The following is an 882298-nucleotide window of genomic DNA, read 5'->3' as shown; positions in this document are numbered from 1 at the left end:
TTAGGAGACCTGATACTATTTCCAGTGCCTGTGCCTTTTGAATAGCTTTGTGGGACAGGGTGTCTGGTTGTAGAGCCCTGCCCAGAGACGCAGGGGTGTCCTGTTGAGTCATTCTGGTAATCACAGCAGGTGGGGGTCATCATCTCCCACTCAGGATGATTAAAAGTGGAGCATCTCTATGTGAAAAGAGCACTTGGGAAGAATAGGTCTCTGGTCATTGACGCTCAGTGTAAGGTTGGTTTGTTTTTTGTTTACCATGATACAAAGGTGGGTGAGTCTTGGACAATAATACAATGTGTGCACACTTCGTGGAGATCAGACTGGGGGCTCTGCAGGACACACTCTGGCAGCTAGCTCTCCGTGCCTCAGTTTCCTCATCTGTAAAATGACAGCTAATGACACTGATCATCTGTTGCAAAATGCGTTGAGCTGTGTGGATAAAAAGCCCTAGGTGAGTGCCAAATATCAGGTAGAGAACTGAAAATGTCCTTCTCCATAGGAAATGAATGCTGGGACTACTGGGGAAATGACCCATTGCCTCTGGAAATTAGGTCATTCTAGTTACATGGAACTTTAGGGGGAGAAACTTCCAACAAGATACAAAACCTGCTTTCAAAACATTATTGGATAGTCTCCATCTTTGGCAGGGAGGAAATCCTCTATCCAAACAAAGCAGTATTATCCGTTGCCCAGGTGCAGTGCACAGGAGGTTAATGAAGACAGGATAGGAGGGGATTAGTAGTGCATTGCAAACAAGTTTGTGCTAAGTGGCTTAGGCTCCATCCTGTTCTGCTTTTAAATACAAATTTCTGCTACCGTCCCCTTCCAAAACACACAAACTGCAGATTTTGATTAGTAAATGAATTCCTACAGATAATCTTTAACCATCTGCTTACAGCGAGACGTGCTCATCAGACCTGTCCTTTGACATTCAAAACAGAACTCGTCACTTTTCTGCCTGTGCAGGTTGGTGCAGCATAGGGGGGTGGGATGGCAAAGCATTTCTGTGTGTGTATATCTAACCTGTAGCTACATCTCAGTGGTTTTGGCTTATGACCTGCACACAATCACGTTCCTGTTGGCCTAACCAAGATACAGTGTACATGAATGTGCCAAGCTGTTTTGGGCCCAGATTTATATACCTCTGGAATGGGTGCGTGCTTCTAATGTCACCTAATGAATATGGTCTAAGAATTAATGTAATTCCAATAACCTGTTTTATGGGGGCCAGGGGAAGAAATGCCCCGAAGGGTTTTGAGTCAGAAATTGAAGGAGCAGATTGCAGGTGGAGTGCAGATGTACCTTTTTTATATGCTTGTGCTGGAAATAGGTTGGATGTGAACATATCAATTAGGTTGGGTTCACAGGTCAGAGTGAGTCATCTTAGGGTTAGAGGAGCGCTTCCGAGTTGGTTAGCACTGGTGGGGTGACCAGATGTCCCGATTTTATAGGGACAGTCCCGATATTTGGGGCTTTTTCTTATATAGGTGACTATTATCCCCCCACTCCTGTCCTGATTTTTCACACTTGCTGTCTGGTCACCCTAAGCACTGGGAAGTGGAGGTGAATAGGATTTGAGAGTGCTTGTGGGGCAGGGGCAATAGACTCAACAGCTGGATTCTTTAAGGCGCGGGGTTTCAAAAGGCATGAGGTGCCCCGTTCCCATAGGCTACCAACTCCCAGTGAAAGTCACATCCCCTCGGAGTCCATCTGAAATCGCAGCCTAAAGTCCTAGAGCCCCAGGCTGCAAAGCCTTACTTATGCTCAGAGTCTCACTGAAGTCAAGGCTTAATTCTGGGTTTGAATATTAAAGTCAATGGCGCTACTCCCACAAGTAACCATTTGCAGGATTGGGCTGTTGGGGCCCAGAGCCTCACAGTGTTTAGGCTCCTAACTTCCCTTGAAATCAGTGGACGGTAGGTGCCTAAATACCGGCAGTGATCTGGGCCTTAGAGCCTAACTTTGGGACATAGTCACCCCAGCAGACATAAAAGCCCACATTAACTGCTGCACCAACGCAGAGCCCAGCACAAGGGCTGAGAGGAGAAGCAATGCACCTTGCCTGTCCTGGAGCTGCCTGAGGTTGGCTCAGGCACCAGGGTAGGTTAATATGGCTCTGAAGACTATTCTGCCTTATGCCTCTGCTACAGTGATGTCTTTATAAATGAATGCTAAACTGTACTGTGCTGTTGAGCCACTAGATGGCGCAGTGTGTAACACACCTTTTTAACCTAACCTCAGCCATACCTAGCAAATCATTAAAGGATCTTAGAGTGAACACATCTAGTGTGTGTCTGTGGTCAGTATATATCTGATCCAGAAACCTGACTTGCTAGGAGTCCTGCCGGCGGCGGGGGGGAAGAATCTAAACAAATGGAGTCCCACTGACAGGGTGGTGGTGGAAAGTGGAGTCCCAGCAGGACAGCAAAACAAAAAAGCACAGAGTCCCGGAGTCCCGCCGGCAGAGGGGAGAGGGGAAAAAAAAAAAAGCGGAGTCCCGCCGGCAGAACAAAACAAAACAAAACAAACAAAAAAATACAGGAGTGCGAAATATCGGGAGAAATTGCGTCCCGACCAAACATCGATCGAGATGCAGGACAAACACCTAAAAATCAGGACAGTCCTGATTTTATTGGGACGTCTGGTCACCCTAGCAACGTACCGTGTACAAGAGGCACAGGACAGTCTAGCTAGAGTTTAGGCACATCTCATTCCTAAAGCAGCCCTTGAAAACCTCCTGCTCTAGGAGGCTCTTGCAGGAGGTGAGCACTGCCAGTTACAGCAGCTCTGCACTCTGAATATCAACCAGAAAATTCCTCACCATAATGTAGAGGAGGAGATATGAGTTCATTTACCACTCTGGTTCTTTATCTCATTTCTTATATGCTCCCTTAATATGGCCACAATGTGAACTCTATCATGCTGTATCACTATCTAGCTTCAATTATTTACCGTTTGGGACTGCAGCAACTATACAGGAGCAACCGGTGGAGCTACCATGCTGTCACCCAGGGTTAGGTCAAGGATGTCTGTAGCACAAACCCCCCATATTCCCATACTACCACTGAGATATTTTTCCTTCCTCCATTAGCAAATCTTGGAGATCCAATTCCCCAGAAACACCTTCTTTCTCCTCTGGTAAATTCAAGATGCACACGACTGACACAGTGAATCCCCAGGCACTACCATTAATACCAGGCATTTATATAGAATCTTTCATCACAATGGATCTCAAAGCACTTTCAGAAGTAGACACGAGTCATTTCACGCATCACTGGGGTGGAATGTGACAGCTGCCTTATTAACTATTATTTATTTATTTATTAAGTATAAGGAGGTTCCTACCCTTCTCTGAACACATACACGGCTCGAGTCTCTCATTTTACACAAGTTTAAACTGGTGTAAGTGTGGGGGAGAATGGAGCTCACTATATATGGTCCAAATTTATACTCTTCCTAGTGTTTGGTTTTACAGGTAATTGAAATAAAACCAAAATATAAGCCAAAGCTTCCCCCCTACCTCGGCCACCCCCATGTTTGTCACATCTTGTTTTCCTTGCAGGTCTCCTCCCCGCCTTGCAGCCCATAGTTCCCTCTAACTCAGAGAAAGGTTGGAACACCTGTCTTAAAGCCTGGTTGTAACAAACACAATCCACTAGGCAGCATGACTCTGCAGCAATTACATGGCATATTTGTGCAGGGTTCCAGCTTCTGGGTTTAGGGGGCTCAGACAAGTTTTGCATTCCAGGATCTGCCATCCAGCGACATTATTGCTATTGTATTGTTGTTAAAAAGGAATAGCAGCACCATACGTAGGCTTGGGAGGATTAGATTTTTGTTGGTAAATGTTGGTAAACATCAATTTCACCATCCCCACACAATCTGACAAAAAATGTTTCCAGTGATTATCAAAATATACTGATAGGCAAAGTAAGAAAAATGCTGCTTGTAAACTTATTAGTTAAGGTTTGTAAAGTGCTTTGAGCCCTTGGAGAGAAGATATTATGGAAGGGTCACATATGCCCCCCATGAAGTTATAATGATGATGTCACAGGATGGGCTGGCCATGTAAGGGAGTCCTAGCTCTAGCCTCACCTCTGACTAGTTTTCCTTTCAGTCCAGGGCTTACGTGAAGGGAGCATGCGATAGGATTAGGAACCAGGCTGGCTGAGGTGGGGAATATAAGGGCTGCCTGAGGACAGTCAATGGCAATTTCAGAGAAATGGGGAACAGGGTAAGTTGGTGCTTCCATGTAGAGAGCCTATGGAGAGGGGAACTGATTGACTTGCAAGGAAGCAGGAGCTTAGAGGAGATGCCTCAGCTGGTAAGGGTTGACATAAAGGACCATGAATTCCTGTGGGGTGGTCTGTATGGCTGGTGTGTCCTGATACAGAGCTGAGAGACCATGGAGTCAGGGGAAGGGGCTGGAGAGAAATGCTGAGCCTGAGGAAGAGACTAGAAATCTGGCTTTAACTGCTCATTAAAAAGCCATTAGAAAGCCAGACCTCAGAGGGGGCGAGTTACAGGAAACCCTCCAGCTGTAGGCAGGTTTATGTCTGACTGAGGCAGCATTGGGACCTGATGCTGGCCTGGCTAAGTCCTTGGTTGCTATAGGGCAACCCAGGCTTCTGTATGCTGGTGCTTTTTACTAGGCCTGAAATTGCCAATTCTCACAATTTTTATCACAATGCCAGTGACTTAACAAAAAAAAAAATCCTATCATGAAAACGCGATGAGAGGCTGGTAACTCATGCATTTTCCTTTACTCAAAGTGGCCACTATCCTCCCATTGCTGTCAAGGGGGCTGAAGTTAGCAAGATGGCTGCCATTTCCCTATAGCCTAGCAGCATGTGAGGCAGCCCTTAATAAAATTGGCTGCCACCTCCCACAATTTTGGATGAGATTGGAGCCAGGCCCACAGGCAAAATGGCTGAGACTCAATGGTTCAGGGGGCTGGACAGGACTCGTAGTCAGCAGGGATGCTGTGAAAGGAGGGAAGGAAGAATGAGGGGGAGCAGGAGGCAGATTTAGAGGTTGCAGGGAGGTATGAGGGGACGGGAGAGGACGGGTGGGGAGGGTAAGGGATAGGGTCCGGAAGCAGTGTTGGGCAGGGGAGGAGAGCTGCCCAGTCTCCTGCAGTGAAGTGCAGGGGAGGGGGTGGCAAGTCCCATACTGTGTGTACTCTGACATTATTACTTACATGGATGATTGAGATAAGTTTAAAGCTCTTCATGTGTATTTGTAACTCATGATCCCTAAAAGAATCATGATGCATTTATTAGGTCAGTGATACTCGAACTTCTGCCATCCAGCCCTTCTTTTATCAAAGGAAACAACCTAGGAGGGGAGAGAGTCAGTGAGCTCTGGTCTACACTACAAACTTATGTCTGTAATACCGACCTAACCCCTGGTGTAGACAGCACTATGTCGAAAGGAGGGTTTCTCCCGTTGACATAGCTACCGTCTCTCACGGAGCACGTCCGCTGGCAGGAGAAACATTTCCCCTCAGCGTAGGCAGCATCTTCACTATCATTACAGTGGCGCAGCTGCACCAGTGCAGCTGCAGCACTGTAAGTGTAGACAAGCTCTCACGGTGACTGCAATCCAGTTCTTATTACTATCTTAAGGGTGAGGAGAAGATAAGTGGAGTCCCTGCCTGAGCAGCTGGGGAGCAGCGTGCATTTTTGTGCGTATGAAGGGTTGACTTTTTAACCTTGCTAGAAGAGCAGAGGGGAGTTAAAAAGTCAAAAGACACATTAAAAAAACACAATTAGATTTTTTGTTTGTTTTGGTTTTTTTACATCTTATGACATTTGGAGCCGATTTCATGATTTTTCAGGGTCTGACTCATTATTTTTGATCTCTTGAGGTTGGCAATACTGTAGATCTCTTGCAAACGCTCCAGATACCTATAGTAATTGATATAGAAAAGAGCCTGATCCAAAACTCATCAATGTCAGTGGAAAGTTTGACTTCAATGGTCTTTGGATCAGGCCTTCCTGTAACACCTTGTTTGAGACCATATGGTTACACTTGGCTAGACCATACGTGAGCCAGTGTCTGTGTTCAGTTTATTTTGCTACACCCTTGGCAGCAACTCCTCTGTGGGACCCTCTGCAGGTTCGTGAGTCTCGTGAGCTAGAAGGTGATTGGGTTTCTTGAGTAAAATGGTAGTAAAATTGCAGTGAAGTCATGAGAATTGGCAGGGCCGGTGCAAGGAAGTTTCACGCCCTAGGCGAAACTTCCACTTTGTGGCCCCACCCCCCACCCTGAGGCAGCTCCCCGCCCCCCCCTGCCCTGAGGCACGCTCCCCCATGGCAGCTCTCCCCCCCCGTGCCCTGAGGCACCCCCACGGCAGCTCCCCACCCCCCGGCCCGGGGAGCCATGTGGCACCTCCCCACCCCAGCTCACCTCCGCTCCGCATCCTCCCTGAGCACGCCGCCCCCGCTCTAATTTTCCTCCCAGGCTTGCAGCACCAAACAACTGATTGGCACTGCAAGCCTGGGAGGTGGGAGAAGTGGAGCAGCGACAGCGCGCTTGGGGAGGAACCGCTGTAAAAAAAAATTGGGGGCAGCGCTTTTTTACGCCCCCAAATCTTGGCGCCCTAGGCAACCGCCTAGTTCGCCTTAATGGCTGCACCGGCCCTGAGAATTGGAGTCTCCGAGTTGCACAGCAAGAAATATTAGAGAAGAAAATCTGGTTCAGAGTGTGTGGGTAGAGGATCCCTGGAAAGCATAGCTACTCTCCTTTGAAAGTTTGTCTCTTAAAGGTAACTGGCAAACAAATGGGTTTGCCCTTGTTCTTGTTTTCTTACAATATACAAAGATCTGAAGACTTTTAAAAGGCTTTGCCTTTTTCAAAGCTACGTTTAGGCCTGGTCTACTCTTCTTCCCTGGAAGATTCCATGGACAACTGGAGAACTAGTAGGACTGACTTCACAAGTACAAGGAAGTGAAACTGAACCCATCCAAAGGGACTCTTTCTTGTGAGACTCAACTCAAATGCCTCTTTAAACAAGAATTTTGCTCCCAACTATTTAAGAGGAAACCTTCCCACCCCTCAATTAAGTGTTGAGAATTACTACAGTACTCCCATTCTCTGGTCTCTAAGGAGAGCTCCACTCAGAGCTGGAATGAGAGGTGCAGGAGGTGCAGCAGCAGCCCCTGGCTTGAAGTGGTTTCCATCATATACACAGTTTACAGAATGGTTTTCAGCACCCCCACTATAAAAATTGTTCCAGTGCCACTGCCTCCAGTTAGGGTGACCAGATGTCCCAATTTTATAGGGACAGTCCCGATTTTTGGGTCTTTTTCTTATATAGTCTCCTATTACCCCCCACCCCCTGTCCCGATTTTTCACATTTGCTGTCTGGTCACCCTACCTCCAGTCCTCCCCCGCTACCCACTCCCAAAAGGAAGATGAGTTAATAGTCCTGCTACTGCCAAAGCTTAAAGTAGTAAAAACTTTATAAATTATCAAGAAGAAAAAGGGTCAACCCACATTTTTGACTAGATAGCCTTGTAAGGCCTGAAGTCTGCCAATTGATCATCTGTGCCTGAAGAAACCCCCTTTTAAGTCCTAGGTACAGAAGTTTGAAGGATTGGATGAGTCACTCCGTGCCTCTGTTTCCTCAATACTCCCTTTCGCTAAGCAGTTTGAGATGCTTAGCTGAGAAGGTGGAAAGCAGGTATCTCTGACAAATTTGTGATGGAAATGTAACAGGGAAACTGCTTCTACAAGAGCAGCTGCAATAAACGGGAAAACGTATCATATGACTGATATACTTGTATTGCCACTTCCTGCTAAACAGGGGCGGCTCTAGGAATTTGGCCGCCCCAAGCAGGGCGGCACGCCGCAGGGGGGCGCGCTGCCGGTCGCCAGTCCCGCGGCTCCAGGGGACCTCTTGCAGATGTGCCTGCGGAGGGCACACTGGTCCCGCGGCTCCGGTGGAGCATCCGCAGGCATGCCTGCGGGAGGTCCACCCGAGCCGCGGGACCAGCGGACCCTCCGCAGTCATGCCTGCGGCAGGTCCACCTGTCTCGCGGCTCCGGTGGACCTCCTGCAGGCATGACTGCGGAAGGTACGCCGGAGCCGCCTGCCGCCCTGCCGGCAAAATGCCGCCCCAAGCGCGCGCTTGGCGCGCTGGGGTCTGGAGCCGGCCCTGCTGCTAAAGACACATCAGCTGTTTCCTATTTCACATTCCACTCGTGAGTTTAAACTTTGAGCTTCCTTCCTATAAAACCTCCCTGCTGTCTCTGAGATTACAGCATTAGTTCTCTTTCCCGGAAAGGTAACTATTTCTGCATTTAAAAATATAATATATATCTTCCTTGCTTATCTGCCATATAGATTCTCGCACCTTAGTGTGGGATGCAGATAGCAGCTCTCTCCAGAAGGTGGCAGTACAGCACAGTTTTTTAAGCACATAAAGTTTGGCCTGTGAAATATTTTTATCTATAGACAAGAGTCTACAGATCTGCTTTTTGGATCTTTTTTTAAAAGTCTTTTTCCAGTCTGTTCTCAATGGCATTGTTCCAGAATAAAGATCCTTAAAGCCTTGTATTTTTCACACTTGTTGAGGGTAGGGGAGCAATGGAATCCCTGCTAACTTTGTTGGTTGTAATAGAATTCCTGAGATGTAGAAATGATCAAAATCCAGTACAGTATAAGCTGCTTCGGAACAAGAAAAAGGGTAGAATGAATCTCAAGGAAAGAATCTGTACAATTCAACAAACCAGATTTGTCTTGCTCATAAAGTTGGAAGGAGCTCTTTGGACAGTGAGGTGTAACTGGAAAACCCTTCCCCTTGGAATAAAAAGCACAACAGTGTTGGGATCGCTCAAAGAATAGACCTAGCTAATCATACAATCAAGGGCTAGAGAGAAGAGCTATTTAAAGACAATTCCTCCCAACTCCAAGGGCCTGCACAGGATTGATCACCGAGTCTGTTTTGATCTAGTGTTCTGTCCAAGGTAGTCTTAAATGTCTAAAGCACGGGAGCTTCTACTACTTCCCTTGGATGGCAAAACCACTTTTGGCCTAACCTTTTCCCTTCCTTAAAAGGTGACCTGAAACGGGGTGGGGAAAATGTTATTTTGCTGCTTTATGGTGTATAAAGGAGATCTAAAAGGCTTTATTCCTGCACGTTCAACCTTAAAACTTAATATTCCTGATAGTCTTCTTTTGGTATTGCTGGCTATCATTGGAGGACCCCTCTCCTGGGAAGGCTAGACAACTGAAAACGGGATGCTAACGGCTTGCTTGGAAAAGCACTAGGTATTTATTAAAGGTCTGTTAGTGCGGATAGTGATTGCTTAGACAGATAAAAGAACAAACAGCTGCTGGAACAGCTAGGGGAGGTGAAGTCTGTTTCTAGTTTCTATGACTTTTATGATGGGATTAAAGAGATGTCTGTAGAGCATGAGCTATGAGGAATGAAAATATCAAGGAGATGCTCGGAAAAGTGCCAGTGTCATATATCTTGCTAATAATGATGAGAGAAACTGAAGCCTGATGGCAGAGAGGGAAGAAAAAGCTGCTAAGAAGTTAGCTGGGTGACAAATGTGGGAAGCGGCTAGCAGGACTGATTAGAAAAGTGGAGGCCAAGAAGCCAATGACTGGAGTCTTAAAAGCACCTATCTCAGGGGTTCTCAAACTGGGGGCCAGGACCCCTCAGGGGGTTGCGAGGTTTTTACATGGGGGGTCGCGAGCTGTCAGCCTCCACCCCAAACCCCACTTTGCCTCCAGCATTTATAATGGTGTTAAATATATTTAAAAGTGTTTTTAATTTATAAGGGGGTCTCACTCAGAGGCTTGCTACGTGAAAGGGGTCACCAGTACAAAAGTTTGAGAACTACTGCCTTATCTCATTACTCCTGATCTCCTAGGAGCTGGGCACCTACCTCCTTCAGGTTTTCCTGAAAAGCCAGACAGGGTGTACTACAGATGCTGGAGAGCAGAGGATAAGCACATAGGACAGATGTAAAGATGTAGCAAATACCATGTTAACTTGTCTGTCTCTAAAGATGCCCTGGCATTGTAACAGTTTGCATGTTACATATTTCAACCAAAGCGGGGTTGGGCATGGTCAGTACTTGCGTAAGACCCCTCCAAAGAAATAATCTAATTGCTGCATGAAGTAGTGTTGGTCATTCAGTTGGTAACACTCATTACTGTTGATCCATATTTATATGGGGCCAGATTTTCAAAGGCACTTCAGTGCCTGAAGTTGTAAATGGGCTTTTGAAAATCACTGTCTGCACTTTTAGGCACCTAAGTGCCTTTGAAAATCATTACTGAGCCCTGGTTTAAAGTACAAACTTACGTCAGTATAACTGCATCACTTTGGGAAAACCACACCCCATAGCGATGGAGTTATACTGACCGAACTCCGGGTGTGGCCCATGTGCTATGTCAGCGGGAAGGAATCTCCCCAAGACATAGTTACTGCCCCTTGGGAAGGTGGAGTACCTACGCCCACGAGAGAAGCTCTCCTGTTGGCATCAGTAGCACCTTCAGTAAGCACGATAGTGGCGCAGCTGCCCTGGTGCAGCACTGCAAGCGTAGATGGGCCCTCAGCTGAGGCTCTGACTCAGAAAGGTACATAGTCACCTGAATAATTCCACTGGCTCCAAAGATTAGTCAGGCGTTTAAGATGGATGTGTGCTAAAGAACCTGGCTGAAGTGGGGCCCAAAGCCCTAGCATAGCAGTACAGGCTGGAGGTGCTGTATTCTCCTTGATTTGGAAAACCAAGGTCCTAAACACTTGAGGTCACTAGATTTCATGGCCCTTTTGCACGACAAGTGTAAACCTTGGTCTCTTGGCTCAAATCCAGTGTGGGCAAATACTGCTTGTTCTGCCCCCTTGCATTCCCCGATGCAGCAGTGCCTCCTTTTCCCCTTCTGTAAAATGGACATCATGCTGCCGACCTCTTTTGTAAAGCTCTTTGAGATTCGGCTCTTAGATAAAGGAGGTCGAACAGTAGTTCTAGTGAACTCAATCTCTTGACATGTTCATTTCCTGTTCAAATCCATTTTGTTCAACGTAGCTGTGTTCTGTTAAACACCAACTGCATTTCCGTGCTTAAATGAAATGGAAAAGTTATTGTCTAGAGCCTTTAAAATGGGGGTGGTTATACATAGTCTCTCTAAAGCTTGAAAACTCATTGCATGCATTCAAGGAGTCCCAAAGCTACTCGTGCTTGGACTTGCCTAGGTGGTGTGCATGATGGAACAGCTTACCTTGATAGCCAGGGGGAGGATGGATGGTCTTCTGGACTGGGGTTTAGATCTGCATTCAACTCCTACTTCTGCACAAGAGACTCTCCATCCAACCTTGGCAAATCACTTAATCTCTGCACTTAAATTCCCCATTTGCAAATTGGGGGTAATGCTTCACTGCTTTCTCCATTTGTCTTATTTGTTTAGACTATAAGCAGCTCAGGGTAGGGCCTATGTACTGTGCTTAGCTCAATGGGGCCCTCACATTGGTTGGTTGAAATCTTTAGCTGGTAGTGGAGTGCTATTCTTGTCCTTCAACAATTTCTTTGGTATTTCAAGAGGCTTCTCTAGCATTGGGTACGTACCCACTGCTGGTTCTGCTTTTCTCTTTAACAGACATTTCTGGTAACTGAAGAGTCTGTCATATTGGAGCTCCCCATTGTCCCCCAAGGTGTTGGTGAAGTACTGAGTATGATACCACAACACAACCCACACTAGGTAAATGTGGAGTTCTGCCTTTAGTGGCTGGTCCATATACGAGAATAAAAGTTTTCTACAGATGCTGCATAAGTCACTCCTTTAGTTCAAGCAGTAATGGCTCATGTGTCCAGTGCTGGAAGTCCTAGGTGCAAATCCTGCTGTTAGCCCAAACTAGGTTGCTTTTGTGTGAACATTTTCATCTTTAGCTCAGATTGCTCATAGATAGGCTTGGAAGGATTAGATTTTTATTGGTAAATGGTGATTTCACTGTATGCACAGACTGACAAATATTTCCATCGATATTCAAAATTTACACAAAGGCAAAGTAAGAAAAATGCTGCTTGAGAACCTAGAGTTTGGTTTACTTTGTATATTTTTGCATGTGATGTTGACAATTTGTGTTTTAATGTTTATAAAGCTTTATTTTTTAAATATCAACATCTATTGTCATTAAATAATTGCCTGCCCCCCGAATTTCCCACAACTGTGGAAATTTACATTGATAAAAATAAAGGTATAAAAATAAACACCAATATTATTCATCAGAATTATAAAAAAATTAAATTCTGCTAAGCCTGTGTATAGCTCAGGCCAGAGAACTCCCCCAAAATAATTCCTAGAGCGTTAGAAAAATATCCCCTCTTGATTTTAAAATTTGCCAGTGATGGAGTTTCCATCATGGTCCTTGGAAAATTGTTCCAATATTTAATTACCCTCACTGTTAAAATTTTACACCTTATTTAACTAGTTTCAACTTCCAGCCCTTGGATCATGTTATACCTTTGTCTGCTAGACTGAACAGCCCATTATCAAGTATTTGTTCCCACTACAGGTACTTCAACTGTGATCAAGTCACCCCTTAACATTCTCTTTGTTAAGCTAAACAGACTCAAGGAGCTCAATCTATCACTATAAGGTTTATTTTCTAATCCTTTAATCATTCTCATGACTCTTCTCTGAACCTCTCCAATTTATCAACATCCTTCTTGAATGGGGGGCACCAGAACCGGACACAATATTCCAGCAGCAGTTGCACCAGTACCAAATACAGAGGTGAAATAATCTCTCTATTCCTACTTGAGTCTCTCTCTTTATACATCCAAGGATTGCATACGCCCTTTTGGCTACCGTGTCACACGTAACTGTTTATCCACCACAACCTCCAAATCTCCTTCAGAGTCACTGCTTCCCAACATAGTCCCCCATCCTGTAAGTATAGCCTACATTCTCTGTTCCTGGAGGTATACATTCATCTTTAGCAATATTAAAATGCATATTGTTTGCATGTGCCCAGTTTAAGGGTTGAAGTGTGGAGAGCCAAATAGTACTTGTAGAAACACTGGTGGATACCCAAAGGCAGACCTTACACCAACCGAGGCAGGAATTCTGTGCCATGACGTTTGCTAAATGGTTGGGAGTAAGTTTTACATCTTGGCCAAAATACTAAGCCTCCGTGCTGGGGAGACTGGAAAATAAGCAAGGCCAAATCACACACAAACCCATCTTCCTACTATAGTTCCTCCCTGTGCCTCCCCCAGGACCTAAGGGCCAAATTATTTCTCCCTCTTCCTTGCTGCCTCCTGGGTAGCCATTTCTCAATACCACTATCCCATCAGTTCCCAGCTGTAGTTCCTTCCACTCCATCCACTCACCTCCAGCAGAGTCCCATTGCTGGCTCATTAGGCAGAGTAATTAGGTCCTGATTGATGCACTCAGCCTGGAAAGAGCTCAGTGTCATCCCTGTCTGGGTGGGCTGGAGAGAACGGAACCTTCCCAATGAGAGGAGGAAGAGACAGAAGTGGAGGGAGGGATGCAAAGAAGACTCGGTAAGTTATGAAACATTATCACTTGGGAGCAAGTGTAATGTTACAGTTGTCAACTAAATGGATGATAAAGTAACCAAGGGGTGGGAGAGGATTGTTGGCTGGCAAGTGACCATGCTGAGAGTCGCTTAGAGCAGCAAAATACCTGGGACTAGCCTTACCCCCAACTAGGGTGAAAAATCGGGACAGGGTGTGTGTGTGGGGGGGTGTAATAGGAGCCTATATAAGAAAAAGACCCAAAAATCAGGACTGTCCCTATAAAAATCGGGACATCTGCTCACCCTGCCCCCAACAAGCTTCCTTCTCACTTTTCCCATCTGCTATTAATACTGGTTTTGATTAGTCCTACTTGATTAGATTCAAACTTTCTGTGAATCTGTGCTTTACTGCTGGCAGCGTGCTGCAGTGCCCCTTATAGCAGGCAACTATAGTGGGACTTCTCTGAAAAGAATGAAGAGGGTAACAGACAAGACAGCAGCACACACAGGGGCTCCAAGTCCTGTTAGGGGCCCAATAGCGAAGAAGGGACTGAGGCCTACAACAGAACCAGACACCGCGTTCATTACAATGTTTCCATAGAACTGCAGGCAAGATGACAGAGTCCCTTGTTACTCAGCCAGGCAGGGGTTTTGTGATGCAAACTCCGACCTAGTAAAAGCTTAAGGCCTGGTATTTTGGACCTGTCACATGTCTGTCAAGGGCTGTCCACCGGCGTGGCACTACTTGCTTTACAGGAAAACAGGTTCCTTTGTTCTCACCAAAGTTCCACCCTCTTGTATCTGAGGAGTAAAGCATCATCTGCCAAATCCATGCTTTGCCCTAATGCCCCAAGACAGAAACAATAAATCCTCTCTGCTTTGATGGCCACAGCATGGCCAGCTCTCATGATGCTGGATGTTTTGGTGAACTGCTTCACGTTAGGCTTTATTTTGTGACAATCTCAGCTTTCATTTAGAATAGTTGTTTCAAGCCCTCACAGTTGAGAAAAGCTTGCAAACACAAACCCTTAAGACTCAGAAAGCAAACTAAATATAAATAAATAAATCCAGAATTTATTCTGTCTAAAGTCTCATGGTTTAAAAAAAATCCGTCTTATATATAATAGGGGCAGGGGGCAGGCTGACTCGTGATTTTTCTGAATGCTTGTGGCTTGCAATACAGTAGCCATATTCCCAGTCCTACATGCGTAGCTGTTCATCTTTATGATCCTCCTACAGTACCCTTGATCCATCTTTTTGTTCACCCTAGTGAAATGCAGAATCTCAAGTGAGGGTGCTGGAAAAATCCAAGGTCCACTCTATGAGAATGAAGAATAAGGGAGAACACACACAAAACTGTTTCACACAAAGGGTAATAAACATATGGAATAGGTTAGCAAGTAAGGTGACTGCAGCCAAGGCTATAAATAAATTCAAGAGGCACGTAGCCTGGTTTCTGGGAGAAAGGGATAGATTGAGGGATATCATAGAATCTCAGGGTTGGAAGGGACCTCAGGAGGTCATCTAGTCCAACCCCCTGCTCAAAGCAGGACCAATCCCCAATGAAATCATCCCAGCCAGGGCTTTGTCAAGCCTGACCTTAAAAACCTCTAAGGAAGGAGATTCCCCCACCTCCCTAGGTAACCCATTCCAGTGCTTCACTACCCTCCTAGGGAAAAAGTTTTTCCTGATATCCAACCTAAACCTCCCCCACTGCAACTTGAGACCATTACTCCTTGTTCTGTCATCTGCTACCACTGAGAACAGTCTAGATCCATCCTCTTTGGAACCCCCTTTCAGGTAGTTGAAAGCAGCTATCAAATCCCCCCTCATTCATCTCTTCTGCAGACTAAACAATCCCAGTTCCCTCAGCCTCTCCTCATAAGTCATGTGCTTCAGCCCCCTAATAATTTTTGTTGCCCTCCGCTGGACTCTTTCCAATTTTTCCACATCCTTCTTGTAGTGTGGGGCCAAAAACTGGACACAGTACTCCAGATGAGGTCTCACCAATGTTGAATAGAGGGGAATGATCACGTCCCTTGATCTGCTGGCAATGCCCCTACTTATACAGCCCAAAATGCCATTAGCCTCCTTGGCAACAAGGGCCCACTATTGACTCATATCCAGCTTCTCGTCCACTGTAACCCCTATGTCCTTTTCTGCAGAACGGCTGCCTAGCCATTCAGTCCCTAGTCTGTAGCAGTGAATGGGATTCTTCCGTCCTAAGTGCAGGACTCTGCACTTATCCCTGTTGAACCTCATCAGGTTTCTTTTGGCCCAATCCTTAATTTGTTTAGGTCCCTCTGTATCCTATCCCTACCCTCCAGCGTATCTACCACTCCTCCCAGTTTAGTGTCATCTGTAAACTTGCTAAGAGTGCAGTCCACTCCATCCTCCAGATCATTAATGAAGATATTGAACAAAACCGGCCCCAGACCGACCCTTGGGGCACTCCGCTTGATACCAGCTGCCAACTAGACATGGAGCCATTGATCACTACCCGTTGAGCCCGATGATCTAGCCAGCTTTCTATCCACTGTGACAAAGTTCCTCCTCTATCTTGGTGGGTCCTGCGCTTATTGGCAGATTTGTTCGCCTCAGAGATTCACCTTGTGGGTCAGGGAACAGCCCAGAGACCTTCCCTCAGGTAGAACCCACAGTCCAGGTCAATTCCTCCTGTGTCTGATCAGGAGTTGGGAGGTTTGGGGGGAACCCAGGCCCGCCCTCTACTCCAGGTTCCAGCCCAGGGCCCTGTGGATTGCAACTGTCTAGAGTGCCTCCTGGTACAGCTGCATGACAGCTTCACCTCCCTGGGCTACTTCCCCAGGGCCTCCTCCCAACACCTTCTTTATCCTCACCACAGGACCTTTCTCCTGATGTCTGATAATGCTTGTACTCCTTAGTCCTCCAGCAATACGCCTTCCCACTCTTAGTGCCTCTTGCTCCTAGCTCCTCACATGTATGCTACAAACTGAAGTGAGGTCCTTTTTAAACTCAGGTGCCCTGATTAGCAGCCTGTCCTAATTGATTCTAGCAGTTTCTTCTCAATTGGCTCAAAAAGCCTGCCTGCCTTAATTGGTTCCAGCAAGTTCCTGCTTGTTCTGGAACTGCCCCTGTTACCTTACTCAGGGAAAAGGGCTCTACTTAATCTGGGACTAATATATCTGCCTTCTAACATTCTCCTGTATCCATCTGGCCTGACCCTGTCACACCACCTTATAGTCCAATCATCCAGCCCATACTTCTTTAACTTGCTGGCAAGAATACTGTGGGAGACCTTATCAAAAGCTTTGCTAAAGTCAAGAAATAACACATCCACTGCTTTCCCCTCATCCACAGAGCCGGTTATCTCCTCATAGAAGGCAATTAGGTTAGTCAGGCATGACTTGCCCTTGGTGAATCCATGCTGACTGTTCCTGATCCCTTTCCTCTCCTCTAAGTGCATCAGAATTGATTCCTTGAGGAGCTGCTCCATGATTTTTCCAGGGACTGAGGTGAGGCTGACTGGGGATGTGTGGGGGCAGGGAGAAAAACCCAAGAAGTGAGCTTATGATAAAGCAAGAGTAGGGTCAGGCACGTAGGAGCCATATGTCCTCTTCCTGTTCCAAACATGCTTTATGTTCTAGTGGGGCTACTAAATCCAATTCAGAGCCTACGAGCAAAATGTCTTTGGAAATGAAAGTGGGTCATGTAGGGGAGGAAGTGGGCCCGTATGGTTTAATGAGAAGGGATGCTTTGTATCTAATTTGTCTCATCAGTTAAAGGGGGTGTGGATGTGAGGATTTGTTTAAAAATTGAGCAGACTACATTCTTCCACCCTCTGCTAAAAGCCTGATTCTGCTCTGGGTCACCCAATGTAAATCGAGAGTAACTCCAGTGAGGTCGAGGGAGCCACTCTAGTGTGAAACTGGAGTAAGTGAGACTAGAATTGAGCTCTGAGTCAACAGAGCCAGAAACAATACTTCTCAGTTGCTGTTCTCAGAGATACAAATTCAGCAAGTATAGGAGGAGGATGAGCACTGAAGAGAGGTAAGCTGCCCATGTGCAGCAGAAGGCCATTCTGATGGATTTACAAACCACATCCTAATGACCTAAGGCAGTGTTTCCCAAACTTGGGACGCCGCTTGTATAGGGAAAGCCCCTGGCAGGCCGGGCCTGTTTGTTTACCTGCCGCGTCTGCAGGTCCGGCCGATCGCGGCTCCCACTGGATTCAATGCTGGAAGCAGCGCGGGACGTACTGGCCGCCGCTTCCAGCAGCTCCCATTGGCCTGGAGCCGTGATTGGCCGGACCTGCAGACACAGCAGGTAAATAAACCAGCTCGGCCAACCAGGGGCTTTCCCTAGCAGCATCCCAAGTTTGGGAAACACTGACCTAAGGTTTGACCCAAAGCCCATTGAAGTCAGTGGAAAGGTTCCCAGTGATCTCAATGGACTCTAGATTAGGCTCCAAGTAGTCTTGCTTTTGATACTTGGTAGGCCAGTCTAAGTAGAACATGCCATGAAAATGCCAACCACAAAACTAAATAGGAAACAAAAATCCTGAGCCTTACAAGTATGGTATGTTCAGGTCAGAACGGGTTCCAGACCCAAGACCCTTAGTGAAAAAGGTGTTATCACAAGATGAACAGGTCCAATGATGCTGACCTCAGTTGCTATAACAGTCATAATCATGGCTGATACTTATGGAACAGAACCAGGGACCTTCAGGATGAGAATTAAAAGCATGAGTCTCTATAGCTTGAAGTAAGAGCCAGACTCTAACACCCACTGACCAATGGGGTTACAATAACAGGAAATGCTGTAGACCGGATCTATAATATTTCAGATTTTATATACTAAAAGCAAGACCCTGATATGTACTCTGAATAGCAGGTGGCTGACATGGTTCATAATGCCAGGGCAATGTTCTTTCACAAGAAGCCCTGGAGTTGTCACGCTGCCATGTTCTGCAGATACCTCTGAGTCTCCTAGAGCCCAAATTCTAGCTTCAAGTCTCACCTGTACACACTTAGGAAAGACCACCTAATGTGGGTGTAGAGTCTACAATCATTACAGCACAGCAAAGCCATCATGAGATGGTTCCTAAGAGTTAATTCATACATCCATTATTAATGTGTGCCTGGAAATTCAATTTACTCTCATTAAAGTGTGATTAGTAGTAAAGATACAGCAGATTACAGTCACACCACACCAGCTTCCAGTGCACTTAACGTGACTATCATGGCAGCATTTCACTAGCACGCTATAGGTTGTATCCTTTTGCTTTAGGTGCAAAATTGGGACTTTTTTTCTCTAATAGCAGAGAACAGTGATCTGTCCCTAATGACTGCTTTTCACCTGCTTCTTTGAAAATGGACCTGATGGATTCATTGTTAGGAAAAACTAACCAGTGAAGCCCTTTCCTAAAGGGTGTGGGAGGTGGGGAATGATGGGTTTTCAGTTTGGGTGTTTGACCTTGTAGGGTCTGAATGAGAGCGAGATCTCCAGTTAAAACCCAGGTGCTGAAGGAGATGTCGGTGGCCCATGGTGTTGAGGATTTTGTGCCATTGACGGTGCCATCTCTCCTATGAGGTGTTAAATTGAGTTCCACCTTGCCCTACTATGGTCACTGAACATCCTATGTCACTTCTCCTCAAAGCTGGGGTGTCTTTCCTGATATCCTGGCTGTATTCCATCCCGGGCAATTGCACTGAGCCAAATCATGGCCCCTGGTTATATGGGATTTAGGGCTTCCCAAGTACACAGGCTCTGAATGGGCCAACTGATTCCTAGAGACAGCCCAGTCAAGGGTTTGAGTGGCATATAGGGGCTGTAGGCCCAACCCACAATAGCAGGATGTGGAGTCACTCGAGGAATGGGGTTTCATGTCAGTGAGTTCCCTAACCCCAGACACCCTACAGAGGCCTGGTCCTGCTCCTTCCCACATATACAGAGAAACACAATTCCTGGTCTGTTGTGACCACCATGGAGCAGTCACAAGGATACTGGGGTTATGATACCTGGGGGATGTAGGAAGGTCTCATAGAAAAGGGGTGAGAAGCAGCTGCGTCTATGGCCTGGCTGCATGCTCCAGCTGATTTTGCACTCTTGTGGAGTTTAGGGCCAGTATTTAGTCTATTGTGCCTGCCTAAACTACCCTTATAGTTTCCACTGGAAAAGTTATTCCTCTCATCTAATATTTGTTATGGCAGTACCCAGAGGGCCCAATCAAGTCTGCATTGAGCTAGATGTGGTACAAATGCACAGAGACGGCCCCTTCCCCAAAGAATTTAGTCTGACCATTTCTTCACTTGCCTCCAAAGGCTTGTACACACACTGTTCACAAATACGTTTCCTCCAGTGAAGGAAAGGAATAGATTTAAGTCCTAACTCCATGTGAACAAGCACATGAGCAGATCTCCTTCATTGTCTGTGATTTATCCCATGCGGTGCAAATATTTCTCGGCCAGCGATCTGACATTCGTAACAGATTCGTTGCTCAATAAACCTACAAATAGTCATCACTGCAGTATTATAATTGCTGGGCATACTTGGTGTGACCGCTGTGCCAAACATAACATCATCGCTAGGCTCACATCTCATTCACACAAAGACCTCTACGCACTGCCAAAGCAGCCTTCCTGTAAGTCAGATTCAGGCTGGCTCTAATTTAGTTTGTACAACTTCATTCTGGATTAGGATGAGGAAACCCCACAGCACTTGTACATAGAACAGGTGTCATGGTCCTTCCCTAGAAGTGGCTGAATTTCAGCAGTGGATGGTTAATCCCTATACGTCTGCTTCTGTAAAGCACCTTGGATCCTCCTGCATGAAAGGGGAATTTTAAATGTAAGTCTTATCTGTTTTTCACTTCCAGTGTGGAGGAAATGTCCCCTTAAATGACCATCTGCCTGGCTGATCCCATAACAAACCCTCACATGCATTACACAGCTCTGCCACTGACTGAGAGGTTCCCAGGGAACATAAGAATTCTAGGCTAGCCATGACAAATTGTCTGCTAGCTTTCCTCTCATGGAGCACTTGGTGGCGACACAGAAATGCAAACAGGTAAAAATCAAGTTATGCCTAGGAGTATTTGACAAGTGTAAATGCAGTAACCCATGCTGGCTGAATGTGGGTCTTTGTCTCCCTTCCATGGGGATGCCATAAAGAGGCTTAAGTTTGCTACTGCCTTCAAAGCACAGATCTGGGCCTTTAGCTGAAATGATAGAGCTTCTTGCTTTTCGATCCAGAGGTTCTCAGTTCCCACACATAACTCAGCCAGGGATGCCTTTGCAATTGGTGGCCCACATGGGATTTGAATTGCTGTGGACCTCTGATGCTAGGATGAGCTTCACGATCCAGGGGAAGGTGTAACTCATTCTGGCAAAGTGAGACTCTTTGTCCATCTCTAGTGGACGTCTGAGGCTGCGACTGCAGCAAACTGGGAGAGAAACTACGTAAGGTGCTGCAGGAGGATATTGACGAGAAGCAGTGGGATGAAATGAAGAAAAGGGAACGCTCTGGTTGAACATTAGGGAAAAATATCCATGTGGTGACTGCTATTAGGCTGTGGAACAGCCTGGAAAATGCATTAGTAATGGTGCAACAGGGAACTGCACTGGCTGGGGAATAGGCTAGATGAGCTAATAGTGCATTTTGAGCTCCAGATTCTATGAGGAAGAGTCACTTGGGACGGCAGTAGCAATAGGGCTGCAAATGAGCCAAACGGCTGTTTGGAAAATCACCCCACTGTAAAGTACAATCCATGTGGTAGTGTCACATGAGGCAATGAATATTGACCATTTGGGGATAGATACTCTGCCCACTGACATCAGACGGGAAGCTTCCGTTGACGTCCAAGGAACAGGGTTAGGTACCCAGTAGAGGGGTATCTTCCAGTCAAGGCATGAGAACCCAGAGTAGTTTGGGTTCGCAGCCCCACGGAGTTTTGTGCCTTTAACCCAGTCTCCTCCACCAGCCAGAGTTCCAGGACTGGGTGTCTGGAGTGGGTGATTTCCCTGGTAGATGTTCTTCCCTGAGACTGACTCTCTACTCTCCATGCTCCCCATATAGCTCCTAGAGCAGAGGGTTCTTCTTGGCTGCCTTCTTCTCCAGGAGGCTGGCTGCAATCTGTTCCTTTTCTGTTGGCCTGGGCTCCTTCAGCGAAAGGTTTCTGCTTGGTGCTTTCCACCCAGTGCTCTGTGGCTGGGCTCCGGGAGCCCAGGATTCCTCCTGCCTTGCTAAGGCTCAGCTGCTGTCCTCCCTGGGTTCCTGGCTCAGGCTCTTGGGGCATACAGCTCTTCTAAGGCCAGCCAGTGGAAATTGCCTGGCCCGCTCCTCCTCACACAGCAGGTTTGCATCACCCATGCACACATCCTTAAAAAGTGACAGCTTTCCCAGCCATGCTCCCAACGTCAGGTTGGGGTTCAGCAGAGTCTAACCCGGTCCTTGGATTTTGTCCTAAACCAATTGCTCCAGCCTTCTGTAAAGAGCCGCTCTCTCCCGTGCACTCGGAGGAGACCATGGGCAGGAATTTCGCTTCAGTGCATGCACATGTGGGAAACACTGTTGCAAATCATGCTTAAAATTCAATCTGGCAGGAAAACTCTGAAACTGCTTTGAAAGGCTACAGCGAGCTGAGCAAAACATTGACATAAGACCATGCAGCCAGTCCCTGGAGAAAGGAAAGGCTGCTGGCGTCCCAATATACTTTAGCCTGTTGGGTTTTCTCACCTGTTCCCCCTGCTTGATCCTATTCATGCTTTTTTATGGCACATGGTAATGTGGTCCATATGTTTATTACCCTTCACATGAAAGTAACACCAAAGTTCACATTACACACTCCTCTTTTCTCATATTTTCCCAGCGTGCAGAGGTTCGTTAGGAGCAATTTCAGTCCTTTTTATAATTTCCAAAAGCGGCAATTAGATCACTGCCCCCAGACCGCCTCTTGCAGGGAAAATAAACTCCAATTTCCTTGACTTTGCCTAATGCTAATAGCCTGGAATTTTTGAAAACGTGGTATCGTTCTCCATGGCTTTATCCCTCAAGGGTGATTATAGAGTTTCTGAGACAAGGTCAGTAATCACATATACGGTTCTCTAGTTGAGACTTAACTGTTCCCTTACATAGTAAAAAATCCTGTTCACCCTGATTTATGGGCTATTCCTTTTGCAGTGCAACTCAGCAGCCTGGTTTCTTTCTTTAGTACATTACAGAGGGAAAAGGTTTCCTGCACTAGAAAAGGAGCTTCATGTGACACCTGATGTCAAATATGGCTCCCCTGCCCCCATTCCCCCCCCCCTCCTTCCCTGTGATTTGACTGTGGTTCAGCTCCTGGCAAAGAAAGAGGGCTTGTTCCCTCATTTTAAAGGGGGTGCTCCAGCTCTGGGGTGCTGAACACAGTTTTGCCTTCTCTACACCAGTCAAACAAAGGTGTGATCACATACAGTGACACATCCAACAAAGAAGATGCACTGGGCAGATTGAGATGGATTTGACATTCCATCATGGTTAGGCCTTTGGACAAGCCAGAGAGTCACCCATTCAGGAAAGCCTGCTGCACTTAAGCATGGGTTTAAGTTCCATTGACTTTAATGGGATTTAAGTCCATGCTTAAAGTCAAGCACGTGCTTAAGTGCTTTCTTGAATTGGGGGCCACACGCTCTAGTGACCAATGATCAATAAGCCAACCAAAGTAACTGACACAGCAATTAAATCAGTACTGAAGCACTTCTGAAAGCAGCTATTACCTTTTTTTCTGCTCTACATTTATTATAGTCAAGGATTGATTTCTTTCTTGTTGATGCCATATTGCATTGAGGCCTTATTCTCCACTCCCTTATAGGAGTACTTAGAATTGGGCCCAAAGGATACATTAAACCATCCTTAGATTGTAAGGGATTGTCTCTTTGTTCTGCGTTTGTACAGCTCTAGCACAACGGGCTCCTGGTCAATGACTGGAGTTCCTAGGCGCGACGATAATACAAATAATACTGTTTTGGCTAGGGGCGAGCTGTGCTCCTCAGTGTTAAATGATGAACCATTCAGTGGTGTGATTAAAAAGAATAGTTCTAACTTCACTCAAGACAGATAGCACTTCCTTTGAAGCTTTGAAAACCTCAGTTAGAGAAGAATGCATGAAGCTCACCTCCCAGGAGGGACAAAGAACAGAGGAACTAAGCAGTTAAGTAAAGCAAGCAGAAGATCCAAGATCCTTCAGCTTCACAGGTCTATCAATATCTCTCATAAACACTAAGTATGGACCATGTGGTAACACTATGGGACAAGTGGGTCATAGGCTTAATAGAAAGGAAATACTAGGGGACATGGCAGAAAAACTCACAGCCAGAAGTTTCAAAGTAGAAAGGATCAAGAATTATGTTTTTTCTGTAGTACAAAAAAAAAAAAGGCCAATTTCAACTGAAAGCAAATATATCAATTAATCCAGGCAGCCCTATGAATTGCTGTGTGCTGGTGCTAATAACTTTGACCAAAGAGAATTCAACTTAGGCCTGGTCTACACTACGGGGGTGGGGGGGTCGAACTAAGGTACGCGACTTCAGCTACGCGAATAGCGTAGCTGAAGTCGAACTACCTTAGTTCGACTGACTTACCCATCCAGACGCGGCGGGGTCGAACTCCGCGGCTCCAAGGTCGACTCCGCCACCGCCGTTCGTGGTGGTGGAGTTCTGGAGTTGACCGGAGCACGTGGGGAGTTCGAACTATCGCGTCTTGATTAGACGCGATAGTTCGAACTCCGAGAAGTCGAACTCACCGCGTCGACCCACGCGGTAAGTATGGACCTACCCCTAGACAGTTACTCATTTTCCCCAGATCTGTGCCATCAGCTGGATGGCCCAATTAACATAGGATAGGGTATAAAATTCATGGAAAACACCTGGACCTAACAACTTCCTTGTCCAGCTTTTAAAACAGTTAAAACTCAAAGCTCTTCTTGCTACTGGAAATGATTTCATTGAGGCTATGATTTTTCTAAGAGCTTTTGCATCAGACACCTTGACTTGAGATGTGAAAACTGCCATGATTACTTTACTCTAAGGCTATGCCTGCACTAGTGACTGTCTGTGAGCGGCTTTGTACGTAAACCCCTAAAGCATTTGCCTCCAGGGGGGTAGAGGGCAAACATCCTAGTAGTCCTCCACACAATAGTCCTCCACACTTATTCCCACAATGCACTGAGCCCCTTTCTTACTGGCCCTCACCCAGTCTCTAGGTGCCTGTCCCCCATATGCATGGGTAGTAACACGCTGCACTGACCACATCAGACCAGCTTCCAGCTGCACCGTTTACAGCTCAACAATGGATCCAGCCCTGAGAGCAGCCACTGGGGCCACCGAGCATCGCAGGGAGCCGGTCAATGTCTGGGCAGGGTATGTAGTACAGCACCCTCCACCACTTTGGCGGGAGCAGTGGGAACATTCATCTGTACTGGCAAATTTCCTGGAGGCTGGAGGAGCTGGCCATTCACCGGACTGCAGGGTGGTGGTGCAGGGAGCCAACGAAATACTTGAGGCTCCTGTACTGGAAGGCCAAGGAAGCTGGTCTGGGAGGGCTTGAGCTAAACCCAGCCAGCCTTATTGTCCAACAGGCCAGTGAGCCAGGAGGGACCACGGAGGAGCCCAGGCAGACAAAAAGGAGGTTGTTCTGCACGTTTACCCAGAGATCCAGGTTGTGGATGAATATCCTCTGGAGAGACTGATGCTTTTGCAGGAACCATAACCCCTGGCTGGTAAGTTACAATGGTGCCCAACCTCCCCACCAATATCCTCCTCTCTTTCTGTGGCTAAATGTCCAGTGTTAAGATCAAGAGGATTGCAGTAAAGTGCACTTATTTTTCATTGATGTAGAACGTGCCATCCATTGCTCTCTGTCTGCTTGTGTGGCGCGCATTGCTGAAGCCACACCACTGTGGTTCCTGTGCTCATACCGAACCCTTCCAACATTCCTCCCATGTGTCCAGCCTCCTCTGCTGCACCCTGGAGTGGCCAGAGTTACAACTCAACATTTTTATTGACGTCTGAGGAACCACACGGAAAGGGTCTGTGCCTGGGCTTCTAACGCAGATTTCTGAAACAGCAAAGTAAAAATCATTATGCCCCTATGTCTGTCCATTCCTCTGTGCCCTGCTAAGCAGCAGGAGTCCTGGGGCTGTGCAGCACAGGGGTATGTGTGTGTGAGAGAGAGGATGTCCTGGTTGAGGAAGGGGGGAACACATGTCCAGACAACTTACACTGCTGTAAGGAAAAGGTAGTTTCAACATTGATTTTCTCCTCTGGAATCTTCGCAAAGTTAAAGTATCTGTCTCTGCCATCTCCTCACAGAGAGCCAGGTGACAAGCCAGATCGAGTGGTGGAGGAGAAGGAGGTGTTCTTCTGGCAGTCATAGACAAATCAGCATTGTATCCCTTTCCTGTTGTGTGAGGTTCAGGCTTGTGGTGCTGAGCTCGATTTTCAAAATACTTAGGACAGAAACATCACCTTTATTTTCCTGTCCATGTCACCAGTATGGTGCAGGCACAGGGGCAGAATTCCCTGGCATTGCTGAGGGGAGGGGGCATTCATTGTTCAGCTCTCCAGGGGCATGAAATCTCCGCATGCTAGCTCAGAATGTAGTCAACTTCCATTCTAATAGCCGCCCAATCCTGTAAGCACATGTCATCAAATTTCTCATGCAACAGGAATTCCAGCTGGTTCTTAAGGTTTACTGGCAGTGCGAATGTACTCAGACCACCTTCGTAGCTGACCAAACCCCTCCATTCAGCTATATGTGGAGGAGTGATCATTAGCAGAAATATTTCCCTAGCATACAGTGCTGGATCCCCGCCTCACACAGGACTGGAAAGCCACTTCTCGTTTCCAGTGCGGTACTTTGAATACTGCTACGTTCTCCAAACGTTGGTCAGCCATAAAAGAAGAACTTGTAAACTGATAACATACCCCCTGGAAGGACTGCTGTGCCTCCCCCGGCCACGCCCCTAAGATAGTGTAAACAGTTAATTTTTTTAAAACCACTCATAAAATTTTCTCACCATTATGTGCCTCTGCTTGCTGCTCATGGGCTGCAAACGGCCTGTGAGAACAAAGGTTGTTGAGACAAGTTGCATTGCTGAAAAGTATCAAAATGCCCTACAAAACTGTGCCAAAGTTGAGGGGGGAATATGTCTGAGCTTGTTCCTGAGGACCAAAATATAATGCTCTCTTTCTCTCCCTTTGCGCCGGCACAGAGAGGAGTGAGAACAGTCTGCTCCCAGGAGTGAGAACGTTCTGCGTAGAAGGAAGGGACGGAATGCTCGAGAGGACAGGGAGAAGGGCCAGGGGGACTTGCTTGCAGGGCTGGAGAGGAGAATGGAGGAGCGATATGAGTTCCTCAGGGAAAGGAAGCAGGTTCTTTGTCAGCCCCCAGCCCTATTAGTGAACGCTCCCGTTCCTTCCTTCTAATATTGGTTCAGAATCCTCTCCTGCTCAGAGTGCAGCATCTGACTGCTGTCGAGCCCATAGGACCAGCTCATCAGTCACTTCCTCTGGCTGCCAGCTCGGGTGCTCGTCAGCCTGGATACCCCCCCTGACTGGACAGGAGGACAGTGGTAGGACTGCAGGAGTCCTGGAACAGCAGCTTGTACCAGCCCCTGAACATCCTGGCAGGAGATGTCCCTACATGTCACAGCCTGTCATTATTACTTGCATAGGCGCTGACTTCCCCTTTGCCCAGTGGGTGCTCGACACCCCCACACCCCTGGTCCTGCCCCTTCCCTGCCTCTTCCCACCCCTGCACTGCCCTCACCATTCCCCCATCCCACTGCTTCCCCAAAGTCCCTGCCCCATTCCACCAGGGCTGGCTCCAGGTTTTAGCCGCAGCAGCACGATCGCGCTGCTCCACTCTTCGGCGGCAATTCGGCAGCAGGTCCTTTGCTCGGAGAGGGACTGAGGGACCCACCACTGAATTACCATCGCAGACCCAGACGTGCCGCCCCGATAGCGGCTGGAATGCCGCCCTTGGTATTGGCCGACCCAAGCACCTGCTTCTTTAGCTGGTGCCTGGAGCCGGCCCTGCATTCCACCCCCTTCCCTCAAGTCCCGGCCCCTGCCCTGTCTCTTCTCCGCCTCCTCCCCTGAGCACGCCACGTACCCGCTCCTCCCACTCCCTCCCGGAAAGTCCAAAGCGCCACCAAACAGCTGTTTGCCAGCGACCGGGCAGGAAGTGCTGGGAAGTAGGTGGAGGAGTGGGGATGCAATTGTGTAACGGTTTAACTGTTGCTTTCATTGTTCATTTTAACTTTTTCTACAAAGTAAACTTTCAACATCACAGTTTCAGTACATTTCCTGGTTCTGGTGAATGCTGGCGACGTGTTTTAGTTTAGAAATGGGCCTTAAGCTTTTTTAGTAAGCTTTTTTTTTATACTTGGAACCATTACAATTGAAATACTCTTTTTTTTTCAGTCTCTCTGCCCAAGCTTCACAAATCTCTGAAGCCACAGGGACACAGAGGAGGGATGGGGAAAGTGCAGTGTAGTTTCTGCCCAGTGAAAACCTCTACCCATTCTCAGTTGCAGATATCTTACATGTAGGGTAGGTTGATTTTTCTACCTTAATATTTTTATGGAACATGTTGCAGTTCAAAAACGGAAAAAAGAAAGCTTACATACTGGTAATCACACACAGCATCTGTCAGCGCCCTGTACCAAAACACCCCTCTTCTCTTGCAAACCTCCCACTCCCGAAAACTTAAGCACTTCAAGCAGACCTTGGATTAGGAGTCTCTAACACTTGTGAATTGCACTTGGTACTGGTGACAATTCTTAGTAAATAAATTAACACTCCTCTGCCCCTATCCCCCCCATGGCCATCTATCAAGAACATTCTGATAACGTTAAGAACTCACGATAACAGAGGTTTCAAAAAAAGTATGAATTGTGTCATGCACTTAAGGCACCAAAACATTTGGCAGACACCCAATGACAGCATTTGTCAACATCACTGGGATGCAGGGGGAGGAGGAGCGGGGGGGAGACACAAACTGTAAACAGCTTTGGAAAGGTTTAAAGGAGAGGTTCAATCCAGCTGGGAATTGTGTTAACAGGCACAATACTTCGAAACCCAGTATTTTGCAAAAGAAGTACAAGTGAGTCCTTCACCCCTTCTAATGAAAAACCATAAGCCATTGTCAGAAGTGGGCCAGCCCATACTGTTGTAAATGAAGTTAAGGATTTAGCGTTTATTTTACAAGTCACATGTAAAAGAGCCAGAAACCATCATCAGTAAGCCCCGTTCCTTTTTGAAAATTAATCACAAATGATTAATTGGTTTATGTTCAGGTTTAATTATAAAATAGACAAAAACATTTCACAATGAGCGCATCACACAGCTGCCACCCTCCACAGCAGAGAGCTAGCCCCAAAGCTGTTAACACAGGTGTTTGCTAATAATTGGCTTTGTACATTTTTGCAGTGTAACACACAGGAATGGATAATGATCTTCAGGAACAGCCAATCAGATGGGAACAAAACACTTGAAAATTTGTATAGCCAGGTAAGTATGATGGAGTATTTCCCTCAGGTGAAGTTAAAGCAGCTTCGCAGAAAGGATGTGAAGGTGTCCCTTGGCACAAGGACAAGTCAGCCCGTGCCTCGCTTTTGTGCCAGTATGTGGCACATATGGTGTCCCTAATTTCCCTTGCAAGCTAGGACCTGAGACCTGTATATAACATATGTGTGGGCTCCAGTTGCCTGCCTAGACTTTGTAAAGCAGATGAAAATATTCTGCTTGACTCTCTCAAATGTTGTGCAGTGCACAGCAGACCACAGTCCCAGGAACAGTGTTTGCCTCTGGCATCCAGATGGGTGTGCAAGCATTGCCAATGAGCCTTCAGCCTACCAAAAGCACATTCCATGCCCAGTCTGCAGCTACTTAGCTTGCAATTAAATTCCTTTTTTTCCAGGGCAATCATTGCTGGGATATGGCTGCATGAGCCAAGGAAGGAGCAGGTAGGCAGGGTCACAAAATAACCATTGGCACAGATACACCATACACAACAACTGAGTTTCTGGGGAATAAAGTCCCTGCTTCCCCCTTCTCCACAGCACCCTGCTGTCATGATCCTTTCCCGTGCTCCCCATGTTGGTATTCAAAAACCTGCATATGTGGTCCACCAAGTCATGCAGAATGATCAAAGAGTAACCTTTTCAGTTCACATACTCACTTGTCCCTTGTGGTGGGCAAAGTGCTGGGACTTCTGAGTGCTGTCAATGGCCCCTGCGCAGTTGGGAAAACCCAGCCTCTGAAAACCAGCTATTTCTGGAAAGATTTTTGTGGCAACCACCAATGGGTTAGCCACGGCATTAACTGCCTCACAAACTGCCACAACTTCAATCCCAACAGTTGACTTGACAGCCCCAGAGTGCTTTGCAATGGACCGGTAGCTGCCAGGGGTAGGCAGATTTCACAGGGCAAGAGCAACCTGCTTTAACATGTATGGCTTCCTTGAATCAAGGGTTCTGGCACTGGGGAGTTGGTGCAAGCTCCTCCCACAGCTCCGTGAAGATCTGTTTCCTCATCTGAAAGTTCTGCAGCCACTGGTGGTCATCCAAGTTTCGAAGACAATGTGATTCCATCACTCTGTGCTTGTTCTGCTGCACCAGAAAGGACAGTGAACCAAAAGGGAAATCACAGCAAGAGTAGCAATCAGCATCTCTCTCAACTGGTGACAATGTTCATTCTTCCTCGTGGCCTGCCATCTTTGACGTGTCGGAAATTGCTGCCAAAATATCATCCAGTGTCTCCTAGAGCCTCTCCTCCACTACAGAAACCTCCCTCCTGCAATGAGGAGCAGAAACACTTCATTGTCTAGTGGGTCCATTACTTCAACCAAATTTTTGAGGGAAAGACATGTGGGGCTATGTCATCTGGAAGTGCCATTGCCACATGTGTCAAAGCACGGAGCAGTACACAATACACAACAAAGCACGTCCTAGAGAGTCTCCCTGTGATGAAAGAGCCCTGGGATATCACCCCTGAAATGATAGCGCTAACCTCGTGTACCTAGATGAGCAGTGTGAACATGTGTATATGCATGTACACAGCATTATACTTGGTCCCAGTACAGCTTATGTGGACTCTTGGAGGCAAGTATGTGAAGTATTTGCAAGCATGAACATGATCCAGTACTTGGGTACATGTGCCAATGTAGACATAGCCTTATGGTGCAGGTATGTCTACACTGCCGCTGGGGGTGTACTTGCAGCATGTGTAGATATATTTGAGCTAGCTTCTTATTAGCTTGTGTACCAATAGCAGTGAAGCCATGGCAGGACAGACTTCAGCACAGACTCACTGCTCCCGCCATTACCCAGGGTCCTAGGTGGGCTTGTACAGGCTGCCGCAGCTTCACTGCTCTCTGTACCCAAGCTAGCTAAAGCTAGCACAGGTCTGTCTACACCCACTGCAATCCACACCCCAATTGCAATGTAGCTATGCCCGCAGAAAAGTAAGAGAGCTGCATCTTTCCCTCTTTCCTCCCAAAGAACCTATTCCAAGCAGGGTGTCCTATAACCTGGAAGAGAGAAGCAGAGTTGGAGACTCAATCAGGTCCACTAGGGCCCTTCCTATCCCATTCTGGAAGGCACTTGGCTACCACTGTGATGGGTTCCAGCCCAAAATTCGTTGTAGCTAGATAATACATATGCAGTGTCATGGCCTAGTTCCTTGTTAAACGCAGGATTCCAGAGACCACGGCTATTTCAGGATCTAAGGCTTTCCCTTGTGCATGAAAATCAAGTCGTTCAGGAAGGGGAGTGTCATAAACAGATAGTTAAGGGTTAAGGTCCCTTTTTACCTGTAAAGGGTTAACATGTAGTACCTGGTGACCACCTGACCAGAGGACCAATCAGAGACGAGATAATTTCAAATCTCTGTGGAGGGAAGCTTTTGTCTGTGTTTTCTTTGTTTGTCTCAGGTTCTCTTTTTGGATCTAAGAGAGGACAGTCATGTCTCCAAGTTCTCCTGGAGTAGTTTCTACTAATTAATAGTGAGTATTAATTAGAAAGGCGAATTAGTCTTATGATTTGATTTCTATATTTGCAATTGTGTGTTTGCTAAAGGAAATGCTTTATTCCTGTTTGCTGATATTGCTTTTACTGAGAAAGGGGGAGGGGGAATTCTCTCCAGAGATTGATAAGCTTAGACCCTGTATTGTTCTATCTTGAATTACAGAGACAAGTTACTTTCTTTTTATTCTTTAATAAATTCTTTTCTATTAAGGACTTGTTTGGTCTTTCCTTGGGTGGATTCTCAGGGAAAGAGAAGGGGGAGGTATCCCTCTGTAGTTAGATCCCGGTATCTCTCCTAGGAAAAGGGAGGGGGGAGGAAGCAGGGGGAATGGTTTTTCTCCTGGGTGTAAGAACTCCATGGATTTGGGGCTCTTGGAATCCCCTAGGATTTTGGGGAAGGACTGTGTCTCAATCCACATTTCCTGATTGAGTGGTGGCAGCTTACTAGATCTAAACTAGGATTTTAGTTTAGAGGGAAACCAAGTCGGGTCCCCATCTTTGAACCCACAAGCTCAAAGTGGGGGTGAGACCCTAGGACATGGTGGGCAGCGAGAAGGAAACCTACCCTAAGGGTTAGGGTGGGGGGAGAATACCTGCGGGTCCCCATCTTTGAACTCACAAGCTCAAAGTGGGGGTGAGACCCTAGGACAGGGAGATTCATGACCAACAACACAAGAGGGATTGCCCATCTCGCTCTGGTTACAGGTGACATGCATCCCAATGATTGGTCTAGCACTAGACAGAAAAAAATACATTCAGTAGGATTGACTGATCATATTTATTAGCATTTCTGAATTTTAAATCTCCTGTTGGATCTGTACTGTCCGATAGTATCATATCTGCACCATTTCCATTAGAAACCAGGATTAAGGCAGAGTTGTCTGTCTTTCCAGTCTCCTTTTCAATTTCTTTCTTAAAGTATTAGCCATGCTAACCAGCCAGGACCCATACAGAGAGAGCATTCATGATGGCAAATACGTGTAATGATACACTCAGGTTACTAGGAATCTTGTCATGTCACTGACTCCACCCTTGTAGATGAATGACTTTGTTTTGAACATTTTGTCTGAGCCATCAAAAACTGGGACTCATTTCACTTGAAGGAGATCCCTAGAAAGACCAAGCCTTCATATTTGGGTCTGATCCTGAAACCATTACTCACACGAGTAGTCCCATTGACCACTCGGGCAACAGGTATGACTCACGTGAGTAGAGATTCCAGGATCCGGCTTGTTCCCATTGTGTATTAGGAAAGACCCTGCTGATCAGAAATATGTGCCAGTTTAAGCAAAAGTAGGTTCTTAAATTGCAATTACACCACAAGCCAACTAGCAAAGGTGTCTGGAAGATGCATCTCACACTCTCACCGTGGAGCTGAAGCAAAAATCACCAACATAACTACAACCCCCAGGATTACCCATTTATTAAGTAGGATTTCCCTGAAGAGTTGGCTCGTCTCTCCAATTGCACAAACAGATGTCTCTGAAGTTTGCAGGATGTGGGGTGAGATGCAAAGCCTGACTTCCTATGAAACTCTGAAAAGATCCTGCGTCTTCAAAAGACCGTGATGGCCTTCGCAATCCCTGCCCAATTGTCAGGCTTACACTGCCAGAGCATGTCTATACTTGGATATGGCTTAACACAAAACTGCATTTAGCAGCTTCCTTTGGTGCGCTGTACACCTTTCTGTGCCTCTGATGCGTGCCTGCACCTCTGAGCAGGGTTTTTCCGGTTCCTGTGCAGAGCTCCAGCTGGGGTGTGCCAAGCTCCAGGTCCAGATGCAGTGGGTAAGGGCAGAGGCAGACTGAAGCCCTTAACATGGAACGGAGAGGGCACCTTACACTTGTGGGACAGGGAAGGCATGGACCAGACAAGTGCCCAGCTACTCCATCCCTTGAAGACATGGGCCCTGAGCCTCAAAGGTATTTGGGGTCTAACTCCTCCCATTGATTTCAATGGGACTTAGGTGCCTAAATACCTTTTGAGGATGTGGGCCATAGCGTGTAGTGGCATATACGTGTAATGACTCTGCTTGCTGGCTCCTGTACCTACCCATGGAGTAACGCCCCATTCCCTGCTGCAGAGAAAGCAGCCATTTTGTGTTCACATGCAACCTGGCTACAAAGGACACACACTGTGTGCTCTCATGCAGACCTGTGTTTTGTTGCTCTCTCACTACAGTCCATTCTGACTTCAAGAATAGGGTTGTTTGTGTAATGGGGGGGAAAACCTGGCAAGTGGTGTAACAAGGATGTCCAAATAGAAATAGCATCCACATCTGACTATTAGGATGTTTGCTTGTAACACACCAGCTATGCGCGAATTGGCGTAGGTGCCATCGGATGGCTAGCCCCAACATAGAATGAGACCTCTACTACTATGAGGTAAAGAAGCTCCCCTTTAGTGCTAGTGGCCTCTGAACTGGAAGCTAGGGTTTGGTCCCACTTTGCCAAATGTGTGTGATTTACACAGTAAACTGGGCATCCATGAAGACATGACTTTGGGGCATGTTTATCTCCACAATGGAAATCTGAAATCACACCCATTGATTATCCAATCTAAGTCAATGAATGAACTAGCTGAAAGAACCAACCGGAAGAAATCTACTGTAGACCCAGAAACTGTTCCTAAGCCCATATTTCACCTAAGACACACTTACCCATTTAGTTATATCACAGGCTGTCTGGGAGCCCGTCTGTTGCTTAGAAGCTGCGTGGCTACCTCTGCGGTCTGATACATGGCCAACCACAGGTAGAGGACTGGACCTGGACATTTTTGCTCTCAATTGTAACATTTTTCTTAATTCACAAATTACAGCGTCAATTAATTTACAGGAAAAATGTCCTGTTCCTCAGCAATTCAGTCAGAGGACTGATGAGATAACGCTGATGTCTCACTTGAGAGCCTGCATCATTCACAAACCTTACCTGGCTCTTCTTGCTGCCAATAGGCTCATGAACATGTGTTTATGCATCCAGTGGGAGATGTGTATCATTCTGGTTTGCTGATACTTTAAAGAACAATTGGTTGTCGATGGATTATAGAGCCATTGTTTGATTATAGATCTATTGGTGTGGTGTGTGCATTTAGAAATTCAGACACAGTGTGATAAACCAACAAGTGCACGTATTTGGGTTGTTCTGCATTGACATAAGCCAGGCAGAATGTCATTTTTCTAGGTAGCATTTACTAGTATCCATGAAGATGAGACACTGAAGAAATGGTGTAGGGCCAGGTGCTGGCTTTAAGCTACACCTGGCACTGGAGATAGACTTCCCCCTGAGCAGCTAACAGTAGAACATCTTCGGAAGGGTGCAGTGTGCATTCCACCCATACCGCGCCGTCTCAGCTCCTTACCCCATCGCCTGCTAATGCAGCCGCTGGAGCTACCCTCAGGCAGCCCTTGCAATTCAGGAGCACAAGGACTATAATTGGTCAGGCTCTGTGCAGGGTTATAAAGGGAGAGGAGCCCTTGTGTAGGGAAATCTGCAGATTACCTGGCCCACACGGTAGTTGACTTTACCCCATAGTATGCAGCTTCCCTACAGAGCTATGCTTGTTCACTGGCCTCTGTTCTGGTAGTGCCTTATGTAACCCAGTGATTCCTACCCACTTCTTTAAAGTAAACAATTAGGGATAAACACTTACCAATAACCTCCAGTATCCAGCCCATGCATTGTGCACCACCAATGTGTAAGTGACAGCCACCCTCTTAGCTGACATACTGGGGACTGAACCAGGGATTTTCAGAGCTAAAAGCATGAGTTACTACAGCTGGAGCTAAAGAATCAGGCTTGCGTAACCGGGCCTTGTAACCACTCACACCCTCTGTGGATCAGCACAGAGGGGGACTTGTAACACACACTCACCAGTTCGTTACCCAACTCCAGTGTGTCAAAGAGAGAAAGAGATTCCATAAAAGGCACCGTGATGACTTATTCTCCACCAACGGTGTCTGTCTGGAATGAGCACATTTTTATAAATCGAAGCCTGACGCTTCCAGCTGCCGGCCCTGCTAGTCTGCCTGGCATCAGAGGCTCAAGCTGTGTTCTCGCTCCGTTCCACCTTATCATCAACAAGGACCAGCCTGGAATCAATTGAGCTGGTAATTTGGTAGACCGTGCATGAGCCAGAATAGAACATCGTGAGTGGCTGCGCATCTGTCTTGTATCACCAGTGGTCCCAGAAGCCTGAATGTGATTGTTTGACAGGATGGTAAGCAGATGTGATTTGGAAAGCAAAGAGCAAGGAGCTAAGTGCAGTAACAAAATATCTTTATTCCACCCTTGCCTTTCTGTTCCTAACCAGGGAGGGAGCCATGTCTAGTGATTAGAGCACTGGATGGGTGTCAGACGAGTGGGCGTGTTCTTCTGGGCTCTGCCACTAACACACGGTGTGACCTGGGCAAATCACTTTAATCTCTTTGGGTATGTCTTCACTGCAGAGTTAGCTCCGGTGTGAGCAGCTGCACCTCCCACCTGTGTAACCGTGTCCTGACTGGTGCTGTACTCACCTGTGTGTGTCTGTGGGCATAGCCTGCAATTCTTTGTAGTATTGCCAGTCAATTGTGAGAGAACTTGTCTGTCCTTCAGGGGGAATTGTGAGAGGGTGTTGGAGGACTATCAGCACACGAATGACACAGCCTCACTGCACAGTGGGCAGATTCCAACTGCACTTAAAACTGAGCCCAGGTTCTCTCCCATCAGGCTGAGCTAGCCTAGGCTTAAAGTACCAGGTAAAAGGCTTTTGCTTGTGCAGCCAGTGAGGGGATTTGTGCTAAAACCTAAGTAACAGCCTGGGTTAACCCTGAGGTGAAGACACACCCTTCCTCTCTCTTTCACCCTCTGTAAAATGCAGCTAATGATCCTGACCGGCTCCACAGGAGTGTGCTACCGCTCAGTGTGTGTAAAGTGCCATGAGATTGTCTGACGACAGGTGCTCCAGAAAAGCCAAAACATTATTATAACCCCACCTTCCTGGTTGCCAGCAAAAATGCTTTGTTATTCCATTCTTGGATTTCCCCTGAACTCTAGGCTTGCGAATTGCATTGGATTATGCCAAACTGTAGGGTGGAGCTTTTTTTTGGTCATGGACAGATGTTTTCTAGAGACCAAGCGGTGTGACTTCCAAACAGGTTTGGTTTAGGATGCAGAAGATGAAGATCACAGCTGCTCAAAGGTGCAAAGCCAGCATGTTATGCATGTGACGCTGTGTGGCTCTAAGCAGCATAAGGGGATGTTTGAAGACACCACATAGTGTAGTCAGCCAGGTTACCTCCATTCTGAGATGAGGCTATTGAACAGGTAAGAAGATAGTAGGAGGCTTCTTAATGGGACCCCATGCATAAAGTCACATCCTTGGGAGGGTCATTGGCGGCAGCAACTGAATTGTGATCTCTGACTCATAAAAGTGTGAGCCTCTACTACTTAAGATAAAGGATCTAGCTCTGTTAGCTATGGCTGTAACAGCGGTTCAACCTCTGATGTATCCCAGCTACCACCCGCCATGGGACACACGCCAGGCTGATTGGCTGTGGGTTACACATGCATTGCTCCAATTCTACCATGAGCCATATTGCTGTAAAGCTAGTACAAGCCCTACCATGCAGTAACCCCTCACAGAAGTGAGTTCAATTGCAGGACCCAGGCATCTTGAAAAGAGCAGCCCAAAACCCAGCAGAGAGAATCTAAAGCATTCCAGTCCTAAATGAGCAAAGTGACTTGTTAGAGATGCTGAAATATTCTTGGGGGTTTGCATATTGGCCTGCTAAACCTAAGGTTGTGAGTTCAATCCTTGAGGGAGCCATTTAGGGATCTGGGGTAAAAATTCTGTCAGGGGGTTGGACTAGTTGATGTCCCTTCCAACTCTGACATTTTATGATTTAGCTGCTTTGCAGATATGACTTCCCCTCCCATGCAGTGAATGGTGGCATGGGTAGCCAGTACAAGGTAGTAAGGGGACACTGTGTATAGCCAGGCAAACTGGGCCCCGAGCAGTCCCTAAGCCTAAGAGATGACTGGTGGTTACGCCAGACAGGAAGAGTGCAGGGTAACTATGAGACAGTTATGATTAGCATAACAAACAGAGTTCACAATACACCAGCTGCCTAACAGTTCACATTGGCCTCCATCCTGCAAAAGCGCACAGCTGCCAAGTAGGCAGAGCTTGCTGCTGATCTGCTCCCAGACAAACAAGCTGGAGCAGATCTAGTGCAGCTTGCTGAGCAACAGCAGAGACCTCCTGCTTATAGCAGTGTTGCACATGTGCTAATACAGACTAGCCTAGCGTCTGTTCTATTGGAAATGTTGGTTTTCCTGCATTCCCTTTGCCCAGGAAGATTTGCCTCTTGCAGAAGTCACATGCCTACTCTGAATACTAGAAGGGACTTCTAAAGGCCTGTTCCGTAATAGATGGAAACCAGCAAGTGTAACACCTAGCTCTCGTATAGCACGCTGTATCTGTAGATCTCCAAGCACTTCACAAAGAAGGTTAGCTGTCCCTATGTTACAGACAAGGAAACAGAAGCACAGAGATGTAAAGTGAGTTATTTAAGATATCACACACTACGATAGAGCTCAGGTCTCCTGACTACCAGCCCAATGCCCTATCCTTCAGACCATGCTGGCTCCCAGGCAGCTCACTTTTCAGCTTGTATTTGACCAAGCCTCAGTGTTTTTTACCTGCTAATGGCAGGCACAGTTTTGCACCTGTGAGTATTTGTGGGCACAAAAACAGAGACTAGACTTTCAAAATCCTGCCTGCCAAGCACTGAACCCAGAGTGGCCACACTTTACCGTCCTTCCAGTTTTAGGGGTACCACTGTCTCCAGCAATGTTAATTCCCCCCATATATAGACTCATAGAATATCAGGGTTGAAAGGGACCTCAGGAGGTCATCTAGTCCAACCCCCTGCTCAAAGCAGGACCAATCCCCAGACAGATTTTTGCCCTGGTCCCTAAACGGCCCCCTTAAGGATTGAACTTATAACTCTGGGTTTAGCAGGCCAATACTCTAACCACTGAGCTATCTGTCCCCCCGAAGTGGGAAGGGATGGGGAACAGAAGGAGCCTTGATCCAACCCCTGGGCAGTGGTTAGCGTAGCTGTGCTGGGTATGCGGTTTACTCCTTCAGTGGGGAGACTGGGAGGTAGCTTGTCTGGGCTGCTGCGTGGGCCTTGTCATGGCCTCACTCTTGGAGTATAAAGCTTTAGGCAGGGAGGGGACCATTGTTCTTTTGTGTGTACAATGCCTAGCACAACAGGGGACTGATCCTTGGCCGAGGCCTCCAGCCGCTTCCACAAGACAAGCAATATCACTCAAGTACCCAGCCTCATTCCCGATTGTCTTCATCCATACTGGCTGTCCTTACTCAAGCCACGCTTCTCTCTCTGTTCCACTGTACCATCCTATAGCAGAGCCCAGGAGCCTCCCTTATCTGCCACCACATCCAAATGGTTTGTAATTTTGGAGATGGTGTAGATACCTGTGGTAGCTTGTTAAGCTGCATTAAGGAACACTTATTGTTCAGGGCTTTCCCCCAGTACACTCTAAGATCCACGTTGTCCGGATCTTCATGGCCGTCGTTGTCTGACCCAAGTACTCCTCAGTAGATGTCAGCTTTCCCTCAGCTCCTGATTTAAATAATAAAACAACCCAACCTTACTGGTAGGTGACTATGTAACTACTCAGTGGCTCAGCCATAGGACACAGCGTTAATTTATGCTTCAGATAGGCCCAGTACCTTTTTATAACCTCTGGAAGGCAAACAGAAGAAAGCAGTTCGCTATCTGTGCTGTTGCTTAATCCTCAGTCTCCAATTCCTGCTATCAGCACATCCATGACACTTTTGTCATGTTGCAGAACAGAAGATAACATAATCCTAAATCCCAGGGACAATTTTGACCCCTCTGCAGCGCTAAGCCATTTTTAAAGCCGTGCGTATTGCATCAAATGAATCACAGCTGGTAATATTCTTATTCAGTTCCTTATTTTCTCAGCCCCAAATGAAACCCTGTGTTTTCTGCTCTCTTTATTTTCTATTTTGTATTTTCTTTTTAAAATGTCCTTTAATGTGGCCATGTGCTTGCTGGTGATAAACATCAGAAAATACCAGGCTGCAGCCTTCCCCTTACTACACCATGCTGATTTATGGGTAGGAACTAGGAAGGATTATCTTGGCTGCCCAAAAAGTAATGGTTCCAGTATGTTGGTTACATGCAGTGTAAAATTGGCTCCAGAAAGCTGTGGGTTTATCAAAGTGCCTAAAAGGCACACGCGCAAAAAGATTCTATGGGCCAATTTTTGTCTCTGTTACACAGAGTACCTCTACTAAGTTAAGTTACCTTGACTTTTAGACTAATGAAACTGAGCTTGGCATCTGGCCCAATGGCTGTGGCCTTTAGGCATTATAAAGATTACCTGTGTCCTCGTTAGCACCGACTTTACTCTTTGTACAAAAATCACACAACAATGAATAGATTTATTTAAAAATCCTTCAAAATCTCAGTGGCTGGATGCCTTACAAACAATAAGCTCCCACGAAAACTAACTTTCTTGGATTAACGTATGGTACAGGGAAAATGTTTGTAGTATGAAGACTACAAAATTTAGAGGGGGTCCCATTTTCAAAAGTGCCTAAATGACTTAGGAGCCTGATTCTCATCGAAAGTCAATGGGATGTAGGATTATAAGTCATTTGCCGTATGTCTACACTGCAGTCAGAGGAGAGACTGCAGCTTTAATCACACGAACATGGGTAAAAATAGCAGAGAAGCAGCAGCAGCATGGTCTGTACAAGCCTGCCTGGGACTCTGGGTATGTATTCGCATGGCTTGCTTTAGGTGCTTTTTGAAAATTCTACCCAGGATCAGACTGTGGTTGGTCATTGGGTGGGTACATAAAGTGGGGAGTGTGCAAGAAGCTTATACTCCTATACAAAGACCAGGCCACTTGCAGTCCTTATGGTCTCCTAAAGGTTGTTCTGCCTCTATTGCAACTACTCCAAGCATTAAAAAGTCATGAGGTTTAAAAAATAAATAAAGTTGGGACTCGTTCATTGATCTTCAGTTGCCTGAGCCTTTAGGATGACTTGGGTCAAGATTTTAAGCTTTTCTCTGCAACCAGGAGGACTAGAAACATCCTTTTTTTCTTTTTTTTTTTAACATAAAAGTTGAAATTCTCACCTAATCACATGACTCCAGGAGCTGGGGCTTTAAGAAAAAATTCAAATAATGCAAAACTTGCAATAAAAAAATAATGAGAATTGGCAACACTGCTGCTACTGTGAACTGCAATGATTTTCTGATCACATGGCTGCTACATATTCTTGAACAGCTCTTGCTGCCGTGGTCTGTTCAACAGCTGAGGTGGATCCACTGTCTGGCACTTGTTTGCTACTCCTGGTGTTTTTCACCGTCACTGACTGAGCAGATGTGTGATACTTCTGACAGTCCAGAAGCACTGCCGCTATTCTGTTTTGCATCACAGGCCCTCGTTGGATCAGGGACCCTTAGTCTGGGTAGTATATAAACACAGAATAAGAAACAGATTGATTTCAATGGGAGTTAAACTCCTAGATTCCTAACTATTTACATGCATAACTCCCAGAGTGTTCTGATGTTTTGTATGTGAACAAGTGATACTAGATTTGTAGAGGCCAGAAGGATTTGGTCTGCTAACTAAAGGGACAGTGAGGTTGAAGCCAGAATTGAGCTTGGCCTTTTTTGGCTTCAGAGATTGTTCCAACCCTCTAGAATGGAAGCAAGATCTTGCCAGCCCAGCCAAGCCTCCCAAGATGGTTTGTCTCGTGCTCCACTAAGATTTTTTCCCTTGGATGGGAAATGGTGGTTTGAAGGAGTCTTTCAAATCAAGTTCCAATAATAAAGCACCTTGACTAACTAAGGCCAAGTTTCTCCAAAGAGACAAGTGGCTTTGGGTGCTTCCTTTGGGATGCCTGGCTTGAGCCTTCTTAAAGGGGCCAGAGTTTCAGAGAGTGCTGAGGACCCACCCTCCAAAAATCAGGCCCTTCTGACGTGTTTTGAGTTGGTTAAAATTGAGACACTCAAAATCATCAGCTATGCTGGAAAATCACATTCCCTCTCTTCTCTCTGTGTAAATGGAGTTACTCAGCAAATATACTTGGCTATAACCTCCTTTTTCCCCCCTGTTTTGGGCCTTTCAGTGCTGGCTGAACAGCTGCTGCGTTGGAGTCCAAGCAAGTCGCACGCCCTCTTTGGGACTGTAGACTTGAGTGTCATTGTTTTTCTCCTGTGCTGATTTCTAGACAGCAGGGAGGGCAGGGGCCCTGGTGCTGAAGGAATTCTACCAGCTGGCAGGGCTAGAATCTACACAGCCAAGGTAGAGTCGCGCCCTGTAATTGAAGAGCTGTCACTTTTTCCATCTTACCCAAAATCCACAGAAAGGGAGACGTGTTACCGCTGTCCCCGTTTAACTGTAACAGTGGAGCGTGTTATACATAAAGCAGGCTCCCAAGAGCATCTGGCCGTATCACAAAAGTATCCGGTATGTGCCTCCGCCAGTATAGAGGTGCCAGGCTGCCAGCTCGTTCATGATTGCATTGGCAGCAGTTGCACAAGCCACGACTGCACGGTTACACTCTGACAGTGGGATGGCCCCTTATAGGCAGAGAGCTGTTAAACGTGTGGTTCTTCTGTGAAAAGTGGCTTTGTAAAACCGGCACTGCCCTTCTCAACCAGACCATCTGCCTGCGCCCACTAACAGCACTAGGGGTGCATACATGTGACTGAGGCATTATGAGAGGCCAATGGGGCTGCACAGATGGGACAAAGGGCTTACTGTGGCTTGCAGAACTTCTTATTGCTACTGATTATGATACTCAACAAGGAAAGAGCCCATCTTGACTCGCAAAGCACAGGCGGAGTTTGCAGGGCTTGCAGTACAGAAAAGGCATCTTTTTTTTTACCCATAAGCTGATAATATTTGCTATGGCATCATGGTGAAGACACTCATGTGCTGGAGGGAGCAATCTAGGCTCGTGTGAGCCCCTCTTTAAAAATCTGAAAGTACCATATTGAAATGTAGGTAAGAATGGTTTTCTTGCTGCAGATGGAATTGCCTCTCCCCCGCCCTTGCTGTAGCTAAATCACCTCTGCCACAGAACACTAATTCCTAGGGCTCTGAAGAGCAAAGGAAAGGGCCACATTGCACCAACTGTCCTGTGTGTTCAGGAAGGTCCAGAAGAGGATAGTGCTCCCACCTGACACTCCTACAAAGTCCTCACCCCCGCTCAGTTTCAGAGGCAGAATGATCCTGTGATCAGGGCACTGGTATAGGACTCATGAGATTTGGGCTCCATCAGGGACTTTCTGTGTAATCAGGTGCTTGCAAAGTCTCCAGGGGAGACTCCAGCCAGGAAAGCACAGGCAGCAGGGATTATCCTGTTTGCAAGAGAAGACAATGGATTTTTGGACTGTAACGGTAGGAACAGAGCCACACAGTGATCTTTCCACTGAGGAGGCACAAGGATAGCGTGACTTGTCTTATGAATGGACGATCACAGTCATGACTGGCTGTCATACACTGGAAGGATTTGGGGTGAGCTTTTGCTCTGTATGACACGACACGGTCTTGTTAGTTACATTTAGGCTCTAGAAAGCATGTTACGTTTTTAGCCATTTATTTCCAATACATTTACTTGCTTCTTCTGGCATTTCCGTTTTTTGTTTGGTTTGTTTTTTGTTAAATAAACATCTTTTTTTTTTTACTGTAGCTGCATCTGAGTGCTGAGCGGAGCTGTGATCTAACGTGTCAGCGGTAAACTGTGGTTTATGGGTCCTTCGGGAGCAGAGGATCTGGGAAATCCAGGGGAGTCCAGTGGAACAAGGGCTGAGCACGCAAAGGGGATGCTCAGAGGACTCAGGGGTTGGAGTGTGCCTATTGTGAACCTGTACGAAGAGAGTGGTGCCCGTGTAGCCCTGGAGGGCGGTGCGTGGGTGGTGGTGGTTGTGTGGAACTGATGCACGGCAGGCACAGACAAGGCTTCCTCACGCTAAGGGCAGATGGTAGCAAGACGCCTCGCAACCCTGGGTACCCCAGGAAGCGTCACACGTGTGCTGAAGTGCTTTGCTGTGCTGGTGCTATCAACAGGATCGCAGATGCACTAATAAATTCTCAGAACCTCCACAGTGTACAACTAGCGTCACAGGATTGTGGTGTTGCTCTTCTCAGCCTCCCTTCTCCATTGCTCTAGTGTTTGTAATCACCCAGGGTCCCTATGACAGTGTACTCCATAAGGCTTTATGTGGTGGGGGTGCTCATAAATGTATGTATGATATAACTGGAATAGGGTTTTGCTGCATATGCCATGTAACATATCTATGTAAAGGTTATGTTCATCCTAGTTGTATGTAGGCACCATTTGTGTGCTCAAAGTTATGAACGTTGGCTGTATAACTGCTTGATTTCTAAGTAGCCTTAGTTAAAACATTTGGTCACTCCTTGGGAAAGGAATGTGCTCAATCAGGAAGCATTTAATAGAGAAAAGAGCTTGGAAGACTCCAATCCACATAAGAAGTCAACCTGAGAACATTCAAGGTAGCATGTTGGTAATGGCTGCTCCCTGCAAGTCCTGAGTCATGCATGGGCAGGTGACTTGCCCATGTGATTCCAAATCTCCATTTTGTGACTGGATTCTACACAGGGTGAGGAGGGTGGTCTCCACCCACAAGAAAGAGTCTATTTAAATCCCTGGGAGATCCTTCCAGGTGGTCTTCAGCTGGCTAAAGAAGGAGCCTCTCCACCCCCACCACCCAGGATACTTAAAGGAAACTGGGACAAAGGACAGTAACTACACGGGGTGTGAGTGATTGCTGGACCCAGGCTAAAAGGAGATTAGCCTGTAAAAGAGAGCATTCTGGAACTGGTGAGGATCCTATCTGTATCTGGTTTGATTAGACATAGATTTGCGCATTTTATTTTATTTTGCTTGGTAACTTACTTTGTTCTGTCTGTTACTACCTGGAACCACTTAAATCCTACTTTCTGTATTTAATAAAATCACTTTTTACTTATTAGTTAACTCAGAGTATGTATTAATACCTGGGGGAGCAAACAGCTGTGCATATCTCTCTATCAGTGTTATAGAGGGCGAACAATCATGAGTTTACCCTGGATAAGCTTTATACAGGGTAAAACGGATTTATTTGGGTTTAGACCCCATTGGGAGTTGGGCATCTGGGTGCTAAAGACAAGCACACTTCTGTGAGCTGTTTTCAGGTAAACCTGCAGCTTTGGGGCCGGTAATTCAGACTCTGGGTCTTTGTTGAAGTAGACAAGAGTGTCTGGCTCGGCAAGACAGGGTGCTGGAGTCCTGAGCTGGCAGGGAAGGCAGGGGCAGAAGTAGTCTTGGCACATCAGTTGGCAGCTTCCAAGGGGGTTCCTGTGATCCAACCCATCACAGTCCCAGTATAACTTATCTCACTATAGATTGTAAGCCGCTCAAGGCAGGAACTATAGAATAGCCTCTGTTATATTGGTGCAAATCCAGAGTATCTCCAGTAGCCTCAGTTGAGATACTCTGGATTTACACCAATGTGAGATCAGGATTTTTGTCTAGTGTGTTTGCTCAGTGCCAGGCACAATTCTAGCACTAGCTCAAATGTAAGATTTTAAAAGAATTGTATTAATAACCCTTTTAATGCTAGCCAATGCCCTCCCCCATATCCGCCACACACAAACACTGCACAGGTACTTGAGGATCCCATCGTTTAAAACAATCACAATAATGACAAGGTAAAACAGACCGAATTAAACAGTTCTCAGATATAACCTAGGAGGCAGATTCAAAACGCCTCTGGAAAAGATGTGATTTCAAATGCAATAATGTTGCTGTTAGACAGCTACCGTGTAAGCTGCTTCCCAAATCCCTTAACTGCTGAAATGTTAATGTTTGGCAATTTCTGATGCTTGTGACAGCAGAAATTGCTCCAGCCCCAATTACCCAATGTAGCTGGCTGCTCTTCCCACTTACCCAAAAAAAAAAAGCCAGCGTTTACCTGTGTTGAATTAGGAGCTGTCATACCTTTGCATACCCCAACTTCCATTGAAGTAAATTAGATGTTACTGTAATACAAATTATAGAGGTCACAGCTGAGATCAGGGCCCCATTGTGCTTTACACTATACCTGCGTATCACCCTGCCTCGGCACTAGGGTGACCAGATGTCCCGATAAAATCGGGACTGTCCCAATATTTAACCCTTTGTGCCATGGCCCGATCAACGTACGATTAGGACGCCATTTGTCCCAGTAATCAGGTAAGGAGGTGAGCAGAAGGGAGGCGCCAACTCTGTGGGTGCTCCAGGGTTGCATCCACTGGAAAAAATTGCAGTCAAGCTCCCCCGTCCTCGCCTCCTTCTCCCCTCCGGCACACTGCTGCCTAACAGCTGTTTGGCGGCGCTTAGCGCTTTCCAGGAGAGAGGGGGGAGGAGCAGGGGCACAGCGCGCTCAGGGGAGGAGGAGGAGAAGAGGCAGGGCAGGGGCGGGGACTTGGGGGAAGGGGGGCTGAGGGAGGGCGGGTGCTTGGGAGGGAAGAGGTGGGGGGTGGGCAAGCACCCACCAGCGGAGGGGAAGTCAGCGCCATACGGGTGAATGGCGGGTGGGGGAGGTGAAGACGCGAGCAAGCGAGCGGCGGACGGGCGGGCGGGCGGGGGGTGAGGAGGCAAGCGGTGGGTGGGAGACTGAGTAGGGACGCAGCAAGCCAGCAGGGGCCTGGGGGTATGAGGAAGGGTGTGGTGGGGCAGAGGCCAAGTGGGGAGGGGGCGGGACCTGGGGCAGAGTGGGGGCGGAGCCTTGGAGGAGTGGGGGTGGACTGTGGGCGGGGCTGACAGCACCCCAATGTGTCCCAATATTTTAGTGTTGTGATCGGGTCACCCTACTTGGCGCAGGGAGATGGAAGAGATGACCTGTTGAGGTCCCTTCCAGCCTGACATTATGATGATTCTATAGTAAGAGTCAGTCCCTGAACTAAAAAGCTTATAATCTATATAGACAGATCAGAAAATGGCAGTATTATTATCCCTATGTTACAGATGTGGAGCTGAGGCAGAGAATTTAAGTGTCTTGCCCAAGGTCTCACAAGACGTTTGTGGCAGAAATGAAAACTGATTAAGTCCAGTGTTTTAGGCACCCAATTATCCCTCCTGCTCTCAATTACACTGCTGTGGCTACTGCTTACTGCTGCTTCCACACTCGGAGCACTTTGCCAATATAGTACATCAGCGTAGCTAGCCCAGCAAACCTTTCCATGTGTAGGTCTGCCTGAAGCCCCAAAGCGTGAGGACATGTGACCTTTCCAGAACTCGTGTGTGTGTGTGTGTGTGTGTGTGTGTGTTATTTGCCAGTCTAACTCTGGATAGGCTTGTTATCCAGCTAAATGTCCAATCCCCTTTGTGAGCAAAATTTAAAAACAATTGATGAACCCCTCCTCGTAAATTACCAGCTTCCCCATAACTAAAGATGGGTTTTCTACATTCTTTTTTTTAAAAAAACATTTATTTTGAAGTGATTCCTGCATTTTCAGCTGTCAAAAAAATAAAAAAATAAAAAAAAAAAATCCTTCCCAGGGCCATTTGAGATAAACCATGGTTCCCAAGCTCTTTTCAATGAAAACACCAACACAGCCCTTTCCCCCATCCTCCTTTGGTCTCTTCCTATTAGCCTTATCATTTCTAGAGCCTCCTTTGATATATAATCCCTTTATGTTGTGCAATGATAAATCAAAATAAAGTGCACCACTGAGTGATTTTATTGTTATTAAAAGGTCAGCTGTAAGAGGGTTGCATCCAGTCGCATTTCACAAAGAATTCATGGGAGGTGGATAAAAAAGGAGATGTCGTGGGTTTTGAATACATTTAAATGCTATGAAATTCTTACAGCAGAGATCCCAGCTCACTTCCTGCCTAGCCGCAGTCAGGTCGAAGCACCACCAAAGCCTTTCACTGGGATGTTTCAGAGAAGCAGCCGTGTTAGTCTGGATCCGCAACAAGAACAGGAGTACTTGTCGCTAAGGTGCCACAAGTACTCCTGTTCTTTTTAATTGGGATGAATCTCCTTCTTTCTCTCATTTCTTTCTCCCCCCTCGCCACCCTCCTTTCCTCTTTTATTTTTAATGAAAAAAATTTCTCTTGGGACAGGGGGACGTTGTGAAAAATCTTTTGAATAGTTGAAATTTTTCAAAAAGTTTTCACAAAAAAAATTCAAAATTGTTTTGTTGTTTTTGACCTGCTCCAGACATGATGCTCAGTGTTATAGCAGTTGTTCTGTTCTCCAAACCCACATGGGTAGTGGGGCACAGAAACCCCACAGCAGGCAGTGCAAAGTGGCCCATTAACACCTCCCCCAGCCATAGGGAAGAAATGAAGGGGGAGGGGAAGTAGTGATGGGGGGGCATTGTTAGTGGGTTATATATTGATGTAATAAGCCATCAATCCAGTGTCTCTATTCAGTCCATGATTTTTAGTGTCTAGCAGAGTCATGAATTTAAGCTCCCAGGCTCGTCTTTTGAAAGTGTTGTGCAGGTTTCCTTTGAGGACAAGGACTGACAGGTCAGCCACAGAGCGATGGCTTTGTGAAAAGCGTTCACCCACAGGTGATGTGGTGTTTTAGTCTTTTATCATTTTCCTGCGCGAGTTCCCTTGAGAGTGTAGTGATTGTCTCGTTTCATCCACTTAGTTGCTATTGGGGCATTTTGTGCACTGGATGGAGTATTACAGCACATGTGTAGGACCCAGGGATCTCGAAAGGTGTGTTGTGATGGAGAGTGTTGATCATTGTAGGAGGGGAGATACGGCTGCAGGTTTTGCATCTGTTTTTCTAGGAGGGTCTGGCGCTGCTTTGAGTTGGCAGGATAAGGGAGCAACAACAATAACAAAAGAGTATGTTTGCACAGACAAGCGGTATGTGCGATTCTCAGCCAGCAGTGGTGGTGACCATTGTCAGACGGCCTGCTCACACCAGGTGTCAATTTAGAGCCTGATTTCAGGGGTGGGGAGCACCTACAGCTCCTATCGGGCCTTTAGCGCTGGGGCAGCTTCACCAAAGTTAATGGAATGTACACCAGCTGAAGATCTGCCCTCTACTGTAGCATTTCAAAGCATCAAGAAGGTTGAGCTTCAAAGTCCGAACCATCCAAAACACTGGAGTTTGCAAGAGCAGAGGCTGCTTCTGCATTCATAGATTCTAGGACTGGAAGGGACCTCTAGAGGTCATCAAGTCCCGTCCCCTACTCTCATGGTAGGGAAGTTTTTGTGCCTGAACAGGGACTTGAACTCTGGACCCTCAGATTAAAAGTCTGATGCTCTACTGACTGAGCTATCCAAGCATATTTGTTATGCACTAAAGGACATCAAGGTTTAGACCAAGTTTGGACCCCAGTGGGTATCCAGTGACAATATGGGGAATTTTGGATGACAAAGTACTGCATGGTCAGACCCGTGAGCTACCAATCTCGCAAAAAATCAGACTCTCAAATGACATTTACAACAGGGCAATTTCTCAGCTAGAACTGGGAAAGGCAAAACTCAGCAAATAAGTAAAAGGTACCATGAAAAACAAACAAAAAAGCTCAGCAGAACTTTCTCGATTTCTTACAAATGTTTTAACAGAGTTTTGGGCAAAGATTCTGGTCACTTCTAATTGTAAAGAGAACCACTTACTCCACCCACTAGTCTTTCTACTCTGGTGGCCCAGGGATATCACAGATGATCCAGTGCTGGGGCTACTGGCTGGGATTTTCAAAGGAGCCTAAGAGAGTTAGGTGCCTTTTTAAAATCCCCTGGATTATTACTATTATTATTAGATGGCCTTAAAAGGAATGAAGCTCACTCAAAGGATTATTGAAAACCCAAGTGGCTTCTTCCAAGAGTGTTAACATCATGCTCAATTATTTAATAAAATAACTATATACATGAAGTTACCATCAACTTTCTTTCTTTCAACTACTTCATCAGATGATCAGTCACTAGTGAAGGCAGCAATAGCCTTATATCCTGCTGCATAGCTAAAATAAAGTATTGCGGATTTAAACCATTCAGACTGAATGTTCAGTTACCTCCACAACACCATGTCTTTAATAGCATTTTAATTGCCAGTAGTGTGTCCCATTGCCTCCCATGGGTGGTCTTGCAGTTAAGGCCTGGCATGAGAAGTAGAATCTGGGAGATTTGCAATTTATTCACAGCTCTACCACAAGCTTTCAGTGTCGCCTTAGGCAGGTCACTTAGCCCCCCACCCCTCCTCTCATTTTCCCCATCCATCAGAAGGGGTAATATAGTTTTCAGTATATATACACAACTCCTTTGTATTATCCACCACACATTTCACAATGATTGTGATGACCAGTGTGATACAGGATTTCTGTAGAGGCCTACCTGACATTCTTTGGTGAACTAGCATGTAGATACCAGACCCAGTGGATCCATTGTAACCTTTATGCACCCCTGTGTCCTCTGCCAGTTGACGTGACAAGCTCTGTGGATCACAACATACTTAAGTCCATTGCTGAAGCCAGGCCTATAAAAAGGAAAGAATAGGAGTTGTATTTTTTATTGGCTTTTCTGTGGCACTCAGTGTAGGACCTGAGACTCTCATAAAGGGAGCCTCTTACTCGGGTCCTCACTGGTACGGTTGGAAACATGATATTCTTAAGGTCTGTAATTTGGGGCTGGTCACCACAGGTGAGAAACAGTTTTATTTCAGGAGAGAGATGTTTATCTATCCGTGTGGCTACATGTAAATTGAGTGTTGTATGGTTCACAATAGGCGCCCATTTGCAGTCTGAGCAAAATTGCCCCACTCTGCTCAGCACTGGTGGGGCTCAGCTGGATACTGTGTCCAATTCTGGGCACCATACTCTAGGAAAGACAAATTGGAGAGAGCCCAGAGGAAATTAAAAAAAAAAAAGACCTATGAGGAAAGATGTAAAAAACTGGACGTGTTTAGTCGTGAGAAAAGAAGACTGATAACAGTAGGGGGACCTGATAACAATTATGTTAAGGGCTGTTATAAAGAGGACTGTGAAAAAATCCTTCTCCGTGTCCACTGAAGGTAGGACAAGAAGTAATGGGCTTAATCTGCAGCTTAGATCTTAGGAAAAAAATTCGAACTATAAAGGTACTTACGCTCTAGGCTTCCAAGGGAGGTTGTAGAATTCCTATCGCTGGAGGTTTTTAAGAATGGGTTGGACAAACACCTGTCAGGGTGGTGTAGTTTTACTGGTCCCGCTTCAGCGAAGGGGGCTGGACTTGATGAGCTCCTGAGGCCCCTTCCAGCCCTACATTTATATGAGTCTATGAAAATGGCAAATCAGTTAATCTTTCCACACTTTGGTTCCCCAACCCTAAAATAGGAATATTAACTCTTCCCCACCTCTGAGAGGCATGGAAAGTAACAAACATAAATGGAGCTTAGTTACTATGGAGATGGGGACCATGTGAGGAGAGGGCTGTTACATAAGTTGGACACTATGCTGGGCTATTAATATACAAAGTAGAACTTTCAGGTACAAAGTCAGAACATTTCCAGCAAGTGCATTTAATAGGATCTCATGTACTGTGCGGAGCTGCCTCTCTCCCTCAGTTAGAGTTAAGAAAAAGCTTTTTTGTTTAAAGAGAAAAACAAATAAATGCCTCCTTGTGTCTCTCAGGGCATGTCTACACTTACCTCCGGAGCAATCGATCTAGCAGAGGCCATAGTTCTTGCAGCCGTATCTGCAGCATCCGAGGCTGCCTGAAGGGCCGCTCTGGCAGCAGCTGTGCCCTCCTCTACCAGGGCCTTATACTCCTTTCTATCACACTCCTGGAGGGAGTCCGCAAACTTTGGTATTGAGCCTCACAAATTAAAGTCATATCTGCCCAGCAGGGCATGGTGGTTTGCCACCTCAGTTGGAAGCTCGAGGAAGAATAAATCATCATAGCAGATATAGGGGCTAAATTCTGCTTTTTGCTTTGATTCTTTTTTACACACACACACACACACACACACACACACACACACACACACACACACACACACACACACACACACACACACACACACACACGTAGGTACATACGTACGTACGTGCTGGGCTCTAGTCTTACCTTTACAATGTCAACTGAAGATCAGAGACTTTTATGACACTAGAGATTGCTTTGTGAGAGCCTGAGGTTTGCCAAGTTTAAGACAGCAATAGCCTTTGTAACCTAGTGGAAGCTGTTCCAAACAGATCGTGCATTTTTGCCAACTTCCCAGCAGCAAACTCCCAGCAAGAGACTTGGAAAGGTGATACATGGAGCATAGATAAAAGACATAATATGCCAAAAAAGTCTGGTTTATGGTGTCAGAAAGTTCTGTGTGTGCGTGTGTGTCTCTCTCTGTGTGTGTATATCTACAGAGATGTATTTATTAGTTGCCCACATATCATTTTATACTTTCCAGCATATTTCAATTTTATATTGTATGATATAAAAATATGGACTTTCTGTGTTACAAAAATGATTGAAAATTTAGAGCTGGAAAGCTTGACATATGCACTATATAATACAATGGAACCACCTGGTCTTTAAAAACCCCTACAACTCTATATTTCAAAAATAAAAGAAAAAACCTTTGTCAGACGCAATCTGTTTTCCTAGAATATTCTGGGTGTAAAAAGTAGATCTAACAACCTTGCAGTGTATGCACAGAAAATAGATGAATACATGAGCTGTTAGCTCCTGATAAATTGTAATGGAATTCCACTATCATTATGTATCAGAACCAAGTGTATGTAATGGGCTGGATTCAACTCTGGGGTCAACTGGTGCAACTGCCTGGGTCTTCAGAAAATCTCGAAGACCCACGTTTATATTGTCAGATCCCAATGGGGGCAGCAGAGTCTCGGGTGGGTTACCTTTTCCGTAACTGGTGTTCTTCGAGATGTGTTGCTCATGTCTATTCCACAATAGGCGTGAGTGCGTGCTCGCCACGTGTACCGGTGCCAGAAGTTTTTCCCCTAGCAGTACCTGTAGGGGGGAGAGCGCCCCCACAACCTCTGGAGTGGCACCTGCCCCCACCTTCAGTTCCTTCTTGCCAGACAATGCCAACAGAGGGGAAGGAGGGTGGGATGTGGAATAGACATGAGCAACATATCTCAAATATCAGAGGGGTAGCCGTGTTAGTCTGGTTCTGTAGAAGCAGCAAAGAATCCTGTGGCACCTTATAGACTAACAGAAGTTTTGCAGCATGAGCTTTCGTGGGTGAATACCCACTTCTTCGGATGCGGGTATTCACCCACGAAAGCTCATGCTGCAAAACTTCTGTTAGTCTATAAGGTGCCACAGGATTCTTTGCTGCTTCAACATATCTCAAAGAACACCAGTTACGGAAAAGGTAACTGTCTTTTCTTCTTCGAGTGATTGTTCATGTGTATTCCACAATAGGTGATTCCAAGCTATATCTGTTGGAGGAGGGTAGGAGTTCACAAGTTCCCAGGATGGAATACCGCCTTGCCAAACTCGGCGTCATCCCTGGTCTGGGGGACGATCGCAAAGTGCGAGGTGAATGTGTGAACCGAAGACCACGTGGCGGCCCTACAAATGTCCCGGATGGGGTTGTGGGTCACAAAGGCAGCCGCCGAGGCCTGCACCCGAGTCGAGTGTGCCCTCACAATGGGTGGCAGGGGGACACCCGCCAGCTCATAACAGGAACTCACGCATGAAGTGATCCAATTGGAAAGCCGCTGAGTGGAAATCGCACTCTCGCACGCCTCTCGCACACTCAGCTGAGGTGACAAACAGCTGCAAAGACTTTCTGAATGGCTTGGTTCGCTTGCGGTAGAAAGCCAGATCCCCCCTCACATCGAGCGTGTGGAGACGGCGCTCCTCACTGGACCATCTACTTTCGAGGAGCTGAACCTGCTCTGAGCATGTCCTTTCCTCTCCACTTAACCACTGAGCAGCCATGCCGTGAGGTGAAGAGCCACTAAGCTGGGATGGAGGAGGCAGCCCTGGTCCTGAGAGAGCAGGTCCAGGAGGAGTGGCAACAGCCACAGTGGAGCTACCGCCAGGTCTGTGAGGGTCCCATACCAATGCTGCCTGGGCCACACCAGGGCAATCAGGAGGACCTGGGCCTTGTCCAACTTTATCTTCTCCAGGATTAGAGGGAACGGGGGAAGGCATAGAGAAGCCAGCCTGACCAGCACAGGAGAAAGGCATTGGAGATAGCGCCTGGTAGGTGGAAGGCCTTCAGGTGGATGTCGTCGGCAATACAAAAGTCCCACATCCTGAGGGCTTCATGGCAGAGAGCTGAGGATTGCCCCCCCCCACCTATTGATATAAAACATCGAGGCCGTGTCGTCTGTGAGGACCCTGACTACCTTGCCCTCAAGGTGCGAGTGGAAGGCCATGCACGCCAGCTGTACCACCCTGAACTCCTTGACGTTTATGTGTATGGTCAGGTCTTGAGCCGACCACAGGCCTTGAAAGTTCCCCACATGGGCCCCCCAATCCAGGTCCGACGCATCGGACACCAGCTCCAATGACGGGGCCCTGTCCCTGAATGGGACCCCTTGGAGCACGTTGTTTGGGGCGGACCACCACCGTAGGGAGGCAATCACAGAGTCCGGCACGGTGAGGACCTTGTCCATCCTGTCCGTGGCCTGGGAGAACTTTGAGACCAACCAGAGCTGGAGAGGCCTCATCCTGAGTCTGGCATGATGGACCACATACGTGCACGCCGACATGTGACCCAAGAGTTGCAGGCAAACCCTGGCAGTTGTCACCGGGAACCTTGTGACCGAGTCGATGAGCCTTTTCAGGGTCTCGAATCTGCCTGGAGGGAGAGAGGCCCTGGCCAACACTGCATCCAGGAGCACCTTGGACTGGAACTAACCTGGACTTGGTATTGTTTACCAACAGGCCCAAGGAGGAGCGCCATGTGATCCCTCACCTGTGACCGGGAGGTGCCCTTTACAAGCCAATCATCCAGATAAGGAAATATCTGTACCCTTCGCCGTCTGAGGTAGGCAGCTACCACCGACATGCAGTTTGTAAACTCCCTGGGGGCCATGGATAGACAAAACAGGAAGACCGTGAATTGGTAATGATTCTATCTCACCATGAAACAGAGGAAGTGTCTGTGCCCCTCGAATATGTGGATGTGGAAGTACATGTCCTGCAGATCGAGGGCAGCGTACCAGTCCCTGGGATCCAGGGAGGGGATGATGGAGGCCAGGTTGACCATGTGGAACTTGAGTTTCACCATGTACTGGTTCAGACCTCGGAGGTCCAGGATGGGCCTGAGCCCCCTTTTGGCCTTTGGGATAAGGAAATAACAGGAGTAATACCCTTTGCCCATGAATTCCTCAGGCACTGCCTCTATTGCTCCTAGTCCTAGGAACCGCCCCACCTCCTGCTCGAGCAGAGCCTCGTGTGAGGGATCCCCCAAGAGGGATGGGGGCGGGAGGGGGGGGTGGCTGGGCAGGGAGGAAGTAAACTGGACAGTGTAGCCCCAGGAGATGGTGTTGAGGACCCATCGGTCCGAGAGGAAAGCACACAACCGGTTGGAGAAGGGAAACTTTATTGGGGTGGATCCCTGATGAAGACTGGCCCCCGAGCGTCCCCTCAAAAATGCCTTTTCCCCGCCTGCTTGCCCTTGGAGGGCCCAGGCTGGGGGGCAGGCCGAGGCTGCCTCTGAGGGCGTCTCTTATAGTCCCGCTGCTTCTTATGGATGGCTTCGTACTTCGGGAGGGCAGCCTGGGCGGGAGTCTGCTGCAGCTTGAACTTAGGTTTTGCCAGAACTGGGACATAGAGGCCCAGGGTCTGGAGGGTTTTGCGGGCGTCTTTCATGCCATGCAGCCTTGTATCTGTTTCCTTCGCAAACAGAACTTTCCCATCAAATGGGAGATCCTTCATGGAGGACTGCGCCTCACTTGACAGCCCAGAGAGCAGGAGCCATGACGCCCGTCTCATGGACACCGCGGAGGCCATTGATCGTGCGGCCATGTCCGCAGCATCCAAGGCTGCCTGCAGGGACACCCTAGCGGCCCTTCCCCTTCCTCCACTAGCCTTGAACTCCTTCCTATCAGGGAGTCCTCAAACGTAGGCAGTGAGCCCCACAGATTGAATTCGTACCGGCCCAGGAGAGCCTGATGGTTCGCCATTCGTAACTGGAAGCTCGAAGATGAATAAATTTCCCTTCCAAAAGAGTCCAATCTCTGAGAGTCTTTGTTCTTTGGGGTCGGGGCTGGCTGATCCTGCTGTTCCCTGTGGTTGACCAACAACCACCAGGGAGTTGGGCACCGGCTGGGTATACAAGTACTCATGCCCCTTAGTGGGTACAAAGTACTTGCGTTCTGCCTTTTTAGAGATGGGGACCAATGAGGCCGATGTTTGCCAGAGGGCATTTGAAATCTTAGCCTCTTCATGGAGAGGCAAGGCCACCCTACCTGGTGCCGATGGGGACAATATGTTAAACAGGGAGTCCGAGGGCTCTTCCATTTCCTCTACCTGAAGGTGTAGGCTTAGTTCTTGGTTGGCCCTGAAGACCTCCTGCGGGACGGAGGTGGGGGCGGGGCCACAATCACCTCCTCCCGGCGGGGCAAAGAGGCCGGTGCAGTGCTCTGGGTGTCGGCTGGCACCGGAGGGTCCACTACCTGGTCGGACTCTGGGCACGGTGGCGAGGATGTACGTCCCACCAACTCCTTTATCAGGGGTCTGGAGAGGGAGGCTGACGGTGCTTCCAAAACTCAGGCCACCGAGTGAGCTCCCACCGAGGGCTTCGCCGGAGGCCACGATGCCCACTGGTACCATTGGGCCAGCCATAATGCTTGGTGCCAGTGCACCTGCTGTGGCACCAGTGGGGCCGGCTGTCTGGGTGGCTGGCCTGTCCCATTGAAGGACTGCTACGGATGCAGACCGGGCTGGCATAAGATCTGCTGCTGTCTCTGGACCGGGAGGACCGGCAGTGCCAGGATCTACGATGGCCATGGGACTGCGATCTTGATATGGAGGACCGGTACCAACGATAATAGCTGCTCTGCGAACGGCCTCGACGGGTGGACCCACGAGATGCCAGCGATTGACGCCCGGGGCTGCAATGTCTTGGCAGATACTTGGAGAGGGAGTCCGAGCGGGAATGGCGTCGACGACCATGCCGTGACCAACTGCGGTACCCTCTCTGAGATGAGGACTGATGGCAACGCCCACTGCGGTCCTGTCAATATTCACTTCTTGAGGACGAGCGGTGCCGTGAGTCCCGGCTGGATGGGACCCAGACAGACAGTCTGCTCTGCATCGAGGGCAATCCACCTAGACTCTGCCCCGAGCGGTCGCTGGGTGGTGATCGGCATCAGGAACGTTCCCTTGACTGAGACCGGTACCGGGCGGAGGCGACTGTGGAGATCCCACTGGCAGCTTGCCTCTGGAGCGCGGGGCCGACATCAGTGAAGCTCCGGGCACCGGCATGGACATGACGCCCCGGGCCACCTGTAGGGCTTCAGGCATGGCTGTCATCTGGACATCCGGAGAGGTCTGTCCCAAAGGGGCCAGGCTACTCCGCTAAACTTGAGTCAGAGGCCTGGGGCCCGGTGGGGATTGAGTACTGCCGACATGGGCCTAGCCTCTGTCCCAGACTTCCTTTGGTGCCGCTCCGAAGAGGGAGTCTTCCTGGCCCTCTTGGCGTGCCCCATTGACGGGGAGCAGTGCCAGCTGGTAGATGGCACCAGAGGGTCACCATGTACTGATGCTGTGGTGCCAGGTATCGGTTTGGAGTGGTGTGCCGGGGTCGGGGTCAGCACCAACTCCACAGGATGGCCCGGAGCCTAATGTTCCTTTCGCCTTTGGTCCAAGGCTTAAACGACTTGCAAATCTTGCACCTTTCGCTGATATGGGTTTCTCCCAAGTGGCGCAAACAGTCTGCGTGTGGGTCACTTCTTGGCACAGAACGCCTACAAGAGCCGAATGATTTAAACACTGGTGCATGGGGCATGCTCCGGCCCGGGTTCACTGACTAACTAAACAGCTAACTAACTACAGGTACGAACGCTGAACAAATGAACAGTTCTGTGGAGGAGCTACAGCAAAGCTGGAGCAGAGCAATTCCAATGCCCCTTCACTGGAGACAAGAAGGAACTGAGAGTTGGGTGCGCGCACAGCTCCCCTTATACCACTCCAGGCAGGCGCCACTCCAGGGGTCGCGGGGGCGCTCCCCCCACATGGGTACTGCTAGGGGAAAAACCTCCAGCACTGGTGCATGTGGCGAGCACGCACACCTATTGTGGAATACACATGAGCAATCACTCGAAGAAGAAATTCAGTCTTTCCAATCTATGCACATGATGCAGCACCCCTCTCTCTTGGCCCTGAAGCCAGCTACCTACTGTAGATTTGATTAATCATAAGTAAGCAGCTGAAGAGCAGGAAAAGGAGTCTTGGTTGTTTTTCTTCAGGAAACTAATGTACTTCTGCATTTTGTAATGGTAACAAGATACTAGACTAATGAACCATGGCCATGTACACCCCATCATTACAGTCCTGCAGTAGGAATAGAACCAGGGACCTTCACAGCAGCAACACAGACCTTGAGTTAAAGCTGAATGCCATTAGCTAGCAGTAAGTTGCAGACTGTCACTGCTAGGGCCAGATGCCAGTAGGTGACATTAATGCTCACTCTAAGTAAATGTATTATGCTAGGGTGCTGATAGCTATAGGTATGCAAATGATGATGATGCCGATGGCTAAACAAACTGGTTCAGATATTATAAGCCATTCCCAGGTACCTACCCCTGAACTATCACCCATTCTTAGAACAAAACCCTTTCAGAGGTTCTCGTACCAATAAGAGCCTTTTATGCCCTGTGACCTTGTTACCATGGTTCTAAAAACCCAAAGCGCTTGGTAGCAATTAGTCTTGGTGAGGTGGTGGCAGGAAATAAATCAACAGAGACAGGGCCATCCAACCGATAGATGTGTGGCACAAACAGGACAACACAAACGTGCATTCACTTAAAGCTGCACTTTATTCTAGTCTCAGGCACTTACACACGTCCACAACAGATTAGTTAAACACCCAAAAATCAGTCATTACCAAAGCCTGGAGCAGTCTTCGAGCGGTAGAACAACAGCTGTCCGATTGGCCCGTCTTTCAGCTGCCATTGTGGGCCCTAAACTGTGGCCATGAAGTGCCACTGAAGAGTCCACCTACCCCATACTTTCTCTCCTTCTTTACTGGGTTAGTGTAACATAACATGCCAATAAAAAAAATAAGCAAACAATTTCAAAGCTTAAGCGAGAAGTTTCCGCAAACCATTAATTAGACAGAGGTGTTTTTGCACAGCCCGCATGATTTGAGGACCCCGATAAACACATCCCAAAGGGCAGATATAGATAAGCTTCCCGTTTTCCCAAAACACATATCTAAGCTATTTCAACCGAGATCTTATCGGGATGGACAGAGGGTCGGCTCCCGCCTTGACTCCCCTCCCCGCTCCCACGCCTGGCTTCTTGCTGAGATATGCTAAGGCCGTTGCAGAGGCCTGCTAAGACCTACTGATTTAGCTGCTTATGGCCATGAGTGTGATAATCAATTTTCCAATCACTGGTAGTGGTCCAGGCATTTTGCTGGTCTGCCAAAATCTCCCTGTACAACCTGAATGGGAAGCATCAAATATGGCAAAAAATTCTCACTGAATTTCTGGCTGTGAAAGGATTGCCCACAAAAGATGGAAATGGGGGAGCTGGGCCTATCCATTAGTCTCCTAAAGACCTAAGTGGATGCCAGCCAGCCACTTGCCCTCAGAAAGGGAATGGGGGAAAGGATATACCACCTCACCCCTTGGATAGACCATAGGAGGGATGGCTGCTTAGTCAGTAGGGATGGACCAATAGCATAGTGCTTTGATTCAGATGATCTCCTGATCTGGGGCTCCTCAGGTTTATGTAATACTTAGATGTTATTCTGTTTTTCCCAGCCACCTCCTGTTATCCTGGAATTTGACATTCCTGCATGTACCCCAGAACTTGACAGTACTGCAGTCAGCCATTTTGTATGTTCAGCCACTGCCAGCTGAAAACCAAACATCACATAGCTAGGAATAATTTTAGGCATTTGTGAGACAAGGTCAGACAGGTGCATACTCACAGTCTGTTAATCAGAATGGGAGAGTGGGACAGAAAGTTATGGAAGAGAGTGAGTGAATATTGACCTTGGTTTTAGGTGCTCCTGATATATTGTTGTTATGGCTAGGAATACTAGAAATGCTTTACGATAATGTGTAGTTTGTTGAAATTAGGAGAATTAATGACCCAGTAGAAATTATTATGCTGACCTACTTGGAGTCACTACAGATTAGGTGTTTTGTTAGCGTTAGCTATAAAAGATTAGGTAAAAGTAAATACCTCAGAACAGTCTGAGGGAGCTTTTCTTCAGGAAAGGAGCTGACATTTAAATTCCCCTTCATGTGGATGGAAAGAGGGACCTTGGAAGCCCGGCTGGTGATCACTCGAAACAATCTCAGACTGTGGGTAACTATATCTGGGATGTCCTAAACCTATTGTGTATATCTAATAAATAGTAGTTTTAGATAAGAGCACGTTTTCTTGTGTCAATCATTTATCAGACAGAATTGCTGTGTTCCCACTGATTTATTCCTGACATTGCCTAGAGAGAATTGGTTACATTACCACTGCTTTGAATTCTGAAAACCCCAGGTAACATTCCCAGGTCCTCTTCTACTGTATTCCCCTTTCCCTTTCCTCAAGACCTGCCAATCCCTGCCCCCTCAGCAGGCTCATTGTCACACACAACTTTACCATATGGCCAGAACTGTTTCATTCCAATCAGTCAGGAGCTTCTCCTTTTCCTGCACTCTTCACATGGTGCTGTGCAGTTTCTTTCTTTCCAGCAGCCATCTTCAGGGAGTTGACGTATTTCCTAAGATAGTTGGTGTCTTCGGCTGGTGGTGCTAGTCCTGTTGGTTGAGGGCTTCTACTGGACATGGTCAAGGGCCATGGGTGTCTGATACATCTTAAAAGGATCAGCAGAAACTCTTGATTCCATTGAGTAGGAGGTTATGTTAACTCGCTTGTGGCCCCCAGCTGGGTAAGATGGTAATGCCACAGAAGGACTCCAAATGTCCTGGGGCTGGTGACTCAATGGAGGGTCCTCAACTTGTGCACTGGTGCAGCAGAGCCTGATGCTGTTCATCTTTAAAGCATGGGGCAAGACATCTCTGTTTTCTCAGCTATGTGCTTGAGACGCTGATTCAAAGGAGGAGGGATTGATTTTTGGGGGGATGAGGAATGTTCTTTCCCCTCATTTTTACATACAAAAAGAAATTACAATATAGAAACTCACCAGGCAGAATGCTGTCTGAGGTGGAGAAGAGGGACGGACCATAATGAACGTCCACCCTCATTTTTCTTTGTGGTACTGGCTAAAACCAGAGGACATGGTCTGGCCTAGTTTTAATTGAATGGGTTGGCAGGATGCGACACTGACATTCCTTCCATGGGATTTCCAATAGGAGGGATGCAGAACACACAGACTCTAAAGTTACAAGTAGAAGAAGGATTTGTCAAGCTCGGCGTACACTGTGTATCATGTCTGCTCCAGCCCAGTGCTTTAGGAAGAGGAGTCAGGGCAAGTAGCTGTTATTTAGATTCCTGCAATCATTCCTTCACAGAAATCATGTAAGGTGGGGGCAGGGGATTTCATTTCTAGGAAGACTAAGCTGCTTTTATTAGATGATGGGCTAATTTGCAACTTTTGTGTGATGCAGCCTTATTTGGGCTGCATTATCATTTCATTTATGGGTTCCACAAGCTCAAAGCCACTTTGGGGGAACTCTCTAAATTTGCCTTTCATTAGGTATTAATGAAGTGTTAATAGCTCACAAAAGCCATTTTTGAGCAAACACCATGTGTGATTTGAGCAATCAGTCCCTGTGCTACATTAATACAGGATCAGCAGGGATGCAACATATCCTGCTTTAATACTAATTTTATTCTCCCATTATTTACCTAGTTTGCACATCGTGTAATGGCCTCTGGAAGGGCCTGTGTTGTCTCTCCAACAGGCTGAACTGCTGTATCTTAAGGACTGATCACTTTGATATCAATCTCTTTTGAGGAGTGACTGGGGTGGGATGATCTGCTTAATGATGGTTTACTGCTTAAATGCATATTAAGACAAACATACACTTCTTTGTTCACGACAGGTCTGTTTGACCAGTTTGGTGCTTCATGAGTCTGCACATGTATTTTTAACATCATGCAGGGGGGCATATATAACGTTACACATGCTGCTACACACATTTTACCATGATATTACTGAACAGCAAATAAGGAGTTTTCAAATGATACCTCACAAGGCATACTTTGGAGAAAGATTATTGCAACAGTGTGTAGCGTGTGAATACAGAGGTGCATTCTGCCAGTGATCCTCCTTCCTTTAACCTGTCCTCCCATTCAAGTGATGCAATACTAAAGCTAGTGCACCCAGGGATGATGATATGCTCCTCAAGAGGAAAGGCTGAAGGTTTGAGGCAAAATCTCTCTTGGCTTGATGGGCTTCAGTTCCTAGTTTTCAAAGGCAGGGTGCTTTAATAGCAAATCCAAATGCCACATTAGGATGTTCAAATCAACACAGGTGAATCCAGTGGGAATTTCAAGTCAAATTCTTCCCTGGTGTACTTCGGTTTAAGTCAGGGGAGTGCCCCAATAATGATCTTTCTTGGCGAGATGGTTGTATGAGCATCCAAATGCTGGATTTGGACATCCTATTAAGAAGTCACTTGAAAACCAGGATCTTCACATTACTTTAGAGGAAGTTTTTCCTCCCATTTCTCAGAGTTTCTTCCTTCTGTAAATATACTAACAGGAAAGTGGAAATGCTCATTTTCCTTCACAAAGCCAAGGGGAAAGTTTGAAATCCAGCTGAAACTCCAGATCAAATTCACACCTGGTGTGAACAGGTACACACTTACTGGAGCTGCTGAAGTTAATGAGAGTGGTGTCCACTTATACATGATCTGAAATGAGGCCTCCACTTCTCTAAAACTGTCTTCCTAGTAATTGCAGCTTATATTATAGATTAGATCGACCACATTTTGGACAGTCTTGGGCTTTACTGGACATCCTGGGTTATATTGAAAACAAGTTTCCCACTCAGCCTGAAGAGGAAATACTGTCTTGTGATTGGCACTGGAATTCAAGACTTCTGGGAGCTTTATTCATCTCTGCCACTAACTAACTCTGTGATCTTAAGAAAGTCACTTCACCTTTAGGTGCCTCAGTTACCCCAACTATAAAATGGAGGTGGCATTCTCTGTACTTCCCAGGCAATTAATATTTATAAAATACTTGGAGATCCTTGGGTGGAAGATGCAGTACAGTAGCAAAGTATAAGTGATTGTATCACCCTTGCTTCTATGAGTTTGTCAACTTTGTATTAATTCCCTTTAACGGTAAAAATAAGCCCCTTTTAGTCTGTACCTGGTGCTATCTGTAATGGGGGTAGATTTGTAAAAGAAATACCATGAGCAACTTAATCACAGCAGTTGCAAAACTCCCATAATCCTTTGCTTAGCCATGACTCTTCATGGGATGTTAACCTGGCCCTAGACCGTCTGCATACGGCTGAGGAATGGAATTGCTCGTTAAGGAGCCTTTTCTGTCAGACTTGTCACACTCCAGCTTTCACTTCAGGCCTGGAGGGTTTCCAGGCTCAGCCTGATTGGGGCTGATGAGACATGGTTATGTAAAAATCCTGGAGGATATGAGCATGGCATGTCCTGGCTAGAAGAGAGCAACTTAGCACCACGTGACCCCTTTCATGCCATACAGTTAGAGGCGCAACTCAAAGGAGCTGTGCAGTCCCACTCGTTCACAACATTTCGCGCTAATGAGCTGACCATCGAATTGTTTTGTATCAAGAAAACCCTTTAGGTAACAAAACATTTTCTGAACGCAAAGTTAAAAACACGAAGTTATGATTTGAGACACAGGCCCAATCCAAACCCGCTGAATGTTGTGGTATGTTCAAACGGCCAAACTCAGCCCCGTATTTTGCAAATGACCATTCTTGTTTTTTGGGTGGTTTTTTTTTTTTAAATAATGGGCTGAACCAACTGACCAGATCCTCACACATATTTGTAATGGGGAGGGTAATTAATCATTGGCCCAAATCACCAAGGAATGTGGTGCAGTCTCTATAGCTTACTTTGTAAATTTCGATTGGCTCGCTTCCGAAAAGATGGAGTAACATTTTCAAAAGAGCCCGAGTCCCAGTTTCAAAAGTCACTTAGGCACCTAAGTCTCATTGACTCCTCAGTCACTTAGGCATGCTTGAAAATGCTGCCAGTTCTTTACTGCGACCACGAATTATTGGGCTCGATGCAGGAATGACCAGTTGAAGTTCTCTGACGTGCTATGCAGGAGCTCAGACTAGATGATTATAACAGTCCCTTCTGGCCTTATGAGTCAACCTGAACTTTATACTATAAATAAATAACCCAATACTGCTAACTACGCCAATGTAATGGCACTGGAGTAGGTTAGCAAAGCTGCGTAAGGTTGCTGGGTTTCAGCACTCTCCAAACACTGATTCAGTCACTGACATCAGCATCTATGCCTCTGACTTTGCACCTGCTGTGGAAGGTCACTGAAAGTGCTGCTCTGTACTGAAAAAAATGACTCTGTAAAACTGACTTTACACAGATGTTTGCCCTGTGCAAATTCAGAGGCACAGCTGCTCAGGCCAGTGACTAAGTCAAGGTCTGTATAAATCTGACCCCCTCAGTGAACTTACACACTTCAGGAAAGTGAGCTGTATTCGCATTTGGTTTGCCTATCAGCCAGACACCTAGTAAACAGGGTCCAGGTGCAGCAGCTTTATAGTTGGCAATGATGCATGGGACAGAACACGCCTATCTTAGTTACTACACAGGCGCCCAAAGCCCTAGTATTTTGGGGCAGGGAACCATCTGTTTGTTTTGTGTTTGTACAGCACCGCGCACAATGGGGTCATGGTCCATGACCAGAGCTCTTAGGTACTATCACAATACAACACCCCCCCCCCCACACACACACACACCACCCCAGCACCTCACCAACGTTACTGCATTAACCCTCACTGCACCTTGTGAGGGAGGTAAGTTTTCCCTGGGTTATTATCCCTGTTGTACAGCTGGAGAACTGGGGGCAGTGAGACTAAGGCCTAGCGTTTCAAAGGTATTTAGGTGCCTGCAATCAATGGAAGTGAGGGACCAACTCCCCCAAAGGGATTTAGGTGCCCAACTGCCAGTTTAGGCACCTAAATCCAAAATTCAGCTTAGTTTGCTTAGGTGCCGTAAAATGCTATAAGCGTCAAAACGCCCACGGTGCCCAGGTTTCTGCTGGTGGTCGTGCACCAAGCCACCTTAATGCTGATGCCTGGCACCTAGCTCATGCCTAAACCTGGGGCGGGGGGGATGCTCAGCCTAGGCATTTGCCCATCTAGCTTGTCTGAGGGGCCTGAGCCAGTAGGCCTGCTCAGTGCATGGTTACTGGAGTGGGCCCAACCCAGAAAAGGAGGTGGTGGGGTGGTGTCCCTAGTGTACCCAGGAGTTGGAACACTCATCCAGGATGTGGGAGTCATGCGGTCAAAGCCCTCCTCTGGCTTACATAGAGCAAGGCGTAGAGAAAGATGCCTACGCCATGTCAGGCCTAGGCCAGGAGAGGTTCACCGCTGTGCCGGGAGGGGCCTGCCCCTCTCATCGGCAAATCCGTGGCTTCCTGCTTAGCGTGCTGGGTTTTGTGAGGCCCATTCTTAGACGCCTATCTTGCTCCATGCATGGTGCAGGGAGCCTGGGTGCCTAAAGCCATGTTTACATTACAAAATTCTGTCTACCTAAGTTGTTTCGGCATACAGCGGCTGCAGTTATTACTTTGCTTGTGTGTGTGCACACCACTCTCCTTGTGTTGGCCGTGTGCGTCCTCACCCGGGGTGCTTGTATCAATGCGGAGCGTGGTGCACCATGAATAGCGATCCCACTGTGCAACTCGCCACCATCCAGCACAGGGTGTTTTGGGAAGCTTTTGCAATGCCTGATGGAGTCAAAACGAGTCACGCCGGCGTGTCTGGGTTCGACTTCCCAAAATGCAGTGTTCTCTATCCCATAATTTCATCTGCAGCCCATAATACTTCGTGTCTCTTTTGAAAAATCCCTGCAAACCTACATGTGTCTCTTTGCTGTTCACCATCTCTGACAGAAGCACGGAGCCTGCACAGCTCTGCACTACTGTCATGAGCATTGAAAGCACAGAGCCCATAAGCCTGCAGTAATTGCAGAGCGGCAAGAGGAGCCACGGGGGAACTGACAATTCCCTGGAAAGCTACAGTTGAAGGTTGTGGGTGGTGTGCATGGGGCAGCTAGAGACGGCGCAATGGCTCTGCGCTTGAGAAATGAGCACTGACTGGTGGGATCACATTGCAATGCAGGTGTGGGATGACGAGCGGCGGCTGCAGAACTTTTGGATGCGTAAGGCCGCATTCCTGAGTCTGTGCCAAGCTTGCCCCAGCGCAGGGGCACCACTGACCGTTGGGACGTGAGTGGTGATTACATTGTGGAAACCCGCAATGCCCAATTGCAACTGGTCAGTTGGGCATCAATCTGAAGTTGGGAAAACCACCACAGGAGCCACTGTCATGCACATATGCAGAGCCATTAAGCGACTCCCGCTATACAGGACTGTGTGTGACGTTCTGTACCTTGGGGGAATCCCCTACGCCCCCATGTTCATCATAAAATGATTGTATGGAATCCAGTGCAAAGTTTGTCATGTTGGCAGGCTCATGAGGCACTGAGGCTCGCATGGTTGTTATAGTAATCGTACAGATTGTAATTTCATGTATATAGTTATGAGGCTGAAAATGTGTCCTCATGACTTAAAACAAGCCCAGGCAAAACTCTCCAGGAAGGCCCGTTCAGCCCTCATCAGGGCATGCGTGGGACAAACCCAGCCCAGCCTCACAGGAACAAAGGACACTGGCCTAGGCAGCAACAAAGGATCTGTTGGACTCTCAAGTGAGTCACCCCCCTTCCCTTGGTCAGTTTGGGACTGCGATGAGGTAATGCTCACCTGACTCTGAAGTGGGGGACAAGGAGGAAAGAACATGATAAAAGGGAGAGACGTTTGCCAGGCTCTTCCTCTCTCTTTCACCTCCATCTACAGACACCACCACCAAATGACTGAAGCATTGATCAAAGCATTGATCACATTTGTTAAATTGATGACCTCATATAAACTTGCAGCAGCCAAGTAGGCATAACTGGACACTGCAAGATGGAGGTTCCTAGGGTTCTGTCTGGGACTGGAGATAGTGTCATTCGGTTGCACAATCCAAGGAGCAGTTTACATGCCATAGGCTGTGCGTGAACATCCCAGGAGTGGGGGTTTTCACAGCAGAGCAGGGTAACACTGGCTCCCAGAATCAAGGATTGGCGTGACCTAGCAGATCACTGGTCCAGATAACACCAGAGGGGAACATCACAGTGGCACAGAAAACAGGGTGTATGTGCAGCTTGTTATTGCTAGTGGAGTTCACACTTTAAGCACTGATATTTGTGATTTTAAGTAAGTCTTAAGTGCAGGGGCTAAGAACAGTTAGAAAGAGGTCACAGTTTTATTATTTTCTGTTTATTTTGAGTGAGGGAAATAAACACAAGAAAGCAGGAAAATGAGTGAAAGCAGTGATGCGACTGCAAAGTTGGAGCTTTTTAGGCTGCAGGTTGCAGAAAAGGAGAGGGAGCACCAGAGAGTATTGCAACTGAAAGAAGTGGAGATAAAAGAAAAAGAGAGAGAGAGAAGAAAGAAAAAGAGAGAGAAAGCACCAGCTGGACCTGCTAGAGAAACAGAACCAGAGGCCCCCAACCCCAATGACTCCCTTCACGCCAAAGATCCACAAATGGGAACACTCATGTCCTGCATACAGTGAGGAGGATGATATTGCTGAATATCTGACTACTTTTGAAAGGCTGTGTGTAATCCATGAAATCCCTGATGATTAAAAGAGTTCCTACCCTGATTGCGAAATTAACTGGTAAAGCTCGAAATGTATTCAATAGAATGCCTACTGAAGATGCTTTAGACTATTGTAAATGTAAAGATATTGTTTTGCAAAATTTTCAGATTAGCCCTGAAACATATAGTGTTAAATTAAGGAATCTTAAGAGGGATATTGGTATGAGTAATGGGGACTATGTTAACAAAATGAAAGATTTCTTGGGAAAATGGGTGAGGGGTAAAGCAGTGGCAAGTTTGGAAGGACTGCTTGATCTTGTTGCTCAAGAGCATTTCCTAAACATATGTAAGGACAAAGTAAAGCAGTGTCTATGAGATAAAGATGTAAAGTCTGTGGATGAAATGGCTTTTTTAGCTGATGCCTTTGAAACAGGGCCGGCTCCAGAGTTTTTGCCGCCCCAAGTGGCCAAAAAAAAAAAAAAAGAATGCCGCGATTGGTGGCATCTCTACCGCTGCTGCTTCATTCTTCAGCGGCAATTTGGTGGCAGGTTCTTCCCGCCGAGAGGGACTGATGAACCCACCGCCGAAGAGCCGTACATGCCGCCCCTTTCCATTTGCCGCCCCAAGCACCTGCTTGCTGCGCTGGTGTCTGGAGCCGGCCCTGCTTTGAACAGGCCACAGGAAGAGGGGTTCAAAACTGGTGGAAAGGGAAGATCCCATTTTGCCCGGGGAAGAGAGAAGGGAGTTGGGAGCCTAAACATTCTCTTACCCCAAAACAGCCCTCTACTGCTAACCCTTCTCCCACATCTCCTGTAAAATCAGAAGCGCCCAAAAGGTGCTATCAGTGTAATTCCACTGATCACCTGAGGAATAAATGCCCTGCCCTAGGAGGAAGCAGACAACCAATTGTTCATATTAGTTCTGCTGTCCTCAACACAGAAACCCCCCAGGCAATTGAAACCTCTCTTATTGGGTTTGTGAGATTAGCCTCTGCAGAGCCAGACATGGAGCATGTTAAAGTTGTCCAAATTAATGGCAGGAAGTACTTTGGGCAGAAGGATACAGGGGGCCCAGATCTCTCTGGTTCTCGTCATTTATGAACGTTTTATAAAGTTTCTAAATGCTTTTTTTTATTTTCCTGATTCATGTTACAGAATAAAATTCTCTTTTTTGGAACATATGCTGGCTGGTGCTGATCCTCACCAATTTCTTGTTACTTCAGTTTAGCACAGAGTCTATAGCATCATTCTCAGACAATACTAATAGGTGCATTGGCAATGTAATATTCCTACACACACAGCACTCACTGCAAGATTCATACCAGGTTGCAGAAGAGCAGGACCAGGAAGCAGACACATGACTCCAGCATAGTGTTAACATGGTCTTTCAAAGCCTCCCTGAACCATCTAGTTCTGCGCTGAGCTCTTATAGCCCTTATGTTTGGCTGTTCAAATTCAGCAGACAGCCGCACCACTTCCACCCGCCACCCCAGCGGAAAATTTCCCCCCCTGGCCTCACAGCTATTATACAGGACACAGCAGGCAGCTTTATGTCAGGGGTTTTCAAACTCTGAGTCGCAGCTCTGCAGTGTTAGCCGCTGGTGGCCCGGAGACGCAGGTATGGCCAATCGCAGCTCTGAGTGGCCGCGGTTCAACGTTCCCGGCCAATGGGAGCTGTGCGACGGGGCGGCCCAGCCCACGCTGCTTCCCGCAGCTCCCATGGGCCGGGAACAGCGAACTGTGGCCACTGAGAGCTGCAATCGGCCGTACCTGCGGACGCCGCAGGTAAACAAAGTGTCTCCGGTCCGCCAGTGACTAACCCTGCGGAGCCATGACCCCAAGTTTGAAAACCCCTGCTCTATGTCCTGCACATTGCCCAGAATCACTGTGTGACATTCCCCTGATGTATCTGGACCGGTGATCTGCTAGGCCACTCCAGCCTTACCCTGTTCTGCTGTGAGACCCCCCACTCCTGGGCTGTTCACGCACAGCCTCTGGCATGCAAGCTGCTTGGATTGTGCAACCAAATGACACTAGCCAATATCTCCAGTCCTAGACACAACCCTTTCCCTTAGGGGTCCCAGCATAAAACTCCCTCCTGCTACAGGCAAATACTTAAACCTGAGCCACATGGAAAAACTCATTACCAAGGAGCAGGTCGAATAGGAGGTGTTCCATTATCCCCACAGTCAAAACACTTTCCAAACCTTCCAATACCACATGGATTTTAGCTAGTGGTACGAGGCATCTGCTTTTGCCCACCTCCACAATCTCTGCCATTTGGCCAGACAACATACTGGCCGTTGGGACCACACTCTGCTTAACAAAAGTTATGACGGGGAAAGAACGGTCATTTCCATTTCAGGCTCACATACACCAACCGTGTCTTTCACAGATGTGCAGCTGGGATTGTCTTTAGTGTCTCCTGGGGCGGAGTGGTAGGGGCAGTACCGTGACCTCCGATGCCACAGGGAATGTTGGGGGCAGGGGGGAATGTAGGGATGTCCTGACATTGGGCTGTAGAGAGAGGCAAGCACAGGCTTCTTGGACCTGCAGAGCGAGCTGACTCTGCAACATGTCTGCTGCCTCAGAAGCCCCGTTATGTCCTGGTGCATCGGCTTGCTTCCTGCTGGGACTCTCAGGCCTTTCTCATCTGCACTCTTTCCTTCTCCAGGCTGTCTGCAAGGGGCATCTTCTGGGCCCTAGGCTTGTTCCCTGATGCAGCACGAGCTGGCAGCATCTCCTGTAACAGGTCACCCCGCGTCCTCTTCGTTCTCCTCCATATCTGGCTCAGGCAGGTGGGAAGGGGGAGCCCCTCAAGGCCTTGATAGCAGCAGGTGTGCATACAACACCCAGAGGTACCATTGTCAGCGTAGGCACGACAGATATTGAAACAGCAGCTACTGAACTCACTCCCCTTGATCCCAGAAAGTTGCGAGCACCATGTTCTCACTTCTCCTTGGGATTGATATGGCATGTCACAGCACCAGCCATGGTGACTATGGCCCTTGGGGGCGCGGGGTGGTGGTGGTGGTGAGGAGGGGATAGCTCAGAAGCATGAGTATATGCATAGAGGGCAACGGGACTGAATACTGGCACCGTTTTCCACAGGCGGTGGTGATGTTAGCTGAGCTCTCGCTCCTGAGGGTAACAGAGGCAGAGAGGGCCCGAGCCCATACGCTACCGGCCTCTGTACTGCAATGGTGCCTGCTGAAGTTACCGCTGAGCGGCGTGGGAAAATGTCCTACCATGGCCCTCCCCAGAAACCTTCAGCAGAGGATTGCAGAGTCCATCCATAGAGGATTCATGGGACGTCCCATGCACATAAACAAACTGCTCGGCGTAGCCCCCACCACTGCCTAACTCTAGAGAGGAATGAAAAGCAGATAACAATTCTGCATCTCTTGGTTGTGTCACTGCCTCGTCCTACACAAGTACAAATAAGTAAATCAACAGATGTGTCCTGCTATTCTGGGGGTGCAAGCCCTGTAATGTCAAAGCAAACTGCATCCTTACCGGAGGTTCCTTCCCCTGCATCGGGTTCACCCTGTGCGTGACTGTTGGGACGGGCTGAACTGCGGTGGTGCCAAAAGCAGGTCCTGGCTTGCTGCACAGCTGGATCCCCCAGTCGCCTCTTTTTCCTTGTCTCCCTTCGTCTCCTCGCTGTTCAGGGCAGGGGCCTGTGACTCAGGCTCCTCGGACGTATCCACAGGCTTTTGGGGGGGGGAGTCTCTGCCGAGGATGGCTTACAGGTCTTTGTAAAAGCGGAAGGTCCACGTCTCTGCCCCAGCTCTGTTGATGGCCTCCCTGGCTTTCTGGTATGCCTGCTGCAGCCCCTTGGCTTGCATGTGGCGCTGCTGCTGGTGCCTGTCGTACCCCTGCTCCTGCAGCCCGAGCAATCTGCGCAGAGATGTCGATGTGTCACGGCTGGTCTGTAGCTGGGCCTGCACAGCCTCGTCTCCCGCTGTCCCAGGAGATCCAATACCACCCACGTACGCCAGGCAGGGGTGTGGCTGCAGTGTGCCGCCGCCATGATCAGCCGGGCAGTGGCACACAATAATGGAGAGCGGCTAAGTGTGCTCACCAAGCCAAGAAATGAAATTTCAAAAATTCCTGTGGCTTTAAAGGGGGATGGGCAGCTTCCTATCTGCCTCACCCCTGGGCAGCGGCGTTCACAATGGTGAGCGGAGCGTTCAGGGTGGGGCATTGTGGGCCAGCTCCTGGAGGCCAGTAATGCAATGTCTACACTGACACTGCATTGACCTTGATGCTAGGCTGCTCGGGTGGGTGGTGTCATTAAGTCGCTGTAGCAGGGCAGTTACGTGGTGGGAGAGATGTTTAAGTGGAGCCATATCCACAGTGGGGGCAACAAACTGCCTTGCGTCAACCTAACTGTGTCGTGGCGACCAAGCCTAACTCGAAACTGTGGATTCCACTGGGCAGCAGGGTACCTCAATGTTAGGCATTCTAATGCTAAGTCTAAGGCCTCTTGGTGGTGCTAGCCCCAGGTGCCTTAATACCTTTGAGGCGCTGGGCCAACGTGACTTACCCAAGGTCACACATAGCCGAACAGTTTGCTATGCCTCAGGCTGGCACCTTAGCCACTGCAGCCATCTTGGCTCTTGGCTTCACTGTCAGATTCCAGGCAGTGACTGCAAGGCTGACTGATTTTTACAACCCTAAACAAATCCCATCCCCGTGCTATGTGGGAAATGGCTAGGCCTGACCTGGTGTCCCTGAGCGAAAACAAGGCTGAAATTCATGTGTAAAGCGCCACGTCTCAGAGCAGCCAACATCAAGGCCAAATCAGGTTGCAGATGTTCTTTGGAAAAAAAAAATCCTTCAGCAATAAAAGAGCTTGAACATGCATGTGCATGAGCCACTGGGCAGCTACCGCGTTACAAATGGTGCTCACGCAACAGCTAAAACGCACGCTAATATAGTTACTGCTCCATGGACCTGGTCTCTCAATTGCTCCCCATTTAAGCAATAAGCTGGATTTGTAGACGGGTGCTAACCTTGTAATGTTATTTATACACATGACTAGCACATAAGAGTGACTAATCTAAAACAAACCAGTGGGCCTCTCCAGTCCCGGCGTGTGGCTAAGCCCAGGTGCATCAAAGGGCCACTGCTGATTAACTCTTCAAAGTCGCTCACTTTCCTAGGTGCATCACTGCTCCGTCAAAGTGTCCCTCTTCCGGGCCAATTGTTTTGCTGCCTAAACGGAGCTGAGTGCGTCCGGCAATTTAGCCCATCGAACCCGTGTTTAGAAGTTAAAGCCAAAGGCTATTCCTGGCTTTGCCATAGTCTGCCTAAGAAACCCAGGCAAGTCTCAACTTCGCTGTGTGTCAGTGTCTGCCAGTTGGACAATGGCGACAATGCTCCTCCCCACCTTTACTGCTGGTGCGTTAACGTTCTCAGCGGAAAGATGCTACGTGCAAGTTGTGACGTCCATTGTTCTAACTGTGCACAATTTAATTGGCTGCGAGGAAGATTTTTTTCCCCATCTCTGGCTGGACTCATATTCTAATAACCAAAAGCAGAGCTGTCCCAGGTGGGGGGGGGGCGCAGATGGGACAAATCAGCATAGGCACGGGAACTAGGAGTGCAGAGGGGGGTGCTGCAGCACCCCTGGGATCTCAGCTGCCGGCCCTGCATGCCTGGGATCCCGGCTGCCACCCCTCGGGCCGGGGTCCTAGCTGACGCCCCACACCCAGGGCTCTGCTGCCACCCGACGTCTGGGGCTTTGTTCCTGGCCTCAGCTGGGGCAGGGGTGGACAGGGTAAGGGAGCTGGCTTTCAGCAACCCCCCCCCCACTATTAAAAATGTTCCAGCACCACTGCAAATCAGCCCCTTCTGCATTGGTGGCTGGGCTGGTGGGATGGCTCTGGCTTGTGCTGGGCCACCTGCTGCTGCTGGCAGTTGCCAGCGCCTACGTGGGGCTAGTGTTGGCCATAGCACCCCGGCGGCTCAGGGCTCTGGCCAGGGCGGGGGACTCGCTGCACCGGGTCTTCCAGGACTGATCACACGGGCCTGTGGGGCCTCCCAAAGTGCAGGGCCCAGAGCAGTCACCCCGATTTGCCCTACCCAAGGGAGGGCTCTGACCAAGAGCCCCTCGGCTTGCAAAGCTGCTGCGGGCTAATGGACCGAAATGCAAGTTTGTGTATCTGAGCCAAAGCCAGGCCCATTGTCTGACTTTGGAGCCACAAGCCTATGCGTGTGCTAGCTAGTAAAAACCGTTTGTTGACCCCAGCCACGTCAACCAGACAAGCACGAACATGGCAGAATGATGGCTGGGCAGATACTAGTCCTGGCGCTTGATGTGCCATAAGCCAGTGCTCCGATACTGTTGTGCTATGTAAGACTGTGAACACAATGGACCAGCGGTTTTCAAACTTCTTAGTACCCCATGCCAAATATTGTCATCTACCGCCTACCCCCATCTGAGACCGGCAGAGGCGCTGTGTGGGGTGGGAGGTCATGGTCCTCCCCACCCAGATTTCTGCCTTTCATTTAGCAACAGCTTTTAGGGGTTTTTCAAACTGGGTGGCCTGCTGAGGTGAGTTTGCAGGGCGAGGGTTGGGGGGGGATGTGGTGTACCCTTCCCGAGCCCCCACCGTGCAGGGCTGGCCTGAGCCACCTGGAATCACCGCTTCCCCCCAATGGTCCGGCATGGGGGTGCACCTCTTGCACTTTGAAAACCTCTGACGCTGAGTGGCACAGCCGACAGAAGACGTACACCAATGGGACTGCAGTTCTAACGGGAAGGCACTTGGTGCTAAGTTCCTTCCCGTTAAACTGCAGCCCCACTGGTGTAAGTCTTACTAAATAAAAGGCGTTGTCCGCCATTACAGGACTTTTTCTCCTGCACGCCCTGACGAGAGCTCACTTACCCCCCTTTGAAAACCACGCGCTTACCCCACTTTGGCAACCAGCAGGCCTTTTAGCCCGGACTGACATGTATCCTCATGTAGGCGACATGCTAGTGGTTTACGCTGTTTTTCAGTGCTGACCCAGTGCTCTAGTGCTAATGCTGGCTAGTCCTACAGCCTACATGTTATACGCCTGGGGGCTTTCTGCGCAAAAACATTAACATTTCTGCACACAATGTTTTAAAAGTCTGCAAATTTTGTTTATCAAAATAACACTACGTAATCCCGCTAGTCTCAATTATTTTGGTAATTTATTTCAAAATACCTGTCAGCAAGTATGTCTGTAACAATACAGACACACACAAAAATTCCCCCAGGAGTAGAGAGTGAAAGAAATCCCTATGACAACCCAGGCCCTGTTTCTCTGCCCGCTTTCCACCCCGCCCAAGCCCAGCCGTGGGGCCCCCTCCAGCCAATACACACTCTCCCTTCCACCCAGCGCCCAGCCACCGGGGCCGCCATACCCAGATACCCACACTCCCTCCCCCCACGAGCCCAGCCACTGGGGGCCCCCTTAGCCCAGCTATCCACACTCCCCCCCCCCAAGCCCAGCTGCAGGGGCCCCCCAGCCCAGATACCCGCACTCCCTTCCCCATGGCCCTCAGGAGGTAGGGATTATTATACCCTTTCCACACAGGAAGGCAGAGACACATTAAGTGCCTTGGTGGCAGAAGCAGGAACGGAACTGAGCCCTTATCTACACAAGAAAGCTGCAGTGGTTTGACTTAGACTGATTTAGTTCAAACATTGCAAAAGTCTGTGTGGATGCTTCTATTTCTGTTTAAACCAGGCTTATTTTCAGGTCATCTAGCATAAAACTCCTGCCTACCTGATTTAAAATTGAAATATTCCACTTTTATACTGAACCAAGTAGAATTTACAAAAACTGTTTTAAGTAAACTGTCTCTTACATGCCAGGCCTGAATGCACTATGATTCCCAGGCCCCAGTCTTGTTTGTGTGTGGTATGAGCTTCCATGTAGACGGGTGTTTATGAATTCACTATTAGAGAGTGAGAATATATTCCTCTTTGCTTCACAAACTAGACACTAAAAATCCATTTAGACAAGGAGCAGTGTCTTTGGGGAGAGAGTTTTAGAACTGAGCTCATCTTACTCCATTCTTCTGAATTAGCCTGCTCATTAGCCAAGTGACTCTGGGGTATGATATCTAGAGTTAACCTTTACACCACGGCAAAAATAAAAATCCTTTAAACACAAAATATTCTTTTATTTGTCACCGAAGGCTACACACGGTCACTTCTGTTTGTTTTTCTAGAAGGTATCTACATTTGCACTTATGTACAGCCTTGTAGTATTTACACAGTTAAGAATACAGTGTTAAGAAACACAAAGTGTTGAGAAAAAAAAATTCTCAAAAATTAGTTCCAGACTTCAGGAAAATTATTACACATGGTAATGACAAGAGGCTCCAGTGTTGGTATTACAGCTGCAGCTCTGATACAAAGTCCTCCTTCTCGACTGTAGCTGCATTCAGAAGGCCTCATGCAAAATAAGCCGATTTGTTTGTTTTAATAGAAAAGTGTGATGCTTTGATTTGTTACTTCAGTCACATCACTGCAACTGTCCTGCAGTTTGACCTTTTCTTTGCCAGAACAGTTTTGGTTGGTGTTCACTTGGAGTTTTCAGGGCTCCTCTGCTCAAATACCATTCCCCTCTGGGATGGGGGTTAACAGTTAAGCCATGTAACATTTTGTCATAAGCACAAGTTTTTTTAATTGCTATAAACATGAGAGAGACAATAATTTTGCTGTCTACCCCCGCCTTTTTTTTTTAAACGTTTAAGACTGTTTTCAGTTCAAATAACACAGCTTGATATATCACTATAGGAAATAAGATCACAGCCGTCAGGACATGATACAGCCTTCCTTAAACAAGGTACATTTAGTGGGAGGGGCATTCTAAAACTGATCATTTTGTACAATGCAAACAGTGTGTCTTTTAAAAAATCACTCTCCAATCCTGGAGGATTTTAGTTAAACGTACCCTACCGTTAAAAGTCCATTGGCTTGCTTTTGTTTAAAATCAGTAAAATCTTTGTTGTAACTTGGGAAAATAATATAGTTAAATATTTACTATGAGCTATAATAGAAAAGAAATGGTGAAAATCATTCAGTCTGAATAAGGACAGTATTAACACTAACAAAACCAAACAGGCCAGTGGTTAACACAATGGGTTCCTGTGAGGCTTTCTATGCTATGCAGGGATGGCGGATTGTGTGTTTCAAGATAACAAGGTCCAAAGTTTATTTCACCAAAGGGCCTGTTACAATGTGCACCATTATGAACATAATTTGTACGTGTCTTACCCAGGTTCAACAGTGCTAAGATACAGCCTTTCACTGCTGAAGATAAACCAAATACCAGTTAACAAGCTAAGCCATCTTTAGCTCCATTATTAACATTGTGTGTTTATGCCCCCTTGGTGTTTAAAGAGCAGCCACATTGCTGAGATCTGTGGTCCTGGTTTCATTTATGCTGCGACTGAATCAAAACAGACGGCCGTGCTATAAATATGACGCCCCCCCCCCCGCCCGCTGTAAATCACAAAATCAAATTCTAAAATTTCCTGTTAAGAGTCTTGTCTTTGCATAATGGAGTGCACTGTCATTTATCACGGTGACATTTACAAGTCACAGCTGAAAAGGTGCTTTATTAGATTTTTTTTTTTAACCAATTTTGATTTATTCTTGTTGCAGCGTCCGTTTAGCAGCCTGAGCAGAATCTTACCGTTCCCTCAGCTCAGTAAAGCGACCACAGATACAGCACAGAATTCCCTCACTGTTCCTAACCTACAGCCAAATGATGTCTTGAGGACAGCTCCCAGTCATCTGTCTTTTAAACCCAAATCGAGCATGAGGGCGCTTAACGGCCTCCATCTATTTTGTTCTTGCCTGGTATTTTTTAGTTTGGTTGGCCCATTTTTGCCACGGCTCTGATCAATAGCAGTAATGACAAAGATACGATGCGCTGTATGAGTCCCTCCGGTCACTGGTGCTTAATGATTTTTTCCAAGCTCTGGATAGACAATTTCTGTCCAAAAAAGCTTGGAGGAAACAAACATTGCAGTACATCTCACAGTGCTAAATGAGTCTAGTGGGGGCTGAAATTGCTACACAAATGCGATGCCTTCTGAATAATGAAAGTCAAAGGTAGGAGTGAGCCAAACCTGTAGGGGACAAAAATCTGCACCGATTCCTCTCTGCAGTGGATGGAAAAGTGAAAAAGCTGCAGCTATCCATCCCACAACGTGAACTTCCTATGGGCATAGCTGGAAGCTCCATTGTTGGCTCATTTAAAACAAGGTTGAAGAGTGCAGTAGAATTGTCTGCTGCAGAGACCGACCTGCTATGAGTCTGGTCCAGATGATACAGGTGCCAGGTCTAATTTTGCTTAAAAATAAACACATTTCAGTACATGTGGCTTGATCCTCAAGTCGACATGCAGGCAAAAACATCCACTAATCCAGTGAGAGTTTTGTCTGAGTGCAGACCAAGACCGGTGGGTGCTTGTCCTTGATACTGCTGGCCTAGGCTGTGAATTGATGAGTATAGCATACCCCCCAAAACCTAGATTTAGAGGTCAGCAGTGGCACTTCAACCACCGTTCACTGTCACTTGAACCTGCTGATTCGCACTAGTTCCATGTTGAGGGAAATGTGCAAGGGACGGGGGTTGGAGTTCTTTTGGGGCAGGATGTGTGCTTGTTAGTCAGAAACTAAACCCAGCTGTTCCAGGCTAGCTTGGTCCTGGCAGTGATTCCTACACAATTATCATTAAAATTAGTATTTAGGGTAATGCCTCAGGGTAGAACTTAGGACTCCTGCATCTGACAAGCACAAACCTCGACTGCCTGAGATCAAACTCTTTTATCAAAAAGTTGGTAGCAGACCCATAAGCCCCTGTGTGGTTCAGCGCCAAGAGGGGGACAGAGCCACCCACTGTAAGTGTGGGATAGAAATGGAATGTCAGGCTACAGGTGCCATACGGGAAAGATTTATTCACAGATTATGGGACCATTGTGATCATCTAGTCTGACCTCCTGTATAACACAGGCCGGAGAACTTCCCCGAAACAATTCCTGGAGCAGATCTTTTACAAAAACAGCCAATCTTAATTTAAAAATGATCCACCACGACACTTGGTTAATTGTTCCAATGGTTAGGTACTCTCACCGTTCGAAATGGACCCATTATTTCCAGTCTGAATTTGTCTACCTTCAACTTCCAGCCATTCGACCATGTGAGACCTTTCTCTGCTAGATTAAAGAACCCGTTATTAAATATTTGTTCTCTATGTAGATACTTACACACTGTATTCAATTATTATTATTATCAGCCACATGAGTATGTTGTTCAGCAGGGCAACAATTAACAAGTGGTCAAGCAGCCCTGGATTTTTTAACATTCCCCTTACCCCAGAGGGTGAACTCCACAGAACAACGCTGGACTCTTGTAGACAAGACCCTTATGGCAGGACAAGGGGAATTTTACAGTGCCAGGATAGTAAATCGCCTTTCCAGTTTTCACCCCCCCCGCCCAGTAAGATGAGTGGGAGACATCCCAAACCTCTCTTGATACTATTGCTCTGCTATTAATAGTGCTGCAGACACAAGTAGTCAACAGTCTCCTTGATCGATTGTTTAGGTTTGTCTTAGTTAGTGCTAGAGAAACATCATTCTGCTGAACGAGCTTTTTAATAGTCAGGAGAGAAGAGATTGAAAATAACAACTCCTCCATTTCCTGGGCTGTGCACAGACTCCAACTCTAGGACACTAATGGACTTTAATGGGAAGTCAGGCAGTTTTAGACCCAGCACATTACTTGTGAACGAAGAGTTAAATCTAATTTGCACTGATTTTTACCACGATGTGGATTTGGATCGCTCTTGGCTACAGGCAGATTTGCGAGACTCATGAAAAATGGGAGACCTACTTGGATTCATTAGTTGTGTAATAACCTGAAGACTCTGGGTAAGGCTATAAAGGTAGCATCTCAGTCCAGCAAGGTTTCCATTGGGAGAGTTTCATACTTGACTTTCCTTTCCTCTACTCCATGTAAATGTAGCAGATTTACCATCGTAAAATCCCCATTACATTTTTAACAAACATATGTGAATGGATACATGAGACTTCCCTGGCTTTCCTACTACACTTTGACAGAGCAGCATTAAAAGGGAAGAGGTAGTGTACGAAACAGAGCGTCTAGCTGTTTTATAACCCACTAGGCTTGAAGATGGGCAGCTCATTCATTTTCAGCCAGCATTTGCTCAGCTCTGTTTCAGAACCTCCTCCTCCCAGTGAGTGAAAGCACTCCGACAGAACTGGTGCTGATTTTCAAGACTTACCACTACTTGCTATTTACTCCTGCCAATATATTTCTCCATAAAGGATGCTTGCCAGTTCAGTCCTGGCCAACGCTCGTCCTGCTCTGCAAGGTGAAGTTCTAGAATAACACTGAGTTACTGTATCAAAAACACTCCCTTTCCTGCAAGCCAGGAGGAATTATTAAAACAGAAGGATGGTAGGTAAGCATCAGAGATGCTGAACCTCACATGGGTCAATATTTGGGTTCAATTAAGTTCAGAATCTAAAACTCTGGATGCGTCTCTCACTGGGTCTGTAACATTAGGTTAAAAATTTTACGGCAAACAGGCTCTCTTGGGGGATTTCCTTCACTTCCATCTGGTAAAAGCATGAGAACAGCCAGGAGTGGGCCTTAAGGACCGAGTCAGACAAGTTCTGCATCCACAGGGAAGCCGTGATAGAACTGGGGCCACCACCATTTTCTCTATCCATGGAGTTTGTGTCCACCGAGTCCTTTCCACCTTTGTTGCTATCCTGTAACTGAGCAGACCCGGGGATACCGCCTTGGCAGAAGGCAGTGATGCTGGTGGTGGGGTTTGCTGAGCTTGGTGGATGCAGCGGAAGAGGGCGTGATTTTAGGGGACTATAGAATAGGGCTGGCTCTGAAACCTCTCTTGTTGTGATGTTTTGGCATGGCTCAGTCTGTCTCTGAAGCAAAAACTGAAGATGAAAGAAGTTAAACATTTCAGAACATGTAAGAGGTTCTGAGCTGCTCTCTGAAAGCCCGTGAAAGTTCAGGGGTGTGTGTGGGTGAGGGATAGCTCAGTGGTTTGAACATTGGCCTGCTAAACCCAGGGTTGTGAGCTCAATCTTTGAGGGGGCCACTTAGGGATCTGGGGCAAAATCCGTACTTGGTCCTGCTAGTGAAGGCAGGGGGCTGGACTTGATGTCTTTCAGGGTTCCTTCCAGTTCTATAAGATAGGAACACTCAGCCTTTCAGAGCCAGGTCATCCTGAGGTCTGGGTGGCATTCACACCTGTGTTTCTCTGACTGCAGCAATGCCCCATATCAGCAGAGAATTTTCTCAGGAAGAAGCTCAGCTCAGTCTCCTTGTTCACTTGAATCACAAGGACTCTTGCACATACTACAGCATGGGGCTTATGTGCGTACAAATTACGTTAGCACGTCAAGCACCTTTGTCGTCAGTTTCTTGTAAACTATTTGGGTTCTTCTCTAGTGGGCATTTCTATTCAAACACCTCCTTGTTCACTGTTAACCCTCACTGGACTACTCACAAAATTTGAGCTCCTTCATATCCCAGTGGGGCGAAAGGGGAAAGGAACAGTTAGAGAGTTGGTTGCAATATTTCCCCTGCTGCTGACTAAACCTTTTAAATTCCCTGCTGACAGAGTCCCAGAAAGGCATGTTTGCCATAGCCATAAATTATTTACCAACCTGGCACTGAAAACCAGTTTCCAGACTACTAAAGACAGCCCCGAAAACAAGAATGCTGGAGTATGGATTTGCTGCACTCTTCAATGGTACGTGGGAGACTATCCTACTTTCAGACTCAAATTAGCTTCCTAAAAATGAAGTTGCTTTATCGGACACAGCCCAGTGGACCGCTGAACACACAACCTGGTGTACTGAAATACTACACATTTAATGGGGTTATGTCTACAAATTCGGTGCATTCAACGCACCTAGAGAACAGCTCTAGGCATGAGAGAGGATGTTTTCCAATAGAGCGGGAGCATCTTTCTTGGCCTTTACTGGCTTTTTAAACTAAAAACAGGATTTGTGCATGGACCAAAAAAGAAAGAGAAAAAAAATCTACTATCATAATGAAAAAGACTGGGTTTTTTTTTAATTCCAGTTCAGGAAGGAAGAGAATCATCTTGCAAGTTAATATATTCAGCTCCTTTTGCCACTATAATCTACTTCTGTGCAGCAGGAGCCCAAGAAACACTTTCTGTCCCAAGTGAAAGGTGAAAACTCCTTGTAAGTTCTCTTTTGAGGCACACAATTCAGACAGTCACTTTGAGAGACTCGGAATCATTGTCATCGTCCGTTTCCAGCATGCCCAGCGTTTCTGAGCTGTTCTTCGGGGGGAAGGCTATCTGTCCCTGTCCCAAATAAAAAAGGATTAGGATGAAACAAGTTAGCACAGACACCCATTTCTCACTTCACACCGAGTAACCCATGGATGTACGTTGACAACTCCCCACTTTAAATTCCTCACAAAAGGGAAAAAAGGACAAAAGAGTAAATTTCACTGTGATCACACTACGGCAAAATATACCTTCTGTTCATGGCAAAACACATGTGAAGGCCAAATTTAAAATAAAAAAAAAGGATGTTGCATGAGTTACAGTGCAACCATATTCCTTCTCTCCTTATTTTCCTCCCCCCGCCAGGTTCAGTTTAGAAAAAGGATTGAGTACAACACAGTCAGGTAAGTGGCCACAAAAGAGTAGCTGTCTTTGGCAAGAAGTCACCGCATTGACCCGCTCTGTCACCTTCTGCCCATTTCACTCTGTCTCATAAAATGGATGTTGTTGGCGCTGTCTGAGAGTTCTGGGTATTGCTCCACTGAGATCACAAAGTAGCCATCGTAGCCCTGCACCCGGCCCGTGTTTAGCACTTGCTGCTTCTCCCCTTCTGTCCACGAGCGAATGCCCTCCTCCCCATCCCGCAGTCTCTGCTGCTCCCTGGCCCAGGCCTGGGCTATGGCGCGCTGCCTGGCTAGCTCCAGCACGCGGGCTTTCTCCTCGTCCAAGGTGGTCCCATAACGGGTGTTTAGACACAGTGCGCCATACTGGAGCTGGATGTCTGTGTAACGTCTAGTCCTTCCACTGAGCACTGTGTTGATCTGGGACACTGTAACGTTCACACCGTTCTCCAGGGTTCTCCGCCCGCCACTCAGGCCCAGTATGGACAAGTCGCTTTCTGACGGCCCTTGCTTAACGAAATAATGTGTGTCCACTCCCTCTATGGTGAAGTGCAAGTTCTCCAGGTAGTGGGCGTTGTTCAGTATGGCTGCAATCCGGCGCCCATCCTCGTTGGCCAGACTGATGATGTCGGTGGCCACACGCCCATCCTTCATGGCAAACTTGACCCCTTTGCCGAAGACAGATCCTCCCGAGGCAAAGTTCTTGTTCTCCTTGACCGTCCGGCACCCGGCGATGCTGGAACTGTAGATCTGTTCAAAGCGCTCTAGGGTGACGAAGGCTTTCAGCTGTTTCTGCACTTCACACTGCACTCCCAAGATCGACTGGGAAGGGAGAGAAAGAGAGAGAGAGACACAAATTAGAAAGAGAGGCCAGGGGACTGAAAGGTATCGCTAGCACATTGGAGAACAGAGAAATAACCTGGTGTGATCCAAGAGCCAAAGGGTTCTGCTTCCTCTAGCTACTTCTTAGCTTTGGTCTGGAAAATAAAGTCTTTTTAATGAAACAACTGACTGAGATTCCTGTGCTTGCAGGCTATTCTCCCTACTGCCATCATGCCAAGACACTGAACTGAATGTAACATCATCCCTTTGACAGAGTGGAACGCTGGGGTGGACAGAGACCCCAGCATGGAGGGGAGATTATGGTTTAGTGGTGACTGTGAGAGACAGTTGCATTCTACCCCACTCCTTCTGTGACCTTGGGTAAATTAATTGCTCAGGCTTCAGTTTTCCTCATCTGTAAATCAGAAATGATTCATAGCTGATTACTGGGAATCTTCTAGTGATTAATATTTGTAAAATGCTTTGAGGAAAGGTGCTCAATAAGCTCAAAGTATTTAAATAGTAGCAGTTTCCTTCTGTTTTAACCCTGTTTTTGATTCCACCCTGCACTATCCTCCAAGGCTGCGCATCACAGTGTGATTCGACTCCCTCGGGGAACTGATGGGCAAGGTCCCCTGGGAGAATAACATGACGGGGAAAGGAGTCGAGGAAAACTGGCTGTATTTTAAAGAAACCTTATTGAGGTTGCAGGAACAAACCATCCCGATGTGTAGGAAGAAAAGTAAACATGGCAGGCGACCAGCTTGGCTTAACAGTGAAATCCTTGCTCGTCTTAAACACAAAAAAACAGCTTACAAGAAGTGGAAGGTTGGACAAATAACCAGGGAGGAGTATAAAAGTATTGCTCAGGCATGCAGGAGTGAAATTAGGATTGTTTAGTCTGCAGAAGAGAAGAATGAGGGGGGATTTGATAGCTGCTTTCAACTACCTGAAAGGGGGTTCCAAAGAGGATGGATCTAGACTGTTCTCAGTGGTAGAAGATGACAGAACAAGGAGTAATGGTCTCAAGTTGCAGAGGGGGAGGTTTAGGTTAGACATTAGGAAAAACTTTTTCACTAGTAGGGTGGTGAAGAACTGGAATGGGTTACCTAGGGAGGTAGTGGAATCTCCTTCCTTAGAGGATTTTAAGGTCAGGCTTGACAAAGCCCTGGCTGGGATGATTTAGTTGGGTTTGGTCCTGCTTTGAGCAGGGGGTTGGACTGGATGACCTCCTGAGGTCCCTTCCAACCCTGAGATTCTATGATTCTATGATCCTCACTCTGGCCAAAACACTCTTTTCCAGAGCCCCTCAATGCCACCTGAAGCATTGGCCAAAGTGGATCATTCAATAGTCAAGTGAGGTGCTACCGCTCCCCTCCCCTCACTGATACAGTGCTCCCAGTCTTCCTGTGGGATCAGGTCCTTGGCTATTAGGACCCAATCTTGAAGCTCAATTTTTACAGAGGCAAAACTCCCATTGACATCACTGGGAGCTCTGCCGGAGTAAGAACTGAATAGGGACCACAGCCTTAGATCACCTGCAGACAGTTTTAATGCAAAGTGTTCGCATATAAGAGAGCAAATGCCCTGAGTGATTCAGCGGCTTATCATTACTGCAAAACGTCTGCAGAAACACACTCATCCATTGACGGGAGTGCCGTCTTCTTTCCTACTCCTGTCCAGGAACAATTATCTGCTCAAATGTCACCAAAGCGAGACGATGCCGTAACAAAAGTCTCCTGTCCCCGCCAAGGGCTTCATTCAATCAGGTAACGACAGCCAGCATTAAAAATCGGTTACAGAGGAAAGGGGGCCGCCCTCACTTTTTTTTTAAAGTGAATTTAATAGCTGCGAAAGGTGCTGGCTTAACAGCCCTGGAAGCTGAACACTCCCGTTTCCTTCAATATGCCTTAGCCCTTTCCTGGAGAGACCCTTTTCTAGGGGTGACAGAGGACAATTCAGACTCCATGATTAGTCTAACTTTGGCGTCTTGGTTGAGTCAATGCTAATTTACATGGGGGGGCTGTTATGAGCACCTGTCACCGAGGCATGTGATTGAGCAGATGCTCTATTTTGCTGTTACATATTCAATTTATAATAGTCTCTCAATGAAAGGCTGAACGGCTACAGGACTGTTTAGTGAAGGATCTCAAAGCTTTTTACAACAATGAATGAGGTTGGCCAAGAGGGTATATTACCAGCCCCATTTTAGCCACGAAGAAAGCGAGGCACAGACGATAAAGTGACTCGCTAAATGTGTCACTAGAAGTTTGTGGGAGGCCCTATGAGGCTAAATTCTGCACTGACCTATCCCCTGTGCGAGACACCTGAAAGCAGCAGGGTTGTAGGCGAACTCCATTAAGACACAATGGGACCAGTGACAGAGGCACAAAACCATCCCTTTCTCCAACATGACCCAATATACGACTCTACAGATGTGAATGCTATAAACTCCCAGAGGGCCTGATCCTGAGTGGCGTGGAACACCTGAATCGCCTAGTGACTGCTCTGTGAGGAAAGGTGTCGTGTTAAAACAACAAAACCTCAGTCTCTGGATGCTGCTCAGGAGGACCAACTAGAGTCACATGCTGAGCCTGCTCCCACTGAAGTCAAAGGAGATTTTGCCACTGACATCAACTGTGACATGAGCAGGTCCAGTAATTGAGCAAATCCTACATGGCTTGAATGGGCCGTGAAAAATTGGGCTGGATAAGCTTGTCCTATCGCTTTGGTCTGGAGGAACAGGTTCTCTGGGGAGGTTCTAGTCTGCCCTCCTTTTCTCAGGCTTGTCACGGGCTATGCCTGTGTCCTGAGCTATTTCAGCTACCATCCCTGTCGTGATTAGGGAGGGAAGAGGGGCAAGAATAGTAAATCCCACTGTTGTTAAACCCGTTTTGGGACTCAGAGCAAAAGCTTAGACTCCCACTGAATTCTGGGCAAAACTGCCTGGAGATTCTTATAGGGTGGGACCTGGTTTGCCTGTTCTTAAATGTGTAGCCCAGAACTCGAGATGATGAAGGGCTTGCTAGACCAGCCTTCCCCACGCAGGACTGGTCCCTTCCATTTATATGTACATCTGGTCTATTTCTCAACAGCCAGGTGATGGTCCTCCCTCCTGAGACTACTGAGTAGCTTACTTCATTTCACTGAGAGGAAGGGTGCTGGTGTTCTGGACGTCCAGCCAAACCATGACCTTTATAGACGCAGCCCCACATGAGATTTCCCTTCACTGGCCTCGCCATTTAATTCCGGGCAAACAATTCTGGGTTCCATATTGACAAAGCTCGTGCCCTTCAGAATCAGGATACCCTGGAGAATTTGCATAGCTGCATTTTTTCCCTTCTCCATTCCTCAGCTGTTCTGATTACCAGCTGGCGTAGTGCTGGGTCCCTTATTAATCAACTCCGAGGTTCTGCTGACACTGCAAGACACAGCTGAAATGTAACTTTGCCCCATCCTGCCACAGGTATTCTCTGAATCGTGGAATACGCAGGCAGACGGCTAAGTTAAGGTACAGACAGACTAAATGTCCTTGTTTTTTATCACCAACTCAGGCCATTAAATACTAGATTTAAAACATGTGTTTAGCCTCCTTTGTGTTTTTAAAACACACGACTTTTCCTTGACATAGCAACACACAGCCTTTGTGAGGTTCATGACATGATACAATGTTTCACCGACTCATATGGTCATCATCATTCAGAAATAAAAAACAAAACCCCAAATACATGTGGACATAATATCTAGCCTGGGGTTTAGTGGGAGTGCCCATGATATAACAGCAATAGCACTTAACACCTTTCACCTAAAGATCACAATGTACCACAGGACCTCAAACATCTTGCTCGTTTTGTCTGTCTTGTCTACGTCTAGCAAGGACCATCTCCTCCTTTAGCGTTAGAAAGCACCTCACTGCAGGAGTAATTTCAACCAACAATAAGGAGGTGCAGAGAAATGAAGGGACTTCCCCTTCCCCAAGGTCCCACAGTGAGTTGGTGGCAGAGCCAGGAATAGAAACCAGGTCTTTTGACTCCCTATCCTGTGCCCTACCACTGGACACTGCTTAGTTAGAGCTATAATCATTCTAGCCAAGGAGTAAACAGAGGGGTTGCCGCTGAGCAACACAAGGCACTTGTGCTGGCTCCCACAGGGGCTTAGCTGTGGTGCTGCTCTACCATTCCCACCCTTCGCTATCCAGGGACACAAGCCTGCAAACTAAGGTCTCCCCCATGGCAGCGCAATGCATTATCACTCATAATAATTAAAAATGTCTCAGTTATCTTGAAAGTGAGTCCTATAATACGGGAGGACTTTGAAAACTGCTTAATTTTAAGATCTGATGACCTTGAGTGTATCCCTTTAATAACAGAGTGTATTTGGGAAAAAATCATCTTCATATATATAACTATCACAACCCCAGCCTGTATGCTACACTGTGAAAAGGGGGGAATGCAAACAGATTATGCAGAGTTCAAAGGGACAGCGTATCCCTGCCTTTGAAATGCTCAATCATTTCTGTTTCATCTGACAACCCATTTTAATGAACTAGCAAGGAAGAGAAACATAAAATTACCATCTGAGCTGAAGATGGCATGGAGCGGAGTTCTCTAAAAATGCTGTAGCTTTTGGCAACTGGAACCCAGAGGTACAGTATAAAAACAGCACTAAAGCAGAAGGGAGTTGTGGGGGGATTTATTGGTTATTTTATTTTAATATTTGTCACTATCCACAACTGACATCTCTATTCTGGGTTTGTTTTTCCTTCCGATCTTTTTTAATCAGATGCCCTTAGGTGACATTTTACTTTATCTAGTAATGACCCATTGGAGACTGATCTTCATTATTTGTTTGCTGCTGTACAGAGCTCAAGAGAATAGTACATTACAGCAAGCTTGGAATGGTCGCTTGTATTTTGCCTGCAGTTCTTGAGGATTTAAAATACCACAGCTAGCTTCTATCATCTCTTGTTTTTAAATAGTGCCTTTCACGGTGATACCTAAAGCTTCCATTTCCCATCATAAATAGCCAAGGTGTGAAAGAAATTTGAACCCCTTTCCTCGTTTCTCCTTGTACCAATATACCATGGGTGTATATTTCCCATACTAAAATATGGGCTTATTGTTGACTTGCTGAGTCTAGGCTCTGACTAAGGTAACTTTATGGAGTGACAGTAGCATTGTAGACTCAGGAAGGTATAGTGTGGGAGCTCAAGAACTGGGGAGAGGCACCTCAGTTTCTGTCCAGTACCCCAAGTAAAACATCTTTGCATTAGCTACACCAGAGTCTTGCCTCCTCTATGCCCCCTGACAATACTGGAGAGGGGTGAAAGTGGTCACTGGGTAAGTAAAGGAGCTTAGCTTGGCTTTCTTACGCAAAATGATCCAGACACAGGGTAGCAACTGAGTCTGCTTTGTGCTATGACTGCAACTGTAGTGATCCACAGAAAGAGAGGAGTGTCAATAAAACAGCTATACAATAAAGAGGCTTAATCTGTTTAGTTTAGTTTAAGAGAAGATCTAAAGGTGACTCTATCATGGTCTCCAAGTACCTACATGGGGTAGAGATTTCTGATAGTAGAGAATTTGTTCATCTACCAGAGAAAGGCATAATGAGATCCAATGGTTGACAGGTGACACTAGAAAAATTCAGATTAGAAAGAAGGCACAAATTTTACCAATGAGGGTACTTAACCATTGGAACAACTTATCTAGGGACCTGTTGCATTCTCCATCACTGGCAATCTTTAAGTCAGGACTGCATGTCTTTCTGAAAGATATGCTATAGGTTAAACAAAAGTTATGGGCCCAATGCAGGGACTCTTGAGTGTAATTGGTTGGCCTACGCTACACAAGAGGTCAGAGGAGATGATCTATCATTTCTGTTTCATCTTACAACGCATTTTAAGGACCTAGCAAGGAAGAGAAACAGAAAATTACCATCTGAGTTGAAGATGGCAGAGAGCAGAGCTATGGTTCTTTCTTATCTTAAAAATCTACTGATCTGATTTTTGAAGGTGTTTGTTTTGATAATTTCATAACATTTCATTACAACTTTGACCTTTAATTTTTTTAACCTGGTTTTTTTTAGCATAAATTAATTAAAATAACCAAGAAAAAATAAATAATGAAATAAATTACCTAGAAGAGTTTCAAAACTTTTATTTTTCAGGGATTTTTTTTTCGGAATTGGGAGAGTTGTCACACTTGACCCTTTCCCATGAACAGGTTTGGTTTTGACACACTGGCATTTTCCAAGGAAAAACACGTTTTGTCAGAAAATTCTTGACCAGGTCTATGATTTCATTGCCGAGCTTTAGGCATTAAGTTTGTGGCCTTTAAGTTTAAGTCATTCAATCCAATTAAAGCAGACTTAGTGCATGGAAGAAACTGTTGCACGAAAGGACAACTTCTACCCCTTCGTGGTAGGCACAGAGAGCTCACTTGGGGTGGAACTGGTGTGGCTTGAGTGCGGAGGAGGGGCAGGGACAGGATGCAGTGAGTTTGTACAGGGACTGTGCACCTGCACTGCAGAGCCCAGCTCCATTTGGCCACATGGAGGAGGATGGAGCAATGGCAGGCCAGGTCCAGAGATCTGTCACTATGTCAATCCCCTCGGCCTCCCCCATCTCCTCCAGGCAGAAGTGTTAGGGCCACAGGGGCTGCAGTAGGCTCTGTGGGATCTGAGAGCACTGCAGCACCACCCTACAGAGATTCCCAGCGTCCAGCCTGGTCACTGGGGAGAGGATTTCCCCCCACGTGACACTGCACAGAACCCAGAGCTCCTAAATCCCAGTCCTGTGCACGAACTCCAAGGCCATTTCCGTTTTTAACCCCTGACAGAGAAAAATAAGGTGGTTCTTGTTGGGGAAAAAAAGGGTTGGCCTCATTTTAAAACTGACGGGATGGGCAAAATGCACTCCTGATCGATCAGATTTGGCAGGCAGGAAGAGTCAAGCCTTGTGTGTGTGTGTGGAGGATCCTCCCCTGGGGAAGTGACTTTAAAATACACAACAGCCTACTCCATTCCACGGCCAAAACAATACAGATCAGCCTCTGCCTCCTACAGTGTGCTGAGGAAAGCAACAGCTGAGCTGGGCCACCCTTCCCCTGCAGCCAATGCTGCAGACAACAAGCCCCAGGTATCAGAGCCTCAGTGCTCATGAGACTGAGAGCAGTATAGTTAATGAAATGATGACTGATTCCAGCCCCTGCCCCCCCCCCCCCGCAGACAGAGCTGTACGAGCGCCCGCAATTACTCGGTAATTCAACAAGACGAAAGGGAAAAAGAAGCAAAATTGGATTCAGGTGCTGCAGCTCTGCAATATGCCAGAGGTCACAAAGCATCCCCTGCTGGCCAATAACATTGAACTTGTTCAACAAACAATTTAGTGACAGCCTCACAGTCACAGGCAAAAAGTGCAGCACAAGAGAGTATTGGATTTTAAATGTCACTCTGGAGCTGCAGGGGGATAACTAAGCTAAGCTGAACCTAATGCAAGGTTTATGGCATGCTGGACATTTCCGAGCTGGGTGATGCTCAAACTCAGCATTAGGTCTCCAACCTCCCATCCCTGTAAGGCAAGTAAAGCCCAACATTATGGAAGGAGATTCTGGGATCCTGTTATGTGCTCCGAAGATAAAATGCAGTGTCTGTGAAGGGTTACGTGCCTGGTTCTTCTCCCGTTATTTACGCTTCTCAGAGAAGGGAACTGATTCTGATCTGTTAGGCCATTACAGTGATGTGAATCAGAAGTCACTCCACTGGTGGCGTGGAGTAACTCAGAATTAACATTGGTGTAACTCAGGGAAGTATGTGGCCCACTGAGATCTGGGATCCAAGGAGTCAGAGAAGGGGAAGATCTGTTACACAATCTAGTTGATAGCATTGGAGCTAATGCAGCGTTGTCTGCAAGAGTATATTTTCCCGTGCCTTGCCCAGACTAGTTTTAAATGAGCCTAGTGATGGGATGTCCACCACACACCTTGGAAGGCCATTGCCCAGTTTAACTAGTCTAACTTGCAGGAAGTTTGTCCTATCCACTGGAGAGTGCGGTCTCTGAGTTTGTGCTGGGCTATTCCTAATGGGAAGAGAGCAGTAGGCAAGATGCTTGGGTTTTAAGTGACTTTTGTTTTCAAGGTGCTAATCCCTTTTTGTGCATGAAGTATCGGCCACCAAAAATGAACTACAAGCATCCTGATTTAGGCCTGAATTAGTGTACGATGACTTGGGACAAAATCAAGCCAAGTAAAATTTAAGCTGTCAGGAATAGCTTTCTTATGGAGAGACCTTTTACACTGTAGAGTAGTCTCCTAAGGGAAGTAATGGAAGTTCTTTTGCTTTTAAAACCAAACCGGACAAAGCACTAGAAAATATATTGTAGAAAACAATTCTGTCTTGGGGCGTGGGTGGATGATCCAACAGGTGTTTTCTATCAGCTCTGATTCCTTGGTTTAGGGAGCTAGCATGTGATCTGTGGTAACATCACATTTTTTAAGAAAGAAAAACAGTACAGATTAGTTTTGTTCAGCAATCACCAGCAAGTATCGCAGAAAGGACCCACGGCTGATAAAGACCTTCAGATGGGATTATTTAGTCACATTTCATTACTGAAGTGAGGAGGGACAGCACTACTCACAGGCTGACTTTCACTCAGGTCCCTTGAGCATCTGCAATAGCAGATTGATTTTAATTTCTTCAGCGAATACTGCAGCTGGATCCCATGGTGACAAGTGCCACGCCGGTGCCTAAAATAGACAGACTACGTAGTCACATTGCTCACCTTGCTATTGTCCCACTCTTGGGTTTTCATCTGCGTGTGGATAAGCTCATACGATGGCTCCATTGCATCCGTATCTGGCTTGGGATATCCAGGGATCACATTGTGTAGTTGGAAACCAAAGGTTAGCAGCCAGCTGTTGACATCTGGGATGTGAGAGAAGCATAAGCAGGATTACCTTTTATTGTTATTTGTACTGCAGTAGAGCCTAAAAGTCCCAGTCACTGACCAGGACCCCATTGTGAGAGGTGCGTACAAACCTAGGACAAGTATACTGGTCAGCCCTGGCCCCGAAGAGCTTACTACATTTCATGCATCTGAGTAACACCATCAGAAATGATTATTTAAAGTATCACATTCCAAAACTATAGAGGATGAAGGAAATTACCAGAAAACCAAACAGCATCCAGGCCACGTCCTCCACTTTTCCACACAGCTGAAATATACATTTTGTTAAAAATGTCAAAGGCCAAAGCAATCGTTCTGGCTCCAGAAGTTCTGAGAGTTTACAAGGCATCACGCACAAGAATGGTGCGACGCAGAGCAAAAAGCACAGGAACAAAAATATAACAACAAAGGTCGAGCTGTTCAAACCTGCCTAAGGATTCAGATTCTCTAGGTGGCTTTGAAAAATCTCAGCTTTAATGCTGGTCACCCGGAAGCATCCCAAGTGGTTTATAGGCTACGGGATAAACTGAGGTGCTCATGAGCCAGGACATACAGGTAGGGAGGAGCAGGCCAGACGTACTGGGCACTTGGGTCAGGAGCTGAGCGGGGGTTCAAGATATACCTCTTAAAGATGTATCCACTGCTTGTGTAGGTAAAAGCCACACTTTTAATTTAGCATAGGTAGGTTCCTATAGTTACCTTTTTTTTTCCAGTATTGTTTAAAAACAGCCTCCACATGATCATTCCATTTACACTCATTGGGTCTGCCACAGTCAAACTGACCTGCCCTCACATTGTGAGCAGCACCATGTATATGATGGTCAAACTCAGTGGAGCACCATTCAGGAAGCTCTTTATTCTGTACTATGATAGAGGGGGGAGTGTTGGAACCGGAAGGGAAGTGATAGCAAGCCCATTGCTTGGGAAGCTGAACATTATAACGGAGAACATGCTACTAGATCAGGGGTCAGCAACCTTTCAGAAGTGCTGTGCCGAGTCTTCATTTATTCACTCTAATTTAAGGTTTCGCGTGCCAGTAATACATTTTAACATAAGTCTATAATATAGAACTAAACTATTGTTGTATGTAAAGTAAATAAGCTTTTTAAAATGTTTAAGAAGCTTCATTTAAAATTAAATTAAAATGCAGAGCCCCCCAGACTGGTGGCCAGGACCCGGGCAGTGTGAGTGCCGCTGAAAATCAGCTCGCGTGCCGCCTTCGGTACGCGTGCCATAGGTTGCCTACCCCTGTACTAGATGAACCACAGGGAACATTCCTACTTGGGCAGGAAGAGGGACTCGATACCTTGGTAAGTCTTTTCAGGCTCTAACATCTTCGATTCCAAGGCTAACAGGAAAGACAGCCGAGTGAGTAGCTAGCTGGAGAAAATAATAACTCACTTGGCTAGCTCCTGGATCTGCCTGGCAGCAGCATATAAAAGACTCCCCTATTTATCTACTTCAGAGCATATGATGATTCTAACCTCGCTTATTTCCGTCGACTCCAGAAAGAAGGAAGGAAAAACGGACACTACTATAATCACCAATAACCTACCCATCATTTATCCAGCCTCTGAATAGCATCCTTTGCTGGGAAAAGCTGAGGGGATGAGGGTCAAAGTTTAATTAACTATCAGCTCCCAAGGGGTCTAGGACTTCCATATTGTAATTAGCATCGTGTTGGTGATTCATTCATTTCAAGCTCCAGTGTATCAACAAGAGGTCTGCTTTTCATTTCATCAAATTGAGTTGACACTAGTGGGACATTCTGGATGAGGGGATCTGTTAAAAAAAACATGGCTTTTCCCCCCGCATGAGTTTAAATGCGTGTTTTTCAAGAGACCGTTGGAAAAGCATTAGGGATGGAAATGACAAATAATGTGCTTCCAGATGATTGGAGAATCAAAAGCCAAACAAACACACTGTCTATCGCTTGTTTTCTTGCAATCCAAAATTTTGAGATTGGGCATGGGTCCAGAAAGCCCTTGCATCAATCCGTGTGGAAAGAGGGATTTCTGTAATAAAAACACTTTTGTTCTCTCACCACACACTGTTTTAGAAGTGTCTTTGGAAGGAAGGGGAGGTGTGTGCTTGGCGGGGGCGGGGGTGTGTGTGAATAAAGCTTCGTTTAATTATTTTCTTGTTTGGTGATGAGGCGTCCCTGTTTCCAAATCCTCCTAGTGTGAAAATAACAGCTTTGATATGCATATTCTGGACCAGGTGGCCAGAAGAACAAAGTAAATCTATATAGGGCAGAAGTTATTCACCAAACGTGTTCAAAACACAGTCAAAAGGGGCACAGAGGGGGCTGTTGAACAGCAGGAAAATATGTAACGTCTGAAAAGATTCGATCCAGTCTTTGTTGGTTGCTTCTCACAAATCTGACTTTGAAAACATCTGTAAACAGGATTTGCTCTTTTTTTAGGGGGGTAGGCAGAGAGGATCAGTTGGAAGGGACAGGAAAAAATAAGTAGGTGGAAGGAGAAGTTAACAGAATGGGGGGAAATATTAATTTGCCAATGGCAATGACACCTTTTTTTCTTTTTGAAAGAAAAGTACATTTCGCATCACAGTTTTTTTTCAGCTACAGTAGCCCTGCCAACACATTTCACAGCACATTCATTTGAGGGCACTGAGAGAGACTGCTTAATGCAGACATGTGTAATGAAAATGTCAGTTCAATCCATCAGGCTTCCCGATGTTGGCAGCAAAAGCTCTGCATCACAAAGTGTACGATTGCTAAAATATTCACGTTGAACAATGGGCCTCTCAGAACGTAAATACCTGCTCCGCCCACTCTCCCTGCCGCACGCTCCCAATTCCTACACACGAGCTTGGAAATCGTTTACTGGGAGACTGAGGCTGGTCTACTCTGAAAATAGCATAGCTATGTCTCTCTGGGATGTGAGAAATCCATAACCCTGAGAGATGCAGCTACGCTGCCCGAACCCACGCTATAGACAGCACTATAGCTGGCTACTGCCTTCCAGGCAGATGAATTAACTACGGTGACAGGGGGAATCCCTCCCATCACTGTCGTGTCTACACTGAAGTACTACAGTCGTGCAGCTGTAGCATTTTAAGTGTAGACACAGCCTGAGTCTTGTATCATTGGTCTGTGTGCGTGCACGTGCATGACCTAAGTGAGCCAGAGCATGCCAAGGGGTGAGGAAGGACGCTGCCCCCTCCCACCGCAAGCAGTGTATTGGCAGGTGTGAGCGCAATGGCCAAGGAATCCCCCTCATATGCGATGTGCAGCGTAGAAACCTGGGAACGTCAATGAGAGCTCTGTACACGGACGGATGTGCAGGGTTGGATCCACTAATAGTCAGAATCCTTTCGGTGCTGTCAGACATTGCTGAGGACACGAACAAGGCTCTGGTATCCCTGTCCACCATGCTGTTTGCGGAGCGGCTCCCTGGTTGTGTTTCATGACAACTTTTTTATGAGGATAGGTTGTTGGACTATTGTTCAGCCCCCACCCCCGACTCTGGAGAACTAGGAGGCTGCTTTTTTTTTGGTCAGCTCCCTACCTAAGGTTGCCAAATTTCTAATAGCACAAAACCAAACACCCCTGCTGGGCCCCCTGCCCTGCCTCCAGGGCCGGTGCAACCCATTAGGTGACCTAGGCGGTTGCCTAGGGCGCTAGCATTTGGGGGGCGGCATTTCAGGTCCTTCGGCGGCGACCGCAGCAGCTGGATCTTCGGCCGCCCCGGTCGTTGGCGGCATTTAGGCGGAGGGAGCTGGGGCAGGGGGGCATGGGAAGGGCCTCCTGCAGCAAGTAATGAAGGGGCGGCACGCAGAGGAACCGCTCCCTGCCCCAGCTCACCTCTGCTCCGCCTCCTCCCCGAGCACGCCGCCCCGCTCTGCTTCTCTCCCTCCCAGGCTTGTGCCGCCAAACAGCTGATTGGCGCCACAAGCCTGGGAGGCAGGAGAAGTGGAGCGGTGATGGCGTGCTGGGGGAGGAGGCGGAGCAGAGGTGAGCTGGGGCGCGGAGCTGCCACACGGCTCCCCGGGCCGGGGGGAGCTGCCGTGGGGGGGGGCACCTCAGGGTGGATGGGGGGAGCTGCCGCGGGGGGGCGCCTCAGGGCGGGGGGGGAGGGGGTGGAGAGTTGCCACAGGGCTGGGGGGGGCGCAAGGTGGAAGTTTCGCCTAGGGCGTGAAACATCCTTGCACCCGCCCTGACTGCCTCTTCCCCAAGGCCCTGCCTCTGTCCCACCCCTTCCCCGAGGCCCTGCCCCAGCTCGCTCCATTCCCCCTCCCTCCGGCACTGTCCTCCCCCTCACTCATTTTCACCAGGTGGGGGCAGGGGGTTGGGGTTCCGGGTAGTATGGGCTTTGGCTGGGGGTGTGGGCTCCAAGTGGAGCCCAAAATGAAGGGTTCAGGGTGTGGGAGGGAGCTCCAGACTGGGGCATGGTGTTAGGGGATGTGGGGGGTGAGGACTCCAGCTGGGGGTGCAGGCTCTGGGGTGGGGCCAGGGATGAAGGGTTTGGGGTTCAGGAGGGGGCTACAGGTTGGAATGTGTGTGGGGGTGCAGACTCCGGCTGAGGATGCGGATTCTTGGATGGAGATGGGGATGAGGGGTTTGGGGTTCAGGAGGGGGCTGCAGGTTGGGGCAGGGAGTTGGGGTGCAGGGGGGTGGGTGAGGGCTCTGGCTGGGGGTGTGGGTTCTGGGGTGGGGCTGAGAATGAGGAGTTTGGGGTGCAGGAGGGGGCTAGGGTAGGTGGTTGGTGGTAGGGGTCAGCTCCGGGAGGGAGTTTGGGTGTGGGCTGGGGCAGTTGGGGTGCCGGAAGAGGTTCGGGGTGCTGGGTCTTGGCGGCACTTCCCACAGCTCGCATGAAGCGGCCACCAGGTCCCTGAAGCCCCTAGACGTGCGGGCAGCCAGGGAGACTCTCTGCGCTGCCTGTGCCCGCAGGCGCCAGCCCCGCAGCTCCCATTGGTCGTAGTTCCTGGCCAATGGGAGCTGCACAGCTGATCCTCGGGGGGCGGGGGGAGAAAGGGCAGCGTGCGGAGCCTCCCTGGTCGTCTATGCATCTAGGGGCTGCAGGGACCTTTATACCAGTATAATTGTGTCCACACTAGGCCTTGTATTGGTATAACGGCATCAGTAAGAAATCACACCCATAACCAACATAGTTATACTGGTATAAAAAATGTGTGTAGATCACTTGTACAAAAACTTTAACTAATCATCTTCACTGCAGCAAACTGACACTGGGCTTATGCCCAGAACTGGCAATGGTCACCTATGCACCAGTGACAGGTGTAAGGTTTCATGTGGATGAAAACTGGAAGCTTCATGCCATGGACACACCTTTGCTGCTCTAAAAGGTACTGAAATATGAGAGCTTAAAATCTTGGCATTGACATTAATGCCAACTCTCATGATTTTTCATGAGTCTTGGAATATGTGGTGGTGTTCTTAAAGCCCCAACTCCTGCAGTCAGGTGATTGCTTGAAAAGCTCAGCTTTCATTTAAAAACAACAACCATAAGCTTCTAGCCCTCATGGCTGTGGGGAAAAGCTTGAAGATATGTATCCTAAAGGCTCTAAAAGAATCCAGAATTTTCTATTTTTAAAATCTCACAATTTTAAATTAACTGATGATTTTGAAGGTTGGACTCCTGATTTTTTAATGCTGGGGTAGCCAATACTGTTACTGTATATGGAAAAGCGGATTTAGGTCTTTTTAGAGGTTTTTAAAATTAATTATAATTTGCCTCTCCCTAAGAGTTTTATACAGTTGACTTATGGTAACTGAGTCACCTTTTTTTTTTAATAGACAAAAGGATACACAAAAGAGTCCTGATACAATATTTTAAAACCATCTAAAACAGCTTTCCTGTCAAATATGTGGCACATGCAGAATACACAACAGTGTGGTTGTTAAAAAGGGTTTGTCTGTGCTCATTAGGAATGGCCTACACAAATACACACACACAGAGAATATATATTAGAGAAGTAAGCTCATTAATTCCATCTGATGAAAGCATATGATCATTAGCTCTGAGTGACTCAGGTCTCTTAGAATCTTTTCTGCTGAAATAAATTCACTTTGGGGAGCCATTCTTCTCACTTTTAAACACCTGCTTAGTGGATCTGTTCAGCTTATTGACATTAAGAAAGTCCCTAATCTTTCCATATTTAGGTATTAAATTTAAGACACACGGTACTTGTTTTTGCTGGCTTTTAACAGGCAATTGTTCACCGTGTGGGTGGATTACCTGTATTGCTATTTTAAGGGGTTCTATAATGCCTTGCTATGATAAAAGGTTGCCATTTTGCTGAAACAAGCCTATAGGCAGCTTATAAACGCAAGCAAGTCTCTATCGCAAAACTGTGTAAACAAAAGTTATCCATATACAAATGAGAGGGGTTATCGAGAGGTTGATCAGAAACTAAGCTGGCGTTGTTTGAGGAAATGAACAATCGGAAACAAAATAAAGGGAAAAATAAAAAGAGCAGGAAGGAAGAAAAAAAGAAAACCTGTTGGGTAGATGAGTAGTTCTTGGCTTAAATTTTTCATGAATACTGTGTATGCGGCCAGTGATCCAGCTGTGGAAGGGTTAAAGGTGACCTGCAAAGGAAAAATATATTGGGCTTGTGCCCGCTTTTGTTTATTTATGTGCAAAGAAGAACTGAAAAGTTTGGTGTGTGTTTCTGGTTTTTTTAAATTCTGTTTGTTGTTTTACATTAGAAATTCAGGCTGGTTTCTAGTCTGGAAGACTCTATTGTGTTTTCTGTTCCTTTCTAAAGAGAAATTCAGTCCCTGTCTAGGCTGGAAGACCCTACAATGTCTGGATTGTTGAAGGAGAAGAAACCTATCCACTACCTGAGCAAAAACCAGCTTGTGTATACACTAATTAAAAACAAACCAAGAGAAGTCTTACCTGTCATGTAACATTTGATATCCTGAGCGTTGCTAATAGGGTTGTTGTTTTTGAACATATAAAGGTTGAAAGGCATTATGTTGTTGCTGCTCAGATGTTTCCACATATCGTGGTCTGGACTTGTCCACCGCCCAGCTAACACATCATAGTCTCGCCGCCCCATGTGGATGAGCTTAGTGAGGGGGTCGTACAGACCTCCATGGTACCCGATGATGACCTGGAAATTGGGATTGGTGTCCATGTAGATCTCCCCGTATGCTGTGTACAGTATCTGCTTTATCATTAAGCCCGTCCCGCTGAAAACTGCCAGAGGGGTCCCAATGTTATCGCAGGCTATGTAGAACTCATCTCCACTGCTGAGCTCCATTGCAAAGAGATGGCCTTGGAGATCATAGTAGAGGGAGGTGATCTCGGAACTGGAATGGTTGTACAAATGGGTGACCTTAGTGGGGTTGGTCAGGTCTGCATAGAAGAACTGTAAATGGTGACCATGGGCAGTTTTGCTAGAAACTCTTCTTCCGAGGCCATCATAGCGATATTTCACGCTCCAGCCGCTCGCTTTACTGTACGCTTTGATGAGCAGGCCTGCTGAGTTGTACTCAAAAATGTCATTCCCCCTTTGTCTCAGGAAGCCATCTTCATCCATTTTGTACTGCACATCCCCCAATCTTGTAATCCTGTCCCTGAGGTCATACCTTAGTGGGGTGAGACGGGCACTGTTCCCAGGACTCAACAAATGGAGGTTTCCATTGAGGTCATAACTGTAACGCCAGAGTGGTTTGTCATTGATAGACACTGTCTGCAGTTGGCCATCAGCATCGTACTCATAAGAGTACCTCGTTGTGTTTGCATATGGTCCGACCTTCAGTTCCTTCTTCACCACTCTCCCCATGTTGTCATACTGCACAGTCATCCAGTACATGAGCGACCTGAATATTTCATACTGGACCTCCTTCATCCTGCCATAGGCATCAAAGTGCTTAGTATGAGTCATGACGGCAGTGGTGATAATCTGATTAATGTCATAGTAGATGACCCCAAATTTACCAAACTGCTCCGTTTTGCCTGACACATCATCGTACCTGTAGAGATCTATAGGTAACGGTGTCTCGTTGATCACTGCTTGCATGCTGGTCACCCTGAAGCTGTTATCATAATTGTAGTCGAAGCGTGCATTCACCATGCCTTCCTCGGTGAAGCGGAAAATTTGGCGGTCAATGAGTGGGCCTATCTGCCTGTATCTGATAGTACAGGTGAACCCTTCATTCTGCAGGTTTATTGTCTTCAGCATGCCAGCAGTTTCATCGTAGGTGAAGCCAATCTTAGTGGTGTCATAGAGCATTTCGGCTAGCTTGGACAGCTTGCCATACTTGTAGATGACACGTCTCCCTGTCCCCAAGTAGAAGGTGTGAAGGAGTTGCCCTTCCTCAGTGAAATCCTGAATGACGGAGGCGTTGCCCTCTGGAGGCCGGTAGATGTTCCTGTAGTATCCGATGGACCGGATGGTTTCTAAGGTCTGCCGGGCGACATTAGGCATGGTGACGGATGACAATCGATCATTCTTATCAAACTCAAAGATGTACTGTCTCTGGCTGTGGAGGAGCAGCACCATGGACTAGAATTGGAGGGGAAAATGAATTAATTATTTTCTTAGTTTTAAGGCATGATCATTCTAAATTTTTCAGAGAGGAAAATATTTCAGGACATGGCTTGTCTAGCCTCCACTTCATACTTAATTATGTGGCCAGCATAATTTAAGTGACCTATAGACTTCACAGAGGAACTAATATGTGGCCAATCGCCATCTGGCCACTTTGCTTGGTTGATCCTCTCCTTTCCCCTCCCCTCAGTCCCTGTTTTATACTGTACAGCGTTAGCTCTTCATGATGGGATTTCTACCTTATTTGGTGTCTGTACAATACCCAGCACTTAAGACACTGGGGGTGGGCACAAGGAGAAATAATACTTATAACAATAACCTTAAGTAGCGAGAGGTACACACACAGCGAGAGACTCACTTCACTGTGAGCAGAAGTGGTCAGAAGAGAATGAGGAAGGGTAATAGGCACTGGTGTAAGGTTTGGACTAAGGCACAGAACCAGGGACTACTTGTTAGGATTGATTCAAAAATACCCCCAGCCAACTCTCCCAAGTTCACTTCCCCATTTGCCACCATGGGGCAAACAGCTTGACAAAACCAAACACGCAACCCTGTCCGTCTGCCGACAAAAGAAACTCATCTGCTACTAGCCACTTATCGCAAATTTCTTAACCCAGTTCCCTAATTCACTTGCACGTAATGCACATACCGGAAAACAGTTTGATGCTTTATCCTCATTTATTATTTATATCATTGTAGAGCCCAAATGCAGGACCTCACTGTCCTAGGGGCTGTACAAACACATAGGCAGATACATTTCCTGCCCCAAAGAGCTCACAGATTGATTAAAAGGAGGATGGATGAGATTATGGTTAAATCTCCTACTGATCCCTTCAGCAAAGAGAAAGGCATTTCCCACCACAAAAGAGCATTACATAACCGGCTGGGTGGATTGGTCTCTCTCCTTCCCCACCTGCCCCTGCCACACTTACTTCCTGTGGAGCTTTGCAGAAGGCACGATGCTAGACTTTATGGACTGTTGGGTCTACATTGTGTGGAACATCCAAAATAAGTCCCTACTGTACTCTTATCTTTATTAGCACTCGTGGGATCTGTAACTTGACTAGAATATAATTTGTCTTTACTGGAGGCATTTTATTACATCCAGCTCAGCAAAGGACTATTGTATCTTAATAATCAAAGCTTTGCAGGGTCAAAACACACGAAGAGGGGCTTGGGGTTGGGCGGAGAATATTGCCCTTTAGGGATACTCGGTGCTAACTTTAGCTGTCGTCTGGGCTTAGCTTCTACAGTTATATGCGCCTTAAAATAGGTAGATTACATAGATGTCTGTGTACTAGACTCTAAGGGTCAGATCCTCCATTGGTGTAAATCAGTGTCACACCACTGAAGTCAAAGGAGTGAAGTCAATTTTACGCCAGCTGAGACTCTAGCCCTAAGTTAGCAAACACAGTGAGTAGCGTCAGTAAGCGACAAAAGGACACATACCTTCTCTAAGTAAGTGTAGCTCCATGATTTTCCATCAGCAAAGATCCTGGATATAATTCTGCCAGCCTGATCATATTCCATCCTTTCTGACATAGTTCCCCTCTGGATCCCTGCAATGTGTCCCCCTGGGGAATAAGTCACATTAACTCCATTCAACCTGCTGCTAGGAGACCAGAGGCTCGGTCTGCCTGCTTGGTCATACAGGATCCGTAGAGTGAACTTGCGATGGTCATCGTAGATTTTTTCTGTTCTTGTCACACGATCAAAGTCGAGGGACAGCAGGTTTCTGTTGTGAACCTAGAGGGCAAAGGAAGAAAGAGAATTAGAAAGGCACAGATGGTTTTATGTGGCAAATTATAGCCCCCCTCCCGCACCAAACACTCCTTTGGATCAGTCCCAGTACTACATAGACCTATGTATTAATTGTCTTAGGGTGAGATTTTCAAAAATATTCACTGTTGGCCTGACTCTGCTTCCACTCAAGTCAACTGGAGTTGTAACCAGTGACTTCAGTGGGTGCACAGTTAGGACAGTGTTGTATGTACTGCAAAACCATCACACATCCTCTGCTCACAAGGGGCCTAGAATTACTGCAGCACAGATGACATAAGTCTGCATGAAGCTATGCTGATAAAATTTTGCTGGGGAAGCTTGCAAGGTGCTTGTCTGAACTGTGCTGGGGTCAGCCAAATCCCTTGCTTTCATGGATGTCAGAGTTCACACATTTAAAAAGGGAAATGGTATTGAGTCATCGTGGTTGCAGACGCTGCAAGGAACAGTGTGGACAATTCATTAGGTACAACTCGTCCCTGGAGTCAGTCCTGAATCAACTGGTGGTACAGGCTTTCCTATGAAATGTAATATGGAGGCCCTGACCATCTGTAGTCATTAAAGACCTCATGACCCTATTGCCAACAAGAGTGGGGATTGTTAACCCCAATGTTCTTGCCAATCCCACCATGGGTAATTACATTCCTATGGCCTCAATTCCCTTTGCACTTTCAGTTGAAGGCCAGATCATATATATTTCAAAGGTAAAAGGAAAAATGTATTTTTGTCCAGAGACTGTATCCCAAAGAACTACAGATAATAACGGATAATACACTACTGTTTAGCTATGTGTGTCTACGAATTTATAAAGCCACATTATTGTTGTATCTAAGCATTGTGCAAAAACAAAAAATACACACATTGAGAGCTGGCTGGTAGGGACAGTTATTCCATCCTACTCTGGATAAAATCAGGACTCCAAAATTGAATGAGATATAGTTCTCAGCCCTGACCTAGGTTTGATCTTGGACAGTTACTTTTCAGTACACTTCTGAATTCCCTGTGGTTTTTGGGAGGGAATACAGAGTTAAACAGCTAACAGTAGAGAGAAGAGAAATTATTTCGTCTAGGCAAAAGGAGACAAGAGACAGTGTGTCAATCGAAATTTGAAATGCAGGAGTGGGAACTACAGGAAGGCTGTTCCAAACAGTGAGAGAGTGCACGAGCAGGGACAATACTGCATGGCATTAAGCAGAGAAGGCCGGTGCCAGAGAGGACAGAGGAGAAAGAGACTAGAACTATGAAGCAGGCTGGAGATAGTCTATGCATGGTTCTTAGAAGCAGAAGGGAAGTTTTAAAGGAGATCGTGAAATGCACAGGGTAGAGAAGAGTTGACTGAAGAAGGAAATGATGTGATAGTGCTTTTGTGAGAGAAGGTGGGGCGTGTTCTGCACATGATGGAGTGTGGAGAACTGGGACTCAGGGAAGGCAAAGGAGAGACTCTCAGTAGCTGAGGTGAGAGAAAGTAAAAGGCATGGATGGGCAAAGATGGAGCTGAGGCAGGGGTGTGCGAGTGCGGGCGGAAGATGAAGATCTACAGATAAAGAAGTTATAGGAGGAAGAGAGGGCCGTGTTGATGACGACACCAAGGTGATGGATAACAAAAGTAATGGAGGGTCTGACTTGAGGAAAAGACGGGGCTAATGTGGAACCAAGGTAGATAATGCTACAATTAAACGTGCAGCGGTGTTTAAAATAGACTGTAAATGGGTAATGGGAGAAACGGGAAATCAGCCAAAAGCCCAGCCTCCGCTTTCCGCAGCTCCCATTGGCCAGGACTGGTGAACCGTGGCCACTGGGAGCTGTGGGCAGCTGTGCCTGCAGACGGTCAATGTAAACACTGTCTCACGGCCCACCAGTGGATTACCCTAATTACCTTGACGGGCCTGTGCGGTCTGCGGGTTGCCCACCAGTGCCATAAGTCTTTACACAGGCAACATCCCATTAGCTTCAATGGAAGTTTGCCCAACTAAGGACCAAATACAGACCTCTAGATCTGGCCCAGTAACAACACGTTATTTCCTTAGATTTATAAATCTAAATCTTGTGCCAACTCTCTGTCCTGTGAGCTTGACCCTGAACGATACCGAATGCTGTGGCCCATCAAAGCACTTGACCGTGGGACAGATTTTTAAAGGTATTAAGGCAACTAACTCTTACTTAAATCAATGGGAGTTCGGCACACAACTACCTTTAAAATCTGGTCCCATGTACTTAACCAGAGTCTTCAGGACTGAGATGTAGGTGGGCAGACCCTAAATTTAAATCCAAAATATATTCTTCCCACCTTTATACATAATTAAATATCCTCCAGTTAATATGAGGGACACTAACATAAACCCCAGGCTCGCAGCCCAGAATAGATCGATAAAACAGGTGAGCCTGCTTTGGAATCGCAGCGTCACTCATTACCAGCATTTACTTCTAACCTTCTTTTTGGGCTCCCGTAGCTAAAAATATTATCAAAGTAATGCGCATCGACTTCCTCTGGAGCCGGCCTTTGCATGTGAGTTATAAAGCCCTGAAAATGAGGATTCATAATGAAAACGCAGAGGCAACCTTAACTATAAGAGTGCAAATGGCACATCTGTGATCAGAGCTCCATCCCCAGAGGTTGACTGAACACAATTGCACAGAGAAAAAATATTGCTTGCATGGAATTCCCATGGCAAATAAGCTGTGGTTATCGGTGTGCCCGAGTCTGGGCTTGCTCTCTTTATAGATATTCTGGGGATGAGGTTAGAATGCTTTAATTGTTCGGTAATGGTTAGCAACATCATCTCCGAGATCTCTGCAGTAATGCAGGCTGTGATGGGAAGTAGTGTTGTGACAACTAATGTTTCCGTGGCTGCTATCTTGCAGCCAGCATCCTGGTGAATGTGAGACTGTTTTCAATGGGTGCTTCCCTGGTTAAATAAATAAAACTGATTAAGCAGACAGCTATGTAATTGTCAGCCATCCCACGTGCTCCACCGCCAGAGATTATTTTACATCCTTCTTTATTAAAAAGTTCATGCTCGTGAAAAGGAAAAAAAATGAGCTGCATTATCAAGAGCAGTGTTCTAGCTAACACTCCAATTTGGGACGGAGCCTGCGCACTGCCATTTGTTACTGGCGGAGTGGAATTTGCAGCCAGCCAACCAGCAAGGCCATCAATCCGTTGCGCCGATAGGGCCAATTAGAGCATGGAAGCTTTCATCAAGTCCGTGCAGGACATGTAAAGATAAAAGTTTGCTGCAAGGGCTGCAGACTGATGCAGCAAACAGCCAGGTCAGCAAAGCTGGAACTACGAAGAAGGCTGACAAACACTGTTACCCGCAGTGGATCAGTGAAGCTGAAAATTAACACGTGTTAAGGGCCACATCCTCTCCCCTGTGCAAAGCCCGAATATACAGGATCCCTGGTGGATAGATTCCTTAGCTCTTCCTTCCACAGGCTTACAAAGGGGTAGATCAACTAGTCTGTGCCTACGGTTGCACCATGCAGCCTGCACCCTCAATATGCCGGCTGTTATAGGTCGTGGATCAACATATTATTTATTATGTTTATTATGGTAGCACCAAGGGACCAACTAAGAAGGGGGCTCTGTTGAGCTGGACACTTTACAGAGTAATAGACAATCCCTACCCCCAAGCGCTTCCATCTAAGTAGAGACAGACAGACAATAGGTAGACGACAGGGATGGAACGTACAAAGCAGAGCGATCAATGTGATGGCAGCAAACATGTTAGTGTCACATTTCCCGCCCACAGATCCACCAGCCACACACTTTCCTCTCACACTTGTTAGCCTTTCATGAACAAAGGAGAAAACAGAAGGAGGGAAGCAGAGATTTAGGGGGTGTCTACGTATACTGCGCTGCAGCAGCCCAGCTGTACCGATGCAGCTGCGCCGTTGCAGCACGTCTGGTGAAGATGCTCTATGCCGACAGGAGAGAGCATAACAAAAAGAACTAGATAAGTTCATGGAGGATAGGCCCATCAATGGATATTAGCCAGGATGGGGCAGAAATCAGTGAAAGCTGCTTTGAACCCTAAAAGGCTTTTACCCAGCTGCAGGTCTTGCAAGCCAGTCTATCCTTTAGAGTACAGCTTGTTTGGTAATTTCATTCTGTATTACATGGAAAAAGAAAATTTGAGCCAACGGATCCACATGCATAAAAGCAGCTTCTGATGAGGGGGGTTCAGATGCACATGCCCAGCTCCCAGTGACTTCTGCTTGCAAAAATTTTCTCTCTTGGTAATGAAGGAAACTGAACGGTCTGTGGTAATGTTCATGTTGGAGGCCGAGGTCAGGAGTGGCTGAGGTTATACAGATAGAGTGTACAACAAGTGTGTGTTCATTTGAGTGAAGAGCAGAAATGACCCAGGAGTGGCAAGGGGCACACAGCAGGAAAGAGGGGAGGAAGGGAAGCAAGGAGCAGAACATTTATATTCTGAGACCCTGGGCGTTATTATTTACTGTCTAGCCCAAGTGTGCAGAAATAACTGCTCGAATCCCAGCTCTCAAGTGACATTAACCAACACTGAGCATCACTCTCAGAAGGTCTGATCCTGCCGAGTGCTGAGCACTACCCCTGAGCTCCTCAGAGCCCTCGACTCCAGGAGTGGCAGCTCATACGGCTGGGCAGTCAATATTATTATTACAGCTTCATCAGCAATCAGCAACAGAATTACAGGCTTATTGGGGTAGATCTCTAAGAGGCTCTTACTAGCACATAAAATACACTGTTCTGTGCACGGCTGTGTTTCCCAAACATGTCATTCACAAGCACAGAAATTCTGCGCCCCCCCGGAAAGGGAGAACAAGAGTTAGAAGATGGGGTTTTAGTGTGCATGGCATTCTCCATAGGCGCGCAAACGCACGTTCCCAGCATCCCACAGACTCAGCTCCTCAATGCAGTCAGCAGAGTGGCAAATTTAAGGAAACAGGAAGATTTTCAGAGACAGCACGTTGAATGAACAATGAGGTTTACAAACTGCCCTCCCTCAGACTTATGTTCAATCCAAGTGACTAGTGCAACTGGAAAGACATGTGCAGCTTTGTGCACCTGCGTTCTCATCTGTGCACGTAATGTGCCCGTTATGTACGGTTTGGATGTGTGGCATTTCCCATAATCCCCAGGACCTGCAGGGGAACTTGCAGTGCCATCCATGACAGCTCAGCCAGGACATAGGGAGATGTAACAAAGGCTGTCTCAGCTAGGGACACAGGTAGAACTACAGGGTCTGTCCATCTTCCAGGCTCAAGAAAAAATCCCCATTATATTCATTGCAACGGGGCCCTGCCCCTCTCTACCATGAGACCGAGTATGCCTGAAAGATAAAATCAAGTGTCGCCCACACTGCCTGTTGCTCACCCTCAGCCTGCGTCCAAAGACGGTAACCTGCCCTCTAGCTTGCTCCTTCCGCTGCCTCCACTCAACCAGATTGAGGCCATTGTCGATGGGCAGGGTCACGTTCCTCTTCCCCACCGTCGGGTTCACGGTGCCAGCCAGCAGGTGGGGCTCCGTCTGCAGTGCTACCTCCATGCCGTTAGCAAGCATCAGCCTGAGAGAGCCATCGGCACCGATGTAGTAGCTGTTTCGGACTTGGTCTGGAGAAAGATAAGAGACGGGCTCAAGCCAGTGATAGATGACAGAAACCCATATTTAATTATTTTCCCTACCTGAGTTATTGCCAAGCTTTTTGATGACTTTTAACACTCACCTTTACTGTTCACCATTAATGGCTGCTTGGGAATTGTCCATTTCTCTTTCAAGTCTAGAGAAAGTTTCACTTTGTGGACTGCACACACTTGCACAAAAACTGTTATGTGGGTTAAACAAGACTACAGGGGAATAATGTGTAATACTGTGGCATAGTATGTGTGTTCAGGTCTCCCTGTAGGGGCTGGCCGCAGCAAGGATAAAAGCCTGCTACTCACTCAGCTAACAGAGTTACTCCTTTAGCTCACAGAGTGGGCGGGTGGGATTTTGCGGCTGAAGGTCCTGAATTCTATCCCTTCTGAAGCTCATGTGTGTCCACTGTTCATAACTTTACATCCTAAAAAAATCCTGAAACATCTGTCTCTATTTATCTGTACACAGATATGTCATTATTGAAAATATGTCTGTTATGTTAAGTCTTATAACCCCCTTTGGTGGAGACCAGGTTCTGCAAGTGGAGCCAGCTGCTCTCCTCAGCCTTGTTTCACCACCCCAAGCGGTGGGGATTCTCACTGTAACTCAGTGCTAACTGCTTTCCCAATGACATGCTCCTGGCTACCCTGAAAGAGGATTCTGAGGGACCAACAGTTGCTGTGGGAACTGTGGGTCAGGCGAGTGCACAGGCACAGGGCTTCCATATGGCCTCCACTGGATCCTGAAAGGGATCTTAGGAGATCTACAGATTTCATGACTCAAACCCCATCAGTTCAGAAGTGAAGGGGAAGGGCAATATTCCTGCCTTCCCTCCCCAGGCTCCGCCAGGAGAAAACCAAGCAGAACCACCATCAGTCAAAATTCAGAGTTTCCAAGCACCTAGTGGAGAAGCCTTTGGAGGGTTTGGGCTCCACTCAGTGGGAAAGCATTGTACAAAACCCATTATGCAGCGCACGCCAGCTCTGCAGCTCCTTCGAAGGCTGGGGAATGCTACCATCTCTGTCTCCCTGGCTGCTGTAAATACCTAATTGTGAATACAAAAATTCCTTAAAAAATTCATGAAAACTGTTTTTCCATTTTGAAGCAAGTTACATTTGTTCACTAGCTGCTCTCCTGCAGCTCGAGGGGAAAGCAGGTCAGAGCAGAATTATCATCTCTCCTCAGGCTAGGATATATTGGCAAATGGCACAACTGGATACATAGGAGAGGAAGCCTAAAGCTGGCTGGTCTCTTTCATTATGGGCCTGATCCAGTGCCCTCCGTAGCCAAATGGAGGTTTCCAATGATCTCAGCTGGACCAGATAAGCCAAATGCATGCAGATAACTAAGCGACAGACTGACACGATTACTGCAATGACACTGGAATTTACCAGTGCGTATCCAATACTGCAGTGATCCAGGACTGCAGATCCAAAGCCCTTTGAATATCCAAATGGCACAGTTAAAGCCACTGACCTTCAACAGGCTCTGGATCCGGCCCGTAGACACCGACACCTTGAGACCCCAGGGGCACTGGAGAGGTAGGCCTGTCAGGGGACTGGCTAGGGCTCCCTGATTCTCAGCTGCCCAGACTTGGCATAAGAGCTGCAGCACAGCAAATTTAACTTATGCCAGTGGAGAATCAGGCATAGCAGAGACTCACTCTGCTCCTCTGCCCTCCTCACATCCGACATCCCCCCTCTTCCTCACCAGGATGGGGGGTTCTGGTGCAGGAAGTGATAGAGCTGCCTCTGGCAGCTTTACGCTGCACAGATGGGGACGCCGTCCATGGGAATCTCAGGACACCGTATGTTCACCCATCACCACATTAGCAGCATCCACTGGTGCATCCAACTCCAAGAGCATGGTCATCAGTAGCACACAGCCCGGGGAATAAAACTCTGGATCTTCTACCTTCACCATTTACCCTGATGGAGACTCTCCCCTAGAGCTAGCAAGAGGGCTTTTCCCTGGAGCTTTGTGAAATCCAGCTGTCTTTGTGAGCAGGGTTTTATGCCAGCCTCAGTGTGAGTTTTGGTTCCGCTCAGTGTCACACTGAGTCCTGCATCAAACCGTATATCAGCCCAGTTTTGCGTTTGGTTCAGCCTGAGTCTGCTCAGAGCTCAGTCCGGGTTTCTTGAAAGGTTCAAAGCCAGTTTGGGGCTCATCATGAAGCTCTGCACCAGGGCTCATGCTAAGAGTTCTGTCAGTATCGTATGTTCTCTCCTGAACAACCACTGAGAGGGAGAGACAGTCTTAAAACCCCCAGAGCCACTACTGTGGAGTGGCAAACAGTAAATTGCTGCTGCTCCTCAGTCAAGCGCTGGTTGATCTGCACACGGCATACTCCAGAAACGCTGTTCGGCCACCCCTGTGCTGCTCTCTCTATCACTGTCCCGCTGCCTTGGAACGTGTGGTTCCCCCTCTGAGCACTAGCTGTTTTGGAATTTTCTGTGGTCTCTACCTGGGAGACCCCTGGGCCGAAGACATAACACCACCTCTACCATATAATCTCACTCCACGCTGTGAGTTAGCTGAGTGTGTAGGCACCTGGCAGGCTAACGCGCTTGGTTTATGGGCCAACGTGCAGACTTGTTCTCGCTAACAATTTCTTCCTGAAGCCTCTTTTCTGTCCCCTGGCAGAAAGCCAGTTCTGGCTGAGCCAGGGAAAAGTATTGTTGCATCTTTTCAAGTGCGCTGCCCAACTGTGCCCTGGCCTAGAATTGCTCTGTAGGTGGTCCTTGCAAACACGGCTAATGGGGATTTGTTCCTGGTGGGACTGCACACACCCTTCAGACTCTGCAAGAAAGCTACCGTACCAGAAAGTTCACTTCATTTGGGGAAAGCTCATTTCCCCGCTCAATCCGGTCTGTGAACTAAAAACACCGTCTGTCATTTCAAACTATTAAAAACGGCCTTTTGTCCTGCCTTGTCCCGTGTTGTTGGGGGATGCCGCAGTGAGATTTATTGGGCAGTTTATTGGCCTTTGGCTCGGGAGGCATAAATCACATCGCAGTCAATTATCTCACTAAAGAGCCCCCAACAGCAGGTTCTGTTGCTTAATTAGGTTCCTGAGGTGAAGCCAACCTCACATCTGAGTATTTGCCAGACATCTTAATGCGTGGATTTTTGGCTGGGCTAGTTAGAGTTTCAGTTGGTTTGTGCTCTGTGGTGCACAAGGAAAAGTCGCCGCACACCGGCTATTCCCTAGGGCAATGGAAGGTACAGCCTGATGAGGCCTGAGTCCCAGACTGCTTTCTCAGTGGCCAGGGAAGGTGCTCACAGACACAGGAAGCTGTTTCCTATGCAGGAGTTTACCTTTAACTATAGAAAACAGAGGAAATTAACCACCCAGAGAGCTGGTTTTTAAGGAACCAGCATACCCGTGACTCCTGGGCTGACTGGGGCTGACGGAGACATCTCTTTCCATACAAAGGTGAAAACTTGTATTTGACCACAAGCATCTTCACTGGGCACAGAGAAGGAGTTCGCGGAGTAGGGTGAGACAGAGCCTGCTGGCCCTTCACCCGAGCCAGCGGGGAGTGGGGAATGCAGAGGGCTTGCTAGCCCCAGGGACCGAGACTGAGCACGGCCCTGACCCCCGGGGAGCCGGGCTAAGCTTCAGATCCTCAGCCCTAAGAAAACTCTCGACATCTACAAGCATTTCTGGAGTGTAACTTCTGCTCCCACCACAGTGCCCCACCTCATCCTTCCTTCTCTCTCTACTCCCTTGCCTTGCCACCTCTTTCTTCCGCCTCCTACTTCCCTAACCTTACCCCTCCCTCCTGTCCCTCCGAGCAAAGTCAGCAGAGCTGTGCCGATTTACACCAGCTGCGGATCTGGCCCAGCACAGGCAGCAGTGACTGTGCTAACTTCCCACCTTGCACACATCCCCTCATCACTCACTCCTCCTTCCTGCTGCCCCCCTCCACGCCTTACCCAGACTCTCGGGGGCAGGGACCGTGTACTGGTCATTTCCCTGGAGGGTGCTCAGTGCAAATTGCACAAAGAATGACAATCCCCAATACACAGCTTCCTTAATTGAAACCTACTCTGGCGGGGGGACACAGTGACTCTAAGTGGGAAGCCATTAAAATAGTGAAGTAACAGGGTCTACCAGAGGAGCGGTCAGGTTTAGCTAGCCCCTGGGTTTGAATAATAATGGCAATGACGAGGGAGTATAGCATTGCCCAGCTAGGCAACCAACTGAGAACCAAGTGGAAAACAGCTGCAGAACTGACAGCGAGCCCTGTAATGTTTCCTATTGCTTTGTTAAGTGGGTGGGAGTGGGTGTGCAGGGTGCTGGGCAGAAGGTTTTTCAGGTGCTGGGATAATTAAGATGTGTGTTTCCTGCTGTGTAACCCTTGGCGTGCAGCTGAACGTGGGGTAGGGGCAGTCCCTGGGCTCACCTTGCAGGAGGGTGTAGAAGGCGCCTGACGCAGACAGATTGGTTGTTATGGTAACGTCATCCTTGCTGGAGGTTTCTACCTGGACGTGCACGGAGCTGTCGGTATCGCTGCGGAAGCTGCTGACTTGGCCTGTGGGGAAGGTGACGTTGGTCAAGCGGCCAAAGCTGTCGTACCTGAAAAGGAGAACGGAGCGAGATCAGTACCATGAACAGAGGGAGGGGGACCGACGTGCTGCCCTATGAAGAACAGGCCACATCCTGAAGCCCTTACACAGATTCTACTGCGGCAAAGTTCCTGCTGATTTACCTGGCTCCCAGGATCCCCACTGGCTCCACTGGGAGTTTTGCTTGCGTTAAAGGGGTGCAGGTTTGGCTCAATAACTCAAAGAGGGACCATACACCACCAGCCCCTTCCATCATGACATTGCCCAAGCAGGTCCCTCTGCCAGAGAATGAGCTCAAAGCAGGGAGGTAGCAAGGGGACTATTCCCTGAGGAGAAGAGCTTCCTAAAGCAGGATTTTCCCAAGTGTAAGCTGGGAGTGGAGAGCAATGGGAAACCAAAGTGGCACAATTCCCTAGAGCCCTTGGGCCCACTGAGGAGATACTACAGCGATGGGGTCATGGAAGCAGACCGGGAGAAGGAGTAAGAATCCTGCCCTCCCCCACACCAAAAATAACCAGTGATAAATGGGGCTTAAGCCATCCCACCCCCGCCCACTCATGCATGACAGCAACTAGAGAATATAATGACAGAATGTCCCCCACCCTCAAAGATCCAAGAACAGGGGAAAGTGTCCCAGCAGCACAGAAGCTTGAGAGAGGCCATGGAGTTGTTGCTAAGGCCATGCCCGTCACCATGCTATCTGAGGCCCTAACAATGACAGAACAAAGTGCTCACCCCCAAATGCATCTTCCCCCACTATTTCACACCAGCAGGCCCAAATTCACTTATGTTCCATGGGACACCAATCATGAATGGGCCAAATTCGACCCCGGGGCAAGTGGCTGCCATTTCACTGAAGTCAGTGGGGTGGTGTCTGCTTACACCTAAGGGATGGAGTTGGCCCCTCATCTTTAAGGATGTGATTATTTTTAACCAACTTAAATACTTAGAATAAATGAAAGTGAGTAAAAGTGGTAACTGGCCATCTTCCCTACATTCTGGGCCTCAGCCGGAGTCTCTGGAGCCAAGGTCTAAGTACATTATGGTCTTCCCATCCCCTGGGTGAGAAGGAGAGTCTGGCCCACAGTTATGTCACACTCTCAGTCATGGAATTATTCACACTTGGAGAGCTGGGCACAATGCCCTGGTAATTGATCAGCTTGTTGTGAAAAGAGAGGGGAAAAGAGAATAAATTCAGGACAGTTTTTTTAAGTTTGGCATAGACCAGTTAAGCCTTTCCCAAGTGACTTTAGGAGCACAGGATTTGGTCTGCATTGCTTTTTTTTTTTTTTAAAAGCTGGAAGTCAAATAAAGTGCTCTGAATACAGAGTAACTTTCTTTGCTCATTAGTTGTTGGTTTGTCTGCGCTGCGACGGGAACTCAAGCTTTTTGGTTGCTAGGTGTCACTGTACCTCCTGTAAGGACATTTGTGAGTCTCCTACTTGAAAACATTATGTAACTTCATACATCAGCTGAGTCCCAGCAGATATCCTTACGCCACCTGCAGCGGCCGTGAACAAGGGACATTATTTTGCGCCTTTGTCCCATGGAAGAAGCACATCACTGATCACTGTCCCCAGTGGTGTGTTACATAACAACACAACAACGCTTTTTATATTGACACCAATATTTACACAGAGTGCCACCCTAAGAGAAGTGATGAGCTCAGATCCACTCCCGCCGCTCTGCCACCCAAACTTCTGGGAACTTCTGTCTCTGAACCCAACACTAAGACTTGGAGCATTAACAACCTCAGGGCAAGGATGGTGCTAAAGAGTCAAAGTCACATATAAAAACGTGAGATGTTGGTCTGATACATCCCTGTTCTCCTCTTACTATGGGGCTAGTCAGGAGTAACCTCACTGAAGTCTAAGGGGTTGTTACTGGCTGCTATTTCACCCAAGTCCTAAGAGCACTATGATTGATCCCAAGTGAACGAGTAATGGTCTCATGTTGCAGTGGGGAAGGTTTAGGTTGGATATTAGGAAAAAAAATTTCACTAGGAGGGTGGTGAAGCTCTGGGATGGGTTACCTAGGGAGGTGGTGGAATCTCCTTCCTTAGAGGCTTTGAAGATCAGGCCTGACAAAGCCCTGGCTGGGATGATTTAGTTGGGCATTGGTCCTGCTCTGAGCAGGGGGTTGGACTAGTTGACCTCCTGAGGTCCCTTCCAATCCTGAGATTCTATGATTCTATGAATAACATTCTGCCCCATGCAGAGAGCAAGCAAAAGTCCCATATACCACAAGTCCCACTTACACATTCAAAATAAACCTCACAAAGTCTTTCAGCCCCAGTTTACTTTCCAGCTCCCCACAAACTGCCCTCCAGACAACAGCCTTCCTACCAGCACCCTCACTAAGACCTTGCCTACTCTTGGTTACACAGGTAGTGGCGTGTAACACATGCTGCAGTGAAAAGCAGGCTACGTCCACACGCACTGTGGTGGGGAGCTACCCACCACAGTGGAAGGCCTTTATTCTCTGCTTCTCCCCTGCTGGAGCCTTTCTCCACTTCCAGAGTCTTTCACTGCAGAGGGGAAAGGCTCCAGCACTATACTGCTAAAAATAGTGTGTAGACAAAAGAGGAGGCCCTATATTTAGCGTATTCAATCCGGTCAAGCCAAGCCACAGCGTTCTTATCAACAATGTTCAAGGCACGAAGACCTCCCGGAAGCTGAGTCATTTTGCAGAACTCAACAATATCTAGGAGGCACTGCATGGACATGAAGAGAGCCATGTAGGGTATACGTCCTAGGCATCAGACATGTGCCTTGCTGTACACACGGCTATTTATACCTGTGCTAGCTGGGCATGCAGCGTCTGTACTGTACACGTCGCTGTAAGTGTAGACCTACCCCAAGTCACCAGCTTTACACCGAGCTCCTTCCAGCCCCTCAGACGCCCATCAGCAATTCCAGACTCCCTCAACTCCACCATCTATCCAGCACCCTTAGACACTTTTCAGCACTCAACCAACCACCAGTCACAAGCACCATCCAGTTCCCACCCATCTGCGCATCTCAGACACCTGCTAGCACTCACCCGTTCATGTGCCACCAGACTCCCTCTCATCTCATCTAGCTCAATGACAGAGGCCAAGTTCTATGCAGCTATACATCCTGGCCCTGCTTCTGCTTGGGGCAGGAGGATTTGGAAGTCTTCAAATAATTTACACGTACGCAAAGTAGCTCATACATATAAAAATATAGGTATATGTGTGTGTGTGTGTGTGTGTGTGTGTGTGTATGAGCTAATTTGCATATATGCAAATCTTAGATGTCAGGGCACCTAGAGCTTTATACAGGTTATTAGATTTACATCAGAATAAAAAAACTAAACATAATTTAAATAAAATGTCACACATGCAGCTTAATAAAACACCACAGCTATGGTGGTGAATGTCACCCAAGAGCCAGGAGAGGAATTTGGGGTTGAGAATTAGAGCTAACTTGAAACATCTGCATTTTAAGTATTCTAAATGACTATTCCACCTCCATCCCATCTGCATTAGGAACCGATGTGGGTATGGTACTAGTTTACTCTAGGGGTGATATCTCACCTATTCGCAGCTGTTAAAAGGTCACATCCGACGGAGGGGAATGTGAAAAGGTAGCGCAACTGCACTATTAACATTTTTATTATTATTTTTAATTAGTGGCAGATGAAGTGTAAAAAATTCATGTCCAAACAAAAGCCTTTTAGCACTCGGATAGCAACACAAGAGAAGGCTCAATATAAATGTGAGTTATGACCGACATCCCCATTTGGACACAAAGTATTTTTCTCATGGCACATTTCTTTTCCTCCTTTCTCATAATATATTTTGCTTATGACTGGAGCACTTTGCCCTTTTGTCTTGGATTAGAGTGTATGGTACATATACGATGCTGTTTATTATAAACCCCGACCCCATGGGTCCCCCTGACTTTAAGAGCTCCGTGTTTCTGAATAGATAATAAGTTTTAACAAGTCAAAGTGAATGACATGGATGTTTCATCTCTTTTCACCTCCGCCTCCACAAAGTCATTTATCTGACACATTCCCAGCTCCGAGAGGAAGGCCAGGTGACAGGCTCTCATGTAGCTGCAGGTGTGTCCTGGTATTTGTAGTAAGATAAATCTCCTCCAGTCAATTCATTTCAAAGCTAAGCTGCATAGACCTGTTTCCACAATCTAAGGATTTAGAGGTGGCCCAGTTTTCATCACAACCTAAGACTTTTCGTGTGCTACAAAAGCACCAGAATTAAGGAAATTCTGCAACACGGGAATGAGCACAGCAGCACTCAGAACAATGAATTCATCACCTGAGAATGCAGCTGCTGCCTCCTATTCAAACCAACTGCAAAGACTCGGTTTTTACAATTACAGTGACAATTATTAGGCCGGCAAAGGAAGCTGGTGCCATCCATTCCCAATTGGAAATGTATTTAGCTAAGGTTCAATGCACAGAATTAAAATGGTATTTGGTGCTTACGAGGCCTAATTGTTAGCTTGTAAACATTCAGAGCTTTCATTTATCACATTACTGCTGTATAGAAGCGTGATCCCTGGGAATCAAAGCAGGGTCACAAGTACTGTCTATTCAGAAAGTCAGCTTGTTCCAGGATTCCTGAGGCTTCCTCATCTTAGATTTTTCCCATTTCATCAGCTTTTGCAAACTAGCAGTCAAATAGGTTGGAAAAATACACCATGCTAATGTTACATTTAGTGCCAAAGACACTCAATGCACCTCACAAACTATATTTTGTGTGTGTTTATACATTCCACAACGTCTAGCCTCTTCACAACTTTCCAAACAATATTTAACAAAGTTTTAAATATATAAAAACCCTATTGAACTACCCATATATTTTACATACACGAAAGCTATCCTGCTCCTTAAAAACAGCCTGAAAACAAAATCAATATATACCACCCGATTATTATTATTACATGCCAGCTCCCCAAATGGCCAACAGAAAAGAGGAGCCAAAATATATCTATTACTCACTGAATGTTAAAATCATGCAGGCGTCAAACAATTAACAACTTTGATGTTGTGGTCTCTGACTATTCTTACAATGTTAACAACTCCCCGTATTCAATCCTGAGGGGATTCTGAACGCACACACACAAAAATATCTGAGCACAATATTTTAAAATTCTGTACATTTTATTTGTCAATAAGTAAATGTGGAGGCTCCAAGATGGCAGTGGGGAGCACAGGCCACTACCGGCACAGAGATGGGCGATCACCCCGTAGCCCACGCCCCGGGACAGGGACTCGGCAGTGAGACTGCACCTGACCCTGAGATAGCGCAAGGGTCCCCAGGGCCCTGTCCCTTCATGCAAGGCTAGGGCTGCCAGCTTTCTAACTGCTCAAAACTGAACATGCTTGCCCCGCCCCCCGCCTCGCCCCTTCCATGAGGCTTTGCACTTGTCCCGCCCCTTCCCTGAGGCCCCACCCCCCACTCACTCCAGCTCCCCTTCCTGTGTCGCTCACTCTCCTCCACCCTCACTCGCTCATTTTCACCAGGCTGGGGCAGAGGGTTGGGATGCGGGAGGGGGTGAGGGCTTTGGCTGGGGGTGCGGACTCTGGGCTGGGGCCAGAAATGAGGGGTTCAGGACATGGGAGGGGGCTCTGGGCTGGGGCAGGGGGTTGAGGTGCAGGGGATTGAGGGCTTCAGCTGGGGGTGCAGGGGTGGGGTCTGGGGTGCAGAAGGGGGCCCTGGGCTCAGGCTGAGGGGTTTGAGGTGTGGGAGGGGGTTCTGAACTGGGGCAGGGGTTGGGGAACGGAAGGAGATGAGAGGTGCAGGTGGTGCTTACCTTGGGCAGCTCCCTAGCTCCAAGGTGCAGGGCACCCAGGCAGCTCTGCATGCTGCCAAGTGCCGCCCCCGCAGCTCCCATTGGCTGCAGTTCCCAGCCAATGGGAGCTGCAGAGCCAGCACTTGGGGCGGGGGCATCCCCCATGGCCGTGCTTCTGCCTAGGAGCCGAGGGACATGTTGTTGCTGCTTCCAGGGAGCCTCACGGAGCCAGGTGGGGAGCCTATCTTAGACCAGACTTGTAACACTGCTGACCGGAGCTGCCAGTGTCCCTTTTCAGGTGTTCCGGTTGAAAAGTGGACACCAGGCAACTCTATGCCAGGCACACCAAGTGTGGGCAGGCAGGCTCAGCCTGGCACAATTCCAAGTGTGAAGGAGTTTAGCGTGGCGGGATCCAGGTATGGGGTTAGAGGGTTCTGTATGGGGCAATCTGGGTGCACATGGCTCAGTGCAGGGTGCACATGGTGTGGGTGCAGGGGGCATATTCATGCACAGAGGCTTGATGGGGGGGGTTCCAGGTGCAGGGGCAGTGAGACTTGGCAGGGGGGACCAGGTGAAGGTGGTCAGGGCTCAGCAGGGAGAGGGGATCTGGACGTGGAGGAATGGGGCTCAAGCAGGAGTATCTGTGTGTGAGGGACTCAGTGGAGGAGTCCAGGTGCTAGAGCAGTGGGGCTCAGTGGGGTGGTGATCTGGGTGCAGGGGGGCTCATCGGGGTGGTCCAGGTGCAGGGGTGGGGGTCCAGATGCAGGGGGGTAGTCTTGGAAGGTGTATGTATGTCTGGATGCATGGGGGTTGGGTGGATGGGGGAGTGATTCCCTGTACAGTGATCCCTCCCTCCACAGTTGAGAAGTGATGGGGGCAGGAAGTGGGGGGAGGGGGGAGAGTGCGGAGCTTCCTGCAGCTGGAGTAAGTTTTTTGGGTATGGGTCTGACCCAGTGCTGGCCTCAGCTGCTCCTTGCAGGGGAAAAGGAAGTCCTGTCCTCCCCACCACCAGCCCAGCTGGGACTAGCAGCTGAGCCAGTGCAGGATAGGAGCCACTGGCCGGGGAGTCCCCAGCCCTGCCCCCTGCAGTGATTTACCTCTCTGCTGGCTGCTCTGGGTGCCTGAAACGACATGCTCACACTGTTGGGGAGAGTCAAGTGACTGCTTTGGCGACTTCCCTTTGCTTCCCCATCAGAAAGTCATTTTTTGCAGGAAAGCAAATAAATCTCTGGGGGACATGAATTCTGCACGTGCAGAGTGGTGCAGAATTCCCCAGAAATATATATTTTAGTACCAGGTACCCAGAACTGCTGTCCCTGTGGCACAGAACATGTCCACAGAACTTATTCTGGCGCACAGGAGAAGTGTTATGTATCTCTACAATCACCAGCACTTTACTATAACTTCTTTAAAGGAACAAGGGTGAGAGTCTAATTAATTATATTATAATTAATGTAGAAATGACTGCCAAGAGGCAGAGCACAGAAGGGACATTGCAGGGGGAGAAGGGACAAAAGTGGCTTGAATCCTCCATATTCTAGGTTGCTGCAGCAGCAATAGCCCCTGGATGGGGAAGCTCTAATTTAGGGCTCCCTGTAATACTCAGTGATATGGGAGGGTATATTCTCTCTTGCCCAATGCTTATAGTCAGTGATGAGCTGCCAAAATACTAACAACCGGTTCCCTCCTCCTCACCCCAGGAGGGGGGTCATGCCCCCCCCCAGGGGACTCCTGCCCCATCCAACCCCCTCATATTCCTTGACAGCCCCCCCCCGGGACCCGTGCCCTAACCACCCCCCTTCCCTGTCCCGTCTGCCCCTTGCCACCCCATCCAACCCCTGCTCCTTCCTGACTGCCTCCCCAGGACCCTTGCCCCCATTCAATCCCCCTGTTCCCTGCCCTCTGACCGCCACACCCCTATCCACCCCCCCAACAACCCCCCAAACTCCCCTGCCCTCTTCCAACACCCCCTCCCTGCTCTCTTACAGCGCTGCCTGGAGCCGCTCCGCCGGGACCAGCACCAGCGCCATGGGGCCCGAGCCGGGCTGGGCCGTAGCTGCAGCGCCAGGACCAGCACTGCCACTGGCGCTGCGGGGCCCGAGCTGGGCCGGAGCTGCAACCACGGGGGCCGGGACCAGCACTGGCGCCCGGGACCGGCGGGGTCGGAGCCAGCACTGGTGCCAGCGCCGTGGGGCCCGGGCTGGAGCCGCAACTGCAGGGGCTGGGCTGGAGCCGCGGGGCACGGGCCCAGCACCAGGGACTGGCCGGGCCAGAGCCAGCACCGGCGCCCGGGACCAGCTGGGCCAGAGCCGGCGCCCGGGACCGGCTGGAGCCGCAACCGCGGGGCAGGGCCCAGCACCGGCGCCCGGGACCGGCCGGAGCTGCAGCGCCGGGACCAGCGCCGGAGCTGCAACCGCGGGGCCGGGCCCAGCACCAGCGCCTGGGACCAGCCGGAGCTGCAGCGCCTGGGACCAGTGCCGGCTCCGCGGGGCCCAAGCTGGGCTGGAACCGCAACCGCGGGGGCCAGAACCAGCACCGGCTCCGCAGGGGCCGGGCTGGAGCTGTGGAGCCAAAGCTGGGGAGCTCGGCGGGACCAGGCTGGAGGGAGCCGCGCTCTGGGACCGGGAACTGCTGAGCCAGCCGCACCTCCCCTCCCCTCCGCGCCCCAGCTTACCTGCCTGCCTCCATGCTGCTTGTTCAGGCTTCCCGTGAACATCTGATTCGCGGGAAGCAGGGGAGGGGGAGGAGAAGGGGGGCGGAGCAGGAGAGGAGGGGGAAGTGAGCTTGGGCCGGAGCTTTTGTTAAATAAAGCCCTTATAGAACTGGTTGTCCTGGAACAACCGGTTCTAAAAGGGCTGCTAAATTTAACAACCGGATCGCGTGAACCGGCTCAAGCTCACCACTGCTTATAGTTATGTGCTAAACAGATTATAGTTAATGCTTTCCACTCAAGAGGTGGCTGCATGTCAGTGGCTGATGAAACCATTCATCTCCAGCTGTACACACAGAAAAGAATCTGCTTGGCATTTATATAGATATAAAAAGACACAATAAGTTGGTAATGTTTGTATGGCACCTGGGGATCAAAGGCAAGGGATAGATTGAGCCAGTACTCAGAGCGGTACACTCTATTTCCTCTCTGGAGGGCCCCAAACGTCAGAATTTGAAAAAGGTCTCTAGTGTTTAGCTAGTGTTCTCCACGTGACGTGCACCAGCAATATCTGACTGAGACACACACAAACAACAGCACTATTTTAAGAAGTGTGGCCTCCCCTATATAGCACAAAGAGATTTTAACTCTGAAGCTTAATAATGTTGATTTAAACTTAAACATTATTAACTATTTCACTGCTGAATACTGTAAGAAGAACATCAGACTATCCAGGAACTGTGGTCAAAGGTGGAGCAGAATACCACTGTTTGAATTTCCACGGTGACCATAATGAAAGATTTCAGGGAAATGTATATTGTTGTTCTCCTCCACAAAACGACTTAGTTAGTTTATCATTAATGGTGCCACATGCAATTCAAAACTAGACACCCAATTATACAGGTCACTAAAACAAATATTAAACAAGGAAATCACAAGCGAAGGTTAACAGAAAGCAATTATAACTCCAACCTTGGCTCCAAACTCACTCACATTAATGTATGGAAGCGTTTCCACTTTCCAACATGCAAACAACCTTAACTCTGCCCCTGTGAATGAAAAAAACCTACCTACAGCTACAAAGTTACTGTTGTTGTTATGGAGTTGTGGCCTTTGCTAATTCACAGAGGGTGGAGTTCACTCCTGGGCAGAGGGCCAGCACACGGCCTTGTTGTGCGTTTCATCCAACATGCTTTTGTAAGCTGCTCTTTAGAGCGTGTGTGAGACTTGGCAACTTTTAGTCCTTTATGAGACATCATCCCCCTACAACGTAAAGGCCAAAAACTCAGCTGATGTAAATGGGCATATTTCCATTAACTTCAATCTGAAGATCTGGTTTAAGAACACTTTCCCCCCGTCTGTGAGTCACCTCTTGTAGGTGAGCAGCACAAATGGGTTTGGGGTTTCTGGGCAATTTGATCCTAAGCATTAGCTGCAGTGATGTGTAAACACCTATGTTTGCATCTGAGGACGTGACCTTGAGAACTAATTGAGCAGACAAAAGACTTGAACTAAAAAGCCTTATATTGGCTAAATAATGCATGAAAGGATTGACTTAGGCTCTGGGGGAAATTAAATTATTTAGCATACAGTGATACCATCACAATGAGCTAATCAAGATAATTACTACAGTCCTGATTTTATTAAAAAAAAAAAATTAACAAGGCTCTGGTTTCTGGAAAAAAACAACTCATAAGCTATGTCCAGACTCGTAGCAATTCTTTCAGGTCAAGCTAAAGAAAACCCAACAAACTATACAGCATCCCTTCTCTCTGGCTCGAGGAGATGGATGGCGAGAGATTTTTAGCCTGATGCAGTTCCCCGGACTCGCTTCCTTTCCCATCGACTATTACTGACGAAGGTTCAGCGTGAAGGTGAGTATTTAATGCAGTTGCTTGGCAATCAGAGTCACAATAAACTTCAAAGGGCAATAGGCCTTTCTGCTGCACCAAAGTGAGCGTCTCTCGCAAAGAAGAGAAGGGTGAAAAAACAGGCTACCCTCCTGCTAAGTCCCATCCCAACGCTAAACCCAGCACCAGGCTTGCTGCATGGGGGCTTCTGGGTGGGCTGTTGGAAAGGACTAGCTTCCTTACAAGGGTTATGGAGCGGCTCTGCAGTCCCCGAGTACAGTAGTCTGCACAGCTCCTCTCCCCTGGCTGCGTGGGGAGAGGAGCAGACCTCCCCCTACCCAATCTGAGTTGGGATCTGCTGGGAGTCCCTGGGGAGCTGGATTCCATGGTATGCTCCAGACCCACCTCCAATGCTAGATCCGCACATCCTGCCTCCAGCTCCACACACTAGTGCTGCACCAACTCAGCTGTGTCTTGGGCACATTGTGGCATAAGAGCCATGATTTGCCCCAATATTAGCAACAGGTACAGGGAGAAATCTACTTGCAAACAAATGCATGGTGGCTGAAACTGTTCAATACAGCCATACCCTCCCCCACCATTGATCTTTGCACCTGAGTCAAAGGTAAGATGTGACCTTAGTGGCTGTCCCCAGGTTCTGACACACTCAAACTTCCTCTTGAAGCAGCACCATGTACCCAACACGCTCACACTGGCACCTATCCGCTGTTCCTTTCCACCTTCACTCAAGGATGCACCTGCTGCTCAGTACTGCCACCTGCTTCTCAGTACTGCACCTCTTCTCTTTTCTTATAGGGTGATCATTTTTGTTGATGGGAGTAAAGGTAAAGCCTAGAAAGCGGAAATGTCCACTGGGGCTCCTGGAGTGTTATGTAACTTGCAGTTAAATTACTTTCATCTTCTAGGGTGTTTTACATCTGAGGATCTCAACAGGGCTTTGAAGCGGAGCCCGGAGCTGGAGCCCGGAGCAGCTCCGGAGCAGTGGAACTGCAGGTTTTTGCCTGGAGCTGGAGCGGAGCCGGAGCACAGCTCCAAAGCCCTGGATCTCAAAGCACTTTCCAATCATGAATGAACATGGGATTTGTCTAAATGAGAGAAACATGCCCTGATATAAGCACAGTGATGTATATAGACCAGAGGTCGGCAACATGTCAGAAGTGGTGTGCCGAGTCTTCGTTTATTCACTCTCATTTAAGGTTTTGCGTGCCAGTCATACAGTTTAATGTTTTTAGAAGGTCTCTCTCCCCAGAGAGCAACACTGGTATAAGAGGTGGAGAGATAGGAACTGGGATTAACTGAGGGATATTGCTATGTAGGGTACAGAACCTAACTAACCTATTACCCATCAGCTGATTTAGCAGAGGCCCTTACACCTGCCCCTTTCACGGCAGGACAAGCAATACAGGAGGCTGTGTGGCTTAGAGTGCAGGAGACCTGGGTTCTATTCCTGGCCCCGCTGCTGGCCTGATGGGTAAGCTTGGCAAGTCACTGCCTCAGTTTCCCCATCTTTAAAAGGGAGATCGTGATACTTACTTCCCTTTGAGAAGGATGAAAAGTGCTATATAAGACCTTGGTATTGTTACTAAATATTATGCAAAAAAAAAACCCCAAACCCCACCCGTGTAACCTGAGTGTGGAGCATATTAATATGAAAAGGGCCAAAATGATCCTGGGTCTAACTCAGCTAGGGACAATAGAGATACAACCGGGGTAGATTAGGGGCAACGAAGTTTAAAAGCTGCAGTGAAGCACACGCCAATCTGGCCCATGTTTATTCTTCGTTCTTTCTCTCTCTAAATCTGTTTCAGCCTTATCCTGCATATACATTCAATTCTATTCAGGTTTCTATACTGCGCCCATTATTATGGTACCTGAGCACCTTCACGTGACCATCCTGACTTCTCTCTGTCTGTGAGTCCCATAGACACTGAGCACACGGCTGGCACGTAACAAAGCACACCGATAACAATAACAGCGACATTATAATCTAATGACTGTGGAACTGTCTTCCTAGGGGAGTGGTGTCAGTCCTACACCTTGAGCCATTTAAAACTCGATTGGACAAAGCACTGGAGCACATATAGTAGGCGCTCTGGCAGGGGAGTGAACAAGTGACTGTCAGATTCCTTTGCCCACTTGGAAAATATTCAAATGAGCATATTAATGCTTTTTCCCATGCTGCCCCTCAACACCTGGGGACAAGCTCCCATACCCATCCGCAAAGTAACTCATTATCACCCTTCAGATCCCTCCTTAAAACTCTCCTTTGCCATGAAGCCTACAAATAACTTAACAACAGTCAGACTGCTGGTGAGCTGAGACACCACCGATCATCCTGACCAATACTGTCTCACTGTGCTCCCTTTCTGTCTGTCCCCATTTGTTGTCTCTTGTCTTATACTTAGATTATCAGCTCTTTGGGACACGGAGTTTCTTTTTGTTCTGTGTTTGTACAGCACCTAGCACATGGGGTCCTGGTCCATCACTGGGTGTTACAGACCCATGCTGGCCTGACAACCAAGCAGTTAATGCAGCACATACCAGCCAGCGCTGACTGGCAGCCTCACAGCCGCTAGCAGAAAAAAAGAGCTGAGAAACAGAGGGGAGTGGGGCCTTGCAGAGGAGCAAGCAGGCTGGAGATGTAAAGTCCTGCCAGGAAGCTGGTGAGAAGATGCCCAGAGACAACCCCACAGAGAAGGGAGTGAACAGGCTGGAGAAACCTATAGAGCCCAGGGAGGTAGGAAGGAACTCAGGGCACAGCAGGAGGAGTTGTTGAGGATTGATTCTGCCTGTCCGGCTTAAGAAACCCAGTGGAGTGGGTGGGCCGTGATTCCCTACAGACCCCTCAATAGAGACTTAAGAACTCTTATCATCATCATCATCATCCTCCAACATCACACCTAGGAGCCCTAGTGGGAGCTGGTGTGTTAATGCATCTGTGCCCCCTTTGGTCAAACAGAACCAGTCAATCAGCCCTTCTTGGCTGAGTTTCTATAGGGCTCCTGCTCTGGGCTATGGAGGGTGTTAGTTTCAGTCCCGCTGGGGTGTGCGGGTTTTCCCTTGTACTTGGTGGGGTCAGCTGGTCCTGGTCATCTATGAGCTTGGAAGCTCCTCTGGATCTTTTCCAAACCCCAGACTGAGATTTTCAAAGCTCAGTAAGATTTTCCGATATCCAGCTTAACTTTCCAGTTCCAACTAAAATTAATGGGAATTGGGCATCCACATCCCTTAAGTAGCTTTGAATATCTCAGCCTAAATCTATAGGTAAAATTCACTCAGTGCAGAGAATTCAGTCCACACTATATACCATTTAAATCCTATTCTAAGGGCTTATGTGGGACCTGATGCTTTGCACTTTGGCCATTCTACACTGGGGTGAATTTCATCCAGTGAATTTTATTCCATTAACATTACATGGAATACAAAATGGTGCCAATGACATATTATCCTAGCAGCACTTACTCATAAAATGTTGTCCATCCGTTTTCATTGGTCTTGGTGGCAAGAAGACCAGAGTTGCCATGGTACGTCATCATACCCACTTCATGCCCTTGTGCTGTCACGCTCTTGAGAGCACTGTTGGTGCCAATTGTCACCCAGTAGATCTGGCCATCTGGCACCACCAGCCAGAGTGGCATCCCAGTGGAATCTCTCCGGACATTGACTAAGTTACCATTGTTATCAGTGATCAAGGTTATGTCTCCATCTCCAGTGTAGGTAAAATTGTAAAGGTAATCTCCGGTGGGTAGGCTCTGGGTATAAAGGTGTTTTCCGCTGGTGTCAAACAAGTAGAGTTCCTGGTCTATAGGAGAGGACAACTCATATAAGTTCTGTGTGTTGAGGTATGGCTTGTTTTTCCGAATAAAGCGGATTCGGATGTTTCCAAGGTCAGCAACATACAACTCCCCATCTGCGCACACTGCTAGGGAGGAAGGGGCATTTAGCTTAGCATCCTTTGCATAGCCATCATCCCCAGAGAAGCAGTCACAGTTGGCATCATTTTTGCAGTCACAGCTGCTTGGTGCACCAGCAACAAGTGAGATTTCCCCATTGGTGGTGACCTGCCTGATGCGGTTGATCTTCTTCTCGTCAGTCTCAGCAATATACAGGACCCCATTATGGGAGACGGCCAAAGCCGTGGCAGATTCCAAAGTCGCATGTATTGCCACTTTGCTGAGGAGGAAGTGATCAATGCCTGGGACCTGGCAGTGCATAGGCCTCCCGGCCACAATGCGCACTTGGTGATTTTCAGAGATCTGCAACACAACGTTATTGTCGAGGACATATAGGGAATTATCCATCGGGTTGACTGCCAGATCTGTGGGCCATTCTAGACGAACCTAACAATGCAACAACACAAAGAAACTGTTAAAATGTCTATTTTTTCTATTTGCTTCCCAAAATCAGCCTTATCAATCAAATCTCTAAAAGCTTCCACTCATCCATCCAATATCTAGGTGCATAGTGTGTTTGGCATGTGATTAAGAGAAAGGACTAAATAAATATTTATCTGTATTGTGGGAGTACATCAAGGTCCCCAAGCCCCATTATGCGAGGTGGTGTACAATCGTATAACAGAAAGATGGCCCCTGCTCTAAACAGATTACAATCTAAGTGTTTCAGAAGAGGTGCCTAAATTGCATGCGCAAGCTACACAGGCTTGTAGACAACATGGGTAGCTGTTTCTGCTACTAAATGTGCTGTGTTGTAACTGCATATTTTGTGCATGCAAGCTATGAACATCTTTTTGAAAACCTTGGGATCCAGGCATCGGTCCTGCAACCATGGACAAATATGAATTCTCAATCAATTCAGTTTATTTCACTGCATGAAGACTTGCTTCATAGTGGTTTTTCATGGTGTTAAGCATTATGGAAGACCAAGTTTAAGTAATAATAATGCTTTACCCTTGTATACCCCACCTTTGTCCCAAAGTGATTTACTAAACACTACAACCCTGTAAAAAGAAGTATTCTTATAACTCATTTTGTATATGGGTAAACTGAGGCAGAGAGTGGTTAAAGCCACAGTGAGTCAGGAGTAGAGGTGAGAGTCTGGGATCCCAATTTCCTGTTCTAACCATGGAACATATTGCCTCTCAATTGAGGATACTGTTTGATTTGCTAAGAATAATGCCAAACCTAAGAGAATTTACCTCTACATGGGTAACGGAGCTCTAACATGAAAATTTCAATATAATTTGGCATCCTTTTATATTCCAAGACATTTCAGTGTTAATAAGAGCCATAGAAATACACTTTGAGATCATTTTATTTTGTTTCACATACAAAGAAGTGGTTTGACATTGAGCTGAAGGGAGCCAAATAATTTTAAGAGGGTCTCACACAGCACGTGTGATTTTGCAGTGGGAGGGATGGAGAGCAGGTCTGTCTGGAGGATGTTTTGGTCACCTTAAAAAGAACAAGGAGTACTTGTGGTACCTTAGAGACTAACAAATTTATTTAAGCATAAGCTTTCGTGAGCTAAAACCCACTTCCCTCAGATGCATGCAGTGGAAAATACAGTAGGGATATATACACACACACACACACACACACACACACACACACACACACACACACACAGAGCGAACATGAAAAAATGGGTGTTGCCATACCCACTATAATGAGTGTAATCAGTTAAGGTGGCTTATTGTCAGCAGGAGAAAAAACAACTTTTGTAGTGATAATCAGGATGGCCCATTTCCAACAATTGACAAGAAGGTGTGAGTAACAGTAGGGGGAATAGTTCTATTTTGTGTAATGACCCATCCACTCCCAGTCTTTATTCAAGCCTAATTTAATGGTGTCTAGTTTGTAAATTAATTCCAATCCAGCAGTTTCTCGTTGGAGTCTGTTTTTGAAGTTTTTTTGGTGTAGTATTGCCACTTTTAGGTCTGTAAAAGAGAGTCCAGGGAGACTGAAGTGTTCTCCAGCTGGTTTTTGAATGTTATGATGTCTGATTTCTGTCCATTTATTCTTTTGCATAGAGACTGTCCAGTTTGGCCAATGTACATGGCAGAGGGGCATTGCTGGCACATGATGGCATATATCACATTGGTAGAATCTCTCCAGGCCAGGCATTAAACAGTTTTTTTGGCAAATCGTTCTCAAAAGATCTCTTATCGTTATAGTCCTAGTCATAGTGAAAGTTTCTAGGGTCCAGTTCCCTGATTCCTCAAGCTGCAGCAGCACCAGCCCTGGCCCTGGTGTAAGTCTGAGTAACCCGTTAAGTTGCTACAACATATGACAGCTGATTGTAGTCCCTAAGGGGCCATATGCCAATTTAGAATTTGCAGAGCAGAGATGCTCATCCCCTCCCTGCTCCTGTTATGCTGCTTCCTTCCCCCGTACACTGGGGTAATGTTGCACTCTTGTGACTTTACAGACACATATCATGGCACAGACATTGCAGTGCAATGTTAGGGAGCCACTCTGCCTCTCTGATATATCTCCTCTTTCTGCCACCTTATCCCTGGCTGCTGTTTCTCCTTGTCCCCACCTTCTCTAGCTCTTTGGAAGGATGTGAAGGGGTCCCCAGTAACTTGAGGCCCAGAGAACTCATTCTCACTGCTGCCTTTGTATGAGACCAAGTAGAGTTAGAGGAGCTCCTCTCAGATCCACAGACACCCCAAGAGCCCCACATGGCTCTCGAGCCACTGGCCGAGTGTCACTGCTAGAGAGCATCGAACACATGGTCTGGTTTTGATCCTTCAATCATGTTCAAACTCTTCCCTCACTTATTTATTAAAGGGTGCCAGTTGCAACACAGGTTGATCTTGTGACTTCTAACACCCTAGTTTGTGAGGCATGAGTCTCAGTGCTAGACACAGTGAGCTGAGCGCTGTCTAGTTTCCCTCTGCGCCGTTCTCAAAAATCCCCATCTTTTCTTGGCTCCTGGCCTACCTCAACCCTTCCTGTGGTCCAACATTATAGCCCATGGTTTTCCCTTCAATAATGCATGTCTCCATACATTCCCATAGTCTTTAGAGCATTGCTCCACTGCAGCCTTGAGTTAGCATCAAGAGCAGAGTTTACTCTGAACTGACAAGGGAATTTTCAGTTCCTTAAAACCCATTTCTTGTCAAAGTTGGCAGCTAAATATTTCATGCCCTCTGGTCTCGCAGTGCCTCAGGGGCCTGACTGCTGAGACTTTTCTAGTCACTATAAAGGATGAAAAGATAGTTCCCCAAGCTGAGTTTTTTTAAAACTTTTCTGTTGTGTCTGTCTGTCTCAGGACTATCCGAGAACAGCTCCTTTCACTTTAAAGAATGGGGAGACAGGGGATGCAGATGGCATATTTTGAACCCACCTCAGAACTGTTTAAAGAGGACATTATTATAGAAAAGCTATAAGCGAGCTGAAAATATATTTTTAAAAAGCCTGGCCCACAATAAACGTCCTCTGGTTGGCACTAAGATCCTGTTAAAGAAAGGAATATGTTTGTGAGATGGGGGCCATTAGGCTGCAAGATGGCCTTTAACCATCAAAATTTACCTCTATATGAGGCATGAGAGCTTTTAAACGTGTAATTTTAGCCTTTTCATGAATTGCGGCCAGTGGGAACCTGCTACAAAGAAGCAAGAGTAATCTTTTCAAATTAGGGGGGGAAAACATGAAGAATAGATTCCATACGGGAGCATGAAAATTATGTAGGTAGTTACAAAAGGGAAACCCCATTGATATCCATTGCGGCTGAATAACGGTACTTAGCCAACCAGCTAGGATTTGTATTTTTGCAGAACGGGGTGACATTCCTCCGGCCAGCCGATAATAAATGGCAAAAAAGGTTTTAAATGACTGTACCGCCAAACTGGCATTATTTGATGGGATGGGCAGCACCCCAGAAAACTGAGTCCTGGCCAGTAACAGGTTTGCCTACTGTCCCAGCCACAAATAAAGAAATAATCAAACACAGAATTTTTGGGGTTTTTTGCCTTTAACCAGCAGGATTTAAAAGCCCGGGATGATGGTAGCTGCAACCAATTTGCAATTTGATGCAATTCAAGATACTTGTTTTCCAGCTGATGTTAATTTTGGCACCACAGCATCCTATCGCTATTTCCCAGATGTTAATTTGATTCAGTCCTAAAACTGTGCTGTGCCAAATTATCTAGTGACAAAAAAGCAAGCCCGCACCTAGTCGTTATAGGAGAGCAAGAGTAAAACTGGCCTGGTCTTTTGATTTAATACAAGTTTTGGTACCTGAGAAATGTCCATGGCAGAGTCACAGCTGAGAGGCCTGGCAGATGTCAAGTCATTGGAGCCCAGCATGGTTGAGATAATCCCATTCTGGTCAATACGTCTGATCATGGTGCCGTCTACAAAGTAAATCAACCCAAACTTGTCCACAGTGATGCCTAGGAAGGAGAAGAGCAGGGAAATGACAAATGAAAGGTCACCAGAGGATAACAAAATACCTTGCTGAGGCAACAAATGTTTTCTAGCATTGCTCGACAATCGACATATGCCTCTTGATAAATGAGGATGTCTCAGGGCTTGTGCCAACTCCCACTGGAGTGAAAGGAGTTCAAGGCCTAAGTGAATGAGGATGTTGGGAGAAATTTATTTAATGGAATAAAAGTTAATTCTCCTTGATTTGGCCAACCAGTGGGCCAATGAAACCTGGCACTACTCCACTAAAGTCAGTAGCAACTAACTGCAGCAGACAACTAGGCCCTACAATTTTGTTTAGGAATCACTGTCCACTCTTTGAACGTAGTACGGGATTTTCAATGAATTGCTGAAAGAAAAAGAGAGTGTTTCCATATATTAATCCCACAGCATTTTAACTAACCCGTTTGTGAACACATGTAGACCACTTATTTCATTGTCTCATTCCCCTTTCACATAAGACACATTCTAATGTCTGATTTGAACTTTTCCATCTTTAGCTTCAGACCACTGGCTCCCCGTTTCACTATCCTCAGGCCCCTGCTAGCATCACTTCTCAAGCACTTGCCCTGTTTACACAACCTCTCTTAATTCTCTTTTTCCCAGGCTCTCTCTACTCTGCATTTCTAAAGCCCCTGTCATAAGAGGCTCTCAAAAGGCTTTATACTTACAAATTAGATCTCACAGCACCCTTATGAGCTAGGCATGATCATCTTCATTTTGCAGGTGGGAAAAATGAGAGATAAAGTGACTCTCACAAGGTGGAACAGTGAGTCACTGGCAAAGCCCGGAACAGAAATCAAGGATCACATTCACCTCTCTTTCATATTGCTATAAATCAATAGTAGAAGTTAATGGAATTCTCAATCTTAGTGTTTTATACAGCTGCCCATCACTGTAATACCTGAGCCCCTTCAATATAAAATGAATGGCAATATTAAAAGTCCATGGTGGACTTCATGGAGTCTCTGGCAGGTCTCCCTTTTCAGGTTAAAACTCTGCTTAGGGAAGGGTTTTTCCATCTTTTAGATTCTAATAATTTCATATTTTGGGTTCAGGTTTCTTTGGATAGGAGAGGGTAACAATGATGGGAATGTCATTCTACTGCTCAAAAGGCCTTTTTTGAAGAGGAAGGTTTTGCAGCATTTCCTAAAGACAGTCAGACTCTCGGCTCCCCTGATCTCTGGGAGTATGGTTCATAACCTGATCCCCTGGCTGAGAACGCTTTGTCCCAGGCTTTGTGATGTACACTGCCCCAGAGGAGTGCAACTATACTTTGAAATTCTGTCTTTGATGTAGCTGCGGCTTGAGCCATTAATTGCTTTGAAGATTAGGACCAAAGCCTTAAACTGACATCAGAAGCTGACTGGGCCTGACATTTGTGCATGGGCCTGATGAGCTCATGGTGACCTAAACCATGGAGAAGGCGTTCAGCTGCATCCTGTACCAGCTGAAGTCTGGGCACCATCTTCACATTCAACTTCAGATACAGTGAATTACAGTAATCCAGTCTGGATGACATGAATGCATGGATCACTGTGTCCAGGTCCTCATCTGTGCATACAGGACAAAGATTCATAGCGAGCTGGAGGTGAAAAAGGGCATTTTTAGATACTGATGTTATCTGGTCATACAAGCTTAGTGAGGAGTAAAACAGGACACTGAGGCTTTGCAATACTTTGATGAAGGGAGCTGTACACCTTTAATGAAAGGTGGAGACAACATCTTGGCCAGTTCTTTGACGTGTGTCCCCTTTCCGACTAGCATCACTTTGGTCTTGCTTTGGTTCAGCTTGAGCCAGCCAGTCTTTATCCGGGAGTTGGATTTCTTGGCTGCATTCTGATGTTTTAGCAGTGGCAGTGGTTGCATTGGTTTAGAATGAGATATCTAGTGGAATAATACTGGCATACTGTTGGCAGCTAAGTCCTTGGCATCTCACTAGCTCACCCACCAGTATGGGACATGTACATTACGGATACTTGTGGGAATCTGCATGTGAGGACATTTGGAGAGGAGGAGCAGATACCTAACACCACCCTCTGAGTTCTGTGGCAGAAGAATGATTGAAACCTTTGTAGTGCTGGGCCATCTACTCTTGCTATATAATGTAGATGGGCTGGCAGTAGCTTGTGCCGCATTGTGTCAAAGGCTGCAGAGAGGTCAAGTAATATGAGCATAAAGATCTTGCCTTTCCCATGGACTTAAGGAGGTTGTCTTTTAATGCCACTAGAACAGTTTCTGTGCTGTGCCATGGTCTGAACCCTGCTTGTGAGCCAACCAGGAGGTCACATGCCATTAGAGCTTGGTGATTACTATTTTCTCAGTTATATTGCCCAGGAATGGGTGGTTGGACTTGGGATGGTACTGCACTTTTCAAAGGGTTTAGTAGGTGTGCATCTCTGAAGAAGGGCATCAACTATTTCCATTAGTAGTGGGATTAGTTCTTCACTGTTGTTGTTTTTTTTTTTTATCAGCCAAGGGCCGGGACCCATTTCAAGGCTTGGGGCTTTAATATTTTTCAGAGCGAGCTTCAGCATATGTGATAGGGCCAAGCTCAATCAGGGGTTGGGGGTGAATAATACAATTTGGTCAGGGCTGGAATTTTCTTTCCTAGTTAGTTCCATATGCTTTCGGTTGAGCGTATCAGCAAAATATGCTGACAGCTCTTCACAGCGGTTGACACTTGGGTCTGATGTCTGGGCAATGCAGTCTGGTCTGATTAGCCAGCTACAGCAAAATCAGGCCATGTGTATATTTGCTTCCAGGGCTCGGTTCTAACCACCAACACAATACAACTTTATTTTGCATAGTATCTTTCCTAAAAATTGTAACCCCAAATGCTTTAGTGAGTTAAACATTATACTTGTCTAGTTAAATAGTAACAGAGAAAGAGAATTCAGTGGTATAGACAAAGGAAGAAAAGGGCCTGATCCTTGGTTTAGCCTGAGTCCCCCTTTCCCTGCTGGCTTAAGCTGCCCTAAAGGAGTAGATGGGGATTCCCGATGTAGGGAAATCCTAATGCTGCTCTCCATGCAGGCTGTGTATGAGGGCAGTGCAGTGCCTCTGTTTATCGTGGGCCAACAGAATGGTCCCTAGTGGATTGTCCAGCTGGACTATGAGGCTGCTCTTTAGGCTGGAGGCAGCAGGGGAGAAAGGAAGGTTGTTTAGAGCCCTCTCAACTTCCCCTCATTGCCCCATGAACTCACCGTAGATCAAACCCAGAAGATGGGCTACAGGCACTAACTAAGTGCCAGCAGCCTCTCTCTGCACGCTGTATATTCCATACCAGATCACTTTACTTGCTCTTCTTGGAGTTAAACTTTCGGATGTTCTCACAATGAGGAGCTCCACCCTCCCTTAGACAGATGCCTTTGAAATGGGTAGTTTTCAGTTTGGAGGGAGCGAAGTAGCTGATGATTACTGTGTAGCAGACTATAGTGGTCAGGGCTATTCTTGGGCTTAATTTACCACTTCAACTCTTAAAGGAATTTTCATTTTTCCTCTCTGGAAGGGGACCCTTTTGGGGAGTTAATTACAGGCAGTTCCATCTTCTGGGCAGGCTACTTACAGCTGAGGCTAGTTCACTGTCTGAACTGAAGTTCACTAGTTCACATGCTGAACTGAAGGTCTCTGAAGCGTAAGCTGCATTGGCACAAGCCTTCTCTTGGTTACCTACAGCAACACAATTAGAGTTGAAGATGGTTGGCCTGCAAATCAAAAGCCCAGTTGTGCAGCTACCTTAATCAGATGAGATTCCCACTGATGTTACCTGAGTAAGGACTGCAGTACGGCACCTCAGAATTTTAAGATCTAGGCTGCCAAATGTGAAATCACCCCAGCTTCTCTGGGGTGGTCCAACATAATTTCGCAAGCAGGGCTTGCGGTGCCATTGAAGTGTCATAATAATGAGTTTATGCTGGTGGAACGCTGTGTCATGAGGGCATTTATTTTGTAACGTCAGGGCCTCATGGCCTGGTGACAGGACAGCACAAAGTTGCAGGGCAAACTGACACCAGAGAGTAGGAACAGCTAAAAGTAGTTACCCTACACCTGGGAACCTATTAACAAAAAATCCCAATAAGATCATATGAAATGAATGCGGCAGCTCATGGTGCACAGCTCAGTACGTATGATGCTGAATGGAGATCCTCGTCCGATGGCAGAGAAGATGTAAAGGAATGGGATCTCCTCTAATCCCGAATACAAGTTAGTTAGGTTCAGAAGAAACCTATACATGGAGCTTCCTTGTCTGGCTGGATAAGTGCTCGTCTTTCCTGTTATTTTTTTATTCTGCTAGAATTGATGAGCATTTAGTGAACAATTGAGGTTTTGCTCATGCATTCAGGACTACACACCGACAGAAATGATCTGTCCTCAAATTAATTACTTCATTTTGCATCTCTTTTGTGGCGCTGAATGGATGGACTCTTTTTCCCCCTTCTGAAACGATCTTCATATTGTGTCAGTCTTGTCACTTGGATCTCTGTTAATTGCAGGCTTCTTGGCAATTTCACTGCCACAACATTTTCGTGACAAGACCCACTGGCAAGTGCTTAGATGGAAACAAAACACTCTGACAAGCTGGAGTTCTAATTTTTTTTTAAAGCTTGCTTGTAGAATAAGATCAGTATTAGCAGATGATAATTAGAAAGTGATAACACTTTAATGTACAGAGTATACTGAAATTCATTAGCATCTGAAAGCTCTGCCACACTCTGTGTCAAATGAATTGGAAGGGCCAGACCAGTGATTAACAAATACCACCGATCCTGCAACTGCCACCCGTGTTTTATCTATTGATCTGCTGTATTGCTAATATGCCCTGTTTCAGCAGAGGAGCCAAGGAGGGAATGGGCCATGGAGAGTCCAGGTGAGGGTTTTGATACCTTGGGCCTGATTCTCCATTGGCTATAGCTAGCTCTGCAAGACTCTCACATTCATCTTCTTGAGTATTTTCTGGCAAGTGGGAGAGATCCCCCTGCTGAAGCTGTCCATGCAAGCAAAGACCTCTGCTTCCCTGGTAGCTGCATACACGCTGGAAAGGGGACCTTGCTTCTCTGCTGCAAACCAAAGTTCCTGCTCCCATGCCTAGATTAATATTTTGGGTCAAGAAGTGGCTTCAGACTTAGAAAGAGTAGAGCCTTGCAAAGCTAGCTGCAGAAAGCTTCCCTGGCCAGCAGCTGCCCGAACTCCTGGATACGTTCAGCCAGCTTGGCACACAGAAGAGTTTTATACTCCCCTCTGCCCATCCACACGCATTGGCACTCTGCTCTTCAGAGAAATAGAGAAGGTAGGGGCAAGTCTGAGGACTGCTGGTTACAGGTCTCAGAAGTCATTTGCTTGCTCCCGTTGGATTTCATAATAGTTCAAAATGAAAGAGGGTTCACTGGTACACTAGAATGATTGGTAGCGAGCTAGTAAATGACATTGACATTATTTTGTCAACATTAGTTTTCAGTGTTAATAATTTATTGAGATGAATGAGGAGCAAGTCACATTAGTCAGAGCTATTTACTCAGGTGACTCTACAAATTCATGGGTGGAATTAGAGCTGGATGAAAGTGGGGACAAAACGTATATGAAAATGCTCGTGACATGTTTTGGCAGTTTGTTGCTTGTGATTGCCGTTCCCACCCTCGATGCGGTTTTATTTTTCAAAATTTCCAAAGGCCAAATAGGTTCTACATTGAAGCCCAAGAAATATCAGAGATGCCTTAATGCATAAATTCACAACGATTTCACTTTTGAGGTGGAGGAGCAGCCTCCCAAGAGTTCAAATCACTAAGAGGATGGATCATGAAGCTGGGAGTCCAGAACTCTGGAGTTCTGCTCCCCACAGTGGCCCCCGTAATACTTTGCACAATTTCACAACAACATACTACAAATATTATTTAGGTAAGCCTCACAACACCCCTAGGAGGAAGGAAAGTATGATTTCTCCCACCTTCCAGAAGGGGAAGTGGAGGAAATGTAACTAGCCCATGCATAACAAAGATTCACAACTGGAGCCGACACAAAAGGTCGCTAAATCAGTTCTCGTTTCTCAGATGCTATAACAATAATGTCATCTGTATGTCAGAAAAATAATTTCCCAACCCGTCTAGCCAGAAGAGAGACAGCCCTGCTGCCTCCACCTCCATTGCTCCACTGTGAAAGCGACACATGAAAGGCCCCATGTATTCGTCAGGAGGTTCCCCCACTCCAGAGATTCCAGCCGGGTGCACAGGCTTGGAGATGGGAGTGCTGATGGAAAACGGGGTCCTACAACCTCTCCCTGTGACAGAGAGAAACCTGCCACACACTGACGCTAGATGTGCAGATGTAGCGGCCCAAGTGTGACTTTTTTGTTTTTAAAGCCAACACCTCGTAAATAATTCCCCAGGTTCCTAACCAACAGGCAACAAGACCTGCAACAAGAGCGGCAGACGGGGCTCCTTGCGCATATAACTAATCTATAACAGCAGCATCAGTCAGTCTCTGCAGAGGATCTTCCCTCACTTTTACACATGTACCCATCCGTCATATAGTATGAAGGAAGGTATTTCCTCTAAAAAAACATAAAGCGGCAGGGCTGACTTCCCTTTGGCCGCAACCAAGCCGCTGCATTTGAATGCAATCCATAGTTAAAGTGAGAACACGTCTTTGCAACACAAGCCTGTCAACGCTGAACAAAACCAAATGAGTGTAAAGGCCACCATCCCAGTGAGATAACACATGCATGGGAAGCATATGTCCTACTTGGAAAGGTATCTGGGCCTTTTGGTTGAAATGTTTGAATAAAGATGTGAAAGCCAACAGTACCCTCTCTCCTACATATATCACAGCCTCACTGCAATCTGGTCTTAAGACTGGATTTATCGAGGAACAGTGGCTGGCTCAGGAGGTTGGTAATTGCATGCAGAGCTCGTCAATTTTAGATTGCCAGTCTGAGGACTTGGCTACATAAAGAGTTGCACTGGTTTGACTAAATGTGTGTTTTTAAACCAAATTGGTTCAACCAGTGTAAAAGTCTATGTAAACTCTCTTATTTTGGTTTAAGCGGGCTTATTTCAGTTTAGGTTAAATTGACCAGAACAGGTTTAAACTACACTGAAATAAGACACTTTTGTATCAAAATTAGTGTCCACCTCGTCTTTTGCATGGGCTTAACTATATTGGTTAAAATCGTATTTGTAGTTAAACCAGTGTAACTTTCTCATGTAGACAAGCCCTGGATCACAAGGGATCAAACTGCAGTGTGTAACCCTAGCTTCAACTTACCTCTGAGAGATACCTGAGGGGTTTGTCTCTTATTTCATATACAGCAACACTCGCAGAGCCTTTTATGCCAGTAAAATCTCAATGAACTGAACTGAACTGAATTGAATGTAGTCCAGATGGGTAGTGACCAAAAGTTGTAATTCTCTCGTGGTGCTTTGGGGGGCTAAGTGGTATATGAAATGGACTGGTCCTCTCAGTACAGTTCCGACTGGACACATGTCCATAAAATCACCCCCCTCCAAATTGGCACCATTCTTAGCAGTCTCATTACAAGGCTAAGGACTGGAAGGGCCTGGGGTTGAACAATCCACTCATCCCTAGCGGTGACGCCTCCAGCTCAGGACTAAGGCCTGGTCTACACTGGAGGGGGCAGGGGGGAAATCGACCTAAGATACGCAATTTCAGCTATGAGACTAGCGTAGCTGAAGTCGACGTATCTTAGGTCGACTTACCTCATGTCCTCACAGCGCGGGGTCAACTGCCGCTGCTCCCCCGTCGACTCAGCTTCCGCCTCTCGCCGCGGTGGAGTACAGGAGTCAATGGCAGAGGAATCAGGGATCGATTTATCGCGTGTACATTAGACGCGGTAAATTGATCCCTGATAGATCAATCACTACCCGCCAATCTGGCGGGTAGTGTAGACGTACCCTGAGGCATGTAAGCGGGTTGCCCTGGGGAAGCTTGTATACCTGTTCTGTGGTATTCCAGAACTGCTGGTTTGGCACCTCTCTCAAAGCCCGCTTTAAAATGCTTGTAAGAAGAGGCTGCGTCTTACCCCTGGGGTTAGTGAGTGTTGCTTCGGTGCCTTTGCCCCCATCTCCGCAGCGGGTTTCATCAAAGGGAAGGCACTGATCCCCAGTCCCTGCCACCACCTCCGAATTCTTGACAACATCCTTCACGATGGAGGTCGACTTGATCTTATAGATGCGTCGGCTGTTAGTGTCAGAGAGGTAGATGGAGCCAGTGATTGGGTCTGATGTCAGGTAATACTTGTGAGCTGGGCTGTGGCTGAAAAACAAATATACAGGAGTGTTATCTTCATTGGTAGATTTCAGTATTTGTTTCCCTAAGCACAAACAATACGTTGAAGCAGAAGTGCTGCAGCTCTGCATCCAGTGGATTTAGCTCATTACTGCATACACTCCAATAGTACTAATGCTGGGTACATCACAAGCCAATTAAAGAGAAGCAATGTGGTCCAATACATAGGGAACTGGAGTGGGAGTCACTGCAGTTTGATCTTGGGTAAGTCACTTCGCCTCTCTATGACTCAGTTTCTCCGTCTGTTAAATGGTCGTAATGAAAAAAAATAACTTCTTTTGTAAAGTGCTTTGAGATCTAGGGGGAAAAGGCACTATCTAAAAGCTAAGTATTATTATTCATGTAGTGTTTGATTCTGCTGTCATTGAATTCAATGGCAAAATTCTCATTTACTTAACAGAGTCCTGAGGGTCCTATTCTACGTCCGTGGAAGTAAATGGGAGTTTTGCCATTGAATTCAATGGGAGCATCGATCAAACTCTTAAAATGACTCTCAAAGAGGTTGAATGATTTGCCCAAAGTAACACTGCAGGCCAGCAGCAGAGAAAGGAATACAGCCCAGGAATCCGGATTCCAATCTGCTCTAACCACTAGACATCACTGCCTCCAGAAAAGCTAGAAAGTAGGTTGAGAAAACACTGTGGGCAGACTGAAAAATGATATATACTGTTTTATATAAATGCTACTGAGACCAAAGTCAGAAATGGATCAAGCAACAGAGTCTAAATAGAGACTGTACAATAGAATTAGATGGAAACAGCAGTAGACTTGGATTTACACATTTATTTAAGCCAAGGTCTTTGGAGGAAACTATATACAGTATAATATCTCTCTATTATTCAACTTAAGTGTTTGCCATCACTAGCTATTGATTTACACTCTCTTCTGAGCCCGGGAATCAACAATGTTAAACTAATCATACCTATGGCATGAACCCAGCTCTACTTCCCGCTCGGAGTTGCAAGGTAACTGTCAGGACATGTTTGAAAATTTCTCCTCCCACATACTTCACTTTCTCTAAATTCATCGGATCCCCACTAAATTCAGTGGCAAATTTACAGGAGGTGGATTTTGCACTCAATGAGCATTAAACCATCCTAGTGATCAGTTATTCTATGAGCAGCCAGTTGGGGATGTCTGCGTGGCAATGCTGATCCCCCACCCCTTTATCAGGCATTGCTTTCTCCCTTTCTTTTCAAAATACTGCATGAGTCTCGATTTTAAAAGCCATGCATTGGTTCTTCATTCAAATTACTTACTGCTTTGGAAAAAAGCCTTTTGGATTTATCCTGGAAGATCCCTTGTGATTTATCCTATTAAAGTCTGAACAGATTTCATCTCCACAAATGACACTGATTTGTGCTAAATAAAATGCTCTGACCTTCAAGACAGCTCCACCTGGCAGTTCAGTCTCCATCTGTATTCCTTTCCAATGACAGCAGGCTGGTAGGGTATTATTTCATTTACCTACATGTCACTCACATTAAGCAAGTGGCTTCCACCCTGGTGAAAAAAGGTGCCCTATGGGAATCCACCATCCATTTTGATCAGGCCCTTGTGTTTTCAGCTAACTGCCTTTACAAGACTCAGTTGAATGTCAATCAGCCTTTGAGCTGGTCATAATCTCTACTATGTGAAAAAAGGTGGACAGAGGAGGACATGAATAAGAATACATTGCCATTTTGCAGTGTCATTTGCCTGGGAACCAGGAGTCCTGACTCTCAGTCCCCGCAAAATATTACTATTATTATTGGACTTCATAGCTTTGCTCTGGTGGTTTGTATCCTGGTTTGTCTTAGCTGTACCTTTCTCACAAAGAGAGAGCCCCAAATAGTCCCTAATCTTAACCCCCACACAGAATGAAAGCAAAATCGACCCCAAAGGCAATGCCAGTCCATTTTAAACACTGATCAGACAACCAAGTAGAACAGCTCCAATTAGCAGAAAAAAAATCAAAATGCCACCGCTTGCCCAAATTTCATCAGTCACTTTAACAGCTGTCCCTTCTATGCAATATTGGTAAAAACTACTGGTAACCCAAGGTTAGAGTTACTAATCTAGGTTCTCGTTTTAGATACCTGGAGTGAGTGAGTGAGTGTTAATTCACAGATTCTGAGGACAAATCGGACTGGCTGCTGCTGTAAATGCGTTATCACAGTAGCACGGTTATAATTACTAATTAAGTGAACCTCAGAAAGGAAGGAGGTAAAGATTTGTTTTAAATAAACCACTCGTCAGATGGTAATCGCTTTGGGTGACTTGCAGCCTGGTCTGGATTTCAACCGGTGATCCAGCAGTGAAAGGCTCCTCAGTCAACTAATCACCCTTCTAAAGCCAGCTTTGTTGTTACTATTGCAAATGGCTTTATACCAAATGCTGTCATTGCAGCTGCACTGCACTGGACCAACAATAGGGATCAAAAAGAAACTAGTTAATTCCTATTGGTTCAAGTCTTAGTCCATCTCTCAGTCTTATGGCTTGACCCCTTTGCACTCTCAAAACAACAGAAAGCAGCCGGCAGAGCAACAATAACTGATGGAGTGAGCTATGCTGCTAGACAAAGTCAGAAGCAGTGCCTATCCTTTGATCTGATTACACTTGGGAGGGAAATCGCCTGTGGCAAGCTGGTCTCTGTTAGCAGCAGTAGGTCAGATGATTCTGGTTACATTCACACCAGGTAACCGTCACCCTTGTGCAAAGGGCCAGCACAGGGCCTAAGCTCCACTTCAGTATGCCCTTAGAACCGGGATCAAGTGGTTTTTAGAGTGAATAGGCTTTGCGGTCGATACCTGCAGAGAGGTGAGTTTGACACACCAGGACTAGGGGCTGCAGTCAATGCTGGCATGGAGGTATCATGACAGGTGCCATTCAGTGGATGAGATGTTGCAGAGAGTAGCACACCTTTGGTAGCTGTCCAGGTGGAAGTTCAAGATCCTATGGCATGTTTCAGAAAGCAGAGGATAACTCCACTATCCTGGACAATGCTCCCCATGTAAATTACACTACAGTGTAGTATCAGTTGGCCCGTCATGCAGAACTGAACTCCCAGGTGCTGATCCAAAGGACACTGATGTTATTGGAAAGGCTCTCGTTGACTTTGATGGTCCTTTAAGTTGCAAGCTTCTCAGGGCAGGAATCACATCTTTATTCCTTATGTAAAGTGACATGTGCCTCCAGGAGACCATGTACCAATGTTAAGTAGGATTTTGCCCTAATGGCCTCGGCCCACATTTCCCACCTCTACTGTCGTGCTGCGACCTACTTAGATGCATCATTCTACTCCAGAACCAGCTGTGCATCATTTTCCAGTGTGGTTGTGGATGTATTCAGCTGTAAAAGCACTCTGAGATCCTTCAGGAAGAAAAGCGCTGAATAAACCATGTTATTACTATGAAAGTTCAAAACTATTTCCCTCCATCAGTGAGAAGATGAGAGCAGTGAGACCGTGAAATTCCAGTTGCTGGTCTTTTCTATTTATTTAATGTCCCAATCAATAGGCAAACCCAAGCAGCAAATTGGACTGAACTGAACAACAACTGAAATAAGTCTGCCTGGGGCAACACAGATCAGTTCTTTCCCTCTTTCCATCCTCTCTCATCTCTGAGTTATAGAATGTAGCAAAACAGACAAGGGGGTCTGTAATCATCTGAAGCCTAAATCAATTGTAGCCTCCTGATATTTATCCACCACACTGATGCTGCCACCACTGGAGATGGGCTGACAGCAAGGAGCATGAGTTGATTTTCCTTTCAGATATCTCCCTGCACATCTTCTTATTTTCAAGAGGAACCACGGGAGCCTGCTTTGGCAGTTTACTCCTCTGGGGCTATAATCTGCAGCAGCCATAATAGAGTGTACAGAATTGTAGCCAGCCTTTGGGAGATTAAATCTGGCAAACTTTGTGGCACAGCACTATGATGCCATCTCAGTATGTCATGTGGACACTGCGGGTCAGATCCTGAACTGAAGTCACTGGAGCTGTGCCAGTTTACACCAGCTGAAGACCTGGGTCCCAACACACAACCAGGGAGGTCTGGTTTCCTTATTCAGCATACGTTAAAGTGATGGGTTAGGAAAACATGGGGACAGAGATCACAGTCATATATCCCTAGATTCATAGATTCCAAGACCAGACAGGACTATCGTGACCATCCAGTCTGACATTCTGTATAACACAGGCCATAGAACTTCCCCAAAATAATCCCTAGAGCAGATCCTTTAGAAAAAACAGCCAATCTTGATTTAAAAATTGTCAGTGATGGAGAATCCACCATGACCCTTCGTAAATTGTTCCAATGGTTAATTCCTCTCACCTTTAAAAATGCATTTCCAGTCTGAATTTGTCTAGCTTCAACTTCCTGCCACTGGATCTTTTTATACCTTTCTCTGCTAAATTAAAAGGCCCATTATTAAATATTTGTTCCCTATGTAGATACTTATAGGCTGTAATCAAGTTACCCTTTAACCTTCTCTTTGTTACGTTAAATAGATTGAGCTCTTTGAGTCTCTCACTATAGGGAACGTTTTCTAATCCTTTAATCATTCTGGTGGCTCCTCTCTGAATCCTCTCTAATTTCTCAACATCCTTCCTGAATTGTGGGCAACACAACTAGGCAGTATTAGAGCAGCAGTAACACCAGTGCCAAATACAGAGGTAAAATAATCTCTCTGATCTTACTCGAGAGTCCCCTGTTTATGCATCCAAGGATGGCATTAGCTCTCTTGGCCATAACATCACACTGGCAGCTCATGTTCAGCTGATTATCCACCACAACCCCCAAATCTTTTTCAGAGTTAATGCTTCTAAGGATAGAGTCCCCCATTATGTAAGTATGACCCACTTGCTTTACCCATAGACGAAATAAGTATTCACCCACGAAAGCTTATGCTCCAATACGTCTGTTAGTCTATAAGGTGCCACAGGACTCTTTGTTACTTTTTAAAGATCCAGACTAACACGGCTACCCCTCTGATACTATCCATAGATGTACACATTTACATTTAGATGTATTAAAACTCATTTGTTTGTGCCCAGTTTACCAGGCGATCAGAGAATCATAGAATATCAGGGCTGGAAGGGACTTCAGGAGGTCATCTAGTCCAACCCCCTGCTCAAAGCAGGACCAACACCAACTAAATCATCCCATCCAAGCCTGACCTTAAAAACCTCTAAGGAAGGAGATTCCACCACCTCCCCAGGTAACCCATTCCAGTGCTTCACCACCCTCCTAGTGAAAAAGTTTTTCCTAATATCCAACCTAAATCTCCCACACTGCATCTTGGGACCATTACTCCTTGTTCTGTCATCTGCTACCACTGAGAACAGTCTAGATCTATCCTCTTTGGAACCCCCTTTCAGGTAGTTGAAAGCAGTTATCAAATCCCCCCTCAGTCTTCTCTTCTGCAGACTAAACAATCCCAGTTCCCTCAGCCTATCCTCATAAGTCATGTGCTCCAACCTCCTAATCATTTTTGTTGCCCCCCGTTGGACTCTTTCCAATTTTTCCACATCCTTCTTGTAGTGTGGGCCCAAAACTGGACACAGTACCGCAGAGGAGGCCTCACCAATGCCGAAAAGAGGGGAATGATCACGTCTCTCGATCTGCTGGCAAATCCCCTACTTATACAGCCCAAAATGCCGTTACCCTTCTTGGCAGCAAGGGCGCACTGTTGACTCATATCCAGCTTCTCGTCCACTGTAACCCTTACGTCCTTTTCTGTAGAACTGCTGCCCAGCTATTCGGTCCCTAGTCTGTAGCAGTGCATGGTATTCTTCTGTCCTAAGTGCAGGACTCTGCACTTGTCCTTGTTGAACCTCATCAGATTTCTTTTGGCCCAATCCTCTAATTTGTCTAGGTCCCTCTGTATGCTATCCCTACCCTCCAGTGTATCTACCACTCCTCCCAGTTTAGTGTCATCTGCAAACTTGCTCAGGGTGCAGTCCACACCATCCTTCAGATCATTAATGAAGATACTGAACAAAACCAGCCCCAGGACCAACCCTTGGGGCACTCCGCTTGATACCAGCTGCCAACTAGACATGAAGCCATTGATCACTACCCGTTGAGCCCAACGATCTAGCCAGCTTTCTATCCACCTTATTCCATTCATCCAGCCCATACTTCTTTAACTTGCTGGCAAGAATACCTTGTGAGACTGTATCAAAAGCTTTGGTAAAGTCAAGGAATAACATGACCACTGCTTTCCCCTCATCCACAGACCCAGTTATCTCCTCATAGAAGGCAAATTAGGTTAGTCAGGCATGACTTGCCCTTGGTGAATCCATGCTGACTGTTCCTGATCAGTAAAAGCAGCAAAAAAGCAGACTTACAGATCCAGACTAACACGGCTACCCCTCTGATACTTGTTCCTGATCACTTTCCTCTCCTCAAAGTGCTTCAGAATTGATTCCTTGAGGATCTGCTCCATGATTTTTCTAGGGATTGAGGTGAGGCTGACTGGCCTGTAGTTCCCCGGATCCTCCTTCTTCCCTTTTTGAAAGATGGGCACTACATTAGCCTTTTTCCAGCCATCCAGGACCTCCCCTGATCACCATGAGTTTTCAAAAATAATGGCCAATGGCTCTGCAATCACATCTGCCAACTCCTTTAGCACCCTCAGATGCAGCGCATCCAGCCCCATGGACTTGTGCTCGTCCAGCTTTTCTAAATAATCCTGAATCACTTCTTTCTCCATAGAGGGCTGGTCACCTCCTCCCCATGCTGTGCTGCCCAGTGCAGTAGTCTGGGAGCGGACCTTGTTCGTGAAGACAGAGGCAAAAAAAGCATTGAGTACATTAGCTTTTTCCACATCCTCTGTCACTAGGTTGCCTCCCTCATTCAGTAAGTGGCCCACACTTTCCTTGATTTTCTTCTTGTTGCTAACATAACCAAAGAAACCCTTCTTGTTACTCTTAACATCTCTTGCTAGCTGCAACTCCAAGTGTGATTTGGCCTTCCTGATTTTACTCCTGGATGCATGAGCAATATTCCTCCCACTTCTTGTAAGCTTCTTTTTTGTGTTTAAGATCAGCAAGGATTTCACTGTTAAGCCAAGCTGGTCGCCTGTCTATTTACTATTCTTTTTATACATCGGGATGGTTTGTTCCTGCAACCTCAATCCATATCACTCTGAATCAGTGACCTATCCTTGTCATTATTTACCACCACCCCTGCCCAATTTTTATTATTTGCAAATTTTATCAGTGATGATTTTATATTTTCTTTCAGTGCATTGATAACATTTTTAAACAGCATAGGGCCAGGAACCAATCCTTGCGGGACCTAACGGGAAACCCACCCACTTAGATGATGATTCCCCATTTACAATCACATTTTGAGACCCATCTGTTAGTCAGTTTTTAATCAAATTAATGTGTGCTGTTTTAATTTTATGTCATTCTAGTTTTTTAATCAAAATGTTGTGTGGGACCAACTCAAATGCCTTACAGATGTCTAAGTATATTAAGGCAGCACTACTGACTTTATCTACTAAATTTATAATCTAATAAAAAAAGATAAATTAGTTTGACAGGATCTATTTTCCATAAACCCATGCTGATTTGCATTAAGGACATTACTCTCCTTTAATTCTTTATTAATTGAGTCCCATATGAGACTTTCCATTATCTTGTCCAGGATTGGACTCAGGCAGACAGGCCTATAATTACCTAGGTCATCCCATTTATCCTTTTAAAACACTGGCACAACATTATCTTTCTTCCAGTTTTCTGGAACTTCCCCAGTGCTCCAAGACTTATTGAAAATCAACATTAATGGTCCAGAGAGCTCCACGGCCAGCTCTTTTAAAACTCTTGGGTGCGAATTATGTGGACCTGCTGATTTGTAGCTTCTGTTTAACATCCTCCAGAGAGACTAGTTGAATGGAAAGAGTGTTATCACCATAGGACGAGACTGCATCATCTGTTTTTCCCCAAATACAGAACAGAAATATTTATTGAATACTTCTGCCTTTTCTGCATTATTATTGATAATTCTAACATTTCCACCTACTAATGGACCAATACCACTGAAAGGATTCTTTTTGTCCCTAATACATTTAAAAATACTCCTTCTTATTGTCTTTAAGACTTCTGACCATACCTTTCTTCTTGTGTTCTTTTGCTTCTCTTATCAATTTTCTACAGTCCCTAATTTATTATTTATATTCATTACTATCAACTTCCCCTTTCTTCCATTTCTTATAAAAAATATTATTTTTTATAGCTGCCTTCACTTTACCTCTAAACCAGGTGGTTGTTTTTTAACCAGCACTGCCTTTTTTCTCAGTTGTGGGATTGTCTCTTTCAGGACCTCTAGTAAGGTGTTCTTAAACGATTCCCAGTTATCACTGAACTTTTCTGATTAAATTCTTCCTCCCAGCTCATTTGGCTCATAATTGTTTGCAGTTTTGTGAAACTGGCGCTATTAAGTATATATATTACTGAACATTATTCTGCTTGCACGTTGTAAATGTGAACAAGTCATGATCACTTGTACCTAAGCTACAATTTGTTTTTAGTTCTGTAATCAGTTCCTCTTTATCAGTTAAGACAAGGTCTAATAAAAATTCCCCCGTGTTGGCTGCATTACTTTTTGAGTTAGGAAATTGTCATCTATAATGTTTAGAAATTCCAAGGATGTTTTAGTATTAGTATTAGCAGCATGAGACCTCCAGCATATGTCACTCACATTGATGTTCTCCCACTATCACCAAGTTTTTTCCCTACACATTATTGAGAAGTGTGTAAGAAGGTGGTCATCCTGTTTCACAGTGTAATTTGGTGGTCTGTAGCAAATACCAACTAAAACTCCATCTTGTGCTTTATCTGTTAGCACACTAATCCATAAGCATTCAAGATCTTTTTCTTCTGAGTTATCAGTGACACAAACAGGTAATGCCATTTTTGACACAGAGTGTCACTCCACCTCTTTTTTTGCCCACTCGATCCTTCCTAAATAGGTTATAACCATTGATTTCAACATTCCAATCGTGTTTACCATCAAACCAGGTTTTTACCAACTAGACTGAATTTATGCTAAAAAATGAGCAATTCCAACCAATCTTGTTTATTACCTAGAATCCTAACATTGGTGTATAGACAATTCAAGAATTTCTTCTCTTTATGTTATTTGGTTCTTTGAGTAATTTTGTTTTCAGCATCTCTATTTTGTGCTGATTGCTCATATCTCCCCCCTTTGTGCCTCCCCTTTTGTTTTTAGTTTAATCCCATCCAGACTACTCTAGCCAGCCTGTCCTCAAGGAGATTGGTCCCCTTTCTCCTGAGGTGGAGGCCATCTAAAATATACAGCTCCCTCTACCCACAGAAGGTGGACCAATGTTCCACAAAATCCTACATCCTACAGCACTTACTTTGCCAGTGGTTCACAACCAGAATCATCTGTCTTTTTTCTCTCATGGGACAGGAAAAACCTTAGAGGAGATTGCTTGGATATTCTTCTTCTTCATCACATTGTTGAGTCCCCTGAACTAATCTACCATCTGTGTGATATCCCACGACACAGTGTCATTAGTCCTCGTCTGTCGACTTCAGAAGGCTATCCAATCTTAGAGTGATGTCTAGTGTCTTGGCTCTGGGAAGGCAGCACACTGTTCTGTTGTCTGTCTGTCCTTTGTAGAATGTTCTTTTGGTTCTTCTGAGTATTGAATACCCAACAAAGATCATCTTTCTTCCTAGAATGGTTGGAAGACTCTTTGCTGGCAAGCTTGATTTTCTTATCGGTAGGGCCAAACTGCCATCCATATATGTGTCCTGTACACCTCTCCATTCCCCTGGATCTGCTGGATCTTGACAGGTATCTTCAAAAGTTTTCCTGTTGAGGACCTGATCTCGATTTGAAACTTCTAGCTGTGTGGAATTCCTCTCGTTACTCTTCTCTCTGGTGTCCACAGTCTGCTTATTCTCATCTGTCTCTAACCATGTAGAATTCCACAGTGACCTCTTGCCTCTGGTGGTTATGAACCACCAGGTCCCCTCTCTGACTTCACTGAATACCCCAATTGTTTTGGGTTTGCTCATCCTAAATGTTCTCTCATGATACATCCCCCCTTTCCTTTGGTTCTTTAGCTTTTCTTATTATTTGGACGGGATAGTGCCAACAACATATCAGGCACTTTACAGATAGATGAAAAGACATGGCCTTTGCCCCCAAAGAGCTTGTGCTCTAGACAGACCACATACAAAGGCAAGGGGGAGGAAGACAGGCAAGAAAAAGCAGGGTGAATGTGTAGAGCAGTGTGGCACTCAGACTTATTGCTTCCATGACATTATGGACATTTATATTGTGAACACTTCCCTGTGCAAGGACTAGGGCTTGTCAGAAGAGATGTGTTTAAGGAGGACCTTTAGGAAAACCCCTCCTGCTTCAGAATATAAGCCAACTTCTAACTATTGGGGTCAGGAAGGAAACCTTCTCTGGGGGACAGGTTATTCCTTAACTACCTACTGTGGAGTTTCTTACACCTTCCCTTGAAATATTCAGTGTTGTCCACTGTTAGTGATAGGATACTGGATTAGATGGAACATGGATCTGATTCAGTCTGGAAAGTTCTGTGTTCCTAGGAGGAACAGGCAGAGGTGTTGCCAAGCAGGTCAGGTGAGGGCTCTGGGCACAAGGACTATACTTTCTTCTATGTCTCTCATATTTCATCTCTCTCCTTTAACATTTGAAACAATCTCCATAGCACTCGCCCTGTGCTAGTTCCTGACTCACCCTTTCTCCTGTGCCTGCATGATTGCCCTCCTTCCCGCTCTTTCTAGGACTTCCTACTGTGGCACTGGCCACTGCTGACTGCAGACATTTGCTGTCAACTTTAAAGTGCTGAACCCCCATGGAGGAGGAGTTCAGTGTTGCTGGTTTCAATAGCACTGAGCACCTTTGCAGATCCCAGTGGGATGAATTCTACTGCTGCTTGTGTGAAGTCTATGCCATTTGTACTGGGTGACATTTGATGGGTGATTAGGTGAAGGAAACTATCTGCTGCAGGAAACAGAATTTACACTTGGCCCTGTAGCTCTTTCAGTGGGCCTGTGATGCCCGAGCTTTCAAGTTGTGCTAAATAAAACCTCACAACAATGCCATGCATTTGGAATGCAGCATAAGCTGAAAACTTGCAGACGATCCCTTAAGGGCCCGCTCCAAAGTGCTCTCCTACCCACTGCGGATCAGGCACAAAGAGGGCTGCAGAACGGACACTAAGGGTTAAATACTTCCCCATGATAATGGAAGTTCACACTTAGTGCCCCAGGCTCACAGCCATCCTAACCGGGGCAAGCCCCAATTTTTATAACAACCATCCCTGGGGAGCAAACCAGGCTAAAAGTATGAGCCTCTAGAGTTTTAGCTGGGAGCTGTAACAGAGCTGTGGTTCTCTGTGGGTCAGGACACGTAACACACACTAACCAGTGGGTTACCCAGAGCTCCTTTTAAAGTACATGGATAATTGTCTGAGTCTTGCCATTCACTCAATTGTTTGACAAAGAGCCCCCTTCCTCCTTCCCTCCTACCTTGATACTCTATTTTGACTGACTATGACTATTTATAGACCAAGCAGAATTGCATTATGACCCTGACGCATGATTAATGGCTTCCAGTTTGGATGACTGATCGCCTACATCAGCTTTAATCACACTGGCTTCATTTGCTATTGAATCATCTGGAAATGGCACTTGTGACTCACCATATAACAACATGCAACAAGACAGGCAGAGGCATAAAATTCTCCACTGGTTGGCTTACCTATGTCTGAAATCTTTATTTCTGACAGACGGCAGGAAAGCAGGGAATAGAAGAAAGTATGAGGTGTTAGTGGCTGAGTTAGAAGCATTATTAGCAAATTGAAAACTTGACAGTAACTGTACCATACAATGCAATAATAAATAAAGACGTAGCAGGCATGACACTGATATACTTTATATTGGATATTACTTGTCAGTGAGTTCACTTACGTACTGCTGCATATCACAAAGGAAGTATGATCTCACCAGCTCAGAGGTACTCATTTATGCAGGAGATGGGGCCAGGCAAACTTCACACACAGACACACACTACATTTAATTATCTGTCATGGAATATAATGTCAGGACAGAAGCCTGTTCCTTTAGTAAGCTTTACAGCTTTTTCACTGTCACTGATTGTGGTTCGTTCTATTTTACAAGGCAATATATCAGCAGAATTGTTCTAGCCAGCTTCTTTTATGTTCGCTGCCTGAATCTCAGAGACACCATGGCAGAGAATTCAAGTGGGATTTTTTTTTTCATGGGCCAAGTGACATACCCCATTGTAATTAGCTGGAAGCCACATTGCAGCTGCAGGAAAGAGCACTGCACTCTAATAAGAGACCATACCAAACAGTGGGGGTGTGAATCTCAAAGGAAATGCTGCATGAGGAGGCACAGATACAATCCATTTAAGCCAGAACAATGGCTTTCCCCCATAGCTTTTAGTCAACCTGCATCTGTACCCATTTAATTTATAGCACACGTGAGTTAAGAAGTGCTTTTTGGCCCCTGTAACCTAAGTGTTTGCACAGATAAAGCAGTAATGGCTCCAGCAGGATTAACATGGGAGTAAATTAAACTTTGTGGCTCTTTGGAGAATCCAACAAGGTCACTTTTTCAAGGTTTCCAATTAGCTCTTTTGCAATCGGGGACTGTTCCACCAAACCTATACATGCAGGGTGTTTCTAACAATGCTGAAATACAAAAAGAACTCAGGGTGGGATTTCCAAAAATCCCTAAGGAAGTGAGGCACCCAACTCTCATGCCATTACCGTGGGGGTTGGGCACCTATCTGCCTTAGGCTCCTTTGGAAATCACAGCCTCCATCACTAAAAATAACCTTTCAGCACTGGAAGGATGCTATGCACCTTAATATAGGCCACCACGGAATCATTCCTCAATATTTGAGTCCCACTCCTGGTATCTTACTCAAGCTGTGGCTCGCTCAGAGAAGTGACTGTAAATATAGTATCATAGAATATCAGGGTTGGAAGGGAACTCAGGAGGTCATCTATTCCAACCCCCTGCTCAAAGCAGGACCAATCCCCAGACAGACTTTTACCCCAGTTTCCTAAATGACCCCCTCAAGGATTAAACTCACAACCCTGGGTTTAGCAGGCCAATGCTCAAACCAAATACGTTATCATGGAGTTCCTTGTTTGTTGACTCTCCATAATTTCCATATTGAATGAGCTCAGGTTACATGGAAAACACCATGTCTTCTAAGTGCCAGCCCTGGGATCTCAGCCTGGATTCTTTTCTTCTTGTATATCAGCACCCATAATAAAAGTCCTGCAGGCCGAACTGGGCCCTCAGTGGCACCCAAAGAATGTCTGTGGGTTTGCACAGGTGTACTCATTAGTAAACAATTCTGATGTTGATGTGCAAGAAAAAATAGAATCTAGCTCACTCTCTTTTAGCGGCATTGATTCCTCAGGGCGAAAAGGAGTATAATGCAATTCAAGCTCGGGCACTGATCCTGCAATGAGCTGCAGTTAAGTCAATGTAGGTCCTCGTTGTAGGACTGGGGCCGTATTTTTGTCAGCAGACATGACTCTAAATACAAATCTGCTGAGTAAGTAGGGACCATTTTTACAGTCACGTCTCCGGGGAGTGAGAAGTATCACATTTTTAGGCCAAATCTTGAGACATAGCAGGCACATGCATCTTCTGGGAGCTGTGGGTGCTCAGAGCTTCTCAGAAACTGGCTCTTACAAGTATCCTGTTAATACCGAAAAGATTCATCTATGCCCATTTCCCTTACGTCCCATTGGCATGCTGTACATTATGGATGAGTTCTTGGTAGCTGTTTGTGTGTGTTGGCAGGAGAGGCTTGGTATGTTTGGGTTTCAAAAATGCAATGAATGCTTTCACCAGAAAAAAAAAGCAGAGAAATAACAACAAGCATTTTGGAACTACACACCAAAAGGGAAGCACTGGGCACGTAGGCACTAGACCTGTGGAGTGCTGTTTCAGAGCATTAACAATAAAGTTTTATAATGTAGCATCCCACAGTCTGTGACTGGGATTTGCCAGATAATGAAATGCCATTTAAAACAAAGAAAAACTGCATGGATTTCTGTCAATAGGTTAATCAGTGTAAAAAAATTCAACAACCTGTCTTTATCCTCATGTGTGCAACGTACTGGTTAATGAATGCTTGGACCAAAGCATATCACTGACTAGACATCTTGACATACGCAGCCATGTAAAACTCCCAGTACAGAATTATTCACCAATGGACAGTTTAATCTCCAGTCCAGTTACAAACATGTTGTATTAGGGCCTGATCCAAAGGCCACTGAAGTCATTTGTTAGGTTCCCATTGACTTCACTGGGTTTCAGATCAGGCTCGTAAGGCAGAGTCATTGAGCCTGATTCAGCTGCCACTTACACCAGTTTAACTCTATTGACTTCCATGGAATTAATCCTGGGTAGCCGCAGCATGAGATCAGAATCAGATCCACTGCCTGAAACAGGGCAGTGTGTTTGTCATGAAATGTCTGGGAGGGAAAAATATCACAGATGAGTCAACACGAATTTTGACTCGGTCACAAAATATTTTATTTCATCAAAATTTATGACTCATCTGTATTTCCCCTCTCCCCCTGCCCCGATTTCCTTCCCTCCCCTCTTTTGTGCCTGCTGCTTTGCAAACCTCGCTCTTCCTACCGGAAGTTTTCTCTTCACTTTTCTGCCGGGGCAAGTGGCAGCACTTCATCTCCCTGCAGGGGGAGAGACAGAATTTCTTCACCAGCCCCCATTTTTCAGTGGAGAATTCGCTGGGGGTGTTTGTATGTTTGTCCCAAAAAACCCACCCGGAAGTCACAGACTCTGGGAGTTCCTTGGTGAGCTCAATGTCCTAGGTGTGAACGATCCTCTGTCCTGAGTACCCTCTACATATCATCATTAGTGATGCGTGTCCTTCCAATTGTTATCCTGGAGGCTGACTGTTAATTTTGAGAATTCCCACTAGTCTCTCACCAGACTGAGGAGGACACATTAACTCAGTCTGAGTTAGCGGGTAAGAAATGCGATAGACTATTTTGAGCCTGTGACTCCATTCTGGATGAATTCACCAGGTCGCGCGCCTTCCTGGTGTAAGTCAAAGTCAGTGGACTTGCACCAGAGGTGAACTTGGCCCATTCTGTTAGTTTTAGAAAAACAAGAGTTTGGGTTTCATTTTCCCTCTGAGTACATAACATTTCTGCAGAATCAAAGGTGAACAATTATCACAGGCTGCGAGCTGCCTGGTGTACCTGAGCTCCAGTATGTTGGTGACATTGCCAGAGGGAAAGATCCTTCGGATGTAGTTGAAGTCTCCAACATAAAGGCTTCCATCAGATCCGCATGTTAGGGCAACAGGAGCCAGGAGCTTGTTCCCATCTGCAAGGCCATTACAGCTTGGACAGGAAATGCTACGTCTGCGTCCATTGCCCATAATGCTGCCTATGACAGGCGGCTGCTGAGAGACAAACTGGTTTTCCCCATTTCCTTTATGCAAGATGCCTAGAAAATGATAAGAGCAGAAAGGGACTTAAACAGATGGTGAAACTGAAGCACACGGAGGGCAAGCGACTTGCTCCCGGTCACGGAATGAATCAATGGCAGCACAGGAAATAGAACCCTGGCGTCCCAGCTTCCAGACTCATGTTGCACCACACCACAAAGAGATCTCTCCAGGATTGTCTCTAGGTATCGTGGGATCCTGTGAAAAATGAGATGTCCAGGCTCCAGGGCCCATGGCAGGCTGCTGTAACTCCTAGAGCACAGTGTTTCTCAGCCTTTTCAGGTTGCCGCCTCCCCCCTCCCTCCATTTACTATAAAGATATATCGATGCTAACAATGGTCAGCCTCTGTAATGTATTTGTGTGGGTGTTTCAAGGGGTTGGCAGAGATGACTTGACCTTGAAGGGTAAAGGTGAGTGCCTAGGTTGGAGACCAAGCTTTTCTTTGCTTTAGAGGGTAATAAAATGTCCAATGCCTCACAATCCTCTGATCGCTATTCGGGGCCCTCCTGGGGGCTGCGACCACAGGTTGAGAAACACTTGTGGAGATTGGACGGTCAAGATAATTGTCACTAGTGAGAGAGGGTATCCACTGGGGTTGTCTGCTGGCAAGGGACATGCTGGGTGGTAGTAGTTCACTTAGGAAAATCTGGGTGGAGTATTAACTGGGGTAGGTTTCATCAGCAGGGCCCAGGGGAACTTATATGCTGTTTGTGAGAAGACCAGGAAAGTTTTCATTAGTGTTGCCGTCTGAACTGGGGCTACTCTCTCCGTACTCACTACAATCACACAGGGTAGTGCAAACTTTCCATCCTTTGGCCGTGTTCTAGTCATTCTGTCCAGCTAAGTGCCCCGTCTCTAAACACTCATCATGTGCTGAGGAATGTAGGCTTTATAGTTTCAAAAAGAGCTGAGCTCTAGCAGAGCAGCTGGCCACAGAAGTTGAGGGATGGGGAACTTAGGGGTGGGAAGCCTTCTGCAGCCGAGTAACTAGGTTTCCTTGAGTAGGATAGAAATCATATTGGACAGGTTCTCCTCAGGTCCACATTCCAAACTGTGTTCTCACCGCTGGCAGCAAGGGTGATTATTATGCCATGCACTTTGCTGTGTGTGATTGTATTGGGTGGGTTTGCTTTCAATGGGGTCAACAAAGGATGGACCCTATCTGACCGTATGCATACACTGCATGTGTTTATGTAGGGCTCAGCCTTGGGACTTTTTTTGATGGATGTCAAACAATTCAATCCCTTTCCTTATAGGTAGTACAAAGCTGGGGCTGCACACTTCATAAAAATATACAACAGATTTACAGCAGCTGATTCCTTTCAGATTTGCCCACACAAAGCTGCTGCTAAATGTAGGTTACAATGAATAATTTGTTAGTAGCGTGTGCATGTGTGTGTTTTCCCTTTGGTTGAATTATTAATGGTGAAAAGCAACAATGCATTGTACCGCTGCATCACCCCGCTCACGCCATTTGTTAAAGCCAACCCACCGCTCTGTATGTTGAGGGCATGGTGTTTGTCCAGGGACCATCCTCCGAGTTTGGAAGCATCAATTTCATAACCCTGAAGGACCGCCGTCCTCTTCTCCCACAGGATCAGATCAGGACATGATTCATATTCATAGCCCACGGAAACTGGGAGCAAAGGGGAAAAAAAGAAGCCCATAGGTTAATAACCTCAGAAATGCACATTCAGCACACAGCTGAGAGCTTTAATTAGTTGGGGGAAAGGCCATTTCTACAGGCAAGTGCCAATTCTATTTAAAATACCATCACATTAATGCAGTCTTAATATTCTCCTCTTTAAAGGCCACTCTGCATAAAAAAGGTCAACACAGCAGTAGATGTTGGACAAATGTGCTAAATATTCAAAAGGCGCCGACTCACAGACACAATTCAAAGCAAAGGGTGACCCAAGGGTTTAGCAAAAATGGTCCCAGAATTCCAAAATGGTAGTACGTTGCTTCTATTCATCACCTCATGTGCTAAGGCTGCCTGGCAGCGATGCAGTGGGCTGAGGCAGAGAAACATGGCCCAGTTTAGAAAACAAAACAATCCAAGCGGGTCTAAATCAGTGAACTCCATTAAAGTTGACAGACAGGCCAGAGATTAATTTGGGCCGGTATCACTAATACAGACAAAATGGTTGAATGTGAGTTGGTTTTCAGAATGTCCAGAGAGTCTTTAGGCCTGATTTACCCCCCCTTTCATTGGTGTAAATCAGGAATAACTTCATTAAAGGTAATGTAGTTACACCACTGTAAAATCAGTTTCAGTGAGAGGAGAACCAGGCCCATTATTTTACTGAACACCTACAAGCATAGGCGCCGACTTCTTCTGACGCCCGTGGGTGCTTGACCCCGCTCTGCCCCCAACTCAACCCCGGCCTGGCTCCCTCCTGCCCCCATTCCAACCCCTTCCCCATATCCCCACCCCAGCCCCGCCTTTTCCCCGCCTCCTCCCTTGAGCACGCCACGTTCCCGCTCCTCCCCCATCCATCCCTCCCGGAGCGGGCTACAGCTGTTTGGCGGTGGCAAGCGCTGGGAGGTAGGTGGAGGAGTGGGGAGGTAGCATGCTCGGGGGGGAGGAGGAGGTGAGGTGGGGAGGGTGGGGGGAGGGCAGGGAGCTTGGCTGCTGGTGGGTGCAGAGCACCCACTAATTTTTCCCCGGGGGTGCTTCAGCCCCGGAGCACCCATGGAGTCAGCGCCTATGCCTACAAGAAGGCTTCTGGCTTTCCTCAAAAGCAGTAAGACCCAAAAGCCAGTTCACCACTAGTACCTGAAGCAGAGCAGGGATCTTCAGTTTTACATTGCTTAGGAGACAAGGGAAAAGCAGGATGTGGAACAACTCTTGCAAGGGGCCCAGTGTCTCCTGAGAAGTGCTGAGCACTGACATTAGGAACTCTGCAAGATCAGACTGGACAGGAGAAATACGCAGTACAGGCAACATCTTGCATTGGCAGGAAGATGAGTTGGATTGAACAATCAAAAGGCCTTTCCCGCCTTTTCTGCTACGATTCTGTTTTCAGCTCTTTTGATGAAAAAATATATTTATTTGTCTATATGTGTATTTGGCTAGTAATATGGTATTTTAAACCTCTGGGCGCCTTTGGAGGTTTCCTGAATAATACAAAAAAACCCTAGACACAGGTACAAAGTGAAGGGCATCTTGTAGGTATCTGCCAGAAATAACGTTACTATATCAGAGCATAAACCTTTTAGGACCTCCTTTTCAGACCCTGCCTCTAATTTCACCCCCACTAATCAGGTAGGGAGGAAGCTAAATTCTAGCTGCAACTAACTGTGAGTGTGACATGGGGGACAGGCTGAGGCCTTCATAAAAATCTGCCCCCCAAAGTCGCACTAGGTACGTAATTGTTTCTCTATGAATAGGGCCCTACAAAACGTGTCACGGACTGTGAAATCTGGTCTCCCCCCGGAGGAGACCAGTGTTTCTCAACTTGGGGGTCCTGACCCAAAAGGGAGTTGCAGGGGGGGTCACAAAGTTATTTAGGGGAGTCACGGTATTGCCACCCTTTCTTCTGTGCTGCCTTCAGAGCTGGGTGGCTGGAGAGTGGCAGCTGCTGACCGAGGGCCCAGCTCTGCAGACAGCAATGCAGAAGTAAGGATGACAATACCATGCCAGGCCATCCTTCCTTCTGCATTGCTGCTGTGGCAGCGGCTCTGACTTCAGAGCTGGGCTCCCAGCCAGCAGCCACCACTCTCCCGCTACCCAGCTCTGAAGGCAGCGCTTTTTGGGTCAAAACCTCTACAGTTACAACACTGTGAAATTTCAGATTTAAATAGCTGAAATCATGACATGTATGATTTTTAAAATCCTATGATGGTGAAATTGACCAAAATGGACCGTGAATTTGGTAGGACCTTAACTATGTGTTATCTGTACACGTTGCTCCGTCCAGAGCCTCACTTATGCGGTGTTACAGGGTCTCATAAGCCTCAGCAGGTCACGTCAACCAGCCTCTCCCAAGGAATCTCAGCCACTTAACAACTTCTTACATGCAAAATGGAAGGAGAGGAATGTGTCCTGAGGGCAGCTTACCAAAGGCTTCTGACAGTCCGTACACTTTCTGGCTGTAGACATCCGTCTTGTCCCAGATGAAATAATAGGAGAGGTCCGGCGCAGCTGCAAACCATTTTCTAAAGAGGCGTCCTTCTACGGCCACCATAAGGTGGACTTTCATGAGGTTGAAGGGGATGGTGGGATGGGTCATGCTGATCCTCAAGACTGACTTATAGCCAGCCGTGCGGCTGCTCAGGTAGCTCAGCTTTATTTTGCTGCCAGCAATGTTAATCTCCTCTTGCAGGGCCTGAGGAAAAACAGCCAGGAGGTGTTAAATCACCACTGAGCAGACACCAAAAGGCAGCAGAGTTGCAATTAATCAGACACTTACATCTTCAGGAAAGTGCTCTGAGACGTTTCTAAACCAGCCCACTTACGAGGCACCAGTTATAAAATATTCACAATGTACAGGGTTATTCGTGGCGGCCAAGGAATGTTTCTCTGGGTGGGGTGGGACGGGAAGGGCGGGTTAAAAATGCTTACAATGGGATCCAAGCAGAAAAAGGCTCCAGCCATCTGTAACCAAGATGCCCCCAGCCAATGCTCCCTTTTCTCCGCTTTGCCCTCTATCTTGCTGTGTTCCTTGGGTGACAATCTTCATCTCCTGGACTCTTTGTGAGACAGTGAGCCCTACTTGTCCCTCTATCCCTCCTCCTGCTGCTATCTCACCTGGTTCCTACCCATCCTCTCCCACCCTGCTCCTGTCTCCTCTCTCCCCAGCTCCAGCCCCACCTCTTGCCAGTGACCCACCATCTCTGCTTCTTTCTTCTCCTCCTGCCCTTCGCCTTCCTTCTACTTCTATCCTTCCTCATCCCCTGCTCCTGCCCCTAGCCCTCCTCCCTTGAGCTCTCCTCTCACCTTATTCCTTGTCCCTCTGCATTCCAGGCATCCTGCTTCCTCCTCCTCCTCCATGCTGCCTGGGCACCAGCAGGGGGAGCACTGAAAGCCCAGGAGAGAAAGTTTTCCTCCTCTCAGTCCCAGTGCCCAGTACTACTGCAGTCCTGGCCAAATGGGACAAGAAACTGCAGAAAAAGTCTTGCTCGGCCCTAGCTGCCCTGGGGATTGAGCATGCTCAGTACCAATGGAACCTTCAGAGAATTTGGCTGCTAAACTCTCACGAGTCTCTACTGAGCATATATGAACTGAGATTTTTGGGAGGGTTATAACTTGGTTAGTTTAGGGCAAATTTTCTGGGGATGGCGAAAGGCACATCCTCGAAACTAGGGTGGGTCACCCTGCCAAATGTCCAGTCCTTGCTCCAAAACACAGAGGTGCAAGAGCTTCTCAGTGAAATGGCTGCATGATTTATTTATTTTTTAACATGAGCAAAACAGTGTATTTTCCCCCAACCTTGTTCTTGGAAAAGGCTGAACCATTTTAGCTGGAACTTCCCTCTAAAAACCCAGTGTTAGACAGCTAGTGGGGAGGGATAGCTCAGTGGTTTGAGCATTGGCCTGCTAAACCCAGCGTTGCGAGTTCAATCCTTAAAGGGGCCATTTAGAGATCTGGGGTAAAAATGTGTCAGGGATGGTACTTAGTACTGCTGTGAAGGCAGAGGACTAGACTCAATGACCTTTCAAGGACCCTTCCAGTTCTATGAGATAGGTATATCTCCATTTAATAATAGCCAGCACAGACAATGTAACTGAAAACAAAGTCCTGTCATGGAAAGCATTGGGCAATCTGAACTATAAGCATTGCTGCCTATATCAATACTTGCACAGCATCTTGGATACTGAAGGATCTGAAAAAATGCTTTATAAATAAAAAACAGGCTTCACAACAGCTCTACCCATTTTATGGATGGGGAAAGTGAAAGACAGAGGCGTTAAAAGGATTTGCTAAAGGTACACAGTCCATGGCAGAGCCAAGAATAGACCACAGGAGTCTGAACTTCTTTTTAGTGCACTGCTCTAACCACTAGACTTGACCCCTGTTTGTTGGAGCTTTACACAGCCTCACTTGTGCTGGAACGCTCCTCTTATATGGGTTTTAGCTATAAATAACCACCCATCTGGGAAATGAAGCTCCTAAGAGCGGCTGTTTTGGGCTATTATCAAAGAGCTAATACTTTTTAAAGTGATAACTCACAAGCTCTGAGCACAGCAGCACTTGACAAACTGATGCATCACGGAAGTTAAAGTACCGTTGCACCACGTCCATAAATATTTACTTCATCTAACGCAGCCTTTTCAATTTACATACCTATGCACTTACGGGGGTGAAAAATGACAGATCTGGGAAAACCCAGGAATTTTAAAATAGATTTTACAAGCTTAGCAACAAGCTATGCTGGCAGCAGGCTCAGTCAGAGACCAGCTGAGCAGCGGTGCAAAGAAGGTGGTCCCTTTCATCTAATCTGTCTTCACATACAAACCCTATAGGAAAACACCAGCCAGAAATAATTGCAAAACAATACCTCGGTGGCAATGTCTGGTTCAATTCGGTGTATGAAATGTTTACTTCTCTCTGCCACAACTGACTTCTCTCTGTCCCTATTGACTACCATTTCAGAGGAAGGGTCAACTGAGTAGTAAATACCCATCAAACAAATGCCAAGAATGGATTTAAAAGGATCTTGCCTCAAGAGGTGGTTCAAATCATGAGGCTCACAAGACCTTCCAAAATGGCTGCATATTGTGCTTTGTTGCATTTCAGGGGCAATACTGTTCCGGTGATGCACACCCACAGAAAAATGGCATTGGGAAAAGGATGGGCCACAAACTGCCTGGAACTTACAAAAGTAGAAGCAGAAACTGTCCCCGTATTTCTGTCTATCTGTTAATTAGTACTGTTGCTAGATCCAGAGAGGCATGCGTTTGTGCAGCACCTAGCACAATGGGGTCCTGGTCTGTGACAGGGTTCCTACATGCTAGTGCAATATAAATAATACGCTCAGTACTTTACAAAAGTGGCCAACCCACTACTAGACTGATTACAAATAAGAACTTCCGCTTTACACATATTAGGAATTCTCTCTGCTTCTTTCTTTTAACCCCTTGATGACAGCCACAGTCTTGAACTCCTGCCTGTAGCAAAGCCTGCCAGTTTTGCATGCAACAAGTTGAAAAATCTTGATGCTCAATTAAATGTTAACTGAGTTAAACATTTCTATTCCAGCTACTCCTTCCTCTGCCATCCCACACCTACTCCACTGAGCGAGGAAACTATTACTCTTTCCAATTTCTTCAACATGGCACACATAATACTCTGACCCAAAAACTGATGAGAAACAAAGACATTTGAATACTGTCATTTTGCCTTTTGGATGACGGATTAAACTGAGGTCCTGAGTGCTTGAGAATTAACCCTGATATCCCAGCAGAAATTTAATTTAAGAAATTACCAATCTGATTACCTAAATTCCCCTTTCAGTTGCAGGACTCTGTTATTCTGTTGTGTACAGTTAAATAGCCGCAACACTGTACTCCAGAGATTGCTGCATTTCTGTGAACGAGCATTTGCATTTCAGACTGCGGAGTACTTTGGAATCCTCTGTAAATGTATTACGACTCTGCTTTGCAATATAATAAGCATTCCTATATCCCTCAAGGAATAAATGTGATTCTGTCCATTGTATCTAACATTTCTCTATTGAGAAGTGTGTCTAATAGAATGCAATGGTAGAATTTCAAGCACTTTTCCATTAGGGTGTTTTTATAATATATGTTACACAATGTGGGAATTATGCAGATGAAGGCAAAATTCGTATTGACTTCAATGGGGGCAGGATTTCATCCCAACAATATTCTCTTCAGGCTTGAAGGTTGAAAGTTCTTTTCCCAAACTTTGGGAAAGTTCAATTCCAAAATTCTGCCCCAAAGCAGAAGAGCAGCATTAGGCATTTTAGCAGTGGGTGCTGAAATGTACCCCGAAGGTCTGTTACATCCTAAAATGTGTCCCACAGCCACCCTTTTCCTGTAGACGGGAGGTGAGGACAAAGCAGAGCCAGTGCAGTTTTTGCTGTTGGTGAATAAGCACGTCATTATCTATCTGTCAGAGATGAACAAAACCCAAGCATTATGGCCAAACGTCGATTTTTGATTTTTAAAAGTAAGTAAATGTATAGTGTAAATTAAGCAAAGCCTCTAGGCTTCTGGAAAGCTGACAGTGAAGCCCAAATCAGTGTCACAAAATGTTTTAACAAGTACAGAAATAGAATAGGATGCACACTCCTGGGTGGGCATTGCTCCATATGCACTGCTCCTCTTGACTGCCTGGAGCAAATGTTTCACTTTAGAAAGAAGATTCATACCTGAATTTCTGGAACAATGGGGCCTTTCTCGGAACAGGAACTTGCAAATGCTGTCAGGGGGGACGGGGAGACCACGGGGTTGGGACGGGCAAAGTTGCTGAGATCACAGCTTGGAATCTCATTCTCTTCATGCCTCATGACTATGGTTTCCATTACAAAAAAGCGATCCCAGGGTAGCCAGAGCGTGTGTTCCTGCGTGATGAAGGGAGCCCGCTCGAAGTGTAAGATAATGGAAATCCCACCATTAGTGACGAGATCAAAGCTGTTTTTAAGAGACAAAGTAAAAATTAAAATAAAACAAATGATACTTGGTATGTCTAGAGCCTTCCGAACAGGAACCTCACTGTGAAAATATTAAAGGATTAACCCTCGCAAAACCCCTGTGAGCTAGAGAAGTATTATCACTCCTATTTTACAGATGGAAAAACTGAGCCACAACAAGGTTAAATGATTTGGACAAGGTCATACTGTAAGTAAGTGGCAAAGCCGGGAATAGAACCCCTGGGTCTTGACATTCAGTCAAGAGAGAGAGTTATTAAACCACACTACCTTCTTTTTAAAAGACAAAGTTTATGTTTGTGATTGCTCTCCTGAGCTATTGGACCTCAAAGGTTTTATTTACTATTTTGAAAAATGTGTTTAGGATCCAATATCAGTCACAGATCGTATGGACTTACACATTTAAATCAACTATCTGGAAAGCGGCTTCTCCTTCACTTACCTGCCCAGACTTCGGTTCTGGGTTATGTTTTCCCTGCAGCCATTGTTGACTTCACTAACAGACTGTTTCATGTGTTAGCGACGGCATCACCCACTAGGGCAGGGAGAACACGGATCAAGAAAGAAATCATTTTGGGACAGGTGAGTGGAAGGAGAAGGAGCTGATTTTACAGTAACTTGGTTTAAAATGTAATGGTCTGATTTTCAGAGGAGCTGGAGGCCCACGGCTCCCACGAAGGGGAGCCCAGCACCTCTGAAAATCAGACCATGCATGGATTTGGCATTTTATCCCTAAATATGGACCCTGCGCTTTACAAACACAGAAAAATAAAGATGGTCCTTGCTCCAAAGAGCTCATAATCCAAACTGCCCTTGCTTTGCTTCTTTATAAATTATAGCGAAGGCATGGAAGTGTTTCGGTTTGATTTCTTCCCCTTGCTTGCTTTTTACATTAGAACTTCACATCTGGAAGATTTATGAAATGCTGCAGAACTAATGACATGATGACATCACAAGAGCTAGGAAAGTGAAAGTAGAGTAATTGAAAGGGAAAGGGATTTTAGTCAGATTTTAAAGCCATTGGGGTTTTGGTTGACTTGTTTTAACATCTATTTAATTTCAATGCCTAAGTAACATTTTGGATAAAGGCAGTCTTTGTTAGACGACACCCTTGCATCTTCAAGGAAGGTGTTAGGCTCTGATTTAAGATATTTAAGCATGTTCATAGGCACCGACTCCATGGGTGCTCCAGGGCTGGAGCACTCACAGGGAAAAATTAGTGGGTGCTCTGCACCCACCGGCAGCCAAGCTCCCCTCATCCCCACCGCCCCACCCCATTCTCCCCCAAAGCACGCCACATCCCCGCTCCTCCGCCTACCTCCCAGTGCTTCCTGCCCCGCCACCGCCAAACAGCTGTTTGGCAGCGTTACCACGCGCCGGGAGGGAGGGGGAGGAGCTGGAATGCGGCGTGTTCGGGGAGGAGGCAGGGCCGGGGTGGGGATTTGGGGAAAGAAGGAAAAGGGGCAGGGAGGGGGTGGAGTTGGGACGGGGACTTTGGGGAAGGGGTTGGAATGGGGGCGGGGCAGGGGGCGGAGAGGGGTCAGCACCCATGGGAAAGAGGGAAAGTTGGTGCCTATAACCATGTTCATAGCTTTTAGCATGTGAATAAACCCACTGACTTCAGTAGTACTACTCACATGCTTTGAGATAAGCATGTGGTTAAGTACCATCCTGAATATCTTAACGGCTTTTCTACACTATAGCTTAAATCGATGTAACTTACGTCGCTCAGCAGTGTGAACCTGCCAACCCCCCCTCAGCGACATAAGTTACATTGACTTAAAGCGGTGTCTACACTGTGCTATGTTGGCAGAAGACACTCTCCCACTGACACTGCTTCTGCTTCTCATTGAGGTGCAGTAATTACATGGATGGGAGACATAGTGCGTCTTCACCAGATGTGCTACATTGGTGCAGATGCATCGGTGCAACTGTGCCGATGTAGTGGGGCAGTGAAGACAAGTCCTAAAGCACCCTGAGATGCCCCAATAAATCCTCAAGCAAACCCAAGAAAGTCCAGATTTGGTGCAGGTGATATTTCTAAAGAGGAAAAAAAAAAGGCAGAAAAAAACTTTTTTTTAAAATTAATTAATTAAAAACTTTCTGACCTTCTTCATAGATCACAGAGAAGCAAAAAAGAGCTCAGCCACATTTTAAAAAAACCCTTAGCGGGTCACCATAAAGACTTGTGTTTTCATCCATGATCATCATTTGGATGTATCTTAGACTCTGCTTAGTGAATGTAGTTATGAAAACATTTTTTTTTCAAGTCCACAGGGCATGGGGAGAGCATTTTAAAAGCTCCAGACGCGCAAGGTGTTTATTCTGCAACTCAAGTGGGGCGTCAACTTCCCAGACTTCTGTAACTTGGCTTTTAAAAGCCTAATGGGTAACTCACGCCCTGGCTTGCCAGCTAGCTGAACAGCATTTGTGCTTTGATGAGGACATTTTTAACAGTCAATTAGCATTTGGCAAGCCCTGCTACTAGAAGGGAAAAGCTCACTTCGCACAAGGCTGAGCACTAAAGAGGGCGAAAGAAGGAAGGGATAAATGTAAAAAAAATTATGTTCAACAACTGTTGGAAAACTAGGAATGGTTTATTTATAGAAACGTCTCTGCTTCTGTCATTGGTGAGCGGAGCTGCTAGGTGCCCTGGGCTCTAATAAGCTTTGGTCAGGCATGTTAGCCTGCAGGGAAAAAAAGCTTGCGTCTCCTGTGGATGTGAAACCCAAGCCAGAAGGGAAGGCATCGATCTAATGTCAGACTCAAGCAGCTGTGAAAACACAGAGGCTTGCATTGTACGGCAAGAGACACCGCCACTCATCAGCTACTGTTTCTCGAGTTACATGGCTTAGCCTTGAGGGGTCTGAATACAGAGCATTTTGGAGCCCGTGGCAGCAAACCTCTCAGCCTGGGCTGATAGAGTTGGGTAGCGGGGCTCGCGCTAGTACTCTAAAAATAGCTATGTACATGGCTGGCTTTATTAACCGCGGGGACCGATTCGAATACCTGGCGGTGGTCCAGGGCTTTGGCGGCACTTCGGCAGTGGGGGGTCCGCTCCGGGTCTTCTGCGGCACCGAAGGACCCCCTGCTGCCGAAATGCTGCCGAAGACCCCCAGAGCAGACCCCTCGCCACTGAAATGCCACCAAAGACCCCAGAGCGGACCGCTGCCGAGTGAGTAAAAAATAAAAAAATTCAAAAGGCGCCTAAGGTGTGGAGCCCTGGTGCGGGGCCCTCTTAGGCGCAGGGCCCGATTCCGGGATATTGGGCGAATCGGCCTAAAGCTGGCTCTGGCTGTGTAGACAGCACTTTTAAATTGCAGCTCAGGCTCTGATGTTTGGGAGGGGGGTGGGCTGGGAGGCTTGCTCCCGCAGGCTCCAAAATGCTGTGTAGACATACCTCAAGTTGCCTAGATGGAAAAAAAACCCCCCACAGCAGTGAAATAAAAGTTAGTATCAGCAAAATTCTCTTCAGGATGAAAGCCCTAAATAACGCTTCCAGGTGGGCTGCTGATCTCAGGGATGGGTGGGTGTGACACAGAAGCTCCCTGGCAAAGTGTCCCCTGTTCTTTGCAAACAACTCTCACCTTGGACTCGACAAACTCACTACAGCAAACACATGTTCTGTGGGACACTTATCCATAAAGAATAGCCATGTAAGGTATCTACAGAACCCTTGTAACTGGTCAAGATTCATAATCATTGCGAGACCTATGTGCAGGCAATATTTAAAGCATAATGTAATTACGCTGAAAGTATACGTTATGGACTGGGAGTAAAAGTTAGTCACCGGGGGATAAAATATCTCAGCGATGGCCCATCCTAGTAGGAGGGAGTTGTTACCCCGCCTTGGTTAGCCAGTGATGTAATGCAAGCCTCAGTTGTCTAGCCTTGCCCCATCCCAAGCCTTTCAATGGAAAACCATCAGAGAAAACTGCAAACAATCAAAACCACTTGCAGATAAAAAAGGAACATTACAGCAGCCAGAGAATCACCCTGCCCAGGAATAAGACAAAAGACGGTTTCAGTATAGCACAGAGTGGGGAAAGGCATTCTGTGTCCTTTCACCTTGGGCAGCAGCAACGTTCCCATGAAAAACTGGATCCTGGTTCCTATGAAGACAGCCAGCTCTGCAACTGACTGAACTTGGGGGAGGGGGGCGGGGAACCTACTTAATTAGCTAGGAAAGGTACCTATGGACAAGGGTAGACTCAACTTCGCATTGTATGATTTTGTTTTGTATTGTAACCACTTGTTTCCACCATTCTCTCTTGTTTCCTGTTTACTCTCTTTCTTAACCAAACCTATTTTTGTTTTATTCAGTGCTCACAAGTGCTGTGGGATTTTACAGGAGTGGTGGTTTAAGGTCAAACTGGTAAACTGGGTACCCTGCTCCTTTGGCACAGAGGATCTGGGATTTCTGTGAGTAGCCAGTGTCAGGGTCTGGATATCACAGGGGAATGATTCAAAGCATTCGGTGACTGGAGTGCACCTCTTGTTAACCTGCAAGGCAAAGACAGGGCTGGCACAGCCCAGAGGAGGGTAGTGGAATGGCTGAAAGGCTGGTGGTGTTAGAGAGCTGACACCCAGTCACCATGGGCAAGGCTACTTCTTGCTAGAGGCAGAGGGTAACAAGGTGACTCACAGTCCTGGGTGCCTTGAGAACTATCACAATGGGCTTTCTTCCGTTTGCAAAAAGTCATATTACTATATGGACTTATTGTTTTGGTTATCTTAGAAAGATACCCAATGGACAGGCCAGGAGACTGACGGCCTCTCTTTCTTCCCAGAACAGGCTCAGCAGAGATAGCAGCAGTACACTGAGATCATCCAACACCTTTCACAAACATCTATAAGATGGTAACAATTGCTGGTCACGACCCACTACCGGTGTGACGCAGCAATCTAGTGGTGAAAAGATTTATTTTAAAATATATTTTATAATCCATTACCAGGTCCCTGAGCCCTCCGGTCCTTCTATTACAGGAGTGGGCAAACTTTTTGGCCCGAGGGCCATATCAGGGAATAGAAATTGTATGGCGGGCCATGAATGATCCCAAAAGTGGGGTTGGGGTGCGGGAGGGAGTGTGGGCTCTGGGGTGGGGATCGAGTGGTTTGGAGAGTGGGAGGGGGATCAGGGCTGGGGCAAGGAGAGGCTCAGGGGGTGCAGGCTCCGAGAGGTGCTTACCTCAAGCGGCTCCCAGAAGCAGTGGCATGTCCCTTCTCCAGCTCCTACGTGGAGGCGTGGCCAGGCAGCTCTGCCACTCTGCCCCGTCCACAGGCACCGCCCCTGCAGCTCCCATTGGAGCGCGTAGGAGCCGGAGTAGGGCCATGCCGCAGCTTCTAGGAGCCGTGTGGTGCGGCCCCCAACCCAGCGCCCTGGCCGGAGCGGGACCGAGCTCCGTGGTACAGCCCCCGACCCAGCGCCCCAGCCGGAGCAGGACCGAATCACGTGGTGCGGCTTGCGGGCCAGCTTAAAACAGCTTGCGGGTTGGCTCCGGCCCGCGGGCCGTAGTTTGTCCATCCCGTTCTATTAGCTTTGGGTCACAGAAAAGTCAGATATACAATAGTACATTCTGATAACTGTTGGTTTATCCTTATGCCTCGGGATCTGAAAGATACATGTATCATGATAAATAGTTTGAGAACACATATGGGCCTTTAATTTATTCTAATTTTCTGGGGCTATTTAATGCAACCTAAACTTGGATGAAATCCTGAATCCATTGAAAACAATGAGCTTTGCCACTGACTTCAATGGGGCCAGGATTTCACCCCTGGAGTTTACAGTTGACTGCTGTGACAACAGGGTGAAATCCACTTATAGTAAACCAGAATATAGTGAAACTATTTACAGTGAAGTAGAATTCAAGTCCTAATTTGTTACAGTTCATTGCAATTTGAAAATTGGAATTCCAGTTATAATGAAATTCATTTTAGGCCTTGTCTATACAAAAAAGTTGCACTGATTTAATTAGATCAGTTTAGAAACCAATTTAGTTAAATAGGCACGATTCCCTTGTGTGAACCTTCTTATTCTGAGACCACAAGGGGGTTGCACTGATTTAACGAAATTGGATTCTAAACTGATTCAGTCAAATTGGTGCAAATTGCTTGTGTAGACAATGTCTCAGGCTAAAATTGTTCTGTTGAAAAGATTATTAGAAGAGGCTCCCGCTGTTGTAACATATTGAAGTATAGAACAGCAATTGTAATAGCAATAATGCTTTCCATTTTGAAAGCACATCACATATAGTATTTAATCCACAAATACCCCAGCGAGGCAGGAAGTGTTACCTTCATTTTACAGGCAGGTTAACTGTGGCATAGGGAGATTAAGGGATGTATCTAAAAGCTACACACTAGATCAGCAGCAGAGCTGTGACTAAAGCTCAGGACTTCTTGACTCCCACTACCACCTTTAGACTATGGTACCTTCAATATTTCAAGTGATTTTATAAACAGCCCTCATACCATCTCAGTGAATAATTACTAATTTTTTGTTCTTTAAAGGCAGAATGCTTTCATCTAGTCATACGCTACCTCCCTCCAGTGCACGCAGATGTAGTGTTGTGCCTGATCATGCAAGAAAATAGATGCGTGAATGTCAAAGACAATATTTTGGGGCCAATTATAGTCTCATTCTCATTTTTCAAGATACTCAGTAATATAATCAGACTATTTGTTGAATATCATGTTCTGAAATGTTGTTAGCACAAAGCACCAGACCTGAACGACATCACCACATAAGCAGAACATGAGGGGAAATCATAAAGAATTATGCACGAGTGCAAGAACCATCTAACTCCTCCCGTACTGGGACTGGGGGGCTCCAGCAGTTACTGATAGGAATGCTAGCCTGGTGCTGGGACTTATTTTGATTAAATACTCTACTTTCAGGCACTGCTGATCACCACCTTTTTATTACTTTAACTGAATACAGTACTTGTGATTGGTGCTGGATTTACAGCCCCTGGCGGTGAGCTCCTGGGAACGGCTCTATCCGATGCCAGCTGGCAATGTTTCCCTAGGGACCATTAGCTAACTGGGAATTGGTGGAGCACTCTGGCGCATTGGCCACACCTCTCTCTGCCCTGCTACACTGAACTTAGGCAGGAGGTGGTGTAAGAGCCAGGAAGTCTAGCTTTACACGAGCTGAGAACTCCCCTCCACCAGGGACATTGTCTGCTGGTGAGTTCAGATGCCTGAGTGGTGCAAAGGGTCCAGATGGTGGCAGAGAGTGTGGCTGTGAGCGAGCACAGGACTGAAGCACCGTTTCACCTAGCCTTTCTAGCGGGAGCCCCTGTAGAAAATCAGTGAAGCACTGCCTGGGGTAGAATGGAAGAAGCTTGCTCTGCTGTGCTGCCTGTACTGTACCTGGTCTGTAGGGGGTAAAGGTGATGCCTGTCCAGAGGGCCTGTACAAGCGCTGTGCAATGCTAGCCTCATTATTTGCTTATAAGCCCCCATGGTGGATCAGAGCCCTAACAATAGGTGGAGACCAACAGACAGAGCACAAGGAAACAATGAGATGATGCTGGTCAGCATGAAAAACAGGGAGTTCCGCCACATCAGCTGCCTACCTATGGTCTGTTTTTTTTGTAGGCATTATTATTTTTCCTTGTGTAGGTTTTGTGCCAGCTCTTTACACTGCAGTGAATTTGACCTCTAGGGCCTGATTCTGATCTCCCTTGCACCAGTGCAAATGAGGAATTGCTCCACTGAGGGTATGGCTTCACCACAATGGCTACAGTGCCACAGCTATGCAGTTACAGCTGTGTGCTGCTGTCACGCTGTTGTGCAGATGCTTCCTACATCAACGCAAGTGGTTTTTCCACCTATCCGAGAGGCGGTAGCTTGGTCAATGGAATTCTTCCCTCAACCTAACGATGTCTACATGGGGGTTAGGTTGACATAACTAAGTTGCACAGGGTGTGATATTTTTCACAGTCCTGAGCGATGTAGCTAGGTTGACCTAAATTTTAGGTGTAGACCAAGCCTGAGATTAATGGAGTTACACCACAGTGTAAATGTGAGAGATTCTGTATCTTTCTCAATAGTCTCTAAACCGTAAGACTTGCGAAAGCACCAGCTTCTCTTATAAGATATGTTCATTTAACTGAGATAATCCATTTTCCATGGAAATGTACCTATTACTCAAATTCTACTGTTGTATTTTCCAGTAGATGAAACATTAATGAGAACATATCTTGAAAGGTTTCAGTGGTTCAGTAGGCACCAAGTCTCATGGGAACATGCCAAGATTACATAAAGCACAGATCTATAGCAAGTGTTCATTTCCTTCATTATCACCCCGTTGGCTATTCTAGCCAGGTCAATCCAAATCCTTAATGCTAGTGTCAGATTGGAGAGCTGTTAAAATCAGCAAAGCAGGGTCATCCTCTCCAAAGTGCCAGTGTTAATCACCATTAGCTAGAGTATGTGCAGCTCCATCAGTCAGAATCTTACTCCTTATATTTAGCTTTTGTCCTTAAAAGAGAGCCAATTAGTATTGAAAGACAAAAGATTGCCCAATTCACAGTGTTTTTGTTATGGTTCAATGGAACTGTTCAAATTTTAACCACTTGCCTTTAACAATACCGTATCTTACAGGTTTAATTATTTTTGCCCAATCATGTCTATATAAAGCAATGAAGAATATGCAGTTTGGGGCAGGAACCATCATTTCTTTATATCCATGGTCAACACCTAGCACAACGGAGCCCCAGGGCTTCTATTCACTTCTCTAATAATATCAGTATCAATATTAACAATAACACTAGTGTCTCCAGGCTGCATCAGACGTGACTGTCTTTGCCAGGATAGTCTCTCTCCAGTGCTGGCTCCACTATTTGCAGCTCTGGGTACTTACATACTGTAAAACGTACAGCAGAAACCATACCTGCCATCTTGCCTGCTGATTGTGTAGCCAAAAAGAGGATTGTTGACAAAGCTGATGTTCACTCCAACTAGAGGGGTTCCATCTGATGTTATCACCTGACCTCGGATCACACACGCATGGCTGCATGAAGGAAAGAAATGATAGGAAATGGTGAATCATGTCAAAGGTGGGGGAGTGATCCCCGACTTACCCTGCTGTGAATGCCTACACACCGGGATACCTAATACCACACACAATAAAATTCAATACGCCAAATCATGCCCCCAGATGGAGGCACACAGCTCTTGCTGACTTGGGTGTTGTGCACATACATCTCAGAGCAGAATTTGGCTTCACCTTTTTTCTACTCGTGTCATATCCAACCACCGGCAAATATACTGTTCTCTGGTATCTTCTCCTGTAGGGCATATGATATACTGACATGGCTATAGCTCACTCAGCTTCACAGTGCCTTGACAGTACTGGTCTGATTAAGGACAAAACATGTTTTAGAACAGAGGAGGATGGAAATGTACCAAATACTGCATGGGCAAGTTTATGGCAATTAAGTCCTCTGATGATCTTGATGAGTCAGGTCTTCCATATTCCATAAGGAAGTGTTATTGCTTTGGATAAAATATGATGACAAATTTGCCAGAATCAGATAAGTTCCTTATAGGAGGTTAAAGCAATTGAGCAAGCAAACAACAGAACCACCAGTTGTTTGTAGATTATACCTACTCCGTTCAACTCTGCACTTTTATGACACCTTTTCCCCAAGTTGCTCTAAGTGCTTTACAATACCGATTAATTCTGTGAGGTTTGTATTTTACAAGAAGTATGTAGAGGTTTTCAATTACTCAGGGTCACTCAGCAAATTTGTGGCAGGGCCGAATATAGAACACATAGGTTTCTATTCCAAAGTCTCTGTTCAAAGCCCTAGATTGTACAGTTTACCATACGGCTATGCAAGGAGATTCCAAAAAAGACAAACTTCTTGTGTATCTGATAGTGTCTGATCTCAATGTCTATCTCAAGGTACTTATTTTTCTGAGTGATAACAAATTGTGGTATCTTTGTGCTGGCAAATTATGATATGTGATTTTTGCTGGCAATGTCATGCTAACCAGCAGAGACTGGAAGCCAATGTTCCTGCTGCTTCAGGACCAGATCCCCTGCTGGTGTAAATCACAAGAGCTCAATTTATAATCCATCTATTTGTAGTAAGATAATTCAGTGGAGCCACACGGATTTACAGCTGCTGAAGATCTGGCCCTCAATGCATAGGAAAGCACTTACATGATCTCTTATTACCATGGAACACCAGAGAGTCCACAAGTTATTGCCTAAGGGGTACATAAACACAGCAAAGATTGTATGGCACAGCGAGAACCAATATTTGTATCAAGTAAGGATTTTACTGGATTCCATGACATAGAAGATAGACTTTTTAGTTGTCGTGCCATCCAGTTATAGCAGAACTCTCCACTGATTTAAGTAGGAATTTTCGTGCATATGTTGATGGCAGAGTATGGCTCAAAATTTGGCATTTAGGTAAACAGAAACAAAAGCTCAAAGTTCAACTCTAGTATCCACATACTTGATTCCTATGTTCCCCTTGGTCAGTCCCAGAGAAAACAAGATATAATGCACCTGTTTTTTTATTTCACTTATATTAGTTTTACTCTGGTGTATCTCCAATGACTTCAACAGAATTACTCCCAATTCATACAGATGTGGAAGGAGAAGCAATCCCATCAGTAAAACAATAATAATTTCTGTATTCCATTGCACCTTCCATCCAAGGATCAAAAAGCACTGTATTAACAATTCAGCTCTGTGACATCCAAGGACACTGGGTAAATGACCATCCCTATTTGAAAGATGGGGAAATGAAGACACAGAGGACCAAATTCACCCTATTGTAACCCCACTGAAGTTGACAGAACACCACCAGGGAAGTATTTGGCTCACTGCAGTAAAGTTTGTGGACAGCCAGGGGCAGTACCCATAACTTCCATTCTGAGGCCTCAACATTACCCACAAAACCATTCTTCTCATATTATTCAGTGAGAGCTGAAGGAGAGTCTGGAATGGTCAACAAGTCCTTGAGCCTTCTGATCATCCTTGCATTTTGTGGAAGGATAAGCATCACTGTGGATTCCTCTTCTGAAGCCCAAGAATTTCTTGCTATTGGGAACAATGGACTCAGCAGGATGAATTACCATTACCTATTCAAACCAACACTAAAAGCATTACTGACGGCTGCTTGCTCATTTTAAAGTGGTTGAGCTGAAATACAAATAGAGCACATTTTCATGAGATAATGGAGAAGGGTTGCTACCTTCTTCCACTGCCTCCCCACAAACTACAAGCAAAGAGAAAAAAAAGAGACTAAATGTTGTAGATGCCGTAACTGGTGCCCTAGGCAAAAGATAACTAACAATTATGATGGTAACTCTCCCAGAGTCTAAGCAGATGAAAGCCTGTGAGTAAAGTTGTAGCCAACACACTGGACTAGATCCTCAGCTGCTGTAAACAGAGCTTTGCTGCTTTGCACCAGCTGAGGATCTGGCCCATAGCTTTCATGAGTTCATGGGCACTCAGGTCTGCAGGGATAAAGAACAGCCACACAGTTACAGGCACAATAAAAACATGCAAAAGAACTCACTCTAAAAGGGAATCTCTAACAAACACATCTGCACTTCTAGCTTCCATCGAGTGGCCACCCTCTTCCTTTCTCAATAACTCTTCAAGTTGTCATGCTCAACTTCTTTGTTCCATATTTCTTTGCTTGCCGATTTGGACTAAGTCAGCCCATCTTCAGAGACAAGTAACTCAGGAAAGCCTACCTGGCCCCCAGGAATCCCCATGAGGGCTATAACTCCTTTACTTCCAGAGGGTAGTCCTTCACAAATCATAGTCATAAAAAGAAGCTGGGGCAGTGTGTGTACAAATATCTGAACTTAATTAAAGTGGGATGGAGATGAGAAAGATACTGAATCCCAGACTTTGCCGGATCAGATCCTCAAATTTTCTACTTCCCCAGTTAATAAAATTTGCCCCATTTGGGAAAAACAATTAACGCTGTGCTTTGTAAGCAGCTGGCCTCTCCAGTGTCATCGTGTCCTTTCTGGAGGCAAAATCGACTACCCACAATGCACTCAGCCCCCCAGGAACCTGGTTAATGCTAATTTAGTCAGCCATTTCCTTCAGAAGACCTTGGTCTAAATGCAATTACACTGCAAACACGTTAAGTGGTACTGCAAAGACTCTCAGCCCTGCTCGGAAGGTCTCCCAATATATTTACATAAAATTATCTCTCACGTTAATAGGGAAGATTTATTCCATCCGTCTAATTTGGCCAGCACTGAAGATGTTTTCTGCAGTTGAGCAAAATTGAATGTCTCTTTGCTGTAGACTTGTCTTTCCAATGAATTATTAACATATTTCATCTACTGGCTGAACTATTTTTTCTCAGACTGCGTTTACATGTGGCTGTGCAGATCCCTTGTTTTACAATAACCAGTTATCCAGTCTGTTTTTTTAATTAGCCTTTCCCAACCCCTCTGGTCTTTTATTTTTCTATAGAGGTTTCCCTATAATTAGGGAACACTAAATCATTGCCGAATTGCTACCATGTGGCTTGCTAGATGGCAAGTCTGAGACACAGTAATTTTAGACCATTGCTTTGTGAAGTAATTTGTAATCACTAGAAGATTAAGTTAATGTCCACCTGTCCCCCTGGGTATGATCTAGGGCCCAGTGCCATCAAAAGTAGAGACACATTCACTCTCCCCTTCCACATCCTGTTTTCTTTAGCAAGACCTGTATTTACATGCTGGGGCGCGGGGGAGGAGGGATCCAAGTATGCCAACAGTTATAAAATACTAGAAATCAAAGGAAAAATCCGAACTAGGACATTGAATCCATCTTCATGGCAGGAAAGATTGCTCCCTACAGTACGTTTCCTAGCTCTTTGTCTGGTTTAATGTTAAACACCTCAGGCAGTGGGATTTCCAAAGCTTTATTATTAATAATTATTTGTTTAGTGCTGGGAATATGCTTGGCATTGTACAGTAGACAAAATAAAGACATTCCTTTTCCTGAAGGACTTCCCTTGGGAAATTTTACCATAGTCTAACATGGTCTAATCTGGTGCTTGTTGAAACTGATGGAAATACTCTCATTTTCTTCAAACAGGCATTGGATGAGACTCATAGATTTCACCATTAGGAATTATTTTCTGGTGTTCATGCTAATTTTTCCTATTCAGTGTTACCCCATTACTCCTAGTCACAATCCATTGTATCACAACCCTAGCTCCTTTCTTCCTGGAAGTTGAAAGGCTTCAGATACATTTGGATGATTAACATGACCTCCCCACCCCCTCAGCCATGTTTTGGCCATGTTATTTGCATTAAATATTTTTAATCTCCACTCAGAATTCCCCACATCCCTATATTCGTTATTACTTTTCTATAAGTTACTTCCAACTTCGTTTGACATCTTTTTGGTACCGAGATGCCCAGAACTGAACATTCTGTTCTAAAAGGGGCTTCACCAGAGCTCCACAAAGCGAATCGAGAGGAAGGACGTTTCTGTTGTTAAAGCCCTCATTTCAAAATCAGGAGATCTAGCTTCTATTCCTAGTTCTGCCACAGATGTCACATAGTGTCTCTGTGCCTCAGCTCCCTATCTGTAAAATGGGAATAATAGCACTGCTCTACCATACCGGGACATTGTGAGGACAAATTGAGTAATGTTCTATTGTCTTGGACATAGGTACTTATACTGCTATGGTATTGTGGTACTGGTTTGTGATGTGCTCAGATACCTTGGTGATGAATGCCAGAGAAAAATCCTACCAATAAAGCAAGTCATTACAGATGTAGGCTTGGGTCACTTGCTGATGTCATCCTTTTGCTCATTTATAGCACAGGATACAGTATAACATATAGTCCCATTCTGCTCCTGGAAGCTAGTACCAATGGCAGTGCTAACCTAGAGCAGTTCCTGGACCCTGGCCTCCCAGCTATGAGGGAGAAGACTCCTTACACTCTCTTCCTGCACAGGGTGAGCCACAATCTGGCTCGTCCTGTTTATTTTAGCAGCGGGGAAAGTCAACAGCTGACAACTACTCAACAAACCTGTGGATGTCGCTCGAATCATGAAGTTTGGTAAGAAAATGGAAACGAAAGGTTCTTGAGACGTTAAACAAGAAAAATTAGGAAAATTAAAATTAAAAAGTAGCCATCCAGAAAGGCTCCCACACAGCTATGTATAACACAAGTGAGTTCCTGGAAGAGTTTGGCATATGTCAGGCAGCTGGGATTCAAAACAAATTAATTAGGCTAGGCAGAGAACCTTGCCAATAAATGGAGCACCAGAATGCCAGTGTCAGGCTGAGGAGGACCTAAACATGTTGACATCCGACCAACTGTGCACTCAGGGATTTGCTGAAGTGGCACTGACAGACAGAGTCTGCGACAGCTTCCACAGCTCCACTTCCTGAGGAGCTGATGGAGTGGGGGAGACAAGCGAAAAGGAGTGCCAGGCAAAAAACAAAAACGACCCAGCATAGCATAGGGAAGTCAAATCTAAGCTGTCTGCAGGAACTAAACTCGATCAGTTCTCTTTTTTTAACCTATGCCTCTAAGTTAGCTACACATGCCCCATCACTTGAGCATCAGGAAAGCGTGATGTTCTTTTAGGGGTTTGGTTTTTTTAATTGTTAATATTTTGCAGAAATGCTCTACATTTTGTCACTCATTTTACAAAAATATACAGTCTGAAATAATGCAGGCAATTAATTAAAATGTTATATTCAAAGCCCACTACTTAAACTGGTTAAGGAAAACTGGAGAAAAAACAACAGTATAATGCTGGCATACTTTTAGGAATACAGATAATGAAGCTGGTATCTGAGGCAGCTCCATAAAGCTTTTGTTCACCAAGATGTACAATAACAGCTCTAGAATCACAGTGTACTCTGTTTGGGTTTTTACATCAAGCCCATCACCATGGCATCTCTCTACCTTGTTTTTTTATAGAATCAGAAATGTAGGGCTGGAAGGGACAGTGAGAGGTCATATAATCAGGCCCCCTGTGCTGAGGCAAGACCAAATAAACTTAGACCACTGCTCACAGGTATCTGTCTAACCTGTTCTTAGAAATCTCCAATGATGGGGATTCCACAACCTCCCTTGGAAGCCTATTCCAGAGGTTAACTACCCTTATAGTTGGAACAATTTTCCTAATATCTAACCTAATCTTCCTTGCTGAAGATTAGCCCAGTTACTTCAGTCCCACCTTCTTGTCCTACCTGCAGGTCAGGCCAATTACTTCTTGTCCTATCATCAGAGGAGGACTCCTCCTGAGGCATCACCAATGACAAGTAGAGCAGGACAATTACCTCCCTTGCCTTACATATGACACTCCTGTTAATATACCCCAGAGTGATGATAGCTTTTTCTCCAACTGCATCACTTTGTGGACTCATATTCAATTTGTGATCCACTAGAACCTTCAGATCCTGTACAGCAGTACTATGACTTAACCAGTTATTCCCCATGTTGTAGTTATGCATTAGATTTTTCCTTCCCAAGTGAAGTACTTTGCACTTACCTTTACTGAATTTCATCTTGGTGATTTCAGACCAATTCTCCAATTTATCAAGGTCATTTTGAATTCTAATTCTGTCCTTCACACAGCTGGGTGTCATCCGCAAATGTTATGAGCATACTCTCCACTTCATTATCCAAGTCATGAATCATAATATTGAATACTATTGGTCTCAAGCCAGATCCCTGCAGGACCCCACTAAATACATCCCCTCTTTGACCACAAAATATTGATAACTTTTGGAGTACAGACTTTCAGCTAGTTTTGCACCTACTTTATAATAATTTAATCTAGACCACATTTCCTTAGTTTGCTTATGAACATGTCATGTGGGACTATGTGTCAAAAGCCTTGCTAAAATCAAGATATATCACATATACAGCTTCCCTGCATGCACTAGGCCTGTAACCCTGTCAAAGAAGGGAATTAGTTTGGTTTGGCACCATTTGTTCTCGACAAATCCATGATAGCTATTACTTGTTACCCTATTATCCTCCAGGTGCTTATAAGTTGATTGTTTAATAATTTGTTCCAGTATCTTTCCAGGTATCAAAGTTAGGCTGACTGGTTTACAATTTTCCAGGTCCTCTTTGCTTCTCTCTTTTAAAGATAGAACATGTCTGCCATTCTTTAGTCCTCTGGGACGTCACCCACCCTCCAAAAGTTCTCACAGATGATCGTGAACAGTCCTGAGATTGCTTCAGCTAATTCCTGAAGTACTCTAGGATGAATGTCATCAGTCCCTGCCAACTTGAATACATCTAACTTACCTAAGTATTCTTTAACTTGCTCTTTCCCTATTTTGGCTTGTGTTCCCTTCCATTGATAATATTAATTGTGTTAAGTATCTTGTTACAATTCACCTTACTGCCTTTTATGTCCCTTGCTAGGTGTAATTCATTTTGTGTTTTGCTTTTCTGTATTTTTCCTTACATGATTGTGCTATTTTATACACATCCTTAGTAATTTATCCATGTTTCCCCTTTTTGTATGATTCCTTTTTAATTTTTAGGTCATTAAAGAGCTCCTAGTGTAGCCACATTGGCCTGTTATTAGTCTTCTCTTCTTTCCTTTGCATTGGGATTGTTTGCTGTTGCACTTTAATATTGTCTCTTTGAGAAGATGCCAGCTCTCCTGAAATCCTTTTGTATTTACCTCTGTTGTGTAGGTTTAGTTCCCTGGCTAGCAAGTGTCCAGTTTTTCAAGCCTTGCATTATGTATTTCTGCCATCATTCTGCTCAATGCAGACTTGCACCGTAGACTTTATAGGAGTAGTTATTAGTCACTCTCAGTAGACAATGATATTCTCCAACACCATTGGCCACCATTCTGCTGGCAATATTGCCAGTAAGCTATTCATATCTGTAGTTCTCCAAAATTAAAAAGGCACCTTTGGTGCATACTAGTTTAGTAACAAAATAACATTATGTGAGGAAACACTTCCCACTTGTAAAAACCCCATGATCACATAACTACCTCCACAGAACAACTCCACTTTGATATCAGGATTTAGTTCTAAACTGCCTTATTGGTTATAGAACCCTTATTAGACTTGGTCCTATTTCACAAACCCAGGCTCTCTCTCCTCCTTCTGGAAGCACATCCTCCTCTCTGATCTGCCAAACAATTTGGCCACTGTTGGAAGGAGACGCTTCGGCTGCTCCTCCTGCCATCTGTAATATCTTGGATCGCTCTGCCTTATCAAATCACCATTTCCAGGGAAAAATGACTTTTCAGATGAGATTTGTAATGAGAAGAAGAGAAGATGAGACATCAGGATACAGGAAAGGTATTCCACAAAACAGGAAATTAAGAGAAGACTGTTGCCTTAGCAGTGACTTGAGCGATTATATAATATTTAACTCCGACTCTACTACTGAACCCTGAAAAAGTACTTTCGGACACATTTTGCATAGAAAGTGCTATACAAAATAAAGTTATGTTATGGTATGATGTAAGGTCTACGTGGAATTCATTGCTTCCCATAATGCCCTAGATGAAAAAAGATTTAAAAGCTGATTCTCCTCTCATTTACTCCAGTGTACCTCTAAGAGGAGTTGCTCCTGATTTACACTTGTGAAAATGGAAAGATAATCAGGGCTTTAGGTTCTTAGCCCTTCAGAGGTTTCAGTAGCTCTTATGGCGCAAGCTATTTTTACATATAATCATGAGTTAGGGTAATTTCATACCAGGGCCGGCCCACGACATTTTGGCACCTGAAGCGGGGAGCTCAAATGACACCGCCAAAACCCCCTTGCTTGGGCCAAAACTTTGAAAGGTCTCAATTCTGCCTTCTTCGTGTTCTACTCCTCTCATGATACTGCTCTACCCCAATAAAGGAGAACTAACAACTTAAAATGCCTTTTTCAAAAATTTTAAGTAACACAACTTTCAAATGTCTGAACAGCAAATGTAACTTTTCTTGTCTGCATAGTAAACACTGGCATTTTTATCTGTTTGAATAATCAAAGTGGTGCTTTCCATGCCTTCTTGGTTGCAAAGATTTGAACTGCTTCCTGAAGGTCCACAGTCTGGGCCAGCTCATGCTCTACTGAGATGGCTGCAAGGCCGACCAGCCTCTCCTGTGTCATTGTGGAGCGCAGATGTGTTTTTATTAACTTCAGCTTGGAGAAGCTGCGTTCTCCAAGTATGCGCGGAGCAACAAAAGCATTTGGAAAGAGGGTGGTCATCTTAGGTGTGCACATATATTCCACAATAGCCTTTGGAGTTGATCCTGCTGAAATGTATCTTCAAAGTTCATCATCTAAATCACTCGCATCAATATCACACATGTCATCATGTCTCAACACTGTCTCTAGTGCCCTGCATTGCTGGTATAGGTCTTCTTCAGGTATAGTGAGGAATTTTGGAATATCATACAACAGCCCAAATATACTGCTGTGTTCCTTGAGCTGCATGAAACTGTATTGCACAATCTAGCACCTGTTTTTGTTTGTTTTTTTTTTAAATTGGAGATATACCAATCTCCTAGAACTGGAAGGGACCTTGAAAGGTCATGGAGTCCAGCCCCCTGCCTTCACTAGCAGGACCAGTTTTTTGCCCCAGATCCCTAAGTGGCCCCCTCAAGGATTGAACTCACAATCCTGGGTTTAGCAGGCCAATGCTCAAACCACTGAGCTATCCCTCTCCCTAAAGAATTAAAGAATTCAACTTTGAACTGTTGTTTGGAGTCTCTTATGGGATTATCCTGTGCCTCGTAATCAAAATGTCATCTTCTTCGGTGACTCTTTTATTCCTGAATGGGTGGGAAAATAGCTTCAGTGTGAAGTTCCTCTGCCAACTTCTGTGCACTCTTCAGAATGTTTTGAAATCCCTCATCTGATCGGTAAGACTGTAGGTATGACTTTGCTTTGTCCAGTTGTTCCATTGCTCCAGATATATCAAGGTCAACTTGTTGGAGTCTCTTGCTTACATTTATTCAAACAGTGTGTCATGCCACAACACTAAGCCACACAGAAATGTGAAGTTATGTATGTTTCTGGTGATTCCATTTCTCTCTGCCACTGTTCTCCAATGAACAGTTCCTGTCATAGCATTATCCTCCATAATGGCAACTATGGCATCATTTATATTCCCAATTTGGTGTTTGATAGGCTTTATCGCCTCCGCTTGACTTTCCCACCATGTGGCACTCGGTGGTTTCAGTGTCAGAGAGGATGTTCCCAGATGTTGCTTCAAAATTTGCCATTGATGAGTTGATGCAGAGAAAATACAGAGATGCTTCGAATTACATTAAAAAATTCAGCAGCCTCACTGGACGTTGACGCTGCAACACTGACCACCAAGTTCAATGAATGAGACCTGCATGGGACAAAAAAAGCTCAAGGGTTTAACCCTCGGATCTGGGCCTGCGCTCCTCCGTTCTTTCCTCACATGTTGGCACATTATTGTAGCCCTGACCTCTCATGTCAGCTATCGCAATTCCCGTATCTTCCAGCTTTTTAAGAAGCACATTTGTCACGCCAGCTCCTGTAGTGTCATCAATGTCAATACATTCTAGAAAATGCTCTCTGACAATCACCATTGCAGGGACATTTTCACTAGGTTCTGTTGTTGTTACAAAACACACCATTGAAGTCATTTGTTCCGTATGGCTGATGTCAGGTGTGCAGTCCAGAATAACAGAGTAATATCTTGCTGACTTCAGATCTGCCACAATCTTCTGTTTGACTTTTGTTGCCAGTAACTGTGCGATCTCATTTTGAACTGTTTTCCAAGGTAGTGGTGGGTGTACATTTGTACATTTCCTGGGCGGTGACTCTTCTTAGATGCTCCTGGAGTACAGCATCAAATTCAGCCATCAGCTCCACAATTTTAAGGAAGTTTCCATTGTTTGGCACATACAGCTGATCTGAAGTGCCACGCAGTGCTAGGTTTTGGGTAGCAAGCATTCTCACAATGGCAATGAGCCTTTTTAGAAAATTTTGCCAGTAAAGAGAGACTGATGCAATCTTCTCTTGATGCTGATCATCTATGGTGGCCTTTAACCTAGTCTCAGCTCAAGCTCTTTCCATCTATGGAATGCTCTCTGGTAATTTGCTGCCTTCCCATGGCATGCCAGATTTCTAGCCAGATTTTTCCAGTCCTTTGTTCCTATAGAACCCAATGTGGCTGGAACATTAGACTGGAAGCGTTTGCAACCAAAAAAGTATGCAGCATTCTGGGTTTCTGAGTACATAAGCCATGGCCTTTCCACTTTGTCATCATTAGGGATTTCACACCAGTAACGTGTTGGATGGAAACTTCTATTTTTATTGTTTTTGGAGAATATGAAGTTTTTCACTTGCTGTGGCCCATGCAGTACAAGGAAGTCCCTCAGGCTACTGCTCAAGTGGGTCCACAGTCCTGGATCATCTAGAGCTAAGGAACTAAACTCAGCAGCAGCTGTTTCTTGCGTCTCCACCACACTCTTCTCTGATCTGAGCTTTTCTTCAGGAATGTGCATGGTTACATCCATTTGAGATGGAGATATGGATGCTGCAGTAGCTACCAGGTCACCTGCACTCTGACTAACGGGAAAATCAGGCATCTCCTCATCACTCACATCCTCACGGGGCCAGAAAGCTCACTGTGAACATTTGTGTCTATGTATCTCAGGACAACTCCTTCCTGCTTAGATAAAAAAGCTTCCTTTGCTTTCTTTCTTTTTCTGAATGCTGCCCCAGAGGGGTGTTTTCTTCTTCCACTCATGACTGCTGTTCTGTGCCTGCTATAGTGGCTCTCAACACTCAATTGAAGGGGACAAATAAGCAGGCTGGTAACAGGGCCTGAGTGAGGGAAGATATCAGCATCACTGATATCAGCAGGGAAGCAGCAGGAAACAGGAAGCTCCCTGAGAAGCTGGTGTTAATCAGTCCAGGCTCCCGGGGGTGATAGAGAGATACATAAGAGACTCCTCCTCCTCTCTCTCCCTGCAGGTCCTGTTGCTTTCTGTTATTCCCTCTCACCTTTTCTCCTGCCTGCCTGTTATGTCTCTTGTGCCCTCCTTCCTCCAGCACAGCACTTCACCATCTCTGTGCATCTAGAGCAGAGAGAATACAGATGCACCAGCAGCAGACACAATTTTCTACTCTCTGGGTTCTAGTGGCACCCCCCCACACAGTCTGGCACCCAAGGCGGCGACCTCAGTTTGCCTCATGGTAAGGCCAGCCCTGTTTCATACCCTAACAAATGTGATTCTACAAGACATTATTTCTATGAGAAGTAACAACTTTATAGTGCAGTAAATCTCAGAAATGAATTATATGCTTATTCTTATGCCAGGTTTCATGAGGCTTGTGAAATCCAATTGTGGAAGAATTTGCTTACCTGATCTCACAGTTATTATAATTAGTATTACTGACAGTTATTAGTAAGCTCTTAGATAGCTCTGGCAAGGTGCTCAATGCTGTACAAGATACAAACTAAAGGCAGTTCCTGCTCACAGTCTGCACAAGACAGACCCAGTGATAGAAGGACTAAATGGGACACACAGAAGGAGGAACACATTGTTTAAACATTAATGATGTAATTAGCTCACTTCTTGTGGGCACTGCAGAAAAAAGATTATTAAACGCTCTACAGGCTGTTTGCTAGCATTGTAATGATACAATTTTGATTTATGGGACTTATGAAGAGAGTAGATCAAGGAAGTACATAGATTTTCATGGGAGGAGGTTGTACTAAAGCTATTTATTTATTACGGAAGTTTTAGCAGGTTTAAAAATCATTGCCATGTAAATGTCATAAACAAAATGACAATCATTAGAACAGTTAGCACGGTTTCTTTTTGTTCAGAGAAACATTATGGAGCCAGTGAATAATCAAATCTTCTTATTTAGCAGGGTATTACCATAAAACGGAGGGAGCCTCTTTAAACCATCCAGATGATGTTTCTGGCCATTTTATTAAATTGAATGGAACTACTGACTCTACTCATATTTATCAAACCAGGCACACCTATTAAGCACTAATATTAAAAAAATTGGACAGATGTATGGAGATTTTTGCAGGCAAATATACTTTGGGTATTGAATAAATGGTAACCCGATATTTATTTGTCCTACACTTATTTTGCTGGGTATGTAAGTGATGAATTAATTTTTCCATGACAACAAGCTCCCATATTTTCTTTGAACTATTCCTCTAGTTCAGGGAAGCAGTTTTCTTTCCCTGTGGAAAGACTATCAGTAGTCTGCCAGCTGCTAGCAGATGAGATCTTAATTCTTCAGATCTTTGAATATAACCATTTCCATTAGGAAGCCCCAGGAGAATAATCAAAGGATCATTGGTAATAAGTATCCAATACTTTGTAATCTTTGGTTACAAATTGTATCCCAATACTCTCTACTGACTGGATATGTCCACCATATCACAGGATTTGTTTCTGATGACTCCATGAACATTGCATTCAATTAAGGAATCTGCAAATGGGCAAAGATCATGGTATGGATCGTTTTATCAATGTTGTGGAAAGAAACTTACAAAAGGATTGGAACCTCATCCCTGTTTTCATGTACACGAATCCTTCTACTATCTGTATATTTGCAGAAGCTTATGGCATAGAATTAGTTATATTGAAATTTAAAAATCACAATGGCATGAAATGTCACCATACTCTACATTTTTAAGTCAAAAGGAAGGCTGAAGTCAAAGGCACATACATTTATTGTCCTCTGGAGAGGAGAGAGGATTTTTTAAAAGTACACACTATCTTTGCTTAAGAGGAATATTACCAAAGTAAAAGAAGCTATTTTGGTCCTTCTGACCTCTTTTTTGCTCTTTTCAGTTTCAGAAAACATGATCTTTAGTTATTAAAGAGGCCACTTAAGCAGAAAGCAATAAAGGAAGGTGACAAGGAGATGGTGGAAAAACCTCTTGTATTTTCTGAAAACATAAAGATGTCTCCTTAATCTCAAGCCTAGGGATGGGAAATGATTATTATCATTAATAAAATAATAATAATAATATGTAACATATTAGATACACCATGACCCTCCACTAAATATACTGAATAGATCTATATCAAGGTTTATTCAAACCTATTAATGATAATGATACAGTTCAAGTAGATAAGGTATTCTTCAAACCCTGTCCTAAACGGTCTATACCAGGGATCAGCAACCTTTGGCACGTGGCCCATCAGGGAAATCTGCTAGCGGGCCGGGATGGTCTGTTTACCTGCAGCGCCCGTAGATTCAGCCAATCGCAGCTCTCACTGGCCGCGGTAGCCATTCCAGGCCAATGGAGGTTGCGGGAAGCCGCATGGGCCGAGGGATGTGCTGGCTGCTGCTTCCCGCAGCCCCCATTGGCTTGGAACAGCAAACCATGGGTAATGGGAGTTGTGATCATCCGAACCTGCAGATGCTGCAGGTAAACAAACCGTCCCGGCCCACCAGCGGATTTCCCTGACGGGCCGCGTGCCAAAGGTTGCCGATCCCTGGTCTATAAAGAGTTGCTGTGCTCTGTTAACAGCTTCTGTGTTTCACCCAAGAGGTGGCTGTATTTCATTAGTTCCATCACACGGGTGCTATTCTACTACAAACCAACACAGTCAGTTCTGACAAGTCATGGGCCTCCTGGAGCCAATCCAAAGCCACATGCTGGAACAACTTGAATCAGGGAAATTATCAACAGAACCTCACAATCCTCTCTGTTGCATCCATCTCCTGCACATGGTAAAATTGACCTCAGGCAGAAGCCAGCTAGTGGATGCATTGCTGCATCATCACTTTGTTTTGTGTCCACATCAAGCTCTTCCAAAGGCAAAGAGGCCTAACTACAATATTTCAGATTAAAGCCAGAACAACAGAAGGCAGTATGGAGATACCATTACAACACAAGATTATGAACTTGGGGACTGCATTAATCACTTTAGTTTCAGGCTCCTGTATCAGGCTTTAGCCTGAGTGCTATAAAAGATGCATTTTTTACCGCAGGGTAACAAACGCCTGGGAGCTATTCCATAGTGAAAACACAGTGAAGGCAAGGCACGTTCGTTTTATCACCAGGTAAAGTAAATCCCCTCCTCAGGCTAACTTTGCCTAGTTACCTCATAGCAAAACTAAAGTGCCTTGTCTTCGCTGTGCTTTTACCTCAAGATAGCTCCCCTGTGTTAGTCACACTCCTTCCCACCAAATACACCTTTTTTAACAGTGAAGACAAGGCCTATATGTTTGTCTGGGCAGCTGACTATCACCTGACATAGGGAGACATGGAGAAAGCAAACAAAAGCCCCCTTCCAAAGGTACTATGAAAGCACCATGCAGATCTACATTTTAAATCCCTGAGAACTGAGCTGAAAGGGTTAAACCACGAGACTTGGACAGTATTATCTCCCCAACCCTTCCACATTCTGTTGCTCTCTGGCCAGGATCAGCTGATTGACTTTAGCTCTAGATAACGGATGAGGTAGGGTTTGATTGTGCAAAAAATAATAATAATAAAAAAACCCACACACACTATATATTATAAAATACCAAACAGTTCCATTTATACAGTACCTTCCATCCCAAGAACTCAACACGCTTTTATAACCATTTACTAACTTGGCCTCAAACACTCCTCTAGGGAAGGTACATGTTGTTATCCCCATTCAATAGATGGGGAAACTGAGGCATAGAGAGGCGACGTGATTAGCCTCAGGTTATATCAGGAATCAGTAACATAGTTGGCAAGAAAACCCAAGAAATCTGATTTCCAGTCAGAATTTTAAACCATTGGACCTTCTTCCTTCCCTGTGTATTGGCTCTAGGGGGGGAGGGAAGAGAGTCTCTCTGTAGCTAGTACCAGAGGACGATCTTCACGAGGGCACTCATACACAACACTGAGTTCTATTCCATAGGTCTTTTCCTTGTTTCCAGTTGCCCATATAATTACGCTGGATGCACAGAAAGTTAATTATACTGACAGCACAGTATCATGGCTTTACATGATAGCTGTGTCATAATCCATCAGGGGATCAAAAGCAGATACTCTTTCAAAACACTCTGAGTTCTTTTAAAACACACTATAGAAAAAAGTCTGTTCTATGCCAGGCTTCCAGAGGTAGCTTAGTCCTATGCTGACACTTGACGTAGGAGACTCCGCGGGCCATGAATTTAGACTACTGTCTGACACTGGCCCTCAAGAGAGAACAAGGATATCAGGTGTCCCACTTGAAAGTCAACAACTTGACATCAGTGCATCTTGCGCTACTCCTTACGGTGACGGACAACTAAGAACGGCTTAAAGATACAAAGCAAACAGCAAAAGTAAGTGGTTTTGAAATCAATACAAGAATGATCAAGTGGCAGAAGAGTACTTGTTATCTGCTCATCAAAATGATGCAAAAAGACATTCTGTGCATTCAGAATTTAATTTAGCTATTTGCTTTATCATCATAAACACTCATTTCAACACGGGCAGTGGTTTTTTGTTTTTTTTTAACCCTGACATGAATACTATATAATTGCTGGTATTTTGGAGAAGACACGGTCTTTACCTTTATCCATCAGGGTAATTTATCACTGTCTTTTTTTCTCCCCCTTTTGTGGTGATGAGGTGGCTTGTCAGCTCAGCTTGTTCTTAAAAAGCTAGAGTGTAATTCAATAATAAATTCACTCAAAGGCTAGCTGTCATGAGATATTCGTTTATTTGTACTCCATTAGCTGATCTGCACTGCTGTTCTTTCTAAAGGGTAGCGAAGCCGCATCTCTAAAGCCCAGGGGATGTATTGTATAGGTATTCTGTCATATATTTCATTCTGTTGCCACTTCTACACAGGCCATGTAGGAAATGCAAACGTACTGTGTTGATATGGTTCCACCAGGGATGATAAACACCTCCCTTCCAACAGCAGCATTACGTACAAACTCAAGCAATAAATAGACAGTGAGGGCTAGATTGTGGCTTTAGAAGCTGCTGCTGCATTAGTGAGAGGGCCACAGAGGGGGGCATCACACCAGCTACAATGGCTGGAGGCGTTCTCCCCAGGGAGGAGAAAAGCAGGCAGGCAGAATGCCTTCTCCTGGGCGCTGAAGGCATGGACTGCACACAGAAACAGCAACTGCACCACCCCTGCTCTGACCCACTCCCCACCCTGTTTGATTCCCCCTGCTCTGCACTCCAGGGGTGCTAATCTCCCTCATGCAGGAGCCAAGTAACTCCTACTCTGAAATGGGAGTTACCTGGATAGTGCTGAAAGTAAAACAGGGGGCAGAATTCCAATAAGGTAATAATTGGAGATATACCAATCTCCTAGAACTGGAAGGGACCTTGAAAGGTCATCAAGTCCAGCCCCCCTACCTTCACTAGCAGGACCAATTTTTGCCCCAGATCCCTAAGTGGCCCCCTCAAGGATTGAACTCACAACCCTGGGTTTAGCAGGCTAATGCTCAAACCACTGAGCTATCCCTCCCCCCAATCACCTACAGTGCAGTAGACAGACTCACTGCACCCTCTCCCCACCCACCCCCATTGTGCAGGCAGGTAAGACAGGCCAGGGGATGGACCTGGAAGGGAAAAAGGAAATGGCTACATATGTCATCGCTTAGGAACAAATGCTACCACCCTGACTCATGCCAAGCATTACTTTCCTCTGCAAGCAGTCTCACCGATAGCAGCGAGATTATTATCTGCCTATCACACACTCCACACAAGCAGTGGGGAAGATTCAACAACACGAATCTGTGTTCTGTTTTCTGAATGTTAATGATAAATGGGGTGCATATGTGTGTCCCCCGATCAGCCCTGTGGAGTGGATCCCAGAGCACTTTACTGACCACACCCATTTTCTCTGGGTAGGAATTACTGATAGTGCAGTGCTCAAGAGTTGCCACCTCTGGGGTGACCAGCGATAGCTTTAAACGGCACACAGCAACAGCCCCCAAAACGTCAGGATAGCGAGTATCCTGTTAGTCCAGAACATCCCCCCCTCCTGTGAAAAGTGCCATGGGATCTTAAATGACCGCAAGGGCTCAGGACCCGAGTTTTACATCTCGTCAGAATAACAGCACCTCCAGCAGCTCAGTGTCACGAGCGTCCCTGATGCTGTGCTGGGGCACTGGCCTGGCACCTGCTCAGAAGAAGTAGTACCCATCTACTGAGCCACTAACACCACTTTCTGAAGCACATGGGTTTTCCCTAGAGAGCTTCTATGCTAAGATCAAGGCTGTTTAACTTGTGCAGTGTGATATCGCAGCTAGAGGTGGCATGTCTGCAGGCCATATTTATTGAAAATCACCCAGTGTTGATATTTAAAGAATAGCGAAATGTCATAAATAACTGATGTAATTGCAGAGCTCTCCATGATGAAAGTAGATTAAACAGGAAGGCCAATTTACTAGTTCCAATGTTATAAACGAAAAATAATCAGTTATGAAACCTGTCCCATTAATTTTAATCTTTGCATTCCCTGTTCTAGCAAAGGAAGAGCTTTACGTGCCAGGGATGTATGAAACCTCAGCCTTTTGGGTGGCAGATGTCTCTTTTGAGCTCACATCTTTCAACAGTAGGATATTTAAATACTTGGAGGTGAAATCCACTCCTGAGCAGAGAAGAGAGCCAGCCCAGAGCCTATGAACCATTTAAGCCCTGTTTATAAGGACTTAAGTGGCACTTAAGCTGTAACACGGACCTTCCTGTACTGGGGCACAGGAATGAATTTCACTCTTGTCATATCAGTACATTATTGGGCAGCTTCACCCACTATATGAATGGGTGACATGAGTAATTCCTAGAATATCTGCTTGTTACTGAAAGCAGAGTAGGCTCTTAAAGAACACAAACAAATTGCACTGTAATATATGGATGGTAGAATCCGACAGTTCTTCAGTTGTCAGTGGGAAAGCTCATTAAACATGGACATAATGTTGGATCTACATATAACAAATCTTCCTGTCCTTAAAAAATGTTGTTATACATGATCTGACGTCAGATTCCCCTATAATAAGGCTCGCGATTGACAGCTCAGCCTTGAGAAATGCTACCCCAAAAATATCATCTTGGAAATGAAATTTCTAGTACAATTTATTCCATGTTCTGGTACATGCTTTTTACTGCAATAACTAAGAATCCTGGTATCTGACAGTCAAGAATCTGCTAAACTAACACTTAGGCAAGAGTCTGCACTGTTTAGTATCCAGTTATAAAATGTACAGTCTTGTGAAGACTGATAAAGATAACATTGTTTGCTACATAATGATTGCTTGGCTTTAATCCAAAGGCCTGTAGTTAGCCTTCTTGGGCTTGGCAGAGAGGCAAATCATGGACAACGGCATATCAAGCAGACTCACTGACACTGATGTACTTTTAACAGGCTCACGTCTGAGGTCAGCTTCCAGGACCATTCTAGATGGTGAGTCACAGAGGGTGGTGCGCATGGGATACCGAGGGCAATATTCTTTTGTCAGCTGATCTATGGAATAACCTTGGATCAGCTTCAACAGGGCCTGGGATGGCTGTGGAATTACAAGTATTGAATTGGCCCGATGAGCATGCCAAATTAGGTGTTTACAATTCCAGTGTATTTCCATGGCACAGCTACTTTCCCTGGGAAAGCTGAACATAAGGGATAATTACTTAGATTGAATTTAAACTCTGACATTGCCAAGTTTGATCAGAGATGTCTAGGACCCTTCCCATGATAGCTTCCGAAAGACAGAACTCAGAACATAGTGAATGATCACTGAATTATCAAGAATTCAGCAAGGCACTTAAGCATGTGCTTTACTGTAAGCACAAGTCGCTCCATGACTTCAACAGACGTATTCATGTGCTTAAAGTTACTTTGCTGATTTGGGGCATGAACTGCAGACGTGATTCTTGCTGTTCCCTATTTCTGATGATGATGATGACGATGATGAATGTCTCAGCATTAAACAACTTCAACCTACTTTCTGCCTTACTTTTTACATGAGAAATATCAGGCCTTCTCTATGCTGCAGGACCTTTTCAAGCTCTTTGAAGGCCTTTAATAGTCATATGTAACATGAGGCTGTAACTCTAGTTACAACTCCTCCTCTCTGTAACTGAGATGGGAGGGGATGCAGAGTCTGTCAACTTGGGATTGCTGTTTGCAGGGCACTGCTGCAGAGCATTCTTGGAAAACTACATTCATTTGAACAAGGGAAGCCAAACCATGGACCAAGCTGGATTAGTGGCACTCACTCACTGGCTGCTTTGTGAAAAAAGCAACTTGGGCCATTTGCACAGGAAGAAAGTGTCTTATTCTCCTGCTCCCTGCCAGTGCACCGCTGTGGCAGAGCAAGCAGAAGCTTAAGTAAGTGACTGCAAAGGAACCTTGGTGCTAGAGAGCACATTCCAAGTGGGAAAACCACTTGCACCCAAGGTGGGGCATGGGCATGTAGTCTACATGGAACACACTTCTGAATTAATTCTGAGGCCAACTGTGCACGGTCTCAGAATCCCACAGGTGGATTCTGACCCATGGGATACACCCTGGGATAAATGTAAGATGGGAGATAAAAAGGTTTCCCAAGAAGGGCTGACTAATAAAGGAAACAGATGGACATAGAATGAACTAGGTCAATTAATTCCACTACTCTATAAAGATTAGCAGAGAAACCAAGTCTTACCATCAGAGGAAAGAGTAAAATGAAAAGCTGAACAGAGAGGGTATGAATTTGACAGTGCAGAAAAATGGCTCTGTCCCTTTAGTTTCTCTGTCTGTGTGTGCCTTACCCCTGGGAGGACCGTCAGCAGTTTTATATTAGTTATGAAATTCTTCAGATATCTATTTCCCATAGGCAGGCGTTTGGAATGGTAGTAATGACACAGTGTTTGTCTCCTGCATCTTTCTGCTGTTCTTTATTAGTATTTCATTGCACACAATTCCCCATTCCACCTCTGAGTGGGAACATAGGACCTGAGCTTTAATTCTTGTTTAAAATCCCCCCAAACACTTACCCTCCATCGAATGGATTCTCTCCCGGGATGACGTGTGTGCTGTCCTTGCCAATCAGGAACTTGATTCGATCATAGAAAGAGTGCAAGTTCTGTTGGGATGTGGGGGTTTGAGTCTCCTGTATGATATCCAGTGGGTCAGGGGAGCCCAGGCACAGTGGGTTTACATGGCACAAAGGCTGTAAGCAGCAATCTGGGTCCATACAGTCCACCAAGCCATCTGCAGAAAGGAAAGGGAGATTTGAGAGCAGCAGTGACAGGGTAAATAAAACAGAATATATGGAGATATACCTAGCTCATAGAACTGGAAGGGACCCTGAAAGGTCATTGAGTCCAGCCCCCTGCCTTCACTAGCAGGACCAAGTACTGATTTTGCCCCAGATACCTAAGTGACCCCCTCAAGGACTGAACTTATAACCCTGGGTTTAGCAGGCCAATGCTCAAACCACTGAGCTATCCCTCTCCACCATGAGAAACACCCAAGTGGCCAGATCCCCTGCTTGTGGACTTTTTGGAAGCTCTGCTGATTTCAATGGAGTGACACAGATTTACACCAGCTCATGGTATGGCTTGTTGTTTTAAAAGCTATTTGAATTGAAAAGATGAAGCTCAAGATAGCAGATTTTTTTTAAAGAAGGAGAACAGAAAATCTCAGGGGATTGATAATAGGATACAGAATTTTTCACCTCTCTCCTGGTCACCCTGTCAAATTCAGACAGGCTGGTAGCGAGTGAAGGTTGTTACCATCTGATGGCTGTTCTTGGCTTATGTGAAATGAGTTTGGTGCCTCAGGCCTGTTCCCTAGTGACAGGAATCTAAACAGTAAACTCAACCCCCACCCCTCGTGCCATCAGTTCCATTCTCAGCAGAGACACTCGGGGCTAAGCAGGCACTGAGGCCCAGATCCTTAACTGGTGCAAATCACCATAGCTCCATTGAAGTCAATGGAGCCACCTGCTAAAGCTCCATGCTGGAAAGCTGAACTTAAAGGAGTGGTCCCTGCAAGATTCAGTGGTGGGGAAAGGGATGAAGCGGGCCTGCAAGGGGAAGTGCGCTCAGCGTCTGCTTGTGCTGTACCTATTCTCTGGATCAACAGAGGGCTTCACGCTCCCCGGCTGTCAATCCTGTACCTTTCACCAGCACTCAATTTGCGATAAAAATAGCCCTAGCAGTCACATGCACGAGGAAAGCCTACTAAGCATATTTTACTAGAATTAAGTATTGTTGTTTGCCAAGCAACCATATGTGTAAACAGAAGCATCTATTTTCCACAGGACTCTTCCTCTCTTCCCCAATACGTTCTGTGATGCCACAGTTCATCACAAACATCTTGGTAATAAACAACGACAGGGAAGGAAACGCAAAGAAAAAGCACGCTAGCTCTGTGGGGGTTTGGTGAAGCATTACGTTCAAAAATAAAAGTAGTTAGCATGCAGTGGAGATGGACTCTTAAATCAGATTAAGGGACTAGACATTTGGGGCTTGGTTAATGGGATATGGAGCCCTTCACTTCTAAGTCATCAGTTCAAATAAGGCAGTTTGATAGGGAATGAAAACTGTTACCATGTGATGGCTGCTCAGAGGCTTATGTGAAATGTACGGTGCTGTCAGACCAACCCCTAGAAGCGATCAGTATCAGCCAAACCACCCTCAATAGCTAGTGTCCTATAGGCAGTCTCAGCACAGAGGCAAAAACTGAATGTGCATGGACAGTAAAACTGTCCCTCAGGTGGCAGGACAGAATATTTTCAATTTCTAAGAAATTATTGCAAAATAAACCAAATCAGCTTGCCTTCACTACACACCTTGTGTCACGGTCTGAGCCCAGATGCACGGACATAAATCAGGATACATTCCCCCGACTTAAAACAATTATTCCGAATTCACACCAGGGTAACTAGGAACAGAATCTGGCCGATTGTATGTGCGTGCGTGTGTGTGAGAGAGAGATTTTAAAAAGTGGTCAGCATTGGCTAATTGCCATTGATATTAATGGGAGCACATTTAGGCCACCGCTGAGTGCTTCTGAAAATCCAATCTATTACCTCTCTTCCTGTCGGTACTTATCTCTCTCTCTATAACTCCTTCCAAATTGTCATGACAATGCACCAGCTCGCACACAAAATCTGCCCATCTGCCTTGTCTCATGATGACTGATGATAATGACAAAAGTACTAATTATATTTTAGCTGCCCATCAAAAGAAGCAGATGATTGGGCTAGCAGGATTTTGCAAGGTTGAATCTCAGTTGGAATCTAAGACACAGTTTAAAAAATAAAGAACGGTGTAGCTCTAATATGCCTATCTATATCTAGCTTTTTAAAAAAAAACAACCCACCCCATTACTGTAGAGATTACTGCTTCAAGTGAGATGACACCTTGTCATTTGCTCCCACACATTAATAATGTTTTCTAAGGATGCAGACACTGTAGTGAGAGGCTGGCAAACCTGCTGTACCATACCTTTTCATTACCCTGTCTTTATTGCAGACATGAGAGCTGCAGTTTGGGATTTGAAATTGTAAGATGGCAAGGAATTTCTGTCTTCACAGAAAGCTGCAGATGCATGTTTCAGGAGCAGATACACAGGAGAATATCTCGCAGATGCAGAAATGCTGGGAACCAGGCTACAGATTAGCCTCTCTCCTAATACTTTTCAGTCCTGTGTTTTAAAAGTTGGGTATAACTACACCAAAGGACCTTGTCACTGACATCTTATAGCCCTTAAGTTCTCTGTGAACTGAATGCAGATTTAGCTACTCAATTCTCATTGGCTTTAATGGAAGCTATAGCGCTAAACTTTTTTCAGCTTGGAAAATGTAGGACTGCTTGTGTCTGAGACGTCCCAAAGACCTGCAAGAGTTAAACTACAAACCAGATAATAAATAACGATGTTCAGCCACCCATCCAAGTATCTTTTGCATTTGTTTGTTACTGTAAAAAAGCCCATCAGTTATCAATATGGTGTCTTTCAGTGAACAGGAAGAAGAAACAAATGATATTGCATACAGCTGTGTCTTCTCACATCCCGTGAGCTCTTACTTTCTCTGTCAAAGTCGTTAAGGATAAAGTGACATTTACGAAAAGCCCTCCCCACAAAGCAAGTTGCTCAGGGAGCTACACAGATGAATAAAAACAAATTAAAACGCAATAAAAGCCACGCTCCAATAATCCAAAAGAGATGAAAACAAGTGAAGGGGTGCAGTATGAAAAGAGAGGCAAAGAGAATCGGGGAAGAAGGTATTGACAAGGCCAGATGGGTCATACTCCAAAACACCTTTGACACATACAACAGCTGGAAGTGTTTTTTTAAAGGTGGGATGATGGACTGAGACAGAAATGAGTACTGCACCCTACAGTCTATTGCAGCAAAGGCACGCTGACCTGAGAGGTATGACAGAATTCCTAACAGGTGGATGGTGTAAGAGCATAAGTATCTGTCAGGGGGAGACTCAAGGAAGAGGTCTCAAATATGATCCATGGGCTTTAAAAACCAAGGATCCCAATTTAAAGTCAATCCACTGATGTAGGGGGCAGGATACACAGTGGCCATAATATGCCCCGGGTTGCACAGATCAGTAAGTGAATTTGTTGCTGGATCCTGAACCACGTGCAGGGAATTACAGTAATCAAACCACAAGGCATGTGCTGTTGTTGCAAGGTTACCATCAGGTAATTAAAGTTGTAGCCTGTGGAGATTGTGACACCAACATTTTTCTACCACATCCACTACATGGTGCATCCCTTGGAGGAACAGCTTCAAAAGTAACCACAAGAGTCTTCACTTGACTCTCTACCTTCAATGAATCCCTTCAACTAGGGGCGGACATGAAGGAGGAGCTATATTGCCAGAGGGACAATCTCCTCAGCAGCATGACTTCTGCTTTCCTGGTACCGAGAAAGAGGCCGCTCCAAAGCATCCGGCTGGCGTTATTCTGAAACTTTAAGGCCAGAAGAGACCGTGACAATCATCTAGCCCGATGTTCTGAATAACACAGGCCAGATCATTTCACCCAGTGATTCCTGCATTAAGCCCAGTTAATTTGCAGTTGAGCTACAATACATCTTTTAGAAAGCCATCCAGGATTGATTTAAAGACTTCAGTTGATGGAGGATCTACCTTGTTGGGAAGCTGTTCCGAACGGTTACTTGGACCATACACTCTTTGGGGGCAGGGACCATCTTTTTATTGTCTTTATGCAGAGCCTAGCATAATGACTTGGGGGCTCAATACAAGTAATAATAATAATCAGAACAATCAACTTCACTGTTAAACACGTGTGCCTTATTTCCAGTTTGAGTCTGTCTAGCTTCAACTTCCAGCCATGCTGGTTTTAGCTATTCAGTGCAAACTTTCATCGAAAGGAGAATCGGGACTTACAAATAAAGATACACGTGACCCTGCATTAATTAGGCCACCAAGCTACTACTGTCTAGAAACGAGACAGGTGACGCTGGGGTGACACTTAAACCCATGTGTCTGCATACACCCCTTTCTCCATCTCACCCCACCGAGGCTTTACCCTGGGTGAGAGTGAGGGCGCACGCACAGAAAGGAGCATGGACTCTGCAGAGCAAGATGTCTCAAAATGACAAGTGATCCTGGGTGCCTCAGCGATGGGATGCCAAACTAAAGACACCTGAAACAGGTTAGATTTTCTGGTGTTGGTGGCTCAGCACTTTCTTAAAGTGAGGCCCCTGGAAGTGTTACAAACTGGGCACCCATAAATCGAGGTGCCCAAAACCATTAGTCACTTTTGAAAATGTAGGTCACCATGTTCAGTGCGGATGACTATGCTAACCCTGCTCCTTGTTTGCATCCCTGGGATAGCTTCCAGGTTATCTGGAGCACAGCCACCTTGCTTTCCCTACTGCTCACCATGCGAAGACTTACAGAATCAAAGCCACAAGTAATTTCCTTTTAAAAAATGTTTTGGGTGGTTTATAACAACAACATGGAGTTCCCAGTCTGGACATTGACCTCCTTGGTGGCTAGCTGGATGGAGGACGTGCATACGCATGACGGGAGAATCCTGGATTTTGATGCCCTGCCCCTCCCTCCTAAGCATTCTGGAAGGGTTAGGCTCTTGAGCAAACAGAGATGCTTTGTGGCTATACAACATCGCCTATGAGCTTCCCTATCTGGACTCTGATTTCTCTCAAAGCCCTCCTTGCTGAGACGGGATTAAGAGCCAGAGGCGCAAAGCTAGTCATTAACTTCTAGGAAATGAGCTGCCTGTTGGGCATTGTTGCTTACAGGGAGAGGCAAACTTTTCAATTTATTTCTCAACTTTGATGAAATAAAGTGTGAAGTATTTTTTCCCCAGTACTAAAACTACGTGTCACATTCACACCCACAAGTGCATCGCAGGGGAATTCATTGCAAGCAACAGTGGGCCTCCTCTTGAATTCTTTCGGTCACCTCAGTGTTTGCTGGCTGTAAAGTGCTCCCAGGAGCAGCAGGACTCTGCTTCCCCTTTCAAGCCTCATGCAGCCTAGTGATTCGTTTCCAAGACTCTCCGCCTCAGCATTCAATGCCAGGATCCGAGTTTTATACAGAGGTAAAGGGCTGGTTTGAGAGACTGCTTCTGCAGTAAACAAGATCAGCTAGGAGCTAATAAAATTTCAAATTAGTTGTGACTTTTCATGGCCCCAGAATTGTGTTGGGTGATTTAATGGGCAGCGTCTTAGCTTGCCAGGATTGAATAATGGAGCATTTCTACAGAGTTATGGATGCTGCAACAAAAATCCGTCATGCTAACATCAACAAGCAGAATGCAAATAACCTTCAGTTAGAGGTGTTATTATGTGTTTAAGCAAACTATGATGGGTGCTGCATGTGGAATACTGTGATGGAACATACAGGCCATGGGAGAGGAGAGAACAGTATTTACACAGACTGAATATTTTGGAGCATGACTCCTCTAATACTAGCCAGCAACCAAGAAAACAGAGTCTTTCATGCTGAAAGAGGATACAAGTTCCCGATGAACCCTGATATTGGAAGAATACACAAGATACATCCAAGGCCCCATCCTGCTCCCACTGAAGACAATGGAAATTTTGCCGCAGACCTTCAATGGGAGCAGTGCCTAAGAAAAATCTTTTGTAACATACTAAGCAACAAAAATCTGTTAGCCTTTCTAATGCAGTAAGGAGCATTTCCTTTGCCTGTACAAGAGTAAGAGGCACTCCTGTCTGTCCGTCACTCCCTAGAATGACAGCATGACATTATCTGTTGAAATGATAATTATTTGCCCTGAAATGTTTTCAGATTTATTACTTGGACAGCAAAGAGATGGAGATTTTAACAGATGCACATCTGCGGCCAGAGTAAACACAGCTGATTATTCTTGTTGCTTCGCAGCTTCATACATTTTATGACCAGAAGGAACCATTATGATCATGTAGTCTGACCTCCTGCACAGCACAGGCCAAAGAAATTCACCCCTGTGCAGAGGGCCAGCACAAAGCTTACACCTGTGGGACTTAAGCAGCCAATAGGTTTTGTGCTGGAGCTCTGTGCTGAGCCAAATTTCACCTACAAGCACTAGTCAGTATACACGCTGCAGCATCTTGCCCTATACTACAATGATCTTGCAAAAACGGTGAGGAGTCAAAGAAAACTCAAACACAAATGTAATAGAAAGATGGACATGGGGGCCATTCCTTCCTGAGCAACTACCTCATCTTATTATTGTAACCTTTGTCCTTCCCCTCCCTCCCCACCTGCCCTATTTTTATTTTGTCTGTTTATGTCCTAAGTTAGATTCCAAACTCTCTGAGAACAGCACTAAGTCTTTACTTCCTTCTTTGAAATGCCCAGTACTCATGTATGGGCTCAAAAGAATAATCAATCATTATTTGTATTATAGCATAAGAGCATAAGAACAGCCATCCTGGGTCAGACCAAAGGTCCATCTAGCCCAGTGTCCTGTCTACCGACAGTGGCCAATGCCAGGTGCCCCAGAGGGAATGAACAGAACAGGTAATCATCAAGTGATCCATCCCCTGTCGCCCATTCCCAGCTTCTGGAAAACAGAGGCTAGGGACACCATCAGCATCTAGAATCTATGAAACAGCAAGAATAATAAGCTGCGTTAACTCCCTCCAGATGTACCTCTTTCAGAGGATCAGAGCCCCATTGTGGTAGGTGCTGTACAGGCAGGTTATAAAAAAAGACAATCCCTACTCCAGAGAGCTCACACTCTTGCTTATCACAGCACATGAATGAGACAGTGAAGTGGGATGGAAGGGGGAGGAGGGTTAACCGTAAATATTTGTTGCCTGTGTTGCTCTAACTGCCTATAATCTGAAGATAATTATGGGGGTCACCCTGTCTAGCTATCCTTATCCTCTGATTTCCTCTTTGCAATGGAAGTGGTGGTGGTAAGGTCATGTGAACATGGGATCTCTCCATTTCTTCAACTGAGGCTTGCCTAGAGAAGATGCACCCCTTCCTTTGCCTCGTTCTGCCTCGTTACAGTGTCATTATGCCTTCTTTCTAAGGTAGAGACAAGTGCTGTTCTATGAATCTGCCAGCAAGAGGCATTTTGGTAAGGCCCAGCCATCAGATGTGAAGTGAGACAACCAAGGTCACTCCTAGATCGCCAATTCCCTGGCTTCAACACAGCGGCTATGGAGATGGCTCAGTGACATCCATTTCTGAGTCTCCTGATGTATGGCTCCACATCACACTCTCACATTCCCCAAGATGATTGCCTAGCGCAAATGCTGCACAACGGCTGCTGTCCCACCCACCAGAGTCTCATAGGAGAAATGAACCCCCTGAAAATATGAACTAGTGATTCTGCTCTCTTACTGGAGGGAAGGGTGACTAACAGCCCTCCTCAAAGACAAAGAAAGAAAAGCCAATAATTTATAACAAATCACAGTGTAACAGCTGTTAGATCTTTTAAGGGAAAGCTTGCCGTTTCCTCCTCTCCTTAGCAGTTTGTGGTTCTTCCAAGATGACCCTGCTGTCTGATTGGATGTGTTCGTGATGATAAATGTTAATTTATGATGGCTGTTTTCCCAGGTGTAAATTTAGCTAGCACATTACTGTATCATTTTTATGGGATCAGGGAATTGGAAAGTTCCCCTACCATGTCCAGGAGACAATATTCTTGTGCTATAAAAGCCTTGCATGCATTAAGTATATGTTCTAAACAGCATGCAGGAAACAAAAAATCTGAAATCACTAAGCACTGCAAAGCACCCATCACTTTGTCCACAGCCAACAAATTCCTGGTGGAAGAGCGTAAAGCACCTCAGTTCCCTTCTTCTGATCATTACATACTCTTCAGCCTGCCAAGAGGCTTCCACACCCTCTGAAGGGGGCAGACAGAGTGATCAACGGAGGAAGCTGGCCTAGCTCTGAAGTTGGTGGACTGTGGTGAAAGTCAATACAGCAATGTATATTGCTGAGACCTGGCCCTAGAATTTACATCCAAGGGGGGCAGAGTGTTGGTGCATCAACTCCGGTATCTTGTGCCAGCAATGGCTCATTCCAGGTGCCCCTCAGAGAAAGGCGAAAATGTAAAATGCAACTGCTCAATTGTTTGGTGCATTGCAGTTTAAAAAAGGAGATAATCTTGTTCTGCTAGAGGGGGTTGAAGGAAAGGAAGGCAGGATTGTGTTTTCAGGCTGCGAGCTCTTGGGCAAGAACTAGTTGAGTACGGGATTGCACTTGGAAAAACAAAGAGGTGGTCCTGTGTACTTTGGAACTCTGCATTCTTACTTGGCTACACTGCGCTAGGGTCTCATGAATAAGACATAAACTGAGGAAAGAGGAATTGTTGCAGAAGAGAGAGAATCGTATGTTGCTTTTTTCACGTCTCCTGAGAAAAATACCATGCTGATATGGCAGCGCCACTGATATGGAGAAGGCATTTGAGAAAAGGTGGTCAGCAGGCTGCTTCTGTGTGCTAAACCCTGGGATGGGCCACGGTTACTTTAGTTGAAGGAGGATACTTTTAAAATGTCCTGCAGATTCCATAATCACTACCGAGTGCCTTTCAGATCTGTTTAAACCGAGATCCCACACTAGTGTGCTTGGGACTTATGCAGGAGGCTCTGACACATTTCTCTCTCACTCATATGATGATTGAGACATAATATTATAAATAAGGTGTTATATTTACAGAATGTTCTTCGTCCCCCTTCTGCATTTTAAGTGTGCTACACTGGAATCACTTTGTCCACCATTCTCTGGATGAGAACACAATAGCTATTTAACACCCCACAATCAGGCTGCATAATATTTTAAAACAAAGAAAAATTCTGTATGCAACTGAAACTGTGAGGGGAATGCTAGTAGGAAGATATAATCATCGAAGTAGAAATTAGGAAAGGAGAATGGGGAATAACAGCTCCTTGCCAAAAGTATTATGGGATCTTTAATGACCATAAATGGTCAGGACCTTGATTTTACCTCTTTCTTAACTGCATCTAATTGTCTCTTACTGGGAAACTGGTTAAATATTGACTCAAAAGACAACCACTTTCCAGATAACCGGCACCTCTACTTGCAAACCCTAGAATCCTCCCTTCCCAGGTACTGACCTAGCTTCCTCAGATAAATTCAGGACCAGTGATGAATCCCTCAACGCAAAGTTAACATGTAAATTGGACAGAAACTTTGGCAAAAAGGAGATTTCTAGATAGTTCTCCTAAGAACTCAGGGCACTGGAAGATGCTTAGACAATAAAATTGCTCAACTAGTCAAATATTTCTAAAGCTCCAGCAGTTAAAACAGAGTGATTCGTGCAGGGGGAAAGCTTCCCCAAAATAGATTGCTGATGCAGGTTTGCTCATATGCAGCATGTCTGCGAGTTGGGTAGGATATTCCCCCAGATTCGATCCCTGACAGAGGTGATTGCTGGTAGAAAATCTATTTTCCAGGAAGGTAATGGTACCTATGTTCTCCCTTAAGGCTCAAGGTTTTACAAGGGCCTTTAAATCAACTTCCAGGTCCTATCATGGGGCAATTAGTTTCCTTGGCTACTTAAGGCTTCCAGGTCTGCATTGTTATAAGCATGCGGCTAGTTTGTCCGTGGGCTGCAGCAGAGCAGCCAGTGTCCACACTCTTGATATAGAGTGGTTATGTAACACAGAACAATGGCAAGAGAGTCATTCTAGGATCTTCCTCCCTGTGCACATTTTTAGAAAACTTCTGCAGTTTGCTGTAATAAATTTTGTGACTCCTTTGGTGCAGCCTGCAAAACCCTTGTAACCTTAACTGCTCTGGATTGTTAAAGGTGAATCATTTTCTGCTGTTTTCCCTGTAATGATCCTGGCATAAATGCCGACTCTGGTGTAAAACCTGATGCAATGCCACTGACATGTAACTGAAAGCAGGATTAGACCTACCGTGTTAAAACAGTACTGCCAGGCCAGCCCAATGACACATTTTTCTTGGGATTTTTCCTGGCAATATCGTTGTTCTAAATGGGACAGGTTTCAGAGTAGTAGCCGTGTTAGTCTGTATCCGCATGTTCTCTGTATATATAAATATCTTCTTGCTGTATGTTTCAGTCTATGCATCCGATGAAGTGGGCTGTAGCCCAGGAAAGCTTATGCTCAAATAAATGTGTTAGTCTCTAAGGTGCCACAAGTACTCCTGTTCTTTTTTCTAAATGGGACAAAGATTCTCTTTCACTGAGAGCATCTCTTACTCCTGCCATAGCTTGTCACTGCTTCTCCGGGGCCAAACAGCCCTCCCCTTTACTGAAGAGTTTCTGTTACCTGTCTCCCATGGAGTCTGACTTCCCCAGGACCTGAAGACATTTTTTTCACTCCAGCTCCCATTACAGTAAGGAATTTCCAGTGGCAGTGTTCTGCATGGTACCACTGCATTAGAACCAGCTGAATGGTGAACTCGGGCAGAGTGAAACACCACTTACTGTGAACAGGAGTCACAATTCTCATATGAGAAACTTCTGCATATACAGAAGCTCTTCTGGGAACAAAAGGGCGAGATTTAAAAAACAAAAACATTTAGATGCCTAATTCCCATTGATTTCAATGGGAGTTAGGCACAAAATACCTTCAAAAATATGACCCAGACTGACTCTTGGTTTAAACACATGCACAGATGAATATTTAAAGGCTAGACTGAAATTAGCCCTCTACTGGCATGTGAGGAAAGGTGGAAATAAACCACTCTAGTCCTCACACCCCAAGAGAACATAAGAACAGCCATACTGGGTCAGACCAATGGTCCATCTAGCCCAGTATCCTGACTTCTGACAGTGGCCAATGCCAGGTGCTTCAGAGGGAATAAACACAGCAGGCAATTATTGAGTGATCCTTCCCGTCATCCACTCCCAATTTCTGGCAATTAGAGGCTGGGGACACATCCCTGACCAGCTTGGTTAATAGCCGTAGATGGACCTATCCTCCAGGAACTTATCTAATTCTTTTTTTAACCCAGTTATAGTTTTGGCCTTCACAACATCCCCTGGCAATGAGTTCCACAGGTTGACTGTGTGTAGTGTGAAGTACTACTTCATGTTGTTCATTTTAAACCTGCTGCCTATTAATTTAATTGGGTGACCCCTGGTTTATGTGTTATGTGAAGGGGTAAATAACACTTCCTTATTCGCTTTCTCCACACCATTCATGATAATATAGACCTCTATCATATCCCCGCTTCGTCATCTCTTTTCCAAGCTGAAAAGTCCCAGTCTTTTTAAGCTCGCATCATATGGAAGTTGTTCCATACTCCTAATCATTTTTGTTGTCCTCCTTTGTACCCTTTCCAATTCTAATACACCTCTACCTCGATATAATGCTGTCCTTGGGAGACAAAAAATCTTACCGCGTTATAGGTGAAACCGTGTTATATTGAACTTGCTTTGATCCACCGGAGTGTGCAGCCCCGCCCCCCCGGAGCGCTGCTTTACCATGTTATATCCGAATTCGTGTTATATCGGGTGGCGTTATATCGAAGTAGCGGTGTATATCTTTTTTGAGATGGGGCAACCAGATCTGCACGCAGTATTCAGGGTGTGAGTGTACCATGGATTCATATAGTGGCATTTTGATATTTTCTGTCTTATCTATCCCTGTCCTAATGGTTCCTAACTTTCTGTTTACTTTTTTGACTGCCGCTGCACATGGAGTGGATGTTGTCAGAGAACTATCCACCAATGACTCCAAGATCTCTGTCTTGAGAGGTAACAGCTAATTTAGACCCCATCCTTTTATATGTATAGTTGGGATTATGTTTTCCAATGTACATTACTTTGCATTTATCAACACTGAATTTCATCTGCCATTTTGTTGCCCAGTTTTGTGAGGTCCCTTTGTAACTCTTCGCAGTTCGCTTTGGATTTAACTATCTCAAGTAGTTTTTTACAGTCTGCAAATTTTGCTATCTCACTGTTTTACCCCTTTTCCCGGATCATTTATGAGCACTAATGCTATCCTTCCTGTAGGAGACAGGGCTCTGGCACCCCTACACTCTGGGTGCCAGCGCATTGTGCTCCCTGAAAGGGTGAAGCAGGGGCCACTCTGGCCCATGCTCCTGCAGTGCTTTTGGGGGGCCAATCTGATTGCCTGAGGCACAATCCCCCTGGTAGATCCCATAGGGGTGGTGCAGGTCTCACTGCTGCTGATCAGGACTGCAGAGCAACAAGCCTTTAGCGTGAGCGACTGAACACCTTTTCCCAGTTATCTTGCTGTACAGAGCAGAAGCTGATTTTTCAAGTAACAGGATTAAAGACCATGGGTCAGATCTATCACTCTGGCTGCTTTGCACCATCCCAGCAATGTAGCAGGAGCGTTGGCAGATCTAGCCCCAAGGATCCCCCTGCATGGGGCCACTGTCATAGTGTCTATGCCACCCTCTCTCCTGGCTCTTGGCGCAGTGGGTGTCTTCAAGCTAGTGATCTCCAGCTGTCCCCAGGATGAGGGATGGCACTTATTACAGGATACACACAGCACTCACCTTTTGCTTCTCCAGTCTACATCTGTTGCCTTGTTGGCTGACAAGGTAATCAACAGTTCCTTTGAAATGGATAACCCAATGAGTCACCACATAAGAAGTGAACACCTCAGACCATGGAATCTCTGACTATATCCCCACGGAGCTAGAGTCTGATCACACTCTTTTTGATGTTATGTTTATGGGCTCCATTTGCTCTGGGCTGGATTACCTCTGAGATTTTTTTGCCCTCTCTCCAAGAAATGACAATTTTTATCCACAGAAGCTAGGATTATGCTTGGATATATTTACCATATTTTTACACATGTGGTGTGGCGAACGTTATTGGTGCCTTGTGTCAGCTGTAAATAGAAAGAGCTAATACAGTGGTATTTGGTTTCATGAGAGGGAATAAGCGGCCTTTGTTCAACAGCTTGTACTCTTTGTATGGGGCGCTGGGTCGTCCCCCTCCCCCCTCAACATCTTTCTAAGGGGACAATTTGGTCCATTTGCCCTGCCAGATGTACAAAGGCATTTTAAATGTTCGATCAGAAGCCCAGTCCCTGTGAAGTCAATAATCACAGGGTTGGCCTTTAAAAAAAAACCGTACGGTTCTTGTTAATACGATAAAACAAGACACGTGCAAAACGCAGTCTGCATTTCACAGTCTGGGTCCTGGCCCAGACTGTGGTTAACAGAGCTTTTTGCTGAGTGACAACAAAACAAATTATGCAGTCTCCCTTATGCCTCAAATTTAATATCTCATCTCCAGCCCTCTAATTCAAACCTTCACACTGTTCCAAGGTTTCCTTTGTAATGAGATAACTCTGAACATTAACTCTGCATTACGCTGAGCTATTATTCTCATGCCTGACTCATTATGTATAGAACTGGAATCAATAAAACGTGGACTGAGAGGGACTGGGTGGTTTGGGGATCAGCTAGCTAAGCCTCTAGGTTGCGGCTTCACATCCATCCCAGGTGAGTAAGGACCCTTGGTGGCAGTCTCAGGAGAGAGGCCAGGTTTCAAACAGACAGGGAAACTCACCTCTCTGTGTCATAGCTCAGGCACAAAGGTGGAGTGGGGTGGAGGGAAGCCTGCACTACCACTGACTGTGCTGTGCCTATTCTGAGGCTAAACAAACCTCAGACCCCTGCACCCAATTATTTCAATTTAAATTCATATAAAATATGGCAAAATTAGCCTGGCAAAGTTCACTATCCGTTCTCCGTCAGCTGTCAAGAACAAGGATCTTCTGCACCCTAGAGTCCTCCCAGCTGGCTCTGGGCCTTGCTAAGAGAAGCAGCGAAAGGCTCGGTGAAGCCTGATAAATCACATACACTTTTGTCCTACCTCCATCGTTGTCTTTTCCATCGCCGCATGCTGTCTCCATGGACGTATCACAGCCCGCTCCTCTCCAGCCCAGCTGGCAGACACAGTGCCAGCCATTCATGTCCAGAGTGCATCTGCCATTGCCATTACACAGTCCAGGGCAACCCTCTGCAAGGCAAACAATCACACATTCTAATGCACTGGAAGGTGTTCGGAGGACTAGGGAAATAGAAAGACAACCTGGAAACGTAGCTGGGGAACCTCTTAAAACAGCTTTTTTCTTTGCTTCTACTTATCTCTCCTCTCCCATTTAAAAGGTTTCCTGCTTCTTTTGCCATCCGCAATCAATGGGGACAGTAGAATAAGCGAAGGGATTACATTCATTGTACTAGTACTCCAAGCTTTGGTGACTACAACTCACAGCTCCCGCAATGCTGGATTTCTGGGGTGGGGCTGCAGTCTGCTTTCCTGATTCTCTAGCAGCGCATGCAGCAATCCACCCTACACTTTGGGTTGCCTTGCAAGAGCAGGGCTTGGAGTAACCCAAACTCCATGGCGGGTTAGAGTTCTCAGCACCGCCTGGGAGGCAGTGGGCTCTGGAAGGTACAGCCACGAATCTCAGTCTGGCAAGCTGGCACAGTGACTTGGTCAAGATCACACATCATGTCAGTAGCAGAGCCAGGAAAGAACCTAGGCCTCCTGAGCCCCACTTTAGTGTCCTCTCCAATGGGCCACACTGCCTCTACATATGTATGCATATATATATGTACATATCTGTCTGTGAAGAGAGACTACATGATGGTGAGATGTACTATGAAGAGTTTATCGACATGACTTTGGGATGATTGCATTGTTCCCAAGAGACAGGGCCATGAGTGAGTTATATAAGTCATCCCATACAAGTGCCGGTAGAGCATTCCTAGCACACCACACTCTCAGGTACTCTGCACAGGTTCCAGAAGCGCCATTTCAGTTTGTAAGATCTGTTTTACAGAGATTTAAACACTTTTACTGAAACTATTTTTTCTGTCCATCTGCTTTCAAAGGCAGCTGCCTTATTTTGCATGGGTCCAATTGAACAAGCACCAGAGGAAGCCACGAAAACTCTTTAAAAATGAGCCTTTTATATTTACACACACACATGTAGTATGTCACTCCTCTAAAGTGTGTGTGTGTATGTTATTACAGGCAGAACTGGCAGCTCTGTCTATAGTCAAGGCTGCTTGACATGTCCCATTATATAGCCTTGTCTTCAACAGCTTGTAACTTTGCCAAACTTTAGACATTTGAGCTGAAATTTTCCATGCCCAATGTGTCTCAGACTGATTTTTTTTTAAGTTTCAGCTAAAAAGGTTCAGCAATTTCCAAGAACAAGATTAGCAACAAAATATGTTGTTTGCCCACGTAAAAAAAAAATCTTACTATAGTCTCACTGACAAACTCTAGTGTCCCCATGCTTTGGAGCACTGACTTGGCAGGGGGTCATCCTGGTGTCAGAGCGGTGGATTTTGCCGTCACCATGAAAATCTGCTCAAATTTGTGTAAGTTATAAGGCTCTAAGAAACTCCCCCCCACCACATTCTGCACATGCTCAGTCAAGTCCGGTAGCTAAATTTTCCAGAGATTCTGCCTCACTGAGCATGCTCCATCCCCCTTACAGCTGCTATGTATCAACTGGACTCCACACGCTGCATCCACCCACAGAACTGCACATGCTCCATCCTAAGGGTGGAGAGGCAGAGCAAGAATTTCCCTGCAGAAGGGGAGGGACCAACGCCAGAGGAGAGTGAGTGTGTGTGTGTGTGTGTGTGTGTGTGTGTGAAAAGTGTCATAGAAAATGCTATGGGGAAATTAATAATTCTGTATTCAGTGCAGGGCTTGGATCCTGCATAGTAAACAACAAATGGGCCCACACACTGAACGATGAGGATTAAAAGGAATAGTGAATAACTGCTCATTCAGTGAGCAGAGTCTATCCTGTGCACTGAACGAGGCAGGGGTCCTGAAGAAAAAACATGTGACCATGTAATTAAACCTTAATTTTGTCATTTCCTTACTTTTGAGAGCTTGACTTTGCAACCTTAACATTCTTTTAACCATCTTTTGGATGTAATTTCTTACATGTTTATATATATATATATATATATATAACCTATTTTACATCAACTTGAATGGATTTTCATGGCTCCCACTGAACCTTGTTCAGTTGAATGCAAGGAAACCAGGACAAGTGGCTTGGAAAGAAGATGGATAGAAAAACTCACCTCAGTAAAGTGTGTGTATGTGTGTGATGTTCACAATGTCAGTACTCTAAGGCATAGTATCTTGGGCCCTTCCAGGGCCAGGAGCAAGTGCTATATGTTCCATTGGGAAGCTGGGAATCTCCCTTTCCCAGTGGGATAAAGCTCCTCATGCTAGCCCTGCCAAACTGTAAGATTTCAGACACTAAGGTTGTGATGTTTTAACATACCTAAATGGGAGTGGACGAGTGAATCCTCTCCATCCTGGGACACAGGTCAGGAGGGGAAATTTAGGGGTGAAGGAAGAAACATTTTCCCCTCAGTTTGGCTTTAAAAAGACCCAACTGGGGCTGCTTGCCGGGACTCAGAAATCTGGAATGTTGGACTAGCACCCAGAGGAGATGGATTGGTGGGCAGAGGGCAGGCAAGGTGCATAATAAACCCTATTTATTATGTGTCTCTGCAGGGTACGATGTGGCTCCGATCACCACGCCATGGATATGAATACCCACAGTATTATGCATTCCACAATAGCCCTGCATGGTAAAGAACGCCAAGAAATGACAACGCAAGTGAACCTTTCCATAAAACCTATGTACTAAAGCCACAAGATAATCCGGTGTTTGAGAAGCACTTCCAACGATCAACAGTGCTGGAATATACATACGCTGTATACTCCCCTCAGATCCAGGCCACCGTGTTTCGCAAGCTCTGTGATCTCTGATGGCTGGTACTTTTGCCTGCTAGTTTTTATTAACTGAAATTTGGGCGGGAGAGGGAATTTAAAAACTGAACGGGGCTTTAGGAAAAAATAAACCTTTAAGGACCTATTTCTGCTGTCCCTAAATCTGTGGAGATCTCACTGGAGTCAATGGGAGCTTTACCTGAGTAGGTAGTGCAAGACTGGGTCCTATGTGGGTTTCTAATTGAAACCACTTGCAGATGTTGCTATAAAAACTGGTCTTAAGAGAAAAGGGGAGGCAGGTTTGCCCATCCATGGGGACTTCAAGCATACCAGGCAAAAAGCAGCCTAGACCAGGAGTACACTGGGAAAAAAGAGACTTGTTTCAACTAGACAAAAATGAATGTCATACTATCACAGGGATGTTCACCAGAACTAGCAAGAGATTACCCTGCCATTTGAAGACTGGTAGCCAGAATAACATCCTGTTAATGATCTGAAAAATTAAGGCCCCCTAATTAGTCTCAATTATAAACTAAGTATAGTTGGGACTTCCTTCAAGTTAAGCCTCATTGCCATATAAAATTGGGCTTAAGGGATAAGACTTACTCAGGTTTGATCTTCAAGTAGTGCCAGGAGAATTAATTTATTCTCTTCTTTGTCTTTCCTCTATCAGGCTGTAAAAAAGGCACTGATGCACCTGCTGATGTGTCTCACCAGACCCGGTGGAGTTCTGAATCCAGGTGGCCGCAGCTGGATGCAACTCCGAGGAACGCAACCAGTAGTTGCAAACAAGAACAATAACTTTAAAGTTATCTAGAAAAGTTCCGTGTGCTCCAAGGGAAAGCAAAGTATTAACAGATCTTTCCATGCAATGGGAACACAGTAAAATGTTTTGAAAACCACTTAACCAATGGGCCAGCAGAGTGATCCTACTAAGAGAGGGATGAAGGAGCTCAAAATCAGATGGTTCCTAGTATATTAAGGCTTAATCTTACTTGTCTCACTCATCCTAATCTCACTCACTCACCCATACTAATTGGGCAACTAAGGCAAGTAGGATTCAGCAAGCGACTGCCCCGGGAGCTGTGAATTCAGCACTTCTCAACTTGGGTGCATAGAGTTATGCACCAAAATAAGTGAACTGATTTTCAGAAGACCTGAATTCTCAACAAAATTCACTGACTTCAAAGGGAGATGTGGATGTGCAGCACCTTTGAATATCAGACCATTTATTTAGGGGCCTTACTACGGATTTAGGTGATTAACTTTTCGGATTAGAGTTATTCACCAGTAACCAGGTATGAATTATCCTGAGTGATATTAATCTGTTCCAGTGTCATTTAGGATATAGGGAAACTCTCTCAAACAAGGAGAAATTTCCAAACAGAATGAATTTTTAAGGGAGACCACTATCGATTTTGAAAACACGACTTTAGTCTGAAGGGCCCAATGCCAGTGATAAGATGAACTGATTTCAGTACAGCCCTTTGTTAGTGAAGAGCTTCTTGGTTTTAACCATGTTGAAGTTTGCTCCTGAAATTTGCTCTCCCGCTTTGAAACAAGAGGAGGCCTAGTCTAGAGCCTTGACTGACTCACTGGTTTACATTAAAACAGTAGGAAAGCCAGCAGTCAATCCTACTCAACCTCAATAAGCCAGGACTGCTGGGGAGGGATTTCAACTAGGAACATGTTAATAATTAAGAAAGCCAAAATGGCATGAGAAACGGAATTCTGAAAATTGCACACGGTGCATTTAGCCAAGTAAAAATAATGTATGTTGAAAGATTCAGCTATTGCTAATCCTTCCAAAGGAGGGAATGCAATGTAAATGGCAAGTGAATGGTTTATTCATAATATGTTGCTTAACCCGTTACTCACTGCAAAAATCAGTAAGTACAATGGGCCTTTATTCCTAGCAATCAGAATCAGTCAAAAGGCTGTACACAGCAAGAGGGTATATTTCTAGAAGATATTTTAAAAAATGGGACAGTGCGGGGGGCTACTCATTACCTCAGGTCCCTGAATCTCAAGGAGATAGGCTCTGCAAGATGATTTTTCATCTTCTGTTACCCCTTGGTGCTTATCTGTTACCCTTTGATCCAGTCTTCTCCAGTGCAAATGGAGATGAAAGGAAGAAATCCTGAGAGTTTTTGAAATGCAAAGCACTGACATGTACAACATTAGCAAGAGGTTCTGATCACACCTAGTGCTGACCTATATATTCTTTTAAGAATGCCACCACTGCTACTCCATAAAGAAAGACAAGGAGCCCTGTTCCTTAATCTAACGAAGACCCCCTATTTTTTTTTAGTTTAAAGCAAGTCAAGAGTGTTTCATTGCCCCTTCCAATTAGAGAAAATTAACTGTCTCTGAACAGATAGTCAATCTAAAGCCATAGATTCAGGAACAGACACTGCACATGGGTGCTGCTCTCTCACGAAAGGACTAATCAGTTGTTGAAACCATTGACATTTCCTTATCATTAATATGTGGCTGGCCACTCAGAGACTTTCCCTATTTGCGGTTCTACTTGAACATGCACTTTAATATCAAATGAAGCAGGAAACAGATGCCAGGTCATAATTCATCTGGAGAAGTGCAGCTGTCAGGACCACCATGTTTCTTGTCACACACTTAAAGCCTACAGACAGAGCCTTCATTTTAATCATTCACAGGACCAAAATTTTGGCATGTTCTTCTCCATGAACCTCTAATGGTTGGTTACCATTTCTACTTGCTTACAACCGTAAAGGGTCTTGAAGTCTAAACTTAGTGGTAGAGCTTCCCTTGAGCTATTTTTTTAGTTTTGTTTTTGTTTTGTTTTTTGTTTTAAATGGCAAACTGACAGTTCTGTGTGGTATTAGCAGCCACCTAGAAGGACATTTGTGTCCAACTCAATCACATTTATTGTCCGCTTGTTATACTTATCTGGGAAATGTTCTTTGTCTCGGCATCTTATATAGTTATTGCACATTTTGGGACCGCAGTCAATATTGCTCATTAAAAGTCAATTTGGCTGCTAAAGCTACAATTTCATAAATTAAATCAGATAATGAATTGCAGCTCTGAGATAGGAATAACTGAGTGTTTTGAATATGGAAATTTGGTGTGAAAAACAATTGCACTGGTTTCCTAACAGTATCACTCCGTTTTCTTCTGATTGACACCAAGATGAGATCAGAATCAGGCCCCAGACTTGTTTTACCAATAGAAACAGACATGTAGGGCCAGATATTCAGCTGGTGTAAATCAATACAACTCCATTAACTTCAAAGGAATTTTATTAATTTACACAACTGGAGGATCTGGCCCAAAGACCATAGCATTTTCATATAAAGAAAAATATCCCCCCTTAAGCACCTCCAGGAAGATTTCTCACCTAAAGATCAAAACCTAGAGACTTCATACAGAAAACACACTCACCTGCTTGTTACCATATGGATCATATACATTTAATAAAACAAACGCTGCGTAGCGCACCTGCCGTATTGCAGACATGTTTTTTTTCCTCCTGACTTTGATTACCTGGCTGGGTGGGGTGGGGATGAGAGATGTTGTGGAGGGGAGGGAGAGAGGAAGGGAACACTGATATAATGTTAACACGAGATCACAGCATCTACAAAGGATGACGCTCCAGACACATTTCCTACCGAAATGACCGGAACGTTCACCCTTCCAAGTATTAATGAAAGATTTGTGACAATGAGTAAAAGATGCAACCTCAAGACAGCATGTTCACGGTGCATATTTTTAAAAAAAACACAAAGACAACAGGAAAAAAGAGGAAGGAAGACCATACCTTTCACTACCTTATCCAGATAGTGAGCTTGGGAGATAAAAGACAGGACATTTAAGGTAGGATTGAATAAGTGCAGTACAGCTTACTATGAGATTGTGCAGGTGCAAAGAAAGGCACAGGAAAGTTTGCTATGATAGTAAAAGAAAAAAAACTTTTATTGTGGGGAGAGGAGAAAGAAGGAAAGGGTGGAACAAAACTATTCTCAATCAAAGAACTGAGGAAGGCTGTGTTCAGTCATCCATTTCGTCTGGTTGCAGGGATTCAATAAGCTCAGCAAGAGAAACAGGCAGATAAAAATAAATGGCAGAACATTGTAAGGTTCTGATCGCTTGCAACAGCCCACCTCTGCGATAGGAAAAACAGCGTCTTTCTAAAATTCTTCCACCTTGCCTAACAGTATCACATTTTCTTAACAAAGATGCCTTGTTCCCTCGTGGCCCTATTGGAATCGGAAAGTCTTTTACTTTTGGATCACCTTAATGATAACATATTGCATTTAGCCAGCCCAAGATTTTCATTTGCTTTCGAAAATTAAACTAACTTCACCACTGCTCTGCAAGGAAGGCAAGTGTTAATACACCCAATGTAAGGAGAGATAAAGTGAAGTACAGAGAGGTTGTGGAGGCATACAGGGCAGTCATGTGACCAATTCTCATTGCAAGTCAATAGGAGTCGAGTGCCTTTGAAAACTGCTACCTAATCGGTCTGCCCAAGGTCACACAAGAAGTCAGTGGCAGAGGCAAAAATAGAAGACAGAAATCACGACTTGCAGCTCTCTGCTCTAGCCAGCAGACCACACTCCTTCTCTTAACATCAGCTGATCTCTGTTTAAAAAAGATGCTTGGGGGAATTTTCTGCTTTTCTCTCTTTTGCTTCCTCCCTCAAACACTTTGCTCCCACAACTGTTGTTAAGTAAGCGCTGTTAAATGTTATTTCTCCAGTTCCAGCACTATTCCTAAGCTCCCTGTGATCTTGCTCTCAGAGGAGTCCTTGCACCCTAAGGGGGAGTTTCTCGTTTCAGATCGTTTCATGGAGACCACCCAAGTAGAGGGTCACAAACCTTTAGCAGGATTCCCCCCCGCACACACACACTTTGAATCTAGAATCCTGTGAGTCTAGTGGGTTAGTGGAAGCACAAGCCCACTGTTGCAAGTGAGCTAAGAGGGCCTTAATTCCCAGAGTTAGACACCAATGGACTGAGGTTCACAAATCACTCCCACATAGAAGGATTGAATACATGCAGCACAGATTTGCTTACAAGCCCGAATAGCTGCAGATATCCAGGAATAGGCGATTTTGGTTTAAAAACTCAGAGCGGCCCAAGATACAAAACCTTGGCCAAAGTTTTGTCTCACAGCTGAAATTTTCAGATGTGAAAATGTTTACAGGGGAAAAAAATTGAGGGAGTTGCCAGGCTTGCTATACCAATTATTTGCAAATGTTACCTTTTAACTTAGAACAATGCAGCCTCATATGAGAATACCCGTATGTGGCCTCAAACTTATGCCACACTAGTAGATTCAGACAAATATTTCTCCCTGAACTCATATTGTTCCCATGCACGTGTCATTGGCTCACCTCTGGGCACGCCTTTGGAAAGGTGCAAAGGGACTCTGTACAACGGACATGCAGAAGGAGCTTAGGAAAGGGTTTTGGCGCAATGGGTGCTCTAATATACTATAAAAGCAGCAAAGAATCCTGTGGCACCTTATAAACTAACAGACGTTTTGCAGCATGAGCTTTCGTGGGTGAATACCCACTTCTTCGGATGTATTCACCCACGAAAGCTCATGCTGCAAAACGTCTGTTAGTCTATAAGGTGCCACAGGATTCTTTGCTGCTTTTACAGATCCAGACTAACACGGCTACCCCTCTGATACCTAATATACTATGTGGCCTGCTCCTGTTCTGCCTTTCACCCAAGAAAATCAGGTACAGCGTCAATGAAGTCACAGGAGTTAAAGTGGTCTAACATAAATGTAAGTGAGAGGGCAGCAGAATGCAGCCCTTCTGTACTTAGCAAGTGGCGATAACATGAGTTTATGCCATAGTGATACTGACAAAGGCCTTGTCAGCCCTTGAAGCTGACCCATGTTTGGCATCCAATGCCAATTACAATTCCCCGCCTTATCCAGGGCCAACCTGTGTTTAAAGCTGATGCAGAAAGCGTGTTGGAACGAGGCATCAAACACACCTGTGCAGTGGCTGCTGACCATGGCTTGATCCTCTCCATGGAAAACACCACACTGTGTTCAGTCGTGAGACTGGTTGTCAAACACAGCTCAGTTTCTACTGTAGATAGGGCCAAATACCCTACCATGCTCAGACATCTGAACACCTATAGTTCTGGTCTGACAGTAGCCTAGAACTTTTACCCCATAGAGAACAGAATCCTGGCTTAATGTGTCTTGTCTGGAGTCCAGCTGCTCAAGTAGAAACTGAGAGGCACTGATTACAGCCCAGACTATTCAGAGTGTGTGTGATTATTTATGCAAAAACACTGATGAAAGCCTAACCCAAAGGACAGATTTCTAAAAATCAGGAGTTTCTCTAAGTAAGACAAAACAAGGCCTGATTGTGTCATAAGCAACAGCCCATGTTGGAAGGGATAATGTCTGTTTGTCTGTCTAGATATGCATTGTGGCACCCATCACCATAAAATCTCACTGCTGTGGAGGGACCATGCAGCATTCAAGTGGTCTCAGCCAAAATTACGGAGGGTAGCATGTGCTCCTTTTCCTTCCCACACTGCTTATCTTTGCTGGCTGGTACTGAGAAGGGACCATCTCCCCACCAGCTATGGAGAATCTAGAGCTGACTGTGGCACTACAGTCTTGTGTTCAGAGCCCACAAGGACTGTGTCTATACCTCACTCCAGTATAGGGGTGGCAACTAGGTGGGAGACTCCTTGTGCCCGCTCCTCCACATAGGGTGACCAGACAGCAAGTGTGAAAAATCGGGAGAGGGAGTGGTGATGGTGGTGTAATAGGAGCCTATATAAGAAAAAGACCCCAAAATCAGGACATCTGGTCACCATACCTCCACATGTGCACCTAGGAAGGGTAATACACAATCTGCACCAAAGCCTCCAGGATCATGTACTTGTAAACAGCTTCACAGAGGAATTCACATAGAGGATGAAATTTGAGTCCCCTGTGTAAAGTCCAAGTAAGGTGACTAGATGTCCCAATTTTATAGGGACAGTCCCAATTTTTGGGTCTTTTTCTTATATAGGCTCCTATTATCCCCCACCCCGTCCCGATTTTTCACATCTGCTGTCTGGTCACCCTAAGTCCAAGTTGCCTTTCCCCAGATCCTTTCCTTTGCATCACAGAGGCAGGATGCAGAGCAATCATAACACTCATGTACTCTAGCCAATGGGTGTGGTTCATTAGACCTCTTATGCAGTTTGTGGCTAGGTTCCCATGGATCCATGTAATTTCTGGACTCACCAGCAACAACCTGGTCACATCTTGTAGTCCACTCATGGATCACCCCTAATCAACCTATGGAGTGGCCCAATGCAGAGCCAAGCTACAATTTGGCCCTTTGGAGGCAGGGAGAGGGATTTCACCTTTAAACTCAGGTTCTCCTAGAAAGCCCAGTGGTCTCTGAGGGTGGCAGATGAGTGGTGGAGCCTAATAAAACAAAATTTAATTGTTGCTACTTTACTTGGGCCAAAGGAAATGTTCTAACGTAGTGGAGACTCCACCAACTGAGGGCTGCTTTGTATATGTTCCTTAGTTTCTGTTTTAAGAATTCAGAGTAAATAAATTAAGCAATTCTGCAGGATTTAAAGATTCCTGCAGTTATATAATCAACTTTATGTTCCACCCTCTTGCCTGAATGAAGGAAGGTTGCTGAATTAGGATGATGAACACAAGCTTCTGCATCAATTTCCTGGTTGGGAATTAACTGAGGTTACGCTAATGAAATCTCAGAACGTGAGCAATCAAGCTACTATATTTGGTAACGTAACTCTTTGTATGAGCAAACAAAATTAATCCACTGGGATCACAGTTCCCTGGTAGCATGAGAAAGTGCTTCCTATTCCTTCCTTCCCAGTAAATGAGAAAATAAAAGGAGTTCTTACTCTCATATGTGCTCAACAGGAAATGGAAGGAGAAACTTCCTTTACTTGTATCATCCATTTCTACCACTGTTACCTGCACACATGGCGATATTATTAAAGAATTACTTCAGCAATGGGGTTTTATGCTTCTCATTGCTAACGCAGGCTGGGCAACGACACAGACATATACGGGATTACTGTCAACAGAACAAGTTGCCATGCAGGGAAATTACACAAGGACAAGGGGAATGCTTACCACACACTTAATGTAATTCCAAGTCAATGTCCTTTCATCTGTGCCAATATTACTAGCTTATTACTCCTTCACACGCCATTCAGTTTCCTCGGATATTTATGACTTTGTCAAATCTCCTTTATATTCTATATAATTACCAATGAATATTCTGTAGGAAATATGGTTTACAGCTTCAGAGGCATGAGTGTATGTACAAATTTGTTGTTAAACCACAGTGTCTGGAGGGTGGGGGGCGGGGAAGGAAACTGAATTACTTCTGCACTCAAAATAAGGGATGGTTCCTAAAGCCCAGACAGCGCTGCAATGGGAATGCAGTACTGTATGAAAGTACAGTGGGTGCCATTAAAATCTCGATGCTTGCTGCATTGCGGTTTTGCCTTTGCCATGATAATGCAGACTCCCTATTCTAAGAATGAGGAGTGCTGCAAACAATATGGTCACTTTAATTAGTGTGAAAGGTAAAACCCGTTTGAAAGCACGCTCGGTATGTCAGCTGCAGATTGAAATATCGCACACATTCTTTGAATTACTATGAAGAAATTTGTATTTTGTTTTTACATCAGCATTAATAGAATGAGATCCACTGTATGAACTGGGTACTCTTGTGTATGAATACAGTCCAAATCAAATTGTCCTCTGGATTTAGGACATTTCCCTAAATGTTAGTATTTTCCCCAAGGATAATGATGAATTTTTGTTGCTATCCATCACCTCAAAGTCTACAGTTTGGTGAACAGAGTGCCGCAAATAGAACTATGAAACAATATTACACAACCACAGTGTCCCAATTAACACGATTGCTTTCCTTTCAGTTTAAAGTCATTTGTGAGAGGGATTTTCACCCATTGGTAATGGGAAGAGCTGAAAGCTGTTAGGCACATGGAAGAGAAAACAGAATGTAATTTCTAATGAGTGGCGGGGAGTTTTTGAGTGCCAGACATTTTTCATTAGGGATGTTTGTGAAGACCATAATGTGGTAGAGGGACATTAGCCAGAACTGGGCCACAAACATGGTTTGTTGCATTATCCTATTGCTGGAATTAAAGTATTTGTGATTATGTTTCAGTTACTGACTATTTTTGCATGTGTGAATGGTGCCCAGGCTCATAACTTGAATGCTTAGCTATGTTGACAAATGAATTTAAGAATAACTGATAAAAAACAGACGGCCAAATTCTGCACTTAGTGACACTAGTGTAAATCTGCAGTGACTTCTTGGGCGTCAGCTGAGCTATGCCAGATCCATGCTGGTGTCACTGAGACCCATTAGTGAATTCTAAGTGTAGGCTGGATACTACTAATGTTAGTGAGCGTGTGACGTGGACAGGTTGTGTAGGCAACTCCACTGAACTGGGATCAAATGGGCAATGTTGTGATACTCAGCGAGAAGAAAAGGCAAGGTGCAGCAGGGAGTAAACTTAACTCAGATGAAGAGGCAGCGTAAACCTGAACCACATTATTAATGAGCACACAGATGTCTTAAGGCAGGGACAGTGTCACTTTCTATAATGCTAAGCACATCGATGGCACCTTATAAATAATAACGATCTGTGTGCCACAAGTTCAGAGCTTAAGGTAATGCCAGGTGCATTAGATGTACGAAGATGGTGAGAAAGAAAAGTGAGATGACTAGAGAGATAGTGAGGCAGAGAGAGAATTAGCAAGACAGCACTGAAAATCAGCGAGACATTTTCTGAATATAATTCTCCGTGTCACTGATAAATTGTGCAAATAATGGAGTGAGTCAGGGTAACAGAAACTTAAAACCGGCTGCACGTTTCTGAATAAGCTGATATCACAGTACAGAGGAGTCTTGGAGGCCAACGAAAAGACTTTTTACAAGAGTCAGAAGTGGGGCATTTTCCAAAGCCTCTAGGTAAGGTTTGACAGCTTGTGCCTGAGAGATCAAACACTATATATGTATATTTCACCTCTGATAGTAAAAATATATACATTTAACCAGGTCATCACCAAATGAAAGGACATTTTGTCTTGTTCCCACATGAAAATGTATGATGTCAGAACTTGAAATCCAAGAACAAAGGTGCTCATGCTACACTAAGTCACATAGATTCAATTCAGCATGCTTCTTTTCTCCCCCGTCCTCCTCAATTATTCTTTTAAAAGTATTTTCCCCCTACCAATAGTGCAGTGCTCTCCGTTCCAGCCCGGGCTGCATTCACATTTGCCATCACGACATGTCCCGTGCTCATTGCAGCGTGGGTGACATGCCCGCTGATCACAGGCTGCGCCCATCCATCCCTCCTCGCAGCGGCAGGTGCCTCCGACACAGATGCCGTGTCCTCCGCAATCCGCTGCACAAATCTCTGTGGGAGAGGAGAAAAGAGAGGGGGCAGGGGGAGAAATCCAGAATGTTATTGTTAACAAAGCAGCCACACTTCACTACCTCGCCTTATGGGGAATGAAAGGAATTCCTGCCGCTCATAACACTAATCCTTTCTGACAATAAGAATCTAATAAGTAGATTAGAAAAAAAGAGACGGACATGGATTGCAGAGGTCTGCTGCGATTGATCCTCCTCTTTGCTTTCGAATTCTATCACACTACTCACGCTTTTGTGCTGACCACATCCAAAGGTGAAGGCTCTTCCAACAAACGGAACAAAAGTCAAATTTAATTAAAAACTGGTTAAGTGTGAAAACAATGCACCGATAAATCACTGATGATAAAGTTAAGTGCAAGCAAAGTCTATTTGCAGCTTGTTATCCCATGATTCTGGGGCTGTGATTCATTAAATCACCTCTTTTATTTTTGGTTAACGTTAATAAAGAGCATTTTTATGTAGGTTTTCTCTGTGGAGGAAGCCAGGACTCGGCTTTACCACTCCCTCATTAAAACCCCCCTTCCAGGCACTGAGGGGCCTATACTCTTATCTGATGAGATTTATGGTCTGCTGCTTGTGGGGCTGCTATGAGTCCTCAACTCTCCCTGATGTCACTGGAAGCTGAGGATGCTCAACGCCTTGGCACTCACCTCCTGGCAGGATCAGCCCCTGCAGGCCTTATCTGTAGATGTATTAGGTGCCCAGAGCTCTCTCTGACTCTGGCGAGACTGTGGGGTGCTTGGCATCTCTGACAATCTGGCCCTAAAATCCTAAAACCTGCCCTTTCACCTACATCTTATTTTATTATTGGTCTGGGGGAAAAGGGCTGGAGGGAGCCAGACACCCATGACACAGATGGTAAGTGCCTATTTCTGCTATTACCATATTACAGGAAAACAATCGAACCAACCCCAAAGTGGCCTTACACGGCAGATGAAATGAAATGCATCCATTGCTGCTTCACCAGACTCTGGACTGGTCAACTGACTTCTTACCTTCGATCTGTGTAACACAAACCTAATGACACTCTCCCCCTTTCAAGCCACATGTGAGTTCAAACACCTCGACTTCTTCTCAGGCTAACGACTCCCTCTACTCCCTGGCAGTTCTGTACAGTACGTATGAATGGGGCTGAATCTGCCCAGCAGTTCAGTATTTAACGCCCCTTAGCTGCCATCCGTTTCTAGAGACCCGACTCTCTCTGCTATAACCCTCGCGGGGTGGAGAGGAAGGAGGGCGTAGGGAGAGGGGACAGGAACATGTTTCCTTTCAGCGCGCCCGTGCAGAGCTGGGCAGAATTCTAGCCAAGTACTCGACAGGCAGGGCAGCGGCTAACGCACCGGTTAGCATGCCACAGCTGAGCGCGGAAGGATCAGCTTGCTTGGGGTGCCATGAGGCCCCCGCGGCCCTAGGACTGGATGCTGCTAGCAGGCACTAGGAACTGTGCATGACACTCTCATGTGATGGTGCGATAAGGTGCTCTACAGAGCACATTTCCCTCCCCCTGTCCGCACCATCCTGTTATGTCCCGCCAGGGTGGCTTCAATCTCGCCCCTTTTGTGTGCCTCCGGATATTAGGGGCAGGATCTAGCCCTAGAAGTATGTGGGTGAGGAAGGGGTTGGTATTATACGAGCCATTTGCTTCAGGTCACTGACTGCACATAAAAAATTCAGGACTACTCAGCCTGCATTAACATCACACCTGACTGAAATTCAGCCTTATATAAGCTTGCCGTAGTCTTTTTCTAATTAATACTGCCAGTGACAGGGATCTTCAGACATACAGAGACTTTGAGGCGCTTCTGCCATGCTTGGTGGGGCCGCTGTGTTCATTTTGATTTGGAGAGGGAGATCTGGCGTGTCCATAAAGCCAGTCAGCAGGGGTTTTACGGCCTTACAATTAAACGGACCCTTTCCTTCAAGGCACTCAAAGCTCCTTACAGAGAGTAATTACTGTAAGAAATAATAATACTTAGCCCTTGTAGAACACACCTCATTCTCAAAATGCCTTACAAACTTTCCAGCTGCTTGCCACACACTACAGTTTGTGTGTCTGTAATCATTTCATAAGAACATAAGTATATAAGAATGGCCATACTGGGTCAGACCAATGGTCCATCTAGTCCACTATCCTGTCTTCTGACAGTGGCCAGTGCCAGATGCTTCAGAGGGAATGAAAAGAGCAGAGCAATTTATCAAGTGATCCACCTAGGATTGCCAATTTTGGTTGGATGTATGCCTGGAAGTTTGTCACATGACATACTTTTAAATTAAATATTAATCTTTAATTCCTGGAGACTCCAGGTCAATCCTGGAGAGTTGGAAACCCTAGATCCACCCCTTCTCCTCCAGCCAATTCCCTTCATTTCAGTCACTCACAGCTCCTTGAACTCTTTCTGCTGAATCATGCAGACTTCAATTTCTAATAATGTACTTTGGCTACAATTTTCAGAAGCACCGAAGTGGCTCATGACCTTAAATGTCATTTTCAAAAGTGACTTAGGGCCAGATTTTCAAAAGTATTTAGGAGCCTAATGATGCAGATAGGTGGCCAGTGGTGCTTAGGTGCTTTTGAAAACCCCATCAGAAGCCTATCTGTTTCTTTAGGTGCATAAATGCCTTTAAAATCTGGCCCCCAGGAGCCAGTGGAACTCAGGCTCCAAAGTGCCAAAGGCCCAGATTTTAAAAGTTTTGTAGGTTCCTGAGTCACTTACGTGTTTTTGAAAGTTTTACCCTTTGCGTCTCGAATTAACAAACTGATTCTCTCAACTCCCATGTGGGATTGTGAGTACTGTCATGCCACTGTGCACACTGGGAAAATGAGGCACAGACCAGTTAAGTGGCGCACCTCAGAGCAGCGGGACAGCTAGGAACAGAACCCAGCAAGCCTTATTTCCTGCCCCCTGCTCTCATCAGCAGACAACACAGCAACGGAACTAGGCCTATTGGGGTATCATGTGACTGCATTAGATGTTCAAATTAACGGATGTCGGAGTCAAGCTGAGCACCGGCACTGGAAAAAGTTGGCTCTCTTTGGCTGACCTGTGAGACAATGAAGTCTGGGAGAAAATAAAGTAAACAGAGGAAAAACTAAACAATTTATGGCAAAGAGCCCTCAACCAGAGGAGGAGAAATGCCTTGAGACTGAAGAAGTTCAAGATTTTTTTCATTTAAGTCCAGGATAAGAAGGCAATGTTACATGAGCCTCTGCTGCTTTTCCCCATGGCTTGGCGAAGGGCTTGCTCCAGTCCTGGGTTGAAATGACTCATCTGATTATTAAAATTCCCCCTGGGCTCCATCCTGCAAGGGGCTGAGCACCCTTTACTGCCACTGATGCCCTAGGGATGGATGGCCTAGTGGATAGGGTCTGGGACAAGGCCTCAGGAGGTTCAATTCCCGACTTGGCAACAGATGATGGGCATGCGGCTTTCTCCCTCTGTACCTAGGGTTGCCAGGTGCCCAATTTTCTACCAGAACACCTGGTCAAAAAGGCACCCTGGTGGCTCCAGTCGACACTGCTGACCAGGCTGTTAAAAGTCTGGTTGGAGCTGCTGCAGGGCTAAGGCAGACTAGTCCCTACCTCTCCTGGCACTGCGCTGCACCTGGGAAGTGGCCAGCAGGTCCGGCTCCTAGGTGGTGGTGGTGGTTGGAGGGGGGCACAGGGCTCTGTGCACTGCCTCCGCCACGAGCACCGGCTCCACACTCCCATTGGCTGGGAACCACAGCCAATGTGAGCTTGGAGGGGCGCAGTGCCTGCGGGTAAGAGCAGCATGCGGAGCCGCCTGGTCCCCCTAACTAGGAGCCGGACCTGCTCACCGCATCAGGGGCGCAGCGTGAAGCCAGGACAGGCAGGAAGTGTGCCTTAGCCCCGCCGTGCCGCTGACTGGGAGCTGCCTGAGGTAACTCCGAGCCCCAGCCCTGGGTCCCCCACCCCAAATCTGGAGCCCCCTCCTGCACCCCAAATCCCTCATATCCGGCCCCACCCCAGAGCCCATACCCCCAGCCAGAGCTCTCACCCCCCCCCACACCCCAAGCCCCTGTCCCAGCCCAGAGCCCCTCCCACACCCTGAACCCCTCATCCCCAGCCACACCCCAAAGGCCGCACCCCCAACCTAGAACCCGTACCCCCTCCTGTACCCCAATCCCCTGCCTCAACCTGCAGCCCCCTCCCGCACTCCAAATTCCTCAGCCCCACCCCCCAGCTTGGAGCACCCTCCTGCACCCCAAACCCCTCATCCCTGGCCCCACCCCAGAGCCTGCACCCCCATTCCAGAGACCATATCCCCTCCCATGTTCCAACCCCCTGCCTCAACCTGCAGCCCCCCCACATTCCGAATCCCTTGGCCCCACCCCCTAGCCTGGAGCCTCCTCCTGCACCCCAAACCCTCCTCCCAAACCCCACCACAGAGCCCTCACCCCCTCCCGCATCACAACTCCCTGCCCCAGACTGGAGCCCCTTCCCACACCCTGAACCCCTCATTTCTGGCCCCACCCTGGAGCCCACAATCCCAGTTACAGCCCTCACCCCCCCCCCTCCCGCTGCCCCAGCCCAGTGAACATGAGCGAGGCTGGAGGAGAGTAAGGCACCAAGGGAGGGGTAATGTAGTGAGCAGGGGCGTGGCCTCAGGGAAGGGGTGGGACTAGGGTATTTGGCTTTGTGGAATTAGAAAGTTGGCAACCCTACCTGTACCTAGGTTCCCGATCTGTAAAAGGGGGACATCTCCCTAGCTCATAGGGGTGTTGTGAGGATAAAATCCATTAACAGGTTCAGAGACTCATAGACTTTAAGGCCAGAAGGGACCACCCTGATCCTCTAGTCCAGCCTCCTTCTTCACATTGCACCGACAGAACCTCACCCACCCACTCCAGTTATAGGCCCATAACCTCTGGCTGAGTTACCAAAGCCCTCAAACCTCGACCTAAAGACTTCAAGTTACAGAGAATCCACCTTTACTCTACTTCAAACCAGCAAGTGACTCATGCCCCGTGCTGCAGAGGAAGGTGAAGTGCTCAAATGCTATGGTGATAGAATGCCAGTTAAGTACCCAGAGAGAGAGAGCGAGAGAGAGTGTCAGCATCTTACAGGACTCAGTCCTCTGTTACTGCAATGAGTATCTAAACATCCGCACAACGATACTTAGCCCATATATTGAGCCTGCTATCCAAGCATCTCAAAACACTTTAACAAATGTCAGTGGGTTACATTCTGACGAAGTGGGCATTCACCCACGAAAGCTCATGCTCCAATACGTCTGTTAGTCTATAAGGTGCCACAGGACGCTTTGCTGCTTTTACAGATCCAGACTAACACAGCTATCCCTCTGATAATTTATATTCTGATGACATTCCTGTGTGGGGTGAGCAGGCATCATCTTCTTTTTCACAGACAAGGAAAATGAGACAAAGAGAGGCTAAATGACTTGCCCATGGACATACAAGAAATCTGTAGCAGAGACTGAAAGAGACCCCCCGGATCGCCTGACTCTATCCTGTACTCTTTCCACAAGACTGGGAGAAAGGAATCCTTAGCAGGTCATATTTCTACAGAAGGGCTGAGAAGAAATGAAAGTGGGGACAAAAGGAGGCTATTATGAATCCATCTTGAGAAACTGATAAAAGTTATTTAAAGGTGTGAAAGTAGGGTAGAGGCGTGACACTACAAAAAGGGTGAATTCAGGTAAGTGTTAGGAAAAAGCTCCCAAAGGTGAATCTCTGTGGACTAAGTCTTCTGTGAAAAGGGGAGGAAGCCCCACTGCTTGGGACATTTAAATCTCAACTGGAACATCCACTAGCACTGTAGAGAACAACTCTGCAGTGGCAGGGGCATGCACTAGATGATCTGAAACAGAGGTTCTGAACCTTTTCTACACTTGAACCTCCTTCTCCACATCAGAATCCCTCCAGTCTCGCTGGGATCTAGTCAGAGCTTCCTCCCTTTTAGCAATATGGCAAGGACAGGGTGGCTGTGACCGTCACTCATGATCTAACAGACCTTCTCCATCTCTAGTGTAAAAAAGCCAAATCCTCAAATGGTATTGACCGCAATGGGATTTTTCTAGGTGAGAATTTGGCCCTAGATATCTAGGATTCTAGTCCCAAAGAGCCTTAAATGAAGAATCTCAGCTGACAAGCTATATCAATACCTGTGGGGGAAAAAAAAGATACTTCAGACAATCTCATTAACATGTAATTTAACAATTCTTGACAAGGAGAGCCAGGCATTTGTCAATCTAAATCTTCCATTTAACAGCCAGTTTAAAAATAGCTGTGAACTGTATGATTGAAATAGCCTTACAGCACACATCAACTAGCCCTTTATAACCTAGTCTTCTTGTGCTCACAGGTGTCTAATGGATGATTAAATAGCCAGAGTAGCTTTTATTTTTATGGTGGGACTCAGAGACATGATCAAAGGGGATTTGAGATTAAGTTTTCTTTTAAATACAGGTCTTTGCAGGCAACTTGAATCGGGCAAGGCTGATTTACTGAAGAGGGCAGGTGAATTGTTACCTTATCATTTGGACCAAGCGATAGAATTTGCCAGCTCCATTTTTAATCGGAGCCACATTTTTTTTTAAAGTTTCCCAATTCTGTTGTTAAAATTAGAGTGTGATTAGCGAACATGTGAGTGTATCAGTAGAAGAAAAGCTTTTAATTCTCCTGTTACCGTATCCACAGGCTCTGGCCAGCTGCATTATGCTGCTCCTGCCTATTTAAGCTTAGCTAGAACACTCCGCTTGGGTATAAAAGCCCTGCCTGTTAACAAATATTTTCACACCAGCTGTCCCCAAAAGGTGGCTAAATATTTCCTTTCATCTTTAATCTCTTTTACTGTTTGTACAAATAGCTTAGCCATTCCGTAGCCTATTTCTAGGTGCATTGTATATTCCCACATCCTTGCCATACTGTTTTTCTTTCTTTGCTGTCACGGATGCCCGCAGCCCCTTGCAGGAATTTAAATGAGCTTGTGGCCTATATTGGGGTTTCACAAACTGCAGACCAAATTCTGAGCTTGAATGGGGCTCCAATAGGAGCAAACAGTCCATGCATGTTGGAGAGAAAAATCTGACCCACCTCCACCTGTACCCCAGGAATGTCCTTATGTCCCTTCCCTATGGTACAGAATAACAGAACAAAAACAAGGTGGCGGCTGGCTCAGTGCTGGGTAGAAAGCAAAAGTGCTGTCCAAAGAACTGTGAAATACCTTCCAAACCTCTCCAGCAGCAGGAGGGGGATCGAGCAATGGAAAATCTAGAGCTTCAGCCAGTTCTCCAACTGACCGGCGTGGGGCATGTAGGTCACTAACACTACGTCTTGCTCCCCATCCTCACTATTGCACAAGCTACACTAATTAGCATGAACCAGCTGATGAGCAGAAGTCAAGTGTATTTCATGGAATCACAGAATCCTAGGACTGGAAGGGTCATCTAGTCCAGTTCCCTGCACTCACAGCAGGATTAAGTATTATCTAGAGCAGTGGTTCTTAACCTTTACTGCAGCCTGCACCTCTTTGGCTCTCAAAATATGTTCTCGCACCCCTTATCAATAATCAAAATATGTTCTCTCATTCCTTAAACCTAGATATATTTTTTGTTTGTATATTACAGTAATTGTTAAAAAAATGCATAATGTTAATAAATACATAGGTTTGATGAAACAAAGTAGTTGTACTTACGAGCCTGTGCTTAATTTGTGTTTTCGATGATTTACCGTCTAAAAAAATCTGGCAAGTCTCACCCCCCCAGAAAGGGCATCTCGCATCCCCAGGGGGTGTGCACACCCCAGGTTAAGAACCACTGATCTAGACCATCCCTAACAGGTGTTTGTCCAACCTGCTCTTTAAAATCTCCAATGATGGAGATTCCACAACCCCCCTGGGCAATTTATTCCAGTGCTTAACTACCCTGACAGTTAGGAAGTTTTTCCTAATGTCCAACTTAAACCCTCCCTTGCTGCAATTTAAGCCCATTGCTTCTTGTCCTATCCTCAGAGGTTAAAGAAAACATTTTTTCTCCCTCCTCCTTGTAACAACCTTTTATGTACTTGAAAACTGTTATGTCCCCTCTCAACCTTGTCTTCTCCAGATTAAACAGAACCAATTTTTTCAGTCTTCCCTCGGAGGTCATGTTTTCTTGACCTTTAATCATTTTGTTGCTCTTCTCTGGACTTGTTCCAATTTGTCTACATCTTTCTTGAAATGTGGTGCCCAAAACTGGACACAATTCTCCAACTGAGGCCTAATCAGCAAGGAATAAGGAGGAAATTTTACTTCTCGGGTCTTGCTTCCAACACTCCTGCACATCTCAGAATGATGTTTGCTTTATTTGCTACACGGTTACACTGTTGACTCATATTTAACTTGTGATCCACTATGACCCCCAGATCCCTTTCAGCGGTACTCCTTCCTAGGTAATCATTTCCAATTTTGTATGTGTGCAACTGATTGTTCTTTCCTACGTGGAATACTTTGCATTTGTCCTTACTGAATTTTATCCTATTTTCTTCGGACCATTTCTCCAGTTTGTCCAAATCATTTTGAATTTTAATCCTATCCTCCAAAGCACTTGCAACCCCTCCCAGCTTGGTATTGTCCGCAAACTTTATAAGTGTATTCTCTTATGCCATTATCTAAATCATTGATGAAGATATTGAACAGACACAGATCCAGAACTGATCCCCGTGGGACCCTACTCGACATGCCCTTCCAGGCTTGACTGTGAACCACTGATAACTACTCTCTGGGAACAGTTTTCCAACCGTTTATACACCCACTTTATAGTGCTTCCATCTAGGTTGCATTTCCCTAATTTATGAGATGGTCATGCAACTTTAGGGGACTGCGTTTATTAATTTTACATTGTGGGGGCATTTGGTGATTTCTGTGACCACTCAGAACCTTTTGAATGGGTTTTAGGGTACACTGTATCCAAGGAGCTGTTGAGTGCATTAATGGGATGTGAGAAGGAGTCGTGCAGTCCTGTGGTTCAGCCATGATTACTTCTGGGGGCTCCCAGGCACTGCACAGGTGTGTCAGCTACACTGCCCTGGAGGAGGATCCAACCTCTCTTTGGTTTTCACTGAGGTGGGGGGGGAGGGAGCTTTGACCCTGTCCTCACCTCATTCCAATGGGATTCTAGCTATTTCTTGTGCAGGGTGCCAGGACGAGAGTGCACAATTCTTGTATCCACCTCCATTTATGCACATCCTCATAGAAGCTGACCACAATGTTTCCCTTAGAAAGTAAATAGTATGGTTCCCTGCCTATGATGCGCCAGAAGAAAGAAAACCCCATCATGCACCCAGGGGCAGCTCTAGGATTTGCGCTGTCCCAAGCACGGCGGCACACCACGGGGGGCGCTCTGGTGGTCGCCGGTCCCGCGGCTCCGGTGGACCTCCCGCAGGCATGCCTGCGGATGCTCCACCGGAGCCACGGGACCAGCGGACCCTCCGCAGGCACGTCTGCGGGAGGTCCACCAGAGCCGCGGGACCAGCGGACCCTCCGCAGGCACGTCTGCGGGAGGTCCACCGGAGCCGCCTGCCGCCCTCCCGTGGGACGCCGCCCCAAGCGCGCGCTTGGCGCTCTGGGGTCTGGAGCCGGCCCTGCATGTACCTAGCTATGTGCAGAATGCTTCCTTCGTGGACTCCTTAACGTCAGAATGAACCCTTTTAATTGATATTACATACACAATAGCCTCCACCACAGCATACGGTATAATCCTGTGTTTCGATACATTACAGAATCAGGTGGGGGGCAAGGAATCATAACGACAATTTTTGCTTAATCTGTCACAAATCGGTTTCTATATGTTTAAAAAAAATAAGTGCCTAATATGGACATGGCAGAATTTTAAACATTTCCAGCATAGTGAGGAGCAGTACAGATGAAGAAAAAAATGTTTAGTATTCATGTGAAGCAGAATCAGAGATTTAGCCACTTCTGACCTACCTGCTAAATCCTTTAATAAGTATGGATTTAGTGCTAAAATATAAGATCAGGTGAAATTGCCCAGAGCTTCTTGAAAACTGAGGCAGTTCCACTGACCTTCAACATATTAATAGAAAATATAATAATTAAAACCTGTCTTAACTGGGATTTTTTGGTTTCAAGTTGGCTCATCTCAGGCAATTTCCAGCGCTGTATAGATTTTTCCAGAAATGAAGCATGGAGGGGAGATGGTGCATGGTACTAAAAGCTACGCTTGGTGAAGGGAGCAGCATTGTATAAACAGCCTGTGTTCATTTTACAGAGCCAGGAATGCAATAAGGTAGGAGTGGGATGTAACAGGGTGGGGGTGGGAGAACAGAGGGAATCAGGCTTCATAATTAACATTATTTGGAAATCAATGCACTATCCAAGGTGTTCCTTTGTGTCAAGAAACTCCCATGATTTGATTGTGACCTATAGTGAAAGCAGGATTTTGGAAGGCACGGAGCTAATTAGCCTTTTGAACGGTGCTACCTTTTAACTAATTTTAAAAGGAATTCAAAAACCTTTCGAACCATTTTGCAAAGCAGAATCCAGTAGAAGAACTTTAGAAGCCCTTTCCTTGCCGTTGAATTACCAAATTTGTAATGTAACGCCTTGAAAAAGCACTCCACCCCACTAATTGCTGGGTAACGGTTACGTGATTTATGTTAATATCATTAATTGAAGGTCACATGGCTTTTTAATTAGCGCTGATGTACTACAATACATTCAGCGTTCCTGGCTGTGGTCCTAAAAGAGAGTTCCCCACTCGCTGCATTCCCTTGCTTACCACAGCATTAGTCTTAATCAGCCTGCACTCAGCTTGAACTGACAGGAGAGAATGTGCGATGTGATATGAAGCAAGGACCATTGTAAGCACAATCTGCACTACTGCAGGTCATCTGAAGCATTGTCTCTTACAAACAACATACTAACACACTGCTTGCACTTCTGTAGCACTTCCCATCAGAGGATCTCTGAGCACTTTTTGCATTTCAATGAACTAAACTTAACAACATACCTGAGGCCACACAGGCTTATTTCTGTCCATTTTACAGATGGGGAAACTGAGGCACATTAAGGTTAAGAGACTTGCTCTGGGTCACACAAGAAAACTATGGTAGAGCCATTCATAGGACCCACAGCTCCTGGCTCCCACTCCTGACTTTAACCCCCAGACCATCTTACTGTCCTTCACAGAAGGAAGGCTGGCCTTGTGATTAAGGTGCTGCAGTGTGACTCCGGAGATCTGGGTTCAACTCTAGGTTCTTCCATAGACTTTCTGTGTGACCTTGGACAAGTCACTTCATCTCTCTGTGCCTCATTTCTCCATCTGCCCAATGGGTTGGGGGTGAGATGAGGATAGTAATTCCTTCAACTGCTTACTGGGATTAGAAACTCTTTGGTGCAGGGAGGGACGATCTCTTACTGAGTGGACAGGCAGCACGTAGCGTGATGGAACCCTGCTTGGGCCTCTAGGTACTACAGTGATACAAACAATGATCATCACTCCCCAGGATGAGAAAAGATAGTAGACTTAATGGATGAATGCTGTAAGCCAGTCTAGTGAATTCTATGCAACTATATAACATGCAGTACTACCAACTGAGACATTAGGGTGGTCATAAAAACAAATCACATTTCCAAGAGCAATTTCAACATGCTGTATATATGCGCCCAACTCCTGTCTGAAAAGCTATAGCCATGTCAGATGACATTCCTTTAAACAGCAAGTCAAAATGTGCTGGGCTTTAGTTTATCAACCTCTAACTTCTGCAACAATTTATAAGCTTCTCTATAGCCTAACTTCATCCTGAGGGGCTGACCACCACACTGTCTAAAGATTCTCCCGTATGGCTGTGATTTACTTCTGCTCCATTGTCAATCTTTTCTAAATGTATTATTCTGAACATTATTTTAAACGGTCACCTACTGTCGGATAGCAGGGCATGAAATGCCACGTCTCCGAGGATTTTATTCCTGGGGTTAACATGCGTTAAATAAAAATAAATATCCCAACCTGCAGGATTATGTTTGAGCCTTTGATGTTTAATTGGATCTTAGCCTTTTCTGGGATGTGAGTTAAAGCTTCCCAGAGCAGGAACAATTCCTACTGCATAAATGAGGCTCCTAACAGGGATTCTTTTCTGGGCTAAATTTAATTTCCTCTCCCTGTCCACAAGCATAAGACAACTTTGATAGCAGTAAAGCATTTTGCTCACTCTTTCTGTCATTAATAAGAATTACATTTTGCCCCCTTCCAAATTTCAATGCAATTCAGTTTTGTTTCGTAAATAAAATTGAACAAACTATGCTCGGATGCAATAGCTAGAATCCACTGTAATTTCATTGCTCAGATTTCAGTATTGTCGTGTGATCAGGCACAATTTAGTTAGTGAGCATATTTTTTGCAGGTAAGCTTCTTCTCTGCAATTTGGAACTTTTACTATTATTTTTATTATCATTCTTTTTGCTTTGTTAAATAAATACATACTGCAAATTTAGCTTTGGTGAAAGGTGCCAGATTGATACACTTACAGACTAGATCAGAGGTCGGCAACCTTTCAGAAGTGGTGTGCCGAGTCTTCATTTATTCACTCTCATTTAAGGTTTCGCGTGCCAGTAATACATTTTAATGTTTTTAGAAGGTCTCTTTCTATAAGTCTATAATATATAACTAAACTATTGTTGTATGTAAAGTAAATAAGGTTTTTAAAATGTTTAAGAAGCTTCATTTAAAATTAAATTAAAATGCAGAGCCCCCCTGGACCGGTGGCCAGGACCCGGACAGTGTGAGTGCCACTGAAAATCAGCTTCCGTGCCGCCTTCAGCACGCATGCCATAGGTTGCCTACCCCTGGATTAGATCCTTGAGTCCTTTATTTACCCACACAGCTGGTATACACCAACAGCAGCACTGAAAGCTTCCCCTCCCCCTTCCCCCATGCTGCTAATAATCCTCAACCCTGACCTAGAAAAATCACCTTTATGGGAAAAGGGAGTACTACATTCTCCAAGGCCTGTTCGAATGTTGACCTCTCTGCTAATGCTGCTAAAAGGATACCAATTAGTGCCAACTTTGATGGTGGTTTTTACAGTGTGGACATCAATCTACTGGTAACCGGTCAGTGCACACAATAATTGCTTCAAACAGATCACGAAACAGTAGTTAGATAGTAATGATTTTCAGTCACTGATACCCCAGTGTCCAGTGTACCATACCCCATTATCAAACCTAAATCTTCCAGTTCTTCCTTTTTGCTTCCTTTAAAGCTGTATGACCTCTTATCAAGCCCTACAGCAATCTCCATAGTAACATATTGTCTCTTAAGCAGAACGCTTGCTTCCCTGGCTTTACCGGCAGTGCGGTGTATTCTCCTCGTTGACTGTCTGATCCTGCACCTGTGCCTGATGTTAACAATAAAGTTCCCTGTCATCAGTGACGAAGGATCAGGCACCAAACTTCTATGCCATGTCCATAGGCATCCATGGGAGTTCCCCCAGGACAGGAAGAAAAGTATTCTCCCTGCTGAAAAACTAATCAGATTTAAAGTATATTTTCATACAGTCATTTGTTTTCTGGTTAATAAAAATGTGATTATTCAACAAGCTCTAAGTGCACACACAACATGAAATAATAGTGTATCTATACAGTATTAACCTACATGGAGTTTTAACCAAAGAATTTTATCCAGAGATTTTGAAGGCCAGAAGGGACTATTCTGGTCATCTAGTCTGACCTCCTGCATAACACAGGCCTAGAGAATCCCGCCTAGTGATTCATGCATTAAGGCCAACAATTTGCAATCCAGCTCCACCCCCACCGGGTGCCTGACATCTCAACAGCAGGACTGGTTGGAAAGGGTAGGCTGCCAAGGAGCCAGGAGGGTAAGCTGGTGGGAAACCAGACTGATGGGAAGCCGAGAGACCCTAGAAGCCCTGGGAGCCCTGGCTCTCAAGCTAACAGGCTCCTCTACAGCTTGCCTGGCAGCCGAGCAGAACAAGGTCCCAGTGCTTCCAGGCTCCTGGCTCATCTTCAGCCTGCCAGGAGAGCCAGAAGCCTGGAAGCCCTGGGAGCTGTGGCTCTCAGCTCCTCCACAGCTTGTCAAGAGGTATGAGGGGGAGCCGCAGCGGGGGAGAGAGGGCAAATCCATTGCATTAGAAAGGTAAGACCGCTGATATTAAAATATGAGTTGTGCACTTTCATTTGTAGAACAAAAAATGTTAATTATTATTAAGGTTTTTTTTATATAGTTCTTTTACCCAAAGCGCTTTACAATAGTTATCTAACGGTACAAACAACATTTGGAAAGATCATTAAGTGATCCGCCAGGACCCTCAGTAATTTTCAAGTGAGCCGTGCAAAAAAAAGTTTGAGAACCATTGATCTAGACCATCTTTACTTTGCTGAGTAAAGTGAGTGAGGTGTTGGAGGCAGGGTGACCAGCCATCCTGATATTATTGGGACCGTCCTGATATTTGGGGCTTTGTCTTATACAGGCAACAATTCTCCCTCTCCCAGTCCTGGCTCTGTCACACTTGCTATCTGATCACCCCAACTGGAGAAGAACTGTCTCAAACTGCTCTTGGACCCATCCCAATTGGATCTGAGAACAGGGTAGATTGCAGAGATCGTGCTAGCTGCATACACATACTCAGTCTGCCAGACGTCTCAGCAGCACCCTAGATAAGAGAGAGCATCGAGCAATAGAGGTCAAATCTGACTCCTGACACAAGGTCACTGGTGGGTGCAGACAGGTTTGCCGCTCACGCTGCTCAGAGTGGACTTTCAGTTGTAAGCAAGTGACCTATTTGAGTTTTAAAAGGCAGGAAGATCTCCTGCCTTTGTGAGAACCTCTCAGGCTGCAGGGCAAGGGCCAATTATGACCGTGCAATGCTGGGGACAGAGGGTGCAGGAAGCCCTGTGTTTCCTCGCCTCTGAAGAGCACTCACAAAGGGCACGACCACAATTTGGTTGACTGTGTTGCCTGACCTTTTCATAGTTATAGCCAGGCCCGCTGGTCCCTGTGAGGCACAATATTCACCTTTCCCCAGAGCAGCTCTGCCTTAGCAGTGGCATAAGTTAGCCTCAGCTTGGGGAATTAGTGCCAATCGGAGCCAAATATAACTTGGCTGAGCTGAACCTGCTTTGTTCCCTAAGATGGAGATTTTGTGTTTAGTTAAACAGGGAGGTTCAGAGCTACACGAATCAGCATGTCGTGATTACGCAGGGCCTAATTCTGAAATCCTGATTGCTGCAAAACACCCACTGAAAGCAATGGGAGTAAAGTCCTCAGGGTAGGCTTGTAGTACTGGTTCTGCATCAGAACAGACTCTGATGGCATCTTTCAGGGCCCATCTCTGAAACCCTTTTGTCAAGCAAAGTCCTATTGCCTTTGATGAAAGTTTTACAGGCAGGAGGGCTGCAAGAGCAGTGAGACGAACGAATTACAAGTTGATGGGGGACTATTTAAAGCGGTTTCTGAAAATGCAGCAGTGTCTGAAATATTCTTTTTAAGTCATTTAGATCTGAAACGAATGGAATTTATCAATTTCAGGGGCTATAAGTCAGGATTTTGTTCTTTTGCTTTATCCAATGTATCTTGGAGCCAAGAAGAGAGGGAAATGGCAAACCAGTGCCCTCCTGGGCACAGCACTAACAGCTCTGCATCGCAGTGATGTGTAGGCCTATTTTTTGCGACAGCTGATGTAACATCTGTCTCATACAGACACATTCTCGCTCCTTAATGAAGGGAATGATGGTTTAAAGGTGGAATTACGCAAGCATTTTGCAGAGACGGATTTTTATTTTGGTGGCCTTGGGTGTAATGTGAATTTAACATGAGGTTTTGTTTTGTAAGGTTGACACCACTGAGCCTGGGGGAATCAATTTTTAATCACACACGTTATGTTAATCCTGGTGCTGTTTGACCAATGAGATATGACACTGTCTGATAAAATATATTAGAGCTGCTGATATTCCAAGAACACCACGCATGTGTGTATGCGTGTGTAAACATAAAATATCTGTCTGTAATAATCCCCCGCAGTCTCTGATGGAAAAAGCCATTAGGGAAAATAAAGAGACATTTTATTTGCTTTTCTTCTTTTAAACTTAATCTTTCCTGTTCTCCAGTTCTTCTAATTGGACTAAATAAAATACACGAATTTCAATGAACCCAACAAGTTGGAGGTGGGGGAAAAACAATTAGCCCGCTGCCCAAAAGGTCATTGAATTGCTAACTTTGTATGATTCAACTATAATAAATGAAACCAATCAATATTTTAATAATTCCTTCACCTTACATAGACTCTTAAATCCAATAATCTCAGGGTGCTTGTAAAATGGCAAAGAAAGAACACTGAAATCAATGGGTGTCTTTCCATTGCCTTCAATGGGCTTTGCATCAGCTTTTAAGTGTCTAGCCTGCCCTCAACAGAGAATCATCATTATCATCACTCCCATAACCGCATTGGTCCTTGGGGCACCATCACTGGTAAGCAATCAACCAACTGTCTCCACCCCTGACGATTGTGTGTCAGTGCTTGAGTCTCCACGAAGTACATTCCTGTCCACTCTTTTATGTTATCAAGCCACCTCTTCTTCAACAGAGAATACAGGTTCTGAATTAGCATTTGAACTTGCCGCTTTATCTCCTACACCTGTCTGTCTCTATTGTTTCCCTCCGGAACGTCTTATGACCTAACTCCTCAGGTCGGTTGTGTCTCTGTCTGTCTGTCTGTCTGTCTCCCCCCGCTCCCCTCCCCACACTTCCCTTACGTCCCAGGACTGCAGGTTTCTAATAGGCTGGGTCAGTAAAAAGCTCTGCCACCTGTTACAAACTTTTAGTAACTAAGCCTTGCAACGTTTTTACCTCAATTTTTCAGAAGATGAAACGGAAGTACAGTGAGGTTAAGTTTTATCTCCCAAATAACATTGTTAGGCAGTGGCAGGAATGGAATGGAAGAGCCCTGACTCCCAGTTCCTTGCTCTGACCACACAACTTCATGGTCATTGATTTTATGTTCCATCTACCAATTCCAGTTTGCCATAGAGACAGCATAATTTCTCTTACTGCTTTGCCCAGTCCAGATGTAACGGTTTCAAGTAAATCTGACAGATGCCAACTCCATATACAAGTCAATGGGTCAATTATGTACTAGTTATTGAAACGGAGTCCACTGACTGTATGCGAGTCGATGTGTAGCAGTCATTGTCAACTATGTCAACTCTGTAGATGAGTAAATAAATGGACTAGAGAGCATCATTTTTACTGGTGCTTTTTACAGTTTTGGATGTCTCAAGTGAAGCCCACAGATGTCAGCTAGAGAACAGGAAACAATGTGGAAATCACTGCGTTACACATTTTACAGAGAAAGAGTGAAAGAACTGGTGGAGCTAAGAAAGACAGAGAGGTACACAGATGAGACTTTCAGGGACACAGCATAGGCAGTCTGACAGCCTCTATGCCATTGAGGAGGATGAAAGTCTCAGGGAAGGAGAATATCAAGATGGAGCAGAGAGAAATGGTCCCATAGTTGTGACCCTCCTTCCAGATGATGTCATGGTATCCTTTCACACTACGGTTACCCCTCCAGAAGAGGGGACCCCTATTATTAGGAAAAGACAGGTAAAAGTAATGGGGAATTCAATTATTAGAAATATAGATAGTTAACATAAGAACATAAGAAAATAAGAACATCAGAAAGGCCGTACCGGGTCAGACCAAAGGTCCATCTAGCCCAGTATCTGTCTACCGACAGTGGCCAATGCCAGGTGCCCCTGAGGGAGTGAACCTAACAGGCAATGATCAAGTGATCTCTCTCCTGCCATCCATCTCCATCCTCTGACGAACAGAGGCTAGGGACACCATTCTTACCCATCCTGGCTAATAGCCATTTATGGACTTAGCCACCATGAATTTATCCAGTCCCCTTTTAAACATTGTTATAGTCCTAGCCTTCACAACCTCCTCAGGTAAGGAGTTCCACAAGTTGACTGTGCGCTGCGTGAAGAAGAACTTCCTTTTATTTGTTTTAAACCTGCTGCCTATTAATTTCATTTGGTGACCCCTAGTTCTTGTATTATGGGAATAAGTAAATAACTTTTCCTTATCCACTTTCTCAACATCACTCATGATTTTATATACCTCTATCATGTCCCCCCTTAGTCTTCTCTTTTCCAAACTGAAGAGTCCTAGCCTCTTTAATCTTTCCTCATATGGGACCCTCTCTAAACCCCTAATCATTTTAGTTGCTCTTTTCTGAACCTTTTCTAGTGCTAGAATATCTTTTTTGAGGTGAGGAGACCACATCTGTACACAGTATTCGAGATGTGGGCGTACCATGGATTTATATAAGGGCAATAATATATTCTCAGTCTTATTCTCTATCCCCTTTTTAATGATTCCTAACATCCTGTTTGCTTTTTTGACCGCCTCTGCACACTGTGTGGACATCTTCAGAGAACTATCCACGATAACTCCAAGATCTTTTTCCTGACTTGTTGTAGCTAAATTAGCCCCCATCATGTTGTATGTATAGTTGGGGTTATTTTTTCCAATGTGCATTACTTTACATTTATCCACATTAAATTTCATTGCCATTTTGTTGCCCAATCACTTAGTTTTGTGAGATCTTTTTGAAGTTCTTCACAATCTGCTTTGGTTTTAACTATCTTGAGTAGTTTAGTATCATCTGCAAACTTTGCCACCTCACTGTTTACCCCTTTCTCCAGATCATTTATGAATAAATTGAATAGGATTGGTCCTAGGACTGACCCTTGGGGAACACCACTAGTTACCCCTCTCCATTCTGAGAATTTACCATTAATTCCTACCCTTTGTTCCCTGTCCATTAACCAGTTCTCAATCCATGAAAGGACCTTTCCTTTTATCCCATGACAGCTTAATTTACGTAAGAGCCTTTGGTGAGGGACCTTGTCAAAGGCTTTCTGGAAATCTAAGTACACTATGTCCACCGGATCCCCCTTGTCCACATGTTTGTTGACCCCTTCAAAGAACTCTAATAGATTAGTAAGACACGATTTCCCTTTACAGAAACCATGTTGACTATTACTCGAGAGTTTATGTTTTTCTATGTGTCTGACAATTTTATTCTTTACTATTGTTTCAACTAATTTGCCCGGTACCGACGTTAGACTTACCGGTCTGTAATTGCCGGGATCACCCCTAGAGCCCTTTTTAAATATTGGCGTTACATTAGCTAACTTCCAGTCATTGGGTACCGAAGCCGATTTAAAGGACAGGTTACAAACCTTAGTTAATAGTTCCGCAACTTCACATTTGAGTTCTTTCAGAACTCTTGGGTGAATGCCATCTGGTCCCGGTGACTTGTTAATGTTGAGTTTATCAATTAATTCCAAAACCTCCTCTAGTGACACTTCAATCTGTGACAGTTCCTCAGATTTGTCACCTACAAAAGCCAGCTCAGGTTTGGGAATCTCCCTAACATCCTCAGCCGTGAAGACTGAAGCAAAGAATCCATTTAGTTTCTCCGCAATGACTTTATCATCTTTAAGCGCTCCTTTTGAATTATGATCATCAAGGGGCCCCACTGGTTGTTTAGCAGGCTTCCTGCTTCTGATGTACTTAAAAAACATTTTGTTATTACCTTTGGAGTTTTTGGCTAGCCATTCTTCAAACTCCTCTTTGGCTTTTCTTATTACACTCTTGCACTTAAGTTGGCAGTGTTTGTGCTCCTTTCTATTTGCCTCACTAGGATTTGACTTCCACTTTTTAAAGGAAGTCTTTTTATCTCTCACTGCTTCTTTTACATGGTTGTTAAGCCACGGTGGCTCTTTTTTAGTTCTTTTACTGTTTTTCTTAATTTGGGGTATACATTGAAGTTGGGCCTCTATTATGGTGTCTTTAAAAAGGGCCCAAGCAACTTGCAGGGATTTCACTTTAGTCACTGTACCTTTTAACTTTTGTCTAACTAACCCCCTCATTTTTGTATAGTTCCCCCTTTTGAAATTAAAGGCCACAGTGTTGGGCAGTTGAGATGTTCTTCCCATCACAGGGATGTTGAATGCTATTGTATTATGGTCACTATTTCCAAGCGGTCCTGCTATAGTTACCTCTTGGACCAGCTCCTGCGCTCCACTCAGGATTAAATCTAGAGTCGCCTCTCCCCTTGTGGGTTCCCGTACCAGCTGCTCCATGAAGCAGTCATTTAAAGTATCGAGAAATTTTATCTCTGCATTTCGTCCTGAAGTGAAATGTTCCCAGTCAATATGGGGATAATTGAAATCCCCCACTATTATTGGGTTCTTAATTTTGATAGCCTCTCTAATTTCCCTTAGCATTTCATCATCATTATTACTGTCCTGGTCAGGTGGTCGATAATAGATCCCTACTGTTATATTTTTACTAGAGCATGAAATTTCTATCCATAGAGACTCTATGGAACCTGTGGATTCGCTTAAGATTTTTACTTCATTTGAATCTACACTTTCTTTAACATATAGTGCCACTCCTCCCCCTGCACGGCCTGTTCTGTCCTTCCGATATATTTTGTACCCCGGAATGATTGTGTCCCATTGATTGCTCTCAGTCCACCAGGTTTCTGTGATGCCTATTATATCTATATCCTCCTTTATCACAAGACACTCTAGTTCACCCATATTATTATTTAGACTTCTGGCATTTGTGTACAAGCACTTTAAAAACTTGTCCCTGTTTATTAGCCTACCTTTTTCTGATGTGCCAGATTCTTTTTTATGTGACTGTTTATCATCTCATCCGGCCCTTACATTATACTTCTCATTCCTCTGCTCCTGACTATAACCTGGAGATTCTCTATCATCAGACTCTCCCCTAAGAGAAGTCTGTGTCCGATCCACACGCTCCTCTGCAGCAGTCGGCTTTCCCCCATCTCCTAGTTTAAAAACTGCTCTACAACCTTTTTAATGTTTAGTGCCAGCAGTCTGGTTCCACTTTGGTTTAGGTGAAGCCCATCTCTCCTGTATAGGCTCCTCCCATCCCAGAAGTTTCCCCAGTTCCTAATGAACGTGAACCCCTCCTCTCTACACCATCGTCTCATCCACGCATTGAGACTCTGAAGCTCTGCCTGCCTACCTGGCCCTGCGCGTGAAACTGGCAGCATTTCTGAAAATGCCACCATAGAGGTCCTGGATTTCAGTCTCTTCCCTAGCAGCCTAAATTTGGCTTCCAGGACATCTCTCCTACCCTTCCCTATGTCATTGGTACCTACATGTACCACGACCACCGGCTCCTCCCCAGCACTACACATAAGTCTATCTAGATGCCTCGAGAGATCCACAACCTTCGCACCAGGCAGGCAAGTCACCATACGGTTCTCCCGGTCATCACAGACCCAGCTATCTACATTTCTAATAATCGAATCTCCCATTACTAACACCTGCCTTTTCCTAGAAACTCGAGTTCCCTCCCCCGGAGAGGCAACCTCAGTGCGAGAGGCAACCCCAGCACCATCTGGAAGGAGGGTCCCAACTACGGGAAGGTTTCCCTCTGCTCCCATTGACTGCTCTACTTCCCTGGGCCCTTCTTCCTCCTCAACAGCACAGGAGCTGTCTAAGCGGAGGTGGGACAATTCTACAGTGTCCCGGAAAGCCTCATCAACATACCTCTCTGCCTCTCTCAGCTCCTCCAGTTCCGCCACCCTGGCCTCCAAAGTCCGTACATGGTCTCTGAGGGCCAGGAGCTCCTTGCACCGACTGCACACATACGCCACCCGCCCACAGGGCAGGTAATCATACATGCGACAGTCAGTGCAATAAACTGGATAGCCCCCACTCTGCTGCTGGGCTTCTGCCTGCATTGTCTCCTAGTTAGTGAAAGGGTGGTTTACGGAAAGTAGTTTTAGAATGTAGTTTGGTATATAGGTTTTAGGATTTTAGGGGGGGGCCACGGGGAAGGGGTTGGGTTTGTAATACCCCGGAGAACCTCCTGGGGAATTGCCTGCTGGGTGACCTCTCAAGACATCTAGATAGACTTATGTGCAGTGCTGGGGAGCAGACTGTGATCATGGTACATGTAGGTACCAATGACATAGGGAAAGGTAGGTGAGGTCCTGGAGGCCAAATTTAGGGTTCTAGGTAAGAGATTAAAGTCCAGGAGCTTCTTGTTAACATTTTCGAAAAGCTTCCAAGCTCTTTGCACAGGGCCACTTAGAGAGGCAGAACTACAGGGGCTCAATGCATGGATGAGATGTTGTTCAGCAGCGGGATTCAGATTTATAATGAACTGAGGAACCTTTCGGGGAGGAAGAGCCTGTACAGAAAGAATGGGCTTCAACTGAACCAAAATGGAACCAGACTGCTGGCATGTAAAATTAAAAAAGTCATAGAGGAGTTTTTAAACTAAGGGCTAGGGGAAAGCCAATGGGTGCGGAGGAGCACACGGTTCAGACAGAGACGTCCCTTATGGGAGGATTTATTAAAGGGAAAACTCTATATCCCAGAAAAGAGAAGACGACAGAAGTTGATAAAACACAGGTAGGAACTGAAGAGAAAAACAAAAAAAAGTCCCATTCAACTACATTGCATGAAGACAGCTAAACATGGACAGATTTTATAAGTGCTTGTATACAAACGTTGGAAGTCTAAACACTAAGACTCTGGGAAGGTGCTACCTGGAAAATACATGATACATAGGATAGTATAGTATCTCTCACCGGGTTCATTTTATAACGTGTAATAAATTCCATCAAGAGGCAGGACAGATTTCTCAGGGAAAACTGGATCTGAATAGATATCAAAAGGGTTACAAGAAGAGTGGAAGTAGACCATCCATAACTTGGATCTGACTTTCAAGCAACTGCTACCATGTTTCCCTGTTCTGCTGAATCCTGATTATCCAAACATATCTGATGATGTGTAAGTAGCTTAGAAAACTGGGTGTCAAATTCAATTTTGTGATAGAATATTAGCTTATAGGTGCCTCCTTCCTCTCTCCCTTCCCCTGGCTAGACAACAAAGAGGTTAAGAGACCTTGCTCTATGGAAGCTGCATTATCTGCCGTGCTTGGAGGGAAGGGCCCTTGGCTGGGGCTCGTTAAGAACTGCAGAGAGTTGGCTAGGCCCTGATACATGGTTTCTAAATTTTCCCTTCTGCAGTGAGCTGTTTAGCTGAACCCTGCTGCAAAGGGACTCTTTGATGTTTGTTTATGCTATCCTGCTGAGAAGGAAGAGGTTGTCTGGGTTTGTTTTCCTTCTCCTTTTGGACCTATCAAAAGGGAATCCCTGTGTTTACCTCCCTTCCCAGGAGAAACAGAAATATTGATTTGGGATCCTCCTGCTGAGGGAAATAAACTGCCGGCTTGCCTGGGAAGAAAGGGATCCCAGAATGACTGTCCGCAGCACAAAAAGAGAAAAGGACTCGTTTAAGATGTGTTTTGCATTTCCCCCACTCTAAAAGATTAATGGCCCGAGTGAGTGTGGCAGCTGCCCTTCCGAAGACTGCTCCTGCGGCTGGCACAGACTTCAAAAGATACGGCACTGAACAAGCCATTAAGGTCCTCATTCTTTCCATAAGATGTAGAACAGGGCAGAATTTGCAAACTGTACTGTGCTCTTTATATACGGCAGCAAAACCTAACTTCAAACTACCATTAAATAAATAAATATACAACAGAGCAACACAAATCATTCTAACAATATTGCTGACTCGTGTAGAACTAAGCATCTCATCATGCTTTCCTTGTGGCCCAAGACTCCCACAGAAGTCAGATTAAGTCTACCTATTTATCGTAGAGATTCATAGATTTTAAGGCCAGAAGGGACCAATAAATCATTTAGTCTGACCTTCCGCATAATACAGGCCATAGAATTGCATCCAGTTACTCCTGTGTTGAGTGCAATAACCGGTGTTTGACTAAAGAATCTCTTCCAGAAAGAAACCTGGTCTTAATCTGAAGACTTCAAGAGATGGAGAATTCTCCATTTGCTTTGGTAGTTTGTTCCACTGGTTAATCACCCTCTCTGTTTTCACCCCATGTTCCTCACCGTGGTGTCTCAGAAAAAAAGCTATCCTTAGGAATTAGCAGTCTCTGCAGGCAAAGTCCTTTGGATCACATTGGATTCTAACCACATGCTTAACTGCCTTGCTGAATAGGGATTTAACACGTTTCAGTGTTTTTCTGCGTTAGGGTTTTATACCAGTGTGACTGACCACAGAATACAGCCCCTGGTTTGTATATTTTTTCTGTTCCCTTTGTTTCTATTTTATGGAACTATAAACAATATTTAAACAAACAAAAAAAGAATTTGACATATCTTCTTGGTTGTGGCTATGTGCTGTTACATATAGTGATACTCTTTCACACTACATTTTAATCTCACACTCATTCGATGAGTAAATCTGTCCTTCAGAATCCAGGCATCAATCCACTAGAGAGGTCCAGGTTATAAATGGGTCTTTATAAATGACCTTAGCTGTGATTGTAGCTCTGAGGCAAAGCACAATACCCTTAATGTTACATGTGGTTCTATGAAGAATGAAGCCTTGAAGTGATGTTGCTGAAGTTTCTCCTGTATAACCTCTGCCAGAGAAAATTTACACTACAAGGATTTATGAATATGGTAGAAGCAAGGTTGTGCGTTTATATATGATCTTACAGGTGGTCATATGTAACCAAAGCAGGGATGTGTGCGTTTGCATGTACAAGCAAAAATCTTCCAAACTCATCCTTGCAATCTTAAAACCACTCTGTAATCTCAGAGGAAGAATTCAGAATTCAGTTGTGAATCATGCTGCAAAACTGCTGAAAGCTCTCCTCTCCTCTCCTCTCCCTTCCCACTTACACATGTTTCAGTATAAGGAATCAAAGATGTCAATGCTGGGGGAAAAAAAACAGAGTAAATCACCCAGTCTGTCCTCTTGCCAGTGCAAGACTGTTCCCTACACAACATATGCAAGACCTTTGGCTAATCTAGTGTTAAATGTCACAGATGAACGGACTTCCTCATCTTTCTTTGGAAGAATATTCTTCAACTGAGTCGATTTCACTTGTAAGAGGATTTTCTTGCTATTCAGTCTAAATGTCAGTTTTTTAAATTATGTTCCATCACTCCTGGTTATACCCCCATGAACCACCTTAAATAATTTCTCCCCAGCCTTGGAGTTTACACTCTTGAAATACTTGTAGACAGTTAACATGTTCCTACTCTCCACACACTTCAGTAATCGCTTAGCTAAACTCAGGGCTGGCCCATAACATTTTGGCACCTGAGGCAGGGAGTTCAAATGACACCGCCAAAACCCCCTCGCTTGGGCTAAAACTTTGAAAGGTCTCAATTCTGCCTTCTTCCTGCTCTACTCCTCTCATGGTACTGCTCTGCTACCTACCCCAATAAAGGAGAAATAACTTAAAATGCCTTGTTCAAAAATGTTAAGTAGCTCTTACATTTGCTGTTCAGATGTTTGAAAGTTAACTTTTCTTGTCTGCATAGTAAACACTGGCATTTTTATTTGTTTGAATAATCTGTGCCTTCTTGGTTGCAAAGATTCGAACTGCTTCCTGAAGGTCCACAGTCTGGGCCAGCTCAGGCTCTATTGAGATGGATGAAAAGTCGACCAGCCTCTCCTGTGTCATTGTGGAGCGTAGATGTGTTTTTATTAACTTCAGCTTGGAGAAGCTGCATTCTCCACTGGCAACTGTTACAAGAACTGTTAAAAGTATGCACAGAGCAACAAAAGCATTTGGAAAGAGGGTGGTCATCTTATTTGTGCACATATATTCCAGAACAATCTTTGGAGTTGATCCTGCTGAAATGCATCTTGCAAGTTCATCACCACCTAAATCACTCGCATCAATATCGCACTGGGGGTGCTAGAGAGGTACATAAGAGGCTCCTCCTCCTCGCGCATGTCATCATGTCTCAACACTGTCTCTAGTGCCCTGCATTGCTGGTGTAGGTCTTCTTCAGGTATAGTGAGGAATTTTGGAATATCATACAACATAGCAAATATACTTCTGTGTTCCTTGAAACATTTTTCAACTGACTGTATTGCACAATCTACCACCTGATTAAAGAATTCAACTTTGAACTGTTGTTTGGGGTCTCTTATGGGATTATCCCGTGCCTCATAATGATAATGTCTTCTTCTTTAGTGACTCTTTTATTCCTGAATGGGTGGGAAAATAGCTTCAGTGTGAAGTTCCTCTGCCAACTTCTGTGCACTCTTCAGAACGTTTTGAAATCCCTCATCTGACTGGTAAGACTGTAGGAATGACTTTGCTTTGTCCAGTTGTTCCATTGCTCCAGATATATCAAGGTCAACACCTTGGAGTCTCTTACTTACAACGTTTATTTCAAACAGTATGTCATGCCACAACAATAAGTCACACAGAAATGTGAAGTTGTATGTGTTTCTGGTAATTCCATTTCCCTCTGCCACCGTTCTCCCACGAACAGTTCCTGTCATAGCATTATCCTCCAAAATGGCAACTATGGCATCATCTATCATCCCAATTTGGTGTTTGATAGGCTTTATCGCCTCCACTCGACTTTCCCACCGTGTGGCACTCAGTGGTTTCAGTGTCAGGATTAAACAAAGATTGTGAATGGCTTGCCAACTACAAAACCAGCTTCTCCTCCCTCAGTTTTCACATCTCAGCTGCTAGAAGAGGGCCTCATCCTCCCTGATTGAACTAACCTCGTTATCTCTAGCCTGCTTCTTGCTTGCTTATATATACCTGCCCCTGGAAATTTCCACTACATGCATCCGACGAAGTGAGTATTCACCCACGAAAGCTCATGCTCCAAAACGTCTGTTAGTCTATAAGGTGCCACAGGACTCTTTGCTGCATTTCTTGGGTGGTGATTCTTCTTAGATGCTCCTGGAGTACAGCATCAAACTCAGCCATCAGCTCCGCAATTTTAAGGAAGTTTCCATTGTTTGGCACATACAGCTGATCTGAAGTGCCACACAGTGCTAGGTTTTGGGTAGCAAGCATTCTCACAATGGCAATGAGCCTTTTCAGAACATTTTGCCAGTAAAGAGACTCTGATGCAATCTTCTCTTGATGCTGATCATCTATGGTGGCCTTTAACCTTAGTCTCATCTCAAGCTCTTTCCATCTATGGAATGCTCTCTGATGATTTGCTGCCTTCTCATAGCATGCCAGATTTTTCCAGGCCTTTATTTCTGTAGAGCCCAATGTGGCTGGAACATTAGACTGGGAAGAGCTTCCAACCAAAACAGTATGCAGCATTCTGGGTTTTTGAGTACATAAGCCATGGCCTCTCCACTTTGTCACCATTAGGGATTTCACGCCAGTAATATGTTGGATGGAAACTTCTATTTTCATTGTCTTTGGGGAACACGAAGTTTTTCACTTGCTGTGGCCCGTCCAGTACAAGGAAGTCCCTCAGGCTACTGCTCAAGTGGGTCCACAGTCCTTGGATCATCTAGAGTTAAGGAACTAAACTCAGCAGCAGCTGTTTCTTGAGCCTCCACCACACTCTTCTCTGATCTACACTTTTCTTCAGGAATGTGCATGGCTACATCCATTTGAGATGGAGATATGGATGCTGCAGTAGCTGCCAGGTCACCTGCACTCTGACTAACTGGAAGATCAGGCATCTCCTCATCACTCACATCCTCACTAGGGCCGGAAGGCTCACCGTGAACATTTGTGTCTATGTATCTCAGCAGAGCTCCTTCCTGCTTAGATAGAAAAGCTTCCTTTGCTTTCTTTCTTTTTCTGAATGCTGCCCCAGAGGGGTGTTTTCTTCTTTCACTCATGACTGCTGTTCTGTGCCAGCTATAGTGGCTCTCAACACAACTGAAGGGGACAAATAAGCAGGCTGGTAGCAGAGTGAGTGAGGGAAGATATCAGCGTCTTAAGGGCCTAACTGGCTCCTACTACTTCAGCTGACTGCCTGTTCTCCTCAAGTGGGTACAGGGATGCAGCAGGAAACAGGAAGTTCCCTAAGAAACTGGTGTTAATCAGTCCAGGCTTCTGGGGGTGCTAGAGAGGTACATAAGAGGCTCCTGCACCTCTCTCTCCCTGCAGCTCCTGCTGCTTTCTGTTATTCCCTCTCATCTTTTCTCCTGCCTGCCCTCCTTCCTCCAGCACAGCACTCCATCATCTCTGTGCATCTAGAGCAGAGAGAATACATATGCACCAACAGCAGACACAATTTTCTACGTTCTGGGTCCTAGTGGTGCCCCTGCCACAGTCTGGCACCTGAGGCAGCCGCCTCAGTTCACCTCATGGTAAGGTCAGCTTATTCTTATTTATTCAACTTATCATATTTATTCCCACATCAATCCTTCCAGTTCTCTTAAGAGTTTTTTTTTTGTTGCTCTGCTACAAATTCATTTAAGTTGCTTGACAATACAGACGCCCCCTAGGTTACGCAAACCCAATTAATGCAAATCCGCACTTACAGAAAAAGTTCTGTAAGCTAGAAATAGTTTGGTTTATTTTTTTGTGTGTGTAATGGTCAGGTATATGTTTCCGACTTATGCAAAATTTGAGTTATGCAAAGTGTTCCGGAACGGAATGCTTGCGTAAGTCGGGGAGTGTCTGTACCGCAGTGCCCAGAACTATACTCTGTATTTGTGGCTCAGTTCCTCAACAGCTGTATAGGGTAAAGAAACCACTACAGATGTGGTCTGCAGCTGTCTTCTTTATACTTCTTATTTGTGAACACAGAATACAGAACAAAGGCCAAGCAGATTATTGCTCCAGAGTTCCAGACTAACGTGCATATGGTATTTCGAGGATGCCATTTAGAGACTGGGTTATTCTTAAAAAAAGGGAGAAAAAGCCTGTGTATCATTTTTCTTGAGTCTCTATTTCAGATATCTACTGCTGGTTTCCAAGAAGCTTCCTGTTTAAGCTGGGGAATGAGAAGTCTAAGCCTGGAGATGTCGCATAAAAAATACTTTCTCTGGTAGGTGTTTGCACCTTTCAAATACTTGCAGGCATTTATGTCCCTTTTTGCATGATCTTTTACAAGTGACTACAGTTCTTCATATTAAGGCTTATTCTCTAGTTCACAGCCTACAACAGGGGTGGCCAACCTGTGGCTCCAGAGCCACATGCGGCTCTTCAGAAGTTAATATGCGGCTCCTTGTATAGACACCGACTCCAGGGCTGGAACTACAGGCGCCAACTTTCCAATGTGCCGGGGGGTGCTCACTGCTTAACCCCTAGCTCTGCTACAGGCCCTGCCCCCACTCTACCCCTTCCTGCCCCCTCCCCTGCAAAGCCTGCAGTGCCCTTGCTCCTCCTCTCACCCCCCAGAACCTCCTGCATGCCACAAAACAACTGATCAGGAAGTACGGGGAGGGAGGGGCAGACACTAATTGGCGGGGCTGCCGGTGGCCCTGGGAGAAGGGGGGGTGGAAGAGCTGACGGGGGGCTGCTGATGTATTACTGTGGCTCTTTGGCAATGTACATTGGTAAATTCTGGCTCCTTCTCAGGCTCAAGTTGGCCACTCCTGGCCTACCACATACTTCGGCTACATCTACACTACAGCTGGGATTGACCCTCTGAGATCGAGCCAGTGGCGGTCGATTTAGCGGGTCTAGTGAAGACCCATCAAATCGACTGCAGATCGCACTCCAGTCAACCCCTGTACTCTACCCCTGATGAGCAAAGTAAGGTAAGTCAATGGAAGAGTTTCTCCGGTCGATCCCCAGCAGTGTAGATCCTGTGGTAACTCAACCTAAGGTTCATCGACTCCAGCTGTAGCGTAGGTCGACTTACCCCGTAGTGTAGACATGGCCTTCATTCAAACACTAGAGGGAGAACAGACCCGAAGTAGAACTGCCATCTCTAAGGGTTCTGTTGTCTTTTCACCGTTATATGATCGTGAGATTACTAAGTATCAGAGGGGTAGCCATGTTGGTCTGAATCTGTAAAAGCAGCAGAGTCCTGTGGCACCTTATAGACTAACAGACGTATTGGAGCATGAGCTTTCGTGGGTGAATACCCACTTCGTCACATGCATCCGACGAAGTGGGTATTCACCCACGAAAGCTCATGCTCCAATACGTCTGTTAGTCTATAAGGTGCCACAGGACTCTTTGTTGACATTACTAAGTATTCTTTAGTCAAACACCAAAACGCTACAAAGTTTGGAGGCTACAAAGTTTCATCAAGAATTAACAACACAACAGGCAGCTATATGCAACATGTAAATTAAATTCATAGCAATATAATGAACAATAGCCGGCCTAGGTAGCTTTAATGGGGCTATTACTATAAATTCACCAACAGAAGCAGAATTATTTATGTGGCTGAGTGATAGCAGTTATGCTTCCAGTCATGCCCAGTTTGCAGTGCATGTTTGCAGACCCAACTGCTAATATTTTATATTTTTTAAAAAAAAAAGTCACCGCTACAGTTACCGATTGAGCAATCGTGTCCGGTCCAGTTGGGATCGCAGCTGCAGAGCCCGGTGTCAGGCAGAAAGGTCCCGTGTCCAGAGCACTGGTCCATACAGGTAGCTCTTGGTGTCTCGCAATTCGTTCCTCCCCAGCCAACGGAACAGTGACATTCTCCCCGTACGCATACTCCTCGTCCAGAACAGGTGGGATCCATGCAGTCCACTACATTAGGGGTGGGGGGGAGGGGGGAAGCAGAGACAGAAAGTTCCGGAATGACCCATTTTGATATTTATAGTTTACAATGCAGTAGCATCTTGTGGCTATGCAGTTAAATGAGACAAAGACAGCTCCCACCCCAGGAAGCACTCAATAGCTGCTTTGCACTTCAGAAATTTCTGCATGAGAAATAGGATGGGATTCTGGAAAGAAAAAAAGTAAAATGAAAACAAAGGAATGTTACATGGTGAAATCCATTCTTACGCTCATACTAATAAATTGTATGTCTAGTACCAACTGGAGGCAATCAATTACATTTATAATTATAAAATAATAATAAATACTTTGGAACAATATAGCATCTTACTTTATTGTATTATAATCATATGGATAATAATAAATATTATTAATACATTCAAGGATCTCATGTATGGACATGAATTAAGCCTTACAACACCATAGGCACTAGCCCCATTTTATAATAGGGAGACTGAGAATAAGCAACTTGCTCAGACCATTACAGAGCTGGGAATATGAACCCGCACATCCAGCCTCCCTGTCTACACAACAGATACTCTCTCCACTCATCTCCATGAAAGGCGAGATCAAGTGGACTATCAGCTTAACCCCCAGATGGAAATCATTTCTGTTTCACTTATGTATTATAATACGTGGTTACAACACACCTGTCTGACACAGTGGTTACAATCTTTATTCCAAATATTTATCTATTTCTATAAAACGGACAATGCTCCTCCTCCACCATTTCTAATGCAAGTCATGAATAGCTAGATGCTCAAAAGCTGCAGTGATCAGCACGAGCTAGTAGACAGAAAGGTTAATCTTTGTGTTTGGGAGTCACTAGTAATAAGATAGAACATTTATACTGATGCTACCAGAACAGTACAGGGCCATGTTAACACTAAAAGGACTTTATAAATGTTGTTTTCTGGTATAGGGTAATGTTCAGAAACTATATTAAAACCCATTCCACTGAAAGGGATTTCCAATTTAACTATTTCTCTCAAGATATTAGTGTAGCCCAGTGGCAGTGACAGTGAGTGGCATGAACAGCATCTTAGTTGAGACATTATTAACATCATTTCTGTTTAATGGGAATGCATTTGAATGGTGCTATTAAGTTGATGATACTCAATCAGATATTACATTGTTGTGGAATTCTGAGCTTTGGGCTTCTAAGAGAAATTTCCAAATAAAGAGTAAGACCCTGATTCAGTAAAACACATAAACATGTGCTTAACTTGAAGCCTGTGCTTAAGACCTGTGAACTTCAGTGGGATTTGAGATCATGCTTCAAGTTAAGTCACATGCTTGCTTATTTTGCTGACCCAGGGTATAAAAGAGGAAAGAGAGATGAACTGTTATTGAATTCCTTTTACTTCTGTACTTTTATTTAATCAAATATTTAATTTTTAGTCTTTTTTGAATGTTAAGTTTTAATAAGGCCAGTCTCTTAATAGAGCTGACAGACAATCCATTTGGGCGTCCTACTTAAGAAGATCCTATTGCACAAGAATTCTATGCCACTAAACTGCCTCTTCATGTAAGTGGTGCAAAGAGGCCTTCTATTGACTGACTGCCCCTGGGTGAATTTCATCCACCAACTGAAACATACAAAACCACAAGAAATGGAGGAACTGATCATCTGTTTATATAAAAGCACATAGGGCAGGTGAGAGGAAGAAAAGTCCCTTCAAACTATTCCCATCTCTTGAAACTGCCAGTGGCAGTGCCCTGCGGATCAATGACAAGTGTCAGGCTAAGTTGTGAGGGCAGATTTGCCCAACTGCTGGCTCTAATACAGCAGAACACAATGTGGTCACAGCATATACTGACAGGTTTGAGGTTGTGTTTTTCCTTTAGGGTTAATGAGAATTCCAGTGACCTGCTTAAGTTCCAGACACCTTGAAAGGAAACACACCAGCCCATTAAGCGACTCTGATAATTCCCTAGATTCACAAAGCCTTCTGACTCTGACAAGCAATGGCTCAGCAATTACTATACGGAGGCATGCGAGGGTATTTTCTGTTTCATAGGTTTCTGGCCCTCTGCTTATAGCTGGAACAACCTTTGAGAATCACAAGATGCTGGAAAGGATGAGCCTATAAATCTCTTCCACTATTAGTGAGCGGGGAGCTAGGGTTCCAATTTTAGCTTGAGACCCTTGGAGCCCTGGCCCTGTTCTTGCTCAGCAGTAATAAGTACAAAAGAGACTATGAAACAGACTAACCGAATCCTAGGTTCTCAGCAGATGGTTTGAACACAGAGAACAAAGATCACAGGCTAACTGACAAGAGGCTACCTCCAAGCAATTAATCATTCCCTGTGAAGGTCGACTGGGAAAAAAAGGTAAGTTTTAAATGGGGCTCCATCACAGAAGGCCAGCACTCTGCTTCCTCAGCTCTAACACAGAAGATTATAGAGGGGGAATGTGTGTGTGTGTGTGTGTGTGTGTGTGTCAGAAGCCCCCATTTATCATAATCCCAAGGCCATTTTTCATGTTGAAATGAGCCCTTTCAAAAGATGTCACAAACAATGGAAACTTTAATCTTGCCCTTAGTAGCCATCTCTCTTTTAAGCGTTCTCCACTGTGGCAAGGACCCTGGGACAGGATTAGGGACTTGTGCTCTCTTCTTCTATCGCTCTGGTGGTTTTTAAGGATAATGGGACTTTTTTTTTTTCCAGGGAGCTCTGCTTGATAAACGTAGCCACTTAGCTCAGGAAGAGAGGGAGGGTGGGGAAGGAGGGTACAAAGTCTAACATAGAAAACACAACAAACCCCAGAAATAGTTGAATTTTGCATCTATATTTGTTTTACAGGTTGGAAAACAGTCAGAACGGTCTAATTCCTGGTGAGAAAGTGTCCCATTTCTAGCGTAAACCTTTTGCATAACCTTTGCCAGGGAGATAAATCAAGCAGCAAGTAATGCTATTGCAGAAACTACACTTTCCCCGATATGCTTCATTGGTCACACAAGTTATTAGACTTATTTAGTACCCAAAAAGTAACTTCTCATTTTTCATTGCTTAAATTTGTTCGTCCCCTGCTTTAAGTCCTATTGGCTTGGCCTATGCCTTATAAAATATGGGGCAATAAAACTTTAGAAGAGTGAAAAGAACAACCTATGTAAGATTGGTAACTGATGTTTTATGCACATTGCCGAACTTCTACGGGGGGGGAAATAGGAAGAAGAAACACTAGAAAGAAAACCCATTATAAACAAGGACACCAAAGAAACAGAAATAATAGACGGAATCAATACCAGAAGTCCCTTAATGAAAGAGAAATCAAAAAGTAAATGCAATTTAAAAAAATGTATATCGTTAGATTTTAAAAAGTATCCTGCAGATTTGCTACACGGCATATTGCTAGGTCGATTCTCCCCCAGGCCCCTTTGTGGCATACTACAAATTATATTTTGCATATCAAAAACAAATGTATAATAGAAAAATACTAAAACCTCATAAGAAAAACTGTGTTCTCTTTGTTCCTCATTCTTTTTCATGTTTCCACCTAATGGGACTGTGATAGTGTCCCCTGCCACAGTGATGATATAAAACAACTGAACTGGGTTTATTCTACTGCTTCAAATGAGGCTGGGGAAAGGAGGTTCATATTAGGAAAAAAACAGATCTTGCTCCGTGTTCCATACATTAAACCTCGCTGACATCAGTAGGGTTACTCATGCATCTAACTGAGGGCAGAATCTGACTCTGATTCTTAAATAGTTTCCATTTTGCCACTTTTGTTTAGATACCAGTGATGATTTAATAATGAAGAGATATAGTGACCTGCTTAGTGAATCTTTTCAGTAATAATAACTTTGAGTTTTCTCTGCTTCCCAGATCTATGACACTGTTAGCATTTTTTTAGCCAAGGTAAATTTTCTCAAGAGATGGCATAGTAGCATGGAATTTACACCTTCACTGTATCCAACCAACTGTAACTGAGACACAAGCCATCTAATGCCAGATGCTCAACTCAGAATTCATTTTATGCTCCTAAGAAGTGCCGTTTGGGTACCAGAATCCAACTCAGGTTATTCTCATTGCCATTGTATAAAAAGTAACCAGCCGAGGGGATTCTTTATCTCATACTCACTGTAGCAATTGCAGGTAAATTATGGAGTGACATTCACTCTTGTCCAAAGGTCATGTCTGAAGCCTATGCACCATTTAAGGGGTTGGATTGGCATTTGTGGAGAGATGAATTAAACCCAAAATGAACTGTCTTTGGGGTTTTCTGCATTACATTTTCAGAAGTGCTGCACACTTACAACTTCAAATGAAGTCACAGCGGGAGCTATGCCACCTCTGAAAATCAGGCCCTTCTGGAGATCTCTCTATAACTGGCTGATTGAGGGATCATTTGTAAATATGGAAACAATTGTCCGTTTTTTTGTTTTGTTTGTTTGTGTTTGTAAAGAACTGTTGCATTAAGAGTTGGTTCCGAATAGGGGAAGATGAACATTTATCTTGTTCGTATTCCATGATGCAGACAGGATGATTACCTGCACAAAATAATTAAAGTGCTTACTGGCACCATACTTGGGAGACACAAAACTAACTGTAAATGGAAAAATGTTTCAGGGCTAATGGGAAGTGAAAGAAATGTATGGCAGATCCATTGAAATGATATCTGGTTCTGAAGTTGAGCTTAAATTCATGTCCTGAACACATCTATGCTTTTAAACTTGAAAGGAAACAGGGCCTCTCACATACTCCACCGTTTTATATACGTAAGCAACCACTTGGCATAGCATGCCAGAAAAATACCCTCTTAAAGTAATTATACGTTTAGATGTGTAAATGGAAATGATGCTTTAATAAGAACATTTGAACATGTGATCAGATGTTCTGGCCCCTCAACCCGATCCGTCTATCTGAAACGTTTGATGGCTTTTCACCCAATTACTGCACAAATATGACAGATAACCACAAGCTATTACAACATATCATTTTCGCATTCCATTCATCTGTCGCATTTCTAAGGTGCCTATTACTGTGGTGTCTAAGTGCCAGAATTATTCAGTACCATCTCTACATATGTAATTCTAGATCAGCAATCAGAGCCAAAAAGGCTAATTGAATGCAACTTGCAAATACCTTCTTCGCAGCTCTCCCCCTTGTATCCTGGATTGCAGATACAGGTCCCCATGATGCACGTGCCATGGTTATTGCAGGATACGTCAATGCACTGGTTTGTTGGAACGTCACATTCTGCCCCTTTCCAGCCACTGTGGCATAGACATCGCCCTTTCATGTACTGACCATTTCCACTGCACAGTACTGGACAAGAGGCTGAGGGAAATGGAAAAGAAACAGCATTAAAACATACTTATGTCATATGTGGGTGAGGAAAGACCCTATTCTCTTCTTCATATATACTCTGCCACTGGGGTATCTCAACTCTGCCTTTAACACCAAGGGCAACACTTCTATATGGATCACACTCAGCTCTACATTTCCCATCTGTCTGTCTGTCTGCCTGGAATCTCTTTGCTCTTGGTTACCTCAGACCTTTCTACAAGTGAATGCTTAAAACATGAAATCATGCTTCTGGGTGAAAATGCCTCTTTATTCTGGGTCTCTGATGTGTCCTACAGCAATCTGGAATCAGACCTTTCATTCAATCCCGAGATCAGAAGTATTGGCGTCCTCCAGGACCTTTAATCTTTTTTCTCCTTCCATATCTTCACTGTCTTTAGATCTGCTTTGCACTGTCTCTAGATCATCCGAATACTTCATGATTTCCTTGACCCTGCCTCTGCTGCAAACCTTAGCTATTTATTAAGCACTCCCCCATTTGTGCTGTATAATTCCTGGTTTTATGGTCTTCAAGTTCTTTGCTGAGATGCAACTGGAATTCTGCAGCTGATTATTCTCCCACTTCAGTTCACGATAGCACCTTGCCCGGTCCTCAGCCACTCTTTATGGCCATCAGCTTCACTAGCTCTTCATCTCCAAATACAAAACTGTCCTCTTGTTTTTCAAAATGCTTCTCTCTGAATATATGTCCTGCTACTTCCCTGCTCACGAACTCCACAGCTCCAGTCATGGACTCCCCTATGCTCCTCAACATGACTCTCCTTTACTGCCATGTCTAACTGGAAATGAGATGCTTCCTCTCTTCAAATACCATCTCAAAACCTAGAGAGACAAGGTGGGTGAGGTAATATCTTTTATTTGCCCAACTTCTGTTGGTGAGAGAGACCAGCTTTCGAGCCTTCTTCAGGTCTGGGAAAGGTACTAAGAGTGTCACAGCGAAATACTGTACAAGATCGCACAGTTAGTTTAGCATACCACTGCACATCTCAAAACCTATTCACTTTAGCCAGGCTCCCTTTGCCACATTACTGCATCATTCCATTTTCTCTTCACTGAAATTCAGCTGCAAGGGCATGTGTATATCCCGGTTTTCTTTTGCCCACATCATGCTAGATGAGAGCAGCTGGATAAGCATTAGCTTACATGTCTGTCACTCACTAAAGCATTTTCTGAACATTTTAGTGACAAACACTATAGAGAAATTGTGTACAATACTGCAGTCTGTATTGTAACCCACCTGCGCTAGACTTGGGCTGGATACAATGCCCCGTTTTACATTATTCCTGCATTTCAGTGCACACAGGAAGAGATATTCATTGTAGCTAAAGAAATCATCTCTCTATCTGTTACTAACCTCTCAGGATAGCAACACAATGCTTCTCCAGTGTTGCTTTCATGCCTCTCATTACAGGCAAGCCAGTCTGAGTGTGTGAAAGCACCATGACAGCAGTGGCCCAATATAATAAGTTACCACCACTGACATTGTATTAAACCTGCTTGATCTACAATGGAACATATTTTCCTGATTAAAATACAAGAGATTTACAGGGGAAAGGACCTTGGAAATGCTTGCTTGTTCCAAAACAGTGCTTTATTTGCCTGAAATAAGGTACATTGAGAGTATATGTGTCAAGTGCATCATTTGCAAGGTGATATCTGTGTGCACAGCACAAGGCATAAATTGGGTAAGATGTATTAGGTGCTACACACTACCCAGAACAAAAGAAGCTCTGTAATTTAACTTTTTAGCTGACCTGACTGAAGGTTTCCATTCACCTGTCTAAAATTTAAAACACTGAATAATGGAGCCTATTTGAAGGTACAGGGAGAAGACAGAGCCATGGTTTTCCTGAACAAGGACAAAGAATAATCCCCTTTAACCAGTGAGACTACACAGGTGCTGAGACAGATTTACCTGTGTTCTGACAAGACAGTTGATCACTCAGTACAAGATCAGATAAATTGCAGACCACATGTGAGAAGGCTAGAGTGCTAAAGAGACCTGTGTGAGAACACGTCCATGACTGTCTCTAAACAGCTGCTGAGAATGACAAGGCAACAGTGATTGCAATGTCTCCTTTGTTGCATCCCACAATTATAGGGAAAGCAGGGATTTTTGGAATTCTTTAATCCCTTCCCTTCGTATCTCATTTTAAAAACCATGTCTTTTAGCTGGACCATTACAGATGTGGAATCTTTATAATTCAGATTCTAGCCAAACAGTGTTAAGGATGGTTTTGTGTGCTCTTGTTTAAATTATGGTAATTCCCTTGAACAAATATGATTGCAATGACCCAAACACTCGCCACTTATTGTAAAGCGCAGCATTAAAGAATATCACTGCAAAATACTTCATTCGTTTGCTTGGATCTTTACAAAATAAAAGAGCCCCTTCTCCCTTGCTCTAGGTGACCCTGGGATCGATCCAACATTCTAGCTCAGCAATATAAATCTAGCAGCCTTGTCTCCCTCATGCGGCTAAAACTAACCAGCCAGGAAAAAGTTAATAATGACTCTTTGTTCAGCCCCTGATCCCCATTTCCAGCTGCTGTGAGGCCTCCTCATGCTTCTTCCCCCAAAAGATGAGCCTTGCAGCATGCAATAACAGATCCCACAATTTTAGGCCAAGCTGAAAAGCAAATGCCAAAGCTGAATTAAACCCATGGAACTACAGCCTGAGCATCTTTACTGATCTCCACAGCAGCAGTATGGCATACAGAGAGAGGTGGTCTCTCAGGTCCCCAAGCCATTGAGTGATTTGCAGGCCAAACCCAACACCTTAAACTCCAACTGGAAACCAACAGGCAGCCAACCAGATCCTGGAGCACTGGTATCATGACTCACAGCAAGATGCTCCCACTTAACAAGTACCGCAGGGAGCACCACGGGCTGAAAATCCAACAGAAAACACATTGTAATGTGGTGCAACTCACCCCACTGTGGCGCCCCCTGCTGGCTGTCCCGGGGATCAGCTCTGCTAGTGGGTGTGCCCTTTTCCGGTGGTGTCTCGCCACCATCACTTCTGCTCCAGGGACCCAGGTCACTCCCAGCCCTCCAGCTGTGCCGCATTCTGTGCTCCTCTATTCTGGGGGACCTGCAGTCGGCTGTCCAGCCACTTCCCTCAACTGTGACCTAATGTCTGGTCACTATCCTCAGTGACGATGGGGGTGAACCCAGGCCCGTCCACTACTCTGGGACCCTGTATATGGCAGCCACTTGCTGGGTGCCCTACCTAGCTCCTCAGTAGATCTCCCTGGGCCAGTTCCCATTAGCCCCAGCACCCTCTTTGCCCTTGCCTCAGGGCCTCAGCCTGCAAATCCCGGCAGCCTGCCAGGAGCTGCCTTTAGCTCCCTGGGTCTCTGCCTGCTCTGTCCAGGGTGATTGCTGCCTTCAGCCTGCAAGGCAGCCAGTCCACCTCCCTCCTCAAGCTCCAGGGAGTGACTGAAGCTGTTCTGCTCTGCAGCCCTTCTTATATGGGCCAGCCCAGCCCTGATTGGCTGCTCCTTGCAGCCCCTCTCTGATTGGCTGCTTCCTGCGCAGCCTCCCAAGGGCTCTATTAACCCTAGAGCCCAGTGTGGGGCAGGCGCCACATCACACATACGCACAAATAGCAGCAGTCCCCCCAGATATTCCTTTCCACGTGGAGGCAGACAGTGTGATCTGGATCTACGGGGTTTTAGCCACACAATTTTTTGACAATAAGAAGGACTCAAACCAGCCAGATTAATCAAGATGTCCACCCCTCTAAGCACATCTGCTGATGGAGACTTTGCAGTTGCCATGGTGGAGGTATAGAAACTCCAGTGATGTTTCTAGCCCTTGTGGTTAAGAAGCTAATGTGAACCGACTGGAATGTATACATTGACATCTACCTGAGTCTGCAAGCAGCCTGAAACAAGAGTTCTAAGAGGTGTGAATTGTCCCATTCATTTTACTGGATTGTGAGCTCTGAAACCCACTGGGGCACACTTCAGACAACCAGCTGAGCAGAGAATTCTGTGTGTGCACAGAAGGGAAGGGACCTTTATTGTCATCCCTTCCCCTGGGCTGTGAGGAGGTGGTTTGAACAGGAGTCTCACACAGAGCCCTGTGCTCCATTGGGTGGGGGTTTGCTCACCCTCCTTTGGGAACGACTCTAACCAGCCTTAAGACAGGGAGCACTGGCCTAGGGCGGAGGTGGGTTCCTTGTGCGTTCCTTGTGCGAGCAATGCCTGTGTCAACCTCCTAAAACAGAGGTGGGGCCACATGTGGTCTCACATTCCTAGTGTCATGGGTTGCCTTAATCTACCCTTATCTGTCTTCCCCCTCACTTTGGTTGCTGCAGGTCATCTATGGTAAGCCAGGGAGACCTCTGAAGCCTAAGGCAGGGAGGAGGGTGCTTAAGGACCACCTTCTTGATGGCTGAAGACAAAGGATCGTTATAAAGTCCTGCTAATCCACAGATAAAGTGGTCTGTTGGAGAAACAATAGCACAGCCTTTCTAAGCCACCTTTTCTCAACACATTCCCAAAGAGAGAGCTCCTGGTGAGTCATTATCCTCATTGTTTGCTCACATGCAGCTAGGGGGTGAGGTGGGGGGCTTAGAGGTTTGTGTCACTAAGGTTACCACAAGCATGGCAAGTAATAAACAAACAAACCCACAAAGCCAATCAGTTTCCACTCTACTGCACCATCACAATCTGCAGCAGGTTTACTTACGAAGACCAGAACCATGAGCATACACTTCCAACACGCTCTGAGAATTGTAACCGGAGGAAACAACGTGTATAGATGTTACTGAAACAGATACAAATGCCTACCTCTGCCGCAGTCGGGACCCAGAAAGCCGAGAAAGCAATGGCAGGTTCCAGAAACACAGTCTCCATTCCCATAGCAGTTACTGGGACAATTATCCACTGATTCTAGAAGATGAAAAGAAAATTGAAATACTTTCTTTAGGCAAGAAAAATCTTCTGTCTTCGACAGAGCCCATCAGCAGTCTGATAACTTAAAGTGTGTACACAATAGCACAGATACTACAATACTATAAAAAATATGGATCGGCAAACCCATTAAAACGAGTCAAAACTTCACCCAGAGTCTGAACAATTCCTGGTAACTGGTCTCCTCTATTATTTTTCTATGCACTTCCTATTTATGATTTGACTGGAGACAAGAAATACCAGAAACCTCCTATCAGAACTTGTTCTCTTGCAAGATCTCCAGACCAATTTTGCAGATTCAAGAACCTTTGAATTTGGAGGTATTTATCTGAAAAGAATAGAGTTGATCTGAAACTGGAATTTCCCCTAGACTAAGTGCATTACAAATGCAAATTTGGAAGTTGGAGATGGTAAAACCCTACAGGATCATCTTGTCAATCTCCCTGCTTCCCATAGTACATTTTCTAGTGTGTTGTGTAAGGTGTTATTTAAAGTCCCACACAATGTGACTACCACTGTTTCCCTTGGGAGACAATTCCATGCCTGATATGGTTTCAAGTTAACTCCACAAATTACCTGACTGTGACAAAACATTAGATAATCATCTTCCAAGAACAGTTAATAGGTGAGGAAAATTATGTCTAGTGCTGTCTGTTTTGTTCCAATGCCAGCTCAGAGCATAGTATTTACAGTATTTCTTTAATAAAAAGAAGCACATGACTTATTAAACCTTATTTTTCAATGACAAAGGGAATGAAAACCACTCTTTTCTTAAGTGAAGATTGAGTAAAGGTAGGGTAGTTTTTTGTGTGTAGCTTGGAAAGATGATAACACATTATGGTTCATCCCAGGCTATTATTTCAGATTTCCTCAAAGTGAAATGCACATTATATTAAAACTGGATTCACTTATACAGGTTGGGAATGGTAGAGTGCTGGACAATAACTCTGCACTCTCAGGTGCTTAATTCATAGGGCCTTGTGGTAGCAAACCTATTTGGAAACCTCCTGTTCGTCTAATGAGCTGAAACATCTGGAGCCAAAAGTGGTATTAGTTTCTGAACTTGGCAGAAAGGAAGCTTATTTCTGATTGGCTCTGCCCTGATTGATAGGGGATCCTGAAGGCCACAGTAATGGACAAGGTGTAATTTAATCATCCATAGAGTGCAACGGCAGTTTTAAATAATAAAAACTGAGTTTCAGGACCCCACATATAGTTCCAATAAGTCCTGGGCTTTATTGTGCAGGTAAAGAAAGACTTATCACTTCTCTGACACTGAGGTTCTCATGCTAAGCAGACGTCCACTTTATGATGTATGGAAATAACGCCACAGTTTCTAGTTAACACTGGGTCTGATTCACCACGCTGTTAACGCAGTAGTAATGCAGGGACACTGGACCTTTATCAGTTTTGACACTGCTGCAGCCTTCACCTATTAGCAGATGGATTTATATATCTAGCCTGACCCCAATTAAAATTTCAACTTAGCCTATGAATAGTTGCTTTTCATAACTTTATGATGCTTGTTCATATAGGTGTGATTCCATTGCCACAGCAAAAGATCCTTGTCAGGAATTTTTGTTTTCAGTAAAATTTTCTTAGAACAGAGGTTGAATGATTTGTACCTATTTAATATACATATAAGGGTCCCACAGAGAGGTCTTAGCTTACCATTATGGGCCCAATTCTGCAAGCCTCATTCACTCTGAGCAGTATTTACACATGCATTTCCCTTGAAGGTAATAAGAAACAGGGATACTCTAAGTACTACTCAGCATGATACGAGTCTCAATGTTAATAAAACGCCCACGGAATACAGAAATTTCCCATTCTTTTCAAGTTATGATTTTCAGTGACTGAACAGAGAAGCTGCAGAGGAGGCGGCGGCGGGTCCTTACAACCGTGAGGGGGCATGGAGTCTTTTGCATGTAAGAAAACAATTAACACAAACAACGAAGAGCACAGTCAGCATCTAAAGCACAATGCACCATTAGGCTTAGAACCCGTGACCTTTGCTCCAAAACCACAGGCATCTACCACTTTACCCATTAATTAAAGATCAATCTCCATTAGTTACAGTAGTATTTAGAGTTTCTATTCTCTCTGTGACTGACACTAATAGGCAGCATGTAGTATTCACGTACAATTGTACAGACCTGGCATTCCCACATAGTAGAGGGCAGGGAAACACATACATAATGACCCATGTATTAGATACAACCTTTCCCTCCCATGTACACTCAAAGTGGTAAAATTATTCCCCACTTTCTGATTTCCCAGAATGGTATTCTGCAAGTGTGGCCTCACCACAAATGACATCTTGACTTTGTCACTGACCATATTTACTGATATTCTGCTCCAGTTTTCAGAGGGAAAGGACATGGACCTTATAATTGCAATCAAAGCCAGACAATAATTCAACACTTAGGAGAAAATTCACAATAGCAAATACGCTGTAGAGTACCTCCTCAGTTTTTAATTATGTGTTGATAATAAGAAGCTAGGTCCTTAAAATCACTTTGTCACAGTTAAATGCTATCTGAGGTGTTACATTTTTCTAATGAGTCTGAGAGTGACACTTACTATAATGCCCTCATTTTATGGACATCTGCTTTTCTGCATCATTGTCCTGAAGAAACCCCTTCCAGGGAGACAGAAAGGACTGGAGAAGACTAAAATATTGTTCCCCCAGTGGCTGGTGCCATGTAACTTCTGCTTGACAGCGAAGAATATAAACCTGGCTGGTGTAACACAGGGCAATTAAAGGTCCCTACATTCTTCCAAAAGCTCTCTGACAATTGAGACCAACTTTTCGGCAACAAGAAAGATCCATGTTACATGATCATCCCGTTTTCCAAAGTCAGGGTAGGAAAGGAAGCTGCTTCCACGAAGCTCAAAAAATATTTTCAAACAGTGGGTGCTAAATGAACATGCTGTTCCTTCACTATCTCTGGTAGCCACTGAGACCAAACAAGCACTGTGACTGGGGGGCTGAGGAGCAGAAGTCTAAGAGCTGACTGGCAGTGGGATATTCATCATTCATTTCATTTCTATACATTCCAGAATGTGACCCTACTCCGGTTCTCCAGAACTCTCCTAAACTGGGTGCTCTTTTTAATTTGGAGGCAACCACAAAACCACATCTGCCTAAAGCTCCTAAGAAAATCCTGCAGTTGCATCACAAGGCTGGATCTGGTTTCAGGGGTTAGGAGTCTACATGAAAAATCTAGAAGCCTAAAGTAAAGTTTTACTAAGTTCAGTCAGTCAGGGATTGTCTTAATGTTTGCAGGAGTCATAGCTCCTGAAGGACTGAACTGGGCATGTCAGCCACCCTCTGCATCTCTTTCTGATTCCAATGCCAGAGGAGATTGGCTGATCATATGAGTTGCCAAGTCAGAACAAGATCACAGAGCACCTAAATGCCCCTGCCTAAAGCCAGCCTGCCGGCAGCATGAAAACATAAGAAGTGTTACTGCACCAGCTGGAATCCTGTTCGTGTGACAATCTTACAGCTTGCACATACTCATTGTTCTATCCATTGCCTGGAAAATAAAAATGAGGTGAAGTGAGAGTGTTTTAAGAAAATATGGGGAAAACATGGAAATATGAAAAATAAAACAGCTAAGTTTGCACACATGTGGCAGAAGAGAGGACTTGGCTAAAACTTCAATGGTTGCTATGATCAATTAAATTAGTAAATTCCATAAAGCATCAAAGCCAATTGAACTGGGCAAGTGTTTAAAAGTACTCTTCTCCCTTAAGTATGCCCATATACCGTAATATTAGCTAGGGTATGTTTGAGTTCCAGTATCCATCCTAACCCTTATTTTTCAGCTTTGTCATAACTATACACATATCCCTAGGTATTACCCTCACCCCACAATTCACACTAGTCAAACCCACCTCGCCCAGGGAGAAGGGAAGGATTTGCAAAAGTGTCTCAGATCTATAAAAGCAAGAGGTGGAAAATATTTATTAGATCAGAACACACCCGTTCCAGAGCTAAACTGCCCCCCTACTGCACACTTTCAGCATCTTCTATAGTATAGTGCTAATTGTTTCAATTGATAAGAGGCCAGATCCTCATCTGGGGTACATCGGCATAACTCCATTTGCAACACTGATTTATATCAGCTGAGGATCTGGCCCAGGTTTTTTGATCAGGTCTCATATGAGACTGTCCGTCCGAGCGAGCTCACAGTTAGGAAGTTACTGGAAATTCAAACTAAATTTTTCATTGTATAACTTCATCCTATTACTTGTCTTTCCAGTGCACCTCTTTTTATTAAACAGGAAAATCTAGACGCCATTTTGCTGTCCATACCAATAATAAGACTTTGTTCTATATATGTCTTTCATCCAACGATCTCAAAGGGCTTTAGTAAAGGTCAGTCTCTTATTATTTCCATTTTACAAATGGGAAAACTGAGGCACAGACCAGTTATACTAATTATACCAACATTAAAAAAGTGTGACAGAGGCAGGAACTGAGCTGATGTTTGCTAGCTCCCAGGCTGGTGGTCTGTTCAGTGGATCACTTTGCTTCTGACAAAGAGCTGTGCAAAGGTCAAATGTATTGTGGTGAGCTCTATAAACATCTATCACTCTGGCCTACAATTACCTGTATGAATTACCTTTATTCGGATGAAATACAATAAATATATTAAAGAGATGGACAAATTGCTAGACTCTGGATAGATTTTTCTTTCAGATAATTACCATGCTCATTGGTCAGCAGTATTGCTACTATAACTGTATATCTTTCTTATTTATTTATTCAGCTTAATAACTCGGGTCTATATCTTTGGGCCAGAGGCCAAGGCAGACATCTAGCTGACACCAAATCCTATTAGAGGCTGCAGTAACACAATTATATGTTAAAGTTAAATATTTTATAGCTACGATAGCCACCAAGAATCATCGCTCCCTAGGCAGTTAGAGGGAATTATCTACTGGCAAAGAAAAACTAGTTATCCAGCAGGCAATGGAAAGTAGTAGCTTTCCTAGGAGTTAATAAGTACCAGGGCTGTTTTCTAACTACTGATTAAATTCCACTCAATGCAGATACTCCAGCAATTTCTTTTGGTAACATCCCTAGACTGTGCTTTTGATCTGGGGATGTCCGGCATTTGCTATATCTAGTAATAATACTTTGCACTGTTAGCACCTTTAAGCTTATCCACAAAAAATATGATTTAATGAATCAATCCTGATGCCAACTCCTGTGAAGTAGATACAGTGAATAATATCAAACTTTTGTACAGCTGGGTAAATTAAGGCACAGTGGGTATACCTACGTGGTAGGTGCCCAGCTGTGGTAGCATAGGTGCCGACTCCGTGGGTACTCCAGCCCGGGAGCACCCACAGAAAAAAATTAGCGGTGCTTAGCTCCCACCAGCATCCAACCTCCCCTCACTTCCCCCGCCCCAGCACCTCCCACCTGCCGGCTGCCCTGTGGATAAATTGCTCCCCCTCCCTCCCTCCCAGTGCCTCCCACCTACTGCGGTGTGCAGGAGGTGCTGGGAGGGAAGGGGGAGGAGTAGGGACAGGGCGTTCTCGGGGAGGGGGCAGAACGGGGCAGGAAGAGGCGGGGCTGGGGCTTGGGGGAAGGGGTAGAGTGGGGGTGGGTGCTTGGGGGAAAGGGTAGAGTGGGGGCAGGGCCTGCAGCTGAGCGGGGGTTCAGCACCCCGGGGGAAGCCGGTGCCCGAGTGTGGTAGACAGACTTGCGCTAGCGGGGTTCAAACCAGCACAGTGAAGACAGCAGTGTGACATTGGGGAACCTGCAGGGACTTGCACTGGCCACCTAAGCTTGAACCCAGGCTGTTGGCCATGGAGAATCCACCACAACACTAGGTAAGATGTCCCAATGGTCAATCACCCGCACTGTTGAAAATGTACAACTTCTTGCCAGTCTGAACTTATCTTAGCTCAACTTCCAGCCACTGGATTGTTTTATACCTTTCTCTGAAGAGTCCAGGATGGGTCTGAGCTTGGGTGTCTAGCCCAAGCCCCTGCCAGTGCCATAACGCCCGGACCGCTATTTTTAGTGTGCTAGCTTGAGCCCGGAAAGCGTGAATGTGTCTACCTGCGTCGAGCGGCTCACTCCCGGCTGCAGTGTAGACGTTTCCAGGGAGGTTAAATGACTAGTCTATGGACACACAGCAAGCCAGTACAAGACTAGGAATCCTGATTCCATGTCCTATGCTCTAACTAGTTGTCCACACTGCCTCTCCAGAAGAAGTGGGCTCAAAGACTTGTGCTTGCCTCTAAGGTTTCCAGCAGGCTGAGTGAATTACCATGTCAACCTGCTCACCGTCAAAGAAAAAGGTGTTCGCTTCACCCTTGCTTGTGCTGGCTGACCCCTGAAGCGGTGGCCCTGGAGGCTTAAGAAGACTGCCAAACAAAAACCAACCAACCGGGGGCGGAGAGAGCATTTACAGAAAACCAAACCACAGCACGGAACTTGCAGGAAAACCCATCTCGGCTCATGTTTTAAATCCCCTTTCCCATGTTAATGTGATTTTGAAGCTTGGCCTGTCTATCGTATTCCTGTTGAACAATCTTGCTACAAACATGAATGCTTTCATTAAACAAACCAACCAACCAACCAGCCAGCTGTACGTGATCCCAAGGGTTACCGCAGATGGATTTTTCCACGTTAAGCAAATAAACTCAGTTATGCCCAGGCAGGAAGCCATTACGACTGACTCTCCACAAGCCCTGCCCCCTCTCTAGTCATTTAAACCTGAGTAAAGGGAGCAGCAAACATGTCCAATTCTGCTCTGGTTGCGTCTTACCCCTGCTTTGCACCAGTGTGAATGACTGCAGAAGGGAGTCAGATCCGTGGGCCCAGTTCATCATTGCCCTTTTATGCCAATGATGCCAAGGCATAAGACCCCTCCCCCCCACAACTCTCTCCAGTGGAGTAACACTGACATAGAGGGTCTCCGCAGCCCTCCTCTCCCACCAGAGGCCCTGGCACAGCGCTGTGCTCGGTGTGTTTGTGTGGTCATTTTTATGTTTCAGCAACCCTGTGTTGCTGCCTGGGTCCCAGGCAGCCCCAGCAAGCCACCTTCTCTCTGTCCTTGCTCTGGCCCAGGGGAATATTCACACCAATATTCTCACTGCAATAATTGCTCTCTGCCACAGTAAGCCTCATCACCGCTTTCCCTGTTTAACCAGTACTATAACAGCCCTTGGGAAGTAAAAGACAGTTAAAGCTGAAGAAGATTCTGACCCTCAGTGAACACAACCCATAATTTCATCTGTCCAGCACATCGGGAGCTCTTGGGGGTTCATTTGCTTTCTAAGGAAACAATGCTATTCAATGAAATTCACTCTGGTGGAATTATAAATCAAAAAGACTGTCAGCTGCTACAGTAATTCTGATAATGATGCCAACACAGGATAATGGAGGAGAGAGGAGATAAAACAGGTTTCAGACACCTGGAAATTTCAAACTTGATATTGTTGGTAAATAAAAGACCCCACAACTAAAGCAAATGCAGACATGCTGGATCCAATATTCTCTTGCTCCTCCTTTTCCTTCCCAATTTGAAGTCTGAAAGGATTGGTTCCTTCCTCTCTGCACCTGCAGACATTTCAATTCTTCTGCTTCAGCTGTATTTTAGAATCCTTTTACTTTTCTAGTTCAAATCATCCACACCTGGCAGCTGGGAATGTGAATGTCTTGACAGCATCATGGAAACCCAGTCATTATTTCTGAGTGATCTTTCTCAGTTTCCTCTTCTGCAGGACGCCTAGTCTGATGCTGATACTGCTAATGCCATTTGATGGTTTGCCAGATTTTGATTTTTTTCTGAAGGTTGGGAGGTCTGATTTGATTTAATTAAAGATCCATGTACGTAACCCCTTTTTTACTCTCAAATCCCACTGGAGGTCTAACCTCCACATGCAGGTATCAGGAAGCTACATTAGGAAAAGGGCATTGGGAAGACATTCCTTTAAATAGCTTCCCCAGAAAGTCAATGTGAAGTACCATAATCACACCATCCAATTTCATTTTGATCTCCCCGCACTCCTCCTCTGCTGGAACCAATGAAACAAATTTTTAATGCCAGGTACTCCATACTTCCATCAGCCTATTGACAGCACATTCCTGCTCAATGCAGCAGTGACTCTGCTGTCTGGATTGTTTCAAACTCAGAATGGTGAAGTACATAAAGTTTGGAGTCTGGAATCAGTTTGGATAAACGTCCAAAAGCTTGGACTGCTTATCCAAACTACCTGGACCGTGTGAGTCCACCGAAGGCCCCAGCACATCATGTGAGATTTCAGCACTTCTGCTTCTAGTCCTGGCTTGAAATACTTTCTAGCTACTTACAGAGCCCTCATCAGCATACCAGCTTAGTGCAAGAGCAACCTTCTTCACAGTATTTCAGCACATCTATTTCCAAACCAAGCTGGAAAAGCTGCACAAACAGCCTTTCGTGACATATTTTTAGAACTTCTGGTTCTATTCCCAGCTGGAATCTGGAAGTGGGATGGGGGAAGCCTAATCATTTCAGAAGCTTAAAGAAGGTTTGATCTGAGTCTGGTTTTGGAAAGAGGGGAAAGTTTGGTTTGGGAGAATGCTTATCTCTCTTGTTCATCCCTCACCTCTCACTCTCCTTTTTAAGAGAAATGCTGCCAGTGAGGAATGCTTGATAGATGAAGGCCACTGTTTGCTTGGAAGCACAATGGGTGGGATTTCAAAAGCACTGAGCATTGGCCTAACTCTGCTCCCATTGAAGTCACTGGTAATTCTGCTCTAATTGAAGTCAATGGTCAAACTCCCATCGACTTGACCTGGACCAGAGTTGGAGCAGCATTGCAGGCTTTTGGAAAATCTCTCCCTATGTGCCTCTGCTGTTTAGTGATGTACAACAAACACAATTTCTACTCTGATACCTTAAGAGACACATGAACACTGAAGAAAGACACAGAAGGGACAGCAAATTACAGTTCTTAAGGAATTGCATGGGACCATTTCAAAATCTCTGATCTATCTCAGACGCTCTTACCTACTCGTTTATCACACATGTCATAAGCTAGCTGGGAGGAACGTTCAGCAAATGGAGTTCCTGGGGTGTAATAAAGCCTACTCACTTGAATACAGTTCCCGCATTACTTAGGTGAGAGGGAATCTTTAAAGCGCAGTTCCTATGTATAATGAGGGTACCACATTCACCTCTGCAACTAGCATGTAAGACAATGGTACTCTAGACCAAACTGGGGCCCACAGACACTCCAGGGGATCTGCGAGTCCTGATGATCAACTGATCCCCAGCGTGCAGGAGGCACTGGGAGGGAGGGGGAGGAGCGGGGACAGGCGCGCTCAGGGGATGGGGCGGAATCATGTCTGGGGCCGCCAGCCCTGTTGATCAACTCCTCCCCCTCTCTCCCAGTGCCTCCTGCATGCTGGGGAACAGCTGGGGAACAGCTGTTCAATGGCATGCAGGAGGCTCTGGAAGGGAGAGGTGGAGCGGGGATAGGGCACGCTGGAGGGAGGGAGCAGAAAGAGGAGGGGAAGAAGAGGGGCAGGGGCGGAGCCGGGGCGAGAAGAGGTGGGGTGTGGGTGAGGCCTTGGGGGAAAGGGTGGAGTGGGGGCAGGGCCTGGGGCTGAGCAAGGGGCTTGGAGGTCTGTGAAAAATTTTAAATCAAAATGGGGGTCCTCGGGTTGCTAAAGTTTGAGAACCGCTGCTCTAGACCAGACCTCGGGAATGTTTCTTTTCCTTCCTTTCTTTTTGCAAATGGCGTATTTCAGAATCTGAATTATGGTCCAATAAATGACATTCTCATATCCCTGATTTGCCTAAGGGATTGCAAGCATAAATCTACTGAAATTTTTTTTGTCCCTTCTCACTCATATAAATTGTTGCAAACTGATATAGGAAACAACAATTATTCAGCCTTAAGGTTTAAACTAGCAAATGGGAAGTCCAGTATGCTACATTTTCTGTGCTTGTAGCTTGGGGCAAGGCTAAAGCTGGCTTTGAGTCTCATTTGAAATGATATTGTGAATGTGTGTACATATTCTAGGGAAAAACACCCCTACACACACACACACACACACTCACTGACGCCCTCAACTGTGGACTGATTCAGTTAAATAAATGTCATTAAATAAAGCAGTGCTATCATTTTAGGTACATTAAAATACATTTATTTTCACTTTACACAGACTTGGGCTAATAAATTATGGATGCAGTACCCAGAATGGCAAACATTTAATGGGTTACATTTTTAGAGCGTGATGATGAAGGGTGGGGGTCTGAATTCCTAGTTCTGTTTCTGGCTCTCCAGGTGGCTTGCTGTGTGAACTGGGGCAAATCATTTAACCTCGTGCCTCAGTTTACCCATCTATAAAATGGGTTCAGCACCACTTACTGTATCTACCTTGCAGAGAGTGCTGTAAGGATTAAAGAAAGGAGTCACGAGTTCACTATGTATGCATTTGTGCATGCAGAAAAGTGGTCACTGTTAAAACATCACCATGGGGCAATGGTTACCACATAGTGAGGGGAATGAGAGGGGCAGGGAGCAGGGTGGTGACCATTTCCCTCTCTACAAAGAGCAAGAGAAATCTCTGGTAACTGTTGGGAGAAGTTGACCCTCTGTTGGCTTCTACCCGACGGATGTGCTCAATTACCTGCTCGTGCATCCAAGCACATATTTTATGGGTACCCTTTAAGCACAGACATTTGAAAATTAAGCAATAAGAAGCCCGTTGTTCCAACACACAGAGGGCTTTCCTTCTGTTTGCCAAAATATACAAGCAACTCTCAGAACCCGTATTTTTGCTCTTTACTGCTAGAGCATAAATGGAATTAAAAGTCAAGCAGCACTGTAATATGACACAGGAATAAAACAAACTGTGCTTACATTAGCCTGCAGCCCGGGACATACAGACAGAGCTATACACAAAAGTGCAAAAACTAAAACCATATGTCCTGGAGTTCCCTTGATTTGCAAATTTCTCCAGAAGGCTTCAGATAACACTAGAAGCCTTGTCATTAAAGCAGAATTCCACTGTTCTAAGAAACATAACAAAATAAAAAAAGTAACTTTAGAATTAAATAAACCTTTTCTTGACCCTAAAGCCGAGGTAATTACCCCAATCAATAAACCTTTAGTACAAACTCTATAAGATCAAGAGAATTCATCTGCTGCAAACAGCACATTGGCAAGCAGTGAGTGACTGAGGGAGTTCAAGGATACCAGCCCATGTCAGTACAGATGTAGGCAGAGCTCGTTAAAAAAAAACAACCTCTTTTTTTTTCCTCTTGCAAACTACTAATCAAAAATAGAGAGAACATTCCTTGTGCATTAACCAACATTTATTTTTCATTCCTGCAGTGTCTTCTGAAATTACAAGGACTATTCTGAAGTGAAATTCATGCCAGAAAAATTGCCCTGAGAGCGGATGCTGAATTAATTATTCCATCTGTGGTTTCCTGCTAATCTAGCTTTACACGGAGTGGGACAATCCCAAAAGTTACTTTGAAACGTAGCCTTTCCACTCAGAGAATCAAGGAAGAGACACACCGTATGCAGAAACAGAGGCTGTGAAAATTGTTACTGCCACGTGTCTGACCTTTATAGTTTCTTACTACTTAATTATCTTTGAGATGTGTCACAGATTTCCCCTTTATTGGCGGTGCCGTAAGTTTCTGACTCAAAGGTCCTGCAAATAACCATTATGCACACCATCAGAGTTGGGAAGGAGGGTTGTTATGCAAGAATTCTTTTGGACACTTGCAAAGAGGAAAAAAAGGTCACCCTATGGAAGACCTAGATTTGGACTGACTGGTCTGATTTCAGGTTTTTGGAAGCACCTTGGGCCCCAGCTGTTTAAGAAAGCCCCATTTAGCAGACAGAATGGCGCACCGTCGGAACAGGTGTTAGACAAGAGCACAGCCAGCCTACTTCAATTTGCACGGTACAGCTACAATGCAGCACATGTCCTGTGACAACTCTGGCAGAAATAATAATGAAACAGTGTGGGATCTGCTTTCCGCGTTGTTTGTCTGGCAGTGACACTAGCCAAATGGCAGGATGGGAATTGGCCACTGACTGAAACTGAAAAGGACTTAAAAACCTGGAGAAGTATTAAGTCTGCAGGAAATCACAGGCAACACTGGGGCAACTAGAGAGATGGGCTTTGATATTCGGAGATGCTGAGCATCCCAGCTCACTTCAGTGGGAAATCAGAATGCTCAGCAATCATAGAACTGGAAGGAACCCCGAGAGGCTATTTAGTCCAGTCCCCTGCACTCAAGACAGGACTAGGTATTATCTAGACCATCCCGGACAGGTGTTTGTCCAATCTGCTCTTAAAAATCCCCAATGGTGGAGATTCCACAACCTCCCGGGGCAATTTATTCCAGTGCTTAACCCCCCCTGACAGACAGGAAGTTTTTGGAAGGCCTGCAGGACTGGGGCACAAGTGAGGGGATTTAGGGAGTAATGGTGGCTTTGGTGCAGTCACAGGACGTACTCAGATGCTACAGTGAGGAAGGCCATATAATTACCTGGATAGACACATGGTCACTTCTTTACTGAGGGTAAGATACAAGAACCTCACTGTGGATTTCAACTAAGGAAACGCAAGCCAGTGTGAAAAATACAAGCAACTCGCCACATTTCCCTCCCCAACAAAACGCCATTTCTAGACCCAAACCAAAGGTGTGGGTTTTTTTTTAAAGGATCTACATTTTAATTCCACCCCTTCCCCCAGGTGCTTTTGACCCATCAGGGGTAACTGGAAGTGCTAGAATGCTGTGGGAAAGTCTTTTCTTGCAAGACTTCAAGCTGAATTTTGCAGAGATAAGAGATCTGGGTGATTCTTGGATAAGCAGCTGCTCTGAGACCTGAATTGTGAACCTTTTGAAATTCATCCATTCCAGTTTAAAACACAGTAATAATACCTAGATGGATAACAATATTCACAAAGAAACAAGCTTCTTGAGGGGCTAACAGGTTAGGAGGGTTGGTGATGGGACAGAAAGCTTCTAGTTCCAGAGCTTTTACTCAACCTGGTTTAGAAATGACCAAAAGCGGGTACCATCAGGGGCTACTCAGTGGCCTGTGTAAATGACGGTTGTCAGTTCAATTCTTCACAAACCATTATTTACCTCACAGAAACCACCACTGTAGTTGGCACCAGTTGTGAGGTTTCAAAGACAGCAAGGACTGAATAGGTGCCAAGAGCAAGTTGCCTTCTCAGTTCTAGCCGTGGAGTAAATTTCAAAAGTGCCTCAGGGTACATCTACACAGCTGGCGGCAATTAGCCTCCCAGGCCAGGCTGACAGACAGGGGTTAGCAAGGCTCATGCTAGCACTCTAAAAATAGCTCTGCAGGCAGTGCTTTGAAGTTGCGAGTCAGGCCGGAGCTTGAGTTCTGAAGCTGACTCCCCATCCTTAGGCTTCAGAGCCTGAGCTCCAGCCTAGGCTGCAATTTCAAAGTCCTAAGTAACTCATGAAACTAAGGCTTGGTCTATACTACACAGTAAGGTCAACATACGGCAGCTTATGTCAACCTATTTATGTCAGTGTTCACACTACCGCCTTGTTCCCGCCGATGTAAGTGCCCTACTATGCCGACATAAATCCACCTCCATGAGAGGCATGTGGCTTATGTCGGTGTAGTTAGGGTGACGCAGTGTCTGTGTAGAACTGTGTTACTTACATGTCATTCTTTCCTCCATTTCACAGCTCCAGCACTGATGACTAAATTGGCAAGAAAGCTGGGCTGTCACCGGGGCAGGTGGAGGGCTCCAGCTAGAGCCTGGCTGCCCCCGGGCTCTCCACTCCCTGCCAGGCTGCTGCCTGGAGGCTCCCGGCTCCCCCTGGGGAGCCCTGGTACAGCATGGTGGCTCTCCATGAACCCTGGTACTTCCCGGAGGCTCTCTGCTCCCTGCGGGGAGCCCAGAGGCTGCACCAAGGCTCCCGGGAGCTGCTCAGACTCTGGGTATGGGGCTCACTGCCAGGAGCCTACCTGCATCAGGGAGCTGGGAGCCCAGGGGGCAGCTGGGCTCCCGGTGGTGAGGAGCTGAGAGCCTGGGGGGCAGCCAGGCTCCAGGCAGGGAGCTGTATATGGAGCTGACAGCCCAGGGTCTCAGCCCCCACACTGCCCCTCTTTGGTTTGTGGAAGTGCTCCTGGTGAAGAAGCACACCACCAACAGAAGAAGGGTAGTGTGGACAGGTACCACTGCAGTAAGTAAGTCGACCTAACGTAGGCTGACATACGTTTCTAGTGAGGACATGCCCTAAATCCTATTTTCAAAAGAGACTTAGGCACCTAGAAGCCTAAGTGCCACTGACTTTCAATTAGATTTAGGCTTAAGTGCCTAAGTCACTTTTGAAAATGGGACTTAAGACATTTCTGAAAATGTTTCTGGTAATTGCTTTAGTTTAAAGACATAGTGGTGGAGTAGCAGAGACACTTGCAATACTGCTGCCTATTCTGAACCTGTTAGTAACAGGATAAATGTAAGATTTCAGTGTGCACGGCTGTCAATCTTTCATTAGCACTGAATTCACATGAAAAGATCCTAAACAAATGGATGACTCTGGGTTTGTGCAAAGAGTAACAGGATGCCACGTGGGTGGAAGTAACAAAGGTGTTGAGGGGTAACCCAGGATGCAGATTCTGTGATTTCACAGAAGGGGATTGATCACAGGGCAGCAAGAGAACAAATAGAGGGTTTTTTGGGGGCTTTTAAGTGGACAGAACTCCTAACTATAATCTGACAGGGCTTTAAAACTCTGAGGAACCTGTGTGGGAGGTATTTGAACCGAACAGGAGGAATCCTAAGTACCAGGAAGAAGGCACTGAAGGCTTGCGGCTAATCAAAAAAGGCCATCCAATGGAGTAGCTGTCAGCAAGGGCATGCAAGGGGAATCACAGAGCTAAAGGCAAAACCTATTTGCAGACCACGCGAAGTACCACTAATAGTTTAGCACAAGTAAAGTTGTGACTTTCCTCACCCGTCATTTTTCTTTAATATCAATTTTTTTTCTGTACAAGTGGAGCAGACGGAAATGTCTCTGAGCTTAGGAAGTGAAGAATTCTTAGCTACATGCCCAGAGAATGGCCCCATGAGGTAGAAATGCTCAGAAGTCTTGCTGTGATTCAGGAAAAGTGACCCTTATTTTTGACCATGCAAACAAAAGGGAAATAGCTTTTCTGAATAGCTGGGCCCATCCGAGCAATGTCCTTAGACTCAAGGGCTCTTAACTTTAAGCATGCATTGAAGTGCTTTGCTGGAGGAGAGCCTTGGGGCCAAACTCAGAAAGAATGGACCAGATGGTGTAAGCTAGATCCTCAGCTACCGAGGCTTCCTTAGACCTACTTACACCCGCTCTCTCGATGTGTAACGAAGTCTAAGTTAGTGTAACTCAGAATTTGAGGAACAGGAAGAAGGGGTGAGTTAAAGCAGATGCCATCCTATTTTAGCTTGTACCTTCTTTTGGCTCCTCAGCATGTACATTTAGACTCTCTCAGACACCAACAGAGAGGGTGAGAGAACCTCTAACAGATTCCAAGTTTCTGTAAGTGGCTAAGTCGGTGGAACATAGGCACTGACTGTACTGAAAGCAAGTGTGAGTTACAGAAACTCCCACTAGACTTTCTTGGGAGCAACCTAAATACTGAAATCTGTGCAGAGAAATTTTCAGACAGGGTCAAGTCAGAACGCTTCATATCATTTCTTGCGCCACCTCTTGCACCCAGGACAAATCATGCACCCTCTCTCTCTTCTAGTCTATTGTGAAGTATTCCTATGTCAATCTCCTGGCTGACAATGTCTCTACATCTTCTTGCATTTGAACTCTTGTCCCAGGGAATGTACTGGGCTTGGTTATATTTTAGGCTCCTGCAGGAAGGAGCCTGCCTTTTGATATGTACTGTAAAGTGCTGTGCACACTTACTGGGCTCTATAAATACAACCTCTAGGTCTCTTTGTACTTTGATGGAGAAAAGCACTCACCAGCAGTTTTCTTTATGGGCAGCGGAGGGGCAGGAGGAATGACAGTACTTTTCTTAATCTTAAATCATGCCTCTTGCCGAAGCTAAAAGCTAGCTAAAACCTCACATCCCATAATGGGCTTTCTACATGCACTTCCTCTTGCTTGCTAGGGTATGAAGCTGCACCGGTAAACAGACAACCTTTCCTCCCACATGCTTTCGCTCTCTCTCCCTCTCTAGCGCAGAGCTGAATGCTTTCCTCCTTTTGATTTTAACATGGCCCTACATAGCCCAGCCTGCTATCGCTCAGCAGGAACAGCTGCTGACAGGCTCCCTCTCTGACTTCATAGATGCTGCTTTCAGGCTCTCAGATGTTTCTTGCCTCCACTGAACAGATTTTTGGCCAACATCTCTGTCTCAGATGTGCTGACTCCAGTTCTCCCTTAGCCTCCTATTTTATTCCATTATAGCAGATTGCTCTGACTAAATCACTGCTGTCAGGCAGAGGTGAATCCACAAGGCGCTTTTCAGAGAAGTGTTTCTATTAAAAATTTCAGAACGTGCTGCCAATGTCATTTACAAGAAGGTTAATTCATTATTGAGAGACACTGATTCTCCATTCCTTTATGATGTTTTGTGCTGTAATTTAGGGGAACGAAATGAAAAAAGGTTATTAAAAGCTGAAAACTATGCCACAATAATCTTTTCTCCCCTCCCCCTGAATTACCATTATTTAGCATCAGCATGAGTTTTGATTGGAATTATAATGCCGCATTCTCCCACGGTTTACATGTGATGCCAGGGTGCATATACAGGAAAAGATGTTGACAAAGTCCAATCCTTTTGGCTGTGATGTTTCTATGGTAGGCAAATCTACCTCCTTATAGGAAACGGGCTAAGATGAAAGTGCTATCAAAGCAAATGACAATACTACTGAGTGAGTGGATTTCCTTCTAGCTTTGCAGGATTCCAAAACTCTAACTAGGCACAGCCTTGTGCTTTACTAAATTAAATGTACCATCGAGCTGGGAATGCAGATTGCTTGCATTTTGCTCCTGTTTTCACATGAATAATGGAGAGTATGATCAGTCCAGACAGGTAGTATACAATAATTACAGTCAGTGTTGCAATATAGAGAAACTGACCTATGCTGACTGATTTTACTGAAGGTTTGGTCAGTTAGAAAGCAGAAGGTAAACTTAGTGGAATCTGTCCAAAATGTTTGTTCCTGGAACATGTAACACACTCAAACAGGACTCCCACTGATGTTAGGGGAGTTTTTTCCAAGAAAAGGCTGCAGGATTTGGCCTTCTGCGGTTGTTATTAACTGTTACCCATTATTGTGAATTAGTAGGTATATAGCACTTTTCATCTTCAATCAATTCATTCTCACAGCACCTCTGTGGGCCAGACAGATAGTATTATCTCCATTTTACAGAGCAGGAAACAGAAGCAGAGAGAGATTAAACAACATACACAAGCCTGAAGGGAGTCAGTGTCAGCACTTGGATTAAAATAGAGAGTCATGGCTCCCAGTCCTGTGCTCAGACTGCTAGATCGTGCCTCTTCCTTGATAATGCTTATAAATTTGAAATGCTTCTTCCCTGTATTTATTATGTCTTTGGATTTCTGCAGTTAGCAAACAGAGATTTTTCCATGTGCCACTCCCACAAAAATAAAATAAAACGACAGCCATCAGAGTTCAACACCACCCAAACACAAACCTCCCCTCCCTGCACATAAATGTAACCTGCTCATCACATAGGACTTGATATATTTATATGGCACTGGACTTTTACACCCAGGTTCATAAACCTGGAATGTCAGGTTGCTGCATCCTCTTTACTATGGTATCAACAGAAATTGCAACACAAGATGCTACAGTATTTATGGACTTAAAGGGTAGCAACCGTGTCTTGTCAGAGCTCATGAACACACTGAAAAGGATTTGAGATTCTCCTATACATAGTGTCCTATTTAATGATTTCACAGGAAACCTCCAGCAGATATTTTAAAAGGCTGCTGTTGAAAACGACCGTATAAGCAAGGCGCTGACCGCTTCTGGCCACTAAAGTTCTCTTTTTGTAAGGTGTTAGCTTAGCTGTGGTGTCCTGGTCAAATTCCTGTCAGGCAGTCACATCGTGCTTATCTAAAATTTAGACTCTAAACTCATTTGACACAGTAGTTTTCATATCCTGTGTCAAAGCAGGTCATTTGTGTCCTTTCTATGTACTGTGGCTTTGCATTATTATATGGCAACTGGTGGGTGAAATGATTCCTCAGACAGTGCAAAATCCTGCCTGCACCATCTTATTAGGGCTGGTCTACATGTGCATTGGTCTGCACCAGGGGGTGTAAATTCTAGTGTGCACAAGTGTGTCACACACTCACTGGCCCATATGGACCCTGCTGGCACATACTGAAAGTGTGCGTTAATTTAGTCCCATTTCAAACAATACTATGTAACCTGCACTACGGAACTTTCAGCGCATTCCAGCAGGGTCCACACAGGTCGGTTACTGCAGAACGCACTAGTGCGCCCTAGAATTTACACCCTTCTGGTGCAGACTAGTGCACCCATGTAGACAAGCTAGCCATGATGGATGGGGGAAGCAGGGCAGAGCTGGAAGTGCAAAGCCTTGAGCCTTCCTGCCAGCAATGGGCAGAATAATTCAAGGTGGATGGGGGAATGTAGTGGGTGGCACCTTACCGGTGGTCTAAAACAAGATCACAGCCTGCGCCCAGGGCCGGTTCCAGGCACCAGCTAAGGAAGCAGGTGCTTGGGGTGGCTCAGCGGTGGGTCACTCAGTCCCTCTCTTCCTCTTTGAGCTGCTGCCGAACTGCTGCGGAAGAATGGAGCGGCGCAACTGAGCTGCCGCCGAAGTGCCGTTGATCGCCTTTGGTTTTTTTGGTTTTTTTGCTAGAGCCGGTCCCGCCTGCGCCACATGTTATGTGGCTAACCACAGTGCATGCTCAGGTGAGCTTAACCACAGAGCACCAGGCCACCCTGAAGCTGCAGAGCACTTAAAGGAGCCTTACCCAGTCCTTCAGCCCAGTGCTGACAGGTGTATTAGCACAGTATCTTGCCCTTATACTGCGTGAGTGTATTGATGCAGGGAGAAGAGCCTGAATCCAGCTCGTACTTTGCAATCAGTTTGAAAGGTACAGTGATTATGCTTTAGAATTCTCTTCCATTGTGAGAGCTATTACTGGCTGAGTGGCATATGGCATCTGCAGGGGAATCTCTCTCAGACTGGTAGAATCCTTCAGAACAGAAGAAACTTTTTTAAATGGAACCCACTATATGAAAAGCACTTGGGGATCCTTTTGGATGAGAGGTGTCAGATAAAGGTAAAATTTGTTTCAATTACAATAATTTGCTAAAGTAAACTAAGCAAACTAATAAAACCACATTGCAGAGTAAATCTTCCATTTAGTAAGTTAAAGAGCAATTATTTCTGGTGTTGCTTAATTGTGAACAGCCTTGAATACATTGAATTCTGACACTGAAGGCCTGTTTATGTTCTCAGTTTTCATTGTAACACAATATTACAGTAGCGGTGTACTAAATAAACTTGAGAAGTAAAACTATATATTGGAGCCTTAATGATTTTGCTTTAATAAGACCTAAACTTTTAATTAACCTGCCAAGACAAATTGCAACCCATAGCTCTCAGGTAGCTACTGCAGACAGCTGAGACTCAATGCCAATGCCTCTTTGGGAAGAGGAATTAATGGCAACACTGGAATGAGCCTGCTTTATGCAGGAAAGAAAAAAGGTCCATTAAACAATCATTGTGGGTAAAAGAAAGCTAAGTGCTGGTTTTATGGAGGAGTCTTTGAATTACAACAAAATGGATATGGGGATATAAACCTGCTCAGTAGGTCGGTCAAATATAAAATTAAACATGACGGAGTCAGAAATAGGTTCTGGTAAAGGATTGATTGTAAACAGAGGGATATAGACCTGGGACAGGTCATACAGTGTGATATTTATATGCTGGAAGAAGAATCCCAGGGTGCAGTGAGAAGAAGTGGTGGTTACTCAGTGCCTGGTGCTAACTGATTGCTTTACTGATGAAGAGCCTGGGTGAGATTTGGATACCCAATTCCCATCCATTTGAAAATGTCAGCCTTTCTTTTAGATGAGGCATAAAACAGGTTCATACAATGGACTTTCCCTCCTATAGTGCTTTTTGCAAGAGTTGGGGTATTAATTTTGGTGTCCTACCCCAACTCCAATTTGAGTAATTATGTGACGCCAGCAGTTTCAATCAGATATGGTATTCCTCACTTCCTGTCCCAAACTGCTGCTTGATGCTGCTATATGTTGTTGAACAGCTACCCAATTCCACTCTAGAAAAAAAAAATAGGCCCAACAGAACCAGAATCAAAATTTCCATATAGAAGGATCAGGGAGGAGGGGCCACCTCTGTAATCAATAACTCTGGTCTCATCTGCAGCGGCAGGCAGCTTGTCTAGAACATAATTTTTAAATAGGGCTTTAATACAGTTATGCCCCATCCATGCCATCATAGATATGTTAATCCTTACAGTATTTACCATGAATGTTGTGTGCAGTTTTGTTCCCAAGGGAACAATCATTGCCCAAATATCCTCACTTATGCTGAATAGTACTTTAGTCTGTGAGTAGTCTCATTAAAATCAATGAGATGGGCCAGGACTAAGATGCTACTGAGGCTATGTCTACACTACCGCGGTAAGTCAACCTACGCTACGCAACTTCAGCTACGTGAACAACATAGCTGGGGTTGACATGCCTTAGGTCGAGTTACCGCAGGGTCTACACATTAGCTTCTCATCGGAGGTAGAGAACAGGGGTCGACTGGAGAGCAATCTGCTGTCGATTTGGCGGGTCTTTACTAGACCCGCTAAATCGACCGCAGGTGGATCAATCTCAGAGCGTTGATCCTGGCTGTAGTGTAGACCTGCCTTCAGTGTGAGTAAGGGTATGAGAAACTAGCCCTAAGGTACATAGATTAGGTAAAATAATATGGTAAATCCTTACCGATGGTAGTAGTAAGAAAAGAAACCACCTCGGACTCTTTCCCATCATTGTAGAAGGCCAGATGCCATATTCCTGTATCCAAATACTGGATAAACCCTGTCTCGTGGCTGGACATTGGCACAAAGCCTCTAGGTTGCCGCTGAGGTCCTTCCAGACTCCTCACCTCCTGGGTAAGTAGCCGCCTCCCATCAAGGAGCTCAACAAAGTCAAACTGAAACACAAAGGAAAGATGTTCATTGTATACTTCATGATTCCAGAAAATGATCACGCTTCCTGGTTCAGATCTATCTCAGGATGGGCAGAAGAACTTTGCATTAAACATAAGACACCCACACTTATGGAACATCATACATGATATTTCCTCTGGTAAGTCATGACATGTTCTGATTCAACCTACAAGGAGATGACTGGAATTGTGTCTGTTCCCAGTAGTTTGCAAGATCTCCTTATCTATCTGTTGATCTGCTTCTCTCTGGTCTCCTCTCTCCACCCATTCCTCTCCTCTTGTTTCTCTCACATACCTGTGGGAGCTCTCCTAATGCCTCCAACACACTACAGACACATGTTTTTTTAATTCATATAACCTTAAAACCAATCAAAAATGTAAAAGAAAAAAATTGAGATTCCCACCTCAATTACAAGACCACCTCTTACACATGTAAAGCTAAATTCTGATGTTGTTGAATCAGCCATTGTTTTCAACTTAGCCCATACTGTATAAATGCAATTTTTAAAAAATACTTTATATGATATTAGCTTTAATTTCTTAACATATACAGGCAATGAAGTCTATATGCATCTAATACGGTAACAATAATTTTTAATCGCCTGACTTTTGTGAGTATAGAACTTTAACCATAAAGTTAGTTTTTTGCATTTTTTTCCTTGCTTCATTCTTTATATAGATGTTGGGTAAAATCCTGGCCCTACTGAAGTCAATGGAAGATTTTCCATTGACTTCAGTGGGGCCAAGATTTCACTCCTCATTTCTTAGCCATGTTCTTAAGCAAAACAAGTTTTCCAAGTTTGTCAAATCCAAACAATGTAGGTTATCTATAACTTGTATTAACAACTAAAATAAAAAGACCCACCATTTTTTTACGACTCAGAGAAAATAATCTTCAAACTATACCTCCCAAAATCACTTTTAGGATAAGAAATTTCAGCATAAAAAGTAAGTTTCATGGGCAAATCAGAAGCACCTGATAATAGGCGCTAATAATGAAAGTGCGCTTCATGCCTATAAATACACCATGCCTGATTTGGGTGTATACAAGTACTTTGGGACACATGCAATCAGCACTTGTGCAAATAAAATTGTATATTTGGTGTATAACATTATCTGTCTATAGCTCCAACCCGGGAAATCATCCTTATTCAGGATCTGAATTGGTGCTTCATGTTGGTGAATGCATATTTTGCAGTTGTCATGTTGGCACCTATTTTTGAATATTTGAATCTCAATATCTTCCATGAACCCACAGAATTCTTGAGATAGGTAACTGAAATAAAAAGTGGGGCCATCCACCTTTTCAAGGTACAAGCTACAAGCAAATCAATTCTAAGGTAAGTGTTGGTTCATTGAAATGTGCTCCTGTTACCTGGGTATGTGAAGGAGGAAGGCCTTTCCTGCCATAAATCCCAACCAGAGCAGCCTTTCCTAAAGACACATTGAATTTCAGATGCACTGGATGGTCAATGAACACCTGAGATCTCCAAAAGATACCAGGAGGAATCTTCTGAGTGGCTCGGCGTCCAACATCAATTTCTCCAGAGTCTATAAAAGTGTCCTCTGGAAAGAAACTACTGGGCTTTCCTGCTGAGACATAGAAACAAAAAAAACCCTTGGATTAGCCTAGCATCCTGTAAGTAATCTGATCAAACTGGTATCTCTGACATTGATCTACCAATGTGCTGACTTCTTCAGAATACATTATGCATCAATTATGATTATGAAAGAAAAATGGATAGGATTATTCCTGGCTATGCTCCATCTTTCTATTGAAAACATGTATCTTGGAAGAGCAATATGGATTCCCAAATGGCCCTCTGCTTAAATCATAACAACAGAGATTGTTAAATTACATTTTAATGTTAAAAAATAAATCATCTTACATTACATCACATCAACAATTTATGTTATTTATGGAGAAAGTAATTATTATATTATCAAAAAATGTAGTGATTGTAAGTTTCCCATGCACCGTGGAGTTGGATGAGTATGTCAAGAACATCTGTTTAAGTGACGGTGAATTATGCAGGGGGAAACTAAAGGTAAAATTCACTGCTAAATGAATGGTTTTCAACTGTGGGAACACTTGGGATGGCATCCCCATTACAAAATGCCTAAATGAAGGAGGGACACACAGCAAAGATAGGGGACATAATATGCTGCACTTCTATAGTGTCTCCCATTTAAGGACTCAAAGGTGTTTTTCTTAGATTTCAAAACAACTCTGTGGAGTGGGTTCTGATTATTATCCCTGTTTTACAGATGGGAAAAACTGAGACACAAAGATTAAAGCATCAGTTTCTGAAACAGTCTACTGAGTTTGGGTGCTCACCTTGAAACACTCTGGGCTGATAGCTAGAGGGGCCAAGCACCTACACTTCCAAATGAAGTCAACAAGGTGCTCGGCACCTCTGGATATCAGGCCCTGGGCATCTCAAGTTGGGCAGCCACACACTTAAGCTCTCAGAATTATGGGCACTTTGGAAAATGGGGACCCAAAAGAAGCACAGTTAATTAGGGTCAGAGAGGAAATAAAGGCCCAGGACTGCTGACTCCCAGGCCTTTGCTTTAATCCCTGGCTCATGCTGCCTCGCCTGAAATTACAGCAAAACAGGAAAAGAGATGAAGATGAAAAATGTCATCGCTTAGGAGTCTGCCTTTATATTATAATTAAACACACTTGTATTTGAAAAGTATATGTTAGCATCACCTCCCAGATTTCAGCTTTTATAGGAACAATTAGGGGCCAGGAGAATACCATGTGGACCATCACAGGTTGTCTTTATTACCCTTAGATATTCAAATCAACCTACTATTTCATCTCTTTGCTATTAAAACCCATTACTGTATGTGTCACAGATCAAATAATTCTAACAAAATGAGAAAGAATCTTTCAGGAATATAAAGTCATTTGTAACAAAATCACGTTTGTGGGAACTTTTTTTTTTTTTAATATACTCTGCATTTGGGGAATAAGACACTACAATGTCCTCCTACCCATTACAAATTCGACTCAAATACCCTCACAATGCACATTTAATGCTGAACTAGTGGTTGATAGGGAAATTCTGCAGTCATTAAATAAAATATTTTGCTGTTTTAAATAATAAAAATCCATTTAAATGTTACATCCTAATGTAAACTCTGCAGCAGAAACATCAGGTTCAAACTGTTAAAATGTCATCTTAATTAAAAATAGATAAAACAGTTAAAGTTCATGTTAACATTAAAAAATACCCAATGCTGTTTCTATCTTTATTATGGAGACGAGTTTGCATTTAATTTTTTTGAACCAGGAAAGCTATTACGCACATGCTTAACTTTCAGTCCCAATGAAACTACACTTGCTTAAAATTAAGCATGCACTTAAGGCTTTATTGGATTGGAATCTTATGGAACACATATGCCTCATTATCATTATTTTTTTCAGAAACACTGTGTTACATAAAGTTCATTAATAAAAGTCTGATTTTGAAAACACCAACAAAGGAATAAAACCACATTCACAGAAACATGGATCTGCTATTATCGTCAAAGCTTAATTTAGTCTTGTCCTTTGCATTCGAAGGAATAAGGAAAAGTCTAGACTCCTTATTTATCCGTGTTTAAAAATCAAGATTAATATTAACAAAAATAAACAGAGGCATCTTGGGGGAATAGGAAATTATAATTAAACCATTTGTAACACTGCCAATATCATAGAATAATATAACTGAGATCAAATTAGTTTAATTCCATGAGTTTTATTTTGTAAATTGGATTATTAGAATTTGCGTGAATCCTAAAAGTCATTTTTCAGGATAATGTCAGTCTTAAGACAGACAGCTTGTGAGTGTAAGGCTCTCTTTCAAAACTTCCTATTCTATTGCCATGGGATGCAAAGAGAGCTGCAAGAAGCTATAAAAAGATGCAAAGACTTCATTTGTTCTGGTCCACATCAAAGATACATTTCTGGGATTAGTACTGATGTGTTTGATACACACATGGAAATTAAAATGGAAAGTCAAAGCACATGGTGTGCTTTCTGACTGGTCATTAATGAAGATGGATTCCTTGTAGTACAGTGAGCGGTGCTTGCTCAAATGAAAAAAAAATGGTTCTGTGTTTGAGGCAAAAATGGCCATTCCTCAGAAATAATTGTGAAGATTTAAGGTACATGTCTTTTCTTGACTGTCAGTTATATATACACACATATATACGAAAAGGTACTTTTTTTCTGGAGCTCATCAAAGCAGCTGCTTCATGTCCCCATTGGGTGAGATTTACCCCAGTGCAAAAGTTCAGAGCAAGGTTTTCTGCACAGGAGTAAATGTCACCCCTTGACATCAACAGGAGTTGTCAATGGCTCCAGGCACAGCTAAGAAAGCAGGTGCCTGGGGCGGCCAATGGAAAGGGGTGGCACATCCGGGTCTTTGGCAGCAATTCGGCAGCGGGCCCCTCAGTCCCTCTCAGAGCAAAGGACCCGCTGCCGAATTGCCGCCGAAGAATGAAGCGGTGCGGTGGAGCTGCCGCCTAAGTGCCGCCGATTGCGGCTTTATCTTTTTTTTTTTTTTGCTTTGTCGCTTGGGGCGGCGAAAAAGCTGGAGCCGGCCCTGAATGGCTCCAAACAGAAAAGGATCAGGCCCTGAGAACTGGATATCCAGAAAGAAATTCAAATAAGAATACAATTTCAGTACAATTTCTAATCAGAAACTTTGTCTAACTTGAAGCAAAATTAATTTCAGATCTGAATTCCTAATTGTGCTCCCAATTACTTTGCTCTTTCAACACATTACCTTGCACATGCAACACTTTAGTTTCCTTAGCAACTATTCCTAATTAATTCGGTTATCAAAATGAACTGTTTCATTTCTGGGCCCAACTGAGTTTAATTTTAGTTCTGATATAGGCTTTGATTCAATAAAACACCCTGATCTATCAAAGCCTTTTGTACATGCTTATACGTCACTGACTTCAATGGCACTTAAGCAGAAGCTTAAATTTGCTGAATAGGGATGCACTTAAGCACATGCTAAAGTGCTTTGCTGGACTGGAGGCAGACTAGAGCTGGTAACTGCCTACAGCTAGCAATACCAAATTCATTTCAGCACTAAGGAAATGTGAGCCCCAACTGGCCAATTCCACCATAGAAAAGGTGGTCTCTTTGAGGATACTTTTAAGTCAATTTTCATATTTCCAATGATATACATTCTTACTTAGAAAAGATGTTGTGTAAGCACAGACTGGCTACCATGTTACCACCCTGCAGAGGTAGTTGCATTTCAATGGTGGACACTCACTCCTCTAGAGACACATACCAAGATCTTTATTTCATTTTTAATCAGGAGCAGATCACGCCCACATGACCACAGGTTCCCCAAGACCAGGGGCGGTTCTAGGCATTTTGCCGCCCCAAGCACGGCAGGCAGGCTGCCTTCGGCGGCTTACCTGCGGAGGGTCCGCTGGTCCCGCGGCTTCAGCGGACCCTCTGCAGGCACGCCTGTGGGAGGTCCGCCGAAGCCGTGGGACCAGCGGACCCTCTGCAGGCACGCCTGTGGGAGGTCCGCCGAAGCCGTGGGACCAGCGGACCCTCTGCAGGCACGCCTGTGGGAGGTCCGCCGAAGCCGTGGGACCAGCGGACCCTCTGCAGGCACGCCTGTGGGAGGTCCGCCGAAGCCGCAGGACCAGCGGCCCATCCGCAGGCAAGCCGCCGAAGGCAGCCTGCCTGCCGCCCTCGCGGCGACCGGCAGAGCGCCCCCCGCGGCTTGCTGCCCCAGGCATGCGCTTGGCGCGCTGGTGCCTGGAGCCGCCCCTGCACAAGACATGCAAGAAGATCATGCTGAGGCTCTGCACAGCTCTCTACCTAAAGTAGTCTCCAGAGACCCCACTCTAAGCAAAGCTACCCAGTGCAAAGAGGGTTTGTCAGAAAAGCTGACAGACTGTGTGAGCGTATACATATGCATGTATGTATATACAGACAGAGAGAGAAAGAGAGATCCACGCTCCTATTCAGACAAAACTCCTTTTGATTTCAGAGGGGGTTAGCCTGAGAAGGACTGAGAGAAAATTGAGGAAAGCCCTTTGATTATTAGATATATCATTTTTATTTTCATTTTGATCTTTGAATAGGGAAGGCAGAGATCAAATGCAATATATAGGGATTTAAACATAGCAATTTAAACAGAAGACGAAAGAAAAATAAGCTTTATCGTGAGGCCTTTTTGAATGCAGAAACATTCTGTAGTTTACTACATTGTTTAGCAAGCTTTGTCCAGGGTCCTACAGTTCTGGATTAATTGATTTACACTGTAATAATTTCACTTGACACTGACCAGTCATTAGTAACTATGTTGCTTTTAAGGAATATGTAACTATGGCCTTCCTTTGCATTAATAAAGACAGATAATCCCATTAAGTAAAAATGCTGTAATTAACTGACACCAAATAAGCTTACTTATATAAGGCCTGATCCCAAGCCCATTGAAACCAGTGGAAAGATTTCCATCGATTTCAGTGGGCTTTGGATCAGGCCCACATTGCTCGCCTCTTATCCAACACCCCTTCTCCCCTCAACTACAACTTCACTAAAACCAGCCAATAACTATAATTCTACTGGAATGAGAGATTTTTGATCTCACAGTCACTTAAATACGAAGAAAAGATGGTGAAGCATAAAGAGCTTTATTAAACTGAAAGCTGAATTCCTCATTTCTTCATCTCCCCTATGTGAATCTTAGAGTGATGACAACCCTGTGCTTTGCAGCCCCGTAGGTATTTCTGGCACTGATGTTCTCCACTGAAAACACAATTAAAGTTGCAAAACCCTTGCTTGCTTGTGGAATAGTGTATTGTTTTTTAAATTAGACCCTGATTCTGCATGGTTCTGAGTAGGCTCAGCGCCTCTAACTTCGGTAGGAATTGAAGGCGGTCAGCACCATGCAGACTTTGCAGGATTAGGCCCTTCATCTGGCTGTCCTTGAGGGTACATGGCCATCTTCACAATGCCAAAGCTTGCAATGCCAACAACTTTTAACAAATATTTTGGTTCTCACAACAATGCCATCTAGTAACCAAAAGAAATACTAGGATAAGCACTGTTGTATTGCTGTAGAGAAAACACAGTGACAATCCTCAAGCCATCACTTTAGTTCTTAAGACATGAGCATGGTTTCTCAGGAATATAGCCCATAGATGACATGAAGCAGGGCTTTTGTGGTGGAATACTGTACCCATACGAGATGTGGTGCCAATATCCCCTCCTTGTGAATGGCCTCTTAGGTTTGCTTGAGGACATACACCTTATCACCATGTTAATGGACATTAAAAGGATGTGACATTTGGAAACATGACTGATGACTAGCTCTAGACATGAAAGACTGGAAAAGCACCAGACTATGGTGCTGCAGGAAAGGCAGTATGGGGGTGATGGAGTATGAGACTGGATGGCTGGAGTTTGGAGGCAGACACAGAGGACTCACAACATGGAAACACACCAACCATACCTTCACTGGATCCTTTGCCTTTCCTGTCAGGTAACTCTAACCCTGTGCCCCCCGAGGGATATAAGGAGACGTCCGTTGGCACTGGCCAACTGCTGGCTGTGTCTTCCGTGATCTCATACATCTGCCCTTCCATCGGCTGCAGGTGCCAGTTTAGGCCAAACAGGTGCATGGCTGTAGTGAGCAATGAGAAAAGTCATCTTTTTCTGCTGGGAAGAGCTTCATAACTGTAGGGGCACTTTGTAGACTATCACCCTACTGCTTTATACTATGTTATTTGACAGCCCACACTGGTTCTGCAATAACATCAAGAACATGACCATTTCTTTGGCCTGGTTCCCCTCTCACACTAGTTTCACACTAGCCTAGCACTGTTTACTTCAATGGAATTGCTCCTGATTTATGCCAAGAGAATTGGACCCCAGGTCCCAGAATACACCTGAAGTTGGGAGGAAAATTCAGTGAGCAGTTTTAGGGATAACACTTAAGAAGAAGTCAATGTTATATGCACCAATATATCCAGAGAAACTGAGCCTTTGCTGTGCATTGTTGTATTCACAAGCTATTGTCCAGGCCCTTAATCATTTTTTATCCAGTCCTTATACAGGGAGAGACAGTGGGAATTTTGCCTGAGTAAGGACTGAGTAAGTGGCTTAGAGGTCTGCCACATATAATTCATTCTGTTATTGTTATGGTCTTAGTTGTATGTGGATTGAGTGCAAATTCATGTGACCGAGCTCTCGCTGGTACAATTCCAGCTTTCTGCTAATCATCCTGGGGGGTTAAAAGTGAGTAACACCAATTGGATTTGCATGAGTCCAGGACACAGCTTGTTGTAGGTTTCTGGGATTGCACAAGGCCATCCAGTGTATGAATCTGTTCCATGAAATCACAGAAAGGCGAGTAAAGTTAAGGAATATGATAGAACACTTAAAAAGCAAACACGGGTATGGAGAGAAGCATGCTTATGCAATTAAGACGTGCCCCCTGAAAACATGAAGGAAAACAATGTGGCTTCCTGTATCATTCCTTTCCTCCCCAACATAAACATTTCATATTTAATCACCATCCAGTTTACCTTCAGGCACTCAATGGCGAAATGATCCGATATTCAATGCACTTGTAATGACATTTTTCTATTAAGGGAGCGACTCCTATTTCACAAAATAGTTTCTCCAAGAAACTGTACAGTGATATTAACATCAGAGCTATTTAACATAAACAAAGAGGATGAGAACAGCACATTTTCACGGCCTATAGATGTCATTTTATTTATAAAAATACGTCAAAGTTTGTCAAACATCCCAATGATGAGTGCTGGGTTTAGTTAAGTCTTTACATCGGAAAGGATCCATTTCAAGTGGCTTGAAAAGGTATCTGAATGGTTCTTTTAAAATAGGTAGTTTGGACATACATAGCAAAATTAGCACTTGTTTCTATTTCATAATCAATTAGGACATCTACTAGCACGAACAGGAGTGTCGTACACTAACAGGTAATGGAAGATAACTAAGCTGATTGAAATTAGGATTCCCACTTTACCATGTAAACAGGGGCTGGATTTGTTATCAAAACCCTAATTAATCTATTAAGAAAGAAAAACTCACATAAACTCCCTATCAGATAGGAGAGACTCTCAGGGATATGTTCAAAACCAGGACATTTTTAAGCAGGCACATATACAACTTTACTAACAACAGGAAAGCTGCAGATATAGCTGTCAATTCAAACAGGGAACTTAGCATAGACTGGCATGTGGTTTTGATTTGAAGGGGGCACCTGGGTTTCTCCAGAAATGCTACATGAGGGTACGATAAAAAAAATCAAGCAGCCCAAGTATGGACGACAAGAACTTTCAGAGAGCCTTAGATATCAATCTTCTTATCCATTATGCATTTATGTACTTCCATGGCCCTCATCATCATAGTATCTGAGCACCTCAGAATCATTAGTGGATTTTATCCTCACAACATTGCATGAGGTAGGAAAGTATTATCCTCATTTCATAGATGAGGAATTGAGGCACAGTGTAGATGAAGTGATTTGCCCAAGTTCACATAGGTCATCTGCGGCCGAGTGGGGAACTGAACATAGATCTAAGTACAAGTCTAGTGCTCGCTTGAGTAGACCATCCTTCCTGCCTTATACCATGCGTATTGCCACAGTATTTGAATGCCTACTAGTTAAGTTACACTTAAGGGTCATTATTTCCTTCTCTCTCGCTGTCCCCCAGTACGCATTTATTTATTGTGGATAATAATTGTGAGAAAGCTAAAATGAAGACGCGAGCATTGTTTTGGGCACATTGAAAAGATTATGGAAGCAGAATACCTTGTTCTACAAACATGAGCGACTGACTGGAAGCCAGGAACTGCTGAGGCTTCCTTGCACATTGATTTTTTGTGTCTCCCTGGGCAAGTCAGCAGGTTATTTAATGCCTTATAGACGCACAAGCTTTAAGGAGAGAAGGGACCATCATGATCATCTAGTTTGACCTCCTGCACATTGCAGGTCACAGAACTTTACCCACCTACTCCTGTAACAGACCTGCTAACCTCTGGCTGAGTTACTGAGGTCCTCAAATCATGGTTTAAAGTCTTCAAGTTACAGAGAGTCATGTGTATAACCCTCCGTGGAATACAATAGGGAGCCTCACTCGAAGAAGAATCCACCATTTACACTAGTTTAAACTTGCAAGTGACCCATGCCCCATGCTGCAGAGGAAGATGAAACCCCCCCAGGGAATGGATCACTTGATGATTACCTGTTCTGTTCATTCCCTTTGGGGCACCTGGCATTGGCTACTGTCGGAAGACAGGATACTGGGCTAGATGGACCTTTGGTCTGATCCAGTATGGCCATTCTTATTTCTTATGTCTCTGCCAATCTGATCAGGGGGAAAATTCCTTCCCGACCCAAAATACTGTGTGATCTGTTAGACCCTGAGCAAGTGGGCAAGACCCACGAGCCCGACACCTGGGAAAGAATTCTCTAGTTTCCCCATCTATGAAAGGGGGCTATTAACGTTTATCTGCCTCATATAGATGTTACAAAGCCTAGTTCATGCATGTTCGTAAAGTAGGTCCTTGGCTGGAAAGTCTGTTAGAAATGAAGAGTTGTTATAGAGGCTTTCATTAAAAAGTCAGCTTTTGCCATTAGTTAACACAGATTTCCCCTCAAATAAAATATGAAATATCTGCGGTAGCTGTTGGCTCATGCTGATCCCTGCACCTCACAGATGACATGGGAAGATTATATACAGGTGTTTTAAGTGCTAATGAAATTAAAAAGTGTTAACAAGTAATTATTATTATACTAGCCTTTTGAGTACTTGGGTGGAGTAAGAGTGCCTGAGTAAGCACAAAAGATTGGCAGTGGTCCATTCCGCTTATCCTGGGGCTTTCTAATACAATACAGTTGAGTGCAGTATAAATATCTGGACAGGACAGATATACAAACCCATGAGATGGGTAGATATAACGCAATTTCTGCATAAAACAGGCACCAACCATAAGACTCTACTTGAAACCAAAACTGAAAATCTGTGTTTGCTTTGGAAACTGGCTTCGATTCGAGTCCTTTCTCATAAAACCATAATATCTCACCACGTGATTATGCGATTATTATTACTATTTTACAAATACCAAAACTTTATGATGTTGGAAGAAGATTCCGCCTCTCATTTGCTCTCCCATAAAGGCCACCTTCTTGCTGAAATGTCAAGTAATAACAGCAATGGATGTTTTAGGTCTGTAAATCTCAGTGGGATATTTATAACTGTTGATGCACACTGTTGTTTAAATGTTTTGAGAGCAGCACAAAGAAAGGAAATTCAATCTTGTTGTTCACTAAATTGATGCAAAGGCCTTCTGAGTAAAAAAACGGGTAAAGAATGGGGTCTTGGAACCATGGACAACAGACACAATCATACGCTTTGAAATGTTAATGGTTCCTAAAAGCAAAGTGAAGCCGTAAAAGATGCTGAGACTCCTGATGTTCTTAGTCTCCAGGTCAATCTGAACCCATGGTTGACATTTTCTCTGGCTTTTTTCTGCTCAGCAAGATGCGAGATGTGGCTCTCACAGTGAACGTTCCATCTTGACAATTTCCCTCTCCCCCCAAATGGGATGTTCAATAGATGCTCTAATACCGAAGGCTCCTGGGTATTAAAAGAGCACAGTGCAATTAACAGTCATTAAAATGTACCATTCAGTGCACTAGCATGTAGCTTCCACCACGTAGGAAGCCATGTGGCATGTGCTTTTGGGAAGCTTTGGTTACATTTTGCATAGTTTAAAAAACTCTTCTGTTTTTTCTTGGAATTGAAATACTAGTGGGGAGGGGGAATACAGTGTACGTGCTCATTGGACCAAATCAACCCCACCGCCATAGATCAACACACACCAGCGAGGCAGATGGCCCACTATGCTTGAGTTTTAAAATCAAATCCTCTAATTTTAAATTAAATAAGTGCTGGTGAAAGTTGCCTGGATGCTGAAATCCACGGATAACAGCACACAGACAGTAGCAGGGCAAGCTTCTTTATCACCGCATCCACAGCAAGCCTCAACACTGCTGAACCCTATGATTTAGTTGGGGATTGGTCCTGCTTTGAGCAGGGGGTTGGACTAGACGACCTCCTGAGGTCCCTTCCAACCCTGATATTCCATGATTCTATTCTGTGTTCTGAAGGGGTAGCTCTAGGTGGCAAGGAGCTTTCAAGCCTTCGCTACTCGGCTGACTATGCCAGGAAGAGTGCCAATTAATGCCAAAATACAGCGGTGATGTGTCTGTGGGCTCATAGGCACTAACGTTACATTCATTTAAGAGAGACCAGTAGCATGAACCTTCAGGTGGTGTCCTTTTATTTCTCATAGTTGAAAAATGCTACCTTTAAAATGAAGCACAATGTTGGTGGAACTGAAGACGCCGGCTCATAATTTTTATGTTACGCAATAGCATCCCTTTTCTGCATGGCATTATTCCTATTACATTGCTTTTCTCTATGGCTGTGAGCTTCATTCTCTGTTGTTATAAAGGCTAAGAATGTGGTAAAGGGGTTCAAAGTTTGCTTTTAAAAGGCACGGTCTTATGGATATGTTTCCATTACAGCCATTGTCTTATGACACAGCAAAACAAAGCAGTCAAAAAATCTTGCTCAGCAGAATAGAGAAAAGAGAACCTGGAATAACATTTAAGATAAAAAAAGACAAAAAAGGATAGTAATTCACATGGTCAACAAAATGGACATCTCTTGGGACAGGTTGATGGAGTGAGCAAGTTAGCAGAAAGAGGCAGATGATTGTGATAGATTACAGGGAGAAGAAAAGACAAGACATGTTTAGTGAAGCGTAAGAGACCCCAGAAACCACCGCAGTCATGAAAAACACACTGCTGCCCTTTATTAGATTGTTGACTTGCCCAAGCTGGCAAGGTAAGTGTAATAAATAACCAAACCAATCAATTACGATGTTTGAAATTAAGGCCCAATTGAAAGGCTATGGCTGAAGACACCAGCTGCTTTCCATTGTGTTTAAAGGGGGACTTGCAAAATGCATTTACACGGTAGGCTCACAATCTCGCGCTACTTCCTGCACAGTTCTCTGAAGGTCAGACTCAGGCCATGCCTCCCTGTTTCCTTACTCAGAGAAAACTCTCACCGAAGCCAATTACAACTATTTCACGATTTGGCCCTGAATGATTAAAAAAGCATTTCTCAGAATATACAGAGGATCATAAGAACATAAGAACATAAGAGAGGCCGTACCGGGTCAGACCAAAGGTCCATCTAGCCCAGTATCTGTCTACCGACAGTGGCCAATGCCAGGTGCCCCAGAGGGAGTGAATCTAACAGGCAATGATCAAGTGATCTCTCTCCTGCCATCCATCTCCATCCTCTGACGAACAGAGGCTAGGGACACCATTCTTACCCATTCTGGCTAATAGCCATTTATGGACTTAGCCACCATGAATTTATCCAGTCCCCTTTTAAACATTGTTATAGTCCTAGCCTTCACAACCTCCTCAGGTAAGGAGTTCCACAAGTTGACTGTGCGCTGCGTGAAGAAGAACTTCCTTTTATTTGTTTTAAACCTGCTGCCTATTAATTTCATTTGGTGACCCCTAGTTCTTGTATTATGGGAATAAGTAAATAACTTTTCCTTATCCACTTTCTCAACATCACTCATGATTTTATATACCTCTATCATGTCCCCCCTTAGTCTTCTCTTTTCCAAGCTGAAGAGTCCTAGCCTCTTTAATCTTTCCTCATATGGGACCCTCTCTAAACCCCTAATCATTTTTGTTGCCCTTTTCTGAACCTTTTCTAGTGCTAGAATATCTTTTTTGAGGTGAGGAGACCACATCTGTACACAGTATTCGAGATGTGGGCGTACCATGGATTTATATAAGGGCAACAATTGGAACAATGAATAAATACTAATGATAATAGCAAGAGAAACAATGGCCTGGATTTTCAAAGGAGGGTAAGAGTGTTAGGCACCCAATTCCCACTGAAATCCAATGGGATTTGGATGCCTAATTCCCATAGCACCCTTGAAAACTCCAGTCAAATGCTCTGCATTTGTATTCTGCCTTACATGTCAAGAGGTAAATACACTTTACCTGAGCCAAATACATAGGAATGATGGAGTAGGTTAGGCTGGTGGAGGAGTGGCACTATATGTGAAAGAAAGCATAGATTCAAAATCTTAAATGAATCCAACTGTACCATCGAATCTCCATGGATAGAAATTCCATGCTTGAATAATAAAGAGTAAAGCAGTAGGAATATGCTACCGACCACCCGATCAGGATGGTGACACTGTGAAATGCTCAGAGAGATTAGAGAGGCTGTTAAAACAGAAAACCTAATAATAATGGAGATTTCAACTCTCCTCATATTAAATGGATACATGTCATCTCAGGACAGGATGCAGAGATAAAATTTCTGGACACCACAAATGACTGCTTCTTGGAACAGCTAGTTGTGGAACCCACAAGAGGCGAGCCAATTCTTGGTTTAGTCCTAAGTGGAGCACGGGATCTGGTCGAATAGCAGAATATAGCTGAACTGCTTCGTAATAGCAACCATAATATAATTAAATTTAACATCCTTGTAGGTGGGGAAATACCAAAGCAACTGACCACAGTAGCATTTAAAGAAGTAAAGAAAAGAATTATCAGATACATAGATGAACATAATTTGTTTGGGAAAAGTCAACACGGCTTCTGTAAAGAAAAATCATGCCACACCAAACTATTAGAATTTTTTGAAGGAGTCAACAAACATGTGGACACGGGTGATCCAGTGGTTACAGTGTATTTGGACTTTCAGAAAGCTTTTGACAAAGGCTCTTAAGCAAAATATGCAGTGTTGTAGCCATGTCAGTCCTCGGGGTGAGTGAGGCACTGAGGAAGAGCTCTGTGTAGCTCAAAAGCTTTTCTCTCTCTCAAACAGAAGTAGATCGAATACAAGATATTACCTCACCCACCTTGTCTCTTTTGAGCAAAGTAGGCAGTCAGCGAATAAGAGGGAAGGTCCTCTCAAGGATGAATAACTAACTGTTTAAAAGAGAGGAAACAAAGGGTAGGAATAAATGATCAGTTTTCACACTGGAGAGATATAAGTAGTGGGATCCCCCTGGGATCTGTACTGAGACCAGTGCTGTTCAATACATTCATAAATGATTGGGGAAGTGGGGTAAACAGTGAAGTGGCAAACTTTTCAGATGATACTAAATTACTCAAGATTGTTAAGTCCAAAGCTGACCGCGAACAGTTACAAAGGGAGTTACAAACTGAGTGACTGGGCAACAAAAATGGCAGATGAAATTCAGTGTTGATAAATGCAAAGCAATGCACATTGGAAAACATAATCTCAACTATGCATACAAAATGAAGAGATCTAAATTAGCTGTTATCACTCAAGAAAGAGATCTTGAAATCATCTTGGACAGTTCTCTGAAAACATCTGCTCAATGTACAGAAGCAGTCAAAAAAGCTCATATATGTTAGAAACCATTAGGAAAGGGATAGATAATAAAACAGAAAATATCATAATGCCACTATATAAATCCATGGATATGATAGAGGTCTATAAAAACAAGAATGGTGTGAAGAAAGTAAATAAGGAAGTGTTATTTACCCTTTCTCACCATAACACAGGGATCACCCAATTAAACGAATAGCCAAGAGGTTTAAAATATATAAAAGGAAGTACTATTTCACACAATGCACAGTCAACCTGTGGAACTCATTGCCAGGGGATGTTGTGAAGGCCAAAAATATAACGGGGTACAAAAAAGAACTAGATAAGTTCATGGAGGATAGGTCAACCAGTGGCTATTAGCCAAGATGGTCAGGGATGCAACCCCACACTCTGGGTGTTCTGAAACCTCCTAGGAGTGGATGACAGGGGATGAATCACCTGATAATTGCCCTGTTCTTTTCATTTCCTCTGAAGCATCTGGCACTGGCCATTGTCAAAAGACAGGATACTGGGCTAGATGGACCTTTGGTCTGGTTCAGTATGGCCGCTCTTATGTTAAACAGGGAAATAGAGAGAGCGCACATGCAAGCTTTGGTAAAACGAAGCTTTCCATCTCCTTTTTCTTCTCTGTTGGAACACTAACAGCAAAGGCTTTGGAAGTGCCTCCCCTGGGCCCACTCAGCACAGCAATTCCTTCCTCTTCTATGGAGCACCTCTTGGGCTTAATAACAGCTCAGCCAAAGCACATGAGAAAGGAGCACTTTTCGAAAGCTAGGACTCTCTTCCCCCAGGAGCAGCCCATGCGGAAGGAGTAGAGAAGAACAGGAAGAAAAGAAACAGGGGGTCAGGACAAAAACAATGAGTAAAGAGGAAACAGAATGAAGAAACAAAGAGCCAGAGAGAGAGAGAGAGAGAGAGAGGATGAGACCATTAAGGGATGGAACATGCTAGAAAAAAGTAAGGGAGGGAATGAGCAAGAGAAGTGACGGGCAACAGACAGGAAAAAATGTGGGGCTCAAACATGGAATGGGGAAGGCTTTCAGAACAATCCTTGTATCCATCCTTCTTTCTTCTTCTGTCTCCCATTTCTCTCTCTCTTTTTCTCCGGAAGTGAACTGGATGTAGCCTCTTCTAATGTACTCCTCAGACTCTCTGGCCTTTGGGCCAAACATCATGCTGGCCCTTTGTAGTAACGACACCTTTCAAGTGAGAACTGGTATTTTTAAAAAAAGTTCAAATACTTTGGATTCCACCAGTAAATTACTCAAGGCTAATTTTGACTCAAGTAAATCTATTGCTTTCGCTCCTATCTCTGAGATAAACTTGACTGTAATTATCTGAATAACCGTCTCTCTCTACACTGAAATTATATGATTTTTGAAGAAGTGGAAGAATTGACTGCTGCAGAATTAATCATACTTTTCTGACATTCAATGTTGTTATGAAAAGGAGTCTTTCAGAGTGAAATAATCACTCAGTTTGTCAATCTTTCAATAAATCATGGAAAAGGCCTATAAGATTAAGGGGAATAAAAGCAGCAAAACAGACATTAAAGGAAGCAAGCAAACAAACATCTCTCCTGAGTGCTTGTTGACACTTTACTCAGGGGAAATGCTACTTTGCCCAGAGGGGTGTGCTGGCGACATGCCAGAAGCTCAAGAGCCAAGTGACTCTCGTGGCACTGCCTGTGTCCAGAGGGAGTAAGGGTGGCAACTGCAAGACTGGGCCCCATATAAAATGCAGCACATCATGGCTCCTCACATGGTTTATATAAACGCATGGTGAGGTCAATTCCCAGGATGTGATGCCTCCATGTTTTGTTCTATCCTGTACTGAATATAATACAACACAGCACAGGTGTTGACTCCATTGGTGCTCCGGGGATGAAGCACCCACGGAAAAAAATAGTGGGTGCTCAGCATCTACTGGCAGCTCTGATGATCAGCTCCTCCATCTTCTTCCCAGCACCTCCTGCCCGTCGCGATCAGTTGTCCAGCGGTATGCAGGAGTCGCTGGGGGGGGAGGAGGGGAGGAGTGAGAGCAGGGTACGCTCAGGGGAGGGAGCGGAATGGGGCGGGGGAAGAGCAGGGGCAGGAAGAGGTGGGGTGGGACTTGGGGGAAGGGGAGGAGTGGGGGCAGGGTCTGGGGTGGATGGGGGCCAACTCATAAAGACGGCACCTATGCAACACAAGTACCTGTCACCACACAGGGCTACACCTCTATATTAATGAGAGAAGGGATAGGACCTAGGTACGAGGCTCCACCTTGGTTGAAGCTGCCCTGCATTCCTATCATGATAGAGCACTGCCTGTTGGCACTTGATCTTTGTATGAACCATTCACCCAAATTAAAGACGTGAGCAGCCATGGGGCCGGGATAACCTTAACTTATGCAGGACCAGAAGCAAGAGTTGGGGCTCCAAGCCACCATTTCAACAAGAAATCAGAGCAGAATTTTTGGATCTTCTCTGGAAACATCTCCAGATGTTGTTTCCACAAAACACAACCCACCTCCCCAAGAGGTCACTTGTACTGATTGTGCCCAAGGAATGTATCTGCCACACTCATCACACTTTGACGACTTCTGACTTAACTTTTTTATCTAAACAAGATGTGTCTTTCCTGTGTGTTGAAGCTACAGTAGAGACTTTCAAGGTGCAAGTAAATGGCCTGCAAATAGTAACAGTTCCTTCTTAGCAGAATATTTTATATTTTCAATTAGTTGTCAATTGCTCTTAAAAGCTACAACAGAGCTTCCAGATGAAGCACCCTTTGAAAGCTTCAAGGAAGTGACTAGAAAGAAATACTATGAAATGAAGTGGTTAAACTCAATGTTTGTTCAACGCAGAGTCAGCACTTCCTATTCAAGGTTTCCCTAATTACCCTGGGGATCAAAGAATTTCAAGTGATTGGCTGTTCATTCGAAGTGCTAATAGATGATCACTGCCCCCACCAGCTTTAGTGTGGCACACTCACAGGCTTGTCATTTCCTGCGCAGAGGGGCAAGATACATTTTAAATGCTTAGCATATTTATATTCATTTCCTTAGGAGGCTCTTTTCAAGTGTCAACCTATGAAAAAAAAACGATTTATATGTAAAGGCGCCCTGGCTTATCAAAGAAGCTGTCTGCTTATGTATAATCTATAATTTCCTCCCCACACTTGCACCAATGAGAAAGCAGAAGAGGAAGTCGAAAGATGAACCTCAGCAACATTTTGCTGCTGTTAGGCAGCTTACTGCACTGGTGCAGCTTATTCCAGTCCCACAGATGCTAGTAAATTTGGTGTTATACATGCTCAGGCCTTCCTTAGTAAAATAATATTTTTCCTTCCAGATTCCCTTTATGACAGAGGCCATATTAATATGTATATTACTGAGATTTCTTCACAATCAAAGTCAATTATAATATGGTCCCACCGTACCTCTAAATGGTGTTTTAATTTGTGTATAGAATATTAGCCATAGAAATTTCCCATTGGAGTATTCACTTCAATTAGAGAAATGAGTACAGACAGGGGGCTTCCAACTCGGCTTTGCAACTACTAAAATTCTGGGTTAGCCTGTTACGCATGATATAATTTTACACATACTATTTCATTAGGCACCTATCATTGCTGAACCCTCACTGAAGGAATGTAATTCACCAAGTTAAATCAGCTACAGTTCAGCAGTTGTTATTTATTATTTGTATTGGGGTAGCAGCTATCAGCCCCAGTCACGGTTGTGATAGATGCGGTACAATCACAGAACAAAAAGCTGGTCCCTCTGTTCCAGCAAAGGACTTTAAGCACATGTTTAATTTTAACAATGTCAGTAGTTCCACTGACTTCCAACAGAACTACTCTTGTGCTTAACTGAATCAGGATGACGTGCTCAGTAACTCACATACTGAGCCTTAAAACCCAGTCCTTTCTGCCACAGAATCATAGAATATCAGGGTTGGAATAGATCTCACAAGGTCATCTAGTCCAATCCCCTGCTCAAAGCAGGACCAACCACAACCCAGCCAAGACTTTGTCAAGCCAGGCCTTAAAAACCTCTAAGGATGGAGATTCCACCACCTCCCTAGGTAACCCATCCCAGTGCTTCACCACCCTCCTAGTGAAAAAGTTTTTCCTAATATCCAACCTAGACCTCCTCCACTTCAACTTGAGACCATTACTTTTTGTTCTGTCATCTGCCACCACTGAGAACAGCCAATCTCCATCCTCTTTGGAACCCACCTTTAGGTAGTTGAAGGCTGCTATCAATTCCCCCCTCACTCTTCTCTTCTGCAGACTAAATAAGCCCAGTTCCCTCACCCTCTCCTCATAAGTCATGTGCCCCAGCCCCCTAGCACCAGGAAGTTGTCCCCAACATTCTCCAGAAACTTCCTGGTCTGTCTGTGCATTGCTGTATTGCTCTCCCAGGAGATGTCAGAGTGATTGAAGTCCCCCATGAGAACCAGAGCCTGTGATCTGAAAATGTTTGTTAGTTGTCCGAAGAAAGCCTCGACTACCTCATCTTCCTGGTGTCGTGGTTTATAGCAGACGCCCACCATGACATCGCCCTTTTTGCTCTCGCCTCTAAACTTAACCCAAAGACTCTCAACAGGCTTTTCTCCAGTTTCATACGGAGCTTGAGCAAGCATACTGCTCTCTTATATACAGTGCACCTCCTCCACCGTTTCTCCCCTGCCTGTCCTTCCTGAACGGTTTATACCCATCCACGACAGTGCTCCAGTCATGTGAGTTACCCCACCAAGTCTCTGTTATTCGAATCACATCACAGTTCCTTTACTGTGCCAGGACTTCCAGTTCTCCCTGCTTGTTTCCCAGGCTTCTTGCATTCGTGTACAGGCACCTAATATAACTAGCTGATTGCCCTACTTTCTCAGGATGAATAAGGAGGCCTTCCCTTTTGCACCCTCCTCCTTGTGTTTCATCCAGGTATCCGACTTCCCAACCTACCTCTGGCCTTATCATTAAGCACATGGAAGTGAAGGTTTCATTATGTAGATGTTTTAAGGGGTCACTTCATTGTTTTAAGGAGACTTAGGAGATGAAGGTGCACTTTATTTTACTTTCTTATCTCTCTCCAAACAAACTTGAAAAAAACAAGCTATTAATGGTGAAAGTTAATTTGGGCAGAATACCCCACCTTCTCTGTGCAAAAACTTGGCAAATTGATACAAATGTACTATCTGGGAAAGCTGATTAAATGGATGACACAGCACAATTAATGACACTGGAATTTCCCCACCTCCCTAGAGACCCTGGGCAAAATCCAGCACAGGACTCAAGGGAGCTATAAATCTTCAGTGAATGGTACAGATCAGTGCTAAAAGCTCTCTCAATAACAACATTTAACACACCTGCCAATCTGTTAATTCCAGCCTCAGGACTAATCCAGCAGACAGAAAAAACCCAAATGCAACCCACAGCATTCTATAATGAGGCCCACAGCCACCTTTTTAGTTAATTACATCCCAAAAACAATGTTAAGAGAATGCAAAGGATGCAAAGTCATGAATGTAAAAGGTAGAAAATGTCAAAATTAAGATTGCCCGTGCAACTTTAATATGGTGCCCTTGTGCATATGCATCATGATAAAACGGTCTTTAATGACATGATCATATATTATTTTTCCCACAAGAATCCTGATAGGAGGAGCAATTGCAAGGAAAGTCTGCTCAGCCCCTGCATCTCCAAGTTGGAGCATTCTCAGGCACTCTGTGGAGATGCCGCATGTGAAGTCCATTCATAAATGGAGCATGTTTAGTTGCTTTGTGGCAATGGCACAGTCTGATTAGCATCAGGCGTTGTGAGGGGATGGAGCATGGTCAGTGCAGGTGGAATCTCCCAAGATTTTAGCTACCAGACTCGAACAAGTCTCTACTGAACATTTGTGACCAGAGATTTTTCAGAGGCTTATTATTTTGCCAAATTTGGGCCAATTTTCAGAGAGATGGCAAAAGGCTCGTTGCTACCTGTACCGCTTACAAGCAGGTGTGACTTACGGACATCTAGGGTATGTCTACATTGCAGCCGGAAGTGAGCCTCCCAGCCTAAGTAGAGAGACTTATGCTAGTTCAAGCCAACCTAGCATAGTAAAAACCACACTGTGGACATTGCAGCTCTGGTGGAGATGGGGGCTAGCCATCTGAGCTCAGATACAGGGGGTTGGGCGAGCTTGAGAGCCTTAGCTGCTGCCTGAACTGCCCTGTCCACACTGCTATTTTTAACACGATAGCCACAGCCAAGCTACTGTGAGCCTGTCTACCCAGGTTTAGAGCCTCACTCCTAGGTATAGCGTAGACATACTGTTATAGACCTGATTCTCCACTGCCGTGAACCTGATGTCATCATCTATACCTGTGACGGTGTAAAATGGTAGCAAATCAGAATGGCTGCGTTTCACACAGGTGAATAACTATCCATGCTTAGATAATTGTGTTTGAGGCCATTTGGGCTATCCTTTTGGTCCCATCTACTCCACAAAATAACTGTGTCAGAGGAACCAGTTACAATGGGGTTGTCCTGGGATGCGGTCCATGCCGGCCTTTTCCACACTAGCCTCATTTCCCCCACTAGCCTCATTTCCCCCAAATGTCCTGTGGTTACTAATACTGGTTCAGCTCCCTGAGTGTTAGCAGTGGAATGAGCACTAGATAAATAAAATGCCAATTCAATCTTTTACCGCTGGTAATCTAACACTGCTTAGGTGTTTTACTGGGCAGTAAAATGTCAGGAGCCACAAAAAGCCTTTTTTACACTACCACGCTAGGTGTATTTCTCTAATATTTCCCACCTTTGCTAACAACGGTTCTGCTCCACCTTGTGGTAGAACCAGTGTAAGCAACAGTGGGAAATTTTTGAGAAATAACCTTAGTACAGGCAAGGGCATTATTCCTCCTGGTACTCTTTAAAAAGATAAAAATAAAGTGTCCCTTTTCATTGGATATTGAAACCATCCATGCTACAACTGTACGAGGTGGACAATGCACCATACTCCAGCTGTACCATGTACTACCATGTTTTAAACAGGTTTCCATGCACTGCTCCCACCGTCTCTTTAAATTGGGTTGTAGTTAGCATGTTTCTGATTGCAATGTGGATGGGCTTTAGTACAGGGCACGACAAAGTCAAGCAAAGAGGTATGTCAGAAAGGCTGGTAATTGGGGGATGGGCTGTTAATTTTTAACTTGAAGATCATGTGCCATTCCCAAAATAAATCAGTTCTGCTCCCTAATCATTCAGGGTCAGATTCTGCCATCCTTACATTGCCTCATGCCTTATTGCATACGTTTTTCAATAAAGTGTAACACACTTTGTTAGTTACGGCCGGTCACCCCACCCTGGGTCGATACATTAGTTCTGGTCAGTTACATAGAATGTCACCCCTACCCTCTTCCTGGAGCTGGGGTTATGGTTCAAATGATCACTCAGAACAGGAATCCCCTATTCTCCTCCTACTTCAAACTGTCACTTTGTCTCTCCTTAAGGCACGAAACACAGCCCTCCTCATGGAGCTGGTAACTCAGACCTCTATTCCTAGGCCAGGAGTCCCCACCTCTCCTCCTCGGAGGTAGGCTGTAATTTTGCCAGCTGTAGAGCCTCAGCCTGCTTCTCTTTTAGGTGGCTCTTTTCCCCTAATTAGTGCTCATTTCAGCAGGCAGTCTTCTCCTGCTACCAAGGAGGAGGTAGCATATATGCTGGTTCTTTAAAGCTCATCTCAATTGGTTGGGTGAGATGGGAGCATTGCCCTGCCCCCTCTGCAAGGCTCCTGGCCTCACACACTTAAAGATCAGTGATGGGATCTCCTCCCCAAAACCACTTATTCGGGGGACCGCTTCCTCTCCCTACCAATATCTTCTAGGTCCTGGTATATACATCAGGCCTTCCAAAATTCTAAAGGGCCATGCCACTTGCTGGGGTGGGCTGACCTCTAGGTACCACACTACCCATAGAATCACAGATTATTAGGGTTGGAAGGGACCTCAAGAGATCATCTAGTCCAACACTCTGCTCAAAACAGGACCAATCCCCAAATGGCTCCCCTCAAGGATCGAACTCACAACCCTGGGTTTAGCAGGCCAATGCTCAAACCACTGAGCTATCCCTCCCCCATCACAAAGCCCAATAGAAATTTATACCAAACCCTGCACATAAGGTTTTGAAGCTATTTTGTTATTTATAGTAGAAAAGGAAGGCGGGGGGGGGGGGGAGAGAAAGAATCACTGAACTCTAATTCAGGAGTATTTTTCAGTGTTACTGACATCCTTATCTGAGCCTATTATTATGACTAGTTACCCCCGCACCAACGTATTGTGTTTAAAAACAGTGAAAGAAAATCCATTACGGGAAATGTTTCTTTCTCTCTCTTCTTAACTGTAATTAAATTACGTTATTCCACAGTAATTAGTATGAAATAAAAACACAGACTCGAAGAGAACTCCTTTCAGGAGATATTAAGACCTGTAAAATTGATTCCTCTTCAGCGTTCATGTGCAAAGGTCAGTCTGAGCTGTGAAATGAGGAGTCCGCCGGCACGTCTGTGTCACTGTCACAAAGGCTGTGCCAGCACTCACAGTGTCAAATGTGTATTTTTCGGGGGGCGGGGGCGGTAGTACAACTATAAAAACTCACTACACATAAACGTTACTGACCAAATCTGAGAGTCCATTTCTTTTCTTTTAATACAAGAAGAGGAAATTACATTCAGGTAACCTCTTTTATTAAACAATACTAAACCCAAGGGTGGACTAAGCATGCAAGGAGCTGACTTTCATGTTGTGACACTGACATGTGGTTTCATAACTTTTAAGGCCTAAAAGGACCATCATGATCATTTAGGAACCTCACCCACCCGCTCTGTAGTACAGCCATAACCTCTGGCTGAGTTTCACAATGCCACTGTGCAAATGCCAAGCTCAGTGGGATCTTTATGGCTCTTGATTAGCCAGAGACTTGACTGTTTTGAGCTATTTCTAAACAGAAGCCATTCTCTCTACTATGTCTGTGCATGGAATTTTTTACTGCCTGTGTAACAGGAGTAGGGGGTGGAGGGAGGGATGGCATTTTCACATCTTCATGTTATGTATGTATATATTTTCTAATTTGATCATTAGCAATGGGTCTCTCTGTTATAGCTAAGAATTAGCAAGGGCCCATTGCATTCACAAAAATGATTGCTTGCACACACACATACTCATTAAGCAAAAACAAGTCATTTCACAAGGCTCTAGCTCTTGCTGATATTGGGACAAATTGTGTTTTCTGTTATACTGGTGAAAACTGCACTATGCATTGTTTTTCACTCTCAAGTGTGATGAGGGCCTCATAATGATGTGATGTGTCATAATAATAAAAAGCTACAGAGGCTAAGCATCGAAAAAACCTTTTGCCATTCTCCACTACCTGGTCTGGGCTAACTAAACCTTACTCCACTTCAAAATGCTCAGGCTGTCTGCAGACATAGGATCTGATTCTCCACTGCCTTGCACCTTGACTAGTCATAGAATCATAGAACTTAAGATCAGAAGGGACCATTATGATCATCTAGTCTGACCTCCCGCAAGATGCAGGCCACAAAAGCTGACCCACCCACTCCTGAAATAATTCTCTCCCTTGACTCAGCTGTTGAAGTCCCCAAATCCTGATTTAAAGACTTCAAGTAGCAGATAATCCTCCAGCAAGCGACCCCTGCCCCATGCTGCGGAGGAAGGCGAAAAACCTCCAGGGCCACTGCCAATCTACCCTGGAGGAAAATTCCTTCCCGACCCCAAATATGGCGATCAGCTGAACCCCGAGCACGCGGGCAAGACTCTCCAGCCAGACACTCAGGAAAAAGACTTTCAATATCCCAACATTGACCCTCGGTACTAATTACCAGTGGTCGCACGTTATTGACCTATTGACTAAATCACGTTATCCTATCAAACCATTCCCTCCATAAACTTATCAAGCTTAATCTTAAAGCCAGAGAGGTCCTTTGCTCCCACTGTTTCCCTCGGTAGGCTGTTCCAGAATTTCACTCCCCTGATGGTTAGAAACCTTCGTCTAATTTCAAGCCTAAACTTCCCGACTGCTAATTTATATCCATTTGTTCTCGTGTCCACATTAGTACTGAGCTGAAATAATTCCTCTCCTTCCCTGGTATTTATCCCTCTGATATATTTAAAGAGAGCAATCATATCTCCTCTCAACCTTCTTTTGGTTAAGGAAAACAAACTGAGCTCCTCAAGTCTCCTTTCATACGACAGGCTTTCCATTCCTCGGATCATTCTAGTGGCCCTTCTTTGTACCCGTTCCAGTTTGAATTCATCCTTCTTAAACATGGGAGACCAAAACTGCACACAGTACTCCAAATGAGGTCTCACCAACGCCTTGTATAACGGGACTAGCACCTCCTTATCTCTACTAGAAATACCTCGCCTAATCGTTTAGGCCTGGTCTACACTGGGGGTGGGGTGGGGGTCGATCTAAGCTGCGCAACTTCAGCTACGTCGACGTACTTAGATTTACTTACCGCGGTGCCTTTGCTGCTGAGGCTCCCCCATTGACTCCGCCTGTGCCTCTCGCTCGGAAAGCGCTCGGCGGTTGATTTATCGCGTCTTCACTAGAAGTGATAAATCGACCCCTGCTGGATCGATTGCTCTGGAGGTAAGTGCATGGAATGAGTTTAAAATGCTATGAAATGAAAATCATCCTTGCACTTACGCTGTTGGCAGTATTTTGCATTCACTTTGCTCAGGTATAAATGACGACACAAAGGTCCCTTGTTTTTTAACTGTATCATCTGAATTCTGAGCAGGTCCTGAAAAATGAGTGGCAGTAATAATATGGTACAGATAGCTTACAGTGGTTTAGCTGTTCTGTTAATCTGGTTCCCATAAACTGGCCTTCTTACATTTGTTTTTAGAAGACTGGTAAAAAATACCACTCTGAACCGCCTCCTCCTAGCATCTGCAATCAACTATGCACTTTTTAAAATAGGTCACAGATCAAGGGCCAGATTCAGACCTGATGTAAGTAGCTGCAAATCCATGTTGTTGCAACCACTTTTACGGGGTCTGAATTTGACCAGAAATATAGACGCTTCCTCGAAAGCGTGGAGGCAATAGCTTTAAAGTCTGTCATGACATGACAAAGTTGCTAAGTAGGACTTTTACAGATACAATGTTGATGAGGGCCATATAATAAATAAATAGATTGATCAGAAGTCTAAATGCTTGAGACAGAGGTAGTATGTTAATTAATCAGGAGGTAGCTGAAAGTAGGGTTAATTTTAAAATGGCTGATGTGTCATGTATGAGGAACTAGACCAGCACCTTGCAGTCCCAATACTGGAGAATGTCAAAGGTGACTTAGTGACATTTTTTCCCCCCAAGACCCCAAGCGCATCTGACCAGGCTGGAGGATCTGGCCCATATTCTTATTATACTAAAACTGTAAAGTGTCTCTCCTTCACATAAACCTGGTATTGGCCTGGTTAGGTTCAATATGAGCAAGCAGAGGATAGTCCCTAACAGATATATTTGGTGTTTCAAAAGGACTAATTTCCCAAAGCTGAGGAAAATTATGAGCAAAATTGATTGGGAGGAAAAATTTAGACCCAAAAATATGAATGAAAATTGAGAGTTCTTTAAGAAGAGTTTATTAAATGGTCAAAAAGCCACAATTCCCCAATGAAGAAACAAGACAACTTTGGCTAAAAGCCCATCGTGGCTCAGTGGCAAAGTGAATGCAGAAATTAGAAGTAATAAAAATTGAAAAAAGGGGGAAATAGTTACCAATCAACATAAATCAGAAGTTATGACAAGCAGAAAATCGAAGGGAAGCTAAAGAGAGTAGAGGAAAACTCCATGGCTGGCTGGGCTAAGGACAACAAGGAGCTTTTTAAGTATACTAGGAACAAAAGAAATACCAGTAATACAATAGACCCACTATTAGATGGAGAAGGTAAAATTGTTAATAATTATTTAGAAAAGGCAGAAGTATTCCATAAATATTTCTATTCTGTATTTGAAAACAAGCAGGATGATGCACTTATATCACATGAGGATGACAAAGTACTTTTCAGTCTATTAATAACTAAAGAGGATGTTATACAAGTTCTACTGGGAACAGACCTTTTTAAATCAGCAGGACCAAATATATTTGGTGGTGACTCGTTTACAGCATATACATACCTTCGTGAGGAGAAAACACTGGGTGCTGAAGAGCTCTTTAATCTAGCTGAGAAAGGCATACCAAGAACCAATGGCTGGAAGCTAAAGCCAGACAAATTTATATTAGAAATTCAGCACACATTTTTAACGGTGAGGGTGATTAACCACTGGACCAAGCTAGCGGGAAGTGATGGATTCTCCATCTCTTGATGTCTTTAAATCAAGGCTGGATGTCTTCCTGGGAGATATGCTTTAGTCAAACAACTTATTGGACTCAATACAGGGATAACTGAGTGAAATTCTATGGTCTATTATATACAGGAGATCAGACTAATTTATGTAATGGTCCCTGTGGCCTTAAATTCTGTGAAAAGCCCATTGTAGATGGATCCATTGAAGAAGAAGGGAGTCTTTCCACTGATTTCAGTAAGCACTGGATCAGGCTCAATGAGATGTGCTTAATCAGCATTCTTCCCAGTGTACTTCTGAAGGACTGTTGACTGTTTCTGCAAGTAGGAATTCAATGACCTGGTTTCAGAACTTGCTGCCCTTGCACATTACACTTCCATTTTCATCATTTGTTTTATAAAATGTATTGCTTTTTAGCATCTGGTAAGCAGTTCAATATGATCGCATGAAGAGCCTCACAAAAATGTGACTACATGAGCACTGTCAGTTTCCAGTGCAATGATTTTGCAAAACCCATCTGGGAACGTATGTGGCTTTCATGAACATGGAAAAAGCCAAGATTTTATCCTTGTAAAACTCTGGAATCTGAGCTATAAAATGAGCATGCATTATAATTATGAAAGTTCAAAGTACTTTTTAGGTTTTATACTTGGAACCATTTGGCTTCTTGGACAACACTTCCATTGTTAGATTAATTTAAAAATATTTCTATATTTGTTGTTTTGAGCTGCTGCTAAAACAGAAGATAATTTATATTTGTTTTTAAGCCATATTTTCTGACAAAGAGAGATTTTTTCTTTCAGCAGTTTACATACAACCATATAGTTCCTTGACCCAACGCTGTTAATGTCAGGTTACAGATACTGGTAGGGCTGAAATAAAGGGAACCATCGATACCAGTGTGACTACAGTTAGTTCCCCAACACCCATCTGAATGAACTGATCTCCACGAGAGTAGCTCAAAAGTCAGATCTTGTATCTCTAACACCTTTATTTTAAAGCTGCCATTAAAACATCTCAGCTTCCTGTTTCTTGGGCTATAAAGCTAACTGTGGCTGCTGTCCAAAGACAAAATGCTAAGCCAAGGAAGAGATGCTCACTCTCTTGTAACAAGAAAGACTCTTTCTGGATGTGGAAGCAAGAAAAAATTCCAATTATAATTATTTCACAATGTGACTAAAGCGGCAGCAGAGGAAGAAAAAGCGTGAAGGGAAGGACTGACAATGACTTGCCCTGACAAATTTTTGTCCTTCACTTGTTTCTTCTCCCTAATGATTGCTGCCTTGCTTACAAGTACAGTCCTAAAGTGCAGCCTCCTCTGCTCTCTCTGAGCTAGGGATGTACTGCTCTGCACTTTAGAGAGCCTTATGTATTTTATATAACTTTAGGGGGAAGTTGGTAAAGTGACTTACACATTAAAGTGATTCACCCTAGAACTGCCCAGTGGAAACTTCCATTGCCAGATCCCTGCAGGCAGCTGGCTCTTGCTCAGTGCTACTCAACATGTATCTTGTCCTCATTAGACACAGCAACTGCCCTAAGCGTTGCTCCTTAATAAGAGCAGAGTATGAAGGAGGCTAGCCCACAGGAAGAAAGGGCTCCAAGTTTCCCCACCATCCTTACGGTATGACAAAAAAAAGGGAGGGGTTCCTCTGAATTGTCTCGATCAAGCATTTTTCAAGGGTCAGTCAATAACTCCATTTTGATGGCATCTTTCTATTTAGTTAGCGTTCTTTTCATGCCTCCGGTTCCCAGAGGTAATTCACATGGGCAAAATGTGGAGCTCAGGGGTGAGATTATCACCAAGATCACTTAACACCAGACTGAAGGGTCAGCATCCAGTTGATGTATTATGCTTTCAGTTGGGCCATTTTCCAGAATCACAAGTTTTTGTTTCTAAACTTTCCTAGGGCCCAATCCAGATCCTGCTGCAATCTATGGGGGCTTTGCCATTGATTTTAATGGGACCAGACAGCATGGTTAGAATACTCTGGACTGATTTCAATCTCAGTTGCACCAGTTTTAATGTAAATGAAGTTGATACTGTTTAATAATGGCATATGTCAGAGAAGAATCAGGCCATCACTGTCATACTGATAACACAAGAGGTTATGAATTACAATACTTTTAAAAATGTCAATTGTAGTTTGTCTTTGGGAGGTGCTCAGATGCTATGGTGATGGGCACTTGTATGAAAAACTGGAAAGACAAACAGGAACACATTTCATTTAGCCTGTAAGATCTTTGATGCAGTGACTGTCATTTATTATATGTCTGTACAACGTTGCGCACAATGGGGCCCAACCTGATTGTGCTCTTTAGGCACTGTAAGTAAGCTTGGCAGAATTCAGTGTTTTTTTATAGCTTCAACAGATAATATTGTTGTGTATTTATAAGCATTTGATTTAAAATTTCACAATCATGCAAAACTATGGATGTTAAAAATAATGGTTAAAAATGCGTAACTATTTAAATGTTCACATTTGCAGGAAATTGGGGGGAGGGGTGGGAGAAGAGCCCGACAACTATTTAACGAGATTCCAAAGTTAACGCTTTCTAAACCGTTAAAACAAAATCATCATCACCACATGTCAAAATACACAGAGTAAGTATCCATAAATCACACCTGGTTTTACTATTCGTTTGCTAATCCATTTATAACAAGCTGAATTCCAAAGTTTAAATCATTGGATTCTGACTCAAAGTAGTTTTCAAGCAGCATTTTTTCTCACTTGATTTATCTGTAGATTTCTAATATTTTTTCAATGTGTGTGTGTACAGTAAAGTCAACACTTACTGCAATTTACCAATAAAAATCTAATCTAGGTCTAAATATAGGTGTCAAGTATATATACCTGCCCCTGGAAATTTCCACTACACACATCCGATGAAGTGGGTATTCACCCACGAAAGCTCATGCTCCAATACATCTGTTAGTCTATAAGGTGCCACAGGACACTCTGCTGCTTTACTACTTGCTCTTTTACTGCACCTTTCACCACTGGGTCTCAGTGTTTTGCACACAGTCATTAATTAAGTCTCACACTAACCATGAAATAATTGCAGGACACAAATGTTAATTGAATTGTGATGCCAAGTCCCCTGCTCTCAAAAACTGATCACAATGTAGAAAGGCTTTGCCAGAAAGGATCCTTTGGTGTGTTGTTTGTGTCTTTCTTAGCTGAGATTAGATGGAAATAAGGAACAAAAAGGGCCCTGTATATTAAAAGGAGAAGACAAACAAAACCCTTAATCCTGGATTAGAAAGGAAAAGTGAAAAAAAGAAAATTAAGGAAATTTATTGGTAGGGCAAAATATTGGGCTATATTTTAGGGTGAGTGAAAGAAAGCCTTAATATCTCAGTATAAACGCAGGCTAAATAAATACAGCACAAGCTGAAGAATGAAGCATTAGTGACTTTTCTCTTGATCTCAGGTGGTGCCCAGACACCATGGTAATTGCTGTATCAGAAATGCATAGCTAGATAGCTAGAAACTTCGGAAAGCTAAACTGAACTAAGGTTAGTATACAGCATCAAAGGGTCATGGATAAACTGAGCTCAAGTTAGCTTTTGGGACAATCTTTAAACAACAAAAAGAAAGCTGCTTTATAAACACATCACAGTGCTGGAACCGTTTCACTGTTGAAGCCTTTTGCTGGTCATGAGCAATGCAGCTCTAAGTGAAACAGTGGCTGTAAGGAGTTTAAATAAATGGCGAGCTGAAATAGCAGAGCGAGATCTGACTCCAATCAAATGAGTGGCTGTTCTGGCTCTGTAATACATTTTCCATCAGTATCTTTAATTTGAATCAAATGCACATCTCTTTTGCTGTTTGTGAAATGCAACCGCAGCACATGCTTAAAATGCAGGAAAATAGCAAGTGCTTTACTACATCAAATTATACATCCATCTGGCCTGGTAACTGGATCAGGAAGATACTTCTTCTGTTTCAGATGAAAGCAACTACTCTTCATCCCTAATTCACTTAGAAGCCAATACTGTTCCTAGTATCTAGCCAAGCAGCTGGTGTACATGAGAGAGCTGGATAATCTAACAAGACTTTTCCATTTCTAATACCTATGATCTCTATGGGGACAGAATTCTTCCTCCCAAGATGTGGAGTGATAGCAGAGCTTCTCCACAGAGCTGTCCTAGTAGACCTTGTTCCTGCCACATATTAGGGTTGCCAGCCCTCCCGGATTGGCCGGGGGTCTATCGGAATTGGCCTCAATCTCCCGGGGGCTAAAAGTCCAGTGGGTGGGGTGGTGCAGCAGGGCTAAGGCAGGCTCTCTACCTGCCCTGGCTCCACGCAGCTCCCAGAAGCAGACGGCATGTCCGGCTCTTAGATGCAGGGGCGGCCAGGAGGTCTCCACGCACTGCCCCCACCTCGAGCACTGACTCCGCAGCGCCCATTGGCCGGGAACCCTTCAGCCCCACCCTGGAGCCTCTTCCTCCAACCTCAACCCCCTCATCCCCAGCCCCACCCCAGAGCCTGCACCCCCAAACGGAGCCCTCATCCCCTTCCACACCCCAACTCTCTGCCCCAGCCCTGAGCTCCCTCCTGCACCCCAAACCACTCATCCCCAGCCACATCCCAGAGCCCACATCTCCAGCCGGAGCCCTCAGCCCCTCCCACACCCCAACCCCCTGCCTCAGCCCGGAACGCCCTCCCACACCCCGAACCCCTCATTTCTGGCCCCACCCTGGAGCCCGCACCCCCAGCTGGAACCCTCACCCCCTCCCGCATCCTAATCCCCTGCCCTAGCCCGCTGAAAGTGAGTGAGGGTGGGGAGCCAGCAACGGAGGGAGTGAGCAGGGGCAGGGCCTTGGAAGAGGGGCAGGCAGGGGCATGCGGGATCCCCAAATTCTATTCAGTTGCTGCACAGTGGAACCAGGCTTGTTCCACTGCAAGCAAAGCCTTCCACGCCTGAAGAAAAAGAGGCAGGATTTGGAGTTTGGCCACTTGTGCCTTTTTGTACATGGGAGAAAAAAATTCCTTCCTGACTCCCCCCCACCAGCTACACAGTTTAATACTCTGGAGCACAGGATTTGTTCATCCTTGTTACTGCCGTACCTTGTATAATTGAAAATAGTACAAACAGTCCCCAAATGAACAATTTCTGTTAAAATTACAGCCACAACATGGGTTTCCATAACCTCCAGGAACAGCAAATTTGCAGATTAGTTACAGGCTGCCTAAAGAAGTCTTTCCTTTCAGTGGCTCTGATTTCACTGCCCTTGCAGTTTTTATGTTGCAGCCTTGACCTAATACAGTTTCTCTTTGGCATATGCAGCTTACAAGACCAGCCTGTGAAATGTCTTCAGGATTTGGATATAAGGCTCTTCCTTAGCATTAGCGGTCAGTGCATGCAGTGCATTGCTATTGGTGTGCATTGTTGCCATTGACTTAGTGTATTCTCTATGAATATTTGAAAAGATAGTAGAAAGTGAATTTAAAGCTGGTTAATTCCAATGAAAAATAGCCTCTGATGCTTAATAGGCTTTTTTTCTATTTTGTTTGCCATTATCTCTCAAGACCAGTGATTCAATCCTGCAAAAGCTGCAGCTAGATCCCAATGTTTACACATGCTGCCGGTCATTACGTTTAGATGGACTCTTGCTTCTTTCCCAGTTGCCCCCCACTCCCAGATCTTTGAAATGAAAGAACAGCAAGATAAATAAGCCACAGACTATTAAAGAGCATAAACTCTTTGGTAAAATGGAAATACACCTTTCAAACAGGCCCAAATGGCTCTTTGTTTTCATGCTGATCTAGGTATCCTTCCATCCATCCCAGACCTAAGCAAGAGCTCTGTGTAAGCCTGAAAGCTTGTCTCTTTCATCAAAAGGTGGCCCAATTAAAGATATTATCTCACCCACCTGGTCTCTCTACTATCTGTCTGCGTGTCTGTTTTGTATTGCTGCACATCACTATTGTATCTGAGCCCCCTTCACATAAAACATATTGGCAATAGCAAAGTCCCTGGTGGAGTTCATGAAGTCTCTGGCTCATTTCAGGTGAAGAAAACTCTGCTTGAGGTAGTTTTTTTGTTTTTGTTTTAATTTGAACGGAGGGCGGTGCTGTGAATGGCATTCTGGTGCACTACCTTCCCCAGTGGACTGGAGCATTAGTATCAACTGCTAGGTGGATGGAAGAGAATTAAACTTCAAATCACTGCCACAGGCCCTGATCCAAAGCTTGCTCGCTTTAATAGGAGTCTTTCCATTGACTTCAACTTCTTTGGGATTGGCCAATGGTCATAAAAGAGAATTTCCATAATTACTTAACTAGCAAGAGCCAGTGGCAACTGGCCAAGTTATCAACATTCACTAGACATAATAAGGGCAATATTTTGCCACTCTTACCCATGTCCAACAATACCTTAACAATTCAAACAGTCTCAGGGAAATCAATAGGCATGAGATACTACTCAACATGAGTAAGGAGATCTGAATACTCTGACAAACAAATACAGAAGTACATAAATACCAGTGATCTAACAATAAATAAGCACTTATTTTGTAAACAGACCAGAAAATTTTAAAAAATGCACTGTTATTAAAAATATCATCATTTTGATCAGAATACAACACATCTTGTCAGAAGTTGATCAAAGTAAATTCTGGGGGGGTAGGTGATACAATTCTTATCTGCAACTTGACAGGATGTAAAAAATAATTACAAATGAAAAGGTTATTCATAATTTTTAAATGAGTTAATTAGTAAACCCAGTCAGAGTCTCTCATTACAGTAATTAATAATTGATTATACTTGAAATTAAACACAATTTTTCATCAAAATCTAATTAAATAACAGCTTTTTTGCCTGTTGATTAAATCATTGGGCCTGGCAGTGATACTCTTTGTTAAATATGTTTATGCTGTACTGAACCGATGAATTTTATTTTTAATAATTGATAGTTCCTTTAGAAATTAGCAATAATGACCCATAATTACGACAGTTCAACCTGATCAGCATTCCTGGCACCTTGCCAGCCGCACACACTGCTTGGCAGATGCCACAGGATTCATCCAAATGGGAAAAAAAAGGACCTAAGCATAACCCATGGACATAATTTTTAACCATATTAACTATTAATTAAATCAGGATTTCAAAACTGCTGGAAAGGGTTTCTGAACAGAGACCATTAAGGGGCACGTCAGCCTTCCAGACTTGTCTGTAACACAGCAAAGTATATATACATCCACAGTCATAATTAATGGACACCAAAGTTTTAAGTGAGCTATGAAGAGATACTCTGACACAGAGAGATAATGTCCAATGGAACCCTGTTCAGTGCATAAGGAGAATGCTAGATAAATGAGACAGACAGGCTCAAACGTAAGTAGCAAATGATGAAAACTGACTGTACATTCCATCAAACTGTTACTGATTTAATGCTCGTTAATTAATCATTTCTGCTCCTATTATAGCAAGCACAAAAGTGACCGAAGTATAATACGAGTCAGTAGTGGAAAAGATTCAGTCAGTAAAGCAGCACACATAAAGGGAACACGGTGAAACTGATCATTGGTGGTAACTGTAGTAATAATTATACACATATGAAATGAAAGCGAAAAATCTTTCAATCCAGGTAACGATTTGCTAGTTCTAATCGCAATATTTTACAGATCTTTAGCCTACAGGAAGTTACAGTGAAATCAAAGACAACAGCTTGTTTGTGCCACACAGAACAGGCTCTTTCACCTGTGGCTACACAACAGTTTGTATCATTGCCATTTTAAAAGAGGAGTCTAGCAGAGAACCTATATATACTAATACCAGGTTTATCAGCAAAGAAGGAAGAGAAATGAAAGGTAATACCTAGACCTTAGAAGTTGAGGAATACTATTCTCACCTTAATAGTTCAGTTGCTCCTTGCAATAAGCACTGGAAACCTTAGAAATCCAGGAAACCAATTGCAGACAAAATTCAAACAAAAATCTCATTGCACAGCTGCAACAGGACAGCAAATTTTCCAGATCTTCTGTATTTCAAAGTTAATTTATTCCACTAACCCTCAAAATGTTGAGCGAAAGCCCCTGAACTACTTCCTCAGTCTACTAAAACTCCCAGACTGTTCTCCTTATTCATGTAATTAGTTCCATTAATTTCAATAAAATTACTTGTGTAAGACAAGCAACATTTAGCTCCGAGCCAAGTGGAGATTTTGCCGGAGTAAGAACAGAGCCAACATTTCAGGATTTGGAGTCTGATTCGGCTCCCACTGACTTTGATGGGAGCACAGTCAGGACCCCAGTCTCGTTACTATGCTTTATTGTAGGAGGGCTTGTCTCATTCTAGCTGATTCCAACACTTTCTCGAGCAGAAAAGGAACAATTCAAACTCTTTACATATGGAATAGGTTCTATTAAACCTTGATGGTACTATTAAATGAAATGAGCCCCACACAGCAACACCCACCAAGGTCAATGGGCTTACATGGGTTTCAGGGCTTGTCAGACAGAGAGCTAGTGCACAGCAAGCTGGTGGGTAAATCCACAGCGCACCAGCCTGCTGCGCACTAATGATCCATGTGGACCCAGTAACTGCACATTAAAAGTTCCCTAGTGCACACTGACTTGCTGCTATTTGAGACTGGAATGTGTCAAAGCACACTAGAGAACTTTTAGTCCGTAGTTGCATGGTCCATGCAGCCAGTTAGCGCACAGCAGACTAGTGTTTTGTAGATTTACATCTCAGCTTGCCACACACTAACTCTCCATCTAGACAAGCCCCAAGAGGCCTTACTTGTTAGTTACTATGGGTGTAACCAACTTGGTCTTGCAGTTCCCAAATGTTAGCAACACTGGCGCTGAGGGTAGAGGATAAAAAGGCTGAAAAGTGGAATATGCTTACCGATAAAATAAGCAAGCAGGATCACTAGCGTGACTGAGATGATAATGGCACTCAGAGCAGCACATTTCCAGTTACAGTACTTATAGGGTTTCTTCAGACTAAAAGCAGGCCTAGAGAAGGTACTTCTGGGAAGGGGTCTAGGGGGAGGTGAGTACACAGTGCTGGACGTCAGGGGGTATCCCGGCGATGTTGTACAAAAGAGGGGAGAGGTGCCTCCGGGTTTAAACAGGAAGTGCCTGAGGGAAGAAAGACAAAGAGTAGGTGACTCTTCACGAAAATAAAAGCAGAGGCAGAATTCAAAGCTTAAGGACGGTGGCTGCTTCCGGAGTGAAGAAAGCAGCTTCACACAATGTTTTGTAAATACATGGATGCCATGAACAGAAGAGAAGAATAAAAAACAGACAAGTCACACAGAGTAAAGGAAAAAAGTCACAGTGCCAACAATACTGCAGAGAACACTTTGACAGAAAGAGATGTCTCCACAGGAAAGCTCACATTACAGTGAAATGAGAGATCCCAAGCATAGCTAGGACAGATCAGTTCACGCAAGCAGGACTGAGGGCCTGATCCTGCTCCCAGTGAAACTTTCAACTGAATTTTAATGGGAGCAAGTTGGAGGTGGGGGAGAGCATGAAAATTTATCCAAACATACTGATTGCTGCAAGAGAGCTTTGTTTTGTTTGTTTGTTTTTTGCTGTGTGGAGATGGGGACAATGGAGTCCTTTCACAGTGCCAAAATTGCCAGTGTCCCCATTTTTCCATCCCAACAATTTTGATGGCAGCCATATTTTAGCCTAGTTGTTTTATGGGAGACAGTAATGTAAGGACATTGAGCAAGTCTCACTAAAGTCAGAGGAAAGAATCCCATTGACTTCTATGGGAGTTGGGTCAAACTGTAAATGAAAATTCCAATTTTCAGGAAAAGCTCTTGAGAACTTTAAGGCACCAGAATCCCTCTATTCCTGGATTTTCTTCAGGAGTGAAGGGACAGGAAGGAGAAACAGTGGTAGCTTGGGTGGTAGGCCTGATTCTCCTCTCTCTAGGCCAGGGTAAATCAGGAGTAATTCCACCACTGTGGGATCAGAATCAGGCCCAATGCAGCTAGTATTTTTAGTCATGATTTTATGAGCTAGATCCTGAGCAGTGATAAATCAGTGTTATGCTGGTTATGCTGGTTTATGCCAATCGAGCATGTGGCCCGAGGTTTCCATCTCAAAGACACATGTAATAATAGGGACGAACTCTCAGATGCAGAAACATTGCTGCGAAGAAAAGTCATGGAACAATTTGTGCAGTATAAAGTGATGTGGATTTTCTTTCAGAACAATGTTTATACTACTTCTGGCAAACCCGTTAATTAACTGTACAAAATAATGGTTGCTAGAACATAACTCATTATTTCCACTATTCGTCTATGTTAAAACTTTAATTCTGCAGCAGCGTCTCCACTATTAATTCATTTCTTTGCTTTATTTAGCTACAGATTTATTTGGTCCTCATTGAAGAGGCATCTGCAGTGTACAAATATAACAAGCAGTATTGCAGCTGATGATGATTATTTAATTAGGAAACCACTAACACACAGCATGTCATATAGGTTTGGTACAATGTGTAATCTTCTTTGAAGCAGTTTATAACTTAAAAAGGTATATAATCAAAAGTTAAATTAAAAAAGTGATGGTTATCATCAAAATGGGATGTTAAATCAACACCAAAGGCCTGGGTTTAAAGAAATGCCCTATCATCACTGCTATCAGTGTCAAAAAGATACTTCTGTACCTTTGTAAGGCAATGAACCTGGAAAATATCAGTTTAACATTTGCAGTATTGTTCAGCCAGCCTCATAATAGTTTAAAGTTTTCACTGAAATGCAAGTAACATTAGTTCATAAAGGACTGTAAATTGCTACAGATACATCTTATTAGTGAAATGATTTTCAAAATAGCAAAGAAAGCCAATGAGATGCTATGGATCATCAGCATATTAATGAGGGTGCCATTAATATGTACAGGATGCTGTGCTCCAAGCTCAGGAACCTCATTTTTTAAAGCCATCTTAGAAGAGGCAAAAAATGGCATTGCCCTTAAAACATCACTGAAGTGACAAATGCTTTCATGCAAAGATCATAATGACTGTACAGTAAACAGAAAGACCACATAAGTGTCACATACCCATCATTGTAAGCACCGTCATGTCGGGAGGAGGTGAGAATGTCCATCTCAATGAGGTTGTCCTGCAATGTCTCTAGGAATGTCTGCTTTGCTATGTTTCTACATACATATGGAAACATGAATGAAGCCAGTGAGTCATGCATCTATGAAGTGTGATCGTATAAACCACAATGGTTATAGTGCAGTTGTGCATGGAATTAGAATGATGGACCATATATTTATATGTATAAGATATTACACATATACATATACAGCATTTAAGAATGTTCACTTCTAAGTATGCGCATACACACATATATGAACGCACACATATCCCTGTGTGCATATATATATATAAAGTCAGGGGTTTTATGTCTACGTACATTCTTTATTATTTTGCTGACAGTGCAGAAAAATATGTATGAAACGTTTTGATCTGCTGGAGTCAAAAGACTCATTCTTAATCTAGCAAAGCTGTACTCCAATAATGAGTGTGCATCAGTGTCAGTTTCTGTGCAAAGACTGAATACACTATCCAAATACCATCAATACCATGGTTCCATCTTGTGTCATCACTAAGGTTACGATTTTGTCATGGTTATTTTTAGTAAAAGTCATGGACAGGTCACGGGAAATAAACAAAAATACACGGAAGCTGTGACCTGTCTGTGACTTCTGCTGCTGCGGTTGCATGGTTTCCCTCACCACCGTGGTGGCTGAGAGCTGTGGGGTTGCCCCTCGGCCAATGGTGGTTTGGAACTGCTGGGTGACTATATTTCCCAAAGAGAAAATGGGACGCTCACCCGAGGCATCTCCCTCTCCCGTGAGAGGGTGTCACCCGTCGCTGGAACCCTGCCAGGGCCCCACTGGCTACCAGCTCCGAGTCCTACAGCCCCAGGGGCTGAAGCAGAGACTGTCAGGGAAGTCTCTGGAAATCCTTAGTCATCACATATCTCCAGCCAAGCACTTAACCAGATGGATTCTCTGTTTTGTTTAAATCCTTACTTTGCCCTTTGAATTGGGTAATTAACAACTGAATTAATCTAATCTTCTTACTTATTTTAGTGAGGCAATGTTAGTCTGATGTATAGAAGTTGAGATATCTGGGTTTTGCTCCACATGCACATTTTAAATAAACATTCTCTCAATTACTGAGCGGCAAAAACTGGACTAAGTTATCTGTAATTCTCATAATGGATTGCTGGTGGTGGATAGCTTAAACAAATGGCACCTCAGTCTGAAATACCCTGGTTTGGGTTTTGAAAAGTCTTGCCCCTTCCCAGTTTTGTTTGTACATATATGGAGATGAACCAAATCCGGAGTCATATATCCTAAACTCCTTAATACTTTTAGTTGCGGGGATTGGGAGTGACCCAGAGCTAACCACTCAACTTCAAATGTTTTATAATTACATTTGAAACTTCTGTAGCACCATCAAGGATCTCAAACCTCTTTACAAAGACTTAAGTCTCAGTTTACAGAAAGTGAGGCACAGATAGGGGAATGTGCCCAAGGTCCCACAGTCGGTCAGAGGCAGAGCTGGGAACCAGAACCAAGACCTCCTGGCCTGCAGCCCTGTGCCACAAGACCAGACACAAGAACGTCCTTCTCATCTTTTGCTAAATCAAATCCATCCCTGATTTTGCCATTCTCTATTTTCAAACATCAAAAATAAATCTGAGTCTGCATCTTGAAACTTCAGTAAATTCCCAAGCCAAGACTAAAGAAGAGAAACACATCAGCACTGTGACACTTTATCACTTATGGAGGATTAAGGGCTTACAGGATATGAGAGGCATGTGGTGAACTCTGTCACAGAAGATGTATTCAGGTAGCAGGCTATACCAAGGGAAACTTCAGTACTGCCGCATTATGCAAACCTCCCTCTATGAAGAGTCCTTAACCTTAGTTTTCATCTCTCCTTCTCGCTAATGCCAGTACTTGTTTAGTTCAAGCCCCTGCCTTTGTTGGCTATGGGCTGCACTGACAGCACAGATCTGCAGTTGATCCTAGTGACAGGAATGTGATTCATATTCATAGCTTTCAAGTACAGTGGATCAACATGCTTGAGCTGAGACACAGCACTGGAAATATCAACCCATCTCAAAGTATTTACTGCTTCCACTCGTTCCCCAAGAATGCAGGAAAAGTTGGATGTTTCATTCAATGTAATAAAGAAGCTACACCAGGGGTCGGCAACCTTTCAGAAGTGGTGTGTCGAGTTTTCATTTATTCACTCTAATTTAAGGTTTCGCGTGCCAGTAATACATATTAACGGTTTTAGAAGGGCTTTTTCTATAAGTCTCTAATATAGAACTAAACGATTGTTGTATGTAAAGTAAATAAGGTTTTTAAAATGTTTCAGAAGCTTCATTTAAAATTAAATTAAATGCAGAGCCCCCCGGACCGGTGGCCAGGATCCGGGTGAAAATCAGCCTGCGTGCCATGCCATAGGTTGCCTATCCCTGAGCTACACACTCGCACACAGAGCCTTTAATGGATAAAAGGCAAGGCACCTAACAACGCAGTAATCAGTAAAGGTTCATGAATAGTTAAAATTTGTGTAAAACTGGTGATTCCACGTATTTCAGTTGTGAACTGTCAATAAAATAGGAGAGAACACTGGGTTATGTGAGCTTCTGATGCATGTCAGGAACAGAGCGGCCACACACTGAGCTACATTGGCCATTATTATACAACCGCACTCTTCATTTACTGAGGGCCAGATTCTAGCCCCTTACTTAATCTGCGTAGGGGTTTACTCTGGGTAGATTTGCTAATTCTAGAGTAAAATCCTGACTCAACATGAGTCAAGGAGGTATAATCTGGTCCTCGGTACTTACAGCATGAAATTCTCTGGGACTAGTATTGTCCTGAAGCTACAGCTGTGCCAAACAAATGGCCATCTCAGCTGGCATTTATTTGCTCACTGCAAGGTCACATTTGCCAGAACAGAAAGGAGAGGTCAGAGAAAAAAGGGAGGAATAAAGAGCAGAGAAAGCATGGGGAGAAATTACTCACCTGTAAGGATCTCTCTGCTGAGCAAAGATGTTTTTATACAATAAATTGCTTTTAAAGCAGCAAAGGAAGGAGAAGTGGAGAAAAGAGAAGTAGAGAAAAAGGAGAGAGGAATGAGGAAAAAGAAATGAAGAAAAAGAGGGAAGGAGGAGGTGTGAGGAGGGGCTCCTCTTCCAGCAACATATGAAATTCTCATGGACGTAGTATTTGTAAGATTTAAGCACCTATACTTTGCATTTATGTTAGCTTTTGCATTAAACTCAACCTGTCCCCACCCAACCCTCCACTCTGAACATCCCTAGATAAGGTCATTCAAAAGCTGAACCCAGATCTGAATTCTGCTAATAGTCCCAATGTTATTAAAAATCAAAACCAGACACCTTCAAATTTGGGATGGGAGAGGTCTGCAATCCAGTCTTGTATACACATTTTCTAGCTTGTGCTGGTCTCTGCTTAAAAGATATAGCTTTCTCTTTACGTTTTCTCTCTGTGCTGGTGGCTAATGTGGAATTACAAAAATGGATATTCAACAGAAATACAGTTCCATTTTTGACATGAGATTATCACAATACCATATTTCTATACTTCAAAGGTCTTAATTCTTGGATTAATTTCTCTGAACTTGAACTTCTTGCGGTTGAACTTTTTGTGGTTTACTTATTTATTATTCCACTAGTTGCTGATCTTTTTGATCCCTAAGTAGATAGATTTTCGCAGTGGGAAGAATCTACACAGTTATTGTACATAGCAGGACGAATTCTGCTTTCAAGTCTGAAGGACAAACCTGAACAACGGTGTCTCGTCTCTCAGAAGTAAAGGGAAGGTCTGTGGATGTCGGAGATGAGCCGTTACTAATCCACCATGCAGTGCAGTCTCTCTTTATTATGTTGCCACTATCTCTACAACATATCTTATTATCCAAATAGTTTGTTTAGTGGGAGAACAATAGTATCTTGATGCTGTCCAACTGAATTACTAGTCAGCACAGAATCTTTTACCTGTTTTTTATCAACACTGGTCATAACCAAACATAAAGGCAAAATAATGCCCTTCCAGCTGACGTGTCAGAAGCTACACAACTGCACACCAAATAATCTGTTTTCTATACAATGTCAATGTATAGTGTGATAACATCCAGGATCAAGTAACAATGACAGCAGTTTGTGAAGCAAGTGAAAGCCTTAACCTACATACAAAGACTTCTTCTTGTGAGTAAATTCTAGATGACCAGTCTGGTTAAGAGCAATAATATGAATTCCCCGATATGTCTATGACAGTTAAGTAATATGCAAATAAAACACGCTGCTTCAGGCTTGGAGAGACATTCACCAGACCTATTATGCTGGAGCAGTAGTGATGCTATAATTAAGGATGTGTCAGAGTTTTCAGTTTAACAGGGGGCATAGTCTTGGCTCTAGATATCTGACAGACCACCTCTCTTTCTCTCCATTCATCACTGTAATTGTTAAGTTTTCTGATGGTCACTCGCTCTCCCTCATGGTCCATGGATTTGGACATCTAGAAGCGTGATGTTTTCAGGGGAGGGCCTTTATCTCTGAGGTTACACCACTGATCCCACAAAGCCAGGTAATTATTTATTTTGGGTATGGCAGCAGGTGCCCTGAGACCCCAAGTAGATTTGGTGACCCCATTGTGCTAGGCACTGTACGTCCACAAAAGACGACAAGACTTCTCCTCCAAAGGCCTTACAACCTAAATTAAGACAAGATGCAACAAGGGAGTGTAACAAATAGCAAGAGGGAAGGGAAAGAGTAAAGCCATTATAACAACTTGGTTACATAGGCTAACAATGTGCATAATTTGACTGCAGTGAATCAACTGAAAGGTGTTTTCCCCCACCTTTTTCTTTTTTTTTTTTTTAAATAAGTACAGTCTGCTAGACTTGACTACCATTCAATGTAGCTATCATTTTTGGCTCAATTTCTTCTAGGAGTTAGGGCCTTAGTTGATATTAACTGTTTTCATACTGTTTATTACAGGGGTCGGCAACCTTTCAGACGTGGTGTGCCGAGTCTTCATTTATTCACCCTAATTTAAGGTTTCGTGTGCCAGTAATACATTTTAACATTTTTAGAAGGTCTCTTTCTATAAGTCTATAATATATAACTAAACTATTGTTGTATGTAAAGTAAATAAGGTTTTAAATAAGGTTTTTAAAATGTTTAAGAAGCTTCATTTAAAACTAAATTAAAATGCAGAGCCCCCCAGACTGGTGGCCAAGACCCGGTCAGTGTGAGTGCCACTGAAAATCAGCTCACGTGCTGCCTTTGGCACGCGGGCCATCGGTTGCCTACCCCTGGTTTTTTATATATTATGTACTCAAATCCCGAGACAATACAGAAGGAGCATATTTAAAAATAGGTTAGGCCCCTACATAGCCCTGATAGCTAAGGGCCTGATCCTGGAGTAACCTCACTGAAATCAAAGGGACTACTCATAGAAGGGTTGCAGAATTGGGCCTAGAATAAGCTATGATGTACATTTCCTTAATAGAAAAACAAGTTGTAAAGTTCACTGCCTGAGTATATATGCACCAGAGTTTGTACCCTAATAAAATTACTGCAACTGTGGCCAAGTCACATTTATAGTACTAACATGTAATTCTGTCCTAATCTTTTGGGGCCAGCTTCTTAGTTGGGTCTTAATCAGTCTGTCCCTGAGAAATCAATTAGCCTGAAATGCCATAAAAATGTTGAATTGGGACATAATTTGGAGGTTCAGAGGCGCCTGCAAACATAGCTCTTACCCAGATAGATCAAAACATATACCTGCTTTTAAAAACAATGTTCTCAGCAGTGCAGCTTTGGTGACTCAACTGGGCAGATTCTGCCCTAGAGTGGATGCACAGAGCCCCCATTGATCTCAGTGAGAGTCCATACATGCAATGGACTGACAAATTTGGCCCTTAGCTTGGTTTTGGGACCTAGTAAATGTTATTTTCTGTCTGGAATCTATCCTGGTGGTTTGTTCATCCCAACTGAAGCAGTTAAGTGAATTTATATGCCCTAGGGAGAGGGAGAAACAGATATAAAGGTTGAGACAGAAGTGGGGCTCCAGTGGCTCTCTTCTTGGGCAAAGGGAATGGTAGAGCGCGATCTCTGGAGAACGAGGAGTAGAGGTATCTGCCATCAGGGGAAGTCTTGAGTCAAAACTGCTGAGGAGGCCCACGTGTGAGGAAGTGGGGTTGAGGAACTATAATGAGTCCCAACAGATTTGGTGGGGAAGGCAGAGAATTGGTGAATTGAAAAAATTGTGTGCATGTTTGTTTGTGATAGACGGTGTGTGTTAGGGCATGTCTACCCGGTGAGATAGTGTGCAGCAATAGGTGTAAACACAGCACAGTAACTGGCCAAGTTGACCCGGCTACTGCACAGTAAAAGTTCCCTACGGCACTTTGATCTACTCTGCTTTGAAATGGAAGTAGATCAAAGCACACTATGGAACTTTCATTGTGTGGTACCAGGGCCCACACAACCAATTAGTGCACAGCAGGCTAGCACGCTGCGGATTTATACTCCAGCTTGCCACGCACTACTTCACTGTCTAGACGAGCCCTTAGTGTGAGCGCATGCACATATTCAGGATTCACTGTACATGGGTGTGTCTCTGCGAGAGAGATTGGGTGTGTCCAGGTGTGTGTGTTTTCACTTTTTCTTCACCGGAACACAAGCAGTGGGAAAGGGGCAAGAGACTTGGCAGCCTCATCTCTTATCCAGAAGCTGCAGCAACAAAATATCAAGAGCGGGTGAGAGGAAGAGCTAATCAGGCTGGCATTAAATAATGCTAGGGAGCATCCTTTTCATTATCCAAGTAGTTACGGGTATGTAGCATATCCTGCATGGGAACACAACAGGGAGCATGCACGATGATCAGGGGATACTATTATTAATTCAGTCATATCCAGAATGTTCAGCAAAATCCCAGAGAGTCAAAGGATATGGATCAACTTAAGACTATGTGAGGTCCAATGGTAAGTGTCTATATGCATTATAGATAGATCTGACCCTCATTTTAGCCTTCTTGTTACTCTGTTCTTAAACTGAATTCATAAAAGTTTATGTTTGTTGGTTCTTGAAGCAAACAGTGGGTAATTTTACACATTATCCATTCTTTGTGTGTCCTGTGTTAGGACAAGTTAGGAGCACATCTGTTACCAGGTACCACACAGATCTACAGACCATTTCTAATTTATAAGAAGTTTACTTCTTCAGAAATATGAAACTTTAATACTGTCTACATGTAAATCCAAATACGATCACCCGCCGTCACTTCCACGAAACTGGGTGGTTTCATTCTTAGACCTTCGATAGATTTGCTGAAATCTTAGTCAATGTTATGAGGAAAACACATTTTAAACAGAGCAAGTTCCTCAGGATAAATAAGGACAATACTGAGACATACAATTATCCAGGACCAGAAAGGTAGGAGACATGTGGAAAAGAACATGAGAAGCTAATGGAAGCAATATTCATTGACTCATGTGCCACTATTCAGTGTTCCACACTTCTTGAAGCAATACCGTAGGATAGTAAAATGCAGCAATATATTCCCCCCTTTCCCATTAGGTCTAACTAGATCAACCTTTCCTGCATTATATATTACAATTATATCTGCTGGATAAGGCACAGCTAGAAGGCTAACTTTTCAATATATTGACTGAGTTCAGTTTGATAAATAGGGTATTGATTTATCCCACCACATAGGAAGAAAATACATTAAGAAAAAACATTTTAATCTATGATTGTGGTTTTAATTTTAAATGGGGGAAAAATTATAAGCGATTGTTAATAATAATGGTATTTTCAGTCTATGGAAGCAGAGCAATTTTCTGTTCTCTCAGTCCGAATAAAAGACACGAGGAATAACATATACAACTTGGAATGCATAAATTAAACATCAGTTCACAAGCTGAACCACTCACTAAACAGACGTATTTTTCCACATATACTGTGTTGTTGTAGCCATGTTGGTCCCACGATATTAGAGAGACAAACTGGGTGAAGTAATCTCTTTTATTTGACCTACTTCTGTTGGTGAGACACACAAGCTTTTGCACTTACACAGACCTGAAGAAGAGCTCTGTGTAAGCATGAAAGTTTGTCTCTGTCACCAACAGAAGTTGGTCCAATAAAAGATATTACCTCACCCACCTTGTGTCTCTACTATTTTTCTACGGCATACACTAAACTGAATACAGAATACTGTAAACAACTAAAAAAAAAAACCTACCTAGTCTCCAGTGGGATGTTACTGTTGAGTAACCAGTTGTCCTGAGCATGGGCTGGCTCTTGGGTGCTGGCAGGGTGCTCTCCAGAAAGAGAGTGGTCAGTAGGAGCAGGGCTGGGGTTGCTACGTGGTGTGAAGTTCCCTCTGTTTAGGGAGTTGATGGAGGCTGCATGATGCTGATTTGGCGTGTGAGCATGCGGTAGTGGAGGTGGAGGAGTTCGCAGTCTTGAATGGTTCTGAAGACCCGGAGGATGATCTAAAACATAAGTAAGTATTTTTAAGGTTCAGGACTCCAGCCAATGTTCATTTCGCAAAAGCAGTTCAAAGAAGTATGAAAACTATGGGTATATCTACCCAGCAATGAAACACCCGTGGCTGGCCTGGGTCAGCTGACTCGGGCTCACGGGGCCTTGGTGGTGGGGATGTCTGTGTAGATGTCTGATCTCAGCTGGAGCCCAAGCTCTACCCTCCTCCCCCCCGCCGCAGCATCTCAGAGCTTGGGCTTCTGCCAAGCCTGAACGTCTACACAGCAATTTTCAGCCCCGCAGCCTGAGCTCGGTGAGCCCAAGTTAGCTGACCCAGGCCAGCCGCAGTCATGCCGTGGGTCTTTTATTCCACTGTAAACATACCGTAAAAGACCACAGACACGAAATCAAACTCAAAAGACAAACATAGTCATGTTATATAAGTTCTAATGAAACATACAATACTTATATAAAGTGAACAGCAGAACATACAAGAATGTTATAAAGGCTTAGAACACTGCAAAAGGTCTGTTCCTATCATCAAATTATTTCTGATCCACAACTGCAGGTGTAATTGCCATCTTTGTAGTGATGCTGATTTATGAAAGACCATGCAAAATATAACCAGCCTAGGTAAATAAAGCTAGGCAAATACCCTTTCTAGTGAAGTTTGTTCTCACTACTTTGCTTGAATTCTCCAAGCATCTAACCAGACCAGAAGATAGGGGTAAAAGATAGGATAGTTTATTCTGGATTTCAGGAAAGACATAAGACTATATCAATACACAATTTACAAATGTAGACAGTGTGAAATGAGGGAGAACTACTGAAACTGAGTACAAAAAGGCTTGGAACATAGATATAGAAGGTTTCAGTGAAATGAAACAGTTAAGGATGAGGAAAGGAAAGAAGTGTGGTACTGGGGCAGTGTTAAGGCTACTTTGTATAAAATTCCAGAGATTGTCATGTGCTAGTGAACAAAATCTGATGAGGATGAGATTAGGGAAGGAGGGGAGCGAGAGCAAATGCTCCAGAAAAGAACAAACACATGAAGAAAGATTAGAACAGATAAGGATTTGGGGTATAAAGTAACTGGTGGATAATTTATTTTGCCCATCTTTCCTGGGAAATTAAGAAAAACGTAAAAACTGCTAATGGATCCTGTGGGAGATGGACAGCTCAGGGTACTTGGTAACGAGATACAGAATGCTTAACCTCTACATCACTGGTTTCAACAGGTTAACAAATCATCAACATATCATAGTTATATGTTGGCCTATGAGAAATATGTTCATCTTAGCTCAGATCCTGCTAGCCTAGTGTCCATATCATGCAAAAATACCAAAAATGCCATTAATTCATGATCTCTATAGAGAAGTCAAAGACTAAATAGCCATGGAAACCTGGGCATGGTACTTCTAAGTTGTCACTGAAGCCCATGGCAGGGCAATGAAGAGGAGAACCCATGCTTAGTAACAGACATTAGGCTCCTTACAGCAGGGACTTTTTTCCTGTGTTCTGTGTTTAAAATGCATCCGACGAAGTGGGTATTCACCCACGAAAGCTCATGCTCCAAAACGTCTGTTAGTCTATAAGGTGCCACAGGACACACTGCTGCTTTTACAGATCCAGACTAACACGGCTACCCCCCTGATACTCGTGTTTAAAATAACAGCCATACTGGGTCAGACCAATGATCTATCACCCTGTTCTTCTGGCAGTGGCCAATGCCAGGTGCTTCAGAGGGAATGAACAGATCACAATGAAGAAATCCCATTGAGTTATATCACTCCCTGAAAGGGAGATCCCTGTAGCTGAGCCAATCTGTCCGCTGGTTTAGGAGTCCAGTTAGGTGGAATGCATGACTAGCCTGCAGGTGCAGCTCTGCCCAACCAAACAACTTCTCTGCAACTTCTGCCAGATTCCAGTTGTGGATACCTCCCTAGCTCTGGATATCTCCTTACCTACAAAAGCTGCATTTTCCATTTGGAGTCACAAAAGGCAATTGACTACCTGGTCCTTGGATGCTAAAAAGGCTCTGCACAAAGCCATTGAAAACATTCTGAAGTCTGTCCTGAACCATGTATCCTCAGTTGATTGGGAGATAAAGGATGTAACCCAGCCTTTCCCGCTGGCTTCCAGTGTAATTGCCGTAAACTGGGGATTAATTAAGAGCAACACCGATAAACACAGAGATATCAAATTCTCCACATCAGATAAATTCTTACACCAAGGTCACCAATCTTTGGGTTCTGTGGAATAGTAAGGCCAGCATAATTTGTCTGGAGTGGCAATGGACCCAAGGGACCAGTTACATTCATTAGAATCTGATAACCCGGGAGATGTAGACCTTCTTGCGCCGTAGATTGGTGAGATAACCAAATTTTATTTGCCAGGTGTCCTGTTTTAGAGATATGCTTCTCTGATGGAAGGACTGTCACTAACTTGGTGTTGAAGAAGGCTCCTAAGTATATTAGCCGTTGATACAAAATTGTTAATGAGTCCTGTGTTCGATTCAGAGTCTTTTATTTTCACTAGATTTGGCAAGACTGGCAAAGAAATGAAGTGGTTCCTAGAGAGGGACTGGGAGAAGTCCATGGTATGCTACAAAAAGCACCAAAACCTGTGTTTAGAAAGTGGCAGCTTCTGCCAGAGGTGACAGCTGACCTAAGTCTCTTCCATGGAAAAATGTTCTTTCTGAGGAGCACCTCTGAAACCTGGATGAGAACCTTGACTTTAGGTCAGAAGCAATGAATATTGTTTCAGTCTCTCTGAGTTGACCCCCCCTTAAACTTATTTAGATTCCTTTAGACTCAGAAGATTACATTCAAAGGTGATGAGTGAGATCTCCAAAGGTGTCATTACACTCATTCAGAATCCCCTATCACTGCTTCTTCTTCTTTGATTCCCATACATCAGGCTGATGATGGGGCCAAATGAAGTCTTTCTACCACTTTCTAACTTGAACAAGCTTCACTGCTCCATTCATATTTAAACTTTTTTGTTCTCTGTCATTCTTCCCCGTATCTATCCAATGCATCCTTGTTCTCCTCTATTTCTATGTCCTTGCACTCGGGTGTATATTGCCATAGATGGTATCCTTTTGGGATCTATTCTTGACATCTGTCAAAACCATCACAGTTATCTTTCTTGAATATTCTCTAGCAGCTTTAATTCTTGGCCACACCATTTTCTCATCTCTTCATTTTTTATTTTTTGCACTCTCGAAACGTTCACTATTCCCCAAGCCCAGTTCATGTCTGCAATCATAATCTTTCATTCATTAAGTATCAGAGGGGTAGCCGTGTTAGTCTGGATCTGTAAAAGCAGCAAAGAGTCCTGTGGCACCTTATAGACTAACAGACGTTTTGGAGCATGAGCATCCGACGAAGTGGGTATTCACCTACGAAAGCTCATGCTCCAAAACGTCTGTTAGTCTATAAGGTGCCACAGGACTCTTTGCTGCTTTCATTCGTTGATTTCCCTCATACTCTAGCATTCCAACCTGTGAAGCAGTATTGACACAACTGTCTCATATATAAGGCCCCAGCTGAATCAGGGGATGACTGACAAATGATTTTGGCTAAGTTGCAGATAAGACATGGAAAATCACAGAAAAGTAATAATGGACCTTTATTAATTATGGTAATTTGGAAAAGCCAGAGAAGATGTATTTGTTCAAGAAAAATTTACTGGAACAATATAAACACTCAGGTATTATGTTATGACTGCTAATTTTTTTAATAACCAGCCATTTTGCTGCAACTATGTTACAGTCATTAATGCGCGGGTCTGAGAGCCGGAGCCCCGGCTGCCCACAGGGCTGAGAGCCGGAGCCCCAGCCACCCGCGGGGCTGACAGCTGGAGCTCTGCTCGCCTGCGAGCTGACAGCAGGCACCCCGCTGCTCCGGGGCTGACAGCCTGAGCCTGCCATTGTCAGCTGAGATAAATGAGGTTCTATTGTACTAATGGGGGGAAAAAAGTCTGTTGCAAACCTCAGAATGTATGCAAAATTGTGGACTGTGCAAAGTAAGCTAATTAAACGCCTAATATTGTGGGTTCCACAATTTATGCAATATTGCAAATTAAGCAGAGCCTTACTCATATATATGCTTTTTATTTTCATTGAAATGTCTTTATTATTCCAGCTCTTGCAGTGTTTTTTGAATGCAGGAGCAGCTAGTCCAATTCTTCTTTTTATGCCATCTTCACAATTCCCATTTTTTGATACTAGTCCTTCAAGGCACAGTTCTTTGCCCTTGAGTTTGATCTTTATCTCTTTCTCTTGTCTTCCAATTGCCATAAATTCTGTCTTTTCTGTGATGATCTTCACTCCAAATTTTCAGCTTTCCTGGTCTACCTTGTCAGTGATACTCTGTAAATCCTCCGTGGTCAATTCTTCCCACTAATTACAAACAAATCTATCAATGTGTCAAGGAGTTTAAGTCGGCCTAACATACACGGATAAGTCAGATACAAGAGTAAGTTAAAGTAGTTGCCCCTATTTTACTTTCGTCCAGATCCTCAGTGTGTAAAAATTAAGCCAACCTGTGTTTCTTACACATGGGTAGAGTGAGTATAAATAGGTCTAGGGGAGTTTCATTGAGTGTAAGGGAATCTGACTTATCCTTAAACTCACTCAAACTGGTAACTCCACAGCTAGATCTTCAGCCAGGGCCTGGTTATCTCAGATGGCTCTCGGCATCATGCAGATTTTTTCTAGGAAAGGGAAGATCCATGGTCCTGGCTTGTTTGCCATCCAGGTATATAATAAGGAGGGACTGAAGAAGAACAGATGCAAACCAGGCCTGATTCCAGTCCTGTAGTACCATGCAGACTGGACCATCAGACCATTCAGCTGCGAGCCTGGTGGATCTTGGGGAATTCCACTTATTTACAGTGCTGGGAATGAGGTTAGAAGTAAAGGGCACCAGAAAAACTGTCTCTCTGATTTAGACAACCCGGTGACATAGCCTAGGAATGTTTCTCTCTCTCCTTCCTCTTGGGAAGACGCAGCCACCTTTTTTTCTACAGCAGCAGAACACATGTCCCATTTACCAAGAGGTAGAAGGAAGACAGGAATGTAGGCAAGGTGCACACCAACAGGTGCAGTCTTAGGAGCCAAAATTCCAACCTGCAGAAGAATCCATCTACTTAAGAATAGAAGGTGACAAGGAACAGCCCATTAGTTCCAGCCTGAGGGGGAGAAACATAAATAGAGGACTTCTGTTTCTAGGGCTCTCAATCTAGCACCTTCCAGAAGAACTTTCCAAACAAGGTCAACGTACCAAGGGATTCCAAATCCAGTTATTCCAGTTTTCATTACAAATGATGGCTGACATTTATGGAAAGGTGCAGGAGGCAGTGGAGGGCAAACAGGTGAATCCCAGTATGCACAATGTGTCTTTTGTAACATTCCTCTAGTATTGGCTGACTCTTTCTATTGGAGACATTAATTTAAGACTCTGAGTCAGAGCCTATTTCTAAAAAGCTGCTATGTAAATTCCAATTTACACCCTTTTATTGCAGACACATCGCAGATGCTATTATGGATAATGCCTTTGAACCAAGTAAAAATGTGTCATTTTTGTTCTGTATTTGCATACCCTCTGTGATTTCTTTGCTAAGTAAAGACAGCACATTTGTCTAACTCTTGTCTGTGTGATTTTTCACGGGATTTTATAGCTTACATTCCTTTTTCTGACAGTCAGGTACCTTTTCCCACCAGAAAAGTCTTAATTTTATTCATATACAAATTCTGAACACTTGTGTCATGTCTGAGCATTACTGAACTTGATATACCTTGACTAGGATTACAGCCTATTTCTCTTGCCTTACAATCCTCTCTTTTTCTTCTCAAGTTGGAGACATTAACAAAAAAGAGATCTGTAGAAAAAGTAGGCTGTGAAATTCTGGTAATGAAAATCACCACAGGTGAGCAAGACTTTTGGATGAGACACAAAATCAAGGTTCTGACCACCTGTCATCATTAAAGATCCCATGCATTTGCTAGGGCAGGAAAATCTTGACCAAATTCCCATGTAAGGAACTAGGGCTGGTCTACACTACAAAGTTAGGTTGGCTTAACTACATCACCCTGTGTGATGTAATTAAAATGACTTAAGCCCCTGTTTAGACACTGCTAGGTCAGCGGAAGAATTCTTCCATCAATCTAGCAACCACCTCTTAGAGAGGTGGATTTACTACAGTGACAGAAAAACCCTGTTCATCACTGTAGTAAGTGCTGCAGTTGTGCTGCTGTAGCATTTCTAGTGTAGACAGACCCTAAAATTGCCACTGTCCTTTCAAATGAGCATGGTGTTCTTCACTTCCTGCCCAAACTTTTGTGTAATAGAGCTCAGATCAAGTGTATTACCTGTGTGTTAAATGGCTGCCATCTTTCACACCCTCGGCAGTAGGACTTTAGTCCTGGGTGCAATGATTCTCATATATCATGTATGTGTATGTGTATATAATATTTGGGATCCTATTTACATGCACATTTATTAATATAGGCTTAAGCCTGTATTAACTGTTTTGCAGATCCTACTCCCTAGAGAGTCAGGGACAGGCGACGCTGTCGCAAGTAGTATAGCCAAGTGCTGCCCCTGGATATCAGGGGTTCACAGCCTTTGCATGGATAGTTCTAACTTCTCAAGGACTGCAAGGGCTCCACCAGCTTTGAGGGCACCCTTCCCATGCAGGTGTAAGGTGGCCAATACTGAGCCCACCAGTGGGACAACTTCAGTGAAGCTCTGAAGAATTCCAAGTAAACAGTGTCCCATTTTGTGGCTTTCAATAGCAGAAGGGACAATCCCGCCCTTTATGTGCAGTCAGTCTCCTGATGAAAATCATACTTGTGCCAACACAGGGACCAGATTTTCCAGACAAAGCAGACCAGGCACCAGGGGATAAAACAAATCATTCTTAAAATAAACCCCCAAACTTTCCAACAATGTCTCAAACTTCCAGCAATGCAGGCCCTGGGAGTGCTTCTGCCTTAAAGGGACGGCAAGAAAGATTTGTCAATAGTTTCACCATACATGCTTTTCATACATTTAGATGCAGGGTGCCAGTGAGAATGACAAAGTTCAGTACTCCTACAAGACAGGCTGGCAGTGTGGAGATCTAAGCTGCTGGGGACTTAATGAAGTCCCCAGTGAGCCTCATTTTCACTAATGGGTCTCCAAAGTGTGTAATACATGAAATATGATGGTATTTAATTGTAATAAAACATTAGAAACCTGATTGCTAAAAATGCCAATAGAAATCAAGTTGCTGTTGTGGATTTTTTCTTAACATTAAAATGTCATTGACTATCACTGGCTTGGTAACCACGGATAAAACAGAGCAGAGAGATAACTCAGTTAATGGAGCTTGTAGAGTGAGACAATTTAGAGAGACTTGATAGAACTCTGTACAAGAAGGATCCAATAAATATGTACCATAAAAAAAACAAAGGAGGAGCTAACACGGGAGAATCTGAATAGCCTATTTGAAACTCTAAGTCCCTTTTGTATTTTTTTTTAAAATCCTTATTTTATAATACAGTTCTACTCTGAAAAGAGACTATATTAAAATGGCATCTTCTGACACCTTAGATTGGCTTTGTGATTGTGTTAAAAAACTAGAGAGAGAAAAATGTTTTCACCATTTTTCTCCTGTTTGTCCTGCAGAACCAACACATCTAGAAGAGAGGGAGGTCAGGGGTATAGAGATGAGGGAACAATGAGGGTGTCACACACCTCCAATTAAACATTTGGAGACACATTAATGACTATGTAAGCAGAGTCAGGATGAGCCCCACCCTGACATCTGGTGGTAAATTATGGGGAGTGCGGAAAGTGTTGCATTGGTATTTCGGTTATTTGCATGGGCACTCCCACCCCACTTAGCATACCGCGAAGCAGCATGGGATGGTTACTTTCACAGCTGTGGGAGCCCCCAATTTCGTTGTTATTGGGGCAGGAGGAATGAAATGTTGTCACCCTGATTGGGTAAATGGGGAACTACAAAATTGTCTTGTGATGGGGGGTTTCATTGTCAGCTGGATAGCGCTTGCTAGATGGGGCACATGGGTTCCAAAACCCATTGAAAGGAGAGAGGCTGGGGGCCAGTATCTGTACTTGGTGGTGCAGGCTCCTTGTGTGAGCCAGAAGCACCAGTTCCACCTGTGCCTCTCTCCACTGTGGAATGTCAGAGTTAACTTTTGATTCCCTTAAGAATCTAGATGCAGGTTACTGAGCTGAATTCACTGGTACTGGGGCTCCCCTACTATGAGCTGAAATCACTGAAGAGCTGGACTTGCTGAGCTGAGAGCACTGTGCTAATGAGTGGAGCTGAAATCACTGAAGAGCTGGACTTGCTGAGCTGGACTTGCTGAGCTGAGAGCACTGTGCTGATGAGTGGGGGAGCCTGAAGCAACACTGGCAGAGCAGAGTGGAGCAGTTTGTGCAGCCACTGGGTGAGTGGAGCTGAGCAGCTCGTGAGGACGGCTGGAGCGGATCACAGGACAGCTGGTGGACCAGAGCAGCTGGCAGAGCGGAGCAGCCCACAGAGTAAGCGGAGCTGAGCTGTTTGCGGGGATGATTAGTGGAAGCAGAACCCCACGAAGAGGCAGGGCAGCTGGCCCCGAACCACGTAAGGTGCCCCTTTCTACCTAGGCTGGGGAGGGGGACCTCTGCAAAGAGACTCTTGAACTCTGGGCTGCCTGACCCGGGACAGAGACTTTTGAATTGTGGGACTTTTGGGACTGTGGGTGATTTAGGGGGGTTGCTGGACTCAAGGGTCCAGAGAGAAGGACATGGCCCAAGTTGCTGGGGTGGGTCTTTGCTCACGGTTTGACCTATGAACTCCAGTTGAGGTATTTTCCAAATTTCATGCTTGTTGTTGTTTATCTTATGTAATTAAACCTTTTCTGTTACACCAAGAGTCTGTGCTTGCGAGAGGGGAAGTATTGCCTCCTTGAGGCGCCCAGGGGTGTGTGTAAGATTTTCCCAGGTCACTGGGTGGGGGCTCGAGCTGGTCTGCATTACGTTGTGGGGAAGGGACCCCTAGGTATTGAACCTGGCCCTTGCTGCTATCGTTTCAGCCTGGCAGAGGGGTTACAACTATATTGATACACAGAGAAATCCTCCAATCACAAAGGGAAACAAAAAAAATTAACTGTACTGTACATTTCAGAATTTTCTAGGGATCTGTATTTGTTGGGCTTTGTAGAATCACTGTCCTGCTAACAAGAAGCAGGATCTTTTTTGGTTTGTGCCCTGCTGCTCTGTATGTAATATGTCCCAGCTGAGACACTGCCTGCCCCCAATGATGCATAGAAACTTTCCAATCAAGGAAGCAAAAATGAAACTTTTCTGTGCTATCAAAGGTATTGCGGGAGGGGGAGGAAAGCAATTGTATGACTTAGAACTTTATACAGATACATTTCAGTATTGCCAACTCGCATGGTTTCATGATTCTTATATTGGGTGTTTTTCTTACAGTCCCAGCTCCAGGAGTCAGGCGACCAGATGAAAATCTCAGCTTTCATTTTTTTTTTTAAATTAAGTTTCTACCCTCATGGTTGCACAGAAAAGCCTGAAAACATGAACCCCTTTCGCCCTTTCTCCTCCACTATCTCAGTCATTGACTCTGTCCACTTCACTCTCCACCTCTCTTGTCCCTCTCTCGCATTGCAGGCTCTGCCCGACCAACCCCCAATCCCGGCTCTTCCCCTTCATCCACTGCACAGTTCGCAGGCCCTTGCCCTCCTGTTCATTTGCTGCAGCCCCCTGGTGGCTTTCGCTATGTGGTAAGATGGGAGCTCTTTGGGGCAGGAACCATCTTATTTAATTACATGTGTGTGCAATGCCTAGCATCGGGGGCCTGATCCCTAATGGGAACCCCTAGGCATTATTGTAATATAAATAATCATAAAATAATAATTGTAACGCTTTTACCATGGGGGGGGTGTTTAGATGCAGTCTCCCTGTCACACAGGCAGCAGCACAGAAGCTGGGGCTGCAAAAGTGAAATTTAACCTGCTTGCCTAAGAATCAGGCTGCTCTTGGCTGAGAGCCAGAAAATGGGAGTGGATTGGAGCGGGGGGGGGGATGGGGGGGGGAGAGGTAGAGGCAGCCTGCTCAGTAGGTGTCACATCAGCACCTGGGGGCAGCCAGGATGAACTGCAGCCCAACCCTCGTGCTTGCCCAAAGCCCAGCTGAATGTGTGACATTTGGAATGCATGAGGGGAGGGCTGCACACAAGTGCCACACCAGATACGGGACCCAGGGCAGGTTTGCCTCAGGACTAGTATAGTGACCAAGTTGTTACGCCACTGCCACTCTGTCGTCTGGCAGAGGAGGATTCCTTCCCCCAGAGAAACCACCTATAGCAGCGCTTCTCAAACTGTGGGTCGGGACTCGCTTTGCATGGGGTCACCAGAGCTTGGTTTGACTTGCTGGGGCCTGGGGCTGAAGCCCAGGTGCCACTATCCAAGGCCGAAGCCAAAGCCCAAGGGCTTCAGCCTTGGCAGCGGGGCTCAGGTTGCAGGTCCCCTGCCTAGGGCTGACACCCTTGAGCTTCAGCTTTCGCCCCCCTGCCCAGAGTGGTGAGGCTCCGGCTTTGGCCCACCCATCCGGGGCAGCGGGGACTGGGTGAGCTCAGGCTTCAGTCCCCATTCTGGGGTCATGAAGTAATTTTTGTTGTCAGAAGAGGGTCGTGGTGCAATAGAGTTTGAGAACCCCTGACCTATAGCAATCTTTGCTCAAATGAGGCACTCGGCTACTCTGGTGATGGGCACCATACAAAAAGATAGATTAGATAGCTACAAAGAACCTGGCCACTCAGGCATGGCTCAAGGGGAAAGATTTAGCCAGTGATGAATGTTGTTCTTCTGTGCTTCCCTCATTGTTACTTGAGAACTGCAAATCAGTGATATAACTTCAGTGTCCCCTAAAGTTTTGAGAGACTAAGACCCAGATTCTCAAGTATGTAGGCTCATTACTTCGATTTATTTCCTTTCAGGATTTGGGCCTAAACCTCCCATTAAAAACCAGATACACCAAATGTTACCTAAAAGCACACTCTTTCCCCCAATCAAGAGATTTTTTTACACAGTGTAATAGAATACATATTTTGTGTTAACATCATTTGCACTATTAATGTTAGTCTACAAAGTAACACCCTTCTGAAATTTCAGAGATGAAATCAGATGTACTGACTTAAGCCTCTTTTAAGTAGTGGATCAACAAAGGGAGGATACCTTAATGTTAGCAACTTTCTTGTTTTACAAGTAATGAAATGGTAAGTAGCTAACATCACATCAAGTATCAGAGGGGTAGCCGTGTTAGTCAGGATCTGTAAAAGCAGCAAAGAATCCTGTGGCACCTTATAGACTAACAGACGTTTTAGAGCATGAGCTTTCGTCGGTGATCACCCACTTCGTCGGATGCAAACGTTGCATCCGACGAAGTGGGTATTCATCCACGAAAGCTAATGCTCTAAAATGCCTGTTAGTCTATAAGGTGCCACAGGATTCTTTGCTGCTTTTATCACATCAAGTGAGGTTGCTAGAGGAGACCTACTGCTCTGAATGTGTAGTTAAATCCCCTACATTTTCAAACGCGCACCCTTAAGAAGTTCATTCTGTTTCTAGAGATATTACCAGTTCTAGGAGTATGCCCCAGTTTAACTTCAATGGGCTTCAGATCAGAATCTTTACCAATAACACTTTTCAGTCCTGTGTCTCACTCACCATGTTTTACTATGGGCTTACACATGCAACAAACCACACTGGCATTTCGTGTAGGATAAACTTTTACAAATTAACTTCCTGTGCCCACTAATATTATAAAATGTAGCCTTTTATAAAATGACCAATTTGTCCTTCCCCAAATCCCCAAGCGTCTGAAAGCTGGTGCAAATTAAGCATTTCATGATACATTACAAAAATAAGAAACAAATACATAAAATAATGAAAGGTGAACTAGATTTGTACAGTGCACATTTTCATCTAAACAAGCAACTTGGAGACCAAGTTTGTGCCATGGGATCTTCAAACAGCTGTTGTTTGGAAGACCAAATGCCAGAAAAGTTGTTAAAATGTAACAAATACAGTAAATTTTCAGCATGAAACTACCTACAAGCGTCCCTGTGAATGCTGCCAACCAGCAGTTACAGTCAATTTGGACACTGTTGGCAAAACTACACATACCAGAATCAGCAGACAATAGATGGAACAAACTTTCTGACTACTGAAGGCTAAACCTGATCTCCAGCAGCAAGGCATTCGCAAAATCATTATTGTTTCCCACTTTCTCTTCTTGCAGACAGAAGGTTCTGGTGGCAACCACTAGCAAATAAGAGAGGATGGATTAAAAAACATACAGTGGACCACAGGACTAAAACAGAGAAACAAAATGAACCACTATAATGTCATTGATTGACAAGTCTAGTCTCTGGTACAACAAACTCAGGGCTTTATAAACTAAGAGAGCCTCATACTGAAATGTTCCCATGCTAGTTCTAATCTAAATAGGTGTAATTTCATTGGCTTCAATGGACATCATTCTGATTTACACACGTTAGTGACGCTGGAAACAGGCCCATGTTGGTGTTCTATGTGCAAATTTAAAATGAACTTTAGTTTTTAGTAAGCTCCAGTGAGGAACAATCTGCAGTTTTTGCGCCTACAGAAAACAGTTTCTGCACACTGACAAGTTCAGTCCAACTATCTTCCCTATGTATTTCTCTACTCAAATGTGTATGTTACAATCTGTTCTCTTATGTGACAAAGTGCCTTTTGCAAAAGAAAAATATTGACTTTTTGGGTTTCAATCAATATTTTTTTCAATGTCGTGCTGTCAGGCTTCTGCTCTCAACATATTCATAGGGAGTTTGGATGATTTTTTTCCCCATGAGTAAGTGTGTCTGATTACGTCACATACTGTACAAATTGTGTCCTTAAAGACTCTTTGCTATCTGAAGCCAATGATATTCAGATTGCAAGCTAGTGATGCTCATCACGCAAGTTAATAAAATTGCAACAGAGGCCATTTTAAAAAAAGGCAGAGGCTTATTTACTATTATTCCGTAGATTCTAAGGACAGAAGGGACCATTTTGATCATCTAGTCCAGGGGTCGGCAACCTTTCAGAAGTGGTATGCCGAGTCTTCATTTATTCACTCTAATTTAAGGTTTCACGTGCCAGTAATACAGTTTAACGTTTTCAGAAGGTCTCTTTCTATAAGTCTATAATATATAACTAAACGATTGTTGTATGTAAAGTAAATAAGGTTTTTAAATTATTTAAGAAGCTTCATTTAAAATTAAATTTAAAATGCAGAGCCCTCTGGACCAGTGGCCAGGACCTGGGCAGTGTGAGTGCCACTGAAAATCAGTTCGCGTGCTGCCTTTGGCACGCGTGCCATAGGTTGCCTACCCCTGATCTAGTCTAATGTCTTGTATAGCGCAGGCCATAGAACTTCCCCAAAATAACTCCTAGAGCAGGTCTTTTAGAAAACATCCAATCTTGATTTTAAAATTGTCAGTGATAGAGAATCCACCATGGCCTTTTGTAAATTGTACCAATGATTAATTACTGTCACTGAATTAATTAATTAATTAATTCCAGTCTGAATTTGCCTAGTTTCCACTTTTCGTCCCTGGATAGTGTTATATCTTTCTTTGCCAGACAGAAGAGCACATTATTAAATATTTTTCCCATGTAGGTATTTACAGACTGTAATAATAGAATCCTAGAAATGTAGAACTGGAAAGGACCCCTGCACTCAAGGCAGGAAAGTATTATCTAGATTCTCTAGACCAGAGGTGGGCAACCTGCAGCCCACATGCAGGCCATTAGGGTAATCCGCTGGCGGGCCACGAGACAGATTGTTTACTTTGACCGTCCGTAGGCACGGCCGCCTGCAGCTCCCAGAGGCCGTGGTCTGCCATTCCCAGACAATGGTAGCAGCGGGAAGCTTATGCACCCACCTTTGTATTTCCCTTGTTTGTTTATGAGGTCATACCAGACAGTATCAGAAGCCTTACTAAAGTCAAGATATACCACATCTACCACTTCCTCCGTATCCAGAAGGCTTGCTACCCTGTCAAAGAAAGCTATTAGGTTGGTTTGAAATGATCTGTTCTTGGCAAATCCATGCTCTTACTTACCACCTTGTTCTAGGTGTTTGCCGGGTACTGAAGTAAAGCTGACTGGTCTGTAATTTCCCAGGTTGTCCTTATTCCCCTTTTTAAAGATTGGCACTATATTTGCCCTTTTCCAGTCCTCTGGAATCAATCCTGTATTCCATGATTATTTGAAGATAATCACTAATTGCTCAGATATCTCCTTAGTTAGCTCCTTGAGTATTCTAGGATGTATTTCATTGGGCCCTGGTGATTTGAACATATAACTTGTCTAAGTAATTTTTAACTTGTTCTTTCCCTATTTTAACCTCTGATCCTACATCATTTTCACCTGCATTAAGTTAGATGTTCAATTGCTACTAAACGTTCTGGTTAAAACTGGAAAAAAAAAAGTCATTTAGCACTTCTGGCATTTCCACATTTTAGTCCTCTCTTCCCCGCCCCCAAGCCCCACGAGTAATGGGCCTATCCTGTCCTTGGTCTCTCTCTTACTTTTAATGTATTTGTAGAATGTGTTCTTGTTACCCTTTACGCCTCCAGCTAGTTTAATCTTATTTTGTGCTTTGGGCTTTCTAATTCTGTCCCTCCATACTTGTGTTATTTGTTTATAATCATTTGTTTATATTATTTTGACTTAGTTTCCACTTTTTATACGACTCTTTTTTGAGTTTCAGATCATTGAAGATCTCCTGGTTAAGTCAGGGTGGTCTCATGCCAAACTTTCTTTCTTACACAGTGGGATAGTTTGCTCTTGTACCCTTAATAATGTCTCTTTGAAAAACTTCCAACTCTCTTGAAGTATTAATGGCCATTAACGGACTTAACCTCCATGAATTTATCCAGTTCTCTTTTAAACGCTGTTATAGTCCTAGCCTTCACAACCTCCTCAGGCAAGGAGTTCCACAAGTTGACTGTGCGCTGTGTGAAGAAGAACTTCCTTTTATTTGTTTTAAACCTGCTGCCTGTTAATTTCATTTGGTGGCCCCTAGTTCTTGTATTATGGGAACAAGTAAATAACTTTTCCTTATTTACTTTCTCTACATCACTTATGATTTTATATCCCTCTATCATATCCCCCCTTAGTTTCCTCTTTTCCAAGCTGAAAAGTCCTAGTCTCTTTAATCTCTCTTCATATGGGACCCGTTCCAAATCCCTCATCATTTTAGTTGCCCTTCTCTGAACCTTTTCTAATGCCAGATGAGGAGATCACACCTGTATGCAGTATTCAAGATGTGGGCATAACATGGATTTATATAAGGGCAATAAGATACTCTCCTTCTTATTCTCTATCCCCCTTTTAATGATTCCTAACATCCTGTTTGCTTTTTTACCACCGCTGCACACTGCGTGGACGTCTTTAGAGAACTATCCATGATGACGCCAAGATCTTTTTCCTGATTCGTTGTAGCTAAATTAGCCCCCATCATAGTCTATGTATAGTTGGGGTTATTTTTGCCAATGTGCATTACTTTACATTTATCCACATTAAATTTCATTTGCCATTTTGTTGCCCAATCACTTAGTTTTGTGAGATCTGTTTGAGTTCTTCACAGTCTGCTTTGGTCTTAAGAAGTCTGCCTTCTTGAAATCCATTATCTTTACTGTGCTGTTTTCTCTCCTACCATTCCTTGGAATCATGAACTCTACCATTTCATGATCACTTTCACCCAAGCTGCCTTCCACTTGCAAATTCTCAACTAGTTCATCCCTATTTGTCAACATCAAATCTAGATCGGCCTCTCCCCTAGTAGCGTTCTCCACTTTCTGAAATAAAAAAATTGTCTCCATCCAACACATTCCAAGAAATTCAACCCTTAATTTTCTATTTTTAGTAACTAATTTTAGTAACTAAGTTGTTACTTTTATTGAACCAACTTCTCTTGGTGAAAGGCACAAGCTTTCGAACTACACAGGTCTGGGGAAAGAAATCAGAGTGTCTGAGCTAAATATAAGTTGGGACAGATAATTAAGCATAAGGGGTAACACATTTTGTAGGAGGTCACTTGAGACAGAGTGGGAAACAAGGATTAGATTGTTATGCAAGAGGAGTTTGTAATGGGCCATTAGCAGGCAGGTGTGTATTACAGACTGGTGTAATGAGCCATGAAACCAGTATTCCTGTTAAGTCCATGGTTTTTAGTGTCTAGTAGCATTATGAATTTAAGCTTGTCTTCTGAAGGTGTTGTGCAAGTTTTCCTTTGAGGACAAGTATTGAAAGATCATGTATGGAGTAATCACTTTGTGAAAAGTATTGGCCCCTGCGTGATATGGTGGTTTTGTTTATCATTTTTCTGTGAGAGTTCATTTGAGAGCATAGTCATTTGTCTCGTTTCACCCACCCCGTTGTTACTGGGGCATTTGATGCACTGGATGAGGTACACTACATGTTGTAACAGGTATGTGTGGGACCCAGGAATCTTGAAAGATGTGTTGAGGGAGTATGGGCTAGGCTACACTTACAAATTTGCAGCGCTGCAGCAGGGTGTGAAAACACACCCTCTCCAGCGCTGCAAATTGCGGCGCTGCAAAGCGCCAGTGTGGTCAAAGCCCCAGCGCTGGGAGCGCGGCTCCCAGCACTGTACGTTATTCCCCACAGGGAGGTGGAGTACGGACAGCGCTGGGAGAGCTCTCTCCCAGCGCTGGTGCTTTGACTACACTTAGCGCTTCAAAGCGCTGCCGCGGCAGCGCTTTGAAGTGCTAAGTGTAGCCACAGCCTATGTATCATTATAGCAGTGGAGATATGTCTGCAGGTGTTGCATCTGTTGTCCCGGCAGAGTCTGATGCCACTTTGATTTGGTGTGTTCTGGTTTGCGAGGAGCTTGCTTCTGATGAGCAGCTTGGTGGGGTCGGGAGTGGGTCTTTCACACAGCAACATATGAAGAGAAATAGGACAATTTAACTGTAAAAGCACACAAATGGCATGAGGTTTACGAGGAAGTGTAGTGTAGTGCTTGAATATACTTGTAACTTTTTTTTTTAAACTGAGTCACTTTCAAGTCGACTGTGGCAAGGATAATTGAGTTACATCCCTCTCTCCCCTTAGCTTTTCTTTCTTTCTAGTCTGTTGAGACTCTTCCACCCCCAGACACCAAAGGACATCTTCCCTCCCCCAAAAGTTAAAGAAGTTAGTATGAATGGTTTTAAACAACAACACCTAACACCATGTTAAGGTTGTATTCAAATAATTTTTGGGGAAAAAAGGAAATGTTAATGATATAACAGTAGATGGTCCATACACAATATGTTGCTAAATACTGTTAATTCTGTATTTACATATGTACGCATACATGTCAAGACAATGTCTTATTACAAATGATCCAAAAATATCAATAAATAAAATCTAAAAGGTTGACTGAGGCCTTGGCTACACTAGAAAAGGTTTGCAGATATAGCTATACCTGCAAATCCTCCTGGGGGAGACACAGCTTATATTGGCAACAGTCCTTTTGCCAGTATAACTGTGTCTACAGTGCCAGTGTTCCCTCTAATTTTTTCCCTCCATGTGAGGAATGAATTTTGTTATGTGCACCATATCGAGAAAATGTACAGATGTGCGCCACCAGTAGAAACCAAAAACCTAGATATAATATATATATTTTTAAAAGTTACCATAGGGATAATTACTCCAGCCAGGACAGGTTATGCACTGTAGAACTCACTACTCAAAGAATTAAATTTAAGCATAAGAGAGAAATAAAAAATTATGAAATGCACAGCAAGCAGGAGGCTTCCTGGAGCAGCTCCAAGGCAGAGGGCAGGAGCAGCACATGGCAGTGGCGGGGAGGAATACCTGAACTGTGTGGCACTTGATAGCCTTCTGGGTGGTCACCCAGCCGCACAGCTTACAGGGAACTTAGGTCTACACTAGAGATTCTGCCAGCATAGCTATGTTGGCAAGAGGGATGATTTTTTCACACAGCTAATCTGGCAAAATGTTAAGCGGAGGCCAGGTCTGTGTCCCTTTAACAACAAGACAATTTTTCCTCCCCTAAAAATATGCAAAACAGTCTACATACTGATCATATCCATTAACAGTCTCATCTAATTCTGAGGCCCTCTTGTGACTGGCCAGTACTAAAATAAAATTGTATGGGCAGATCCTCAGCGGGTGTAAAGTGCTATCGCTCCATCAATGGTGCTATGACGCCAGTTAAGGATCTGCCCAGCATTGTATAACTTGTACAGCAGTACAAGGATCAACTCATTATATAAAACAAAAAGATCCAGGGAGAGATCCTCAGCTGATAACATTTGGGCACCAGCTCAATTGAAGTCAAGAGAGCTACACCAATGTGTGCCAGCTGAATGTCTAGACTCAACTACTTATGATGAAGGATTTACATGCTCCAGAAATATTTAAGGAAACTATTGTGTTCATTATTTAATATAATAATTGAGATATACCAATCTCCTAGAACTGGAAGGGACCTTGGAAGGTCATTGAGTCCAGCCCCCTGCCTTCACCAGCAGGACCAAGTACTGATTTTTGCCCCAGATCCCTAAGTGGCCCCCTCAAGGATTGAACTCACAACCCTAGGTTTAGCAGGCCAATGCACAAACCACTGAGCTATCCCTCCCCCCAATACAGGTGGAATACATGTGGAATAGCGGGGCTGAATTTTGGCCTCCGAGGTGCACAGAGTTCAATGGAGCCAGTGAGTCACAGCACACACATCTGGGAGCAGGATTCCACTCCACACTTTTCATTTGTCTGTATCCTGGGCTTGTGAATGAAGCAGTCTCTGGAAATACACAATTCCATATTTCACCGGGAAGTGCTTATAGAATGTGACATGATGTGCGGTAGCACAATACCGATGAGCACTAACTCTTTCAATTATTTACTCTTGAGAAAGAACGGGGAAAATATCACATTGGCAGCAAGATAAATAAACTATTTAAAGTCCTTGCTGGCAACCAGGGAATCTCTCAGAACTCAGCGCCAAATTCTGCACACGCTTGATTCCCACCCAAGCTGAGTGGAGTCACAGGCCCACAGCTCAGGACAGAATTTGGCCCATTTGGCTTTCCAGCTCATCAGTTTTCCTTTGCGTTTTGTTGTCACCTCCTCTTTATCTCTCTTTTTTTATTTTGCTGCCCATAAAAGTTTAAACAAAGCCATTTTTGTTAAATATCTGCAAAGGCCGACATAAAGTAGTGGCAATTCTGTTTGACAGCTGCGGCTCTGATGTGAAGTCTGTCCCAGTGATTAATACCTAGATCCCCGGCCCCATCCACTGAGTACACAAAAGCCTGACTGATTTCCTTTGCAGAAAACCATGGGTGCAGTTAAGTGTAAAATTTCTCTGCACAGGTGGAAAACCTTATTCCCTTTGACACATGAATCTGATTTGTGAGCACTGGGCTCTGTGACCTTTCCCTTTAGGTTCTATCTGACATTCTCGGAACCGTGAATGACAGAAGGCTGTGCTTCAAATGATTCTGAAACAGACATAAAAACTTTTATATTTTTATTAACACTCGAAGAAGCCACTAAAAGAAAATCAAAACTATGAATCTGCCAAGATACCCCACAGTAATATTGCGCTTTGCTGAAAAGAATGCCATGATGGAAGGTCAACATAGTTTATTTGGTCTGTCTGTCTATTTATATGGTCCCCATTACCACAACATCTGAGTGTCAACTAACTGCAATCCTTCCATCCAGGATATAAAATATTCATGATATTTATTCTCTTCCATCGTGATCTTGCGTTTGTTTCCACGTCTTGTAATATAACATGTGATTATTTCTGGCATATCATGAATATACATCAATAAACTATAAATACACACACACACTCACTTAGCTGTATTATTGGATCATAAGGATATTTACACACATGCTCTGATGGCTAAAGGCTTTACTCTTTTCCTTCTGACTACTGCTTGTATATCTAGCTATCTCATTACAGACAGACATAAATATGTACATGAAATGTTTTTTAAAATCTGTATTGACTAATGAACTGTGTAATAGTTAATATTTCTCAATCTTTCCTAACTTTCATTTCCTTAATCCTTTGCAAACTCTATGTACTGACATCATGCTGAAGGGGACTTACATTTTTGGGAACTGGCTGAGTTAAAAACAAATCTAGTTTTTGACAGAGCACCTGTTACAGACTGTCCTGACAATATTTTAAATGTGCCTTTAAAATAAAAAGAATTTTTCAACTCTTTTGTTGATGTTTATCAGGGTCTTTACAACAAAGAAGCCACTGAAGGAAAATGAAACTGGCTTTACAGAATGTCCTGTCAAGTTAACAAAGTAAACTGGGGGAAAAAAGAGGAAAAAATACATTTGTCCATAAACTTCTTCTGTTTGTCAGAGTAAACTTAGATGTAATATAATTTTTGAAGTTGATGCTTTGAAAGGCATGTAATGGGTATGATCCTACAAACTATCACATGCAGAACTGTCACTGGATCAATGGTGGCTCTGAACGTACAGAGGGGGAGATTTTCAGAGGCACACATGGCAATTAGGTGCTAACTCCCAGTGAAAGTCAATGGGAGCTGGGCACCTCGCTGCCATCTGCGAGTTTGAAAATCTCACCATGAGAATTTCGAGTCCTGTATTTTAATAGTGCTCATGCAGGCTCCTGGAGCAAAGTATGTAGATTGTTCAATATAGTCATGTACTTTGCGACACTCTCTTATTACACTTTGGTATGAAACACGAGGCTAACAGGGTCAGACGGATTGCCCTGAAAGATTAACTTTCTCCAGTTCATATTGTTACTTTGTGTAAAAGCTCTTGACATTTGCCAATATAATTTAGGAGTTTTCTTAACTGTGGAAATAGGTTAATAGTTTTCTAAGAATTTTGTAAAGCAAAATGTTGATTTTGAACAGTTTACAAACGGAGGCCCTGATCTTGCAAAGACACACATACGTACTTAATATTATGTGTGTGAGTAACTTCAATGGGACTAAGTAGATGCATAATGGTAAAACCATATGCAAGTATTTGCAGGATTATGGCCTAAAAAATTACCCATTGAGAAAAGGGGACATTGAATTCTGTGACCTCCTTGTGCATTTTAACTCAATATGAAACCTCAGTTCCCAACACTGGTAGTTATTTGTTGTGCAAAGCAATTTACTTTCATATCAGAAGCATGTGGTAAAAAATTGAAACCTCCTCTAACTTCCTTTAACAATATAAATCAAGTTCAGTACTAAACCCCATTAAAATAGTGCCTCCCTTTTTTAGGAACAATCTTATTAAACTACTTTACTATTTGCCACAGGCACCAAAAGGCACCACTCAGGGAAAGTGACAAAAATTTGGTTTAATTACAGAGCTGATAATAAAGATATATTTTATTATCTGTAACTCAAGAAGTGCATGCGCAGGTTTCTTTCTTTTTTCTTTAAAATGAATGAAATACAATGTGGAATAGGCCCATAATAAACCCAGCCTATAAATTTAGCAATAGGATGAATAAACTGACTGGAGGGTTTTTTTAAACCTAACGTAATACATGCAATTCAGTCTGTTGTAGGGGAATTTTTTTGAACATTCATTTAGAAAGCGGAGGTACAATAATTGAATAAAGTAATTTAAATTAATCATGACTGGAATCTTTTATGTATAGAAGTTGAATTTCATGGCATATATAGAAATATTACTGTAGAAACAAAATTACTTACTTTTATCCCAAAGGATCCTAAAGCATTTTATACATTTACCAAAGTGATATACAAAACTTTAGAAAGGAATCACTTAACCCATCACTGAAATTCAGTCACCTCTGTAGCAGAAAGTGACAGCTGTTGAATTGGGCCTAACATCTGGGGTGAAATTTTGGCTCCATTGAAGGCAATAACAAAACCCCCATGGACTTCAGTGAGGTCAGAATTTCACCCCTCATCTTTTGTAAAAAGTACCAGGGGGATTTTAATAACAAGTAGCTGGGACTTTGTTTTACTTTTAATACATATTACATGATTACCTCCCCAGCCTTCCCCTTTCCTTTAATTTCAGTGATAAAGACAATGTGGGGATGGATCTGTGTATAAGTTTATTAATCAAAACAGCCTATGTCCTATCTATATAACTTGGAAAACATTCCATAGAAACTCTTAGGGCAATATACTGCCCGTGAGCTGTAGTAGAATTCCTCTACTATCAATACTGACCTTGATCTGCAATGCAACCTGCCTGACATTAGTGGTAGTTATGCACACAGAGTGGGAGCAGAATATGGTTCTTAATGATCGTTTTTGAAACTGTGGATGCATTGAGAATAGTCAGTATTTGATTCCATATTACAGTAAAGCAAATGGTTTGGGTTTATGGATGTGATGTGTGAGGCAGCAGTCAGACAAAACACAAAGGTTCCACTAACCAGAGAAAAGAAAAGAAAATGTGAGCCAGAGAAGGGCTGGCTGGGATGGAAGGGCCATTGATATGGCGATCAGAAAGTCTAAGTCACAAAATGAGTTACACCTAGCATGGGATATAAAAGGCAATAAGAAGAGATTTTTAAAATTAGGGCTGCCAAGCAATTAAAAAATTAATAGCAATTAATTGTGCAATTAAAAAATTAATCATGATTAATCACGTGGTTAAAAATAATAGAATACCATTTAATTAAATATTTTGGATGTTTTCTACATTTTCATATATATCGATTTCAATTATAACACAGAATACAAAGTGTACACTGCTCACTTTATATTTATTTTTATTACAAATATTTACACTATAATAAACAAAAGAAATAGTATTTTTCAATTCAGCTTATACAAGTACTGTAGTGCAATCTCTTTATTATGAAAGTTGAACTTACAATGTAGAATTATGTACAAAAAATAACTGCATTCAAAAATAAAACAATGTAAAACTTTAGAGCCTACAAGTCCACTCAGTCCTATTTCTTGTTCAGCCAATCACTCAGACAAATAAGTTTGTTGCAGGAGATAATGCTGCCCGCTTCCTGTTCACAATGTCACCTGAAAGTGAGAACAGGCATTCATATGGTATTGTTGCAGCCGGCACCACAAGATATTTACATGCCAGATGTGCTAAAGATTCATATGTCCCTTCATGCTTCATCCACCATTCCAGAGGACATGTGTCCATGCTGATGACAGGTTCTGCTCGATAACAATCTAAAGCAGTGCGGACTGACGCATGTTCATTTTCATCATCTGAGTCAGATGACATCAACAGAAGGTTGGTGGTTTCAGGTTCTGTAGTTTCTGAATCAGAGTTTTGCTCTTTTAAGACTTCGGAAAGCATGCTCCATGCCTCATCCCTCTCATATTTTGGAAGGCACTTCAGATTCTTAAACCTTGGGTCGAGCGCTGTAGCCATCTTTAGAAATCTCACATTGGTACCTTCTTTGCGTTTTGTCAAATCTGCAGCAAAAGTGTTCTTAAAATGAACAACATGTGCTGAGTCAACATCGGAGACTACTATAACATGAAATGTACGGCAGAATGCTGGTAAAACAGAACAGGAGACATACAATTTTCCCCCAAGAAGTTCAGTCACAAATTAACGTGTTGTTTTTTTTTTTTACAAGCGTCATCAGCATGGAAGCATGTCCTCTGGAATGGTGGTAGAAGCATGAAGGGGCATACGAATGTTTAGCATATCTGCATGTAAATATCTTGCAATGCTGGCCACAAAAGTCCCATGCAAATGCCTGTTTTCACTTTCTGGTGACACTGTAAATAAGAAGTAGGCAGCATTATCTCCCATAAAAGTAAACAAATGTATTTGTCTTAGCAATTGGATGAATGAGAAGTAGGACCGAGTGGACTTGTAGGCTCTAAAGTTTTGCACTGTTTTGTTTTTGAGTGCAGTTATGTAACAAAAAAAAATAAATCTATATTTGTAAGTTGGATTTTCATTATAAGGAAATTGCACTACAGTACTTGTTTGAGGTGAACTGAAAAATACTATTTCTTTTATCATGTTTACAGTGCAAATATTTGTAATAAAAATAATAAAATAAAGTGAGCAGTATACACTTTGTATTCTATGTTGTAACTGAAATCAGTATATTTGAAAAATGTATAAAAACAAATATTTAATAAATTACAATTGGTATTATATTGTTTAACAGTGCGATTAAAACTGTGATTAATCATGATTTTTTTTTGAGTTAATCAGGTAAGATAACTGTGATTAATCGACAGCCTATTTTAAATACATTAGAAGCAAGAGAAAGACAAAGGAAAGTGTAGGTCCTCTATTTACCAGAGAAGGAGAGGAAATAACTGATTACATCAAGAAGGCTGTGGTATTTAATCACTGTTTTGCTTCAATCGTCCCTAAAAAAGGTTAATGGTGATCCGATACTTAACATAATTAATATTAACAAGAAGGGGAAGGAACACAAGCCAAAATAGGGAAAGAGCAGGTTAAAGAATATTTAGATAAGTTAGAAGTATTCAAGTCAGCAGGGCCTGATAAAATTCATCTTAGGGTACTTAGGAACTAGCTGAAGCAATTTTGGAACCGTTACCAATGATCTTCAATAACTCATAGAAGATGGGTGATGTCCTAGAAGACTTGAGAGGGAAAACAAAGTCCCTATCTTTAAAAAAGAGAACAAAGAGGATCCAGGATATTATTGACTAGTCAGCCTATCTTCAATACCTTGAAAAATACTGGAGCAAATGATTTAATAATTAATTTATAAGCACCTAGAGGATAGTAGGGTTATAAGGAATAATCAGCATGGATTTGTCAAGAACAAATCATGCCAAATCAACCTAATGTCTTTCTTTGATGGGTTTATTGGCCTAGTGAATATGTGGGAAGCAGCAGGAATAATATATCTTGATTTTAGTGAAGCTTTTGACACAGTCCCACATGACATGCTCATAAGCAAACTAGGGAACTATGGGCTAGATGAAATTACTATAAAGTGGGTGGTACAACTGGTTCAAAGACTGTACTGAAAGAGCAGTTATCAATGGTTTGCTGTCAAACTCGGGGGGGATGTATCTAGTGGGGTTCCACAAGGGTCAGTCCTGAGTCCAGTACTAGTCAGTATTTTCATTAAATTGACTTGGATAATGGAGTGGAAAGTATGCTTATAAAATACATAGATGACCCTAAGCTGGGAGGGGTTGCAAGCACTTTGCAGGACAGGATTAGAATTCAAAACAACCTTGACAAATTAAAGAATTGGTCTGAAATCAACAAGATGAAATTCAATAAAGACAAGCGCAAAGTACTTCACTTAGGAAGGAAAAATCAAATGCAAAATTGCAAAATGGGGAATAACTGGCTAAATGGTAGTACTGCTGAAAAGGATCTGGTTCTAGTGATTAACAAATTGAAAATGAGTCAACAATGTGATGCAGTTGTGAAAAAGGCTAATATCATTCTGGGATATATTAAGAGGGTGTTATGTGTAAAATAAGGGAGGTAACTGTCCCGCTCTACTCACACTGGTGAGGCCTCAGCTGGAGTATTGTGTCCAGTTCTGGGAACCACATTTTAGGAAAGATGTGGACAAACTGAAGAGAGTAGAGAGGAGAACAACAAACAAGATAAGATTAGAAAACCTGCCCTATCAGGAAAGGTTAAAAAAATGGGTATGTTTAGTCTTGAGAAAAGAAGACTGAGGGAGGGGCTCATAATACGATAAGGGCTGTTATAAAAAGGATGGGGATCAATTGTTCTCTATCTCCACTGAAGATAGAACTAGAAATAATGGGCTTAATCAGCAGCAAGGGAGGTTTAGGTTAGATATTGGGGGAAAACTTTCTAACTATAAGGGTAGTTACAAGTTCTTGAATAGACTTCCAAAGGAGATTGTGGAATCATTGCTGGATTTTAAGAACAGATCGGACAAACACCTGTCAGCGATGGTCTAAGTTTACTTGGTCCTGCCTCGGCACAGGGGGCTGGATTTAACCCTCTAGTCTAGGTCTCTTCCAGATCTACATTTCTATTATTCTACGGAAATTGGGGTCCCACTATTCAGCCTTTTCTCTGATATAGTTAAAATTTATTCTGGCTCTTCTCCAATCTCTATCCCATCTGCCAGGTTTGGGGTCTACTATCCCCTGCCCTTCACCCAATGGAAGCCCATTTCCATTTCTGGATACTGGAAGAAGGAACCGGAATCTATCCTGAACTTTTCTCCCTACCCTATCTACTCTCTTTTGAAAAGTGGGGCACACAGTCCTGCACCCCTTTTCGGGTAGCTCATGGGCCACCAGCTGACTGGTCCTTTAGATAAATCCACAGAACCCCCCCACCACCAATCCAGTTATTATCTTCTGGAGTGGCAGTTGGCCTGACCTCACAAACTCTGGACATCAGGGAGTTGTACTGCCTGCTCCCCATAACCTACAGTAGTGGCACCTGAAGTGCAAATTCCAAAAACTATTGTCCAAGATTGTACTAAGTACCTACCTGAGGAGTTACGTTATATTTCACCTATTTGTGAGGTAAAATTTTTAAAACATTATGTCAGATTTCTACAGAGATCCTGGCCTTTCAGCAGAGACAAAGAATACTTTGCTATTATATAGCAACTTTCACCCTAGACTCTACAAGTACTTTACAACCATTAATTAGTTACAAGCATCAGATAACAGGACCGTGCCATGTTAAGATGATTGTGATTATAATTAAAGGTAATGAAATGATGAGGGAACCTGCACTCAAATTATACATTAGAATAATGCACTCTGAACTAACAAAACACATTTGAATGCAGGGACTTAATGAACATGGGCTCCTGGAATGCATGTCTGCAGACCAATCCTAGGTATTTGGGTATACCTGTTTGTTATCAGCCTTCCTATGGTAACTACAGTAACCCACAACAAGTGATAAAGCCAAATCCAGCAAATCAGCATATGCTTGACTTTAACTAATTGAAGTCAATGGAACTACTCATATGCTTGAAGTTAAACTTATGCTTAAGTGCTGTGCTGGATCAGGAACCTAAGTGTGAGAATCTCTCTGCATTTCACTTCCATTTGTCAAACCGTCAAGATTACATGATTATATTGACTAGACTAAAATAAAAGCTGACAATTAAATAAAATCAGAAGATCACACGGCTTTGGTTCCAACTGAGGAATGCTCAGCAGGTTCCAGCTGCTGCTATTTGACTAATAAAACAAGCTTCTAGACACTTTATGGATATTGGAGCGCACATGGTTTTTCTTTTATACTAGAGCAGAGGTCATGACCTGTGGTCTTGGTTGACTTCCCTAATGTTCTCCACTGGAACATGAGTGGAAAAAGAACTTCTTTGTAAATGAGCACTGACATTTAAAGGGCTAAACTTAGTAATATCCTGCAGAACAGGGCTGTTTTTACCAAATATCTTGGGCCATATTCTGATCTGTGACACCATAGTGAATCTAGAGTAACTCTATTGACTCAGAAGCACATTGGTGTCACTGAGTTGAGAATATGGTCCGTAAGGCCTGCTTTTTGCTATTTCACAACAATCATGAATCAAATTTCACCAACTCAAGTATTGCTTTGCATTTTGCAATCCTTTCCTATCCACTTTTAAAGAAAAAGTTAAATTATTCTCCGCGGCTATAAAAAAAAAATGACTTACCTTACAGTCACTGGAGATCTTCAAGATGTCTTGTCCATGTATATTCCACTTTTGTGGTGCATGCATTTGAGATTGGAAACTTCTGGCTAGCAGTGTCTGCTGGGGCACACATGCACCCTGAATAATCTCATGCTCCTATACCAAGGGCATAAAGCAGGGATCGGCAACCTTTGGCAGGCGGCCCGCCAAGGTAAGCACGCTGGCAGGCCGGGCCGATTTGTTTACCTGCCGTGTCCGCACGTTCAGCCAATCGCAGTTCACACTGGCCGCGGTTCGCCACTCCAGGCCAATGGGGTGGAAGGAAGGGGCGGCCAACACAACCCACGCCACTTCCCGCAGCCCCCACTGGCCTGTGACGGTGAACCGCAGCCAGTGGGAGCCGCAATCGGCTGAACCTGCAGACACGGCAGGTAAACAAACCGGCCCGGCCTGCCAGGGTGCTTACCTTGGCGAGCTGTGTGCCAAAAGTTGCCAATCCCTGGCATAAATGGTGGTTTGAGCCAAACTGCTACTCAGTTCCTTCACCACCGCAGAATCCTGGTATTATAGGACTCCAGAGTTGCAGAGAAGGAGGGTGGGTTGTGGAATACATATATATATATGGACAACACACCTCAAAGAACTCCGGTTATTGTAGGGTAAGTATTTCTTCTTTCTTCCTCAAATGCTTATCCATATGTCATTTGGTGATTCACAAGCAGTAACCTAATATAAGGAGATGGTTAAACAAAGAGTCTGCTTAAACAAAGATTGCACTCCCACTCTGCCCAAAGAAGCTGTTTGGGTCCTAGTGGAGTGAACCCTAATCTGAGCTGGAGTCTCTAAACTAGCAAAGTCATAACAAACCCTAAAATACCCGGAACCCATTTGGATAATCTCAGGTCAATGTTGCTGGACCTTTCATTCTATCAGCAAATGCTATAAATCTGGTTTTTTTCTGTGCTTTCTCCCTATATCGTACCGATTTCATGGAGGAGACCAGCATTTCTCAAATTGGGGGTCCTGACCCAAAAGGGAGTTGCAGGGGGGGGTCTCACCGTTATTTTAGGGGAGTCGCAGTATTGCCACCCTTCTGCACTGCCTTCAGAGCTGGATGGCCGGAGAGTGGCAGCTGGTGGCCGGGTGCCCAGCTCTGAAGGCAGCACCCTGCCAGCAGTAGCGCAGAAGTAAGGGTGGCAATACCATGCCATGCCACCATTATTTCTGCGCTGCTGCCTTCAGAGCTGGGAGGCTGGAGAGTGGCAGCTGCTGACCGAGGGCCCAGCTCTGCAGGCATCAGTGCAGAAGTAAGGGTGGCAATACCACACCAGGCCCTCCTTACTTCTACGCTGCTGCTGGCAGCGGCTCTGTCTCCAGACCCGAGCTCCCAGCCAGCAGCCACCGCTCTCCACCTGCCCAGCTCTGAAGGCATTGCCGCCACCAACAGCAGTGCAGAAGTAAGGGTAGCAATACGGCAAACACCCCTACAATAACCTTTGACCACCCTACAACTCCTTTTTGGGTCAGGACCTCCACAATTACAACACCGTGAAATTTCAGATTTAAATAGCTGAAATGAAATTTATGGTTTTTATAATCCCATGACCGTGAAATTGACCAAAATGGACTGCGAATTTGGTAGGGTCTTAGCTATAAATAGTCTTTATGAAACTCTTAAAGCTTTGGTCCTTTGCAAATAAAAGTATAATGCCCTGGAAACATCTAAATTATGTGGACTAGCTTCTCCCTGCTTAGTGTGTGGTTTAGGGGGAAAAAAAACCTCATAAAGGAATCATTTGGTTCAAATGGAAAAATGTCATTACCTTAGGAAGCAATTCATATGAAGGTCTGAATGATATCTTTATTCTCATGAAATTTTGCAGAGGGAGGGCAGCTATGAGAGTTTGCATTTCCCTGACCTTTTGGCTGATGTGTTTGCCACTAAAAAAGATGTTTTCACAGTTAATGCAACAGCAAGCAGGTGGTTAGGGGTTCTCATGGGGGTAGGGTGGGCATAAAGCCTGCCAGGACCATATTAAGGACTCAGGGAGGAGGAGATTCCCTGGTGAAAACACATGTATAAGCCTTTAAGATATTTAATTATAGTGGGGCAGGAAAAAAACCTGTGCAGCTTTCAAAAGAGGGGGAAAGGATATGCAGAAATGGCTACCAGGTGCACTCTAACACAGCTAACAGACAGTCCTGAGCTCTTTCAAGAGAGCTCTTCCCAAGACAGTAGGGAACTGCAAGGCAACAGGCTATAACTGAGGGTGTTCAAATTAAATCCTCCAACGTTCTACTTTGCAGTGTAAGTTAGCCTGGTGGAATCTTTTCTGCTGTGGATCAAAATGTTCTAAAAATGTGAGGAACATGATTTCGCTATGTCTGATGCCCAGACCGTAGCCAAGCTTGAGGCAGAGGGAGGCAGGATTCAGATGAAAGATGTCCCATTTATCTTGAAATTAAGTCTGGTAGAAGAGGTAAGAATTTTGGTGGGCCAATAAGAACATACATTCTGGGTCCCAGAACTACCTCAGCAGATGGTCACTAACGTGATGACAGTGGCATCATCTCGTCAGATCTTTCAGAACATATTTAGAATACAGAGGTTGGAGGATAAGCATATATCACCAGTGGGGACCAATGAATGAGGAATGTGTCCACCAGAGATCCTGGTCAGAGACTTCTCCTGAAGCAGAAACTGAGACATTTCTTGTTTTTGGTCTGTTGCAATCAAGTCTATTGTTTGATGTCCTCACTCCTGCAAAATGCAATGGATTACGGACCACTCATGGTCTGACAAAAAATGTTTGCTCAGTCGGTCTCCTACAGCTTTCTGCACATCTGGGAGATGCATTAGTATGAGACATATTTGGTGCTGAATACACCAGTTCCATAGTTGAACTACTTCCTGACATAAAGGAGATGGTTGGGCTTCTCCCTGTCTCTTTGTATAAAACATGGCTGCTGTGTTGTCATAGCTTGAATTGCCAGTCCTTGGATCATTGGTAGGAATGCTGCAGAAGGCTGTTGAACAGCTCTGAGCTGTAATACAGTTACGTGTAATCAAGTCTTCTTGTGGATCTGGAGACCTTGTGCCTGATGATGGACCAGATACGCTCCCCACTACAGAAGGGACACATCCATCACTAAGTTCTTAGTTGAGAGGGGTAGAGAAACAAGTACTCTCCTGAACACCTGATTGAGGTCTTTCTACCAATGTAATGATGCAAGAAAGTTATGAGAGACTAGCACAGGCATATCCTTGTGGTACCTGTTTGGCATGTACACTGACTTTAACCAATCCTGCATACCGCTTAGGTGTGGTCTTGCATGCAGTGTGACAGACATATAGCAGGCCATAAGCTCGAGCAGACTTAGATAAGTCCTGACAGTTGTATGAGGATTTTTTGAAGTTGATTGATGAGGTTGGAAAATGGCTTCAAATCTGTCTTGGAGCAGATAAGCTCTGGCTGTTGTGGAATTTAACATTGACCCTATGAATTCTATCCTCTGTATAGGTGTCAATGGGGATTTCCACTGCTTAGCTTTTGAGCCAAAGATAAGAAAAAGTTGGAGAATCTGGTGATGAAACTCCCACTTGTGGTGATTTTTCATGGATGAACCAGTCATCTAGATTATGATTAAACTATTATTATGGGCAACATCTAAAAATTACAAATATCATTGGGGTTGTAGTGATAACAAATGGCAAGACCCTCTATTGATAGTGGTTCTGTCTTACCTGAAATCTTGTGCTGGCTGTAAGATGTGTCTGTATGCCAGTATTGTGAATCTAGTGATGAAATTATGAAGGCTAAGGTTACCATTCTTAATCTGAAGTGATGGATGAAGGCATTAAGCCACTCTCAAGTCCAGAATTGGGCACCATCTTTCCTTTTTTCTTCAGTACTAGGAAGTAATTAGAAACACACACACACACACACACACACACACACACACACAGAGTAAAGGAATCTCTTCCATTGCTCTAAGAGACATAAGTGACTCCATCTCTTGACATAACAGTCTCTTATGAGTGGGGTCCATGAAAAGGGATTGACAAGGACGAGCATAGTATAGAACAGCAGAGAATCTCTAACTGAGATTCTCTATAGAACCCTGCAATCTGATGTTATTTGGTTCCTTGAAACTTGGAAAAAAGTAAAGTGATTCCCAAATGGTGGGATGGAACAGTAGAAATCCAGTACCCTGGTTATGGAGTAACTCCAAAGCGATCCATCAAAATAACAGTTTTGATGGAGCCAGAGCCTGGAATGAAGGCATAGCAGATCATAGAATCACAGAATATCAGGGCTGGAAGGGATCTCAGGTGGTCATCTAGTCCAACCCCCTGCTCAAAGCAGGACCAATCCCCAACTGCAGGGGATTGCCGAAGGTTTCCTTTTGAAAAACACTGCCTCTGCCTTGGAGGCGCCGAGGCTCTCTGGTGGTAAAAGTTACCCGGTGACAGTCTCTGCCTACAATAAGATTGTGGTTTTCTCTTTTAGGAGCCAGTGTATGAATGCCAAAGGAACAAAGTGTCTCCCAGGAGTCCTTCAGTGAATGAAGAGCCTTGGTGGTTTTTGAGATAAACAAATCCAGTGCCTCAAAGGGAAGATCTTCCACAGTCGACTGCACCTCCCCTGGGATGCCAGAACTTTGGAGCCAGGATTCTCTCCCTCCTCAGAATGATAGATGTTGCCATGGATCAAGAGGCAGTATCAGAGCCATCCAGAGCTGCCTGGAGGGACATTCTGGCTAATAAAAGTCCCTTAGAAATTCCCTTTTTCTCCTGTGCAAGTTTGTCAATAAAGTATGAGACTTTATGGGTGCTTTAAAAACTCATAGCGTGCCACCAACACCTGATCATTTGCAATTCAGAATTGAAGGTTGTCAGACAAATAATTCTAAGCTCAAATAAACTGAATTTCTTAGGTTCTTTATCTGTGGGCGTCATCCCCAACTCCGTGCCCCAGCCTGGAGCCCCCTCCCACACCCTGAAGTCCTAATTCCTGGCCACGCCCTAGAGTCCCCACCCCCAGTTAGAGCCCTCACCCCCTCCTACACCCCAATCCCCTGCCCCAGCTCAGTGAAAGTGAGTGAGGATGGGGGACAGGGAGCCACCGAGGGCAGGGGAATGTAGTGAACAGGGGCGGGGCCTTGGGGAAGGGGCGGGGCTAGGATGTTCGGTTTTGTGTGATTAAAAAGTTGGCAACCATAGCCCAGAGACTTATAAGACATCTGTAAGATCCGGTACTAGGAAGAAGTTCCCAACAAGATATAAAAATGAAACTATAATAAGGTACATAAACTACCCAAAACTTCCCAACAGGCAAACTATCCTAAGTAAGGCCATTTCTATATGTATAGCGCCGCAGTAGCGCAGCTGCACCGATACAGCTATGCCACTGCAGCGTGACTGGTGAAGAGGCTCTATGCCAACAGGAGAGAGCTCTCCTGTCAGCATAATAAAGCCATCTCTATGAGCGGCAGAAGCTACGTCGGCGGGAGAAGCACAGGAACACTTATGTAGATATAGCTTATGTCACTTAGGACGGTGGTATTTTCACACCCCTGAGTGATGTAAATTATGCTGACATAGGCTGTAGTGTGGACATAGCCTACAATTCTTCCGAACTGACTTTAATAAGTACAACTAGCTACAGAAGTCTCTGTAAAACTGTTGAGACAGATACTGTGGAATTCCATTTCGCAGCCATGTGTGGCTGGAAGGGACTGAGTGAACAGTGCTTGGGCCCATGCTGTCTGTTATGCTCTTGGCAGAGGAGCATGAGGATACTTGGGGGACCTTCTTGATACCAAAATGCACTGCTGGCCAGAAAACGCTACTCTTGAGCGCATGTGCACCAAGAGTGTAATATATATGGACAAATCTTTGAAGAAGAACTTTATTCCTTTCAATTTCAGACTTCCATTTATGTTAAAAAATTGAATCAACCTAGTGCAAGTTTATGAAACAAATAACACAGCTGCTGGGGAAACTTAATCAAATGCAGGAGTCATATTTTCATCCTCTGGCTTCTACGGCTGCTTCTAATTTATGCTGCCAGATTTGTCAAGAAAAGAAAACTCTCTTGGCAATTTAGGAAGACTGCAAAGGACCATTTGACAACATACATAACACAGATCTTCATATTTGGCATCCTGGGGATTTTAAACAAGTTCAGATTTGGATAGAATGTCCCCGAGGATTTACACCTTTATGTACGTGCAATAAACTTGGTGATTTAAAAAACATAGTAAGCTTTTCACCAGAGGCTTATTTTGGTTCCCAACAAAAGAAAATTAAAACTCCTGCTGCCCAGGAGCCTGCATGTTTGGGTCTTTCTTGATAGCTAAAATTATCCCTGGCATATTAGAACCTGTCAATATTTTTAACCAGACAAATGACATATAATTCCTAGAGGAGAGCTAAACAACTTCATTATAAAAGCGGTGAGGTAGTCACAATACATTAGGAAGAACAAATGTAGTCTGTCGTGGTTTTTAGGTTCTCTCTACATCATTGACTTACTAGAGGAGAGTGCTGCTAATTACACTTACTTGCATTGATTTTTTTTTCCTGAGGATGGATTACTTTGTCCTTCCCTGAATCTAATGCTTTAAATTAGAATAAAACTGCCATCTGATGTAGGTTAGGAGTCACCCTTGAAAGGAAGACATCAAACATGACATTACAAAGAGCTCCTCTCTCCCTCTCTGCCCCCTCCCCACTTTAACTGTAGTCCTTCCAAAACATGTTGAATAAATGTCAGGTGGGAATATATGATTTAGCAAACTCCACAGCAACATAATATAAAACATAATATAGGAAACACCAGCTACATCTCTTTCGGACAGACAAGGTTCAGTGGACCAACTCTGGATCGGATTCTGATCTCATCCCACTGAAGCCGAAGGTGTTAGATCAGAAACTAGCTAAATTAATCTTATATTATATTCTTATGTACACACCCTCCTCCTCCCCCCTCTCCCTTTCCTGGATACTCAGACTTTAAGGCCAGAAGGGGCCATGAGACTCACCTACTGGGACCACCCACATAACACAGGCCACAACATTTCATCCAGAGGTTCCTGCATCAAGCCAAATAACTTGTTACAGGGCTACAACAGATCAGCCATTTCCCTTCCTTTCATTTGTATTCTCTCTCTAAACCTAGACTTTTAATCAGTGTGCTATCAAAGAGCATGTGTCGGGATACCACATCAGGCCCAATCCTGCTCCCAGGAAAATCAATGGTAAAATTCCCTTTGTCACAATTCTGGCATCCAGCCCATCTCTCTGCCAATGCAGGGCTGCCCCCCTACAAGATGTTTCTGGCTTTTTATCCTTCCTAATTTTCATAGCATCACTTCCTTTGGGTTGTGCTTTAGCCCAGTGGATCGTGCTGCAAAGAAGAATTTCCTGATAGATTAGATTCTCCTTCTCTTAATTTCATCCTATTAGCAGAAGTCCCACCTCCCTTTTCAATGCTCTGTCCATTCCCTCCTTCATGTTTGTATCCTTAAATACTTTCAGGCTGTTATGTATCCCCAGCCTTGTCACCTCTTAACAAAAAGACACAAAAATTTGCTCTTTTAATCTTTCATCGTGTCTTAATCCCACCAGACCCCATTCCTGATTATACTGGTGTTGTTCTCAGAATACACTGTTACATTATACACTTACCTCAATTATGTGATTATTGATGTTTTAACATTTGTAAAGTGCTATTATTATTATTATTATTATTGATTGATTCATAAAACATCCTTTATATGTATTGGCTAATAAATTATAGCACAAACACACGTGGAATCAAAAATGGCATGAGAAATAAAAAAAACTGTGAGGGCAGAAACACTGAAATCAATGGAGAGCTATGTTGATCGACACCAGCTAAGCATCAGGTCTTTTTCATCTGACCTCAGATGTGCTAAGAGAATTAAAGGTAATGAAAGGCAATATGGGAGGGCATTTCACAAGCGTGGGGCCAGACATAAAATGCCCTATACTTGATTACTTCATCACACAGATGACATGACAAGCAACTGATCGGATATAAAAAGTCCATGGCACAAGAGGGAATGTACACCTAAACCAAGATACTGAAATACAAGGGAACTCAAGTGTGCAGAATTGTATATACAATTAGTAAGGTTTATGCATTATCCTCAGGTTGACGGGTAGCTAATGTCACTGCCAAAATAAAAGCCTAACCCAGCAAAGCCATGCTCACGAGTACTCCTTGGGCACACAATAAAGTCAGTGAGACTAACTGTGGGGCTAAGGGTTTGAAGTCTCTCTGAAGTAAAATATGGAAGTTGTTATAACAACAGTTAATACAATTTTACTGATAAAGAACAAAATATAGGACAGTCCCAGCACTTCTATGATTGACACCATACAGAAATATCATTATACCTACAAACTGTCCTCGCTCAGCACTATGAAATCAGCGCTTTAAAAAGCTTGGGGAATTACAAGCACTTGAAACATCTTCCTCTCTAACTTATTTTCTTCATTTGCATCATCTTAGTGACATGAGTAAAACTCATGCTCTAGATTTTAATGATGGTGACCTTTGGGAGGCAGGATGAGTCAGTGCTATATTAGCCAGTTACTCTGTTATGCTTTTCCACTCTGTAGTCTAATGACAGGGTGACAAAAGTAATTACCAATTCTTTCAGCAAAGACTCCACTCTAAGGACATGCAAGAGTTTCTACAAAATGGATGCTTAGATCTGTCATAACTTTATATCATCAAGCAAAAGTGGGTTGTGTTGTCGGTCACCAGCCTCAAAAATCAATGTATTTAGTCTTGGGGAAAACTGTAGATAGTGAACAAAATGCTTGCTTTGCCAAGCTTCTGTACATGGTGCCCACACCCCTGGGTGCACTGGGCTTGTGCCTTCGGGAACAGGAAATGTCCACATATTTGCCTTTTAAACACATTACTCTTAAAGCGTTGTTCTGCTCTGAAAAGCTATTCTGTAATATCGGCAATACCGTGTGCATGTTTAGGAAAGGGGTGGGGGATGCCCCAGGTTTATTATTCTCTCACCGATTCCCACATCAAAGGTGCTCAGTTCACAAGTCCTACTGCCAACCCTGCTAACTCAGCCTAGGATGTGAGAATTAACATGGGACATCCATCAGCACCAGTAAACATGTATGTGATCAAGTTAATAATAATTGGAGATATACCTTGGAAGGGACCTTGGAAGGTCATTGAGTCCAGCCCCCTGCCTTCACTAGCGGGACCAATTTTTGCCCCAGACCCTTAAGTGACCCCTTCAAAGTTTGAACTTGCAACCCTGGGTTTAGCAGGCCAATGCTCAAACCACTGAGCTATCCTCCCCCACAATTTTGCTCTCAGTTGCTCCATAAGTTAATGGAAATACAACCTACTAACTCCAGGTGTAACTGATTGGAATTTAGTAAATAATTCTATTAAAAATGCCAAAGATAGATAGAATCCATAGATGCTTCATCATGACAGTCCCTTCCTGCCCTCTCCCTGTATCTTTGCTCACATCCATTTGGGCTGCGCCCAGGACAGAGGATGGACTCAGCTCAGTACTAGGACTAGTGGTCTGACTCACCGTGGGGGAAGCTCCAGGTTTGCTCTGGAGCAACTGAGAGCAAAATTTAGCCCATTATCTAGATATCCCCTTTAAATTAAGACATGGTATTTGACTTTCATAAAAAGCTTCAATAAAGATGGACTGTCTCATATACCAGTGTTTTCAGTGGGCATGGCTACACTTGCAAATGTAGAGCACTTTGAGTTAAGCCAGCCTTTGTAGAGCACAGTAGGGAAAGCGCTGCAGTCTGTCCACACTGACAGCTGCAAGCTCATTGGCGTGGCCACATTTGCGGCATTTACAGCAGCATCGGGAGCGGTGCATTATGGGCAGCTATCCCACAGAGCACCTCTTCCCATTCTGGCATTGTGGCTTGTGGGTAGGGGGATGGGGGATGCGGGGCATTCTGGGTCCTGTCCCAACGCCCAGTGATGCATCGGTTTGCATCCCAGCAATCCCTGTGCTTTCGTGCACATTTGGCGCCATCTTTCAACGTTTTTTGTACTGCGCGCTCTGTCTTTCCTTTCGGTCTGCGGGAATGGAGCCCAAACTGCTGAGGAATATGCTGACGAGTCTCACCAGCACATCACGTTTGGCAGCTGAGTTACTCCTTAAGATCCAAACTGACAGTGAGGACTCCGACGAGGATATGGACTCGAGTAACACATACGATATGAGATTGCTTTTGGCATTCATGGACATGCTCACCACCATGGAAAGCCGCTTTTGGGCTCGGGAAACAAGCACTGAGTGGTGGGATCACATCGTCCTGCAAGTCTGGGATGACAAGCAGTGACTGCAGAACTTTTGGATGAGAAAAGCCACATTCATGGGACTGTGTGAGGAGCTCGCCCCCATCCTGCGGTGCAAGGACATGAGATTGAAAGCTGCTCTGATGATGGAGAAGTGGGTGACTATTAGAATCTGGAAGCTGGTAACTCCAGACAGCTACTGATCAGTCGCTAACCAGTTTGGAGTGGGAAAGTTGACCGTTGGAATTGTGTTGATGCAATTTTGCAGGGCCATTAATCATATCCTGCTCAGAAGAACCGTGACTCTGGGTAACGTGCATGACATTGTGGCTGGCTTTGCACAAATGGGTTTCCCTAACTGCGGAGGGGCGATAGATTGGATGCATATTCCAATTCTGGCACTAGCCCACCTAGCCTCTGAGTACATTAATCGGAAGGGGTATTTCTCTATGGTTCTCCAGGCGCTTGTGGATCACCGTGGCACAATCCTGGCATCCAGCCCATCTCTCTGCCAATGCAGGGTTGCCCCCCTACAGGATGTTTCTGGCTTTTTATCCTTCCTAATTTTGACATTAATGCAGGCTGGCCTGGAAAGGTGCATGACACATACATCTTTCGGAACACTGGCCTGTTCAGGAAGCTGCAAGCCGGGACTTTTTCCCCAGACAAGAAGATCACTGTAGGGGAATTCGAAATGCCCATTGTGATCCTTGGAGACCCTGCTTACCCTTTAATGCCGTGGCTCATGAAACCCTACACAGGGAGCCTTGACAGCAGCAAGGAGTAGTTCAACAACAGGCTGAGCTGGTGCAGAATGACTGTGGACGCATCGAGTTAGAGCGCACAGCGCTGCTTTAATGTGCTCTAACTTGCAAGTGTAGCCATGCCCAGTGATTAGAAAAGTATCTTCCAACTGGCTCTAAATGTTTTAAGCAATTTCTGATCCAACACTCCAAGTTTCTAATGATAGTGACAATTATTTTTAGTATCCACTAAAAGACATTTTAAAAGGTAGATTCTTGAGCAACAGTGCTCTTTACAAAAATTAGTGCCATTTGCACACTGGGGAAAGAGCAGCTGAGAAGGAATTTGACCAGTGCCACTGCAAGGTATTTTTCATAGATGTTAAATTTATCCAGTCCTGTAGAGTTTGGATTTTGTTTTAACATCTTTCTATTATTCAGTGTCAATACATAAACTAATTCTATGTTATGGCAATAATTTTCACTGTGGAGCTACTTCACATACTGTACCATATTTTACAGTAACTAGAGCACAATTATTATCAATTTTCACCATCAGAAAAATCAGTAGTGTAATGAATTCTACCGTAGAACCAGATTCTGACAGATTGTGCCGGTCTGAAGTAACTCCACTGACTTCAGCAGACACACTGTAATTCAGAACAGAATCTGTCCCACAGTGTATTTGCATACAATTGTTCTATGTTGGAGAGAATCAGAACTGCTCAACCCTATGTTGCTAATACTTTTACTGCTAGTATTTCCCTACCTCACAGAGGTGTTCATGAGGATAAATACATTCAAAATTGTGAAGTGCTGAGATACTACAGTGATGGGGGCCATATAAGCACAAATAGGAGAGAGAGACAGGTATTCTCTATTTGTTCAAGTAGCAGTGGGCTCTGCTTTTTCAGTCTTTCTTAAATGAATCATAGAAGATTAGGGTTGGAAGGGACCTCAGAAGGTCATCTAGTCCAACTCCTGCTCAAAGCAGGGCCAATCCCCAGACAGATTTTTACCCCAGTTCCCTAAATGGCCCCCTCAAGGATTGAACTCACAACCCTGGGTTTAACAGGCCAATGCTCAAACCACTGAGCTATCCCTCCCCCTACCCCCTAAATGCATAATGTATGCAGCACAGCTCCTCAGTTGAACAAAAATTCTTGGATCCCTGAAGGGCGTCCCTGTCCCCTGGGTTTGTGCAGTATTCCTTGCTGAGCTCCACTTTCTCCAAGCCCACGGAGCACTGAAGATTTGTCAGCCGGATTTCCCCAAGGCCTGGCTGCCAAGTGCCTTGCCAAAGCTCAGCAATACTGTAATAAATACTAATAATAAGTAACAACAGTCTGCATTGGTTTAACAAGGCTCTTTTATAATTAGGAACAGTAAATCATAATTAAGCAATAAACAAATCAACACAAGTAGAATGCTTGTTTTCTTCTGAAAGGTTGCATTATTTTCAGTTTAGATCTCTTCCCCCAATTTCTGAATTCCCCCCACCATCTCCATCTGTAAGATTTTGGGAAGGTTAAGAGCCCCTCTTCCAAACAACAATTTAATTAAAGAACCTATAATTATGTCTTGTATTAAATGTATCTGTATATTATTTATGTTTACAGCACACAAAAGTAGGCAAAGCATTTTATAGACAATGGCCCTGGTTCTCCTCTCACACCAGTCTAAACCTGTTTGACTGAAATACGGTTACTCCAGATTTTTCACTGATGTAAGTCAGAGGATAATCAGGTTTCAGCCCCCATAGGAGTTTACAGACTAATTTTATACATGGCACAACAAGTGAGGGTTACTCAGAGGAAGTTGTGAGGATGACAACCAGAGTGACTTAACACCATCACATAGTCCCTAAGCCCTGGCATGCACAAAGCTTAAGGAGACTATTTAATTTCTGTATTTATAAATGTATTGACTTAGTGTGGGTGGCTTAACCTGCTTCCAGTAAGCAAGATGGTAGAAGTGAGTGTTTAGGAAGGATTCAAAGGAGGTAGCTTGGCAAACAAGTACTGGGTGGGTATTTCATGCACGGGGGCAGCTTGAAAGTAGGCACAGACAGGAGTGGGAGGAGAAGAAGGGGGCATCGTGACTGGCATCACAAGCAGAGTGGAAAGAGGCCAAAAGAATAAGGCAAGGGACAAGGGCCTGAGCAGCTCTCTGGGTTAGAATAGTGTAGGGCAGGGGTCGGCATCCTACACGCAAGCCGATTTTGAGTGGCATGCTGCCGCCTGCCGTGGTCCCGGCCCCCAGCCCCACTCAGCCCCCCCCTCCCCTGCGGGGGCAGGAGGCAGAAGCTTGGTCCTGCGGCAGCCAAGTTTCCCCCCTCCCCCGCTTCTTCCCCCAGCGTGCGGCTTTCCTGCCCCCCTCCTCTCCTTCCCTGCGCTGATCAGCTGATGACCCTTGCGAGCGGGAGGGGGAAGCGTGTACACAGCTCGTAGAGGAGGCAGAGAAGAGGTAGGGACCGGGCATATCCTTTTCCAGCCCCATGCCTTGAGCCTCTCAGGGCAGGGGGCTGGGAGCACCCCCACGAGCCGAGCACCCCAGCCCTCCGCCCTGACCCCTGAACCCCCCCCACACACCCAGCCTTCTGCCCTGCACCCCCACAGCCACACCCTCTGCCCTGACCCCCACACACACCCAGCCTTCTGCCCTGCACCCCCATACTCCCCAGCCCTCTGCCCTGACCCCCACACACACCCAGCCTTCTGCCCTGCACCCCCCATACTCCCCAGCCCTCTGCCCTGACCCCTGAACCCCCCACACACACCCAGCCTTCTGCCCTGCACCCCCACAGCCACACCCTCTGCCCTGACCCCCACACACACCCAGCCTTCTGCCCTGCACCCCACATACTCCGCAGCCCTCTGCCCTGACCCCTGAACCCCCCCCACACCCAGCCTTCTGCCCTGCACCCTCCACAGCCCCCACCCTCTGCCCTGACCCCTGAAACCGCCCCCACACCCAGCCTTTTGCCTTGACTCCTCCCCACGCCCCCAGCCCTCTGCCCTGACCCCTGAACCGCCCCCCACCAGATCTGGGGTCCCGGCTGCCGGCCCCTTGCCAGCCGGCGTCCCGGTCGCAGGCCCCACTCAGCCTGTGCCGGCCTAGGTGAACAGAACCCCAGGCTGGCAGCGAGCTGAGCAGGCTGGCGGTGTAAGATCAGCATTTTAATTTAATTTTAAATGAAGCTTCTTAAATATTTTGAAAACCTTGTTTACTTTACATACAACACTAGTTTAGTTATATAATATATAGACTTATAGAAAGAGACCTTCTAAAAACGTTAAAATGTATTACTGGCTCGCAAAACCTTAAATGAGAGTGAATGAATGAAGACTCAGCACACCACTTCTGAAAGGCTGCCGACCCCTGGTGTAGGGCCTGGAAAGTGAAAACAACACGTTTGAACTTGATACCGTAACCTAGGACAGTGGGGAGCCAGCAGAGCGATTTCAAGGGGTGGTAAGTGGTGAAGAATATAGCAGTGGCATTTTTAAATAACAGCATTAGAAGTAGCATTTTGGACAGATCGAGAGGAGTTATCTGGGGATTAAGATGACTAGGTAGGATGAAGCTGCTGTAAGAAAGAAACAGAAAAAGGTGATGCATAGGTCAGAGTAATGTAGATTGTAAAGGCTAAATGTTCCCTTTGGTCACCTGCACTAAAAAGCTCCCACTGAAGCCAATGGGAGCTGTGCACATGTAACCACTGGCAGCCTTCGACTCTGAAATTGGTGACACCAGATAGTCTCATTTTTGAAAGAGGAATAATTTGCTTTCTAGGGAAGGAAAGCAGGAAAGTACTTGGAGCAGGAATCTTGAGTCACTCTGTACTGACTTGCCGTATTGATCCTGGGGAAGTCACTCAACTTCTCTCTACCCAGTTCATTCATCTGTAAATAAGTAGAAATTTTTTGTAGCTTGCTTTGAGAGCCTCGGCTGGAACTCACTCTGGCCATGATCCAAAACTGCAGGGAATGCGCTTCAATGGATCAGGCCATATGGAAATCCAAACTGTGAATATTAATAATGTGTAGCAAAGGCTGATTTAAATATTGCCTTATTGTATTGTGCTCATCAGTGGTTATTATTATTATTAATATAACAAAGGCCCAGGGAAAGACAAAACATAGTAACAATGATATTTCTATATGTGATTGTCTTATTCCTCAGCTATATTGTACCAACATTGTGTGCTATTAAATTCCACCCCACAAGAGAAAATGTCACAAAATATATTTAGATAGTGAAACTTACCACGCGTGGGAAGTTGCGCATAATTGATATTTATACTTTGAATAGCTGTCAGGTATATCTGTTGGTTGTTAACTAGGCTCTCCTGAGGCCTTATGGCATGTTTGTGAGCAAGAATCTCATAATGCTTTGTACTAATGTTAAAAAGAGGAAAAGTACTCACTTATGATAAGCTCTGTAATACTGTAGTTCCTAAGAGCTGATAAGTATTTTTGAATGTACACTTCACAATAACAAATGGATGTGAGAGTTAACAAAATGTGAAAGGACAAACAACTGATTTTGGATCATGCAGTTAGAAATGTATAAAATGTACTGAAAAAACAGGAAATACTAAATTATTTCTGTAAGTTGGAAAAGAAAAAATAATAGAAACAAAACTGCAAACAACTTAGGTAAAAAAGGGTATGCCATGACCCAATATAAAACCAGGCAATACCAAGAACAGCTGTGTTCAGGTTGCAAAGTATGGTTCCACCGATATCTGTAATGTAGGCCTTTCTGTTATGCGCTAAGCATTGCTTAATACACTCAATCAAGATGAGTTATCTGAGGTCTCTCTAATTATTGATTAAATTCAAACCCGTAAAACTTATTGATAATTAATTAACATTGATTACTGAAAGGAACTGCAGCACTGGCTACCACAATGTAATTAGGAGGTGTCACTCATTTAACACTGCTCAAGTGTCATGCAGTTTGCTATATGTTAATAGCCTGGAAATGATCTGTATTGGGCCACCCTTAGCTGTGACATAAGGGGTGGTAAACAGCAGGTGTAAATTGGTTAGAAAATGGATGCAAGTGGTATAGGACAGTAGTGTAACTTGCACCAGATGAGCTTTCAGAAGGCCAGATTCTTTAATGCTTTTGTGCAATCATTTACACTGCTGTATAATCAGTGAAAAAATGGATGCAGCATTTTCAACTCACTTTACAGGTGTAAATGACTAGATAAGGTTAAAAGCAATAGAGAATTAGGCTCAGAAGGTATGGAAAAATGAGTGTTATTTATACCAAGTACTTCTATTTTGTTATTTGATTCGAGTCCAGACCTTCAAAGGAATTGTGTCCCCTTACTGTAGTCTGCCTTTGGCTGAATTTGGCCCATTTTTGTTCTTTAAACTGCAGAATTTCTTAGGGCTGTATTCTGATCTGACCTCAGCCTAGACCAATCCAAACAAGCGGTCCATTTCCTAGACCCTACTGTGCTAATAAGCGATGGTCACATAAACACCACCCTATGCTGGAAACCCATTGTCCGCTATACTTACCTACATGCCTCCAGCTTCCATCCAGGACACACCACAGGAGCCATTGTCTACAGCCAAGCTCTAAGATACAACTGCATTTGCTCCAATCCCTCAGACAGAGATAAACACCTACAAGATCTCTATCAAGCATTCTTAAAATTACAATACCCACCTGATGAAGTGAAAAAGCAGACTGACAGAGCCAGAAGAGTACCCAGAAGCCACCTACTACAGGACAGGCCCAACAAAGAAAATAACAGAACACCACTAGCTGTCACCTTCAGCCCCCAACTAAAACCTCTCCAGCGCATCATCAAAGATCTACAACCTATCCTGAAAGATGATCCCTCACTCTCACAGATTTTGGGAGACAGGCCAGTCCTCACTTACAGACAGCCTCCCGACCTGAAGCAAATACTCACCAGCAACCGCACACCATACAACATAAACACTAACCCAGGAACTTATCCTTGCAACAAAGCCCGATGCCAACTCTGTCCACATATCTATTCAAGTGACACCATCATAGGACCTAATCACATCAGCCACGCCATCAGGGGCTTGTTCACCTGCACATCTACCAATGTGATATATGCCATCATGTGCCAGCAATGCCCCTCTGCCATGCACATTGGCCAAACCGGACAGTCTCTATGCAAAAGAATAAATGGATACAAATCTGACATCAGGAATCATAACATTCAAAAACCAGTGGGAGAACACTTCAATCTCTCTAACCACTCAGTGACAGACTTGAAGGTAGCAATTTTGCAACAAAAAGACTTCAAAAACAGATTCCCAAGAGAGACTGCTGAACTCGAATTAATATGCAAATTAGATACAATTAACTTAGGTTTAAACAGAGACTGGGAATGGTTGGGTCATTACACTAATTGAATCTATTTCGTCATGTTAAGTTCTCCTCACACTTCTATGGGTCATCTCAATTATCACTTCAAAGGTTTTTTTTTCTCTTGCTAATGATAGCTCATCTCAATTGATTGGCCTCTTACAGTTGGCATGGCTACTTCCACCTTTTCATGTTCTCTGAATGTATAAATATCTTCTGTGTGTTCCATTCTATGCATCCGAAGAAGTGAGCTGTAGCCCACGAATGCTTATGCTGAAATAAATTTGTTGGTCTCTAAGGTGCCACAAGTACTCCTGTTCTTTTTGCGGATACAGATTAACACGGCTGCTACTCTGAATTCTGATCTCAGTTACTCCATTGTAACTGGCGTAACTCCTCTGACGTAGGCTGGATTTTATCTGGCATGACAGAGCAGATTTTGGCCTTAGTTTCTGTGGGCTATATCTGTGCATATTTTTTAAGTGGAATTTGTTGTCGAGTCACATGTGAGTGGTTACTCTTGGATTGACATGTAGCAGATTTGAGCAACGAGTTGGGTTTTAATTGCATCATCCCACGTTCTGTGTGACTCTCATTCTATTTCATCTGTAAAGCAAGTGTCATCTACACAGTGTTGTGTAGGCACTGCAGTGACCAGCAGTCATATCATCACATTGCAAGATGGGGATGACATGAAGTATTACTTTACTTTAACAGCTGATAGAGAAATCAACAACTGGGATACACAATATCCCTCCTAAATATGACAGAAACAGAGTTCTCTTCTCCTATTACCTATCCCTGTTACAACCACTTCTGGCCTTGGTATTTAGTAGTCCTATAATTCTACTGTATTTTAACCTGTTACAAGTAGCCAGCTTTGTAGCTCAGTGACAATACCTCTGTGATTATTAGCCCTTGTTGGCCACCAGGGTGTTGATGTAAGGGTGGATGGAGCCAAGAGGCCTGATTTGTCTGTGCCCTGCACCTTGTGTAATGATTCATACAAGTGCAAAGTGGGTGTAAAATGCTACCAAACCAGAATGTCAATCCACCATTCTTAAGCCTGGTCTACACTAGGCGTTTAAATCGGTTTTAGGAGCGTAAAACCGATTTAATGCCACAACCGTCCACACTAGGAGGCACCTTATATCGATTTTAATGGCTCTTTAAACCGGTTTCTGTACTCCTCCCCAACGAGAGGAGTAACGCTAGTATCGGTATTACCATATCGGATTAGGGTTAGTGTGGCCGCTGATCGACGGTATTGGCCTCCGGGCGGTATCCCACAGTGCACCAGTGACCGCTCTGGACAGCATTCTGAACTTGGATGCACTGGCCAGGTAAACAGGAAAAGCCCCGCGAACTTTTGAAATTCATTTCCTGCTTCCCCAGCGTGGAGATCTCATCAGCACAGGTGACCACGCACAGCTCATCAGCACAGTTAACAATGCAGTCTCCTGAGAATCGTAAAAGAGCCCCAGCATGGACTGCACGGGAGGTACTGGATCTGATCGCTATCTGGGGAGAGGATTCAGTGCTAACAGAACTGCGTTCCAAAAGACGAAATGAAAAAGTATTTGAAAGAATTTCTAAGGCTATGACGGATAAAGGCCACAGCAGGGACTCAGTGCAGTGCAGAGTGAAAGTTAAGGAGCTCAGACAAGCCTACCAGAAAACCAAAGAAGCAAACGGGGAAGGTCCGGGGCAGGTCGAAAAACATGCCGCTTCTATGCTGAGCTGCATGCAATTTTAGGGGGCTGCGCCACAACTACCCCACCCCTGACCGTGGATTCCGAGGTGGGGGTTGTAATCTCTGCCATGGCTGAGGATTATGCAGACGGGGAAGATGAAGATGAAGAAGAGGAGGAAGACCTAGCAGAGAGCACACAGCACTCCGTGAGCCCCAGCAGCCAGGAGCTTTTTATCACCCTGACGGAATTACCGTCCTCCCAGCCCTCACAAGCCACTATCCCAGACAATGACGCCATGGAAGGGAGCTCTGGTGAGTGTACCTTTGCAAATAGCAAACATTGTTTTTTAAGCAAGCCTTTTTTAATGATTGATTTGCCCTGAGGACTTGGGATGCATTCGCAGACAGTATAGTTACTTTGAAAAGTTTGTTAACATGTCCGGGGATTGAGAGGAAATCCTCCAGGGATATCTCGATGAAGCGCTCCTGTAGGTACTCCAGAAGCCTTTGCAGAAGGTTTCTGCGCAAGGCAGCCTTGTTCCGCCCACCATGGTAGGACACTTTACCACGCCATGCATGTAGCAAGTAATCAGGTATCATTGCGTGGCAAAGCATAGCAGCGTATGGTCCCGGTGACTGCTGGCATTCAAGAAGCATCCACTCTTTATCTTGTTCTGTTATCCTCAGCAAAGTGATATCGTTCAGGATAACCTGGTTAAAAATCAGGAATTTAAGTAAGGGGGGTGGCCATTTTTCTACTGGGTTCGTGGACTGCATCAGCTTAAAAAAAAAACTTTCCTGCACGTAGCGAAGCGGGGGGAGGGGAGGAATGAAATGCCGATGATCTTTTCTGTGTTTGGTCACCGGCGATCTTCCCCAAGCTAGCAGACACGCAGTGGGTGGGGGGGGTGGGAAGGTTGTTGATTAGCAGGGAGCTAGCGTGGTATTAGCCATGCGTTGGGGGGGAGGGGTAAATCACTACAGAAGCCGAAAGACAGTGGCTTACCATGGCCGCATGCAAGCTGAATTCTGATGCCTGGACCTGTGTCTGTGAGATCTGTAACTCCAGAGCTGCAAGCACTCACTATTAAGATGAAAAATGCGACCTTGTAGGGAAATCACATGTGCTAGGTGAATAGTGCTGTTCACTGTGAAAGAGTATAACCATTGTTCTGTAAAATGTATCTTTCTAAATATTTATCTCCCTCATGCAGCTGCAAATTTTTCAACCATCCCTCCTCCATCCCAAAGGCTAGCACAGATAAGACGGAGGAAAAAGAAGACGCGAGATGAGATGTTCTCGGATATTATGGAAGTTACACACAATGAAAGAGCTCATCTGAATGAGTGGAAGGACGTGGTTTCAAATTACAGGAAAGAGGCCAGTGAACGTGAGGACAGGAGGGATGAACGTGAGGACAGGAGGGACAACCGAGATGAGAGGTGGCGGCAGGAAGACCGGCAGGAAAATCAGCGGTGGCGGCAGGAAGATCAGCGGTGGCGGGATGCAACTCTGGGGCTGCTGCGTGATCAAACTGACATGCTCCGGCGTCTTGTGGAGCTTCAGGAACGGCAGCAGGATCACAGAGTGCCGCTGCAGCCCCTGTATAACCACCCTCAACCCTCACCATGTTCCACATCCTCCTCACCCAGACGTGTAAGAACGCGTGGGGGGAGGCTCCGTGCACCCGCCCACTCCACCCCCGTGGACAGCACAACCAGAAGGATGTCGTTACTGTGAATTTTTTTTTAATGGCCTTCTCCATCCCTCCTATCCTCCTCCCAAACCACACCCTTACTTCTCTCCCTCTTTTTATAATGAATCAATAAAGAATTCATGCTTTTTAAATGAGAGTGACTTTATTTGCATAAGTAAGCTGTACTCGAAGGGGGAGGGGGAGTTGCTTACAGGGACTGAGTCAATCAAGGGGGTTGGGTGTTCATCAACAAACACAGCAGTCACACTGTACCCTGGCCATTGATGAAACTCGTTTTCAAAGCTTCTCTGATGCGCACCGCTTCCTGGTGTGCTCTTCTAATCTCCCTGGTGTCTGGCTGCGCGTAATCAGCGGCCAGGTGATTTGCCTCAGCCTCCCACCCCGCCATAAAGGTCTCCCCCTTACTCTCACAGAGATTGTGGAGAATACAGCAAGCAGTAATAACATAGGGGACATTGGTTTGGCTGAGGTCTGAGCGAGTCAGTAATGTGCGCCAGCGCGCCTTTAAACGGCCAAATGCACATTCCACCACCATTCTGCACTTGCTCAGCCTGTAATTGAACAGATCCTGACCACTGTCCAGGCTGCCTGTGTATGGCTTCATGAGCCATGGCATCAAGGGGTAGGCTGGGTCCCCCAGGATAACGACAGGCATTTCAACATCCCCAACTGTTATTTTCTGGTCTGGGAAGTAATTCCCTTGCTGCAGCCGTTTAAACAGAGTAGTGCTTCTGAAGACGCGAGCATCATGAACCCTCCCTGGCCATCCCACGTGGATGTTTGTGAAACGTCCCTTGTGATCTACCAGTGCTTGCAGCACCATTGAAAAGTACCCCTTGAGGTTTACGTACTGGGTGCCCTGGCGCTGCGGTGCCAAGATAGGGATATGGGTTCCATCTATCGCCCCCCCACAGTTAGGGAATCCCAGTGCAGCAAAGCCATCCACTATGGCCTGCACGTTTCCCAGAGTCACAACCTTTCGTAGCAGCAGCTTAGTGATTGCTTTGGCTACTTGCATCACAGCAGCCCCCACAGTAGATTTTCCAACTCCAAACTGATTCCCGACTGACCGGTAGCTGTCTGGCGTTGCAAGCTTCCACAGGGCTATCGCCACTCGCTTCTCTACTGTGAGGGCTGCTCTCATCTTGGTATTATGGCGTTTCAGGACAGGGGCAAGCAAGTCACAAAGTTCCATGAAAGTGCCCTTACGCATGCGAAAGTTTCACAGCCACTGGGAATCGTCCCACACCTGCAACACAATGCGGTCCCACCAGTCAGTGCTTGTTTCCCGGGCCCAAAATCGGCGTTCAATGGATAGAATCTGCCCCATTACCATCAGGATCTCCAAAGCGCAGGGGCCCGCAGTTTGAGAGAATTCTGTGTCTACGTCCTCATCACTGTCATCGCCGCGCTGCCGTATCCGCCTCCTCCTCGCCTCGGATTGAAGGTCCTGGTTCACCATAGACTGCACGAGAGTGCGCGAGGTGTTTAAAACATTCACGATTGCGGTATGGAGCTGAGCAGGGTCCATGCTTGCTGTGCTATGGCGTCTGCACAGTTCACCAAGCAAAAAAGGCGCGAAACGGTTGTCTGCTGCTCAGGGAGGGAGGGGTGAGGCTGTACCCAGAACCACCCGCGACAATGATTTTTGCCCCATCAGGCACTGGGATCTCAACCCGGAAATGCCAAGGGGCGGGGGAGGCTGCGGGAACTATGGGATAGCTACGGGATAGCTACCCACAGTGCAACGCTCCAGAAATCGACGCTAGCCTCGGACCATGGACGCACACCACCGATTTAATGTGTTTAGTGTGGCCGCACGCACTCGATTTTATAAAATCTGTTTTACAAAACCGGTTTATGCAAATTCGGAATAGTCCCGTAGTGTAGACGTACCCTCTGTTTGCGTTTTCCATATTAGAAATGCTCCTATTGCTTCTCACATAAGTAGGGCAAGCAGCAAGACTGGCACAACAACCTTCTCTTTGCAATACCTGCCCTGAATTCTGCTATATTTTATTACAGAAATAGAGTAAGAGTTCAGTGGTGCAAGGTCATTAACTGAGGTATAACCAACCCAGTTGTGCTCCTCTCAGAGTCTTTGCCATGCAATGAACGAAGCCTCTCATACAGGTCAGTGGGAGCTACATGTGTTGATCACCTCTAAAAATGGGACTCTATGCTACAGTACAAAATCTAGCTTGACACATGAGCTGTCAATCTACAATGGGTGAAAGCCAAGACCCAGTTTGGGTATAGGCCCAACATGGAAAGATGCAAAAAATATAATAGTGCAGGAACCTTTAAATAATGCAGGGTTAATTTCTTCAACTTAAATGTCATTTCCATCCTCTGACTCTCATTACTTATTCAGTATATCTGAAGAAAATAAAGGGAAACTTTAGCTAATAACTGGAATTTAGCTCATAACTGGAAATCTTAAATTTAGGCACTTGTCTGATTTTCAAAAGTGCTGAGCACTCAACAGCTCCCACAGAGGTTTCAAGAAACTTGGGCCTAGATGCATGCATCTTTTCACTAGGTTAAGCTATAGCACTATTCCAACAAGCATTTTCATCAAAAGGATTCCTAAGAACAGCAAAAAAACATGTAGGGAGTAACTTTTATAGCTGTTTACTGTTTTCTCACTCCAGTCAATGTCCCAGAGATACATGTGTGAATTGTAAGAAAGAATGTTTCACTTACAGAGAGCTCCAAGTATAACAAAATCTTCCGCATGTATGATTTGGAATTCTGTCTGCAGGGAGAGAAGGGTTAAAGTTCACCAGACATCCTACACCTTATTACCCTGTCCCTACATTTTACTTGTCTGAATCTAGTATTTGATAAAGACAAGACAAAGAGAAGCGTTCGGACAGAAATTGTATCTCAGCCCACGCAGGAAACCTGGGTCTAGCTGGTTTTTCTTAGGAGAGCAGGATAAAAACAAATTCAAAAGGTGCTAACCAGGGGAATTAGCTCCTCTTTTGTCTAAAATCCAGTCCTAAAGGTTGACCAAGAGTCAAGAAATGGTTGGCATTGCAAGAACACTTGAGCTGGCATAAAAAAGAGCGACACCCAGATTTATTTACTTGAAAAAAATACACGAGAAATGTACAGAATTTACCAATTGGGGCCCAATCATGCAAGAGACTGAGCGTCTCCCGGGAATATTCCAGTAAACTATCCATCAACAAGGGTGTGATGGAAGGGTCAAAGCCCAAGGCTGTGAGGCAGGAGTCCAAGAGTTCTAATCCCATCCCTGATTCTTCAGAGTTTGTGGCAAGTTATTTAACCTCTATGTCTCCATCTTCCCTTTTGTACAACAGGGATCATAATTACTACTTAACTACATCTTCGGGGTTTTAGAATTAGTAAGATGTTATTTGTAAAGTGCTTTGAAGAGGAATAAAGCTGTGCAAGTGCTAAAATATTATTATTATTATTACAAAAATGTGACACATTGTTTGAGGTTAAGAAAATAGTATCTCTATCTTAAAAAGCTTTGCAGTGGATAATGAACTGAAATTGTGATTGCTTAATACAGTTGCCTGCAATTTCTTAGTCTGAGTGCTCTGTATTTATTGTTTGCATTGTACTGACGTATATTGGATTAATAAGATTATACTGTATGACTGTTCTCCCCCTGGGATACTTATGAAATGAGGCAATCATAGTGAGCGCACTGTTTAAATAATTATTGTATATATTATAAGTGCAAAATGTAGTGTTTCCAGATCCTCAGAATATATATTTTTAACATTAACTACATCCATAGTGTCAAGTATCAGAGGGGTAGCCGTGTTAGTCTGGATCTGTAAAAGCAGCAAAGAATCCTGTGGCACCTTATAGACTAACAGACGTTTTGGAGCATGAGCATTTGTGGGTGAATACCCACTTCGTCAGATGCAAGAGGGTATTGTATCCGACGAAGTGGGTATTCACCCACGAAAGCTCATGCTCCAAAACGTCTGTTAGTCTATAAGGTGCCACAGGATTCTTTGCTGCTTTTACATCCATAGTGCATTTACAGGAAACCTTGTTACTTTGGACATTAAAAACAAGAGATATATAAAGTATTTAAAAACAGATTATAGGAAACAATTTTCAAGAGGAGCAGGATGGACTAAATTATCTTTCTGATCTTTTCTAACACCTATGCTTCTTTGCCATACCATTGCTGTTTTCCCGTAAAGAATATACACCAGAAAAAATAGGTCTCCTCTCTCGTATGTTCATAAAAAGTATGTCTTGTTCATTTAGAGATTATAGAAAGAAACCTCTCTCTAAACAGGATCCTGCAAATCTTCTGTGCACCCAGCTCCAATTAATGGGCCATATGGTATTATTGATCTAGGCATGGAAATTCCTACTGAAATCAGTGGAGAGTTTCATGTAAATATGCTGGTGGCAGGTATGGACCACTGAACACGAGTTGTGCTATATGGGCACAGAAAGGGGTGAGCTGAGGACAGTTTCAGCTCAAATTTTGAATTTCCTAGCATTTGCTGCCACTCCTTTACCATATTCCTTTTTACACTGGAATACACTGGCCCAGGGCCAGATTTTACAAGCTTTACACTGAATAGTATTACACTGAGTTCAAAGGGAGCCAACACATAAGCACTACTTAAAAGTTAGAGTTACAGAATTTGGTTCTCAGGATATAAATAAAGAATTCTCGCGCATCCACTTCTCTGTGAACTTAGAACTATGTTTTGCTCTTGTTTTGGAAGCCTTAAAGGCTGCATATAAATCTAGACCACCCTGTACTGCTCCCACTGCACAAGCCATTCATCTAGAGTAAATTCAGCTGTCACTTGAAGTTGAAATGGCTGGAACAAAGAAACAGCAATCAAGCTATACCGGTGTGAGGCAGGTAATTACAGAATCTGTTAAATTATAGTGATTAGACACTGCTAAGGAGAAGCCCAAAGAAATCTGAAGCAACTTTTGTGGGGGAAAAAGTTTAATTAAACAGCTGCATGCCTCTTGCAATTGATTTGATTTTTCCACCCTTAAAAAAGCAAGCAGGTTAACCAGAGACAAAAGGCAGATAAGGGAGTATAAGTGGATCAAGGGGAGCCTTGGGAAATCCTCAAACAATAGGTCTGAATGTGGCATTAAATGGTTCATTTGGTGGTAAGTGATTAAATGGGAGAGGATTTCCTTTATTATGGAAATTGGTCCTCTGTGCTGTTGGACCTATGCTAATGATCTGAATTGCAGAGAAAAGGATGACTGTGTTATAATGGTTTATAATACACTACTTCATGTTGGACTATAAGGAACATTTGCATGAATACAGTCATGCAAAGAATTTGAACGCAATAGATTTTTGTTTGGAAGGAATTATTCTCATCGGTGTCAAAAGTTCACAACCCAGAAAATGGTGTCTGGCTATACATCACTTTAAAAGCAAAATGTGCCATTTTTAGTCACAACCGAGTGAAAACAAAAGCTCTCCACAGGACTCTATTTAACTGATAAAGCGCCATTCCAAGTCTAATTAAAATTAGCTTCTTGGATGGGAAAGACTAAACTGCACTCATTGGGGGGGAACTGAAAACTTGTACTTAAACCGCTTAAAGCCTTTAGAGTCCTAATTTATATTTTACAACATGAGCTATGTCAACAGTGATATTCCTTCAAAGTACAAAAGGAAGGAGCATTTGCTTAGCACATCAGTGAAAAGTATTTCAGCAAGACCCAACCAAGGTCCTGTTTGTTTTAAAATTTATTTACAAATTCTCTAGCTATTGTGGATTAATGTAAGCCCTCATCATATTAGCATGAAACTACTCAGTGATATTCTTGTAAAATCTCTGAGGAGGGAAAACAATACCGTACTTTTAAAATCTAATTTACACAAACATCAGAAATGCTTCAGACTTTTTAAGTGAAGACAATGGTGCAGAAGGAAAGGAACTTTCAGACGGTGGTATGGTTTAAAACATGCATTTTAAAAAGACACACATACACACACTTAAGAACAAGGAAGGCATCATTAAAAGGTTCCCTCTTTCTGCCTTGGTTTCATACAAGCCAGTGGAAGGATAACATATGGTCATGGTTTCATTTTACAATGTTGCAATGAGGATTTAAGAATCCACAGGGCCTCCTCATCTGTTGTTCCTTAAGCAAACATCTAATGTAATTTTAAATTTCACTTCATCATTGTGATAGCTGTGAGCAATCCTCTCCTGTGTGTGAACCTTCTCTCTCAGTAGGGTAAGGTCAGTGTTTTGGAACTGCCTCAAACTGCTCACTCTACATTACACAACTCTTCTGTGGCCATAACACAGAACATGAGGTGCACTTTTAGGGAAGTGTTTCATCACTCCTTTTAAACTGCACTAAACTATACCTGTTTTCAAGTAGCAGTTGAAAACCTGCATTTTGTATATGAGAAAAGGCAGTGTGGTGAAGTTAACTATTGCCACAATGGTAACATATTAGCCTCACCAGGGCCCGATCCTGCAAGAGGTTTAGGGCCAGGCTGACAACGGTATTTAGGTGCCTAAAGATGCAGATAGGTGCCTTAGTTGCTTTTTGAAAATTTTACCCGAGTGATTTGGGCTTCTAAGTCCCATTGTCAAAAGTGACTTGGCACTTGGGCCCTGATTTTTAAAAGTATGCCTGTGTGATTCTGCTCAGCGTTGCAATGCCTCACTAACTTACGAGCCTAAAACCCATTTTCAAAAGCAAAATAGGCATTTAAGAGCCTAAATCTTATTGACAATTATGATAGTTAGACACCTAACCTGCTCGGGCACTTTCGACAATCCCACTAGGTGCCTATCTGCATCTATAGTCACCTAAATACCTTTTAAAATCTGGAATTGTGTGCTTCCTGAGTAGCCTCTACTCCCGTTTAAAGACAATGGGAATCAAGGGCACTAACAATTCACACAAGGTACTCAGCATTTTGCAAGATGAGGCCCTGTGTACGCCTATGGATAGGTGCTGGTTAATCAATTTTGCTAGTAATAACTGAGATTATAGTGTGTTGTACCATGATTGTCCTGGTTGAATTTGCAGCTAATGGTAGGTAGAAGAACACCCCAGCTACAGGGGTAAATCCTGAGTTTAAAGAGCCACAAGTCTTCACATATCCAGGAAGCATCCTGCCACGATGCACAACACTGTGCTACCAGATATGTCTGATGACATCTGACCATGACCACAAGGGCATGTTTCTGTTGAAATACAGTGAAATCACAGAAAGTGCAACCAATAACAGTGATCAATATGGTTGCTGCTAAAGAAGCCTTAAAATGTACCTTTTTGTGCACTGAGTCAGCACCATGTAGGGGACCGTAATCACAGCATTTCTCTTGCACTGGTGTTGTGCCCCATTGTGTGAGCCATGGCATGCTGGCTTGAGAGTACATTCCTGGGATTTGGCTCACTGTGTTCTTAAGACATTTCAGCTCTTTTCCAGGTCGAATGCCCTTAACGCTATTAATTAGAGCCCCCGGTGCATAATTAATTTCAGGCGACTGTACACAGCAGGAGATATCAGGATTTTCGTCTGAATATTAAGGTTTGCTCAGAGGATAAATGTGGAATAAAGTTCAAAGCACTAGAAGTGACTTTTCAAGCACAACGGTTCAGCTCCCCAACAGCCATTTACATACCAGCAGGCACTGTCTACTGTTTGAGCTACAGAGCAGATTTACTGCCACAGAACAGTTCGGAGAGAAGTAAGTGAAAGAAAGGGTTAAAAAATAAATGTATCTCATCAATTCTCTCTTTAGAAAAGCTGCCAGACCAAGGCAGGATGGGCCCCTGGGTCTTTTTCCGGGTTACCTGACACCAAAGCATGTGGCCTACAGCAGCAAATCTGTAGGTCAACAAATGGTCCCCTGGGATAAGGTGCAGTCTGAAATTACAGCATGAGGTTTGCTGGAAACAAAAAAGTGAAGCCCCAACCTTCTCTAGGATGCCCTGGGACTCATTAAACAAGCACATCACGACAGAGCATGCCAGGTAAAGCAAGCCTTGGCTGTGCACTGGAAGCTCCTGCTCTCACACCACTCCATAAAACTTTCCGTTAGCTCCATTTTGGTATAGAAGGTTCCTGGTGCAAGAGAGACAGAAAGGGAAGAACGTACAAGAGAAGGAGGAATGATTGCTGAAAATTGTTCGTGGAACAGCCAAGGCTGCCTCCACTTGAGCAGGGTCACTGAATGCAATCCAGGAGAGCGGCACTGTTTGCTCATGTAGTTATGCAAGCTGCCCAGAGGCAGAAGGCAGAGCATTTCAAAATGAACAAGAAAGAATGTCATCTCAATGCAAACAAGAGATTGCTGATACAGATTAGATGTTTTATTATTATACACACACGTAGGTGCACACGCGTGCACACACACGCACGGTTCAAACATGTTTTGGAGGCAGAACTTCAGCTGGAGGCAGAATGTCAAGAGAAGGCTTCCTACTTGAAAGTCTTCTCAGAGAAACAATGGAATGTCTCTGTCAAGTCCTGTAAAATGGGGCTGGACAAACAACTTGAAATATACTGTACCCTGCACTGGCACTGTGGTACAGGCCATATGACCTACTGGAGGCGGTTTGGTGTGCTGTGACTAATGCTTATCACCAGTATTGTGTTTCCTTGTTTTCTCCATCAGTCACTCTGTATCCATCTGCTGTCTCCTGTTTTACACTTAAATTGTAAGCTCTTTGGAGGTAGGGACTGTCTTTTTGTTCTATGTTTGTACAGCTCCTAGCACAATGGGGTCCTGGCCCATGATTGGGGTCCCTGGTTTCACCTGGTCCCATAAGTTTCACCTTTGATGGAAAGCAGGATCAAACCCTGTGTGATTAAAAGCTGCCCTTGGATGTAGTCATGTGTCCTACTGACTGTAAAGGGAACTGTGCTACCTAGATCTTTCCATTTCCCTACAATAAATTCATAAAAGCTCCTATTTCATACCAAGAGCTGCATGGCTAAAAATGAATCAAACATTTTCACATAATAAGGATTTAAATCTAAATCTCAGGGCTGTTTTCCACACAACATTGGTCTGTTTATAGTTCCCTCTTTAGTTGTAAGAGGAAATGTTTGGGGTGTTGCACATGGAGGCACAACATTTCCTACAAAGACATCACAAACAGAAGTGGTTGCCTACTACGAAGAATATGAGATTCACTAACTCATGCTCCATATGACCCACTGCAGGCTGAATTACTGATCTGATCTCAGTTTTTGTCACTTGTCAAAAAACTGACAACAAAGAGTCAACTATACAGGGCTTGTTTTATTTTATTTTACATTACTGGAAGTAAAAGCTCCGCTGAATGATACAAAAAGAATTTCCAGTGTGAGGGTAGAAAAAAATACAAAAAATAAACATTTTGAAAAAAATCAAATCAATGATTTTGCAAAACAGGGACAGCTGGGATGCATAATCATGAGCATGAGAAAGATTTTACTTTGTACAACTGAAACTTTTATATCATGGGATTTGCTCTCTCAGCAAAAAGCCCAGCACTAACTTCCACTGAAAATTTGCAAGGTTAAAAGAGGTTAAAGCAGCCCATGGGATAAGTGAGTAGGCTCATCGAGGCTGTCTAGAAAGGAGTAAGGGGAGCCCAACAGTCAGATGCTTTTAGATTGTTAATAAAAATACTTTGCATTTTGGTGGCACTGAGGATCTAAAATTGCTTTATTACATTAACTAACTGTGCCTCAAAACACCACTATGAAGAAAGAGATACCCAGGGATCAGTTCACCCATCACTGACATGCAACCACCTCTGCAGTGAAACACAGCAGCTGTTTAAGACTGCACAGAACTACTGAAAAACAGTTGAGGACAGAAATTGAAAAATAAATAATGCCACAACCAACTCCGAGAAAGATTTAGGGAGGTAGGATGGAATTACTCAAATTAAAATATAACCAAGTCACGAGAGCCATTACCCCAACTATTACAAAAAGTGACATAAGAAGCTTAAGGGTATGTCTACCCAGCAAACACCTAAGGCTGGCCCAGATCAGGTGACTGAGGCTCATGGGGCTTGGAGTGCACGGCTGTAAAACTGTGGTATAGATGTTCGGGCTCAAGCTCTGGGTCCCCACAAGGGGGCAGGGTCCCAGAGCATAGGCTCCAGCCTGAGCCCAAACGTCTGCACTGAACTTTTACAGTCTCACAGTCCAAGCTCCACAAGCCCAAGTCGAGCTGACATGGGCCAGCCGAGGGTGCTTAATTTCTATGCAGACATAATGACCACAAGTGGTCCTGATTTCAGTTTTATGTCTCATCCTTCCAAAGAGAACACCTGACACTGCTGGGGCACTGAGTCAGTGAAGGTTCATAGCGAAGAGTGTCACCATCTAACCTAACTGCAGCAATTCAAGCCACAATATAAGTATTATCTGAAGGTTTCCCATCAAAATATTGGTCCAACCCAACACTACTTAGCTTAAGAGATCTGAGGGCATCCCAACAGAAGGTAGCATGGGGATTAGCTTGCTCAGACAATTGGTGAAACTGTGAAATCACATAACCAGCACTTGCTTAGTATGTGGGAATGTAGCATGCAACTTGGTGAATGTGCTACAGTTTAAAAAGCAGCTAGCAATTAATGTGTCGATATTCATTAAGATCTAAATCCAGTAATGATATGAATTATACATTCCTATTAATGTCTTATTCTTGTGTGCTAAGGAAACTGCCAATTACAATGTTTATAACAATATGCTCACACAAAGTATGTTGACTGGACCAGAAGTTTCAATAGCTAACACCATGCTAGAAGTTGTGCACAAGCTCTGTTCTCTAGCATCAACTGTATAGGATAACTTATCTCTAGATGACAACCTTAATTCTCAGATAGGAAAGGCAGCTATCACATTCAGCCAACTGACCAAGTACACGTGGGATAATAGGAAACTAACACTGATCACCAAGATACAGGTTTACCAGGCATGAATTTTAAGAATCCTAGATCACCTACAGCAGGCATGAGAGACGGCTAGATACCTTCCACCTTCCACCTCTGCAGTCTTCACCATATTCTCAATATCAAGCGGGAAACCAATGTTCCTGAGGTTGAGTGCTTGAGGAAGCAAAATTGCCAAGTTTATTCACTACTCTCAAAAACAGAAATCTTCATTGGCTCGGTTATCTGCACTGGGTGGATGATGGACGCATTCCAAATAATCTCCTGTATGGAGAACTTGCCGATGCTCCAAGGCCACTGGGCTGACCTAGGCTCAGGTTCAAGAATGTTTACCACAGGGTCTTGAAAACTTTCAACGTCGAGACCACGAGCTGGGAAGATGCAGCTAGCAACAGGCGACCACACTGGAGGGCTGCCCTGCTCCAGGAAGTCAAAGACACTGAAGAGAGGTGGTTGAGAGAGAGGAAAGTGAAGAGAGGGAAGAGGAAAGCACGAGTAGTGCACCAGTTTCATCCTCTGGCTCTGTGCCTCACTCATACACCATTTGTGGCATGGACTGTCACTAAAGAACTTGACTGTTTAGCCATTCATGATGCTGCAGCATGACGCACAGTAACTGTACTCCTTTGGTGCTTACATCATCATCTTGTGAGACGAAAGGTTGCCACCAAAACTCCTTTTCTAATTCACTGTCAATGATGGATCTATTTTATGGCTGGCAATTTGGTCGTGTATTTTCATTATTTTTATGTGGGGGAAATAGAGGGCTCTTCTGCTACCAGTGCTGCGTATTTCTCAGTGTGCTTGCCACGGAGCGAACCTCTAAAGTTGGCTAAGTTTAAATAATAAAATAATGGAAACCGAGAAGTTGGCACTGTATACAAACATAAGTATTCTTCCCGGATGTTAACATGCCTATGGTCATTCAAAGGGGATACTGAGAGATGCAATATGTGTGCATAGGAGGCAGCAGACTCCATAGTTAACAACAATTCCTCCTATGCGCTGCTGATTTTTAAGCAGCGATGGGAATTAGGCAACGCTGATTTCTATGAAAAAACAAATTTGCTTTAAAGCACAAACAGAGATAATTAAGGGACTTGCTCGAATGGGAAGCTGCATTAGAAAACAACTTTGCACTTTTAAGAACGCACACTGTGTTTCTTGTTATGCCAATTTATTTTAATTAATCAGAAAAAAACATTTGTTCAAGATATTAGCAATGCTAATGCTAGCCTGTCATTCCATTTCCCCTCTAAATGCCCAACACAGCAATTCCAAAGCAGCACACATCTGGCTTGAGGTGAGATCTCTTTCTCTGACAGGTGGCTATGATCAAGCTGTACTTTGTGCAAATACAGAAGGTCAAATCCTGGTCCTGCCATTTATGTGGAGCGGAGTCCAGCTATACTCCAGAACTGCAAGGCTCTCCCTATATTGGATGGAGTTCACTACAGCGCAGAGCATCTATACACCATTTAATCCTTAATGGGGCACTAGGTGGCCCAAGGGCCTTGCATGGGGTGAATACACCTCTCCCAGGGGAAAGCGGAGGTATGCTGTATGGCCATTAAACAACTCCATCTCTAAACCACTGGCTGGTTCACAGCTGGGGAGAGACTGCATCTGGATGACAGCCCTGAAATGGAGTGGGCAACAGGAAGATCCTCCTGGACAATCAAGGGGCGGGGAAGAGGTCATAGGGTCAGCTTTTTTGGCTCTAGCTTTTTTGCCGCCCCAAGCGGGAAAAAAAAAAAGGGCAGCCGGACTGCCAAAGAAAAACAAACAAACAAACAAACCCTCCTATTGCCCGCCGGACTGCTGAAGGGGGGAAAAAAACAAAGCAGCCGAAGGGGCGCGAAGGGCGGCGCTGCAGCCCGCTCGCAGCCGGGCAAGAGGGGCTCCCCCCTTCGGCCTTGGGGTGCTTCTCCCGGCCGGGCAGGCTCCTTTAAAGGCCGGGCCGGGCTCAGAGCGGCACGGGAGGCGGAGGCTGGTGTAGGCGGTGGGGAGCGGCGCATCCCGGGGAGCCCGGCGGCACAGCGAGCGGCAGGGATCGCTAGTTCCTGCCCCCCTGGCTGGGCTGGGACTGGTGAAGCGCGGGGAGCCGGCCAGGAGCTGCAGACTGGGCTGCCAAAGCAACAACAAACAACAACAAAAAACCACGGCGGGGCGGCCGGAATATGCTGCCCTAAGATTGGTTGGAATGCCGCCTCTTACAATGTGCCGCCCCAGGCACGTGGCTTCTCGTCTGGTGCATGGCGCCGGCCCTGCATGGGTTAGCCTCTTCCTTCCTCTTCCTGCAAATGCACTGTTTGGAAGTGCAGCATCCTCTGTGGCCTCGTGAAAGTAATAGGAATAATAAACAATGCTTGCCATGCCCAAAGAGGTGTACAAACGTTAACAATAATTAAAAGGCCCTTCACCCACAAATAATTAGCCTTGCTCACCCGAAATGTTCAGAAACAAGAGGCACCCCCAAAATCATGAGATTGACTTAAAAATCACAAGTTTTTAAAAAAGTAATATACTTGGGGTTCTTTTGATTTGCCTTCTGCCTTTTGAGTCTTTAGGGAACACCTGAGTTGTTTTCAAGCTTTTCTCCATAGTCACGAAGAGTAGAAATTTTCTCTCTTTTTTAAATGACAGTAAAAAATTCTCATATAATCACGACTCCAACAGCTGGGGCTTTAAGAAAAATGCCAAATACCCAGGGCCGCCCAGAGGATTCAGGGGGACTGGTGTCTTCGGTGGCGGGGGCCCCCACCGCCGAATTGCCACCGAAGACCCGGCACTTCGGCGGCGGGTCCCAGGGCAGAAGGACCCCCCAGCCAAAGACCCGGAGCGGAAGAAGCTCCGGGCCCCCGGGCCCTGTGAGAGTTTTCCAGGGCCCCCGGAGTGAGTGAAGGACCCTGCTCCAGGGGCCCTGAAAAACTCTCATGGGGGCCCCTGCGGGGCCCGGGCAAATTGCCCCCCCCCGGGCGGCCCTTCAAATCTCACGAGCTGGATGTATAAACAAGAAATTGCTATCAATAAGTATCACTAGTAGCATCTTTCATCAGGGTTATTCAGTATAATTACAGCTGATCAGAAACAAATAACATGCTGAAAAAACCACCTAGTCAGCTACAGGGTACTGCAACCAATAAGAGGACAAGGAGGACATGCCATGAGGATGAATGCAGAACAAATGGACAGATAGCTAGTAACTAGAGCCAGATCTTTGGCCCAACTAAGATCCCTCTATGCTATTAGTGCAACTTAAACCTTTCATATATAGGCAGCCTCTGAAACAACACAGCCGGCTCTATGCTAGCCCTTCCTGCCTGCACACAGGCACCTATTAGAATTCAAATGGTATTAAAGCTTTCAGAACAAATAACAAAACATAGCAAATCAAATGACACGTGTGAAAAGGTGACATCAGGCATGAATTTACACCAGAGCCCAATCTAGACATAGGGCCACAATGGACACCTGCTATAACATATTAGGATGTTACACGCTACAGAACAAGAGAGAGAAAGAAGAGGTTAAGAGAAATCATTCTTCCCAAACTCGCAATCTGACAGACCACAAAAGCATCAGAAGGAAAGCCAGCCCAGACATCAAACAGTCCAGCAACAGTTTCCAAATTGCCTGATCCTGCATTTCTTCTGCACCCAGAACTCCCACAGAATTCAATGGGATCAGGCCCTAAATCTTAGGTGTCCAATTGCTTTTGTACTCAAGAAAAGATTCCCTTCTTATTATTTTTTCCATGAGACACTGGAGTTTGTAGATCTGCACAAAAAGAATAACGTTCCCTTGAATGCGATTGCCATGGTGACATCCTAGCACCCCCATCGAGCTTGGTCCTGTGCAGAAATCATGATAATGGCAATTGCTCCCTTTTTAACCTGCTGGGGGGGGAGGGACAGCCATATTTTGCAGGAAAGGAAAGCATGCATTCAACTATTAAGGGACAAGGTTTCCTCTCACATACAATCCCGTTGAAGACAAAGGGCATTGGGGAAGTGTAACAGAGGGGGGAAATTTACCTCTAACCTTTACTCTCCTCCCTGAACAATTTTATTTTCTTACCTTCAGTTCTTAACCTCTTCCATCATCACGAGTATTAACAGCCATCTTTTTTCCCTCTGGCGGGAAGAACAAACAAACAGTTGCCGTCTTAGTCAAAGCAATGTTATTCTTTGGCTGGCTGGCATGGGTTCCAGCACACAGGGCGGTCAACTCCTTTGGCTTTCATCCAGAAAGATGAATAAACCACTTTGGCAGTAACTGCAGCTTCATCCAGGCTGTTTCCAACTTGCCTTTTCAATTTATGGCACTTTAATGCCCCAGGAAGTGCACCAGGTCAATTTGAAACTCAAATGTATTTGAAACAAAACATGTTTCTATGTTCTTAGATCTCTCCTACTATTATAACCCTTCTTCCCTCCTTTTTTATTTTTGTGTAGAAAGAGGTTTATTGGCCAGAAGCTTGGCTTCTGCAAAAAGCTGCATTCCACAATTGTGGGCTATTTTCTGCAAATGGACAATGGTGAAAGCAGAAATCACAGATGCTCATCTTCCTTTTCTTTTCTCTTATTTCCTACCTTTTATTGGGAACATTTTCAGTGAAGAGGCATTTTCCTGAAATTAAAAAACTCATAGCTCTGTAGATGTGCAGTTGGCCAGCATAAGGATTTACACTTGAACAAGGTTCAGGCTGCAAAGCACAGGAAATCTCACAACATAAGACAAACCGTGGTTCAATAATTGTGGCTGCTAGCTAGCTAGATTAAAACCCCAGGAATGAACAGTAAGACACCCTCTAGGCTCTACTCTCTGGCAGAATAATACCAGAGGTAGAATTCCACTTTATAAACGTGGGGGTTGAGTTTCTTCTGAAAAGAGTAGCAGATGTGAATGTAAAGCTCGGGAAATTGTATTAAGCATTGAGTTTCAGTGTTCAGGTTATTATTTTCTCTTTCCTTTCCTCCCCTCATTTTTCACTCCATTAAAATTCCACCTTAGAAATCATAGACAAAATGAATGAACAAACATGCATTGTTCAGTATCAAAATCCATTTGAACTCATGTGGACGCTGATAATGTGGAAGTGGAACTTGAGCTGGGATAGCAGAAACCACTTGGGCAGTTCAGTGAGGGAATGCCATAATGACAGATTAAGTACATCACTAATCCTTGTGTTGTGTTTCTGCTGCACAGGTGTGTTCAGGGATTATCTTTCTGACATGCAAGTCACTTATGCCAATCTTTAAGGATCCTTTCTTTTTCTTTTGGTTCCCAGATCTATCAGAAATAAACTCCTCATTGTTATTACAGAGATAATTCACGCAACTGACTTTAGCTCTGAAAGAAACCCCTGCTCCCGTTCAGTCATTTTCAACTGGTGGAATCAGGCTGGGGAAATGGTCAGTTAAAAGCAGGATCTGGGCTGATAACATCAAATGTACTGTGACCCTTCTTTATTTACACTTAAATCAGTTTGATTGAAGCAACATCTATGTGTCTCTGACTGTTCTGGGAGAGGGAATGGTCTAGTGGTTGGAAACAAGGGGAATGGTCTTATGGGCAGATAAATTTTATTCTTGATTCTGTCACAGAATGCCTGTGTGACCTAAGGCCTAGTCACCTAGATGTTATGTGCCTCAGTTTCCTCCTTTGTAAAATGGGGATAATACTGATCTGATTCACAGAGGTGTCAAGAGGTGTAATCAATGTTTGCTAATTACTCTGAGATCCTAGAAGGAAAGGAGCAATAGAAATATTACCATTATTAAAAAGCAGCTACATGGAACAAGTTTCTGGAGAAATCTGTTGGTGATACAATAGATCTTACCCAACTTTGTAAAGAACTACATAAGTGCCAAGAACTGCTGATATTTTGACCTCACTAATGTGACAGAAGGATGGGTGGTCTGGAGCCCTTGAGCAAATTTTGGCTGGAAGTGATTACCCTTTGAGCCCACCGCTCGTTTCAAGTTTCATTTGTGCATCAGAAGCATGACAAAGCAATACTGCAAGGATGCCTCTAATTTAGTATACAGCATGCTGACCCTAATGTCAGCTAAGAGTTCTCTTACTTGCTACCTCTTTGTATTGATCCTAATAACTTTTTCTTTAAAAAAATAGTATCAAATGAACAAAACAATGGAATTCCATGTTGACCCTGACCCTTCATCCTTTTTTATCCTTCTTTCTCTAAGTATTGACACCACGTATGGAACAGTATCGTCCCGCACTGATCTGCAATAGTAGAAATGCGCAGAAGAACAATGTAGTTCAAAAATGATCAGGCAGTACATTATGAGGAAAGAACAAATGAAGCAAATATGTATAATTTGGATAAGCAACTACCCCATGGAGTGGGGGCATGGTAATTTCATACAAGAATTTGCATCCTTCAGACTTGAGGTTGGGAAATAGCTTGGGTGGTACAAGTAGGAGTAAATAGACAAGTCTTTAAAAATCAGATCAACTATCATGGAAAACATCTGAGCTATATTAGGTTGTGGCACAGGCCTTCAAGGGAAGCAGTAGAAGTCCTATTGTTTAAAACTAGACTTCACAAAACTCTTGCAAAATCTACTATGTGAGAAGCAATCTTGCATTGGTAGGGTGACAAGAGACTCCCTGGTAATGCTTTGGTGCTAAGGGAAGATTTAAGGTCCAAGAGTCACCTTTAATGCTGCACTTGAAAATAAGATGATCTAGATTTGCCAAGATAAGCAACTCCATAGCCCACATCAATGCCACAACCCTCACACGGGCATGAATCACCATGCCTCGATTAATGCAAGAGGGTTAATGCTGAATTTCTTATACAATGCTCCGTGTTCCCTCATGTTGCCACAACACCTCAACCAGATTTGCAGCTATAACTAAATCATCTGATCACACCGCTTCTGTGCTGTGCTTCTTTCATTACCACCTAATGCATCAAAATCACTGATTTTGTAGTTGTTAGCTTTACCTATGAAGCACTCCAAGGTCTTGGAGTACTTTATTTATTAGCTCTCCTATCCACCGTCATAGCTGTCATGCTAATGAGGCATGTGTTGCCACCTTATCTTTTTGAACCACGTCACAAAACTCAATTCTCCACTTGTGTGGGAGGAGCTAAAGTCCAAGTCCTGGGCTGCCATGGCTGAATGATTTGTAATAATACCTATAATGATACAGAGCCTAATACCACAGCAAAACACGCACTGTCAATAAGAAGTAACATGCATATAAGAGACACAGGATTATATATACCACCTATCATCTGATAATTCCACGATGCTTTACAACACTAATGTAATAAATCTCACATTTCCTGTGAGGTAAGTTATTACAATACATCCATTTTAAAGATGGGGAAACTGAAGCGATGAGAAGTTAAGTGATTTGCTCATGGCTGAATGAGGAATAGTGGCCGAGAGAGGAATAGATCCCAGGTCTGTGGGACGCTGGAATGACAAAACAAAGCTCAGAACAAGCCCAGAAAGAACAGGATATTCTGAGTAAATAAGTGCTAGCTGTCTGCAGTCAGCAACCCAGCTAGATTGCATAAGGGTGGATAAGCGAACAGGGTGACACAAGTACCACCGTGTTTCGGCTACTTAATGAGCTTATCCCCTATCCCCTTGCCACATCTCATAGGGTCTCCAGTTTAATTTCCAGGCACTGCCACTCTCCTGAGGGGCTACAGACTAGGAACTATATGAAGTAGTCACCAAGTCCCAGCTCCACTTTCTTACACGGAGTAGTACCTCATCAGTAGAAATACTACTGACTGAGCAACACACAACGTGAATTGTTCTCAACCTTTCCAGACTACTGTACTCCTCTCAGGAATCTCATTTGTTTCACCTCACTTAAAATCTCAGGCTTTGGCTTCAGCCCCACGCAACGGGGCTCAGGCTTTGACTTTCTGCCCTGGGCCCCAGCGAGTCTAACGTTGGACCCGGCGACCCCATTAAAATAAACTCACCCACAGTTTGAGAACCACTGATAAAGTATATAGAGCAGTATAAACAAGTCTGTATGAAATTTTAACTAACTTCGCTAGTGCTTTTTATGTTGCCTGTTGTATAACTCTACACAGGGCCGGCTCCAGACCCCAGCACGCCAAGTGCGTGCTTGGGGCGGCATGCCGCGGGGGGCGCTCTGCCGGTCGCCGGGAGGGCGGCAAGCGGCTCAGGTGGCCCTTCCGCAGGCGTCCCTGCGGAGGGTCCGCTGGTCCCGCGGCTCCGGTGGACCTCCCGCAGACGTGCCTGCGGAGGGTCCGGTAGAGCCACGGGACCAGCGGACCCTCCGCAGGCACTCCTGCGGGAGGTCCACCGGAGCCGCGGGACCAGCAACCGGCAAAGCGCCTCCCGCGGCATGCCGCCCTGCTTGAGGCGGCGAAATGTCTAGAGCCGCCCCTGACTCTACAAATATCTAGATTAGTTGATGTACCCCCTGGAAGACCTCTGTGTATCCCCAGGGGTACACATACCCTGGTTGAGAACCACTGCTCAGCGTGAGGAAAGGCAGCATCAGGAATCAGGATTAAATGCTTAAAGTAAGATGGAGTCTCTTGGTTTCAATGTTGCTTATCAGTTAATTGTTGTATAACCCCATCAGAGCTTACAGTACTTTGGTATATTTTGTAAACAAGAATGCAATGTATTAAATGCCTGGCTTACATCAGTTACATCAGCTTTATGATTTAGATTGGTTCGTGTTACATTTCTCTGCTTTTTAGTAAGTTTAATTATAAAAGAGGCAGAAGAGAAAATATCCCCCATGAATTGCCACAAAGGACCTAATGGTGATATTAGAGCAGGGATGCTCAAACTTTGTGACACTGAGGGCTACCTCAACAATGTCAGGGACTGAGGGCCACCCCTGTTTTAAACATGAATGCATTTTTTAAATCGTTAGTAAGAATCCATGATTTACACCTTGGGCATGCCTCCATCAGAGTACAGTGCATGCATAATAACAATGTGTTTTCATCCAAAGAGAGCAAAGATGGCTAACTTTGCAACAATGGTTACCTGTTACTCTCATTTTACAAATGGGCAATCCAGTCACACAGCAGTTAGGTGACTTGCCCCAGGTCACAAAACAAACTGGGAATAGCACCGGTGTCTCCTGATTCATATTCCCATGCTTTAACCCAGGGGTCAGCAACCTTTCAGAAGTGCTGTGCCAAGTCTTCATTTATTCATTCTAATTTAAGGTTTCGTGTGCCAGTAATACATTTTAATGTTTTTAGAAGGTCTTTCTCTAAGTCTATAATATATAACTAAAAAATTGCTGTATGTAACGTACATAAGGTTGTTAAAATGTTTAAGAAGGTTCATTTAAAATTAAACTAAAATGCAGAGCCCCCCGGATCGGTGGCCAGGATTCGGGCAGTGTGAGTGCCACTGAAAATCAGCTCACCTGTGCCATAGGTTGCCTACCCCTGCTTTAACCATTACAAGATTTTGTGGATTTTAAATCAATGCCAATCATAAGAACATAAAAACATAAGAATGGCCATACAGGGTCAGACCAAAGGTCCATCCAGCCCAGTGTCCTGCCTACCGACAGTGGCCAATGCCAGGTGCTCCAGAGGGAGTGAACCTAACAGGTAATGATCACGTGATCTCTCTCCTGCCATCCATCTCCATCCTGTGACAAATAGAGGCTAGGGACACCCTTCCTTACCCATCCTGGCTAATAGCCATTAATGGACTTAACTTTCATGAATTTAACTTCACAATAACTTCACAACCTCCTCAGGCAAGGAGTTCCACAGGTTGACTGTGCGCTGTGTGAAGAAGAACTTCCTTTTAAACCTGCGTAGACTGTTGGTCCTTTATCAGTTAAGACTGAGCTGATCACAAGACGTCTTCCAATTTTCTCTCGCTCTGGCCATCCTTCGCCATGCTTGTCCATATCTCCTTGTTAGGAAATTATCCCACCTCTTTGGAGGCCGACCGCGTGGCCGTTTCAGTTCTCGAGGATACCGCTCAGATATAGCTGCAGTTTATCTGTTGTCACTGAGTCGGGCCACATGTCCCACCCACTGCATTTTGCTGAGTCTGCTTTCAACAACATCTCGCACTCCAGTCTGCTGCCTAATTATTTCACTGGGGATGTGATCGCGGAGCGAAATGCCCAAAAAACTTCGTTCCATTGCCCTCTGTGTGACAGACAGTTGATGTTCTTCAGTCTTTGTCAGCGACCATGTTTCACTGTCATATAGCATCACTGGAAGCACGGTCGAGTTAAAAGGATTTGCACAAGTTGTTTTGCTGATCTTTCCTTGGAGGACGTCCCTGATGTCGCTGAATGCGCACCATCCAGCATTTTTCTGTGCGACAGTTCACCTTTCTGATCGTGGCGCATGTTGACTTCCTGGCCCAAATAAACGTATTTGTCGACCTCTTGGATCTGCTCTCCTCCAAGAGTTATTTCGGTTCTTGGAAGAACATCCGAGCGCATATTTCGTTTTCGACTGGTTAATTTTTAATCCAACTTGACTACTTTAAGCATTCTCTCAAGCTGGATTGTATTTTTGGCTATAAATACTATATCATCTGCGAACCTGAGATGGTTTAGCCGCTCGCCGTTGATATTAATCCCGCCTTTCAGGTCTGCTTATCGAAAGACCAATTCAAGACAGGCTGTGAATAATTTTGGTGAAACTGTACCTCCTTGTTTCGCACCTTTCTCGATGGGGATTCGGAGGGGAGTATCGAACAGCGATATATCCGTGCTGCAGCCAGAGTTCGTTTCCTTTAATAATGTGATATATTTTGCGCTGAGGCCCTGTTCTGAAAGAGCTTCAAGAACGGCGTTAGGCTCCACGCTATCAAATGCCTTCTCGTAGTCCATGAAGGCAATGCACAAAGGGAACATGTATTCCCTTGAACGCTCTAGTAGTTGGTTTAGAGTGAAGATGTGGTCTATCGTGCTGTAATTTCTTCAAAAACTGGCCTGCTCTCTAGGTTCCTGTTCATTGTTTCAAACCTGCTGCCCATTAATTTCATTTGGTGGCCCTTACTTCTTATATTATGGGAAGAAGTAAATAACTTTTCCTTATTCACTTTCTCCACACCACTCGTGATTTTATATACCTCTATCATATCCCCCCTTAGTCTCCTCTTTTCCAAGCTGAAAAGTCCTAGCCTCTTTAATCTCTCCACATATGAGACCCGTTCCAAACCCCTAATCATTTTAGTTGCCCTTTTCTGAACTTTTTCTAATGCCATATATCTTTTTTAAGATGAGGAGACCACATCTGTACGCAGTATTCAAGATGCGGGCGTACCATGGATCATTAATCAAAGAGACAATACCAAAAAAAAAAACCTGTTTCAAATGGGTTAACTTTTCGTCTTCCCCTCCTCTCCTCCACAACCCCCCCTGTGAAGTTTCATCCTTGATATGTAAAGATATCCCTGTTTTATTTGGGGATTTCTTAACTGGAGACAGCCACATGAAGGTCTTCAAGCTGCGGGTTGAGATTAATACTGTGTCATAATACATATGGCAAATGATCGTGCAAACCACAGAAAATAATAGAAAGGAGGAGAAGATACAATCCCTGAGGCTGGGAAGTTATTGGCTGTTTAGTTCTACGGAACAGGTAGTTTGTAAGGAAAGCTATTCCTGGCTTCCTCTCTCTTACAAATCAATCAGTGTCCTACAATAGCTAGCAAATTTCAGTTTATAAATAAAGTTCAAAGGCCTCAGAGTCATTTTAAAATGGAGGCTTATGCCTTGAAAACAACTAATGGAGGAAGGTATCAAAAACTTTGAATTCCTTCCCAACCGGAGATCAATTTCACTATAAAAACATGATGTAGCTGTGGGTATAAAGTCACCAAACTCCTCACAGTATTTTATAATACTTTGCCATTCTATAGTGGCTTTTATTTGAAGGTCTCAAAGAGCTTTATGATGACTCTGCCAGCTGCAGAGAACACACAACCCAATGGGAGTTGAGAACACACAGCACCTCCCAGGAGACCCTTAACCCATTCAGGTTTAGGCTTAGACATGTTAAATAAAACAGTAATATTTGGTACTTGTATAGATGTCTTCCCCCAAGAATCTGGAAACATTTACAAAAACAATAACTTAGACTCTTAAGGGCCATGATTGGGAGTAAAGAGCCATGGAGTCTGATTCGCCTCTCATTCTGACTGATGTATAGCAGAGGGAGCTTCAATGATGTTAACTGAGTTATACTGCTGTAAAAGGAGTGTGAGAAGATAATCAAGCCCATGGATTATGTTTCCAGTCCTGCAACTAACTTGCCATGTTCTCATTGTACAGATGAAGGAACTGAGGTACAGATTGTTTAAGGGAAGTGACTTGCCCGAGGTCACACAGAAAGTCTTGTGGCACAGCCAGATATGGATCTCAGATGACTTGTGACTCCCAGTGCTTTGCTCCAACCACCAGAGAACTCTGCCTTCTCTTTATTGCCCTTCTTCAGCTGTTCAGAGAAGGACCTTCCAATGAGATCTATTCTACTTTGAGCTGTGTTTCGTGTTAGTCAGGAGTCTCCCAGCAATGAGCATGACCTGATGTAGGTCAAAACACTGGTGACCCTGTGGTGACTAAGTAAGAAATGGGCAATACATTAATATTTCATTTTCTTTAATCCCGTAGCGATTAATTCCGTCTTTGGAGTGAGATTTTATTGAGTATTTAATTGTTACACGTTCAAAGAAATGAAGCAGTTTTTAAATATAGACAAACATCAAAGCCAAAATACTGCTGTTTTTGTTTGTGCTCTGATATTTTAAGCTATCAAATAGGGTTGGTTTTTTTTTTCAGTTTTGTAAAAAATATTTTTTTCTTCTGAGATGAGACCCTACACAGCTTGTCAAGTTTCAGCCCACAATGAATTTTTACTGCAGATATAAACCTGTGAAAGCAGAGATTTTTAATGAAAATGCTGACATAACTTTAACTATACCAATGCTGCTGTAATGCTCAGGTTACTAGAAATATTTCTGCTGCCAATTCAGTTTAACAAATCTGAATGCATATAATTTGTTCCAGTTGTGTTTCCTCTGAGTGGGACTCCATTGTGTACACGTTTCAATCTGGCTTGTGTTAAAAAGAAAGAAAGAAAGAAAGAAAGAAAGAAAGAAAGAAAGAAACAACCACCCCACTCCTCTGTAAATTTACTTACACAGAGATATGGTTTTATCACAGCTACAGTGCTACAAATCTGCTTTAACTGTTTCAGTGTGTTTCTTTACTAGTCTGGATAGATCTCATTTTACTGCTCCCCTACATTGAATGTGACAGTCATAACTTTGTTCTTATTCTATTAGTGATGTTTAGTATCAGCAGGAAAACTACCTTCCTTTCATTCAGCATGCAGGGTGTTCACTCTGGACCAAACCCCCCTCTTGTTGACGACACGTTGACTTCAGTGGGGTCAGGATTTGACCCTCGCTACAACAGGGGCCCGATCCAATGCCTCATGAAGTCAACCAAAAGCCTCTCACTGACTTCAGTGAGATCTGGATCAGGCCCTAGAGCATATGACTTGAGTGTGTTGGCTTATGAGCCAAAAATAAGAGGCAAACAACTGCCAGTTTTAAACAAGTCATCTCATTATACAAACTTAACACACAGGACAACCTTAAGCAAAAGCAAGACAAGCGGCCACTTGGGGCTTTATGTCCTAGAAAAGCTCTGCAGCTCACAAGCTAGCCTTGTTCGAATCATCCTCCATTGGAAGCAGGCGTGGAATGGGAGGAAAAACTCAACAGGACAGGCTCTATCCCCCTCTCCACCTTTGGTAGGGGGGCATTGGAGAAGGAAAGAACTCATGATCTGATCCTCCCCATTCCTGGCAGTTTACAGCCCTTCTCTTGATTGAAGGAAGAAGGGTCTTATGGTAAAGACAAATGACTGGGAATCAAGAGGCTTTGCTTCTCTGCAACTTATTTACTGTGCAACTTTTAGCAGATCACTTAGGCCGAACATTTTCAGATGTGTCTACCAATCCGGGGTGCCTTCAGTGAAGTAACTGAGCAATGGAGATGTTCAGTAACACTAGTAATCGAGCCCCAAGTGCCTCGGGTTAGATATCCAACAGCTGAAGTGCTCAAAATTAGTGACTATAGTTAGTCAAAATATTTTGAATGCGATGGGGCAAAAACGCTCTTTTTCTACATCAACTTTTTGTGGCAAAAATATTTTGAAAAATTTCACTAATTTTTTAATCTATTTTATTTAAAATGTTTATTGAAATTTACAAAAAAATTGCATTTAATTTTTTAAATAAAATGTTTGGAATCAAATAATACATTTTATTTAAAAAATTAAATGCAATTTTTTTGTAAATTTCAATAAACATTTTAAATAAAATAGATTATAAAATTAGTGAAATTTTTCAAAATATTTTTGCCACAAAAAGTTGATGTAGAAAAAGAGCATTTTTGCCCCATCCCATTCAAAATATTTTGACTAACTATAGTCACTAATTTTGAGCACTTCAGCTGTTGGATATCTAACCCGAGGCACTTGGGGCTCGATTACTAGTGTTACTGAACATCTCTACTGCTCAGTTACTTTTTACTTTTAAATAAAATGTTTGGAAACAAAACCTATCATGTGACTAAGCTCACAAAAAATAATTATTAAAATATATTTCTTATTTCAAAAATGGAAAATAATAAATTTAAAAAATTATAGAAAACATTTTTCACAATAAATAAAAATTAAAACAGTAAAGAAAATTATTCAAACATTTGTGTAGGTTTTTTTGTTTTTTTACCAGCTCTCTTCATGATGCTTTAAAAAGTGCTGGCTTCCTGTTCCTCACTATCCCATTTTATAAGATCATGAATCATGTCTACTTCACAGGGATGCTGGGAGATTAATTTAAATATACATTTCTAAAGGGCACTGAGATCCTTTGATGTAAGCTGCTATATAGCATTCATTTTATTTTGAATACATGTAATGCAGTGGGAAACACTGGAATATCTGGACATAGTGCCTGTGCACTCACTGTAAGGACAGAGAATGGATTCTACATTTGTAGGTCTTTTTTGGGAGGGGAAATCTAATTTTTACATGAAAGAAGATTTAATATAATGTGGATTTATTATTAATAATTAGATTGCAAAATATAAATTACTATTTACATTATCAAAGTTCTCTCGCTCTCATTCAAATCCCTCAACATTCACTACTTCTGAGAGTCTCGCAAAGTACAATTATTTTTTAAATCCTTTAATTATTCCTTTATTTTGGGTTCCCCACTGAATGTTGTTTTCCTTGTGACTATCTTTTAAACCATGATTCTGTGAACACTTAAGCACACGATTAAAAAGATGGGTGTTTGACTTCAATGCTTAAATTTAAGCACACGTCTCTATCTGCAAATCCAGAGACACAAGGCCTGATTCAAAACAGACTGAAGTCGACAGGAGTCTTTCAGTTGTCTTCAGTGGGCTTTGGATCAGGTGCTGTGGGGCAGGGACCGTCTGTATATTTGTCATTAGCACAGCACCAAACACACCGATGAATCTAAACATATAATGAAAAATAATGATAATCACAGATGCATCTGAAGCTGTGATCTCCTTGGAGCAGAGAATCTGCTGCATTTCTGTTTGGAAAGTGCCTTACACATCTTGGGTGCTAAAAGAAAAATAAATAAATAAATAATATAATAATGATAATAAAAGACTTTTCTGTCTTTAACTAATATGATCGTCAGGAAGAGTTTCTCAGCTGGCATAAATTGGCTTCACTGACTTCAATAAAGCTACACCACTTTGCGCCAGCGGAGGATCTGAGAAGCCATGAGTGAGGTTGAAATGAATTACCCCTTTAGCTTGCACGTGTGAGGGACTTGGGTGGCTGGCTGGCTGTAGCAGAGGCTAAGGATATATGTTTGAGGGAACAGGTGAAAGGGACTTGGGAGATGGAAACAAGTTCTTGCCTACACTGTCAAGTTTCTGTGCAGTAAAGCAGCTTTGAGCGGTGTAACTCCCAAGGTGTACACAGTGCCAAGCCACTTAGTGTGCAGAAACTGTGCAGTTGCAGCGCTATAAAAAAACCACCCTGACAAGAGGTGTCCACCTTTCTGGGCCGGGGCTACAGCGCCAAAGTGCCCGTGTAGACACCCTGGTCGGTTACAGTGCTGTGATTGGCCTCCAGGAGGTGTCCCACAATACCTGTTCTCGCCTCTCTGGTTATCAGCCTGAACTCTACTGCCCTGCCCTCAGGTGACCAACCGTGAGCCCCACCCTTCAAATTCCTTTGAAATTTTCAAAGTCCCCTTCCTGTTTGCTCAATGATGCGTGGAGTGGTCTCAGCACATCTTTCCAAGTGGCCCTGCCTGCTCTATGCACCAGGCAATCCCCTGCTGCTGGACCTCATCAGCATTTGGGGTGAGCAGGCTGTCCAGTCCCAGCTGCGCTCCAGCTGTAGAAATTATGATACCTACAGACAGATTTAATGATGCATGACAGAAAGGGGCCATGACTGGGACCACACTGTAATGCAGGGTCAAAGTGAAGGAGCTCTGGAACGCCTACCACAAGGCGCAGGAGGGAAACCACTGCTCTGGTGTTGCACCCACGAGCTGCCAGTTCTATGAAGAGCTGGACATGATACTCGGTGGCAACCCCATCTCCATTGCGAAGGCCACTGTGGATACTTCGGTGGCTCACGTGCCAGTCAAGAGTGGACTGAGCCAGGAGGAGGAAATCTTGGATGAGGATGGGGGGGAGGGCACAGGCAGAGGATGACTCAGAGGCCAGAGATGCATGCAGCCAAGAGCTCTTCTCTACCCCGGACAGTCACAGCTGTCAGAGCTTGGCAAAGCACAAACAAGAGAGGAGGCCCCTGGTAAGTGGCTTTGATTTTGGGAATCGCTGAAGTGAGTTGTTGGAGGTAAGAGGGTTGCAGAAAGCAGGCTTGTATCTATATGATGCGCGTACCACCACATGCCTAGTCTGAACGGCGGAACAGGGTGACTTTCTGCGTGATGTCATGATGCATTGCGCGGCCGAAAACCAAGAATTGAAGGAGTGGCGAGACAGTGAGAAGAGGGACCGAAAGGAGAATGCGACGCACCAGAACGAAGCCACAGAGCGGCTCTTAACGTTATGGAGCGCCAAGCGGACACGCTCCAGCAATATTAGCACTGCAAACTGAGCAGCTCTGTGCCTGCCCTCCCCTGCAGCCGCTGTCGCAAAACTCTTTCCCATGCGCCCCCCAGACACCAACACACTCTTATTAAACTCCTGGCTCCAGTCTGTACCCGCTGCATTCCACTCCTGCCCCATCATAGTCCAGCACTGCGGACTCTCAGTACCCACTGCACTCAACACCCGTCCCTCTGCAGCTTAGCCCTGCTGAACTACAGTACCCGCTGCACTGTACTCTAGAGAACAAGGTTGCATATGATACCTGGACAAAGAAATCTTTAACCGTCCCGGGACCCCACCTCCTACTGGGACCCTTCCTTCCCTCATCCTCCACAGTGCTGATGTGTTTTTTTGTTTGCCTCTCTCCTCCAGTTGTTGTTTTTTAATCAAAGGATTGTTTTGGTCTGAAAGCAATCTTTATTCCATTAACTGAAAGCAAACCGAGCCCTGCAAAGCAACAGGCAATTTTCTTAAACCTTCGCAGTGCATCATCTGCACCAATCACAGTCACCTCCTAGCATTACAAACACTGCACTCCCGAGCATAGCAATAAATATTAGTGGATTTCAGCTTCAAATTTCTGCCTCAAGGCATCCCTGATCCTTATGGCCCCACGCTGCGCCTGTCTAATAGCCCTGGGCTCTGGCTGTTCAAATTCAGCCTCCAGACGCTGAGCCTCAGCAATCCACTCCTGAGTGAAGCTTTCACCCTTCCCTTCACAAATATTATGGAGCGTACAGCACCCAGCTATAAGCATAGGAATATTGTCATCAGCCAGGTCCAGCCTCCCATATAGGCAGCACCAGCAGGCCTTTAAACGGCCAAAAGCACACTCAACAGTCATTCTGCACTTGCTTAGCCTGTTGTTGAACCGCTCTTTGCTGCTGTCAAGTTGCCACATGTATGGCTTCATAAGCCACAGCATTAAGGGGTAGGCAGGATCTCAGGATCACAATGGGCATTTCAACTTCCCCTACGGTGATCTTCTGGTCTGGGAAGAAAGTCCCTGCTTGCAGCTTCTTGAACAGGCCAGTGTTCCCAAAAGATGAGTGGGTCATGCACCTTTCAGGACCAGCCTTCGTTAATGTCTTGCCATGAGGGCAGGGGACTGGACTCGATGACCTCTCAAGGTCTCTTCCAATCCTAGAATCTATGAATCTATGAATGTCTGTGAAACTCCCACAGTGATCCACAAGCATCTGGAGAACCATAGAGAAATATCCCTTCCGATTAATGTACTTGGTGGTTACGTGGTCTGGTGCCAGAATTGGAATATGCGTGCCAGCTATTTTGGATATTTGGATATTTGGATATATTGGAATATGCGTGCCACAGTTAGGGAAGCCCATTTGTGCAAAGCCATCCACAATGTCACACACGTTGCCCAGAGACAAGGTCTTTTGGCTCAGGATACGATTAATGGCCCTGCACACTTCCATCAACACTCGTCCAGCAGTCAACTTTGCAACTCCGAACTGGTTAGCAACCGATCGGTAGCAGACTGGAATAGCCAGCTTCCATAGTGGAATCACCACACGCTTCTCCAACGACAGGGCAGCTCTCATTCTCGTGTCCTAGTGCCATAGGGCTGGGGCGAGCTCATCACACAGTCCTATGAATGTGGCTTTCCTCACGCGAAAGTTCTGGAGCCACTGCTCATCATCCCAGACATGCATGACGATGTGACTCCACCACTCAATCCTTGTTTCCCAAGCCCAAAAGCGGCGTTCCACTGTGGTCAGCATCTCCGTGATTGCCACAAGCAATCTCATGTTGTAGCTACTAAAAGTGGCGAGATCAATTTTGAACTCCTCTGCCTTTGCAGTTTAAGGAATAACTCCACTGCCACTTGTGACATGTTAGTGAGAGTGAGCAGCATATTGGTCAACAGTGCGGGATCCATTCCTGCAGACCAAAGAGGCAGAGCGCGCAGTACACAAGCATTTGAAAGATGGCACCAAATGTGGGTGGAAGGGCAGGGATTTCTGGGATGCGAAGCAATGCATCACGGGGCATTTTAACAGGAACCAGGATGCCCCGCACCCCCCTCCGCCTTCCCACAACTCTTAGCGGCAGAAAAGGAAGAGCTGCTCTGTGGGATAGCTGCCCAGAGTGCACTGCTCGGAATACTGCTGCAAGTGTGAACAAGCTATTGCACAGGCAACTAACAGTGTGAACACACAACAGCGGTTTCCCTTCAGTGCTCTGAGCGGCGCTGTAACGGCGGGCGCTGTAACTCTGCCAGTGTAGACGTACCCGATGGGTTAAACTGAGTGAACTCTTCACACTGCACTTAGGCCCAGAAAAGGCAAGCGGATCGGAGGAATGGGAAAACAAAGCCGTGTGGCAACATGTGAAGCCACTCCGGTCTCTATTCCCCGCAGTTCAAAGTGACCAAAGGGTAGGCTTTAGGAAAGTGTCATCGCTGTGAAGTGACCCAGCACCTAGCTTAGACAGAAGAATCGGAAAGGGGGAGCAAATTAATCTTAAGTAAAACTGAGACAGCTGGTGAGGGGAAGAGCATCAGTTTTCTTGTAACTGTCTAAAGAGAAAAAAACATTTTTGCCATTGATTTGAAGGAGAGGAGGCTTGTAGGGCCTGATCCAGATTCCACTGAAGTCAATGGAAAGAGTCCCACTGATTTCAACTGGAGCTGCCCCAGTCCCTCAGTCTCTGACCCTAAAAGACTAACACATGTACTTAACATTATGCTGTGAACAGTCTCATTGACTTCAATGATTGCAAAATCTTGCTGAGGGAGGGACTGTTGTCTGTGCCTTGCACAGCACTGCATGCAATGTTGGCATTAAAGGTATAATAACATTCTGCCAAGAGTGAATCCAACCCTTAGCTTTTGTAGGACTTTTCTATGACTCTTTTACATTCACCTTGGGTGACATAGGCAAACGGTGTGATGTCGCTATTTGTGAAGCAATGTCCTCACTGACAGCAAATGAAACAAGACTGGTGCAAAGGAGTGGGCAGCAAGGACAAGCAGCATTGCTAACAGTGATGTACTAAAGGCTTAATAGTCAGGAAGAATTCAAAAAGACATGAGAGTCCAAATGTTCAAAAGTGGCCTCTAAGGCTCTGATCCTGTAAATTATTCCAACAGATGGACTTCTGAGCCCGCACAGCACCCCAATGACTTCATGGGGGGCTCTCTACAGGCACACAGATCCATGTGGGGTACCTTTCAGGATCGGGGCCTAATTCTGGATAACCATCTTTAGGCCCCTTCTGTTCTCATTGACTTCCACTGGAGTTGCACGTGCTCTGTCCCATGATCCCTAAAGCTTAGCACCCAGACAGTGAGAGGCTCAAAATCAGAGGCGACTTTAAAAAATGTGGGCCTCCATCTTAGTTCCTGAACAGATGTGGCAGGTTATGCAGATGTTTTTCTCTTGTATCCTCATCTGTCCTTCCTATCTGCCTATGCGGCTTTATATACCTCATAAAAACAAAAAACCTAAAGATATCTAAAGATGCCCAGTGGTTAGGGAGTTGGAAGACCCAGGTTTAATTCCCTGCTCTGCAACAAACTTCCTGTGTAACCTTGGGCAAGTCACTTAGATCCAGATTTTAAAGCTATTTAGACATTGCTACACTTAGTATTATAATGCCTAACTGATTTAGGAACCTAAATCTCATGAGATCGAGGATCCTAAATCAGTTAGGTGATGCAATGATGAGCACAGCAAACCCTAAAATCTGGGCCTTAGTTTCTCTGTACCTCAGTTCCCCATTATCTGTAAAGTGGGGATAACAGCATTTCCCCACCTCATAGTGGTGTTGTGAAGATAAACAGATTAAAGATTACAAGAGCTTCAGATACTATAGTTATGGGCGCCACAAAAGTACCACAGATAGACAAATTTCTAACTCTGGTATCTCATAATGTTCCTCTTTGCTTGTTAGGCAGCATGTCGGTACAGTTGATTTTTTCTTAGATTGTCATAAAAGTATTTGAGATACCTTAAAGGGGCCTGATTTTCAGGAAGTGCTGACCACCCAACACTATCCAAAAATCAGGACCTTTTATGGTCTCTCAAGTTGGGCACCCAAAAATTGAAGCACCCAAAATCACCAGTCACTTTGGAAAATATGGCTCAAAAGATTATAGAAATCTGGGAGTTCACATGAATAAGAAAAGTGATTTTGATTCTGAAAATTCCTTCTGTTATTAAAATGTTTATTAACAACAGAGATATGGGGTTACACTTTGATTTTAATTAAAAAAGATGGGTTTGCCCAATATATGGAGCACAAAAATAAAATGTTGAAGAAAGAAAATCTGTGGGTCTTCACCTACTACTTTAGTTCTTCAATATTAATTTGAAATTTTAGTTGAACATTTTCCCCAAAATACTACTACATTAGAACCTTTTTCGATGGAGTGGAACTCAGATAAAGAATTGTCTAATGTATCTTCAAAAATATCTTTTGTTCCATGTGCATTATATTTGCAATTTACATGGGGATTTGGAACAGCAGCTCCATGGGTGTTACTTACTTTGGATGGACTCCTCTAAAGCTGAGTTTACACAGCTGTGGAAAGAAAACCTAGCAGGGATCAATTAAAAAGTGCAACACAAATCCTTAGGCAGGCATTCCCAGGCAGCCCTGTTGAGACAGCCACTATACACAGAGAATGAGTGCTCTAACTGTATTAAACTTAGTCCTAACCAAAATAAGCTTTTACTAATTTTCCCCATTTAGGGGACATAAAGAGCTGCCTTTGTCATTTAAAGTCTATGCTGACTAAGCCTCATAGAAACAGAACTTTAAGGAAGCAAGGCAATTAAATCCATTAAGAGAGGTCAGAAGAGCCTTAGCATTTTAGACATGATGGACTTGTATGGTCTGTGCTTCTCATTCAGGTGAACTCCCAGATTATGGGTTGATAGGATGCATAATAAGTCAATGAGGCTTTCAAAGGTCACCACTGTTTTTTTGCTGATAGCAGAGTGATGGTGACATCGTAGCAGGTCACAAATGTGCTGGATTTACCTGCACCTCTCATTACTGAACAACTCGAGTCACCACGCAAATGAGACCCCAGACACACTGTCTCTGTGTGGGACATATTTATTACCAACCTGCAGAATTTTACACACAAAGAAGGCCCTGGGGAATGTAAAGCCTCGACAAACTTATGCAAGGAGAGGAGGAGTATAAATAAGCAGACAGCTGAAGAGTCTCACTAACTCACCAGCACATCAATAATACAATAATGTCATCAACTCACTGTAGGCTCTGAACAATGCTTTTTCTGTTGTTCAGTTAATTAGTAAAAGAAGAGAGTAAGGGGTTTAATCTCTCTCTCTCTACCTGGAGAGGGTGTCGAGACAGATAGATGGACAGATAGACAGAATATAAGAATTACTGAGGATGTTAGTTTGGGCAGCTTTTGTCTCCAACCACCATTCACTGTGTAACTGTGAACACTAAAGGGTCATCCACACCACTGCAAACTTGACTATCCTAGTGACTGAAGGGAGGTAGGAGGATATGAATTTTAAGCAGTTTCCTGAATGAATGCAACACTGTATTTCCCCCCTGTTCTCCTTATGATGACAATTCACGGAAGATAACCACCTCCACTGAAAAGCCCTGAAGGAAAGTTAGTTTTTACCATAGCAAATGCAAGAAAGAGAAGAAAGAGGAAGCTGAGGAGGGGAGGAATTAATTCAATGTCAAACTTTTCCCTTTCCTTTGAAATAACACCATACTAGGAAACCTTCTTAAAAGCTCAACTGAAATGGGGCTAAGTTGTTACCAGATGCTGTAAACCTCTCTCACTCTTTTTTTTTTTTTTTTTTTTGGTAGATGTCTGTGAATGGCTTCACCTCCATAAATCAGACCTTCCTGCAATTATCACTCTGGCTGGATAGCAGTGGGCTGACTTGCCATTGTTATTTCACGGCTGGTATCTGCACTACATCAGGTTGCACTGTCCTTGATGAATTTAACATTGCTTTATCAATGAGCTTTGTCTCCCTTTTTACAAGTCATTGTCTTTAGGATGCGAAGTTGTAAAGCAAATCATTTTATTTCCTTTGCATTCCTTTACTTATCTCAGTGGGAGCTACCCAGGAAAGGGAACCCACCAAAAGGATGAGGATTCAGTACCTAGTGGGATAGGGTCCTGTTGCTGCTTTCGTATGTTGCCCTTAGGAAATTTATCCAGGCTACCTGTAGAAATTTGGATCCATAACCTATTTCTGGCCTGTGCATGTGAAAGTAACGTGCCCATGTCACTTGTCACAACTCATATTTGGGTTAAAACATGCAGGCTGAGGCTTTAGAAGTTAGTTTTTACATCTGTACTCTCATAAGGCAGCCACTGAGACTGTCTCACATCTGTACCAATCTGAGAGTAGAAGGCCCAGCGAAAGCAGACCCAGTGAAAAGTTTCTCATAAACTCGAAGTCCTTCAGGACACAATCCCCTCGTCTGTTTACAATTCAATCAAAGTAAACATTTCATAAAGCCTGAATACGATCTGATCTCCGAACTGGTCATTTGAAAGGAAACGTTCCTGACATCCATGCACTGAACTTACACAGAAAGTTGTACAGACTGCCTGACACGCTGTCCCGCAGCGAAAACGCTAACGTGTGAAGTTGGGTGACATTTCAGCACAATCAGCATTTCAGAGCTGGGCTCAGGTGCTGTCTCAGGTTAGGTGATTTGTTCTAACCAGCACAGCAATGCTTCCTTCAGCGGGACACAATTCCACAGGACACACAAGGAGTTTAAAACAACACACATAGCGGCTGTAAAACCGAAGCAGAAAGTCATCAAACACATGGTGAATTATTATTCAAAGTCCAGAAGACAAACCAAACCTGCATCCTACAGGCCCACACACAACTTGTACGACAAGCAAGCAGTAAAGTAGGTAGAGAGAATAACTCACCATTGGCAGGTACACAGAGGTTTCCAGAGCCACTTTTAACTAAGAATGAATTAGGGACAAACTCTTCCTCAGAGTCAGAGTCCTGGGTTGGCTGGGCCACACCATTGCCTAGCAACCTTCTCTGGCTCTCATTGGCCGCAGGGGTAGGGGGAGGGGAAGGGGACTGCTCAATAGGGGTTGATGAAGCAGATGAACAATGCAAAGGAGGACCTGTGAACCACAAAACACAAACACAGACAGAAAAATAAAAATTTAAGGCACACAAGGAAAATCAACAGAAAACATGCACAGTGGGGAGGGGGGGACTTTCAAAAACAGGACATACTGCACATATTTATTAACATATCTGTGTAAATATGCATGGTGTGTGAATTTACACAGTGCATATGCATGTCTCTCTCTCTATATATATATATATACACACACACACTTAAATATTAATGTCGTACAGTGTGCTTCTTATAAATCCTGTAATTTCCAATCTAATGTAGAATGTGTGTCTCTAATGAAATGTACACTATCAACAAATTTAAGCACCAAATTTAGCCTTTTTTTAAGTTTTACTAAATTTATCACTAGATATGCTTTTGTGATTTCTTAACAATTATTCAGAACTGTTCTTGGTTTGGCTGTAATCATTCCTCTGTACTGTTTATAACCCAAAGTGCCCTTACTCACATGAGTAAAGGGGGGCAGGACAGACTCAAACGCTGCAGTGATGTGCTAGTGCATGTCAGCACACCAATGAAATTGACTAGCAACAGGCTAGAATACAAGTAAATCCAGACAGTATAATTTCATGAAGTCAAGAGAGAGGCAGTATAATAAGCAGTATTTATATCGGGCCACTCCTGACTCAGGAAAAACTCCTATTGACCTCAAAAGAAGTTAGATTGGGGCCAAAGTGAGTATTTAGGCCCCAATTCTGCAAACACACTGCAAAGAGTTTGCAGGATCTGGATCTTAATACTTAATGACAGCAAAAATAGTTCAAGCAGATTTTCAAACAAAACTATCAAATCAAAAATCCCAAGTGACTAAAAGAAAGGCTGTTATATTTATTCAAGCCTGATGTCTGAATATGTGCAGTACATCACTAAAAACAGAGGGAATATAAAACACAAACATATAATAAGTTAAAATACAGGACAATGCATTTAACACTGAATTTTTTCATTGAAACACTTCATATAAAAGTAATAATGATAAATCTGTCACATTTTCCAAATACTGAAAAATCATCATGAAAATTACTCAGTGCTGAAAAATCAGCATGGAAACTCTGTCAAACTTTCTAAAAAAATGTTTTTAAAAAGCTTTACTTGATTAAACATAATGTTTGCAGTGTTGCTGTAGCTGTATTGGTACCAGAATATTAGAGAGACAAGGTGGGTGAGGTAATATCTTTTATTGGACCAACTTCTGTTGGTGAAAGAGACCAGCTTTTGAGCTACGCAGAGCTCTGCTTCAGATCTGAGAAACGTACTCAGAGTGTCACAGCTAAATACAAGGTGAAACAGATTGTTTAGCATAAGTACTGGAGTTAACATATTCTAAAGGACTTTTCAATATGAAGTGGCCTGTTAACACCCCTGCAGGACCAAAAAGGGGGGTTAGTGGATTACAGATTGTTGTCATAAGCCATAAATCCATGATTTTTAGTGAATAGCAAAGTTATGAATTTAAGCTCCCAAATTCATCTTTTAAAAGTGCTGTGCAGGTTTCCTTTGAGGACAAGGACTGGGAAGTCAGATATGGAGTGATCCTTTTGTGAAAGTGTTCTTTTTCGGTTTGAGTTCATTTGAGAGTATAAAATGATTCTCTGGTCCCACCCAGGTAACACTAATATGCCTCACTCTCCTCACTGTGCCTAGGTCAGGCAGCGCACATTGAACAAATCATCATACATTATATTTAGAGCCCAATAAGACTGACCAGTAGGCATAATGATCTGAAAAGAAGTCCTAAATTCCAAATGTCAACATTTTTGTCAGTTTATGTCAGATGGTTTATGTTATATATCTATACACACACATATTTATAACACACGCACACACAATACATATACTGCAGTTCATTAGATTTTATTTTCTCTGATACTGAAAGATTGGTTAGTGAAAAGAAAAATGTGGGGAACCCCTCCTTGGCAACACTGATTTTAATCATCTGCCCCCTTACAGCTTTCACACTAAACTTTCCACAGACTTCAATGGGAGTTATACGTGCCTTAAGCAGTACATGATCAGACCTTTAATATGAACGGTTCGACTGAAATCATTCAGCAATTTGCAGGTTACTGGCACATATTGCTGTGTGTCCTGGAAAACCCCATCTTATGAATATGGATGCAACAGAGGATTCTACAAGCTACAGGATGACAATGTGTGCCAGTCATTTACACTCATAGCTGCATGATTGTTATACAGGGCATATAACCACTTCATATTACACAGATCAACAATTGTTCTGTATAGAAGTCAAACATACTTGACAGCCTCATCAAGGAGAATTATCTACATTTTCATGGATGGATAAAAAGCCAAAAACTAAAATTTGATCAGTAATACAAATAAATAAATAATCTAACAAAAATAAAGCAAGAAGGAAATCCAAGACATAAGGGTAAATCCTGCCCACTTTCTCACCCAAGTAATCCCATTAAAGCCAATGGGATTACGTGCCTGAGTAAAGCGAGCAGGATTTGGCCCATGTGCTTTCATTCTGGCAGCCAGAGCAAAATTTCTAACTGATTGGTACAAAACGAATCCACAGCAACACTGGGTTGCTATGGAACCTGAGCATGTAGGCCAAGTCTGTCTGCAACATGTGCTGTTTCTCCCTCAAAAAAATGGTAAAACAGAAGGACTAGATAACCATTCATTACGCACATTCTTGCGATTTGGAAACTAACTGAAAAATAAAACCATATTCCAACTATGGGCCCCTTGGCACCAATTTATAACAATCCCATATCTCCTCTTGTATTGAATAGTCAAATTATGCTCTTTGGATTGGAGGCAGAATAATGTAATTTGAATAGATCTGTATGAATGGTGTGTTACTCTCTCTGGGTCAGAGTGCTGTAGTGCAATGCCATGCCTCAAGGAGGCATGCAGGGACGGCACCTCTGCCTCAGAGGGTTTGTCAGGAAGTGAGTAACTTGGGGCATTCGCACATGAAGTGTTATTTCCAGCTTCAAGAGACATACCTCCTGATTGAGCTAGTGTGCTAGGAACCGTTCCTGTCTAAGACGGTAGGTATGTATTCAAGGTGGCTAGCTCCTCCCGCCGCGGTGCTGTGCTGCTATTTCTAGCACACTCGCTCGATCGGAGCTGGCGTGGATATATCTCCTTGAACTGGGAGTTACACCTCTAGCTCCAAGTATAGACATACCCTTAGCAAAGCATTCTGACAAGTATAGGAAGTAATGAGGACATTAAAACTCATTGATCTAATAGGGTGACCAGATGAGAGACGTGAAATATTGGGACGCGTGGGGGGAGGGGGAGCGGTGTTTGCCGGCAGAGCAAAAAAAACCCCAAGAGCCGGTGGCGGAGGGGGGGAAACAAAAAAACAAAAAAAACAGGAGCCGCCGGAGCACAGGAAAAATTGGTGGGGGCTGAGCACCCACCGGCAGCTCCATGCCCGCCCCCCGCACCAGCTTGTCTTTGCTCTGCCTCCACCTCCCCTGAGCAGGCTGCCGTGTCCTGCTTCTCCCTGCTCCCTCCAGCGCTTGCGCCGCCATACAGCTGATTAGCGCAAGCCTGGGAGGGAGGGGTGAGGAGGAGGAATGCGGCGTGCTTGGGGAAGAGGCGGGGCCAGGGCAGGGATTTGGGGAGGGATCCAATGGGGCAGTGAGGGGGCGGGGCCGGGGCCAGGGCGGGGATTTCGGGAGGGATCCAATGGGGGTGAGGGGGCAGAGTCGGGGCAGGGCCAGGGCAGAGTTGGGGGGGCACGAGCCCCCTCTGCCTGTGCACTGGAGGGCAAAATATCAGGACAATTCACATCCCGACCAAACATCAGTCGGGACGCGGGACAAATAAGTAAATATCGGGACAGTTCTGATAAAATCGGGACGTCTGGTCACCCTACTGATCTAATAAAACAGACACATCTAGCAACAACCTGAAACATAGCATCCTTATTATTAAATTTACAAACTAACCCCCATAAGGACACTAGAGACTCTGAGTACTCTCTCCTACCGCAGGTAACCTACATTATCTGTATATGGCTTCAAATTTATGTGAAAAAAATACCTCATATATTATGTATTGTAGCATATCCCCAAAAATCAAAAGTTCTCCAGAAATGGTTAGGAAAGTAAGTGCTGCCGAACAATAACTTTTCATGCTGCAAATACTGTAAGGCACCTGTTTCAATCGGGTTTAATGTTGGTTAAAATACGCAAAAGGGTATTGCCTGCAATAAAGATATTAAGTAACATCAGATTTTTACCTGTCTATTGTCCCTTCTATAGCACCTTTCAGCTGAAGATCTCACATTGCTTTACAAACACTGATTTCTGCCCAGTGATACTCCTGTGAGGTTGCGGGGAGTTACTGTCCCTCTTTATAGATAAGGAAACTGAGTCATAGCATGCTTACGTCCCTTTCTCAAAGTCACATAGTGAGTTAGTGACAGAAACAGAACACAAAACTGCTATCAGTTCCATGTTCTAAACATTTGACCAATCTCATTAAGGCCTCAAAGCCTGACCATTTCTCATCTTAAAAAAATATTGTTTTAATTAGCACAAATACAAATACAAAAATATGTAATCAGAAAGCAGAAAAAAGTATGGTCTCTTCTCTATAGAGTGAACGTCTACACGTCTATAGTCTTAATGTTTACATGGCCCCGCAGTTCCTACTGCGGGGGTGTGAATTGCCGCGCACATCAGCATGCTATTCTGTAACTCCCCCATGTGGACGCTGCAGGTGCATAATAAAAGGTACCTTGAATCTATGACCTTGTAATCATAGATTCATAGATTCCAAGGCCTGAAGAGACTATTGTGATCATCCAGTCTGACCTCCTGAATAACACAGGACATAGAACTTCCCCCAAAATAATTCCTAGAGCATAGTCCTCTTTAAACAAATTAGGATTTGTGGATTACCTCATGCCAGTTAAAATGCTTGGTTTATTATATAATCCTAAAAATGAAGTTTATAACAGCTATACGAGGGACCCTTAATTATACTGGCAATGGCAAGCCCCATTATAATCAAATTAGAACACAGCACAAGCCTTGTCTTTTTAAAAAATAACGCTGGTAGCCATTCTTGATTCAAAACATGGTTCGATAAATGATACAAAATGTGTACTCCATAATCTGCATCTGCTGGATGAGTTTATTACCCCGTCAAACAAAAAGGGAATCTAAATGTATGCACTTTTTTCCTCCTTGCAAAGCGGCTTTGAGCGATCCTTATTGACATCCAAACTAAATCATACTGATCTATATTAAAAATGTATCTAGTCTTGAGCTGGAGAGATCCATGACCTGCTTATACAACGGAAATATGTTTGTTCCTGTATCTGCTTCCCCTCACCCTCCCCACCATTCCTAATTGACTAATACTGATCAGCGTGAAGGAATGTAGTAAGGGTGAGATCTTTACCGTGCCCTAGGCTAGGATGAGCTGTCTCACATAGGAATCAGGAGAGCTGGCATCGGAGCATTCCAACCACTGCATTTGAAATGGGTTGCTGACATGTAGAAGAATGCAGGAGGGGCTCTGCCCTGCCTCCTTTACAGTGTTAACTTGCTCTCTCTGTAGAATATAAAATACAGTAATTTGCTCCAGTTGCCTTTCAGTGGAACCCCTGCTGCCTTGAGGAGGGGAGTGGGAGAATATCTATGCCCGTCTGGCATTTTGATTTTCAAGGTGAGGGGAACATATTTGAAACAGCCCCCTGATTATCACATGGAAAAATGCTTCTTTCTTAGCTTACACAAGTCTGGCTTCCTCAGAAAGGCAGGTAGGGAGAGAAAGAAAATTCTCCTGAGGACTCTCAGCAGTCACACCTTTCCTATGGGCAGCATATCATGCCTTTCGTATGGACAGCATAAAACACCTCTGGGAAAAAAAGCAAGTCGGATTAGCTGTCTGGCAAAATATGTCAGTGAATCATAGAATAAGAAGTTGTTATTGAAATTTATTGCTGTTCTTTAACAATAGGCGGTCACAACAGCGCTAGTTCAACAGGAAATATATATCTTGCCCTTAGAATTGATTTTTAAAAGTGGCTTTTGAAAACTATTCTGAATCATTCTATTTCCTGAAGTTTCACCTGAGATTTGGGGTTTTTTTATTTTAATAATTTTGTGTGTTGATTTACAGCTGCAGAATAAAGAGGAGGAATAAAAAGGGCAAATGAAGATCATCTGAACAAAGAAAGTCTGGGCAATTACTATGCCACCAAAATAAAGATTTAAATAGATGTGCCTTGAAAATGAAAAATAATGGTGGGCACTGCAGAGAGGTCTTAGTATTAGAAACAGGGCAAATAAAAGGTTAGGGTGAAATACTGAACCTCACTTGAACTTCCATAGAGTTAGGGGACCATATGTTACTGATATCACCAGCACAGCGGGTGTTTTGCATAGGATTTTGTGGCCCTGAAGCACATTTTTCTCTCTGCTATAAACTGCTATGATGTGTTTTATACCATAGTTTGCCAGGGTGGTATATTCATTATGAAAAAAGTCCTTCCCCTGGATGAAATAGCCGAGGGATGGGCAGGAATTTGAGAACAACCCTGTTCAAATTTCCTGAACCCAATGCGTATCATGCAGGTTCTTTTGGGCAGACGTTCATCATGATGAAAACAACAACAGTGCACGTACAGAGGAGTTCGTACAACAACCAGACATGAGAGCATTGTGTGGCTATGGGGAATTCAGCACTGGGATATGGGAAGGAATAAAAGGACAGCTGGCTGCACACCTATGCCCTCATGCCTATTTTCTGTCACCCAGACTCCAGAAATGGGCTGCCGGGGAGTAGGCTCTTCTGGGCTGGCACCCTGACAGGATGCTATCTGCACTCTGCTGCAGAGGTACATTTCTCACTGTGGATTTTGACACAGGTAGCATGCCCATGCAGGGCCATAAGGGGAAGTAGGACTCCCCTGTGCCTCTCTTGTGCAGGCTACTTGGAACTTGAGCTGAGGCCTGCTGGGGTAACATTACATGGCCGCTTACTCCCCACCAGAGTGGGGTGGAGGTGGGGAGGGGCAAGGAATGGACAAAGTCTTGGTTCTTCTCTCCCCACCCCCAGCCCAGCTAAGCCAGTGCAGTAAAACAAGCCAGCAGAAAATTACTATCGCTTGAACCAGGATGGAGAGGAGGGGAGCAAATTGCTGCTCCCTAAAACTCTTGTTTCTCCTGTGGCCTGAGATGCTCTGTGGTGGCGCAGCAATGCTCATGATGCACGCTGTGCTTGGGAGATATTTTAGCCCTGTGTATGGATGAGGGTTCACTGAAATGTGTGACTACAGTCTGAACCCTCTCAGGATTCTGCCAACCTAGAAACAATGGGCTAGATTTTCAGAAAATTACACAGGCCATTACATGAGCTGACTATACAGCTGAGTCATTTGTGCACCCAACAGCAGAAACTGTTGCAAATAAGCCCTGAAACTTTTTTAAAAACAAGCCCAGTGACTGAAATTGGGCAGTTACAACAAAATGCAAGCAGGTCATCCAATTTCCAGCTACACGGGAAAATGCTTGTATAAAATAACCTTCCCATAAAGAGGGTCAATATAAACAATCCAAGTCACTCTAGCCTATTCATGCTATTGCTTCATGCTTCAGGAATATTTATGCAAATCATTTACATTTGCTAAAGTTTTATGGCAAGCACAAGCCTAATTATGGATCAGCATTACAAAGGCTCGCTCAGCTTTACTCAAAACCAACTTGTAAAAGCATAATGTAATCAGTTGGAAGGATGATGAGCTGCCCATGAAAGGGCCTGTCTCAATATGACACTAATGCTGTATCTGATCAAAAACACCCAATATAAAGTCTGAGGTTCTCTGCAAATGATTACATACAAATCTGCTTAAAAGTACGTTTTCCCATAATTTAGAACCAAAGGTTAGACTTTGTAGAAATTGTTTTCACTAAGGCTAACACTAATAAAAAGGTTTACAGCAGCCTTGCAAAACTTTAGCCATTTGCTTGTGTGGGGGCAAAGTTTTGTTTGTTTTTGACAGGTGCATATAAGATCATTAGTCTGTTTTCTATGACATCGGGTCATAGAAAGCATCTTTTGTGGCTGGTCTGGTCAATTTCCATAGAAAATTTGCAAGGCTGGTTTATACATTTTTTTTTTTTAACAACTATGCCAGTGAAGTACCAGTGGAATGCTGTAAACCAAACCACAACTCCATTGCATTAGCATGTGTGCACCAGAAAGTCAAACTTACTAGATACATGGTCCAAGCCCAAAGCTCAGCCCAGGTTCATCAAAGGGCTTGCTACGTTTTATGAACCTTCCAAGTGAACCTCGGCCAATGTGGATGAGGCTTTACTGTGTTTAAACCAAGTCTGGAAAACATGTTTGAGGCCAGATCATATTGCCAAAAGAGAAAGAGATGTGCATTCCCTTCTCTGTGTTAGGAGGACAGAGGACTCTTCTGGGGCAAGGATGAATGTAGACAGGATATAAGTGTCTAGAGAATGACTGATGGTAGACAATCTCATGGAGATGCTTCCACCCCTTCCTTTTGTCACTGGTTCTCCAAACACTCTCCTCCAAAATACTTAATGGATCCCATCAGGTGTGCGGTCTTAACATTTGCCTTCCTAGCCTGTAGCCAGAAGTGTTGTATCAACCACATCAAATACCATGGGACTAGAGGCTAAATAGAGAGAGTCCACGGATCAATCAGAAATGAAGTCAGCAGCCCAGGAGATACTTTGAAGCAATGAGCTTATATTCTTCTTTCTGGAAGGAAGTGAATCTGTCTAAATAAGTACAGTCCATGCAAAATGAGTAGAGGCTGCTGATGCCTGGAGAGCCACAGAGTTGATGGGATAGTTAGAACGTGAAGAAAATCCGACCCATCTATCAGCAGGCTTGTTGGGGACGAAATCACCTTCAGGTGGGATGAATGGGCCCTTTAACAAAGAGGCTATTTTGGGTAAAGTTACAATCTTGGCTTTACATTTTGGTACTACACAATGTTTCTGAGCTTATTTGTTAAGCCTTTTGTACTTATCAGGACATTCTTGATCAGATCCAATGATGTCTCCTATTACCAACTAGAAAAAGAAGCATAAATGCTTCTTAGAATTTGATTGAAGCCATTTCCTTGTGAGTTTACCATTCTGTATATCCTGGCTCATGTCCTTGACATGAGTAACTAGTAGAATATCCAGTATTAATCTCCTTTTTCCAGTACAGTTTCAATTAGCTTTATGGAAAAACACCCTCTCCTAAACTTCTTAGGAGCCATCAAGTTCATAATCAGGTAATTCTCCTTCTTTAGTTCAGAAGAGCAGGATCAAAGCATCTGCCTCTCAAAAACTCTCCTTCTGCAGGCTCCCTTTGTTTGGATTAGATCCTGAATTATCTGAGAAAGGGGAAAGCTTTCTTTTCCCAAGCCTCTTCTTTCTATAGGCTAGAAGTCCATATTCTATTTCACCAGCATATAGAGCATGGGACTTAAGAGTCAGGAGTTGTGGGTTCTATTCCTAGATATGCCACTGACCTGCTGTGTGACCTTGGGAAAGACACTCCATGTCTCTGTTTCCCCTCCTGCCCTGTGTCTCATTTGTTTATATACACTGTAAGATCTTTGGGGCAGGGACTGTCTCTTAGTATGTGTTTGCACAGTGATCTCAGTTAGGGCCTCTAGGTGCTGCTGTAACACAAATCATAACGAAGAACAGAGGGTCAGCCCCTTGCGCTTGAGAAATCGTAGCTATTTTGAAGGAGAGTTGTTCACGATGTGCTAAAGAGAGCTAGAGGCCTGAAGACTGCCTGCATCGCTGGAGGCAAAACTATTCATACAGTTTGGGGTCGGAATAAAGTCCTAGCTGCGGCTCACAGCTGTGGTACACCTCCCAAGCTGCAGAGCAGAGACACCACTCTCATCATCAGACTCTTGCTCTAAACCGGTCATCTTTAAAAACGTATCTTTGTGTTAGTAAGAAAATCAAGAGAAAAAACGATAGTCACGGGTTAGGTGAATGGTGCTTTTCTCTGCTGGAAAAGATTCCCAGAGTGGTGCTGATGACAGTGTTGCCAAATAGGTACTGGAACAATAAGACAGTTTGCCAGGAGAAGCTGTTTTTAGACCAAAGATAAAATCTCTGTTTTAATTTTATAGTTTCATTCCAAACCTAGAACAACTAGCAACCAACCAACCAACCACAAAAACATGGATGAAATCAATACAGGAAAATATTCCCAAGCTATTAAGGAGGGATTTACAACCATGGCAGAAAGGAAAAAATGTTTTCCCCAAAAATGACTGGACATCACTTAACTGGCTGTTGTAGGAAAACACACTGACTGGCAAAATGCGATACCGCTATTTCACACAATTTGACAGACTACGATGATGTCCTTTAACTAAGGCTTTGTAGTAAAAGCATTAAAGCAACGAAGTGAGCGCTTTAATCTCTGCCTTTAAACAACTTTTACCAAATAAGAAGTTAATCTACATCCTTATCAGACTAGTGATCAAATCCGCTACTCACTGAAAAACCTGACCTCTTCCCAGCTATTATACAAAGCAAGGCCCTGCCCTTTCCTTTCTTAGGAATAGTCATAATGTTACACTAACGCGCATACACACACGAACATACTGTAAGAATTGCCAGACCAGAACAGACCAATGGCCCATGTAGTCTGCCATCCTTCCTTCTCCATTGGTGGCCAATTCTGGATACATAATCCTCTCATAAAACACTTAATTATACAGTACTATACTACAGGGGAAAGTTTCTTCCTAACACCACCTGGTAATCAGTTTACGCAATGAAGCAAGATGATTGATAGCCATTATGATTTTTCCCTAGCTTATGTAATTGCAGGTGTGATTTCTATTCTTATCCATGACTCAGCCTTTTCTGAATCTCACTAAGCTATTTGCTTCAATAATATCCTGTGGCAGGTAGTTCCACAACCTATTTACATGTTGCATTCGTTTATCCTTTTCTCCTTTTTAAAATTAATTTCTTTTAATTTTATCAAATGCCCTCTGGTTCTCCTGAAAGCAGAATCAAGATACATTGGAGATGGAAAAGACCTCTTATATCATCTTGTCCATCTTTGCAGGCTAGTGCACAATTGTTCCCTACAGTCTATAGTCCAATGCTTTATCAAGCCTAATTTTAAATATCCCAATCAATGAGGCTGCTACAACTTCACTTGACAGATCCACAGTTTAATAATCTCTCACTGTCAATAGCGGTCATCATATATTCTGTACTGAACACTCTTGCACTGGCTGGTGAATGGATAGGTAATTTAGGGTATGGCTACACTGACGAGTTGCAGCGCTGGTAGTTTGCAGCGCTGGTCGTCCAGCTGTGCAGGGCCAGCGTTGCAGTGTGGCCACATTGGCAGCATTTCCAGCGCTGTACTGAGAGGTGCATTGTGGGCAGCTATCCCACAGAGCACCTCGTCCTGTTTTGGCGCCGTTTTGCCGCTGAGTATTGTGGGAAGGGGAAGGAAGTGTGTGGGTCATTCCGCTTCCTGTTCCAATGCCCCATGGTGCATCGCTTCACTTCCCAGCAGTCACAGTTTCCCCGTCCACGTTTCTAGCCATTGTGAGTGCAGCACGCTTTCTGTGTGAAATGAAGCCTGAGCTGCTGAGGACTTTGCTGATGACTGTCGCCAGCACATCACGTTTGGCAGTTGAGCTATTCCTTCAGCTCCAAAGTGACAGTGAGGAGTCCGACGATGATCAGGATTTGCCTAATGCGGGTGACATGAAATTGCTTGTGGCGGTAACGGAAATGCTCAGCACCGTGGAACGCCGCTTTTGGGCTCGTGAAACAAGCAGTGAGTGGTGGGATCACATTGTCATGGAAGTCTGGGATGACGAGCAGTGGCTGCATAACTTTCGTATGAGAAAAGCCACTTTCATGGGACTGTGTGCTGAGCTCGCCCCCACCCTGCGGCGCAAGGACATGAGATTGAGAGCTGCCCTGACGGTGGAAAAGCGGGTGGCTATTGCAATCTGGAAGCTGGCAACTCCAGACAGCTACCGATCGGTCGGGAACCAGTTTGGAGTGGGAAAGTCGACCGTGGGAATCGTTTTGATGCAAGTTTGCAGGGCCATTAATCGCATCCTGCTAAGGAGAACCGTGGCTGTGGGGAACGTGCAGGACATTGTGGATGGCTTTGCAGAAATGGGTTTCCCTAACTGTGGAGGGGCAATAGATGGGACGCATATTCCTATTCTGGCACCACCCCACCTAGCCTACGAGTACATTAATCGCAAGGGGTATTTCTCTATGGTTCTCCAGGCGCTTGTGGATCACCGTGGGCGTTTCATTGACATTTACACAGGCTGGCCTGGAAAAGTCCATGATGCACGCATCTTTCGGAACAGTGGCCTGTTCAGGAAGATGCAGGAAGGGACATTTTTCCCAGACCGAAAGATCACAGTAGGGGACGTTGAAATGCCCATTGTGATCCTTGGGGACCCCGCTTACCCATTAATGCCTTGGCTCATGAAACCCTATACAGGGAAGCTGGACAGGAGCCAGGACCGTTTCAACTACAGGCTGAGCCGGTGCCGAATGACTGTGGAGTGTGCTTTCGGCCGTTTAAAGGGGCGCTGGCGGGTGCTTTATGGGAAGCTAGACTTGGGGGAAAGCAGCATCCCTGCGGTTATATCCGCGTGCTGTACCCTCCATAATATTTGTGAAGGGAAGGGTGAAGCATTCAGCCAGGCATGGACCAACGAGGTGCAAGTCCTGGAGGCTGAATTTGCACAGCCAGACAGCAGGGCTACTAGAGACGCCCACCACAGGGCAACAAGGATTAGGGATGCCTTGAGGGAGGAATTTGAGGCTGAAAGCCAACAGTAATGGTTTTTGCCTTGACCAGGAGTGACGTGCACTGGTTACAGTGCTTTTAAGTGCCTGTGTTTTCCTTGCTGTTTGTTACCTGTGTTTTCCTTGGGGTTTGTTATCTTTCACTTTATGCAATAATAAAAACTGTTTCATAATCAAAGAAATCATTTATTTAAAAAAAACAAATAAATGGGCAGGGGGGTTGGTTGTTGAACTGTACATTCATAGTTTTGCATATGTACTGCCAGAAGTGCTGTTGTGCACCTCAGGATTGTACTGTTGCATGGTGATGGGGGTTGAGTGCAGAGGGTAAGGGTCGTAGTTCTCTGGGCTCATAGGTGACCGTACAGGTGTCGGGGGCAGCTGGTGATGGTGTAGGTAAGAACCTGGATGCTGGGAAACGGGACTTGGAGCTGACATTGGTGCATAGGGGAAAGAGGTTTGGGAGGGTGGGGGTTTGGCACGGTAGTGCTCTGCCTGCATTGCTACCAGTGACTGCATACAGTCTGTTTGGCGCGCCATGTTCCGAAAGATGCGTGCATCATGCACTTTTCCAGGCCAGCCTGTGTATAAGCTGCCTCGTGGTTTTCTTCAGTGTCAATGCCTTTCTCCTGCTTTCTGTTTCCTTCCAGTGCTGCATCTTTTCTCTCCATTCCTGCGCAGTTTTATTCTCTGTTGCACACTGGTTCATAACTGCCTTCACCAAATCTTCTTTGCTTTTGTTAGGCTTCCTTCTCAGGTTCTGAAGCTTTCTTTCAGTCACTGATAACACCGGACCAGGACTAGTCAAGGACACTGTAAAAAATCAGCAAATGATACATTTTAATAGAGCCTGCATTGTGTATAATCTGAAGTTAGTTTCAAGTCTCACACTGTAGCATTCCTCAGACATTTCAAACACAGCTAGAGAATTCACAGCCTCCCAGAAATGGTAAGTTAGGGTACAGTGCCTGTTTTTGGGCTTTGTTAAAGGCAGGCAGCAAGCAGCACTTGGGGAAAGCAGCACTGCCATGTCCCTCAGGAATTAACCCTGGGGTTCCTGCCGCGGTTTGCTTGGGCAGGGGTGCTTTTTGCTTCATGGGTACAGTGCCTGTTTTTTTGCTTTGTTAAAGGCAGGCAGCAAGCAGCACTTGGGGAAAGCAGCACTGAAACACTCCCTCCATTTCCCACAGGAGTTAATACTTGAAGATATCTCCCTGCTGCGGGTTACCAAAGAAGCAAGGGAGGGTCTCCTACAACAATGCGGATTCCGCCCTGGCCCCTATGCAGCTTGCCTGTGTTCAGCCATGGTTCCCCCACCCCTCCTGGAACAGTGGCGCGGACGCGTTAGCCTGACTGAGACAGGGACCACACTGGCTCTCCCTTTAAACTTGGTCACGCGAATTGCCTATGCTCTTGCAGAAACTTTTGAAGAGATTACAGAGGCAGATTACCGCAACGTGATAGACCACATCAATGGGATATTCCATGTCTAGGCATGCAGGCATGCAGCCATACCACCCCCCCTCCTCTCCCAAAACCTTTGCATTGCAATAAAAGCTGCTTACCTGGGACCTGCTCCTGTGATTCTTCTGCACCAAGCCCCAGGGGCTGCGACTGGCTAGCTTCCTCCTGGCTTGAGAAGAGCTCCTGACTGCATGCCTTCTGGGACTCCGGGGTGTCTTCCCCCACCACAGTAGCCTCACTGTCTGCCTCCCCCTCCCGCTCCCCCTCCTCTACCGGCTCTGAACTGTCCATCGTGGTCCTTGGATTTACAGAGGGGTCACCCCCATAAATCGCATCCAGCTCCTTGTAAAACCGGCAGGTCGTGGGGGCACTGCCGGATCTGCGGTTCCCCTCACGTGCTTTGCAATAGGCACTCCGCAGCTCCTTTACTTTAACCCTGCACTGCAACGCGTCACGCTCATGGCCCCTTTCCAGCATGGCTCTTGATACCTGGGCAAAGGTATCATAATTCTTACGGCTAGAGCGCAGCTGTGCCTGCACAGATTCCTCCCCCCAAACACTGATGAGGTCCATCAGCTCGCCATTGGTCCATGCTGGGGCTCGTTTGCCACGTGGAGGCATGGTCACCTGTAAAGATTCACTGATTGCACTCCACACCTGGCTGAGCAAACAGGAAGGGGATTTTTAAAATTCCCGGGGCATTTAAAGGGCGGGTCACCTGAGGCCAGGGCAGTAGAGTCTGACCTGATGAGCAGAGTGGCTGAACAGGCATTCTGGGATACATCCTTATACCCTGGAGGCCAATCACAGCGCTGGTGTGTGGCCACACTTGATGACCAGCGCTGCAGCACCAGCGCTGGAATCCTTATTCCCCATGCCGAGTGAGGTGTACGGCCAGCGCTGCAGCCAGGGAGTTGCAGCGCTGGAAGTGCCCTGCAGGTGTGGCCACTTACTAATTGCAGCGCTGGTGGAGGCTTTCCAGCGCTGCAAATCGCCAGTGTAGGCATACCCTTAGGAGGCCTTTCGATCTCTAATTTCCATCTTCTTTCTTTATTCCTTATAAGTAACATCCTTTAATCCCACATCCTTTGGTTAAATAAACTGCTTTTACTTTTACTAAAAACCAATTCATTGCTGTGATTGAAATAAGAGTGACAGTCAAACCCCAGTTAAATTAATGAGCTGCAGTACATTGTCTTTCTAAAGAAGCAACAACTGTGCATATTTCAGGAGAGGGCTGGACGCTGCAGGAAGACGTCTCACGGGAACTCAGGAGCCAGGATTCATTGTTTGTTACCTGCAAGGCAAGGTTTGGCCTGGCAGTGTCCTGAAGAGTTTGCCAGCAAGGCAGACAAGCTGGTGTGTCAAGGAGTTGTCACACAGCTTAGGAGTAGCAAAACTCTCACTTGCTGAGCTCAGAGGAGCAGCACAGTAACTCACAATTATGGGAATCCCAGCAGACTGTCACATTGGCAGGCGATTTGGGGGAAATTTAGAACAGGGAGGATGTTGGGGTTGTTCTGCAAAAAGTAACTGGGTGGCTGAAGCCTGAGTGTGACCGGTGTGCTGGCTGGTAGTGTCAGGGCAAGTGGTGACAAAACCGTGCACTAGTCTGGGCTGAACCCCAGAGTGTCACGCTATGTTCTAACTCTCCCCAGAAACTGACGTAGACACAAGCTTGTACATATTAAACTCCTCAGAGAGGTTTTATTGCAGCCCTTTCCTGTCCTACATACAGAAAAATGCAGAGCCAACCCATGAAAGCTATGTGCCGTCCTCTGTGCTCTTTCTGCAGCGTCCTGTCTAATGTCACCTCCCGTGAAATGACCTTCGCACTTGGGAAATACAAAGTACATGATTCGCACCTCCTGGGACCTCTAAGATATCCATTTACCAAACTATTATAGAAATGCTGGCAAAATGCATTTACCAAGCCTTTCTGAAGCATTTAATTCAGTCATCTAGACAAAATATGCAGGCTGATTGCAGAGAAATGCTAAAAAAATCTACTTGAGAAATATTAAATAAGCACAGTACCTGCTGGGTATCAGCTAGAGAACTGAAAATAAGTAGGATTTCCTGTATTAGGATATCTAGCTTTACCCTTATTTAGTAGATTTACTTAGCTATTGTATCTAAGATATTTAATCTCTGAGTTGCCTCTGATCTGTTTGTACTGCATATGCTGTCATTAGACTAAGAGATATGAAAGACTAACTAAAATGAACAAGAGAAGCACGTTTTGAAGTCGTAAGCCCTGTCCAACCATATCTCCTCTATATTTTTACACATGGTTAAATGAGTTCCACACAACACGTGTTAAGGACACCAAGGGACCGTAAAATAAATGTAAACTACACTGATGCAGTAAAACGCCAAGCCCCAGGCTGCAAAACTGTCTGCTTAAAGAGAGGCACCTAACTCCTTGTTGAGGCTCCTAGGCTGAAATCTTGGCCCCGGTAAAGTCATTTGGGAGTTTTACTATTGACTTTACCAGGGCCAGGATTTCATCCCTAAACAAGTGGCCTGATTTTAGAGGTGCTGAGAACCTGCAGCTCCCAATGAAGTCAAAATGGATTGAGGTGCCAACAGATAAGTGCCTATATTTGAAAATCTTATAATAAATCTTTATAAATCTTGGGTTTTTTTGCTTCCACACATATCTTCACAGGAATAGAAACAGCTGGGAACACAAAGGGGATGGAGGAAGTGGCCAGTATTGGTATTTCCATCTGCCAGCCCACCCCAACTCCTTTGGGCACAGAAAAAAACATGGCACACTCATGGAGAAAACAGGGACAGACAATAAGAGCAACAGAAAGTCCATCACTGCTGCATCCCAGACTCAATAAAACAGTGGGGACTTCTCTGAGTAGCTTTCCCAGACCTGACAAAGTGCTCTGGGTAAGCTCAAAAGCTTTCACCAACAGAAGCTGGTCCAATAAAAGATCTCACCCACCATGTCTCACTAAGCAAGTTAAGGCACTGCTGGCAAGCTGTCTTGCATCTAAAGATTCCCAATTGCATCACTAATTCAAGCATATTTTGAAGGCAATTCTGGTTGGACAAAGTGGCTGTTTGCAGAATAACCGTGTGCTGTACCTGTCAGGCAGCCACAAGGCTAAATGTACAAAAGGCACAACTCTTCCTTTTTGTTATTCATTTATGATTTTATCACGAACCCCCTGAACCAGCAGTTCTCAACCATGGCCCCCTGGGAGGCCACACGCTGGTTTCAGGGGGCCATGGATTCCCACGGTTGAAGGACAGGGCCCCTAGCCCTGGTGGGGCTGAAACCGGGCGCAGAGCTGCAGGGCTCAAGCCCTGAGCCACAGAGCTCCCGTTGGGCTGAAGCCCCGAGCCCCCCCCTCCCCCCCGCAGCTGAAGCCCCGAGCCCCCCGCCCCCCCCCCCCCGCAGCTGAAGCCCCAGCCCCCCGCCCCCACCCGGTGGCTGAAGTCCGGAGCCCTGAGTCCCCCCGCCCCTGCAGCTGAAGTCTGGAGCCCTGCAGGTCTAAAGCCCCAAACCCGCCCCCCCCACACACACATCCAGTGGCTGAAGCCAAGAGCCCTGAGGCCCCCTGCTGGGTCCTGGAGTGTTTATAGTGTGTTGGGGGGGTGCCTCAGAGAGAACAAGGTTGAGAACCCTTGCCCTACACCAGTGTTTCTCAACACTGGTCTGTAGACCGGCACCAGTCCCTAAGATCTCCCTGCCACAGTTTAGGAAGGCAGCAAGCTGGTCCCTGATATCAAAAAGATTGAGAAATACTGCTATAAGCCACTCCCTGGTTCTGTCAGAGCCGTCCCTCCCTGCCGGGAATTAACTGGAGTGGAGGCCCTGGAATCCAAAAGCAATAATTCTACCATTTCAACTAAAGAAGCATCTCCACTGTATTTGTAGCACTTATATCCTCTTTCCAGCCTCTAGGCACTAGGGGGCAAGACAGTCACAAACAGATTTCTCACCGTTATTGCTTACTGGTGGGGAGCAACAATCTCTGGCAACAAAAAGGAGGCGAGGGCCTGATATATTTGATATGAAAAACAAACAGAATAAAGCCAAGCCCTATGATTTTAAAATAAATAACTGTAGCACAGTCTTAATAAAGCATAAAAACAAACACAGACAGTCTCTCAATATATCCTTATAGATAGATCTATATACTACGTACATATTTGATTTGCAACCTTCATGCACCTGTATCACCACAGTCAGCCACAGGACCATATAACACAGCCCTGGAGGCGAGAGCCATTCAATTAGTTTGATCAGGGTGTCAAAGCAACGGCTGAGAGAAGGAAGAGTGGTGTGGGAGTGGAAGCTGTGGAAGAGTCATGGACAAGGTGGGGAAAACAGCAGCTCAGAGCTGTAAGAGAAGTGGAGAGCACATCTTTCTGGAAAGCAGGGAATAGAGGAAAAGAACAAGAGAGGTGAGAGTTACAGGAGTGCTCTGGATAGAGAGGAAAAGTGGCAGCTCGGTGTAGGAAGAGCGCTAAGGAAGCAAGGATGATTCAAGTGACCACGGAAGTTGGATACGAAGTGGAAGTATCTGTAAATGATTTGCCTGCCCGTTTATTCAGTAAAGTATGTGTATGTTCAGTGAATTCATTGTGGGGAAAAACAGCTTCTGCCTGCTACAACTAACCAGCTCACCTAACTCAGGTAAAAGTGTAGCAATCTGTCCATGGCTGACCCCTATTGTGTTAATTTAGATGGAACGTGTAATGGTGCAGACTCATCCCTGCACTGCCTCCTGCTGGTCATCTTGGGAATTAGCTCCTCCAGCCTCTGGAGCGCCCTCTGCAGGCTGGTGTCCCACTGCTGCTGGCCCCTGTGTCCCACCCAGGACCCAGTGCCCCTTGTGTTTGGGGTGCTGCCCCCTGGCAATACCCCTGCAGTCTCAGGGTCTCCCCACCCAGGGGAACCCCCAACCCTCTAGCCCTACCTCACCTCAGTCGTAGGCTACTACCAGTCACCAACTCGGCCCCGTGCCCTGGGGCAGACTGCAGTGTCAGCCACTCATCATAGGCAAGGTTGGGTCTGGACCTGTTGCCTCTCTCTGCAACCCAGGGCCTCTATGGGGCCTTAGACAAGGCCCTGCAGCCTGGGGAGTTGCCAGCCTGGAGCTCCCCCGCCCCTCTGGCCTTTCCCCAGCCCTGCCTCACTCTAGGCACCCTGAACTTCCCAGCAGCCAGGCCCCCCTCTCTCTGAAGACAGAGAGAGACTCCTCCTGGGCCTCTGGCTCACAGCCTTTTTATAAGGGCCAGCTGGGCCCTCATTAAGCCAGCCACAGCCAGTGGCTGCTTGCCAATCAGCCCGGCCTTTCCCCTGCCAGGGCTGCTTTAAGCCCTTCCGGGCAGGAGTGAAGAACCACCCCGCTACAGAACAGATGAGTAAATTTGTAGGCCCAATTATTGCAGCTCCTCACCCAGCCCCAGCGAAGGTTTCAGCAACTTCTCTCATTGCTTGTCACAGAAGGGGGGGCACGTTTTATTTCAGCGGTAATAATTGTATTTGATCATCCAATAATACTAAGGCCTGAAGCTGAGACGACTATGGATTTTTCCCTAAATTTGAAAAACTGGAAGCGATTAACTTCCACAACTCTTCAGGAAGGAGGTGTATTCAAAATGAATTCAGTCCTGCATGGCTTGCAGCCAGCGAGCACCAGAGTTATTGCTCGCTTCTTTTGTAAGGTCACAATAATTCAGTCCTGCCTATGCTGTGTGCAAACACCAATTGAAGAAGGGGGGGAGAAGGCTATTACAGTGGATTCTACTGTCTGTCCTTGCTGCTGCCGCTCCAGTGCTGTGAAGCCATCCAGGAGCTAGATCAATGTATCTTTTCCTTTAACCTACCATCCCATCCATCCTGATGGGACAGGGTAGCTGTCAAACGATGTATGAAATGGGAAATGGGAAAACTGGATTGGAAAAATTACTTCAAGACCCCTCACAGGTGGAACTGGAACTATATAATCTTTTAGCGCAGTACTGTTAGAATCATAAGATTTTTCCCAATCTCACTGGTCCATTAAATCCAACAGGCTCTCTCTGACAGAGGCCAATACCAAGATCTATAGAAAAATTATCCATCTAGCCAACTGTGTGTTGCTGTACATGCAGGAATGAGTTCCCTCCTGATCCCTGGCAGGTGATCAGCTTATGCCTCGAAGCATGAGATTTGTTGCAAACCGTCACCTAACAACTATAAATGTTATTTAGAACATGCTATGAGCAATAATAAGTCTTCTGTGTCCCCTGCTGACGAGTGCATTAAATGGCACTGGAATCAACTCAAGGCAACTTTGCTGGTGGAGTCATACATAGTATGTACATAGCACATTCCATCCAATGATCTCAAAGTGCTTTACAAAGGAAAATATATTTCACAGATGCGGAAACTGAGGTTCAGTAAAGTAAACTGACCTGAACAAGACCATGAAGTGAGTCATTTGCAGAACTTGAAGGAGAATCCAGAAAAGCAGCATTGGCAATAATGAGTTATCAGAAAGAAAGAGTAGAAAGGCAACACAACAGAAAAGAAATACCCAAAGAAATTAATCTACCCCCCAAGCCATGGTTTTAATAAGAATCTGCTACCCATAGATGTATATGATTTCAAGGTCTGGTTTAATAGACCAGTATTTCCTCAAAATGGAATAGAAACAGAGTGAACTGAACACCAAGAATAGAGGCTTACGTGCTATGCTTTAAAATCCTATTTATAAAGCCTGGAGATGCTAATTATCTGTCTTGTAAAATCAAGCAGAATTGTATATCTGCTCCCCAAATGAACTCGCATGGAAAGCGTTAAAGCAGACACCACACTGATTAATGTCTGAGTTAGGTATCTAATAGCCAGGCATTTCCTCTCTGCCTCTTTATATATTTATTTTTAAATACAAGTCTCTCCCGAACCCTCTCAACCACCTTTTGTGCAACTGTCCTTCCGCTAAAGGCAGCAATGCTGCAACAGTGAGCCTGGAAGACCATCCTGGGACCTGAACTTGTCAAGAAATCAAGCAGAACCAGCTATGGATAACCGAGAGGAATGTGCACATTGATGACTGACCTTTGAGAAAAAGACTATCTGGTGCGAGTGATTAAAAAAACAGCAGCTTTCTGAAAAGACATGGAGATAGAAAAAGTACACAGTATGGAATAAAAAAAGCATTACATAATGTAATAGCTATCAGGTAAAATCTATTGGGTAAGCCTGGAATAGAGTTGCTACATGTGAAACACTCAATCACAGCAACAACAAACGTGTTGCCACTGGCTATCTTTTGGAAAAAGGGTCAGAATGCAGATGCCTCATATTTTGACAGGGCACACAGATGAACTCATATTACACCTCGGACTCATAGTGTGTGCACTCAGGAGGGCAGAGGTATGGTTGTGCAACTTTGAAGCGTTGACAATCTTACTCCTGGGGGAATTCCGCGCCACTGCGCAGCAAAGGGAAGCTGCAAGAGCAGTCACAGACCACTCCCTAGCTGCGCAGGTCCATCGTTTCAGGCACCTGGCACAGACGGCGGAGAGGTAAATCACTGCAGGGCTGGGGCTCTGTCAGACCCACCCCCTGAAACCTTCCCATGCTGCAGGAAGCTCAGCATCCTCCCCTGCTTCCTTCCCCCATCACTCCTCAGCTGCAGGGGGAGGGGTCACTGTACGGGGAGCTGCTCCCCTGCCCAACCCCCATGCATCTGGGCCTCCCATACCCAGACACCCCCACCAAGCCTCACCCTGTACACCCAGAACCCTCCTCGCCCTCCATAACTGAACCTCATGCCACTGAACCTCAACCCCTGCATCTGGCACCCCCTGCACCCAGACCCCCTGCTCTGGGCCCCCACCCCTGCACCCAGACCACCCCATTGAGCTCTCTGCACTCAACACCCCACCCTGACGAGTCCAACTCCCCGTACCACTCTGAGTCCCCACATCCAGACCCCCATGCCACTAACCCCCTATTAGCTGCAACCAGACCCCCACCCCGCCAAGTCCCACTCCCTCAGTACCCAGACCACCCTGCTGAGCCCCCACACACAGACCTCTCACTTTCACCTGGAAGCCCCTGCAGAGTCCCCTGCACCTGGAACCGCCTCCCCCCCCCCCCCCCAATGAGCCTCTGTGCATCCAGATCCACCACACCTAGACCCCCCCCCCACTGAGCTGCCTGCACCCAGATTGTCCCACACAGAATCCTCTCACTCCACACCTGGATTCCCCCACACTGAGCCCCTCCACACGTGGATACTGCCTGCCCCACACCCAGTGCAGAAGGGCAGGGCCCCAGGGTGTTTCTGGGGCAGGGCCAGGCCTTGTGCTGCGTCAGGGTCGGGTGCAAACTCACCATGGAGTCCGTGTCCCCAGGGTAGGAAGTGGGGAGGCTGCAGGGTGATCTCCCACCTTCGTGCAGCCAGTGGCCTGTGCTCCCCACTGCCTTGCTGGAGCCTCTGCATTTATTTATTGACAAATTAAACTTGAAGAATTTTGCAGAATTTTAAAATATTGTGCACAGAATTTTTTATTTTGGGGTGCAGAATGCCTTCAGAAGTACAATATTAAGCAACATAAATAAGGGTGACAAGATCTGGTCCTTTGAGTTCTCTGGATGAGAGAGGTTTTTATATATTATTATTATTACTTCCCTTTCCTATCTCCAGAATAGTATATTAAAATCCACGTCATTCTCCAATGGAGATCACTCATGCCCATACTCAACTCCAAGACACTCACCCACATCATTCTCCAGGGAGATGGTTCTTCCTCAGTGTATCCTAGATAGCCTAATTATCAAGAGGGTAATTTATCACTAACCTATGTGCTGTTAGCAATTAATTCTCTTTTACTACAGTCTTCAGTGACCTTTCCAAAGAAGCAGTTTAAATAAAAGAGGAAGAAGAAATTAACTAGTGTTCTATAAACAAGTAAGCTTTTGTCTTAATCTTACTGTCAGAATCATCATGAGTCTGGGAAATACAGTGTTTCAGTATATAGCTTGAGAGGTACATGAGTCAGTCTAAAAAATGCCACCACTTTCTACCAAATTGCAGGAAGAAAAAAAACTTTGATGTAGCCGGTAACGGGAAACTCATGACCTCTCCAAGGCTCGCCAAAGCCAGGCCATCTCTCAGATAAACTGTTTGCTGTACATTTCCTTCTTGAAAAGCTTCCTGATGAAGAGAGAAGGAAGATGCCTGTCCCTCTGTAGATACGGTGTTTCTTAAATCCTTGATCAAAATCAAATATCTCCTCTCCTCCCGTTAGGATGTTTAAACAGATGCATCTGTTGTATGGACATACACACGGTCAAATGACATTCAGAACCTGCATCTTAAGGACAGAGCCTTCTCACCTGTAGTTTCATGATAGCCTGCCCTCTCTTTATCTCATAGAAAATGAATCCAACACCCTGTAGGAAACATCTTTGGGAAACATAAGATGTCTGTGAAATGTGGCCCTGTTTTTTGTTTTATTTTTGTAAGTGAATTCTAGTGCTCATAAAAATCAGCAACTAAAGCAATGGATAGAAACAGGCATAGCACAGCAAGTCTTTGTACAGACTTTCTCACCTATTTCTACCACGGCCTCTCAGCCCTGATCTGTAACCACCTTGTGTTTGAAGTTTGGGTTTCTCCTTATGTAGTAGTGACTTGTGTGGCCATGCTGAATAGTACCAAAATGCATGGTGGTTGCAGGATGGTAACTAGTTAACCTGGTTTTGCAGAGATTCAAATTGATACATGAAAGGTGGGTGATTTTAGGAGGTTAAATCATTCATGTGGTTTGAGTTGTCTTTGATCTTCTTCAGCTGACTGCTGGCGGACAATCTGAGCAGGCTAGAGAATATAAACCCACCTAATTTAGCTGAGAAGGTTAAATAAGGAACATCCTCTTTTGCAATATTTCTTTTCCTCATCTGAAAAATTGGGAGCCTATCAAAAAGAATCATGGTAACGTCTCTGAGATATAACCATCTCTTCCTCCCCACGCTCATTATATGTAATTTTAAGCCATGTCTAAGAGAGTTCCTTATCTATGTTGATCTTAGAAATTAATCCAAGAGAATTACTAGTTTCTCTCTCTCTTTTTATTTCAGTGGTGTTCAAGGTAATGGCATCTCACCTCGCTTCTAGAAAACACATGCCGTCACCCTACTCTGGCCCATTTATCAAAATAAGATTGCAGTTAATCCTTCTGGAAGAACATGTTGTTCGCATCGATATTCAATGCAAGATACACAAATACCCAAGACTCTTCTGGAGGCCTGAATTTTAACATGAGGTTTTGTACAAGTAAGATGATGGAAGAACTCAGTGGACTGGTAATAAGATAGTGAGAATTTCATTTCTGAGTTGCTAGTTGAAAGCCAGCACCTATCAGTAATAACTGGAATAACCAGAAGTGGGTATTCACCCACAAAAGCTTATGCTGCAATACGTCTGTTAGTCTATAAGGTTCCATAGGACTCTTTGTCGCTTTTTACAGATCCAGACTAACACGACTACCCCTCTGATACTTGACAGAAATTATTACTTTCTAATAGGAGTTCAATGGCTTATATGAAATGGATTCAGTTGTGCAATCTAGTACCACAGGGACTGTTGTCCATATCAACAGACAAATAAAGGATTGAATAGACTGTAAGCTCTGTAGGGGCAGAGATCATGTCTTTTTAATACATCAGTAATTAGATGGATGTGGTAACTACCCTCTTGCAAGGGTTGAGACACGCTGGCAGAGTGGTGAGAGGAAGCTCCACCCATGTGTGTACCCATTCTGTGAATAAATACCGGGTTCCAGGACCATCAATGCAGCACCTTCCAACAGCACTACACTCACTATAAACAAATGAAAAAATATTGTTATTCAAGAATATTCACATCCAGGTTTTATTTCCATAGGATGATCTCAGATGTTATGTGGAAGGATCCCTAGAAGGTGCCTTGGAGAATTAAACCCTGTATTTATTCACTCAACAGATGATGAGATGTACTATTATCAAGCTTAACACTGGTGCATCTTCCAGATGAATGCTTAAAGAAGAACGTTTAAACAGTTCTGGTTGAATTAATATTAGTTTGTATTCAGCATCTGTAATAATGGTGCATAAAAAGTCCTCAAAATTTAACTGTTTGCACTCGAGTCCTTGGAAGTATAGAGTCTGTGGGACAGTGTCTTCTAGAAAATTTTCCTGGGTGGCTTCTTGGTTTTCTGAGTTTTCATTCATAGCAATTTCCTCAGAGAAAGCCTGGGAAATGGCAAGATGGAATTTTCAGCACAGAAGTCTACCACATATGGCTGTCCCGCAGGAAGGCTTCTCAGCAGGTAGCCTCACACTTCTGCAAAGACAAATGATCTCTCTTAAGTTTTCTCTAGTAGAATTTTTTGGCATCAAGGAGGAAACAAAAAACAAACAAGCAAAAGCTCAAAGATAGATCAATAGATCGATCAGATTTATGAACATTAGGTTAAAACTATACATATTAGACAGAAAAAGTCTAGCTCCCAACTTATTCCAGAAAAACGCAGGTTTTTGCATTTTGGTTATGTCATAGAAACTAATGGTTTAACCTTCAGCCAAACATATCGGGATGCGCAGTGCTGACCTACAGAAGTTCAAGGGTCAGCTGGAAAAAAATGGTTAGAAATCCTCTGTCAGAAAAAACGCACTCCTGGCATAGTGGGGAGATACATGAACTCCAGCTCAAGCCAAGTCTTACACCAAAAGAGTGGTTTAAGATCAGTGAGTTGGACAAAGTTGTAGATCCTTGGAGCATGGAAGAACGGTGCTAAGGGTGGAAGGCTACAAAACAGCTACTGACTGAAGGGCTCAAACATGAATGCTTAGTTGCTGGTTCACAGAACCAGAGACAGCAGTAATGGAAAAGACCTATTCGATCAGCTATGATATTTTCTTCCATTGCTTTGTTCAGTCCATTTTCAGATTGGACCCAAACTTTTGAACTCAGATGCAGAATTTAATATGAACCTTGTGAGAGGTTGTTCAGTCCATTATAGGAGGAGGCCCAAACTGCAAAGTTCAAATTGGGATTGAAGTTGGAACCAGCACTTTTTTCCAAGTTTATGGGGGTGGTGATGGTGGTGTTTTGGATCAGGCGCTCTGATTCTCTCAATTCCAGTAAGAGGACTCTAATCCCTTAAGTGTGCATATACATATAGGTCCTTATTCTTTTGTAAAGGGTTTTTGCGGGGAACATGTACTAACTAAACTGAGGTGATCACAGTGCTAATTGATTGTACTCTACACCACAAGTTCCATGAAAGAAACACTAGCTTTGTCATTCTACATTCATTAAAGCAGGTGCATACAACGCAGGTGATTCTATCCAAGCAGCACAATAAGTGACAAATCAATCAAGCCTACATTATATTGCATTTTGAATGAAGGGTCCTGTTACCAATTAAAAGGTGGGAAAAAAGCTTTTGTTGACTTCATAGTGGGGCCTGAAGGAAAAGGTGGTATCTTCCAAGGAGAGGAAATCGCTCAAAGAAATAAAATGGAACATGCAAAGTTCAACTTCTGATACAGCTCAGCTTGTGGCCATGAGTGGCACTTGTGGACTTGGTACATGACGATTATACATGTTGATTTACACTACCTTCTAGGAGAGCATGTGTCTTAAACTGGACACGAGAACAATGCCTACCCCAGTGCTCTCTTGTATAGAATTTCATGGCAAGTAAGTTACACAATTAGAAAGAGATTACAATAGACATCACAATAGACATCGCTATGCATGAAGAGAAGCAAGCAATTTATTCCCAATAGGGCCCACAGCTTTTTATTGCCTTTCTGAAATCCAGTGACGCTAGCTGTCATTTTGATTCAGGAGACTGAGCTCTGATCAAAGTTTCTCTCGGCTTTTCTTTCTTTTGACGAGACCCCAATCTCTGCATGCTGGGCCACAACCTATCTTCCAACTCTATTACTTTATGTAAAATTTTGTAGACAGCAAGGAAGAAGGCAAGCCGGAGTCTTCTTGATTAACATCAGTTCAACCCACTAGAAAATGAAGAAGCAAGATAGGCGCATGAATACAATGAATGTAAAACCAGCCTAAATGGGTGCTAGCTGTGTTCAGAAAGTAAAAGAAATAAAATAAAAGGAGAAAAACATAACACAATTTCATTACCACATTCTTCAAGTCTTCTGAGACTAAGGGGCCAAGGGGTCATTAAGGCAGCAGTAAGCATCAAGTCCTCTCTTGCTAATCTAACATAAAAGTGGGTTGTTTCCTGAACAGAGGAATTTCTCTGGCAAATCCTCCAGCACAGGTATTCGATATTTTTCTCCTCACAGTACAAGACAGAAAGGATGGCAGGTTAACCTCTAAACCAGCTTGACTCATCTTTTGAGGGGGCTCCTTTTAGAGGGAGGAAGGTTTGGGAGAGCCACTAACTGGAAACTTATCTGACACATGAGAGATGATGTAGCTAAAAGTCACTGATAATAGAGGTGAAAAAGACATATTAGGTCAGGTTGCCCATCCCTGCCCACCCTCAGAGTCACTGTGATTGTACCCTGTAATGTATTCTCAAGTGCTTTGTTCTCTCCAGCATTAAATTACACAAGTGATGAGATTTCCAGGATGCAACACACCATACAGTAATTACAGTATTTTGTGCCTGAACATTTCTACCTCAGACAGATTGCTAATCAGACTATTAATAATTTAGCTGAAGGGGTAAGTACAGTGCTGACTTTTCATAACCTTGACCTCTGACCTGAGGGAACTTAAATCCCCTCAGGGATTTGAAGTGAAACAAAATTCAGTCCATCTTTGGAAAAGAAAGAATCTAATATAATGTTACTGAAATGTATATCAAAGGGGTTTTATGTGACAATGACTATTTTCTAACAAGGACTAAAACTGATTTTTAGTAAAGTTCACATCATTTTGAAGGCCATCTGCATTACAGACAAAGCTTAAGTGGAAGAATAGAAGTATCTGCACAAAATCTCTGTTCTCAAGTTCTCAGCTTTTTAAAGCGCTTTTGTTTAACATAATGCAAGCTTTAAACCATTTCTAAGTACTTACTCTAACTCCAAGGAGACATTGCTACAGAAGAATTCCATACACAGGGTAGGTATTTATATCTCAAATGGAATCAAGGCCAATTAAAACAAGAGTTGGCTTGAGTCAACGGACCAGCAGTTCATTTTCAAAAGCACAACGAGACTTAGGCATCCAACTCCCATTCATGTCTTTGAAAATCTCCCTTCAGATTCCAATCTCAATTACACTGTTCTAAATCTGGAGTAACTCCAATGAGTTCATTCACATCCCTGTAAATCCAGAGTTCAACTCAGTGGAGTTACTGTAGACTTGCACCAGTACAACTGAAATCAGAATCTAGCCCCATGAGTCTGCGATCATTGCTGGTCCTGGATGAAATTGAACAAGTGGCAGAAGACTCACTAGGGAGCCTGACATCCTGGGATTTCCAGACCTGTTTTGCAAAGAGAGACTAAAAACTTTGCTAAAGTTTTGATATTGTCCAAACTGATGCAGACCTCCACGCCTTTGAAGAAGAAGTTCTCCCATCACTAATATTTTTCCATTCCTGCCTAAAGCTTGCTTCTGCAGATGTACGTGCTGGTCTTCGTGTAGCCTCACTCCTAGAACACGTCCAATGTGCTTGCTGAATTTTTCATGAATTGCCTATCAAATATGCAGGCTTTCAGGTGCGCAGTGGAGCTGACATTTTTACCCTTTAGGATCAACACAACCCGTATCTTTTGTAGAGAACAATCTAAAGCACAGAAACACCTTGATTTTCAACATACATTTGGGCAAAGGAGAGAAAATTGTCCTCATTGACCCTTCAGCTGCCACATCATCATTCTTCCCAAGTGCTTTTCTTTTGCCATTTATTAGCATTACTAATACCAAGCACCTAATTTTTATGCCACTAGCAGTGGTTCTCAAAGCCATACTGAACTTTTTAATCCATTTATCTATTAATTTATTATCTAATTAAGGTTCACAATGACAATGCTATTTGTTTAAAAGTGCCCTCAAACTAAACCAATACAGAACACACATGCATTAAAATAAATTTAAATGGTCTTTGGTAACGTTTTCCTTAATCAGCTGGTAACTGTTGCATGTTTGAAAGGAAGCAAAATTCATTTTAACGTCATCAGAATTAAGTGATCTACTTATAGAGTGACAAACTGATAAAAATGAACGTGTGCGCTACATCGTGTAGCGATGAGACAGTATCAGTTGTGTGTTTCACAAGACCCACGCAAAGACCCGGTAAAGTTTGCAGAAAAATCGTCTTAGGATCTGGTTTCAAACTCAACAGGAAAAAAAGTTTCAATGAGATTTAGCAATAAATCTTACATGGTAGCTTGTACAATATCTGTGTAGATATTCTCTGCTACAACTATGTTGTTGGCACAGTAGCAAAAGAGGCTAATGCCACATGCATGCTCTGCATGATTATTACAGCAAAACAACATAAAGGATTTCTTGTGCTTTTTAAACATGTACAAACTCAGTTATAATTCTTAGCAGCCTGAGTGAGATGTTTTGCCTGAGCCTCCATGCCTGGAGGTGTTACGAGTAATATCTCCAGAGGCGAGGGAGGCAGAACAGGGAGAAGGTCCCTTGCAATGACAATGCAGGAGTTATACCCAACAGTCCCTCTACCGTAGTCTTCCTAGAATGAAGAGGACAGAGCCATGGCTGTACACTTGCCCCACCCAGGAATGCCCTCTCTGGGGCTCTTAACTGGCTGCTCCTGGCAAATGGCCAACTGGACTCAAAAATGGTCATCATGTATTCAGATACAAAATCTGCATGCACATTTGCAGTGACGGCATGTCCAGAGTGGGTACATATGACTACATGCTGATTTACAGACCCGACTCATTGGAAGATCAAGTTTCAAGTTAATTGCCTACGGTCGCAAAAAGGGATCCTGTAGCATAGCTGGAAAGGGAACCCAGGTCCCCAGATCCCTTCCCCCTCAAGAAACTGTTCTAGCAGGGGATAGACTGCCATACTGAAGGGAGTTGTTTCATTTGGTTATTTACAAATACCTCAGAGCATCTTTCAGACCCCACAATAATGCACATTGACACCATGACCTCAAATCTAAATCCCCATGGATTTATTCCATTCTGCTCAGCCTGAAAATGCATGGAGGGACCCCCATTCATTCTTGATGTTTGTGTTTGAACATGATTAAGGACAACCACGGCTGCTTTTTTTCCTCCTCTGTGTGAAGCATCACTTTCCTTTCAGCTGGTTATTTATAGCACAGCATAAGATATTTTTAAGATAACGAAAGGCACAAGAAGCCAGCCTGAAAATGCAGTTAGCTAAGGTTTCTTTACGTAAAAATGCATGGAGAAGTCTTCTGAAAATATTTACTTCCTAAGTATTTTTTATTTTAATCCCAAACTACTTGCAAAAAGAAAATGAAAAGAAATAAATACAAGATATTTGTGCTCCAACCTGCACATAAGAAATCAATCCTCACATTAGCATAGTTTTGAAACTTCCACAGCATGTTGTCTATGCTAAATACAAAGGAAAAACATGGTCTGGGGCATGTAACCATTCACTTTGGTTGAAAATTGACACAAACCTTTAAAAATAAAAAGTGAAGAAATAAATGTGATAGGCTGTTTTTCCTTTGCATAAAACAAGGAGGCACTCAGGGCCTGCTCTAACTCTCACTGAAGGCAACAGGGAATCCATCCACTGATTTCAGGGAGGAGTGAAAACAGGCTCTCGGTGTTATACAGCACAAGCAAGAGCCACGCCACCCAAAGAGCTGCTCTCCTTGATCAGTGGAGACGAGATTTGGTTGAGCGGGTTTGCTGGATGATGTCTCTTTGAGTGACAGACGTGGCTTGAGTAACAGATGTGTGTTCAGTATGCACATCCTGTTTCCAGAGTTTCCTTCTCTCCTTCCATACCCTATTTATCTTGGCTGACATCGAGCCGTTGAATTAGGTTTAATATTGGAAATGTTTTCTGGATTAGAGATTTCGATTTAATAATCCCAGGGGAAAGTACTAAAGGTGCCTGCCTCACAAAAGGCTCACTGGTGGGTGACTGATCATGACAGGCACTGAGCGACTCCTGAGAGATGCTGACTTCTGTGGGCACTCAGCACCTAAAAGGACTGGCCTCTAAGATTCTTGCATTTGTTTTTTGCTAGACGCTAACATATGGGTTATCACAGAGGGCTGGCTATGGAGCCCCTTACTCGACCTGGTGCACAATGGAGGAACTGCCTGAAGAACTACTCATCAGTCTGCCTGAGAGGTTTGCAATCTAGCCCCTATTTTGTAACTATATTAAATGCTGCCCTCAGTCCTTAGATTCCCCACTCTAATAAAAAAGTGAATTCGGTATCAGCATATTTGACCTCAGTAGGAAGAGATGAGGCCCCTTGAAAGGCCCCACAAGAGGAAACTAATTGATTCCTGTGTGGGTTGAGGGGGAAGGAGTCTCAAAGGTACAGTGGTCAACTAAAACAAAACAGAGAGGACAAGAGGAGGGTGCCAGTGGGGGACATTGAGTGCAGAAAATCCCAGGTAAAAGGTGCCAGGCTTCCAGCCTGGGAGATTGAAGCTCTCTGTTTAGCTACAGCCCAGGGACAGCACACACACGGGCAGGGCAGGCTTCCCTCACAATGCCTCACCAATTCACCTTATTCCTGACAGGGAAGAACTACTCGTGGAGTTCAGCCTCCAGATCTGCTCGATCCCTGTCCCTTTGTGGAGACTGCCAGCAACGGCGCATATTGTAATGGTGTCTGAACTAAAAACACCAACCGATAACATGTACAGAAAGCCAGCAAACAGCTGTCAGATGGTAGGTAAGTCTTGATCGCTTTTGACCTGGGCTGGAAGTGGACCAAGGGCCACCCAGAGAGGAAAAGCTTTGTAACCCATTACCACTGATTGCTCCTCTTACCCAAAGAGCCAATAATTTGGGCCCTCACTCAATTTCAGGATCGCTGAATGTTGTTACTTAAGAGACCGTATCTTATAAGAGAAACTCTTTTGTTTATTTTTTCCCTTGCTTCCCTTACACGTTAAGGTCCAATCCTGCAATCAGACCTGAATGGACGGACCCTGGCATCTGCACGGAGCCCCAATTTTTTCATCTGCAGACTCGGTCAGGCCCTTCATTTCCAGCTATGGATATATCTCTGAGTACCTGTTACATCAAAGGAATATCAACGTTTCTGGGTAAAATGAACGCACAGGAACAAATTCTGCTCTCAATTATGGTAGGATAAACCAGGCTTACATCAGTGCAACAGAGCACAAAATAAAACCCACAGGGTTTTATCTATATTGGGATAGGGAATGGTCATCGATTTGCAAATCAAGTGGACCAAGGTGGCATATCTTGTATATACCAATAGTTCAGTGATAGCTATTAAAATGTTACATGGGATTAAACATTTGAATTTATCCTTTATAGTGGCTGTGTTCTCAATTACAACAGAACAAATTTATTAAATATCAGACTTGTATTAATATCACTCAGCAGCTCTGTATTTCTGGAAAGTTTCTAGGTCACAAAAATAAAATACTGCACTATACCTCATTCAGGGGAGAGAAAGCAAAGTCGAATAGAATAGATACATCTCAAAAGAAGAAGGATGACCTTACGGTTAAGACACAGGTGTGAGATCCAGAAGATCTGGGCTATTAATTATTACTACGACACCAGAGTCAAGGCTCCGCTGAAGACTTCCTGTGTGAGCTTGGACAAGTCAAACCTCTCTGTGTCCCCATCAGATCCCCCATCAGTAAAAGGGTCATAATAATACAACCCTTCCTCAAAAGGGGATTGGCAAGGATAAATTCTCCAAATTAAACACCAGTACCAACCAATCTCTTATTTAGAGTCCATAAAACCTGATGATGCATAAAGACGGCTGAGTCATCACCACTCATGTCAATGTTTTATATGACCTCCTCCATATAGCCTTCTAGTCAAGAGAAAGTGGCAGATTATTTTCCTTGTGCTGCTAATGGAGCTAAAATTAACATGGCTCTTTTGTTATCATTGGTTAACAAGATCTTAAGCTTCCATTATGCCTTATTCTGCCTAAATATCTCTGTTACACCAATGATATCAGTACAGCACTGGTAATCTGTGGTGTCTGGTCAGCTGCTGCTAAGGAACCAGCAATGGGAGGGCAACATATCGGTTTGTTTTTGCAAGATCTTATGCAGATAACAGCTAGCACTTTTTTAAAAAAGGAAATGCCACAAGCAATGGATTGTTAGGATTAAATCTCTCCTTAGATATTTAAAACACAGAGGAATTGCTGTCAAATTTGGGTCTAAAACACTATGTGTTTCAAATGGGCTCCTTATATTTTTAATAAAAAAAATCCAAAAATCCAAAGGCTCACTCACCCCAATATAAATCAGGAGTAACTCCAGCTGTCAGTGCAGTTACACGACTGAGACAGGGGTGCATGAGACCAGACTCAGGTCCTACAAAGACAGTTATGTGTAGGGTGACTAGATGTCCCATTTTTAAAGGGACAGTCCTGGTTTCTGGGACTTTTTCTTATAAAGGCGCCTATTACCCCCCATCCCCATGTCCCGTTTTTTCACAGTTGCTATCTGGTAACCCTAGCTATGTGTGCAAGGTTATGTGTGTAAGGGTGAGCATGTATGGACTGGAGCCTAGAGGCAATTCCATACCCACAGTGACTACTCAAGTCAGTGACTCAGAGGTGCGAATTAGCCTTCACTAATCACTACATTTCTGCAGAGCCTTCCAATCTGAAGGATCCCAAATCATTTTACACACTGCATGGTAAGGGTACCACTGGAGTCTGGAACCCAGCATGCAACCAACACACTGACCTTTTCTGTCTCCGCTCATTTAATATTGCTTAGTCTAGTTCCTCCCTCCCTTCTTTCCTTCCGTGTTTTACTACCCAGGTGGCTCCTTCTCCAATTCTCCACTAAGGACTCAGTTAGGTGGTCCTCAGGGTGGGGTATCCCCCACTAGTTCTGTCATGCCAGACTGCCAGTACTCTGGAGGCTAAGCCGAGTAGCATCGGAACAGACATCAGAAGCTTGGGCCAGTAGACAGCTGTATGAACCACTACATATGAGCATCTCTCATAGCTGCCTGCATTCGGGACACAAAGATAAGGTGGTGATAGACAAGCAACTTTACTCTGCTTTGGTTGCAACAGCAGGGGCACAAAAAGCCATACAGCTTCCACTTACCCAACTGCTCCTATTCTCTGCCCTCTTTGGACTAGTCTGGTCTGTCTCCCAAGGTTGAAAAACACTTAAAAAAGGGACCTAATACATGTGTTGATCTCTGACCTATCTCACAGAAGAAACAGCCTGTAGGCGGTGGAAGTTTCTCAAACAGATAGTAGCCATTGCTGCTTTAACTACAGCCCAGGGTACACCATCTCCAGTACAATTTTCTTGCTGAACTGTTTGATCAATATGTTTGTCTCTACTATGCTGATCTTATTGTGCTGATGGGCTGTGAGTACCACACTCAACTTTAATTATTCCTGAAAACCAAGCGAAGACCAAATTGAAAAGCACCGGCTTTCAGCTTCTTTTGGCTAAGTTAGGAAATCATTCTCTCAAACAGGTGTCTCTGTGAGAAGGAAATAAAATGGATTGATAAGCATCTCCTCTCACACTCCATTCACATTACAGACAGTCATCACCCAGCACTGCAAGAAGGAAACTCAGAAGTGACAGAGCCATGCTTCTTCTAAGAGGGAAAGAATCAATACCAGCTGAAAAAAAGATAGCCAATGAAATGAAATGAAAGCAAGCACTTGGGGTCAGATCTGCAGTTGGTGGAAATTGACTTCAATAGGCCGATTCACACCAGCTGACGATGTAGCCCAAGATTAACGGGGAAGACGGTCAGTGTTTTACTGAATTAATCTCACTTGGTGAATTTTGGTCCAGGTATTCACTGTTTATTTTGTTTTTAGAAGACAATTCTGGGATCTCCTACAGAGAAGGCACAATGCATTAATGTGGAAGATGACAGCCTGACTTTCAATGGAACAGAACCGCACGCAGTATTCCAAATGAGGGCCTACCATCACTTAATATAATGACATTAGGACACTTGCAGTATTATTTTTTAATCCCTGTCTTTATACAGCCTTTACTGTTCTGACTGCTATTATACAGCAAGCTGTCCACAGTGACGCCTAAGGTCATTCTTCTGAGTGGTGGCAGTTAATTTAGAATCCAGCTATGTGTATGGGTAACTCAAAGGATTCCTTCTAAAGTGCACTATCTTGCACTTGTCAAAACTAAAGTTCACCTCCCATTCACCTGGCTTTGTTACGTCACTTTGGAATTCCTCATGCTCTTCTCTAGTCTTGACTATCTCGATACCTTTGTGTTATCCGCTAATGTTGCCATCTCCCCATTCACCCCCTTTTCAAGTAATTAAAGAATATATTAAACACCACCAGTGGCACCCCCTGCTAACTTTTTGCTGTGGTGAGAATTAAGCATTTATTCCTAATCTGCGTTTTCTCTTTCTTAGCTGCATGTCACACAGAAACCAATGCCACAATTAACAGTAGCTGGTAGCCATGCTGGCAAAGAAACTAAAGATTGGGGACTGGTCATGGAGACTGAACTACAACTAGCAGTGTTACCTTCCATGTCAGGGTTGAGCCATTTTGATGCAGCAGGGTGGGGAGTTTACAAGCCCACTGCTTATGCTCTACCTGATCTGCGGATAAGCAGAGAACTTCAGTCTTCAGGGCTGTCAATCAAATTTTTTAAAAAAGGAACCAAAAAACTCAACAATTACAACATGTGTCATTTTTAAAGTATTTTTTAAAAAGGTATTTGTGCCTCAACCCCTGTGCCCCCATAAGAATACAACATAAAATGGGCATTTCCCTCTCTGTGAATGCGAGGCCCCTACAGTTAGGAATGCAGCAGAGCTACTGTGTTATATGCTAGACAGCAAACCCATTATAGCTTTGGAGAAATCCATATGTTGCGTTTTTTAATTTCACAAAAATACCTCCCCACAATACTGTATGTAGAGTACTGTTTGTGGAAAAAGGAGCTTCAGTAATGAATTTATATTGATTAAGACAGAAACACTGGATGATTCAGCAGACACTGTCATTAGGGGAGTAACTGGAAAGTAACATTGCCTTGCTGTACACTCAGTGTGAATATTAAAGATGCCCAGAACTTAATATCCACAGAACTCCCATCAAAAGAAATACAGAAATTTATTTCAATGAGAAAGTGACTTGCTAAGCTTGAAAGACGCTTCCGAGCCTATACACATAAGCTGTCCCCATTTTTTCTGCTCCTTCTACAGGAACTTAAGACCTCATTAACCCCCTCTCCTTGCGTTTTGGGGATAGGGAAGAGGAGCCTTTTTAAAGTTCAGGAATCCATGTCTCTAAAGTTATTGGGAATGAAAAATGCTTTCCCTTGGGGATGAATGCATTTATGATTACGTAAACACCTTCAAAACCCTAATGATCCAGTGTAGTGCACATCTGTGGCAGATTGGATGTGGTCTGGAGGCCTAGGGGGAGGATTCTTAAGAGCCGTGCCTGATGAAATTAAGTATTCTAGGGCATGCCTAAATATGCCAGCTACACAAAACTGGATAAAGGCAGGGGATAACCATTTTGGATGGGAAACTAGGTGGGCATAAAATTCAGCCAAAGAAATTGGTTTATGACTGGTCTCTTGGGGACTGAGCAGCTATTTAGTGTGAGGGCTTGTCTACATTACCTGCTGGATCGACGGGCAGTGATTGATCCAGCGGGGGTCGATTTATTGCGTCTAGTCTAGAAGCGATAAATCGACCACCGAACGCTCTCCCGTCGACTCCGGTACTCCACCAGGGCGAGAGGCGCAGGCGGAGTCGACGGGAGAGCGTCAGCCATCAACTTACTGCAATGAAGACACCATGGTAAGTAGATCTAAGAATGTCGACTTCAGCTATGTTATTCATGTAGCTGAAATTGCAGAACTTAAATCAACCCCCCCACCCAGTGTAGACCAGGCCTGAGATTAGTTAGTACTATTATACCTAGATCATTAGAGCAGTGTGACAAAAGGAACAGGAATAGTTAATTGCAGATTTATTTGTACATGTCTTACATGCTTTTCCTGAAAAGTTCTACGGGAGAGCTAGTTCTACAGAAGAGCGTTGTGAACAACTTGTCATTACAGAGTGCTTTTCACCAGCAGATCTCAAAGTTCGTTTACAAAGGAGAGCAGTATCAGAGCCGCGTTTTGAAGATGTGGAAACTATAGGTCCAAGGGGGTGAAGTGACTTGCTCAAGGTCAGTCAGCAGGCCCATGGCAGAGCTAGGACAAGAACCTAGGTCTCTAGAATCCAGATGCCCAGTCCAGTAGACCAACACGCTGTTCTCCTTTAAACAGTCAATAATAGGAAAAACCTGGGCACGTGGAGCTTTGAAGTGGTGACGGCGTGATCACCAGGCATAATGTGGTAAGCATTGTAGGAGGTATGTAAACGGGAGCCTGATAATATCATTGCTCATGTTCTGTCTGAAAAGAATGGCAATTACCCTAAACTACTAAACTTTTGCCAAGTAATTCACCACTCTATGGACAGAGACTCTGCTTCTTGTTGACTGATACAACGGAATTTCTAATACTCAGTGGTTTAACGGGACTCTTCTGGAGACGTGATTTATCACTGATAAATCACTGATGAAATCTAAAGTGCAGTTATAAAGAGAGGGTTCAGCCAGAGCCATATAGAGGGCTTTCCCCCCATCTTACAAATAACCTAGTGAAGATACTTACTGTGATAGCCCCACACAACCAGTGACTGCCTGCTCCTGGCTTTCATTCTTAAGGCATAATTATTGGGTTTTGGCTGCTGACTGACAAGGCCTGTACACTCAAAAATGATGAAACCAGTCTACCCTTATGGCCACAGCCTTGCTTTCAATAGCTGTAATGTATTCCCTTTTCATTTCTATGCATTCCTTGAGTGACATCTGAGCGGAAATAACACATGCACGGTTTAGCCTTCATCTCTTACAGACGTGATTTATGTTCCTCAGACAACAGCTCTAGGAGTGATCATTGGTATTTACACTATATTCCAGCACAGGAGCTTATCAAACAAACCCCTCACACACTCCTAAAGAGAAGCAGCTCCTGAACAGGAGAATGGAGTGACAGCCATTTCAGCAGGAAGGAGTGCTAAGGCATCACTGCATGCATGTCTTGGCGGCTCACAAACATCTATGCTGAACCATTTCCATTCAGACATGTATACAGGGAATTTAAGTCTTGTCTACATGAGAAATGTGGTTTTTAAATGGTCTCGTTAAACAAGTGTGAACTGCAAACCACTATATGAATGCTTTTAGGGCTTGTTAAAGCTGCCTCAATACAACTTGAAACAGCTTTTAAACCAACATAGTTAACCAGTGAAAACCCCTGTATAGATACTCTTATTTTGATATAAGAGAAGCTTATTTTGGTTTAGTTAAACCTAATTGACTTAAGCTAACCTGCAGTAAGCCACTTTTAAACCACAATAATGATGTCTACATGGACATTTGAACTTGTTCAGATAAATTGGTTTGAAAACTGATTTAAGTGCAAGTCCACTTTCTCAAGTGGACAAAGTTTTAGTGTTTGAGTACGGGGACTGGCTAACAAAGAAACTGAAGTCCTCTATTCACCCACAACTCAGGTACAGCACAGTCAACTTCCTATACGGCTCCACTGATACACTTCAATGCTGTTCTAGAGGGACCACCTCTAATAGCAACATGGTGGCTAGCTACTCCTGCCCAATCAGTACTAAGCAGTGGCGTTTTTTTGTGATGAGAACACTGGACAAATAAAGATGAATCTGAGGCCTTGACACTTGTTTCACACAGGTTAACAGGCAGATTATAAGGCCATGTAGTCATTACTAGGCCAGGCTGGATTTGAGCCAAGATTGTTGTAATGAAAGGTTCTACATCCCCAAAGTATTTGGTCGATGTCTTGTGTGCCTTCTACACTGAGGCCAATGGGTTTGTACCCACAGGGCCGGCTCCAGGCACCAGCTTATCAAGCAGGTGCTTGGGGCGGCAACTCCGGAGCGGGGCAGCACTCTCAGGTATTTGGCGGCAATTCGGTGGAGGGTCCCTCACTCCCGCTCCGAGCGAAGGATCTCCCGGTGAATTGCCACAGATCGCGACCGCGTTTTTTTTTTTTTTTTGGCTGCTTGGGGCAGCAAAACCCCTGGAGCCGGCCCTGTGTACCCATGTAACTGACAGCAGAATTGTAGACAGACAGACAGAAAGTAACTTAATGATCTTTTTCTTTTTTTTAAAAGAAAGCTACATGTAAAGTCCATGCCATAAGAGAAACTGATTTACTGAAGCATTCTAATGTTTCACATCATCAATTTCATCTCACCATTGCTTGTCTGTTGTTTAACATACAAGAGCAATATAGTTCCAGACCGTGCTTGGGGCAGCTAATGATGGTGTGTTTGTGTGGGATGAAATAGTAATTCATTTCAGACAGAGAGGTAATTCATTGCAGACACTCTTTAAGAGACTGGGGGGAGAAAATCAAATGACAGATGATTTTACAGTAGTTCAGGATTTTTTTTAAACTGCTGACCCTGGAACTGGAAATCGCAGGAAATGGAAAGATTAACACAAAGAACAGTCATTGACGCTTGGGGGTTGACAGCCATATTTTCCTGGGCAGCTATACTTATTTTTTTAAAGCAGAAAAAACAGGGGAGTGTTTGATTCTTTGCCCCTTCCCCCCATTCCTTCCGCCCCATATTCACAGAGTTACAACCCTTATGGAAAAACCTGAAATAAGTTAACAGGAATGAAATCAGCAGGGTGCTACAGAAATAACGCTAAACAATCACAGAATTTAACACAGAAGGATATTCTTTTCTCACTCTAAGTTCTATCCAATCTTATACAAAACCTATTAGAAAGGTCGTCATTTTTTATCCAATTCTATATTTTTCCATAAGGGGAGTAACAGATTTTATTTATTGTTTGTATAGCAACTACAAACTGATTGGTGCTATACAAGATGTGGAAATAATGACCATTCATGCTCAGGTGAATGTTTATCCTTTAAAAATTAGGACTAAAGAAGAGAGATTTTACTGTGGGTTAGCCAGAGCTGGTGCTAACTTGGTGGGAAGGAGTTCCTCTCATTTAAAATTAGTGTCCCTTGTGAGCTAACACGCACAGTCAGACAGACAAGTACCTGTGAAACAGCATTGTGGGGTTCAGGATTTATTGGGTCTGATTCACCACTGTGGGACTCCAGTTTTTATACTGGACTAATAATAATGCCATTCAAATTTATGAAGTTACTCCACTATAAAAAATGAAATAATGCAAAAGTGAATTAGGCCCACTCTCTCAATGACTTCACATCTGATTTGCTAAGTTTACAATCAAAAGATTCCCCATCTTCCCTTGCCCCCTGTTCAGCCCTAGAGCCAGTCCTGGGGAACTCAAGCTAGATCTGAAAATCCAGCTATGTTCTTTCTTCATTACCAGCATAGGTTCTGCATTCAAATTTATCAGATAATTGTGCTGATAATGCAATAGGTAGCATAGACTCCAGCTCCCTCTTACATAGCTGGCTCTGCAGTGCTAATAGGAATAAAAGCTTGGTTTGGACAGTAAAATCAGCAGATATGAATTGAGGGGAGAAGATCTCTTGAAAAAAAGTGGTGCTAGTTGTACTTTTTTGTTCTTTAAACCACAATTGCACTTTAAGACAGATTATATGGGATGAGAATGGCGTGGCTGGTTTAATTTTGGAGAATATTACAACAGTAACCAGATAAATCAGCAATGCTAACAACCAAGGACTACTAATACATTGCACTGTATGGAGGCGTTAACGTAAGTGTGACTTTGAAGTAGTTGTACTGAGAGTTCCTTATACCTGGAATACTGACAGTGCACCCAGTTCATTACTAAAAAATTGGGAAGTAGGTACAAGCAGGCAAGTCCCATCCCACCTGGGCAGCACGTTTAGGAAAACCCAGTTTTGTCCTCACAACAGTGTGAATACTACAGTGGTCAGATGTCATGTCACTGTCCTGGTTACGGCCCCTGTGCATTTTCCAACCCAAAGGGGATGCTGCCTCCTTCAAAGGGAAAGAGGTTTTATGACTTGCAAAAGGGAGTGGAACATAGTAATTTTAGCAGAAAGGCTACAAAAGAGGGGTGCAGATGTAAGTGGAACTCAGTGCAAGGTGGGGATGTTCAGCACATCTTTTGGATTTGGCTCTTTTTAGTAGGGAGACGCTGAACTTGCAGCTATAACTCCCATCAGAGTTAACGGGAGCAGTGAGAATAAAGCACATCCAGCTGAGGATGTATTCCTTAGACCAGGGGTTCCCAAACTTGGTTCGCGACTTGTTCAGGGTGGGCCAGGAGACGCTTTGTTTACCTGGAGCTTCCGCGGGTATGGCTGTTCGCAGCTCCCAGTGGCCGCGGTTCGCTGTTCCCAGCCAATGGGAGCTGCGGGAAGCAGTGGCCCGGCCTGCGCCACTTCCCGCAGCTCCCATTGGCCAGGAACGGTGAACCACGGCCACTGGGAGCTGCGAGTGGCCGTACGCTTCAGGTAAACGAAGTGTCTCGCGGCCTGCCAGGGGCTTACCCTGGACAAGCCGGGAACCAAGTTTGGGAACCACTGCTTTAGACCATAAGGACAAAGGAATTACTGCATCGGCGCAGACCAGTGGTCCATTTCGTATGGTATCATATATCTGACCAGGGGCGACTCTATGGTTCTTGCTGCCCCAAGCACGGCAGTCAGGCGGCTTTCGGCGGCATGCCTGCAGGCGGTCCACTGGTCACGCAGATTCGGCGGCATGCCCACGGGAGGTCCGCCGGTGCCGCGCCTTCAGCATCCCCGCTGACAAATTGCCACCGAAACCACTGGACTGGCGGACCTCCCGCAGGCGCGCCGCTGAACGCATCCTGACTGCCGCCTTCACAGCAACCGGCAGGCTGCCACCCCATGGCTTGCCACCCCAGACATGTGCTTGCTGCTCTGGTGCCTAGAGCCGCCCCTGATCTGACAGTGGCCAATCTCAGATGGAATGCATAAAACACCCATTATAAAATGAATCATGCAAAAGTATAAATTTGTGACAGGGAGCAAAAGTGAATTTCTTCCCATCTGCTGACTATCTTTGGGATTAATCCTACAAACACTTGAGAGTGGATTTACTGTTTGCCACCATGTTTGACACTGTTTGCAGTCCTATTGACCTAACCTGGACTGCACATGGCAGTAGCAATACTCCAGGCCTGTGTATGCATGAGGATTTCTAGCCATTGCAAACAGTATCCTGGTTTGCTTAGCTGTAGACACTATTATTTTTTCATATAAACATCTAATGATTTGGCTTAGATTACATACATGTTAGGTATTCAATTGCCTTCATTAATCATTTTCACTTCTTAACATTTTCCTCTGAGTGGGTGAACAAATTCAAGAAAGCCCATCCATTAAAACAAATATTGGGGAGGTTTTGATCTGTCTAGATCCATTTCTGTTTGAGTACCTAGGAGAGCTAAATGCTAATAAGCCATATAACATCTGTTTGCCATCAGCTGCTTTGTCTGAAAATGTTTATTTTTAAAAAAGTTAATAAAAATGGCATTTGAAAACTGGTTTTGATTAGGCAGGTCAGATTGTGCAAACACTCTCTCTAAGGCCAGAATATTCAGAAGAGCTCAACTCCCAGTTAGGCACCCAAGGAAGTAACCACATTTCTGGAAGATAAATCTAGACGTTAAGTGTCACAATGGCAATGGCTGGTTGTCGAGCACTTTAGAAAAATGAGCCCCAGTTTTGTGCTTGGTACACTTAGAAACCCAGGGTTAAATCCTGCCCCCAGTAAAGTCAATGACAAACCTCCCATTGACTTTAGTGGGGCCAGGATTTCACCCTTGGCCTTGGGCTCCTTTGCAAAGTTGATCCTGTCGACTTGATCAGACCCTCCCTGGAATAACTGAAGAACCTTCACTTACATCAGTTCAACTGGATCAGGTCTTACATCAGAGGTGGGCAGCCTCAGCATGGCTTCATTTTCTACATCCCCTCAATCCAGCGCATTGCTTTCACTCAGAGCCTCCTCATATATCAATCTTGCCCCACTTCCGCAGTCCACCCTGAGAGCATCTGTTTGCTTACTCCCACCACACCACGAAATCTTGGGAGAACCCAGCTGCGCTAAAAGTTACTTGCTGGGATTGGAACACCTTGCTGCAGCGTATCAGCCACTGAGGCAGAATTAAAGGGACACAGTCAATGGAAAAAAAATCACACGTCAGTCTGAATATGTTTTTAACCGATCCTTGTTACAATTAAGATTTAAAATGGCTACCACTGAAGGAGATTAGAGGAAAACTGGGCCATTGGCTATTCTGGGGTGGGTCTCTCTGCCTCTCTCCTGTTGGAGCTGTTCTACTTTGTATGGATAATTAAATATTCATCAGGCCAGAGAGAGATGGGAGAGAGAAAGAGGCAGAGCCGGAGTCCCCCACATCCAGGTGACTATTTTGGGGTGCACGTATATCTGTCTTGTATTTTTGCCATGATACATTTTGAAAGGCCTTGCTTTTGTTCCAGCACAGATCAAAACCTTGAATTTTGTCACAGAATTTTTGCTTTCCCATCAGTCCTACTTGCCAGCACAGTATGTATAGTTGTTGTTCTGTGTGAGCCTGAAAGCTTGTCTCTTTCACCAACAGAAGTTGGCCCACCAATCTTGCACCGTATGTATAATCAGTTTCACTGATTCCCTATTCAGTCAATTTCCTCTCTGTTTTGTGTGTGTGCGCGTGGCGGGGCAGGGGGCATATCACCATTCTCTTTGTCTGTTCATCTGTCTTTATTTTTTTTTTTTAAAAGGCCTGCTAGGACAGGCATGGTTTCTCCCTTTATGTTTGCACCGTGCATAGTGGGTGCTGCCGGCAGTAAATTATAAATACGATTAATTAAGGAGGGGAAAGAGGAAGATAAACATTATTTCCCCCTCCCCCCCCCTTTTTTTTTTTTTACACAGATGAGGGAACTGAGCCATGGACAGGTTAAATATCAAACTTTAGCAAGTGGCCTACCACTTGGGTGCCCAACTTACACCTGGATTTTCAAAGTAGCTGAGAACCTGCACCTCCCTGTTGACTCTAAATGGAGTTGCTGTGGGACCCACAACTAGCAGACACTTAAAAATCTGAGTCAAAGAGACTTATCAAAGGTGACCCAGTGAGTGAGTGGAAAAGTCTGGAATAGAAGCCAGTTCTCCCAGCTCCCAACCTCACATTAAATCCTCAGGCTGCCCCATTCATGTTTAAGGTTAACAGGAGGGAGGGATATCTCAGTAGTTTGAGCATTGGCCTACTAAATCCAGGAGTTCAATCCTTGAGGGGGCCATTTTAGGAACTGGGGTAAAAATCTGTCTGGAGATTGGTCCTGCTCTGAGCAGGGGGCTGGGCTAGATGATCTCCTGAGGTCCCTTCCAACCCTGATGCTCTATGAGTCTATGAATGCGTCTCTAACTGTATCCTGTATTTTATACTGTGGATAAAACAGACAGGGCTTCAGCCTACAATAGGCAGAATGTTTATTTTAGATGAATATTTGGAATACATGCTTATTTCTAAACATCTCATATAATGCAGATTTCTTCCCAAAGTTTGTCTTCAAGGAGCCACAGGTTCCCGAGTATTTTACCCACGTCTCCTGACAAACAAAAGCCAGAATCCTGAAATGCTGTGATTAGTCTAAATCATGGCTTCCAGAAGTCTTATGATGGCTGTGCCAAGATTTATAGGGAAATCTAATTCTCAGATTTAAGATTTAATCCATTACTGGCACACACTTAACAACAACATTACATTTTATATACTGCCATACGTTCAACAAACATGCACCTAGAGCCTATACCATTTTATAAGCACAATATATTTGATACCTACCAGGAGCTGTAGGCAAATGCCGAGGTTTATCTACCACAAAAATGCAATCAGTATCTCCACTCATCTATTGGAATTTACAAGCAATTTCTTTTTAAAATTAGTGTTTGTTGCTTAGGAACTAATTTTCATCTGCCTCTGTAGGGAGCTGAAAGAGTCACTGGGAAGCGAGCAGTTTACGATAATGCACAAAGGAAGGCTCAACTGTTGGAAGGCTTTGCTTTTGCGATGTGAGTACTAAAGTAACATAAATAGATATGCATGTGGGCGAATAAAGTCCAACACAAAGTGTAACAAATGACACTAAATAAGAGAGCTGCTACACTTGCTCAGTCTCAGGCTTCCATTACTAAAAATACTATTATGTAAACAGATGTGGATGGAGTATCTGGCGTAAAATGTTAAATAGGCTTGGACAGAAACCTCATCAAGTGGATTAAATTAGGCACAAGCTTGGGGCGAAGATAGCTCAGTGGGCTGAGAATTAGGTACAAATTTACCTTTAAAGATTTCTAGTTTGCATCTAGCTCAGTGGTTTGATCTTGCCAACCCCTATGGCATGTGAGTAAAGTAATTCACGTGAGCAGACACACTGAAGTCAAGAGAGTACTCATATAAGAAACTGTATTCATCCCATCTGTCTAGGTATTTGTATATCCTCCATCGTAACCCACAAACATTAATGAACTGGGACTTGATCTTCCATCCAATGACCTTAGTGGAGCAGAATCAAACCCTTCATCTTCACCATGTCCCCTTCATACAGAGATGAATTACAGTCTCCATTTTACAGGTGAGGAGCTGAAGCACTTATCATAGATTCATAGAAGATTAGGGTTAGAAGAGACCTCAGAAGATCATCTAGTCTAACACCCTGCTCAAAGCAGGCCCAACCCCAACTAAATCATCTCAGCCAGGGCTTTGTCAAGCCAGGCTTTAAAACCTCTAAGGATGGAGATTCTATCACCTCCCTACGTAACCCATTCCAGTGCTTCACCACCCTCCTAGTGAAAGTTTTTCCTAATATCCAACCTAAACCTCCCCCACTGCAACTTGAGACCATTGCTTCCTGTTCTGTCATCTGCCACCACTGAGAACAGCCTAGCTCCATCCTCTTTAGACCCCCTTTAGGTAGCTGAAGGCTGCTATCAAATCACCCCTCACTCTTCTCTTCTGCAGACTAAATAAGCCCAGTTCTCTCAGCCTCTCCTTGTAAGTCATGTGCTCCAGCCCCCTAATAATTTTTGTTGCCCTCCACTGGACTCTATCCAATTTGTCCACATCCTTTCTGTAGTTGGGGGGCCCAAAACTGGACGCAATACTCCAGATGTGGCCTCCCAGAGCCAAACAGAGGGGAATAATCACTTCCCTCAATTTGCTGGCAATGTTCCTACTAATGCAGCCCAATATGCCATTAGCCTTCTTGGCAACAAGGGCACATTGTTGACTCATATCAAGCTTCTTGTCCACTGAAATCCCGAGGTCCTTTTCTGCAGAACTGCCGCTTAGCCAGTCGATCCCCAGCCTGTAGCAGTGCATGGGATTCTTCCATCCTCAGCGCAATAGTGTGGGCACTTGTCCTTGTTGAACCTCATCAGATTTCTTTTGGTTCAATCCTCCAATTTGTCTAGGTCACTCTGGACCCTATCTCTGCCCTCCAGCATATCTACCTCTGCCCCAAACTTAATGTCATCCGTGAACTTGCTGAGGTGCAATCCATCCCATAATCCAGATCATTAATGAAGATACTGAACAAAACCAGCCCCAGGACCGATCCCTGGGTCACTACACCTGATACCAGCTGCCAACTAGACATTGAGCTGTTGATCACTACCCGTTGTGCCCGATGATCTAGCCAGCTTTCTATCCACCTTATAATCCATTCAGCCAATCCATACTTTTTAACTTGCTGGCAAGAATACTGTGGGAGACTGTATCAAAAACTTTGCAAAAGTCAAGATATATCAAAGTCCACTGCTTTCCCCATATCCACTGAGCCAGTTATCTCATCATGGAAGTCAATCAGGTTGGTTAGGCATGACTTGCCCTTGGTGAATCCATGTTGACTGTTCCTGATTACCTTCCCCTCCCCCAAGTGCTGCAAAATGAATTCCTTGAGGACCTGCTCCATGATTTTTCCAGGGACTGAGGTTAGGCTGAGAGGCCTGTAGTTCCCCGGATTCTCCTTCTTCCCTTTTGCCTATTTGCCTTTTTCCAGTTGTTCGGGACCTCCCCCGATCACCACGAGTTTTCAAAGGTAATGGCCAATGGCTCTGCAATCACATCCGCCAACTCCCTCCGCATCCTCAGATGCATTAGATCTGGACCCATGGACTTGTGCATGTCCAGCTTTTCTTAATAGTCCTTAACCTGTTCTTTCACCACTGAGGGCTGCTCACCTTCTCCCCATGCTGTGCTGCCTAGTGCAGCAGTCTGGGAGCTGATCTTGTGTGTGAAGACCAAGGCAAAAAAAGCATTGAGTACGTCAGCTTTTTCCACATCATCTGTCACTAGGTCAGGGCCGGCTCTACATATTCGGCTGCCCCAAGCAGTCATGCGCGGGAGACGCCCCGGAGCCCCGGGAGCAGCGGACCTCCCGCTGGCTTGACTGGTGAGGGTCCGCTAGTCGCGCGGCTCGGCTGAACCTCCCGCAACTGCGGACGGTTGGCTGGTCCGGCCGCTCCGGTTGAGCTGCCGCAGTCATGCCTGCGGGAGGTCCACCGGAGCCCCGGGAAGACCGGACCTGCCGCAGTCATGCCTGCGGGAGGTCCAGCCGAGCCGCGCGACCAGCGAACCGTCCACAGTCATGTCTGCGGCAGGTCCGGTCGTCCCGGGGCTCCGGTGGACCTCCCGCAGGCATGACTGCGGCAGGTCCGCCGGCCCAATCTGCCGCCCCTGACGACAACTGCCGCCCCACGCGCGTGCTTGTCGCGCTGGGGTCTGGAGCCGGCCCTGCACTAGGTTCCCTCCCCCATTCAGTAAGGGGCCCACACTTTCCGTGAGCTGCTTCTTGTTGCTAACATACCTGTAGAAACCCTTCTTGTTACTCTTCACATCCCTTGCTAGCTGCAACTCCTATTGTGCTTTGGCCTTCCTGATTACACCCCTGCATGCTCGAGCAATATTTTTATACTCCTCCCTAGTCATTCTTAGAAATTCAGGATATGAAACCAAAGCCCACAGAAGTCTATGGGAGTTTTCCATTGACTTCAGTAGTTTGTGGGACTGATCCTGTGGGTATGTCTACACTGCAGTAAAAAAAAAAAACAAGGTATGGTGTCTCAGAGCCTAGGTCAGCTGACTTGGGCTTGCAGGGCTCAGGAAGAAGGGTTAAAAATTACAGTGTAGACATGCAGGCTTGGGCCCGGAGACCCACCCCACTTGCTGGGTTTCACAGCCCAGGCTCCAGCCTGAACTCTAGCATCTACACTGCAATTTTTAGCCCTGCAGCCCGAGCCCTGCGAGCCTGAGTCAGCTGACCCGAGCCAGCCGCGGGTCTTTTATTGCAGTGACTCAGATAGGACTAGATGGGACTAGACCCTAAGAAAGTCTCTTGCCTATAACTGAAGAGTAAGTTACTTGGCGGTTACTTGGATAGGCTGGTGCTACCTCGGCTAGGACCGAAGTCACAGAGGATGTCTAAGACAGAGCGGAGTATCAAACTCAGGACTGAGTCCTCGTCCAGTGCTGTAATCGCAAGAACAGCCTCCTCCCATATAAGTGTTTAAGGCCCCACTTTAGGACAGCAACAAACAACAAACATGCTCATGCTCACTGGGACTTAATCACAGGCTTAAGTGCTGTCCTGATCAGGGATGCTTTTCTGAATCGGGGCCTGAGGACTGGGCCTCCGACTGGTAATAAGAATACCACCTAGTTCCTGTACAGCACTTTTCATCAGTAGATCTCAAAGTGCTTTACCCAGGAGGTCAGGATCATGAGCCCTATTTTACTGATTCGGAAACCGAGACAGAGAGGGGACCTGACTTGGCCCACTGCCACCCAGAATCCCCTGATAAAGCTGGAAATAGAATCCTCAGCACCAGCCTAGCGCTCCAGCCACTAAGACACACTATGTCCCCGGCAGCATTCTGAGGGTACCATCATCAGAACCTCGGTGAAAAGGGTTGGTGTCTCGACCCAGGTCCGAGTGCACAGGTGTCCATATCACAGAAACTACCACCAAAACCAGCAGTGGTAGCAGAGAATAAGGATGGTCCAGTGGTTAGGCTGCGTTCGTGGGACCTAAGAGCGCTGGGTTCAATTTCTTGCTCTGTCAAAGACTTCCTTGTGTCATCTTGGATAAATAGCTTAGCCTCTCTGTGCCTTAGTTCCTCACCAGTGAAATGGCCTCAGTAGCACTGCCATACCTCACAGGGGAGTTGTGAAAAAAATACATTAAAAGATTGTGAGGTTCCCCACGTACAACAGTGAAAGGGCCATATAATTATCTTAGCTAGTAGAGAGGCTAGAACTGCTTGGGAATGGAGACTGAACTTCTTTCTCTAGAGGTAGTTCCTGCCGTGATGAGTTCGGAGACAAAATGGCGGAGAATTAAGGGAAGCTTATATGGGCCCTACCTATTCAGTACCTATTTTGTGAACACAAAGCAGTTCAGCCCCCAGGGCTGTCAAATCCAGCACCTCGCATGAGAATTGCATTCTAAAAGATGTTTCGATGTTTCATTTTTCTAAAAGATGAAACATAAAATCACAAAAATTTCCCACAGGACAAGTAAAGGAGAAAACAGGACAAGGAGAATGTGAATGAAGACAACAGCCCTTTTTGGAATTTGCAGGGGTTTTTTAATCCACTTGGACAGACTCTCAGCTGGTATAAACTGGTGTAACTCTACTGATGAGGACATCAGTGCATGCCAGTTTACACCAGCTGATCTGGCCCCCTACTTTTTAAATTAATTCCCAACGACTCAAAGACATTAAAGAAAAAACCAACCAAACAAAACAAAACAAAAATCCCACACAAAACCTTCAAATCTATTTAAACAGTATTTTGAGGTCTCAACAACATTAATCAGCTTCATCTCACCTAGAAAATACAAGGCACAAACAAGGAACGAGTCTATCCAATATGATTTTACAGGCGATGGCAGAATTTGGTACCACCAAATATCCCATGGTCAATTGCCAATCACTGAGCACCATGCTAGCAAGAAAACAGACAGGGGAAAACATCCCTAATGATATACCTTATGCAACTGCAGTCGGAGTGCCTTGAAGGCTCTCCATCCTCCCTCTAGTAAAGTGAAAATCCTCCTAGGAGGTTCTGATTATCCTGCTGCAAGTTAAATGACAAAATCAGCATGAGATCCCAAGCCCATCAGTCATAGTGAGGTTTTTTTGGGGGGTGGGGTGGGGGAGGAGCACGGGAGGAGAGAGGAGCAGAGTTATACTGGCTTAATGCACAGTTCATTGCTGTCAAATGCTTGTGTTTAGCCAGTATGTTACAGAGCAGAAATCAAATGGAAGTATCTCCGATACATTAGATTTAAACATTATGGGTACATCTACACTGTGATAAAAAACCTCTGGCAGCAAGTCCCAGATCCCCAGTTAATTGACATGGGCTCATGGGGCTCACGCTTCAGGGCTAAAGAATAACAGTGTAGACATTTGGGCTTGGGCTGGAGCCCGGGCTCTGAAACCTGGCAAGAGGGGTCAGGGTCTCGGAGCCCAGGCTGTGAGACTTGCCACCGTGCGTTTTTTATTGCTGTGAAGACATTCCCGTAGAAACAAACGCTGCTCTTTCCCAAGCTAAATAAATAAATACACTCCATATATGACCCTACAAATCAGCAAATGCAGCTGCACCGCACACCTCTCTCTCTTGCTGGTTTTCGAGTAGCCAAGTATTAAATGACAAACAGCAGTCTCTGGGGCTGCTGTGATAAAGCTCAGAGTTTACCAAACAATCTAGTACATATGCTTGTAATTTAGTTTTCTAAACAGTCACTTTTGCAAAATCCACAATAAGTCAGAACCAAATTCAAATCACCAGCTAGGAGAAAGAGAAAAGCATGGAAGTCTGGATCGGCATTTCAACAGTCTGGGTGCATTCTCTGCAGGAAACAATGATCCCTCCAAGGTATTGGTTACCTCCATTTACTGAAATTGTTAACACAAACTGTCACAGACCAAAGAAACTAGCGTGTTTGTTTGACTTAACTCTTCATAAAAAAGGAACACTGTCAAGTAAGTAAAGGAATAATGAAGGAACGCGGTCAAATAGATTCGCTTCAAAATTAATAGGAATAAAAATGTTTTCAAGAATTTTCTAATCTGAATGTAAACAGTTTGGAGATTTTTTTTAAACATTAAAAATTCCCGTGCAGTTTTAGAGACTCAAACACAACGACTCTGTGCTAGGGCAGGGGTCGGCAACCTTCGGCATGCAGCCCATCAGGGTAATCCGCTGGCGGGCCGCGAGACATTTTGTTTACGTTGCCTGTCTGCAGGCAGAGCCCCTGCAGCTCCCGGTGAGACTGCAGCATGGATAAATATACCCATGCTAGACATACCCAAGCTAGTGCAGCTAAAAACAGCAGTGTAGAAATGGCAGCTCAGACTCTAACTATGTGCTAGTTCATGTGAGTATGTACCAAGGTCCCCTGTATGCTTGTACAGCCCATGCTGAAGCCCTTGCTGCCGCCTCTACATGGCTATTTTTCGCTATGCTTGTGTGGGTACTGCTAGCGCAGGCATGTCTACCTGGGCTGCAATCACATCTCAGACTGCCGTGCAGACATATCCCTCGCTAGGGTGACCAGACAGCAAATGTGAAAAATCGGGACAGGAGGTGGGGGGTAATAGGAGCCTATATAAGAAAAAGACCCCAAAATGGAGACTGTCCCTATAAAATTGGGACATCTGGTCACCCTACCCCTTGCTGGCCTGATACTGAAAGCTGCTATGCACCCGCAATTTCCATTACTGGACCAGATCCTCAACTGGTGTAAATCAATAGACCTCCTTTACAATCAGACCCACAATGGGGAAAAGAAAATTAGATTTGCGAAACATTCTTTCAGTTTTCAAAATCTAGGGCACCATAACAGGCAGAGACTTTCCCAGCTTCTTACTTCTTACTTAATATCCATCAGATGATGCGGTGTTGCTAACTGTCACAATTTTATTGCAAGTCTTGTGGTATTTAGTTATTTTTTTAAAACCCCATTGCTTTCAGTCACTCAGTAATGTTTCAAGACCTCGTGGTTGTGGAGAATAGCTGGGAAACATAACTTTAAAGGCTCAAAAACCAAAAGGCAAATAAAAAAGACCCCACGTTTGTTTTTAAATTCATGATTTTTAAGCCACTCATGATTTTTGGGAGTGGAGTTCAGATCTTTGAATGCTTCGGCAATACTGATTATGGCCTTTTTAACAAGCGAGGAAGAAAAAGAAAGCTTCCCACAAGCACTTTCAACCTGTGGATGGCAAAATTCCTTCCTTATCTACTTCAGTAATTACAAGCTTCTAAGCTACCTCTCATCTAAACAAAAGACAAAGTAAAGCCGACAATGCCCACTACTGTTCTGTTGCTCTGATCCACTTCACTCCCAACATCATGTTCCATCTCCACAAGATGTTATCTGGCCATGCAAGGAAAGCAGTGTGCAAGATGGCAGTTGGACTGTACGGTGAAGGCCGAGATGTGTATTTTATCCTGCTGTTGGGCTTATGGACACAGTTTTTACTTATTTTTTCATAATGCTTCATGAAGTTTCCTTCCACGGAACAAGACAGCAGCTTGTCTTTTCTGAGAGCGAAGGTCTGCTTCAGCCCCCAACGTGTCAGGCCTGTTCTATGGGATGGAAAAATGGACGACTCAGTCTCACCTAACTCTGCCTGAGAAAGAGTAGGGCAGGCTTTCTGATTAGAGCGACCAATTCATCTGATATGTTTGAGGGTCAGATTCTCAGCTGGCAAAATTGGTACCATTTCATTGACATTAACAGAGTTACACAGATCATCTGAAGATCTGGCATAGGCCTCTTTCTCCAGTTCTCTCTGTTAAATTATTTGTTGGGTTCCTTCTCTTCCCCCTCACCCGCTTCCCAACCTTTTATAAAAGCAGATTGTCCAAAACTCCTTTATTTCCAATTGAAGTGGACACTGTCATACACAACAGGTCCCAGGGACCAGACAGGATTAGTCATGTAATACAGAAACTTTCACCTCTAGACTGTGGGTTTGAATGCACTCCTGGTTGGTAGGCAGGTATTGAGAGCTACTCACACCTGCTGACTGGTGCTTTCCAGATAGGATACCACATTGCTATTTTAAGGAGCCACTGTACTGTTTCCACTGTCAAGGCTAAAAGACAGTTTCCATTTCAAGCTAAATTGGCACCTTCATATAAAACTTCCATTTAAAATCCTATAATATACAGAGCATCCTCTTAGCCCGAAATTCTTCACAATTTATCAGAGGCCAGAGTAGAATTTAGAGGCAAGCAATTCTAATAGCGTATTTTTGAGTTATATGACTAAGTAAACAGCAGTTGGTGGTTCACTGTCCAATATGCAAATGGTGGGATCAGTGACCAATATTGGAAATTCAGATAGGACTAGACCCAGAGAAAGTCTCTTGCCTATAACTGAAGGGTAAGTGAGGATACCAGGACAGACTTAAAGTAGTGTTGGAACCTTTGTTGTAAATTTCCTGATTTCAAGTATTTAGTGGGGAGTGTTGCTTTTTTCTGTTACCATGAGAATTTTTTATTAAGGGCAATATATTCTCAACTTTAACTCTGTCTTGAAGTTCTGGTCTGGGGATTCTAGTTTAGCAAGTGAAATATATTACAGGACTGTCTCATCTTACGCGGGGGTTCCGTTCCACGGTTAGCGTGTAAAGTGAAAACTGCGTGTAGTCAAAATAATGGTGGGCGGAATCACCCACACTACAGGTACAGTATTAAAATTGTTATTTTTCTCTTTTTTTTGTTTTTTGTTGTTGTTGTTGCCGACTGCATAAAGCTGAAATCACGCATGTTAAATGCGCGTAAGATGCGACAGACCTGTACTTCTGTATGGAAAATAAGTTTATTCTTCTCACACAATGAAGTTAGTTGCAGATATCAAAGTGTGAAAGCAGCTCTGTATTAAGAAGAGACATCAAATTTGCATCTTAAAAATGTACACATTTCATAGGATACCTATCAGTCTACAAGTGCCACTAAAGCCAATGACTAGACTCCCACTGATGTCCAAATGGCACCAACATTTTGCCCTTGAACGAAGTAATAAAAATGTATCTAAAGAGTCTGACTTAATTCTTCTAAGTTTTGTAAGCCTTTTTTTTATTGTCATCTGGACAGGGTCCATCTTGCCCTAAAATCCTTGTTGTCCATGAATGCCTAACTTTGGCATCAATTCAAATACACAATAAAAACAAATATAGAATTAATAGTTTAATAAAAAAGACATAAGTGAATGGCTAATACTATTAAAAGATTCTATGTGTAAAAGAAAAGACCCCAAAGTAGGTAAGATCAGATCACAGACAGCATATTCTCGCTGTTTTCAAGCGGTTTGAAATGGCTACCCCAACCAGGATGCTGGGATAATACTTTGATCCTCTCTTTGTAACAGTGTTATGCTTTTAAGTCTCTTGAGAGGCAAACTACTTAAGAATTAAGAAAACATCATGGTGCAGTCCAGCATTTAAGAGGAACAGAAAGCATATGACTACCTGCACTAATCAAAAGAAAGGCAGCATCAGCAGTAAGGGGTGAAGGAGATTAGAGAATGCCATGATAGCCATTATTGTAAACGCAGACAGGAATGTTTCAGATGATAGTAACGTTGGTGCTAATAATAGGGAGTGCTGGTGTGTGTGTTTCATAAGGCTAGAAGAGACTGTAAAAGGTTTTGCAAAGACACGCATGTTTTATTTAGTAATCCCAGAATACAGCTCAAGAAATCTGGCCTCTTAGAATAAAGATGCATGAGGTGAGATGAGCTGTTGAATCACGTACAAGACAAAGGAGGGCAAATTCCAGCTGCATTCTTTCAAGAAATGGGTAGTGCATTGGAAAACTGATTAATAAACACAGACATGGAGAAAGCCACTACGAATGAGATAATGTTTTAAAACCCTTGTCGGCAAGTCTCGGAGCCAGAGTCTGCAGACCCAGGCTGTGAGACTCACTGCTGCAGGTTTTAAAACACAGCGTGGACACACACACAACATGTCTAAACAGACTGTAGGGTAAGTCATAGGAGAGCCTGGAAAGCTTCAGTTTTGTACAGAAGGTGGGCTCATCCTCATAGTATCTGAACGTCTCATAAATATTAAGGGATTTATCCTCATAACACGCCTGTGAATTAGGTCAGTAATGTACCCCAATTTCATAGATAAAGTAAACTGAGTCACAGGCAGGTTAAGTGACTTAACCAAGGACAAACATGAAGTCAGAGGCAGAGCCAGGAACAGACTCCCGGTCTCCTGTGTCAGAATGCAGTGCCTTATCCACATAACCCTCTTTCCTGCCCCACTCCCAGGAATACTCTTTGGACTGGAGTCCCCAACATTTCTTAAGGGGGCTCCTTTGCCTTGGCAGAAGGGGTAGATCAAATTCAGAACCTCAGGAACCTCTAAAGTATCAGCAGATTTAGACTTCAAGGCCCAGATTTTTAAAGGTACAATATTTAGGCTTTGCTCATTTCAGCATTGCAACACCTAACTGATTTAGAAGCCTACGTCCCATAGGCATTGAGGGGGTTAAGTCCCAGTGCAAGTCAATGGCACTTAGGCTCCCAAGTCCCTAAGACATTTCTGAAAATGCAACAGCCTTCTAAGTCAGGTAGCTGTTGCAATGCTGAGCCGAGCAATGTCCAAATACCTTTAAAAATCCAGGCCTGAACACTTTAGACCAAGTCTGGCAAATCACTTAAGCACGTGCTTAACTTACAACGGGGAACGTCCCACTGAAGTCAGTGGATTTAGGCCCATGGTTAAGTGGTTTGATGAACAGGGATAAGATTGCATTCATGTTTAAACGTTGTGCTTGTGATTAAGCGCGTTCCTGAATTGATGTTGCTCTTGCTGTTAGATCCTGTATTACTTTTAAATTCTAAACTCTTTGGAGCTTAGATTTTTCTAGCTAGATCATGAGCTCTCTGGGGCATTGTTTGTCTTTTAAAAATTGCATATGTAATGCCTAGAGGAGTAGGGTCCTGATACCTGATCAAGGCTTATAGGCGTTACTATAGTAACAGGCAAGGAATGTGTCTTTTATTTGATTGTCAAGTGCCTAGCACATTTTGGGGACTCACATACAACTATTAATGTACGGATTATTTCAAGACTAGAAGTGGACTATTTAGCTATAGATCTTAGGTGCTTCTAATATGCTCCTCACCATAGTTCTAAGACACACAATTCTTAGACAATTCACATACCCCATATTTCCAGAGATGGATGCACCATATCCATGGTTCAGTCCGTTATAAAAGCGGGTGCCATTTACAAAATGTATATTTGGATTTGAAATGCTTCACAAATGCATCAGTGTTTGGAACTGGGATTATAGCTCACTTGCAAACAGACAACAAAGATAATGCTGGAGAAAGACACATCATGATCGATCGGAGATCCACAGATTTTTAAGGCCAGAAGAGACCACTATGATCATCTAGTCTGAACAAGATAATACAGGCCAAAGAACCTTGCATTTTCTGCATCAAGCCCATAACTTCTGAAAGGAAAGAATAAAAAGAGAGTGACAAAAAGCAAGAGAGATGTAGTATGTTGCCCTTTTAAAAATCTATTAAATAGAAAGTTAATTAAGGATCTTGCAGTTTAATTTACTAATGCAATCGACAGTACACAACTGTTGGATTCCTTTACACTGCAAGAATTGTTACTTTGCAGAAGTGACATCAGAGGTACTTTTCACACTAACTAATAGTATAGTTCCTCATGCAAGCAATATTTCAACCTCAGTATATTATATCTCTATAGAGATCTATATGGATGCATTCATGATAAGCAAATGCAAAGTATTCCACTTCGGAAGGAACAATCAGCTGCACATATATAAAATGGGACATGACTGCCTAGGAAGGAGTACTGCAGGAAGGGATCTGGGGGTCATAGTGGACCACAAGCTAAATATAAGTGAACAGTGTAACACTGTTGTCAAAAAAGCAAACATCATTCTGGGAAGTATTAGCAAGAGTGTTGTAAGCAAGACACAAGAAGTAATTCTTCTGCTTTACTCTGTACTGATTAGGCTTCAACTGGAGTATTGTGTTCAGTTCTGGGCTCCACATTACAAGAAAGATGTGGACAAATTGGAGAAAGTCCAGCGAAGTGCAACAAAAATGATTAAAGGTCTAGATAACATGACCTATGAGGGAAGATTGAAAAAATTGTTTTCGTTTTAGTCTGGAGAAGAGAAGATTGAGAGGGGACATGATACCAGTTTTCAAGTACATAAAAGGTTGTTACAAGAAGGAGGGAGAAAAATTGTTCTCCTTAACCTCTGAGGATAGGACAAGAAGCAATGGGCTTAAATTGCAGCAACGGTAGTTTAGGCTGAACATTAGAAAAAACTTCCTACCTGTCAGGGTGGTTAAGCTCTGGAATAAATTGCCTAGGGAGGTTGTGGAATCTCCATCATTGAAGATTTTTAAGAGCAGGTTTGGGGATGGTCTAGATAATACTTAGTCCTGCCATAAGTACCAAGAACTGGACTAGATGACTTCTCAAGGTACCACAGTCCAGTCCTATGATTCTATGTGCCTGCACATCCATCTAAGTTCTTAGATAGCACTCATCACCACGGTATTGCGCACACTTACACCCTTAGAACAATCCACATTTGCAGAAACAAACACCACAAATATTGTTTGTAGCTCCTAAAGCCCTGGCTCATTAAACACCAGGTAATGACTGGATCCTTAACTGCTTTTCTCCTCAGATATATTAAGGCTTCTTAAACAGCTGAATACAGTATTTGGAAACAACAATCCCACTGAAATGGACTGTTAATGAATGATTTATTAGAGTGGCAGCAGCAGCTTTCTCTGGGATCATTTCTTAATTAACAACCACAAACTAGTTGATGCCTGTTGTTTTTTGTTTGTTTGTTTGTTTTTTAAATGGGGAAAAAAGTGCTTTGCCTTTTCTTTCCTCTAATGGAGCAGAAGTTTGAAGATTTCTGTTCTGTTTCCGCATCAGGGCAACCGAAACACAATGAGCCTAAATAAAATGACAGGCAATCTGTGTTACTTTCCGTTTGCATTAACTCATTCCCCCCCCCCCCCAAACCTGTTAACTGGAACCAAAGTAAGCAATCCAGGTTTGCTTTTCAATGATGGGGGCAGGGCTTGGACCTTAGAAACTGGCAGAGTACTTAGGAACCCTCTTCCGCTGGAACAGGGAAGTAGAGTTGTGCATGGGTCGTCACTGAAACTGGAGTAGGAGAAAGAGGACTCAGGAGGGATGCTGCACTGCCATGGTCCAACGGCCTCTATCATTATGTATCGAGAGCTGTAAATGCACATGGATTTGCACAGAGGGTTAAGTGGTCTATACAAAGAATGCCCCACGTTTCAAACTTCGGTGTTGAAACTCAGACCAAAATCTGTATGAAGGCACCTGAATCAGCAATATTTTAGAAACCTAAATATGGTTCTGGGTGCCCAACCTAAGTCACTAAAGTTTGAAAATTGGGCCCTAATAATCATTTCTCTGAACAGATGAGAGTCTAAGATCCTGAACCTGCTCCCAGTGACCTCAATGGGTGTTTTGACAAACTACCAAGGGGGAAGGATTGGGTCCCAAGGAACTGACCCTACAAGGTTTTGAGCACCTATTGCTCCTCTCCCACCTACTAATGCTGTAATTCTATCAAAAAAGCAATTTCACGTGTCTGTAAACTATTATTTGTTTCTGATGGCAGCCACGATGTGCCAGGTGCTGTACAAGCAGTAAAGAACGGATAAACCCTGCAATTACAAGCTAAAACCACCTCTTTCTGTGTTCCCTTCATCCCTCCCACTCTTCCAGCAGCTAGCCCTCTCTTATGTGGGCATGCTGAGATCTATTTATTTAACTCCTAAATCAGACTATGGTCTGCTCCTCTGTGCCTTTAAGGAAGAGCCCCGTACTGGAAATGGTACTGCGGCACAGTGGGAGCGCTGGGAGGCATCTTTCCAGGGCTTTGATAAGAGGAAGGGGAACATAACTGCTCCATTGCCTTTGAAGGGCATGCAGCACCCATGATCCTCTACCCCCGTCCATCTGACTGATTAGTGTGGACAGGGCTCCACCCACTTCCACAAGCACAGTTTGATTTCTGTATTTGGGGAGGGGGACCAGCTCCAGTCAGGCCAATGGGGCTGTGTATGCGGGGAGGGCAAATTCCATGCCTGCCTGAGGTTTGCAGTTTGGGGGGGCAATACCCCCCCTGTACCACCCTCATATTATGCCCATGCCCACTTCCTGCCTAATTTGGAGAGGCAAGAGATGGCATTTGCACTTCCCTTGAGCACCGTGTGATGGCGGGTCCCAGGAAGCCAGGTAAGAGAAAATGGAGCTTCCTTGCATTCTGTCACCTTGTGCACCTATACAGCTCCAGGTACAGTCATGTCCTGACTACTACTATAGAAATACCTGGACCATCAGAACAGACTACAACCATAAATAGCCACATGGAGTGCAGGCCCTCATCTGTTTATCCAGACATCTGCTTATTTACTCTAATTGAGGCATTTATACTACGCTCATTTCCCCCTTAGTCATACTAGAAACTCTTGTTCAGGAAGACTCTGGGAAGAAGAGGGGCACAGATTCATAGATTTTAGCGGCCAGAAGGGACCGTTATGGATCCATACAAGAAGGCAGAAAGCAACAGTAAAGCAACATATGACAATGAAAAGTCCACAGTGCCACTCTGAGCACTGCACATGCAGAAATGGATTGGCGCAAAGGATTCTATTCGCCACATATCAGAGCCTTGTTTCTAGTAAAAAAAAACAAAAAAAAAATCTAGTTTAAATGCATTGATTCTTGTAATGCTTTTTTACCTTATAGTAATGTGTCAGTCGACAGCAATCAGCATTCTCCCAGTGCCAACTGATGGCTGGACAGAGTCCAAATTACCTTAATGGCTTTAGAATATTGCCAGGGGAAATGAAACTGGCGTGACTCCGACCGGCACACAACTGCAGCTTCAGGTAATGATCCCTTCTGCTCTTCTGTTTGTGATACACCAAAGCGACCAGGCTATGGACTGATGGGCTACAGTTAGCCAGGTTCTTTGGTTCAAGTCACAGCCTCTTTTCCTCCCACTTACAGGATGGCATCAACATAAAGCTCAAACTATTGGTTTGTGGGGAAACAAAACAAAACCAGCCGGGGGGGGGAGAAAAAAACCAATAACAAGCTTTGAAAGGAGAAGAGCGAGTACTGAAATTTGAACCCACTCTCCGCTCTTTGGGACTGAGGAGAAATGCTGATTGCCTCACAGACATTTAAATGAACTCTCAGAAGGAGAAATGGGAAAGCAAAGTGCAGGGACAGCAAGGAGTTTGCCTCTAAGACGTGGTAATTGCTATTAATTCTGGTGCCTTGGGTTTCGTTGTCAGCGGCAGATGAAATGACAAAGTGCATGTTCAGTTACTCTGTCATCCCCCACAATCACTTTGTCACCTTTTGCTGAAGAGGTGACCTGACTTGCCCACCCATCATTCACCGTCTGCCTCACCTGTCACCTTGTGTGATGACAGGGAAAAGCAGTTTATTTTCTCTTCTCGGGATTGCATTCTGGTCTTGCTCTGTGTTGTTGTTTTTTTAAGTAAGCAATAGAGATAGCCAAAGCGAGAATGCGGGCAGGCTCTGTGACTGCATGCAGCAGTCCCTCCTTTGCACCTTCCAGAGAACTTTACAAAAGCTTGTGAATTAAATCTCCCAACAACCCTGTGAGACAGTTAGATCAGTCTTTTTGTCCCCATGTTACAGACAGTAAAACCAGGACACAGAGGGGCAATGTGCTTTGCCACGGTCACACTGCAAACCAGTGGCAAAGTGAGGAAAAGACCCCTGAACTCTTGACTCCCTGTCCCAAGTTTTAATGAGTAAATAAAGTTCCCTCCTGATCCAGGCAGAGTGGGAACTAATACGTGATAGCTTCACAAGGCAGGTTCCTGGATGAGGAGCTCAAGGTCTAAACCAGGAAACACTAAGGGGGAAAAAAAAAAGTCTTGGTAGTCAACAAGAGGTGAACAGAAATTAGCACTGGGTCAGAATTTTAAAATTTCCAAATCTCAAGAATGGCAAGATTGGATTTACTTTAGGATGCGGAATCTGAGTACTAGAGATGGGCCAAAATCACTTTCTATTTTGGGAGATGAATCTTCAGATTTGAATCCAACTTTATAGTTTTGGGTCTGAGTCAGATCCAGAATTGGAAAGGGCACATTTCCCAGTTCTGGTTCAGAGGTGGCTGAGATCTCTTCAGTTGTTCAGTTTAGTATGTGGGTGCTGGGTAGGGTTGGTGGCCTGTGATATACAGGAGGTCAGACTAGGTGATCTGGTGGTTCCTTCTGACCTTAAACTCTATGACTCTTGAGCAGAAGGCAATAATCTTGAGAGAACCACTTGTAAAACTCTGGGGCCATCAAATCTGAACCAAACCCAACACCTAGCCCTGATTCAGCTCCTAACCAATCTCCTTACCATAAATCTAGCCTAGATTAAGATAAGAACACTACCTCATCAGTTCACCTCTAGAAAAGAGCACCGAGACTTGAAAACAATTTTATGTTAAGCTTCATAACAAAACAAACAAAGAAACAAAAAGCTGGGAAAAAGCTTCCCCCAGGCAAGGCTGAACAAAGCTTAGCAAACTTACCAGCTTGTATAGCCAATAAGACGAATTTTCAATATGCATTTAGATGAAATCAACTTTGTCGTTTGTCAACCTGCCTAGGGAGATTGTGGAATCTCTATCATTGGAGATTTTTAAGAGCAGATTAGACAAACACCTGTCAGGGATGGTCTAGATCAGTGCTTCTCAAGCTATCTGATGTGGGAGACGGGCAATTTTTTTTCCCAATGTGCCAGGGACCGGTGCCATATTATGAGGAAACTCGCCGCAGACCACCACTTTGAGAAGCACTGGTCTAGATAATACTTAGTCCTGCCTTGAGTGCAGGGGACTGGACTAGATGACCTCTTGAGGTCCCTTTGAGTCCTATGATTCTATGAAAACAAAATCCCTTCAACGATACAGAGAAATCACTTCCCCCAATAGTGAAAGACATGCACAAACAGACTGCATTCTTGTACAGCAGCATTTCTTACTGCTGTCATATTGCATACAGTTTTATGTAAAAGCCAGGGCATTTGGAGTACAGTACCCGAGTACATGTCAATTGTCAGAATAACAGTGCAAATTATTCTGGGTCAGCATTTGCTTCCCACCCCCCTCCATAGTAGCTCTCATTTTGTTTTCCACATTCCTTCGACTTTTTAAAGCTTCTGATGTTAGGCAACTTCATAGAATTTGCTCCCAACAACCCTCAACATACTCTGTTGGTGATGAGATAATGTACATTTTAAACAAAATAAGTGAGAAAATAAAAAATTAGGAGGCCAGAAAACAACTAAATGACCCAGGAAGAACTTCTGGTATGTTGGAAATATTCTCATTTAGTGAAGGACTAGAAGTATAAAGCTAGTGTATATAAAACCACAATCCCATTCCTAATAAATATTTGGTACTTCTAAAGGGCATAGCTCTCATGTGTCCCACATACTAGATTTAACTTCTATTTTATTGTTGAAATCCATGCAGAAATGCATAATTGTGAGGTTACAGAAAGCTGTTTACACTAAAGGAAGGACTCTCACAGCATTAGAATTTTCCTTCATGACAAATTTTTTGGGCCCCGCATTTTCAGTCCTTCATCCCACTTTTGGGTCTTGGCCGGCTGAGAGAGATGCTGCTATAGGGCATTGGATATTATAGTGCTTTTCAGACTCTATCTGATACTTCACAACACCCTGGTGAGATAGATCAGGAACACACAGGGAACACTTCACTGTCCACCAACACTTTAGGAGTGGAAAACAGCCCCTGTTTAATAGCACACAACAACGCTATGTTATAGATTAGAATGGGAAGTGAAGTATAATACATATGCAGTTGACCTTTCAGTGGGAAATTAACCAGGAAACAATGTAACAATGTACAGCTGCAATGGGGTCATATAACTTCAGAGTCAGACACTCTCCAAGGATTATATCCCATCTACACAGACACATTAAAATATGTCATGGAGCCACCCCTACCTTTACCTAGTAACACAGGATGAAAGCAACAGTGCTATAATGCTCCAGCATTTTTCCAGCAGAGAGATCCGACTAGAAAGCTCAGATTTAGAAGGGTGCCAGCAGTTTGTAGATCACAGACCGTGGAAATAATAAGTGTACAGATTCTCTATCAAGTTAATCAAAACAAACTGAATGATTTCCAAGGTTGCAGATACTCCTTGCAACTAACTAAGGGATAGGGGCTCCCTGCAGAACAAATACAGGCTCCAGTGCTCTGGCTCTGAAGCTTTTAAAACTTATTTCTGTTTCTAGGGAACCTCACTGAAACAATGCAAATAATGTGGATTACTAGCAGAGTTTGGAGAAAATTTAGTTACATACCCCAAACTCAGACCATGACTGCCAAAGATTTCATTGAGATTTGAGAACCTGGGCTGAATCTGGAACAACTCTGTTCTCACAGTATCTGTGGCTTTGAGTGCAAAGCATTCAAAGTTTGGTGGTTTCATCTGGTTTCATCTAGAGGTTGAACCTCATGGATTTTGAGGTTCTGCAAACCTGCCAAACAATTTTTTTTTGTAGATCTACAAAACAAGTCTCAGTTCATGAACACGTTTTTCCTCTGTAATTTAAACCCATGGGCCAGATTCTCAGCTGGTATGAATTGGAATAGCACATGGACTTTCCAGGGATTCAATTACAGAGAGAGAGAGATAGGCTTGATTCTCTATTGCCTTAGACCTTGTGCAGTCATTTACATTAATACAAAGTGAGTGCAAGTAGCATTAAAATGCTGCTTTATCAGACTAGTACCTTTTGATGCCTACTTTGTATTCACTTCACACTAGTATAAATGGGTACTCCTGGGGGAATTCTGCTCTCCTGGCACTGCAGAATTCATGTGCCGCGCAGAATTATTTTTTTCTCAGCAGAAAATACATTCTTCTGCTGCAAATAAGTGCTGCGGTTACACCTTTCACCCACCAGGGCTGCTGTGGCACCAGAACAGAGAGCTGCTGCTCCCAGACAGGAGCTGCTGCAGCTGTGGATAGAGAAGAGAAGAGGCTACGTTCCTCACAGCGCTTTGCCTGTGAGGCAAGGGGAGGAGGCATGGGACATGGGGGGATGGACAGTGTGGGACACATCGGGCTGCTGGGTGTCACAGACTGGGGTTCAGATGGGCTAGTGGGGGGACAGACTGGGATGGGAGCTGGATGGGAGAGGGAGTTCAGGGACATGTGGGGTCAGAGGGGAGGAGGTGTAGGGACACATGGGGATGGGTGGTTATATGGATACATGGGGCCAGGGACAGATGTGCCTGACTGAATGAGAGAGGCTAAGGGTCAGCCAGAGTCTGCATGGGGAAGGCTCCCTAACACTTCCTGCCCCACACCCGGCCAAAAAACAAACAAAAAAACCCCAACCTTCCATACTTCTCCCCTCCAAGTTCATACCCAGACTCCTTCTAAGCAATTATTGCTTTCTTCCTCAGCTCCTCCATTACCCCTGACTCCCCCAAACCTTGGCACTGCTTCTGTAGGGTATGGAAATATATTTCTGTACGGTTGTTTAAATGAATTACTACTCACAGTTCTGTATTAATATGCCTAGTAAGGAATCAATTTGTCAAAAAAACTTCTTGAATCTTTTCTGTTGTCTGTTTTCATACAGACATAGTCGCTGACAGGTATTTTGAAATAAATTACCAAAATAATTGAAACTGCTATGATGATATTGTGTCATTTTGACAAATAAAATATGTAGTGTTTTGCAGTATTTTAAAATATTGTGTTCAGAATTTTTAATTTTTTGGTGCAGAATTCCCCCAGTAGTATCAAGGTGCGAAGCAAGGGAGAATCAGATGCTATGTGTTTTTTCTAGCCTCTGCTAGTTGGTAGGGATAGAACAGTCATCAGAAAGCTAGACTGGCATAAGTAGCTGCTTTAGATACAATATTAACCTTGCGCACATATGCTTATTAAAGGCCTGATCCTGCACCGACTTGCTATTTTAATTCAATGAGCACAGGATCAAGCCCTACATTATTTTCTCTCTCCCACTCTGTTTCTTTGATCACGTCATCTCCATATTTGTTTTTTTCACGATGCTTTTTCAGCTGATTTTCTCTTGATTTTTCCCTGCCTCCTTTCCCCCTGGTCTCCCCTACAGTCAATGGAGCACAAACCTAATGATGATTGAATGGGAACCACTGTGCTCACATAGGTTCAAATTTAGGCTGATCTCTCATTTCAAAATGTAACTGAGCAAGATATGGTGCTTCCAGCGGAGTGTGGCTTTGAGGTTTTGGCTTTAATCAAATCCTAAACTCAAATTGAAACTCATCGGGCATGAATCTTGGAAACAGAAAACACTAAATTCCATACCCTTGGAAGGCCTCATTCCTGGAAGGGGTTGAGTGGCCTCAACTCTCACCGACTTTGGTGGGAGATGGAGGCCCTACACTCTTCACAGGATAGGACTCCATGGGCCTGATTCAGGAAAGCCTTTAAGCCCATGCTTAACTTTAAGAGCTTGCTTAAATCCTACGGAAGTCAGTAGCTTAAGTGCTTCCTTCAACTGGGAACTAAGTTAGTAGCTTAGCCATGAAAAAGGATGGTGCTAAAAGGGACCTGCCTCAGACAATTTGGAATGACACAGCAGTAGCCTGGAACCTTAGAACTCTGCATCATGGTACAAGCAGCAGTCTTGAAGAACATGATGACCCCCTGTATGCCAAATCTGACCAACACATGTTGCAAGGCAATCCTGGAGGGAGCTAGACAGACATTCTAGAGTGAGCTACTGCAACCACACACAAGTTAAAGAAGAGAGCTGGTATCTTCACTCCTTAGCATGAGTAAGGTCAGACAGCTGTGAATGTATGAAACCATGTGTCCAGAAAACCAAACACGCACACAACATTAGAGTTTTGGGGGCTTTTGCCTGTGATGGTGGAAGGAAGTGATGTAACTGGTTTACTGGACAACACGTGTCCCCGAGGCACTCAGTTTGGGACGATAGCCCATTTGAAGCCATGAGTGCTGTCCATGTCCTAAGGAAGATCCAATTTTGTGAAACAATTTAGGCAGCAGAGTAATATGTAAGACGCCTGATGTCTGACCAAACCCTGGCTAAGACTGAGGAAATGAGGGAAACCAGTTCCTAAGAGATTAAAGAGTTTCTTTCCAGGTCTTGGACTAACACAGATGAGAAAAGCATGGTGCTTCTCTGCTGAAGCAGCTTGACTTGACGGGGACAATGAAGCACCCATTGTATACACCAGCAAATCTAAGGGTCAGACATATTGTAACTCATAGATCCAGAAACACTGAACACGTAAAAGGGATCTCTGTGCACAAATAGGGCAGTGAGAAGTCTATTTTCTTCCTGCTTGTGCAGGGAAATCAGACTTCTTAGGTGGCCAAAACTGTAAGACCCTAAACTTGGAAGCCTAAAACAGAGGATAGACTCAGCCCTTTGGCTGTTCTTTGATCTGTTCCTTCCTCTTCTCAACTTCCAGATCCAGCAGATACAGATCATTCAATTAACACTTTATTTTGAGTTCTTTTTTGATGCTCTATCACCACCAATGATGGCAGCACAGTTCTAGGAATAGTGCTTAGAAGAAGTGAGAGCCTAAACATTGCTTTGTTTTTTTGGGGTCCTGCAGAAAGATCTCTAATGCTTATTTTAACTATTCAATGCACATGGCAGGAGGAAGATGCATGTGAGTTTTTTAATTTAAGATCAAATTTTGTGCCTACCCTACCCGACACTATCCCCTTGAAAATCTGCATGGGCAATTTCAGTGTAATAAAGACTCAGATTCTGTCATTCAGATCTGAATTTCTCTTGGCGTTTCCCCTTTGAAACACTCAAGGAATACGACTTCTCAAGATCTGGATGGATCCAGAGAGGCTACATCCCTCATCATTTGGGGATGAGAAGAGAACTTTCCCGTAACCAGACTGTATCTGCAGATCTACACGCTGGCTTTGGACCCGCTCACTTGGGTGTAAGGGGTCAAGCGAACTCAAGGGCATCACTGTGGAATGACGTGGGAGGCTCTTCATTTTGAACTGTGCCATCAAACTGCACAGGTGACTCGGTTGAAAAGACACCAGCCTATTGAAAACAGTTGCCAGGGGATCAGTTTAAATCACATTGGGCACTCCTTGCTGTCAGCTTGGCATGCGTGTGTGCTCTCTCTCCGTGTGCCGTCCCAGCTCTGCGCAGGTAGCTGGCTCAGCAAGCCTCGATGGTACTACCCAGAAAGACCGCAGCGGTGAAGGCACTCGCCCAAGTTTACTGCCCTCAAAACACACTACTAGCTCCCTGGATCAATGTCCCAGGGACATTAACACTCGAGTGCCCTGTGGCAAGGACTCAGCTCAGTCAGCAGCTGCCCCATAGGCTGCCCCCTATGCTGGACAAAGCCTAAGGCCAGGTACCCCATTTATAGACCGAGACAAACAATCTGGGATAAACAACTTATGTATTATCCTACGAGTTTCATGACATGTTTATCACCACCCCCCAGCTTGTATCTTTCTCCTGACGTTTCAGCCAAACATCACTATTCATCAGTTCCGTCAAACCATCTTATCTTGTGCTAGGTTGGGGTGTACTTATGCTAGCCTTCTGGAATGTGTTTCCATATTCAGTGTATTTTAGCAATGCTTGCAGTACCTGTGCCAAGCTCATGTACTGGACACTGAACTTAGAGGTAAGGTCACGATTTAGTTGCGGAGGTCACGGCTGTCATGGATTCCGTGACTTTACTGGACCTCCGTGACTTCTTCGACTTCAGGGGCTGAAGCCGGGCTGTGCGCCCAGGGCTGCAGCTGGGGCCGTGCGCCCCTGCACCGCGGCTTGTATGGTTAGTGAATTTTTGTTTATTGCCCGTGACCTGTCCATGACTTTTACTAAAAATAACCGTGACAAAATCTTAGCTTTACTTACAGCCATTTGCTTTAATACATGGCTTGACTTTGGTTCACAGCCTCTGGTTCAGGCCTCGGGTCTTCCACCAGGCGGAATGCTCTAGGCTCTCTCTGCTGCAATCACAATTGAAAATAATGGTGCCTAAATTTGTGCATGTAGGGGCCTCCAAATGTGAGATGCAAAGGTTTCAGGTGTCTTTGCAAGTCTGTTCAAACTGAGTAACTTTCACATCCCCCTCCCCTTCTTTTCACCCTCTGCTCCCCAGCTGTGCCTGTACCTCGGTAAATTGTCTCTGCAAGAAAGAGTTTTACATTTCTGGTGGTTGCCAAGGAAGGACTGCAATACACGGCTGCTACGGATATTCAGATTAGGGTTGTGCTAAACACTGTACAATCATCACTACAGGACATACAGAATCTGATCCCGCCATCGCTGAAGACACTGGGGGCACAATGAGGCTCAAAGTCAAATGTCTGACTAACTGCTTCAAGACAAAAATCTATCTGAAGACCTGTCATACCTGCCCTGGTTAAACAAAGCTGATCAATCCCTTATTATAAAGTCACAGGAATGTTTCCCGGTCTATCGCCACATGTCCCTTTTTTCAGTTTTCTTCTTTCAATAAAAAATAGTGTGTGTGTTTGCCCTCCACGCTTTCAACTGTTATACTTTACGCTTAGCTAACTTCCTTCATCCGAACCTTTCAAAGGACTTTGCAAACATTAATGAATTAAGCTTCAGAACACCCCTGTAGTAGGTATTTAGACCCCATTTAACAATGAGTAAAGTGAGATATAGAAAAGTTGAAGCTATTTGCCCAAGACCATATAGCAGCAAACCTGGGAAGAGACTCCAGGAGTCCTGACTCCTAGGCTGCTACTTTTACCATTAACCACACTCCCTTCTTGTACCTGGAGTCTGCTGGGAATCATTCGTCATATAACTTTCCTGTGCTTCCTTTTATTGCCTCCCAGGTAATGTTATTGCTTTGAACGTAACGAATCTTTGGTCGGTCTGAGCTCAGATACAATTAAAAGAATATTCTCCCCCTCTTGAAATGCAGAGCATCTCTAAGATTCTTAATCATCTAGGTTTTATAACTCTGTTTTATTACTTTCCAAATATACAGTGCTCATAAAAAAGGTAATTGGGTCTTTACAATAATGCCATTTCCTAATGTTCACTGACGAGGGGGAATTATCATCATATAGCAGAATATTATGTTTTAATTGTTTTGATCCCCTACCCAGTGTCAAAAAGTTTTGAGGGCAAATGTTAGGCATAAATAGTAAGCCTCTGCTACTAAAGAAAATAGATTAGACTAATAAGCAACAGGCATCAGTGTTGAAAGCAAACAGATGAAGTAGTACAGTCTGCCTGGATTGAAGTAGTACAAGAAGTACATGAAACAATGATGGTCTGGATGAAAGCCTTATTAGAAATGAAAATAGAGGTCCACATTTAGACCTTGAGCCTGCATTGCATAGTGCATGGGCAGACTGCTATGCCTGCATGGAAATCCTTAACTCGCTTTAAGTACTGGAGTGAATACTACATGGTTATGAGGAGTAACCAATGCTACATGGGAACAAATACACTCATGTGGATGGAGCATGGGTCTTGGAGTCAGAAGATGTACCACTAATGTTTTCGACAACAGAAACTGATTTTGGGTCCTTCCATTTTTTAGTGCCCAACTTCAGACACAATTCCCCTGATTCTCAGAGGTGCTGAACACCTAGATCTCTCTATGGATCTCTGTCTCTGTGCCTCAGTTCCTAATCTGTAAAATGGGGAGAATAATCCTTCCTTTGTACTTATCATCTCTTTATATGTAAATTCTTTGGAGCAGGGATTATCTTTTACCATGTGTATGTACAGTCCCTAGCACAATGGGGCCCTCGATCTTGGTTGGGATGCCTCAAGATGCTACCATAATCAATTCATATTTTATAATAAATCTATAAACACATATACAAATACTTTAAAGATTAACTTGGGGTCAGCCACCTCTGCTTTCTTTTTGTGTTGTATGCCTCTCTCTCTCTTCATACCTGGAACAGCCTACAAATTAACCCCTCCCCCCCTTGCCCTCCTACCTGGAAAAAAACCTCTTCAATGACAGCTATTCTTTGATGCGTTCTTCACACACTGGATCTGTATTGTATTATAACAACTGGTGCCATCTGGGACAGGGAACCTGTCTGACACAGCTTCACTAGCGTGTAGCGCTCTGCAGATCTATGACGCCAGGGAAGGAAAAATGATGGGTTTTGCCTTGGCCTGCAGAGTAACGTCATAAAGCTAGACTGCAGAACAGGGGCTTAACAGAAGAGTGAGCTGGAAGGAGGTTGTGTGTTTGGGTGTGCGTGCAAGAGGAATATGAGGGAGCGGTTTCTTGCCATCAAGTCCTACACCCTGGACAATGCCCACTGGGAGAGGAAGGTGTGACTCTTCCATGATAGCTGGGGTTTGTCAGAGTTCAACTGCTTTATGACTCCCTGCCATCAGCATACGTCCTTCTGATCGGCCGAGACCATGTTTGGACAATGACCAAAACTGTGCAAGGAGGTCTTGTTAAAATTCCTGCCTTAGACCGACAAACCGGAATGGAACACGGTACTGAGTGAAGAGGACAGAGATTTAGATTAGCCCACTGTTCTCGTTGTTAATCATTTGTTTTTCTTTTCACATTTTTAGTCTGAGTCTTGTCTGGCCTTGACCTCTCCAGTGTCTTACAGTGCATTTGTACCTGTGCGTATAGCTGTGGAAGTGGCACCCACATCCATCTGCTCGCCAGCACCTGTTCCTATACACAATGGGCTCGAATGTGCCCACGGGGCAGGAGTCTGCTCTGCGGGCAAGGTCACACTGGGAAGGCACAGGAGGAGGTGCTCCTGCCATGTCACCCCTTCATGGACCACGGGGAGGGGGGAGAGGCCATGCCCCTGCGGCCCCCGAGGGGTGAAAGTAAGGCGGCACGGGCTGGTACGGTGTACCGGTAAAAAGTGACTGCCAGTACCGGCCCCTAACACTTTACTTTAAAGTGCTACCGCCAGGGGCAGGGGGCAAAAGGAGCAGCTGCCCTGGGGCCAGCGATTTAAAAGGGCCCGGGGCTCCGGCTGCTGCTGCTGCGGTAGCAGCAGTGGCGGCCGGAGCCCCAGGCCCTTTAAATCGCCACTGAACTCCTGTGCGACGCAGGCCAGGCAGCCTGGAAGGGCTGGCTGGGGGACACTTACCCTCAGCCCCACGCCCTCTGCCCGAGGCCTTGCCCCTTCTGGGGGGCGGGGCCCGGAGCCAGCCCCATACTGGTAAGTTTTCAATTTTACTTTCACCCCTGCCCCTCCCACTGTTTGGGGGATGTGTAGGTGTAGCGAGGGAGCTGTCCCCATGTTGCCTGGGAGCAAGGATTGTGATTTTGACAGGAGTTTGTGGAGGGTGCGCGAGCGAGAAGACGTGTCTTGGATGCTCTCTCCATCCTGTGCACCCACATTTGGGTCTGTCATAGTCTGGGCCTAGCTTTGTAAATATAAAGGGTGGGATTTTCAAAAGCACCTAGCCCTTTGGTTCTCAATGAGCCTTGTCCTCCTAAACCCGTTATGCATGTTTGAAAATCTCACCCCCAGCAGCTAGCGTACATTCAATGCTATACAAATTATAAATGATAATTTATATAGAACCCATCTCCATCAGTGCACTCATAGAATCTTAGATTCTTTGACCAGTAGGGACCATTGTGATCATCTAGTCTGACCGCCTGTGTAACACAGGCCAGAGAACTTTCCCCAAATAGTTGCTAGAGCAGATCTTTTGGAAAAAACTTCCAATCTTGATTTTAAAATTGCCACTGATAAAGAATCCACCACGATCCTTGTTAAATTGTTCCAGTGATTAATACCATCAAAAATATACATCTTATTCCCAGTCTGGTTTTGTCTATCTTCAACTTCCAGCCATTGGATCATGTTATACCTTTCTCTGCTGCACCGAAGAGCCCGTTATTAAATATTTGTTCCCCATGTAGGTACTTATAGACTGTAATCAAGTCACTCCTTAATCTTCTCACTGTTAAACTATATATATTGAGCTCCAAGAGTGTATATTTTCCAACCCTTTAATCATTCTCATGACTTTTCTCTGAACCTTTTCCATTTTATCAACATCCTTCTTGAACTGTGAACACTAGAGGTGGACACAGGATTCCAGCAGCAGTTCCACCAGTTCCAAATACAGAGGTGTGCTAATTTCATCACAGCAGGACTATCATGGAAGCAGGAGAGCAGCTTCTGCTGTCATCTTTTAATAATGTAAAGATTGTATAATAAAAAATAATAAAAACCACCACCTCAGCAGTTAGCAACCTAGATAGATCTCAAAGCACATTATAAAGAAGGGCATACATCAATATTCCCATAGGGGAAACAGAGGGACAGAGAGGTGAAATGACTTTCCCAAAGTTACACAGCAAGTCAGTGGCAGAGGCCATAAAAGAATTCAAGTCTCCAACACAGTGTTCTTTATTACCTTTACTGTTGACATCTTTTGGTCACAATAAAGGACATTCAGGCATCAGAAATGGATCTAGAAATCAGTATTTCACCCCATGCTCTTTTAAGTCTCATCCAATTTGCTTGTGAAATGAAAATCTAGCAGGAAGAGTGTTTAATGGCTGTGCATATTAATATGCACTAAAACAAGTGCCTTCATTATCATCTTCAATGCTTGCTCTTCCCTTTTACCACAGACATGGTGTGAAGGTTATTGTTAAGGTCAACCACACTCCATGTTCACTGGTTTATTCCCAGATTTTGAGTTACTGATATTGAGCTTGTTCAGGAAATCAGCCCAGTGCAACGTAAGGCTAATCAATAGGCTGCTGTTCTTTTTGCATACTAAGAAAATAACTGTACAGAAATATATTTTAAAAATTAGGTTTCAGTCTCTTCCATCCTTTGAGCTAAACCTCTATGAACCTTGGGGCAGTCACTTTGATTCGTTTCTACTTTCCCTGCTCCATAAGCTAGCTTTAGTGGCCAAAGCAGGTTTCCTACTTTTTTTTCCTATACGGAAACAAGTATACACCACAAAGACATTTTGCAAACTCTCCCAGCTGAATTTGCTGCATGCATATTGTCGAACTGTCTTTTCAGATTGCAGCGTTCCAAGAGGGAGGGATAGCTCAGTGGTTTGAGCCTTGGCCTGCTCAACCCAGGGTCATGAGTTCAGTCCTTGAAGGGGCCATTTAGGGATCTGGAGCAAAAATCTGTCTAGGGATTGGTCCTGCTTTGAGCAGGGGGTTGGACTAGATGATCCCTGGGGTCCCTTCCAACCCTGATATTCTATGAATCTCACATGAAAAGGCATCATGGTACCCTGGTGGCAGTTCAACTGTGGCATGTAGTGTCTGAATGCTTCTTCACAAGAGCATCTCACCAACATACTCAAGCTGCTGCTTGGTACGTCACTGTTTTACAGAACATCCAGAAATTCACCAAGACGCTGCTTTGTACGCTTCTGCCTACCAATATTTCCCCCTGCAGATTTATTTGGGTATAGTATATTTTACGCCGCTTCCTGTCCTAACGTTCTGTGATATTGCTGTTTGCTGTGCAATGAAAGATAATGCGATTGATCTTTTTAAAAATTATGATGACTGCTGTTAAATTTCAGAGGTGCCAGTACAAATATTGCCTTGTATTACTATTGTGCTAACACTATCCAAAAAGAATTCTACTTTTCCTTCAAAGGCTGAGACCCTGGCCAGTTTCTATTTGATTGTTCATCCATAAGAAAAGGGAGATCCAGATCTGATGTAGTAATAATACTGCATTACAATTCTACACTGCCTTTCATCCTATGTGCTCTATAAAGTATGGGCCTCTGTTATATCAAAACAAATGGAGAGCTTAGTACTGAAACACCTTTCAACGCCATCTCAGATGACATATTTTATGAATCTGTCTGCTGATAAAGAGGTATGGGTCACTGTTTATTACATATTGAAATATGTACAACTAACAAACTGTATCACCCAGAAAATATCCATAAACATATTATATTTTAATTTTCCGTCTATATTAGCAATAATGATCTAGGGGCAGGGTATTACTGGAACCAATGGCTAGCTGACTTTAATGGCCCTCCACTGCATCTTCATCAACTCCTCCCAGCAGGTCATCAGTCCCCAGGGACACCCTGTACCTCGATCACTACTACTTAATCAAGGCCTGGTTCACACACAGCCTTTGTACCAATGTGACAGTTTGGGGAATCTATGTACAATTTACAAACTCTGTAAAAGCAGCAAAGAATTCTGTGGCACCGTATAGACTAACAAACGTATTGGAGCATGAGCTTTTGCGGGTGCATCCGACGAAGTGGGTATTCACCCATGAAACAGCCCTGCAGCCCAAGCCCCACGAGCCCAAGGTGGCTAGCGTAGGCCAGCTGCAGTTGTCTAGTTGCGTGTAGACATACCCTTGGAGTCTCTCTTCACTGAAGAGTGAGCTACAGGTTAACAGGTGTAAGGTGTTATTTTATTTTTTAAATAAAAGATATGATTAGGTGGGTGTCATTTTTAGAGGCTAATGAACTACCCACCATCTCTAAAGAAAACATATATCTATGTGCATATCATCACAAATATTGTCTCTCTTTTATGAATGGGAGACGCTTTTTTAAAGATAGTTTCCTGCTTTGGATTTCTCCATCATATTCCATCCCCTTCTCTTCAGTTCCTGCACTCTGATATTTACTACATAATCCAAACAGTGGGACACTGAAAACTGAACTATGATCCTCCAGAGTATGGATCTCCAGAATTGGCTAGAGAATTTCTTTTTAAATCAACCAGTTGATTTGTTCGGCGAATTTCTCCCTAAAACCTGCATTTTGTTCCCACCATGTTGACAAGGTCTTTCAGCATCTTAAACCCAACTGACCCTGACATTTCAATCATCGTTTCATGAGACATTAGGTGAAGTATTTTACCAAGTGGATATCTTGTATGAGACTGTTGTTTTGCCTTGTGCCTCAAGCACCAGTAGTGCTAGCTTTATTTTTTATTACCAAAGTTACCTTAGAGTGCAATTTCTTTTTGTAACGCAGAAAAAGGCAATTGCTTTACAGGTACCTTTTCACGGACTTTAATAAATCAGATTTAACGCCCCCCAGAAAAATGCCTTCTTTTCATTTGTGTGAATTTCGAGGGCCAGATCCTCAGCTAGCATAAATCGGTGGAGTTCCAATCGTCCAACAGTTGAAGTCAATGGAGCTATGCCAATACACACCCGGGGAGAACCTCACTCAGCATCTCAAAGCCTGTGGATAGAGTAGGGGACTGGACTTCAGATCTCCTGAAATGTCACTAGTCCCAGGTTTTGCCCCTGACTGAATGTGTGACTTCGGGCAAGCCACGGATGGGCACAATTTTCAAAATTCAGTAAGCATAATTACCATGACTGCAACTGCAAACAGGAGAGTTGCATGCACAAATGGCCATTTGTGTGTGTAGCTGTTCGTTCACACGTACGCTCAGCTGATTTGCACATACCTGTCTCTCAAGAACTGTGTAAGGCGTAGTCATCATTGATATTAGAGACAGAAAAGCACCGTTAAGGTGTCAAGGCCATTCATCTCACAGGATCTCAAGAGCTATTGAAATGTATCTAGTGCTTAAGTTGTAATGAAAAAGGTGCTGGGGCTCAATCCATTAGGTGCTGGGGCCGAAGTAATATTTATTTTTTTTTACATTCATAACTGATGGTGCAAGCCGAGAAGTGCTGGGGCTATGAGCTGCCAAGCCTAGAGGTGCCGGGGTTATGAGCTGCCAAGCCTAGAGGTGGCCAGGCTTAGCCTTGCCACAAACTAAGCACTGAATGTATCCATCTCTTGGGCAGGGAGTGGCAGTCAACTGGTACAAGGCAAACTACATAGCATTGAAGGGAGGAACAAGTCTGGACAGAGACAATCCTTATATTACAGCAGACAGGATCAAAATCTTGATCCAAACAGCCACACATCACATCATGCAAGTCAGTTTTCCTACCTTGGTAGGATGAAAAGTGAATTCACTCTGCCACTATGAGCCTGACTCTTCCTCTCACACGTGGCCCCAACTGAGATGATTCTGTTCAGTCGTCAGACAAGACAAGGCAACTGCTTGTGCCAATTTGTTGAGTGGAAGGGACCTAGTGTTTGAGGAGTGTGATCTTTCTGATCAGTCCCTACCTGAAGGAACCAAATGGAGCTAGCCTATATGGTCATTCACGCCATATAGAGGTAAAACTTCCACCATTCAAGCTAGCCCTCAGTGAATCTGCTCTACAGAATTCAGAGTAGCAGTCGTGTTAGTCTGTATCCGCAAAAAGAACAGGAGGACTTGTGGCACCTTAGAGACTAACAAATTTATTTGAGCATAAGCTTTCGTGGGCTACAGCCCCACTTCATCGAATGCATGTAGTGGAAAATACAGTAGGAAGACATATATATACACAGAGAACATGAAACAATGGGTGTTACCATACACACTATAAGGAGAAGCAGCAAAGAATCCTGTGGCACCTAATAGACTAACAGACGTTTTGCAGCATGAGCTTTCGTGGGTGAATACCCACTTCGTCGGATGCAAGTAGTGGAAATTTCCAGGGGCAGGTATATATATGCAATATAAATTTCCAGGGGCAGGCACATATATACCTGCCCCTGGAAATTTCCACTACTTGCATCCGACGAAGTGGGTATTCACCCACGAAAGCTCATGCTGCAAAATGTCTGTTAGTCTATAAGGTGCCACAGGATTCTTTGCTGCTTTTACAGATCCAGACTAACACGGCTACCCCTCTGATACTATAAGGAGAATGATTAGTTAAGGTGAGCTGTTGTCAGCAGGAGAGAGAAAAAGAACTGTTTGTAGTGGTAATGAAAATGGCCCATTTCCAGCAATTGACAAGGAGATGTAAGGAAGGGGTGGGGGAGAGAATAAGCATGGGGAAATAGTTTTACTTCTACAGAAGTTTGCCTGAATAAGGAGCATTAAGATTTGGCTCCATGTGACAGAGAACTTCCTTTGGAGGATGGGGAAAGTAAGAGGGATTGTGACAAACATCATTACTGGTAAGTATTTTTTTCCTTTCCGATGCAGCTCTTCAGTGTGTTTGTTCTCTGTCTGCATGAAAGATCTTTTCAATATGTTACTAGTCCCTAAGGAGGTAGGGAGGCTAAGAGAACCTTCCCAATAATAATAATGAGAGGAAAAAAGAGTTCTCTTTATCCCCCTAACACTCACAAGAGTTTTCTTTCCCACTCTGCCCCAGTGCTGCCCTCTAAGAACTTTGGAAAGGAAATGAGTTGGCTTGCAGATGCTTTTGTTCTCTATCTAGCGAAACAAATCTGTTGGCTGACTATAGCATAGTGAAGAAAATAAGAACATGGGTGGAACTTTGACCAGAGACACTGATAGGAATAAAGGAAAAGGATGGTTTGCCACCTGAGTGGTTCCTTGGGAAGGAAGACAGGTGGAGCAGGGAAGTAGGAAATGGGGCTGATGTTTTTTTCAAAAAGGATTTTGAACATGCAATAAGGGTTAATAATTGTAAACTGTGTAAGGAAACTGGATGAAGCTTTCAAAGTCACAACAGACATTTTCTACAGCAATAAAAACATGCTCCATCAGAGCACACCTCCAAATTGTCCTGTGTGTTTGCTGTGTCAAAGGGAGCATCGTTTGGGGATAGATTATGCCTATAAGGCACAACACAGGGTGGGGGTGAGCATGCAGGTGCACCAGGACATCCCAACTGTCCCAAAAGCCTAACAGTCCTATGCTAGTTCTGGCACTGTTGACTCCCCTCCTACCCCCAGCCCCAGTCTGCTTAGATGTTTTGTTTACAAAGGCTTATGGAGAACAAGCAGTACCACTGGGGATGTCTTTGGGGATGCTCCCTGCTAACTCTCCTTCACCTAGCGCACTCATTCAGGAGCAGTCATTCCTTGGCCCTCCAGAATGCTAACCTTGGATTTCAATACACGGGGTGAAGATGTTTAGAGGTGGTGTTAAATTCAGAGCCAGAATCACTGCTCTAACAATCAAGTCCCCGCTTTAGGTGTCTTAAAAGGGTTGTTTAGTAACAATAACAATTCCCTCCTACATATATCTATGGAGATAGTTCTTCTACCCATTACACAGTAGTTCTCTTGGCATAGGATCAAACCAACCATCTGAGAAATAAGAACATCTCATCCTTAAGGGAGTCCACAGATCCTGTAGAACTATCTGAACCTATGCTGCATTCTATCTGCCATCTCTCCTACTGGGAATTTGACTTATTAAGTGGCTAGATGGATTAGAACCAACCACAGAAAAAAACACTTTGCTTTCTCAAGCATTAATAATACTAATAGCTTATGTTTATATAACAGCTTTCATCCCAGATGATCTCAAAGTGCTTTTACGAGCCATTATTATTTGTTTGTTTGTAGTATCAAAGTGCCTAGATGCTCTAGTCAAGAACCGGGATCCCACTGTGCTAGGTGCTGTACAAACACAGAACACAAAGGTGACTCTTGCTCCAGGAGACTTTCATTCTAACTATTAGACAAGAGACAACAAATGGAAAGAGACAGACGGGGGGGTACATGGAAACAATATTGGTTAGCATGATAGGTCAGTGGTCTCTGCATATTTAGCTGTCTAACCATCGTGAAGTTTTTTTGTACTCATCACGGCAAAGGAGAGTTTAGAGGAGGGATTTAAAGGTGGATAAATGAGCTAGCGCTGCAGATATTCATGAGGAGCACCTCCCAGCTGTGTTGGGTAGCAAGGGAGAAAGCATGAAGGTGCCTGTTTGAAAATGTAACAAATGGACAGAGGAGGCTGGCACCATGGGCTAATCGATGTGAGCACCGACAACTCAATAGCAAATGAGATATGACAGGTAGGGTGGACTAACTGTGAAGGGCGCTAAAAGTGAATACGAGCGGCTTGATGCAAAGCCAGTGGAGGGATTCATAGCGAGGGGTACATGGCCACAGTGACGGGCTCGGAGAATAATCTTTGCAGCAGCATTGTGAATGGACATAAGAAGGGCCAGACTGCCTTTGTCAAGGCCAGAGAGAAGGATATTGCAGTAATCAAGCCGCAAAATGAGGAGAGCTTGGACAAGAGTCTGAGCTGTGAGGATGAATAAGAAAGAATAAGAATTGGCAACATTTACACAAAGCCCGGAGGTGAGGACGCAGAGAGAGATCCGAGTCAAAGCTGATGCCTGGTTGATGGGAGCAAGTGTCTGGCTGGGAGGTGGTGTTGTCCACAGTAATCGAGAAACGAGGGAGTGGGGAGTCCTTGACAGGGAGGACGATTAGGAGCTGTGTTTTAGCCAAGCTGAGCTTGAGCTGACAGCTAGGCAGCCACAGAGAGATTCAGAGACAGAGGCTGAGATTTTAGTTTGGACAGAAACAGACAGGTGTGGATGAGAGAAGCAGATCTGAGTCATCAGCATAGAGACTGTGACAGGGCAATTTCCTGCCATATCCTGAGGAGACCTTATTGAATTAAGTCTAAGTAGCATTGGGGTCCATTGTATTAAATGAATGGTTTATGTGTTATTGTGGGCTGGGATTGTCTGTAACCTCTCAAGGGGGGAGGTGAATGCAAATTCTCCAACTCCGGTGATGCAAAAACCCAGTTTTCTGAAGCTAAGCCACAAGGAAAGGACCATTGTCAGCTGATCACCTGTTCCCAGAGTCTCACAATCAAAGGTTCAAGCGGTATAAAAGGAAAAACTAACTGATTCATGGGTGTGCTAGCTCTGAGCTAAGGCTGTTATGAACTTGTAACACAAAAACCGCTTTGTGGTGTTTGAAGGACTGACTCCTACCAGAGCCCTTGTTAAGAGTTGAAGAGGGGGATGATCTCTGGTAAACTTATTAGCATGCATGTAGGTTCTTATATAAATGTTTAATGTTCACTGCAATGCTTTCAACTTAAGAATAAATGTGCTTGCTTAGAAAGAGCTGTGTGATTACTTGTAACTGCTGAAAATTATATTGTTTATAGCCTTTGAAGAGAAAGCAAAACACACACTGGCTTGTTTAGGCAGCCGTGCTGGGAATAGCACAGAGTAGGTAGCCTGGAAAATCCCTGGCCTGGAGACAGAAATGTCAGTCTCCGCCCAAGGCAGTGTGAAACCTGGGTTAAAGTTCCTGGTGTAAAAGCCTTCACCCTACCTACAGTACAGATTTTTATATATAGACCCTGGAAGGTTCAGGGTGCTAGGTGAGAGAGACAAGACCCAGCATAAGAATGACTCTATAGCCTAGTGATTGGAGCACTTACCCAGGATGGGGGAGATGCAGGATCCTGTTCCCCCCAGTCCAATGACTCTGGTTATTTATCCACAGTGTAACATCTTCAACAAGAGAGACTTGGGCCACATCTACACTACAATCTTAAGTCGACCTATGTTTGGCTGACTCACAGCCACCGCAGGCCGATATCCACACTACATCCTTCTGTGGGAGGTGCGCATCTTCACCAGCAGCACTTCCACTGACTGAAGAGGGGCAGTGTGGGGGGCTGAGAGCCAGGGCTCTCCACTCTGCGCAGCTCCCTACCGGGAGCCCAGCTGTCCCTGGGGCTTCTCACCCTCTGTTCCCTGCCAGGAGCAAGGGGGCAGCCGCCCAGGGCTTCTTGCCTCTGGCGGGGAGATCCATGCCCAGAGTCCAGTCGACTGCCATGCTCCTGGCGGGGAGTGGGGAACCGGAACCCCAGGGGGAAACAGGACTCTCAGCAGAGAGCAGGGACATAGTTAGATCAACGCAAGCTGCTCACATCCCAGGTGAGTACCCTAATCACTCGGCTAAAAGTTATGAGGGAGGTTGTTTTCCTCCTCCTCCCCTCCAGCTGTTTTGTATGATCTCACCTCAAGGGCCCAATCCAGTAGATGTGCACAGTCGGGCCCTGCACATTCCTGAGGTGGCCTATCTTTCCTGGTTTGTGAATCGCTCGGGGCTCAGGTGGGAGACAGGCGCCCGGACACCTTGAGGGAGGCAGTGGTGTGCAAGCTCAGTGGAGAAACATAGGTGCTGAGGGAACATTTATTGCAAAAATGCAGGCACTGAGTTCAGGCATCTACAGGGTTGAGCAGGAGTTTTGGGCATCGCAGTGGTGCTGAGACAGGGACTTAGGCATCTAACTTCTTTTGTGCATCCAGGCCTAAGTGAGTTGGCCAAGCTCACACAGGACGTCTGTATCAGAACCAGTAACTAAACCCGAATCTCCTGAGTCTCAGTCCAGTGCCTTAACCACAAAACTATCCTTCCCTCCAGTTACATAAACAACATATAATGTCTACACTTGCCTTCTTACTCAGTGCTAATGATAAACAGATATATGTTGCCTGAGCCACATTCTGTTAGTGACCAAGATATGGACGGTCATGCCTAGTGGTTAGGTCCCCACAGCCAGGAATCAGCGCCCATGGTCAGAACTGGAGTCAGAGGCCAGGAGCGAGACCCAACAGTCAGAGGTCAGGAATTGGAGGTGAGAGTCAGAACTGAGTTATCTGGAGTGAGGCAAAGGAGGAGCTATCTCAGCCATGGGCAAATGCTTGGAACAGCCACTGAACTGCTGCTACTGCTGGGCTTAAGAACAGGTCCACTGATGCTTCCAGCCAATCAGGTGGTGTAGACAATTAGGCAGCCTACTACAGGCCAGCTGTGCTTGTTAGGTTGTCCAGAGATTGGCTCTGCTGCAGGCCCTGATTCCCGACACATCTGAAGCTGTTTTTAGAAACTCTCTACTGGGAGGACTAGATGACTTTTTTAATAGAGGGGATTGGTAATAGACCCTTTCAAAACTACTCCATGCTAGTAATGACCAAGCATTGCCTTGTAAATTATGACCCATGTCTATATCTACAGCAAACACCGAAAATGTCACAGTATTACTAGTCTTGTGTTTTTGACCAGCACTATGGATTGGAGTCAGTGTCATTATGATCTAACAGCTAATGAACAGGATATGTGATGGGTTTTAGATCACAAACTCCCACGGCAGAAGCTGCACCTTCCTATGTTTGCATAGCCACTAGCACATTGTTGCCATTACTGCAACACAAATAACAACAGTACACCAAGAATGGCATCCTAACAGAAGCGCCGGGCCCATGAATGGGCCATGCTGACTGAGCTGCTATCGTATGACTAGATGTGATCCTTCAGTCCAGGTTTGAGGCTTGATGTGAGGACAGAGTGGGGAAGCCTATGATTTTCTGCCTGCATTTTGCATAAACAGAAGACTTCAGTCTCCAGTGGAGGGATCAGCTGGCAATGGATATGGGCCCTGATCTACCCTTTCACAATGACAGGTTCTTCCCTGTCAGAGGTCAGACATGCCAGCAAGACATTAAAATATTCCTCAGCATGTTTGTATCAGTACCTCCCTGTATTCCCTCAAGTGCATTGGAACCAAGAGAAGAAAGTTATTTAAGGCACAGGGAAATGGTATCAAAACTCATTACACTCAGATTTACGTATAGAAGAATTGGCAGGTTACCAGCAATATTCATAAATATAATTATTTTATATAAATATATTATTTTATATTTGGTTTCTACAAGTCCTCCTATGTCAGCATCCATGATCTATTACTCAGTTTGGTGGATTTTTTTTAACTAGTTTCAGAGTAATAATAATAGTAATAAATAATGTGAAACCAACAAACCATCCTCTATCATGCAGCTAATCCTTATGGCATGCTGGCTTAGTTCCTTAAAGGCAGAGAAAGAAGCAATAAGCAATATACAGGTTAGTGTGGGACAATTTTCCCATTGGGACACATTCAGAGTTGTTGTTTTTTCTGGAGACTAGTTGATCAGATACTACAATTGCAAGACTCTTTGGCTTCTTCTGATCTGAATGTAGGATATGATTCAAAGCCCAATGAAATTGACCTCAATGGGCTTTGGCCTCCTAGTCCTTAATTCAGCAATGGAGGGAGGGAGGGAGAGAGAGAGAGATCCAAATGTTTCTTGATTTTAAAGGCTGTTTTTCTACTTAGTGGACAACTTTTTGGTTGAATGTAAAGGGAGATAATAGTTAAGCAGGAAATGCTTTTCCTGTCCCATGAACATTTTTCAGATTTAAAAAAAAAAATTCTCATTCTGAATCCGGTACAAAAACATCAAAATCCTATTATTGCATTAAATAACGAAAATTTTCATGAAGCAAATTTCTGGGGAAAAAAGCAGCTTAGGTTAATCAAAATGTTTCATTTAGGTAATTTCAAAATGTTTTTATTTGAATTGTGACCATTTTTTAAATAATTTGCTTAAATTTCAAAATGAAAAATTGTTTCACAAACAGAACATTTCTTTTGAAAAAGCTGAAATCCTTTTTCAAAACATTTTTCAATTTTTTTTAGTTGAGAAATTTATCAAGCCAACCCTTTCCTGCAAAAAGATTCAGTTTCAACAACGAGTCTTTTTTCTGATGAAAAATTTGCCACAAAATTCCCGACCAGCTCTAATTATAGCTCTGCTGTCTCTGATCCAACCAATTTAGTATCCTACCAAGATAAAGCTGTGTTAAAGACTATTCCATATCATTAGACTAAGACAATTTCACACATTTCCATCTTTCAAGAGGTATCTACTCTTCTCCGATCTTGTGCCTAGATAGCATTTGGGAGGCTTATGTAGTTAAAGTCTCCTTCAAGACTGAGTGCACTTCATGAGAGTATCAGCAGCCTAGAGGATTGAGAAAACGGAGGTATCTCCTCTATTCGTGGTCATCATCTGGGCTTCCATGATTGAGAACAGCTTCATCCACAAAGGGGGTATTATAGACTGCAATATTTAGGTAGTCCCAATAGACTATTAGAATTGCTTACTGCTCTTGAAATCTTAATTGTCTGGGCTAGTATTAGAGTATGTAGGAGAAGGAACCTTTGTACTTGGTCCAAACCTCACTGAAGTCAGTGACTCCCAGTGATTGCAATGAGTCTTGGATTAGGCCATTTGTTTTTCCAATTCTCCTATGTTCCCTGCTATCCTATGCAATTTATCTTGCATCTGGCTTTTGGCCAGTTTTAATTTCGAGCTGAGATATCTTGTTAATATAATGTCATTGCTATGTGAACCAAGGGATGAATGACAGCCAGGAAGCCTCTAATTTTGCCTACATAATTCTGATTTATTCTTGTCTCTATCTACTCAAAAAGTATAGGGAAAGTATGAGAAACTATCGGGTATTTTTGTTTTGAAGAAAGATTTTTTTTTACATCTTTTTAAAATCTTCCTACTCTGAGTATCACATTTTTGCCTACGCCATTTGAAAATGAGAGTAAACATATCTGAGGCATGCACTCATTTACTGAAAGTACTTTAGAATGCATTATTTAATTCTGAAAAAAGATGATGTTGCTGCAATCTGAGTAATATATTAACAACAGAGTGTATGAAGCCTAAAAGGAAATTAGTCAGCAAAACTTGGTAATAAAAAGAAAAGTCACCACTGATAATCAACAAGGGTATTAAAGAATAATTTGTAATGCTAAGATTACACAGTAATTCTGGTGCTGCTAATTATACTAATGTATTGAATTGTATTTTGGGCCAGTGAACTGAATCAACATGATTTGGGAATGAAGGAAATCTGAAAAAATATTATCCCCCCCTCAGAGATTCAGAATGATTTACAAGGTGTGGATCAAGGATACAGCCACTGATGGTATTTATGGACTACATCAGATGGATGGATAACAGACCACTGCAAGGAATGAGAAAAACCCACAAAAATAAGCACAATTTGACAGAGATTGCCTTAGCTGTTGTAATATAGCTCTAAAGAGAAAATGTTTGCAAAAAGCAGATGAGATTTTGATGTGTGTGGTTTGATCATCATGACAACTTTCTGATCTCATAAAGGAACAGAAACATATACAGGAAACCTGGTGGTGGTAAAGAAGGTCACGTAGCATATTTAACCAAGCTGAGTAAGCCATCTGTTTTGATGGGACAGCAAAATATCATTCATTTTTTCACCATCGTCCTAGTAAGGCTGGGAGAGCAGAATTGCTCCTTGCCTGGCCAATCTTCATGAGAGCTTCACAAAGTTCATTTAAATGCAACCTAGTAGTGACTGAATGAAAATTAATTTCTATCTAAAAGATGTTGGAATGTCTGCGTGGAATGAATCAGTGTTCTTAATCTTGTCACCAAAGAGCAAGTGTCCATATCACTATAGCCACCATCGCCACATTTGGCACTAATCAGCAATTTCACTAGTGGAGCCAAAAGCTAAATGGATGTTGAGATTCAACTACCCTTCCTGAACAGAACTGGCACTTTAAAGGGGTCGTGTAAGAGGAATGCTGCACTACACTGATCATACTGTATCCATTCCACGGTTACATTTAGGACTTTGAGCTCCAGTGGTGTTATTCTGGCCCCTTTGGCGAACCAAAAAAAATCACATGCAGTTTTTTAAAGAGGAAAAAAAAATCAGACTGGTTTCATGCATGGGGTTCTCAATTTTTCAAGTGCCACCTGCAATAAAGCACAATTAGATAGCCAGGGGTCCAGGACACAAATTATGGATCTGGATCTAAAATCCTCTCAAGTTCAAGGGTGACTGAATCTAAGATTTTTATTTGTGCCCATCTCCAAGTCAGACGGACAAGATAATTACACTGTACCTCTTCCGCAGCAATAATAATTCCTTTGTAGAATATATCATAATTGAGCAGTTGGTTCTGTACAGTATCTGGCAATGTTGAACCATTCTGAGTCATCTGATGTTACTCATCCTGTCTCTGAGCTCCTTCTGGCCTCCTGATGCTGCTCCCACACTGTTCCCCAGAGGAAATGATCACAGAGAGAAACATCAGCTCCACTCTGCACATGTATGACATTAAGCACTGCTGACTAGTACAGCTAATGAAGAAGAACTCTCTCTCTCACTCCCTCTCATGTTTAACCACGTGTGTACCTTGCTACAGAACACCACAGAGCCAAAACGAAATCCTAATAGTAAAAACAAACAAAACAAAACAAAAAAATGACTTACTTCTTTGCAACAGCCAGACGCTGAAAAAAATGTCTGTTGCTTTTAAAATAGGATGGAACTCCCCTTTCACACAGACCTCTTTTTAAATGTTATCAGGCAGTTGTAGTGTAATCCTGCTCAGAAAACAGTAAGAAGTGGTTTCCACCTAGTGGGAAGGGAATCCGTACAGACACTTCAAGCTTTTTCCATTGCTACCCAGCAAAATAATGTCCCTTCATCTCACACGCCTTGATCCAGGATTGGGACTAGTGACATGTTTAACATTAACAATTAACTGTATTAGGGTTTTATTGGATCAGGGTCACAGACTCCACTACAGCTCTCATACTGACCTGAATGATGAACTCAAGATCGATCCCCTGGGGTGACCCGTGGTACATCAACACTTCCCACACCTACACTGTGAGTGTTCTAACCTGCAGGGGAGCTCGAACTGCTCAAAACCCCTAGTCTTTGACAGGTATCAGAGGGGTAGCCGTGTTAGTCTGGTTCTGTAGAAGCAGCAAAGAATCCTGTGGCACCTTATAGACTAACAGACGTTTTGCAGCATGAGCTTTCGTGGGTGAATACCCACTTCTTCGGATGCAAGTCATTGACAGGATGCCAAACTCCTGGATTCAAACCAACAGAGTTATAGGACTTCCTATGGAACTGAGGCATATAGCCGTGGAGAGGCTGGTACATCACTAAGCTAGGGAGACACTGCAGGAGACAGGGATAAGGAAGTTACTGTCTTGTAAAGCCTTAGGCTAGGTCTTTACAGCAGAGTTAACTCAAGTTCTTTACAGTCTAGTTAATTCCTCTCCAATGAGAGCAGCCACACTATAAAATAACACTGGAGCTGCACTGATGACTGGGTTAACAGCACAAACCGATCATGTTAGCAATTAGCAGGTGGCTCTAACTCAAGCGATAGCTTATACCCCTGACGGGCCAGCCAATCGGAGTTAAAAGAACCACCACTTGAGCTAAGGGTTGTGTGTGTGGATGGGTCTCAAGTTCAAGGCAACAGCCGAGTTATAACTTGAGTTACCTCTGCAGCGAAGATAAGCACTTAGTCTAGCAAATGCACTCGCCTGCCTGAAAAGACTGGGACCAGCTGAGTCACAGCATCTCATGGTTTTCCATGCCTGCTGCCTGCGCGCATGGTTTTGTGTATGCGGACTATTATACACGTCACATAACCAACACCATTGGAGCTGTCTTCCCCAGGCCTAGAAGATGGATTCTGGTGGTAGTTACTAACCCAAAGTAAGCCTTCTCTCCAAAGCCATTGGCACTTGTGCAAACCTGCTTCTGAATGTGAAGAACCAAATATTTCATTTTGCAAAAACACAATTATGGCCTAACTATAAACCTGCCCAGAAGGCTTGGGATTTACAGACATTAGATGTCAATATTGCTTATTTATTTTGGATAATTAATGAACATAAAAATTGCTGACATTAACCTGCAATGGAAAAACTGGTTTTAATGAACCCCATAAAACCTGCTATTCATGGCAGCTTCATAAAGCTCCATATTGAGTTCAGCTAAAGGCTATAGCTTTTATCAATACTGTCAACAATTAATATTGACTAACAAAGGTATCCTGTAGACTGAGTCATTGCATTATGTTGCTGTACACATCTCATGTCCTCTGAAACATTTCTCCCATAAATCTGGGGTTTCTCAAAATAGCCTGCTTGATAGTTTAGGATATAGAAGCCCAGTTGCCAAGAAGAAAAACCAACAACCTTCATATTTTCTAGACCAAACTTTTAAAGTGGCCTCAAGCAGGCTTCCATCTCTGCAACTGTAGCATCAGAGATGCAAGTCATTTGCTTGTGAAAATGTTACAAACTTTTATTTGAACAAACAAGCGACAGAATGTACATGCACATAACTCAGTTGTGTTCATTTTAGGCCTGCAGATAGCATGGTAATGAGAGTGATCTGGTAGATATGTATTTAGACATATGTGACTGTATATCCTATCAATTTCGGGCACCAGTGCTAACGTGTAACAATTTCACATGCAAGTGATTTTGATGTGCAAAGTTGCATTTGCACCAATAGAGACCACATTATGGAAGCCTGGATCCATTTTTTAAAGATGTATTGCTGAAAAACACTCTAGGAGGCTAATGTAGTTCCTCCCCTCTTTCTGTGAAAAAGCCTAAACCTCTGTGGTTTGCTTTTCTTAGTGGGCATGAGTAAAAGAGAAAGCTGAAGGACAGGATCACAACTGCTCAGATACCATGGGGAGGGACGCAGGATAAGGTCCGGACTACAAGAGAATGACATAGGGATGTAAAGGTTTGGTTTTGTTTATTAATAAAGACCTAACAAGGTGCCCAAAATCAAGATCCCATAAGTCACCCAACTGTTCCACAGGTCACTTAGCAAAACACTAGACAACATAGCCCAAGGCTGGAACTAAAACTGCTGATTTTGCTACTCCATTGAAACAGCTCGCCTGCCGTAATGGGTGTGACCCTGCTTTGGATGCAGCACTTAAGGAGTAAAAAAAAAGTACTGTAAAGATAATGAAAAAACATATCAAACCGTTCCTAAATCCCATTAACAGAGGGTTATCATCTTTGAGCCTTGTCTAACATAGATCATTATCACTTAACAAAACCTTAATAGGCCTCAGCTGTAATTTTGTTGGAATTAAACAGAAAATCATGTGGGTGGCGTACGCCTTACCCTGTCGTGGCTTCCCAAGTAAAAATCATCATAATTTGTCACTACAATACTCGTATCAAGAAGCATAAAGAGAACAAACAATGCAGTCACTTCATGTCAGCCTCCTTTGCTGAGCCCAAGCTCCAGAGGGGCTAGCAGACAGCAGCTATATTAAGACGCAGCAATTAAATTAAAAGGTGCAAAGATACAGGGCTGTCTGAACACTAGGGTCAAACCACAATTGTATAAAAATTCTCCCTCCTTCCCACATGGACTCACAGAACTGCTGACCAAAAAGCTCCTGCACCAGCCAAACCCGCAGGAGTCTCTGCAGCTGGGGAGAGAAGGCTACAAAAATAAAAAAAAAATCATGACCTTCAGCTTTGAGTTCCCACAAAGGAAAGGTCTCTAAAAATATTTCACAGTGGCTTCCATCAGAGAGCAGCCAGCCTATTTACATAAACCACGCAGCTACTGTCAAGGAACCAGACAGGAAGGGAGGAAAACTATCGGCCCAAAAATCTGCACAAGAGATGAGCCTGGAAGGAGGAGAGATTTCAATGTTTTTTGTCTGAAATGCTCCTATGAAGAGCAGATGGGGTATTACACGGCCACTTACTGATCTCCAGTTTGTAATGAATAAGTAGGAGCCTCTCTAGCAGTTCATTAATTAATATTTTGCATGGCAGTGCAAAAGGCCACACCCTGGGACGATTAAGAGCATTTTCCTCCCTTCTCCTAATCAGATCAAAAATCAAGGCAGATTAAAATTGGACTACGAAGAGAGGCATTTGTGAAGGCCTATCTGGAGTTGTCACTTACCAGTTTCAGTGTTTTCGTGTTCCGTATCGGTGAGCGTGAGGTTGGAGTTGGCTCGGCTCGAGAGACAGGAGCTGCGGCCTGACTTAGTATTGCGTCCCCAGAGCCTCACCGGGTGCTCCGGCGACATGACGGCATCTGCCTCGGTGTCAGCATCTGAGCCAGCGCTGATGGAGTAGCCGCAGTGAGGCAGCCCTATATCAGTCCTGTATAAAGTCCCATGTGTGGGCATGGCGTCGTCAAGGCCCAGCTCTCGCAAAGAGAAGTTGGCTCCTAGGAGAGAACATGGAATTGTAGTTTTTAATCAAACTGGAATATTTCTTCTGTCCAGCATATGAATGATTAGTGGATAAGCAGGTGGTATAGGTTCATAAGGACAGGTTAGACAAACCTGTCAGGGATTGTCTAGATAATACTTAGTCCTGCCTCAGCGCAGGGGTCTAGACTAGATGAGCTACTGAGGTCCCTTCCAGCCCTACTTTTCTATGATTCTATAGTCGAGTGCTCTCAGCACAAGAGCAGGAGACAGCAACTCCTGAGTTCTAATCCCTTACCTGACAGTGACTTGCTGCATGGCCTTCGGCAAGCAACTTAGGCCCCAACGTTCAAAACTTGCTTCTAATGTTGGATGCCTGAGCTGAGGCTCTTAAGTCTTGATTGTCAGAGTTGGTGAGCACCATTGAAAACCAAGCCCTAGGCGTCTCAAGTCAGCCAGCCAGCAATTGAGGCACTCAAAGTGGCCACTTTGGAAAATGGGGCCCTTAACTCTTCTGCGCCAGCTTTACCATTTGAAGAATGGTGATGATATGCCTTGCCTCCCGCTTCAGCTATTGTGAGGATTCGGTGAGGCGTTTGAACAGTACTATGAGAATGTAAAACACTATGAAGCTATTAACTATGAGCAGTGTCACTCAACAAGTGATGAGACACCCGTTATTAGCCCTAACATAGGACTCTGTACACCGTGGTATAATGAACAGTGAATTTTCAGTCCCAGTGAACAAAACACGTCTCCACCATCTCATCTGTAATTTACTATGAATATTTATAACAACACGCACACCAGCTACTTTTCATATTCTTTCCTGTGAGGACTATCATGATTCTGGCATTTCTTGTAACAGATTTGTTTCCTCTTTGGTTTCTTGGAATATTTACTAACACACTCATAAATAGCTGGCTTTGTCATTTACTTTTAAAAATAAATGGCAACTAGTCCACCTTTCCCCAAGAAGAGCTGGATAATGTTAATGGTCTTGTGGTTAAAGCACAGGCATGGGAATCGGAAGATGTGGTTTGCTTCCTGGCTGTATTACAGCCTTCCAGTGTGACATCAGACAAGTTACTTAACCTCTGTGCCTGGTTTTCCCATCTGCAAAATGGGAACAATGTTCATCGCAGTAGTGCAAAGTATTGCGAAGGTATAAATAAGTAGTGTTCACATCCTCATGCACCAGGAAACCTCATCCACAGTGAGCGAACCAGCAAATGAGCAAAGTAACTAAACACAAAGAACAGCAGCTGCTTAGCAGCACACAGCAGAACTACACAAAAATCCTACCCAGCATTTATACAGTGCCTTACAATGTACTTTACAAATATCAGTTAAGTTAACCCATTGAGAGGTAGCTGAGTATTATTGTCCCATTTTACAGATATGGATAACAGCAGACAGGTTAGATGACTTTCCCAAGGCAACATAGTGATAAAATTCCTGCCTCTTTGTCCCCTCCTTTAAGTAATAGACAATAGTGCCTTGACCAAATTTATCCAATTTAAAAGTAAAGGGGAGAAACGGGGGCGGTTAAGACAGACAGAATATAATCACTCCAAACAGATTTTGACCAGAACACACCTGCTCTTGGGGGAAGTAACATGGGACATTTACTGATCAGCAATGGTTAGGATTTTATTTTCCATATCCACTAATATCCAGCACTGTCAAATAGTCCTGGAGCACTAATTCAGAGCTGACTCAGAGGTGAGTGTGCCAACTCTTGAATCACTGAAACCACATCTTGTGAGACCTAGGTTTTCTTCGGAGGTCTCAGCTCCAAATGCTAACCACTCTCAGCCCAGCTTAGCTTATTCACTCTGACACAATCACAGCAGAAGTTATTGGGCGGCAAACAGATGCAATTGTTTTGCTGGCTAAAAATATAACCTGAAAATGACTTCTGAGTTCATGTCTAGTTACCTGCAGAGCTTCATAATCAGTCCCAGGCAGTGTGAATGGGGATTCAGTTATTAGCACTCTGTTCAGAAACTTATGCTGAAAAACTGGGGAGAGCAATTAGTGGAGCAATTACTGGCTCCATTCTAATCCACATTTTTTTATTAATTTACATTCTATTTTTTCAGCATTCAAAGACTTTAAAAGACTTTGGCATCCTGTGAATGACTTTATCTGCACTGTGCATTTACCTGACATAATGCACCCCTGCCTTTGCTCTACAGTATGCCACAATCTGATGGATTCAAGGAATGTTTTGGACCAGTAGGGGGCATTAGACCCAGTGTCTTGGCCAAACTCCAACTTGGGTAATTATATTCTTCCTAACTAACCTCCCTTGTACTTTCACTTGGATATGGCAGTTCTCACATCCTGTTGCTATGCACTGTTAAACAGTTACCATGTTTCACCTTAGAGATGGCTGAATTTCAGTTGTAGGCAAAGCGATTCTTGTAGAGACCAATCCTGATCTCTCTGCTTAGCTGAACTCTTGGGACACGTGTGTGTCATGCTCTCTGGAGCAGCTCACAACTGTGAGTGTCTACCTCATGGCAGACTGTCAGAAAACAGGGCAAATACTCCATGCTCGTGGTGTGTTCTATAATTAGATTTCACCAACCCGGTGACAAATGTGAACTCTTGGATCATTATATCAGTCTTACCATGGAGTCACAGACAATCCCCTTAGACGCTCCAGCCTATCTTGCCACCCAGACAAAGTGAATGCTGTGATAACGGTCACTTAAACAAAAACTCACAACACATCAGTTTGCTCCCAGTCCCAAGACACCAGCCACTTACCCCAGATCAACTGGTACTCTGTATCTTCTACCAAAAACAAAACTGGTAACCAATCCTATAATACACTAACTAAAGGTTTATTAGCTATGAAAAAAGAATGTGAGTTATTTGAGAGGTTAAAGCAGGTAAAAAAAACATGCACAGGTGAGTCACTGTTTGTAATTCCAAATGGTGGCAGGGATGTAATAAACAGCCAGTTTCCCAAAACATCTTTTCAAGGTATCCAGATTGTCTCTGGACCTTGACTCTGGACCTTGACTTTGGATCCAGGGCTTTGCTTCTGGTACACTTCACTGTAAGAGTTCCAACAGTCCAGAGATGCAGGACCTTTCCTTGAATCCACACATCACTCCTTCTCACAGAAAACAAGCTGACAGTGTCACTACTCACTTGGGCTTTTCTTTTGATGGAGTGAGGAATGCATTTTAATGACCTCCGACCATCACACACAATGATCACTTGCTTTGAAATTAGCACTTTTCTGTCAAAATTCTTCATTTGCACTCCACCAGGCTTCTTTCTCATTGGATGGGTTATTTAGTTACAGGGGTACACACGATGTAAACGTTTGCTACTACATTATAATAGGATACAGACAAATGAAAACAATGCAAGTAACTTCCCACTAGTTTTCATGAAGCTTAAACACCAAATACACTCGCGTACATTTGACAATCACTTTGATCTATACTAAAACAGAAGAGAATTGGCCTGTGGCTCTGGCATGAGCTGGCACCTGATCTGCCAGCATCACAACGTCTATACTGCAAAAAAAGCCCCACCAACCTTGCAGCGGTGAGTCTCACAGCCCAGATTGACTTGGGATCATGGGGCTCATGCTACAGAGATAAAAATAGCGTAGACATCCCTGCTCAGGCTGAAGCCTAGGTTTTGAGACACCCCCCCTTAACCAGGTTTCAGAGCCCAAACAGAAACATCTACACTGCTCTTTTTAGCCCTGTAGTGCAAGTCCGCAAGCACAAGTCAGTTGACTCAGCCTTTGTGACTCGTTGCCAGGTTTGTTTGGGTTTTTTGCAGCGCAACGTACCTTTGATGACTTCAAACTCTCACTGGACATAGTTTGTACACTAAACTAGAAAAGCACTATCAGATGGTTCTAATTATTACAGCTACCAAAATTTATTGTGGCAGAAAAGCCTGTGTCATTTTTTATTATCAAAAGGGGCTAAACCCCCGTATCTAAACTCAGGATGCAGATCCCTGTTCAGATGGGAGTTCTCAGCTCCTACTGCTTTCTACAATGATTTGAATTTGAACGCATTAACCTAGAGACAGCTGTGTCTTGGGCTGGACTGTGAAACATTATGTTCAGGTGCATTTGGTTCTGCTCATTAGAGATACCAAGTTCCACTCTGGACCTTGACTTTGGATCCAGGGCTGAGTTTTGCTCCCATCCCTACTCTAAAGCCATGTCAAAGCTTGTGATTTCCCTCAAGTTTCCATCTGTTGATGTTATACAAAACTAGCCAACACAACTAACAGCGCTGTTCTAAGCTGTACTCTGGGCTTTGTGGGTCACCGCTTAGCTGGCCCAGCAAAAGACCTCTTCTAGCAGGTACTCTTTCCTGCAATAACTTCTGTACAGTGAATGATCCACTAACCACAGGCAGATGGCATTTTGTTTTTTCTCCTAATAGGGAAACATCTGCTTAATTCAGTTAGCTATGGAGCTCCCAGTGGAAAGAGGGAAGGGAGGACAGTGCACAGAAGGAGACAGAGTGATAGACCAACAAACTTGACACCAGCTTCAAATAAAAGCAGAGAAAAAACTTTTCAGCGTGAGAAGAAAATAACCGTGGTTCAGCTGGTTGAGGTACTCTGGTCTGGAATGCTCAGAGTACATAAACTGTTTGTGAACTTCACACCTATGTAATTAACTAAAATAGATTAAGCTTTCTGACAGAGTTGACAGGCAGGGATACTCGTGGCTCATATGCTCCAGCAAACCTTGTGAGCCAGCTCAGAGAGCACAGAGCAAGCCTGTGATCAATTAATCCAGATACCACTGCTGTGCTATCATACCGGAGAACATGTACTCCTGTTCCACAGCCTCAGCAGCAAGTGAACTTGAATTGACTGATAAAACAGATATAATTGCATCTCCCCTCTCCACCCCACCAGTTCTGTCTGTGGTCCAGACCCCACAGTAAGAATTAGGCCTACACTCTACGGTTCACCAGACAGTTGAGCCTTTTGTTTTTGCCCCCACACTGCAGATTTTAGTCCACCGATCAATGATCACAAGTCCCCCTCCCTCCTGTAACAATCCACACTCAACAACCTCAAACGCATCAATGTGCAGCTTGATTGATGCTCTCCAGCAACAGCAACTCATAAATTATGAAAAATGACTGCTACAATTAACTGAAAATCAAATTTATTTGCAATAAACAGCATGAGACACATCGATTTTCATATTCGATGCTCAGTGTAGCCTTTTAAGCTGGGAGAACTCAAGTCAATAAAAGGAAGATAATAAATATCTAAAACTTTTTTATTCAGGTCTGGTCTATTTTTTGCTGTGCTGACTTGCACGGTTTGCTTTTTGGCACACTCACTCTGGGTAAAACCATTCAAATGCTGACTTGTTTATTTACTGAATTTATTTGGTCAGTTTGAAATGTTTCCCTCCTCTCTGCCTCCTCGTCCAGCTCTAGAAAAAATTCACTTTGCCTTATTTGTATCAAGCAAAAATATCACAAGCTAATAGAGCCAGGTCTTGAGCTAGTGTAAATCAGTGAAGCCCCACCAAAGTCAATAGAGTTAAACTGATTTAACCAACTGAAAATCCAGCCATAAAATCTATGGGCTAATTTTTATAATTAGGTAGGCCAATCGCAGAGCTAAGGAGATAGGAAAATTCAAGCACAGAAGAAAAGAAAATTATTTTTAAAAAAATGGTTACTGACTTTCCGTAACTGTTATTCTTTGATATGTCCATTCCACGAGCCACTCTCCTACCCCTCTGTCAGAGTTAGCCTGCAAGAAGGAACTGAGAGAGTGCAGGGCCGGCAGGGCCCTTTATTCTGGCACATAAGCGCGTGGCACCAGAGGGCACTAGAGTCAGCCCGATGGATACCATTGAGGGGAAAATCTCCAGCAATGGGGCACACAGCACAGACACACCTAACGTGGCATAGACAAGAACAGCACATCTCGAAGAACAACAGTTACGGAAGGTCAATAACTGTTTTTTCTTCTTTGATGGCTTTGTCATGTCCATTCCACATTAGGTGATTCACAAGCACTACCCAAGGAGGTAGACTCAGTCCACGGACATGCGTACTGCAACACTGCGCGCCCGAACCTGGCATCATCTCGACTCTGCTGGGTAATGGCGTAGTGGGATGAGAAGATATGCACTGATGAGCTGGGCCAGAAATTCTGCTGAAGAGGCTTGAGCTCTTGTGGAATGAGTGGTCAAGATGGCAGGTGGTGGAACATTCGCCTGTTCATAGCATGAATGAATACAGGAGGTTATCCAGTAGGCCTTTCATCCTCTCTGCTATTGCCACAAAAAGTTATATGGATCCACAAAACGGTTTAGTCCCTTCAATGTAGAAGGTGAGGGCATGCCTAACATCCAATGAGTGAAGTTGCCATTCTTCTGAATTCTGGTGTGGCTTCGTGAAGAAGACTGGCAGGCAGGGGTGAGCTGCAGCGGGTTCGCACGGGTTCACGCGAACCCGTTGTTAAATTTAGCAGCCATTTTAGAACCGGTTGTTAAGGGCTGCTAAATTTAACAAAAGTTCCCGCCCACTCCTCTCCTGCTCCGCCCCCTTCTCCTCCTCCTCCCCTGCTTCCCGCGAATCAGATGTTCGCGGGAAGCCTGAACAAGCAGCATGGAGACAGCCAGCAGGTAAGCTGGGGCGCGGAGGGGGAGGGGAGGTGCGGCTGGCTCAGCAGCTCCCGGTCCCAGACCGCGGCTCCCTCCAGCCCAGCACCGGCCCGGCGAGTCGGGCCCCGCGGCCGGGCCCGGCCCGGCGAGTCGGGCCCCGCGGCGCCGGTCGTGGTCCTGGCAGAGTGGACCCAGTCCCCAGGCAGTGTAGTAAGGGGGCAGGGAGGGGGTGGGTTGTGGGGGGGTGGATAGGGGTCAGGGCAGTCAGAGGGCAGGGAACAGGGTGATTGAATGGGGGCAAGGGTCCCGGGGAGCAGTCAGGAAAGAGCAGGGTTGGATGAGGTGGTGGGGGCACTCAGGGACAGAGAGAAGGGGTAGTTGTATGGGGTAGGGGTTCTGGGGGGCCATTGAGAATGAGAGGAGGGGTTGGGTGGGGCGGCAAGGGGCAGTCAGGGGACAGGGAAGGGGGGGATGGGTCAGGGGTCTCGGAGTGTGTGTGTTAAGGAACATGAGGGGTTGGATGGGGCACGACCCCCCCCCCACGGAGGGGGGGGGGAAGGAGGGAACCCGTTGTTAAAATTTTGGAGGGAGGAGGGAACCCGTTGTTAAAAATTTGGCAGCTCATCACTGCTGGCAGGAAAGTAGCTTGGTTGCCATGGAAGTGCAAGACCACCTTTGGCAGGAAGGGCAAAGGGGGGCACAGTTTAATCTTGCCCTTGAAGAACACCATGTATAATGGTTCTGATGCAAGTACTCTTGCAGGGACCTTTCTGGTTGAGGTAATCGCTATCAGGAACGCAACCTTGCAGGAGAAAAAGAAGACACAATGCCAGCGGCTCAAAGGGAGAGCCTGTGAATTTTGATAGGACCAAGTTCAAACCCCACAGGGGAATCGGTTCAGAAACCCAAGGGTAAAGTCCCTCTAACCCCTTAAAGTGGATTGTCATCTCATGGTGGGTGGAAGGCCAAAATTGCTGCTAGATGCATCTTGATAGATGTGAGGGCCAGACCTTGTTGTATTACGTGGAGCAAGTAGTCCAGAATAGACTGAAGGGAAGACCAAGTCAGAGAAAGGCCTTCTTGAGAAAGCTTCCACTTGGCGAGGCAGATAGCCCTAGTGGACGGCTTCTTACTCCTCAGCAAGACCTGTTGAACTTGCTCTAAACAGGCTTGCTCCTCTGGGTTCAGCCATATAACATCCAGGCAGTCAGGTGAAGGGAGCTGAGGTTTGGGTGGAGTAAATGGCTTGCGAGATCAGGTTCGGGCAGTGTAGGAGCGGTAGTGAGGGTGCTACTGATAAATCTAGTAGCATGACGAACCAGTGTTGGCATGGCCATGCCAGGGCTATAAGAATAACTCTTGCCTTGTCCCATTTGATTTTTAGAAGGACCTTGTGTACCGGAGGAACTGGAGGTAATGCATGGAATAGGAGTGTTAGGGGGCTTATTCCTTCACCCTCTCACTTCCCTGGTCCTTCTCGCATGAGCAGAGAGCAACAATACCCGAAGTCCAAAGGCACAAACAATTCGATGCTTATTGGGGTGAACTTCCAGCAAGCATGATTCCAGTTTCCTTTCTTAGTGTCCCCCTTCCCAGCTCTGACACCACAGAGCCTTGCCTGTGTCCTTGTTCCTGTTCCCATTTTCCCCTTTAGCAAGACATGATTTTAATTCCCCCATCCCCAGTCCCTGTTCCCATTTCCGCCCCCCTTCCTGATTGACTGCAGACTATATAGTAAAACCTGAGTTTTGCTTAGCTATACCTTAACCAATCATTTTACTGAAATTTAACTAACCAATCCTAACATATTGTAACATGGTTATTTAACCAATTATATTCCACCACCTTCATTGGTTTACACCCAACAAAATTAATTATACAGCAGACAGAAACAATTACAGAACCAGACAGAGACCATGCAAATAAACATACAAAACAATACAGAAGTGAGGATTTCACAACTACATCTATACAGACATAAGGGTTTTCCAGCTGTGTCTATTGATAAGTGAGTTCTTGTCAGACAGGATGCTATTAAACTGAGTTTTCTTTTACATCTTCTAGGCTCTTCCCTTTCTCTGGAGGTGATAGGAATATCAGGACAGGATTGTATTCCTAATAGCCCAATAGCACCTTATTTCAATGTGACTAGTTTGGAATGTGAGGATGTGACCATACACTTCCCAGCTTATGGCTGCCTTTGCTGCTTAGTCGAAGAACCAGGCCTCAGACTGTCACAGTAAGAGAAGGCCATTACACAGACAGTGATCTTTGATTCTTTCTTTTATACCTCTATAACTAGCTAAGTGATAAGAATACACCTAAATTCTTAAAGTATAGGTTTTTGCAGACAGACCTGAATATCTATATCCTAACAAGGAGTACTGTCCATGGAAGCAGGATGACATCTGAATGGGAGCCCAGCTTGTGCCCAAGCAGTGAGCAGAACTGATGGCATTTCCTGTTCTGCTTGGTCGCAAACAGGTCTACCTGGGGAGAGCCCCACCTTCAGAAGATTAACCTGGTGACCTCTGAGCGAAAGAAGCACTCATGCTGAGAGAAGAAAGTTCTGCTGAGGTGATCTGCCAGGGTGTTCTGGGCTCCCAGAAGATGAGAAGCCTCAAGGCGGATGTAGTGCTTCATGCAGAAGTCCTCTAGACAGATGGCCTCGTGACACAGGGCAGAGGAGCACACTCCTCCCTGCTTGTTGATGTAGAACATGGCTGCCGTGTTGTACATCAGTACTTCCACTACCTTACCTGTGAACTGGGGAAGAAACACTTGGCAAGCTAAGTGGATTGCTCTGAGCATCTTGATGTTTATATGCAAGGAGAGCTCTTCCTGGGACCATAGGCCCTGTGTTCCGAGGCAATCAAGGTGGACTCCCCAATCTAGGTGTGAAGCATCCAACACTAGGGACACTGACTGCTGGGGGGTGACAAAGGGAACGCCCGCCACTGCCGACTGGGGGTCCTTCCACCAGTCGAGGGAGGCGACGATTGGGGCTGGAACAGCAAGTACTTAGTCTAAGTGGTGCCTTTTAGGTGAGTACACTGAAGCTAACCACATCTGCAGAGGCCTGAGGTGCAACCTTGCATGCCGGACCATGTAAATGCATGCGACCATGTGTCCCAGGAACTTGAAGCAAACCCAGGTTGTTATGATTGGGTGGGCCATGACCTTGGATATCAGGTCCAACATTGTCTGGAATCGAGCCTCTGGAAGGAAGACTCTGATCGGGGTCAAGTCGAGCACTGCCCCGATAAACTCTATTCTCTGTAGAAGCAGCAAAGAATCCTGTGGCACCTTATAGACTAACAGACGTTTTGCAGCATGAGCTTTCGTGGGTGAATACCCACTTCTTCGGATGCAAAACCGAAGTGGGTATTCACCCACGAAAGCTCATGCTGCAAAACGTCTGTTAGTCTATAAGGTGCCACAGGATTCTTTGCTGCTTCTACAGAACCAGACTAACACGGCTACCCCTCTGATACTATTCTCTGTAGTGAATGAGAGTTGACTTTTGTTCGTTTATCAACAGGCTCAGGGCTTGGAAGGTGGCTTGGACCTGATGCTGTTCTTTACTTGGGCCTCTGAGCGACTCTTGATCAGCCAGTTGTTGAGGTATGGGTAGACTTGAACGCCTTGCCTTCTGATAAAGGTCGCTACCACCCCCAATGCATTTCGTAAAAACCTGGTGGCTGCAGACAGACCTAAAGGGAGAATGGTGAATTGGTAATGAGTCTGGACCTGAGGAATCTTTTGTGACCAAGGAAGATGGAAATGTGAAAGTAAGCGTCCTTCAAGTAGAGGGCAGTGTTGAGTCTGAACTTTTCATGAGTTTAAACTTAATCCAGACTTGATGTCTCTATCTGAAACTTTTAATCAAAACTCTGACCTGCGAACTACTCCTGACACCTCCCCCCTCCCAATAAGTAGCCATCTCCTCTTTTGTCTTTTCTAATTTACATTTTAACCTGTTTTATCCTGTAGAATCTTGATTGATTATGCATGACCATTAAAATCTGTTAATCACTTTGTTTACTTCTGTGTATAAACATTGATGCTCACCCCTAATAAACTTGCCACACTTACTCCGAAGCTCTGCTTTTAAGCTAAGGATGGTGTGAGCCCGTTGATCAACGAATTGTTGTCTGGTCTCTGACAGATTTCTGAGCCCTATACCAACTCCGCACAAACTCGGGTGCTGGAGAGGTGAGTAGGAGTTGCTTTTTACTTAACAGCAGCGTACCAGTCCCCTGGATCCAGGGAGAGGACAATGGAGGCCAGGAGAGGAAGAGGCCTCTACTGGAGAAAAGGGGCTTCTTCCTTTTCTTCAGCCTCAACTACCTCCATGGGGTCCACATCCTGTGTATTGGTACCAGGTTCGGTACCAGAGTCAAGTGCCGAGCACAACAGTGCAGGGGCCCTCCTCTCAGAAGCAACCAAGTATGACCAGTGAGAAGATAAGCCCAGTACCGGGAGAATGGGGTCCAGAATGGCCATTGCATAGGTCACTGTCCACCAGGTACTGGTGTGGGGACCCGTACCAAGGCTCAGTGGCACGTAAGATGGGTACCGGTTGTGCTTCTTTGGATGGGTGTAAGGCTCCACCTTGGACTCAGACGAAGAATCTTCCTGAGGTGACCACAGGGGAGCGGTACCCCTCACTTCTGCTGATTATTGTGAAGGGAGTGCTGCTGGACTGGGGACAATCTCATAGAAGAAAATAGGGCGGCTTACTCCTGAAAGGTATTGAATGTCCCGTTGCGGGGAAGGAAATCGGAGCACCATGCTCTCTCCTGCTTGTGCTCAATGGAGCCGACAGTTGTCCCATCGGAGTTGGCAGTATTGGGAGCAATAAGAAGTCCCTGGCCACTGCAAAGGCTTCCAGAGTTGAAGGCACCATGATTTCACTGGCGCCACAATGACTTTCTGGCATCAGCGGAGGGTCCTGCACTGGACTTAACATTCTGAACGAAGTTGATGGTGCCACCTGGGACTGGGGGTGGAGGAGTGGGCCGACACGGGTTGCACTCTACTGCTTTCCCTTTGCTTGCCTTTCTTCAGCACCAGTGAGCCCCCTCTTTTTATGTTTCTTCTTGGTACCGGAGACGGAGAAAGGCGCCAGGACACATGCGGTGTCGGAAAAGCGCTTTGCACTGAGGTCAAAGTGCCCTGTGCCAAATCTGAGTGGCTTGGCTTTGAATCCGGTCTAAGAGTATCATCCATTAGGATAACCCTCAGTCTAGCCTCTCTGTCTTTCTTTGTATGAGGCTTAAAGTCCTGACAAAGCTGACAGTGCTCCAAGACACTTCAGACAACTGCAGTGCCACAGGAGGCACAAGGTTTGAAGCCCAGGGGCTGGAGGGGAGGTTGAGAGGGGGGGACACATGCCTGGCAAAGGGAGCCCTTCAATGATAAAGGAGGGGTTCTAACTATCTATACTAGTATTATAATTAAACTAAGACTAATAAACTGGGATACAGAGAAGAAACCACTGAAAAACGCCTTGCCGAAGCAAGAGTTGTTGCTCCAGCAACCATCACAGGCAGTAAGAAGGAACTGGGAGGGTGCAGGGTCGGCAGGATCCCTTATACCGGTGCATAAGTGTGCGGCACCAAAGGGCGCTAGAGCCTGCCCGATGCATACCACTGAGGGAAAAATCTCCAGCAACGGTGCACGCAGTGCATGCATACCTAACATGGAATGAATATGAGCAAGCACTTGAAGAAGAATGACAAAATCTGTAGGTGCAGTGTTCTCTAATGGTTAGAGAAGGTAATGAGGAGTCTGAACTCCTGGGATCTGTTCCTGCCTCTGTAACCTTATGCAGGTCATTTAGCATCATTTTGACTCAGTGTAGCTATATCTACCTGTAGAACAGATTTGATAACCTAACAGGTCTTTCTTTTGCCTGTAACTTCATAGGTAGTTAGAGACAGAGAAGTGTTTTGAGATCCTAGGTTGGAGGACACTATATAATTGCTAAGTATGATTAAGTTAGTTATTGCCCCTTGCAATTTCTAAAAGAACAAAGAGCATGATGACGGGCACATGCATAAAATATCAGATTTGCATGCAATATTGTGACAGTTTCACACACAAATTAGATGTGTGCAGTTGTGTGCATCCACCTTTGAGAATCTGGCCCTATAAGTAGGGCTCCATGTTTGTCACGGATTCCATGAATTTCCATGACTTCTGCAGCAGCTGGTGCACCTGGGCCAGGAGCCGCCTGAGCAGCTTGGGCAGCCCCTGGGCCAGGCATACCAGCTGCTGCTGCGGAAGTCTCGGGCCCCTACACCCCACAGCAGCAGGAGTTCGGGTGTGTGGGGGCTCAGGGCGGGGAGTTGGGGTGTGGGGCGGTGCTTACCTGGGGAGGGGGGCGTCCCAAGAAGGGCGACAGGAACTCCCCTCCCACAGCTCCCAGCTCCACATGCTGCCTTTGCCCACAGGCACCGCCCCTACAGCCCCCATTGGCCGTGGTTCCCAGCCAATGGGAGCTGCAGAACCAGGGCTTGGGGCAGAGTGGAGGCAGCATGTGGAGCTAGGAGCTGGGTCCCCGCTTCCCAGGAGCCAGGTAGGGAGCCTGCCCCAGCCCCCCTGCACTTCCCCCCCCCCCGAGCACGTGACCTCTCCCCAGCACCCGCAGCACCTCCCTCCCCAGCACCTATGGCACCTTCCAGGCAGCCCTCCCGATCTGCCACTCCCGCCCCCAGTTTTAGTCAGGGGTATATAGCAGAAGTCATGGACAGCCTATGTCAATCTTTCTGTTCATCATTTGCACTACTGCATGTTCCATTTCACTTTAGCTGCCCATTTCACACTTTCCTGGGTTGACAGGAAACCCTGTTTCTTCCAACCTAAGACTGTCTGGGCTCAGTGTTGACTGCGTAGTACCGGTATCTATGTGCAACCCACACTCACCCAGTATGGCTCTTTGTCTCCCTCTAATGGCGAGGGCATGTAAAGATGTTTATGCTACTGCTTCCATGCTACCGAACTTAGTCTTTCAGTTCAGGAAACAGATGCTCATGCTCAAGAGGTCCCAGGTTCAGTCACTGCCACCACACTGTCCAGGGATGTCATTACCTATGCAAACCACAGGCAGAGGCTTTCCTTCCAACAAAGCCATATTGATCTTCCCCTAATGTTTTCTCTCATTGCTCTGTGCAATGTCTTAAAGACATTCCTCTGTGAGCGCCTCAGAACCCTTTATACCTTTGAGTTATTCCATCACCTACCTCTGGACCTCAGCACAGAGCTGATTAACACACACTTCTTACAGAAGCACCTGATGAAATGTACTTACCCGTTCGGCAGAATTCATCAGCTTCCTGGTGCACCATGTCTTTGACCCGATTGCTGTAGGTCAGCCTGGAGTCTTGATCGTAAGCCTTCAGCGTCTCGCTGGAGCTGTAGGACTTTTGGGGTATTTTGCTGTCTTCGCTCTCTGCCGAGGAGCTAGTGTAGCGTCGCTCGGTGTCACGGCGCCTGGTCAGAGATCGGTATGGTTTTCTCTCTTTCACATCCATGGCACTTTTGTCTGAGTCTTCAACATTAAAATAACAGTGTTTGTGTGGTGATCAGATTGGAATAATCTGAAAGAGTATAAAAGATAGGAGACCTGAGTTCATCCCATTAGATAGCAGAGGGTTGGGTTTTATAGTTTAAGCTTTTTATTCAGTCTTACAATATGCAAAAGACAGGGTATCTAATGGACTGCCAGGAACCAACTTATAACAACTACCGATAAAAGGAAAGTATCAATTATCTGTGTCCCAAACCATGTCTTTTACCTCTCATTTATAACTGCAACTACTAAAAGAACTGCTGGTAGGTACAGCAATAAAATAAATACCTTAAAAAAACCTAACCATTTGTTCCTAGCATTAGTATGTTTCAAATGTGAACGTGGCTGAGATTTTCAAAAGTGACTAGCAATTTTGGGTGCCTCATTTTTAGTACAACCCACTTCTAAACACCTTACAGGAGCCTAATTTCCAGAAAGCATTGAGCATTTAAACTCTGAAAATAAGCTTCTGGCACACTGCCCTGCTAGCAGAAGCTTCCTGATGTACCTGCTCTGTGGACATTCTAGTTCAGAGTCCAGGCGGTCAGTCTGGCACATGTTACCAGCTCTCAGCTTACTAATACATAAATAAAAATGAAATAATGTATATTTTGTTGGCATCTAGGTAACAGGCCTCCCCCTAGTCCTCCGTCAGGTCTGTTCTATAAATCCTGACCTCATCGTAAATAACAGATCTGCCCTGCCAACTGAAACTTTACTTCTGAACATCCTCACGATGGTTCCCTTTTAAAGTAATCATTACTCCCCCTGCTAGTTTGGGACACCTACAAAAATGGAGGCACCCGTATTACTAGTCACACGCACACACACAGGAGAAACTGTTATGAGAAATAAACACGAAAAATATTTTGTCAAAATACTTAATTATTGAAGTAGATCAGCTTTTCGCTGTAATAAAATTACCTGCAATGTTATTTACAGGAAAAAAAATCAATGTGTATTGTTGCAATAGCGGTAAAATGTGTCTCTGTTTCCAGACTGGTTTATTGTGCTCAAAAGAAACCAAATATTGAAGACAGGCTTACGCGATTATGTGATGAACCTCGGTATAGCAGGCTAATAGTAGTTAATAATGACCACTCATTTCCCTCTATTTTTTGAGAGTAAAGGAAGGACAAATAAATACCTCTCATTTCAAGGCTTGCCATATTGAGTGTAACAGTAAACCAGAGGTGGGCAAAGTACGGCTCGCGGGACCGTCCTGCCCGGCCCCCAAGCTCCTGGCCTGGGAGGCTAGCCCCCGGCCCTTCCCCCGCTGTCTCCCCTCCCCCGCAGCCTCAGCTTGCTTGCCCTGCCACGGGCGCAATGCTCTGGGCGGCGGGGCTGCAAGCTCCTGGGCAGCGCAGCTGCAGAGCCCGGCCTGACCTGGTCACTGTGCTGCGTGGTAGCACCGCCAGCCACTGGTGCTCCAGGCAGCGTGGTAAGGGGGATGGGGGGGTTGGATAGAGGGCGGGGAGTTCGAGGTGGTGGTCAGGGGGCAGGGGGTGGATAGGGGGTGGGGCGGTCAGGGGAGAGGGGGTTGAATGGGGGCAGGGGTCTGGGGGGGCCAGTCAGGAAGGAGTAGGGGTTGGATGGGGGAGCAGGGGCAGTCAGGGGCAGGGGTTCCGGGGGCAGTCAGGGGACAGGGAGAAGGGGTGGTTGGATGGGGCGGGGGTCCTGGGACGGGGGCTGTCAGGAATGAGAGGAGGGGTTGGATGGGGCAGCGGGAGTCCAGGGGCAGTCAGGGGCCATCAAGGAATGGGGGGGTTGGATGGGGCGGGAGTCCGCGGGGGGGGCAGATAAGAGGTGGGGGCCGGGCCACGACCCCCTCCCCTAACCTGCCCTCCATACAATTTACGAAACCCGATGCGGCCCTCGGGCCAAAAAGTTTTCCCGCCCCTGCAGTAAACACTTACCTCTTAAATCAAAACATACTGTGGCTTACACTCAGATTGGTATTTATCGCAAGATTAAACGAGTGGATGGAAATATTTAAATTATTATTTAGAAGGGGCAAAAGTCAATCAAAAATCAAAGGACTGGCACTAAGGGAAAACCTTCAGCACTGGCACTAAGGGAAAGTTTGGCTAGGGGCAGATGACAACTATTTAAACTCCGAACACTACGGTTAACAACAAAATCCATAAAAATAAATGTAAAGCCTGACACACCACGTTTATTTCAGCCAGTTGTGTCTAATCACTGCAACACAACTACATCCTCTTGGCCAAGACTGTATGTACTATCAGTTTAATATCTGTTCTATGCCTTGTACTCACAGGGAACTGGACTAGGATACATAATTTATAGCTCTAACATCTGTGCTCCTGTATTGCATCCTATACACGTTCTGATAACCTATAATACCAAGGCACAATACGGTGGTTCAAAGATGGCATTTTACTGTTAGCTCACTTTCAACATCAGCGGTTCAGTGGAATGGAGCTAGAGCCAGAGAGAGGCAACTGGATGAAGCAGGCCAGTGATGGCAGTGAAAAGGTGCATCTAGAACCAGGGAGGAAATGGGAGGACTCATCTGTAGGTCTGCCACTGTGGCGCTGTTGGAACCACGTTCTGGGTTTTCCTGTCATTTAGATGCTAGAATCTATCACATAATATTGTTGGTAGTGGGAGGAACTCTGGGCCCAATTCTGATCTCTTGTAAACTAGTATAACATATCTGACTTAAATAGAGCTACTTCCCTTTTCACATTAGCACTAATCCTGATTTACTCCAAAAATGGTGTCAGGCCCACCGACTCCATGGGTGAAATCCTGGACCCAATTAAATCAATGGCAAAATACCCACTGACTTCAGAGGAGCCAAGATTTCACCTATATTTGTGTATAAAGCATGTAGAATATACAGCATATAAAAGGAATACTTTGTTTCCATCACATAATTTATCCTTACTTATATATGGGTCATCAAATACCTGAGGCTTAAAAAAAGAGATGACTGAGGTGGGGATATGATAGAGCTCTATAAAATCATGACCGGTGTGGAGAAAGTAAACAAGTGTTATTTACTCCTTCTCATAACACAAGAACTAGGGATCACCAAATGAAATTAATAGGCAGCAGCTTTAAAACAAACAAAAGGAAGTATTTTTTCACACAACACACAGTCAACCTGTGGAACTCCTTGCCAGAGGATGTTGTGAAGGCCAAGACTATAACAAGGTTCAAAAAAGAACTAGATAAATTCATGGTGGATAGGTAACCAGGATATTAACCAGGATGGGCAGGGATGGTGTCCCTAGCCTCTGTTTGCCAGAAGCTAGGAATAGGTGACAGGGGGCGGATCACTTGATGATTACCTGTTCTGTTCATTCCCTTGGAAGCACCTGGCATTGGTCAGTGCTGGAAGACAGGATACTGGGCTAGATGGACCACGGGTCTGACTCAGTACGGCTGTTCTTATGAGGCCCTGATTCAGCAAAGCCCTTAAGCACAAGCATAACTTTAAGCATGTGTTTAAATCTTATTGAACTCAGTGACTTAAGTTAAGCACATAGTTAAGTGCTTTGCTCTACAAGGATGGGATTACTCACCTGCTTAAAATTAAGCCTTTGCTGAATCAAGGCCTGAGAGATGTAAACACCAATGAGGAGGAGAAATTGTCTAAGAGCAAGATGATATACTGTAGCTATACTAAGGGGGGTTACATTACACGACTAAGGAACATTTAGGCTGATTATCAAGAAGAATTTCCTAAATGTGTGGAATAGCTCTGCTAAGGAACTGGTGAACTCCCCTATCATTTGAGTCATTTAAAACTGCACCAGCCAAATGCAGTGGAGGTTACACTGTAAGAAAAATCCTCCACTGATCAGGGGATGGGGACAGAGACTTCACTGTTGCTCACTTCTTTTGTTCTAGGAAAATTGTATTTCATTGTTTTTCTATTTAAAAACAAAACACTCTTTTTGCATAAAAATAGTTACCCTTTGTTTTGACTATTATTTTATTTACATCTTTTCTTTATAGGACTCAAAGGGTAAGCAGTTGGCTGCAAGTCCTAGAACGGAGTAAGCTTGTTATGACTTTTATTAAAACACCTTAAAAACAGGCCCCTTCACTATAGCAGTGCTATTGGGAGATATTATAATGAACATCTAAATCATGGTTTACGGGTCCCTTGTGGGGACAAATGTGTGAGAAAAGCAGTTACTATATTGTACAAAAACGGGATGAGAGTGGAGGCTCCTTCTGTTTAATCAAGAGTGCTGCAACAATGCCTATCGAGGGCCAGTTCTTTAAAAAACTTCTACAAGGAGACTCGCACATGCCAAGAAAGCTCTTCGGCACAGGCAGAACCCACAAGGTACAAACAGGGTCTGTAATTACCATCACTAACCATGAAATAGGAAACAGGGGGAAAAAAACCACCAGGAAATGGAGTGAATTCCCATCAGATGAGTTTTATGTGCTTTTTCTAACAGAAAAGTGTTGAAAAATTTAAGTTCCTCATACAGTATGTCAAAATAACCCCATAAATTTGCAAACTTCACACATGAATTCCTCAGTAACACAGTGCTTGGATTCCCAGTGCATTCGGGCCGCCTTTATAGATTTAACTTTCCTCAGCTCACTCTCTCTCTCTCCCTTTGCTTTTGTAAGCTGATGCTTTCAAATACAAGGTTCCCCCCTCCTCCCAAAAACAATAAATAAAAAAAAGATCACAACTGGATTCTATTTTTTTTTAAAGGAGGGACTGTTGTATCATCTGACCTACGTAAATATCCAGCACATCTCTTTGGATGTGCAATTACTATTATTTTATTTTTCTATTTAGGGCCAAAATTCCCAGCTGATATAGCTACCCTGTCTTCAGTAATGCCAGCAGGGAATTTGGCCCTTGGCATTTCTCTGCTACATTATTCCTTTTTATCTGTCACTCTGTGTATCTTACTTTGCCCCTGCGGAAGTCTTCATCAATGCCATCTTCACCTCACACTGTCTCCAGGCAGGCTTCCCCAGGCCCTAGCTCCCCAGCACATACAGAATGTAAAGAAGAACAATCACATCAGCTACATACTCTCCCACTACTTCATTTCAGTAACCAGGTCAGAATTGTTCTTCATGCCTTTAAAAGCCTCCACAGACTTGCTAAGTGCCTGCAGAACCAACATGGTGTCTCTCTCTTTCTCCCCCATTCTTGCAGTGCAACTAGCACTGGCTTCTCTTCTATCCATCCACACACACTCTCCCCTTTGGGCACAAGAGACTTCTGTCTGCAGCTCAGTGCATTCTGGAAGAGCCTTCCTTGCTTTATGACCTTGTGGTTCTGTTCCTGTTAGGTCCTTACACCGTATGCATCTCCACATAATCTCTGTTCAAATCTCATCTGAAAACATCTCTCTTCTCCCTTCTTCCATGACAATTAACAGAAACTCCTACTCTGTTTGTCAACTCTGAGCGTAGTGTAACTCTGCATGGCAGTCTGGGATACAGCTTGTATAGAAAACAACAACCTCATCTTACAGCACCTTACTCACTCAGAGTCCATTCGAGGCCGCTCATGTGAATAAGGGCTGCAGGATTAACCCCCTGTGACACAGTGCTGGGCAACAACAGCTGAGCCAGCACTCTGGTCACTGCAGCTCCAATTAAACACTGTATGTATCTGTATCAGAAGAGACGAGTTAATGCTGCTGGGAGCTGAACCTGTTGCTCTAAGGAAGTTACAGGTTTCAAACCAAAAGTTGTGACAATTAAAGCCACTCCTTCACTGGTAATAGACGGCCAGATAACTAGAAATTTCTGACTCAGCTGACATGGTTTATGGTCTTCCTAAAAATAAATCTTAAAGTGCGATGAGCTTGAAATCCAGAGAAGCCTAAAACAATAGATAAAGTTTAAAGCATGGTGGAAAAGTGGTGTGCAGGAGACTAAAATGCAATTACTCCAGTTATAACTGGTTTGGGAATCCCATAGGTCTTCTTCAGTCTCCCATGGTCTGCAGCCCTCAGCCTACACTGCTGGAAGATTTATAGATTCACAAATAAGGAAGGTTTTAAATAGTTTTTTACTAGCATAAGCATTTTAATGTTGCAGTACTTGGATCCCTACACTGTTTGTTAAACCCAGAGGTTTCCCAAAGAAGCTAGCATTCTGGAGACTGTTTTACCTTAATATCTAAATACTATTTAGTCACACAGCCGAGGCAGTCTCACACAATTCTTTATGTAAGTGGCCTTTAATGAGACAGCAGTGAACTACATCCACCCCAGAATCGGTCTTTAAAAGTGGGTTATTCAGAACCTCAAGTTACTAGATATACTGTAAGTGCTCTAATTAATAAACATTGACTGGGTCAGCTTGACAGTGCAGTGTCACATCACACCGGTGTGTAGTGCCCGTGGTTCAGGTTTAGAAACGCATCTCTTGGGCTGATGAAAACAGCATATTTCAGATGCGGCACTTACAGTATTCATAATAAAATGCAGCCCCCACCCCCGTCACCCTTCTCTTGCTGTTCACTGAATGAACAGCATGATAGTCTCAAAGATGACTGCAGATAGCATCAGAGGGGTAGCCGTGTTAGTCTGGATCTGTAAAAAGCCACCCACGAAAGCTTATGCTCCAATACATCTGTTAGTCTATAAGGTGCCACAGGATTCTTTGTTGCAGATACACCTCCACCTCGATATAACACTGTCCTCGGGAGCCAAAAAATCTTACCACGTTATAGGCGAAACCGCGTTATATCAAACTTGATTTGATCCGCTGGAGCATGCAGCCCCGCCCCCCCCAGAGCGCTGCTTGACAGCGTTATATCCAAAATTCGTGTTATATCGGTGGCATTATAATGGGGTAGAGGTGTAGTAAAAATTTCAAGAGACAGAGAGAGACACGCCCCAATCCAGAATACTCAAAATCCTGGTGAGTGGGGAAGTCAGCTGGGAAGTCTCTTGCCATTCAGCTGCAGAAGTGAAGGACAATACAGGCATAAACTCTTATTCATTATTGGCAGAGCCAAGTGCAAAAAAGAAAATAAAAGTTATTCAGAAACTGTGAATTTTACTTGCTACTTGAGGTTACCTCTCTTTGAATTAGAAGAGGTCACCTCATGAGCATACTGGTTGTATGCAAGGCTACAGAACAAAGCAGATGTGTTCTGATGACTGAACTCTAATTCAAATCTAAGGTGAACCTTGTGTGACTCTTAATATAGCAGATAAAGATACATCACTAGATAGAGCCACATGTGTACACTTGAAAATGTTGGTACCCATCAGTTTTTTCTTCCTTGCTTTTCAAACAGCAGTCTCTACTACTATCATTACTATTTTCTATAGAGGTGATCGGACAATAGAAGACTGTAAGATAGCTGGACATGCATAGAAGCACCTCTCATCCTGAAAGATCGCAAAGTCCATTACAAACAAACGCATGCAATATTATTGATATGCAAGGGAGCTCTAAGGTGGGGGAGCAGAAATCAGCTGTCACAACAAAGATGGAATGAGTAAATTTGGAAGTTAACACAGGCACAAAGCCCTGCTCTTACAAAAAGTGCCATGAGGTCTTTCATGTCCAAAGATAATGGACAAGACCTGTCTCTGTGTTTATGATATTAAGATCTCTAAAGAGAATGGCCAGTTGTTGCAGGCTCTTCTGAGCCATATGGGATGTCCTCCCTTCCGAATTTCAGTCAGGGCTGTTGATTATATCCAGCCATTTGACTGGTTGTATGTAAATTCAGTAGTCCAAACTGGATGTTCTTCTAACAGATCTGCTCTAGGAATTATTTTGGGGAAGTTCTATGGCATGTGTTATGCAGGAGGTCCGACTAGATGATCACAATGGTCCCTGCTGGCCTTGAAAGCTATGAATCTATGAAATGCTACCCAATCCTGCACAAAAGAAGAGGAGTTTTGCCTGTATAACGAGAGATCAGTAGGCCCCTTGTTCTTTATTGTAAGTTAACTCTGTGGTGCTACTTTACATACCTAATTGGGAGGACAAAATGCATCTCAGTTTCTTCTGGATATATCAACAGAAACCACCACCAGGGCAGGGCTGCGGAGGAGAACTGCTCTGAAGGCATTCAAACTATTTCCTACTTCCATGTGCTTTTTATTTATTTTCCTTGTAAGGCATCACTGGGCATCAGATCAGGGCCTACTGCCCCCTAGGGTGGCCGGAAAAGATTAATTCTATTTGGTGAAAAATTTTGAGGTTTGAATTTTTTTGCTAAAATATACAGGAAAGAAACCAATCCCAGACTGGCCAGTTGATTAGTGCTATGTGAGACTCAAGTTGAATTTGCTGATCTGCCTCATATGAAAGATTTGAACCTCGTCTCCGACATCCCAGCTGCCTCATATGGAGCAGAGACTTGAATAGACAAGACAGGCTGACAAAGAGAAAGAATGCATTGTCACTCACATTTTACAGACGGAAAATTGTGGCACAGAGAGATTAAGTGACTTGCCCAAGGACACAGGGCAGTCTGTAGCAGAGTCCAGGAACTGAACCCCTACCTCTTGAGGGCCAATTTGGTGCCATAGTCACAAAAACATCCTTTCCTTTCTAAATCATAGAAATGTAGGACTAGACGGGAACCTCGACAGGTCTTCTAGTCCATCCCCCTTCACTGAGGCAGAAGGACGTATACCTAGATCATCCTTGGTAAGCGATGTTTTTAAAAAACTCCAAGGATGGGGATTCCACAACTTTCCTTGAAAGCCTATTCCAATTCTTAGCAATCCTTATAGTTAAAAGGTTTTCCTAATAGCTAACCTAAATCTCCCCAGCTGCAGATTAAGCCCATTATTTCTTATCCTATCTTCAGTGGACATGGAAAACAATTGATCACCATCCTCTTTATACCAGCCCTTCACATATTTGAAGACGGTTATCGAGTCCCCCTTCAGTCTTCTTTTCTCAAGACAACGCATGCCCGGTTATTTTTTTAACCTCTCATCGCAGGTCAGGTTTTCTAAATCTTTTATCATTTTTGTTGCTTGTCACTCCTCTCAGCTTCATGTCATCTTCAAATATTATCAGCATACTCTGCACTCCATTATCCAAGTCATTAATGAAACTATTTAACAGTACACCAGACCTACCCCTGGGGGACCCCACTAGATACGCCCTCCCAGTTTGTCAGCGAACCACTGATAGCTACTCTTTGAGTACAGTCTTTCAACTAGTTGTGCACCCACCTTATAGTAATTTCATTTAGACCAAATTTCCCTAGTTTGCCTATCATGTCAAAAGTGGCCAAGCTCATATAGCCGATCCTGAAGTTGTTGGATGGATAATCTGCCCCCCGCTTTCTTCACTGGCGCAAGAAATAAGCCCATTTTTTCCCTCCTGATAAAATCCCCCAAAGAGTCAAACTTCAAACCGAGTTTATTAAAATATGAATTATCTGTAAAAAGGCTGCAAAGGCCCATGAATTGATTTCTGATTTTCTATGGACTTATTTTAGGACTTCTCTCTGTGATAATCAGAAAGCACTGAAAGATGCTAGGGACTGATTAATCAGCACAACTCCTACTGTGTCCAAAGCTTAACTTTCAATTACAGTTCAAGCTTATGCAGCAGGCAGTATATTTTCCTTAGGTAAAATGCCTACGGGGGGAAAATGCAGAGATAAAAATAGTTAAATAGAAAGAGAATAATCCTTATTAAAAAAAAGACTCTCTTGTTATTCCAATTTGGAAGCCATCACCTCCAATGAAGGAATTTAAGCAGATGGAATCCTTTTCACAGGACTGGTTCTCCATCCAAATTTCCTTCTAATCAATATTATTCTACATGTATCAACTTCTGACAGGTGGATTTACCAATACTATCTGATGGCTGGGTCGCAGCATGGTGTTGAAATCTCTGCAGGGCAACTCAGCAGAGTACAGTTCTGACACGCTCAATCATATTTACCATTCCTGCAGGACTGGAAAATGCAGTTAGAGAGGATCTAACAAAGTGGTGGAGAGTGATACTGTGTCTCATTTGAAAACATAATTCTTTGCACTTATGTCAGCCTTGCAAAATTCTACCCTCCTGCTTGACAAAGGGATAGAAAAATATCACTAGTTCTTTTTTCCCCTTCCAATTACCGTCATGGTAAAGGGTTGGAAAGTAGATTTTGTGCCTAGCTGGTTAATTTCCCTGCAAGCTTTGAAAGGCTGCTGCACACAGTGCCTTTCATCCAAGGATCTCAAAAGACTTCATAAACACATTAATGATAATAGTTATTATTATTTTCTCATAGAGCAAAGCACCATGAAGTCACATCACAATGAACAGGAAACACAAAACACAGGAGTCATTGGCCAGCAATCTCCCTCCATGTTTTACAGCCCTGAGAAGCATGCTGTACAGCATTCTGTCCTGTCAGCCACGTCATCAAACCACACTCGCCACGGGCACCCTCAGTACGTGGCACCTGTCCCTGCAAAATTCATTCTGGCAATCCTCCTCTGCTCATCCAACCCACACGTCCTGCAAACTCAAGTTTACTTTGTCTGATCCCCTTGACATATTAGTCAGGTGTTACGCTGGTTATGCTGTAAATTCGGGCAATTACTTCTTTGTTAGTTGTGTGCAAGGTACAGTCAACACACACCACTGATAATTGTTAGCAATTGTATTGTTGTACCTTTCCATCCACAGAGCCCAGTGCACTTTTAGAAAGGTGGATGTGCCTTATCTCCACTTTACACATGGGGAAATTGAGGCACACACCAGTGAAGTGACTTGAACAAGATCACACAGCAATTCAACAGCAAAGCCAGGACAACAACAAATGTGCCATATTCACAGCCCAGTGGCCTATCTGTTGGAGTACACTGACTCCTTGACACTAATGAAGATAGGAAAGTATTATTATGGAGTCTTGGTTTGCAGATCCCTGATCTAGCCACTAGACAATGTTTCCTTCCATGGCAAAAAGGAAAGATTTATTAACACACCTATAATTAACAAGAAAGACTTGGCACCATATATCTAGGGGAGAAAAAGTGGGCCCAAACCTTGTATTAGTCCGCCCAAGGACAGCTGCACTATCATAAACAGCAATCTTGAGAATTTAGTGCCAGAAAAGACATTAGTCTGGAGGAATACTGAAAAAGAGAAACTGCTGGAGGAAAACGAAAAAAAGACTGGAGGTGGGGTAAGGAATAGTGGGTAAACACATTTTTTTCCAGTTAGCTTCTTAAAGACTAATTTGACCAAAGATTAGAAAGTAACTAAACTAGTTCTTGGTCAGCAAAAGATGCAAACAGAATATAAAGCAATACACAATTACCCTTTTAGTTAGTGTAAATTAATGTAATTGGTTAACGTGTATAGTGCTTAGGAAGTGTCAACTGCTAGATGTTAATTATCGTGAATTAATGTTAAATACATCTAACAAAAATAATCTAGTTCAAACTTATTACTAGGTGAAAGAGACAAAAAAAAACCAACACAGATAACAGAGATATATCACTTCTCTATCATCTGAGACTGAGACAAATACAGCGAGTATAGTACATAGGCAGAACATGCACCTCCTGCGGGAAAAAAAGGATTTTACTTCCCAGAAGGTCTATGAGATGTGCAGTCCCATTGTGTATTCCACACATGGGTACACATGCACGCCATGCGCCTGAGTCAGAAATTCTAACAAGCTGTGTCTGTTGGCCTGCGCACATGCAGTAGAATCATAGAATATCAGGATTGGAAGGGACCCCTCAGGAGGTCATCTAGTACAACCCCCTGCTCAAAGCAGGACCAATCCCCAACTAAATCATCCCAGCCAGGGCTTTGTCAAGCCAGGCTGTAAAAACCGCTAGGCCACTCCACTTGATACCGGCTGCCAACTAAACATCGAGCCGTTGATCACTACATATTGAGCCCAACAATCTAGCCAGCTTTCTATCCGCCTTATAATCCATTCATCCAATCCATATTACTTTAACTTGCTGGCAAGAATACTGTGGGAGACCATATCAAAAGCTTTGCTAAAGTCAAGATATATCAACGTCCACTGCTTTCCCCATATCCACAGAGCCAGTTATCTCATCATAGAAGGCAATCAGGTTGGTCAGGCATGACTTGCCCTTGGTGAATCCATGTTGACAGGTCTCCTTGTATTCCTGACTAAACTTGTGAACATTCTGGGTGCTGTTGCCAACCCAAAGGGAAGGACTTCGAACTAGAAATGTTCTTGGCCCACCATAAACCGCAGGAACCTCCTGTGGCAGGGATGAATGTCTATATTAAAGTACGCATCCTTCATGTCGATTGCCACAAACCAATCACCTGTCCTCCTGCACGGAAGAGATTATCAATGCTAACGTAACCATCCTGAATTTCCACTTTCAAATCAAGATGTTGAGCTGCTGAAGGTCCAGAATGGGTCTCCACTCTCCGTCATTTTGGGGGACTAGGAAATACGGGGAATAGAACCCTCTCCCTTGATACTGAGGTGAGATGTGCTCTACTGCCCCTTGAGAGTCCACCTCTTGTTGAAGAATCACCTCATGAGAATAGTGTCTGAAGGGGGACCAGAAAGGCGGTTTGTGAGGAGGGAGGGAAAGGAACTCTGTGAAGTATCCTTAATGTACAGCTTTCAAGATCCAACTGTCTGTCATGATCAGCTCCCAACTGAAGGTGAAGAGTGTAAGATGGCCCACAAAAATGATGGGGAAAAGGAAAGGTGGCATCAGTGGCAGTAGGCCGGTCTCGACCAAGATGTTAAAAGTAGCCCTTTGCAGATGGCTGGGAATGGGTAGATGTCATGGTGGTAGAGTGGAGGCCAAGAAGCAAGGCCTCTGAACCCTCTGAGGTTTCCGAGAAGGCTTGGCTGAACACTGGTACTAGAATGAATAAGGAGAAGATGGCCTTAGTTTATAGGTTTGTCTCTGGTGTTTCCTTCTTGGGGTTGCAGTGTAGATCCTCAAGGAACATATGGTCAATCTCGAGTCCTTTAACGAGTGTAGGGACTCATCTATTTTCTCATTAAAGAGATTCGATTCATCGAAGGGAAGGTCCTGAATGGTGTTCTGGACCTCCCTACGGAAACCCGACAATTGTAACCAAGAATTAATCCTCATGACTATATCAGTGGCCAGGCCTCCGCATGCCATATCTGCTGCATCCACTGCAGCCTGAAGAGATATTTTCACCACTCTATGAAGGACTGAAATTGAGCTCTGTCCTCAGAAGGCAGCTTGTCCTTAAAATCTACCAGAGTGGAATAGTTGTTAAAGCTGTATTTCACTAACAGGGCCCAATAGCTAGTGATAAGAAATTGCAGTCCCAAGGCCTCTCAGCTTTTTTAGGTGTGAGGGCACAGGATGCTGGTGTGTGCCAGAACAACCAAGCCGGTTCCATGATGGCCTCATTAACAGGAAGAACCACCTTACTTGGTTCTGTAAGTTGCAAAATATCCAGAAGCCAGTGATGTGGATCTTTGATCTCCTCCAGTGGTATCTGGAGGTTGTTGGCAATTCCTTGCTGTAGATCTTGGTATCACCTATGTTCGTATGGTGGAGATGGAGAGGAAGGAGTGAGCGTGTCATCCGGATACAAGGATGAAACTCCCAATGGTACCTGCAGATCTGGGTCAATATATTCTCCCTCATACAAGAATGGATCCAGTGGGTGTTGAGAAGGAGAAGTGTGGTAAGATTCCTGGGCAGGTCTGGGGCATCTGTCATAGGGATCCTATGGTCCCCAATAAGGCCAGAAAAAGGGGTCATCCATTTGTGGGGGACTCCACGGCACTGGAGGTACAAGTGGTCCCTAGGGAAGTTGTATCTGGAGGGATAGTGACTGCAACTTCTCAACAGCCTGTCAGAGCTTGGCTCCTTCAGGGAAGATACAGGAGTGGCCAGCACATTTTATTCATCCGAATCTGAAAACTGCTCCTCTTTGTTGGTACCGGGGCACTCCTGCCTGATGATTGGAGATAAGATGGCTCCTGAGACTCTGCAGTAGTATCGTCCTCCTGGATAGTAGTGTCTCTCGGGGAGGGGGGGGATGTCAGACTTGTGAGGAAGGGAGTGTGAGGATAAGGAAGGAATATATCCTCCTGTGTTGTGCAAGTCTCCATATGTCCCGGTGTCCAGAAAGTTCCAGCAGTCAGGACCAATGGTACTGGTGCATCCCTGGAGGTAGTGCAATCTTTGGACAAATGAGTCCATATCGATGACGAGTCTGGACTGGCACTTGTAGACAGAACCGGCAGATAACAGACTCACCAATAGATCTTTCTTCCTGCCCACTTCACCCTCCAGTCTGAGGGTTTTCAGCGGTGCCAGTCCTTCATGATCTGAGCACGAAGGCTTACGTGACAGGCTCAGGGAAGGACTGCATCTCTTGTGAACAGTCCTCAATGGGAATCTATCTTTTCGCCCAGGAAAGTGCAGTCTAAGCTCATGGGAAGCCCTGAAGGAAGAATCCTCAGGCTTAGGTACTGCAGACTCTGCTCCTAAGCATGTGCTTGGAAGGGCTCTGCTCATTTTTTTGGGCCAATGTACTAGGGATCTTACTGGCCCAGATCAGAGATGGGCCTTATAGCCTTCTACAATAAGGTGTTTCCTTAGGCAAAACTCATGAGCTTTGTGAATTTTTGGTGGAAACGAGCAACTAATACTGCACTTTGCAGAGATACACATCTCATGCAGTAGAGTCAGCGCTGGTGACTGTCACTGATGGAGAAGGAGTGAGGGCAAGAGATCCAGTTCTTGAAGCCTGGGACTCTGGGCATATCCCAGACGATGAGGAGGGAGTCCCCAACCGGGGAAAACAAACTATGCTAAGTATAGTATAAAATTCCAACTATACTAATAGGTTAAGTAGTACAAAAACTATTTACAAATCTATTTATAAGTTCTATCAAAAAAGCTGGAGAACTCCGAGAAGACAGGATTCCAACTCAGGCCACATGGTGATTAGAAAGAACTGGAGAGGCACCGGCCCGCACTGCCTCTTATACATTTGGTTGGGAGCATGAAATCTACTGTGTACATGCAGGCCAATGGGTACTGCTTGGTAGAATTTCCGGACTCCGGCCCATGGCGTGCATGAGTACCCACCCATGAGAATACACATAGGGAACAGCACTTGAAGAATATAGTTGTTCAGTGGACACCTTTAAATCATGAAATATTCTAGCTTCAGTTGTAGGATTAGAAAGATAAACCATGAATTTCTCTCTCTACCATGGGTAGAAAAGGACAGTAGCGCTAAGTCAAGAAAGCTATCCTGACTCCACTATCTCTGCACGGTATTGTGTACATTCCTGACCTTGCACAAGTCTGAAAGGCAGTGGATTGAAGTTAAGAAGACAGTGGATTTAAGTATCAAGTAAAACATCTTGATTACAGCCCATATGCCTTAGGTGGATAGGGAATTATGTCTAGTGCTTAAGAGTAAGAAACTGGGAAACAGGATTGGGTTGGTTCTATTTTTGGTTGTATCACTAAATTATTGTGCAATTCTGGACAAGGCATTTAACTTCCTTTTTCCTCCATAGGTAAAACAGGACTAATCATTCTTACCTACCATATTTTCCGGCGTATAAGACGACTGGGCGTATAAGACGACCCCCTAATTTTCCTGTTAAAACATAGGTTTTGGCCTATACTCGCCGTATAAGACTACCCCCCCTTCCGAGGCTGAAGGACCCACCACCGAAGACCCAGTAGGGAGCCGCCCAGTGAGTACACCCCCCACCCACGTCCTGCCCCCCCCTCAGAAACCACAACCCATAACCCCCCCTGCCCTGCTCCTTGTCCCCTGACCACTCCTTCCCAAGACCCCCAACCCTAATTCCCCCCCAGAACCCCACCCCTTGCCAAACTTGCCCCGCTCCCTGTCCCCTGACTGCCCTGACTCCATCCACCACCATCCCAACAGACCCCAGGAACTCCCACGCGGCGCCTACCCAACCCCCCCTTCCCCATCCCCTCTCTGCCCCCCCAGAACCTCTGCCCGATCCAACCCCTCCTCCCCCGCCCCAGTCCCAGCCCTGGCCCTGGCCTCTTACCCCTGCCGGGGGCCAGGGTCGGAGCCGCAGCCGCGGGGCCCGGTTCTCCGGGCCGGCACTGGGACCGGCGCCGCAGCCGCGGAGCCCGACTCCCCGGGCCCGGCCGACACCGGAGCCGGAGCCGCGGGGCCCGGCTCCCCAGGCCCGGCCGACGCCAGAGCCGCAGCCGCAGCCGCGGGGCCCAGCTCCCCGGGCCTGGCCGACGCCAGAGCCGCAGCCGCGGAGCCCGGCTCCCCGGGCCCGGCCGACACCGGAGCCGCAGCCGGCGCCGCAGCCGCGGGCCCGACTCCCCGGGCCGACACCGGGACCGGCGCCGCAGAAAACAAAGATAAAAGATAAAAACAAAGATAAAAAGGTAAGCCGTCCCACCCCCTCCCCCACACGCCCGGCTTACCTGCCCGCTCCTTTTTTCAGGCTTCCCGCGAACATTTGATTCGCGGGAAGCCGGGGAAGGGGAGGAGAAGGAGAGCGGAGCGTTCAGGGGAGCGGTGTCATCTATTAAGCCTGCTCGGATTGGCTGAGTCAGAGAGGCAGGCTATTACTACCTTTGCCAATCCGAGCAGGCTTTGTATGCATTAATAGCATACACCAGTGAGACCCCTCCCAGGATTGGCTCAGCCGAAGCTGTTTATACCCGGCGTATAAGACGACCCCCGATTTTTGGGGGTTGTTTTTTAGTTTAAAAAGTCGTCTTATACACCGGAAAATACGGTACTTCACAGTGATAGTATGGGGCTTAATATTTTTAAAGATCCCATGAAAGTACATTAGTCATAATCTATAAGACTCGTACTGTTCTGTGAGATTGCTTAAGACCTTGACTGAGGGTCTAACAAGATGCTTATCAGGTGACATCACCTAGTTTCAGGAACGATGCAAGATCATGAGATGCAGATCAGCTGCAACAATCTTTAGGCTCCAGCCATAGGCCCTGGACATACGAGTAGTACCTAAAATGAAGTGCACTGTGCAACAAATATCTGAACACTATTCCTTATCTACCAATGCAAACCCACATAGAGAAGAACTGGGTAAGGCAGTAGAAAATGTATTTTCTACTGCCTTACCTTTTTTACAGACAATTTCTAGCACTTCCCCTTGGCTGCCCCAAGCACCTGCTTGCTGAGCTGGTACCTGCGGCCCTGCTTCCAATGGTGCCTAGAAAGAGTCCGCAAAGGCTTTCCAAGTATCTATTAAGCCCTTGTGAGGTTAATAGATTAAAATAAGCCCCACAACCTTAATCCATAATTCCCTAGCATAGTTCAAATGGTACTCTCAGTCTTCAAGTCCCCGCAGTCCATCACCTCATCCCTAGCAGCATCTCTTGCCATGCTCAGGTCCTCCGGTAGAGCTCCAGCATCTCTCGCCATGCTCAGGCTTTGCTCTGGCGTCTCTCACCACACCTCACCCTTCAGCCCTCTGGCCCTCCTACTTCAGCTCTCCAGCTCAGAGAGCACACAAACCTATCTCAGTCTTCAGCCCTCTCCAGCCTTCCATGGGCACGGCTCTCTGGCTCAGGAAGGTATGCAGGCTAGCCCTGTCGTGGCTTCCTGATAATTCCTCCCTCTTTCTAGGGAGGGCCTGCAGACAGCCTTCTGCTCTCTACAGCTTTCCTTGGAGATCTCCTCCTGAGCTCTGAATCTCACCTGCAATCTCCTGACTGGCCCACTCTGTTGTGAGGCTGTCCCGTTTATATGGCCCAAGTGCCCTCTCTTAAAACCCAATTAAGAGGTAGCTGATGAGTCATAGGTGCCCTCCTTCTTAAAGGGGCCAGTCACCTTGTGACAGAGACCAACATTTTCAAACATGGGTTCCTGAAGCAAAGCATCTAATTCTGTATTTAGGCATTTAAATAAAATCTGGCCCAATTGGTCCTATTAGGAAATGCAGCTACACAGTACCCTGAAAATTAGGCCATGGTTTGTTTGCAGTGTTGTTGTAGCTGTGTTGGTCCCAGGATATTAGACAGAAAAGGCGGATGAGGTGATCTTTTATTCAACCAACTTCTGCTGTCAGGCCAAAGTTTGTTATTTAGGTGCCTAAGAATGGATGTAGCCAGGAGCGGCGCCAGGATTTCTGGCACCCTAGGCAGAATTCGGGAGGCGGCATTTTGTGCGCTCCTCACGGGGCGCATGGGAGCTGCCAGTTCCGCTCCCATTGTGCCGCTGAAGAAGGACCCTCCGCCGAAATCCCGCAGGCGACAGCGGCAGTCACTGAGTTGCTCAAGTGCCTGCCGCTGTTTTCCGTGGCACGTCGGCAGAAGGTCCTTCTTCAGCGGCGCGACAGGAGTGGAACCGGAAGCTCCCGTGCGCCCCATGGGGAGCGCACAAAATGCTGCCCCCCGATTGCCTAGGGTTGCCTAATGGAAGCGCCAGCCCTGCATATGTAGCTGCCTAATTTCATGCACCCAGGTTTGAAAATGTCATCTCTAGTGACTTGCCACACAACATGTCACTGACAGAGCCAGGATTCAAATTCAGAGATTCCTGGTACCCAGCCAGCAGTTTAGTCATTATACTATGCTGCCTCTACTCAATATTCCAATAGGTGTTTTCCATCTCTAGCTCCTATCAATCCAGGATCAGAAGATACTGTATTTTGCAGCTTTAAAGGTCTGATATTAAGGTCTGTCAACAGGAGAACTTTCTCTGCAGCTCTTGCTTCTAGGAACAGACTTGCTGCAATGTCTGCACCTCATTTTCATCTTTCAAAACATCTTTTCTTCCTTAATTACAACTCTAATGTCTCTCTTTCTTCTATAATTGGAATTATTGGTTAATGCTTTCATTTATTCACTTTGCAATGTCTTTACACCACTGTTTTCAGTCATTTATTCTAAAACAAAGTAATCAGTCAAGCAATCAGCTCATTTATTTATTTACTACTTCAATAGGAATTATTTGTATATTATGTAGGAGAAATGAAACTTCTCTATGCTGCCCACTGTCTTCCTCTTTTATTTATTTAGTCAGCAAATCATTTGGGGACACAGTCCTTATATAAAATATTCTACAAAATAAACTTTTACTTTTGTATATGTCCGCTGATGAACTTGGAATTTAGATGTATAATGTCCCAGTTAGCGGTAACGAGAGTACCAAATGTAAATACGGGAGTAAATACAGTGTGTATTCCCATTGTAATACTTTATGTGCACTATGGCCCAGATCCAAAACCCACTGAAATCCATGGAAGTCTTTCCCCAGACCTTACCTGGCACGGGAGTGGGTCTTATAAGATTAATCTCCTACAATTGTTTTAAAACTCAAATTCCTTTACATCCAGAGTTAACAATATAGTATGAACTATGCCATTCCATCGACCAGCAACCAAAAGTGGATAACAATAAATAAAGACAAGAGTTTGAGTGCCTTGATTTTTGAGGGTTTAATCAGAAACACCTTAAAGTGGCCTGATTTTTAGAGGGTAGGCGCTCAGCACTTTCTGAAAATTAGGCTGCTAACTCACTTCTGAAAATCTCGCTCCATGATTTTATCATACTGGGGTCCTGGGCAGTCAAGCATGCAAGCTGTCAGTAAATACAGTCAATAGTGTGTTGAATTGTTAGGTTTATAATAGATTGTCCCCAAACTCTTAGGCCTGTTCCCCAAAATGTGATCCGATTTCTTGGGTAGGAAGAGAGATATTTATATTTCCATTTAACTTGAGCAACACCAGCACCTGCCAGTTGCTCTAAACAGAGCAGTTAACCCATAACTCCCCCTGTCAACTACTGTTGACGGGAGCTAGTGCAGTCAAATAAGTGGGTCCCCTGAGAGAAATGAATTGAGAAGAATAATGTAAACAAATGCCTCGCAAAACAAAACAGCAGCAATAATAGAAATTTAAAAGAAAACCCTGACACTGAAGGTATGCTGAGCAGGCTAGAGGCAAAGAATTCACCCAACACCTAAACGATGCTGGCTGCTCAAGGTGAGGAAAATAAACAAACCGCTTTGTAGCTCACCATGCTCACTTGGACAATGTCAATTACTGAATCCCCAAGACGGCCTAAATTATTTCAGCCCCTCCGGGGCTGACTACGTAAACTTCTCTGTAGGTCTCTTGAAGTGCATGTGCGCAAGCACACACACAGACAGGCACACAGGCACCGAGTGCTGCTGTTTCCTTAGAAACACGTGATAGCAAACGCACTTCACAAACTCACCCTACAAAAAAGTACATGGGATTGATTTAAAACTTGCCGTGCTACGTAAGGGACACATACAGGATGTAGAACATTCTTTGGTTTTACCATTCACTCAGGAGCTGGCTCATCGTCTTTACCGTCCCACTGTCACATGCAATGAGAATACTGTACTGTGAAACAAACTGAAGGGTGTTTGAATATCACCTCCATACTCCTGAGGGCATTTTGCACCAAAATATTAAAAATTCTGCACCAACCAAATAAAAATTCTGTGCACAGTATTTTAAAATTCTGCAAACTTTATTCATCAAATAAATGTGGAAGCTCCAGCATGGCATTGGAGAGCACAGGCCACTGGCTGCACAGAGGTGGGAAATCCTCCCCTGGGACATGGACTCAGTGTTGAGGCTGCACCCAACCTTGACACAGCGCAAGGACCGGGCCTGCCCCAGAAACAACCCCCAGGACCCTGCCCCTCTGCGCCAGGTGCACCAGATGTGGGCAGGCAGGCTCAGCAAGGCAGGATCCAAGTGTGGAGAGGCTTAGTGTGGGGGGATCCAGGTATGGGTTGAGAGGGTTCTGTGTGGGGCACTCTGGATGCGGGTGGCTCAGTAAGGGATCCGGTGCTGGGGGGATCTGGATGCACAGGGGCTTATTGCGGGGTTCTGGATGCAATGGTAATGGGACTCTGCCGGGGAGTCCAGGTGAAGGTGGTTGGGGCTCAGCAGGGTGGAGTCTTGGTGTGTGGGGGACAGAGCTCGGCGTGGGGGTCTGGGTGTGGGGAGCTCAGTGGGGGGTCCAGATGCTGGGGGAGTGGGGCGGGGATCTGGGTGTGGGTGGCCCATCAGGGTGGTGCAGGGGGAGTGGGGCTCATCGCAGGGTGGAGGGTTCCGAGTGTGGGAGGCTTGGCTCGGTGGGCGGGTCTGAGTGTGATGGCATCTGGATGCTGGGGGGTTGGGCGGATGGGGGAGCAGCTCTCTGTACAGGGATCCCTCCCCCTGAAGCTGAGGGGCGATGGGTGCAGGAAGCAGGAGGGTGGGCGGGGAAGTTTGCAGAGCTTCCTGCAGCTGGGGGAGAAAGCTGGAGATGGGTCAGGCCCGGTCTCAGATGCCGTGCAGGGGAAGAGGAAGTCTCGTCTTCCCCAGCCCATCTGGGACCAGAAGCTGAGCCCAGCACAGGGTAGAAGCCACCAGCCAGGTATTCCCCAGCCCCACCTTCTGCCACACAGTGATTTAACTCTCTGCTGGCTCCCCTGAGCACCTGAAACATTCTGCTGGGGAGGGTCACATGACCAGTCTTGTGGCTTCCCTGTCAGAAAGTCATTTTTCTGCAGGGAAGCAAAGAAATCTGCAGGGTACATAAATTCTGTGCAGTTGCAGTGGCACAGAATTCTGCCAGGAGTACTGAATCAGGGACAATACCCAAGGTGCTCAGATATCATGGCAATGGGTGACCTTATAAAAAGCATGGTAGGTAAGTCAATAGATCAGGCCCTGGTGTGGGGGGATGAATTTGATGCTCTAAGAGATCTTTTCTATTTCAAACTGTTATAATCCTTTATCTGTCAAATCCATTTATCTTCTTCCCCATATCATGTAAAGACCACTCATTTCCACTTGCCTCGCCATCAACTATCTATTTGCATGGCACTCATCATCATAGTATCTGAGCATCTCACAGTCATTAATGTATTTGTCCTCATAACATCCCTGTGAAGTATGGAAGTGCTGTTATCCCTGTTTTATAAACAGGGAACCGAGGCACACAGAGATTGAGGGTAAAATGTACAAAAGCACCTAAATGACTTAGGAGTCTAAGTCCCATTTCTAAAAGTGACATAGGCACTTGGGCCTGGTCTACACTTGGGGGGGGTCGAACTAAGGTACGCAAGTTCAGCTACGCGAACAGCGTCGCTGAACTCGAACTACCTTAGTTCGAACTATTCACCCGTCCAGACGCCGCGGGATCGAAGTCCGCGGCTCCCCCGTCGATTCCGCCACCGCCGTTCGCGGTGGTGGAGTTCCAGAGTCGACGGGAGCGCGTTCAGACTTCGATATATCGCGTCTAGATGAGACGCGATATATCGAACTCCGAGAAGTCGAACGCTACCCGCTGACCCGGGCGGGTAGTATAAACGTAGCCTTAGAAGCCAAAGTTTCATTGATTTAGGCCTAAGAGCAAGACTGGCTTCTGGAAACAGGATTTAAGGTGCTTTTGAAAGTTTTATCTTAAGTGATGTGCCCATTGTCACACAGGGAGTCTGTGGCAGAGCAGGAAATTGAACCTAAATTATCTCTTGAGTCCAAAGCTGGTGCCTGACCATTGGCTCATCCTTCCTCTCATCAGCTCTCTGGCCATCCTTTGCTTCCAAAATCCTGGATCCAGATGCTTACTTCCATTGACTGCACTTCCTCTCCTCCAGCATATCCTTGCTCCCTTCTCATCAGTGGCCCACCCAAGCACTGGCACGGAAATATGGTGACCAGTTAGTGAGAGCTGAGAAGGTCAGAGTGTGAAGCGGCATGATTACGGGCACACTGACCATCAGAAAAGATCTCAGCCCTAACATTCCTGTAAAGACTCACGTTCTGCTTGTGAGTAGCCCTCTGGGCTCTGCTGGGATTACTCAAGTGCGCAGAGTTACACATCTGTGTATGTCTGCAGGATCGGCACCTATGTCATCAGCTGAGCCTTTCCCTACTGCTCGAGCCTTTCACGGAGGTGGAGAAAAGCTCCGGCAGCAGGACTAAAAATAGCAGACTTGGGAGGCACTCCTTGGTTGTGGAGAGAGCCACGTAAGGTATAAACCTGAGGATTCAGGTGTGCAGGGCACTCTGCTCTAGTCTGCGTGCATAAGCTGTGCCATTCCATTTACACTGCTATTTATACCCGTGCTGCTGTGCCTGCAGTGTCTGTACCCCGCACATCCCGCGAGCGTAGACCTACCCTGAGAAGGCTTATTAGCGGCCCCAATGACTGCTGTTGGTACAGGCTGGAGAGAACAGCAAAACCCATACAGCGTACATGCTTTTTCACTGTGACTCATGCCTGTCCAACTTCAGTTCATCCATGCTGCCCAACTTCAGCTCTTACATGCCCCCGAGGGGCAACTATTTAAGAAACAATCCTCTCCAAAGCTGGGCCACGAGACCTCCGTTTGTTTTTCATTAAGCATCTAATTACAAGGAGAATTTTGTTTGATTCATTGGCCTCAGTCCAAGTGGATGCACAGATGCTAAACAATGCCTGGGTAGGAGGTAACACACATGTGAATAAGATTTCCCTTTACCACTTCTTTCCTGGTGGTGGCAATTTCCCCCCCCCCCCATCACAATTTGTAGTTTCCCACTTAACAGAAATCTCTGATCGAAGACTCTCTTATAGGCATTTCCTTCACAGTGGCTGGCTGCAGTGATATGCTGGGAGAGAGAAGAGGCATGGTAGCATTCTGCCACAGGCTCCGCCAGAGGAGCTCTCAAGTGCTAAATTAGCACATAGGCCTAGCTGCACCCCTTACCTAGCCAGCGACCCCCGGCTTTTTGGGCCTGTGCTGGCACCATCACACTGGAATGGGGCTTGTGAATATTTTCTACCATTTGCATCTTCCTCTGGGTGGACTTTGCACCAGCAGGGTTTTATGTAAATCCAGGTTGAATCTATGTTAAGGATTAAGAGAGGGGCTTAATAATTTGTCATTTTGGGAAGAAATGTATTTAAGCTTTTTAGCGAGATGGATTTGCTTTATCTTTTAAGTTACACTTTAGGGAAAAAAATCGGAATCCATTGGACCTGATTCTGGTCTCACCCTGGTGCAACTCAGGAGCAGCTCCAGGGAAATCAAGGAGTTACAAAGGTGTGCAGCTGGCCTAACTGAGAAGGGAAATGACGGCCATTTACCAGGTGATTTCTGCTACTCCTGTAACTTCAAAGAAGTGATTTATTTTTAATCCTGCAATCTGTGATCTCAACATGATACAAGACCAATTTCAGACCTATGGTAACTCCACCCAATTCAACAGAGATGTACATGCTTATGCTAGGGCTGAATTTGGCCTGTCATCTTCTATTCTGTTTGATGGTGAAAATGTGATGCTAGTACATCTGTGATGGAAGAAGTCAGGTTTCAATGAAAAACAAAGGTAAGGCTACCACTGTGTAGATCCAGAGGCAGCTGTGTAAACAGGCTGCGTCCTAGCAGTGCTAGAGGATTTTTTCACTGAGCTATCCTATCAATATTGTGATGAGAGAAACAATCTTGGGCATTGTACTAGTTTCGTCCATGCTACCACTGCTCTATCACTACTTATGAGCATCACAATTACAGTGGAACAAACAGACCATATCCTTTTAGCAGAAGTGAAATCTATACCAGTGGATCACTGGTGACTACAATGGTAGGTCAGCAGGAGGGGTATTCCCAAGGAATTTCCTAAGGATATCCTCCCCGCCTTGCCATTAATTTTTAAGGCTAATCAGCATGGATCTCAGCATTAAAATCTTCATTAAAAGGAGTAAAAATAATAAATTAGCTGGAACTGATTTTTCAGTAGGCTTCTGTACATGGAGTAGCCACAGTTTAGGGGACACTGTGCAGTAGGCAGAGGAAAATACGACCAGATTTCTATTCCAGCTCTAATCACCGATTTCAGGCTAATACACCAAGCCCTCCAAATCAGAGTAAATGATGTGAGCCATAATACGGAGTATTTAAGAAAGAAGCCATTGTGAGGGACTAGTTGACTTGCATGCCGTCTCTCCTGGTTCTTGGGGAAGAACAAATTGGAATCTCAGTGTCGTCAAATCAAATATTCCCAAAGCTCCCACGGGGATTGTTGTGCAATTTTGTTAATATTTTAAAAGCATCTCTTGATCTCCCACATGTCTGCCCAGCATTAGGATTTCATTACACACTAGAACAGATGTCTTCTCTCTCTCCCTCTCTCTAGCGCTCTCTTTTCTAATGTGTGCCTTTGCAAATCAAGAAGTTTCTTGGTTTGGAGCCCAAGACCCTTGGTACAGCAAAAAATGAGCAATTGATTTTGAGGTCCCGATTCACAAGCCAAGGAAGATGTTGAGTTCTGCGGGAGTCAGGGGAATTAAGCCCTGCCATGCTCATTCCTGCCTCTTAACTTGTTGCCAGCACTGGCAAGACATCAGTGTGAAAAACCTCTCAGTGAAAACAAAAAGTAGCAACTCACTCAGGCTGGCACAGAGTCTGAGGAGAGAAATGCATGGGCCAGATTGTTCTGAGTAATTGGGGGCTTGAACCTGGGAGCTCTCTCCCCAGCAAAACTCTCATTGAGGTCACAATTATCCAGATATTTCTCTAGTGCAGGGATCAGCAACCTTTCAGAAGTGGTGTGCCGAGTCTTCATTTATTCACTCTCATTTAAGGTTTCGCGTGACAGTAATACATTTTAACGTTTTTAGAAGGTCTCTTTCTATAAGTCTATAATATAGAACTAAACTATTGTTGTATGTAAAGTAAAGAAGGTTTTTTAAATGTTTAAGAAGCTTCATTTAAAATGAAATTAAAATGCAGAGCCCCCCGGACCGGTGGCCAGGACCCAGGCAGTGTGAGTGCCACTGAAAATCAGCTCGTGTGCCGCCTTCGGCACACATGCCATAGGTTGCCTACCCCTGCTCTAGTGGATGAAATCTGGACAAAGGGGTAGCGGTGGAGTCCAGCAATTGGAGAAAGAGTAAATAGTCAGACCTAGATTCTTTGGGAATTTTTCTATGGGAACTCCAAGCAGGCGACTTGCTGGATCAGGGCTTGATAGCCCAACAGCAATAATGACAGTCATCCTTCACATTTAACTTCAAAGTTAAGACATAGATTAAATAATATTCATAACACCCTTGGGAGGAAGGTTCCCTGTGAGGGCTGTGACCATGACTTCCCATATGTCTATAGAGCACCAGGCATGTAGTTGGCACTGAAGAGTAATCACAATTTTACAGATGAGAAAACTGGAGAAGATAGAGAGGGTAAATGACTTGTCTTGGCCATAGAGTAGTCAGTTATACAGATGTATTCTTGGCACCATATTCTGTGCTCAGGACAAACAATCCTCTGTACATTTTCTGTGTAAAACTTCCATTTAATCATCCCAATAAACAACAGCTGGTTAAGTCCGTCTATGTTTCCTATTTTTTAAAGATTGCATCGAGATCTTTGGGCACCACCGCAAGGTAAACAAAAACTATAAACAATGCATGAGTTGACAGTTGAACCCAGGTCTTTCAAATTCCAGTGTCGTGCTAACCACTTGACAAGACTGTCGTCCGATTAGTAACATAGCATCAGCCTCTAGAGACCTCCGTGAGGTTAGAGTCTCAGTCATAGATTCTAAGGCCAGAAGGGACCATTGTGATCATCCAGTCTGACCTCCCGTAACACACAGGCCAGAGAACTTCCCCAAAATAACTCCTAGAGCAGATCTTTTAGATAAACACCCAATCTTTATTTTAAAATTATCATTGATGCAGACTCCACCACAACCTTTGGTAAATTGTTCAATGGTTAAGTACTTTCACTGTTAAAAATGTAGACCTTATTGCCAGTTTATATTTGTCTATCTTCAACTTCAAACCATTGGATCATGTTATATCTTTCTCTGCTAGATTAAACAGGCCATTATTAAATATTTGTTCCCTATGTAGATACTTATAGACTGTCTTTAAGTAACCCATTAGTCTTCCCTTTGTGAAGCTAAATAGATTGAGCTCCTTGAGTCTATCATTGTAAGGCCTATTTTTCAGTCCTTTATCATTCGTGTGGCTCTTCTCTGAACTCTCTCCCATTTATCAACACCCTTCTTGACTTGTGGGCACCAGAACTGGACACTGTATTCCAGCAGCGGTCACACCAGTGCCAAATGCAGAGGTAAAATAAATAACCTTTCTGCTCCTACTCAAGATTCCACTGTTTATGCATCCCAGGATCACATTGGCTCGTTAGCCACAGCATCACACTGGGAGCTCGTGTTCAGCTGATTATCCACCACAACCCACAAATCTTTTCCAGCGTTTCTGCTTCTCGGGATAAAGTCCTTCATTCTGTACGTTTGGCCCACATCTTTGCTTCCAGATATACACATTTATATTTAACCATATTAAAAGGCTTATTGCTTGCTTGAGCCCAGTTTACCAAGTGATCTAGATTTTGCTGCATCAGTGACCTGTCCTCTTCATTATTTTCCACTTCCCCAATTTTTGTGTCCTCTGCAAACTTTTATCAGTGATAGTTTTATGTTTTCTTCCAGGTCATTGAAAAAGATGTTAAATAATGTAGGGCCAAACCAATCCCTATGGGACCCCAATGGCACAAGGCAGTGTACAAACCGAATGAGAGAGATTCTCTGCCCCAAAGAACTGACAATCTAAATAGACAAACCCGACAAAGGGTGGGAGAACAGAAGTGTTTTGACGATGAGGGACCAAGTAACAGAAACATTCAGTGACTTCCCCCCAGTCCCACAGCTAGTCTAAGCAAAGCTGGGGACTCCCAGGCCTTTCTGCTTGGTATTGCCACTCATATTTCATCTAGGTGAACAATCAACTTTCCATTTCAGAGAGACTTCTGGATAATTTATGCCTTCCTGTCAGAGCACAGTACAGTATGGAAAGAGTTCTGTGCTTTGTTTAATGAAAGAAAACCAAAGCTTACATTTGAACAGATTAAAAAAAACCCAAACCCTCCCTATTTGTTTGGGGGGTTTTCTGTCAGGAAACACATTTTCTTGTCATGCTTATTGACCCAACTGCTAAAATCCCCCTCTCCTCTTGCCACAAGATTTGACTCTCCCCCCTCACCCCCCTTAGTTAAGCGGATTCAAATAAGCAGAGGAATTCAGCGAGTAGGATGGTAGATGTTTCAATGGAGACTCTGCAATGCTCCTTTTAAGTTTGGCTTTTAAAAAAAAATTCCTCACTTTAACTGCTGGACTGTGGGGCTTTTTTAAATTTGTTTTGATTTTTCAGTTTCTCAGTGATTTTATGTACAGCTCAGTGTGCAAACGACACACACACACATTTCATCTCTCCAATGTGAAAAATGAAGGGCAATTTTCACATTGGATATGTTCTTGCTCCCGTTGAAGACAATGTCAACCTCCCCCCAACTCCCTGATGACACAATATTGAGCTCATACAGAGAACAGGACACAACACAAATACCAGGGACTGCTTCTGAAAATAAGGTTAATTATTAACTCTCTATTCAGCCCTGGGGACACCGGGCCACCAAAAAGCCTGAGATCAAATGTGCATTATGTTTTCATATATTTGCATACACTCGCTTACTTGTAGCCAGTGAGTGAGATCACACCTCTGCTCCCAGGGCAACTTGTAGGACAGTTTTCCTTCCTGGGAAGAAAGTCCTTGTGCCTCCCATTTTCACCACCCCATCACCACCAAGCTCCTCCACCTCCTTCTCTTGGCATCGCTTCCTCCCTTCTCAGTCTGCCTCCTCTCCAAGACTTGCCCCTTTACAGGGCCTTGAATTCACAAGGAGAAAGAGGAGACTCAGGGCCTACCTCTGAACCTTCAAATCTGCCAACAATCTGTGACCCCAGCCCTCCAAATGGGTGTCAAACAGCTGAAACAGGGAACAGCCGGGTTTTGTTTAATACTGCAAGCTAACTGAACAATTGTAATGGCTGTTTAATGAGAGAGTCTGGTTTTATGGATGTCTCCATGCTGTTTGAATAAAACAAACCTGGGCTGCAATCAGTTACAGTTGGGGGAGGGCGGGGATGGAGGGTCTGTGCCCAGATTGCTTGGGAATAGGTCCCTACCTGGGCTTCTCATGAGGTGTTAGAGGCATCAGCTGCAGGTGAATCACTTTTAAATGGATTTAAATGGATAAATAACTGAGAACAAAGTTTGGCCTATAGATCTTTTTTAAGAACATTGCTGAGAGGTAAGATTATATAATTATTATTGTTTCCATGTATGCTATCAGTGAGTTTCTCTTAGTCAGTGTACTGTCAATAATGTAACATCAATAAACACAACAACAAAACTGCCGTTCCCTTGTACAATATTCTGGGCATACACAACTATCCTACTGAGATGGAGAACACTGAAAAAGGAGATGCAGGAACTAAATGGGAACCTCCTGCTGGACTAGTTTAAATCATAGAATCATAGAATCTCAGGGTTGGAAGGGACCTCAGGAGGTCATCTAGTCCAACCCCCTGCTCAAAGCAGGACCAAACCCAATTAAATCATCCCAGCCAGGGCTTTGTCAAGCCTGACCTTAAAAACCTCTAAGGAAGGAGATTCCACCACCTCCCTAGGTAACACATTCCAGTGCTTCACCACTCTACTAGTGAAAAAGTTTTTCCTAATGTCCAACCTAAACCTCCCCCTCTGCAACTTGAGACCATTACTCCTTGTTCTGTCAACTTCTACCACTGAGAACAGTCTAGATCCATCCTCTTTGGAACCCCCTTTCAGGTAGTTGAAAGCAGCTATCAAATCCCCCCTCATTCTTCTCTTCTGCAGACTAAACAATCCCAATTCCAATTCCCTCAGCCTCTCCTCATAAGTCATGTGCTCCAGCCCCCTAATCATTTTTGTTGCCCTCCGCTGGACTCTCTCCAATTTATCCACAGGTATATTTGCATGAGAACCTAATCTCAGTGAGATACTTACAGAGTAACCGGACCAAACTCTCTTCTTGAAGTCTTATTGCTACATCAGCGGTTCTCAAACTGTGGGTTGGGACCCCAAAGTAGGGTTGCCAGGGCTGGCTTAGACTTACTGGGGCTCGGGGCCCAAGCCAAAGCCCGAGAGATTCAGCCCTGAGTGGCGGGACTCTGGTTACCGGCCCTCTAGCTGGGGCTGAAGCCCTTGGACTTCAGTTTTGACCCTTTCCCCACCAAGTCGTTCAAGGATCACGTGTGTTTAGGGCACGGGTCACAAACACCATTTACCTTAGGGCCAGTGCCAGTCCTCAAATCCTCCCAGCGGGCCAATAACATCACTGAAGATGGTGTTCAGAAAAGAAAACGTTTATATTGTATTTTTTATTTCGAATTTCTTCGAAATAATAAAACTGCCACACAAGTTTATACAATTATTCACCTGCCAGAGAGTTTTTAGTGTTTGCCAGACATCTGGCAATGCTTCAGTTCTGTAGGTTTGTTGATGTTTGGCCTCAGTGACTGAGCAGTTGAAACCTTCAGGACTGCAGCAAGGTGTGCGTCGGATAATTATGTGCGGTATTTTGACTTGTATATTCATTGTGGAAAAAAGTGATGCTGCCTCCAGGGCTGACTCTGCCTGGCAAAAAACGGTTACCCACCTTTTAGTAACTGTTGTTCATGTTGTTCATGTTCATTCAAAGTAGGTGTGCGCACGCCGCGTGCACGCCAGCCGGAAGATTTTCCCCTAGCAGCATCTGTAGGGTCGGCCCTGGCGCCCCCTGGAGTGGCGCCACTATGGCGCCCTATAAAGGGGCCTTCTGACCCTCCACCCCCTCAGTTCCTTCTTGCCAGCACTCCGACAGAGGGGCAGGAAGGTGGGTATTGGAATGGACATGAACAACACATCTCGAAGAACAACAGTTACTAAAAGGTGGGTAACCGTTTTTTCTTATTCAAGTGGTTGTTCATGTCCATTCAAAGTAGGTGACTCACAAGTCTAACCTTAGGTGGCAGGGTTGGAGATCACTGCTGACTGGAGTACTGCACGACCGAAGGCTGCATCATCCCTGACCTGGTGCGTGATGGCGTAGTGTGACGAGAATGTGTGGCTGGAGGACCACATGGCCGCTCTACAAATCTCCTGAGTCGGGATCTGAGCCAGGAACGCCGCAGAGGAGGCCTGCGCCCTAGTGGAGTGGGCCGTGACCAGAGGGACAGGGGTCTTAGCTATGCGGTAGCATTCCCGGATGCAGGTCGCGATCCACTAAGAGATACGCTGAGAGGAGACCGGGAGCCCCTTCATCCTATCCACCACTGCGATGAAGAGCTGAGTCGAGTGTCTGAACGGCTTGGTACGCTCGATGTAAAAAGCCAAGGCCCTGCGGACATCCAGGGAATGTAACCTCCGCTCCTCACTGGAAGAGTGCGGTTTCGGATAAAACACCGGGAGAAAAATATCTTGATCCATGTGGAACTGTGAGACGACTTTGGGTAGGAAAGCCAGGTGAGGTCTAAGTTGGACCTTGTCCTGTAGAAGACAGTGTACGGGGGCTCGGATGTTAACCCCCTGAGCTCCGACACCCTCCTGGCCAAGGTGATCGCCACCAGGAAGGCGGTCTTATACGACAAATACAACAGGGAACACAAAGCCAGAGGCTCAAATGGAGGTCCCGAGAGGGCAGAGAGGACCAGATTCAGGTCCCAAGCAGGGGCCGGCTGACGAACATGCGGAAATAGCCTGTCCACACCTTTGAGGAACCGCCTGACCAGCAGGTTTGCAAACACCGAGGTACCCCCCAACTCCCGGATGGAAAGCCGAGATGGCCGCCAAGTGAACATGAATGGAGGAGAGGAAGAGGCCCAGTTGTCTGAGGTGTAGCAAACAGTCTAGGACAATGGGGATTGGGACCCCCAGCGGGTTGTGACCTCGCTGACCCGACCATATGGAGAAGTGCTTCCATTTGGCCAGGTAGGTGGCCCTAGTTGACGGTTTCCTACTACCGAGCAGCACTTGTCTGACCTGCTGGGAGCACTGCATCTCCACCGGGTTCAGCCATGGAGCATCCATGCTGTGAGGTAAAGGGACTCCAGGTTCAGGTGGCAGAGGGAGCCCCGGTCCTGCGTGATCAGGTCCGGGAGCAGGGGCAGCATCAGGGGCTCCTGAATGGACACGTGCAGGAGTGATGTGTACCAATGTTGGCGCGACCACGACGGAGCTATCAGGATTACCCGTGCGTGATCCCTGCGAATCTTCAAAATCACCCTGTGTATCAGGGGGATCAGAGGAAAGGCGTAGAGCAGACCAACCGCCCAAGACTGTAGGAAGGCGTCCGACAGAGACCCCTGACTGCGGCCCAGGAGGGAGCAGAACCGTCGGCACTTCCTGTTTTCCCTCGAGGCGAACAGGTCTAACTAGAGAAAGCCCCAGAGCTGGAAAATTGAGCGTACCACGTCCCATCGGAGGGACCACTCGTGACCCCAGAACGAGCGGCTGAGAGTGTCCACCAAACCGTTCTGCTCCCCCGGAAGGTAGAACACCGTCAGGTGGGTAACATTGTGGACGCAGAAATCCCACAGCGCAAGGGCTTCCCTGCACAGGGGAGAGGAGCGTGAACCCCCATTTGTTGATATAAAAGACTGCCAACATGTTGTCCGAGAGGACTGAAACACATCTGCCGGCCAGGTGGGACTGGAAGGTCAAACAAGCCAGGCGAACCGCTCTCAGCTCCCTGACATTGATATGCAACTCGAGGTCCTCCGGCGACCACAAGCCCTGCGTCCTGAGGCGTCCCAGGTGTGCTCCCCAACCCCGATCCGAGGCATCCATTACCAGGGAAAGGGAGGGTTGAGGGGCAGCAAAGGGGACACCCATGCACACTTTCTGCGGGTCGAGCCACCACCGCAGTGAGCTTAGCACCAAGTGGGGAATGGACACCACTGAGTCCAAGGGGTCCCTGGCCAGGCGATATACTGTCGCTAACCAGGACTGTAGCGGGCGAAGCCAGAGTCTGGCATGGTTTACCACATAGGTGCACGCCACCATGTGATCCAACAGCCGGAGGCAAACTCACGCCGTGGTAATTGGGGCGCGGTGCAGTCCGAGGATGAGCTCAGAAATCGCACAGAACCTGGATTCCGGCAGGTATGCTCTGGCGTGGGTGGAGTCCAGAACTGCTCCTATGAACTCTATTCGTTGCGTCGGAGACAGGGCGGACTTGGCTTCGTTCAAGAGGAGGCCGAGATCGAGGAAGGTCCGCCTGATGAACAACACCTGGGTCTCCACCTGCTCCTTGGAGCAGCCCTTTATGAGCCAGTCGTCCAGGTAGGGGAATACCTGGATGCCCCCCTGTGCAGGAAGGCTGCCACGACTGCCATGCACTTCGTGAAGACCCTTGGAGCAGCTGACAGGCTGAACGGGAGCACCGTGAACTGCAGATGGGCGTCGGCCACGACAAACCTGAGGTACCGACGGTGTTGGGGAATTATGGCAATGTGGAAATAAGCGACCTTTAAGTCGAGGGCGGCATACCAATCTCCTGTATCCAGGGAGGGAATAATTGAGGACAGGGAGACCATGTGGAACTTGAGCTTTCGTATAAACTTGTTCAGCCGCTGCAAGTCTAGAATGGGTCTCAGGCCCCCTTTCGCCTTCGGTACTAGGAAATACCGGGAGTAGAAGCCTTTGCCCCTGAGCTCCTGAGGGACTTCCTCCACCGCCCCTGCCTCCATGAGGGACTTCACTTCTTGACTTAGAAGTTGCTCGTGAGATGGGTCCCTGAAGAGGGACGGGGAGGGGGGCTGGTGGGGCGGGAGGGAGGGAGAACTGGATAGAATATCCCCTCTCTACCATGCGGAGCACCCAGCTGTCCGTCATGATTCGGGACCAGCCACGGTAGAATGGGGACAGACGTGACCCAAAGGTAGGGGTAGAAGGATCCAGAGTCTCGATAGGTAGGTCGCCCTCGACCGTACCATCAAATAGGGGGTCTAGGCCCCGATGGTGGTCTCGATTGACCAGACGTCTGGCCGGAGGGGTGGCGTTGGTGACACCTCCTGCCATTTCTGCCCCGCCTGCGCCCCAGCTCCTGGCGTGGGGCTGTCTGCGGCCTAAACTGCCTGCGCTGGGTGATAGGAGTATGCAAGCCCAGCGAGCGGAGCGTGGCCCGCGAGTCCTTTAGGCTATGCAGACACTTGTCCGTCTTCTCAGAAAACAACATTTGCCCCTTGAAGGGGAGGTCTTGAATGGTCTGCTGGACCTCAGAGGGCAGGCCCGAGACCTGGAGCCAGGCTCCCCACCGCATGACCAGGCCCATGGCCAGGGTGTGCAAGGCTGAGTCCGCCACATCTAGGGCAGCCTGGAGGGAGGCTCGGGAGATCAGCTTCCCCTCCTCCACCAGGGCCGAAAACTCTGACATCGAGTCCTGGGGAAGGAGCTCTGTAAACTTCGACATGGCTGAACACGTGTTATGACCATATCGGCTTACAATTGCCTGTTGGTTGGCAATGCGGAGTTGTAGGCCTGCCGTGGAGTACACTTTTCTGCCAAAGAGGTTGAGTCTTTTAGCGTCCCTGCTCTTTGGTGTTGACCCTTGAAACTCTTGACGCTCCCGTTGGTTGGCCGCATCCACCACCAGGGAGTCCGGGGAGGGTGGGTGTACAAGTGTTCCTGCCCTTTAGAGGGGACGAAATAGCGCCGCTCCATTCTCTTGGCAGTAGGGGCCAGTGAGGCTGGCGTTTGCCATAAGGTGCGGGACGTATCCGCTATCGTCTTTATCAGCGGGAGAGCCACCCTGGATGGCCCTGAGGGAGCCAGGATGTCTACTACAGGGTCCGCATCCACCTCGATTTCCTCAGCTTGGATAGCGAGGCTCTGAGCTGCTTGCCGGAGCAGTTGTTGGAGGATTCGAGTGTCCTCCGGGGCCAGTGCCACAGCCGTGCCCGAGACCGCCTCGTCCGGGGAGGAAGACGAGGAAATTACATGGATCGGTCCTTCCTCCAGTGCATGCAGTCCTTCGAGGTCCTGTGGAACACGGTACTGAGGTTGTGGGGCCAGTTCCGATTCTAAATGCGGCACCGCGACCGGTACCAGGGTCACCAGCGAGCGGCTTGGCGTATCGGGCGGTGCCTGCTCAGCCTGAATTGTAGCCGCTGCCAGTGCCGCTGCCCGGCTAGGGGGTGCTGAACTTGGATATGGCACACCCCTGCCCGGCGACGGCACCAGTGGAGGAGGCAGGTGCGCCGGGGCCACCGACGCCGAGGAGACCGAGGCCGACCTTGATCAAGGACCAAACGCCTGGCCTACCGACTGGTGGTAGGCCCAGGGGGTCCAAAACGGCCACTTCGAGGGCGGCTGCCATTGCTGCTGCCACTGTGGGTGATGCCGGTGGCTCGCCCCCGAAACCGATCTCCTGCTCCGCGACCGGCTGGAGCGGTAGGAGTCTGCCTCTGAGTCTGAGGTTTCTGAGTACGAGGACCTGCGGAGAGCAGCACCCGGTGCCGTTGGAGAGTGGTGCTGAGGCGGCGGGGAGCCTTTTACCTGGTCCGGTGCTGCCTTAGCGGCGCGGTGGAGGGAGGGAGGCGACAGCATGGCCGGCTTGCCCCTCAACTGTACTGGGGGACGGGCCGCGGTAGGCAACTCCCTACGGTGCAGGGAGGCCGGCGCCGGGAGTCCCATCCAGTCTGAGGCCGCCTCGAACGCTTCCAGTGTCGAAGGGAGGCGCAAGTCTCTGCTGAGGTCTGGGGATCTAGGCCGGTCCGGACTCGACCACCCTCTCTGCGGTGCGGGAGTCAACGGAGCAGCCGAGGGCTGTAGCCCCGCCTGTCCTCTTGCGCCCGCGGACAGCATCGGCCTTGGGTCCTGGTGGGGAGACCGTTCCCTCACCGGCTTTCTCTTCTTGGCAGGCACCGGTGACAGTGAGCGGTGCCACACTGAGGCCGACTTCCTATGACCCGAGTCTGTTCGGTGCCGGGTTTTAGACAACTTGGGCTGGGCCCTAAGTCCTGATGCCAGTGCCGGGGCACTCCGCACCGAGGAAGACATGCTGGGCACCACCTCGGCCAGTTCCAGGTCCGAGAGTGGCCGCAAGGGAGGGTGGCTCTAAGTCTTTGAGCTCTGTCTTTGAGAGTTCTCGGGCGGAAGCCTCTGCAGATAGAGCACCGGTCCTTTTGGTGGCTCTCTCCGAGGCATCTCAAACAAGCGGAGTGCGGGTCACTCTTGAGCATGAATTTCCCGCAGTCCCTGCAGAGTTTAAACCCGGGGGACCCGGGCATGCCCCAGCGGGCAATGAAAACTTGGGGGGGGGGACCAAGAACTATACTACCAAGAACTATATACAATGACCTAAGTAAACTAACTATAAAGTAACTATATACATGGACTATACACAAGGATAGGACACTGCTAACTTGCTATGCGCAAGAGAAGTTCCAGCTAGCCGTCACCGGCGGTAAGAAGGAACTGAGGGGGTGGAGGGTCGGTAGGCCCCTTTATAGGGCGCTGTAGTGGCGCCACTCCAGGGGGCGCTAGGGCCGACCCTACGGACGCTGCTAGGGGAAAATCTTCCGGCTGGCGTGCACGTGACGCGCGCACACCTACTTAGAATGGACATGAACAACCACTCGAAGAAGAACTAATGATGCTGCCTCCATGGCCGACTCTGCCTGGCAACTGGTGACGGTTTCTCCGTCTCTCTCCCCCAGCCAATGGGAGCTGCAGGGAGGCGGCGCCTGCAGCAAAGATTGCCAGTAGCATGTCCGCTTGCATCTCTCCTCTGCAGGCCGCAGTGTGGAGGTTCTCGGGCCACACATGGCCTGCGGGCCGGGACTTTGAGACCCCTGGTTTAGGGAAAAACTCAGGGGGTAGAGAACTGCCTTGAAGGCTAAAACCCCTCCAACATCCAGTTGCCGATATAGGCAGCGTGGCCACAGGTCCCTAAGCACTGCTAATCCCCAACTGCCCTAATGGACTCCAAGCTTAGGGTACTCTAATCTATCTAAAGATCTGGCCAGAAACAGAGTGGCCCCAAGAGGGAAGCTCTTGCTGAGTGTTAGACACACGTTCTATAAGTGTAAATGACCGCGCAAGGCGCAAGGCAGTGGAGAATCCGAACCATTACCTAGCTTCTCCACAAATTAAAAATGTTCCTTGGTCATGCTCTTACTTTTGTGAAGCATCTTCACCACGGATCTGGAACTGGCCCGCTTCATGTCACCTGTGCAGCACTACAGGAGGAAGCAAATATTCCTGATGGCTATGAAGATGTACGGTCATAATGACACGAATTAACTAGTCACTGGTGAGTCAAGGCATAGCAAAGGCACTAGGACGGAGAGGCTTCTAATCTGGAGGTGCATTCCAAGGCACTAGTGGAGACAATGAAGTTTTACATTTGTAAATGTTGACGCAGATATTATCCACTCCGCAGTATGCTTGTGCCTAAAGTTTTGGCAAGAACACAGCAGGGTGTTTAATCCCCTTTTCATGTTACACCCTCCTCCGGCAACAAGTAGAACAGTTAATTAAAATACTCTTTGAAGTTAGTTCAGGTTTTCCAGAGAAAAGACTATAAAGATTCACTATGTCCCACATTAATTATTATGGGCCAAATTCTGCTCTCTTTAAAATAGGTGCAAAACTACAGTAACTCAATTTCCAACGCCAAAGAGAGCAGAACATGACACAACTGTACATTTGCTCCTTATCTCGTAGAAGAACAAGAAGAGGCTTTCCTCTAACCCAGTGCCCTGTGCAGTCAATCTTTCTCTAGCCTCCCAGATTAAATATGCTACCTATATGACAATCTGTTCCCAGTCATGAAACTATTCCAAATTCAAGTCACCCAGATAACTATACAATATAGTACTGCTACACCACTGAGGTATTGATACTTTCAAGCAAATAAAAGCTTCTCTTGTCTATTACCTACCCTGTATGTGCAGTACTGTATCTCTATGTAACCCAGGGATGCATGTACAATAAAAATAGTGGTATAAGTGATGGTGTAGATGGGGCTCAGGCGTTTTCAACATCATATCATGAAAATCTGCTACAGAGTTTGTTCACCAAAAGGACAATGGGCACATGGGGCAGTAAGGAAGGTCAGTTTCACTGCATATGCAGGTAGAACTAGCTGCAATTAAGCAGCTGATTGTTAATAAATGGTATCTATTTAATTTATAATTAACTACTTTTTCAAATCACTAATATTACACACTGCATATCTTGCAAGAGAATACAGAATCACATTTTCAAGTAGATTACGTAGCTGTATAACAACCACTTGAGCTGAAGAAGTAATCCCTTAAATGGTAGCAATAATAATAAAATAATAAAAATAATAATAACAACAACAAACACCACCACCTAACTCTTATATAGGAATTTTCAGCTGTAAATCTCAAGGCACCTAACAATACTGAGCTCTTGTTCTCCGTGTGAGCCGGCCACGACAGAGAGAGATGTCAAGTTACAACTATGTCCTTAATGTGATAGTGGATCCATTTTGCACCAACAAAACCCACTTGTGTGAACACAATCCAAGCATAGGATGAGATTTTTGTACATTGTGGGAGGAATTAAGGAAGCCACTTGAACTTAACACTAATACTCTATGGAGAGCACCTGAAGAAAAGAATGATACAAGGGAGAATCCTTGTCAGATGGTAAAAGCGAATGAAAGGAAAAGTGGATGGACCTCATTCAAGGGTGCTTGATGCTCAAATTGTTTTCATTATGTGTTTGAAACTCCTCAGTCCACACGGGACAGTGAAGGAGTTGTCAGCAAGATAGGAGGAGAATGAATGAGTGTGTCCATGGCAGCAGAGGTAACAAGAGGGCTGAGCCCCTTTGCCATTGCTAAGAGGTAATCAATCAACGACCTTACTTTCAGCATAGGACAAAAGCAAGATAAGAAACATGACTCTTCAGTGCCTGATACCCTCTGTGGTCATTTATAGCTTAGGTCTTGGTCTACACTACAAAGTTAGGTCTATGCAAGGCAGCTGACATTGACGTAATTGCGCATGTGTCTACACTTACATTGGTCTCCCAGCGATGTAAGCCCCCCATTACACCAACATAGTAACAGCACTTCCTCCAGCGGGATAGAGCCACAGTTGATGTACTTAGGTCAAAGCAGTGCAAGTACAGAGACAGAGTTACTTGTGACAACCCTAACTGTCCTCCGGCAGCTGTCCCACAATCCCCCACACTGACTGCTCTGGTGACCATTGTGTCACTGCCCAGGGGTCAGGGAGACTGGAAGCATCCTCTCCCCTTTAAAGCCCTGTCAATTTTTTAAATCCTTTTTCCTGATTGCTCGGCGTGGTGAGCACACCTAGCAGCTCTCCATTGTTGAGTGCAACTGCCCAGCTGAGCGTGCCAGCGACACACTCCAGCTGCAGTCCTGCCTGGAGCAGACAGGAGGAACTGGCTCTCCTGGGCCTGTGGGGAGAACAGGCTGTGCAGGCCCGGCTTCAAACCAGCTGTGGACACCTACAAGCAGATTGCTCAGGGGATGCAGGAGAAGCAGTACGACAGGGAGCAGCAACAGTGCTGTGAGAAATCCAAGGAGCTGCGGCAGGCAAACCAGAAGGCCAGAGAGGCCAACAATCAGACCTGTGAAAGCCACGGTTGGTGTATCTGTAGGTGAAATGGCCATCAATGTTCTTTCCCCTTCATAGAATCATAGAATCTCAGGGTTGGAAGGGACCTCAGGAGGTCATCTAGTCCAACCCTCTGCTCAAAGCAGGATCAAACCCAACTAAATCATCCCAGCCAGGGCTTTGACAAGCCCGACCTTAAAAACCTCTAAGGAAGGAGATTCCACCACCTCCCTAGGTAACCCATTCCAGTGCTTCACCACCCTACTAGTGAAAAAGTTTTTCCTAATGTCCAACCTAAACCTCCCCCTCTGCAACTTGAGACCATTACTCCTTGTTCTGTCATCTGATACCACTGAGAACAGTCTAGATCCATCCTCTTTGGAACCCCCTTTCAAGTAGTTGAAAGCAGCTATCAAATCCCCCCTCATTCTTCTCTTCTCCAGGCTAAACAATCTCAGTTCCCTCAGCCTCTCCTAGTAAGTCATGTGCTCCAGCCCCCTAATCATTTTTGTTGCCCTCTGCTGGACTCTCTCCAATTTATCCACATCCTTCTTGTAGTGTGGGGCCCAAAACTGGACACAGTACTCCAAATGAGGCCTCACCAGTGCTGAATAGAGGGGAATGATCACATCCCTCGATCTGCTGGAAATGCCCCTACTTATACAACCCAAAATGCCATTAGCCTTCTTGGCAACAAGGGCACATTGTTGACTCATATTCAGCTTTTCGTCCACTGTAACCCCTAGGTCCCTTTCTGCAGAACTGCTGCCCAGCCATTCGGTCCCTAGTCTATAGCAGTGCATGGGATTCTTCCATCCTAAATGCAGGACTCTTCACTTGTCCTTGTTGAACCTCATCATATTTCTTTTGGCCCAATCCTCTAATTTGTCTAGGTCCCTCTGTATCCTATCCCTACCCTCCAGCGTATCAACCACTCCTCCCAGTTTAGTGTCATCTGCAAACTTGCTAAGGGTGCAGTCCACACCATCCTCCAGATCGTTAATGAAGATATTGAATAAAACCGGCCCCAGCACCAACACTTGGGGCACTCCACTTGATACCGGCTGCCAACTAGACATGGAACCATTGATCACTACCCGTTGAGCCCGACCATCTAGCCAATTTTCTATCCACCTTACCGTCCATTCATCCAGCCCAGACTTCTTTAACTTGCTGGCAAGAATACTGTGGGAGACTGTATCAAAAGCTTTGCTAAAGTCCAGAAATAGCACATCCACTGCTTTCCCCTCATCCACAGAGCCGGTTATCTCATCATAGAAGGCAATTAGGTTAGTCAGGCATGACTTGCCCTTGGTGAATCCATGCTGACTGTTCCTGATCACTTTCCCCTCCTTTAAGTGGTTCAGAATTGATTCCTTGAGGACCTGTTCCATGATTTTTCCAGGGACTGAGGTGAGACTGACTGGCCTGTAGTTCCCTGGATCTTCCTTCTTCCCTTTTTTAAAGATGGGCACTACATTAGCTTTTTTCCAGTCGTCCGGGACCTCCCCCGATCGCCATGATTTTTCAAAGATAATGGCCAATGGCTCTGCAATATCATCGGCCAACTCCTTTAGCACCCTCGGATGCAGCACATCCGGCCCCATGGACTTGTGCTCGTCCAGCTTTTCTAAATAATCCCGAACTACTTCTTTCTCCACAGAGAGCTGGTCACCTCCTCCCCATACCGTGCTGCAGAGTGCAGCTGTCTGGGAGCTGACCTTGTCTGTGAAGACAGAGGCAAAAAAAGCATTGAGTACACTAACTTTCTCCACATCCTCTGTCACTAGGTTCCCTCCCTCATTCAGCAAGGGGCCCACACTTTCCTTGACTTTCTTCTTGTTGCTAACATACCTGAAGAAACCCTTCTTGTTACTCCTAACATCTCCGGCTAGCTGCAACTCCAAGTGTGATTTGACCTTCCTAATTTCACTCCTGCATGCCTGAGCAATACTTTTATACTCCTCCCTGGTTATTTGTCCAATCTTCCACTTCTTGTAAGCTGTTCTTTTGTGTTTAAGACGAGCAAGGATTTCACTGTTAAGCCAAGCTGGTCGCCTGCCATATTTACTTTTCTTCCTACACATCGGGATGGTTTGTTCCTGCAACCTCAATAAGGATTCTTTAAAATACAGCCAGCTTTCCTCGACTCCTTTCCCCGTCATGTTATTCTCCCAGGGGACCTTGCCCATCAGTTCTCTGAGGGAGTCGAAGTCTGCTTTTCTGAAGTCCAGGGTCTCTGTTCTACTGCTCTCCTTTCTTCCTTGTATCAGGATCCTGAACTCGACCATCTCATGGTCACTGCCTCCCAGGTTCCCATCCACTATTGCTTCCTCTACTATTTCTTCCCTGTTTGCGAGCATAAGTTCTAGTCTCTTAATTTACTAAATTTGAATATGTTTTTTTATGCATTTGTTGTAAAATTGCACAGGTTTTTTTTGGGGGGGAGGGAGTGGGGCACTGCTTCTGTTACAGAATACAGCTCTTTTATTTGGAACACAATCTTTGTTAGTTCACAACAACATGTGCTGCTGAGTGCGTAGCAGTTCTGAAAGCGACCAATCACTTGTTACTGCACAATGCAACACAATTCATAGGACCATTCACAAACAAAACTAACAGGTGCACTGACAATCTTATAATCCTACATGTACTGCAACCATCACACGATCCCCACCAGGCCACAAAAGAGCAAGGCCAGGTAGACCATACTACAACAACACACACTACTCTGACTCACTGTTAAAATGGTTTTTCAGAGCCTCCTTGAGCTGTATAGCTAAGTGCTGAGCTCTTCCAATAGCTCTTGTATCTGGTTGTTTAAATTCAGCAGGTCTCCACCCTGGTGGAAACTTTCCCCACCTTTGCTTCACAGATATAATGCAGGACACAGCAGGCAGCTATAACCATTGGGATATTTTTCTCATTGAGGTCCAGTCTTTTGAGTAAGCAACACCAGTGTCCCTTCAAATGACCAAAAGCACATTCAACTGGCATTCTTCACCTGCTGATCCAGTAGCTGATTCATTCCTTGGTGTTGTTGAAGTGCTCAGTGTACGACTTCATGAGACAGAGGAGGAAGAGGTAGGCTGGGTCACCAGGGTCACTATTGGCATTTCAACATTCCCAATGGTAATTTACCATTCAGGTAAGAAAATCCCTGCTTGTAGCTTTCTGAAGAGTCCAATGTGAAAGATGATGGGGAGGGATAGCTCAGTGGTTTGAGCATTGGCTTGCTAAACCCAGGGTTGTGAGTTCAATCCTTGAGGGGGCCACTTAGGGATCTGGGGCAAAATCAGTACTTGGTCCTGCTAGTGAAGGCCGGGGGCTGGACTCAATGACCTTTCAGGGTCTCTTCTAGCTCTATGAGATAGGTCTATCTCAAATTATTAGAGTCATGCCCCTTTCCTGACCAGCCAACATTGATGTCAGTGAAGTGTTCATGGAGATCCACCAGTGCTTGATATAGAAAAGGAGCCCTTTCCATTGATGTACTCAGTGGCAAGATAATCTGGTGCCAAAACAGGGATGTGTGTGCCACCATATGATATTGCACCATCATAGTTTGGGAACCCTATTGCTGCAAATCCATCCACTATGTCCTGCACATTGCCAAGAGTCCTGCATAGCAGGAGATGATTAATGGCCCGGCACACTTGCATCACAATGGCCCCTGCAGTGAATTTCCCAATTCCAAATTGATTCCTGACTGACTGGTAGCAATCAGGCATTCCAAGTTTCCACAATGCAATCACCACCCAAAAGTTCTGCAGCCACTGCTTGTCATCCCAAACTTGCATTATGATGCGATCCCACTAGTCAGTGCTTGTTTCTTGGTCGCAGAAGTGGTGCTCCATCATCTGCAGCTGCTTTGTGAAAGCCACCAACAACCTTGAATTGATTCTTGCTATGTCTCACAGCAATTGGTTCTCCAAGGAACCATTCCCCACTCATTTGGTTCTTCTTGTGGCGCTGCAAAAACTGCAAGATCATACGCCCTGTGTTGAACTGCTCAAGACAAAAGCACAGAAATGTGCAGGCTCCATGCTTTTGTCAGAGATGGTGGACAGTGAGGCTGGCCGTGCAGATTTGTGGGATTTTGAAAAAAAAAAAAGACACAAAAATTATGGGATACCCATAACATTATGGGATGGAGACTGTTGCAAACTGGGAAGTTGACCCAATACTCTGAGTCACCTCTGCGTCACTCATTTCAGCCCCATCATGCATTGCCAAGACTTCCCAAAAGACAGTGCACTGGATGGTTGCAAATTGCACACTGGGATATGTACCCATGGTGCATGGCACTCGGCATCGATACAAGCACTCCTGGTGAGTACATGCACCTCTGACACAAGAAGCCAAGTATGCACGCACACAAGTGATATGCTAACTGCAGCATGCCAATGTAACTTGAGTAGATATAAGTTTGTAGTGTAGACCTGGCCTTAGATTTGGAAGCTGTTGGGGAAGGAACTGTCTTTTTTTTCCTGAGTACGTACAGTACCTAGTTGAGTCGAGGCTCATGACTGGGGATGCAAGGTGCTACTGCAGCACTAATAACAATAATCCTGATGGTGTATGTGTAAAGTGGTGGTAAAGAGCTACCACACTGATTTGGTAGAGTTTTACATTCACTTTGCACAGGTATGAATGATCACAAAAGATGCAAGGCAGTGGAGAATAAGGCTCAATGTGACTCCAGTATATACATACACATGCCTTCATATTTTTCCATCATGTAGCTTTACCATCTGTGGCTTTCACTTTTAGAGTGGAAGTTTAATAGAAACAGCATTTAAAAAAAAACACTGCAAAAATAAATCACCAACTGAGTGTTTGGACATATTCCTTGACTATTTCACAAATCCACCCTCATTTATTTTTGTCTTGATGGTGGAATCCACAGCAGTTTATCCAATTGCACAGAGTGGTAATTTGTTCAACTAATGGGAAGTAAATGAAAGATAAGCAAGCATGTTCGTTGACTCTTATGAAATGTGATATAATAATCTCCAACTCTGTGAGCCTTCTCCAAAACATTAACAAAATATTACCACACGTCAACAACACTATTCAGAGAACTACCAACAGCAGCAATTACTACTGAACGCTGCAGGGAAGGTTTTTAAACGCAGAGAGGAATGGGTAGGTTAGAGAAGTAGCTATCTTCCACTTATGAATATAGTTAGATGTCAGTGTAACACCAAAGGGCCTGATTCCCAGGTTTTATTTTAATGCAATTCCATTGATTAATGGAGACCATGAAAACAAGCTCTTTATTTGGTATTAGCATGGTTCTAGTCTCTGCTTCAGATAGTTACTGAGCTGCAATTTTCAAGCCTAATCAAACAGTATGTTGAAAATATTCAAAACAATATAAATTAGAAGAGTAAACATCATGTTGGATACAATTCTGCTCTCATTTGCACGATTGTAAATTCCGGCATAATATGGTTATCTTCAGTGGAGTCACTCTGGATTTATGCCACTGGTATAACTGAAAATAGAATCTGGCCCTTTGTCATGTGTGTTCTGGTTTTTTAAGTGGAAGCAGGTAGAAGTAAAATCAGCCCACAGGGTTATCTTAGACTTATTTCCAATTTTTTTATATCCATGAAAGTGCGTCTAAACTCATATTAACCGAAACTCAAGGAGAACCGAGTTGAGTACACTCATGCTGCAACAGTTACAATCCGAGAAGAGAACCACTTCATAAAACTACACAGCGAAGCTGTTCCCAGTGCCCATCCCTCCCCACATTTTCTTTTTCATACTTTTTCTTTTCACTTTTTTATTTTGCCAAGAAGAGAAAGGGAGGGAAAATGACATCCCATTCTCCCAACGATGGCAAAAAAACAGCAGAAATGTGACCTCCCTGCAGCATAAAACCAGCAGTTTATTTTACTGTTACGATGCAATGGGATTGCAAGACAAATTCTAGAGGTTGTCTGCAAGTGATACAACTGCTGCGGGAGCCACTGCACCTCATGGCTATGAAACACTCATTTTCTGTTTTCTGATGAGCCATTATTTTCTGGTCAGTATTTGCCATCATCATAAAAAAGAGGGGTGGGAGTCAGGAGACCTGGCTTCGTGTCTGAGTCTGTGGGCCAACCATCAGCCAGTGTCTCGAAAAAAAAATCTCCCAACAGCAGCAGAATTTCAGTCCCTTTCTTCGGGGTTTTCTTTATTTAAGAACACTTTAGTGTCAACTCAGCTCAACATAAATCATGTGTAGGCTCTATAGCTGCTTCCTGAAACCCAGGACCGCTCCCAAGCCTTTCCTAGAGCCTCTCTGTGTAGGAATATTAAAGAAGGTTTATATTAAACATGGTTTATATGAGAAATGATTTATTGATTTATTGTTAATTAATACTTTATAACTTAAGATTTATGTTAAAAGTAAATTTGTAATTCCCAGCATTTAGCCTCTAACCTGCAAGCCACCAGCTGTGTCTGTGTAAAGCCTGCTCAAAGAGATACTTGGTATAAAACTTGTTAAGCTCAAAGAAATACTTTGTATAAAACTTGCTAAACATTAATTAACTCTAAGTAAGCCAAAACAGTAGCTGTTATAGTGTATAGATAGAGACCCCCACCCTCTGTAAGTTTTCATCTCACTTTATCTTTGCTTGTTAAAAGACAGGGAGTCTCACATAAATTGGTAACACCCCAAAAAGTAAAGAGACAGTGAAATAGATGTGATTAAGATAGAGAATGTATGTGAATGAATGGTTAGGGAGTCACCAGCCTGAAGAATTCAGTGTTGGCTGAAGAAGGTGTCAAGTGGGATCAACCAGATGACCCCCGGAGGGCAAACTGGAATCCACCCACCACACCTCAAAGGAAGAAAAAACAAAACATCTAATAACATGGAGCCAGCCACCTGCTGATTGATTTAGCAACAGCAAAATGAAGCAACTCTCATGAACTGACATAGGAATAAATTCCTATAAAACTGGATTCTAAAGACTGAGGACTTTGAGTCTATGGTTCTGCTGTCAGCCTCCAGGAGCATCAGATGCATCTGACACAGACTCGGCTCCATCCTCATGACCAAGATACCTGGCCAGTAACTTGGCATGAGCAACATCTAGGCTGGTAACTATAACATCTATACAGAACCTGAATGAATGATTGTGTGGATGAGTGTGTGTGTGTGTGTGTGTGTGTGTGTGTGTGTGTGTGTATATATATATAAGGAATAAGTAGTAATAGAAACAAGTAGGAAAACATTGTCTTTTGTTTTTTTATGGTATTTACAAGAAATGTGGCATCTTTGCCTTATCCCTCTTAATAAGATCCTGCTGGTTTTTATTATATTGGTATAACATCTGCGCTAGAGCTTCTTACTCCACTCCCAGCAGATATCTCCCTCTGCCAAGCTGGTGCAGAAAGAAAAATGCAGGTCCTTCCTCTGACTCTCTATCCCTTAAAAGGCATTGCCTCTGATCAGCCATGTGACAGAGCCTTGAAACAGGATGATGGGCTGCATGTATGCTCTCCAAGATCAGTGACCTGTTACGCACTGCCGCTGCCTTGCTGTGTGACCCTGGTCAAGTCATGTTCAGGGGTTGCCTTTAAGAAACCCTATATTTGCCAACTGCTAACGCACCGTGCTACCGGAATGTCCCCATACTTACAACAGGAACCAGCAGTTACTGCTATTAGGAAATGGCAAGAAATGTGACCTCCCTGCAGCATAAATTTAACCCTAATATAAGTGACCGTAACTCCCAAAGACTCCCGTTTCATTTGCCCCAGCCAGCGCAGTATGTATCCCTGTGCCTGTTATCTGCCTATCTGGACAATGGGGATAATATTATTCAGCCACTTCGTAGAAGTGAAAGTGAAGTAGGCCAGCATTTCCCAAAGTGTGAGGTGTACCCCAGAAGGGGAGGAATTATGAATTAAGATGGGGGTGACAGGAACTATGGGCCTGAGTTCCACCAGTGGAGGCTGGGGCTAGCTGGCTCAGTCCACAGGCCGGTAAATGAGCCCAGCTGGGCTGCGGCAGAATCACCTGATTGGCCGGCCTATATTCCCAGGAAAGCCAGGCTCTTCAGGAAGAATTTAGATGCTTCAGGGTGACAGACTGTACTATGAGGGTGTAGTGAGTCGGTGTGGCTCCCCTCCTGCCCTGAGGAGGGAGCTCCCTTACAGACACTCAAGTGGGCGGAGCCCACCACCACCAGTCCCTGCCCCCCGGAAGTCAAGGGGCGGGACAGGAAGTAGAAAAGCCGGCCGCCAGAGCTCAGTCAGAGCCCAGCCACCGCTGGGAGCAGACGTGCCGGCGGGAGCTCCTGACTGGGAACCCTCCAGGACCCGAGGCAGCTGTCCTGACTGGCCGGAGCTTCCCCGCGCCCCCTACGACGAGGAGCCGCCGGAGCTTCCCCATGACAGGTACTGGGGGCAGCCGCTGGAACTCCCCCGCGCCCCCTACGAAGAGGAGCCGCCGGAGCTTCCCCACCCCTGCTGTTACCCGGAGGAGCCGCCTGAGCAGGCCTGGCCGGACTTCCCCGAGGAGCTGCCAGACCTGCCACCAAGCCCTAGTCCCGAGGAGCCTATGCTTATTGACTGGCCCGGACCCAGTGCAACTGACAAGGTAGGCCCTGAGGGGGAGATGGAAAGTAGCCCGGGGGTAGCCGACCCCTGTCAGGCTGCAGGCACCAAAGTGCCGATGTCAGTGTGTTGCGGTCAGGACCCCACTGACCAGCAGCGGTGATAGCCGCTGCCAGGGCCCCGGGCTGGGACACAGTGGAGTGGGTGGGCCTGTGTCCCCCCTGCCACCCCACTCGTGGGTGGCAGTCGTCCCCCTCAACCCACCGCTCCGGTCTAGAGACCTGAGCTTTCTGTATGGTTTGCTGCTCAGCCCCTGCAACCAAGGGCCTGAGCTCTCTGTACTATTTACTGCTCAGCCCCTGTCACAAAGGGCCTGAGCTCTCTGTACTGTTTACTGCTCAACCCCTGCCACAAAAGGGCCTGAGCCCTCTGACTTTGTTTGCTGCTCAGCCCCTGCAACCAAGGGCCTGAGCTTCCTGACTTTGTCCGCTGCTCAGCCCCTGCAACCAAGGGCCTGAGCTCCTTATATACTGTTTGCTGCTCAGCCCCTGCACCAAAGGGCCTGAGCTCCTTATATACTGTTTGCTGCTCAGCCCCTGCACCAAAGGGCCTGAGCTTAGTGTACTGCATTGCCACTCAGCTCTGCACCAGAGGGTCTGAGCTTCCTAACACTATTGACTATTGTTCAGCCGGTTCCACAGAAGACGTGGAGTGAGTCGGTGTGGCTCCCCTCCTGCCCTCAGGAGGGTCGAGCCCCGGCACGATTGATTACAGAGGGGTTTAAAGGGAGTATCAATACAGTGGGATAACATTAAAAAAGCTCTACTATTTTATTTTTTTTTTAGGATACGGAGCAGGGTAAGAAAGCGTAGTGGCATGAACGTATGATGGATGTAGCAGGTGGTACAGACTCAGCTGGTGAGACTGTTTTACCATCAAGCGGAAGAAGAAAGTCGCTGGCTGCTTCTCACTTATTCCCACAGCTGTGACTGCTCCTTTGCCAGCCTTGCTCCTGCCCTGCTCGGTTCCTGACTCCTGATTCCTGACCCTTGGCTCTGGCTCCGACTCATGGCTCTGTTTCTGGCCGCTGACTCCTACTCTGTCCACTAGACCGGACTGCCACGGCTCCGACCACTAGACATGACCACCCACATCCTGGTCTTCGATAGGGTAGGCCTTAAACAACACACAGCACACCTGAGACAGCAGTGCAATTGGCTTTATTTTCCTAAAGGAGTGGGGGATTAACCTTCCAAAGTTTCGGAAACACTACATTCAGCCAACATTTTCAGTTTTGAAAACCAAGTCCACATTCAGGCACTGAATAAAGAAACCTACATTTTGGCTAGAACATTGAGATTCTAGAATGGAAGGTGCTCGGGAGGTTCGTGGTCTCAATAAGCCATTTACTGGTCCTTTTCTTTAAAAAAAATTCAACTCCTGATAGTTGCTGCTACCAAGCCTCTTCTGAAAAGCTGGAACTCCAGTGGTACTCTTGGCAACTGGCCCAATATAATCAAAGCTGTGAGAGAATAGGTGGCTTTCTTCTGTTCTGATCCACATGGGTTGCCACCTTGCCCAGTCACAGAATTCAATTTGAGCAGTGAGATCAAGGGAACCCAGAATCCCAAAGCAAAACTCAGTGGAATCTACCAATCTCACATGATTTTGATACAAAAATTCACACACAAGCCTCAGGTATGCTCAGAAAAGTCTGCCTTCGGGTAGGCACAGAACTGTTCACTCTCAGATTCACACAAGGCCGCCAGGCCCACTCAGAGCCTTGCTCTATTTGTGACAACCACTGCAAAGTGAACCCTGCGGGGTGACCAACGCCATTGTTCAGTTTATCTGACTTCGATCCCAGAATCTTTGGAGATTTGCCGAGTGCTAGTCAGAGCTCTGCTTGCCGTGTTTTTTTGGATCATGACAACGTAGCCAATGGATCCAAAAAAACCATCTGGATTTTATATCCAATGCCTGTTTCCCATTGTTCCTATCCTGGAGCAAAAGCCATGTTGTGGATATGCCTAACCATGTCCTTTTCAGCATTTGTTAAGGACAACCAGTGCTTCCATTGACAGAGAATGCTGCTCATTTTGTTTGCTTTGTCATTTCACATCCCTCTTTCCAAAAGTCTATATGATGCATCTCATTCAATAACCCAACATGGCATCGCCCAGCCCAGCTTTTTAATTTCCTACATATTGACCGTGCAAGCATTTGTAACACTCTTGAATCTTAGAAATATCTGTAAAAGGGGAAGATTTGCTGGATAGAGGGCCAGATTCATTGGAGCTAGTTCCCTACCCTACTCCTACTGTCTGCCAAGGAAAGACAGTTTTAATTTGGGTGATAAGCAAAAGCCCTGCCATCAGATACTGCTGAGGTGATGCACTGAATCGGCCAGGGATGCACACTTACTTCTTCAGGAAGCACTGGCCCTCTATTACACTCCAGTGGAGGGCAGGCTGCAGCTGCTTTGTGCTAACCAGCCTCTCTGTATTGGCCCTGTGCTAAGGTACAACAAAACCCTGGCTCTGAATTCGGATCCAAACCTGAGCTTTGGGACTTCCTTCTACAACAAACCAAATCAAAGCCCCAGAGTGTCCTGAGAACTTAACTATAAACTCTAACTTCGTGGCTTGGACTCCTCTGTATACAAAGGAGGGCTTATTCCCATCTCTCAATGGCACTAATAAAGTCAGCAGAGCTACCCTAGCTTAAAACTGATGTAAGTGAACTCATTATCAGCCCCAAAGGATCCTGACTGAGTTTGGAAAAATCAAAGGGTACGCACACCTGTGGGTGTGAAATGCTGTTATTCTGATTTGGCAGCGTTTTGCACAGGTGTAAATGACAATATTACATGTAAGGCAGCAAAAAAGGGGGTCCGCATAGCCTTAGAGGAGAACAAAGCCATACACTCTGACCTACAAAAAGAAACAATGATCCTGGCTAGGTAGCACTGAAGAAAACTAAAAACCGAACGTAGTTGGATAAGACAAATGAAGAGTTGTGATTGTTTCTTTTTTACACACTCTCACATGACCGCATGGGCGATACAAACAACGTTAACTATAAATAGAGCAGCCAGGAAAAGAGGAAATAACCGACATCATTCATGTATATAAGTCTCAGACATTCCACTGGAGCAGAACTCAAACACTGGCTTACATCAGAGTAGAGAGTGATCAAAAACAGTGGGCTTCCCTCAAGGCTTTAACATGAAACAAAAATAGAAAAGAAATCCACTCTACCTCTGTTACTAGATGCATTGCACAAATGAAAATTAGTGTAAACAGACTAGAGATAACTAAATATTAAATGCATGCAATTTAATATAGCTTGGAGGAAAACTGTAATTGTTCAAAACACTAGAGAGATGAAACTCCATGCTGTATTGTCTTACTCTTTAGAAAATGCAGAACGGGATGGGTAGAAAAGTTAAGACAGCAGACTGTGATCACCATTATGAATGTCAGCAAAGAATCCTGTGGCACCTTATAGACTAACAGACGTTTTGCAGCATGAGCTTTCGTGGGTGAATACCCACTTCTTCGGATGCAAGAATCTTCTTGCATCCGAAGAAGTGGGTATTCACCCACGAAAGCTCATGCTGCAAAACGTCTGTTAGTCTATAAGGTGCCACAGGATTCTTTGCTGCTTTTACAGAACCAGACTAACACGGCTACCCCTCTGATACTTGACATTATGAATGTCATCATTTACCAATCAATACAACAGGGCATACAGAGAGGCACTGCAGTCTGGTGGATGGGGGACTGAACTTGGATCAATGGGTATTGTCTACACTGCAGCTGAGCACGAGCCTCCCAGTTCCGCCAGACAGACTTGCACTAGCCGGCCTTGAGATATCACGCTAAAAAAAAAAAGCAGCATGGACACTGTGGCTGCAGCAGGCTAGCCATCCGCGGTCCAGCTCACCTGACCCTGTAGGCTTGAATTCAGGTGACTAGCCAGAGTCTCTGACGGAGCAGCAAGCGCCACACAGCTATTTTTAGTGTGCCAGCTGGAGCCTCGCTAGTGAGAGCTACCCAGCTGCAGCGGAGCCATATCTTAAAAGACCTGAGTTCTGTTCCTGACAGTGCCACTCACGTTGTGTGTGATCTCGGGCATCTCTCTGTGCCTCTCTTCCCCGTCCCATCCCTTCTCTATATAGTTGGTAGGTTCTTCAGAACTGGGACCGTCTCATTTTACTCTGGGTTTTTACAGCACGATGGGGCCCGTAGGCACTACTGAAATACAAACAGTGATAATAATTGTGCTATTTATTTCTAAGCAGAACTTTCCACTGGCTCCAATGGGAAATCTGGCCTAAAAAAAGGGGGGGAGGGGATATAAGGGCACAATGCGCTCAGCCAAGGGGGATAACAGGGTCTCTCAGGTCCTACAGCGCAAGTGGCAAACGTTGACTTTTACACAGTCCTTCCCCCTTCTGAGGTGAATGAGCTCAGTTGCATGCAGCTTACTGACTGTGGTTGTTTCAACTGTGGACTTACAAATTATGGTCCCATGTGCCCTGAGCAGCAACTGTTTTTTGGGAGTTGCATTTCAGCAGTGATGTGGTTTCTGTATCTCATACTTGGGTGTCCCTTGAAATTAAAAGCAGCATAATAAATACAGTATACTAGTTATTGTGGCTCCAGGTAGGCTCTCAATGAAGTCAATGACAAAACTCTGACTGAATACCAGTGGGGCAGGATAGGGCTCTATGGTCGTGATTCCCTTTGACTACATATAAATCCTTAAGCTGGGTGTTATGTTATTTACAACAGGATGTGGCCAACCTAATGGCATTTACTCAGTGTTATCACCTCAGTGTGGAGAAATTAGTCTCTTCTCCTGCCTCTGTGAATTCCTGTGAGAGCTCCTTACAGCCTCTCATTGAATAGGCTCATCTAGCTGGTTATAAATGTTAGAATTTACCACAGCGAGAGAGATCTGGGGCAGCAGAACAATTTGTCAGCTAAGGGGGATGTGGATTTGATGAAACTAGGCCACTGTTTTCTAATAATCAGCAATAATAATCAAGATACGGGGCCAGATCCCAAGGCTCTTCCCCTCAGTTTCCACTCAGACCTCTACTAAAGTCGTTGGGAGTTAGCTTGAGTAAATGGACAAAAACTGAGGGAAGCTGTCAGGATTAGGCCTAAAAATATCCTTTTACACATCATTTTTTAATCCTAAACCAGGAAGGTTGGATACGGACTCTGTGTCATTATCCCAGTGTCACAAATGGGGAAAGAGGGGTGCAGATAAGGTAAGTGACTTATCCTAGGTCACACAGAGAGTCAGTGACAGAACTCACTTCCTCCTGACTGCCAACACTCTGCATAATCTACTAGTTCAGAGGTAGGCAACCTATGGCACGTGTGCCGAAGGCGGCACACGAGCTGATTTTCAGTGGCACTCACACTGCCCGGGTCCTGGCCACAGGTCTGGGGGGCTCTGCATTTTAATTTAATTTTAAATGAAGTTTCTTAAACATTTTAAAAACCTTATTTACTTTACATACAACAATAGTTTAGTTATATTATACACTTATAGAAAGAGACCTTTTAAAAATGTTAAAATGTATGACTGGCACGTGAAACCTTAAATGAGAGTGAATAAATGAAGACTTGACACAGCACTTCTGAAAGGTTGCCGACCCCTGTACTAGACCATTTCACCCACACCTGCATTCATTTTTTTTAATATTAAGATAACGATCCTGTACAACTCAGTGAGTAGAACCCGGCACTTCAAAAAATGGAAGACAAACTCAATGGTATGCATCTAATTTAAATATATTGGTAACTCTAATTTATGTGGAGTACTTGTGGCACCTTAGAGACTAACAAATGTATTTGAGTATAAGCTTTCATGGGCTAAAACCCACTTCATCGGATGCATGCAGTGGAAAATACAGTAGGAAGATAGATATATATACGGTATATACACACACACACACGGAGAACATGAAAAAATGGGTGTTGCCATACACACTAACGAGAGTGATCAGTTAAGGTGAGTTCTCTTGAGACTTTTTAAGCTCCAAGACTGGAGGCTACCTGGAAATGTACAATATGATAGGGCAAATCTTCCAATTTAAAAATACCTAGGCTTTTCTTGTTTTTTTTGTTTGCATCATATACAAAAGATCATACAACTTTTCACTTTTTAAGGACAGATAAAGAAAAGCTCCCTGACCCTTGGAGGGTATGCTTTACATTTTGACAAACTCAGTACAGACAATTTCAGTTGGGCAACGGGAGCAAATAGCACCAGACAGCAGGGGAGGCAAAGCAGAAGGAGTGGGTTTTAAGGAGGAATCTGAAGGACAGAGAAGCCTGCAGGGACTTAGCTGGGCAGAGCTTTGAAGGTGAAGATAAGGAGACTAAATCCGATCAGGAAGTGGACCAATTGTTCTACCGATGAGAAGTCATTCAAAATATATTTTTTTTAAAATCAGACACTATTTGTGTGAAACCAACTCCTACAAAGCAATGGGATGGGGTAGGGGAGACAGATGGGGAGGATCAGAGGGAATAACAGGCCTGACAAAATCTGGTTTACTCAAGCTTTTGAAAATTCTGATAGTTACCCAAATAAACTCTAAAAATCTCTGACAACCAAAGTGGCAACTGACATGCACTATAGTAGAGTCCCACCCCTCTCACAATGCCCTACCCCCTAATTTGGCACAGGTGTAGCAGATGCAATTCCCACTGAAGTCAGTAAGAATTCTCTCTACATGCATTCTTGAATTCTCGGTCCTCTTGTGTAATTTTTCAGCAATTTCCCGTGACAGGCAAACTGGAATCATATGATTTTGCACCTCTGCAGCTGCAATTAAAGCACCGACCCCCTTTCCAGACCTGTGCTGAAAACAACTGACAACAATGACAAAGGGGCTATCCCAGAAGTCACTATGTAACCTGAAGAAATTCCTCCTCTTTAAAAATATAAAATATCATAAATAAACCACCAGGATGTAAATTTCAGTTCTGGTCACACCACAAGAGGTGATGGACTTTCTCGGCTCATCTAAAATCCTATTAAGATCCTGCTCAGCCCACTCCCAAAATTCCTGTCTTGAATGCCAAATCTGCATATCATCCCTGCAATACTCAAGGCAATATTGTGCAGTCTTTGGATGAAGGCTTATAAAAGCTGTAGTCTAGCTTCACTAACTGCTCCATTTCCCCACCCCTCCCTGGTTCCAAGCTCTGGCTGAGCACTGAAGATGGCTAATCAGATCCCATCAGTTCCAAGCTGGTGAGCTGAAGTAAGCAGAATTAGGAATTCTGACCTACTCATTTATATTTTCTGCATCTTCAGTGCTTCAGCTAAATAAATGGCCCACCCTCGATGCTAGGAAACAGGAGGGCGTGACCAAAAATAAAGGCCAGTTTAAGGTTATACAGTTTATATTGCTTTTTAAATTGGGTTTGTTTTATTAGCCTGATTCAGGGGTAGTCATTTGGGCAGGAACTATTGGAAGCTGGGGACAGCACTTCACGGAAGGGGAGGCAGATCTGTCACCAAGTTCAACTGCACACAGAAAAAATTACTTCTTCTGGTCCATTCATTTCTGTTTCAGTGTCGTCCCCTCCCCCCCCCACACACTAATCAGATCCTACTATGAACATCCTGGGTTTAACATGCCACAATGGAAATACTCTAAGAGCTAGAATCACGTGTAAATCCACAACTCGGAAATCTACCGCTTTTGATTATTTTTCTCTTCCCATTTTTGATCAAAAATATTGAACACGTGGCATAGAAAAGTAGCCAGATTCCATATCTCAATATCTATTTTAATTCTTCATTTTATCGTGACTTCAACTTGCCTTACCATCTGTATAATTAAGCAGAGACAAAAGTCAATATCCGGTACACATCTCCCAATCTACCACAAATAAAATACCCCTTCATCCCATCCACATTGGGGGAAGCCTGGGAAAACGGACATTGCAGTGTGCTCTGCTGAGCTAGGGGGTGAAGTGAGCTCTTGAGCAGATGACTTTTCACGGGAAACTAGGTGGTAGTAGGAATAAAACAAAACAATATGGTTTAAAAATCAGGCTTACCTCATACGAAGCTTCACACTGGTTTGGTGAAGCACCCTCCCTACAACCAGTCTAGCACAACAAGAGAATGGTACCTCTGCAACTGCGATGATAAGTAATAGTCTGCTGCCTTTTCCACTGCAATGCTTTTAGTCACTCACATTTATAACATGCCATTTCCTGAAGTATGCATGTCTACTGGCTCCCTGGAAAAGTCTGATAAGGACAATGATTAGTAGTGGCCTAGGTTCCAAGTGGCTTGCACTCTAACTTGCTTTCCCAAGAAACTCTGGTTTGCATTTGCAAGCTCAGCTAGAGCACAGAGCTGTGCCTCGCTTAACAGTTCATTTTCTAAGCTCTCCTTCAGCGACTTGGCAGCAGACTTGAATGGAATGCAAAGTCATGCTCTTGTGTGCTGCCCTTCGGCTTCAGACTTCATTATTTACTTTACACTCTTCTACCTGAATGCATCAGAAAGGGCTTTTTTAAAAAAAAAAAACTCTTCCCTTCTCCTCCCCACCCCCTTTTAGCAGGAGCCTGCTGTGTTTCAGTGTTACTCTAATTTAAACTGCAGGAAGGCATACTCAATGGTATTGCCAGGTGCTGGCTGGAAGGGTCTTCTCATTTCAGAGTTCTGAGAAGCGCTGAAAGAAAACTCCAAATCTTTGTGTTCCCCCAGTTTCCAATGCTTTTCCCCTCCCCCTTTTCACCACTGCAGTCCTTTAATTGCAGACCGGGCTTAGCTCAAGCTTCTTCCCAAGGCTTTTTAACCAATTTCAGACTTGCTTTCAGTTAGGGAGGCTGAATGGGTGCCCCGGCATCATATACAAAAGATCATACAACTTTGCAAAATGGTCAACACAATGAAGGCAAGCAAGAAAAGGCTTTGTTGTGCTTTAAAAGCTTTGCTGCAAAACTGCAAGCACAGCCAATTCCATATCATTTTTTCAGGCTAAGAAATAGTCCAAGCAACCATTCCATTTGTGGCTAATGAGGAAAAGGAGATATACTGCTCCGGAATCAGGCTCATACGACTTATGTCTAGAGAGAAGTTGTGGCATTTTCTACCAAAAGCAGAAAAGCCACGCAAGCTTAGGTCAGAGCTGCCACACTTTGTAAAGCTGGCCTAAGAGCTCTTACGAAAAGCATGGTGGTATCACACTCCATTGACAATGCCATCACATCAGCAGCAAGGCCCAGAAACAACCTCATCACATGGTCATTTGTCACAAACAAATTTGGAGCCGTGGCTATACAGTAGCTATTCCCATGAGACAACAACTGTTTACATTCTGTACACATAATTGGGTCTGGTTCAGTAACATTTTTCACTGGTGTGGCTGCCAAAATTATTAAGCTATTAGGAGAGGCTGAACTAGCGCCAAGCAAAATATATGCCAGTAAAAATGGTCTTATCTGTCTAAGTGCCAACAGGGTTTTTTCAGTGTATGCATTTTAAAGAGATTTTACTCAAACTCTTCTTTGTATATAATCATTTTTAACAAAGCGATAACTTGAATTTAATGTCATGTATTAGACAATACCAGATGGGATAATACAGTCCAGATTTTCAAACTCACTTCTGCAACTGTCCTTTCTGTACATGTGCAATAAGCATCAGTGTTTCTGCATGCAAATCCCACATTGGAAATGCAAACTAGGACCAAGAAGTGCACAAATCGGGTTAGTACAAATGTGCTTGCATACAGGTTTGAACATCTGAGTCTGTATTCTTTCCCTGGACTGGCTGCAGTAAGATGGTCATCAGAAAGGGATGGGATCTAGTTACTAGAAGTTAGAATTTCGTGGTTCTATTTCCAGGTATGTCACTGACTCAATGGACTATTTTAGGCAAACCACTTAGTTCTCCATCTGTGAAACAAGGGTGATGTGTGGTTTAAAAGAGTTTCTCTGTAAAGCTCTGTGAAAACTTTGAGCAAGAAGTGGTGGATAAGTGGCAACTATTGATCACCAAGGGATGAGCATGCTGCCTCCACAAAATTCCCGGTCCTTGCTCTTATGGAGCCTGATAATGCAAGACACTGAATGCTATCAACACCCAATGGCTTAAATAGGCGAGACAGGTTAGCAATTTACAGCATCAGGCCACTGAGGAATGAGCAGGATTGTAACTCAGCCCTGTATCTCCTGCATGGCAAAGCAGAACAAAGCTGTAAACCTAGCTCCCGAATTTCATTTGACTTAAAAACTATTTATTTATTTAGAAGATATGTAACTCAAGAAAATGTGAAATGGGGAGCCTGTGAATCTGATACAATGATACTAATCAAACAACAGATATATGAGCTCAATGGTATAAAATACTGAGCACCTCCTGGGATCTGCTGAATTCCTCTAGCTCCCAATGACTTTGATGAGACTTGAGAGCACTCAACAAATTCTCAAGAGTTGCTCAAAATCTTGAAACATCAGGCACTATTTGATTAAGGCGATAAAACTGAAACTCTGCAATATGTTCAAAAATCCCATGTATCCCGACCACACTTTACCTTGGGACATGCACACAGCTCCCAGTGTCTAAAAACCCAGGTTTGATTTCCCATTGAGTTTCCTGGGAGCATCCGAGGTTAGGATCACACCCCAAGTTTGCAGATGGGTCTGGTTTTTTTTTTCCTCTTTTGTTTAGTGTCATTTTAATTATCTTCCAAGAAGGGCTGGCAAAGTTCTCCCTGGGTTTGAACTACTGCATATCTTTCAGTATGTATCAATATGGTTCTCTTTAAGAATGTTATCTCAGTGATGACTTTATCACTTCAGTGTTTGGGGGAAAGGGGCCTTTATCTTTCTAATGCCCTTAAATTGTGTAACTTGCTATGATTAATGCCCATGTTATCCACAGTTTACATATAGCTTTTGAATCAGTCAGCATGCAACACTCATTAAGAAACTGCCACGTTAATTTTAAATGATTTTCCATCACATTAATCAGAGGGTTACATTCCTGAGGCACTAGCTATGCTACTCCATGGTATCTGTAGTACTAATGTAAGAGTATGGTTAGTACTGTGGATTGGAAATCAAATTTTAGGGTTAAATTCTTAACAAATGGCACTACATTATTTTGCAACCTTGGGCAAGTCACTTAACCTCTTCATGCCTCATGTTAGCCATCTATAAAATGAGTGCAGTTGTATTTATCTTCCTCGTGCTGCTAATTAGTAAAATGCTGACAAATCATAGGATGAGAGAAACATGCTATACACACAGCATGCAACACATTACTGGGGGAGTGTTGTCATGTTAGGGGTAATGAGCATCGTGGTCCCGATGGTGCATATGCCTTACTTCTTGGGCTGTTCTTGCTGCCAGCAGGGGCGGCTCTAGACATTTCGCCGCCCCAAGCAGGGCGGCACGCCGCGGGGGGCACTCTGCCGGTCGCAGGTCCCACGGCTCCGGTGGACCTCCCGCAGGCGTGCCTGCGGAGGGTCTGCTGGTCCCGCGGCTCCACCGGACCCTCCACAGGCAAGCCTGTGGGAGGTCCACCGGAGCCACCTGCCGCCCTCCCGGCGACCGGCAGAGCGCCCCCCGCGGCATGCCGCCCCAAGCACGCGCTTCGCGTGCTGGGGTCTGGAGCCGCCCCTGGCTGCCAGTGACAGCTGTCCTAGGAAAGAGTATGACCTCATATACGAGAAGGGAGACAGACCCCCATCCTCCCTCTCTTTCTCTCTCACACACAGGCAATTGCTGACAAGTGGAAATAATCTAGTTTAAGAACAAAACAATCATTTTTCAAATAATCAGTTTTAATGCCAGTAGAGGATAAAGCTTCTCACCTGCTAATGTGCAGCAGAGTTGCTAATCTCTGGTGCTACAGAGGCACTGAGAACAGATCCTTCAGTGACGAACAGTGGGGTAAGGTACACGCATGGTATAACAAATGCCGGTGCTATGAGTTGTAAACCCAGTCCTATCATAGCTAGAGTTATTCCCTTATTATTATTATTATTATTATTGTGAGTCACTATGGAGGCTTCTCTGTGTTGCCTCTTAATATTAGGCAGGGTCTTCAGGTTGAATTCAGCACCTTAGCAGGGCAACTGGAATAGAGATTTTGTTTTATTTTTAATGAAAACTACAAATCCAGCTTTTATGAGCAGCAAGACAGAGGTGGAAAGTAATCCTGATGGATGACTCCAATGAGCAGAGACTGGGCCCAGATATCTATGTTGCTGATAAAGGAAATGGAATAAGATCCTGCCCCTCAGGTTCCAGAGCCTCTAATAATGAGTCACTTATTGGGGATAGGGGTGTGTGTGTTTTTTGATTTTCCAGTCAAAGTCCTAAATAATCATTTGTTCTCGGCATCAGCAAAACAACTTGCACAAACTTTGTTGACTGTCTGTAAGAGAGTGCTTCCACCGGCTGCAATTTCCCTCCCACATTCATTTGTTTGCACCACAGACTACTGATAAGCCTGCAAAATTAGAGAGACAAGGTGGGTGAGGTAATATCTTTTATTGGACCAACTTCTGTTGAAGAGAGAGAGACCAGCTTTCAAGCCACACACAGCTCAAAACCTTGTCTCTCCCATCAAGAGAAATTGGTCCAATAAAGGATACTACCTCACGCACCTGGTCTCTCTAATATCCTAGGACTGACACAGCTACAACATCCCAGCATACAAGCCTGCAAACTGGCACTTTCAGCACCAAGCAGCACCTGAAAGGGACCTGAGAACTGTTGTACTCCCACAGCCTCTGTTAAAACTGTGGGGGCTGAGATCTCCTGATCTTGTGGTCAACGGAGAGGGGTAGGAGTCAGGCGCTCTTCAGCGCTAGGCCTTACTCTGCTACTTACTCATTTATTTACTCATGGCACAATTTTCAGTCTTGGGGCCTACAGCTAAGCTCTGTAGGGGATTGAACAGGGGACCTGCGAGAACGAGTGTCTCGACAGCTTCAGGTAAAGAGCCAAGCTCTGCAGAGGGGCGGTAACAGACTCACAACCTCTGCGTGTTGGGCACATGTAATATACACTGACCAATGCGTTACACTGTCACAGTCTTCTCAATAGCGATGCTGTTGCCTAGCTGTAGGCACCCAAACTGAAAATGAGCCAAACTTCTTTATCTCTGTTTCCCTCTCTGTAAAGTGGTCCGAATTCTGCTTTCCATCCTTTCAGGGGTACTGTTAAGATCAATTCATTCGTTATGTGAACATGCTTTGGGATTCCGAGAAATACCAAAGTAACACCGTAGGGAACTTAGGCAGAACTATTAAAGGCAACAGGCAGTAAACGTCTGGAATAGGATGCTAGGAAAGGAATGTGATGCAGAAAATATCAATGAGCCAGAGACACTTCCATTTGTTTGTGGAATAGGAAGGAATTTCCTACATTCATAGATTCCAAGGCCCGAAGGGACAATTGTGATCATCTACTCTGACCTCCTACATAACACAGGCCAGAGAACTTCCCTCAGAATAATTCCTATAGTGTATCTTCTAGAAAAGCATCCAGTATTGATTTAAAAAGTTGTCAGCAATGAAAGGTTTGGATGAATTTAAGGGGATGGTGAAGCCAGAAGGCATTTTGAATGAGTCACAAAACCACATGGTCAAGACCTGGGTTATTAAATTCCCAGGGAACATTTAACAAGAATAAGTATGTTTGGCTTAACCCCTGGGCTTACTTATAACGCAGTTCATTAGATTCATGTACATTCTGCCCTTTCTAAACTTTCAACTGGATATGTTATTCTTCATTTAGTGTGAGTGGCCAAAGTAATAATACTCTGTATTCCACCCCAGGTGTGGTTACATTTTCAGTGCCGGATGCAGTGATGTGTGGACAGATACATATGAGCACATACACATCCAATCTGTATAGCACCTGGGGTCTGATGAAAGAATACAGATTGGGATGGATGTTTTTGGTTTCTAAAGTAAATGCTCTACAAAGCCGATTTTAGCCCAGAACAACATAAAAAAAAATGGTGATGGGGTTAACCTCAAAAATGCCAAGGTTCTCAGTTCAGACAAGCGCCCCAAAGTCCGGAAGCACATCCAAACCTTGTCCAGGCTAACCCAGTCTGGAAAAACTGCTTTGAAAATATCAAGGGAACAAGTCCTTGTCGTATAGTTATGGTATTGAGTCTGATCAGACATCAATCAGCTGAGAGGAAGGTTGGTCTTGCAGCTAAGGCATCAGACAGGGGGCTTGTGAGATCTGAATTTAATTCCTGGCTTTGCCATCCCTGTGTAACACTGGACAAATCACTTTGGCCAAGAACCTCAAAGGTATTTAGGCACCTCTCTCCTATTGCTCTGTTGTGGATCTAGGCCTTAATCTCTTTGTGCCTATTTTCCCCATCTCTAAATTAGAGATAATTTTTCCCATTCTCTGTATGGCTCGTCTATTTAGTCTATAAAATCTGTGGGACAGGGAGTCTGGTTTCTAGTCCGCTTGGTGCGAGGCCGGCAGGCTCCCTGCCTGACTCCGATAGGCTCCCTGGAAGGAGCGACATGTCTCTGCTGCTCCTAGGCGGAGGAAAGGCCCATGAGGGGTTTGGGGTGTGGGAGGGGGTGCAGGGCATGGGCTCTGGGAGGGAGTTTGGGTGCAGGAGGGGGCTCGGGGCACGGGGTTGAGGTGTGGGAGGGGTTTTGGGGTGCTGGATCCAGGTGGCGCTCACATCAGGCGGCTCCCCGCGAGTGGCGACATGTCCCTGCTGCTCCTAGGCAGAGGCTCAGCTAGGCGAGTCTGTGCACTGCCCCCATCCTGCGCCGAGCCCTGGCTCCGCAGCTCCCATTGGCCGGGAACCACAGCCAATGGGAGCTGCAGGGGCGGCGCCTGCGGACAGAGGCAGCGCCTGCGGACAGAGGCAGCGGAGAGCAGGGACATGTCTGCGCCTGCAGGGAGCTGCCCGAGGTGAGCGTTCCCCGGATCCGGCACCCCGCATCCCCTCCCACACCCCAACCCCCTGCTCCAAGCCCCCTCCCACAACCAAGCTCCCTCCCAGAGCCTGCACCCTCCCTGCATCCCAAACCCCAGCCCTGAGCCCCCTCCTGCATCCAAACTCCTTCCCTCTTAGTTAACCAGAATTTTTGACTTCCTGGCATCCGCTATTCCCCAACACACTGGATAACACAGCTTTTACTGTAGTGACCTGAAATACCTATAAGGAAACACTGTGGTACTTCTGCTTCTGGTCCCTGGAAGCAAAGAAGAAGGGGGAGGGGAACTAACCAAACATTTTCCGATCTCTACAAAGATTTAGTTCGAGTTTTCAACCAAAGTATCGGAGGGCTATTTTCTTCAACCAGTTTCCATACCTTACAAAACTGCCTCAAAAATCTTTCCTCTTTCTACACCTATGTAACTTCAAAATTGCATGGACCATAGCCAGATATGACAACACAGGTTCCCACACCGCATGTTTAATTGAAAACAGGAGTTTATCAGTGAAATGCTGACACAGCCTTGACCATAGGGATGTGAATGAGTAAGTATAATTACTAAAGGGTTTTTTCTTATCAAGGAGTCTCCGCTACAGCTCCCACTGACAAATCTAGGATTCAGGGCAAAACCCATTAAGCATCCAAGCGAATGTTTACATGAGGGTGGAGACGGGGTTGCACTCCTTTTAAGCTGATCAGTACATTCCAGTCTGTAAAATATGTTGGGGCTGAACAGTACCATTTCCACTGTGTGTCTCTTTCAACAGCACCAAACCACAGGCTATGAAGAGAAAGAACATCTGACTTGGAATATATTGCAAGGTTCACACCGAATCAATCTGAGCCGTGAACCCAAGTCCGTGGCAAAAGACCACCTGTTAGATGGAGATTGATTCATGCCAGCATATCTATAGTAGATACATTGATAAACAACTCATGTAGTAAGCCTAGGAATCCCATCTCGAGAAAAGAAAACATTTAGATTATCGATCCGAGCCTAATTTGTCAAGTTGGCAACTGTCCTTTGGAAATGTTTCACAGGGTGGACCAGCCAACTACAAGATTTGCTCAAGGTAGCCTTGATTCCAAACAGAGCAGTGTTTGTATCTCAGGGGACTGAAGAGGGCTCCTTGTGTGATGACCTCCCTACAACAAAGGCCACATTTGTTGGAGAAAGGAGGTGCTGGGGGAGAGGCGAGAGGCTGGATTACCTTTTGTTACATGTGACAGCTGAAAAAGTCCCAGTGAATAATTACCCTCAAAACCAACAAACAAGGAGAAAGAAAAAAAATGCAAAGAATAAATAAAAAAAAACAAAAAAACCCAACCTTGATCCCTTTAAAATAAATAAAATAAAATAGAGAGAAGAAACCCAGGGGGAATGAGAGAAGTTAATTTGGCTCTCTTTTCTGCTCTGCGGTGAGTGCACACATGTGGAAGTCTTCTGCTTTTGCTTCATCCTTACATTTTCCATACTTAGCCCATTCAGCAGCAAATCCTATGCAAAATGCCAACAGAGAACCAGGGAGGCAGCCGCAGCAAAAGGCACTCTCCACTGAAGGCCCCCATTGTTTTAGTCACAAAAGAGTGATTCCTGGTAAGCGGCAGTTGTCATCTGTTTTGCATATTCTTTATTGCTCTCTTAATTGGCATTATGCTGTAAACTTATCTGGAAGGCCATGGGAACTAAAAGGCAGGCTCCCCCCGCCTCCCCCCCATTGAACAAGCAGAGCCCAATTAAAGCGCAATTATCTCCCTTTTGCCGTTAGTAGCCTTGTCTGACAGAAAGGAGAAGTGTTATTAGTCTAGAAGGCCCCGCTACCTTTTCTTATGAAAAATCGTGTAAAGCACATAAAGAAAATGAAGGCAACACAAGTGGCCCAGCCTTTGGTGAGCTAAAGTGGATTGTTTTTTAAATGTGTGACCTGGCTCTCCAGACGACACTCCAAATATGTCTCCTCTCGCTAGGGAGTAACTGACCTGAGCCTCAAACCCAGGCTGAGGAAAATAACGGGAGGACTTGAGGCAGGCAGGGGATGAAGAGGGAAAAAAAAACTGACGTGTCTGTTACCAGAAAAGTTTAGTCTACCTCAGGAAACTGCAGCTCAGATAAGACAATTCTCCTAAGGTTCCCACGGTGCCTAGACATTACAGTGACAGGGCATGAAAACTTCCTAAGGGTCCAGGCCAAGATGTTGAAGACCTAGTGCTCAGAGTTTGCCTCTTAAATCCATATTTTGGCAGTGAAATCTACATGTCCTGATTTTCAAAAGGGTGGAGAAGCCGCAGCTGCCACTAATAGAACTGGGATTTGTGGGTGGAGCAGCCGCAGCTGCCATTAATAGAACTGGGATTTGTGGGTGTTTGGCACTTCTGAAAATCAGCCTGTATGTTAAAGGTGTCTAAACACGGCCCAAATCTTTGAACTGTCCTTTCTCAGGGAAGATCCCCAATGAGGCCATTTAGGGCGCAGTTGTGAGTCCTGCTAAGTGCCTGTGATAGGGTAGTAAAGAGGGATAAAGAGACCCAGGAAAGTAAGTGGAAAACTGCCCGCATTGCCAGAGACTGGAAAGTAGCTGCCATCAGGCTAGTTGTCCTCCGCCCCTGCAGGTGGATGGAACCTTTGCTCAGCTTCTCCCCAAATCTGCTGGCTCTCACACAAAGTTGCACTAGGTCAGGAAACAAGCTATACCAGCCAATAGTCTTGGGTAGATTACCCCACCCCCCGGAGCCCTGGGGGATTAGGAACCCAACCAGAACTCAGAGGGTCACAATCCGTTTTCTACTCTGCCTCTTAGGGAGTTTTGTTGCAGTAAGACCTGAGAGCTACCTAAGGGCTTCAGGATTTGACCCTAGTCACAGAGAGAGCAGGATCTTAAAACTCCCATCTTCTTACCAGAATCTGTCACAAAAATCATACAAGTGCCTGACAACCACCAGACTCACCCTAACTCTAGCTCTTTTATGTGACTGTATCTCAGAGTAGCTCTCACAGCTCCCGTTGCTCAGCTATTTCTAGTACCTCCTCCCTTTCTCAACCCCCACACTGTCCTGGCATGTTTCTGCTACGCTAGTACTTGACCACCTAGTCTTGGTTCCCCATTATGGCTAAGTCAAAGTGGACCTTCTACACCCAAGGATAGTTCCAATTAGGTCTGAGGTCACAGGATTTAGCTGAGTGTTTGGGTTTTTTTTATTTATATAAGAGAACTTCACTGTGTGTCTTACAGACCCTGTCTCCAGTTATGCACACAGAGAGCTAATACAGACTTCAAAGAGAGATCTACATACCTTCCGCATCAGATGGTAGGGAGACAGCCCAAAGTTAGCAAACATTTGCTCTACCACTCATCATTGTTCACCAGCAGGCCCCAAGACTCTGCATGTGGCAGGAAGCACTTATGAAGCTTATTTCAAGGAGTCCAGTAATCACAAAGCAATATCTGTCCCACCTAAATCCTGTATTGTCTTCTCCCAGGAGGTAATCGCAGGCATTGAAAAATGGGTGAGAAAACAAACCTCTCCTCTGTTCTTGGGATATTCCGTTGCTTCATCCTTATGGGCACAACTGAGCTGTATTTTAGTGAAGGAAAACCCAGCGCATCCAGCCAGACTGCAGAATAGTCTCCTTATAAATTCCATATCCATGGAAAATTGAAGGTGCACATCTGTAGCCCTGAACAGCAGTTCTGAATGTTAAAATTCTTAATATATGCAATTATACACTCACTGCATGGGCCTTATTAATTCAGTTAGTTTCTAAATCAAGATGCATAACAGCTAGTGGACAAGTTCTAAGATGCTCTTAACTCTTCAGCATCCCTTTTTTGTCCCCCCTCCCATTGCTGCCAGGCTGGCTACTATAACCGAAGAAAGTTGCTGTTGGGGCTGAACAATGATACTGTTGCACATTTAATCTCTGCTTCTGCCACAGCACAACAGTGGGTCACACTGAATGAGAGGCACAAGAGACTCATCTCTACAGTTGCCAGCTGGAATCCAACACAGATGCTGGCTGCTGCTGGAACAATAAAAGCCCCTGTGTGATGATGGGAATAAGCAGGATAATTGTCAACGGGGAAAACACACCCACCCCCACCAACTGGTTTATTCTCAAATGCTGGGAGCGCCCAACTGTGGGTTAAATGTGATGACACACCAGAAAATTGGTTAATTAAGGAGGTTCAAACAAGGAGGAGGAGTATGGACATTATTTAAATTATTTAAATGTGAAAACACACAATTTCATCTGTATACAGTTATAGCGTTTGCCAACAGGTTACAATGACAAGAGCTGCTTGCCAAGTAACTGGGGGAAATGAGCCGATTTCCCATTCCTCGTTGCAATGCTGAAACCCACAGGAAGACAGACTTTGGCATACACAGTGAAGTCGACAAACAGAAGGTCAGACTGGAGGATCTAATGGTCCTCTCTGGCCATACACTCTATGAAATGTTAGAGTCAAGCATAGAGAATGGGTATTTGTTGAGGCTTTGCTTTAGTTGTTATATGCCTTTGACATTAGAAGATGTCAAGTCGTTAAAATATGAAAAAAAAGGTAAAATAAGTCTTGATACTTTATTTTCAAATGTCTATGGACAGTCTCTGACTAACCCCATGGCCTGGTATGTAAGGGAAGATCCAAAGAGTCCTTCCCCTCATTGTAGCCCCATCCTGAACACCCAGAAACCCGATGAGGCGAAGCCCCACCTGGAACTCCTCTTGGGCTACTGCAACTCTGCATTACCCAAACATGGGCCTGTGCATAATCTGTGCTCAATATGAGCCTTATGTACTAAGCAGCTGTGGCAATCGGCAGAATTCATCACCTCTGAGTATAAAGCTACTTCCAAGACTGCCAGAGTTCTACTATCCTCAGTGAGACTGAAAGAAAAACAAAACTTTCTAGCAAGTAGAAAAATCTCCTAAAAGTCTAGCTTCACCTTTCACTGGTGTGATGAGAATGTGGTGCTTATTGCACTGGTGGACAACTGAAAATGATGATGTAAAACTCTAGACTTACTCCAAAAGAATTTGAGTCCTGCCAACGGCAACTGTAGTCCTCACTCTCACACTCACTCAGTACATTGCTAGTGATTCTTCGGGAAAACGAATTGTTCTAACTCAGTGGTTCTCAAACTTCTCTGCACCGTGCCCCCTTCTGACAACAAAAATTACTGAACGACCCTGGGAGAGGGAGGACTGAAGCCTGAGACCACCCAAGCCCCGCCACCCCAGGTGGGGGGGAGGGGAGGGCAAAGCCTGAGCCCCTCTGCCCTGGGTGGTGGGGCTTGGGCTTCAGCTGCAGCCCCGGGTGGTGGGGCCTCAGTTTGAGGATTGCTTTATGGTGGTGGGCAAACTTCACTTCAGATCAGTACTTATCAAGCCTTGAGACTCTGTGGAATAGGGCTGATCTCACAGTGATGATTGGCATATCCTGCTTCTAGTTGGGCTCCCTCATATTCCTTGGTTGTTTGGGGTCTGTCTGGAACTAGGAAGTGCTGAGATGTGAGATTATTATTAATTTCTTTAAAACCTACCCAACTTTTTGTTTTGTTTTGTTTTGAAGTTTGGGTTAAATTTGAGTTCAGCATGGTTCTTCCTGTAGCTGAATCAGATTGTTCATCCCGACCAACTGGACAAAAATATTAAAACAATGGATCTGGTTTTTCTCTGACATCTTGGGTGGTGGAGCCTTCCCAAAAGTGAGGCGCCAGGGACCCCTGCCCCCAAAGTAGCCTCGCCCCTACCCCTCCTCTTTCCCCTGAGGCCCTGCCCCCGGCCGAGCCAGAAGCCGCAGCAGGGTGCCCCCCGAGAGCAGCCCCCGGCCTGTGTTCCCGCCCCCAGGGCTCCTGACCAGGCCAGGTGGAGGTCCACAGCTGCCCATAAGAACAGCCATACTGGATCAGACCAAAGGTTCATCTAGCCCCATATCCTGTCGTCCAACGGTGGCCAATGCCAGGTGCCCCAGAGGGAGTGAAGAGAACAGGTAATCAAGTGATCCATCCCGTCGCCAATTCCCAGCTTCTGGCAAACAGAGGCTAGGGACACCATCCCTGCCCATTCTGGCTAATAGTCATTGATGGACCCATCCTCCATGAATTTATCTAGTTCTTTTTTGAATCCTGTTATAGTCTTGGCCTTCACAACATCCTCTGACAAACAATTCCACAGGTTGACTGTGCGTTGTGTGAAGAAATACTTCCTTGTGCTTGTTTTAAACCTGCTGCTTATTTATTTCATTTGGTGACTCCTAGTTCTTGTGTTATGAGAAAGAGTAAAGAACATTTCCTTATTTACTTTCTCCACACCAGTTAAGATTTTTATTGACCAGTTGTAAAACAAGGTAACGCCACTGCATTCAGTGGTGTTATTCTCCATTTATACCGGCGCAAGTGCAATTCTCACTATGTCTGTTATCCTTAAATATAACATCCCTCTGGGCCACAACCCAGCAAAGAATTTAAGCAGGTGAGTGGCTCCATCGACCTCAACATGCAATTGACCTTAGCTAATTTAGGGTTAGCCGCCTGGTTCCAGCCTACCAAAAGCTTTTTTTTTTTTAATCATTAGTTGATTTATTATTTATTTGTATTGTCGTACCACCTAGGAGTCTCATTCACAGACCACGACCCTATCGTGCTGGGCACTGTGCAAACAAGAACAGACAGTCCCTGACTCAAAAAGGTCACAATCTAAGTGCAGGACAAGATGCAACAGATGGATACAGACAAAGAGATATGGGAGTATAAGGAAACAATGAGACAATATTGGTCAGCAAAATAAGCATAGGATTAAATGAAACCACAGCCTAACTCTAAGCATGTGAGTAATCCCAATGAAATCATCAGAAGTACTCATGTACTTCGATTTCAACACGTGCTTAAGTGTTTTGTTAGACTGTGCCCAAGAAGGCCCATCCAAAACCAGCTAGCAACAGATCCTACATCTTACCTTCATTAAGTTTGAATATTAATCCTCTGCATTTAAGATTAACACCTCTATTATTGTCCCGAAATTTCCTTGCATTTCCAACTACGGTATTTTACCAAGTGACATTGAGTGAGGACATGCTCCTTAAACACACAGAAAGTCCATGTCCCCAACAGTCTTGTCTAGAACAGGGTCACACACACATAAAAAACTAATATTAAATCAAAAAGCCCAGTCTCCTTTGTACTGAAACATTTTAGGCTCTCATTGGTCACTGATGCCCACCTGCCCCAAACCGTACTCCCACACACACTCCATTAGCCAACATCTAATTAGAGCGCTAAATTAAATCAAGTCTAGCCTGTGACAGACAGTGCATTTGAAATGCTCCATCATGACCAGGATGTGTTTGCCTTGACACAGACAGGCAAAAGGAAAAAGGGATCAAAATCTTCCCTGGATGCATACACACAGCTCCCGCTGAGACCCATAATGAAGTCAGCGATCCACACCAAGACTGCCTGTTACAAGCCAGGGCTTGCAGAGACCCTTTGGGGGTGGCACAAGGCACCAGGGGCTGAATTAGTCAGTCAGAGGTAGAGAGCGAGAAAGAACTACCGGTTCTCAGTCTGCATCTGGAAACATAAACAAACATTATCTTTGGCTGCGTTACAATGGAGTTCAGACTTGACTTTGCCCTGTGAGCATGCTACAATGCTAACAGGAATTACACATGGGTATCCCGTGGAAAACAGCTACACAGTTCTGAATATGAGAGCATGAAAGGGAATGGGGAAGAGGTACAACAGCTGTCTCTCTATCTATTTACAGGGTGCTCATCACCGTGGTATCTGGTGACCACTAGCCATCACTACAATGCACTGGATCCACCAGCTTCACTTTCTAGTGTGGGCCACTATCAGGTCTCTTAAAGGTACAGCCTACCAGTAAAGATTTTTTGGCTAAAGCAAAGGATGGGAGTACGGAAAATGGAGTTATATTATCAGGTCTGTTACAGGTTTCACGTGTGACTTTGGGCACCTGTGCCGCAGTATCGCCATTTGTGAAATTGGGATAGTAATGTTTCCCTATTTCACCAAAGGGTTTGTGAGGCTTAACTCATTAACGTTCACCAAACACTCTGAGATCCTCAGAGGGAAACTGATATGGAACTGCAGTGTATTATTAAGCCTAACGGGAGGCAAGGTAAATGTTACCCTGAAGTGAAGGTTCCACATGGATACTGCCAGTGCATTAACATGGAGTAACATATGCAGTGAGTCTATTACCTACACTCTAAGATGACGTTCTCTCTTTTTCCAAACAGTGTAACCACTGGATCTTTGCCCCAGCCTCACTGTCATGTCAGTTATTGCAGGGTGTGAAATCACATCCTTTCCTTGTCATAATAGGAGAGATGAAAACTTATATTAAAAGAGGCTTGCCACAGAGTGCTAAAAGAAAAACAAAATCTGATGTGTCCAGGAGATAGCACAGAAATTCACTTAGAAACCTGAACAGTAAGGAAGTGATTGACCGACAACGTACAAATGGATTTTTCTCTCTCCTTTCTTCCTTCTGGTTTTTATACTGTTTTATCAAATGATCAGTTACATCATTCCGATCATTTTGTCAGTTTCTTCTAAGGGGATGGAAAGGAATATGGAGACTGATCTACTTGACAGCAAAAAAAAAAAATGTCAAGTATCAGAGGGGTAGCCATGTTAGTCTGGATCTGTAAAAGTAGCAAAGAGTCCTGTGGTACCTTATAGACTAACAGATGTATTGGAGCATGAGCTTTCGTGGGTGAATACTCACGTTGTCGGCATCCGACGAAGTGGGTATTCACCCACGAAAGCTCATGTTCCAATACATCTGTTAGCCTATAAGGTGCCACAGGACACTCTGCTGCTTTTAATTAATGCTTAACTAACACTGGCTGACATACTGACTATATTAAATAGAACTTTTTTTTTTTAAATCAATATATCTTTAAATGTTGGATCAAGACAAGGTGCCTGGGAAGAGAACACAGTTTTCTATTATTGTTTATATTGCTGTAACGGCTGAGAGAGATCAGGACCTGAATGTGCTAGTGGCTGTACAAACATATCTTATCCCAAAGTGCTTACAATGTAAAAAGACAATGACAAGTGGACGAGACAAACAAAGGTGGGAACCGCATGGGGGGTGTGTGTGTGGAAAGATGGAGAACAAAAGTGATAAGGTGTAAAACATTCCTAGCCAGCCAGTGGCAGTTTCTAATTTCTTTTTGCCAGACAAAGGCGAATGCAGCTAAAAGAACTTACTTAAACCTAACACAAGTACCACAAAGCCAAATAAAGCTAGTTGCCATGAGATGAGAGCAAAATTCTCTTAAAACAAGTAGCTATAAACAGAATAATTACTGGCTGCTTCCAATGACAGTAAAATATTACTCCAGAAGGAAATCCATTCCAAAAAGATTGTGGCACGATATGTGGTGGAAAGGCTAAGAGCAATGCCCAGCACTTTCAAACATAAGTGCCTAACTTTAAGCAGCTAAATCCATATTTTGGAACCTTAATAAAAGTGGCCTGATTTTCAGAGGTGTACCACTCCCACTGAAATCCATAGGAGCACCTCAAAAAAGCAGGCTACTTCCATTTAGTTCCTTAACCTTCAACACCCAAGTGTGAACATTTTGGCCAAAATGCACAATGGAATAGGGTGACCAGATAGCAATTGTGAAAAAACGGGACAAGGGTGGGGGGGGGGGATAGACGCCTATATAAGAAAAAGTCCCCAAAAAACAGGACTGTCCCTTTAAAAATGGGACATCTGGTCACCGTACAATGGAAAGAACCCTGTTTACCCAAAGACATTTTTATTTTTACTACAGTTGTCCCTGGAGACAACTTCTATTCGTTTTACTGTCACAGCAGGGTACCTCCTTCGCCTCGCTGGGCTCAGCATTTCTCCCTTGGGCGGTGAGGGCCTGGACTAAATCGGTCTGACTCCAGTGGGTATTTCACTCTGGTTTTATTTTTCCTTATTTACATGGAGAGCCTCAGAGTAGGCCCAAGAAGTTCTCTTAAGCAAAACAAACCAACCCCAAACTCACAATGCAAACAAATACTTTTTCCCCTACTACACTCGCTCCTAGTTGCTAGTCCTTCGCCAAGCAGCCGTTAACTTAGTTTCTTTCCGTATAGGGAGGGCACACAGCCTTCCACCTAGGGGAAGCCTTTCCTTGCTGCTGCTTGTATCTCATCTTTCTCCTCCTCTGTCTCACCAGAAGAGGGGTTTTTAAAGGTCACAGGCAGCCTTTAACTGGCCACAGGCATCTCTAATTAACAGGAGGCAACTCTCTTACAGTTCATAGGGAATAAGGCCTTCACCATTCTAGGGCTGATATATTTGCCCTCCACCACACATATCTCTGTCAGGACTGATTTTGTCACACTATCCTTACATGTTTTTATGTGCTACAGTCTTGACCACTATAAGGACCCAGTGAACAAAGATTTCCTCCCATCAGCTCTTTGCTGGCTAGCAGAGTGGACTCACCAGTACCTTTTGCCTTTGGGTGGTGTTGAGAGGGGCATCCTCTTGGGATGGTGATATTGGGAAGATGCACGCAGAGGGCCAGGCAGCAAGTCTCCCCAGTCAGAAGAACTGGAGGAACAGTTGTCTCCACTCCCCAGCAGGAGACAATGTGGGCAGATGTCCTCAGTTTCCCTTGTGGGAGACTTCAGGGAGCCAGCCAGCCCCCCAGGAGATCACTGATCAGACTCTGCCTGCTACTCATCAGTGTGTGCTACAGGGTGTGATGGGATGTGTACCCCACATGGGCCCTCAAGGAGTTAACGTGGGCCTGCGAGGCCAATTAATGTGTGGCTATACCTGGAGAGAGAGCCAGGTTTAACTGATCAGGTGGCCCAGCAGGGCAGGAGCAGGTGGGTTAACATAAAGTTAAGAAGTTGAGGGTAGAGGGGGCATCTGAGGGCGCAGACCTTAGCTGCCAGCAATAGGGTCCCTGGGCTGGAACCCAGAGTAGACGGTGGGCCCATATCAGCCACCAAGGAAGGTGGTGGTGGGGGAGAACCTCTGAGGAAAGGGATGTGTAACCCCCTTGGGGTTCAGAGAGCATGGCCCTTTAAATCTTTTTCCTGGCGGGTTGAGGGGGGAATGCTGACTGTTCCAGAAGGAAGTACTGTAGGGGAGGGAGGGGGAGCAGAGAGAGAGGGGAGAGCAAGGGAGGGTGTGTCTAGTTCAGACAGACAGGCTGCAGCCCGCAGGCCCTCGCAGAGTAAAGCAGCCAAGAACCTGCCTGAAGCAGGAAGGATGGAGCAGTAGATCAGGGACACTCCAAGACAGGAGCCAGGAGGAGCACTGTGCCAGGGAGGAATCGCCCGAGAAGAACGGACCGGAGCTGGACCCAGTATCACTGCTGCCCAGAGCTGCACAGGGCTGTGATTACTGGGTCTTGTGACTTTGCAATGAGAATAAGGAGGGAGGTTGTAGCTAGCTAAGTGGGGAGTGTGGCTTTGCAGAAAGTGGCAGAAGAGGGCACCGGAGGGATTTGTTGGGGAAAGTTTACTGGCACCAAGACTCATCCCTGGACTGGAACTCTGCCCAGGACTCCTGAACTCATTGCTTCAGACTGTGGTACCACTGGGCCTGTGGGGCCGTGTGTTGAATGCAACCCTGTTTTACCACTCCCCCCGTATTTCCCCTTGTTGTTTCATTGTACTCGTGTGTGTGTGCGCGCGCGCATGCACCATGTGCATGTTCACACTGGCAGGTTTGAAACAGGCGCCCCTGGGGTGGAAGGGACTTTCCCTGCTGTGTTCCTGCGCGCGCCTTCTCTTGGCCAGAGCTGCCTGCAGAGCAGACTCCACCTTGGCCACCAGGGCGCTAAAGTTACAGGTGTCAGGACCACGGAGCCCAGAGACAGACAGATGACCTGCCATAAGACCATTGGACTATAGCTGAGTTGGACTCTGCTACCCTGGAAGAGGTGGGCTAGAGAGTGTGACCTGGCCAGAGGGCCAAGCTGGGGTAAGAGAGACCACTGTAGCAATGGAGCAACATTGGCAGGGCCACCCTAGGGGCAGACAGTTGCTACACCTCATCGGGGCACAAAGAGTTGCTCCTGCCGTGAGTGAGCCCCTTTATAGAGGACAACAGCACAATGTAAAGGATCCAATCCTGCTTCCAGTGAAGACAGCAGCAGTTTTATCACTAACCACAGCACATGCAAAGTTAGGGCCTAGCACTGGTCATTTAACCAAAGTTTTACTAATCAAATTGGCTACCAGCATTAACGGGGTCAGTAAACAAATATGTGGTTAGATATAGTGGGTGGCTACCGTCCCTTTCTGTTCTGCTTGGAACATTCAGATTATATTTAAAAATAAGAATTTGTCACCAGTACAAACCCTCTCTGTGGAAGTGCCCTGAATTTACACGGATCTTGCAAACACAGTTTATGTAATGTTCCCTGCCCAAAAGAACTTAGGAAATGTTAACTTAAAGCTTGCATGTTTTTTAAAAGACTCCCGCCCCCACCCTTTCAGTCTGCTATAGTCTGCTGCCTGCTTAGGCTGTTCCATTTAATGCATCATGGATAGAAAATAAAACTCCTTGTTTTTCTGATAATTGTTACCTCTCCATTTAGATCCTTCAGGGACATTGGCTTTCTGAAACCTAACTACGCTTCTAGGAGGCAGGAGATACCTGGATTCAACTCTTCCTAGCCAATGGGCTTCCCAGTAATCTATGGCCCATCATGTTTTATAATTAATTTCAATGGGGTAGACACATGAAAAAATTATATATATATATATATATGACAGCCTCTGAGTGCCGAATTAATTCATTGTGATCAGTGTTATTACAGAATGAAACAAATGAATTCCTTATACCAGAAAGTGGTGCCTCCCCAAAGAATGAATAAATAATGAACAATCCTGGCCATAATCTGACAGTGTAAGTGATCAGTTCTGTGAGACAGTCGCCTGTTATTTATATTCAATAGCTGTACTGCGCAGGTGATTAAAACACTGGTGTTCACTCATCATTTCCATTATATCTTGTAAGTCAATGTAACTCTGCATTAGTTTCATTTGAACGTCACTTTGTATTCTGCATGACAAGTTTTGCAACCACCACCCACACCCTTGTATTTTATTTATAGGTATTTTGATCTTCCCATTTATCGGTCCAACAGAGACTTAGCAGGTTTAGGTGATTGTTTATTTATCATTTGTATTATAGAAGCACCTAGAGGCCTTAACCAAGATCAGAATCCTATTGTGTTAGATGTTGTACATATACATAGCAAAAGACAGTCCCTGCTGCAAAGGTCTTACCACCTAAATAGACAAAACTGAGAAACAGTGAAAGGAAGTATTATGATCCCCACTTGAGGCACAGAGTGACTTGCCCAGGTAGGAACTTTGTAACAGAGTTGAGAACTGAACCCAGCTCTCCTGAGTCCCACTTTAGGCTCTCAACTCTAAGACCATCCTTTTTCTCAAAGGATCCTTCTCTCAGCAGATGGACTCACAAAAAGTATGTTAAGTACTTCAGAGCTCCTCCGCCCCAGTATTGTCTGGTACACTGTGAAGATAAAACAAACTACTATTGCTGAGTGTGTGGTTTCCAAAGAAATGAGGTATGAAACACTCTAGTGTGGCCATCTCATCCACTTACATTTAGCTAGCACTGACAAATCTGACTTTCATAGCTGTCTAGGGGACTGGATGGTACAAGGCATTAACATGGTACAGAGCCTTACAGCTCTTGGTTATGGGGTCTTATCTAGGTACGGCCAGCAGTCCCCTCAGGTTACCACCATTGTTGGTTAAATGGGTGGGTGCCTTCAGCACAATTCTGACTGGAATTGTGTCATACACCATGACCAGAACTAGCACCTTTGCTGACAGTCTCAGGGGAGAGGCCTTTCATGATTTACATTTTAAGGTATTTGGGTTAAGGACTGTCTTTGGATTATGCTTGTGTACAGCGCCGAGCACGATAGGGCCCCCATCCCAATTCAAAGTGTTTCCAAACCGTAAATAATGGGGAGAGCGCGAGCATGCGTGCCTGGTCCCATGGAAGTCAATTGGAATATTCCCCGCCTTCAGTGGGCCAGGATTTTTCCCACAGAGTCCAAGGATTGCAGAGGCATGGAGAGTGAAGTACTCCATTTGTACAGCCTGGCATTTGTACAGTTGGAAGCACACTGAGAGCACAAGGAGGAACAAGATGACCTAACCGCCCAATCCTGCAACCTACTGAGCATTTCCTGTGAGTGCTGAACATCAGGAGATATGGAGGACTTGAGAGAGTTTAGAAACAGGATTGGACCCAACTCTAAAGACTTTAATTTTGACTACCTATTTGCTCAGCCAAAATTCCATTCAAGTCAGTGGCATTTTTGCCTGAATAAGGACTGACACTGAAGAAAGGTTTCTGGATTTGTCCCATTCACTACAAACCTTATAAAAATATTGTTCCTCTTTTCGTCGGTTTATAGACTGACCCAAGAGAAAGTAGCAAAACTGCTCATGTTTCCCCCTTTTCTGATCAGAGGCATTTGTTAATTCTAACCCTATCACCAGAAAATGAGAAACATTACAGTTAAATAGCATTAGTTCATTTTAAACAGTAACACACTTTAATAACCCTCCTCCCCTGAAATAAAGGAATTAACACTCACTTTTTAATTTACCTTTTTGAAGTCTCTAGGAATAATCCATCAAATACTCCTTGAAGAATGCAATTTTAACCTGGACATGTGCTAAGCTCAGTCTACCTGTTGAAAGATGTACACAGAAAAAGAAATTGGTCATTTACAAAAAAAAAAATTAATTCTATACAAACCAAGAATTAGAAATAGCTATTTATGAGCCAACTGAGTCATATAATACCAGTCTCCTTTGCTAACACAACTTCTTGGTATGAATGTTGCTTCTGAGATTACATTAGATTGAATGTGTTTATAAGAAAAAAAATCATTATTTACTTTTTAACAGTCAGCCTAATCAACCCTTTTTAATTCAATTCCATTCACTGAGTTAGATCTCTATTTACCCACTAATTAATTCCACTCCTTCCTTACTGGTTACACTCATTTCATCTTTGTAAATTTTGTCTCCCCTGGAGCTCTCTTTGCTGGTAACAGGGTGCCCCTAACCAAGTACAATATTCCAAGTATGTGGCACCAGATCACTATACAGACAAGCTTTCACATCCCTTCTCTGTTACAAAATGCCGCTGCATATACAGACCAAAACTGCACTGGCCTTTTTATATTGCCGTATCACACTGCAAACTTATTTCAAACTTAGTGTCCATGACTCTCTAACCGTTAAAGGTGCAGAGGACACACCGGAATGGTTCCCCTACTCCCTCCTGCACTCCCCTCCAGTTTATGTATCCTGAGTTCTCTTTCGACATTTCTCCTGCCCAGGCTATCCCTGCCTTTTGTTGGTTGGGTGCATTTAGCATTACTTCTCCCACAATCCGATACATTTTTCATGTATTATCATCCTTTGTTTGCGTCCCTTCAGACGGTTTTTAATCAACATCATTGCAGGGTCCCTATCTAAGGCAATCTGAATTAATCTTGAGACCTCCTCTATCTTTGGTGCTCATTTCAGAACGAGCCAAAACAAAAGTAGAAGAGGCCATTAGTCACAGGAATGCCCCACTGAGCAATCTTGATGATAAAAGGAGCTGCGATCAAACTGAGCTCTCTCCTTTGTGAGGAGCAGAGTATCTAATGTATTTATATGAGGTCCATCACCATAGCATCTGAAAGCCTCTATTTTTATAATGTGTTGATCCTCACAATACCCATCTGTGAAAAGAAAATATTATCCCCATTGTACAGATGTGGAAGTGAGGTGCTTGTAGCCTGGTGGGCCAGCTTACCTCTATTATATTCACTGCTTTGTATTATATTCTGCTTTATTATAGTTAACAGTAATGCAAGGAACCTACAGACCTGCATCCTGTAAGACACTGGCTTCATCAGTTAGCATAATGCTTGAGGCCTAGGAACTTCGGCCTAGATAAATTTAGGTAACCCATAAGTTTTGGGGAACCGGAAGCAGAGTGTGGGTGGGAATTTTGTCTATAATGACATCAGCCAACCACAGAAACAAACTAACACCAGCTTCTGGAAGGTTTTGGACAGAACATCCGACCATAAGGGTGCCATGGCAACACACTGACATATATGATAATGGGGTGAAATCATAAATATACTAACCCGTCGGAGGATACCTCAACATTGGTAAGGGGAGGAAATACAAATAAGGAAGAGGCGAGAAACTCCTGCTGAATAAGCATTAGACATAGGTAACATGAGTGTAACATATTAAAAAAGTGGCATCCCATCCTGTGGGCAGGAGGAGAGCGAGATGTAGCCCTCGGGAGGGGCCAGAATGATGGCCACAGGTGAAAATGAGGAAGGTGATGGTGGTGAGGAAGATAATGGCTAACATTTCACGTTGTGCATTGTATGGAGAGAGTTTTGTATCTAAGAGAGGATTCTCAGAAGCCAGCAAGTAGGGAGGGGAGCTGCCTAAGCTAGCCAGTAGGAAATGCTAAGGTCAGAGGCAAGATTTGGACACCCGTGGATCTAGGTCCTCACTAGGGAGGCACCTATCTCTGCTTGCAATTCTCAGTCATGAGCCCTCTCCTGGATTTATAGGCACCTATGCCTGGTTAGCCCTTCCTCTGAAAAACCAGAGCAACATCCCCCAACCCAGGATAGCAAATAGCTCAGTGGTCAGGATGCTCGGCTGGGAGGTAGGAGACTCGTTTTTAAATCCTCACTCTGCCTGATTTAGAGCAGGGATTTGAACCCAGGACTCCTACTTTATAGGAGTGTGCTGTAACCACAGGGCTATTGGCTATTCTGGAGTGGGTCTGTTGCGGCCTCTCCTGTTGGAGCTGTTCTACTTTGTATAAATTAAATATTCACTGGGCTGCAGAGAGAAAAAGTGAGATTGACTCTGGTCTCGGCACTCACTTGGGAGAGCTGGGTTCCCAAACCCTGTTCCAAATCAAGCACAATGGGGATTCAGGTCTCCCAAATCCCAGGGGAGTGGGCACCTATGGGGATTTAGATGCATGCAGCAAGTGAAGGGTCCTATGAAGCGTGTAAGTGGTGCTTAAATGCTTTCATGAATCTAGCCTTGAGGAACTTGCCCAACATCACACAGGACATTTGTGGCAGCACGTAGACTTGAACCTGGGTCTTGTAAGTCCTAAGATAGTGTTCTAACCACTGGGCCGTGCTACCTCTCCCCATCAGCCAGCAGTGTGTAAAAGTTCACACTTACACCAATCAGGAACACTTCCTGTCCATGGTGACAGCATCATGTTGTGCTGATACTATGAGAGAAGAAGTATTTGAGTCCCCCCAAAGGTACGGATCATCCTGTCCACATGCAGGATAACCCTAGAAATCATGGAGTGAGTATGGCCCCTAACAGTGACTACAGAAAAAGGTCCTTTCAGGTAATGGGCAAAGGGCTGAGCATTAAATTTCTAGAGCAATCTTTTTATGTTTGGGTTGTTTTCTTGCAGAAATGTTAACTGAAGCTTCTTAATCAGCTCTGAAATATTCTTAGAAACTCCAAGATCACATGCAGCTTAATAAGAACCAGCGGGGAAAAAAAACAAACCATGCAAGCCAAAAAAAGAACCAGCCATTTCAAGCAGCATCAACTATGACAGAAAAAGAAATCATGGGTTAAGAGAGAACAACAGAGCATGGAGAGAATTAAAAAGAGCAGTGCCTGAATACTATTAGAGGGTGTTTGCAGAACCCAATTTCACAAATGAATTTTTTTTAAACACACACCACAATTAATCTGAATTGTAGTAGCTTCTGCCCTCTTCAATAACACACTAAGCACTGAAAGACATATAGGACACCACGCTTACGAACAATATCACCATCCAAATGGGGAAATGATTATGCATGTCTTTCTCCTCTAGACTTGCAAATGAGGCCTAGCTAGAGCTGAACTCTTTGAATCACTAAAAATAAGCATGAAACTTCATCTAAATCCATCACTGCTGCAATTTAATACTGCATAGAACTTCGGTATAACATAATTAGCAAACGTATTGCAATAATTTATTTGGGGTTTAAAAAGCCTGAACAATCAGGACCTTACAGCAAAATGGGAAAATGGGAAGCTATGAGCCAGACACATTCTTCTGGCTCATATTAATTCAGTTATTTTACCTTTGGTGCACATTCATCTACCCATACAATGTGAATGCTCGATAGAGAAGGCTGTTGAATATTGAACCTTTGGCTCAATTTGAAACATGAAGGCTGATGCATAGCTGCAATAATACTTCCATTTGCATTATTATGATTAACATCCCTCTGAATAGGCAGCATCCAGCAATATTAATTACAGAAACAGTGAGATTCAAATTGTCATAAATCATTATACAGCATACGATAAGCTCCCCAAAACCTTATCGAAAACTAATTTTGCATGACTTTTGAAGTTGTTCCCCTATGAATTTCTACCTCATTTTCATGAGGCTTTCTAACTAGTGGCTGTTGACAAGACGGTAATAATACTTTGAACCTGATTAACACATTCTATGCAGTGAAGAAAGCTTTTACAAGGATGGATGAAATTAATAGAGGGATCCTGCATTTAAGACTTATTTTGCAACAGGTACCCAGTTATGTCCGATTGTAGAGCAGGAAGAATGGCCTGTGGTTAAGGAAGTGGATTGGGACTCAGGCAATCTGGTTTCAATGCAATGCTCTGCCACAGACTTCCTCTGTGACTCTGGGCATGTCACTTAACATCTTTATGCCTCAGTGGGTCATCTCACCACAGAGATGGTTTCCATCAGGTCACAAGTGAAGCATATTGGAAAGGGGTGTTTGCAGAGTGAACCTCTCACTATGGAGTGCTACATGCTGTAGCTGTTCTGTTGCCATGGGACTTCACACACATGTATTTCCAATTTATCAGGTGTACCAAATTAACTGGAAATTTAAAAATGGGGGGAAACTTGATTTAATATTTCTTCACTAAAGGGACACATCCTATCACCTTTACACACACACACACACCCCTTACTGAGCAAGATAGAGCTATCCCTAAATAGTCCTTACTGTTCCTCAACTTCAAAACATCTAATCCATTGCACATATGCACTGGTTATGCAGGGCCGCCCGGGGGGGGGAGGGGAACAAGTGGGGCAATTTGCCCCAGGCCCAGGGGCGGTCCAGGTCTTCGGCGGCGGGGGGCCCCTTCAGTCGCTCCGGGTCTTCAGTGCTGCCGAAGACGCTGAGCGACTGAAGGGCCCCCCCGCTGCCGAAGACCCAGACCGCCACCAGGTGAGTACAAGCACCGCAGCTCCCCCGCTTTGCCCCAGGTCCCCTGAATCCTCTGGCCGGCCCTGTGGTTGCGTCAGGAATCAGGGCCTGCAGCAGAGTCAGTCTCTGGGCAACCTAAGGAGCACACCTGGCCTACACCCCAATATTGGGCAGGTGGCATGAAATGACTAAAAATCAATCAGCATTTCTCTAATCATCACCATTTGTTTTACAAATATTCTTAGCAAGGCTGGTAATTGTCATTGATTAATCAAAACAAGCAACCTTGACATTTGGCACATTGGCTGTCGTTTGTAACAGATGTATTATGCCATGATTTATTTTGACTTACTGCATTGTATCCTGCAGAGCATCCAAAAATATAAATGGTTTCATTATCAGTGTTTTGAAAACAGCGTGTCCTGCGTCAGGGATCACACCAAAGGGAGGATAATTCCTTGCCAGCTCTGCTCTTTAATCCAGACTGGGTTTAACGAAATATTTCCAAAAGCACCATCTATTCAAGCTGTGACTGAGGGAGGCTAGATAGTACAGAGCAAGTCACTGCTAAGACTTCCATGTTTCTATTAACACAAAGTGGGTATCATCCAGTTGGATGCCCTAAGTTTACAGGAATGTCTAGTTCAGGGGTGGGCAAACTTTTTCACCCAAGGGCCACATCTGGGTGGGGAAATTGCATGCAGGGCCATGAATGTACGGCTGGGGCAGGGGGTTGGGGTGCAGGAGGGAGTGCAGGGTGCAAGAGGGGGCTCAGGGCAGGGGTGCAAGGAGGAGTGCAGGAGGGGGCTCAATGCAGGGGGTGGAAGTGCAGGAGGGAGTGCAGGGTGCAAGAGGGGGCTCAGGACAGGGGTGCAAGGAGGAGTGCAGGAGCGGGCTCAATGCAGGGGGTTGGGGTGCAGGAAGGGGGTGGCAGGGGGTTAGGGTGCAAGCTCCGGCCCAGCATCACTTACCTGGAGTGGCTCCGGGGTGGCAGCGGCATGCACCGAGGCCAGGGCAGGCTCTCCGTTCATGACCATAGGGAGCTGCGGGGGGAGGTACCTACAGACGAGGGCAGCGCGTGGAGCCCTATGCCCCCCACCCCCTCCCCAGAGCCACAGGGAGGTGGTGCCGGCCACTTCCGGGAGTGGCGCGGGGCCCGCAGCACAACAGGGCTGGCAATCCTGCAGGCCGGATCCAGCCCACGGGCCGTAGTTTGTCCACCCCTGGTCTAGTTCCTAATGGAAAGGTGTCCACTTCACAAAAACAATCACCACAATTGGCAGGAATCAGCACTCCTCAGCAGCTAGGGAGGCCAAGGATTTGGAGACGGGCCCATTTTCACATGTCTACAAGAGTTTCTCCTCACCATAAGCAAAGGCTGAGACACACTGGAGATAGGGGGCTACACTCCTACTGCTCGCCAGACCACCCCCATCTTGTGCATAAGAAGAGGATTTCAGGACAAATGTTTCAGGCGTAGGCACCTAAAGTAGAAGTGGCCTGATTTTCACAACTGCTGAGCAGCCACCCGATCTTGCTGACTTCTGTGACAGCTGCTGGTCCTCAGCACTTTTGAGAATCAGGCCACTTCTACACAGGGCCTAAATATGGGTTTAGGAAACAAACTTTAGGCCCCCCCAAGTATGAATATTTTGGGCTCAGTCCTTAGGCCTGTTGAGCCAGCACTAAAGTTCATGCTGTTCAGCAAAGCATTTCAGCACATGCTTAACTCCCCCCCCCCCCAGCAAAATCATTAGGCCCCTCCTTACCTTAAAGCATGTGCTAAAGTCCTATTGAAGTCAATGACACGCAAGCACATGCCTTAAATTAACTATGTATTTAAAGTGCTTTGCTGGATAGATATGGACTGATGAACTGGGGGGCTTGTTCACATAGCTGAATTATTTTTTTATAATAATAAATAACTGCTGTTGTTTTAGGTCAGGGGCTGGCAACCTTTCAGAAGTGCTGTGCCGAGTATTCATTTATTCACTCTAATTTAAGGTTTCACGTGCCGGTAATACATTTTAATGTTTTAGAAGGTCTCTTTCTATAAGTCTATAATGTATAATTAAACTATTGTTGTATGTAAAATAAATAAGGTTTTTAGCATGTTTAAGAAACTTCATTTAAAAATTAAATTAAAATGCAGAGCCCTCTGGACCAGCAGCCAGGACCTTGGCATTGTGAATGCCACTGAAAATCAGCTCGGGTGCCACATTCAGCACATATGCCATAGGTTGCCTACCCCTGTTTTAGGTTATTTCTGTGCTGTAAGTGTGTGGGCTCACCCCTGCAGTGCCTCCTGCTGGTCTCTTCCAGGAATTATCTCCGCCAGCCTTGGTGCGCCCTCTGCAGGCCAGTATCCCGCTGCTGCTTGGCCCCCCGTGTCCCTTCCAGACCCAGTGCCCCATTATCTTGGGTACTACCCACAGGCAGTAACCCCTCACTCTCAGGGTCTCCCCTCCCCAGGGAACCCCCCCCACTATCTCCACCTTGCCTCAGTATAAGGCTACTGCCAGTCATTGTCTAGCCCCCACGCCCTGGGGCAGACTGCTGTATCAGCTTACTCATAACCAGCAAGGTTGGGTTTGGACCTGCTGCCTTGGCCTACCCCTGGGCTGCCCTCTGCAACCCCCAGTACCCCTTGGTCTTCTGCTAGGACACAGCCTGGGGCTTTCCAGGCTAGAGCTCCCAGGCTCCTCTACCTTTCCACAGCCCTGCTCCATTCAGGTGCCCTGTCCCTAGGTCCCTGCAGCCAGACTTAATTCCCTCTACAGCTAGAGAGAGGCTGCTGAGCTCCTGGCTCCCAGCCTCTTAAATAGGGCCAGCTGAGGCCTGATTAGGGCATGGTCCCAGCTGTAGCTACTTCCCCAATCAACCCAGGGTTCCCCTACTCTAGCATTTGCCAAGAGCTGTTTTAAGCCCTGCAGGGCCAGAGCAGGTGACCACCCCACTACAAATTCCCATAGATTAGCTGTGTCATGTGACTGCTAAACTGAGCATGGCAAGGAGTAGTGACAACATGTACAGGCCCAGGCTGCAAAGCATTCCCTAGATTTAGGGCTTCTCCCAGTAAAAACACTCATTATATTGTCCCCCTGTGGAAGAAGGGAAAGACATGGCTGATAAATTCAGAGATCACAGCTACGCTCCAAGTAGGAGCAAATTAGAGCTGAGGAGATTCTCCACAAGGTACCGTAAAGTCAAAGAACCTCTTTCCTTAAGTCAGCATATTCCTTTGCAATGAATGGATTCTGTTCACTGTCACAGCCCACTTCAGCTATGCACATTCTGCCTTTTAAACCCATCCAACACACTACAGAGAAATACTTACTGGCTTTAGCCTAGCCTTTTTCTGCCACAAACTGACAGTCACTTTGCCATCAGCAAAACAAATGTATCATCACCACCACCACCATCATGATCTGCACAATCAATGCTTCTTGAAATAGCTAGGGAGGATAGGATAGTGCTTTGATAACTATCAGGAGGTCCTTTGCAACCCAGCTGTAATAGGCTGACAGGGATTGCCTGAAAAACCCCACTGATAGATGCTGATTGTGCTGGGAAAGGTTGTGCAGGGTGGGGCTTTGTGGACTTGCTCCCCTACCTGAGGGCTCCTTATCACAGCTGGTCAGAAGGGAGAGTAGAATGGTTCATGAAAGAGAGAGGGGATCTAGTCTGTGAGCTGAGCAGTTCTGAGGGAGGAACCCTAGAAGCAGACAACCCTGAAGAACTTTTCTTTACGGTATCTTATCTTAATTGTATTTTTTGGCTGTTTTTATCACATGAAAGGGGTAAGAGTTGAGTTTGGACTTTAAACAGTGTGTTTGTAGAGCAGGCTGGGAAAGACACCTGCTTACATGAATATACCCATTAAGAATTAAATCATTTTTCTCACCACACAATAACCTCATATGAAAAACTGAACTTCTGGAAACTGGATGCAGGGAATCCTGCTGACCATCCCCTGCCTCCTAAAAGGCACCAGCTGTGTAACATGCTTCTCCTAGTGGTTACTACATCACAGTTTGATTCCTTCAGAGCATTGTTCCCCTTCTGCCCCAGGAGTTCTAAGGGACAGGTACACATCATCCTCCCCACACATCACAAATAACTGCAAGACAAATGGATACATTATGCAAAAAGTTTGGATGCAAAGATCCATATTTATACATAATGGGTCGGATTCTCATTTACATACGGTCCCCTTGACACCACTTTGGTAGGCTAAGTTATATTTGCATACACAGCCAGAGCAGTACAAAGGGGCCTCATTCAGGCCCTATATTCTAAAACATAGCCACACTTTCTCCTGCTAGCTAGGTTCCTACTGTTACCATGACAATCCTCAGGCTAAGCAGTGCTCCATTAATGACACCATTCAGGACTGGCTAGTAAGTGATGCTGTTCAGAGACATGAGAAAACTTGTCTCTGAACTCAGAATTCAGAGTGTACCTTCTATAGCATGACCAGCCCCTGCCAACTAAACTTAGAGACTACACTAGGTTGCCACTGGCCTAAGTGGGCACAAGTGCAATCAAATCAATGGAGTTGCTATGGCTGCTCCCTGAGTCTAGATCTTGAAATCAGGTTCCTGAAGTGATTCAGCCAAAAATGTATCCTTTTCAATGGTTTCTCTCTTTAATTGTAGTTGGTCATATTCTTGCATACTTTAAAATTAACATACCCATCTGATCAAGGCTTGCTAAGCAGTTTAGAAAGCCTGCTTTGCGGCACATATAAAACCTTTCTTTAGGGCTTACTGCAAAATTTGCTTTGAAGCTCTCATAATCCATATCACCAAGTTCAAGCATTCAAATATGTCTTTTCTGCAGTGTGTGTCTCCAAAATAAATATTTTCCTGGCCTATTTTGAAAAAAAAAAATCTTTTTGGCTCCTGGATCAATAACCAGCTATTGCTTTGTGTGTGTGTGTGTGGGGCGGGGGGGGAAACCACTTTAGTACAAGGTTCATCTCCTAACTGAAAAATATTTTCTTTTCATTAATACTTTACACCAAAAATATCTTGTTAAGAAAATCTAACTTGCTGCGGTGCCTAGAAATTCTCCATGATATGGAAGGAACATGCACTCTACTGTGGAACAGATGTTGTTATAATTGTTATTTTGATTTTTTTTTCCTGTAATGTTTCAGGTCTTTTACACACGCTCTCCCAACAATAAAGCATAAGTTTTCTTTAGCTAAAGGCGTTTTCTTTAGCTAAGGGCATTAAACGGAGGTAATAATAATTTGCATTTATCCAATGCTGATATTTTATTCAAAGGTCTTAAAATGCTTTCTAAAGAAGGATAATCGCCATCCCCAGTTTTTTTGCAGTTAGGGAAACCGAAACACAGAGGAGCTTACAGGAGGACAGCAAGTGAGTGGCAGAGTCAGGAATAGAGCCTAGGATTGAAATCCTCACCCCTGTGAAGTCAATGGGAATTTTGCCATTTGCTTCATTGGGGTCAGGATTTCATGCTAGGCTTCTTGACTCCAACCTACCTCTTCTAATCACTGTGTTTCGTGTCCCAATGTATGGAATAAACTGTTCAGAATTATAGATCAACCATGCACATTTTTATTTCTCTTCTGTCACAATTAAGTTTATCGGCTTGAATACATTTTGGAGATACTGGAGTGGGTGCATTCAACAGATGTGTCGTGACACACAGGTCTCGAGCATGGGTCTGCAGGGTTCATGGGAGTGGCCACACGCCAGCCCTCCAACTGGTAGCCTGCTGACAATTGCTTACCTGGGACCCATAAAGCCCAGCCCCAGTGTGAAGCTCAACTGCTGAGCCCAATTGACAGAGTCCCAGAGCGGCTGATTGGCCTGCTGTCCCTACTTAAGCCAGCAACATGACAGGAAGCTATCTGAATGACTGGGCTCCCCCCTGCTCCTGTGGCTTGATTTCCTGGCATCCTGACGAGCGTGACTCCTAGCATCTGACTCATGGTTACCCCAGTTTATCTTCTCTTTCTGACCTTCTGGTATCCTGGCCTAGCCAACCCTTGACTCCTGTCTCATGACCATGTGTGGTGTGTGAACTGCCATTCGGGGAGGCCCCACTCCGGCTGGCCTGCCCCACCCTCGGGCTGCCCCAGAGCCCCAGGCAGCCCCAGAGTGCTGAGTGGCCTGAGCACCCCGACCACCAGCCCCATGACCATGCACCATGCACCACCAGCACTCCAGACCATGGCCAGCCCGCCCTAGCCCCAACCCCAGCCCCTGCCCACTTCGAGGAAGAGGAGCAGCCTGGTCTGGGGCCACAGGGGATGAGAGGGACGCAGGAGGTGGTCTGGGGGCGGAGCCACGCCTGGCTGTTTGGGAAGGCTTAGCCTCCTCTGGCCTGCGATACCCACCACCCATGCACATGACTCTGGACTCTTGCTCTGACTACTAGGTCTGGCGACTCACAACCTGGCTGTGACAAGATGCTGCAGAAGTGGGGATAGCTTGTAAAGGCAAATCAAAGTCAGCAGCGTGGGTGCTGTCCTTATAACATGTTCTTCAGTTTCAGTCACCACCCTGAACACACGATAGCTTGTGTTATATAATTAAGCTGGAGAAAAGATTGAGTGTACATGTCAGTAATTTAAGGGGAAAAACATTACAAGGATGTTGTAATTATTACTGAACCAAGCATTATAAACCCATGAAGTTCAGTAGTAAGGTTATACTTAAAATAAATATTTAAATGTCAGTGTAAAAACCCTGCCCTGTACTGATGCAATATGGGTAAGGATATGATGAGGGTTCAGATATTTTAGTGTTTGTGACTCCAGATTAGATCAAAATGATTTTTAAAGATTCATTAGATTTTTTTCATATTTTTCCCCTCATGACATCACTACAGGACAGAATTAACGTTGTTTGGGTGCCTCAAGTGTAAATTTCTAACTTTACTATGTTTGATTGTGTTTTTTTTAAAGTGCAACTTTAGCTCCGAATTTCCTGAGTTTAGAATGTTTGTTTTTGCAATAATTACAAGTTCCCTGTACAGTTTTTAATCAATAAATTAGTGATACATACTCTCAACCTTAATTCGCCTTACTGGGTTGTTTTTTTTTCCTTTGGTCTGGGAATTTCTTTAGTTTTTTTTAATATTAAAAATTTCACATGTGAACACTGACCAGGAAACAAAAGAATCATAGAATCTTAGGACTGGAAGAGATCTTAGGAGGTCATCTAGTCCAATCCCCTGCTCAAAGCAGGACCAACACCAACTAAATCATCCCAGCCAGAGCTTTGTCAAACCGGGCCTTAAAAACCTCTAAGGATGGACATTCCACCACCTCTCTAAGTAAGCCATTCCAGTGCTTCACCACCCTCCTAGTGAAATAGCATTTCCTAATATCCAGCCTAGACATCCCCCACTGCAACTTGAGACCATTGCTTCTTGTTCTGTCATCTGCCACCACTGAGAACAGCTGAGCTCCATCCTCTTTGGAACCCCCCTTCAGGTAGTTGAAGGCCACTATCAAATCCCCCCTCACTCTTCTCTTCTGCAGACTAAATAACCCCAGTTCCCTCAGCCTGTCCTCATAAGTCATGTGCCTCAGTCCCCTAATCATTTTTGTTGCCGTCCGCTGGACTCTCTCCAATTTGTCCACATCTCTTCTGTAATGGAAAATGCTATCAAGTGATATGTCTAATGATTCTCTATGTAGTATCAACCTTAAATCATCTTTTAAAAAGATTAACTGATAAGGGTAAATTCACTGGTACACCAAAGTAGTACAAAGCAGGCAGAGCACGCTAACCAGGTAAGCTGGGTTTGCAGCTACTCTGCATTGTCAGAGTAACTCCGGCTCTTAATGTGCAATTGACTTATTGGTTTCGAAGGCTGTGTTAGTGAGATCAGTGCTATGTGAAGGGAAAGCGTAGGGAGAACCCAGTTCCTGAATCACAATGTCTCTATGCTTTAAGGGTTGCTCCTTCCTCAGTTCCTCCAATTCTGTTTCAATGAATAAAGTAACTAAGACAGCAGTTCCGTGCAGACATGATGCCTAACCACTGATGCCCAAGCTACTATGCAGCCACAGAATCTCTAAAGAGAAGTGATAGCTGGGCCATTTTATCTACTAATGGGAACTGTTGACATGTGTGTCCAGTCTCCCTCATACCACTGAGTTAACACAACCAATAAAGTTGTTGTGTGCAAAATAGTTGCAAAGGAAGGGGGATGATAGGTTGAGTCACCTCTGATATCACAATGGCCCCATTTAAGAGTTACCCGAGCCTTTCTATAGCCTATATAATCTTAACAATAAGAGATAATCATCATTAATTTAGTTTAATTACTACCTAATTTCTTCAAATAGAATATAGAATCATAGAATATCAGTGTTGGAAGGGATCTCAGGAGGTCATCTAGTCCAACCCCCTGCTCAAAGCAGGACCAATTCCCAACTAAATCATCCCAGCCAGGGCTTTGTCAAGCCTGACCTTAAAAACCTCTAAGGAAGGAAATTCCACCACCTCCCTAGGTAACCCATTCCAGTGCTTCACCACTCTCTGAGTGAAAAAGTTTTTCCTAATATTCAACCTAAACCTCCTCCACTGCAACTTGAGGCCATTACTCCTTGTTCTGTCATCAGGTACCACTGAGAACAGTCTAGATCCATCCTCTTTGGAACCCCCTTTCAGGTAGTTGAAAGCAGCTATCAAATCCCCCCATTCTTCTCTTCTGCAGACTAAACAATCCCAGTTCCCTCAGCCTCTCCTCATAAGACATGTGCTCCAGCCCCCTAATCATTTTTGTTGCCCTCCGCTGGGCTCTTTCCAATTTTTCCACATCCTTCTTGTAGTGTGGGGCCCAAAACTGTACTCCAGGACTCCAGATGAGGCCTCACCAATGTTGAATAGAGGGGAATGATCACGTCCCTCGATCTGCTGGCAATGCCCCTACTTATACAGCCCAAAATGCCATTAGCCTTCTTGGCAACAAGGGCACACTGTTGACTCAGATCCAGCTTCTCGTCCACTGTAACTCCTAGGTCCTTTTCTGCAGAACTGCTGCTTAGCCATTCGGTCCCTAGTCTGTAACAGTGAATGGGATTCTTCTGTCCTAAGTGCAGGACTCTGCACTTGTCCTTGTTGAACCTCATCAGGTTTCCTTTGGCCCAGTCCTCTAATTTGTCTAGGTCCCTCTGTATCCTATCCCTACTCTCCAGCATATCTACCACTCCTCCAAGTTTAGTGTCATCTGCAAACTTGCTGAGAGTGCAGTCCACGCCATCCTCCAGATCATTAATGAAGATATTGAACAAAACCGGCCCCAATACCGACCCTTGGGGCACTCCACTTGAAACGGGCTGCCAACTAGACATGGAGCCGTTGATCACTACCCGTTGAGCCCGACGATCTAGCCAGCTTTCTATCCACTTTATAGTCCAATCATCCAGCCCATACTTCTTTAACTTGCTGGCAAGAATACTGTGGGAGACCGTATCAAAAGCTTTGCTAAAGTCAAGGAGTAACTGCCTGTGCACAAGATAAGAATGTAAGAACGGCCATATAGGGTCGGACCAAAGCTCCATCTAGCCCAGTATCCTGTCTTCTGACAGTGGCCAATGTCTGTGCCCCAGAGGGAACGAACAGAACAGGTAATCAAGTGATCCATCCCCTGTCACCCATTCCCAGCTTCTGGCAAACAGATTTCAAATATTAGCTACATGGAAAGCTGGAAAGGTTTGTTATTCTGTTATGATCATTTGGGACAAAGAAAAGAGTGATATACATGCTAGCTACCAAATATGAGGGCCCAATAGTCAGAGTTAATACGGCAGATTTTATGGAAGCATGTATTGTAAAGATTGTGCCATTGGCAGCTGTAACCCCTACCAAGAGGGGAGAATGCAAGACATCTCTCCTTGTCACCTGGAGTTAGTGAGGTGACTGGGTCACAGTCTCCTCTTCCTGAGTGTATCCTAAGATGCCATATTGTCTAAGCACAGGGTTTTTTTTAATCTATTTCCCTATGTTAAGTTCTCCTCACACCTTCTATGGGTCATCTTAATTATCATTTCAAAAAAGTTTTTTTTTTCTCCTCCTGCTCATGATAGCTCATCTCAATTGATTAGACTCTTCCTGTTGGTATGGCTACTTCCACCTTTTCATGTTCTCTGTATGTATAAATATCTCCTGTCTGTGTGTTCCACTCTATGCATCCGAAGAAGTGAGCTGTAGCTCACGAAAGTTCATACTGAAATAAATTTGTTAGTCTCTAAGGTGCCACAAGTACTCCTGTTCTTTTTGCGGATACAGACTAACACGGCTGCTACTCTGAAACCATTTTACGTTTAGGACACTCTGGGCCAGACTCTCAGTCAACGGAATTACTGCATTGGCTTTTCATGCTTATATTAGCATGCACTGTATAAAAGACCCCAAGCGTCTCTCAAAATTCACAGCCCAAACGTACAAAATAACCATCAGCACATATTCTTCAGCACCCTTAGCTTCCTCATGAAGAAGAAGAATAGTCTTGTTGTTATGTCTGACTGGGCTAGGACTTAGTTCAATTCTGAGCTCTGCCACAGCTTTCCTCTCTGATTCTGGAAACGTCATTGAATCTGTCTCTGCCTCAGTTTCACACCTGTAAAATGAGGTAATCACACTGCCTCACAGCGCTGTTGTATGGATCAGTTTGTTAATGCTTGTGAGGTAGTCTGATGCTCTGGTGATGAGATCATATAAGACTCAATAGATAGACTGCCTTTACACCAGTATCCTCTCTCTGCTAGAGCTATCGTTTTAATAGGAATATTACATTAGATTTTTTAAACAGCATAACAAGCCTCATGACTTTTTCCCCAACAAAAAAGCATTAATAATGTATAGAGAAATAACATTTCAATTTTAATTAAAAAGTAGGAATTCTCTGGTTAACATAGCCCCTCTCTCCATTCTATCCGCGCACAATAATGCTGTGCAAATAACATAATGGTTTGACTTTGAGCTATTTTCCCTCATTTCATTATTTAATGTGTCTCAAGGAGAGCTCAAAGCTAATGCTCTAATCTTGAGTAAACCGATAGGATCTCTTTCCGTGCAATACAAATTGAATACAAGTAGAGATACTCTCCCTGTCCCCCTCATCCCCCGCACCACACTACCCTCCTCTCCTAACTGTTCTTTCCCTCCTGATAATCCTGAATACCGAAGATCTGCATTTCTCTGGTTGTGCACAGATCCCCATCACTGTGCGCACGGAAGCAGCACTCCTGCTTCAGACCTGTTTTTGCATAGCCAATCCATCCAAAGGACCAATTAGCTCCCTGCTGTGAGTTTAGACATGCCAGCAATGGTGCAGCTGCTCTGTGTTGCTAGCACTAAAATTTCCCTTAGTAGTGGATCAACGTGTTTAAACACTTTGATCTTCTTTATCTCAGCAGAAGGAATTGAAATCCTACCAGCTGAACAAGCTTTCATTGGGTGCAACTCCTTCTCATCCACCATCTCAGCACTGACCTAAAACTTTTGTGTTTTTATATTGCAGAGGCATCATCTTTACTTGAAATGGCTTTTCACATCCTCTCCAATAAATAAATACTGGGCTTACGTAATGGTACTTCAAACAGCAGATTAGAAGCACAAAGGGCGCTCATTCTTATTTATGGTAATGCAGAATCTTCAATCTCCGTCATGTACATTCCCATTTTCTTTTTAATCTCTCCCAGCCCAGTGAGTGCACAGACCCAAGGGAAAAGTTGTTTTTCAAACTACCTTATCATCAACACGCTATGAATGACTGACTAAGGTTACGAAGGTAGTGACGCACACAAACTACAGCAAGGGAATGTCCAGTTCAGATGTGACTCCCATTAGGCAACTGACTACAGGTATGGGTCAGATTCTGCCACCCTTGTTCATACTGGCTAGTACATAGCTCCGTAAGTAGTCTCGTTTCTCTCTATCAGACTATTTGATGGGGCTATTCCAGATAAGCAAGGGTGTTTAAATTTGGCCCTGTGTAAATACAACAGCTTCTTACTTCAATTTAGTCATAGCTTCTGACTTCACTATCCAAAACCAGCTGTGAGGCACTGAAAGTTTGATACGGCTCTGGAATGATTTGGATTGTGTTTCAGCTCATCAAAGAAATGATCAGCAAAATTCTAACTGCGGAATCTTTTGGCCTAATTCTGATCTCATTTACACTGGTGTAAATCAGGACTAACTACACTGAAATTAATGGAGTTACACCAGTGTTACAACCAGTAGGAGAAACACAATCAGGCCCAATTAGCTTGTTTGCTAGTTTTTGCCAAAGCCTGAATGCTACTTTGAAACTAAAGGTTTGATGCTGTCAAAACTAGAGACTTCGTCCCTTCACAGAAATGCAGATTATATACAGCAGTGAGGGAGTTTTCTTTTAGCTTGATGATTACCCTTAAAGGCTATAGTAGCTTACAGCCACAAGGGCAGTGTAAACAGCATAATTAGGAACTATTTTTAATATGCATTTGATTCCAAGGCATGATATTGACATGACAGCTCATCAGAGCACTTTGGAGTCATTGAAGGTTACTTAGTCAAAATCTAGTCGAGGACTGTTTCCATCACAGATTGATCAGTTTTATTACACACATGGATAGGATATGGTCTGTTCCATTTCCTAAGGATCCACACTGACTGCATAAATCAGTCAACAGGTAACTTAACCCACAGCTATTAGGACCGCTAACTTGAGGAACTGAAAAATGAAACATGTTTATCCAAAGAAGCGATTGCTACATGGAGTGAAAAAGCACAAAATTTTAGGTTGGCACCAAGACAGGAGCACAGTGGCTTGAGTAGGAAAAAAGATTTGACACTACATTTTCTTAATCTTCATAAATGGGTTAATTTTAACCTCCTATAAGCAAGACACTATAATTGATGGAAACAGAGTCAGTACCATTTGGACAAATATGACATTTAGAACTGGTACCCAAATTAATCTGCAACTCTAAACAATCCTGAATTAGTGGATTCACAAGCCTAATATCACCAAATTCAGAGGACCTGATTCTGATCTCATTTACACTGAGTTCATCCTGGCATGATTTCGTGGATGTCAGTGGAGTTATTCTAAGTTTATACTAGTGTAATTTAGAGCAGAAGGAAATAATCTATAAATATCTTGTTTACACTGCAAAAAAAAAAGGGGGTGGAGGATAAAATGGAACACACCACTGCATGCTGCAAGTTGGACCATAAAAATGCATCACCGATGGGACAGCACCCGTTTAGAGAAATGGTTTGCTTAGGATACATGATGCAGTAGAGTGCTCACATCTATCCTAATGCACTAACAGGAATTGCCACCTGTGGTCAGTCATCCAGTATGCTCTCTCTCTCCCCCCACCTATGACACACAAAACCATACAGAATCATCTGTGTATTAGGAAGAGATCATTTCCAGACAGGAAAGTTTTCTAACAATATTACCAGTAGTGGCATTCCTGAGTCCAGGAACAGGCTTGGAGGTGGGGAGTGGAAGAGTGGCTTAAATAGTTAGAGGGTCATGTAAGGAAGTTTCTGTTTTTAAATCCTCTATCAAAATGCTCTTTTTAAGTATGCCTTTTATCTCTCGGATTAACCTTAACCTGGTAAGTACTAGGCTGTTTCTCCCCCACAGTGGTTTGTAATGACTTGATGCTGCTGCATAAATGCTACTAATTTCCACAAGTAAGGGTCTGAATAGCGCCAGCAAGCAAGTATATGCCTGGTTAAAAATAATCTGTTTTAGGGCAAAATACTGCCACCCTTTTTCACTGAGGTCACACTGAAATCAGTAGTATAGTAATAACTGTATTTCTTTGCTCTGTAACCTACGGTTTGCACACTCCATGGGCTGAATTCAGCATCAAAGTCAAGGGATTACATCAGGATAAAACCAGTGGTGAGTCAGGCTTATATCAAGCCTACTGTATCAGTTGTATCTTGTATGCTGTGTTTTCCCCAGGATATGAGAGCTGAAGAAGAGCTCTGTGTAAGCTCGAAGGCTTGTCTCTCTCACCAACAGATGTTGGTGCAGTAAAAGATACCACCTCACCTACCTTGTCTTCACAGAGACAGGATTTCCTGGCAGTCACTCTTGTAATCTGGAATAATTTCATTACTCTTGATTTACACCAATGTAAATGAGAACAGAATCTGGCCCTAGCTATTTAGTACCAACATTCTTTGACAAGATCAGCAGTACAATGTTCTCTATAACCAACCTTAGAGTACCTCTAATGGATATCAGCAGCTAGCCTGGGGCATCTCAGACTTTAGAATGAATAGCCATCTCCCTCCTGCTTGTAGAGTGTATTTGTGATATACTAAGACTCCAAGCTGCCAGAAATTCTATTTAGGAAACTATATGGCCCCCTGTAGAGGGGCGGACTCACCCCTGCGGCACCTCCTGCTGGTGACTTCTGGGAATTAGCTCAATTCAGCTCTGGAGCACCCTCTGCAGGCTGGTGATCCGCCTGTCCTCTGGCCTCCATGTCCCTCCCTGGACCCGGTGCCCTGTTAGCTGGGGTGCTGCCCCCTAGAAGTAACCCCTTGCTCTCAGGGTCTCCCCTCCCCAGGGAACCCCCACCCTCTATCTCCACCTCACCTCAGCGTATGGCTACTGCCAGTCATTGTCTAGCCCCACGTCCTGGGGCAGACTGCAGTATCAGCCTACTCATCACTGGCAAGGAGGGTTTGGACCTGCTGCCTTGGCCTACCCCTGGGCTGACCTCTGCAACCCCCAGTACCTATTAGCCCAATGCTAGGCTGCAGCCTGGGTCTTTCCAGGCTGGAGATCCCCAGCTCCGCTTGCCTTCCCCCAGCCCTGCTTCACTCAGGTACCTTGTGTCTAGCTCCCAGCAGCCAGGCCCTTCTCCCTCTACATACAGAGAGAGAGAGACTGTTTGGGGTTCTGCCTCCCAGCCTCTTATAGGGGCCAGCTGGGCCTGATTGGAGCATGGCCACAGCTGAGCCTCCTTTCCCCAATCATCCAGGCTTCTTGCCCCAACCACAGCTTTCTCCTGGGCTGTTTTACCCGTTCAGGGCAGGAGCAGGGGTCCACTCTGCTACACCCCCAAATTAGTTTAAAATCAGTAAATGTCTTTTCTAAGTAGCAATCTATCCCATGAGATGCCAGGGACCAGATTCTGTTCTCCTATCAATTTACCACCAGTTACATCAATGCATTTACTCCTGATCTACACCAACGTGACAGGAAAATCAGGTCCCATATCCAATTAATAACAGAATCGCTGGGGAAAAGAAGGACACGACAATCACTTTTTATATCAAGAACATCACCTCGACAGCCCTTTGTACAAACCGCACTTTAGGAGAGACAAAATTGGAGAGAGTCCTGAAAAGAGCAACAAAAAGACCTATGAGGAAAGATTAAAAATAATGGGCAAGTTTAATTCTGAGGAAAGAAGACGGAGGGGGGAACCGCATAACAATCTGCAATTATGTTAAGAGCTGTTATAAAGATGACAAGGATCAGTTAAAGTTAGGACAAGACATAATGGGCTTAATTTGCAACGAGAGAGATTTATATTAGTTGTTAGGAAAAACTTTCTAACTCTAAGGATAGTTAAGCTCTAAAATAGGTTTCCATGGGATGTTGTGGAATCCCCATCATTGGAGGATTTAAGAACAGGTAGGACAAACACCCATCAGCGATGATCTAGGTTTACTTGGTCCTGCCTCAGCGCAAGAGTCAGGACTAGATGACTTCTGGAGATCTTTTCCAGACCAATATTTCTATGATTCTATGTTCTTCAGAAGATTTCAAACACAGGGAGTTCTGTAGGGGAATAAGCAAGTTTGAACACTTCCTAAAGTCAAACATTTCCTATTACCCCATTAACAATAAGGGGAACAATTTGTCTGCAGCATTTTTTTTTCTTTCCTTCAGAGAGCCACAACATTTCTGTTGTCAGGAAATCCTATCATCAAAACTTTGCATGTGAGTAACAAACATGGTGCTGACCTGCAGACACTTAAGAGACTCATGTTGGGGTGGAATTCTGTCCGGAGATGAATAAACACTTCCTAGTCCCTATATCGAACACAGCAATGGGCAGTCAACATACAGTCTAGAATAAACTAACGTAATCTATAACAAAAAATTGACACCATTAAAAGACCTTCAATACATCCAGCTCAATGGAAAACATGTGCCATGTTCAGTATGCCATAAAATACAGTAAACGCTTGTTTACAGCAACACCTTGTAAGAGCAATTGCCGCTTACGAGCAACATTTCCCCTGGGAATACTCCCTAAGGTGAATCATAGAATATCAGGGTTGGAAGTGGGAGGTCATCTAGTCCAACTCCCTGCTCAAAGCAGGACCAACACCAACTAAATCATCCCAGCTAGGGCTTTGTCAAGACGGGCCTTAAAAACCTCTAAAGATGGACATTACACCACCTCCCTAGCTAACCCATTCCAGTACTTCACCACCCTCCTAGTGAAAGGGTTTTTCCTAATATCCAACCTAGACCTCCCCCACTGCAACTTGAGACCATTATTCCTTGTTCTGTCATCTGCCACCACTGAGAACAGCCTATCTCCATCCTCTTTGGAACCCCCCTTCAGGTAGTTGAAGGCTGATATCAAATCCCCCCTCACTCTTTTCTCCTGCAGACTAAGTAAGCCCAGTTCCCTCAGCCTCGCCTCATAAGTCATGTGCCCCAGCCTCCTAATCATTTTCTTGCCTTCCACTGGACTCTTTCCAATTTATCCACATCCAAAACTGGGCACAATCCTCCAGATGTGGCCTCAACAGTGCTGAATACAGGGGAATAATCACTTCCCTCGATCTGCAGGCCACGCTCCTACTTATACAGCCCAATATGCCGTTAGCCTTCTTGACAACAAGGGCACACTGTTGACTCATATCCAGCTTCTCGTCCACTGTAATCCCCAGGTCTTTTTCTACAGAACTGCTGCTTAGCTAGTTGGTTCCCAGTCTGTAGCACTGCATAGGATTCTTCCGTCATAAGTACACTTGTCCTTGTTGAACCTCATCAGGTTTCTTTTGGCCCAATCTGCCAATTTGTATAGGTCACTCTGGACCCTATACCTACCCTCCAGCATATCTACCTCTCCCCCCAGCTTAGTGTCATCCATGAACTTGCTGAGGGTGCAATCCAGCCCATCATCCAGATCATTAATAAAGATGTTGAACAAGACCGGCCCCAGGACCGACCCCTGGGGCACTCCGCTTGATACCGGCTGCCAACTAGACATCGAGCCGTTGATCACTACCCACTGAATGCGATGATCTAGCCAGCTTTCTATCCACCTTATAGTCCATTCATCCAATCCATATTTCTTTAACTTGCTGGCAAGAATACTGTGGGAGACTGTATCAAAAGCTTTGCTAAAGGCAAGATATATCACGTCCACCACTTTCCCCATATCTACAGAGCAAGTTATTTCCTCACTGAAGGCAATCAGGGTGGTCAGGCATGACTTGCCCCTAGTGAATCCATATTGACTGTTCCTGATCACATTCCTCTCCTCCAGGTGCTTCAAAATGGATTCTTTGAGGACCCGCTCCATGATTTTTCTGGGGACTGAGGTGAGGCTGGCCGGTCTGTAGTTCCCCAGGTTCTCCTTCTTCCCTTTTTTAAAGATGGGCACTATATTTGCCCTTTTCCAATCACCAATCACCACTGAGGGCTGCTCACCTCCTCCCCATACTGTGCTGCCCAGTGCAGCAGTCTGGGAGCTGACCTTGTCTGTGAAGACCGAGGCAAAAAAAGCCTTGAGTACTTCAACTTTTTCCACATCATCTGTCACTAGGTTGCCTCCCCCATTCAGTAAGGGTTCCACACTTTCCCTGACTTTCTTCTTGTTGCTAACATACCTGTAGAATCCCTTCTTGTTACCTTTCACATCCTTTGCTAGTTGCAACTCCAGTTATGCATTGGCCTTCCTGATTACATCCTAGCATGCTCAAGCAATATTTTTATACTCCTCCCTAGTCATCTGTCCAAGTTTCACTTCTTGTAAGCTTCCTTTTTGTGTTTAAGCTCACCAAAGATTTCGTTGTTAAGCCAAGCTGGTCGCCTGCCATATTTGCTATTCTTTCTGCACATTAGGATGGTTTGTTCCTGCACCCTCAATAAGGCTTCTTTAAAACACAACCAGATCTCCTGGACTCCTTTCCCCTCATATTAGCCTCCCAGGGGTTCCTGCCCATCAGTTCCCTGAGGGAGTCAAAGTCTGCTTTTCTGAAGTCCAGGGTCCGTATTCTGCTGCTCTCCTTTCTTCCTTTTGTCAGGATCCTGAATTCGACCTCTCATGGTCATTTTGCTGCCCAGGTTGCCACCCACTTCTACTTCCCTTACCAATTCTGGGGGAGTAAATTGTCAAAACTCCCCATAACAGTGACAGCCACTTAGGAGAAACACAGCAAAAGGGCACCGTTATGTTGCTACTAATGAGTTTCTACTGAAACTGGAAAATCTACTCCTACAATGTTTCCGGCAGTGGTTATTGTAGATGTGCAGACTGTCAGACTTTGAGGACAGAAGGGACCATTATGATCATGTAGTCTGACATCTGCACAGCACAGGCCATAGAACTTCATCTAGTGACTCCTGCACCGAGCCCATTCGTTCTCAAGTCATAACAGAGCAGGCTAATGTAAAGTGAATAGTGGTCTCAGGCCAGTCCTAATAGGCAGATGACCACATTCAGTAGACATCATCGCACTGGGTTGGATAAAAATCAATGATTTTTATAAAAGAATAAAACAAAACATGATTTTTATAATTTAACTCAGATCTTATTTTAAAAAATAAACCTATTTAAAATTAAATTTGAAATTAACACGTTAAATTAAGGTCTAAACTTATTATCATCTGTTTATTTAAATTAAATACAAAAATATTACACAGTACATATTTGATGTCCTTATTAAAAAAAGTCAAATCACTGAACTGGTAGAAGTGACTGGCTAAGCACATGAACCCAGGGTTTGCTGAAGTGCTAAACCAGCTTTTGACAGCAGTAGCACATGTAAAAAGAATATTTTCTTCATTTCAATTTATTCCACTAGTTTGTTTAAGACTACTGCATTCAAACTTAAGAAACCAACTGGGAGTTGGAAAAGCAGGAAATCTTTTCTTCTTCCAATCTATGAATAAAAACTAGTTTTGAGAGAACGAGTTCTCTTACTTTTAAAATCTTGAAGCACATGGTGACCAGCAATACTCAGCTCAATTCACTAATTAAAGATATTATTTCCTTTGTTTAATAAATCATTTAGTTTTAAATACAAAACACGTTTTGATAAGAAAAAAATGTATCCATCACCTTTAAAATAGTTTTATTTCATTTTTTAAAATGCTGGTTTGGGGCATTTTTATTTGTATGGAAATTCAAACAGAGCTTGACACAAATCACAAATAAAAAATTAATCATCTTGGTAAATAAATGCATCATTCACCATTTTCTAACATAATAAAAAATGGATGAATTAAGAATCCAAATAAATGTAAATTAAGCTACATAATTGCTTAAATAAATGTATATAGATATATACTATCTTTCTAGTTAGTAAAAAAAAAAAAAGCACTAAATTTAAGTCCAAAGACTATATTTATTTGCAAATCAACATATTTTAAATGGCTACCAAGCAGCGAGAATCAACCTTTCTTTAGGAAAATAACTATAAAGTACAAATGCAAAACATGATTAAAACCAGTGATTTGAATCAAGGTTTCCTGCTTGCTTATTTAAATTGTGATTAAAGTTGGTGATTTAAATCAATCCACCCTGCCCTGACATTGTAAACTGTCAGCTTTGTTGACAGATTCAGTATAGAAGACAAGGAGGGAGGCAGTGGGGCCTAGTGGATAGAGCACTGGACTGGGACTCAGAAGGCGTGGGCACCATTCTCAGTTCTGCTACTGGGTTGCTGGATGACCCAGGGCAAGTATTTTCACCTCTCTCTGTCTCAGTTTGTTCATCTGTAAAATGGAGATCGTGATAATTGACCTCCTTTATAACGTGCTTTGAGATTTACGGATGAAAAGTGCTATAAATATTATTAGGGACTGAAGGGACCATGGAAGCTGAATTACCCCTGCCTCTAACAAATCAAGATTGAGGCACAAAGATCAAGCTTTTGTTGCAGTCCCCATGCTGTACGGTATCCAGTATGTGGAAAAGTTGAGGACATCAGTGTCCAGGGCTGTCAGCCATGCACTTTCACAAATCCTGCCTTCAACTAAAACATTTAAAAACAATAAACATTAATAGGGACTCATGCGTGTACTTTTTAACCTGAGTTTCAAAGTTAAGAATCCAGGCACCAAGATAAGGGAATTCATCCACCAAGGGTAGGGGTTAGCCATATGGTCCCATCTCTTATCACAAAGCTTTCACAGCCACTTCCTGCCTATGTCTGGAGTCCTTCTGCCTGTGGCCAGAACACGACAGAGACTAATTCAAACACTAACAATAATTAAGATACCTCTTATTTTCATTTTATTTATTCTACGTGGACTAGATCCCTGAGGGTATGTTTACAGTGTAATAAAACACTCGTGCCTGGCCCATGTCAGCTGACTCGGGCTTGTGGGGCTTGGGCCGTGGAGCTATAAAACTGCAGTGTAGACATTCTGGGTTGGGCTGGAGCCCGGGCTCTGGGACCCCATGAGGACCCCACTGCAATTTTATAACCCCATAGCCTGGGCCCCTTGAGTCTGAATCCTCTGACACTGGCCAGCCGTGGGTGTTTTATTGCAGTGTAGACATACGCTTAGATGCTTTGCAATGGCTCAAGCTAAACATGCATTGGGGGGTTGCAGAACAGACACTGAGCCTACTTCTGATCGCACATCAGTTTAAATCGGGAGGAACTCTGTGATTCAGATCTCTCTTACACCAGTTTTGCATTGACTGCATGGGAGTTCCCTCCCAGTTTACATTGATGGAAATCAGAATTAGGCCCAGTGTATCCCACTGCCTTTCAAATAAAATGCCGCCTTTCCAAAAAGGTTCTATGGCCTGCACTGGGACCCAGGAGACCAGTGTTCTATTCCTGCCACTGCCACTCACACGATGTGTGATGCTGTCTTACCTGTTTAGCTTGTAAACTCTGGGGCAGGGACAGTCTCTGACTATGGGTTTATCTACACATAAAATTTCCACCGCTTTAACTACAGAGTTATAGTTAAAGTGGTACAATCTACCCCCTCGCCCCCCATTGTGGACACAGTTGTATTAGTATAAAAGCACTTATACCTGTATGGGAAGACGAATCAGCTATTCCGGTATAACGGTTCACACTAGGCTTGTACGGGTATACCTATAACAGTAAAAAGTCACACCCTTAACTGACATAGGTATACCAGTAAAACTTGCAGGTGTAGACCAGGCCTCTGTGTTTGTATAGCACCCACAACAGGGCTACAATCTCAGCTAGTCCCATGGGTGTTATCATAATGCAAATAATTACTAACAAAAATAACAAGACTCAGATTTTGTACAGTGTAATAGCTTGGGCAGACAACAGGAATTACCCAGACCGTCTTTCCCTGCAACTTGCATTTGACAGTCTCTTTGTTAACTTTTCCGTCTCTCTGTTAGCCTTGCAAATGCCATCGCTAGTAATTCAAGCTTCCCTAGGGGGTAGGGGGAGTAAATCCTTTGCTCCTTGGTCATGTGCCTAGTTTCCTCAATCGCGTTTCCTCTCTGGATCTAATAACAAAGCAGGATAAGACACACCGGAAAGCAAATGAGACCCATAATTAACCACAAGCAACTGAGAAACAGGCCTAGTTAGCAACAGGGGAAAAATATCCCTACCACCAACAAAGTCATGTCCAACAGCAAAACACCGGTGCTTCGTGGCTTAAACAGGTCACATGAAAACCATGTTCCTTCTTGTCTAGTGAAACAGGAGTCCAGATCCCCAGCAGAAACTTCCATCCTGTTAAAGGGGGGGAGGCATACCTTAAACAATCCACATTTCAGTATTCCCCCAGAGACTCAGGAGAGCAGTACAGGAGACTTTGCTTATCAAAGCTCTCAGATGTCCAGGAGCCTTCAGATCAATGGGTTGCCAGCCAGCCAGCTTTGAAAAGCCCAACAGACGCTAACTAAACTTTAGTTAAACAGGATTTAAGATAGCCTTGCAAAACTATTATCAGTGCAGGCACAGCCCCGCACATCCACCCCTGCCCTTTATCATGGTGACTAATGACAATGAAGAAATGAATCCTAACTCACATGTCTGTCAGGAAAAAAAAAAAAAAGACTCACCCTGATTGAAGTCTGGTTCTGGAGCCTAATGGAAATCAGGTTTATATCTGGGGTGAAATCCTGGCCTCACTGAGGTCAGTGGTAAAACTCCCCTTTACTTCAATAAGACAGGATTTCTCCCTAGGGCAATATGGTGACCAGATAGGGGCGGAAGTGGGTGCATGAAGCATGCTCGCTTCGCACTGTTCACAATAGCAGCCAGCCCTTCTGCTCTCTCTCCAGCCTGATGCTGAAAAGGTAGCAAGGAAGGGAGAGGGCTAGTTCCAGGCCCCTACGCCTGCCCTGGGTCTCCGACTGAGGCAGGTGCACTGTGGGGCGGGGTGAGGGGTGGGGAGGAAATCTTCTCCATTGCAATGAGTGGAGAAGACTCTGCATTTCCACCTACAAGGAGAAGGAGTGGGAGGGACTGTGTGTGTCAAGGAGGAACAGAATGTAGACGACCACATTACAGAACAGAACATGCTTCCTCTATGGAACCTACTATGACAAATTAAAAGACCCTAAGATGAACTCTGTGTAAGCTCAAATGTTTGTCTCTTTCACCAACAGAAGCTGGCCCCATAAGAGATATTGCCTCACCCACTTTGTGTCTCTCTATTAAATGGCAGAATCCTCATTTGCGCAGACCTAAGAGGCTCCATGAAGTAGTAAGGAGAGAAGATCTAACTTTCCCACTATAGAAGAGCTAGGCCCCGATTCTTGTCGGTCACTGAGACGCACACCACACAGAGGGAGTGAAAGCGTCCTCTTTGCTCCCCTGATCTTGGGTGCTGTTTTCCAGGCTAGACCCCCTAGTGCAAGTTAGAGCAGCCTAAAGGGCCATCTGAAAACTTCCAACAAAGAAAGAATTCTGATCATGAAAGCCTTCCCCAGGAATCAAATCATCTAGTGAAGGGAGATAAGGAGGGAAATTAAAAGGAAGACGCTATAGATAAGGAAGTAAAGACACAAGATGTACACATTTCTGCAAACAGACATCATACAGATAAAAACAATTTCTTCCAGGAGCTTTGGGGTTAATCAAGCAACAGCCTCTGACTCTTTACAACACACTAAAGTTTCCAAAAAACAGCATGCGTATTACATATGATCACTTTGGGCTTCTTTGTATTGATTTTCCTTTTCTCTTGTCATGTGGTCAGTGATTCTATAGATGCCCTGCACAGGATTTGCAAGCAAGAGATATCTGAGTGCATTCTGGCATGAGGCATCATGGATGGGACAGGGTTGCAGGCACAGCTGTCCCACATTTGCAGTGCTCCTCTATGACTCTGCATGCACATGGCAAAGATGTGCTGCTGTGCTTGTCCTTTCACGTTAAGTAACGATAAAATCAGGTCATTTAAGAAAAAAAAATCTAGCTCACAGAAATCACAATAAAAAGAACTCATTGTAAATATAAGATGGGGGATGTTTTCTCTGGTGATCTGAGCAGAATACCGAGAGACAGAGCGTCCTAAATTTTAATCCTGGCTCTGACACTGACTCTGATGCCTACTTCTCTGGCCTAGGGCAAGTCACCTAACCTCTCTGTCTGTTTCCTCTCTATAAAATGGGGATACTACTTACATACTTGCCTCTCAAGGTGGACAGGAGAATTAGCTGGCTATAGTTTGCAAAGTCCTTTGTAGATTAAAAGAACTATGAAAGTGCTAAGTCTTATTATTAATAAATAGCTGATTTATTAATTTGCTCTCCTCTTTTAATTCAATTTATGGTCCTTTTGTTTCTTCAAGGAATGTCAACTGATCTCTATCATTCTACTTGCAGTTCAAAAGGTAAAAAGCTCTTTACTGCCTCTTCTTCTGATGGACACAACATAATTTATACAAAAATGGATCACACATTCCCTTGCTAAAACATTTTGAGAGGCATAGTAAACAGCATGTTAACATCAACAGATACTGATTTATATTTTAATACCATGATTTTATTTTAGCTGATCAGACACTGGCATTTTGTGCACTGTCATGCTGCAGACTTAGGAGACAGATTCTGATCTCTATTCCAATCATTTAAATCCAGAGTAACTCCAACAAAGTCCATGGGGTTACTTCAGAGTTACATGAGAGTAACTGAAATCTAAATCTGGCTTTAAATGTCCCGGAATGGTTGCAGTCTCACTTCCAGCCTTGAACCTGCTGATTTTTCACTCCATGGGAATTACAGGAACCCAGCCGATTTCATGCCCTTTTTGACGATGGGCCTGAGTCATTCTCTTTTCCAACACATCCATGTTATTTGCTCCAAGCAGATTATGAAATCAGGGTCAGATTCCCCCAAGCAAAACATACTTGATTTCCGGAAAAGCCCCACCAGCATCTGCCTCCCCTGAGAGCCAACAATTTCCATCAGTTTATTTTATTTAGGTTTTTTAGGTAATGTTCTTCTGGTTCCCAACAGCTTGCGGGCATGTGTAGGGTGACAGCACCAACCTCACTCAGTGTCAAAATCCTCACTGGCAACGTTAGCTGACCCACTTAAACGCAGCCAAGGAGTTAATTAAGTGCTTAAATGATTGCAAGTCATTTCACCCCTTTGCCATTTCATAACACAAATCTCAATACATTTGAAACATTCTGTGTGTGTGTGTGTGTGTAAACTGATTGTGATTGCCTTTCTGTGGACAGCAAAGACTACTGTCTGGCCAGGGAAAAGGCAGCAAAACAATAACCCTAGGCTTTCTTCATTTATCTTGTAGATATGACACAGAGAGGATGATGGCTATTATTCAACAAGTGGTTGTAAGCCTTCAATGTGTTACCATGGTGGGCTATCCTGCAGCCATGTTCTACATCATTTTCCTTTAATAGTGAACTCACCCAGTGCAACAGAACAGATGATGTGGCACCTGGAGAGACAAGTGCGCTGCTACAGGCATGGGAATGGCACCTTCAGAAAGCAGATAGGAGACGAGCCAAGGAATCAACCAAAACCTGATCTACATCTTCTTTCCTCAGGACTAACTGACCACAATCTCATCTGCCTGCACAGAAGGAGGTGAAAATACAGTATCCCGGTCCGGCTCTAGGCACCAGCGTCCACCTTCTTTTTTTTTTGCTTGGGGCAGCAAAAAACCTGGTCCGGCCCTGATAGTATCTATTGTCTCTGCTTTCTGTCTTCCCCATGTTCTCTCCATACCTGCCACAGTGGGAGATAGAATATTTATTTTTCCTGCTGACCTACTGAGAGGGAAGTCCAGGTTCAATCCACCACTGCTCCCCTTAGGACTGATGAGTGAGTGACTTACCTGGTGCCACCCTAAGAAGGATCGGAAAGCAGTCATGTGCCTTCCTAAAAGGTCCAGGGAGGTGGCCATCAGGCCCATGAGGCTGAGATAATTGGGAAGGAAGACTTCCCAGAAGACATCAGCTGTAAGCAGGAAGGCTTTTGACATGTTGGTAATAGGTTGGATGGGGAAAGAGAGCAGATGGCCCATTGGCTGTGGGAGAACATTCCAGCAGGCTTTTCTAATTCATTTGATTTGCAAAAAGCCTCACCATTCAGGTCATAAGATATTCTGAATCACCCAGGCGTGGTTCATTCAGCTGGGTTCAGAGCTTGATGTGAATGCTTCACCTAGCTCTAAAACAGGGGTGGCCAATCTGTGGCTCCAGAGCCATATGTGGCTCTTCAGAAGTTAATATGTGGCTCCTTGTATAGGCACTGACTCCGGGGCTGGAGCTACAGGCACCAACTTTTCAATGTGCCGGGGGCGGCTCACTGCTCAACCCCTGGCTCTGCCACAGGCCCTGCCCCCACTCCACCCCTTCCCACCCCTGATCCTGACCCTGCCGTGCCCTTGTTCCTCCCCCCTCATCCCCAGAGCCTCCTGCACCCCACAAAACAGCTGATCGGGAGGTGCGGGGAGAGAGGGGGAAGCGTTAATCGGTGGGGCTGCCGGTGGGCGGGAGGCGCTGAGAGCGGGGATGAGGGAGCAGATGGGGGGCTGCTGACGTATTACTGTGGCTCTTTGGCAAAGTACATTGGTAAACTCTGGCTCCCTTCTCAGGCTCAGGTTGGCCACCCCCGCTCTAAAAGACAGCAACTCACCTTCTACTGGTCAGCGTATATCCACTAGGTCCCCTGCACGCTATTATTTATACAAACTCAATGGTTAATCTAGGTAACGGCATTGATGAAAAAACAACTCTTTCACTGTGATTTCACCCTTTAACAGCCCATTCTGTATCTGTGATGCCTTTAATTGAGGATGATGATGACACTTTTTTTTTTTTTACTTCAAGCTTTGTGAGCACCTTTCATCTGAGGATCTCAAAGCACTTTAAAACGATTAGCTAATAGAATCTAACAGTACTGCATCGAGGGATATGCAGGGAGCTCTTCTCCCACCAACAAAGTTCAGCCGCCAGTGGGTTGGAGAGTGACAACTCTTGAAGTGTGTCAGCAACTCTAAAGAACAGGGTAGGGATCCCAAAGATTGCACTATAAAGCGCATATAGGGACCCAAAAGCCAACCATTAAAGAAAAGTCAGACAAATAAATACAGCACAGATTGCAGGCAAGGAAAGGCATGCATTCAATTCTACTGTGGTTACACTTCCTTCGTGACTTTATCCATTGATAAGATTTTAATATTTAATTCCACGGGCAAGCTAGTCCAGAAAGGGCTTCCCAACTAACCTATTGCCAATAGCAATTTGGATTAAGACCAAGCTCTAAATGCAATACTATGAAATTGATTGGCATTATGCTGGAGTATTTTCCATCGTCTCCAAATGATATAAAACAATAACTGCACTTCAGAGATTTAGAGATGAGGAAATCATTCTAATTCCACTACTTGAATCTATGAAACTCACAGGTTGAAATCCAAATGGAACACGTATCTTTCACGTATTACAAGGACACTGGCAAACAGTGTTAGGATTCAAGTATCAGAGGGGTAGCCGCATTAGTCTGGATCTGTAAAAAGCAACAAAGAGTCCTGACGCAACACCCATGAAAGCTTATGCTCCAATACTTCTGTCAGTCTATAAGGTGCCACAGGACTCTTTGTCAGTGTTAGGATTACAGTTTCAGATTTGTAAAAATAATGGTAATAGCAGCTTACATTTTTATAGGGCCTTTCATTTCAGAGTATCCTGAAGAACTTTACAGATTTAAACGGGCACAGAAATTGCACACAAGAATCACTACATCCACAGCTACAACACACCTTTGGGGTGAAACATGGCAACTGCATACAAGCACGCAGCAACACTACACAGTAACTTAAGAGAAGAATTCTATAACAAATAAAACTTCTGGGGGCATGTGTGAGAAACATAACATGACTAGAAACATAATCAGGGTTTTTAAACATTTTTCTTCTTTTAAATTAAAACATCCCAGCAGCAGATGAGAAGCAGGAAGTGAAACTGACTAGTCATAGAAAGTAAAACCAACATATTTTGTTTCATTATCCAAGGGGAGTGAATGCAAAGAGCAAACAAACAGTATATGTTTAAAAAAATTCTACCCAGTGTTGTTAATAACCAAGGCAAGGAATTTTTCTTAACTACTCAGTGTTGCCAATTCTTGAAATATTTGGTGTTTTTCTTAGCATCCCAGCTGCTGGAGGCCTGGGATTACATGAGAACCACAACTCGTTTAAAAAATAAAGCAAAAGTCTTTAGCTGTTACAACTGTAGAGAAAATCTTGAAATTGTGAACCACAAAAGAGAAAGCATATAAAAAGAACCGAACACTGATTATTTGATCAAGTCTAAGGTCACCAGATAGCAAATGTGAAAAATCAGTAAACTTTTGGGGGGGGGGGGGAATAGTTAGAGCTCTGCACAGATACAAAAAATTGGATCCACATCCGCGATCATTAACGTGTATCCGACCCGTGATCTGCACTCCACCTTTTATATGTATCCGCACCAGCACCTATCTCACTATTAGAGCCCTGCATGGATACAAAAATTGGGATCTGCATCCGATCTGCAAAGACGGTAAACAATACAACCGCGTCCGTGGAGCAGATATCCGCTCTAGGTATAGTTGCATATACAAAACAAAGCCCCTATTATTGGAATGGTCCTGATAATAATGCTCCTAATCAAGTCTCACTATAATCTTGATGATATCCCTCAGAATTCTCCGTTAGAACATAAGAACGTAGCATAAGAACATAAGAACGACCATACTGGGTCAGACCAATGGTTCATCTAACTGAGTATCCTGTCTTCCAACAGTGACCAATGCCAGGTGCTTCAGAGAGAATGAGCAGAACAAGCAATCATTGAGTGATCCATCCCCTGTCGTCCCTCCCAGCTTCTGGCAGTCAGAAGTTTAGGGACACTCAGAGCATGGAGTTGCATCCCTGACTATCCAGGCTAATAGTCATTGATGGCCCTACCCTCCAGGAACTTATCTAGTTCTTTTTGGAACCCTGTTATAGATTTGGCCTTTACGACATCCCCTGGCAATGAGTTCCACAGGTTGATGGTGCGTTAGTACTATGGCCAGAGTCTTACGTGGACAACATGCGCACAGTAATAAAGGCACTAGGGAACTCTTTACTCCCTACTCGAAGGCTACTCGAAGCTTGGAGAGTGCAGGAGTAAGTGAGGCTACATGCCTGTTTACTGTCTTCCTGGAGCTCGTGGGAGGGGCAGGAGATGCACAGACCCTTGACTTGACCCCGCTACCCCCCCCAACATTTGCTGGGCAGTGCAGGTGAGCTGGCACAGGGGGTGTTTTAATTTGCTGCTTTAGGCTGGCAGTAAAATACTCATCCCTCCTGCCCTTCAAAATCAGGCAGTGGGAGGAACTGTGGGTATGTCTACACCAAAAATGCTACAGCAACTCCGCGGTAGCACTGCAGTGTCGGCACTCCCTACAGTAAATTCTTCTGTCACTATAGTAAATCCACCTCCTCGAGAGGCAGTAGCTAGGTTGACAGAAGAATTCTTCTGGTGACCTAGTGGTGTCTACACCAGGGCTTAGGTCAGCTTATCTCTAAAGGGAGTGAATTTTCAACATCCCAAAGTCAAGTGATGTAGCTAAGTCAACCTAACTGTATAGTACAGACAAGCCCTGTGACTCAGAGGACTCTCTGGGAATCACGATGACTCCTGGGCTACTCCCGGGGTGGTACAGCTTATGCACCATCTCTTGTTCCGGCTTGTGCATAAATTCAGAGGGGAAGATTCTCAGCTGGTGGAAACCCATAAAGTCAATAAAACTGTATTATGAAGTGTATGAAGTCAATGGCGCTTCGCCAATTCACACCGGCTCAGAAACTGCCCAATAATCTACCCCTAACCTTTTAAAAAAGAATGCAAGTTTTGCACTGGACGGTGTCAAGCCATCATGATACAAGCCATTTTCTTTGAGAGGCGATTTGCGTGAGCAGGGAAAAGTCCTACAGGATTTATCTCCTTGATGTGTTCCTTTATCGCAAGTGTATGATTTTTTTATTTATTTAACACACATTCTAAAAAGCCGAATCATTGACCTACTTCTTAAAATGCATCATATGTTCCTCTGATTCCTTAAACGGTGCGTTACAAAATGAACATCGCAAGGGTTTGCATGAGCAGGAAATGAAACAAAAGCTAAAATAAAAAATAAAATAAAAATAGACTTCTTCATATACATGAATAATACAAACTAGGGAGATGAATTATGTAAAAACATAAACCACATGGTTTTTTTTCTTCTTTTAGCCGTAGAAATCCCAACCAGCCAGCTCTCAATTGTAAAATTTCTTCTGCAATATTAAAGAAGAGATCTTCCCTCATTGCAGAGTGATAAAAAAGACACTAAAACCTGCTCTGTCATTAGTCACAAAGCATTTTAATGTGGGTTTGCAACACTGTAAAAGGTGACCTGCAGAAGGCAAGTGGCAAGCTGTAATTCTGTGGCCTGCAAGGTAACGCTGCGATCTGTTTTGCTGATAATTGACCTTCTTGTTATGTACTGACCATTCGAAACACTTTCAACTCGCCCAGTGGGCCCTGCCAGAACTGTGTGCTGGGCCCAGTGAGATGGATAAGAGAGAATTGAGCTCCCCATATGATGGAAATAGCAGCCACTATCTTGTTTTGAAACAGCAGAAAAAATAAAACTGTCGACCGAATTCCATCTGTCAGTGTCAGGAAAACAAACACTTTTTTATCGATTGCCATTAATTTATATTACAGTTGACACCCAGAGGCCTCAAGTGAGGTTAGCGCCTCAATACTCTGGGCACTTTGCAAATGCTTCGTAAGATACAGTCTCTGCCCTGAAGAGTTTACAATCTAGACAGACAAGACAAAGGGTGGGAGGGGACAGACACAAAGAGATTTGCCCCAGGACATACAGTTCAACAGTAGGGTTGCCAGGTGTCCGGTTTTTTAATCGAAAGTTGGGTCGAAAAGAGAACATGGCAGTGTCCAGTCAGATGTATTCACCAGACATTACAAGTCCAGTTACCGCAGGCAGGGGTAGGGGGCGGGGAGTGGCAGTCTGTCACCTGGCCCTGAAGCGGCTGCACCCGCGGCAGCACATATGCACCGGCTTCAAGCTGTGGGCGGCGCCTTTGCGGAGCACAGTTTGCAGGGCTGTGGCTGAGAACGGAGTGCAGGGGCCCATGGAGAGCGGGAGAAAGGGTTCCCAGCGGGCATGGAACGTTCCCGGGCAGAGAAGGAATGCGAGCTGCCCCGCCAGCCGGCACTTCCCCCAGCCATGCTCTTAGGCAGCTCCCAGGAGGGGAGGGCTCGAGCAGGCAGGGAAGGGGGCTGCTGGATAGGCAGTACAGAGGGAGGCTGCCATGCAAGAGGGCCATGTCCTAGCTTGCCAACGCAGCCACAGCCCACAGCCCTCTTCTGACTTGCACCCCCAGGCGGGCTGCTGGAGCTGGGGTTTGCAAGTCCCTTGGGGCTGCTCACGCTGTAGTTGACGGGGGGGAGGAGCAAGCGGAAGATAGAATCTCAAGGGAAAAGGTGGATTTGGGGCCTGGGGGAAGAGACGGAGCATGGGTGAGCCTGGGGGGGGGAAAGGTGGTGCAGGGGTGGGGCACTGGAGGGAAGAGGTGGAGAAGAGCAATGGGCCTTGGGAGGAAGAGGGGGTTGGGTTTTCAGACATTAGAAAGTTGGCCACTCTACTCAACAGTGGCAGAGCTTGGAACAGATTCCAGGTCTTCTGAGGCCAAAGTCCAGTGCTCTAACTACTGGACTACACTGCCTCTCCTCTCCAGAAGATGCCTCTCTCACATCTTCAATGTGCTTCACAAACAGACTAATGAACCTTATACAGAAAACATTTTAATATGCTCCCTCTTGGAAATCTAGACCTATTTTTCCTCTTGCTTCTTTGGTTTTCTCTAACTTTAAACATAAATGTTATACAACCATCAAATTTCATCCAGTAACTCATCTTTACAATCTCAGATACAGGCTATGTGGAGGAGCTCAAAATACTAAAGCTGTAAAGTTATTGCAGTAATTTTCCATAACTGAACTGAGTTTAGCCAAAGAAAGCTGATGGAAGTGACAAGTGTCTTCAGTCACTTATGCATCTGGAAATTTACAATGAAATGCCCAGACTAGAATCTTGGATTTTTTATTTCGCAGTAACACATGCTGTACTTCAGTGAAATATGTCTGTCTGCAAAATATCTTCATCTCCTTTGGTCATAATTAAGGTTGTGCTTTTAAGTATGACTTAGAGGAATTGGATGTGGGTGTAGTAAAAGGAAACTATTTGCAAAGTTGAAGAGTCTGTGTATGTGAATGTTATGATGTGTGAGCAGTTAATGTAGCCTTTAATAGGGGTTTTCTTCCATCTTTACTGATCACATTAATGAGATATGCATTTGACCAACCTTAACTCTAAGTCAACAAAGATTTTTAAGTCAGGGAGGCTTAATATGTATTATAAACATTTTTCTGATACCCACACAAATGTTAAATAAAAAGTATCTTCCTCCACACATGGTCCCAACAAAGTTGTTTTGGGCTATTCATGGAGCACGGTGCTATTAACCCAGAGTACAGGTATCATGATCTGCTTCTAAATGCTTGTGACAGGATTTGCTTCAATTTATGACATCAAACAAAAAAGGACATAGTCAGTTTGAATGCAAAATCGGTATCGATCCCCTTTGCTAATGGGCAACAGATTTTGAGACTTTTCAGCCAGTCGTTCTCCCATCAATCGAGAATACAGTGGCATGGGGTCAGGATGTATTTTCTAGTGTAACTTCTCTATTTACAAAATGTACATAAGTACTGTTTATCTGGAACCGGGGTTGTCACAAAGTGCACCCAGGCAATTCCATTTTTCAGAAGCCTCACACCAGATACTACTAGCCTGCCCACGTTAGAGCACATTGTTTGTTTTTGGTCACTACCTGCTTTAGAACACTCCGTTCCATTCCCCTACCCATGCCTCTGAGCGTTCCGGCTGGAAGACCCCTCCTCCAAAGCTTGACCCTTACAGTAGTAACACCTCTGCCACAACAACCCATGTTTTAGGAGTTTCATCCCTCCCCTGCCCAATGGGCAAGGTCAAAAGAAGATTTCCTTTTACAAACTGGATCCTGGTGTCAAGAAGGACCTTCCTCCCCAGAAGCCTAGAGACAGACACTCCATTATGAGACTTAGAGCTAGTTGAAAAACAGCTAAAAAAATGTTTCATAAAACAATTCTTTTTTGGTTTTTTTTCCTAGAAATTTCACAAAATTTCAACCAGAGTCTGACCACATATGGTTCAAGACAAAGAGAGAACCACAAGGCACACCTGCATACACTACTCCATGGTAAAAACCTTGGAATATCTCAATATTTTTTTCAAAATTATTTTTATTTTTTGTAAGTAAGATTATATTCATTGATGATAATGGATTACCTTCCCACACCTCTAGACAGGATTGGAAAACATAGTCTGAACTATACATACAAAATGATGGGGTCTAAATTAGCTGTTACCACTCCAGAAAGAGATCTTGGAGTCATTGTGGATAGTTCTCTGAAAACTTCTGTTCAAGTGACAGTGGCAGTCAAAAAAGCTAACGGAATGTTAGGAACCATTAGGAAAGAGATAGATAATAAGACATAAAATATAATGTCATTATATAATTCCATGGTATGCCTACACCTGGAATACTGCATGTAGTTCTGGGTGCCCCATCTGAAAAAAAGATATATTAAAATAGAAAAGGTACAAAGAAGGGCAACAAAAATTATTAACGGTATGGAACAGCTTCCATATAGGGAGAGATTAAAAAGACTGGGACTATTCGGCTATGAAGAAGAGACTAAGGGGAGACATGACAGAGGTCTATAAAATCATGAATGGTCTGGAGAAAACAAATAAGGAAGTGTTATTTACCCCTTCACATAACACAAGAACCACGAGTTACCCAATTAAATTAATAGGCAGCAGGTTTAAAACAAACATGGAAGCATTTTTTTCACACAACGCACAATTAACCTGTGGAACTTGTTGCCAGGGGATGTTGTGAAGGCCAAAACTATAACTGGATTCAAAAGAGAATTAGATAAGTTCATGGAGGATAGCCATTGGTGGACCTATTAGCCAGATGGTCATGGATGCAATCCCATGCTCTGGGTGTCTCTATGCCTCTGAACGCCAGAAGCTGGGACTGGACGACAGGGATCACTTGATGATTGCCCTGGTCTGTTCATTCCCTTTGAAGCATCTGGCATTGGCCGCTGTCAGAAGACAGGATCCTGGGCTACTGGGACTATTGGTCTGACCCATTATGGTCATTCTTGTATTATGTTGAATGTTCCGTTAAACATTTAACATCTTATATATTTCCATGTCTTTTAACTTCTGCAGTCTACTTGCTATGGAAAGCCTGATTTGTTTAAGGCAACCAAAACTGCTATATTATATTATTCTGGGACAAAGTACTGTCTGGTGCTTTCAAAGACAATCATATCCTGCGCTCTGAACAGAGGCAAGTAAAACCATGAGGAGAAGGTTGGGATGACACTCCCAACTGCATAGTGAAAAAAAGCTTTACCTTCCTAGTGACCCATTTTATTAAACACAGATTTCTTGACTACAGAGTTATGACTTCCCCCAAGGAAGACATCAATACCCTCCATTTCCCTCCCTGTCTTACCCTTTAATTTAAACATACATATGTGTGTGTGTGTGTGTGTGTGTATACTTATCTAGTCCTTATGGTTGCAGAAATAACTTTAAAAATGTAGACCTAGTATAAATAAATGCAGTGGCACCTGCTTGAATATGCAGAAAGCCTGAAACAACAGCTAAATCTGGGGGTTATTAAAGGGTGTCATGGGGTCACAGTGACCTACTTTTTCCATATTATGAATCTATTAATATATGAATACTGGTAAACTGGAGGCACATCCAGTCAAGATGGAAGGAGAGTGGTAGGGAGGCCTCCAGGGATGGAGAAGGATTGAGAACCACTGCTCTGAAATATTGCTTCTGCAGATCCCCACTTGGGGGATGCATTTCTCTTGTGCTACAGAAACTCTAGAGAGAGAAGGCTTCCTCTTGCAGATCTGAATGTTTGGATGTACATATAGGGTGAGGATAAAATTTGGCCCCCTTTAGTTCCTTCTTCTAATACCAAATCCATTGGCAGACTCCAACAAAGGAAGAAGGGTGGGAAGCATGCACCTGCCGAGGTGATGGGGTTTGGTTTGGTTTTTTTTTGGTCTCCTTCAAGAACAGTCCCAGCAGACAACTACTTGTGGGAGATTAATTAGCAGCATATTCTTCAAGGAAGAGGGGCTTGAGGAGTGCTAATTAAATATTGCAGAGATGCTTACCAAGAGTAATGCTGCTGCAAGAAGGTATGAATGTTACTCTATATACAGTGCTGGAAAGGTGCAAGTACCAAAAAGCACTGAGCCAAATCCAGTGTGGACGGGTGCGGCGTTAAATCGGTTTAACGCTGCTAAAATCGGTTTAAACGCATAGTGTAGACCAGGCCTAAGTATCACATGTGCCTTGTCATGCCTGATCTTTCTGATTACACATGTTAATTACTGCTTGTTGCACGAAGGTTCACAGAGGGATGGCCTCCGCTGTACAAAAGGGACCTGACCACTCAGGTGAGATCTACATTAAAATCTGCCCTCTCCACTAGATCATGCTGCCTGCACTCCTTCTGTGATCAACATCTTATAGGATGTGGTTCTAACGAAATAGGGGTGAATGCCCTCCTCCCCCACACTTTTAAAGCAGGTTTACTCACCCTGTCACCACACATAGCCAGCATAACAGTATCGCGAATGAGGATGACTTTACACTTTCATGCAACTCTGCTCTGACCCCGCAGACGACGAACCCTCTGGAACAAAAATCCGTTCTGCATCGCTCCCACCCTTCGAACAACAGAATTCATTTTCCCATTTGGTATTTTATTTTGATGTTCCAGGCATAAAAGGCAAATAGTTCCCTCAAGCCATTTCTTCTCTATGAAACTGTGAAATAGCTTTGCAATTTCAGAGCAGTTTAAAATGCATTGTTATGTTCAGAAAGAAGGGGCTGGGGTGGGGAGAGAGCTCCTTTTCTAACTTTGAGTACTGAATGCAGCAGGAAAACCTGATTTAAATTCTTCAAATAAAGATTTTCATAGCCGCCACAGTTATCAAGGCAGATGCCTCCCTATTTGCATACTGCCATCTATGTAAAAGAGATGAGATTCAATAGTTTTATTATAATTATAGAGCTAGGTTTTTAGTATTAATAAGTCTATTGTTATCATCTCTGCCTTTATAAAGCATGGCATTTCTGTCATACAAACTGAAGGACTGGACTGCATTTTAAAGGCACATTCTCAAAGAAAAAAACCTTTTCCAAAGACTCTCCTTATTTTGTTGGGAATGAATTGTCTTGCTGCAGATTATCACTGACGACTGGGCTTGATGATTGGGTTTTTCAACACACCTTCCTGGGCGCTGCTCAGGATGCACAGTGCTTTGTTTAAGATTCACAGCAGCAGCACGATGCATTTTTAAAGATTTTATCGATGGCAGATTCTATGGGATTCCAGGCAGTTCCTTGGTGCCTGGATTGTTGTTGTTTTATTTCTTTCTTTAAACGGGGCACCCTCCACTGAAACACAGAGGAAGGTGACTGATAATTAAGGTGAAAATGCAGCTCTCCCATCCCACTACAGAACTTTTATCTTAAGTGCAAACTCTTATCAAAAGCATTCTTATCTCACCGCCTGCATATCCTGCACTCCAACCTCACACACAACTCCCATCAAGATCAATGAAAGCTCTACAGAGGGAATGAAGGCACAATCGTCAATAGAGGCTTGCAGCAAGTGTGGCTATGAAGGCACAATTGTCTAAGGGACAATGTCTATGGTGAAATTGTATTAAGAAAAATCGTTGGCTTTTGAGACTGATAACACATATAACTGAAGCTGAGGCCCATGTGCTATCGTGGCTGGAAGGAACGGCTTATAAAGTCTAAGGCTCAGGTTTTGAAACACACTGAGTCCTGAGAACCACAAGTCCAAATCCTGGCAGGATTCTTCTGAGGTAGATGAACTGAGTACCATGGAGCTCAGTTTATGAGATGGATTTTAGGACGCCCAAATGCAGGGATCTTAGAAACCAGTAATGTGATTTCCAGAGGTGCACGGCATCCCAATCGGACCTGTGGGTGTTTGGCATCTCTGAATATCAGCCCTCACAATCCTACGTGCTGTGCCTGGGCATTAAAGATCCCATGCAAACCAATGACTCTTTCATATGCATAATCAGGATCTGGGTCTTGTGCCAGTTGCTGGAAGACACTATCCAGCAACATGCAACAAGTGATCGTAATAACAAACAATATGAGTGAAGGGCTTGGAGTGGGGTACCAGAGTAAAGAAGAAAGCATTCTCTTTAACTAGGCTGCCTCTCTGCACAGCTTGACAGTATTTTTGAAATACCAGCAATCCCCACATGCCCTCTGCCTGGCCATTATCTGATAGGCACCGTGTTTTTTGAGTGTGCTGGAGAGAGCAAGGCAGGAGTTGGCTACACTAGAGATGAGGTTGCTGTAATCAAGACAGGAGATAATGAGGCCCTGCAGCAATCTCTTTATCAATATCAAATGCACAAGAGCCTTACTGGAATGAAACTTTGGCAATTTCTGTTTGCTGGGACTCCAGAGAGGCCACTGTGGGGTATCCATAACCCCAGGTGTGGGAAGCTGCTGGTGAACAGTTTTATAGCATGTATGCTCCTCCTCCAGAAACCCCAAACCAGTTACTGACATGGCCCTAAATCCCACCCATTAACTCAAACCCTGACCTCAAAAGCACAAAGACACAGGTATATTTTCAAAGACATGCTACATAGGGATGTTCAGCCATGTATCTCACACTGGTTTTGATGAGTCACATGACTAAACTGCATAAAGCATAGAGAATATCCCCCTGGGCTTAATCCATCAATGAACATTTTCTACCCCATTCTTCACCTACCATGAAAAAAGACCTTAAATCCAGATTTATCATCTCCCCAAGTACTTGTCATCTTGCATTATAGTGACAGAACACAAAAACTTACACACATACCCTCTAGTAAGGAATTCATAGACTCCCAGAGTGGACAGGATTAAGAGAACTAAACACAGTGCTTAGGCGTTCGAATATGTAGTCTGTGGAGCATGTTCCATAGCTCTGAGGAGACAAACAAATGCAAATTAAAATCACCACTAGGAAAGGCAACGTCTTCTAGGTGTCCAAGGGAACTAAATCTTTCTACTTATTTCCCTGTTTGGGCAAACTTCACCAGCCTTCACCATATACAGAACCACTATCAAATGGGAAGAGGGGAGACGGAACTAACTGTGTTTGGCATATTTATATCTAAGACTCCAGAGGCAAGTTAGAAAAAACAAATTGACTTTATGAGAGTAAGAGATTAGCTCAGCTGAGCTCAGCTGGAATGGCAGGAGCCAGTCTGAGGGGGTAAGAGAGGATTTGAGTTCTGTCTAGAGCCACAGAAACTTCAAGCCCCAATGATCCAAATGTCAAACTTGGAGCGTTACATCAGCAGAAAACTTGACTGTTCAAACCTTGAGGACATTAAGCTCTTGCTGACACTTTGGGGGAAGCAGTGGCTTTCATACAGTCTGGACTACTGAGGAAACCCTGTATCTGGCAGGCCAAAGGGCAGCATATTCCAGGTCCATGTTTTTCAGTTTCACTTCAATAGTCAAATTCCTTCCAACAGCAAAGCCGCAACCCAGAAAGACTCTTGGCAACTAGTTCCTGGCTTACAAGCCAATTTCAAAGGTTTGCTGCTCAACACTGGGCTTACACACATCACCACCAACTCTATGAGGTACAGTCTAAAAGACAGAAATGTAATAGCAGAGGGTCCTCCAATCTTGCAGACACAGGTATAACAAGACCCAATGGCTGGAAGTTGAAGCTAGACACATTCTGACTGAAAATAAGGCATGGCTTTTTAACTGTGAAGGTAATTAACTCTTGGAACAAACTACCAATGGTTGTGATGGATTCCATCCCTGGCAATTTTTAAAATCATGACTGGATGGTTTTGCAAAAGCAGTGCTCTAGTTCAAATAGGAATTGATTCAGAGAATGTTTGTGGCCTGTGTTTCGGCTAAGGTCAGACTACATGATCACAGCAATTCCTTCTGGCCTTAGAACCTTTCACATCACACACCAGAAAGCTGCAGTCCCTCTACAATTAACCCAACACAATAGAAATGATAAGCAACAACAATACACAAAATAGGGAAAACAAATTCAAGAGTAAGGTGAGGAGCAGAACTTTCTGCTCACGCTGACCTAGTATGGGGCTTTAAGAAAGTCATTTTACTTCTCCATGCCTCTCTTTTCGCTCCTACCCATTCTCTTATCTATTTAGACAGTAAACTCTTCAGGGCAGGGTGATGTCTTTCATTAGATGTTGGTACAGTGCCAACACAATGGGGCTGTGATCTCAGTTGGGGTCTCTAGACACTATCATAATGCAAATACAACACTTTTTCTTCTGTCTCTTTTCTCAACACGTACAGTAGCTCCCAACAGTCCTATATTTCTGACCGGACTCAAGAAATAGGATCAAATATGACTGTCTTCTGCAGTCAGCACAGCAAGGTACCCATGTTTTCAATAGCACCCTCCCAAATTCTTGTTTATCTAAATTCAAATTCATTATCAATGTGCCTTGAATTAGCTCTAACCTAATACTAGTCTCTGACAAATCCTTTTTAATCCTACCTCACTTGTGCCTGATCCTGTGTCCACTGAAGTCCATGGGAATCTTTCCATGGACTCCAGTGGGTGCTGGCTCAAGTCCTTAATCCAGAGGTTGCCCAGGAATATGGAACAAAACCAGACCCGATGACTAGTTAGAGAGAATTTAAGAGCAATACACAGAATATTTGACACTAAACTTGGAGGAGTGGTAGATACGCTGGAGGGTAGGGATAGGATTCAGAGGGATCTAGACAAATTAGAGGACTGGGCCAAAAGAAACCTGTTGAGGTTTAACAAGGACAAGTGCAGAGTCCTGCACTTAGGACGGAAGAATCCCATTCACTGTTACAGACTAGGGACCGAATGGCTAGGAAGCAGTTCTGCAGAAAAGGACCTAGGGGTTACAGTAGACGAGAAGCTGGATATGAGTCAACAGTGTGCCGTTGTTGCCAAGAAGGCTAACGGCATTTTGGGCTGTATAAGTAGGGGCATTGCCAGCAGATCGAGGGACGTGATCATTCTCCTCTATTCGACATTGGTGAGGCCTCATCTGGAGTCCTGTGTCCAGTTTTGGGCCCCACACTAAAAGAAGGATGTGGAAAAATTGGAAAGAGCCCAGTGGAGGGCAACAAAAATGATTAGGGGGCTGGAACACATGACTTATGAGGAGAGGCTGAGGGAACTGGGATGTTTAGTCAGCAGAAGAGAAGAATGGGGGGGATTTAATAGCTGCTTTCAACTACCTGAAAGGGGTTTCCAAAGAGGATGGAGCTAGACTGTTCTCAGTGGTACCTGATGACAGACCAAGGAGTAATGGTCTCAAGTTGCAGTGAGGGAGGTTTAGGCTGGATATTAGGAAAAACTTTTTCACTCAGAGAGTGGTGAAGTACTGGAATGGGTTACCTAGGGAGGTGGTGGAATCTCCTTCCTTAGAGGTTTTTAAGGTCAGGCTTGACCAAGCCCTGGCTGGGATGATTTAGTTGGGAATTGGTCCTGCTTTGAGCAGGGGGTTGGACTAGATGATCTCCTGAGGTCCTTTTCAACTCTGATATTTTGTGATTTATGAATAGGTGGTTTGGAAGACAGTCTGTCATCCTCCAGAGGATGACTAGAACTATTGTACAACCTCCGTGTATGCACTGCTTAAATGCCTGCCTCATTCAATACTGCATTTCTGTGGCACATGGAGTGATTCCTGCAATAATCTGGTACTAGGGCGCCACAGCTGGTTCTTAGCTAAGGCATCCCTGATATCTGCACTTAAAGCAAAGGATTAAATCTCTCTGTTATACAAATGGTAAGATCTCTCCTCAGAGTACAAAACAAATTTTCTGAGAATTCACAAGAGAATCTGTCAAGTAGTTTATGAGTTATGGCCCTTTCAAAATATCTCGTTTTGTCTTTTTTGTTGTTGTTGTTTTTTTCTCGGTGGGAGATGAGTATAAGCTTTTTTGGAGCAGTAAGTCTAACCTTTTCATTTCTCTCAGATCCTGATAGCAAATATGGTCCTGAAGTCTGAGATTTGAAAACTGATTCACATACTTGTAGATTATTGTACTATCGAGGACATAAACTATTATTATATTGTAATTACGGTCACACCTTCTATTATGATCGCACCTAGGACGCCCAATCAAGGATCAGGGCCACATTGTGCTAGGCACTGTACAGATGAATAGGAAAGAAAACATTCCCTGCTGCAAAGACTTTATAGTCTAAGGGTCAGACAGGATGTGACAGGTGGATAAAACGCAGGATGAGGTAAAAAAGAGTACATGAGTTTATCAGCTACATGGAAGTTTTGTATTAGTTATTTTTCATGCTATTCATGTGAAAATGTTGAATTTATTAACACTCCTAGTTAGACACTTTTTTTTTTATTATGACACTTGTTATGTAAATGTTTGCTGATGAGACCATTTGGGATCTGAAGTTTTAGAGGTCAGAACGTTGTGTTCAATTGTATGTGGAAAGTCACGGGCTTCTTTTCATGTCTATTGCAGTAACGCCTTAAGGCCACAACCAAATTTGGCTCCACATTATGCTGGGTGCTGCATAAATATATAGTAAATGATGGTCCCATATGAAGTTCTTTAGCTAATTCTCATTTGCTAATCTACACACCTAACAATATTCACAGAGCCCCAGTGGCCTCACCCCACTTTATTGTACAGACTCTGATATTGCTATGTGTTTGTTCTTTTACAGTGCCTTCCATGAGAGGATCTCAAAGAGCTTTCCAAACCTTTAAAGTCAAGATATAGTTAAGTATTATTACATTCATTGCACAAAGGAAGAAACTGAGGCGGGCAATGATTAAGTGACTTTCTCCAAGGTCACAGGGGAATTCTGTGTACATGCTGTTTTGCCACTCTCTCTGGTAAAGACAGGAATAGAACTCAAGTCAGCCAGCTCCCAACTCCTCTGCCTTTAAACCACAAGCCAATCCAGCCTTCCTAAAAAAAAAAAAAAAAAGGCAGTGTAGCATACTGACAAACAGTCTATGTGGTATTAACATAAATAATTACAACTAACCTATGCTTGCCAAAATAAATCCAAATATTACATCTTGCAGTGCAGTAGAACTGATTTTTTTTCCATCATGTTTTATCATTTGCTAACTTGCAGAATTGGTCCCCTGCTCATTAGAGCAAAAAATTAGTGAGATTCTACAGTAATGTGCAAAACAGTGTAGAAATAGTTTCCATACCTGCAGGAATTCGCTTTAATGGTAAGTAAAGCAGGGGTTTGGCTAAGTGATAATATTTTGGGTTGCTCACGCACCTTCAATCCAAGAAGTAATTCAGTAAGGTTCATAGCTCACCTGTGAGATGGTGTTAACTATCTCCATTTTACATATGGGAAAACTGAGGCACAGAAAGGTTAAGCGACTTGTCTCAAGGTCACACAGCAAGTAAGGAAGGACCATCACCGGCAGAACTAAAATCACCTGACTCTCCTTTCTGTGCTTTAACCACTAGACAAGGCTTATGTCTGGTGCATAACTCTTTACGGGATATCTGATAGAGGATTCCAAAAAAATAGGGAACAGTATTGCCTTTGCTGTGATTAAAATTCTACCATTTCCTTACTGAAAAAGTCTACAGAAATTTAATTAGGAGTTTACAGAAAATATGCTAAAACCCTATATATTTTTCAGTAAAAAAAGAAATCCTCATTATAGGGTTTATGAACCATCCTAGCAAATTCTACATCAGGGATATAAATCTCTGTATTACGTTCTACTGGAGGGTTTATAAAAAATAACTATGGAAAACATCATTTTCTACTAAATCCTACAGATTTTCCCATAAGTGATGAATTCCCAACAAACCCCAAACAGTGATTCTTAAGCTCTCCTATAAAGAAGGGCAATGTACATGAAAGCCAATTTCTCCCCATCATCGAAATTCTTGATCAATTAGTACGGAGACTCCCAAAACAGGTCTGTCCCCTTTTCCATCCTTTCCTTTATCTGTGGATTAATTTCATGGAAATGGCACCTTGTTACTGCCCCCTTATCTGGTAATGATCAGTCTTGACAAAAGGTTTCCAAGGGGTGGGCGGGGAAGCCAGGTTTCAGGCAAAACTGCAGCTTCTGAACTTCATGCTTGTCAATAGCTGTTTTAGCTTATGTTCCCATACTAATGTGCCTTCTCAATATTCCTTTGGGGGGGGGGCTCCACACACCCACACCCTGCTGTTGTCTTATCCATCAATACAATCAAAACAGGAGCAGATCCTGTCAGTTAAGGTCAGGATTTGTTTTGGTTCAGACCTCGGGAAAGGCAATGCCTCAGTCTCTTGATGTAAAATAAATACATACATACTCTGGCATTAATTTAAAAAGAAATGATCAGGGCTCACAGATCTTCCTTGACTGCCACATTAAATTAACGTATCTCTCGTAACTAGCAGAGATCTGCTCCCCACACTTTCCTCCCCATTCCTCCCTCCCCCCCTCGCAGCACTTTTAAATATAAATTTATAATTTATCATTTAGGTTGTGGCAGTGTGCAGAGGCCCCAGCCTGGCCCTACTGTGCTGGGTGTTGCCTACACTGATAGGGAATGACAGCCTTAGCCCCAAGCAGTTTACCGTGTAAAAATGAATGGAGAGTCTTGTGAAAGGCCTGTGGAAGGAAGGCCTCTGTTTATCTACGGAACAGTTATAGTGCGCAGGCAATGGCCGTGCAAGTTTCCCCTGGCTGCCCCACTGGTGAGTTTCAATCCCAATCTTGAGAGACTAAAGGTAACATTTTCAGAAATGCCTCAATGACTTAGGAACCTGAATCCCTTTGAGATCTAGGTTCCTGAGTCCCCTCAGGAAAACTTTACCCTCAGCCCTGAATTTTCAAAAGTTTTCAGCATCCACAACTGGGGCCTGGTTTTCAAACAGGCACAGCTCACATCTTGGCCCCCAAACAGGCTCACTGTGGGCTCACACCGGCTGCTCAGCTCTTTGGAAAATCTGGGGGTCAGCATTACAGCAAGAGTTGCTGAGTATGGAGCATTACGGATCATATGGCCCTGCTTTAAGTATCTAAATGGGAGCTGAGCTATTTATTCTGAAAATCTGGATCCGCCATGCTGAACGCTTCAAAATCAAGTCCTAAGGGGCCAATCCAGTGCCCGCTGAAGTCAATGGAAAGGCTCCCACTGTTGTCAATGGGCACTGGCTCAAACCCAAGGGAAGAGTAGTTCTTGGCCTCTCTGCTGAGACTAATGGCAAAGGCATGTGTCAAGTGTGTTTGTATTTTTTGTGATTTAGACTCTAGTTTACTAGGAACTGACCACCAAACTCATTTGACAGAGACCATGGGTTCTCAAACTTTTCCATAGTGCAGGCTACAACTTAATAGAGAGACCGTCTCCTGGATTACCTCTTCTCTCATTAACGATCACACTGGCCCTGGTCAACTCATTCCGTACCAACTCCCATCAATTCTTTTCTTGGAAGACTGATACTTCATGTATTATGAGCTGTCTTTTAATGCTACTTAGCAGCTGAAAATAAGGAGAACAGGGAGCAGGTTACCGGCCAGCTCCCACAGAGCACAAGTGTTCATGGACCATAGTTTAATTACCTCTGACCTAGATCACAAATGACCGTTTTTTGCCAACACACAGATACAAATTAGTGTAACCTTTCCCCATATACTGCACTGCACTCCATCTTGGCAGACACACAAACACACACACACACACACACATTCTCTGCTCTAATTTTAATACTAATCATCTTCAGTGAAAGACATGTCATGTCAAAAAGTCGGAGACAGCTGCCTACACAGAAAGGGTAAGACACACTCCAGTTTTCTGAAGATTTGATAAAAGCTGCAACAATAAAAAAATTTGAAATATTGCTCCAGTTCTTATGTTTGCCTAACGAGAGAAGTAATACTTCTAAGATACGTTGCATCAGAAAATAAAGACAAGGAAGCTAGAAAGAAGACATTTGTGCAAAGGGGGGAGCGGAGAGAGAAAGTCTAGGAGGCAATGGGCTGGGAGATGCAAATGTTGGAGAAGCACTGTGACACTGAGAAGTAATTGTATGGATATGATGTGCCCAGGGGTATAGCCTAGATGGACAAAATTAAACTGGGCTATTAACCAAAGGAGCTGAGTTTGCATTAGCTCTCTGGATCAGTTGAACTGGACCAGACACAGGAAAAGTTACTTGGGACCAGACCAGAACTGTACACTCTGCCCTGATTAAAGAAAAGTGAATAGCTGCACCTCCCCAGGAGTAGACCAGACAATGAATTATGACTCGGAGTTATAACTCCTCTCCTGTTCCCATTTGCCTTAGGGAGTGAGCAATTTCCTGAAACTTTTTTCATACAGTTTACTGCCTCCTTCCCAGGGGCAGCAGGTTGGTATAATTTTTGTGGTGCCCAGAACGGGTCCAAGTCCCCCTCCGCCGCCCCTCCACACTTTCCTTGTAAGTAAATATAGATTTTTTAAAATAATGCAAAAATGGACTAGAAACAGCAAGCATTTAACAGTTTCCCTATATTACACAATATCACTATCGTAGGAAAAATTATTTAACTAAGAATATCAAATTTATTAATACCTTTTTAATACGGAAACAACCAAGCACTCTTGGATCAATAACCTTCAAAAGCAAATACTTGCTAAAATTAAAACAAAATGTAGCCCCTTCTTTTGCAATGTTCCTCAGGAGGCAGCAAACACTTTTCGTCATTGTTCGGTTCTTGAAATGAAATCATCCAGGAGACTTGCAATGTCCAATTCAGAGGTAGAGTTTTTATGAATGTGCAGAAATGTCAAGTAATTTAGACGTTCTTGGCCAATTGTCATTTGCAAATAATTTTTCAGTCTGCGCAGGCAACTGAATGATCGCTCAGCGGTGCAGGTTGTAGTCGGAATTGTGTAGAATAATTTCAGGAGAACTGTAACTTCTAACAACATGTCACTCAAGCCTTCATTTTGTTTCAGAAAATGCTTCACTTCGCTCACCAAATTAAGCTGGCAATTTCTCAATTTTCAACTATCACTCAATATTTCTAAAAGAAGAGATAGCCTCTCCGTGTTAATGTCACCATGGAAAGCTTCACTGATTGGGACAATGTCCTGTTTCGAGCCATTTGCTGCGTCATTTGCTTCTCTAATTTTACTGCGAATGGCTTTCTGTTGAAAACCTCTGTTCAATGGCAACTTTGCAAGCATCAATGATCCCAAGATATATTTGATGAAAATACTCTTTGGGGTCACTGAAAGTGTGAGGAAGGCTTCCATGGTCGAGCCATCTTGGTGGCTTGTGTTTTCTTGGGAGCGTAGGATCATCTAAATAAAGATTTCTTGCCTTCTCTACTGTTGTTTCCCAGAAGTGATTGTATGATCAGTCGGTGCACATCGCACTCAACTCCTCTTGCAACAAGCCAACTTTCTTCATAACGCTTGCCAATGACACGTTTGGGCTTTGAATTTTTGCATTAGCTTCTTCTACAGAACTCATGGATTTCACCAGAACTGTCAGTGTAATGTACGCTGAAAAAGATTGATGTTGCTTCGAGAATATGTTTTGAGCCAAATTCATCTGAAGAGCGACTAAATTCATCCAGGCAGTTCATCATGGCCTCATAGTTCGAAAAGGGCAAATCACAATTTTGAGAAGGATATTGTCCACAATTTTGAGAAGTTTATCGTCCACAATTTTGAAAAGAGAAGCAGCATCCATTGCATCACTTTGGTAAAACCCAATACATTCCTCAAATCTCCCAGTCTTCACTAGAAAAGAAAAACTTGCTTGTTTTTTACTTGAAAAATCGGTAGTCTCATCCATTACAATGGCGTAAAACTTAGAAGCCTTTATCTTTTGCACAATTTGTGTTAGCACGATCATTTCGATTATCTTGTTAATAACCTCATGTGATAGTCACTTGTATTTTGTGCAACTAAGCCACTGTCTCAGCTCCTCTGAATCTGTACTGTGACAAGAGCTGCATCAAATCTGAATCACTCTCATTATGTCCATGTGATGCTATTCCTTGTTGAGCTAGGTACTAAACGCTGGCAAAAATTCTGTGCAGTGCATTCCTGGATGATTGCGATTCTTTTCTGTAACTGGCCAATATTAGTGCAGAAACATTTACCTGTGATTGCAGAGCAGCATACTTTATTACGCTTCCTTGTGACAGGAGGATTTTTCGTGTGATGTAAAACCACGCAATGCGTGTCTCCAATCTTGAAATCCGGACAAAATAAACATTGGTTCAGCCTTCGTAGAAAATATTAAGATCTTCTTTTCAGAACAGTTTTGGCAGACCGAGCAAAAAGCTCTGTCTAATTCGCTATTGTACTCCAACCATGTAAATCTTGATAGCCAAGACTGCTGAAAACTCCTTTTCTTATCTTGTAGATTTGCCACATTTTTCTTTTGTATAACTTCAGTTTGCAAACTGGGTGTCGAATTCAGGCCATCACTTACCCTTTTCTTCCTTTTCTCTGGGTAACTTTATTAAGAATTTATCCATTGTTGATTATTATTATTATTATAGGTCCTATGAATCAAGAATTTGTTGCTGGGATAAAAGGAAGCTACAGCGGGCTGGCGCCACAAGATTACAAGGGCCAATTAAAAGTGGAAAGTGAGAAGCCGCACTCACCTGCTTCAATACATTACATTTTGTTGTACACTTATACAACCAATTATATACTTTAAAGAGTATAAAATATTCAAGTATTGTGCTAAACATGATCATACCCCAAACTGACCACCGAATTGAAGTTGCGTGTTTTTTCCCTCAGGCACTCATACAGTATACGGCAGTGTTCCCTCTAATTTTTCCCACTCATGTGCGGAAAGAATCTTGTTATGTGCACCAATATGGAGGGGATGTGTGACAAATCACCTCCATATTGGTGCACATAACAAAATTTATGGGGTGGGGCTGAGAGGTTTGGGTGGGGCTCAGGGCAGGGCAGAGGGTTGGGGTGTGGGGCTGTGGATGAGGGGTTCGGGGTGCAGGAGGGGCTCTGGGCTAGGGCAGAGGGTTCTTGGTGAGGGCTGTGGGGTGGAGCCAAGGATGAGGGGTTCAGGGTGCAGGGGGTGCTCAGGGTTGGGGCAGAGGGTTGGAATGCGGGAGGGTGAGGGTTCTGGCTGGGTGTGTGGGCTCTGGTGTGGGGCTGGGGATGAGGAGTTTGGGGTGCAGGCAGGCTGCCCCAGGGCTGGGACCAGAAAGGAGAACTCCCCCACACTCTCCCCGCTGGCAGCAGCGAGCTCTGGAGGAGGGGGTACCCCTCTCCCCCCCTCTCAGCAGCACACTCACCCCACACCGTCACTGCTGCACATGCTCCTAGGGCCCCTCTCAGGTCCAGGAAGCTCCCTCACCTCCCCTGTGGTGGGTGTCGGGGGGGCGGGGGCGCTGCCATTACATGTGTTCCTCCTCCCCTCCTCCTTCCACATGCGGTGGTTCCTCAGCCTGCCGCCGACGCCACTCCCTTTTGAAGCCAGCAGCGGCAGGCGAGGGAGCGCAGTGCGGAGCGGCAGGGCGCAGGCAGGGACGCTCCGAGGGAGGCGTGCGGGGGCGGCAGGCAGGCCTAGGGGAGACCCGTGGGGCAGCAGGCAGGGCCGGGGGAGAGATCCAGCCCCGGACATTGGTGGAGCTGGGCCCCCAGGCCCTGAATATTGCTGCAGGACGGGCACCATGGGCCCATATAACTCGCCACCCCTGCCCCTTCTGTGTGACGGTTACCTACTGTGGCCAGCGAGTGTGGGGGCAGGGCGTGGAACCAGCGCTCCCCATCTCCTTGCCCCTCCCTGCCAGCTTACTTGCAGTAGGGAGTATTGGGTGAGCAGCACTTGCTGTCCCCCTGTGGCAAGGGTCACACTCTGAGCAGGGGTCAAACAAGGGCTATGACGATCTAGCTCAGTGGTTCTCAACCGGGCTACAAGTACCCCTGGGGGTACGCAGGGGTCTGCCAGTGGGTACATCAACTCATCCTCTAGATATTTGCCTAGTTTTACAACAGGTTACATAAATAACACTAGTGAAGCCAGTAGAAACTAAAATTTTATACAGACAATGACTGATTTATACCGCTCTATACTATACACTGAAATGTAAGTACAATATTTATATTCCAATCAATTTATTTGATAATGATACGGTAAAAATGAAAAAAGTCAGCCTTTTTTCAGTAATAGTGCGCTGTGACATTTGTATTTTTATGTCTGATTTTGTAAGCAAGTAGGTTTTAAGTGAGGTGAATGCAAGACAAATCAGATTCTTGAAAGGGGCACAGTCGTCTGGAAAGGTTGAGAGCGACTGATCTAGCTCATCAGGATTGCTGCAGGATTGCAACTTCTAAGGTAGAGCCAAAGTATGGAGAGAAGAAAAGGAGAGAGAATGTGACATGTGGGATGCCATTATGTTCAACACTGCCTTGCTTAACCCTGACCTGGCCAACTTCCCTCTCCCTTCAAGAGCCCGAGATCCCAAAGATCTCATGAATACTTCCCGAAGGGAAAAGCCATGTCCGTGGCTCAAATGTCCAATGTCCTGTGTGCCTGAGGGCATTTCAGTGCAGAGCAGCTTGGAATCATGTAGGATGAAAGTTTTCTTACACATGTCACAATGTACCAAACATTCTTACTGGATAATAATGCCCTGCCCAGTTTGGGACACTGGACATGTGGCTTTATCTGGAAGGTGTTAAACTAACAGCTGTGAATTACTCACAGGATTATCAATGCCCTTCCATATCACTTAGTTAACCCCCCAAACCCATGCCAACCTTAGCTTCCCAAACACCCCCATATCACCCAGCTGCCAACCCAGTGGCACATGACCAGTTGTCAAGCTCAAGATATATAAGCCACCAATGCCACATTCCAGGGTGAAGCACACACATTACACTGTGAATCTGCTCAAAGACAATGTCTAGAATTATGATATTTACAGTTTGCCACACAACAGCCAATTCATGCAGCTGCTTCTGGCTCCAGGAAAGTCTCAAATGCTGGTCCCTAAGCTAGAGAGAAGCAGCGCACTCCAAGAACGAAAAAGGAGACAAAACGTTTAGCTGATTGAGAATGAAAGAGGGGGAAAATTGCAAATTCTTCCACTGCCTCATTAAACTCTCCGTTTTAAGGATGTTTCTCTTAAACTGGAAGTGCTGCCAGCTCCGGCTATGCTGATAACTTCAGAGCCAAACATGCCATTGAAGAGAATGGGTTTCAGAGCTAGAGATCATTTATGCATTTGCTTTTGATGAAATACAGACAATTTATCTTTGTGAAACTGGTAACACAACTGCATCATTTTCCACTGCAAGTGGAATCAGTGCACCCTGCCGATTCAAAACTAAGAAGAGCGCTGTATATGGTGCCTTCCTCTATTTGCCAGCTGCCATACAAACATAAAATAAATGACAGTCTCTACCTCAAAAAGCAGTTTAAATAAGGAGAAAAGAATGAGGGGTAAGACAAGGCTGACAGGGAGAGGGACACACGGTGATATACATATTACCAGATGCCAAGATTTTCAAATGACCTTGGATGCCCAACTTGTGGCTTCTTAGAGGAGGCCTGACTTTCAGAAAGTGCTGAGCGCCGCCCTCTGATAATCAGGCCTTTTAAACATCTCTCATGTTAGCCACCCAAACACTCAAGCATCCAAAAATCACATTTAAAACAAAAAACAAAAACCTATGCAAACTTCAAAAGCGTTCTTAGTTTGACCCACACAACTTAATCTTTGTCCTGGAATAACAATATGCAACGGTGATCCTTAAATCCATGCCAAGTTGACCTAAGATAAATAGAAAAGGTTACTTCGGTATCTGCCCTATTCCCTTATACTTCTTTAATCTTGCTATAGGAAATATCTCAAACACTAAACGCTAAGCTTAAGTGCACATACTTATCAAAAGCAACGGATAAGTTTAGGGCCCATCATGGTATTTATTTGAAAAGTTCATATTATTCATTTGTGACCCACTTTGAAATATTCTTAAAAAGTTACTGCACATTCACAACTGCATTTACAGGGCTGTGCCATCCAGCTCTGCATACGGACTGTGGCGTGAAACTTCCTACCTCACGCTGTCAGCAAAACTGCTCATAAATCAGAGTTTACCTAGCCATTTGTTTTTTGTTTCCCCTAGAATGCCACAGGGTACAGACAGATGAAATAGGAATTATTATAGCCTTTCAAAAGAGCAGTATAATTCTTAAGGGAAAATTATCCTTTGGTTTGTACAACACAGATTCCTGAACACAGCTGATATGAGAAAACACCCATGTAACACCACCTTCAATAACAAGGCACAACAAAACAAGTGATTGTCAGGTCAAAAAGAATGAAATGTGGCATCTCTGGAAGGCTGTTCAGTAAAGAATATGAATGCACCAAAATAGCTGGTTAAACTTGGGAATTTACAATGGGAATTGGAAATTGAGATGTCTAGGAACTCTCCTCTAACTTTTAATAACAGGGATCTTTCCCGTTTCTTCTAGTTAGTGTATAATGTGGCACAAGAGATTTCTCTATAATGGCATTCTCTTGTATATCTATCTGTCAGATACAGGTTCAGAAAGTGCAATAAATACTTCCCAACACTGCCGTTAATTGACACATTCTTAAATCATTCGTCTGACAAACTGTTCCCCTAACTGATGCCTCTTAAATTGGTTTTGAAAGCTGTGCACATCCCAAGACACATTCACTGGCATGAAATTCACCCCTCTGCTGAGGTCCAGTATAAGGCCTATGCATTAGTGACCCTTTGCACAAGGAAGAATCTCACTCTAAGTGTGGACCTTGCAACTAGTGATGAGACCCTTCTGAAAACTATGGATCCCAATCTGAACTCCTCCCAAAGTTCAGAGATATTTTAATATGGCATTTTCATTCAGGTCCACCTCTACTTACAATTTACCTAAACTTTCTCCTGTGCGTTCTCAGTACTCAGTTTTCATCCGCAGCCCCACCTGAGCCAAGCATTTAACTACATTCCTGTAGTTTGTTTAAACAAAGCAGAGCTAAATTATTTAGACAATGGGAACACTTCATTCCTTTCCTTGCTCTTCCATAACTATTTCAGCCCATGTGATGGGTTTTTTCGGAAAGTTTTCAGCAGGAGAAAACTGGGAACTACAATGAAAATTGATTTGTACATCTAATTGTAACAGGGCTCTTCCAGACCAACGCAAAATACATATAATGTGTCAATGCTATTGAAAAACACATCACCTGTATTCAAATGATCAGTGCCTGAGGCTGGCCACAGGAATAAATCTAAAATAAATTACTGACAAAATCAGAAAGAAAAGAGATTTTATTGTCAAGTTGTCATGTAATCATTTTAAAAAACCCAAGATTGTGGCTTGGACTAGGTACCAGAGAACTCCTTTTCATCCACACATGAGCTACTTAGACATCTGGAGGGGATTAGCCAGGGTTCCTCACCTGCTGACTCCCTTGCTAGAGCAGGTGGGTGGAGAATGGGAGGAGCTTTGGGTCCATGTGCCCTGCTCACTAGCTAGGATACCTGTGCCAGTGCAGAGGGGATTAGTAATTTGCTGACGGTATAAACCAGTGGGGAAAGCAGCTACAAATTGTGCCTCTAAACTGTATTTTTGAAGCTCAATGCCTTCCCAAGCTTTCTAGGGTGGTCGAACTCTTCTGCTCAGGGGCACACCTACTATCACCACCCAGCATGAAGGAAACAAAGTGGGAGGACCCTTCAAGGCATCACAGTCAATGGGACTGGGTAGCTCAGCAATTACAGAACGCAGCATCTTTCATGGGTTCAAATCCAACCTGATGCTGGGATTGTCAAAGGAGCTTAAGGGAGTTAGGCATCCAAATCATATTGAGTGTCAATGAGTTTTGGGCTCCTAACGTCCTTAGGTCCCTTTGAAAACCCCAGTCCAAGTTATTAGTGGCCAAAAGCCATTGCCACTGGATGCCCGTTCCGAGGCCTGAGAAGTTGGTGGTCTCTCCACTTCAGATGGATATGTATCTATAGCTCAAGAGCTACTATTACACTTGCCACCCTCCCTGGAGTCTGAATTACTAACTTCCAGAAATATTCCAACCCCCCAAAAAGAACGAGGCACAGAGAAGGAGCAGCAGGGAGAACATTTGCTCTGTTATAGCCTGTATAGAACCTGTCCTGTGCATAAAGGATTATCAGCTTCCAGGGCTATCAATCCAAGCACTAAATCCACGCCCCCCCCTTTCCTTTTTTAAAACCAAAAATCTACCAATAAATCCCAACACGAGTTTGTGTAACCCAGATCAGTCAGTTATTTCTGTCTCACTCAGCATTCAGTGCTTAACGAGGCATATTTCACACTGCCCAGGCTCAGCTCTTGTTAAGTGATGATGGCCGGCTGAGACAGGCCAAAAGCCTTAGTCATGTTGTCAATGTTCTATTTCTAGGAGTTAGATGTACTGTACGAGTACCCAGAATATACTTTGTGTAAGAATAAATGAACAGGAAAACCCGAAAGTAATTTGTTTTCTTTTATGCTAAACAGGAAGATGTATGAGAAAAAGGAACACAGTTTATTAATCCCAACCAAACAGCCAACTCCAGCTGAGCAAACTCTGTAATTTGGTGGTCTGAATTTCTTAATCAGGGAAATGTATCGGGAGGCACTTTTCATGCCTTCAATTGGTGCACCCCAGAAAGGCAAAACAGTTTGCATGAGGCACAGGAAATCTTTTTTGCATGAGCAAACTAACGTTAAGGGAATTTAAAAGCTTCACTGAAGTGTTGTGAGAGCAGTAAAAACAGGGGAAACTTTTGATCATTTTATACCAACCAAAGACATTACAATGCAAAGCGAAACCATGCCCCCTTCTGTGTCCCCTGCCGTCCCAGAAAAGAACATCAGAGAGTGAACTTTCACTCCATGCTCTCTCATCATGGGAAGGAAACAGAAAACACTCCAAAAGTTGTCCAGGGGTGAGACCAGGGGGCTGCAGCCCAATTTACTCCTGGACCCATATGATCATGTAGAGCAGGACTGTGACTTTGCCCAACACCAGAAGTAAGAGGTACCAGTGTGGTTTCACCACGCTAGGAACAGGGAAGGAAAGTCACAACTCCCCTAGTTACCGCCTTGCTCCAGGAAGAACTATTCTTCTGACTTTTACCACTAACAGATCACGTCACTTCCATGCTGGCTAATGCACAGGTTTGGGGAAGTCAGCGACAAGGCTCCGCCCACTCCCCTGCCCAGCTGCAGGTACCTTACCCTCCCCGACTGCTACCCCATCATGCTTAAACTAGCGCAGGGGCTCTCAAACTTCATTGCACTGCGTCCCCCTTCTGACAACGAAAATTACTACACGACCCCAGGAGGGGGGACTGAAGCCTGAGCCCACCCGAGTCCCACCACCCCATCCCAAAGCCTAAGCCCCATCAGCCTCAGGTAGGGCTTCAGCCCCAGCCAGGGGGCCTGTAACCTGAGCCCTGCCATGCAGGGCTGAATCCCTCGGGCTTTGGCTTCGGCCCCGAGCCCCAGCAAGTCTAAGCCAGCCCTGGCAACCCCAGTAAAATGGGGTCATGACCCACTTTGGGGCCCTGACCCACAGTTTGTGAACTGCTGGACTAGTGGAAGCCCACGCAGCCACAAGGGTAGTCCTGATGCCACCTCGCTCCCTGTGCAAGTGTGTGAGGCAAGAGACTACTCTGCCCTTAATGAGCCTGTCTTGCTTCTTGTCTAAGTAGAGAATGTTGATCTCTGTCATTGCTAAAATTCCACTTTGGGTCTTCTTACTCCGTATACCTAAAAATGTTCCCTGCAGTTTCAGATGAAGATGGTACTTTGCCTTCACTTTCTGTCCTTAACTGCGGGAGAGTGTTGCTGTGCGCTATTGGCATAACGGCTTTTCGGGCCTCAAAAGTCGATGCATTTCAGTAGTGCATGGAGTGACTCCTCTGTACCATGCACACTTTTCTAAGGATGATCATTTAAATAGCACCGGAAATGCACACGGTGCTTTACAAATATAGGGCCCGAGCCTGCAAAAACATTAAGACAATGGAACTGCTCACAATAGCAAGCACTATACAAGGCTGGAAGTGTTTGAAGGATCAATCCTCTACATGATAGGGAGGCCTAATTCTCCTCTTACACCAACATAAATCTGGAGTTAAGTCCACGTCCACTGAAGCCTGTGGAGTCACACAGGTGGAAAACTGGCAGAAGCGAGTGCAGGATTAGGACACAAATCCTTTCCCCCAGGAGCTTCAGTCCAGATCCAGCCAAATGCCGATTACCATGCAAGTTGCAGATACTCCTAACTACTCAGAATCAGGCTCTTTGTTTGTAACCCATTGAGATCCTTCTTTATGAAAGGTGCTACATAGAGGCAAGATTCTCCACTAAAGTCCCAATTAAAGATGTCCCATTGATTCTAGTAGCACAGCTGTGACTGTCATCATCTTGACCACAAATAGGGATAGAACAGGGAGAAAAACTCCAAAGCTGAAAGTATTAGCCTGGCCAGCTTGAGCTACAGGAATGAGTCCTCCAGCTGCCCGCTGCAGCAGATTCACATTCACTGTGTATAAAAGCACAGCAGAGGGTGCAACACACATTGATCAGTGCGTTATGCAGGATAAAGTACTAAATGCAAAGGTAATTAAAATCCACAGGTTTACTGAAGTCCTAATGTTTGCTGCTCAGCGAGTAGCTGGATTTTTGCCAGCAAGAGACCTTGTGTGACCTGCATTACCGCAATGCCCCCTTCCTTTCTATATTTTTGTTTACTGGCAATCGAGTGTAACAGGCTCAGATAACATGAGAAGAGATAACAGGCCTGATCCTGACTTCTTTTACACCCCCGTAAAAAAGAAGTGCACTTGGGATTACACTAGTGTGAGATCAGAATCCGTCTGGATGAATAGGTAGCACAATAGACACATGAAGCTCTGAGACCCTGAAGGAGGCAGGAAGAGGACAGCGGGACCAAAAAAAAAAAAAAGGAGGACACCACAGTGTTGACTGTCCTACAAAGTAACTCCAGGGCTTTTTGGATCTCAGGCTGCTGCACTGACATCTGTTTGTCACTGATATTAATATAGCAGCTCACCCGTCATGACAAAGAGACGGAACCAGGCAGGAGTCAAGCTCTCGAGCAGCAGCTGCCACTGCAAGGTGGCGGGAGGCCTGGGGGCATGAAAATTGTTCCTCAACAAAGCAACTCAGCTCTGACAAAGCAGGGGATGGCTTAGGACAAAGACTCCCAAGAAGGGCTGCCTACCTTCAGCTTTGACAAAGACTGACTAGGAATTTCCTAGAAGAAATGATAGCTGGCATTTGGCAAAAGGCCAAAGTTTGGCTGGGTTATATGGTAACCATACATTACATTTCTCTACAGCACTATTCATCAGAGGATCTCAAATCTGCATTCATTCATCAGGGACGGACGGGGCTGCCCAGAGGATTGAGGGGACCTGGGGCAAAGCAATTTCGGGGGCCCCTTCCATAAAAAAAAGTTGCAATACTATAGAATACTGTATTCTCGTGGGGGCCTGGGGCAAATTGTCGCAAGGGGTAGGTTTTATACCCATTCCGCAGCACAGATTTTAAGGGACTTATAGCCATGCACAAATCAGCATCAGAGTTTGGCAGAGAACCGAGGGGTTCTCTAGTACAGTGCTTCAAACACTAGACCCTACTAACCAAAAGCAGAACAAGTTGTTACTCAGACTCAAATCTTTGCTTCTTTTCCAGAAAGGTAGCTCGGGTTGGAAGACATGAAATGCTGTTATTGCTGCAAAAAATGTCCATCTTTGTTTATGAAAATGGCAACACTTCCATGGGAGATAATTTATGCAAAACTCAATTTCAGCCCTGGTGAAAACCAGACTAGATGGGTTATAGTTAAGGCTGTAGCTGGGGACTCCAGAGACCTCGGTTTAATTCCCTCCTCTGCCACAGACTCCATGTGTGATCTTGGGATGATTACTTATGGCTTCATTTTTGACAGGGCTGAGCACCCAGGAGCTCCCATGGGAGTCAATTATATAGTGACCAGATATGAACTCAGCGGCCTAATGTTTGTCACCCATGTTTTAAAATCTTGCTCTCATTTCTCTGTGCCTAAGTTCCTCCCGTCTATAAAATGGAGATAATACTTGTTTCTGCTACCCTTTGTCTTCTCTGTTTCAGTTGTAAACTGTCTCTTAGTATGCGTCTGGACAGGATCTGACACAACGGGAACCCAATGTCTGTTGGGGCTTTAGGGGTTACTGTAATGCTACTTCTATTTTTTTCCACTCTTTTCCTCTCCAAAGACTATGTTCATTGATGGAAATAGTGACATTTTGCTACAACCCAACTGTGAAGTTCTGATGTGTGTGAAAAATCATTAAGCAAAAACTGGTAACGTTGCATGCAGATCTGCATACAACTGTGGTCTCCATCCAGAACGAATGCAGCCAGAAAAGCACTCGGCGTCTATATAAATCCATGCTACACCCACATCTTGAATACCGCATGCAGATGTGGTCGCCCCATCTCAAAAAAGATATATTGGCCTTGGAAAAGGTTCAGAAAAGGAAAACAAAAAAGATTAGTGGTATGGAATGGCTGCCGTATGAGGAGAGATTAATAAGACTGGGACTTTTCAGCTTGGAAAAGAGACAACTAAGGCGGGATATGAAAGAAGTCTACAAAATCATGACTGGTGTGGAGAAAGTAAATAAGGAAGTGTTATTTATTCCTTCTCATAATACAAGAACTGGGGCCAGGAAATGAAATTAATAGGCAGCAGGTTTAAACAAGCAAAAGGAAGTATTTTTTCACATGATGCACGGTCAACCTGTGGAACTCCTTGCCAGTGAATGTTGTGAAGGCCAAGACTATAACAGGGTTCAAAAAAGAACTAGATACATTCATGGAGGACAGGTCCATCAATAGCTATTAGCCAGGATGGGCAGAGATGATGTCCCTATCCTCTGTTTGCCAGAAGCTGGGAATGGGTGACAGGGGATGGATCACTTGATGATTAACTGTTCTGTTTATTCCCTCTGGGGCACCTGGCATTGGCCACTATTGGAAGACAGGGTACTGGGCTACCTGGACCTTTGGTCTGACCCAGACTTCCCATGTGACCTCGGTCCAGTCACTTAGCCTCTCTATGCTTCAATTCCCATCAGTAACATGGGGATAGTAGTACTTCCCTCCTTCACAGAGGAGTTATGATAATAAATAAACATTATGAAGCCCTTTGAAATCTACTAATGAAAAACTATGTCAGAAACAGGCATTATTGCCATTATTTGTAATAATCTAGAGCAGTAACACAGGTAAGAAAAACATTTAAAGACATGAGCTGAAGTCAATGGAAAGACACCTGTTGTTTCCAACAGACTTTGGATCAGCCCTAACTACCAGAAATATGGTTTCTTTCTGGACAATAAAAACAACTAGGAGTCCTTGTGGCACCTTAGAGACTAACAAATGTATTTGGCCATTTCTTGACAGTGTCTGTCTACATTTAAATAGGAGACTTAGCCTTTATTGACTCTTCTCCATTTTAGGGTTATGGTTGCAAATAGCACTACAATAAATAAGGAAATAAGAACGTTTGACATCACTTTAATAGAGTTCTCTCCCTAAAAGTGAAACAAAAACAAGAGCACTTTTGGGGGGCTACTAACGATAATTGCTGTTCTTTTTGAGAGGCTTTTCCACTGCTGGGGTTTAAAAAACTTTGTTCTACTGTTACGACTTACAGTCACAGATCCTGTGGGGTCTAAATGAAGCTGAAGGATGAACTGCAAACAGATGCCTGCCCACTTTTCTTTGCCACAGGGTTTTCCTTTTATTAAAAAAAATAAACAATAAAAATCTATATCATATTAGGAAAGTCAAATTTCAACCTGTAAGAACTTATGTCAGGCATGCCACATATGGAAATTCCATCTCTTGTTTTGCTTATATTTGCACATAATATATGCACAGCTAGACATGATTAACAGACAGGAAGCAAGCGCTATGATTATGCAGGATTTGGTAATTGAATCCACCAAGGATAATGATGCTGACCTTCCCATTTGGAAATAAACTAGGCATTCAGATTTTAAGTGGTTTTGTGTTAACTCTAACTGCACATATACAGGGCTGGCTTCCAGGGTTTTTGCCGCCCCAAGCGGGGCGGGAGGGGGGGAGAAGCTGCAATCACGATCAGCTCTACTGCTGCCGCGGCTACAGTCTTCGGCGGCAATTCGGCGGCAGGTCCTTCGCTCCGAGAGGGAGTGAGGGACCCACCGCTGAATTGCCGCCGAAGAGCCCAATATGCCGCCCCTCACCGTTGGCCGCCCCAAGCACCTGCTTGCTGGGCTGGTGCCTGGAGCCGGCCCTGCACATATATGTCTACATAGAGATGCTGCTGGAAGGCCAAAGGACAGGTAAATAATGATTACATTAGAGTGGTTTACTAACAACAACAACAACAACAGAAGTAATGCTATTTATGACAACAGTTTCTAGACCATATAAAACCCAGATTTCAACATCTGGAGGCCCTCATTTTCACTCATATATACTGTTCGCCGATGCACCGTGGCACATGGGCCATACTGCATCAGTTACTAAAGGACACTATCCAACTGCAGTGTGGAAACAGAGTTGACCACTTTGGTAAGCCAGTTCAGGGCAGCTGAGCTGTGTCTGGCTGTGTCTCTGTCTGGGGTGATTGTTGTTCTTCATTCTGTCATTCTGCCTTTTGCTTTTGATGCTGTAATACAGCAGGTCACCATAGGTCAAGTTGAAACACTGGGTGACAGTAGAGACAGCAGCCATGTGTCACTCACTATGGCTGTAAGGCCCTGCAATGCATATGGATTTACATGCTAGCCATGGAGAGCAGTCATTGCTTAGGTGGATGGCTGCTTGAAAACTGCTTCTTTCTATCCCTGCTCATGTGTCAGCTGTCCCATAGCGCCAGCCCAAATCATTGGGAGTCTTTCCATTGATTTCAGTGGGCTTTTGTATAAGGCCCTTAATACTGATGTCCAGGGAAGTAGCTTATGTGTACAAGTTCAAGCAAGGATATCACGGACCCACGCTAGGTGTTCCCATGCTGCTCAGCTCAGCCATGAGAACACACGTGCTGTGACGCCACAAAACCACAGAGCACCCACCCACCAAGAAAGACAGACAGACTGCAGCAGGAGGAGACACAAGGAAGGGTGCCCATCTGCCATTCCACTACAAGAAGGCTCCAACAAAAAAATAAAAATAAAGTAGGAAGCACTGCATTATGCTAGAAGAGCTGAGCTGAGCTGAAGGTGACTGACTGCTAGAATTCAAAGACTGAAGAATACAGTTGTAGAACTCACCCAGGAATCCTACCACTGCACTGAAATCCTGTTCCTTTTTAAATTTTGTAAGCGCAAGACATTGGCATACGGAATGCAGAACTTTTCACCTTGATCCATTTACTGCTTTATTCACAAGCAAGAAGATGTTATCCAGTGCTCACTTACAGTATATTTACCCTTCAAATAATTATATACAAAAAACGCACTTTCAGTACTCACAGGATGGAGATTCTGGGTGGCTTGAGGGGTCAGAATGGGAGACAGAGGTCACCAGTTCAAATCCAAGTCAGGCTAGTGCTTACCAAAAGCCATTACTAGCTGCTGGCTGTTTGGTGCCCTATGTGAAATGAACTGGTGGTCTCAGCAGAGGTTCAAGTGGTCAGACATGCACATCATTAGCTCCAAAGAGGAAGTAGATGTAAGGAGCACAAAAGTCATGCTCCTCTCAACACCTATGGAAGTCAGTGAGAATCCTTCCATTGACTTCTGTGGGCGTCAGATGAAGCCTTCCTAATATTTGCAGAGACTTATTGTGTTCCCCTTTCCTGCCTCTACATCATCTAACTGAGGAATGACTACTTAGTTCCTTTACTCTCTCTTCAAAAGCAGGGGCGGCTCTAGGTATTTTGCTGCCCCAAGCACGGCAGGCAGGCTGCCTTCGGCGGCTTGCCTGTGGGAGGTCCCCGGTCCCGCGAATTCGGCGGCAGCCTGCAGGAGGTCTGCCGAAGCCGCGGGACCAGCGGACCCTCCGCAGGCATGCCACCGAAGAGGCAGCCTGCCTGCCGCCCTTGCGGCGACCGGCAGAGCACCCCCCGTGGCATGCCGCCCCAGGCACACGCTTGGCGTGCTGGTGCCTGGAGCCGCCCCTGTTCAAAAGCCTGTCTCTCAAGGGACATATTGGGCTGAGCGCAGGACAGGGAGCAAGGAATTACTGCATTTTAATCCTAGCTCTGACACTGACTCCTGCTGCAGCCTTGCAAACCATGACCTCTCTGCTTTTGTGAAGTGAGGAAAATAATATTGAAAATACCTGCCACTCTGTGATGAGCTGAGGATTAATTCATTAACACTCGCAAAGTGCTTTGGAGATGGAAAGTGCTACACTCAGTACGGTAAGTGCTAAATGTTATTACTGAACATGGATTCACACCCCGAGTGCACAGATTCCCAGTTAGAGAAGCAAAGGGATTTCCATGCAACCAGGATGGGAAATGAATGATGGTGATTTTCTAGAAAGGTATCCAATCTGACTCCATGGGAGCGGACTCCAAAGAATGAACAATGCCCTCAGGCTCTGAAGATCTCTCCTCAATGTCCTCTGACCTTTTTCCTCTCTGGGCAGGGCTGCAACCCTTTCTGGCAAAGCACAGAAACGTGTATGGTTTTAGAGTTATGGGAAAGGCATCAATCTTCCCCAACACACCTTCCCTAATGAGCTGAAACACATACATAATTAACTAATTAATTAGATGCCAAAACCATTTTGGGAAAACGAGGGTCTGTCCACTCTCCAGAGCGATGCTTTCAACACAGAGCTGAGAGCAAACGCAGACGACAGAGATCTGTAATAGGGCATTCTGGTCAGATTGTGTATTTCTTATTCTCTAGCTTCTCTAGAGTATATATTGGAGGACCAGGAATTCACTCCATATGGAATGCCAAAAAGGCCATAAAGGAGGGAGGAACCTTGCATCCAAGGCAGTTAACTAAAGACTAGCCAGGAGCTCCAGCTCCAGCTGTCAAAGGGAATATTCCGGCACCAGAGCAGGAAGCAGCAGCTCACATCTGCAGCCTAGCACCATCTCTGCAACATGCTTTACCTCTCCCCAACCTTCCTGACAAAGACACTATTTCCAGGCTCCATCCACTTGAACAAGCCACCCTCCCCTGTATTGGAGAGGGAACTCCAGTGACAATTTGTAAAATCATAGGTAGCTAAATAAGAGGCAGTGATGTGATATGTGTGATCAGATACCATAAAGACAGGCGACTGTAGTGACGTAGATAGGACAGCCTGATCCTCCTCTCAGTGAAGTCAAAGAGAGTTTTGACATTAACTCCGTGGCAGTACAAGCAAGACTCTAAATTCAGATATTCAGAAATTATGATATTCAGAAATTCAGAGATTATATGGCCAGAAGGGAGTATTATTATGATAATATAGTCTGAACTTCTATATAACACAGGCCATAGGACTTCCCTGAATTAGTTCCTGTTTGATCTAGAGCATGTGTTTTAGAAAAAACATCCAATCTTAATTTTAACATTTCCAGTGATGGAGCATCCATTACAACCTAGATAAGCTGATCCAATGGCTAATTAACCTCACTTAAAAATGTGCACCTTATTTCTAGTCTGAATGTGTCTAACTTCAACTTCCAGCCATTGGGTCTTGTTATACCTTGTCTGCTGGAATGAAGAACCCTCTATTATCAAATTTCTATTCCCCATCTAGATACTTACAGATTGTGATCAAGTCACCCGTTAATCTTCTCAGTTAAGCTAAACGTACTGAGCTCCTTGAGTCTCTCACTATCAGGCATGTTTTTCAATCTTTTAATCATTCTTGTGGCTTTTTTCCAAATCTTCTGCAATTTATCAACAATTCTTGAATTGTGGACATCAGAACTGCACAAATTATTCCAGTAGCAGACACAGCAGTGCCAAATACTAAGTTTATATAACTTCCCTACTCCCACTCAATACTCCCATTTATACACTCAAGGATTATATTAGCCATTTTGGTTACAGTGTTGCACTGGGAGCTCACATTCAGCTGATTAACCACCATGACCCCCAAATCTTTTTCCGAGTTTCTGTTTCAGAGTCACTGCTTCCCAGGATAGCCTCCCAACCTGTAAGTATGGCTGGGGTTTCTGCGTTTTTGGGGATTATTAATTTCATTTGGGGGAGTATTTTTAGCAATATTTTAGTTTTACACAGCTGACATAAAATCGAGGCGTTTGGGGCTCTTTGTATATACTGGAATGAATAATGTAATGTATATATTATACACATTAAAATAGTATATACTATAATGAGCAATCTCTTTGTAATATTCCCTAGTGCACTTCAATATAGTACTGTTTCAAACAGCTCTATGTTAAAGCACACTAGAGAACCTTTAGGGCACACAAGCAGGGTTTACAAGGACCAATTAATGTTCAACACATTAGCGTGCTTTAGAGATTACACCCTCATAGTCAGCATTCCTGCTCCATGTAGACAAGCTCTTAGATAAAAGTAATCATTTATGGTATTTTTCTGGATAACACAAAATTCATTATTTTATTTTTATTTATTCATTGCATCAAGGGTGTTTTATAAATTAAAACTGAAAATTGGAAGCCCTGAGTATGGCCTACATACTTTATTCCTAGATGCATGACTTTACTTTTGGCTGTATTAAACACATATTGCTTGCTTGCGCCCTACATACCAAGATATCCAGATCATTCTGCATCAACAACCTGCCCTCTTCATTGTTTACCACTCCCTCAATCTTTGTTACCTGCAAACTTTATTGGTGATTATTTCTGTTTTCTTCCAGGTCATTGATAAAAACAGCAAATATCACAGGGCCAAGACCTAATCCCCACAGGACCGCATTGGAAACACACCCTTCTAAGTGAGGATTCCATTTACCATGACATTCTGAGACCTATCAGTTAGCCAGTTTTTAATCCACTTAAGGTTTGCCGTGCTGATTTTGTATTGTACTAGTTTCTTAATCAAAATGTCATGTAGCACCAAGTCAAATGCCTTATAGAAGTCTAAGTACATAAATAAACATTCATAACTTTATCAACCAAACTTGCAACCTCATCAGTAAAAGATATTATGTTACTTTGACAAGATCTATTTCCCATAAACCCATGTTGACTAGCATTAACTATATTACCTTCCTTTAATTCTTGATTAATCAAATCCTATATCAGCCATTCCATTATTTTGCCCAGAATCAATGGCAGACTGACAGGTCTATAATTACTTGTGTAATCTCATTTACGATTTTTAAATTTTGGCACAACATTAGCTTTTCTGTAAGATTTATTAAGGAAGGAATTTTCAATAGAGTTTTTATAAACGCTGTGTTCGTTTTGGCACCTCCATTCAGTGAATGAAGCTACTGTCTTCCTAAGGGCAGTCACCATTATAACACTTAGCAATTTGCATCCCTAAGCATGTCAGAAATAATAGGCCAAATTTACTGCCCAGAGCCTAAAAAGTCTGCCTGGAGCAGCAGTTCAGTGGTGCATGCAACTGGCAACCTCCACTCTGCCAGGAGGAGATCAGGGCTGGACAGCATAGGCTACAGAATGGCGGAGGCTGGCGGGAGAGAAACCAAGGCCAAGGTACCCAGAGTATGTGGCGATTCAGCATTTCCTCCAGACACGTTCTGCTAGCAGGGGCTCCTATGAAACCCTTAGCAGAGCTGAAAGCTGCCTTTCCCTGGTGAAGGATGGCAGTACCAATGTTTGTTCCGCCCCTTCCCCCGCATCATCCTCACAGGCCAATTCCCTACTAAAGTGCAGCTACAGGCAGAGGGCTATGGTGAAAACTGTATCCTGTACCAAGTTCATACCTGATGTAAGCAGGTACATCTCCATTAGCCACTGTCAAGGTTCTTAGAATAAACATAATTGCCAGGGGACCGTGCTGTACTTGCTGTTCACATTTAACACTCCTACTGATATCAATGGGAGTACTCTATAAAGACCAACCCACAATCACAATGAAATGTATTCTTGAGACAGGAAGTTCAAGACACTTGTTTAAAATCTACACAACAGGGCCATTATTTACAGCGTGTCTCTGTCGTTTAAGTATTTCCAGCACTTCACCTGTATTCCCTAGGAAACAAGGGCTTACAGCTTGGCTATAACACTTGCTCCGGGCTGCAACACAGACATCAGCCGCGCTGCCAATTTCTTTTTTAAAAATCAGTTTTATTAATGTCAATTTCATCCATAATCAGCTTTAAGCTGCCACATGATATTTGCCCAAACACTTGCTAACATCTTACTTTTTGTCAGCAGGCTACAAGAAAATTGTTTAACTGTGGCCAATGTATAGCAGGCTTTACTATGCATCCACTAAAATACAAATATAAACCATGCTCAGGAAAGCACTTACATACATGCACAACGTTAAGCATTTGAGAAGTCCCATTAAAGTCACTGGCATACTGACATGCTTAAAGTTACATATGTGCTTAAGTCTTTTGCTAGATTTGGGTCACAGCGCATCTCAGTTTGGTGCATGAAGTGCCACATATTTCAAAGGAGGATAGCTGTGTTATGTCCGAGGTCAAAGTAGATTATCACAGTGGGCCCCTTTGGCCTTAGGATCTGTGAAGTGAGGATGCAGTTGCATGATTAGCTGTGAATTTCTTTCCTTTGGTCTGCTTATCACACAGCTCACCCGGACAACATTGACATTGTGTTGTATTTTACTAGGCCAACACATGATGTGTAATGCAATGTGTTTTCTAGTGAATAAATCATGTATCAAAAACACCTTTAGATCATTATTAGCTGGAAGAAGGTATCAGAGCTATGGGCATACAGAGCTAAGAGAGTATCTCCCGCACACAATGGAATTGGGCCATACTGCCTCTAATTTAAATAAGACATTTTAATATGCTCCTATGTTCCTGTTGCCTAGTACTTCCAGCTTCATTGTTTTAGATAGCAATTTACATTTGATTAGAAATGTACTGAAGACAGCAGTTAATTAAATACATAGCCAAACAATGGTGACTATCACCACACATTCTGAGAGGTCTCATGTTGAGCTTTTATTTATGTGACTTTAAGGACATTTCTATTCTTTCTCCTCATCTCTCATGATTGTACAGAATTATAGTCAATCTGTCAGGATGCGTCATCTGCATTTTTGAACAGCAGACTCTCCTCTCTGTCTACACAGACGATTCATTCAAGGCTACTCTACTATCCCTACAGGCACTGAACCCATAACAAAGCAGAATATCTACCTTGAGAACCTGCATATGGACTAGAAAGGCGGATTTAGAGCAATGTCTTGTTTGTGTACTTAATGTGATTTTTTTTAAATCTTCAAATACACCAAGCGTGGAATCAAAACCATCCTTTTCCTTTTAATAAATAATGGGCAAATTGCTCCTTCCCATTTGCCACTTGGGATCTCTGATCAGTGGGGTGAATTCTCTACTCCTTGTTCTATGTATCACCGGGCACAAATGGAGAATATACTGCAGAGAATGGTGAGAAGACCTGTATCCCCTGGCTGGTCCACTAGAAAGTGGTCACACACTATGTCCCTGAGTATCTGCTTTTACCTTGGGGACAAATACAGAACCAAATTCAACTTTGTTAAAAAATGATTCAACTCAGTTGACTTTGTTGCTACTGCATCTGCTTACCTCATAGCTGTGTTTGGTTCATCATCACAGCCTACAGCACCTATACGCAACAAAGTGTATGTCTAGAACTCTTTAAGCAACTTATTGACACACCAGCATCAAGAGGACACTTTGGAAGGCTTCTCATTACCACGTATAGAAAGATTATGGTGAAATAATTCACTTTGTCAGTACATTAAGTGCTCATATATTCAATCCAAGGCAATTACCTGCCCAACACAGTCAATTATCTAATACTAAAGCTGGACTCTTCAAGTGTTCCAACTCAACTAAAGGGTCTTCTGCAGACGAAATGGAGTGGCCATAAAACTGTGTGCAACTTAACGCTGTTAGAGGAGTCTAAACATTTCCTGAGTCCATTTGGAATATAGATTTTTTATTTTCTTCCCAAATGACCACAGGAAACAGGTTATATCATTTTAATTATTGCTGATGCTGCTTGGGGGCACAGAGGCCAAACTGATAATGCCGAACCCAGGTCTCCTCTGATACATACAGCTTCTCATCAGCAGACCTCCTCCTTCCATAGTAAAATTCTCCATCCACCGAATGACGCTGTCTTTTTAAGGAAGCCCCCAATATTGTGCTTAAAACACTTTACTTTTTTTTTTCTCCCCGTCGTTAACTATAAACTCTAGATTGTGAGACTCACGGGCTAATGGAATGTCTAATGCAGAGCAGCTGTACATTTTTAATGCAAAAGGGGAAAAATAAAGGCAGCATATGGTTTTATGTAATCTTCCTATGAATTTTTAACTGAGCGTCCTAATTCATGTCGGACAGAAAGAGCTTTTTTACTGGTCCTCTGTGGTTAGAGCCCGCTAGCATGAAGTACGCAGTACTTTAGTGCCGCAGTGATTGCAGGTGAGATTGCTCTGCAGTAAAAGGCTTCTGCAAATGGGGCTTGTTTTTTGTTTAACACATTGAAAATATCATGATCCGGTGGCTGAAAGAGAGGTGCCATGGTGGATGAAGTGATCTCCTCTGGACATGCATATTCACTGTGCTGCTATTCAGTCACCCCAGGATGTACTTCGCTAACGATGGGAGGAGGCAGGGCTGCTTCCCTCTTTTCTCCCCTTGCAGGGCATTAATTAGGTCATAAATGAAGGGTAGTTCCCAAAATCCATATTCTGGGCTGATATACACTGTGGCCTCTGAGTTGATCAGCACAGAATACAATTTTTGCAGCGTTATCACCCTCAAAGTGGTATTTTACTAAGGGCAGGTCTACACTACAGAGGGGATCGACATTCTGAGATCGATCCACTGGCGGTCGATTTAGCGGGTCTAGTAAAGCCCTGCCAAATCAGCTGCAGATCACTCTCCAGTCGACCCCTGTACTCTACCCCTGATGAGAAGAGTAAGGTAAATTGAGGGGAGATTTTATCCCATCAACCCCCCGCGGTGTAGACCCCACGGTAACTCGACCTAAGGTATGTCGACTCCAGCTACGTTATTCACAAAGTTGGAGTTGTGTAGCGTAGGTGTGGTAGTGTAGACATAGCCTAAGTTATTCTCGTCTTTTTATCTACTTCCCTCCCTCTCAGTCAGCCATACATCTCTCAGGCTTTGGCTACACTTACACTTCAAAGCGCTGCCGCAGCAGCGCTTTGAAGCGCTAAGTGTAGTCAAAGCGCCAGCGCTGGGAGAAAGCTCTCCCAGCACTGTCCGTACTCCACCTCCCTGTGGGGAATAACGTATAGCACTGGGAGCCGCAATTTGCAGCGCTGGAGAGGGTGTGTTTTCACACCCTGCTGCAGCGCTGCAAATTTGTAAGTGTAGCCAAGCCCTCAGCCTACATTGCAGATTAGGAAGGATCAGACATCCATATTCCCCTTCCCTCCCCACTCACTCAGGTAATTAATTTTTTTGAATGCTCTATTTATTTTAAGAGATCCCAGCCTCCCTCATCTTTCTTCTCCACAAATTAGTATCCTCCTTAACCAAAGTTCTTATGAAGGTACCGTGTGGTGCAGTTGGAGCTGGTTTCCCCACTCTTCTCTGCCACAACAGTGCTGCTCTCATTGAAAATCTGGGAAACCAGATTTTAAAATAAATATTAAAACCTCTCTCTTACATCAGAACATAAGAATGGGCCTACTGGTCAGACCAATAGTCCATCTCGACCTGTATCATGTCTTCCAACAGTGCCAGGGCAATTTATTGAGTAACATCCTGTGTCATCCAGTCCCCTGTCTGGCAGTCAGAAGCTTTGGGACACCCAGAGCATGGGGTTGCATTCCTGACCATCTTGGCTAATAGTCACTGATGGACCTATCCTCCATGAACGTATCTAGTTCTTTTTTGAATGCAGTTATAATTTTGCCCTTCACAACATTCCCTGGCAATTAGTCACAAACGCTGACTGCGCATTGTGTGAAAAAGTATTTCCTTATGTTGGTTTTAAACGTGCTGCCTATTATTTTCACGGGGGGACCCCTGGTTCTTTTGTTTTGTGAAGGGGTAAATAACACTTCCTTACTCACTTTCTACACACCGTTCCTGATTTTATAGAGCTCTATCATATCTCCCCTTAGTCGTCTCTTTTCTAAGATGAGTCTTTTTAATCTCCTAATATAGAAGCTGTTCTATACCCCTAACCGTTTTTGTTGTTCTTCTCTGTACTTTTGCCAATACTAATAAACCTTTTCACAGACAGGGCAACTAGAAAAGCATGCACTACTCAAGGTGTGGGAGTACCATGGATTTATATAGTGGCATTATGGTATTTTCTTTATTACCTATCACTTTTGTAATGGTTCCTAATGTTCTTAGCTTTTTTTTACTACATCAACACATTGGGCACATGTTTTCAGAGAACTCTCCAAGAACCCTTTCTTGAGTGATAACAGCTAATTTAGACCACATCATTTTGGATGTACAGTTGGGATTATGTGCATTACTTTGCACTTATCAACACTGAATTTCAACTGCCATTTTTCTTGCCCAGTCATCCAGTTTTGTGAGATCCCTTTGTAACTCTTGGCAATCAGCTCTGGGCTCTACTAAGTAATTTTGTATCATCTGCAATCTTTACCACCTCACTGTTCAGCCCTTCTTCCAGATCATTTATGAATATGTTGAATAGCACTGGTCCCACTAAAAATACTTGGATGATAACAGATTAGTTAGGCATGATTTCCCTTTACAAAGGCCAGGTTCAACCTTCCCCAATATAACACTTTTCATTAGCAGATCTCAAGGCACTTACAAAGGAGATTAGGATCATCATTTCACATATGGGGAAACTGAGGCATGGATAAGTAAAATGACTTGCTCAAGGTCAGCCAGCCACAGAGTCAAGACTAGAAGCCAGGTCCCCTGAATCCCAGGCCAGTGTTCTAGCCACTAGGCAACACTGCCTTTCAGTTTCACTAATTACTTATGGATTCTTATTTACCCAAGCAGCGGGACTACAGGTAGTTGCAAGCAGAGATGTGGAAAGAGGGGAGGATGAGGAGCTGCGGAGGCCACTTTTCTTCTTGTAGTCACATGGATGTGGATTTCTAATGGGAACGGTCAAACAGAGTTTGCAATTACTGAGGAATAACAAAACGAACACTTTCAGTCTCCTCTTTCACATGTCAACATTGCCAACCTCCAGCATTCAAGCATTATGGATCATACCCCTCTTCCCCCAAAAATCATGATATTGGCTTATTTATTTTTTTAAATGACACATTTTGGGTCCCCTGTTTTCACACACATTTCAAGCTTTTCTCCTCAACCAGAAAGGCTAAAACTAACTCCTCCCTTTCCCCACCCGCTTCCACTGAAAGTTGACAGTCCCTCTCCAGGAACTGAGGCCTTAAGAGAAGCACCAACAGGGCCGGCTCTACAGTTTTCACCGCCCCAAGCAGCGCGCCAAATTGCCGCCACGGGGCAGTCCCTGCGCCCTTAGGGTGGCAGGCGCGTTTCCGCGGTGGCGGCAATTCGCTGGCAGCTTCTATGTTTAACTGAAGCCGCCACTGACAGCTAAACATAGAAGCTGCCGCCTAATTGCCGCCACCGTGGAAACGCGCCTGCCGCCCTAACGGCGCACGGACTGCCTCAGTCCTCCGCGGCGGCAATTTGGCGCACTGCTTGGGGGTAAAACCACTGGGACTGCCGCCCCTTGCAGAATGCCACCCCAAGCACCAGTTTGGAATGCTGGTGCCTGGAGCCGGCCCTGAGCACCAAATATCCTCAGACTTGTGATACCTCATGAGTTCGCAACACTGAAATCCCTCCTCAACCCATACGACTTCCACACAGACTGCTGGTACTAACACACACACACACACACGTGCTACTATGTCCCCCCCCCTCCCCCTCCCATGTGCATTGTTTCATGATGCCTTAATTCTGATCTATCGACTTTTGGTTGGTGTCCTAGATTGTGAATGTCTGTGAGAAGAGTGCAGTGTGAGAAGCCATCCATTTTAGTTTTCCATCAAAACATTCCATAATTCCACTGACAAGGCCCAGAAATATTATGCTCACCTAGGATATCCTGCACACTTCTTTGTGTGCTCCAATTTGCTTTTAGTATCATGTTGAATCAGAATCAAAGTTCAAGATTTACTCAGGGGTTATCTCATCTCCAGAAGCAAAAACCAAACCAAAACACAAAAACAGACTGATTTAAATTGCCAGGGCATATGAACATATGACCTGATGTAACTCCACCTGCAGTCAAGAACATCTCCCACTGACTTGACTCGGGGATGGAGAGCATCCTACAAAGACCAAAAAACTGCCTCTAACCTCCCCAATAAATGACATTGGAGATGAGGTCAGTTTGGTGTCCAAGAACCAAATCCGACTGTTATACTTGTGTAAATCTGAGACTCTCCACTGAAATCGAGTCACTCTGAAGTTACTTTTCATTTACAGCGAAATGGAATTTAGTCCCACATTCTCCCAATGATCATGGACCTAAATCTACCAGTGGGTGTCACAATTTTAGACGATCACATGCAACAGAGGGAAGCAATTAAGAGACATGCTGAAATCCTGCAGGGCTTGGAAGCATTCAACAGTGATGTGCAATCAGAGAAATGGATAATGCTCCAGTATATTTGATCCAAAGCCAATGCAGACACAAACAAAAATATTTTCTTTCCCCCGCCTTACTTACACAGTTGGTAATATTTCTGTATCTCCTATCAATCACTTTAAGGTCTTATGGATAAACCAAAATGAAATTCAGATTTTTGTGGCTTTTTTTTTTTAATGAAACATGTTGAAATAAATAAATAAATAAGTCTGAAATATGGTGACCAGGTGTACTGATTTTATAGGGACAGTCACGATTTTGGGGGCTTTTTCTTATATAGGCACCTATTATCCCCTACCTCCATCCCAATTTTTTATACTTGCTATCTGGTCACCCTAGCCTGAAAGATTCTGTACTGCCTTTAGGGGTTAAAGGAAGCCTTTTCATCCCTTCTTGGTAGGATCGCTAAAAGAAAAGAAGACAATCTGAAACCTAACATAGCCACGATGCAGTATGCACCACTGTCACAGTCTGTCTGTCGCCAACAGTTACCGCAGAGTGGTATCTGAGATAATACAGATTTCCTCTGTGCAGTGCAGAGTAGTAAAATTTTCTTTTGTCTTCTAGCCCATAGATGATGTATATGATTTCAAACGGTTTTCCCTCTATTGGGAGACAAGAGATCGTGTTTCTTTTTCCAGCTCTGCTGTGTTATCTCTACCACTGACCTACTATGCAATTCGCTTTGTTCCTCAGTCTCCCCACCTGTAAAATCGGGATATTACCTAGCCACATCCAAAGCACTTTTTTTTATACCCTATTCAAAAGGCGCTGTCAATGCAAAATATGTACCGTAGAACCTCAGAGTTACGGACATCTCGGGAATGGAGGTTGTCCATAACTGAAATATTCCGCAGCTCTGAAGAGGAGGTTATGGACTTCGGCCGCAGGGTGGGGTCAGGGCTGCAGGAGGGGGGGAGTCGGGGCATCTGACCCTCGGGGTGCCAGGGCTCTGGGCTTCTGCCCCATGGGAGCACTGGGGCTCAGTGCTTTATATTTGGGGGGGGAATGCTGGGGCTCGGGGCTTTGGCTCCACTCCCTGTTTCAGCCTTGCAGGGGGCGCTGGGGCTCAGGGCTTCCTACGGCTCTGCTCCTGGCTTTAGAGGGGGCAACCAGGGCTCTCCCCTCATAGCTAAAGCCCCAAGCCCAGTGCCCCCACCTCCCCCCTGCCGCGGGGCTGAAGCCAGGAACAGAGCCATGGGGCTGAAGTCCTGAGCCCCAGCGCTCCTCCCTCGTCTACAGCCCTAAGCCCTGGTGCTCCCGAGGGTCAGAAACCCTGAGACACACACCCTGCTCGAAGCCCTGATCCCCCTCCCTGCCCTGCAGCTGCAGCCCCAGCCCCCTATGGCTGAAGCCCTGAGCCCCAAGGCTGTACAGTATTTGCTTTTTTGCTGCTGCCTGATTAAGGACTTCCAGTTCCACAGGGTGTCTGGTTGACCGGTAAGTCTGTAACTCTGGAGTTCGTATTTTTGAGGTTTGACTGTATTACAACTGAGCCACGCTAATAATTAAATGTACAGGGATATAGAGTTTTGATGTAATATAATTTAATAAAAATATATTTTCATTATAACCAAAGCTTGCACTAAAATCCTTCCTCCTCAGATTCTCCTCTCATCTGCACTGTGTATTTCTATTGCAAATGTTCTTGCTCCACACGTGGATTTTCCATTGATGGCCATGTGAGGAGGGGATAAGTGCAGAGTGTGCTATAGAGATCTGAGACTCTCGCTGTACAGATAAGGAGTGTGCTGTGCAGATCAGGAAGGAAAACTTTGCCCACAGATTCTAACTAAAGCCATTTAAAAAAATAAAATACAAAACTTGGATTATTTGCAAAGGCCTAATATTAGGATCAAGGTCACATTTTTATAACAATTATCATCATGTTAGGATTACGCCAGAAATATTCCCATTGTAAGATTAAAGTGTAACCATTTCACAGGGTAAGTGTATTATGGTTTACTGATTACACAACTTTATCTTCTGGATCAGTGGGTAATTGGTTCAAGCTATGGCTGGGACTCACTCATCCTTGACATCCAAATGAGTAAAACAGAAATACTCCAAAGATTTTCTGGGATAAGCATGCCACTTTTCCAAAGAATATAACGTTACATTTGACAAAGTTTCATTGTCTCTCTTTAGACTCTGCTCTGATCCACAGCATATGCTCCTGAAGACCACAGCGATTGTCTTTGCTGCAGTATTGGGTTGAGGTAGAACCACTGTACTCCCCACTCAGATACCACTAGCCACAAATGAAGTCCTCTGTTGTCCTGAATACAGGGTCTCCTCCCTGCTAGCACCTCCTGGAACACTAGCCATTCCAAAGGGAGAGGGAAGGAGGCGGGGCCATGGCAAGAAAGACGTCCTACACCCTCCTAAGGGGTGGCAACATGGACACATCCCTCCTACGCACAAGGGAGCCTGCAGCAGGGTGGTTTGCTTGGTCAGTGGGCCTAGTGGTCTGGACTTCTGACTCTTGCATTTCCATCATTTCAGGGCATCCCAACCCTCTGGATGAGATTCCAGCTAGACGGGCATCTTTGCTGCGTGCTCTCCACACTGACCCTGCAGGAGCGAAATTAGTCCAGATGGGTCCACTCAGCTAATTAGGCTGCAAACAGAGGCGCTTTAGGCTGGAGGCAGGGAATTAGAGAGCTCACCTGTGAGGAACAGGTGGGGCTTCTACAAAAGGTGTGAAATTGGCAGCAGACGAGGCTGCTGGGAAAATCTGCCATCACTTCTGGGGGAGGGCTGCAGAGATGAGTTGACTAAAGTAGCTCCCTGGGAGGAAGAAGTGAAGAGACTGGAAAACCCAGAGAAGTGGAGAGGGCTGGGAGGTATGGAAGCAGCTCAGGGAAAGGCAGAAAGGTGCAGGGCATGGACCTGGGCTGCTGTGTAGAGGGTCCCTGAGCCAGAACCCTCGGAAGAGGGTGGGCCCGGTTTCTCCGGCCAGCCACTGCAGGAGTGGCACCCTGAGGCAGTGAAGTGAAAGACTACCTGAGACTGCTGTAGAGCAGGAACCGTGATACTCTTCCCTCTTTCCCCACCCCGCTCCCGGAAGGGGAAACCACGAGAGCGACCTGGCTGTAGGGCTGAGTCAGAAAGAGGACGGCTCCGACTACCGAGAATGAGAGAGGACACGCAGAGGAGAAACTGACAGGGTGGAACTGCTGGAAGGGGTGTCGGTCTGGCCGAGCTAATCCTCAGAACTGCCAGGAGGCAGTGCCGTCCAGCAGTGAGTAGAGCGACCTGTCACACGGCCCCTTGCTCACCTTCCCCTGGGCAACTTCCTGCCACACCCTGCATATAAGCTTGGTGCGTGGTCATAGTTGACGTAGATTTTACTTCAAAACCACCATGGATAGGGCTGATGCCTGCAGCCCTATTGCACCCCTGGCCCATGGCTCTCCCTCCCTCCTGAAGATGTCTGGGGACAGAGGGGAAGGCTCACAACCACGTCCCCTCAGTCGACTCCTCTTCTCCTGCAGAGCAGTGCTCCTTCAAGAAACAGTGATTCTTCCCTACCTTGCCTGCGGCTGCTCGCCTTCTCCCCCGGAGCATGGTTGGCAGTGCCTGAGGGGTGGGGCCTTCCGGACCCAGTACTGCTCCAGCCCTCCTCTTGCCTTAGCCTTAGGCCATGTCTACACTTACAAGCTTACAGCGGCACACTTGTACCGATACAGCTGTGCCATGGTAAGAGCGCTCGTGAAGCTACGTTATGTCGAGCTCTCCCGTCGACAAAATAAAACCAGCTCAACGAGCGGCGGTAGCTATGTCAGCGAGAGATCGCCTCCCACCGACACAGAGCTGAGCACACGAACGCTTATGCCAGCAAAACTTACATTGCTCAGGGGGGTATTTTTTTCACACCCAGGAGCAACAAAAGTTTTGCCAATGTAAGTGCTAGTGTAGACATGGCCTAAGTGTGGGGTTTGCAAACCCCCTCACAGAGCCACAGGAGGCACTCTAGGGCCATGACTACACTTGCAAATCTGCAGCGCTGCAGCAGGGTGTGAAAACACACCCTCTCCAGCACTGCAAATTGCGGCGCTGCAAAGCGCCAGTGTGGTCAAAGCCCCAGCGCTGGGAGCACGGCTCCCAGCGCTGTACGTTATTCCCCACAGGGAGGTGGAGTACGGACAGCGCTGGGAGAGCTCTCTCCCAGCGCTGGCGCTTTGACTACACTTAGCGCTTCAAAGCGCTGCCGCGGCAGCGCTTTGAAGTGCAAGTGTAGCCATAGCCAAGGATGGCGCAGCTGTGCTCAGTCCCCACATGCAGGAAAGAGCCTAAAAGGCATAGGACCTGTTTTTCAGTAGTGATTAGCACCCAGATGAAGTCAATGAGAGAAGTGCATGCAGAGAAAGCATTTTCTTCTCACAAGACCACATTGTGGACCAGATTTTCAATATACGTATTTTAAAGTTAGCTGAACTATTCCAACCTCACGCACAAAAAAAAAATTCTATACTAGTTCAATTCAAGTTTGGAGCAAAGGTTTCCTTTTGTAGGGAGTCGGGGGAGGAACAAGTGTGATTTTATCTCAGCTGCTTCACACACTCCTAATAACTCTTAGTGCTGCTGAATACAAGTCAGACTCACTGGTGCACAGCCTTGCTAGCCAATATTTTATGTAAAAAGATACATAGAAAATGGCCTGGGTAATGATGTAAAGAGTCTGAAAATTATAGGTTGTTATCAATAATTAGGATGATTCAGTGCCATTTACTTAACAAAAAAAAAACCCCAACAAAAACAGAATCTGGGTCAGTGACAGTACTCAACCCTGTCACTTTTCATCACTGTAAGTGCTCAGAGCAGACTCGAATCAGGTTACAGCTAAAAGCTTTATACACCAGTATTCACAGCCAAGAGTGCATCAGCTGTGAGCATTTGGTTAACTTCTATATGTTATGGTTCCTTAAAAGGGGAAGGTTCTTGATGACTAAGAATCCATTTGAGGTAATGAGAGCTCATTTGGTGCTAACAGGCCCCACCACATTAAGTAGTGCATGCAAATAACCCAGATTCTGATGCAAACTACACAACACCCTGATGGCACCTGACACAATGGACTACAATCCACATCACCTCGCTCTTATTATGTGCATTTCCTTGGCTTTTTAAAGTGAACAAGATTAATATACTGATGACCCCTGCTACTGCATATTGTTTACTGGAGCATACAGTGAAGTGCAGGGAGTATGCCCATAAATACATGCCTACTTGGAGAGACCCCAACATATAGTACAAGAGATCCTCAAACCTCTTCCTACCGTGAGACTACTATTTAAAATACATATCTCCTAGCAGCTTCCCCAACCTGATCTCACACTTTCCCTACAGCCCCCTTAATGATCAGCGAGGTGAAAATCAATAGTTATTGACAACAAGTTTTGTGTTTGCTTGGATGCCTCACCCCATTTTTGCACCAGTCCTGTTTATTTCCTCTCAGTGGGTTTAAAATCTTACATTTAAAACAAAAATGAAAAACAAAATAAAACACTCCCCAAAACAGAGATGAGATGAGCTAACAATTTTTTTCTTAGGGCAGTGAGGGCATAAATTAATGAGAATAGACACACCACAGCACCTTTCATTCACTTCTTAGAATCATAGGACTGGAAAGGACCTTGAGAGTTCATTGAGTCCAGTCCCCTACACTTATGGCAGGACTAAATATTATCTAGACCATCCCTGACAGGTGTTTGTCCAACCTGCTCTTAAAAATCTCCAATGATGGAGATTCCACAACCTCCCTGGGCAATTTATTCCAGTGCTTAACCACTCTGACAGTTAGGAAGTTTTTCCTATTGTCCAACTTAAACCTCCCTTGCTGCAGTTTAAGCCCTTTGCTCCTTGTCCTATCCTCAGAGGTTAAGAAGAACAATTTTTCTCCCTCCTCGTTCTAACAACCTTTTATGTACTTGAAAACTGTTATCATGTCCCCTCTCAGTCTTCTCTTTTCCAGACTAAACAAACCCAATTTTTTTCAATCTTCCCTCATAGGTCACGTTTTCTAGACCTTTCATCATTGTTGTTGCTCTTCTCTGGACTCTCTCCAATTTGTCCAAATCTTTCCTGAAATGTGGTGCCCAGAACTGAACACAATACTCCATTTGAGGCCTAATCAGAGCGGAGTAGAGTGGAAGAATTACTTCTTGTGTCTTGCTTACAACATTCCTGCTAATACATCCCAGAATGATGTTCACTTTTTTTGCAACAGTGTTACACTATTGACTCATGGGGGTCATCAAAAATTTTCACATTATTTTCTTAAGTCTGTTATCCTTAATTCACAAGAGGTTCCCCTGAGCTAGTATAGCCACGGTAGGGCTGGCAAAAATCATTAATGTTGCTGGATCATTCCCATTTCACTAGCAGGAAGTGCTGCAGCAGGGTTCACAGGGATACTGAACTAACCTAATGATAGTTTTCGGGTGACACAAAGTCGTTGCCTCGAGATGATGTATTGTGGTGTCATCATGTTGTATTGTAATGGGATGGGGTTAGAGTCCAGTGAGGCTCTTGTGAAGGGTTTTACTGTTCTTGGACTTGCTATATTGATCACCTGTCAATGCATATGTTTTTAGCTAGTCTGTAACTAGGCGCTGGGCTCCTTCGGGGGAGAGGCAAGAGCACGTCCGTGACACAAACTCAGAGCTGTGCCGCCAGCCCTGCCTGGGGAGCGCCCAGCTGTGCAGAGATGGCTCAGCTTGGGAAGCAGGGCAGGGAAGGCTGCCGGGCAGCCAGCCAGTGCCCAGGCTCCCACAGCACAGAGACCCAGGGGCCTGAGAGGGCCAGATGGCTCCTACCAGCTCCTAATCCGCCACCTCCTGGCAGGAGGTGGTGGTTTTCAAACTCTGGGGCACAGGTTGCGACGCTCAGAGCGAAGAGCCATCCCCACAGCACTAGAGCTGCAGGAGCCACCTCTGTGGGGTGAGTGCTGGGCAGAAACCAACCTCCCCTATCCCCTCAGGGTGCAGGATCCAACGGGAACCACCCCAGGGCCTCCATCCCGAGTATTTACTGCGTTACAGCAGGCCATAAACATTTACAAATGGGTCCTGAGCTCAAAAAGGTTGAGAACCACTGGTCTAGAGAACACTTAGTCCTGTCTAAGCGGAGGGGACTGGACTAGATGACCTACTGAGGTCCCTTCCAGTCCTAAATATCTATGATTCTGGGAACTATAGACAGCAAGGTGCTGGCTGCTGGCGGTGCATAAAAGCAGACAAGGAAAACAGCTGATGCAAGACACAACTGTTACGTGTGGTTTAGAATCTTTCCCTCCCTGCTATTGTGATCATGTTAAAAATCATAGAGCATTAAAAAAAACCAAAACACCGAAGAACCCAGTGAAATCAACAAAATGGGCAGGGCTGTAGGGAAAGTGCCATGCAGAATAACAGTATTGGGGTACCTGGGAAGCCATGATCAGCTACTCCTCCTGCACCCTACTGGCAACCTCTGACCTGCCACTCAAACACCTTTCCCCACCAGCTGCATCTCAGGTGTTCTAAATTGGAGCACGAAGTAAAAGAGGTCACTTTGCAGTTTGTTAAGATGGGAGAGCTGGGGGTAAGAAAGGAAGGGCAGTTTTCAGATAAGTTAGGGAGAGGAGAACCGAGCAGCCCCCAGTTCTCCCTGGCTGGATTGATAAACTGTCCCTTCAAAAAAACATTCAAATATTGGCACCTACAACAAGCAGCTGTCCATGGTAATTATTGCAGAATATGCAAAAGTGCATAGCCCAAAAGGAAGATAGGCAGGAAATAAAATCCACTGGGAATGCAGTTATTTGTAGAGTAAAACCTTCTATTCTGCATTTAATAATAAATGCCAGGGGAGATATTGTGGAAAGCAGCTTAGAACTTGAAAAAATTAAAGGGACAGACATTTATGAACAGCACCTGTAGCTAAACCAAGTAATTCTATGAAGGATACGGGTCATGGATCATAAGGTGATCACCAGATGTGGTCAGGATGAAATTCTGCGCAATGGTACATAGTATGCACACAATATTTTCCTTTGAAGCATCTAGGCTTGGTCACTATCAGAGACAGGAAAATAGGTGAGATGTTCATTTGTCTTCTCTGGTATGCTAATCCCCAGATTGTTGTTGGTGGTGGTGGTGGTGGTGTGTGTGCGCGCGCACACACACTATAGTACATTAATAGAATATATTTATAGCTAATTCACCATTCATAGTGGTATGCAGATGCCAAGAATGATACTACAGGTAAGTTCAACAACATCTATTGGCCTGATGCACTACAATCAAAATACAGGTAATTTTTCTATATTGAAATATACACGCGATTTTCCCACTTCTATATCCTCTATCCACCTATGAAGCCTTTTCTCCTTCATGCTCACCTTCCAACTTACCATATCTGATGAAATTCTTCCCACTTATTATTTTATATGCATATATAAGTTATACATTAAAATAGATTAGATAGATAGACATTAATCAGTAACCAAGCCCAATGAAATTAAAGGAGCAGGGTATGGAAATACAAGTGCCTCTCAGAAATCAGCATCAAATACCCAGAACAATCAATAAAATTCACGATGAAGCAGTCTAAATGCACCCTTTTCTATATCAAAGGCTATTCTGTGCTGTTTTTTCCAGAGAGAGCTCCATTAAAAACAAAGAAACAAAACACCACCGCGAAACAACCAAACAAACCCACTCCTAGCTCTTGATCTTTCCCCACCTCGAATCAGACAAAGACTCAGGTAAAAGGATGTGATGTCCATAACTGACAGCATGATCTACATTAAAACAGTAGAACAAAGGGAAATGAATGGAATTTTTTTTGCCTTCATAAAAGCATGTGCTGTCCTTGAATATTGTTAGCTATCGAGTATTGTGCTCAGTGAAATTCTTTACTTGTGTAAAATCTCAAGGCCAGTGGCCTTTTATCAGTAATTACAAGGATTCAAAAACAGAGATTATACCTATGGGACAGTAAGAACAACAACAAACAGGACCAACAACAGCCATCTGAAATCACATGATGATCCCAACGTGTCGGTTGTGCTTTATAAACACCAAGTCTGGCATTTTCAAAGGGATATATGGGATACAAATGGCTTATCAAACAGGTAGAGGCCTTCCACATGTGGTCTCTGTGCGCTATTGTGGGGATCCGCTGGCAAGACAAAATTACCAACCTTGAGGTTCTCCAAAAGTCAAGTGCCACAAGCATCGAGGCCATGCTGATAAAAATCCAACTATGCTGGGCTGGACACATCATTAGGATGCCTGAACATCGACTCTCCAGAAAGATTTTCTATGGAGAATTGGCACAAGGACGTCAGAATCAAAGCCGCTCCAGAAAGCAGTACAAGGACAGCATCAAGAACAGCACACACTTTGGTGCAATAAAACCAGATGATCTCGAGAAGTCTGCATTAAATAGGTCTACATGACGACTCACAAAACACTCAGAGCTTGCCAAGCCTTTGAAGAGGACAGAAATAATCGACTGTTAGCTTCAGGGAAAAGCATCATGCCCCTGGTATAGCTGCCAAGATACTCAATAATGACTTTCTTTGCCTGAGCTGCTCACAAGCATGCATGTCACACTTTAGACTGAGTCATTCTAGAACCCACAAGAAGAGAGAGCATGAAAACGACATCATCGAACCAAGGGACTACACAAACCAATATGGGAGTTAGAGTCCCGACTCTCCTTGTATTTCAATGGGATCTGAGTTCCTAAATCCCTTTCACTCTTTTGAAATCCCCAGACTAAGTAAAGAATCCTCACAACGTCCCCCCTACTGAGGTAGGTAGGTCTTACTATCTCCATCTTATAAGACTGATAGGTCGAGAGACAATGGCTGGTGACCAGCAAGTCAATGACGGAGCTAGGAAATAACTCAAGAATTCCTCAAGAATTCCAATCACTTGATTAAACTGCCGTCCACAACAGAATTTGTTTTTTAGAAATAAGAATTGCCATCCTAGCTCAGATCACTCACTCAGTATCCTGTTTCTGACAATGGCCAGTACCAGATGATTCAGCAGGAATGACCAGAATGGGAAAATTTCAAGTGATTCATCCCATCATCCAGTTCCAGCTTCTGGTAGTAACAGATTTAGGCTTGCATTCCTGGCCACCTTGGCTAACAGCCATTTATCCTCCATGAACTTATAATAATAAATTGTTTACAACATAACAAAAAAACCCTCAAAATTTATAAAAACATCTATTTTTAAAAAAATGTAAAATGTATGTATGTGTCTAATTAGCTTTTTAAAAATTCCACTAAAATTCCATCCACATATTTCATCCAACGCTGCAAAACTAGCACAGACACTCCTTGGTCATCAGCCAGTGTTTCCTGGCTGTCTTCACTTTGTTAGTTAACCCCTCAGTTGTCTCAATGCTTACAAAGTTTGGCATTTTTTCTAAATTAAACCTTAAATATAAATTAATAAAAATAAAAACTAAAACCCTACCAAAAACCAAAATAAAAAAAAATCAGTAAAAAAAAATTACTTTAAAAGATACCACCATAAATATTAATAATATAAATTATCTATCTATCTATCTATCTATCTTATGTCTTGGTGAAACCCCAAGAATTGGTAGCTACATGTACCACAACCACCAGCTCCTCCCCGCCCGGCACATATGTCTGTCTAGATGTCTTGCGAGATCCAATACCTTCGCACCCGGCAGGCAATTTACCATACAGTTCCCCCAGTCATCACAAACCCAACTATCTACATTTCTAATACTCAAATCCCCCATCACTATTACCTGGCTCTTCCTAGTAACTGGCATTCCCTCCCCAGGAGGGGCACCCTCAATGTGAGAGGATACCATGACATCACTTGGAAGGAGGGTCCCAACTATGGGATCTCAGTTCCAGCTCCATGTTCTCCTTCCTCAAGCCTCTATCCTCCTTAACTGCACAGAGGGTTGTAATGTAAGAGATTTACTTCTTCCCAGACACTTAAATATTTAATAAAAATACACCCCTTCCATGATTTTAGACCAGGGTTGAATTTGGCCCTCTGGAGCACATTCATGCAACGGCATCAGCAAGGTTACATGGATGTAAGAGGGGCAGAATTTAGTCTAATATTATCAATTTAAAAAACCCTACCACTTAGGCCCTGATCTCGTAAAGATTAACATATGCACATAACTTTCCTCAAGCAACTAGTTATATTGGCTTGAGGAGCATGGGAACTTTGTCAGGGACTTCAATGGGAACAGGAAAAAAATCCAAGTGGATAAAGATCTCTATGCTGTATAGAAATGGGCCCTTTGAGTGAAAGTCTAGATCGAGGTAATTTTCCACATTTCATAAGACAGTCAAATCCAACACCTACCTCTCTACTATCCCCAAGAGGTTCCACTGTCCTATTACAGTCCACTAATTCTCCTGGTAATGAAACCAAAACAGAGAATGTCTCATAGATAGTAGCTGCAGCTATCTGGATGCCCTGTGGGGGTTGCTTTAATCCCAAGGATGAGCCAATGGATTTAGATAAGAGAAGGACAGACCCTGACATCTATCCCAAAACTGACATCTCTGGGGAACATTCCCCAAAAGTTCAGTTCAGTTTATTTCCTGACCCATTTAATCTAGGCATAGAGTCATAGAAATGTAGGGCTGGAGGGGACCTTGAGAGGTCATCAAGTCCAGCCCCCTGCACTGAGGCAGAACCAAGTAAGCCTAGACCAACCCTGACAGGTGCTTGTCAAACCTTTTCTTAAAAACCTCCAATGATGGGGATTCCACAACCTCCCTTGGAAGCCTATTCCAGAGCTTAACTACCCTTATAGTTAGAGTGTTTTTTTCTTAATATCTAACCTAAATCTCCCTTGCTGCAGATTAAGCAAATTACTTCTTGCCCTACCTTCAGTGGACTTGGAGAATAATTGACCCCATCCTCTTTCTAACAGCCCTTAACAGATGTGAAGACTTATCAGGTCCCCACTCCGCTTAGTCTTCTTTTCTCAAGACTAAACATGTCCAGATTTCTTAACCTTTCTTCATAGGTTAGGTTTTCTAAGCTTTTTATCCTTTTTTGTTGCTCTCTGCTCGACTCTCTCCAGTTTGTCCACAGCTTTCCTCAAATGTAGCACCCATACTTGGACGCAGTACTCCGCTTGAGGCCTCAGCAGTGCTGAGGAGAGTGACACTTAACTCCCGTGTTTTACATACAATATTCCTGTTAATACACGCCGGAAGGATATTAATCTTTTCACAACTGCATCACATTATTGACTCATATTCAATTTGTGATCCACTCAAACACTCAGAGCCTTTTCAATAGTACTATCACCTAGCCAGTTATTCCCCATTTTGTAGATATGCATTTGATTATTTGCTTCCTAAATGAAGTACTTTGCACTGATCTTTATTGAATTTCCTCTTGTTGATTTCAGATCATTTCTCCAATTTGTCATGGTCATTTTTAATTCTAATCCTCTAAAGTGCTTGCAACCCCTCCCAGTTTAGTGTCATCTGCAGATTTTATAAGCATATGCTCCACTCCATAATCCAGAGCCATCTCTCTGCAATTTCTGGTGGAAGTGCTGAAATGCCATGATAAAAGGTATTTTTGTATTCTCAAAAAAAAAAAAAAAAGAAAGCGAAACTTTTAAAGAAAGCCTCATCAAGGAATATCCAGCCTAATTTTCAGAGACAACAAATTTAAAACGAATATAATAAAATCCATTTAAAAAAATTACACCACATATAATTAACGAGAAGAACTCATTGCCACAAGATATTCCTGGGGCCAAAAACTTAGTTATAATCACTATTTAATATTTATAATATGGTAGCACCCGAAGGCCCAAATTGGCGAAGGCACTGTACTAAGATGCAATGGTGATGGAACAGTTTTTATAGTGGGGGTGCTGAAGGCAGAAACCATGTACTTGGGTTGTTATTACTACGTCAAGCCAGGGGGTGCAGGAGCACCCCAGCATCCCTGTTCCAGCACCTATGCTAAGATGTGGTACCTACCCCCCTCAAAAAAAAACAACTTACAATGTAACAAGATTAGCAGGATTCAAAAGAGGATTAGACATTTGTATTGAGAATTGTTAACCAGAATAAACATTTATGAGATATTCGCTCTCAAGCACTTTGAACATAAGCCAGCCACTAATTGCCCGGGGTTGAAAAGAACTTCACCTCTATGTAGGTAACTCCATAATTGTCCATGGTAGATGTTCTACATGTTCCTATGAAGAATGTGGTACTGGCTTTTTGTTAGAGACAGGATGTATGACTGGAAAGACCTGAGGCAATAAGAGGCTCGACCTTAAAATAACCTAAAAATGAAAGCTGGTTCAGAATGGGGCAAATCGTTTATTCAGCAAGGTATTCTTCTGGAAGTATGTGACTCTAATGCCCTATGATCTGCATTGGTTGCCTGTTGGTTTTCTAGTGGTGTTTAAGGTCTTGGTTTCTCCCCAAAGCTGCAGAGATGCTCTCAATGGAGCAACCAGGATTTAGTGAAAGCTACCAGCAGGGTGACCCTCTGTGAGGGGTCCTCGGCTTTAGAATTTACTTGCCGTCTGAGTCTGATATATTCCAAATTTGTAGATTTTCAGGGTCCTAAATCTGCAAGTCCCAAGTATTAACCATCCTGTTTGGAAGGAAGGGGTATGATCAGGACGGGAGGTGGGATATTTTGCAGGGACTAATTTTGCTTCTGGTTGGTTACTTTCCCATTTGGGGATCAGAAGAAGATGCTGATCTTATCTTATAGAAAAGGTTACTACCGCTTGAGAGGTTGCTTTTTTATGCTTATGTCAAATCCAAATAAACAAATTCATCGATACCAAAGCTAGAAGAGACCACTGATTATCTAGTCTGACCTCCTGTATAACAGGTCATAGAGCTTTCCCAAAACAATTCCTAAAGCAGATCTTGTAGAAAAAAAATCCGATCTTAATTTAAAAATTGTCAGTGATGGAGAATCCACCACAACCCTTGGTAAATTGTTCCAATGGTTATTATACTCACTGTTAAAAATTTATGCCTATTCCCAGTCTGAATTTGCCTGGCTTCTATTTCCAGCCACTGAATCATGTTTTACCTTTCTCTGCTAGATTGGAGAGACCATTATTAAATATTTGTTTCTCAAGTAGATACTTATAGCCTGTAATCAAGTCACTCCTTAACCTTCTGTTCATTAAGCTAAATACATTGAGCTCTCTGAGTCTGTTTACTAATCCTTTAATTATTCTCGTGGCATTTGCTCAACCCTCTCCAATTTACCAACATCCTGCTTGAATTGTGGGCACCAGAACAGGACACCATATTCCAGCAGCAGTAGCACCAGTACCAAGTGCAGAAGTAAAATAACCTCTCTACTCCTTCTTGAGATTTCCCTGTTTATGCATCCCACAACACTACATTGGGAGCTCATAATCAGCTGATTATTCACCACAACCCCCAAAAGTTTTTCAGAGTCACTGCTTCCCAGGATAGAATCCCCCATCCAATAAATATGGCCTACATTCCTTTTTCCTAACAGTATACATTTACATTTAATACTTATCTTGTTTGTTTGCACACGGTTTACCAAATGATCTCGATTGCTCTGAATCAGCAACCTGTCATCTTTATTATTTACCACTCCCCAATTTTGGTGTCATATACAAACTTTACAGTGATGGTTTTAGTTTTCTTCCAGGTTACTGATAAACATACAGAATTATAGGGGAGCTGGAAAAGACACATTGACATTATTTCTTTCAAAGTTGGTCAATTGGTTTCTAAACTTCAGCATAAATCCTGGGATTCTGTATGAAGCAACACCTCATAACAAAATGCATGCTCTGTGTGTATAGTATCTGAAAGAAACAGACATACAGTAAATGCCACAAGAAGTTCATATATATCATATATCAACTGGAGGAATGGGGGTATCCAACATTTTTATTTCTGATATTTTAAGTTTTGGCTCATCTCAATTAGAATTGGTTAGAAGTCAATTTCACAGCTGTTGGTTTTTAAGATCTTGCAAAAATGATAATTCACTGTTAGGGCAATAATTTACTTCAATGCAGTCACTCCCAGAAAAGGCTGGTGCATTCTAACCATCTCCCTCTCCCTCCAGATCAGAGTCTGATAAAGGAAATCGAGAGCATCCTTATTCAAAAGCATAGAGAGGAGCAAGGCTGCAGGGCAAATCCTGCTCCACTCACCCATACCAACAGTCTTACTGGGTTTAATGGCAATATTTGCATGTCTAAGGTGAGCAGGAGTTGACCTTCTGTTCTCCAGCAAGATCCCACAGTGCGTAAAGTTAAGCTCAAGTCATTGGAGGTCTGGGGCCAGAGTATATCAACATTAGATATACTTCCTTCTCCTGTTTAAAAATTTGGACTACACACACTGTATGAAAGTGGCTGCAAGCACCCTTCCTTAAGGATCAGAAAAAAAAAGTGACTTGGTGGAAATTGGTTTTTAACTAAAGGTCCGAACAAAATTGTGCTGGAAACCTTGGAGACATTTTAAAGTGGTTGATTAAAACAGAAGGTCTCGCACTGAAGGTGGTGGTGGTCTTTAGTGCAAGGTTAATATGTCAGTGTATATATATGTATACAACAGGCTGTATATTATTTCTTCCTAATTTATTTAGCATACATTTGCGTTTATGTAATAAAAAGTAAATTGGGTAACAACTTATTAGAGAGACAAGGTGGGTGAGGTAATATCTTTTAACCTCTGGTTTGCCAATACAAAATATTACCTCACCCACCTTGCCTCTCTAATATCCTGGGACCAGCATGGCTACAACAACACAGCAAACATAATGCCTTATCTCCACTACTGTTTATATATAGCTCCACTGAAATGCACCCATATCTTGGGTGGAGTACACAGGAGATTCCATATGGGACTCAGTTTACATATCTGTGAAATATGGAAATGCTACCTTAACTTTGATGGGATTTGAACATATGGTTAGAGAGAAACTAGCTACAGTATTTCAAACCAGGAGTGTAGATCACTCAGTCAACCCTCTGCCTGAAAACATGCGGAAACTACAGTGCGTACAAACTATACTACATTTGTGCTTATATTACTGACATGTGGTGAAATTCTGAAGTCTGTCTATTCCTCCAAAACAAACCTCTCAATATTTGCATGGCACATATCTAAATGCTTCCTTGATCCTGAACGACGCTACTGCAGTATAAATAATTCTAATAGCCGTGTGTGTAAATTCTGAGCAAGGATTTGGCTCATTCATATTAGCCATATAGCTCCAGAACATGTACCAAGCATCATCCAAGTTTTTGTTCCTTTCTTTAAGGACCAGGTCTTCAGCTGGTGTAAATTCAAATAGCTCCCATGAAGTGAATAGAACTATGGCAATTTACACCAGCTGAGCATCTGACCTTTAATCTTTAAAGTACATCTATTTTCTTCAACTTTATTTCCATGTGTTCCTCTCTGTGCCTGCTTTCCACTCACTTTTAAATAAGCCACTAAAACAGATCACCATATGCCATCTGCCTTCAGCCTCATCCTCCATTGCCTTATTTTGACTTGGTGATGTATGGAGAGGTTTAAAGCTGTAATTAGCACATTTCCATAATCTACTCAACACTGATACAGCCTTTGTTTTATTATGCGCAGCATTATGTGCATCGGACGATGTTTTGATGTACATTCTTAATTACTGTATCCAAATGTACCCCTTGCAAAGCACTTTTAGGTGGTTAGACATGAATGGTGCTATACAAACACTTTTACTTTTCTATTCTTGATGTGGATGAACATCCCTTGATTGCAGCCCCAGTGCTAAATAATAATAATGATAAAGAAAATGCTGCTTCAAAGAGTCAAACATCTGCCCAGTTCCAAGAGGCAGATTCAGAGCCCTTCAACAAAAACCACAGCGGGGAATTTAATCATGAGAAAACTGAAAAGAAAGAAGATTTTGCATGAGCACAGCTAGCTTTGCTTCTTTCATGGCAAAAATAAAGGGGTCAGGAAGATCAAGAGGTCACTCATTCATGGGTTAAAAAAAGAACAAAAAGGAATTTTCTATAGTCTACTATTCAGTGTTAGGAAATGTCCTGATCAGGGTTTCCCCACCCTCTATTCTGCCCACCTTGAAGAATAAAGAAAACAAAATCCTTGAGCTTCAACCTCCCAGCAGGCTTTTATTGCAATACCCACTCTTCGCAAAATAGACTGGAGGAGACTTATGGGGGTGACCTCTCACCACAGTTCAAAACCAGTCTTAATGAACTAGGGTAATTCATTCCTCCAGCAGAGCTTATAAGATAAGGCAAGAGCGCATTGGTGGGCTAAGCAGACTGAAATGTTAATCTTTTGTAGCCTCTGCTCCAGAGGACTCCCAGGTCAAATTGTGGTACTGCAGAGAAGTAGCAGTCCCATTGTTCTGAGGTTGAGAAGCCTGACTCTTGATTTCAGTGTTACCGCTCGCTTGGTAGAATGGAGTGTGTGTAAGCAGAAACAGCTCGTAAAGTTATTTAGAACCACGCAGCAGAAATATCTGCTGAAAGACACAGCACAGAAGCCTTCAAAAAAGGTTTGAGGAATCTGAAATACAAAGCCAATGACTAGAAATATAGCATTTAAAAGGTAATAAAGGTAATAATTGGAGACATACCAATCCCCTAAAACTGGAAGGGACCTTGAAAGGTCATCAAGTCCAGCCCCCTGCCTTCACTAGCAGGACCAATTTTTGCCCCAGATCCCTAAGTGGCCTCCTCAAGGATTGAACTCACAACCCTAGATTTAGCAGGCCAATGCTCAAACCACTGAGCTATCCCTCCCCCATTAGCCCTCTCCCCGAGGGTGGTGTTCTTATTTCAAGGGTTCGCTGTTCTTTGCTATGCAGGAGGGGAGAAAAATCTAAACCAAACTGGATTCAATTACTGGGCAAAAAACAAAAATCAAAGTGTCTCATGAAATATTGTCAGGGAATTGTGATTTGTTTCTATTGATCTTAGCTTTTTGTATGGCCCCATTATATTATCTGCAAGCTTCATAATATAATAACACCCCTGTGAGGAAGGAAAGTGTTATTACTGCCATCCTGCACATAGGAAACTGAGGCACTGAATGATAAAGTGACTTGTCCAATGTCGCAAAGGAAGCGTATGGCAGAGCAAGGAAGCAAATCCAGATTCTCCACATCCCAGGCAAATGCCCTATGTGACAGAGGCCTCTCTGCAAAGAGTTCTTCGCAAACAACTCTCATCTCAGGCCTGACAAACTCACTACACCAAACACGTCTCGCACAGTATTTATCCATAAGGGCTGGAATCTACAGAAAGCTTGTAACTTATCAAGTTTCAGTCATTGTGAGATTAACGCAAACATACTATTTAAGGAATAATGTAACTATACTGAACGTATTCTTTATGGTCTTGAAGTAAAAGTTAGTCACCAGAGGATAATATTTCTCAGAGATGGCCCATTCTATCCAGTTAGTTGGTGATGTAATGCAAGACTCAATTGTCTAGCCTTACTCTATCCCAAGACTATCAATGAAAAACAATCACAAACAACTGCAAACCATCAAAACCACTTGGCGATAAAAAAAAGGAACATTACACCAGACAGGGGATCACGCTGTCTATGAATAAAGACAAAAGACTGTTTCAGCATAATACAGAGCAAGGAGAGGCTCTCTGGATCCATTCACTGAGGAGACATCTTGTGCAGATGGGGTATTTTTATGGAAGTTTCTTCAGATCCTCGTTCTTGGAAAGCCAGCCAGCTCTGCACCAGATTGAACTTTGCGGGGGATAGGGGAGAATCTACTTTATTACACAGGAAACGTAACTATTAATGAGTGTAGGCTCTACTTCACATTCTATCATTGCGTTTTGTATTGAAACCATTTCCTTCCACCATTCTCTCTTGTTTCCAGTTGAATCTCTGTTCATTCTTAAATAAGCTACCTTTGTTTCAGTATAGGTACTCACGAGCGCTGTGTGGATTACAGGAGTGGTGCTTCAAGGTGAAACTGATACACTGAGGTACATTTTCCTTTGGGGGCAGAGGATCTGGGATTTCTCTGAGCTGCCAGTGTCAGGGGCTGGATATCACAGGGGAATGCTTCAAAGGGACTCAGGGGTAGCTAATGTTAACCTGCAAGGTGAAGACAGGGCTGGCAGAGCCCAGAGGAGAGTGCTTGAGTGGCTAACAGGCTGATGGTGTTCAGGAGCTAACTCCCAGTCACTGCAGGCAAGACTACCTCTCGCTAGGGGCAGGAAGAAAGAAGGTGACTCACAGTCCTGGGTACCCTGTCAACCGTCACACCTACACACTGGACTATACTCCCTTCCTGCGTTCCTTCTTCCTGACTTCCACTGTGCAGCAAAAGGACTCCTATTAGAAACACAAACCCAAGAATGACCTTGATTCTCTGCTCTTGGGACTGACAGCCAAAGAACAGAGGATCCTAAATGGGACTGTTACAAATGACAGCCTGCTTCTCCTCTCATACCAGTATAAAGTTGGAGATTGACTCTACTGAAGTCAATAGAGCTTCACTGGGATAAATGTGAGGTGAGGAGCAAAATAAAGCAAGCTACAAACAACATCTTCCCCCATCCTGGTCACCTTGTGCTGGGCAAATCTCCTAAGTGTTGAGTTGTTTACGAGCCAGTAGGTTCAGAAGCTTATCCCAATCAGCCAAGCCTTTTGAGACCACAGCATTAGGCAGGACTCCTGTTGAAAGAAGCCACTCTTCCCATGAAGTTCCTGTTACTTCCTGCCTCAATCCTGGCTCAACAGACCACAGGAATAGTTGTTTTGAGGAAAATTGGCACTTCTAGTGCCAGCTGCAAGCAGGAAGTGTTAGTCACGCAGAAAATAATTCCCCTAAACAAATTACTAGGGGTCTCAAAGTAGGGAAGAGAGAAAGAATTCTGGCACAAGGACTTGTGAGGGGACGTTATGGAGGCCATTATTAGGAGGAAAAAGACAGAAAGTGGAGGGGGGGACTTAATGTGGTCAGAGAGATTGGGAACAGACTTGTCATCCATCACCTTTTTTAAAAAAAAACAAAACAAAAGGGACAGGATGGGTCTTTACAGGCAGCTAGGCCTCCCCAGTAACATCATCTCAAGAAGTGAACTGATGAAACAGGAGGGATGTGTGCGGAGGGAGGAGGATGGTGCCTTTTGGGAAACTCAAACAATCACTCTGGTGCCAGTGGATCTTGGATCAGGCTCCAAATGTGGCAGCCAGTATGGTCTAGAGCAGAGGTTCTCAACCAGGGGTCTGGAGCCCCCTGAGGGGCCACGAGCAGGTTTCAGGGGGTCCACCAAGCAGGACCAGTGTTAGACTTGCTGGGGCCCAGAGCAGAAAGCCAAAGTCCCACTGCTGAAGCCTGGGGCCCTGAGCCTGCCACCTGGCGCTGAAGCAGAAGCCTGAGCCACTTACCTTCATTGGGCCCCCTGTGGCATGGGGCCCTGGGCAATTGCCCTGCTTGCTACCTCTGAACACCGGCCCTGGCTTTTATATGCAGAAAACCAGTTATTGTGGCAGAGGTGGGCCGTGGAGTTTTTATAGCATGTTTGGAGGGGCCTCAGAAAGAAAAAGGTTGAGAACCCCTGGTCTAGTGGTTAGAGGATTGAGTCCGAAGACCTAGGGTGAAATCCTAGTTTAAGTGAAGTCAATGGCAAATCGCTCATTGGCTTCAGTGGAACCAGGAGTTCATCCATAGATTATATTCTCTATCGTGGTGATGACAACTGTGTGTGACTTTGGGCACTTCACTTAAACTTTTGTAGTCAAAATTTCCCTAGCTAATAGGGAATAATAATTCTTGGGGATAGCAATCAGACTCGTCTCTCTGAAGCTGGAGCTAATACTACTTCCATATTTCTGCGAAGCTCTGAGATCCATCCATGAAAGGCGCTCCAGGTATGGTAAGTGCAACATGATGATTAAAATTTTATTATTAATGAAAAGTTGCTGGAGTGAGTCAGTGTTCATTGGAGCAGCCAAACGCAGGATTTGGGCACCTGATTAAAAATGCCTATTTTCAAAATTGGGCCCACAGCCTGCAAAACATTTGAAGATCTTTTAAGATGAAAAGCTACTCAAGTAGTAAAGATTAAGATAGATGCAGCTGATTAATTAACACATTATTTTGTTACACCAAGAGTGATTTTGTGAGGCTTAATTAATTATATGTGTGTAAAATGTTTGGAAACCTTCAGACAAAAGATGCTACACAAGGGCACAGTACAGCAGATAGATACACTAGATAGATTGGACAGACAGACAGATGGCTATCAGTTTTATCCCTACAGGCCTTTTAGCAGAATGGAGTTTCCATTTTCATTACAAGTGCCCATGAAAGGAGCTGCAGAAAGACTTTTTCCAAGAACTTCTCAGCAAGCGCTGTAATAATATCTTCCTTACTTTTCTGCTGCTTCTTTTGCTGAACTTGAGACTTTCTGAATTATGAAGAGCTCTTTACATCACTAACGGCCATGGAAACTAGTGAGTCTTCAGCTGAATACAGTCAATTCACCTGCATATTTGTGTGTGTGTGTGTGTGTGTGTTTTTCTTGTACGGAACAGAAAGATCTGCTTTCCCTAACTTCCTTCCTCATTGCCTTGGATGTTTTATTTCCGTTGGACTTTTCCTAGTGAGAATCCCAAGACCAGGCAGAAGAGTAAAAAGCATGTCGGCCTTCCTAGCCAACGTAGGATTCCGAGGCGGGTCACCCTGTTTCACCAGTCAGCCAACAAGACAATTCCTCTAAGAGAAGGGCTCTCGGTAGGTAATCCTGAACCCTGAAACAGGCACCTGGCTCGCACAAAGGGAAATTGATAAAAGGGCCAACTCAGGCAGAAGAGGGACCCCTGCCTGGACTGACCTCCATCACAAAATTCTCCACCAGATTTTCAGCTGGTGTAAATCCACATCAGGTCCTTTGATGCTAATCCACACCACAGCCTACAGGATGTAGTGCCCCATCCTCCCTGCCCATCTGTGCACACACCAGAGAAGGTCCACGAGAGATCTGAGTGCAAACAGCATGCAGGACTGGAGTCATACTTTACACGTTCCTTTTGATTCTTCCTCGCCTCTTGTTAGGGCTATCGCTATGTAGTTAGCTACTTAGCTTGCTTACTTCTCTGCAGCTAGCTTACTTCTCTGCCCTTTCGAACCCTGACTTATACGGCCATTCCTTGCACAGAAGTCCCATTGGAGCCAAAAGGAAATGATCTCCAGAACTGGGATATTACAGTAACTTCCGTTTATTTCTGTTTAATTAAAAGGAAATGGTTAGATTTTTGTCATATGTGCCACAACGAGGATACACTATTCCAACAAGCTGGCATTTATTTTATTTTATACATAGCTTTAGAAAACATTTCAATAACTCAAGCAACGTATGTCATTGCAAGCTGGTGATGTGGGTTTTCAGAGAAAAATTCTACTCTAAAAGCAGCATTTGTATAAAATTATAGGGGGGACCATTTTCTTCTTCTTTATTTTGTTTTTATTATCTCTGTGAAATTGAATCCCTATTACCTTTTAGAAAAACAGGGGAAAAAAGGTGAGATTGTGCTGTGCATCAATACAGCTGAAGCTCTAATAAAATATACAACATATATATTAACTTGGAGTAAAACCCTATCATTATCTATATGCTTTTATTTCCTACAAGTTGGTATATTAGTAATATGCTACCACGCCCAAGGGCCTGATCCTCAGCAGGTGTAAATCAGTGTAGCTCTACTGAAACTGAGGATCTGGCTCAGAGGATGATATGAAACGCCTATGCATTTGCATGGATGACTAACTAGGCAAGATAAGAGAATTTATACAAACACAATAGACAAGCAACTTCCATAGCCTGAATCAGGAGACTAATTTTTAAAGAGATTTGAATCAAGGTTAGTTTCTTTAAAAGAACAATCTGTGGAAGAATAAAATAAAGGAGCATCTTAAGCACATGTTGCAGCATTCCAATATGCCACAACAATGGGCTCACTCCAGAGTGAAGCCCGTTTTCCTTTTGGTTCATTAGATGACATTGTGCTAAGGGGCAGCTTTGCTCTTTGCAAATAATGGTTCAGAAATTCTGTTCACAGGGTTCCGAGCCAGATGAAGAAGCCATTCATTCAGCTGCTCAGGAGATCACAAGATCTGGGCTGTTGTGTGGATTCAGTGCAAACAACCACATTGAAAAAATGGAGTTTGAAAAGGGGCTGCTTGCTCCAAGCACCAGTGTCTGAACTTGGCCCCCTGAAAATATTTAAGCAGCAATTTGCCTAGAGGGACTTGTTGCCATTTGCCTTTTCTTCTCTCCTCCTCCTCCAGAAAGGATGCTTTTTAATGGCTGACTGGTATCTGTCCCCATTCCCCTTAAGGTGAACCTTTATGCCCTTTCAGTGGCATTGACTGAAGACAAAAATAAAGAAACTAGAGGAAACCACCCCTGGCAGGAAGTATTGGGCTCTTCAAGACAACAAAACCTGAGTCTGATTCAGCAATCAGTCATCTGGGGATCACAAGACTATGCACTAAAATATTCCTGATGCGTTACATTTAACCTATTCTAGTCCAGCACACTAATTGAAATGCCATGCCAACTGTAGCATTGGCGTAGGGATTCATTCATGTTCTGAGGTGTCTCCACACTTCAGCTTGCCGAGTAAGCACGTGTATTTCAGTACACTTGAGAACTCTAGTTACTGACCCCTCAAAGTGATATGACATCTGTTTGCCCGTTCACAGTTCCACACAACAATGCACGTGGATTGTAATGGCTCACATGGATTCAGAGCATTCTCTGAAATCTGAGTGCAATTAGGAGGAGGTGATGCCAGCCTGAAGTGCTGTGACTTCTTTGACAATAACTAAAAATGGCATGTTCTTACTCAACGTATTTGCTCCTCAGCTCACAACCTGAAGTCCTTCCTCAGGCAAAAGCACTGACTTCAACAGCAATTTTCCCTAAGCAGGAAATGAGGGAGGCCCTCAGGATTTGCCCCTATGTGCCTGATCCACTAACTTCAGTAGCAAAAACAAATTTCGACGGCTGTCAGCACTCCAAAGCCAATACAGCTAAGAAGAATGGTCCGGGTTCTATATGTCCATTGCAGAACCTCTATATGTGATGATGAGGTCAGGGCAAGCAGCTTGATTTTTAGATCCCAGTTGGAATTATTAGTGCTGACATTTTTGTCTCACTTGTATGTTTGATCTGGAGTAATTGAGGGGATGCGCATGGAAGCCCACAGTGGCACTCTCAGGGTTCCATTTCTGTACTTATAATTTGGTGCTTCTGTTAGTTTGTGCTACAGCCTGGATGCTAATGCACTTCTGTGCTGCATCACCAATATCTCAATTAGGATTGATACCATGATGGTGAAGGAAGGGGGTGATATATTCAACAAGTAATGGTGAACTCTGTCCGTCACCGTTAAAATTGATTCCTATTAGGAAATATGCCTGAATTACAGACAAGAACACAGAGGGCTAGGGTCTGTCCAAGTGCTCTGTCTGCCTCCTATAGAGCCCGGTGCAGGAAGGTCAACCCAGAGATCCAGGGCAGGTTGCAGCTGTGCAAAAATGGCCACAGATTCTCCTCCCAAGAGCCACCCAGATCTAGCAGGGTGCAAAAAGCCATAGGTACTAGCTGGGAAGGGGACATGGCCAAGAAGGCAGCATGATCTGATTCAGCAGCCTCCACCAGCAAGGCTCTTTTGGGGGCTCACCCATTGCATAAAGCTCCCCTTCCCTGCTGAGGGATTACCCCGAAGAAGAGCAGCACTTCCAACACTCCCACCCCTCTGCTGGGGTGAATCAGTGGGAACAGCAGGTGCAGAGAGGTGTAATTTACCCTTGGGTCAATCTGGCTCCAGAAGTTTGACCTGGTTTTATGTTAAAATTGCAGCTACTGCTTTTTTCCCCACACTTTGAGGATATCAAGAGAGTGGTGATCTTGCTTGTGTAGGACTTCATCTTATACCACTGCACTCCTGAGAGACAAGGCAACCATCAAAATATTCCCGGGGGAGGTGAGGGGGGCAGGGGGAGAATGGAGGAATTGGCCTAACATGTTTCCTCTCAGCTGCTCACTAAATAGTCACTTAGTGGAAGATAATGCTAAATATGGTCACCTCTAGTGTGCTGCCTTGTGCACACGGATGAAGCCAGCGGGGGGCCACAAGATGAGTCAACTAAAGAGGGTCAAGGAGGCTGTCGGCTACTAGATAGCAGCGCATCTTAATAGCTTTCTAAAAACAGTGGGCCATCAAGTACCCAAACAATTTAATTTCGCTTCCCAGCTGGAATATAAGTACAGTAGCTGCATTCATTCAGAAAACAGACGATAAAGGAGAGCTCGTCCACTCGTTTATTCATTTGCTCCCTTGTGCCTTTATTTTGACACACTGCAAACTTTCAAAAACACCGTATCTAATGCAAGGCGTGAAAATGCTCCCGTCTAGCATAAAATTCCTTCAGACAAGGGTGTCCAAATTGCTCTTCACTTCTCTGGAATGTCTCCAATTAAATTGTACAACTCAATGTATTTCAAGGACATTCCTTTCTCTACAACTTTTCAGCCCTGGGTCGACAGAACAGTGTTGTTGCTCTTCCAAGCTCTGCTCGCAATCCAACACTGCCCGCAGGACTGTTTTGTGGTAGCACTTAGCAGTCTCAGGCATCTTGTGACATTATACAACACATTTCAAGGTGCTATTCGCAGAAGATTGTACAGATCTTCATAGCATGATCTTCCTTCTTTCTAGTATGCTGTGACCAGCAGTGAAATAGTTAAGAATGCTGACATTTAAGGCTGGGATGTCCAAAGGGTGCTAGGTACACAACTCCCATTCAAAGTCTATGGGAGTTGGGCACCTTACTCACTTCAGCTTCTTGGAAATCTCAGCTAAATTGAATGTCAGAATTAGCATCCACTGAGAAGAAATAGAAATAATTCAGAGCTATTGTTTCAGGCTGTCTGCAAACTCAGGCAGAGACTCATGTCACAGCACAGACCCAATTCACATTTTGGATGTTATCTTTGTAATTAAAAAGGCTAGAGCTTTTTGGTTTAAATGACATCTTAGATTCTGAAGCATGTAAAAGGTAATCAACAGGAAAGGTGCAAGTTTGCCAGGTTCATACAAACGATCCAATCAGACTCATTGTCAGCTTTCCACTAACATGCTGGAAATGGCACCCTGCTATCCATCCAAATGCCAGTCATAGGCGGCCATGTTTTGTATGGTCACTTAGATGTTGCCAGGTACAATCTTTGGGGTGGGGATTTTCCTTTTGCTATATGTTTGTACAGCATTTAACACAATGGGACTGGGACCCTCGGTGCCACCTCAGTACAAATAATAAAAATAACCCAACAACAGCACTGCAGTGAATACAGAGCAGATTCTGATCCAGATGCACTGAATGCAGTGGAATTACTCTGGATTTACACTACAGTAACTGAGATGTTCTAGCTGAACCACAAGATACTGGTTCAATGCAGGGATTACTGGGTGAAAATCTATGGCCTGTATTATACAGGAGGTCAGACTACATGATCATATAGGTCCCTTTCTGGCCTTAAGGTTTATGCATCTGTAAGATGAGCTCCATCAATACTGTGTGTATGTATAATGGTCAACCACAATAATAATGATACTTACCAATCTCACTGGAGCTGTTATAACTAATTAGTTAAAGTTTGCAAATTACTGTGAAGATTTAAAGTGCTATGTAGGAACTAAGTATACTGTTGTTATTAAGATGATCACAATGGCTTTATAATCTACAAAATATGTGTGCTTTCAAATACCATATATACTTGTTCATTAGCCCGTTCGTTTATAAGCCAACCCCCCAAAATGGATAGGTAAAAATAGCAAAAACTGTATGACCCTTTCATACGCCGACCCTATATTTCAGGGGTTGGGAAACTTTGGCTTCCGGCCCGTCAGGGTAAGCCACTGGCGGGTTGGGATGTTTTGTTTACCTAGAGCATTCACAGGCACAGAGCTCCTCAGCTCCCAGTGGCTGCGGTTTGCCGTTCCCAGCCAATGGGAGCTGCGGGAAGGTGCGCCACTTCCCGAAGCTCCCATTGGCTGGGAACGGCGAACCACGGCCACAAGGAGCTGAGGGGCTCCATGCCTGCAGACGCTCCAGGTAAACAAAACAACAATGCATTAGATATTCAATTCAATGAGTCCACAGAGTTTAAAATCATCAAATTTTGGTGTAGACCCATTTATAAGCTGACCCCCGCTCTTTGATGCATCACTTTTTTACCAAAAATATTCTGCTTATGAACGAGTATATACAGTAGTTAAAGCACTCCAGGAACCCCTTAACAAGCTGCAATCAGTGTCATACCAGCAGAGTCTTTTATATTCTGTACAGTTTTGCAGACAAATCTCATCAAAGCACCAGACTGAACTGCCATGCTGCACACTGACTCCTGAACTACCGGTACGCCCTACCTGTAGTGCATGTTATTAACAACACCGAGTTGTCAGGAGCACAGTTTCCAGGTTATATTGTAAAGACATTTCATTGGCAACAATCAATGACAGATTCCCTTTAAAGCCCTGGAAATAACTGAATAGGACATCACAAAATATTAAGAAGGCAAAACCCAAGGCCTGGTTTTGGCACAGCCAAACTTCAAAGAGACTTCTCAAAGGCCAAACTGGAGATCTTCCAAAGAACCTCAAGCATCTAAGCACCAAGCACCACTTGTTGCTAGCAGGAATTGTAGACACACAGCGTGGCAGGAGGTCAGTAATTAACATATTTCACAGCAGATTATTACCCTATATTTACTATATAAAAAAAGTCAAACAAACTCACACTAGAGGCCAAATTTCTAGATGCAGCCTGAATTTCCAGAGGCACTCAGACACTACAGGGATCACAACCACATAAAACAGACAGATAGAGGGATGAATGCACTGCACTTACATTAAAACCAACACACTCTTGCTCTCTCCAACCTACTGTGCCTTTTTACTTCTCATTATTCCAAAAGGAGAACACCATGGGAGGAGAGCTTCACAGTTAAGGTGTTGGGATAACATTCATTAAATCTGTATTCAATACACGGTTCTGCCACAGGCTTCCTGGGAGACTCCAGGCTACTCTCTCTGAGTGAAATTCACTCCTGGAGAAAAAGCCAGCACCAGTTAAGTCCCACCTAAATTCTGTTTTGGGGATTTAAGTAGTACATAAGTGTTGTACCATCCCACTACACGGGGATGAATTTCACCTTCTGTATCTCTGCTCCTCACCTGTAAAATGGGGATAATAATATTCTGCTACCTCACGGGAATGTTCATTAATGTTTGTGAGTTGCTCAGATGCCAGGGTGAAGGAGACAAGAGAAGTACCTGGATGAAAAGACCTGAACCTGTTTTGTATCCCAAACCAGGGATACATTCAGATCTGAAGACAGTCTCTACAGCTGGGCTCTAATTCTACTGTGTAATGGATCAATATCTTGTGGCAATGAGTTCCATGGGTCAAATTACACACTACGTGAGAAAGTCAGTCAATTTCTCAGTTCTAAATTTGTTCCCATTCAGTTTCATTGAATACCTTCTTGTTCTTATTTTAAGAGCAAATTTACAATGGAGAGCCAGCTTTACCTTCTCTATACCATTCATTATTTTGTACATCTCTAGCAAATTCCCCTCTTATTCAATTTTCTCTAAATTAAACAGTGCCCATCTCTTTTCCTCAAATCCAGCCATTTCCATCATCTCTCTCTGGATCTCTTCTATTTCTGCCATGTCTGTTGAGGCAGGATCTGAATGCAGTACCAATCATTTCTATAGGGGCACTAAAACATTTTCTGTATTATTTCCGCTCCCCCCCCCCCCTCCGCAGTAATACATTCTCATAATTGGATTGCTTTTCTGACTGCCACTGCTGAATACTGGGTAAAAGTTTTCACTGAGCTATCTGCAATTACACCCAAGTGTTTTTACTAACTGACTGCAGGTCATTTAGAACCAGCAATCAGCTTTAGTTAATAATTCAGGCCCACCTGCAGATCCTACAAAAGTTTGAGCCTCACGCCAAGGACAGAGTGCGACCAGCTTTCTCTCACTTGCTTTTATTACCCTACCTCTAAGATTTCTGAGGTTTCACTGTGCGACAGCTAAAAGCACAGGTCCCTGGGGCAGCAGGGCGGGGAGAAGCTGCATCTCTGAGTCGCACACCAGAGTGGGATGAGGTGGGGAGAGGGTTATTTAAGATCTTGGGCTGGGCATTAAGGGAATCCCCTTTTCATCCTGTGTTTTTGCCCCTCACCTGAATGAGAAAAAAAATCCTGCAGAATCATACATCAGCTAAGGTGAGATTGTATCTGTGCAACCTGCACAGTAGCAATTTCCTGGAAGTGCTGGCAGCAACACAAAACTAACTAGGATTGTACAATTCTAATCAGTTTCATCATGCTGCTGGCAATGCTGTGAAAAGCAGTGCCATGCAGGAGCAAAGGTGCGATCAGAGTGATGGATGATTCCCCGCTGCTGCCACAGGCACTGAGAAACAGGTTTAAGAAAGACGGGAACCAAGGTCCAGGAAAGGAGCCAATTAATAAACAAACCAAGTTGGGGAGGGAGGAGGGAGAGATATCAAAGGGATAGCAACAAGAGCAGTGAGGACTGGAGCTCAAGTTGGACATGGAGAGATCCTGAGATAAAGTGGGAGGAGCGGGGGGCGGGGCGGGGGAAATGCAGGTAGAAAGAGGAATGAAAGAAAAAGAAGAGAAGGCAGAAATCAAAGACCAGGGCTGTGGAATGGATGGTGTATGTGAAAGAGATGCTTGCTACTAAGAGAATCAAAACACAGGGGATAAAAATCCTGTATAATAAAACAATCATCCCCAAATTCTGGCGCTCCTGATTTAACAGAGTAGTGGAACGCGAACCCTTCTTTCCCATCAGACAAACACGAAATGAAGGGAAAGTGGGAAAGGATTGACCTGCCGGAGAGGTGTAACATCCAGGTCCTATTCCCAGCTCTGCCACTGACTCTCTGTGCGACCTTAGGCAAGTCACTTCATTTCTCTGCGCTTCAGTTCTCTGTTGCACAGAACAGGGACAATAGTACCTGCTTCACAGTGATGACTGGAGACTTTATTTATTAATATCTGTACGGCATCAGCTTGAAAGTGTTTTATAGGCACTGACTAATTAATCCTCACATACCACTGTGAAGCTGGTAAATCTCATTATTCCCATGTTGCTGGTGGGGAAACTGAGGCACAGAGAGGCAGTAATGATTTGCCCACAGTGAATCCGTGGCTGCGGGGATTAGACACAGGAATTCCCATCTCTCATGCTCATGCTCAACAGACTAGCCAAACTTTGCTTAGACACCAAGCTTGGTTATTCAGATATTCATTACTGAGGGAAAGGGGCTGAGAAGGAGTAGATTTACTCATAACAGTGCTTAGACACTCTGATGACGGGTGCCTAGGCTACACAGAATGCAAAGAGAGTAAAAAGTCAAATGTAGCGAGCACAGTAGATCTGACGTAGTCAATGAGAGCCCAATATGGCAAGTTCCCTAGTGCCTTCAACTCCCACCAATTTCCACGGCAGTGAAGCTACTCAAAGATTGGGCCATAAATCTCTATGCTATTTACACTTGAAAGTATCTGACTCTGACACGCATGTTTGGCACCATTTTTATTAATACCGCCAAAGATGAAAACTTAGGCTGCTCTTGGGTGGTGGCCATGACAGGAGATCTCAGCTACTGGACATAAATTGCATGTTACCAAATTCTTAATATTTTAAAAGCTCTGCCCTAAAAGCATAGCATTAAAAAAATAAATGATCCAAAAAAAGTATCCATCCATCATTAGATATAATTTAATACTTAATGACATTTGTGATCATCATGCCAGCTTGTAATTGAAAATGAATAATTGAAATTCCAATTACCACAGGGGTCAACATAGGGGGAAATCATATAGCAACTTGCTTTGCAGTAGCCTAAATCTGCAATCACATTGCGACTGCAAACAATGTGCCTTCCTATTCAATTATTTACCAGGAATCTATTCTTAAGTTGTTCTCACTATTCCTCAGAAAGGACCTGCATAGAACTGCAAGGAATAAAATATAGTGCCCCTTAAAGTTAAAAACCAACAGGGAAGGTCTCCAGTTATTTCATGCTTTAACTCTACCAAGTACGGATTGTCCAAAAAGAACCAAAAGAGACATTACCAGTGGTCAGATCTTAAAGCCAGACCTAAATAATTGATTCTGGGGTTCCAACAACATCAAGCAGAAAAATAATCAACATAACAAAAAGAGGCTCATTTTCAACCCATTAGCTGCTTGCTGTTCAAGGAACTTTCCTGACTCACTCAGAAATTTGATCCCCTAATGACTGCGTAAAGGGCATCAGAATGGAAAATAATTACAGTCTGTCAGACGGGCTGGCATTCAACCTTCTACATGGGCCAGCAGATGGTGTCAAGGATCTGACCTCAGGGGGGTTTAAAGCACACTGTCTGTAAAATACTCATCTCAACGGTCTACAGAGCATCCCACAGCTGATCAATGTCTTAAGTGAGCAATACTTAGCAGCTGGAATGTGTTTGATTAGTACATCTAATCCCTGATTGATTGGTATTCTAAATAATTAATTGCCTTGTTCGTGGGGGAACAAAATACAACTTTAATAAGTGACAAGGATATCGGTATCTTTGCAGCACACGCCGAGGATGTTAACTCTGCTTTTCACTCTTCTCGTTCTAATTCACTTCTCACAACCACCTAGGGTGACCAGACAGCAAGTGTGAAAAATCAGGACAGAGGGTGGGGGGTAATAGGAGCCTATATAAGAAAAAGACCCCAAAATCGGGACTGTCCCTATAAAATCGGGACATCTGGTCACCCTACAACCACCTGCACTTCCATGTAAAGTCACAGAATTTCAGTGTTTATCTGGCTGCACCCTGAACAAACCAGAATTCAACTCAGTTACCATTTCCATTAAATGCCTCCTATTTTCAGGGGCTTCTAGTGTCGCTCACACATATTTTGTAGCCAAGGTGTCAATTTGAGAAATGGGTAGGGGTTCTAGAGTGAAACCCCAGCAAGGGTATCTTTAAAACACCTCCACAAATATTACATGTTTTGCTATGAGGTAATGTGTGCTAGACACTTTGTTAATAAAAAGACATGGGGCCTGATTCTTCACTCCATCTGCAGCCGCTTGCACCTATGAAAAATGAGGGTCAAATGCTGCCAAGCCGGCATGGCACATTTTAACACTCCTTTTGCATAGGCATAAACAACTACACAAGGTGCACGGGACAGGAGAATAAGGCCCCAGAGAACGTACAACCTTCCAGCCCAATTCAATAAACACTAATGTGCTTAGTGCTATTGAAATAAATGGTACTACTCATCATACACCCAGTAGTAAGCATTTGCTGCATCAGAGGTCAAAGCCCTAATGTAGGTACACTGTGGGATTGCGCCATGAGACTTACCCACAGTACAATAATCAGATCACGTGGTTGCATGGCTGTAATGCTTAGACACGTACACACCCCTTGCCTTATTTTGGAAGCAGGGCCTGGGGTCATTGTTTTGATTACATCAACCAGGGCCTGATCCAGAGCACAGCTGAGCACCTGCTACTTCCACTGAAGTCACCTGGAATCCAACGTGCTCAGTGTTTTGCAGGAGTTATTTGCAAAAAGCCAAGCTCAGCACAGATGAAATCCCGGGTGCCAGGTCAGCTGAGATTCCGCTTCTGATGAAGAAAATGTCTCACTCTCTTCCTTGTCCACCGATGAGCCACCTGGGGAAAAGGGGACCTCAATTCTGCCCTCAATCAGTTCTGCTCTGCCCAAAATAACAATCAGTTCCATAGCCCCCAAATCAATGAATGCTGCCCTCCCACCCCAGGACATGAATTAGCACTGTTCCCTGATCAGTCACCTGTTGCTTCCCCCAGCCAACAAACCTATGAATGCTGCATGCTACCTCTTTGCAGAGTTGCTGTACCACTCACTGGGGCACTGAAGGCCCAGATTTTCCTCCTCCACTGAGGCACTTTGGGCCAGATTTTCAAAGGCACTTACGTGCCTACTGGGATTTTCAAAAGCACCTAAGGCCCCTAACTTCCACCAGAATCCCCTCTGCTCCTCTCTCTTCCTTCCCTACCTGTAAAGGAGCAGCAGCTCAGTGGCTGCTCTACTCCTTACTTGCTCCTGCACCTTCCCCAGCATGTGAAGAAGAACACTGATAGCACAATGGCTGCTCTGCTCCCCTGCCCAGACCCCATCCCTGAGGCTTGTGCAAAATGTAGCAGCTCCAGACACTTTGCTCCACTCCATCCTTAAAAAACAATTAGCAGGGCCTGGAGCTATCTGTTTCCTTCCTCACTCCCATTAGAGAGGCGGAGTTAGGAGGTCAGTGGGTTTTTCAAGCCCCGATCACCCTCATTTTACAGATGAGGAATAACACAGTGAGGAGAAGCGATCTGCCCAAGATCACCAGGGCCAGGTGAGGTCAAGATCACCAGGGCCAGGTGAGGTCCATCTCACCTGACTTCCAGTCCTGAATCTTAACAACCGAACACCTCCACCCCTCTAAGCACTCTCCTGGCAGTGTAGGTATAAGGTACATGAAGGGACTTACAATTCATTCCAAGCACCACTTTGAAATCTATTTGCAGACTAAATGCAAGGCCTTTAACTTTATGGTTTTGGTGGTTGGTGGTTTTACTACTTTTGGGTCAGTTCTGCCATGTGGCTGGTTGTGTCACAACGTCATTCTGGTTGCAAAGGATCATCATCATTGATGTGCAGCAGGTGAAATGGCCTCAGCGAGGCTTTTTAAATAAACCTGATTTCAGATCACTATTATGTCTCTCACTAACCGAAGCGTGCATGTTTACACAAGAGGAAGCCACAGGCCAAAGACAGATCGCACAAGCCCAGACAGCACCAATCAATATTTTCAACTTGATAGTTTATGGTTAAATAAACTCTGAGGCCAGGTCTTCAGCTGGTTTATATCAGCACTGTTTCAGTGAAGTCTGTGGAGCCACACCCATTTACCCCAGCTGAGGATCTGGTCCTCAATAGACAACTATTTAGATAAACTTTTTCTGGCCAACACATCCCACAGTTTCTCATTGTAATTAACAGGGCCAGCTCCAGGCACCAGCTAAGGAAGCAGGTGCTTGGGGCGGCCAATGGAAAGGGGCGGTACGTCTGGGTCTTTGGCGGCAATTTGGCGGTGGGTCCCTCAGTGCTTCTCCGAGTGAAGGTCCTGCCGCCGAAGAATGAAGCGGCGTGGTGGAGCTGCCGCCGAAGTGCCGCTGATTGCGGCTTTCTCTCTCCCCCCCCTCCCCCCGCTTCACTGCTTGGGGCAGCAAAAAAGCTGGAGCCGGCCCTGGTAATGAGGGTGCTTCAGATGTTAGCCAATTTCTAGCTATTTGAGATCAGGATGACCTAGTGTGTGCGGGGGTGGGGGGATTATTCTATATCCGCCTACTATGGGGTTTTTAAACTTTCATCTGAGTGAAGCATCTGGTCCTGGCCACTGTCAGAAAGGACACTGGACCAGATGGACCTCGAGTCTGATCCACTCAGCAATTCCTAAGTCTTCTGACTCCCAGTCCAGTACCCTGTCCATTGGACTATGCTATTTAGTATTCTCATTACTGAACACATTTATTATGGCAGCGCCTAAGGGGCAACCAAGAGTGGGGCCCCACTGGGCAAGGCACTGTACAGGTAGGAGCAGACAGTCCCTGCTTGAAATCTCAGTGGACAAGAGGGAGAGGGTTGGAGAAGGGACATCACATACAAGCAGAGTGATGGCAGAAAGTGTGTTAGTGCGATAATTTCTGTGTTTTGTTTTGCTGGTTTTTTGGGTGGGTTTCAGTGCGGGGGGCAAGCCAAGTGGAGAGAAAAGGGAGGGGGAAGAGCACCGACAGGGCAGGGGAGACCAGGGTAAGAGGGGCAGGTGTAATGGAGTGAATTTGAGGGGAAGGGACTACATACAGGAAAGTCCCAGCACTCTGATGAACAACAGAGTCCACTAGGCAACAGATCTGCAAATGGTGACGAAGGAATGGACATCACACCCATATTCTACACACGCCTTAATCCCTGTCTACACTAGGCAAATGAGCGGGTTTTGACAATGACTGTCAAAATCATCTCCCCCTTCCACAGGCTGTTGAAAAGGGCTGTCTCTGCTGTGGTGGAGTCCAATTCCCTTTATATGACTACCAGACATCTGGTAGAATGAGGGGTCTGGTGTGCTCTGTAATGCTGGACATCAGAGCTGTTTACTCTTACCCAGATGAGAAAGTCGGCCATGTTGAACACAGTCTAAGGTAGTTACTGTTGAGAGACCCATTTCTGACACCTGTTGATAAACACAGCTCAGTTGCTTAGTGAAGACATGGCCTTGGCTTGCACAGATTTTCGCAAGCTGAATTTCTGAGTCAACAGTGACCCTGGCTCAGGGATATTCACGTGGGGTATCCCTACTCCAGACTCTGAATCCAGACCCTGCACAGCTGAATCTTTAGCCTTCATGAAGACATTAAATACCTATAGATCACCTACCTTCTGGGAGGATTACCATAAAGCTTGTCTGGTAACATAGCCAGGAAATTATAAAAAAATCATTTTTTTCAACCAGTGAAGCTTACAAAAGGCCTTTTCCTTAACTTCTGACCTACTGCATCTTTTCTTTCTTAGTTTTCTTGTCTTGCTTTGTACAATTTAACCTTTCGCTTACTTTTCTCTTTCTCAGAATACTCAGGATTGATTTCACTTACAAATGAAGATACTGACACTAAGGGAAACAGTCAGGTTAACTGGGGACTAAACTATTCTCCCCTTCCTTCCCCGTGAGAAGGAAAGTATTTTTGATATTCCATTAGATCATAATAGTAAGTGCTGACTCACAAGTCCTATCAATGATCAGTCCAATCGGACAATGATTACGTCATCTCCCTGACCATGATGTGCATCAGGTGGGTTTATTTATTTACATTCTGGTAGCACCCTGAAGCCCCAGTTGGGATTATTCTTAACACTCCTATTTCGATTATTAAGCACTAGGCATTTCCTGCACACACACATTAAAATGCAGTCCCTAGCCCAAAGAGCTCAGTGTTAAAATAAACGGCAATATCTACATTTTCGCCACATCTGAATCTTGCATCGTTCGATCTCTGCATCACTCTGTCCTTTCTTTTCTCTTTGTCCGCATTCTCTCTTTTCACTTGCGTTAGGTTTTCCAGCAACATTCCGATACTTAGGTCCTGATTCAGCAAGGCACCTCAATACATCTTGAGCATGTGCTTTGCTGCATAGGGATGGATTTAAGCACATGCCTGAAATTAAGCATGTACTTAGGTGCTTTGCTGAACAGGGGCCTTAAAAGCGAATTCAAATACCTTCCTTACTCATGTGTCAGAGGGGTAGCCGTGTTAGTCTGGATCTGTAGAAAGCAACAAAGAATCCTGTGGCACCTTATAGACTAGCAGACGTATTGCAGCATGAGCTTTCGTGGGTATTCACCCACAAAAGCTTATGCTCCAATACGTCTGTCAGTCTGGTGCCACAGGACTCTGTCGCTTCCTTACTCATGTAACTCTAATGCTATCATTTGAATTTACCTTTGTATTGTACTTTATAATCATCTAAGATACTTATATAACCCCTGTTACCACAGTACCTGCACCTCAGAATCTTTAATGTATTTTTCCTACCACCAGCCGTGTGTGGTAGGACAGTGTTTTATCCCCATTGTACAGGGGAGATACCGGGGCGCAGAGAGGCTGAGATTTGCCCAGGGCCACCGAGCAGGCAACTGGCAAAGTAAAACCTGAATTCCCACCTCCGAAGCCCCAAGCTAGTGTCCTCACAACCACACCGTGCTTGCTAATGTGTCCCTGTACTAATTGACTGACAATTTAATACAGTTTTAGTCTAACAAAAAAAGTTCAGCCAGCTGCAAACTTGAGCTTACTAAACACAGACTATTCCTTCCAATCGCCTGTTCCTTCACTTTGGGGTAAAACTTGGGTTTTGTTTAAAACAAACAAACAAAATACACACAAGCTTTTCTAAAATCTCAAATCAAAATCAAAGTAATTCCCATGGAAAACACCTGTGCTTAAAGAAACATTCTCCCTTCAGTGTCTGAAACCCAACCACCACAGCCTGGAGAACTCAGGAGTCAAATGATTATAAACAAAAGGGAAACTGGCTTGATTGATTTTTCACCATCCAAGCTGAGGCTCATGCAAAAAGCAAGCCAAGAGCATCAATACCTAGTGACAAGTAAAGTGCTTTTTTAAAATGATTTCCTTTCCTTTGTTCTCAGGTGCTATGAGAGTAACCCGGGTTAATAAACTTGTTTACAACCTATGATTTTAAGTGGGTATGTCCCTTTAAAGCCAGCATTTTAATAGGTTTTCAGAGGGGGAAAGAGAGACTTATCTGACCCCTATAGCTATAAATCAGATGTAACTAGATATTGCACAGGCTCTTAGAGTTGCTAGTACTTAACAGTAAAATAAAATATTCCGTCTCAGAGACGGGCATGAAAGGCAGATACCACAGTGCTCCTTGCATTCAGACTATGGGCTTTGTCTTCACTGCAGCGTTCACTTGAGTTATAAACCTGGTGTTGTTCTGTCCACACAGAAAAAACACTGACTCAACTGTGCTAGTGCTTTCCGCCTGAGCTGGCTGCCTTTGGAGGGGTACAGGCTACAGCTCGAGTGAGCACACACAACTCATCAGCTACTAATACAATCACTCTGCGCTGCTCCAGTGTTATTTCATAGCACAGCTGTTCTCACTCAAGCTAGACGTTAACCCGAGGGTAGATAGCTTGAGTTAACTCTACAGTGAAGGCCTCGCTGGTCTAAACTGCCCAAATGGGAATTCCACCATGCACTTCCTTGCAGACCTGGATGCTGCAGAACATTGCCAACCAAATTATTTATATTTTGCATTTTTAATTCTTTGTGATTATTAAAAAACAAACAAAAAAAAACAATATGGGAAGGATGACTCAATTTGTATTCACCGGGGTTCTAAAGTCACGGCAACTGAAGGATAATTTGCCATGAAGCACTAATGTCAGTCCTCCTGTTTGCCTTTTGACGTGACAGGACAAAGCTAGTGAAAACGTAGCAGATAATTACTGTTAGAATAACCCTGAGGGCTTGATTATTATTTGTAGGTCAATCACTCTGAGATAATTCCTAGGATAATACCACCGAGGGCCACACTCCCTCTATACAATGCAATACCTGCTTCTGCCATATGACCCCATAGTGATCCTTTGCAGGTTCCTGCTCTGCTTTAGTCAAAGTCACTCCACTGAACTTCCTTGTGAGGGACGGGGTGGGAAGGCAGACAGGTAGGAGAGGTAAATATAGAACCTGGAAAGAATCTGCTGTCATTCCCCATCAGGGCATCACAAAGCCTATAGACATGTCCATGTCATTGGACAACTAAGCACAGGATCAGGTGTTGCTACTGGAGAAGGCTGGAAATGGGCTCTAACACAAAAGGGTTTACCAGCCAAAAGGCATCTTCCCAAATAAGTGCCAGTGAGACTTTTATACAACAGCTCATCATCTGTTCTGCATGAAATATACTTCACAGTGACAGCAAAAAAGGTATTTTAGGACATTTACAACTTTTTACAAATGGAATATTTTTTGTATTCCTTCACCTGGAAGTCCAGAAAATGTTATCTATTGTACATTCAGCTGCACATGGCTGAGAGGGAAAAGTAAACTAAAACTCTGCAACATGTCCAGATAGACTACGTAAAATATATTTTCCATCTATACAAATCTTACACTTTTAGGCCCCAATCCTGCAAATAATCACTCAGGTTCTTAACTTTATGCACTATCATAGATCCATTGACTCAGTGCATAAAATAAGCATCTGCTTACGTCTTTGAAGGATCAGGACAACATTAAACTCAGCCCTAGAGGAAGGGGATTAGTCTGCAGAATGCAAGTGATGTGGTCAAAAGTGTTTGATAATTAAGGTTATCATATGATTCACATGGACCATGTGAGCCACACACAGAGAGGGTTAGGGGATGTATTGGAAGATCCTTAATAATGCCATTTATGTTATTCATAATGTATTATTTACTAATTAAATACTAATACGTTGTTACTTTTTATTGTGTTTCCAGGTCACATGGATCATAAAAGAACTACCGTATGCATTAAACCTGGAAGAACACATTGGTCCTGCTTCTCCTCTGATTCATACCAATGTAACCCTGTTTAATTCCATTGGTGTAAATGATCATTCACATCAGTGTAACAGAGAAGAATCAGATGCAATGCAATTGTTATAGCTTATCTGGAATTATGGCTCAATAGTGGACATGTTGCTCTTATATGGTGACACATTGTGGTACATCTCTAAAACATACTGATTTAAATTAGAAATGTTTGGAGCTGTCTTTGAACATGTTGTGAGGAAAATACCAGATTTCACTATTGAATTACTATTACTGGAAGTGAAAACAGCTTACTGTGTATATATGGATAATTCATTTTATTTTTCCAACACTTTGAAGCTATGCTTTCCTCCCTCATTTCTTAAGTTCACCAAGGGACCATTATTAAGAATGTATCTTCAAAAATAAGACCGTTAGGGTGCGACTTTGAAACCTTTGAAAAGAAATCTGTAACATGTAACATATAATAAGCACCTACATGAAATTCTGGCTCTTGTAGTTCTAGCACTGACATACAAGCAAATAATTATTTTAATATAGGATCAGTAGCTAGACAATAATACAAAACAGTTGGCAAGAACGTAAACCTAGTTAATCCAAACTTCTTGAAGTCTGCTTGTTATCAACAAACTATTGGAACTAATGAGAAAAATTACAGGCTTCTGTTTGTGTCCATGTCTTGCTGAAGGCATAGTTTTAACTGGAATATAGACTAATTAAAAAAAGGGAGTAATGAAGAGGGACTGAAATGGATCTGTGAAGTTTAAATTAAAAAAAAACCAAAACCCTCACACCCCCAGAGTCTGGACATTGCTGTACTAGCATGTGAAAACCAGACTGTACATTAAAGTATAACAGAGTGGCGTACTTTCACTATCCCAGATGAGCAAAATGCAAAAACGCAAACTAACAACATTCAAAAAGAAGATCAAGATGTGACTTGACCTGGGTGTGTAAAGCAGCTTTACAGGGAGAAAATACTGGATCCTAAAGTATCAGAGGGGTAGCCGTGTTAGTCTGGTTCTGTAAAAGCAGCAAAGAATCCTGTGGCACCTTATAGACTAACAGACGTTTTGCAGCATGAGCTTTCGTGGGTGAATACCCACTTCTTCAGATGCAAGACTTGCATCTGAAGAAGTGGGTATTCACCCACGAAAGCTCATGCTGCAAAACGTCTGTTAGTCTATAAGGTGCCACAGGATTCTTTGCTGGATCCTAAAGGGCTCTTTAACCTAGTGGAAGAAGGCATAATAACCAATGGCTGGAAGTTAAAGCTAGGAAAATTCAAATTATATATAAGAAACAAGAAATAAGTTAACCAAAAGTTATTGGGCTCAATACAGGAGTAACTGGATGAAATTTTATGGCCTTAAAATTTATGAAACTATTAAGTGAGAATGCTAACACTGTTCCAGTTTTAGCCTGTTTGTGATTATTAATAACATAGGCTGTTTAATTATACACACACACACTTTAAATGGTCACTGTCAACTTGAAATCTAATACATTAAGAAGTTTAAAATAGTTTCACGCATGAATATCTGTCTCTTTACAGTACTTTTTTTAAAAACTCTTTTCTCTGACCCAGACCTGTGTGTAAGACTCAGGGAACATGGGCGTCATGACCCTGGGTTTCTAGGACCCAGTCCTGGATACATCACCAAGCTTCTCACTTGAAAATTTTTACCTCAGGGCACCCTGGTTCTCTACTATAAGAACCCTGTTCTAGGCAGAGGTCCAGTGATAAACAGAGTAGGTGTTCTTCAAAGGTTCCTGCAGACATACCCATTCACCACAACTCCACTCCAGCCTGAATTAATGAATTTGCACTTTATTATTTACAATTAAAAGTGATGAATGAACTGCAGTAATGATCATTGGGCAGTGCCTACTGTTCTTCTTAAGGCCCAGAAAGTCTTATTTCATACCCTCAGTCCATGCTTTGTTTTTCATAAACCACGGAGTCTGATGTTTCCCCAATCTGGTTTCACTGCCACTCTCTTGGCAGCCTGGATCTATGATCCCTGATAGACCAGTCTCTAGAGCAGCGTTTCCCAAACTGGGGACACCGCTTGTGTAGGGAAATCCCCTGGCGGGCCAGGCCAGTTTGTTTACCTGCCGCGTTCACAGGTTTGGCCTATCGCGGCTTCCACTGGCCGCAGTTCGCTGCTCCAGGCCAACGGGAGCTGCTGGAAGCAGTGGCCAGTACGTCCTTCAGCCCGCACTGGTCACCACTTCCAGCAGCTCCCATTGGCCTGGAGCAGTGTACCGCAGCCAGTGGGAGCCACGATCGGCCGGACCTGCAGACGTGGCAGGTAAACAACCCGGCCCGGCCCACCAGAGGCTTTCCCTACACAAGCAGCGTCCCAAGTTTGGGAAATACTGCTCTAGAGACCTTCTTTGGCAACTTCAGCAAGCCTGGGCCAAACCACCTCCAGCTGGCCAATCTCCACATGCCCTTCTCCAATGGTCCTTCTCCCATTGCTAACATTCAAACATTCAGGTGTGACTCCTAACCATCCAATAGGCCCTTACAGAATCCTTAGATGCCAAAACTTTCTCACTTCCACCCACATATGCCACATACTTCATACCTAAAATAACACACACAACACACACCCCTAACATTCTCCATATGGGTGATTGACTAAATAGGTGATTACATGGGGGGGGGGCGGCAGGGGACCAAACTGTTCCAAAGCTCATTCAAGTAAATGGTATGAGTCCAACTGACTGATCAGCGTTGCTTCAGGACCACAGTGCTGCTAAAATACACAAGAAACATTCAAGAAACAGAAAACTATCTTTCCGTGATAGTAACTCTAGATTTAACTTGTGATAACAGGAGGCAAAGGTTTCAGGCAGAAATATCATATTAAATGTAAAAGGGTCCCTTTCAATAGAACGATGCAGCCTAGATTGCAAGTACTGGGCAGAGTCAGTGAGCTCTTCTGAGTGGCATGCAATTTTTTTTTCTTGGATTGCTCCATTTAAAATGGTAACTACCAATGGGGGGGGGGGGAGGGTAGCACTGTTTGGCATACAGTTACTTTCTGCCCTCAGTGTGGTAAAAACCTTGGAAATCTGCATTATTTCCATGTTTCCCTTATTGCCATCTCTACAATGCATCTCTTCTTGGTTTTTTTTTTGTAATCAGCAGCATTACCGTATTATATTAAATAAATTAAATAGCATTAATTAACTTTAATAAAGAACAAAGTAACATTTATGCAATTATACATGAATTTAAAACAAATGAATTATTATTAATACTAAAGATTGGCACTCTTCCCAGAGTTGAGAGTCTAATTCCACTATGCATTTTTAAGGCTAAATCCATCCTCTGTGGCTGCAATCCACCCAGCAAATCTCTTGTTGCCAGTTTTGTCACATGTAGGAAGAGAATGGCATTGCAGAGATATATCATGTAGACCAACAAGGATAATTTAGAGGTACAGAATTCTAGGACACAAGATTTCACAATAAAAGGTTTGCAACAAAACTCAAGAAACCCCCATGAAACTCTATAGGTATTTCTACAGACTTGCCATAAGATTGTGTTCAGTGAAAGCTTCTTAAAACTTTCAAGCATATCCTACATATGGTTTTTCACTGAAATTAGTAATAGACTCAAATCCATGAAGTTCAAAAGCTGAACTCTCCCAGAATTTATGGGTGTTTAGATCCAGAGTTTTAATTCATCCTATCAACCATCTATTAAGTTGAGACTGGACACTGATTCAAACTTCCTCAAGTTTCAGGATTTTCCAGGGCAGCTCACCTTGGACTGAAGTCGTGCAAAAATTGCAGCCTCATATGGTTTCAATGTAAAAACAGATGACACTTGTGCTGAACCTGAAAATCCATGCAAATCAAGGGATTTGACCCCTAAGTGAACTGAAATTGAAGAATCCCTGAGAAGTGAAACTTCAATTTGGCAAAGTTCTAAAGATCACCCGCTTCAGAGACCTCCATCCTTGTTCTCTTTCTCTTCTGAAAAGATTACTTGGGCAGAGGAAGGAGATTTGGAAAAGCAAAGAAAGGAAGTCCAAGAGTAGGTGAGTAATTGATCACACTTAGCTAGGACTGAGAGTATATTTTTAAAAACCTGTCTGCTTAACTGTGTGCTAATTGATTTGTCAGCACAAAATGAAGGCATGATCTTAATAATGAGGCCAAGTAAACAGCCTGCTTGGTTCTGCTCACTGGCCAAGCAGAGCTTGACTTGTTAATACTCTCACAGGGCTAATGCTGGCATGTTGCATATCTCAACAGTGGTCATTATGCACCTAAAATAGGAAGGGGAAAATTGGTAGTCGGAAATTGTGCCCTCATGCAGGGACTGAGCATCTGGGAGGCCTGACAAACGGACCATTACGTTTAATTACCTCCCCCACATTAGTAATTCCCCATTGGTCACACCCCATTCTGTTATTGTATTAGTTAGGCATGTTCCTAAAGGAGGTGCAGTAGACAGCAAAGCCAGCATGATGCTGGCCAATAGGAGTGGGAGTTAAGGGTAATGGTGGTTGGTGAATTGCTGTGAGAAACAGGGGGTTGATAACATAAGTTACTAGGCTCACTACAGGAGCAACTGAATGAAATTCTACAGGACAGACTAGATAATCTAATGCCGCCTTCTGGCTTGAATCTATGGATCGATTAATTTTAAAATGGCTGCAGCATGTAAGAAGCAAGTTAACTGCCCTCTTTCTTCCCCCTCCCCATACCTATCAGCTTGTCTAAGGCTTGTTTAATATAGATTACCACTGCAGTAACTAGGAGTCTCTCCATGTTCTCCTCCCACCATCACTCCATCCTGTTGTTTCTCTCCTTTCTTCCTCCACATTCTGTTTCCCTCCCTCTCGTCTGGCTGTTCAGACTTTTCTCCTCTCTTACCTTTGTTGGGATATCATTAGGAGAATGGTACTGAAGGACCAGAGCCAGGGATCAGTGGAAATCACAGCTATCATGGAAGGTGGAAAAACTTCTCACTACCCCAGAATGTGGTAACTTGGGCCCATGTGCCAATTCTGTGTTGTCTGTTATTATTTGTATGTTCAGACACTATAAGTGACAATAATTCTGCCTGAAAGTGTATAAAGGTGAAAACTGAGTAAGCCTAAATTTGGGTGGGTTTGTGACTCAGTTTCCCAACTTTTACCACCAATACCCTTCTGTTCTGTGCTTTCTCTCCTGATCTCTGCCCTTTGCCTCTTCTCCAGTTCTGTGTTTTTATCTTCCCATTCCCTCCCCCACCCACCCACCCCCGCCGCCCTCTTGTTTTCTCAGCTTTCTCTAGATCTCATGTGGCTGGCAGTGCTGGAAAGACAGGAATTCTGGTATTTATCACTTTGCTCCCCCACCTGTCAGTGGTATTAACTTATGCATCCTGATGAAATAAAAACAAACAACCCAATAGCCCTGCTGTTATGCCATACCAGGCAGTTGCTTGATACAATTAAGTACTAACTCAGATTTGTGATGCTTTCACGGCCAATCAAATCCCAAGGCAACGTCGTCCTTTAGACATATTTATGGGGTGTTTTGTATTTAAAAACAAAAATATTTTTGGTACTATGGCTACCGATGGTTTCCATGCACCACAGCTAGTGTATTCTGATAGCTACTCTTTCTGAGCCCCATTCTCACCACGCTGGAAAGCAGCCTGAGGGGACGGTGCGGTTCTCAAGCTCCGCCTACAATCGACATATCCACCCACAATCCCAGAAGAGCTGGAATGTTTCCGCGAACATAGTTAACACTATCATGTAAATTGGCGTTATTAAGCCAAACTGAACAAACCCCTACTAAGATGAATGAAGTTTGCTCTTCTTGCTATGACACACCACACCGAGCCACAATTTCAGGCTGTGTGTAGACTCAGATCTAGTCTATACAGCTTTTGTAGCAGAATGACTATGTCAGTTAGGGGTGTGAGAGTGACTTTTACCTGAATAGTTATACCTGTACAACCCCTCGTGTGGATGCTATTACACCGGTAGAGCTTATTCCCCTTATCGCATGCAAATAGAGATACCGGTTACAAAGCACCTTTATACCGACATAACTACACCCACGTTAGGGAAGGGTTGTACCATTTTAACTATACTGGTCTAACTTCAGCAGTATAAGGCTGATATGTAGCCAAGCCTTCAATCAGACAGCACTGCACTGAGTCACATTTGGAAAGTTTCCTTCTCAACCATAAGGGGTTAGAATTGTTTCATTTAAAAGAAATCTTCAACTCAACAGAAAAACTGGCAAGGCCCCCAAGAAAGTTCTGGTGTACTGCCTCAATTCCATCCCCCACTCTCCTACTGGCAAGCAAAATTACAACATCCAAGTAACTGAGTCATGACAAAAGGTGCAAATGTTCACACCGAAGCCCATACCCATGCTAAACTCACAAGGTTTCAAGTTTTGTTAAAAAGTCTGACTTATACCAAGTTTGTCACGGGGGGTTCTCTGAGCTTCCTAAACCTCGGAGACTATTTATGATTCTGCATTGAAATCTTGCTATTTTGAAGCTAAAACCTCATGAAATTCGATGTAAACTCATGTATTCCAATACTGCAGCACATATCAGAACATCACCCCTACCCCAGAGATAGACTCCTGTTTCATATCAGTGCAAGGTTCAATCTTGTGGGGGTAAAAATGTATTCAGAGGCGTGTTACTATTTTACAAATGTAGTTTATGAATCTGGCAGGCTGTAAGGAGTGAATATAATGCCAATCTTTCTAACTCACAACAATATTGACAAAAATGCCATAATAAAAAGTTCCCTAGCACAGGCATGTAAAAAATTATTATGCCAAAGGCAGTATTTGGCAGTCCTTTGGGACTGTGTTGATTGCTGATGGACATGTTCACACTCTCACCTACTGTCGCCTCAGACTATTTGATTTACTTTAACAAAACCTTTATGAGCTCCTGCTCAGATTGCATATCACAGAGTTTAGGCATCAGCTCCAGGCAAGTAAGGAAGGATGTAGGGTTTTGTTGGCTCTGATGTAGAATAAGAAAGAGCTGATGACTAAACAGTAAACAGTTTTGCTGTTTATGGGAACCACCTACACAACTAAAATAAAATGGTATTGCTTTTATGCTCCAGAATACAATCAACATGAAAATGAATGACTAAGTCAGTGTGAAGTTGGCCTGAGATATCTATGCTATAGCCTTTAAATAAGAAATGAAATACTGATAAGCGTATTCTGCATCTGTATAACAGCTTTTCACAAAGTGAAAAATGGTGGATATTATTAAAATCTGTCATACAGAGGCAGACCACGAGGTGCAGAGAGGTTAAATGACTGGTCACTGAAGAGACTTGGGCTCATAGTACTGTCTGTTAGCACATGTGCACAGTTTAATGTAGGGGTGGCCAAACGGAGTCTGAAAAGGAGCCAGAATTTACGAACGTACATTGCCAAATAGCCACAGTAATACATCAGCAGCCCCCGAACAGTTCCCCACCCCGCCTCCCACCCACCGGCAGTCCCGCATATTAGCACCTCCCTCTCCCTCACGATCAGCAGTTTTGTGGCATGCAGGAGGCTTGGGGCGGGGGGGAAGGAGCAAGGGCACTTCAGGCTCAGGGGAGGAGGCAGGAAGGGGTGGAGTGGGGGTAGTGCCTGTGGCAGAGCCAGGGGTTGAGCAGTGAGCACCCCCCCGGCACACTGGAAAGTGGCGCCTGTAGCTCCAGCCCCAGAGCCGCATATTAACTTCTGAAGAGCCACATGTGGAGCCACAGGTTGGCCACCCCTGGTTTAATGGTTCTAGGATTTTGCAGAATCTTGTATATACACCTCTACCTCGATATAACTTGGGAGCCAAAAAACCTTACTGCATTATAGGTGAAACCATGTTATATTGAACTTGCTTTGATCCACCGGAGTGCGCAGCCCCACCCGCCCGGAGCGCTGCTTTACCGCGTTATATCCAAATTCGTGTGGCATTATATCGAGGTAGCGGTGTATCTCAAAAGCACATTTTTTTTAAAATGAGAAAGGTTCCTGGAAGCATCCAGGTAAAACAAAGAAACCATCTTTCTACCCCTTTTCCTCACCCTTGCTCCTCACAATCCCCATGATTATACGCACGGCCAAAAAAAAATTTCCAACTGAGAAGTTCAAATGTTGAAGGAGAACCACTTCACAATGCCATAGTTAAAATGCCAGGCTTGTTTGTGTCCTCCCAGTCAGATGCCAATGGAAAAAAAAAAGTAAAAAAGGAACAATAGCCCAGCACTGACTGACAAATTCTATCAAACAAGAGTTCTTTGTTGCGTAGTTTAAGAAAAGGCCACTGGTATTTCATTAAATTTCAGTTTATAAAGCCATCTCCACTAAAGATAATCCATCCAAAGAAATGTAACCATTTCTGTCCTGTAGATCACAAACGAAATGCAGAGTTCATCTTTTCATGGCAGGCAGCCTCTTTCTCTGACCCTATCTGCAATGGGAAGATAAGGATTCGTGAGCCTTCTGCTTGCCTTTTATTACATGTATGCAATAAAGGAGTTTGTACAAGGCCGGTATATTAATTTTGAAATTCATCTTAAAATACATAATTGCTTTATCTGCTGATACAATATGAATCTCACTATCTAGGCTATGTAGGAGAAAAACCATCAAGAAAGAGATGCCACATCCCCCTTTTTTGCAAGTTCTGCAACGGATGCTCTCACAGATGGATCTTCCTTAATTATTTCTAACGACGTGGGACTTCAAATCAGGGCTTTGCAGCTGGCATCACCAAATTACAACCATCACTGACACCGCAAAGATGGTGGCTCTAACACATCCCTCATACAAACACCCAGAACACCAAGCCTATAGAATAATTATCATCTCAATTTTATACCCAAACTACTCTGGGTAACCAGGGAATTCAGAGCAGCCAGCAAGGGTTTGGTGAGTGAAAAAGAATCCATCCAAGTAGGATCGGATCGCAGTCACTGCTGCTGGGGCCACCAGAAATTGCCCTGGTCCAGATGTGAGAAGGATTTTGTGGGGTCAAATCCCCTTCATGCATAGGCCCACTCCACCCATCTGGCTCACAAGACCCTCTAGCATCTCAGTGAGATTAGGAGAAAGGAGAATTTAGAAGACCCTCTGCTTTGAACAGCATGATCCCAGGACTTCTGAAACAGGGGATGGTGTAGAGCAGGGATCTCAAACATGCGGGCCGCAGGCCACATGCGGCCATGGAGTTATTTCCTGCAGCCTGCCATAGGCGCCAACTCCACCAGCAACCAAGATCCCTGCACCCCCAGCCCTTCCTCCCCCCCCACCCCCGCCAGTGCACCAGGTCCCTGCTCCTCCACCTACCTCCCAGCGCTTCCCACCACCAAACAGCTGTTTGGTGGCGCTTAGGACTTTCCAAAAGGGAGGGAGGAGGAGCGGGGACATGACGCACTCAGGGGAGGAGGTGAAGAGGCGAGGATTTGGGTAAGGGGTTGGAATGGGGGTGGGGAAGGGGTGGGAAGAGGCAGGGCGGGGCGGGCCTCATGGACTAGACGAGCAGTCTGAAGTATGACGTTCAGCATGTACGAATCTTTGCTGTGAGTAGTTGGGAAGAATGTTTGTTAAAAGTGGCACCGTATTTTGTATGAATAGTTACTTTAAAAAGGTTCCTGCCATTACAGCTAGGTTGATAGACTGTTAGTGTAGATCATCATCAGTGTTACTGACCACATAAGGAATAGTTACAGGTGCTTATATTTTATTAAAACCCCTCTTCGCATTACAGTTTTTAAAAAGTTAATACATTGACTTTTAATAGCATACCATATTACCCTTTTTCATTTTTGACTATACTTTTGTATCACCGTATGAAAAGGTTTCGGTGATGCGGCCCTCAGTCCAATGTACTAGTCCTCATGTGGCCCTCGTGGTGATTTGAGTTTGAGATCCCTGGTGTAGAGCTACCTGTGAAGGCAGGAAAGGGAACATGGACCCAGAAAACACCCTTAAGGAGCTCTGCAACCAAACTTCAGACAGTTGTCTCCTAAAGGGCTACATGCCAAGTGAGTCAAACCCTGGCTCCCTAGCTGATAGAGAAGCAAGGGGACAGCTAGAACCATCTGTTCCCCTCATCCCTGTTGAAGGCCGGAGAGGGAAGTGAGGGTGAAAGAAGGATACAGAGAGTTAAGATGAGAAGCTGGGAAGAGGTGCCAAATTAGTCCAATGAAGCTCTTGGTGTTGCCACTACCAGGGAGCTAGAAGCCACTGCCTAAGGCACTGAGATAGCGGACCCTTAAATTTTCAGGGGCCAAGAGACGGAGGCCTACTGTAGCCGGGATATTCAGAGGTGGCTGGAGCCATTTCAGTCACTACTGCTGAAAAAAAGCAAGCCAACCCAGAGTGAAATATGGTGGGAGGAATGCACGAGGAAGAGTCTGCTTAGCAGATGAGTGTGGAAAGGCCTCCTGGCCAGAGGCACTTGATGAGATCCCAACCCAGTACCAGGCCTGGGTCTTTGCCCGGGGAGTGGCTCTACTCCAGAGCCTGCAACTGTAACTCCTGACCACAGAGCTGGAGGTGACTAGGAGAATAGAAAGCCTCAGGTGATTAGCTCCAACTTCAGTGTGGGTGGCAGAGACTTGGCTGCCCGTCCCTGAATTCACCTCCAGGGCTGATAAATTTCTGTTCCCCTCTGAAATTAAGTTAGGTAAGCAGCAGACACGACAGCTGTGCTGTTTCCACAAGGAGGCCTGAGGCTTGTACCCTAGGGCTGTCTGTGGATGGCTGAGTGTCCATCTCCCACTCTCTTCTTTGCCCCTCTCCCTCCTATGCTCAGTCATCATTTTCTCTGTCTTCTGCATCTTCTTTCTAGTTCTAAGAATTTGACTTGGCAGCACTTTCTACCCACACGACACTAGTAAAAAAATGGCTACTGAAGCTGGACAACCCACAAGGCCCTACATAACTGCTAAGTATTATGATAGAAGGTATACCCCAAAATTGTTGTGAATAGTTTGCCGAGGGCAGGGGGATGAAGCACGAAGCTGTCCCCAATCTGATGTCATTGGATCCCTTTCAAATCAATTATAAATATTATATTTCTAAAGATATTTCATTTTTCAGGAGAACTCTGCAGCTCAGTCTGGGGAATTTAGCAGCTCTGACGGGTTTATATCCAAGGAAAAGAATTACTGCCCATCTCAACAAATATGTTTTTTTTTCTTTTCCCACACTTAAAAACTGCATCAGTTTTATTTGCCAGCTCCGCATCTTCCCCAAATCCTTCTGATCAGCTATCACTCAACAATGTCCGCTGTGTGCCATAGAAATGATAAATGTCTAATGAAACAGGTACTGCACTTTAATATTTTCAGCCAACGGACAGGGCGGTGGAAGTCAATTTATATAGCAGTGGTGGCAAAGGTCTGTGTGTTTCGCACACCCTCAGACCAAGCACATTTTCTGGAAACAACATAACATAAAGTAATAGTAAATAATAATCTCTCTCTTAAGCACTTTTTATCTCAAAGCACATTACAAAGGAGGTCAGTATCACTATCTCCATTTTACAGATGGGGAAAATGAGGCACAAAGAGGGAAGGATTTATTCAAGGTCACCCAGTGAACCATCAGCAGGAATAGAACCCAAGTCTCCTAAATGCCAGTAGGCTGCTCCATCCTCTAGGCCACGCTACCTCCCTTAATTAAGCAGCAGGAATGGCCATACCGTTGCAGGGAGACAGTACATATCTGCTAATTGCTTAGAACAGTGGTTTTCAACCTTTTCTAGTTTGTGGACCTGTAACAAATTTCAAATGGAGATGTGGACCCTTTTAGAAAGCTTAGTCATAGTCTGCGGCCTCCCAGGGATCCACAGGTCGAAAACCACTGTTCTATGGTACTGACAACTTTTCGCAGACCCCTTAGACATCTGTGGACCACAGGCTGAGAACCACTGACCTAGAATGAGGAAGCTGAGAAATTTCCTATGGACAAAGCTCACATTTCTCATTTGTAAGAATCTTTGACAATATTCCTACCTAGACGTGCTCAGCCTCCTGAATTGAAATCTGATGGTGTCCAGAGCCCTGCTGATTTGTGGAGCCCAGGTATTACACATGTGAGCCACCTTGATTACTGATGGTTCAACTTGTTACTTGTAGTAACTGGAATAGAATGTGCTTTTAGAGAGTACCTTTCACACTCCAGATTTCTGAGAACACTGTACTAGCAAAACAATAGGCTTGTTCTACAGTGGCATTGTGTGGGGTTTCCTGTGTATGTTTATTATGGAATCTCAATGTTTCCAGTTTGAATTTGCTCAATATACAAATAAAGAGGATTTTTCAGCCTTGCTTGGGATTCTTCAGATTTAAAGGCATTAGATAAATGCAAGATACTACTTTACAACTATACCGCATCTTCATCTGAGGATTTCAAAGTGCTTGGCACATAACATTTGTAAAACAATAATTAAGATATTTCTGTTACTCTTGGGGGAATTCTGCGCCACTGCGCAATGCAGAATTTTGCAGAAATTAATTTTGTGTGTGCAGGATTTCCCTTTCCTCCCCACAGAAATGGGCTGCAGAGATGTTGGCCACCACTAGGGGCTGTTGGACCTGGCTGAGCCCAGCTCGCAAATAGAAGACATGGGGACGGGGAGAGAGCCGGTTTCCTAGCAGCGGCATTTCCCAGCACACCCTGAAGGAAGGAGGCAGCAGTGCACAGGAAACTCCATGCAAGCCCCGGACCCAACATCAGGCTATTTCTCACTCTGGATCCCAGGGCTCTGAGGCGGGGAAGAGGGTGTGAGTGTCTGAGCTGGCGGTAGGCCCACAGCTGGCATCTGGGGATGGTAAGGGGGTGCGAGTATCTGGGCTGGAGGGGCCTGTGACAGATGCCACAGCTGGCATCTGGGGGGGTAGTGAGTGAGAGTGTCTGGGCTGTGGGGGGCCCTGCAGCTGATGTTAGTGTCTGAGCTGGGGATGGTCATGCCTGGGCTCTGGAAGAGGGAGGGGGTGGGAGTGTCTGGTACCCCAGCAGGGCTCTGCGGGGGGGGGGGGGGAAGAAGGAGGCAGAGAAACAGGAACTGGGTTGTCCTAGGGGTTTCTTTAACTCTCTACTTCTGGGGGGATGTTTGTGAGTGTCTGTATTGTTACAGACATACTTGCTGACAGGTATTTTGAAATAAATTACCAAAATCATTCAAACTGCTGTGATTATGTAGTGTTATTTTGACAAATAAAATTTGCAGAATTTTGCAGAATTTTAAAATATTGTGCATAGAATTTTATTTTTTTGGTGCAGAATGCCCCAGGAGTATTTTGTTATCATTGATATTTATGCCTTCTATTATTCCAGAGTTGGGTTCTGCAATGCAGAGGTACATCTAGATCAGGGGCTGGCAACCTTTCAGAAGTGGTGTGCCGAGTCTTCATTTATTCACTCTCATTTAAGGTTTTGCGAGCCAGTAATACATGTTAACGTTTTTAGAAGGTCTCTTTCTATAAGTCTATAATGTATAACTAAACTATTGTTGTATGTAAAGTAAATAAGGTTTTTAAAATGTTTAAGAAGCTTCATTTAAAATTAAATTAAAATGCAGAACCCCCCGGGACCGGTGGCCAGAACCCGGGCGGTGTGAGTGCCACTGAAAATCAGCTCGCGTGCCGCCTTCAGCATGCGTGCCATAGGTTGCCTACCCCAATCTAGATGTTTGTTCCACACTCATCACAACAATATCTGAGCACCTCAGATGAGATCCATATGTGGTAACATTTCTGCTGGAGTTCAAAATTGGCCAGCCTCTTTCTGAACCAACCCATTTATAACTTCCCTACATTTCCACAGGGTTATTTTCTTCCCCAAAAATACAAAACTCAGTGCTGAGAAAAAGGAGGTATATGGTTCTGCCTACCCGGACGCCCAGCCGTTGTTAACGTTCTTTCAGCAGACAGCTGACAATAGTGGTGCCCATGACCCACTAGGATTGTGTGGGCAGCCCCAACACAATATGATCAATATTTTGATCAGTTCCTCAAGGTATCTTTATTTCTCAAAAGGATGGACTCTTGCTAGCTGGCAGTGTAATCACTGAGAACTAAGAAGAATGAATTCCCCCTTTCACTCTTTCCTAGTGGATACCCATACAAGATCCATGACCATCTACTTGAAAGACTGGATTAGTTTACACCTTTCCCTTTGTTTTGCTTATACAATGCACTGAGAGCCTCAATGCACTTCACTGTGTTAGCCCCCATGCACCCAGCTCCTTGTCTGTACACTTTCCAGAGACATCTCTTGTCCTTTGCTTGCGAATCCTACCTATTATATACATACCTGTACACATAAATACACACACATACAGCAGGGTATGTGTGTAATACATCTGGCAGCGAATGACGACTACAGCACAATGCCCATTTTTAATATGACCTTGGCTTATTTCCATAGCTGTCAAAAAGTCTGAATTAGCGTGATACATTTCTTAACAGAGAAAACTGCATTTTGTGGTAATCCAGTTTTACTTCTTTCATTGTTGATATTGATACTTAAGGGGGCTTATTCTTCCCAGAAATGAGACATTTTAAGAGCTGCTAAATGAATTATGATGCAGAGGCTTTGAAAAACAGGGGTGCTGCAAGCCTCGTGGTATCAACCACCTCCATTGTGTATTTTAACGTCTAAGAGGCTGGCTAGCTGCTCCATTTTATAATTTGGCAGGTCCACACCACAGGCATTCCATTTCTTTCCTGACAGGAAATGAGGGCATTCCACTACTACCTTACAACAGTTTTCACTGGTCCTGAAAGTATTTTCCCCTCTAACACATTGGATAGGCCCACACCCACTTTGCTGTAAACTCGTTAGTGAAATATCTCCAGGGATTCCCAAAATAAAAATAGACGTGCCTGGCACTGTGCAGTTATGGCACCAACTACAGCAAAGGCTAAAAAAAGAAATTCCGTGTTGCCAGATCATAAACATCTTTAAGATGCAGTTATGTTTATAAAGACAAATCAAGAACTATTTGTCTCTGTTGTGATGTGTGTTTTTAAAAGAACTGTCAAGAGCACCAAGAACCTGGGACAGTTCCCTTTTTACATCAATATTATAAACTGGAACAAGATAACTTTATGTGTTGTCTGTTGATTAGGGTGTGTATGTGCAGGGGCAAAAGGACAGGTCTTTCATCTCTATTTGGTGAGTTAAAGGTGAAAAATTGTCAATGGGAGAAGTTGTCAGTGTAGTTGTCAATGTAGTTTAGTTGAGTGCACAAAGCACATATGAGACAGAATATCAGCCGCTGCAATGCGGTCATATTGTACATGTATGAGCATTTGTGGTGTGGGGGTTTCTGGGATATAGATATAGATTGTTTAAAAGTATGGGAAGCAGACCAAGATTTGTTTGTGGAACTTATACTCTGATTTTGCAGAATTTCAAACATTAACATGGAGGAGTGGCCCATTAAAACTACATATCCCAGTGTGCAATTTTCTCCCTCTTCCGTCTAGCAGATCAGTTAGCTGCACGTCTTGCCAACAAAACAGAAAAAAATATACTTTTTACTCCTGAAACAATGAATTATATATCTTCATAAAGGTTTCCTGTGCTACTCATTTCTACAAACAGAAGAAAGGATGGAATTAGGAAACAAATGATGATACTTTATAATCTTACAAGATTTCAAAGTATGCCTTGATTTTATCACCACCATTAGGTGCAGAGGTACTTTGAATAACACCACAGCAAATGATAAATCTATACATTTAATGCTGGTAATAGATTGAGGATTTTATACTTGTCCTTACCTTGTTGTAGGCAGAACACCCTTAAGAAAAATTAACGTCTTCACAAATTTTAGATCCTAATTTTTCAGCAACAGAATGTATGTAGAGCTCACATCCTGTTTAAATCACACATGAAACTGAGTCTGGCAGTCTGTTCTCAACCCTCGTTTGAGTTCACCATCCACAAAAATCAAGGCACAGTACAGTTGGCCTGGCAATCCTCGGTAGAGAGAGATTCAAGTGTTGTGAGTCAGAATTCTGGAAGACTCTCTAGCCATGTAAAGGGTGCCAGCACATTCCTGCCTCCAACTCCCACACTTTCATAAGCACCAATTTCCTCTTCCATTTTCATCTTTAAAAAGAAATCTTATAATAGAAATGTTTGATTTTTCTCCCCCTCTCATTAGGGTTCATGTGTTATGTGGGAAATACAAGCTTTAGGATTTCATGTAGCACCACAGTCTATAAAGGCTGGATTGGCATGGTTTGAAAACAGGCTGATTCAATCACTGGGTTCCTAGAGTTTTATGCTGGTGTAACGTCAATTGTATTCATGTACTTACACCCGGGGTGAGTCGGGCCCATGGCCCCATCCCCATATACGCTTATGGATGTGAGTACCGTTGAGTTCAATAGGACTACTGATCTGTGTACTGGCATTACTAGCAGGTGTAAAGTTAAACATATGCCCAACTGTTTGTAGGATCTGGGCCTATGCGCCTTTTCAGATCAGAAAAACAATGTCCTCATTTTGCATGAAAATTAAAGTAACAGCACTTCTAAAAATGGTTCTGTTTTGATTGGCGAGAGCCGACACGAATGGAGTCCAGTAGTGAAAACAGTAAATGCTGATCACCTATAATCTCTTCAGGAAGAGATAACTGAAATATAAAGAACCAGTTTTTAACTGGTTACTCTTAGAATTTAAAGATGAGGTTCTCAGCTGGGAGAAGTCAGTGTAGCTTCAGTGACTTAAATGGAACAATGCTGATTTCAGCAGCTAAGGAGCTAGCCCAGGGGAGGCCAACCTGTGGCTCCGGAGCCACATCTGGCTCTTCAGAAGTTAATATGCGTCTCCTTGTATAGCTACCAACTCTGGGGCTGGAGCTACAGGCGCCAACTTTCCAATGTGCCAGGGAGTGCTCACTGCTCAACCCTGGCTCTGCCACGGGCCCTGCCCCCACTCCACCCATCCCATCCCCTCCCCTAAGTTTGCCATGCCCTCGCTCCTTCCTTCCCCTGAGCCTCCTGCATGCCACAAAAGAAGCTGATCGGGAGGTGAGGGAGAGAGAAGGAGGCACTGATCGGCGGAGCTGCCATGGGTGGGAGGCGCTGGGAGCGGGGTGGAAACTGATGGGGGGCTGCTGACATATTACTGTGGCTTTTTGGCAATGTACATTGGTAAATTCTGGCTCCTTCTCAGGCTCAAGTTGGCCACCCCTGATCTAGCTTGATACATCTAAACCTCCCTTTTCCACCCTCCCAGCAACTGCCTTGTTTTGTTTATACCAGAAGTTAAACAAGGAAGGAAATATATGGAAATAATACACAGATGGAGATTTTCAAAGCAGCCTAGTGGATACAGACACATCTTTCATTTATATTAATGGAGTTATGGAAGATGTGTTTATACCCAATAGACTGCTTTGAATACCACACGTATATGTTAATAAGGAGTCATCTGTTCACCAGTGAACACATATATTCTAGCCATAATACAAAAATCTACAATAAGGCAATTCTTGATTTAGTCCTAAGTGGAGCACAGGATCAGGTCCAAGAGGTGAATATAGCTGGACCGTTTGGTAATTGGGACCATAAAATAATTAAATGTAACATCCCTGTGGCAGGGAAAATACCACAGCAGCCCAACACTGTAGCATTTCATTTCAGAAAGGGGAACTACACAAAAATGAGGAGGTTAAACAGAAATTAAAAGGTACAGCACCAAAAGTAAAATCCCTGCAAGCTGCCTGGAAACTCCTTAAAGACACCATAATAGAGGCTCAATTTAAATGTATACCCCAAATTAAAAAAACATAGTAAGAGAACCAAAAAAGAGCAACCGTGGCTAAACAAAAGTAAAAGAAGCAGTGAGAGGCAAAAAGGCATCCTTTAAAAAGTGGAAGTTAAATCCTAATGAGGAAAATAGAAAGGAGCCTAAGCTCTGGCAAATGAAGTGTAAAAATATAATTAGGAAGGCCAAAAAAGAATCTGAAGAACAGCTAGCTAAAGACTCAAAAAGTATTAGCAATTTTTTTCAAGTACATCAAAAGCAGGGAGCATCCTAAACAACCTGTGGTGGCACTAGACAATCGAGATGCTAAAGGAGCACTCAAGGACGATAAGGCCATTGCAGAGAAACTAAATTAATTCTTTGCATTGGTCTTCACAGTTGACGATGTGAGGGAGATTCCCAAACTTGAGCCATTCATTTTAGGCAACAAATCTAAGGAATTGTTCCAGATTGAGGTGTCATTAGAGGAGGTTTTGGAACAAACTGATTAAGTAAACAGTAATAAGTCTTAGAATTTATTCACTTAGATGGTATTCACCCAAGAGTTCTGAAGGAACTCAAATGTGAAATTGCAGGACTACTAACTGTCGTCTGTAACCTATCATTTAAATCAGCTTCTGTACCAAATGACTGGAGGATAGCTAATGTGACGCCAATTTTTACAAAGGGCTCCAGAGGTGACCCTGGCAATTACAGGCCGGTAAGCCTGACTTCAGTACCGGGCTAACTGGTTGAAACTATCGTAAAGAACAAAATTGTCAGACACATAGATGAACATAATTTTTGGGGGAATAGTCAACATGTTTTTTGTAAAGGGAAATCATGCCTCACCAATCTACTAGAATTCTTTGAGGGGGTCAACAAGCATGTGGACAAGGGTGATCCAGTGGATATAGTGTATTTAGATTTTCAGGAAGCCTTTGATAAGGTCCCTCACCAAAGGCTCCGAAGCAAAGTAAGAAATCATGGGATAAGAGGGAAGGTCCTCTCATGGATTGGTAACTGGTTATAAGATAGGAAACAAAGGGTAGAAATAAATGGTTAGTTTTCAGAATGGAGAGAGATAAATAGTGGTGTCCCCCAGGGGTCTGCACTGGGACAAGTCCTATTCAACATCTGGAAAAAGGGGTAAACAGTGAGGTGGCAACATCTGCAGATGATACAAAACTACTCAAGATAGTTAAGTCCCAGGCAGACTGCAAAGAGCTACAAAAGGACCTCTCAAAACTGGGTGACTGGGCAACAAAATGGCAGATGAAATTCAGTGTTGATAAATGCAAAGTAATGCACATTGGAAAACATAATCCCAACTAAACATATAAAATGATGGGGTCTAAATTAGCTGTTACCATTTAAGAGTGAAATTTTGGAGTCACTGTGGATAGTTCTCTGAAAACATCCACTCAATGTGCAGTGGCAGTCAAAAAAGCGAACAGAATGTTGGGAATCATTAAGAAAGGGATAGATAATAAGACAGAAAATATTATATTGCCTCTATATAAATCCATGGTATATACCCACATCTTGAATACTAAGAACAAGAGTACTTGTGGCACCTCAGAGACTAACAAATGTATTTGAGCATAAGCTTTCCTGGGCTACACCCCACTTCATCGGATGCATAGAATGGAACATACAGTAAGAAGATATTTATACATACAGAGAACATGAAAAGGTTCATAGACTTTAAGGTCAGAAGGGACCATTATGATCATCTACTCTCATCTCCTGCACAACGCAGGCCACAGAATCTCACCCTCCCACTCCTGTAACAAACCCCTAACCTATGTCTGAGTTACTGAAGTCCTCAAATCGTGGTTTAAACACCTCAAGGTGCAGAGAATCCTCCATCAAGTGACCAGTGCCCCATGCTGCAGAGAAAGGCGAAAAACCTCCAGGGACTCTGCCAATCTGCCCTGGAGGAAAATTCCTTCCTGACCCCAAATATGGTGATCAGTTAAACCCTGAGCATGTGGGCAAGACTCACCAGCCAGCACCCAGGAAAGAATTCTCTGTAGTAACTCAGATCCCACCCCATCTAACATCATATATATAAGTTCTCAGAAGAGCAACAATATGGAGCTGTTCTGGAGTGATCATAGTTACCAGGCCAAAATGTATGTACAAAAGCTTCCCACTAGCCTTCAACTTAGATGCTTTCATGTACAAAACTACTTCTTGGGACCTAAAGTCCTGAATAATAGTGCTGCATATTTTTGGACAGAGAATACAATTAACTTAGGTTTAAACAGAGACTGGGAATGGTTGGGTCATTACACTAATTGAATCTATTTCCCTATGTTAAGTTCTCCTCACACCTCCTATGGGTCATCTCAATTATCACTTCAAAAGTTTTTTTTCTCCTGCTGATGATAGCTCATCTCAATTGATTAGACTCTTCCTGTTGGTATGCATACTTCCACCTTTTCATGTTCTCTGTATGTATAAATATCTCCTGTCTGTGTGTTCCATTCTATGCATCCGAAGAAGTGAGCTGTAGCTCACGAAAGCTCATGCTGAAATAAATTTGTTAGTCTCTAAGGTGCCACAAGTACTCCTGTTCTTTTTGCGGATACAGACTAACACAGCTGCTACTCTAAATACTAAACAGACACTCATGCTAGTGGAACTATAGGGCATTTTTAAAGTGCAGTTCTACTCTGAAGAATAAATCTGTAAAAATGGCACTAAGGTTTGGAAGGGGTTCCATGTTTCTTCTCTCTCAATAGTTCCGTATCAAATTTATCCTGTTTCCATGATTCAACTCAATTTGGAGTCTGAAAACCAAGTCATGTTCTTTCTGGCTTGTGGATCACCATTAATAATGAAGATACCGCAACTGGATTTTAGTTAATAGTTCTGTTGATATGCAATGCAAGCCAGAATCCAGCTCACTTTCAAATAGCTGTGTTGGGTCTACAGAGCTAACAAAAAATACAAATTAGTAAAAACTTATTTTTGTCAGTAAAAGAATCAGACTAAAAAAACCCAAATGAGCAGGCTAATTAAGAGAAGCTATTATCAGCAGGGGAGAAGAACTTTTGAAGTGATAATCAAGATGGCCTGTTCTTTTTGCTGATACAGACTAACACGACTGCTACTCTCAAACCTGTCATCTTGAATACTGCATGCAGATGTGGTCGCCCCATCTCAAAACAGATATATTGGACTTGGAAAAGGTTCAGAAAAGTGCAACAAAAATGATCAGGGGTATGAGGAGAGATGAATAAGACTGGGACTTTTCAGCTTGGAAAAGAGACGACTAAGGGGGGATATGATAGAGGTCTATAAAATCATGACTGTTGTGGAGAAAGTAAATAAGGGATTGTTATTTACTCCTTCTCGTAACACAAGAACTAGGGGCCACCAAAGGAAATTAATAGGCAGCAGGTTTAAAACAAACAAAAGGAAGTATTTTTTCACACAATGCACAGTCAACCTGTGGAACTCCTTGCCAGAGGATGTTGAGAAGGCCAAGACTATAACAGGGTTCAGAAAAGAACTAGATAAATTCATGGAGGACAGGTCCATCAATAGCTATTAACCAGGATGGGCAGGGATGGTGTCCCTATCCTCTGTTTCCCAAAAGCTTGGAATGGGCAACAAGGGATGGATCACTTGATAATTACCTGTTCTGTTCATTCCCGCTGGGGCACCTGGCACTGGCCACTGTCAGAAGACAGGATACTGGGCTAGATGGACCTTTGGTCCGACCCAGCATGGTCTTTCTCATGTTCTTATGTTCTTAATAACTTCCACCTGGATGGCTCAAAATATAAAACTGTAAGGCTTGGACCACAAGTCTTAAGATATCGCGAGTCACCCAATTGCTGGTGTTTTCTGTAAAGACCCAGCTACTAGAGTCAGGTGATAAGGTAAGATCCTCAGGTTTCATTAAAAATTAAAGATAAGTTTCTAGCCCTTGTGGCTGCAAAAGAAACCTAGAACATGTGGGCCCTAAAGACCCAACAACTAGAAGGCAAATTAAAATAAACCAAGAATTCATTATTTTAAGCCAGTATCCAATGCCCAATTTTTTGGGCCTGCCTCAATTTTTAAATGTTTGGGGTTGGCAATACTATATACTCAAAATGATACAATCTAACAAGCTTAGCCCATTTAGAACCCTTCTTCTATATAAATCCAAAGAAAGGGGGCCAATATTATATAAAAAATCACTATCTTTAGCTTAGGTGTTTAAAAGACTCATAACAATAGAGCAGCTCTGAATAGATCCTAGGAGGGTTGAGACTAGAAAGCCACAGGGAGATCACTGGCTGACAGCTGCAGGCCTTTGGATAGTTTAACTTGCACAAGCAAAATGACGATCATCTCTCCCACCTACCCCACCTCCAATCCCCGCAAAATGAGACAGATGGTAATTCTGTAAAATTGACAGGATGGCGTGGTAGTTTTATTAACCCTGGGACAGATCCATCGTTGGTGTACATCTGCTTGGCTCTACTGACTTCAGTGACACCATTTTACACTCGCTAAGAATTTGACCCAGAGCCCATAGGTGAGTGTACAGTACTGAGAATTCTAACGTGAGCGATAACAGCTGAGTAGGCCGGGCTCCCCATCTCTACCCTCTTCTTCCTTCTCGTCTTCCTCTCCCTTTCCGCCTCCCATTCTCAAGCCCCTGGCTCGTTTCATTTGCTTCTTCCACAGAGAAAGGCCCACCCACGGCCTCCACTGCCTCCCCAGCAGAGGGATTATCTCATGCAGAGAAAGGTGGCTGTCACCCAGATGGAGAGGGACCAGCCAGAAGGGGTTCTGTGCAGGAGTAATCACACAGCCTCACCCCCCAGTCACAATCAACTCTCTCTAATCCCTGCGTCCCGCCCACGCCCCTCCAATAGCCTGCCTTCCCAAGGCCAGGATACTCACAGTTAAAACTATTCAAGGCCCACTCCTACCATGTTTTCATACTTAATTTGTTGAAAATCTTTATTTTTTGGTTATAAATCATATCAATGAAGGTTTCACCAAACATCTTCCAGTCTGCCCATCAGAGCACCCCAGCTAGGGATGCCAACTTTCTAATCGCACAAAACTAAAGACCCTTGCTCCGCGTCCTGCCCCAAGGCCCCGCCCCTGCCCCACCCCTTCTCCAAGGCCCTGCCCTGCCCCCACTCACTCCATTCCCCTTCCCTTGTTCTCCCCCACAGTCACTCACTTTCACCAGGCTGAGACAAGGAGTTAGGGTGCGGGAGGGGATGAGGGCTCCGGCTGGGGTTGTGGGCTCTGGGGTAGGGCCAGAAATGAGGGGTTGTGAGTGCAGGAGGGGTTGAGGGCTCCAGACTGGGGCAGGAGGTTGGGATGCAGGAGGGGGGAGGGCGCCGGCTGGGGGTACAGTCTCTGGGGTGGGGCTGGCGATGAGGGGCTTGGGGTACAGGAGGGGGTTCCAACCTGGGGCAGAGGGTTGGTGTGTGGGAGAGGGCTCAGGGTGCAGGCTCTGGCCGGGCGACACTTACCTCAGGCGGCTCCTGGTCAGTGGTACAGTGGGGCTAAGACAGGCTTCCTGCCTGCCCTGGCTCCAGGCCACTCCCAGAAGTGGCCAGCACGTTCAGCTCCCAGGCTCAGGGTCCAGGGATGCTCCGCGCACTGCCCCCGCCCCAAGTGCCGGCTCCGCAGCTCTCATTGGCTGGTGTTCATCACTATGCCAATCACGACTGCATAATTGACCTTTGCTATTTTTTAACCTAAACCATCTTTTGGCAGCTATTTACCAAAATCCATCTTCCTCGAAGAATTACGATGATCCCTAATAGCTGAGATGTTAGATACTGAAACCCTCGGGTATATTCACAGACGATTACGTAATGCTGCAGGCACTGTGCCAGATGAACTGACAACAGCCCCATCTATCATTAGTAGGAACAGGCACATTAATCGGCTACAATATCAGTGCCATCCTGACAAAACTCTTGTTGATTCTGAATGTACCACTAGAATGTCCTTTACTGAGTGAGATGAATGATAGTACGGCCAAGGGTCGCCCTGCTTCAGCTGAGAAAGCTCAATTATTTATGGACACCTCACTCATTAAGATGTCTACACGTTGGCAAGTTTGGGAGCAGGGCTGCAGGTGGTACGCCCAAGGGGTCCAAAATGGCCACCGCACTGGCCCCTGCCACTGTGCTGGCCATGGTGCCACGCCCCATGCCAGCTTGCATCGGGCTTGCTCCGAGACTTTAGACCCCATCTCTAAGCCTGAAGATGTGGATCTAGACTGCGAGGGCCGAGGCAGTGCAGAGCGCTGCTGAGCCGGGGAGCGGTGCCGCGAGGCTGAAGAGTGGTGCCGCGACCTGGAACGATACCACAACCTGGAGCGGTACCACGAGCGGGGTCTGCGCAATGACCCGGAACGGTGCTGTGACAGACTGCGCCAGGACCTGCTGCGAGATGGCGATTGATGCTGCGAATGGGAGCACTTGTGGGACCTGGAGCAGTGCCTCAAGGGTGACCAGTGCCGCGAGTCTAATCGTGCCACAAGTGTGACTGGCACGAAGACTTCGTGCGGCGCTGGGACTCCAAGCGGTGTCTTGTCCCTGACGGCACCGAGGGGAGGAGCATTGTAGGCTTTCCATGGGACGGTGCTGCACGGTGTGGCATCGGGGGCTTGGCACAAAGGGCTGGGTGCTATCATGTCTATGAGGTCTCTCGCAGCCTCAAATGTGTCTGGGGTGGAAGGCAGTTGAACCTCCTCCACTACCTGACACGTTGAGTCCAATTGCACTGGACTCAACGCCCCCCCCTTGCAGGCCTGAAGTCAACAGTGTTGGCTCTGAAGTTCCTCCCTGGGACCCATTGGCCAGTTCTGAGGGGTTGGGTCCCGAAGTCGGGGAACCACTCCTCCTTTGTTTCCCATGCCACTTCTGACCTGGGAAATGGGACTGGTACCAAGTAGTCTCTGGAGAGCGGGGGGACCACGGATCTCATCCAGAGTCCTTCCGCGGTGCTTTCTCTGCAGCTGCTGGGGCACTATGCACCGATGCACTCGCTGCCGGGTTCTGCCGCGCCGATGCTGGTTGCGGTCTAAGTGCCACCTCCATGAGGAGCTGCTTCAGTCTAAAGTCCCGATCCTTCTTCATTCTCGGATGAAACCCTTTGCAAATCCTGCACTTATCCGCCTGATGTATTTCCCCCAAACACTTCAAGCAAGCTTCATGGGGGTCGCCTGTTGGCATAGGCTTGTTGCAGGACTTGCAGGGTTTGAACCCCTGGGACTTAGGCATGCCCTAAGTCCCCAGGGAGAGCACAGCAGAGTTGAAGGGGAACCCCCCACTCCCGACAGTGAACTATTAACACTATATTAATTAATAACTAAACTAACAATGGAAAAAACAAACACTACGTAAATAGAGCTAGTCAAACGTGGAGAGCTTGCTGAGCAAGACAACACAGTTCCAACGACTGTCACTGGAAGTAAGTAGGAACTGAGGAGGTGCGGGCTCGGCTGGGTCATATATAGAGCGCTTTGGAGGCGCCACTCCAGGGGGCTCCACAGCCAACCCAATGGGTGCTGCTAGGGGAAAAACTTTCTGACAACTGTGTACGCAGCGCGCACACACCTAACTGGAATCAATATGAGCAATCACTCAAAGAAGAAATTTTGTTCCTCTTCCCTCCCGCAACAACGCCCTCCCCCCAAACGAAGAAATTCTTCATCCCATTTGGTTGAAATCACAGAGGGGTCAATTATCTCTCCAGGATGAAAATCATGTGCCATTTCACATTCTTGCATAAGATTAAGCTGTATATGATGAAACAGCAAGTTGGTCAATTAAATCTTGTGGGAAGGAGGAAGAAAACAGTCAAAATGATGTTTCTATCACACACACACACACACACACACACACACAAAATACTGGACAGAGGATGCTGAGAATGTCACTATAAACAGAAGCTGCATGGAGAGCTGCATGTTCACTAGATGGGAAACCACCGTGTCCAAATTTTGGTAATAAATCCCCCATAAGAAAATTTAATTGTTTCAGAGCATTTAGGAAAGGCAAATGTGTTGCGTGATTTTCTGTTCTGCAGCTCACACAGTGCTTTCAGGGTCTGCGGTTGCCCAATAAGGCCTGTTCCTAGCATCAAACCTGCTTAGGCCATGTTCATGCATACATGCTTCCTCACTTCAATTCATTAGTAAGCCACTCAAACTTTAAGTGCCTGTTTCTAAACTACCTGGCCCAGTAGGCCTGGCCCCTATCACCTATTCTTAGAACCAACAGGAATGCAGGTTTTCCATGCTGGACTGTATAGGAAAAAGGACTTGAAATAGCTACGTTGATTCTCAAGCTGGTAAGTCTGTGCGAACCCAAACTGCAAAGCAGAAAGAAAAGCTATAGACGCCGCCAGAGGGATACAGCGCCACTGAAGCTAAGGCCTGTTTACATTCACATACTTGATAACCCCACGACTGATAGCTTTGTTGCCTATATCATTTCATTACCTTGTCAAAGAGCAACTTTTGTCTTTCCCAGTGAAAAAGAATAACTCTGAGAACCATTTATTCCAACAGCCTTGAAGGGCTTAGCTTGCGTCAAGACTTATATTTCAAAATAGCCACACTTCCATAATGTCTAACATTTGGAAAACCTAATACCAACTAAAACGGGGAGGAGGGGGGAAAAACACCACACACACACACGTTATTCTGGACTCTGCTGCATCTAGCTGTAAATAACTTTTATGGAAGAGAGGTGTGTGGGGGAGAGAAAGCATAGCATGTTATTTTTCTTCTGAATTCTATCCTAACAAAGATCCTAATGTTATCTGCTGGAATGATGTAAGAAACATGATCATTTGGTTCCAAGACCTGCACGAAACGACAGTTTTGAAAGTCTTGAATGGGCTGGAGCCAAAGTAAGAGAGATCAGATAAACTGCAATTAGAAGTGATTCAGTGAACTGGTACAAGGGGAGAGAAAGTGCTTTTAAAGATCAATATGAATACACAGGGCTTTCATCTAACCACAGAAAAGAGGGCAGAGAAGAATTTGGGCAATCTAATATGGGATAAAAGGGCGGATGGCCTCTTATTGCAATCTAAAGGCTTAATGATGCTTATTAAAAGGTTGTTACTTGGTACTGTGGAAGAATTATGCTCTTAAGTACTTTCTTTCCTGAGAATGAACGGCCTCACAGGGACTGACGATTTTTTTTTTTTAAGGTCATGGGTCTCTGATAAGCAACTGTTGTTCTCAGCTCTCTGATTTTCACCCCTTCTTCAAGTGGCACTGAAAGATCGGCCCATGGAACAAATAACCCACATGGAAGTTTAATATCTGAAAACCACTGCCTCTTGCCATGGGCAATGAAATTGGTCAGGCTGCATATTAAAAGCATCAGCACTTGAGAAATAAGCTAATATGACTTGATTCACTTAATTGTTAGGGTTAGGGTCAACTTTACTAAAGCTTAACCGACCACTGCTCTGATATAGTACCTTGGAGTTAGGTCAACAACGCATGCTGGGCCAAAGTCATGCCTGGGAGTGCTCTGCTGAAGTCAGTGGACGTCTACCAGGGACAAAATGCTCCTGCTGTGTCTGCTGGGCAAATCTTTCTAACACTGCAGCACTTCACTGTAGTTTTATAGTTGTCGTTTTGCCTATGAATTAGTGCTTCCTTTTCAGATTTCCCTTCCTCTCCCCTCCTTCAAAACAGTCATCTAGGGAACAGGCCAACAACAAAACAAAACCTTCTTAAGGTTAATATAGCGCAAAAAACCCCCAATAAAACCCCAACAACACAGAAACCCCGACCTTGCCCTAAGTCTTAAACAAGACAGAGCCACATGGCAGTTGTTCAGTTACAATAGCCGCATTTAAAACCTAACATTTAGCCCCGACTTGTCACAGGTAAAAAGAAATGTTGGATAGTGGCAAGACAGAGCCACATGGCAGTTGTTCAGTTACAATAGCCGCATTTAAAACCTAACATTTAGCCCCGACTTGTCACAGGTAAAAAGAAATTTTGGATAGTGGCCTTTACATTACAAGAGAACACACATAGAACGCAATCTGTAATAAACATAGAATGCAAATGGATGGTCTAGTGGCTAGAACAGAGGACTGGGAGTCAGGAATCCTGGGTTGCAGTCCCAGGTCTCATGCAGAGAGTTCAGGTAAGTTACTTAACTTCTCTACGCCTGGCACACGCCTGATGGTAGCATGCAGAACATATACAGTGCATGCACCCCCCAGCATGAGTATAAATAGCACTGCTTAGGTGAGTAAAGACACACCTGAACCCTGTGGGTATGTACCATGCATAGCTCTCTACTTGCTCAAGCAGTGCCTCCCCCTGACTACACTGCTATTTTTAGCAGTATAGTGTCCCGTTGTCTCCCCGACGCTGGAGTCTTTTCCCACCTCAGAGAAAGGCTCAGGAAGCAGGGAAAGGCTCCAGCATATGAGAGGCAGTGGAGAAAGACTCCAGCAGCTTGCTTTTCACTGCAGTTTGTAGCTAAACATACCCTACATGCTGCGCCAGTGGTGGGCGGAGTGAATGTAACCTAAAGTGCAACTCTTGTGAGCACATGCTTAAATTGCAGCAGTCCTACTGATTCCAGAGGGAGTACTGAAATGCTTAAAGCACAGGTATAAGTGTTTGCAGGATCTGGGCCTAAACTGTTTCTAGAGAGCCCATCACCTTTGTATATAGGTGGCAATATCCAGGCACTATTTTATCTATTTGTAAATCAGGTGGAATATTACGATGCTAAGTGACTTAATATATGGGATCATCAGAAGAAAGATCCTATAGAAATTAGCCATATTATGGAATACAGTAATTTCTAAGTGAATACATTAGAGGATCTAATTCTCTGTTGCACTGTTTCTTGTGTAGTCATTTATACCATGGACAGGGAAGGGAAAGAGAATGTAAAATGATACCAGATGAGAATGGCAACGTTTTACACTAGTTTTGCTCTGGTATAAATGACTACATAAGGTGGAGGACAGTGGAGAATCAGGCTCAGATTTACTGACACAAACTGTGTTCTTAGTTTCTCTGGGGTAATGCCGCTGAAGTCAATGGGATCGGACCCATGTAACTAACAAAAGGGGTCCACTAAACGTACCCGAGCCAGACTAACTGTGGTCAATGCTCACTAATTGTGCACAATCTATCTCAGATTCCCACTTTCTTCACTTGGATAAGCAAAACGATGGTTAATTCAAAATTTAAAACAATGGGCGCAAGAGACCCTTTTAAATTCAAGGTTTCTCAGTAATGTGGGCAAATCACCTAAAACCGTTCCGATGTACGCTGATGTAATTCACTTCCACTTGAAGGCTCCTTTACACTGGCAGAGTGGTATAAAAGGGCCTTAATGTGAAGTCGAATGTGTCCCAGTTTGTTTAATTTACTGGAGTGTATGTTTGTGTGGTGACTATTTCAAATTTAACTTCTGAAGTCAAGCTTTGGAAATGGGAAAAAGAGAGTTATTTGTTCTTTAAAAAAAAAACGGATCAGGTTAATAACAGGAAGAGGGGAGAGAAAGAAAAAAAACCAAATTGCCATCACTCCTCATCAATATTAAAGCAAATTAACAGATTACTAGATAAAAAAAAGCAAGTGCATCTTCCATAGTTTAAGGTTCTAACAGCGTTAAGGTTCCATTTCCTGTCAACTCAGTTTAAGTTAATTGTCATTAATTTTTCATAGCGAAAATAGCAGAGGAAATGAGATTCCCACATTATTGGCCCATCTACTCTAGCTGTGAAGAGACCCCACCATAAAACAGTGGATAAATCTCATCACAGAATCATAGAAATTAGGGCTAGAAAAGACCTATTAATACATCCCCTGGTGAGTGCACCTTGTTCTGTATGCTAGAGTCTCTCGGGAATTGCCCTAGTCAGTCAAGGGTTAAAAGGGACTCTGTGAATTAGAAAATTTTAATCGACGGAATCATTTAATGAATAGATTCTCTGACAAAAAGTCCTTTAAATAGTGTGAATGGAAAATATATGAGACACACACACACACTTAAAAAATGTAACAGCCTCTCTGCTCCCCTGTCGATGACTAGAAATCTTGTGGCTTCGCACAGCCACCAAACGTGCCCTTTCCTTTCTGTGCACACACCTGACTGCTGCCTCTTCAGTTTCAACTTTGCTGTTGCTGCTGGTGGTGTGTTAAGTAAGGGCTTAGTGGGTGCTTTAGGTGTCCAAAGCGCTGTACAGACATTAACTAATTCATCCTTACAACACGTCACCCAGTGAGGTGGCTACGCTGTATCTTCTGCTGGGAGGACAGGGGAACTCCACCAGTCTGGAAGCTGTAAACAAACCCTTTTTGTTTACAGCTTGGTACTTGGGTAGTGAACGCAGGACCTCTGGATCTAAAAGCATGAGCCTCATCTGCCTGACTAAGGGCATGTCTACATTGCAAAAAACAAACACATGTGGCACAAGTCAACTGACTCAGATTTGTGGGGCTTTGGCTGCAAGACCCTCTCCCCTCCCCTAGGTTTCAGAGCCCAAGCAGGAATAGCCACATCACTATTTTTAGCCCCACAGCCCAAGCTCAAGTCAATCGACCTGGACTCTGAGAGTCAGCACCATGCATTTTTCTTTGCAGTGTAGCCATATCCAAAAAGACTACGCTCTGGTAGTGAAGAGCCAGTAGCTAATTCTTAAACCTCTATGTTTTCCAGGGACAGAGAGCCAGAATGAGTAAGCATGGGTTACACGTGCTTGTTTCCTCCCAGCATAGTACGACTTCATGCTAGGCCACAAGACAGGCAGTCCAAACAGCAATAAGCCAGCAAACCTACTAGACACAACACGCTGTCAAATGCATTAAATGAACAAACTGAAGACAAAGAAGTTTTTATTCATCGAATCTCTTTCAGTTATATGTGAGTGTTATCTGTAACAAACAGGTACAAATTTGCAGATGAGAAATAGTAACTCAAGCAGCTTCCACTGCTTCTCTTGGAAGGCCAACTAAAACGTCTCACCATTTGGCAAATATTTCTTGATATACAGCCCAATTTCCTATGCTTAACACAATCCTTTCATTCCTGTCTTTGTCACCTTGGGATAACAAACAGTTCCTCTCCTTTCCACCCTTCCATTTCTAGCACACTATTTTCTTTTTCCTCCAAGTCCAACCTTCTAGCTCCTTAATGATTTTTGCTGCTGTTCTCAGAATTCCCAACAATTTGTCAACATGTATCAACAGTATTCTAGGTGCAATTTCATCAGTGCCATCTAGAGAGAAATAAGATCTCCCTACGGACAAAGAAATGATGCCTCTGCATATGTCGTCCCAAATAACACTGCCCCTTTTTGTCATGCTATGACAATTCAGGCTTATATATTGTTTGCTGTCCGCTGAAACCTGCAACGTCTCTTGATGTTTCTGCTTTCCAGGTGGCTTTGTCTCATTGAATATCCGTATTTCAGATTATACTCCCCCTCGTCCACCCAGATACATTAGCCTGCATTTTTTCCCGGTCAAATCTCCTTTTGTTATTTGTAGCTCACACTTCGGACATCTTCCATTCCCTTTGCATTGTTTTAATATCTTTCCTGGAGGTTCGCCAGCTCTTCTCATTTTGAGGCGGATGTCGGCTGGCCCCTTTGCAGGTGGGGGTGGCAAATGGCACAAGGAATTCAATCCCCTTGCATCTTCTGCTGGGGCTGGCCCGAATCCCGAATCCTGGTGAGGACTGTCGTCCCGGCTCATGGCGAGCACCTTCTCTTTGTTCTCAGGAGGAGCAAATAGGTGCCAGCTGCTCCAAAGGAGGCGAGGAAGGGGCAAGGCCAAGGACCTCTCTCTTCCCCACATATTAGTCCCTGGATCCAAAGCTGGCTGTACCCCTTCAAAAGGTGGCAGAGCAGTGGTATCACCCCATTACGTGCACCCTACCATCTACCAAAAGAATATTTAGATGATTCAACTGCATCCCCTCCACCCAGTAGCCTGAGTTTGCCAAGGGCAGAATCTTGCTCTTAATATTATCGCCAAATGTAATTAGCACGCTCTTTAAGATCATAAATGAAAGTACTAAATGCAGCTGTGCCCAAAGCAGATACCCTTAGCACTACAATGGCCGCTTCCCTGCAACAGCATACGTTGCTTTTTAATCATTCAGTTACAGCCCCTTGGCTGGAGTTCTGTCTCTATAACAAGTTCACATCCAAGGAAATTTGAACTTGAAATATTGCCTTTCACTGCACCATAGTCAGTAGGTTTCTGAATTCTGACCGAATTTCTTTCCTGAAATCCCATAATCATGTCCTGTTGCATTTTATGAACATATTCATTTGGAATTCAAATAGTTTTTGCTCACTAGTTTGAAGCCTCCCTATTACTTTCACATTTTCAATTCCTTCCTATTGCTCAGAAGAAAACCCAGAATGGCTCCTTTAGTTTACATTCTCTGCTTTACACATCATAAAGTTTTTCCTGCATGTAATGTAGGAATGTCCTTGACAATCCATGTTTAACTGTGTTTGTCATTCAATAGCTGTCTAGGCAGCTAAACTACGCCATGAATATTGTATCTTGTATCCAACTCCTCAATAACAGGTCCAAGGAATTTATTTTTTCCTCCACTTCATGGCTTGAGGCATATGTCCACTGTTGTTTTAAAGTCTTTGTAACTTAATCCAAATTATTTCACCACCATGCTCTTCATTATCAAATTGTATCTCGCTGGCATTGTAAATACTTAGAGCTATTCAGAAAAACTAGACGACTCTAGTGAATAGAAGTAATGAGAAAAATGGCAGCGATACAAAAAAATCCATCCCGTCGCATTTACTGCCTTAACAAGTTTACATAGAGAAGTGCACCTTCCATTCTAAAGACTATGAGAAACAGTTCTTTAATTCGACAGTCTCCTACTGTTACAATTATAGCATTAAGAGCAGGTCAGGCAGATTAGCACGATTGTAACTGCAACAGTCAGCAGTTCCTGGAATTTTCAACTTCATAAATCTACCCTCTATTTACGAGGTTGAAGGTGAAATTCAGATTAACTAACTAGCCTGCTGCAAACCAATATGTCAGTCTCTGAACCCTTATTAAACCTGTCACATTTGCAGGTACTTGCCTACCGTATGACACTGTACATTAAGTTTATTTCATTGAGAGAAGTCTCTTTATGATTCGTTACAGAGATAACTATCAGTTTTACTGTTTGTTTAACAACATGGAACCTTCCATAAAGATCAGAGATATGGTTGCTCCTAATCCCTCGGATATACAGTAGAAATTTTATATATATATATATATATTAAAACACTTCTCTTTGCTCTCAGGATGACTTCTCTATTATCTAGTATCAGAGGGGTAGCCGTGTTTGCTGTTTTTACAGATCCAGACTAAGAGTCCTGTGGCACCTTATAGACTAACAGACGTTTTGGAGCATGAGCTTTCATGGCTGAATACCCACTTCGTCATGCATCCGACGAAGTGGGTATTCATCCACGAAAGCTCATGCTCCAAAATGTCTGTTAGTCTATAAGGTGCCACAGGACTCTTTGCTGCTTTCTCTATTATCTGTTACACTCTTCCCCCCTCCTCTCCCAGTTAGGAGCACATCAAACGTAATCTGTTGTGCAGCTCTGTAACGCCCACTGGATCCCATTCTTCACACTGCTTTCAGTTGTTGATATTTGCAAAATAAGCTGCATACTTTTTGCTACCTCATAGCCTGATTTTGTAGATGTTCAAGTGCTGAAATAGGCTTTTAAGGCAGGTTGTGGAATCCCCTTCACTAGAGGATTTTAAGAACAGGATAGACAAATGCTTGCAAGGGATGGAATAGGGCAGTGGTTCTCAAACTTTTGTACTGGTGACCCCTTCCATATAGCAAGCCTCTGAGTGTGACCCCCCCCATACGTTAAAAACTCTTTATGTATTTAACACCATATAAATGCTGGAGGCAAAGCGGGGTTTGGAGTGAAGGCTGACAGCTTGCGACCCCCTCATGTACTAACCTCGTGACCTGGTCTAGGGTTACTTGGTCCTGCCTCAGTGCAGGGGGCTGGACTAGATGACCTCGCAAGGTTCCTTCCAGACCTACATTTCTAGGATTCTAAGTGTGGTTCTGATATCAACAATGACTATATAAAATGCTCCCTGACTCAGCAGATCTGCTTCCTCTATGTATTCAGAGGACTGTCGGGAACAACGTTTACACATGGATTTTCTTGTGACCCCTGCAGAACTAACGCAGCTAAGAGAGTGAGCTGGATTCTATTCCTATTCATGCATCCTCAACAGAATCAGTTACACCTGTCCACACCCACTGATGGAGCTGGGGCTAGCACATGTATTACTGAGAACACACTCTCAAGACTACGGGGTTGCACAGGTACAGGGGGCATAATATGGCCTTTAGACTTTTTTCTTTTTTAACTTGAAAGTCATGTTAGATGTCTTCAAGTCAACAGGGTCTGATGAAATACTTAAGACACTGGATGAAGAGATCTCGGAGCCATTAGTGATTATCTTTGAGAACTCCTGCAGGACGGGCGAGACACCAGATGCCTGGAAAAAGACAAATATAGTACCTACCTATAAAAAGAGGAATGACAACCCAGGGAATTACAGACCTGTCAGCTTAACTTCGGTACCCAGAAAGATAATGGAGCAAATAAACAATCAATTTGTAAGTACCTAGAAGAAATAAGTAACCGTCAACAAGGATTTGTCACCAATAAATCATGTCAAACCAACCTACTATCCTTCTTTGACAGGGTAACAAGCCTAGAGGAGGTGGGAGGAGGGGAGCAGTAGATATTATATATCTCAACTTTAATAAAGCTTTTGATACTGTCTCACATGACAGTAACTCAGCCAGAGGTTAGGGGTCTATTACAGGAGTGGGTGGGTGAGGTTCTGAGGCCTGCAATGTGCAGGAGATCAGACTAGATGATCACGATGGTCCATTCTGACCTGCATGTCTATGAGTCTACGAGACCATCTCAAACACACTACAGAAATAAAGCCTAGATGAACAAATGTAAGGTGGGTGCACAATTGGCTAGAAAACAGTACTCAGAGAATAGTTATCAATGGTTCACAATGGAGCTGGAAGGGTATATCAGGTGGGGTCCCCCAGGACCTAGGAGTGTTCTGGTTCTGCCTCTGTTCAATGTCATCATAAATGAGCAGTATAATGGCATAGAGAATGCACTTATAAAGCTTATGGACAATACCAAGGGCGGGGGAGGGGGGAATTGCAAGTGCTTTGGAGGCAGGATTAGTATTCAAAATATTATGAGAAACTGGAGAAACAGTCTGAATGAAATAGGATGAAATTCAAGAAAGACAAATGCAAAGTACTACACTGAGGAAGGAATAATCAATTGCACAAATACAAAATGGGAAATGACTTCCTAGTAAGAAGTACTGCAGAAAAGGATCTGGGGGTTATAGTGGATCTCAAACTAAATATGGGTTACTGTATGAGTTAAGTATGCGATACTGTTGCAAAAATAGCAAACATCATTTGAGATGTATTAGGTGGTGTGTTGTAAGTAAGTAATTCTTCCATGCTTCTCAGCACTGATAAGGCCTCAACTTAAGTACTGTGTCCAGTCCTGGGCACCACACTTCAGGAAAGATGTGGACAAATTTGAAAAAGTCCAGAGGAGAACAACAAAAGTGAGTAAAGGTCTAGAAAACATGACCTGAGAGGAAAGATTGGAAAAAAAAAAAAAGGGGGTTGTTTAATCTGGAAAAGAGAAGACTGAGGAGGGACACATTAACAGTCTTCAAGTACATAACAGGTTGTTATAAAGAGAAGGGTGATGAATTGTTCTCCCACACCACTGAGGACAGGACAAGACAGGTTAGACATTAGGAAAAACTTCCTAATCGTAAGGGTACTTAAGCACTGGAACAAATTACCTAGGGAGGTGGAGGAATCTCCATCATTGTCTAACTTGTTCTTAAAAACCTCCAAACACCTGTCAGGTATGGTCTAGATAATACTTACTCCTGCCTCAGTGCGGGGACTGAACTGGACAACCTATCGAGATCCTTTTCAATCCCAAATATCTATTACCTCTACGAGACCATAAGAACCCAGCTTCATGCTCAGAGCCCACACTGTATTTGCAGCCAGTTAGAAAATGAAATCACTGTGACTGACTGGTATGTCCGTACACCTCTATCAAATTATGACCTTCACTTGACCTTGTAACCACCATTTTGAAAACTGTGATTTATATTTGTAGTCTGTAGCTACCTAGAGATGTCAAGGGCAGACTGAGGCAAGGGTTCTCACAACAAATTTTTTGGTGGCCTCACAACAAGTCTTGCTGGTGGCTGATCTGACAATTTTTCCTAAAAAAACAAAGCCCGAGCCCCAGTGTCCCAAAGTCCAAGCCTTAGGGCCCTGGGGAAGGTGGGTCAGGAACTCGCTGGCTGCCTGCAGAGTCCCAGGTGCTCTGGCACCATGCACACCAGTCCCACGTGTCTACAGGTGCTGCCCAGAACCCCCAAACTCTGCGCAGTGCAGAGTGCCGATCCCGGCTGCTTTGCCCCATCCCCCACTCTCTGCCCATGCTTTGGAGGCTATTGTGGCCGCAAAAAAAAAAAAATCTGCTGGTTGCTACTTGCAGCCACAATGGCCGCATTTGAGAAACGCTGGACTAAGGCAGTTTATAAAGCCCGAGACCTCCCTGAAGCGACTAACACACATGGTGATTGTCTTAACAATGGTTGTGCTACAGGGAATAGCCAGGTTGACAGAAACTGGCTTTCCCAGTTTGAACTCTTGGGGGTGGAGGGGCGTGAACCACCTGACTGGAGCTCTGAAGATGCTCAATTACTCACTGACAGAATGGACTGGAGGGGCATATCCAGCTGACATGGACTAGACCTATGGACTCACAAGAACGGATGGGCATGCTCAGGGGAGAGAGGAAGTCAGCTTTTGTTGTTTTGCCGAAAGATCCGTAACTCCAGTACGCGTTGAAAGCAAAAGTGACTATGGTTTTAGAATCTTCTGTGCAAAGCCGGAGTTTCTTACTTTACCTGGCCCCAAAGGGTTAAACTATAAACATGAGACTCCCCAGAGGTGGAACTCTGGGGGGAGCATGCATAAGTCCAGTATTGCCAACTTATCGAGATCAGAAATCAAGAGTCAGATCCCCCAAAATCATGAGATTTTTTTTTTTAAAAAAGATGATACTGTGTTTTTAGGTCACTCTCTTGATTTTTGAACTCCTCCTGTCCACCCGCAGGGTGTGTGCATGTTCCCCACTCTCCCACATGTATCAGATAAGGTGATTTTGGTCCCTGCTGCAGGAGCTGTCACCCTGATATCTGCCCAGCAATTAATCCTGTCCCCCATCAGTTCTGTCCCCACCCAACCCCCCCAATTCAGCTCCCCCTCAGTTCAGTCTCACAGCCGCCATCATCAGCACCCCATCAGTTCAGATCCCCTACCCCACTGGCGCCCAATGCCCTCAGTTCACCCTGCCAGCACTTATCTCATCTGCTCAGAATCCACCATCAATACAGCCCTCCCACCACATCAGCCCCCACCCTTCTCACTTCAGCCCCCAGGCCGTAGTTCAGACCTTCCAACCTCACCTCTGCTCCTCTTAGGGTTCTTCACCCTTCTCCCAGGCCTGTGGAGGCTGCAGTGGGGTCCCCTCTCCCACTTCCTAGGCTGACAGGGGAACCCCGGCCGCCTGGGTCTGACACTTGGGAGCCTTGGCTGCCCTGGGGCTGACAGCAGGGAGGCCCGGCCACCCTGGGGCTGGCGTTGTGGGGAGCCTGTCTTCATGGGGACCCCGCGAGGATGGGCTCCCACTGTCATCCCAGGGCAGCTACAGCTTCCGCTGTCAGCCTCAGGGCTGGTTCACAGTGGGAGCCCCTGCAGCCTGGGGCTGACAGTGATTTCTAAGTAAGATTATTAAGCCTGACTAATGATCTTGGGATAGAACTCTCAAACATCAGCATATTTTTTTCTTGTCAGCTCTATTGCAAGATCATGAATTAGGCTTAATAATTTTACTTAGCAATCGCATCTCTCGTGATTAATTCGTGTGAGTTGGCGTGTCTGTAAGCCAGAGGAGGAGGTTTGGAAGAGGTGTCAGGGCCTCCAGGACAATTGGGACTGTGGAGTCCCACACCCCAAGGAAGGCTGCCAGAGAGGAAGGCTGCCAGAGAGGAAGTCTGCCCCCCAGGAGTGTAACTTAGAAGCCGAGTTAGTAACAGTGGGATGCTTTACAGACCCAGCTGGCTTAGAATCATGCGGAAGCCAAACGGTGGCTCTCATTATCACTGACTGTGATGAAGTGGGTTATAGTCCAAGAAAGCTTATGCCCAAATAAATTTGTTAGTCTCTAAGGTGCCACAAGGACTCCTAGTTGTTTTTTGTTCACAGGGAGACTCAGCCAGGTCTATGACAATCATTGAGGAAACAACTGAGAGCATTTGATCCAGAAAACACAGAGACAAAATTAACATTATACCGTTTTCACAGTCTCTTTTCAGACTAGGGCCTCGTTTTAAGGATGAGAAGTTTTCCTGAGCCTGGCATTGTTTGCTCTGTTGCTTTACATGAGCATCACAGTATGGTGCGGGAGAGTCATCATGCCCCTGGGCCATTGGAAACAGTACTTTCACAGAGTTCTTGCATTTAATTGCCAAGGGACTCTTAGGGTATGTCTACACTACCCGTCAGCGGGCAGCAACCGATCCAGCGGGAGTCGATTTATCGCATCTAGTCTAGATGCGATAAATCGATCCCCAAGCACTCTCCCGTCTACTCCTGTACTCCACTGTCGCAAGAGGCACAGACAGAGTCGACGGGGGAGCGGCAGGAGTCGACTCACCATGGTGAAGACACCACGGTAAGTCGATCTACGTACGTCGACTTCAGCGTATTATTACGAAGCTGAGGTTGCATAACTTAGATTGATTCCCCATCCCCCAAGTGTAGACCAGACCTTAGAGCCCCTCCTTCTCAGGACACACCCACTCCTGTAATTACTATTGCAAAAAATAGCACTTGCCTTAGGTTTAGTGAAATTCACACATCCAATCATCCCGCCATTAGCATTTCCTTTAGGAATTACAGTCTTTCAGCCCCTTTTGAGATGGAATCATGAGACTTGTTACTTTCCAGCCCACCTCAATGACAGTTTAGCACAGGTCTATATCCAAAGGGTCAAGAATGCAGATGGGCCTAATAAATCAGCTAATCGTAAGACTCAACAAGATATAAATAAAGAAGCATTGAGCTGACTGAAGTTGACCTCCTGGAGCACCATAACCTGGAGTGTAATCTGTCAAGTAACTTATACAGGGGGCCACTCTCCAGTGAAGGGATTGCTAAATTCAGCTCATGCAAGAGGAGAGGAGAGGAGAGATCTTAAGATCCAGTTTCCTCTTTCACTGATTAAGTAAAGTAAAACTGGGACAAAAAGTTGAAATCTCAAAAATGTTCGTGAACCAAAAATCTACAAAAATAGAATTAGGGTCAATCAAAATATTTTGTATCGATTGACTTAATTTTTTTTTTTTTACTATAGTTAGCTTAAATTTCTAAACATAAAAGTCATTTTGACCCCAAAATAGTTTCTTCATTCAGAAAATGTCAAAACTAAACTTTGACAATTTCTAAACTATTTTTCCCAATTTTTTTCAAGTAAAATAACTTCATGGAAACTGATTCTTTCATGTCAACATTTCAGTTTAGATGAATCAGCATTTTCTGACAATCTGTTCTGTCAGAAAATTCCCAACCAGCTCCATGACTGAGTCCAGGCAAGTAGTTGCCTCTGAACAATAGAGTCAAGATTCAGAAGCCACAGATGGTGATATAAATCTTTACTGATCGTTGTATTTGTAGCCAGGAAACTGTAAGCCTGTTGGATTCGTAGTCTTAATGGCCTTCCTTTTGGAGCAAAAGAAGCTCTCTCTGAAGACTGGGTGAAGTGACCCTGCTAAGGGCATCTGCGGAGTCACACTCCACATGTCACATCAGCCCTCATTTTCTCTATTGTCTCAGGTTTCTTCCAATCAAAATAAATGGAGAGCTTGGTTTAATGTAAATATGTATCAGCAAGGCAGAGCAGAGACTCTTTATAGCCCTGAGCCAGGAAAGTGTATGAGTCTTTCAAATGTGTGGTTATATCAGTGGGGTTATTCGCACGCTTAAAGTTAAGCACAAACTTTTGTGTTCGGCTGGATCAAAGCCCAAAATCAGCAGAAACAAACATTCTAACAGACTAGTATTATAACTCTATAACATGATTATAGTATTATAATAGTAATACTTTTCACCCCTGTGGTGCCCTGCCTCTGCCATTAATATTGTAAATGAACTGAGCCTGCGAAGTAGTCAAGTATTGTACAATCAGCAAGCAGAGAGAGGTAAAGTGAGTTGACCCATGTCATGAGGGAAGGCTGAGGCAGGGCCAGGACTTTTCTTATTATTATTTATATTGCAGAAGTATCTAGAAATCTCAGGCCCATTGTGTAAAAGAAAGACAGTCTCTGTCCTAAAGAGCTTATAGTCTAAATGTGATTTACCATCCCATACAATCAGGGTGAAACATGGGATGGTCTATTTTCCTGTGGAAAAATGTGCTTTGATTAAAACTGCTGAGATGAGAAGCCTGTAGTATTCACTGCTAAAACACTAAGTTAAGTATGGAAGGCAGGGTTGTTTCAATGTTTTTAAAATTAGAATAATTAAACAGACTAAGGTACTTGGGCTCTTTTAGCTAGACAGCTGGACATGCAATTAAGTTGTGGACAATATTTTTCTCTCACAATTACAAAATCGAACTACTATTTATCTTGGATTTTCAAATGGAAACCAGACTACCTAGAAAACCTGTTCTCAACAAATTTTTAAGCCAACATTTTGCCATCCATAACGTTCTTAATTTGTTTAATAATAGCATGTTTTCTCACATACATGGAAAGAGGTTCTTTACCACAATAAAGTATATCAGTATAATATAATAATTACACTATAACAGTGATAATGCTTTTCACTCATACTGTGCCCTCCATCTTCATTTCACTGCTTTTAATCAGTGAACGGATAGAGTACTGGTTTGCACTTCTATAGCATCTTGTATTACAAAACCCCAGGTGTACATAGGGATCAATTCACCGGTTGCTGAAACACAACTTCTTCTGGATGGCAGACAGCATCTGGCTAGCAGTATACTACGACCCCAAACTGCTGTGAGGAATACTATGTTCATCTGAAACTGCAAGGGGAATTTAAATAGCCAGAATTAAATTACCTGAAATCAGCAAGACAAAGATTAAAACTTAAAGCTGATTGAAATATATATTTTATTTTCCAAGTACATTTTTGATGAAAATGAGTTTTTCAGTTTCATTGACATTATTCATAGAATTTTGTGTGTGCTTGTCAAACCAAAAAACTGAAAATGTTTTGGTTATTTTACAAAAACCCAAAACATTTGGCAAAAACAGACATTCTCATGATGTTTTCTGTTTAACTGAAAAGCTAATTTTTGTAGGAAAAATGTTTACAAAAACTGCACAGTCATTTCTAGTTTAAAATCCTATTTGTCAAAAAAAAGTACCACCAGGTTTTGAACAACCAAAAGTGAACAGAACCACAGGTTTACATCCCACCTGAAAGGGAGGATCTCCAGCAGCACAATGACATCTTGCACATCTATTAATGAAAAATTGGGAGGCTAGCCAATAAAGTTAAAGTTATATTTTAACAAGCTTGGCACGTGAAGCAGACTTACAAATGGGTGTCTATTGCCATTTGAAAACCACGGAGATGCACGCTGCCAAAACTGCTACATAAGAGGAAACAAATAGTCAGACTATTGCTTGGTGCTGAAAAATAACTGGTATTTATTACATTTAAGTACCCTTTATTTGACTTTTCATTTAATTTTACTTCGCACTGCATGGTCTGCATTATATTAAACATTTACTATTCTGGTTAGGATGTCAAGACATGCTTTGCTGTCTTACTATATCACTGAACAGTGGTTCAGGGAGGAATTATTTAGGGTGGCTCAAGGATAGAGAACAAGATGTAATGGGAGGAAATTAAGAAAGAGAAAACACAGGCGGCACTGCACGACAGTAACGTCTTACAGGATGCGGACAGCTTCCCAAGGGAAGAGATAGAATCCACGTCATGCAAGACTTTCAGAAGTAAACTGGATGATACAGTAATAATTGTGCAACAGGGAACAGTCCTTCACTGGCAGGGGGATGGACTGGATGGCCTTTTATATAACTTTAATATCTGCAAGGCAGCACTGTCTAGTGTATAGAGCACTGCTCTGGGAGTCAGGAGACCTGGTTTCCATTCCTAGCTCCACAACAGGCCTATTCTGTGTCCTTGGACAAGTCACTTCTTCTGTTTCCTCTCCCATCTTCATCTACGTAGACTGTCAGCTATTGGGGGCAGAGGTTTCTCCCTGTGAGTCCATACAGTGTCTAACACAACAGGCCTCAATTTTAGTGTGGGCATTTAAGCGCTACTGCAATGCAAATAATAATCTGTATCATCTCTAGCAGTGACCTATGTCACCTTGTTGAAAATAAACCACCTCACTATGTTACTTTGTGTAACCTTCCTTTGCCCTCTCCCAAACTTCTTTACTTTAGGGCCTTGTTATGTCATATCTACACTGTAAAAACCACCCGCACTATGACACAATGTACAAGTAACTTCTGTGATCCACAAAATACTTCTCTTTATAATAAGGCTTAATTACCCTCACTCTGCAGAACACAAGCCTAAATAGCAGTGGAAGTAATTTGTACCCATGTGAGAAGCAGTATTTCCCAGTGGACAGAGCACTAAACTGTCTCCCGAGATCTGGGTTCTGTTCCCAACTTGGTCACTGACCTCCTGGGTGACATTCACTGCCCTGTGCCTCAGTTTCCCCTTCTGTAAAATGGGGATAATTATGCTGAGCTGCTTTGTAAATCACTTTTGATATGTACTCATGAAAAGCACTATGTAAGAGCTATTATTACACAGGATACCATTTATTGGGCATCCACCTGAACTAGATTACATTTGTAACTTTATTCTCTTTGCGACTGCCTCTCTTTCACAGGTATGACTGATATCGGCAGGGTTCTTATCTTCACTCATTACCAAACTATAAAAAGTTCTAAAGAAAAAAAAAAAAGGGAGGGGAAGCTAGAAAAATCGAAGTGAAAAAAAGTTCTAACGACGTAATTATATGTTTGAATGTAATACGATAACATGGAGGCTCCTGCTTGCTACTTCCTTTGACTTCTTTTTTTAAGCATGGAAAGGAAAGGTTATTATTTATTATGATTTCTTCTTTTCAGTGCAGTGGCATCTAGGAGCCCCCAGACTACTGGACCCATTCTCATTGCACTGTTACCCCCTTTCAGTGATTCTGGGAAAGCTAGAGAAAAAATAGGCCCCACTCTTCTGTGCAGTACACACAAACAAAGGTTGCATGTCCCAAGGAGCTTACAATCTAAGGGTGAATGTTCTCTCTTTCTTCCCACTGACACCTCTTTCCCTAGCTTCCCTCAGCCTCAGAGTGGCCAGCTGTGGGACGGAATGCCTATTCCCTCTCCATGGCAGCAATCCACCATTTCTGAAGGCTTCCACCCCTCACCAACCACCATGCATGGCTTCTCCATTTTGTCAGAGGCCTCCACTGGGATCGCACCCGAACGTGCCTCTGGGGGAAACTGTGGCCCTTCCCATCTGTGGGAGAAAGCGGCCCTGAATGCGACAACTCAGCCTGAGAGCACGGTGGGCCTGAACACAGTGAAGACAGTTCATTGGGTGGGGCAGCACGTGGGGATGTCTCACAGGGAGACCATTCACTGCTGTAAATCCATGACTATTTGGATCCATTGGCCAGAACCCCTCTCTGCCCAGGGTGCTCCAGCAGGCACAAGGGCAAAGGCAGACCAAAGGCTGCTGGCGTAAGTACAATGTGTAGCCTTGTGGGTCTGGACAAAGTATTCCGCCCCTTCCCACCCAGACTCCAGCACATCTCCCCTTGGCCTTAAATAACTCTCAGTGAGAATTCAGCCCACAACACTTTCCCAAGGGGGGAATACTGCTGAATTATTCATAATACTATACCTGCACTCGATCTCAAGGCAGCTCCACTCTCCTGCCTTATGTTGTGGTCCTCTTATAAACAACGGGTTGGTATCTTTGCCAATTTCTAACTCCTGACACCTGCCCTGCTATCATTTTATAGCCATTCGTTTCTCCCCAGCTTGTTTCAAATAATTACTTCTCCTATGCTTGTTTATTTTACCGCTGTAGATTTATTTTGATCCCAATGGGTCTCTGCCCTGGCATGAATAATCTCTTCAAAACAACAAATGCATTCCCATCTATCATCAAGGAAACTTGCAGAAAAGAGCAGGGAAGCTCCTCTGTTCTTCTCTGAATTATTGGACCAAGTCTCGTTACATTTTCACCCCGTTTCAATGCTGCTTTCCCCCAGGATTCTGGGAAAACAACAGAACGTCTGCCTGGCGAAAGGGAGACAAGAGGAGTACAGAGTCAGCAAACATGCAAAGCAACACAGTTAGGGTCACAGAAACAGAATGGTCAACTGTGTCCATGAGAGCATTATTTTTTTAGGATGTTTTAAAACAATCTTACCATTCTTTTAACTGCTGCAAATTCTGTGTTTATCGAGAGATGAATTGTGTCTTCGTGGTTATAACAGGGGGCTGATGCCCCATCTCATCCTGACTAGCCACTGCCACTAGCCACTGCCTCAGTTCCCCCTCCCAGACAAAAGTACTTTCTCTGCCCACCCTGAGCTACAGCTCCCAGATTTTTTCCCCGTTGCCTCTCTCAGCGTTGAAAAGACACATTCGTCCCTCCAATCCCCTTGTTTCAGGGCCTACTAAAGGAATCCCTCTCCCTCCTACAGCTCCTCTCCAGTGAGTTCTCCCAGTCCTTTATAGGTAGGGACCTACCAAATTCATGGTCCATTTTGGTCAATTTCACGGTCATAGGAATTTTAAAATCGTAAATTGCATTATTTCAGCTATTGACATTTCAAATTTCATGGTGTTCTAACTGTAGGGGTCCTGACCAAAAAAGGAGGTGGGGGGTCACAAGGTTATTGCAGGGGGTGTTGCAGAACTGCTACCCTTACTTCTGCGCTGCTGCTGGCAGCGGCACTGTCTTCAGAGCTGGGCAGCTGGAGAGCAGCGGCTGCTGGCCGGGAGCCCAGCTCTGAAGGCAGAACCGCTGCCATCAGCAGCAGCAGCGCAGAAGTAAGGGTGACATGGTATGGTATTGCCACCCTTACTTCTGCGCTGCTGCTGGCTGGGTGCTGCCTTCAGAGCTGGATGCTCAGCCAACATCTGCTGCTCTCCAGCTGCCCAGCTCTGAAGACAGAAATAAGGGTGGCAATACCATGACCACTCCTAAAATAACCTTGCAACCCCCCTGCAACTCTCTTTTGTGTCAGGACCCCCAATTTGAGAAATGCTGGTCTCCTCCATGAAATCTGTATACTATAGGCAGATTTCACAGTCCGTGACGCATTTTTTATGGCTGTGAATTTGGTAGGGCCCTATTCATAAGGATCATCTGACACCTCCTAGTTGGGTCTGAGAACTGAAGAGCTCTGGCTAGCTCCAGCCCCCCTGGTCCCTAAAGGGGCAGACCAACCTGTTACACTTGGATCCTATTTCCAGCTGTGCCACTGACTCACTTTGTGTTCTTGGACAAGTCTCTTAACTTCTCTGTGCCTCTATTTCCTCATACATACATTTACAAGGACAAGGGGACAACCAATTAAATTAAAACTGATCCAAGGAAATACTTTTTCATACATCGGTCCATTAGACTGGAGAACTCATTGTCACAGGAAGATATTAGGGCCAAAAACTGCACAATTCAAAAAAGGATTAGACATCTATACAGATATCCAGGATATCCAGAGTTGTTATAAGTAATTATAAAACTATTAGAAGGGCTGTTAAACCTTGTGCTTCAGGGTTCGAGCCAATCTCTAACTATTAGAGATCAGGATGAGATTTACGCGGGGGGGCAGATTATCCCCACATCTACCTACAGTGAGGTTCAAAAACCATCCTCTGAAGCATGTGGCCCTGGCCACTGTCAGAAACAGGATACTGAACTAGATGGATCTCAAGTCAATACAGTCTGGCAATTCCTATGTCCTTCAAAGGGATGGCGGTTTTCTCCATTTATACTAAATATATTATTGCTAGTTTAGTGCTTTGAGATCTTCAGACAAAAGGTGCTTGTGAAAGTGCTCACTGTAGCACCCAGGTCACTGATGTAAGGTGTACCTGAGAAGATTACCAACTTAATTGGAATCAATTAACCTGTTATGGTGGGGATTGTTGATACATGTGGGCAACAGCTGGGCTAATGAGGTAATGAGGGGAAGATACGTAATTGGCAGGACCAGAAAGTAAAGGATAGAGCTCAGACAGCATGCTGGGTGGAAGTTGTTTCTTCACACATGCCTGTGCTATATTCTGCAATGCTTACTTGGAACCTAAAGATTAATAGTATAGGTGGGGAAAAGAAATAGACTGTGTGTACATGGTGTGTACAAGGCAGCACGGCACACCGGGTGGCTGAGGGAGCATCCTGTGACAGTGCTATAAAAGTTATTATTGGTGGGCCAAAACTGGAGGAAAAAAACCCTGTGGAAAACCTACTTATATCTCAGGGACTTCTGACTAGCGGCTGAATACAGCTATGGTAATTAGTATCTGTCAGGGGTCACTGATTGCACAAAGTCACATTGTCTTTGCCCAACCGGGTCTTTTTGATGGTGCACCAACACCTAACAGTGCACAGCTAGGATCTTATCACTTCCATACAGCCAGAATATCCTTAAGCCCATTGTTGGGAGGGAGGGTAGCAGCAGAGGGGGAGAAAAGGCAAATATGGCAGTCTGTGAAGATGTGGGACTAAAAAATAGGGGGAAAATGAAAGGTTAAAGAAGGGGGGGAAGTGACATCCTCTAAAAGTGCCACACGGCCCAATCAACAGAGGTGATGCGTGGGAGAGGAGTGGTCATGAGGGGTCACATGATCCCCCAGATTTGCTGTTTGACTTCTACTGAGCATACCGCCATGGACTGAGCATGCTCAGTAACATTGCTGAAGCCGACTGCCCTCACTCTGCCCCGCCCCACCATCAGCAGGCATGGGTCATCTCCGCCAATCAGCAGCAGTTTGAGGCCCAGGCAGACACTTTAAATCAGGGGTCCCCAATGCGGTGCCCGCGGGTGCCGCACCCTGGCCAGAGGTTGAGCATCCGGCATTTCAGCAGCGACGCCTTTAGATGATGCCGCTTGCTGCTGACAAGCGACGTCATCCAGAGGCATCACCACTGAAATGCCGCCGAATTTCAGCGGATGCTCGACCGCCGCCACGGTCCTTCGTCTGGTGCCCGCCAGATGAAAAGGGTTGGGGACCACTGCTTTAAATCCACTTTCTGGTATCAAAGCTGAAGTGGGAACTGTTCAGTGTCCAGCATTTCCTTTCATTAAATAACATGTTCATTACAGAATGTACGAAAAGGCAGTTCTGCTTTGAGGGAACAGGAGGAGGGGGAAAGGAACAAGAGAGGGGGAGAGAAAGGATTACGAAAAAGAAAACAGTCCGAACACTCCTCTCAGCTACAGCTGTTTTACACTGGTGTAACTTCAATGATTTTACTAGTGCTACCCCCAATTTACCCTGGCACGAGAGGAGAATGAGGCTGAATAAATATATTCAAAATAGTAGGGAAAAGTATTTTGGTCCTTCTATCCTTGTATTCTTTTCCCTCCTGTTTTCTCCGGCCTTTTTCTAGGAACTATTTTCATAGTGGAAGGATATGGTGCATAAACTCCCACAAAAATACTGTTTTAAAAGCTTAAAAAAATTAAAAAACCAACATGTAAAATTAAGGAGCCCTACTTTGACAGTAAGAAATCTAAGCAGAGTTTGCATTCATATGCCATGGATGTATTTCTCAGGTGCACCAAAAGCATGCACACTAAGCATCTGATTTTCAGAGGTGCAGAACATCTGCATCTCGTCTCCCAGTGACTTCCATTGGAGTTGAGGATGCCAGTGCTTATGAAAATCAGGGCCTAATTATCTACTAACACACATAACTATAGGAAAGATCCCTGGATTTGGTCCATAGACATAGGTAATGGTAGACACAAATCAGTATATTGTCCATCAGGGAAATCCATTAACAGATCCTTAAAATCAGCAAGTCTCTCCTCAGTAAACAGTGGGTGACCTTAAAACACTCTGATTTTGCCCTATCTAACTTCACTATTTGCAGAGTTCTTTATATGAGACACACCTAGGGAATACGGCAAAGACTGAGGCAAGTGTTATTTAGTTAGCTAAGCAAATTGAAAAGTTTTTAAGGGCAAACATTATGTACAACGCTTGATTCTTGAGTAATCTAGTAGTCCTATGGAGAATTCTGTTCATGTGTGAAAGCATAAAAATTACTATCAGGAACAAAAAATTAAACATTTTGTAGCTTAGCCCTTGACAGTTGAGCCTACCAGCAATATATTACACACAGATGTACATTTTGTAATGCTTTCATTTAAAAGCCTTAAGCTGTTTCCAAGGGGACTGCTCCAGCCCCTAGACAAACGGTCACTTGACAGCTCTCCTAGCGCTCAAAGCTCTCATGCAATTTTGTTCAATACACAAAGTGCCAGACTGAAGGAAATTGCTGTTCCTCATCTGATGTTAAGTGATTGGCTTTCTATCTTCATTAAATGTGTGCTAGTCAATGCCTCAAAGACATTTTACCTTATCCTAGAACGTGAACTTTCACAGCTTTGTAAAATACCCAGAAGGCCTCTGTGGAAATAAGGAGAAGTCTAAATCCCAGCCACCTACTCCCTGCACCTATTACATAGATTGAAGATCAGATGGATCAGATGTTGTCTTGTTAGATTTATTGAGTTACACTTTAAAATGGATTTCCGAATTCAAGTGAGATTTTAATCCCCCAAATCCAGATTTTATTTGCAAAGGGGAATTATGAATTGAGGAAAGAGAGAGGAGGAAAGAAATTGCGGGGATGGGGAGGGAAGAGATTTTGGCTCTTCAGTTTTATAGTTGATCACTAAGGGCTTCCCTACCAATGAGGTTAATCAGGAATAGCTATTGCACTTTAAATTCACACTACACCTTAATCCAAATTAACTTTCAAGTGTAGTCAAGTGCTAAACCAAGGTACCCAGCAGGGAACACTTTGGACCTGATTATGCAAAAATCCCCAACTGTTGGAAATGAGACACTAAATGGAGAGAGCTTTGAGTTACTACAGAGAATTCTTTCCCAGGTATCTATCTGATAGGTATTGCCCACATGCTCAGGGTCTAATTGATCAACGTATTTGGGGTTGGGAAGAAATTTTTCCCCAGGTCAGATTGGCTGAGACCCTGGGGGAGTTTTGTCTTCCTCTGCAGCATGGGGCATGGGTCACTTGCAGGTTTAAATTAGTGTAAATGATGAATTCTCTGTAACTTGAAGTCTTAAAACCATGATTTGAGGTAACTTCAGTAACTCAGCCATAGGTTAGGGGTCTATTACAGGAGGGGGTGGGTGAGGTTCTGTGGCCTGCGACGTGCAGGAGGTCAGACTAGCCAGTGGTTCTCAAACTTTTGTACTGGTGACCCCTTTCACACAACAAGCCTCTGAGTGCAACTCCCACCTTATATATTAAAAATACTTTTTTATATATTTAACACCATTATAAATACTGAAGTCAAAGCAGGATTTGGGGTGGAGGCTGACAGCGCGCGACCCCCCATGTAATAACCACACAACCCCCTGAGGGGTCCCAACCCCCAGTTTGAGAACCCCTGGACTAGATGATCATGATGGTCCCTTCTGACCTGCAAGCCTATGAGTCTGTGAGAGAGGTGCTGAGCATTAGTGACCTCATTTGCACAAGGGGCTGGGGATCCTCTGTCTGATGGGGATTCTGATGAGAGTTGAAGAGACTCAGTTTGGGGATGAATGAGACCCCTGTTAAGTGCCCTGAACCCCCACTGATCTTGCAGAGAGCTATGGGATGCTCTCCCTCAGCAGCCATTAAGGAAACAAACAAACATCCTTTCCTCACCTTCGTAATAACGAGGAGCTGTTGCGCATCTGAAAATCTGAAAATGTGGCTGTGCTGCTGAAAGCAGCTATAACGAGATCTGTTTGAGAGTCAGATCTGATCAAATAATAGGTCTTCCCTGTTTGGATTTAAGAGTAGGCAAACAATCGCAAAGCAAGTCCAACCCAGCACAAATTGCAGAGATTTTTTTTTTTAAATTTGTGCAGCTGGTTTCATCCTGCCACTGTTGAAAATTTTACTACAACCTCAGCGGCTAGATCCTAACCCAGGCCGCATGTAAAACCACCACGCCCTTTGATGGAAGGGGAGTATCAGCCTGCCTGTTGCCTGTCCACCATTCAGCAAAACCAGAGCAATCACTCAAAACGACAGGGGTCCATCATTGTGCAGGAGAACATCAACAATGCTGGAAGGCTGGAGGGAATGAAGCCTGGGACATTTTCTGTTTATTTCTTCCAGGCACAGACAAAATGGCAAGGACTTATGAGTAAAAAAGGATGCTGCATCTATAGGTCTGGGACCATGACCGTGGGCAACAGAGGTGTGTGCCGAAGCTCATCTGTGACAGGGGGCCGGAGCCAAGGTCCACCACAAAGACACACTTCTTTGTCCTGGCCTTTGCTAATATAAATGTACAACACATGGTATATATTTTAAATTAAAAAATTGCCTCAAAATATATCCCAACCCCCGGAGAGAAACAGAAAAGGAAAAAAATCTTTCGACAGATGCTAGTCACACCACTTAATGCACTACTGGAAGATGATCAGATACTATGCTGATGAGGGCTGGATAAGAACCTGAGAAGAACAGAATAGCCAACAGTTTTGTGGGACTCTAATAAAAAAGGATTTAAATGCTATCACCAACTAATGCCTGTAGTTAGTAAAACTTGGCCCTACACACTTTATCACCCGTGCAATCTATTTCATAGTAGATGGTACAGCTAAAAGAGTTCCATAGTATTAGAATAATTCTTGAAATGATTTTATAAATCAAGGGATGTGGTGAAAGCACCATCACTTTGGGATAGTTAAGGATAGGCAGGACAACAGTACAGTAAAGTAAAAATAAACTGAGCATTCAGATTAATCATTCCCCATGACAGCAAAAGCAGTATGGATTCATGAAACTAGAAAGAAGACTGCTTAAATGCAAATATATCAACACAAAGCTGAGAATTAGGGAAAGGAGAGAGACTTGACTTTTTACGCTCCCTTTTCAAACATCATAAATAAAAATAGTAAGAAAATAAGAAACTGACATTTTTATTTTAAAATGCAAACCTTCTCTGCTTATTAAAGAAAATACTGTATTAAATGTCAATAGTTAGTTTAAGATCGTTCGTTATGCTGCTTTCCGCATGAGGATTGGTGGAGAATCAACAGGATTAAGAAATATTTGTTCCTTACTATAACATACACTGGGGTGAGATAAGCAACCGATCTGCTCAGAAATACAATTCAAGAGGCACTTGTTTGCCGTCATGACGGTACAATCCTAGTTTTTTATGCCACATGCGGATATAAATTTCCAGCCCAGCTCTGCGCTTACTGAAATGCAATACTTGTGAAATACTTTATTATATAAACAATATAATGTTTCACTTTGTACGAACCAATATCTTTATGCAGATCCGCCACCGAAAAGGAAGCTACGCTGTGCTGATATTATATTACCTCTTAAGAACATAAAATACCAATGGTCTGAGTACCAGACTGGGAGGTAGACCCTCCTGAATTCTAACTATGTAACTATGGGCAAGTCACAGCCTCTCTGCTTCCTTTTCCCCTCTACATTTTAAAATAAATTATTATTTGCAAATAACAAATACTAATGGCCCAATTCACAACAGCAATACTCTGTCTTTCTGACGGTCTTTGCACTGCTGCCCCATCACTGTGATATCTGAATAGCTTCACACACACACACACACACACACACACACACACACACACAAATCAACAGCCATAGCAAAGTCCTTAGTGGACTTCATAGAGTCTCTGGCACTTCACCCTTTTGGGGGCAAAATGTCTGCTTGGGATACTGGTCTGTTTGTTTGAGATTTTTTGGTTGATTTATTTGTTTGTGTCACAAGTTTTAATTTTATCTATTTGAGGTTGGGGTTTGCCAGTTTTAAACCAGTAGGGACTTTGATATTTTTATTGATTTGATGTGAAGGCACTCAGATAATACAGTGATGGCTGACAGTATAAAACCCCAACATAGAGTAATAGAGTGATATCATTCCATTGGAATCAATGGTGTAAACAGGAGTAAAAGTAGTGAATCAGATCCTACTGAAATACTCAGCAGCATGCTGAATTGTGGTGACGCGAGACTGGACTGACATCTCCATGGGCGGCTCTTTGCTTGCTTGCACCAAAAGAGGGGGAGGGATGCAATTGCTCACATCACAGCTGATACAAAATTTGCATTGAAGACCATGTTCACACAGGCTTTTCCACATAACTGATGTCCACATAGATGGCAGTCACTTTAACACACAGTGCATGACATGTATTACTGAATATCCCTCGTGATTATGCCAGGGCAGGATAGCATGGAAATACTACAATAAAATGATTGCCAACAAATGATGCAACATTTTAAAATCATTCGGCAATGACTGCGATTGCCGTGGACTAATGGTAGCAGCCCGGCGGAGAACCTAGAGGCAAAGAAAACAGGGGGATCGGGGAACTTGGAACCCCAGGGGGATCAGGGAACTTGATGTCTCATGGTACCGAGGAATGGATTTAACTCTTGAGCCGGGAGCTAAATGTGAAAGCTGCTGCTGGAGAACCTGTCCTGACCCCCTGCACATCTGTGCAGCCCCTTGCTTTTCATTTTAATATAAACAGCCCACTTCAAGTAGAACAGCTTAATGATTTCCCACACAATGTAATCTAGTTTATAGATCTGTATAAAGGTTTTATGGCAACACTTGATTATGTGACGTCCCCAAAGATTTATCAAAGAAGCTGATGTAAAAGACCAGCAAGAAATGCTGGGGAGTTAACTACCTAATTCTTTCTGGGAAATAAACAAACAGTGATAGCCCTAGGAAACTTGAAATCTGTCCAGTGCTGAAAGCAACTTGTAATTTGTTTGTCTTTGATGACTCTCCTTAGTCTCAGGTAATAGTGATAAATTCACAAATTGTGACAGATAGAAAGAGGAAATGCACACACTTCACATTAACACCCTTTAATCACCGGCAGAATAGAAGACTATACAGCAGGTTGCAGGCACAATGCTTTACCTATGTAACTCGAAAGGAAGAGGGCCTGCTGCAAGATTATTCAACAAATGTTTAGATTTTCCTGTATGGATGAAACAAGAAATGTCAGGAGAGGTGCTGGACTCAAATGCTGGAGAAACGGAATATCGGAAAAGGATGAGAGAATAAAGTTAAAGACCTTCATATTGGAGAACGGTGATGTCTAACTTTTACTTTCCCCGCCCCTCCATGGAAAAGCATTAGTCAGAGCTAGAAGAAACACAGATGTTACCCCCAAGCCAATCCCTTATAAACTTCATTGCATTTCTCTGATGTGTAACCAAGCTCTAATTGTCAGTGTTTGGGCAAGATCTTCAGCAGGTGTATATCAGCACACTTCCACGGAAATTGATGGAGCTATGCCAACTAAGTATCTGGCCCTTGACCCAAGAGTCTGAGTCAGATCCTGCTCTCATTGCAGTTAACAGCAAGATGACCACTGCCTTCAACTGTGCAAGATATCTGCCATCCACACACCTCCAAATCAGAAACAGGCCCTAACCAAGCAATCAGGAACAAGAAACAAAATGACAAAAATCAAAAGGCTGGCAGTGAACAATCCACAAACAGAAAAGGCAGAAATGCACTGAACAACATATTTGGGTGAAAGAGTCTTGACTTCATCCCCTAACCCTTTAGGTATATCTCAGGAGAGTCAACAACCCCGTGGCTGGAATGGTGTCCTTAATAAATCATGACTTGTCATTTCATCACAACCAAGGGAGGAAGGGGTCCACTGATCATGGTGCCATCTTGGGACTAAGGAAACCCAAGTTCAAATCCCTGCTCCATCACAGATTGCCTGTGACCGGGCAGCCTGCCTGCCGTGCTTGGGGCGGCAAAATGCCTAGAGCCGCCCCTGTGGTCTGGCCTTTTATGATAAATGTTTTAATGTGCTACAACTAACTGTTTGCAAAGTGATGCAACATTCCTACAAGAATGAGAAACAGGTTTTGGCAAACGATTCACAAACAAGGCCAAAAATTTGACCGTTAGATGCCATAACTGAGCAATCAGACCCCACTGGTTTATTACTTGGAGTTCTGTGCAAGTTGAGAGTCTAACTGTGATTTAAATATACACGGGCAATATACTGACTGGCAGACACACAATGATGGGACATTCTGATCCAAGCTACACTGGTGTAAATCCAGAGTAACTGTTAGCATCAACAGAACCATACCAGTCGAAAACCTGCATAGATTTTATAGCCGACGGGGACAATTAGATCATCCAGTCTGGCCTCCTGGCGGATAAAGGCCACAAAATCTGACCCAGAGAGCCCTACGTCATGCCCGATAACTTTTGGTTTCGCTATGGCATGTCACTTAAAAAGACTTCCAATTTCGATTCAACATTTCCAAGAGACAAAGAATTTAACCACATCCCTTGGTGGTCTGCCCCTATGGTGAACTGACCTCATTGTTAAAAATCTGAGGCTTATTTACAGTTTGAACTTTGCTGACATCAGCGTTCAGCCATTGGATCTTGAGCAATGATTGGGCTGCTTAACCGAGATCAGAATGAGAGATTTGAATCGCATGCAGGCAATTTCATAAAAAGGTAGTTTGTGTTGCTGTAGCAGGGAGGAAGTTTGCTCTGATTTCCAACCAAAATTACCCGGTCTCAAAAGTTCATATTAAACATCCCAAAGATTAGAGGCTGTTCTCAAGCCAAGGTTTTGAGCTTTGGCTGTCACTCTTAATACGACACAATACAAACAGAAAAGCAAGTCTGAACCCAAGATGAAGAAGAGTTCTTTGGTTATCAGTAAAGCCTGTGAGGTGTGCAAAGCAGCACTAAAGCAATGCTGCCCCCTTCAGTAAGCGTTGGGATGTGAAGAACAGGATATCACATATTCAGGGAACCAGAACATGTTGGGACTAATGTAATTTCAGTGTCATGACTAGGACTGAAGCATGGCTGATTGGTGTCCACGGAATCTGAGTATATCAAATCCTGTTGGGAATTGAGAGCTGGCCTGCCACTGCCTTCTCAAAGACTCTTCTCAGTAAGGGGAAGTTAGAGACTGGGCAATGGCTGACAGGGACATCAGTTTCTAGACGTGTTTCTTGAGCTAGGTTTGACTACAATTTGCTGCTTGCCAGAAGCTTCAATTAACATTTCTCTCCAATAAACACCCTGACCATTTAAGGGAAGCTGTACTGGTCTCTCCCAATAAAGGATTCATATCTTCTTTTGGCTTTGTGTCCTTGGAGACTCAACCAGCTGACACTCAGTTTCATGGCATTTTAAATAGCTGCAAGTTCTTTTTTTCTTACCAAACTACTGGAGAACAGTAGGAAGTACAACCCTTAGGGCAGGAGGTCCATTTTTACTAAGAAGACTTGGCCAAACACAGGTAATTGAAAGTTGTTTAATTTTTGAAAGCGGCTATGTTTGGTATACAAAAGAGATGTAGAATTAGCATTATTAGTTTAGTTATATTAGGCAAGACTTGCACCCCCAGTTATTTTAAGACTTCGGGGACTATCAGCATGGAAAATCAATTACAGAGTCTGTCTCTTTATTGATGCCTAATGACATCGCCTCTGACAAAACAACAACAGCAGCAGAAACCAAAAGGCCACCACAGATACAGTGCTGTAAGTCTCTAAGACTTTACGGCACTGGATGGAGACAAGTGCTTCTCTGACAGAACGCAGGATGTCACATGCTTAGAGAACAAATGTATGTTCTTTGCCATGGATTATGATGTCCTGAGTCTCCAGCACTGCAAGCAAAGAGCAAATGGAAGGGGTGACAAAACCCACATCTGCCTTGTGCCACTCTTTCAGGAGAAAGTCTTGGAACAGCTCCTGATCAAAGGAAAGCACATGGAGAACTGTAGAAGAGTTTGATGGAGATAATCAATTATGTCCAAATTTTTAAATTTCCCCAATGCTAGAAAACTATTATCCCAAAGAACCCACCATCTCTGCATCTAATGATAGTAGGCTACTTGTATTCACTTAGTGCGATGAATGATGTTTAGCATTTACTGAATATAATGATTGGTCTCTCAACCTGGGACTAAAGCCAGATTGGTCAGCCATAAATTAGTAGTCACAGGTCTACAGATAGCTGGTCTGCTAAAACTTTTGCCAGTGTTTTATTATCTAGATTAATTAATGATAATGGTCAAGAGCATGGTAATATCTTGTTTGAAAATGGGAATTGGGCAATGTTCCCTGCTCAGTGGAGTGTAGGAATATTTGAAATATGTGAGGCACTAGAAGCTCCTGAAAAGATCTATAGAACTCATTGCTAAACCTGTCAGGCTAGTTGGAAAGTCCATTATCACTTTTGGACTTCCTCAGTTGGTATCTGCTTCATACTGGTAGAAGCCATCATCTCTACCTTGTCAACTCAGTACATGACTCTTGGGTCTCTCTGAAGGGGCAGAAAGTTTTGATTCAAGAAGCTTTTTTTTGTTGAATGGATCACAAAACTTCTAGACCTACAAATAGATGGTGCATGAATTGCACTGCATGAAATGGTCTTCTCCCCTGACTTGTAGGTATCAGACTAGATAATTTATGGCTACCTACTCCTGTTCAAAGCTGCCATGAAGGACACAGAATTTACTAATTGCAATGGGGACTCAGGAGCAGAAAAACTTAACTCAAAAAAGTCTTGAAGAAAACTTTGTGTGTGTGTTAAATCAATGCAGCTATATAATTAAAATGGCAATACTGTTAAATGACAAATTTAAATAATTTAGTTTTTTATTAGTTATATGCACATCTTTGGATTCAGTGATAATATAATTAATAAGGAACCATTTCAGTTCTGATTTAATAACAACCTTACCTTCGATGGTCTTGGTGGTGTGTGTCTCTCTCACTTTTCTGTTGGATTTATTCAACAGTTCCTTCCTTCTTATAAGTTCTGAATTCTTTCTTTAAGGAGATAAAACTCCCTCAATTTCCAGATAAACAAGAAAATGTAAATCCTTCAGTTTTGCCTCTGTGAATAAGACTTTGTTACTATCTAAAGGGTGCAAAGCTCAGTTTGATAAAGATTTTAGTTTCCCTTTCCAGAGTTTGTGGTTCCTCATCAAGAATAGGTTTGATTTTTATATGGCTGAAGCAGCCTCAAAATATTTAGCTTTGAAGATAGGTGCAATACTTATCTCAGATCAAGCACTCACCTTGCTTGAAACACATCTTGGCAAAGACCAGAAACCCAGATGGAGAGCTGACTCTAATATAAAACAGAATGTATTTGGTTTACCTAAGAATATATACAACGATGTTTTGAAATGAGTGACAGTCCTCACATGTTGTTTGGGAAGTATTTTATGCAAATAATGGTGGAATGACCATTATACACGGGCACGTGATGAAAATCCAAAGCAAAATAATTCGTCTGGGGAAAAAACATTATAGTCTCTTCAATAACAACTCTTCTCACTGTTGCTTCCAAAGAAATAAAGCTGAAGAATTTGAGAACTGTATCATATCAATTTGTTTGTTGAATATGGAAATAAAACCTGCTGTGTCCAGAAATATGCCATCCCATTAATGCCCTGACCATTATACCTGTAATTAGTATTTTCAGTCTCTTTAGTTTTATCCTCCAAGTAACTAATTTTGTTATCATGGAGTGGCAGATTGGTACATTCAAAACACTGTTGTTTGTTTCACTCAAGAAGCGGCACTAAAGAAGACTGCAGAATCATGTGGATTTCTGAAAACATATTATCTATTAATGTGGTCCACTGTTTGGAGGATCTTACGGACTAGATCGCAGGTCTTGCAGACTGCGTGGGTCCACCATCTTGACTGTTCTTCAAATCTACTCCCACCTTTTCATAGTTTAGAGGATAAAATTGAAAAGGGCTGTCTTTCATAGTGCTCAGAGAACATATCATAGAGGCTTTGAAAGTTATTTCTGTGATTTAGTTGGCTGAGTCAAAAATTAACACTTGAAATGAGGAAATTGGAAGGATTCAGCCAGCAGCTCACAGAGACGCATCACATGACCTTGTTCCCTCTTGTTTTGACACTGCTGAATTGGCTCCAGAAAGACTACCCTGGATCCAATCCAATCAATTGTCTATATGCAGGAGATTGAAAGCTCCGTGCAATGAGAAATGGTTTCCTTTAAAAATTGTTAAAAAAACCATGGTGCATCCATTGTCTACAGCAACAATCCTCCAGTATTTTTTTAAACAACTGTCACCGCTTAAGAGATGTGCTTCTTAAATATTAAACCATTTGGGGTTACACAAATTGCATAGGAAATGTAAATGACATGGGGAAAAATCATTCTGAATCACAGCTGCAGCTGCTTTGCACACACAAAATAGCAGCTCAAGAAATATGCTGCCTGGTGGTAAGTAAGGCAACATCTGCCTGACAAAAACATCTGGACTGCTGCCGTATTCAATAGACAGTAAAACCTGTCTTAAGGAACCCCCGTGGGGACTGGCAAAAATCAGCTGCCTCGTAGCGTTGATCTTTAATGGTCAAACATAATTGTACCAGAAACCTTGGGGACGGTTTAAAATGGTCATATTAGAGAAGAGATTGCCTCTTTGAGGTTTGAACATTAGAGCGAGATTTCATTGTGTTTAAAATATAACCAAAAGATCTTAAAGAAACATTACAACAGCTCCATTTGTGGACACTTTTCCAAATTACTTTCCATTGTCCTTTACCGGTGGCAATTCATTTTCTCCCCTTCCATGTTTCTGACAACTTAATGCTCAAAATGAATGCTCATGTTTACTTGCTTGCATATCACTACTGTCAGGTATGTTTTGGGGAATACCTGCTGTTAATTACCTTCTGTTAAACCAAAATCGTTTTCATGTCAGTATCGCGTGAACAATGCCAACTGGGTTTTCCCCCTTCGTGGTGTGTTTGGGGCAGATTCTCTGGTATACTCTGCTTCCTTTGTGCTGCTCAGATGGCACATAGGGAACAGAGTTGGCCACAAACCTTATCTGCAGATTACTTAGCCTAGGAGTCCCCTGGAGGCACAGAACCAGCAGAGCTGGTGCCTACACCCATTTCCTACCAGATGCCAGCTATGGGGACATGTTAGGGGCTGGGAGGAGGAGTGACTGGAGAGTGTTATGCTCTGGCCACCCCCAGCTGGCAGAGGTCCTATGAGGATCATTGCCAGCTGATACATATTAAACCAGCCCCTTGCCTGCTCTGACCTGTGCCTGGATTAGAGCCAGAAACTGGCTGCAGCCGGGAATATGCCCCTTTGTTTTTCAAGAGCTACCTACAAGTCAGATGATATTCCCCAAATTATGGGAGTTTCAATTTATTTCATACACTGGCCCTTAAACTACTTGATAAAAGCCAATTAACTTCCTCAATAGCCAGAGGCCTTGTGGCATTTGTCAGGATCCTTTGAATTGCCTCGGGATACAAATTTGCCACCGGCTCTAGAACTACATGCAAATATTTCAAAGACCACAAAAGGTTTGCGCCCTGAGGCAGGGCAAGAAGAATACTGACCACAAGAATAAACTGCCAGGTGGCACAGTAAAAAGTGGGCTGAAGTCTCCAGGGCCCTGACCTATCCCTCCCAGAAGCCAGGAGAAAAGAGGAGAGATATTGTACCACATGGAGAGGCATGGAGACACAAAATAATCATAGGTGACAACTTGACACTAAGCTGTAATCTTTGCATCATGGCATTGATCAATACAGGAGAATGGCGGATTGAAATGTTACATGGCCCTGCAATAATTTTGCAGCTCTCCACAACATCATTTGATGATAAAACAGCTCTCCAGCTCTTAATCATCTAATGGTGAGTCCCACTCGCTTAAACAGAAAACCTCCATTCACAGCTCCAACCCACATATGGAGACAGCAAATGCCAGAATGACTTTTCAGATCAGGCCTTATTTACCCAAAGCCATTCACAGCATAACATGAAGGCCTGTGTCCTTGGGGGTGAGAAGGGATATCTGAAAAAGATTTTCACTGCAGATCATTCTGGTGGTCTGGAATGACAATAGAGTCATCTTCACATCATCCAACAAATGCTTTGCTGTGCTCTGTATTGTGACCCCCATTAGGGTAGGATCTGTACAGACACAATAAAAGCCTTATGCTCTCCATAAAGACAGACAAAGGATGGGGAGAAGGAAGGATTAGCTACTTTTTACACATGGGGAGCAGAGGCAGAGAGAAACCCAGGCTTGTGTTTTCAAAGTGGCTCGGGGGGGGGGGGGGGATGTCCCAATTTTTGGCTCTTTTGGGACATCTTAAAGTCTTAATTTTTAGAATGTTGATGCTCAGCACTTTCTGAAAAACAACACCTTTAAGGCATCTCAGGATGGGTACCCTGGACTCAAGAGTGCCCCAAATCCCTAGTCACTTTTGAAAATCTAGGCCTATGTGACTTCCTCATGGTCACACAGGAAACCCATGGAGGAAGCAGGAATTGAGCCCAAACCACCAGTCTCAGGCCAGTGCCTTAAGCCATAAGGCCAGCTTCCTTATTTACCTATAACTGCTAGTTCACAGAGATGGTCTTCCTTCATCTCTGCAGCGATGAGCACAATGGGCCAAATTCAGATCCGGTGTGACTCCGCTGATTTCAATGGAGTCGCACCAGGAATGAAACTGGACAAATGCATGGCTTGGCCATGATAGTTCGGTTGCCTTGCAACAAGCCACTTCAAATACTGAAATCCTCCAACTGTAGTGTTACTATGATAATGTTTGCAGCTAGCCACTGTGCCATCAAGTTACTGGGCCAGTTCCTCTGGTGATATAAATCAGCATAGCGCCACTGACGGCTTTTATGCCAGCGGAGGAGCTGGCTCAACATACGTACCACAAGGCGATAACTGCCTTTATATGTCACAGGAGGCAAGTCCAGAACCAACAACTGGAGTTATTACTCAGCTACAGGGAAGCTGCCTTCTGCAAGGTGTAGTGCAAAGTAACGGGCCGGTGTCATAATACAGGACTACAGTGATACAGCTTACTCAGGCTAGCGGCCTTGATAATATCACTGCTGAGGCCACTGTGTCAGTATAAACTCCACGGCCATGGAAGTAGGGGCAACGTCTGGAGCTTCATATGCCAAGCGGATGAAAGGAGGGAACTCTATTTTGCTGCTTAACGGATGGAGTGAGCTGCTGGTGCAGAAGGTCACAGAGATACACTAGTAAGTTGTTGAATAGGAGTAGACTCCAAGGGCACTAATGAAATAAAAGCCAGATAAGGGTCTGGAACAAGAGCCTGTACACTATCAATGCCCTGGGATAGTGTAAGAGAGACACATGGGAACTCAGACATAAGGGAAGCCGGGTTCTCTTGCACTGTTGACAATAAATGTTTGTTCTATAGAGGAAAAAAATAGTTGGAACAAAGAGGTCTTGCAGCTCGCTAGGGAAGAAAAGGCCGTTTGTGCTGCACACAATGGAGAATTTGTTTACTCCAACACAGACAGACCCATCACTGGAAAACTGAATTTGGTGTTTTGACCCCTGTTAGCTCGGTTTATTGAGTCAACCAGGCTGGTATTTTCTCCCTCAGAGTTAGTGAAACTGAGCTGGTGCTGGACATGCGCTCTGTTCCAGCCAGGACTGACGGAATACTTTGGTCGCTAGCTACAGCCTCAGCTCTCCGTAGTATCCAAAGCCCATGCAGTTGAGGTGGGAGGATCGCTGTCTGATGACTGCAAATCCCTAATCCTGTGACACCTGGTTCTGGCACAAGTTAATGCTGCTGAAGGGCTGCTCAAAATTATGCCAGTGGAGGAGCAGCATAGGGCAACTGCGCCCTAGCATGCCCCTTCCCTGCTCCCTCAACATGCCTAGCACACTAGGGGTGGGGAGGGCAACTGGTGCACGAGGCAGCTGTGTTTGATTAATGCCAGCAAAGAGTGTGCCTGTGTACTGAGAATTCTCTACTGGCTATTTCCCATCCACGTCACCCCACTCAGACACGCACAGCAGACTGGCGAATACAAGCCCAGGTTTGCTTGGTTTTTTCCACCCCACACCTGTGCTTTGGAACATGGGCTTTCCATATTAAGACTCCTAGTCAGCATTTCTGCTCCTAGCCCACGCTGGAACCCAGGAGTTCAGACGTGAGCGAAGTTTAAAAAAAAAAAATCTGGAAAAAGGGCAAAATTAACTCAACTTTTTTTGAATCTCAGTAAATATTTTGATTCAGTTGGAGTTTTGGGTGAAGGGTCGAGGAGGAGGAAGGGGGCATTTTATTGTCAGGCCCTTATCCAGCAAAATACTTACAAATGTGTGCTACTCTGAACATGAGTAGTCTCATTGAAATCACGACTCAGGCACTTACAAATGTGCTTTGCTGGATCAGGGCCTTATGCCTTGTAAGGAGAGGAAAGGCTGTCTTTGGATGAAGGCAGAGGGCTGTCCCCGGCTCTATTCCTAGCTCTACCTCCAGCTTCCTATGTGATCTCTAGGAAACTGCTTGAATGGCTCCGTGCCTCAGTTTCCCAACCTCTAAAATGGCAGTAATAATACTTCCCTACCTCACAAGAATGCTGTGAAGCTTAACTAATTCAATGTTCTTAAACACTTTTTGATCCTAGTATGGAAGGATCAGCTTCAAAATATTATTTTAAAATAAAAAAAAAACCATGTGAACGATGGTTGGAGCAGGGTTGGATATTTCTGAACTAGCCTGGTGCATAAATTCATAGATTCTAAGACCAGAAGGGACCACCAGACCATCTAGGCTGATCTCCAACATAACACAGGACAAATTAAAGTTGTTACATGGTCCTCGATACCATTCATGGGCTCAGGATGGGCACAGTTTTGAAAGGGCTGAGTGCCCTTAACTCTCACTAATTTCAAGTGATTAGACAGAATGGGTGTCTGTGATCTGACTAATTCCAGTTTTGTAAATTGCGCCCAGCTATTTAGGACTTTGGATAGATGCTGTGTGTATTTATTATGTGCATGGACACACACACACACACACACACACACACACACACACACACACACACACACCAGTCAAGAGAGCAATATATACAAGAAATAAAAATACTACTAAATAGAAGTAGACTGGTAATCCCACAAGAATTCTTGTGAGATCTTCAAAGGTTGCCTGGTTATGGTGAGGCTGAAAATCCCAATGGAATATGGCTCTGGTTAGGCAACTGGTGAAGTGAGATTTTGTTTTTATGCAGAAATCTGTTTGCTGTATTGCTGCTCGTTTTGTCCTCTGTTTCTTCCACCACTTGTGACCTGTCCATCATGTGGACCTGGAGCTCTCTGGGACAGGAGCGGTGTTCTTTGTAACTTGTTTGTACTCCACCTAGGACACTGGTGCCCCTTAATTGAGATTCTTAGGCAGAGTAATAGCAACCACCACCAAAGTACCACCAAACCAACTGTTGGTGGAATGAGAACAGAGCACTTGTGGCACCTCAGAAACTAACACATTTTATTTATTTATTTATTTGCTCAAATAAATTTGTTAGTCTCTAAGGGTACATCTATACTACCCGCCGGATCGGCGGGTAGCGATCGAGCTATCGGGGATCGATTTATTGCGTATAGTGTAGATGTAATAAATTGATCCCCGATGGCTCTCCCGTCAACTGCTGAACTCCAGCTCAGCGAGAGGCGAAAGCAAAGTCGACGGGGGAGCCGTGGCAATCAACCCCACACTGTGAGGATGCGAGGTAAGTTGAACAAAGATACGTCAACTTCAGCTATGCTATTCTCGTAGCTGAAGTTGCGTATCTTAGGTCAATGCCCTCCCCCCCCAGTGTAGACCAGGCCTAAGGTGCCACAAGTACTCCTGTTACAGACTCACACGGCTGCTACCTGTTGGTGGAATATAAATCATGATGCCTCCCACCCATCAGGATGGAAGAGCATAAACTGGAAAGCAAGGCAGAATTATTAAGCCTATGTCATCATGATATGCAGAGCAGAAATGTTCACTTTTAAATTACACGGTGTGGCTGGGAGCAGACTGTTTTTATGATTTGCATGCAGCAAGCAGACGTTCACCCCAGACCAGGGCTGCACTGTGCTGGATGCTGCACATACACACAGTAACAGACTGCCCCTGCCCCAAAGAGCTCACAGTCTAAGCCCTGGTCTACACACAGCCCCTGGTTCGAAGTAGGGTACGCGAATTCAGCTACGTGAATAACGTAGCTGAATTCGAACTACCCTAGTTCGAATGACTTACCGTCCAGACGCCGCGGAAGCGCTAAACAGGCAAGCCAGACACAGGGTGGGGGGAAAGGGAGTATTATTATTGTTGGGAGACTTGAGGCACAGCGAGATTAAACGGTTTACCCATGTTCACAGGGAGTCTCTTTTTCATAGATTCCAAGGCCAGCAGGGGTCACGGTGATGTGTCTGACCTCCTGTATAACACAGGCCATAGAACGTCTCCAAAATAATCCCTAGAGCAGGTCTTTCAGACATCCAAGCTTGATTTTAAAATAGTCAGTGATGAAGAATCCAGCACCATCCTTGGTAAGTTGTTTCAGTGGTTAATTACTCGCACGGTTAAAAATATATGCCTTATTTGGTGTAGCTTCAACTTCCAGCCACTGGCTGGTGTTACACACCTTTTCTCTGCTAGGCTGAAGAGCAGTTATTAAATATTTGTTCCCAATCTAGATACTGATATACTTATATGGCACAGCCAGGCACTGAACCCGATCTTCCCTTCTCCTCTCCTAATCCCTCTTCCCTGGTGGTCCCTCTCCAGGTCAGGGTTTAAGTACACTGATGGAGCCGAATGAGTGAGTTTACACTGTATGTCCATGTACTGCATACAAAGGATTTCAGTCTCAAGGGCTGTGAATCCGCTATCTTTCATCAGCAGTAAATGCACCCAGTAGTACTATTGAATGTTGACAGGCAGGTGGTGGGTTATGCTAAACACAGGCTGTGACAACAACTGACATTAGGCTTAGAAGCCAAGTTGGAGCTTTTACATTGTTTTTTAAAAAACATACATGGTGTGTGTGTGCGTGTGTGGGTAAGGGGGTGTTATGTTTTGGTGGCAAAACCAAAAGAAAACACCTTCACCCACATGATCAAAATCCCAGAAGCATCTGGATAAACCCTAATCTCTAAAAGAGGTTTCACTGCAGAAGCAACAAAGGTTTTATCTCCCTCCCCACCTTAGTGTTATTCCCCACCACAACCCCTCCAGATTTCCTGGGGCAAAAAATCCTGTGCCTTTGATTTTGGTCACGGCGCACAGCAACTGCTGCCTCAATCAAGGCTGTGAAGCAAACGCACTCAGAAGTCTCTGCAAAGCACTTGACATCCTAGGCAGCATGAAAATACAATTACACACTATAATGCTATACCACGGTATACCTCTGACAGCAGTACAAATACACCTGTTCCTTCCTCCTTCTCCTCTATGGCATCTACACTTCTTATGTCGCAGCTGCTGTATTTTGTATTGCTGGGTTGTTTCCCTCCCACCACGCTCAGCTTACTAGCACAGCTATGGCTGACTTTTATTTTTATTTAATTTATTTTTAGAAAAATTAAAAAGAACAAAAAGTTCAAACAAAATGAACTTTACTGTGGCATTTGCAGCTGCAAAATGCTGCATATGTTTGGAATGAATCGAATGATCTCTAGACATTCACCCACTGCCCTGTCCTGCTCCCACTGAAAATCAATGCTAATATATAATAATCCATACAGCCTAGCTCTTATAAAGTCTTTTTAATCAGTAGATCTCAAAGCATTTACAAAGGAGGTAGGTAGCATTATCCCCATTCTATAGATGGAGAAACTGAGGCACAGGGAGAGGACGTGACTTGCCCAAGGTCACCCGGTAGACCAGTGACGGAGCTGGGAATAGAACCTCGCTTTCCTGAGTCCCCATCCATTGCTCTAGCCACAAGGCCACACGGCGTGAAACTGTCACTGACTTCAGTGGGACTGGATTCAGGTACACATGTGAGGCTGGAGGAATAAATCAGTCTGACCATAAGTCTGGGCAAGAATTACCCTGAATCGCTGCCTGAAATTAAACATTTTTAGTCATCTGCAAAATAGTGGGATGTGTTTTAATGTTCAGTTGCCATTTATTTATGGCTCTCGCTTCCTGTTTTCAGCTGGTACCAGAAGTGGGAGTATCATGAGTAAGGCTCCGTGTTTGTCACAGAAGTCATGGATTCCGTGACTCTCCATGACCTCCGTGACTTCTGCAGCAGCCCATGTGGCTGACCCAGGAGCCCCCGAGCAGCAGGAGTTTGGGTGTGGGGGACCTGGGGGGGCTCCCCAGAAGGTGACAGGAACTCTTCTCCCTCAGCTCCTAGCTCCACGTGCTGCCTCTGCCTATAGACACCACCCCCGCAGCTCCCATTGGCCGTACTTCCCAGCCAATGGGAGCTGCAGAACCGGGGCTTGGGGCGGAGGCAGCATGCGGAGCTAGGAGATGATGGTTGTCGCTTTCCAGGAGCCAGGCAGGGAACCTGCCCAGCCTCGCCACTCCTCTCTCCCCCGCCCAGTACCCACAGCGTCCCCTTGGGCTGCACTCCCCCCCTAGTACCCAGGGCACCCCCAGAGTCTCGCCCCCCCCCGGCGTTTTATTTGGGGTATATAGTAAAAGTCATGGACAGGTCACGGGCCGTGAATTTTTGCTTACTGCCCATGACCTGTCCATGACTTTTACTAAAAATACCTGTGACTAAAACGTAGCCTTAATCATGAGATACGGGGAAATGCAAAGGATCACAAGATCTGGACAGGGCTGTTGCCAGGAAACACATTGTTCCCTTCATCCAGTGACCCCAAAGGTGTTTTACAAACACGATTATTATATCCCTATGACCTAAGGAACTATTATCATCAGCACCACTTTGCAGACAGGAAATCTTGAGTTACTGGCCCAAAATCATGCAAGAATCTGTGTCAGAGCAAGAGAGAGAGAGCAGCCCCAACTCCCAGCCATTTTCTCAAACACTGGACAATACTGTCCCTCTTTTGAGAGTACCAAGCAGACCTTCAGGCAGGAGACACTGTAAACATGGATACTTTAATGGATACTTAGTAACTTTGAGGTTTCATTTGAAAAATCACCTGTAAACTTAGACATACCTTCAGACTGTAAGCTGGTTGGGGCAGGGATTCTTTCTGCATGTATGTGTACGGTCTAGCACGACGAGACCCCCAACTTGGTAACCTCAGGTACCATTTTCATAAGTAGCTAAGCGAGGGAAGAGCCTAAATCCCATTTTCAAAAGTGACTTCTGAAAGTCAATTCGCCTCTATTGAAAATGTTATTCCTATGTAATACAAACAAATAATCATCATTATAGGTGATTTTCTATAATGCATTTCCAAGACTATGCAAAACCTACTTTCATACATAGAAATGACTTCATCCACCACTGACAAGCAGCCATCTGATGAAACAGAGCAACTCCTTAACAGTGCACAGACACGCTACACAATAAATTAGGTCAGAAAGTCTAAAGGAAAACATGAATGCAATTGAAAGGGCAGGAGAAATTTATGTGGACTGAAAACAGTGATCCAAAATGGAATTTGGCCAGGACATTAGGGCTAACATCCTGGCTCTTGTGCCAAGTATCACAGGATCTTCTTGTGAAAAGGGCCATAGGATCTTTCAGCACCTCAGTTTCATACCCAGCAAGAAATGCGCATAGGAACTCTCATCTCCTCACCATTTTCAGAAGAGTGCAGGAGGATAAGACACACAACAGTGTCCTGGCCAGGGCTCTGAGTGAGGGTTGCATCAAGGACACTGTGTTATACATTTCTGTCTGTTTGCCCAGATTCACAATCATTCTTCACGATCAGCAAGACAGCAGCAAAACCGCCTGGCGTCATGCCATATTTTCATTTTTCTCCATTTGATTGCCTTCTATACTAAGGCACGGATCAACACGCAAACAACCAGATGCAGAAAGGAAATCAAGAGCTAGTCGGCAGGCCTGGCTGAGAAGATTTACTAACCAAGGGTCAGGAGCAGAGCCAGCATTACCTGACCGAGAGACTTTGGGGCTTTTTTGTTGTTGTTTTTTTAAATAACTCAGAAAAGCAGCCAGGAGACTGAATTCTGACAGAAATAATACTTCAATTCCTCATACTAGGACATAAAAGCCCATACAAAGACATTGATTCCATTCTGAGCTTGCTTCCTAGAATACTTCCTATGCTGTCATGGCCTCTGTATTCCAGAGATTTACAAGAGCAGAGCAAGGCCAGGTTTTATATTTTGCCATGCTGGCAAAGGACATTTGTGGTTTAACTAAAAAGGCTTTGCTGACATGTCACTTCCTCACAAACCCCCCCCACCACCACACACACACTTCTCTCACCCCCAAGTTAGACTTTGTTTCAATGAGCAGCTTGTACATTTCAATGCAGTCTTAATTTGATTTCCCAACAGGGATTGATTCTCTCTTGCATGCGCTCTTTGTACGGCAGTGCCGCTGAACCTATTTTACTAAGTGCAGGCTGTTGATGCCTGCTCAGCTGTTTTCCAATGAGTCACTGACTCCACACAAATCAGTTATATACTGTGCCAGGAACAAACACTGAGCCCTGGTCATAAACTGATGCACTGGACAAGGCAGCCGACAGGAGAAAGCAGGCTACCTTACTGTCATAGACACTTCCACAAGCTGCAGTCATCACTACGAAAAAAAAAAAGAAAAAGAAACCACAACCAACAGTGGGGGCGTCCAACCTTTTCCCAATAACTTGCTAGGGCTCAGAGGACTTCCCCTACGTTGGGCAAAATGCAGTAGAGGACAGCTGCTTATAGCTTTAACATGGACTAGTAGCCAGTGGGAATTAAAGGTTCTTGCACGCTATGCTACCTCTTGCTCTACACAACCTCGTATGCATAATAATAATAAAACTAAATCTAGTTCTTATAGAGCATGTTTCAACCACAGATCTCAAAGAGCTTAACAAAGCAGGTTAGTGTCTTTATCCCCATTTGACAAAGGGGGAACTGAAACATGGAGAAGTGAAATGACTTGTCCAAAGACACCCAGCAGCTGAGACAGGGATAGAAACCAGGTGTCCTGAAACCCAGTGCGGTGCTCGCTCCATGAGGCCGGACAGCTTCCCTGCAATTGCAAAGCTTATTGCAAGCTGGAAGTCCCATACGCTGCCCCCCATGTTAAAAAGAGGAAAAAACACTGGCAGAAGCTAAACTCCTCTACATGCTGTATTTGCCAGGGTGGGAGCTGAGAGGTGACTAGGAAAAGATGGGGCTTCTATTGTTCTTCTTACGTCAGAAGGAAAGCAGGTGCGAAATATTCTCCTGATTCTTTGGAAGACTAAATCAATCAATCTAGCAATAACCACCACCCTAAAGAGAGAGACCCATTTTTCTAGCAGCTGTCAGGTGTGCACGCTGATCCTTACACCGATCAAATGCCTTTGATAATCTTGGTATTTCGGACAGGCCTGTGGCCTAGCAGGGACAGGCTGAGTTGTGGTGGAAAGGCTCTTTGTTTCTTTCTTCAGGGTTCCATTCTGTCACCCTTCCTGTTCTCAATGTTCATGTAACGCTGTTGGGGGAGCTAGAGAGATGACTTGGGCAGCATGCAGTCAGCGTGACAGCGGCACTCACCCTCCTGCATTGTCTATTTCATTTGATCCAGAGAATGCAGTCACTTGGCTTTCCTCGGGGGCTGACTGAGATTGGGACTAGGGTGAGATCTAGCTGGCTGAAGAAGCCCAACTCAAATAAGAAAGGTGATGTCAGCGGAGCGAGGGAAGTGACCAGAAGTGGAAGGGAGATAAATGAACCTGTGTGCATAGGATGTGTGTGCGTGCATTGTTTTATCCAACACAGATATGCCTACCCTTTGTGGCAAAGGTGTGCAATACAGGAGTCCTGTATGGTCCCTAGGTGCTTCCAGTTCTAGCAAGTGGTAGTTTCTCCATCTGTTTGGCTAGCAGACTGTGATATGGTCTGCATCCAAAAGGAATATATACCTTTGTCACCTCCAAACTAGATTATACAATGCATTCTATTCAGGTCTACAACTGTAGCCCATCCAGAAATTTCAGCCAATGCAGCATGCTGATGACCTGCTTCCTTAGAGCCTTGGCTACACTTGCAAATTTGCAGCGCTGCAGCAGGGTGTGAAAACACACCCTCTCCAGCGCTGCAAATTGCGGCGCTGCAAAGCGCCAGTGTGGTCAAAGCCACAGCGCTGGGAGCGCGGCTCCCAGCCCTGTCCGTTATTCCCCACAGGGAGGTGGAGTAGAGACAGCGCTGGGAGAGAGCTCTCCCAGCGCTGGCGCTTTGACTACACTTAGTGCTTCAAAGCGCTGCCGCGGCAGCGCTTTGAAGTGCAAGTGTAGCCAAAAATGTTTAATTTCAGGCAGCGATTCAGGGTAATTCTTGCCCAGACTTATGGTCACACATGGGCCATGATACACCCCATTCCACATACTGCACAGGTTTCTCATTCATTTCTGGGTGCAATTCAAGGTATTTGTTTAGACCGATGGTTTCTATTCTCCTGGTTACCACCAAGACTGCTTCCTTCCTTGTACTCTTGCTCTTGACCTAAGATCTGTTGGTAACGCCTTGATCTATAGGTCATAAGGGGGATGATCCTTGATTTTGGAAATCATTAGTTCACTCAACAGAGTCTTGCTAACCAACGGGGCATATTTCAGGATCTAGCGATTTATTCAGACATTCCCTGTTTAGCATGTTGTTGGGGATGAAAGGTTATTTTATGATTGTTGACACTTTGTCAAGGTAACTGATTTTTTTTATTTTTGGCAGGTGGCTTTGTTTTTTTTTTTACTGTAGGCACATGATATGCTTTTTTTTTTAAACGTGCAACATAAGACATTTGGCAAAGAGGATTTGATACTATTAAAAAAGCTGCATTTGAAAGGAAAGAAAGCTACAAATTTTTAGGGGTTTTATGCCTTCTGATATCAAATTTGTCCTCTGCTTCCTTCATCTTCTTGAACTCTTTCATCTTGACAGCAATAACTTAAGCTGCTACCTCCAAAGGCAAAGGGAAAACCAGAAGCGCACTCCAAAGCAGACACCAATGTTGTACTAAAGAATTGCCTGACACACCTATGCAAGGGTGGGGATGGATAACGTTGCACAGCACATTCATCTGCCTTTGCCCACTTGGAAAGACTGAGAACGGCAAATCCATGCATTATGCAGCCACATCACTTCAAGCTGTGATTTTGTAACATATCTCCTAAGAAAAGGGTGGTCAGACTACACTATACATACAACATGATGGGGGCTAATTTAGCTACAACGAGTCAGGAAAAAGATCTTGGAGTTATCGTGGATAGTTCTCTGAAGATGTCCACGCAGTGTGCAGAGGCGGTCAAAAAAGCAAATAGGATGTTAGGAATCATTAAAAAGGGGATAGAGAATAAGACTGAGAATATATTATTGCCCTTATATAAATCCATGGTACGCCCACATCTCGAATACTGTGTACAGATGTGGTCTCCTCACCTCAAAAAAGATATTCTAGCACTAGAAAAGGTTCAGAAAAGAGCAACTAAAATGATTAGGGGTTTAGAGAGGGTCCCATATGAGGAAAGATTAAAGAGGCTAGGACTCTTCAGTTTGGAAAAGAGAAGACTAAGGGGGGACATGATAGAGGTATATAAAATCATGAGTGATGTTGAGAAAGTGGATAAGGAAAAGTTATTTACTTATTCCCATAATACAAGAACTAGGGGTCACCAAATGAAATTAATAGGCAGCAGGTTTAAAACAAATAAAAGGAAGTTCTTCTTCACGCAGTGCACAGTCAACTTGTGGAACTCCTTACCTGAGGAGGTTGTGAAGGCTAGGACTATAACAATGTTTAAAAGGGGACTGGATAAATTCATGGTGGCTAAGTCCATAAATGGCTATTAGCCAGGATGGGTCAGAATGGTGTCCCTAGCCTCTGTTCGTCAGAGGATGGAGATGGATGGCAGGAGAGAGATCACTTGATCATTGCCTGTTAGGTTCACTCCCTCAGGGGCACCTGGCATTGGCCACTGTCGGTAGACAGATACTGGGCTAGATGGACCTTTGGTCTGACCCGGTGCGGCCTTTCTTATGTTCTTATGAGGATTTGGATGGACAGCACGGTGCAGGGGAAAGGAGAGACTGTGCTGCTGGCAGCACCACCTTTCAGATGACACACAGAACTGAAGTTGTACCCTCTTGTCATTAAAGAGCCTGTGACAGAAAGGATTTCATACTGTGAAACAAGCTACAGTTGAACTGAAACAGAGAGAGAGACAGAGATTCTAAGGAGATGGTTCGTTATTCCTCTTTCTGCATATGACAGGGGATGTTAACTTTATTGTCCTGGCCCAATTTCACCTTGATTTACTATAAATCCCCTGTATTGTCAATAGGTAATAGTATTTCTCACATCCTCTCCAAATTTGCTGCGTGATGCTGCAGTGAGCTGTCCAGCTGTTGCTGTTTCAGCCCAAAGGTAGCTGCACTACAGAGCTAGGCACATTTTACAGTCACAGTCGATAAAATCTGGAAAGCACTTTGGGTTCCAGATGGATGAAAGGGACTATGCAAATGCCAGGTCACAACCATCATAACCAGGCAAGAATCATTCAGTCTTGTCTGCAGCTTGGTGTTTCCCAGCTGATAGCTCAACAAGTTGCCAGAGGCCTCTAAAAAAGAAACAGCGAGGGCTCACCTCAAATTATACTGCTGCTCCATTCCCTCCAGGCACACAAATATGTCTAGAAAAATCCAGTGATCTGCAGAGAGCAATTAAGACTTGATCCTCCAATATTAATTAGCCACACTGTCTTATAAGCACTCACTCAGTTTGAGGAGCTGACTGTGTGGTCAAGTCAGCCTGAACAATGCCGGTTCATTTATGTCAGAATGTTATATTGTCAATTTTCCTGTTTGATCCCTAACCTCTTTCCTTGCAAATGGCAACGCCATTATTAAAGCGAATTATCTTGTGCTGACGAACATGATCAACACAGAAGGAGCATCTTTGATGTATTTAAGTGAAGGCTCTGAGCTGCAGTACAGAATTGCTCTCCTATTATTCCATAATCAAATGGTATTTCCACTGATTAAAGACTCAGAGTGAAATCTCAGACCCTTTGACGCCAATGCCAAAACTCCCACTGACTTCAGTGGAGCCAAGATTTTACTCTGAGACCCTGTTTCAGCTCTCATTTACCTTGGTGTCACTCCACTGTGTTCAGCAGCATTGCTGTCTGAGTTACGCTGGTATAAAGCAAGAGGAAGATTAGCCTGTGTTGTCACATATTGCTGACCATTGCAACTGTTTATTCCTCCTCTCTTAGGCCTGGTCTACACTGGGGAGGGGGGGAAGAATAAATCTAAGTTACGCAACTTCAGCTACGTGAAGTTAAATAACTTCAGCTACTCGCCGAGCTACAGGAGTCGACAGGGGAATCGATTTATCATGTCTAGACTAGACGTGATAAATCCATCCCTGCTGGATCGATCGCTGCTCACCGATCCGCGGTAGTGAAGACATATCCTTAGAGTCTCCCTTTTGTATAATGCAAGTTTTAGTCATAAGTGTCCACAAAACATAACGACTCCTTTATGCCCACCAGACGCATCATTATCCCACATTCCTGGTCTCCATACTAGCAGCATGTGAAGCAGAATGAAACTAAGGCCTTGGCAGAACATACGTTTCCACCATAACTGGACACTGCAAGATGGAGGTTCCTAGGGTGGTGTCTGGGACCGGAGATATAGGCTAGTGTCATTCGGTTGCACAGTTCAATCAGCGGCTGGCCAAAAGTGCTCACTCACGTAGCTGGGAGCAGCTTACATGTCAGAGGCTGTGCGTGAATAGCCTGGGAGTGGGGGTTCTCACAGCGTAGCAGGATAAGGCTGGTTCCCAGAGTCGAGGATTGGAGTGATCGACCAGATAATTTGTGCAGATAACATCAGAGGAACGTCACAACTATATCTTGGCATTCTCTTTTCCTTTCCAGATTGAACAGTCCTAGGCTTTTTAAGCTCTCCACATAGAAAAAACCTCCACCACACACCACCCTGTTTCTCAAAGAATTTCTAGCGATCTCTGGACCTGTTCTATTTTCTTATCCTGTTTTAGCAGATGTGACCAAAATGATACCACATTCAAAGACAGGACCTATCGCTAATGGATAGAATGGCATGGTAATACTTTATTTAGTATTCTGTTCTTTCCTCACACAGTCTAACTATTTTGACCACCTACATGTACTGAGAGGACATCTTCACTGAGCTAGCCACAACTGGGGCCAGGATTTTCATTCCCTAGAGGTTACAGCTAATTCTGAATCTCTTCTTTCAAAATTCTATTCATCTGCTCTCCTACATCAATTCCTCCAAACCCTTCATTGTATCAGTAGCTCTTCTGCAGAAGGAGATTATTGCCTTGTAAAAAAATGGGGCACTCAAACTATTATACCTTAATTACTGTAACAAACACTTGAAGATACAATGGTTCCTTTAATCCAAAAAGCTAATGAACCAGTTACATTTTTATCATCTAAAAGTGCCAAGTCTGGTGACAGTAAGCAATCTAAAGAACGGTATGTGTTGATAGATGCATTCTGGGCTGCTCCTTCCATAAGCCAATTAAACTCATGCTAGAAGTTTCCTACTACCTTTCTACTGCATGTGCCTTTCATAACTTCCAAGAGGTAATTACTTTTTTCTACACTCATCCTTCTCTCTCATTTGTTTGTGGATTCCAAATAGATTCTGTTTCTTGTAATTACTTTTATAACTAGAACTCACTTGCAATGCATCAGGTTAACCTTAATGGCATTCCAAGCTGACGCTCATAACATTTATTCATTCTGCTAATTTCTTCATTCCCACATTATGTAATTGTATTTTCTTAACCCTAGTCAAACTGTGTTTTTTCTCCTTCCTTTTTTGGGATGATTTGCATTTTTCTAGCCTGTTTATCTTACTGTGTTTATTATATCTGCATCAGTTGTTTTTACATCTTAATACCAATGGATTTTCCTTTTAATTACAGCAATCTGATCTCACTTTATTTAAATGCTGATTTATGTTTATGCTATCCCCTTGTATCAATTTTATTCCAACTAGATCCCAGTGTAACTTAATTACTTGTAGTCTTGTCATTCCAAGCTGACGCTAATTAAAAGTGTTTTATTACTGCAAGGTATTAAAGATTAACCCATTTACTGGTCTATGGAAATAAAACAGTATCACAAAGGTGAAAACATTAACATTTAAGGTTTAAAGAACCGGTGATGAAAGTACCTAGAAAGGAAAGGACTGTTGGATCTATTTAATTCCATCAAACATGATGGAATTCCCAAAGTTCATTGTCTGGTGTCAAAGTAATCCTGAAAAATACTCCTGTGGCTCAACCTACTTCCTGCCAATGGTTGATCTCATTATTATAACAACATAATATATATATATATGGAACAAATGGCTGCCCAAGCTCTCATTTAAAACCTGTGAGAGACCAGCTTCTTCCCTTCTCACCCCCTCCTTCTCTTACTCTTTTCCCCTCCCAGTCTACCTATATCTGAATTCACTCCCTCCATGTGCATTCCATACCTCACCTTCATTCTCACTTCCTCTTCATCACTCACCCCCACTTCACTTTCTCTATGTTGCTCTTCCCCATCACATACTGTATCTATATTCAAATGCTCTGAAAAAGTAATCGGCATGCCAATATTTTCCCCATTGGAGAAGGGGTGTAAACTGAGGCACAGACGTTAACTGGCTAGTCCAAGGTCTCAGAGAAAAGTTATGACAAAGTGAGGCAGCCCTGTCACCCGGTCCCCTGACTCTAAATAGAGCGGATCACGTTTATTCTTTATCCATAAACCATTAACTTACACACTCAATTATTCCATATCAGTGCCTGGAGGCAGAGCCTCACCTGGACTGTTATAGCCCCTGGTTCGTAATAGAAAGCTCAGGGTGGTGACCATGTCTTTGACTGTAACAATACAATAAGATATTACCGTGATGCCCTAAGCAAACTAGTAAAGTTAGTACAGAAATTTGGCAACAGTTTTCCCGCTGAACCCGACAGCAGTTGTCATACGCACTGTGCTTGTAAACTTTCCCTGCTATCTTGATATTTTTCAATAACCCATCTCATCTCCACACTGACTTACACCACTGAAGACTTTCAAAGCCTCTCCCTGTCTCATATACCACTTTCCCAGTCTCGGGCCTTGTCTACACTATGGGGGTAAGTCGCCCTAAGTTACACAACTCCAGCTACGTGAATAATGTAGCTGGAGTCGACGTAGCTTAGGTCAACTTACTGCAGTGTCTACACTGCACTGGGTCGACGGGAGACGCTCTCCCGTCGACTTACCTTATGCTTCTTGTTCCAGTGGAGTACTGGAGTAGACAGGAGAGCGATCTACAGTCAATTTAGCGGGTCTTCACTAGATTGGCTAAATTTATCGCAGGTGCATCAACCGCTGCAGCGTCGATCCCCGGTAAGTGTAGACATGCCCTCATACACCACTTCCCCAGTTCTATTGCTTCCAATCTTATATTCAGCTCCTGGTGGGATAAATCGGTTACTGCAACTGATCAACTACACTGGCCTGAATATAAACTGACTCTCCCACTCCTTTAATACCCTCACAATTGAGCATAAAACTCTTGGTATGAAATATGTACGGTATTCTATTTTATACAGGTGTTCGGCCCTCCAACATGATTCCCACAGGTTGCCAAGTAACTAGAACACTGTCGATACACACGTACAAGAGACACTATACTTAATTGTTTTTCACATGCACCCAAATTAAAAGACAGTTAAGGCTTGTGCTTTTTCTAGCTGATGAGTAAGTGACATCTTTGGCAACCCAGAAAGCTGCACAGTGTGTCTGTCTGGGGCTAACTGATTTATAAAACTTGCCGACAGACGGATGTGAACAAACACTCTCAATATACAACAAGATTATAAATTAGCTTCTTCTTTCAGAGGAGGTAGGTTAAAAACACACAGCAAGGATAAGTAATGGATGCTGAAGATAACAATTATTTATTTTCTGCTCTCAGTGAAGCAAAGCAAGCCAGACTCCTCTTCTCTGGCCCAGTTTTCCACTGCAGTTGTGGAAAGGGGAAGAAAGGAAGAACATGAGCCATTGCTACAAACCTAGAAATATATCACCAAGGCAATCTGCAAAGCTAAGGGCAATAATTGGCTCAGTGAGTGTGTAAATATGAGTAGATAGTTTTTAGGCACAGAAAATTGATTGTTTATATTGCTATTATGGGACTCTCTGTTCTGTCTTGTTTAATGTCCTCCATGCCCCCATTTCTCAGGGCAAAGCAATTTCAGAAAGTCTGTTTTAGCTGGGAAGGGAGAGAAATCTCCAGATAAAAGTTGTGTAATTGTCTTCAGACTCCTTCATCCCAGTCCTGATCTCCTTGAAGCAAAGGTGCTGGAACAATTTAAATAGTGGGGGTGCTGGGAGCCACTGAACCAAACTGTAAACCCTGTATATGATGGAAACCACTTCAAGCCACCCTAGTTCCAGCACCTATGCCTTGAAATCAATGGGTGATTCCTTATTGATTTTGGTGGTAGCAGATCAGGCCCTGGTGCTAACTATACATCACTTATTTGAACAATGGGAACATTGTTCCAAACAGGCGAGACAGTAAGAAGTACAAAAGTACAAAGAAGGAGGGGGGATTTGATAGCTGCTTTCAACTACCTGAAAGGGGGTTCCAAAGAGGATGGATCTAGACTGTTCTCAGTGGTACCAGATGATAGAACAAGGAGTAATGGTCTCAAGTTGCAGTGGGGAAGGTCTAGGTTGCATATTAGGAAACACTGTTTCACTGGGAGGGTGCTGAAGCACTGGAATGGGTTACCTAGGGAGGTGGTGGAATCTCCTTCCTTAGGGGTTTTTAAGGTCAGGCTTGACAAAGCCCTGGCTGGGATGATTTAGTTGGGGGTTGGTCCTGCTATGAGATGATCTTCGAGGTCCCTTCCAATTCTGATATTCTATGATTCTAAGTAGATAATCAAAATCCAGTTCCATTTTAATAGCCTAAAGTCTCTGCTAACCAAGGAAAGAAATGATTGTACTTTTTAAAGATGTTTGAAAACAATGTCCCCTGTGGCCTCAGGGCGGCCCTGCAAGTGATCCTTCATCTCAGTTTTCTTCTTGATTCCTCATATAAACTCAGTACAGTCTTCTGAGTATATAAATATCCCTTCTGTGGAGTTATTACCAGAAAGTCCCACCACCAAGTATGGCCCAAGCATCTCTTACCAAGCCCCAGCGCTCAGGTATGGCTCTGGTGTCTCTCACTACACCTCAACCCTGCTCCTCTAGCTGGGTTGTTTTACCACCGTTTCCTTCCCCAAAATGGTTCCAGCTCTCACTCAGAGACATCAGCAGGCTCACCCCGCCATCCTTCCCTAGCCCTCTCTGGCCCTCCAGCTTCAGCTCTCTAGCTCAGAGAGCCAGCAGGCATCTCCCTCTGCTGCTGTCAGCCTTCAGCCCTCTCTGGCTTGGGGAAGTCTGTATGTGATCCCCGACTGCCTTTCTGTCTTCTGAGTCCACTGGCCTGATGTGGCTCCACTGCTCAACTAGGGAGCTCTCACCGCTCTGCTCTTCCTCTGAGCTCTCTTTACTCTCAGGACTCTGATCTGCCTCCCTTTCTAAACTCTGGGTCTGAAACGCTGCTGCTCTGGGCTCTTATTTATAACTCCCAGGGGCAGACCTACCCTCCTCATTACACCAAACGAGGGAGCACCTGGACTGGAACAGGAGCGCTGGGCCCAGTTTCGTTTAATGGGCCAGTTACCTTGTTACAGTTCCTCTAACTCTCTGCTTTTCCATCCTGCATTCACATCATGGGGCTAAGGTACCTCAGTGCTGGATGTCATAGACCATCTGTGCAATAGCTGGGCACAACAGAGTGACTCAAAAGGATACGGCAGAGAATTAAGGAAGGAGTTTCAGCATTTCTGGTTTTGTGGGCAGTTTGTGCCACAAAGTTAATTCCCTTTGCCTTTGGGACATATGTTGTGTGTGTGCACGTGGTGGCCGTTTAGCTGGCACACGGTTGACCATCCCTTTTCTGAGAAGGGAAGGGGTTAACCTCCGTGCCCCTCTCCAATGTTCTGCAGAGCAAACTAGGGGGGGCGTGTGTAGAGGGGGACCTGCTATAGCTGATGTGACTGCATGAGTGTGCCCTTAAAATGGAGCAGAAAATCATTAGCCTTTAACCTTTACTACTCAACTTTACGGCTCTGTGTTAAGGGACAAGAGCTGAGTTAATTCATCTCTCCATCCCTTATGCAACAACCTCGCCTCTCCTAGGGTGACCAGACAGCAAGTGTAAAAAATCAGGACAGGGGATGTGGGGTAATAGGAGCCTATATAAGAAAGAGCCCCCAAAATCGGGACTGTCCCTATAAAATTGGGACATCTGCTCACCCTAGCCTCTCCCCCTCTTTCACCCGGCAATAACATTAGTTCCCCTCCTGTTAAGAGAGACCCAACCCCTTCATAATCAGCAGGCACTCATGCTCTCTGCTCCCCATCTCTCTCCACCATGATAGCCAGGTACCCTAGCAGGCTTCCTCCAAGCCACTTGCCCCAGCTGCTTCCGCCCTGTGAGGCAGACAGCAGGCTCCAGTAGCAGGCGAGGGAGAGCTAGGACCCCAGACAGGTGGAAGATGGGGAAGGGGGTGGCTGGAGTGGAACTGGCTCCTCCAAAGGGATGGCACAGCATGTGTGTGCAGCACAGAGCTGGGGCAGGGATTACACTTCCCTGCTGGCACCTCCCCGGGGGCAGTGCAGCTCTGCCCTTACTCAGGGCCCTGGGCCATTTGCTTCCTTCATTTACCTGGTCAATCTGAAGGGGAAGGATGATCTTGTGCTTCAGGGAATCGGGAACCTTGGGTTCTGTTCCCAGCTCTGGCTTGCCCCTGGAAAGTCAATTAGCCTCAGTTTTCCTGTCTGTAAAACAAGGCTCACAGGGTTTAAAGCATTGCTGTCTGCAGAGCAGCCCGCATGTGGAAGAAGCTACAGAAGAGTAAAGCAGATCTGCCAAATTCTGAACTGCTCCTTGAGACATATTTCTCCCAGGGTGAGTTTTGGTAGAGGGGTGGGTGTGCAGGGAAATGCCCCCCTCCAACTTTCCTCTCCTGCAGCCTGCCTGCAGTGAGACAGACAGACACCACAGCAGTCACCCCTCCTTTCCCACCACAGGCTGGTCTCTCCGGCCTACCAGCCAGCAGGGAGGCAGGGCAGCAGGGCCGGTGCAACCCATTAGGTGACCTAGGCGGTTGCCTAGGGTGCTAGCATTTGGGGGGCGGCATTTCGGGTCCTTCGGCGGCGACTGCGGCGGCTGGATCTTCAGCTGCCCCGGTCGTCGTCGGTATTTAGGGGGAGGAAGCTGGGGCAGGGGGGTGCGGGGAGGGCCGCCTGCAGCAAGTAAGGGGGGGCGCGGCGGGCAGGGGAACGGCTCCCCGCCCCAGCTCACCTCTGCTCCGCCTCCTCCCCTGAGCACGCCGCCCCGCTTTGCTTCTCTCCCTCCCAGGCTTGCGGCGCCAAACAGCTGATTGGCGCCGCAAGCCTGGGAGGCGGGAGAAGTGGAGCGGCGATGGCGTGCTCGGGGAGGAGGCGGAGCAGAGGTGAGCTGGGGTGGGGAGCTGCCACACGGCTCCTCGGGCTGGGGGAGCTGCCGCAGGGCTTGGGGTGGGGGAGGCGTAAGGTGGAAGTTTCCCCTAGGGCACGAAACATCCTTGCAGTTGCCCTGCAGGGCAGGGAGCATTGAGATGAGCAGAAAACAGGCAGACTAGCTCCCTAGATGCAAGCAGCTACCCAGAGCCCCCACACTGTCCTCCCACCCAGCAGCCTAAAGGATGCACTCCAGGAACCCCAGCACCCACCCAGAGCCCTATCTGCAGCGAGGGTGAGAGGCCACCAAAGAGAGGGGCTAGCTAGGTGGGGTGCTTAGCTGAGTGGGTAATGGGCACAGGGTAGCTGGAGATGCTAAGCAGAAGGGGCCTTGGGGTGCTGGGTGTGGTGCCAGATGGGGCTGTGGGACCTAAGGCTACCGGATTTGGGCAGGTGCTGGGGCAGATGAGGCTACAGCAGGAACGAGAGCACCTAGGACTGCTGTAGGTAAGTGCTGGCAGGTTAGGGCTAAAGAGGGTGGGCAGGTGTGATGGGGGAGCCTGTGCAGCTCACAGGGGGAGTTAGGGACAAAGGATCTTGGGACCAGTATTGGGTCCCTTGTGCTGATATCCAGCAGGGGGAGCAGAGAGGCTGGCTCCAGCGGGACCCTTAGGAGAAGCAAGCGGAGGAGGCAAATGCCTGCTGCTGGCCCAGAGTTCAGCTTAATGCTGAGGATCAGGCTGAGCCACTGGCAGGCATGACAGGGCTGTGAGATGCGTGACACTTTGCAGCTCTGGGAAAGTGTCATTAATTATTGTTGTCATTAACAGCAGCAGGATAGAATTCCTCGCAAAACAGCTTGCGACAAAAAATATACCCCAGCCAGCCCTGAGGAGATGAGGCTGCTGCTCAATGCAGAGGAAACTAAGTCAATATTATCTTTTAATAACAAATCCAAAAGTAGGCAATCTGTCCCAAAGAGTGAGCCAACATAAAACATGATTTGCAGGAATATGACAGATCAAGGGGCCTCAGCTGAACAAATTTGCATGTGCAAATATTTGGGCCGGTGAGCTTGATGGAAATTTTAATTACAGAGATTGCATTAGCAAGCGGAGTCACAAACTTAAGCTTTTGTTAAAAAAAACACACCAACCCCCGACTTCTCTTCTGCTCAGCAGAAGAGATATTTCCCTTGTTCCAGAAGAAGCAGCCTCATTTGGTCTCCCTCTCTTCTGATGTCTCTCCTAGTTTAACAAATTATTGTCAGATAAGTGTGATTAAAGCTCACGTCTTCCCTTGGACAAGAGCTGCACAACTCTGGCAGAATGTTGCTGTCACGAGTATGATGCAACCCGAGGTAGTAGCAGTGCAAGACAAAAGCAAGGTGTTTATGGAGCACTGACGCACTGCTCCACTGCTGTGGGACATACACTCCAAGAAAAAAAAAATTTCGATTTATGCTACTCTCACTTCAACCCAGCTCACCTGGTTAGTGGGGTGGAAACAGCAGCATGACACCATTCTAGAGAACACTGCAAAGGGGGAACACGTTACTTCTTTTGTTTTGGTTACTTTTCATGCCTTTGTTCTTTTCAGGAACAAAATAATGGGTAATGTAAATGGGAGCTCAGTTTTCCATCTTGAGCACACATGCAGGTCTGCCAAAGAAAGGAGGATTCGCTTCAATTCTGTTCTTCACTTACATTCAGCCCTGTCTCTTCAGGGGTAAAGATGTAAAATACCAAGCCAGGCTTTACATTTTCTCCTTTAAAAAAAGTTCCATGTTCTGTGTTGTCATCCAAGTTAAGGGGAGCTGTGAGAAAACAGGCGACTAATTGGGTGCCCCAATGTGAATTTAGGCGCCTAACTTTACTCACCCATGCTTGAAAACGTTGGCCATAGTCTGCTAAATAGGTAGGGATGGCACCAGCCTTTGGGTTTATAACTCTAGTGCAGGGGTCGGCAACCTATGGCACACATGCCAAAGACGGCACACGAGCCAATTTTTAATGGCACGCTGGAGCCTGTCCGGACTCCAGCATGCCATTAAAAATCCTGCCCAGCCTCGCCCACTCTCCTCTGCTCCCCCTGCGGGAGCAGGGAGCAGAAGCATAGCCGTGCGCACGGGGTGGGCAAATGGCCCCACTCTCCCGGCACGGCAAGCCGCGGGGTCCGCGCTCCGGGGCCGGAGCGCCAGCCGAGCGCAGCAAGCTGCCGGCCCCTCCCTTGGAGCCCTGCCGCCGCGTGCAGCGCTCTAGGGGGTCGGGGCTGCGCGCTCCCGTGGGGCAGCGTTTGGCTCCGTGGGGAGGCAGACACGCTCCCTGCTCAACTGGAGCTCTGCCGCCGCCGCACGCAGCGCTCTGAGGGCCGGGGCTGTGCTCTCCGGCGGGGCCGCGTGTCTGGCTCTGCGTGGAGCCTCAAGGTAAAGGGCCCAGGGCTGGGGGGGTTGGATAAAGGGTGGGGGCAGTCAGGGGACAGGGAGCAGGGTGGGTTGGATGGAGAGGTGGGGTCCCAGGGGGGGTTAGGGGCGGGGGTCTCTGGAGGGAGCAGTCAGGGAGCAGGGGGTGAATAGCGGTCAGGGCAGTCAGGGGACCGGGAGCAAGGAGGGTCCTGGGGGGGGCAGTTAGGGTTGGGGGTCTCTGGAGGGGGTGGTCAGGGGACAAGGAGCTGGGGGGTTGTATGAGGTGGGAGTTCTGGGGGTCCTGTCAGGAGGCAGGAGTGTGGAGAGGGGTTGGGGCAGGCAGTGAGTCAGGGGAGTTGGATGGGTCGGGAGTTCTGGGGGTCCTGTCAGGGGCGGAGAGTGGTTGGATAGGCATGGGAGTCCCGGGGGTCTGGCTGGGGACTGGGGTGTGGATAAGGGTTGGGGCAGTCAGGGGACAGGTAGGGGATAGGGTCCAGTCCGAGGACAAGGAACAGGGAGGCTTAGATAGAGGGTGAGGTCCTGGGGGCAGTTGGGGGCAGGGGTCCCAGGACGGGGTAGTCAGGGGACAAGGAGCAGCGGGGTTGGGAGTTCTTAGGGGGGCAGTCACCCAGCCCTCTCCCCTGAGCCCCACACATACACCACGCCCTCTGCCCTGAGCCCTGCACCCCCCCCAGGCCCCTGCCCTGAGCCCTGCACCTCCCTCTGCTTGACTCCTTCATCCCCCCCCAACCCTGACACCAGCACCCCCACCCATACCCAGCCCCCAGCCCTGACTCCAGCCCTCTGCCCCCAGCCTTCTGGGTCCCAGCCCCGCACAGCCTGCTGCTGGTCTTGGGTTCTGGCTGACAGACCCTTGCCAGCCGGGGTCCCGGCCACAGGCCTCGCTCAGCCCACTGCCGGCCTAGGTGAACAGAACCCCAGGCCAGCAGCGGGCTGAGCGGGCCGGTGGCGTAAGATCAACATTTTAATTTCATTTTAAATGAAGCTTCTTAAACATTTTGAAAACCTTGTTTATTTTACATACAAACACTAGTTTAGTTATATAATATATAGACTTATAGAGAGAGACCTTCTAAAAAACATTAAAATGTATTACCGGCACACAAAACCTTAAATTAGAGTGAATAAATGAAGACTCGGCACAGCACTTCTGAAAGGTTGCCGACCCCTGCTCTAGTTTATCTCTGAAGGCATAGAAGAGCCTTGCTGTACGTGGCATTTTGTTCTGCTCACTACAAGAGGCTAAGAAAGAGCTTAGGAGTGCTCGGCAGGGGTATTACTTTTTATTTTGGGCCAGCTGGGATTTTTCAATGGCATTTAAGGGACTTAGGCATTGTTTTTCAGTGAGATCCGGACACCTAACTGCCTGTAGGCATCTTTCAAAATTTCAGCCACGGTGCCCCAAAATATGCAAGGCACTTCACAGTACAAGCCAAAAAACAACTTCCCTGCCACAAAGATCTTGTAATCTAATATCTTGAAAGGCAGGTGAGGATTTAGGCCAGGGCCAGGGTTTGCAGCAGTAAGGGGCCAGGCCCACTCCACACTGCTTTCAAGAGAAGTAATTAACCATTGGAACAATTTACCAACGGTCATAGGGGATTCTTTTCTAAAACCTCTGCTCTAGGAATTATTTTGGAGAAGTTCTTTGGCCTGTGCTACAAAGGTCGCCTGATAAGATCACAGTGGTCTCTTCTGGCCTTGAAATCTATGACCTGAACTCCCGCCACTCCTGCACGGTGGTACCATAGTACTTGCACTACAAAGGCCTGGTCTACACTGAGGGGAGTGGGGGGGGGTGTCGATATAAGATACGCAACTTCAGCTACGAGAATAGCGTAGCTGAAATCAACGTATCTTATTTCGACTTACCTCCCATCCTCACGGTGTGGGATGGACGGCCGCAGCTCCCCCGTCGACTCCGCTTCCGCCTCTCGCCCTGGTGGAGTTCCGGAGTCGACGGGAGCACGTTCAGAGATCGATCGCTATCCACCAATCCGGCGGGTAGTCTGGACATACCCAAAGAGGGAGTATAATCCAGTAGCTAAGGCACTGGACTGGGACCCGAGACTTGAGTTTTAATTCTGGTTTTGCAACTGACCTGCTATGTGATGTTGGATCAGTCACCTGATCTCTCTGTCTTTCTTTCCTCTCCCACTCTTCTTGACTGACTTCAACTATAAGCTCTTTGGGGAAGATTCAGTATTTTGCTGTGTGTCTATAGAATACAGCCCTGATCTTGGTTGAATCATCTCGGAAACATCATAATACCGATTATAAACAACAATAATTTAGTCTTCCACTCCCATGCAGGAGTTTGTGCATATATCCGAGCATGCATGTACAAGATACTTGAGAAAGTGGCTAGCCTTGATTGTGGTGAGATTTTTTTTTTTCTTTTACAGCTCCTTGGCATCTGTGGGGCACAGGAATAAAGGAATTCCAGAATAAAGGAAGAGAGAATGTTGCATGAACAACTGTTCAAAAGGAAAAAAATAAACCTGTACTATCCTGAGTAACAGCTAGACAACTGCAGAGGTCAGAGTAGCCAGGGCTGTAAAAAGCTTCTTAAACTACAGGCACTGCTGTTGAATGCCTTTTCCCTTGTCTCCCACGCCTCCAAAGGAATTATACTCATGCTGGAGTTTTATGAAGACGAGCCCAGTGTAGCTCTGGTCTGCAGCATTTCCCCTCTGTACTTTACAATGCTGTTCAGGATGTCTTTACAGATTAAAAATGAATTTAACTTTAACTTTGAGTGGGGCTCCCGCCCCCTCCCTCCCCCAACCATAGAGGAGCTAGGAAGTTTTCTGCCTTTCTTCCCCAGCCCCTCTGAAGATTATGCATATACCCACTACCCAATTACCCTTTCTCTATCATGTACACCAGGGGTAGGCAACCTATGGCACGCGTGCCGAAGGCGGCACGCGAGCTGATTTTCAGTGGCACTCACACTGCTCAGGTCCTGGCCACCAGTCCAGAGGGCTCTGCATTTTAATTTAATTTTAAATGAAGCTTCTTAAATATTTTAAAAACCTTATTTAATTTACATACAATAGTTTAGTTAGATATTATAGACATATAGAAAGAGACCTTCTAAAACGTTAAAATGTATTACTGGCACGCGAACCCTTAAATGAGAGTGAATAAATGACGACTCAGCACACCACTTCTGAAAGGCTGCCGATCCCTGATGTACACATTTGCTCTTGGAGAACGTCTGTAAATAACAAAGTTTCATTCCAATCTTCTGCTGTGCGAGAAAAGGCGTAAGACCAGAGAGGAGTCAGTGCCACAGTAAATCTGTATAATAAAGTTATCTTTATTATATAGTCATTTCTTTTCTACATCCTAGTTTAAGTTATATTGGATTGTAAGCCCCTAGCAGCAGGGACTGTCTCTTACTTTGTGTTTCAGTGGCCAGTATAATGAGACACTGATTCTGACTAGAAGCCACTGCAGTATAAATAAAGTGTTCCTTTAATTATACTAAGTCCCTGATACAGCAAAGCACTTCATGTATTGTTCGATTTTGAGCATGTAGGTAAAGTCCATCCCTATTCAACAATGCTCTTAAGCATGCGCTTAAGGTATTTTGCTAAACTGGAACCCAATCTGGCCCCAAATTTATTTTTCAAAAAAAGAAGGTATGAAATCTAAGACCAAGAGAAAGGTTACTGTTGGGAAAAAACAAAACGGTTATTAAATAAATAGTCCCTTGTAGTTCAGCAAACCCAAACTCTGCAGCACTAAGAATCTGAAGAGTTAAAATGACTATAAACAGAAGTGAAATTGTTTTTATTGATTTTCATTGGCCAAGCTGAATGAAACAAAAAATAACTAAAGATCATAAACAGTGACAAGTCAACTAGAATTTTTTTTAGAATTACTAATAACCACTTATATTTTTTTAAAACGGAAAGAAAGGAGGCAAAGAAATATCTGTTTACAGCATGCACATATATATTTTAATTGGCTGCATCCTTGAAGCAACTGGAAGAATGGTTTTTTTGCATCAATGTTTCTATCTTTCTTGGGGTTGGGAAAAATATCTGGTGGAATATTGTCCCCTTCCATTCATGTGCTGTAAACTAATGGATCCAAGTAAGGCATTTATTTACAGGTAAATGCTGCATTCTGAATATGTTAGGACTTTTCTGTTCCTTGAATATCTAAACGAATCAGCCCTATCACCACTGCACATTAAGAGAATTAAAGATGGAATGTTAATTATATTTTCTAACACTTTGTGTTATACATATATACAAGAAAAAGAAGAGTCGTTATCATTATAATGCCTGTGCTTGGGAGCTCAGATACCATGGTGATGAGCGTGGTATAAATACCTACAATGAACTTTTTAAGGTGTGCCTCGGTTCTGATAGAAACTGAACAGCGAACGAAGGAACCAACTCATGGAAAAATCCATGAACCAATTTACCGCACATTTCATATTTATTTAGTCCATTTAGTAAATGTTTTCCTTTAAACATGACAGATAATAAATATTCTTAAAGACTTAATATTTAAGTAACAATAGCCAAACTTGACCTTAGAATTTTAGGCTCAGATTCAGCAAAGCACTTAGGTCCCAAAATCAGGGAGGTATTTTTGCATTTGAGTAGTCCCACTGATTTCAAAAAAATAGCACTTGAAGTTAGTGTTAATCAAGGCCTTATGTACTTCAATGGGATTCAAGCACATGTTTAAAGTTAATTATGAGGTATTATGCCCTTGTGAATTAGGGCCTTACAGTCCAATCTAGTCTTTCCTATGCAGGGGAGGCCTTCAATTACATGCCCCAGAATGCATTTTTCCACCTTGTTCTAATACAGAACTTTAATAGCTGGGACCTGTCTCCTCCACAGGTTGTCCCTTTGTAGTAAATATGAAAGTGTCATCTCCGTGTTGCACTGTAGCGTAGTTGTGACACTTTATACTGTTATGTTATGTTCACCACTTTTACAAGACTATGATAAATTTTGTAAAGTACACCGTCTGAGGTATCATTTGAAAAAGCCATAATCTGCTGAATATCATTATCCTATTGAAAGACGTGTAGCAACACTGTATGTGAGATTATAAAATTCTACTATATGAATGTAACTGAACTATGTAGTAATTCTGGATAACACACACAAAACCAGTTTTTCAGAGACAAAGACACACCAGCCAGGTGTTAAAGAGCTATCAGCTGTTTAAGAGGCCATTCTCTATCCGGGGGGGGAAGAAGTAAACAAGATATTTCCATTTCATCAAAGGGATGGTTCAAACCTCAAGTCCATAAGAAAGACTGCTTGTCACCTGCACCCCAAGCTGGGGGTAATTCTCAAAGAAGGGAGAGGGGTATAAAAATGAGAGACAGTGGCCTCCAACTCACTTTTTCTCCTCCCACCTCTCTGCTCATGACTTCATTGAATACCTAATGGACTAGGTTTTTTTATAACCAATCCTGACTTTTATGTATCATCACTTGTAATCACTTACAATCTATCTTTCTGAAGTTGTTACATTTATCTTATTGCTTTATCTTAACCAGTGTGTTTGGCTTAAAGTGTGCGGGAAACACCATTTGGGATATCAAGGCTGGTGCATTATCATTTTCCTTTCTATGAGCTTGTATTGTTCAGGGGGGTACTGAGCAGTACAAGATGCACATTTCTGGGGGACAAGGCTAAGACTAGGAATTTGCAGGTGTTGCCCTGTATGTAATTCATGAGCGATCTGTCAGAGTGCTCATGTATTCGGCAGGGAGTGACTCTGCATGCTGAAGGCAGTGAGCAGACCAGGGGTGGATATTTTGACAGCAACTCAGTGTAAAAGGCACCCCAGGCTAGCGAATTCAGGGGATACAGCTGTTCAGTGGTCCAGATTGTACCTGGGTAATGTCACAGTAGTCACATGTGATCCGTGAGCTTCTGATAAATTACAAATGCGGCTCTCAGCTGGACAAACGTTGGGTCCAACCTTGCAATTCTTCCACGCACCAAATGCCCTTTCCTTTCAATGAAAGCCATATGTACATAAGGACTGCAGGATGACAGAGCTATTGTGGCATTACTGTAGCTTTCCAAAAAATCACTATTTTGTTCTCAAGTCTGAGGTTTCAATTCAACTTCACATTTTTATTTTGTTAAGCAATAAAGTTAGTTTAAAATAGATACTGTGTGTTACACAATTTGCTTCTTCCCACCTTTGCATTGCCGGTTCAGTGAAAGGTGAAATGTGCCAACACCACTTGTAGCAGTCATAGGAGGTAGCCATATAGCGCTAATTACCCTCATATCTGTCACTTTCCTCCCACCGCATCATCTGGTACAGTGGTTTGCACTGAAAAGGAAAGTGATCTGATCCTTACAATGACCTTATTGCCACAAGGCAAAAAAACCAAAATCTCACTCCTAACATGCAAAAGAACGGGGAGGCAATATCCAGCAATGAAGAGATCTGTAGAATACCAACTGCATACAAGACAGCCAGGGCTCTCAGGCCTTTCCACCAAGGCCAGGCAATCCACCACACCACTCCAGGATCAGGTTGCAGGACAGCACCTCCACACACAATACTCCTGACTGACTGTGGGTTGACAGAGACTATAGCTCCCATATGCATGCTGTGAAGGCCACTGGATCAATACAGGAGCAGATCCCCTGGCAGCAATTAACACTATTCTCTGCCGGACTGACAAGGAGACTCCTTCTCCATCTTAGAAGGGAGGTGCACAGAGCACCTCTTCCCCAATGCAGCTCTCTCACAGCCCCAGTGTGGGATCTGACTGGCGCTGACTTCCAGTGGAAGGCCCTCCACATCAGGGAAAATCCTATCTGAAAGAATTAACTACAATTCTCATCAGCCACAAATATACACGAGTAGCATACTGGAGTAACATTCACAGTCCTTTAGACTTTGATGGTACGTGCTCTGGAGCATGGGCCATCTTTTTGCTCTGTCTCCCTAATGCACCAGGGAACTATGTGTAAAAGGTGCGTTCCCGCCCCCACTTGCCCTTGTGGCCAGATGTGGCACAGCAGGTATGTCATGGTTTCCGACTGCCGTCAATAAGGTCAACAAGTCTTCTAGGTATCCAACATTACCCCCTTCTGAGGGTCTGATTTATGAATGGAAAGTGCAACACAAACACAAGAAGGACCTTCACCCAGGCTTCTCAGCAGGGAAGGCAGATTCTGTCTGAGTCTATCATTCCCATGTCTAGGACCTCTACCCGGAAGGCGCTCTCAACCTTCGTTCCTTCCCGGGAGCCAGGTCCTACCTGCTGGCTGCGGCTCTTCCCCAAGCAGCACACAGCTACTCAGTCTGGTCCCTCTGCAACTACCTTGAGTTCCCTCCCTAAGTCACTCTCCCTGGAAGTGCCTCTCCTTAGGAGCCTTCTCTCTCTAAGAGTACCCCCTTCAAATGAGCACTGGTAGCCATTTCTCAGGTCCACGTGCTCGTTAGTCAAATAGCGACCAACCAGATATCTAGGCAGTTAATTACTTAAACGTGGGCCAAGATGGGTTCATTCTCCTTAAAGAAGCCTGTCACAGGTAGGCTCCCCTTCAAGGGGCCAGCCACTCAGTGATGCTAGACCTCCTAGTCATTATGATAATACAAACAGTAAATAATAACTACTTTGAGCCCAAAGTAGCAAGGAAATACAGATACCAGGTTGGAAATCTAGGCTACTATGCTGGCCTCCTTTATTTAAAATAAATACATACCAGAGTATTCTTATGTAATGGTCCAAGCTACTGGAAGCTGTATGTTTTATTCTGTAAAGTTCCCTTCCCCAACTTTCTTTTAGCTCTGTTGGGAGTTGTGAGGGTCTACGAAGATGGCCTTGTCCTATACACAGTATTATAGTACTCAGATGACTAGACGTGACAAAATGAGTAACAGATGAAGCCACCGTGTAGATTTACAGCCTTAACTCTGGATTTCCCTAGTTTTGGTGTGTATCACATAGACCCTTAACACCGTATGTTTATATTGGTTCAATTTCCTAAACAGCAGCATTTGGGAGAAAACACCACAAATAATCACAAAAAGTTTTACTGGCCTCAATCCACATTGCTAATAATTCCTAACTGGTGACCTGACAGTGAACATTTCAGATTGTCATTCAGTCTACCGGGTAAATGCATCCGATTTCAAAGCTTTAAAGATGCAGACAGGAAGGGATTGTTTTCTAACTCATGGACATGGAATTATAACGATACGACTTTGCACTTGGATAGCTGCTGAGATCTCAAAGCACTTAAACAAAAATTAATGCAGCACAACTCAACACCTTGTGAGGCAGATAAGCATTTGCATTTCACAGATTAAAAAATTGGGCCACTGTTATCACATTGAAAAGGTTGCACCTGGTATGGCCTCAATCCTGCCACTGCAGGATCCACATGCGGGGAACTCCACACCCAGGCACATCTTAGGGTACAGTATCCAACTCTTTTTAATGCATCTCCTATGTTTGGATTCAGGCTGCTTATTGGTTAGTGAGGAAATCAAATGCAAATCACACAGGTGACTCCTCTGCTCCAGGATAGTGTTGTGGCTGCCAAGGGGGAGGCAGGCTGTCTATTTTCACTTAGCTACACGGCTCCCATTGACTTTCAAATGCTGAACATGCAGATGAGAGTCAAAGTTATGGAAATGTAGTCTTTTACTGTATCATTAGTTTTGTTTCCACATGACAGAAACTCATGATTTATTTTGAATATTTAAATTTAGAGTTGGTGTAGATAGTTTTTTGAACAAGCAACCCCTACAATAGAGTTACTGTAGCATTTTGGACCATAACTGCAGAGTACTGTAGGACTTTTAATTTTATATAGACTAGTTTATCTACAACATGTAGCCTAGTAGTAAGAGCAAGGGACTACAAGGCAGAACACCTGGGTTCTATTCCTGTCTCTGCCCTGACTGTTAGAAAAAAATCACTCATTTTATATGCCTCAGTTTACCCATCTGTCAAATGGAAATAATACTAATGTTACAAAGATGCTTTGAGCCTGGAGTGATGTTTGCAAAGTGCTGTGCTATCTTTGGATGCAAGAACAAGTACTATCTCTGCCACGTGCAACTATCAGCTAGGATGAGATTAACCTACTTCCTCAGCTGACTCAGCTTTTGGGAGCACTCCTCATTGATTTCCTGGCTGCTACCTATGTGTTCCTGGTTCAAGACTTGGTTATGGAAATGTATGGGGCCCAGAGTCAATGGGACGGATCCTGCTTTCATTCAACCTGGTGTAAATCAAGTTAACTTCATTGAAGTCAATGGAGCTATATTAAGGGGAGACCGCTGTGAGAAGAGGCACAGCAGGTCTGCTAAATGGTGGAGATGACTCTAACCTCTCATTCCTCAGATCCTCGCACTAGATTAGTTATACAAAATCCCACACAACTCTTTGAAGACTGCTTTAACAGAGTTCCCCCATGATATGATGGCCGGATTTACCAAGTCCCAGATCCAGCATGTAAGCACCTGAATAATCCTATTAACATCAGTGTGACTACTCAGGTGCAGTTAAACATGTGCTGACATGCTCTGCTGGACTGGGGCTCACGTGTGTAGGGGAAGCACATTACCGCAGACAAGTCTCAAACCAAGAGCTTCGGGGCAACAAGAGGACCAACCAGGGGAGTCAAGAGGCACTCTTTGACTAAGCCAAACTGGCCTCAGATGGAAGTTGCTCTCTGTATATTTTACAGATCGAATTAGACACTGAATAGCTGAAAACCAGGCATAAAGATATAGCCCATGCTTATTTCCCTATCATTCTCTACCCCACCGTACCTCTATATATGCTGAGTTTTACTATTTGAGACACATCATTTGAGTTTCTGCTTTGTGGAGATGATCTAGTGAGAGATTACGGACCCCATTCTCCTCTCAGTTACACGAGTGTAAATCTGGAGTAGTTCCACCAAGTCAAAGAAACGTCACTGATGTAAAGAGGAGAATCGGGCCCTATACTTCCACAGCTCTGTCATTAGATAGTTGGGGCCTTCAGCAGACTGCATCCCTGTCTCAGGACCTGCATCCCAACATGAGCCTGATAAAGGGAGGATATTTACACCATGTGGTGCTAGACTATTTTTTCCCACATGAGGCACGACTAAGTATTCAAATTATAGAGGAAATTGCTCCCCCCTCCCTCCCCAACACTTTCTCTCCTCCCTGCTGGAGATTAAGACAGTACATGTCACACCCTCCCCAAAACTCATCTGTTTATTGATGAGACACGACGTGGGAATTACCTTCATTTGGTCAATGACAGATTGGGGAACAAACAAACAAAAGAAGATGTAATTAGTTATGTGTTCATCATTTTCTTTGGGTTTGTGTATTGGGGTTTTTAGTAACAATGCACTCACGTTATTACTTTGTGTCAACAGCCTGCTGAGACATTCTAGGGGGAAAAAACTAAGCTATTGTCTAGTCTTTTTGATCCAAAGGCTTGGGAGATGATAGAAAAACAAAACAAGAGCGAAGTGCACACAGTTTGCTGGCAATGAAAATTCACATCCTTCCCTGATGCCTGGTAATGGCAATAATTTGGGCCGCTATTATCTGTCTTTTTCGGGGAGGGGTCCTGCATTTCTAGATTGCACAAATTACCAGCCTCTGTTGAGCAGGATTAACAGCGGCAATAATCGAGTCACTTTCTGTAACTGGATATGAGTGAAGCAACTAAAGCGTTCCGCACGCAGCCGCGCAAGGCAAGTGCAGTGCTCAGACAGTGGAAATTCAGCCATCTCTTGTCTTCCTGCAGCAGGGGGGATGTCTGCATGTGTGTGGGGAGGCCTGGAAAGAAATGGACACGTGGCCCCTCGTCTCAAACATGTCAAGCCTCAAAGCATGTATTGCCGCCGAGTTCATTACAAGGCTTTTAAAACAAACTTTGGTAGGAGGATCCCTGAGTTACCAGCATATGCACATCCCACATCTTCGGCAGGTTTGCTTTTTTAAAAAACACATCTCTCCCCCCCACCCCACCCCCAAGCTCTTCTTTTAACTGCACAAGTAAACTCCCAAAAGGCAAAATAAAATGCTGTAAGACCATACATCTTCTTTGAAAACCAAGATGCCACCATGTTGGCGGGAGGTGCAGTTGCTAGAACCAAAGGCATCAGAACAAAGGGAGCCAAAGACAAGAAACAGTCTGCAGGCTAGCAAAGGCTGAAAACTTCAGTAAAGGGTTTGTAGGCACTGAAACTGAATGGATCTCGATGTGAACGGGTTGTTACTCCCAAGTGAAGAGGAGAATGAAATCTGCATGTATAACATCTGCTCTCAGGAGTTGAGGAGGGAAAGTTTCATCTCACCGAGATTACCATTTGCTTTCAGCCCTTTCATTCTTTTTTTTTTCCTCCTTGCCTGACAACTGACAAATAGGCTACAAAGAAATGGGGAGGAACAGAGGTGAGTGCTTCAATACAGCAGCCACTCAAGCTTTAAGTGGAATGCTAAAAGGATGGATACTGAAGAAGGGATGCATTCTTTTTAACTCGCTCCTTGCCGGTTTTAGCAGTTCAACAAATGTCCTATCTTGGAGAAGGAGGAGGAAAACAAAAACATTCAGGTACTTCTGCTCAACTCTCACTTAATCTCTCATTGTTTTCTTGGGCCACCTTCTCCTTTAATGTCCTCTTTCACACCCCTGACACTAGTGCTCTAGTAAACCAAAATGGTGGCAGCTAAGCTGGTTCAACAAAATGGCAGAGGCTTTAACCACAAGTGATTCGGAGTCTTTTAAAGAACAGGCATGATCTTTAATAGACTGTATTGCCTATCTAACCAGGGCACACTCTTCTCAACAAATTAAGGCAAGGAAAATCAAACCACTATTTAATACTTATGGTGTTTTTTATTTGCAGATCTCAAAGGACTTTGCATAGCTGGGCAAGCACTCTTGTCATCATTTCACACACGAGGAAGCCGAAGCTGCATAGGGTCACAGTGGAAGAATGGGAATAGAACTCGAGAGTCTATCCTCCACTCGATGAAGACAAATAACAACAATGGATTCACCCTGAATTCCTGTCAGCCTAGGCAAGAACCAGTGTCAGGGGTCGGCACCACCATGTCGTGCGACGGACACTTGACAGAATTACCGTACTTAGTGACGGACATTGGGGGGTTATGTCATTCAACCGTTCTTGAAAAATTACCACAGACCTCAACATTTTTTACCACAGACACTTGTGTCCATGTACGGACACGTTGCTGACCCCTAGCCAGTGTAAAAGTATCTACTGGAATGCCAGGAGACAGCAGTGGGAAGGGTTTTCAAACTCATCTCACTTGTGGGGAGTCAATAAGAGACCATGTTGATCATTTAAAAAAATTAAAATAAAATTCAGCCATAGCTAACAATGAATCTGCCAACTTGCTGCACACCAAGTTCCCATTGGGTACTTGCTGTACTGTGCTTCTGAAGGTTGAATGCACCGCTTGGAAAGACAGGGCAGAATCACAGCTCTCTCCCCTGCCCAGACAACGCACAGAGCACAAGATTCTACCAGCCAACCCCGTATGTGCAAGTCACTTTAACCGAACATACATGTGCATCAATGTGCATATAAGCAGAGTACATAATGATAACACAAGTATCTTCCAGACTTACTGAGCAAAATGCATTATTATATATTTAATTTTGCAATGTATAAAGATGAATGAGACTTGTTTCACTACATATATGACTATCTCCTCATCTCATTATCATGTGGGAAGCTCTAAATAAGATCTCAGAATATACTGTTTTTATTACGCTGGATGCCAGAGCCCCTGAAGTTCAGAAAAATTAAAACATAGAAAATGTAATGAAAGCATACTAGGCCTAATTACTTTCCCGCATGCCTCTGCTGTTCTTTGGGGGAGAGAAATCAAAGGACTTCAAAGCCCCAGGTCAGGTTGAGACCTGTAAACACCAGATCTTCTGCTTGGTAGAAAACTGGGACTAGCTCTTTTCATATGGACAGCCTCTTGTTTTCCTCAAAAAACGTGTGTTCTCCACTTGGCCACAAGAGATTAAGACCTTAGCAGCATTGGCAGAAGGATCCAATATTTATATAGATAATGAAAGCACCCGGAGTTATAAGGGTAAACTCTCAAAAAAAAACTGAGAGCATTGCACGGGGTGGGAGATCTCTTGCTTCAGTATACAAGTAACCTAGAACTACTGAGGATGGGAAGAAGGTGATCCTATCACTGTCTAGTGTAGGGTTCCTTCAACTGACCCAGCTAGTAATAGCCACTGTCAAAGGCAGACTATTCGACTAGATGGACCACTGGTCTGATCCAGTATGATAGTGCCTATGAATAGGCACAATTTACTACCAGAAGCTATTCCTGAACTGTCTACACTCATAGACTTTACATCATCTCACAAGCTAAACAATACAAGACTGAGTCAGTATTTGAATGGGGAAATTCCAAGAAGTGACAGTGGGTGAGAGTGGTTTCTGGAGGAAGCAATGGTGATGGCTTCATAGGATGCACTTTTCCCTTTCAGCAACAGAACTAATGGCCCAGCTTTGTTTTAAATGCCCCAGAAGTCTTGCCTTTGGGTTAAGCAATGAAGGTTGATTTAGGAAGGCGGTGGGAAAGAAGTGAGTTTTCAAGGAGCCTTAGAAAGAAGACACAGAAGGATGATGCTTAGCAAGAAGTGGGAGGCATCTCCAAACATACGCAGTGCCCCAAAAGGATGTGTTGCATTGGTGTAGCTGTGCCACTGTAAGCTCTCTAGTGTAGTCATAGCCATAGAGTGATGAAAGGAGACATGAGATGCAGGGAGACCAAAGGGATGGAAAGCTGTAAATGTGATGGATGGCGGATTGAATACTCAATATAACATCATCATTAACTGAAAAGCCAACAATCTCATACCTGCATTTCACCACCACCACCCTCCACCTTCGATCACTCAAGCAGCAATAAGATGTTCAGTATTCACTCCACAGCACTTTCTCCTTCCTTCATCCACTTCTCCCCACATGAATAAAACATCACAGGCCAATACAGGGGTTAGAAAAGGTTGGCATATGGTACAGATAAGGGTGGATGCAAATCAATGATTTAAAAAAAACAAAACATATTTTTGATTTTGTTACTTAAATTATAATGTTTTTCTTCTAAAAAGTAAACGTGTTCAAATTAAATCTGAATTTAATACAAAACATGTTAAGGCCTAAACTTTATTCTCTTAAAACATTTAAATAAAAATAAATATGCTGAACCCATGAGCCGCTATCAAAAACTTTATATAGAAAAGCAGCCTTTAACTCAAAGAATGAATCCAGGGGAAAACATCTAACTTTTGAGAACAAGCTTTATAAATATGACACAATAGGTCAGCCTAAGTAACTTAGGAGACAGTCTCATTGTCAGGAGACTTAGACAAGTAGGAATTTAAACTCCAGTCACTTTCACTTAGGCATATCTGAAAAACTTTCCAAGCTGACCTGAAATAACCAGTTTCTTTCACTTTATACAGTATCTGTTAAATAAATTATTTAGTTGTAAATGTGAAACATGTTTTTATGAGAGACCTTTATGTAATCAAAACATCTGAGGTTGTTTTGTTTAATAAAAATAAATTGTATATGCTGTTTTTTGTATCTGTTTAAATTCCAGTTACAATCCTAATGCAGCCTGACGCAAACCAGGAGCAAAAAGTTAATTATGTAGTAAGTAAGCAATATGTCATTCACCATTTGCTAACATACTAAAATGTACAATAAGAATCTGAAAATATTAAGCTATATAATTGCTTAAATATATATAATTATAGTGTACCCTCCTAGGTAGCAAAAAGATGCACCAAATTTAGTGTAAAGGCTCTGTTTAGTTATAACGCAACACATTTTAATGGTTAGATCTACCAATAAGAATGCACCTTTCTTTAGAAAATAACTGAAGTATAAATGGAAAAGATGGTTAAAACTGAATATTTAAATTGAAGATTTTCACTTGGTCATTTAAATTATGATCTGAATCGCTGATTTAAATCACCCCAATTTAAATCAATCCACTCTGGTACAGACTGATTTTCACAGCATTACTCTTGTGTTGTATAATACTTTTTTGTCTTTTTAAATTCAAGAGGATGCATAGTAAACCGATACTCAGTGGTATGTTGTGTATTCATAGCTAACAGGCCACTTGTACAGAAATATGAAACAAGAGAAGCCACAAGCTGAGCAAGCATATTAAATTGTAATTAACAGAATCACTGTACGCAAAGCTCGGACAAAAGGCTCCTCCTCATGTAGCACTTAAGAGCGCATTGATATTGCTAGAGTGGTTGCCATTAAACTGTCAACATTTGCCTGCAGATAGACAACAACTGTTACCTATTTTAAATCTAGGGCCAGATTCTGATCGCTTTATCCATGTTAGCACTTTACTCCACATCAAGTCTCATTCACTTCAGTGGGGCTGCTTGTGGAGTGAGATTCTTAATGGGTGAAATCCTGGCCCCACTGAAATCAAGAGGAGTTTTACCATTGACTTCAATGAGGCCAGGATTTCACCCAGTATAAAGCATCAGATTCTGGCACAAAGGGAGGAAATATGATATCTTGCAGATACCACTGTGCAATAACTGCTGACAAAACACACTGATTTTTAATAGTGATTTTTGTATACACATGGCTGCCTAATCTTCCAGAGCTGCTGTCCCAGTGCTCAAGACCAGAAGCAGAGGCCTCATGTTTTAATTGTGTGACAAGGCTGTTTTGTGAGGCCTTTCACTACTATTCACTCTGTTTTACAGCTGAAATGTGCAATCAGGAGCAAAAGACAACACTTCCCACTCTTTGTTCCCACATCTCCATAATGTAGACCACACAGTGCAGACTGCTTTATCTCAGCCCATCTTTCACTTCCCATCAATTTTCTGCAATGAATAAATTAGAAAGAGTGTTTACTGCTGGGCATGAAGCTCCAGGAGCCCCATTGGCTGGTCTGGGTAAACATCCACAAGTTCAGCTGCCCGAGGTTTATGCAGACGGGTCTGCTGGACTGTCTTCCCCCACTGCATAACTGCCTGCAAAAATCTTGTGCACAGCACGCGTCCTACAAAGGAAAAACTGGCAAGGTCAGAAGATGAGGCAGAGTTCTGGAACAACCAATCTTAGTGGCATGCACCCCATCCAAATCTGAGAACTACTGCCAATGAGAACCAAAGCAAACACTCTTTAATGCCACATTAACTCACACTCTGCCCCAATCAGAAGGATCAGAGACTGCAGCTGTGACAGCAGCAACCAATGCTAGCAGTGTAGTTGTGGTGTTACTATTTGGGAAGGGAGAGCTTCAGTGGAGTTCACCACAGCCGGGTATAGATGTTTCCAGTGTCTTTCCTCCTCAGGTTCACTGCACCATGTAGAATTTGGAGGACACATCTGCTGCCTTTTCCACAATACCACTAGTCCTGTCATGTCCAGGGAAACCTGTGGCAGATTTGCAGCAGCAGCAAGAGCTGAGTTGCCAGTAATAGCTGCACTTCAATATGATTTCAAGTGGAAGGGGAACACACGGGCTTAAACAGGGAGGACATAACATTTGGTTAGGATTGGCCCAGGTGTGCTCTTTGCCACAGCCAATTATATTTTTTAGTTATGCCGGGGCAACCGAACGCCACCCAAAGATGAGCCACATTGTCAATTTGCCAGAAGCATGAGGGTAGTGCCTAATATAAATAAAATGGAGCAGGATACAGCAGTTCCTCCTCTTCAATATGAGGATCTGATCCACGGAGCCGACAGACTTACAGTCAGCTTCATCTTTAACTTGTCTTCTTGAATGAAGAGGGAGCATTGTATGCTGGGATATGTAGTGTCTATCTGAACTGCAGCAAGGAAACCCGAAAGCTCCATGGCCCAGGGTTTATAACTGCGTGCAGAACTGTACACAACGGCTCACCAGCTATTCTAAAAATCTAGGCCTTTGTTAAATCTGGAGACAGTTGCAGCAGGACAGAAAAGAACTGAGGTCAAACTTTTGGAAGAGTCCGAAAGAAAAATCTCACTACAGTCGGAAGTGGACAACTGGAATTTAACCAGCTGCCCAGTGTGGCATAAGGAAGGCTAGGGGATCAGAAAGAATTACATACGAAAAATGCACATAAACCACCATGCAGCTTACTCACCATAATCAAATTAGCACCTTTCCTATCATGTTTCAGTCCCCTCTCAAGCTTCTCCCTGAAGTACATTTGATTAGGAATAAATTAATAATACCAGAGCCAATTTTTCAGTGACTATTTAAAAAAATAAAAGATACTTGGGAACTTTTATAATGGCATTACGTTACGCCTGGGCAGATGTATGGCAAACACAGAGCTCTTTAAAAACAGCACCTGTTACAACAGTACACAACTCATCAGGCTCAAATCAACCACAGTAGTCTGCATCTTCAACTACAGCTTGGAGCCCCCTCACACACCCTGAACCCCTCATTTCTGGCCCGACGCGGGAGCCCTCCCCCACCTTAACCCTCTGCCCCAACCTGGTGAAAGTGAGTGAGGGTGGGAGAGACAAGCGACAGAGGGAGGGGAGATGGAGTGAGCAGGGGCAGGGCCTCAGGGAAGGGGAGGGGCAGGGTCTCGGGGCAAGGGTGTTCAGTTTTGTGCCATTAGAAAGTTGGCAACCCTAAAGATAAGCATTATTAACCCCATTTTACAAATGGGTTAAGTGAGGCACAAAGGACCTGACCCTGAGGTTCCAATGTAAATCACTAAACAGCCTCTCCTCAGTTATAGGCCTTTGTGACTTTCCACAAAGACAATATGTGCGTGTGACACAAACAAAGCGTTAAAAACTACAGAATCTTATACAACCATCACCGGCCACTGAATGGATAGATTTTTTGTTTGAATTTAAGTCACAGAAAAAAAATGGACTGGAAGGTATACTGGTGAACTGAGAGAACACAGGACTATTTTTCCCCACTATACAAATTGTTTTTAAAGTATCCTAGATATTATAGGCTGGCGTCACCTATTCATATAGATAAGAGATCAGAAGATACTAGACGGAACAGTTATATATAAATGAATGTAAGCGCAAAAATATATGATTTGATTTGAGCTGTGTCTGGGGTCAGGGGTTACTTCTTTTTTTTTCCTGTTAAAGAGAGGCAGCAGAGAATGTGTTAATAGTATTCTGTACCTGCTGATTTTCTGTGAGATAGAGAGAAAGGTCCTTGTGGGCATGTGAGAGAGAGAGAGAGGGAGAACTATAGTGATACCCATAAAAATAGATAAGGGATTTAAAATAAAGCACAGTAGTCCTTTTGCACCAAAACGTGAGCCCCAAATGAAAGCAATAGGATTTATGGTAAACACATATACACACCAGAATCACAGTGAAATCCCATCTGTCCCTGACAATGGATATACATCTGATATATTTTCTTTTCAACTACACTAGTGCTACTTCTCTGTTCAGTCCTCTTCCTCACCTTTTAGGATTTCAGCATTATGCCTCGTGGGAATTCCATGAGAAGGGCTAACGAAGAACAAGATAGGGATTTCAAATATTCTGTGGCCACATGCACAAAAAGGATTATCCTAATTCCTTTGTTCCACATAAGTGAGACACTATAGCTGTTAATGAATAAGCTAATTGATAAATCCATCTTTTCTTTTGCGTTCTCATTTTTGTTTTCTGTTGCAACACCACATAGCTCTTATAGGATACTACTGCTAAGCATCCAAATACATGATAATTGGTAGTATTCCCCACTGACTTTATTTAAAATTTCAAATCAGAAAAAAAAATGTCTGGAGTCGTAAACTGGACTTTAGAAACTTCTAATTAAGGTTAAGTTTGCATACTGATTTCAAGGTTGACTACCTTTGCCCATTCATGCAATATGGACAACATGTAAGTAACAGCAGGACGCTAATCACATTGAAAAAGGGTATGGTCCCTCCTATTTAGACTTGCTGAACTTGGTCTTTTTATATTCACTGGAGAGGCATTACTATCAGAATTTTATAAAACCCAAAACAATACCTTTCGACTGCTATTCTGTAGGATGGATTAAACAAAATATTTGCTCCAACTAGGAAAAATAGAAGCTGTACCAACACATCAACAAAGGATTAGATGGTTTTACTCTGTCATCTTTTTTCCATGCTAAGCAATACTCTGAACTATCTTGCAGATAAGCATCTCTTTCCTCCAAGAAATTCACAAGCTTACATCGACAGAACTAACATGAAGATGCTGTCATTTAGTCTTCCTCTCTCTCAGTGCTTTTCCTTGTGTGAATTAAACACAATCCCTCCCATGTGTCCATGAGAAAATGTACATGCACAACCCTAGCTGTACCCACTGTGCAATGAAGAACGGAAAATTAAATACCTCCGGTTTGTTATTTGCATGCACAAATTGGACACAGAGGCTTTATTTTTTTAATTTTTGCTGTAAATGAGGGAAAAGCAACAGAGAGAAGATGACACACAAAGCAAAAAAGATGCTATGTTAAATGCTGCTCTGACACTGCTGTTAATCTGAAATAACTGCACTCAATTTTATACACTGTATTCCCAATTTATAGCAACAGAATTTACTCTCCACTCACCCATCCTAATTCAAATCTCCCTTGATAAGATCAACAAGGAAGGAAAAAGAGAATATGAGATAAAAATAATACTTTCTGCTTATTTAACTTGAAAGAGCCAGGTGTTAGAAGCTTTTTACAGAAGATGAAACTGAAGACCTGGGATTAAATCATACACCAGTCCAGGGCAGACAAAGGAGAAGCACCCACACTCCTGACTATCAATCACACGTGCTCTAACTATTAGACTACACTGCCTCTATGAAGGTTAATTGCCTCTAAACAGAATTTTTTCCATTCATTTTCAATAAATTGGCAACAACTCTTTAAAGCAGAATGTAATGAGCAGGGAAGGTCTCCAGTAGATTAACTGATGGGGACTTTGGAACAAACTACAGGAGGGCCCACCCTTCATCCTATCCATTCTGCATTTTACACGAGTCCAGTACATTCTGTGACAGCACTGTGGGCAGGTGCTGACATGATCAACAAAAATGATGATGAATCTTTAAGACGGGTCTCAGTTGCTTTGATTCAAGTAGCATGAGGCATAGTGGAATAAACAGTCTTTTCCAGTCAATGAAGCAAGAGAAAACACTAGAGATTTCAAAGCAGCCAAAGGGATTGGGAGGCCCAGTTTCTGGCCTAATATCATTAATGCATGGAGAGCTGGTGCTAAATACTTAAATTATGATGTATTTAAACACTACTTATCTAACAAACAAGTGCACCCTGCAACTCCCTGCATTCCAGAGCCTCGCCTTCCAAAATGAAACTCTGCAGCCACCTCGTGAATGCAGCAATGTCAGTTACACCCCACAATTCCCTTTGAAAATCTCAGCTTTAATTTCTGGGGGGGGGGGAATCATGTATTAGACCTTCTGTTTTCACAAGTTATCTCCAAGAGGATTCTTTGCATCCCAAGAACTTGCTCCATTCTCCATTAGAATGGAGTTGCCAAGTCTCAAGAATTCAAAAGCATCTGAAAGATTGTCCAAACCAGCTCAGGGAACATGCTAAGGAAGGAAGAGCTCTGAATACTCTAGCTTGGTTCCCCTCATCCCCCACGCCACCCCTCGTTCAAGAAAAACAAAAGAAACACTGAGACACAAGGCAGGCTCTGTGATTGCTGGATAGTTTCTACATCGTCATGCACCTAAGTAGCAATGCCTCATACCTCTATGGATCTAACAGTTCTTTGTGTGTTTTTTTTTCCCAAGTGTCTGAATTCCATTCCACAGTGGCAATGGGATTCCCCAGGCAGCTTATTTCAATGCAATTATTGCACTTGGAGTGTTCAGTCACTTGGCCTTCACTGTCTGTCCTCGTCCCTTGTTAGGCACCACATAAGGCTTTCAGTAGCAGCCCAGAAACACACTGCCACGTCCTAATGCTCATGCACTGAAGAATGGGAACTTTTAGCTGACTTAGCCTTGCCAGGTAGAATCTGCAGCCCTTCTATCCAGTGTTAGCTCCCACTCACTACTGTCATTCTCTTGGGTTTCCAAGGGGCTATTCCCTTCTCTTATGTGTTCATGGTCCCATCGCTGAGTGCTGAGCACTTATATTTCTCTCGCCAGTTCCTGGAGCTAATCTTTTCTCCTCCCTCTCTCAGCATGCTTTGCCTACCATCTCAACACCAGTCCTTCCCCACTAAGTTTTCTCATCTCAGCCATCTCCTATCTCTCTTCTTCGCCTCTGGCCACAAGTCTCTCACATGCATCCTTCCTGGAGTACTGCCCCAACCTCCACCCTTTTCTGTTGCGCCCAGGGCCGGCTCCAGAGCCCAGCGGGGCAAGCCCCTGCCTGGGGCGGCCCTTTCCCGGGGGGGCGGCAGGCTGGGCCGGCGGACCTGCCGCAGTCATGCCTGCGGGAGGTCCACCGGAGCCCCGGGAGCAGCGGACCTGCCGCAGGCATGACTGCGGAGGGGACGCTCGGCCGGCGGCTCCAGTGGACCTCCCGCAGGCATGACTGCGGATGGTTCGCTGGTCCCGCGGCTCGGCTGGACCTCCCGCAGGCATGCCTGCGGCAGCTCAACCGGAGCCGCCGGACCTGCGAACCGCCCGCAGCTGCGGGAGGTCCAGCCGAGCCGCACAACCAGCGGACCCTCCGCAGTCATGCCCGCGGGAGGTCCGCTGCTCCCGCGGCTCGGGGGCGCCTCCCGGGCATGACTGCTTGGGGCGGCCAAAAACCTAGAGCCGCCCCTGGTTGCGCCGCACTTACTGTTCCCCTGCACTCCCACTGCATTTCCAAAAAACACAGCATCTCCTTTGGAGGTTCTTCTTTTGCTGAGGGGTGCTGGGTTTGGAATTCTATTAGGTCATCATTTGCTGCCAAGCATGCAGGTGAGGCCAGAGTACAGTTTGGAAGAAGGCCAACAGCTCAAGTAGTTTGGGCTAATCACAAGGGGTGCTTTGAAGACCAAGTGCCAGATCTTCAATTGGTGCAAACATACATAATTCCATCAGCTTCAAAGGAGCTGTTCCAATGTACGCCAGCTGAGTCTCAGTCCCTAGCATGGAATCTTGATTTAAAAACAAACAAACCCCAAACCAAAGTTTGGGACATCCTGAAAATTACTTGCTTTTGTATGTTACACCCTTAATCCACATACAAATTCCTCCTCGCCCAAGTCCTCCCAACAAGCCATCCATTTCCAGCACTGGATGCCTCAAAACCAAGGAATTAGATATTCAGTTTGGAGTTTTTAATGCAGTGATGATATCCAGCACTTAAAATGTCTTGTAAGATAATCAGACTTTTATTTCTTTGTATTATTATTTACAACTCTTACCTGAAATGAGAGCGAACACGAGAGCTGCTTTGCAGGAGCAGCAAGCCAAGGGGGCCAGCTTATAGCCTGCACTACAGTCCTGGGACTAAGTCTGATCCAACCCCACCCTCCCGCACAACCCATTTGGGTTGAAAAACCACGACCGTGGTAATGAGCAGTATCTTTATCTCTGTGCGTCAGCTCAGAGGGTGCTCTTCAGGGAAAACATTAAAGTGACCTTCCACTGTTGTTGGGACACAAACGTACACTTATGCACAAGCTGCCAGATCAATGGCTGTTGCCTGCAGGGCTGCGATGTGGAATGGCTTGTAGTGAGGATACCAAACATTTTGACCCTTCTCTGCTTCCATGTTGTTTCCAGCAGCTGGGTAAAGTGATCTATCTGTACCATATGTATTGGGCCAAACTCTGTTCTCACGCCACTATAAACATCGGGTAACGTTTTGTCTGCAGTGGAGTTATTCTGATTATTAAGTTGGCATCAGAGTAGAATTCAGATCACCTTGTCTAAGGCTTCAGTTCGGCAAGGTACTAAAGCACGTACCTAGCTCTCAGCACTTGAGTGGTGCCATTGAAGTAAATGTGATTATTTGCATGCTTCAAATTAAGCACATTCTTTGGGGCCTTTCTAAACTGGGGCCACACTACCAGAATTTGAACAGGTCTCTGCTACAGCGTCTTTTCAGGTCTAGGTCAATGTTTCCATCCCTGGGCCAGATCCTCAGATGACATAAATCAGAATAGCTCCTTTGAAGTCTATAGAGCGACGCAGATTTACATCAGCTGAGAATCCAGCCCCGGCTTGAAAGCCTTCCACCTGATTAGCCCAAACGCCCTGCAGAACTGGCTCACTCGGTGCTATCCTGATCTCCCCAACTACGCATTCATCCCATTCCTACCTCGCCTGCAGCAAACGGTTATGTCATAAATTTCCAAACCCACTGAAGTCAATAGGGCTATTTCTACACTACCGCTTATGTCAGTATAACTTGCGTCGCTCAGGGGTGTGAATAAGCCACCCCCTGAGTGACATGAGTTACATCAACCTAAGTGCTGGCGTGGACAACGCTATGTCGGTGGGAGCATAGCTACCGCCGCTCGATGGGGGTGGATTAAGTCGACAGGAGAGCTCTCTCCTGTGGGCTTAGAGCTGCAACATTGGAGAGCTTACAGCACTGGTGCAGCTACACCGCTTCAAGCTCTCTAGGGTAGCGGTAGCCTCGGATTACTCAGGTTGTTCAGGGTAAGCATGTGCTTAAGTAACTTGCTGAACGAGGCCTAAAGCACCTTCCAGATGAAAGGCACTGGAGATTTGTAAGAGAATGTACACTGGTGTAATGATTGTTGCTTTGTGGCTTCTTGGACACACGTAGAAAAACAAACTGTTGAGCAACAGTCAACATGGTTTCTGTAAAGGGAAATCATGTCTTACTAATCTATTAGAGTTTTTTGAAGGGGTCAACAAACATGTGGACAAGGGGGATCCGGTGGACATAGTGTACTTAGATTTCCAGAAAGCCTTTGACAAGGTCCCTCACCAAAGGCTCTTACGTAAACTAAACTGTCATGGGATAAAAGGGAAGGTCCTTTCATGGATTGAGAACTGGTTAAAGGACAGGGAACAAAGGGTAGGAATTAATGGTAAATTCTCAGAATGGAGAGGGGTAACTAGTGGTGTTCCCTAAGGGTCAGTCCTAGGACAAATCCTATTCAATTTATTCATAAATGATCTGGAGAAAGGGGTAAACAGTGAGGTGGCAAAGTTTGCAGATGATACTAAACTACTCAAGATAGTTAAGACCAAAGCAGATTGTGAAGAACTTCAAAAAGATCTCACAAAACTAAGTGACTGGGCAACAAAATGGCAAATGAAATTTAATGTGGATAAATGTAAAGTAATGCACATTGGAAAAAATAACCCCAACTATACATACAACATGATGGGGGCTAATTTAGCTACAACAAGTCAGGAAAAAGATCTTGGAGTCATTGTGGATAGTTCTCTGAAGATGTCCACGCAGTGTGCAGAGGCGGTCAAAAAAGCAAACAGGATGTTAGGAATCATTAAAAAGGGGATAGAGAATAAGACTGAGAATATATTATTGCCCTTATATAAATCCATGGTACGCCCACATCTCGAATACTGTGTACAGATGTGGTCTCCTCACCTCAAAAAAGATATACTGGCACTAGAAAAGGTTCAGAAAAGGGCAACTAAAATGATTAGGGGTTTGGAGAGGGTCCCATATGAGGAAAGATTAAAGAGGCTAGGACTCTTCAGCTTGGAAAAGAGAAGACTAAGGGGGGACATGATAGAGGTATATAAAATCATGAGTGATGTTGAGAAAGTGGATAAGGAAAAGTTATTTACTTATTCCCATAATACAAGAACTAGGGGTCACCAAATGAAATTAATAGGCAGCAGGTTTAAAACAAATAAAAGGAAGTTCTTCTTCACGCAGCGCACAGTCAACTTGTGGAACTCCTTACCTGAGGAGGTTGTGAAGGCTAGGACTATAACAATGTTTAAAAGGGGACTGGATAAATTCATGGTGGCTAAGTCCATAAATGGCTATTAGCCAGGATGGGTAAGAATGGTGTCCCTAGCCTCTGTTCGTCAGAGGATGGAGATGGATGGCAGGAGAGAGATCACTTGATCATTGCCTGCTAGGTTCACTCCCTCTGGGGCACCTGGAATTGGCCTCTGTCGGTAGACAGATACTGGGCTAGATGGACCTTTGGTCTGACCCGGTACGGCCGTTCTTATGTTCTTACGTGCCCAGCCTCTCGGATGTTGACAGGCCAGGTGGTCAACAGTCCCTCATTCACATTCCTCTTACAGACTCGCTTCTTCTTTCCTGATGCCTGCAACCACTAACCTATCCCAGTCAAAAGTTCCCTCCAACCCACCCCCTAGGATAACTCCAGGGCTTATATATCTGGGTGCTCAGTTTCAAGACACGCATGTTTAATCCATGCTAACAGTGTGGCTCTCTGTCCCCTTCTAGTGGCCAGACCACGCTTGGCAGGTTGTGAGGGAGAAAGGAAAGTACAGAGCTGCAGTGTACAGCCATGTGCTTCACAAACGGTCAGGAAGTAGATGTCACAAGGAGCCACCCCACCCCACCTTGTTCGTTATTGCAGTCCCTGCGCTCCCTTAAGGCATATGACACCCTAACAGATGGTAGGCTCATGCCCCAATCTCCACCACCCCCCACCAGCTAGAGGCACCACCTGAGGTAGAATTCCTCTCTGAGGTCACCCTGGCACAGTTCAGTATCAATGTTGCCAACTCTTGCACATTTTTTTTTCCCCAAGTGATGAGATTTTGGTTGGGACTGAAGCCAGTCTCGCAATGATGCAAGAAGCTCCAGCCCTCTAGCAAATCTGAGCCTTATTATTTTCTGGCAGACCGGCAGCCTGCTGTGTTTGCCTGCCTCCTGCTGCAGGCAGAGCTCTCCTCCTCCCTCACCCCCACAAAAGGGGAGGACAGAGCTAACGATCCCAGCAGCTCGGGGCACCTCCACTCCCTCTTCCCCTCCCCCCAAGCAACCAGCCCGGGAAGGGGCAGAGCAGATTAAAGAGTCCCTGGAGCTGCTCCCCACATCCTGTAAAGGAGAAAGTAGAAAGGGGACCCCATTGCTTGGTTTTACAAAAGGTAGATCGTGCCAAACGAACCTGATCTCCTTCTTTGAGAAGGTAACAGATTTCTTAGACAAAGGAAACGCAGTGGATCTAATTTACCTTGATTTCAGTAAGGCATTTGATATGGTTCCACATGGGGAATTATTAGCTAAATTGGAAATGATGTGGATCAATATGAAAATTGAAAGGTGGCTAAGGAACTGGTTAAAGGGGAGACTACAACGGGCCATACTGAAAGGTGAACTGTCAGGCTGGAGGGAGGTTACTAGTGGAGTTCCTCAGGGACTGTTTTTGGGACCAATCTTATTTAATCTTTTTATTACTGACTTTGGCACAAAAAGTGGGAATGTGCTAAAAAAGTTTGCAGATGACACAAAGCTGGGAGGTATTGCCAATACAGAGAAGGACCGGGATATCATACAGGAAGATCTGGATGACCTTGTAAACTGGAGTAACAGTAATAGGATGAAATGTAATAGTGAAAAGTGCAAGGCCATGCATTTAGGGATTAATAACAAGAATTTTGGTTATAAGCTGGGGATGCATCAGTTGGAAGTAACAGAGGAGGAGAAGGACCTCGGAGTATTGGTTGATCACAGGATGACTATGAGCCAACAATTTGATATGGCCATGAAAAAAGCTAATGCAGTTTTGGGATGCATCAGGCGAGGTATTTCCAGTAGAGATAAGGAGGTGTTAGTACCATTACACAAGGCACTGGTGAGACCTCATCTGGAATCCTGTGTGCAGTTCTGGTCTCCCATGTTTAAGAAGGATGAATTCAAACTGGAACAGGTTCAGAGAAGGGCTACTAGGATGATCCGAGGAATGGAAAACCTGTCATATGAAAGGAGACTCAAAGAGCTTGGCTTGTTTAGCCTAACCAAAAGAAGGCTGAGGGGAGATATGTTTGCTCTCTATAAAAATATCAGAGGGATAAATACCAGGGAAGGAGAGGAATTATTTAAGATCAGTACCAACGTGGACACAAGAACAAATGGATATAAACTGGACACTAGGAAGTTTAGACTTGAAATTAGACAAAGGTTTCTAACCATCAGAGGAGTGAAGTTCTGCAACAGCCTTTCAAGGGGAGCAGTGGGGGCAAAAGACATATCTGGCTTCAAGACTAAGCTTGATAAGTTTATGGAGGGGATGGTATAATGGGATAGCCTAATTTGGCAATTAATTGATCTTTGACTATTAGTGGTAAATATGCCCAATGGCCTGTGATAGGATGTTAGATGGGGTGGGATCTGAGTTACTACAGAGAATTCTTTCCCAGGTGTCTGGGTGGTGAGTCTTGCCCACATGCTCAGGGTTTAGCGGATTGCCATATTTGGGGTCGGGAAGGAATTTTCCTCCAGGGCAGACTGGCAGAGGCCCTGGGAGTTTTTTCGCCTTCCTCTGCAGCGTGGGGCACGGGTCACTTGCTGGAGGATTCTCTGCACCTTGAAATCTTTAAACCACGATTTGAGGACTTCAATAGCTCAGACATAGGTTTGGGGTTTGATACAGGAGTGGGTGGGTGAGATTCTGTGGCCTGCATTGTGCAGGAGGTCAGACTAGATGATCATAATGGTCCCTTCTGACCTTAAAGTCTATGATTCTATGATTGCAGTCCTCCAGGCCTGGAAGAGGGGGGTGAGGGGGTAAACTGATGGGGTGGGGGGGGCTGAACTGGATGGGGAAGCACCAATTGCTGAGCAGAAAACAGCCAGGTGTTAGGGTGCAAGTTCCTTCAACACAAATTGTCACACACACACACACCCTGGAGATGGAGAGTTCAAAAATCAAGAGAGACCAGGAAACACAATATACTCTTTTTTTTTTTAAAAAAAAATCTTCTGATATTTTGGGCCAACCTCATGTTTTTTTGAGGTAAAACTAATGATTTTTCATTTCTTGAGGTTGGCAAAAACTGAGTACTGCCCCCAAAGACTGACCAGAGCTAGTGAAGGATAACAGAGTCCAAAGCAATTCCATCAAGACAGGTAACGAATGCCTCATCAGATCATCTGTGGGGACTGAATAAGGGTCCTGTGGATCTGAAGCATGAGCCTATCTCTCTTGAACAAAAGGATCAGGCCCATTAGCTCAGAAACAGTTACAGACTCATGGTCTGCCATAAACAGTTTAGCCATTACAGAGGGACAGATTCACACTATGTTAGCATGCATCAAAATTAAGTACCCAGATACATAGGGCCTGATTTTCCACACTCTTACACCATTTAACAGTCCCATAGGCCTCAACTGAGTATAATTCCATAGGATAGAAAAAGATTAAAATGGATAAGACATTAAATAAAATAGGTTTTTAAGGTCAGGCTTGACAAATCCCTGGCTGGGATGATTTAGTTGGGTTGGTCCTGCTTTGAGCAGGGGATTGGACTAGATGACCTCCTGAGATCTCTTCCAACCCTAATCTTCTATGATTCTAGATAGGATAACTAGCTCAGCCTTGTAGAATATGTTGGGTAATAAACAGCCTTTACCATTATTTTATGCATGGGAACCTTTACCTTAGGATGAGAGGCTTCTGCGCCTGAGACAAGGGGAAGAGGAAAAAGCCAAAGCCAACGACAAAGCTGGTTAAGAGTAGCACAGAAAACAAACAATAATTACTTCACAGTTTCATTAGGAGTCATCCGCTTTTTAAACTGCTAATGGCCCTCAGTCATTAAAACAATTGTGCATTATTAACCTCATTAGATATTTCGGGTCCCAGTTGGTAATAAAACCCCTTAGAAAAGGAAGAAAACATAGGTATTACTCTTCATTAATCAGGGGGAAAAGTTTCCTTTCAATTCCGTAAGTGTTTTGGGAGTGATCTGAGAGAGGAAGAAAAGGAAGAAGAAAAATTAACAAAAAAATTAGTTCAAAGTACATAAAGTTGGTGGATGTCAACAAAGTGGGTTAGACTGGGATGTGAGAAGCTGCCTGTCTCCACCCTTTTGTGTTAGGAGTAGGGATTTTACAATGCCAATTATTGGTTCAATACTCAATTGTCAGGGGTTTGGCCTACAATGAATACTACTGCTGGCCAAACTAAACAGTTTGAGAACAAACCACAACAAAACCTCATATAACGTTGCACTCATGAATCACCATTGCCTGTAACTATTTGAAATAAAGATCTGCTAAGGCTCCCAAGGCCTGAGAGTTTTCCTGAAGAGAAATAATGTGGTTCCGTAGTTCCACAGCACTGAATAGCCACTTCAGCTCTGCCTCTCCAGTTCCATAAGTAGCCAAGTTGTTCACATCTATCCAGGGGCACCGCTCTTCTGTCTCTAACCCTCGGACAAGGCAAATCTTTGATAATCACTGTCCTAATTGGGAAGATTGAGCTAGACTAAGAAGGGGATACAAATAAAAGCCAGGCTGAATTCTCTTCTCCTCGTTCTTTATGTGTTGCAGCCTATTAAAAGCCTGTCATTCCCTGTGTTTGACCCTAAAGCATTAAAGTCAGGGGGACAAATTCAAACAAGTGCAATTCCATTGAAGTCATCCACTTGTACCAGGGATAAATTTGGGACATACTGTTCCCTCGTTTGTCATACACTGAATAAGACCATTAAACCACATAATATACACACAAACAGCCTGATTCTCCATTGTACAAAGGAGTGTAAAAACACTGCTAAGCTCTGACAGTTATACTGACCTAACTGCCTAGTGTAGACTGGGCCTTAGCCTGCACTGTAATTTATGGGTTCAAGCTAAATCAATATAAGTCAAGTTTAAACACAAGGCCACACCAATTTAACTGAACTGGTTTAAAAACACACTTATTGTTAAACCTGTGCAAATCTGTGCGTAGATTAGGCCATGGGCCCAAACAGGTGTTCAAAGAACTTACATTCACACTCATAAGTAAAGCTTCATCCATTCCTCTTTTGTCCACATTGTGTCTACTGTTGACAACACCATGACGCCCACACTTCCACTCCACCCCTGAGGAACTCCTGGGTAACATAGAAGGCTCCTTGACACTCTATTGTCATCACGCCCAGTCATTAATTCTACTATATCAACTCAATTCTAGTTCACATGTTATGTCGCAGTGCATGGAAATTTTGCAGACTTTATCGAATTTGAATACAGCACAATCATCAGAAATGTTTCCCTCTTTCCAAGGTTGCTCCAAAGACAGACTCGCACAACTCATGGGTAATGTGAGATACGAGTCTCTTGAGTCAGACTGATTCTTGTCTCAACTCCATTGACATTATCAAGAGTTTACACATACAGACCATCAGAAACAACCGCAAGTGTAGAAAAGTCCTAAGAGCTACAGAGATGTTACAATTGAGTTACATGAGGCATGAAGTCTGCTACTCAGTCTTTGTTCCAACAAAATGAATTGGAAGGAAAGGAAAGAACACAGTGTTTCCCCTGACTACTCTCTCTCTCTTTACTTGGCAAAGAGAGAGATGAGTGTGCCAGGCCACTCAGGTTTTGGACCCAGGCAGAACTCAGTACTAAAATAGTCAAGGAGGCATTGTACATTGGGCCAGAGAACAGCAAGTTAACATGGGACCCAGACACACATTTGAGAACAGAAACGGGCCCATAATGAGCAACCTCTGTTACTACCTTCATTTTTCTGGATTAGGGATAAACAAACCAATTACAGATAAAATAAAAACCACAACCCTCCCCTCACCAAAAATAACCTAATAAAATGTTGCCCATTTTTAGACCCAAATTGGCGATTTTTCAAGGTTCAGAAATAATTTCATTTTTTGCATCTATTTACACATTGAAATTCTGTCTGCGGCCAGAAGTGCCGGAAGTTTCAGACCTGATTCTGTTGCCCTACTCTGTGTTGCCACCCAGACCTGTGCAAAATGAAGGCAGAGTGGGTATAAATTGTTATTAAATCACAAGAGATTTACATTCATTTTGCACAGATGTGAATGACAACACAAGACATTTTCGGCCCCTCCCCCCGCGGATACAGGAGATGTGGGTAATTCAGATCAACTCTTGAAAAGAATACAATCTTCCAGATGGTTTTGCAAATCAAACCCAAGCTCTGAAACATCACTCATCACTGATCCAGAATCATATTGACAGGGTGGGGAAAAACCCTAAGTGCTAACCACACAAGAGGTTATAAAGGGGTAACATGCATTCTTCTGAGCAAAGCCCATACATTATAGTAGTCATAGATTCAAAGATTAAAGCCAGAAGGGACCATTATGACCATCTAGTCTGATCTCCTGTATAACATATGCCATCGGACTTCCCTGAATTAATTCCTGTTTGAACTAGAGCTTTTCTCTTAGAAAAACATCCAATCATGGTTCAAAAATCTCCAATAAAAGAGAATCCACCATAACCCTTGATAAATTGTCCCAATGGCTAATTAGTTCCATTGTTAAAAAACTGCACCTTAGTTCTAATCTGAATTTGTCTAGCCTCCTAGCCTCCACTTCCATCCACTGGATCTTGTTATACCTTTGTATGCTAGATTGAAGAGCATTCTATTATCAAGTTTATATTTCCCACGTAGGTGCTTATAGACTGATCAAGTCACCCTTAACCTTCTCTTTGTTAAGCTAAACAGACTGAGCTCCTTAAGTGTATCATTAGAAAGCATGTTTTCCAATCTTTTAATCATTCTCATGTCTCTTATCTGAACTTTTTCCAATTTATCAACATCCTTCTTGAACTGTGGACACTAGAACTGGACACAGTGTTCCATAATTAGGGCCCTGAGAAAATCGGGGGTTTTTTGTTTTTGTTGTTGTTTTTAAAGAAAATTCATGGTAGTGTCACAGGTAAAGTAGCAAATGTCAGAGAACATGCACAGAACATAGCCAGTGCTGCCGTCACTTGGAACATGTGCTACAAGCCACATGCTGGATAAGACCTGTAAGCCATGAATATCCACTTCCACCTCCCGGCTGAGGTCGCAGCTACTCATGTTCCAAGTGGTAGTGGTGCTGGCTATTGTGCCTTGCATAAAAACACCAGCCATTGCATCCTCCCTGAATTGCTGCTCCAACATACCAACCACAAGGCCGGCTTGTGCAGATGCCCGCCTCTGCCTCCCCACTTTGGGGGGGTGGGGTGAGAAATCACAGGGTTGGGTTAATTTCATAATTTCTGTGCAGTCTGTGAAATCAGTTTTCTCAGGGCCTTATCCATAGTAGTCACACCAGTGCCAAATACAGAGGTGATATAGCCTCTCCTTGTTCTGACTCAGTATTCCCATTTACACATCCAAGGATTGCATTAGCCACGAGGAGCCCATGTTCTGCTTATTATCCACATCATGAATCCCCAATCTTTTTCAGAGTCACCACTTCCCAGGACAGAGCCCCCCCACCCTGTAAGTACGGCCGGCATTTGGCTGTACTGAAACACATACAGTTTGTTTGTTTGCATTCAGCTTAACAAGTGATCCAGATTGCTCTGTATCAGCGACCTGTCCTCTTCACTATTTACCACTCCCCTAATCTTTATCTCACCCGCAAACTTTATCAATAATGATTTTATGTTTCCTTGCAGGTCACTGACAAAAATCTTAAATAGCCCCAGGGCCAAGAACTGATCCCTCATAATCTTGGAAAAAGTTAAAGAAAGATATCTAAGAAGGGACAGTGCTCAGCAATAAAAAAAAGGGTTCGAGATTTAAAACACTGCACTGGAAACAACCATCTAAGGCAATAACACTTGCCCTAGAAATGCCCCCCCTTGTTTGGGGATTAGTACATCTAACTCTGACCTACTTATGCCACTATGTTCTATATCCTTTATAAAGAAGAAAATACATTTCAAATTAATGCACTGAGGTTATTAGGATTCAACTGACATCTACAGAGGACTAAAGATATGACAAGGGAAACTGAAAACAAGTATACCCTTGCTCCTCTCACAAAGATGTCTTAAACCTCCCAATTTTCTTATTTACAGTATGGTTACTAAAGCAATTATGCTGTCAACATAAGTTGCTGCGCATGTCAGATACTGCAAGAACTTCTGGAACTTACTTTCATTATCATAAAATTCTGCGGTGGTTTTTTTTTGGGGGGAGGGGAGGGTTAAAATTGAAATACGTGAAATTGTTCTTCAAAATGATTATCCAGAAGTACCTCTGTCTTTACATCCATCTTTGAGTCACTGTTTATCCAGGGGAAATAATATGCCTTGTAGTTATTAGTGATCCCATGGCACTTTTTTCCAAAACTAAGTGGGGTGTGAAGAATATATGCCAAGGAAGCACGGATTGTTCTGATATCATCCAACCCAGTTATCGGTCTTCTTATTAGTCATAAAGTTTTTTTTAATTCATGTCACCAAGATACAAAGCCAATGTGGGAAAGTTAGAGGTAACTATCATTATTTCAATTTTGACCCCATGCCTCTTTTCAATAATTTGATGTGGTGTTTGCCCACAATCTAAGAATCCAGCTTATTCCACACATTAGAAACAATTACATCATACAGTCCCACCTGCCTGCTCTACATTGATATCAAGAACACAAACTGACCTGAATTGCTGAAGAAAACCTAACTAGTATGGCTACCAGGAAGCATGAACATTCTCTCATATGTAAATATTTATTAGCTAGAATTCCCAGTGCAAACACCCCTTCCAAGAAAACCCCCATGAAGAGATGAACATAACCTATAGGATTTTTAGATTGATGAATTCTGACAGGGACAATCACCCTAACAAGACAAGGGAAGGGGAAAAGGGAGACGATGCCCTTAGGGCTGCAAAGGCTGTTTCTAGATTTCTCCTAGGGTGTCCTTGGTGAGCTCTGTGGTGTCCTTGGTGAAGAAATCCCCCTCAGTCAGTACTATAGGCTCATGAAGTCTGCTTTACCTGGATGAACTCTGTAAAATTTCAGAACTTGTCTGCCTAAGGACTTGGCCTACGCAGATTTTTCCCAGTCCCAGTCCTTACAACATCTCCCAGTACAGCACATGTGAGGAGATGGATGCATGGTGTCTAATTTTGACCTGCACAGAAAATATTTTTAGGAGTTTCCTATTCTCCTTCTTTTCTTTTGGGGAGGTTCATCAGAAGGGGAGATCTAAGCCCACAATAACTCTCCAGAGCAAGATCTCAAAATTAGGGCTGTCAAGTGATTAAAAATATTAATTGTGATTAATCGTGCTGTTAAACAATAATAGAATACCATTTATTTAAATATTTCTGGATGTTTTCTACAATTTTCAAATACACATTTCAATTACAACACAGAATACAAAGTGTATAGTGCTCACTTTCTATTTAGTTTTGATTACAAAAATTTGCACTGTAAAAAACAAAAGAAATAGTATTTTTCAATTCACCTAATACAAGTTCTGGAGTGCAATCTCTTTATCATGAAAGTTGAACTTACAAATGTGGAATTATGTACAAAAAACCCTGCATTCAAAAACAAAACAATGTAAAATTTTAGCACCTAAAAGTCTGACCAGCCCTAGTTCTTGTTCAGCCAATCGCTCAGACAAACAATTTTGTTTACATTTGCAGAAGATAATGCTGCCTGCTTCTTGTTTACAATGTCACCTGAAAGTGAGAACAGGTGTTTGCATGGCACTGTTGTAGCCAGTGTCAGAAGATATTTACATACCAGATGCACTAAAGATTCATATGTCCTTTGATCCTTCAACCACCATTCCAGAGGACATGCGTCCATGCTGACGACGGGTTTTGCTCAATATCTATCCAAAGCAGTGCAGACCGACACATGTTCATTTTCATCATCTGAGTCAGATGTGACCAGCAGAAGGTTCATTTTCTTTTTTGGTGGTTTGGGTTCTGTAGTTTCCTCATCAGAGTGTTGCTCTTTTAAGACTTCTGAAAGCATGCTCCGCACCTCGTCCCTCTCAGATTTTGGAAGGCACTTCAGATTCTTAAATCTTGTGACGAGTGCTATAGCTATCTTTAGAAATTTCACATTGTTATCTTTGCACTTTGTCAAATTTGCAGTGAAAGTGTTCTTAAAATGAACAACATGTGCTGGCTCATCATCCAAGACTACTATAACATGAAATATATGGCAGAATGCAGGTAAAACAGAACAGGAGAAATACAATTCTCCCCCAAGGACTTCTGTTACAAATTTAATTAACACATTTTTTTTTAACGAGTGTCATCATCATGGAAGCATGTCATCTGGAACGATGGCCGAAGCATGAAGGGACATATGAATCTTTAGCACATCTATCTTGCTACGTCAGCTACAACAGTGCCATGTGAACGCCTGCTCTCACTTTCAGGTGACATTGTAATTAAGTTGTGGGCAGCATTATCTCCCATAAATGTAAACAAACTTGTTTCTCTTAGCGACTGGCTGAACAAGAAGCAGGACTGAGTGGACTTGTAGGCTCTAAAGTTTTACATTGTTTTGTTTTTGAGTGAAGTTATGTAACAAAATAAACTACATTTGTAAATTGCACTTTCATGATAAAGAGATTACACTACAGTACTTGTATGAGGTGAATTGAAAAATATTTATTTTGTTTATCATTTTTACAGTGCAAATATTTGTAATAAAAAATAATATAAAGTGAGTACTGTATATGTTGTATTCTGTGTTGTAATGGGAATTGATATATTTGAAAATGTAGAAAAACATCCAAAAATATTTAATAGATTTCAATTGGTATTCTATTGTCTAACAGTGTGATTGAGATTAATTTTTTTAATCACGATTAATTTTTTTCAGTTAATCGCGTGAGTTAACTGCAATTAAATCGGCAGCCCTACTCACAATATTAAGGAATTTTATCCACGTATTTTGAGATCCCTTTATCTTGTAACTCAGGCTCTGGAGACCTGATCTTCTACCCGTAAGAGTGAATTTGACTCCTCCTGCTTCTGCCTTACTGTGGGCCTTCCACCTCACTTCGTCCAAGGAACATAAGGTTCATGAGGACAACAAGGATGGGGCTCTTTCTTCACCCCTTTGGGTGAGGTACGAGGTACAAGCATGTTGGACGTGTTTCTCCCAGCTCAGTCCTGGCTCAGATTCAGAAAGGAAAATACAAAAGTCTGGATGTGAGCGATATGACCTGCTCTGGAGCATAAGGACCCACCCAAGGATGTCCTGGGGGATGAATCCGTTCCCATTTTGGGCTCAGAGTTCTCCATGTTGGTTTGGCTGCTTGTGCACCTCCCTCAACTTTAAAGTCTGTTGATTTAAGGGCCATAGCGGGGGTTCCAGAACAAGGGCTCTGATCCATGAGCTGAGATCCTAGGGAGTCAGCCATTCTCAGCCGTTGGATCTCTAGTGAATGAAAGGAACCCTGAGAAGGCTTCTCAGGCACCAGGCTCTAGCACAGAAGGTCCTAGGGAATTATCGTTGAAGCCGGGGACAGGTTATCTGAGTGAAGTCTGCTGAGTGTAAAGGCTGGCTGAATCCTTGGTACACAGAAAATATGGCCAGGTGAATGGTGGTGGTTAGATACCCACACTCCTCTTACTGATGCTGAGTGTCTCTGCTGTGTTTGAGGTGTGTTCCAAACCATTACTTCTGGTCATACGGTAGTCAGGTGGGAAGGGGTGGTAGAAGCAGGAAAAGGGTCTACATTTAGCTCCAGGGTGATTTTGTACCCATTCCTGCATTGCTTTTTCCTCCTGGGAGGAGGGATCACCTCTAGCTAAAAAATGTCCTGTCCAGAATATACCAGGCAGTGGTTCAAATGCATGCTATTAATCTCCGACAAATCCTGGTCCAAAGAAAGGATACAAATGCATAAACTGTGGGAATGCCCAAGATTCAACTATTCTGGCAGAACAAAGAGAGAATTCAATTCATTTTTAAAAGTGACATACAATGCTGCTAAAATATTCATACTTGGGAATACAGCTCTACCGAACACAGTGTATTATAGGAACTAACAATCCAGGATCTTCAGGGCCACTATGACAGTTACATAACTAATCTTTCCAAAATGGAAGTAACACTCTGTCTAATGCAGAACAATATGTTTGTAATTTACTAAATCTAAGAACAATTTAGAAAGGACTCCATGTTGGTGTTTAAAGGAAATTCACATTTTACAATCAGACCTGGAACCCTTTTCTAGAATAGCATGGAAGGGATCCATGCAATCAGAGGTAGAAATATAATAAAATTAAATACTCCCAAAGGCAGAGTGACTAGATTTTTTCTTATCATCAGAGTTGCAAATATGACTCCTTATTTCAATAATTTCAGACAAAGAATGATGTTCTGAATTTCTATAATATATTTAATCTGAGAATGAGTGGCAGTCAGATATTGCTAGGGTATAAATACCTGGGGGGCGAAGATAGACACACAGACGACAGGATATCAACAAGATTTGGAAACCAGCAGTTGTGCTGATTAAAGTAATTCTAATATTCTCTGTACCAAGGAGTAAATTGAGACATAGAAAGTGACTTGCCCCAGATCACATGGCCAGTTGAGAGCTGGAAACAGAAGTCCTGACATTCCAGTCCTTTAGCCTAAATTAAGGTCACTCTGCCTCCCTATTGACTTGTTAGTGTAATTAAAACTAGAGGTGGGCTAAGACAGAACAGTCAGAAGCAGGTCTGCATATGTGGTTCAAGAACCACAGTGCCAGGCCAGCACATAAGGAAGCGGGGGGAAAGGGACGTAGGGAGCCAGTTCCTCACACACAAGCAGAAGGGCGGAGATCTCTCCACAATAACACTCAAGAGAGCTAAGAAAGTAGGCCAGTTAAATTCCCCAATGGGAGATTGTGTGCTGGTTGGGGGTTTCCACACACACACCCCCCCGCAACTGTCTAGCACAGGAAGTGCAAGCTAATGGAGCAAGTACTCATATCCACATAGGGAGCACAGTGTGTTTTACTATGTGTCCCTGTGGAATCCTGCCCAGACTGGTAGGATCCCTACAGTTTAGGATGTACAAGACAGAATCTAGGCTCATCAGGATTTATTTTTCAGGATCAATCCATCAGTCTTCTTTGTTTAGAGGGGGTCCCTCCTTGTCAGGGTGCCCTTATCATCATTCCAAAATGACAGCTTCTTGCTTATGATAGGAAATAGATGTACAGCCAAATACTGCTCTTACTTTCAATGGGATTATACCAATGTGAAAGGAGATTAGGGTCGGAGATGCTGCTCTATGTATTATGAATAGAGCAATGAGAACTCTGTATGGGATTCATCTGCTTTAGAGCAAATTTTCTAGAAGTCTTTTAAGAAATTAGTCTGAACTCAATTGCAGAGGTATAGGATTAATATTGGAGATGAACTACACTAAACTTCCCTTACTCACTGTTGCAGCTACAGAAGCCTTCAGGTAAGTTACCTAGTAGGACAAGAATTATCTGGAGCTAGTCTAATTCCATCGTGCTCAGAAATCTAACAATCAGTGCATCGTTTGTGGAGAATCTGCTGAAGTTCCAGAAAGACTCCAGCAACACCTCAAAGGTGAGCAGAGCTACAAGAAATGGGGATTTGCTTTGTAAGCATACCACATAAACCACTCAGTGAGTGAAGAAAATGGACCCCAAAATACCCCTACTACTACCCGTTGACCAGAATGGGAAAGTGGCTGACTATGATATCTGGTGAGAAATGTATGTTTAAAAACTTAAAATTAGAGAGTTAATTGTATTTGGTAAGTGCAACTGGCAGCGATTCATGAGATGATCAACAATTATCTTATTCACCCATCAAGTGTCAGAGGATCACACAAGGCCGGAACCCTAAGAATTACATTCCAAATGGTATTCTTGAACAAAGAAAACAACATAAAAAGCGTTCAGCTTCTCTTGAAGATTTCTCCAGTCCCTCCAACACCGACCACCCATACTATTCAAACAAAAGGATTCCTCCATCTTAGGTACTTTTCCACTCCTTGTCTGGAAATGCTCAACCTTATAAATCCATTCCAATATCACACTCGGAACAGTCACCCAGGATTTAATGAAGTTTCTGTTTAAATTGAGAAAAATTAATGCACTCACATTAAACTTGGACACTGTTTAACCTGAAATAGACTGAAACAATGCTGCTCCATTGACATGCAAAACCATTGTTAGTATATAGCTACTCAAAATGCATACGCAATGGCAGTTATGCCAAACCACTCAAATAACAAAAACCAAGCTAATTTTCAGAGATTTACACATGTTCCTCAAAGACAGATATTTCAAGCTCACAACATATTCACCAACCAAATTTTAATTAGAGCTACAATTATAACTCAATACATTCCATGGAAGGAGATCTTCTATTTATAACTACATATGTGTATTCCACTCACTGATTCCCAGGTGCTCCATACCCTCACCACTAAAATTTTGTTTAGTTAAGAAAGCTATAGGTTAGTGCAAAATATTAGAGCTTGAGAGAGAGGTAAAATTTACTGTACAAATGCAAAGGAAAGTAGCTTGTGATGGTGGTTCCCCAAATGAAACTTCTTCCATCTATATCTACTTCAGATCATTTTGCTTTCAGATACTCCTCAAAACAATGTAGTTAAAGTAGGTATGGAAGACAGATATGAGTGATAGTAAAAGGCCTAAAACTGCAGATAGATGTCCACATGCCTATCGGGCGTTCCATTAGTTGGAGGCGATTCCCAGACTTCAACAGGACTCCACCCAGGAGTAAGGGTTCACAAATTCAGATCTGTTGGCAGGAAAAGGTAGTTAAGGTACCCATTGTTAACTAAGGAAGTGTGGTTAAGAGAGGTAACTTTAGTGATGCAGTGAGGGTACTGTGATTAGCTCAAGTGTTAGCTAAGTTAATCAGCTAACAGTTATACTATTAATTTCAAAGCGCAAAGGTTGAATTCAGTTGATTCCCACCCAGAACACCAATGTTCAATGCAGCATTTTGGCAGTCATATCTCAAACACAACTCCCATTGACATCAATGCCCAAGAGGGGATTTTTTGAGAATGAGGCCCATATAGCGTAGAACTTCCCCTAACATTGATGTGCAGAAGTCACCCTGATAAAGTCAGCATTAGCTTTGGAAATTCGACTTAGTAAGGACTGAGCAGAAACTAAAGACAAAACTGTGGCCTCCCCTTCTATCGGTGTGCAGTTGAAGAGGGTGGAGACGTGGGGGAAGAAGGAGCTTCTCTCTCCCTTCTGCAGGCTGCATAATGGGTCCAGAATTGCAGTCCTTGGGCTCCGGCGAGCATGGTGTCACTAGAAAGTTACTGCCCCTTGGAGCAATTTGCTAGAAAGAAGGCAGTAAGTACATGTGGAGACACAGTTCCACTCACCTCGCACACCAGCTTGCACAGCTGGCCCGCCACACAGCAGGGGAAAGTATCTTGTATTCCATAAAGGAGTGGCACAAACTATTTCCTCCCCAGTGCAAATGCAGAGCTCCAGAAGACACTCTTGATCTCTAGGCCCTGACTATGGGCCCTGGGCTATTAGCACAATCGAGCCTTGAGTAAGGACCTCAAGACTGTGCCATTAATGTTAGTGAAGTAATAATGATGGGGCGCTTTTAAAAGAAAGGTGTCCCAGCTTGTTTTAAGAGCTGTGCATAAGAGCTTTCACAGAATACTCCAACCGTGATTCTATGTGATGTCAAAATAAGGAGTTCTTACCGACTGAAAGAGCCATTTTAAATTTCACACAAGCCAAAAGAATGACAAGAAGAACAATGTGAAATTTCCAGTATAGCAGAAATAAAAACAAATATTGGGTTATAGACTACAGGGCACGAGGCATGATTCCGATTTACAGAAGGTTCCCTGTCAGAGCTGGATGTCTACCTCCAAATATCCATTAAAAGCCTACAACATTAATTACGAATGGGAAAAGATAAGAGTTCAATTCATTTTGTTATTTTGTTCCAGGCACTTCACGGCTGTCAGTTTAACTTTAAAAGAGGCCCACAGTGAAGATAACCCTGTAAAGAGGATAACTTGGAACTTAAAAAAAAAAAGTGTACTTACCCTGCACATGGTTCTAACAGATGTGGTTTTAAATTACCTTTGGGACCTAATAATGTTTTTTGAATGGACTGAATGCTAAATACTTGGCTTCTCCAGTGACAGACATGAACGTTCAATAGTTTAAGCAGAAAACACCCATTCGTGTCTTTAACTGGCACACTTTTCATTTGCAGCCGACATCGGTCAGCGTGATTTAATACTTTGGGCCATAATCCCCTCACCAGCAACAAAAAAGATGAAATAGCTTTAAAGAAATAAACCAAAACAAAAAAACAACAACTTGTAAACAATACCAGTCTGACTGCATTGTTTCTTACACAACAAAAACTCCTGCCGCCTGCAATGGAAACTCACCAGAGAGGACAGCTGAGGAAAAAAAAAATGTTAAATAATTCAAAGCCACTAACATCAAGTCTGATGTAGGTATAAAAATAGTTACAAAACACCATGATATACATGTTTTCATTACAGGAACTTGGGCTTACTTGAAGACATAAGAACTCCTACCCCACCTAGGGTGACCAGATGTCCCGATTTTATAGGGACAGTCCTGATATTTGTGGTGTTGTCTTATATAGGCGCCAATTACACACCACCCACGTCCCGATTTTTCACACTTGCTATCTGCTCACCCTAATCCTACCACTAGTCCATTCTAGCACCTTTCATTAATCAGGCATTCACAATCCCATCTATTTCCACACCAGCCTTCAGATTTTCTTAACGATTTGATGTTGCTGAATTGAGGAAAAGAGCCCTGCTCCTTTTCACAAGATAAGAGCCTGATCCAAAGTCCATTAGAGTCCATAGAAGTCTTTGAATTAAATGGGCTTTTGATCTGGCCCTGATTTAGGCAAAGTGCCTAATACCAAACCTCTGCACCATCCGCATTGCAGAGTGATGGGATTACTACAACCAACTCCCCGTGCCGCCCCCCTTCCCCCCTCCCGCCATAAATAAATAAATAATAAAAATCCTCAGTGTCACACTGTCCACTCCCATATACAGTCTGAAAGATGGGCCTCTGTGAAATATTCCAGGGAATATGATGTAAGCGACCATGTAACCTGTACCAATTCTGCAAAGGTTACTCAAGGTATTTTTGTTTGCATAGAGGGGAGGGGCAGAGAAACAAATCTGAGCATCAGTTAAATGAAGAGGGTGCAGATTCATTTTTATCCCCAGCATGCGTTTCTGAAGTTGGGGGGAGGAAGTAAGTAATATGCAGGAAAAAAAAATTAATCCAGGCCTTTTTGTTTCATGCACAGCATAGATGTTACATTATTTTATAGCTCAACGTTCTTGGGGGGAAATGGAAAACCAGGCAATCTCAATAGAACTAGCATCCCAGCTTGACAGACGTTGATAAGCTCCTTTCTCCCTTTCCCCCCCCAAAGTCAGCCTCTGATATCCCTTAATTTGTTTTTTGTTCCTTTCTTCCAGCTAGACACTTGCTGCCTGATTATCTCAGAAGAAGACATAAAAAGCAAAAATTTTTCAACAAAACATTAATTATGCAGAAGACATAAAATCATGCAAAAACAAATGATGCAGGTGCATAATAACGCAATTCCCTGGAGCCTGTGATCGGCAGCTTCTAGCGTAGACATGTGCAAACAGCTGACATTTAAAGGCTTATGTGGGGTATGCACTAGAGAAGAGAGGCAGATGGGGGCCACTCCTAGATGAGCCATTTCTTCTTCTCTCCAAACCCAAATGATACTATCAACAGCACCACCAGTAAACCACTAAGTCTCCCGTCCTACAATGAATGAGCCCCATGGAGACAGACCCCTGCCCCCAGATTCAGCTCCAATGTGGGCACTGCGGTTCCACGTGAGGGCAAGCGTCTGCCTGATCAGAACTCACTGGAAGATAAGATCCTAAACAAATGTTGGAGAGTATCAGTAACTTCCAAACTCGCTGACCTTGAATCTAGTAGCCAGATTAATATGTTTAGCAGAATTCATTTTAATGGGTCGATATGTTCAAAAGGTGGGGGTTTTTTTTAAAAATCAATCAAAACACAGTGCTTATAAATTTTCAGGCCAAAATTGTCAAGGCTAGGTACCTACGTAGGGTGTCTCGGCTTGTAGACCCAAAAATGGAGGCACCTCAAATCTGTAGGCTCCTTTTAAAAATTTGCACCACTTTTATATTAGATAATTTAGTCAAATATGCATCTACTGCTGAATCTCCTGCATTCCAGGGTTTTATCATAGAATCATAGAATCACAGAATCTCAGGGTTGGAAGGGACCTCAGGAGGTCATCTAGTCCAACCCCCTGCTCAAAGCAGGACCAAACCCAACTAAATCATCCCAGCCAGGGCTTTGTCAAGCCTGACCTTAAAAACCTCTAAGGAAGGAGATTCCACCACCTCCCTAGGTAACCCATTCCAGGTCTTCACCACCCTACTAGTGAAAAAGTTTTTCCTAATATCCAGCCTAAACCTCCCCCTCTGCAACTTGAGACCATTACTCCTTGTTCTGTCATCTTCTTTATGTCCCAATACTTTTCATAAGTGGCCAGTAATTTTGGGTCCTCAGCATGAGACACGTTGGACCTATTGCTTTACAGGTGCCAAACACCCACAGTAAAACACTTCCGTAAAAGACGGAGGCTTCCAAAATTCGGGGCCCTTTTTGGGAACATAGTCCTAAGTGATTTGTCCAAGGTCATGCAGCTAGTGTATTGCAGAGATGTGAATACAAGCCAGATCTCCCAATTCCCATTTCCAGGCTTTCATACAAAGGCTATCTTCCCTCTTCTTTGTCACCCAGAGATGATATTTAGCTTTGTTTTTCTAAGCATATAAATTATGATGACAATATTCTTTGAATGGCGGAATCACATTAACAGGGTTTACAAAGGAACAGTGTTGTTTCGGCACAGTTCCATGCATTAGCAATTTCCTTCCTGTACCTCTTTATACATATTTTCCACATGTGTTTAAAACGTGACCCCTAGTTTTAGAGAAGAGATTCTCTCAGTATTTCAGTTTGTGATCGTCACACACCTGTCCTGGTACCCAGCGTGCGATACACAGCGGAGGAACCATACGTCTTGGAAAAACCCCAAAGTCTGAATGTATTTAAGAGGTAGTCCACAGTAGTAATGCTATAACAGCACACAGAAATCCTGGGACAAGAGGGAGTGAATCATAGCACATGGAGATGGAAATAGTCGTTGTGATGGGGTGAACTGGCTTTAGCTCAGGGATCTCTAACTCAAAATGACCACGAGGGCCACATGAGGACTATCGCATCACTGACACACACCCCTGCTGGCCCCGGCCCCGCCTCTTCCCACCCCTTCCCTGCCCCCATTCCAACCCCTTCCCCAAATCCCCGTCCCTGCCCCGCCTCTTCTCCACCTCCTCCCCTGAGCGCGCGGTTCCCTGCTCCTTCTCCTCCCTCCTGGAAAGTGCTAAACAGCTGGCGGGCGAGGGGAGCTTGGCGGCCATAGGAAATAACAAGGGGGAGGGGCCACGGGGAGCTTGGTGGGCTGCAGCAAATGCGGCCTGCGGGCCGCGTGTTTGAGACCCCTGCTTTAGCTCATTACCAGTAACTATAGAAGTTCTCTCCCCATTCAGGTCTCACACAGGTGTTCAGGGTCGAGTAATGAGGTAAGGCTGGAGCCACAATGCACCGCTCAGAGGGAATATCGGAAACTCTTAACAACAGCAACAAAAAGCCCAAGGAAAAACCCAGCTACTCATTAGAGGAAAGGTGAAAAAACAAAAAAACTTTTGAGATGGCAGAACACTACATCCAGCAGTTACAAACTGAGCTGTACCACGGGCTGCGGGAGAAGGGGAGCACTTTCTTTTCACTTTCATCAAATTTTGCTTTGTTGATAATGTTTCTGTTCAGACAGCGCGCAGAAAAGCAAGAATAAAAGCCTAATTGAGTCTGCTTTTTCATTGCCCAGCCAGCTGATCCTCTCCACAAGCTTCTACTCACAAGGTTCAACCTCTCGGTCAAGATAGTCCATTCTCCTATTCAGTAGGAGTGATCCACAGTGAGCCCATTGGCTAGTTAAGGAGAAGCAATGGATGGCTATTATGGGAGTGACAAAAAGACCTCAGCCATGAATGGCTTAAGACAGAAGAAAATGTTAGCAAGTTTTCCTCAGGATAGCCACCTTTTTGGATGGGGTGGGAAGATACAAAGAGGACACTGAGGCCTTGCTTCTAAGCCACCCTAAGGTCCTACTATGCCACTCTGGCAGCATATAGGGGCCCTAAAGTAAGTGTAAACATAACTGCGGCTCATTTTAAGGCTCCTTTACACTGCCAGAGCCATGTAAAGGGAACTTCCATGTAAATAAGAATCAGGCTTAATCTAAGTCAGGCTTGCAAAACTGCCATGAGAATTTACAAGCCCAACCACAAGATTTAGTAATCCACCCTTAACAGGAAGTTGAAGATTAAAAGAAAAATAACCCTAATGATATACTTTCACACATTTTTGGCGTTTGTCTATGATTTCTAATCATCAAAGTTATTGTTAGAGTAGGACACTGTCATCTGAATGAGGATTCTTCTGACAGAAGGCGTATGAACACAGAGGTGTCAGGCCGGGCAATCTGCGTGATTGCTATGTCAATGCTGCATCTCTTGGGATTTCTTTCCTTTTAATCCCATTCTACAAATCCTGCAATGCTGGATCCCTTTGATGCCGCTTTGTCTGATTCTCATTAATTGTATTCCCTTCTTCACCAGGAAGCTTGAGTTTTTATTACCTGCTTTTTTTTATATATATATATATATATATATACACATATATATATATATATATATATATATACACATACACACACACACACATACATACACACACACACATAAACACACACACACACACACGAGTGTGTGTATAGATGGATAGATAACCAAATGTCAAATTTTATTTTATATATATTATTAATAGGTAATGTTGCCTATTAAGGTTGCCTATTAAGGTTGCCTGACACTTCCCATTATAAAACCCTATTTTCAGTTGCTTATAACTTGGTCAAACTACCTGTTCAGGCTGAAACTTTCCATGCTGGGCATCTGCCTGAGGCTAATTGTTTGTTTGTTTGTTTGTGTTTTTTAAACCATCCAGCAGAACAGTTCAGCTGTTTCCAACAAGGAGGCTAGGGGAAAAACTATACTGTGTTGGTCACGCTAAAATATTCTGGTGGCCTCACTGTTTGAAATGCTCTAGCACCTGATGTTTTGGAGTTGGGACTTGAAATTTGCCATAGGAGTGGCCTTTGTGTCAGGGGCACGCTTTTTGCTCTCCCCATAAAAACCCACACAAATGTGGTTACATTATAAGCCTTTGGGGAAAAAAAATCACAATTCACACATTGCTCACTAGAGACTTGCTAGAGCTTAACAGCTAAAATCTTCAAAGATCCCCTCCATGTTGGGTGTGCTCCAGCACAGAGCTGAGCATGACTGTCCCTGCAGTTGTGGCTCTGGGCTGCCGAGGCTCATGCTAGGTCCCGGAACTGAGTGCAGGGAGACCTCTTGCCTGTGCTCTCTATGCCCCCCCACCCCCCGTTGGAGGCAGCTGTCTGAGTCAAATGCAGGAACAGGGGGTTGAAGAGCCAGACCTGGAAGGGGAGTAGATTGGGACAAGGAGCTGAGGGTGGGGAGAGGTAAGAGAGAAACTGAGACTGGGAGCCAGACAGCAGAAACTTGGACTGGCTGGGCAAGGACAGGAAAGGAAACAGCATGAGACTTGGATCAGATGAGGAGCTGGGTGGGGTAGGGAGACTGGGACAGGCTGAGCAAGGAGACTAGGAGGCAGTGGTAGGGAATGATGGCACGGGGAGGAGAGGCAGATCAGATGAAGATCCAGGATACATATGTGACCATGTAATTAAAGACTATCGTAACGCATATGCACAAGGGGGCCAAGTTAAGGGCGTACAAGCAACCTTAATTCTGGCATTTCTCATTGTGTGAGTGCTTGTCTTTGCATGTTCAATAATGTCCTTTTAACACAGGTTGTGGTTTTTTTTTAGAGAGCGAGTTGTATGTATTGTTTTGTTTAGCATTGACTCACTGGGAAAAAAAAAAAGACATCGTAGTATTCAATAATAAACCCAACCCTAAAATCAATGGACAGTCAAACAGCCACCAAGTCCATGTTTTATATTGCTGTACTAGTAGTACATATGCTGCCAATACTCCAGTCTTAATTGTAGCAACGAAGCAGAATCTTGAACCATGACAGTTTTCCTATACTGTAGAAAATACCACTGTACAAAAGCTTGAGGTGATAATGAAATCTAATTGAATTCTCTCAATTTAAATAGATGGATAAATGTGAATTGGTAAGTGTGGCTCAGCAGGCCTGTCCACCTAAATAGGCCATCAGCAACTTCTCCTGCTGTTTTTTCTAATCTCGTTTAAAAGTAGGATGTGTCAAAACCTAGAAAGCAAATCTTATCTTGGAATCAGAAATCTGAACTGTCAACTTTATTCATTTTTTTCCTTCTGCTGATTGCCAATATATTCATCCAACCTATGACTCAGCTCCGCAATCACACATCAAGAACAAACATTTCAATAACCAGAACTCTTTTTTAGATGATCTTATCATAAAAAAATAGTTCTGCCAATGTTTTCTGTTAATGGTATGAGACGAAGCGGGAATCCACCTTCAGAACAAGCAGCTTCATTCACAGCAAGGTTACATGCTAGGCATAAGGTTTTATGGGCATGAGGATCAAACTTCTCAAGGAATGTAAACTTTCTGCAAGAAGTATTTGTCACTCAATATAGCCAAAGCAACTTGCCCTAATAGTCATATTTCAACTATACTGCTGGCTTAAAATTTTTTATTTGAAACAATTATTCAAGAGAGCTGGCGAAGAAAAATATTTATAGGAAAATAATTTGACTATCAGCATAGTGACAGTGGAATGGCACAGAGGAATGCAGATCCGACTTTTTTTGCTTGTATAGAAATCCATCATAACAGTCTCCAATACCACCACTCCTTTTGAACTAGGGAGATTAGGTAAAGAAAAAAATTTCACTCTGATTTTTTTTTAATCTATATCAAAGTCGAAATATCTTTTTTAAAACTATTTTTAGAAGCTTTTCCTCTGAAAACATATTGGTCAAGAAGGATCCATGAATACCCAATTCACTGGCAAGTGGCGCATGTTATTCTGTCAAAGCGCCCAGAAATGCCAATCTGTCGGTTCAAAGCAGAAACAGAATATTTTAGCTTTTAGTTATAATAAGCTAGATGTATAGAACTTGTAACAGGGCAGGTAACTAGCAGTCTTTAAATCTTAACTGACTGAATTACAGAGTTTCATCTCTTTGAATCAAACCAGGGAGAGGCAATTTCAAATTCTGTTGTTTCAGTTTTATATATTATATATTTAAAAACACAGACACACACAAATAGGGGTCTGTTTGAGTGTTTAAGCATCCAGTGCCAAAAGATAAACAGACAAAGTAGTGATAATAAAGAAAGACAAGGAACAGTTTTGTTGTTTATTCAACTATTATTTTTGCAGTAAGTGTTAAAAATGGCATTGATTTTAAATCCTAATAAGAAATCATTCATGTCACACAACATTAATCTTGCCAAATCACTCTCATCATTCTATTACCGCAATATTTGTAACTTTTGATCTGGAAACATCAAGTTACATAAGATTGTGGTTCTGCTCCCTCGCAAGGATGTGATTCTGTCAGAAAATGAACCACTGAAGCAGAAATTCTAACACAACTGGAAATGACTTTCCTGGGAAGGAGGAGGATAGTTTTGTTTAAGTACCTCAGCTATTTTTAAGTGGAACTACAGTCAGTGTTTTGTTTTCTTGGATAGAAAAATGGTATAATGCCAGGTTGAAAAAAATATGGGCAGACTATTTTAATTGAAGCACTGCACACACTGGAGAAGGAGAGAAATGACATTTCAGTTATAACGCACCCTAGGGAGAAAAAAAGAAAGAACCTCACATCACAAGTACACCCCTTAAACACAATGAGAATCAGTATTTCAATTATCATCATGCTATCTGCACACAAAAATAAAGTGACTGCATTTTAACTATTCTAGTAAATTACCGTAATTTAGAGGTACTGCAGAAAACAAAGAATGCAACTTTGTCTCTCCCAAGCTCCCTTCTCCTGCAACCCACCAAGAAGAGAGATGGCATCTGCCCTCTCCCATCACCTTAGTAAAATTGTCAGAGAACGGCACATCCCTTCCCACTCTCCCCCACCCAAAAAACAAAAAACAAAAAAAACCAGACAAGCAATTTTCCTTTCATCCACCCTTTTCTTTTTACAGTAGCCTTCCTTTCTGCTATACCCTCTAAAATTAGTGAAAGTTAATTTCTCCTCCCCTCTCAGCTTCTCGCCCCCTTTAAATTAAAAAGAAATCCGTGAAGACAACTTCCCCCTATTCTCCTGCCATGGATTATTAAAGACAGTTCTTCCCTCCCACTGGCTGTATCTGAGAAACACCCTCTCCCCCCAGAAGATGATCTCCTTCCAACAGAACACACACACACGGAAAGTACGGGTGAGCTACAGAAAGAGATCTCTGCAGGATCCCCTGTATGATCAGAGCACATGTTAGTGCTGTAGTCGGAGCTCTCCATTGCAGTGGCTTTTGGAGGGAATCAGGCTGAGGGGAAAAGAGGAAACAGGTTGTTTGCAAACACCCCTCACCTCAGCTCTACACAGACCTCCTGCCTCTTTTCCAGGAAGATCCATGGCAAAGCAGTGGACCCAACTCCTGAGGTGAGCAAAAACTCAGGTAATGACAAAACGCTTACAGCAAATGCCCCCTCCACACGTGCCCTCCCCGCTAGCCACTCAAACCCCAAATCTGCTGGAAGCAAACACCAGTCATTTCTTTGCACATGCATTTGCTTCTCAATCACATTGTTAAGGATCATGGGAGCAGGAAATCCTAATGGCCCTGAACAGCCTGAGCTAGGAGGATTTATCCAGCAGCACATAAGAGGCTGGGATCGAAGAATCTAACTGAGGGACTTGTGACTGACACAAAATAGCCAACACCAGGAAGTCCTTATCACAAGCAGCATCACAATAGTGAGCCCAGCCCCACTCTTCTCAATCCTTGCTTTCTGGGGGGAAAAAAAAAACCAAACAAAACTGTATGAGTCAGAGGGATTTTTTCCCCTCTATCATACACACAAACATATATGCTACTCTGGTTTCTTCATCAGAGCCTATAAAGTGTTACAGGCTGACACGAAGGGGGAGGCGTCTGACTCTGAAATGGCCAATGAAATAAATTCAATACAAACTACTGACTTAGGACCATCCTCCCACAAATTTCCCCCCACCCAAAGAAAAGAATCTGTGTTTACTGTGGCTCATATCCTGCCCTCGACTTCTCGTTCCTTGGTCCAACGTGGGCACAATGTGCCCGAGTGCTGCTGGCACACGTGACTGGTATTTTACAGGTGTATATGGTAGATCCCGGGTACTGCAGACACAGATGGTGTACACGTTGGAAACAGAACACTTTCCATGCTGGGGGGAGGGGCTATTCCAAAAGCAAACTATTTTATTGGGGCCAGATACGCAGAAAAATATGAGATTTGGGTTAGCAGGAGCATGTTAATTTGTCCTCCACAATTTCTTCAACCCATGATCCAAAGCACCATAACATGCGATGAGCTGCACCACCACAGCACAAGTGTGTAAAGGACACAGCCAACTTCAATTTGTCTTTTGCTTTTGTCATTTTGTGTCACAACCTTAACTATATTTTAAAGGTTGACTGCTAAAAACTCATTTGAAAAAGACAGGGAGGCAGGTGTGAGGAAGGTGTTAAACCATAATGAATAAAACTTTCCTGAAAGCACAGGAGCTGAGCAATCTGCAACCCAAAGACTGGAAAGTTTTCGCATCAACTATTTCGGCAGATCTATTTTGAACGTATGAATAAAATATTTTAAAATGTGCTCATAATCCAGCCAATAAACTGGAAAAGACAGTAACAAATACATATTTTTAATTATTTTCAAAATATGTACCATTTCTTATGTGATTGACACCATAATGGTTTTCAACCCAAGATAGTCCAGTGTTATCCTGTAAATAAATAGCTTTGCATGTAACCTTTACGACATTTCTTTTAGAAGCACTGCACATATGTTAACAGTTCCCACTTTCAAAGTTAAACATCGCAGCAATTTTATACCATTAATAGATTTTTAACAAAATACATAAATAGCACTAAGAAATGTGGTTAAGGAGCCAGTGTGTTCTGTTATATAATCACATTTCATTTTTTCGATAGCCAAGTTGTTTAGAATTTAAAACAGAAACCTTAAAAAAAAATCAGATCCCCACTCCAAATCTCTTCAGAAATGCCCAACTATTTGTGGGGATGTTGGAGGGGCATGAGAGTGGGGAGGGGGGCAGGGACTTAAATATAATTGCCAAGAAAGGGATTTGTCTCCCAAGTTGTAGTCTGGCAGATTTAAAAAAAAACAATCTGGGAAATCCACCCTTTGGAAAATGTGGAACACAACCACAACTCTAACACAGATCCAAATGTAAACACACACACACACACACAGATGGGAAGAGGGGCGTAGGGGTTAAAAAAGGGGGTTTGTGGCGATATATAATGGCACCCTCTTTTTGCTGATATTACTGATTACTAAATAAATAAACAACATAAATAATACATCTTGCAACCTGGGCAAGTCGCTGGCAGCCTTTCTGGGAGGACCTGACACCCTCCCCGACCCAGACGCGTTGGAGTGAACGGGGGGGGGGGGGGGGAGAGAGGAAACCCTCCCAAACACACCCAAGGACCAACCTAAGTCTTACAGGCTCCGGGTCCCGGCTACACAGCAGGGATCCAGCCCAGCATCTCCCTCTGCCGAGCCATGAGCTCTGTCTGGCTGAACTAGGGCTGCAAACAGGGCACAAGGAACGGGGAGCTGGAGCAGCTCGATGTGTCTGCGAAAGGCTAGAGGGACACCGAGCCATGCACAGGCTGGGAGCAGCCAGCCAGCCAGCCAGCGGGGCTCGTTTCACAACGCCTGGAAAGTGACCGCGGGCAAGGGGGGGTGTTGAAAGTGTCTGGGGTTTTCTTGGGGGGGGGGTCGCGACAGATTCAGAGAGCTCTGGGTGTTCCCCAAACCCCGAGTACGTGTGTGGCGGGTGGGGGGAGGGAAAAGGGAGAGAGCTGGAGGAGGAGAGACACAGGCACTTTTCCCAGCAGCACGCCCGCTTACCATTTCTGCAGGCTGCGGTGCCACGGCTAGGTACGGCTCCTCCGCGCGATCCCACCCGGGGCAACTACCGCCAGGCACCGGAGCTCATCCTCCGGCAGCGCCGCGCCGCGCCGCCGCTCACCGCCGCCCAGGCTGGTCCAGCGTCTTCCCAGGCAGGAGTCCCCCTGCTAGGGAGCACTGCCCCAAAAGCAGCAGCTGCAATCCAAAGGCTTGTATTTAAAGCGCCCCCTCCCCCTGCCTCGCTCGCTCCCTTCCACACACACACACACACAGAGAGAGGAAGAGAGCCACACACAGGTTACATGAATGGGAGGCAGGAACCAATCCTACAATGCCTGGGAATGACAAGCACACATGCATTCAAAGCTGGTCTGCACCACTCAGGCGAAAAAGGCGGGGGAGGCAGGCGCCGCTCAGGTGATGCTTCCAATTGCCATCTCGGAGTGGCACCGCCACAGCGTCCCTGTTTCCACTCCCACTTCGATTTGGGGTTGATTCCTCCCTGGCCCTATTTCGGGGGGTGTCTCCTTGCAGCGTCGAGCAATGTAATTAACAAACGAACACCATGATTCCGTCTTCCCAGTTTCTGCTACTTGTCTCATGTCTCGCCTTTTGTGTTATTTGCTCAGAGATCACAAATAGAAACACCGTCAAGCGATAATTTTTTTTTATTCAGGCATCTATAATTACATTGCTCTTGCTCTCGTTTACAAATGTGACGGGGAGGGGTGGATTGCAAACATTTAGTTGCATAACTCAAAAAAGATTATTTCTTAAGGATGAGAAAAAATAACAGGATCAGGTGTTGCATTTTTTAAAAAACATCCTCAATCTGGATTTTTTTTAAAAACTTCACGTTAGTGGCAGAAAATCAAAGTGAACACTTTGCCACTTAATATTCTCTTAAGAGAGGAAGGAGCATTATGTGATTAAGGTACTAGATGGGACCTCAGATCTGGGTTTCATTTTCGGTCCTGCCACTGACATCCTGCATGACCTTGGGCAAGTCACTTATAACTAGGGCTCTACCAAATTCATGGTCCATTTTGGTCAATGTCATGGTCATAGGATTTTAAAAATTATAAATGTCATGATTTCAGCTATTTAAAGCTGAAATTGCACAGTGTTATAATTGTAGGGATCCTGACCCGAAAAAGAATTGTGGGGGGGGAGGAGGAGGGTTCGCAAGGTTATTGTAGGGGAGGTTGCAGTACTGGTACCCTTATCTCTGTGCTGATGCTGGTGACGGCTCTGCCTTCAGAGCTGGGCAGTTGGAGAGCGGCGGGTGCTGGCCGGGATCCCAGCTCTGAAGGCAGAGCCACTGCCTGTAGCAGCACAGAAGTAAGGATGGCATAATATGGTATTACCACACTTACTTCTGCATTGCTGCATCCTTTTGGGTCAGGACCCCCAATTTGAGAAATGCTGGTCTCCCCATGAAATTTGCATAGTATAGGGTAAAAGCACATAAGAGATCAGATTTCACAGGGGAAGACCAGATTTCACAGTCCCTGAGGTGTTTTTCATGGCCTTGGAAGGGCCTTACTTATAATCTCTCTAAGCCTTGAATCACTGCTTGTAAAGTGGGTACAATACTGCTTCCTTTCCCCCTACCCTTTGTCAATTTAGAATCCAAGTGCCTTGAGGCAAGGGCTATCTATACTAAGTATTTGCACAGGGCTTAATGCAATGCGGCTCCAATCTTGGTTGGGGTATCTAGATGCTACTTTAACACAATTAATATATATTAATAGTAGTTTACTATGCAACAAGAGGATATAAATGTAATTGTGAAATTTAATTGCCAAAGTTTAATCATTCCATGTTGCCTCCTACACTTGGACTTGTTATTTTCTCATTCATGAAACAACTGTCCTCTCCCCGGACAAGTCTCGCCTCAAAATTCAAAACCTTTCAGTAATTAACAGTGAATGGTTTCTGCAACATCGCAGACTGGAAGCCTCATGCACTGTGCTACATAAGTCTAAAATGTTTCATCTGTGTGCATATTACATGGAAGATCCTCGGGCAGGGACTGCGTCTTCCTATATCTTCACATCATGCTGAACTCATTTACAGTACTCAGTACTGTTTGCACAAAAGATGTGATGCAAAATAACGGATAGATTCTATCGAAGTCCCACGTGCAGAATGATTGCAGGATTAAGCCCTAAAACTGTACTGTCTGAAGACTATTACTAAGACTGCAATACATAATGCAACAATTCAGTGTACACTGAAACTGGCTTTTCACATGATACCTTTAAACTATGTAGAGGCAAGACTGCTGCATCCTGCTTTCCTTTCTCTCCAGTTCTCATCCTAACATTTCCAATCCTCAGGAAGAGCAAAACGGTTCTCTATGTTAATCCAAACCCAGAAAACAAAGCAAAAGGACACACTGCAAATCAGTATCATCATAAACCAGCAGGACTCTCACTGCTATAGGGAGCAAAGATCTTTTATGCACAAGAGCTGCTATTATTAATGCTTTTTAAAATTGTCTATATTAAAAATGAACTATATTTTCATTGACGTTATCGATTCTGGAATACATGCAAACCAGGAACCCAGATTAAGGGAAAGGTAATTTGGGTCCTTAGAAGGGTAAATTTTAATAGGAAAATGTATGTATCTACCAGAATATGCCTCATCCAAATTCAATGGTAATTGTGTAAGCCTTTCAAAAAATCGTACAGTATGCAAGCTTCCAAAATTTCTGAACAAGAAACATTTCCATTTAAATGCCAAGAGGCAATTTCCCCCTTCTTGTTCAATACTAAATCAGTCACATGAGCAGCATGCATTTGATTTTAGAAAGGAAATGGAACATCTCCACTTGCAATTGCATACAACTTTTGCTTTTCCTTGTTCTTTTAGTGCTCTTACTGGTTTGTAATACTTTCCCAGAGTTTTGAAGTTCTTCCATTTCATCAAAACGTTTACTGCAGCTATTTTATTTCTGAATAAATTTAAAAAAAATATTAACAGAAACTAGTGTGCCCGAGTGCACCATAGCGCATTTAGTGTTTAGACTCTGGCTGATAAATTCAAATTTAACAGATCAGCATTCTTTACATGATTGGCCTTTGCTTGTTAACTGAACTAGACAATGATGCTTTTGGAAAATTGAACAATAGTAAATTTAATGGGAAATCTACTTTGCTTAGGAAAATCCCCTGCTTCAAATCAGAACAAATTACTGTGTTTGAAGAAGTGTGCTGCATGTAGATTTCCAGAATGTTTTTATGAGGCTCTTCATTTAAAAATGCCTCTGTTCACCAGCACAGACGGTCATATCATGCACATGTTCTGTAATGTGGTAAACATGCAGCACTGCAATGCTCTATGCAAGATACAGGGTATGGAAACATAGTGTTTTTGCAGAATTTGTAAAAAGGCTGCATCTGGGGTACAAGAAGGTGATTAAAAAGACTAATGCATTAGCCTATTAGACCTTCTGCTCCAGGGGACAAGGAGATCAAGTCCTGGAGCTGCTGTTCAGATTATTACTTAATGGTCCTGATGTCAGGTTGTGTTTCCACGCTGACATTTGCTCCCAGAAAACAATGAAAACACAGATCATAAAGTTCTCATTCATCAAGCAAAAATAGCAACATCTGCTGTGGTCAAAGATGTCTTGCTGGAGAAGTTCAGCAGCAGAGGTGTCTTTAGCTGATTAAGTATGCCCTTACCAATAGGTGCCACACCAGCTGACAGCCATTGCTAAAGCATGTATTTTGCAGGAGGGTAATCAAAAGGCATAGATGCATGTATTTTAAATCAGTGGTAGCGTAACACTGCACAGACCCTATCCAAACCCTCACCTTCTATAGAACATAAAAATTCCATACCCATTATTGATATTAAAATTGCCCCCATTTTTTCTTTATATTTTTAAAGAAGACGTTATATCCTTCATATTCTGAATTGTTTTATTCATACAGTCCTCTCCTTCAGTCCTTAAAGCTTGTGCGGTCTGTGCAATCCAACTTTAGAAATACACCATTCTTCTCCGTTTCCACCACAGGAGCAAACAATGTTCCTAACTAAACAGATTTTGCAAACACTTGGTCTTATGAGAGTAATCTTATGTGAATAATTAAAGGCAATTGGACTATTCAACGTAAGGATTTGCAGGATTGGATAGTAAAGGTTTCATCCTGAAGTTCCTACTTCGGTGAGTCATCCTGTTAAAAGTTAATGTGGTGACCCATGTGAATAAGGCACATAGGATCAGGCTCCGAGGACCCGATGGGACTATTCTCTGAGCAAAACATTAAAGATGTGCATGTGTATTTGAAGGGCAGAGATCCATCCGAAGAAGTGGGTATTCACCCACGAAAGCTCATGCTGCAAAACGTCTGTTAGTCTATAAGGTGCCACAGGATTCTTTGCTGCTTTTACAGATCCAGACTATCACGGCTACCCCTCTGATACTTAATCCCACATCATGCCTGGGCAGCTCCCTCCATCCACGTGAATGAAGATCAGGACCTGAATTGGTAGTGAAGTCTTTGGATCTGATGTAATCAAGATTCAAAGCCCACTCAGTGTCTGACTCACAGCCTTTAAGGTCAGAAGGGACCATTACAATCATCTAGTCTGACCTCCTGCACAATGCAGGCCACAGAATCTCACCCATCCACTTCTATAACAAACCCCTAACCTATGTCTGAGTTATTGAAGTCCTCAAATTGTGGTTTGAAGACCTCAAGCTGCAGAGAATCCTCCAGCAAGGAGGACTCCCAACAAATAGAACCAGTTACATTAGGATGAAGAACACAGTGATATTTTATGGCCAAATCCTGCACTCTTGACTCCTGTCCAGATTGAGTTTTTACACAAAACCCCACAAAAAGGGGGATCATAGGGAGAGCTCCCTCAAACCCTTCCATTAGGACGAGTGGGATTTCCCCATTGCTATGTGAAGAAGCAAACGGCTCTGTGCTCTAGTGCCTCCATCCTGATTCTAAGGCCCCTGGCATCTCTCCCTAGCTCAACTCATCTCTCCCTAGTTCTGCTCAAATTGCTAGGTGTTCCTCCACCGGTGGCTTTGTGATGAGGGTTCCACTGAGTGGAAAGGGGAGGGGCTTGTTATTTCTGGGATTTTATCAGCTGATTTCCTGCCAGAGGCTAGAGGATGGGGAATGATGCACTTCCCTCATGGCCTGGGACATTCACAGTTCTCCACTGGATCCAAGACATGGGGAGGACAGGACTGACCAAGGACATCAGCATTGGGCCCCAATATAGCAGGTCTGTCACAATAGCTTGAGCTACAACACCATGCCCTGTGCCTCTCTTTCCTGGGTTACAAAGCGTCAATTTCTGCAGTCCTGCCAGAAAGCCCAATCCAATGGCCTCTGAAATCAATGCACATGAGATGGAGCTGAAGCTAGGAGCAGGCCCTTAATCTTTACCTAGGCAAAGCTCCTACTGAAGTCAGCTGGAGTTTTGCCTTGGTAAGGATCACAGGATTCGGCCCACATGCATGCAAACCTTTTCATTCGTGTATCACAGAATATGCTTACAGCACAGTGCCAATAAAACAAAACTGTATACGGTAAGCACAGTAAAATCAAGAGCACGGTTAAAACCATTTACAAACAGTAGCTGAGCCCTACAGCTGATATCCAGTTCTATAATTCTGTCAGGGACCATGCACTCTTACTGGTAATATGTACAAGATAATTATTTATAGGCAATTAGATGTCAGGTCCTGTAAGTGTATAGGTCTCTATTCTCCCTCGCCTGGGCCTATTATTTTCTCTTTCCCTCTGAATTATTTATAATTTAACTCTGTAAATGTATTGTTTTAAACTACAGAAAGCATTTTGCAATGCAGTTTGCATGAAAGGAGCTCACTCTACCAGTAAAGTGGTTGGGTATTGTATAAACATGTTTCACAGACCATATGGGGCCAACTTAAAATGAGAGAGTGATTCTCTCATTCTAATTTACGTGGAACCAGGGGTCTTTTGTCTCCAGAAACCCTAAGAGCAGAAAGATTTGCATAAGGGAGATGAGAATCATGTCAAAAGGAGTATAAATTGCCCAGAGGATCAAATTTCTCCTCTCTACTTATGTATTTTCCACTCTGAAAACTTAGAATACCTTTTTTTTTTAAAAAGAAATCCATGGGATATGACAGAACAGCCTTGAACAAATCTAATTTAGAGGATCTCCCCTGGGTAACTAGCCATAAGCACATTGAAACAGTCCCCAAACTATAATTACTCTTATTGTACCAATACATGACATCCAATTGACTTTACTCACCTCACTGTACAAAATGGATAGAATAGATCATCCACATGTTTTTATTTTTAATAATGATTTCAGGCTCAGAATCACAAATAAAGATAGTTTGATACAGAGTCTTTTTAATAAAGGCACTTGGCTACCATGCTAATGGGTGCAGTATAAGAATCTATTTAGAAAAGCCATGAGAGTTGGAATCACTGTTAAATTATAATGGAATATGTAGCCTATCAGACAATATTTGGAGTCAAATAAAATGCAAGGCCCATTTTCCCTCCCATTTAGAGCACACCCTCATTGCAAAGGAGATTTTAGCTCACTGGGACAAAGTCTGGCATCTTATATACTGGTGTAATATCACCTAGTTCTTAGATAACGATGCCTAGCTCTGCTAATTTTAAATGAGTTACTCCAGAATTATGCTTGCATAAAACAGAATCTAGCTCAGTTAACGTTGTATAAAATACTTCAATTCACAAGCCATGGGGAGGAAACAACGATTTCTCCTCAGAACAGTCTCAGTATTATCAGAAGAATAGATCTGAATTGGGGACATTCCTTCCTTTAAAGAATAGCATCTGAGAGAGAGAATTACGAATCATACTTTGCACTTCTATAACAAACACCTTTCAGCCAAGCATCTCACAGTGGTTTAACAAACATGAACTTACTAACGACCTCTGAGGTGACAAAGCAAGCACATTGTTATCTGATTGAAGAGAGGAAAGATGGGCTTGTGGTTAAGGCACTGGGATAGGCCTGAGAAGATCTGGATTCAATTACTGACACTGACACATACTTCTTGCATCACTTGCTAATCTCTCTGGGCTCATTCCTGAGCCTGGCTGAATGCCCACACAAGGGAGTAAAGGGCATCAGGAACTCCCGCTGCAAGGGCTACCTACATCACCAGTCCCTGCAGGGGAAGGAGGAAGAGTCGTGCCACCGAGTGGCTACTCCCCATCCTGCACAGGGGAGAAGGTAATAGGCAGAGCCTTGACTCCTCCCCTCAAATAGCATCTTTTAATACAGTACAGTGGTTCTCAACTAGGGGTCCAAGGCCCCCTGGGGGGGCCGCGAGCAGGTTTCAGGGGGTCCATGAAGCATGGCTGGTGTTAGACTTGCTAGGGCCCAGGACAGAAAGCCAAAGCCCTGCTGTGCAAGACAGCAGCCCAGGGCCTGAAGCCCCACCCCCTGGGGCTAAAGCCGAAGCCTGAGCAACTTAGCTTCTCGATGCCCCCTGTGGAATGGGGCCCCAGGCAATTGCCCTGCTTGTTACCCCCAATGCCGGCTCTGGCTTTTATATGCAGAAAAACAGTTGCTGTGGCACAGCTGGACCGTGGAGTTTCTATAGCATGTTGGGGGGGGCTCAGAAAGAAAAAGGCTGAGAACCCCTGTTCTAATATATGCATTGGCCCTGCTTCAGCCCAGGGGGCTGTACTAGATGGCCTCTCCAGGTCCCTTCCAGCTCTGTATTTCTATGATATATGTTTCCTGTGTGTTCTCCAGATAGATTATTTTAGTTTCCTGAGAAATCCAATACTGATAAGGAAGAATAAGCTGAAATATATACCTCATGTGTCATTAATAAATACTACTACCCATAAAAATGTAGCATTTATATAACGCTTGACATTTCCAATGCACTTATTATTAATATTAACCAATGTATCTTCAGAATACCCCATTTGAGGTAGATATTATCATCTCCATTTTACACAGGAGACAGACACCAGGCTAACTTCTGCTCCTAAGTTACACTGGTCCGAGTCAGGATGGTCCAGTCTTTAGGGTGCTAGTCTAGGACTCTGGAGATTCAGATTTTGTTCTCAGCTCTGCCACAAATTTCCTGGGTGACCTTGGCCAACCCACTGAGTCTCCCTGTGCCTCAGTTCCCTACCTGTGCAAGAGGGATAGTAGCACTTCCGTAGTGTAAAAGATTGTGAGGGGTCTACATGCTATAGTAATAAGGTCCATAAGAACCTAAAACAGATAGCTATAAAAGACCTGACACAAACTCAAGGACATTAGATACATATCCCTGTGTATATAAACCTTAAACCAGGGCTGAAGGAAATTCAAACCATCCTATGGAGTTAAAAACACTGCTTGCAGACATACTCCTCCTTGACTTATGATTGACTGAAATTTATAGAGAACAGACTAAATTCAGCTCTCAGTTATGCTGCAGTAGGCCTGCTAAAGTCAGTGGTCTTATTCCAGTTGTACACCAGCATACACGTTGTCTGGGCTGGCGAGCTCGGTCTAAATGAGGAAGAATAACATTTTCCAATGTGTAAGGTCACTCGTAATTTGAAACAAACAGGGAAGTCAATAGAGGTGCCTGAAGTTGAAGAAGGTCCTATATCATCACAGAAAGAATAGTGTCCAATCCTGCCAAATTTTACTCACATCTGTCCATATACATGTGAACATCTAATTGAAATTAGTCACCTAACTAGGCATTTGCAGGATCAGCTCTAAAGTGCATTAATATCTGAGATTTCATGAGCAGACACATTCTTCCTCTAGAACTGTAACCCAGTGGAGTTTTGAAAGGACCTTAATATACTTTTAGGTAAAATAAGGTTAGTTTGAATGCTGTCCCACATAAGTAAGTTTCCTGAAATCTCTTGACAGTCAAAAATAGAAGAATCTGATCATACAAATACTTATATTCATGAGTACTCTTTAGAAGTCAGTGGCTACACTTATGTCAATAGGGGTGGAAGACTGAACCCTCTGCTTTGCAAGAGCAACATTGCCAATTGGCGATATCTAAAGAGAAGGAAGAAAAGACTGGTCACTATGCTCCGGATGTTGAGGAAGCATCAGGTTACTGGGAAATATAGAGTGAACATTATCCTGAATGCAACAGTAACATCTCTGCATGTTTTGTACTGTGCTGAATAATATAAGGTGTGTTCCTTATTTTATAAAGGCACGTATTGCATGGGATAGGTGTTTGTAGATAGCCTACCAATCCAAATAATAATGCAACCAATGCCATCTGTTTCAAAATGCAATGAGCAACATTACACTGTGGAGTCTTTTATTCTCTCCCTTTTAAGGCTGAGTCTAGCACTGCAGACAACATTCATAAACAAGCATTAAGAGAACAAGTAAACAGAACATCAAACGGGATTTTAAACTCACTATTTCGTCTATTGCTCTTCATACCATTAAATCAGGAATTCAGGTTGACTGAGGTTTGTTAGTTTTCTTTTTAGTGATGTATAGGGCCTGATCTCACATCAATTGACTTTACTCCTGATACAAATCAGTGTAAATGAGATCAGCCAGCTCCTCTGTAAGCCAGTGGGCTAACACACTGGCCTACGCACAAAGGTGATCCTCAAGCTATCAGCAGATCCCTGGCCTCACAGTATCAACTCTCAGGCAGTTTATTAGCCATAGGTGGGGCTATGCCCAACTCTCCTTAAAGGGACAGCCAACCTGTGAATTCTCATTGCAGACTAAAATGTGACTTTACTGTCTGACACTGGCTACTTACTTATTATAAGGTTACACACTCACTGAAATCAGAGTAATTGCAAAACTACCTGGAGAAATGTTTGTATTTCAGTGACTTGATCCTGTAATAGACTATGTAGCCCAATCTCCACACTGAAATCAATGACAGATTTTTAGAATACGGTTGGTGTGAAAGATGCCAAACAAAATGAGCAGCTGATCTTGCAGACTCTCAATCACATGAATAGTCCTACTGGGTAAGTGAAGGTGTAATTGTAGAATGGGTAGGCATATGCATGCACGCTTTAATGTAGCTCATACAGGTAAGAATAGTAGTGTAGGCATGGTGTCATGGACTAGTAACCAGAGTACGTTCCCAGGTGCCCTAGTGGGTTTATACTCTGGCTGCTAGCCTGTTCTGCCACACTACCCTTGCTAGCTGGATTAAGCTAGCACAGATATACTTACCCATGCTACAATCACACCTTCACTTGCAGTGTGGACGTATCATTGAGGTCCATGGGGCTTCTATTATTAGGACTAGTCCTATGTAGAAGGGTTTTTAAGAGCCTTTTACAGAACATAAAAAGTCCATACCCATTGCTGATACTGTTCGGTCTCTTTTCCTTTTGGCTCTAGCTCTAACTGGCCCATGCTGCATGTTAGGCCCTGATGCTGCAATTGTAAGAGGGCAGAGAAGCCTGCCCCAGCACTATCATTTGCAGGATCAGGGTCTCTTCTGTAATATATGTATATATATATTATTGATTCTATTGTGTCAGGTCCGAAAGGCCCTCGCTGCCCTATAAATTACTACTACTAATACAGGGCCCAACATTGTATTTAATATGCCCTTGTCCACATCTTAAAATACAAATAAAGCATAAAAGCACACAATATATGAATATGCAAAAGATATCACCAGTAGAGGAAATCAATACAATTCAGAATTTTCCAACATAAAATTAAAAGGTGCCCCCTTTGGGTAAGCAAACCCTGTGATTTACCCAGATAGCTTAAGCTTCTGCAGTGCTAATTGTTATTACAACCTTAAGCTAATATTTGAGCCATTCTCCTGAGCAAGGCTGTGTAACAATTAGATTATGGGATTTGAGGCATTACAAAGTGAGATAAAAATGATAGTTTCGTCATAGTCTATGGTGTTTTGTTTACATAGAAATAACAATAACAAATAAAATAAATAATAAATGATAATAATTAATAATATCCATCCTATTTAGGCCCAAATTCTGTTCTCATTTACATGGGTAAAAATCTGGGGCAAGTCCCTTGACTTTAACAGTTATCTCAGATTTACATCAGAACAACAGAGATTGCAGTGAGGCACTTGGATCTTAATTTTGGGCCCAGCTCTGCAAACACTACGGAGCATAGTACTTGCCACCATGAGGAGCCTAGTTAGCTACTGACAATAGCAAATGTTGCACTGCATTTACAGAATGGGGCCCTTATGGCTCCTCAGCTAGGGATCACGTCTGTTTCTGTGTCTTGAACGCTGCTGAGCACACAGATGGGATTCAAACAAGTAAGTACTTCGGCCAATTATTAAATAACAACTGTGGCAAATGAGGTGGGCTGCCAGCCCTGTGCCAACCGGACTTTTAATGGCCCAGTCAGCACCGCTGACTGGAGCTGCCAGGGTCTCTTTATGACTGGGCGTTCCAGTCAAAAAACAGATACCTGGCAACCCTAGACCCTGGGCAATGTTTCTTACAATCAGCACTCCTTATATTTCTCAATGTGCAAAGGTTCTGAAACAATATGTGCTTGGATTCTATGGGAATGGGCGGTGCAGAAAAAAAAGCTAAGATACATAGAAGCACATAGGCTTGATCTAAAAGTATGCCACATTTACAACATGTTAAGTTCCAAAGGGTTGGTACAGAGAGCTTCTTTAAAGTTTTCTAGAATTTACAGAAGAAAAGAAAGACATTAACCCAGATAAATTCTTAGGAACTGCAATGATTTTTCACATAATTTTTAAAAGCAAAACATTCTCTTTTATCTCCTGACAGTGTTGTTCCCAAAAGGATACAATAAAAAAAAATCTGCTCTGTAACTTCCATGCCAGGGGCCAAATTCTCAGCAGGTATAAAATTTCGCATAGCACCATCAACCTCAACAGAGGTAGGCCAATTTACACTGGCTGAAGACTGAAGTTTTGCTGCTGCTGTTGACCACCTGCCTGGAAGGCACTCAGCCACCTTTGTGCAAAAAACATTTTTAGTTTTTGCTGTAGTTTGTTGAACAAACCGGTTGTGACTGACACTTACTAGATTTCTTTTGAAATAAGTGTGAAGGCCAAATTCTGAAACCCGTGGCGCTGGTGTATATCCAGCATAGCTCCATTAAAGTCACTCCGGAACGTATGCCAGTGTCACTGAAATCAGAATCTGTCCCTTTAAGTTTATGAAAAGCAACATAAATATTTTCTATGTTAAGGCCATCATAGGAGAGACAAAAATAATAAACGTAATTAATATCAATGGAGCTGCAACAATACAGCTCAGGATCTGACCCAATATTTACTGACCAAACCAAATTTCTCTATTCAAGCAACCTATCATTTTCCTCTCATTCTATTACCGATAACTTATAAAAGCTACAAAATAGGAGCGCTATCCAGACATTATGATGTTTCTGCTTACCCACAGGCTCCGTTTTCTTCAAGGTCCTTTAATAGAAATTCGTCCTGCAGACTGTAGATATTTGGCTGAAAACTTAAAATATGGGTTTTAAGCAAAAATTAATTTGAGAATTAGATCCAGACTCAGGAGGGTAAAGGCATCACTTGAAACAGCTGATTTAATTTATTCAAATAAAAGCCACATAGTTCAAAGACAGGTAGGGAGGTAAATAAGCCATCACTAGCTCGCCTCTGCAAGGAAAGCTAAAGCAAAAAGCCTGTGCTAAGGTAGATCTCTGCATGTGAAATGAAGGAGCCTCAGGTTTAGGCATTTGATTTTTTTTTTTTTAACTATGGCACAGGGGAACATGCACTGGCTCAACCTGTTGTAATAGAACATGTGGGTTGCTAGTTGTTGCAATGATATTGCAGCAGCCTGTTCATTAAAAGAGAGACTGTGTCTTTAGTGGTAACGATTAATTTCCTATATATAAAAGTCTCTGCATTGCTAGTGCTGGTATTGATCTTTGGTTTGTTTGTTTTGTTTTTTCCCCATTCTTTTAGAGGGCAAGAAGAAATGCTGGGAAAGAAGGACAGGGACTGTATATGATTCTAGTCTTACTGATCTGACAGTCCTTTTGCTACCTGATTTCATTTTAATAAGATCTTCTTGTTACCCACAGTCTGTAGCTCAATGCGGAAAATCCATTAATCAAAACACTAGAAGCTTGAGGCAAAAAGTTGCCTTCCTGTGATGGCAGATGTGAGGGGTAAGGGTGGGGGAGGGAGATGCATAGTCATCTGGTGGTTTTGCAAACAGGTAGGAAGGTAGCTTGAGGAAGTATGAGATAGGGACATAATCTTCCCTAGAGGTTAATCTCCAATGGAATTCCAGCCTTTCTATGGGCAGAGGGCCAGCGGTTAAGGGGAAAGTGAAATACGCTTTAAAATGTTAAAGCATTGAAATGAACGGGGGATTCTCTGAACGGGATATGGACACACTTTTTTTCATCTGTGTGGGTGGGTACACGTTGGACAGAGACAGATCTTGTGATGGGGAGAAATGTATATGAGCGAGAGAGACTGACTTTGGCAGGGAGGGTGTGTGTGTGAAAGACAACCATCGTATAACAGGGAGGTCTTTGGGGAGGTGCACATCTGTAAGTTTGAATGTGTGTGAGTGCATGCATACAGTTTTCTTTTGCTGTGGGAATTCCTATTATTGCTCAGGCCTGTTTCTAAAAACAAACTCCCATGCCAAGATGTTTACTGTGTTTCCCTCTCAAATCCGTCCCTCTGAGTGTCAAGGAAAGACTAGTTTAAAAGTTGGGTCTAGGATATAGGGTTAAGACACTACATTTAAAACTGCAAATGGCACAAGTGTTTTGCAGCGCTTAATGTAGAAATGACAATCCTCTAGCTTTGCAGAAGGCCCTCTTTCAGGGGTCAGCTTTGAGATGCTCATTTCTTGACCCCAGGCTGTTAGAGGTTACTATTGTCGCAGGCTTTTTGCGAAGAAATAAACGGCCCCCATGCCGGCTGGAGAAATTTCAACTCTGCAAAATACAACAAGAGCTGATGATGTAGTTCAGTCCTGAAAATACTGCCAAGTTCTCTTCTCTCCCTACTGCACTTTGTGCTAATAGTAAATACTGACATAATACAGTATTTACTTCATAAACTACTGTGCATGCATGCCACGGCCCTCTACTGGAGGGAATCAGAACTGCTCACCTTTGTGTTAAGGTTAACAGTTAATGGAGGCTGAGTGGTAGCCACGTTAGTCTGTATCGGCAAAAACAACCAAGGAATCCTCGTGGCCTTAGGTGCCAGAAGGACCCCTCGTTGTTTTAGTTAATGGAGGCTGTCCTTTTGTTCAAGTGGTAGGAGATTCTATCCCTGCTGTGACTGAAATCCCAAGTGGCTGTGCGGTACAATGTAGCAAAAATCATGGCCGTGACATAGCCATGGGTTATGACAGTATCTTGCACTTATGTAGAAAACTTCAACCACAAACCAGACATACCAAAATCGGCCCCTCCCCACTGAAATGCAGCTGGCCAGAGGGGCAGAACACAGCAGCTGTTTAATAGTGCACCGAAACATGAGCAAATAATGTACAGCGGAAAGTGGGGAAGAATACAGTATCCAATTGATACAGCACGGAGAATTTAGGCTGAAAATTTTCAAATTTATTGACGCACCAGGGCTCAGGTTGGTAATATTTACAAGAAGGGCAATGATATCTTTAATGAGCATAGTTTTACATCTCATCTCAAAGGGTGCATGCTCCAGAAGCAAAGTACCCCCTATGCCAGGGGTCTCAAACATGCGGCCCGCGGGCCGCATGCGGCCCGCGGAGCTCTTCCCTGCAGCCCGCGGAGCTCCCCAGGGGAGCTCCGCAGGGGCCCCCAAGAGAAGAGCGGAGGCTCCCGCCTCCGCCCCTCTCCTGGAGCCTCGGCGCATAGAGCGCCGAGTCTCCGTCCGAGCGCCTGAGCCCCGCCCCGATCCGAGCCGCGTGGGGAGGGGGCGGGGCTGGGAGCTCTGGGCTGAGCGCTGCGCTCGGCGTGGAGCTCACAGCCCCGCCCCCTCACCACGCGGCTTCTGAGCGGGACCGCCGGAGACGCGCTCGGGTACGGGGGGGGGGAAGCGGGACCCGCCGGGGCCGGGCCGGGCCGGGCCGGGCCGGGGGAAGGGAAGCGGGACCCGCCGGGGCCGGGGCGGGGGGGGGGAAGGGAAGCGCTCAGAGGGCTGGGGCAGAGGATTAGGGTGCGGGGGGAATGAGGGCTCTGGCTTGGGGCTAGAGGATTAGGGTGCAAGGTCCTAGTGCCTGCCCTCCGCCAGTTACTGGCAAGGCAGGCTTCCCATTACCCTGAGCCTCTCCAACCCCCCACCCACAGCCCCAGCCAGCGCCCTCATGCACCCCGCACCCTACTCCTCACCCCCAGCCCTGAGCACCCCCACACCATGAACCCCCTCATCCCCCTGCACCCTAATCCTCTGCCCCAGCCCTGAGCGCCCCCACATCATTATGAACCCCTCATCCACAGCCCTCACCCCACACTCCAAACCTCTTCCCTAGCCCTGAGCCCCCTCACATCATGAACCCCTCATCCACAGGCCCTCACCCCACACTCCAAACCTCTTCCCTAGCCCTGAGCCCCCCTCGCATCATGAACCCTCATCCACAGCCCTCACCCCACAGCCCAACCCTCTTCCCTAGCCTGAGCCCCCCCTGCATTCATGTACCCCTCGCCCTCAGCCCCACAGCCCTCAGCCCTGCACTCCCTCCTATCCTATCCCCAAACTCCGTCCCAAAGCCTGCACCCCCACCCCCTGCCGCAGCCTGGAGCCTGCATCGAGCACAGAGAGCCTGCATCACCCATGACCCCTCCCCCACCCAAACTCCCTCCCAGAGCCTTAGGCAGTAAATCTAAGTGCGTGTTTTGTCCTGTGTGAGTGAGGTGCATTACTGAGTGTATATATTTATTAAAACTGTGCGCGCTTAGGGGAGGAGGTGGAGAAGAGACAGGGCAGGGGCGGGGCCTCATGGAAGGGGTGGATTGGGGGTGGGGCCAGGGGCAGCAAGGGGGCGTGTCAGTGATGCGGCCCTCGGGCCAATGCACTAGTCCTCATGTGGCCCTCGGGGTCATTTGAGTTTGAGACCCCTGCCCTATGCTATGCTGTGCCATAGACTCAATCCAGACACAAAAGAGAACAAGTGTCCTTTGTTAAATCACCATTAACACTCTCTGCAGCATCTTGGTTTGTCTTTCACAAACCCACCAACCGTGAACAGATCAGGTTCAGCCCTCCACAGCTTGGAAGATCAGAGAAGGCCTAAGGCAATGGGTTAAGTGGTGGAAAGAAGGAAGGAACGGAGAGCAGAAGACTCTGCTCTGAAGCACTCTTTCCTTCCCCCACCAATTATCCTACATGGAATTAGAAAGCCATCATTCAGCGATTCAATAGAATTACTGACATATAGAGTTAGATTATCATAAGGGTTGAGGCACTGCCATTCTTTCTCCACCTGACCCCTCATTTAATTTGTCTCATCCAACCAAAGATACTAAAATGATACAGTCCAGATGTAAACTGATTATTTTCTATCTAAGGAACTGATGAGGACCCCATTACCATAGCATCTGAGCACCTCACAATCTTTTGTTGTATTTATCTTCACAACACCCCGGGGAGGATTATTATTATTCCCGTTTTATAAATGGGGAACTGAGGCACAGACTTGCTCAAGGTGGCAGAGCTGGGAATTCAGCCCTGGTTTTTGACTCTGTGGTGATGTCATCTGGGTCCCTTTCACTGGTCCAGTCTAGTCAGGATATCTCAAACTTAGGTTGAAGTTCTGGGGTCCCAGGAGGTGGCGAGGGTGGCAGCCATGATAGCGAAGCTCTCTCCAGTTGCCTCCACCTGGACTTTCACTTTTCCCCCTCAATGCCTTTCTTTAAGGACTCACCCAGGGAATGGTAGCTGGAATAGGCCATGCTCTAATTATTTTGTCCACCAATTAGGTCTAATATCTGACACACCAATTTTGGTTCATTAATTTCTGATTCCACATCTTGTTTTCCAAGCATGATCTCAACATAGTCCTTGAATTATATCAATGTGGCCTTTTTGTCTGAAGTAATCTAATCTCTCTGTCTGCCTCTCGTACCTTTTCCCATCAATATTTGTTCTTATAGGTTATTGTGACAGTTTATTTACTTTCACATACTTTTTCACAGTTGAGCTCACAATTCGGGTAAATTTGTAGTCACAACAGCCCCTAACCACTGGGCCATACTTCCTCTCCATTCTGTTGCAGCACCCCACAAGAAATCTGAGTTGCTGCTTAGTCCTGAATATATTTAAAAACTCAGTGCCGAATGGCACACAAGATCACTGCCCAAGGTGGACCCTTTGCATGGAGGGGATGGATAGCTCAGTGGTTTGAGCATTGGCCTACTAAACCCAGAATTGTGAGTTCAATCCTTGAGGGGGCCCCTTTGGGGTCTGGGGCAAAAATCAGTACTTGGTCCTGCTAGTGAAGGCAGGGGGCTGGACTTAATGACCTTTTAGGGTCCCTTCCAGCTCTATGAGAAAGGTATATCTCCATACATGAGGATTTCTGTCTCCTTTGAGGAAAAGGGACCTCATCATCCTTCATGGTAGTATTCCCTGCAGGCTCCAGAGACTGCAGAGTAGGGAGGGGGCAGGCCAGGAGAGAAGTGAGTGGTTGTACTGAGGAGATGCTCACCAACCTTGCAGAGCTCAGGAAGGAAATCTGGGCCTGTGCTGCTTTCCCGTGGCTCATATCCACATATAGAAAGGTTCCATTGGCTGCCACCAGAAGCCCTGTCAGTCCAGCTACATTGGACCTATGATGCCAGGAAGTGGGGAAGCACTGGTAACCCAGAGCTGGCAGAGGGAGACAGCACCTCCATGTGACTGACCCAGGCCTCCCATTGATCCCTAGCAAATCCTGCCCCAAGACTCCTCACAATTTCCTCTTCTTCAACCGTGTGATGAGGTGGACTAGGCCCCCAAGGCCCAGGGGCAGCTCTATGTTTTTTGCCACCCCAAGCACGGCAGTCAGGCGGCTTTCAGCGGCACGCCTGCGGGAGGTCCGCTGGTCACGCGGATTTGGTGGCATGCCTGCGGGAGGTCCACCGGTGCCACGCCATTGGCGTCCCCGCCGCTGAATTGCCGCTGAAGCCACGGGACAGGCGGATCTCCTGCAGGCGCGCTGCCAAAAGCTGCCTGCCTGCCATCCTCACAACGACCGGCAGGCTGCCCCCCGTGGCTTGCCGCCTCAGGCAGGCGTTTGCTGCGCTGGTGCCTGGAGTCGCCCCTGCTGAGGCCCCTGCTGGAGACCTTGTAGCTCTGCCACACCCTGCCCCAGAAAATGGCAGTAGAGAGGTCCTCCAAGCTGCCTAGGATGGCTATGTGGGAAGCAACCAATCAGGGCCTAGCAGGCTAGTATAAGAAGACCTGGAGGGCCAGACTGAGAGCAGGTCCTTGCTAGAGTTGGAGGAGAGTGGATGATGCTCTGGGCTGGCTGCTGGGACTCCATAAGGATAAGGGTGAAGACAGTGCAGGGAAGTGGCCAAGGAATTAGAGAAGCTGTGTGATGTAGTTAAAGGGACACAGCAGATGGCTGTTATCTACAAGGGTCCCTGGGCTGGGACACGGAGTAGTGGGTGAGCCTGAGTCCACCCCAACCCCCATTATCCACTGGGGGAAGTGGCCTGGACATTCAGGCACCCCCAGAGGGGGGAAGTGAACTGCAGTGGCCCAGCTGGAGAGTTGTGCCCAGAAAGGCCCTAAGAGGGTGAAGACTTTGTCGCCAGGGAGGGAGCCCTGGGGCACTGCTTTATCCCAGAGCAGGGACAACTTGTGGGAGGCATTACAGGGGGAACGGAGAGAGACCCCTGTTGGACTTGTATCCTGGAAGGGGTTTTACTTTTCTTTCATCACACAGACAGACTGTGCGTGACTTGGCCAGAGGGATGAGTTACCCAAGACACACCACAGAGAGAGTGAGTGCAGGCACGTGCACTCGGCCAGGGGGCGCTCACAAGAGGTGAGTGCAACCCTGTTACAATCCACCTCTGATGAGTTTTCCTGCAGGAAGGGGCTCCCAGGCCCTCACTTAGTACCGCTGTCTCACAAATACACTAGTCTTTATAAAAAATACCTCAGGAGTCAGAAGAGTGTTCACTGACAAGTGCATGCAGGTTTTCTAGTTCACTGCAGAGCTAGAAGACAAGAGCTGTGGGGTTTTCAAAGATTTGAGTCACTGGATGACAAAAACCAGATTGTTCCAATCCCAGTTCTTTTATATATCTACCTTGTTCCCCAGAACCACCTGGTTTTGTGCAGGATGACTGTTCGTGCCATCATCGGCTGAAGACTGAACTATGTTGTCTCTACAACATGCCTGTGCTAGCCCAGAGAATAGATTTCCATGTTGTTTCCCATATCACGTTTACCCAGCCAGAAAGATCACTGCAGAACAAGGCCTGCCCTACCCTTAGCATGAAAGCTTTACTCTTAAACCCACCATTGGCGAAACACCGCAGAGACATGTGTTATAATGAAAAGGAGGGGTGGAGGAGGGAATAGAATGATCTAACCTATTTTCTTGTCCTTTTTGTGACATTTCTTCTTCCTTCTTGTCGGCAAAATTTGCACTCACTAAATTCGCACCTGCAAAATTAATTGCATTGGCAAATCCAGGTACTGCCACTTCTAGCTATCTGATTTGCACTTGCATTTCAGCTATAGGTACAAATTGCACCAGCAAAAGAGAAGCCCATGCTTTAGAAAAATGCGGCCCACTGGGTCATCTTTTGACAATAATGGGCCAAATTCAAGCCTGGCGTAACCCTACTGAAATCAGCTGTTACACCGGGCCTGAATTTGGCCCATTACAACTTGTATGTCAGTGACATGGAAGAAATAGAGAAATGTAATAGAAAAATTGCCAAGTAAGCATGGATTGTGTAAAATCCATGATGGCTCCTAATGGCAGTGCTCTTTTTGCTGTAAAGAGCTTTGTACACTGGTCTCTGACGGAGCAGAAAAGAACAGATTTTCCTCTTGCTGCCTGATTGAAAACCAGAATTCCCTTAAGTTCAAGCAAGGAAAAACAAGCAGAGGACTTAGAGCAAACTGACCACAGGACAGATGCTTTATTTGCAATGGCATTTGGTATACATCTGAAATCCCTGATTATTTCCCACTGAATTCATTCATCTGGCAATAAGGATTACACATCCCTGCCGTCAGGCAGTAATGCTGCAAATGTGACCTGTAAAACTGCTGCCTTTGTGCGTCCCAGTGAGTTTGTCACTCCTGCTTTACCAGGACTACACTGATCATGCACCTGTATGTAAAATCCAAAGGCAAACTACGTTGGATGTTGATTTTCCTTGCAACGGGAATGCAAAGAAAAGCACTTTGTTTTCAGTGTTAGGGGAATTCGCCTTGTTGTTTACAATAAGCAGGGGCCTGAGGCCAGGGATGTTATGGGGTGGGGGAGCAGTTGCCCACGCAGCCCTTGGTTTCCTCCCCCAAGACTTTGCATCGCTCCTTGCCAGCCGTCACTGTGGTGTCTCTCTGGGGCCTGCAGGGGTTGCCTGTGGGTACGTCTACACTGAAGCTAGGAGTGTGCCTCCCGGCCCACATAGACAGACTTGTGCTAGCTTGGCTCAAGCTAGCACACTAAAATTAGCAGTGTGGACAGTGTGGCACTGTCAGCAGGTTGGGCTAGCCACTCAGTTTCAGACCCATCCTCCCCCCTGAGTCCATACTCAGGTGTCTAGCCCAAGCCGCTACATCCACACTGCTATTTTTAGCATACTACTGTGAGCCAAGCTAGTCTACCTGAGCTGAGAGGTTCATTCCCAGCTGCTGTGCAGACATACCCTGTAGGTGGAAGGAGCCCAGGCCAGGCTGGGGCTCCTAATTGCCATGTTATCAGTTCCTCTTACCCCCACCATCTGGACAGGAAGCAGCAGTGGCAGCCTGCGCTGAGCACAGAGCGAGCTGAACCCTGATCCCTGCCCCAGGCTAGCCATCGGTCAGACACCCTCCACACACACTGGCCTACCACCCCTCCACTCCCTGGGATAGGATCGGCCTGCCACCTCCCCACCCTCTTCAGGGTGGGCCCATCTCCTAGCCTCGCCATGAGCAGCTGCGGCCTCAACAGGGAGGTGGAAGTGGGGATGTTTAGAGAACATCCCCCCAAAAGAACTTTTCTGAAATGACAGCCCTGCCTGGGAGGGGACATCAGAGACAGCGAGAGAAACAACCATGCAACTTTTTGGGGACTGCCATGTTCGGCAGCACTATCGCGAGTCCTTCATGCCTCCAAGGAATAAAGGAGACTGTGAGGTTGATTGGGGATGAAGCAGTGACCTTAATCTCGTTTCCAAAGGTGCTATTCCTTCTGTAAGCTGATTTGAAAAAATTGGATATGCTTTATAGAATTACAGCCCAAAATAATATGGCATGTGCTTAGCAGCAAGGGTGTGCTATTTCTGTTTGTGTCCATTAAGGCCCAGCAGACATCCTGCCTGGGCTCTACAGTAACCTATGTGACCTGTCTCTCCCCAGGACCAGGGACGCAGCATTGTCTAGAGCTGAGAACAGCAAACTGACTCTGCAAGACCTTGGCCAAGTCACTTAACTCCTGTGCCTCCTTTTCCCTCATCTGTAAAAGGAGAATAAGTTTTATAACCCCTTCTTCCCCTCTTTCCCCCTTTGCAAAGTGTTTTGATAACCTCAGAGAAGCAGATATATTAGTGTACAATACTGTTACCACAGCACATTTCTACCAGCTAAACAGGCTTTTTCACAGCTCTTGTGATCTTGGGCTTGATTTGGCAAGACACGGAGTGCCCTCAATTCCTGAGAGTGCAGCACCTCTGAGGATCAGGCCCTTGCAGATGTGTTTCTTTGTGCTCCGTCCTGTAACCACATTTGTGATGGTTTGTAAGAAATCAATGCAGAGACAGAATCAGGTGGGAATTATTAGTACCCTCACTCAGACAGGTTCATGAATTGAACTGAAAGAATATAACATATGTCAGTCACGTTTTAAGAAGGTGCCTTTTCTGACCTTCTGCTCTAGGGGTGCAAAGTCATATTCTGTCTTTGGACCCAGCCACAATGGGGCTCATGCCAAGTCAGGTAGTTCTGTTCAAATCTGTTTCAGATCACCAGGTTTCTAACAGCGCCAGAGTATTGCCGTCCAGTGGATAACCCTCCAGGCCTAGTGTTTGGAGGCCTGCATCCTGTTAATAGCTCTGCCACTGAGAAGCTGGTGGCCAAGCCACTTGAATCTCTTTGTGACACAGGGCAGGTCTACACTACCACTTAAGTTGATCTAACTTACGTCGTTCATGGGTGTGAAAAAGACATGCCCTGAGCGATGCAAGTTTCAGCGGCCTAAGCGCTGTCCACACCAGTGCTATGTGCTTTCACCTCTCATGGAAGTGGAGTAATTATGCCGACAGGAGAGTGCTCTCCCACTGGCATAGAGCGTCTTCACCAGACACACCCCAGCGGCACAGCTGCATTGGCACAGCTGCACCACTGTGGTGCTTCCACTGTAGATCTGCCCACGGTTTCTTCACCTGGAAAACAGGGAGACTGGTGCTTTGCAAAACTGCTGTGAGATTTATGGCTGAAGAGTGCTATCTAGGTGAGTTGGCCAACTAACGTAGATGGAGCCAAACTGTCTTAGAACCATTTAAAAACAAAACAAAACAGAACATTCCCTTAAAATCCTGAGGTCCTTATCTAGACTGCAACATTAAAGAAACCCCAAACTAATATCACTACCCATGCTAGTCAACCTGAAGTAAACCATGTTTAAACAGTTTCCACACTCTCTCTAGAGGTCAACGCAAACAGGTTTTTTGATAGCTATTCACATAGGGGCAGATTCTGATACCGACACTGAATAGTGCTGTGCAAGCCACCTGCACTGATTTCAATGGGCTTCTCACAAAGTCAGGTTCTACTCAACATAAGGAAGTTTTGGGGATCCATCCTGTACTGAGGATCTTGCCCTGCTGTCCTTGAAGTCCAGGACTGGGCCCAAAGTCTAACATAAGGTATATAATAGATCCGATTCTTGAGCTTTGGAATGGGTTTTGACAAGTGACCAGGAAAGGTTAGATGAACCAATGGCACCTACACTATAAAACACTTACAATGGCAAGATTGTTTTTTGTCCTTTGGTTTAAAAGTCTGCAATGTCATCTGCAACAGTCGCTCCTGAAGCTCAGCCCTGAAGAGGCTCCTACTACATAGCGTCAGCCCATGTGAAATTATTCCTCATTCTTGACAGCAAGTGACATTGGTGGGCCAGTGCCGTTCATACGAATTTCCACACGGATGCAGGAGTAGCATTAAATGACAAGGATGGCAGTACTGCTAATTTATGTAGGCACCGAAAGGGAATCTAACCCATAATTTCATGATGTTTTCAGGGCTTGACTTTTGTTTTAAATGTCAATAGGGTGTGCAAATGCCATACTCGTCTCCCTTAGGGTTTGGCTTAAATTCATATCTAGAGACTTCTGATGACTCCACCGATTCATGAACCCCAGGAACACTTTCATATAAGGAGGGGGAGGGGAAAACTGACAGCAAATAAAAGCATAAACACTGTACAAGCAATAGAATATATCTGTGCAGCAGGAATTTAATGCGATTTAGATTTAAGCAATATTGACACAACACTAAAAATTCCCAAGCGAGCCGTGTCCTACTGTACCTTACTTTTCATCTTAGCTGCTTATGTTATTTTTCAGTTGTCGGTTTATACATTTTTCTTGTTTATTTTGAGAATCAATGTAATGAAACATACCAGACTGACAGCCCTGGAGACTGTCTGGTCACAGAAGTAATGATGCACAGATACTGGCGGTGCAAACATCCCTGAACTGCCCCAGAAAAGTGACTCATCCTGATTTCATGTGGAGCCCCTTCTAGACATGAGAGGGTAGTTCTCTCCTTTGCACCGCTGTTGAATCTTGCCACCAAATGAGCGGACAGCTTTCTAAGTGGGTCTGTGCTTCAGAGGTGAATGGAAGATATATGCATCCTGCTCTTAGCACTACAAGAATTGGGCTCAGCCAGGTCTCTGGGGGCAGAGCACTCTCAGGGTGTGCTGTCCCTTTAGACTACAAGTGCCTGTACCTGGTTTTCTCCAAGATCAATGGCACCCTAGGTGTTGTGGTTCACTCAGTGCGTAAGAACTGTAGGCCTAACAGAAAGGTCTGTTGGGAAGAGAAGCTGTCTAAAGCTTGCCCAGTTCCTGGGAGAGAGGCAAGACCTGTGACGGGCCTCCCTGATGGAAAAAGCCTGGAAAGGATTCCAGGGAGAAGGCTCAGAAGGGGCTTGGGAGGCGAGGAGCCAGATGTAGCCTGGTGTGAAGAGGGCCTTGGACAAAGGAAGCACAGAAAACATGGGACACAAACTTGGCCCTACAACTTCCTGTTTTGGGACCAAAGCTGGAGCTTCCCAGAGAGGATGAGTGGAAGTCATCCACTGCACCAGAGGGATTAGGGATTGCACAGACCTTCAAAGGAGGGCTGTGTCCCAGAGCAGCAGAGAAACAAAAATCTTCTAACTGTTGCTCTCCAGCTTTCAACACGAAACCATCCCTCTTCCCATTCTTAATCAAAGGAGTCATCATTTCTCTTCCACTTTGCTACTATTACTTGGCCTCTTTGTATGGAAATATCATGGATCTGAAGCCTTGTTGTACAGGAAACGAGCATATTATAGGTATCTATAGGGCTACAATTTTCCATGGGTTGTTTCACAATGCAAATAGATTTGTATCTACAGCCTTCCGTCCATGTATGCTGTAGAGGTCTATTTTAATTTAAAAAAATCAATAACTGAAATGTTTCTTGGCCAGAGATCAGTCCCTGTTGCAGTGAGTGGGTCTATATCACTGAAAAACTTTTACACACTGTAGCAATTCCAGTCATTGGTGGAATGAGTATGGACAGTATCTTTTGGGGAGTAGTCCCTCACATCATCAAGGATGGCATGACAGAAAGAGAGGCACATTTGTGTTACTCTCATTCTCATATTGATTTCCTTAGGGACATACTCAACATAAAGCAATCAGCCTTATTCTTGGCCTGCAGGTTTTAGAGTAGAGATGAGTCCGAGAAAGTAGCTGAGATCCAGACTTCTCTGAAGATCAGATGGTGTTTGAACCCAAGTCTTTAATCAGAAAGCTGGATCCAGAACCCAAATTTCCAATAGCCCAGGGATATTCGGACCCAGCTGTACTTCAGCCCAAGAATATCAGAAAGCACAGCGATAAGCCCGCTATAAACACTTGTAATAAAAGAATAAGAAGTTTAAGTAGACTACACAAAAACACCTCCCAATCCTGATCTCAGAAATAAAACATACACTAGCCAAGGCTTGCATGTAAAAAATTAAATCATCCTATCCCACCACTTTCAATGATTGTCTCTCTCTTTTGCCCATCTGCTTTCAGACTGGTTGCTTCTCAGCTCCTTTGTTGCAAATGGTTAATGTGTTTGAAGGCGACATCAGTGCTGGTCCTTTGGGCAGCACACAGAGGGGGTCCAGCATTCCAGAGGTGTTGGCAATTACCTCTTCTTGCAGCTTGAACATCGCTTGACTATGTGACATTCCCAGCAAAGTGCACAATGTCTGACAGCCTAAAATAAATCGCCCCTTGTCAAAGCGGTAGCGTTACTCTATACCACATGGCTAGCTATGTTTGCACCGCTCCTCAAAACTACGCTAGCATCCAGGGCCGTCCCTAGCTATTCTGGGGCTTTGCACAGCCCCCCCTCATGGGGGTGGGGTGGGGCCCCAGGCCTCCGTCGGGCGGGGGAGGCTGGCTTGGAGGACAGGGGGAACCACCCCCCAGCACTCACTGGCGGTGCGGCTGGGGCCAGTTTGCTGCACTTCCTGCCACCGGTGAGTGCAGGCCCAGCCCTGCTTTAGTCCTCAGGGGAGAGGAGGCAGGGCTGGGGCAGAGCAGGGGCGGGGCAGGGGTGGAGGCTTTGGGGAAGGGGTGGAATGGGGGCAGGGCTGGGGCAGAGCAGGGGCGGGGGCCATGGGGAAGAGGCGGGGCAGGGTCTGGAGCAGCATGCAGCTGCGCAAGGCACCAGGAAATTTGCTGCCCCAAATTTCCTGGTGCCCTATGCAGCTGCATACTTTGCGTATGGGAAGGGACGGCCCTGATAGCATCTATTGTGCTTTTTAAATTTATTCTGCAAGATGGTTTCAAAATACTCTGTTACACATCAGTACGAAGGACATGGCAGTTTTTACTGCATCTCTCTCAGGCTGAAGATGAAGTTTAATGTATGTTACAATAACGGCTTTGCAAGGTTTAAATGGCTAATGAGTGTTTCCAGGAATAAATCTTGGGTGCCAGAAGATATTGAGTTTCATGTTTCTGTGTAATTTTATAAACTATCTCAAATGCAACGATTCAAAATAGCAATCAGATGTTCCGATAATAATTGAAAAATTGGACTACTCCAGGCTTGCACCAGAATTGCTGATTTAAGCCATAACATTAAGGCGGCTGAGATTGTTGGTTCCAGGGTAGTTCACACGAACCTTTCACTGGCTTCAAATGAGGAGGTTTCCCAGGAACTGCCATTGATTCTGATGCAAAAGATCCAGGGTCACTCAACCAAAAACATTTAGTAGCACAATTATATGGGCCAGTCTTCAGCTGATGTAAATGCGTACAACTGCGGTGACTTTAATGTCATTTCACCCATTTAGTCCCAGCTGAGGATCTGGTCCTCATAGCAGTTAGCTTTTTCTTGGGTATATCAGGCCCAATCTCTTGCAATCCATGGATGAAGAGAGATACAGAGAGATTAAACAGATACCATTTGCAGACAAAATATTTGTTTTGAGTTCAGTTTGACTATTTCTTGCAGCCCTTTTCTTCCTCCTGCCTGTATTGTATCCTACTGCTGATCCATCATCAGAACATATCACAGGCCAGTCATTTAAATTTGTTCTCTCTCCCTCTTTCCTTGTGGTGTTAAAACAGCTGCTTCTGCACTGATCCTGGCCACATCTGACTTTCTTAAAGCACTAGATTTGCTAAAGCAGCTCCCTCTGTGCCAGCTATTCTGGAGTTCAGAACCTTTCAGTGATACCTTGTCCACAACTCTGTCTCTGCTCACAGCAGACCACATGCACGTGCACTTCACCCAAGGATTTCAAAATACCCCAAGGACACAAAGTGTGACAGAGCTGGGAATAAAACTCAACACTTCTGAATCCTGGGTCCATTGAGAATCAGTGGCAAAACTCCTATTGACTTCAATAAGGGTAGTATTTTGCTCCTTGTGTTCCGATTGCATCTCTTCTTTTCCAGTAACTACATTTCTCGACAAGTTGAATTGTCTCCCTTCCGTTTCCTCCCAGCTCTGTCGCATACAATGTTCACAATGCTATCATTACCATTACTTACTGGGATAAAATCCTGACTCCTATTCTATACCTGTCTTCTGATCTGGTTTTTTTTCCAAACTCCTCTACCCACCTTATAATGGGAGGTTCACTGACACAGATCTGTGGGTTATCTCCTTCAGTTTTAACTTTGTTCTTACAAAAGCAATCACCCATTGAAGTCACTGGGAGTTTGCCTGAATAGAGCTCAGTAAAAACTATGTAAGGCCTTCATGATTTGCCCCACCAATTGTTTGGTCTCTAACATCAAAAAGCTTACACTTTGCTACATTTCACTGCATGAGTCATTTCTACACCCACAAGCCTAATTAAATTTAAATCCTATGGAGTTGTTGCTGAATATTCCCTATTATCATGTCAACAGCAAAGATAGCCTTTTGTACACTCCTCCAAGCAACCAGGGGTCCGAGCCTGCATTTGTATACCCACAAAACTTCCTTTGACTTCAACAGGAATGCACAAGAGAAGCAGCGTTTTCCCCAAAGAAGTGATCCCTGAAACACCCCGTTATTTCACCTTCCCTTTTGTGTCCTACCTTGTTGTTTCTCATCTATGAATCAGAGAAGAAGGCTGGTCTTGTGGTTAAAGTACAGGTCTAGGACCAGGAAACCCTAGGCTCAATTTCTGTTGCAGAGTTCCTGGGTGACCTTGGCCAAGTCAGTTCCCCACCTATAAAACTGAGATGACAGCAAATACTTTCCCCCACTGTTTGTCTGTCATGTCTATACAGATTGTAATCTCCTTGGGGCAAGCATTGTCTCTCACTAAGTGCAGGTACATTGCCTACCACAGTGTGGTTCTGATCTCAATGGGCGTCTCTAGGTGATACTGTCATACAAACAAGTAAATAATCATATTAATTTGTAATCAACTTCCAAAGCCCCTCTCCATTCACCAGGCTAACTAAAACAATCATTTGTGTAGGATACAACAGTCATTTTTCATAGCAAAAAGCTGGTTTTCCATATTAATCCAGTATTGTTTGGACAGGCAGGTAGAATTTGGAAACATTGCAAGAGCGGTCTTCAGCTCTTCTCTCTAAAAGCTCCATTTGAAACTGCTGCCTTCCTGTACTTTGCATTTTATTACTGTAGCACTGTAACAAGGTACTAAAAATAAACTTAAATGTATTTCCAGATGACCATCTTGCCACTTGAGGATTCGAGCCATTTATGAGATGTGATAATCTCCCTTCTCCTAACTACTTTTCTCAATTAACGAGAAAGTACTTTCCCTCCACAATAAACAGGATTTATCTCACCAGGATAACTGACTTGGAACCAGATGTCTGTCTGTCAATCAAATCTAATCCACTTTAGGTATTTCTAAAGCACCCATCGTGCCAACACACACAATACTGCATCTGTAAAGCATAAACAGAACTTTACTAAGTAAATTAATGAAAAGCCAAATTTTAAAAAAAGACCAGCCAAAATCCCTCCTGTGTGCCATGAAGGCTGACAACCTGGGGCAGTTGCAGGAATGTTTGACACTTAACCTGAAAAGCTCCAGGCAGTGACAAGAGGAGCATCCTGTGGACACAAGTGGGTTGCAAGTGTAGGCCTTAAAGATATTATTTATATTCTAATAGTGCCATGAAGCCCCAGCTGAGACAAGGGTCCCAGTGTGACAGGTACTGTACAGACACATAGGAAGAGAAAGGTCCTGTCCCAGAGGGTTTACAGTCAGAGGATGTGAGCTATAGGTCTCTGTTCCTAGATACAGGTGAAGAGACATCCACTGCTACTTTTCAGGCATACTGAAGTTTGGAGAGCAAGGATTTATGGCAATCATAAAGGAGGGAATAGAGATGGGTGAAGGAATTAAAGAAGAGTTTGAACAGTCAAGATAGAGTCTAATGCTGATAATATTTATAGGACCTCAGATTCACACACCTGGATATAGGTAGGTGGCAAAAGTTTCCAGGGACACACACTTGGGATATATGTAGGTGGCAAAAGTTTCCAGGGACAAGTTGATCACCCAATTTTCCTTTCCTGATACTAAGGGCAGCTTTCTAGAAAGTAGTGATGAGGATTGTAAATGAAAGATGTTCTTGTTATCGCAAGTACTGAAAACACTGGGCCTAGTTCTCTCACAGTAACTTAAACCACGAGCAACTCCACTGAAGCTTATGCCTTGTCTACACTGCCACTTACAGTGCTGAAAATTTCTTCACTCAGGGGTGTGAAGAATGATGCAAGTGATGCAAGTTTCAGTGCTGCAAAGTGGCAGTGTAGATAATGCTACAGTGCTGGGAGCTACTCCCCTCGCGGAGGTGGTTTCATTACAGCGCTGGGAGAGCTCTCTCCTGGAGCTGGAGCCACAACTACGCAGCCACATTGGCAGCGCTTTAACGTCGGCTGTGTAGACATACCTTGAGGGAGTAACTCCTGCCTACTTGCACTCTTGTGCAAATGAGAGCAGAATCACACCTGGGTGCTTAGTTGCCTCATGCCTGCAAAATGAGGCTGGAAATTTCCATGAGAATGGTTCTGTTGTGGATCACAGTCAGACCTGGATTGGAAATGGCATAGGGAACAGATTCTTTTGAGCCTTCCTCTCACAGCCCTGCCTCAAACCATGGAATGAAGAGAGGTGCAAAAACAAATACATAATGGGAGGGAAAGTTAACTTCAGCTTAAAGCTCGGAAGAAAGGTTCACTTTGAGCTGTGGCTGAAGTGGGAACCAGCAGTGGCTACATTTCAGTGATGCAGTTTGTGAAGTGCTCTGCTATTCTGACACAGGTCAGGCTGGCTCAGGAAACTCTCTTGAAAGGCAGCAGGGTGCACCCCTGGCTGGTGTACGCTGCAGACAGCTGCACGTGTACTATGTGGTCGGAAGGCTAGAGGTCATCATAATTCTCTGAGCCAGCACGCTAGATGGTCCCCTGCTTCGTATCTCACTCATGAGTGCTCTGTGCTCATTCTGGCATCCTGCTGTGCAGGGTGGAAGCTACCCATACTTCTTCCCCTGCAACAGAGAATGATGGGGAAATTGGAAGCGATCAGATGAGAACTGACCAAATTCTTTATATGAAATCAAATGAACTTTTCTTGGATTTTTATTTCTTTTTTTCTTCACTTATGTGCATCCCCACTCTTCTGGATTCCAGCCAGGAGTGGGAGGGGAACTGCCAAAATTCCTGAAGAAAGAGGGTTTGCATATTATATGAGTTTTTTAATTGAAAGCAGCATGCAGTGGGAATCTTGTAAGATTCCCTGCACAGTTTTTCAGACCCAGGGTGTTTTACATAAACATTGCCCTCAGGGACCCTGAACTGAATAAAACCTCCAAACATTGAGATGTACCTCATCCTAAGTGGTATGGTGGCTAACGCAGGGCATTGGGAGTGAAGATCTGGGTTTCAGTTGTCTATCACTAATTCACTAAGCTAGGTTGGACAGGACACTTCTCTCTGTGCCTTGGCTTCCCAACCTGGGCTAGGGATACCTCCTTTGTAAAGAGGCTTTCAGAGCTATGGGATGAAAAGCACTTTATAAGAGCTAAGTATTACCACTCCTCTCAATTTCACAGTGGTGGTGTGAGCCTGTACACAAACTTGTAAGGCACTTTTGAGATCCTGGCAAGCAAAGTGCTGCAGTGGTGGAAAGCAGCATTACGATATAATTATAGCAATAAAATACTAGGAAATTAAAAATAAAGACAATTTTTAAACACCGATTTTTGTAAGGAAAGCAATTTTCTGAAGAAGTAAAAAAAAAATTGCAGCAAGACTGTCTGATGTATTAATAACTCTGTAACCATGATAACAAAGATGGATCAGTATGAGATATGAAAAAATAAATTCCACAAATGAAACTCAGTGGATCTGGGAATGAGTTATGAAGGTCATTTCTCATTAGTATGGATCTTTTCCATATCTCATTAGAACACCAACTTTTAACCCCTGCCTGCCATGCATACCCTGCATTATTTTATTCTAGAATAGGTTTTTGTTCTCCTTTGTTTACAAATTATCTTACTGGGTTGTATGTTAAAGAACTTCGGTTTGCTGGCACATTCCCCCTTTCCCAGCCTGCAACATGTAATATAATTGATTCCCATTGTTTTTTAGCAGTATAACACAAAGAAAAAACAAACACCCAGCACATTAACTGCAGCCTGGTGACAGCTGCAGTGAGAGAAGAGAAGATGACTTGGTAAACTAAAGAATGGCTGAGATATTGTGCAGCTGTAATAATAAATGATAATAATACTTAGCACTTCTCTGGCGCATTCCATACATCATGAAGCGGTAGTTTGCCAGCAGCTTTCTAAGCAGTCCTGCTTCCTCCTGCAGGTGTTCTCAAATTTAGGAAACGGTTATGCTTTCAAACGTCTCAATTTAAATTTCCTATTAGTCTTTGGAGATCGCTTAAAACAGTGGTTACCATCCACTGGCCCATGTACCTGCACTGTGCTTCCTAGTACACTAAACCCCCGCCTCCTTACCGTGAAGACTGGTAATATGAAGCTGCCTGTGCGGTACCACTGGGGTAGATCTAATGCACTGTAATGTAGGCTCCAGTCCCCTTCTGCCGCAGGATTCTACAAAACTGGGGATGGTGTGATTTTCCCCATTTTAAACACGGAGAAACTGAGGCACTGAGATAAAGTCTTAACGATCCTCAATTTCTGAGTGCCCAGCTTGAGGCGCTATGATGATAAGGATATTACGGGGGAGGGATAAAGCTATTAGAGGGGAGGGATAGCTCAGTGGTTTGAGCATTGGCCTGTTAAACCCCAGGTTATGAATTCAATCCTTGAGGGGGCCACTTAGGGATTGGGGGCAAAAATTGGTCCTGCTAGTGAAGGCAGGGGGCTGGACTCCATGACCTTTTAAGGTCCCTTCCAGTTCTAGGAGATTGGTATATCTCAAATTATTATATATTTATTATTATTATCATTACTCGCTTTTTTGGTTTAAATACTAGGAATTTTAAGTCAGACATGCAAAAACTGAAGCCCCCCAAAAGACAAAGTCACTTGAAACTTTACACAAGTCTTTTAGGACTAAGGTCTCACAGAAAGCTGGTGGCAGAAACAGGACTAGAACTCTGGGCTCTCTGCCCACAGTTCTGTTAGATTGCACTGTTGCCATAGCACTGCTTGGTGGTAGACATACAGCACCACAGGTTACAGAGCTGGGGGGTCCATTCAGGCTGTCACCCAGGGGTCTTTCAACCCAAAGCTCTTGGTAACTTTACTCTGTGCGAGGAGGTGTCAGGAAATAAATCAGGGGAGACACGGCCGTACAACCGATAGATGGCTGGCACAAACAGGACAACACAAGAGTGCTTTCACTTAAAGCTTAACTTTACTAGTCTCAAGCACTTACACACGTCCGCAACAAGTTAGTAAAACACCTTCCCACCCTTGGTAATTACCAAAGCTGAGTGTGGCTTTCGAGTGATACAGTGGCAGCCCGTCTGCCAGTGGGGAACACAAGATGCATCCAGAGGGAGAGGCCAGTCTCGAAGAGTCCCCCAAATGAGTCCCACCTATCTCAAGCTTTTCCCCCTTATTTATACATTAGTAATAGAATGACATGTCCCTTAAAGAAAGCTTGTTAAGTAAGCAGTTTCAAGCAAGAGGTTCCTTCTGATTATTGATTAACCAGGTGTGGGGTTTTTCCAGAACTTGCAGCCTTGAGACCTCAATAGAAATTCCTGGGGCATATCCTACTCTTTGAAAATACATGTATCAGCAACTTCAGCATAATTCTTATCAGGAAGGACGTGGGGTCAAGCTGCCCTTTTGGTGGCACACTAAACCCCCCTTCCCTCCTGCCTTGGTCAAGCTGAGACTTGCTTTTAACAGCTTGCTGACTAGGCTGTCTTTAACAGGGGCGGCTCCAGGCCCCAGCACGCCAAGCACGTGCTTGGGGCGGCATGCTGCAGGGGGCGCTCTGCCGGTCGCCGGGAGGGCAGCAGGCGGCTCCGGTGGACCTCCCGCAGGCGTGCCTGCAGAGGGTCCACTGGTCCCGCGCGGCTTCGGTGGAGCATCCGCAGGCATGCCTGCGGGAGGTCCACCGGAGCCGCGGGACTGGTGACCGGCAGAGCGCCTCCCGCGGCATGCCGCCCTGCTTGGGGCGGCGAAATGTCTAGAGCCGCCCCTGGTCTTTAACAATAAGCCATAGTGGATTCAGGCACTTTACTGGTTTGCCAAAGTCTCCCCGTACACAGGCCACCACCCAGCCACTTCTGGCTGAACCAAACCTGAGTGGCACTGCAGCCCCAGGTCACAGCACTGCTGCCTGCCACACTCCTATTTATTTGTTAGAGCTCTAACACACAACACAACTTGTGCTGTGCTTTGTCCCAGACTCAGGATTTACCGGCTACACACCGTTCCTTAGCAATAAGTGTGATTTGAGCATTTTTAATGGTAAATTTAATTTTAAAATATATTAAATGTACTAAAATACATAGTAAAATAAATACAAAGCCCTGGGACTTGGGCACCCTTAATTAATGGTAACAATCATCTCAAACTGGATTGTTCATCTCACCAAATACAATGAGTATATGACAAAGATAATAAAATAAGGCCTGTTCATAGCAGAAGCAGAAATTCCTCAGCCCACTCCCTGCGATAATAGATGTGGTAGCGTTTTGACTACCACCTCATGTTTACTGTGGGCGTTAGCCAAGACATTTCTATGTAAATAAAATACTTATCAAGCTCAGAAAAAAATATCTGCACAGAGCAATTATTGCACAGGAATGGTGAGCATCAGGGAAAATAGGCTTATTCATTGATTTTATGCAGCTTGTTTAGGCCCACTGTAAGGAGACTGTTTATCATTATCACTGGAATTAGGTCAGGTCTCCTTTCGGAAGCAGTGTAGCCCAAGCAACAGGGCCAGGAATCGAGAGTCCTGGATGCTGTTCACATAGCTGCTGCTGAGTCACTAGGTAGACTTGGGAAAGGCCCTTTGTTTCCCCATCTGTAAAATGGGGATAATGATACTTACCACTTTTGTAAAGTGCCTTGAGATCCATGGATGATAAATGTTAAAGGGCTATTTTTACTATCTAGTCCATCCCCCTGGCCACTGCAAGCCTATCTCCCAGAGTATATTTTCTACTGGTGTGATAATAATTTATTATTATAGACTAGACGCAGAGTAGGAGAAAGGAAATGTTATTCCCATTTTACAGATAGGGAAATGAGGCATAGACTGCTT

At 44.5% G+C, this 882298-nt stretch overlaps 1 protein-coding gene across 1 annotated transcript; it reads right to left on the bottom strand.

Moving 5' to 3' along the window:
* Positions 1-81261: 81261 nt before the first annotated feature.
* Positions 81262-847831, bottom strand: TENM4 (teneurin transmembrane protein 4). Its single transcript, XM_045020846.1, has 32 exons — positions 847703-847831; positions 596572-596667; positions 518706-518994; positions 504501-504770; positions 414159-414368; positions 330370-330622; positions 322123-322221; positions 319952-320187; positions 290764-290934; positions 284652-284869; positions 283051-283261; positions 261930-262031; positions 256909-257103; positions 251587-251787; positions 221046-221231; positions 207874-208020; positions 193595-193811; positions 172586-172705; positions 163406-163667; positions 159130-159397; positions 156559-156702; positions 154815-155064; positions 151295-151315; positions 139270-139502; positions 131046-131200; positions 126304-127181; positions 112375-112547; positions 107705-107940; positions 102016-102312; positions 98907-100521; positions 91852-91994; positions 81262-83072 (listed from the first exon to the last, which is right to left on the bottom strand). Exons 3-32 carry the CDS (start codon positions 518926-518928, stop codon positions 82314-82316), a joined length of 8493 nt encoding a protein of 2830 aa, XP_044876781.1. The 5' UTR covers positions 518929-518994; positions 596572-596667; positions 847703-847831; the 3' UTR covers positions 81262-82313.
* Positions 847832-882298: the final 34467 nt, after the last annotated feature.

This window comes from Mauremys mutica, chromosome 1, assembly GCF_020497125.1.
Source record: "Mauremys mutica isolate MM-2020 ecotype Southern chromosome 1, ASM2049712v1, whole genome shotgun sequence".
NCBI classification, from domain to species: domain Eukaryota; kingdom Metazoa; phylum Chordata; order Testudines; family Geoemydidae; genus Mauremys; species Mauremys mutica.
Note: the sequence above shows the minus strand (reverse complement) of the source record. Positions and strands in the feature narration are given on the sequence as shown.

What these genes read in the sequence shown, in the direction of transcription:
- TENM4 (XM_045020846.1), bottom strand. Translation starts at nt 518,928, where the DNA reads ATGGATGTGAAAGAGAGAAAACCATACCGATCTCTGACCAGGCGCCGT. An exon ending in TGGAAAAGACAACGATGGAG is followed by an intron (nt 193,812 to 207,873) that starts GTAGGACAAAAG and finishes TCCTTTCTGCAG; the next exon opens with ATGGCTTGGTGGACTGTATG. An exon ending in GCTACACTTACTTAGAGAAG is followed by an intron (nt 100,522 to 102,015) that starts GTATGTGTCCTT and finishes CTCCAATTCTAG; the next exon opens with TCCATGGTGCTGCTCCTCCA.